This window comes from Colletes latitarsis, chromosome 6 (assembly GCF_051014445.1).
Source record: "Colletes latitarsis isolate SP2378_abdomen chromosome 6, iyColLati1, whole genome shotgun sequence".
Lineage (NCBI taxonomy): Eukaryota > Metazoa > Arthropoda > Insecta > Hymenoptera > Colletidae > Colletes > Colletes latitarsis.
The window spans coordinates 10,668,579-11,579,790 of NC_135139.1; the positions used below are offsets into that span (position 1 = coordinate 10,668,579).

The window sequence follows — 911,212 nt, forward strand, 5'->3', positions numbered from 1 at the left end:
ATAACTCCTATAATAGTGAATATATTTCAATGAAACTTTGGGGAGAACTAGAGTTCATAGATACCTACAAAAAAGTATTAGACAACTTTTCTGTACATCATCAACCAAATTAGTTACACATGAAAAACGAATTTTTAAGAAAAATCGACAAGGGGGTAGGTGGCTAAATTTTTCGACAAAAAAAAAAATTTCAGATCGTTCTAAAAAAATTATGTTTGGTTGCAGGGGTCAGTTGTAATCATTTTTGGTGAATGCACATACCCCCAAAATCCTGTGTACTTTCGAGAAAAAAATTCTTTACCGAAAATATACTATGTGGTCAAAAATGTTTCCCCGAAATTTCATGTGTATATTTAAAAAATCATAACTTCTGGACGGATTGAAGGATTTTAATGATTCAAAATTCAAACAATGCGTATTAGTGGAGTTGTAGAGCCCCGAAAAAATGGGGCAAAAACATACATTGGGTGTAAGGTCTACTCGTATACTCGAAGCTTCAATCAACAAATTTGTATTCTTGATTTTCGTCTTATTTTCGCCTCTAGAATCTCCCATTAAAATGCTTCCCAAGCTGAACACCCTGTATATTCCCAAACGTTATAAAAAAGAGACAATACTTTTAATTTTTCATTTACTCTCTTACCTTTGCCAAATACTCAGCTAAATGAAACCATCAATTGGACCAAACAAACACAAAATAAAGTTACATTTTAAATGTTTGAGTATCTCACATGTATGACTGTTCTCCCAAAAGTTATTGCTTGAAAATGCCACCTAAAGATTGAACAAAATCTTTGCAACCCCAGAAAACATTCTCCTATTCGAAACGACGACAGCCACCAGTGATTCGGAAGTTACTCGAGACTTGCTTAAGGTTATTCCACGGAGGCCACGAAAGAACAGTAACGTTTCTAATTTATCTGCGGCACCTATTTGAAACCCCACTTACGAGGCCACTAAATATTCATGTAGAGTCATCTTAGAGGCCGCGGTGGCCCAACGCCCGGAGGGTTCTAAGCAATTTCGAAGAAAAGATTATGTTTCAGCGAACCAGCGTCGGTCGTCGAACGAGAGTACCTAGATGGCGCGAGGATGGAGGATCGAGGAAGAGAAGTAGAAGAAGAAGAGGGAACGTAAGGGCTTCGGGAGAGTGGAAAGACCCTGGAAAAAGTGAAACTAATTTTCGTTCGAGCCTGAACTCTCGCCGGTCTCTTCTTTCTCCTGTTGCCTCCCGGTTCGGAAAGTTTCCTCTGCTTACCTAGCAAGAAGTTGGTATCCGTGGTACGTTAATCCCGCAAATAGATGACTTTACGAAATGGTACGAGGCTGTCTGAGCGAACGGCGCATCCCACGGTGAAAAGGATAAGCTCTGCCTTCCGGATGCGGCAGAACGTTCCTTTTCCGAACGTGGCGGAAACGCGAGCGCGGTTTGTAGGCTGCTGCCTGTCTGGATATCTTTTCGAAGACCCCGACAACCATTTCTTCGCGAATCTGGCGCTCCAGTAATTTCCCGACTACGGAGTTCTTCATCGAGCAACGAACAGTTGCGCCAGGTGGGACGCACGAGGAACGCGCGTTGTCGATTTTGCACGGTAGAAATTGGAAATCGCGAGATCGCGCACGGAAAATGGGAACGTCTTGTAGCGGCTCGCCTGAATGATTTATTTTTAAAGATACGTCGAAATGCATGCTTCGGATTGGAAATTGTTCGATCTCGTCTTCATTTTGGTTTCGAGGACACTTGAAGGTCTTTCGTTTTTATCATTTTTTTAAGTGTAAGCTCTAATTTTTGTTTATCTTCTAATACAATGGATGAAATTTCTATAACTGTTTTGAGTAAAAGTGGAACATTTTGATGATTTGATAATGATGATGAAAACCTGTGAATAGCGTGACGAAATTTGTTTAAGAACAATTCTCTAGTTTTGTAATAATTGCGCTGAAAAGTATTCTGTGGAGAAAGGAAAGAATTTTTCGTTTAGTAAGTGTAATTTTATATAGTATAAATAGATCTTACGATTCTTCGACAACCGCAACGCGATACAAATTACAGTCGATACTGCTCGATGCTTTCGAGTATGAGATACGTCCTTTTGGAACAGCGTTGTTTCATCGATATTACATTTATTGGTACAGTATCGGTGTGTCATTCTACCCCCGATTCAGTTAGCTGCATCGCTGGCGAAACGTCGAAACAGTTTTCCAAAAAGATACGGTTTGTATCCGAATGCTTCGAGCAATATCGACTCGCAGAATCTGTACAATGAAAACCTCAAATATCTCGTAATAAAAATGGACAACAACTTTCATCCGTTCAATGATTCCGTAGCTATTTTCTCTCTTTTATTTTCAGTTTTTCCCCCGTTTTATCTCTGCTTGCGTATCCAGTTTGTGTCGGTGATTCTTACAAATTTAGAGTTATTACATTTGAATATATTCAAAATTTAATTTAAAAACTTCAGTGTTCTCAAAAGTTCAGTAGTGTGCATATACAGTGCAAGAGCATGTTTAAATGCAACTCTTAGTTATCATAAATGTATTTTCAGATATAAGTATTAGCATTACATAGGTGGCAAGTGATTTATTTTTTTTAATGTTGAGTGTATCATGCCTCGTTATTTTTTACCTATTAAAAAATTACCTGTTATAGTTTATGCACGAAAAAATGAACGCTTGTATATAGATAGTATTCCATTTGTTAATAAGTTTTACAATTTACAGTCAAGTGTGATATCTATCTTTCTAGCACTTATAATAACAATAGTTAGTATACAACAAGTAAAAAGTTTTTGCATTCTTTTTAAATGGAAACAATACCGTAAAATAAAGTATCTTTCTCGTTCATCGTACGTATACTTAAAATACACAGTACATACAGTGTATCGAAACTATGCTGGTGTTCGAATATTTTCGCGATCGAGCGTATATACGAAACGTGTGAAAATTTTTCCAGGCTCGTTTTCTTAACGCCGCCGTCCGTTTTAATCTTACAAATCGTGCAATTTCCATAGCGACGCTTTTTTTCAGATGTTTCGGCGAGACCCATTTTATTCGCAGCACGTTACAGCCGTTGAAACGCCGGGAAACTCGACCGCTTTCACAGTCACTTAGTTTCTCAAGTAGAGAGGGATGGATAAGGAGGGCAGAGAGGGTGGAAGGAAAAGGGCGAACAGAAGAGCACTTAAACACTCTGACAGTTAAATTTAAACTGCCCCGTGTTGCGTAGACTATCATCCTACGGTGTTGATCTGCACGATAATGTCGAGATTCGACCGTCGCCATCTCCCTGTTTCTCCAGTTCCTTGACCCACTTCGTCTCATCTTTCCCCGTGCTTTCTTAATAAGCCCAATATATTATTTCCTCGCTCAAGCTTACTATAAAAGTACTTTTTCATTAATATTAGTTTCGCACGAATCAGAATTTTAAATTAAAATTAATAATTCAAAATTGTAAAATCTTAAGAAAGTATATTTATTATTCAGACCCATGCTCTTCGAATAATTTACCAAGTAATACTAGAGTGCAACAATATTAATTTGTTTTTCTCGAAACTGTCTATTCTGTCCATTCAATATAATAAGTTTTATATCAGTTTCTGCGAATTAATTTTTCAAATACGTCGAAAATAATCGTGGTGAAAGAAATTGTATATTATAATGCAATATCGTTTGAAAATAGATTGCAGTTATTGTTAATATCACTGAAGCAACGAGAAGTTATTTCAGGTAGAGCGATAACACGACGTTGTACATTTCGATACCTTATTCGTCACATTAACCCTCTCCTAATTCACTTTTCGCCCCTCTTCCGGCGCCCTCGTATATCGTATTTCCCTCTCGCTCCTTTTATAGCAGCTCTGTTGAGTTCCCTCCCCTGCGTCCAATTTACATACAATTTCACCTTTGCTCATTAACCCACACATATACGGACACCTTCCAGCTCTACGCGACGGCATAAACGTTTGGGCGTTACAGCTCTGCGGCAGTATAGTGCGTCACTTATGCGCGAATCCGATGGTCACTACCAGCAGAGGGGCCTCGAGGAGTCTTTTACGTTGAATCTTTATACGGTAATGCGATTCCATGATAAGGTCTCGAATAACCGGTTAAAGGTTCTCCAATGACCGTAGCTGCTGTTTACAGCACGCAATTCCCGCTATCTACTCTAAGATGTCTAATAAAGAGCAGTTGGTGCAAGTAGTTTTCTTTGTCATTAAACACTCCCGCAACGTTACCTTTCCCATTCAAACCCCCCTGACCGCATGGTTCTTCGAAAATGTCTGTAAATAAAGGCGACTTGGAATTTTCTGTCTCTAATTTATTGTACCTACTTAAGATACCTCGTGCACCATGAATCCTTTCGCTATCTTTTGAAATTATCGAGCGAAACTTTCATAAAAATTTGATATTTGTTCCGCAGAAGTATGTCGTGGAACATCCTTATTACTAAAGCTAATTTTAAAAAGAAATTAAATTGAAATTATGTTTCACAAGTAATATAGCTTATGAAATATTATTTCATTTTTTTTTTCTTTTATTAATTGTAATGTATAAAGTGTAAGGATGTACCTAGTATGATACCTCGACAGTATGGGGTAATAGAAAATTGTTGAAAAATTAATTTACCCTTATATTCCTGTTTTTTACATTTTCAGATAATCTATGTATACAATTTTTCGTTCAATTTTACAATCTTATTACACAAATAAATTATTATAATAACTGTGAAATATAGTGTAACTTTTTCACACACACATGATAAACATAAACATACTTATGCTGCGTAAGGTATACGTTTAGTTTGGAAATTGTCTATTAAAACATCGATGTTATTCACGTTTTTCTTGCGTGACTAAAATATTAAAATGAATTGTATTTTATGATAAAGTAATTTTAGAAACAGAATTTAATGTTAACAGTTGCTCTTTTCGTTTGTTTCAGGTAAGTCAGACGATCCTGTCACCAGCAAAGCACAAAATTCGTGGTAAGACGTCCGGTTTCGATTCGCGGAATTGTTTTTCGAAAATGTCGCGTCCGAAGGCTGGCGTTTCTCTCTAAATCCGATTAAAAAGGAGTCGCCGATGCACTTTGACGATTAATCTCCCTTTCGTGCTCGTCTCTCCGCGTTATCACTTCAATTATAATTATGAAATCACGAGGCCGTTCACAAAGCGACAATAGGAACGCGTCATTGTCGCAAGTGGAAATGAAGGATGAAGGAGGCACTAATGAGAGAAAGGAAGAAGCACATGGCTTGTTAAATAAACTGTCTCCGATTCAAGGAAGGTGACACAAAAGGCTCGATTATCTCTCTATCAACGTACGTACAATGTTCATACAAAGTAACAAGGTAATTAAAAAGCAGAAGTCCTTTTTCCAATTAGTAAAAATATTGCTTGATCTCGCACTCGGCTCGACTTTGCGTAAGATTTTCTGCTACGATTTTCCCTTTGTAGCGTCGTTCGTGCAATGACGAGTAGAAACGCAGATATTTTCAGAAATCTTCACATTGTTGACGTCACGCGATGATGAAGGATTTTCCTAAACATTGATTACTAAATACAGAATTTTCTTTACAAAATATTTCCAAAGAAAAATAACGTATTTCATACTAGAAAACACCTTTAAAGAAAAGATGCATCTATCTTAATATCTAAAAAACTATCAAATATCAATGAATTAAATTCATTTAAAACGTTTTTTTATGTAATCAGTTTAAAAGGAATATAAAACAGCGTTGTGCTAATAAACGCATAATATAATGTAATAAAGTAGTACTCAGTGTTTGCAAAGCATGCTCTGGCATTACTGTTGAAATGCGTTCACAAATGCAAAAAGTTATTAAATGTACCGTACATCCTGAAGAAAGTTTTCGAAGTCAGGAGTAATACTTCTGAACATTAATCTTTTAAAGGAGCAAAGTAACGAGAAGGTATATATTACTTTCATTATCAGTTTTATTATCCTCCGTACTTTATAAACATGAAAGAAACTATATCTACATTTATAATTCCTTAATAATGAAAGTTTTCAAAAACCTTTGACTGAATTTTAAGTTCGGAATAATATAAATTTAATATGAAAAGAATTAATTATAACACGATGAAGTGTAATTAATTTTTTTTAAATGAGTTTTTGAGTCCTTTGATAATATTAATTAAATAGGAAAATTGCAAACAATCTGGGAGAATAATATTATACAGAGTGTTCGACCAACTCTGGGAAAAATTTTAATGGGAGATTCTAGAGACCTAAATAAGACGAAAATTAAGAATATCAAGTTGTTGATTGAGACTTCGCTAAAAAGTTATTAAAAAATTAAATTAAAAAATTTCAAATTGTTCTAAAAAAATTATTTTCGATTACAGGGATCAATTTTAATCATTTTTGGTCAATAGACATATCCCCGAAATCCTACGCATTTTCTAGAAAAAAATTCCTTACTGAAAATGTAATGTCTGACCATACAGTGATATGTTTCACTGAAATTTCATGCAAATCTTTAAAAGATCATAACTCCTGAACGAATTGGACGATTTTAATGTTTCAAAAGGCAAACGACGCGTATTTTAGTGGAGAATATGTAGAAATTCCAAAAAGATTCGATAACTTGTTCCTTGACCCCGTAAAATGAGAAAAACCCCATAATAATGGTCCAATTTGCAAACGGCCCTAACTCCTATAATAGTGAATATATTTCAATGAAATTTTTTTTAGAAGTAGTACTCATGGGTACCTACAAAAAAGTATTAGACAACATTTCCGTACGGTGTCAAACAAATTTATTAAAAATGAAAAACGAATTTTTAAGAAAAATCGACGGGGAGTAGGTGCCTTAATTTTTCAGCGAAAAAGAAAATTTTCAAATCGTTCTGGAAAAATTATTCTTAGTTGCAGGGGCCAATTACAATCATTTTTGGTGAATACACATACCCCCGAAATCCTACGTGCTTTCGAAACAAAAATTCTTTACCGAAAATATACTGTGGGGCCGGAAATGTTTCTATAACTTTTTAACGAAACCTCAATCAACAAATTAGTATCCTTCATTTTCGTCTTATTTTGGCCTCTAGAATCTCCCATTAAAATTTTTCCCAGGGGTGGCCGAACACCCTGTATATTACTCTTTTAAAAATCTTAATGTTAACAAAGTACAGATCTAGGATGAGTCGATATTTTATGTGACGAAAAAATATTAAAAATCAAAGTGACTAGGAAGCTTTCGTTAACATTAACTCAACATTCGTTGAAAAATTGATTCGCTGGCCTGCAACGGGAACGATATCACGAAATTGCATCGAATCTCTTCCACGTTGCGACGAGAAGACATTTCTTTGAAGGAGCCCTTTTGTTTCATCCCTTGCCCCTTCCCTGCCACGTGAAGGCTACAGGGAAAGGTTTCCTTGGAGAATAGGTGCTCGTCGAATCGGTATTTAATCTAGAGCCTTCGCCTCGCATTCTCGGCAGCTTTTCCCGCACCATTCAGTGTCTGCCCGCGTGTACGTGGCTATGTTTGCGAGCGTTTACAGTATCGGCGTTTCACGTCACGCTCAACCCTTCGTCCTTTTCGTCGTTCCTCCATTCCCGGCCTGAATTCTCAACCGAACGTACAATGACTAGTGGAAACATTAGTAGGAAACGTTTATTTCGTTCTAATAAATATTGTGCACTCGGGGCTCAATTAATCAATGAGCAAAATAAACGTGTCCCTTTGTAGTCTAAAATATTTCTCATATTTCGTTCTAGCAAGCTTTTTCCACTTATACAACTCAAATAATATTCGATTAAACTAATACGAAATTTACTGAAAGGATTCGTGTTTTAAAATTATTAAATATTATTATACGGAGCGTTCCCTTAAACTGGAAAAATTCCTACGAAAATTATTTTTGTGAGTGGCGTAGTGGGAGAGATTTTAATGTTTGAAAAAAATGCATGCAATTTCATGTAGAACTCATTTTATGACAAATTCATTTAGTGTATGGATTCAGTTTCTTAATTTGCATGTATTTCTGAAATATCCTCTATAGTATGTTTTTATCTTGCGTTATCAAATAGCGAAATTTTGTAGTATGTACTCGTAGATAACATTCAAATTACCGATTTTAAAATAGTATTCGAATTCTTTCACAGATATTTAAAATATGGAACGACAAATTCAGATACTTCCCTCTGTATCTTTCCCCGACCGGGCTCCCTAATCGAAGTCTATGCACGTCGGGGTAAAGAAAAGATAGGGCAATTACTGTTAAACGAAACTTTCATATGCGCCTCGTGTTCCCGCAGCGATATTGGTTGTTTGTTTATGTGCCGCACATGCACGTTGGTGTTTCGTTCCTTCCCCAGGTGTAGGGTTCTGCTTTCGGTCAACTAACTATAATAAGGTTCGATACGGGTGCCACTTTTGGAAAATTAACAGAGACGAATATGTAACAATACTGTCTTCAATATTATTTTGATCGGTGATCATAATTGTTTAACCAAACAATATTTTCAGAATTTAGTATATTTTACTAATTTGGTCCAAATATACCACGAATAAGACTTCCTTTAATTTTTTCCTTATCAGAGAAGATGGAGAAAATATTTACTTAACTTTTCTATATAGAATCATCCACCCACGTTATCGTCAGGGGAATATTTAATTCAAAATTTATTGAATGGCAGGAATTTTTCCTTATTATTTTCTTTGTTTAAAAAACTGTATCAAATAAAGTATTTTTCATCATTTTTACACTAACAAGCAAATATAGAAAAGTCATAGAAGAATCATATTCCCCTAAAACGAAACATAAAAAGTGCAAAACAGTTTAAGGTTCCATTCAAACCTAGACGGAAACATAGCTTGCCAAAAACGAAAAAAAAAAGACAATGAACTTTGACCGACTGTAATCACATTTTTAACGTCAAATTGATTTCTAAATGGAAATACAGATCCGGTATTTTTCACGCAATTTCATCGATCCCCGTAGGATTCGTTTAGGGGTTAAACGCACCCTTAAAAGCGTCCGCCAAGAACTCGTGCAATCTCTGATAATCTCAGAGGCAAAATGACGTTTTTCACGCTTCTGAAGAACTCCTTGCTTTTCCGCCAACGAGTCGGTGGTCAGGTCGGCGCGTTTTAACCTTTTACAGCTTTTTTTTACGACTTGTTACGACAATGCATCCTTTGACCCCCCCGTCGCCTCTTAGTCGCCTTTCTCGCTCGCGCCGCCACTCGACATGCACTCATTCATAACAGTACCCACGCCCACGCTCGCGTACGAAACTTTTATAAATATCTATAACCACCCCCCACCTCTCTGTCAAGTGCAAACTCGTTTATACATTAATGTTACTCTGCCATCGAAAAAGTGTTTTTACAAAAGCTGTGTATTATTTGGTATAAATAATTTTTTTGTAGGTGGAGTGGTGAGGGAGATTTCAAGGTCCAGGTAATTTGTTTAAATGGAACCATATATTATTTTGTTCATAATATGATAGTGTTTGTTGTGACAAATTCAGAGTTAGATAAACGGAAATCAAAATTCAGCTCGCTTCAGTCCTAACTAAAAAATGGAATGAAAATTCAAAACGTTCACTTAGACATAATTCAAAAACTATCATAGATATAAAAATGTAATTTGGTACAATTTAAGTACATACTAGGTAAAATTGATTCCATCGCTCATTTAATTTCAAAAAACAACACAGTTATAAACGAGGAATTCAATTTCGGTCAATTTTGAAATTGACCACTTCAGAAACTCCTAATTCTCCTCCTAGACGTTTCCAAAATTAAAAAATCGTAAAAGAAATTATGTCAAATCATGACCCATATATCCAGTTAAATATATGTGAATAAATTTTTTATTATGGGTATACTTTTTATCACATTTTCGGGAAACCACTGTGTGACGCGAAAAAAAAGAAGAAAGAAAACCAAATGTTGTAGTATTCTTACTCGTACATGTGACGTTTTTATTATAAGTCCCGAATATTTTTCCGGAATACGTCGTTTTCGTCGCGAGAATTTGGGAATTCGGGAGTTTCGAGGGAGGAGCAAAGATGACGCGTGGGTGTTTGGTTTGGTCCCCGGGGCCATTGGTTCGCGAATCGATGACGCAATGTTGAAATTGGAAAGGATGTCGAAGAATTATGAGACGAGGAGAAGTGGATCTCGCGACCTGTCCCAGCATCGATGACAAATTTGCTTTTCGTCTCGGTCGGAACGAGGGATAAAGCTCAGAGTCAGAGTTTCCGAGACTCGATTCCGTTTCTCGACCGCCTGAAACGTTGCCACGTGGAAATCAATTATTGAGTCGAGTCATAAATATAAATTCCGTTTTGCCTTTCTGCGTCCATTCTTATCTAAGAAACTTCGCGACTGACTTTAATCTATTATAGAAAGTATCTCAAATATATATTCGGAAAATACAATCTTCTGTAATTACAAAAAGTTGACATTTAGTGTTTGGTCCACGATTCAAGGGGTGCTTATTTTTTTCAAAACAAAAATCATTACGAAACTGATTCAAAATACTATCTTTTTAAACAGTCGAAATTCGATATTATTATAAAAACTTTTGTTTCTATTTAAATAAATAACACATTTATATTGAACTTGTATCAATTGTTCTAAATAATGATTGGATAAAATCTGAAGTATGTCTTACTTATTGAGTATTTAAAATATTTTCGTACAACGTCAAATAACTTGTGACAGTAGAACAAGATAATCTCGTTAAACGGTTTGAAAAGAATTTCGAGCAGACAAATATTTGTTTATTCATCGATTGTTTCGATTGACTCGTACGAAATTCGAAGAATTTAAACTTAATTTGTACGAGGTCAGTGATTGATCGAGAAACTTTGACGGCGTGTTAACGACTCTACTTTAATCGGTTTCGGTTTAGTACGGGCTAATGTAATTCATGATGATCGGTTTAGTATTTATAATTAAGGGTAAGTGACTAACTATCCGACGATACTCCGCTTACGCAGCTCGACCTAAGTGAGTCAATCAATCAAGAAGATTATTTTTTTGTTGACGAAAGTTTCAAGTCAGCCGTAAATTTTAAACGAGAGTAACCGATACTTTATCTTCGAAGTAGCTCTCGCGTTGACTCGAAATTTTGAAACGTCCATGTCCCGAATTTCCTTGAACTCCGCTTTTGCCTAAAACTTCACCCAACGAGAAGTTTGCGAAAAAGTCGGAACACGACGACGCTAGTTGCTGATAAATTCGTTCTTGCGCAAAGGGACCCAGTTAACGCTAACAAAAGGAACGGAAAGTTATTTGGAACGCGAACGAGTTTAAGAAAGTAGTTATAAATCAACAGTTTCCGTGGCGATTGAACATCCGGCGTTCCCCGACCCTTTGTTTCTGCGACTGTTGCTTCCGCAGCGCGCCTCCAGTTCCGTACATTTCATCGGGAGATAATGGAATCAAAAGTACCTTGGAAATAATTCATTTTTCGTGTAATATTACGCAATTTATTATTAATCTTTATTGTTAGGTGAAAGTACTCGTTGCTTCTGCATCGTTCGATGAAACTTTTTACGATTTAAAATAAGAGATCGATTTTTATTATTTGAAGTCAAAGATTCCAAACAATCTTTTCTTTTTTTTCTTTTGTAATTCATGTTTTACGTCGCATCGACCTTCGGGTAATTAGCGACGACTTGGTGCTGGATTCTATTCTTTTGGTTATATTTTATGGTAGATGTTGATTTCCTTTAGATATTTCAGGGTATTTTCTATATGTTTCTGTGACATCAAAGCTATAAGTGATGTTATCTTGTATTTCGTATTGTATCTTCTGCATTCATATAGAAGATGGTTGGTCGTTATGATTTTGTTGGTGATTCGGTTTTTTCAATTAAGTACTCGTGTGTGAGTTTACAGTGTCCTGTTCGTAGTCTTAGCATGATTATTCGATCTTTCCTCTTCACATTATTGATGGGTAATGGTTGATAAAAATCTTGTGTTATTTCGTGTGTTTTTGTTTTTTTGAATGAGATTCATAATGTGTTCCATTCTTGTTTTGAGGCGTGATTTATTGCAACAGCAAGGTCTTGATATGGAATTTGTCTTTCATCTGATGGAAGCAGTGTGGCTTCTTTGGCTACAATGTCAGCTTCCTCGTTGCCCTTGATTCCCTTATGGGATGAGACCCAGGCAATACTTATGCGTTTGGAGTTGTTGGTAAGGTCTGTGCATAGGTGTTGAATGTTTATTATGATTTCGTCTTTGGTCATGCTGTTCGCTTTTATAATATTCATGTTTTTTGTGCAAGAAGTTTTTAAATGCTTCATATGCGGCACCCAGGTTAATTTCTGGTCAAAAATAAGTCCGAGTATCTTGATTCCACTTTTTCAATTTCGAAGTTTCACATGTAGAGTTTGAAAGGATGTTGGTTCTGTTTGTGATGACGAGAGAATGCGATATACTTTGCTTTTTGGGAAGAAAATTTCAGTCCTGATTTTTCGGACCATCTTAGGAGATCGTTTATACTTCTCCATAGGAATTTTATCGTTGTGATTATAATCTTTCCGTTGCAAGTTAAGGCCAGGTCATCTGCAAACAGGATTCCTTCTATTGGAAGTCTGATGCTATTTAATATATCGTTTATTACTAATAGAAATATATTTTATTTTCAAATATATCAAATAATATGATTTTTTAATATAAGTGTTACTCTCTCCACTCGAATGAATATTCAGAAAAGGTGATAGTCGATTGCTGGTATAAAATACGAAATCCATACTTGGGCGAAGAAATAAATCAAGCAATTGAGTTCAACGACTAGAGAGACGTAGACCCCGGGCAGAGTCCAGGTAACCGAAGACAGCCACGTCGAATGAGAAGTTTCTAAAAAGGGCGCGGGATCGGAACACGCTTTTAGAAGCTCCTTCTCTCGGAAGACCTAGTTAACCGTGCCGTTGGAAACTACGCCGAAAGTTCCTAGAGACGAATAGGATGGCTGCTAATTGTTACTCGAAGCGGAACGACCAGGACGCGCGTAAAATCATAGCCAGTATCTCCCTGCGAAGGGACCAGCGAAAACCCGGGCCCCGTAGAACCCGGGGATCCTCTGGACCAGGTTGCACAGAGAGTTTGGATAGTTTGTTATAATTAGTGAAGGAGACGGTGACCAACGGTGTCGTTTCGCCTCAAACAGTAGGGCTAATGTTCGCGATCGAGCCACTAATTCCGTAATCGAAGTAGACTCCGAACTTCAGGGGATCGTACCTTCGTACGCGAAGAATCGCCAAACGGGTAGCAACTATTTTAACTGCGACCTAACAATCGGATCTCCATTTGCTCGGTCCCTGCTTTTCCGATCCGTAACGACCAACTCCCTCTAATCCACGTTTGCCCAACGTGTTTGACCTGAAAACTTTGTTCCGACATTCGTTCCCGGTGCCGCTCCAGTTTTTCCTGCTCCCGGTTAGGTTATAGTCGCCTCTTTCCTCCGGGATAATCGGATTTCCCCTTTGATCCCTTTGCGAGCGTTTCGCCCGTTCTGATTGTTTCCAGCTATTTCTGGCCGGGGATAATTGTTTATTTTCGGATTCGATCTTGTTCCTTTGTTCGAACGTTGCCTCCATTGTTTCTCCACGACCATGGTAACGGGAATATAATTTTTTAATTAATATAAATTAAAATCGTGTCGGCTATAACGCTGTAAAGTCAAAAATAGTGTTGTTTAAAAAAGTTGGAGCGATCTGAGCTTTTTGTCGAATAAAAAGATTTTTCGAAATTTTTATTATTGTACTTTGTGCTTTTCAAAGTACTCGTTAACTTGTATTTCGAACATTTTTTTGTCAGATCAACGTAAGAGCCTGAAAAATGTAAATCATAGCGCCAAAGTAAATAACAAAATAAACATGGAAGATACATAAATTATAGTAGTTGTTACGTTTATCGGATAGAGGATAAAGTGGCCTTTAAAAAGAGTATTCACAGTCAAGTCGATAGTGTAATTAGTTCCGGAGATATAAGGGTTCGAAGAGTTTGTTTACTTTTCATTGTTGACATTGGCGCGAGAGCATTGACCTCACGTGTAAATAGTAAACAGTGCGTAGTAAATTCTTGGTAATACTACGGTTTCCTGATCATGTTAAACGAAGACAGTGATAGTAGAAATTAAAAAAATACACTTTTCTTTACACGACGATATCTCCAAAACGAAAACTGGGATCAACATATACCAAAAATCGTTTCAAAGAGGAAGCTTTACTGCTTTCAACAGTGGCTCAATTATTAATAAAACACTAGTAACTTCGGAACTGCACGCGTCTAAAGTTTTATTACTTTTAATACGGTATTGTAACAGATTGAACGTGTCCTTTTATTGACGAGTAAGGGAAATGTCGTCACAACGCATAAGCGATTATCGAGGCAAGGGAAGATATCGTCGGCCTTCATCGAAGCACCCATGATTCGTGATCATTCTAATGGAAGCTACCGGTCTTTTTCCGAGTTCATTAGGGCCGTGATAAAACGCTAGTATCGATTTCGCATCAATCCCGTGGACTATCGCCGATATACATCGTGTTCCTGAATCTGATACTCGGTCGAAACGCTTACGCTAATTTTTACTTAACTCGACTGAATTCGGCTCGGCGTGTTAACTGGAATTATTCGGCGCACACAGATACGTACGGTGTAATTTACGATGGTATCAGTTCGTACTACTATTTCGTGCGCGTATGTACGTGCTACCGAAAACACCAGATATCGCGATGATTAATTGCCTTATCGTGCAACGGGGCTTATGAAACATCGTTGCAACAGCATTCCAGCTATCGTCTAACGTCTGCCGAGTTTAAACTATGAATTTGTGCATTCGATGTACGAAGTGGGAAGCAATTAACGTTAACGTAAATAATCGAAATTCAGTGGGAGAATTGTAAACTATGCTTGTACCGCCATTATCGTCTCGTTTTAGACCGTAAAGCAGTTTGCAACGGTATATTTCATTCCGAAGCTACATGCGTTTCGATAGCTGTTGACCTGATTCCTTATTTACAACCAACGTACTCGAAAAGTTGACGTAAATCTGACGGTGGTATTTTTATTCATAATTATCTTTATTCATGAAAAATTGTCACCTTGATTATTTATTTATTTTTCTATGCGTGATAAGTTTTACTTTTAGTTATTACGGTTTTAGACAATGAATCGACAATTTTAGTTTTAGCACATGTTTACTTTGCAAACTTCTTATCACAAACTGAGTTACTCGTAACACTTGCTTCGCAACATTCATCCTTACATACACACATTCATACTTGTATACATGATTGTTGGTACAATAGTTAAAGATATTACCGAATTACAGATGCTAGCGACATCCATACACATTCTTTTTCTTTTTGTGTTATTGCTAAATTAAGATCAGTAACAATATACAGGGTGTTCGGTCACCCCTGGGAAAAATTTTAACGGGAGATTCTAGAAGCCAAAATATGACGACAATCAAGAATATCAGTTTCTTGGCTGAGGCTTCATTAAAAAGTTATTAAAAAATTAAATTAAAAAATTTCAAACGATTCTGAAAAAATTATTTCTTGTTGCAGAGGTCAATTATAAGCATTTTTGGTGAACAGACATATCCCTGAAATCCTACCCACTTTCGAGAAAAAAAAACGGGTAGGTGCTGAAATTTTTCGGCGAAAAAAAAATTTTTCAAATCGTTCTAAAAAAATTATTTTCGGTTACAAGAGTCAATTACAATCATTTTTAGTCATTACACATACCCCCGAAATCCTACGCATTTTCGAGAAAAAAATTCCTTAACGAAAATCTAATTTCAGGCCAGAAATCGTTCCCCGAAATTTCATGCGTATCTTTAAAACACCATAACTTCTGAACGGATTGGACGATTTTAATGTTTAAAAAACCAAACGTCGCGTATTTTAGTGTAGAATATGTAGTAATTATAAAAATATTTGAAAAGTTGTTCCTTGACCCCATAATATTAGAAAAACCCCATAAAAATGGTCCAATTTTCAAACAGCCATTACTCCTACGATAGTGAATATATTTCAATGAAACTTTTTTCTGAATTAGAGCTCATGGATACCTACAAAAAAGTATTACACAACTTTTCTATAGGGCGTAAAATAAAATTACTAAAAATCAAAAACGAATTTTTAAGAAAAATCGACAGGGGGTAGGTGCCTAAATTTTCCGACGAAAAAGAATTTTTTCAAATCGTTCTGGAAAAATTATTTACGGTTCCCGGAGTCAATTGTAAGCATTTTTGGTGAATAGATGTACCCCCGAAATCTTACCCACTTTCTAGACAAAAATTCAGTACGAGCAAAACTTTAAACGTTAATAACTTTTTAACGAAATCTCCATCAACAAATTGTGTATTCTTGATTTTCATCTTATTTTGGTCTTTAGAATCTCCCATTAAAATTTTTCCCAGAGGTGGCCGAACACCCTGTATATATTATTAACAATATATTTATACCTATTTTGAATACTCATTATATAATTACTCAGGTATAAAAAGTGCATTTTTGGAACTTTTAATACACCTTTATAATTGATTTTAAGTCAACAGTCGTTGCAACGTTTGAGTGAAAAATAAAATTGAGCTTCTAGTTGATCTGAAGGGGTGCTTGCACACCCCCATTTCTTTTCTTCGCGAATATCTTTCTACAACCATCCATCTCACTATTCGAAAGACAGCTTGAAGTTAAGAGAACTGGTAGAACAATATTTTGCATTTACATATAAATTCTTAATCAAAAATATTATTATTCAGTAAAAATAGCCTAAGAAATCTTTTAGAGTGAATTACCAGCCACAAAATAAATTGAACTGATCAAGTTACGCGATTAAAAATCTTATGGAAAAGACTTTATTCATTGAGAAAGTAACCTGACGATATTAAACTATCGTAGCTAACAAACTAAAGGGTTTAGGGTTAAATAACAATCTCTACCGTATCGCTCTAGACCGAAAATCGCGTCGTGCTCGATAGATCGAGTTAATTTAACGCAAAACGAAAGAGTACTCGAAAGAATTCCGCCGTTCTAAGAAGTAGAAATACTAAATCGTCGCGCAGCCGAGGGGTGGGGCGGGCGCAACTTCGAAATACCGAGTGAAATAAAGGCCCCGGTCGGAACTTATCGTCGTCTCGCAGTTCCAGAAGATTCATTCGGCGGAACGCCGCTGGCGAAAAAGGATTCCCGGTTGTACCTAGAGCCAGTTGCCCTCCAGTAGGGGGAGGGTTGCTCGAGGCTACGACGGTGCCACCGGAGCAGCTTATCACGATTACCAGGCCGCGTAACAATATTAATTTAAAACTTGGCCGCTGGAAACTTCTCTCTCTCTTTCTCTCTTTCTTCCCGTCATTTAATTTTCTTCGAGCCGTGCCCTTCTCGAAAAAGAAGAAGGTGCCGAGTTCACCGTGGCTCTTCGTCACGCGGCAACCCCCTACCTCGGAGCCTCTTCTTTCCTCTTCTGCCCGGTGCCCTCGCTTTCTTACCGAGCTTAGCGTCCGACCCTTATTTATAGTCCTCCCACTCGGTTCACGGACTCCTCGTGAACTCCAGCTCGAGTGGAAGCCGGGGTCTCTCGTTCCGCTCGGCTCCGATCATTTAAAAGTACAATTTGTCAATTTCTTCGTCGGTGCCAGGCCACTGGCACGTAGCCGGTTGTCCCGGGTAGACAAGCCCGGTCTGCAAATTACCGTGTTTTCAAGTCGACCTGCCAATACGCGAAGACGAACTACCGATGAATTTTCCTAATTAATATGTATCCGCGCTTTCGGGATAGCGTCGAAAAGTTCGCCGTGGCTCTTCTTGCCTGCCGACTCATCATCCCCCTCCGTTCTGTCGGTTAACTTTCCACCGATACTTCGTTCTTTCGCGCCCCCTCCCCCTTTTGCTCCTCTCCCCGACGCGTCGTGGACGCTGACGCTTCCTCGCGATGATCCTTTTGTACTCGAAGATCGACCTGAAAAAAACCACCTCTCGCCCGGTCTTCGATGATTAATGTCCGTCCGGTGACGTCAAAATTCCTGGCCAGTGACGCAAGATTTTCGGGAAGAAGTTCTCGGACGAGCGAATTCGAAAGCTGATTTACGAGCCACCGGCGTCTCTCTCGTTAGTCGGAACCGGTTATTGATGGCTAGATGCTCGCGGGTCAGTTTATGGACACCGAGTTCCGGCTGACTTGTTCACCTGAGCCGCACCGATACCGTTCGGAAAGTTCCTGCTTACAAGGGACGGACGCGAACTGTTCGACTTCGATTTTAGTGTGCTTTTGCAGAACTATGGTAGAGCAGTCTCTATTGACATATGTAAAACGTTAGGTGCAGATACTCGACAGTTTTTGGAATATAAATAATCAAAGTGGGATAAGGGTGTTCAGCCACCTCTGGGAAAAAATTCTAATGGGAGATTGTAGAGACCAAAATAAGACGAAAATCAAGAATATCAATTTGTTGATTGAGGCTTCGCTAAAACGTTATTAAAAAATTAAATTAAAAAATTTCAAATTGTTCTAAAAAAATTATTTTCGATTGCAGTGGTCAATTACAATCATTTTTGGTCAATAGACATACCCCCGAAATCCTACGCATTTTCGAGAAAAAAATTCCTTACTGAAAATGTAATGTCTGGCCATACAATGATATGTTTCACTGAAATTTCATGCAAATCTTTAAAAGATCATAACTCCTGAACGGATTGGACGATTTTAATGTTTCAAAAGGCAAACGACGCGTATTTTAGTGGAGAATATGTAGAAATTCCAAGAAGATTCGAGAACTTGTTCCTTGACCCCGTAAAATGAGAAAAACCCCATAATAATGGTCCGATTTGCAAACGGCCCTAATTCCTATAATAGTGGATATATTTCAATCAAATTTTTTTCGGAAGTAGTACTCATGGATACCTACAAAAAAGTATTAAACAACATTTCCGTACGGTGTCAAACAAATTTATTAAAAATGGAAAACTAATTTTTAAGAAAAATCGACGAGGAGTAGGTGCCTTAATTTTTCAGCGAAAAAGAAAATTTTCAAATCGTTCTGGAAAAATTATTTTTAGTTGCAGGGGTCAATTTCAATCATTTTTGGTTAATACACATACCCCCAAAATCCTACCCATTTTCGAGAAAAAAATTCCTTACCGAAAATATAATGTCTGACCACAACTTTTTTTTGATGGAGGTTTCGTTAAAAAGTTATTAACGTTTAAAGTTCCGCCTGTAGAATGGCAATCTGCGAACAGCTGCATACGTGCGATAGTAGATATAGATAGTAGAATTTTAATACAGTAGAACGTTCATTATCTGTACTAAGACAAATTCGTTCTGATAATAGGTCATTATTTATTTATTCATTTTAAAGATTACAAATTTTATACATGTATAGCTAAATACCAAAAACAAAAAATAATGCTTCAAATAATTTGTGACATAAATCCTCTTCTTTAAGAATATAATTACCACCCCTTTTGAAACTCGTAGCTGATAAATAATTTTTATCATTATCGTTTATTTAATTGTTTAAAGCTTCCTCGGTCCTCTTCTTTGTCAGGTACAGAATCAGTGTAATTACACATAGATTTTAAACAAAATTGCGAAAACACCGTGTAAAAGGAGGGGTGCTTTTGTGGTTGCAAGTGGTTAATACTAAAAAATACAATTAATTAAGCTGTCGAAGAGTTGGTAATTATTTCGAGTTCAGATTTGCTGGATGCCTTTGGAGCGTCCAAGCGTTGGGAATCGGAATGGCGTAGGAGGGTCGACGAGGCGCGGGGGGTGGGAAGGAAGCAGAAGAGAGGAGAAAGAGCCCCGGAAGTTTTTCCTCGTAACTTCTGGCAGAATTCGGACGAGCCCAGAAGGGGTAATTGTTGGATCGTCCGATAGGGGCGATGAAAAACGTAAAGGGACGGAAGGGTGTAGGGATAAGGAAGTTACGTAAAATTAGAGATCCGATAAAAGAGCCGGGATAAATGGTGGACGAATTTCATTAAGCGACGCTTCGGTTGAGAATTCGGTTTTCTTCGTCAGTTTTTGTTATATCGTTCCGCAACGTTTCCCTGGGCTATATATTTTTTAGTTTATTTCGCTGGGCGTCGTTGTCGATGAATTCGCGTGATGGTAAAGCGTGAAATACGACCGTCTCGTTAATATGTTTTTCGTGTTCGAGGGGAATAAAAACAACGAAAGGATCGCAACGTTTTAATTGTCTTACATATTGGAAAATATTGTTTTACATTTAGGAAAATATTTTGTTTATAATTGCCAAAACTCTGGGCAATTTTGATTTTCTTTATGAAACATATAATGTTTACGTTCTATTGATCGTAAGCTACATCCGACTTCGTAGTATATCTCGCTCTGGTTCGCGTTTCTTGCGAAGTCACATCTTTTTTTACCGAGACATCATCGTTCGTAGCGACGCGACACTTTGATACAGGATCGCAAGTTTTCGACAGGCCAGGGTTACGAAGTTTCGCTCGGTAAAACGGCGAAATTAATTACACCCTAGTTGCGAGGGGAATACGCCAACGGCGTATTATCGGTTTAATATACCGCCACGGTAGTAGCAGCGGAGCTTTTATCATGGATCGATCACCGATATTAAATGAAAACTGTAACGAAGTGTTGCATCGTCCATCAAATTTCCCCAAAAGTTTCATCGCGGCTAGGCGAATGATGAAACTGCCGATTGACGTAACGTCATTGATGCTGCGTTTACCAATGCTCTGAATTGAAAAACAAAAATAAATAAATACACAACAGAAAGGAATATTACAAAACGCGCTTGAACGCTTAACTTTCAGACTTATTAAAATCTCACTGTTGTTCAATATTAGATGCTTAATTAATTTACGGCTGAAAATACTGTTTGTATGATGGTATTTCTTCATAATTAAACAGAGAAACAAAACGAGACTTTGTGAGAGATTTTATTTATCAAGAATTCCTTATATATTTCAATCAAAACAATGGAAAATTTGTGCTATACAAGTGTTATTTTATTAAGATGTTCTATATGGAAAGTCAGGTAAAAATAGTAATAGTCATAAAATAATACAATGGCCTTAGATATAATTAAATATTTTATATTTCTAGCCACCAACAAAAAGTTTTTAAATTCTAGTTCAGGAAAAAACTATATTCAAGACAAAAACTCAAATGCTCTTTTTATAGCTAAAATATTTCCAACAATAGCTTTCTGACAGTTTTATAATTCTTAATAAACTCTTTGCACACTTTCAACTTTTTTTAAATGTATATGGTGATGTTATTAATAATTGATAAATGAGGGGAAACAAACATAGCACCCTTGCTATTCGATACCATTGAAATTGTTCGAAATCGTTCGTTTATCGGATAATTAAGTTATCGAATTTTCAGTCGGAATTTCACCTGTAAAATTTGCGCTTTCGCGGGCAACAAATTGCAAATTACACCGGCCTCATTATGATTCATGGAATATTCCCTAAGCGGCAAGGTACGCGTCTCTGAATCCACGACGATTCCGAGTTCCTTGGCTCGTTCCGGATCTACGGAAACATCGAAACCCTTTTACATTCCGCGTTCGTGTTAACCAGCTCTGTTGCAAGATTAACGCATTGTAAATTTTCTAATAAATGTCAATCGTGGAAATTATCCACCTCGAGACGATTCAGTCGGTAGAAAATATAATCTTTCTTCGTGAACGTTTTCGAGATTGTTTAAAGATCAACTTCGTAGCATGAAATACAAAATCATTTATTTTTGTAGTCAATTTTTAAGTCCTCTCGTTTTTTTTTTTATTCATATTAACGTGTTCGTTTGAACTTCGTTAGCGTTTGTATCTTTACTCTGCAGTATAATGAAACGTATACTTTGTTAAAGGACACGTATTTATAATTTCGCGTAATAAATTAGGGAACGGCCTGTATAAGTTAGAAGTTTATTACGTGCTCGTCAAACATTGCATAAATAACGGCGACAGAGCGTTCACGCGGTACTATGTAATATTATTTCCAAAGCCAAAGCAAACCCTTTTAATTGCAATACTCATGCTGGCGCATTACCTTTGCAAATATTCGTACACGTAAATTGTAGAACGGAACGTCAGCATATTTTCATTTATAATGCACATTACGTTTTGTTTACGCGAAAACATTCACAACTTCGCTGTCTGTTGCACGCATGTCATTAAAAACGAGCAGTAACTTTATAGTCCAACTAATTTCAAAAGAGTCGCTTAAACGTTGTTATTAATGTAAAAGAGTTATACGCCTAATAAACGCGGTAATTCAAACGACGTGGATAATGGTGCTTTAATTAATTTTTTCGAATAATTAAAGTGATTAAGAACGGATAGTATATTATTTAGAATACACTACACTGAACTGTATTTAATTTTAATAATTCCACAATAGCGAAAAACTAATATTTTCGATGAAGAATATTACTCAGAAAATTTTGGTACGCAGAGTCGAGATATTTCGATTGAAAAAACGAACCCATTTTTAAGGCTGAACCGTGTGTTAGTCGTGCGTTGCATTTTGTCTCTGTGACATCGTCATAGTCGGTCGTTAACGCGTCGCATAAAATGCAGTAAAAGTGAAATAGTGCGACCGTTACTTCCCGAAGACAGTGAACGATGTTTACAAAGTTATCGTTCGGTATCCGAACCGCATCGTGCGATCACCTATTTGTTATGGTTTTATGGGGTGATTTAGTATCTCTCGATATCATGTTAGTTTAAGAGTCAGTCAATAAACTTGTCACGTGACAGACCAAATTACTCAGCTGAGACTAGAAAAGAATCTTTCAAAAATGAAGCAACCACTACAAGTTTGTGCAAATCAGTTCATATTTATTTCAACCTAATGAGAGAACAACTTTTTTTCTAATTCAATTTTTGTTCATCGTGCTCAATTAATATCACGAAACAAGGCTCGAAAAACGAACATAGTGAAATATTTCGTAATCAATTGTATTTTAAAAGAATTATTAATTCTATGTTAAGAGGAGTTCTCAAAAAAAAATTGACGTCGTTGTATTACTTTGAGGAGCACGTTGAACCATGGAAAGAATTTTATTTTAGATTTTCGTGCATACTATGTTAATGAGAAAACAACTCTTTTTCTAATTCAATTTTTGTTCGTCCTGCTCAATTAATATCTCGAAACAAGTCTCGAAAAACGAACATAGTGAAATATTTTTTAATCAATTGCATATTATAAAAGAATGGTGTATTGAATTATTAATTCTATGTTAAGAGTAATTCTCAAAAAAAAAATTGACCACGTTGTATTGCTTTGAGGGGCACGTTGAACCATGGAAAGAATTTTATTTTAGTTTCTTCACGCGTACAATTTTTCGATCCATAAAAAAATTCGTAAATCGATGAAACGTTGTCTGGTAAGCTTAAACCGGTGACCGTTGAGAGCTCATTAAGGCGGGCCGTAACCATTATCGGAATTAATTATTGCCAGACGTTATTGTCGCCGGAGCAACATTAACTTTGGCGAATTTCGGTTGATTACTGTACGAAACTCGTGTAAGAGCAATGGACCATTCAGTTGTAACAAGAGCAGATGCGCAGTCTCCGTGCATGCAGGACCGAAGGAGGATGCTGGCTGCACCCTCCTCGAAGTGCAGCGTCGAGTTAAGTTTCCTCGAAGTGCACCACAACGAGGCTCTGTCCGTGCCAGGGATGCTGCACCTCGCGGTAACTGGCATCGCGTGCATGTCGAAGGCTGCTCCCGTAATTCCTGGAATTAGCAGAATCCAGAACGGCTTCTATCGGCGATAATAGCGCTTTGACGCTATTCCCGGTACGATCAGATTGTCCTCTCGCCTCTAGTCGAGTCCTCGTCGAATCCGCCAGAGCCAGGTGTATAATGCTCGATCGAGACGAAATGGGGAGACACTTTACGTTTGAATATCTCACAACAGGTTGCTAGAAAACCTATCTACCCTGTTCCATTCGACAAAACTTATTCTATTATCTATATTTAAATCGTTAGAATTTTGTTAGAATTCTTCATTCGTCGAAATATTGCATCGAAATACATTTCTATTTATTGGCGATTTAAAAGCGAATTTAATACGTTCCAAGATGTTTCATTATTAAATTTCTTGTTTGACGAAAATATTTCAAATATTTGAACACATCAAAATCACTTGATACAATTTCCTAAAAATTTCAGAAGCTTTTCCATTAAGTTTTATATAAAATTCTATGGCATACTGGTTCTCAATATTTTTCAGTTTCATTTTTGTGACACGCTCATCTATTAATTAATTTTCATCAACTCAACTGATTAAGATATACGTAACATCAATACTTTAATAAGGTTCTTCTTGAGTTATAAAGAATACAGTCTCGTAGTTATAATATGGGCAAAAAGTTACCAAAACATACAAAAGTATTTCAAACGTTTGAACACACCAAAATCATTCGATACAGTTTTCCAAAAGTTTCAGAAGCTTTTCTATCAAGTTTTACACTAAATTCAAAATGTTTCTCAACATTTTTCAGTTCCATTTTCGTAACACGCTCATCTAATAATTAAATAAATTAATTCTGATAAAAAAAATACAGTCTCGTGGATATAATATGGGCAAAAAGTTACTAAAAAATACACTCAAAATAATAGAGATTTAACTATTACATATGTTGCTAATTTCTTTTTTATAAATTTAAGAAAATGGAAGCTTCTTTTTATACTCGAAGCAAACACTGAATTAATTCTGAATAACAATTTGCATAAGAAAACATCATCCACGCAGGTGTAGCGGGGAAGCTAGTATTGAATATTCGTTCCCCGACATTAATTACTTGGCACGATTTCTATAATCCTACATTGCTTACATAAGAATTAAATCAAGCCAATTAAAATCTTTTTATTCGTCCAGAGACTTCTTCAAGATACTGACCCAGATTGTTCGTTGCTATCTCTGTGTGATTTTTCCCCCCTCTTGGAAGCTCGTTAAATAAAATACGTTTCTATGAATATTCATTTACTTGCACCCGGCGTCCCCATTATATTTGTCGAAACCAGTTGCTATGCGTAAACCTCGTTAACTTGGCATCGATATTTATGATGCGTCGTGTTTCTTTACAAATAGATGCACGTATAACAATTATTCACAGTCGTGGGATTTATAGAATCGTATTCAACGTATCAGATTCTTTTCATTTATCGATAAAGTGCAGAATTACATAATCTCCATTACGATTTATAGCAGCTCCCCATTTTAATTCGGTTCGTTAGAAGTCTTCATTTGCAATCGAATTTATTTATTTTTCTCAGAATCTATAATTGCAAAAGAGTCGTGTCAAGTTCCCATCATATACGGTTCATTGTTTCTTTCTTTAAACAAATTTGTACAAATTAGCCTTCAAGCAAAAGTTTTAAAAAATTTTTTACTTTTATTCCAAGACTATTATTCACAAAATGAGAACAAGAAAGCAAACTACGTAAACAAAATATAACAAGAACGAATTGTTTCACAGCCTAAGCCCACCATTTTTCATACATGCACGAATATTTTTCTCGCATACAGGCACATAACTATAAGCAATTCGTTCACGAGAGTCGTACGAATCCGACAAGATCTATTAAAATGCTATCCTCCGTGTCTCGTTTTGATCAACAGTACAGGATAAACCTATTTGTACGTCCACCGGAAATAACACGGTGACATACTTTCTTGATCCTTTTTGTCCTGCCTTTATTCGATATGCGACCTGTCACGGCGCAAGGACACCCGGTGAAAATATTTCCACGTCCAGGACGAGCGTACGTAAATTATCGTATTACTATCGTATACATTACTATCGTGCGCGATAGTACAGGGTTCATAAATCGTGCAAACGATGATACATTGACGTCGGACGATCGGTCTCGGAACGCACACGACTGCGTGGCAGTACAGAAAAAGGCGATCAATGGTTTAAGCCTCCGAATGGAAACGGAATAAGCGTCGAAGCTCGATGGTACAACGCGAGGAACGAAGATAAGGAGAGAACGGAGAAAAACGAGCCCTCGTAGGACGCGAAACGAGCAATTCTGACGTTCGCTACTCTTTTTGGAACGCTTCCGATCAGTTTCGAAAGACCATTGTGTCCGCTCTGCTTCTGCTCCTTCGTCGGGGGTGGATAAACTTGGTCGAAAGACGGGATGTTTGGATAATCGGACGCCTATCGTTCGGAATATTAAATAATAATTGCACGTTAGACGCTACACGACTTTATATTATTATCAGAAAGGAGGTATTCTAGTGTGAAGTTTTTTAAACTATTCTTGGGGAATTTTTTCCAAATAAACCACAACCCCTTTCGCGGACAAATTTACAAATCTACAGACTCTACACACCTTTATAATATTATCAGAAATTAAAGAGGTATTCTTAAAGATCATTACAAGTGTTTGAAAGGAAGATTGAAAGCCAATCACCGATGGCATTGTGGCAATCAACTATTGTAATTACAATTTGATATTGAATTTCGTATCTTTTATTATATTTCAGTTACCTACTGTGCATTACTTTTCCAAGCCATTCCACATAATTTACACTGTGCAATTTCTCAGTTATCCATCAGAATCTCGTAGTGTTCCATATTGCTGGTCGACCCCACCTAAGGAAAATGGCGAGTAAATTCCAAGGGGTGGCTCTTCGGTGCTATTATTTAAAAATGTATTGTTATTAAAGATCGTTACAGGTGTTTGAAAGAAAGATTGGTAGCCAATCACCGATAAACACCGTGACAATCAACTATTGTAATTACAATTTGATATTGAATTTCGTATCTTTTCTTATTTTCCAATTACCTACTGTGCATTACTTTTCCAAACCATTCCACATAATTTACACTGTGCAATTTCTCAGTTATCCATCAGAATCTCGTAGTGTTCCATATTGCTGGTCGACCCCACCTAAGGAAAATGGCGAGTAAACGCCAAGAGGTAGCTATTCGGTGGGTCCTTCGTCGTTAACCCGACTAGCCGTGTGTCTTGCGAGGCTGCATTTCAAACAGATAAGCCGACAGATGCATCCCAAGTCTCTCCGCAAGGTGTGTGTACACTCCGGGGCCCACGCAAGCACACGGCGTGCAGTCGTGTCGCTCGCATCAGCGCAAAAGGGACGTTATGTACCAACAAAACATTGATTCGCTAAACTCGTGATGTAATACGTCCATTTGAAATGAGCTTGGCCAACGGCCAAAATCCTCATCACAAAACACTGTGTAGGCAGCTAGCAAACAGGCCCGCCAGTGGAAATAGGTCTGCCGGTGAGTCGCGGCTTTATTCGGCGATCGATACGGCCAGCTTTGGAGAAGTATCATAAACCTCCATCCCTCTCTCAACCCCTCGTCTCTGCCACCATTCCTACCATCCTTGTTCCCCGTCTCCCTTTGCCACGCGTACCCGCTGTCCCTTCGTTCCTCTTTCTTTCTCATCGATGGTCCCTTCTCGTCCCTGTTCTCTTCCTGTTCTTTCGATGTTTCGATTCCACCCTCCTGCGTGCGTTTTTACCTCCGCCCGGAGCCACCCTCTTCTGCTTTCCGCGCACTTGCCCGCTGCCTCCGTGGACCAGGATTAAGGGTACTTTAGCCGCGTTCTGGTAAACACGTTCGCCCAGTTTTTGACGCGACTCGCTCTGGAACTGCCATTAACCGTGTCAAACGATCGATTTTCCTTTTTTATTTTCAGCTAACCCCCCCTCGTCACTCGGGCAACGTGGAGTTTGTATTCTTCAAATTTTTCTCTATTATTACGGTCGACTATCTTGGGATCTGGTATCTCTCAAACTTTGCCTTCTCGTGGACGTCCTCCGTGAAGAAACGTTTTTAGTAGATCGATGGTAGAATTTTTTAAATTTAATTTAACATTGTAAGAAAGATATATTTATGTTTTAAAAATAGTTACCTATTTTGTAATTTGAATTTTTATGCGTTGTTTAGTGAAATATACAAAATATATTACTAAAGCTAAATGTAGGAAATAATTATGGTAGCTTTCGATTTAATTATTCTAGCCTGTTCGGAGTAATTAAGTTTTCGCTGCTTAACGAATGCCTGTATATTTTTTTTCATTACTCGATTTCACCATCGGATAAACACAGCATTCGTCCGTTTGACTTCCTTTCCGTCTTCTCTTTCAATTACCCTCTCGTGCTTTCCACCCATTCGTTCTTTTTCTGGTGAACTAGTTTCAGAATAACGGTACGCCCTGGCTTTCGCTATAGACAGACTCGAAACCGACCCTTTTCGTTTTGTTCGGTATAGACGAAATATTTATTTAATTCCATTTGCTCGACCATTCACCGTTCGAGAGCTTTAATTTGAGACTTCGTTGGAACTACGATCCGTGATTGCTCCGTGTCGAAAATATTCATTGATTTTCGTTCGATTCTAAATTACTATCTAGGTGTTCAAACAAACATCTACAATTAAAGTTTTTAGATGATGGTAATATTTATATTGAATGTAAACCAAATAAATATTGCAATAATTGCGTGTTAATAGACTTAAAAAAATATCTTTTTTCACACACCAAATGAAAAATCAAATAAGATAGTGGTATTTTGTACGCTACCAATCAGAAATTCGATTGCACTTGTGTCGTCCATATTTTGTAGAATAGCGTGAAATTGAGTCATTTGACTATTTTTTAATTTTGATACGTGTAGCTAAGTGAACAGGTATTCTTTTAGTCGAGATTTATTTTAATAAATTTGACAGGGTGCTCGGTGTTTTTTTAGTATTCTAAATTATCAATTTCCTCTAATTATTTCCACTCGATTTTATCCTCAAGTTATTAACGTGTCAAAAAGAAAGTGTACCCTTTGATGGACCCAGACGAAGACAGAAAGGAGTTAAGAAACATTCTCGACGTGGGATCGCGGGCGTTGATGGGCTAAGAACGAGCCCCGGGACTACTGGCGCTGTCTCGTTTCTATCGACGTTTCATATTCGACTTCTAATGGTCCTTCGGGAACAGCGCGGCGCCGGTATCGGAGATCCATCGATCGGTTCGTTCCACTGATACACGTGGACATCGCGATCCGAATTCAATCCCATTCGATGCGTGTCTTTACGGTTGTCCGTGCACGACTGCACATGCATGTGCACTCGTGTGTGCCGTATTATATTGGTTCGTACCGGTGGCCACGTATGGATTCTGTTGGAGATCGTCTGCAGATACGCGCTCGGTCGACGGTAACGTTGCCGCATGCCAATAATCTGTGATTGTTATTATGGGTGTAATTGGCATTCGGGCGGAAATTTTGATCAGCTGAATAGCGGAACAGTTTCTTTCGACGGCCATCTTGAATCGATGCGTGGCATCGAACGCCGCTTTAATCTTTCAAAACAAGGCTGTGAGAGGGCTCACCTAACACTTTGAATTTAGAATACCATTACGAGAAAACTATTGCTCTTACGATTATTCTTCTAGGAATATATTACACTTACATGGTTGGAACGCTACAACCCCAACTGCCAATATTGTAATTGCTATTAGAAATTATACTGGGGATCACAAAATACTGTGTAAAAGACAAGGTTATTCTTGGGAAAAAATTTTAATGGGAAATTCTAGAGGCCAAAATAAGACGAAAATCAAGAATACTAATTTGTTGATGGAGGCTTCGTTAAGAAGTTATTAACGTTTAAAGCTCTGCCCGTACTGAATTTTTTTCTAGAAAGTGGGTAGGATTTCAAGGGTAGGTCTATTCACCAAAAATGATTGAAATTGAACCCCACAACCGAAAATAATTTTTTCAGGACGATTTGAAACACATGAAATTTCAGGGGAATCATTCATTCATGATCAGACATTATATTTTCGGTAAAGAATTTTTTTCTCAAAACTGGGTTGGATTTCGGGGGTATGTGTGTTCACCAAAAATGATTGTAATTGACTTCTGCAAACAAAAATAATTTTTTCAGAACGATTTGAAATTTTTTAATTTAATTTTTTAATAACTTTTTAATGAAGCCTCAATCAAGAAATTGACATTCTTGATTTTCGTTTTATTTTGACCTCTAGAATCTCCCATTAAAATTTTTTCCAGGCGTGGCCGAACACCCTGTATATGTGTTCATTTTAGTGTTTACATGGTATCAAATTTATTCCAAAAGTGAGATGCTAAATTCTTATCTAGATACAAAGTTCTAACAACGAATAAAGAATTTAGAAATTTTACTGCAGTCACAAAATTCTCTGTAACTTAAAAACAAGGTTATATATGTGTTTGAATGAATTTATTTTATTGTTTACGAGTGTTAAATTTATCCCAAAAGTGAGAGACAAAATTCTTATCTAAATACAAAGCTCTAATAACGAATGAAAAATAAATACCCATGAAAATTTTAATCCTAGGATGAAATTTTTCACAAGAAATGGGTAATATGTTTACCTGATCCATAGAATAAACATTGCAAGAGAATTACTAGTTACTTAGTTTTATTATTCACCTTCAGAATAAAAAAAATTGTTCTCATTTCAAAAGAAAACTTTTCCTCGTACGTGGATCATCGTAAGCGTCGGCCTTTTCAATTTGTTATTCGTTGTTGAACGCAAAGCCTCAAACTTTTTGACCCAAACGAACGTCGCACCGAACAAAGGTGGTACACTGAGAAAAGTAATTTTCTTTTGCAACCCATCGGACGAAGTCTAGCCTTGCATCGAGCTCGCGAAGCCGTAGCAACATTCTGCTTTTTAGTAATCAGTAATGCACGCCGTCTCTCGTTTCTTTTGCAAGAATTTTCTATGAGAATGAAAGATGCACTAGGGGCCATTAAGTCAGATGACAGTCTTTACCTGGGCTACCAGCTACAGAGAGCGTTGGGTGACGTTCCTTGAAGACGAACCATTGCATTCGCGTGCATTGTCACACACTCCTCTGACCTGAAATAAATGATTCTCCGTTCTTTGTGTGCCGGCGACCCTGTTTCACCCTTAACAAAAATAAAACGCGCGTTTATGAATGAAAACAAAAATAAGAATCCTTCGAAATATGAATTCTAAACGACTAAACTGGCGTGTAAAATATTTTTTATAAACAGAGAATGTCACTAGAGTTAGTCTTAAATTAAATAAATAAGTATTAATGCTTCTTATAGTAAGGCTATTTTCGACTCTATAAATTACGAGTTAAGAGAGTTAATACGCTAAAAGATATATAAATTTTTATTTTCCTAAGACAAATATTGTTTAGTAACACTGCTCATCATATTTAGAATTTTACTTAAAATAATTTTTTTGTTTGTTACAGGTAAACAATAATGGTATTTATGGTCGAATGGCGTCGACTACGAGTAAGTACGAGAATTATCAATTTTTATTTATTGTTTAAATAGTGTTTAGCGAGATCACATTTTATTTCAACATCGTGTAATCATATATTACCTTACACAGGTGAGTGAGTAGTGAAGCTTAGAATATTTTTAAAATATCGACTTTCGATTGTCTAAAAAAATTTACAAATTATATATTACGGGATAAATCTAGTTTCAAGAAATAACTTTTGACTTAAAATTTTTTTTCTATCTCGTATAATTTCAAGCTTACAAGAAAATGAAAAATAGCCAAATATTTAAGGGTAAATTTCTACTCCTTAAAACTAATTTGGGAAGCAGAAAAGTGTGTAATCTATCTATGCCCTATGTACCGCTAAAATTTTAGAATTTTTTTAATTTCCGAGTTGGGTATCACCCCTTATCGGTTACCCCTTTTTAACACACGATCATCAACCCTTCGTTGTCTTGATCGCTTTTTTTTTATTTATATTTTATTAGAATATCTTTCTTTCGTTGAATTTATAGTTGTTGCACTAATAGCAGCCTAAATTTATTAAATGAGCTAAAATTTCATAACGTTGTAACATGATTATATACGAAATGGAACTTTCTGTTCTCCATTAAGGAAGAAATTTTGCTCTCAAGTGTGCTTCTCGAGACGGATGCGGCGAAGAATAAATTCCCAATTTCACCATGCACCATTGCTACATTGTTGCTTGTATGCACTCCGAGAAAATGAAATTTCTCGCAAATTAGATTTCATTCATGTATTCCCCATTGAATACATATAATTGCTTCCGGCTAAATAAGTTAACCTCTGAAATTCATACAAGGGTTTCGTTGGAAAGTAATAATACGCTGAAGAATAGAAGAATGCTTTTGTTACATCTACAGCATTAGTTGCTACGAAATCTAATCCCAAATGTCAAATGCAATTATTATAAACATATATGCCAGACTGTTTGAAACAATTAGTTTGGAACATTTGAATAATTCATATTCATCTCTTTCAAATCACAATTCAAGGTACAGATTTAACCCACGTGTAATTGTTATTCAAATTACTGATAATTTATTCGCGTCGTCTTTTACTATTTTATCTTACATTTCATGTAACCCGTTAATGGATTCCAATTTACGAATGAAACGTAAATCGAGCATCTATAGACATTGTTCTCAGCAAAGGGTTAATTTTCGCGAATAAGGAAGCTTGTCGAACGCTAGGTACGTCGTTGCTTTAATTAATTGTACGATCTAAACCACGATATTAGAACTTAAGGTATTGTAGCGTTATTACACGTACCAAATTGCTATTTATATTCTATTTTATTTACCGGCTCGGTTTCCTGAGAAACGAGACGCTGCGTTTAATCTCAGAATGTCGATTCTCATCTGAAACAACGTTCCTAAAATGGCTGCTGAGTAATTAAACTGAGAGCTGTAAGGTGCTTGTTATTGAATAGGTATGAAGAGCGTAATGGCATCTGTGGCAACGTCTAATTGGACGCAATTGCATTGGCAACGGTTTACGAACAGGAGATCTAACATCTCAGTTACAATAATACTATTTATAAAATACAGTTTCCCAAAAATTTAATTCACAATTGCCGGAGCAAAATATAATAGCTTAACTCTGATATTCGATCGGTTGTTTTCTTCGCGCTGGTATACTTTGGATCCGTTATTCCGGTAACACGGATAAGGAAATGTCTGTTTTCGACGATAAAATAACTTCCCCGTTAGATTTCGCGATAGAAAACATCGGATCGAAGTTCGGTGGAAGTGAGCCATGCGAGTTTTCTGCAGAAAATTTCAATGCACCATGGAATGTTCGCTGATAAAGAAGTTGTAAAGAACCTTTTCAATTCGTTTGAAATGTTACTCGTAATGCGATTGTAATCTCGATACGTATTGCAAAAGTAGAGCTGGGGAAAACGAGAACGTCGGTTTACGTAGATTTCTACATACGATTTTGATCTTTTGCTCGAAGAATTATGCCACTGGGCAGATATTTACCAACCCCTAACTGCTAAAAAATTAATATATTTTCCTACTCTCCTAATTCAGGTTATCTTCAGAAAAATAATAGAAATGGTTATGGAAAAATAGCTATGATTTTATTTTAATTCTAGAAACTTTGCTACGTCCATTGAGTAAATTCAACTAGTATATTTTATGATATCTCTTAACACTGAACCTACCACAACCAGTCAAATGACTGGTTGAATGATTTATATTTTTTTGTAAAAAACCAGACAAAATTTAGTTTTCTGAAAGAATCTTCAGTTTCCACTGTCTTAGAACAGTCTAACAACGCGTATTAAATGTAATAAAACTTTAGACACGTACAATTCTGGTGCTACTAGTGTTTTATTAATAATTGAGCCACTGTTAGAAGCGACAAAGCTTCTCCTGTAAAGTGATTTTCGGTTTATGCCGATTCGACTTTTTGTTTTAGAGATATCGTTGTTTATATAAAGACGTAGCTTTTCTAATTCGACTATCTCTTTCTTTGTCTTACGTGTCTCTGGCACGTGAAGACCGTAGTGAAAGTTCATTGACCTCGCGACGTAAAGAATGAAAAGTAAACAAATGCTTCGAACCCTTATATCTCCGGAACTAATTACGCTATCGAGTTGAAACAAACTTCATTTTAAAGGGCTTTTCATCCTCTATCCTATGAACATAACAACTATTCTAATTTACACTGCCTTCTATATTTATTTTCATATTTACGTTTTTCACTATGCACCCAAAGAAGTTTCAGCAATTCCTATTAATTATGCGACTGGTGGGCGACAAAACTACACTATAAATAGTTTATTTAATTGAAAATGCATTTGAATTTGTATACATAAATAATTTCAAGAACATTTTATCTTCTATCCGCAGAAAATGAAAAAATTCCGACGTAGTTTGTAAACTTTCTGTATGGAATTAAAGTACTAAGTATGCACATTTAGTGTAGAATTATTGGATATTTTTGTACAGATTTTTAAAATGTATGTTTTAAGAAAAAATATGTGACATAAAAGAGAAAGATATCCTACGAATAAACTTCAAAACACACTTTCTATACACACAACGCAAAAATTAGAAGTATAAATGGGTGTACATGAAGTGTCGGTAGGTTCAGTGTTAAAAATAAATGTGACCGTTAATGTCACTCGTTGGGTACAGAAATTGTGCTCGCGAGGAATCGCAAGCAAGCTTCGTAAAATATCGACGCTACTGGTTTTCGATGCACACCCTATTCATCTCGCGTATCGACGCACAATACGTGCAAAATTGGAAAGAAAAGCACTCGACGTTTTATTTCTATCATTATTTAACCAGTTGCTTTCAACGTTCCTTGCTCTTTGACCGTCGCATTACTCCCGTGACGTCTGATTCAATTTTATTTGATAGCAAAGAGCCGCGCGCCGAGCGTTTCCTGGTGCTTTTAACGGGTCTGTCGAAGAATAATGTCGATCATCTCATGAAAACTTTATTCGAATAGGAACCGTGTACAGTCATTATAAGAAATTGATGATCCGAGAAGGGGACAGTTGGATGGGAAACGGAACAAATTTTCAGGTCGCTCACAAATTATAAAAACAACATGGTTAATTGGAAAAAAGGAAGTGAAATAATATCCTTTCGAACTGAACGAGATATATAAATATACCTTAACTCACTCGAATTGCTCGCTTGGAGGTTTCGTTTTCTTTTGGCTGCGTCTCTATTCCGTTCCATAAATACTGACTCGCAGTTATCCAAGTATTCCTGTAATTGCGCGTCATCGTTTCTCCATGCATATTTATACAACTAATTTTCGTGCAAAGCAGCAGCATATTCGTGCAACTAACAATGGTTTTATCAAAGAATTTCGGAAAATAGTTTGTCGTTTATCAGTAATTACTTCGTCGTTTCTGTATTTTTAATTTCTCGTTTTCATTATTGCATCCTCGTTGGAAGTTATCAAGTACTTTACGCGTGAATTTCGTTGTTGAATTATTATCCAGGCGATTATGGCGGCCACTCGCGCTGAAATTCTGAAACTCTGTCGACATATCCGTTTTTTAAAGTGTCAGTCAGTGCGCCAAATGCTGCTTTCGTGTAAAATAAAATCCTATTAGCCGTTGAATCTGCTTCCATTGCTATTCCTCCCAACATCCATTCCGATCGTCGACGAAACAGTTATTTTTTCGCGCACAGATTTAAAAGAGTTTTTCATTCAGAAAGACCGAATTTCTCTGTTTTATTTTGTACCTCGAATAACTCTAATTTTCTTTAAACGTTACCTTTAATTTGGACTAGCCCCCTCTGTCTCGAACCGTATAGTTACCAAAAATATACGTTTGCAGTTAAAACGTTAAAACAAATTAAAATAGTTGGCAAAATAGTTAAAATTGCAATTTATTCTAAAAGTATATAGTATATTCGTCACGTGTTTGTCCTAATTTATTTTATAGAATATTTTAAAGATGATGTGACGATTTCAAAAACGATAAACAAGCATTTCGTTGGTTTCTTCGATCTATACTTGAGACTTAAAAAATAAAGTCACCTTGCTTTCCGGAGCGTTCTGCGTACGTGCAGTGATATTTTCGCTCATCAATTTTGCAGACCTACGTGGGAGTCGTACCCATCTTGCAATTCTCAGTTCCCGAACTCTGTTCGACGACAGACGGAATAGCAAAAGGTGAAGTGAATTTGCCGAAGGAAGGCACTTACTCCGCGTTACGTCAGAGGAAACTTTCTTTAGAGACTTTCTTTTTTTATACGTATATATTGACAAATGCGACTCGCGTCTTACCTTGATGCAAGGTACTTCGAGGGTAACCGTGATGTATGTTCGACGTTCGAAGAATAGAATTCTAATGGTCTTTTCCCTGGGACGTTCAAAAGACAAGAATTTGAATTTCTTCTGCAATGTTTAAACGACCATCTAATAAATCGATATCTTTTTTTCATATATTATACAGGGTGTTCGGCCACCCCCCGAAAAAATTTTAATGGGAGATTCTAAAGGCCAAAATAAGACGAAAATCAAGAATATCAATTTCTTAACAGAGGCTTCATTAAAAAGTTATTAAAAAATTAAATTAAAAAATTTCAAATCATTTTGAAAAAAATATTTTCGGTTGCAGGGATCAATTACAATCATTTTTGGTGAATACACATAACCCCGAAATCCAACCCAGTTTCGAGAAAAAAATTCGTTACCGAAAATATAATGTCTGATCATGAATGAATGATTCCCCTGAAATATCATGTGTTTCAAATCGTCCTGAAAAAATTATTTTCGGTTGCAGGGGTCAATCAGAATCATTTTTGGTGAATACACATACCCCTGAAATCCTACCCACTTTCTAGAAAAAAATTCGAGTAGGTACTGAAATTTTTAGAAGAAATTAAAAAATTTCAAATCATTCTAAAAAAATTATATTTAGTTACAGGGGTCAAGTACAAACATTTTTGGTGAATAGACATATCCTTACTTTTTAAGATACTTTGATGTTACCAACAATATTCCATGTACGTGAATTTTCTTTAATAGCACAGTAAAATTCGCGTTGAAATGTATATCGGTGGAAAGTGTACATTTGCTCGTTCGCGGCTAATAGATGTTTGATCGTACATCGAAAACGATCGCAGTGTCAAAATTAAGCTTCGTCAGTAACGGCAATCCCTTGAACCCCGAAATGCGTGGAATTAGATTACGCACCAGCATCAGGTAAAAGGTCACCGCCGGAATCCAATTTACCCTTATCGCGGGACAGAATGCGCATCGATATTTCCAAATCACAATTTGGAAGCTTCGACTGCAAATTACGGATAGCAATTACGATTCTAATTGTGAATTAAAACGTCCCTCCCGTAAATCGACGATGTTTGTACCTTTTTAATCTCTTCTCCCGCTGATTTTCGTTCATCCTTGGCATTTTATGTTCCATCCGTTATTACAGCAAAACTTGTTTACGATAGTCATAGAATATCATTATAGGAAATGTAATTTGGACAATCGCGCAAAAACGTATCGAACACGCGTGTAACGTGTCCATTATAAAAATTAATCGCGTATTAGTATTTACTAAATATGCGGTCCTAGGTTGATTTTAAAACGATACTGAAATCTGGTTTAATTGCCTTTGTAAATAGTTATTTAAATTGGACAGCTTTTACAAGGTAAAGGAGATTTGAATTTGGAGAATTCTTTTGAAAAAATTATCATCCTTCGAACTTAGAGTACAAGCTTTTGGACGAATCTTGAGAAAACTGGTATTTGTGTAAGAATGTTCAATTAGTTTCGTTTCTAATGCAAAGTTCAAACGTTACCAAGGATTACACGACCCTAAGAAAAATAGAACTTGTATGCAGCGTAATATAATATATTCAAAGCTGAAATTCTCTTGATAATAATCCCTTATTCATGAGTACCTCGATATCAAACTTTACACGCTGCTGCTCACGCATGATGTATTCTGCAACTTGGCACTCTTCCATATCCGTATTTGTATACGTAATAAACAATAATAATAAGCTTATGAATCTTCCTAGATTTTTAGGTCAACCGCATCGCGCGAAATTGCTTACACGTACCAGTAAAATGAGAATTTGAAAAAGCTGTTTACATACTTGAATACGAAATTTGCCCCATATGGAACCGAAAGAAAGTTCACCTCATTGCTCAAAATAAATTCACGAAACCATAGATATTTTTTATCAGTTCTATTTAAATTCCTCCATTATAACAAATAACAAAGAAATTTCAGTTACTCCGTCATAGAAGCATATCTTATATTACTCAAAATCATTTAAATTCACGTTCGACAAAATCTCCAAGAATCTAATCGATCCCAGCAAAGTAGTTCCACAATGAAAAAGTAAAAAACAAACTTTTCCATAGCGTCAGACATCCTCGATCGCGTGTTGGAGCACATCCAGAAAGGTGGAGATAACTTTGTGGCGCAATGAAAGGATCCACCATGCTTTATTTGTCAGAAAACAAAGATGTTGGTTCAAAGTTCTCCGATGGTCTAGTCTCGGGTCGATCCTAAATAAAAACTCGATTTTGATAGGAGATTACAAAGCGGAAAAATTTCGTCGGACGTCCCTTCGTCTGGAGTAGATTTTACGAATCCAACGATGCGCGCAGCTACGGAATTAAATTATACATTCGCCATCAGAATCGAGTTTGGCCCGGCGTTGGGCGCGATGCACACCGGCGGTTCTGTTTGTTTCGTTGATTTATGAAGCATGGCGGGGACACAAAACACAACAACTCCCGCGCTCGCCCATCCCAGCCGCGACTATCCACGGTAAAATAGAACAACGAGCCGGTGACGTCACGTGTAACCACGCCTACCAGCTGCCCACCTTGCCAGTCCACCCCCGTTCTCGCAACCCTCCTCTCAACCCTTTGGTATAACGCCACTACCAATTCACTTTGTGCAGTTTTATGCATATTCATTCGGCGTCGTAATAGCCCCCGCCATTAATTCGAGCCGGTCCTACCGCGCGCTGGTACATGTAAATCCAATATGTCGCTCTCGTGTAACCGACTTGCTTGCCCTCTTCTCCACCGCTCCCTTTCCGTTCCTCTGGACTGCCTTGCCTCCGCAATACAAAACGAGAGTCCGTCCAATAAATAATCTCAAAGACACTTTACGTTTTATCGTTTCATCGTTAATCGCTTAGCCAAACTTACCGTAACGAGTGATCGCGGGAGGGATGGAAGGGCAGATCTCGAGCTGCTTTCGAACTTTGAAAGATCCAAGTCGAGTAACAAGTTATCTCTGTGTCTCGTTGCACCATTATGACACTCGGTCCCGTATAATGTGTAACTGTAGAAAATGGGACGGTCCAACAAGTGAGTCGATCGCGACAGCGAGAGCCCATTAGTTCGCCCGGAAGTCTGCGGAGGAATAAACTAGGACCAGGTCAGTCGTGCGGTTCGAAGCCAGACGAGGGAAGAAAAAATCTGAAGGAACGACTGGAAACAATGGCTGGACGAAGAGGGAGGTCGCGGGAGCGTTTCTAGCCGGGCAGCGGCTCCGGGTCCTTGTTTGGCATGCTTGTTACCCAGAACTAGCCCCAGAAGACGACGACTTGGCCGACGTCTACGACTGGGCAAGGGTGGTTTGGAAAATTCAACGAAACAGCGAATCGATTTGGTCACGGAGCAGCTGGCCGGGGACAGAAGCAATCAGAAGTCAGGAGGAAGCAGCCGGGGAATGAGGCTGGTCCTCCCGACAACGAAGAAGGGGCAAGGGGGTCGAGTAGGTGGTCGATCGGTGGGGTAGCCGAGAGGTGGAAGACGAGAGACCGTCGTCGAATTCGGTCAGAGAGGGAACACCCTGACCGGAACACGGGAACCAAAGGAGCTCGAGAAAGAGGAACGATGGCGGGGAAGGGCACCGAGGGGGGAAGGGAACGAGAAAGATGAGGGTTAGAGGGACAGAGTGCCGGGGTACTACTAACCGGAGGTTAGAGAATGGGTTGGTTTAACTCGCGCTATTTGAGATAATTGATAGCCAGAATGGGTTCACATCCCCAAATGGCCTATATAGCTGCGGAGCTAGATGTGCCCGACCAAATGCAATTTCCTTCCAACTGGACAGAGGACTGCATTAGCGATACCGCCCCATACTATTGCCCGGTGTTGCTGGTCCAGGCTTATTCCGGAGGAATCCACCCCCTCCCCGCTCGCCCTTGGAACGGTTTACGGGTTTTCTTTTGGGATCCTCTGCCATTGACCCAGGAGAGGGGGAGGGGGGAGACCGTGAAACATTTATTGCGTCCACCAACCGGAAGAAAGATCAGATCCTCGCTAGAAGAAATCTCTCTTTGCGTCAGAACGGACCTGACCTCTGTTTTTCCTGGGGGGCGTTTTTCCTAGCTTATTGAAAATGCAGACCTGGGAACGATTACACGTATTGGGAACGTGGGAGGTCTCTGGGGGGTTTTACTTTCAAACGAGTCGTACCGGGTCGATCAAAGGAAAAACACCCAGGTTAGGTCTTGGAGGATTTAGTTTCTCATTTCTGATAGTAATTAACTTGTGGGGGCGACTTTGCTTCGTCAGTAAGTCACCTCTAGCAAGTCCTGCCTCAGACGCTTGAATAGTTGATCGAGATTGTCGTTCTACTGGCGGAACTTTAAACGTTAATAACTTTTTAACGAAGCCTCAATCAACAATTTGGTATTCTTGATTTTCGTCTTATTTTAGCCTCTAGAATCTCCCATTAAAATTTTTCCCAGAAATGGCCGAACACCCTGTACATAGGACTAGGCAGAGCGGTCGAGCAATTATGAGAGAGACTAGTTGAGTGTAACCCTCTGCTGGCGAGCATGGAAACTGCCACCACAGACTGACTTAAATTACACTTTGCCATACAGTATTAAATTTGCAAAATACAATCTCAATTTTTGGAATGTTAGAGAAATTTAGTATTTAATACATAGTAGATCCGCAAATCAAACGATGCTATTTTCTCCAAAACAAATTCCATTTTACTACCATTTTACTACTACATTTTACAACCGTATTTGCTTGTAAATCCTATAGCTTTCTTTTACAAACCTTGTTAAATTTGTCTCATTTTAATAATAATAATTTTAAATATCTACCATAGGGTTTCTCTAAAATCAACATGAACGACTGTGTAATACAGTCGAAAATTCTGAAGATTAAAGATATTCTGGAATCGAGAATGCAAACTTAAAAAATTCGGAGAATTCCGACGGTTTCTAGTTGCGGAAGATCTTTCGGTAAAACAATAAATAGTCCCGTGGCAAGTGGTGGGGGTTCGAACTTATCTCGCATGCTAATTCTCGGGCATGCATCCCCGAATATAAATGGCCAGCAACAAAAGCATCAAACCATAACCGATGCTCCAATTTATACCGGCGCCGCGGCCTCGCGGTTGACAAGCGTTTAGCAATTCTAGCTCGAATTTATCGACGAGGCGGCGAAACGCAATTACGCTACCGAAAACGATCTGCCCGGTAAATATAAAAACGGTCGCCGGCTCTCGCGCGGCTCGTTACCCGCGAGCTGTCTCGCAGCGCGGTGTCGATGCAGTAATCCAATTTGCAGCTCACCAACGGCATCCAGCAACAGCAACGCGGCCTGGGAACTCGAACGAGCTGCAACGTTGCACCAGAAGCACTTCCACAGCGTCGCCTGAAATTAGGAATAGTTTGTCTCGTTATAGCTCGCCTTGGCAACGCGAACGCTACGGTCGCGCGCGATACGTTCCTTTGTGCACGCTGATCATCGGCCGTCATTCTACGTAATATCGTTTCGTTATCGGCGGTTATGTGTATTCTTTATCGGCTTTCGGTTTGCTTAACGTGTCATCGATTCCCTCAGTTCTCTTCTATCGGAAAAAGCTTGGTTGTCGACGGTTTGTCGCGGCTGATGGCAGTCGAACGAATCGATCGTACGCAGATGTTGACTAGTTATTCCGTCCGTTTGGAGTCGTACGTAAAAAATTTAAAGTCTCTGTGTTTTGCGCGAGAGGGTTCGAAAATATAAGTTATATGTTTTCTGGATTCACCATGGAGCAAAAACAGTGCGGTACGCTCCGTTTCTAATTTATAATTGTGTGTGCGATTCGTTGGATGTGGTGGTGTTGTTTGTATAGAGGTTGCAGCACGTGTTAGCAATAATTTGCACTTCTTGACGCGTGTACGAACCCTTATTGCCGGAGCGAAGTCGCAGTAATTGCATACTTATATTTCAATTAACGCTCGTTTTCCACGCGTCAAGGAAACAATGCCGGGAGAATATAACAACTAAACATTTAAATTAACCTGGACTACTGCTGCACAATGTAGGCAAGACATTTGCATTGGAAAACAGGCCTCTTGCATTCTTAATACGTTGGCTTGCACATGAAATATCTCATTTTTACGCAAAAAATCGCATGACCGAGTACGGTAGAACCGTTATTACCAGGCATAGATTAAGAGGAAAGCTAAGGAGGGTTGCTGCCCTTGGCCACACCCTATAAAGGGCCTCTTACATATTATTAACGTCAAAATTATTTTCATAGTACTAACTCCTGTCAATTGAATCAATTTTTAAATTATTTTAACACGTCCAAACTAAACTTAATTTTCTAAAAATTATTTTATTAATTATGTGTAACAATTACATGTGCAGCCTTTGGCTACGCCCTGTAAAGGACCTCTTACATATTACTAACGTCAAAATTATTTTCATAGTACTAACTCCTGTCAATTGAATCAATTTTTAAATTATTTTAACACGTCCAAACTAAACTTAATTTTCTAAAAATTATTTTATCTTATTTATATAAAAGAGAGATTATATATAAGAGATTATGTATAAGATTATATATAAGAGAATCTTATTTATATAATAAGATAAAATTATTTCATCTTATTTATATAAAAGAGAGCAAAGTTGAAAGCGTAAGCAGCGTGAAACGTTCAACAATCAGTCACACTGAATTAATTCGCCCGGTCGGAATTTTCATTCGTAAAACAGCTGAGTCTCGTAGAAAAGTTCTTGGACGTAAGCTTACCACAAATAAAATGCTTAGGTTAAACTGAAATTCCTTAGATTAAAGGATATATCGCTGTATTATGCTCTACTAACGGAAAAGATATGAAACACAAGGACTTTCTACCAGACTTGATATATTTCAGTAATAAGTGATTATCGATCCTCTTGAAGAATGGGGGAACGGCTACAGGTCTGTCTTCTTGAAAAGAATAAGTAAGCGCTACTTCAAACATCGTCGGCAAGCTGGTATTTCATCTTCTCGTTTCCCTTCATCATCGACCTCGTTTTCATATTTTATTCTTATCCCTCTTTGAATCTTCCCTCACTTCGACGCAACCATGAGGAACAGTTTAATCGCAGGAAACGCGTAATATCTTTTTGAATCGCCTTACGGGTCCCACGATGAGCGCAAGTCTGTTTATTTATACAGGCTCTTTCATTACACGTGGCTCAGTGGTGGACAGTGGTCGTAGAAATATCCGTATAAATATTTATTCATACGTCATATTTAATCTTTCCTCGAGTTAAAACAATTTTTGTTCTCCAGTGTGTTATGTTTGTACGAAATTCTTCCATTATGTCTTCAGAAACTCTAAATAGAGAATACATTACTATATTCATTACGTGCCACAAAGACACTTATAGATTACAAAAACATAAAATAAAAATTTGATGTAGCTTTTGACAGAACTCCATTATTTAATATTCATTGATTTATAAATGATAAATTTATTGTACATTAATTGAGAATTATATATTTATAAATTGGTTAGGAATTTGATGAATCCATAAATGATTTAAAAATGGGATACATTGGTTTGGTTTATTTTTTTTATTCAAAGTATTATATTTTTTATTTTATTTTATTATGTGGTTCAAAACCAAATAACATTGATTCATTTTCTACACGAAATACTATACTTTAAATAATGGCACTATTTTGAAACGGATCATTTTTCAAACAACACTGAAAACGAATTTTAAAATAATTTCGAAAATTTCTTAAAACGGTCAGGTCTGACGCGAATATTCTACCGCGAAGGCGATTCAGGATTGGTCCCAAGGGTCCGATAAGAATTCCGCCGCGCGTAACTTGGTGTCCCCGCTTTGAAGTCCTCTCGATTCGTCGTAAAACTTTACGATCATAACGGACACCGAAAGGTAACAGCCCTCGAAGACGGTGTAGGTCACCAAACGGTGGCAGCTGTGCGGATCGTTTGCTCTGCGGGTGCTCTGTTATTAGAATAAACACCGAATGCAAGTATTCTTAGGCCAATGTCTGCCGGAAGCTCGAGTCCTGCCAGACGATAACTCAGCGGGAACGACGAGTACAGGGCTAATATGTGGCCAAGGTTACTGCTGTCGTTTGGGGACAGGGTGCAACCTTTTAGTACGGCTCGACCACTATTCTAGACGATCTGTCGGTTTAATATCAGACTTGGTCGCAGTGTATAGTTGACTACCGTGAACCAAGTATCCACTTGTCCGTGCGAGTCGCTTCCTTGCGAGGCTGTCGTAAGGAAACTGGGGCGATGAATCTATGGATATAAACATCCAAGTGTTTCGCATATTGCTCGTAGTAGTAATTTTATTTCCTTCGCTGACGCGTCGGAGTGAAATTTATTGGACGACACGATGTCACTTCGCGATTACGGGGAACTCACAAACACACAGATTTTTAATATTAATATAGTATCAGTTGGTCGTAGTCGTCGAGTTCAGACGTAGGTGTGAATCAGCTTATGTCATAATTAGACTGCGGATCTGCGGAAATTGGGGCTTTATAGAGGGATGTCACAAACCATAAATATAATAATTCGTATCTTACTTTAAGTATTCTTTATATTTTTGCATATTAAGTGCATTCTGTAGTTTTTTGAAAATTACATTTTCTCATAAATGCATAAACATCAACAGTCTAGTCATAACATAGTGAAGCAGTGTTAGTGTTCATTTTATGAAACTGCAAAAGACTTCCAAAATGGAACCTAACACCTGTCGAGGAGCAATGTCTCTACAGGTATTTTCTCTAATAACTCTTCAGTGGAAAACTCAACCAATAAAACAAGAATCCACTGTGACGAAAGATCAAGAGTTTTACTCCTTAGGATTTGCATAGAGTTAGAATACTTTTATGACCTCGCTATTTTTCCGTTCCTTGTTTATCGCTTAAGTGATCGTGTAGAATAAGCAAAAAATTTTTGCATTTTTTAAACGGAATACCAAAGTAATACGAAAACCAAAATAATGTTGAAATATTTGCGCCAGCTTAGGAGTATAATTTGACGAGGCATAATATAAATTAGGAGCTCCTCACGCGTTTCCAATACAGGTTATCCGGTTATAGATCGTTCCGGAGAGAATCCTTGGACGCGAGTGGAAGGACCAAGTGGGGGTTCTAAGTGCGTGTAACGAGATCCTGGGTAATGTGGGATAGGGCCAGGGTGTTGTTACAGCCATAATCACTATAACGTATGCCGCGGGGCTTGCGTCAATGTTGACTCCCGTGGTCACGCATACACTCAGTCTGGAATCCTACAGCGTCGCCTTCAGTCGCTCAGGATTAAAGGGATCCTTTCTGGGGACGAGCAGCAAATTAAGGTGAAGTTACTTCGGACCGGTGGTCTACTTTGACCCTCTGACCACTTCGTTGCTTTAATGATCGCGTGCGAGATTGGTTCTCCGGGGAGTGTAATTCCCGGTTGAACAATTAACCCCTCGTTCCGGGATTTTGACAGCAAAAATGGCGAGAATTCGTGTCCTGCGACACCCAGACGCCTGGGCGACCCGAAAATGGCACAGATCGATCCTTGTCACAGTTTGCCTCAATCGCTACGCTACTAGATCCTAACTGCCCCATCAATTGGACTATTAAGAGAAAATATTCGTCGCCAGAAATTCATTAAAACAATTCATTCAATATTCATTTGTTTTATTACTATTTGTGCAACACTGTATTTCTATATTCAGTTGGTCCCAATATTATCCAAAGCATTTTGTTCCCCCTTTTCTATAATCTTTTCACTTGTGCCTTTCTTGCATTTCTCACAATCTTTTCCCATACATTATCGATACTATTTAGCTTTTTAGAATTTAACGAAATAAACCTTCTTTCGAAGACCAATTCACATTAAATATCCAAGTCTTCCTATACACGAGTAAAGTGAATCGTCAAACGTATACAAATTGTAAATCGTAGCCAAAGGAAGGAAACAAACATTCGATCGAGATACGTTTGAAAGTTCGAGTGCATTCGTTTAAATTTTTACGTACGAACACGACTGAAGAATCGGATCGCTTATGCTCGAGTAATTCCTTCTTAGAACAGATCTAACGCTGACCGTAGATTCTGATTTTTCACGGGCGACGCATATCAATCTCTCGAGAGCTCACGTACACGGCTTTCGGGGATCCAATTTGCAAGATTCTTCTTTCCCCCGGGAGGCTAAGACATTCTCGAGATCCTTATCGAATTGGACGAGGAGTAAATCGTTGCCGTGGAATTTCCCCGATCCTCTGACCGTCGTGTCCGGTACATATGCAAACTGTTTTTCCCTATACGTCGTTACGTGAACGCGCGGAGACGAAGACGGGATCTTTGCCCAGGAAAAGTAGAAGATTCCGTAAGATGGGCAGCGTTGCAGGCCAATGCTAGGCTACTTGACGGACCGTGCTCGAGATACTAAGTCGACGGTGGTCTCGTAAAAGGAAGTCCCTGCAAAAGATTATGCTGACGTTCCGAGAGTGCCTTAGGTATACCTTTTCACAAAATGTGCCTCGACTCGGTATGTATCTTTACGAGTTCAACGTCACCCTGAACGCCACGCTCCTTCAGTAATATCTCTGGATTCCACCTCGTCCGTCTAACTGTCTCAAGAGGTATACGCAACGTCAAGATAGCGTAACATCTTCCCCATCTCGTCAGTGTATCCAAATTTCGCGAAAATCCGGATCACTGGCTTAGAACCAGCATACCCTTGTACCGAAAACATCGTAGGATCTGTTAATTTAATGGAATTTGATCGCGGATTGGTGGATTGGTCGATTAATAACATGGTGCAATTAACGAGGTTCTCATGAATTACAGTAATCGAGGTTCTACTTTACCTGTAACAAGAATCGTAAATGAACAAATTTTACAGGGGTCGTTACTTGTATTTTATTGTATTGATTTTCAGATTTTAAATAGTCAATTTTTACTTTGTTTTTGGAATTTATTCCATAAATATTGGGACACTTTTTAAGAAAAAACGTGGTGTTTCAGACGGGTAGTATACAGGGTGTTCGGCCACCCCTGGGAAAAATTTTAATAGAGGATTCTAGAGGCCAAAATAAGACGAATATCAAGAATACCAATTTGTTGATGGAGGCTTCGTTAAAAAGTTATTAACAATTAAATTCAAAAATTTCAAATCATTCTGGAAAAATTATTTTCGGTTGCGGGGATCAATTACAATCAGTTTTGGTAAATAGACATACCCCCGAAATCCTATCCACTTTCGAAAAAAAAATTCGAGTAAGTGCTGAAAGTTTTGGGTGAAAAAAAAGACTTTCGAATCGTCTTGAAAAAATTATTTTTAGTTGCAGGGGTCAATTGTAAGCATTTTTGGTCAACAGACATACCCCCGAAATCCTACTCAGTTTCGAGAAAAAAATTCTTTACCGAAAATATAATTTCTGGTCAGAAATGTCTGCCCTAATTTTCATGCGAATATTTAAAACGTCATAACTTCTGAACGGATTGAACGATTTTAATGTTTAAAAAAGCAAACTACGCGTATTTTGGTGGAGAATATGTACAAATCGCAAAAATATTCGAAAAGTTGGTCCTTGACCCCGCAAAATGAGAAAAACGCCATAAAAATGGTCCAATTTTCAAACAGCCATAACTTCTACAATTGTGAATATATTTCAATGAAACTTTTTTCTGAAGTAGAGCTCATGGGTACCTACAAAAAAGTATTAGACAACTTTTCTGTAGGGCGTCAAACAAAATTACTAAAAATGAAAAAGGAATTTTTAAGAAAAATCGACAGGGGATAGGTGCTTAAATTTTTCGACGAAAAAAAAAAATTTCAACTCGTTCTGAAAAAATTATTTTCGGTTGCAGGGGTCAATTACAATCATTTTTGGTGAATAGACCTACCCCCGAAATCCTGCGCATTTTCGAGAAAAAAATTCAGTACGGTTGGAACTTTAAACGTTCATAACTGTTTAACGAAGCCTTCATCAACAAATTGGTATTCTTGATTTTCGTCTTATTTCGGCCTCTAGAATCCCCCATTGTAATTTTTCCCAGGGGTAGCCGAACACCCTATATATAGCTTCAATATTTATATAGTTCGTCTTTAAATTTACTTGATCTGTACCACGAAGGAATCATTTTTTTAATGCAGACTTTTTGGTCCTGTAAATATTGATCTTTAGATGGCTCGTTCGTTAAAGATCAGATTATACCCAATATGTAAATGAATTTTATTTTACTTTGCAATACTTTCGTGTAAAAATACTATTATTATCGATATAAAAACATTGTATGTAAATACAGTCGTAAAATTTCAAATATCTGATCATAAAACCCCTATCGCAATCGAGATTATAGAAGAATTATTGTAGAAACTTTTTTTTCGTTCGATACTATTTAACAGTAACGTTCTAATTCAAACAATAATTCTTTGATCGCAGTAATCTGCGCTATAATATCGACCATAGTAACGTATTAACCCAATAATTGCATGAAGAGAGCTGGCGTAAAGTGCTTTTCCAGAAACTCTCGTTCTCTAATTTATTAGCCGCGACCACAAGCAACGCTAAGTATAATTACATTATCGTTCACGATTATGAACGTGCCGGGTTTTGCGCGAGGCATATGCATATTATCAACTTGGCTCGAACCATACAATCAATTTTAAACTTCTTTTACATAATTTATTACGTACAGGACAATTTCTTTATACACTAATTATATTCCCTTATTTTATGAAAACTAGAAGCTTTTTAAAAGAAACAACAAAGAAATTACAGACAGAAATTTTTACTACACGAGTTTTCAAATTATCTGCAGAGAATGTATATAACGAACAAAAATTACGAAATAATAATAATATGCTTTTATTGCACCAAATAATGTTGCAACTTACAAATAAATTCACAGAATCAAATATAAATCCATCAGACTAATATGTAGTTAATAGAACACTTAACTATTTAATCGTTTTATTTAACCCAAAATTGATTGCTAATGATTAAAATAATTAAAATAGAGTTATTTTGAAAGGCTTTGTCAAGCTCAGCAGTGTCTAAAATTTTTACCAAATTTAAAACAGAGCTGAGAAATTATTTTCGCGTATTGTTAAGGTTAATGGCAACTGTTCTCGAGTTCCAAAAAGTGTTTCGTATTTTACAGTCGGAAAGAATAAAGGAAGAAAGCATAAGTACACGGCGAACTTCTGTCTGAGTACCTCGAATATCCAGTAATTGTCCGGCTATAAAGCGACCCTATAGTCACCGGTGTCCGGCCCTAACTGCGAAAGTCGCGCGAAGGACCGGACCATAATCCGGAAGTGACGTGACAAGAAAGTCAGTGAACCAGCGGCCGCACTTTGGCACTAATTACTGGTCTACGCGTCCGTCGTTGGCGTGTAATTTCCTCGCATGGCATCCTTTATCGCGTCTAATGAACCTGGCACCAGTTTCAGCCAGACAATTGCCCGATAAAATCGAACACGCGTCCAGACGCGACCACCGGATCCTAATTGCAGAGCTAACAATTTATCTGACTTTTCGTTCCAGCATCTTTGCTGGCAAACCTTCTAATCGAGCCTTTGGTTAACAAACGAACCAAATCAATATTCTTAATATTGCAAGAATATTACCTACCTTGTGAAAAAGTAAATTGAAAGAATAGTATTAATCTTTATACAGGGTGTTCCACATTTTTACATAGCAATGTGTTCCACAAGTAAAACTAAGACTAAAGTGTTATACATATAACTTCTTATCCAGATACAAATTTCTAATAACGAATAAAAAATTCATCAACTTTACTGAATTACAAAATTCTCTATAACTTAAAAACAAGGTTATACAGCGTGTTCGGCCACCCTTGGGAAAATTTTAATAGGGGATTCTACAGGCCAAAATAAGACGAAAATCCAGAATACCAATTTGTTGATGGAAGCTTCGTTAAAAAGTTATTAAAAAATTTCAAACGATTCTGAAAAAATTATTTTCGGTTGCAGGGGTCAATTACAATCATTTTTAGTGAATACACATACCCCCGAAATCCAACCCAGTTTCGAGAAAAAAATTCTTTGCCGAAAATATAATGTCTGATCATGAATGAATTATTCCCCTGAAATTTCATGTGTTTCAAATCGTTCTAAAAAAATTATTTTTGATTACAGGGATCAATTATAATCATTTTTGGTCAATAGACATACCTTCGAAAACCTAACCATTTTCGAGAAAAAAATTCCTTACCGAAAATATAATTTCAGGCCAGAAATGCTTTCCGTAAATTTCATGCGAATCTTTAAAACACCATAACTTCTGAACGGATTGGACGATTTTAATGTTCAAAAAGCCAAACGTCGCGTATTTTAGTGTAGAATATGTAACAATTATAAAAATATTCGAAAAGTTGTTCCTTGACCCCGTAATATTAAAAAAACCTCATAAAAATGGTCCAATTTTCAAACGACCATAACTCCTACAATTGTGAATATATTTCAATGAAACTTTTTTCTGAAATAGAGCTCATAGGTACCTACAAAAAAGTATTAAACAACTTTTCTGTAGGACGTCAAACGAAATTACTAAAAATCAAAAACGAATTTTTAAAAAAAATCGACAGGGGGTAGGTGCCTAAATTTTTCAGCAAAATTGAAAAGTTTCAAATCGTTCTAAAAAAATTATTTTAGATTGCAGGGATCAATTATAATCATTTTTAGTCAATAGACATATCCTCGAAATCCTACCCACTTGCGAGAAAAAAATTCAGTACTGGCGGAACTTTAAACGTTAATAACTTCTTAACAAAGCCACCATCAACAAATTGGTATTCTTGATTTTCGTCTTATTTTGGCCTCTAGAATCTCCCATTAAAATTTTCCCAGGGTTGGCCGAACACCCTGTATATGTGTTCAAATAAATTCATTTTACTGTTTACAGTAAACAACACTTTAGTCATATTTTCACTTGTAGAACACACTGTTGAAATATTTACAGAAAAATATGGAACTCCCTGTATACTAAAAATTCCATGACCATAATTTATAAGAACAATTTCTTAAGTTAGTAAAAAAGTATCAGATTCTGCACCCGCCAAAGAATCCCTAGAACCTAGCAATTCGTGACAAAATTATTAAGAACAGAGGTATCGATTTGTTATGCAACGTCTGTTAAAAATTGTTCGTTGCAAAAAATCACGGAAGCTGTGACTGTTGGTAACGTTGCACGTGACCGAAGTTATCTCGAGCACAGATCCAATTTGCGAAGATGATTTTTGCCTCTGAAGGTGTTCGAATCGAAGAAAGAGTTTTCGGGCGAGCTGCTCGTAAATCAAAGCCAGCTCCGTTCCCATGGAGTCACTAATTGCCGGCGCTACACGCCCGTCGCCTTCCTGCAATTTCCTGCAGGTGATCCTTTCTCGAGCTTAATGAAGCCGGCTGCGATTCAAGTCCGACAATCGTCGCGATGAAATTGAAGATAATCATCCTCGGGCGAGGCACGCCTGCCTGGCAGCCCACCGCCGCGTCGCGACGACGACGCACACAGTATTCCAAGACTACGAGAAGCTGATCAAAATTCAATTTCCGAAGCAACCAATACGATTCCATTACTTGGAAATTAGCAGGAAAAATTAATTTAAAAAAATTGTTAAATCGATGCTTCGTTTTAAGTTTGATCGATTTGAGTGGTTTTGAAATGGTTTCTTTATTCGGAACGGCACTCGTATGATTAAATAAAAGGTGGTTTTACTATTATTCTGATGATTGTACGCGAGTACGTGGAGAGCTTAAAATTTTATCTCCGATAAGAAAAAGGTAAACACGTTGGTCTGCAACAGTATCTGAAAAGAAAATATTGTGTTTGGTTTAAAACAAAAAAGAAATTAGTAAGGTTTGCATCTCGTTATCTACGTATTTTGTAGCTTTATTATACGTGAAATTTCTAAATGAAGATTCAAGAATGTACTCGTAGATAATTAAATTTGTTAAACGCGTGGAAAGAATAATTTTTGACGTATCCAGCCCGTTGCTGATGAATAACCATTAATTTAATCAATAGTTCAAGCATCGCGAGCGACTAACGATTTATTGAATCGCCTATCGTTGCAAGCAATTAATTTCACTAATCGATTAACGTTAATTGCGATCAATCCTGACGATTAAATTAGCTCCGGCTATTGCGCTAAAAAGTACAAAAATCGAGGGTATTATAAATTTATTACCTTCCTTTTGAAGAAACGAAATGCCGAAAAATTACAAAAAATGACTCGAAATTAAGTTTTGCACGAAAATAATTTTCTATTCAATACTGCGTTCAAAAAGAATCCCTTGCGTGTCTCGTTATATTTTTCTATACACTGCAATGTATTATAAAGAAAATAGTACTTAATATTAACAGCATATATTTTACAAATAGAGTCATTCTCACTAGAGTTATTTTCTATACATCGAAAATAAAAATGTCGCAATATCGATTGCGTAGGCTTTTCATCTATAAGCAAAGAAAAATTTGAAAACGAAATATCTCGAAATATTTTAACAGACTGGCCCCTCTTTCAAATAGTTATTCGATCAATGACTGGGAAAACGACTTTTCGAATCGATGTTCCAGGAATTGATTTCGAAGCACTCGATTTTGTATCGAATCGATTCGAAATCGATTCTAGAATCGATGCATGACCTAGCGGACAACGGGCGTCGAGAGAACTCTCGATTCGATGTAGCGACTCGATCGAGTGTGCTCTTCCGATGCACTTCGAGAGTGAATCGCTTCGCTACAGGTCAGCTCAAGCGTGCACTTCACCGGATACTTCACTCGAATTGGAACGCAGTCCTGGACACGGTTCTCTTTCGATTTCGAAGCGTATTAGACACTCGGTATTCTTCGATCTACGCGCACTAATAGAGGGGAAAGTTCACTAGTGCAGAGATTCTCCAAAGGGGAGCACATCGTAGTTTTTGGGCGCCATCAGTGAATAACATAAAAAAAGTATTACCAACAAATGTATACTTTCAAATTGATAATTTTTTGGCAAGGAACTATACAATTTAAATGTACAATTTGAATTTTTATAATTAGACACTCTATATGCTCTAAAACGTCAGATTTTGTCATTGGTAAAGATTTTGCTCGTTTTGTTCCTGAAACTAAAGCTTACTCTATAAAGTTGAAATTTCTAAAAACGTAATTTAAACTGTATTTCTTTGCTAAACTTATACTCCTCTTAGTCAAACTAATTAATCTTTACATTCTTCTGTAAATTTGGAAAAGACTTTGAACAAACACAATCACGAAAATGGAAGGTGTAACAAACTCTAACAAATTATATTCTTCTAATCACGAATCATTTAACGCTTCAAGTTCAATCTAATGCATCCCTCTCGACCTTCTAACGGGTCCTCCGACGTTTGCGCGAGCCTCGGTTCAATTTTTGCAGCAATCTCCCCGCTCGATATTACCTCGAAGATTTCGAAAATTAATCTCTCTTTGTCTTAACGCATTCGAGCCACTAATTAATGCGCTTCGTGTATTCGAGAGGGATGAAATTCTACCAGGAGAAGATTATCATTTTACATTTGCCGGATTTATGGTAAGGGTCACGCAAAAAGCTAGGAGCGAGCAGAACATGTGGTCGTCCCGTTGGTATAAATAATTCGTGAAATTGGACACCCGAATTAAACGTTTCCAAAGACATGTCAAAATGTTTTGCTGCCACGTGAGCTGAGGAATATTAGAACTCGTCACATAAATAATCTCTGTACAAATGATAGATTATTAGCTGGAATTTTTTGGAAATTCAAATAACCCTTAAAATTCTCAGTGATATTACACAAAGGATAGGTATTTCATTACCTGATGCTGACGACCTGAATTAAATTTATGATAGTTCCTAATAGTATCATCATTTTTTATTATGATTTGCACAATATTGTAATCATTGAAAGTTTCTATTCTAAATTGCATCTTCATATCGTTACTGAATTTTTAAACTAGTGTAATTATATTTTTTAGGATGTATTGCTGTATATTTTAAGATCATATAGAATAGTTGGGTTAAAGTTAATGGAATTTGATCGCGGATTGGTGGATTGGTCGATTAATAACGTGGTGCAATTAACGAGGTTCTCATGAATTACAGTAATCGAGGTTCTACTGTACCTCTAACAAAAATCGTAAATGAACAAATTTTACAGGGATTCTTATTTGTATTTTATTGTATTGGTTTTCAGAATTTAAATAGTCAATTTTTACTTTCTTTTTACTTTGTTTTTAGAATTTAACAAATATTAGGGCACCTTTTTTAAGATTCAGCTTCGATATTTGTATAGTTCGTCTTTAAATATTTACTTGACCTGTATCACGAATTTTTTTAATGCAGACTTTTTTGTCCTGTAAATAAGATCAGATTATACAGAATATGTAAATGAATTTTACTTTGCGATACTTTTGTGTAAAAATACTATTATTACTGTATATTGTAAGATCATATAGAATACTTTTATTAAATTGCATCTATTGCATCTTGCTTCAATTTGCTAGCCATTACATGTTTATAATATTACAAAAAATGGATTTATACTTAAACAGAATATATCAATTTGCTCGATCGTTATCTTTCTTTTACGGTAAATAGTCGTGCCGTTTTTATCAGGTTCATTACTATCAAATGCGTTTCCACATTAAGCGTTCGCCACGCGGAACGCAATTCATAAAAACGTTTCTCTATCGTTCTCGACAACTTCGAAAAACTGATAAGCCTTCCCCCCTACGGTTGGCTTAACTGTTGCGCGACAGAAACGAAACGTTAATCGTTATCAGTCTACTTCCAACTTCCATCACGCGCCATTAAAGTTCACCGCTGGCACGGCGAGTAGACGGGAACTGTACCAAAACTGCCAAACTTACAAGCAGCGGGCGGCTACTTTTGCCTCGCATCGCCAAGTGAATTAAGTAAAATACACGACCGTCTCGTAGCCCATTAATGATTGGCCGGAAGTCGAGCGCGATCTCGTTACGGTGGCTCGGGGGACACCGACCGGGGGAGGATTATGCCCCGGAACGACGTAGTTTCGCGATATTCTTGCTTCGACGACCTGGTCAGGGACAAGGGTTAGGGAGGGGAAGTAAAATGGCGAACCACGTGAGTGCTTCCCTGTCTGGGATAAGCCTGGAAAATGCCGATTTTGTAGCCAGGAACCGCGTATACCAGGCTCCCAGCGACCGTGGGTTACACTAACCCTGTCTCTGCTCAACGGATCCGAGCGTATAGCTAGAGTTGAGTATCTACTTTCGCATACGGTCTCCGTAGTGTCGTCAAGAGTCCTGGAGCTACTTTATCACAGCAGCGTGGCTGCTGAGTGGAAAATTTAGTAAAGATAACCGGGAAGCATTAGCTTGCTCCGTCGAAACTTTGTCGTTGGTTGCTCGCGGCTCGTTGTTGATTTCGACGAAAAGTTTACGAACCATCGAACGTCTGAAGGTAACTTTATCAGCGATGGGACGCGTGCCTCGATTCTCCAGAATTTTGGTGCTCGTCGATTTTTAGCATCCCTTCGATGCTAATATGCATTTGATCGCGGCTGTGCAGCGTCAGTTTCGAAAGTTGGGTCGACGTACGTTGTTCTAAAGTGAAGACAAAATTATAAACACTGGAAAAATATTTACAAACGTTCCTAAAGTATATTGGTTACTATGTAATTGCAGATTTTTCTGTCATTTAGAAAAAACATTGTATCCATCGATTGTGTAGTTATTTTTGGCGAACCTTCTCCCTTAATAAGCTACCGGTCAGTAAAGTGTTAATTTACATTGCAAGAGCCTTTGAACATACTACCACTTACATATTTTAGTATGTGTCCCTTTAAAATATTACATATATAATTAAAAATCTTCACATTTTTCTAGTATTGGAATGTAAACAAAAATTTTCTGACTACACTATGTAGAGTAGTTGTTACACTTATTACTAGACTGCGGATGTTTGTGTATTTATGGAAAATTTTAATTCTCAAAAAACTGCAAAATACACTTAATATGCAAAAATATAAGAAATACGTAAGATACAAATTATTATATTTAGGACTTGAGAGAAATCTCTACAAAGCTCTCATTCTATTAATTCTATAATACTGCTAAAATAAAGCATAATTGTTTGATGACAGATAACTATTTTTTACTCAGAAAAATACAAGAAACAAAATATTAGAACTCCCTAGAGTAAAGCAATATTTAAAACGTCCAACTTCACCTGTTCTCATCGTTCAAAATTACGTTTTATTAATTCTTTAGCAAACTATTATTATATTTGGGGGTTGAGAGGAATCTCTATAAAGCTCCCGTTTCATTAATTTTATAATAAAGATATTTGCATAAAGATCCGCAGTTTACTCATTAAATATTTAAGAAATATCTAACTACGCGTAATGTTGCCATAAAGATTGAATGTTTCAAGTGTCCGTGAATACCCTTCCACTGTATGCGTTCGCCGAAAACTCGATTGATTCTCGAGCACGAAGCATCTCGTCAAAGGAAATCCCGTGTTCTTTACGATTGAACTCTCCTCTGGGAAAAAGTTCCACGGCAAAAACCTCCGAAGTTATGCATTATTTCAAGCGACTGGCTTTCAATAACTGGTTTTTTTATGAAAGACGTCCCTAGTAACCGTAAAACGACACTGAATTATAGAACCACGCGATCTCTCGCCCCGGGAACGGTGCCTTTTAATTAAAAAATTCAACCGTCTGCTTACGCAATTAATCAGCCCCATCGTAACACAATGGCGCGTTAAAACGTCAAACGGAAACAATGACTTCGACTCTTATTCTATGCTTTCAATTTGAAGAGAGATTCTCGTTCAGCCTCCACCGAACGATGTCTTCAGAAATCTACAGAAAGAGAACCAATTCGATTGTTTTCAAAGTTTGTTACGAGAACTGTACACGTAAAAGTAAATTTTAACAGTCGATAGTCGATTGATTTACAACGTAGAACACCGTAGGCTCGCCCTGTAAATTTCTGTGGTAGAAAAGGGAGTGTGGAAAAGGTCTCCGAGCGTCTGGAAGACACGTTGCATCTGACGAGAACACGAAGATAATGTTCTCCGTGCAAAGAGTCGGCGACGATTCTCTGTCGTTATAGTATTCACGCCATTCGCGCTCTTCTCTTCCGCCAGAGAAGAAAAGCTCAGATAGTGGGTTGCGTGCGACGCGCACACCGTCGTTTTCTACTTTGTCGCGAGCGTATTAAAGTAGATTGGGCTTTTTATAGATGCGTAAAGAACGAGATAGCGACGGTAAAAGTACGCTCGGCCAGTGTCGTGGCAGTTTCCACTGTTGCTGTTCGTTTGTTCTGTGACGCGTAATCTAGGCGCGAGTGCCTTCGAGGCTCTTATTGGTCGCTGTTCGACTGGACCATTTTAACGACGCTTCCGTTACCTTTACGTATGGCTTATTGTGCCATCCTGTGTCCAAAGCAGCGAGAATTTCCGATTATTTCAAGTATAAACGGCCCTGAAACAAGTGCACTGCAAATTGGCTTTAAAAGTCTAGTGATGTACCATTTCAGTGAAGAAACATTATTTTAAAAAATTGTAACATTTTCAATATCCAATTTTGATTTGTGAACAATTTTAATATACTTCAGGTGATTTTTCCATTAAAGTTTTGTGGTCGATTCTGAAACAAGTGCACTGCAAATTGATTTTAAAAATCTAGCAATATACCATTTCAGTGAAGAAACATTATTTTAAAAAATTGTAACATTTTCAATATCCAATTTTGATTTGTGAACAATTTTAATACACTTCAGGTGATTTTTCCATTCAAGTTTTGTGGACAATCCTGAAACAAATGCACTGCAAATTGAGTTTAAAAAATTAGCAACGTACCATTTCAATAAAGAAATATTATTTTTTTAAATTATAACATTTTGAATATCCAATTTTTTATTGTAAACAATAAAACTTGAGGTGATTTTCCCATTAAAGTTTTGTGGATGTATCGAAATATGATTTCAGTATTTGACAGTTCGTTGAAGACGATTCTAGAGGTATAAATGTCTTCGATGTTACGACCGATGTCGACATAAAAATAAAGGAACTTTCGAGCGGTCGTTCGGTGTTCTTTTTTGGTTTTTTGTTTTTTTTTCCTCGAAACGCTCGTCACTCTCGGTGCCTTTGTAATAAAATCGAGGTCCTGGACACGCGCGCCACCCGAAGAACTGGCGATACGCCAACTTTTTACATTCCACTTATTCCGTAGCTCGCTGTACATTGCGGATCTTGTTACGTAATTTCTGTTAATACGAGCGACCGTCGGGGAGAAACGATGCTTATCGTGTTTTCTTTTCGTTTTTTGGTCCCCTGTCGCGGTTAACCCTCAATTTTAGGATCCCGGTTTAACTGGCTTCGGATTTCATTGGCGTAAAAAGTCCGAGTTACCTACGGAGATAGTTCGATGCACGTCGGGGAAGATAAGATTGGACGGAAACTCGTTAGTCGCGTTAACTAGATTTCCTTTTTGTCGGGGAACTTTGTTGCCGGATTCTAAGTGATTGTTTAACGATCTGCGGTCGGGAGAATTTTTGTAGCGCCGCGAGAGGCAATCAGAGTTCGAAAGTAACGGCGTGCCGGATGCTTAACTCGAAATGGAGTCGATTATGATAAAAACACGTTGCAAGGGATCGTAGTGTTCACTCGCAAAACCAACGAATGTCGCGTCTTTTTGTTCGAGCAGATAAATCAAGTTCGTTTCGTAGTATTTAAATTAATTTTTAACGTTTTAAATGAAAATTGTACAATTTTATAGTTTGCTTATTAGCTACTATATTATTTAGATAAAAAGATTTTTATAATGATAAATTTAACTTTGTCATTTTATTATAAGACTAATGAAACGTTCAACTATTATAAATACGTAAGTGTTAAGAATTTTACGTGATATTTAGTACTTGTAATAATCCATAAAAACTTTATACAATAATTCTGAAACATCCTATAAATTAACGATTGAAAAGTCTCTAATCGATTCGATTTTTATCATTTCTAGAATAGTATTCTTGTTACGGTTGTGGATCAGTTGATTCGCGAAAAAATTCAGGGACGATGAAATATTGGTAAGAGAAGATGGCGTGGTCCCAAACTTTTGCATTTTGCTTATTTTCTATTCCCGCTTTGTGGCATGCAAATTACAAATGTACGGGGAGCCCCGTGGCAAAATTTTTCTCCTCATAATTCATGCGTGGCTCGCTCATGATATATCGCGAGGTCTCGTCGAGCTAAACGGCACCCAGCGACGTTTAAAAAATTCGACTTTCGGATGCTGCCAATAATTCATATCAGCGCCGGTATTCTCGTTTCGCATTCAAAGCCCTTTGTCACTCTACTCGTCGTCGGAATAACATGTCTGACCCAAAAACGAGGATCGTTTCGACAGGGTTTGGCGTAACTCCAACTTTCCCACAGTCGTTGTTCCAAACTTCCCTGAAACCCGTAAGAAAATTCAAGTTTCACGCAGTAATGTCATTCTTGCAACCAACCGGTTAAACTGAACGAAAAGCATGCTTTGTTTCATGTGCATACATACTATCATCAAAGTTATTTCATAAGTCTCTTATTTCTTATATGAAAATATGACAGCTTCTAAGGATTATTTTGAGGTCTTGTGTTCGAGAAAATTGTATTTGAAAATGTAATAAGCATACGTGCAATAGAATGCATCAAATCAAGTAGAAATAGTCGATAATAGTCGGACAAATCGTATTCGATTCAAATTTAACTATTTTGGAACACTTGCTCAGGATAATTTTCAGGCCTTGTTTTCAAGAAAATCAGTTTTGAAAATGTATCAAGCACACATGCAATAGAATTCAACTTGAACATCAAATTGAGGAGAAATAGTCGATAATAGTCGGGCAAGTCTTATTTAATTCAAATTTAACTACTTTGGAATACTTTCTAAGAATAATTTTGAGGCTTCATTTTCGAGAAAGTCAACTTCGAAAATATATTGGGCATACATGACTATAGAGTGCAACTTGGGCATCAAATCAAGTAGAAATACTCAATATTGGTCGGGCGAATCGTATTAGATTCAACCTTAATTATCTTGGAAAGGAAGTGGCATACCAAAAAATGATATTCTTGTTTTTCGACTCATATTTACATGTGAAATCACTCCCTGCAAAGATTGTACCTCCTGCTCCACCTCATCTTGTGAATCTAAATTAATCTGTTTTCTACCAGACTTTTCTACCAACTTTATTCAAATATTCGTTGCAAATTAAAATATACTTGGTAGAATTTTACGACAAAGCAAGAAATATTTTTATCACAATGAATGTTTTGCGTTAACAAAGAAATATTTGAAAGTGGCCGTAAATTTTTGTAATTTCCTAATGAAAATTTGTATTCTAAAAAGACTTCATTTTCTCTTTGCAGGAATTACAGTAATGTTTAAAACTATATGATGCTGTAAACGTACCAAAAGTTAAGCATTGTTTCTCAAATTCTTCCCTCAGCATCGCAGCGTATTCGTTATGGTCGTGTGATCGATTGACGCGATTGAACGTAATGGTGGATGCATTTATGATTGCACGATAAGCTTTCAACGTTACCGCAGCCACGAATAAAACGAAACTTGGTATACGATAGTGTAAACAGCAAATTCAGACCGCAACACCTGCTACTTAACACTTTCGCCGGCTATGCTGTTGGTGAACATAAATAATTCATTCGGCGCAACGCGAAACACCTTACCGCTTGCCGAGAGTCTTCTATCATTCAACGTGTACCACCACCGTCAGAATTACATGGTTCGAGCTGAAGGGAAAAATTAAAAACATATTCCGACCGCGTTGACACTCGCCTTGACAAAATATTAACAGCAGCTCATCCAGCATATCGAGTCGCTTCATTAAACGTTTGCACGAAGTTTGTTCAAATAAATTATACAGTGAATAGCAAAATTGAACCAATAATATCTACATTTTTTAAAAATGATAATTTGCATAGTTACGTAAGATATGACAAAGTTTGACGTAGTCTTTGACAAAGTTTGACAAAGTTTGACATAAGGGGCTTTTGCAAACGATAAAACTTCGCTTTCAAAGACAAATATAGAATCTACTTCGTATTTAGAAAATGGAATGCGTCATAAAAGGGTGCATACGATGTCAAACTAATATTTTGGTCAATGAGATAAGTATAAGCGTATAGCAAAATTGAACCAATAATATCTACTTTTCTAAAAAATGATAATTTGTATAGTTACGTAAGATTTGACAAAGTTTGACAAAGTTTTACGTAGTCTTTGACAAAGTCTGATAAAGTTTAACATAAGGGGCTATTACAGACGATAAAACTTCGCTTCCAAAGACAAATATAGAATCTACTTCGTATTTAGAAAATGGAATGCGTCATAAAAGGGTGCATACGATGTCAAACTAACATTTTGGTCAATGACATAAGTGTAAGCGTATCTGAGAACGTGGTCCGTAAGTTTGGAGAAATTCATTTGGAACGGATGCAATGTCTCGCGGAGTTCGCCGTCTGCAAATTGCCGTTGAATAACGAAATCTGCGGCGAAACGTTGAACGGAACGGTAAATAAACCGCAAGCGTCGCGGTTAAGAAATGATTAAAGATTCGCAAATGCGTTACAGCGCCGAGGGAACTTTGCACGTGCCCGGTGTATTTCCGCGGTGCCGTTCCGCAGCTTACGGGGCTAGCATTAGCGTAACATTTGTAACGAACTGCTCAAGTTGGACGAAGTTCGGCCCGATGGAACCGCGGCGTACTTGTTGTTACGGGCGTTTATTAACGTATTATGCAACATCAACAGATGCACGTAGGAGGAATAAAATGGCGTGCAGTCGGACGTAACATCCAGCTCCGACAACAACACCTGTTACCGAGTACTTTCGTTCTCGCGGTGATCATAAATTATTCATACGACGCACCGCGAGCTGCATTAACGTTCGTCAAAACTTATTTTTACCGGGAAGTTCCTCGTCCCGAAACCGTGACGGCGAATCTCGCGGAGAAGCTCCGGAGACTTTCTTAAGGATTCCCGAGATTAGCAACCATAATGCTTTGTCGGTGAGCTCTTTCCACCAGGGACTCTCATACTTCTCCAAATTGTCCGATTTTTTGGGGGTATTTTTGCATTCATCTTACTCGACATCACAGTAATGTTTCTTAAAATGAACACGTGATTTGTAAATTGAACATATCTATCCCTCACAGCCAGTGAATCTTGAAATACTGATATCGAAATTGACTTCCGCTGTACGAAAAATGAACATGCCCAACGATGTTCATTTTACGAATCATCGCTATAACAGGAGAACGCATAATAGGAAAACTGAGAAAATCATAGGCAATGCGAATAATTCGACACGGTTATAAGATTTGTGATCCGGTGTCATTCAATTAGGCGAACAATGCCATTTTTTTTTTTTTTAACAACGACGCGCTCGTATCAACTGTCCCCCCGGGCGGACGGACGGACTATAATATATTATATTCGGTGAAATCGAACTGATCCCAGCCGGATTTCGCGCGAAGTGGAGACGACCGAGTGATTTATTTTGTCCGGTGGCGCGAAGCGAGCCATTGGGAACATCAAACGCTGCGCGAGAAATCAAAACGACGGAAGTAGAACAATGGACTTTACCAACCGATGCATTTCGATACACTGGCCGTTTGGTATGTTCATCGCGTGAATTCTTCCAATCAAAAATCGTGTCGTTCGTTCGTACTTGAAATTCGATGAAAATAACAGGCAAAAGAGTAACGTGTCCGCGAAGCTTTCGAGACTTAAAAGTGGCAACGACAAAAATGGCGGTGTAACGTACGGTAATTCGAAATACTTAACAAGAGGCGATTCGTTGGAGTGGTTGCGAACCGCTTTTAAAAACGACGCGAATCTTGCGCATCGTTCTTTTACAAGCAATCTACGAGAACCTCGCTATCAGTTAAGGTTTCAAGTTATGCAAATTACGTTCTTCTGTACATACTTACCGCCGGAGTGCTGTTTACCTTCGCATCGCCACCAGAAGAAACTTCGCGTTCCAGAGTTTCGGTCTTATTTCCCTGTTTCGTTCGTGCCTCGAAATCGCCTGTCGCAAATTGATCGAATTACGTCCATCAATGTTTCAGCGCGCGGCAACGCGCGATACATAAATTTACACCCGTTCAACATCGATTTTTTTTTACTGACGAATTCTTTCGAACGCAGAAGCAAAAATGTGATACGGATTCGCAAGAATGGTTAACGTCAATTTTGATTGTCTTATTCTGTGATATTTGGTAATTTTTGTATTTTGTACTTCGTCAAATGGCGTCGACTAAGACATTGTTAATGAAACGATATAATTAGTAACCAAAAGAATGGAAAAGCAAAAATGGTTAACGTCAATTTTGATTGTTTTATTCTGTGATATTTGGTAATTTTTGTATTTTGTACTTCGTCAAATGGCGTCTACTAAGACATTGTTAATGAAATGATATAATTAGTAACCAAACGAATGATTTTTCGAATCGATTTTTTAGGGCAAACGTAATTTTTTAACAAGAATCGAACATCCTTATCGTGAACTCTACCGTTAGATACGTGTTACACGACGTTTCGCGTAGAATGTTACTTTGTGCCGTGATTTATGAGATCCGTCACTCGGTTCCCACGTCCCACAGCCTCCATTGTTACATTTTACGTCGATCCCTCTTACCTTTTTCTCTGGCGGCGCTCTAAGTGCTTCGTCGGGTCATTAATACAGGGTGGATGAAGGCGAGTTGTACAGATGAGCATATGGTGATTATGCAAATATTTCTCGATACCAATCGCAGTTTTTCGAGAAAAACTGTCATCTAACCAGTATTCTTCAAAGTCAGTAAGTAACGTCGAATTTGTAAAATAAATGATTTTTCCCCCTCTATGGAAACTACTGTTCATAAAATACATTACGTATTTTGAAAGCTGACATTTCAACGCCTCGTTTTAACGTACGATCCTACGATAAATCAAATTCACCTCGATTTTTTTATGTGGAAAAACAAAATCATAAACATGTTTGCTAAAATATGTTATCATATGGGAAATATCGTCAGTGTCGAGTAATTTTGTTTATTCTCAGGCTTCGCGAAAGCTGATTAAAACGTCTGACCCAATACGGCTCGCAATTCCTTCCAAGACTGATCTTTCTTTCTCCCCGCAATATCAAATCGATTTTCTAGAAAACAAAGCCTCGTGTCAAATTGCGTTTCGTGTTTTTTTTATTTATTTCTGCGCAGAGGATCACCCTATGCCAGGTCGTACGTACCAGCCGCCTTCGTTCGCTCTGTATATTCCAGATGGTCGTACGATGAACCGTGAGGGAAAGCAAGGTGGAAATAAAGAACTGGGAAACAATAACGCGATCGAAACGAAACGAATTAAAGGGGATTGCCGGGGCCCACGTCCTTCCCTGGGAAAACGAGCAAAGTGCTCCAGTGGAAGGCACGAAAAAAGGAAGTCGCTCTTCGGCCTGTTTTCTCGACTTAAATTCGAGAAACGTGACCGAACGGTAACTTGGTCGTAGTCTTCGCAATGGAATTAATGAAAATACGACACGGCTTAAATGTTAATGACTTTCCTTCGTTGTTCGACCTCCCTTTGAAATCCTTAACAATCCATCGACGAAGATGGGTTAATTTAAACTCTTGTTCCGTTACCCTGAATCGAAAACTCGGACTCTAAGTAACGAGAATTATAATTGGCTGAAACAGAAATTATTTTCAGTTGGGACGTAGAACACCGAATCTTCGTTTCTTCTATTCGAGCTATAGACATTTTTACATGAATTAAGAATTTCTTTGAATTTTCGAATTATACAGGGTGTTCGGTCACCCCTGCGAAAAATTTTAATGGGGGATTCTAGAGACCAAAATAAGAAGAAGATCAAGAATACCAATTTGTTGATGGAGGCTCCGTTAAAAAGTTATTAACAATTAAATTTAAAAATTTCAAATCATTCTGGAAAAATTATTTTTGGTTGCAGGGGTCAATTATGAGCATTTTTGATGAATAGACATATCCCTGAAATTCTATCCACTTTCGAGAAAAGAAATCGGGTAGGTATTGAAATTTTTTAGCAGAAAAAAAATTTTTCAAATCGTTTTAAAAAAATTATTTTCGGTTGCAAGAGTCGATCGCAAACATTTTTGGTCATTACACATACCCCCGAATTCCTACGCAATTTTGAGAAAAAAATTCCTCACCGAAAATGTAATGTCTGACCATACATTGACATGTTTCACTTAAATTTCATGCAAATCTTTAAAACATCATAACTCCTGAACGGATTGGACGATTTTAATGTTCAAAAAGGCAAACGACGCGTATTTTAGTGTAGAATATGTAGCAATTGTAAAAATATTCGAAAAGTTGATCCTTGACCCCGTAAACTGAGAAAAACCCAATAAAAATGGTCGAATTTTCAAACAGCCATAACTCCTACAATAGTGAATATATTTCAATGAAACTTTTTTCTGAAGTAGAGCTCATGAGTACCTACAAAAAAGTATTACACAACTTTTCTGTAGGGCATCAAATAAAATTACTAAGAATCAAAAACGAATTTTTAAGAAAAATCGACAGAGGGTAGGTGCCTAAATTTTTCGGCGAAAAAAAAAAATTTCAAATCGTTCTAAAAAAAATATTTTTGGCTGTAGGGGCCAATTACAATCATTTTTAGTGAAGAGTCATATCCCCGAAATTCTACTCATTTCCTAGAAAAAAATTCGAGAAGGTGTGAAATTTTTCGACAAAATTAAAAAATTTCAAATCGTTCTGGAAAAATTATTTTCGGTTGCGGGGGTCAATTACAATAATTTTTTATGAATAGACCTACTCCTGAAATCCTACCCACTTTCTAGAAAAAAATTCAGTACGGGCGTTTAAAAATAACTTTTTAACGAAATCTCCATCAGCAAATTAGTATTCTTGATTTTCATCTTATTTTGGCCTCTAGAATCTTTCATTAAAATTTTTCTCAGGGGTAGCCGAACACCCTGTATTAGCAGTGAGAATGGTTGTGTCAGTAGTCTACAATTTTTAATAATTATATAACTTAGACAGTTATAGACTGTATAATTTAATAATTGCTTTGGTCCATTAACTTTAAAGAAATCTTGCAAGTTCATGGCCAGCCAGTTATTATAAAAGTGTTAATAGCCATCGTGTCTTAAAATATTGTTTAAATTATCAAAGTATAGCATTTGTGCTCGTAAACGTACGAATCGTATAATTGACAATTGTTAATGCGACGAGTGGTGAAACTTCGCCTTAAAAATTTAATCCTTAACGCGCAGCGAAGGGAAAAAATTAATCTCTCTACTTAATAAAGTAAATATCTCCAGAGATTTAAACATGTCCTCTGCGAATGGGTTGTAAAATACAGGAAAGTTAATTTCCTTGGATACACCAGGGAAATCGGTCGTTCTATTTCTGGTGTTTATGTAATACTTTTAAGAGACGATGAGAAACAGTTATCTATATAGAAGTTTATAAAACTAAATGAAAATTTTACACAAAATTTAACGTATCATAGTTAGAGAATATTCAATTCTATTTCCATAAAAGTACGTTGTCAAATTTTTCTAATGCCTAATTAGTGAATCGATGATCGTTTGACTTGATTTCCGAATAGATGCAATCTTGTAAACACGTTAGCCAAGAGTGATTCGTAAAATTCGCCACTCTGTTGATTGAGAAATACTCAATTGCTGAGAATTTTAGATCCATTCTCTCTCACTTACAGCGACGATATTCTCTTTCTTCTTTGCCTCATTGGTGTGAGAACATCTTGCAATAAAAATGTTGAGTCGAATTTTGTGCAGAAACAAGAACTTTGATAGTGAATTTAAATCATTCATAAACGTTGCTTGAGCATGTATTTTTTACTATTAAATAGTAAAAATTGACCAATACAAACTTGTAAAGAAGAATTACACAATACATGTGTGCAACCAAAATTCAAAAAAGGATTGTCCTTGTCGAAGAACCTTTTATTTTGTAAACCAGAGGCGATACTTTTTAAAAATAAAAAGCATCGTCTACTTCAAAAATCTCAACCAAATCAAAATATGAGAAGCATCTGGGTCAGGTCTCATATTTTCGTACAATAAAAACATCTTACAGAATCGTCTTTTATTTATCGGGGCATATTTCCATCCGAGGCTATTCAAACGAACGCCACAGTACGTATCACCGACCGATTTCACGGCATCGTGATTCTGTCATCTAAATTCTGCCACTAGTAACTCCCCACCCCTATTCTCCTCCCTCCACGTGTTTCTTGTTTTGTTTCTTTCTCTCTCGCCCTGTCGATCGTTGGTTCCTCGTTGTGCCTCTCCTTCCGCTTCATGCAAAGACTGTGTATTTCTCTCGAAATCCCTCAGCCCCTCTGTCCGTTCAACCCCCTATTTCTGAGCCGTTATCCCTCTCTCTTCATCGCGACAGCCACTACGTAACCATTGTCCCATGAAATTGGACGTCATTCACGTACCGAATGTCCATGACTCTTTCACAGCGCTCCACACCGCGTCGAGGCTGTAACGATCGGGAAGCAGAAACTACGAACGCGTGTCAGTCGATTTTTGCGGAAGATACGATGCCCGATTCCCACTTACTCGCCGCATAATTGGAGAACTTATTTCCAAAGCGTCTTCGACTCGCGTCCAACGTTCAACCGGTCGTGCAAAATCAATTTACGAATGTTAGAAGTTTGGCAAAAATTGTTTGATTAGCAATAGAATCAATCTCATGACAGTGGGAATGGTATTCCTTTTTTTTAACCATTTTAACTCAGTTGTTTCCCAGTTGAAATGCTAGGTATAAGATGATCTTTTACGGATTATTAGAAGTTATAGTTTCCATTGTGTATAGTCCTGGACGAAAATATAAGACGTTTTATATATTTCCGTATTTTGTACGCTGAAAAGTGAAAAATTGTATAGGGCGATTCTCTGTGAAGTGTATTCGGCCTTCGAATACGCTGGCCAGCGAATCGCCCTATACATTTTGCGTAATAACATCAATCCCATAACAGTAGGGATAGTATTGGCGAATAAAATGTGAATATGTGATAAATTTTCTATTCTACGTTCGCTTGTGAGTCATTATTTTCTGATATCAATTTTATAAAGGACAATGTGTGAATTATTAAATGCGACAAAATATAAACCAAACATAATGCATTTAGCATCTAACAGCAAGAATTCCACTAACAAACAATTGCACCGTCAAATTTTATATTTTTAAATATAATGTATATAGCAAAAATAAATATTTAATGATTCCCTATACAAATTCGTGGGCCTCCGTTAATTGACTGCTTAAGAGGAGTTCGTGGGAAAAAAGGTTGATAATCGTACCATCGTTAAAAACAAATTAGACGTTTAAGGTGATCGAGGGTGGGTGGGACGGGCAATACAACCGGATGATAACGGAAAACCAGCGGATCGTTGGACGACAGTAACGACGCATCGATAGCGGGAGTCGCGTTTTTCTGCCACCGTGCGTTTATAACCTCGTTCATCAGGACCGGGTAAAAACACTGGCAGTGGCGGTGCAATAAAATTACTGCAAATCGTATTTATTACGAGCACTGGTAATTTTATCGGGCAAATCCGAAGACAAAGTGCGTTCGCGAGTTCGTTCTTTCGTGGCGGCGCGCTCCGGTGCCCGCCATGCCAGCTCGTTCATCATGATGATCTAATAACTGACCGCGGCAACGCCGGCGAGGGGAATAAAATTAGCCGCCACTGTATTTATTGCGAGCACAATTATTTCGCCGCGCGAACGCACCGGCCTCCCCCCCAAAACGCGAATTCGTATTCTACGCTCGTCCCGGCTGGCGCACGAGTAAACGGATTAAGTAATTACACGAAACGATGCCACGGTGCAACGAAAACGCAGCCATCTGCGCACATGAACCTTTACCGCGCTAATTCCGCTACGTTGTTTTTTTCTTTATTATTCCTTTTTACTTGTCAATTTTAAAATGCTCAAAGATTAGCCGATGCAACGAATTTACGACGTATAGCCCGGGCCACGATATAGCGAGCTCATAAAATCGAGTAAGCGTCAAAGTAAAGATGTTTCATGCCGGAACAAGCGAATTGATCAAAATACGAACAGATAAGGACCTTAGACCATAGTCAGAACCGTACGAAGAAATGTTTTTGTCCGAAATCGGTTAATAACGGGCGAACTTCGGGTCCAAATTAAATAGTTTCGCGATTGTCGACAACGACTCCATCTGGTTCTCCTACTGGCTCACTCGCGGGTCCATGATTAAGTGTACACGTGTGAGATGTAACCGTTACGAAGAAATAACTACTATACATGTATTTTCTTTATAGAATAAAGTACTAATTTTCATTGGATATAAAATACGTTTCGTGAATGACTTCTTTTTTAGAGGTACCGTTAGAGGTAAAGGTCTTACTCAAGTCTTTATATGCAGGTAGAAAATTAAAAAAGGTAGTGCAGTTACGGACACAGAAAGACATTTCAAATATTTTAAGTAGTGACTAGTATTTACATATTTTCAATTTGTAAATAAAGTGTCATTTATTAATTGAAATACAAAATCGTACGTACGCTACCATTAATTTATTATTGGCACCCTCAAGCAAGATGTCATGTACGGCCTTAAGTGCCGCAGCAGCAGTCGCTGTCGACTTTCAAGAGTTTAGTTTACGATCTCGCTATATCATGGCCCATACTATACCTTGGAAGGCTAAAAGAAGGAATTTTTTTCGAAATTTTGTACGCCTCGTTAGTTACAAACGACCGTTGCAGCAAATGTGCATAGAAGTACTCAGTTTCGGAGATAGGAAAGGTGTAATGTTTTATCAATTCTTAACAGAAGGAATAAAAAAAAGATACATTTTCTTATTACGAGTTTACTGGTACAGTGTAACTCGTGTAGTAAAGGACTAGTAATTGCCACGATAAACTCGGTATTTTCTTTATTTTATCACCGCTTCTTACGAATAGAAACGATCAAGAAGGCTTGTAAAGCTTTTTAGTCGCCTCGTTATCGCTGCGAAACGATGTTTCTTTGCGTCGAATAGCTCGTAAGGTTTGGAATTTGTTCCAAACAAATAGGAAGTTTAGAAGAATGTAAACTAAAACATAGGAAATTTACAATAGAAACTTTTCTTTTACACTTCTTTTTTGTGATCGATAGTTTCTGAGATATTACGTCAATTATGTTTTCGACCCCCAACATTCGAGGATCCATCATCCCTTCAATATGGAAACAGGTTGATAAAAAGAAAAGGAAACTCGTGGGAACTAGTCTCTATGAAGTTTTATTAAAATTTATTATATATGTGCTTTCATTTAGAATAAACCTTGAACATTTCTGTCTATTTCACTCATTTTCAGTGGTCTTGACAAGACAAATCAAAAATAGTACACGTCCCTCCATAATGTTCGTGTCGCGGACCCCGAACAAACGTTAACGAGGGATCACTGTACATAAATTGCTACTTGGATTAACAGGTGAAAATATCAAAATTTGCAAGATATTTCCATGCTTTAACGAGTCTGATTCGTGATGAAGATTTTGGCCCAAACATGAATATCGCGAGCTAGACGAACAGAAGGTCGGCTCAAACGTAAACATCACGAGCCTGGCTCGCGGACAGCAAATGACAATCGTGATTGAGTTTTAGTTCCTATCGGTACGCCGCGAGAGTCGGTCACGATTCTTATAATCTCTGTTACAAAACAGTTCAGCATCAGTCTGGTCTGTTTACTGCGCGCTGACGCCTACCGTTTAGGCCCGGATTTCGTCAAGCTAAATGCCACGGAAAGGTTAAACCTCAGTTATTCTCATTAGTGTATTTGGTACGCCATTGAATTACCAGCGTTCGAAAGAGAAAAAGAAATGGATCATCTAATAAAGAGTAAGTAGAAATTCAATGAATTTACGAATATACCTTAATTTAGAGCTCTGTTCGTATGAAACTTATTTTTGTTATATATAAGCAAAGCTTTATTTATATTAATTTATATATAAGACCAGCTGAGTATATAATATTGAACAAGTTGTATGGTCAAAGATAACCGTTTTATTTTATATTCTATTGTCAGTTATTGCACAATGTATACTATTATAATATTATAATAGAAATATACTCAAATTCATTTTTCGACCCAATATATTATTTACTCGATTACAAAAGAATTAGAAATGTTCAAAAATCAATGCACCAGTCATTCTCTAATATCCACTATATCGATTTGCTTGATTCGTAGAAACTGTTTTGAGTTTATATTTTTCAGTCACTTATCTGGACAATCGTCATAAGAGTTATGATATCTGACAGAACACAATACTGTGACAAAATCAAATTTTCCCAAATGTAAATACAATTGAAGTATAGTCCGGGCCACGATACAGCGAGCTTGTAAAATCGGGTAGACGTCTAAGTAAAGATGTTTCAGCTACCGAGACAAGTGAATTGATAGAAATACGAGCAGATGAAGACCTTAGACCATAGTTAAAGTTGTTTTATCCAGTATCGCCATTTTTAGAGGTATCGTTAGAGATAAAAGTCTTACTTTAATATCTTAATTTACCTGCTTATAATATATGCAAAAAGGTAGTGCAGTTACAAACACAGAAAAACATTCCAAATATTTCAGGGTAGTGACTAGTATTTACATGTTTTCCATTTGTAAATAAAATACCATTTATTGATTAAAATACAAAATCATATGTACGCTACCATTAATTTATTTGAATCATTGAAGAATAAACTATTACTAATTTTATAGAATCAGTATTTAAAATTATAATTCTAGGTAAAATTAAATTAACAATAATTAAAAAAATAACTAATGGCACCCTTAAACAAGATATCATGTACGGTCCTAAGTACCGCAGCAACAGTCGTTGTCGACTCTCAAGAGTTTAGTTTACAACCTCGCTATATCGTGGCCCATACTATACATATTTGAACGTGTCTTTAAAATCTTCCACGTCAACCAATACCTTTTTTAGGGGTTGTAGAACAGTTTGCAAACATTTGGATATTTTCAGAAGTTTTTCGATGCAATCTGGGAGATACCGTGAGATTAAATTTCGAAAGAATATACTGTATGGAGCGTCCCAGACTCCGGTGCGCGATGCAAGTGTTCCCGTGTTGCACGTATCCGGGCCGTTACTCGCGACGCAACGCTCGAAAGCGGGCGCGGCAACGCGGGCTCGTTCATCACGACGATCTAATAACCCTCTACACGGAGGGCGGTGCAGCGGCGTGCCGCCTACACCGGCGAGATGGACGGCTCGCTTTGTTGCAGAAATTACGGGATTCCAGCCACCGGTGCCGAGTGTCCTCCGCGACCCCCCCGTGCACCCTCTTTCGCCTCCCTTGGCCCGCCTAACCCTCGGTGGCGTTGTTGTCCGTCGCCGACGATCTCCGTCGCCGCTTTCTCGCGTCCTTTTGTGCGCGTCCTATCTTTCTTTGTCTACGATCGAAACGAACTACCATCGAAGCTCCTCTTCTCCAGCGTACCCGACGACCGTACCCCGATATTTGTTCGGGTCGAACGCAGAGAGACGCCGAAATATGTTGCTCTCTGGTCGCGCGGTCCCTTTGTAGCTTTTATGCCCGTCCCGTGACGAGCGACCGCTTCCGGACGCTGTCCTTTTGTTTGAATTGCGATCGTGCGGGGGTGAGATAGGTGCTCGTCGCTGATAGAACCCGGCTGTAATTAAATTCTTTTTTTAAACGTACTGGCTCGATTGTCTCCCGGTCGAAAAGCTAGGTATAATAGAACGTCGATTATCCGAACTAATAGAGTGACAAATTCGTCCCGATGATCTCTTTCTACGGATTATTAGAAACTACGGCTTCCATTATAGACGGAAATATGAGACATATGGTACATTTCTGCATTTTTTGTGTTGGAAAGTAAAAATTGTATAGGGCGATTCTCTGGATAGTGTACTCGGCCTTCAAGTATGCTCGCGAGCGAATCGCCCTATACATTTTGCACATCTAACTACTGCCACTACGTCCAGTTGATTTTTTTTAGTTTCTCTATACAGGGTGCTCAGCCAACTCTCGGAAAAATTTTAATGAGAGATTCTAGAGGCCAAAATAAGACGAAAATCAAGAATATCAATTTCTTGATTGAGGCTTCTTTGAAAAGTAATTAAAAAATTAAATTAAAAAATATCAAATCATTCTGGAAAAATTATTTTCAGTTGTGTGGGTCAATTACAATCATTTTTTGTGAATACACATACTCCCAAATTCCTACCCACTTTCGAGAAAAAAATTCGGGTAGGTGCTGAAATTTTTTGGCAGAAAAAAAATTTTTCAAATCGTCCTGGAAAAATTATTTTCGGTTGCGGGGGTTAATTAGAATCATTTTTGGTGAATAAACGTACCCTCGAAATCCTAACCATTTTCGAGAAAAAAATTCCTTACCGAAAATCTAATTTCTGGCCAGAAATGTCTGCCCGAATTTTCATGCGAATCTTTAAAACGTCATAACTTCTAAACGGATTGGACGATTTTAATGTTTAAAAAAGCAAACTACGCGTATTTTAGTGGAGAATATGTAGAAATTGCAAAAATATTCGAAAAGTTGGTCCTTGACCCCGCAAAATGAGAAAAACCCCATAAAAATGGTCCAATTTTCAAACACTCATAACTCCTACAATTGTGAATATATTTCAATGAAAGTTTTTTCTGAAGTAGAGTTCATGGGTACCTACAAAAAAGTATTAGACAACTTTTCTGTAGGGCGTCAAACAAAATTACTAAAAACGAAAAAGGAATTTTTAAGAAAAATCGACAGGGGGTAAGTGCCTAAATTTCTCGGCGAAAAAAAAAATTTCAAATCGTTCTAAAAAAATTATTTCTAGGTTCTGGGGTCAATTGCAATCATTTTTGGTGAATAGACATACCCCCGAAATCCTACCCACTTTCTAGAAAAAAAGTCGAGAATGTGTGAAATTTTTCGACGAAATTAAAATATTTCAAATCGTTCTGAAAAAAATATTGTTAGCTATGGGGGTCAATTACAATCATTTTTGGTCATTACACAAATCCCCGAAATCCTACCCACTTTCGAGAAAAAAATTCTTTAGTATTCTTGATTATCATTTTATTTTGGCCTCCAGAATCTCCCATTAAAATGTTTCCCGGGGTTAACCGAACACCCCATATATAACATAATTCTGGACCTGTTCAAAATGAATAATCAAGGCCAAAAAATGTAAATCGAGGTATACAATTTCTTCCTTTATGTATAATTGATATCTACGATGGAAATATGTATTCTCCTTCCATTGCATATGTTGGAAATTAAATTTTCTCAAACGAAACGATACTCATTCTTTTATAAAATGAATAATATGTCCATATAAATAATCATTGTCATAACTTTTAACCTTCCCCGATTTTCGATAAAGAAACCGTTTCATCGTCCATTGTGACGATCGAGCGGATTATAAAAGCAATTTCTTTCGACGATATTTACCCTAAATGCTTCGTCTATCGTCAAATTAACCCTTCGCTCCGGTGTTCGAGCACGTCGAGCCCGCCGTAATTGTTTTCTTGCTCCTGGCGGAGAATAATAACGATTTGTAACAAAAGAATGCAGTTGTCTGTTTCCGTACCACGATCGCGTCTTCGGTATGTAAAGCTAATGCTTCGAGTCATTAAGGCTCATCCTTTTAACGTCTCCATAAATATTCCCTAATGCGTTCGCAAATGGCACGTTCCCCTTAAAGATTCATCAAACGAACTATTTTTTGCGCGGAGTAATTGCTCTGTACAGCAATCAGAAATAAATCACACTACGCGAAGCTAGTATTCGAGTAAGATAATCGCAGCGTGTGTAAAATAAATATAAGAATTGGAAGAAATTATCGTCCCATGAAATCGTTCTGAGCAGAATTAAGCTTCTCATTTACTTTACTTGCAATACTGTACGAACAAATTTTTATCTAATTTTCTGCAGCGAGAAATATTTATCTCTTAATTGTCATATTCTTGTATCTACAAGATCTTTAAAAAATCCAAGACCTGGCGCTCGTAGCATGGCAAATGATTCATTTTTAGTAAGCATCACGACTCACTAGACAGCTGTCAAAGTCTCAGTTATATCCGCCACATGGTTTCATTTCCCCCAGTGACTTTTTTTTATTTCCAAACTTAAAAAAATGACTCGACGGACCACGGTTCACGTCAAACAGATGTCTATTTTGAGGACCTTCCGAAATCTTACTTTTTAGATCGCTTAAAAAAGTTGGAGAAACGCTTGGAAAAGTGTAAAAAACTAAAAGGAGATTGTGTTGAAAAAATGAAAAAAAATCTACCTAAAATAATTTCTTTTTCTATCTTTTTCTAAGGACTTATTGAACGGCCCTCGTAGTGTCTTGTACTTAGTTGTAGGAAGTTAACGAGTAGAAAATCATAAATTGCACACGTATCAAAATATCAAAGCGATCTGTAACGCTCATTATTAATGTCTCCCTTTTATATAATATCGACGATACAGCAAGTATCAGCAACTATTAGAGAAAAGTCACGCGGGCTCTGACTGTTCTCGAGGACGCTGACTGAGCTCGCAGTCGGATCAGAAGCCGTGCCGCATTGCGGGGTGCAATTCTCTCTCTCTCCTCTCTCTTCGTCTCTCTCTTTCTTTCTCCTTCTTCTGGTTCAATCGTTCCTTACTACCCTTCTCGAACGTGCATTGACAGCACGCCGGCAAGCATTCCACGTCCTTTCAGAATCCCTTCGTTACGCGTCCTTTGCCCCGTAATTACCATAAGAATTATGGAAGCCCGGGCAGAAAGAATCGTCATTGGTATTTCATCGGGAGAGCAAATCCGACATGAAAAAAAAGAAAATCGAACGAACGGAAGGAATTTTATGCCTTTCGGGGGAAAATAAAGCGAAATCCCCCGCGAGTTTCTAAGTTCTCTAATTGGTACTTATATCAATTAGATGGGGATGCTCCGTCGGGCGCCGCGAGCTTCGAATTTACGAATCGAAATTACGAAAGGGTGGATCTCAAAGGAAAACACACGGGCTAACGTGCTGATTACAAGAGTACTTTGCACAAATAATCATTAGTCCGATCTAAAAACTATTCATTTAGTTTGCGTTCGAACGATTATTACGGAAATATTAAAGATATTCGAATAAAGTATTTCTTAACGAAACTAGGTTAATAAAGAGTAGGTTCAGAAAAAAACTATTTAACGCTAGATTTACGAAAACTGATTGCACATGTTTTTATTTAAAATCGTTCTGCTGAGGTTTTTCTTTTGGCATATATTAATTAAATTCAACATAATAAATCCATCAAATTAGTAAGTGTTGTTAAAGGAAAAAGGGTAAAAAATGAAATCGATATATTCATTGATCTCTTAGAGTGTATGTATTGATCAATACAGAACTGTAAGAAATATTGGGAATAGCCGACTAACAGTGGACGATTCAGAGTTCCAATTTGCAACGAAAGGATTAATAACAGTGTCCAAAACGCCGTTACGGTTTACAGCTCAGAATTTCGTTGCCAGACTTCTCGTAAAGTGAATTTCAAACGTCATTTAGTATCTGGCTCTTTGAACGGCTCGTCGATACCTTTTCCTCGTTCTCCTTTTACCTTCAAACTACTCAAACGGGTTATTCGTGGAATTAACGTCTATGTATCTCCGTTGAAGGTTTCTTTTAAGAGGAAATTGCGAAGACGTTACCATCGAAGTTGTTTATGAAGTCCTTTCAAGTCAGACTTTGCCAAGATCCGTAAAGGGAACTTTGCAAAGTGAATCGAAAAAGGACTTTATTACTTCTGCTGTACCTCCTTCGTGTTTTCAATACAGAGAGCAATCTGACCGTGCTGGTGTATTATACGATTACTAGATCTTTTATGATTATATCTAAATATGAAAACTGTGTTATTTCTTCGCGACAGAATAACGCTTTTAAATAATTCTCAATTTAATTACACATCCTCAAATTTAATTCAAACATTAAAAAGTCCTGGTTTTAAGGGTTTAGATAATTTTGGTTTACGTAGATTCATTATTACACTCCAAAAACAAAGATACTAACACCACTGTTACGAACCTAAGTAACGTGCTTGTACAAAAATTTGTTTGATTTTAAATAGGAGTTTTTTCCATTAATTATGTTATCTACAAGTTCGATGTATTAAAAATTCTTTGACAGTGTTATTTGCCTGGAATTATTAGATTGGTAATAGAAATGATTAAGGCTATACGACTCGAACTAAATTTTAATCTTTCGTCAGTACTCTGTTTCTCGATATTTATTTTATATATTTCGCGATGTTACTAAAAATTGCCTAAAAATGATACTCTGTACATTTATCGAGAACGTTTGTCTCGTCGAATGAGTCTATTCTTCCCTTATCATCCCTTAAAGCGCCTGCAGTCTAGTTGCTTCCTCGAAATAAGAGAGCCAGACGATTCTGTAAGGGCAGTGTATCACCCACGCCCTCGTAATCCATTCCCAAATCGACTGTCCTTTCTCTGACCCGGCGTTGCCTCGTGAAAAGAGTTAAATAAACCATTCCACGTGTCGTTCTCTATTTGGGTGGAAAAATAGCCGCTGCGTTACAATTGTCAAGCAGTGCAGCATGTAGTCAGTTTATCTGTGCAATAGTACCACCCGGCGCGTAGCGATTCTGGGCTGGTGAGTATTGAGCGTAGGATCAAGGGGTGGTTTGGACGAAGGGGTTACCGGACCGAGGGTGGATATCACACCGTCCTGACACGCCAATCCTCCGTGCTTTTGCCTTGACGCTCCTTTCTTCTCTCTCCGATTGTCGCTGGGGTTTCGTTTCCTGTGTGCTGTAAATTTTAATCCGCCACCGACGACAAAAACCAAGCGCCAGGTAAGTGGTGGGACTAAACGCTATGGCTTGCAAATTTTTAACGGCGAGTCAAGCCATTTGACAAATTGGAACGATATTAAATTCGGGGTCTCATCGAAATCAACGCTGACGAATCAAAAGCAAGTCAAGATTTGATTATATTTCGCTCTTTTCTCTATTTTATCTCCCTGTTTTTTTGAGGAAACCAGTGAATTACGGGACAAATTGTATATTGTTACAATTGTTTACATCTTGGATGATGTGATATGATTCCAATTATTTCTGTTTCCCACTCGTGGGTGAATATAATACCTAATCGTGTTCGAAACGACTAGTCGAGTAATAAATTACTCGAAACTGCTTCCCCGAACTGGGTCAAACATCGTTGGACCCATTTTGCAATTGCTTTGACTCGATCACTTCCCTCTCGGTTCCCGCGGAAGCGGAACTTCAAACGTACAGAATATATATTCTTGTCAGACAGAAGGGGGAGAAAAAAAAAACGAATCTTCACCGCACGTCCGTTTCACCGTTAACCTCTGACCTAACCTCTTTCACAACTCAGCTATTCACCTCTGAAATTATCAAAAGAGGCTCTTTGAAATTTCCCCGTAAACACGGTGCTGCTTTTGATTCTCTCTCTCGTCCGTCATCAAAGTGCCAGCGCGGCCACAAAATGCACGCAAACCGTAAAAAAAAAAGAAGAAAAAAAGGGAACAGTACCGTCCCGCTATCGATCAACGCGGAGTGCCTCAATTTCGCGAGCAGCCTGTTTTTCGATCACAGAGGCCCACCCCGGGCACAAAGAAGCGACCGATCGGCGAATCGAAGCTCGCGAAACGAGGTTCCACGACGACGCGGAGGATCGAGAAGCGACCGGGAAGACGACGGGGATGGAAAAATAAAACAGAAGGTGGAAGACTGTCAGAGTAGGACGAGGCGTGGTTACCTCGTCCGGGTCTGTAAATCAACCGAAATGCTTTGGAATTGAGTTGTGGTACTCGAGGGGCCAACAGCGCCTCACCGCAAACTACGCCTGCAGGGAGATGAGATACTTCTAGTTATACATACACGTCTCCGAAGAACCGCGAGGCGAAACGCCGCTTGGGAACAAGCTATCGTCTCGTGAACCGCTCCGATCTACACCCGAAGATCTCTGCTATACTCGCCCACCTCGGACGATTAAACGCTCTACCAAGTTATTTAACCCTTTCCTTACTAGAGCTTATATAGTCGCAACGTTCAACACTTCGCAGGAGGGTCCCGTGCGCAAATGAACAGCGCAGAAGCAACGTTTAGTAGCCCCAAAAATTGTTGAAGGTGCTGCAAAATAGCTCTGGGTCTCCGGTGACTGACAGAGGATGAAAAAAGTGGCTTTTGATGCAACATTGGGACGAAATAGTTATACTTATAAATGAGCCAATTGTTTATGGAAATGATCTAAGAAATTGAGAAAATTGAGATTTTGATTTACTATCATGTCGTGGTGAACTATACTTCCTTATTGTGGAAGGATTCATACCATAAAATAATAAAATGAAATTGTCATTTTCATTATTATCTGCTGCATCTTTATATTTACTTTAAACACAAGTTATTTTCCCCCCTGTATTTGGTAATAATACTTGATAAAATACTATTTATTTACAAATGTAAGAGCAATAAGATTTTCTCTTTCAGACTTTTGACAAAATTTTCGTGCTTTTGTTCGGAGCAAATTAAAAAGTACTTGCAACTCCATAACGAAGAAAAGAATACCGTACGTGTCCCGGCAGAATTGCGTTTGGAAAATTTACCACTATGGAAATAAGGGCAATATAAATGTCCGGGCAAGAAACTTTTGTCTAGTTGAAGATTTAAATTTGTGTAGTACGCGTACACTATATTTACAGTTTCTCGCCCTGCGCACAGTTCTACGTTTTATTTTGCCAATAAGTTAGTTGCTTTGACGTAACCGCGTAGTAAATTACCTACTTTTAAATTATTCACGAGCTCATGGCGTAGCGGTATCCTACGCTGCGACCATATTTTTTCGTGCGGTCGCAACGTGTATACTCCCGAGTTTTCATTAATCGCTAAAAAGAAGGGACGACGCGATATAAAAAAGAGATTGCTGCTAGCTTTTAAAAAATTAACAATAAATTTAATCCGCCTCAGTCCCCTTTAATTTATTTATATACTTTCCCGTTAATTTATCAGTTTGTCCATCGGCTATTCAACTACACTCTTCGTATCTTTGTTTTAACATTTCGCGTTTGCCTCGATTATTCCCAATTATCGTGCAACGGAAATAGCTTAAAATTCTAAATTGCTTTCGTTAAGACTCGGTCTCATACTTTCAGTCTACAAATTCTTTCAATCAATAATGACAGTCATTACGTATGCATTGGTTCTGCTAAAACCAAATTCCTCCAATTTTCGCCATTAAAATGTTCGTTCGATGAAATAACGAGTAACACGTTAATTACTATCGTGCGCCGAAATTTGTATTAAATATTAAAATAAACGTAAGTTATGCATAAAATTTCGATATGCGTAGTACCCGAATCGTATAGATTAATTGTATTTTTTACGAAATTTACATTTCCTACCGGGAAAAATCCAACGAACGACAAATTATTTGAAGGGTAATTTCTTCCATAAGATAAGAATCAGCCTTTCTACGACTTTTTTGTCTCGCGCAATGAATAATGAATCTCTCGTGATAGGAAATGATTGGAAATCGATTTTTCTGTACGAACGGTGGATTTCTACCTCTTTGTCAAAGTATGTAGATTCGAGATGGAATTCTTCATCGAATCGAAATCGAGGTAATAACAAACGCGAAATTTATCATGTGGAACTTTCGAAGATACGGAACTTTATTCACGAGCGGAATTCGTTCTCTTCGTTTCAACTGATATGACATTTATTTGAAACATGGATCGACAAGAGTCCAACCGGTGGCAGAAAATCGAAAATTTCCTTTATCGCGTTTTAAAAAGTTTAACTACTTAGAAACATACTCTTCAACTTCTTATTCTAAAGTTTAGATTCGAGTCAGAGTAAATTTAAACGCCGTAAGTTTCACTTCACCACGATTTTCGAGCTGTTTCTCGATAGTTTTCGAAATATTTTTTTTTACAAATCATTCAGTTTGTTTGCATTGAAATAGAAACGCATAAAGCTGAGGTAAAAATATTGTTAAAAAATATAGAATGTTTACCATCGTATCCAGGGTATTTCGTATATATTCGAGGAATTTTTTAATCAATTTTCGGATGTTTAGATCCGAGGAATCTATCGCTGGAAGGAAACGTACTGGGGCTGCTAGTTATTCCGGGTAAATATTGTTTCGCTTCGGTTTTGTCATATTTTTTTAATTCCGGGAATAAATTCGCCGGTCTTTATCGATTATTCCGTTTTAGAATGGATCGTAAACATTCGAACGACAGAGGAAAACGAACGAAACTCGCAGTTTTTACAATCTCGCGCGTAGCGTCGACCGCGCGAAATGTTGAAGCGGCGAACTACTTCGGTATCGCAATTTCATAAATTGTCCAGTCTGGAAATGTCGCGCGACGACACACGATTTCTCTACTTCCGCAGTACGATATTTATGTCCGTGCACGTCGAAAACCAGAGCAATGACAAATCATTTCGGCCACGCGTGTTTTCTCTCAATTTTACTTGTGAATTATCGTCCAGGACGCGTACGAAAATCACACGTATAATAATAAAACAATAAACACCCCGGATAACGTTAGATTTATTCAGTCTTGTCGCCGACAAATGGGGGGAAATTAAATTTAAATTTTAAATTCGATTCGAGCGTCTCGATTCGAGTTCGAGTGCGCGTTGAAAAGATCGAATCGAACGAGTAAAGAAAGAGAATTCTCGATCGCGTCAAGGGGGGATTGTCGTATCAAATTACATTCGTTTTTAATTTTAATTTTAATTAAAGTCGAAATGGCCAAAATTCTCCAATGTTAAAACCAAAATAACTTCCGAGAAAATGCAATTTTAAATAAAAAAGTTAAGAAACATTTTCTTTACTCTCTGGTAAATAAAAAATTAAATAAAATCGTATTCCATGCGTATTTAAACCACATTAATAAAGGCATTGTTTTTAATTAAATGCGCGATGTCGGAAAATAAAGTCGCGATAAAAGACTTTTTAACTTTAATTAATTAAAACAAACATCATTTGGTGCGCAGCGTTATGAATATACTTAGTAAAATATATAGGAAATAGACGCTTCTGTTCGCTCTTTTAGGAGCTCGAAGGGAAATAACCAGTCACAACGGCGCAATATTAAATCGTGGAACCGGAACATCCACAGAAAACGAGAAATATACTCAACGCGCCCTTTGCTCTCCCATTATTACCGAAACACGCCACACAGCTCCGGGATCTCGGAAGAACGTAATGTTTCCGCGTGCAAAATGTCCGGCGAACGGACAAGGAAACTCAGGATTTGTGTTCCCACGTTCGCGGTAGTCCGTTGCAATAAACAGCCCCGTGTTTCATAAACTTTTAGCGACACACTTCCTTTGTCGCTGTCGCGCGATAAACACGTAAATGCTTCTTTCGCGCCGGACGAAGTTCGACTGTAAGTCACCATTTACCGTACTCGGCGTGGAATGTTTACAAGCGCGGGTGTTGCGAACAGTTGGGCTACGAAACAACATAAATCGTACGGAAGCTAGATTTCATAGAATCGCCCGGCGAACAAAAGAAAAATTGTCTGGCGTCGATGAACGAATAAAAAGTTCGATAAATTTCAGTAACCAGTTCCATAGAAATTCATTCCCATGTTCGGATACATGACAATCAATCTAGAAAAACTAGTCTCGTAATTTCTATCTTACGACAGATCTAGCTACTGATTTCTTACTTGTAACAGATAACGAGAACGTAATAAAATTGCATAAAATTTTGTTACTCGTATTTTACAAGCACATTTTGTTAAATAAATGCTTGACAAACTACAAACTTGGGTTGAACTCGTAATTTCTATCCTACGACAGATCTAGCTACTGATTTCTTACTTATAATAGAAAACGAGAACGTAATAAAGTTGCATAAAATTTTGCTACTCGTATTTTACAAGCACATTTTGTTAATTAAATGCTCAACAAACTACAAACTTGGATTGAACTCGTAATTTCTATCTTACGACAGATCTGTCTACTGACTTCTTACATGTGATAGAAAACGAGAACGTAATAAAGTTGCATAAAATTTTTCTACTCGTATTTTACAAGCACATTTAGTTAAATAAATGTTCGACAAAGTACAAGCTTGGGGTAATGTGTTTCACATTTTTAAAAATTAGTTCGACAGTGAACCAGCCAAGTTCTGTGTCGATGAAGATCGATTGGTTTTGGAACGTAATTTGTTTACGATACCAACGAGCATGTAAGGTGTCCCTTTATGAATAAAATCTCGAGAATTTCCCTCCGATTAACCTGTTTCGACGATACGGGTCAGCTGTTTTTGTTCTGTTTCTACGTTACGGTATGATTAATAACGTTGATGAAAAGAAGTCACTATCACAAAATTTCTCAGCAGTATAATCTTTCATCGGTACCTTTGTCCACAATAGGGCACCCGAGCAGCATTTATCATTGCAGCGGCGCATGAATAATTGTCCTGCGCTTTACACGAAGAAACTTCCTGTGTGCCTTACATTCTCTTCCTTTATTACAACATCTCCTCGCTTTCCATATATCAACCGAATCTACCGATCGCTGACTACTTGTGCGTTTTCGAAGAGCATAAAGCCCGTCGTACAAGCGGAAGCAAGAAAAGAAACTAATCGAAAACAGTGAATATTCCATCGTTTTATCGTCAAGAAATTCTATTATTTAACATAGTATTTCCTTCAAAGACGTTGAACTCTATTCTCAACAAAGCAAGTTCGATCCCTTGCAAGGTATCTTTTATTATAGGGTTTCATTTAATTTATTAAAAAACATTTTCGCTTTAGAAAAAGTTCTGATAACTTTAGTTTCTGAATAACTGTCGTTGTACTTCTCCAACAATAATTCTAATATCGTCTTTGAAAGAATTGTTTGCAAATAATTGGCGTAAACTTTTTCCTAGAGCCTTTGAAGCTATGTACAATAGTTTTATTTATACCAAACACTTTTACCATTTTTATCTCGTTTAAAAAAAAAAAATGCAATCGTATCGCTTTTCCAGTTTTGTCTTTAAAATTATTATGAGTTGCAGAAGTATAACGGGGAGATAACAAAAGGCTTTCTCTCGAAACTGCTAATTAGATTACTTTAAAAGCCTCCGTCATGCTACGAAACGTGTACAAATCAACGTTACGGAAACTGGGTCAATTAAATTAATATTTTTCAGCACAAAGTATAATTATCTACTTTTATCGTTACAGCGCAGGTTAATTAAGATGTTATCGAATCGCCAATTTCAATCATGGAAGTGAACCGATGGTAAGTGCGCGGACACGAACAATAATAATCCCAAAAGTGCTGGAATACAAGAATATTTTAATTACACAGGCATTGTTGCGCGTCCGTCTTTCTTCGCTAATCTCCTTTGCGACGATGTTTAATTACCTCCGCGCTAAGAAACAAGAAGCCGCGCGAACGTAATTTTTGCAGTCAAAAGAGACACGAGGAGGACGTCGTGATTCCGACGTGGAAATTAGATTAAAACGAAACAGGCGCCCGGGCATAATGAAAACTGAACGAGCTTCCGAATTTTCGACGTGGAAATTACGTCACAGTACGAACGCATACGCCCGAAAGAACATTTACAGCAGGCATGTCAAACTTAATTTTGCCCGAAGACCAATTTTACCGTGGATGTAGAATTATTTCACCGCGCTCAAAAATATTTTAAAGGACATTTTTCGATCGTACCAACATCAATTGCGACACAGTCGTTTGCTGTACAGAATAATTTTACCTTTGTCAAAGTATTTTACACAGAGTTGCAATGATCAAAACTTTGGTAAATAAATTACAAAGCATTAAACATAATATTCTTTGTGTTTCTCAAAATTTTCGAGGTATTATTCAAAATGAAAAAGGGTGGTATTAGTATCGAAAATGGGGCGGATATTAATATTGCCTTATATTTAATTCGAACTGTATGAATTAGCACTGGATCTGTGGTGGCTGAAATAAGATGGAAAAATAGGCTCTTGCTGCACAAAATTAATTTTTGAGGCAACATTCTGACGAAATAGTTATATCTCGCAAATAGACGAGCTAGTTATTTATGGAAGTGGCCTAAGAAATTGAGAAAATTGAAGTTTTGATTTACTGTCATGTCGTGGTGAACTATATTTCTTTATTATGAAAGAATTTGTGTCAAGTTTCCTTAAAATAAGCAATAAAATAAAATTGCATCTTTATGTTTACTTTGAGCACAAGTTATTTTCTCCCCTATACTTGGTAAAACACTATTTATTTACAAATATAAAAGCAATAAAATATTTTTCTCCCTCTGACTTTTGACAAAATTTTCATACACGATTTATTACTTTTGTCAAAATATTTTACACCGTATTGCAGTGATCAAAATTTTGGCAAATAAATTATGAAGAACATAATATTCTTTATGTTTCTCAAAATTTTCGAGGTATTATTCGAAATGAAAAGGGGTGGTATTTTTCGTGGGAGGGTTTAGTATCGAAAATGGGGCGGATATTAATATTGCCTGATATTTGATTCGAACTCCTCTATGAATTAGCAAAGTTTCAAGAATGTCGAAATTGCCGAAGTTCCCTTGTTGGTTGAAATTATGGTCGCATACTACACAATAGCAGTGGAACTTTTGCTATTCTCTAGGCGGACCTAGATTCCATCGATCCCATTCCATCGTCTTTCACATTTTTCCGGCGCTACTCCTGCACCGGTGGTCGAGAAATCAGCGTCATTCCGATGTTTCTTACCTTCGTTTTTCTATTGTCTTATCGCATAGAGCCGGAGTATCCGTGCTATTTGGGAGATATTAAACGAAGACTGTAATTACTCGAGTCGTTTCGGGATTTCTTTCGTTGGGGTAATCCTCGTCGACCGTATCAAAAGAGTATCAGAGTATACTTTCGCGCGAACAACATACCCCGCCATGTTTCGCGTAAACGATTAACAATATTGTAGCAGCTACAAATTTTATTTCTCAATTAAAATTCTTTCTATTTCGCATAACCATCGGGAAACGCATTCAATAACATATAGAAACAATAATTGCAACTCTGCTATTAATAATATTAATAACACTAATATTTACTGCATTATACATCATCAGTAATATCGACTACGATATTATTTATCGCAGGAAAAATTTGTTTCGAGCTTTCTCGTCCAGAGCCAAATAACAAATAATTTATTTCGTGAACTGTCAAATAAATCATTCAATTGGAAATGCATTAATTCATTTTCCCCGTTCGAAATACTTCAAATTTGTTATTTCGAAATATATTATTTTTAAAATAACTGAACACTCCACCTAATGCAAAAGCACATAAAAGTCCAAGTCGAACGATTCGTGGAAATGTTTTCTACTTTCCACCGTTTTAACGCTGCGACTCGACGCCCTGCAGGACAAACAGTGGTTTTGTAATTAATTACCGTCCTTTATGAAATCATTTATGCGCCGTAATATGCGTCGCTCGTTAATTCGCACAAATTTACCCATTATGCAAACGAGGAACGTGTGTGTCGGAACCCTCGTCGATACTTCTGTTCGTGTACCTGACTATTGTCGAAAGTAGACGCGAAAACCATCAGGAAGTCGATTCGCAGTAAAGTGGATACGGAGAGAAACGAGCAAATATTAGAGCTCCGGCATCAGCTGTGCTCTATGATCGCGGCACGATCCACCCTTGTTTCCTCCCTTTTCCCTTTTCGTGTGTCCCTCAAACTCCTCTCCCTCTTCTCCTCTTCTTCCCCACGTCGTTTCACCCCTTTTTCGCGTCACTCTCTCCTCTGCGTTTCTTTTACACTTTTGTTTCTCACCAACGCCGACCGCTGCCTTTATTTCTCCGGAATTTCTAACCCCTCTCCCGCCCACCCTTGTCGCGCTCCTTTCCTTTTGATACTTATTCGTGCCGAGTTTCAATCATCTTGTCGTTTACACCATTCTTCTCTTTCGCTTCGCTTTTTTCCCTTCCTCCTTTTCACCTTTGCGGCTTTACAGCTTTCAGCATAATCACATACACCCCCCCCCCCCCTCCCTCTTCTTCCTTTCCGTACACTTTTCTCGAAACGTTTTTCCGCCCTATTTTTTCACGCTCCTTAAGACTATTTTCCCCCCAGAATAATCCCTTTTTCTCCATTTTCTTTTCTCGCCGCGTTCTTTTCCCACCCGTCTCAACTTTCCTCGCGATTTTCACCTGTTCTTTCTCTTCACAAACGTTTTTGCTTCTCGGCTTTCTTCCTTTCTTCGCCGTTTAAGTGCATCGCGAGCACAACCAACCCCTCCTTCGTTGTATTTCCGAATAAAACCGACGAGTACTTTGAATTTTTATAGAATTTTTGTATTACTCGACATCCGTGTATCTGTGATTTTTCTGCAATTCTATTTTTGTTAAGTTGCTTTTTATAGCATTGTTGAGAGATCTATAGACGTACAAGAATTATCAATCGAAACGATGAAACTAAAAGAAATGATTATTAAGCTATTAGTTTCCAAACATCTATTTATCAAGCAACTTTGATCTTTTTAAATGAATCGTACCAGCCTTTGGTAGTTATCTTTTGTAATTTATTTTCACGTTATTTAATTAAATACCTTTCCACAATAGATGTTTTTATGAAACAAATGATTAAACAGTTTTACGATCTCCTCGTTTACTCGTTCCCTCGCGGAAGCTAAAGGTAAGATTTGGATGTAAGGGGGTCATTTCTTAAATGCACAGAGCAAGGAAGGATCTTAGCAGGATTAGACTTGATTTATACATTACAGGGACAAAGGTAAAACGGGGCATAAATCTAGCGGCTAGGATTGTGTGAAGCACGAGAGAAACAAAAAAGTTTATATTCACTTAACGTCGGAAGAATTAGCGTCGCTGTAAGCGAATGATTATATTACGGAAAACGAGGGTAATTTAGTTAGGCGAAACATTTAAAATAATTTAGCACTCGCTTGATCGCCCAGAGATTGACCCAACGTTGAACGAGTTAACCTCGTGGCATCTAAAATGATCTGAGCATGTAAAGGTAAAAGAAAAATGTATGATGAAGGGAAACTTACATCCCCTTAACAAATAATCTCAAATAATAAACCCAGACAATAACTCCTACAATAGTGAATGTATTTCATTGAAATTTATTTGTGTAGTAGAGCTCATGGATACCTACAAAAAAATATTAAACAGCATTTCCGTAGAGTGTTAACCAAATTTATTAAAAATCAAAAACGAAATTATTAAAATATTTCAAATCATTCTAAAAAAATTATTTTTGGTTACAGGGATCAATTACAATTATTTTTTGTGAAAATACATATCCCCGAAATCCTACGCAGCTTCGAGAAAAAAATTCCTTAACGAAAATGTAATGTCTGACCACACATTGACATGTTTCACTTAAATTTCATGCGTATGTTTAAAACATCATAACTCCTGAACAGATTGGACGATTTTAATGTTTCAGAATGCAAACAACGCGTGTTTGGGTGAAGAATATTTAGAAATTCTAAGATTATTCGAAAAGTTGTTCCTCAATCCCGTAAAGTGAGAAAAATTCCATAAAAATGGTCCAATTTTCAAACAACCACAACTCCTGCAATAGTGAACGTATTTAATTGGTCCTACCTCTTGTTATTTCCTTGCACTGGATCGCTGACCTTAATATCAACCGCATTGTTGACCATCAATAGCCATAATCCAACCATTGTTAACCATCGAACAACCAATGATGAAAGGTCTATTCGTATTCCTCGTCTGTGCTTTAGCTTACACATACTTGTTCATTCATCCTCTAACTAATTGGGAATCTACGTGACCAACCGGGAGCATAACTAATTTATCGATCGACTATATCTACTCTACCGATCGAGTAGTTAGATCTGCTTTGCCGGCAGAGTAGGCTGATCTGCTTTGCCAGCAGAGTATATCTACCTTGTCGACCGAGTAGTTAAATCTGTGTTCCAGAGGTCCTCGGCTAATGACTTACAGTTTGTTCATGATCATGACTGATCATTGAACTGCGAATGTTTATGATAAAATGCATTTAACATGCAAAAATATAAGACATACTTAAAGTACGATAGGAATTATTATACGTAGGGGGTTGAGACAACCCCCTACAAAGCTCCGATTTCATTAATTCGATTAATATAAATGTGAATTTGCATAAAGATCCGCAGTCTACTGATTATACAAAATCATTAAAGGCGTCAGGCGCTGTTGCACCGTGACATTGTTGTCTTTATGCGCGCGTGTTGAAGTCACAAAAGAGGAACGTCGTTCACCGGATGCCCTCGAACGCGTGCACACCCACACAAGAACGTGCACGTACACCGTCAGCACGTGCACACTCGCCCATGGATATATCGAACTCTTATGCATAATGCATTAAGGGATGACGGGAAGTATGGATATATTACTCGCCAGAGGCCAATGTTATTCTCCCTGGCGTCTCACTGGTTAATGTTGATAAGGAACCAAGGTAACCTCGACGAGCGTGCGGAACGAAGATGGTGGCGAGGGCGAGGGCGGGGGCGGAACGTTCATTAAGGCGAACCCTACTCTCTGTTATTCTTCTTCTTCGCTCGTCTGAAAAACGGCGTCCCTGAAATCCCGTGAAATCGCGTTACAATTCCGCGGAGAAATATCGTCGGAATATGAAGTCTTGGTCGCGCGGCGTGCTTTCTAACCTCGCGTATAGATGATTGTCACGTACCACGGAAACCGAAAAAGCAGTCGACTGACAAAGCGTGAAGTCTTTTCGGCGAACGTCGCGTTTTCAGATTCAGAGTCGAATTCTGCTTTCGGTGGGTTTCCTGATCTTTGGAAAACTAACCAGTCGATCGCGTAAGCACGCAACGATATTTCTATTTGAATTGCTAAAATGGTAGAACTCTATTCAGTTTGCAATCTTTTACCATTTTAGTTATATTGAAACATTTCTTTCTCCGTGTCACTGGATTCGATTATTGGCAAATTGTTTTATAAAATATTTAAATACTGTTCTTTACAGGTGATGTTCTCAATTTTAACCGAAGGACCTACTCTGTTATACGCAAAACAACCCTATATAATCGATCCACCTCCAAATTTCATTATTTGAGTAACTTTTAATTCATTCGATATTTCATCTGATTCGAAACGATTTATTTTGGCCTCGTCAAACCATATAACTCGTTTCCAATCGTTGTCCATATCTTTATATCTAGGCTAGTTCTTTTAAATTTAGATTTAAGTTTTGCGAACATTGAAGTAAAATTTATACCATAAATTTTCTCTATTATTTATTTAAGAAAGTTGGAAAATTTTGTTTTTTAGAGTACGACTGTGATCTGAATAATTCAGAAATGTTACGGAATAATTACAAAACGTTGATTGTAATTTCTCCTGCAATGTTTAAACGCATAAACGTGCATATTTACAATGCCTCCGGAACGTTTATTTGCATGTAAACATAAACCTTGCAACAAATGGATTTCATTTTGTGAAATTGCTCAAAATATAAAGTTTACAGATGTTTGATTTCGAAAGAAAATAGATCAAACTTTTTTTTAATAAACGAAATTCATATCGATATTACTAATTTTTCATCGCGATATTGAAACGAGAAACAGATTTATATTTTCAATTTGTTTAAATTCACATTCTAGTCGCCCGTATTTCCAAAGAAGAAATTTTCAGATATTGTGTTAAAGTGAAAGATCATGCTTTTCGAAATAATTTCAACATTCCATGAAAAATAAGCAAGAAAGACAATTTAACTGTAACTTCAGCCGGTGCACTAAATACGTTATTAAATTTGTATTTGCAATATGGCTTCCGCAAGCACAGCGCAAATATGAATTTAATATGAATGTAATAAATTTTGGAATAACGTATCCCTGAAGAAATGTGGCGAATGTAAACGCGAACAATTTGCTATAAAAAGAATTTAATAATTTTAAAACTGCGCTACTGGAATACTTAGTTACGTATCTTTACTCTTTCTATATAATTACGTCTGTAATATCAAACATTCTGATTTAATTACAAAAATATTTCCGCTGTGTAAAGAATTTGAAATAACATTATAGCATCACAATAATTTTGAAACCTTTTCTGTTTCAGGTAAGTCGAACGCTGAGCGGACTTCATTTCAGAGCTACTTATGTAAGTAAAAGTTTTTCCTGACAACAATTTGGCAAGTAATACAAAGTAAAACTAAATCTATATAGATGAATAAAATTAAATAAACATCAAGGATAAAAATATACGGTTAACATTAACGAAATGCTGCATTTAAAACATTTCATTACAAATCAAAAGCTTTCGTTAGTTCAACTTTCAGCGACTTTCATCTCGTTGCATTATGTATCTTATATGCCTTTGATTTCTATAGTATTGAGTATACAATTATGGTAGGAAACTTTCGAGAAATTTCAAAACGCAGTTCCAAGACTTTGCCACAATTTAAAAAATATATTTTCAACGCTTCCATTTTGAAGGCTATTTTCACCCTTTCAAAATGGATAACAGCCAATAAAAAAATACGTGTTAAATATTTTTTTTAAAAACTACCCTTTCCACAAATTTTATCCAAATCGTACTCTACTACCACGTGAGCGTGATTTATAACGAATCAATTAATAATAGGAGTATAATATAATTTTTTTTAAGTTGAAATTTTATTATAATTTAAATAAAAATATAGAATGAACCAATTATAAAGGATATGATTGACTTGTAGGACAATTTCTATTAAATTTGACGTCGTATCAAGAAATAACGTACGACGCTACATCCTTGTTATACTATAGTTCCGGACTGTCGAACTTATGGCCCTCAGGCTACATATTACTCCTTCCTCTACAACCTAACTACTCCCACCACATCCTGCGTAATAATGTGACATCGTACACTGTCACCTTCATTCGATGACTATACTTCGTTCGACAAGAATAGGCAGCATCTATCTTCGTTCGCCGACCGTGAATAATTCAAAATGCCTGTTAAAAGATTTAATTTTATTCTGTCAAAACATAAATGTTCAAAATAAAAAAATCATTTTCTAATTCTATACGGAGATCGAATTTAGTAAAAGGTAGAAGAAAACTGTGGAGGGATGAATTAAATACGTCAGTGTCTATTTTTCTACGACCTCGTTGTTTTCATGAATGCAACGACGCAAACGCACTTTGTTTTTAAATGAAATCGTCTATTTTTATTTCTACTCGCATCAATTCTTCGTAGAATGTTTAAAAAGTCAATATTTTCTGAGATATCTCGCGTGTTCGCAGTTACGGCGACGATCAGAACGATCTAAAAATCGAAAGTTACAATGTCGATCGCGATGAACGGGGCTTATTCGACTCGAATGTGAGAACGGTTTCATTAAAAGCGAGCCGTTTTAAAATATGCGAAATTTTTAATCACGGACAAAGCAACAGATTCGTAACGTCGACGGCGCCGCGAAACATCGTAATTTCTCCGCGAAACGAGACCCGCAAAAATATAAAAGGAATAGCGAATAGACTCGTCCATTGATGACGAACCAACCAAAAATATGCTTCAGAGCGCTTTCACCATTGGAATGACGGCTGGGTGCGTGTTGTCGGGGATTCCTCCTGTCGGCCGAAAATCGTAGTCAGAATTCATGCCTCGAAAAATCCGATGAAGGTTGCACCATTAAAATACGCGAACCGATACCGAAATTTTGACTGTCGAAAGTTCCTGGGGGAACGCGGTTTCAGTTGTTAATTCTGAATCCGCGGTTTCCCCATACGTGTTCCGATAGAATGAAGTTGCCCAAATTGGAACGCCTTCGGCATTTCCTTCGATTCTAACATTTCGAGAAGGAATAATTCTTGTATTAATCGCTCTTAAAATTAAATTTTGATCGTAACAATCCGGTATCACTATATGACGAATTGCTTTAAAAAATTCTGAAAAGAAAATGCAGTATACAAAAATTAATATAAGAGATTATCCTCTGTTAAAGAATTTACGTCGTTTGGTAGCCACGAGAATGTGGGATCCTTAGATATTGAAATATAATTTTGTTAATTTAAAGGGGGATTTTCGTATAGCATTAAAATTTTGACTTTCCTTTCTTATTTTTTTTTTGTAGGGAATTAAAAGTTCTATTGTATTAGACCTTTAAGAACTTGAAGAGAAACCCTTAAATCCATTTTCTATTGATGTAATGATACTTGGTGTACAACATAACATCTGTCATAGAGAAACGAATAAATTTCTTAAAACTGGTTGCTTTATACTGGTACAGAATCTATTTCAAACAAAAAATATGGAAAATTTAAAAAACTATAGGAAATTGGTTTAAAAAAATATTTTCGTATAGTTTAAGGGTCTCTCTTCGTGTCCCTAAAAGTCAGGTACAATAGAACTTTGAATTCTTTACGAAAAAAATAAAAAAGGACACTTATTATAGAAACAAACGATTGTTCCAGTCATATGTATCTCCCTATTAGTTTGGATGTGGGAGTCTCTATGCTCTGGGTTTTTTTACCCGTGTAAAAAATGAATAAAATAATAGATTTAAGTTTAATTTGCTACGTGGAAACATGTGAAAGAGAAACAGATAGCAGTGGAACATCATATATAGGGGAATATCATTCGGCGGAGTTTTGCGAATTTCACAAATCAACCGTGGCTCGATTTCAAAGCCATTAGGAACGCGCAAAAGTACGAGCCAGGGGAGAACGTTAACGTTGATCTCGTGACGGAGGGGATCGGTCTCTGGCTAGCCACAACTCATCGTTAACACCTAACGCAGACTCGTTCCTGCAGACGTGCGCCCGTTTATTCGCTCGTCTCTCTCGTCTCGCATGCACCGCGCGTATTTTCACGCTCCTACGAACGTGTTCAAACCAAAGGGCGGCTAAGGGGTTTCTATAGTGACCATTCGGCGATAGGTTTTTAACGGGTTGGTCTGCCTCGACGTCGATCTCCCGTTTTGGCCCTCCAAATAACATCCGTTTAGGCGTGCGTCCGCTCGTTCCCATCGTTCGATACTTCCAAAATTACTAAAATACGCGAGATTGGCTCTTATTAAATATCACACTACAATCACAATTATACTACAGTGTCTGACAAGAACATTTTCAACCCTCCGTCGACCGTGCCTGGGTCTACGCTGACCCATGTCCCCCCTTAAGTGCTACAGAAGCTACAGAAACGAATTATTTATTATGTGCATACATTGCAACGAGTAGATATTGTTTTTTAGATTTTTCTTGATACGCTGTTTACATTTTATTTTATCCAAACACTATATTTATTCAATGTCGTAATTTAAAAATATTATTTATTACAGGGTGTTCGGCCAACCCTGGGAAAAATTTTAATGGGAGATTCTAGAGGCCAAGATAAGACGAAAATTAAGAATACTAATTTGTTGATGGAGGCTTCGTTAAAAAGTTATTAACGTTTAAAGTTTCGTCCCGCATTGAATTTTTTTCTAGAAAATGGGTAGGATTTCGAGGGTATGTCTATTCACCAGAAATGATTGTAATTGGCCCCTGTAACTAAATATAATTTTTTTAGAATGATTTGAAATTTTTTAATTTCGTCTAAAAATTTCAGTACCTATTCGAATTTTTTTCTCGAAAGTGGGTAGGAATTCAGGGGTATGTCTATTCACCAAAAATGCTTATAATTGTCCCTTGTAACTAAATATAATTTTTTCAGAATGATTTGAAATCTTTTAATTTAATTTTTTAATAACTTTTTAATGGAACCTCAGTCAAGAAATTGATATTCTTGATTTCTCTGGAATCACTCATTAAAATTTTTCCCAGAGGTGGCTGAACACCCTGTATAATACAGAAACGATAAATTCAAATAATAAAAATATGAAAAATGGTAGACGTGGGTCCATACTGACCTCAAGCACATCGACGCGAATCTAACTGAAAGTAATTCCAATATTTTTAATATTTTCACGTTTGGCGCGACTGTCGGAGTAATTAACAAAAACAAACTGGTAGATGCCGATTTCAATCTCAGATATAGCCGCGGACGCAACGAGCACGAACACGGTATTTACGTTGGAGCAAACGAATAGGATCGCAGAGGGAGTTCGTTTCGCGAGCGTTCAATTCCGCGATCGTTTCCCAGCGGCTTTTATAAGCGCGGAAATTAATTGGCCGCGCAAAGGATCGTCGCGAAACGCGTAGTATAATCATGTACAACAGTCAATATTTAGATGTATGACGCCGTGCGTCTATGGTATCTTGTTTACTGCATCGAGTCCGTAATTTCAACGTTCGGTTTGAAATTCTGGCGTACCGCATGACCAATCGCGTTCGAAAGGAAATTACGATTTTCCAGCGTACGCCTCAGACTTGGCTTGCTCGTTATTAACTCGCTATAACCCAGATTATTTCGTGGGCGAATTATATGGGGACCAGTCTTGATTCGCGATCGTTGAACCTCTCGCGAATTTTTCCGAATCTGGCGCCGGTTCTTTATTGATCGTAGTCTATGTCTCTTCGCGTTCGTTCGTTTCAATCGTACCGGTAATGTATTATCCGCCGGTCGTAAATTCAAACGACGAAGAAACTGGTCATCTACCCTGTAATCGTTTAAAATTCATGCGGTTTTTATTATTATCGCAGTCAGTGTTCCGCTACTTCATAAAATAATATATTAGGATGCTGGGAGAAATATTCTTGCCGCGTTACGTTTACTTTGTGCCTGACTAAGCGAGTAGCTTTTATACTTTAAAAGCTCGGTAAATATTCATGGCATCTATTGGCCTCGAGTTTCCTAAATTATGTATCATTATTAAATATTTCGTACGGTATAGTAAAGTACATCGTAGCCAATAGCGTGTAGATTGAAAATTCGTGACGTGAAGGCTCTGTATTCGACAGTAATTTGAACAAAGACTAAGGCTGTGATCGAATAAAAATTTTACATCGTTAAAAGTTTCGTTCTGTGTCGTTAACTCGAACGGAATATATTTATTCGATTTCTTAAAGCAGTCGTTAACGTGGCTTGATATTGTTACGAGTTGAGAAGTGGTCCCCTAAGAATATTGTACACGCGCCTAACAGACTCGCGGAGCTTTTATCTTCGATCAACATTTTAATGATGAAATAATACTATCGCGAGATAACGAAGAAAGTTTCCAAACTATGTACATCTCATTAAAATTCTGAAATTCAACAAATCCACCGTTGCATTGCTAAAATCCCAAATAATATGGAATTCTGCAGGGTGTATTACTGTATAACGAGCTATGAACGCAGAGTAAATTAAATAATGTTCGAATTACTTCTCCACGGTGCATGCAGCATTTCTGGCGGAAGATAAAATCGCTTATCGGTTAATTTATTGAAACTCAACTTCGAATCCGTTTTATTTCCAAAATCTGTATTGTTTTCGAAATGTAGATGCATTAAACATTCATTTTTACCCAGAATATATTATTAATTAAAATAGATTTCGTGAAATTTAATAACGGATTTAAAGTAACGTTATTGTGTACATAAGGGTTGTATAAAAATGAATGGCAATTTAAAAATTAAAGTTTCCTTATTGTACAGCTTTATTTTCTTTAATACGAATAATGGAGGACTGCACTTCATTACGATAAGCTGTTTAAAAATAACAGGAAGCTATGCTGGTGCGTATAAACAATGTTCAGGTAGCAGCATCCTCAACAGTATCATCAAAGATTAAAGCTAAGAGGAGCGTACCCGTAATTCCAAAGCGTGCTATGCTAACATATATCACAATATCGGGCAAACAACATTCTCGAAAGAGGTATAACAAATTCATGGTAAAAGACCCTGGGCAACACTCTTCGAACACAAATCCCCGTTATAAATTGCTTTTCGACACAATTTCTACGCCCTACCGACGTTCCCATATTTCTCTGTTCGTGCATTCAGGAAGCTTTCGTGTGCATTGACGAGACGAAGTCCTCGTTCGAACAAAGTGTAGCCAAAACGGTGCAATCTCACGATCGATCCTCAAAAATGGACCCGTATCTAGTAGTTATGCAGCTTGAAAATGCTCGAGAATCCAGAGAATTTTCAAATTACAATAATGATATATTAATAAATGAACATTTTTATTTAAAATTCCATTTAAAGCTTGCGGTATGGAGACGAGGTCCTCGTTCGAACAAAATGTAGCCAAAACGGTGCAATCTCACGATCGATCCTCAAAAATGGACCCGTATCTAGTAGTTATGCAGCTTGAAAATGCTCGAGAATTCAGAGAATTTTCAAATTACAATAATGATATATTAATAAATGAACATTTTTATTTAAAATTCCATTTAAAGCTTGCGGTATGGAGACGAGGTCCTCGTTCGAACAAAATGTAGCCAAAACGGTGCAATCTCACGATCGATCCTCAAAAATGGACCCGTATCTAGTAGTTATGCAGCTTGAAAATGCTCGAGAATTCAGAGAATTTTCAAATTAAAATAATGATATATTAATAAATGAACGTTTTTATTTAAAATTCCATTTAAAGCTTGCGGTATGCAGACGAGATCCTCGTTCGAACAAAATATAGCCAAAATGGTGCAATCTCACGATCGATCCTCAAAAATGGACCCATACCTAGTAGTTATGCAGCTTGAAAATGCTCGAGAATCCAGAGAATTTTCAAAATACAACAATGATATATTAATAAATGAACATTTTTATTTAAAATTCCACTTAAAGCTTGTGGTATGGAGACGAGGTCCTCGTTCGAACAAAATGTAGCCAAAACGGTGTAATCTCACGATCGATCCTCAAAAATGGACCCATACCTAGTAGTTATGCAGCTTGAAAATGCTCGAGAATCCAGAGAATTTTCAAAATACAACAATGATATATTAATAAATGATCATTTTTATTTAAAATTCCACTTAAAGCTTGTGGTATGGAGACGAGGTCCTCGTTCGAACAAAATGTAGCCAAAACGGTGTAATCTCACGATCGATCCTCAAAAATGGACCCATACCTAGTAGTTATGCAGCTTGAAAATGCTCGAGAATCCAGAGAATTTTCAAAATACAACAATGATATATTAATAAATGAACATTTTTATTTAAAATTCCATTTAAAGCTTGCGGTATGGAGACGAGGTCCTCGTTCGAACAAAATGTAGCCAAAATGGTGCAATCTCACGATCGATCCTCAAAAATGAACCCGTATCTAGTAGTTATGCAGCTTGAAAATGCTCGAGAATTCAGAGAATTTTCAAATTACAATAATGATATATTAATAAATGAATATTTTTATTTAAAATTCCATTTAAAGCTTGTAATACGAGGGAACAATTTAACTATTTCTCAGTCTGCGATGTTAAGTCTTTGAGTCTAGTTTGTCGAAGGGACCAGCTATCCTGGCGACGCTAAGCTGCGTCGTATAGCTGTCATATTACCTAATAATACGAATCTACGGCGGATTGTAAAGTAGCCGTGCGAGTCGACGGTAGGAATAGTACAAACCGGCCAGCAATAAAGACGGACGCGGTTATTAAAAGGGATTCGCATTGTGAGTTGCGGCCGGGCGTAAATCGAGCAGGCGCAAAATTGCGAGAGTAAGTCACGGATCGGAATGGTTAGATGATAATCATCTCGCGTGAACCGCTGCGCATAGATGACGTTATGACATCATGAACGAGAGGATGTTGCATCGATCGAGAACCGATTGCGGGCCAACGAGTATTTATTGGAAGCTCTGCTCGGCTAGAAATATCAAATACCACGCGTGTTAGGGGCAGTGGGGTCCATGATGCAACCTAGGCGTTTGAAAGTAGGTTGTTTCGAGCGAGTGTTGCGCACAGTGGAACAGATCGATCAAGTTAGTGTCACGATCGTAGATCTCTCGATAGAAACGAAATTAAGAGATGATCCTTTGTTTGAATTAAAGCTAATGTATTGTAGAATAAGGGAGAAATAGAAGGAGTATAATTTATGGAACTTTTAACCTGAATGATTGCAATTGACCCCCGCAACAGAATATAATTTTTTGAGAATGTTTTGAAATATTTTAATTTTATTTTTTAATAACTTTATAACGAAGCCTCAATCAAGAGATTGATATTCTTGGTTTTCGTCTTATTTTGGCCTCTAGAATCTCCTATTAAAATTTTTCCCAGGGGTGGTCGAACACCCTGTATAGGAAGGAAATATGTTATATAGAAGATTTTTCCGTGCAATACGTACATTAGAAGTTAAGAAGGGATCATGTTTAAATTCGGTAAAGTCCCCTACCCCTCCCCTATGGATTTGTTTCAAGTTTTGTACATTCGTAAATCTGTGTGACCGTCATCAATTTCTGCTGTCAATTTCCCCCCTCCAAGTCTATAGCGGTCGAATGGGACGTTCGGGCAAAAATCGAAATAAATGCATAAATATTGAACGATCGGGGATAATTTAATGCGTCTAGAGTTAAAAAATAGTATTAAATCACTGCTTTCGAACGATATACGGTTTACGGTTATTTCAACCGATTTATGTTCATATTTTCGATTTATCTGAGAACAAAAAAAATGGTATCGTTATTGCAAAAATATGTATCCATTGATTTCGATAAAAAAAACTATCTCAATTACACTTTTTTCGATATTCGTTCGGATAATGTAACTGGTATGTTTGAAGAATTTGATACTAAATATTTACTGTGTAATAGCTTTGATCAATAACTTTTTATATTTTATTAGGCAAGAGTATTTTTTAACTTCAAAGATAATTTTTATAACTTATCTGTCACGCATATTGCTACCGGCGTATTTCGTTTTTAGTGGCGTTTCTTTTTATTTATTGGTTATTGTGTATTGGGTTGTTGAATTCGTTTTCTCGTCAGTTATAATTTTATAAAGTCAAAAATACATACTGCTATGTAAAATAATAAGGATGACCTAAGCTTTCTATCGAATAAAAAAATTATTCAAAATTTGTATTATTACACTTTGTTCTTCTCAAAATATTCGTTAAAGATTCATTGGAAACATTTTTTGTCAGATTGGTGTAAACGTCTCATAAATCGATGCGACTGTTAAGATGAACACCCTGTAAAGCGTCAAAATAAATATAGAAAAGAGCATAAATTTTAATAGTTTTTATATTCATCGGATAGAAGATGAAATGCCCTTTAAAACGAGTGTTCATTCAAATCGATAGCCTAATTAATTCCGAAGATATAAGAGTCCGAAGCGTTTGTTTACTTTTCATTGTTGATGTCGTGAGGTCAATGAACTTTCTTACTACGGCTTAGACAAGGTCGTTGACCAGCACGTGCTCGTAGCAAATAGTAAACATTGCGTCACACGTGCGAGAGAAAGGTCCGAAAATTATGAAAAAAACACGAGCAATTTTAAAACGGTTATACATTTTATGTTAATAATTTGAATACGAGTTACTGAACTGTTTATTAAAATACCACAACCTGTAAGTAAATTATTCCGCTAATTTTATTCGTAACATTTCAGTTAGATATTCTTTTACATTACTAGCAACAATTATTTTATAAAATTCGTTTGCTTTGATAGTCTGTTAGCCTCTATTTAATAAACATAACACGATTTCAATTAAGCCTCTTTTAAATAAATTTCTCTTCTTAGACTTATTGATATTTTTTGTTTGGTATTCTAATATAGATTTCTTAATATTTTCACTCGAACTCGTCTCCTGATAATTCCTAACCTTCGGTCGGAAGTGTCTAAAAAATTTAAATCGTTTTACGCAGGAATATCCACTGTCGCGTAACTCTCTAAACGTTCGCAGATTTATGACGGAAAGAAGAACAAGAATTTCGAAACTCCCAGTAACTATACCCCTTTCCCCATATAATAAGGGAATGATATTCATTTCTCATCCTCGCGGAACTTCCGTCCAAGTACGGATCCGTGGTGTATATTAACAAAGATAAGCCCCAGGAACGTCGAATCTGAAGTTGAAGCTGGAGTTGGTCCGACGAGCAAAATGTCGACGAAACTCGAGCTGGAGATGAGATTGAAGTTTCAACTCCGACCTAGGACTTCAACAAGGACGAGCGAATGGGAGGTAGAATTTCATAGGTGAAACCGTGCGCGGGTCTTGTACCGAGACTGTTAGCGACCATCAAAGAAACCCGGTCTCTGAATAATGAACGAGCTTCCGTTTAGATAAGAAGTTGGCGCGGAACTCGATTGGCTAGTCTCTGTTATTAATACGCGTTACTACTGTCTCTATGGGAACGTATCCGCAAGTTATTTAATTGAACCGACTGCTACGAATTCCGTACTCGTTCTTGCTACACCCTGAAACACGATCTAAACACTGTAAACATATTTTACCTTTTTTCTTTTGGACGAACAAAACTTGAAAAATTAAAACTAAAAATACGTAGCTTTTTCTTGGCTCTTCGATTTTTTACTCCACAATATGCAATGTGGAGTAAATAATTTTTACTCTCTATACTCAAACAATTTAAGGGGCAAGACCACTGTAAAAACGCAGAGTGTCTCAAATCCAAAACGCCTCGCGAGAATGGCACCAGCGTCGTCATTTTGGACTATTTTTGAATAAATATTTTTTTTTTAACACTTAACTACATGGTTAATAACATTCTTGAATATTATTATACTCTTACTTTTATATTCATTCAAAAAAAAAGAAAACATCCCAAAAAAACCGTTTTATTTGAGGTTTTTACAATGGTCTTACCCCTTAATAACGCAGAATTTAATTAATAGACCACAACTTTGCATACATGAAAACGAGCAATGTCTTGACAGTACAATACAGTGATTATTTGTTCCTGATTTTCGCCACTATTGGAATGTGGAGTAAATAATTTTTACTTTCTATACTCGAACAATTTAATAACGCAGAATTTAATTAAAAGACCACATCTTTGCATACGTGAAAACGAGCAATGTCTTGACAGTACAATACAGTGATTATTTGTTCCTGATTTTCGCCACTATTGAAATGTGGAGTAAATAATTTTTACTTTCTATACTCGAACAATTTAATAACGCAGAATTTAATTAAAAGACCACATCTTTGCATACGTGAAAACGAGCAATGTCTTGACAGTACAATACAGTGATTATTTGTTCCTGATTTTCGCCACTATTGAAATGTGGAGTAAATAATTTTTACTTTCTATACTCGAACAATTTAATAACGCAGAATTTAATTAAAAGACCACAACTTTGCATACGAGAAAACGAGCAACATTTCCAGCAATATCTTGACCAAAAATAATACAGTGATTATTTGTTCTTGATTTTCGCCAGAGGATCTACGCGACCCAATTTGGCCACGATGAATAACGGAACGCTCCGTACAACGGATTCAATTTTCGGAAAAGGTCGCGCTCCGTGAAGGATCGTACGGAAAATCGCCGAGCGTGTTTGCGAACAGCGTGCTTACACGATTTAGAGAATACTCGTCGAGATCCTTGGGCGTTCCATCGGCCGAATTCGATGTCAAGATTGTTGAACAGTTTATGGGTCTCCCATAGCGCCTTCGTCCGTTCGCTCGTTCGATCGACGCCCCGACCTGGCCCGTTCGTTTTATTTTCGTGGACGATCGTCCGCAGCTGTCGCAGGTTGTGCGGAGCGTAGTCGCGGCCAATGGCCCTTCGGCCCTCGAGCCGATCCGTCGATTCAGCAGGGCGACTGCTGGTTGCTATGCCATCGACACGTCGTCAATGCCTCGAAACAGGTAATAAATCCGAGGCAAGGACCGTAACTCGAGCGAACAGCTCGAAAGAAAAGTTGAATCTCCGGGTACGAATCCTCCCGTCGAAGCCCCCCCTCCCTGGTCCCGGGTTACGTATCTTAGCAGTTTATAGTTTTCTGAAGCGAAAGGCATTTGAATCTCGCTCCGGGATCGTGCTTGGGAATTCTTTCTTTGGGACGCGGGACAGAGACGGACGGATCCCCATAATAGGAGCGATTTCAACCGGTGCATGGAACTCGTCGAACTTCTGGCTCGAAATCGGTGATTACGACTTCGACGGAGGAAGTTGTAACGCCACGCGAGTACAATGGCCCCGGGGTTCGGGTGTAATTCCCGCCGAGGGAATCGGGGATACCGAATTTTTCGCGCTCGGAGACTTCGGCGGCGGAAGTCTCGTCACGACTGACGATCCCTGAAATTGTTGGAAGTTGGAAGTTTAATGGAGGCGGCTGAGACAAAGCCCCGACGGTCAAAGCTACCGGTTATTCGCGACAGGGGTTAATAAAGCGACAGAGAAATTGTGAAGAATTTAATGGAAGTCGACGGCGCACGGTTGTCGTTCGGGGTTGTTCTAAGAAATCTCGTGGCCCGACCGTGGGTGTCCTTAATTCCACGTACGAGCGCTCTTCCGGCTCTTTCTTCCTTCCTGTTCATTCGCGTTCACGTATATCCCCGCGGTACATTTTACGGGCGGACCCGTAATCGAACTGGCGGACCTCGACTCCTTTCATTGCCCGCGTAAAGCGTTTCGATTTGCAATTTCCCCGCTTAACTGCCGTGCTGTCTTCCGAAGCAGTTTAGATAGAGGAGCTATGTTCCCCGGAATCGTTCGTTCCCCCGTGATCGTACACAGACTTGTCTTCCTCTTTTCTCGGGCGACCTGAAACGCGCCGGGTCTACCGATTCTAATGGATACCCACCCCCGCCTCTGCTCTGCACTCGTCTCGAAGCGCTAAAAGTGTATTACGAGCGGAATCGTACACGCTTATGGGATTCATCGACCGACTAACAAACCGAAATTTTTCTACATCATATCGTACACAGAGTGTTTGCTACAAATCTCTTGTACAGTTTGTAATACTCAACAAAGTGAACGTTACGAACTTCAATACTATAAGAGAACATTTATAATTAATTTACAGTCACCTGTGTATATCAATTATTTACTAGAAAAGTTAATAGAAAAGAGAATTTCACATTTGGAAATTGCATAATATTGTAAAACGAAAATTATTTATTTTAATCCTCTTTTATCCTTTCAAAGAGAAATTGTTTCTAATATTTTGGGTGAAAAATAAATGAACGATCTGCACAATTGTTAGATTTTTTCTTGATTTAATTCTCTATTATAGAAATCCAATTAACTATTGACAAATGGTTTACGATCATCTGTGCGTACCAATTATTTAGTAAAAAAGCTAATAGAACAGAGAATTTTACATTTGGAAATCGTGTAATATTGTAAAAACGAAAATTGTTTGCTTTAATCCTCTTTTACATGGATTTCATTTTATCCTTTCAAAGGGGAATTCTTTCTGACTAGTGTTTTGGGTGAAAAATAAATGGACGAATCTGCACAATTATTAGATTTTTTCTTGATTTGATTCTTTATTATAAAAATCCAATTAACTATTTACAAATGGTTTACGATCATCTGTGCGTACCGATTATTTAGTAAAGAAGTTAATAGAACAGAGAATTTCACATTCGGAAATCGTGTAATATTGTAAAAACGAAAATTGTTTGCTTTAATCCTCTTTTACATGGATTTCAGTTTATCCTTTCAAAAAAGAATTATTTCTAACTAATATTTTGGGTGAAAAATAAATGGAAGAGTCTCCAAAGTTATTAGATTTGTAGTTAATACAGAAGAGAGAAATACCCTTTTACATTATTTAAAAATTACTTGAATTATAAAACAAAAATAACGTCGTTCAACTCTGAATTTTATTTCATTTTACAAGAAAGAAATTAATTCTTGCATATTTGCGAATCTATGGAATTATTAAAATTTTCATAATACACATTTGATTTACAATCACCTATGTAATCGAATTATTTACTAAAAATACTTCTACATAATATGACAAGAATCCACCTTCGATACAAATAGTTAACCTTTACACGCGTTATCACAAATTATTTAAAAATGTTATTACTTCAAAATGGCCTCTATCAAAAAGTAGACCTAAAAATATTAATGCATTAAAACAATCAATAAAGGAAAAATGAAAAGAGCACTTATAATCGATGAATGCAATAACATTAACATTTTCTTTGCCTAATGGACAAACTAAAATTGTCATTAAACATTGTCGTTACCGAATATTAAACCAGAAAGATGTTCTCTTGTTTTCGTTTATAATACTTGTGATTTTTTTCGAGTTGTCCACGCTATTTGTATTTTCTTTCTTCGAGTCGACGTTCGTGCTTCCTTATTTGATTGTGTATTTTTTAACGAAAGGTGAAAATTAAACAAATAACCTTGAAGGATTTCTACCACCGTTTGTTCTCGTGCTCCATGGCGCTTCCGTGTCTGATCCAGGCGTCACTGTGTCTAGCAAAGTTTTCGGTTAGTGTGCAGGGTCCTCCTCGGCGACGATAGTTTCTGTGAAATGGCTGCACGGAATCGAGGAACACCGTTTGCTTCGGTAATTGTCAAGCGAAGATCGATCGTCGAGCAGGGGCCGTTATCATCGAACAAAACGCGGGATTCACTTCCTGACGGACCAATTTGAACAGCGTTTCTTCAGCACTTACGTAACAGTCGGTACGTATCTCTAGGATCACGCGAATATCGGGCTCTTTCGTCGGAATTTCGAGACAACGTTGTCCGTACGCTTCCCTCCATCCGAAAGAAGTCTCTAAATTATTCAGACACATGAAAGACAGAGAAAAGATCGACAATGATGATTGAGAATCTCTGAGACGAGAAATTGTCTTACTAGAAGAGATCCTAACAATTGGATCTCTATTTTCTAATCAACTTTCTTTCCTTACAATTTCACGATTTCTTCCATAATCATAGATCAGTCATCTAAAGTTTAGTGTTGCTACTTCGGAGTATCGAAGATAAAAGTAAATAAAAATATGCCACAGTCAAGCTTTTCTGCAAATTGCAAAAAGGAATGCATAAACAGTATTCTTTGTTCTATTAACTTTTTTTAGCAAATAATTGGTACGCATGGGTGATCGTAAATCAAATGTAAATCATGAAAAAAAAAGAAAACGTATAGAATGGTTCCCCAGGGAAATTTGTATAAAATTGGCTTGACAGTCGATCGTGTTGAACGTTAAACGTTTCGATACACGATAAAATGCATTACGAGGGGACGAACGAGGAGGAGCAATTTCAACGAAAAACTTGGTTCGCAATTGTGATTGTCGCCACAATCGTGCCACGGAAAGCTCTCTCTTCTTACGTGGTCTCCTAAATTTCGGACGCGGAATTGTTGAGCGCGCACGCGGCAGACAAATGGCGTTCTTACAAAAACTCGTAGTTCCACGCTGCTGCTGGCTGGGCCATTACGATTTAAATTAGTTTCCTCGCGGGTCTGGCCACCCCGGAGGAAGAGAGAATGATAATAGAGAAAAGAAAATAAAACTGAGAAAAACTGGAAGACAGAAGATGGCTAGCGTATTCAAAAGGTCTTTTCCCGTGAATATCAACGAGATATATGTATACGGATAGATATTTATTCAGCAACTAGAATAATAACGCTTTTAATCATGCGCTTATTTTTACGCGGTTTCACCGACGAAATACGCGGTCAACTCGTTAGTGTCGCGTTATTATCCTTTACGAAAATTATTGAAACAAATTCACTTATTTACAATCATTAATTGAAACTCAAATTAAATTTAGATCATTGAACTTGGATATGCAAAATAATTTTGTGTCTAAATCTATGTGTAATTTTCTTTTCGAAAATAAAAAGTCGTATCAAGAATCGATTTTCATCGATGTCATGTTGGAACAGTAATTAACATTCAAAAAATTGCAATCGACCGACTGGACATGATACAAGTCTATTTTTAAATTATATTTAAATTGCAATGGGCACCATTACAATTTAAATTACTTTTTTGAAAGGAACTATTTCCTGTATTCTCTTTTTAATATGACAATTGTCTCAAAGCTAATTATCTCATGTTTAAATCTCATATTTAAATAAAAATGTGATTAATATCATTTTTTAAATTTACTTAAAGCGGTTCTCAATCAGCCACGTTGCTGGACACCTTAAATTGGCTAATCGTCGAATGGAATAAAATTTCGAAGATCCAGGCGGCAAACATGCCACGGAATTCGTTGTCGTCTGCGGGGAACACCTGTGAATTTCTTCCGGATTTACAAGGCAGTCTAACCCGGCGCGTTCTTCGCGACTCATGATTTATTAAGGTACCACCACTACTGGTGTTTCGGGCTTTCACGAATGAAATATCGTAGGAGCTGATTTAAAGTTCCCCCTTCCCCGCTTCCTGAAAAAATGGGCTAAGGTACATAGCAAAGGCGCAGAGACGACAGGGCATAAATTAAGTCGCAATAAAACGGATCACGTCGTACTTTCGCGCCCGCGTGTTTCTTCCGCGACGTTATCAGGGATAGTGTTTGACTTGTAAAAAATACGCGGGCTTATCCGACCAGGGTACACAAAACGCCAACCGAAAGTATTATTTGTTGCGGGCAGCTCAGCCTCCATTGTCTTTCTTTTCATTCGAACATTATAGTACAGTGAATCTTAATTTTATCTCGTGATTATTTTTACTTTTTACTCTTTTTATACAAAATTTGAATGGGAGATTCTAGAGGCCAAAATAAGACGAAAATCAAGAACAGTAATTTGTTGATCGAGGCTGTGTTAAAAAGTTATTGACGTTTAAAGTTACGTCTGTGAAACGGCAATCTGCGAACAGCTGCGTGCGCGCGATAGTGGTTCTCACTCAGAAAACTGTAAGGCTGTCGATGAGTCAGTAAGTAGAGTTTCTCATGCTGAGTGAGAACCACTATCGCGTACAAGCAGCTCTTCGCATATTGGCATTCTACAGTCGGAACTTTAAACGTTAATAACTTTTTAACGAAACCTCAATCAACAAATTGGTATTCTTGATTTTCATCTTATTTTGGTCTCTAGAATCTTCCATTAAAATTTTTCCCAGGGGGGACCGAACATACTGTATATTAGGTTCATGCATGTGAAATGTTTCTGTATTTTTACGAAATGAATTTATAATAATAAAATAATGTCAATAGCTAAGAAGGACATATTATTTTTAAAACATCAAAATTTTTAGACTCAATGAAGACCTGGAAGATACACAAATATTTATCCAGCATTCATTAAATAAAAATAAGAAATTCAATTATAGAATTAAATATTTTACGAGTTATGAAACTTATTTGGATAGATTTTTATTTCGTAGATTAATTGCGTTCTTTACGAAAACTTTAATAAAAAGCATCGTAAATGCGAACAATTACTACGTATAATAGGATCGGAAAGAAGCATTCCCGGCGCGTTTGTCGCGGCAAGAATTCGAGCCTTACGTTGCATTTTCCTTCCAGCAGCGAGGAAAGTTTCTTTCAAAGATCAGAAATTTCTTTGGACGTGTTCCCGTAAAGGCATGAATCGTTCCCTTAAAACTGAAATGAGTCTTGCCACAGATAAAGAAGATCAAGACCCGGCGCAGAAGAAAAGCCAATTTAAGTCGTAATGGGACGCTGGTCGACAAGTTTTCTCGCCTTTTCGAAAGCGATCGTAGTTCATGCGGATCTTCATAGGAAGGTGCAGTTACGAGCGTCGTTAATTACCTTCCAATTAACTTTCCTCCGCGAAAAGGGATTTCGTGACACTCGGTGATTTTACGACGCGGTGTCGTCTATTCTCCGTAGCTTCCGTCGATAACGCGAAAATCAACCTTTAATCCCGACGATGTTGTATAACGAGACGACTATAAGCGTAGGATCGTCTTTTGAAACCTTGCAGAAGCTAAATTTCATTCGTGAACGTTGATGCTCTGATATGATTTTCGCGAGAGAATATAGGTTAGAACAAGGTTGTGAGTTTGGATTAATTATAATTTATTCAATACTCAAAATATAAATATAACGCCACACTTCACGACAATACGCTGTTACATTGCAATTCCCCTCTCTCACGCGCATGCGCAGTATACACGAGACTCTGAAGAGATTAGGGGCGTAGGGTAACATCGATCGTGGATTGATCTATTTCTCACACCCTTCCTATCAATACGATCGATTCACACATACTCACACATACGTACATTCAATATTTTCATTCAATTAAATTTAACATACGACTACATTTAACATGAATCATCCTTGGTAACGTTTTGGTTAGAATGTCGGCTATCATACAGTCACTTCTTAAATATTTCACCTGTATTTCACAAGCTTCACACAAAAAATGGTACCTAATATCAGTGTGTTTACTTCTACCGTGATATACCCTATTTTTACTCTACTGTATTGCACTTTGATTATCGCAAACCACAGTCGTAGCACTATCGTTTCTTTAAAACCCAAATGGTTTAATAAACGCCGCATGTAGTTTCTTTTGCTACTTCGAATAGCGCCGTGTATTCTGTTTCCATAGTAGATAGTGCTATCAACTTTTGCTTCTTAATATCAAGACGTATTTGCTAAATGAATTAGTCCTCCAACGAATTCCTGATATGGAATATTTGGTACATCTTCCTTGGTTAATTTGATATTAAATTCCATCAGAGTCGCAACAGGTTTTCAATTTTCCATCCCAAATTTTTCTAATAAATTGTTGACGTAGCTGCATCAGTTTTATATTGCCCGTTTATCCGTCTCTCTCGACATTGATCGACGTTGCTGATTAATCCAGTTAACGCTACTATTTTTCTTTCGCGCGAGAGACGCTATTACAGTCAATCGTTTACTTTCACTTACTAGCTCTGGGCCTATAACCTGTCAGAATATACGTTACGACTAGGTTGTGGGTTTGGATCAAGTAGGTAGATATCACAAAACAATTAACCAATTTATTCGATACTCAAAATATAAACGTAACAAACACGAACAACGTGTGCGGTCATAGTCCTCCCGGACAAACCACGCTGCACTCAACGACGCTACGCTGTTACATTGTAGTCGGCCTCTCTCACGCGCATGCACAGTATACGCAAGGCTCGAAAGAAAGATACCAGGGGCGTAGAGCAACATCGATCGTGAGTTGATCTATTTCTCACACGTCTTTAGGTGGAACGAATTTGTAAATGTCTGGAAAGAAAGTTATTGCTCGGCGTATCAGTTCAACGGGCACAAGCATTTCTTCCCGCGAGCATTATGTCACGCGTGAAGATACAGATCGTGTGCATGATACGGAACTGGAAAATCTGAGAAAAACTTATTTTATAGTTTCTACCACGATTACTGGGGCATATAATTAAAAAAGATTATTTTATTTGTGTCAGAAACGAGTTATAGTAATTATTGAAATTTCTGTGAGAAGTGTCTCTTAGATTCGTTTCAAGAAATCATTCTTTTTCTAATCTAATTATATGATACCTTTCAGGTTTTCGAACGTATGCAATTTGATTTCTATTTTACTTATATGGATATCAAGAAGAGTTTTCATTTCTGTACACTGATTTGAACTTTTTGTTGTTCAGAATCTGATCTATATTTTTTTTATCAAATTTATCTAAATTATATACACTCGTCTGTAATTTCGATCGCAATTTTTATGCGCGAAAAATTTTTCTTCGTGTGCATCGCGTCTGAATCATTTAACCGCGGTCTGAATAGTTCTAACACGGTCTTCGAAACTGTCTTCGTTCATTTTTTTGTCCGCGCCAACTTTCTCGAGACCTCGTGAGAGACGCGACCGGGTATCCGTAGCTACTTGATAATTCCGTGTCTGTCCCGCGAATCGCGAACTTGCCGACTGGAAACTTAAGCGTTTAGTCACGTTTAACGGACGTGATTTAAAAGTTTCTAACGCAACGTACAACAAGGCCAAGGTAATTGCGTTTTATCGCACAGATAGTCTCGGCGTCGTGACGGGGAATCGATAGAAAACTCGCGATATGCTTTTAGATAGGATGGAACGTCGATTATTCGGCGCAAAATTAATCTACACGCGTATTCAAAACACGCAGGAGGTGAATCTACTCGCTGAAATAAGTAAACAAAGTCATATGAAGTGTTTCGTGAAAATGTTCACCCTTAAATTTACAAATACAAGTATTAATACAGTACATATCAAATTTCAAGTCAATCGAATAATGTATGCAGAAATAATAAATTGTATGAAGGGCATAAAAATGCATGAAAATTAAAAGTATTATTTATACCTTGCTCGATATTGACTCTGAATCTTTCGTGACCTCGGTAAACATTTCTGTATGAATGAATAAAAAGTGGTTTATTTTACGAGATCGACTTGGCACTAATATATGGGTAAGAGGGTTGATTAATAACTAAGGCCTACAGCCCTATAAATTATGTTTGAGATAAAAGGAATTAATGAAACTGATCTAAAGATAAAGTAAATTTATCGTACTTTAAACGTGCGTATTTATTTCTCTAGATAACAATTTTTCCATTTCGTTCATAGAAAAACATTTCGGTTCCAATTGCATATAGCAAGTTTTGATAATTAATGAAAAATGTTGACTTCTTAACACCTTCTACAACTTTCTGAGGAACTAGATGTCTAATAATAAGACTGCGAATCTTTACACAAATTCATATTTTCACTAATAGAATTAATGAAATGTGAGCTTTCCAGAGGTCTCAACACTTAAATATAATCATTTTTATCTTACTGTAAGTATTTCTTATATTTTTGCATATTAACACTAAACCTACCGGCACTTCATGTATACCCATTCCTACCATAACCGATCAAATGACCAGTCTTTCTTTTTCTCTTTTACGAGGCAACGTACTCATCATCCCTAATGACATTCGTTCCTACGTCATAAATCACCACTTGTAAACCCTTGAAATTAAAATTCGAAAACGAATTTTCTTTCAAGTCGATACCGTAGTTAATTCCGGAGAAAACAATTATTTACAAAAAAAATGGAATAGTAATTATAGAAACACCCTGTATACAAATTTAAATTCATTTTCAATTAAATAAACAATTAATGATCCAGTTTTACCGCACACAAGTCGTACGATCAATAGGAATTGTTGAAACTTCATTAGGTATATAGCGTCAAAGTAAATTTCAAAATAAACATAGAAGACAGCACGAATAATAATAGTTGATACGCTCATCGGATAGGGGATGAAATGCTCTTTAAAATGAGCGTTTGTACAAGTCAATAGCGTAATTAGTTCCGGAGATATGACAATTTTTGTTTGAAGCCGAGCGTGAAAGTAAATGACAAAATAAACATAGAAGATAGAAAAAATTATAGTAGGTGATGTGATCATTAGGTAGAGGATGAAATGCCCTTTAAAATGAGCGTTTGTGAGAGTCGATAGCTTTATTAGTTCCGGAGATATAGCGATTTTAGTTTCAAGTCGACGCGGTGGCTAGTTTCGAAGATATAAGGGTCCGAAGTTTGTTTACGTTTTTGTTGCGCTCGCGCGAGTTCATTCAGCCCCCGCACGCGTAGATAGTAAACAGTGCGTAGTAAATTCTTGGAAATACTACGTTTCCTGGTCACGTGACTGTCTCGACTCACGCGCGACAAGGAGGTACGACGCGACGCGTCAGACGGAGACAGAGATAGTCAAATTAAGAAAAATACCACTTTACATAAATTGCGATATCTCGAAAACGGAAAGTCGGATCGACAAAAACCAAAAACCATTTTAAAGAGGAAGCTTTGCCGCTGCCAACAATGCCTCAATTATGGCAAAAATACTAGTAGCTTCGGAACTGCACGCATCCAAAGTTTTAGTATTTTTAATACGCGTGAATAGCCTTTTCTAGCACGGGGAAGCGACGGACAGCGAAGTTTTAAAAATTACCTTTTACATAAATTACGATATCTCGAAAACGGAAAGTCGGATCGACAAAAACCAAAAACCATTTTAAAGGGGAAGGTTTACCGCTTCCAACGGTGTCCCAATAATTGATAAAACTCTAATAGTTTAGGAACTGCACGCGTCTAAAGTTTAACTATTTTTAATACGCGCGAATAGCCTTTTCTAGCACGGGGAAGCGACGGACAGCGAAGTTTTAAAAATTACCTTTTACATAAATTACGATATCTCGAAAACGGAAAGTCGGATCGACAAAAACCAAAAACCATTTTAAAGGGGCAGGTTTACCACTTCCAACAATGTTCCAATAATTGATAAAACTCTAATCGTTTCAGAACTGCACGCATCTAAAGTTTAACTATTTTTAATTCGCATTGTTAGAAATACCCCTTGAAAACTAATTATCATGTACATCACGTAAATGGCTTTAGTATACGTCAATTTCCTATTGTCGAGTGTGGCAGTAAGATGGTAAAGTTGCAAATTCCGTAAATTTAAGTAAGTCTGGTAAATTCTGTGCTATTAAGTAATTTGGAGGATCTTAAACCCTAAACCCTTAAGCTATTAATATTTGAAAGGAATAATAAACGCGTCCTAAGCTCTTCGACGATAACAGTGTTTGGAAGTCCAATAAATAATAGTCCAACTAATAATGCATTATTCGAGTTGTACAGGTGCAATAATTCAGAGTTAAAAAGTCCTGATACCGTTAGAATTTTTTGTAAATTTGAATTTGAAAATTGAAATAAAAATTCGTTTGGTTTGCGCCTGGAGATTCGAGGTTGGTCTTTCGAACCTTACCGCAACAAGAGGGTTTCTCGTAGAACAATGCCATTATGGGAACGCGGAAAGAACGATCGCACCCCCGATAATTCCTAGCAGCCTTTCAATTCCCTCGCACGAATCGGCCCGCGGCGCTGTTTAAAAATTAACGACGGTACAGGATGAATCGTGTAGCGGCGCTGCACTCGATTGTCTCCCACCCCGCCCGTTCGTCGTCTCCCTTTTCGCTCCGGACCAACCCTTTTTCGCATTGAAAACCATCAGGCGACGCGCGCTTGGTCTCCGCCGGCAAGTTATTCAAATCCGAGGCAAGTTCTCTCCTCCTCTTTCGGCTCGCGGAACGACTCGATCCCCGAACGATTCCATCCCTTTCGCCTTGGAAGGGACGCCGTGAACCTCCGGCCGGTTGCCTCGTAAATAACGTTATTTATTCGCGAATTTGTTTTTCCTCGTGCGGCGGTGCACGATATGCCGGGAACGACGGCGGAATGCATAAAACGGCTTCCGCGTCGTTTTTCAGCGTGAACGCCGACTGGATGGCCGTATCTGCCACCGGGAAATTTTCCATTTGTTTGAACGAGAGATAGCGAGCGCGATAGCTGGCCCGATCCGTGGCACGAATTTCACTCGCGAAAGATGGCCGAGTGGCGCGCGGGGAAATATCCACGGTTAAGGGCTCCGTCCGCGTTGCATTGTTTTTAAAGCCTCGTTTTTCGTAACGCGGATGCATTTTTCGCTGCAAAATTGAACCAATAGCAGTCGTTCGGACTTATTGGCGACTATTTATATTATTCAAATAAATATCACCATTAGAAACCTCTTAGTTATGTTTTGTTTAAGTAACGGGGAGAATAGATCCTATAAAAACTGTAAATACTCAGAGGTACATTATTTGTTATTTTATATCTTACTTCTTTTCTTAGTACATTTATTTCTAAGTAAATTGACATATAAATTGAGGCCTGATTATTTGACGGGTTCTGATAAGATAAAGCTACGTTAGATTATTATTAAAAACACGAAATTCACAATACAAAATGTACAAACTTTCCATTGGAATGTAAAGAGCACCCAATTAAAATTTCATCCGAATCGGATGAAGGTAGTAGAAGTTACAGGCAAATCACAAACACACAGATTTTTAATTTTATATTATAATTCCACGTAACGCTGAGATTAAATTAAAGCTAGGAACAAGGAAAATGGATTCATTATGGGAACAATACGATCTCTCACAAACAATGGAACTCGTTACATAAACAATAACATTGGCACGAATTTATGGATTTGCCTGAAATTTACGTAATTTTTCTGCGTTTCTATCGTTACCATGCGGCTCAAATACCATTTATCGAAACTTTCGCAGAGTGAAACAACTCTCCCTTTGTCCGACATCAGCAGTAACACGATAATTCGTTTTCGTGCACAGTGGATTAACTAGCAAATCCAATTTTTTCCAAAACAACGCGCCGGAAGTCGTGCATCCCAAAGCCGCGCAGATCCTGCCGTGAAACAAAATGTGTAATCGACTATACGGTACCAGAGACGGAGCATGGATCATTTGTTTTATTAAATGACGACCGGGAACGTTCGATAAAATCCTGATTTATTGTTTAATTAATTACCTTTAGAAGTATCCCGGGATAGTAGCATCGAATCGACATTGAAATACCCTCTGTTTGTCTATAATATTGCAATTTTTGTTCAACGCTTGGTACTACCTCTTAGCCCACCCCCAAAATATTTTGTTTCTAAACCGTTCAATACTATCTTAATAAACCTTGTTTACAACTTGTACACGGAGAACCAATTTCAGTAAGTAGGGCATTGCGTACCGTAGCTCTTGCCTAATATTTTGACGTTTCAATCAACCCTTTATCTTACGTTGGAGGTATGAAACACCATGTTTATTAAATTACCTCGCATTAAACCCGGAGTATCTTGATTGTTGACACGATAATAATAAACCAGAAATTTGTCAGTACGATAATTCAGCAAAAACTATGATTTGCATCCAAGTTATCGATTGGAAACTTTGCAGAGGGAGTGGTAGACTGGTTGCTACTAGTGGCGACGAGCTCGCGAGAGAAACAGAGAAAGGGTTTCGGGGGTTGGGGGCATAAAACTGCGCTAAACACTCGATTTATGAGGTTGAGACAGCGGTGCCGGTATGAGCGTTCACCCTAATAAATAACTGACAGTCTAGGGAGCAGAAAGGACGGGGGTGGGTGGGCTGCGAGTGGATGTGATCCCAGCTATGCGTGGAAGCCTCGGGCTATTCATGATGCAGCCATCGCCGGATTTGCATTGCCGTCATTGTCGCGATTTGAATCGGTAGCTCGTTCGCTTGCTCGTACGCGCGGACCTGTCGCGGCTTGGCCCTATTGTTGCAAACAATTCGCCGGTACCGCGAGATTAAGGGTTGCTCTAAATCGAGGACGAACTTGGGCCACGACCGCGGGCCAAGGACTTGCATTCTCTCGTTTGACGCGTAAGTGTGCCTAACGAAAATATCCCAACGTCCAGAGTTATCAGTTTTACCCTTAACGATCCAGAAGTATTTCAAGTTTAAATATTTTTATGCTAAGTGTAGAATAAGAAATATTTATTTTTGCACTTAAAAACAATGGACAAATTAGAACTTGTGATAGACGAGTGAAAAACCGCAGAAACATACGGGCCAACCCAATAGTTGACACATCGTCAGCTGTCCAAGGGTTGAAGGAAGAAACAATGGGAATAGTAGAGAAACTTGGAGTATACAACTTGAAACATATGGGACAACCGAATATTCGACACGCCATCGTCAGCTGTCCAAGGGTTAAATGAAGAAAAATTCGCGAATTGATTATTCCCGTTTCCGTCACTCGGGCAGCGAATTCCAAAACAAGTAGTAACTCGATTATCGACTCATGACTTTAAACGGTTACCGTTTTATCGCTAGTCGAATTTCGCTGACCGAATGCACGCGCTATTCGATTTCACAGACTATTCATGGGGATAGAAAGGGAGAGAAACGCGACCGACCAGGTGAGCGCCGGAGTCCAACGGCGCAGCATTAAATTTGTCGACGGTAAAATAGGTTTGCGTACAACGGCGGTAATGCTCTTGATTAAGCCGAATGAGTTACGCTGATATTATTCCCGTAAAATAATAATATTAGTCCTCGTATTATTGGCTAATGCTGGCATTTGCATTAATACCGGCGCCTCTAATTTACGGAACGCCTATCGGTCGTGCATGTTACACTGACTGCCGATTACGTTATTGCTCGTCGGAACAAAATAGACACCGAATGGACACTACGCAGACTGGAGCAAGAAAACGGGCTGATATATAGAACGACCGTGTTAGGAGAATATCAGGAGTGCTGGGTGATCGGAGTCGATGTTATGATACGGAAGTAATGGATGATTTCCAGCGAGTTTGCTTTCAAGTCTTCGTCCAAATTCTCTGTCCAAAACGAGGTAAAGAAAATAAACAGAAAGTTCCAAACGGGTCAAAACGACTTGTTTTGTCATTTGTGATAATGATTACCAGACTTTTAATACGAATTTTTTTGTTACTTCCGTTAAAGTATATCAATATTTAATTTTGGACGTTGAGTGTTTCTTTGAAAAGAATTTCTGCCATTTTGGTATCCATCATTTTAGATTCGTTTAACATCTGAGCTATTTTTAGGAAGTTAGTTGATTTTTTTTTACCTGAATCGTGAGGCATTGTCACTTTTACCCCCATGAAAATAATGTTCACTAAAATACATCCATAGGTATTACAATTAATGTAAATAATATTCTCTGATCGATAAACGGTAATAAGAAACGAACTTATTTTTATTCAAGTGAAATTTTAAATAAAAATTTGAATTGAAATACGCCCTAAGTTTGTTAATATAGTGATGAAGGAATGTTTAACGGGCAAGACGTAGGAAAGAGAAGGGCACTTTGCATAAAATCGACTGTACAAACTCGATCGTTTCGCTTGGATAAATGCATTGGTATATGTGAATCTGTAGTCAAAGCCGGCAGGGCGGGTTGTCGGGCGTGAAACGTCAAGAGAAGCTATAGGGGTCAAATGACAGGCACGTGCATCTATTGGCTACTCAGTACGATCGTCACGTTCCCCGCGACAATTTATGACGATTGGAATAGCGGCCAGTTCAGCCATTACACGTTCGTGCAACGGTACCGGACTACTAAAGTCCAGAACGAGACACCTTGCCAAACTAGTTCAATTAGCGGGCCGGCGTAAAAACGGATTCACCGTCATATCAGTCTCTAACGAACTTCCTGATAGGAATAATCCACGCGTACTCCACCATTCTTTCCGTAAACCTCGATTTTCTAGTCGACTTTTATCTCGGTCGACTTCCTGAACGGAATTTAACCGAGTATACTCACGAGTTATCCCCCGCCATTTTTCACAGATTTCCACAATCTGCATCAAATGAAGATGGTCTGTATGAACAGACCAAAGTTTATCTTTAAGAGCTGTTTTATTTTTGCTTCTATACATTAAATTTCTTTGGTTTCATTTATGTTTAATTCGTATAACTGAAATTATAAGGGGACGTTTAAATTGAAAGTGGCATTTCTTAGTCCTTTTGGTGTCAACCCTGCGTAGAGGGTATGAAATTTTGGAACAGCATGCTCCGTTCGAAAAAAGCATTCAAGCAATATCGTGCAGTGACACAAAGATCAAAGGACTCGATTACGAGCGGTCGCTGAGCAATGATTGGGGGCTGACGAGGATAACGCGCGACAGACTCTCGATAATTGGAGGACTTCGGCAACGAATAGGATTTTGATAATATGGAAGTTCTCAAAGAACCGTGGTACCAAGCCTACGTACAAAACCCGCGTTTTGCGGAAATTATTTTAAACAAAATAATTTCCATTCTTCCCAACGATACAACAGATACCAACTATTTCCATTCAAAGTCTGTGTGTTTGTGATGTTCCTAAGGCTCCTGTTGTTTTCGTTCAATCTAAATGAATAATCGTTTAATTACACTTTCTGTTCCGCCGGCAAGTATAGAATTTAATAAACAATAATGTATACAAAATTTTAGTATACAGGGTGTTCCTCTAGGAAAAATTTGAATGGGAGATTCTAGAGGTCAAAATAAGACGAAAATCAAGAATATCAATTTGTTGATTGAGGCTTCATTAAAAAGTTATTAATGTTTAAAGTTCCATATCGACCGGAAAATTTTTCGGAGAAAAAAAGAATTTCCAATCGTTCTGGAAAAAATATTTTCGGCTGCGGGAGTCGATTACAATCATTTTTTGTCATTACACATACTCCCGAAATCCTACACACTTTCGAGAAAAAAATTCCTTACCAAAAATGTAATGTCTGACCATACATTGATATGTTTCACTTAAATTTCATGCGTATATTTAAGACATCATAACTCCTGAACGAATTGGACGATTTTAATGTTTAAAAAAGCAAATGACGCGTATTTTGCTAGAGAATATGTAGAAATTCCAAAAATATTCGACAAGTTGATTCTTGACCCCGAAAAATGAGAAAAACCCCATAAAAGCGGTCCAATTTTCAAACAGCCATAACTCCTACAGTAGTGAATATATTTCAATGAAACTTTTTTCTGAAATAGGGCTCATGGATACCTACAAAAAAGTATTAGACAACTTTTCTATACAGCGTCAAACAAAATTACTAAAAATAAAAAACGAATTTTTAAGAAAAATCGACAGGGGGTAGGTGCCTAAATTTTTCGACGAAAAAAAAAATTTCAACTCGTTCTGAAAAAATTATTTTCGATTTCGGGGGTCAATTACAATCATTTTTGGTAAATACATGTGCCCTCAAAATCCTACGCTTTTCCGAGAAAAAAATTCAGGAAGGTGGACAAATTTTTTGGCGAAATTAAAAAATTTCAAGTCGTTTTAAAAAAATTATTTTTGGTTGCAGGGGTCAATTACAATCATTTTTTGTCAATATACATAACCCCGAAATCCTACTCACTTTCAAGAAAAAAATTCGAGTAGATGGACAAATTTTATTAATAATTTTTCCAATAATTTTGTTAACAACTTCTTAACGAAGCTTCAATCAACAAACTGGTATTCTTGATTTTCGTCTTATTTTGGCCTCTAGAATCTCTCATTAAAATTGTTCCCAGGGATGACCGAACACCCCGTATATAAATAGAAATATGAAAATACTTATTCGAACTTTAGCCCTTCTGTGGATTTGACGGATATATTAGCAAATAAATAAAATTCTTGGATATATTTTCCGTTCGTTAATGACGCGCATTGTACTTACGGCAGCGAACATCGAAATAGATAGAATAATTAATGTCGTTGCAGGCGCGGTATCGACAGATATCGCAGAATGGTTCTTCGCTTTCATGATTTTCGTGGCGTACTGCAAGTCACATATACGCCGATAATGAATTTGCTGGCTAATAAATTAACGTTATCAACGCATCTGGATTAACGTTTCGGCTCGTCATGTTAATATAGTGCACACTGTGAGTGCTCGTCGACGTTAGTGCCGTATTTGCAAATGTTATGGACACGTCCAAAAGCCGCGCAGTGTACACGATCAGAGCACTGACATAATAAAGATTTATTTACTCCTCCAACGTATACAACGCAGTCCAGCCTGTGTTTCTATCCGAATATATGGATCTAGTGGACTAATACGGAACTTAATCTATCTTCATTTTCGGTGCGAAACTGATGGATAGATTTACATACGAAAATATGTCAGACGAGAACTGCAGGGGAGATGGAATATAAAAATTTTTTAAATTGGCACTGACTCGTATTATCACCTCTTTACGAACGAGCACTTCTAAATACGATTATTTAAATTCACGAATTACTAAATTATTCAAAAATCGCGTCTCTGCAGCCCCATCCGAATTCGTGGATCTGGTGGACCTAATCAATCTTTATTTTCTCTGATTTTATTGGAATTAAAATGCTTCTGATAAAAAGTATGTTACTTCTTCCTATTCGATGAATTATTAATTTGCAACGAAACGATTTCGGTATCGTGAAAATATTAATTTTGTATTCTATTTTGTAATCTTAACAGATTATTATTTGATTTAAAATAATAATTAAATTACAGAACAAGGAACACTGCAATTCAAACAATTAATGTTTCCGTCACACTCAGCTCCGGTAGCGTTGTTTAAATATTTCCGTCGAGCGCTGGAATACTTTCGTGAGCCACTGGAAATCGGTATTTCAGCGTCGTTGCCCCGCGAGAAGTCGTAGCCTCGGCTTCGAGCAGAATATTACCTTCTTCTGAGGAACGCGCTAGAACGCCAAGCATTTAGGGGCACAATGAGAGGCGGACGTAGACACGAGACTCGATACGCCGGGAATGGAACACACCACGGAGATTGTACTAATTAAGCCCCACCTCCCATTAATTGCCAACGTTCCTGCCTTGTCAATGCTCGCCGTTCGTCGCTATGGCTGCGGACACCAGCCGTTCATCGCTGTGGCTGCGGGTACCAGTGATGTAGTTAACAGAATTTCGATATCGACATGCTCCACTTACGTAACTACTTGCTTCTGGATGCTGGATCCAGAGTTGCTCCAACTTCGATACCACACCAAGCTCGGTCAATAATAACAAGTCTGGTTCGTCGCGTGATAAGATGTTTCCAAAGCACGTTTACGGGACACGTTTTAATCGCCACCAGCCTCGAAACATTGTCGAATTTCAACCCCCGATATTTCTTTTCCCCGGTAACACACGCCAAATGTTAAATTTAATAGTCGAAATGAATTTAAAAATAAATACGAATATGAGCCGTTTGCTTTGAAAGAGATATCGAAGGGTTCGCGTTGGATTAAATTTAAAAATATGTGTATCAGATGACATAGTTTTTGGGTTTCTAAGGGTGTCAAATTTATCATCCCAATTATCATAATTAACATTATTTAAGAAATGTTTTTGATGACTATGATTGGACTTACGCCACTTTCAAAATCAATGAGATGGGAAATGGGACTTACGCCACTTTCGAAATGAACTTTTTCATCGCTTCATTAACCAGCAAATTTTCATATTACAAAATCTTAATGATTTTAAATATATTAATAACAAGTTGCTTCAGAATGAAAAGATCATGTAAAAATGTAACTATTAAGGCAGCTAACTCGATTTTTTTGGAAAATGGACTTACGTCACTTTCGAAATAAGCGGCTCATATGTACAAATGTATTTGGACGAACACTTTTTTCTATGCAATTTCAGTATTCGCGATACGTATTGTAATAAACTGGTTTCTTGTAAGGTAAAAAATCATCGTCTAATTTAAATTCATCGATCGCCCGGAAGCGCCGGTTCCTTCGGTTGATTATTTTCGAGCCCTCCGAGGGAAGAGTAAAGAAAACCAAAGGCACCGGGCGCAGCTTAATTAGTCAGAAATGCATTCGCCATCGGAAATCTTTCTTCGGGAGCGAACTTGCAAGTATTCCCGGAGTCATCGAGGATACTTTGAAACATTAAAGAGCCCTGCCCTATCCTGTTTTTAATTAATTCTGCATAGAATTCGAGGGAAGCCAGTCGGTAGTTGGATCCTCGTCGAAGGCGAACGATATTGAATCCACGGATAACTTTTCATGGAGTTAGACCTCGCCTATCCTGGCACGTCGTTAAGAAAGCCCCAGAGGGTAGGAAGGAGAAGTACGATTTTATTGGACTGACGCTCTAGCACGAGGGAAAAAGGGGTGTACGTGTTTACATTACCAAGTAACTGCGGCTGCCCGCGTCGCACCGTTGCTTCGTTTCGTTATTGTTCAAATACGGTAAACCCATTGTTATTATTTCCATTTCGTGTCCTTTTTCTTTTCCTAAACCCTCCACACCCACCTTTGCACCTGTGATATAGAGTACTTTGTGTCGTCGAGCACGAAAACAGTCTAAATTAGTAATTCCGTTTTGTATTTTGTTGTCTCTTGTTTCTCGAGATACTGAAAAATATTGTAAAATTAATTCTTTTCGGGCGATACTGTTAATAATTAACAGAGAAGGTATATTTAAGCTATAATTATAATTATACTTTTCATTTACGAGGTGATTAGAATTTCTTAGATAAACGTCCTCAATTTCATTTTTAAATTCAAGATTTGTTTTTTTCTTTTTACCTAGAAGGTTACTGGGGATTTTATATGAAACTTCAAGAAAGATAAAGTATGCTGGAGGTGTGTGATTCTTTTATGTTTATATAGGGTGCTCTGCAGCGAGCGGTACGACCGAAAAGGAAGTGCTTCTACGTGCAAAAATAAATCGAAAACGTGGAATAAAACTTTTTTGTGGGGAGCTTCGTTTACAAGAAAATCGATTTTCAATCTCTCTACGCCTCTCTATTATGTTTACGTGTTTATATGCAAAGCATTGTACCAAAATTATTATTCTATATCTTCCATTTAGTTTCTAATGAATTTTATCGTCGTTGGAGCGACCCAAAATTTGCAAATAGCGAATAAAAATTTTAGGTGGATAAAACTTGACCCATTTAGTGATTTTTCACTTCAAGTGCAAAAGTTACACTTCAATTTAATTTTCATCGTCGATGATTCAGCCCTAGATATTCCCGTTCCACGTTCGAATAATTTGCGAAATTGGTACGGCTTTAAATGCCAGAATAAGTAATTATAATGCCGATAATAACTTTTACAATTAATTTCAGAACTTTCAATTCGGCGCTCGAACTCGAATCCTTAGAGTTTCCTATAATACAGGTCAATTATTCATCCACTTCCGGCTCCGGCTACGAAATTCGACTTTTAACTCTGGGACATGGGTTTAGTTTCTATAATCGAACGATCGTTCAGAAACTTTTTAACGATCCACGTAATGGTTTAGACAGAATTATAATAACGTTAAAGTACGTTGTTTTCGTCGCGAAAACTTTCGTAATAATTGCAATGATTTCTAGAAAAATCCACCCTTTTTTAATCAAAAACAAATTTGCTCAGGTTACTGCAAATACGAATCTTTATAATTTTTAATATTGTTCTATTAATTTGATAGCGTTCGTAAATTATAGATACAAAGTTCACAGACTGATACAACTCGTTAAATCCGAAAACAGCAAATATTTGTAAAATAATCCTTATACGATTATATGTACTCTACGTAATATAATACACGATACAACATTTAGTTCTTATCTGCGTTATCGTGCTTATTATATGCTCCATTAATGATACTATCTAGTGGCAGGTAATATTTACGGTGGATAATACATAAAGTAAATTCGCTACATGGAAGTTGCAGCTAAATGCAGTTACTACTAAATGGTTACAGCGTTATCAGGATCGATAAATTTAAAGTATATAGCTCACTGAATTGAAAGAAACATAATGCTCTAATTGAATGTATCGATGTCTGGGTCAAAATCAAATACAAAGTAACTGTTCAAAATTAACTTTTGAAAAGGAAATAATTTAGAAGTTAAACTAAATAACTTACATTTATAAAAGTTCACAGTTAAATTGAAGCCCCCTGATCGCAACAATTTTTTGAAGAAACGTTCTTTGCTCTAAGCAGAGAAGGAAGAAACTGTTAACGCAGTATGTCGTGGTTAATGCAAGCTAGTATATAAAAAGTTTACATAAAAATGTGTCGCCTCGCTATAACGTCGTATTTTCGTTATCTACGTCGTCTCCCATCTCCATTGTGCAACTATCTATTCGAACGTGGCAGAGTTGCAGTTCCGAACTCTGCATTCCAAAAGCTCGGATGTCGTTCGCGGGTAATCGTACCTCCACCGGGATTTCCAACGGTTGAACCTCCACAGTATAATACTTAGTTTGGTCTCAGCGGCGGGAACGGTTATTCCGGCACTCGTTTATCAAAGTCAACGAATGGACGATTCTAGATTGAGTCACGAACTGCTACGCTTCTGAATTACCTACCTTGCGCTAAGAAAAAGATGTCGACCGTGTCTTTGCTAGCTACAAAGACAGATGTGCCGCGTACCATTTTTTATTTTTTCCCGGATGCAGTTAGTATCGTTTAAAATCAAATAGCAAAACGTTTCGCCTTCCGTTTGCTCTGTAATTTGCATTAAAGTGTTCCTTCTTCTTCGCCCTTGGAGCAAATTTAATTTATTGTTCGTTATTCGTTCTACGTTGATATTAATAACGTGTGCTTGTCAAATATTAAAATTAGCGATTGAATGATATTATTTCTTTTTTCTTATTTATAAGTTTCCAATCTTACTGTTTGCGTGATCTAAAGCAATCCTGTTGAATCTCGAGTAGCTCTTAAACACGTTTTTAATTTTTCTTCCAATACAAGTCAAAATTCAAAAAATCAAATTCATTAAATAGACATTACAGAAATGTTCGTAGAGAAAAAATAACAGTAAATGCAGAATTTTTATTCAGAATTTAAAACGACTCATTTGCAAACTCGCAAAAAAGGATAGATTTGTTTTACCGTTAAAATGTGAAAATATTAATATATTAGACTTCATGATGAGCAGACTGCGAACCTTCATACAAATTTATATTTTTATTAATAGAATGAATAAATTGGAATCATTGTAGAGAGTTGTTCCAACCCCTAAATACAATAATTCGTATCTTACTTGAACTATCTCTTATATTTTTGCATGTTAAGTGCATTTTGTAATTTTTTGAAACTTTAAACTTCTCACAAGTGCACAAATATTCGCAGTCTAATAACGAGTGTAGCCTCGTTTGAAACTTGACGTAAATAACTTACGAGTTAGACTCGTCGTTGTTAAGGGTTTAAAAGCGAGAAATGGGTTCTTTTTGAAAATGTCAGGGTGGATGTACCCCTTAATTTCTTCTCGGTTCTCTGACGTATCGGAAACGTCATCCCTTGAACCGCAATCACTATTGGGACGCAGAAACACGAACAGCCTCTCGCGGTAGATCGAGTTTGGATGGCTGCCCGTGAAAATTCGTGATTGTCGCGGAAATTCCAGTCCCTCGATTTTCCAGTAGCCCGACATCGGTGGTATTTATCGGGGCCGGGTAGGTTTCGGTATGCGGCTCACGAAACAACCCCTACTTCTTGCTTCCCTACACAAGAACGCCACCCTACGGCCCTGACGCGTTGCACGTGACCCGTGGATAGCGATGGGACCAACACCCACCCGTACGAATTCGATAACTGACGGGAAAATATTAATTTCTCGTGGCTATCGATTTATCGACGCCTTCGTTAATTAATCACTTTGCTGAAATTTTATCCCGGTGTTTTATTAACGGCGTTATCGCATTATATTCTATGATTTTACTTCCGCTCTGTTTGCCTCGCAGTATAGATTTAAACCAATATAAATCAAATAATATTTTTGACGGGTTAATAACGTTAATTTTCAGCCATGCTCCGATGGAATTTAATTAAATCTTTTAGTTTTTTACGTGTACTTGAACGAAAAATATTTTCCCGTTACGTTCAAAGGATATTGTTATTTCGGGAGCTGAAATGCAGTTATTTCTACTGCCTTTACAGGCTTGTATAGCACGAGTTAGCGAATACAGATTTTATTAACATCGGGAATTTTTATGAACTGATATTGCGTGGCTATAAATTCAAATTATTTATTGCAGTTTTACTGTCGTATATTGATATAATTTTTAAAAATTGCCGAAGCGTTTTATAAAATGTCTCCATTAATTGAAATTGACAAAAATAATCGAAGCCTTAAAATGAGTACTTTTGGTTACATCGTGTACGAGGTTAAAAATTTCTGATTGTTCTGGTAACAGCATCCAGAATTAACAAGGGATAGTGTTAAGAAATATATCTATTTCGATGCATAGATATCAATAGAACAAAAAAACTACCAAATTGGACATTTCGAGGACCATCGAACGTATATTACAATTTTATTAAGCAAGGAAAAGGGTTAGGTCTGGGTTAGGTTTGTTCTGAATGTTCTGATAACAACATGCCCATCCAGAATTAACAAGAGATAGTGTTAAGAAGTATATTTATTTCGATGCATAGTGCAAAAAAAAAAATCAAATTGGACATTTCGAGGCCCATCGAACGTGTCTTATGACTTTATTAAGCAAGGAAAATGGTTAATAAAAGCGAGTATGACTTGTTTCGAGTTGTACACGGACAGCTCTGGCCCCATCGCTATTTAGTAGCATCCCTGGACAGGGTAGAGACGACGTGCTGCAGTCGAGACGAATGCAGTGGGACGGGCGGAAGATGGCGGCGGAGGGAAAAGGTGCCATCGAGCACGTGACACACATATTGCCTACCTTTCGAGAATCCCGAGCCAAAAGACTCCCCTTCTTCGTGCTCGCTGGCTGGAATGATAGAAAAACTAATCTCCCAGATTAAATCTCTAATTCACGCCGCGGTCCGCGGTCGATTCGAGAAGATTTCCTTCGCAGATAAAACCAATGGAAGTATCGTGCGTTTATGAAAAAGACTGGCTTTATCTTGGGGCTTGTACGCTGACTGGGTTCGCTAAGAACACGGTGGAAAAAAAAAGGAGTACGCATCGCTACGCCAGCACGAGAGAGACACGGTAATTGAATTCCTTTTTGATTCAGCAGATTCTGCCACACTTTTGGGGGCAGGAATGTAAGTTTCAGCGTGAATTTTAGAGCGGTTTCTCAGCGAACGGATAAAGAGCGTTCACGTTCCTGTGTTACAGTTACGTTCACCCCGGACATGGTGTCTAATTACATTGATTTGTAATTAATGTTGCTGGAACTTCGTCGTAAAAGCGACGCCGATCATGCAGAGGAATTAGGAACTTTCAGGAATTTGATAACCGAATATTCTAATTTCAGCAACAACGTGAATTTAGGGACGAGATACAGGTTCCTTAAATGTCATTTTACATTCAATTTTTTATTTTTTACATTCAGTCAATTAAAGTAAATAGAAGTAATAGTCTTCTATTTAAAAAGTTATTTTATTTGGAAGATATCCAAATGATTCAATGATCGGACTTTTAAAATTTATGGGGATGCAATGCAATACTGAATAAAATATATTTCTAAATTTCAGTTAAATCGGATGCTTCAAATGGAATTAAATCAAATTAAATCACGAATTAAAGCTCTGCATAAATGGAATACGTAAAATAATTTATTAAGCTAGAATTAGAAATGTGACTTGAATGTACTTTATTTCTATAAATGAAGAATAAAACTCGTTTTACCACCTGAACGAAAGTAACAGTAATCGTATGCAAAGTTTCGATCGAATTTCCTACTGCAAAGTCTGAGATCGAACGGTACGAATTTCGAAAAGTTCCCAAATTAATCTGAGATATCTATCGAGTAATTCTGAGAGCATCGAATATCCATAAGGGGCGAAGATTCGATCGTTCGAGCAAAAGACAATGACCAAGTGACGTTAAACAACCATTAAGTCCAATCCCAAACTCGATTCGAAGCGACGTTAAAGCCGACCAGAAAATAATATGTTCCGCGAAGTACTTTCGAAACTAGCGTCGGTCGAGATAGTCCTATCAAGCAACTTCGATAAAACGCAACGAAACGTATTTCAATGATCGAGTTTCCGGGATATCGATATTCTTCGATTCCTCCAACTTCTGCTCCCGCGAGCTCGATGTTGCTTTCTCTTTCAACGATAAAGTTCATTAATTATTTATACTTAAGTCGCCGGTTTGTTCGAAGTATTTGAATATCGAATACAAATGAATCCTCGTAACATTTCTTCTCTTGCAGAGTTGGAAGTTTTTCGTTAAGAAATCTTTGAACAGAAAGCAATCATTGTAAGAACACGCGTTATCGTATAACTGATCTATGATAAAATTTGAGGTAAATTCTTGCACTTAGATTTTGTTCTCATTTTTAGTGTGGTTGCAAATGCACAGTAAAATTCACAATTTCTCTTCGAGTTTCCCCCAGCTTCCGTTCGAAAGATCGCCGCGCCCCATAAAAATCGATCAGTAAATAGCACTTTCCGTGGAATACTCGGTGGATAGAAATTTTCCATACACGGCCGCTGCGCGCGATCTATTCTAGCGCCGTCGTGGACCGGGGTCACGATGTGCCCGGTAGATTATGCATAACGCACATGCATATATGCATCAGAGAAGACGCGTATCGGGTCGACAGGTGTGACCTACGGATTTTCAATGCGGCCCCCGAAGTCTCTCGACTTCCGTCGATGCGAAATCGTCGATGCAAAGAATGTCTGCCCGGTCTAACAAGGCGGAGGAAGAGAATTTTCGGATGAGAAAAGGGCCAAGTGATGGCCCGGGAGGGGGGAACGAAGCGGGAAAATGTGAAGAGGAATGATGCGAGGATAGTGTAAAGAGGAATCGAGTATTAGATGGCCTGGCGCCAACCGGGTGCCTTTGCCTTCCGCAGCCAGCTCGGTACTCTTGACCCCTGTCCACTCGATCAGCCTATACAGGGCGTTTCTAAACCGTTTTACTCAATTTTACCACTCCCTGTTAGCCCCACAATACGTCGATATTTCACCAAGTTTTCCATAAGTCCATCTGATGGAAAATCCACCGAACAGAGCATCGATCAAAGCATGGAAAAGAAGAAATAATCGATAGAACATAGTGAAAATAATAATTAATTGGGAATCTTAAATGATATAATCAAACAATTTTTTTTTATTATCACACCATTAAATTTACAATCGATTCCATTGGGGAATTTTTAGTAAATATGTCGACTGATGACATGAATAGTATACTGGTGAATAGATAGGTTGAGGTATTAAATAACAAGGGTGAAAGAAAAACAAAACAAAGATAAGCAAACAAGCAGATATAAGAAGCTGAGGGATGATCAAAATAATCTTGATTACTTTGAAAAATTTGAAATTTTCTTAAAATATAGAATAGAAATTTAATAAATACTGGATATTATACGTACAATTATTTATATCGATATATTATACGTGTGAAATATGAAATTCTTGATACACAGGGTGTTCGGCCACCCTTGGGAAAAATTTTAATGCGAGATTCTAGAGGCCAGAATAAGACGAAAATCAAGAATACCAATTTGTTGATTGAAGCTTCGTTAAGAAGTTATTAACAAAATTATTGTAAAAATTATTAGTAAAATTTGTCCACCTAATCGAATTTTTTTCTCGAAAGTGAGTAGGATTTCGAGGGTATGTATATTCACCAAAAATGATTATAATTGACCCCGAAACCGAAAATAATTTTTTCAGAACGAGTTAAAATTTTTTTTTTTCGTCGAAAAATTTAGGCACCACACCCTGTCGATTTTTCTTAAAAATTCGTTTTTTATTTTTAGTAATTTTGTTTAACATTATACAGAAAAGTTGTTTAATATTTTTTTGTAGGTACCCATGAGCTCTACTTCAGAAAAAAGTTTCATTGAAATATATTCACAATTGTAGGAGTTATGGTTGTTTGAAAATTAGACCACTTTTATGGGGTTTTTCTCATTTTTCGGCGTCAAGGATCAACTTTTCGAATATTTTTGCGATTTATACATATTCTTCACTAAAATACGCGTTGTTTGCTTTTTTAAACATTAAAATCCTTCAATTTGTTCAGAAGTTATGACGTTTTAAAGATACGCACGAAATTTTGGAGTGACATTTCTGGCCTGAAATTATATTTTCGGTAAGGAATTTTTTTCTCGAAAATGGTTAGGATTTCGAGGGTACGTCTATTGACCAAAAATGAATGCAATCGTCCCTTACAACCGAAAATAATTTTTTTAGAATGATTTGAAACTTTTCAATTTCGTCGAAAAATTTCACACCTTCCCGAATTTTTTTCTAGAAAGTGAATAGGATTTCGGGGGTATATGTAATGACCAAAAATGATTGTAATCGACCCCTTCAATCAAAAATAATTTTTTTAGAACAATTTGAAATTTTTTTATTTTTTCAAAACATTTCACACCTACTCGAATTTTTTTCTCGAAAATGAATAGGAATTGGGGGGTATGTCTATTCACCAAAAATGTTTGTAATTGACCTCCGCAACCGAAAATAATTTTTCCATGAATAATTTAATCACACAAATTGATCAACAAATTGATATTCTTGATTTTCGTCTTATTTTGGCCTCTAGAATCTCCCATTAAAATCTTTCCCAGGGGTGGCCGAACACCCTGTACAAATTTTATACCAAGAATCTTATTTACAAGGTATTCGTATTAAATTCACTCCGTGTACGTTGAGAGCGAATCAGTTGATTAAAAGGACGAATAAATTTCTGGCTAAAAATTGAATTACATTTAATGATAATATTCCTCGCGTCGCCATAATTTGTCAGGGATGAAATACTGCCACGGTGCGGGACATGGTACTCGATCTCAAAATTTTACCGTCCCTTTTGGAAAGAGACGTTAATTCTACATATTACAGTGGTTCTCGACGAAGATGCCAGGAATGTTATACAACAACGTATTTAATGCGAGAGCTTACTGTCGGTCGACCATTCCGAGTGAATTCCTGCCTGTAATTTCGTACCTTATTAACCGACGACGGTGTCTAATATATTTTATTCGAATTTTCCGCCGGTGCGCGTACAGCGCGATAAACTGACAAAGATATGCACGATATAGCGCACTGAAGTTTCACAGAATTACCACCGTGCTTTGTAATGGACACCGAGATATTTCATATTCGCTTCATTGGCTATACCGAGGCAAGTATTTAATTAAATAACGCGGACGGTTCGACGATAGTTCAGGTGTGGCGAATTAAGATTAAGTTGCACTGTTTTGCTCATCGAACAAATAATTCTCCGTTCCCCGTTTCGATCTTTCGTCAAAGAAAAATGTTTGGCATGTTTCTACACACCTTTAAAAGCAAAAAGTATAATTTTGCTTAGAAATAAATGGAAAGTTATAAAAAATGCATTTAAACAGACTTTTATGGTTGCAATTCGTTCAGTATTTTTAGGGGGTATTTTTCCTTAATAAATAAATCCAAAAAATTATAATTAAAATTATAATAACTGCTGTTAAACTTTTGCGAAATAAATTAGTCAATACAGTTAATATTTTTTTTTAACGATAGCCGATTTGTTTTAAAAAGAGATTTGTAAAACGTTGAGAATTTAGTTTTCGTGCTCCAACGAAAAACAAAGTTCTCCTATTACCGGGTTGATTTATAGCAACGGAAAAATATCTCATGTTGCACTTAATTCGATTCGAACGATATGCAAAATACTTTTAGTCGGATCGACGGGAGAAAAAAAATTTATTTTATCGCTTGATTACCCGCAGTATTCCCACGCGTCCACCTCTCCTCATAAGTATTAATCGGCAATATATCAGCGGATTTAATTGAATCCTGCGGTTTTTCGTCCGAATAAATAATTCGACCTGCCTGTATTAATGAAAAATGCAATATTCACGCGCGAATAACGTATCTGTTGGTGCAACTGCGCTTTGTGAAAATGGAAACAAAGAAACGATACCAATAAAATGTTCCCTTTTGTTCTTTTTAGTTTTCATCATTTCGTATAACTTTCTGTTTGCACAGGGTATTTTGAAATGTTCATACATTAAAATTTGAGCTATAATGATATATTAATCCGTATACTGTACTTTAGAGCAGTAAAATATTTAATTTAATTTACCATTAATGATTACGATTAACGACTTATCGATAATAGTCATTTTCCTTAGCAAATGTACGAAAATAAAATCATCTGAAGAAGAAATAAACTTCGTAAGATCGTAATTGATGTGTATAGACGCAGATACGCACGTATAACAGTTTCAAAAGCGCAACGAATGCGCACACGCGATACCTCAATATCAAATTCTCATTTGTTACAGCGAACTTTACATTCCAGTGGCAATTAATTCGATAACATTGAGTCGTCCGTGGAATTCTACCGTGGCATCGGCGATCTCAAATTTCCCGTGTGTTTTCCCAGGTGAATGCTACCAAATCACGGCAGATCGATCGAATTCGGTATCGTAGTAGGCCCGATATCTGCAGGAATTGTATTCCCGCACCGATACGCTGTAACAACGCTGTCCGAAGAATGCTTCGTTCAAATTTACTCCCCTTAAATCGCAAAAATCACCATGTAAATCACGACAACCGATGTGACATAAAAGAAATGTTCCCAAAACCAGCTTGAAACACCAAGACAGTACATTATAAATACTCATAAAAATGGTGTTGAAGGTTTCTTGCATACAAGTAGAATGTATTATTTTTTATTCAAATAATTTTGTCATTGATTTTACCACATGTAAAATATTTATATGTATTCAAAGTTTCTTGCATACCATAAATTTTATAAATATTTATAATGTACTGTCTTAATGTTTTAAGCTAAATTTCAATAGGTACATTTTATACCAGTGTCTCTATGAAAAGAATTTGAAAGAAATGCAGTATTTTTGAAAGCCATTTTGCCAATTTTCAACATAAATGAAATATTATGCTACGGGCGATAACAGGAAACTTACCGAATAAAAATCTTTTTGATTTTTTTGATTTACTCAATCTTGAGCAATCACCTACGCCAGTGTTTAAGCACATGTTTACTGTAGGCGTAATAAAAGCATGAAAAGTCAATGAAAATTATTGAAAAATTTATTTTGTATTCCCAAAGGATAGTGAAGTAAACTGCAAAAATGAATTATAGCGTCAGATGTAACATTTAGTTAAAAAAAAATTGATAAAGACGGTTAAATTTTGCAACGTACGCATGAGACTGAGACTGCCCCCTTAAAACATGGATCGTCCCTCTTGGCGCGGATAGGCCGTCATCGGGGACGGAGAAAAACTCCCAGTTGTAAGGGACAATTCAATAAGGTCGCCGGAGTGTGGATTTTTCTGATTAGCCGGCAAAGTTGGACGACCGGTGGCGCGTGATCGTCCTGCTGAAACGACCGCCGCGAGAGCTAAGAGACCGTCGTGCCTTTGTCTTATTTTAAAACTCGGAGGCTTCGCTCGGCCATTCGTGTCATGCCTCGAGAAATGCACTCAACACCTCTGGCACGGACACACCAAGTTTCAATCGGTGTCGAAGCGCTGCTCCGTGAGCTGCTTACTGTTTTTCTCGGGCCGATTCCGTAACCGTTAAATCGATTCCACCTACCATCCGAACGATGATCTAATTCCGAGATACATTTCAAAGTCGTTGATTGAAAATCAAAGGGGAGCAGACGGTACCTCGCAGAATAGAACTACATGGAAACTGCTGGCTCATTCGCTAAACTATTCAGAATTTTCCCAATGATGGAATTTCAGGATTACGTTCAAAATGAATTCGTCAAACTTAAGTTTATTGGCTAACCCTCAGGGTGTTTTCCAAAGGGTAGGTCGTTCTTCTGATCACTAGACTACAGATGTTTATGCATTGTAGGAAATTTAAATTATCACAGAATGCACCTAATAGGCAAAAATTATTATATTTAAAATTACTAAGCTCACATTTCATCAATTCTATTAATAAAAATGTAAATTTGTATAAGGATCCGCAGTCGACTAATACTATTCACTATTCCTCGTGAGGCGATGGGTCCTCGCCAAGTGCACCTGAAAAAACCATTCTTTGGCGAAAGATCCCGGTAAATGTCTCCCAAAGAAGAGTTTTGCAGAAGAGAGTGGTAGCACGTCGGAAATATTTTTATTCGGAAATCAGGGAATTCCTCGATACGGGTGGTTTTGCATTTAGACGACGACGATGGCGCGAAAACTTTCTCGTTTCCCGTTGCAATTCGGTATGCAACGTCAACACAGATAATGTGGTGGGGGCCGCGTCGCGTCCGCAGTCTCTGTCTCATCAAGAGGAACGCGACGGAATCGCAAACCTCTCGCGACGACCAAGTGTCCCGGAGCTCGTGCAAGAAAGGGGGGAACAGGACAAAGCTGTAAGGATTCGGGTCGTCAGGAGAAATAGGGAGAAGGACGAAGCGAAGGAGACAGGTGGCGGACGCCCAACTCGAAGGAACTCGAAAAGCTGACGTTTCGCTTACGTGCGGAAACTAGCAAACGGGGGATACATTCTGCGCATCCAGATGAATTTGTCAAGTGAGCATCGAGGGCCCATTGAAAACGATGAAAATTGGACGACCGCGCGGACGTACGTCGCCGACGAGCTCTGATCGCGTTTTCCATGGACGCTCGATCCAGTTTTCGCCCCATTTAAATATAGCAATCAACTCTATTCGAACGTTGACGGTATCGTTTGACCCAATTCGACGCGTTGCTTCCGTTCTAAATGTTTAAATATTTCTACGTTTCGACCGTGTATCGTATCGAGTCCGGAGGACTGAAATAACAGGATCGTTTATTATCATGTGGCGCTACTTTGCTGTGGGATGGAACTCGTGAGAATCGTAGGGGGACCGAAAAGGAAAGGAGGGGGCGCGTTTCGTCCGAGCCTACTAGTGGATTCATCATTAAGGCTTTCTAGCTGACCCTGTCTTAGACGACTGGGGTATTAGGAAGTCGGTTGAGGAATGTATAGCAACCGAGGGGTCGGTCGAGCACTTGTGAGAGCGCAACCCCTCTGGTGGCGAGCATGGGAAGCGACGCCACAACCATTATCCTTCCTTGCCTCGGTGTTATTTCAAGTTCGAGAACTCTTTTTACGGCGTTACAGTTTTCAACCGCTTGAAAATGCATAAACTATGGGGGCAACGATTCCTCTTTCTCCTTCTCGTTCTTTTCTAGTGATCGACTACTCGAGGATCGCTTATACCGTTGTGTCGTCAGATTTCCAGAGTTCAAGTAACGCGAGAGCAGCCTTTTCGCGGCTGTAGCACAATATCGGACCGCCGGAGTTCCCTAATTGCCCATCAGAGAAGTTATTGCTGGTAATACTCGTTCGTAGCTACTTGAATACGAACATAGTCGTTGTCGTTTAACGCGCTGTACAAAGTGTTCGATTAGTATGCAGAATTTCGCGCGAGACTGGAGATTACACGGAATGGGTAAAAAGAATAGTCTATACATAGATAGGGTGTTCGATTTTAATTTTAAGGGTAACTTTGCACGCCAAGATAAAATAAAAATCGAGAAAAAGTTACAGTTAAAGCCTCAAATATCAAAATCAAATATTTTTTAAACTTCATTAGGGGTATGGTTTGAATAATTTTATTTTAAAACAATAATCTGCAGGAGAGAATGTAATAATTTTCTGTGATCTTCGCTTTAATTCTCTACCCTTCCAATCTGCTACTTGCATATTCATTTTAAATTACTCGTTTCACTGGAATGTAACTTAATTTCCTTAAGAAGGGTTTAATGCCAGCTGCGTATTTGAAACGAAGGTATTATATAATCAAAATTAATGTACATTTAAAATTAAAAAATTGATATTTAGAGTTGGTCTAGGTGAAACAGAATTTTCCTTTAAATGGAAGGGATTTTTAGACGCTTACGTATACGTAAAGTGACGGTAAAAAATGATTATCCAACTAAATATTAAAATTCATATAACGTATATTTCTCATACGGTTCGTGCACACGTGTGCTTAGAATATTCGCCATTTCTAGAAAATTTCCTAAGTACTTTGCAAAGTTTCATTATTCTCATATTATATTGTACAACGCGTGTAGGATACGTGCCTCTTTATTCGATTCACGTGTTCGTGTATTTGTGTGCCCACGCTTTCCTCACGAACATCGTTGTTTTTATAATACGTAGATGCATAGAGAAAAAACGCGTATTTCTTCGTTTAATTTGTGAACAAACAGTCATACGAGACGTGACAATTAAGACATATTTAAACACAAATTTTAGAAATGCTTTTACATTGCTTGAATACGATTCTCAAAAATAATAATCAATTTCTTTTTATTAAAATACCATTAATCCTTCGTGTTTTCATATTTGGATAACAGACAAGGTGCATCGAAGAACAGTAAAATTATTCCCAGTCGATCTAGAAATCACATGATCTGCTTTAGAGGTCTTGCAACGATCTCTTCTGCCCCAATGACTGGTCTTTTCAAATAATCGTTACCGGGTACAAGGCGGTCTGGTCCGAAAAGACGATGATTCGAAGTAGCTCTAGAAAGGATCTGGCTTTTTGAAGAGGGAACGAAGGACAGCGCGGGTGTGTTTGGACGAGCAAGAAAGGACGAAACAAGGGAAAGAATACACGTGTGCATCTCCTTTCGTCGTATTACCATAGCAATGGCGGCAAATCAAATTGAATAAAAATTTATGTATCAGAAAGGCAATAAAACGGAATAGATTTGGGGCAGAATGGGGCCGAATCCATCAGCCAGGATCCCGATAAAGGTGGATCGTTTGGGTCCAGGACTACGTCCAGGGTAGGATCTCCGCGCGCATATCCCTTCCGATTGGAGCGGGATTGTCGAATTGTTGCCACGAAATTTATTCCACCTACACAGCCGCGCATACAAACACGGGGGCGCTGTATAAGGGTATAAGCGTGCACCAATGCCGCCCTTTTCCCAGTGAAATCGGCTTTACGATATTACGCTGCCTGGGGAAGCTTGGGACATCCGGTTTATGCGGCCGCCCTCTACCTTCGTTCTACACCTTCGCGATATGCGCGCCGGCCATCCCACCCCACACCCACCCCCTTCCCCCACTCGACTGTGAGTCGGGTTTAGTGATTTCTTTTGGAAAATTCTTCGGCAGGTTTTTCTGCTCGAATTTCCCGTGCCCTTTCCACCGCGTAAGGATTTAATTTTTACGTTCGCCTCATATTCTTAACACTGGATGTCAATTTTCTTTTTAGTACACTATTGAATCCTATATGGAGTTACCAAGCAATATATGCAGACATAAACGTAAATATATAGTCAGTGTAAAAAGTATTCGCACGGTACTTCATTACTTTCAACCTTTTAGTACAAAAAGAATTTAAAATATCGTATGTAAAAATTAGTAAAATAATTATTCTACGATACTGTGCAAGGATAGTTAGTATGAATAATAATTCTATTTATACAGTTGTAAGATTCATGTGTTCAGCGATGGCTTACAGTATAAAATACAGTGTGGTAAATAGGCTACAGATATTTATGCATTTATGGGAAATTTTAATTCTCAAAATACTACAGAATGCACTTAATTTGCAAAAGTAGAAGAAATACTTAAAGCAGGATACAAATTATTATATTTAGGGGTTGAGATAACCCTCTATTAATAAATACATGAATTTGCATAAACTCTATTCAGTACATCGAGAACGTTGTATAACTTTGTTAATCAAATTTGATGTTAAAATGTTTCCTGACAATTAGTGTCTCATGATTTTCCATTTCTTCGCGATTTTTTGATCCTTAAAAATTTAGTGATCGCTACTAAAATCTCTACGATTATTCCAACGACTATGTTTGCTTGAATCGAATTAAATATTCGCGTGATATATTCGAACATACATAAATGATAGTGTAGGAATCGCGATTTTTTGTGGGCACCTGACATTTCCGGAATCACCATTTTACAAGAAGAATAGCCGGGACAAAAATGGCTGCCACCGTTCAATCGAGACGAAGACTTCGCCAGGTGAAGTATTTGATCACCCCATAGGAACGGAACGATGAAGAGAATCCTTTTATTCTTTCGACGACGACATCGTTTCGGTGAAGTATTGCTCTACTACGAAATTCGGGAGGAATCCACATCCAAGATCATTCTGTGTCACATTGAATCAGGCCGAGCGTCATATGAGCTATGAGATTCGATTTCATGAGAATGTATTCTTTACGACAGTAATTTCAATGTTTTTAACCCTGGAATGGCACTGTAGGGTCTTTCGTGACCCCAGAGAAAGCGTCTTTATAAATAAATACAATGTCATTTATTTTTCTGTCATCATCATTCTGTACAAAAATTTGGTGTCGACATAATTTAGATAAATATAAGCTGGATTCTGAGCAGTAAAAGATTCAAATCAATGGAGGATGTGGGGACCCCAGTGTGCAAGAATTAGTAAACGATATTTCATAGAATGAAAGATAAAGGAAACACTGTAATATGGCGTGTCGACGCGCCTTTACCCAATACGCGTGGTTTGGTGGTGGGGCGCGATCGGCCTCGCGAAACCTCGCGTTGAGCGGCTCTCTTTCGCTACGGATCCGTTATCGTGTCAACATCACCGTCTAAGGAAAGGACAGGACTCGTCAAAAGGCATCGACACGCCCGGGAAAGGATCTTCCGGCTCAGGCAGCTCCAAATTCAGCTACGTGGACTCTTCTCCAGTAATCAAGGTCACCGCCCGCCATCTTCTTCTTAAAGAGAGTAAAACCAATTTTATTTATTTACGATTCGACCAACAACGTGCCATCCTACGATTTGATCGTTCTGTCTTAAACGAAATTAGGCCTCGCGGTTCTTTTCACCTTCCCGAATAATGTTACAAGTTGATGAATTCTGATAAGTTAGATTATTATCGAAAACACAAAATTCACAAAAAAATATATAATGAAGCTTTCCATTTGGACGTAAAGAATAATTAAACAAAATTTCATTTGGATTGGATAAAGATAGTAGAAGTTACAGGAAAATCACAAACATACAGATTTTGAATTTTATAGTAATAATTCCACAGAATACTGAGATCAAATTGAAAGTAGAAGCAAGGAAAATAGATTCGTTATTGTAATATTTTTATTATTAAGATAAATACCCCATTAAAAACCTTTTATTTATCATGTTTTGTTTAAGTAATAGGAAGAATACGTCCTGCGTAGAGGTAGATTATTTGTTATTTTATATCTTATTAGAGAAGTCTTAGAAAAAGTTTTTTACAAACGTTCGAACAATATAATTTTTTACATGAAAAATATATCAAACACAAGGGATGGATGAGGGTTAAGTCAACATGTAAAATCCAGATATCTACGCTCTTTCCTACGTGAGAACTCACAGTTTCGCTATAAAATTCTACATAAATCGATTGTCGTGCGATCACATTAAATCATTCTCGTTCTAATTCGCGAGTCTCTTCAATCGGACACCCAACATCGACACTAGCCACGAATTGCATACTTTTCGCCCCCACGCTGCTGCACTTCCGTCGAATAGACATCCTGAGGCTTCCTTTCTTGCTCTATATTACCTCGAACATGATTCTCCCCCTCCGAAATCTCGCTAAAGGAATCGTCGAATGGATAGAGACGCCTTTTCTCGGGCAAATTTCAAAGCTGGTTCTCTCTTTCTTCGCAAAACCATCTGATCAAATCGTTTCTGTCGCGAGTTCGCGGGGCGCGCGAAATTGTTTACCGCATTTTCTAATTGGAAGCGCCCCCGCGGAGCTGTCGATAATACTCCCGTTTCGAAAATATCGTCGAACGCGTTGCGTCGGTGGAAAGAACGAGAGGATTTTCCTAAACGAAAAAGAAAAAAAACTAGAAAAAAGAAACAGAAACTGCTCGAAACAGTACCGGCTCCCTTTACGAACGAACGCGAAGCCGTTCCCCGTCCAAATGAAATTATTGATCGTCCATAGTGTGCGATCCGGTTTGCAAGAGTGGCCACGTTAATTCGCAACACATGCGGAAGTTCCAGGCATCCGATGCGGGGGAGGGAGGACCAGAGCGGTACATGCGACTGCAGTCGCGCAGCCGGAACGGAATTTCGCGAGTGCAATCGACCGGCCCGACGACTCAGCGCCGATCTATTCGATGCTATTCCAGCTAATGCGGTTTCGGCGAGCGTGCAGTTTTGCGACGCGATACAACGCCGAACGGCCCGAACGGAATATCAATCTTAAGCCAAGCGAGAAGATAATCAGGGCTCGCAGGCTCGTCACTTGCGACGCTGGTGTTGGCGATTCCGTTCCAACGGCCACAGAACGCCCTGGCGAATCGTTATCTTAGCGTTTGATTTATCTTCGGGACGAATCGCTGCATCGGTGCACCTGGAAAGTAGTCGCGATATCGGTTTCGATCCTTGAAACAGCGCGTAGGATGTTCGTTCTGAGTAGTCGGTATCAGTAATTTGACAGACGTTTCAAAAACGATATTTGTAGATACCTGAAATTTTGTTTAGAGTTAGTTTAAATATCGACAAATATACAGGCTGTTCTTCTCTCAGACACGGGATCAAACGAGCCCTTTTCGTACAACTACTGATAAAGTCTAGTAAACACTGTGTGATATGGTACTTTTGGCATTTTGAACACTTTAATTTGTTCACAAGACAAAACGAAACTAAAATTACGTTCGTAGTACAGTATACGACTTGCCGTTGTAGACAAAAATAGAAAACATATCCTAGTTTACATGTTTATGTTACTTAACATTGACTGAGAGAAATAGCGTTATCACATCTTTCAAAGTTCATAGTTTTGTTAAAACTTCGAAACAAAGTTTATAACCCTTTAGTCTTACTTTTACTTGTAGAATACACTGCTGAAGTGTGTACCGAAAAATGCGGGACACCCTATATGTACAACATATCGATAGATATTTTATGAATTCTTGGAGCCTTATCTAATGTTACCATTCAGAGAAAAATTATTCTTTAAGTGTAATGTGAAATCTTGATACAAACTATTAAGGTTCACTTGTACCTGAAAATATTATTGTTAATGAACAACTATCTGCGTTTCTGTCGTTGCTTGATCAAAGCAAATTTTGCTTCTCAATTGCATCTTGAACAATTACAAGAACAAACGAGTTCGGAGTTTATATTATTTTTACAAGATCGATTAACAAACGATCATTGTATCGATATTATTTTTGGATTATTTTCCAATGCAACGTGTTTCTACTTGAACCGGTGCTGCATTAATTTAAAACTATTAACCAGAAAAGTGTCAAGTAGATTATCTCGGTTATCGCAAATCATCCTCTTACTTACGACGCGATCCATTTCCTTGGATACCACGGTATCCCACTCGCCAATATTGCTCCCGGGAAAAATTAATGTTCCGTTGCGAGGATATTAAAAATACACCGCAGTAAAACGCGAATTCCTTCGGAAAATGTATTCGATCTGACATGAATTATGAATGCTTACACAGATAGAAGTTACCAGTCATTGATCATCCCTAATGACATTCGTTCCTACCCTGTACACACCATTCTGATTGTCATAAATCACCGCCTGTAAAACCTTGAAATTAGGTCACCATAAAATTAATTCCTTCTAAAAATATTCTAGATAAGAAATCATCCTTAACACTAAACCTGCTACAACCGGTCAAATGACCATTTTTTAAATTTCGTTTAGAATTTTACAATGTTATGTTATTTTAGCGCCATTTAACACTAACCCTACCGACACTTCACATATACCTATTCCTACCATGACGGGTTAAATAACCTTCCTTTTTCCGGTCATTTGACAGATCTTGATAGAGATGGTATACAGGTATGTACTAATACATAAACGATTTACACAACTCTTGCACGGTTTTCTACAATAAATTTCAATTTCTCAAGCTTTCGTTAAAATATTTAAACCGAAACTAAAGTTACAAATTTTTGATCGCCTCAATTTCATCGTCCTGTACCATTGTGTCTCGATCATTATTATTTCTACTTTCTAAGACTGACGTTCAAGATGGAGTTTTCTTAAAGTACCCAATTCCTGAAATACAGCCCCCTTTAATTAATTAAACGATTCTGGGGAATTGAAATCCGTCGAAAGGAACGTCCGCGAGTAGAATCGTCGAAGAAATATCGAACGAAAGGTTAAAAGTAAAAATCGAGAAAGAAGACTTGTGCATCCTTTTTTCCGGGCGGTTGGTCGCGAACAGAACCTTGGGGCAGCAATGTCGGCGCGGTTTCGAGCGAAAAAGGAGTACCGCAGCTGGCGCGTTACAATCGAGAGGCTGTCGCCGTCCAGCATTCCGATATGTTTGAATATTCGTTCGTGCATCGTCGATTCGCTAACCCCTGGCTACCTGGTAATTATCGGGCGACAGTCGCAACGCTCGTTGTATGTCTCGGCATCTCACGTCATTGCCTGCCAATTCGATTGGATCGGTGATTTTAATGTGTCGCGTGTCCAGGACCTCGTTACCACGCATCAATAATGACATAGCGCGTGCAAAATCAATTAAATCAATTAGCAGGGCAAACGCGAGGCCGTGGCTCAAAATCGAGCCGCTTCTTCGTGTTCCACCGGTGATTTCAGCGCGCCGGAAAATACGAGTACATCCTTCGTTCAATAAGTCATTCTAGTTCGCTGGTTCGAAGAGCACCAAGCTACGTATCGGAGATACACTTGACAACCTTACGTTGAAATTTTAATTTATTCTCACTCATAATTTCCTTGCGGAAAATTTTACGATGACCTTGTTTAACACTTTCGATCAGATATCTCGATTTCACGTGCACACGTGTAAATGTACTATTAATATATTCATATTTTGTTTTGTGTGATTATTTTATGTAGAATAATGTTCTCGAAGTTTCGAGCACAATCAGAAAACGTTGATTAGTCGAAGTAGTTGAGGAACAAGTCTGTCAAATGATCAACCCAATCACGAACACGTGGATTTTGATTATGCAGTGGCGATATATATAATTTGCTATCTAGTGTCAGGAATTAAAACTATGTTGGTAGAAACTTGAATTTAATTTTATATTAATATAATAACAATAATTGTAGCTAATATTTTTACAAGTTAATTATCCCATGTTTTTCGTTGGAACATAAAGAACATGTAAACAAAATTTCATCTGGATCGGACAAAAACAATAGGAAGTGCAGGAAAATCACAAACCCACAGGTTTTGAGTTTTATTTTGGTAATTATATCTAGCCTACGCAGTTCGTAGCATTGAACTTCTGTACTTATTTAGGGCTTTTTTCCAAGTGTTGAAATTTATATAAAAATCATTGCAACACTTTTTAATCATTCTTTACTTATAGTCATTTACTTTTGTAACCTTGCTTTAACTAGTTGTACGAACAAAATTTTGTTGCCCGGTTTACCTTCATCCATCTCTATGCTTATGCTTTAACTATACTTGAAATCTGAGGACGATCTCTTGAAGTAACGAAGTCTAATCCCGATGGAGAAAGATCTTGTTCCCAACACAATCTCGTTCCTAACTCTTCTACGGTTTACTTGTATACTCTTCTACGTAAGTAGTTTACTTTGTCTTAAGTAGGCACTCTTATCTCAGGAGAATATCGTAACCAATGTAACCAGTTTTCACCGTTTCTGAACTTGTACTTCTAAAGTTTCCTTCAGATCTTTATATAAATTCTGAAACGTAAAACACATTTAAGTAGAAAGCAATTTGAGAGAAAACAACTGAAATTCTAATTGTAAAAACGAAACCGGAGCCATCCTAGATTTTATAATAACTTCGAATCTCTTTGTTATGCAAGCATATACTCCAACCATAGGAAACTTTCATATTTGTCTGTCTCTTTGTGTTATACCTCGTTGCTCTTTTGGACTAATATTTTTATTATACTGTTTCTGGAAACGACCAGAATAAAATGGTTGAAACGTTGAAGATACTTGGAACGACTTCGCCTTTTAATAGCATAACTTTGGAATTACAGAAAAGTCAGGACATCTTTTATAAAGTCGTGTATATTTATGATCCTTTGAATGCACGAGTACAGAATTATCTCCTACAAGTAAGACCAGCCCTTTGAACCTTGGTCTCCCTAAACGCGTTCGATCCACCTTGGCGAGGGCTAATTTCTAGTAACCTGGCAAACGTGACCCGAGAATTCTCGATGACTGTGTACGATTAAAACCTCATAGGAGCCTCGGTGTGCTTACCGAGCACTTGTATGACGTCCTTGAGCAAATGCAGGCTCTACGAAGAGCCAGATGCTTCCTCTGTCCGGGACATGCGACTAGAAGTAGCTGGATGTCTGGCAATTTTCCTTGGAAAATCAAGTTTCGTCGTTATCGATCCATTTCAGAAATCGGTCATCTTCGTAAAGCTAATTCCAAAATTTTAAAAATATTTAATCTACCACAGGTGTCAAAAACACAAATTGTGTTAAAGAAATAAAAATAGTTGTGTATACAATTTTGTGACCTTAACAACCTTTGTTCAGAACGTTTCTAGATCATAATTAAACTGTTTAAGAAAAGATAAATGTATATTAACGAAAAGCTAATGCATTGGATATGGTAGAGATATTGTTTTAATTTAATTTTGAAACGACTGCTCGAAAGATAAAATAAAAGTAAATTGCCATCCCTAACAGTTAAAGTTCTTTAGCCGATTCTATGTTACGAGCCTAGAAACGATCTGTTTCGCACTTTGTATGCAAAAGAGATTCCTCTTTCGCATTCACTATCTGCCCTATTAACATTTTTTCATCGTCAAATTCATATCCGTAATTTACACTATAACTAGACAATCGAATATCCAATGCATTATTTCTAATTACATATCGAGTAATTATTAACTTACAATTTATGTGAAGCGAAACGAGTGTTTTCAAACCTAAACCTAAACAGTAAATAAATAATATATTATGATCGTCGATTTTGATAATTTAAAAATTAAAGATAAATTAATGAAATTATTTCTGGAATCGTTCTGTACAATCGAACCGATAAATTTCGTTTTTCTCCTATCAAATTACGAATTTTATCCTCGACAATTTAAGGACAAATAAAATCAGAGATTATGGAACGACCTAATATTATCAACTATCTATAAACATATACGCAAAACAGATTACGTCACTCATCCTCACTACACTTTCCAATCCTCCCAGTAATCACAGTCCTCGCAATCTTCCTGTTTTCGCGCGAGTTAAATGTCTTAAATCTGCTGTGGCTCGTGATCGAGGATCTTCGAAGTATCTTCGCGATCGTTTCTACTTGGCTGCGACTTCGGTTGCCATCGCCGGACCGGAAATAGACCCTGTAACCGGAGAACTCATTTATGGAAATATGGTAGCGACCGTGCGTACGTCCTATTTTTGACTTCGTTGAATGTGCCATCTCCTTCCAATTTCTCCCTCCCAGTTCGTCTTTCTTCCTCCCTTCCGTCAACCCGATCCGTGCACTCGTTCGAACTCTGCAATAAAATTAGCCAAGATTTAATAAACTGATAAGCAAACTCTGTTTAACCAAACTTCGAGATTACATAAACCATTCGGCAGGCTCGAGAACTCTGCTGTGTCTCGAGATGCCGCCTTCCTGCTTTTTTACTTACACCTTAAACAATCTGCAATTTAGATATCTGTTCACGGCGATACTTACGATTCATTTTCTATTCGCGCGCGCGTCGCACTGCGGCCGATACCAGAGCACTTTTTCCTCGTTTCACACCGACTAGCCGTAACATCTGCAATAAGAAAATCTCTAGCTTACGTGTGGAGAGCTCTGCGGGAGAGACGAACGAGGCCTGGGAACGGCTCGAAATATTTTGTCGATTTAAATAAAGCTGGCGACCACATGGTAGTCACGGCAAGCCCCGTAAATAGAGAACACGAGAGAGGCCACATGGACGTAGAACCGATGTTCGTGCCGCGTGAATACGTGGAACCGGGTCTATTTCTGGCCTTTAGCTGCCCAGTCCCAGGGCATGGCCGGCTAATGCAATCCTTTTCTCGTTGCAATAGCCGCCTTGTAACTCTTCATCGGCGACCCGATACGTTACCGCGCACTTTTCTCGCCGTTTTTATCGCGGGTACCGTGAAATTTCGATGAGAATTACTCCCGCGGGGTTCGAGACACGACTTACGTTCCTGGGATTTCGTCTCGAAAGTCTTGGTCCTCGGTCACGGACAAACGCGATCGAAATCGAGGCTCGTGGAGAACGGCAAATCCCAAATCGTCTGTCGATGATACACCTAGGCGCAGCTCCATACTTCTTTACATTCCATACGTCGCATTTACTATGGGAAGTAAGGAAGCACGGAACAGTCGCCCGGCTCGGGGAAGATGCTCCTCCGCTCGGGGAATCATCTTCCTCCTTGATCCCGATCTATCTTCCTTCGGCGATCACTGTCTTTTCCCCGATCGCGGCGAGTTCGACTCCGATACCTGTCTCTCGTGATCCAGTCGTTCGATTACGTAATCCACTGATTCGGTATTCACCGTTCGCCGGGTACCTGATACCTCGCACTTCCTGTTCAGCTCGATTCGCCGGACAGAGGGGCCGAACAGGCCTTCCGTTGTCGGACCTACGGAGCCACCGGACGAGTCCTTCGAGAGGTCGAGGATTTCGGTCGCAAGGTGCAACGATCAAAGACCGAACAGCAGTGAGGAACTTCTAGCGAATCCTCCTAACCGGCTGGCTGCCTCAGACTGAATGCTGCCAAAGCTTTGAGCACGCTTGCTTCAACGAGCCCTCTAAAAATGGCCGCACAGATCCCATTGGCCTCTCCGTGTCGTGGCCGACACCCCCCGGCACATGTAAGCTTACACTTGAGACTACCACGAGGCTTGCTTGCTCCCTCGTAGCGCATCGCGCCAAATTTGTCTTTACCCGAAAATAGTCAGTCCCACGGCTGCCACCACATGGCGACTATTCCTGGTCCAGACTCGAGTGATAACTTACCCAGGCCTCTGTCTCGTTCCACCGTTCCCCTCCGCCCCTCGCACCCTCCTCATCCTCATCCGTCGAGCTTCATCTTCCCCTCGCGCTCCTTCGACTTCTTCTTTTCTTCGCTCGCGATGCCGTACAAAGACGTATGTACCGTGCAGTTCCTCGCCCCCTTGCGTTACGGCGTCGTTAACCAGGGAACCCGAGGAGAACTCGATAGAATGACGGTTCCAACCCTTTTGCGATGAGCTGCGCCACCGAAATTGATGTTTCCCTCGAATTTATGCCCGCCACCAGGGCTTTTTATTTGGATGAATGGAATAACCGAGCTTTCCGTTCCTCTACGTTTGCCATTCTTAGCCGGCGAACTTCGGGCTAAACCAATTTCGCTTTCTTTTTACCTCGCCGGGCAGTTATAGAATCTAACGGGGGGGGGGGGGGGCAAAGCGTTGTGATTTGCCTCGGTTGAGATTTGACGCCCCGGTTACAGTCTGTCGAAAAAGTCTCCGTTAGAGCTGTCCGAGTAGTTAATGTCCAAACTAATTGTAAGACGAAACTTATTTTTTCGAACCTATTTGGTTATCCAAGTAGCTGGAATATTGAGAAAATTCAATCCGTTTAAGCGAAAGGAAAAGATATTTTTAATCTTACTAACCCGCCCCGAGTTATTTAAGCGAATATCTTTATTTTAAATAGTGAATGCACTTACCTCGCCCTTCCTCGTACATAACATTATTTATATACTGCGATATTTTAAATTAAATGTTTGGCAACCATTTCTGGCGGAAGAACGAAACCCTGCATTCCACGCTTATCGTCTCATCTGCAATTTCATACTTGAAATAACGCTGGATCATCGACGAAATTTATCTCGAACGAAAAGTACATTTTTAGTCGAACGCATGAAATCTAACTGAACTGTAATTTAAAAGTCGAGCGAAGTTTCGAAGTAAAATTACTTACTTTTTCCAATTTGATGAAGTACTTCTTAACATTCTTCTTGAGTCACGTAAAAATTTATATCTGCCTGTAATGTATTATGAAACGACCATAAACATTTCGATGCATGCAAATTATAACGAAATCGAGATATTGCAAGAAAAACAGTACTGATCCGAATCTTGAAGCATAATAATTGTTCCACGCTGTAAATTCAAACGACTCGAGATTTACGTTAACAGCGAAAAATTAAAGCAGGGACGATGCATAAATTGCCGGCACCCCGCGTGGCAATAAAAGTATCAAACGACGCCATTAATCGTTAATGTCTTTTGTGAGCGGCATTTTTCCGCGTCGGGTTAAGGAAATTTCGTCCCGGTAAACAAGCCGCGTAACGTTGGTTCCTCAAAATAACTAAATTGATCCAATTAAACTCCTCTAAACTATGGCTTTATGGCCCGTGCCGCGAACACTTAATGAAACGTGTATCTCGCACCGATAATAAAACGATACGACCGGAGACAGTTTCTATATAATGGAGTTAAATTAGCCAAGAAACGTCCTTTGTTTCGGAATATACAGTCGGGTACAAAAATATTGAGAAAAAGAAAATTTTTCTCAATGTACGTTCGCTTTGAGCTATATGAATGGCTTAATAGATTTCGATGCAACCGTATATTTAAGTTTTACATTCTCATTGCAAGATCGGTGGATAATGATAGTTACGTAATTTTTTGTTGTAAATATATTCATAGAAATTTTGCAGAATGTTTTCAAATCTTAAAGAACATTAAATTTCACATGGATGAGTTGAAATAAATGAGTTGTGTACATCAAAGGTTTTTCTCTAATTTACGTATATTATATCAGTGTTTACTAGATTTCGCAATAAAGTACACATAGTGTGACGTGTTTTTAAAACAGTTGCCTGGATGAAGGCCAGATTTTCATTCTAACGTGTCACAATAATACGTAGTTCCTCTACTTTTGCGTAGGATTCTCGATTACAGCACACCAAAACAAGTTAAATTTAACGTTGCACGCGTAAATTGAAAGTTGTTTGGAACGAATCGCTCGATATTTATCAGTTATCAAATAAATAATTAATCTAAACCTGTGCAGTTGGAAACCTCTTGCATGAATTCGAGATTAAAGCGTGTTACACTGTTCGTAATTTTAATTCTAATTACAGCGTGCAATAACGATTTTGAATCGGTAGGACTGTTAAATTAGACTTATATTCGAAATGCTAGCGCGCTGGCTAGCACGATCGCTTGTCGCAAGTATTATTTATAGAATGTTATTTGCAGCAATAACGGTGCTGGCAAACGGCCAACCCTTGTACAATGTACTATTAAAACAGTAATTAATTGCAGTTTTATTTAATCGTGTCACGAACTCGCACCTGATATCTATGGGCAGATAATATTTTGCAGGAACGACAAGAATTTTAATTACAATCTAGAACCTGGATTTTAAGACAGTAATCTTTCCAAGTTAACGGGGTAATTTTCAATCGAAACATCGGGCATTGAACTTCGATAATGATTCACGAATAAAACACATCTACATTTGACAACTGCAATCATTCTTTTTGGCAAAGATTTATACAGTTTTTTAAATACATCTTCTCTCTAAATTCTCCCCACTCTGAATGCACTGTTTCAAAATACTAATGTTCCCAAATTGCCTGGAAAGAAGTAATTTTTAATACTTGGGACATTTTCGTTCCGAAGACCTTAAATGTACAGTTGGAATCGAGAGATGCAGAAGGGTTGAACAAAGTACACATGAAAATGATGAAAATTATAAATTCTTATCGGCCAGGTTTAGGTTCGGGACCCACCGTGCGTCGTTTCGTTTCGACTCGAGTGGAAGAGAAGAGAAATCCTTCAGCTCGCGTCGCGACGCGACGTCTCCTCCGGATCTAAAATTACTGGCAGCCGAAGACGATGCATTCGCGGTCCGGTGAGCCGTGCGAAAACGAGCCACTACAGGCTTACGCCCTAATACAGCCCCTATTTTTGGACGTCGCGCTGACGCCACGACGGGGACAACTCTCCCGCAAAAGAAAATCGACGTTCTTTCCCTCCCTCTGCCCCTCCATCCATCTTCCCCGCCCCTCTTTCCACTTGCCTCTCTTTTTGTGCTAACGCTGCGACGAGGAAAAGTTATTATTACTTTTTGTTATTGTTCAAAGCGTCGCGGAACTCTGCGTTGTTTCCCTCCGCTAATCAGCATAGGGGAAAATTGCCCAACGCTTAACGGTCGCCTAAACTCTTCTCGATCTCTGTGTTATTACCGAATATAAGAACAGAACCAAGTAAAGAAACAATTTTCAGCATTTTACAGAGTATTATAATGAATTATCGAATCTCACGAGTATTATCGCCAAACTTTAGCCGATATTGGCTGTACACGTACGCGGCCCTAGTTACACGGACACGGAGAAACTCGTCCGCTGGATGTGTATCGGATTACGAGTTCGTCGTTGAAAATAGCCTTTAACAGCGTACTAACGGTAAAGACTTAAAGCAACCTCCGACCGAGATGCGGAGCCGGAATTCACTTTCAGAGCAGTTTTTGACGTCCTGATGAAAGAAAACCACGGGATAACGTGACACGGGATCCAAAGACGAAAAAGAGGGGAAAAAATGTGAAAAGAAGACGGGGTAGAGGGGGAAGGACAGCGAGCCCCGGTGGTGGTCCTTTCTGCTAATTATCATCGTTATTTTAGGTCGAAAGATAGAAAGTCGTCTAGATCCTAAGTGGAACGGTTTTTTAGGTTTTGCGGGCCATCGTTTCTCTCTCTTTTTCTTTTCCTCTTGGACGTTTCACGGGACGCAAGAAGAGAGTCGTTTGCTCGCTCGAGGGGAGGACTTTTAAGCGGCTTAAGGATATTTGGCAAACCGGACGAATGTTTCTTTTATGTGGCCCCTTTGAGACACTCTTCTGGCTCTTCATATTCCTCGTCCTTCTCGCTCCCGCTTCCTTTGCCTCAGGAGATAACGGATTACAATTGCTTTTTATAACGCAACCATCTGGGAAATTTTACGAGTTAACGAAATTGTGGGGGAGGAAAATTCCTTTTTAATTCCGCTAACTTTCGATACTCGAAAATTTAAGTACGGTCGCGCGATAGAGAAGTACCGAAATCTTTAAAAATTCTGATGCACACCTTTGCTGACTAATTTTAAGAAACAAAAAACTCATTTGCATATTTCACATTTTTGACATTATAAGATGTAAAAAGGTAAACTTTCCTCGTAAATAAACGAACATCGCGAATCTTCATCGCGACAAGGCCTACACGATCATGAGCTTGTCAACGTCCAACTAAAAAAGCTAACAAAGGATACAAAAACCGTCGTCCTGAGAGTCTCCAGGCTCATTAATCTTTCCATATTCGTACCTTATAACTGTTTTGCTATAACACTGGATAATATTAATATTTTTTTGCCCGACGCCTAAACGAATCCCGGTTATTTCCCCCGTGTGTATTTCTGCCCACAAAACATCGATCGTGGACCAGCGTCCACATAACAGCGAGAACGAAAATAATTCCGACCATACCACCGAGCTACACCCTGTTTACAATTATTATGTTAGGAAAGAGTTGAGCTGTCATGCGATGGGATGGAACGCGAGCCTCTTTCCAGCATGCGACCAGCGTACAATCGATGCGAACAGCTCCCATTCAAAGTCAAAAGAAAGCCAGTGGAGTAAAGTGGGGCGGAAGAAGCGGTTGGCGAAACGAGTCGTGGGCGAAAGGAAAATGCAAAGGGGTTCGAAAGAAGCCACTCTCTCGAGCGTCTAAGAAAGTAGCGGAATTCCCGGCTACGCACGAAGGGTACCTGAAACACGTCACTTTTTGTCCCGTGACAAATCTATAGAACTTTACATCAAACTTGCCGCCCTTTCCGGCAAACACGAACCAACGAAAGGGGGTTAATGCTATTTGTCTCGCGGCTGCTGGAAGGATTATTTCGAACCCCTGCGGAGGGAAAAAGTTATATAGTATCAGACAAACGTATTGGGACAAACACTCTTTGTCGTGCAATTTTAGTACGCGGTACAATACGTATTACATTAATTAAGGGGGAAATTCTCGTGTAAGAGGTGTTAAAACTAAAGTTTCCTTTTTAATTTTTTTCATAAAGAAGTAAAAGTTCGGTTGTATTAGACTTTTAAGAACATGAAGAGAGACCCTTAAACTGTACAAAAATATTTTTTTAGCTCACTTTTTATTATCTTTTATTGAATAGTAGTTAAGTATTTTTAATTCTATCCAATGATGTAATAGTTGGGGTACAGCGTAGCATCCATTATAGAGATTAGAACTAGAATAGTGCAATGAAAATTCTAGAGTTCCATTTCAAAATGAATAAAATTACATTCAGTTTGTACATGTCTACAAAGGTTTCAGTCTAAAACCTTAAGGACCATATCTGATGCTCCTTGGTACGTATCCAATAAAATAATTCATAGGGACCTGGGCAAACTTCAGTATACGCCATCTGCAACAACTTAGCCTACACGAAAATAGTCTAATTACCAATCTGTTACAAACCACAGACCACACCTACAGACTCAAAACGCCTTCTACTCCTAAGTTAGCTAATACATTTACGTAAGCACTATATTACCCTTAGCTTCTTGTGCACATCCTACATTTTGTTTCTTTACTTATCTTTGCTTTGTTTTTCTTTCACCCTCAATATTTAATATTAATGTATTCACCAGTATACTATTCATTTCATTGTCCTAGTCAACATATTTACTAAAAATTAAAAAACAATGTTTGTACATGTTGGACGCAGTTTAATTTCGTCTCATGACATTTTTCTGTATCTCCAACAGTTTTTGAGGAGGAAAACTTTGTCGAACGGAGACACTGTCGCGAATGGAAACGTAAACCAATACGAAATCGGTAACGACGACACAAGTTTGGGCATTAACCCGATCGATGCTATAGAACGATTCATTTTAATACTTTCGGAAAGCAATAAACGATCAGTTCAGCAATTTCGAAGCAACTGCGACAAATTGAGGCGTCACCTAGCGCGGAGTGGAATCGCTTTGACCGATTTCGCCCGGGGAACGTAATTTATGAATGGCTCGCGCGAGCGCAGCTATGCGCGCAGAACTCGCGCCGGGAAAATCGCATTACACGAATTTCGAGCACGGAATGCGTAATGAAACGCGACGTCGCGAGCACGGATTCGTTTCGTTCTGTTCGCTCTGACGAAAATTGGGAGCTTTCGTATAAAGAGAGAGACTGCCGGGGCAAACAATCTGGAAAATATTTACCGCCACCCCCTCTCTCCCGTCACGCGATTCTTCTCGCGGCGAGGCTGCTTTTAACGATAACGGTATCGATAAGTCGAATTTTACCTGCTGCCTCACAACTCTTTTTAACGACTGCGTGCGTTAAAGTGCTTGTACATTTGGCTGCTCGAAAAGCGTCTCGTTTCGTTCGCGTATAACGAATACAATTTTCTATTTCGCTTGTAAACCATCTTCATCAACAATCGACAACATTGAACCATTCGTGATATCGTAGACATTTAAACGGTATTGTGCTCATCGTTAATGACATTAAATATACTTGAAACTGATATAAATAAGTCATTGGTATCTCACACTTTTGTTTTATTTGAAAGGAACTTTCGCAGCACTCTTGGTGAGAAAGTGTTTCGAGGATGCCAGGTTCGATTGCAATTTCAATTACCCAGATAACAAAGGATTACAACGAGCGACAGAGAGAGTACCTCGATAAAGGTCCATAAAGTCGGTCATAAAATTTGCCAAATAGATCTGTCGCCTCTCCTCCCCCCCCCCCCCTCCTATTTCACCCGTTCATTTTTTTTTTCTTTTATTTTCCGGAGGGTTTTTTGGAGTATTGCCAGCTCGCAGCTCCGAAAGAGCTCGCGAAACTAATGACGAGACGAACTCAAAACAACAGGGACATTATGGCCATTAAAATCTAGATTGCACTCCCTTTCGAAAGTCTCTTTCTGTTTTAAAGCTGGGCGGCGGAACACGAAGCGACAATTTTACGGGATAATAAAACTTCGTAAATTGCGAACGTAAGAACTGATACGTCGTTAATGGACGACGTTAACCGCGAAATCAGCAGAAAGTGGTGGGGATTTGTGCGCGGCGAAATGCTCTGGTCGAGTTTATTAGACACTGAAGCCGGTGATTGGATTCGAAGCGTCTCAAAATATCTTCCATCAGGGAGCAAAACTGGAGAAGCCTCGATAGCGGTGTTCGGGCAAATTTAATCCACGAATCGCGAATGCAAATTTTAGATTTTTCATAAATTTATATATAAATTGAAATCTACTAACGAATTTTATGAAATCAACACATAAGAAAATTCTCGAAATACTTTAGGATTTGTAACATCTTTTGAGTCTCGGTCCCAGGTTTGTTCAATCGCGGTATTTTCGACACGCCCTTTCCGACGTAATTACTCCAAGAATCAGAAAGAGAAATAAAGAGGAATTGCTTGTTTACGCCCGGGGAAACGAAAGAAGAGAAATGGAAAACGTCGTTGACCCTTGGCCCGATTTTGGGGGGCGGGGTAGCAATGAAAATTCCAGCTGGCTGAGCTCGTCGAGAGCGCGACTGTATTCAGGTGCACGTACCGCGGCACAAACAAACCCATTATTTTAAAATAATGTAAAATCTTATTTTTCCCCGGTAACGAAAGTCGTTATGAAGAGAAATAGGTCGAGCTGGAATCCGTGCTTTTATCCGGGAGCTGGACAACAGCCGGGAAAGAACCAACCAAAGCAGCGCGTTACAATAAAGTGCCGCGAATAGAAAATTGGAGTTCAGAGAGGCTCGAATGCGGTGTTGAAATTAAAATGTTACGTCACCGGGTGTCTCGAGGATTACTACTCGCGAACGGGTATTTTAAGATCTTATTTAACATCCCCTCTCCGGGGTCCCACCCTAGTAATCTCACTGATAACGTGAGAATTACCAGCTGCTGCATAGAGACAACGCTGCATAAAGACTCTGCTTTTCCCCCCTTCGGATCCTATCCTCTCGCCGTTCGTTTCTATCTCCGGCACCAGTATTGTTTGATTTACACGTAATTCTGTTTTTCGACCGCGTTGGTCCGCGAGGATCGTTAAAGCAACGGGCCAAGTCGTCGTTAAGGTGAATCCGCTTAGGAGACCGTATTACGTTGCACTTGTTTCGCGAACGAAATTAATTATCGTAAGAGACAGAACTCTCAAGATGGAAGGCATCGATGTAGGTTGTGGCATTAGCATATCTAGATCGAGCATGCCAAACTCATTTTTACACAAGAGGAAATTTACATTTTGCTATCACGTGGGCCGGTAGATGTACAAAGTGTCGAGTTATTCGAACTATGGGTAATTGTCGGGCCGTATATGTTTATGCAAATGTGTATTTTTATAGGAAGCACAGACCCGGAATGAAATGTATTTTCTCATTAGGGGATTCTACGAATATATTTTTTTATTTTGCATACCTGCATAATGCATATGTTTTGCATAAGTGCATATTTTTTGCATGCATGCATAGATCACGCGTACGCGCATGCTCGATCGATAGCTTGTCGAGCGGAAATGAACAAAACAGATAAATCTTGCGAACCGATTTATGTCACTGTTCCCCAATAAATTCGATAACGCTGCTGAACCGTTCGATTCTTGTTTGTTACGCCTCACACATGTAATCGTTAAACATAAACAAATCTCTGCCGCAATTTGTTCAATCTTTAACCGAGTTTCTTTTCGTTTCTGAGCGTTAACTTAAAACGACTGCAAGTTGAGGTCACCGTTAAATGCGTAAGTTCGGATAAGGGATGAACAGCTTTCGTCCGGTTTTTGGCGCGGATGCAGATATTTTTTCCAGAACGACCCGATTTTCAAAGAATTTCCTTTATAGCCGCCGCAAATGGCTCATAAAATTCAATGGAAGTGATCCCCCGCCATGGAAATCCGTCCGAGGAAGAGGGATGGCCTCGGGCGATCATAAATAATTTCATTAAAAAAACATTCGATCGGAGTCGAAACCATCTGCGTAATCAGGGGGGTGGACCGAGTTATAAATTCTTAAGAAGAATAGGAAAAGTCCGATGTCATCTCGAGCTTCTCGCGCGAAAGAATTATTTTGGAACGGCGAAAAAGGCGAGGTAGGCGAGGGCGGGGGGGGGGGGGGGGTGGAGCCTTGGGATCCTTTCCCACCTCGTATAACAGTCGGATGACGTAAGGGAATCGGGGGTCGGTGCAATCGCACGGAAAATTTCTTTCCCGCCCGCGGTACAATGCGACCACTTATCGTTGATCCTTCGCCGTGGACATCGAGGAGAATGAGTCGAATTAATTAATTAATTTTCCCGTATTCCGCCTGACAAACCCGTACAGACCTTTCGTAATTCTTTTCTAAAATTAGAACGAATAATGGAGATGAGTCCTCGTTCTCAAATGTTTAACTACTGCTTCGTGCATCGCGTGGGTTACACCGGCTATTTTGATAATCATATTTCATATTTCTTTCGATAATCATATTTTTACACTCAATCGAGCCTTTAACATTGTTTCTTACTTTTACATCTTATCAAGTTGCCCCATAAGTTCAATAACACCTCCTTTTTTCGACAGTGACATCACTTTTAACTTTCATTCAAATAATTGGAGTTCTTGTACGGATAAGTGGATTTGATCAATCTTAAACCTATTTCATTTATTTTGTGGCTTTAGATTCTTTAACTGTTTCTGGTAGTATTGTAAAATCGATGTCTCTTTATGGCCACTTTTAAATATTCTACCACTTCGCGTCCTTCTTCTCTATTTCCTGTACCTTTTTTTTTTATTTTCAGGATTTATTGATTCTAGCATTTGATGGGCACAAATATCGAGCAGCTCGAATAGAAACTATGTTCTCGAAAGGTGCAGAGGCTTCTATCTATATTACATTTCTGTTTGCTTACGCATGTGTGGTTTATGCGCCACTACGAATGGCGAGTTCGTTCGATATAGTATTTTACGGCTTCAACTTTGTTCCGACGAATTTATTGCTGATGCTTCAAAACGAGAATTCCCGGAGAGAATTTCTCACACGACCTCGGCCTTAAACCTGACTCACCATGTGTGCACGCTGGTGAAAAAAGGATCCCGATGTTGCGCAAACAGATGGATAACAGTCATGTAACGTCCTGTTATATTATCACATGCTAACCCTTGTGTTGGCAACCGGTTGCCCATTTCTATATTTCCTACATTCTTTTATATCCCTACGAAAATATCGCTACGCTACTCCGGGTTACTCCAATGCCTTCACGGTTATTTATAAATAAATTTTTATAAATGAAAATGCACCAAAAGAATCTTGACCTTTTGCACTTGGAGATTTTTCATTGACCACCTACTATTAACTCAAACACACTTTCTTATGCAATAAATAGTAAATACTTCAAGCAAACTTTAAATTTTCCTATATAATTACTTTAAAACAATAATATCGTTGTGGTTCCTTAGAGGGTACATCCAAATTCTTTACTGGATGTCCCTTCAAAGACAATTCAACAACAGACGTAATAGTTAAATGTTTTAATAATAACGTTGTACAATTTATAGAGGGGTAATATGTGGATTATTTGCAATAATTTATTGAACGGTAGCTTCTGTTTCTCTACTAATAGTAAATTCACAATTCATTGAAGAGTAACATGCGACAGATTATTTATCAAAAGCCTTTTTGTATAAAATTCACAATCTCAAACCATAGGGCAATCATGCAATTTGTCAAACAGTTCTGTATTTTAATTTCTGAACGATTTTAAAGTTCGTAGAATAAACAAACGTTAAATATTACTCGTTTCGTCTGCAGTGTGATTAAGTTTTCTGAAACGAATTATTCGGATATATTCATATATTCGTTATGACGAAATTGTTAAATTTATTTTATTTTCATCACTATTTTCGTCTCCCGCAACATTACAGGTTATAGAAATTAACACGAGAGAAAGTGAGACAGAAAATGAAATTACAGAAACATTTCTGGCCACACATTATATTTTCGGTAAGGAATTTTTTTCTCGAAACGGAGTAGGATTTCGGAGGTATGTCTATTCACCAAAAATGATTATAATTGACCCCCGCAACCGAAAATAATTTTTCCAAAACGAATTGAAATTTTTTTTTCCGTCGAGAAATTTCACACCTCGAATTTTTTTCTCGAAAGTGGATAGGATTTCGGGGGTATGTTTATTCACCAAAAATGATTGTAATTGACCTCCGCAACCGAAAATAATTTTTTTAGAACGATTTGAAATTTTCTAATTTCGCCGAAAAATTTAGGCACCTACCGCCTGTCGATTTTTCTTCAAAATTCGTTTTTCATTTTTAGTAATTTTGTTTGACGCTGTATAGAAAAGTTGTTTAATACTTTTTTATAGGTATCCATAAACTCTACTTCCCCATAAAATTTAAATGAAATATATTCACTATTATAGGAGTTATGACTGTTTGAAAATTATACCATTTTTATGGGGTTTTTCTCAATTTGCGGTGTCAAGGATCAACTTTTCGAACATTTTTGAAATTTCTACATATTTTCTAGCAAAATACGCGTCATTTGCTTTTTTAAACATTAAAATCGTCCAATCCGTTCCGGAGTTATGACGTTTTAAAGATACGCACGAAATTTTGGAGTAACATTTCTGGCCTGAAATTATATTTTCGGTAAGGAATTTTTTTCTCGAAAATGGTTAGGATTTCGAGGGTACGTCTATTGACCAAAAATTAATGTAATCGACCCTTGCAACCGAAAACATTTTTTTCAGAACGATTTGAAAAATTTTTTTTCGCCAAAAAATTTCAGTACCTACCCGAATTTTTTTCTCGAAAGTGGGTAGGAATTCGAGAATATGTGTATTGATAAAAAATGATTGTAATTGATCTCCATAACCAAAAATGATTTTTCCAGAATGATTAAAAATTTTTTAATTTAATTTTTTAATAACTTTATAACGAAGCCTCAGTCAAGAAATTGATATTCTTGATTTTCGTCTTATTTTGGCCTCTAGAATCTCCCGTTAAAATTTTTCCCAGTTAAGGCTCGTACAATACGCGTAATACAATTAACCAAAGGTAATTGTAATTGACCCCCGCAATCGAAAATAATTTTTTTGGAATGATTTGAAACTTTTCAATTTCACCGAAGAATTTAGGCACCTACTGTCGATTTTTCTTTAAAATTTGCTTGATTTTTAATAAACACAACCACGGGCAATTGTATAGTAATACAATTTTCTAATAAAAAATAAAATATATAAAATTCCTACGCTTTATGCGTCAACTGTTTAGTATCGACGTCACTGCTGGATGCAGCTGTGACTTCTTTGTTTCTGTAATCCGTAACATTTACCAAAGAACAATCGAGGTAAGTATGCCGGTTATTCGTACATTCTGAATAACCGGGTGCCGGATAATCAGAATTCTACTGTATTCCCTTGGCAAGTCCCATCGTTGCCTCCGTTAAAACGATCGCGTTCGCCTTGATCGAAACGTAGGTGACTAACGAGGATGCCGATCTCCGGGTGACTCCTACGCGGCCGCACCTGCGACTTGTCTGCCGCCATATTTTACGCCGAAGTCATTTCCATCGCCGCGAGAAAGTTCGAGGTTCCCGCTTCGTCTGCCCTCTCACCCTCATCCCTCACCCCTTCTCCTCAGCGCCCGCGGCGACCGTAACCAACTCCTTTTGCAATAACTTTTAAAGGAGCCCGGAATTAATATATTTTTTCAGAACGCACGCTGGAATGGCTGGCCGGGTGCCGCGGTCGGGTATTGAACGCATAAATTACGCGGCTCGAGCCAAAGTGCTGCGATTGAAGTGCTTTCTTGCCCCCTCTGCCCCTTCCTCCCTTTCCCCGACACCGAAGGTTTTCCTCGTTTTTTCCACCGTCGTTCCGTGCTCTTTCTCTCTCTTCCTCCTCTGCCGCCACCGACCACGAAGAACCAACCCCTTTCCATCGACGCTCGACCCATCCCACCACCACGGAATCCAAACTCCGCGGATGGAATTAGTTGGTAGTTGTGATTTAGTTTTGGTTCAAATACTCTGCTGCCCTCCTCACCCTTCTTTCCTCTTCGTCGTACCGACGCGTCGCTCGGCCCCTTGTCCTCTCCGTTGCTCCAACCTCCCCCGAGTAACCCCCTCGACGTTATCCCACGGGAATTTCGATTTTCGTCACGCCGATGCAACCCCGAAGGTTCGAGTTTGATCAGGATGGCGCGCGAAAGGAGCCTGGTCCGCTAGAAATCGAATCGTTCTAGTAAGGCGATCGACGAATTTGCCTGGGAGACTCTTAATCAGCGCACAGTGGTCTGGAATAATTTGTTTACTTTGGAAAAAGTAATATTCTTAGAAAAATTTTTATACGATTTTTGTGTCGTGTAATTTAAAAGTGAACGTCGAACGATCGGATCGGTAATTATTTTTAATCCGAGTCCAGAAAACAGACGAATAGTAGAATCCATTAAAAAAAATTCGAGTTCCGGGCCGCGGAATAGCGACATTTTAATCTCCGGGTTAATTCAATCCATTTTATTTTTTTACGATTAAAAATTAAGCGTGACCCGTGACCAGCTTTTAAAAAAGCAATTTTCGAGCGCACGGCGAGCGTAAAAATAAATTGGGTTTAATCTTCGGAAGTAACTTTTAACATTTTTCAGAATTTAAATCATCCGCAAGAATGGTTAACGTATTTGCTATAGTTTTTTTCGGAGAAAGGTTGCTCCGCGAAAACGTTTAACCGTGACAAAACTACATTTATTGGAAAATTTATAAGGTTAAATAACTGCAAACGCGGTCAAACTAATACTCTGACAAGAGACGAGAGAGATCTTATTATTAACAATTATTAAAATCAGCGGGGGTCACTTCTGAGACTTCCTATATAAAAAAATTAATTTCTTTAACAAAATTGATGAATCGTCGTAAATAATGCATCGATGGTGTCGAAAATATTAAAGTCGAGCAGACGCCGAATCAACGTTCGTTCAAAAAATTTACATTATTATTCCAATTACGTCGTGGCGGAAGTGGAAATCTTCGCTGCGTGGTTTTTTTTTCGTACACATCGCGGAATGACAGAAAATGGACGAATCGAATCAACGAATCGGAGAGTCGAAAGAGACGAGGACCGCTTTGAAGTGCATCAGTCCTTTTCGGCCACTGGGAGTGCCAATTCTGATAGAAGCACCGGAAATTGCGTCACAGTAGCTAACGTTCTTCATGGTTTCTGCATATTAGCTTCTTCGCCTGTCATTTTCCCCTTTTCGTTTCTCTTTCTGTTTTTTTCACTTTGAATCTCACCCCGATTAATTTTAAACACGAACTACGATGCAGCTATCAACGAATAGAGATGGGCAATATCCTTAAATAACAATTAGAATTTGAATTAAAATTTTGCTGATATATTTCTCTACGTGGAAATTATTAGTAAGAATTATAGTCTATTAATGAAATGTTATGTAATACAATTTTTGGACAGTTTTTCAAATCAACTTTGAAATATTTACACGAGTTTTAATATAAATATTGAATCACCGGTTGCATGGTAATAATTCAGCTTAATATTTTTTTAATGCAGCACAAATACAATAACTTTTAGAAAAACGAAAATAAAATTGTAAATATGTTTCCAAGCCTGTCTGTGAATTTTCCACTTCTTTCTAAATCAATAACGAGCTCTTTGTCCAACACTTTTCTTCCGTTATTCGTGAAAATGCGAAAAGGATGAAAATTCATATATTCAAATTGATTCTCGTGCAAAAAGGGTAAAGTACAGTCTCACTTCCGTCGTTAAGAACGGAATTGAAGTGCCGATGCAATCACGAACCATACCGATTGCTCTGTACGTACCACTTTTTAGCCCAAGCAAATCAAGCGTATTTAACAACAGAGCCACGAGGGGATTGCCAGTGTCGATTGACAATGTCGATGGTTGTGCATCGTTGAAAGTTCCATTAACCGAGCCCTAACTCGCCTTTTCCCTCGAAAAATTCACAAATCAATAGGAAATACGCCGTTCGACCAGGCGATTTAAACGTTCGAACCATTGCCAGTCTTCAATCGTGATATTGAAATCGATATACCGGCGTTGTTGTTTCAAAAAACGGTGAAAAACAATTTATAGTTAAAGCTTCATGTTACATATATTTCTCGTAACAAACGGGCTTATTCTATTTATCAAATAAATAAAAAGTTACGTTTCACGATTAGAAAACAATTTAATAATAGCGGTGATAATTAAAAACGATACAAAAAATTCTCTTTTACGCAAAACTGAAAATATAAACTAGAGAAATAATGTTAATCTCTATAATTCGAAAATCTGTTCCCTTTCCTCGAGATTCGAATTATCGAGATTAGACTGTATGCGCTGATTATGATAGGAGATCTCTGAAGTATTTAAGGAGTATAATTAATGAATAAGGAATAAATAAAATGCAAATGCATTGTATGTAGGGACCAGGTTCCCAGATTCCAAGTCTTTCATTGTCTTTTCCCGCAAATGAGAAGAGAATTTATTTCAGTGTGCGTCGACGATACGCGTTTCCGGAATTGAAGAATTGATGGACAGCAAGTTGTGGAACGAGAAATTGAAGCTTTATTTATCGCGTAGAGTTCTGATCGAATCGGCTCCTCGACGGACGTGAATGACTGATAGGAAATCCGAAAACTTCGAAACAATTTCCCGAGGCGACGCGCGGCCAAACGAAAAGGAAGATAAATGGAATTTCGCCTGAATTCCGCGAGGGTACCGAGATAAACAGTCCCGGGGTTTAGAAATTCGCTATACGTGACTTTCCGGCTAGGTGAAAATACTTTAAGAGTATCGCGGATCTCGTACGGTAACGAAAATAGCGTTGACGCTCCTTAGATTTGCAGAATATGTCCGAATAGATGGATGTTCCCAGACAGCGAATGCTGCGTAATTCAATCGAGGCTCGAAAAGTGTCGAAAAATTTATCGAATAAAGATACAACGCTATTAAACTCTTAACGATAATTGTATCGCGGGAAGAGGAGACGATTACGTTGTTAAAATTTCAATTACGAAAGAACATTCGATGCGTTTATCTCGCGACGCGCTGTACGTATGTACATCGTGGAAACGCAGTTTATGCTCCGAGATATTATTCACGGAATCTCCGCTATTGTTGATCCCGATTCGCCTCGTTCGTGCGGCCAATCAACGACCACGGGTTACAGATAACTTACCCGAGGAAGTACGTTACACATCAGTTTCGCTGTTTACAGCCAAAAATTCCGGCACGTATACGCGCCGACGAGTTATTCGTAAAACAGTGTTATCTAAACTCGGCCGGTAAGCGTGCAGTGTCGAAATAGAAGAAAGGAGGAAGTCGAAAATTAGATTTCCACAGCGTGTGCATTTAAACGTCGAACGCTGGCGTACGGTCCAACGTCCGTGAACCGTTGACCAGCCTGATTTATCCAAGAATTCGCTTCCGTTCGTTCCGCGGATTGCGTTGAAAACCGTTCGCGGCGATCGAAGTGGTTTTCGAGAGCGATGCACGATCCCTGGGTTGCACTGTGTCAATTATATTTAGCACTTTGACATGCGATCTCTCCTCCACTGACTCACTGCCACCGAACAGAACGCGTTTCGCGAACAGAGGCAGAACAAGCGAACGCGCGTCGAAAACGGAGGCGCGTGTACGTACACCGAGTTCTCGGTAGACTCTGAAATGATGCCTCGTTTGTCAGTGACTCACTAAATGCACGATATATGGCGTGTATATGGCCGTGCACGCGTGTAGGACGATATCGATACTATGTGGACGAGATTCGAGCAAGAAACATGCTCGTATGCTGAACCGCGCCATTCATCAACACTCGAACCGACCGTCGTTAAAATATTGGCTTCGATCGTATGTTCCGGCGATTTTTAATAAATAACTGCACCTTTCCCCAGTGTTTTTAAATGGCAAATCAACGCACCTTACCGGCTAATTCATTACAAAGCTGAGCTTACGCGATCAACAGAGAAGAGAATGTCATATGCTCGTCAATTTTAAGGGGTAAGACCACTGTAAAAACCTGAAATAAAACGTTCTTTGCGATTTTTTTTTAGATAGATGGAAAAGTAAAAAGATAATAATATTCAAGAATGTTATTAACCATGTCGTTAAGTGTTAAAAAAAAAATATTTGTTCAAAAATAGTGCAAAATAACGACGCTGGAGCCATTCTCGCGAGACGTGTTGAATTGAGGCGCTCTGTGGTTCTGACTAACTGACGCAGTATTTGGAAAAAAACAAAAAATTGTCTCTTAATCTACATGAGTATAGCTAGAGAAATACGTAGGGGATCTTTGATAAGTTAATTTTAACATTATTTATTAACAAATGCTTGTCTCATCTTTTATACAAAATTGAACTTTTTACTTCAAATGCTCGTTAATCACACAAAAATTAATGTTTCAAAAATCCCCTACGTATTTCTCTAGCTATACTCTATGTAGATTAAGAGAAAAGTTTTTGTTTTTTTCCAGATACAAAGTCAATTATACTGCGTGCCGCAGAGCGCCTCAAATTCAACACGCCTCGCGAGAATGGCTCCAGTGCCGTCATTTTGCACTATTTTTGAATAATTATTTTTTTAACACTTAACGACATGGTTAATAACATTCTTGAATATTATTACCCTCTCACTTTTCCATCCATCCAAAAAAAAATCGCAAAAAAACGCTTTATTTCAAGTTTTTACAGTAATCTTGCTCCTTAATGATATCTTCCAAGCTTGTACATTTACATATATAATAATTATAACCGGAGCTATAACCGCAGATGATTAGTTATGGAAAAAAATAAGTGTAAAGTTTGTAAAGTCACTTAGTTAGACATATTTTAGTAATAGATAACTTGATCTGATGCTAGCTATAGACTAGTAACATTTTGTCTCGTGTTCGAATCCCGTGACTCTTTTCTCATTTTTTCTTTCGTTAATTATATACATTTAATTGAACCCATAAAAAGACATTCTTTACTACGTTTTAAAACATGCAGAATATTCTATTATTAATAATTTGCTTTGAAAAAAAATTCATACATCATCAATGTAGCCTATGAATTCATATCTTTGTCATTCGTCTGCAAATACTTGTATAAATTTGAATTTGGAAAAGGCACGCATTAAGAAACTACCACGATAATGTTAAACGACTACAGCGAAAGTACGCGTCGCTTTAAATTGTTTCGTCCGCGAAGGGTTTAAGAAGACACGTTTGGAGAACATTTAACGTTCAAATAGCAACATGATGCGACATGTGTGCTCGTGTGTCACGAACGTGCATCTAACAGAACGAAACATCGTATGACAGCGACATGTTCGATATTTGAACACATCACACGACGTATACAGTAGAAGATACGTCATACGAGTGTCATCTACAGCAACCAAGTAACGGATGACGCCATCCTGACGATATTATTGCAACTGGCGCGTCCATGAAATTTTTCATCAATTTATTTATCGTTCGGTGGACATTAATTTATACGTTTTTTACTTAAGCGACCTTGTGCAATCAGGCAATTTTTTTAAACGAACAAATCGTTGAAAATAACACTCTTTATAATATATTTAAAAATCATCCAAGTCGATGAGGTAGCTTTTCTAGATCTTTTCTTTATATTGTATTTATCTTGTACGCGTACGCAGAGTAGGTTTTCTATTCCTTTTTTTAAAGGCACAAATCGTTGAAAATAACACTCTTTATAATATATCAAAAATCATTCAAATCGATGAGATAGCTTTTTTAGATCTTTTCCTTATATTGTATTTCTCTTTTCTTACGATTCAAGTAATTCTATCTGTAATAATGATTTGAAATAAAATGTAAATAAATATTAAAGTGGAACGAGGTGAGCCACTAAGAACGAGAAAAGAGAAATGAAGAAGGATGTAAAAATACTGCAAGAAATCTACAGAAGAGATAGGAAATAAAAAAGCAGAGAAACTTGGAGAATTTGTACGCTCTCCTCTTAATAAGGCATTGAAATCGAATAGCGAAAACTGCAAAGAGAGCGATTCTTCCCGACAAATTAATCAATTTACGGTTATTGACGCCATAGCAGCGGTACTCGATCCCTTTTGAATATGTATACCGATAAAATCGGTCGGTGCACGGGGGCTCGTGATTGCAGCTGCACTCAACCGCAGCGCGGGCCCTTCGAGATTCGCCTTAATAAAAAAATACGCCACCGAAGCACCATAAAAATTTTATAGTCTCCGGGTGGCGGTCTTTCTGGTGCAAACGGAGAGACGTAAAATGCGTAATGACGTCGAGAAATCGAATAAAACGGTGGAAAGGGCTGTTAGGCGCGAGCAAATCGATTCCGCGGTAAAACGACAATTATACGAACTGACGCGAATAATGGACTTAATCGACGTTAATTGCGCGAACACTATTTTCCTGTATCGGTGATTTATTAAATTAAACAAGGCGTCCCATTTATTTATTTATTAAACACCCGAAGACCGACGTTGGGCAAAATTTAATCAAATCGACGATTAGCAATTACGATCGATTAACGATCGCAAATTGACAATTATCTTCTGTAATTGTGAAAATCAATTGCTCGAAGTATTTGCATTCGGTCCTTTGTCAGTTGTAACATTGAAAAAAATTAATTGTCTTGCGTTATTGAGAATCATTGGGAAATTATTTCTGATATTTGATTTATTACTTTTCGAAAAATAGAATCATGAATAATGCTTAATGGTCGACGATAGTATTGGGGCTCCGTGCAATTGGTAGGACGTTTTGATGAATAAATGAATAAATGTAAATAGATTTATAGTATCAGTCGTTGAAAAATATATAATTAAACCAAAGGCAAAAAAATAAACGAACAGTTCTTTCGAAGGAAAAATGTATGAATTCCAATAATGACCGTAACGTTGAAGATAAAAAATGTATCGTTGCCTGTACGACAGGTGCGTTTGGGAATACATTGATTTGGTCGAAAAACGGAAGCTCGATGTCTATCGAAAATCTACGTGAAGCGTTCGAACACGTGCACATATGCGTAGGACAAAAACATATGCATGCCTGTCGTGCCCCAAACCGTGCTGGTGCCTCGAGGAGGTCCTGTCAGAGGACAGCTGTCATGTCTCTTTCTGCCTGTAGCCTCAAGGAAAGTCTCTCCATGGGGTCCAACTGGAACAACCATAGTTAGAAGTGTCTTTCGAGCACACCGGTGAAACCAAGTCTTTATAATTAACATGCAGCAAAGATAGCAACGACGAAACCGACTTCTGAAATTAGAACCGCGATTGTTATATAGATACGCTAATTGCAACGTGTACCTTAGCCTTTTCTTTTTTAAATGCCGCTGCGTAATCTTTGATGCGTGACCACTCTAATTAGAAAATTACTTTGACAAACATTCTCCGATTCTCAACCTAAATATCGTTCTTATAATTCTTTGTATTTTGCACGCGTAAAAATTTCAAATAATCACGATACAGTAAATGAGATCTGGAAAGAGGGAATCTTAATTGTAGCAACTATGTACATTTTGACCATTTCGCAATGTTACCGGGAACAATATAGATCGTGGGCACACTATCGTGAACATCTGTTACTAAATACATAATCTATGGACGGCGCCATTACTAATCAGAGTTTACGGGGTGTGTTAATCAACAATCGCGTCTGTTAATGATGTCGCGGTCATAAACCGAAAGGATTTCAGTTGATTTCCGCGTAAACTATTCGCATCGACAGATCCGAAAATACCCGGACGACGAATATCTGTTTGATTTCGGACGATTTATCATCGGTTAACTGCACGCGGCGACACTAATGCGAAGCAATAATGCGGCATCGAATTACAAACGTTTGTCAAACAAAGTAATTGATTGCACATCCTTTGATAACAAATCCATTTTGAATTTGCGAGAGAAAATCGCGATTTCCGTTCCACCTGCTTTAATCGCGTATTGTACGAGCCTTAACGGCGACGATCATTAAGTTGCTTGTATTTCCGCTTTTCGAAATTGCAACCAGCATCGATTTATTGATAATCGTCTGTTAATGCTATGATTCGATATCTGCTCTGTACTTTTACTCGTAATAGTTTTTAATCTTCCTTCAAAAGTTTGATAGTTTGTTAAACTATATGTCATTGGTTCCTTCTTTTCATAAACAGGGTGTTCGGTCAACCGTGGGATAAATTTTAATAGGAGATTCTAGAAGCCAAAATAAGACGAAAATCAAGAATATCAATTTCTTGGCTGAGGCTTCGTTAAAAAGTTATTAAAAAATTTCTAATCACTCTGGAAAAATTATTTTTGATTATGGAGATCAATTACAGTCATTTTTTATGAATACACATACTTCCGAATTCCTACCCACTTTCGAAAAAAAAATTCGGGTAGGTGCTTTTTTTGGCGAAAAAAAAATTTTTCAAATCATTCTAAAAAAATTATTTTCGGTTGCAAGGGTCGATTACATTTATTTTTGGTCAATGGACGTACCCTCGAAATCCTAACCATTTTCGAGAAAAAAATTCCTTACCGAAAATATAATTTCAGGCCAGAAATGTTACTCCAAAATTTCGTGCGTATCTTTAAAATGTCATAACTCCTGAACGGATTGGACGATTTTAATGTTTAAAAAAGCAAACTACGCGTATTTTAGTGGAGAATATGTACAAATTGCAAAAATATTCGAAAAGTTGGTCCTTGATCCCGCAAAATGAGAAAAACCACATAAAAATGGTCCAATTTTCAAACAGTCATAACTCCTACAATAGTGAATATATTGCATTGAAATTTTGTGAGGAAGTAGAGTTCATGGATACCTACAAAAAAGTATTAAACAACTTTTCTGTACAGCGTCAAACAAAATTACTAAAAATGAAAAACGAATTTTTAAGAAAAATCGACAGGGGGTAGGTGCCTAAATTTTTCGACGAAAAAGAAAATTTCAAATCGTTCTAAAAAAATTATTTTCGGTTGCGGGGGTCAATTAGTATCATTTTTGGTGAATACACATACCCCCCAAATTCTGCGCATTTTCGAGAAAAAAATTCAGTACGAGCGGAACTTTAAATGTTAATAACTTCTTACCAAAGCCTCCATCAACAAATTGGTATTCTTGATTTTTGTCTTATTTTGACCTCTAGAATCTCCCATTAAATTTTTCTCCAGGGGTGGCCGAACACCCTGTAAATTCTAGTTTCTGTTCGAATTTCTTCGCATAATTATTCTGACAAAAAATTTCGAAAATGTATTTGAAGTATTCTTTTTATATATTTATCGAATAAAAATAACGTTAATATATTGTTAGCCAGTTGGATATCAATTAGGTTTTTTAAATATTCCATACTAACATTTCGAACGAATGTCCCGTATTGGATGCAAATTAGCAGGAAATATTGCGAGATTCTTTCCTCTTTGTCGCGTTACAGTTATGCGGGAAAGTTTCAGCAATTAAAATTCGTCAGTAACGAGTGGTGCCTCGATGCGATGATACTTTTTCTTCTGATTGCAGCGCGATGCGAGTACTCCTCTCCAAACTTCCGCGACCATGGATAGTTGACGAGAAAAAGGACGACGGTTACACGGCCCTTCATCTGGCTGCCCTCAACAATCACGTCGAAGTTGCTGAACAGCTGGCACGTGCTGGAAAAGCTGACCTGGATTTGCAAAATGTCAATTTGCAGACCGCGCTGCATCTCGCCGTCGAGCGACAACACACGCAGATCGTTCGTGTACGTTTGTTTCACCGGGAAAAGGAATTTCGCCTACGATCCGATATTCCCCAAATGGTCCACTAAATTTCCCCGACGTTTCTCTCGAAAAAAGATTTCAAACGTCGAGCTTTCCCTCGGAAAGAATCGCGATACTTCCCTCGATGAAAAACGACCGTAACGTTCGACGACTTAAAAGCCGTTTTCAACAATTTTTTCGGGGTAAAATTCTTCAAAAGATTCTTTAATGAAAATATAGAAATATTAATTGTTGCGGTCGTCTTAGTAACGATTATGAGAGATTTCTATCTAAGAAGAACAATTATTTTCTTAAACTGTAAAACCGCCTATTTTATTTCCAAATGACGAATAAAAATTTTATTAGATTCGTTCGTGAATTTTGAATTAAAATATCATAAAACGAATATCATTCGAATTACGATAAACCCAATTTTCGATAACTCTAGCACACGAATCAGACTGTATCTCATTAATGAAACGGATGATTGCTTTAAAATCGTCAACAGTTAACGATTTATTGGAATAAACAAAAAACTAACATGGCCTCGCGAGAAAAAGTCTAATAGCGTCATAATCTTATCATTGAACTTCGATGCCAATAAAGCGATAGTTTGAGCAATCTTAAAAAAATCAAATTCACGCTAAAAGATGGAACCATAGAACCGGTAACGCCGCTGTAACTGGAACAATATTCCAAAGCGGATACAGGATTTACCGTTGTCCGTGTAGTTGGAAACTGTCCCGTACATATTAAGGTGTTATTGAAACAACGGATTAATTTTGCATCGGTTTTCGATAATTAAATGCGGATCGTAAATCTTGGTACAGCTGCTGGTACGCGAGGGCGCCAACTTGAACGTGGCCGACAAGGACGGCGACACGCCTCTTCACGAAGCCTTGAGATATCACACGTTGTCGCAGCTGCGACAGCTGCAGGACGTCCAGGACGTCGGACGCCTCCTGATGGGTCTGGGCGCGCAGGGCCAGGACAAGAAGAGTAGCTCGTTCATTGCCTGCTTCCTCGCTGCCCATGGAGCCGACCTGGAATTGAAGAACAAGAAGGGACAGACTCCCCTTGACCTCTGTCCGGATCCGAATCTCTGCAAAACGCTAACTACTTGCCACAAGGACAGAGAATCGTTAGTAATCCTACTCTCTTCCATCCCTGTAATACGAGAAACGTCACACGGTTCGTTGGGGACTTTGAACGAGCCCTCGAAAGTAAACGCTGTTCGAAAGACGACAGTGTTGGGCATTTGTCGAATGAAGTCGTCAATCCTATAGTAATTTATTTTAATAACAGTTTAATTTGTACCTCTTCGTTGCTAAATGTTGCATTCTATGCTCCTGAAATGTAAAGGAGAACCTTAAAAAATGCCCATCTTTGGCGTTGACTGAAAATTAACAATTCGATGAACAAATTTGTATTTGGAATTTTACTTTCAGACACAATATTGAAGCGACAGTCCCGTCAGCGACGATCGACGAGTGTTTGGTCTGCTCGGATGGAAAACGTGAAATGCTCTTCAGCCCCTGCGGACATGTCGCTTGTTGCAACACTTGTGCGCCAAGGGTGAAGAAATGTCTGATCTGCAGAGAGAACGTTCTGTCCAGAATGAAGGTAAGGCATTTTCATGTGAGAATTCTGTACGAATAACCTTCGTACCTGGTAATGGGTCAAGAACAAGTATGTATGTATCCTTCATCTAACAAGGAGACCTTACAGTCGTGGACATTGCTTTCGAAAAGATAGTACATAGTTGTAAGTGTATACCTCGTATTAAAAAATCTTAATAGGTTTCTTCACAATGGACCTAGTGTTTTCGAGATATTTTTATTTAAAGTTTGATACGTACAAAGTGAAAGAATTATTTATGTCATATATACATAATAAATAAAATATAGTCTTGCATTTCAATATAATAAAAAAAGAAAAGTAACTTCGGGGATTCGAACCCAGTACCAAAAGCTTAACTTAATCACATCCTGTTGTCTAAAGTAAATTTAAATAATTTCTTAACTTTAAATAAAAAAATCTTGAAAACGAATTGTGAAGAAACCTATTAAGATTTGTTAATATTAAGTATATACTATAACTTACAGCTACTATCGTTTCAAAAGCAATGTCGACGACTATCCCCCTGTAAATAGCCAACTCTAATCCGTGTTACGAGTCCAGTTATGAAAATGAATAGATCCAATTAACAACATTAACAAAAACGAGATTACTTGTTTACAGATTGAGGAGTGTGTCGTTTGTTCTGATCGTAAGGCTGGCGTACTGTTTCGTCCGTGTGGACACATGTGCGCTTGCGAAGGTTGCGCTGCGCTTATGAAGAAATGCGTCCAATGCAGAGCTCAGATTCAACACATGGTGCCGTTGTCCCTCTGTTGCGGTGGAGGAGGAGACGTCACTTACGTTAAAGGCTGCAATACTTCAGGTACAAATGCTATTTTAGCCGATCGAAAAGATTGTTTCAAAGACTTGTGTCATCCTGAAAGTTTCCGCCATTTTGGTCCGTTCACATAGAAGGAACGTAACTCCGTTGAAATTTAATATTATTACTCAATATAACCACCATTTTGTTTGATACGCGTTTGCCTACATATTAGTATTGTAACTTTCGATACTCGAAACGAATTTATTTCATATAAACATCTTTACTACTAAAGCGACAATTCAATTTTTATGAAATATAATGGGAAACATTTTGTACTTTACATTATTTTATTATGAAAAGGTACTATCTCGGAGGTAAAAAGCGATCCAGAGGAAGAACCAACAACGAGCAAACAAACTACCGGAAACGGGGAACCTCTCATGAACAACGGAAGCATAGATAAAACTCTCAGCGATATAGAGAAACTTGAACAACAACTTCAGGACATCAAGGAACAGGTAAACGCTTAAATTGTGCAAATTAACCGATTAATTCAAGGTAGCATTTACCTAATTAAATCTGGCAATTTACTCGATCGTTCCCACAAATCGAACTCAATTAACGAATTCGCTTGAACGAGCAAGTATATTTAATTTTTACAGACCATGTGTCCAGTTTGCTTGGATCGTTTGAAGAACATGATATTCCTATGCGGCCACGGAACCTGCCAAATGTGTGGAGACCGGATGTCAGAGTGCCCGATATGCCGGAAGGCGGTAGATAGACGGATTTTACTCTATTAAACATAGGAAACTGAATACTGTTTCAGGCCGGAGTTTTGTATAGGTAAAAGATTAAAAGAATAATTAAATATTGCGTCGATTCAGACACAAATTTTATACCACTTTAAAGTTTCGAGATCTGAAGTATTATTATAACCAGAGCTGGGCAAATTTTGTTGCTGAATAACGAATAATATTTTTAGATTAATTCGTAAACTAACTTCCGTTTACGTTACATTTGTAAATTTATTCTACGACGCAATATTTAATTGTTTTTTTATTAGAAAAGAGTAACTGAAGGAAGAACTTCATTTCTTCACGAAACTGAAAACTTCGACTCTTAATTATGCGACACAATTATAATTGATCGATCAATCGAAATAGATTATTGACTGCGCATCACGCAAAACACGAAATGGACGTAATAATTATAGTGAAGTATGAAAGAAATTGGTCACTGTCTAATAAGTATAAGCAGTGCTATGTTTCCTTTCTTTCTTCAATTAATTTTATCCGACATATAATCAATAATAAATAGACAATTGTCTTCTAGTAATTATCATTAGTCGATAAGCACATTTAAGACATTTCCATGTATTCATACTGATGTTTACAATTACCGCGGTACATAACTTGTACGCACAATTGTCATTTGACTATATTCGATAAAAATTCAAACAGTACTACGAATGGTATTGTTAAACTACAATTTGCTACAGAGTCAAGCCAGCAAATCTTTCACGAAGCTTTTGCTTTCCTTAATCGGGTAAAATCAATCTCAGTGGGACAAGAAAATTTGTATTTTGCAATAGTGATAGTTAAGCAATGATGCTGGAATTTCAGCATTGTATTATCTATTTTACGTTATATTAAATATGCATTCTATGCTCTTGCCTTTTGTTACAAGAGCTCTTTTGTGTTTGTTATTAATTCTTTTTTGTAACAGATTTTATAGTATATAATTCTCTTGTCCTGCAGTCACTGTGCATAAATTTCTTGTAAATATGTTCGACCTATTCTTTTCTCAGCCTAATAATTAATACAGCTGCATCTGCTTTCCCTACTTGAAACTACATAAACAGGACTATTATTCGCAGTTTTGATACTTACAACGACAATGGATAGTGCCAAGTAGTTTTGTAAGCAATAGAAAATTTAGTTTATCATTGAACATCTAATTATGAAATATTTAAAGAAGTTAATCGTTATGATCAACGTAATTCGAAATAATTTTATATTTCATATTTGAAGAATGACTTTAAAGTTAATATTAAAAAAATCATAATTAATAATTATTTGCATAAGTATGGGGTGTACAACTATCCATGTCTTATTGGACAACAAAAATAATTCGATTTTCCTTAATAGAAAAAATCATTGAAAACATTCATAACCTTAAAGAAACTAAACGTTGAAAGAAAATTTTCATTTTGATCTATAAAGCCAACTAAATTTAATTCTATACATTTTTCTATACCTATAAATTCAAGATCGATATTCAAATGATCTATATCTTATTATTCTGTACAAACGTCATAGATTAATCTGAAAAACGCATGAGAAAGAATATTGCTTATTGACGATGTACTCATAAGAAATTTTGTTGTAGTATCGAAAATAAAGTGTAGCATTATAAATAAGTAATCCTGCTCTCGACATAAATATTATAATTGTATTATTAGCGTTTAGTGTCTTGCTTTATTATTGATTCATTATCCTTTTTTTCAAAGGATATTCATTTTTGTAAAAATTATAAACTTCCAACTATTAATTACAGTAATTAAATTCACCAACTGACATTTCTTTAAAATTGAATTATGTACGTTTTTATAGGGAATGATCATGAGTTTGTTTTATGATACAAAGATGTGATTGATTCATCACAGTGTATATGGTATAAATTGTTTTCCTTCTTTTTGAATAACATATTCAAATTGATGCTTATATATTGCTTTACAATAAACGTTTAGAATAAACGTTTTCTAAATAATAAAAATAATAACGCACAACGTAGACCATGATCTTACCCAAAATGTTTAATTTTTATTTTGAATTTCTTTAGAATGTATGCAATACTTTAGCTATTGTTTCCTTGCTCTTCCATTTACAACTCCTTTTTAAACGTTTTTGCGAGACAGTTATTATATTTAGAATAGGAATCTTATTAATTAGACTTAAAATAGGTAGCTCAATAATTAAAAAATATTAGACACTGAAATCTAATTCAAGACTCCACTACTTGCAAAATTAAATCCTTCACAATTACCACATTTACTTAAATACTATATAACAAAATATAAAATTAACAATACGTTCGAAAACATTATTAATATGCATTTTTATATTTGAACAAATTTAAGGGACTTTATTTATTAATTAAAATCGATATAAAAAAAACTTTGATTAGTTATTGTCTATTTGTTATATTAAGAATAATTACACTAATTTGGAGTCTTGAATATTATGATACAAGATATAAATTTCAGTGACATGTAGCTTTTAAGCCATTCCTGTTATCATAGTATTTCTGTAAAATGATTCTTCATTTAGAGATACTAATTAATTGCATTTAAAAGAAGAATTGTAAACACACCAATAGAAGTGTCATAGGGTCGAGAAAAAATATTGTAGTATCATGACAGAGATGCCAGACGATGCTACCTCATTCCACTTTCTCACACTATGCCAGATCATGTGTATGTACGTGAGCTCGTAGAATTCGGAGAGTCGACAAAGGCAAACTGACACATGTCCTCTTTCTCGATTCTCCAAAGCTGCCCGAAGTAATGTCGGACCGTCTCGTGAGAGTCGAGAGAGAAAGGCTAACATTTGCCTTCTCATAACGGACATAGCAATCGTATGAAAAAGTTAAATGAAACTAACAATTTTTAGATTTTGCACGTCATCTACCGTTGTATGGAACGGAGTACTTCTCGACAAGCTTGAGCATTCTGGTCATCGATAGCGGTATAGTCCATCATAAAGTAACATGTACTTTTGAATTTTCCTACAGGCCTCTGCTGACCATTAATGACCACTTCTGATACTTCTGCCAACTCTACTGGTCTCTACATGCCTCAACTTTTTTTTTTTGTACGTGGGGAAATCCTCATAGACACCCACGAGCCCGTTTGAAAGGAGGGCTAGCGGGTAATTTCAGACTCTTACCGCCTAAAACTCCATGGTGACCATCCTCAAGCGCTTGGCGGGGTCCCCCGCCGCGCCGTGCCTTTTCAGGCCCCTCCCAGTGGAGGTATTTCGGTGATTTGGAGAGGAAAAGAGAGGTAAAAATGATGAGAACACTTTAAATTCTTTGAAATTGTATCATTTATTGCCGTAGATTTATATTACACAACGTTATTACATATATATCATGTCAGTAGTTGTCAGCAGAGGTTAGCAATAGCCAGTAGCTGTGTTATATTATATATTGTCACCAGTGGTCAGCAGTAGTGAGCAGGGGCAAGTAGAGATCAGCAGAGGTTAGTAGGGGCCGGCAGTGGCCAGCAATAGTCAGTAGTTGTGGTTATGTGTTACCAGGAATTGTCAGGAGATGCCTGCTGTTGTCAGTAATGGTCAGCAATAGTCAGTAGCTGTCGTTATGTGTTGTCAACAGTTGTCAGAAGTCGTGTGCTGTTGTTAGCAGTGGTCAGCAGGAGCCAGCAGACTAGCAGAGGCCAACAGTAGCCAGTAGCAGCCTTTATATGTTGTCCCAAGTTGTCAGAAATCGATTTTTTTTCATTATGTGCACGTACAATTGTTCAAGAGCGAGAAGGGCAAATATGAACCTTCCTCTCTCGACTCCCACGAGAAAGAGGGCATGTATCAGTTTGCCTTTGTCGACTCTCCGAAATTATATGAACTCACGTACGCGTGATCTAGCGTAGTGTGAGAAAGTGGAATGAGGTGTCTCCGGTGCACCCGGGGCTCCGTCTAGCATCTCTGTCTCTATGTCACGAAGTATTGACAATATTAAAGAAATATTTTAAAAACTTGCCTTTACGTTTCCATTCTCGATATCATCGCTTCAATTAATTAATTGATCATAGATCCCATCGTCCGTAATTTTGACGAAATCAGGTTGTAACGCGAATACTTTGATCACAGCAATTTACATGTACTATCATTTACTTGTATTATTTTATTACACTGTGCGTGTAATTGTATTCAATTATAACAATAAAAACATCTCAAGCCTTACAAAAATACTGATTCTCTAAAAATTTATATGTATAAACTATGAAATTAAGGGGGACCGTCTTCCACAGCGCGATGTTTAACCCTTTCGATACGGCGAATTTGATTGCGAATATGTTGCAACTGTATGGGACAATCAAACCATAAATCAAAGATCGCAGATTTTTTCTTCAAGATTTACGAAGTTCCCGTCACCACTCATAGTGTATCTCATTTTTGTCTAGGACAATAAAACACGCATATTTCATGGGTCCCTCTACTATGCACTACCACGAAGCAGACATAAAGAAGGATATTCTTCGTTGACTTGGTATGGTTTATAATAAATTTATGAAAAATCATTCATTTTTAATCAAGAATTTAAATTACTTCATATACAGAAAGCGACATATAACTGAATAACAAATTCTTTCCCTTTACATAAAATTCTTTTAGAAGTTGATAAAGAAGTTACATGTTACACTTACACTCACTTCATAAACATGCACACCAATTTTATATCGCGTTATATTCTTGAAGCCAAAGATAGGCTCTGCATCTTTGGTAAAGAAACCACGCACAAATCTAACGTTAACTCGTATAAAATTCTACCTCACGTATTCATACAATTCGTTTACGATAATAACGGCACTTTATAAATTAGACCGAATATAAGAGATGATTCATTAGCCGAGTTATGTCAACGAGAGTGATATTACATAAATAAGAATATATTTTTATTAAAGAAAACGGAAGTACGAGTTGTTTTAAAAATACCACAAAAGATTCTCTCATCTCCAATGGGCAATCATTAAATAATTAATTATAACAAGGTATACGGACATGTGCGTAAGCATAATTCGAATGTACTACTATGTTAAATATATAATTATATTAATTTAATAATTCTCTAATTGTTATTTTGCATCAATATTCGCATTTAATCAAACGCAACAAATAAGTCTGTTAGTAAGTGTGACAATATACTTATGTACTGTTCCTTTGTTTTTTATTTATTTTTTAATTGAATTATAATGTCCTTGGTGAATTAAATGTTAATTCTTTGCGACCCACGTCAATTTTTCATTACATTTAATCGTTTAAAAAAGGTATACTAAAAATATTATTCAAACAATACAGGACAATTAATTCTACTATATAAATAAAAGGCGTGCGATATATTTTAAAGAAATTATTATTTTAATGAAGAAAAAATAATTATTTTATAAATTTTCACTTGATTGTGCTTCACTTCATAAATTAATAAATATACTATAACAAATTCATAAAATTCTAACATCATGCTATCTCTTCCTTTTATAAAATGCAATTAAGTATTTGTGCTTTGCATAATGTATGTACGAACTAATAATAAAACTTTGTTTTTAAGAGAAAAAACTGATTTAAATTAATAAACAATGAAATTGTTCGTTAAATCACAATATGTGGTACATTATTAAAAATAAGCTATTAGGAATTTCTATGTGCATCAAATGCGTTTGATAAATACAAATGACAATGCTCAATACCATTAGCGCAGTCATTTAGAATACCATAAATGTGATAAATATCACACATCACGCCCGATGTGTACTTAGATGTCTCCGAGATTTTACTAATATAAATAGTTTGTAATTCAGTGAATGGGTCGCAAAGAAAATAAGGTTTATTCAACATTCAGACGAGGAATTTAAATTGGGAGGTGAGATTTTCTTTGCTCTAATCAAACGATCTAATTCCACCGCAGCATCATTACACATGGCCGCTTTGTCTACTGGTGGGCTATCTAAGATGGAGGATAAAAATATTAGCAAACATGATATACTGAAATATCATAGCACAGCGATTCTTAATCTGTGATCCATGGACTTCAAAAGGGCTGTACATAGATATCTGTGGGTTCACAAACTTACACGTAGAAATTTTAAACATTTATCGATGTAATTTTTCATCTTGTTTGATGCATTATATCTGATCAAATCGGGATATTCGACACCGTTTGAGAAGCATTGGTTTAACTAATATTTAAAAATGTTATTCTGGGGAACATTGCATAGAAAGTGTCCACGAGCTCCATTAGACTGCCAGAAAAGATCCATGGAGGAAAAAGGTTAAGAACCACTGCCATAATAGATTATGATATTTACCAATTTTTATTGGACTCGTGCCTACACTACCCGGTGGTCCAGGCGATCCGGTCTTTTTATGGAGAAGGGAATTAAAAAAGTTAGCTAAAACACCTTCTCCGGCTTGCGCGTTCCCAGCAGCTTTAGGATCCAATTTCTTATTTTGTGAAGCCACCTATTTGAAAAATATTTAGTATTCGCAAACTAGAATTTCCTGTCATAACAATGACAGATCATACCACATAGATTAGAACATGCTTTCAAGAGTTAACTATAAAAAGCACATAGCAATCCTATCCAATGAACAACATTATACATATTTTAAATTCATGGTACTATTAATGGAACAAAGTATCAAAAACTCCTGTATGCAAATACATTTTCTATATACTCTAAATGTAATAAAATATACATATTAACATGTTAACGTAACTATCAATTTACATTCTAAAATTGAAGGATCCAAAGTATTATTTCATGTGTTATTCATTATAGAACAATCATATTGTATAGTTATACAATTAGAAACTATGGACTAAAACAAATGAAAATATAAACATTAAGGGGGTAGTCAAGTCTCAAAATTGTCGAAAACTTTTTTGAGATTGTTATATATGTATACTGATTTATCGAAAAATTTGAAAAATTTGAAAAATCAACTCCGAATTCCGAACAGCATGCAGATAGATATGTTATTACTGTATTAGGTAGTAAATCGAGGTACTTTTGCTATCTACGGAAAATAAATTGACAATCAATTTAATCCGAGGAATACAAATATAGACGTAATTTCAAATTGGGGTTGTAAAACCCAAGACTGACCTTCGTGACGCATTTCGCCGCAACGTTCAACCGCCAAAGTAATACATTTGAGAGTTATTATCTCGAATGATCGATATTGCAATGGAACGTGGTTCAATTACGCGGTGTATGTGTAGTGTTGTACTCACACCAATCGAAATTTTTTCGATGACTTTTTGTATCGCGATAACAACTATCCTAGTCTTGACGACGCGATTAACCCTTTTAATTTGTTGCAGGAACAACTCCTAGAACCGACTGTGCAGATTGTAAGTATTGATACCAGGTGTTGTTTTATGATTGTATTGTTCCGCGAATCGAAGGTTTGCGTTATAATTATTCACTTCCAAAAAAATTGAGATTAAAGAGAGATCGATATTTAAAACTTTGAATTTTGACAACTCCCTTAAACAATGCGGATACATCTAGACAAATTAACGACACATATGAAAAAACACGCAATGATCTTAAAATGTTAAGGTGTATAACATACAATGTTAAGATCAATGTACACAAAAACTGATGGTGAAATGTAAATGCCATGTATTAAGTAATTGCATCTCACAATGGTAAAACCACATTCGCTGAAAAAATTAATCAAAGTCAAAAACAGATATTTTCGGGGTACTAAAAATGTCAAAATTAGATGTTTTAATACGGGTAAGCATTATTCATGAAGAGGTGGATATGGTAACTGCGCACATGATGTCGCTGTATAAATTAGCCACAAAAACGTCATTATTCAATGATAAATGATTAATTAACTGCATGTAACATGAAAAGCATGCTCCAATTATAAATGGTATAACCTGAATAACTAGGTCGTTGCTTGCCTGGTTCCTGAATGTTGGCGAACGTGTTGGATCTTTTAGACCAAATAATGCAGCTTGTTGTTTGGCTAAGAAGGCTTGCTCCTCTTCAGCCTGTATTTCTACTTCCCTGGTCACACACTATTTAACAAAAATATAATGTATTTTTTGTAATAAAATTCTAAATTTGTATATACGTACCTTTCTATTAGTTTGTGGCTGTACAATAACGTCACGATAATAATCATCCGGTTTCATTGACTGCAAATTTTCATGGAGAATACTGATCTTTTTCATATTATCCCAACCAGCAGGTCTATAATTACAACAATGTTAAGAACATAGTAAGTATATATGAATGTTCGATCGAAATAAAGTACGTACATAAGTACTGCGTCTTTTTCAACAACTAAAGCAGGCGTTCTAAACGGCAATGAATAAATTCTATGCGTAAGATATTTATAAAGCAGATCACAGTTTTTGTCTTCTTTTGCCGATGTATAGAATAACCCTGCACCATATTGCAAGCAAAATCGCCTTATCCACTGTTGCATAAAATCAAAATCCTCATCTCTATAAAGAAAAATCAAGTTTATTGATCGAATAATTTATTAGCATTCATTTTAATAGCGTCACTTGTTAATTTTAATGCGCCTTACTTGTAGTCGTGTTCTTTTTCGAGAGTGGACATATAATCAGTTTTTGTAATAACAACAACAACATCTAGGCCTAAATTTGTTGTAAGTACTCCTTCTGGTAATGGTAAATTATCAATTGTTTCATCATCAAGATTACGACTAGTGCGTCGTAAAGGACTACCGGGATCTAACTCGTCCCCAGGCTCTGTGTAATCTTGCCATTTTTTGACATCTAAATATACGAGAAATAAATTGTTAACCCCTTCACACAAAATGATTTTCGAGATTTTCTAACATAATTCGTAAACACTCGATCTTTCCGTATTATCAGAGTTTTCAATTTTCATAGGAAATCGCGGTCCGCATTACCTCGGATAATCGAGACTTTACTATACAGGATGTTCGACCAACCCTGGGAAAAATTTTAATGGGGGATTCTAGAGGCCAAAATAAGACGAAAATAAAGAATACCAATTTGTTAATGGAGGCTTCGTTAAAAAGTTATTAACAATTAAATTCAAAAATTTCAAATCGTTCTGGAAAAATTATTTTCGGTTGCGGGGGTCAATTACAATCATTTTTTGTCATTACACATATCTCCGAAATCCTATCCACTTTCGAGAAAAAAAATCGGGTAAGTGCTGAAAGTTTTGGGTGGAAAAAAAGACTTTCGAATCGTCTTGGAAAAATTATTTTTAGTTGCAAGGGTCAATTGCAAGCATTTTTGGTCAATAAACATACCCCCGAAATCCTACTCAGTTTCGACAAAAAAATTCCTTGCCGAAAATATGATTTCTGGCCAGAAATGTCTGCCCGAATTTTCATGCGAATCTTTAAAACGTCATAACTTCTGAACAGATTGGACGATTTTAATGTTTAAAAAAGCAAACTACGCGTATTTTGGCGGAGAATATGTATAAACCGCAAAAATATTCGAAAAGTTGGTCCTTGATCCCGCAAAATGAGAAAAACCCCATAAAAATGGTCCAATTTTCAAACAGCCATAACTCCTACAATTGTGAATATATTTCAATGAAACTTTTTTCTGAAGTAGAGCTCATGAGTACCTACAAAAAAGTATTAGACAACTTTTCTGTAGGGCGTCAAACAAAATTACTAAAAATGAAAAAAGAATTTTTAAGAAAAACCAACAGGGGGTAGGTGCCTAAATTTTTCGACGAAAAAAAAAAATTTCAACTCGTTCTGAAAAAATTATTTTTGATTACGGGGGTCAATTACAATCATTTTTTTCAATATACATACCCCCAAAATTTTGCGCATTTTCGAGAAAAAAATTCAGTACAGTCGGAAATTTAAACGTTAATAACTGTTTAACGAAGCCTTCATCAACAAATTGGTATTCTTTATTTTCGTCTTATTTTGGCCTCTAGAATCCCCCATTAAAATTTTTCCCAGGGTTGGTCGAACACCCTGTATGTATATGTAAAGCATAATATGCAAAAATGTACTCACTTAGTTGTCTACATCGTTGTCTAGTATCATTATCTAATGGTAATTTATCAATATGATCCCCCAAAAGGGCAGCCCAGGATTGAAGTTGATTAAGAATATCCCATGGGGTAGTCATTGCAGCTACTAACATAACAAGCGTATGTGGAAACCTTTCTCCATTTAAAGCAAATCTCAAAAGATTTGCATGACCAGGATCCCCATCCAATACCCATACAGATAATCTAGTTTGATCTAAATAAAAATTTCAACTGATATTACTTTACAATCTCTTATCTTCCATGATCAAAGAATATTATTAACTTTAAATTACTATTACCATCTCTATAATCATCTCTCACATCAATATATGCAAATTCTAAACCAGACCCTTTTTTTGGATCTTCAACACCTTGCAATTTGGCAATGAGTGTTGTCTTTCCACTTTCATTATCACCTATAAATAAATAAATTTTGTATCAATTACATGCAGAGTATATTATTTCAAGCAATATTAAAATATTATTTTTCTACAAAACGGTAACTCTAAAAATTTTTAACATTTTCAGAATCTTATATAAGCTAAAAAATAGTAAAGATTATTATATCCTATGTTTTTATTATATGAATATTATCATAATGCACCGCTCTATATTAGAAGTAACTTGTGGCTCATGCACGATGGTGCTTTGCTATATTTTCTTTGTGCACTCAAAGCAATTCTGAACACCTTTGCAAACTGATAAATGAGACTAGGTGAACCTAATGCATGGCTTGTTAGCCATGGTCTCTTGGCTTTACATTAAATATCGAAAATAAAATATTTAACTAATTATACAATATAGTCACCAAAATATACATTTAAACATTAAAGAAATAAATATATTATTAGATAAAGCGATATCTAAATTAAATCACATAACGTCTTAGAACAGAATTAATGAAGGAAAGGAATGACTCATGTTTACCTAAAACGAGTATATTCTTATTGGAAGGTAACTTGTTGTTGCCACTATTTTGTACTTCGGCTAAAATAGAGGACCTGTAAAAAAAACAAAAGAAAATAACATACGTTATCAGACAATTCTAATCAAAAATCACTTGAAAGCTAACATTCTTATTTGTGATATGTGGCATACGAAGAACACATCGAAATACTTACGTACTAGTTATTTATGAATATACGTATAATCTACATTACGATATTTACGAAAGTAAAGTTCTTTTGACATACCACAAATTGTCTTTATTCTCTGCATCCTCTTTATTTTTTGGCTGAAGCCTATTGCTTTGCAACATCATATCAATCGCCATCGCTGCCATTATCCATTTGACAGAATGACAGAAATGGACAGAAACGAAATGCTATCGATTGTGCACAAACTGCGCGTGAGGGCACCGTGTGGCTTGTACTCAACTTCACTCAGAATGACTTTATTGATCGTTCAACTTAAAAACGGAATGAGAGTAAAGTATATAAGTATACTAGTGTTACGCTATCGCGTGAATTCGGGTTTAGTGCACATAGCGACGCGACAGGAATATATTAGAACTGGATTAATCACCATCGAGTCCGCGATTCAAGCAAACGAGATTCAAACGAATTCGCGTTTTATAATGTATATTACTATTGTATGAAATTCAACGCGGGCAAATCAAGCCGGGAAAAACCGAGTATTATAACCTTCCTTAACGGTGGAGTTTCGGAAAGTCGACAAAGGCAAACTGATACATGCTCTCTTCTCGATTTTCCGAAGCTAGCCGAAGTAATTTCGGACCGCCTCATGGGAGTCGAGAGAGCCGCCCAAGTTTGCTGCGTGGAATAGTTCGTTATTTTCAACGATAGATGGCGCTTATTTTTCGACCTCAAACCCTCTGGTGCTAAAACGCCCAAGTTTGTCGAGAAATCCATCTAGCGTGGACGATACGAACTATTCCACGATAAACTTGGGCGTTTTAGCACCAGAGGGTTTAAGGTCGATAAGTATGCGCCATCTATCGTTGAACATAACGAACTATTCCACGACAAACTTGGGCGTTTTAGCACCAGGGGGTTTGAGAACGATAAATACGCGCCATCTAGCGTTGAAGGTAACGAACTATTCTTCGACAAACTTGGGCGTTTTGCCATCCGGATTTCCAAAGTGCCCGGAACATTTCCAACATGCTGGCGGCCTTGCAAAGAAATGGCATGTATCTTATAGCTAAGGGAATAATGGGGAGAGTGTGTGAGAGAGGAAAGAAAATGTAAAAATGATGGGAACACATAGAATTCTTTAAATTATATCATTTATTGCCGTAGATTTACATTATACAAAGATTTAATACATGTGTATCATGTCAGTAGTTGTCAACGAAGGTCAGCAGTGATCAACAGGAACCATTAGTCAGCAGAAGCCAGCAGAGGCCAGCAAAAACCAACGGAAGCTGACTGAAGTCATTAGTAAGCAGAAATACAAGCAGTTGTCAGCAATGATCAGCAGAGGCTTGTAAGGAAATTCAAAAATACTTAACGTATTTTGATTTTGGAAAATCGTATTAATAATATACATATGTACGCTCATACATAGGAATAATAAAAAAAAATTTCTTTTTTTTCAATAATTAAAATATAATCAGGGGATCTTAAAACGTGTATTTCCGTAAAATAAATTTTACAAAATTTTTTTTCATTATGGGTACTTTGCTTATGTGGGCCTACATAGGTCGGAAAGTAAAAATGCCTGGGCAGTCGAGAATCTCGGCTCGAGATTCCAAATCGTATGCCGTAGACGGGAGGTTGGATTTCAGTTGTTAAAAGCGAGAAGGCAAATGTGAGCCTTTCTCTCTCGTTTGAGAGACTCTTGAAGGAAAGCAGTCAGTTTACCTTTGTCGACTTTCCGAAACACTACAAACTCACGTAATACGCGTGATCTGTCATCTCTGGTCTCATGGGAGTTAAGAGAGGCAGGCTCACATTTGCCTTCTCGCTCTTGAACAACTGAAATCCGACCTCACGTCAACGGCATACGATTCGGAATCTCGACTGCCCAGGTATTTTTACTTGCCTTTCCTAGAGTTCATTACTGAACTCTGCAAATTACTCCTGGTTTCTAGTTGCCTCTGATGACCTCTGATGACCAGTGTTGACAAAAGTACAGAACTCCCGACAACTTTTGACACCATACAGCGACTGTTACTGACTGCTCCTGATTACTGCTTTCCTCTGCTGGACTCTGCTGACCATCGCTTATATTTCTGACAACCTATAACGATTACTACTGACTTCTGCTAACCTCTGTTGGTCTTTGCTGATCTCTGTCAGCGTGTGCTTGTCTCTGCTGAACTTTCCTGGCCTCTGCCGAACGCTACTGACCACTGCAGGTATTTCTGATAATGTATAACGATTAATACTTACTACTGCATGCCCCTACAAGTCTCTGCTTGCCTGTGCATGCCTTTGCTGGCCTCTGCTGAACACTGCTGACCACTCCTGATGCTTCTGACATCGTATAACAATTACTACATGCTACTGCCTGCCCCTGCTGGACACTGCTTGCCACTGCTTGCCACTGCTAGCCTCTACTGACCACAGCTGACCACCCCCGATGCTTCCGACAACGTACAACGATTACTACGACTCCTGCCTTCCTCTGTTAACCTCTGTCAGCGTCCCCTGGCCTAAGCTGGCCTCTGCTGACCGCTGCTGACCACTGCTGACCACCGTTTATATTTCTGGCAACGTACAACGATTACTACTGGCTACTACCACCCTCTGCCAACATCTCCCGACATCAGCTGACCATCGCTGATCACTACTGACCGTTGCTGACAAATTGTGACACGATGTAATATAATATAATATGTTTATATGTATCAGTGTTGTATAATGTAAATCTATGGCAATAAATGATATAATTTCAAAGAATTCTATGTGTTTTCATCATTTTTACCCTTCTTTTCCTATCGAAATCATTCCCTTAGTTGTAAAACACTCCGAATCTTTTAAAATTTTCTAAGTTCCCCGGAAAGATTTCAAATTTCCCGCTGCCAGGAATTTTTGCGAAATGACGTTATTACGTAATATTACGTAACATTACATAATTTTTGCCGAAAAATTCCGACCGGAGAAATTTTAAAGAGCTATTACGTAATATTACGTAATATTACATAATGTTACGTAATATTACGTAATTTTTGCCGAAAAATTCCGGCCGCGAGAAATTTTAGAAAGCTATTACGTAATGTTACATAATATTACGTAATATTACGTAATAGCTCTTTAAATTTTTTGCCGAAAAATTCAGGCCGGAATTTTAGCCGCTGCCTGAAACTTCTTGGAAATTTCAGGGATTCCGAGAAGTTTCAGGGACGCCGGTAAGTTTCAGGGATCCGAGAATTTTCAGGAAATCTTAGAAATGAAGTCATTTCTATTTGGAGAGGGAGAGAGGGGTAAAAAATGATGAGAATACATAGAATTCTTTGAAATTATAACATTTATTACCATAGATTTACATTATACAAAACTTTAATACATATAAACATATTATATTATATTACATCATGTCACAAGTTGTCAGCAACGGTCAGCAGTGGTCAGCGATGGTCAGCTGACGTCGGGAGACGTTGGCAGAGGCCAGCTTAGGTCGGGAGATGTTGGCAGTAGCCAGTAGTAATCGTTGTACGTTGCCAGAAATATAAGCGGTGGTCAGCAGTGGTCAGCAGCGGTTAGCAGAGGCCAATGGAGGCCAGCAGAGGCATGCAGACGCAAGTAGAGTCCAGCAGAGGCAAGCAGTAACAAGTAGTAATCGTTATACGTTGTCGGAAGCATCAGGGGTGGTCAGAAGTGGTCAGCAGAGGCTAGCAGTGGCAAGCAATGGCAAGCAGAGTCCAGCAGAGGCAGGCAGTAGCCAGTCGTAATCGTTATACGTTGTCAGAAGTAACAGGAGTGGTCAGCAGCGGTCAGCAGAGGCCAGCGGAGGCTGGCAGACGTCAGTAGCAATCGTTATACGTTGTCAGAAATTCCAGGAGTGGTCAGCAGCGGTCAGCAGAGTCTGGGAGAGACTAACAGTAGCCAGTCGTAATCGTTGTACGTTGTCAGAAGTAACAGAAGTGGTCAGCAGCGGTCAGCAGAAGCCAGTGGAGACCTGTTGATGGGAGATCGGATATTAGTTGTTCAAGAGCGAGAAGGGAAGTGTGAGCCTTTCTCTCTCAACTCCCACGAGACAGTCCGAACTTACTTTGAGCAGCTTCGGAGAATCGAGAAAGAGGGCATGCGTCACTTTGCCTTTGTCGGGTTTCCGAAACTCCACGAGCTCACGTACGCGTAATGTGACATAGTGTGAGAGAGCACCTTCGGTGCCTTTCTGGCATCTCTGATGTATCCTGTAAAATCATTAGCGACTTTATGCAAATTACTATGTATGTATATACATAGTCATAAACTTCTAGTAAAACAGCAAAATCATGACTTCTAGTTCTACTTGAAAAGGAGTCTTTATTATATTGTTTTTCTCCAGTTTTTACGTTGGTAATACATATTACATATAGATACAGACATGTTATTATATATATGTATGTATTTATTCTAAGTATGCGAATTAATGCGCCTGATAAATACTGACAAGCAACGATTAGATGCAAGCCTATGTAAAAACAGCAAATAATTATTGAAGAAAATGGTAGGCATTTTAAATGATTCTGACAGTGAAGATGAATTACCTCCTGGATGGGAGGAAATGACAACTATTGACGGAAACGTCTATTATGTAAAGTAAATTATATTTACGATATTTTTATCAATACATCGCTATTACAATACATTGATAAAAGCTATTACTATATAAAAGATTTAAGTATATTTATAAAATAAGGATCTATCGCAACAATGTTTATTTTTCTTTTTTTAGCCATTATACGAAAGGTACACAATGGACACATCCTAGGACCGGTCGTAAAAAGATTGTTGAAGGGGGTACAATATTACTACATAAATCACTATAATAATGTAGATCGCTTCAATTGCCAACTGATTATCGTTTTTATTATGTCAATGTAGAAAATGAATGTTAACAAAAACATTATAATGTACAATAACTTTTAAAATATTTAAACATTTTCAATTTAGCAAACATTGTACAGTTACTAAAATATTATGAATCAATATGATAAAAACTTTGTTATGTTATTTGTTGATAAGAATTACCATCTGGATGGGAGAGATGTGCATTAGATGATGGTAAAGTTTTATTCGTTGATCATGCAAATCGTACAACAACATATACTGATCCACGACTTGCATTTGCTACGGAATATAGAGAATTATCACAACCTGTACGGCAACGGTTTGATGGAAGTAGCACAGCATTATCTGTTCTATATGGTCGAGATTTAAGAGGCAAAATTGCCATTGTTACAGGAGCTAATACAGGCATAGGTAAATGATCATAAATGTTATCTAAATATATTTGTTTAATATTGTATTAATGTTTTTGTAGGATTCGAAACTGCCAGATCATTAGCTTTGCATGGCTGCAAAGTTATTTTAGCTTGCAGAGATTTAAAAAAAGGCGAAGAAGCGGTACAGAAAATACAACAAGAAGTGGAAAATGTAACATGTGAAACATTACACTTAGATTTATCTTCATTACATAGTGTTAAAGAAGCAGCTGAAAAATTTAAACAAAAATATGGGTAATTCTACGTTATAAAAAAAATTCCTAATTATCAATTTATTTATATTATTAATGTGTTTGCCATTTCTAGAACATTAAATATTCTTATATTAAATGCTGGAGTTTTTGCAGTTCCTTACGAACTTACAAAAGATGGTTATGAAACAACATTTCAAGTGAATCATCTTTCTCAGTTTTATTTTACACTTTTGTTAGAACATCCAATTCGAAATTGTCCTAATTCTAGGATAGTGGTGGTGTCAAGCGAATCTCACAGGTGTTATAAATTTCTTAATTTAAAAAAATTATAAATAATAATAAACGTGTTTTACTCTGGCATAAGAATCTAATTACAATGTTTTATTTTTACTTTTCGACAGATTTTCATCGCTTCGAACAGCGGAAGATTTTCATCAATTAACTCTTTCCCCTCCTGCATACAAGTATTGGTTTATGGGAGCATATAATGATTCGAAACTATGTAATATTTTGTTTGCACAAGAATTGGCGAAACGTTGGTCTTCTGTGAGCGTATTTAGTTGCCACCCTGGAAATATGGTTTCATCTTCACTATCCCGTTATTCGTGGATATTACGATTTTTGTTCATGCTAGTGCGACCATTCACAAAATCACTGGTATGATACTTATTTGTTTCAAATAAAAGTATAAACAAAGTCTTATTAAATTATTCAAATTTTGTAGCAACAAGCAGCAAGTACATCAGTTTTCTGTGCAACTGCGCCTGAACTGGAAGGTGTAACTGGAGTTTATTTCAATAATTGTTACCGTTGTGATCCAACAAATGCAGCATTAGATCCTGCACTTGCAATAAGATTATGGTCTGTTAGTCAAGAAATGATAATAAGTGTTATGAAAAAAGACAAACTTTGGGAAACGTTAGCGCTAAAGCAGCACATGCTTTAATAAAATGTAACTATAAATGAACGAAAATCAGTTAAACGTAAAAACCAAAATGTATTGTTACTAATAAAAAATTTATATTTACTTTTATTTTGTTAAGAATTTTATTATATATTTAATAAAATTATTTTTATGTCTTTTAAACATTGACTCGTCTTTTTCCATTCTTGATCGTAAACATTTCCAAACATACAGATTCCTTGATTTTTTGAAAACAGTTCTAATAGAAACATAGTAGCGAGACAATAAATTATTTTGCTTTTAGTTTTTAAACAAATTACTGATATGCGTGAAAATAGCGCAATTTCACATTTAAAATGACTAATTTATTATTAAATTAATACTTTCAACCTTGCATAAAATATAAAAAATACAAAATTTAAAGAAGTGTAATAACAATAACTATTCAAAATTATTATGAATAATTACGTGCACAAATTTCTAGAATCTACTATTGGTACAATATTTGGTAAAGATATAACTTGCAGGGAACCAGTACATCGTTGCGATGATTATCAACCGGGTGTTTTAATGGAATTCGGCAGAACCGGTGTAAGAGTGAGTAATTCAATTAATTGCTCACTTGTGTTAATTATTATAAACATTACAATTGCATTTTTAACGAATAAATGATTTCGATGTATTTTGAGTATTAGACGTAACAAAATATGCGCTGAAAATGTTAAATTCGAGCTTTCGCGATTTTCTTCTTTTTGACCGTTAGCAATTTTAAGCAAATGACTGCGTAAACAAGAACTTGATAAAGCATGTCAATTTTATACGAAGTAATGTAAGTTTTTAATTATAACCAATAAATCCTACGTCATTTCAAATTTTTATATATGCTTGGAGTAAATCTGGTAAGTCCTTTTTCTGTATTATAGTCTAATTATATTTTATTATAAACAGTAAGCAACACTCTAAGAATTCTGCATTCAATGAAATTTCTGGGCGTATTTCTGAATTAAATACAACTTTGGAATTGAACACTAGGTGTCGCATACTTATAAAACATGCCAAAATGTTGGTTTGCTAGAGCACATTTTGCTAATGCCAATATTCAATTTTGTATCGAGTTAAATTAAATATTTTCGAAACTGTGTTAAAGCATTTTTACGTAATTCGTGAATGAATTATAAATTTTAAACATAATTCGATCAAACTTGATATATTATAAAATGCAACGAACAATGGTAATTATACAGTTACAAAGGCATGAATGAAATTTTAATCATCAAAGTGTACCGTTTATTATTTTCGATTAAATAGGTTCCTTTTACGTAATCTTATTTATATGTTTTATAGAATATTTGCTTATAGAATATAAGCTCATATTTTAGTAAAGTTCAATAATGTTACCAAATAAACAGGTGTAGCTCAGAAAGATGCAAGTAATAGTTTGATTTAAGTAGCTTAAATATTGTTACTATAATGTATGAAAGAGAAATCAGATATGTGTTTATATGAAGTTGTTCAAGAAATTCTTGATGCCGTGTGGACTATGTGCTGCGGTACCAGTAATGAAACCTGTCAATCCACAAAAAGAACAAACTACACCATGTAGTAATGAAACACAACCAAAGAAATTAATAAAACCGTCTGATCTGCCCATTTATTCTGTTGATGATGGGCAATCTAAACAGATGCCATGGTAAAGCGCAAGTAATTTCATATTGATGAATGTATTTTTATTCTCTTGCACAAAAATATCTTATAAAAAAATCTTATTTAATTTGAATTTAAATCTAAAAGGCTTTGCTATTATCCACGGAAAGGTTTGGAACTGAACCCTGTGGATAATAAGGTTTCTCTGTAGTCTAATAATCAGTATACATAAAAGTTTCTGTGATAGTATTGCCTGTAGAAACATTTTATTAGACAATTTTTGTAGATAATCAATGACTTAAAGAAAAAACAATCATTGTCTTTCACAGCATAGAAGAACAACCATCTATCGTGGAGGAAAATGTTAGAAAAGTACGCCAATCGGTGCAAGGATTAAAAGTTGTCTATGATAAAATTTCCGATAGTGTTTCATCGTCTGTTGAGAATTTTAATTGTACGTATTTACATCTGATAACTATTTTTATTTGTGAATAATTTATTTAGTAATAATATGTATAGCACATAAAGCATTAGGTTAATTGTTCTAATTAATGATTTCTTTTTCATAGTTTTAATAGATTACCTTCAAGATAAAAGCAACTTTTTGCCACAAGTAGGAGCTGTTGGTATTGGTGGTGCTACAGGATTCTTAGTAGGCATTCGAGGAGGATTCTTTAAACGTTTACTTTGTACTTCTGTGGGTGCTGGTATTGTAGGATCCATTTGTTTCCCTCAAGAAACGAAAGAAGCATTTAATACAGTGGAACATTATGGGAATATTGGTTACAATTTCATTTATGGTGGTATGTATATTTATTATTATACGTGGTGTCCCGTAGCGTGTGGGACCCATTTCAGGATTAGATTCTACACGTGAAAACAATAAAAAAAAGTTTATAGAAACATACGTCCTATTCGATCTTGTTTTCGAGCTGCGACGAGTTGTATTATCTTTGGGGTTACAGTCCACACTTTTACCCACTTAAGTCTCCGCGGTTATCCCCACCAATTCTTGGAAGTCAAGCGGCTTCGAACATAAAGCGTGTCGAGTGTAACTTGACGCCGGTCGTTGTCAATACATTGTATAATATGTAGGTATATGGTTTCGGGTGTCAGCTATTGTACCTCACTCGCACTTATCCTCTTTTCTTATCTCGGTTGAATTCTGATAAGTAACCATGCCCACTTAAGTGATCGCGGCCGATCCCGAGCGCGGACACTTAAGTTGGCACTACTGTATTTGAAATCTATTGTATGTACACAAAGTGCTCATTAATAATGTCGGAATGTTACGCGAAAGAATTGTACTGTCCTCTGCTGACTTGAAGTCTCGCGGGACGGTACTGGGACAAGGGGAGTCGGACCGCCCATTTATATATCTCGCTCCCTTACTCTCAGGCAGTCTACATGTGTGTGTAACTGCCGCGACGAATAGCTAGAGATCAATGTGTGCGTGAGAATAGATGTATCCCTTCTACTTCTCCCGCATTCCTTCCGCCACACTTCAAGTCAGTGAAGGACTGTACGAGGCTTCCATGAAATTCGAATAATTTCTGAAAAAAATTGAAAGGGTAAACCGGTCAATAAAATATCTCCAGGCCTGTGTTCAGATGCAAGGAGCTCATTTCGAACATTTGTTGCGAAGATGAGCAAATACGGTGTGTTAAAGAAGAAACTTGCCATAACTCGAAAACAAGGTCGAATAGGATGTATATTTATATGGACCTTTTCAATTGTTTTCATCTGTAGAATCTAGTCTTGAAGTGAGCCCCATATGCTACGAGATATTCTATATACTTCATAACAAATACTATAGTATATTAATTTAAATAGTTTTCCAATTGAATGTTGGTAGCAAACATGTTAATGGCGATCAATATAAATAATTGTTACGATTATTGATCAATATAATTTTCTTACAACAAAATGTGAAGCAAGTTACATTAAAATATAATATTACAAAATGATAAACAACAATTCATAAAGTTTGCATTTTTAATGTGAAATATAAACTATTAATGAAATTGTAAATTTCAATGTGTTATGTTAATAATTTTAGTGAAACCAGGCGATAACAAAATGGAAATTTCACTTAACGATTTTCCATTATTGAAAACTTTAGTTGAGTCGAATTTTTATCAGAAAATGTCTCAACTTTTTGAAAAGAATTCGTCGAATACTACAACTGAAAAAATGGAGGTAGGATGCAACAAAAATATTTCGTTATTGCATCATTCCTCCCATATCCTTATAATCACATTGATATAGTTTGCCTTTTTATTCTAAAATATATTCCGAAATATTATATAACAGTTTAATTAAAGATAATATGTTTCTCAGTTGTTTATTATAGATTTGTAAAGAGTAATTTAAATTATTCACGAAACATAGATTAATTATGAATTATGAAAATGACATTTTTAAGAACTTTGTTTATTAAAGAAAAGTTTTGATCATAGTACTTGGAGGGTCTGATGAAGATAAATTAAAATCCTGCAATACTTCCTTTCAACATAATAACGAAGATAGTTTAAAACCTCTAGAATCAACTATATTCACAGAAAATTCATCTACAGCAGAAATACAAAATTCGAACAATAAAAAAAGTTGGAATAAATGGAATTAATTAGGTACCCCTCCTATCTCGATTACCTACATTTATATATAACCATTCCCCCTATTCTTATTAAATTTATGTTTAAACAATAATAATCATATCTATTTTAATATTTTATTTTAGGAGAAATCACCTGAAAATAAATCGAAGTGAAAAAGAAATGAACTATCGTATGTAGTAATAAATGAATATTTCACAATATGAATGGAATACATAAATTATATAATGTTTTATTATAATTGTAAATAAAAATGTATAAAAGCCTGAGATTAAATAATTTAATTAAAACATAAGAATCTAATTAATACCTAATTTTCCCCAACCAATTCTCTATAAATTTTTGCATGTAATTAATTAGTTATATACGTCTTGTTTGGGCTTCGGTAAGTCGGCCAGGATTATGACACAGAACTGCGTTTTAGCGAAAGTTTTATGCCATCGCCATATTGAAAACGGCAGAGCGGTAAAGCGAATAGCACCAAAGTGGCAAAAAGAAATGAAACCTATAAATTTAGGCCTATTTTGTATAAATTTATAGGTTACATTTCTTTTTTTCATAGCCTTAATCAAGGCCAGGATAGGCAAAAAATATAGAATTTTGTCAAGCAAATACAAAGTGTCTCGAATTTCGAGTGGTTGCAAATTGCAACCCCAACGGATTGTCGAATGGTGTATGCACATATTGCGCTCAAAAGTTATGGTTATGGTTATGGTTATTTTTTTAAATGGCTGCAGAGGGCCATACCTCTAGTACCTTATAGTCTCAGCTATAATATTAAACTCCAAACGTTCATAAACTAATCCCAGGAAAAGAGCAATTAGTAAATAATCGAACTATGTGTATCGATTTATCGAAATGACGGATATTGTATCTCTCTCTCCTTGTCGCACTCTCTTGCTCTCCTTCTCTACTCGATTATGGCGCCATCAAGTGTCGCAGAGAGCATACTATTTCTCGATAAACTTGGACGTTTTGCCGTAGATGGAGTCATAATCGGCTAGAAAAGGAGAGCATTAGAGTGCGACAAGGAGAGAGAGAGAGATACAATGTCCGCCATTTCGATAAATTGATGCACATAGCTTAATTATTTACTAATTACTCTTTTCCTGGGATTAGTTTATGAACTTTTAGAGTTTAATGCTATAGTCGAGATTCTGGGCAAGATTCAAGGATACCGTTTCTAACCATTCCGTCAATAATTAAATAGTTATTAACATATATCGGAAGCCGGCACATTGCTTCGAAGTTTTTAATGTAACAACTTAGAGAACCATCGCTAATAACTAATTAATTACACTTCTCAATTACGAACGAAATGGTTATAAAAAGTATCCTTGAATATTGGCAAGAATTCCGAATTAAATTGATTGAATAAGATATTTTTATAGTACTTTTATGATTGAAAATATTTGGTTTTAGAACTCAAAGAGATTTTTAAAAGAGTATAGCCGAATAAGGTCAAAAGTACCCTCAAACTAAATTGAACGTAAAATGGTCCATTCAATAGGTTATTGAAAGAAAACACTCCGTTCATAAAAATATGAAAAAGTTCAGAAACGCGTCAGATATTGGGGTACATGTTGAGGAATTTTTTCAGATTTTTAGTTTGAAAAATCTCTCAAATTTCTCTCTATGAATACTTCTTTCACCCGTCGCTCCCACAACCTTTTTAGTTCTCAGTTTAAACGTTGCCTGACCCTAACCTAACCTTAAAGAGTTGCTTATCTCTGCAGAGAAGTGCAGTGTTTTTGTTAATTACTTTGAAATAAAAGTAATTCATAAAGATGCCAACTTACGAAATGCCATTATTATTACGAGTCATGAAACAGGTATCGTAATAAGCTGTAGCTTTTTGTATAGTTTGTGTTTATTTATATACGTAAAATATATTTAACCTATTATTCTGTTGTTTAATTATGTGATTATATATTACAAGAATCCTGTTCTTTAATTCAATTTTGTGTTTCCAAGACCATTTTTCTTTTCTTCCACTCTATGAAAATTTGTAATACATCCTTTACTGGAATTACATAAGTAAAAATGTAATCGGTAGTTAATTTGAGGTTAGGAACCTTCTAAAAAGTGTGTCTAATTGTTTTCTTAGATCGACCACTTTTTCGTACAATTTAGAATATACAAGTTTTGGCATAGCAAATGACAAAATGAATCTAATGTTTACTTATTAGGTCAAATATTATTTTATGTACTTTGAAGCTCAGTTCATATAAGTGACTAACAAATTATATTTACAGTCGGAATATGCAAGTGTTTTGAGGAGAGTGGCAGATAATATATTTGATAAAGGTGGGTTTATTAGGAAAATTGAAAATTGGGGAGAAAAAGAACTTCCATGTAAGGCAAAGAGTAATGGAAAAATTTATAAAGAAGCTTGGTACGTCTATCAGTTAAATATTATTTTTGTTTATATTTAGTACTATGTATCCATTAGAAATATATTGATAAAATAGGTCAAATATTATAGCTATGTTATATTCTTTGTATTTCAGTCATTTCCTAGTTTGCTTTGATGTTCCACCATCCTTGTTGAAGAATATAAAAGATGATTATATGAGAGATGTAGATATTGTAAGAGCATCTATATATAATAAAGTTGTACCAAACTCGCATCAGGAATGCACATTAAATGAAGAACTATTACCTCCACCTTATAGGTAATTATTTTTATTAATGAACAAGGTACTTATGGAACAGAAGTTGAACATTTCATCAAATTTTTTGTCCCACAGGCCTAGTGTGCAGAAATTATTACAATTAGCTAAAAACCAAAAGAGTAAGAAGAATGAGTTCAAGTACAATTCTGGGCTTGATTATTATCCTTTCTTGAGATAAGCAAGGTATTCGTTGTTATTTATTACATAATATAGTATTTTGTATATATCAACCGGGAATAAAGCATTTAAACGTAACTTGGTGATTCAGTTTAATCATTGCACATTACAAATAAGTACAGGTGCGCAAAAACTTGAAAATGTTGGGAACTCGACAGTCAGGATGGGTCGCGAAAAAATCGTATTTGATCGGATCGTGTTGAAAAATGAATAAAATTTACATATTTTTATATAAAAAAACTTAGCCCAAAGCATATTCTTATAATAAAAAATGCGGCGCTGTTAGAAATAAAGCGCCATTTGTTTGTGCGCCACCTAGAGTTCTTCTGACTTACTACTATTGTACCGTGTGTCTTTTGTCTGTAACGAAGCCTCATTTGAACCCCCAAATTTCCATAGGCGCAAGCACGTGCGATCGAAGAATATTTAAAAGCAAAATAATAATGAAAAAAAATTTCATACGAGGTTATTACTCCCTTCACCGTGTTAAATTTTATTCAAATCACCTGCGAAAGTATCGTCTTTCATAATACATTTAAAAATAAACAAAGTCTATGAAGGGGGGGGGGGGGCATCATCGACAACGTTACCTTGCATTAAAACAATTTAATTAAAAAAAACGAAGAATAATAATTTATTTATTTGTCCGTGGGTTGGTTTATTAACTCATATCATCAATACATTATGAAAAATTATTTTTATAATCATCAAAAAATATTTGTACAAAATACTTAATATAATTATATATCATTTATCATTATACAATAATTATAATAGTTATCATCTCACGTGCAACATGAATTTTTAAAGTATAATTTGGTTACACTGTAACTCGTATAGGGTTTTACAGTAACAGTAACAGAGTACCTAGCTGCACCAGTACCTCTGTTTTATAATCTATATGTAATATTTAACAAATATGGAGTCACGTTGTCCAATCTTTGCTAGCGGCATAATGTAACGTTGTTCTTACATTTGCAAATAAATTGGTTCCTTTTTCAAAGAGCGAATCACATTTTCAATCGTTCACGATTCAACAGCGATATACGTATTACGATCCAAGACGTACGTTTAAAATGTTCGGTTTAAGCACAGATGTGTAACATTGAGATTGCTCATTTTGTCAAAACAGTACAAAAGAAATCTTATAACATACCCAACGGTATGCGCGTATTTTACTATCTCCTAATGTAAATGCATATGAAGTCATCTGGTTCATCGTCCATGCGCGAGGATCTATTTTGTGCGCCATCTTGAATAATTTGGACCACGACAAGGAATTGGAATTATTTCGGATGACGTTACGATAGATGTGTTTACATATGTCTAGTGTTCCCAAAATTAATTCCACTTTGATTAGCACCCTTGTTGCTACCATATTGTAAACTTATCACACCCTGTCCAGCTCTTAATTGATCCTCGGTGAAATTACGTACATTTTTGTCTGCCTCTTTTGGTCCGATACTTGGTTTTCCATAGTTACCCGCCTAGAAATTTCATTTCAAATCAAAATAATGCTGGAACTATCCAAGCAATCATTTTTTCAGAACGTGTCTAAATTTTAGTAATTTTAATATCATGCATAGCAAGTTCATAAGCTCGAGAGGATTCACAAAAGATTTTATATTTGTTGTTTCCATGATGTATTATTTTCACTCCATCTGTTATCGATTTTTAAAATATTAAATAATTTTTTAAGCCTTGAATCGATGGTATACAAAGAGTTGAGAAGTTCTACTAATAACAACTAAGAAATATTTCATTTTTCTCCTGATCGAGCGAGTTCCAATCGTGTTTACACATTTCTGTTGACACTCAAGTTTATAGTATTTGTATTAAATCATTTTAATTTGAAAAATAAGTATTTTCAAACCTATGTTTATGTGATTTGTATCAGTTTAATTAGTAGACTATACTTTCTGTGCAATTTAAATTCCCCTCGTACCTTTCTACCGAGAGACTGCAAGCAAATCACTACGGAATTAAGATTTTGTCTTTCCCAGAGATCGACAGTTTGGAACGTCTCTTGCGCCGGGACGCCCAGCGCCCTCGCGGCCTCGAGGAAGGCATTTATATTTTCCATACACTTGAAAGCGAGACTGGTTTTGTTAATTTTCTTCACCGAGCCCTCCTTGATATCATTTACTAATCTGAAACGAGAAAATACCGATTAACACCGAACGAATCGCCATCGCGACGAGTCTCGTTTTAACGGAGTATAAATACTGGCAAAGAAGTACTCCATCCTTTAGGATGTCGTAGAAGTTGTCCATGTCCCCATTGGTGTTTATATTTTCTCCCGTGATCGTCTTGATCCATTCCAAACATTCCTGTGCCAGTTCCTCGCTATATTTACTGTTTATCTGCAACAGAACCGATTTGGGACCATCAATCGCTGTTTCCTCGAACGTTCGTCAATGGCGGCTGGAAATAACTTTATTGCGCGCGAAAGCTTTCGATAAAATAGGCAATTATCTATTCAGAAGCTGTAAAATAGAGTCAAAGATTTTCTCGAAGCATCGAAAATATTTTGGTTGAAATTTTCTAACAGAACTTATTCCCCAAATCAATATACTATTAAAATTGTTGAAATTACATAGACGCTATAAGTTTTTCGAAAAAAAATTTTCTCCGTAAGCTTTATCGAACGAGCACGGAGATTCGTATCAATGTTTCAAACTCGATGGGATATAAGCCTCCTGACCGCTGTCTGTTATTAATTATGCGAGCGATCCAAGTAACACATCCTGTAGGGTCTGCGACACGAGCGTCGCTAAAGTCACTGACCCAACTTGTTTCAACACTTCGTTGTTCTTTCCGACGCGTCCCACAAATTCTCCCCCGTAAACGCAACCATCGTTTCGGAGAAAGTTTTTGTGCCGTGTAAAGAAACCGGTGAACACGTCCCCGCCCACGCTATCGCCGCGGAGGGTTTCAGAAGTGGACAGGTTTTTCCTATTTCTTTCCTTCCTTTTCGCGTATCTTCTACTTTCCTCCTTTAGATTTTAGGAATACACCGGTGCACCGTGAAACGACTACCTGAACAGAACGATATTACTGTGATCTTCGAGGAATATAATACAAGATAGAGGAAAAAGAATTTTATAATTTTATAATAATAATAAACATTAAAGCACTGTAAGTCGTTCTGAGAATATACAGGGTGTTCGACCATCCCTGGGAAAAATTTTAATGGGAGATTCTGGAGGCCAAAATAAGACGAAAATCAAGAATTTCTTGACTGAGGCTTTGTTAAAAAGTTATTAAAAAATTCAATTAAAAAATTTCAAATCATTCTGAAAAAATTATTTTTGATTGCAGGGGACAATTATAATTATTTTTGGTCAATAGACATACCCCGAAATCCTACCCACTTTCTAGAAAAAAATTTGAGAAGGTGTGAAATTTTTCGACAAAATTACAAAATTTCAAATTGTTCTGGAAAAATTATTTTCGGTTGCAGGGGTCCATTACAATTATTTTTGGTAAATAGATATACCCCCGAAATCCTAACCACTTTCGAGAAAGAAATTCCTTATCGAAAATATAATTTCAGGCCAGAAATGTCACTCCAAAATTTCGTGCGTATCTTTAAAACGTCATAACTTCTGAACGAATTGAACGATTTTAATGTTTAAAAAAGCAAACAACGCGTATTTTAGTGAAGAATATGTAGAAATTGCAAAAATATTCGAAAAGTTGATCCTTGACACCACAAAATGAGAAAAACCCCATAAAAATGGTCCAATTTTCAAACGGCCATAACTCCTAAACTAGTAAAGGTATCTCATTGAAATTTTTTTCTGATGCAGAGCCCATGGGTACCTACAAAAAAGTATTAAACAACTTTTCTGTACAGCGCCAACCAAATTGATTAAAAATGAAAAGCGAATTTTTAAGAAAAATCGACAGGGGTAGCTGCTAAAATTTTTCGACAAAATTAAAAAATTTCAAATCGTTCTGGAAAAATTATTTTCGGTTGTGGGGGTCGATTACAATCGTTTTTGGTGAATAGACATACCTCTGAAATCCTGCGCATTTTCGAGAAAAAAATTCAGTACGGGCGGAACTTTAAACGTTAATAACTTTTTAACGAAGCCTCCATCAACAAATTGGTATTCTTGATTTTCGTCCTATTTTGGCCTCTAGAATCTTCCATTACAATATTTCGCTGGGGTAGCCGAACATCTTGTATAAAATCTATTCTAACGTGTAAAAAATTGTCTATGTAGCACATAATCGTAGGAGAAGGAGTTAAATTTTGGTCAATAAAGTTTGGATCTCTCTTGAGCATCTCTGTGTTCTTTGAGGAATATAATACAGGATAAACAAAAGAGAATTTTACTAGATTTTTATAGTAATAATAAAAATGGAAGCATTGTTATTTATTTTGAGAATATATCATTTTTTCTAACGTGTGAGAAATTGTCTATGAAGCAAATTAGAGTAAGGGAAAGGGTTAAATTTCGATTATCAAAGTTTGCATCCAGAAGTTCGGGGGATCGATGGAGAACGCGCACAGTTATTCACATATAAAGCTACCTAAAAAGGAAAGGTTGCAAGCTTGGACCGTCGCATTTATCCTGGTGCAGTATGCATATTCCGTTAGGCATACGGTGTCTCGATCGTGATGCATTTTGCGTCGGAAAGCAACCAGCGTCCCGATCGTACGATTAGAATAACATACCAATCTGACATCTGGCAGCATCGTTAAAGTGTTTTTCCAGCGATTTCGAATTCTTATATTAGAAATTTTGTTGGATACAGCATTTCAAATATATCAATTTTACGTATGTATATCGATACAGAATTCGAAGCAATAGTAATCAAATTCTATGGGGTCTCCTCGTCTTTTGATAACGTTTGAACATTTTTATTTGAATTTATGCAATAGAGAGAGTTCATACTTCATCAAGTATTTTTATTCAAGCCTGCAATTAAGATTATTGAGATTATGTTACTTAAGTAAATACAGTCAAAATACTGTAGTCATTTAATTATTCATTAGGTAGAACAGGCTTCAAATTATAAATAAAGAAAAAGGTGTTTTTGTTGAGCTGGTGGATATACAAAGTTTGTCTTATTTCTGCATTATAAATATTAAGTAATTTATTTGTGAACACAAATTTATACTACTTTAATCATTATATGACTAAATTTTTTTAATTCAAGTTTTCTTTCATTTTATGTACAAAATTACTATTTAAAACAAAGTTTAAATTGTAAATAAAAATGTCTGTAATAAACATTTGAATATATAACTATAATATATATTTTACATCAATTTGAATTTATCATTGAAACAGTTATCTTTAATTAAAAATTGATATACTTGGTCAACATAAATCAGAAAATTAAATTCGATATCGCGAGGGACATGTTTGTTTCTACAATAATAAGGATATATTTAAGATTTGATTAATATTACAATTAACATTGTCATAATTTTATAACATTGCTGGAGGTGGACATTTTCTTGCTTTGGTAAGTAAAATATGCTTGCCGCGTGATTCGAATAGAAAATAAGAATTTTCGAAAGACGTAATATTGCGTTTTAAAGACGTCAGGCATACCTGGACGAAATAGGAAGACGTTCGGAACACTTTTTGTCGACATGAAAGCAATTAATGGCAAGGTAATGGTTCGTTTATACATTGCGTGATAAGAACATAAATCTCTTGCATAGACAAAATCGAAAATTACTCTCAACCTTGATGAGCTTAATGTTTCAACTGTTGCTCAAAAATTTGGGGGCACACTCTGTGTTTTTAATAAATAAAAACCTTCTTGTATATAAATACTTGTTTTGAGGTAGCACTTGGTTGGTATAGTTTCTTTTAATATTAATGAAACAGATTACATTTGACTGTTGAAGTCCAGTTTGAAGAGATTAGTAACTCGTGGGTTGAAATATGAATATACAGGATGTTCGGCTACCCCTGCAAAAAATTGTAATGGGGGATTCTAGAGGCCAAAATAAGACGAAAATGAAGAATACCAATTTGTTGATGGAGGCTTCGTTAATAAGTTATTAACAATTAAATTCAAAAATTTCAAATCGTTCTGAACAAATTATTTTCGGTTGCGAGGGTCAATTACAATCATTTTTGGTGAATACACATACTTCCGAAATCCTATCCACTTTCGAGAAAAAAATTCGAGTAAGTGCTGAAAGTTTTGGGTGGAAAAAAAGACTTTCGAATCGTATTGGAAAAATTATTTTTAGTTGCAGGGGTCAATTGCAAGCATTTTTGGTCAATAGACATACCCCCGAAATCCTACTCAGTTTCGAGAAAAAAATTCAGTACGGTCGGAACTTTAAACGTTAATGACTGTTTAACGAAGCCTTCATCAACAAATTGGTATTCTTGATTTTCGTCTTATTTTGGCCTCTAGAATCCCCCATTAAAATTTTTCCCAGGGGTGGCCGAACACCCTGTATATTAAAGCTAAAGAAAAGGGATGGGGCATGGGATGACGAACTTAGGTGAACTCTACCCTTGTTGACTAAATGAACAAGGGTAGACTTTGGCCATAAGGGCTTGTAATCTAGGCGACTCAGAGGTGATGATCCAGAGTATACATTGATAAAGAAGTTGGTCATCCAACATGACAATTACTTTATTGCTTACTTTTTTACAAAACCATCGCTTTAGTACAATGTAGAATTCAATCAATCATCTACTTATTTTGATATTGATACTGTATCACAGATAGATGATAAGTCTTATGCTATCAAACAGATTATATCAAAAAGTGCTGTCCTTGAAGTTGATAGAGATTGGTAAAAATGCAAACTGTCTTATCCTTGGATAAGATTTTTAAGAATTAACAATTCTTGTATTAGGAATACAATTATAATTTTTAAAGATAATATTTTCAGTAAAATATTTATCTACATCCGAACAAACATTCATTTTTTAAATTTTAGCGTTGTTACAAACTGTTTGGTAACAGTCCCTATGTGATTATTGATAACATACGTGACAACACTGATCTAAAAATCTTATAGATCTCTATCAGCGATATTGTCAGGTAGAAAACAAGTAACGTAAGAGTCACAATTCGGTCCCAGGGTTTGGCATGCAAAGTGAAATCACCTAATAAGAATTTTCTTTATACAAATCAGGCAGTTCATCAGAACAATGCCGAGTTTCATGCAAAGAAGTTTCACATTAGAGGTATTCGCTTTCACCAAACGCGTCGTTCGGCTTGTTGAAAGCGCGCCTCCTTCCTCAAGTTAGAATATGTAAGTGCGATTATTATATATAACACCATTAACATCAACAGTGATTATTTAACATCGAAACATCTAAACTTTTACGGAAAAAGTCTTCTTTTCAAACTCGATCACCCGATGAAATATTCAAAAAATCAAAGACTAGCAAAATTTTATTCGAATATTAACTATATTAAACAGATTTTTATTTGTTCAAATATTTCATTCTGTACTGCAAATTTTAACTATTATTCAAAGAGTAACTTTCGAAAGTTTTATCTAAGAATTTTACCCATTTTTTTTTTAATTATATCGTTCATTTGTTTTCTTTCACATTTCACGAGTATAAAATTGATTATACAGTAACGTAAATGATTTTAAGTATCGTATACATATTGTTGTCAATTACCTTTGTTTATAACATACTGAGAAAGAAATATTTACTTCGCGTATGTATAGTGATTCTTTTCTCAGGCTCGTACGAATCTAAAAAGTCAGTAAATTGTGCTATTGCAGGTATTGCTTGCTAATTAGGTTTCCCAATTGTTTTGCTACGTCAACGAGTTAACGAGCTGCAATTGACGCGTGATGAATTTCGTCTTTTGAGTTATTAATTATTTGCTACGGAGGTAACAACAGTTTTAACTAGGGCGGATTACGTAAACTGCACGTTTTGAGGTTTCGAACAGCAATGCTTAACCGTTTATGGTCAAAGACCGAGACGTTCTTGATGGTATAGCTTTGTCAACCGCGGCTCTGACACGACGTCACATTTAATTAACGAAATATTACCTTCGAGTAAGACGGTATCAGTCCGATGCAAATTTATTCTAATTAAGCGACTGTGCAACATTTCCGCTCATTAGCATTCTATGTTTGACAATTATCGCGCACCCTGTAGTATTAAAATTTTAGAGTTTCTCGTCAAACATTTATTGACAATTCTAAAGAGCTAATTACATATTTGAGGATTATAAAAGATACTGTGTCAACATTGGGATTTTCTGTATCTGTAAATCATATTTATTTAGACTTTGCAGAGTGTATAATACGATAATAAGTGCACGTACCCTAAAATATCAACAGAACGCCATTTGTGAAGCAAATTGGAAGAATAACGATTTAAGTTGTTATCTTCATTGTATTATTTTGATACGTATATGTGTTATTAATTATGAAAGTGGTCTAAGCTAGGAGTTGGAGAAAATTGAATTTACTTAAAGACAGATGATTTTGTTTTAAATTTGTGATGTTTTATTATGTGTTCTTGGAAAGTTTGAATACACACGATCTAGAGAAACACTTTAAAGATTGATATACAACATTGATTTTTTTTTGTTATTTCTCAGCTTTTATTTAAATAAAGAACTAAACTGTATCCGTCGATACTGAAGTTACAGTGTTTATGCATTTTTTTTTATTAAAAATGACTGAATATCTTTAATATTCAGCAGCTTATTCATGCTTGGCTGTCGACTCATTTAAATCACAGCCTTCGCTTGTCAGTAATTTGTCAAGTACAGCATTTGTTCCGGCACAGTAGAACGTTGATTATTAGAGTCGGTCGAGGAAATCAGTCGAGGAAAACTACAGTTGTAACTATGTTATAAAACAGCAGGGTACAAAATAATTCCGAATGACGCACGTTCGTTGCAAGAAAGCATGGTAAACGTAATGTAGAAAGTAAATAAATAATTTTGAGATATAGCTGAATTTTGTATTCCTCGTAAAATAAATATTTGAACATCAATTTCTTTTCGAGTTTCCCTCCATCTTTATAATATTAATTCACACTATTAAAAAAAAAATGACGAGTTAAAACAAATCCCAAATAAAATTTAGCAAACATCTTTATTTCACTTTAAGATTGTCATATTAATTTTAAAATTTCTATATAGGTTCTTAAATTAAATAACTATTTTTTAAAGGACCACTAACCAATTTTAATTCGTTTTCAAACGTTTTACATTATTATTATTTTTGTAACTTCTGTTTCGGTTATTTCTTCCTATTAATCAACTCACACGGATAATAAATAAATAACTTTATTTCTCAAAGCATTCGTAAACGTTTAGTGTGAATTTTGAAAGCGACGTAAGTTTTGCATAAGTCCAGGTGAGTTTAAACATCGACGCGACGTTTTCACGAGCCTCTCTATTCGTTCGACGATAATGTTCGAATTGTATGCAGGCGTCCACTATCTCGATGATACCAGCCGACAATGTAGACCATTATACGAATTCTATATATAGGTATTAAGTAAGCGTGCGATAATTTCATTAACGGAGAAACGAGTAATCACGCGTCAACGTTGGTATTCGCGCAAAAAATGTACATACTACAAATTCATGCTGACGAACCGAAACGAAGCAATGGCCGCTCCGTGGAAGTGCCGTTCGTCGATTACGAAAACACCTGGCAAGATTTGCTTCTGTGATTTCGTGTCGACGATTCTAGCAAGTCCGAAGGTCTGCCAGGCGAAGTGAGTTTGCAAATACCTCATTTTTCGTTCCACGTTCGTGCAATTATCGACTCGATTATTCTTGCGTTAAATCGATTTAAGCATCGCTAAAATAATTTGTGACCAATTCTCCGGTTAAAGTTTGAAAAATATATTTCTGTATTTTTACTTATAAACTACATTCCGCGTAAAAGGTTTATTTCTGTCTTCACCGAGTACTAGAGACCTTATTTCAATTTCTTGAACGGGATAACGCAACATAGAGTCGACCTTGAGAAAATACCGGTTCGTTAAGACAAACTCCCACATGCAAATCGAGTAGCCTAGACTTCTCGTCGGATCATAAAGAGCAACTAAACGGAATTTTAAGTAAATTGGACGGAAATAGTAAAAGCTATAGGGAAGTCACAAACACACAGACTTTTAATGCGTGTAGATATTTGCAGTGACGATATACACCATTTGACAGATGCTATCTAGAAGTTAAAAGTGCGGATTATAGATTAAATTCAGGGTGTATGCAATCTTGAGTGGGTTTATTTACTTATAAAATTTTATATAAAACAATTCTTAACCCTCTATGGGCTGAATTTTTTTCTTAAATGTAAACTTGCAAGGCATTAACTTTGATATTTCAGGTTCTTGGTGCTGCCAACCATCGTCAATATTGTTATTGTTTATCTCAGAGATATTATATAATTACGTCATCTTGTGAAAAAGCTAAAATTATTTAGAAAGTTATATGGGCCTATAGAGGGTTAAGATGTAAAATTTCGATGACCAATGTATTAATACGAATAGAAGCTTTTTTTATTCTTTGATGTTCTCTTTGCATCGTACCTCCTACTCTAAGGGTTGTATCCCCTGCTTTAGAAATCAACGATTTGGAAAAACAATTTCTTCGAACTAACAAACTGAGAGGAAAAAAATGAGAGGAAATGGCCGATAATTCTACCACAAACCTAGGATAATCTTCTCGAATACCCGTCAGGAAACAATAGTTTTTATATTAAATTCTACGAAGACCAACGTCTCGACCACATAAAGAGTGAAAAGCAAAACGAGAACTTTAGGGACAGGGTGTGACGTCTACCTATATAGATTCCACAGCATACCAAGCGTTCTTGAATCCGGCTCTTCTCCAGCAGGATTCTAAGGTTCGACGGGTGTGGTGGAGAGTCCATTGTGTTCGAAATTATGCGGGGTTACAACGGACCCTCACCTGTATCATTTTTCTCGCTCTAACAAAAAAACGCTTTCGTAGACCGCAATCTCTTATCTCTTTCTTTTAATTAGAAAAATATTAAAACGTCAGTAGACCACGTACGTATTCCCTCGAATTTTTCGTTCCAATCGAAAGGTATTCGAGCTTTCACAAGGTAAAACAGATTCTTTCTGCCGTGGTTGACAGTCGGAATGTTTTATGAAGGGCCCATTATACCTGGCTCCAGAATTGAGAAGGTAGCCCTGGAGCCAAATGACTCGGAAATTTCCTGGGATCTCAGAAAATGTTTGCATATACCAGCATTCACATTTCGTGCTACAGTTCATGGCACAGAATTGCAGTCGTTAAATATTGAATGACTGGAGAAAGGAAGGGGCTCGAAAAACACATTTCACGAATCTAGATAAAAGTCCTTTCAGAGATTTTAGATTTAAAATTATGAAATACGAACGTGGGTTTCCTGGAGGCACGAAATTTTGAAATGTATATTTATTATTTATTTTACATCGTTGTCTCTTCGGAAGTTTTTGATAACGAGGCGTTAAAAAAATTTTGGGTCAAAGAACACAGTTAGAAATGTTTCATCGAGTCGAAACTTTTAGCGAAACGCGCGGCCACTAAATCGTCAAGAGGAAAGCAAAAATAAAAGGAAAATATCCTTGTTTCTTACATAATGAAAGCAACATGTTCAAGCACGCGTTGCCAGCGCAGATTGTTACGGGCGAACGTGATTTGAATGCGTCAGAAGAGGGCAAGTGTTTGCAATTAAAGGATCGCCTTGCTCGCGCTCTCTAACGCTCGCGACAGTGACGTTTTTAATGGCACGTTAGCTCGTTCACGGTCGTGTAAACTGGGTCAGAGGCCTGCCATCGACGGACCACTAGACAAATTGAAGGAAGCCCTCTCAAATCGCGTTTCTGCTTACGTCGTGTCGCGTTAAATTAATTTATCGACTGTGGAATTAACGTTGTAATCCGACTTGTTCGACGCCGAAACGATCGAATTGCGTTTTCAGACACTCTTTGCTATTTTATTTCGACGATACTGCTAGAGTAAACTTTAATAAAAATGCTTAGAAGAGATTAATACTCATTGGGCTCTCGAAACTTATCGATACTCTTGAAACTTTCAAATATTCCAAGATCGTCGAGAGATTCGAGCTTCGAATTTTCCGCCATTCTGCATTTCGACTGAGATTCGGTACCGTTCTAATAATTATGAATACTGTATTCGTACGTACTATATGAACCTTGTCTATGAACTTTGCTCCGTTTCTTTGTAACGAAAAAAAACACGATTCGATTCGTGCACCTTTTCAGAAAAAATCGTTGACCCACTTTCCGTGACCTCGCCATGCATTATTCCCGTAAGGTTTATCCACTTACACGCAACACGTTTTCAATTCACGAGCTACCTCGAAGGTTGTTGCTTACTGTCGGCCATATAAGGGCCTCTAAACGAGATGAAGCCCGAACAGGTAAGGTATCGCGTACCGTGTTCGTACGTGGAAGTTTGCAAATTGAATGAAGTCACTTACGAATATGTCACGATTATACAATCGCCTTGGAATCGTCATTTAATCTATTTATCGTCTTTGCTCGTCCGTACGAAGTAAATAATCGAACCCCCGTTCAGGTTTGTGTCGCCGTTGTCTAACGAAACCGTATAGTTCAACGTCAGCTCCCCTTTCATACTGGTACTCGAATTAAATCTGATTAGCTCCCACTTAATGAGTGTGGCTGCAGATTTGCTCTATTCAGCGAAACCTTGACGCAAAAGATCGACGTCTGTGACAAAATGTTCCAGACCTCCAGTGGACCAAATAACTCGAAATATAAAAATCGATTAACGCTAAAAAATCTTTCGTATTGAAGGTCAATTTATAATAATGATAGAATATTAAAACTTTTTTTAAAGTAAGAATTAAATTTAGAATTAAGTAATAGAAAATTATTCTTGAAATTTGAAAGTTGCAAGAGCAAAAGAAGATAAAAACGTATTTTAATTAGAATATCAAATATTTAAATTTCAAATTAATAGCATTTTGTTTCTTTTTTTAAATTGTTAGTACATATTGGTGGAATAGTGCTTAATCCTGCTTACAAATAGAAGGGTTAACGACCAATTGTTGAGATCAAAGTTTTGCTATGCAATTCACGAAACTTTCCCTCCTTCGACTATCTTGTTTCTATTTCCATCCATGAATAATGCAACGATAGCAGATGAATAAAAACATTTTTATTCGTACGATATAAATCGTTCTTTCCTATCTTTGTATCGCTCGAATTATAGGAAAAGGAGTAACTGCTGGCTGATTAATATTCATGCGATTCTTAACGAGCACGCAAGATTCGGCTTGGATAGAAATTTATTGCATTTTAACTACAAAGTTCACGGTTGTTTCTCGACCATGAAATTTGTTCTATCACTCGTGGGAATTTACTTGTGTTAATTTCAAAGAATGCAAAGCCAGGGAGGGGAGACGGTGTCGAGGTTGCTGTGATAGTTTCTGCAAACTCGGTCATCTTTTTCAAACGACAGCACAGTTTTCAATTAATTTTAACTTCGCATCTGCTTGAATAATTGTTCCCCATGTTAGCGTAAAAATGATTTAAATATTCCCTTTAATTTGTCTAGTGGTTCATACAGGCAATATAAAAATGTTATTGAACCTTAAAATCTTAAATTATTTTATGGATCTTAATGGGAAATTGTAAATGTCGTGTTTACAAAAGTTTATTACTATTAACTATCTTTTGATCCATTCAGCTTTCTATCTTGAGCCATTCACACGATTACAGATCATCCAGCAGTCAACGCATTGAATTAAATTGTATAGAAACGGTAAATAATACTATAATCAGTTACAATACATAATTCGATTTGTCCAGATTTGCAGAACTTCAGTTAAATACATAATCAGAACAGATTTCCTAACGTGTTCCGACGGGGATCGTTCGATTAAGTAATAAATCATTGGGGCGAACGATCGATAATTAAAGTCGACTTAGATCGACGCTTGACAAAGATATGACATAAGGAAGAAGCTATGCTTGAATGACTCACGAATAAGAGAAAGTTCCTCGAGAATGGTCTGTAGTTTGCACTTAACTTCGTTACAATACTATAAAGAATACGAGAACGCTCGATTACACCCTTTAAGGAAATTCGTCCAAACAGAAATTCATTTTAGTCGCCATCGAACAGCGTTTTGTGCTCAGTTATTAATTATTTCCTTCGTGAATAATAAGATCTGATTTTAGATTCATAACAAGTGATCCTAGATAACTTTACATAGTGCTTTTCATCAAAATTACGAAAACCCTTATAATCTTGTCCGCCATATTGATTTTAGAAATGTGACTCCAGATTCGTTACGTATTCGCAGGTTCTTATTTATGAACAATGTAAAAGTCGCAACGAAATTGTAGACAGCAGTTAAAGACCCGTATCGGGTGAACTGTAAAGTTTCTAAACGACTCATTTAACCGGATAAAAGTATTTTATTCGTTGAAACGCAGGGATTCCAAGAGAAAACGCGACCTCCTCGTTTACAAGGAAGTTGACGATTAGTTAGGTACCGATGATTCTTTTGATCGATAAACTTTCATATTTTTAGGGCATCTTACCGTCTTCTATCTTATCCAGAATGTATCATCGAACTTTTTATCGGTTACTCATGACTCTTTTTTAAGGCGTTTCGATGATTCAGAACCTCGTTTTCACGAAGAGATCGAACCAGACGTAAGATTCCACAAACGTGTGCCTCGACTCGCTCTACAGAATTCGTATTGCATTGCTCGGTGTCCTTCGCCTCTATTGCCATGCTCGGCCTCGCGCGTCAACTAATGATTTGTGTACGAATTCATGTCTGTTCGCGAACGTGGAGTTTCGCGAGCCCGAGATTGCGACAGCGAGGAATTTTTGTCGACGCGTTTGCTCCTTGTGGTTAATTCCGTTAAATATTTACACTTTCGTTTTTCGAGATGGGCCCACCTGTAAAAATTCTTCGAGCAAGCCGAAGTATTCCACGCTGTACGGTGAACCAGAATCAAATATTACCTGTTCGGACTTTCAATACGTTATTTAATAATTAAGTAATCGAGTCAAGATGATGACAATTTTCTGTTTACATATTGTTCAAAATTTTCAAGCTATGGAACAAGTTAGATTCCAAGACAGGTGACAAGAATATTAAAAATAAAGAACCATTAATTTAAAGTATCTTCTGAAACTACGTCGAATCGAATATTAGCTGTTCAGACTTTCAACTCAACACGTTATTTAATAATTAAATAATCGAGTCAAGATGATGACAATTTTCTGTTTACATATTGTTCAAAATTTTCAATCTATGGAACAAGTTAGATTCCAAGACAGATGACAAAAATATTAAAAATAAAGAACTATTAACTTAAAGTATCTTCTGAAACTACGTCTCGAGTCGCGAATCGAACGTCGTTCCGTGGAGATTTGAATGCCGGAACAGAACGATGAATGACGTAAAAGTCAGCGAGCGTGAGAATTTCGAGGCTGACGAACGAAAATCGTAGGCAAGATTCTCCGAGGAGCCTTTGGCTGTTCGTTCCTAAAACGGAAAGCACTTTACAGCGTTTCCGGTGGCTAATACAGATATCCTCCTCGGGGATGAAGCATGCCTATGTTTAGATCCGAAGCATAATACCGCGCATTCATCGTGCGACGTTCACGGAAACACGTGGCCGTAATTGTTATCTCTAATTTCTAAGGCATCACGTCCACGAAAAAGGACTCGGTTAAAATAATAATTTTATAGACAATGAAAATATAATAATGATAAGGTTCGACATTGATGTGCTTCCTCTGATAATTTCGATTGCTTTTTGTAAAACGTTTTGTTTCGCGTAAAGTATCGAAGAACTGTCACCGAGGGGGATCTTTGAACCGACAGATCCCATTAATTATGAAAAGTGGTTATGGTTCGCGCGGCGAGCCTGAAGATACCGATAACAATGCTATTGTTGACCTAGTGTCGTGTTGCAATTAGCGTAACACGTGCATGCTATTCGATCGATTATCATACTACCGATGAATTGCATAATGGTCTTGGACCTTGGAAATTCGAGTTCATCGCACCTCGACTATCGTTTTACATCTTTTCATTCGAGCCAACGCCTCCACCTAATCGTGGAATAGAAACCTCGTCGTATCAGCGAACTACATACAACGAATGAACCGTTGGCATTCCGACGACGATAAGCGCGTATCTTCGTAATGAGTGCTCGTTCCTCCACGAGTGCTATAATGAGCGTCCTTCGGACTTGTTACTTGCCGATTGTTTCACGAGAAACAAAAAGAACCGGTTCGAAGTCGGTAAAACAACGGATCCCTTGTGTTTTGCCCCATTTTTCCCTCCCTTGTTCAATTCAGAGACTACACCAGCTTTTATGCTACGCGATGCAACAGTGTTCCCCGATTTGATCATCATTTTTTCTATTATCCCACGCAAATGTTTACGTCCTAATTTAAACGCGTTTCTTCTCTTTTGATTCTATTGGCAAACGATTGTTGTTAAAGGAATTAATTAACATAGAATTAAGAATTAAGTATTAAATAATTCTTTTATGGTAGGAAATATAACAAACTAATCAAGTCATTTGATGGCCTCTGAGGAATCGAAGCTTTATCGATAGAGGGAATTTTGCAGTACCTCGGACTTTCGTTTGTTCCCAAAATTGAAGACTATTTCGAAGACGGAATGTAACCGAGTCGTAGGATACTACGTCGAGAAACGAGAACTCAAAATACTGCGTTTTCGTTCTTGAACGACCCTCGTGACACAGAAATATTAGGAAGGCGATGTCGAAGCGATTACTGCGAAGAAGTGTACCATGGCCAGCGAGTTTCGTGAGGGACGCTCCCTTCTTTGGCAGCAGAGTCTCATTTTAATTCCCCGGTCGAAAGGAGGGACGTCTGGCAGCTGTTGCCGACGAACTCGCGAGCAAATTCGACGGAAAGGTGTGCACCCGGTGTATGTACCTTCAGGTGTCCCGAAAAGAACGCTCCTCGAGCGTATCAAAACTTTGATACTCTTCCGTGAATCCTTCGTTTGCGCTCGACTTATCTGCGCCCACGTACCATCGCCTTCGAAGTCCCGTATACCGTTTTCTTCTTCAAATTTTCATGGAACAAAATTCCTTTTAACGACATTCAATGATCTCTCCTATCGCTGTGTAAACGTGCACCGCGCATTCCGATTGCAACTTATAGGATTACGTTTCGATAAGCGCCATGGAATCTCTGCGACACGAGTATCTTAATCTACAGACGTTTGACTAGCGCGTACTTACACCTAGATCCAAGATAAACACACGAATATCACTGCTCCTCGGTTCGTGACGAAGCAGTATGTTTACCGATTTTAGACCACCGCCAAAGAAACAAAAACAGAAACGGAGATACGAAATCGAGAAACAGCCAGATCTTCGTTCTTAATTTACCAAGCTTATCCATGTTTGTTGAAAAATATTATCGGTTGAGGAAACCAGTAGAAACGTGTAGATTCTAGGTTCATAAGGGTCAATGAATTTCAATTGTAGCAGGGTCAGTGGCGAGTACCCTTGAACTCCCCATCAACAAAGTCTACTATCTGAATTCGAGTGGCATACGGAAGTCTATCGACGTGGTCAAATATTAATAATTACCGAGGTACTCTTCGGCTGATTTTCAACGCGATAAATATTCAAAATGTTATCCATTACAATCAATACAAATACACTTAATATGTGTGCTAGTGTTTCCTTCGTTCACGAACACCTTGGTAACTATTAATTAAATTAAATAAACCACAGAGATAACGTTAAATATTAATTAAAATATTTGTAAGAATACTGTTTATTTAATTAAAATTATCGAGACGATTTCCACACCCCATAGATCACTGATCAACCGAAATATTATTTCACCTCCTGTCGTTGGTGCGAGTTCAGGTGCAATGAACCCCGGTCACCGCGCATGCGCGTACACGCACCCTCAGTAGGTCGAATTCCTCGGGGGATGGTCGCGCACTGGGTCACGGTGGCACACCGACCAAACTCGACGCTCAGCGAAAGAGTAAAATAAAATAGATTCGTCCCTTACCTTTCTCTGGGCTTCAGCCGCGAAACCCGACTTGGCAGCCCTGTTACTGGCCATCATACCCTCGACGTGACTTTGCAACAACCAAAAGAAATGAAAACGAACGAACCTCGCGACGATCGTGATTGCTCGAACGGAAAATAATAACGGTATCTCGCGATGTTCACTGTTCCACGGTCGCGGCTCGACTGACACGACCGAAACCGTACCGGCGAACGCGCGCCTCGCTGGAGAGAATCCTGTGGTCGCTTATTGGTCGCCGCGATGCTGGACGGGTATCGAGTTTTCGTCTGACGCCGTGACACGTGACCTCCGTTCTCCAGTCTGGCACGAGAATGACGTCATATGGCGTCCGACGAATTCCTGAAGCTGCTTTTATGCCGCGTTCGAAAAACTTCGCCGTTACCACCCCCTGGCAAAAAGTTTGCCATCGTGTACACCAAATAAAAAATTTATGAATGATATTCTTATTTCAACCCTTAAGCGGATTATTGGGGCCGCTGCGGGCCTCTGCAAGTTTATAATAATTGTACAATGTATGTCAATTAATTATTTGAAACTTTATGTGATCCTCCATTAGTCCATTAGTTTTTAAATGCTTTAAAGGAAAGTTCATCTTGATTTACCAATTTGGTAAAAATCGACATTAAGTAAAATAATTAATGGGAGATTCTAGAGGCCAAAATAAGACGAAAATCAAGAATATCAATTTCTTGACTGAGGCTTCATTAAAAAGTTATTAAAAAATTAAACTAAAAAATTTCAAATCATTCTGAAAAAATTATTTTTGGTTGTGGGGGTTGATTACAATCGTTTTTGGTGAATAGACATACCCCTGAAGTCCTACCCACTTTCTAGAAAAAAATTCAGTACGGGCGGAACTTTAAACGTTAATAACTTTTTAACGAAGCCTCCATCAACAAATTGGAATTCTTGATTTTCGTCCTATTTTGGCATCTAGAATCTCCCATTACAATTTTTCACAAGGGTGGCCGAACACCCAGAATACATACATATAGTTAGAAAGAATAGGGAACGTAGATGGGGTCTAAATGATATAAATGAGTACAAAATAACTCGAACTTTCATTCATTATAAAAAAGGAATCAGAGGAAGAACAAAACATGAGAAGGAAACAAGTTTCCTTAGATCGAGTTCAAATCGTTACGTCCATTTTCTGAGTACTTTTGACGAATCACTATATATACGAGTCGATGATAGTTTAAAATTAAATAACTAACATCGATATTATTATCTTATATATACAAGATTACAGCTAGTACTGGATATAGAGTCTGTTTGTTGTAAGTCATCGATAGAGCCTCTGCTTTTGGGAGATTAGAAATCTAGAATTCCGTTTCGTCTGTCTAGTCTAAAGTACAGTTTTCCATTGTTCTTTAGTCCAATTATACGCTATTTACCGTTGCTATTGACATTGCGGTTCCCGCGAAGAGTTCACATGTTGAGCGAGTTTTATTCCGGATGAAAATGGTTCGTCTAATAGTAACAATGATTTTGTATTTGCGTGAATCTCTTGAGACCTGAGTGTTCTTTTATACTCGAGAGTCTAATTTCATTTCCTGGGGGCCTAGGAGAAAATATTTTCTCTATGCAGAGAAATCGGTTATTGCATATTTTTGTATTTTATTGTAAAGTGTACCGTGTTTTATATGAAAAAAGAATTTATTTTTCATAAATTAAAGCTTGTAAAAAATGATCTGTGTTAAATTTTCACCAATAGACTCCAATAAACCTACTTTTGTCACGAAAGAGGATGATTGCATAATTCTTTTCGATACTTCAGTTTGAAGAAATTACTAACAATGTCATCACCGTAATTACCGATATTAATTTTATACTCGTGTACGGTAGTCGAGTATTTCGAGGGCTTGCTTCTTTTACAACCGCCGCTTTGTTAACTTTGAGCCATGTGACTAGCGTTCGCTTGATTTGTGTATACCGATGACGTCAACTCCAGATGTAGACTGGTGTAGACACGACAATATTATCGTTATTACAATATTTCATGAGACCAAATTTATTTTTGTATGAACCAGAATTTTCCAAACCAAAGAGCACAACCCCTAAATGGGGGAGGGCTTTACAATTCAAAGGATCATTAAAATATGGTATTACGGAGAAAATAAATCAGTACACCGTTTATTTTATTTCATTAATTATGTAGTACATTCCAACATGCTTATTTGTTCCGAAGAATACTAGTCGCAGAATAAAAACGTGGAAAAATATCGAAAGGGAACGAAGAAAGTATAGGAAAATTGGTGATCATGGAAATTTCGAATTTATTCGAGTGGAATAAACGCGGTGAAATGCACACAAGACAAATTCTTCATCGTCCTATTGCCAGTTCTGTTTCCAAAACGAGTTCTCGTCGTAGCGTCCTAAAGCAACAGAGGGACTCGAGAAAGCGGTCAGGATAAAAATGGTCGAAGGATATGTGTAGTCTGTATCTGTCGGAGGTTCCATGACCCAGCGAGAATTTTTGCAAATGAGTTTAGAGAATTAAAACTTGATATCGACGGTATATACGTTTGATCTCAGTTTTACTCAGGGTGAAAGATTTGACTCTGATCTGTCTAGATACATACCACGAATCGTGCCCTAGATATTTCCTGAGCCAACTGAACGCTGCGATTGCACGTCGGTTTACCAGTAACTATACTGTATACTAAGGACGTTCAGTGCCCCGTGAGAAAAGCATCGTCGTAACACGGGGAATGCACGGAATTCACTTAATAACGAGCTCTACTCGAGAGGCACAGGTTTGAAGGAGCGTATGTAAAGCTCTATGCTACTGTTTACATTCAGAAAGTGGAAATATATTCGATGATCGTACAAAAATCATCACGTACATTTTACAAACCTTCCAAACAAAAGCATGGACACGATTAATTAAATTCTGTGTGTTTGTGACTTCTTTGCCGCTTCTTCAATTTTTGTTCAATTGAAACCAAATTTTATTTAGTTGTTCTTTATATTTCGACGAAAAGTATAGGATACTTAATTTATGGAAATAGTAGCTATACAGTAGGCTGCAAGGCTTTAACGAAAGGCTTTTTTGTCAAAGTAAACTTGCATGTTATAAAGCTTTAATCAAGTTTAAAATTTCAAATCTAAATAATTCACGTACTAAATCAAGTTTATTTCAACGCGAGTATTTACGTAAAATTTTTAAAAAATTCTAATGTAAAACCTTAATTACTAGTATCGTTATAAACACGTTGGACCACCGATGCTTTTACGGACGAATTGTTTCGAAATTGTAGAGCACTTTTCATTTGGTTATCGTGTAAGAACGTTCAATGAAACGTGCCATAATAGGACGCGATTACGATCGACCTTCGGCGGTCTTAGCGTACGCTAAAATTTCTGCTTACGTATTTTCGTATACTTGTCACGTATTGATGACTCAATCGGCTGTATTCGAAGTCCAAGCGAATGTATAATCTTTGAAAACACGTCTCGCGCGCGGAATACGGAGTTCTCGTTTCTAAGTGACTTACTAGCACCTCTTGAAACGTACGATTTGACTTAGAAAAAATGGTAACACTGGAACTTTGATAAAAATCAGGTGATTGTTTACATTCAACTTTCTTTTCAATTTTACAAATGACAATAGTCTTACATTTTGCTAAAAAAAAAAACATTGCCCCGTTAATAAAAAGCTTTCTACCTGACTGGACGAAACTATAAATAATTGCACTTACTATAAGTGCTGTAGACACTTTGGATCAATTGATAGAACCATACCACTTGTCATCGTCGAACAAATCATTGGCCAATGACACTGCTTTATCATATGCTCGATGTGTGTGCTCTCCGTGCATACATGCTGACGAAAAAGTATAGAATATCCATATTTCCATTTTATAAATTGAACACGTATCATTTGGAAGGTCTTGGCTCGAAGTTATGCTTCTTCGACGTTATAGGACCCCTCCATTTCCGGTTCGGAAGTTACCAACCATTTCTCTATTACAATCTTGTCAACGTGAATATGTACACGAATACGAAATTAGATATTATTTCTTAAAATAGTTTACTACACGGTTCTATTACAAAATATACATTCAAACCAAGAAAAAAAAGATTAAAAAGGAATTTAAAAAAAATAAAATGTGAGCTCTGTACTCTATATTGTTAATTAAACTCGTTTCCGGTCGCCCACGTACGTTTTATGACAACGAGAATTCTCGTTACTGGTGGCTAATGCGTTAATACGATTAGTATTGTTATTAGTAGTATTACTATTAATGTAGAAATATTTGTACGCGTTTGTCTGCGTGGGTACCCGGTCGAGCAAAAAATTCGAATACCACTTGGGCGTTACGCCACTGCGTGGGACGATGCACAGTACAGTCGTGCAATGCACCAAGGTCGAGGCCACATACGCCAGGTACGAGAGTCCATCTTGCTCTTGTACGCGTGCGACGAACACGCGTCTCCTGATCACGCTATTTGCCGCACGCAAACGGGCGTTAAGTGCAAGGACCTCCCCTCGAGTATTTTCGAAAGTTTTGCTAATTTGGCGAGTTCGATTTTCTTACCATGCAATCTCCATTTTAATTATTTCCGTTCTTGGTTGAAGGGGGAAAAATTTGTGTACAGGCTATACAAAAGCAGCGAGCTCCAATTTTCTCCTGGATATTTTTACATATTTATATTAGGAACATTATTTCTTGTTTCTATTTGTTTTCGAGTTGCTCGACTTAATAAATGTCAAGGTCCTTAATTCGAAGGGTGGATTTACACCTTAGAAATGAAACAAATTGAAAAAAATACACGTCGAATATTTTGACAATTTTTATCCACGTGCAAAGTTTCATTAAAATCTCTCTCGAAAATTGAATAATTTTTTTATCTTTCATTTCCGCGATAGACTTTATCATTTTGATGTTCCTCGTACCCGTTGCTTTTGCTTAACTCGCGTCATTTTTTATGTTTTCAATTTCGTCGAATAAGCGTAAAGTATCTTAAAATACCGTGTAATCTGATTAGAAAATGTTGATGACATTTGTGGAATTTGAGACGATGGAATGTTCCTTGTGATCGACACGAGTATTTATTCTCTTTAGTTAGATTATGATTCACCCGATACTTTTAATTTTTTTTTGTGGCAACGATAAAATAAGTTTACCGTAGTATTATTTCAACGATAGTATCGACTTTCGATATTTTATAAAACTGTGTTTCGCTCGTTTCAAAAACAATCGCGGCTGATCACTCGATTTTTTCTTCCTCGTCAATTCACTTACCGTTTCCATCGAAGGATGATTAAAACCGGATCGAATTAAAACCGGTCAAGGTAACGTCCTTGCAACCTGGATGGTCTTCTGACGGAGGAATTTGGTTTCGCGAGAGCTCATCGATCAATCTATTTCGTTCGAATGATTATTTACCGAATTACCGCGATAAAAAGAAAATGTTGTTTATCAACGCGACAAAAGAACAATTGGTATCGCGGTAGAGAAACCTGGAACAAAGAGATTATTTTCTAGACAACTTTATTACATATCAGAATACAGCCTACAGTTTGTAAATTAGATACTTATCGATATACTCTTAAATATAAGTAACATCCGGCAGACTTAAATATGAGACATTGCCATCTAAAGTCCATTTAAAAATATGAAAAAACGATTGTAACCGGATAAAAAATAAATTTGAAAGTCATAATGCACATTGCTTTGCTTTATTATCGATTACAAAAAGTCCCCAGTGTACGTGTGATAACGTATGTATGTATATATGTATATGTATACGTAAGCGCGCCCGCGTGTATAACGATATGTATTTGTTCCGTGTTTGTTTGTTGGTGTGTCCATGCATGCGTGTGTAGGTACGTGTAGATGTAAAATACAGGATTGCAAAAGTCACGGAAAGATGTCAGGTATATGGATTTCCTTTTATATTTCCCGTTTCCTTTTTATATGTTGTCTAGAATCACAACATGTACATCGTGTTATGTATTGATGTCGAGGAAGAGCCCGTGGCAGTGAACAGAATGGGTATGTTAATATAACCTACGATCTATAATAGATTACGTGATTTGATACATTGCTTTTGCATGCATTGTTAATGATATTTCCTTTCATGTAATTCTTTATAATCATTATATTCATTTTCATTTGCTTCTTCATCTTCTTCGTCGTCATCTTCTTCTCGTATAGTTTAACTAGCAAGCATATAACAACTGATTTTTTTTTTTCTCGTACGATTAGTTTCATGATATGACGTGTCAATATGTAGTAAAGTTACTCTCAGGGGACCGCCAAAGCCAAACCATAAATTGTCTTATTAATATAATTTAGCTATACAACGGTGTATATCAAAACTTATAAAATACCCAAAACCACTATGACGGCTCCCCTGACCCTGCATTTGCGCGATATATCATTTCTCTGATATGATGTTTAGAGCCAGGCTTCTTATTGGTCGTTGATTAAGATTAATGTTTCGTAGATCCCCGTACAATGTACGGATCGATCGAATTGATTTTTTTCTGCTTGACGCATTGTCGTTAATCGTTCGGACGTTCAATGTTCTCGAACGTAGTCGTATAAGTCGTTACTTAAAAGCCGGCGGTGGCGCCCTTTGTCCGTTTGCTTTCGACGAGTCCTCGCTGGTCATCACTGTCACCAGTTCGCCGACAGCTTTTCCTAAGTCTCCTAAAAGAAAAATGTACGTTACACCGTTTCCGCCCGAGTCGGGTCGGTGACCTGCGTTTCTGCACGATCGAAAATCGCTTTATCATCGAATACACATATGTACGATTATTCACATTTAGCCATTTATATTCATTAGACCACATGCACGCATACACGAATGACGAGAAGAGTTCCTAGTGCGGGCGAAGACTTCAGTTACGGACTCCTGATTGTACATACGCAGAGACAAAAAGCAACGAGCAAACAAGAGAACGAGAACGTAATTTGAATACAACTCGTCGTATATAGTCTATGGTTCGATGAAAGATTATTAGAGTCTTTCTACTAATATTCGGTTTGTTTATCAGCGATTGAACGAGTTTAAAATATAGTGGGGCCTTGGATATTGGTCGACCTAGGTAGATGTGTTTTTTTTAGAGTAAGATAGATTTAAAAACATAAACATATTGCATTTAACAACCGGTCAATTTTCAAGGCATCGCTGTGCAACGAATATATACGACAGTATTAAACAATAAACGATTCTCGATTCGACAAGGTTAAACATGTTTGACAGAGTTGCGCGGATAGAAGATCCAGCTGGAAAAGAAGCGTTGATAGTCTCACCTTACATCCATCCTGTGGCGTGAAAAAAAACAGGAAAGCATTGTTATTGTTAAGCAGAAATGGGTCGTGCATAAAACGTTCGACACAGCAGTTTATTACACTACATAAATGATTACACGATTGTGTAGGTAGTACACTAAGGAGGAACGAACCTGCCATGTGTAAGAGATTACCCACATTATGGGCAACGCTGTGAGAATGCGGTGGCGGTGGCGGCCTCTCTAAACTGCTCACTCTTCCCTCGTTCGAGCCTCCACCACCTATGTCCATACACCCATACCAATAAGCTTATGCTAATATCTTTGGCACTATGTGAAACGCGCATTAATATGCAGTTAGTATAGCGGCGACAGAAATACCTTACGTCCAGCTATTCTGACCGATTCGATTAACTACGTCTACGTTGACAATTGTTCGCACACCTTCCGCGATGTGTACCGAGAAAAAATATTTGAACTACGCGCGATGGATGTTAAAGTCGATTAAGTACTGATGGGGAACGAGGACTCGAGTTTGCGGAGATGATTATTGAGCAACGATAGGACTTTGATGAACTAATTGTATTTAAAATCAAACGTTACCGCTCAGGAGGTCCCAAAATTAGTCAACGATGTGTTACGTACCCGGAGAATCGTGATAGTGGCCGTTCATTTTCGCTGGAGAATCGGTCGCCAATTGGGACGCCGTGACGCTTCGCGTCTGCAACGTGCCCGTTTTCGACGGCGATGAAGCATTCGGCTGCAACAAGCAGCGAATGTTGTTGCAAAAAGTCTTAAGAATCGACCTTGAAGCGTTCGATACGCTGCTCAAAATAATTCCTTTACTACTCCTTCAAGCATGACTCGAGAGATGAAACTGGTCTCTTAATTTATAATCTAAGGCTTTAGACATTTCAAGATAGAGGCTCTCTGAATCACCTCGAGCAGCGTATAAACGTTGAATGCGTATAATTTGAACTTACATCGTCCAACAGTTGTCTGAGTCTTTGCAGCTGCGCTTCTAGCTGACGATTATGATCCTCCAGTATCTGCATGCGCGCTTCTAATCTTCCTTTGTGCTGTCTTAACATTTTCGCTTCGGCTATCATGTTGCAGTCCGGTTGTCTGTTGCCATGCCCGTCTTCGGGCGTGGATCCCGGCGTCTGTTTCGAGCGCAATCGTTCGTACTCCGCTTGGAGAGTCGCGTTCTCCTCTTCGAGCTCGCGTATCATCGCCTCGAGCTCCTCCCTTTGCTCAGCGTCAATCGCGGCCATTACTTGAACCGGGCTTCTCGGCACGTTCACGTTATCGCTGCCGTTCAAACTCTGACAATAATGGGCTATCAGCTGATGCTCGTCGTCGCTGTCCGGCGTCGAGTTGCTCCTCGTGCGAGACAGCTCGACCTCCGCCAGTCGGGAGGCGTACATTTCCAATCGCGAATGCATGTCCTGGCTCAGGGAACTGTGCTGCGGCGAGGGCGCAGGGCTCTCTAGCGCGTCTCCCTCTAACACGGTCTGCACTGGCAAATAACCAACTCTTGGGTGCTTCTTGAAGTATCTTTTCGACTTGAATTTGTTCCGGAGCGCTCTCGTGAAATCACGTACGTCCTCCCCAGACGTGGTCTGCGGCATAAATAAACAGATATTGTTGCTAGGAGTCACAGACACTGGGCGTTTTGTTCCGCGAAACGATATACGAGCGTATGGAGTAGCTTACCGCGGTGCAGTACTCCTGCATCGGATGAGTCAGTTTATGGTTCTTCGCTTTGCGACCCGAGAAGAAGCAGGTCTGGCACATGTCGAAGTTGAAGCATTTCAAGCAACGGTATCTGAAATTCGAAGAACGAGCAAAGTTATAGTTTATAGTCCTATCTTCTATATCTACTCTTATAAGGAGAGATCTAGAGATTCTAGAATAAGCTTTGAATTTAGTATTTGCGTTTGAGGACTGTATCGTACCTGAATCCAGTGATGGGATATTCTTTGCATATGTTACATTTCGCTTGATGCTTAGCGCTCTCTGCCGCGGAGAGTCTATGAAGCACAGGCAGCCAGACCATACTCTGCGGCTCTTGTTGCAACCAGCTCAAAAAGTGCACGGCTTCTATTTCGTTCTTGTCCTTTCCGGCTTTTTCGAAGCAGCTGCGGACACTGGGCTCGATGTTCGATCCTCCGAAGGCCGCCACTTCGCCTAACTGCCTGGGCACTTGAATGCAGTCGTGCAACAGTAAACCCAGTTTACGTTGATCGACCAACCTATTCGGATCAGCGATCAGCCGGAACAGATCTGGAACAAAACGACCAGCGTTATATATTTCGCGTTAAGGGTACGAAACCAAAAACAGAGGATCGATGAAGCTTACATCTATACTTTTCTTCCAAGTGACCCTTGCACAACAAGACCAAACCAACCTTGAAGGAAAGCACGCGAATTTGACCGGTTCGTTGACTGAAAAGCAGAAACGAATTGTTAACTGTAGAGATATCTTAGATGCTTAGACAATTGGAAGTACTGATAACGATGGTCGATCAGGCTTACCTATCATATACATTGAGGAGCCAGTTGATGGCTAAATCGATGCACAACGGCACAGACACCTGCGTTGGATTGTCAGCCGTTATCACTTCGTACAGAGACGTCAGGACTGTCACCATGTCGGGAATGTCGATTAGTTTGTCGTTCTGCGCTCGGAGCCCGTGCGAATCGAACTGCTCTAACGCGGTGGAGAGGCTCAACATGTCCACTGCAAAGGGAAACCGATAAAAGATTTAGGGCTGAAAGCACGAACGGTTCATTAATAATTGTAACCATTATACAGATGACAATGAGCACTTGGATTTTAGGATTGGAGGGAATGGTATTATCACATTTTCTTAATGGAATAACCTAATGGCGTTATTAATAAAACAGTATGAGTTAATGGGTTTGGTCTAGAAAACGTTGACAATGTTGCAGTCTCTGTACTTTTTATACCAATAAACTGTTCTCAATAAACAATAGTAGGAAATTGCCTTTGCATTCGACTCTGATAGCTAATAATCAGTTTATAATAAAAGCGATATTAAAACGTTTCATCGAAGTTAAAGCTAATACCAGAGAATGCAACCACGGAAGAACGAGGATCATCGACTCGCGAAGCGAAAGAGACCCACGCGAAAGATCAGATCTATCGACGACGACGCGGTACGTCATCGCAGTCGGCCAAGTGATTAATCGAGAAAATTACTGCGATTAATGAACGTGCTGGGTGCAAGACCGTTCGAGTCCCATCTAAGTCAACGAACGAATGAAATACTCACGACACAGCCGTTTCTGAACGGTGCGCAGCTTCATCGCGGTCCTGTACGCGGAGAATCGTACTTCGTTCAGGTCTGCTAGAGAAGACATCAGCTCTATCATCTTAGGATGATCCCAATGGGTGGTCTCCGACTGATGGCTGAAAACGTACCTGGGATTAGGGAACGAAACGCTCGAACCGACGGAACGCGGCGGATTAAGACATTAATGAAATTTTGTAACAGGAAGGATTCCGCGGATAGAAGTTGGCAAAGTCGAGGGGCTGGAAACTTTATTTAATCTTTATTAAATCCGGACGATTTTTGGCACGAGCTAAGTTTCGAGTATTTATCCACGGGTCGGCGGATTCGAAGATGGCGGTCGAAGTATTTCGCAATGTTCGGATAAAATTTAAGTAAAATTGATTTTAATCCTCGGCCGATCGAATTGCTTAAAACATTGGTAGAGTCTATCTTCGGTCTATCGTTGGATCACCAGTTATTGGTGATTTCTTTAAACTTGATTTTCTTAAGTGCAATCAGGTGTTCGGTTAAACGAAGCGTGTACCGCGCTATCCGGAAGAATTTATGGCCTGGATAAACGTTCGTTGAACGGTATCAAATTATAAGGAACGTAGAAATAAATTGTAGAACATCGGCTATAAAAGATAGCGTTAGATATTAAAATTTCAGATTCCTTTCGACTCTCGGTTCCGGATCTAATTTGGAATTTCTATCGTTTCGTCGGTCCGATTAAATATTCGCTCTCGGACGTTAAATCCCGGGCTACTCGCGAATTCCCGCAAACTTCTTGTTGTCTCAGATCACAACCGTCTCATCAATTATTCGTTTGCTTGCGTTAAGATCGCGCCGGTGCGGGATAACGGTCGTAAATTTAAGGCGACTGGCTGGAGCAAGGAAGATCGATTACTTGATATAGTAAGGCACTTTGGCGGGTGTGAGGGCTCTCTCCCATGGTGGTTCCACGCTGCTCGCGAGAAAAGCCTGGCTACCCGGAGTGCTGCCATCCTTTCCAAATCCGCTTAGCAACTTGTAACGCTCGTCAACCGCCACTTGCAGCACCTTCCACCTGCGAAAACACGTGAAAAAGTTACAGTCTCGCGACTTCTCGCTCGGATGACGCTCGGGAAAACCGAGAAATAAGCGCCGCGATACCGATAAGTACGTCATCCACGAGAACGGGATAGCCTCTATTCAACGTAAATAAAAAAAAAAATGACAAAGTGTTTTACGGTAACTTTTCTAACTTGTTATTATCACCTGATGGTTAAACAAAGTCTTCTGTCTCTTAAGTGACCGTTGTTTTAGTCACTCGGTTAATTAGAAACAATTTTTCCAAACGCTACTATTGATAAATACACAGCAGAGAAGAAGCAAGCTATTTGAAAACAAATCTGGCAATAGTCTCAATAATATTCTATTCGTATATAATAAATAATTCAAAATTTAAATGCATAAATGAACCAACTTGGAAGAAGTAAAATAGACTAGACTAGAATAAGCTAAACAGAGTCTTCCAAACATTACTATTGATAGATACGCAACAGAGAAGGAGCAAGCTATTTATTTAAAAAGAAATCTAATAATAATGTCAATAAAGTTCTACTCACGTATAATAAATAATTCAAAATTTAAATGTTACAATTTTACTGTAAAAATAAACCGCCTTAAAGTGTTTCAGAATTGTATCTTTATATCTATCGTGGCAATGGTTGACGCGACTTCTCGCGTCGTGGTGTTTCTAGGGTTAATGTTGCGTTTTCAAGTGTGCGCGGCTTATTCTCCGCTAAGCTGAATTCCATCGAATAAGCAATGTTCCTGGCTCTATCGCCGGAAATCTCCAGTTCTCGCGGACGTGAAAAGGCAGCAGCCGGAGGAATTCCAGTGGAACGTACCTGGTGTTGAGATCTTCGAGTTTCGCCAGCAAAGCATGACAAACGATGACGCTGCTCGAGGCGAAGACGCTCGCTTGATCGTTCGCGTCCTCGATGTTCCTTTGAATGGGCACCAGCCGTTCGCCGAATTTCTGCAATTGCTCCAGCAATTCCGTCGACTCGTTGGCGTCGCTTGGATTTTGCCAGCCGCTCTGGATCGCCTCGGCGGCGGCCATCCGCGACGACAAATCCTCGAGTAACTTTTGGAAGACACATATTTTCTGCAAGCAGACGCGAACGATCCGATTTTATTTCACTTTTCTCCGCACACGGTCAAATTAATATTCTTTTTCTTCGCCAACGATCGAAATAAACGAGCGGCCAAGAACAATTTATATTCATCCTTTGTTATTCATTCGACGTTTCGACGATAGTTATCGAGCCTTCTTCTGAATGGCAATATTAAAATAAAAATAGCTGGTATTCAGGGTCTCTAGAGAGTCGATATACATTTTCTGGATAATTATTTTTGGTCCCTGGTTTTCCTCAATATTTACTTTAGTATATAGATATAAATACAATACTACTTTTTGCCTCAGTTCTTCATTGTACCGCTTTACCCTTTTATTTGATAAATGAAAGTGTATGCTTGCAGATGTGTGTTGCTTTTGTCCTCCGAACGAAATGGTGGGCGGGACGAAAAGACGGAAGGTGGTGGGGATAGCCGTTCAATGACCCTGAGCGGTCAATATATTCTGCTCCAAGTGTGGAACTTTGAGTAATTACAGTTAGGCGACACTTAAATTTTCTATATCAAATTTTAATAATAACATTTTTGATTCGAATAATTACTATGAACGTTAGATTCTGAAATGACACACATTTGCAAGCAAATCTATAGAATGCAATTTAAAAAACAAAATTGTCGCTGTTAGGTCTCGTTAAAACATTTAATTCTTCCTTTTTTGTTCTGCCAGAAAACAAGCATTCTCCCTCTGCGTATTATTTAAAGCTGTATATTGCTTTAAATATGCGTTGGACTCAATCGGAAACAATATATAACGTTTCCATTAATTTGCATTCTTCTCCTGAGCGTTATTATTTTAGTTGCGTGTCGTTTTGTACACACACGAATAACATTTGTATTTCTTGAGTGAAAAAACATTCGATAATTGCAATTAAAAATCATTTCAACTTTATTGTATATGCAAACGATGTATTTTGACGATATAAATGGAAAAAATTACAGCGAATCGCTGGTCTTGTACGAAATTTTAATAAAACTTGACACGCCATTTGTTAATCCCTTTTCAAGCTAAATCATTTATACCAACGTGCAGGAAGGAAATAATTATTAAAATTTACGTGACGATAATATTTCATTCGATAATTTTGGATGTGTGACCGTATGGCTATAGCAGGAATGAAAGAGTGTAATTATGTTCATTACGAAAGAGTGACTGTTCATTCAAAGGGAAGAGATATTTCTACGAAGACAATGAACTCATTCTACTTCGGTTGCTTCCGTGGCCGTATCTGAAAATAGTGTTACTCTACTAACGAGCGAGCAGCGTTTGTGGGCCGAAAAGAAAGTTACAAACGTAATTGTCGGGCTAGGAGTTTATGGTCTCGAAAATCACGTTTATGGTTTACTGGGTTTTGCATGGCCATATGCGAGTCAAGAGTGAATAATTGCTGTTAAAAATCAGCAGAAATTGCAACCGCGAATATTTTGAACTCGGTGAAAAGGTTTCTTGGCTTCGTTAGGTCGACGGAAGACTCTGATCTTTTGACAGAAACAATGTAGTAAAACCTCCATTGTACGAGAGTTTTATGGTAATAGAAAAGTTAATTGTTGCAAGAAATTCGTAGAGGAAGTACAACATATTTGGAACAGATGATTTCAGTTCAAATGTACTTAAGGATTTAAGGATTACTTTTATTATTTAATGAAACGAATCATCGAGCTCTTCTAGCAAAACATAACCATTCGTTTTCTTTCGATACAGTAAATTTGCTCATGAAAATGGAGTGCAATTCCTTTGTCGGTCCACGCGGAAAGTTGTCCAAGTTTTAATTAGGGCCATTCACGCACATTGAACTTTCTAAGTGCTGTTTAAACACAATTTAGATAGTATACAAGCTAATGAATAGGGAATTTATCTCAGTAAACGCCTCTAATTTCACTATGCGTTCAAGAAACGTATACACAAACTAGTTTGGATACGTTGTAGAGTGAATATAAATTTCAGAATTTATTGAAACAAATACAGAGACAAGGACAGAGAATTAAATTTCATCCTTAACGCCCTCGAGACAACACTTTAGTTAATCCCTGTAAAAGGGTTATAGCAGCCATCAAGATGACGCGTCTTTTTTCCACTCCAATAAATTACATTTAACGCTGAAACGGCGAAACCAATTCGTGAGGCTCGCAGGATAAAAGGGGGCGTAACAATAACCCTTAAACAACACCTAACATCCCTTTCAGGTCGGTCTGACGACCCGAAAGCATCCAGTCGCTCTTTCCATTCATTCGATTACCTTCCATTCAAGCGTTCCACCCATCCATCGAGCGTTTCTCGTTTCCCTGGTTAAGCCGCAGCCTTTTCGCGGTCGAAACCTCGACACAGAAAACGAGGGTTGAAACCTCGGGACGAGGAGTTGCGGTTGAGGAGAAACCCATTGCAGCGGTACAGACGCATTTGCGCGGTCCTTTCACATTTTATTTACGACAGGGAAGGTATTGGATTTACAATAAAATAAAGTGTCCTGGTAGTTGTCGGAGGAACGAGGAAACGTCTCCATCGAAGAACCTGAAAGTGATTAACTCGAAAAGATCTATCGAAACTGCTGATGTGGACTAAGGGTTGACGAAGTTATTACGAATAGTGTCGAATTATAAAAATGATTGGCATCGCTGGCCAAGAATATGTAACACGAAATTTTAGGTGTTGATATCACGTTTCTAATTTGGAACCTGAAAGAAAACCCACTGGGAAGGATTGCAGCGTGCTTTTTCTAAAACGTACATCAGCAAAGACAAAAGAGGAGAAGAATGGGTGTAATGTTTCGTGCGTGAAATGTGAGCACACTGGGAATGTGCCGGTTACGACTTCCGGAAGTTACACCTGCGACTACCGTAAGTAAATTTAAAGACTCGGAATTCATATTTACCTAAGACGGTTGTTCGTTGTTAATTTTCCACTCGATGGAATCGCAAGAGAAAATAAATTTATCATCTACTCGTTCTCTTAAATCTCGATTTTTTTAAATGCCAGTGTACAGTATTTTTACATACGATGTTTAGGGCCAGTGCACAACAAAGAATTCCGAACGTAATGAATATAAAGTGGAGAAAGCTGGAAAGGAGGGGAGAAAGGAAGTACAGGGCAGAACTGTTGAAAAATAGGGAAACGAGAACAGTAAGGAACAGAAGAAGGCGAACACAATAGGCAGAACGTATAGAGACGAAGGGCGAAGTTAGGAGAATGAAGAAGGAGAAGTTTAGAGCACAGAGTCTCTCAAATTGTGGTCTCTCAGTTCTCAGAAGAAAAAAAGAAGCGGAATAAAATTATTTGTCCCACAGCATTGTATTCTTATCAAAAACACCTGCTGAATGATTCCTTGACGTCGATAGTAAAATGATAAGAAAAGTAACAGAATCCATTAAATTTAGATTTATCCAATGTTTGTTGCATAAAACTATCAATCTTATAAAATGTAATAAAATTAACAATGTAAGTTGTAAATTTCATTTCATTATAACAAATTTCTTCTGATACCTTTCCACTAAAATTAACAAAAGGTTGGAAATATAATTGAATTTTTAAATTAAATTATCGAGAAGGTGATACGGTTGCAAAGAGGAGTTCTCGCGCAGAGACGAGTTTGCTCGTTTCACATCTTTCGTTGGCGGTTCCCAAAACATTTAGAGGAAGAAGAGCAGTGGCTCCCGTTGAGAATCTCTGGCTTAGACGAAGGAAAAGCCGGAAAAGCGCGGAACGAAGAAAGGGTCGGTGCGGAAAGAGCAACGAGGAGAGAATGAAGGAAACCCGGAGCGAACAGTGGAAAAGGGTCGGGAGAGTCTGCATTTGCATTCCAAATAAACGCCGACGACGGTCGTTAAATCGCTCTAATTAGTCGTCCCGCTGTGAAAGTACTTTTAAGCGGCGCTTGTTCGGCATCCAGCGCGCGCGTTCTTAAAGCGAAACGCGAAGAAAAAGGCGCCGAAAAGAGAAGTCGATGCCGGAAGTAAGTTCGAGTTGTCGACGACACGGAAAACGAAGCTGCCCAACTGGCGCCCCGATGGGGTATTCACCGACCGAAACAATATACACTTTTTCCGAGTTTGTCACGCTTGGAAGAATCGCTGGATGGTCATTCGCTGATAACTGGAACGCTGGGTTCGCGCAAATAACACAGGATGCTTTAAAAACGAGAATAAAAAAAAGAAACTCGTACGAACGTAGCTCCGGAAATTCCACCTTTTCGAGATACAATTTTTATGTGTGAAATAGAATTTTCGTGCAGGAAGTCCCATGAATAAAGATCTTAATATAAATAAAATTACAAAAATGTTTTTCCCAACCTTCAGGTGTTAGTCATATTATTTCTAACGAAATTATAATTACGGTTAGCAAGAGTACAATTCCAAGTATTTATGTTATCTATTGGACATTCAGCTTTTCTGAGTTCCTGGTATTCGGCTCGTTAAATATGTGAAATAGAATTTTCGTGCAGGAAGTCCCATGAATGAAAGATCTTAATATAAATAAAATTACAAAAATGTTTTTCCCAACCTTCAGGTGTTCATCATACTATTTCTAACGAAATTATAATTACAGTTAGCAAAAGTATAATTCCAAGTATTTCTGTTATCTACTGAACATTTAGCTTTTCTGGGTTCCTGGTATTCGGCTCGTTAAACGAAATACTCCGAGATCTAATTAATCGGAGCAACGTACGGGTAAATTCACATGCAAATTCACCGAACGATTCTCGGAGCGAGGCGCTGTAATTGTTTAGTCCCATTCGCTGGTCCCGTTACGACAGTCCTCGTACCGTTCTTCCCTGACACCGTTCCAACCGCAGGTGTCAATAAACCTAATTAGCGGCGCGCTTAGCGACCTCGTAATTGCAACCCCTGGCTACGGTTCAGCGCCGTGGCGGACTCTACGGTTCCGTTTCGGTCCGTTCTTTCTCGCGACGGGCGAAAAAGTTATCGTGACCGTATCTCGTTATGGGTCTGGATTTATTTGTGCGCACGCGATCATGGTCGTTGCACGCATCGAGCACCAGGAACGAGCAAAAACCGCGATAATTCGATTGTAACAGTTCTCATCTGACGCGGGGAGAATCTTTCGATTGCACGCGAGACTACGGCACGAACGAGAGGCGAACGTTAAAATTGAAATATGGCGTGTTCCCGGCGAAATTAATTGGAGATTTAAATGATCATTTTGATAATTTGTAATTTCATTAAAATATCTTCGGTTATATAAATTAATGTTTGTATATATTAAACATTAATTGTTATCGCCGAAATTGTACATTGTTTTCTTTTTTGTTTTAATGGTGTAGATGTCAATTCCAATTTCAAACATTAAATTATAATATGATTTTATCCAAATGAAATTAATTGGAGGTTTAAATCGTTATTTTGCAGGTTTAGAATTTCCGTAAAATATGCCCGGCTTTATAAACGAAGAACGAACTCTTTGAATGAACAATTCGAGGCTGAAAAGTTGTTTCCGCAACACGAAAGTTTCAAAGAATTATTTGTTTGCGATCCAGCATATTTTACTTTTTGTATTTCTATGTAACCGTTTTATTGCGCAATTGTGCAAAGAGGCGAGGTATATAGAAATGCTGTTTCAAACCTAATAACATAAATTTCCATATAAATATATTCCATGGAAACATTCCAATACAAATACGATCAAATTCTATGCACCTCTCGACACAAAATAACAAGGCCATTCACCTTTCACGTTTGAAAATTGACATAGAGAGAAGTTAGCACGAATAATAAACGAATGATAAAATTGATATATGACGTGGTCCACGTGAAATTAATTGGGGATTTGAATCATTATTCTGCTGCTTTCAAATTTCATTAAAATGCTTGATTATACAAATGAATTTGTGTACCTATAATATTAATTATCCATTGTTATATTCGAAATTATATGTGTATTTTCCTTATTTTGATCGCGAAGGATCTATCATTAATAACAAAAATGCTTGAATATGAATATTAGTTTTCCACGACGACAATTACAGAAAAATTTTTGTTTTATAAATGTTTGCTCACAAGATCAGCATTGCACCGGTAACTCTGAGCAGTGAACGTCTGGTACCTCATTCTTGTCTTCGTGTAATCTTTTTTGCAGATATTCCTTATCGAATACTCGGTCCTTCTGCAAACTTCTGACGCCCTAACACTCTCTGCACTCAGACATTGCACAACAGCACACTGTTGTACTTACAATCTGCGTTCTTGCACGGAAGCCATCTTGGCAACTAACCAGGCTACACTATGATACAAATACAAATTCTCGGGTCTAAGCTCGTATTAAACATCTCAAGTAAAATTTAAACTGTTCTAACATTCGCAAAATCTTATCCAAATATTAACTTTGCATTTTCAGCACCCTCCACCACCATTTTCCCAAGATTATTAGTATCTTTATTTTAAACTTTTGTATTTATGCCTCTATACTATTATCAAAAACAACTGACGATAGATCAGACTAAAAAGGATATCATAACTAATTTAAATATTAACATTGTATTTTCAGTAACTTCCACCACCATTTTTCCAAGATTATTAGTATCTTTATTTTAAACTTTTGTATTTATGCTTCTATACTATTATCAAAAACAATTGACGATAGATCAGACTAAAATGGATGATATAACTACTTGCTTCTATATTCCGAAAATTTTTCGACAAACAGGGCGGACGAAAGTGCGACAAAAGGTGGGGGCGTAGGAGGCGGAGGAGGCGGAGGACGAAACAATTTTTCCTCCTCTTGGTCGTCTGCAATGTCATTTATTATGTAGCCAACCGGGCAATTAAAGTTAATTCGGTCCGTGCTTTCGCTCTTCTCCATTTCTCTCTCTCTCTGGCTGTATTCTCGTACCCCTCTATCTCCGCCGCATCCCCGTGTCGCGTCCTGGCGAACTTCTTCGCGGAATTTACTAAGCTAATTGTCTGGCGCCGTCCGATACTCCGTTTGCCGTTCCATGGTCCATTCGGTAATTAGCAGCGCGTCGTGCAATTTTCTTAGAGAGATTCCGGAGGAAATACCGCGCGTTCGTCGCGACGAACTTTTCACGCCGACGCTAGATGCCGGTGGCGAAATTTTAAAAATAGGTACGAACGAGAACCATTCGTGACATCCCACTATATAAATTTAAAACAGATTTTCACCTGGATATTTCCTGAAGTCTAATAGAATCTCTCCTATTTATGGTGTATACGATGGTTCCAAAAGCTTGTATATGTACTCAATGTTCTTCCTCATGGTGTGGCACTGTTGAATATTCATTGTTGCATCGATGAATGACGTAAGTCGACATCGTTTATTATGCGTGTCAAGCACGGACAGAATTATTGTCGCATTGTTCCTACCAGAGGAAGTTCTTCCGAGATTATTTTAAGAAACACACCGAGCACCGGTGGTTAAACATTTATTTCTACAGTTGTTTTAAAATTTCAATGTCCCCTCTTTGTACGATTCGAAGTATTCTGGTCTAAAAAACCAATATCGTGTCGTTATAAGGAACGACATAAAAAAATGATCTTAATATCCACGGTATAATACATACAGGAGCCACGAAGGGATTGTATTTGAAAAAAGCCCAGAATAACGACAAAAACACCTATAAAAACTCCGATGGAATCGCTAATCCGAAACGACGGTATTTTAACGACAAAATAAATATACCTGTCAAAGTGACGCAGCATCAAAGTGACACTTTGGCATCAGGTTGGTAAAATAAAACGAGTCGCGACGAACAACGGAAGAAGTGTATGGGCCGAGACGACCACCGAATTCTCTCATAAATATTCAGTTTTCCCGCGGTCGTTTCTGTTATTTATTACGTCGCGGAGTACGAGGACAAAGAGGAGACCCGTCCGGAGGTGACTAAGCGGCAATATTGTGGCGCCTCGCCGCTTGGCAATACGCCATGTGCATCTATTATAAATCCGGCCTCGTAGCCTCGTCGAAGTACCCTAGACCTTCACCTTAGGCGTCTTCTCTGTGATTCTGACCCGCGTTACATCGATTTCTCGTATGAAACGACGTTTCTCACGACTATCCAGTGCTAAGACCGTTCGAATTTTTATAATTAGCGCCAAGTCCGTGACGCGGGGGTCGTCGAACCCGTAGCGCTCGCCGGAAACCACGCGAAAATGGCTGGTTGCGTTCGTCACCAAAGTGTTCCAATAAAAAAGAAACAAACGGGACGCAATATATTACACTATAATTTTCTATAATTTGCTTTAAACATCTGAAAGTTGATCTCTAGATGTAGGTAATATCGTTGGTGTAAATAATACAGAATTGTTAGAAAAAATTAAACTACTGGTACATCAACGATGGTTCAATAATATTTAAAGCGAGGGACGTAGATTATCTTTTTGACAATTTCCAATTAAGAGTCGCCATTTAAAAAAAAAAAAAAACGACTCCAAGCTCGCAGCGCGAGATTCGAAACGTTCGAAGCATCGACCACCTGTTCAAATTCGAAAATTAAAAGCGATTCGAGTTTTTCAACTAGATCGAGCAACGACCGCGTTAAAATATGTAAACGCGCCGAGTTTTACGCGACAAATGCAACGATAAATCATTCTGAGAGGGGAATATTTTCGCGAAAATAATAGGCGGTAGGTAAATCCGTTATACCCGTTCACGCAGATAAGTTCGGCGCGTATAATTTGGTGTTGGGCGCGACGCTGTAACAAATGATTCGTTCGCCGGAATAATCGTTCGACGATTTATCGGAATTATTTGCATACATTAATATGGCGAGTTCACCCCGCGGCGAACGGATCGATCGGGAGCGTTGACGAGCGTCGTTCGTCAATTTTACGGCTAATAAATACTCAGAAGTCGACTGGTTCGCGGAAGTTGAACGAACAAAGTCCGAAGCTTGACGCGAGCGTGACCGGCTTGGACGCTCGACACGCGTGCCAGGAATCTTCAAGTCGAAAGGTCTCGCGTTCTGTTCGTCTTCAAGATTTTAGAGGAAGGTCCCGTGAAAACGCCGAGACGATAAAAATAGCTCGAGTCGAGAAAGTATCTCAACTATTCGACGGGAATTAGAATCATCGTGACTGGCAGCCAAAAACCTTAGAACAACATGTCTATCATCCATTTTTATTCATTTTCAATTTGTTTAAAATATTTTTGTTCCAAGGAGAAAAGTTAGCCTTTGTAATAAAGGGAATTTGGAATTTCGATTAAGATCTTGAGATTGCATTCTTCAAATTTTCTGGCGATAGTTTGACGATTTAAGAAAGTTACATCGAAGGGAACGCTGTACAGGTGAAAGAAACAGCACTTAAAACCCTGTCAGGTCACTTGGTTCTTTTTTTATGAATTGAAATTTCTGAAACCATAAGATTTCGAAATTGTGCTCTTAAAATTTTACGTTGATATTCGAAGTTTTAACAAAGTTACAGCCTTTTGCAGAGAACAGTAAACGGGTAAAAAATTACAACTTCTGAAACTTTAAAATAGTTTTCCTCGGAACGACTTTTTTTTACCTAGTGTTGACAAAGTCTCGAGCAGTAAACCAAGCTGTTCGTTAAAAATTTTACACGCGCATTAAAAATATATCTGTCCATCTATGTCATGTCCGGCACTAAAATTATTGTACTACTAATTACTGTTTTCATTTTACAAAGCAAACTTTCTTCAATTTCAGTTAAAAATTTTTAATTTTTCTCGTTCAAAGGCTGTCGTTCTTTCAAGAATTTTCTTTACGTAATATAGTTATGAGTGATCTTGACGTCGTTTCATCATGGCAAGCTATTTATCTTTCGCCTGGAAGCTACCACTTAACGTTCGCTATAATCAATACTTTTCAATTTTGTTTAATCGTAATTACATACATTTACAGTTCAACCATTGATAAGTTAAAATATCAAATTTGAAATTCGTGCAATAATTCATTTTCAAAACATACGTTAGAACCCTGTAAGAATAAATCATTCGAAAATATGACACATTAAATGTAAAACGTTTTCTCAGAAATCTTTAAAAGCAAGTATTACTGTGCCATATTCAACCTTTTCCGCTACAATTTTTGTTCCACTTCTTACCAAATTCAAGATATAATCTGTATTAATTGCACGACATACTGTATAGACTAACCTATCTAAGTGCGTTACGGTTGGAGAAGTTTGAAACATACCGCTGATGAAAATTCGCGAAAAGCATTCGCGATGTACCAATAACGTTAAAAAGGAAATACGATAATGCCGGTTGCGGAAGAGGCAAATATTCCGGCAGTGGTCGTCAAACGATATTAAAACGCGCGGAAACACAGTACTCTGAAATTCATATTTTTGTTAAAAAGCAGAGTACGATCATACATCGGCGCAGTTTATCGCCGAAACGCATTTATCCGTAGAGGTGGCCAGCCATTGGAAAAAGATTATTCATTAGCTTCATTCGCAGGAGATCGTTAAGCAGCTTGCAACGCGTATTTTATACAGGGTGTCCGGCCACCCCTGGGAAATATTTTAATGGGAGATTCTAGAGGCCAAAATAAAACGAAAATCAAGAGTATCAATTTGTTGATTGAGGCTTTGTTAAAAAGTTACAAAAAAATTGAATTAAAAAATTTCAAATTGTTAAGATCGCTCGAGGCGTTTGTCGTTTGTGCGCTGGTATATTGCCTTTTGGCTTGTATTTTGTCTGTTGCGTAATCGATAGCGTTGCAGATACATCATTTCGTTCTGTATTGTGTCCATTTTTTTAATAAACCAGTGTATATTCAATACAAATCATTTACGGGAAAATTATTTTCGGTTACGGGGGGCAATTACAATCACTTTTGGTGAATAGATATACCCCCAAAATCATACGCACTTTCGAGAGAAAAATTCGTTACTGAAAATATAATGTCTGACCATAACTGTCTGGTTATACTGAAAAAAAAAATTTTTAATCGTTCTGAAAAAATTATTTTTAGTTCCAGGGGTCAATTACAATCATTTTTGGTCAATACACATACCCTCGAAATCCTACTCAGTTTCGAGAAAAAAATTCCTTGCTGAAAATATACTTTCTGGCCAGAGAGTCTGCTTGAATTTTTATGCGAATCTTTAAAACGTCATAACTTCTGAACGGATTGGACGATTTTAATGTTTAAAAAAGCAAACTACGCGTATTTTGGCGGAGAATATGTATAAATCGCAAAAATATTCCAAAAGTTGGTCCTTGACCCCGCAAAATGAAAAAAACCCAATAAAAATGGTCCAAGTTTCAAACAGTCATAACTCCTAGAATAGTGAATAGATTGGATTGAAATTTTGGTAGGAAGTAGAGTTCATATATACCTACAAAAAAGTATTAAACAACTTTTTTGTGCAGCGTCAAACAAATTTATTAAAAATGAAAACCGAATTTTTAAGAAAAATCGACAGGGGGTGGGTAACTGCTGAAATTTTTCGGCGAAAAAAAAAAATTTTAAATCATTCTAAAAAAATTATTTTTGGTTGCAGGGGTTAATTACAGTTGTTTTTGGTCAATATACATACTCCCGTAATCCTACGTACTTTCGAGAACAAAATTCTTTACCGAAAATATAGCGTGTGGCCAGAAATATTTCTACAACTTTTTAACCAAGTCTCAATCAACAAATTAATATCCTTGATTTTCGTCTTATTTTGGTCTCTAGAATCTTCCATTAAAATTTTTCCCGTACACTCTGTATAGGACGGTTCTAATAACCGTGCCAGACTGCAACTCTGATCCAAATGAAACTGTAGAAGGAAATTTTGAATGATTTAAGCTTTAATTAGTATGATTACTGTGAATGTTCACCCTCACACTATAATTATAATATAGGAAATTAAATGAAAATTATATTCTCGTCAAACACAAGTTTATGTGCAGAAAAATTAAATACAGTAATATTTAATTAATAAATGCTATGATAAACATTAAGAGTTAATGGCTTCTATCAGGTTACGTAGTCAGTTTGGTATTCCAACATTTTATTATTTGAAAGCATACCACAAAAGCATACAAAATTTTCTTTTACGATTTTTTCTTTATCTTCGTTTATAACAAAGTTATAGCCAGGTCCAGTTATTAGAATTTCAGCGATGAAATACCTCGCTGCGCCGCGGACGGAAACATTGCGCGCATTGATAAAAATATTTCGTTCCTAGCAAATGCAAGTCTGCCAGATACATATATCGCGACGCTTTTTACCCAAAGTGAGGAGACGAAATATTCCTGTCCATTTTCGCGTGAAATTCCATTGTACCGACAGATGCTCTTAAAACGCGGATCCGTTTAGAATATGTTTCCCTGAATGGGCTTAGAACGCGATCGAACCATCGACACACCGATATCTTTCGCAAATATTTACGACTGAAACGTGTGCTTGTCGTGGGAAATTCAACGCTTTCGAAAATTCTGGTAAAGTGCTGCGCTGACGTGTCAATCGTTCTTTGTCAATTTCCATTTTTTAATCCATTCATTTCCATTGCCACGCTCGATCTATTTAAAGTATTCTAGATCTACTATATTCCAGACTTAAAACAAGTTCCTGCAAAATTAACTTTGACCGTTTCTCTTTAAGGTTTAATCAACAGTTAAAATTCGCCAAAATTTCATTGAACCTTGATACTGTTTTTCGAGAAATTTGTATTTTTATATTTGACGGTACGGATCGGTTACACTCGGTACTGGGTTCAGTTACGCTCTGTAAATTTCCATAAAAATGGTGAAAAAATTACAGAGATATCTTCTTAACACGAAACGAAGGTTTAATGAGGTACGGTTCGCACGGAGCGAAATGCAATACGGGTATGTAATACATTTGCATATTATCTTGTTTATCTGAGAGGCTTGTTTTTAGCGACACCTTTCATCCGATTCGAATAAGATGTTGCAACGTTCATTAAATCATTTTTATTATTTTTGCGCATGAGAATTCTGCGACTTTCGATACATTTTGCATGTAGAAATGCTTTAAACTAGACGGCAATTAACATAAACTATATCTGGCGAATATTAATTAACAAGTATTACTACATACAGGAATAAATTCCAATATAGTCGGACCTAATTAGAAGACAGAATTTGCTGGATAAATGTCCGCTAGCAAAGTACATGAACTGAAACGTCAATCTTTTGGAAATGAGGCGTTACAAATACTTTTAACGAATTAATTTCAACTGTTCAGGTACAGATTTGTACTTGATAACTGTATCTGAACAAACACAGTTTATTTTGCATAGTATATACTTTTCAGAATTATATTAGAAAGAATTTTAATTATTTTTACTCTCAAATAGTGTTCATTTTCATAGACTTCTTGTTTTACGTTAATACGATGGGACGATACTACAGGATACTCGCGAACGTTAGCTTATATAATTTTAATTTTTATTTATCGCCTGCAGGGTGATCGAGAACCGCGATATTTCGTCGTTAAACTAAAAATTCTCGACCACGGAACGGATACGAGTATTACTGGATGTATCTTTAATTGGATTTACCGTTTGACACGCGACAGCCGAGGAATAAGATTCCCCAGGGAAAAGTAAATCGATTAACGAATACGGAATTAGCTCCGTAAATAAACCAAGGCGGCGACGTTCGATTTACGGTTTCATAGTGGAAGATTTTTTTATTTCGTTGAAAAATTACTGAAATTACAGCGAACAATCAAATTATTATCGCGTTAAAATTGTCTCTTATTTGAAGTTTATCTAACAAGGAGTCTCTAAATTTATAATTGTATTTACGACGAAGTTAAAGCGTGATTTGTAGTGCGTTCAGACAAACGGCGGACGACGAAGACGAAGCGTTATTAAAGGCAACGTAAAACTAACAAATTAATTATCAAGTGGCAGACGTCTTCGGAAGAAGACCGCTTTACAGACACTCAAAGACGCTATATACTCGGATGATAAACATGATTCTATGGTGTAATCATGGTCCCGAGATACCAGCCGCAATATTAGCGTTATGAGGATCGGTTTCTCCTTTAATGTCCGACGCTGACGCCACTACGACGCCGCCAATCTGGCGATCTTAATGTCGTTTCCTGGATGCAATAAATGCGTATTAATATTCATACGCTTCCATAAATTCCTGTCACAAGTACAGTACGCGCTGCTTTATTCCCGATGGAAGAGTCTGCAATTACTTTTCATCGATAAAAGCGTATTATTATTATTTAATATTACGATATTAATTACTTAATACGTTTTTTACTACGTTTTTCGTAATCTTAATACGTTTAGGACTCATAAGATTCCATATAAGTAATTCTAGCGCAATAAAACTCAATATTAGTATCGTTTTTTCAATGTCGTCTCTCAAGCTTCACTGGCCCCAGTTTAAATAGAAATGATCGTTTTTTAATACGTTCTTCGTAATTTTAATACGCTTGAGACTCGTAAGATTCCATATAAGTAACTCCAGTGCAATAGAAATCAATGTTTGTATCGTTTTTTTAATGTCGTCTTGCAGGGTTCAATGGCTCCAAGGAGGGTCACCTCCTTGCCCTCATTACTGCATACCCAAAAATCTCCGTATTAAGTCTCTCAGAATAAAATCGAATTGGTGTCATCTTTTGCTCGCTCTGCATTTTGTAATCAATATGAAGTAGTTGAAGAGTTGCAGCAACGCCTAAAAATTTTGTTACGTAAACACAGTTTCAGCCATTTCCGCTGTCATCCGCAACAATATTTCCACGCGTCGGCAATATTAAACAATCGAACCACGTCAGCGCACTTTTACCCAAGACTAATGGTTTTCACGGTCCTCGTAACTCAGCGTTCCCACCTTTCGACGCGCGAGATTGCAATACACGCGTGTTTGGTGTTTCGACAAACGGTTGCAAGGAATAAAAAATGAACTTTCCACGGTTGCGCGAGGCGTTTCCTGAAAGGCAGCTTCTAGAGGAACCGTCCCCCCCCCCCCCCCCCCCCGACCGATGGTAGCAGTGCTGTATCATGTTCCCTTATCTCGATCCGGTCATCTATTCCTTATCTTGAATCAGTCATCTGGACTTAGTCGTGGGGGCCGCGGTCGGGAGTAGAACGCTACACGAGAATCGGATTAACAGTCGGCGAGACGGTAAGAGCAATTTCCGTGATTGTATCTCCAACATGAGGGAGGGCACGAGCACGAGATACTGATACGCCTCGCAGTGGGTTGTTTCCCAACGACGCCGTGGCATGGTGTTAATTACGCCCGATTGTCTGTTAAACTGACCAGTCCCCCGTCCGATTAAGCGAGCCGAACTTCGCGTTCCACGGCTTTTGGTTAATTAATTTATCGTGCGTCGTCGACTTCGTTTTGTTCGCGCGGCGACATCCCGGACGACTCGGCCAGAATCTCGTGAAATTAAACCAAACCAAGAATTCGAGATCCTCTTAACGCGTTCAGTCATTTTTGATTCACGCTTATAAGCTCGTTAGACGTCAGATTTCTATCCTTATAAATTCACGATTTATTTACTAAATTAGATACTGAAATGCAGTGGGCTTAGTAATTTCAGTTTCCACTCAGACCTTTTTTTAAATTCTCGTTTTGGTTATACGCTGTTGATACTTTGATTGAATTATATTTGCCGTCGCTGACGTAAGGACTCAGGAAGCCTGGCCATCGAACCCACCGAGCTCCAAGCTCCCATACTTTCGCTGAAACCTCAACTTTCATCCAATACACGCGTCCGTGAGCAGAGTGCAATCAGGTGTCGGAGTCTCCCAGCAGCGTTTCACCGAAATTGCCTAACTGCACTCTCTGCTTCTCGTCATAATACTCGGGGTAAACGCGTTCAGATCTTAGCTGCGGCGGCGTCGTTGTTCGCGGATTCACCCTACGAGAATCGGATTAGCAGACGGAGAAACGGTAAGTGCAATTTCCGCGATAGTATCTACGGATGAGAAACATACAGAGAGAGAAAGAGAGAAATGCAGCGTGTTCGAGGGAGAGAGACACGGTGTACAGAAGCAGCCACCGATACGCAACGGTTTGTCCCAGCAACGACGAGGCTGGCCCCGGTGTTAATTACGCGCAATTGTCTACGAGATCAGCGGCTCTGCTCCCCTTACTTCCCTGTGTGCCACTTGGCGGAGCTTATAACAAGCCTGCAGGGGTATACAGTAACAATAATTATCGCGCTTGTGTTAACGCAACGTTGTGATTACGCGACAAGCCGGATCGCTGTTGCTCGGCCTTTAGGCCGCCTTGCGATTCTGATGACCACGAACAATGGAGGCAGACGCAGGGTGCGTTAAGGACTTTCAAACGGCTTCAAACTTTGTCAAACCAAAGGCAAATGATCGAGTAACGAAACGGATCGAACGTCAATATTAACGATTGAATAAAAATACGAATATTCATCTGCTGTTTGGTCTCGTTGAACAGGGTGTAAAGAGCGTTTGAATGAGTACGAGCCTCGCGTTTGTAAGTTTCTGTATTTTATCCAGCCGCAGACTCAAATGTGACTTCTTTTACTTGAAACGGATATTTTTATATAATTATAATTATGATTTGAAACACATTGTATTACTAAACCATGGCTCCAAACTCGGGTTTGATGCCCTAAGGGGACACAATATCCAGACTTGAATCTCATCGAGAATCTTTAGTGCCAGTTAAGAAAAGAGATTACTGAGTTAAAAGAAAAACAACTTAAAATTTGTCATTGTGATGGGAAAATATACTCTACAAACGGAACATGAAATTAGTCTTGAATGATGCAAAAAATTTGTGAAAAGTATGGACACACAAAATATTAAAGTTATTCGACGTTAAGTCGCATTATTCTCTTTTCATGTATCAAACACGTTTTCAAAAATGCGTGGATCACATTTCGATCGAATAAAAAGTACAAGGTACTCGATCAATTTCGAGAGTCGGTGTAATTAGCTCTCGTTCTCGAGCTATGAATTTCCAAGCACCCTGTCGTGCACGTGTGCGTTTAGATAGAACCAACAATGGTACGTGTGTCGAACACGTGTAAAGGGTTTCCAGCGCGGCGGCCGCACCTTTTTCAAGAAAACGAGAACCAGAGGGATGAAAAGGGTCAAGATGGATGTGTAAAGTAGAGGGTGACGACACACACCCGGGCGAAAGATGCTCGGGTACGCGGAAAACGTCGTGCAAAGAATTCCTGCGAGCCACGTAGGAAGAGCGCGTCTTTCAGAGGTCGAGGGCGCGGGCAGAACTTAATTACTCCAACGTTTCTCTCTGTGCGCGCGGTCGTGTGATCATTACCAAACGTAATTAAAATCTCGTGTCGTCCGGCAAATTAATTTCACGGCTAACGGATCGCGTCGGCCCGCTCTCCGCTCGGCCGGAAAGTTCCGCAGCTGCACGATCAATTAATCGTCAATTTATTTTTGCAGAATTGTGAAATAACGCGGAAAATTGGTAACGAGCTCGACGTCTCCGGCAAATACACAGAGAGAACGAGAAAGAGAGAGGGAGATAGAGTATAGTGATTGATCAGCGCATAATATTAAAAGTTCCACTTCTTATCTCACTATGTAAATAGAGACGTAGCTTTTACCGGAGATTGCCGGGGAAAACGTTCCTTCCCGCGATATTTTTGCCGATAAACCGGAGAAATTAGGTGTCTTCAAAGAATAGGGATCGTAACATTCGTTTGTCGTTCAGAATTGTCGAACATTGAACGAACGAAAACTGATACGAGTAATTCGATCGACTACATTTTTATTTTTTTATTTTATTCGCCGTCTGTTGTGCAGATAAAATTTTACCTGCGTCTGCGAACAACATTTCGGGAAAATGGCGATCGAGGCGTAAGCAATAGCGAGGTGTGGCTGATACAGTTTTAGTTTCAGGGTCGTCTAAAAGGATCGCCGCGTCTCTGAACAAAGTGCGAATCTTCTGGTTGTGCGCGGAAAATGAATCGATTTCCTTTGTACAGCCTTTTATCTAGTAACTTTACAATTTTATTCCAAAGTAACATAAAGATTTGATTTTTATGAGATTTTAATGGAATCAAAACCAAAACAATTTTTTATTTATAGATGGTCGTTGAGTTAATTCTATCTCTGATACTACATTTCATACTGTATCTCTGATGCAATCCAAATGGATTAATATTACTATTATAATGACAGAAATGATACAATCCAATTTACATGTACTTCAAATTTGGTCTAGAGTCAATGGCAAAATATATTTAAACGCCATATAATGAGATTCTCTCAAATACCTACGCTATGCATGATGTTTCTCTCGTCAATAAGGTAATTAAAAATAATAACACTAAAAATACATATTTTTTTGTCGGCGGATATACATCTCTGAAGGCTGAAATTATCCTCTTTAATAAAAAGTTTGGGGGCGAAAATTTATTTAGCCAAAAAACATGAAAAGCTCCAGAGTCAGAAAATTCTGATTACGCCATATTATTCCTCAGAAAAAACCATGGAACTTTCATGTTTATTACTTTTTTCTAGCTCTAGTCGTTTTCGAGTTATTCGATTAAATAGGTTTCCAACCCCTAACTTTGGAACGTAATTTCATCCCTTAAACGTTCAGATAAAAAAATTTCCGTGTCTTAAAATCGACGTGTACTACTTAAGTGTGTCTTGTTAGTAAACAGAATATGCAAATATTGAAAAGTCGTAAAGTTAAATAAATTTATAGAAACATAAACAAGAGTTTGCAAAGATAGAGAACGAATAAATATCTGGCAAATAACTCCTGTGTCATTTCTTCTAGACATCAATTAGCGATTACATTATATTATTGTAATTAATGAACCATTCCCGTTCGTTTGAATAAATAAATAACGTGACAAACTCAATTTAACCTTCCATCTGGCCACTCGAGGTTGGTTTAACTCTCACGCGTTGCTAAAAAAATTTAAAAACGTTTAACGGCCCTTTTTTCAACAGAAAATTCAATTTGTATGTAAATTTATATTCGCCGAGCGAAAAAGTGATAAATAAATATATGTTTTTCATTATGACGATAGAACGTGGGTGGCACAAACAGAGAATCGACCACTTTATATATCGCGCCTAGTAACATAACTCGAAATAAATTTCGAACACGTTTCGAGGCCAAATTAGTCGCGCAGAGTCGTTTCTTGCGCGGGTGGGGAGGAGCACGCGAAAAGCGCGGGAAGAAATTATTTTACGCGGGCCGTAGTCGCAGCCGCGTGACATTCGGCGGTGGGCGACGCGTTTAATTAAAGATTCGGCCACCAAATGAATTTTGCATCGTACTCGTAATTTCACTCTTAGCCGTTTATTCGATTCGCCGGAGCGTCGACCGTTTTCCTCTCCAACCAAAAAATCCGAGCGAACGGGACTGAAACGGTCGACGAAAAAAAAGATCACTTTTTTCCCCCGGCGAAGACGCGACGAATTCCGCGGACGAAACAACCACGAAAAAATCACGGGCACCGGGAAATGGAAAACCGTAATTGCAATTGTATTAATTTGCACGCCCACCGGTGGTAATGTCCGGGACTCCAAACTTTTTACCAAACACAGCCCCCGAGCGACGCGCGTCCCCGTGTTTACCGTGGAGAAATTCAGTTTCGCTGAAATGTGTGTTTTTAACGCGTTCATGAAACTTCATAAAAGTCCCAATGCAGTCTGTTTCTGACAAAAAAAAAAAAAAAAAAAAAAAAAAAAAAATTATGGGGACATGAAACTTTCGAACAGCGACGTTAGTTGCGTTCGTTTGACTATGCATTTAGTTTCTAGATTCGTCGAATTTTAGCAGTGCTTAATATTAGGGTGCCCCAGAAAATATTGCACTATTTTAGTCTCCCCGTCGGTTGCTATTTTTTTTATTTTTGCAGAAAAAGTTCTCGATTTATGTGATTAACTCGTTCTAGCATTTAGAACTACGAAAAAAAGATAAACGAAATAATAACAAAATGAAATACAATTTTAATTAGTCCTTTTTAAATCTTACGATTGATGTTCGTTCTAAAGATTTAATTCTGATATTTATCAAATTTGTATCATTATCATGTAACACGATCGTTATAAAATTGAACACTTATAAGTGAATAAAATTAGGATCGTTATGACCTTTCCTCATTATTTTTGTCTTCTTTAGAATCAAGTTCGACTGTATAAGAACTTAGTACGAATGATAACGTCAAAGTGGTACAGTGATAATGAATACATCGCAGAAGAAATTAGTCTGTGTTTTTTCCATGGTTGTTTAAAAAAGATGCATTAAATTTCATTGTTGCTACATCAAATGCATCCAGGTTGGCGTGACAAAAATTGTTTGCGTGAAATTCGGTTAACCGAATCAGAGCGAACGTTAATTTCGCACAGCTCGTTTCTGTTTTCGTAAAAATGTAGCATTTCGGGGTTTTGTAAATTCATTTGCGGCGAATTAAGCAAATGGAAATTATAAAATGCTTGGGAAATAACATTTCTAACTTTATGTTCATCCCTGTTAACCCACTAATGACCAGTGTTGCGTTAATGCAACTTTAATGCAATTTTATTCCAGTTAATTTGCATTATTGTATTTTGTATTTTCTTTTCACATTGTGGTTGTAAAAGGAAATTTAATTAATAACATTTTTGTCACTATTCTTTCTAAGTTTCACAAGTTTGTAACCAAAAGGTGCATAATCCATCGCTCGAACTAATTCTGATTTTATTTACAAATAACAAGTCAAGAAGCAAATTGGCAACTAAATTAATGGAATAAGAAAAATAGTATCTATACAAATTTACAATATCACAAGTTCTGTAATCACATAAATCGACACCCACATACGGGAATACACCCTAAACTTTTTGAGGCACACGATTTTAAACGAAAGAAACACCAAGCTGCATTGCCTTACGGATATGTTGTTTAATATTCTTTTGTAGGTATCCATGATCTTTACTTCAGAAATAAATTTCAATAAAGTACATTCCCTATTATAAGAGTTATGGTCGTTTAAAAATTGGACCATTTTTAAGGAGGTTTTCTTGTTTTACGGGGTTAAGGAACAACTTCTCGAACATTTCTAGAATTTCTAAATATTCTTCACCAAAATACGCGTTGTTTGCATTTTGAAATATTAAAATCCTCCAATCCGTTCAGGAGTTACGATATTTTAAACATACGCACGCAGTAGAATATTCCCGGTCAGACATTATATTTCCGGTAAAGAATTTTTTTCTCGAAAGTGCGTAGGAATTCGGGGGTATGTCTATCGACCAAACATGATTGTAATTCACCCTCGCAACTGAAAATAATTTTTTCAAAACGATTTGACATTTTTTTTTTTTGCCGAAAAATTTGTCTACCTACTGGAATTTTTTTCTCGAAAGTACGTAGAATTTTGGGGGTATGTGTATTCACCAAAAATGATTGTAATTCACTCTCGAAAGCGAAAATAATTTTCTCAGAACGATTTGAAACTTTTCAATTTCAGCGATTTAAAATTTTTTAATTTTGTCCAAAAGTCCACCTACTCGAATTTTTTTCTCGAAAGTGCGTGGGATTTCGAGGGTATGTGTATTTATTAAAAATGATGGTAAGTGACCCCCGCAACCAAAAATAATTTTTAAGTTCTACTCGTATACCTCGTCTGTGCTATTACGCTCGCATAAATTCACGTGACGATACTTGCTGGCCCGTGCCCCGCGTATTTTACACTCGAAACCGTACTAGTTCTTTCTCTTCCTCTTCGCGACCCTCGTTTCCTCATCGTCCTTCTTTCTCTCGCAGATAGGGCGACGCAGGACGAGATTGCGGCGCACTTAATGGGCCTTTAACCCCTGCGTTCGCTCCACCGGCCCGCACCGCTGCCGCGGAGACTTCCGGTACAATTTTCCCATTGAGCAGCCCAGCCCCGCTGCCCCATTAAAATTCTCCCCTGCTCCCCTTTTCCGTACCCGGACCGAGCGGACAGCCCCAGGAAAGTCCAAGAGCCTTCTGCTCTCGGCGGCAGTTCCGACTGCCTCTTGTTTTCTCGTTACACCTCGGCTTCCTCTCGGATGGGCGCGATGAATGGCGGCTGAACAGAACCCGAGACCGTCTAAATCGAGTCCCAGGGATTCGCACTCGACTTTTCCAGGCTAAATGCCACGGGGAAACTCCGTGACTGTAGCCTCGGTGGTTCCTTTCGTTGAATTTGTCGGGACTTGGTACGAAGCTCGGGGGTGGACAGAATTCTGTCGTTCATCGGGACATTTCAGTGTAACAAACACAACCACCCAACGCTTGGACAAAAGTCGGACAAGAATCCTGAAGTGTTGGCAACCTGTACTTTTTAAGAGATTATTATTATCAGACTTTCGAGTCAATGAGGATAAAAAAAGCCCCCACAAAATTGATCTTGACCATTTTTTATATTGTTGGTTTGTCTCTTTCAATTATTCAAGGATGAATAGGATCGATTGGGTCGGTGGATACGTAATGAATTTTTTGTCATTGACCTTTCTTGATTCTGACAGTTTCTTCCGAACTAAACAGACGTGCCCTTCCAAGTGTTTCAAATAAAGACAAAGTTTAGTTTAAAAAGTATTTGAATTGTATGTTTTATTTTTATTCCACCACTTATTTCCAATAGTCTAATTTTGTTACCGTAAACGTTAAAAGCAAATGTTACGAAGGAAGATCCCTTGGTCAGCTCGATAAGTAAGAAACTAATTGAGAGCCATTTAATGGCGTCTTTTAACTCGTCTCTCTTTTCTTGTATTTTATTATATTCAATTTTTCGTCTAAACGTTGTTGTTTTTGTTCGAAGTAACAGTATCATGCAAACACAAATCGATTAAAATTATTATATTTAATCTATTTCAATATAAAGTCGAGTCTAATGTGACAGAAACGAGAAGGGTTGAAATGTGAGCGAAACGTGAGTTTCGAATAGTCCCTTTTCACCGACTATAAACAATAATGCACGGGAATAACGAAGAGTGCGACGAACGGAGCGTCTGGAGCGCGACTCAACAAACGCAAGCGTTCCACTTTAGCGTAAAAATCCACTCGTGAGCGTTTTCTGCGGTGTGAATGTGGAGCGAGCAGCTCGGCTCCCTTGTGTAATACAAGTTGAAAGGACGTTTGAAATCGGAGATCCTTAACACGATTGTCTATCTGTGTAATCTCTGGCCACTTAACAAGTGGACAACCGCTGTCGCCCGGGAAACAACGCGTAACGTGTGTGTGATTGCGGCAATTAGCTATTACGATGTCCAGTCCACGTGCGATTAGATTTTAATCAAGCGTTGTGCGCAGAGGAAGCGTTGGTAATTTGAAATACCGAGGTATCTGAAAAACTACCAACTTTATTTAATTTGTAACACCTCAAATAAATAGAGGATCGTCTGTTGATCGATGTTATTCGTAAAATCATAACTTCGACATCGCCAAAGTGAAATTCTGTAATTTATAAAAATTTATAGAATCGAAACCTTTGTTTTGAAAGGAGTTACAGCTTGTCACTAGCTATTAGAACCACCCTGATAGCGAGACAATATCAACGAACAACGATATCTGGTAGAAAAAATAATCTCGAACCATAAAATGTACATACGCTTACTTTTATCTGATGGGAGCGGCAAGTTCAGCGGAACGAATATATTCGTCACAGTGGATCCTATCGGGGTGTTATATCTAAGTTCTCACGATTCTAAAATAACCCGTCGCGTCAATTCCTAAAATAGTTCCTTCGAAGAATCTCGCGACAACGATGCTTCCCATCCCCAAAGTGTTTCACGCGGTGAGCACGCGATCATCGAATTCCTCGAGCTTTGGAGCCAGATAGAGCGCTCATCGTGAATACTTAACACCAAAAAATTACAAGCTTCTCATCTATAGTCTGAGCTTCTAATACCCAAATTTTCAGCGCTCTTACATTTAAATTAAAATTTTTCCCTTCACACAAACATTCATCCCTGCTCGGAACACTCAAATTTTAAATGATACACAATTTTTTGTCAAATTGTTTTAATTTTAAATTTAAATTTAAATTTAATTTTTTTCCAGGACAAGTGTTAATTTTCGTCCCTGCTCAAATAATACGCAATCTTTTGTCAGATTGTTCTTTTAATTTTTAATTTAAAATTAAGTTTTTCTTTCCGTAGAAATTTTCAGGGCGACTGTTAATTTCCGTGCGGGCACGTGACACTCGAATTTTGGGGGATTGGTACTATTCGTGATACGTGCTACCTTTCGATGGGTGATGACAGACCTAAATGCAAATTAAACGCAATAACATAGGCGTTTACGAGCGACCGCTGTCCGATACACCTATACCTCCATGCCAAGTGTGTTCTAACAGGTTTCAAAGCGCGATCCACATTCGCGAAAGGTCGTTGCACTTGGCGCGGCACGACAATGCTGATATTTCGCCCGTGAACGCTACGCGGGGAGAAAGTATTCGCAATATTTTAGCACTTAACTCGAAGCCACGGAGATTCCGCGACGGCAATAAAACGCCTAACATTTTGCGGCGATATTGAAACATTCGCCATTTTACCCGCGCCGAGCAGTTTCTAAGGGAGTAATAAACGCGCGGAGGCTGTTCATCGTTCTTATTTTTCATTCAGCACTTTATGCCAAAGTAGCAGCAACGTTATTCGCCGTTTCGAACCGGGAGCATCGATATCTGAATTTCATCATAAAATAATTTTTGCTCCCACCAAGAACGTGGTTTATAATAAACGGGGTTCATCCACGTTTATTGCCACGGGAGACCCTAAAAACTGGCATTACGAATTAAAAATTCAATGAACATCGTTGAGAAAGACCAACGTGAAAATTCAAGGAGCACAGTGTGCTTTGAAAGCGCGCAGAAAGTAACAATTTAACTAGATTCTTAAGATTATTTGTATTTTAACCTCGTTAAAATGTTAATGTGTTAATATTTAGTGTAGCCATCTTTGGCTCGTAGAATAACGTTTAATCTTTTGGGTACACTGTTGGCGAAGTTGTTCAAATATTCTTCAGAAATTCCATTCCAAATACGTCCAACCCGCCCACGTAATTCATGAACAGAGTTGGGTGTATTTGAATACTCAGCTAACTGATGTTTGATATAAAATGCTAATTTTAAATATCTCTAAACGTTAAAGATAAACAGAATACTTCTCTTTGCAATAATTCATAATTTTCTTTAATATTTTTAAACACTATTTATGCTCTTAAATTACTCTGCAATTTAATCAAACATTCTTGTAACACGATGTGTACGTTAACTGCATTTACCCCAAATGATATCATATTTTTATTTATATACAATTTTATTATAATATTTTGGTAATATTTTTCGTGACATATTCAGAAATTCTTTCTATTTTGTTTTATAGATTTTTCTGGTGGCCCATTGGGGGACCATATGGTCGCCATAGAAAACTTCTCGCCTAGAAGTATTGATCGGCATTCTGCTTAGAACAGTTTTTTCTTAACAAAGGGGACGCGACCCCTAAAAAGAAGGGGCGCATTATAATCCGTAGGGGACACGAAAGAATATTTTTAATCCAGAGAAACATCCATAACTTAAGCATCTGTTTCTATTACCACATTGAACATCAGTGATCATTTTAATCGTAAAAGTATATTTTTATACCATTTTAATATCTTTAGGGATGAACTGCTTTTTAAATTATAGGAATAAAGTAATTTAAAATTCTAGATAAGAATATTGTTAAAGGAGGAAAATTATACGGCGTCTTTCAGGAATTTTGGAAACTACTGACTTATAAATGGTATGAACAATAAGTATAGTCGACACTTTTTAGAGAGAAAGACAGTACAACCTTGAAAAAAATTACGAACCGTATTTAGTCAGACGTCCATATTCTACTTACTCACGATACTACATTCTCTTTATGTCGCGACTGACCTTTCTTTCTCTCTACGATACATGTATGTTCAGACCATAGTGAAGAGCAACAAATATCCCTAAGTTAGCATACCGTGATGTACTCGTATAATCAAACAAGAGTATTATATTAATAGGTGAAATAATTTTGCCTATTAAAAATAATCAAATGCTACTTAAAAATGCTCTGTGGACGATGGGTTACTATATTTATTTCTACGACCATACGATGAATTCTTTTTTGCCATTTATAATTCTTGAAAGAATTAAATTGAAGATAGTGGATCGTACACAGTATTTTATTAAATTTCGAACAATGAAGACAACAGTACCATTACTACTGGTGGAAACAGTTACTGCTCGATGCTTTCAAGAGCAATGCAAATAAACTGAAAGTCGGAAGAAGTGGCAATAATGAAGTACTTCAGCATTGACCATCTGGATTATGCATGGGCTGAAACGCTCGTTGTTGGTTCATTTACTCTTGGCACCCAAGTGGACGATTTATTTGGTAGTATCTTATCTCTGTCAGTATATTTAATGTTATTTGTGCTCCCCCAGAGTATATTGACAGATCAATAGTTTCAATGTTTGCTATTTAACCCTATTAACTATCAGTACTTTATATGTATACTTGACAGAAGGCGAGAAATACAAATATTCTTACAATTTTGAGATTTTTTTTTGATTAAGCTCACTAAATTCTCAACAGTGGAACAACATTTTTTAGTAAGCTTTTCACGTTTTTATTTCATTTTTCACCCAAAAACCTCGAAATCTATAACATTACAAACTCGATCCGTTGATACATTTAAAAAAATTTCAATAATAATGAACGAATTAAAATAAGAACGTCACTTTAATTTAAATAAATATACGTGAATTTTTACTAGTGATCTACATTTTGCATTTTGCAAAAGTCGAAAACAGACAATTCTGGTCCTCGCTTAGAAATATGCCTTTGCACATCCACAGCCTTATAATAGGCGATATACGACTTTCGACAAGGTTTCGTTACTGCTATTCGTGTTAAAAAATATGCTTCTTGATGAAGATTTCAACCTCTGCGTCGTCGCAGAAACGAGTCCTTAAACTGCGTAAAATTCGAAACGATCGCGTCGACATCGACGTCTCTGGTTCGACGCGACTCTAGGGTAAACTCGATAGCAAAATTTTCGAGCTTTCGAGTGTCGAATTTTCCAAACACTCGATACTCCCTTCCAACGAACGTCCCATTACGCGTCCCGTAGGAATTATATTAACATCGACGATGTTCGCTCTCGCGACAATGGCCGGGGAGCATTTAATCCTGGCAATTGTGCGACTTCGAGGGCTCGTTCTCGCTTCCGTGTGCATCGTGCCGGAGCACGAAAGTGCTCCAGACTCGGGGGGGAACAAAAGGGTACGCGGAGAGGCGGGTGCAAGCTCGTCCATTGCGAACGGAACAAATTATTCATTGTTTACGAGCGAGCCGGATGAACGAACGCGCGGCCCCGCTCGAGAAGGTAAATCGACAGGGATCGCGACTTCTCTCGCTTCGGATCATTAAAATTGTGAAGGGAACAATTACGCTGGACCCAGTTACCCTGCGAACTCTCCCTTTTTCTCAGACGAACCGCGCTGACTCGAGCCTCGAATAAACGGCGCCGTTCGCAGCTGCTGATCGACGAGTTTACGAGCGCAGCATCGTTTCAGATTGTTACCCGAAAACTGCGAGACGATTTTCGCGGAAAATCGAACGAACTTTCGCCTTTGATTGAGGAATCAATCTTTTTGTGAAATATTATATTACTGTCTGAAAATGGCGCGACCGACATTGTAATGATAAGTGGATATCCACTGATGTTTGTTAGTACACTCCTCGTAATTTTCTTGATAGACAATGACTGATTTTGACAGTAAGTTTCACTGCAATAATGCTGAGACATCGAACGATTTATGATAAAATTGGACGAAAAGCAGATGGCGGCCAGAACGAAATGTTAGGTCTGGGTTAGTTAATTCCTTGTAATTTTCTTGATAGACAATGACTGATTTTGACAGTAAGTTTCACCGCAATAATGCTGAGACGTCGAACGATTCATGATAAAATTGGACAAAAAGCAGATGGCGGCCAGAACGAAATGTTAGGTTTGGGTTAGTTAATTCCTTGTAATTTTCTTGATAGACAATGACTGATTTTGACAGTAAGTTTTCACCGCAATAATTCTGAGACGTCGAACGATTCATGATAAAATTGGACGAAAAGCAGATGGCGGCCAGAACGAAAGGGTTGCGTCAGTTTTACGACACGCTGTACGAAGATACGGGGAAAATCAATTTTACCCAAGTTTTTCAAAAATGTTCGTGCGCAAAGGGATCCTCTTCAAAGGGACAAAGCCACCGAGTACTCCCGTAGTAAAGGACACTCCAATCTGAACTCATTTCCGGAGAAATTGCTACGGCGCTACGATATCAAAGTAATTTGAGTCTCGCGTCGATCCAAGACGTCTAGAGAGTGGAATACGTCACGCAAAAAAACGAGCAAGAAAATCCATCGTCTAATTATCGCGAGACACGAGACACGGAGACGGAGTAGCCTCGGCTTTGCTCATTATTCTGATTACACGACGGGATCGTCTACCCGCCGCGTAACATCGTGTAACATCGTGGATAAGAAAGAGGCGGGGTTGGAGGGGAAGACGCGAGCGAAGCCGATGACCTTATAAACCTTAAGAGCCTAGCGAGATCGCCTCGTATCGCGTAAAAGCGTGCATTGGCCTTATTACCGCCTCGTAATTAATTCTGATGTTAAACGACCGAAGCGAAGAGGGTGAGAATCCCCCTCGGGGGCGGGATCTTAAATCGACCGTAAGAAAGACGCGCCTCTTCGATCCCTTGGTACACAGCCGCCCCAATGTCCGCGCGATCTTATAATTTCTACCTCCTCAAGACGAAAAAACGAACATCTGTTGCACAAGAAGGTGTGATTATCGCGTTGCATTTTATAAACATGGTAACTGCTGATGTATATAGAATGAAACATTATTTGTTTAATCTGTGGTTGAGGCGTGCTCGTTCGGATATTGTAAAATTGCACGAAGTTCAAAATTTCTCGAATTGTCCACGAAAACGAAACTTTCTTTTTAGACAATTGGAGCCCACCCACAATTAGCCATTGAAAATTCAAGATCTAGGTTCATTTTCTTCAACATCTAATCTTAAGAATTAATTTTCTTAGCTTCTCAGTGAAAAATCAATGCGTTAATAAACTAAACTATCCTTGTGTATGCTACTTTTATCGTTTATTCGAAACGCTTCCATCGAGCAGGGTTAAAAAGAATAATACGTTGCGTACCACAGCCATATTCGAGCGACCAGTTTCTTTTCCAAAACTTTCTCTGTCATTTCCTTCCAAATACGCATGTGGGACAGTCTCTCGAATCTCATCGTGCCATCAGGCCTTTCAAAAAGAAATACCTCTAGCGTTTATTAGCACGGCCCCAGCCGCTTCGAGGATCCATAAAACAAACGCCGACCGCGCAATCATCCCTGTAGCTTATCTCTCGCCGCGAGAAATTGCATAAACACACTTCCAGCCACGCTCACACCCTTGTATCTCGATAATGTGCTCGACGCATTATCGTCTTGCGCGAAATTACGTCGATATTTCACGTGACGCCAGGATAAACATCCCGCAGCCGTTCAACAATCCTGTGTGAACCGCGTACACAAAATTTCGTCGCTCTGCATAATGCAACAACATTAATATTTCACGTGTCGCGTCGAGCGTTTAAGGTAGCCTCTCGTCGTGACTCGAAAAATAAGCAACATTTAGGATCCACGGTTTTAGATACGCAACGTGTTTGTTATGTTTAAGATTAATTAAATAATCGCGACTGCAATTGGTACACATCTTGTAATATATACATAATTGAAACGCTTGAATATGAACAAATTTTATTTTTTTCTCAACCTTTCAAATAAATAAAACAAGTAATCTACTCTCTAAGTTAGAAAGACGTTTTTGAGAATGATCATGACAGAATAGACGTTCAACTAAAAATTACAGAAATATCTATCCTTACAAATTTACTTATATGCCCCCAAAATTCGGTCAGTTTTTCAAATATCGTGTTCAGCAATTTGGAAACGCGTTTCCGCCGTCTGACAATTCGAGGAAATGCAGTGTTTTAAAAGTCTAGACCGAAGGACCCTCAAGATCGGCGTTAACGCGGGAAAATTATGGCGTAGGATATCGGGATATCAAAATCGACTTCCTGGCGAGTCGCGATAAATTATCCGCGAATAATTATCAAGTGGATGTGTCCGGAACAGACGAGTCGTATTCGCCTGGCACGTCGATTAGTCTTTCACGGACGGAATACTCGATACGACGTGTGATGTGTGAAATCGTTACCAACGTTGCTGCACGGTCATGATTCGGCCACGGAAGTTCACGAACAGAAACCGCCACGTACCCTGGAAGTAACAGAATTTCGACGATGCGAGACAATATTATTAACGACGAAACGTACCATTACTTTCCTCGAATAAAATAAAATTTGTATTTGGGCGATGATCGATCGCTTTCTCAAAATCCTTATTGTCGACGCGTCGATTATAAACACAGACATTTTCCCCGATCTTCGTACGTACTGCATGCCTCTAAATTCTTTTGCCCTTTCTTGGGATCACCCTGTATAATGAAGTTAATATTTATGAACGCATATTTCAAGAGAAAACTTGCTTCTGGCGATGGCTACTTTCGAAAGGCCTTGTTGTGCAAATTACGATTTTCAAGTAATTGGTACTCCGAAACGGTCGTAATTTGCATTTTACGTATTCATTGCGAAATTGGAACGTTGCAACTTTTATTGTTCGTATTGTATGCATATAAATATTGCACGACGATCCACGCATGCCGAAACGAAATGGATTAACTTATCGTGCTTGGTTCCATTGACAAACGATCTTTTTCTTTCTACTTGCGTAAATCAAATTGATACAACTTCTCATGGAATCTAATTTTGTTAAACTTTATAGGCAAGAAAGGATTTTTCAACTTTTACAATTTCTTCTAAGATCCAAATTAAATTTGGAAACGTTTACTTGATCTGTTTTTTCTATAAACCTCTTTTCTCTAAATGACATTTTACAACATTCGTTGAGTCAATATTTTTCAAACTTTGTTTTTCTCTCAAACGGATGCTTTTAAGATTAAAAAAAAAAGCCTTCACATAAATTTTCAAAATTTTGACTTACTCCAGTATGATTCTCAGCCAGTCAACAGTAATGATTCTTAAAATGAACATTGCGCTGGGGTTGGCACGTTCATCTTTCGTGCAGCGGAGGTGAAACTTGACACCGCAGAAAAGATAGCTCGTATCATGTTTCAAATGTCTCACGTTTCACTGGCTCCAAGGAGGGATCCCCCCCAGTTGGAGACAGAAATGTTCAACTTACGAATTACGTGTTCATTTAAAGAATCATTATTGTACATCAACCAGCTCGTCGCCGATTTTCCTCAAAGCAGTCACGGTTTTGCACACCCCCAGAAGACTCCCGAAAGGACTGGTCTCTCGAGGGGTGAAACCGTGTCTTCGGAGGAACGTAGAACGATGCTGTTCGCGGGGAAACTAACGAGAAGCGAAGTGGAACCGACGATAAAAGGACCGGCGATATGATTAACAGCCGCATTACGCCCGTGGCTGAGGGGGGGAGGCAAAGAGAACCAAACGGAACGACGGGGGTACTAATTATTACAATTATCCGCGGACAATTACGACGTTAAATTGCATTCCCAGTGGCAACGCGGCCCTCGGGGAATGCCCCGAGGCAAATCCGTTGCCTGTGCATCTGCCGCCTACCACAACGGGGGAAAAGCAGAGGATTGCACCGGTGGTGCGATGGATCGACCACCGCCGGTGGCTGCAACCTCCGCGACAGCCACTAAGAGACGGAGAGCGAGAAAGAGACGGAGAAAGAGCAGGTTATGCATACAAAACACGGGACGTGCTAGCGGTAACTTAATGTCTTGCATTAGTTCACGGATGTTTACCGCGGGTTTCCTCCCAACCCACCCCACCGTTGCAGGGTGACACTTGGGAATCTGGTCGCCATTCCTTAGAATGCATTCTTGGGTTAGAGATCACGGAAAATACTCTGTAATTTCATCCCTCTGTTTAAAGAAATTAATATTTACTCAACTCCTGCATTCACCATTTAATTTATTTATGTATAGATACTTTATACTATCTAAAATTATTTTTACACTTTCTTTAAATTCTCCTCTATTGTTCTGAAAGTTTATCAAATACGTCCAATATAAAATTCGTAAAATTTCAGTTTCACGTGTGGGCGATTTTTCACTGAGGAACTAAAAAAATTAATTCTCAAGATTCTCCTTTTGCGTATCTATGATGTAGAACAATGTATCATTCTATGTAAGTTTGTACTTTTCATTTTTTCATTTCTTCATAAAGGGCGTTTATCCATCAAATAAATAAACAAATAAAGATTAGATGTTAAAGAAAATAAATCTAGATAAGATTCTTGAATTTTAACGAGTGAAAATAACTCCTGTGACAAATAGTGGGTAGTTTCCAATCGTCTGAAAGCGAGGTTTTGTTTCTGTGGACAATTTGAAGAGCTCGGTATGGCAGTCCACGCGTTGAAGTCTCCAATAACTGATAGTCGAAAGAACGTTGAAGTGCGCTGGAAGACAATAGAAATTAACTATTCCGTGTGGTATTTCCACTTGGTACGCGTCACGGGGTTATTGTTTTATCGATGTTCCACGTGGCAACACGTGGGTGCGTGTCCTTAGCCGCGCGATAAAGGCTCGATGGGCGCGCCGTGACACACAAATCGTTGACACGCAACCTGTCTACCTGTATGACGAAAGAGAGGCGCACGATAATGCACCGAACGGTGGAATGAGCTGGCTGCATCGCCTTGCACATTCCGAGCGTACCGACGCGTCCCACCGTCGAATGCCTCGGCGCATTTTAAGCTTTTTATCCGTCGTGGTTAATTAAGATCATTTCGGATTGCGGTTTAGAAACATCACTGCCATTAAAATACCCCTACGACTCTTATCGTTTAATCGATTATAATACTGTACAGACGAGCAACATTTTATTCGAATACCACATAACGACGAACGCTGATTTAATCGAACTAATAAATAATTTGACGAAATATCTGTATAATTGGTTTTTTCTTTCACGTTAATACTTTAGATAAAAAGAATTGGTAAACAAAGAGACAAATCAATTAAATAATACGCTTTTATTACACGCTCTTTATACCGTTGAGCAAAAAAATAAAATTCAGTTGAAAATTTCGTCCATCGCTGCTTTGTACGTTATCAAAGAGATTATGTGAAAATCCTGACCGCCACAGCGAAGAAAGGACGGACTTCGGTAAATTTTAATTCCTTCCTATATGGTGGATTTAACTGCTACGATACGAAGAGTTACGAATTAAATTTTTGACAGATCCATGCACAAACGGTCGTGAAACGAAACGACAGGAACGCCAAAAAAACAAGTAGAATTAAAATGAACGATCAAAGAATTCGCGATCACGGTACTCTCGAATTTTACCACTGGAAATCGTAAATTGAAAAATTCGTCGAATCGATGGACGTAATAATGGGGAAACCCGTTTCAATTTCGCGTACCAAGTTTCAAATCCAACGCAGGAACGCCGAAATTAGAAATTTTTTTAATCGATCGGTCCCGAAATACGCGTTATGAAGCGAACTATTCGATATTTAAAAAATTATGCACTTGTGGTAACAAATTTTCTTTAATATTAATTCTTGCTCTCGAAGAAGCCTTCAACTTTGATACAATACACTCGATAATCGATAACATTCTTATTTAGATATAAATAAAAGAAAAACAACTGTTTGTTCGTCGTTGGTAGAAAGAAATTATTTAACTCTTCGAATAAATAATTACACTTGGATTTTATACGAATTTTGCCCATCTTTGAAAATAGTAGTACACTGCTGTCTGTGGAGCAGACATATTTATTTAAGGGTAGAAGTTTCGAATGGACGAATACGATAAATTAAAAAAAAAAAATCTATATCGCGGTTAATATTGATTGTTCAGACGTTCTATATATACTGTGTGACGCGAAGAAGTGCTGCAACGAAATCACCGTTAACCACGGTACAGAGGCTCTTGTATCGATGGGCAGACATCGAGACGACAATAAATAATTCAATGAGTCAAATTAGAATCGTGCTTTACAGCTGTACTACAGACGAGAGCTAGCGTTTCGCGGTCGGACAATTTAGTGGGCGTGCGTGTACTTGTATTTAAAACGATAATCCTTACAGCAGTCGCGTTTCTGCTAACATTATTTATTACGTCGTTTTATCAGGCAACTGGTTCGCCTTGAAATCTAGGCGCTCATCCAACAGCGGTTCGTGAACCGTGCGAATGCACGCGGTGCTAACTGTGAACAACCAATCGCTAATCGGAGATAAAAGTCCACCCACCGCGAACTATCTCGAGGCTCGATCCATATTGTGCGTAACCTCGATCGCGAGTTGTATCGCGCAGAAATTAATTGCTGAATTCATTAATATTCCACGGACACAATTTGCACCAATTAAAGCATCCTTCCAGCCTACGGAGATTAATCAAAATCGAAACAAAGTAACGTAAGTATTCAAAAGTAAATTTTTCACGATGAAGAAAACACTTGTCTTATAATTATCTACGCATTTTTGTTTATTTTTTACAAGGGTCAGCACGATTGAAGCATGTTACATAATGATTATTCGAATTAATTCTAATTCTAATGTATCAATGTTTGACTAACAGGTTGTATTTCGAATTTCAATTTACTGACTAAAAAATGAATAATTTTTATGATCTATGAAATTTTGAGTGCCCCATTTTATTGTATGTGTCTATAGTACTATTATATTTTATTAAAAAGGCAATTTCTTTTTCTTCTGATCGTAAAGAGCAATTAGATTTCAAAAATAATAATTCAGAAAGTATTATATTATGGATAACTATTAAAAAATAAAAGAATACCAAGCGTTTTAAATAGGAAAAAGTTAAAGAGAAATGAAGTGTAAAAGAAACTTACGTAGGAATGGAAAAAATAGCATAAATTTAATATAAAAAGGAATTAGAGGGAATCCATTAATAATATTAATGCAACGTCCAAAGAAAAAAGGAGAAAAAACTAGAACGAAAACGTTATATTTCATTCTTTACAAATCTGTAGTTGCACTTTACGACCAAAAAAGGGAAAACCTTTATCAAGCGTTTTACGACGATTCTGTGTAAAAGAAAATAATTTTTATCTTTAATTAATTATTATTCTCTCACTTTAAACCAATCTTCTTTTATATAATATATCTGATTATACTACATTTTGTTGCAAACGCACGGAAATTAATTGGTTTAGAGGGAAAACGCAATGGCAGAATTTAATTCTTTTAAGGATCGTTACTCGCGAATGTCTGGAGGTCATTTTCGTTTCTGCTAATTGAAGTATATTTCTGATCGACCATTCGCAAGCCTCTGACACGAAAATTGACAATTAGTACGAAACTTAATTCGTAAGGTCGAATCGATTGTTCTGACACTGTACGTTGCAAGGAGCATTTATCGTTAATGCTGATGACAGATCACAGGCGTTATTTATCTCGTTAAAATTGTCGTTAAATTTACAGCCAAATTATCTCCTAATAGAAACACGTGATTTTCTGTCGTAAAATTAAAGCGTCATTGAAACCATAGATCAGAATTTCTCCTCTGAGCTAGAGTAATTCTCTTGGGGATTGCAATGATTTGGAGAATAATAGTAAAATAATAACCAAACTCATTCTGCATATACAGGGTGTTCGGCCACCCCTGGGAAAAATTTCAATGGGAGATTCTAGAGGCCAAAATAAGACGAAAACCAAGAATACCAATTTGTTGATGGTGGCTTCGTTAAGAAGTTATTAATGTTTAAAGTTCCGCCAATAATGAATTTTTTTCTCGGAAGTGGGTAAGATTTCGAGAGTATGTATATTGACTAAAAATGATTACAATTGACCCCCGCAACCGAAAATAATTTTTCCAGAACGATTTGAAACTTTTCAATTTCGCCGAAAAATTTAGGCACCTACCCCCTGTCGATTTTTTTTAAAAATTCATTTTTGATTTTTAATAATTTTGTTTGACACTTTACAGAAAAATTGTTTAATACTTTTTTGTAGGTACCAATGGGCTCTACTTCAGAAAAAAATTTCATTGAAATACATTCACTATTATAGGAGTTATGGCTGTTTGAAAATTGAACCATTTTTATGTGGTTTTTCTCATTTTGCGGAGTCAAGGAACAACTTTTCGAATATTTTTGTAATTTCCATATATTCTCCATCAAAATACGCGTAGTTTGCTTTTTTAAACATTAAAATCGTCCCATCCGTTCAGAAGTTATGACGTTTTAAAGATTTGCACGAAATTTCGGGGTAACATTTCTGGCCAGAAATTATATTTTTGGTAAGGAATTTTTTTCTCGAAATTGGTTAGGATTTCGAGGGTATGTCTATTGACCAAAAACGATTGTAATGGACCCCCGTAACTAAAAATAATTTTTTTAGAACGATTTGAAATTTTTTAATTTTGTCGAAAAATTTCACACCTTCTCGATTTTTTTCTCAAAACTGGGTAGGATTTCGGGGGTATATCTATTCATCAAAAATGATTATAATCGACCCCCGCAACCGAAAATAATTTTTCCAGAACGATTTGAAATTTTTTAATTTAATTGTTAATAACTTTTTAACGAAGCCTCTATCAACAAATTGGTATTCTTGATTTTCGTCTTATTTTGGCCTTTAGAATCCCCCATTAAAGTTTTTCCCAGGGGTGGCCGAACACCCTGTATATGTATTCTTATTAAATAATCAACTATAAATAAATAATCAAAATTAATGGAGAGAGTTTCGAACGATTTCTATAAGGGAATTAATTTTTCGAAAATAAACAGAATTCAGCAACGACAATGAATGTTCCTCAATGAACTATGATAAAACAAACATTCTAAAGCAAAATGTCCACGATCGAATGAAATCTGAACATTCATCGTCAGAAAGAAATGATTAAAGCAACACGTGGGATAATTTCCTAACCGAAGACGAAATTTTACGAAGTTGGTATAACAAAGTTACTCGTCAATTGCGAAAAAATTTATCGGAGGGGTTGGAAACTACGTAGAGAAAATCTTTCGTACTAGAAGACGATACAAATAAGAATTGTGTGCATAAAAATGGTACTTTAAACGGCGATGTAGATCAAAGACAGTTCTCCGTTATCGGCGATATCGCGCCTGTTAATATTGATTTCTTCGACTGAATCGCGATTGTTATTGGCGTTTTATTTAATTTCTCGATCCCCCGAGCAGACAAGCGACACGGGACAGCGCGTCTCGCGCGCATTTTCTCCGTTGGCGACACAATGATACGCGTGGACGTGCACTCGACGAGATTAGCAATCAGAATGGAATGGTTTATTAAAGGCGTGTCAACGCGTGTATATATATACCTCCTCCTGCTCGAACGACGAGATCACCTCGTAGTAGAACTGCTCGGCCATCGATAGATCGATCTTCAAAGACGTCCGATCGCCCTCGTCTCGTTGCTCCTCGTCCTCCTCCTCCACTCCGTTCTCGATATCGTAATCCTTTATCGCCACGCTTCTGCGCGACAGGATCTCGATCGCGTTGTTCTTCACCAGCTCCATTTTCGACTTTTCCCTTAACGTTATCCTGTTCCCTGAACATCCACGGACACCGTGTCGACGCGCCCGAATCGTCGTTAAAAATTAAAAAAGGAACTCCGCACACTCGCGACAACGCGGAATCAATCCGCGTTCGGAAGCACGTATCCCAGACGGTTAGGTACAAGGAAGCACTCGATACGCGATTTAACTCGATTATATAACTTATCACAGCTGATTCACTTTTGGTTGACTTTCACTATCGGTTAGCCGGTCGCGTCTCGACGACACTCGTCTGCACTCGTTACATCGTTTACCACCAAACAACTATTCAACAACGAGGAACTATGTGCACGTAGAATCCTGGATCGTTTCTCTCATAGTTTAAACTTCAGCCTCCTCGAGTCGCGATCCCCTTCCCTCGATCGATGGACGCCCGTGTCGCGATCGCGTCGACGAAAATCCGGACCGTTCGATCGATCGACTCGCTCACCGAGGCGGGACAAAGTCATCGTTCGTCCGTGGAAAATCCGCTAGCTTCTCTCACGCGTTCGCGTTCGTTTTCCACACGAGGTACGAAACCGTCGCGCTCTGTTCCCTGCGAACGATGTCTCGCGCGTTAGACGGGCACTCGATATGGAATCTCGCGCGAAGAAAATGCGAGGAAAGCCAAGCGAGGCGTGCGTGAGGCCTGCACGCTCGCGAGCGAACTGAGCCGAAGCAACGAAAGAGCACGTATAATGCCGCTTGTGTCGGGCTCCCAACGCGGTGTCAACCAACACCGACGCTAGATAAGCCCTACCAGCAGTCCACTTTTCTCAGCGAAAAATTCTACGGCTCCCCAGAACCGACTCTGTTCCAAAATTCTACGAATTTCGAGCAAATTTCCACTCGACAATATTTTTGAGACAGTTTTGGATCCTCGATTTGAGAAAACTTGACAATCTTGGGAAACATTATAAGTGTAATTAAATTGCAAGCTCGTATGAGTGCTGAGATTTCAATTTATGCCATTAAATAAAAGAAAATTGAAGCAATGGGAAAGATACAAATTATAATAAATTTTTTATTCCTTGTTTTCTACGTTCACTTCTGAAAATGGTATTGTCGATGTGTCATTTTGTAATAACTGTTTTTTAGTATTTATGTTAAGAAGAGCGATCCTCAGTAACAATTCTGTTCCAAAATTCTACAGATTTCGAGCAAATTGTCACTCGACAATATTATTTTAAAGATCCCTTTGGATCCTCGATTTAAGAAAACTTGACAATCTTGGGAAACATTATAAGTGTAATTAAATCGTAAGCTCATATGAGCACTGAGATTTCATTTTATGTTATTAAATAAAAGAAAATTGAAACAATGGAAAAGATACAAATTATAATAAATTTTATTGAACTTTTTATACCTTGTGTTCTACATCCACTTCTGAAAATGGTACTGTCAATGTATTTTTTAGTATTTATGTTAAAAGATCGATCCACATTTCTAACAAATTTCACTGAATTTTTATTTCTCTTGTAATTTAGTTCATTATTTTCCACGTTTATATCCGAGAACGGGATAATTGTTTTTTAATATTCATGATCGATTCCAGTTTTCTCAGCGAAAAATTCAACGACTCCTCAGTTGCGAGCGGGCTGGAGGATTCTTGAGATTTTTAACAAATTCCCGTTCCTGTTTCTCGAGAACATAATTTATGAGATCGTTAAGAATTCTTGCAGAAATTTTCTTCAAGTTCGAGAATCTCAAAGAATATTACACGTAATTATTTTTAGCACGTCAATGAACAAAATTTTAGAATTTATAACCGTACGTTTAATTAAAGCTTGTAAAGAAAATTTCCTATTTGCTCTCTGTTTCATCGAAGATAAACTTACGATAGATTACTACGAAATACGATAACATTTTTCTATAAATTGTTAGTTGTAAATATAAGTTGACACATCCATATCTAAATATATAATTTATTTTTGATTATAAAATTATTTGATTATTCTGTACCCTACAAATTTGTTTTTAACTTTTAAGATAGAAATACAAGAGCGAAAAATAAATTCCGAGCGTACTTCTTCTATACTATTTTTCTCGACTCGTCTCCGGACGTCTAAGTTAAGAAAATCGAGAAATCTCGAACCAAAGACAACAAACACTTCGGTTTGGAAAGCACCAGATAGCAGCGCGCGAAAAGGATAAAACAAACGTCGAGATCTCGCAGATTCCAAACACAGTCGGGGAATTTTACGAACGCGAGACGTTCGAAACGATGTTTCGAGAACGATAACAGGAAACGTGCGTGAAACGATCCAGACACGAAACAGGACTTAGAACGAGCAGAGACCGAGTGGATAAAGCACGAATCATTTCCGTGGAACGGGGAAAAGAACGAGTGGTGAAATTATAAGAGGAACAGAGGATGCCAGTTACGAACAAATGAACACGACAGTAAATGGTGTGTTTCTGTACAGGAACTGGTTTTTAACGCGAAAAGTGAAAATGTACGCTGACTCGTGGAACCTGAGAGAACGCGAGAAGCCATCACGGTTGTTTAAAATCACAAAAAAGTCACGGAAAGAATATCGTTATTTTTTTACAGACTCATAATTATTTTATTTCTTCAGTGCAATTTGAGTTTCAATTATTTTCTATTGTTTTTAAGTACCATATCAACGTTGAACGATCGACACGTACTTCGAGGATAACGATATAAAATTAATTTTTTTTATGAAATTTCGAAAATCCGGAAAAATCTGGAAATTGGAAGTTATCACGTGGTAGGTGTTTACGTGTTATTTGGAGAAATTTTTTTTCCCGACAGACATGCGTAAGTCCTGTTACGAGGGGCTTAGAAGACCCTGTTAAGGAAGCCTCACGCTTGTTACGCGACACCGCCGCGAGGACCCACGCACCGTCTGCCTGGTTTGCTCGTCTTTTTACGATCGTCTATCGCCCACTGATTTCCTTCGACGACGCCACGGGACGGTTTTCATTGAAAAACATCGAGCCAAGTTAATTGGTAACCGATAAGGCGACGTCGATCGCGAGCCGTGTGAGAAGTGACCGTTAAAAATAGAAGCGGATCGCGCGGAAAAATCGACTCGATAGAAAGTTGGCGCGCGACTAATGAAACGAGCGACTTAAAACGCCGATTAACGCTTTCGCGACCGACCGATTGCTGCTGCGTTTTGTAGCCTGTACGAATCCGAAACCGTGTCCTTTTTTCACAAAAGGCCTAGAAACTTCATGTTTCGTTGCAAAGTTTAATAATCACAGACACGAAACTGGTCTCTGGGAAACAAAAAAGTTGAACTTTTTACCGTAAATAAGTTTTGTTAATACAGGTGTACAATTTTTATGATTCAGACGTGTAATTTATATCTAAATGCCTATTTTAAAATATTTGTCTATTCGTTTGTTCGTTTGAGTTGGAAGGGGAAAGAGCCTAGGCGTGTACACGTTCGAACGACGACGCGTTATCGGAAACATTAGCGTCGTTTCTGGACGAACGAAGCGGCAGTTAATGCGTGAAAGTGTCCTGCAGGAGCGCGGAAAACGAGGAGCGTCGTTTACGACTCGCCAGAAAAAGGAAATGGAAAAATAGGAATTGATGTACTCGCCGTAAAGTGTATCGTCGAATCGTAAAACAGTATCGTGAAACGGGGCTTTCTCGCGGGAAAAACGGCGACAAAAGATATAAAACGGCCGCGATTCGCCTGCACCTTACGTCGCGATAAAGCGTCCTGCGAGAAATACGCGCTACCTACGCGAGAACGGGGCGACGAAACAGATGCGTGCGCGCGACAAAGCGCGAAAGACGAGCGTTCTCGAGTCGCTGGAATCGTCCATGATACGATAGATCACGAGGAATCTCGAGATTACGATGAAAACAGAGCTGTGCGTACATCGGTGCGGAAAGGGGACGCGCGAACCATGAAAATGTTTCCCGCAATCGCGTCGCGAAAGCCCGTGAAAACTAAAATACAATTTCAGTGAGATCGCGAAACCTCTAACTCGGGGAAATCACTAGTACAGAGTATGAAATTCTACGAAATACGGTCTCTTTTTAATGTCACAGTGTAATCATTTCATCTTGCTTTCGAGTTGAAACGTCTTTTATGTTGGAATGATTCTTTCGAAGGACAACTGCATATTTATGAGCAGTATTTAATATCTGACGTTGGATTTTGTATAATAAAATTTTTTTATACGGAGCTCCGTTTTCGAGAAAATTGAGTTTGAAAATGTAATAAGAATATGTATAGTCCGGGCCACGATATAGCGAGGTCGTAAACTCTTGTTGTCTTTCTGTGTCCGTAACTGCACTACATTTTTTCATTTTCTACGTGCATATATTATAAGCAGGTAAATTAAGATATTAAAGACTTGAGTAAGACCTTTACCTGTAACGATACCTCTAAAAATGGCTTTCTAAAAATGGCGACACTGGATAAAAGATTTCTTCGTACGGCCCTGATTATGGTCTAAGGCCCTTAGCTGTTCGTATTTCTGTCAATTCACTTGTTCCAGGAGCTAAAACGTGTAAACTTTGACACCTACTCGAGTTTACGACCTCGCTATATCGTGGCGCGGACTATACAATGCAGTTCGATTTGGATTCGGTGTAGAAGTAGAAACAACGAACAATGGACAGACGCGCCAGCCAAATCGTAATCAACAGAGTTCGATTTGGACATCGGTAGAAGTAGAAACAGCGAGTAATGCACAGACGAGATAGATGCAGATACATTTTTAAACTCGATTTTTTCGAAAACGAAGCCTTGTTCGAGAAAATTTTATTTCTTCTTTTGGATTTATTTTTTTGTTTTAGGAGGGATAGTCCTTAGTTATTGGCACCAGGCTGTTTTTATTTTTTGGCTGTTGTTTGAAATGAAAAGTAGACGTCTTTTTTACGATTAAAACACGATTATACTTTTTTCGTTCGCTTGGCTGGAGGTAAAATATGATTTCATGTAGAAATAATTAAGGGAAAATAGAAAATCTGTCAATAAACAGGTCGCGATCGACTGGTCGAACAGGCTTGATATATATATTATATACTAACGACGTCACGGTCAGTTCACGCGATTTCACATAAATCAAGGTTAGGCTAATAACAGGATACCGCTGCACCTCGCCTTTGTACCTAACGTATACTTACGATTATAGTTTTCTCTTTTCACTGAATTCTAATTTCTTAATTACATAAGTTAGGTAGAATAAAGACGTATTATTATTAAATTTGCAGGGTTTTTTGTATTTTTTTAAAACACTTTGCGCCTCACGATTTACGGTCCATCAAAGTGCATTTCAATTAGAGACTGTTGGAATTTTTTTGTACAATTCTCTCTATATTCAACGAATATACAAATATCCCATGCACTGGGTTATATATATAGTAACAGAATTAACTTCTATATGAATGAACAAGTATTTTCGAAAATACTTCGATGTTTGAAAGAATCGAACCCTTTATAAATAGCACTCGAATCGTATATTCAATTTAAAAACGGGTGAAAATACATAACGTATAATACGAAGAAATGTGCAAAATTTTAAACTGCTACGATCAACGGAGTATATGAAAAAAATTCAAGGGCGTTTATTTGTATTTTAAATCCAAGAACTGAGAGAATTTTAGTTTCGAATAGATGGGTTCTAGTTATTTTGCAATCGATAAAATGTAATCTTCTCTCGTCACATTCTTAACATATATCGAGCAGCGGACCGCTTTTTAGATTTAACGTGAAACTATTCCACAAATTTTTCGTCGCGTTCTTCGTTCGAAAATTCCGGCTATATCTCTGGTCGGCGTTAAATTCTGATTTTAATTACTCGGGATTACAGGTTGCAATATACCGAATTCCGTGGTCGCGCAGCGTCATATATACCATTACACGTTGGGTGCATTACATTATGCACCATCTGTATACCGTTTTGTAGTCGGTGTTTGGAATTTTGTTGCGCATTTCCATCCCTCGACAGGAACGTGGCTAGCAGCGCGCAAAAACTGCGACGGAACGATAATTATTCCAACTTTGGAGCACGATAAATTATTGATGAATTGGATTTACCGGGACGTTCCGTAAAATAGCGTCGCTTTCGATGTTGGTGTCAAATACAAAGGAAAATGCCTACAATTACGTTCAAATAACGATACGATGAGTAGTGCTTCCGAAATTGGAACAGCAAATTATCTTAAAAAATCTAATTTCTATTTTATTCCATTGGTAAATTTTTTCTTTTTAAAAGTTTGTACCAGTGTACTATAATTCAAATTTTCAAACAAACTATGCACACCGAAAATAGCCATTGTTTCTTCCCCTTGAACCAAATATATTCCTCCTTTTTAAAATTATCAACAGCAATTATTTCTAGTGAAAAATCTAAATACACACGAACAAAGTTTAGACTATGACTTAAAGTTTTGGACCTTTTAAGGTTAAGGAACTTTTCGACAATTTTTTTACTCTAATTTTTACTCTACTGTATTTACAAATATTATTTTTAATGTCTCTCTTATGATATTATATGTCTTTTTTTAAAAAGTCACTAATTACTACGAAAAACGCTTTCTTTTAAAATGTATTTGTTGTTCATTACTTGCACATAGTTTCTCATAATTAGACTGCGGATTTTTATGCAAATTCATATTTTTATTAAAAGAGTTACTGAAATGGCGGCTTTGTAGAGGATTGTCTCAACCCCTAAATATAATAATTCGTACTTTACTTGAAGTATTTCTTATATTTTTACATATTAAGTGCATTCTGCAGTGAGAATTAAAATTTCTCATAAATGCAAAAACATCTGCAGTCCACTCATAATTTATATTCTGCAATCGTTAGTGTTGAGAGTAAAATTGAATCGCATCAAAGACTTCAGTGTCGAATTATATTATAATTCTCGTTACTTATTTGCTAAGATCTTTAAAAACAGTGTATCGTAGGTGGCCAGAATTCGGCAAAAGCGTGGAAGAAAAATCATTGCTTATTAAATGGTATTTTAGGTATCGAAATAAGGGTTAACGTATCGTAAAAAGCATCGTTGCTTACCGGATGAGCCACTGGAAGCGTACCCGGGGATTTGGAGGGAAATTTTTCGCCAAACGAGGGGAATTACGGACCGGCTATGAGTCAGGATCGGGACCAGTCGTGGTACCATTTATGGGCACAAACAAGCTAGAAACGATTCCCCTTTAACCGCGTCGGGCTTAATCGAATCAATTCGAAACGAGGCTGGGCAATCCTCGGAATTGAAGAGCGACCGAGCGCAAATTAGGGTCACCGGTCAATGGGTGGACGGGCCGGGAACGAAAAAAAGACGCGTCGATAATGTTTGGAACGACTCCGTCCGTGGGCCAAAACGTTGACTCACGCTGGATCCACGACTAATTTCGGAAACGGTTCGACTTCGTCGCGTCAAACTACGAGCAGCCACGTTTGGTCCGGCTCTCGCTTTATTATATTCATGCAACGTGCCAACCCGGCTTCGCCAAGTTCCGCAATTAGGTTATAGTAGTACGCGGTGCCTCGTGAATCGAGCTAATAAGATGAATGGCGCGCGATTGTCCGGCTGCTTTTGATTAACTTCAACGAACTATGTGTCGCTCTGACTGAGAAATTGCGCGCTGCTAGCTAGATGACCGCTCGATAAATCAGCAAAATAAGAAACTGACAACTTGTTCTAGAAACTGGGAAGTTGCTTAACACTTTCAACGCCAAGTGCACTTCGCTGGGCTCGAAAATAACGCTAATAACGTTCGAAGAATGTTTTCTCAAATTTTCAAACGTTCACGCCATATACATCGTACGCGAAGAAATAGTATCGTTGTAACTTCACGACAGGAAGTCGTATAGTGGTCTCCCTTATTTTGGAGGCTGAACCCTCTACTTTTGATTTCCCAAGTTGTATTCTCTCGAAGATCCATTCACGCTAAGAAACAAGTAAAAATGGAAATCAGGGTTTGATACATTTTTTATGCAACTGAAGCTACCACGGATTTAGAGATTAAATTCTACACTTTACAATAAATAGGATTTTGAGGATATTTACACCATAAGAATTAATTAATTTCACTATATTGAATATTCTATGCTACACGATTTGGAAGATGAACGCATATTTTGATCAGAATATAATGGTGTATTTTTATATTTATGATCGTTAAGACGTTCAAAATGGAACAAAATGACGAATAAAAATTGCACACCAACTTTTGAATAGATCGTAAAGAAGAAACTTTAATCTTCAAATTCATGGTAAAATTTTAGACGAGTATAAAATTCGTTAAACTCTTGGGGGCGGTTTGAATTTGAAACACTTTTTAGAGTAGAATTATCTTCCTCTGGTGAAGGAATCTCCAAGAAAATTCGACCGAAGAATGTGAAAGTAGAAGGTTCAACTTTTAAAATAACTCCGGTATCGGACGATTTCTTTTTTCGAAGTTATATTAATTTCTTCGCAGTTTTATTTTTATAACAATACGGTTGATTGGTCTGTCTTTAAAAATATTTGCCAGGATGGGGTTTCGAGCCATCATACGCGGACCTGGGATGATTAAAAAGCTCGATTATTGGGCTCCGCACGGACCGAGCGAGAAAAATTTAATGGGTTGGATTTCTGCTTGCGATTCATTACTGAAACGCAATCAAAGCGATCTGTTTTAAAAAATACTCGCCAATACTGGCGATTAAAAATAGATCGTTTACAATTATGTAATTCAAAAAAGTTATTGCCTCATGAAACAGAAATTTTTCAGCTGTCAGAAAAATAGCAAAAGGTCATTAATAAAAATGGAAAGTACGTGATTGATTTATAAATAAATGACAAATTGTATGTATTAAACAGTTAAAAAATAATACAATGTAACTAATGTAAACATATTAGGTTTCCTCTGTCAAAATAAAACGTAAATGATCGATGTTTGATCAGTACATATAATATTCGAATACCATCCAGTAGGATAACATGTAACAGATGGGTTACTTACCACGCTTCTTCGTTTATTCGGTTTTACAGACTGACTGACCTGCGTGTTGATTTCAGAGAGCAGTAATGATGGTCATTTTACCCCTCAGACATTGATAAATATTAACTTCTCGACGCATGGGAAATTTACAGGGAATGCAAGTGATTAAACTTTTTCTGCCAACATTTTTTAAATCACGAAACAAATACGTTAAAAAACATTTGGTAAAAACCATCTAGCATCGTTCTTTACGATAAAATAGCACAAATTTTGAAATCCATTTTCAAATATTTAATTGACAATTGAGAATTGAAGACTCCATAGCTGGTTTCGTATGAACCATTACCAAAAAATAGTACCATTTCCTATTTTTTCTATTCCTATTTACGTGACCATTTAGAATATTGAATTTCCCAGTGACGGAATTGCAGAAAATTCAAATGCATTTGCGTGGTGCAAATTTGATTTAAAATACGTCAAATTTTGTAATTAGTTGCAACAAATACCGTGCCATTTTTAGCTACGAAAATCTTTCTTTTTGGTCCTCCGTGACCGGATTTGGGATTCCGGTTACGGGCGAGTCAACGTGTCAATATCACGTGAAATAACATCAGGTATTGAAACGCGTGTGACCTTAATTTCCCGTGTACACGGATTACGTGTGTGAAATAGAAGGCTCTAATGCAGACCAATTCGACAAGTAGTCTCAGCTCTAAACCAGAACGTTTTAGCGGCCGGAGGAACGACCGCGCAGAAAACCATTTGACTCTCTTCGGCCAATTCCATTTAAATCCCCGACATTTCGCGAGCCGTTATCCCGGATTTACCGAGATCCCGCGTACACGTGTTTCCGTTCGAGCGGCTGTGTGCACCCGCCTTTATCTGAATACAGCCTCGTCCACGCCAGCCACACACGGCGCACACGCGATAACGAAGAGAAAACCGAACGACGGGAATATCTGAAACCTTTTAACGAGCGATGACATTTCACCTTCCACCTATGCACGTGCAAATTTAGTGGTTTACAGCAAATTCGTAGTTTCTATTTTCGAAAATTTGACGCCGCAGCCGAAGGCCATCTAAACGTTTGTATTAATATTTTTTTACTGGGAGAATATATTTTTCATGTTACGTTTACTCACTTTCATGTACAAAAAAAGTAAATAAAATCTAGTGCCAGTTCGGTATAATCAAACGATACGCTGCTTATCGAATGTATCTAGTCCATTGATTTATTTATTTGCTACGAGTTTGATCGGGTTATTACGAAAATGACGCGTGTCTGCTTTTCAGTTATGACGAGGTTCAATATGACGAGCTCTCAGCGTTGGTGTCGCGCGGTTTTGCGTTTTGCGACAGGAATAGCTGGAAACGTGCTTCCGAGCATGATCCATTCGGATCTCCAAGCAAACGTTTCTGGGTAAAAGGCTGTGGATACGAAGAAAAATCCAAATTCCTCATGCGGGAAAATACTTTTGTTCGAAGTGTCGATACTGTCTTTGCCAGCGATTCTACAAGTTTTTCGAACACTAAAAAAATTAACTTCATATGTATGCTTCATCACAAACATTTCAAAAACAGCTAAACTCAACTTAAAATCAATTATAGAGCAAACGTATAGTTGGGGTCAAATACTATAAAGATAAATGTCAAATAAAGCTTAAACCTGTAATTATGATATTCATTTTCATCATCTGTCCATTTGCTTTTGTCCTTAACTACAAACGCGTTTAAAGTCATTGTACTTAACGTTTTGGTAAAAATTTTCATTCGTAAGAAGTAAAAGAACGTAGAATTGTTCAAGTAACATACAAAACCGTTCTGCGATATTTCGTCGATTTTTTAAAACGAATTATAGAAGATCATTGACATAAAGATAAAGAGAAATTACTACTTCCAACGAAATACGTTACTCGATCCTTCTCCCTTTCGTTTCTTCTTCTTCCCAAGCTTATCGCCTCGCGCGAACTATCATAATCGCTTTCGAATTATTGACATTGCTTTATTACCGAGTTCCTTGGATTGTCGCAGGGCAATCAGAGAAACAAACATCGTCGCGAGCGAACGCGTTGCTCGACAACGAACCGAAAAGTCCCGACAAAGTCTGTAAGAATTTTTATCACGAAACTCCACGGGTTCACAGAATTCCCGGGGGATCGTGAACAAACATCCCCCATCCCTGGCCCCCGTCGCCTAAGCTCGTCCTCTTTTATCCGCCTCGGGGAGAAGTTCCTAATGAAAAGCGCGCTCTTTCCGGTCGTGTATTACGCGTTTTCCAGCCAGGGTTAGGTAAACACGCGCTTAACGGAGGAAACTAAGCGAAGCCGGGAAATCAGCTACCCCCCGGTCCGTTCTGGCGTTTGTTAATCGGATACGACAATGTAACAACGGCTCGTCGTTCGCCATGAATGGACCGTAACGTAATTATGATTCCAGAAACGACCGGTAATCGGACGAGAAAGAGGGGCAGGAGAGGCACAGCCGGGCCCTTTGTCTTTGTACAATGATATGCAGCGTGCAACGCTAACCAGGGGTTTACGCAGACTGTGATTAAATCGCAAGAATTCGGCCGTGTTTAATATATTCATTGTGCAGGATCTTGGCGCTGCTGATCGGGAACAATGGGGTGATTGAAGGGGCTCAGGTGTCTTACACCCCCGCTGAATATGGATTTACGGATAGGTCTCGTCATCTCGTTTGATACACTCGACGGGGCAGGCATTATTTCGCTGGGAAATTCGAGAAACGAAGGATCGAAAAGTAAAAGTTTTAAAAACTACGTTTAGTTTGTATATTAATCCTATAGTTTCGAAAATATACGATATGGAGAACATGTCTTTGAAAATTAGAATAATACTTTTATCTCAAAATTCCACCAGTTTATTAAGTTTGAATATCTTCGAATTATCGTAGTCCGTTCATAATCTCTGAGCTAGTTCAATCTGAAGGACCTCATAATGGTGGAAGTCTTTTTGTTAAGTAATAATATTACCAAAAATCTTTACTTTGTCGATGTAAAGAATTTCGTATCACAAAATCACGCAAAATAAATAGTAAAAACGTCAGATGGGTCGATTGTACCTTTTAGACGAAATAAATTTTCTAAAAATGCCTATTTTTCACACTATCTTCTTAACAAAGTTACCGAATAACATAAAATAGCAAGAGAATAATTAGTACTAATAATAGTGCTTTGCATTTTATTACTTGTTCTTACAAGTGTTCTTAGCAATATTTCAATCCTCATTCAGCCCTTATTAAGACCTCACCTATATTCTTGATTACAAACATCTGTTTTTGCACAACGAATTCAATGTTAAGATCAACTTTTTATTCGCAGAGAGTTCGTGCATTCAGCTGCTGTGCCATATAACGAGTCTCCTGTAACTTATGCTCGAAAATAGCACATTCTCCGCGATATCTAACACATTCTATCTCGCGTGTTTCTCAACAAGTTACCACTAAATGAGATGTGTCTCGCTCGACAATTAATTAACTACAAAATCTAATTCATAATTTTTCATGGTAGTATTATCGAGGCTCTCGGTCCAAGCAAATATGGCGATTCCAGTTTATGAATCTGACGGTCGATAAAATAATTCTGAACTACCTTGCGCGTCCAGTACATTTAATTCGAGCCCCCACGATATTCATTGCTCGATTTAAGCGCTGAATGCTGCCTCGTGCACGGTGCTCACACAGATCTCGGGCATCCCATCGTGCAAGGTGCTGTAATCGTGCATCCTCAATTCGCTAACTTATCGAGTATTACGCGACGATAAATATTAAGCTAGCCGCTTGAGAAATCCCGATTGCCCGACGACAGAAGCGAGCAATCAGCGAAACTCTTCGCGCAATTAAACCACCGCCGGTGGGTTCAACGGGGGGAATCATCGCGTGTGCTTTCGCGAGGATCATTCCGTTGGCATAAACGCGAGAACGCGGAGTTCCACGCGCGATGGAGAGAGAGAAGAACGCCAGGAATAACCCAGGTTTACGACTTCGAAAAAGAAAAAGGACGAGAGACAGAGAAAGAGAGATGGAAACGACGAAATCTCCGTCGACTTCTCCCTTCTTCGGCGACTCCTTCCTTCGAGCTCTCTTTTCTCTTCTTTGCCGCTGACGAGTTTCTCGTCTGAGCACGCGGCGCCTCCTCTGCTCCTCTTTCCAGCAGACGGAATGTTCGCGTAGAAGTGTCCGGGGGAAGATGTATTCGCAATGGCACGGGTCAAAACAATTCGAGCGATATGTCTGGACGGGAGTCAAAGAGCAACCGGGCTTTTTCGACGCGGAGACACCAGCTTCGGCGAGGGAAAAGGAACGGGGCCGCGCCAGACGATTTTTAGGACGAGAAAGATATCAATTAACTCGCCGAGACCCTGCGTATCCGTTCGATGTTTGGATCAAGAATCGTTTAAAAAGGAAAGACGAAGTTCTCGTGACTACCAAGGACAGGTTTATCCAGCTGTTCTCCAACCGATAATGTATTTAACCCCTTGACGTACGATTTAATGTAATTTTTCAAACGTATACTATTCAATTTTATTTAAATTTATTCGTACAAGGAACGGCCACGCAGAAGTATAGATTTGTTTTACGAATACCTCGTGAATATAAAAATGTGTTGATTTTAATATATGATTTGATGGCCAGTGAGTAGCCTCGTGACTATATAAACTTAACATCAGGAACTTGTAACGAGTCAGACTCGTCATTGTATGGCATGGAGTTAAACGTTTTCGCGTCTGGAATTGTTAGAATAAAATATACTAGACAATATTAGACGTTCGAGGGAAAATATAGGAGGAAATGCAATTGCATAAATTTCTGTTTGAAAATTATTTCTTGTGGTATATATTTCTAGGATAACCGTTACCTAGAAAAGCATTATTACGATTTAACATTAGAAAGCAACAAGAATAGAACCGGATCTCAGAATTCGTAAACACAAACATCAAAAGTTCCGACAGGAATCTCCTCTCCGTACTCTGTGGTATTAATATTTAAAATTGCTCCAGTGAATCTGATAATAGCACGCCGTTTCCGCTTCAGCAGCGCTGAAAGATTCTACATGCAAAAACAATACAAAATAAACGCCTGTTCTATTCAAATTAGGAAAATGAAACTACAGACTATGGAAAAGCTTCGAGTAAAATGGAATTGGACGAGCGGCGATTTCCTCGTTTGTCGCGGCCAGGGCGAGGGAAAATCTCGGATACGGAACGGAAGGAACCGCTAGCGTGTCCAGACGATTTCAGCTTCACTGCAAGTGGAACACGATGGAGTAACGCGAGGTACAAAAGACCGTTATGCTGGCGGAGCATTGCGAAACGACACAAGGGAGAAATGGGTCAAACGATTCAACTGTCAGTACGCTTGCTACGGGATGAAACGACGAAAGGACGGTACCTGACGTATTCAACGCGAGTCGCGTCGTTTTTACGAAACTGGACGCCTCACGGAACCCTAAACGAAATCGATCGAGAGGCGAGAGTGTGCCTAAGAATGCGTTCACTTTCAAACCTGAGGAACGCTGGCTCGAGGGGGAACGATGGACGCCGTCAACAAGTCCTTTCTTCGCTTGGAAATCTTCGATTCCGCTACAAACATCCAACCTACAGCGCGGGACAAAATCATACGACACTCTACGTACTTCTATTTTCACGTAGTCGAAAGAAAACCCCTTTTCTCAGAGCGCAGACACCAAATCATCGTGTTTATACGAGCCCCTTAGTATACAAATGGCGTAACTCCGAAATTATTAAAAATAGAAAGCGTCAGGAATTCATTAACCCATTTTACCTTAACGCAGATAACCAAAATAAAATTATGAAGAGGTCCTTGCTTTTTATTTTTCATATCTCTCGAACAAGAGGAATTAAATTAGTACCTAATCACGGAGACCTACGAGAGTTTCTAAATTAATTTGTTGTCGTTGCGAATTTCGTTAGAAAACAAAGCATGAAATATAAATATATTCTTAAAAGACGGTTTTAAGAATTTCACGCTGTTCTATTATGTTAACGGGCAACGTTTACGCAAAATTGATTAAAAGCACTTTCCTTGCTTTTTATGCGCGATTAATATCGAGAAAGATGTCTTCGCGTACGGGATCGATTTCAAATCGGTGGGGTGCAAACAGGGTTGCGCGTTGTCGGCAGGCTTTTAACGATGAATAATGCTGTTCGACAACTTTTTCTCGAAGCTCGTAAAACGATACCACCCTCATCGTGAGTCCGTCGCGTTGTACGGCAAACTGATAGCTGTTGCTGGCTATACGTGACGATGCCTGGGAATATTTTAATCGGGACACACCTCGTGAAGATTATTGCGCGAGGCCTCTAGTAGTTATCGTCGATTTATCACAGAATGCGTCACGAGAAACAGGGGGAAAATATAAATTGAAACGTACAGCCCGTGGGTATCCTTGGTACGAGAAATTCTACATTAATTATTGTAAACAAATTGTTTCTTGATCGTAATATTGCTTCACCGCACGATCGAGGCATATCGGTAACAAGAGATAAAAAAATGTAGATAATGAATGGACGAGACACACGGGGTTACAGAGGGTAAACGCTGATAATTTGTCATCCCTGAAGAAGATTAACAACTTTGTTCGCGACGTCGAAGAAATTGTTAAGAAGGAATAATACATACTCTCGATCTTCCTCAATTTAAAAAAATGATGGATAACCAACGAGTCGAAGTATGTGAATCTCTGTCAGTCACGTTTCATGCCACAAATTAATTAGGTAATTAATATTCCCTAACGAAATTCCCAATAATCTTCCCATTGTTTCCCTTCGATTATAAACTTCGCGGAATTACTGGGGATATTTACTTTCTAACAAGACCGTTCGTTACCTTAGACGGTAGAACTTTGTTAATCCAGTCTAATTGGGAGAGAGAGATTGTCAGAATTGAACGGATGTTAGGCTGCGAAGCGGTCCCGGATTAACAAGACTTCCCCTACCAAGGATACTCAATTTTTAACCGACGATTTGAAATTTATCGAAACGTGTGATTATTATTCGTTGGTAAAAATACTGATCTAAAAATTTTCTTTAGCATTTTTGAAACCAGCCTTAAATTATTCTGCGATTCGGTAAACCTCGCAACGCGTTGTCAAACGATTATCAGTAGACTGCGGATGTTTATGTATTTATAGAAAATCTTAATTCTCAAAAAACTATAGAATGCATTTAATATGCAAAAGAATAAGGAAACCTTAAACTAAGACATGAATTATATTATATTTAAGGGTTGAAACCACTCTCTATAAAGCTTCTAAGTCTAATTATATCAGACAAAGTAAAATAATTCTGATAGATTCTAAAGTTTCTACAAAATGCACTTAATATGCAAAAACATAAGAAATACTTAAACTAAGCTACGAATTATATTATATTTAAGGGTTGAAACAGTTCTCTACAAAGCTTCAATTTCATTAATTCTATTAATAAAAATATTTGTATAAAGATCCGCAGTCTAATTATATCAGACAAAGTAAAATAATTCTGATAGATTCGAAAGCTTCATTTTATGGACAATTTCGACAGTACAACGATACAGACTGACGATACAGAAGCGTACTTTGTCTCGAGGAAACATATGCAGTAACTGCGAAAAACTCTGGTCGAATCGCTGACCTAACGAACGTTTTTAAGTGTATGTTCTCCGTTTGGATAACGAGAGAGAAAACTAACTCAAAGGAACGAGAAGAGAAGCCAAGGACAGCGAATAGAAGTCGTTGCTTGGGATGTAAGAAGGCGAGCGAAAAGATGCGCTCTGGTAGAAAGTTTATTGCGAAAACTAGATTTCGCTGTGTTTTACGAGGAACGGGGGAAAAAAGTCGCCCTCATCAGGGCGGTCGGAAAGTTTCTGAATTATAAACGTACAGGGTTTACAGTCGACGCAGATGTGCCCAATCATGGAGTACAATTAAACCGGCGTTCCTCGGAGAACACGTTATAAAATTTTGATACAGCTGGCTCGTTATATTCTAACTTGTTTGCAACGCGTTCCAGCGAGGAACGCCATTCGCCCGCTAGTGTGCTAACGACTAGGGTAGCTTTAGTCACCAATGACGTTTAGGTTTAGTAAGTAATGAGAACTTAATGAACAATTCATTGACTCTTGTAAGATTTATCGGCAGTTGTAAATTTAGGAAATGTTGTAAATATCTTAGTTTTATAACTGAGTCAACATGATCGACAGTATGTTAACAGTTAGAAAATTTGCAATTATGAATGTCCCTGTTTTGAGCAAATTTTAAGAAACAATTATATTATGAGGTAAAGTTATTGTTTGCAAGTTTTATTTATGGTATACTGAAGACGATAAAATTTCTACATGTTTATTAATTGAAAGAGGAACACATGACCGAATAAACTAAATAATATTTCGATTGTAATAATTGTGACAATTCCTCTCTGACATATTGTTTCTGAAGAATATTAAATCAAAATAGTTAAAATATCAAGAATGCTTGGAACTACCTCATCTTATAATATTTGACTTCCAAGCAATGATTCAAACGTTGAAGTAATAATTATCGTCAAGTTCCTCCACTATTTCATGGAGACTCACTCACTGAGATCATTAACATCAACGTGAATATTTGAAATGTTTACATTTGAACGTTGAAGAATTTCTGAGAGGAATACGGAGAGTGTTTGAACGTGTAATTTCTGCGAAAACATCGAAAACATAAATTAGGAAATTGTTCAACTTTTATGAAATCGGTTCGCGAGTCAACATCTTCGTACATCTAGCCTTGGGCTGTTTGCAATTACAATTGCTTGTAATTCCCGGTGCAAAGGATCGTACAATGTTACGACTTATAATCAAAGAGTAGCTTGATCGCCAGCTACGAGCCAGAATCAGCCAAGTGGAACAATTTCGCGCTTCCGTTTCAGGACGTTTCACGTTGATCCGAGACGATATCGGCTCTCCACGTTTTCGAAGTGTCGGCCATTAAAGGGGAATTCAAGCACTATGGGCAAACTTGAGGAAAAAAACGATGATCGTGCGGACATTTACGACCTGTAAAGAGATCCATTTCGTCGAGTGCATTTGAACGTCGACAAATACCTTGAAGCTGGGCGAAGGAACCTCGAGGAGGAGCAAACTGTTAAGCACTCGAAGCCTGGAAGGCTCGCGGAAGCCTTGAAACTTGTCTTTCTCTCTTTTCCGCAACCGTGATGCTCGTGAAGTTTACTTTGACTAGGCAACGTGTCCAACTAAATTACTGTTATCCGCGGATAGCCTTATATCGGGTAGAACTTCGGTAAATAAGCGCCTCTGTGTCGGGCGAACGGCGTGCCGAGCTTTGATGAAATTTCGCCGCGTCATCGATATTCGTGTACTTGAATCCTCCAGCGGGCGGAATCAATTCCATTCAATTTGTCCCTTTCGGAACGTTTAATTTAAAAACTCGCACCGGACTAAATAACACGTACATCCTATCAAATTTCATTAATCGTACGTACGAAAATTGATCGATTTTATTAAAAATGTTAAGAAATTTTGTTCCGATTCCTACCAATGTACAAACTTAATCTTCGTAAATTTGAGGAGTTATGGGACGCCCTAATGTTTTCGTTCTCAGCGATAAGAGAGCAGTGCATTAACACGCGTAATTTAGATAGACAGTGACGAGAAGCAAAGTACCCGAAACTGCATAATATTTTCTGGGACAGCTTAATGCGTTCTCACGAGTTACCGTTCATGATCGAATTATTAACTTCGTATCCGTTAATAAAAAGTAACGGAACGCAAACAGAGCCTCTTTTGATCGTCCGAGCAGTATGCAAATTCTGTACTGGGAAAGGGCCAGCGACTGGAGGGGGGTTAGGTCGAGTAACCGATGGAACTTAGCTTCGTATCGAAACCGGTCGTTTTCGCCTGGCAATTTCGTCCCCGTATCTCCTGTAAGCATCCACGCGACGCCGCAGCGTTCTTTGATCCTCGTTCTAATTAGCAACGCGTCGCGACGAGTGCAATACTGCGTTTCCGCGGTACGCTTCGGAGTTTATTTAATTCGTCGCTCAGAGACGACGCACAGTGGCCCATTTTGCCAAAAAGCTGGCCAAAATATGAAGGTGTCTTTTGATCTGTACGAAAATTGGTACTCTAGGGTTTTGAGGTCGCTGATTACGAATCTAAAGTAAAAATTTTGAAAAACAAAATAGCGGGTCAAAAATGGTGGACAGATATGTTATAAAAGTATCGTAATGACCTGAAAATTGGTATTCCAGGGATTTCCAGGTCGCTGATTATGAAATTAAAAGTAAAATTTCAAAAAGTAAGATCAGGACGTTAGAATATGTTGACAAACATGTATTGTAATTGAAATTGAAATTATTGTTTCTGAGGTATTAGTTTGATATTTAAAGGAAAACAGTAACCATTGTTTATTTTATGTTCGTCGATCGAGAATATTTATTTATGATCGCAAAAAGTTTTCTTCGATGAGCTACACCCTTTTTAACTGAGTCGATCTAGCTCGGGGATAAGAACAGGATCAACCCCCTAGCCCGTACATACTAGGGGTGGGCAAGACCCGGAATTACTGTTCTATTGTGAGAACGTTTCCTCTTTTCGATTTGGTCGAGTCTATAATTTATCAGCAACTCTACAATCTTCTTTTCAATGATCAAACCTTCGTCAATTTTTGTAATTAAATATTTTAAAATCATAAAAGAAATATAAGAGTTCACTTTTTGTTTTTGAAATTTGAAATATTTCACTACTCTAAATTTAATTTTTATTTTTAGAAAACAGTAAGAAAGCTTTTAGTAATTATCGTATGAAAAGTGTCTTTATATTTCACCCTTGTTACGAACGTTTTCAAAAATTAATGACATCGGGAGGCCTCATAATAAAAGTAATATGTAAAATATTACTTTCCATCGACGTAATGTGTAATCAATATCATTAGTATAATTTAGTAAAAATGTTAATGGGGGATTCTAGAGACCAAAATAAGACGAAAATCAAGGATACTAATTTGTTGATTGAGGCTTCGTTAAAAAGTTATAAAAACATTTCCGGATACACAGTATATTTTCGGTGAGGAATTTTTTTCTCGAAAGTGCGTAGGAATTCGAGGGTATATGTATTGACCAAAAATAATTGTAATTGACCCCTGTAAACAAAAATATTTTTTTTAAAACGATTTGAAATTTTTTAATTTCACTGAAAAATTTCAGCAGCTACCCCCCTGTCGATTTTTCTTAAAAATTCGTTTTTAATTTTTGATAATTTTGTTTGACGCCCTACAGAAAGATTGTCTAATACTTTTTTGTAGGTACCTATGAGCTCTACTTCAGAAAAAAGTTTCATTGAAATATATTCACTATTGTAAGAGTTATCGATGTTTGAAAATTAGACCATTTTTTTAAGGTTTTTCTCATTTTGCGGGATCAAGGACCAACTTTTCGAATATTTTTTGAATTTCTACATATTCCAGATTAAAATACGCGTAGTTTGCTTTTTTAAACATTAAAATCGTCCAATCCGTTCAGAAGTTATGACGTTTTAAAGATTCGCATGAAAATTCGGACAGACATTTCTGGCCAGAAACTATATTTTCGGTAATGAATTTTTTTCTCTAAAATGGTTAGGATTTCGATGGTATGTCTAATGACAAAAAATGATTGTAATTGGCCCCTGCAACCAAAAATAATTTTTTTAGAACGTTTTGAAATTTTTTTTTTCGCCGAAAAATTTCACCTGTCGATTTTTCTTAAAAATTCGTTTTTAATTTTTAATAATTTTGTTTGACGCCCTACAGAAAGATTGTCTAATACTTTTTTGTAGGTACCTATGAGCTCTACTTCAGAAAAAAATTTCATTGAAATATATTCATTATTGTAGGAGTTATGGCTGTTTGAAAATTGGACCATTTTTATGGGGTTTTTCTCATTTTGCGGAGACAAGGATCAACTTTTCCAATATTTTTGTGATTTGTACATATTCACCACCAAAATACGCGTATTTTGCTTTTTTAAACATTAAAATCGTCCAATCGGTTCAGAAGTTATGACGTTTTGAAGAATCTGATAAAAATTCAGGTAGATTTTCTGGTCAAAAATTATATTTTCGGTAAGGAATTTTTTTCTCGAAACTGAGTGGGATTTCGAGGGTATGTGTATTGACCAAAAATGATTGTAATTGACCCCTGCAACTAAAAATATTTTTTTTAGAACGATTTGAAATTTTTTAATTTCGCCGAAAAATTTCAACACCTACTCGAATTTTTTTCTCGAAAGTGCGTAGGATTTCGGGGTTATATCTATTCACGAAAAATGATTGTAATTGACCTCCGCAACCAAAAATAATTTTTTTAGAATGATTTGAAATTTTATAATTTAATTTTGTTAATAACTTTTTAACGAAGCCTCAATCAACAAATTGATATTCTCGATTTTCGTCTTATTTTGGCCTCTAGAATTTTCCATTTAAATTTTTCCCAGGGTTGGCTGAACACCCTAATAATATACCCTGTATATTATTAATAGAAAATTTTTTTCGTCGAATCCAGATGAAATTTTATTCAGTTATTCTTTATGTTCCAATGGAAAGTAGAGATTGTTTACTTTTAAACAAACCATAAAGGTGTATGGGGGAACAGACAAGCTCGCCAACTTAACAGACTTGACCTACTTCAGGTTGGATTGTTTGTATTTTCATAATTAATGTGTATGCAATAATTTTGAATAAATCCTTGAATAAACACATTATTATAATACAGAGGCTCAAATATAAGCACAAAGATAATGAACGAGACGCTTTACGGGCCAAAATAATACTAGGGATTACGTGTCGACCTATTTTCCTGGACGATTGCATCGACAAAGGTTAAGTTTAACGACATATTGAATCGTCACGGGACGCACGCGACTTACCGGGGTTCAAGAGTTGTCTGCCACTGCAATTAACATTAAATCCCTGCTGCGGACACACGCATTTTATTCGGTTGCACGCTTGATCCGTGGATTTACGGCGAGGCCTAACGCACGTTTGCATCTGCGTCTTGTTTTAATGGCGCATTCATCGTGCTATAAAATCATCGATTTATGTGTCGAGCTCCTGCCAAGCCCGGTCTCCCGCGTTGCGAATGAACGCGGGTTAAGAAACGAGAGAATAGAAAACGCGTACGCTTCGTCCGATACTGCTCATAATACGAGTACAACTGCTCCTAAAAGTATCTATCGCGATACTTTCTTTCGAGTTACTCGCGATTAATCGGTGTGCTCTGTTATCGTTCCCTCGGCTCGTTCGATCGTACTGTTTCCGTCGAGTTCTCGATACGAGATCGACGTCGACCAGTGAACATAGAAAACGAGCGATACAAAAATAACGGAAGAGGATACGTGGTGGAAAAGTAGGTCGAAAATAGAAGCATAGAATATAAGAACAGCTGTTTACATGATTCACCGTGAAATTCTTCGCATCCTTCGAAGATCCCGACCCAGCGACACGCGTTCAACAAGAACACTCGCAGCTATCGTGAGACACTAATTCCACAGTTCTGTGGGAACTTTTCTTTTTACGCGTGACCTCCCACACACGCACAACGGACGCGGCGTAGGGACGGGTACGAGGAACGCGCAGGCGCAATTGCTACGCGACTAAAATCGCGGCGTTTCTCCCCCACCAGTCGTCGTAGCGCCCGCCGCTGTCACATTTTTCGACTTCGACACTCTCACGTGTGTGGCACCCACTCTCACTCACTGCTTTCCACTTTAACACTGGATCGAACCGCGCGTTCGCGCGGCACGCCCGACCGGCGATAACCTTTTGACAAAAGAATCGAAAGCGACACGACGTCACCGAGAAAAAGAAAGCAAAAACAACGCCGAAACTGGCTCCGCCGTTCGCGCCGGACGAAGCGGAAGCCGGCTTATGGAACTAGAGGTCCCCTCGTGCAGAGCAGCCGGCCTTTCGGCCGATCTCGGCCGTCCTCGGCCGTGCTCGGTTCCTTCTGCTACCCCCACTCCCGTATCGTTTGGTAACGCAGATATCGACCTTACCTTGCGTTGGTTTATCGATTCTCGATCAAATTTGAAAATTCTTTGAGTCCGTCTTTTTCGTACACGAAATTTTGCAATATTCGTATAGTAATTTATTTATATTGCAATGGCTAAATTTCTATTTGTACGTTGCGAAACATTCTATAATTAAGTCCGACACCAGAGTTTGAAAATATATGTGTTAAAATTAGTCTGTAAAGCGTTAATAATATGTAACTGAATAACGTAGAAACGTTATTGGAGGGCCGGTGAAATTCAAAGGAATAAATTTTGCTTTTGCACTCTAGGTCTCTCGTTGGTTTAGCGTGTTTCTTTTCCCGCGCGATCGCATAGCAAAGAGAAAGCGAGTCGGGGGCGCGTGTGCCCCGCGACTAATCGATAATTAATTAAAGGTCGATCGAACGTAAGTTAGTCGCTAAAGTAATAAGGGTTTAATTAACTGCTAATTGGCCGACCGTGGGTGAACCAATTAGCGGTGTTTTATCGGGGGACACGCGGCTGCTGCAACGTCGGTCCCGAATATAAATTTCCTCGTTGCTCGCGCTCACTCGATACCAGGGCAGCGATTTTTAAAGGTACTCGCCCCGGTTTGTTCCTTTTCCCGAACGGCTAGCGTTGCCGTTATTAATCTGCAGTCCGTAGCGAGGAATAGCAGGACGTGGATATATACGGGGGCCGTGCTAGACAGGAACGAGCGATGAGTAATGGTTCATTCGTCAATTATAAATACGATTCCAGCTCGCTGCGTAGCGAAGTTTAGTATTAACAAGGACTGTCCATTTATCTTCGGGCAGTTTATTTTATATACACCGACGTGATGCATCGACCGGTTTATCTATTGTTGAAATTAATCCGCCGTTTATTATTGCGACTGCTTATCGCGTGGCCGTACTCGATCCTACGCGGATCGCTGTTACGATAAATTTCTATTACAGGGATGTGCTCGCGCCTTTCACCGTGTTTCCCGCCATTTCGCGTACGCGTCTATTATTAACTCTAACGCGGGACGGCGTGTTTTTCCTATTGCGTGTCGCGTGAAATTCGAATAAAGGAGAGAAAGGATGATGATTCGCGTCGGACGAATGCGCGAGGCGAGACGTTTGAAAGGAAATGCCATTGCTGGTTTCAAGAATGATGCGAATCTCGGCCGGAAACAGTTGCTATGCGCGAAGGAACGATACAAGGCGATTCAAAAATGGCGCCACCAAATTTCCATTCGACAGTCTCTTACAAAATATTCGAACGCGATCGAGTGTAAAGGTTGACAGTAATCGATGTTGAGTACTCATGGAAAAACGTGGAAATTATACTATACTTGATCATAAAAGTGTACGGTTATTATAGGGCGTTGAAATTAACAATAATCAAATTGTTCCATATAACAAATCTCACTATATTGTTAAATGAACATGACATACTGAGTTTCTTAACTTTTTATACAGCACGCTTGCACACTCGATACGACTAACTGAAACGTTCTCGTTTCTACTTCTATTTGAATCTTACAAAAGATTTAGGTAACAAAGCCACAGCAATCATAATAGACTTTTTTAATGAGAATCATATTAAGCTATAAAGAAGTACAAGTATCTTCTATACAGACCCATAGTTCTATTTGAAGTCACTTATTAAGCAATTATTAAGAACATTTCTCATATAGTCCTGTTCAGTAAAAACAAGAATCTACATAATGTTATATGTATAAACATTCAGACCTATCTGCTTAAAATTTATTGTTGTTTAGATCCACGGTATCAAATAAGAATTATCAATAATTATTGACTGTGGTTAACACTGTATTTAAAAGTATTTTGAAAATATTACTGTACGTGGCCAGAAATGGAAAATTTCCATTCGTTGTTGGTGAGTGAAATCTGCCTCTAATAAAATGATCAACGATCGTGTTTAGCGCGGCATTAGTTATACGCTTAGCAGAGGCGTTTAAATACATTTTCAAACCGAAACGTGAGACGGATCGAGTTCATGGAATTATGGAGCGTGCATCGCGGCATCCTCCGGAGTTATTGCGATCTGGTCGTTCGATGTTGTTACCCGGGGACCGGATACGTGTATTCGGTCCATTCGCACCGGCGAAGAGCATTCGCTGATCTATTTATTCAGCCAGGCTGAAGGTAATCGCGATACGAGATAAGCGCGCGACGTTGTCCTCGATAAAAGACGGTACACCCTGTTTCACCTTCTTTTCCGCTTCGTCTCTAACACGGGAAACGTTCGAATGCTTTCCAAGATTTTTCCTGCCCCGTTCGAAACAGCTATCGGTAAAACACGACGCAACGATCTCGAATCTAAGAAACTCTGACATGCGTTTTGTAGCTACTTCCAACGAACGTTTCGTCAATTTCGAATCTGTGTCGTTTAAAACGAGCTCTATATATTTTTATTAGTCAATATTTTCGCTTTCACCGTGTGAAAAGAAGGTCTGGTGCAAGCACATAATTTTATATTAGATCCTGTCACGAACATCATCAATTTGTACTATGTTTTAAATTACTTTGTATATAGTTTGAGTCTTTTAAAACGAGCTCTATGTATTTTTATCAGTCAATATTTTCGCTTTCAGCGTGTGAAAAGGTCAGGTGTAAGTGCATTTTGTCACGAAAGACACGTTTCTTTAGAAATTAATTGATATTGACAAATAGTCGTCGAACAGAAGACTGCAAAAAGGCAACTTCGTGGCAGCCGCGTTTCAACTCCGACACATTTCGTTCAATAATTGGACACATGAACATAATGTAAATTTAACAGCGTCGCGGGTCTGCGTAGAACTCAATACCGATATATAACTCATGTTTAATGCACGAGTCAGAGGCGTCAGCGTGCGATATTACAATAACGGTAGAGACCGATTCCGTGATTTTGCGACGGTGTTTTGGAGCGATCGTTCACCACCGTCCGGCCTCTAAACCGAACCTCCCAGCCTCGAAACATCCTCGGATAATCCTGACCTATCGATAATAATTTCGCAAACGTTCGCCGCGGAAACAAAAACCATTTACCATACGGTTGATTCGCTCCTCGTCGGGCACTAAATCGATCAAACTCGCGGCTTCAACGGAAACGGTTTAATTCCAAAAGATTAAATTTTATTCTATCAAAATGCACATCATCGGCATAGTTTTCTACGATCGTGATTTCACCGTACTCGGTATTTCAACAGCTCTGAATTTTTCTCTTGAATACATTGAAATGTGTAACTTTAGAGTTTTTCGAAGTCGTTGATCAAAAATAAATAACAAATTCGAAACGACGGACAGAATATTCAAAATTAACAAGGGCAATCAACGAAATAGATTAATCAAACTGGGATCGATTCTCGTCAAATAAAGTTTTGTATTTTTTTTGCAATTTTATTGGGGTGCAACATACAAGATGATAATTATTGTTTAAATAAAATGAACATGTCTTAAAATTGACCATGTATTTTGATCAAGATAAATTTCTCGTTTCACATTAAAATTGAAATAAAATTGTAGTCAGCCTTTGAAGAGGTGTTATAAAGACTTTAAATACTAGTTTTAGATGAGTAAAAAATTTTATAAACTTTCGAGGGCAGTTAGCATTCCGTTTTTCAGCTCAAAAAAGGAATCTCCAAAGTTCGGTTTAGGAACCTGAAAGTACGCCCAGTAAAATTATCGAACGACGATTAATTTCTCAAAGTTAAAATAGCACAAATATTAATAAACATTTTGATCAAGTATCCCCATATTTACGAGCTTCTATCGAAGTGATAAAATTGTAATTCCAATAAATCGTACATGAATTGATTTAAATGAATGATAATAAATATTTTGTCCAACATGTATATAAATACAAATAAAATATATCGAAGCTCCATTTATGTGAATTTATTAACGCGGCTAATTTCGAATCGATCGAACATCGCCAATTACAGCCCCAATAATAAAAGTTTGGACCAAGATAAGGCTACCGCGACGATAATCAACCCTTAATCGCGGCGTTTAATGTCCCTCGAGCCTTTCGCTTATTCAAATCGCGCCAGAAGTTGTTGTCGGTGACTCCGTCGTCGTGTTGGAATGCGACTTATCTGGTTATCAACGGCGCGGATCAGGCCCGAAGTTTATTACACCTTGGAAATATTTGCACGGGAACGTGGAAAGGCATCGACGTCGCGGCGGCGGCGACGGCGAAGCGTGGGTGCGTTGAACTTGAAAGACGCGACCGCCAGGTATATTTGGACGCGAGAGAAGACTTTAACGCGCGGCTGAACGCTTTGGGAAATGGACAGAGGGCGGGGGGCACGGATAATAGCTCGTAAGTGTTTGCTTCCGGTCCGTAGTTTTAATTCGAGTTAACGGCAGGGGTGGAGGCTTTCCTGTCGTGAATTCGTCGATAATACTTCATCGTTTTGAAACGGAAATACTGACGCGTACGACGGCTTCGAACAATGAGCGTGTCATGGAACTCGAACACGCGCGTTACGATTTTTGCTATAGGAAATAAGAACGAGACTCGAGAATTAATTTCTCATATGATAGCCAATTGGGAAAGGCGTGGCTGGAAAATATCTTCTTCGAGATGGAAATTACTACTTGCAATTTGTGATTTAGTTATGGGAAAGAAGATTTATTCGAAATTGAATTAAACTTGTTTTTTTTTAAATTGACAATATACGGAACTTCGATAAAAATTACACTTAAATCATGGATGTGTCATTTTATAAAAAATAATTTAGTGTGATTTGCAAACAAGTGGCCCACAAATGGCACAAATGATCGAAGCTGACCATAATATTATAAATAGTAGCAACGATTTGAAATGTAATCGAAAGTAGATTAACGAAGAATTTAATTATCGAAGAAGTTTTATAGAGAGATAAATGTTTTCGGTTTATGAAAGTACCGAGAAGAATTTGAGCGTGTCATATCAGGAATAAAAAGTGTTAAAATACAATGTCCCTTTGAGTTTCGCTAATTTCCATACAGTAGTTAACTTTTTATGCCGTTCGGTAGGTTTCACCGAGATTGTACTATCTCGAAAATAACTCTTCAGAATTCCGTCGCGTGGAAAAATCCTTTTGACTCTCTTCTTCGTGCTTCAATATAATACGACTGGAGATCGCTCGAATAAGCTGTAAACTTATCGAAGCGTAGTTCATGCACATTATTCATAACCATGTACCGTGCTTTACTTATTCTTCTGCACAGAGAGAGAGAGTAATATATTATACGTCTTCACAAAAGATTCCAGACGTTTGTCCGCTTCTGTGCACACGACGGTGCATCATACCGCTTTATCTAACAGTTTAAACCCCTTAACGTTTAGTATCTTTAGTATCGTTCCAAACAGAATATGGAAACATACAGGAAATCTCAAAACCGTTTTAAAATGTCGCGAAGCATATAAACTTTTATGCGCGTAAAATGACACTCGCTATTAAAATTAAAATTTACGAAGTCCTCTCTGTATTCGCGATTTTATGTCGATCCAAACTTACGCTTCGATCGAAAGCTAAAAATCGCGAGAATATGATTCGAGAGACTATGGCGAAATAATGATAGCTTCGAGAAGATTGAAGACCACGAATTCATCTTCGTATCCGTGATTTCGCGCGTAATGTTCGTTACTCGAAGAATAGCCCTTGGGACTCACTCTTCAATCAAGAGCTGAAAATTGCGGGGACTTAATTCTACAGACTGTTGTTAAATGACGATAGCCTCGAGATGATTGAATACGGCCGATGTATCTTTCGATCCGCGATTTCGCGTAAAATGTTTCGTACGTGAGGAATGGCACTTGGGAGCTCGTTTATTCTGCAATCAAGAATTGAAAATTGCAGGAACTCGATTTCAGAGACTGACGTTAAACGACGATAGCCTCGAGAAAATTAAATCCTACAAATATATATATACTCATGATTTTATGTTCCATCCTCAATCAAGACTTCGAGCTTACAGCGATATTATATCTGAACGATGGTATTCTCGATAAGATCAAATATGAAAAATGTATCTTTGCACTCGTGATTTCGTGCAAAATATTTCATAGACGAAGAGTGGATCGAGAAGTAAAAATTGCAGAAACTTTTATTACGATTGGCCACAAGAAAATTGAATACTACAAATGTATGTGTAAAACGATTCCTGGGGCCACGTTTGTTCTTTGATTAATATTTGAAATTAGCAGCAATTGGGTTCCCAAGACTATGATTAAACGATAGGCTCGAGAAGATGGAAGATCGCGAATGTGTTTTCGTACTAGTGATTTCACGTAAAATGTTCCATGCGTGAATGGTAACATAATTTACTCTTCGATCGAGACGCGACCATTAAAGGAATTAGATTTCCGGAGGCTATCTGTTGAACGATGATAGCTTCAAGAAGATTGAATGCAGCGAATTTATCTTCGTATTTTCGATTTCGCGTCAGAATGGCTTGCACGCCCGACGACGCTTTCAGTAAGATTTTTCTTTCGTATCGGCGATTTCGATCGTATTCATTGTATAGTTTGTTTGCACGCGTGCCTAACTCGCCGTAAACTGGTTCATTATGCTACGGTAGCCATAGATTACAGAGATAAATACATTTGTGTCTTAATGTCTGGACAACCGAGGCCGTCGCGTACCTTTCACCACCCCCACGTTTATGATCTACATGCATAACCGTGCGTTCCCAATGGCGCAATAGCGTGCCGGCTACAAATTTGCTTGCTAATTAACCAATTAGCAGAACATTGCTAATTGACTGATTAAGTACCCACTCGTCGGGAACTAGATTGATACTGATGCGGTCGCTGCCCGCGTGTATTAATGTCGCCGGAAACCGTACCCGCTGGCTTCGTGATCGAAAACGTACACTGGGTGTCTCGCAAACCCCGTTTCGCCAATAAACGACAGACATTTCGTTCCAACTAAATTCCTGACGCGAACGATCTTACGTTAAATGCAGCGCTGTACGATCGAAGTTGGAAACGTAAATATTATTAACACTAGGACTATCGAAGCAGTCGATTCATAATGTCTAATAAAACTTGTAAAAAATTTACTCGACTGAATTTTAAAAAATTCATCGTAATTTTTTGTAGGAGAATGAATAAACACATATTCCCATTGCATTATACGTTTCTTCACGTATTCATTGTTTGAATTCTTTTGATACACATAAATACACTATAATTGTCGGTAGTTCTAGTGTTAAAAATAATACTTCGTTTAGGGGATCTTGTCTTGTCGAATTTTGACAGATACTGTAGGATATTCGGGTTCATAAAAGTGACAATCTAGAAACGAATATATCAAATGGAAAATTTTATGTCTGTTCAACGCGGGTCATAAATAACCATAAACTAGGTCAGTCTAAGAAGGTGTGGTCGTGTCACCGGTAAATAATGCTGGTTAAAACCATTTTTATGAATTTATTTTTAACGAAACAAATGGACATGGACAGGAATTTTGAACGGTTCGACAATGGTTATTTTTGCAAATATTTTATTAGTATGTTTTATTCCTCTGTTCTCAATTTAACCCTTAACGGTCCGGAAGTACTTCAAGTTTTCTGACCGCTGGGTCCAAGCTGTTTTTCATACGAAGAGAAATTATGTAAGTATGCCATAAAAGATATTTAATTTTTCAGTGAAAATTCATCGATATATCTTCACAGTAATAAGATAGTAAATTTACTATAATAAACATTTTACTTAAGGAATAAAAGTGTCATGGCTCGTATATGGCGACATTGTACCGTTAAGGGTTAAATATGGGCAATTAAAATATATAAAAAATAACTATGTACCTGATTTTTCTATTAAGAAAAAAATCATACTACAAAATTACGTTAAAAGGTATACAGAATTCTAAATTATACATCTTGTAATTAATCGTTGCACTAGAATTTTACGACAGTTGTAATTTTTCCAATCTTCTGTGTTCCGGTAAAAGCACAAAATTTTAGCAGAAACGTTGCAGAAAGCATTCATATCAATGCCTATCATTCTATGGAGGCGATTGGAAAAAAAGAATGAAAATGTCAATTATGGAATATTTCGCGCGGAATCGCGTAAGAATTTAACCGTTTCCTATTCTTGTGTATTGTTCTTATCGGTTATCTGTTCGAATAAAATTTTGCCCAACTGCGACGGGAGCTAATTCGTCGAATGTGTACCTTTGCAAGCGCCGTTTGCGCGACGCGACTTCGCGTCCGCGGGAACTGCGCAACCCGGGCCCGGGAATAATTCAAAAGATAATCCGATAGTGCGGTTATAATTTGAAAGATGGTGTTTGAGTTTCCCCGGACCGACCCGGATACGTGTATGCATTCATTCATCCGCCACAGACTATGGGGATACGCCGCGCGGCGCACACCTATTCAAACGGGCACGTGTGCGCCAACGTATGCCGCATGTATTTGGATAGAACTGCCGCCGGCTATATTCTCTGATTGGGGCTGGTCGAGCTTCCTCCTGCCTTGCTTCCTGCTTTGCATACCTAACTACGGAGGCGAATTCCTCGACGAGACAAACCGGGATCGGTCGGTTCAGCTTAATTTCCAGCTTAAACCCGAACATCTGGGCCAATGGTAGACGCTTACTTTCCGAGGCTTCGACGCCACGCGAGTCTCGCGTCGAAAAGATATTTCACGTTGAAGAAAAAAAGAAGAGCTACCGTGTATATGTGAGGTCTGATTACTTGTTTTTTAATATGAGAAGCTGTCAGGTACTGTGCACGTTTAAAAAGATGACTAGTGGGTGGCCAGAGAGGCAAGAGGGGGAGTTTGTAGGCCCCACCCATCCCCACTCTCGTCGTTTCGGCCAATAGCAAAGTTCGAGGGTGTATCGAACTCTGGAGTGGGGAACCAATTAGACCCGCATTCCTTTCACTTGTCAACTTCTCGCGGACACACAGTAGTAGTTCTACACCAGACAATAACTGAGTACTCATGTATGACTCAATGTATATAATGACTCTCTTGGATGGTACAAAAATAATCCGTTTTCTCAACTTTCTTGGGAACTACGAGTCTCGAGACTGATCTTTTGATTCATTCATTCATCAAAAGAATAACAAATAAACGAGGTGTTGGAAGACTTTGTCTTACCCGATATTGTATAGATGAAATTAACCCCTTTCCGTGGCATTTATCTCGATGAAATTCGGACCCAAACGGCAAGCGCCAACGCGCGGTAAACAGACTAGACTGATGCTAAACTGCTTTGTAACGGAGATTATAAGAATCGTGACTGACTCTTGTGGCGTACTGATAGGAACTAAAACTCAATGATGATCGTAATTTGCTGTTCGCGAGCTTGGCTCGTGATATTCATGTTTGGGCCAAAATCTTCAACACGAGTCAGAGTCGTTAAAGTACGGGAAGGGGTTAAAGAGCCATACTGTATAGTTTGATCCTTGTTGACACACAATTCTGTTTCTTTTGTGTATTGTATAATGTACCTTAACAAATGTCTCATCTTATATCACAACTCTCACAGTGATAAAGTGAAAAATCATCAAAATTCTTGATTTTCTTCTTATTTTGCAGAATCACCTCTTAAAGATCGTCCACGTTGTAAAGTATAGACAAACATCCAGTGTAATAAATTGTGGAAGTATTTACGCGCTCTCTCGACTACGACCGTTTATCGTTGTCATGGTTCGTCTCTGTTGCTTTTGACATTTCGTCGAGAGAAAGAGAATTCTCAATGATATTTCAGCCGCCACCGGAAGGCGCCGACCTCGTCAAAGGGTACCCGCCAGCGTGGATTCTTCGTAAAAATATAGGTTTGTTTTCGAAGCAAACACTGGTCGACCCGAACGTCGCACAAATAGCAACACTGATGAATCGCTCTTTATGGTTTTCAATCTCGAACGTTCAACGGGAAAGGAGCACGTTGATGCATTGTTCTGAAGCGTTCTAAACGTTGCAGGAGACGTTACGTTTCATTTTCACCCTCGGAATCGCAAGTTTAATGGTAAGACGCTTTACAGCGCTGGATATACGAAGAAACGTAGAAAGCATGGATCCTGTTAACGTTTATTACAGCGCGCTGTCATCTTCAAACGAAAGCTATAATTTTCAGGAATGTTTCTTATTATTCTGGGAGAAACACTTGCTGAAGCTTCTCAATAATTGTTCTGGAAGTTCAATTGCAATCCGTATCATATTTTGAATTATTGTTCTCTTAGTCCTGAATCCTGTTCAATTTACAATTAGAATATTCGTGTCTTTGAACTTTTTATAGGAATGTAAAACATTTTCTATAAACAAATTTTTGTATAATTAATCGATGGGAACAAAAATGGAAGTTTGAATAATTTGTGCTATAGAACACGATTAGAGTATCGCGTTAATAGGCATAGCAACTGCATATGTTAATAAGAAACTGTTTCCTTCTCAAATTCAAGCAGAGTATAGGCCAGAGCAATTTACGAGTTCCTTTCTGACGATCAGTCTTTTCGATAATAGAACACTATATCGTTTGGTTACGCCCACCGTCTCGTTTAGTCACGCCCAGCGCCGTTTTATCTTGTGGATCAACAAGGATCTCATCAGTATTCGATTCGGTCCCATTCAATTCAAATTTTCTTCAAGTTTAATTATTAATATCGCATACTAGCTTTCACACCTTAGTACAGTAATGCTTATCATTGTTACAATTTATCCCCTTGCAGTATTAGAAAGTTCTAGCTAAATGCACCACTAGACAATGTTGAAAACAATAAGCAAATTCAGATTCGAATACAATCTTATATTCACGTTACAATTTTAAGATTTGGGGCCATTTTCAAAGTAACTGTAAATAATGCCACGAAATTATTACCTGAATAATTAAATAAAAGTATTACTCAGTAACGAATATCATAAAGAAGATCATAAACCATATCCAAGCAGTTACATTTTTAAATGAAAGTATACAATTTCATTGGAGAACATCTTTTCAAAAGTTAAACCTATAAAACCTATTCAATGTCTCGTACAGCAAAGAGTTAAGAAGTATCGTTTCCTTTCTACAAAACGGTTTGAACGGTGCATTAAAGCTCACAAATTCTTTTCCAACCGTTCTCTTCAGATCGCATTAAGCTCGTACGAGCATGCAAGACCACGTACACGAAACTGGAATAAAATCGTTCCCCCGACACGTTGGTCAGTTCAGTCTGGTACTTCTGTCAAACGGGACCAAACTTGAGGGTTTCGAGTCAAATTAATATCACGTTAACGGGAAGAGAGCCGAAGGTGTCGTTCGTAATTACCGGATAGCCGATAATTAAGACACGAGACGGGCGAACGTGGAATTTAAAAGTTAAATTGTGTTTCGCTCATGAATTATGCATTCGCGGTCACAGCCTCCTACCGATTTTGCCGCGGGAACTTTGATCTCCTTGGGTGTATCGTATCGATCAAATAATCGTAAAAGGATCGTCGACCCAATGCACTTTTAATTGCTCCGCCCCCATCCCCCCTTCACCCCCGACGCGAACGTTTTCGTCGGTTTTGTTTAGCGCCACGTCGCGTGTACAATTTTCGACGTCTTCTTTAAGGGTCGCTCTTCAGCCAAATGAATTAATTGTAAGCGACGAACGGGTGATTAAATACCATGGAACGTTTCCCGAAGGGTTTCGATTATTTCGCTCCAAGTACTTCGACGAAGCGACGCCGGCGACTTTTCGCGTGGGTTCACCTTCTCAAAGGGCTTAACAGAGACGAGTAATTAATAAACCGTTTCATTACCAAATTATCGAGGAGTCGCAAGAATAAACTATCCGCGGATAATTAAAATTTCATCGTTCGATAGTCAGATTCACAATTAATAATTAAATTATAAGTCTCGATAACGATTCCATTTTGGTCCTCGACTACAGAAATATTATATTTTCTCTTGCACAGTAATAGGTTTTCATCCGTATAATAAATAACTAATTTTATATTTTAGTAAACAGTCGAAGAGTCTACCAAATTATTTTTACCCCTATCAATGTCCATAAATTGTTTTCAAATCGACCTAAAATATTTCGAGGACGTTTACCTAAACTTGTATTTAAATTCGAATTTTAGCTCGAGATATTTTGTCAAGTTGTGACTCGTTCGTGCTCTGTAAAATTGATGATAGAGTTTGAAAATTTGCTCCTAAAATAGGAGAGGACTCTCGTTCCCGGCAAACAACCGCTTTGTGCGGAGCGGATCGCGTTCCTCGTCTATTAAATCGCGTAATACCCTTAATTAAAACATTCCCCGAGCTGTTATCCACCCACGATTGAGAGACTTTTTCCATTTCAATTAGAAAAACCTTTGACCGCGTACAAGTGCGCGAAATCAAGGGCGAACGAACCTCGTTTTTCATCGCGGAAACGTCATTTTCGTTTCAATTAAGATGAAAACTCCAGGACCGTGTTCATCGGTAGCAAGAATCGACGGAGATTTGCATTAATTTCCGCGACGAAAGGTGAGTGGACATGCTCGAGCCGGGCCAAGGAAGGTCCGAGGTTTCGAGTGACTCTCGTTTCAATGTGAAACCGTCGACACAGGACGAATTATACACGCACCGAGGTTTCGTTACGAAGGGAAAAGATGGACCCGGCTTAGAGACCAGCAGGGCCACTCGAATTATATTAAGACGGATTCCTCGGTCCAGCGGACTCGATGTTATTTTAAGCATCGTTGAAAAGAAGTTATTACCTTCTTCGTCGAACTCGTTAAATTCTGGGTTAAGCATCCGCCTGACCTTTCAATGGGATTTTACTTGCTCCGCCGCTTCAAAGTGCTGAAAATTATATACTCGACCCTCCTCGACGGTCAAGGATGACATCAGAGCAGAGTAAAATTTTAGTCGAACAACAAATAACCGATAAAAAATATAGAAATTTATTCGATTTAATTTTATTTTTTATCTAGATAGGATAAATTGATCTTGCAGAAATCAACGAATAAAATATCGTTAGACGAAGACGTTATGAATACTTTAAAGTTATCTTCTTGAAGACTGGCTCAACGTCTCACAATGTAACTTTCCGTCGAATATCTCCTTTTATGATTCCATGAATAAAAAAAGAAAACATTAAATGTTAATGTATGGGACATCTTTATATTCATACTGTTTCCTTTGTGAGAGGAACAGTTTCTTGCAGACTTATGCTTTCCAAACTTTCTTAATAAATTTCACGCGCTTTATTCCTCATTTACATTTCCATAATTCCTATTAATGGATTCTTTCAACTTTTCAAATTTCATTATCAACCTTGCAAGAATTTAGTCATTTTAACTTTTTGTTAATAGACAAATTTTAACGTAATTTTTGGATTTAAAATTTATTAGAGTGACTGTATTCAAATAAAATTAAATGTTCTGTTCTCCAGAAATTAATTACAACGTTTTCATTTTTGAATTTTGCATTTTTATTCCTGCAATGTCTTCCTAATAATTCGACAAAATAATTTATATTAAAAAATGCTAACCTCAATGACCGAATACTTGAAATTCTTCCAATTATAGGTTGCAATAAAAATAGTATTGTCTAGAATGTTATAAAGACTGTTTTCGACCATATTTAATTTAAAATAAATTAGTCTATTATCTATAAAATGGCTATTTGATCTATCTCAGATCCCATGTGTTGTGCAAAACACATTTTAAATTAATTTGCAATAAAAAATTTGTTAAACTACAAATAATAAATATTTCAATAGCATAGCTGTTATTTTATAGCATTCTTAACAATAATATTATTGAAAATTTTCTAAATAATAGGGTTTGTTCGTTCAGAATCTTTTAAAGAACCGTCGTAAGTTCGAATCTACGGTCAGCAGGGAACGCGTAAAAATTTATGTAGCCAACTCTCCGTCTACAAGAAGCATCTGTGCGTCATAGAGGAGTTTACGTCGATGGAAACACGCTTGTAAAGATGGTATCGACCAGTTCGCGTAATACTGGCACGTATAAAAGAGGCGATATTGCGTACACGCATCGCGAATCCCATTGTATCCCGAACGACGCCGACTGGCGACGTCCCCATCGACGAAGACACTCTGTCGCGAGCGAAATGCAAATCGTAAAACCGCTTATGAAATCAGAATTCACTGCCTCAAAGGGGGAAAAATGGAACGTGGACGATGGGGAGGGGGATAAAAATGCATTCCACCCACATATCGATTCACGCTTCCAGTTTCGTTGAACGTGATTATCGATGGATCGCGATTGTCGTCTCCGACGCGCGGTGATAAATCCTCGAACTTCGAGCCGCGAAAGGTACGGGATGTCCTGGTTGTCCATCTCTTTGACAACTCCGAACTCTCAGGAACGTTTGCATAACATCGATATTCTTAAATGAAATTTATTCTAGGGTTCGAACGTTACATTTATAGATCGTTGGGAACAGATTATTTTAAAATATGTATCACCCAAAACGTTGCTAAAATCTTCGATCCAGACCCGTTGTGCGAGCTACTTGCAGTTTTCACGATTTCTGCAGAAACGAGAGGTACAGGAACTACGAACTCTCAGGAATGTTTGCATAACGTTGCTATTCTTAAATGAAATTTATTCTGGGGTTCGAACGTGCACATTACATTTATAGATCGTTGGAAACAGATTATTTTAAAATATTTTTCACCCAAAACGTCGCTAAAATCATCGATCCAGACCCGTTGTGCGAGCTACTTGCAGTTTTCGCGATTTCTGCAGAAACGAGTACAATTTGTAGCAGAAACCGTGGCCTATTCGAGTGATAACCTCACGCGCGAACAATACAGAAAAATCACAGAAAAGGAACGAACTCCCTTACGCGCGATAAAATCTGCGGTATATTGATCGAAATACCTCCACTCGTCGACAATCACTGCTTTTGTCGCGCTGACGAAGGTAATAAAGTGTATTTGCGTCCCACCGTCGATGGCGGATCGCGGGAAAACGAAGGTAATTTGGTGTACCGAGGGGGCAGCGTGGGTGGAACCGTAGGAATTTCGTCGTCATTAGGTGCAGAAACGGAGCACGGCAACGAAAAATCACCCTCGCCGCGGGGACGGACTTTTTTCAGGCGTCTTTCCTGGCGTTCGCCGATACACGGAACCGGGCTGGTTTTCCCTCCAGGGTACAAAGTCGTTTCGACAAATGGAACGTCCCCGCGATAGAGAAAATTGTACCGGCAATAATAAAGCGATACGACGAACCGTCGGGTTAGGGGAGTGGGGAGGGGATGAATTGAACCTAGACAGCGGGACCAACCACCCTACTCGTTCTTCCGATGCCACCGATAAGTCCAAATATTACGCCCACTTGTTTATCCTTCGCGATGTACCATTTAATCCGATTGTATTTTTATTGGGGGACCTGGGAGAATTATCGTCGCGAGATCCCTTTGTCTCGAAATATCTACGCTTGATCTTTTCACCGTGGAAAAGAATATTGATTAACCCCTTGACTACCATTTAATTCAAAAAATATGTTTTCAAATGTGTGCTATTTAATTTTGTTTAAATTTGTTCGTATGTGGAATGGCTACGAAAAAGAATAGATTCGTTTTACTAATACGTCGTGAATGTAAAAATGTAGAAATTTTAATATATAATACTTAATGTCGAGTGAGAAGCTTCATGAACTTGTGACCAGACTAATAAATGAACTATACGAAATGTATTATATTTAATATTGCATGTGGAATAGATGCAGTAAAGCGACGGAGTGAAATTAATAAACCAGTACAAAATAAAAGAAGAAAAACACTTATACTTCGTTGACGATTAAACGAGGAATCAATCGTCCAAAGGACCAAGTATCCACGCAAATATTTTTATATTTTAGTTTATTTTGAATAAGATTTTCAATTTGATAGTAATCGTGGTAATATCTTTTCACGTTTGACGACCAGAAATATTTCTAATTTCGTCGGAACGAGACCACACGGGGAAGTTTCGAATGGAAGCGACGGTGTTCGACGCTTCGCGGCCGTCTATAGTTTCCGACGGAATCAAAATATTTGTATTCATATCGGGTAGTACGCCGCGCGGATAAGTGGCTTTCAATGTAGGTAAAAGGAGGGTAAAGTACTCACGTTGGCGGTGTCGTCGAGTTTCCGCTTCCACACATCGCTACGTTCGATTAGGGCGTTCCATTGCTCCGAAAGTTTGTTCACTTCACGGCGAATGCTGCGTGTTAATTCGCGTGCCTGCTCCTCCGCGCTTCTGTAGCCCCTCGAATCGCCGTCCAATTCTCTTCCGGCTGAAAACGAACAGTCAACCGTAAATGTGACACGTATTTCGTTCCTAAACCATCGCTGACGAACGATTACGCCAACGGTTTACCGATCTTTGGCCAACTTCGTCTTTTAACATTTAACGTTACATTTAACACTTAATATTTTTATCGTTATTCGATATATTGCAATTAATTCGAGGTAGTCTGTTTTTAAAAAGTTCAAACGATTCTACCGACCTTTATTAATTTTTCTTGCTATTCATTTTGCAATGTGTTTGTCGAGAAAATTGCTTTCTACAATATTAGATACTGTCTAAGCTTCTAGGTTCAGAAATTAATAGATTTATAATATAATCTATAATATAGTAATATAATCAAGCTGAATTTACAGGATGAACTAATAGAATGTTTCGATTTTCAATTTAATATTACATTTAACTCATAACATTTTTATCGTTATTCGATATATTGCAAATAATTCAAGGTAGTCCGTTTTTAAAAAGTTCAAACAATTCTACGGACCTTAATTAATTTTTCTTGCTATTCATTTTGCAATGTGTTCGTCGAGAAAATTGCTTTCTACAATATTAGATACTGTCTAAGATTCTAAGTTCAGAAATTAATAGATTCATATAATCAAACTGAATTTACAGGATGAATTAATAGAATGTTTCGAGTCTTCGTCAACCTCAGAAATTAACATCAGAATCTACAATTTTTAAATACTCTGAAGTCGATCTAAGTTGAAGTAACATATTAATAATTCCCAATCTTTTTCATCACGTTCATCGTACGACGAAACAACTTTTCCACCCTCATCGATTATGCTAGTCACTCTCATTGATAACTGAGAGTACAATGAATCGCAGAAATAGAGTTACTGCATTGGTGTCCAGGAGAGCAAGATTCAGGGGTACCTATGCTGCCCTATCGCCAGTGAATTAATTGACCTATGAATCACGCATCATATCATGCAGGTCAGTTTTTATGCGCATGTTTAGCATTGATAACGCCTACCGTCTCTACCTGCTCGTAGTTGCTCTATCTGCCACGTGTTATGATGATTTATGTTTATGGTACCGTCTGCCCTTTACTCCGTGACTGGCCACCGTGGTTAATCGCTCGATCCTGGGATCCATCGATCCATGTATCGTGCAAAAATGAAGAGACTTTGGATTCTGAGTTTCTGAATTCTCTCGTAATTATTATTTGTCTTCTCTTATGGGAAGAAATGGGAATAAATTCTCGAGTTTCTAACATGGAACCAGAGATGGAAAAAGTTTTTACTTAAACACAAAACGATCTACGTTATTTGTTCGATAAAAATTGTAATTTGGATTGTATCATCAAAATATGCTTTACGTTGTTGGAATGACAGCTTATTTGAATAACTATTTAATCAAATAAACGTTGCGAATCAATCGTTAATGCAGAAATTCCGTTCGTCGTTTATTATTCAAATTAAATTCCGTTCACCTCTGCGCAAACATTACACAACATTTGGGTTCAATCGTTAAACTAGTAAAAATTATTGCTAGAACAAAGAGGAAATTCGCTAAAAAATTGATTAAAATATGGCGCGAATGTTTAATTAAGACCAGAGGCAAACTAATAAAATTTCATTTAGATTATTACTAAGTACGACTATGAAATAAATCATTTTATCAAAGCAATGTAATTTTGTTTCCAAGCAGTAAAAATAAATGTGACAAATCTAGCTTCGAGGGAATTTACAAATATAATAAATTTTATGCTTGAGTATTTCTTATTATTTTCATATTTGTTTGTATTCGTGTACTGTATTTACATACTCTGACCATTCTACTCGAAAACACGAATGCAACAGAAGTGCAACAAATATCGACAGGTGGGTGGAAAATGGTAATCGAGAAACGAGCTACAAAAGTCGAGAGAAGTTGTCTACATCAGACTGAACCTAGATTGCGAGGGAGACGTCACGATCGCAGAGTGAAACACCTAAAAACAATTTTCACAGAATTGAATTAGGCACTCGTGTTCTTCATCGGTAAGCAATCCATTCAACAGTTGCACCATTCAATTTCCAGGCACGTAAACCTTTCCCCGTCCCCTTTTTACCTTCTCCGGTTGTTTCCCTCCATCGTCTTTCATCCCCTAATTTCTTTTTCCGCCATTTCTCATCTACGCGGCTTCCCTCTCAGAAACTCGTGTCGAGGCTCGCACAATTCCAATTCTAAATTACAAATCTTCTATTTCCTCGTATAATATCATTTTCTTTCCAAGAAATAAGTATTTCTTTCGTTACTCCAATTCAGTATATAACATATTTTGTTATAGCAATATTTGTCTTTTATTGTAAAGTGTATAGTGTTCTATATAAAATTAATTTTCCACAAATGGAGGATCGTAGAGAATGATCTGGGTTAGAATTAGCGCATGAGAGCTCAAGTTATGGGCTGAAGGTACTTTTGGCGAAGACTACAGAGCCGATATTTCAATTTTTTGGGCACTGAAAGGATTAAGGAGTGCAACCCTCTTCAGGAAACGTTGAAGAAACAGTTCATGTAAAAACGAGTAAAATTACGGCGTGCATTGCAAAAAGTAGAACGCTTCATTTGTCTTGCGAGGAACACTACGTTTGTCTTCATTATTACGGAAAGCACACGTTTCGTTTTTCCCCCGTAAAAGGAAGCACGTTTAGTCGGTTAGCTGCGTAAAGAAACGTGTTTCTCCTTTTCACAGTTGTACGTTCATTTTCTTTTTCGAGAGAAACACATTCAGAGATTCAATGATATTTTTAAATCGAATACATTATATTTGATACAACTTTAACTCGATTCTAAGATTGTAATATTATTTGACCAAACGTACTTGAAAAATGGACGTGCAATTGACAAGTATATATTCAATATATATAGAATAATGAAACTATTTTCAATTGAGCGAATTAAATAAAAAAAGTTACGCGAATAGACAAGTAACAAAACTATGATTTGTACCAAGTGTAACTTTGATAAAAGAGAATATATTAAGTATAATGAAATGAAATTCTTCCAAGAACAAAACAACGTGGATACGTTGCAACTATGTGGCCAGAAGTTTTCTATGCGAATATTGCATGAACACGGAACGTTTGCCCAAACAGAATATTGAATTCGTGGACAAACAGTAAACAAAAATATGTACGATATTTATGCAGTACAAAGAAACAGCTAAACGCTGTTTGTAGGGTTTGAAAACAAAAAGTAAAAACAAAAAGTGTGTATTTGATGCAAACATGTGCTCTAATTTCGTTTCAGATGGTCATCTTTGTGATCCAATAGTTATACTTTATGCAAATTCATATTTTTATCAATAGAAATAACGAAATGCATTGTAGAGTGTTGTTTCAACCTGCAAATATAATAATTCGTATCTTGAAGTATTCCTTATAATTTTGCATATTAAGTACATTCTGTAGTTTTTTGAGAACTAAAATTTCTCTAGAGAACTAACAATTATTTAGAGTACAGTGTACATACGTGTCTTCGTCTGAATTTCCAAACAAGGTTCATCGAACGACGAGTCAAAAAATGGTAAATAATGACTGAAGAGTCAACGAATCGCGTATTATGATTTGATGTCACGGACGAAATCTCGACTCTCTGTCGAAGAACTGGTGCTGTATCTCCGGAGATATACCTGGGAATGTTGTATGATCTAACCCCGCGATGTGGCGTTATATCGGTTGAAATTTATTGACGTTACGACAACGCCCGACGACTGCTCGATGCCGTGCACGTTTCATCGAACGTGACTCCCTGCAGAGTGACTGAAATCGTGCACTGTGCGACGCGGGTTGTCCTCCAGCAGGAGACCCCTAATGTTCTGATCGAATTCCGAATCTGTGCTACACGATAGGCCCCCTCTTCTTGCTGATTATCTTACATTGAACACACCTGAACGTGTTTCTGGCGCATCGAGCAGGCGTGCGCAAACTAATTACACCGTTTCGAAACGCACTCACGAACGCCGTTCCTGTTATTCGTCCTCTTTTTATTCGATTTCAAGAACTGGAAATCCAAGGAAATAAAACGTTGTCGACTATAGAAGGACTGGAATTTTTGTAATACTCGTCGTATCGTTTGGAAAACAATTCACACGTTACTCGATCAAATCGTTAACGTTTCGGTGAAAATTTAACGAGGTGGACTGTCTTCGATAAGTGATAATTTAAATTAGAATTATAGAGTAGAATAATAAATAAAAATTACTGCTTTCTAAATCTGAACACCATTTCCAGCTACTCCCGTTTCGTTTCAATCGTATTTTCATCTTCGTTAGAATAACAAAACGTTAAATATCGAAAGTGCAATTTTTATACACTCAAAATGTCGAGTTTTTTTTTTAAACGACACGTAGAACTATGACTTCTAAGTAATAAATCTGTACTAACAGAGTGCATATGTTTGAAACCAACAAACACCAAAAGGGTTGAAATCATCGACCAAACGGACAATCAATACGCAGATTTCTTTATTCAGACCTCCAACAGGTTAAAGACCCCGATTTACAACGCTACCAAGCAAGTACAGAGTCGAATCGGGTCAAAGCGCCTCGAAACGAATTTCTTTCAGCGTTTCAGGACCGATTCTTCGCCACCCTAGGAACTCGTCTTACGATTATTCTCCGTTTTATTCGAATTCCACGGGCAAACGACAAAGAAACGCGGGAATTTTTCGAGCCGATTGGTCGAGGTTTCGTTTCCATCAAGCCTTCTCTCTCTCTGTCATTTTTTTTCTTTCTCTCTGTTTCTCGTAGGTATTCTCTCGCGTCTAATTGGTATGAAAAATCACGGAAAGAAGAATGGCGCGAATTACTGGAATTGAAAGCTCCACCGCGGCTCTCTTAATTACTAGGCCTGCGCTATTGGTGAATTCAGTCGCGCGTTGCAAAGCGGCTTGGCGGGAACTAACGAATGTACTTGGCCGACATTCTTTACTCTTTCGCGAAAACTTTCGTCCTACGGCTCGCACCGATGGGTTTCCGCCATTCTGGCCAGTTTTTCGGTTCACTGAGCTCCCTGGATTCTACAGTTTCCTTTCGCGTAAATGATGAAACATTTCCCTATTCGTTAAATATTTTTTTTTTTTCGAAATTTAAGAGCATCAAATTCTATATGTAAACCTCATCGTACCAAACTTGACGATTTTCTGGAAAAAAAACACCCCTGAAATGTAGAGTAATACAATGATTCAATCACTCAAAGAATTTGTAATGTATTTCAAAACAGATCAAATAATATTAGTCTTGCAATTTTTATTCGTGAAGAAAAGTGGACTAAAGTATAAAACGCAAATTTTAAATATTTAAAATTTCAATATCAATACAAGACACCAATTCTGAAAGTGATCAAATCATGCTTGAATCACTCAAAGAATTATTCAAAGAATTTGTAAAGTATCTAAAAATATATCAAACAACATAATACTAATCTTACAATTTTTATTCGTGAAGAAAAGTGAACCAAAGTATAGAACGCAAATTTTAAATAATTAAAATTTCAGTACCAGTACGATTCACTAATTTTGAAAATGGTGCAAGTTCATTAATGAGTTTGAAAGAAGATATTGATCTAGTTAACTCTCATGAAAGCTATTTGTATAATGACTTTACACTCAATGTAATAGAGGCTCGTGCAAACTAAGTAGATCCTATCAGGATTGTTTAATCGATGGGAACGCAAATATTTCATTATCCTGGAACGAGGATAAGTGGGTTTGCACCAGTTTCGAAATTGGAAAGAAATATCACTTTTTAAGCAACGTCTCTCGAAGAATAATGCAATTTCGGCGTGCACCGACAAAAACTTCTGCGGTCAATGTTACTGGAAACACTCTCGAGGGAACCATGAAACGATATCAATCGAGTTCAAGTATCGAAGTATACCGAAACTGAAATTTTCCAGGGTTAAAAGAGACCACCCGAAGGACACCGGAAACTCCACGAGAGGCTTCCGCGAAGTTTCACAAGGGAAATGCTGTTTCACCGTAATATAAATGCAATTTCCTTCTTCCTCTGTGCCGCGTACTTCGCATAAAAGACTTTCGAAAACATCAAATGTGGATTATAATACCGTGGTTAGTTCTATCCTTTGAAAGGATAATGACTTAAATACATACGGCGCGATGGAAAGATAACAGAAGAATTTTCATTTTGGGTAATCGAGTTTACGTATAATGTGATTGGGTATTAAGTGCTTATTACTCGTTTTTCTTCTCTCGTATTAGCTTTATCGAGTATTGAAATTAAGATATTGCCAATTACCCTGAAATAAACTGAACCGCGAGTGACATTTAAAACTCGATAAATTCTTTGTTTTTCTTTCGTCAGATGTATCTATTAAAAAATATGACGCCTTGAAATTTCGACACTTCGATCTCAGATTTACTTAACTCCTTAAATGTTCAGAAATCAAAGTAAGAAATCATTTCTAACGTTTGATGTAATTTCGAGAGTTGCTTGAAGCATACTGTTGTTGCTCTAAAAGAATATCATTTCTAGGATTTCGCTAGATCAGAACTACTCCGACTGTTTTACATTTACAGTGAAATATGCCGCTAGAAATGCCACGATTTGAAACTATATGGCAGCACCAGGAGTCGGAGAATTGTTTATATACGACGGCCGAACGAATACGGGAACGTATGCAAACATGTTGCAAGAAGTTCTGGAACCATGAATACGTAACTTGTTTGAACCAGTGTGAGATCTACATTTTTCAACAAGACGTCGCTGCTTGTCGTAATCCAAAGAAAACTAAAAGTTTGTTGCGCATACGTTCGTGTATTTCTTGGATTACAAAATTAAGCAAACGAATGCAAATACTCGGAATCATATTTCTATTTGGAAACCGTATCTCTTCGAAGCAATAGTTTAAGTCTGAGTAATTCAAGGGTCGTTCAATATTTGTTAAAAAAAAAAGAACAGCGACCGGAATGCTAGAATACAGACTATATTCAAACGTATTGTGTGTGTGTGTGTTTTTTTGTCGCTTTTGGGGTCAATGTTCAGAATTGAAAAGGGTAAGATTGATTAAAGTTGTATTTTCAAAGACTAGCTCTCCTCACGGGAGTTTGTCGCGAAGAATGAAGGGGATTGTTAAGTGGACTGATAAAATACGAGAAGTTTCCTCTTCTAGTCTTCTTTGTCGTTTTTTCCTCCTTTTACTTAAACCACGGAACAAGAGCGGCCCTTGGAAACGAGCTTCATTCGTTCTTGTCACTGCTTTTCACGTACAATAACCGCGGCGAGCATGTAACCGTGGGCCCTCTTGAATATTTCATTTAGATAATTCCACCCTCTCGAAAGCGGGATTATTAAGAAAAGTGAAACACGGAATTTATGATTATTTGACCGGGAGACATTCAGCCCCGGAGTTCTTGCCAGAAAATGGGCTCGTCCATTAAACGGGGAAACAAACTCTCTTCTATACGTTGCGCGAAACAAAAGATAGTGTGCCTTTCAGTCTCATTGTAACGATAAGAAAATACACCGATATATATATGTGTACTTCTTTTCTTTTAACAAGGGTTGCTGGTTGTGTCACCTGCTTATAATGGTTGCTAGCGACACGATATGCCCTAATCACTTTTTTTTTATTTCAATGCAACTTCAACTTCCAAAGTGTCCACATCATACAACGTTACTATAAATTGCATTACTAAAAATTTACGTTACTGTAAATTGCATCGCAGAATAATCTCCATTGAGGGTTGAAATTGCGTTAAAATAAAAATAAATCCGAATCAGCTTTTACGACAACACGAGATAGCAAATAAAACTTAAGTACTCATTTCATCCTTGTTTCTGGGGATCATTTGTACCAGAGAAACACACTTTACTTTAGGGTGATTTACCAAACTGTAACAAACTAAAGAAACACGGTTCGAGTAAATGCAAGTCGAATTTTAAACTCAACTCTTTTAGTATTAAATTTGTTAAGACGGTGAAAAATATGGGAAAGAAATAATTATCGCTTTAAAGAATAACGTTTCGATCATGAGATTGGTGATTTTTAAATGGATTGTTAGAGTACTATGATATAAAGACGTATCGAAAAGAGTATAATCCCTCGTCGTACGATTAATTATATTTTTTAACGATTTAATTTTTCCCAGAAGCCAAACGTAATTTATGTTACAGAAGGTTAACTTGATGTAATTTTTAAAGAAAAGCAAAAAGATTCCAGCTCACCTTCGGAATCCGAGGTGTCGGAGAGCGGCGGCTCGTTGGCGATGTACTGGCGCCCGCTCAGCAGGTTATTCTCCACGATCGGTCGTTTATCCTCCAACTGCCTCCTGAAGCCGCGATGATCGTCCTGAAACACGCAAGAAACACTGAAATAAAAATCACTCGACAAGTCTGAAATTTTATATTCATCGAATTAGCGACTAACTATAAAATGACTCGGGGAACAGCATGTACGTGAAACTTTGCTGCAAACTCGATAAAAATTCTACAGAGACACGTTCAAAAATCACGACGCATCGCAAATGAATTCATACGAACTTGAGTGTAACTTAGAAAATAATTTCATCTTTCGTTTAAATTTTTTCCTCATATTACACATCAATCGCTTCGTAAAGTATATACAGGGTGTTCGACATGGGAAAAATTTTAATGGAAGATTCTAGAGATCAAAATAAAACGAAAATCAAGAATATCAACTTCTTGATTGAGACTTCGTTAAAAAGTTATTAAAAAATTAAACTAAAAAAATTCAAATCATTCTGGAAAAATTATTTTTGGTTACAGGGGTCAATTACAATCATTTTTGGTCAATACACATACCCTCCAAATCCTACGCACTTTCGAGAAAAAAATTCGAGTATGTGCCTACATTTTTCGACAAAATAAAAAAATTTCAAATCGTTCTGGAAAAATTATATTCGGTTGCAGGGGTCAATTACAATCATTTTTGGTGAATACACATACCCCCGAATTCCTACGTACTTTCGAGAAAAAAATTCTTTACCGAAAATATACTGTGCGGCCAGAAATGTTTTAATGATTCAAAATTCAAACAATGCGTATTAATGGAGCTCAGGAGCCTCGGAAAAATGGGCCGAAAAAATACATCGAACGTAAGGTCTACTCTTGATTTTCGTCTTGTTTTGGCCTCTAGAATCTCCCATTAAAATGTTTTCCAGGGGTGACTGAACTCCCTGTATAAATGTTCGAGTTTTGTTTCGAGCCATTGTACAATTTAAAAATTTTCTTCAAACAAATATTGTATATAATATCCAATGCAACAATAATACAAACATGCCCAAAGATATTGGCGTACGAAAGTATTTATTTTCAACACTTTGCAAGTACCATTTCCAAAAAAAACGAAAGATGCCTTGTTGCGATTACTTTCCAGGAAATGTAAGACAAAGTTCGATTTTTCCCCCCCGCCAGGAAATGTAGGAATCCCCCTTAAAAACGAGTTCGTTCGTTAGAGCACCGGCTGGTATCAGCTCCGCGGCACTCGAGCGTTTTTCTCGCGCGGAGAACTTTCGAGGCTCGTTCGCGTCCGCGGTGCTTGTACGCCCAGGAGGACAAGTAGGGTAATCCGACGTGCTTTTAAACGTCGTCGACGACGCCCGGGCGCCATCGACGTCGTCTTCGTCTCGACGTGTGCATCCGTAATTTCGTTTGACGAGGCATCGCGAAGCGTCGACCACGCGACGAGGTCCGCGCCGCGGAAGCTACGAAAAAGTGTGCACGTGAAGTGGCCGGGAGAAGCAGCTTTCGCGATATCGCGCGACTTCTCGTTAACGAGATTACGTATCTTTTTCTCTCCCGTTCCAGAGAACCTCGAGAATTTAGACACCGTGGACCGGAACACAGTTTTCTCGCCGACTCGTTTCTCTTTCGCCTCGTTCGCGACGATGTTCCACACGACACGCTCGTTTCTTTCTAGACTTTCCCCCTCCGTCGCTGTTTCGCTACAGTTTTCGCCCTTATTAAACGAACTATAATACGAGGATACTGTCACCATCACCGTGTCTCTCCGCGAACGATTGTAGAAATTGGGACAAGCTTTTTTCGTTCAGAAAGCTCGTAGTGGAATCTTTTTCTTTGGTGCTTTGCGTTTATCTTTGGTAAGAAAATGACTCTCAAGATAAAAACACCATTTTAACAAATTACCAATATAATCAAGTATCACTCGAATCACGAAAGTTCCGTAATTTAATTACGTGTCTGGAAAAAGGAGCACGTTTTTGAAATTTTATAAAAGAAAAACTATTTGTGAAATTGGTTTGAGACTTTGCACAATTATTTACGTGTATATTGATAAGTTACATAAATTTTTTCATAGAAAACTGTACAACAGTTTCGTAAATATAGGCATAATTGTTGTAAAAGGAAACTAGGAATAATTAAACTACATAAGTACAATTCTATCGATTTTTTCGGTTCTTGATGTTTAATTTTTGTCGTTAACGAATATTATCAAAATTTTTACTAGATCGAATTCCGTACATTTGCTTTGATAATTCACTCATAATAATACAATACAGCAATATATACCAGGAGTGTTAAAAATTAAAAATAATTTCAGTTAAATTGTAAGAAGTACTTGTTCCTATTTGTATGTTTTTTTTGCAGTCTCGTTTCTCTCTCGCCTCGGCCGCGACGATGTCCTCAACGACGAGCTCGTTTTCTTGCACATTTTTCTCCGTGTCGCTGTTTTGCTGTAGTTTTCCGTCTTTGCCCGGAACGGAGGGGACGCGGTGTCTCTCGAGTCACGCGAAATCCTTTCAAACAGCCTGGAATAATTCACCTACTTTCGTTGTTGCGACGACCGAAAGCCCTTCAGTCTTGGCTGAGCTGATGATGAAACGCGGGGTTATTAGGTGGAGTTTCCCGCGTTTTCGCTTCGCCGATCGCGAAATTATTTCGGCGGAGCGTCGTTGCCCGACCTCTTTACCTTTGCTTTTCCGCGCTTAACGCGTCACGGAGATTGAATGCGTTCTTAATTCGAAGTAAGAGCGGAACGTCGATTAACGGAAATGTTCGTCGCACAATGGCCTATTAACGGAGTTAACGACTGGTGAGGCTTGTCTACGACCTGCTCGAACCAAGAGGACCGGGAGATTTTATCTACTTAAAAGGATCTCCATACATTTAGTATATTCCCTTCTATGTTCTTAATTTGCTTTTTCCTTCGTAAAATAAATTACAAATGATAATCTAAAACAGATTAAATTGTCTAAAAGGAATGTGGGTTTTTTTCCGGATCAATGATACGATGAGTATTATTAAAACTAACTATTGTATATCTAGTGATAACCTAGCGACGCTAAAAATGTGTTAATTATTGAGATACATCGTCTCAATGCTTAAGAGAAGAATCACCAGGAGAAGAAACCAGCATAAACAAGAATATTACTTTCCATGAAGAAATAAACGTTCATAATAATCAATAGGAATTGTTGAAACTTCATTGGATATATAGCGTCAAAGTAAATGTCAAAATAAACATAGAAGACAGCATAAATAATAATAGTTGATATGCTCATCGGATAGGGGATGAAATGCCCTTTAAAATGAGCGTTTGTACGAGTCGATAGCTTTATTAGTTCCGGAGATATAGCGATTTTAGTTTCAAGTCGATGCGGTGGCTAGTTTCGGAGATAGACTTTGTTTACGTTTCGTTGTTGCGCTCGCGCGAGTTCATTCATCTCGCGCGCGTAGATAGTAGCGCGTAGTAAATTCTTGGAAATACTACGCCGAGACTCGGTCGCGACAGTCCCGTACGCGAGGTAGGTCAGCACCACGCACGTGCGACAAGGAGGTCCGACTCCGCTAGACGAAGACAGAGATAAAAAAATTACCATTTACATAAATTACGATATCTCCGAAACGGAAAGTCGGATCGCCAAAAACCAAAAACCATTTTAAAGGGGAGGCTTTGCCGCTTCTAACAATGCCTCAATAATTAATAAAACGCTAATAGTTTCGGAACTGCACGCGTTTAAACTTTCAGTATTTTTAATAGCCTTTTCTAAGGTGGAGAGCGAAATTCTAAAAATTACTTTTTACATAAATTACGATATCTCGAAAACGGAAAGTCAGATCGCCAAAAACCAAAAACCATTTTAAAGGGGAAGCTTTGCCGCTTCTAACGGTGGCTCAGTTATGCAGAAAACATTAGTAGTTTCGGAACTGCACGCGTCTAAAGTTTTATTACTTTTAATACGCGTTAGGAGACAACTAGGAAATTATTCGGATAATTTAATTCCTACCAATTATTGTTTATGCTAATCTTTTGATACATTACGATTTGTTACCACAATTTTTAATAATAATGGCTTCAAGCTTCCAAATGCCTTATTTCGCATCGCTGTAATTTAATAGCCAGCAGGAATACGAAAATTCATTTCGCGCAGAATACAGGACATGTAATTACGTGATTAATTAGTTTATATAGAAAGAGCGGTCGTTCGTCATAGGACATTGCACGAAAATCAATAATTTGAATTGCAATCGTATAGGGCATAATTGTAGCAATAAGCAAGATACTTGTGCACTAATTATGAGCGAATCAACAAATTATACGGTGTTCCCGAAGTGGAAGAGTTCGAGAAATATTTAACAGTAGGATAAATAAAGCTACTTTTTGATAATGGACGTAAAAGAATAATGTATTAGGCCATGTTCGTGCCTTTTGTCTTCTTACATCGATGAGGAAGTGAAATTTATTTTTAATAGTAGTATGGATAAAATTCAACGAATTCATGTACATTATGTACCACAAATCTGAAGAGATTATTTAAATTACACGTCGTTTTAGAACGTATAATTTATAAACAAATAAGGTATACAACTGGCAAAATATAAGAATGAGATTTTTTTCCATCCAAAGAATCCGAGTACGATTTTAAATTCAGTTGTACAACCGGAAAAGGGTTATTGTCCTTTGAGTGGCCATAGCATTTGACTCTGACAAAGAATCTGGCGTTGCGAGCCTCGAAATAAGGTCGATCTGTTAGTACAGAAATTGGGAGCAACTGAAGCATCATTCAACCAATTCAGACTCTAGACGTTTTCTAATTGGCGACGTCGAGATAATCGTCTTATCGACGCGGTTATCGGAATGACGGGTTAATTACGTAGTGCCTTCTATAATAATCTGGTAATGCTATTCGGTAATGGCGCGTTGCTGCGACATCCAGTCAAGTTATATCTTCATCTTGATATCTGCTATTACTGAAGATCGTAATACTCGTTTTATTTCGTGTCTGCGAGGTTGTGACTCGATCTTTGATAGAATGTAGAGATAAGAGAAGAAAGTAGATCAACTTCAGAGGCGCCAGTATGTACATACGTGTGTGTTAATTGTGATTGCTAGAGTTTAATATGGATAAGTGCATATCCTTATTAGAATTTATAGATCAGTGATATTGGAACTGAAATTGTTCAATTTAAAATGAACATTTACCCTCCTTCTGTTTTCTTATTGTCAATTTGAACATGTAAACAAAATAAAGAATAATAAAGTATAATTCACACCCCTTTTGAAGAACGCTGATGCAAGTAAGCATCCAGCATCGTTTTAGAGATCAATGATATTGGAGCTGAAATTGTTCAATTTAAGATGAACATTTATCCTCCTTCTGTTTATTGTCAATTTGAACATGTAAACAAAATAAAGAATAATAAAGTATAATTCACACCCCTTTCCCTATTTTGAAGAACATTGATGCAAGCATCTAGCATCGTTCCAGAGATCAATGTATAATTTAGAATTCCAGAGGCAAAACACCACTGGAAAGGCTCATTTTAGTTTTCCACTAAACACCGTTCTTCTCAGTTTCGCGTCCGATTGGCTCTGAATAATTTAGGAACGATTGGCAATTAAAGGAATTCCAATTTCCTAAAACGGTCTCGGGGAACCGAATCGCCGCGCGATCGAAACGCTCGTTAAAATCAATTTCGTTCGGGGATAATAACCGTCGTTTCGCGCTAATTTCTCGCTCTGGCAATTTTCTTTTTTGTTCCGCGCTCGATCGATTTCGCGTTAAGCCGCGTTCGAAGTCACCCATCGGGGGTTGCCGCGTCGAGCAGCAACGATCCGTTTACGACGAAAGCGCGTTTTACGTATGCAACATTGGCCCGAGCCGTTTCGATTTCACGCACGAATATGGCGGACGAAACGAACCGGCGATTTCGCTGCGTGCCACCCAGGTACCCAAGTATCGATTTAACGTCGTGCAATTTCTGCGACCAACGTTCAGTTCGCGACGAATATCGGCCGACATTTTTCGACGCGGTCGTTCCGCGTTGGTCAGTTTTTCGTTTCGTCGCGTACCATGCCGCCGAGACTTTAATATTCGATTATTCGAGTGTGAAAATGTATTCCGTTTGTGGATATTCTATGGCGCATTATGCACGGTGCACAGTGCGTACTGCATACCGCGTATTGCATATTACATACTGGATAGTGCTTAATGCATGTTGCATTACGCCCACTGAATATTCCATAGTGAATAATGTGCAGTGTATAGTGCATATTGCGCGGCGTATTGTTTACGCTACACGGTGCATGCGGTACACTATTGCACAGGTTGTTCCAGCAATGGTGCTGCAAGGGATGATTTTATGCAAGGAATAAAGGTTTTTAATACGAGGATTTGTTTTCGAAAAAATGGAGTCTGAAAATTTATTTATGCACAGTATACTGACTTTAAGTTCCTTTCTGTTTGTGGACATTTATAAACATGGACAATGTTATTTATTCAACCCCTTGACGTACGATTTAATTAGAAGCAATTTTATCAAATGTGCAATGCTCACAGAGAGGAACAGATTTCTTTTATGAATACCTTATGAATTTTAATATACTTTCATGAATAAAAATAATGTCTCTTTTTTTTTTAATAGCATGTTGAATGCTACTATATGTTGCATAGTGCATGATACATGATATGCACCACATTATTGCACATTACATATTGAACAGAGCACAGTACACGGTGCACAGTGCATAGCATATTCTGCACGACGTTTGATGCATGGTGTATATTGCACATTGCACCTTGCAAGTTCCACAAGTGCATAATGCACATTGGTCAGCATATGGAATATTATGCAGAATGTTTGGTGTACAGTGCATATTGCATACCGAATATAGCAAAGTGCAGTGAATGAATAATTGCATACCAGACGGACCGTATTACATGTACGTGGTGCATTGTTTGTATCGTGTAGTGCATAGTCCGCGTAGTACATATTTTGTATAATATCCGCGGCACGGTGAGTGTTGTTCATTTTACATTGCATAATGCAGAGTGCACGGTGCATCTTGGAAACTGCATATTGCATTTTGCACAGTCGAATAGGTGGTAGTTCCTCGTTCCCCCTGCACTCGTTTACTACGCGGCTCTTTCGTGCACTTTGCATTTAATATATTTTACTACGTTACGTTTCCCCATCGTCCATTAAGATTGCAGCTCATAGCGGTGGCTCGAAGATTGCGTGTTCGCGGCTCGTTGTAATCTTACACCGTTAACCGTTCCGGGGTCCCGCTTCGTATTTGTATAAATTACTATGTCGCGTCGTCCGCGTGTGCACAACTATTTGCGTTACGAATTAGAACGCCGTTCGCGAAACTATTCCCCGAAATTCCGAGATCACGCGGCCCACTATATCGTTCAACTGCTATCCCGCCCGCGGAGTTCCGTTGGATTAACTTCTGGTCTGGTCATTAGTCGGCTCGCATTTCTGTCTCCCCGGGGGGGTTTTCTACGCGGCGGCGTTAATTTCCAACTTACAATTACACGTCAGATTCCGTGAAATATTTAAACGCCAGAAAAAGTCAATTTTTCCGCGGTTCTCGCGTTAAACACGAATCGAATTTCAACTCTACTAATCATTCTTCCACCCCTTGTGATTACAAATATATTTTGAGCATTTTGTATTCTATTTGTTCCTTCTCGTTGTTAACACTAGGTTTACGGTACGCGTCAATTTGACGCATTCAGATTCTAAACTTAACGTTATAGGACTCATAAATATTATTTGTTAGCAATTTATGTTGAATTGAATTGATGTAATGATATGGATGTATCCTGTAATTAAAAGAAAAACTGCATTTTAATGCAACTGTCAACGTAGCGAATTATAATAAAAATATGCCCAACATGTGTCCGTAAACCTAGTGTTAAACATTCGTCAGAAATTACATAGTTGCCATGAATCCATGAAATATTTGAACACCAGAAAAACTCAATTGTTTCACAATAAGGTGTTTGGCCACCTCTGGGAAACATTTTAATGGGGAATTCTAGAGGCCAAAACAAGACGAAAATCAAGAGTACACCTTACGTTCAATGTATTTTTTCGGCCCATATTTCCGAGGCTCCTGAGCTCAATTAATACGCATTGTTTGAATTTTGAATCATTAAAATATTTCTGGCCACACAGTATATTTTCGGTAAAGAATTTCTTTCTCGAAAGAACGTAGGAATTCGAGAGTATGTGTATTCATCAAAAATGATTGTAATTGACCCCTGCAACCGAATATAATTTTTCCAGAACGATTTGAAATTTTTTTATTTTGTCGAAAAATTTAGGCACCTACTTGAATTTTTTTCTCGAAAGTGCGCAGGAATTCGGGGATATGTCTACTGACCAAAAATTATTGCAATTGACCACTGCAACTGAAAATAATTTTTTCAGAACGATTTGAAATTTTTTTTATCAGGGTAACCAGACAGTTATGATCAGACATTATGTATTCAGTAATGAATTTTTCTCTCGAAAGTGCGTAGGATTTTGGGGGTATGTCTATTCACCAAAAATGATTGTAATTGACCCCCGCAACCGAAAATAATTTTTCTAGAACGATTTGAAATTTTTTAATTTCACCGAAAAATTTCAGCAGCTACCCCCCGTCGATTTTTCTTAAAACTTCGTTTTTTATTTTTAGTAATTTTGATTGACGCCCTACAGAAAAGTTGTCTAATACTTTTTTGTAAGTACCTATGAGCTCTACTTCAGAAAAAAGTTTCATTGAAATATATTCACTATTGTAGGATTTATGGCTGTTTGAAAATTAGACCATTTTTTTAAGGTTTTTCTCATTTTGCGGGGTCAAGGACCAACTTTTCCAATATTTTTTGAATTTCTACATATTCCAGATTAAAATACGCGTAGTTTGCTTTTTTAAACATTAAAATCGTCCAATCCGTTCAGAAGTTATGACGTTTTAAAGATTCGCATGAAAATTCGGACAGACATTTCTGGCCAGAAACTATATTTTCGGTAATGAATTTTTTTCTCTAAAATGATTAGGATTTCGGGGGTATGTGTATTGACCAAAAATGATCGTAATTGACCCCTGCAACCAAAAATATTTTTTTTAGAACGATTTTAAATTTTTTAATTTCGCCGAAAAATTTCAACATCTACTCGAATTTTTTTTGGAAAGTGCGTAGGATTTCGGGATTATATCTATTCACAAAAAATGATTGTAATTGACCCCCGCAACCGAAAATAATTTTTCTAGAATGATTTGAAATTTTTTAATTTAATTTTTCAATAACTTTTTAACGAAGCCTGAATCAACAAATTGATATTCTTGATTTTCGTCTTATTTTGGCTTCTAGAATCTCCTATTACAATTTTTCCCAAAGGTGGCCGAACACCCTGTATTTTGAGCATTTTATATTCTATTTGTTTCTTCTGGTTGTTAACCCCTTGACTTACGATTTAATTCCAAATAATTTTTCAAACGTATAAAGAATGGTCACGAAAAATACAGAGTTCTTTTACGAATACCTCGTGAATGTAAAAATGTGTTGATTTTAATTTATAAGACTTGACGACGAGTGAGTGACCTCATAATTATGAAACTTGACATCAAGAACTTGTGACGAGTCAGACACGTCATTGTATGGCAAGGGGTTAAACATCCGTCAGAAATTACATAGTTGCCACGAATCGTTGTATTATGTTTTCATGTTTCTCAAATAAAAGATGGATATTTTATAGCAATAATACTCGTAAGAGACAACGGTGTAACTCAGACATATAATTCGGAAGTTTATTGCCAACAATTTAACTATTTTCAAACTAGATTTTTAAGAAGGTTCGAATCAGTATTCCGGATGGGTTATCACACAATAAAATCAATAACATCGACAAACCAGATTGCAATAAATATCTGACAGCTCGTTTGTCAGAGAACTTTTAGGCCATCCTGTAGACATCTTCTCGAGGTGGAAAACGGAGTAATTCAATGAAGCTGGTATAAAATCGCATCGAATCGACGAAGACTTTAATCGCTTTCGCAGACGATCCGGTAAACAATTATATCTAAATACTGTGGAACGAAATTTCCTCGTTTTGCGACGAGCGTTGCTTGAATACTGTTCTCGTTCGCAGCGGCTCCGAGTATACAGATAGTGTGCACGTGTTGCAGCTGCCGTTGCATGTTGTCACGTCGCGAACGACGACGACCAAGCGACAGCGTTTCAAACGACGAGGAGCAAAAGAACCGAGAGAGGACGCTACGCTTTAAAGAACGATATTTGAATTTCATGCATCGCAGATGCGACATTGGCACATCACGTAAACCCGAAACTCGCTTATTGTTCGAAACACCTGTACACCACGACCTTTTTGCCCCGGTTTTATCTGTTGTTCGTGTCCACGGGCCGAACTAACTGATATCGCGGCGGAATACATTACGTTTTATTGTTGAAATCGCGTAGATAAAAACTGAATAACATTCGTTACGTACGTGCGGAACAATTTCCCCCCCTTCGGTGTTTTTTATGCATATAAATACTAGTACGGAATTTAATTGCTGATTGTATGCTTTTAATAAAACAAAACGAGAACGCAAGGTATCGTTCATACACCTTCAAACACGCCTGCACCGATCGAACGGATACGTCGACACGATTATGATTTTTATAAAAATTGACTTTTCAGAGAGTATTACAGCAAACAAATTGGGAAAGTTTAAAATGTACTATTTATCGAGCAAACATTAACGTTATCCTTTGAACTATGAAATCAACAAGTTTCAAAAATTTTTGTTTAAATTTTTAGAGATACTTTTACAACGTATTTAAATGTTAGCATAGTTTAAAATATTGTTTATAAAAGTGTTCGATTTGACGTAGAACGATGTTAAAAGCGTTCAATTTTTTAAATCGATTCTTGCATATCCGATGCTGGCACGAATTTATTCCTTCAGTGAAGAATCGATCCCTCGTCCAGCCTCTCGTGAAATGTGAACGACCATTATTTCACGTGGATTTCGTTCTTTGTTTTGCGATAAAGGCAAGTATTTTCGTTGGGGCTTCTGCGTTCTTCTCATCGGACGTTCCCAAAGAATTACTGGGAAGTAGATAGGATTATTTATTCCTTTGTAAGCGTGGCAGTCAGACAGTATCTGTCAACTGTGGGGATTTGCGTCTCGACAGAATGTTTATTTTTAAATGCTGGCCATGTTATGGTCGACAAAAATGCATTTAATATCATTTTTAAATTGATTATCGTTGTAGAAATATTTAATCAACAGTGATTGATTTTTTTCTTTGTAATGTACTGTAGTACAACAAATGTTCTCCCCTGTTTACATGCTCATCACTGTGCATTGTAATATATTTCACAAATGATAAGAAAAATTGTATAGTTCCTGGCCAAAGAAAAACAATTTTTTAAATCGATGTTCGACAATTTAATTTTGCATACTGAGAAAATTATAGACTAAATATTCCAGTGGAAAATAGAGTAAAAACTACCCTTAAGTCTGTGAACTTGCACAACCATGTGCAAATTGTAAAATCTAATTTTATTTGATACAATTTTCACAAGCAGTAAAACCAAAAAATTCCCAATAACGATAGATAAATTTCACGTAAAAAGTTGTCCCAAGTTTCCTCTCTACCACAAAGGGTAGTTTTTAGTAGAAGATTCTAAATTTTCCAGCTATTAAATTCCAGTGATATTGATTCCAAATCAACTTCTTAGAAGAATCGAACGAGCCTATATCGTGGAGTAACATCTAATCTTGATACAATTTTTACAAGCAGTAAAACCAAAAAATTCCCAATAACGATAGATAAATTTCACGTAAAAAGTTGTCCCAAGTTTCCTCTCTACCATAAAGGGTAGTTTTTAGTAGAAGATTTTAAATTTTCCAGCTATTAAATTCCAGTGATATTGATTCCAAATCAACTTCTTAGAAGAATCGAACGAGCTTATATCGTGGAGCAGCTCCTGATAAGTAGCGTGTGCAGATGTCGTCTGTCGATGATGTTTGTGATCAGGATCGCTTTACATGCACCTTATCATCCCCGTACACTCGACGGGTGGGCGCTCGCGAGCTGCGAGCCGGTACATGGACGTTCTAATCTGGATTAGCCCGATCTAGTCCGTCTTTGTGCGTGGAAACTGGGCCGACGGGGGTTGTGCTCCGAGCAACCAACCCCTTCACCCTGATGACGCGTGCTCCTCGCCATCTGTGTCCGCGCGCGCGCTCACACACACTGTGCTCCTAATTGCGTCATTTTCGTGTAATCCAGACCATTCCTGTAGGTTACGGGGGACGCTTTGAGGTACACGAGGCTATTTGCCCGAGACAAGATTGCAGGGGACGAGGTGGATTCCAAGATGGTGTTGTTGACTATTCGGAACATTGCAGCGAACAGACTTTCACGCCATACTCGGCGTCAGGTGGTTTGCTATTGTTTGAATGACGTTTGAGTGGTATTAAATCGTCCCATGTGTCCGTATCGATCGACATTATCAAATTTGTTGACTGTTTGGAACGTTGCAGCAAATGGATTTTCACGTCATACTGGGATTAGTTGGTTTGCTATTGTTTGAATGACGTTTGGGTGGTATTAGGTCCTCTTATATGATCATGTCGTTCGATATTATGAAATTGAGGATTAAAATTGTTGATTGCTCAAAACATTTCAATGAGCAGACTTTCACACATATGAGTCAGGTGGTTTGTTATTGTTTGAATCACATTTGTATGGCGTTAGGTCGTCCCACGTGTTCGTGTCGTTCGATATTATCAAATCGAGGATTAAATTTGTTGACTATTTGGAACATTACAGTGAACAAACTTTCACGTGCAAAGACACTTCAGATGGTTTGCTATTGTTTGAATTATGTTTAGGTGATATTAGGTCGACCCTAAATATATCAAACAACGTGGATGTCTCATTTAAGGCGACATAAGAAAGTCTATGTTTCTTGGAAGTTTCTCATTCACATTGCACTTAAGAACAAATAAAGAAAGAACAGCAAAAGCTGCTTGAATACACTAAACAAGCGAGGACAGTCGAGAAGAAAAATACGGACGATATACTACGTGGCAATAATCAAAAAGGAAAACCACTAGGGGATGAGAATGTATGAATTTAAAGTAACTCGATAAAATATGACGAGAATATAAAAGTTGTAAATGTGAAAATATGGAGTGGTACAACTCCTGCAGTATGATGGTCGGAACAGGGTGAGTCAAATGTAATATAAATATTTTTTAGGAGAAATTGTATAGAAAGGAAAATGGAATCATGCTAAATACAAAATGGAGGTAAGTTTCGAAGAAGAGGAATCAGTTAATGCAGAGAATTTTAAAGTAATCTTGTATCTTGAACTTAGCAGATTCAATACAACGTGGGTAAACAATGTTAATTAGTTGAGTGCCATCAGCATACACAGAATGTTAATTTAAAAACTTTTCGTCTAAACACGGTTTCAGAGAAACATGCAGTATGCCAACGAGCGACACATATCGAAATTTTTGAACAGGCTAGCTAGGTAGAAAAATGTTTAAAAACTCACCTGTTGTTTCTGCAAGGCAGCCACATCGCCGCAGACAGGACCCAGACCAGTGAGCTCTGTATCTTTTCTTATCACCCATTCAATGAGCTCGCGCAAAGATAAGAGCAGAGCGTTCCAATGTTCCGTGTTGCTCTCCAATCGATTTCTGCAAATAAAACAATCATACTCGTTAAATTTCGACAATTTACAAGAGATCCACGGAACAGATAATTCCTAAAATACAACACGTTGGCTAGTAAAACAGATAAAAACGCCCCCCTACCCCGAAGTTCAATATTGCTGTTATTCGATCTCCGCGGAAAAAGTTTGTTGACCTCGAGTCTGCGTCACTCGCGACACGTAGAAGTAGGAACGATAAGCGTCATCCATTAGGCGCGTAGAAGGGTAGGAACGACAATACGCAGCCGTGAAAACGTACGTCTGGCCGTAAATACTGATAAGAGGCGACCCCGCGTCGGCGCAAAGAAATATTTACTCTCGGCGAGAAAGTGAAAAAGAACGAGAGAATGAAAGCTCTGAATGGAGAGGAGAGGAAACACCAGGGTAGACGAGAAAGGTGAAAAAGAAACAGCTCCAGAAACATTCAAACCGAACTATGGTTTATTCGAAACTTCGTCGAAACGGAAACGCTGATCACAATTAATGGTAACGCGAGGTAACTGGATTCTTCAGGATCGTTGCACGGTCGCGCGGGGTCCGGGGATAAATAAGTAACGGAAAATAAGGAATATTCCACGGAGGCTTAGCCGGCCAAGGAGGCGAGAGGAACTTATCGAATCGGAGAAGTTGCAACCGGGGGAACGAGGGGAAAAACGAGCGTCGATGCGCGAATGGAAGACGAGGAGGGAAGCCCGGTGGAAGGGGACGAGCAAAATAGGCAGCCGGAAATGAATAAGGAGAGAAAGAACCAGAAGGGATTGAAAGGAGCGAAGATCGAGGCGCGAGAGGAGCTGGCAGGAAGGATGGTGCTCGGGATTTAGATTTATATTCCGCCATTGTTGTACCGTCGTCGACGGAGCAGTCTCCCTCACACCCCCCCAACATCCAACTCCTGTCTTCTCATCCCTGCAACCCTCCTTTTCATCCACGGAAGCCGCGGACCCGACGTCTGGTATCGCGAAGGAGCAGCCCCGCGGCCGGATATATTGCAGTTATTGTAACGTCGATGAAAGTCCTGCGGAATTCCGCGAGCCACCCCCGGTATACTTCCGGGCCACTATATACATATATACGTGCACGCCGGAAGGCATTGTGCCTTCTTCTTCCGCGAGATAAGGAGACCGGGATATATCGCTGCCAGAGTGTTGAATACCGCTAAGAAGGATAGCTTGACTTTTTGCCCTCCCCCGCCTCCCACGCTCGATATAAACCGCTGGCAAAAATTCGATCGTCCTGGCGACCCGATGACAAACTCCGGGACGGGGGGGATTCGGGAAATTTTAGCGACCTTTCGCCGCGAAACGTCCGACTTTCCGATACCGATATCCGTAGAGTGATAGCTTGCTAAAAAATTAATAAAACGTAATTTTGAACGATGAGAATAGGTGAAGTTGGACGTCTTAAAAGTTGCTTTGCTTTGTCGAAGCGCCTAGGGAGTTCTAATATTGTGTTTCTTGTAATTTTCTGAGTGAAAAATAGTCATTTGCGATCAAAAAATTATGCCTTATTTTATCAGTAGACTGCATATTTTTATTAGTATTATAGAATTAATAGCATGAGAGCTTTGTAGAGGATTGTCTCAATCCCTAAATGTAATAATTCGTATCTTTATGTATTTCTTATATTTTTGCATATTAAGTGCAGTCTGTAGTTTTTTGAGAATTAAAATTTCCCATAAATGCATAAATATCTGTAGTCTATTTATCACACTGTATTTTATACTGTAAGCCATCGCTGAACACATGGATCTTACAATTGCATAAATAGAATTATTATTCATGCTAACTATCCTTGCACAGTATTGTAGAATAATTATTTTACTAATTTTTACAAAGGATAATATTTTCTCTCGTATAATTTTTATTTTGTTTTTCTTTACGTATTAAATTCTTTTTGTACCAAAGGGTTTTTCTCGTGAATAAATGTATAATAATAATAGCACTGTTAAATATTTTGTTTTCGTTATTTTTCAACAGTAAAAAAACACTCGTTCCTAATAAGAAATGATGCTTTATTGTAAACAGCGTGTTCGGCCATCCCTGGGAAACATTTTAATGGGAGATTCTAGAGGCCAAAATAAAACGAAAATCAAGAATATCAATTTGTTGATTGAGGCTTCGTTAAAAAGTTATTAACAAAATTAAATTATAAAATTTCAATCATTTTGAAAAAATTATTTTTAGATGCGGGGGTCAATTGCAATCATTTTTGGTGAATACACATACCTCTAAAATCCTACGCACTTTCGAGAAAATAATTCTTTACCGAAACTAATATGTCTGACCAGAACTTATTCTACTGAAATTTCATTCGTATCTTTAAAACGTCATAACTTCTGAACGGATTGGAGGATTTTAAAGTTTAAAAAAGCAAACGACGTGTATTTTAGTGCAGAATATGATAAATTCTAACAATATTGAAAAAATTGTTCCTTGACTCCGTAAAAAGAGGAAAACCCCATAAAAACGGACCAATTTTCAAACAACCATAACTCCTACAATAGTGAATATATTTCAATGAAACTTTTTTCTGAAATAGAGCTTACGGGTACCTACAAAAAAGTATTACACAACTTTTCTGTAGGGCGTCAAACAAAATTACTAAAAATGAGAAAGGAATTTTTAAGAAAAATCGACGGGGGGTAGGTGCCTAAATTTCTCGACGAAATTAACAAATTTGTAATTAATTCTAAAAAAATTATTTTCGGTTGCGGGGGTTAATGAAAATCATTTTTGGTGAACAGACACATCCCCGAAACCCTACATACTTTCGAGAAAAAAATTCTTTACTGAAAATATACCGTGAGGCTAGATATGTTTCTATAACTTTTTAATGAAGCCTCAATCAACAAATTAGTATCCTTGATTTTCGTCCTATTTTTGCCTCTAGAATCTCCCATTACAATTTTTCCCAGGCGTGGTCGAACACTCTGTATATTAAAGAAGTAGTAACGAATGAAATAAAGGAAACTCGGAATACAACCTGACTCAGAGTGCACAGTTCCTAAAAACGGAAGTGTTGATATTCGCTCGACGATCCTTTCTCTCCGGAAACAAATAGTTCCGCGATCGATAACGACGATGTCGGCTGTTTAATCGATGCGGTCGTCGAACGATTAATTGCTCCAAGTTCGGTGCACCCTGATTACCGCCGGGACAACTGACGTTCCTCGGGGTTAATGGAACATCAACGTAATCCATGTTTGTGCTGGAGAATTACAATTGGAAAAACGCGAAAAACGCCTGTACACAGCTCGTCTACCGAGCGACACGGAAGGATCTTTAACCCTGCTGTTCCGCTAGAATGGACGATTGCATGCATACAAGATCGTATAAATTATGAGAAAAGTGAGCGAGAAGTAAAATAATACTTGAAAAATAATAATTCTCGTTCCGTGACAATTTGACGGGTGTCAGTAAAAGAATAAAATGTATTGCTCGCGAAATATTTCATGAAATTTCAAACTAAAACCCTGTTTCATATATTGTAATACTGACTGGCACTTCCGTTTAAGCCATTCGATATTTTCGTAACGAGGGAAACAAAAATTGGTAGAATTTTTGTTTTAAATACGCGAATAAAGCTAACAGGATTGCTGGGTTACGTCCAACGAAGGGACGGGTAATATCGTCGTTCTTTAAAGTCGAAAACCAACGAGGGGAGGGATAGGAGAAAATAAACAATTAGATTGGATCGCGCCGGGACTTTGGCGAACGATAACGCGACGAGGACGAAAGTTTTCGAACCGCGGTTCGATTCTCGATGGCGGAGATTCGGAATAACCCGAAACGCGAGCGTGGAAATAAAATATATACACGGGAAAATGTGCCAAACGGAAATACTGGCTGGCCGTTGCAGCGATTTCGGATAAGCCGACTTCCCATCGGGGCGAACAATTTTTCTTTTTTTTTTTTTCTCCCTCAGAACAAACGTGCACCTCTAATCTCTCGCATTAACGAACCGCTTTAAAAAATTTCTGTCACGCTCCCCTAAATCTCCGTGTCATATTTTATGGGCCGGGGAAGCAACGTTGATCCTCGTTACGATTCGAAAGCACGATAATTTATAAATAGGGGAAAAGATTAACGAACGTGACGTTCTATCGAAGATATATTGATCATTTTTAACAGCTTGTACGTTTTTTAGATCTTTTTTCGGGATATCAGAAATTTATTAGACTACCGGAGATTATATGAAACTTGGAAACGGAAACGCGACTGTGATAATGACATTTTCTCGCGATACTAATTATTTCGAAAGTTGTTACTAGATACTCCATGAAACGTAACTTAATTAATCAAGAGATTGTTTTTTTAACTCAGAATATATCTTTTTGTAGGATTATGTTTAATTAAGCATTAAGTCGTTAATTGATTCAAACAGTGGTTTCATATTCTATGATACTAGTATATTATAAACTTAAGCACTGAAAATCGATTTCATTTTTAGAATGATTTCCCTTCCCAAATTAAATTCTCGTGTAACTTCTTATATAATTATTATTATTAAAAATTGTTGAATGTTGCAATTACATTTCGAGAACTATTCTAATTGAAAAATAAGTCATTTTGAATATTACATATAATTTTTTTCTTTCTTGCGATAAAGTTCGAATAGGATTGAACCATTCTTGCAAGTTTTTCTTCGAATTTATGAAACAAGGTTAAATATACCAGAGTATAAGCATTTATGGAATTTTTTAAACGTATAAAAACATTAACGAGTTCTCAATACAATTTACAATGCCAATTTAAAAATTACCACAGATTTAACCGAGAAAGCGTACATACAAAGGAACTCTTTTGGCGGTTTCCGTCCGTTGTGTATCGCATCCCGCTTAAATCGAGCTCTCAAGGAAAATCCAGATAACGACAGTAATGAATTTAAAAAAAATTTAAGTCCGGCAAAAAGGTTGAAGCGATTTGTGAACAGGCTAAGACGACAACCTCGAGCTTTAAAGCTCGCTTTGGTCTGAGACGAAACAATCAAACGGAACAGCCTTGTGCTCCTCTGTCTCGTGAAAACAAAACTGGAATTTATTTATTTAAAATACAGTAGGATTATCGTCTTAGCAGACAACTTCTCAGTCTCTTTATATTTGTCAAGCTCCACAGAATTTTCTTGAAACAATACTGCACCAAATGGCCCGAAACATGAAACTGTTTATTTTTAAATAGTCTTTTTTACGAATACTACTTCTAAAATAGAAAGGATATCGAAAGTATAACAATTAAAAATTTTTCATTCATCAAAAAATCCAAGTTCTGAAAATGAAATTTAGCCACCTTTGCTTAATTTTTAACGCAGTCATCTGAGTTTATTTTCTCTGTAAATTGACTTTTTTATAATAACTTAACTTCTAAATAAAAGTATTAAGTAACTACGCAAATGTTGTTTCCTTTAATCGTTCAAAAGATGTTTTGCTCTAATGACTAATAACAGTGCACAAAATATACAATGTTCCTGATTGCATAATAATAATAAAATTAGGCGCTCACACAGATAGAAGTCCCAATTTTAATGCACTTATCTTCCAGACAAAAATCTGTAATTAAAAACGAAGTCTCGCAAGTAACCCATTCAGAAATCACTCGGGTGTCGTTAACTTCCCCCAATTATCGTGTCATGCGACACCAGCGACCTACATTTCGAATCTACTTCGCAAAGAAATTCTACGAATATCAGGTTCATCGTCCGAGTTCTGAAAGCCTCGGTTTGATTTCACCCTGTCCGAAACGCGCTCCATTTTCTCGCGATATAAATTAATTCTTCATCGACTTTTTCCCCCAACCCTAAAAATTCAACACTGTATGAATTTATCCAAAACTATACGTCTATAAATTTTAACGATACACCTTAAACAATAGAAGTTTGCACTTTTGTGTTCTAATATTTATTTTTAAATATCAGGTACAGACACGTATTCTTTGTTATGAAATTTTAAGTCCTACTAGAAACGTATTTCTATTAAGTGAAAGAAATAAAATGACTGTTATAGAAGTATTTACCCTATACGATTTGGCGATAGTAATCAAAGGGCGATATTATGTACTGCATTTCGTGTTGATATTACTATATAATCTCATCGGTAAAGCTTATCTAGCGGATCGTGCCTTAGGTGCGTCGCTATCAATCATTTGAACAATCTGTTAAACTAATTATGTACTAATAACTCATCGAGAAATTGGAGACTGTTTGACAATCGATTAACCGCTTCGCGTCTAATGCAGGATCTGCTGGATAAACCTTAACGATGAGTTTGAATAGCGTGATGAAACGCAGCGATATTACTCTTCGTATCTGGAACGTTAATTATTACAACAGAATTTTTTTTAATGTACAAAGAGTCTCAGAATCTTGCTGAAAGCTAAATGGTTCCTCTTTTGATCTCTTACAATCTCAGAGATACTGTTTGATTTTTAATTCTAATTATTCGCATCATGTTTGGTACGATCTAATATTAAAATATATCAAAGTTAATACAGAAAAAGCTATTGTTTCATTATTCGAGAATTCTATAATTATAACACGTACTTATAAGTACTTGGGTAAATTCAGGACATTGAATCGAAAGATTTATTTCAGCTTTATATTATTCATATCGTGTTTGGTAAGATCTATTGTAAATAAATAAATCAAAGTTAATACAGGAAATGATGTTGCTTTATTATTCAAGAATTCTATTAATGGAACACGTATGTACTTATACAGGGTATTCGGCCACCCCTGGGAAAAATTATAATGGGAGATTCTGGAGGTCAAAATAAGACGAAAATCAAGAATACTAATTTGTTGATCGAGGCTTCGTTAAAAAGTTATTAACGTTTAAAGTTCCGTCTGTACTGAATTTTTTTCTCGATAATGCGCAGGATTTCGGGGGCATGTCTATTCACCAAAAATTATTGCAATTGACCCCCGCAACCGAAAATAATTATTTCAGAACGATTTGAAAGTTTTATGAAATTTCAGGGGAATCAATCAATGGTATGGTCAGAAATTGTATTTTCGGTAAGGAATTTTTTTCTCGAAATTGAGTAGGATTTCGAGGGTATGTATAATGACCAAAAATAATTGTAATAGATCCCTGAAATCGAAAATAATTTTTCTAAAACGATTTGAAAATTTTTTTTCCCGTCGAAAAATTTCACACGTTTTCGATTTTTTTTCTCGAAAGTGGGTAGGATTTCGAGAGTATGTATAATGACCAAAAATGATTGTAATAGACCCCCCAACCAAAACTAATTTTTCTAAAACGATTTGAAAATTTTTCTTTCCGTCGAAAAATTTCACACCTTTTCGATTTTTTTTCTTGAAAATGGGTAGGATTTCGAGGGTATGTCTAATGACAAAAAATGATTGTAATTGACCCCCGCAACCGAAAATAATTTTTCCAGAACGATTTGAAAGTTTTATGAAATTTCAGGGGAATCAATCAATGGTATGGTCAGACATTGTATTTTCGGCAAGGAATTTTTTTCTCGAAAGTGCGTAGGATTTCGAGGGTATGTTTAATGACGAAAAATGATTGTAATTGACCCTCGCAACCAAAAATAATTTTTCCAGAATGATTTGAAATTTTTTAATTTAATTGTTAATAACTTTGTAAGGAAGCCTCCATCGACAAATTGGTATTCTTGATTTTCGTCTTATTCTGGCCTCTAGAATCCCCCATTAAAATTTTTCCCAGGGGTGGCCGAACACCTTGTACATCCCTATTAATTTCAATAATTCAAGTTCTACTATATTTGATAATAAACCCAGTTTCTTGGTATCAAATTATTAAAAAACTGCACAATCGATCGATACAATGTTTATTCTGAGTGACAATTAAAATACTAACTATCAGACAACAATATGGGTTTTACGTTTTGAATACATAAAAATACCTAACGATTCAATTAAAGCCATCCATCAGTGAGATACGCAGCTACATAGTTGCCAAACCAATGCAACCCTCCTGAAATTTGTCTAGATAATTTACTAAAAAATGAAATGAAAGATTGGTCGATCAGCTTACAGGCTGCTCTGTGTTCGATTTTTAACCATGGTTTCCACCGTGGGAACGGGATTTCCTCGTGTTTGGAGGTTGCCAGCGCGATCCTTCGAACCCCCATCGACAGATCGCAGCGGCAGACGCGGCGATAATCGACTCTTCGCACAGAATCGGAAGAGGCGGAGAGCGAGGACCGCTCCGACAAAGCCTTTTGATCTATCGCCTCGTCGGGTGGTTCCTTCCCCGGCGTTTGCCACCGAGACGTCCTCGTTCTCGCGGTCGTACTCGTCCTACCGGTTAACGCAATAAAGTCGGCAAATGGAATTGCCGCGAACGGGCGGAGCGTTATAATTCCACTCCGGGGAACAATTTACCGGCACAATTCCAATCCTGGCAAGGTCGTCGCAGCGCAAAACCGATCCAAACTTCCTCGATAAACAACAACAACGCGACTATTAACGTTCCCATGCCAGGAAAACTCGACGCCCAAGCTGCTATCCAAACCCCCCAAAATCGTAAGTCCTTTTTAAACTCGCTGATGGCCGTGTGAGAATCGCTACTGCTTCTAGAGACTTGTATATTAGTTAGGAAATAATGGAACACGCGTATTCGCCCCACGACGATCGTCTTTCAACTCTTATCAACGGTGTAATGCAAGAAATTTTTATTGAATTTCATCCCCTAACGAGAATTAAATTTTGTATATTTCTTATATCTTTTCTTTTCGAGAGTATGATAATATCGACGTTTTTTTAGAATAAAGGCAGTACAAGGATCCTGTATTAATTCTTTGTTATTTAAATATACTTATTTATGCCAAAACTATTACTTGGAAAATTATACCCATAATCTTTGTAGTGAAATAATATGTAAAAGAAAATAGCAAAGATAAATTTGACTATCTCTGTCGTAGTATTTCCAAGAATCTACTACGTACTGTTTACTATTTATACGCGCGATCAATGACCTCGCGTCGATGTAACAATGAAAGGTAAACAAAAGCTTCGAACGCTTACATCTCCGGAATTAATTACGCTATCGACTTGAATGAACACTCGTCTTAAAGAGCATTTCATCCTCTATCCGGCAAATATGTCAATCATTATTATTTATGCTATCTTCTATGTTTATTTTGAAATTTACTTTGTCTGTATCCACTCAAATTGATTATACAACTGATATACGATAACACTGCATTATAAATTGTTTATTCAGTTGAAAAAGAATTCAAATTTGTATACAGAATGTTTGCCTAATTACTAGCCAGAATTTTTTTTAAATTTCAACGTTTGTAAGTCTTCTGTACGAAGTTAAAGTACTATTCATGCACATTTACAGTAAGATTATTGAATATTTTCGTACAGATTTTAAAAATGCATGCTTTAAGAAAAAATATGCGACATAAAAGAGAAAGATATATTACGAATAAACTTGAAAACACAAGTTTCTATACGTATAATGCAAAAATTCGAAGTATGTTGCCTGGTAAAAAAGAAAGAGAAAGACTCATTTGTCATTCGATCGGTAATGGTAGGAATGAGTATACACATGAGTAGACCACTTTATTATACCACGAAACTTTTAACTGCATCCGGATGTCGTTGGATTTAATCGCCAACCGTAATAGCCACGTTTCGTTAGGTTTTACACCAGTGTCGGCTCCTTTCGATCGTCAACCGTATCGTGATGGGAACTGAACGAAACGATCGCAGTTTCACAACATAGGAGCGAGGGTTAAATAAAATTAACCCTGCTCTGCTTACCCCATTATTTCGGCTACAGTAATAGCGGTGTTTTATGGTGTTCGTCGTTATATGCCCGATAAACTTTTCCACGCGGCTAAAATCAGTTGGTTTTACGCGGACCTTTAATTTAATAACTGGACTCCTTTACGACTGCGCTCGTGTACCAAATTAGTCAGATAAACCGTGTCGATTAATGGGTTTCCGAAATCGTTTTAACGTCAAACCTCTCCACGAAGGGACGTTTATAACCGACCAAAATGCCAATGAGGGATCAATCATGACCGCGTAAAATTTATGGGACGCAATAACAATAATCTGCGAATGGTTCAATAAAAATTTCGTCGACGACGTAAGCGATTCGAAACGATTACGGGAACTATTGACCGGAGAATTAATCAAATTTACGTGTACTATTGTACAGGAAATTTGAGAGTACACTTTGTCCAAATTGTTCTTCGAATAAAATTGTAGAAAATTCTACAGATAATAAAATTGAAATAAAACTGTATTATCTGGGAAAGTTATACAACAAACCTTCATTGATATAAATCATTAGAATTTTATTGTTTTAAATGTAGCCTTGAAAATTGATATTTTTATGAATTTTCATGGACCACAGCTTTTCAGAAATTTTTATAAAACGTGCACTGTGTTTTGAAGTGATGTCCAGAATAAAATTGTAGAAAATTCTACAGAATTATAAAATTGAAATAAAACTGTATTATCTGGGAAAGTTATATAACAGACCTTCATTGATATAAATCCTTAGAATTTTACTATTTTAAATATAGTCTTGAAAATTGATATTTTTATGAATTTTCATGGTCCACAGCTTTTCAGAAACTTTTATAAAACGTGCACTGTGTTTTGAAGAGATATCCAGAGAGGCAGTGATTCCGTTAAAAAATATATTTTTTAAAATCGACAAAATCTCGAGTCGTGTCAAGATGGCTGATGGGAAAATGTAGTTTCCGGTGTATCACGATCTTCGACAGTAGTTGGCGAAGCAACTTGAACGGCGAAAAACAATACTATTGTTACCGCAAATCGATCAGCGCACAGTGGTCTTGCTGGCTGTGTACATACCGCGGTACAAGCCAATAGAATTAGCGCAGTGTACGATTGGCCAGACTTTGTTCTCGGTTTAGCGTAACCCAATAAGCTTCCAGTTCATTCCGATCGGATTGGAAGCTCGTCCCCGTCGAAAATCCAAATCTTCGAGGAGACGAGGACACTGTCGCTGAAATAACAGATAGATCCCACGAAAACTCGTCGAAATCTCTAAGGTCAATTGGAAACACCAAAGGAATAGATTTGCCCCAATCATCAAAATTATTTTCTACTTTCAAACACTATCCACCGTTTGGAAATTCAAATTTTTAAACAATTTCACGTTCATTTCAAATGGAACATAAAGTATTTCCTTGTTTCATAATAAAAGAATATCATGTATTATATTAATTATCCGATACTAGAATAGCTTGATTTCTATAGTATTTAATTTTTCAATATTTATTGTCGGATCCGATTTGGGACAATTCGCACAATGGACTAACAAATTTCGCGATAATAACAATTATTATCATGAAAATACATTCATTTGTGTATGTTTCTGACTGAATGCGGCGTGTAAATATTATATAGCGGCGATTAATTTGTGAATTGTGTTTCATACGTAAAGTAAATTATTTTGAAAGCAAAGCGTTGAAACGATACCTGATATTAAGTTACAGGATTTGTTTTATTACACAGTTTAAAAACTCAAGATCCCTCCAGATTTTTCATGGAAAAAGAACTCCTTTTGACCAATAATTTCTTCGTTTAATATGAATGAACTTTCGTTGAAAACATTGTTTTATCAATCCATCGGTACCAACACAAACATTCTAACAATCAATTTATAATTCATTTTGTATAATACACGACGAGCTGAAATTGCAGTTTTTACCAAATTTTTATGCAAATTTCTTTAGCTAGTCGAAAATATAAAATCAAACGCACTGCATCATCGTTTCGTAGATTATTTTTAAACGATGGAACGAAATCAATCGGCTCTTAAAGGCAACATAAAACCATTTCTAAATTTTAGACCATCCTGTTGACGATTTTATTTTATTTTTAAAGGTGAAATTTTAGTCGTTTTCGTCTTACAGGTTGTCGAATCTTTATTTAAACTAATATCTTGCCTCGAAGTGCACTTTCTGACCGGATATGGCGTATCACCGGTGATTATATCGTGGCAATGCGATCGATTTTCTTGGCTAGATACGGCAAAATGTCGAATTCACCGAGTTTCCGATTTCCAGCGATTCCTAACGAGAACGCAAATAGACCTGTTTAACGTCGACGTACAGTTCCACGGATCGATAATTTGACTTTTTTTCTAATCGTCATCGACCACGTTGATCCCTATCGATAACTCGATGACGAATGACGAATCGATAATCACGAACGGCCATCTATAGCCACGTACTGAGCTTTATATCGACAGACACGCTGTATTTATAATCCCATTAATTTATTGGAATTCGTTTAATCCCGTTTCTCCGATGATATTTCATACTTTTTGTAGACCCAGTGAGTAATTCGGAAATCGGGCGTGATGGATGACGATTAATTTGGGAAGTATGGTTAATCAGTCGTGGAAAATCGAATCGTCGCTCTGATAATGAAGATCTGCGTTATAACCGGGATTCGTTTGAATTAACTTCGCGAACGCTTGAAATTTCAGTTTTCACATATTGGGTCTCGCGTTTGCGAGCGATAATCAATTGTTATTTAAATATAGGTACGACAGAACCTTCAGATAATATTTGATCGTATTATAAATCCATGTTGTTCAGAAATATCGAATGTTTTTATTTATTAGACACTTAATTAAATTTATTTATACTATTAACTTCATTTAAATCTATGAAGTAAGGAGAGTCTGAGACAAGTATTAATTATTATTAAACATACGTGTAAGGTAGGAACGATATTTTGACTAATTTATGTCACTTACTTAAAGAGTCCTTTCTTCAGGTATATCTGGATCATTTCGATCATTTCTGTCACACGAAAACTAATTGGCGACTGCTGAAATATTTTACCAACCTTGAAGCAGACCACATCGAGAATATAGATTACCAAGTTAAATAATTTAATTTCAAGTTGCTATTTATCTGAAAAAGATATTTAAAACTTTATCGATTACAAACGAGACTGGATATACAGGGTGTTCGGCCACTCCTGGGGAAAATTTTAGACGTGTCTGGCAAGGCCGTTTCTGGATTTAGAAATCAAATAAAGTACTCGACGTAATTGAAGGCAAATCAGAATACTTTAACGATCTAAGAATAAACTAGATATCGGATTGACCAGCACCAAGCTATCCTAAAACGGCAGTACAAAAGCGTACAATGCAGAGTGACTTTTTGGAAGAGATGGATCAACGGAGTTTCTCTAATTAAGGGAGCTTTTCAGAATAGCGACAAAGATATAAGCTTCGAGCTACCAAACGTACTACGGCTAGGTATTATATATAAATGATGCACAGCAAACTATCTCTCTTAATCCTTGTTTCAAAGCAGTTTCAGACTCCAGCATATTACAATGGCTGTCCAACAAGAATCATTCCCAAAACCGAATTTATATCTCAAATTAAATGCTTCGTACAATTTAATAATAATAACACCTCTTTATTGTGTCAAACTTGCATACATCGAGGAATTAGAATTCAGTAAAAAGAAAAGAATCCCTCTTATTCGAGTAAATTTATGAATTACAGAATACATTCTTCTCTGACAGAAATTGAAAAATAATTATCTTAACAGATATATACATTCGCGACACCATACATATAATTTTAATTGATTTCAGTTATCAGTCTCAAATGAAACAAGAATTGCATGTATTAAAATAAAAGTTATTTAAATAATTCAACCCTTTTGCATATATCCATGTAACTCCGAAATTCCAAAAGATGTCGAAGAGTGTTCTAAATGAAAATTTCAGAATAAAATATTTTTCAAATTTGAATCGAACGAAAGTAAATAGTTTCGAGAGGTTATCTTCGACTCTCGAAAATCGTAGCAATCAGGATCGTTAGACGAAATACTTTCCAAGTCAGACGTGAAAAGGGAAATGAAAAATACTTTCTTCGAGACGAGAGTCCAGCGAACTTTTCATGCATTCCTCGTACGGCTACGGTTCGAGAATTCGCGGAGGTTGAATCGCGCGGTAGTTTCTCGTTTCAAGAAGCGCGACGGCAGAACGAGGAAGAGGAAGAAGAAGGCCCTTTTCACAGAGAGTTTTGAATATTGAATTAAAATCGCGAGATCGCGACGACCCAGTGACCGAACGCCACTCTGCCCTCGTGAGTCGCGAACGTATCTTTTGTCCCGAGAGAAACTCATTTCAGATTTTCCTTTGAGCCATCGAGACCTCGCCTCCGGGCACAAAACCATTCTTTCATTTTTTATCAACGCGCGCCCGGTGCTCCCCTTTTGAAGCCAGCGTGTCCCCTTAAACGCTCGAGTACATACGCGAAAGACACCATTTTCTTGGACGTTCCGAGCGTTCGATATCAGATTCCACGTCCCTCCCACGCTCCACAGCGCGAAAAATATTTTCACGTAACACTTTCAACGCCCAACCGTGTTTTTCACTTTCGTTGAACATGACTATTACGTAACAGCATTTTTTGATTTTAGCAGAAGATAATAGTTTGATATTAATTCTGCGTAAATATTATTTATTCAATTTTCTACGCAGTTCCCTCCCCTTTTACAGTGATCTAAGAGTCAAGATTCTTATCCAGATAATTGCAGAAAACGAATGAAAGATAAACGAGCGTCTACCCGACACTTGTTAAATAAGAACACAAATTTCAATCATAAAATTAAATATTTTACAAAGAAACAAATTTATCTGTTCGATAGGATAAACGTCACAAATAAATTGTTACATACACGTTGATCTTGTAACTTATTTATTTTTCATAATCTGATCTCAGGATACTCATTTAAAAATAATAGAATCATAAATTGTTTATTCTATTTTGTATACACCTTTAATTCGAAGTCGTTGTATCGAAATTGTAATGAAATTCTGCTCAATATATAAAATCATTTGATGTATTTATACACACGTGACATGGATTCTTGTTTCGTTGTGGAAGCAATATTTTATTAAAAAATATATATATCAACACAATATGTGCTTGACCTTGTGAGTTATTTATTTTTCATAATCTGATCTCAGAATATTCATTTAAAAATAATAGAATCATAAATTGTTTATTCTATTTTATATACACCTTTAATTCGAAGTCGTTCTATCGAAATTGTAATGAAATTCTGCTCAATATATAAAATTATTTGACGTATTTATACACACGTGACATGGATTCTTGTTTCATTGTGGAAGTAATATTTTATTAAAAAATATATATATCAACACAATATGTGCTCAATACGTAAAAGTACTGGAAGATGTTTACGATATGAAAGAGATCCATCTTTTCGCGCATAAATTGCATTTTTATGTACTTATATATTAAGTAGTCGTGAATTTATGTAATGCGAAATGTTGGACCGAACGAAAATTCCAATAACCAACCAATTAACTGTCCTCCTAATGGGAATTTCCCTTACCAGCTCTCTCTTTCGAAGCATCTTCCGAGCACGAGTGTCCTTCAACTTTTAAAGGCACAATTTAGAAGCATTCCAACATCCTCGTGATATTTCAAACGCACCTACAGTCCGGAACAAAGGACGATATACACGGAAGGATCCTATCTACACCATTTCCTTCTTAACGAACGATTATCCTCACGATGCCTTTTGTTCGTCAACAATTCATCATCGTTTTGCAAAAACCAGCATGGCAAAGGAACCCCAAAATATATAAACAATGGAACTCCAAAGTAGATCTCTGACAGTATTAAAGCACTCGTGTGCGAAAAAACGGGAAATAAAACATCAGAAACGAACCGGAGAGCCCCGCAGAGAAACTCAATTAAATAGAATAATAATTATTCCCGAAACGCTACTTCACCTTCGTGGCTGGTATATGAAAGCAAAATAAATAAAATTAAGCAGAATATTTGATTAAACGTTTTGGTTTACTTTCGGAGAATCCTAGGATATTAACATGTGAAATTACTGCAAAAGGCGGAAAAAGAAACTCATAAAATGATTATGAATAGCTATGGAAAATTACGATTAGAATAAATTTAGAAATAAAAAGAGCAGGAAGGAGAATGAGTGAACCATTTTAACATTTTGATTTTCACGTCCATCATATATGGGTGACAGGACTGTTCACTGAGGAGTTAAAAAAAATTAATTCTCAAAATTAGATGTTAAAGAAAATAAATTTTAATAAGATGAATTTTAGTTATTACGAAAATAAGTACTAAGACAAATTTCAAGTTGTGAGTATAACTGTTTAAAATCAAAGTTTTGATCTAGTAAAAAATATACTTGTTATTTAACCAAATAGAGAATAGTTTAATTTTTAAAAATTGTACGGTTTTGGTTTAGCAGACAACGTGTTTATAAAAAATGAAACACCACCCATTTCACAGTCGACTCAAGAAAAACTATAAGCCACAATTGGAATGTATCAATATTATTTAACAGTCGTTGGGATGAAATAAAAAATCACGTGACCTTTCTATCGCACCTTAGGAAGGGCGATACACCCCGAAGGACCCTATCTCTCAAACCGCCATTTCCTCCTCGGTGAACGACCGTCCCCGGTGGCTCCTTTTGTTCCCGCGAAAACCTCATTTCTCAGATTTCACTTTGAACCGGGGCGGAGACTTCGAACCCTGAGGGAACAGGCTCGGATCCTCGGACTTCCCCGAGGCTCGCGAAGAAGCGTGTCGTCTCTCGTCAACTTTTCCTCTCGCGACGCGACGGCTCGAGCGGCCCTGAAGAATCCGCCAAGCGGAAGCCTCCATCCGGCCAGCCGGAAATTAGAAATTTCTAGCGGTGTCACCGGGTCACCTGGACCAGCTTCACGCTCCACGGGAGCCCTTTCGTTTCTCCGCGAGTCGGTGTATCGGGAAGATTGCCATCGATCCCCATGTGCGCGAGAGACCCTCGAGAACCTCCACGAGAATTCGCCGACGATCGCCGTGGTTGTCGTCCTCGATCGCTTTTCGGATGGTTAGTTCTTTGTTTGTCCCTTGGTTTTTCATGGAACATCGAGTCGCGTGTTTCCCAAGGACGATCGAATTTCGTTGGTCCGTCGTGGAAACGAAATCGTCGAAGAAGATTGATCGCGGGCGCTCTGTGACGAATTGCGACTGGTTCGACCGTCGATTGTCTACGCCATCGATGCTCATCCTTTTCGCGAGAGCTAGTCTTTTTGGTCGATCGACTTCGTCTACTGAAGGTTGATACACGGATACAGTCAGTATTTAACGTTATTCGAACGAGGGATGAAATCTTATTTGTCGATCGTTCATTAGTGTTTATACATTCGGAGATAAATTGATTGTCTTGAACGTCGGTCTCAGGTTAAAGGAAATTATCGTGTTATTTGTAATTTTTGCACAAGAGGGTACATATAATATTCTATGAATAAATAAATATACCAGTATATGTGATAGCAAAATATCTAGAAAGGAAGCATTAGATTGAAAACGAATTTTCTTTATAATTCAATTTTTGTTTCGATGCTCAAGAAGGTGTGGATACTATAAATAAATAGTAAGAATATAATGTATGTATAAAATATATGGGTAAAGCAGGAGCTTGCAAAGCTACATCCGTTGAATTTATGAATCTACCGTTATGCCGCAGAAGGATTTGAGAAAGATAGTAGCATGGCGGAGAGGCAAAGAAAAAATGTCTTAACGACAAGATGAAATATTAATATGGTAATCCTCTTGAAATTCAAGTGTATGGTCCACCGTGCAGCTGCGACGTCGCGAAAACTGCATGGCGCAATGTCGTTGCTCTATTTGAACGGATTTGCATAATTTTCTATATTTCAGAAACTACGGTGATATATTCATTTCCAACTTCAACCACTTCCGTTGGCAGCCGATTGCGGGCTGCGCGCAAGCGGAACCGTTTAGAGAAATTCATAGTGCACTACGATGCACGTCAGGGATTCATTTTATACACCAAAAGACTACATTAGAATTGTTTGCCAAATAATAATTGATTCAGCAAATTTTTATGAAATTCCAGGACACGACACGAGTTGATAATTCTGAATAATTTACTTCATAATATTTTTCTCAAAATATTTTAAATTGCTATTTTACATACGGGGTGTTCCACCACTCCTGGGAAAAATTTTAATGGAAGATTCTAAAGGCTAAAAAGACAAAAATCAAGAATATCAATTTCTTATTAAAAAATTAAATTAAAAAATTTCAAATCATTTTGAAAAAATTATTTTTTGTTGCGGGAGTCAATTTCAATCATTTTTGGTGAATAGATATACCCCCAAAATCCTACGCACTTTCGAGAGAAAAATTCATTACTGAAAATATAATGTCTGACCATAACTGTCTGGTTATTCTGAAAAAAAAAATTTCAAATCGTTCTGAAAAAATTATTTTCAGTTGCAGGGGCCAATTACAATCATTTTTGGTGAATACACATACCCCCGAAATCCTACATACTTTCGAGAAAAAAATTCATTACCGAAAATATAATGTATGGCCAGAAATATTACCCTGAAATTTCATGCGTATGTTCAAAAAATCATAACTTCTGGACAGATTGAAGGAATTTAATAATTCAAAATTCAAGCAATGAAAAAATACATTGGATGCATGTCTACAGACGGAACTTTAAACGTTAATAACTTTTTAATAAAGTCTCAATCATCAAATTGGTATTTTTGATTTTCGTCTTATTTTGGCTTCTAGAATCTCCCATTAAAATTTTTCCCAAGGGTGGCTGGATACTCTGTATACACCATTGTCAAGCTTGAATCACGTTTGTTTAATTCATCATAAATTAAAAAAAAAAAACACTTCAAATGGTTTTTTCATTTTATTTTCGAAGTTGCAAGTGATTCAACACTCTTCGACTGCTTTTGAAACGCAACATTTTATATTCTTGAAGACACATATTGCTTCTCGTAACACAGGGGACATAACTTTGGTATCTGCTTTCCTGTCCCAGAGGGGCTATCGATACGCGTCCACACTTTCGAAACCCAATAAATAATAGAACTCTGGTCACCAGAAATCTATTTTTCCCCGACTAATGTCCATATTTTTTGAACACCTAATACATTTACGCCAAATTAGCGTTTATTTTTTGCTTAATTGAAATCGCGAAACAAAGATAAATAGATTTACACCGTTCTCGTAATAAACCGAGACTCTAAATATAATTTCGAACGATGTAACCTAACGATATTTCGATAATTTGAAATCGACGTCGGCCCAGAAGAGGCCGTCCAATTCATCGGCGGTCAGATTTGATTCAGATCGAATTAATCTATGCAGATTAAACGCTTACCGCCGTTGGGGGAACTGCGAAACGCTTTTCCCCGAATGACTCGAACCGGTAGTTCGATTAAACGCTTTACCGCGATGAGTTACGATTCTGTTTGGAATAACGAGTGCTTTAAATCGGAATTAATATAGAAGATTTATTAAGGAAACACCCCATTCGAACGCTAGCAATAAATCGGACGCGAACAGTTCCAGAATCCCTCGTTTGTTCGCAACCTACCCTCTGTTCTCGTACACACGCGCCAGGATTTAGTCTGGCTAAGTAAACTGCGGCTCGTACATAATTCTAAGAGAATGTAACGTCTGAAAGCCTAATCCCTGGAAATCCATGTATACCATGAGAAGTAGCGCGAGGTCCGACTATTAGCAAGGTGAAAAATGTCGGTCGTTTCCCAGCTGATTTGCGATCCGGCGCATCGAGTAGTTTCGCAGCACGCGACATAATAGCGAGTCATGAATCTTCGTCTACCGTGGAAGTACCTGGTATTATCTTGCCTGGAAGCTTGAAAAAATGAAGCTCTGTTCTAGGCGAAGATGAGGGGAAAAATAGCGCAGAAAAGTTCTTTAAATCATGAATTTAATCAAATTAATTTCATTTGTTCTCGGTAACGGTATTTATTATTTTCATACTTTTGTAATAAGTTTATGCTTTTGGAATTCTACATGGAAGCGTAGTATTAGTTGGAACTTCTGTCAACTATTTTCTTCTTTCGCTAATAGAAATTGATAATGATGATATGTCTTTATTGTATCAAACTTGCATGCATTGAGGAATTAAAATTAAGTGATAAAAAAAGAATCCCTATTATTCGAGTAAATTTTTGGGTTTACAGAATACATTCTTCTCCGACGGAAATTAAAAAATAATTCTCTTACGCGTTACATTACAATCTACTTGTCTGAAAAGCAAAATATACATATATACAATTGTGACAACATACATATAATTTAAATTAATTTTAGTTATCAGTCTCAGATAAAAGAATTCAGAATGCACTGCATGTATTAAAATAAAAGTTATTCTATAGTTATTTAAATAATTCAAAAACCACCTCTTCCGTATATACCTACGCAACTTTGAAATTCCAAAAGGTATTGAAAGGTGTTTTAAATAAAAATTTCAGAAGAAAATAATTTTTCTTGCAAAAGAAAATCTTCCAAAAATGTTTCTGTTCCTTTCTCCTTTAAAATTCTATTATTATTTACACCTTGTGTCTAGGAGTAAAAAGAAAAGTTGGTACAATGTAAGACCTTCGCCAGTTTATCGAAGAAACAACTGAATAATCAAGACTCCATAGAAGCAGTTGCTCGAAAACGATACAAATTATGGAACAAATAATAACATTCGGATTGGGTCTCCTTTATTTTACGATTCGATAAATTGACATGGACGTCAGGTTGACTGACAAACACGGGGTACTTTTAGAACAATATAAGAATGGACCTTCGCCAGTTTATCGAAGAAACAACTGAATAATCAAGACTCCATAGAAGCAGTTGCTCGAAAACGATACAAATTATGGAACAAATAATAACATTCGGATTGGGTCTCCTTTATTTTACGATTCGATAAATTGACATGGACGTCAGGTTGACTGACAAACACGGGGTACTCTGCGAAGTAGACCAGGGCTCGTAAGGACTCGAAATGACCGAATAAGCTGGTCTGGTCGCATCTGGCTCGAACGGGAACGTAATGCCTGAGAATATAGACGTCGTGAATACGCGGATACAGTTAGGCAAGGAGAAGACGTGCATTTAGTGGCAACGGACGCGCCACCCCCGCGCGGGAAAACCGACAGCTCTTCCGGAGATTAACGCTAAGCCACACCTTATCATACTTTAAGCTCGTACCGCTATCGTGCATCCGATACACCGCTGGAAACACGTAGTGTCGGAGCCGCGTAATGAGTTATGACTGCTGGGAAACCGGAAGGAAGGAAGCTTCGGGCCTGAGCGACAGGTTGATTTCGGTGCATCGGTATTGCAACTCGTGCATTCCCTCGTACACAATACGCTGTGCATTCTGCGCAAGCTGCTGGTATGCTTCCTAATATTCCCAACGTTCCGTTTCACCACTCTTTTTTTCATCTACCGATGGATACAAAGAGCTAGCAATTTTTAAAAATTTTCACTGAAACACGAAGCGTTGGGAAATCGTTCGTATCGATGTTCAAAGCTGAACAATAATATACACTGTCTATTTGCTATACAGACGAATTACCAGCCCATTGCAATTATTTAATGCTATAAATAATATTAATCAAGTGTTGCATTATCTGTCAATGGAAAAGAAATTATAGTAATGACTCTTAAGATGAGCAGTTGGCACGTTCAACTTTCGTACAGCGAAAGCGAAATTCGACACCAGCAGATATCTATGCGTATCGCGTTTCAATGGTCGTCTCACGTTTCACTGGCTCCATGGGGGATCCAAATGTTCGACTTAAGAATCACATTCACTTTGACACTTTCACATCCGCACGGTTCAGAAAAATTTTCTTCTCCGTCACCGGCACGTTTTGCAAACTTGTTCATTAAAATGTACAAATATAAAACACAAAATTCATTACAACATAATAAACTTCTTTCTATGAAATGATACGTATAAATAGAATATGATTTATCGAGGTTATTGAAAAAAAAACATTAGGATTTTCAAAAGTGTTAAGAATTATTACTGTATAATAATTTCTACCAATTTGTTACTTAATCATCTAACAGAGAAACATCTACACTCACCAGATTCGAGCTCACGCGTTTCAAAGGAAAAATTCCCTACATTATTTTGTACCTCGTCGTTCATCGAACGGTAGCAACAAATATCCTACAATGATGGTGGTCATTCGTCTCTTGCGTCCGTAATCAACTAATTTTGTACGTCTTCGATTTGCCTGGCTGGCGCGGGCGACGACGTCGCGTAAAAATAACTTCGATTTGGCCGGATCGGTGGAAAGGGGCGAAACCGGGTGGCCGATTCCGAGCGGAAAAGCGCTGCACGTGACAGATTTCAGCGTGTTCGCGAAACGACGGTAAAAGAACGTCGATTCACAGAACCGACCCGATAAGGACCCCACACGGTGATTCATCACGATTCGCGATTATCTACCTGTCACTTCCGGTTCAGCTGGCGGACGAATCAACTATGGCGACTGTTCGCTATCGTCGACCACTATTTTCGCCCCGGGAATCGCAGCCCCATCTTCGATACGTCCGCGAATTCAACGGCGGGCCCTTCGATTTGTTCGATCGGTTCGATGCGTCGCGATTTATATAATTGAACGTGCCAGGGTGTTTTTGTCCTCTGTTTCGACGAGTTCTTGTTTTTTTCCGACGATTCGATCTTCCGGATAGCGCGACTCGTATTTTAACCGTCCCAGAGAATATGGTTTCGCTGGAATCGAAAGATCCACCGATTACGAACCCGTAACGAATTTTGCCTGGTCCCTTTTTGCATCGAGCGAATTGGACGCGTTTTAAGGGCGCAGTCTCGTGTACGAAATTTAACCAACTTTATTAATTTTTTTTAACTAAATGTTACATCTCACGCTGTAATTTATTTTGGTAATTTACTTAACTATCCTTTGGGAATATAATATAAATTTTTCAATAATTTTTATTACGTCTACAGTGAACATGTGCTTAAACACTGGCGTAGGTGATCGCAGCTTTCAAAGGCTGACTAAATCGAAAAGATCAGAAAGATTTTTATTCGGTAGGTTTTCTTTTATTAATTGTAGGATTGACATCTCTACAATCTCAGGAAAAACTGATATACCACATAATTTGCCCCTTTAAATAAAACCATTTTTGTCAGAACACTTTTTTGATACCTTCAATACCTCATGAGATATTCCATCATTCGCACTTAAACGTAACACCCTGTATATACTTTCAAAAAATGAAATAAAAAAAAATTGATTTTTTTGAGGTCTCACATGAGACTGCCCTTTAATATTCTTCTCCCCGTCGCGTAATTAAGAACGATTTTCAAGATTATAAACATTCACGATGAAGGCAGAGAGGAATATTCCACCTGAATAAGTAAAATTGTACAAGTTTTCGGGGCAACGATGCAAAACTGACGAAATATTCCTCCAGAAATGTTTCATTATTCTCGGCTCGTTACTAAGTACAACGTACGGGAAGTAAGCGTGTACTTGGCTACGAATTCACTGGGCAAACGAGAACGCTAAGTTAAAATTCGTGCAAAATATTAAAAGCACCGACGATAGACCAAAGTCACGGTCGGATTTTTAAAAGATAAAAATCGTAACCGCGATACGATCAAAACGGAAACAAAATCCCGTAAGAACAAGAGGATTAAAACTGTGGAATAAGTCCTTTTCATGCAAGATTCTCTGCTCCCATAAAGACTGGGCTTAATTAAAGACGAGTCTTGGTGCTACGCTTTTCGAGCTTTTCAAAACCATTTCTCGTACGAAATAAAACCCTGCATAGTAAAACTATACATTTATCATTAATTTCGACTAGTACAACTTGAGACTAAAATTTAAAAAAGAATTAGACAATTTTGAATGAACTGACGATTTTCAATGAAATTTTTTTATTAAATTGCATATCTTGGTTTGAAAATCTGATTAAATTCTGTACATCAGTCCACGAACAGTAATGTCCTCTTTAGCTCGTCTAATATATAGGGTGTTTGACCATTCCTGGAAAAATTTTAACAGGAGATTCTAGGGGCCAAAATAAGACGAAAATCAAGAACACCAATTTGTTAATCGAGGCTTCGTTAAAAAGTTATTAGCGTTTAAAGTTCCGCCTGTAGAACGGCAATCTGCGAACAGCTGCGTACGCGTGATAGTGGTTATCGTTCATAAAACTGTGGGACTGTCGATACGTCAGTAAGTAGAGTTTCTCATACTGAGTGAGAACCACTGTCATGCGCACGCAGCTGTTTGCAGACTGCCGTTCTACACGCGGAACTTTAAACGTTAATAACTTTTTAACGAAGCCTCCAACAACAAATTTGTATTCTTGATTTTCGTCTTATTTTGGTCTCTAAAATCTCCCATTAAAATTTTTCCCAGGGTTGGTCGAACCTGTATATTTCTTGCGAGCATTGTACAAAATTATTTTTTTTCAGAATGGTTCCCAGGGGAATAAGACTGTATTTGCTTACCAATATTTGTCCCCGACAAATATTTATTATTTATCGAGACTGTTCGCAGACAACGGCGCTCGCGAAATTCCATTTCTAGGATCGTTTCATTGTTGCTTCGTTTCCAAGGTGAGCTGTCATTCATAACGCGCAAAGCCCCCAGAAAACGCTGGTCTTATCGTAAACCGGGTCTCCGCCCGCGAGCCTCTCTCTCTCCAATTTCTCCCGGCGGCCATTGTTCGCGAAGAATGCAACGAACGTGCACTCGTAACTCGATTACAGCCGCGTCGAGTCGTCGGTCGGGGGTAAAACGACCGCTGGTAACGAAGCCTCGAACGATTGCTTCCGACCGGGAACGGTCCTCCCCCGCCTTCCGGAAAAAGTCGCGATGCTTCCACGCGAGAACAATTTCGACGACGAGCCGACTAGGACTGCGTTAAAGGAAACTCAGCCGGCGCAGAAACGGCCTTTGAAGTCTTTTCCCCGGGAATCGCGGCGTAAACACGAACCTCCATAGCAGTGGTTCTTAACTACGTCGAGATGAAACCTATACCGAACCGTTGTGCGTCAAAATTATTTACAAATTCCATCGAGAATAAACGTAAATTCCAAAGAGAAGATAATTTCTTTTAGCAAATAAAGAAATAATTATTTCTTTAGATAATAATTTAAATTCCATGGTAAATGCTATGAGCGTTGTTATAATTTAGTTTAAAAACTCGATCGAGGAGGTAATGAATGTAAATTCCAAAGGAAAAATAATTCTTTTTTCTTTAGAGAAAAATAATTTAAATTTCAAGCTAAATACGATGGTAAATGATGTGAACGTTGTAATAATTTATTTTAGTCCTTGGGAGTATTGTAAGATATTTGTTTGATTAATTATGCACCGAAATATTTAAAAAACTCCAAATATGTTAATGCCAAAGGGAACTGGAAATATCGTGAGATGTTCGTTTCAAAAGTTCAGTAATTTTCGACTCAAGATCGACGATATTTCAAGAAAGCACTTATTAAAGCACGAAATGTATTTTTGTATGTTTTCTATTTTGTAATTGTAAGATTTCAGAGCGTTGATACTCTTACAACGAATATAGAATTAATGCTCACTATGCAATATTTAACTTAAATATACTTCGAATAAAATGCAGTCTATTCCTGAGAATAATAGTCCTCGTTTAAAAGGACTGTGGTACCACGAGTAACTAAAACGTGGACTGTATTTTACTTCAAAAAGAACGACCATAACAGAACTATCGAAATGGTAAAAATGGCCCATTAGTAATTTCTAATAAAAATTGTAAAAAATTCACTCGACTAGATTTTTTGAAAATTTACCACAGTTTTAATTTCTTTCGTACAAATACCATAACTAGACTGCGGATCTTTATGCAAATTTATAGATTTATTAATAGAATTAATGAAATGGGAGCTTTGCAGAGGGTTGTCTCAACCCCTAAATACAATAATTCGTATCTTACTTTAAGTATTTCTTATATTTTTGCATTACTAAATGCAAACTGTAGTTTTTTGAGAATTAAAATTTCCCATAAATGCATAAACATCCGCAGTATAACCATAACAATCAAGCAGTACTATTATGCAGTAGTTTTCCAAGCTGTATCGCAAGCTCGAAAAGATTACGAGTATTCTTTTGACCTGAGTTTAAGAACCACTGCTTTAGAGGAAGCGTATGTTTCATAGTTTCGATGATTTCGACGTCCCCGAGCGTGTTCGACGCCCGATGCTTCGAGCGCGACACTCGGTATACGTGAATGCACGGGTGCGCTAATCGTTTCGCGAGTAATGGCGACGGTACACACAAGCGAGAGCCGGAGTGTCTTTAATTATTCCTCCCGATTCGTGTCCTTCGTCGACAGCCGCCTTTGCAGACATCCTCTGTGTCTTTACGTTTGCGCAAGAATACGTCTCCTCCGGCGGGGAAGTTTCTCACTTTTAATTCGACTTCCTTTCCTGACTGGTGATCTCTGCAACGTAGTCTACGCGTCATTTCTTTTCGTTGCACCGACAAATCGTTAACTTCCAACATTTCATTACAGCTCGAAGCAACGCACGCTTGGATACTATTCATTTAACCCCTTGACGTACGATTTAATGTAATTTTTCAAACGTGTAGTATTTAATTTTGTTTAAATTTGTTCGTACAAGGAATGGCCACGAAAAAGAATCCGTTTTACGGATACCTCGTAAATATAAAAATGTGTTAATTTTAATATGTAAGCTCATGACTGTGAAACTTGACATGAAAAATTGTGGCCAGACACGTTATTGTACGTTAAGGGTTAATAAATTACTTAATAACTCATTGTTCGGTTTGGTAATTTTTGCTCGTACTGTGGACGAGCTAACGAACTTAAGGAATGATATACTATTTAAAAAGTTCGAGCCCGTTAATAATAGTAAATAAATTTACGTACAATAACGTCTCCGAAACAATGGATGAACGCGATCGAGGTCGACGAATTTCTGAATAATTTCGAAGCCGTTCCGATTGGCGCCTACAAATTTCGTGGACTTTTTTCCAAGCCTCGGTTTCGAATGACTGGGCACGAGGGTCGGAAAAAAGCGACGGCCGGATGTTGAACAAGTCCGAAAGGTCCGTGTATCCGACTGCCGGATACGGCTCCTGCCCTTTTCGCGTGCGTGCCACGGTAACTAATTGCACCTGCTATTGATTTTACCCGCTACCGGTATCTTGTTTGCGCGAAATCCGCAGAACCAGCGCGCAACGAAAGTCGCCGTTGCGATTTTTATCTCGAACGCGCCGCGTCCACGAGTTATAAATCTCTGTCCCCCTCCACGGAGACCACAGTATACGCGATTTTTGATCGTCAACCTGTCACGCGAACGTAATTTACCTTTTGGCACTACGCGATTCCAGCAATCTAATTTTTTTTCGAATAATAAGACCATTTTTTAACGTTCTTATCACGAAAAAAATTTTCATTTTCTCGCTGGAAAAAAGGGACCATTGCTTATTAATTTTCAAATATAAATGTTTGAAAATTTCGAAGCATATGTGAAATATATTTGGTGATTGGAAGAATGATGTCGAATCATGGCCAGAATAATAATTTGTAAAAGCATAGTTTCATTTTCATAAATCTACAAATATACTTCTGGAAAAATTATTTTCGATTGCGGGGATCAATTATAATCATTTTTTGTGAATAGACATACCTACAAAATCCTACGCACTTTCGAGAAAAAAATTCATTACTGAAAATATATATTTTCGTCTTATTTTGGCCTTTAAAATCTTCCATTAAAATTTTTCCCAGGCATGGTCGAACACCCTGCATAAAGATGGAGAGTCACAGTGAACGAACTAAAAATTATTAAAATTTATTTTGAAATTATTTATTTTCTCGAGAACAATAAATTCGTTTGTTTAAAAGATTAAAGTTCGTTTATGACGATCGAAACGTTTGTGGACGTAAATTATGCTTGCACGAATTACTATTCTGACCTTATTGGTACGTAACGCAACGTGCTCGTAACAAAGGAGTTCAGGGTTTGAGTATTGTTCCCCAAAGCTCCAAGGAACTCGATTCTTTGTTTGTTCGCAACGACGTAGTTTGCCTCGACTTTCCTTTTCTCCCTTTCTGGTAAACCTCCTTCAAATACTCGAGTTTCGCTACAACACAGATAAAGGATTGTGTAATTCGCGAAGCAAACAGCAGCGGACAGCTGTTGCTCGAGCAAAAACGTTACGACATCTGCGAAGGAAAGGCTGTTGCCGGACCGACGCCAAAATTAAGCTAAACTATTCTTTAAACGGAGATCAAACGGTCGTTATTCATCGACTTACGCTCGACGAGGCATGAAAGTTCGAATTTCAAGAATTACCGACGCTTTGTGAACCGTATACGCTGCAAAACGGTTTCTTGCTCCAGCTATAATATTTTTGCAATGTTTCTTAGCTATCGAAGTGTAAAACAAAAAGTAATGATAGAAATTGGCCAATTTAGAAACTGTCTGGCAACGAAAGTTTTTCACGGTATTTACTTTCACGTACGTTCTAGAAGATTTCGTTTGTACTAAGTACAATAATCAATTATTCACTGTCAATGTAACGAGAGTTTAAAGTCACTGGAGTTGGGTTACACGAGTTAAAGTCATTGGTGTCAGATTACGCCAATAATTCCCAGAATTCCCTGTATCGAATTACACGAGTCGCGAGTCTTTGGTGTCGAATTACAAGAGTCGAGAGTTACCACTGATGAATAATACGAGTTACTAGCTACTAAGTTACTACTTTACTGATTTTTTGCTTCATACGATTAATCTAACAACGATTTTTATATTTATTTACGATCTCCTTTATCATTTCAAAATTATACTTCTTTCCGCAAAGTTTCTCTGCCCATAAATCACGCAAGATTAAATTCTACGCGAAAATAAATGGCTCAAAAAATCCATTAGCAAAGAGAAACTACCAAAGGAATTAAAAATGGCCAACTATTTTATTCAGCATCGTTTAAAAAACCAATCTCGGATCCTCGAAGCCTGACAAAGGCAACAAGGCATCGTCCCTCCCATTCGATAGTCGAATTTCTCCCAGTTAGCGAGCTTGTTCGAAACTTTTGTCAGTGATATAACATATTGGTCGTATCGGTGTTTCCCGGGACCGCGTTGAAACCGGTGCCAGAAACGATCGTTGGTCGAATTATCGGGATCAGCATTTCCAGCGGTATTTGTGGCCTGATTGCGGCCGAAACCGGGGCGCAGGACGATTCGCGAACGGGTGGAAGAGAGAATTGGTTGCCACTGATAAATATGGCCGACGTTCGGAGAGACGGGAAAGACAAAGGGGACGGAACAGAGGGGGGAAAAAAACCGACGAGGATCATGGGTAGGTACAGGTGGACAAGGAGGGACGAGGAGAGGACCGGTGCACGCTTCCGATTCTCGCAGCCTTCGTTGCATCGCGTCCCCGGCGCGAATACGCTTCCGGTAATCAAGCTCCGCGAGCTAGCTCGAAGCCTCGGACTAATTAATGGAGACTGATTGCTCGACTCTGTCCGGGTTAACCCAGTGCTGACTTCGCTTTATCGGCGCTACTTAAATTTTCGAGTCCTTCCGCGAACGACGGAACGATTCCCCCAGCCCTTTCCGCGAACACTTTGAGCTGCGGGGGCGGACGGGAGAGGATTGAAATTAATTCCCCGGGAGAGGACTGGCCCCGTTATCGGAATCGCGGGCAGAATTTTGCGGCATTGAAACCGCCAACGAGGAAAAGTGTTCTCGTTGGAAGATAGACCCCGTTGGTTCTTAATCGGTGCACGTCGCTCGATTTCCTCGTTCGAGCAAATACGTTCGAGAGGTATTTCCATTTAAAAAAAGAAACGACTGCTATTCGTAAATTTTTTCGAAATCTCAATCGTTAGGAGTATTAGTGGAAAAGATCGCGGGGGAATTTTAAAAATTGATATCGTTATAGAGTTTTGAATTGACTTTCTAAGTACTTACTGTTTTTGTTTTTTCTTAAATGAAACAAGGCTTCTCACAATATTTAATATAAGCAGTTCAATTTCCAGTTGATTATAGACACAAAAATTTGTTCTTTACAAATTAGAAAATAAGCATCTGAGTATTTTCGAAACTATTTCTTTTCGGATTATTCAGTTATATATTTTCATTGTTTTTACGAGAAGAAAGGTTTACAATCAAGTCTAAGAGGATTATTTCGGTCGACGAACTGTGGAGACGTTCCATCTCCCTTAAAGTATTCATTATGAAAAAGAAAAGAATTCGTAAATAGTGTTATGTAATATTTTATAGAATGCCACGAATGAAATAAAATGTTAATTTCGGAATGTTATTAGACGCTGGTATTACGGTTTCAGTAGTTTTTGCACCGTCCTACATCTACGAGATCCTTTCACGCAAAACACGCAGGATTAAAGCGACTGTGGAACTTTATGTATTTGCGAGATAAATTCCTGGAGAACATCGTTCTTGACTGCAACTTTCTACCAAGGAAGGTTTATTAAATAGGGTTCCCTTCGTGTCATTTAATATCTCTCGAGAATACACAGACTATTCAATAAGGAGGTCTCAGGGATTCTGTAATAAAATATAAACGTTTGTAAAGCTGTTTCGTGCTTTATGAAAGATGGAAAAATAAATCCGTTACATTCATTCAAACAGAAATCGAATCTTTATTAGAAAACCTGCAATGTCTGACTCGTGGTTGATTCGTTTCACTGACAACTGCACTTTGGAGAAATACTGAGTAAATTTTGTTACTTTTCTAGATCGTTACAATTATTGGTCTGTCAAACTGGTAATTATTTCCAAAATAAATATTGATCGACAAAATTGTATTAATATTTCAAAGTACAGAAACGAATCCTTGTTAGAAAACCTGCAATGTCTGACTCGTTTCACTGACAACTGTATTTTGCGGAAATGTTCACTAAATATTGTCATTTTTCTAGTTCCTTACGATCATTGTTTTCATTCTTCTTATGTGAACTATCAAAATTGTAATCGTTTCCAAAATACTCATAAAAGATATACGTATACGTTTCCTTTTAATCTTCATCTATCAATAACAATTAGACTTGATTTTACAATATTACAAGAATACAGTAAAACTTTTGGAATAATTCTCAATATATCTACTGTCCCATAATACTACATTTTCATAAACTCATAGTTTCAACAAAGTCAGTACTCTTGCACATTCCTTATTAAATACTATGCTACGATATTCAGCGCACAAAGTAGCATAAAAATCTAAAATAACATATCTCGAGCGTTATTAAAGCCCGTCGCTTCGATGGTTGGTGTAAAAAGGAACAGGAAGCGATTAAAGCGTGCAATATTTTACGGGACGCCCTAATACAATTTGCCCATCGCTGATAGATGCACGCAGCACCGCTTCGTCTCCCTCTGCATCGAAATTTCCCGTCAGGTTTGGTCACCGTCAAAGCGTTTAACTTCCGCTTGCAAAATTTCCGCGAGAGTTTCGTCCGCTGCGGATCCGCATAGTTCGCCGCCGACTGAAGTTTACCTCCGGTCGAAGTCTGGAATTAACGTTGCTATGAAGTTCCCGCAGGAGAATCCGATTACGCGCGGTCGCAGGAAGCGTCGTCAGGATTTCCGTCGGAGTCCTTTCCGAAAATATAAGAGCCCGCCGCGTAATCGAGCCGCCGGTTCCACCCGCCGCGAGGACCTTTTTATTCCCCGTCCGACAAAAAGGAACACCGATAAGACCCCGTGAGCGACTCGTGCGTACGCGACAGAAACAAGAACTCGCAATTTCCACGGATAAAAATTTCAATATGGCCGCGGGGTAATCCGCGGGCATACAGAAACCCGGACGGGCGGTTTGAGGCAAAGATTTCTTCGCGCGCTTTCAAACGAAGTTGTTCCCGCGGATTTGCAAACTTTCCGCGAGAGAATCCCGCCAGGATTTGCTATAAACTGCTCTCGATGCAAATCGATCGACCGACTCGAATTCCAACCGGCATTGTGAGTTGCTATTCTTCGATCATTTGCACCAGGCTATTCGAATATGTTACGTTTTTGTTACAACGCGCTTTTTCACTTCTGCGAAATTTAAATATTCAACTATTCTATATTTATACAGGGTGTTCGGCCACCCATGGGAAAAATTTTAATGGGAGATTCTAGAGGTCAAAATAAGACGAAACTCAAGAATACTAATTTGTTGATGGAGGCTTCGTTAAAAAGTTATTAACGTTTAAAGTTTCGCCCGTACTGAATTTTTTTCTCGAAAGTGAATAGGATTTCGGGGGTAGGTCTATTCACCAAAAATTATTGTAATTGACCCCCGCAGCCGAAAATAGTTTTTCCAAAACGATTTGAAATTTTTTAATTTTGTCGAAAAATTTGTTCACCTTCTCGAATTTTTTTCTAGAAAGTGGGTAGGATTTCGGGGGAATGTTTATTCACCAAAAATAATTGTAATTGACCCCCGCAACTGAAAATAATTTTTTTAGAATGATTCGAAAATTTTTTTTTCACCGAAAAATTTAGGCACCTACCCCCTGTCAATTTTTCTTAAAAATTCGTTTTTGATTTTTAATAATTTTGTTTGACGCTCTACAGAAAAGTTGCCTAATACTTTTTTGTAGGTACCCATGAGCTCTACTTCCATACTAAATTTCATTGAAATATATTCACTATTGTAGGAGTTATGGCTGTTTGAAAATTGGACCATTTTTGTGGGGTTTTTCTCATTTTGCGGAGTCAAGGACCAACTTTTCCAATATTTTTACAATTTGTACATATTCTACACTAAAATGCGCGTAGTTTGCTTTTTTAAACATTAAAATCGTCCCATCCGTTCAGAAGTTATGACGTTTTAAAGATTCGCACGAAATTTCGGGGTAACATTTCTGGCCAGAAATGATATTTTCGGTAAGAAATTTTTTTCTCGAAATTGGTTAGGATTACGAGGGTATGTCTATTGACCAAAAATGATTGTAATGGACTCCCGTAACTAAAAATAATTTTTTTAGAACGATTTGAAATTTTTTAATTTTGTCGAAAAATATCACACCTACTGGAATTTTTTTCTCGAAAGGGGGCAGGATTTCGGGGGTGTGTCTAATGACCAAAAATGATTGCAATTAACCCCCGCAACCGAAAATAATTTTTCCAGAACAATTTGAAATTTTCGAATTTAATTGTTAATAACTTTTTAACGAAGCCTCCATCAACAAATTGATACACTTAATTTTCGTCTTATTTTGGCCTCTAGAATCTCCTATTAAAATTTTTCCCAGGGGTGGCCGAACACCCTGTATATTCATTTCAATTTCAATAATTTTTAATTTTAAATCATTAAATTTAATATGTCTGGAGTCTTATGGTTAATATTTAATGTTAATCTTAATTCTTAAATCTACCAACTCAACGTCAATTTCAAACTTTAAGTATTCAAAATGTCACGTCTAAGATTATGGAAAAGTTAATTAGTCGTAAACTATCATTTCTTTGCAAAGACATCATCATTGATGAGTAGCATGGTATCGTTATCGGTAAATCGACTGTGACTAACCTTGTGGAGTATCATCATTATTTGACCAACTGTATTAATAAAGGCACGCAGGTTGATACTGTTTACACTGACTTTTCTAAAGCCTTTGATTTTATTAATCATTCAATCTTAATGTTCAAATTAAAGGTATTAGGAATAAATAGCTGTATGCTTTCTTGCAAATTATCCTTGCAACGTATTGTAAATTAATTTATTTTGTTAAAATTTTTATAAGCAATAATGTTATGTAAAATCCACATCTGTAGCTCCTTACATATTACATCTTTTGTACTAAAGGGTTTATTCCCGTTAATAAATGAATAATAATAATAATTTGTTATAATCCACAGGAAACTACAAGCCCTGAAAATTATATCTCGGTAATTTTTTTAAATATACAGCCCACCATATTGATTTACCAATTCTGAATTTTGAAAATTTATCTTCGAATTCGGTGGCCGACAGCCAGTAAAACTCCTGGGTACGAAATGTTAAAAATCGTAAAAAGCGTAGTGAATTTTGCTTACTTTGACCACCAGTGCCTCTGAAACTAATTTTCAACTCAAAAATTAGTCGTGACGTCCATCACGCGACAAGGCACCGCTGAAAATTCGCGCCCAAAATGGTGAAACGAAAAACGAATGGAAAACGATTAAGACAAAGTTATTTCCGTAGACTCGCGGAACTTCCGGCGAAAGAATCCAGAAAGAATTTATTATAAACTGCCCTCGATGTAAATCGATCGCGCGACTCGGCTTCGCTCGCTCCCGCGCGTTTTTTTCAGCGGCTTTTATATAAAAGGTAAATGGGGAATCGATTAAGCGAAACGAGAGGAATAAATGAGCATTGACTTTAGAACTCTCTCCTTTACTCCCCCGCTGTCGCCTTTTTTCTCTCTGTGTTTCAGGTCACCGTGGTAATTTTTCATCCAGGAATTTCAAAGAACTAGCAATGCTCCCTTTTCATCTTCCTTCGAGAATTGAAAGATGAATGGAGTTTTTCAACGCTAACGCTGAAAGAGCAGCTTGGTAATTTTTCATTCGCGAATTTCGAAAACTGAGCAACGCTCTCGGTTATCGTTTTTCACCGGCGAACATCGGACAAAATAAGAATCGTGAAACTCGGGTCAGTTAAGCTGTCCGTTGGGAAAATTTCATCGACAAATTTTCAAATTGAGTTCGCTTCCTGGTACATTTTTTAACGATCAAACGTTAGCCAGAGCATACAATACGTTTTAAATTTCGTTTGGCCGTTCGTACTAATTACGATGATCAATTAATCGCTGTCTATGTTAGAACGAGCGTCTTGAAAGTCGTTGGTGACGTGGTATGAGAGCTTAAGAGTTACCAGAATTGGATTACACGAGTTGAAAGTTAGTGGTGTCAGATTACGCCAACAATTCCAAGAGTTTCCTGTGTTGAATCACATCAAAGAGGACACATCGGTGTCGAATTACAAGTGTTGAGAGTTACCAGTATCGAGTTACATGAATTGGAAGTCGTTGGTATCGAGTTACAAGAGTTTAGAGTCACCAAAGTTGAATTAGATGACTCTACCCGAGTCTTTAATATCAACTCACGACTCGAGTAGTAGGAAGGTGTTGAAACTAAACTAGACGTCATTAATATTAGTGAATATTTAAATAACTATTTGAACGCAAACGTTAATCCATTAAAAAACAGAACTAAAAGTAACCATCGACCCGATAATGTTGATAGAATTTTGAAATATCAGGATCAAACATGTGCACCGATAATCCGGCAACCCAGCTGCATGCGATCGCAGTGGGGATTCCCAATGCGCAGCAGCCAAAGCTGCTTCATCAATTCCGAGTCAAAGTTTCATGAGAAATCCCACGAGGTTTTATCACGGACCAACGATAGAAAGATATAGAGCCCACCCACCGCCAGTCAAAGGTTTCGCGTTCCTCTTTCAGAGCTCCCTATTTTCGCAGTAACAATTTCTGCTTACGAAGGGTATTACCGCGGCGCATAACTGCTACGCTATCAAAGGAGAATGGCGCGCTGAGAATTTCTGGGTTCATAGTTAACCTACTGCGTGTGCACACCCACAGCCCCACCGCCCAGCTTGCAAATCTTTGGAATTGTTCGCGTGACAAAAGCCATTGGTCTGCCAATGTTGTTACGAGAATAATTCTCGGTTCGTTGTTCCGCAGACTCGCGAAACCTCTATCGAGACTCTTTTCATCCTATCTTCCCTAGTTTGCAGTTTTAATGCGTGCTTAAAAAATACATTCAATCCGTGGTATCTTATTTCACAATGTGCATCCACGTTCATTACGCGTTTTCGACACTTTGTATTTGTAGACCTACGGTGTACGTAGATTTACCTAACAATTAGCAATTAAATGAATAAATAACTGATACAGAAAAATAATTTTATAAAAGGTACTCTGTATTTCAAAGAATATTAAAATAACCGAGGATTTTGTTGCTATTGGAGAAGCAGTTAGCGTTATCTTCAATTTTTTTTCCCTCGCGAGTAAAACGCTGCATACAAGTGTCATTTGGAATTCCTCTCGCGTTAAAAGTTACTACTCCCTCGTGCGGAAGCTCGTAACGCTGTGACATTTTTCCACGATTTTCGTAAATCGACCATCCTTCGACGCCAACCCGACTGACACAAGCTTAATGTGTTTTTCAAATATGCAACGGATTAATAAATCGATCCGGACACGTGAAATGGAATTCGAAATCAGGTTTTCAGGAATAAACGGGCGTCGAGTGAAAAAAAAAATGTTACCGCGCCGAGTTTTTATCTCAAAATCGCTCTTGCGTACGAAGTGCATTCCGGTTGGCAATTTCTATCACCGGGAAAATCTATCGAATGAAAAGAAATTATAGGGAGACTCTGGAGTCTGGAGTACTGTTTTTCAACAATTATTCATGTTGAAAAATACAGAGTTGCTTCAGTAGTTTCTTTGTATTTTCTTTTCGTACCTGTCAACTCTAAACTCTAGAGTAGTGACTTTTCAACATCAACAATTGTTGAAAAATGCTGCTCTAACTCTTGTTCTTATCTTGGATGAGTCAATGTTGAAAGATATGGATTAAATATTTCTTGCTATCAAAACATTCCTCCAAAAATTTAGTAACTGATCAAGTATCATTTTATACCTATCGTTTATTTTCAAATTAGAGTCTTGAGTATTTTGTAAAGGTAGTATTTTAAAATGAACTTCACTTTGTTATTTAATTTTCCCATTTTCTTTTGATTATAAAGCTCTTTCCACATCCTCTATTCAAGGTTCGTTCGAAACACAGCCCCGACTTATCCCACGTAATTCATTCGACCACTCCTATTCTCTTGGGTTCTGAATTCTGAGCCACTTTTCGCTGACCACGTTCTCTCGCGCACGCAAAATAGAACGTCTGTCTCGGAACGGCACACCTGTTACCGTTCACGGGAGTTGAAAACTTCGGTGCTCCACTTGTCATCGTTCTCACCACGAACGCTAATTGGTTAAAAAAAAGAGAAAAAGAACCGACGCGAACGAAGAAGGGAGAACCGCAAAGAAAGATGGTCGTCACTCACCGTATAGCCATACTCTTCGCTTTCAAGTGATGCCATCTTTGGTTCATCTCGTCCAGCCGACGTTGCAGCATAACGGCGTCATCTTGGCTGGCCAAAGAGCTCAACAATTTTCGTCCCGTGCCGTTCAGGGACGCGTACACGTCTCGGTGTGTTTCGATTTCCGATTGGAGGTCCTGCAACAGAAAACGAAGCCGTTCTGGTGAATGAGAAAGCAAATATCGTTCTCCGCTTTATGACGATCCATTTTGCGATTATCAGAAATCAGAAAACATTTATTTAGAATATTAGTTTCCAGAAAAAAATACAATATCTCCATTTTTTTACATGAAAAAAGTATTCGAAAATTAGAGTAACCAGAGCAACCACGCAATTTTCATTGACATTTATATTATAAATTTTTTTTAACCTTAATAAATTCTTTCTTTAAATTATATCTAGTTTTGAAAATGGATAGTGTATTCTAATGTTCTAATTTACGGGGTATTTAAAAAGGTTCCTAAATCACCGGAACGCGTCGACATCGATCGAATATCCTCTCCCTTCTCAGAACATTTTCCATCGAGAATTTCAAGAATTTGTGCAACATTTTTCCGGGAAATTTCTCCGGTAGAAATACGCAGAAAGTATTCTAGCGCAGGCAAGAGAACATTCACGGTGTTTCGTCATCGCGATGACGTGAATTGCGGCGAACGCCCGGGCCAAAAGTGATTTATGCCTGGTTTCCATGTACAGCGCCGCGGCGAATTTGGCGTCCCCGGGTGCGCCGTCGGCCGTCAATGAAAATAAATCGAGGCCGGGCGCAAGTGAATTAAGAAATATTCGTCGCAAAATTGATCCTTCGCGCATTTTCATTAACCAGAAAAATTCGAATACAGCGCAGGAATGTTGGAAGTGCTCGTATTTAACGTTTTTCTATTTATTTGCGTTTCACAAAATGCGATGGAAACCTCCCGAGTAGCGTTTGTACTTTATGTTACATCCTGTACGTTTTATGGGGGGAGAAAAAAAACAAGCGAAAATAGAGGGGAAATATTGCGGCGCGCACCGATGCAAGAAACCTGCTTCGAAAGCGTCGGTGCATCCATCAAAATGCTTTTCGTCGGAGTGCTCGTCGAAAGTGCGAATCGGTGACGTTTAATTGGAACGACGGATATCTGTGCCGCGGACGATGAAGTTTGATGATCGACGTCAGATTTATCGTCGAACGAGTTGACGTATCCTTTTTGATTGCACCGCGATCGAAGACTACGGAGAAGTCTCAAGAAATCGCGACAGCATACAAAGAATCTGAGTTTCATGCGTTTCAAATATGATTTATTTTATGGTGAAGTGCTTGGGTTGAAAAATGCGTAATAAAATATAGAATTCTAAGATCATTTTAAAGATTAGCCAAGTTATGTCTGTTTTAAACAAATTTGATTTCAAATTTTATTAAAAAAATCTGATGGAGCAATGTTGGGTGACATAATATATCTAAAATTAAATGCATTTTTATAAATTTAAATCTGTACAAATTTATATAATATTGTATTTAAAAATAGGATGAGTGTACAACTTGGATATGTAAGAATTCATCGACTTTTATAAAACGAATGGAAAACGAACTGCTTACACTATTCTACAGTTTAATTATGAATCGAGCGAATATTGCATAGAAAGTTACCCGAATAGATATCTATTGATACCCTAATTTAATTAAAAGTAAGTGATATTTTCTCGACGAGAGGCACGATGTCTCTATTAACGAGAAACGAATCAATTTACCGATCGAAAAACGTTGAAACGGTTAATAGAATGACTGTATTGCGATCTCAAAATTCCATTCCGGTTCCTTTTATCGCCGTCTTTTAATTTTGCCAGGGGGGGAAAAATTCCCGGGAAAAATAATCTCTCGTCTGCCTATCGGGCATCCGATCGCGTGATACCGATCGGTTCCCAGAGAGGATCGCGGCAGCGACTCGTCGTCTTAAAAGCGCACTTTCGATGCAGATTAGATTTTCCGGGGTTAATGAGTACCTGCGAAGTGACCCAGTAGCTGGAACAGGAACGACGAAGGGAAGGAAGCGTTTAGAGAAAATTCGACGGCTAGATGGCCCGGAAAAAGTGTAAAACGTAAAGCGTTTTTCGTCGTTCGTCGATGCTCCCGTTCTTCTTATCGCGGTCGCTCGTGGCGCAATTACGCAAATGCGAGTTATCGACGGTGTGGCTCCAACGGCGCAGTACTTTACAGGTCTTTTTTATTTTTATATGTTTTTTTCCTACGTCGATAGATTTCCATCGACCCTCGGAATCGCGAGATCGTTCCAAGTCTCCCTCGCGTCGCGCTGAATATTAAAGTACCCTAGAAAAAATTGTTTCGGGACTGTAATTTATTTAATTTTAACAAAAATAATTTCAAACACGAGTTTCTCCGCATATGAGTCGCAAGACATTTCACTTTGGAACTGATATAATTAATTCTCAAGCTGGAATGTTAAAGAAACTAAAAAATAGAATCCGTGAATTTTAGGTTACCGAGAATAATTATTAAAACGAATTTTAAATTATGTGGTTTATAATTGTTTGAAATCAAAAAAGACGAAACGAGAGAATCTTCAGTTTCCACTATCTTAGAACAGTCTAACAACGCGTATTACAAATAGTTAAACTTTAGACGCGTGCAGTTCCGAAACTATTAGTGTTTTATTAATTAATGAGGCATTGTTAGTAGCGACAAAGCCTCCCCTTTAAAATGGCTTTTGGTTTTTGTCGATCCGACTGTCCGTTTTGGAGATATTGTAATTTATGTAAAAGGTAATTTTTAAAATTTCGCTCTCCGCCTTAGAAAAGGCTATTAAAAATACTGAAAGTTTAAACGCATGCAGTTCCGAAACTATTAGTGTTTTATTAATTATTGAGGCATTGTTAGTAGCGGCAAAGCCTTCCCTTTAAAATGGCTTTTGGTTTTTGACGATCCGACTTTCCGTTTCGGAGATATCGTAATTTATGTAAAAGGTAATTTTTTAAATTTCACTCTCCGCCTTAGAAAAGGCTATTAAAAATACTGAAAGTTTAAACGCATGCAGTTCCGAAACTATTAGTGTTTTATTAATTATTAAGGCATTGTTAGTAGCGGCAAAGCCTCCCCTTTAAAATGGCTTTTGGTTTTTGACGATCCGACTTTCCGTTTCGGAGATATCGTAATTTATGTAAAAGGTAATTTTTTATCTCTGTCTTCGTCTAGCGGAGTCGGACCTCCTTGTCGCACGTGCGTGGTGCTGACCTACCCCGCGTACGTGACTGTCGCGACCGAGTCTCGGCGTAGTATTTCCAAGAATTTACTACGCGCTACTATCTACGCGCGCGAGATGAATGAACTCGCGCGAGCGCAACAACGAAACGTAAACAAAGCCTATCTCCGAAACTAGCCACCGCATCGACTTGAAACTAAAATCGCTATATCTCCGGAACTAATAAAGCTATCGACTCGTACAAACGCTCATTTTAAAGGGCATTTCATCCCCTATACGATGAGTATATCAACTATTATTATTTATGCTGTCTTCTATGTTTATTTTGACATTTACTTTGACGCTATATATCCAATGAAGTTTCAACAATTCCTATTGATTATTATGAACGTTTATTTCTTCATGGAAAGTAATATCCTTGATTATGCTGGTTTTTTTCTCCTGGTGATTCTTCTCTTAAGCATTGAGACGATGTATCTCAGTAATTAACACATTTTTAGTGTCGCTAGGTTATCACTAGATATACAATAGTTAGTTTTAATAATACTCATCGTATCATTGATCAGGAAAAAAACCCACATTCTTTTTAGACAATTCAACACTTTGACTGCCACGTCATCCATATATGGGTGACAGGATTTACCATTATGATACTAGAAAAATTAATTCTCAAGTTAAGACGTCGAGGGAAATAAATTTGAATAGAGTTTGTAAATTTTAACAAGGTTACGAAAATAAGTACTGAAACAAATTTTATGTTATGTAGTTTATAATGGTTTAAAATCAAAATTTTACTTGTGCAGAATATTATACAGGTTTGATTTGACAGTGAACGTGTTAAGCTGCTTCAGATTATCATTTGTAATTTATTCGAATTTTACGAAGAAAAATACACAAAGGAAAAAGCAAATTAAGAACATAGAAGGCAATATACTAAATGTATGGAGATCCCTTTAAGTAGATAAAATCTCTCGGTCCTTCTAGAAAGCCGGATCGATAAAAACCAAAAACCATTCTAAAGAGAAAGCATTGCCGCTTCTAAAAGTTATGAAGAAAACATTAATAGTTTTGGTGTGTAAAGTTTAACTATTTTTAATACGCGTTGTTAAACTGTTCTAAGACAGTGGGCACTGAAAACTCTCTCCTTTCATCCTTGCTACGCATATACTTCCTATTTAGATCAGAAACTAGCCAGAATTTGATACCAAATTTTGTGTCTTTTAATTAGATCCAACATAAATTGCCAACAAATCATATTTACGAGTTCTGTAACGTTAGGCTTAGAATCTAAACGCGTCAAATTGACGTGTTTCGTAAACCTAGTGTTAATGTCGATAATATGAAACAAAATTCACAGAACTTTTCGACACTGGATCGAATGTTTGAGAAAATAGTTGACGAACGACGAGAAATCCGAAATCCGTTGTAGACAGGAAAAACGCGAACGCCGTCAAAACGTGAGGTTTTCAATTATCCGTTGGTCGGGATCGCGCAAACAACGGTAATTAAATCAATTCCATGGGTGTTTGTGGCGCGTTGCGATGCAATTAAAGCCGCGGGGATCCTTACGCTCGAATCGAAGTTCAGCTTCGCCCCCCGCGGCAAGAGGAATATTACGTGTCTCGTCGCCTTGCTTTGCCTCGTCGCGCTAAGAACGTAATATTACGTCTCCCGTCGGAGATTGCTTTATTGCCCGACGGTATGGTTCCCGATAATATTACGAACACACGGTATACGTAATTGACAAAGGAAAACGCGGTTGTGAGCTGCTCGCGAATGATACCGTCGCGTTTCATTTATCATCGCGTGCACCTAACGAGCTGTGCTGCACCGAAACGCGACGGATGGCCGACATTGTTGGTTAATTAGAACTCTTAGCGGCCAACGCGCGACGTACCCATTGTCCGTCGACGCGGTTGCAAATCTCGCTAACGATGCATCCGATTCGAATATTTCAATCCACGCTCGATAAAATTTTGTTCCCGTAAACATGGCCGGGTCCGCAAGTTTAGCAAAGACAAAATAGGCAAAAGTATTGTTTTCAACCTCGTCTTGCACGATACCTTTATAACAGCCTCATTTATTTATTCATACAGGTGTATACGCGAAAATTATAATCAATTTGTTTTTCAAGATCTCGTAACGTAATCTTCTGTAATTGAAATTAATTTTTACTCGTTGTTGAGACCCTACACAGGTCATTTTTCGACTTGACAATTAAGAATTTTCGCGACCAGAACTATCCCCATAAAACTCGACTTCTTCGACAACCTTTGTACAATCAGTTTATTATTTTCATTAAAGTTTAAATAGTGTTAAAGAACTGTGAAACTGTGTCAACAAACCATCACCCTTCAAATCATATCCTAAAATACAGCAACACTTTGCACGTTAATTTGTACGGGGAATTAGGGAACGCAGACGATCCGTTGAGAAACTGATAAATCATCATCCTGCGTCGTAACAGTGAATAGTATTAAGAAAGGAAGATTAACGAGGAATTTACGAACATACTATTACTAGACTGCGGATGTTTATGTCAATAAAATATGTCAAAATATGCAGGACTATGCAAAATATATTCAAAATATGTTGAAATAATTTTATTACTTAAACACAATAACAATCAATTATGATTTAAATTACAATATGTTACGAATATTTTTTCAATATTGTTAAGAGTTAGTTGATGATGTTTAACGCCTAATCATTAAGTGAATTATTGGCACTGCTGCGGCTCTCCACAAGTTTAAACTAATGCAGTTATTTGAAAATTTATGCAATCTTCCATTAGTTCATTATTTTTTAAATGCTTTAAAGGAAAGTTGATTTCCATTTACCAATTTGGTAAAAATCAATATTAAGTAAAATAATTCAGTTGATATTGAGAGTCTACTTAAGGGTTAATGTCAATATATAAGCTGAGAACGAATTACAAGATGTGATTGTGGCATATTTGAATTTGCTGAAATAGCATGCTTTAATTGTTTTAGGTTCTTTAACAATCTGGCCTCATAAAATTCGGTTACGCGGAATACTTCAAAATTATTGATTAATACTATTCGTAGCATCTATGAACTGTTACCTTCGACGATTCATAAGATGTATAAATAGCTATGTTGTCATGTCTGCCATGACTATCGCATACAAACGTCGAATTAGTAGCTTGAAATAGATATTGGGAAGCCCACATAAGCATTAATTTTATGAAAAGAAATTCAGTGAACATATATGACATATGTTTTTATACAAAATATGCAAAACTTGCGAAATAAAAAACAATTTTTAAGGACCTCTAGTGACGAAACAAACTTCTATTTAGATTCAACTCTTTTATCTATTTCCTAGAAACATATGCATTTGCATAAACATCCACAATCTTAACTATTACAGTGGAAAGACAAACAGTTTGTAGGGAATACGAAACATTATTAATTTTCCAAGCCCAGAAGTCGAATATAAAAATGAACATATTTTTAAGGACCTCTAGTGATGAAACAAACTTCTATTTAGATTCAACTCTTTTATCTATTTCCTAGAAACATATGCATTTGCATAAACATCCGCAGTCTTAACTATTACAGTGGAAAGACAAACAGTTTGTAGGGAATACGAAACATTATTAATTTACATTTTAATTTTCCAAGCCCAGTTGTCGAATGTAAAAATGAAGAATGTTGTCCATACGTAACGCGGAAATTTTAGGGTGCACGAAGGAACGATCTTCCGGTGGAATGGTAGGCATAATTCAAGGGGCCCCGTCTTTCGAACGGTTCGCTGTTCCACGTGACGTATTTAATCGGCGGTGTGCCGAGCTTAATCAATGTCTGACACTTACGCGGCCGCGCAGCCGGTGACGTGCATACCGTGGAGGATTTCTAATGAGGAATTGCCGATTACCCGTCGGTATACCGAGATTTCACGACGATTCCGCTCCGCTGCGCTTCCCTCAGACTCGTTCCCGAGGGGACAAAGCCAGCGAATTTACGTGATCTATGGAAGATACGAGCCGAAAGGGATTCACTCGAAACGACGGGCTCCTTAACAGTTTGTCACGTCCCGAGTACGTTATTCGCGCGAATCCCTAGAAGCGATGTTCGACTATTTTTGGCGCTCTCAAGATTCCATTTCGAAAAGCGTCTGGAGAGACCAACCGAGATCTATGAATATCTAAGATGCTCGTTATCGAAGTAATCCGTCGAAAACAAACTGGGAGCTTCTGCGAGCAATTACACTGGTCGATGACAAATATGCATTCTTCGTGTAATTGGTCAATTTAAATCTCTATGGTTCTAATTACGAAAATGGAAGGTGAAATATTGGCTTTAGTTTTCCTGATATGGAGGCTGAAACACGGAAATTTTGTTAGCTCCAAAGAGGGGCATTTGTGCAGATTTTTACGTTTCAACACGATAGTCTTTTATCTAGTGTGATAAGCTAAACGCAAACGACATTAGGCAGGTGTAAACGTATGTAAATGTAATGGTTTTAGTTTCGTTATTTTAGTAAATTTACGATTGGTTAATAAAAATATCGAAAACCAAATGATTTCATTGACTATATTACCGTGAAAATTGTGCGCAAGTTTAAAAAATTTTGTTTCATTTTAACATACACATACTTTATTTATCCAAAATGGCTAGATTAAAGTATATTGCATTAATTCGTTGTACGTAATTTGAAATCTGAAAATAAATGTGCGTATCTGCAATGCAATCGTTGCACATTTGCACGCCCGACTCGTTGTCGGTGCAACGTCGAATAGGAAGCCTTTTCATTTCATTCTTTATGCAACTTTCATTTCATTAACATATATATTTAATATTCGTTACTATTTTTGCATATATAGTACGAAAATTTCACGTTAACGAAAATGTAAATTTTTCTTTTGCACAACACCTAGTTATTCAAAGTAATCAAAAAAACATAACGAGTTGTACATTTCTTTTCCTATTCTAAACGCAGCAGCGATGAAAATCTATTTGTCATTAAAAACATATATTTCTTTACGTATTGCATATTGCATATTAAATGCCTGATAAAATTACCCAATCAACGATCATCGAAAGCATACAGCCACTTAGAGTTTTCTAATATGTTTGAGTCGAGTAAAACTCTACGTAACTTAAAATAAAAGATAATAATTCATAATAAACAACTGATATCAGTTTCGAATCGTACCTAGCCGCCAGAGTTGCTCGTTTATCTGTTTGAATTTCGTGTTCCAATTTTTCAACGATTCGTAGTTATTTCGTTTAATTACTGACAGGATGTTTCGCGTAAATAACTGAATATGCGGGTTTTTAAAAATCCGCTGAACAGGTTTTTTCCCCGTGCTTGTAAACGAGACGCATCGGGGAAATGTTTCTCCCTTAATTGCCTCGGCAATTACTCGTCCGAAGGTACGTATCGACGCGAAGGTATTCCTCTGCGTGGACGTATGGCGAAATAAAATACTAGATCCTTCAATTACGTGGCTAAATTTGTCTAGTCGCTGTAAACAATTCTTTACGAATATGTAAATTCATTGTTCGGTTTTTAATAGTCTGTAATACATTCTAGAAACGAAATTAAACTTGCTTTTTCCAATATAGGAGGGTAATTAATAAACCAGTATTTAATTTAATTTAATATTAATTTGTCAATAATTATAAATTCTGAATTCCTTATTTTATACACGTTTTTTTCACTATTATACGTATGTATTTACCGATGGAATTTCAGCATGGATTAAGGAGAACGCTAAGGGAATATATTAAATGTTATATTAATATTCACTGAGAAAGATATTTTTGATTTGCAAGAGCTTTTTAAATTAATTCAATTATATATGGAACCTTAATTTTATCGTATTTCAGAGTGTCGATAACTCGACAGGAAGACGTGACAAGTTAAAGTTGAGATGAACAGAAACGTTTTAACTTACGAATCATTCAACACGTCTGAGGTCCATTTTAAGAATCATTACCGTACTAGACTTAAATTTTTGAAGTAATAATGATTGTTACTAATCTTTTGTACAAATTTTAATAAATGTTCCACTAGAGACTCATTTTATTATAACCCTCGAACTGTAATACACTAATGATTCTTAAAATGAACACACCCCAGCACGCATTGTTTTTTAAATGTCGTCTCACGTTTCACTGTTTCCAAGAGATATCCTCCCAATTGAGAGGAATAGAAATGTTCAATTTACGAATCACCCAACACGTCTGAGGTCCATTTTAAGAGTCATTACCGTAGTAGACATAAATTTTTGAAGTAATAACAATCGTTACTAATCTTCTGTAAAAATTTTAATAAATGTTCCATTAGAGACTCATTTTATTATAACCCTCGAACTGTAATACACTAATAACGATTCTCAAAATGAACACACCCCAGCACGCATTGTTTTTTAAATGTCGTCTCACGTTTCACTGTCTCCAAGAGATATCCTCCCAATTGAGAAGAACAGAAACGTTCAACTTACGAAACATTCAGCACGCCAAGGGTTCATTTTACGAATCATCACTGTAGATCGTAAACAATTACCTTTGCTTCGTTATTTTCACCCGTTCACCGCCCCCCAACGTTACGCCTACTGCGATTACCTGTTCGAAGAGGTGAAGTTCCGCCAGCAGCATGTAGGAAATGTAGATGTACCGTGCGTCGTCCGGTCTTCTTCGGGCACGTACCCCCCGAGAGGGATTCCCCTGTAGGGTGGCACGCCCCCCGGGCCAGGTGCCCCCCTTGCGTACACTTTCACGATAATCCACCGTAATTACGTACCCGGGAGCTCCCTCATCACCCCAGGGAACCACCTGCGTCTCGAGTCGCGGTTCTAGTTCCTCCCGATTTACCTGTTCACCACCGACGCTTCGACGTTCGCCGGACACTCGCGCGCACTTCCGTCGTCGTTGCACGCGCCTCTGCCGTTGGACGTCGCGGCGCCTGGCCACATTGTCGTCCCTCGTGGTGCCCCCGTTTGCACTCGCGATTAACCGTGTTTTTTCAGCGTGATCGGTCCGGTCGCAGCTGCACACGCGGATTCCCGTGCACTCGCGTTGATTATCGATCACCCATTAACGAATGCTGTACACACGAGAGTTAAGGGGTCGCGTCAGGGGTTTGGCCGGTGACACGCGACACGTGGCCGGATTTCGGATTTGCCGCGGACCGTCGAGCGGAAAAATGCTCGGGCACGTGTCGCGATTAACCGGCAAAGAGCATTTTAAACGCGCGCGCCTCTAATTAGCGCCGCGAAATGGAACGTCGTCTCGAGCCACCGTCGAACGGCCAGGGTAATTTTCGTTCGCCACCGACAGCGACAGAGGGGTTGCTTGAAATATTTGCGCGCCGCAGGATTGGTCCGAGGGAAATTAGGCGACCATTTCGAGCACCGAGTTGCGTCTCCCTGGGAACACGGAGACGCCGTTTTTACTCTTTGCTCGGGAACCCCGGTGTGTTTTGCGTGAACGGTTGACGATAGTCGGGGGTGTACTTACGGGGTGAACTGTCGTCGCAAGAAAACGGACTCGAGATAACGCCGGGCAGAGCAACGCAAATTTGCACATTTAACGAATTTGAGGGTTGCGTTTAGCAAATTTACACGGGGCATTACTCTTTGATGAAATTTTCTTATTGCGACGCGGTGTACGTCGACGCTTCTTGCACTTTGATAGAATCTGCGTGTCGCCTTCGCGACAATTAGTAAGCAGATTACATGAGTAGTTTGTTCGGATTACAGTTTACCCGAGTTTTTCATTTTTTTTTCTTTCTTTGACTAATTTTCTCGAGAGACAATCTCGTTTCGAAAGTCTTTGAAACTTTATGTTGGTAATTAAATTCTGTTTAGAGAATAGAGAACTGGGCGTGGTGTACTGTTATTCGATATTATCTAACCGTAAAATTACTTTATAGTTTTATCGATTCCATGCCGGAATTATGGGAGCTCTATTGTTGGGAGAAATCAAATTCCACGAGGAAAAATGACCCTCTTATCTTGGAAGAGGCTGAACGATTATATGTAGTGGGTGGTCGAATTGTTAGGTATTAAAGAGGCATTGGATTCAAATTAAACAATTTTTTGTTTTGGAGCTAAATGTTTTTAAAAATAGAGCCAGTTGCCCTATTATGGAATACGTTCGTAATTTGGAACATCGCAATATTAAAGAATCGTGATTTTGCCATCTATTGGCGATGAATGCAATCGATTACGATTTTCATTTGTTGCAACTAGCGTGCATATGCCCGAATTACAAAGTAACACGTATTAGTAAAACAATATTGAAGAAAATATTACAATCTGTGTTCTTGCAAGGTGATCTTTGACCTAATGTTATACATAATAAGGTAAGTTACCTCGATTATTTCTTCAAATATAAATAATAAATATAGTATTCCATATTACGAGCACTATGAGCCTAATATGGAAATTGAGGACCTCAGTAAAAAAAGTAAACATTTCCTAAACTGTTATTATATTTCAAATTTGACTGTTACCAGTTAAAAGAGCATAAAGTTTCCTATAAATTTATAATATTTAAGTTTTTATAAAAGTTCTGCAAGCAAGTGAAACATGTGTATAAAAAAAAGTATTCCATATTAGGGCAAGTGAGCTATTTGCTATCTGTTTTCTCCTAAATTGCAAAACAATATTTATTTTATATAAATTTATAATATTTCATATGTTCGTTATTTTAATATGTAAGATTCAAATTATTCACAATGAACATCTGGAAAGTATCACTAACAATTTGATCACCCATTGTATTTCATGACGAAGATTTTCTAAACCTAAAGGGACACATTCGAGCGAAATACCTTGAAATTTAATGCCGCTAACTGTGTACACATGTTGAAAATACAATGTAATTCCAAGCATCAAGTAAATTGAATATACTGGTGAATCGTGTGAATTCCATTGTTACGGGAAATTCAAACCCTCGACGAGAAACTAACCCCTTATTCTCAAAGGAGTTGAATAAACTGGTTTATTAGGGCGAATATACGGTATTTTGTTACAGAAATGTTAATAATAATAACCGTGCAGACTAATTAAAATAAAACAAAATAGCCTCTACATTAAATTCACAGTTACTCTAAAAATTATCCACAATCATTGAACAAACAAAGTTCAGTAAAATGTATAATTTGTTACAAACATTTCTATAAAATCCAGAATCCACCCCTCGAAGGTGTTAGACAAAAATTGTTCGATACTAAATTCAGTATTTCCATTTAAGACTTTTTACTGTATTGAAAGTTATAGGAGCTACATACAAATAAATAAAGAACAAACGTTACGATCTTCCCTCTAAAATTCTCTATCATACAAATCTCTCTGAACACCATTTTCTCACAGAAACGATATTCCTAAATATCGTGGAAATTAAATACAATTGAGCACGTGATCTATATCGTAAGAATTTTCGCGTTTCAAGAAATATTCACAGCACAATCTTCAAGTTACCATCGAGAGTAATATAATTATAATACTCCAACCCCACTTACCGAAAAGCGATTAGTCGGGTACAAGTGCTATCGAGGACATCAGCGGGACAATGTCTGTCCCATTGTTACCGAAGATCCAATTCCTCGAAGAGAAATTATACCCTTATACTCAAAGGGGTTGAACAAACGATGGCTGGAATAGTGGACACCCTCTATCTTGTTACGAAATCAATGACGCGTATCCACCTCCTTCCGACAGGGCGGATAAAATGTGGTCCGGGGATAGAATAGCGGCGCATTCCGTCGGATTAGAAACCGAGCCATCCGGGCCGGACCCGATTGAAACGAGGGGGCGAGTGGCAGCTCGATCGAAATAAAATGTACGAGGCGCGGAAAGAAGCCACGGGGATGAATAATGCATGGACGAACAGCTTGCGGTAAGTAACGAGGCGGATTTGTAAAACACCGCCTTGTCCTGTCACGGGGTCCCGATGAACCGCAAATAATTTAGCCCCGAACGTCTCGACGGGGAGGGGGAGGGGGTGGATGGCATATAAAACGGAGCCCCCGATTTTTCCTCTCCCCGATCCTCGACGGTATAAGTAATTTCTCGATATTGGATTCGTGAAACTGTGGAGGACGATTATGCCGCGAAAACGCCAACGCGGATTCTTCTTGGCGAAACGGCTGTCGAAGATCTTCTTGGAACGCTCGAGTATTTCGATTTTCCGAGATTTCACCGTCAGATGGGACGACATCGTCTACGTTTTAGCCTCGGCAGGAAATTTCGACAATTTTTTGTTTTAGAATATTTTTCCACCCGTTAAGAAATTAAACATTTTATATATCGTTTGAGAACATTTTGGTTTTCGAGTATCTCGAAAAAATGTTCCCACTTGCGTCGAATTTATTTTCTTGTAATACCACTGTTATTGAGAAATGTTGAACGATAAGTGGATTCGAGGTTAGCGCGTCGTTTCGCCACGGAATTGAATATTTCGCGAAAGTACCCAGGAATTTGAGAAAATTTCCACAAGCTACGATGTTCTTGCCGGATTGATAACAATTTCCGAGGTGAAATGCAAAGCGAATGTCGTACTTTCGAACGAGTTCGGAGGATATTTCGTCGTTCGTTTTTTATTCGTTACGAATTCGACATAAAATCTTCCTTCTAAGGAATGAAGAATTGCTCGAGGAACATGCATTTTTCAGACGAAATCAATTAATCGAACGAGTATCAGAGAAATCTAAGTTCGTTGAAAAATGACGTTGCTCTCGATCTTTGATAAATTCCTCGTCCGTTGCAGAACGAATTACTTTTCTTCGCGCTTGTAAGCAGAAAAACTATAAAAACTATAATAAACGGCGATCTGTAACGTCACGGGAAATAATACAAGTAGTTTAAGCAGGAAAACGGATAGAAAATTCCAGGAAGAAATATGTGCTTACGACCTCGAACACGCCGAAAACATTCATTCGGCAATCGTGGAATGTTTTATTCAACGATCCGCTGCTTCAGATTTTACTTCAGCCCTTAATAAGTAAAATTCTTCCTCCACGTTTAATCAAATTTCTCGTGTTTCCGAGTTTATGAATACAATGAAGTTTGCATAGTTTATTCAAAATAAACATTGTTCCGGTTAAACGGTTAACACGTTCATCTTTCGTACAGCGGAGGTGAAATTCGACACTAAATATTTCTACACAGCGATATCGTGTTTCAAATATCTCGCGTTTCACTTGTTGCAGAGGGGGATCACCCCAGATAGGATATAAATGTTCAACTTACGAATCACTGAGATTCATTTTAAGAATTATCACTGTACTTAAATTTTGTGAGACTTACTATTATTTACTATCACATCATTTACTATTCTATGTGATTGTTAGGATAGAATATTGAACGATAGAGATAGAAGATCCCTAAAATTGGCGTTCGAGAGATAGATTTCCCAATTTTCAACTTACGAATCACTGAGGTTCATTTTAAGAATCATCACTGTACTTAAATTTTCTGAGACTTACTATTATTTACTATCGTTCATTTGCTATTCTATGTGATTGTTACGGTTGAATGTTGAACGATAGAGATAGAAGGTTCCTAAAATTGGCGCTTGAGAGATTTCCCAATTTTCAGTAGTAACAATACATGTTTCTAACAGTGACTGAAATCCCTATGGAATCAATAATTCCACCCCATAACTGGAACCGATATCTATCAATTTCAGCATCGTGGCCTAGGTTATCGAACGCAACGATCCTTCGATATTGTTGCAGCAAATAGAGAAGCGATTAATATTTCAGTTTTCAATCTCGAGCGGCGTTATTACGGTCGATATCGAAGCTGGTGATCGGCAGCGGACGCGCCGCGTCCCTACGACTGTCAGACGCGGCGTCGTTCATTTCTCTCGGACGTCGGGGACGAGAGTACCGTGGGGTTCACGTCGACGGAACCCATTAACGGCGTCCACGGTTCGACACTTTTTTCCCCCCAGCGCGTCGACCCCTTTCGGGCCAGCGAGCAAACCTGCCAGTCGGGCTGCGCGTCAAAAACTGAAACGCGCCCTGCCCGGTGGACAGTCGGTGGCGTCGGGGAAAAATTTCATTTTAATATCATCTAAATGTCACGGCGCCGTTAGAAATGCACGTTGACGCGGTGCCGGCCCGGAAGAACCGCCGCCGTTTGTTTTCTGTCGAAAACACGCGGCTGAACTTTCCCCGGCGCCGGAAACGAATTGGGGAAGAGCGCACTCGTTCCCGGAGGAACTTTCCGGTTCGTGGAAAAAATTTTCCAAAGGGAACTACGGGCCAAGACCGACGGACCGCGAGATTGCCATGATAGTTCGGTCATGGGACTGAGAAAAGGACCCCAACTGCGCGATTTTATTTAGCTTTTCAAGTTAGTAGCGTAAGGACTCCTGGTAGTAATAATAAAACGTTTTACTTAGGGGTTGCATCGATTCTTACTGAAAAATATAAAACCATTTAACTATAATTTCACATAATAATATGTAAATGAAATGGATATTAAATCCTGTGTGTTGGAAAAAATCATTCGAAATTAACTTACAATAGAAAATTTACTTAACAGCAAGTGTTTCCAAGCATAACATTTAACTAAACATGGGAAAAATTATTCGAAATTACCTTACAAAATTTAAAATCAAATACATAATTTAACTAAATTGAATTCTAAATTTTTTTTTTATTCCCTATATTCTTAATATAATTTGAATTATATAAACAAACGAAACAAGCTCGAATCTAATAGATTTCTATTTCTTTGTGCTATGTTTACCGAAAAGAGCGCGCCTTTAAGGGTTGAAACGTTAAAAATTTATGCTTGATTTCTTTGGTTTTTTATATTTGTTCTGACGAATAGTTTCTGAAACGTGGTCTTATTTCCAATGCCCTGTATTTACTAGCTCGATAAGTTCTAAATATTACTTGTAGGAAAGTTAGTCGATGGAAGACATTAAGCCGCGATTTTGTTTCGCGATTCGTCGGTGTGGGTCTTTGGTTAACGCAGAGAAGATCGAAGCGGCTGGTAATGCCGGTGGTTCAGGGTCTGATGGAGAAACTGGTGTACCAACCGCCGCCGTAATGTTACTGAAAGAGGCCGATGAGAGAAGGGGTTTGGGTTAAGCGGCTTGCGGACGATTAGAGAGCGCCGCAGCAGCCATCGTCGCGCTCTAGCTTCATCCCCCATTGGCGATCAAAACCCAACTACCTTCGTGGTTCGGTTAAATACATACTACTGAAAACAGAGCTCTACTTCTTCTTTTGTTCATTGGATGATTTTTGTCCCCCCGTTTCACGAGAACCGCGAGCAGAGATTTATATCAGATAAACTTCCTCCTCCTAACCATTCGACCATTTTATAGGAATTCGTTCGCTTCGAACTTCAAATATTTATTACTCCGATAAACATCGAACATTTTTTAGTACTCCATTTAGTACTTTCATCCTACAACCCTTAAAATAAAATTCACTCCTCGAATACAAACATCGCACGTAAGAAAATCTTCTTATTTAATAATTCTAGAATTTATTTATTCTGTTATTTGAAGTGAAATAAATATTTCATCCCACAACCCCTGAATATAAAATTCACTCGAATACAGATATAACACATAAGAAAATCTTCTTGTTTAATGATTCTAGAATTCCAATATTTTAGAATTTATTTATTCTGTTATTCGAAGTGAAATAAATATTTCATCCCACAGCCCTTAACATAAAATTCACTTGAATACAAATATTTACACATAAGAAAATTTTCTTGTTCAATAATTCTAGAATTCCAATATTTTAGAATTTATTTATTCTGTTATTCGAAGTGAAATAAGTATTTCATCCCACAACCCTAGAAATAAAATTCACTCCTCGAATACAAACATCACACATAACAAAATCTTCTTGTTTAATAATTCTAGAATTTTAATATTTTAGAATTGATTTATTCGAAACATTTATTACAGATTGAAGAATCGACAACAGCGTTTGAACAAATAATCTTTCGAACTGGTACCAGTAAATATAACGTTAAAAATTTCCTTCACTCCCGTTTGAGAATTCTTTAGATTTATACGAGATCTTGCCGATTTTATTGGACTACATGTAATCGAATACGTGCCAAGAGGTTTTACTATTCGCGATCGAAGCTCGAAAGCGCGTCGCAGGATTTTCCATCATTTTTTCACCGCGTCGCGAAACGGCGAAGACATAAATTTCGCGAGGCAAAGACCCCCGGCCAGCGAAAGGCGTTAACGCGAGACATGTTCATATCGGATATGAAACTTCCTCCAGGAGATGGAACGCATCGTCCACATGCTCAGGGCCGTCTCCAGGGTCCACGGGAAAAGTTTCACGGAGGAACGTCGACAAAGCTTGCGGAAATGTCGAGCAAAGCCTGGTCAAGTGACTCGGGAAACTGCGAGGCCCGTACCTTCAAAATCAAATTTCCTGCCTGGGAGCAAAGAAAGGGACTCTCCGAACGCGTTTCTTCCTCCCGTAGGATCCTTCAGCTACGAGGAACATTAAACTTCGTCGAAAATACGTTTGTAAACAAAACTGTCGTCCGCGTGCTACCGTTTTGGCTTCGTCGAGAAGAAAACGTTCGCGAGTGATCTCGATGATCAAACAAACTGGACACGAGACGTTCTAAGAGCACCGAAGGGGTCCACATCGATGACCAGCGGGGGATTCGACGCTCTCGAAAGTGTTTTTTTTCGTCGTTTCTTCGATTCGAGAGATCCATTAGACTCGCTTCGAGATCATGATCGACGTTCAACACTTTCCTCGTCGACCGGAACGACTGTCGCTGGGATTTCGGTTTTACGATCCGCAGGGAGGATTTACGATTCCGTCAATTTCCCAGAACATCTCGCCGTCCATCTCATCCTGGTCGAGCTAGTCGTCGTAAAAATCTCACTGCGTACATTACGGCTTCGAAGAGTCCGATAACAGACCGTGTCCCGCTGACTCTGGTGCTTTAATAACGTCGAGTCTCGAAAGTAGGTGTAATGGAGCATGCGGAACGTTTGGGAAATATTTGGTTGAGCTAGCGTAATAGTTAAAAAGAAACTAAATACCTGATGAGTGAATCATTGAACCGAGCATGCCAGATATATTAATTTAAACGAGTCGAACGAGAAATTGGAAATTTTTGGAAGATAGGGCGAACAGATTGGTAGCTCGCAGAGATTAGAACCTGCGAAGGTAATTAGTAGAGGCGAGGTTAGTAGGTCGAAAAGAATGAGCCATAGGCGGCGCGGGTAACGCGAATCGATCCAGTGCGTACGTATTCGAAATTCGAACGTTCGCTGGCATTACGATTTCGTACTTCCGAATTACGATCGTTCTAGCTGCGCACCGGTATGTACAGCTCGACTTTACCGCTCTGTGACGAAGCATTTCATTGTTCGGAGCTTTTGGCCCGTCGTAAACGTTAATTCGAAGATTTATAGCGCGTAAGACCAACACGTTGCACTGGCGCACTTAACAACAGACCAATTCGTACATGGGAAAGTACTGCAATTTAACGGTTATCCGCGTATCAACGCACAGGTAATCGTAAAATATTACTCTGCTACAACTGAGCGTGCTACGAGCATTTGAAATCTTATCAGAAAAGTAATTTTCACGTTATAACGTGACTAACAGAAGTACTCGACAATTTGATAGTGCATAATAAAAGAATAGGAAAAAGAAATTTTAATAGATTGTCATATATGTTCTATAAGTCTTATAAAGATTATAACAAAATTTATTTAGGTTTGATACACAAGTAGTGTACTGTATGTAATAACAAAAGAAAGATGCCTTTCAATAGGAAAGAGAAATTTTAATAGATTGACATATATGTCCTATTAGTTTTATGAAAATGCTGACAAAATCTATTCAGGCTTCATACACATGTATTATATTATGTGTAACAGAAAAAAATGCTTTTAAAAAAGAAGAAGAAAGTAACAATAGATTGACATATATGCCTCATTAATCTTATAAAAACGATAGTTTGATAGTGCATAATCGTTTCAATTTGTGAAGCATTAATTTTGTTTTAACCCCTTAAAAAAAACATAATATAGAAATATAAAAACGCTTGGTTCGAGACTAAATTCTAATATATTATGAAAGCGTTCTTCTGTTTTTTAAACAATTTATCGATTCCAAAGGAACGTGCGCAATAAAAAAATTGCGAATGAACGATTTGCACGCGCAATGGTGATCCCTTGCAGTGCTTTTGTTCCAAGGAATTTTCCATAATGGAACGGTAATCGATCGAAAATTTAATTCAAAATGATATTTCGCTTCGCATGATGCTTTGACGAAGGACTGTCACGGGAGAGAATATGGTCGCGATTGTGAACGAAAACAGTGCTTGTCGATGGCCGGACGGTGATTCGTGCCGGTGAAATTTTGAAATTTGACAGCGATTAACGCGTGGCCGATCCGGCGGTGTTCTTGTTCCGTGCACAATCGTCACGGTACGTCGACGTAAACGACATCACGCCGGTACACGACGGAGCAGTCGACGAATTAACGCCCCATTGATGTTCCGATGAAACGGTCTAACTCGAATCAACGATCTCACGCTGTTTGTTCGACGAATCCCTATAATGCAATCCCACACGCGGACGTATTCACGCCGCAAACCTTTTCATCGCCCAAGGGAGACTGTTATTAACGCAATCAGTCGGAGGAATACACCGAATTTCAATGCAAGAAGAATGGAGAAATCGTATGCTTACTATCCATAGAATTTCTCGATATATTTGTTCATTGTTTCAGTACGGTAGAATTCTAGAAACTGTCTAAATTAAAAATAAAAAATGACGTAGACTGCAAACCTATGAGATGTATCTACAGATTATTATTTGTTCAAATATCTAGACATATTTTTCAAGAAGAAAAATGTTTAAAACGCAGAATAGTACGTCTAGAATCTCAGATTTTGTTTTTTAACCGAACTTCTGAATTTTCTGCTGCAGAGATTCCAGTATTATTATTATTACTCATTTATTCACCCTTTAGTACAAAAAAAAAGTTAATATGCAAGGAGAAAGAGAATAAAAATTGTACAAGAGAAAATATAATCCCTCACGAAGGTTAGTAAAATAACTATTGCTATAGTTTTACTACTTTTAGCAAAATTTATAAACGGGTGCAAAGATTTTGGGGGCGCGCGCGTGAGGCGCGAACAAAGCGCGGGGCTGAAAAGCGCGAATCGACCGTGACGACGATGGTTCTCGATCCGTTTTTCGGTCGGACAGTTTGCAAATAAATGAAAATTCCCGTCGGTAATAGGCCTCGATCGCATTACCGTGTACTCGAACAGAATAAATAGTGGCTAAAACGCGCGAGGAACAGGGCCAGAGCGCGGAATTCAATCGAGCTCGCCCCATATCGCGCGCGCGCATAAAAGCCGACGGGTGTTCCGCCGCTGCGAGTGTTTGCGCGTTTCTCTGTAAATGCGCATCGAATATGCCCTTTTCCCTTCCACCCAAGCGCCCCTTTCTTCTCCTGACCCGATTCGCCAGCCCCCCTGGAAACCTCTTTTATCCGTTCCGCTGATTCATCGATCGTTATCGAGCCGATTCAACCGCTCGTCGATCGCGTGCAACCGAATTTCGGAAGACACGCGGGATTTTCGTGCTCGAGAAACAATTTCTGGGTTGTCGAACCGTAATCTTTTTACGAGAATCTTACCCGAGAATCGACAAAATTGTCTTCCACGCGAATTTCTTGCGCGTTTGTAGATTTATTAACTCATGTCAATTTTCCCCCGCGGTCGACGAGACAAAAATAATTAGTTTGAACGTTATTCCGTAACGGGAAAGTCACGTAGCTTTCACACATTTTTCACAGGGGTTTTTCTTCCTTTAGCGTCTCTGTATTCGTGACTCGTTATTCGTTATTCATTAGCATCGCCTGAGTCCTCCTGGAGTCGACGTGGAGCGCTAGCATTACGCAGAGGCACAGTCTCTAATTATATTTGGATTTTACATTTTTTGAATCGACTAATATTTCTGTGTCAATTTGTTCTTTTAATTAAATTTCTTCGACCACTTTTGTTAATTTGAAATGTACAATTTCTCATACTATTTTCATGTTATCTAACCACGTACGGGTTCAAATTGATTTTAATTCCCCACTAAAGTTCGTTATTTTCTTGTCGATGGTGGAAAATTTTCGTGAAACTCTCATTTGTACGTTAATTTTTTTTTTAATTATATTTTTCCAATTTCTTTTCAAACGTATAATATTTGGTAGTATTTCAATATTATTTCTCCACATATAGGTTCAAATCGATTTTAATTCCCCACTAAAGTTCGTTAATTTCTTGCCAATGGGGTTGGAAAATTTTTGTGAGACCCTCATTCGTACGTTAATTTTTCTTTTAATTATATTTCTTCAACCACTATTGTAAATTTCAAACGTATAATATATGATACTATTTCAATATTATTTGTCCACATATAGGTTCAAATCGATTTTAATTTCCCACTGTAGTTTTGTATCTTCTCGTTGATGGGGTTGGAAAATTTTCGAGAGATCTTTGCGCATTTTGGTTTACGATTCTCGATATGAGAAGAAGTCCTAGATTTTTGGTTACCGCAGATTTAGCGTCACTTATACGCTCTACGATTTATCACTTTCCCGGAACGTTTTCATTTTCCAGCGGATAGCCTGGTTTGGACGAACTTCGTGCGAATTCCACTTCGCCGTACGTAAGTGGAACTTTCCGCCATAACGATAGAGACACCGTGTTAGTTAGTCGTCCTCTTGGCATCGGCCCGAGCTTTAGATTTTCCCGGGACATCGTGGCTTGTTTTGTCCACTCTATTTTCCTTATTTTTAAACACGAGTCGAGAGGCTCGGAACACAGTTTTACCCTCTGTTCGATTTTATGCCCGCAGTGAAACATGTGTGTCCAGCCTAACATTTAACCTGTTTTTCTTTGAACTTTCCCCCAATTCCTCCGACAAAAACAAAATTCCCAACGTTCCACTTTCGATTGAATTTTCTATTACTCTAATTTACAATACGACATTTGCAGAGTACTAAATTCAAATATCCATAATTCACAGGGCGTCCGATTCGTTTGGTCAATTAACATCGTGCAAGTAAAAACAGAACTGGAAAAAATGTTCCCCGATCCTAGGATAATTTTCTAACGACACGTGGGTCATAAGCGTGCCAAGGTACACGATAAATACGATAATTCAGGACCATAACCGTGCCACGCAATCACGCGCACGAGCCCCAGTCGCATCTGTCACGTCGAGCTGCAGAATCAGCGAAGGCGTCGCGCGCACGGGGGTGCATCAGCAGCGTCGTCCGCCGTTTGACAACCATAACCGGCAAATGTGTCGGCTCCTCGTCACATATTCAACCACCTTGTCCCTGTTCCTGGCCACCTCGAGTAAGTAAACTCGGTATACAGCGCACAGACACGGGGAAAGATAGCGTTTGCGCCGGTGAAGCATGACTCGGTAACCATGAATATTTATCGCCGCCACTCAGTGGGACGACGCGCTTCTCGTCAACCAGCCCGGTAAGAGCACGCTGTTGCCCACACAGGATTCTCGAAAAGCATCGTCGTGTCGCGGAAAAGGTCAACGAACGCGCCTACGATTCGCGAATTCTGCAAAATCGTTCGCCATCTTCATCGAACGAACGCGGATTATGGAAAATTATGAGCGACAGTTTTAAATTGAGGGGTAGTCCTATTACAAACGTTTAAAAAATCAATTTTTTACATCATGTAGTTATGTCAAAAACTACGAATCTGCAAATAATTAATAATACAGAAAATATCAATGCAGACAAATATGTTTTAAATTGAGGGGTAGTCGTATTACAAACGTTGAAAAAATCAATTTCTTACATTATGTGATTGTGTCAAAAACTATGAATCTGCAAATAATTAATAATACAGAAAATATCAATGCATACAAATATGGTTTAAATTGAGGGGTAATCTGTAATCTGCAAATAATTAATAATACAGAAAATATCAATGGAGACAAATATGATCCAAATTCTAGTAAGCTTAAGCTTAACGATATGAAATTTAAATAATTTAATTTAGAATAATTTTCACGGTTAGATTTTACCTAAGGCAGTATTAATATATCTTAGGTTTTAACCCTTCCGAGACAGATTATTTTTAAAGAAAGTAAAAGAAGTACATTGCTAACACTTCAAGCGATTAATTTATTCATTATAATAGAATGAAACAAAAAATTGATGTTTTTTTTTCTTAGTGCAAAGTTACAGTCCCATTAGTCTTCTAAAGATTATGATAATTGTTTGTTACATATGTAGCTTATTATATGCAACAGAAAAAAGATGCTTTTAAAAAAGAGAAAGAAATCTTAATAGATTGACAGCATCTACATTTAAATTTAATTGGGACATGTATGTCCCAAACAGGTTCGAAAGGATCAAGTGAAACGCAGTAGTAGAAGTCAGCGATGGGTCAGACGAATACTGCAGCGCGCTTGTTCGAGCCCTAGGGAATCCTTTCGTTCCGGTACAAATAAATAACGGGTTCCATCGAAGTCTGACGACACATTTTGCTCCTCAAAGTCGCGTCAGCGGCCGCTGAAAATTATCGACCGCGTCTTCCCGAAAGCATTTTATATTTCTGCGGCGTACGCGCGCAAAGGGGATAGCGGTTTATGAAATACCGAGGAAAACGTTCGTGCAACTTTAATTTGTATTCATACTCTTCATTACGCGCGTAATTAGTTGGAACGGCGTTTCGTGTTCCGATCCTTGGAGACTGAAATAGAATAACTACGAGCTCGCGTCGGTGTTCCAGACAAGATTGGATTCACGATCCCGGAGTTTGAACGCGACCAGGTTTACGTAATCCACCTTGGTTCCGCTTTATCTTCCCTTAGATGCCGATCAACAATATCACCAATTTATTATACGCGCGACTCAAGCACCACGACTCTCGAAACGCCTGCAAATGTTAGCTATTGGTCGCTGGAATGTTTTCGTAATTATTCCTTTACGGTTTGTCGTTTTCGAAGTCCACAAACTGTTTCATATTTTTTTATAATGAAAATGGAAATATGCAGCAATAGACAAATTTTATTGTTCCACGTGAAGAATATTACACATGTTATTGAGCTTGTGAACTCTATTTATGAATATGAATCGTATTCAGAATGTTAGGAATTGTTTGTAAAAACACAAATTGTTTCATGGTTATCAATACATTTAGTGTTTAACACGTTCACTGCCAAATCAAAACCGTATAATATTCAGCAACCGTAAAATTTTGATTTTAGATTATTTCAAACTAGATCACCTAAAATTTGTTTCACGACTTATTTTTATAAGCTTGTTAAAATTCACAAATTCTGTTTGAATTTATTTCCCCCGACGTCTTAACTTGAGAATTAATTTTTCTAGCATCATAATGGTAAATCCTGTCATCCATATATGGGTGACATGGCAGTCAAAGTGTTAAATTGAAAAATGAAATATTCTACTTGTGCATTAATTATTTTGTGTTTCGAAGCAATATCGAAAAAACTGTTTTGAAAAGTCTAGTGACAGTTCTTCGGAATAAAGGTCTTCCCAAAGCTGTTTGACGAAGAGAAATCGTTAGTATAATAGTTTTTTAATCGCTGAATATAACAATGCATGATTCTGAAATTTACTTACAGAGTCCCGATGCAAGAAAGTGCTTTAGAAAAACTCTTTGTACGAACACTTTATAAGCAGAGTAGACGAAGTAAGGGAAAGAAGGCGGCTCAAAGAGCCGTGCAAATAAAGATAAAAAGGCGGGAACGTTCATAGGATCTCTTCGATACGATCGCCATCCATCATGCGGTTGCTCTCTTTTTACCGATCTATTCTGCGGTGCAATAACGTCGAGCTTTGAGCCCGACGCAACATTTCCGGACACAAGGGCCTCGTATACTTAATTAATTACTCTTTCAGCCTTCCCCTCTTTGCCATACACTACGACGACGGGACGAAGAATAAACGTACACAATCATTCATTGCGATAGCGGGCAATCCATTTCAGAAAAAGGGTTTTAATTAACGCTCGACCGGCTTGAAAATTCATTAAACTTTCCACAAAAGGGAACAGCGCGTTGCACGTTGGAAACTTTTCAAGAAAGCCACCGCGACACTTAATATTTTTCCCCCCCCTCGCCCCGTGGATTTTCGAACTTTTAACCTCGAGGCGATTGTTCTTGTCCCGTCGTTATCTTCGACCGGGATTTATTAATTCTAGCAAATATTATCGAGACATATTCAAACAGATCGCGTCTGATCAATTTTTGTAATAAATAAAGTAACTCGAATCCGGATATTAAAGAATATTTTGGAAGTTTTTAGACTTTATTATGATTATTTTTGGCCTGTTTTCGGGTTTTATTCCAACTTACTTCGAACAAGACGAATTTACATAATATTAGATCTTCCCATAAGTTCAAGTTTTTGTAGTAATCGGATAAACATTGTCCTATTAAACTATCTACATTATGATTTGTTGGTTAGTTTAGTCGATAATATTTTGTACAGTCTAAATTTAATATAATATGTAAAACGTAAGCAATATTTTGTGCACCAAACCGTTAAATAAATATTGGAATTCAAATAACAGAATAAAGTTACTCTTGAAATTAAAGAAAATTTAACTACAATTTAACAAGTAGGTTTAAAAACTATTTTAATATTAATGGAAGAAACCAGCATAGACAAGAATGTTCCTTTTCACGACGCAATTAATGCCCATAATAATCAATAGGAATTGCTGAAATTTCTTTAAATATATAGCGTCAAAGAGAATTTCAAAATAAACATAAAAGATAGTATAAATTATAATAGTAGTTATATTTATCGTATAGAGGATTATATGTTCTTTAAAACGAGTGTTCATTCAACTCGATAGCGTAATTAGTTTCGGAGATAGAAGGTTTCGAAGTGTTTGTTTACTTTTTATTGTTTACGTCGCGAGGTCATTAACCGCACGTGGTCAGTCACGATCTTGGGGCAGGTCAGCACGATGCACATGCGAGAGAGAGGTCCGACACGGTAGACGGAGACAGAGATAATCGAATTAGAAAAATTTCCAAAACCAAAAATCATTTCAAAGAGGAAGCTTTGCCACTTCTAACAGTGGCTCAATCATGGAGAAAACACTAGTAATTTCGGAACTGCACGCGTCTACAGTTTTGTGTACTTTTAATAAATGTTAGATTGTATTAGTTTAAAACATAAACTAGATTCTATTAACTATGAGGAAGTTTGTATATTAAATGTATTTGTACAGTGCCTTGAAAATGGACAGAATTTTGCAGAAATCTATCGTATTTAATGCATAAAATAAAACTGAGAAGAAAAAAATTTATTTTAGTCCAACAACTATTGCAATATTAAAGTACTAAAAAGTTAAACAAGATATTTTTAAGCATATTTGCTTCGAAAATAAATATGCAAAATTTCTGTATGCAATTTCCCAAGCCTCCAGAAACCTATCCCCTTTAGGATCCATGGATCTCAGGTTGACCACTGCCTTCTATAATCGAATCTTTCCGATATTTCCGACGATGTCAAAGGTTCCACCAGTTTTTCGCCTCCCAGAGTTATGAATATTTCGCGAACGCGTTTTACCCTCCCACTTTCAACGACGAACGACGAGACGAAGCCGATTTTATGACCCCGACGATGCGGTCGTATTAGATTATAATTTTCTAATTTCGCCCTGTCAGCGCGACGCGTTTAACAAAGTTACACGATTACGTTATAATTACCAGCCGGTCGCTGTAATTCCTTTACTGTGCGCCCTTTACGACGTACTCTTTCGTGTCTCTCCACCCCCAAACCCTTCGTTTTCGTCGCCCTTCTTCGAAGATAGGCCCTCTCCCCGCGGCTACCAGACGTTTCAATTAGCGTCCATTTTACGCCGCGAAAATATGGAGTGTTTTACGGTTGGTCGCCCTTCGTGGCTCGAATTTAACGCTAGAGTTATTCTTCCTTCGGCCCAAACATCGATTACACTGCAGGGAGAAAGAAAGGAGGAACAATTAAGAACAATTAACACTTTCGACAGATAAATATTCATCGAATTATTTTCCTTCGTAGATTATCAATCCGGATCGTTCATTCAAATCGGTGCCTCGAAAAATACCGACAGAATTTTCGGGAAATTGCTCGCGCCGAGAGTTGTAGCGAATTCTGAATCTATGATTTCGATCGAGCTCTGTGTACTTTGGTCGAAAATTATGGACCGTGATTTTTATGAATTTTAAAGCGCGTTATTGGGTCTATTTTCCACGATCGAACTAAAATTTTTGCATTCACGATATCAGAAAACGGTGGTCGAATTACGGACGATTGTGTTCGCAGAGCTCGCAATGCTGTCGAAATTAGAACGCCTGTCGAAGCATTTTGGGACAGCGTTGTTGCTAATATAAAAATGATTCGGACAAAGTACATCTTTTAATACAGTTAAGTAAATTAAAATAAAATTTTCGTTTGTAGGAATGTGTATTGTGGAACCAAATTAAAGAAGATTGAAAGGTACTAATTGTAGAGTGCACCGAATGTAAGCCTCTAAAAAGAATTATTAAAAAAAAAAATATGAAAGCAAGAAAGTTCGAATTTTGTCCTAAAATTGAAACAATTTTGCTTAATAGAAAACAGTAATTGATACTGCAATCACTCCAGCATCACCCGCAGTCAGACATTTGTTGCACAATGCAATTAGTGGAATAGGTGGTTAGTTGGTCCAATAAGCAACTCAATTCCAGACAAATGGTTATTGGACAAACTAACTACCTATTCCTCAAATTGCATTGTTGAACACAAAGAGCACACACTAAGATACGCTATTTAGTCATCAGATATTTGTTATTCCTGCATATATACTATCAAAGCAATAGCTTGATTACTTCCGGAGATTTTGTTGACATCGAATCAAAAAAAATCATTTCTAAATGTTAAATTTTAAATTTAAAGATCTCAAGATTTAAAAAATGCGATAGATCAAAAAGTAAATCTTTAATTGAAACCAGAACTTTGCTTTACATTTGTACAGTCGACTAGCAGTACTATAGCGTTGTTAAAAATTCGAATTTCAAGTGTTTATCATTTTTGGAGGGAAAGATAATAGCTCTCGGAGTGTAACGGGCTGATTCGAGGCTTCGAAGGTTAATTTAAGAGATTTGAACGGGTAAAATAGTGTCTCTTCCGGGAAGTTACATCTGGATAAAATTCACGAATGGAACAGAGGAGAGGTAATTTCGAAGCGAACTCACGGAAGCCATTGGACGCGCCATTAACCCATAAAAAAAGCGAAAGAACCCAACATCGTGATTACAACGTCGAACAATGGAGCAGGCTTCCGATCGAGCGCAAAAACTCCGACAAATCTGTGGAAATGCAATTAGAACTGGCTGCGGAGCGGAGAAAGTTTAGTTGCCCGGATGGTAGGAAAGGGCTTTGACTATTAGCGAAGATGACCAATGCTGGAAATCATCTCTGGCGTTCCGCCAAAACGGAGGCCGTGTATTTCGAGAACGTTGGACAGCTTCTACATTGAAGGTATCGTAAAAACCAACGGTCCTCTGCGACCTCACTGGGTCGAGAGGGAGCCGATCTGCTCAAGAAACTTCGAATAAAAATACCAAAAATATCTGAAAGGTCAGCGACGCGGACTCGAGATTAAAAACTCGCGACTTACGAAATTCAATGCGGAGGGGCCTGTAATCTCACGATTGAATACTGAAAGATTACGAAATGAACGGTCAAAAGGCGGTAAATTCAAAGTAACGAGGGAAGGCTCAAAAGCTCGCCGTGAAAAGGATACTCAAACGTTTACATCGATGCTCAGAAACTCGCTCTTGAAAGATCACTGGCGAAAGGAATTCGAAAGCCTGCTCATGAAAGCATAGCGACTCAAAAGTACGATATCAAGAAGATAAGTAATCGAAAGCTTACTGTAGCGAATCTGGATACTTCAGACTTCACTGTGAAAGGCTTGATATTTAAACGACAGTGTAAACCAGCTGATGAAAGCATAGCGACTCAGAAGTACGATATCAAGAAGATAAGTAATCGAAAGCTTACTGTAACGAATCTGGATACTTCAGACTTCACTGTGAAAGGCTTGATATCTAAACGACAGCGTAAGTGGTCACTATGCAAAGGATAGCGACTCAAAAGCTCAGTCTCAAAATATCGACGCCCAAAAACTTACTGCTAAAGTTTTCAAAGTCCCTTGCAGAAAGTATAGGCGCTTAAACACTCAGAGTAACTACTTTTGAGCGTTCAAAAGCTCGATAACAACTATATTATTCTAGTATTGAAAAGGAAGAATACTGGAATATTTATAAATGTAATTCGTAATAGTTTTCGACCTCGTATTAACTTCTGCAGTAATTTAATAATTTGCTTTTTTAACTTTACTTGTAAATTTTTGAACTATTTATGGCTTACACAATGGACACAAAGCTCGGTTTGCTCAAACCTGGAACCAAACAAAAGCATCGACCGAAAGGTCAACGTTGCAGATGCTTTGGGCGTCAATGCAGGTTTGTTAAATTTAAAAACCCCGATAATCGATTGTCACGTGAAATTAGCAATTGAGTCGGGATTTATTGGGGAGTCACGCTGCACCGCGGCCAATTGCATAAACAAAAAATATTTGATTATGCAAACGCCGTTGCAAGTCGCGACCGTTGTAAAAGCGTCGAATAAAATGGCGCGCGCGCCACGGGTTTCCAATTTCGCGCAATCGATAAATTGTGCATCTAATTTCTCGTCTCTTTCGGTTTTGCAAGTATGGCCGCCGTTTGGCCCGCATTCCCGCGAAACGATACCGCCGCTTCGATCTCCGAAATCACCGTAATCGTAGCTACGAGTAATCGTTTTAGTCGGTCGTTAGAATAAGCCCGCGAATTTCGACGCGCCCCTCGTTGCTGGCCAATCGTCGCATCGTGAAGCACGCAGTTCGTGACGCCATAAAAATAACTGATTTTAGCGAGAACTTAGGAAAATACTCGATAATTAATTTGTATCGACGAAAGAATTTTTTCGTACTCTTTAATCGTCGGAACAAATGTTTATCTTGCGAATAGAAAGTGCTAACAAGCTTGAAACGCGAAAGAAATTACTGTTCGATTATTATCACGGTTTGTAATTCTCGCAGAAATCAGCCAATTAATTTTATCGCGCTACGGAGGAGCGATTAAAAAATAATTGCGACCACCCGCGCTACGAGAAACGGAGCTTTTTATTTAACTTTGACATCTATGCTGTGAAACATTGCACTGTAAATTAGAGTAATTACGAACAATGTCTGTATAAAATAAAAAAAATAAAACGTTAAATACGGGTGAAATATTTGTGTTTGATAATTTATCACGGTGACAATTTAAACGTAACAATATGAAAACAATCACGTTTCGTGCTGAAATGTTTCAGGAATTACTGTTCGAATTTATTTCGCGTCTAATGTTCACAGAAACCAGCCGATCAGTTTTGAAATGAAAAAAATTAAAAAAGATTATTTATTTCGTAAAACTATTTTTTAAAAACAAAGTTCGAAAATATTCAGAGAAATATTTCCTTGTATCTTTACCGAAATCGGTAGACTATTTTCGTCGCGTTACTAATTAATGTAAATCCACCGAGACATTATTCCAACGCGTAAGTTTGTTTAGTGTTTTAAATTTCGGGAAAGGAATCGTCGAAACGACCGATTTAACCGTCCGCAATATTGTTTACAACAGCACCGGAACGATAACGGCATTAATTTCCTCGGTAAACAGCGTAATTAAAATCGCCAACGAAAGCGATTCAATAAATTTCAGACGATAACGACTGTCGCTGCATGGAGTTTGGAATGGATGTTGGACGATCCTTTATCGCGACGCGTATAGTTTCCCTTACGATAAATTAATATTGCAGGTGCTGGTTGAAACAGGATGCTATACGACGAATAGGACGTATTACAGAGACGCGCAGTATGCGCGAGTTGTAACATAGTTGACGTGTTCATGCAACGACGAATGTATCTAGCGCGAATATATTATAACCGTGTATAAATCTATTTTACGGTTCAATGCACTGAACGATAAATTCACGTAAGGGCAAAGGGACCTAAACTAAAGAATATCTTTTTATTCGTTTCACACGTTTGTACTTTTAAACCATTGCAGTATCATCCGTAATATTGACGATAGTCGTACGATTTCCATGAAAATAAAATGACAAACTTTGTCCATGAAAATTCTAAGGCATGTCAGTATCCTCAAGTAATTAAAATCCAAAAGAAACCTAACCCCGACCAAAACCATTGCAATATTATCCATAACATTAACGCTACTCGTACGATATACAGGGTGTTCGGCCACCCCTGGGAAAAATTTGAATGGGGGATTCTGGAGGCCAAAATAAGACGAAAATCAAGAATACCAATTTACTGATGGAGGCTCCGTTAAAAAGTTATTAACAATTAAATACAAAAATTTCAAATCGTACTGGAAAAATTATTTTCGGTTGTGGGGCAGAATTACAATCATTTTTGATGAACAAAAATACCCCTGAAATCCTACCCACTTCCGAGCAAAAATTCGAGAAGGTGTGAAATTTTTAGACGAAATTAAAAACTTTCAAATCATACTAAAAAAAATTATATTTAGTTACAGTGGGCAATTATAATCATTTTTGGTCATTATACATATACCCGAAATCCTACGCAATTTCGAGAAAAAAATTCGAGTAGGTGTGAAATTTTTCGACAAAATTAAAAAATTTCAAATCGTTCTAAAAAAATTATTTTTAGTTACGGGGGTCCATTACAATCATTTTTGATCAATAGACATACTCTCGAAATCCTAACCAATTTCGAGAAAAAAATTCCTTACCAAAAATATAATTTCTGGCCAGAAATGTTACCCCGAAATTTCGTGCGAATCTTTAAAACGTCATAACTTCTGAACCGATTGGACGATTTTAATGTTTAAAAAAGCAAACTACGCGCATTTTAGTGTAGAATATGTACAAATCGTAAAAATATTCGAAATGTTGGTCCTTGACCTCGCAAAATGAGAAAAACCCCATAAAAATGGTCCAATTTTCTAACAGTTATAACTCCCACAATTGTGGATAAATTTCAATGAAACTTTTTTCTGAAGTAGAGCTCATGGGTACCTACAAAAAAGTATTAGACAACTTTTCTGTAGGGCGTCAAATAAAATTATTAAAAATAAAAAACGAATTTTTAAGAAAAATCGACAGAGGGTAGGTGCTGAAATTTTTCGGCGAAAAAAAAATTTTTCAAATCGTTTAAAAAAAATTATTTTTGGTTCTGAGGGTCAATTATAATCATTTTTGGTGAATACAGAAACCCCCGAAATGCTACCCACATTCGAGAAAAAAATTCGTTACCGAAAATATAATGTCTGATCATGAATGAATGATTCCTGAAATTTTATGTGTTTCAAATTGCCCCGAAAAAATTGTTATCGGTTGTAGGGGTGAATTACAATCATTTTTTGTGAATAGACATACCCTCGAAATCCTACGCAGTTTGGAGAAAAAAATTCAATAATTGGACGAATTTTTCGGCGATAAAAAATTTGTTCAAATCGTTCTAAAGAAATTATTTCTAGTTAGGGGGGTCAATTACAATAATTTTTGGTGAATAGACCTACCCCCGAAATCCTACTCATTTTCTAGAAAAAAATTCAGTACGGTCAGAACTTTAAACGTTAATAACTTTTCAGCGAAGCCTCCATCAACAAATTAGTATTCTTGATTTTCGTCTTATTTTGACCTCTAGAATCTCCCATTAAAATTTTTCCCTGGGGTGGCCGAACTCCCTGTATATAAAAATAAAATGAAAAATATTGTCCATGAATATTCTAAGGCGTGTCAGTATCCCCAATTTCTCTGTTCCACGTTTCTCAGCTTTTATACAGAAACGTGCAACAAAAATCAATATAAGCAATTAATTACGAGCGTTCCAGGACTGCGTCTCACCAGCATCGTCGTAACGCGGAATTCACAGACACGTTAAGTAAACGTAAATCCATCACTCGAGTAGTTCTTCGCTGGTCGGAGTCTGTAATTTGGCGATCAACCCCCGTTCCGGATAATTAACATCCTCCTAGGCGGATCGATATAAAGCTCGATCGATTCTCGATTTATCAATACTATTATCTCGACATTTCTCCGGTTGTAGTTTCCGTCAGGTCGATCTCGATGATGCATCGCCGCAGGCAAGTGCAATTCCTCGGTGCATAATTGCGACTGCACCGTTGCATCCGAGCTGGTCCTATCGGTTCGCGGCGCAAACGATCACGCTCGCGCGCTTCGGGCAAACAGAGACCCGCCCCCGCGCCTCCCCTACTCCAAGCATCAATCATCCTTGATATCTGCGACTGTGTATATAGAGGATGTAATTTGTAGGAAATACGATTCTAACGTCCGTCGAGAAACTCGAGGAAAAAGGAAACGATCTTCAGAATTCTCAAAGACAATTCCTTCGAGGGCAAAAAAAATACATACACGCTTTCAGACACAAGTTTCTAGCTTCCTTAACTACGATCTTAACGGAACTGTGGGTCGTCTGTGTTCCTAGCGGATTCCAGTAACCGTAGGGGTGTGTAACTTTGAACTTATTCCATAAATTCAATGACTGAGAAGACCTGGAATTTTGAGAAAATCTGAACTAACGACCCAAGTTCGGATTCCATTTAATTCTCTGCTCGGAACTGTTCTTCGATTACCCAGGACAGCAGTTTCGAAAACTCAGGACAGAGTCCGAGCTAAATACTGGGTTAGAATGGGAATAGTCTAATTCCGAACTTGTTCTATAAATTTTGGTATCGAAATTACAGAAATTATAATTCATAGAATAATAATATTACTCTCATTGTGAATCTACAATTTTTTTTTAAAAGATATTACCATACTCTTCGAAAAACTTATAACCATTCATACTCACGATAAAAAGTTTGCGATCTTTCTGTCTTATTAAACATACAATTTTTCGAAACTTTTTGTTACAGTCATGTAGAGCACCAAAGATTACAATATTTTTCATATTTATATATCTTATAATTTCAGGGATATTAACGCATGAAAAATCAGAATTCCTTTGAAGGGGTGAAAAACGTGATTAGATTCACGTGTAATGAATTTCTGCAAAATTTCAAATTTTTTGCAGTGTATCAATTGCCCAACCACCCTTGAGAGTTTCGATCTTTATGAACCTGGTTAATCAATGGACACCCTATTATACGACCCTTTGTCTCCCTTTGGGTTCCCATAAATGGAGTTGCACCATAAGAAACAATTTAACCCTGAAATGAATCCATGAACTCACAATTGAGAGGATCTACGTCTTCAGAAAATCTGAAACGACCCTCCAAAAACTACCCTTCGATCATCCAAGACGGTAATTAGAAAATCTCGCCCGCGAGAAACTCTCCCGTCTTGAGGATCGCGCGATCCGTCATCCGACGAAGATTCATCGCCATTAGATGGTGCAATTTCTCGACGCATAATTGCGATTGCACCCTCGACGGTATCGGTTCGAAGTGCAGGCGACCGCATGCGCTTCGGGGGTGGCTTCTCGGAGAGGGTCTCAATCCCTATTAACAGCCGGTTCAAATAGTCGAGCCGCGGGGTGGCTGGAGGGAGGATTTGGCAGAGCCAAGAGGCGGTGGCTACCCTCCATCGAAGGGATGAGAGAGACAAGGAGAGGGTACGCCCATACCGACATCGCAAATGATTACATTGCGGCCGTCCGCTAACTGGCCAGCGACCCTCCACGCGCGGCGTATCTGTCGATCAACAGGGAGATACCGAGCAAGGTGTTGATGTCCGTGGTCGGAGTTAGTCAACCTTGTCACCCCTATAGCCACAATCCCTCTGCTCTTTCGACTTTTCCATCGCGACCGCGTCCGATCGAGTGCCACTCGAACGGTCGTTTTTATTTCTTTCTGTCACTCTGTACCCTTCGCACGTTTCATATTCCCTTTTCACTGTCCCCTTCCGTCTGCTTTCTAGCCCCCTCTGATTTCGCCAGTATTTTTAGCCGTACACTAAGTTTGTAGAATTTAAAATAAGTACTAGCACTGCTTGTGAAATTGAAATTAATTTAACCCCTTATCGTGTCTGACTCGTCATAAGTAGACTGCGGATGTTTGAGTCAGTAAAATACGTCAAAATATGTAAGTGACATATGTCAAATATGTATCTCATCGTCAAATATGAATATGCAAAATATATTCGAAATATGTTCAAATAATTTTATTACTTAAACATGGTAATAATCAATTATAATTTACATTACAATATGTTACAGTTTACAGTTTTTGTAAAAAATATGGAAAATGAAAAATATATTTTTAAAGACCTCTAGTGATGAAATAAACTTCTATTTAAGTTTCATTCTTTTATCTATTTCCTAGAATCATATGCATTTGCATAAACATCCGCAGTCTAGTCATAAGTTCTCGATGTGAAGTTTCACAATCACGAGGCTGCTCATTCACCATCAAGTCTTATATATTAAAATGAACACATTTTTACATTCATCGATGTACGAACAAATTTAAACAAAATTAAATAGTATACGTTTAAAAAATTATTCGGAATTAAATTGTGCGTCACGGAGTTGACGTAATCTACATAGCCTTTATTCAACTTCAACAGTCACTCTTTTGGCTACTGTATCACTGCTATTACAATTACAGCCTAAGCAGATCCGAGACGAAATGCTGTTTTATGTTTATACTAGTAAAAGGATTATACATCGTATATTCATTGATTTGAATGATAGAAGTAAAAGAAAACGAAACTAAAATTGATTCACTTTGATTTCAAGCAATAAAATGTTAGTAAAGATTAAAAAGTAAATGATTAAGAAAGTTTGCAGAACGACCAGAAAGATCCAAGTCAAATGAAAAGAAAGGATGCACGATTATCCAAATTGATTCACAGTAACATCTGCCTCGAATTCGAATCCTCCAGTCAAGCATATGAATGCGCTCGGTTGTCACAAGCAAGATTGTCCCCTGCTACTGATATATTTCATTATTTAATATCCCGTCGAAAGCACAGCCTCACGTGTCTATTGGCAAATTAGCAACGGTCGAAGATTCTCGGTGCAGAATTACGGAACTAAAGTCAATCATCCAAAGACAGACAAATTTCTTATAAAAATCAGAATTTGTAATTCTAAAGTACAAAAGTGCTATAGTTTCTTTACAATTTCAAGGAACACAACGAATGTCTGGACTAAAATGAACCCTCGAAAGCCCCCAGAGAGATCCTTTCGCTTCGATTCAAGACAGTTTCGACAACTTGGCTGCTCCCTTTATTAAAAATTATGTACGTGGCGCGAGAAGTTTGATGGAAACGAAGGCAAGGGAAGCTCGTTCGACGCCGCTGGAATCGCGAAGTTTGGAAATAAAGTTTACGGGAAGTTCGCGGTGGTAAATTGGTAAAAGGCGCGCGTCTCTGATGTATAATTTTAATACGGTCGAGTCACGATTAACGTTACGACGAGCAAATGGTGCGCGTGGCAGACAGTCGGTTAGCGGTAATCCGTTGCCACGCAATATGACACAATCGCGTTTAACGTGTTCCATAATTTCGCGCTAATCGCGGCGAATCACGGCCTCTATTGGTGCAACGATGTAATTCAATTCTCTAGAATGTCATAGTTCTCTAGGGGGAAGTTATCGTGCAACGTAATGCGAAAGCGGCGTCGCATAATTTATGGACGTGTTCCAATAAAATCCTGAGAAGCACGAATTCTCGACTGGAGTCCATTCATAGCAGGCGTTCTGAGTAGCCTTTGTTGCAGTATTTTCCAAAAGGGCAACGTTCCAAAGGGAAAAGAGCGAATTTATAATGTAGAAAAATATTGACAATTTAACGTCTCTTTTATTATTAAATATTTTCTATACTTTACCACCAATCTAATTGAAATATTCAAGTTTGGAAACTGAGAATGGAAGATATAAAAATTTTTTTTCCAATTTTTTTTTAATCGAGTTTATGTATAATAATAACCTTGTAACATTCAACATAAAATGTCAAAAAATATATTAAATTTAAATGACGGAAAGATAAATAAGATAAATTTAAATGTTGAAAAATAAATAAAAGAGAGAACAAAGCATACTTAAGTTACTTTGGAGCGAATGTTTTCAAAGCAGACGTTCAATTTAAAAGCTGTATGAATTCTGTAGCGTCTAATAATGAGATGATGTTCGAAAGTCCTTGAGAGTTCTCTACTCAACATGTAGTCGTAATGAGAACGAACATAAATATAATGTACGCGTAATTTGTTCATCCGTCCGGCTCAGTTTGAAGCTATAGCGTAATAGTAAATTCATGAAGCTAATGGACGTGATTATAGCCCTGGGTTAATAAAGACATAGTAGTTTTGTAATTTTGCCGGCGTGCTTCTTAGATCTACACGCTTTATGATCTCACAACATGCTGGATCATTTGTCAGGGGTACGCGGTACATATTTCCATGCACGTCACTCGAGATACGAGATACTACAAGATAACTCCATGCCAGTGAGCATCCAACTTCGAAGAAATATTTTTAAAGAATCAAACACGGTTAAATATTTTGCAATATATTCCAGTTAAATTTTAGCACTCGAATCAATGTCTTTCAATAGATCTACCTAGTTCGAACCAAACAGGTGGAAAATTATATTCGAATAACCAATAAATTCGACATATAGAAATTCGTAGCTCGTGTTTGTTGTGAAATATTTATTTTTACAAATGAAATTTAATTTGTATTTAACGGGTAACGAATTAATTATGAATAAAATTCTCCACGACGATGCGATGAAGGTATGCAATAAAACCGCGATTATTTTTTTAAATCTACTATTTTGTTTCTCTGATAATTCCATTCGTCTAAAGAAAATTCGACAATATTATATTTATTTTCTTATTCCAAAAAATTCGATTAATTTCGAATGTTCTCGTCCCGCGGGGTAAGAATGCGAGTGGAACGAAGGTCTCTGGTAACTACGGGTTAGAAACTTTCCCGGAAGCAATCGAAACGATGCGAAGAAACGTGCATTAGTTTTCGCGATTTCTCATAAGCGTGCAAGCGAGCGGGGATCCCGAGGCGAAAGGAGCACACTCCACGGGATTAAATCTACAATTTCAACGAACGCCCACAGGCTCGATCCGCGGCGGAGGTAGTAAACCTGGTCGTTAACCATTATTCCGGTATCGTTCTGTGGATCTTTACACGACGTACGCCTGTACAACAACCGGTCGAACGCCGTCGGTCCGCGGACCGATGCACTCGCCGAGGCGCGTAAATTATTAATAACCGCTACGCGCGGATAGCGTCTGAAAGCAAATCGGTGTTCGAATGGCCGATAGAAGAACCCACCGCTGTCGGCTGATGGATTGTCAAGGAAGGTTACTTGGAAACGCGCCGCTCCGCGGGATGATGGATTGCCAAGGCGACCAACTAATTCATAAGCAGCCCCTTATTGCGAATTCTTGCTGTGACTGGGGGAATTCTACCTTGGTCTCCCCGGGCACGTTGCAGAAACGGGGAAAACGGAACGGGAAAAAGAAGAGTGGGTAATTTGAGTGGAAAGACGGCTGGATGCACAGAATCGTGCAGTTACCGTGTTGTGGAATCAGACGTTAGAGCATCGAAGTTCAGAACGGTGTTACTGTGTCTGTAAGTCTACTGTAATCTGTTTTCCTTTTCTCAAAATGTAGTCAAAATTCTCTCTTACAATTTTACGTTGTCGTGAGTTGTTACACTTTTTGTGAAATACAACGTGTGTTTGTCAGTGTTAGTTTACATCGATGCTTACAGCGATTTCGCGAGCATCTTGGAATTCGATGTTGGTCTCGTGGTGGACATTTTTTTTTTATATTTAAGCTTGGTACATGTGAGAATTTTAGAGGATGTATAGAAATTGTGTATCTTCAATTGTTTTACCGTGACAATACATTAAAATTGACACTGACACTGTCTGGAACGATTCATAATTTTCTGCAATTTTTGTGAAATGTTTCTCCTGTGTTTTCGTAATATAAGTAAAGAATATTACGTCTGGTCTTTGGCATAAAAGAATTTAAAGTATTCTGTGCTCCAAAGTTTTCATAAATAATCTGTTTTCAAGAATAATCTGTTCATCTTTGTAGAATAATCGTGTGCGTCCATGTATATTTTGTAAGTTCTTAATATTTGATAAATACGTTTTCTTATTCCGTTTCCGACTGGTATTTGTCAATACCCCGAGACGTTTGTCAATATTACATATATTGGACCGTGTCTTCATAAAGCGAATCGCTAACGGTAATTTCGTTTTCAGGTAATATATAACTGACTGCATGCATCCCAAAGAGGCAGAGACAGACATTTATGATTTACGACGTTATGCAAGTGTGATACGTTTTGGAAGACAGTCATAAGTCGCCGGCAATATTCTGCTCCGCAACCATTTCCTCTGTCGTATCTCGGAACGAAACAGAGGAACACAAACGGCGTGAAAAATGTTGAGAGCACGGATAACGTAAGCAAAGACGAAGAGAAATTGCCCTTGTTACGACGCATTTTTCACGTCAGCCTGTTGATCTATCCGAGGAAACAGAATATTTATACTGCCTTTCGTCCGGAACTATTACTCTCGAATTGTGGTGGACGTCGAACATTGAGAGATTCGACCAAAATCGATGAGAAGATCAAAAGTTAGTCATAAATCTATCAATATCGATGAAAAATCATTCTGCTTCGAAATATTTGCGTCGGAATTTATTAAAAGAAAATTTTTCAATCGAAACATTTGCTGCAGGTACAACCATTTCGAGCATAAAAATTTGTAAGCAATGTATAAGCAAATCTACGCTTCTAGGCTTCTGAATCTAGGCTTCATTAAAAAATTAAATTAAAAAATTTCGAATTATTCACGGAAAAATTATTTTCGGTCACGAGGCTCAATAACAATCATTTTTGGTGAATAGACATGCTCCCGAAATCCTACACGTTTTCGAGAAAAAAATTCTTTACCGAAAATACAATGTCTGACCCTGACAGTCCGATTCCCCTGAAATTTCAAAAAGTTTCATATCATTCTAGAAAAATTATTTTTGGTTGCAGGGGTCAATTACAATCATTTTTTGTGAATAGACATACTCTCGAAATCCTACACGTTTTCGAGAAAAAAATTCTTTACCGAAAATATACTATGTGGCCGGAAATGTTCTTATAACTTTTGAACGAAGCCTCAATCAACAAATTAGTATCCTTGATTTTCGTCTTATTTGGGCTTCTAGAATCTCCCATTAAAATTTTTCCCAGGGGTGGTCGAACACCCTGTATAATATGTGTAAATAAAGAACCTGAATCAACGATAATCTGTAAGTTCTTCATTACGTGAGATAATTAGAGACAAATAAGCTTTTGTTCATGATTGATATTGACTATCCAGAGTCATTATGGAAAGTTGATCGCTTAAGGAGAACGACCGTATCCGTGTCCTAACAAATGATTGACAGATCGAGTCATTACACGTCCGACGGGCCGTGTACTCGCAAGTAGCCGCGTCGTCGTCCCGATTTTCTCGGATTACAAATGTCACGGTGGTTCCGCCAGTGGAGTGAGATTAAAACGAGCCGCGTGGCGTGGGTATAAATCAGGTAGCACGCAGGTGCGTTGCATCGATCAACCGAAATAACGCTCACGGCTGCCTACACCGTCGAGTAATCTGCCACTCGCCCTCGAATCGAGGTCAGAAACCGCACGACAATGACTGGGCTCCTGCCGAACGAAAGCAACGAATCGATACCACGATCGTACGATGGCAATGCCTCTCGGATTGTCCCATCCAGTTCCGTTCGAGCGACAACACGAAGGAAATTATCGATCGAAGAAACGCCGAAAGAATGCAAGGCGAAGCGTTCATCTCTGATGTAAACAAAGAAAATAACAGTAATTAATTTTCTCATACCTGTCCCTCGAGTTGTCACAGTTAGTTCCATCCCAACGACGATAGAAATTATTTTATTCTACGCGATTACGAAATCGAAAACGACGTTGAGACGGATCGGAAGCGTCTACCGCGGCTTTCGTTCAGGGATCGTTTCGTACTTAGGGAGATGGAAAAACGTCTGGAAGGGGCGGGACGCCGACGTGGTTCGTTGGGAAAATATAGCGGGGAAAATTAAAAGACGGAAGGAACCTGGCTTTTAGCTGATGCGGTTCGATGTTTCTCTTTTTCGTTGCAATAATGGCGCTGCACAATGTTTGAGACTGAGTTTTAACTACGTGCACCTCAGACATCCGGTACATCAATACGAATCTATTGTAAAATAAAAAATTAGCAAGAAATATTATCATTTTGAAGCATAATTTGTTTCTTCTTTTTGATCATATATTTCAAATTTCTCTGCTTTTTTATTATTTTTAAACGACAGTGCACCTTCTCAACTTCGACTACACAAATACTATTCTTAAATTTTTTAAAATTCTGCACGATCCAGACAAAGAGTTTAACTCACTAAATTTCTATATAGAATAACAAACTACAGTTGCACTTTTATTAAGCGAGGCTCAAAACATTAAAGTCAGCTTCCTCGACCGAATATTTTCTTTCGTTTAAACAATTTCCGTGCCCGTTCCTTTTCTCGGTTCGCGAACGGCGTCCTATTTTCGTCCCGTTTCGGACGTTCGACGATATCGTCGGCGATCGAACACGAAGAAAGAAGGATTACCGTGATGTTATTCGAACAAATTCCCGAACCTGATTTCGCTCGATCGCTCGCGCGGGATAGATCGGTTGAATAAACTCGGCTGGAAAATTGAAACGTCCATCAGGACCGGGACCTCTCACGGTTTCTGGGCGAGACGAGCGGAGATAAGACGCCTGGACGTGGATTGATGATGTAAAATATATAGTTGCTGGAGGTTCGAGCCGCAAATTCGCGGAAAGTAGCGGGAAAAATAAGTCGACCGACCGTTCTTCGAGATTTCGATGGTACAAGCTTTTGGGATCTTCGTCCTCTCGAAACTCGTCGACCTGGCCGCGCAACAATGTTTACCAGGGCGAGAGGGCCTCCATCAACGAATCCTTCCCTTTGTCTGCCTCCGACCGCGAGGTACACACCAAAGCGCTCCCGTTAATTGCCGCTGCTGGAATTTCCCAGTCCGCGGCAACCCACCGAAAACTCCGCGATGTACGTCGACGCAACTCTCTCTCGAGCTTTTTGGCTGCCAACGTTTCAAATCAGTACACCAGGAAACCGATAACACCGATCACCGGACTCGTAAGCAAGAATTTCCCAAAAGCTTTGACTGAACTAGTTCGGACTCAGGGTCCCCTTTGACCCGAATTTTTATTATTTCGCGTTCCAAAACTTCCGATTCAATTCCTCTGTTAATTTGGCGAGCTTATTTCACTTTATTGTATGCAAATGTTATTGGATTTAAGTAACTTGAAATATGAAAACTGAAAACTGTTCTTAAATTAAAGTAAGAAGAAAAATTGTATTTATTTCGAAGTTGTAAATTCAATCTTATTGCAAATGTAATAGTGGCAAGATCTTTTAAACTATAATAATGTAATAGAAATTACTGTAATTAATGTAAATGTTACTGGATTTCAGGGTGAAGTTTCTAATTTCACCCTGAAAACTGTTCTCAAATTAAAGTAAGAAGAAAAATTGTATTTATTTCGAAGTTGTAAATTTAACCTTATTGAAAATATAATAGTGGCAAGATCTTTTAAACTATAATAATGTAATAGAGATGACTGTAATTAGTGTAATCGTGAGTTTGGAAGTTAGGAAGAATTACCAAGCCCCATTAGTAGAGAAATCCGTGACTGTGCCAGACACCTTTATCGCCATTTCTATAGATAGCAGTAGAATAGACCGTGCGTGTCAGACAGGAATATCAGATTCTATACCTGCGAGTAGAATAGGCTACGCCGTGTCAGCCATATACATCTCTCTCAAGATCACTGGCTATATAGTCATGTATGTACACTTTTATCAATATGCCTGACGTATTGAACGAATATAGAGCATCGGTGTACTGAAACTTTTGCAATATTCATATTACGCCTAATATTTGAGAGGAAATATAATACTTCAGTTTCCACCTAAGAGTGCAATCTCGGAGGATAAGTTCTCCCACAATACCTCATTTCATACTCAACAAATATACCCGTATCGAATCTACTGTAACGAAAAAAAACACAAGAAACATCGCACAACTTTAATAATCCAGCAATTAATAATTCACGCAACAGGAGTGACACGAGAAAAAGATAACTATAAATAGAAAATTAAATCAAAAATATAGAATAAAAGTTTTATCATTGAACACAAGAGTCTACATAGACAACAATGGAAATAGACACGAAAGTTTGTATTTGATTTAACGGTTCCTGATAAATATTATTCCGCTTGGTAAGAAGATTTTCCGTGTCGCTAAGCTTTCAACTCGAAGCTTTAGAGGCTAATCGAGGGAAATTTCTCGGTACGATCCGCAGACGGGAAAGAGTAAAATCTTCGAGTGGAGAGCAAACGGGCGACAACGAGGAGAAAACGGGAGGATTTCTCGGACGGGGTTGCGAGGCTGATTTAGCCCGACGGGAGTTGCTAGCAAGTGAGCACCAGTCAGCAGAAGTCGCGACGTTATCGCGGCGGGACGCGCGTACGCAAACATTTTCGTTTAATGCAAATGTAAAACAGGCAAGCAGATATAATGAAGAAGATTACGCGGCATGTGGTCAGCATAGATAACGAAGGCGCGCGAACCGACTCACGGACACGTACGTGTTCACGATCGTTACACGTATGCACGCCAAACGGTGGAACTATGCTAATGCCATCATAACTTTCTACATTATCATATTCGATGTCCCGCGAGCGCATTAAGGCCGTGTTGCCATCGCGAATCGATAAAAACTTGATCGAAGATCCCGGTGATCGCGGTCCACGCATCGAGGGGCCTAATATAAAATCGATAATCACCCGTAATTTGATCCCAAAACCGTACCCAATGGACGCTGAGAAAAAGCTAAAAATTTCGCCAGAGACCAGCTTATGGTCTACACCGATCGTACAATGAAACATATTGCAAATAAGAACAGGCTGCTCTCCCAAAAAGTTTCTTCTGTGTCGACTTTTTAATTCAACTACATAGAATCACAAAGAAAACCTCCCATCTGCAAATTTATTACATCGCTACCTATCGAATAGTTTCATATTTTGACTGCACAAGACCGAGTATAAACTTACTTATATTCACGGAATGCAACGTCTAGAGAATGTACACGTAGAAGGAATGTTGCTCAGATTGATTTTAGTGCTCGTAAAATTTCATAAATCAAGCGTTTTACGTCCGACGCTCTTGTGTCGGCGGACTATGTTGCGTCAATAAGGACGGTTATCGGGCAGAACGTTAATTTCATTAACTTCTGAACTTGTTAACGATGCACGGATAAATTATTGATATTCTCGTCGAAATGGTTCGTGCGTTCCACTTTTAGCGCGACCACCTGGTTCGTTGCATCGATGTTTTTATGACACCCATTAACGGCGGCGCGTTTACGCGCGAAACGATTAATGAGGTTCGGCGAAAAGTTACGAGGAAAGTTTAAGCGAGTGGACGTGCCGCGCTTTTTGCTAGGAAAGAGCCTGCAATGTATCGCACGATTCGTCTTCTCGCGTTTGTTTCTTTGCGCATTGTCGGACAAGACAACGGACCATTTCTTGCACGAATTTATCTAACGGACAATGGAGGGAGGAAATTGCTGGGGGAAGGGGCAAACAGATATGAGAATTCTGTTGTTGGAACGGGAGCGTTCGATCGACCCGTCTGGGCCGAGGAAAAACATAATCGATGCGAATAATGCACTAAAATTATTACGATCGAACCTCTACTTTCTGAAACTGACGATTATATATTCTTTAGAAAATAACAAATATAGAAAAATATGTTGGTTCGAACAAGCAAATATTATTTCTTGATTTTTTTTTTTTACGAGGCTATGTCAATAACACAATTTGCAGTTTAATATTTTTACAAACGAGGACCAATCAAGTTAATGCATTTTTTTATTCGATGTGGGCGATTCGAAAATTGGAAAATTCGTTCTGTGTATGCAGTTTCACAAGTTCGAGTGGATTACTATCGGATGTAACGAGTCCTCGGCCATCCGTATCAGGTTTCGCGTATTAGCGGTTGCCTGTATCAAGTTACACGAGTCACTGGAACGCACGTGGTCGTCTCTGTCGGGTTTCACGAATTCACGGTCAAATATATCAAGTTTCACAAGTCAGTGGCCATATGTATCGGATTACACGAGTCAACAGTCATCAGTATCAAGTTTCACGAGTACTGGTCCGCGCGGATAAGGTTTCAGGGGGATCGAGATATTAGGTATATTTCGAATTTTACAGATTCGAGTCGTGTCTACTGGGATTTACAGGTCAGTGGTCGTTTGCATCATATGTCACGAGTCTTGGACCGTACGTATCGAGTTTTCACGATCGTCTCTGCCTAGTTTCCATAATTCCACAAGAGTCCGTATTCACCAGTATCGTCTACGCGACGGTCCACAAAAATACAAGATCGTCGGAAAATTTCATCGTTGTAATTACCATTTTCTACGCACCACGCTCCACTGATGTAACTCTCTGGTAATAAAAAACACAGCTGTATTGCACGTGAAACAGTCAACTAGGGCGCAAATATGAACGGAAGAAAGCAGGCTATAGTTTCCCTGGGCGCAAATGCAGTCCCTCATTACAGTTCGTCGTAATGGGTTTGTAATTAATGAAGCATCGACCCGCATGCAACACGATTCGGTCGATTTGCAGGGGACCGGATCAGAATGATTTTAATCAACTCGGCCTCCTCGGTTGCTCGCGCTAAAATTCCCGGGGCACCTTTTTAGCGCCGCAAGTTTTGTTCCCTTTGAAACCGCGCGGCTAAACTTTACACGCTGACCAGCTTTCATCGAGTCAAAGGATCGTCCTCCAATCGCGAGTGATCAGAAAAAGAGGCACGTTCTGACCTTTGATGTCGTCCCTCTGAGTAATTAACGAGTGTTTAAGTGTCTCCTTCGAACGGAATTTGAGCACCTCGTTACTCCGTTTCATGTTTTTACTCAAGGTATTCGTATTAAGGAGTCTGACTAACTTAAAATTAGAGTCCTGAAAATTGGCTAACGAGATTTCTATCGAGGTAAACTCTTTCATCGAACAGATAAATTTCAAAGTTATTTATTTATTCTTTGTCAAGGTATACAAATATATACAAATATATAGTAGATTCATTCTCTAATGTTCTATTTTGTAAACGGAGAATCGATGAATTAAATGACCTGTAAACCAGGGTCACATTAGGTTCGATTATTCAATTATTTGATTCGTGATTTTTTTTTTTGATCAGAAACGAATTACGAACTCCATAAATTAAATTGGAAATCAAATACACCCGACGCTATTGTTTCCACGAAGTTCTTGGGGTAACCGTAAAAATATAATCTCACGGGTTCGGCTCGATGCTTTTCCAACCCTGCTATTACGTCGTATATCTAGCAAGGAGCCTGGCACAAAATACGTTTTCTCTGCGCCCCCTGGTAGGAACCGACTCGTACGTTTTACCTTTTCCAGAAAACACATTTCCTCGTTCAAGGAGTCGGACGTCAACGATATCGAGGATCGAAGGATTACCCAGGCGGTCTGAAAATCCTGCGGTGCGACTCGGATCGCAACGATCGCATTATCCAGTCGCGTTAATGGGTTTGGCTGGTCGTCATAAATTCCCTTGGACACCGTTCTTTTGAGCAGGGAATAATTCCACTCGTCGGCTAGTCCCACCAGGAACTGACTCGCGAGCAAATATCGCGTTAGCATCGTCCGTTTAACACATTGGCTGCCATGCATAACCAATTGGATACGCATCCTGCCATTAGCCTCTATTCGCACCTTCGCTATCGCCAAATGAATGAATCAGCGATGGACTTAAATTTACCTCAAATATTTTTTATATTTTCTTCCAGCAGGTGTAATGAAATTTACAAGCGTTTATTTAATACGAACGAAGAAATAATTTAGAAAAATTTGTTTCACCATTTTTTATAATTTGAAATTGGTCATCATATCACAAATGTTTCTTGAATGTTTCCTTGCTTTTTGCGGTCAGGATATAAATCCATGTATTAGTCAAGATAGTCTATGATCGTGCGCGCGCGCGAGCGAAAATTCATTAAGCAACGACGTTAATTTACTGAATTAATCGATCGGAAAAATAGTAAGAGACATCGGTGCGGAATATGAAATTTTTGCGTCGGATTATATATCACGAAGCCGACGTCGTCACGGTTTCGTCGTTGAGATTGCATATTCATCGAAACGAGAACGTGGTTTTATTTGAAATTTTAATTTGCCAAGGAAGACCAGAAAATATCCGAACGAAGGAAGCACAGAGCGAAGGTTTTTTCTACTTCCCGGTTCTGAAACTTTAGAATCGTTTAGCAGAAACTGTTTGGTCTACGGTGGTCGTGAGTGAAGTTGGTTTTGAGTTACGACGGTTTGATTGCACAAAGAAATATTTGTAAATGTTTGCGGAGGACGAAAGAGGTTTCACGGCGAAGGAAATGCGAACTGCGTTGTTAGGAAATATGAATTTTTTTTTTAGGGATTAGACTTGATGTGTTTTCAAAATATAGCATTTATGGAAATTTATTTTTAAGTAAATTTAAACAGCAACTCTCTGTTTATTTAAATTTAAACGAGCATTTCTATATTTCTATCTTCCACGTGTAAACAAGAAATTTTGTAGTTTCTCGTTATAATAAACATACGTAATAAATAAAGATGCAAGCATAATGATTATTTACGCGAAGCATTGTTTTTAATACCTCTCTGCATTTTTCACACGGAAACGAATAATTTTCCGTTTTCTCGTTACGATGAATATGAATGAAGAAACATGCAGATTAAAATTAAGAAGAATTATTTTTACGATTGTTTCTGCTATTCCTATGCGTTTTCCACGTAATAACGAAAAATTTCCTGCGTTTCTATCGCAATCAATAGTTCATCCGTAACTGAAAATTAAAGTACATCGTCTGCATTGCCTTTTAGCTCAAGCTTGTAACAAAATAATTAATTAAATAATATCAAATGGTTCTAAAGAAATTATTTTCGATTGCAGTGGTCAATTAGAAGTATTTTTGGTGAAGACACATACTCTCGAAATTCTACGCACTTTCTAGAAAAAAATTCGTCATCGAAAATATAATTTGGATTAATTATGTAGCACGCAAATGCTGTGGTTTCTAAATACAAAAGTAGAATAGTTGTCTTCCTTTGATTAATATGTTAATTAAAAATATGAGTATGAAGAAATATGTTTCATAGAAGAAAAAAAATTATTAACGAGATAAGTCTAATAAATGGAAAAGTAGGTGCAATTATTTTTTACGGAAACAAGCTTTTTCGAATCGATTAGATTGCCAAGCTCGTGTTGATTAAACGACGCTCGCGAAATGTATCACGCGTTTAAAAAACTTTTGCACGACAGTCGTGCCGTCGACCGCGGCGCGGTAATCCCGATACGATTTTAATTTGTGGATCCATAAATCAGATCTTGGCTCGTATTGGTGTTATCGAGTTTGAATTTTGTAAACGGTCATCGACCCTCGCCGATTTCGTCTAGTGACACAATACCTGGTGAAACACCAACGGCGTGTTTAGATGGGTTATTTTATTTCTTCAGGATCAATAACTTAATTTTTCTTTCTCCAAGCTCATAATTATAAAATTACAACCATTCAACAATTTCCATACAAACTAATTTCTATAGATCTCTTGACATTCGAATTACCGAAATTCGACTCTGCATATATTGGACGTGGTTTTTCCAACCAGTTTTTCCAACTGCGAAAAATTGGGAGATTCTAGAGGCCAAAATAAGACGAAAATCAAGGATACTAATTTGTTGATTTAGGCTTCCTTAAAAAGTTAGAGAAACATATCCAGTCACACAGTATATTTCCGGTAAAGAATTTTTTTCTCGAAAGTGAGAAGGATTTCGAAGGTATGTGTATTCATAAAAAATGATTAAAATTGACCCCTGCTAACGAAAATAATTTTTTCAGAACGATTTCAAATTTTTCAATTTCGCCGAAATATTTAGGCACCTACCCCCTACCAATTTTTCTTTAAAATTCGTTTTTGATTTTTAATAAATTTGTTTGACGCTCTACGGAAATATAGTCTAATACTTTTTTGTAGGTATCTATGCACTCTACTTTCCCTCAAAATTTCATTGAAATATATTCACTATTGTAGAAATTATGGCTGTTTGAAAATTGATCCATTTTTATGGGGTTTTTCCAATTTTACGGAGTTAAGGAACAACTTTTTGAATATTCTTGGAATATCTACATATTCTGCTCCAAAATACGCGTATTTTGCTTTTTGAAACATTAAAATCCTTCAATTCGTTCAGAAGTTATGACGTTTTAAAGATATGTACGAAATTTTGGAGTGACATTACTGGCCTGAAATATTATTTTCGGTAAGGAATTTTTTTCTCGAAAATGGTTAGGATTTCGAGGGTATGTCTATTCATCAAAAATGATTGTAATTGACCCCCGCAACCGAAAATAATTTTTCCCGAATGATTTGAAACTTTTTGAAATTTCAGGGGAATGGGAATGTCAGTCAGACATTGTATTTTCCATAAAGAATTTTTCTCTCGAAAATGCGTAGGATTTCGAGAGTATATCTATTCACCAAAAATGCTTATCATTAACCCCTGCAACCAAAAATAATTTTTTCAGAATGATTTGAAATTTTTTAATTTAACTTTTTAATAATTTTTTAACGAAGCCTCGATCAACGAATTGATTTTCGTCTTATTTTGGCTTCTAGGGTTTTCCATTAAAATGTTTCTCAAGGGAGGCCGAACACCCTGTATAATAGTTTGATTACACTGTAACGCGTTCCTCTTTTTCAGTATAAAACTATTTGTTACGGTTTTGAAATGACATCAGCTTACATATTATCGAACATAAATATTTTTCAAACTTCGAGACCAATGTAAACTTTTTAACCAGGGATTCGTTTAGTTTCTTTTTTCGTTATCTAGTGCTATTCGCTCGTTCGCGCATCGTAAATACGCTCGGCCTCGGCGTGTCACATTTTTCGCGCGCATACGCCAAATGCGAAACTGCAGAGCAAATATTTCGCGCGTTTCGCGCTGTCGGTAGAAATCTGTTTGTCGTTCCCTGTCCACGCGACAAATTCGAAACGAACACACGAGCCGACAATTTGCACTTCAGGGTATCTTCGATTCTATTTGCTCGCACGTCGATCGGTTTGCTTCGTTATCATTTCATTTGCTACCATATTTCATTTGTAAATTTGCTTGTTAATATATTCCAACGATTCTTCTACACGTCGCGCGAAAAAGGAATTCAATTCAATTTATATTACAAATTTAGGCGAATGATATTCGTTGTGCATTTTATATCGCTACATTTATTACTTCGATCGTTACGACTACATTTATTATATCAATTGCACGATGTTCATTGAATCGAAGTTTAAAATTCATGATTTTATGGAATGAAGTTTCTTTCTAAGAAATAATTTAATCAGTCTAATGAAAAAGAGAAATACAGAGTTCAATCATTACATTTCGAAACTGTTAATAAAATATTATTTCGAATGGATGTTACTCGATGCAAAGCGACGAGAGGCGCAGCATTTTGGTACGTCCGCCAAAGCGTTAATAAATTTCAGTTCCAGTTATAATTTACCGTTCAAGTTGAATATTATTCATATAATTTCAATTAGGGCGAACGGGTCGGTTTACCGAGTTTTCAGAAACATTCATGGAGCGCGAGTGGAGCTTTGATTCGCGTTTACATCGAAATAGAATACGAGTTTGAAAAGTGAATTTCGAGGCCTGTTTATGCAGAATTAATATCAACAAATTTTAATTTCAATTACAATTGCATCCGCGAGCGGAGTCGAGTTTCATCGTATTTTCGATTAATTCGAAGCCCTCCTTCGCCGAGAATCATAAATGAAAAAAACAAACAAACATTGTACGTTAGTTAAATAATCGAAAATCAACGGATAAATCAACGAATCTGCGGGGTTTAAATGAAATCGCCGATTTCGTCGATTTGGAAGGAAATCGTTTTCGCGCCGGTATTGGAACACGAATTTTTAAGCGCTGCTTGTACAAAATTCATTTCCTTAACAATGGATTTACGGGGCCGCTCGCGGTACAAACGGTCCGCGTACTCGTTGAACGAAATAAAATTCCGTTCGCGTGCTTTCGAGCCAAATGAAATAATGGTCGACTTCCAAAAATTCTTTTGCCGCGTTGCTCGCGCATTGACTTGGCTGCGCGTCCGAATTTCGTCAACCATGCTCGTCTGGCTGGTCATCCGTTTGAATGAAATGACAGAGACCGGGGCGAGGCGGGCCAGATCGGTCACCGAAACTGGCTCCGATCGTAAAGCATCGAACAGGGAACGATCGGCTGGATTCCAGGAAACGGTTCCCGGTCAGTGAACTTTCATTTCGTACGTAACGCAAACGAAATCAGTTGCGTCGCGTTTGCATGACTAAACAACCAGTTCAATTTCCTTTCAATAGCACGGCGCAACAAGAAACCGTGTCCAGAAACTTTTTTTCCTGGCACCGACAAAAGATTCCAAAGGCTACACAATTCCGCTTGCACCTTTCAATCCTGTCGGAATGTTGCTACTCTCCCCTCTCCCCTTTCCTCTACATTCCCAACTTTTTAACCCTTTTTCGCGTAATATCTTCCCTTCTCTGTTTCCTATATCGTTTTGGTCTCTCTTTCGAGCGCAAACGCTTTAAACGAAATTGTTTCGTCGAAACGGATCTACAGTAACGATCAAAACAGAACACGCATGCGACATTTTAACAAAAATAATTTTTTATTCAAAAAATGTAGAATACAAAGAAGACAAAATACTTAGTCGAAAATTTTCTGGCTTTTCAAAACAAATTCAACATTTGCGATACAATTATTTCGTTTCGTACGATTTTCCAATCACTTTCGTTGATAAACTCAATTTTAATTGGAAAATGATATTATTTTTTATATCTTCATCAGAGTATTGCAAAATTGTAGTATTAAGTATATCTAAACGTACTGAAGCAATTATCGAGGTTAAAATTTTATGAACGAAATATTAAGTGTACCAAAATCAGAAATGTTTACTAAAAATTAGTTGCAAACCGACTACACGAGAAAAAATTGTACGAAATAATAATGATATTGCAAATGTTTTTGTTTTGAACAGCCAAAAGATTGTAGATAATACTATTTTGTTTCTTTTGTATTCCACATGCAAATGTTGAATAAAAAATTATTTCTGTTAAAATGTCGTATGTGTGTTCTGTTTTGCACCTTACTGTATATTCGTAGAGAATTAGTATCGAAACGCGTTTACGTGCTGCAGATACGTTTACCACCGAAATTGATACTCTGGTGTCAAAGGATTGATTTGGGATTCGTTGAATTACGCGACTGTCGTGCCAATGTCAATTACACCAAGTATCGATCGTGTGTTTAATATGTACAATTTGCCATGAAATTGTCGTCATTCGGCTTGTAGATTTATTTAATGGATACTCTCGAAGCCATTAAAATTTCTTTTATTTATTTTGAATTTTACAATTGGTTCACAAATTTTGTCCACCAATACTTTTCCAGACGATGAAAAAACTTTCAATGACTTTCACGTACAGGTAGCCCTCCTACAACACGCTATCCTATAACTCGGTTTCGTTATAATACGATTCATAAATTGCGAGAACCCACCTAAAACACGGCATCTTATAACACGATTGCACTCTAACATGATAAGAAAATTGCGAAAACCTTTGTACAACACTGTACCTCTACAGCACTGGATAACATAATTTTTGCTTAACATATTCAAAAACTAAATTACCTTAAAATAATGACGCGAAGGAATAATGAACTACAGTGACTTTACATGAAAAAATATAAACAAATTATAATTTATTAAATTAAAATTGCGTTAAATTAAAACAATACTTTTTATTTTTTTTTTGTTTTGTGTTATACATATATTTATATTTTTCATAAAAATTAAGTTGCTTATGTAGGATTAAAAAAAAATATTTGTTTTTAATAAATTTTTGGAACGTAACTCCCCTTTTTGTACTGGCTTTGAGTCTCATATAAGACGGTTTCACACAACTTTATTATTTAAAAACAGGTGTCTGGTAAATTTTAAATTTGCAACGAATGTTATCTAAAACAGAAAATACGAAAATCTGTCCAACGTACATCACTATAGAAGCATCGGAAGCTTCTCTACCAGATATCCATAAAATATTCCATGAACAGAACAGAAATAACATTTGCAACGAATCGAAAATTCTTTGTTCGATATCCACCGTTCGATCGTTCGCGCACTTCCGCTACAGTAAACAATAATTCACTCGTGAAAAAAAAAAAAATGTACCAACGTTGCAGCAGTTTTACATGATAATATAAAAAGACGAAAAACGTAAAGATCTCGCGTACCGAGCGTAAACGCGTATCGATTCCCCGGCTCGTCTAACGAGGACAACGACGATGGGCAAATATTTATCGTCGATTCGTCTGCTGCCATCCATTCCAAAGGAAAACATTACTTAATATTTTCCTGCTGGAATACCGTTTAGCCGACGTTGAAGGGTAGACGATCGCGGGGAAACGATGAATGAAGAGGGAAAGGAAAGAGGACTCGTTAAAGCCACGCAAGAAACGTATTCCCAAGATCGATCAACTTCCCCAACAGAAGTGCATGCGGTGAACGAACACGGAAGATACGGCCCATTGGCGAATTTCGAATCATAGTTTCGTAAAGTCGGTGGTCCGTGTCGGTTTTTTTCAAAATTTTCTTTATTCCCCCATTCTGACAACGCGTTCCAAAGTGCCTGCAATTTTGTGGACCAACGAAAAATAAGAAACGAGTATTTCTATTCTTAAAGGATGAAACTACCCTCCAAAGTTCTGGGATTTTTATGGTATCAAAACTATCGGAGATAAGCAAGAAAATTTTTTAAACAAATTCTTTGTTACTAAAGGAGATTTTTATAATTATTTAAAGATAGTACCAGCAGTATGTAACTGTTAATTAATGCAAAGGGTTAACCGCGTTGTTCGAGAATCATACTATTCCGGGAAGAAAAGACTACAGGGATCATTAGCTCTAATGGTCCCCAATTGGACTTAAGGGTTGTCTTCCAGCGACTACGGTCCGTAGACAGTAAAAATCTAGATAGCGGCGCTAATTTTTTAAATTCTAGGATATTAAGATCCTCCAACGTGAGAGTCGATTATCTGACGTTGGTCGTTGAGCTAATTTTATCAATTCATTTGACTATCTGGTGGACCACACAGAGGCAGAAACATCTGTAGATATCTAGATTAATTTTTTAAATTTGAGAAACTCAACCACCTAGTTCACATCGATTCATAGACAAAATTCGTTCCAATCGAGTATTTAATGGTACGTTTGTGTATAAACAGGGACTTGCGTGCATTCGAGGTGCAAATACGTAAGATGTCCGTTCTAGATAAAGCATCGGTGTATTCCGCCTTGTCGTGCGCTCGATTCTCTCGTCCGCGTGTACTGGAATTTCTTTTGTACGTCCAAGAGGCTGTAGACGTTCGATTGAGACGGATAACGTTGCTCGATCACCGCCGGCTATTTCTCGTCCAATTGGCCGGCGAAAAACCGTCGCTGTCCCGGATAATAATACATTCTTCCTCCATCCATCTCTTTTCCTCCCTCTCTCGTTCCCCTCTCTTCGTTCGCTTCGGTTTCTTTTATCCTGCGGTGGTCTTCGTGTTCTTCCATCGAGTTGTTCTCGTACCCGGCGTCTCCAAGAAGCAACACACGCGACAGCTTTCAATTTATTAGCAGACCAAGAATTGAGAAATAAATCGCGGCGTTTCCGGATATTGGACCCTCGAATTATAGCCTCCCGCGAGGATGGGGGCTCCGCCAATATATTTATTTTACGTCGACGGAGGGCTACTTAGCGAACGGTTAAGGGGGGAGGGCAGGAAATACGAGCTCGCTGGAGATTGCTAGTAATTAGTTTAAGTCTTGGAGGGACAACTAGGGTGGTACTTAAGGATGAGTCTTGAATTTGAAGCACTTGGCGTGCGCCGTGCGAAGGATACTTTTCGTTTTTCCATCGGCCAGAGTCAGTCGTGAAAGTCTATGTTCGCCTCGTAAATTACGGTATTATAGACAATACGAGGGTCACGATAATCATACGGGTATAAAATCGTTCGAGGGTTAAACTGACATTACCTTTAAACTGATATCCATGAAAGCCATTTACAAATATCAGCAAATGCCACGACTACACAGCTGTTCAAAATCATTAAAAGTAGTACACAAGGTGTTTGGCCAGGCCTGGGAAAAATTTTATTAGGAGATCCTAAAGGCTAAAATAAGACGAAAATCAAGAATACCAATTTGTTGATGGAGGCTTCGTTAAAAAGTTATTAACGTTTAAAGTTCCGCCCGTACTGAATTTTTTTCTAGAAAGTGGGTTGAATTTCGGGGGTAGGTCTATTCACAAAAAATTATTGTAATTAACCCCCGCAACCGAAAATAATTTTTCCAGAATGATTTGAAACTTTTCAGTTTTCAGGGTAACAGAGAGTTATGATCAGACATTATAAATTCAGTAATGAATTTTTTTCTCGAAAATGGGTAGAATTTCAGAGGTATATCTAATGACCAAAAATTATTGTAACTGACCCCCCTAGTTAAAAATAATTTTTTCAGAACGATTTGAAATTTTTTTTTCGTCGAAAAATTTAAGCACCTGCCCCTGTCGATTTTTCTTAAAAATCTGTTTTTCATTTTTAATAAATTTGTTTACACCTTACAGAAAAATTGTCTAATACTTTTTTATAGATATCCATGGGCTCTGCTTCAGAAAAAAGTTTCATTGAAATATATTCACTATTGTAGGAGTTATGGCAGTTTCAAAATTGGACCATTTTTATGTGGTTTTTCTCATTTTACAGGGCCAAGGAATAACTATTTCAATATTGTTACAATTTCTACATATTCTACACCAAAATACGCGTTGTTTGCTTTTTTAAACATTAAAATCGTCCAATCCGTTCAAAAGTTATGACATTTTAAAGATTCCCATGAAATTTCAAGGTAGCATTTCTGGCCTCACATTAGATCTTCGGCAAGGAATTTTTTTCTCGGAAATGGGTAGGATTTCGGGGGTGTGTCTGTTCACCAAAAATGATTGTAATCGACCTCCGCGAGTAAAAATATTTTTTCCACAAAGATTTGAAATTTTTTTATTTCGCTGAAAAATTTGATACCTATTCGAATTTTTTTTTCAAAAATACGTAGGATTTCGGGGGTATGTATATTCACCAAAAATGATTGTAATTGAGCCCCGCAACCAAAAATAATTTTTTCAAAATGATTTGAAATTTTTTACTTTAATTTTTCAATAACTTTTTAACGAAGCCTCAGTTAAGAAATTGATATTCTTGATTTTCGTCTCATTTTGACCTCTAGAATCTCCCATTAAAATTTTTCCCAGGCCAAACATCCTGTATATTGAGGAAATTAGTTTTTAGACATTAGGAAAAATTGTTAACGTTAAAAGTGCCCGTTCGAGACCAGTAAGAAACTGAGTAAAGGGTAGTAAAATCAGTGATGAATTCAGAGTTAATCAACATGATACGATTATAACGTAATTTCGGTTATTTGAATAACTGTGTGACAGTGACAAGGATAATCTACTGTAACTGGCTTGGAGTAAACTTCCCTCGATCCAACTTGCAGCGAAAGTTTTCCTACTACTGGCTTCCATAGTTAAAGTTAACTGAAATTTCAAAATACAACGAACTAAATCATTCTAACGGATAATTCATATTATTCGTAAATTCGAATGTAAACATTTGATTTTCACTAAATTGTTAATATCTTGCTTTTTAATCGTTGCTAAAAAATTAGACAAATAGATAATGGAAATATTAATGAACGATGAAACTATTTTTGAGTTTGCTCGATATGATCAAAGAAAAATTATTTCATGCAATTTAGTATAATTTTAGAATAGATCATTAAACTCGTCCTCCTTTTAGAAAGCTATACAACTTCTAAAACAATGTCAGGACACTGTTTATTGGTTCTTCGAAGCGATGAACCATGCATAAAATATAGAACTTCTAAAATTCCAATTCTAATGTATTGGTACTCGAATATTCCGCAAACCTCTTCTAAAATTATTGCTATTATATTATATACTTCTCAAAGCTATACAATTTTAATGACCAACACTTCTGTCTATTATTTAAAATTGTTAGCAACAGCGAATATCTAAAATCTAGTGTATGAAAGTTGATTCCTTTGAATCTTTTTCTCTCCACTTCCTCCAATATTCTGAAACTCGCGAAACTTCTGAACCGTCGATGTAATTTAAATAAAAATCCCTGTCCGATTACCTTCGTTGGGCATTTCAAACTTCATCGCAGCACCGCTCGGAGAATTCAATAAATTACTTTCAGTTTCTTTTGTTAAAAAGGATGATCACGGACGAATCGCTAATGAGACGAGTTAGGGAGGATCTTTACGTAACTTTCGTGTCGACAAAGATCCTGAAAACGACGCCATCCACGGGCAAACCTCTCCCTTTTCGGCCAAGAATGGTGAGAACCGATAGCGGCGGGTGTCAAACGCACGGCAAAGACGAAATTCGAAAAAGTTTCCTATCCTCGCGAACGGAACAACGTCGAAACTTCATCCGACGAGCTGCCGGACGTGTCACTGACCGAAGACTGGCCAAACAAACGGGATTAGAAGTTCGTGTAGACGCTGAAATTCCCTCTGAGGGTTCGGATGGCTCTGCTAATGGTCTTTCTGTTTCAACAACTTGCGGAAGATAGGTTAATGCGACCTAAGGTTAAACTCGACCAACGAAATACCGTTTTAAGCCGATAAATACACGAGACATCGATTGATACACGAAACATTTTCTAGGACATAAATTGAATTTTAGAGGGTCGGTTTCATTCTTGAGAATCCCTCTACAAAGTGGTATAGATGCAAAATTATTGTTAAATCTAGCAAATTTACTGATTTTCTTATTAGATCACAATGATTTTTGTCTGGAAGAGCAACAAAGATACAATAATTCTTAAAATGAACGTTCATCTTTCGTACAGCTGAAGCGATACAAGCGAATTCGACACCCAAGGATACTTACACACAACGATATCGGGTTTCACGTCGTCTCACGTTTCACCGACTACAAGGGGGATCCCCCCAGTTGGGAGAGAAACGTTCAACTTACGAATCATTACGCGGAATTCCAATTTGTTCCGCGACACTAATATTACCTTCGTCGAGAACAATAATGTTTCTCGCTGTAATTTCACTCTGTGACACACCAGCCTTTGATAAAACAATTCCGTTTGTTCTTTTGGAAGCCATGGTGTAAAAGACCAGTCGCCTCTGTCTCCGCGGTTACTTTCAACCGTGGTTTCCACGAAACACCCGCCCGGTAAACAGAGTCTTCATAACTTCCGCTCTGGCAAAAGGTTCGAGTGGATCGAAAATAAGTTTTGCGCTTCGCGAGGGGCGGATAGGGACCGGAAAGTGGAGGCTCTCGTGAATGTTTCACGACGAACTTTCTTTTCCCCGGCATTTAGTCACGGGCCTCTAACTTTGCCCGAGGAAGGAAGTTATTAATCTGCGAGAAGTCAATCCCCTCTCTCTCCCCTCCCGTGGCACTCACAGTCGGCTCCATTGTGCTCGTGCCCGTGCAATTACGCTCGCCCGTTGAATTCGTTCGCGACTTTCGTCTTCTCCGAGGGCCAGACTCGTGGAAATGGCCATCTGCGAGCCACTTGATCGCGTAATTTGACCTTTCGTAGCTTCGTGGCGGCGTTGCACGCCGGTTTCAAACGCCCGAAAAATGATCAGAACCCCGCAAATACGTCGAACAAGCTTGAAATTGTGCGAACTTTTGGTACACGAGCACCACGGATTTCATTCCCGATGGTTTCTGGATCCGGAAACCAAGTCTTACCCAGCACACTAATGAAAGTTTTACAGAAACCAGATTCCTATCAAATTTCGCTGACTCGATTTTCGGATATCAGGATTTTTGTAAACTGCATTGACCACCTCATTTTGATTCTTAAGATTTTTACTTTTTATCGAAAAATGTGGATTAAAATTTGTTCGTACGATGCTTTGCTTTCGTGATTTTTCTGGCGCGTCTGACCATACATTTACTGTTTCTACTTGTACAGATGCTCGAGTCGTGCTTCGTTGCAAGCGTACACAATGAACTTTCGAAGTCGATTTTATTATTTAGGGCTCTTTTAACAATAATTTTCATCACCATGGTGTAAGAATAAAATCGTGGGAAAATTCACTGGAGCACCGATCGAAGAGATTTAATTAATGTTCCAAAATATCGTTACACAAAAGAAGTCTAGGATCGCCAGGTTGGTGTCAGAATTTGTGCTGTAGAAATTTTGCGTCGAAACGCTGTTCTTCGTTGCTGTCGCGTCAATTATAGGACAACCTGTCGTCCAAACGTAAGGAAGCAGCAAGAATTCGTACACAGAGGGGATTGTTTCTATTTTCGATCGAGACAAAGCTGTCGCGCGCTCTCAAAGCAACTCCAGTCAGCTGACAGAAACACTCTCTAAAAAGTGAACCTTCCTCCCCGAGGAATGATCGATTGCTCGGAGAAAACGACCCCGTTTCGCGGTTGTGATTGGCGTTTTCAGGGCGGATCGGGATGCCTGGTTGCAACCTCCGATTCCCTTTCGCGCGAACGTCGAACCCCTTGGCCCAGTTTCGCGTTTATTCGAGCCGACGTCGCTGGTGCTCGTTTCGATACAACGGCCAGAAGTCGTAGAAATCGGCCCGCGGCAAACGAAAACCGATAGCTACCGGTTGCCGATTAAGCTTATCTCGCGTCTACGACGTCGTTCATTGTTCGATGCTCCCCCGTTCGATCGTTTCAATTTCCACTTCGAGAAATATTTTGCAACGCGAATGTTGTTCGTTCGGTTCGCTGGAGACTTTGAAGCTGCCTTTTTGGAGCTTTTTTGTCGAATATTGCAAGAGACTTGGAGATTTGATTCTACATCCGCGCAACAAAATTTACGATATTAAAAAAACTGATTTAAAGAATTACGAAAAGAAAAATATTAAGCAAAGTGTTTTTGTAGTACATCCATAGTACGCAAGATTTTGGTATGAAATATAGATGCGACCAAACGATTGAATGTTATAAATTACAGAGTGGAAAATAGGAATTCCGTACGTTTGGATCGTTTTGGAGGTAGAAACGAATTTCTTCGAGGAAACTGCAGGCAGTGCAACTATTGGTCGTTCGTCTTCTAACTCGTCGTTCAGCGTGTACGGATTTCGGAGGAATCTATGCGGGAAACGTGGACGCCGCATAAATTCAGGAAGAGCAATGGTCCCCCGCGAAACGACGCCGCGATAACTTGGCACGACAAGACTTAATAAGAAAGTTATCGGTTATCGGGCTCACTAAATCCAGCAGTTAGCGAGTGTCACGGCCCATATTGGCTCGTTTATCTTACATGCTCGACTGTCTCCCGCTATCGGACTATTTGATATTCTGGCCGCGAGTGCGAGGCGTCGTCTCACCGGCCCGTGTACCCTTCCTGAACGTTTCGAGAGAGCCTTGTAATCCGCCATTACGTCGCGGAGAATTGCCTCTGTTATTTCGTCGGTTTGTCCCACGAACGAACCATCCGTTCGTCGCTTTATCTATTACAAGCACACGACAACGCGATAGCTTCAAAAACAATATTTCAACCCTCCTTGCATAAATGTTATTCTATTAAAATTAACTCAAACTAAATTATTTACACTGTCGATTAAATTTCTTAAAAATCGATTTCACTAGGTTCCTTGTCGAATGCATTATACGACAGAGGGGGTTGATATGCCCTGTTATTTGTAAGAGATTTTTAAATATTCGGAAGGAATATTTAATTTTGTGTTTTATTTTAAAATATAATAGCTTAACGATTTTTTGACTGCACTTTTATAGAAATAACTTATATGTTTGGTTAAAATCCATTAACGAGGAAATACATTAAAACGACTCTTTCCGCGACAATGGCTTCTCCATTTCAGCGGTTTCCGCGGGAAAAAGAACTCGACCATTTCGCGCTTAATGTTCGTAAAACGTTAGCCTTAATTCCTGCCGGTGTATTAAGACTCGAAGCAACCCAGCGACAGTTCTTCTCGCTGGTTCTTTTATGCTGCAGTTGCGCGCCGATTTAGAGGCGGCTTCAATGGCCTCTCTCGCGAGTCGTTTTTCCGCTTCTTTTCTCTCGTTGCCGAAATCAACGACCTGGTCGAAGGTCCGTTCCGACTCAATTAACCGAATACTCCCTAGTTTCTCGCGCTGCCTCGCGGCCAACGACCTTACACCTTTCCGTACCACAATTTTCACTCGTCTAAACAGTTTATCTGCTTCTATTTACGATTCTGCTGGCTACTTTGATGCTAGAGTTTCACTTTTAACTCTAAAACACGCCATTTTATTCGTAATTATCTCCAGGGGATGAAATAACGTTAAAGAATCTTAAAAATTAATACTCAGTTTTGATGGTTGAAATAATTTAATTATATAGGTATTTTTTAAGAAATAAATATGCTATATAATTATAGTCCACGTTTGAATGTTTATAGTCAACACTGATCGATGCAGGAATTTTTTGAAATTTATTTCGACTCCCTTTTTATCATTTTCACTGTATTTCTGGACGAACTATATACTTCCGGACACATTTGAAATACAGATAAAATTACCACAAAAGTATTCACCTTTGCGTGGAGTTATAATTTCATTTCGAACGTCAAAGGAATAGTACATGGAATAAATATAGTGAGTTTCTTGAGTCCCCCTCGAAACGATTTGTCTCATGCGATCCTCTTGTTGAGTACACGCCGACAATGGGTTTTCTCCATTGTCGAGTTGCCTGTTGGCTACAGGGCTTACTGAATCTGGGTTAGGTTCACTTTTCTTCCTTTCTTTCTCATGGAATTCTGTTTGCACGTGTCTCTGAGAAAAAATTTTTTCGGTTCAACCGAACGACTCGTTTGCTCCATGAAAGTTTTGTTTCCGACATGTATCGTTCTACGGGCAGTTTGTAATAAAATTTGCTTGCGGGACTGCAGTTTCGATGTAGGTTACTTCGGAAAATTTTAATCGCTTCTTCAGGTTCTCAAGATCCCGTTAATTTTACGATTCCGTTTCGCTTATTGAAAGACCTCGCGGAAGGAGAACTCACTGATCCGTAATTCGAAGCAGTCTTTCAGTTAATTGCTCCCGACCAATGCTCAATATAGAGGTAATTAAAAGCGTAAAACTGTGTGACAATCGAATCGTCTTGGGCGTTGATATATTTCTTTTCTTTATTCCCAGACATTTTTCAAATGATTTAAATTACAGTGCCATTTTAATTTTGAATACTCTCCGAGATATTAATAATTTCTGCAATTTCTTCGTTCGTGCTGCTCCGTTTAAATTAGTTACAGACTCCCTAGAATTTTGTTCATAATGTGAAATATTGAGTACCCCTCGTAATAAAACAAGAAACTTGTTCGCACAGCCATTTATGTTTTTAAATTTCAAAACGGCAATAAGGACTCCGTAACTTTCTTTGCTACAAATTGCAGTAGAAGAAACTCTGAGAACGTTGCTTTACAAAGGAATGTTAACAATGTTATACAATATTGACTGGAGCTAAACGTCTCGCTGTTTAACGAAGCCAACTGAAGACTGGAAACAGAAATTTATCTCTAATGAAAAAGAAAGGAAAGATTAATTTATGTTTGAAGTCATGTAACGAATAAGGTACGAAGACACCAGGTTTTATCGTCAATTTTTCGAAAGCAAACGTCGTCTTACTGGCCCTCGAATGAACTCGTCACCGTTTCCAGGACTCTAGTCGATTTATCCCCGCGGCAAATCCTCGGACCAGCGATGACATAAGCAGAGAAGCTGCGCGCCAACTATAAATAAACCGTCTTCGTGAGTGCTATTCCCTGTTCGCCATCCCTGTGTGTTCGCGTGTCGGTTCAAGTTGCTTGATTCCCGCGAATATGGAATTTTGATGAAGCCTCGGATATTCCCGATTGCTTCTGTTATACCTTTCTCCCCCGTTGTTGACTCCGACACGCGATGCGTTAATAAATTATTTCATACGTTGCAACACACCGAAAAGGGAGATTTACGTCCAATTAATTTCGAAAGAGTCTCGATTGAAAGTCGTAGTAGTTTTTAATTATTAAACGTTCAGATAACAACTAACTTGCCTCGAGGCGAGCTAAGTTCAATATTAGTATGGTTTGCTCTACTACAATATTTACTTTCGAGAAGAAAAAGTGTCGGCTCCGTAATTCTACGTCGAGGCGAACAAAAAGTGTTTACATCTCGAGAGGAAAGAGTTTCCGGAACTATGTTTATACGACCTCTTCTCTTTCTCAAAGCAGACACGCTAAGTTCGGCGACCTATATTCAAAATACTCTATACGATATTTAATAATTATTATTTGATTTACTGTAATCTCTATTCTGTAATCTTGTAATTCGCATCAGGTGTTCACAATCTTACATTGTAATTAGAAAGTATATTATATTATTAAAAATAAAAAATTATTGGCGTTAACTTACAGTAATAAACAAATGGAAAAAAATACAATGCGGAAATTAAAAGAGTTTCTCGAAGTGTCCTGAAATGTTCAAATCTTAAAAACAAAATCATGAAATGATGACGTTTTTTCTTTCTTAAAGCAGACACCAAAGTTTGGCAATATACAGGGTATCCAACCACCCCTGAGAAACATATTAATGGGAAATTTTAGAGGCCAAAATAAGACGAAAATCAAGAATACCAATTTGTTGATGGAGGCTTCGTTAAGAAGTTATTAACGTTTAAAGTTCTGCCCGTACTGAATTTTTTTCTCGAAACTGCGCAGGATTTCGAAGGTATGTGCATTCACCAAAAATGATTGAAATTGACCCCTGCTAACGAAAACAATTTTTTCAGAACGATTTCAAATTTTTCAATTTCGCCGAAAAATTTAGGCATCTACCCCCTGTAGATTTTTCTTAAAAATTCGTTTTTCATGTTTCATTACTTTGGTTGACGCTGTATGGAAAAGTTGTTTGATACTTTTTTGTAGTTATCTATGAACTCTATTTTCTCTCAAAATTTCATTGAAATATATTCACTATTGTAGGAGTTATGGCAGTTTGAAAATTGGACCATTTTTATGGGGTTTTTCTCTTTTTGCGAGGTCAAGGACCAATATTTCGAATATTTTTGCAATTTGTACATATTCTTCACCAAAATACGCGTAGTTTGCTTTTTTAAACATTAGAATCGTCCAATCTGTTCAGAAATTATGACGTTTTAAAGATTTGCATGAAAATTCGGGCGGACATTTCTGGCCCGAAATTACATTTTCGGTAAGGAATTTTTTTCTCCAAAATGGTTAGGAATTCGAAGGTATGTATAATGACCAAAAATGATTGTAATCGACCCTTGCAACCGAAAATAATTTTTTTAGAACGATTTGAATAACTCTTTTCTCGCCGAAAAATTTCACATACCCGAATTTTTTTCTCGAAAGTGGGTAGGATTTCGGGGGTATGTGTATTCACCAAAAATGATTGTAATTGACCTCCGTAACCAAAAATAATTTTTTCAGAATGGTTTGGAATTTTTTAATTTAATTTATTAATAACTTTTTAACGAAGCCAAAAGCTTGTGCCTCGACCAAGGACGAAGGATTTTTGACGATTATGCAATAAATATCTTAATGAAAACTTCCAGTTAAATGACACCATGCGTACAATTCATATAATTTGTATTATTCTCTTATTTATTTCGTAAACACCATATTTAAATACACAGGAACCTACGTGCAGAACGTAATCCCCGCGAAAGCGTATCTTTCACCGCGCTCGATCCCAACAATCGTGGACTTTCGCGAGCAGAACAAGGGTCACTAAAGTTCAACGTGGCAGCATCCCATCGATTCTGCGAATAAAAAGGTTCGATACGGGACCGCGCGGTGGAAAAAGAAGCAACCTGTCAGGAGAAATCCTCCGTCGACGTCGCCTCGAATAAAAGAAGAGGTTTCTCCCGCGAACCAATTATACGGTCCCGACCGCAATAATTAGCCGGTTCGCGACAGATATCGTTGCTGCACGTCGATCAGGAAACGATTAGAGGCTGTCGGAAAATTTCCAACGTCGGGGGATCAGTCTCTCTCTAATTAATCCCACTAATTAGTCGCACTCGCCGGACCGGCTTCTGTTCCGACCAGTCGCGCGCGTCCGCTCCCCGCCGATACTCTTATCGAGGATCGCCGATTATTCTCTCGACTTCCAACGCGGGGGCCGTTAGACCAGCGTCGTCTGAGGATCTCGTAATTACACGGCCACGGGGGCCAACGACTTAAACTTAATCGACCGTCGATGTTGCCTGTAATCCGCGGTGGCGAGCCAGGAAGAGGCCACGAACGTGCCTAAAACCGAGCGAAATTATACGCGGCCGTGTAGACGACGTCATTAATTAAAACACGCTGCCGCAGTGCACTCGACTGGAATGCCTTAATAGTTCGCCGCATTATACGGACAGTCCGCCCGGGCAAGATGTATTGCTTGCGGTCTCTATTATGCGGCCTCGAGAGGACCACTCCGATAAAAGCATCCGCAGCCATTCATGGGGCTCCATTGCCAAGTACCAGGAGAGATTTTTGCGTTTCTCCGCGCGAGAACAGTCAGCAACGCTGACTCCAGTGCACGATTCAAGCTCCAACGAGGCTGGAAACGGGATTGATACGGTATTCCCTCGTTACATGCGCGAAAGCACCGTGCGTTATGCAGGATGTTCGACCAGATCTGGGGAAAATTTTAATGGGAGATTCTAGAGGGCAAAATAAGACGAAAATAAAGAATATCAATTTATTGATTGAGGCTTCGTTAAAAAGTTATTAATAGACAGCCTTAGAGTCTTCTGAGTGAGAGTCACTATTGAGCGTGCACAGCTGTTCGAAGGCTGTCGTTCTACACGCGGAGCTTTAAACGTTAATAACTTTTTAAGGAAGCCTCAATCAACAAATTGGTATTCTTTATTTTCATCTTATTTTAGTCTCTAGAATCTTAAACGCCTAATTTTCATGAAATTTTTTTATTATGTACGCGTCAAACTCAAATTATTATACTTCACGATTTCTGAACGATGAGTTATAAATATAAGTTGATAATTTCCAAAATAATATTACATAGCCTACGTGTATATCACAATATTATATTAAAACCCTTCGTCTAACCCTTCATTTTAAGATGTGTCGTTTCCTGTGGAAATTACAAATCCCTGATTCTAGATTTACTTTAAACGTAAACGTAAATAAAAATGTCGTTTTCGTTTCATCGGATTCTATATGAGAAATGGAATCCTCCATGTCTTTATCTTTGTCTGAGTCCTTTCGGTGTTATTTCAACCGAGACTTCAGACGTTCCGAGATATACACGCGCGTACATATTCAACCAAAAGTCACGCTGGCTCCACAACGTGAAAAGTGAACTGAATTTTTCATGAATACGTTAGAAACGATACGTCCATATTTTCGTCTACGAGCTATCCTTTCGCGTCAAATAATTCAGGTTTCAATGTACGAACTTCGAGACGAATTCCGGGGTAGAAAGCGCATTCAAAGTAGGACAGAGTTGTACGTTCAAATCGGCTTAGTTAGCAAATTACAGCGAGCGCTGGCAACTGCAATTATGAATGAGCTCTTGAATCAAAGTAACTGTTCTAAATGTCTCTCCTTCCTTTCAATTGGAAGCATAGAAGTGCATTTAGCGCATTGCCACTCGAACAGCAAAGTGAATCAAAGACATTTTAATGCCTCTCTTCTATCACGCGTCGACGCGACACTAAAACACGGACGAACAAAACCCGTTTCCGTTATATTATACCAGCTCAATTCCAACTAATTGAAAGCCTGTTAAATCTAAATAAACGTTGAAAGTGACATGATTTTTCACTGAGGAGGTAAAAACATTAATTCTCAAGATTATATATAAAATAAAATAAATCTAGATAGGAATCTTGAATTTTAAGAGTGTAAAAATAAATTCAGTGACAAACTGCGGATAGTTTTCGATTGTCCAAAAACAAAGTTTCGTTCTCGTGGAAAATTTGAGAAGTTCGATTTAACAATTATTGTGTCAAAGTCTAGAACGACGAATAGAGTATATAAATTATGAAATAAATAAGTAGCTTTCACTGAGGAGGTAAAAAAATTAATTTTCAAGATTATATATAAAAAAAAATAAATCTAGGAATCTTGAATTTTAAGAGTGTAAAAATAAATTCAATAACAAACTACGGTTAGTTTTCAATTGTCTAAAAACGAAGTTTCGTCCTCGTGGAAAATTTGAGAAGTTCGATTTAACAATTATAGGGTCAAAGTCTAGAACGACGAATAGAGTATATAAATTATGAAAAAAATAAATTTGACCGCGGCGGAGGTATTTCAACCGCAAAAATGAGCGCGTTTTCGAGGGAATAATTCGAACGACGCGTCGATGGGAGACGAATGGCGCGGAATAATAACGTTCCCGTTGGCCCGACTCGGTCTGACACGTTATGAACTGCGTCTACTTCGCGCGAGTTAGCGGCTGGCAAGCGCCGCGGCGCGTCATCGCATATTAAACGCGAAAATGACGACGCCGCGCGTCGAAATGCACGCTCGGGGCGCACACGTTGCCCGTGGAAACCCGCGGACAGAAGCGTTTCAAGTATTCCGCGAAACGTTCGAAACGCTTCGCTGGCTGCGAAACGTGTTCGCAGCTTCCGCGGCAGACTGTCATCGAGTTCATCTACCGCGGATCCCGCGGATTAACGTGTTCCATCCGACAAGCGATACTTTAATGCTTCCGGAATCTTTTTCTACGCTTTTTTGCTTGTCAAGCCGCGGCTTAACTTTTTTTCAGGGACGTCAACGCCGGAACGAGAAACGCAATTAACGCTCGCGGGACACGGTCAATGAAGCTAGCCGTCCGAGGGAACCCTTTTATCGACGTTGCATCTGCGTGTTTCTAACTGTTTAGATCGACACGAAAAATATTCCACGATCTCGTGGCATTCGGATCTTTCGGAATTCCGCTCGTCGACTCTGTCTTCGCGACACGTTAGATTACTCGGTTTGATGTGGATGGTGGAAAGTATTTTTCGAAAGGGGGATTACAAGATGACACCTTCAAACAGTATCAAACAGTATCAAATTGCTTTTAAACGGTAATGGATTGATGAGACTAGTTTTAATAGATATACAAAGTGTATTAACACGTTAAAGCCATATTGTCATTGTAAAATGAAGAATTTTTTATAAATTTATTATGCAGTCAATTATGGGCAACTTAATACTATTGCTACTGCGTTTATTCGATCGTGGGACGTATACGCCTCACGTAGTGTGGTAATCATTTTTTGTTAGAAAAAAAGCGTTAAAAATTTAGGTTCCCAATCGGCAAGAAACTGTACTGTAAAAGTTGCAACATTCTGTGATAGTTGTGTGGATAAACCACACTTATGTTTGCCATGTTTTGACAAAGTTCATCGTAACATCCCTTTCTCATTAGGCTTGTCGTGTTTGAAGGAAACCTAGTATTTTAATTCTGCCTCAAACGGCTTCAAACGAACAAAAATGGTAATTACAAACTGGCAGAATCAAAACATAAAATAAAAGAAACACTGTTCTGACACGATTACTCTCGGTGTTTCACTGTTTGATACGGTTTGACAGCTGATATGCTTCGAGAATTATCATTTCTCTCAAACGAATAAAAATGGTAGTTACGAAATGGCAGGACTGAAACGTAAAATAAAAGAAACACTGTTCTGACACGATTACTCTCGGTGTTCCACTGTTTGATACGGTTTGACAGCTGATACGCTTCGATAATTAGAATCATTTCTCTCATATTGCTGTTACTCTTTACAAAAATACGGAAACTTCTTATCTTTGAAGCTATACTAAACTGATCCTTTACACTTTCTTGCCAAACTCGGTCAAACACAAGATTGAGGAAGGTTCTCGACGTCCCTGGCCCACTGTCCCCCATTCTGAATACCATTGAATTTGGAGGTATCAGCGGCTAAGGTTGGCTAATTCTTTGGGCGCCGCCAATTAGGCTCGCCGAAATCCGATCCCTGTCCGTCGAACAACGAAGTCAGGCACGGTTTCACATCACGGTTTCGGGGCAGCACGTCTCGATACCGCCGCGGGACACTCGATAGTCGTTGCACGCACACCGAGGAACGGACAAGCCACAGTTCAGGCGGGACTGGACGATGATGCCGCTGCAGCCGACGCCACGACGACGCGGCGTCGTTAACGAGAGGCAGGGCCATTGTTTGCGGCCTAGTTCTGCCCATCCGTCGGCGGCTTTCTATGCCAAAGGCCCCGGAGCGCGTCTGTCGATACTGCCACAGCACGTGGACGCAATTTAAGTATTACCTCATTACGTCACGTTCCCCGACCGAGCTCCATTTAAGAAACTTGGAAACGGCTCCCGTGTCGCGGCGGTTAATGGACAGCGTCGGGGCGCGGGGACGCTGCCTGACGGCTTATTTGTTATGCCGGTGGACGCGCCATTCCACGCGACGAGGGTGACGTTAAAATGCACGAGGCAAGGGCTGGATCGAAACTCAAGGGATGAGGGGATACTCGCGATACGTTGCTACCTTTTTTTTTTATTTTAATTTTAGCTCCGCAGAATGGTAACGTAAGTAAAATTGTTTCGCCTGGGGACGATGGAATCGATGTCCTGATTTATGGAGTAAACGAGATTCTTGTGCCTGGGGAAACGCGGAGAAGGTATACAAGGGGCAAACACGGGTTTGGAAATCGGTTTTCGAACGACAGTCGGAGCGGAGTTTACAAATGGCGCGGGTCCAAAATTATTAAGAACGCGGTTCTTGCGAAAGTAGAAAGTATTCAGAATTTTTGTTTAATTTAGTAATCTATTTTACGCAGAAAATACGAGTCAATTTTATATAGTAAATGGAACGACAGCAAAAATACTTCAGTTTGGTCGAAACGTTGTCAATGTTTGGACTATCGTAGTGAAAAGGAGTCGTACAATAATTTTTGACGCATCTCCTCAAATTGTGACACTTGGTGAAAAAATGTTCTGTGCAAAACTTCAGCGAGATTAGACAACAGGAACACGTGCCGCATTTGAATTAAAATTTTGACATTTTTATGATTTCTAATATGAAAAATAGCAATCACAGCTCTTGAAGTGTACATCGATAAGTAAAAATTATCGAGGAAATATAATTTATTATTTTACCCATAAAAGCAGGAATTATTCTAAACTTGACGAAATCATTTTCAACCCCACAACGAACAATCGATAGTCGTGAAAAAGTTCTTTCCAGTCTGACGACATCGTAACCGTACCTCCTACGGCGCAGACATTGGTGGCTATTCCCTTGAAAAGGGACGCAAGTATGCATCAAACTAAAGTACAGGCTAGCGAGTTTTAACGCACGAGAAAGGAAAGCTGCGAAGGTCGCAGCGTGAAGGGCCATTTCCTCTCGGAGCTCGAAAAACGCGACTACGACTTCATCCACTACGCGCCCTGCTCGCGTCGACCCTTCAGCCTTTGTCAAACTCATTTCGAGGACCAGTTTGCATTCAGCTTTATTTCGCGGCAGATAATAATATTTTCTAATCAATTTTTCACACTGCGAACTTTATGACCAGGAATAAAATAACGAAATTTTTTCAACTCCCAATGTTATTATTATTATATGTAAAGAAAAATAAAAATTATAGAGAAAATATTATCGCTTATAAAAATTAGTAAAACGATTAATGTACGTAGTTTCAGACTTCTCGAAGATTGTTTAATTATGTCTGTTTTCGTTTGTACGATGAAGTTTGAAATCCGATGGTTTACTGAATAGAATAGAGATTCCTCAGATAGTTTGGTAGCACGTACAAGGGGAGTGTTCGCCGAAAAACATTTGCTGCTCATAATACGCTCTCGTCGTCGAGCCAGGATCGAATCCTGGAGCCCGTAATCCTTCGATCGGACGCGTCTCTGCGCGGAATGGTTCAGGAACGTCTCGAGAAGTCGTCTCGAGACTTCCCCTCTTCGGGAACCAACGATTTTCTCGGTTTTATTTGGTCTCAAAACACTCTTCGGCGAGCCGACTCGTCCTCTTTGCATTTCCATCGAGGCTGCTACCCTTTCTCGCGACTCATCCCTCGCTCTCACACCTCCCCCTCTCCCTTTTACCAAGCCAACCTCCCTTACTCTACGGGTAACAAGTTGCACGCAGCTCGTGTATCTTCCTTTGTGTGCCAAATTTATGTATTTCGGAGCTCGCCAGACAAGTTTTCGCCGCAATAGCAGCTGCCGCGAACGCGATTCTTCGCTAGGCGTACGCAAACGCAGGCAAACGAAGCGCGACGATGTCGAACAGTCTGCAACCGGAGAATTTTAACTACGCGTGTGATGTTCGAAAGCTAGTTTTGCAATTTCGCTACTCGACTTTGGCACGAATTACGAATTAGCGTCGCGAGCACATTGCAACGAAGACCAACGCGCAACAACAGTTACAAACAGTGCACAACGGGACAAATCGATTTAAATTAATATAAAAATTCTACTTTAAATTTAAGCTTCGTATCATTAAATGATTGTATGCATTCTTTTTAAATTGGAATTATTTAATACTCCTTTGTAGTTAGATTTTCATTTCGACATGTTGGACATTGTTTGAAACCCATTAATAATATCGTTTCAAGAATTATTCTCTACATTTTTAGAAAGACAATATAGTGAATTATTTTTATTTTGAATTCACACTTCATTAGACCATAGTTAGTCTGACGACAGTGATTATAATTGTTTTACTTTCCTGTTAGGTTTAATACCGATGCACCGTATACCCGTCAAGAGCTATAGAGAATCTGTTCGAAAGACTGCCTTGTATATCCAATAGTTTTGAAGATAACGCAAGAAGACTGAAACTTTAGGAAGTTTCATCTTTCCAACTTGAGTTACAAAGTTTCTTAAAAATCGGACGGAAACACTACGTGGATGTTGCATACCAGTTATGTGAGCATCTTATGTAGTTTTGGCTGTCGTGAATTTTGTTTCACCTCCGGCTACCTGCATAATCCCCTTTTCTAATGACACGAATAATTTAAAAATATTTTCCACGTTAGTTTACATTATTACCGATTACTTATGGTACTCTTCAAACATTTTTCGATCTCTACTGCAAAGGAACTTCGAGCAACAAACACGCAACAATTTTTATAAGAAACCCAGATCATAATTAAACTATAGTCTACTCACGTATGCTAAAAGCAACGAAAACATTGCAATATCGTTCCAGATAAAATACATCTGCATTATTGCATGGATTCTACGTGCAAGGAAAGACTGCATAGGCGTAGCGTCCGAAGTCAATTTTGTAAAAATGCAGAAAACACCTGGTGTTGTGCACTGTTTCGCTTAATGTCTGTGGAATCACTGGAGAACATGTTCAGTGAGATGTTTGAAAGAAAAGAGAAGGAAAAAGAACGAGTTCTGTCTGCGAGATACAAGGGAAGAATACGTTTAGTCATCTTCATGCTTGAAAGAAATTTTGCTCCCAGGAGGTTCAGGTATAGTGGAAAATGCTGTCCGAGACTGGAACGAGCCACGAGTTCCCGAGATGAATGATGGCACTGTTTTTCAAACAACTTGCCACGCTTCTGTGCTGTTATTCTACGTTTCTGTTAATCTCTTGTTTATTTGCGAGACAATAAAAGGTAATTACTGCTGTACAGCGGACGTTGTTATTCCTACAATTCCTTTGCACGACAACTGAAAAATGTTTAACAACTGCCACTGTTATTTAAGAATCGTCGCAGTGTAATTTGTCCCTGAAGCGTACTCGGATAAAAATAACATTAAAAATACTAATTCCAGAATTTCTTTTGGAAAACGACAGCACATTTATCCGGTGCTTTGTTTACCAATTACGTAACAATTTTATGAATGATATTACGGTTATTTGAAAACAGTAATTATTAATCGGATATTATTGGAAAAAATTGATCGATGACCCAGGATTGAAACATTTAATGCGATTTTCGAAGTTACAAAGCAGCAAAGATTTTAATCGACTCTGCATATCGTAATACAGTATATACCCGTAAAAATTCCATTATTTTTCATCGAAGCGCCGTTATTTCAGCAGTTTGTAATATTCTTTTCTTCGATGTAGCACCGTGGAGAGACAATATTTTTTCGAATAATAGAGGAACGAATACGTCGCACATTCGATCGAAGAGTAATTTAAATAAGCTTTTATTTATTCAATGCGAAATAAAATTTCATTTCGTAATTTAAATTGTACTTTTTCATCGAACGTACGACGGATGGAATCTTTGTTAAATTTGTTTCTGAACGAGAATTTTCACTATTTTTTCGCCTTTAAAAGACGAATAGATCTTGTCAAAGTTCGAATATTTCTTCGTGGATGGAAGTATTTCATTTTAATATTTTCACGAAATTATCTTGCTGTTTAACTATCACTGTACAAATAGCGAACCAGTCTGAAAACAAAATGTTAAAAATTCAACACAGCCACTTGCGAGTATTTTGTTCTGCCGTGAAGGTCTACGCGCGACAGAACGTTTCTCGAGCGAGTTTCGCGGATGCTCGTATATTATAAATTTTCGTGCGATGCGTTTGCACACAGACACACGGGCGACACGATCGTTAAATGAAAGTGAATATCGATCTGGTACCCGGTATCGTGCCAGAAACTCGAGTAACGAATTCTGGAATACAACACTGCTGTATTTTCCCCTGTTCCTCTTTCCCGCCTTTTTTTTTCTATTCAACGGACCGCGTCTAAATCAATTTTTATGCAAATAAGGGCACACCCGCGCCGTGTGGGCTTTTCGAACCTCGAGCTCGAGGATTTTTCGTTCATTGATTTACACTCGTTTACACACGTTTAAAGCTGCGCCCGTCGGATTCGTTGATTTTTCACCGCGGAATCCGCGCGGGAATCGCGCCCGCTATTCGCTCACTTGTTACCCGTATACGTATCGTTAAACCCGCGGAAAGGTATTGATTTAATTTCGACAAATACCACGTACGCTCTCTTTCACCGACGATACGAATCATTATTGCGAATTACGATTGCGCGAAAAAAATCATGGACGCGTAACCTCTGGCGAAAAGATGAAATTACGACGATGGAATGAGGGTGTAAGGTGTTCCAAGACAATGGGAAGAGTCGATACGTACGAAAACAAGTCGAAAAATCCTTTGGCATTTTACAATTTGAGCCTTCATACAGTCGTTCTTATCTTGTATGTTTTTTTTATAATAATTATGTCTCGAGTGAAACAAGTATACGATTATTATTGCACGTTAAAATTCAAAATAAGGGTGCGAGTGTTAAACTGTAGAAATTGTTTTGTTTTCTCGAACAAGCCTCGAATACCGAAACAGGTTTCTCTTAAAAATGTAAGTACACAAATGTATAAAATAAAAAGTATTTTATGTACGATGTATTTATATTAAGTATAGTTTTATTTAGTTATTGATGGACTCATTTGTTGGAGAGGATCTAAAAAGCAGTCTATTTCAATATTGATTCATATATAACTTGTACTAAACAACAATGAAACTTCATTGTTACAAATTCGATATCAGAATTGCAATCATAGCAATGTTAAATCGAAGAAGTAAACTAAGGTACAGTAAATCAAATAGAGCGATTCGAAGGACCGTGAATAGATTTTAAATTAATTAAAATTTTACGTACCATAAATGACAAAGTGTAAATATTATTGCAACATCTATGAAAATTCTCAATTTCTGTAAGGGAAAGGATTTACAAAATTCATGTGGGTGAAGAAATATTTAAATGATTCAGTCTTGACCATAGTGCATTATGCTGTTGGGAAAATACTGTTAACGTAGTATATTTTCGTCCAATAAAATTCAATTCTCCCGAAACGACAGCGTTTCCATTTTAACCTACGAAAGCGGCAATTTCGCGCGGTACAACCTGATATTTACAAATCTCGTTCATTAATTGTTAATTCCATTCCCTTCGGTCCACCGAGTGTTAATCTATTCGCCATTGTTCGGCGTGGCAGTTCGCGGCGCCACTTCAGAATTTCGTGAAATTCCCGAGCGAAACGCGCGTCGTGCAAATACTCTCGAACGTCGCGTCGCTGATGAGCACGAGTGCTCCAAAGTCGTCGATTTCCATCCGGAAATCCAACGAAGATAATCACATTTTAAACAGAGTTCCGCACACTTTTATCCGAACAACGGGCAACGTTTTATCTAGATTAACCTTTCATCCGTGCATTACGAATAAAAGTTTACCCGGGTCGAACCGTTCATCGCGAACGAAAATTTATCTGGATCAAACTCTACCCCGGATGAAACTTTCAGATAAAATACGAAAGCTTGTGGTCCAGAAAAAACTCTTCGTTTAAATTTGTCATTGAGACATTGAAATTGTTAATGAGACTGGCAACGTAGCGTTCGATCTGTCAACATTTGAGACGAGGAACTTGAAGAGACGATAGGTGAACGTGTGATACGCCTTCGATACAAGTTTGTACCCGCTGGAGTCATTTGGTTGTCCGTAGCAACTGTTTTCGTAAAACAGTTTTTTCTATTGCATTCTAAAGATAAGTCAAAAGTCAAGCTGATTTGCTTTTTCGATAGCTAGGGAATCGTCCATAAACAGTTTGTGCCTCAAAGCCAAACGGTCAATCAACACTTTTATGGTCAATCAGCAATTTCAGTAAATGAGTTTCTGGCCAATAAAAAGCATTCCTGTCGTTCCTCAGCTTCCTTATTCGCCTGACTTGAGTCCTTGTGATTTTTCCTCTTCCCGAGATTGAGAAATCACCTCAAGAGACGTCATTTTGGGACACTTGAAAACATTTAAGCGGCTGTAACCGACCAGCTGAAGGCTATACCAGTATCCGAGTTCCAGCACTGCTACGAGGATTCAAAGAATCATCTCCAGCGCTGTGTGGCTTCCCAAGGAAGTTATTTTAAGGGAGACAATATTGCAATATAATTTACACACCTCGTATACTTTCAACAAACGTAGATAAAAGAAATTTGTGTTTGTACAAGCTTCTATTAGCGACTGACGAAGGCTACGAACGTTGCCTCGACGCGACAAAAAGCGAGATCCCTAAATCATCGTCGAACGAAAATCCAGCAAGAAAATCATAATCGCGCGGGCACGTTCGTCGTTTCCATTAATCCTAATTAGTTCCCATTCACCGATTCGCAATAATCTCCGTGAGCGTTTCGTGCAACGCGATCGCGTACCATCGGCTGCCCAATCCAGGCGGAACTCTGACCAACAAAAGAGCTGAAACACGCCCATCGAGCAACGATTCAACGACGCGCGTGCATTTCCGCGCGCAACGGAGCAAAAGAAAATGGACCAAAAGGACCGGAGAGATCCAAGGCAATAATCGTATCACACGGCCCAGCCTCGATAGCGCGTCGCGATAAATACGAGGCGCGATAAATCTTCAGCCATAAATACGGATCGGAATTATGCAATCGCGTCGAGTCGCGTCGTCTGCCCAGAACTCCGTGGCCGTTGGATCGTTAAACCATGGCCGAGTTGATTTGCAATTTCCTGTCTGAATCGCCGTGTCCACGCTGGACACCGTTCACGATGGGACTCTCTCTCGCGGTTTTGCCTCCAACTTTTCAAGCTACTCGAGACTTCGCAGTCGGTTCGAACCCGTTTGAGGAACAAAGTAGGCGGGAAAAGTTTAAAGCCTTCGATGAGTTCGATCGACTCGAATCGGTTAAACGACTCGAGTGACTTGAAATTGTCTTCGGTGTTTGGAACATCTCAAACGCAGAGATTGAAAAGATTCTTTACAAGTGGGCTCTTTCTTACGAGAAGGACGTCAGATCTGATCCTCATCGATTTTAATGATATTTTGCAGGTTTGTAGATTCGAACATACAATAATCGTTATAGCCATGGATAGTCAGTGGTGAAAAAGATAAGTGTAAAGTTTGAAGTAGAAAATTAGTAAGATTTTTACTCGAGTTTAAATTTTAATCTATCTATACTCTAAAAAAATCCTCTGTAAAAAGTTTGAACGCTCAAGTTCAAACGAACTTTAAGGACACGTTGATTTATATAAATTCCTGCTCGACGTCGTTATTTTTCTCTCGCTTTTTCGCGCAGGTAGCGATTGTCCTTCATTTCCCGAGTCGGTCGCTTATTGGAACAAGAATATATCGCTGGTTTCGCAGCCGGACAGACCGGCGCTCTATCGTAAAACGATTACTATACCTCAGACCGGGGGCCTGCGTACAATGGCTTTTGTTATAATGGAACGTTTGTTTCGCGCATTCGAGCGGCCTCGCAGGGCGGAGAGGAGGCACTTGGATTTTTCGCCCGCCATAATTCATCGCGGCCCACGCGCGATTCTTTTAAAGGAGAGATCTACGGGCAACTCGCTCCCGCCTCGACCGCTACGCGAGCGTTACAATTTGTTGCGGATCGCTTTTTACTTCTATGCCGCTTCGAGAGCCCGCTGGCGCTAGTCCCGGCGATTTACGACGACGTTCGACTGCTTTTCTAATAAATACGAGAATTCCCTGTTCCTCTGATTGCAGACGGTTGTCGCGACGTCTTAGCCACGAGATCGCCAAGATTAAGAACGCTACGAGATCGACCAGGCCACGTATGTAAATCAAATTCAACGCAAATTCCTGACAAATAATATTTACGCGTTCTATAATTTTATGTATGAACTCGAGGCGTCGCTGTAACTCGGGGAACACTGTACTGCATGCAGTGATCGTTAACGTTCGCTAGCTCGAACGTTATCAAGGGAGGTGTACTATTTCAGGAATTGTCGACTGCTATTTCTATTAATTTAGAGGAACACTGACAGTGAGTAAAACAGAATGAAATATTAATCGTTTTTTTTACTATTCAGACTCTAAAATCGTTCAAAAATCAAAGTGCATATGTAGTATTTTTATAAACTACGTGATCCTTGTATAGTAGCTCAGTTTGAAAATAGAAAAGACTGAATTGTCAATAACGTTACGTCTTTTGACACATACTTCTGTTTTTTTAATCGATTTGCATCTTTTCAGAGTGCTAAACATCCAGTTTTTATGCATTTCTCTAAGAAAAAACTTTAATGGAAGATTCTAAAAGCAAAAATAAGACGTAAATCAAGGATACTAATTTGTTGATTGAGGCTTCGTTAAAAAGTTATAGGAACATTTTCGGCCACACAGTATATTTTTGGTAAAGAATTTTTTTCTAGAAAGTGGGCAGGATTTCGGGGTTATGTCTATTGACCAAAAATGATAGTAATTGACCCCTATTATCGAAAATAATTTTTCCAGAATGATTTGAAACTTTTTAGTTTTCAGGGTAACAGACAGTTATGATCAGACATTATATTTTCAGTAATTAATTTTTTTCTCGAAAATGGTTAGGATTTCGAGGGTATGTCTATTGACCAAAAATGATAGTCATTGACCCCTATTATCAAAAATAATTTTTTCAAAGTGATTTGAAACTTTTTAATTTTGCTGAAAAATTTAGGCACCTACCCACTGTCGATTCTTCTTAAAAATTCGTTTTTCATTTTTAGTAATTTTGTTTGACGCCCTACAGAAAAGTTGTCTAATACTTTTTTGTAGGTACCCATGAGCTCTACTTCAGAAAAAAGTTTCATTGAAATATATTCACAATTATAGGAGTTATGGCTGTTTGAAAATTGGACCATTTTTATGGGGTTTTTCTCATTTTGCGGGGACAAGGACCAACTTTTCGGATATTTTTGCAATTTGTACATATTCCCCATCAAAATACGCGTATTTTGCTTTTTTAAACATTAAAATTCTTCAATCCGTTCAAAAGTTATGACGTTTTAAAGATTCGCACGAAATTGCGGGGCAACATTTCTGGCCAGAAATTATATTTTTGGTAAGGAATTTTTTTCTCGAAAATGCGTAGGATTTTGGGGGTATGTGTAATGACCAAAAATGATTGTAATCGACCCTTGCAACCGAAAATAATTTTTTTAGAACGATTTGAAACATTTTTTTTTCGCCAAGAAATTTCAGCACCTACTCAAATTTTTTTCTCGAAAGTACATAGGATTTCGGGGGTATGTCTATTCACCAAAAATGATTGTAATCGACCCTCACAACCGAAAATAATTTTTTCAGAATGGTTTGAAATTGTTTATTTTAATATTTTAATAACTTTTTAATTAAGCCTCAGTCAAGATATTGATATTCTTCGAGATATCTTTTGATTCGCGAAAAGAAACTATGAATGAAACTTCGAGTAATTTCCTCCAGTCTCAATCTTCTTAATCCATGCCTGTTCCGTCGTTACGTTCAAAATTTCTATCGAAGAAAAGCTCCGTTTTACTTCCACTGTAGCAACGTTCGTTCAGTTTTCTAACGAACACCAATCCAGGAGCTCCAAGAGAAAGATTTGTAGCGAGTCGTCCCGTAGAAATAAGTCGTAAGAAGTCTCGATCGGATTACAGAGCAGCGAGATTTGTATCCGGATTTTTCGTTCGCCGGACGACTGGTCTAATCAACCAAACTATCCAGACTCTCGACGGATTACTTCTCCTTAAGCCTACTCGAAACTGACTGCACAGAACGCTAACTTTACTTCGGAGTTTCCATTGGCCGAACTGTCCTTAACTCGAAGACGATTTGTATCATTTTATGGAAACACGACCTTTCGAGGCGCCCTAACGACGAACTTCGATCACTTCAGGTTTCAAACGGATCAAAATACCGTGTACGTTTCTCCTGGTCCTCGACAACGGAGGATTGGATCTCCGTTTGGAAACTCTCCAAGACCTGCAACACACGACTTCCCTGTTTCCACCTACAAGTGGATCTAACGTGCAAGAAGGCGTCGTGTTCGCAAAAAGCCGGGAGATCTGCGTTGAATCTCGGGTGGCTAGAATCGCGTGAAATGTTTCATCTTATATTCTGCACGAACGAGGAAGATTCGTTATTTTGGAATTTATTTAAATTTTTAATATACTTGGCAGGTTTTGATATGCATGGTTTTAATTTAACGACTCTGGAATAAGTATACTCGTTTACAGTCCCCGTTTATTAAAATTACTGTTTTATTATAGCCGGGGTGTTAGCTAATTTAATTGCAAATTAAAGTCTTCTCTGTTCAGACGTGATATCATTAACGGTTAACCTTTTAAGGCTTGCTGTACATCGTAATATACGTGAATTTCAAGATTAGTTTCCCGATATAATAAATGTACACCTGTAATTTATTTTCATTAGATAGTAACGAGAAATTCTTGGTTATACGAGCCAGTTTTGTATTTTAAAACTTTGGATCAAACTATAGAATATTAGTATTAAACTGATACGTTCAAACGTCGAGTAAGTTAATTTCCTATCGGAACGATCGAGCAGAAACGAATTATATTTTCGAAAAGGATGCTAGGAATGCTATTCATTTTTCATGCTGTCGCGATACACTTTCATTTCCCCAGAAATATTAACTCGTCTATTAATTTCGCGCTAAATAAAATACAAGCGATTCGACGCTGTCAAGTATCTCTCAAAGGAAATTAGAAAATTCCGATAGAATCCTCGAACGATAAAGCCTCATCGAAACGAGCGATATTCCTGAGAGAACATCCAGATATTAACGAGCCTCGAAGAAGCTAAATTCTAGATTCGTCGACGATTGCAAGATTCCGAGCAATTTCGGGCGTTTCAGCGGGAAAACGTCTTGCGTTTCTCGTTCCTCCCCTCCAATGGCAAAACAATTGCAACGAGCAGACACTGTAACGCAATTACGATCGTTTACGGTTTTGTCACGGCCATTCATCCAGGGATTGCTCCGCAATGAGTTGACGAGCTCCGTGTATTCGTAGCAGGCAATGATTTCTCATGGGAGTCCAACCTCGACGACGTGGTATACCGTGTGTCTCTCTCTTTCTCGTCCCTCTGACCGTCTAACAGAGTTTCTCTCGAAGGCACAGCGAGACGAATCGAGTTCAAACCACCGCCTGCAGGTGCAGAGGGGATATCGCTGCTTTGCTTGTCGAATTAATAGAGGAGAAGCGGAAGAGCGACGGAAAACCGACCCTATCGTAACGATCCGCGGCCGTGCTCGTCGAGCAAAACGCTTCCAACCCCGTGATTGAGAAGAATCCTAACGGGGTTGCAACCCCGACCGTGGCTCGCAGTCATCCGTCGCGCAATTAACCCTACGACTTTCATTTTTGGGGGCATTAATGCTGTTCTAACACGTTCACTGCCAAGTCAAAACCGTATAATATTTTGCACAAGTAAAGTTTTGATTTTAAACCATTGTAAGCTGTATAACCTAAAATTTGTTTCAGTACTTATTTTCATAATCTTGTTAAAATTCACAAATTCTATTCGAATTTATTTTTCTCAACGTCTTAACTTGACAATTAATTTTTTTAGTGTCATAGTGGTAATTCTTGTCACTGTGCAACTGTTTCAATACTTCGTACTGGTAGATTCCGATACCTTTATTGTTATTTATTTATTTTTTTGAGAGTGAAGAAATTACCCTTTGGTTACAATTAGAATAGAATATTAGGGGAAGTTCGACAGGAAAGATCATTTCACAGTATTTGTTTACGTTAATAATTAGAGCTCCACGCTTTGTGAAAATACACCATAGTAGAATCGAAAATTTAATATTTTATTCAGGCGTGTAAGTGGGGCAATTCTTCCATGTATAATTATTCATTTCGTACGAAAATAAAATATGAATGAAATTACTGTGAACAAAAGGAAATATAAATGGTATAACTTTCTTATTTTGGATGAACGAAGGCAGTGCCTCGATTTTTAAAAGAAATATTACTTCATTTTAGGGTATAAATCATTTTGAAACGCGTACCTAACATTTTCGACAGTTAAATAAGAGAACTGGAAGTTCCAAAAGTATCAGCTCTGTCTAAAAACTGAAGATTTGTAATAATTCTGGTAGATTCGAGGCCGTGGTGCGCGAAAGGTTTAATATTTTTGTTCCGCTGGAACCTGTTAATATCCGTGCGAACGAAGGCTGCCGTAAAATAGGAAGAAGGGTTCTCGACGAGTCTTTTTCCCCCGTTTCTGCCAAGGAAAGGTTCTCGAATGACTGAGGGTATCGAGTGACTGTGTGTGCGGACGACGTATTGAATTTCTCGATTTCATGCGTGCGGTTCGTCGTTTCGCGCGACGAAACTACGTTTCCAAAGAGTTTTCCGCGAATTTCTGGCTACGGCGCGGTCAGAACGGCGAATAAAAGGGAGATTCGGTATAAAAGCGAACAGATTTCGCGACCGAGTAATTCCCTTCCTCTGCAATAAGAGGTCTCGATAACGACGTAATTTCGCGGGTACCGTCTCTGGGCACAATATCGGGGACGGGATCGACCAGCAGTTGCCCTGCGGGTTAAGCTGCGGATCGCGTGCCCCGATGTTGTGGCTTTCATCGCCACGAATTATGGAAACTTCTACGATGGAATTTTCTACGTGGGAATTAACAGTGGAACACCTCCATTGTTCCAACCGAGAAGCAGAAATAAACGTTTTTCGATAACATAATATAAAATAATGTGTATTTCAAAATAGTGTATTTTCACACTACAAGTAATTTTTAATTATTTTTGTTTATCGATCTGAGTCAGTCTTATGATTTACCATAAATAAAAAAAAAGAAACATATTTTCTTGTCTATAAAACTCGCTTTTTCTAAGTTACTTTATTTCATTATTTTCGAAAATTAAAGAAACAAATAATTCTACTCTGCACATATATCGTATATAATGGTATGCGAGTTAAAGAAATTTTTCCTGACTTTCTACACCTAAATAAGAAGTTAATAATATTGTATACAGGGTGTTCGGCCACACCTGGGAACAATTTTAACGGGAGATTTTAGGGACCAAAATAAGACGAAAATCAAGAATATTAATTTCTTGATTGAGGCTTCGTTAAAGAGTTATTAATCGACAGCATTATCGACCGTGCACAGTTGTTCGCAGGTTGTCGTTCTACACGCGGAGCTTTCATTCATTACTAAAAATATAATGTCTGACCATAACTGTCTGTTACCCTGAAAATTAAAAATTTCAAATCGTTCTGGAAAAATTATTTTCGGTTGCTGGGGTCAATTACAATCATTTTTAGTCAATAGACATACCCTCGAAATCCTATCCATTTGCGAGAAAAAAATTCGAGTATGTATGAAATTTTTCGGCGGAATTAAAAAATTTCAAATCGTTCTGGAAAAAATATTTTCGCGGGGGTCGATTACAATCATTTTTGGTGAATATATATACTCCCGAAATCCTAACCATTTTCGAGAAAAAAATTCCTCACCGAAAATATAATTTCAGGCCAGAAATGTCACTCCAAAATTTCATGCGAATCTTTGAAACGTCATAACTTCTGAACGGATTGGACGATTTTAATGTTCAAAAAGCCAAACGCCGCGTTTTTTAGTGTAGAATATGTAGAAATTCTAAAAATATTTGAAAAGTTATTCCTTGACTCCGCAAAATAAGAAAAACCCAATAAAAACGGTCCAATTTTTGAACAGCCGTAACTCCTACAATAGTGAACGTATCTCATTGAAATTTAGTAGGGAAGTAGAGCTCTTAGATACCTACAAAAAAGTATTAAACAATTTTTCTATACAGCGCCAACCAAATTTATTAAAAATGAAAAACGAATTTTTAAGAAGAATCGACAGTGGGTAGCTGCCTTTTGTCGGCAAAATTGAAAAGTTTCAAACCACTTTGAAAAAATTATTTTCGATAATAGAGGTCAATTACTATCATTTTTGGTCAATAAACATATCCCCGAAATCCTGCGCATTTTCGAGAAAAAAATTCAATACGGTCGGAACTTTAAACGTTAATAACTTTTAATTATTCTTGATTTTTGTCTTACTTAGGCCTCTAGAATCTCCTATTAAAATTTTTGACGTTCTTAAAAGTCTTAATATTCTTTGAAGAGCAGTTTATATAATAAATTGATTATTTTCCATGGTCATAGAGAAGGTTGTTATATATTATGAAGTATAATCAACAAAAAGAATATACGTTATACGGGGGATGCTGCAATTTTTGTCCAACGTTTCATTTTTTGGAAGGTTCGACGGTTTTGTTTGTACGCGCGAAATATATTTGTGTTAATCAGTGGATTCGAATTGTCGATATGTTTTACTAAGGTGAGCGCCATAACGTCGCGTATGGACGAAACGATCGGTCCGTAGACCTCTTTTTCCATCCTCTTCTACCAATCGCTTTTCCAATAGTTAATGACCGATCGCGACGCCAGATACGCTGCAGTAACGAGCTACAACGAGCGTTCTTTTGTGGGAGCACCATGTAGTAACTGGTCTCCTCGTTTTTCCGCGATTTCACAAAAATCCTCTGTTCCCGTTGACAATGCGTCATTCCTTTCTCTCTACGTATTTGAAGTACGGATATAACTACCCAACGAAAAATCCTTTAATCTCTCATTGTCCGTTATTTGTTTGTTATTCGAGGGAATATAGTTTAAATAACTCGCCAAAACGGATACACGAAACTTCAAACGGAAACGTTCCGATCGGTTTCAGTATTCTTTTACGCCCGCGCAGGAAATCTTTAAACGCTATGAATATTTCGTAGTTAAATATTTAATACTATCGTAGTTAAACAATGTTATCGCGGGATCGTAACGAGAAGGATGATACGAAATCGTCCAGGAAATGTTCCTTTACAATTCTACTGAAGAAGATACAGAAAAGCCACTGCTAATTAAATATCTAGCACCGACATCCGCGTTCAACCTCCGGTTCTTTGTGTCTAATTTAACATTTACTCCGTGTAATTAAGATTGCGCTTCGCTAATTTAAATTATAGAACTTTTTACCTTTAAGTTGTCGAAAACTCGGTAATGGATCTTTAGTTGCGTGCGAAACGAAAATCTTCTGAATTCAGTCACAACAAATATCCTTCGTTCATGATACAATGAAAAATATACAAAATTTTATATCGCGCTAGTGACTTTATTACAGCGATCGTTGTGCTTTATAAAATAACATTTGCTCGCTTTTAACATATTCCACTAGCTTTCGAGGACTCGAGCTTGACTGAGTCTCGACTCGAAACTAAATTCGGACCCAACTTTCCGTCATATAACGAGAGAATATAGGACGAATCACGAAGGAAGGACAGTTATAAATATTGCATACTACAATTTCTTTTTCATTAACACTAGAACTATCAAAACAGTCAAAATTCGACTGAATTTCTGAAAATTTACTGTAATTTTCTATAAGAGAATGAATAAATACTTATTTCAGTATATACTTTTTTAAGAGTCTACCGTTTTAATTACTTTGATATAAATAAATACACTATAATTGTCGGTAGTTCTAGTGTCAAGTGATTCAATTATTTTCATTCTACGATAAAGTAATCTTCCTATGCAAAAGTCATACAATACAAAACGAAACAATTTTAACATTATTTTTCAGAAGAAGTACTAGCCACAAGAGAAAATTTTCAACGATAGAAATTTGGGAATTTTCAAAACTATTCTGTTTAAACAATATTCGAGAGCCTAATAAGCTCCAAATGAATATTCTCTGGTTTAAAAATCATATAGTAAAAAGCAAAACAATTTTAATATAATTTCCCACGAAAACTACTAACCATACAAAAAAAAGTATCCAACGATAGAAAGTTGAGACTCTTAAAATCCTGTTCAAACATTTCTCAGAGCCAAAATAGCCTCCAAACGAACATCCTCGAGATTACTGACACGAAGACTAAAACTCGCTCGAAAGCTTAATTTTTCCCGCGTTTAGATCGTTGTTTTCGAGCGCTGTGCATCGTCTCGATGCAAGATTCTTCTTCCGGCGGTGCATCCAGACGAATCGCTTTTCCGATACGCGTAATGACCGATCCCCGGGTGCAAGCGTACCACGCGCAGATACGATCGTTCCCAGGTTCTCGCGACCAGACGTCCCGCCATCAGTTTTTCACGGTTCCCCCGGAACCGGAAACAAACGATCGTCTTCGTTCGTGCGGCGTTTCGCGAGCTTCTTTTTATTTATCCCGGGGACAAACGGCCGGCAGACAGCTGACGTAGGCGGACAAAGACGCCGGACAACTTTACTCGTTTCGCATAAAAGGGATACACGGATCAACGGAGCGCGTTTCTCTCGCTTCGCCCTTCGCCCTTCGTCCTCGCTGGCCCTCCCGCTGGGTCGTCGGGCAACGCAGGGAGATAAGGAGAGGAACGTCACAAAGGAACCGTTGCTGGAACCGTTCCTCGCTTCCCATTGATTTCGTTCAACGACTCCGCTCGGCCGATCTCTCGTTTGCCGCTGGTTTTGGTTAACCGCACCGTTGCGTTTTCGCTCGTTTCTCCCGCCAAAAAGACTGACTTCTCCGGTTGCCCGCAAGAATTTTAACCCGAATCTTTGGACAGGAAAGAAAGGATCCGGGAGAAAACGTACTTGGAGTCAAGATTGGGTCGTTTAAGTGTCCTTTCGAGACGATACGGAGAATGATGAGAGGGTGGGAAGACTAAGGGGGTAGATTACGTGCTTGTAATCTCCGGATCGGGTATAAAACCGACGTTTGAGAGAGATATTGCTCGTAAAAATTTGTCCACTCTATATTTGCTGAGGTAGCATTTTTTATATATTTAATATGTTTCATTTGTGGACAAATTTATTGCTATTTGACCTTCCTTCGTAGTGTGTCGATAAAAATATTTTGTCCTCGTTATACGTCTTACGAACTATAAAAATTTGTATTTAACGAGTTACCATTTTCTACTGTAATTATAAAAAAATATAAATTTTTCGATTACATGTATTTTATTTGTGAAAAAATTTTAAACCTGTATATTTTCCTATTATTGACACATTTTGTCTCACGAACCAACAGATATACAAGGTATTTGGCCCCCTCTGGGAAAAATTTGAGAGATTCTAGAGGCCAAAATAAGACGAAAATCAAGAATACCAATTTGTTTATAGAGGCTTCGTTAAAAAGTTATTAACGTTTAAAGTTCCATACTGACTGGAACATTTTTCGGCGAAACTAAAAAATTTCAAATCATTTTGAAAAAATTATTTTTGGTTGCAAGGGTTAATTACAGTTATTTTTCGTGAATACACATATCCCCGAAATCCTATGCACTTTCGAGAAAAAAATTCATGTAGGTGGACAAATTTTATTAATAACTTTTCAACGAAGCCTCAATCAACAAATTGGTACTCTTGATTTTCGTGTTATTTTTGCTTCTAGAACTCTCATTAAAATTTTTTCCCAAGAGTGGTAAATAAGTAACAAGATATTCTTCGCCATGTGAGCCAGTTTCGTATTTCAAAACTTTGGGTAAAAATGTACACGAACGTTGAATAAGTTAATTTTATTTAAGAATTTCCATAAAGTAATCGTGGAAAAAATACTAAAGAGTATCGAGTAACAGATTAAAAGCGCTTTAATTAGAGAGTACGTCGTATCTAGAGTTTCCTAATAAGGATACAATTATCTCGAGCGACGCGACGATGAAAATGCATCGCCATTTTCGTTCGATCCCGTTAACTGCGCCAGGACAACTGTATTAACATCCGGTCTGAAGGGCACACCGGCTATTACTCTTAACAGCGCGTTGTCTAGACGCATCGCAATTGACAGCGCAGCGGTAACCACCGATGAATAATTTATGGTTTCCACGGGTAATAAGGGTCGTTAAACCGTGAACGGACGTGCGAAACGAAAAGAAAGGATTCGCGAGCACCATAGACGCGAGTATCGTTCGATAAAAGAAGAAAAAAAAAATATTATCTACCGTGGAAGGACTTCGATCGGCGAGTAATTGCAACCGTTCGTCCTTCGAGCCACGTTGGCACCGTGGATTAATCGCACGCGATGCAAGGTGGTAATCTTTGTTATGAATGAAACACGACACTATTTATATAAAGAATCGCGACGACTCAATAAAACCTGTTTGATTCGCTCCTTTGCGGCGTTTCATTGCTACTAAGCTCCTCGTATACAATTTTAAACGAGTTACGCATGAATTATACGGTATACAGACAGGCGACACGTCATCATTTTACAAGGAGATTTAGTAGCGAATTGTGTAATTACTTTACACGGAGTCTTCGATGATAATTTTATAGGTGAATTTAGAATAGAGATGGGAAATAGAATTTTAATGATAGATCAAAATAAAACAGTTTTTTCTTATAAATTCCAGTATCATCACAGGGTTTATCGGAAATAATGGTACGTGAAAATAAAACTACAGGTAATCGAGGTATTTACACTGAAACAAGATTATTAATATGGAATCCCAAGACAAATTCCATATCAAGAACTTGCTGTTGCAGTAAATCACACCTCAGAACAAGAATGGAACACATTATGGATCTCATCCAAAAAAACAAAAACGCACGAAATAACACTTTACTACCATTACCCACTAATAATAAAGACCTCTTCACATTATATAAGGAAATAATAAATAGGAAATAAATAGGATAATAGGATAGGAACAGGACACTGTAAACTTACATACGTGTACCTAATGAAAAAAACTGAACCACCAACCTGTAACCTATGCAACAAAATCATAACGACCAACCATCTACTATAAGATATATTGTCCAAAGACAAAAATATAAGATAACATCACTTATAGCCTTGATGTCACAGAACTTATAGAAAACACCCTGAAATATCTGAAAGAATCTAAAAGAATATTTTTCATGCTGTTTATCAGCTTATTTGAACGAAGATCATGTAATATTGAGAATAGACTTTCGTCAGGAATGAAATTACAAATCTTTCAAGTAAAAAGAGATATTGTCTAGCGAGGAAGAACGTCGAGCAACTGAAATTGAGAAATAGCAACCGTTTCGTCCTTGGACGCGCCACATTATCGGTGGATTGTCGCTGGCGATGCAAGGTGACGCGTCGATTCGACAGCGCGTACAAATTGTTTTCAGTCCGTACGACCGTGAGAATAATGGAATTATCTGCACGAGCATCGGGGAGTAACAATGTTTCTAGCGGTTTCTTTCATTACGAAACGCGAATCGCGGAAGCGGTTACGTAAAGGTGTATGGGCGCACGATAGAGCCAGTCGATGGTTCGATGACTACGGGGCCATTGTTCTTGAAACTTCACTCGTTTCGATAACAATCGCATTGATACCGTTTTGGACGTTAATTAGAGGTAAATTGGGCGTCCATAGTGCGTCCAATATTTTGGATATTAATTAGTATTTATCGTGCCTCGATGAAACGCGCAATTGTACGAACGTTATAAATAAATGGATTTGTCGACTCCTAGCACCGCACTTCGGGGAATAAATATCCGATTTTCACTTGCAGTTATAGCGCATTATTCGAAATCACAACGTGACCATTTTAGAATTTCTGTGCGATTCGTTTCGAATTTTATCGAATCTCTCGTTTTGAATAAGCAGACGGAAGAAATAAAACATTCATGGTACGTATTTTTTGCTGTTTCTTGCGATTAGGTCTCGAAACACGAGGCTACGCTGACACAAATGTCGATTTATCACCGATCTTTAATAATTTTATATTATTCTGAATGTACCTCTCCGTCTACTGATCTCGTACGAATCGTAAAGATTCCTCGCCATCTCATTGCGTTTCTGGGTTTCGTTTGCCGGCGAAAATTTCGCCAAAGATATTCGGAATATGGATGCGCATGGTTTACTGTCGGGAATTGTTGCGTGCAATTCGTTCGGGCGAGCTTTTCCGTCGGACGAAGGATTTCTTTCGCGCGAACAGCTTTTTATATTAACACGTCGAGCCGCGTGAAATATGAGTCTAGTGAAATCTCGACGGAACGAGGAAAAGTCACGCAAGAAAATGTTCCCCGCGTCGTCACGGAATGCACGATTTGTGCACGCGGTAATGGCGACGGTCGTTACGGGCTAGGTTTATTGGTTTATTGGACTTTTCGATCATCAAACTAATCCCGTTCGAGATAAACAAAAACACAACTATGACTGTGATTATGTATTTACGATGAAGAATTGTTAGATAAATTATTAAGAGAATTAAGAGAAATTTGGAGAAATTTTGGTACATTACTAAAATTTATTTCAGTATGTGTATAAAATATACATGGAGACTATGATATAGATCATTGATATTATACTTTGAGAGGTCGGATAATCCGGGGGTCGATTAATCGAAGGCTCAGAGTGTACATAAATTCAGAGACAAATACTGCAAACAGTATTATATTGTCGATAAATTGGTAAAATAAATCAAAAGTTTATCCAGAAGTAAACTGGATCGATCACCAAATGCGAATTCATATATTCATACTAACAAAGTAGCGATTTTATTTAATAGTGTTGGAACCAAACTTTCCTCGATCAGAAGGAAAAATTGAAATATATGAAGAATCAATCTAAAAATATCAAATTTAACATACAGTATATCATACAATACAAAACTTATAAAATTTGACTGGTTTTAAATGAAGCAATGTAAATTACAAATTTAAGATCTTCCTTGCAGTATTATTCCCCACCATTATAAATCACATAAACCTGCACGTATTATTACAAATGCTTAATAATAAAAAAAATAGTCCAAGCATTAATCAAGCTTCTAGGAGAAAACTTCGAAGAAATGAAATATAATTTCTCCAAAATAGAACGTTTTTATTTCGACCTAGACAATAATAAATTTCAACCTAATCCAGCATTCTAAATAAGTAAAACGTGGAACGTTAACGGAATATCAATACTTTCATTCGTCGCGAGAAACAATACTCCCCCGCTTATAAAATTTGACAAGTTTTAAATGAAGCAATGTAAATTACAAATTTAAAATCTTTCTTGCACCATTTTTCCTCACCATTGTAAATCACATAAATTTTACGTATCATTTCGAACGCTTAATAAAATAAAAAAGTCCTTTCATCATGCTTCTAGAGGAAACCAACTTCGACGAAATGAAATATAATTTCTCGAAAATAGAACGTTTTCGACCTAGAATCAATTTCCAGCTAATCCAGCATTCCAAATAAGAAAAACGTGGACCGTTAACGGGATATCAGGTCGAAAATAAACTCCCCATTCGTCGCGAGCAAGAATCAATACTCCCCCGCTAGCGTGAATTCATATTTCATACAGACGTTGCTCCGCAAGATTTCCTTCCTGGGATTCGAGACCGGAGGGCGCTTCCGCTTCCGAAACCGATTTACAAACTGCATATTCAATTCCCAAATAATACCTTTGTGCCCGCGCGCGGGGGGTGAGTAGGAAGCCGCCCGTTACGCGCAAAGAGAAGAAACGCCTCCGAACGCAAATACCACCGGGCGTCTATTTGGTTTCCAATCTTTATCGCGCTGTCTAGGTGTTACCGCCGACTGGTGTTCGGTTGTGTGACTCTGCTTGTCCCGGTGTCTCGTCGTCGGATGTGGTTCTTTAGACGGTCGCGCGCTTTCTCTCTTAAAAAACAAAAAGCCCGTCGCGAATGCGAGCAGAGGGTTGAGCCTGCATTCTGCCACGGTGCACGAAATATCGATCGAGTTCTTTTCAGACCGCAACGTCGACACTCTACCTACCCCTCCATCCTTTGTCATCCTTCAACCCTGCCTTTCCCGCTTCTCTTCTTTTCCAGCTTTCCTCTCTCTGTCTCGTTCCCATCCTTTTTTCTCCTCTCCTGTTTATATCCCCGACTTCCTGCGTCCCAGCCGCCGCGGGTTCTCACCTCGCTGTCGACTGGGCGAACGCAACCCTTACCTCCACGCGGTTTACACATCAAAGAAAGCTATTTGTTAATGAGGCATAATTATCCCCGCTCTCCTTTCTTCCCTCTTTTGTGCACAAAGCCAGACACGCGTTGTCCGTAGGTTGGGGTAGCGAAAATACCGAGAGACGAGAGATTTTGGAACCGTTGCCGGAGCACGGGTTGCAGGGGTGGCTCGACGGAATCGGCCAGACGATTTCTTAGTGATCACTGGTGGACTCGAATTTGGAAAATGATACTCGATAGTAGCAAGGCTCATAGTTTCGGAATTTTCAGCACAAGATTTTAAGAAATTTTTATTTTGGGGATGTTTTATGGGACTAATCGCGAGCTTTGTGATGGGGTAAGTAAGTCTTCTCAATGGACACTATAGAAGAAAAGAGTTCTAGGAGACAATCTATCGACCAACGAATTATTTAAACTAATATTACGAATTTACCGAACTGCTAACATTTTTCGAACTCACAATTTTGCTTCGAAATGCTTGAAACCTGGCGTTTATAAATTCTAAAAATAATACTAGCCCCAGTAGGAACACTATGAAATTATCGAATATTTCTGTATTTATATGCTAAGATTTAAACTAAATTTGAGAGTATTCTCAAACGTGGAGAACAAATAACTGAACATCTTTGTTATCGTCTTTCACAATTTTAACATGCTAAAACTAACTCTTGAAACTGGTGCCCACATTTTATAAAACAACCTATATATCCTCTTAAAAGAAAAATTCTTTTTTTTTTAGAATTTTCTTCGCATCGAAGAATACATAAAACATTCTAAAGGTATGTTATTTTTAAAAATTTCCTGCAAAATATTTAACAAGATAAAATCCACCCTCGATACTGATGCTCACATTTCATAAAGCAATCTATATATCCTATAAAGGAAGAATTCTTTTTTTCAGAATTTTTTCCCCATCGAAAAATACAAAGAAGATTCTAAAGGTATATTAATTTATTTTAATATATTCAAAAAATTTCCGTACTCGTTGGAGGCGATATAAACTAGAAAGAAGACGAGCGGGTGTCAGGGTCGAATTAAGCGATCGAAGGGCGTTGTAGCGCGTTATATAATAACGAGAATGTCAGGTTGGTTTGGGCCGCAGGTGATCATCAGGCGATAATAGTATTAATACATCATCGCCGTGAATACTATGCCTCGGCGCTCTCTGATTGCGCGACGTGCACCGCTGCAATATGCGTTTTATCAACGGGAAACAGGCCGATATAAACGGCAGGAGACGGATGACCGGCGTCGATGGAAAGATTAAGATATTACAGCTTATGACAGAGCGCAATCATCGCGATTGATGCGCGCGAAACCAACGGGTTCGACGATTTTATCGTCCATGCGAACGCAACACGCTACATTTCTCTATCGAAGGTCCGCCCCAGTTGCTGTCAAGATAAAAAAAAACCGCGCAAGATCGAGAAAATTTAAAAAAAACGTGTTTTTCAAACGCTCCATTACTGGAAAATATATTTCCAACCTTCTATTTTGTAATTCGATAATAACAACCAAATTATTAGGGCGTTAAAATTATTACTAGATTTTACAAATACAATACACCGAGTTCAAACTTCGACAGTGCATTCTAAGATATTTAATTAATCATTGAATCACAGTTTCGAACTTGTTTAATTCCTTTTCTGCCATTCTCGCTTCCGAATATTTTTTCTTTTAATGAAACAAAATATCTCTCTCGACGCTTCGTGTTCGATAAAAACAATAACAATATGACAGAAGACACGTTCATTATCGCGCCTATGGGGAAGCGAAATTAATTCGTAAAAGCGATAAATATCGATAAAAATATTACGAACTAAAATTTAATACAAAACGTGACACGTTACGCAGACTGTTTTCATATATTTTTAAAAAATTCGTACATCCGATGTGTCACAGATCCTTTTTATCGAACGTTTCGAGCGAAAATACGACGATCGCGGAACAATATTGTTTTCCGGCGACAAATAAATTGGAACGAAATTAGTAGTTTTTAATTATTCTTTTTATTTTATTCGCGCTGGTTATCCCCGTTAATTCCCTTCGGTCAGTCGTACCGGGATATAATGATTTTTACGTAACGCAATTAACGCCGCGCGCGTTACGTCGTTACTGCGTGTGCGCGGATGTTCGATATTCAATTGGACGGATTTCTATTATCAGCGACTTTAATTGACACATCGGATTACAAGTAATAACGCGGTGCATTCACGAAGTCCTTGTCGCGAAAATATCGGAATAACGCCGACCAACGGGCGCACGCGCGCGTATAACTGGCTTATCAAGTTGTCGTTATCGCGGGATTATGGTGTAGCGTCGAGACTTTAAAATCGCCCGACGATTAATAATTGGAATAAACAGAGTCGCGATTTCGAGCGTTTTGGCTTTCGCGGCGATGATTTCAATCGACGAGCGCAATGAAAATAATTGTCGAGGGACGTACAAAATTTGGCTCGTTCGTTTCGATAAATTTTAGAACGATTTATAATATTCCGAAAACAACGACTCGACAACATCATTAACGTTTGAAAGATTTTCAACTTTGTCAGTCCATCGAGTGGTTTTAACGATATTACTTTGTGTCAGATGGGTAAAATTATTAGCTAGATTTAAACTTAGAAAAGAACTTGTGAAAGAAAAATTTAATTGATCGAGAAATGGTAGGGATAAATTTATATGCTTTTATGGGGTTATTTATTATTGGAATAATGCTCATCTCTGTTGTAAATTTAGTAATGGGAGGGAATATGGTATGTTGCACTCAACTATAGTGAAATTTCAAGCCTTCAATCTTGACGTTCAGACTCTTTAGTAGGTACTTACGTTTTATGATTGGATAGCATAAACGCTGCTTTATACGTTTCCGCTCATTATCACTAATAGTAACTTAGAAACCTGTATCCATACTTTTATATCAATTATTAAATAACACAAAGATATAAAAAAAATTATTCTAATCGTATATCGTAACTAATTAATAAAGTTTTGTTTTAAGTGAAATTCGACGTTTTCATTTTATATAATATTTAAACTACAGAAATATAATTTCGATGAAAAAAATGGGTGACATAATTAGAACTTTCGAACGACAGTCCAGTCTGACGTTCGAACAAAGAACATTTATATTCTGATTAATTAAAATTGCAAAATAAAAATTACTGCACGATATCGACGAGCTCTGAAAGAATTTATTACGAACGTTAAAATTGATTTATATATTAATATATTATCCGATAGAATGTTTGATGAAATTATTTTTCCGACGGCAGATTAAATATCGAGTTTCATCTCCTTGAATACTTAACGCAGCTCTTTGAAACTTATCATCTTGGCCATCTCTGGTACATAATATTTTATCATGTACACCGAGCTATTATCCCATCAATGTTCCTTGAAGTACAATATATTATTTACTAACGCGCCTTAGAGAATAATACAGACCCTATTTACAAAGCGACCAAGACAAAACAGGTGAAGTACTCACAAAGACCAACACTGACCGACACTTCGATACATTTCGTAACGCTCGATTCGATTCAATGCATCGCAAAAGGATTATAATCGTGTTACAGTCAAAGTCAGTTTGCGGTACGTTTAAATTCTATTCAACGCCCTGGCGACTGAACGCTTATTCTCCGCTCACATTCCGTCCCTTTGAATAACAAATTCGAAGAAATAAATGCTCAATTCGTTGATCAAACGACTATAGAAGATAGTTGTACTAGCATATCGTTTCGAAAAGCTACGGGCATTTACAATTATGTATAATAGTTTATTTAGACAAGTAAGGATTTTTCATGATTCAGTACGGAAATATTAAAATTAATATGATATTCACGATTTAAAATACGTCATAAGAAATCTGGATAAAAGCAGAATATACTGAATACATAATATGGATACAGAATATATCTACTGATGATTTATACAAGCATGTAACATCTGAGTGCATGCAGTGGAGAACAACATTTTAAGACGATTAAGTTTTCGATAAATTATGCCACCACGTTGTGAATACTAAATGGCTTAGAATTCGTAGTTAGCCTTAAAATTGCACATGTGTGATCGACTTAACAACTTTTAGAGTATAAACAGTACATGAGACTACTATTTTTTTTATCATGAATATTAATTTAAAAGCTAAAATTCAGAGTTTAGAATACTTGTACCTAAACGAATTTCTAAAATTGATTTTAAGCTAAATTGATTGAAAAGCTTAATTAAATAAAATTTACATCTTTATTGGTTTTCGAGGAAGCATGCAACAGTTTATTTGTGTCGCACCATGCATCAAGAATTGTATAAAACCAGCCTGTAAATAAATCCTAATCTCGTTCCATACGCGAGTCAAAAATAAACGTTTCCTGAATCTCGATTATACAAAACCGCGAATTAATAGAAGCCTCGACGACGTTCGCGTGCTTGGAGACTTCTCGAAAACGTGATTCGTTTTTAAAAGATATCCGGGTACAGTCGAGAATGCACCGCGGTTATCGCGGTCGGTGAAGCCAGTATCGTGTTTGATACTGAAGAACCGAAATGGAGCAGCAAAACCTGTCACCAGAGTCTGGTATCTCGCGGCGGGAATCAAGATTCCGTGGCTACCTTCTATTTCGTGTTCTCCACGATTCCCTTCGTAAATATTTGGAAAATTAGACGACCGATGAAGATTATACGTCTTCGTTATGCCTACTCTTTGCCACATGACATACTCTGATAATCAGTTATAATTTAAAAATCGAACAAGTGGCAAAAATTATTATGCCTACTTTAATATTAAATTATACAGGGTGTTCGACCACCCCTGGGAAAAATTTTAATGGGAGATTCTAGAGACCAAAGTAAGACGAAAATCAAGAATACCAATTTGTTGATGGAGGCATCGTTAAAAAGTTATTAACGTTTAAAATTACGCCTGTAGAGCGGTAACCTGTAAATAGCTGTGTACGCGTTATAGTGGTTCTCACTCAGTAAACTGTAAGGCTGTCGGTGAGTCAGTAAGTAGAGTTTCTCATGCTGAGTGAGAACCACTATCGCGTGCACGCAGATTGCCGTTCTACAGGCGAAACTTTAAACGTTAATAACTTTTTAATGAAGCCTCAATCAACAAATTGGTATTCTTGATTTTCGTCTTATTTTGGCCTCTGAAATCTCCCATTAAAAATTTTTTCAGGGGTGGTCGAACACCCTGTATATAAATGTGTGGAGAAGATTCAGACTACGAGTCGAAGCGTTGGATATCAACAATAAAGTTTTAACTGTTACCCAAATTTCGAATAACTCAATTTTTATTCACGACAATTCTAAATAAAACAAAAATTGAAAGACTCCAGTGACCCCACAAAAAAATTGTTAATCCTCTTGGATTATTTAATTTAAAAGAAAAAGGCAATAAAATCTTCGTTAGTTTCTGAAGGAAAACACAACACTTTGCACGGCTATCAAATTTGTAAAACACAAAAATAAATAGGTACTATGGGCAATGTTATTAAATCGTAAAAGACCATCTGGACCTAAAAATATCGTTCGCATGGCAAAAGGTGCTTTATTTTCGCGTTACCAGTATAATAAAACAGCCAAGTTGTTCGCAGAATGACCCTATATTTCTATTCGTGGCGTATTTATGTTCAATGAATTGTCTGTTATAGATGGACGTTGATCGTTCATCGCGCCTAGGGTCTGGGGAAACGTGACGGCCATAATTTCCAGGGGATCCGTTTCTTCGATTCCACGCAGCGATCGTTATTTACCGATGCCGTACGTCGAACTCGAGGTTTCTCGGAATCGTGGAGCTCGAAAAGATCGTTGCAACTTTTGATTCCGCGCCTGGACGATGTCCCGCGTCAGCGCCACGAAGATCGATGAATCTCTTTAACGATTCGATCTGCTCTAACGTCGCGTTGCTTTCTTCGTTGTTTGTCGTTGTATCGCGAACACGATAAATCGACAAAATGTCTCCGTCATTAACCTGGTTTATTCTCGCGACGCGGTTTATCTCTTTTGTATAAACATCGAACGTCGACTTCTTCCGCCATTAACGTGTTTTAGCTTTTATCGCGACGATACGCTATCGCTAGGGTAATTTATATCGCGTTACCATTGGCGAACGAAAAATACAAAGTCGAACGATAATCGAGTAAATAATCATCAATCAAGCGATCGTCACGGAGAGTAATCCAACGATCATTAATCAGATTTAATTTCCAGCGTAACATTTAATATTAAGGTTATAGATCACGCTGGGAATTTTTATCCCCGAAGGACGAGAAATCATTTTACTCCGACACTCGTGGAAACTAATTTGCTACGCGTGAGACGGTCGCCCGAGAGCGACGAAGCTCTCTAAAGGAGTCGTTAATTAATCGTCAGGCACAAGTTAATTTCGTTAAGGAGAGAGTCCTTCGGTGGAGTATAATTAATCTTGAATGATGACGTTCCAACTGGCTCGAGAACGTCTTCGCGTCAAAGGACCGATCTTCAAAATGTGCTACTTAATCCTCCAGAGTTATCAAATCAAATTTAATCAAAATGAGGAGAAAAACGTACACACCGCGAGATAAATTATCATATACTGCGAAAACTTTCATATAACTGAGCAACAAACACGAAACTCTCGTGCAAACTAGTAATTGTAAATAAAAATATTCAGGTTTTCTATTTGATGCATTTTATTTATACACAGTTAAATTGCATTAAATAGAATTCCATTACTACGTGGTCCAAATAACATTTTCTTTTCACCACAGATATAGAAAATCGACATTTCTTCCAATTTAACGCGTCGAGAAACAGGTCAACGATTCGGCAATAATTTCGATCCTGAGATCGAAGAAGATCGAAGAGTCAGTAGAAGCGGTCTGGTCATCGTCAGACGCGAACAGAATAGCCAGGCGGCTCGGAAAAAGGCAGATACTTTTTATGGGATCAGTGAACTCGCTACAAAAATAGTTACGGTTATTTGCTCCCTGCCATCCGTCGTTTTCGGGGTTATTTATTTAAAGAAACAAAACACAAAGGCAGAGGACGGTAAATAATTATTGGTAACAAGAGTTACTCTCCGAAAATGAATTCTTCTCAACGTTACAGAAAGTTAAACTTACTGTGCACAATTATTTTAAGGGACCATTTTGATTAGATCTTCAAATTTTTGATGCATTTGCTATTATAGATTAATATACATATAATAGATAATAAATATATTATATTAAATATATAGATCTATTAATCTTGAGATTTATATACATCTATTAAAATATATTAAGAGTCTGATAATATATAATTATTGATAGTTAAATAAAAAAATTTTTCAACATAAAAGTTCGAAGTCTTATAAAAATTCTCTACATTATTAATCCTCGAAATTTGAAATATTAATATATACATTTATAAAATGTATCACGAATTTTTAAATTACAAGTTTTCGTAAAAATCCACAAAATCGCCAGATTTCGGGAAGAAAGAACAAACTTGAATGAACAGAAATAGAAAATTGAAAATTGAAAGTAGGTCCAAACTCACAAATAATCAAAAGAAAACGTTACGCGTGAATCTCTTAACATCGATTTACGCACGTTGTTCGATAATTTCTTAATATGTTTAAAAAGCTAATTTAAGAAAACAGCGCGCGACTATTAACGTTTGTCGAAATTAAACCTCTCAAAGCGTCAGAGTATAATCAAAACGGTCCGCGAAAATAGAAGTAATATTATCGTAATGCTGCTTTAATGAAAGCAGGAATATTACTATGCAAATGCTCGTTACGAAATAATAAATACGAATTATGAAAGACACGTTAACTTAGCCGGGACAGCGAGAGAGATGAAATATCATCTCCGCTGCCGGAATTCTGTAGCTTTTTCATATAATTGTGGGCACAGTTGAAACTCTCGGCGCGCACATCGTTGGGACTTTATTTAAATTTTACACGAGAGCAGATTACCGTTCAATTTTCCACGTAACGAAATTCGAAAATATTGGGAAACATTACTATCGCGAAATACATCAAACGAATTCGAAACGCCCGGGTGCTGCAATGTGGCCAAAGTTCGCACGGTAAACCATATTTGGATCGAGTTAATTCGCCTGATCGGCTTAACATTCGTTTCGATCGAACCATAATACCGATAATTGGTATCCAATTTCGATCGTTTAATTTCATTCGATGCAAAAAGTCGATTCGAGTCGAGCGAACCACAAAAAAATTTATCTCGTAAATAAAGTTTACGATATATCGCGGGGAGGAGGAGGGAGGAGTGAATTTCTGTCGATCCCGCCAAGTCCCTAAACATGAATAAACATTAAAAACTCGCGTTTCTGATGGAAACGTTTGCATTTGAATATTTAACGGAACGTCGTTTCGGGAATAAAAATAAATTTTTCAAACGCGTCAAGTCTTAAATTTTTAAATATGATTCGGATATTTACTTGTTGGTACGAAACAATTTGTTCGAGGATTAATCGGTGGAAACATATTTGTTAATAAATACGATAAATTCCGCGAGTTGTTGCGAGGTTACAGTAATACGAACCAATTCGTGAAATCGAATTTATAAAACGAAATTTAGTGGTTTTATTTGTACCAACAGTTTACAAACGAAAATTTTAACGTTTCGACTCTTTTCTTTTTCGTATAATTTTGTGATGGGAATATATTTTAGTTTGAGCGAATTTAGTTTAGATTGTTAACAAATCGAATTATAATCCGAGCCAGAATCGGAATCTCGTGTCCGAGGTTTCTTTAGGAACTGATTATCGATTAAAAGACTCACCGACTCGGTCATAAAGTTTCCGATAGCTGGTCCCGACGTATCCGAAAGCCAGACACCGAGCAGATTCGAAAAAGTTTTAAACCATTCCTAAAAAGACTGCTGTGTCGAAAAAAGAGAAGCTGAAGATGTCTATGCCAGTCTAGGATCCTTCGAGAGCTACTTAGAAATTCCTAACAAGTTTGTAAGAAGAAAAATTTATCAAGAATCCATCCAGTTACAAGCTCCAGGGAAAGACAATAACGCAGAGTGCTTTTAAAAAGATATCTTCCATAGCGAACTGTTCACGATTAAATCCAAAGACAGATAAAAGAGACCTGAACAAATTGTTTGTGTAATGTTGAATTACTTCTTTTCGTTGTAAACATTTTATTTACTTAACTGACAACTTCATTTTACCAGCTACCTTTCAAAAGCATCGTGCATATATTTCCTTATTCTCTGTTTGAAAATTTGTATTTCCTCGAAGTCGAAATTAACGTTAAACGAAACAGACGAGAAAGTTTTTATTTATTTTCATCGTCCTCTTTCAATTACGAATTTTATGAAAGTGGAAACGATTTATCATCGTGCACGAAATTTTTCTCGTTTTGTAACAAATTATAACCATTTATCGATACAGATTTCATTGCAATGCGTCAGAAATTTGTTTCAAAATAAATTTCATTGGTCATTACATTAAAGATATTCTATACGTTAAACGAGCGAAATTTTATATTATTATTGAATAAATAATGGAGTGTTTAAACTACTAATTTCCGTGATGTATTAACTGCGTTGGTAATTTAATTCGTCTCAATTGACGCAGAATTACCGGTACGCTTGATATTATTATTATAACGCATGGAAATGATCTGTAACCTAATTAATCACCTATTTTGCGTAACACATCGACAGCCAGCGATTTTAAAGAGTTTTTAGAGTGTTATGTAATTTACAGAAATATATGACTGGTTATTGCTAAAAATAAAAAGGAGAAAAGTTATTGTATATTATTCTTGTAACCAGTTGTTGTTGAAAATTTTTTTTAATTTATAAATATATATTTTAAAAAAGGAATAAATAAAATAGTGACACCAGTATTGTATTGTTTTACTCGAGATACTTGTATTTTAAAAACCAAAACAATGAATTTATTTTATGATTTTGTATTTTATACTAAATAACACGAAAATAAATTCGTTCGATTTTCGGAAACTATTTAAATCTACTATTTAAATCACGATAGGAATATCAATGTTGTCGAACAAAAAAGGTTTAGTTATAAACGTTCTTTTAAATTTGCCAGAAAAAATACTATTTCTGTTCACTTTTTATTGTATATTTACACGTTTATTTTAAACTTTTTAATCCCACTGAATAGTAAGTTTATATTAAAATTTTATAATTTTTATTCGACAAATAACGAATCGAAAAATGTTCAAGTTTTATTTGTCATTCGAAACTTTCATTCAGATTAGGTAAACGTGCCTATCCCTGACGTGAATTATATTAACGTGCTCAATTCTTTGAAACATAAATTTGTAAAGTAAAAGAAGTCTCGAGTTGCACAGCGATATACCAGTAATAAATTGCGCGACAATGCAAAACACACTACTTTAGATAAACTACGTAATTCTGCTGAGAAATGTGAAACGACATTTCTCCCCCACACCAATGTAACATTTGTCAAGAAATACTGTAACTAAACAAACTGAATGCGACGTAACATAAATCTCCATATTTCTTGTTATTTGAAATTTTCATGGATTGAAAAATATCATGCACATCAGAGCATTTAAAAAATTCGTGCAACCGAGAAGCCATTTCAATACTTAAAAGATTTATCAAACAAATAAAGTAAGTCTTTGTCTGAAATTTTAAAAAATATCTTATCCGACTTGGAAAAATAGTTACACATTTTCATTCTCGATAAAATCGCAAAATAACAAAGTTGTTTAGTTCGACAATTGCTAAGGTGAAAGTCTGAACAACTAAAATTCAATTTTGGTTCAGAGTGCGTCGACTTTGTCGACCCAGGAAGATTCGTAAAATACGCGAAAGAGTTCAGTTTCGATCGGCGTAGGAAAGTTCTCGGGCAGCCAGGTATTGCTGATCTGAGGACTGTTCGATTACGGTGTACCGAGCCGTAACCACCACGACGAAGTTTGGCTTCGACGATCACTGATTGCGTGGGCGACTGTTGATTACTCTCGTCGCGCTCTCCTCGTGCAATCGATTGCGAAACTTTAATTAAAGCCTGCACCGTGACCGAAACGACGAAAGCCCGCCGATAACGCAGCTCCGCTCCTTATATACAGGGTGTTAACGAAAATGTGGGACCCTTTTTCTGGCATAATTTTGCATATAAAGAGGTAAACCGATTAGCCCTTTACCATTTTACGAACGGAAGCTTCGATACCGAAACATACCCAAATACGTGATTTCAAGCGTCATTCATATATCAGTTGGTCGTATGAAGTTTGCACAAACATAGTAACAGCTTGTATAACGAGTACGAAATTGAGTACAAAAAATTAATTTTATTCTGTTGTTATCGAATAATTCTCGTCCTAATTTGACAAACTAAATGCCTTTATATAGTGATTTATATATGTTAAAGTATGTATTTTATATTTATTCTTAACACTTCAAACTGTACAATAATTATACACTGCTTAGTGAAAAATGAATGATTCAGGTCGAGGCTTGGTGACCAAATATGTGAAATGGAAGCGTTTATTTGGTGTTTTACAATGTTTGAAGATGTTTGTCAGAAGTTTGGTGTAACTTTGTGTCGAAATATGAAACGGAAATTGCAAAACGAGAAGGGATCCTCTGTTTGTCACGGGGAATTGATCCTGATGAAAGGCTCCACATTTTCGTTAACACCCTGAATATCCGGTCTAGCACGGTTCGTCGAGTTCTCCGCGCGTTTCGCGCCGTTTGAAAGCGACAGTTCGATTGTCTGCCAGAATACTTTCACTAGTGGCATTCGTTCGTAGAATTGCTGGGAACGAGGTTAGGCTAAAGTCGATACTCCCGTCTTACAAGAAATAGTATACTCTTGAATAATTTCTTCGTTTTGAATAATTAAAATTTAAGTGGGTTTGGTTTTGTATGAATGGATATTTATGGAAGTGGATTGCAGAAATATAGAGTGAATTGAACTGCTCCAATGTTTCGGATTAATTATAAAATTATATGTAATTGTTTACTCAAAATCAAAAACCTTAATTTTATATTGTAATAGAAATTTCATACAACGTTAAACCAGTTTTAAATTGTTTGCATTCGATACTTTTCAGAATATGTTTCTAAAATTAATCATTTCCATTTTATATGGTAGTGATTTCAATTTATAATAATTACTCTCTTTAGACTGTATCGTTTTTGTCTCTATTTTCTTTGCCTCTGAGGTTGATGAAAAACTGTATTTCCATTTAGTCCGAATTTTTTCCCAAACTATGCTAAAATTTTGAAATAAATTGTTTCTGATTCGTAGTTCATAGTTAACTATACTACAGTAAATGCAGTAACATTAATTATAATTTTCTATACAGAGTGCAAAATGAGTCCATCATTACAATAGAAGGTTGAAGCAATTTTCAGAGGAATGTAAATTGCATTACACAGCGAACAATTAACATTTCAATGAAATTTCCACTCGGCTTCCCATTCTGATTCATTGCAGCTAGTATAATTATAAAGAATTCTTAATTTTTAGAAAGAAATGCATCTGTTTTCGGTTTGTAGTTAATTTTAAATTATGTTAGTGTTTAATTAAAGTTTGGAACTTAATTATGTCTAATTTTTTATGAGTAGTCCAAACGTAGTTCTGCATTTTAACACTTATGTTGCTTTAAATACGTTCGTATAATTTCGAAAATTACAAAATACTCTGATAAAGAGTTTTCAATTTTCGTGATTACTCTTTTAAATTGGTTCGTGGTCTCTGAAATGTATAAAAAACAGTTTTTCAATCTAGCCAGAAGTTCCAAAATAGTCGATTTTGAAATATAACAGTTCCATTTTACAATAGACAAAATTATAAAAAAAAGTTGAAGCACTTACACGTAAATCCAATTTTATCACGAACAACTAATATTTCAGTGTAATTAATGCAATCATTACATTAAATTAAATAAAAAACAATATTACATCAACGTTCGTTTCGTAGTTAATTTTTCTTTCCCCCGAAATCGATCAAAGACCGTATTTCGACCCGACAGAATCCGCCATCCATTCGTACAATCAATTTTCAAAACGAACGAGTCGCGTCTGTCGTTGACTCGTTGCGATTTGAATTGCTGCGAACGCGGGGGAAATTAATTACAAGTAATTCTACCATAATGTACCGTGAAAAGTTACTTTCAACGACGCGTAACAATTGCGAACCGCGTACAAATCGCATTGTAACACGCTCGAAGCGTTCGCGCGAGTCGTAATTTCCCCCGAATCGGCACGGGGATTGATTCCGACCCCCCAACGATAGAAAAAAAATTCATATTCCCGGTGTTTTCTCTAACTTTAAGCGGTCCGCGTAATTCCGGAAACGCGGTCGGGCTCGCTGAAAGCTCGCAACAAATTATTATATCAAAAGGCGAGGCGCAAAAGGAGGAAACAATGGACGACGGGGGAACGGGGGGGTAGAGCGCGTAATAAATTGCAGCGCGCGTTTAAATACGATTCGTTACACGGGCGAAAAGAAACGGTAACGAGAGCACGCGGGGAGAAGAGAACGGAATCGCGCAAATTAATCATTGAGATTCGTTTGCGCCGCGAATTCTATTTGCACGCGACGAAGTAGAATGCGCTCGGTTAGTTCGGTCGACGTTGAGGAGGGTAACGGAAACTGGGGGTGGAGGGGGCAGGGGGGGCAGAGATGGCAAGTTACACCGAAAACTTCCGAGCTGAAAGTTTCATCAGCTTCTTAGCTCCCCGCCTCTTTACTATTAACTACCTCGCCGGGTGTAAACTTTAATAGGTGATCAGTAATAATGAAGACAAATCCCCTTGCGAAACCGCGCGGTTACGCTAACTTTTACGTCAATGCTCCTGAAAACTTTTCCCTTGGGCTCGCAAAAATCTTCGCGGGGATTTCGAATTTTTAACAAAGCCCTCTGATTACGCCAAACTCGTTCCTAATTCGGCCCTACTGTCTCCTAATCTCGCTAGTCCACAGCAGCCACCGACGAGGGGGGGTTGAGTGTCTCGCCAGCGGTACAATTAACTTGTAACCGACCAGTTTCGAGAGGTAATGTTCTAAAATGAGAATTGAGGGAGGATTATTTTTCAAGAGTACTTCTTTATATTCCATGATCTATTCAAGTGAATCAGTGGTACCCATCTGGTAATACTATTTAATAAATTAAACGACAATGATGACTGTCCCGCCAGAGTTATAATTAACTTGTAACTGACCAGTTTCGAGAAGACAGATAATGTTCTAAAATGAGAATTGAGGGAGGATTATATTTCAAGAGTACTTCTTTATATTCCATGATCTATTCAAGTGAATCAGTGGTACCCATCTGGTAATACTATTTAATAAATTAAACGACAATGATGACTGTCCCGCCAGAGTTATAATTAACTTGTAACCGAACAGGTTTCGAGGGGACAGGTAATGTTCTAAAATGAGAATTGAGGGAGGATTATTTTTCAAGAGTACTTCTTTATATTCCATGATCTATTCAAGTGAATCAGTGGTACCCATCTGGTAATACTATTTAATAAATTAAACGACAATGATGACTGTCCCGCCAGAGTTATAATTAACTTGTAACCGAACAGTTTCGAGGGGACAGGTAATGTTCTAAAATGAGAATTGAGGGAGATTATTTTTCAAGAATATTTTTTTACATTCCACAGTCTGTACAAGCAAATCAATGGTACGCATCTGGTAATACTATTTAATAAATTAAACGACAATGAAGAGTGTCTCGACAGCGTTATAATTAACTTGTAACCGAACAGTTTCAAGGGGACTAATAGCATTCTAAAATGAGAATTGAGGGAGGATTATTTTTCAAGAATATTTCTTTATACTCTATGGTCTGTACAAGTAGATCAATGGTACCCATCTGGTAATACTATTTAATAAATTAAACGACAATGAAGAGTGTCTCGACAGCGTTTGAATTAACTTGTAACCGACCAGTTTCGAGGGGACAGATAATGTTCTAAAATGAGAATTGGAGGATTATTTTTCAAGAATACTTCTTTATCCTCCATGGTCAGTACAAGTTGATTAATATTACCCATCTGGTAATACTATTTAATAAATTAAACGACAATGATGACTGTTCCGCCAGAGTTATAATTAACTTGTAACCGAACAGTTTCGAGGGGACAGATAGCGATCTAAAATGAAAACTGAGAGAGGATTATTTTTGAAGAATATTTTTTTATATTCCATGGCCTGTAAAAGTCGATTAATATTACCTGATATTATCCGACTGGAAATATTATTTAATGAATTAAACGGCAATGATGAGGGTTTTACCAGAGTTATAATTAATTTATAACTGACAGATAGCGTTCTAAAATGAAAATTGAAGGAGGATTATTTTTGAAGAATATTTTTTTAAACTCCATGGTCTGTACAAGTAAATCGATAGTACCCATCTGGTAATATTATTGAATAAATTAAACTACAATAAAGTCACTTCCATGCGAGTCATTCGAACTTCTACAAATACTCCACGATAAATAACTTACGAGAACACAGTTCTAAGAAAAATAATAATCTTTCGATGAAATTTTGCGTTGGTGTAAGTAGATATTATTTCAGAAACTCGCAAGAGTATTTAAAAATTAAATCACCTAGTTACAATTTACAGAATAATACTTAAAATACAGGAATTTGGTATCGTTCCTAACTAGATTCTGGAGGATGGAGGGTGTTTTAGAACGAAGATTAAATTTCTGACCTTCCGAAAATGTTTGTAAAACGAAACTGCCTCGTGAGGACCGCACTGCGAGATGTTGCATTATTTCGCGAGAATATTTGGTTACACGGAATAAATACAAATTACTTCGTTACACGATCCCCGATACAGAGAGAACGATACAAATTGCACTCAAACAAAAATGCCAAACGCATTTCAAAATAACGTTCGCGAGTCGAAACCGCATTGACCGTATCGACCGAATAATTAAGAACAAAGAACCGCGGAAGGATATTTAGCGATAAATTTCTGAGGGGGAAGAACCAATCCCGAAGACGCGAGTATTTCCCATGAAAAATTAAATTCTCATCTGCCGGGGGAACGATAAACTCTTGGAGTCACGTAGAGGAGCAACATTCTGATGGCGGGGGACGGGTCGACGGAGAAACGCGCTTCCGGCGGAGGAGCGGCGTTCTGCGACGCGATTCGATAAAACGCGGCGAACCGCGAGTTAAAAGCGGGAGACAGAATTTTACGCGCTGGAACTCGTGGAACGATAAAATCGCGGAGTTACGGCGGGGCTAACGCGTCCGCGGCATTTTTAATTTGCAAACAGGTAGCGGCGGGTGTCAACTTCTTGCGTAATTCAAGAGACGATAGCGCTCGCGCGGCCGCCTTTAATCGCGACTGGCAAGATTACGGGGCACCGAGTTATGGGCTTGTAATTTAATAGTCGAGCACCTGCGGCACGATTAACCTTGCGAAAAATGCGATACGCTGCCATCGATGGAAACGGATACGTGCTCTGGCCGGCTACCGTCAGCCTAGGACGTTGAAAGTTCGCGATTTGCGACGTCGATAAAACACGAGGCGTTTTCCGCGTCGTCGCGAGCGATCCGACGCGCTGTCGATCACGATCATTTTTACGTTTACGCGACGTGTAACCGCGATGAAACGACCTGCTCGCTGATTAGTGCTACACGGTACGTGGACTGTTTTTCTCCGCGTCCTAGGCATGACATTATTACGATCGAATCACGTAGTTTTACCGTCTGCGTCACAAAACGACCCTGAGGAATTTTCAACCGTTAGAAATTTACTATACACGGTCGCGAAATTTATCACAATGTACTACGCTTTCTAGTTTTCTTGGTGGGATAATATTCGCTTGACTCGCTTGGTAATACAAATTTTCAAACATTGTGTGATAGAAGAAAAATTACATTTATAAATCATATTCTATTTTATTCTGTAAAGCGACAGTATTTTCTCTTGTAAAATTTGTATTTTGTCTTTCCTTATATACTACATCGTTTTGTACTAAAGGATTTTTTCCTGTGAATCAATTAATGATAATAATATTCTTGAAATATTACATCTTCGGTGACCCAAAGACGAAAAGTCATATGCAGGGTGTTCGGCCAACCCTGGAAAAAATTTTAATGGGAGATTCTAGAGGGCAAAATAAAACGAAAATCAAGAATATCAATTTCATGATCGAGGTTTCATTAAAAAGTTATTAAAAAATTAAATAAAAAAATTTCAAAGCATTTTGAAAAAATTATATTTATTTACAGTGGACAATTACAAGCATTTTTGATGAATATACATACTCCTGAAATCCTACCCACTTTCGAGAAAAAAATTCGACTAGGTATTGAAATTTTTAGACGAAATTACAAAATTTCAAATTATACTAAAAAAATTATATTTAGTTACAGGGGTCAATTACAAGCAATTTTGGTGAATACACATATCCTCGAAATCCTATGCACTTTCGAGAAAAAAATTCTTTACCGAAAATATACTGCGTAATCGGAAATGTTTCTATAACTTTTTAACGAAAACTTAATCAACAAATTAGTATCCTTGACTTTTGTCTCTTTTTGGCCTCTAGAATCCCCCATTAAATCTGTTCCTAATGGTGGGTAAACACCCTGTATAACACGATATGAAAAATATTTTTCGATGAAATAATTAATACGCACAAAAATATAAACAAACATATTTTCTGTAGGTTTTAAGTAATTTGAGAATGAAAGGCTCACCTTGACGATGTGGATGACTTCAATTATGAGATGAATTATTACTGCTTACGTAAGACTGCAAATCTAGTTGTCTTTCTCACCACAAGTCTTTTACACTGGATATATTAATAATTTTCTACGAACCGTTCGTATTAAATAACGAAAAATAGGAATATACAAAAGAATGAGCGTGACTTCGTATTTTTATAACGCCATCCCTCGCCATAGAACTCGCAGAAGCTGAACGGAAGGGAGAATGATACGAGTTGCGGAAGGGAATCGATCGAAACGGATTCCGATAGTCAAGATACGGGGTTAATAAACCTCCCCCCTCCCCCATATGGCGGTCGCTCTGATCCAGAATATGCACGTGTGTACAAACAGAAACAACCGTGAAACGTTCATCGATGAAAACGAAATTCTGAAATTCTTTCAAACAAATTTGAAATTTATCGTCTCGAATTAGTCCCCGTAAGAAGAATCATTGCTAACTGTACAGTAATTGCGTTTCGTAGTAGCGATAAACGGTGCAAACGAGAGCACGAAGAACGAGCGTCCCTCGAGTTTCATTAGAGCTGGCAAACGAACTACTTGAAAATTATGTATCGATAGAAAAGTGACCTACGAGATAGGAATAATGTTGCTTGATTCGAGCTTTATGAAAATTAGAAATAAAAATACACGAACGTCTAGAAAAATTAACAGTACAAAGATAATTTTATTTTAGTAACAACGAAGATAATATTTTTTCTCGTTTGCGTAAAGTGCTTTGTGTCTCTTTTTGCAAACACGTTATCTATACTGTCGTTATTAATATCTTTTATATCTAATAGGATCTCTACCTCGTTATGGTAATATATTATTATCAAAAATGCATAAATTTATTTTTGTTTCACTCTATGATAACTTTGTAAATTTTATGGTCGGAAAAGAATCATTATATTGAGAAAGAAGGGAAGAATAAAAGTATATTTGATAGAAAATTTAAATATGAAGGAAATCGTGCAAAACAAGAAAGAAGAAAATATCATAGTTTTATAATTCTAATATTATTTCTTTTGGAATGTTTTAGCACTCGAAACGTTATGAAAAATTATATATCTAACCTTTAAATCAAACTGTGTTATAGCTCTGGAGGCCTAACAAATTTAATAAAATTTATAAAAATTATTACCATACTATTGATAAAAAGATCGAAGAATTTAGAAACATTAAGTAGTCAACAAAATGGAACAATGTCTATTCAAAGTTTATTTTTTATTTTCCCTACCAAATTTTAAAACTCTATTAAGAAAGTAAAATAGTAAATCCTCAAGTTACAAGGCACCTCACACTGTAACTGTAAATAATTAGACTTACATAACAATTCAAATTTTCGAACAAAAATTTTACACAAAATACAGAAAGAATGAAATTAAAAATTATTCGACACTGTCAATATTCCTATTACTCGTGGTACCACATTTTTCAAAACTCTTTTGATTTTCCTTTTTTCCAACGATACATTGTATCGATAGAGATTGATTCGAACTCGGTCCTGAGAAAAGCTTTATAACGAATTTACTACACCGAGTGAGAATTCAACCGTAAATTAAAAGGTCAATGTAAAGGTGTAAATAGACGGTTATTTTTTGTCTATAATCGTAAGCACCGCTTGTGCTTGAATCCGTTAACCTATATTCGAGGTTTACCTTGGTACAAGCACGGAACCACGCAGGAATTTTGTAGAGGGAACCGTACGACCGGTGCGGATATCGAGGATGAGTTAAGTAGAAGATATGCCAGGAATGATATAAATTCGCTCATGAGAGCACTGATAGCCCTTAGATCGACCGATACGCCGTGTTAACTTAATGACCACGATGTCTGCCAAGACGAATGGCTTTCCCGGTATCTGGAAGATTCTTGAATGCAGGTACCTGCCCGCCGACTAAATAGCTCGCACGCCATTGTTAATTCCGCCTCCATTCGCCATTTTCCCGATTAATCGAGAACCGAACTCCGAGTCGATTGCCTTGAATCGACTGAATTGCTCGTCGATTACGGTAAACATCGCGTGCGCGTGCGAAAATTGTCCAAGACACGTGCTGCAAATCTATAGCGTTCCCCGCGCGAATACTAAACAATATCCTTCGTAAAATATCGAAGGATTTAGGCAAAAAAGATACGAGTTATTCGACTAAAAAACAAACCGATTCATAATTCTACGTAGATAAAACTCAGAATACTTTCATTTTAAAAAGTAAGAAAAAACATCGTTATCGTTCACTTTTGTCGACTACAAAGTGCAAGAAGCGTAAACAGGAGGGTCTTACTGTACTCAAAACCAAAAATTAATGTACTCAACAGTAACATTACTCCCGGATCGATCGATCGTCGAAAATCCTGTGCAATACGTTACCGATCGAAGAAAAGAAAATACTGCTATCCACCGTTAAAAGAACGCGCTGCAAAAGAAGACACTGACGACACAACACTAGCGGAGCGATCACCGCGCGACACAGATCGTTTTCACGAACACTTGATCGACCACGCACGCGCACTGCGCAACGTTCGAAAACCGGCGGCACCCGCCGCGACGAAAATGCCGCCGACGCGCCTGGATTTCATTTTTCCGCGAGAACGAATCCACTGGGCGATTAACCAAGGATAACGCGAAGACACCGAGAACACTGTTCGTATTCGCGTTCCGGCAATTAGCGCGCCGCCGCGCATGAGCTTTTTCCGCCTCGACCCGAATATTTCGACTAACACTTCCAACGAGAGGAACCCGGCCACTTGGTCCTCCCCTCTACCTTCGTCCGGCGTCTTCCGGCACTCGACATTGTAGGAAGTCAACGGTGTTGTGTTTGCTTGCGCGATCGTCCATGGTCGACTGTCGCCTCGTGTTATGGTCGCGACGAATGCTACGAGCAAAAAACCCGACCGCTGTTTACGTTCCTGGAATTTCCACGCTGTTCCTTCGTGTAATTTTCCGACTATCGTCCAAGGCAACGAGAAACAGATTTTCTGATCAACTCTACCACGCCTTTAAACGTGGAACGTTAAAAGGAGTTGTATCTCGGTTATTTACGAATGAAACTGTAAATGAATCTGCACGAATTTTACACGTGTCCGGAAGGAAATCTCTTAAGACTGCTTCGGAGTAGTTAAGACTGTTTTTACTCGGTTTCTTTGTGCAAAGCAGATTCTGTCTGCGACGATCATTTTACAGTCAACGTAATTTATGATTCCCTTTCACGTTCTTCGGAGGGATTTCATCGAGCAAGACGTTGTTCAACCAGGAAGAAAGTTAATTCATTTCACGCGACTCGTTATTATGTCATGAGACGAACGTTCCGATGACGCAGGATCGATGCTACTTTCGTCGATGAAATCGTGTTTGGTGTTCCATTTAAGCGACGATGAGTGATTACCGAAACAGTGAAACCACTTTGAATCGATCGTTTATAGAGTTTACGTGACTCTTTTATATTGCATAATTTTTCGACCACTTTGTTCCTTTCAACTATTTCTGCATTGTGAAGTCACTCACAGTCGACAACCATTTTAATAAGCTCGCTGGCTGTCCCCATTGTGGTGACGAAGAAACAGCGCTGTATAAAACATAAACATTGCCTTCGCATCGGTGATGAGCCAAGTTTTCTACCCACGCAGCCGTTAATCGATCTTGCTAAGTAATTTAAAACTTCGGGTACAGTTAATCCAGGAGCTAAAACGGAAGACTCGGTTTGCTACACGATTCAATCGTGTCTAGTTTCTTAACCAGTCGGCTGCTTTGTTCCCAGACAGCTATTTTTCAGATCGGAAACGCAACTTGCAACGACTGACAGATAAAATATGATTCATTGTTCCGTTTATACAGGCGAACGACTGACATTCTTTCTCATAATAAAGAACACTGTATTGAGCACCGACGTATCCGTTTATTGATGATGTTGCACCCACTCCACGGGTGATCAATCTTGTCAAATAATTTGAAACCTCAAGTACGGATGATCCAAGAGCTAAATCCGAAGACTCCAATTTCATTAGTACCCCATCCAGTCGAATTGCATGTGTAACGGTGTCAATTATTAATTGACAATTCTGTCAGACAAAGTATAATTGTTCTATACACTGTTCCTTGTTGCGAAGCCACCTTGAATCTACACACATTTTAACAAACGAAGCACTATAAGATGAAGGAGCACTATGTAAAGCAATGACGTTTCCTACCCTTAGAGTAATCAATTTCAAACCTCCAGCACAGACGATCCAAGCAGTCAAATCTGAAGATCCGATCGATACTGTAACCAGTCACCTGTTTCACATTCGAAGAGCGATATTACAAGAAACCCACACATACTGGCACTCCCATCGCGAAGTCAAACTTAGTCTACGTGATTCGAAATCTCAAGACAATCTTGGCGTTAAATCGTAAGATTTTACCGAACAATTCATTAGCACCTAGGTCAACTCCTTCGTATCAGCTACTTTCCAACAACACTAATTACACCGAGTCAAACAATCCACCGCAATTTTATTCGTACAGCTAAATAGCAGATACTGTTTTCCCATTGCCAAGTCACTGCTACCGCTAACATAATAATTCAAAGATAACTTAACACTTATACATTGTCTATTATCTAGTAATTGTTACTACGAACCGACGATATATCGCAGGACACGATCACGTTGAATTACGTTTAAAGAACACTGTATGAAACATCGAAGTAGTCCCAGCTCGGTAGCAACCTCGTCAAACAATCGGAAACCTGACAGACCAAAGTCAGATCCGCTAACTAAACGATTCACCGGTACGTCCCGGAATCACCCTCGCAGAAAGTCGCACCCTCGTTTGCAGAACCACTCAGGCAATTCCCCAAACCGCGTCGCGTCTCATCCGCCCTCGAGCGCCGCGACGTCCTTTGCACATCTCCTCGAGGACGCGGCTCGTGATTCCGCACCGACGCGCGTCGCCGCGGCTCCGTGGGATCAGCTGATCGTCGCGTGACACCGAAATCGTCCCGGAACCGAGAGATCGTAGCATTCGTAGGCGGACGGAGCCTGAAATTTCCAGCGATCTCCCGAAACAGTCGCGTCGACTGGCGAATTCCCTGCACCGAGGACTCGGTGGCGACCGCGTCCAAGGCTCGTTCCTCGGAGACGACGAGCCGGAGGCGGCGTCGGACCGCTCTATCGAGGAACGAGGATGCCAACGGGCGATCTATCGCGGGAGAACGCAAGGCATGAGTGCGGAACGTTGTGGTGTGTACGCGGCACTGTCGTCCGTACCCTCGCAGGCTCCGTGGGTTCCACACTCCAGCCACCGTGGCGGTTGTTCCCGTGGACATACGTGTGCGTGTGTGTGTGTGTTTGTGTGTGTGCGTGCACGCGAGTGCACGTGACCATCTACGTGTGCCGGCTGCACACCCACGTGCGACGTAGACGCGTTCGTGTGCTCGCGGAGAGGGAGAGGAAGAGTCCAAGGATGAAGGGAGAGGCGCTGGAGATAAGAGATAGAGAGATCCGGAAGAGACAGGTAAACGGCGAGCTGCAGTGGAAGAGAATACGACGGGCTAGGCGATCGTAGCGGAGAAAGAGACCCGGAATACGTCGAAGAGGGAGGAGTGGACAACGTGAGGGCACGACGGAAGGAAGTTGGAGGGACAGAGAACGATTCTGACGATGGTGAATAGAAGGGATTGTGCCACGGCGAGAAGGAGAACAGGAAGAGAGTATGTGGCGAGTATGAGCAATTCTGGATCGCGGGGAATCGTGTTCTACGAATCGGTAGATCGCCTCTGACCGATAGAAAATTAGATGTTACAGCGGTGAACCGTTTTCTTGGTCCAAGTAAATTGTTGGATTTTCTTCTTGCTCGATTTCGCTTCCTATCGAATTTTTACTCTTGGTAAATTCTTGTTAGAGGATGCAAATTATAGGCCATGATTTTTTGGTTCCATTTTATCGGTGTATATTTTTTAATTTATACGATGATTCGTGTTTAATTGTCTGACTCGGTGTATATGAGATATAATTATTATTTATCGTTCTTCTTAGAGGATGCAGATTATAGATGCACCATGATTTTTTGGTACCATTTTTTCGATGTATATTTTTTAATTTATACGATGATTCGCGTTTAATTGTCTGACTCGGTGTATATGAGATATAATTATTATTTATCGTTCTTCTTAGAGGATGCAGATTATAGATACACCATGATTTTTTGGTACCATTTTTTCGATGTATATTTTTTAATTTATACGATGATTCGCGTTTAATTGTCTGACTCGGTGTATATCAAGTATAATTATTATTTATCGTTCGTAGTCTTGCACAACCACAACTTTCGTTTCGAACCAAAGTTTGAGCCATTTTGTAGGCTCCATCTAAATCTCCATATGTAGGAGGTTTGTATTGAATATTTGTGCCGCGCGGTAGTTTTGTTAAATGTTAATTTATGTGCAAAAGACATGAAAATATTCATCATTGAACTAACTCTGTGTCGTACCGAATCTGGTACAACAAATCAGTATTAGATTCTTTTTTTATGGAAATTAATAACATACATTAATATTTGCAATTAATTTTTAACGGTCGAAAAGTTCTACTATTGAGATATCGTACTTGAATCGTAGAAAATGTAAGGCTTTGCTAAGGGGGCATATAAAGAATTTATTTTATATTTCTATTTATTTATCCTTGTAGAATCATCAAAAGATGAATCCAGGATAAATGAGGATGCTTCTACAAAGCAATTAATAGCTACAATAATTAATAGGAATTGCTGAAATTTCTTTAGGTATATAGTGTCAAAGTAAAAGTAAAAATAAACATACAATACAGTATAAATTATAATTGTTGATATATTTGTCGGATAGAGGATGAAGAGCCCTTTAAAATGAGTGTTCATTCAAGTCGATAGCTTATTTAGTTCTGGGGATATAAAGGTTCGAAGCGTTTGTTTACGTCGCGAGGTCATTGACCATACGTGCTCGCAGTAAATAGTGAGTTCTTGGAAATACTACGTCATTCAATCACGATCTTGCAGTAGGTCAGCACAATGCACGTGCAAGAGAGAGGTCCGACGTGTTAGACGGGGACAGAGATAGTGTAATTCGAAAAATTAGCCCTTTATTAAAACTACGATATCTTCAAAACGGAAAGTTGGATCGTCATAAACCAAAAACCATTTCAAAGTGGAAGCTTTTCTAACAGTGGCTCCATTTATGCAAAAAACATGAATGGGGTTCAGAATTGTTTGTGTAAAATTTGTGTACTTTTAATACACGTTACACGTTACTAAATCATTGGAAATCGGACGAAGATAATGAAAATGGGATAAATACTATACTTCCAAACAAATCTTTTCTCTAACCAGTGATCGAACTTTACGTTTCGAGAATAGACGTTCCTTCGAAGAGGACTTAGAATCAAGATCGAGACGCTGAATTTTTGTTCATGAATTAACAATCAGTTTTTTACTCCAAGACTAAGAAATTTCGCATTTGTTCATCAAATCGAAACCACATGAAACGAACAGAGAACTCATGATCAGGACGAAGCGAATCAAGTTAAGGTTGCTACGGCAAACAATGGGAATAAACTCGCATAAGTGAATGGACGAATAAACCTAACCGGAGGTTTGAACGCGACAGTACGCAATCGTGTTTGTATCGTGGCGATCGGGAATCGTCATTTCTTGGTCAGAGATGTTTGGAAAAAAATCGACCGAGGCAAATGGCTGGACTCGCCGCGGCGTAATTGTACAGCGTCGGTCGCCGCGACGCGATAAATAATTGCAAGGAAACTTCAATCGCGTTTCGCCAGATTGAAGCGCCATTGTTCTGTCGGCGATATTTAAGATAACTCTGAGATAAAGTTGAACGTACGGTGTACTCGTTCGTAGAAGCAAACGACAGAACCCGGACGAGTAGAAAGGGAACACGTCGAAGATCCGTTCGGAGAACAAGGGGGAAAAGGGTTCGGAAGAATGATGATAGCGCGTAGAATACAGAAGGAACCCGCGACAGAAGAGTGGAATGCGAGGAGAAAGAGAGTGTGTGCCAAGATATGCACCGGGCAACGCTGGTTCGCATGCTCAAAGCGATTTTACAAATCGAGAGTGGATTCTCTTCCGCGGATGTTAGCTTTTGAGACGAGCACCTTCTTGCCATTACGTTCCCGACGGAACCGTTGCGTGAAACTTATCTGCAAATTCTTCTGTGAATCTTGAATTCGACGGCGAAAATAAGAAAACGTAGTTTCTCATTGTTGTCAAAGAGTTTGTAAAGGCAATGCATTCGCTATGGCGCGAGAACGTAAAGGGGAATAAGAATCATAGAGTAAAAGGTTAAATTTAAAAAAACGATAATACAGCTCTCGTTCTCCCTTGGAATGAAAGAATTTTTGTCAGGAACAATTTTCGTAAAATTCTTTGTTTCCAAGGTGTATTTGGTCGTCTTGGTTTAGTATTCAAACGACAGCTTGTTTACTTGTATATGGAAATGCAAACGACAAACAATATTGCGTATTTATTTGAATCTGAAGAAGAATTAGAACGATCGACGCCAGAGGTTGCTGGAAATGGTAATATAAAGACAGCATGATATATTCACCAGAGGCAGAAGATACAAAAGAGACTCTAACACAATAAGCATGCGACAAAGAATGAGTTAGTGGAACATGGAAGTAACGATACTGGTTCCCGTGTACAACGTACAGTACATATCAGAGATAGAAGAGTCCCTTTATTTCTTCTCGTGCTTGCTCTTCCCTTGTTTCAATCTTTACTCTGATTTCGTACCTGCGCTTGAATTAACTTAACCTTTGACTAATCTTTACTCTGACTCCGTACCAGCGTCGGGAGTGAACTTTAACCTTCAACTTAAAGTGGCAAACGTTCTTAGTTCAACAAGAAAGCTCTGGCGCCATTCCATTTCGCGAAAATTATTATCTTTACAACGCGTTCGAAAACATCGATGTTGGAAAGTAAAACATCGTCTACAAATTAAGAAGTTAACTGCTCTATAATACCATCAACTTCTAGACAACTTACTAAACCTTTTTCACTGGTTATCTTTGGTAGAAAACGAACGAGAAGAAATTATTTCAATTTATAGAAAATATCATGAAAAAGATATTTAATAAAGGTTAGTAGAAAATAATAGAGGCATTACACGATAATAAATTAATTATTTAATTAAAGTAAACGTTTAAAGTTCCGCCCGTACTGAATTTTTTTCTCGAAAATGCGCAGGATTTCGGGGGTATGTCTATTCACCAAAAATGATTGTAATTGATTACCACAACCGAAAATAATTTTTCTAGAATGATTTGAAACTTTTCAATTTCACCGAAAAATTTAGGCACCTACTCCCTGTCGATTTTTCTTAAAAATTACTTTTTCATTTTTAGTAATTTTATTTGACGCCCTACAGAAAAGTTGTCTAATACTTTTTTGTAGGTACCCATGAGCTCTACTTCAGAAAAAAGTTTCATTGAAATATATCCACAATTGTGGGAGTTATAACTGTTTGAAAATTTGACCATTTTTATGGGGTTTTTTTCATTTTGCGGGGTCAAGGACCAACTTTTCGAATATTTTTGTGATTTGTACATATTATCCATCAAAATACGCGTAGTTTGCTTTTTTAAACATTAAAATCGTCCAATCCGTTCAGAAGTTATGACGTTTTAAAGATTCGCATGAAAATTCGGGCAGACATTTCTGGCCAGAAATTATATTTTCGGTAAGGAATCTTTTTCTCAAAAATGCGTAGGATTTCGAGGGTATGTGTATTGACCAAAAATGATTGTAATTGACCCCTGCAGCTAGAAATAATTTTTTTAAAACGATTTGAAAAATTTTTTTTTCGCCCAAAAATTTTACCGCCTACTCGAATTTTTTTCTCGAAAGTGGGTAAGATTTCGAGGATATGTCTAATGACCAAAAATAATTGCAATTGACCCCCACAACGGAAAATAATTTTTCCAGAACGATTTAAAAATTTTTTTTTTCGCTGAAAAAATTGAACACCTATCACTGTCGATTTTTTTTACAAGTTCGTTTTTTATTTTTTGTAATTTTGTTTGATGCCCTACAGAAAAGTTGTTTAATACTTTTTTGTGAGTACCCATGAGCTCTGCTATCTTCCAAAATTTCATTGAAATATATTCACTATTGGGGAAGTTATGGTCGTTTGAAATTTGGACTAGTTTTATGGGGGTTTTCTCATTTTACGGAGTAAAGGACCAACTATTCGAATATTTTTAGAATTTCTACAAATTCTACATTAAAATACGCGTCGTTTGCTTTTTTAAACATTAAAATCCTTCAATCCGGTCAGAAGTTATGACGTTTTAAAGATTCGCATGAAAATTCAGGCAGACATTTCTGGCCAGAAATTATATTTTCGGTGAGGAATTTTTTTCTCAAAACTGGATAGGATTTCGAGGATATGTCTAATGACCAAAAATGATTGTAATTGATCCCCACAACCCAAAATAATTTTTTCAGAATGATTTGAAATTTATTAATAACTTGTTAACGGAGCCTCAGTCAAGAAATTGATATTCTTAATTTTCATCTTATTTTGGCCTCTAGAATCTCCCATTAAAATTTTTCCCAGGGGTGGCCGAACACCCTTTATAAGCGAGAAAAATCTTACTTTGATAATAAAAAAGAGAATTCCCTCGTAGAATATTCCGTTGAGAACGTTAACATAAATTGGCCGAAACCGGGGGTCAGAAAATGGAGCCACAAAGGTCGGCTCGAAGTTCCTGGCGATTTTAACGCGGAAGTACGCACGTGCGCGATACCTAGCGTGTGGTTTTCGTAACGAATTCCCACCGCATCGCTCCTGGCTTCCAGCGATGCGCAATTGCACTCGGCGTGAACGCGCAACAAAAATGCAAATGCGCGCGATAATAACGAGAGGCGACTGTCGCTGGGGCCATCGACGCGAACGAATCTCCTACAGAGCTTGCAACCGCTCGGTTTCTTCTACGCTAGGAGAGAATAAGAGGAGACGGACTTTGTCCAAAAAGTGGAAGAGAGGGTCCCGAGGCTTGAAAAAAGGAACGGAAACAAAAGAAGGATTCGCCGCTCGAGGGGGTACGGGGGAAAGGATCCGCCGAAATAATAAACCCTCTCCACGCGAAAATGTATTCTTTCCGCGCCGGCTGCCGTCGCCAGAAAAAAGAACCTCCCCTTCCACCGTCGCCCCAACCCTTGCTCTTCGTTCTAACCCTTTTCAGGTTTGCACGCGTTACGTATCTGTGCTCCGTATTACCTCTCGTTTTTTGGTTCTCTATTAACTGTCGGGTTAAGTAGCAACCGTTATCGCGCCGAGACCTATTCAGACTATTTCTTGGACACGTTAACTGGATTTAAAGAGTTTGCTATTACGTGGAAATTAATAGAGACACTGAGGGACACACGATTTAAGGGGGCAGTCTCATGTGTACGTCGCAAAATTCAATTTTTTTCAACTAAATGTTACATCTTAAAATAAATAATTAAAATAGATTTTTCAATAATTTTTATTGACTTTTCAAGTTTTTATTACGTCCACGGTAAACATGTGTTTAAACACTGGTGTAGATGATTGCAGTTCTCAAGGTTGACTAAATCGAAAAAGTCAAAAAGATTTTGCGAAAGCTTAAATTAAAAATTGCAAAATTTAACAGTACAATACATTCAAAAAATGAAATAAAAAAAAATTGATTTTTTCGAGGTCTTGCATGAAACTGCTCCCTTAATCACAACAAAATTTAGTGGTAGGAACAAGTATGCTAGTTTCAGCGAAAAAACAACACCGAAGAGTCTCTTTCACTTAATGTTAATCCTCGTTCAGACTATGGATCTTGAAGACCGAGTATAAGAGTAAACGTTTGCATAATGATACTTTGTTGCACGGTGACACAGATGTATTTAATGCAAATGATGACAGGATGATGGAAAAAAATACAGAAAGCAGAGGAAGGAACACTTTGCTGACGAGATAGTTTTTATGTTTTAAACCATCCTGATCCCTGCAGTTTCAAACGCTTTAAAATGCGGAAGCACGATGTTGTCGTCGTTACTCTCGTACCCCGTTTCATTATTCAAAGCACGCGCATATCATTTCATGGAAATTATCATTTTTATTCAACTAAACTGCGCACATCCCTGTAGCGTTACATTCTTACAGAATCATGTAGCTAAACAAAACTTTGTGTTCTCATTTCAATACACCAATACTACTATATTACTGAGTGTCTGAAAGAGGTAAAATGATTCAAGAAAGAAATATATCCCTGCAGTTCTTAAACTTTGACGATTAATACATTTATAGAAACGAATATTAAAATAGAGGTTCTACTATATTACTGAATGTGTGGATACAAAAAATAGTTCATAAAATTCGCCTTCAATGCAAACGAAAAATATATTTTCCACAGTTGTTAAATTTCGATGATTAATATATTTATAGAAACGAATATTTAAATAGAAGGTCTACTATACAGCTGATTGAATACAGAGTTTATAAATTAATTACCCTCGTCTCCAAAGAGGACGAAATGATGCAAAAAATATCCCCACGGTTATAAAACTTCTACTAATATACTCATAGAAACAAATATTACAATATCTGGATTTTTCCAAATGAAAAATTTAATTTCCTGCCATCCATAGGAATTGTATCTTGTGTTTTAAAGAAAACACAGTAGCAGATTGATGTTTTATTGCGAGCAGTTCGGTATAATTGCTTTACTATCTGTAATTATTGTTTCGTTCGTAACCCTCTGGGTAAAAGGGCTTCATGAAAATGCCAGGGACTGTTCAGAATCTTATCTTCATTCGCGATCTTAACGTCGAACGTCGTCGTTACAGTTTAGATTTCTTCCTGATCTCGCGCTGTATTGCCGGAACGAGGATCGTTGGAACAACCATTCCCGGGGCAAACGATTTTTCCGTAGCGCGGAAGAACCGTAAGAACGATCCGGAAAACAAAGAAAACCTCGGTCGTTGCTCGCGGGGAACGAGCTACGCGATTCCGGCCCTTTCGAACTCCGCCATTAATTTAGCAACGGGGCAAAATCGTGCAAGAAGTTTACGCCTTGCGCCTCCGAACTGTAATCCCGCTCCCAGAAAATCATTTAATTCGTCGCTGTGCTTCGACGAACGCGCTTTAAAGTGCCAATAAACTGAGGAACTTCGCGGTGCTTCAAGTACGTGTTTTCGAGAGGGGAGATTCGATACAGGAAGTCCTACAAAGCCGTTCGAAATCACTTTGCGGGGAACAGTTCCGATTTACGGTGAGATTTGTCCGGAGAGAAATGAAACAAAAGGATTTTTAGAGAACGAGGATACACAATTTTGTTGAAGATTTTGATCATTCTGTACTGGGGTTCGATTTTTTTTTTTAATAAATTACTGTTTAGTTTTACGCTTTCATTCTTAGTACGTGACAATTGTGAAACAATATAATACTGTTATTAATAGTATATTAATATTGTAATATTTGTAATATTTGGTGCGTGCAAGGATATCATTAATACTAAAAGATGATATTAATACTGTAATGTACGTGGTACAATTTTGTTAAATAATTAAAATTGAATGACGTTAATGTAGATTTTATACTGTGTCATAATTGTTACAGTATTGTTAAAATAGTAGGAAAGTAAAGTATTATAAGAAGTTTCAAACCCATAAGATTAAACGATACGAGTTTCTTAGATCTTGTACAAGTCGTTCGAATTTCAAATGTTTAATATATTATCTCATTTTTATCTCGTTTAAACAATGATCCTCGAGATCAGTTACGGGATCGTGGCACTTTGTGGAGTGTAATTGTACTATCACGATTTAAGGTAACAGTTCACGCATGGATTCGAATCTCCATAACCAGTTTAATGTCGAAAACTAAAACCGATATATTATAGAACTTTGTGACTCTAGAGTTGAAGTACGTGTTTCTAAATAGCACGATGAAGTTCCATGCATTCAATAATGATATGCAATTGTTCGACATCGTTTCAACGAAAACTGTATAGCGAATTTAATTAAAAACACTAAACAAGGAAATGTGGATTATATTTAAAAAAAAAAAACAGAACAAAGTTCCACTCTATAATTCAGATTCTAATTAGTACCACGCTCGAAATTTTTATCTGGATAACAATTACGTCCATTTATGGTGTAGAATAGATTCCAACAAGTAGTTTGGAGAACATTTTGGGATTCGTGTACATAGTAGCCCCTATGTACTACGAAGTTGACGACCACTGTCATAAAGGAATGTTACGACGGATATTGACGCCTTTAACGCGAACTCGAAACGCCGTAACCAGTTTAAGGCCCAAAAGTTCGTTTGATATATCGCGGACCGTAACTCGAGACAGCGTCATAAACGACGAATGACATTTATGGGGCCACAGATTTCGATGTACGGGTCGTAACTTCGTCTCGAAGAGGCCGGAAACTATCCGGAAAGCGCGATACCGCAGGTAATGAAAATAAAATTACACGCGTTGTCAAAACGCGAATTTCGTCGAGAGCGCTTCGCCGGTGGTCGGACAAATATTGGATTTCGCGTGTCGGAGGCCACTTAAAGCATTACGCTCGCATGAAATATTGCGGCGAATGTGGAGCGCCTCTTTGAGTGACGTTTAATCACAGATAAAATTCTGCGCGGTAAAAAAAGCGCCCCGTAAAGACGAGTGGCGGAAATTTTACAGCTAATCCGAGTAGAAATTACGACCGACTCGCATGCGAGGTGCTGGAGTGTCATCCGGATACATGTTTCGAACAACGAATGGAAGATAAACTATCTTATATCCCCCCGAATAAAAAATTAAAAATGAATTTTTGTAATAAAATTACAATTCAGGGAGAAATTGAAACTGCATGACAGTGGCTTAAATAATAATTGCAAGACTCCCAAATGCTTCAAAGTGGTACAGCATTCATACAAACACACTCTTTCTCTTGTTAAACTAAATTAAAATCAAGTGTGTTATTTAAATTAGCAGGTTACCTATTTTACAGTTTTAAAATAAGAATCGAAGATAGAAGATCTTTATCCATTATGTAAATTCTAAATTAATTAGAATTTTGTTAATGCAAACGTTATTATAAAGTGTACCTAAAAAACGGGCCCCCACTGTGTTTCACGTTTATACGTAAATAAAAGTTCTACAAGTCGTCGAACGAACCAGTTTTGTAATTGTAATTTTGAGAAAATGTACTGCATATTCTCCCTTCGTGAAACTCCCAAATGACCAGTACAATCGCGAACCATGATCCTTTGACTGGAACGCGCTAAACTGCATTTCCCATCCAAAACACAATAGAAACAGCTCCCAACAATGCCAATGATCGAAGCGTTTCCATTCGATGGAACAACGATTGAATCGGTGATGATCGGTCGAAACGCGTTGTTTGGAACGTTTAACGTCTTGCAAACCAGGAAACAGCGATTGTCGTTTGATTGTAAAAAAATAGCGCGAAGGGCTTGGAAACAGGAAGTTTGCAGCTGGGCGCCAGGCAAACAGGACGTATTAAATAATCCAATTTATGCTGTACGCAGGGACAAGAAGTATGCTCGCCCATTGAATATGATAACATTATTTCGTTCCGCCCTCGGCTCGCGTCGCGCTAATAAAAATGATCGCATAAATTACTTACTTTACACTGGCTATGGTTAAGTGTTTTCTCTCGGGTTACGTACCTGAAACAATAAAGTATCGTATGTGAGCCACGATCGTTCAAATCCACTAGACGGCGTTAATTATAATTTACGTTGCTTTTCTCGTATCGCGGCCACACGTATGACCTGCATTATACGAATAAAAACATAGAACTAATCGTTACAAATGCAAATCTACAAACCCTTTGTTTACGAGATACGTCTTAATTTGAGTACAAAACTATTTTTTCAACGAAGAGGAAAAATAAATTTCTCGTAAAAGGATACTCATTTCTTAATTATCACGTGCCCCATAAACAGGAGTAAGTGTATTTTTAATAAAATATTTCAATAACAGAACAATGAATTAATATTGATAAAAATAATTTTTGAATAGTTTGAAACGCATCTCGAAATTTTTTCATCAAGTTCACCGAGGGCATTTCGTTCGAACTTAAATGCTTCAACTTTGAAAACCGAACGAATTCAACGGTTGTACTTAACGATTAACAGGAGCGAAATCTTTTACATTTTTACGACCGATTTAACGGTCGAAGTCTGAGCGAAGTTCCCGTGGCACGGAGTGCCCGTCGCTTTAAACTTTCAACAATACCGAAGGTTTGTATTTTTAACAAAAACGAGGAAACGCGGAGAAACCGAAAGAAAATAAATACGATTACTTCTTTCGATGGCCGCGGTCAAGAAAATTTACGGGAAAACGGAGGTCGACTCGAAATCCGACTTAAAGCAACGCAAACAATTTCGAGATAAACGTATTTCGTGGCAACGCGTACACTATTATTGTTGTTATATAATTTTGTATAATAAAGTTTCTACACGATTAAAATAAAACAATGCCCTGGGAGTTATGTTTCTCTTGGACGAGAAGTTTTACAAATTTCCGCGCAGCGATCGAGCCGATATAAAAATAACAGTTACGGTCAGTTATCCGATGAATTTTCTCTCACAGCGTCGAAGATTAATAAAAACATCGGAGGAACGAATCTCATGCAAATTTCTCCTCCGTCCCGCGAAAGAAAAATTCAACTTTGCTCCTCGATGGATTGGAAATCGCATGGAAAACGAGAAGAACAAAGAACGTTTGTCCGGACAGAGGGGAAAGCAAGGAAAAAAAACGAGCGGAATAAACGGAATAACGAAGGGACATCTCTTTAAACTTTTCCTTATCTCATTCGCCCCCCTGAAAATCATGAAACGTTTAACTGAATCTCCCTCCCGGTGTGCTTTCAATCCGAGTGCAACCTCAGGAAACGTTCAGCCCGCTGTGTTATTACGCTCAAGATCCCCGCGCGGACCAAGAAAGAACCGAGCCACTTCCTTTTTTCCTGTGCTCCGACGGTATTACATGCGCGATTGCCACCGAATCGGAAACGAGATGCAGAAAGCTCGCACGCTGGTTTCACGAGCTAAAGGATATCAACCCCGCCAGCGAAGGGTTGAAAATTAGGGGTCGGATTCCTTGTTCCATTCTCCTGTACTCGAACTTTTCGCCTTGTAAGACGGTACCACAAAATATCATCGCTTTCCTTTCGAAATGAACCTACTAGAATTACATACTCCATCAAACAGTGTCATCTATGTTCTCACATCTCAGAATTTTTTTTTAATAAAGGTATTTTGTATTAAGATTTACGAAATGTGTCTATTTATCTTACAAGTATGTTCTTCGTTCAAAAATATTAAAAATTGTGGCTCTTATATGTTTTCAAATCTGAGAATTTTCTTTAATGATAGGTAGACCAGTTTGTATCGAGATTCTCCAAATGTGTTTATTTACCTTACAAGTATTTTTTTCTATCCAAAAATATTAAAAATTCTGGCTATTATAGCTTCTTGCTTAATAGCTCTTCTAAATATATTTTCAAAATATAAATGAATTTTTATTCTTAAATACGAGGGTACGTCAATATTAAAAACTGTCAAGTTCGACGAATCACGTGTTTCAAACGACAACAGTTCAAAGTAACTTTTTTCAAATTGAACATCCCCAAAAAAATTTTGCTGAAATTATCAACCATCTACGTTTATACGAAAGAATAAAAAGCAGCGATTTTCGTCCAACTTCTTAGTTTGTATCTACAGTGGCTCCGACAAGAGTCCTAGCCAGAGACTCGTCGCGAAAAAGTTCAAACATCGTTCATTTTCTCCGGAGCAACAGCAATGCTCCGTGTCTTCTAGCTTCCAGCCGCACAAGGGCAATTTTCGACCAAGAAATCCACTTAACAGGTTAGAGGACGACTTTCTTCGAGACCGGCTTTGATCGTTCTTCCGAAACGGATCGATCGATGTTACAACGTCACTCTCAGACACTCTTGTTGTTTTACTCGCGGTTGTTTCGCCCCGATTGTCCCCCCGTCTTCGTCCCAGGGAATTGTTTCTCCTCTCGTAATTGTCCGATTCGCGTCGAGGCCGTCGCGATTAAGTTCCCTGACTTATGACAGGACCTCTTTATTCCTCCTTCGATTTTCTATTTTATCCGAGGGAATATCTCGAACCCGGTGATCTTACCCGGACCGGGGCTCGCCTCGAGGAACTCTTAATTGAAGTTCCGACCCCCTGGCGACGACACGAATTCTCGAAGAAGCTTTCGCCCGTCGACTTTATTAAGGACACTGTAGTATCGCGCGGGCGTCGAGGGCGCAGGACAATGCTGGGGGGTTCTTTTTTACCCATCTTTTTACCCCTCTTCCTTCGTCGTCTCTCGTCGCTATTTTCCACGAATATAACAAAGAATCACGGGCGACGCTATGACGGACGAGAATGGGAGTCGCGAAGAAACGTGGAAAATGGCACTGGGTCAGGTGGCGTCTCTGATTAAAAGTGAAGCCGGCCAAGACGTCCGCGGGAGTCCTAAAGGAACTTCGACGTGAAACGTTTCAGAGCTTCAATTGTCGCGTCACCCGGAATTAACTAGGGCTGGGGTTACTCGAACAATGTAACAATCTGGATTGGTGTACGGGAAATCGGATAAAACGTAAACCGAGGCGAAACAACGGCTACGTTGTTGGCGGTAATTTTAGTCAAATCGTGTACGGTCAATCGATTCGCGACGACGCTATTTACGGGGGCTTTCGATGGGGGAAATAATACGCATTTCTGACCGCTATCGTTTATGAGACATTGTTGCAATCTTCATTGTAAGAACTACTTCAGGCTTCGTATTATACGTTTATGTGCATACAGTTTTACTCCCACTCGTATTCGTACAATAGTATATGGGGTGTTCGACCACCCCCTTAGGAACAATTTTAATGGAAGATTCTGGAGGTTAAAATAAGACGAAAGTCAAGAATATCAATTTGTTGATTGAGGCTTCGTTAAAAAGTTTGTATAAAAAGCTATATTTTCGGTAATGAATTTTTTTCTTGAAAGTGCGTAGGATTTCGGGGGTATGTCTATTCACCAAAAATAATTGTGACTGACCCTCGCAAACGAAAATAATTTTTCCAGAATGATTTGAAACTTTTCAGTTTTCAGGGTAACAGACAGTTATCATCAGACATTATATTTTCAGTAATTAATTTTATTCTCGAAAGTGGATAGGATTTCGAGGATATGTCTAATGACCAAAAATGATTGTAATTGACCCCCACAACCGAAAATAATTTTTTCAGAACGATCTGGAACTTTTCAATTTCGTCGAAAAATTTAGGCACCTACCCCCTGTCAATTTTTCTTAAAAATTAGTTTTTTATTTTTAATAAATTTGTTTGACGCCCTACAGAAAAGTTGTTTAATACTTTTTTGTAGGTATCTAAGAGCTCTACTTCTCTACTAAATTTCAATGAGATACGTTCACTATTGTAGGAGTTACGGCTGTTCAAAAATTGGACCGTTTTTATTGCGTTTTTCTCATTTTGCGGAGTCAAGGAATAACTTTTCCAATATTTTTAGAATTTCTACATATTCTACACTAAAATACGCGTCGTTTGTTTTTTTAAACATTAAAATCCTTCAATTCGTTCAGAAGTTATGACGTTTTAAAGATTTGCATGAAAATTCAGGCAGACATTTCTGGCCAGAAATTATATTTTCGGTGAGGAATTTTTTTCTTGAAACTGGGTAGGATTTCGAGGGTATGTGTATTGACCAAAAATGATTATAATTGACCCTTGCAGCCAGAAATAATTTTTTTAGAACGATTTGAAAAATTTTTTTTTCGCCCAAAAATTTCAACGCTTACTCGAATTTTTTTCTCGAAAGTGGGTAGGATTTTGGGGGTATGTCTATTCACCAAAAATGATTGTAATTGACCCTCGCAATCGAAAATAATTTTTCCAGAACGATTTAAAAATTTTTTTTTTGCCGAAAAAATTGAGCACTACCCCCTGTCGATTTTTCTTACAAATTCGTTTTTTATTTTTAGTAATTTTGTTTGACGCCCTACAGAAAAGTTGTCTAATACTTTTTTGTAGGTACCCATGAGCTCTACTTCAGAAAAAAGTTTCATTGAAATATATCCACAATTGTGGGAGTTATAACTGTTAGAAAATTGGACCATTTTTATGGGGTTTTTCTCATTTTACGAGGTCGAGGACCAACTTTTCGAATATTTTGGCGATTTTTACATATTCTCCACCAAAATACGCGTAGTTTGCTTTTTTAAACATTAAAATCCTTCAATCCGTTCAGAAGTTATGACGTTTTAAAGATTTGCATGAAAATTCGGGTAGACATTTCAGGCCAAAAATTATATTTTCGGTAAGGAATTTTTTTCTCGAAACTGAGTAGGATTTCGGGGGTATGTCTGTTAACCAAAAATGCTTGCAATTGCCCCCTGCAACTAAAAATAAGTTTTCCAAGACGATTCAGAAGTCTTTTTTTTCACCCAAAACTTTCAGCACTTACTCGAATTTTTTTCTCGAAACTGAGTGGGATTTCGGGGGTATGTCTATTCACCAAAAATTATTGTAATTGACCCCCGCAACCGAAAATAATTTTTCCATGAATGATTTGAAATTTTTTAATTTAATTTTGTAATAAAGTTTTAACGAAGCCACAATCAACTCTAGAATCTCCCATTAACATTTTTCCCAGCAAGCAATTGTCTTTAAGCGTTAGCGTTACTGTTTTTCTATTCAAACATTTACAAAAAGTAATTGAACTTTTTTAGTCGTTTCGAGCCAAACATTAGGGAACGACGTTTTCAGCGATTCGAAAATCGCGCGGCGTAGAATCTTGAGAACCAGACGCGTCTGTCCGGGCTTTTTGTTAACCCCCCGTTTCGCGTGCTTTTCCAAGACCAATTTGTCCCGACAGCGAACAGAGAAACTGTGAGTAACGCGATTATTCTCCCCGCACAACGGGAGTTATCGTCGAATTAACGCTTTCGAAGGGTCGCGAGAGGAGTTTTGTTTTTGCACGGCGACGATTTAGAGTCCGCGTGTGCCTCGTTACGGCGCGTTTCCGCGAATTCATGCAGCCGCACGACGAACTCTCTCACCTCGCCTCGAGCACGGGGAAACCACATGAATAAAAAAAAAAAAGGGGGAAAAGAAAACGCAGAGGCAAGAAGAAAAAATATAAAGAGAATGGGAGGGAAAAAGGAGAAGACCGGAGCCATTACCACTTGACTCGAATTGCAAAGAACTCCTTCGTTACTCGGGATTCCACTTGACCCAGTAACGAAAGGTAACGATCCCCGATTCCTTCCCGCCAACCAAACCACGTTTTCTTCGCGTTTATTCAATATCTCGCTGAACTCGCGAATCCTCTGCCGCCCACGGTATAACGGGTGGATCGTAACACGTGGACACTGGTCCACAGCTACAGTAAAAATACAAAAATGGCGTTGACAAAGCCTATTTCAATATCTTTTGTAACACTTTCGAATTCGACTTCAGTTTAAGGGAATATCAGATATTTTACTATAAATCAATTAACCCATGAAGCTTTGAAAAACGATCGTAAAAATGATACATTTTTCTACGCTTGAAGAGTCGAACAGTCGAATGATTTATTTCTTCATTTGGCTCCAATGAAATAAATGATTTTATTTTTTAATTTCATTCGAACAGTTTCTCAAATATGTATAAATTGAGAACGCTTTTAGCATCGACCGATAAAATGTCTGTTCCTATCGCACAAGAATTTCTATTTCTATTTTTTATTAATCCTATTCCAATGGAAAGACATCCATGGATCAATTAATTCTCCAGCAGTTCAAGATAATATTTTACTGTCATTTTAACAGATTGATTAACGCAGTTTCTGGATTTGTGTTGTGAAGAGCTGTTTCATAGAAACGATTAAATTCGGCTAAAAAGTAAAGGGAAGAATCAAAAAAATTATAATAACAATTAGTCAGTTTCTGCGGATGTTTTATGCAATTTTCCATCTCACAAATTCGGCGAGTATCTCCGGAGACCTCGAGGCATTAATTAATCCGCAAGAGTGTCGAGGTACGACAGACCGACCGTGTCTATAGTCTGAACAAATTGCCGGGCGAGCGTATCATGAGTGTACAATGGTAATTAATTAGGAATGAAATAATGATCCAGCCAGAGGGAAGGTGAATGACTGATCGAGTTTCCAATTGGGTCGAGGCGCGCCATGCAGATACGAGCTTTCGCATTATCGATGGAAACGCGCGATGTTTGAAATTCCGAACGGATGACAGGGAAATGATCGGTTCGATCATTGTTGATCAATACGACTGATAAAGAAGACGATTACTCGAGGATACGTTCCACCGCGAAATCGATCGCGAAAGTCTCGCATATTTCCGAAGTTACGCGGCAAATTTAAATTCTAGTTTCCGATAAATACGTGTAAATACTGCACGAAGAATTTGGTAATTAAGTTTCCGAACAGTTTGAAGACCAGGCAAAAATGTAGCAAGCTATAATCGAGCACAGTTCATCCTCCTTTTCGATATAAAAATTGAACAATAAAAATGATAAAAAGAGAGAGTTCTTAAAAACTATGCTAACAAATAAATGTTGGTAATATCTGGGAATACAAGTATAAGAAAAATGAATATTGAAAATAATGATTAAAATAATTAAATAAGCATTATTATTAATAATAACTCTTTTCTCACAGCATTATGTTTAATTTACATTAATATTCTAATCAAATGACGGAATTTGTATTGTATATCGGTGCTTTTAAAAACTCTTTGATTACTCCTGCAAATCATCTTGTAATAGTTTTAGGCAACGTACTTAGTTAATGTAATGTTCGCGTAACCATGTTTTGTTATAAAGTTAGCTAACGTAATTTTAACGCTGAGAGCATATTATTAGGCGCTGTTCCGTACTGAGTATAATGTCTACGAGGGCGTGTAGTAAAATAGAACAATGTGTCAAGTATTTAATAGAGGATCAATTAATTGAGAATTTGAAATTCCCAGGACGAGAGAAATTGATCCGACAATAGCCTTTCTTTGAGGAAACACACAGAATTACATTAATATGTATTAGCTGGTTTGAAGCAATTTAAGCTACGGAAAGCACTTTGCATACCAATTCGGTCGCGAAAGGGGTTATTCGTATCGTGAATCGACGAACGTGGATCCGAGGAAAATTAAAACGGCAACGTAGCATATCTAATTACAAAATTAGAAAACGCGATGTAACAATTACTCGTAAACATCGTTTTCTTATTTTCACTTTCATCTTTGATCCTTCGCGTCGAAGACATGAAATTTCAAAATTACATTCTTTAACAACTTTAAATCATATATGCTTATTTATCTTCAAATTTATTTCCATATTTATTTCTAAATTTCCTCAAACGTTTACAATTATAATCTTGTAAGTATACAGAATATGCGGCCATCCCTGGAAAAAATTTTAATGGGAGATTCTGGAGGCTAAAATAAGACGAAAATCAAGAATACCAATTTGTTGTTTGAGGCTTCGTTAAAAAGTTATTAACGTTTAAAATTCCGCCTGTGGCAACCTGCGAACAGCTACGCGTCCGTGATAGTGGTTCTCACTCAGCATGAGAGACTCTACTTACTGACGTATCGACAGCTTTACAGTTTTCTGAGTGAGAGCCACTATCGCGCGTACGCAGCTGTTCGCAGATTGCCGTTCTACAGGCGGAACTTTAAACGTTAATAACTTTTTAACGAAGCCTCAATCAACAAATTGGTATTCTTGATTTTCGTCTCATTTTGGCCTCTAGAATCGCCCATTAAAATTTTTCCCAGGGGTGGTCGAATACCTTGTATATTCTATGAAAACGATTTTAAGATACGTCATACGTTTCGAGTCATTTTTAGAATAAACATAATTATATATCCTACGAAAACGATTTTGTTTATTCTAAAGATGACTCGAAACGTATGACGTATGAACTCGAGTGAAAAGAAAAATATAAAATAAATCAGTCAGAAATCGCTTCAATTAATTATCGAACAAATTATAAGATTACGTACGCATAGAAAATTCACACGAATATTAAAAGAATCTCGAAGTGAGATAATTGGTGAGTTGGTATACAAGATTCGTAGCAAGGAACTATTTAACGCAATACTTGATAATACTTACGATGCATCTAAATCGTGAGAGCATTACTTTGTATGTTCTATAGTTGATCTCGTATATATTCAATTTCTCTACCCTTATAATACGTTTTCCTTTGGGATCAGAAACGAGTACCATTACGTTCTCCGTTGCAAATGGATTAACATGCTCTTAGTAACCTAAAAGGAAGGCACCGACGTTGCTATTCTCGTAAAGAAGCCACGAATATATTTGAAATATCCGACGGGAGCTTCGAACATACAGATGCACGCGAGTATGTCTGTCAAGTGACACGAACAAAGCCGAGAGACTTTTTTAAATAGCACGTGATTCTGTGATACGAGGATCGGGAGCACGTGCGCGGAAGTAGGAAAACCACAGTTCGAGTACCACTCGTAAACATCAAAGGAAGGCTATGATAAGGTAATCATGTGATTACACACGGCAACAGGGGAAAAAATAAATCACCGTGCGTTCCAAGTATCGTGTGGTTAATTTATCGACCAATATTGACGTTCATTAACATCGATGTTTTGAGAAAACCGTTTCCACGCAGAGTATTGCAATCCGAAGAAAGAATTTTAGTGCAAAACTAGTTGATACTATAAACGATGACTGAATATCAATTTTAAATAATCTTTATTTTATTTAGACATAATTATAGAGCATATAAATATGAAATGAAGATAACTAATATTTCAATGAATATTTTTTTCGAGTGTCCATAATTATAAATTTGATTTCTATTGGTGTTTGCAGTCGTTAAAATAATAAAATTCACGAAGATCGCTTCCAACTTCCAATGGAATGACTTCTTTAAGAGATAGTTTGTACAAACATGGAAATACACAAAGTCACGACTGAAATGTAGTCGAATAAACTAAAAAAAAGAATGACAACGTTGGACGTAGGATTCGCTTGAAAAACATTCATGAAGATTGCTAAATTTCACGACATCCACAGAGAAATGACCACCCTCGAGGCAGTCTATGTTTATATTATCACACTTTCCCCAATTCTGCATATCATGCTTTGCACAGCGTGGTACGGTCCCGCGCGACAGACAGTACTTTGAAATCGTAAAGTCACGAAGATACACGAAATCGTGTGTGCAACCTCTTGCACCCTGCTTTCATGTATATTCTTAATAAGTTACTCGGTTCGTTGTGGCCAGACATCCAGAGACGCGGCGGGCATCCAACCCCCTAGACCAAAGGGGTTGATTACAATGTATGAATATTCAGCGGCGAGCCCGCCCTCGGTGTTTCTCGTTTCCTTTTTTTTCGTCTTCTAAGCGAAACGCGCGAGACGGAGGTCTGGGACCCCGGCTTGGCCGCCGTTCGGCCAGCGAACTTTGGAAACCGGCTTAATGAATTCCCGCGGACGTAAAATCTTCGTTAACGCCAGTTTGCGCTAATTAGGACAAATTAAGGGAACCCCTGGCCGTAGCACGCGCTTCCCTCCCTCCTCTGTACGCCATTGTTGTTGATTATTTTCAGTCTCAAGTGCTGGCAATTAAGGAGAAATCCGCAATTCTTTCGAACGACTCGTTGCCTCGAGCAACAGCGATCGCTTTACAAGCTATTGCAAGAATAACCGTTAATAATACAACGAGATAATTAATGGGAAAATGAACAAATAAAAAAGATGGTAGAAAATTGGATAATAGTAAATTCTTTTTGGCTAAGTCTGTGTCTCAGACACAATCTATATTGCATCAATTATGTGCTCATCAAACCTGATCAAACATAAACAAATGATAGTATGCAACATAAATTCCTCAATGTTATTGCAGAAAAGGATCTACATTCAAATTGAACACTATAAGGATAAAGATAATTATTTGAAGAGTTCTGACGAGGTATACAGATACAATACATGCCTCAGATACAATCTATATTGCATCAATTATGTGGTCATCAAACCTGATCAAACATAAACAAATGATAGTATGCAACATAAATTCCTCAGTTTTATAGCAGAAAAGGATCTACATTCAAATTGAACGCTACAGAGATAAAGATAATTGTTTGAAGAGTTTTGAGGAGGTATGAATTTTGATAACTGAAAATGTACGAGACAACAGGAGGAATTGTAGCTCCTTTTACGCTCCAGTGTCCCTCCTCGGCAAGTTATATCGTTTCATATACTGCACGTAACATATTCCAGACAAAATCCGAAGAATCCGGCCGCAGGTCGACGGGAACTCCGTAAAGCAGAAAAATCTGACTGAACTATTTTAACACACTCTCCCATAGACGGTGGCTTTAGAAAATTCTTCTCGAGCTCCGGTGCTTGGCACGAAGTACCAAGAGGGCACGGAGCAGAGGGAAGAAGGGGTCTCAAAAATACCGTTGGAATTTTAATATTCAGCCACCGAGAAATTCCCAAACTAATTCTACGACTCAAACGCAGGAATCTCCGTTTTCTGCCGTGCTACAACCGCGTTTACGAACGCATACTGAACAGAGAAATGTGTCACCGACAAACGGAAGTTCGGAATTCGCTCAACCTTTGACGAGCGCAACGGTCCGTGTTCGATGAACCTTTGACCAAGTGGCTGTTCGCGTGCAAACAGCCAGAATCCACGCAGCCTCGTAAAGGATTCTCTGACGATGATAAATTCATGTGCACCAAAGATAACGCGTCTACGTACGAGACGTATCAAACCATCCCAAATTTCACAGCGTAGCCGCAGTTTTCTTTAACTTTTCAGGCACACTGAGTCCTTCCAAAACTGGGATTTTCAATAACAAGTCCCATAAATGTTCAATCTCTCTTTTGAAAATATCTACAAGCTCTGATATTTAGATAGATAACTCTAGAATTAAGAATCCTTAAGAATTTAGGAACTTGAAAGTGTTAAAAATTATGTAACAGTTTTAAAATACTGTGTGACGTTCTCAATCAAATTAAAAGTCCTGAATCTTATTCTTTCGAGAAATGTATAATATATGTGTATGTTGATGTTTAGTGGTTTGGAGACGTTCCATCGAAGAAGTTAAGATTCTATAGGTATTAATTTCCCGAGGTTGTCAATAAAAGCAAGTTTGAGGGAAACCTCGACTACGACGTCAAACCTTAGACGATTTGACAGAGAGTGCATCGGACGTTATGATCAAGTTTGAACTTTTAACGCGTTTCCAGCGACGGCAAAGGAGGAGGACTGGTTTAGGAAGAAGCAAGGCTGATTGAGACGTCAAATGGAATTTAATCGTGCCTGCTGCTCGGTCGAAGACACGAAGAAACTTTGACGGAGACGTAAAATCCTGAAACTTCTTATTAAGCTGACTGTGGACGCAACTGAATTTTCGTATAATTTGTTATTGCTTGTCAAAGATGACCTAATGGCTCCCAGAAGGATTTTTTCGAGGGATCAAAAGCCACGGGGGGAAAAAATTTTTACTAGATCAACTAAGAATTCACCTGGGATCTCTAGAATTCTCTTGGTCTCGTGAATGCAACCTCGATCGAGTCGACTACGAAAACTGTAGTTAATTTTCTGAAAGCGAAGTTGAGAAAATAAGAAGATTCGACTGGAAGGTAATTACTTGCCAAGCAAGAGAAATCATCAGGTAGATTGAAAGCAATCCTGACGAGGATCATATTACCGAGTGGATCTTTATCTTTGGCTGAACTAGTTAAGAGGCCTCTTCTTTTAAAATTAAATCTATAAATGTCATGCTTAATAAAAAATTCCAGAAGTGAAATTTGAAGACTGAATATTTCACAAACGAAGTCTGTCAAATATCTCGGACTTGGATAGAAAATTAAATTGGGAAGAAATTAATTAAATGAGAGCCCATCGACTGCGAACTGGTTCCCAGGGAGAAACTTCAAATTGAACCTGAACAATAAAATGCAAATGTAGGAAATCACCATTAAAATTATGGAACGCGTCAGACATATTTCTTTTCCAGTACCCAGATAATTGCAGAACGATCAATTATCAATTTTCAACTCCCGTTTTCGCTAGTCTCGTAAAATCAATTTAACGGAAATCAAATCGATCGAGGGGAACGCCAGCGAGAATTTTTAAAGCGACATTGACCACGGGCCAGGACCGATTTTCGATAACTCACTTTCGGATCTGGCACGTTAATTGTTGCAATGTAATCAACCCGTTCGCCGCGTGTTAGCTCTACGCCTCTCTCATCTGTGTAATCGTCTGTTCTATTGACGGACGAACGCCCCGATGAATTGCACTTTGTTAAATTTGCACGGGACGCTTTGTTTCGGATCGATAATGCGTGTCAACGACTTCCTCAAAAATATCGTCTCCGTAAAAACCTTCAAACACGACCATCGACGCGATTATCGTCTGAGTGAACAAACGTACGTTTCCCTGCTCTTCTGTGCTTTACAATGGGAAATAGAAGCGGGTACATCGTTCTAAACAAAATATTTAACAATTACATTTCGAGCAACGAACGTAAATTATTTCGATGTTACTTGTATCTTCAGTCTCCTAACGTTGGAAGTAAATATCTCTACACTATGAGAGTTTTTATTAATATTATAGTAAATTGCGATACCAAATAATGCAATTTTGTGATTGTGTTCTGTGATTTAAATTCTATTCATATATTTCCTAAATTCAATTTGTATGTTATTGAATCGAGCTATGAGTATGACGTACTATGTTTGTACAAAGAGTTAAAAGAGATATTTTTTATTATTTTTTTTATTCCAACACAGTTTCAACCCCCCAATGGAGATTATTCTGCGAGGTAATTAACAATATCGTCTACATTAAATGATACAAAGGTTTCGTGCATCAATTATAAGCAATTCTGAAAAAGCCCTGTTTCTACAATTTGTCAATTAGATCCTTCGATCAATAAGGAAGATTATCACAACACAAAAGAGCATCCAGAAATTGAAGAACAAGTAGAAAGGCAGACTAGAGGGATACAAATGGCATTGTTTGGAGGCCCCGAGAAGTGGCCAGAAAATTCCATTCGAAACACCACTTACAGCGTTTCTCACTCGGCTCAGGCAAGCTAAGCTCCCTCTCCCGGTTCTCAATTACCGTCATCCAAATAATTATCGCTCTTCGCGATTGTCCTATATTCCAACGACGAAAAGCACTACTCTCGGTCGTTTCCTGGCTCCTTACGTCCCCGCCGCGCGTCCATTCATCTCAGCCGCGCTTTATCCGCGTCCACCGCGGGTAAAAGCTCGCAAAGCGGCCAACAAAATCATAATTCGAAGTTCGTGACCGGACTGGGTCCCGAAGCTCGCGTAACTATCGGATACAGAGTCCAGCTTTTGCCCTTAAACCGTGGCGAGCAACCAACCGAGCCTGGCGGAGGCTCGCGGGGGTGGGTTGTTCAGGAGAGGCCCTTTGATTGCCTTGGCCGAACTCCGTGTGTGCTCATTTGCATAGGTCGGGCAACGCTCCCCGTCGGTCGTTTTCAACCGTAGACTTCCGGTCCGCGTGGATGCGCATTAGCTCGCAGCCGCTTGCCCGGGAATAGGTTATTGCGCCGCGGATTTAACATTCCCGAAGCGTTTATCGGAACGCAGCCGGTTACACGGAACGCGGCGGATATAAAGGTAATCAAAGGCCGAGGATCCGGTGTTGGAACGATTGATTGCATTCCAAGACCGAACCGGCCCCCGGGAGCCTGGATATTTCAGAGTTCGTTATTGGAAATCACTGTCCGTCTCGTGGCGCCCGCTGACCGACGGCTGTTTTATTGCGCGTCGAACCGAGCGCCTTGAAACAATCATGATCGTTTAAATTCCACGCGACACAAGAATTTTAGCTGTTTTGGGACCCTTCGTGCGCTACGTTCGACTGCAACGGCGAAATGTTTCCCATCGAACGCGTTTACCGTGAATATTCGTGTGTTTGTTGTGGTCAAATATTATCCATCACTTCCTAATCGGATCAACAACAATCTATTATCAGAAAACTTATTTCGTGCACTACGTTCGACTGCAACAGTAAAATGTTTCCTATCGAACACGTTTACCGAGAATATTCATGTTTTTGATGTTGTCAAATATTATCCACCACTTCCCAATCGGATCAACAACAATCTATTATCAGAATCTTACTCCACTATCTAGAAAAGAGAATCAAAGAGAATTGGAATGATAAATGGAAAAATTCATCCCTCTCGCGAGAGAAGAATTTTAATAATTTTCAGAGCCCTCGTGTCCACCATTTAACCACCTATAATCTCTAGTATAAAGTTTGCCAAAAATATTTATTTTTTTGATGTCATCAAATATTATCCCCCCACTCTCCAGTCAGATCAACAACAATCTATTATCAGAAAGCTTACTCCACTATTTACAAAAGAGAATCAAAGAAAATGCAAATAATAAAATTCATCCTCCCAAGAATTTTAAAAGAAATATTATACACCGAATTAAACAAAATATTATACATACATAGTTGAGACTCATGAAATACTATCAGAGGCTTGATATAATGTGAATAACAACAAAATAATACGAATGTTAATCTATTACCAAAAAGAAGGAAGAAGAAAAAGAATGTTGATGAAACATTGCTAACTAACTAATTTCTATTTCTCGCTGAGTACTGTAAGCCCACCTGAGACCTCACTTTTTAACCACGGTGTATACACTACGGATCTACTTCCATTATCGAGATAGTACTTGTTTAATCCTGACAACGAGTGTTGCGGTATGTGGTAACTATTGATGGAGATCTGCCAAACGGGTTGGAAAAGTTTGGTGGTTGTCTCGCGGTACAACCTGTAGAACAGAAGATACAACTCTGATCCGAGCTCAGGATTTAACACTAAACTTACCGTGACCGGTCAAATGACCATTTTTAAACTTTCGTTTAGAATTTTTAACACGCAATATTATTTTAGTGACATTTAACTTCACAACTTTTCTTATACGTGCAATGAGTTTTACAATATTCACTTCTATTCTTATTGTTTGTTTTCTGAGAAAAATATCTAATCTTCTTTTAGTATCAAATTCTGGTTAGCTTCCGATGTAAATAGGAAATATATGTATAGCAAAAACGAAAGGACAGAATCTTCAATTTCCACTGCCTTAAAACAGTCTAACAACGCGTATGAAAAATAGTTAAACTTTAGACGCGTGCAGTTCTGAAACTACTAGTGTTTTATTTATATTTGAGCCACTGTTAGAAGCAGTAAGGCGTCCCCTTTAAAATGGCTTTTGGTTTATGTCGATCCGACTTTTCGTTTTCGAGATATCGTAATTTATGTAAAGAGGTATTTTTTAAATTCCACTATTCACGCTCTCGCCGCCTTAGAAACGTGTATTAATGCGTATTAAAAATAGTTAAACTTTACACGCGTGCAGTTCCGAAGCTACTAGTATTTTTGCCATAATTGAGGCATTGTTGGCAGCGGCAAAGCTTCCTCTTTAAAATGGTTTTTGGTTTTTGACGATCCGACTTTCCGTTTTCGAGATATCGTAATTTATGTAAAAGAGTATTTTTCTTAATTTGACTATCGCTGTCTCCGTCTGACGCGTCGCGTCGTACCTCCTTGTCGCGCGTGAGTCGAGACAGTCACGTGACTAGGAAGTCGTAGTATTTCCAAGAATTTACTACGCACTGTTTACTATTCTCACGCGCGCGAGATGAATGAACACGCGCGAGCGCAACGAAATGCAAACAAACGCTTCGAAGCCTTCTATCTCCGAAACTAGCCACCGCATCGACTTGAAACTAAAATCGCTATATCTCCGGAACTAATAAAGCTATCGACTCGTACAAACGCTCATTTTAAAGGGCATTTCATCCTCTATCCAATGACTATACCAGCTACTATAATTTTTGCTATCTTCTATGTTTATTTTGTCATTTACTTTCACGCTCGACTTCAAACAAAAATTGTCATATCTCCGGAACTAATTAAGCTATCGACTCGTACAAACGCTCATTTTGAAGGGCATTTTATTACCTATCCGATGAGTATATCAACTATTATTATTTATGCTATCTTCTATGTTTATTTTGACATTTACTTTGACTCTACATACCCAAAGAAGTTTCAGCACTTCCTATTGCTCATGCGACTGGTGTGCGGTAAAACTGGATCATAAATTGTTTATTTAAATGAAACTGAATTTAAATTTGTATACAGGGTGTTTGCATAATTACTATACCATTTTTTTATAAATTATTGTTTTCGCTGGAATTAACTATCGACTTGAAAGAAAACTTGTTTTCAAGAGTGTCTTATCTTCTATCCGATGAAAATTACTAACTCATTAATACTATTGAAGTACTAATGCACGTTTAGAGTAAAGGTCAACTTACGAATCTCGTGTTCTTTCAAAATACAATCCACTTGTATTTTATTTTAAGAAATTTTAGAAGAATCTGAACTTTTTAGCCAGGTTTCTAAATAAAAAGCTACTATTCTCTATTCTAATTTTCCATTTGATATTAGATAACATCAGGACAGTATTTCTCAATCCATTTTGATATTTTTATATCTCCTTCTTTTTTCAAAGTTCCTGTACAATATGTTTTCTAATCGGTAATTAATAACGATCGTCGATGAAAGAGAACTCCCGGAACGATTTTGCGAGGGCTCCCCATTAAACGACTCGTTGTTTCATCGTTAAACACGAAAAACTGCAAGTGTTGCACGCGATCCTGATAAACGTTACACCGCTATCGGTTATCAACAAATACGCTCGGTCCGTCTGTTTCCAATTTCACTGCGTTCAAATATTATTTGCAACGATAAACATAAATATCCATTCGAGGGGCGGAAAACAAACAGAGAATGAACTTTAACCGTTAATTTGATGAGGCAACCGTTTTCGTTTATTCCTTTTTCTTTCTCGTTTCTGCGCCTCCTGTCCCCCTTCGTCCACGGCGCGGTTCAACATTTCGAAATTTTCCGCACCGTTTCCAATGTAAATTTGTTTCGCCGTCGAGTTTTTCTGTTTCCCCGAGACGGCTGAATTCTATTTATGGAACACACGCGCCGCAACGATTCGCGATACATAAATCGTTACGCGCGAGCGCAATGCTCGTTTCGCGCGAAAATCGCGCGCCTATAATTAATCGCGTCCCGACGATTGTTCCTGGGATATTTAGCAGCTCGATATTGGAACTTGTTACGAATCGACATTTACCTTCTGTCGCCGGACGTGCATTTTAATGGACGCTTGCTCGCGCATGCACGCCAAAATTATGTTCGAATCGTACAAAAATAATAAATAGCGAAAAGATAAAAAACCTCATTTGCAAATATAGTGGCTACTATTTAAATTATCATTTTAAAGGGTCTATAGTCACCGTTAGTATCGAAAGGATTAACAGTAATAATTTTAAACGCTGGGTTTCAATTTAAAAGTATTAAACATATCGGCGAAACACAACAGTTTCGTAATCGAAATCCAGACAACAGTTTCAGAAGTAAAATGAACATGTGTGCACTATGCAATCAAAGAATAACACACTTTCTGGGTGACCATTTTGGTTCACAGAAAATGAAGTTGAATTTGACCACTCGATCGTAGAAGAAAAACCTAGATTTCTCGCGTATTGTTGCGGGAACGCGCAGAGTAAACGAGCCGGAATGAAAATTTTCCCTCCGTAACTCATTCGCAACCTTTGATCGCAGGAACAATCACTCTAAAACGGAAACGAAAAGCTGAAAGGAGTCGTTTTCCTTTATTCTCTGGCAACTTTCCGGGAACTTTCGTACCGGGGAAACTTGGCTCGCCTCGACAAAGCCTCGACAAAACCTAGAAATATTTTTTCTTCGTCTTGTCTTTACAATCTCCAAATTATAACGATAAATCCAATAATGGATGTTTCAGGGTACGTGGAAGATACCAGCAGAGGCTGATATAGCATAGTGAATGGTCCATGGAGAAAACTAATATGTGCACTGCGTTCAACGGTAACATCGTCCACTATTCCAAAGCTTTGAGGAGGTAGAGACGACGTTCGAAGGCTAACCCCATTCTGGTCAGTCATCTGGCATCAATGAAAACTCGCTTCGTATCGTCCTCAAAGCGTAGCCGAACGCTACTCGCGAATTGGCAGCGGCTTTCGATGATCTAACGTGGTCATCCATGATTGTTTCCATAAGCTCGGTTATGATAGGACAAGGTCTTGCGTTTGAGCACCAGTCGTTCCCGCAGGAAGGACTTTACGAGGGACATCGTCGTTGAAGATGAGTACGTCAAACACAGACCCAAATTAGGTCCACACGAAAAGCAGATTCTCTTCTCTGCTGGTGGAATTCACAGGGAACATCATCAGAGCACGATTTTCCATTGAAACTAATATTTAATATGCAATCTTGACAATACAGCAATGATTCGTAAGTTGAACTTTTCTATTAACTGGGGGGGTTCACCTTGGAACCACTGAAACGTGAGACCACATGAATCACATATAAAAGACATTCTAACTCATTGTCCTTTTCTTCAGGTGTCCTGAAGAATCTGAATCGAAAGATGAACCTGCCCCGTTCATCTTAAGAATCATTACTGTAGTGGGAAGTTGTTAGTTTTCATATAAAGATTTTTCTCATTTTTAGTTTGATTTTTTATATTTAGAAATGGTTGTTCGTCAATTGAGATAAAGTGGTCTTTGTTTTAAATAATTTAGTCGAAGAAATAGTAAAACGTTTTCACATAATTTTAATATCGACTTCAAGCTCATACCCAGGAAAAGTGGAAACATTTAACAATTGTTGTTTGGAAACAGAAACTTATCAACATTACATGCATTTGATATCTTAGAAGATTTATTAAAAAAACAAATTGAAATTCAGGATACAAACAGGATTCGGTCATATTTGGAGGCTGCTATACTCGAATCGAATATCTTTCCCGGATGTTATTAAAGGATGAGATTATCTGGGAATAAATTCATGAATTTATATACAAGTACCTTGTCAAAGATTTAACTGATATCGAGTTCCGTTCAAATATTGTTAATATTTCTACGAGTACGTTGTCAACCGTTAGTCCCGACCTCCTTTATCTTCCTTTTTCTCGAATTGGTATACCGTACGATCATAGTCGGATAGTTGGCTGAGGCGTTCGCCGAATGTTGCATTTCCAAGCCAAGGAGCCCCGGACAAAATACATCAATCGGCCACGAGATCGCGTACAATCAAAATTCTATTTATTAAGTCGTCGCGATCCTTTTTTCCCCCCAATCCTCCTTGCTCGGAAGCAATCTCGTTTCCCAATCTTTGAATAAAGAACCGGCTTTCGGCCCGATATCGAATTTCTTCGTCGTCGCGGCCGACGTCGGAAGCTGTGCTGAATCATGCACGAGCGGAAGGTGGAAAAGGAAAAGGAAAGACGCGGACAATATCGAGGAAACGGGAACGTCGGTGGAAATAAAACCCTTATACGCGGGATCTGGACACGGTGGACGGTCAACAGAGAGTTCCTCGAGGGTTCTGCGGGAAACGATATGTTCGAGCAATCTCGGAAAGGAACGAAGTTGTTCGACCAGAGCCTGCGCCTAATTGTCAGGATCGAGGCTACGGATTTTACGATTCATTTTCAACGCCTCCGCGACACGGAAACGGCATCAGGAAAAAGAGCTGCGAAGGGAACCTCCGAATGGGCGCGTAAAACTCGATCGACACGGGAAGAAGAAGTCGAAGAACACGAATAAGGAAGGTTCGAATTCGACGCAAGACAGGGAAGTCAAATTCACGTTTTTATAAACTCCTTCTAGTGGACCCAGCGGTGTCTTAAGCGCCGAGTAAAACACGCGAAGACAATGCAGAAAAAGGGGGAGCAAAGGGTAGTTACGTAAGGGTAACTTCTTTTAGCTTCTTCGATCGACGAAGCAACGATTCAAAGCGTCCATTGTGCTCCAAGTGTTTATTCCGAATGATAATTTGAGACTATTGTCATTTTTTTCCCCTCGAGATCCCAACTCTTTGTGCTCAGAAGCTTTTTGGAACTTGAATATTATAATTCTTTTTCTCAATATTTATAAATGTAATGTAAATTGTGTTCATTTCTTTCGTTGATTCAGTTTGTGTTACCATGAAAGAAAGATGAGAGTTGTTGGAAAATCGAATTTTATCCGATGAGAATGAACTCTTATAGTTAATATTCTTAATCGAACAAGTTACTTTCTATATGGATTTTGTTTAAATATTAATTTAAACCTGCTGTTTGAAACTACTTTAAGTACTACACTGTTGAGAAAACTTGCTTGTATATACAGCAGTTTTCAAGATAGCATTAAAAGCTGAAACTTTTGAGGGTAGTTTCATCCCTTACAAACAATAAATGCCTAAGAACCTCGTTGGAAAACTTTCCCGGTATTATATTTGAAAATTCCTTGCTTTTAATGACAACTTACTATTAAGATATAAGAGAGAACAAAACTTCTAATGAAAAATATTAATACTAAAAAGGAAAATTAATTTCTTTTTTTAACGTAATAGCATTAATATCACACTTACATAATTTTCTAACTGAATTTTTGCATTTGTAAATTTAAGGAGAATCCAAAGCACTCTTTCTGTATTTTTTCTCTTAAGAACATGCAAGAGTACCAAAGCCCTGACTTATATTTTCCATAACTTCATTTCACAAATCCTGTCCCCACAAATGTCTCTTAAAGGGGGATTTTATCCCTACAGTTGATGAAAGAGCGGGTAAGAAGTCACAATTAAGTTGGGCTAACAGCATCGATGGGTCGAATAGAGTCAACGAAATAAAAACGAAAAAGGCTGGAGATCCGCGGATTTAAGGAAGAGCAAACGTTCAACAAAGGATTCCCCGAGCGATTCTCTACGTAACAATACACCCTCGAAAAGCGGTAGAAGAGGAAGAATCGTTGTCAGAGAGACAGGTTTGAACGAGGACGGGAGAGGGTTTCCCTTCTCCGTCGAAACGAGGAGGAAATGCGCTCCAGTGTCCTGTTCGAGGAGCGAAATAAATCACGATCCTCGGGCCACCTATCTCAGTCGCAACCTACGCGAGATGATACATCGTTGCGTGCAACGTGCGCTTAAAAGTCGATTTCAAGTGTCTCGAGAAAGTGTTTTTCTCCTTGAGAGACGCGAGCGGTACCGTTCATAAACGGGAACATAAATTAAACCCTCGAGCTGACTCTTCACGACTTGGAGAATTCCTTCGATTTTAGAACTAAATCGCGGACGCTCGTGATTAGGTCGGATATAGACGCCTTTGAACATCGTAAAAGTGCTTTACTGCGATGGATATGTCCGCCTCGGGAACTTAATAAAAGAGATATGTTGTGTGCTGTTTCGAAAGTGAACGATGCTGTTAGGCTCGTTCGCGAAAAGAATTGCATTCGACGCGAAACAACGTAAAATAGCGAGTAATTGGCAATTTTTTTTAATATTAAGAAACATAAATTACATTGAACGATACCTGTCGGTTTCGTAGGATGACACAATAGTAAAATTATAAACCTATAATTTGTCTTCTAACGTAATCTGCTTTTTAAGTTTATTTGGTTATTAGACTAAAATGCAAAAGTGAAATATTATTATGTTTTCTATTCTACCTTGATATTTTTTAATTGAAATAATTTTGTTCGAATAAAAGTATCACTCTGATCATTATAATAGAAATATATAGAAAATAGGAAATAAATTTTATATGCCTGGTTTGCATAATATCGTTCAGTATTGTTTGAACGTTACAAAAGCTGATCACAAGGGACACGTTCGATTCGGGAAATCATAGTTGTGTGCTCGACAGTTTTCTTTAGGGGTTCAGGCTTTTCCACCGCGTATGTCGCCTAGTTTTTCCTCTCATTCGGGGAAACTTCGTAATAACGGGTATCTGATTTCTAATTGTAAGCGTACGGTGCTTGAATAATCAATAATGCGTAATGTTTTAACGACGTTGTAATTCAATTATAACGAGCCTGCTGGCGAGGATGCTTATTACAGTTAACTGTTTCCCGAGAGCAGAAGTGCCCGTCTGCGGAGCAGCCAACAAACTCGTTGGAAAACCGGGATCACCAATGCCTACGAACTTCCGGCTTCGAATTACAGTGTTCAAATGTTTGTCGTACGGATACATGATTATGTCTGTCGAATAGAAGAGTGTCTCGAATACCTAAGGAAATTGTCAAAACGATACTCGAAATAGGTTTTCAAACATAGAGAACGAATATTGATTTAAAAGTAAAGTTTTAATGTTTCATAACTTTGCTAAAAACAAAATATTCTTTCCTAAAACACATTTTAATTTATATTCAAATCTTTATTCATGGAATTTCCTTTTAAACTATGTAGTTTCATTAATTTTTTAGATACACCATTGCAGGATAGAAAAAATTAGCTAGACAATTTTATTTATATGTACTTTATTATTTTATTTCGAATCGAGAGACTGCTATTTTCTAAACTCCTTTTCACTACTCTTTTTTTTAAAAAAAACTAGTTAGAAGTGTCACGATGATATCTAAAATCGATTCATATATTTTCAGTTTGATGTAAAGTATATTTGACTTGGTTGATGGAGAGATACATTAACTCATTTTTTATCTATCCTTCCAGGTACATTGAATTCTTTCTCAACTTTCAATTAACCTTGATTTATTACCACTTTCGCGTAATCTCGCGCTTCATCACCCCGGACATTCTTCGAATTTCCTGCGGTATATTCCGCTAGAGTGAACTACACCGAACAGATTATTATTTTCCGTGACACGGTAATTTTTCTAATTAATAGTCCGGATAATTTGTCAGGCGTCGCGCGAGGAACGGGGCGGAGAAAAATGGCGGACCTGGCTTTATCGTGCGCGTTAATGGGACTTATTACTGCTCGATCGGGGTGCATTAATTACGACCACGGTGGACCGTGATTTAATCGATCGATCGAACTTGGAATACGCTGGTCGCGAAGACGTATCACCGTCTGAGTATTGCCAGAAGTTCTAGTAGCAAATAATTATTTCACCCACAGATTTAACAAGCTCTTCGTCTAAATTCTAGATCGCGTAACATTTTCTAAGAGATATTTTGCATCGTATATTATCTTCCTTCGACCGAATCCTAACTAAGTAATGTCTAGACCAAGCAAGTTACAAGCGGGTTTACACCGTGGCGACAATTTGCTTCGAAGCACGCGCAAGGTCCTTGAGAAGGGTCGATTTTAATAGGACATAATCTAGGACAGTGTTGTCCACTTTGTCTTCCTAAACGCCCGTATTGTGTTTGTGTGTGACGTCAGCCAGTGTTTCCGTACCCATGCAAACAAAGAGAGAATTGGAGAAAGTCCCTAAGCCCCGAAGCTTACATTGGACGTTACTGATCTGGGACAAAGACACACGCAACCTTGGTATTCTGCAAATCTCAGATGCTCCGGGAGTTTCTGGATCTTCTTAAGACTCTGGACTCTCCAGGGTTCTGGCGAGGTTGCACATGAACTCAGAGATTCTTCGAAATCCTGAGATCTACAGCTAGTTATAACCGAGTCCCACGGGACCAAGATGGTCGATATTGGGCCCTGCAAACTCTACGCTGTTTGTGCTAGGTCATACGAGATCTACCTTAATCCCACTCAACATCCAGTAACATTGATATGCAAACAGCTTAGCTACACAAAAGGTTCTACCACTAGTTTTCATACCACAGAGCCCAAGAGTCGTTTGCAGTACCACGAATTCGACGTTGACGCTTTCTTTGACCGACCGCATAATTTTGGAACTATGCGTATCAAGTTACGTGAATCTTGAGTCGCGTGTATCCGGTTGCAAGAATCAAAAGTCGTTTGTATAATGTAGTATGAATATTCAGTGTCTAGCTCGTCGAGCCTCGAGTTTCGAGAGGTTTCCGTGTCAGGTATCTTGACTTTGGAGTAGTTGAATCGTACCTAGGGTTTGGAAAATCTGGACCATCATTCGATACGCGTGTGAATCGCGTTATAGCAAATTAGAGTCATCTTTGTCGTGCGCCACGAATTGATTGAAATCAACTTGATTCGTAGTGGGAGACGAATTTAGAATTGTGTGTACGATCGAACGTGAGTCTACAGTCGTCTATTTAGAATTGTCTCTATAGCAGGGCATCAAGATTAGAGTCGTCCCTATAGTAAGGCATCGATCTACAGTTGTCCTTACAGCAAGGCATCAATCTAGAGTCACCTCCATCGCGTGATACGAATCTATAATCGTCTGCATCGTGAACTATAACGAATCATTCTTGTGTTGTTTGTGTAACACCACAAATTCGGTATTAACTCTATCGTGTCTCACGTTTCCACTGTCTCTGTATCAGATTTCATGACTTCTTTCCTCTCTGTATCCAATTTCGTGACATCTAGCCACTGTGTATCGGGTTATAAGAATCTACAGCTGTTCCTATCAAGTTTTAAGAGTCCCTGGTATCAGATTACATGATTCTAATTCAAGTTGTGTATCATATGACTCAAAGTTCCGAATGACTCTATCGTGTTTCATGTTTCCAGTGTCTTTGTATCAGATTTCATGACTCCTTTCTTCTCTATTAAATTACACAAATATAAAATCAACTAGTGTATTCAATTTCGTAACATCTAGCCTATGTGTATCAGGTTACAAGAATCTAGAACCACTCCTATCAAGTTTCAAGAGCCCTACGTATCAAATTACATGACTCAAATCTATATTATATTTCCGAATTCTATTCTACATTTACTGATTCAGAACTACATCTGGATTCTACCGTATCTAGCCAATAAAAAATTCCATCGACTAGTAAAATAATCGTTGTCGTGCGCTTTTCAGACGCTGTTCTCTTCCACTTTAAACATTGTAAGCACATTCTATGTAGCTTATTACGGAATAGCGAGCGCCGTATTCACACGCGTTTTGCCCAGTTTGATGTAGCATCGTAAGCGGGCGTTAACGCTTCATTGAGACTCGGCCGTAAATTCGACCAGCAATGAGTTTCACTAATTTGCCAGTTTTACAGCCAGCGAACATCGGTATTCGCGTTTTACTGCGTTCAAACGTCCCTGCCGCGGCTCTAGCTTTCATCGACGCGTACCATATACCGGCGAAATAATTGAAAAACATAGCTAGTTCGTGGCAATTTCGCGGCGAAAGCTTCAAAGGGCTCGCCGCGACGGGAGTACCGCAACGCGCGCGACGGAAAGGGGATCATTATTTCGGATTCGATATTTTCTACCCCCGAACAATGGCGCTGAACGCATGAGAATTGAAAATATTATATTTTCGAGGTGCCGTTTTGCGGCAGGTACGCGCGGAACGACGCGATGTCAACGCTAATCAGAAGGAATATGTCCTAAAACTGTCAGAGTGAAAATTCGCGTGCCAGCGAGTTACGCAAACTCGCCGTTGGCCTGGGGGGCGGACGGTGTGGCCGCGGGGATATTTATTACCGGTACTTATGGGATTCGCGCGTTATTATTTCACCCAAGAAGAAGAATTGCTTTCGCGGTAAAAAGGTTGTCAGATTTCTTACGACTCGCGGAGGACGAATCCATTCTTCTGATTATTAAACGCAAACTTCTGAAGAATTCTCGCGTGTTCATAAATTATTCCCTGTTATAGACTGCTTTAAACGGCGCGATATTGAAGCTACAGATATCTTCATTACGGGATCTCTCTCAATCGTTAACGATTTATATCTTTCAACGATAATAATAAAAATGTACTGGGGGAATTATTAAATGCTTATTTTTGTTAGATACGTCACGTTTAAAGATATTAATGTAACTCTTTCGGTGCTATAAAATGACTATAGCATGGACTGCTATAAATCTGTCGATGTCTCTATTGCGTCTCACCGAGAAATTACTATCGAAAATGCTACCAAGTAGAGCTACCAAGATGTAATTAAAAAATCCTTAAATCTTTTCTGTTGAAAATGTTTATTATTAAAAAAAATACAGGTAGCCTCGAAATGATCGAAACGTTTCCACTTCCAGAGTAGTGCAATTTAAAATACTGAGTTCGTAATAAACTGGTACTTAGATTCGATAAAAATAAATTTGACGATGAGGGTATATTTTTTAATTTTTCGTGCGACGCAAACGAGTTAATCGGTACGGCGTATAATATATATACATACATGGCTGGACCGAGTTACAAATTACGCTTCGACAAATAATGAACCACCGGGAATCTGAAAATATTCGAGCATCGAGATCGCGTCGAAAGGAGACAGAAGCATCGTTCTCATCAAGTTTTCCAATTTTTCCCGATTTCTCTCGCCTCCCTGTGCCAGGACAACGAAACCTCGGTCCGTTGATTCCGCGGGCGTCAGGCCGCAATACGTCCTGAAATATCGTCGCTATAAATCACCGTCCGCTCGACCGTGACGCGGTCGCATTATAAAATGCAGGTAAATTAATTTCGATAGGGAGTCGGCCGTTTCTACTCGCGCGTAGAACGGACGCGACGATTGATCTGCACGCGATCCCCTCGCACGTAGACGATCGAAATGAAAATTTATCGCCGCCCCGGCCGTCACTTAGTCGTCGTACGGACATCGAACGATATTTAATGGCTGTCCTGCGATGCAAAGTGCCCTCGGATTTTGATTTAATTTCATGGGGCACGCGCTGAAGTCGGGAAATTTGTCTTCGTTCACGGATTTACGAAGAAAGATACTCTGGGAAGCTGGCGAGGAATTCGAAACATATTTTTACTGAAGTTTACATTTTATATTTTTCACAGACTTTGAAATTGGCATTATTCTGATGTGAAACTTTATTGCGAAGACGTTCCGCACGGTTCGAAACTAGGATTTTTTGAACCATATAAAATTTATATTGAGATTAGAAATAGTTTTATTTTTTTTTTATTTGAAACGGATATTTGTATTCTACTTTGTCGACTATTATGCTAACGGGAGAGTATCTAAATGATCGAGAAACACTATGCTAGATTTTTTAAATTATTCAGAAACATTGGTAGTTACTGTTATTTGCTTCAGCTATTTGATAATTGTACTTGAGAAACGGAGAATTAATTCGTTATCACAAACTTGACTATCTGATGTTTATCGACAAGAGAATTGAATTTATAATACAACTGGAGTGATGTTCGATAGTATTCCAAACAACAGGAGTCTAGCAGAAGTTCGCTAAATCATTCACCATAATTTCGTTCCAATAAATGGAGTTGTACCGTAGTTACAACAGAATGGGATGGAGTTTAGTAACGCTTGTGTACAGATAAAAATTTCGAACAATGAAAACGGATAAGCAATTACTTGTTAATCTCCCGATAAAAGCTTGAGGTGCAGAATAAAATATTTCACAGCGGAGTGCAATACAGATACACAGTTACTTCTATTATATATCATAATTCTGAACTCGTCTCTATCGTGCAACACAAACTTAGAGGTCTCTTTATCGCGTGACATAAATCTAGTCATCTCTATCGCGTGACATAAATCTAGAGTCGTCTCTATCGCGTGACACGAATCTATAGTCGTCTTCATTGTGTGATATAAATCTAGAGTCATCTACATCGTGTACTATCACAAATTATTCTTGTGTTGGCTCTATCGTATCTTACGGTTCCAGTGCATTTGATGTCAGGTTTCACGACCTCGTTTCTATGTATCAAATAACACAAATATATAATCAACTCGTGTATCCAATTTCGTAATTTCTATCCTATATGTATCAGGTTACAGAAATCTAGAGCCACTGCTATCATGTTTCAAGAATCCCTGGTATCAGATTACATGACTCTAATTCAAGTTGTGTATCATATGACTCAAAACTCTGATTGATACTATCGTCTCACGTTTCCAGTGTCTTTGGTGTCAGATTTCACGACTTCTTTCCTATATATCAAATTAGACAAATATAAAAACAACTCGTGTATCCAATTTTGTGACTTCTAACCTATGTATATCGGATTATAGAAATCTAGACCCATTCCTATCATGTTACAAAAGCTTCTTGTATCAGATTACATGAAATAAACGGAGTTGCACTATAGTTGAAACATAATTTTATAGCGACAAATAAACGAACATGAAAATACTGTTGCAAAGTGGCAAAGCGGTCATCCGTTTCAGTCACTCAAATGACATTTTCTAGCTAGCTAGAGTCAACACAGTATCGATTTCGCGAGCCGGAAATCCCCGATTTCCGCGATGGAACTTCTCCAACGATACTTTATTGAAATTACAGAATTTTAATTGGGACTTCCCGGCTGGGGTTCTCGAGGGTCGCGATCTCTCTCGTAACCGGCATGAAGTTAATGAACCACTCGTGATTTAAGTGGTTTCGCTGTGTGGAACACGAGGCGCGCTCGCTTTTCGCGCAATGATCGTAATGATTGCCAGCGAAATATTTTTTTCACTCGCGCTGAATCGCCCATTCACGGCTAGTCGAAGACCGACGGGTTTCCTGCTTTATTTGTCCGACGAGTTTTTCCGGGACGATCGCGATTTTCCGCGAAACGGCCGCTGGCCTCGAATTAATTTTGTTACAACGGCTAGCAGGAATCGCGAGATACTAATTGGCCCAGGAATTCCTGCAAATTACCTTTCAACGCTAGATTTACGCAAACCGTCGATTTGACGTCAGATTCCATATTTAAAATTACGGAACGTGTAAATATTATTTTTTCGCAATTCACGTTGAATTGGTTCTTCGATATATATACAGCGTGTTCGGCCACCCCTGGAAAAATTTTAATAGAGGATTCTAGAGGCCAAAATAAGACGAAAATCAAGAATACCAATTTGTTGATGGAAGCTTCGTTAAAAAGTTATTAACAATTAAATTCAAAAATTTCAAATCGTTCTGGAAAAATTATTTTCCGTTGCGGGAATCAATTACAATCATTTTTGGTGAATACACATACTTCCGAAATCCTACCCACTTTCGAGAAAAAAATTCGAGTAAGTGCTGAAAATTTTGGGAGAAAAAAAAGACTTTCGGATCGTCTTGGAAAAATTATTTTTAGTTACAGGGGTCAATTGCAAGCATTTTTGGTCAACAGACATACCCTCGAAATCCTACTCAGTTTCGGGAAAAAAATTCATCACCGAAAATTTCATGTCTGACCATAGCGTCGATATGTTTCACTGAAATTTCATGCGTATCTTTAAAACATCATAACTTCTGAACGGATTGGACGATTTTAATGTTTAAAAAACCAAACTACGCGTATTTTGGTAGACAATATGTACAAATCGCAAAAATATCCGAAAAGTTGGTTCTTGACCCCGCAAAATGAGAAAAACACCATAAAAATGGTCCAATTTTGAAACAGCCATAACTCCTACATTTGTGAATATATTTCAATGAAACTTTTTTCTGAAGTAGAGCTCATGACTACCTACAAAAAAGTATTAGACAACTTTTCTGTAAGGCGTCAAACAAAATTACTAAAAATGAAAAAGGAATTTTTAGGAAAAATCGACAGGGGGTAGGTGCCTAAATTTTTCGACGAAAAAAAAAATTTTTAATTATTTCTGAAAAAATTATTTTCGGTTGCAGGGGTCAATTGTAATCATTTTTGGTGAATAGACATACCCCCGAAATCTTGCGCAATTTCGAGAAAAAAATTCAGTACGGTCGGAACTTTAAACGTTAATAACTGTTTAACGAAGCCTTCATCAACAAATTGGTATTCTTGATTTTCGTCTTATTTTGGCCTCTAGAATCCCCCATTAAAATTTTTCCCATGGGTGGCCGGACACCCTGTATATTCTAATTAAAAGAAAAATTGTATTTGTCGACGTGAAAGGTTTATAAATATATTACATAAAATATAATTCATAAGAATCGGTGCAATTATTTCGAAGTGTGTTTTCCCCGTCTGTGGCGATCGAGGGAAGATAATGGAAGAAAACTGACGTTCTCGTGTTCCCGGATGGATCTGCAAAAACCTCGATGATCCAGCATTTCATCCGGACCAATAATGACTCGCGGCGTTCGTCCCATTTGCTCGATTCCGCCATTATCCGGCCGTAAGATCTTTCCCGCTTCATCTTCGATTTATCCGTCTAATTTTGTGAATTAATGACCACCGTTGCCGACGAATTACATTGTTTAAGTGGCCTTCGAACCAATTCGTCGATCCCTCGGTCGCGAATCGCCTCGCCTCAATCGTTATAATTCGCGACGATGGGAAATCTCTCTGTCCCGGCCAATTACGTTCGCAAGTTCGTTTTACTTTCCGCGTGGTTTCGTACGCGCGTCAGCATGTAATTACGTAAAATTGCACGCGGGAGAAGTTTCCCGGGAGTTTCTTTCGGTTTAAACGCGCCTCGAAGCTGGACCTGCTCACGATGGAAATTTAGATCACGATTGCCACGAGTTATCCAACATCGCCGAATCGGAGAAAGTATTACAATGTTCGATTTTTTTGCAACAACTATTTTTTGATACTGTGACGCCATACTTTTTGGAATTAGTCCTAGAAAAATGGCGTCGATTGGAATACGAGAAACGCTATCATTTGATGATAAGACGAACGTCAAAAATGACGAAAACAAATTTCTTCATTTAATTGTACGAGCATAAATTTTTCTAAGTATTGAATTTATTTTTAAATTGAATTTAACGGGGACTATTTCGAGCAATAAAGTTTCATTCTAACGCTACATTTGCAGTTTCAGATTCCATGTATAATATTACAGAACTCGTAAATATTATTTATTATCAATTTAGGCTCTAATCAAAAGAATCGATGTCCGTGAATTTAGCGTTAAGAAATATTGTAAGGATTTAAATAATTTTGTTTGTTTTTCAAAATATTTTAAAACGGAAACTGGGATTTTGTAATCGATTTTCCGCGCACGAGTGTTGTAATCGGCTCTTGGGGAAAAACAACGAGTGCAAGGAAGTTTAACGGAGTATCGACGGAATCCGCCAGTCTCCAGAATGACGTTTATGTACCTAAGCATGAAGTGTGGTGTTCTAGAGTTAACTGGTTACGACTTTGGGTCTCGTAAATCTAATAACTCTCGTAAAATTTAACAACAGCTGTAATAAAGTTTGTGGTTTCTTGGTCGACATCAATATTAAGATTTGTTACCTAAACGCTTACGTCCTTTTAATTTTGTACACAATAATAACTCATGCAACGTATAATTTAAAAAGACCAGTATTTTAGAAAATAACTACTATTAAGCATCGTTTAGGGTTGATTTTGTCCTGGTGAATGATTAAAGAGACTGCGTGGATTTCTCTCGTGAAGGCTTGGAATCGTTTTGACGTGTTCCTAAGTAACTCTTCACGTCGTCCGACGTTTACTTGAGGGAACGCTTACTTAAAAAAATTTAATCATAGGATGCTCGTCGTTTGTCACTGTCTGCCACTCGTTTACAGCCTTTACGATGACGAGAACACGCGACGTAGTCGTTCAGAGATTAGAATTCCAATACTTGAGTGGTTATAGCAGCCAAGCATCTATATAATCTTGTTGGTAAACCTGCTACTAAAATAAGATGCCTTTCGAATAATAAATCCCCACAGGGTTGATACGAGACACCTTGTACAAATAATTTGCATATTACGATAAAGAATCTGTTCTTTTTGTTGTTAGATAACGTTTTTACTGAAGATAAAATTAGTTATTTTATTAGTTGTGCTCCATTTCAGCGAGCAAACATGAATCACACTCGTGATACATTTACTATAATAGTAGTTCTTTTTGTTAAAAAATAACGTTTTTACTGAAGATAAAATTAGTTATTGCTTTAACCTTATTTGCATATAATTATGATACTTTGAATTTCTTGCTCTATAATATATCGAATCAGACTTGTGCTCCATTTCAGCGAGCAAACATGAATCACACACGTGATACATTTACTATAATAATAGAGGATGTCCTGTAGCATGTGAGACCCACTTCAGAGACGGATTCTACGCAAGAAAATAATAACAAAAGTTCACACAAACTCCCATTTGACTCTATTTTCAAGTTATAGAAACATAACAGTTGAACTACTCCCACTCAACTTTTTACGAACAAAGTATCTGACGTTCAATTTTGCATTTTAATTTTGTAAACACCTTCTGTGAACATTAGAGTATACTGAAATACTTGGGAAGTTTATCTACTTAACGAATGTCAGGTATCAAGCTTGAGACAAACAGAAAGGGTAAGCCAATGTTCTTGGAGGCCAATTTGAACCTATTAGGACTTATTATGAAGGTAACTAGGTACAATGTGTTCAAGAAGAAATTATAACTTGAAAATAGTGTCAAAAACAGGAGTTTGTACGAACTTTTGTTATTGTTTTCCTGCATAGGATCCACCTGGTCGATTCCTGCGACTTGCACAAGGCGTTTGTCCTACATATCGTCGCGCCCTTAATATTTTATCGACGACATTCCTGGGATTCCGGCGTGGAAAACAGCCGAGTAAGATGGGACGCGCATTGTCATGAAGTGGCACGGGCAGACGTTGCGCGCGGAATGCAAGGGGATGGCGAGACCAAGGGTTGCGGCGCAACGAAGGGTAGATGTGGAGGGCAACGGGGGCGGAAGAAGAGCTTTGAAAGGTGCGATATCTCGCCCAGCGTTCGAGTACCATCGACCCCTAGCGCGTCTTGCTAAAAGGTGATACGACACGGCGGCTCTGGCTGCATTTAACAATCGACTTTTCGAACGTAACCTGATGCACTGTTCCCTGTCCTTCTGTTAATCTCGCGTTAAAACACTGCTTACAGATATTTCACCCTGGGGACCAGAATTTTACTATAATTTCTTTCTCACGAGGGAAATTCCCCAGATTTACCAATTAATTCTGAAAATTTGGGGTAGTTATAGCAGATGTTCCCTGTCCTTCTGTTAATCTCGCATTAAAACAATGCTTACAGATATTTCACCCTGAGGACCAGAATTTTACTATAATTTCTTTCTCACGAGGGACGTTTCCCAGATTTATCAATTAATTTTGAACAAATTTTGGGTAGTTATAACAGATGCAATGTTCCCTGTCTCTCTGTTAATCTCGCGTTAAAACGATGCTTACAGATATTTCACCTTGGGGACCAGAATTTTACTATAATTTCTCTCTCACGAGGGACGTTTCCCAGATTTATCAATTAATTTTGAAAAAATTTTGGGTAGTTACAGTAGTGTCGTAATAATTGAGACGAGTTACATTCGTATGGAAACGTCAGAGAGACGGTAGAAATGATATTTCCATCCTAATTAAAATAAAAATACCTGTATTCCACAAGCCTGCAAAAAGTTTTGAATTCGAGCTTGGACCGTTCGCGATATCTCCTCGTTAGTCCAGCTCGAAAGTATTTAGCGAAACAATGTCGGTCATTTGCGCGATTTCTTCGTGTAAGTAAAAATTGCATCCGTCGAACGAAAAGAAAATTCAACCCAGTTCAAGCTGAAGCTACACTTTAACGAACGATAATTTTCTGAATTTCCTGCAGAAATTCTCCAATTGCAGGTTTTATTCTGGAAAGCATTCCGCCCCGAATTTAAACGCGTAAAAAGAGAACTTCCGGTGTATGTTATTGCTATGAAATATATAAACAAGATACCTTAGGAGTTTCTTTCTTTTTTAGCTTAATGAAATATCTGTGAATGAATGTAAGGTTTCTTCGCCTTAAAATAAAAGCTGATTTTTATTTCAAACTAAATAAATATTTTAAAAAATTGAACAGTACAGCAATCAAGAATATATATCGAACGATCAAGCTCTGATTTATTCAAACCTTAAAGAATCACAGAAAAGACAAAGTTGAAAGTACTTCTTTCGACCATTTCAAGTAATTTTAGCTACTGGAGATGCAGATACGCTTTTCAGACGAACGTTTCGTAGAAGTTGTTCGAAAATGCGAGAAAATGCACACAGATAAGAATGGTGAAGGAAGTATTGGACACGTGTCTGGTAGACGATACAGGGCAATAAAATTAATTTCGAAGATATGTCGACGTTACGTCGGCAAGATTGAAACTTCTGAGAAAAGGAAGCGCATTCCAATTTGACTCTGCAAATGAAAGAGGCTAGAAACGCCGGAACGCAAAACAGAAAGGGAATAAAATGTTCCCGGCGACGATGGGAACGTTGAAGTTCCATCCAATTTGATTCGACTCGAGTGTTTCTCACGCCTTAAGCACCTCTTTTGTTGAAAGTATCGCGATGGGCAGGCTCGTTAGATTAACTACGCCACATCGTTGTAAAATGGACTTACCAATTGGCGAACAATGGAAATGGATCTTCGTTTACGTACCTGCAACAGAGAAACGGGAGATCTGTTAAAACGATTTCTAAATGTGCTCTAAAAACTACATTTTCGAAACTGAACAACGTGAAAATCGAGGAAAATTAACCTTTTTATACGTTGTAATATAAATAAGCTATAAGGATTATTATAGCAAGAACAACTTGTTTGTTAAGACAATAAACGAAAATGATCGCTAACACGATTCGTAAAATTGTTCACGAGACCAAAACTTTGATTTTAGATAACTGTAAACTACGTAACTTAAACCTTGTAGTATTTACTTTCGTATCTTCACTAAAATTTATGAAGCCTATTCAAATTTATTTTCTTTAACATTTCAACTTGAGAATTAATTGTTTCCACTATTTAAAGCTCTGTCATATGTGGATGATGCAGTCGAAGTATTAAACTCGTAAGCAACTGGTATGTGTAATAATAATTTTCACCAAACGTGGTTGCTACGATTTTCAGAGATTTATTTCAAAGTATGTAACAGTATTTTTCTAATTTAATTATATCGTATCTTTTAAAGTTTTCTGGGCATTTCGATCAAAAATCTCTTTCTTTTGTGTCAGAGTCTGGTTTAAATTTTTACAGAAAGTGTCTTCGTAAAATAAACCATTCTTTATTTATTCAAATATCGCTGGTGTTATGGAAAGACCCCAGTATTACAGTATAGAAATTCAAGATTTTTTTTTATGAAAACGGGTATTCGTTTGAATGGAAGGATCACGATTTAAATTCGCAAAGATGATAAATTGGAGAAAATAATTTTTAGAGATCGCGTATCGAATTAATCAAAGCCCCATAATTCGAAGTACAAATGAGAACGTCGATCGTTATTTCACTAAGCGGACGTGATCCATGGTGAACGGTTCGGGTGCGCACAACACGTCGTTGTCTCGTTGTTTAATGGTCGTTGGATCCGGTTGCAATAATAATGCCCGCGGGTTCAGTAACCTAACGATTCGTCTCCTAACTCGGCCAGGTAGACGCGTTAAAGGTGAACTAACACGAATTGTACCTCCAGGCGGAACGAGACTGTTTCGTCTCTTGTCCACAGACATCTCTGTCGACGAATCTGGGTAACAATCGCGTGCGCGACAAAGTTATAATGGAGACTTCGTAAATATACAACGAGGAGCAAGGATGAATTATTTATCTCTAAGAATACCAGAGAATACGAAAAAACAAATACATATATATATATTTGTATCATAGTTAGAAGTAATGTAAGAAACTTTCTGAAGAATTATCTTTCTGTTTATCGATGGGAAATTAAAAATAGATTAAATCGATTTTGTCACCACGTTCTATACTTGACATCATTGAATTATTTCTTTTCAATATTCTGTTCACAACGAGTTAGAAATATTTTTGAAGATGTAACGAAAATCTTCGTAAACGACCACTTAACAAAAACTCCGTTCTACCATCGAATTTCTTCCATATAATTTCTCTTCCATACGTCTGCGTTATCGATAATGTAAAAAAGACAGGAGAATATCGATCATCCGGACGTCATTTAAGCGATTATTCAAACAACGTCATTCAGGAAAGAAAATAAATATCCTGCGCACTTGCTACTTTATATACTTGCGCTTTATGCGAGATACGAAAATAAATGAAAACGCAGAAAATGCTTTAAGCATTACGAACAATCTCATTTCTTCAATTTCATTTTCTCAAAGCATACAATTACTTTCCTATATAGGGTGTTCGGCCATCCCTGGGAAAAATTTTAAATAAAATGACAATCAAGAATACTAATTTATTGATGGAGGCTTCGTTAAAAATTTATTAACGTTTAAAGTTCCGCCTGTACTGAATTTTTTTCTAGAAAGTGGGTAGGATTTCGGGGGTAGGTCTATCCACCAACAATTACTCTAATTGACGCCCGCAACTGAAAATAATTTTTCCAGAACGATTTGAAATTTTTTAATTTTGTCAAAAAATTTCACAACTCGAATTTTTTTCTCGAAATTGGGTAGGATTTCGGAGGTATATGTATTCACCAAAAATGATTATAATTGACCGTCAGAACCAAAAATAATTTTTTTTAAACGATTTGAAATTTTTTTTTTCGCCGAAAAATTTAGGCATCTACCCCCTGTCGATTTTTCTTAAAAATTCCTTTTTCATTTTTAGTAATTTTGTTTGACGCCCTACAGAAAAGTTGTCTAATACTTTTTTGTAGATACCCATGAGCTCTACTTCAGAAAAAAATTTCATTGAAATATATTCATTATTATAAGAGTTATGGCTGTTTGAAAATTTGACCATTTTTATGGGGTTTCTCTCATTTTGCGGGGTCAAGGATCAACTTTTCGAATATTTTTGCGATTTGTACATATTCTCCACCAAAATACGCGTAGTTTGCTTTTTTAAACATTAAAATCCTTCAATTCGTTCAGAAGTTATGACGTTTTAAAGATACGCACGAAATTTTGGAGTGACATTTCTGGCCTGAAATTATATTTTCGGTAAGGAATTTTTTTCTCGAAACTGAGTAGGATTTGGGAGGTATGTATAATGACCAAAAATGATTTTAATTGCCCATTGTAACTAAATATAATTTTTTTTAGTATGATTTGAAATTTTTTAATTTCGTCTAAAAATTTCACACCTTCTCGAATTTTTTTCTCGAAAGGAAGGATTTCAGGGGTATGTGTATTCATCAAAAATGCTTGTGATTGCCCCTAGTAATTAAATATAATTTTTTCAGAATGATATGAAATTTTTTAATTTAATTTTTTAATAACTTTTTATCGAAGCCTCAGTCGAGTTTCGTCTTATTTTAGTCTCCAGAATGTCCCATTAAAATTTTTCCCGAGGGTGGCCAAACACCCTCTATAGACCTTGAAAATATATAAATTTCAATTTGTAAAATTATTACAGTGGTTAATCTTTAATTCCCACAATTTTATAAATTTTTGACTGAGAAAAATACTGTACTCGAAGATGACTACATAGGTCTGCAAACTCTCCATACAAACTTATAAATGCAAATAAGATCACAGAAAACGATAGATATATAAGAAAAATTGCTATGTTAAAGGAGAAAAAAGATTTGCCATTTTTAAAGCCATAATATGCCGTTTGAAGGCACACCGGAAACGTTATCAGCCAACCACCGTGACACTTCGGTTATGGCGGTAATGGCACCGTTTAGGGACGAGTTAAGTCACGGCAGTTTCGAGAGCTTTTACAGAAACCGAGAGTAAAATCGTGCAGGTTGCCGATCGCGAGGTAACGCTAGCTCGCCCACGTTTGAGCTTGTATGAGAGAACTGTTGAGGCTCTCGCGAGTGCACCGGTTCGCCAAGTGGATCCTGAAATATGCAACGGACTATCATAGTCATATACCACTTCTCAACCTCGTCGCGCTTCCTATCCTTTTCTCTTTTTACCTCTATATTCGGCTTTATCTCTTGTCGCGAGTGCACAGGGGGGGAGAAATTGTGCACGGTTGCGCTTAGGATGCGCTGTACAATGGACCAGGGGAAAAAGTGAACTGCCCGGCCGGAAGACGATGTTAAGTTTAAGTGGCCCCCGGGATACCGAATTCTGGGCGCAATATACGCCATAGGAGAGCTTCCAGACCAGAAATTACAAATGCTGGTACCATAACATCGCGATACAGTGGCTCGCTGAACTATTCGAACGATTGGATTTCTGATTTTCAGCACAACCATTGCCATACCAAACCCCTCAAATTGCCCACAAGACCGAAACTTTACTTTTATACAATTGCAAACTACTCACAGTGATATGACTTATTTTTAGACGTTAAAATTCAAGAGTCGTGTCCGAATTTATTATCTTTGACATCTAATTTTGAGAATTAATTTTTTTTGGCTGCTTAATGAAAAATTATGTTATGTGGGTCTTTTTCTACCCAGGACGTCCTTACTTACTTAAGAACGAATGCAATTATTAACAAGCCTATAATGAAATTTATATCAGTGTGTTTGTTTTTCTTCTCTTAACATATTTTTATTTGTTGATGAGGTACGTGGCAGTACGTTGACGGTAAACTATACAGAAGTCATAATCGCGAGTTGATCCTGGTCAATTTCTACGTTTATTTCACTCAATTTATCAACCACGTCGATAAATTACCGAACGTGTTCGCGAACGTCGCCATCTTCTTGCATGCGGTGCAAGGTTAGGTTTTTTAATAGCATTGCTTTTCGTGCCGGCCCTGTCGATTTATATACTCCCGCTAGCTTTAACCATACTTCACGTGAAGTTTTATAACCTCTTACCTGTTTAAGCTCAGACAAATCAATCGATGATATTAAATCCAATCTCGCTTTGCTGTCGTTTCTTAATCATCGCCGCTTCAGAGGTTAGGTTTCCGGCGACTAATTCAGACTTCACACACGTACCGTTCACACAATCCCACGAATTATTCTTAATCAATAATGCTTCCACTTGCATCTTCCAAGTATCACAATTATCTTTATTAAAGGTTTCTATTTCACACGCGTTCATCATGTTTCTGTCTTTTTACTCTACACGTTCGCGACACAGCAATTCACTACTTTACCGATTTTCTGTTCACCGTTAATCACGATTACCTGGGCACATAACCTGTTGATGAGGCACGCGGTAAGAAAAAAATAGTTTATCCGTGGTTAACCTTTTATAACAAAAATTCCGATACATCTCACGCACGCGTCACAAGACGAACTAACGAATAAAGATGGCGCATCCGCTTATATTATGGTGGCGCCCTCATCGATCGACCACGTGGCGCTCTCGATCTACAATCGACTTCAGTAGTATCTATAGTACACTTGTGCTTCAAAATTCGAAAATTCGATTTTATATTAAAATTGTTTTATTCAGGTAAAAATAAGAAATTTGACGAAAAAATAAATTAACGCAAATTTTAACCACCCGTCACAATTCGTTGGTGAAATATATCAGTTTGTGCATTGAATCATTTTCCTCTATGATTTTTACGCGAACTTCTGGCGTTAAACTTTTCAAAAATTGACGGTAAACTATACAGAAGCATAATCGCGAGTTGATCCTGGTCAATTTCTACGTTTATTTCACTGAATTTATCAACCACGTCGAAAAATTCCCGAACGTGTTCCGAAACGGCGCCATCTTCTTGCATGCGGTGCAAAGTTAGCTTTTTTGGTATATTAAGTATAAATATACTTAACCTTACGTTTTTACCGCAACTTTACAAGTTTAAACAAAAATAACGAATTTCCGCAAATAATGAAATGCATATTAATAATGTACTGGATTATACGAATCGAATGACGTATAACTCACCTCAGTCGGTGAACGGTCCGTTTGCTAGGAATGTTCCGTTTCTTTAATAGCATCGGTTTTCGTGCCGGCCCTGTCGATTGATATATTCCCGCTAGCTTTAACCAGACTTCATGTGAAGTTCTACAACCTTTTATCTGTTTGAGCTCAGACGAATCAATCAATAATATCGAGACCGATCTCGCTTTGCTGTCGTTTCTTACCTACGTGCTTACCGCCGCTTCAGAAGTTAGGTTTCCGACGACCAATTCAGAGTTCACACACGTACCGTTCACATAATCCCACGAATCATTCTTGATTAATAATGCTTCCACTTGCATCTTCCATTGTAAAAAGTTAATAGAACATATGCCAAAGAGAATCAGTGCAGTTTTGCAAGCAAAAGGGTTATGGACGAAATATTAAAAATGAATAATATATTAAATATTATCAAATATTGGACGTGGTGCAAAACTGAGTCAATCTATTGTTCGTATTATTCATAAACAACAAGATGTTAATTATTACAGAAAGACTTTCTTATATTACTTCTAACTGTGATAAAAATAATTATAATGTTTATTTTTTGTTATTCTTTTATATTACTAGTAATAAATAATGATTTATGCAAAACTTGTGGTCACTTATGCTCCTTACTGTATGTCTTATTGTGCCGATTATCCGCGATGTCCGATTAACATTTATTTTTTTATTTCCTAGTCTTAAGATACACTCCTTCAAAATGGAACAAAATGTTAAAAAGATCGTGCATTAAATTTTAAGAGGATCCTTGTACGAAGGCTTTAATCTTCGATTTGGTCGTGGTTTTAATGGGTCGTTGGTTATTGGCTGGTCAACAACGATTAGGTAATGGTCATCGATGGTCAACAGTGAGGCTGACATTAAGATCAAAGGTCCAGGAATCCAAAAGGTAGGGCCAACCGAAATAGTTGTTCGGTAGACCAAACTGTCTTTAACTATCAACTTGGTCTCCGCCTCCCCACTCTTCCACCTTAGAAAGAGGTATATAAATGGTCACTGCTAGCGTACTCACTCAGTACCTCTGGATCCCCCAGGGGGATCGGGTCTCGCGAATTCGGGGGCCTACCTCTGGCCATTAGTGAACTGAGCTGACCAGGACTGACCAGGAGTGACCAGGACTGACCAGGACTGACCAGGACTGACCAGGACTGACCAGGACTGACCAGGAGTGACCAATGCTGACCAATGCTGACCAATGCTGACCAATGCTGACCAATGCTGACCAATGCTGATCAATGCTGACCAATGCCGGGCCGTGGTGAGTAACAGTCAGAATCGGTGAGTTGAATATGATTTTTATTTCTCCGGTGACTGGTTGTATACGTGTTCTCTTTGGCAAGTGTAATGACCGCGTGAACAGTAACACATGTATATTGTTTTATCTTCGGATCTTTTGCTTAAAATTCGAATCTTCTTGCATACCGCGATTTTTGAGATGACAAATGTCATAGTAGATTCAATTATTTGAAATTTAACACTCATTTTAAAATGAATATATAACGAGTACATACATCAGTTTCTCTCGTTCGTTCGTTCTCTGGTTCTCGCTTTCCGAGATTATGTCTCGACTGAAAGGACCAGAGAGTTTTGCTCGATCACCTCTGTTTAATGGAATGAAACACGTGATCACCTGTGTAGTAGGTCTGATAACTCTAACCGCTTCAACCCCGGTGCAGCTTGGTTCAGCTTAAGTGGGGCCTTGACGGAGGGATTATTCTCCTCTTTATCCGGAAAAGAGCATAACCGACGTCAAGAGGTCTTGATTCAGGTCCTTTCTCAGTACTAAGTCGGGTCCCTTTGTAATCGTGTGTTCTCTGGGACCCGGCGGTGTACGTAGAGAAGTAGAGTGACCAGTTTCAACCGTGACTTGCTTTTCTGATAATCAAGGCCGGGGGGGATCAATTTGATACCCACACTCACTGCACGCTATGAGCACGCGTCGCGTCGCGTCGCGTTTTATTTAAGCGTGCGATGTTTTTGCACGCCGCGATTTTTAGTATGACAAATATCGTACCGTCGATCGAAAGTAGAGTCATGATTCTAATATCTTTTACTTGTAATTATATTCATCTTGAAATTAGTGTCAAATTTGTAGTTTCCGATTGTTCTTTATATTTTTCAGTAATTAAATTCACTTTCATGATTAATTTTACGACTTTGGGTATCTTCGATATTGAAGATAACTAAAGTCTTTCTTTACTTATTAAAATATATCATTAGATTTACGTGCAAGAAGATATTTCGCGATGAATACATTGTAGAATCAAAAGTAACATATATTATGTATTATTTTCACTTTGTCACTGCACTTGCCTGTAGTTGTAGTATCTGTAGTTTTACGAATGTCAAATTTTTGTTTGTTTTATTTCTAATCTATTAAATAAATTTCTGTTACAGGGCATATTCCTATGGAAGTTGTAGGTTTACAGAAGTAAGAATTAAGAATTGTTACAATTTTGTTTCATATTGTTTTGTTTGTGTTTCAGGAAATCATCGTGGGATAGACACAAGATACAACAGAAACATCAAAGAGGTATATATTTTAATGTATTTTGTTAAATAATCAGATAGGTACGATGTATATTAATTTAGATTTATAGTTAGGCAGGAGTTTAGTTGTCTATATTAATTATTCCATCAGACAGGCTATATTTTGTTGTTTTGTTGATGGACATTTACAGGCAAATTCTTTCTCAGAGAACTCTTTTGTTGGTTGTTTCCTTCGTTGGTTGCGTTTCCGTTTATTGCTTCTTCGATCAACGTTATCTGTATTAACTATTATGTCAGGTAGGGTTCTATTTGAATAGAAACTCTCGTTTTGGTTCAAATACTCTCTTCGTTGGTTGTGCACCTTTCATTGGTTGCACTTTCGTTTGTTGCTTCCTCGACCAACGATCGTTGGTCACAGAAGCTCTTTATTAATGGAGGGTGGATGGGATTCGGTTAGGGTGGATCTCCATTCGCAGCAACCTCCACGTGGTGAGATCTGGGTAATATTATTTAGCGTTTAATCAATAATTGTATCATTCTTAGCTGGGTAATGCAATTATTAATTAAAAACTAAATAATATTAGCAAATTGGCTGCGATCCGCCTTGCATAGGTGATCATAAATATAGAATTTCTTCGCTAGGTTAGTTTTGATCCTCATTGATTCATCAAAAATTCTAGAGTATTGTCAGAGACGAGGTATACAAGTAGATCTTTCACCCAATGTATTTTTTCGACCCATTTTTATGGGGTCTCAAAACCCCATTACCATTTTCGTGCCATTTGCAACATTACCAACAGATTTAGAAATTAATTTCAATCCCTTCCATAGTTAATTCACATGTATTTACGTACACACTGCAGTTGTCTGTCCATCAATACTAATTCAGTGAATAGTTTCTCAACTGACCACCATCCATGAAAAGAAGACGCTAAAATCACTCCCGAATTTTCAGGTCGGTATGGCAGTCAGATTGGGCCACGAAAGTCCATAAGGTGTAAGGTCTATTCGTATACCTCATCTGTGATACAGGTAGCTCTCCTACAACATATAAGGTCTCATATACACGATTACACACAACACGGCATTTTCTAGGAACCTATCTACCGTGTTATAGGAGGGTTACCTGTACATTTATATCATTTTATCCAGGAGATTTTACAATGTATAGTGAAACAAAGTCTATAGCAAGCAGGAAGTATGACTTTGTTAGTGCTTAATATTAGCTGAAGTGATAGGACGTTAAAACGTTACACGAAAAACAAACAGAAAAGGCACAAAATAATAGTAATAGAATTTATTTTTAGAGACTCGTTAAAATTCAAGAGTCATGTCCAAATTTATTTTATTTAACATCTAATCTTGAAGAATTTGTTTTTTTTCTTTGACAACATATAGAGGATCATTTGAGGGTTGAAACAATATGTCTATAGCAAGCAACAAGCTCTATAATTTTGTTACTGCTTAATATTCTCAGAGCTTGATATTAAAGTAATTGTACATTAAACGTCACACAAGGAACAAACAGAAAAATAACAAAATAATAGCCCACCAGCTACGTCAAAATCGAATATCGGATTATGAGCGTCTACCCCCGAATCAAACAGTCCAGACAAGCATTAAACGTGTCATCGTTCTATGCAACCAGGGATTAAATTGTGGCAAATTGTGTTTTTGGACGTCCCTCCATTTCTATCGCATATAAATTGTTTCGATTTAGATCGAAGCTTTCATTCGTACTGTATTCTACTCAATTACAATTCCATTCAACCATTTCGAACACCTCCGTTTATGTACAATCAGATTTCAGAATAAATATTTCATTGTTTTACATTGAAACGCGTGACAAACCGAAGTTGTTTTCAAGCATAAATAAAATTCTCCATAGAAGAGCATACTTTCTTTCGTGCGTAAAAAGGCAGGGAAATATCAGACGAGTGGAACTAATCTGTGGATGGTATCTAATACGCGAATATCAGTTTGCGATGGTGCACGTGGATTGATTCACAATTGCACGGAAACGAATCGAAGCATCGATACCATCGGCCCGATGCATGCTTGAAATTCGTCAAACGGTTCGCGGGATCATATGTGCTGTTCGCACACACGCCCACACAGAGGTTGGTGTTCCTATCAAAGCTTTGCCGATGACATTAATTTCACCGTCGATTCGTTGACCGACAGCGTAATGTTTAGAACGACGGAAGTTAATACCGCGCTCATCGACAAGTAGTCCCGAAAGCCCACTTTGTCGCGCCCGATCCTCAAAGCAATTATAGGCAAATTAATATCGCCCATAGTTGGAACACATTAAATGCACATTAAACGTACACGTTTACCTCACTCGTGAATCGACAGTAAATGTACAAAAGTAGCAGTTTAACTTATTTTTCCTTTACGATGTAAGATTTATAATAATATCGGTCAAACAGTAACAACGGAATAGAGTAATTATACATTTATTCGCAAGAAATACCCTTTAGTACACGCGTCAGATTTTCCAAACAATCATAGACGAATTAATAACGACCATAGTTGGAACACATTAAATGCACATTAAACGTACACGTTTACCTCACTCGTGAATCGACAGTAAATGTACAAAAGTAGCAGTTTAACTTATTTTTCCTTTACGATGTAAGATTTATAATAATATCGGTCAAACAGTAACAACGGAATAGAGTAATTATACATTTATTCGCAAGAAATACCCTTTAGTACACGCGTCAGATTTTCCAAACAATCATAGACGAATTAATAACGACCATAATTGGAACACATTAAATGCATATTAATCGTATGCGTTTACCTCACTCGTGAATCGTCAGTGAATATACCAAAGTAGCAGTTTAATTTATTTTGTTTTACTTTTATCACGCAGATTTAAAATAGTAAGAATGTAATAGAAAAATCAAACAAAAATTGAAAAACGTTATCTCTCATAAAAGTTAGTAAAATAATTATTGTAGGTGCAATACACTAAAAGGATAGTTTTAGATCTCTTAAGGACTGTTTAATCGTATCTATTTAATGTGTCAATAGAAAGAAAAAAATATTTCGTATAGAAAGGTACTCGATCGACTCTTTTTGACTCCAAGCACATATTTTTAAAATCGTCTTCGTTTTTCTCGCCAAATAGAGACTATTTTTATATTTGCAACTCCTCCAGGGGCCCAAATGACAGTTTCTGAACGCAAACGAAATCAGTCGAAGAATCTTCGCGCGATCGGAAGGACTTCGGTGAAAGAAAATCTTAATTAGAGAGTTGCCCGGCGACATCTAAGACGAGGAAGTCAGGAAACGGCGGTGAGCGTAAAAAGAAAGACGAGGGCGTAATGGCGAAAGGAACTCGATCCGTTCCGTTAACGGACCCCGTCTCTTTCTCGCCGGCCAGGTTCGCCATTAAAATTATATCGCTGCTTTAATTCGATTATTCGAGTCGCTTTGATACGCTCGCGGAACAGGCATTCGGTACGGGTAAGTACGATGGCTCCGTAATGCGATAAAAATCCTTCCCCGGCACTTTCTCTGGAAAGAACTATCCCGGCTAATAAGATCGGGCACATTTGCAAAGGGCTGCCTTTTGTTCCAGCCACAGTGACGCTTGTAACATTATTGCGAACATTCTGGAAGAACCGGAATCGTCTAATGGCACGAACACCGGACAGGGGAAGTGACGAGGGGGTTGAGAGAGGGAAAGAGCGAGAAAAGAGGAAGAAGCAAGAGGATCCTTTAAACGTAAGCTGCCAGCTCCCAGCAGGCGTTAGGAGATAGGTGCACCGGGCACTTAAGATGAGAAAACCGTCATTTCAAAGGCTCACGCGAGCTTTTCCTTGCCTCTCGAGATGGTAAAAATCCCAGGATGTACCTTACTGATAGAAGAACGAAGGGTGAAAAACGAGGAAAGGCTGAGTCTAAGGCAACCCAGAGGAAAGGATCTGGAACTCGACGCTAATTTCAAGTACAATTCTCTTTGGCTAGTGATCAATCAAGCGCTATGATTTATAACGAGGAGTAAAATTTAACCCTTTGACTACGATCGATTTTGTCACGTGCGGAAAAGTTTTTTACACCTTGAGAAACATACACATTGAACGCTCATAGGCGTTTAACGCGCACAGTCGACCGATCGAACAGAGTTAAGTATACAGAATTTTAACTCCACATTGTAAAACGAAGAATTTATCAAAAATTCGTCGTGTGTATATTAATATATAATCGTGAAAGATAATTTTTCGAATATTTTGAAAATTCAAGAATCCTCTACGAGATCAATAAATATTAAATATATTCGTGAAAAGCTAGCCTAGATAAAAATGTAAATCAAGAGTAATAATAGGAAATGTTACTGCAAGTTTGTATATAAAATATTACAGAAAACACATATTCGCGAGTAAAATAATTCTCACAGCAGGCATTAATTTTTACATGTACAGATCTCGCACGTTTGCCCATATACTACATAAATTATGCATTTCATTCCTTTAGATTCTTCTGCATAAAACGTCAAACGTAATGCGACGAGACGCTCTCGACGACGCGAAAAGTAGAAAAATTGTATTATTCAGTATTCGATAAAATATGTTTTCAACAAACTCTAAGACTTATTTTTGCAATATACTGTTTTTCGTTTCAGTATCAACAAGACGTAGTCATAGCTTTGCAGGATCAATGTGTCGCTATATTACTTATTAAATTTTTGTGAAAAGAAAAATCCCTTGTAACACCCTTCAATATTTATATCTTTCACACATTTCCATTCATCGTCGCTGACAAAACCTACGCAATCGTCGGAATGCGTTCATCGATAGAAATTTTACGGTGCTGTGATTTCGAAAGCAGAACTTCGATTCTATTATAAATGCCACGCGCGTTGCTCGTAAATCGTCGAATTTATTCCGTTTATTAATTTCTGGATTTACGACGCTCGGGCTAGTCTCTGCTCCTCGACGTATCGGCGCATAACGCTACGCGGCGGTCTAAATTAAAACGTTGAGATTTGTTTTGGCCCCCCGAAACGCGGCCACGTGCGCCCGGAAAAGTGCATCGAGCGTATATAGAATTTTGATACGCGATTCGTAAATTTTGTGTTTCGTTCCCGAAGTGATTTATTAGGGGCACGACGAGTCTCGCGATTTCGCATGGAAAATGCATGGAAATCGACCGAAAATGGAAGGGAAGAACGCAACAGATGCATTACGGTGTCCCGTACGCCGTCGAAACGATGAATTTTCGGATTCTGACGGTGATGACAACGCCATTTTCATTTTTCACTTATGTACACCCTAGCCTTCGAAGAACATTTTTCCCCGTTTGTTAACCAAAAGTGTTTTAGTGTGCATGTTACGATAAACGAGCCTCAAAGTAACGAAATATTGAGCTTGCACGAGAATCAATTGGGGAAAGACAATGGTCGAGACAATAATTTTTAATGCGTAAGAAAATTGTTTATTTGTAGTTTCTTCTTGCCTATTGTAAAAGTCGAATCACTTATTTTAGTTATTTTGATTGTCAATGATCTTAGAAAAGAGTAATGTATTTTTACTTATGATTGAAAAATAAGCTAGTAGTACTGGTTACTTGGTTACTTTTAAGTAAAAATAAAGTCATCTCGTTTGCTTAGGATTTTTAACAGAAATTTCTGATAATTAGCTTTACGACAAATGATAGGGAACTTATGCTGGCGGATAAAAGAAAGAGGCACGCGGTAGCCTTTGTACCGAAGGGTCCAGATAAAGTTGTCGCATCAGGAAATAATTAGATTTTTTATTTACAGAGAGTCGCGGAAGAGTAGTTAAATAGGACCGTGCTAAATATAATTAAGAGGGTAATTTTAAGAATTGAAATAGAGTGTTCCATTAGTAATAAGGATAATGGCGATAATGACAACTGTGAGTCCATTAATATTCGAAAGACTGGAAATTACGTTTCGCCGTAAAAGGAGTCTCATTAATAAACTTTTCATTCAGAGATATAATGATCTAATTTTCGTGAAAAGCTAACGTCACGTATGAATTTCAACGATGCTTTTCTACCTATTATATATGACACTGCCATTAAAAATATTCATGCTCAACATATTTTACTTGTAGACTCGTTACATTACATTTTTCAACCGAATTGTGTTCGATTTTGTTACTTTTGATTCAACTGTTTCTGAGATTTAAAGTAAAACAGAGGCCAACTTACGTCTTCTTTTGCATTATTGAAATCAATGCAGTTCGAAACATCGAAAAATGTAAAATCGCGTTGATGATGGTGGGCAAATTTTAACGGATAACAACGCCATCCTGTTATATTCTATAACCAGCGGGAAAGCAAAAGGTTTCAAATTGCAAATGAATACTGTCACGCCCGAGACGCGTTAACGGAGGTTCATTGAAATATAACGTGAGAGCGGTGACCGTGGTAGCTGGACGCGTAAGTCAATTACCTGCAACGGGCAACGCCGCGGCTTTTAACAACTCATTACGATGTCAATTATAAAACGCCCCGTCCATGAAATAACCTTCTTTTCGTAGAGAAAGCTTGAAAAAATATGCTCACACTTTACCAACAATTAGTAGAAAGAGCGTAAGAAACCGTAGAAAACCAAAGGCGACTGTATGTTTGATTAATTTTCAAAATTCTGTTTATTTACTTACAAGACAGTCCAAGATTTCTTTTGTTAATGATTAGTGATTATAATAAATACCTGTGATGAGATATTTCTTTGGAAATTAGCTACTTATTCGTCAACATTAAGCTTTTGCCACTTACCTGTAACAGAAAAGAAAAATCGAATTAGTGACAAAGAATATTTCAACGAAGCAAGGAGCTTATTTAGGAATATTTTCCCAAATATATCGCTATCTTTTAACTCTTTCAATATCAACGATGACTATCAGTTAAATATACCACTAACACTAGAACTACCAGAGCAGTCAAAATGCCCCATTTGTAATTTTTAATAAAACTTGTAAAGTAATTTTCTATAAGAGAATGAATAAACATTTATTTCCATTGCATTATACATTCCTTCACGTATCTATCATTTTAATTTCTTTGGAACAAATAAATACTATAATTTTCGGTAGTTCTAGAATTAATCAATTTTTTAAATTTGATTCTACATGCAGGGTGAGTCATGCAATTGCAAACTCGAATTAGGTGACTATCCAATGTCACAGCTATTTACGTCCATTATTGAAGTAAAAGTACGTAGAAATATGCCAATAATAACATTTAGATGCTTGTAAACAAGCAAATACAAAGTCGTTTTACAGAGAAACATAATAAGACTCAGGTGAGCATCAAATGCTGTCACTTCAATTAAATTAGGAGCATCTGAATGTACTTGTTTTCATTTCGTAACAGTTAGAGAAACGATTAGATCCCCGTTATAACTGAAATAGTGACGTGCTAGACTAATGTCACTGCCATTCGTGTTCATTATTGAGGTAAAAATACATAAAAATACACAAATTATACCGTTCAGAAGCTTGTAGACAAGAAAGAAGATATAAATAGAAAAAAACTGTAGGAAAAGTAGAATGGTACAACACCATCTATTATTTCTGTGACTTTAGTTTCTCCATAATTATTTTCTTCACTATGATATCAGTTACTCAAATGCGTGATTCACCCTGTACAACTTAAAATATATGGTAAAATGCATGTTCGACGAACGACTTTTCAATCTCAATTTTACTCCCGAACAACGAATAAGATTTCACAACCCCGTGTCGAAGTAAACAATAATATACTGAAATTCTATTTTATAGCACGGATTTGTGCGGTTTCGTAGTTGATTCAGACCCTAAGCTAGGTTCGTTCTCGACACTCGCGGTTGCCTTTCCGCTCTAACCGTCGTACGAACGGTAAATGAAAAGTTCGCCCCAGCCGTCGTCAGACGTTTCCACCCCCGCCGTCTTCACGCGACCGTGACATCGTTGAGAACACGCCCGACCTGCTAACGGTTTCCCGCGGACTCGTTTCACCCCGAGACCACAAACTCAGTGGTGGATCCTGGCTGGTGGGATCCCTGTACGGCCACTTCTCGCGAACCGCCGCGGAAAGTCTCGAGGATCTCTTCCGGCGACAGGACGAACGAGTACGCGGCGCGTGCGACAGCGGGAGGGGGAGCGGGGGTGGCGGATGAAACGAGGAAAACCGAGGCATAAAATTGCATTTGCCCGGGCGGCCGTCGACGCCGCCGCGCCGTGAGCGTCGGGCATCGGTGCGCGTCCGCGGCGAACCGCCGTGTAACCCGTCGTTCTGTTTGCTCGTTTAAAGGACTGTCCCGCCCGGTCGGCGATTTAATCAAGTTCAGCCGCGGAAAAAATATTACTCGGCTGAGTTTCAATCCGTGGGACGTTAAATGGCCGCCGGGCGAGCCGGTTCCCCCGTTGTGCATTCGGCCCGCGTACGTCAACCCGCCGGGGGTGGGGAGGTAGACGTGCACCGGAGGCCAGGACGGCGGAAAAAGAAAGACGCACAATTGAAAACCTGGGGAATCCCGTCGTCTGCATTCGCGGCGCGTCGCCTGTAACGTTCCTGGCAAATATTTGGAAGCTCACGACAGGGACACGTTCCCCCCGTGTTGCTTTGATCGTGCTGCCTTTACGGCGTAATTGTGATAAATTGATACCGTCGATTCGGAGGACAATTGTCCGCGCTCGAGATGCTATCGTTGCAAGGCTCGAGGAAAGAAATACCAGTTACACTCGTATTCCGTATACTATAACGGTGTATTCGTTGTGTATACAGTGGGTGTAAAAAGTATTCGTACAGTGATTAATAACGAATAAAATGCTGAGTAATAATGTTCGTTAAACGATATTTTTTAAAGAAACATGTTGCACGCATTCTTCAAAGTCTGTAGAACAACAATATCAAATAAACTAAAGAAATATTTATATTGTTTATATAAATATCAAGAAAAATAAACGATGTAATAGAAATGAACGCGTAATCAACGAATGGAATAATGTTACTAATAAAATCACATCTTGTTTAGTTAATTCAATACCTGGAAGACTAGCCGCAATAATAAAATCAAAGGGTTTTAAAATCAAATTAACGGGTCAATTATCCAATTACAAAACCGATAGAGAATTTATAATATAAACAGTATATAATAATAACCCACGTTTTCAATGTGACATGGCCATGTTGGACATAAAAGCATGAAACTTGTGTTTTCTGTTTCCATTTATCCGCCTTAACTCATCGAGACTTAACACATAATCTTCCACTTCAATATTTCATTTAAAATTGTCCATTCAGTTGACAATTCCACAAACCAACAATAAACAAAAGACACATTTTCTATTTATCGAAATCTTCCTCCTCATTTTAAGTAATATTTTACGTTAAATAATCGAAAAAAACGTCTATCTTCACATTCTATGAAACTTGGGTTTACTTTTCTTTAAAGAGCCAACACCTCGCCTTTGCAATTAAATTCTTTCGCTTCCCAGTGAAACGTCTCGTCGCTTATGGGTTATCATCATCAACCGAGGCTACTTGAATCTCGCTCGTAATTTTTTTTCCCTCTAACAAAATTCTAACAACGACGACCACCGAAGAGATTTCCCTCGCGGAGTGGCCATCAACTCGAAAACACCCAGTTGCGAGACACGCGTGCAAAAAGCCCCCGGTGTCTCCGCGAAATCGCAAACAGCTGCAACCCGTCGCATATTAATGGTAACAAGCACCCATAACAGGATAGCACTCGAGGCGCCGGCTGGATCGTCTGGCGACGCGAAACTAAGAGAGGGGAACGGCTCACGGAAGGAGGAAAGTTAGGGGACGAAATTCACTTTATATTGTTTGGGGAGGCGAAGCACTCCGAGGGCGGGTTCGATTGTCTCGTGCATTCTACGGCTGCGAGGCATCGGGAATGCCGCAACCAAGGAAATTGATATTGGCTCATTCGACTCGTCTGACTAACTTCCAGCTCGTCGAATCGGGCCAATTCTATTATCTTTCACCGCGAGATGTTTCGAGTGTTGGCGGGCCAGAGATCCTCGGCGCCGATCAACCGTTTAATCGCGTGCCCGACCCACCGAGAAAACTTTCCGAATTCTCTGTGCGCTCGTTTTCCCGTCGAATTTCCTGACCCGTCGAGAGTTACGTTCACTATCCTGTATTTTGAAAATTCTCTTGCAACCTTTCCGTCAATAAACGGACAACTGTTTCGATTTTAGCCTCGATCGGTATATTCTCGTTGACGCATCGCCATACAGTTTTGGATCCTCGCTCTTTGAACGATTCTAGGTTACTTTTGCGGAATAAAAACGTGGTAAATACTTCGTGTTAGTTTTTATCTTACGTGTAAATAAAGAACTGTATTTGTATTTTAGAAATACATTTTTACTGGAGTATATTTCTATATTTATATTGCTCAAAAAATCGTGTAGATGATACACTATTCTCCATATTTCTTTTCAACGAATTGAAAAAATAAAATTTGTGTATTCACAAATGTTGTGACTGTGTTTATTGAAGTATATCTTTATATTTATATTATGTGTTTGCTGGAGTATATCTTTATATTTATATTGTTCAAAAAATCGTGTAGATGGTACACTATTGTCCACCATATTTCTTTTCAACGAATTGAAAAAATAAAATTTGTATATTCATAAAAATGTTGTGGCTGTGTTTATTGGTTAGCTGTGACGCAAGAATATGTTTTTATATTAAATTCTTAAAAATGTGGTATTTGTAAAGACCAAGGCGATCCCAACCCCTTAATGGAAATCCCGCCATTAAGTAATTCCGCCAGTCAGGTCGTATTCTCCACTTTTCGTTGATTTCCTCTAGCCTTGCTTCTGGCTGATTCCTTATTTTCAGCGGAACGCTTTATCTCGTTCGAATTTTCCGGGTCGTAGCGACCCTTTTGGCGCGAACAACATTTCCGCCGTTTCTCGACGAAGGCGAATAAGATCCTGGCACGTTTTGAGCCCCCTTCTAACGCCCCTGCACCCTCAACCTCGTGAATGAACTCGTCAACGGGGTTAAGTGCGCCTTTCACGAAATTCTTTCGCGTGGTTCCAGCGTCTTGCTTAACGCCATCGCGAAACGAAGCGTCTCGTCGTGTATGGTTATAGGGGAATCGGAGGATCGAGGGTTTTCAGTGACTTTTTACCAAAATCGAATAAATTTTATTCCCGAATAACGAATAAAAGTTTTTTTTTATTTGTATACTAGCTATTGCTCGCGACTTTTTTTATTTATTTAGGTTGCTTCAACTTGAAAAATGACTAGCAAGTCAGTATTTAAATTTATATAAATTATAAATTTATTAAATACAATCTAATAGATTAATGTGCTTCAAAAAATTTATTACATTGATCCTTGAGAGCTTCTTTGAAACTACTGTCTCCTAAGGACAATAATTATTTCAGCAAAACAATATTTATTCCGTATATTATTAATGTCATTATATATAAGTATATCAGAGAAATAAAAAAAACTACAAGAACCAGTGCAATATATACGACAATATAAAATTCAAATACAGAGTGAAACAAAAATTTTGTTTAATAGTCGTAACGTGATCGGTGTAAAATAAAAGTCCATCGTGAATTCGAATTTACGAATGAAACGTGAACGGGAAGTTGGTCTATTAAAGAACTTAATATTTTTATTCGTCGATCGAGGATTAAATTTGACCGACTCTGCTTACGGTTAATAGAACAGTTGTCATTGGTCAAAGTTGACGGACAGGAGCGTTTCGTGCAGAAATAGAAGCTGAACATCGATCGCGTCGAGGAACAGACGCAAGACAAAGCTGACACATCCCGAATTATTAATGTATTTTTTAAATGCAAATCGTTTCACAATTTTCGAGATTCGAAACCCGGAACTCGCTATTACAAATAATTACTGAAAGCACAATGGAGGATTTTCGTATACAAATTAAAAATTCTCTAACAATTATTTCTAATTTTTAATTAATTCATTGAAGGATCAGTGATCGTGGATGTTTTATTCTTTACGAATGGCCAAGCCTTTTTTGCCACTATAAAACGCTCAATACCGACGTGTATTGGAAACGATATGCACCGCATAAAGGGGTTAACTTTCTGATATTCCTGTACATTCATCAGGGTACATTCTTTTCCAGCGGCAAACAAATTTCACTGTTGATTTCCGCTTCCACTCCACGCGTTCGTTGCGTTGCTCATTTGATTTCAAGCTGCCACGTGCGTACACATTTTTATGATGGATATAACGAATCGGCGGTAGAAGAGCGCAGTAAACCCCGACGCGAAATTCGCAGCGAAAGTAAGTCTGGAGGGTGAAAATCCTAGTAGTGACTAATGATTTCTCGCTTGACCTGGTTTTCATTCGCCGTGAACACACACCAGCGTTCGCGTGTACGTTCCTACGTTTTAACTACGAGCCAGCCCCCGGAGAAAAGGGATGAATGCGAGAAAGAGGGGCGAAACGCTGTAAGGGCCATTCGCGAAAGTTCGTCATTATTTTGTACACGCCGCTCGCCGACGGTCCGAGGATGTCCGAAATAAACTTTCATCCCAAATTCAAGTGAAACAGTAAACACAGCAACGATATCCTCGTTAAATTCTAATACGATTAATTTAAAAACCGTCGAGAATAATTAAATATTATCTTAAATAGTATCTAAGGGCAAGTGTAAAATTTAATTTTGATATTTCGGTCTCCAGTCTTGAAGAACGCTTCGTACGAGGATGTCCGAAATAAACTTTCATTCCAAATTCAAGTGAAACAGTAAACACAGCAATGATATCCTCGTTAAATTCTAATACGATTAATTTAAAAACTGTCGAGAATAATTAAATATTATCTTAAATAGTATCTAAGGGCAAGTGTAAAATTTAATTTTGATATTTCGGTCTCCAGTCTTGAAGAACGCTTCGTACGAGGATGTCCGAAATAAACTTTCATTCCAAATTCAAGTGAAACAGTAAACATAGCAGCTATATCCTCGTTCAATTCTAATATGATTAAATTAAAAATTGTCAAGAATAATTAAATGTTATTTTAAATAAAATCTAACCGGTAAGTGCAAAATTTAATTTTGATATTTCGGTCGTCAGTCTTGAGGAACGTCTCATGACAATTTTTATAGAACATTTTTATTTGAAGTTTCTAACGTGGAACGAACATGAAATAAATTTTCTCGCGAAATCATCGTTGAACGATGCATTAAGCGAAACTAAACCATCATAACGTTTGTAACAGGTACGCTTTGGAGCAACTTTCGTCCTATTTTCGTAGAGGCGCGATACTTCTCGTAAATTATGAAAGAATTCAGCGAAAGCGTCATCGCGTCAGCGCAACTCGACGAATTATTTTGTAGGCTAGAATTCTCCGAGACCTACCGCGAGAGCAGTCGACTCTCGAGAAAGCAACGCTTCAGAAAATAAAAAATTACCCGCAGACGCCAACAATAGTGCACTCTACTCCACTACACCCACTCGTCTGGACTAGCAATAGAGCCGAGTTTTGCGGAACCACTGCCAGCCACGCGTTCCGAGTATAGTTGTACTCTAATGGCAAAACAGTAAAACTAAATCGCAAAACAATCTCGGTTATCGAAACACCTGCAATCCGAACTTCTCCTAACCAAATGTTCTATCATCTAAACAAAATCTTTGCGTAATATTTTGGTACGATATTTGTATTTGGAACATTTCAATTTGCAACGATATTGTCCAAACCAAAGGCAAAATTTTTTAGATATACAGATTTTTTAGACAGATTAACATTTATTCTTGTATCTTCTAATCTTCAGATACACTCCTTCAAAGTAGATTAATAATGTTACGAAGATTGTGTCATCTCTGTGTGAAGGCTTTAATTTTCTTCGACTTCGTGATGGTTTTAATGAGTCATTGGCACATTTGATGGCCAACAATGATTGGATTATGGTCATAGATGGTCAATAATGAGGTGGACATCAAGGTCAGGAATCCATGGAAGACCAAGGAAATGCCACGAGGTAAGACCAATGAAATACATTCACTATTGTTGAAGTTATGGTCATTCGCAAATTGGATCATTTTTATGGGGGTTTTCTCACTTTACGGGGACAAGGAACAACTTTTTCAATATTGTTAGAATTTCTACATATTCTTTACTAAAATACGCGTTGTTTGCATTTTGAAACTTTAAAATCCATCAATCCATTCAGGAGTTATGATGTTTTAAACATACACATGGAATTTCTGAGGAACATTTCTGGCCACCGATTACATTATATTTTCGGTAATGAATTTCTTTTTCGAAAATGGTTATGATTTCGGTCGTATGTGTATTCACCAAAAATGGTTGCAATTAACCCCTGCAAACGAAAATAATTTTTCTAGAACGATTTGAAATTTTTTAATTTCGTCGAAAAATTTCTGCAACTGTTGAATTTTTTTCTCGAAACTGGGTAAGATTTCAGGGGTATGTCTATTAACCAAAAATGATTGGTTAAAATTTGCTGTATACGTGCAATCATTGGGATTCAGTGGCGTAACAACCGAGTGTAACGGACCTTTGAGGAATTCTCTTAATCCAGTAATCATGGCTCCAGTCGAGAAGAGGCAATCGTTATGGCGCGTCGAACTCGTTCTCCGCTCGATCCTCGCGATTCCGCTCGCGTCGTCGCGAGCCATTTGTCATAGCCGCTGGCCCGGCCCCAAATCCAACCGATAAGAAGGCACTTAAGTGCGAACACAAGGAATCAATTTGCGCGTGCCCACCTCCGGGGCTTTTCCTTCGAGGAAACGTAGAAGGAGGAGATGCAAAGGCTTCGCCTTTGGACGATCCGAGGATCTCACCGTGAGCGAGCGTCTTTCGAGGCGTGCGTCTTCCGGATTATCGATCAAACCGTTCCTGGACCGGAACCGGTGAGAAATGAGCGCGTTGAACGAACGAAAAGAATCGTATGCACTCGTTATACGAGAGAATCCTTCCACGAGTCATATTCTGTCCGATCCACGTTTTCCCCCGAGGAATTTTCTTGATTTCCAGAGGATGTTTAACCCTTAAGGGGGTATTCATGTCTAGAATGTGATATTCTCAGCTTTTCTCGGGATTTTTTTAAAAAAGAAACTATAAAACTCTTTGTGTATTCGTTGCGGTGCACGTATTTACTAACGTTTAAAGTATACAAATTATTTTTGTAAGATAATAACAATTACGCGAACTGTGTCTGGTTAAAAAATGATTGCAAAGAAAAAGTGTCTTACTGATGTGCAAGATTCCGACCGTTTTACAAAACAATGAACTAATGGAGGATTACATAAATTTTCAAATGACTACATTGATAAATATTACAAAATTATTATTTTAAACTTGCGGAAATTTAAGAGTTGAGACTGACGAAGAACATATGAAATTTGTGTACGCAGAAATGTGCAAAAATATATGAAAAATAGAAAAAAAAAAATTACTAAAAATGGAAAACGAATTTTTAAGAAAAATCGACAGGGAATAGGTGCCTAAATTTTTCGGCGAACAAAAAAAATTTCAAATCGTTCTGGAAAAATTATTTTTGATTGCAGGAGTCAATTACAATCGTTTTTGGTGAAAAGACATATCCCCGAAATCCTACGCATTTTTGAGAAAAAAATTCTTTACTGAAAATATAATGTCTGATCATAACTGTCTGTTACCCTGACAACTGAAAAGTTTCAAATCATTCTGGAAAAATTATTTTCGGTTGCATGGGCCAATTATAATCGTTTTTGGTGAATAGACATATCCCCGAAATCCTACGCATTTTTGAGAAAAAAATTCTTTACTGAAAATATAATGTCTGATCATAACTGTCTGTTACCCTGACAACTGAAAAGTTTCAAATCATTCTGGAAAAATTATTTTCGGTTGCATGGGCCAATTATAATCGTTTTTGGTGAATAGACATATCCCCGAAATCCTACGCATTTTTGAGAAAAAAATTCTTTACTGAAAATATAATGTCTGATCATAACTGTCTGCCTGTTTGAAAATTGAAAAGTTTCAAATGTAAAAAGTCGTCAGTCTAAATTTTATTACTATTTGTAGTTTTAAAAATTATAATTTATTTAACTGACACAGATCATATTTTCGCGACGTATTGTTCGAGTTTATGCAGTTTTCGACAACGTGTAACTCGAAGGAGGTTTTGTTTCGGCGTTCCCGGTAAGCACTTTTGATTATAACCGCGTCTACGGTTCGGTAAACTAGATCTTACGCTCGTGTCCTTGGTATCTGAGTACCGTACACGGGTACTTAGAGCGAGATACGAAACAGATCTCGCGAGTTGATGGTTCCCGTTTACGATGCACGGGATGCTAGTAGATCCTTTCTCTCGGTGCACCGCTGCTCTTACGATAACTTAATATCTCACGGACTAATTGAGGCAGAAAGCGCTGTAACGACGAGCAGGATGCATACGTCGTCGAGATGCGTTGCAGCTCGAGTGTCTCAACGTGCATACGGCGAATTAACGAAGTACTGCGAGTGCAAATGTTATAATAAGATTGTGTCGCGCCTGCGACCTACATATATCGGGTGCACCTCGTCGTTTATTCGCCCTTATTATCACTTTGAATTTGAATAAATCTAGTTTATCGTCGATGTCATGATTCAAAAGGTCTTCTAAAATGATTCAGAATTTTTTCATAAATTAAATTACTGTATTTCGCGTCCTATTTTCCGAATCTCTGAAACTTGGTAATTACAGAAACATTGAGTAAAATTATTTTCCAATCTTGGAACTGGCTTGGAATTCTTGGCAAGCGATCGAAGAACTTCAAGACAGGTCCAGCGAATTAAACTTGATGTTTCAAATTAAATTAATTACTCGCTTTAAGCTAAATGTATAGTCCTAATAAACGAGTTTCTATCTCAATGGCATCTTGGAGCAAGGTTTCTTGATTTTAATATAACCAAACAGATTCTAGTAATAAAAGAGCTGCCTAATATAAATTCTCATTCAACCAATCCTACCGATGTTCTGAAAGGAGTCTGTAAAAAGAAAAAGTTAACACTTTCGCGGACAGTATAAATGTTAGTGAGCTGCAAAAATGGACAGATAATTTATTTTTTAGCCATTACATTGAAGTACATAATAAGTTCAAAAAATGAAAACTATATAGAATTTAATGCATAATAATGTGGCTTATAAATTCAAGAAGAATAAGTAAAGGTTCTCATTTGATTAAAACGACAATTTCGAATATTAGAAACGAAGGGTTGAAAGAATTTTCGAAATAATAGCGATTTGTCGTACTCCAGACGAAAATGCTTCGTTAATTACGCGACTCGTTCGATGATTTGTAACCCGACGAGGGGTCGATTGGATCCATTATACCGGGGGAGCATTAAAGAGACGCAGTTCGTGAATATCGTCTCCAGCGCTCAAATACGCACAATGCAGCGAACTATCAGCATCCTCTCCGTCCTAGAAAACTCTATTATATTTGCGACAGCCCGAAGGCACAATACGAGAAACAGGATTTTTCAGTCGGCCTCTTTCACCCCCGCGTCACGGTTTTCGTGTGCGCGCGCGCAGGCCTCGTTACTGGAAGTGTTCCGTGTCGTATATTCGCCAAATTTCCGGCACGTTCGCCCGATAACCACCCAGGAGAAGAATGAAAAAACATTTGTCAGCGACGGGAAGGAAGTTCATTCCGCGTCGTGGGATTTATTTCCAAGAATCGCGTCGAATGCATTACGGAATAACGTCGGTCTGGCTCGGGGGATTGAATTAGCATCGCGGGTAACGGTATCTGTGACTATAGAGCGGCGAATTTGAACGAGAGCCAGGTGTAAATAAAATATCGTTAGCATACCGAGAGCTTCGTGATTCGTAAATACGATTAAATTATCGAGCGATTTCGTACGCGAAACGAAACAAAGTATGCAGCTTTCGAGAAATAGCAATTTTAATGAGAGATTCTAGAGACCAAAATAAGACAAAAATCAAGTATATATAGAAAAAATTATTTTTGGTTGCGGGGCTCAATTACAATCATTTTTGGTGGATACAAACACCCCTGAAATCCTACCCACTTTCGAGAAAAAAATTCGAGTAGGTACTGAAATTTTTAGACAAAATTAATAAATTTCAAATCATATTAAAAAAATTACATTTAGTTACAGGGAACAATTACAAGCATTTTTGGTGAATAGACATACTCCTGAAATCCTACGCATTTTTGAGAAAAAAATTCGAGAAGATGTGAAATTTTTCGACAAAATTCAGAAATTTAAAATCGTTCTGGAAAAATTATTTTCGGTTGCGGGGGTCAATTACAATTATTTTTGGTCATTATATATACCCCCGAAATCCTACCCACTTTCCAGAAAAAAATTCGATTAAGTGCTGAAAGTTTTGGGTGAAAAAAAAGATTTTCAAATCGTCTTGGAAAAATTATTTTTAGTTGCAGGGGTCAATTGCAAGCATTTTTGGTCAACAGACATACCCTCGAAATCCTACTCAGTTTCGAGAAAAAAATTCATCACCGAAAATTTCATGTCTGACCATAGCGCCGATATGTTTCACTGAAATTTCATGCGTATCTTTAAAACATCATAACTTCTGAACGGACTGGACGATTTTAATGTTTAAAAAACCAAACTACGCGTATTTTGGTAGGCAATATGTACAAATCGCAAAAATATCCGAAAAGTTGGTCCTTGACCCCGTAAAATGAGAAAAACCCCATAAAAATGGTCCAATTTTCAAACAGCCATAACTACTACAATTGTGAATATATTTTAATGAAACTTTTTTCCGAAGTAGAGCTCATGGGTACCTACATAAAAGTATTAGACAACTTTTCTGTAGGGCATCAAACAAAATTATTAAAAATGAAAAACGAATTCTTAAGAAAAATCGACAGGGGCTAGGTGCCTAAATTTTTCGACGAAAAAAAAAATTTTTAATTAATTCTGAAAAAATTATTTTCGGTTACAGGGATCAATTGCAAGCATTTTTGGTCAATAGACATACCTCCAAAATCCTACTCAGTTTCGAGAAAAAAATTGGAAAAGGTGTGACATTTTTCGACGGAAAAAAAAAATTTCCAATCGTTTTAGAAAAATTATTTTCGGTTGCGGGGGTCAATTACAATCATTTTTGGTGAATAGACATACCCCCGAAATCCTGCGCATTTTCGCGAAAAAAATTCAGTACGGTCGGAACTTTAAACGTTAATAACTTTTTAACGAAGCTTCAATCAACAAATTAGTATTCTTGATTTTCGTCCTATTTTGGCCTCTAGAATCTCCCATTAAAATTTTTCCCAGGGATGGCCGAACACTCTGTATATTCTAATTAAAAGAAAAATTGTATTTGTGTTAAACATTTCGATCATTGCTCTTTTATTAAGGTCCTTTACTGTAATGAAAAGTTAGAAAAATTAAAACGTAAGGGAAATACCAATTCAAAGTTTTAGATCGATTTAAAAAAATTCAGACAAGATGAATTTATTGTATACTGATAGCACTCGTTATACCGTCTCGATAATGAATATTTTCGTAAACACGCCGCTTCGAAGAAGTTTCACGAGCAGAGGAAATAAAATTTTTAAAAGAAGTTCCTCCATCGAACTTTCTACAGCTCGACGCTGTTAATAAAAAAATTATTAGCTCGTTGACAACGTTGCATATTTCAGATACGTCTGCGAAGAGCCGTCTACGTAAAATTACGAGTAACTTTGGTCTTCCGTCGAAGTTCGATAAGAGGCGAAACGCAGGATCGAAACGATTCCTAAACCGCGATCGGCTCGATGTAAAAGAGGGACTTCGTCTACAGGAGCACGTCGCCCGGTATTGAATGGAAGTTCGAATCATAGCTCTGATCAAAGAGAAAACGGAATTCAAGTTCTGTTTGTCTTATCTCGCGACTGCAAGTCAGATCGATGTCGAATATCCGCAACACGTGGCCCGTGAATCGGCGGAGAAACTTGTACTCGAGAAACTTGCTCGCGCTTCGTTGCCCAGGGCCGTACCAACTATTCGGACTTCCTGTTTTCAGGCTCCCCTGGCGTGAGCAGCGAACCTTTAAGCCGTCTTCGCTCGTATTTCCTGCTACGCGCGCCAGAAATTTATTTCTTCGAAGTCTGCTGGCGACGAAAACAACAGACTGTGTAATACGCCCGCCTAGATGGCGATATTTTAATAATTTATTTTACTTTATTATATTCGAGGGATGGCGACAAATACTGTTCACGTTTGGATAAAGTAAAAGTAACCATATGGAAATTGATATTCCTCGCGATAAAATTATTGCAGTTAAAATATTGCGATCACTGTACTCATCTGATCTTGTCTCATTTGATTTCGTGTAATGAATGATTCTCTCCGCGAGAAGTTCAGAAACATCGAAGAAATAAATATACAGGTTTCTGGATTTTTTAATAAATAAATCTAAAGAATTCTATTATAAACATGGCAAATAAGTTGCATACAAAATTTTCAGTACCTGATATTCTCACAAAGAAAAATTATTACACAATCTAATAGCAACTTTTGTACGTTCAAAAGAAGGAGGCATTCTAGTAATAGTAATTTTCCAAGATAAAAGTAAAGAATATTTAGAATTATGTAAAGATTAATTCGATTCTCTCTGAATGTATTTTCTGCGTTAAATCTGACGTTTCCTCTGAATAATAATTTCCTCGCAGCATCGAAGCTAGATCTCCAAGTGTGACAATTGAAGCTACAAAAATGAAACAGAATCTGTAAGAAATACAGGAATCACGCGATTCGCGGTGAATTGTAATTCAAATTTGGGTCTTTCGTTTACAAATAAGTTATCGTAGTCAGGGTACCGGAGTCTGGCTCGCGAGAACGGGGAAGAAACAGAATGGAATGTTGAGAAAAGGCGCGCGCGAAAACAACGCGGGGGAAGCAAAGAGTGATACAATAATGGAAGTAGAAGAAAAAGAAGAAATGCTCGAAAGAACCGGGTAAAAAAAGCACGCGAGAGGGACGTGTACAAAGAGGAATGAAATTCTAGAAGCTCGCAACAAATCGCACTCCAGAAAATGCCTGGCTCCGCGAAAGGGGAAGAAAAAGTTTCGCGAGCAGCGGCACGGGAGCGGAAACGTTCGACGCGGAATTAGTTGTATTCAGAGCGCGTTTCGAAACTGAAGGATTTGATTCGTTCGAATGGGAAAGGCGTATAATTTATACCCGCGCTCCAGTTAACTTTCTCAACTTGCAGCCGTAACGCCCGTTGGATACATTTTAAATCGTTCTCGAGAAGAACAGATAACTTTCCCTCCCTTTCTCCACCCACTCCACCCCCCACCCCCTCCCCCCGGGGGGGATCGCGCGAGCTATAATTTAAGTTACGCGAATTCAGCCCCGTAACGAACAGGCTCCGAAAGAAATCCGAAAATTTCCTGGAAACTTATTGAAAGAAAAGAGGATTACCTTAAGCTCCTCGAATAACGGCTAATAAGATATAAGTTGCAGATACCCGGCCGCCATGAATAAGAATCATGCATAATTATACATTTAATTTTCGTCCGAGGATCCTTCGGCCGGCCCGACTTTGCGAAACTCTGGATCCAAAGTTATGACAGTAAAATTTCTTTTAAGTCGATACCGGTATTCCCGGCGTAATGAAAGAGCTCTTTAAAACTTATCCAAAAAGAATATTGCCGAGATCAAGGAAGACTTTTTATGTAGAAGAGCTCTAAAGACGCACGATTTGGAAGCCAAGAGTCGAAAATCGATGATTAAAAACTCCAAGTTGTAAGTATTTGTAAGTTGAATAAAGTCTGGATACAGGCAATTCGATGTCGAAAGCATCGAAGGTCAAAGTTTCGTAAGCTCAAGTGCATGGGGTTGTAGAAATTTATAATCGAGTTCCAAAATACTGGGAGAGCTCGGTTCAACGTTCGGTAGAGAGAATTCGAATAGGAAATTCAGAATTTAGATAGCTTCCAAGTTTATGGGGGTTTAGAAACTGAGGAACTAAATTTCAATTGCAGTTACTACCTTCGACGTGTCTTCCAAAGCTTTGCGGGGGTGGGGGCGAGGGAATTTCAATGAGGATTTCTGGGGAGGAATATATCCATTCCATATTAGATGTTTATCGATTATAAATGAACCTATCGATAGCAGAATAATTAATGTCGACCGTCGAGAGATAGTCGAAACCGATTCACTCCTTGTCTGACTCATTATACTCCTTACTACTTGAAATCGTGGCTGATCAATGTCGTATATTTTCCCTTAATTTTTTCTAGATATGCAAATTCGAAATATTTATGGTGTTATGGATTTATTATAGTGATTTTATTTATTATCCTTCTCCGAAATGTGTACAAGAGTCAAATAAATATTTTTAACTGTAAATCTTTTCGCTATATTGTTTCGATAGTTGAAATTAATTCACTCCTTATTTGGTTAGTTATACTTCTTACTATTAAGTTGGTCAAAAAGTATATGCAGATTTTGGAAATACTTAAAAGTACATGGTTAATTAATAGTTGACATTTAACCAAAAAAAATAACAAAAAATTTTGAAGATTAGATGTGCTTTAGAATTTTGGCATAATTTTACAAATGAAATAAAAAAGGAAACAACAAGATGCAAACCTGTAAAAATTCATGTATAATGTATGGAGAAAATGTAATCAAAGTTGTTCAAAAGATGTGAATAAGTTATAAGTCAGAATAGAAAATTCATTAACTGAAAATATTTTACCAACCTAATACGTAAAAGTGTGGTTGATCAATGTCGTATATTCTCCCTTAAGTTTTTCTAGACATGAAAACTTCTAAATATTTTTAGTATTATCGATTTATTATACTAATTTTAAGTACTATCTTTCTTCAAAATGTAGTATACAAAAATTAAATAAATATTTTTAACTGTAAATCTCTAAGCTATATCGTTTCAATAAACGAAATCAATTCACTCCTTCTGACTAATGGCAGTTCTTACTACTTAAAACTGTGGCTGACCAATATCGCATATTTTCCCTTAATTTTTCCCGATATGAAAATTCTAAATACTTCTGTCATTACAGGTTTATTATAGCAATTTTAATGTATATAATCACTTTCCTTATATCAGAAACCCTTCGTGGTTTAATTCAACAACTATTCCACTGTCTTCTAGAGTAATGTTTGACATCATTCGACAATGTAAAGATAAAATACCACCGACCATGGTACAAATACTTTCCTCATTAATGATTCTGTTAAAATTTGGTGCAACCTTCATATACCATCTACAATGAAAAGTTAATTGCAAGATTTTCCACACAGCAAATGATTTCAGTAAATAAACAGTGAGATCATAAATATTCACGGGGCTCGCTGTACGAGCAAAAACTTGGGTTTTGCAAACAAACTTCCCGAGGAATGCAAACAAACTGACCGTCCAGATCGTCTAGAAGAACGTTCAAAATTTCCCTCTGAAATTGAAAAGCTTAAACACAGCGTAGTTTATAGGTAAACGCTCCCGACAGCAAAATGCTGCCCTAAACGCGAATCCTGGCTGGAGAATGACTGCTCCGTCAAGTTCGGGGAAGCGCATCAGCCGATATTCCGCGATCATGAATATATCAGGGAGGTCGAGCTGACGTTCGTTCCGCCGTCAGAGGAAACGAGCGTCTTCCATTAGGCTTATTGGCTAATCCCGCGGCAGTCCGCCGCATCCGCAGCCGTTCGCAAATTGTTCAAGGATCGCAATCCAGTGACCGGCGGCTAGACGAATGCAAACAGTTTCACCTGATACCGCGTCCGAACTGTATCATCTCGGAAGGGATATGGGCCATCCATCTGGATAAGGAGTGGCTTCTGTTTTGCCCTCATCTGTCTGGACACTAATGATGCCCGTCCTCCGTCTCCGTCTCCATCGCGTGGCCCTCTGTTCCGCCCTCTTCTTCCATCCTGGACCTACCCCATCGAGCTTTCGAGATCTCTCGGAACTCTGTCTCTGCTACGCCGTAACCGTGACTTAATTTCGACGTTTCGATGGAAAGTTTCTTAATATCGGATGGAATTGCGGAACCCCCGTGCGAAACTTCGAGGCGGCCAACTCCACGGCTCATCGACGAAACGTCCATGGACAGCAGGGATCATTTTTTCGGCATTAAATCAGGTACCGGAGGGGGAATCGAAGCAGGGGAAACGATGCAAGTTTTCGAGCTCCTCGAACCTTTCGACCTCGAAAGTATCGCGGAGAGACACAAAGATCTGCGTTCTACGAAAGAAAGAAACGCGAGAATCTTGAAATTTCAAATTTCGATTCTCTTGATTTTATATTCACCCCTAATAAAAGTAAATTTTTTTCGTATCGATGGCCTCATTTGTTTATAATATGTAGATAGGAATCGAGAGGGTACGACTTCGACAGCAGACAGAACTCTGGTCGAGAATAGTCACTTATGGTTTTTACACTCACGTTTTTATGTTCTTTTATGTTAAATAGTTATAATGATATTAAATAATATAGTTTATATAGTTACGTTTAAAGTGCCCAAATATTTGAATCTAACCACACGCCAGTTAACCATCCCTGACATCCTTACATATTATAATCGCGATGGTTATCTGAAGATTGTAATAAATAAAATTATACTGTTCAGCAAATTTCATACTACTGTTTTATAATCACACGAGAGTAACAGTATTAAATAAGTTTTAAATTGACAAAAATCGTGGGAATAGAAAATAGAAGAAGTCTTATAATTTTATCCAACAAAAATTTTTCTTTTTCTGAGTATACAAAATATAGAAATACGCCAAGGTGTTTCATATCTTTATGCTCGTATTTCCCCAATCAGTTGGACGATAAATGCACATGGCCAAAATGGACCATTCGACCGGCCATTGTTTATAATCCGTCGGAATATTCATAGGGCGCGCTTTCCTTGCTTAAACGTTGAACTTCCGCGGAACGAATTCGCGGGAATTTCGCGATGAAAATCGTAGCGGAATTGAAACTTTGGGAAAATTAGCCAGATAACGATAATGCGATAAGGGACGTGGCGGGCGCAGAGGGGAACGGTGGAGGGGGATAAAAAGAGGATGGTTACTTCCACTGTGCATTATTTAGTTGCTCGTGGCCGAAAGATTGCGGTCATAAAAAATGTGCCCACGTCCGGGGGGAAGGATTTTTCAGAGTCATTATATAAGGGGAATATTCATTGCGTCCATAACTCTTCCGCAACGTTGCATTTTAATAATACACGAAAAGACTCTCAGAATTGAAAAATCGCGCCACTTAACTCTATCGCCGACTGGATGGGCAGACTGCGAGTCTCGAGACGATTTCGGGTTGCTCGCCTCTGTATCGTCATGTAATATTTACGAAACCGTATTTCTTCCAGCGACGTGTAAATCCTATTTGTTCTCAGAAATTGCTACCATTTACGGTTTCGAAAATCGTACAGTTTGAAATAATTTTTGAAAGAAAACAAAAAATAAAATGTATTACTAAATATTCTATCGAGTACTAATTTCTACATAAATTAATATTACAGATTACAACTTCAAGGTGCCAATTATTACGTAAAACGAATTAATATGTTACGAGACTGCATAACATAGTGTAACTCATAAAAATATTTAATTCGTGAATGAAAATATGTAAAATATAATAGTAATAATAAAAAAATATTCTTGGGACACTTTCATGGAAAGGAGCTTCTGTCTTGAAAAACTTTTCTGGCAATCGTTCTCGCGACAGAAATATTTTAGAAGTTGTAATAAACGTTCCATGAAAACACTCACGTTAAAACTTTTATCAAAGGAAAATTTCATAAAATAAGTAAAGCTTTATATCCGAAGTGCACAGCCAATCAATATTTCCAAAGTGTGTATATATAAAAACGAGATGAAACTTTTTGACGACTGTTACACGAGAAGCTTCAATCTCATCTCTTATAAATTTTATTCAATCGAGAAGTTTCATTTTCAACAACTTTTATTTACCGGTTCTCGTCGGAATTTATAATGCGAGAACTTTTATAATAAAAGTTCCATTTCGATTGTTTTAACGGGGGCTATTGAGAAAGTTCCATAACTATTTCTAACCGTAGAAATAACAGGCGTATGTTAATGATAATTAAATAACATATTTGTAACATAAGAACTTTTATTACAAAAGTTCTACTTCGATTGTTTTAGAGGTATCTATTGAGAAAGTTTACTGTTTTAAACATTGGGAATAATCCAGAATATATTAACAGCGATTATCATATTTATATTCATTTCTAACTTATATTGTAAATCCGCTTATAATTGTTCAAATGTATGAAATTGTTTTACTGTACTTTACAACGATATATCACTTTAATAAAATAAATAATTAATAAGCTAGTTAATTTTACGTTAAAGGTTCAATCTCTGGACAGTACACTGCAAGTAGAAATACCGAATAACGAGTAGAAACATCTGAACAAATCATTCTGAATCACGGAGCATTTTACGACAATATTTTCTTGCGCGGAATCATCTATTTTTCACCATTGTTAAGTGATTTTTCTCGCGTGCCGCTAGCAAGGAAGATTTTACCAGTTCGAGTATCGCCATCGCTGCGAACCAAATCGCGCAGAAACGTAAAGCGATTGGCTTTCAGCGACACGCGACAGTTCCATTTGTAATTTCTTATGGATTGTATACGTGGAAAAGCAAGGTTCGAGAAGCATGTTCGCGAAACTACTTTATCGCCTGGAGAGAAACACTCTCGATGCGAAGGAAGACCATTGGGACCCATTCAGAAATATCGAAAGGAACGTCACGCGTTTGTCTCCGTTGTTCTATCGTCTAAGCAAACAGCCATGCGCGAAAGTGATAAAAGCGTGGAATCGTGTTCCATCGAGTCGTGCCAACCAGTCGACGGGGAACGATGGAACACGTGCCGTTTCCAGCCGTAAAGAAATTGTCGATGGATTCTAAGCTTTCTGGAAAGCGTCCGCCTCGAAAGAGAAACAACGAGATAACTGGTGGATTTCGAACCAGAAACGGGTGAATTTCTTTAATGGACACTTTCGAATAAAAGACAGGCTACTTCCGATGCATTTGTTTAATACAAATTACATTTTGCATTGAACGAATAAACTTTTATAACCAAAATTGATAAGTTTCAATAAATAGAACCTTGCAACTGTTTTTGCCTGTAATGATAAAGTTATACAGGGTGTTCGACCACTCCTGGGAAAAATTTTAATGGGAGATTCTAGAAGCCAAAATAAGATGAAAATCAAGAATATCAATTTCTTGACTGAAGCTTCGTTAAAAAGTTATTAATAAATTTCAAATCATTCTGAAAAAATTATTTTTGGTTGCGGGGGTCAATTATAATCATTTTTGGCGAATACACATACCCCTGAAATCCTACCCACTTTCGAGAAAAAAATTCGAGTAGCTACTGAAGTTTTTAGACGAAATTAAAAAATTTCAAATCATACTAAAAAAATTATATTTAGTTACAGGGGTCAATTACAATCATTTTTGGTCAATACATATACTCCCGAAATCCTACGCATTTTCGAGTAAAAAATTCCTTACCGAAAATATAATTTCTGGACAGAAATGTCTGCCCGAATTTTCATGCGAATCTTTAAAACGTCATAACTTCTAAACGGATTGGACGATTTTAATATTTAAAAAAGCAAAATACGCGTATTTTGGTGGAGAATATGTAAAAATCGCCAAAATATTCGAAAAGTTGGTCCTTGACACCGCAAAATGAGAAAAACCCAATAAAAATGGTCCACGTTTCAAACAGCGATAACTCCTAGAATAGTGAATAGATTGGATTGAAATTTTGGTAGAAAGTAGAGTTCATGTATACCTACAAAAAAGTATTAAACAACTTTTTTGTGCAGCGTCAAACAAATTTATTAAAAATGAAAATCGAATTTTTACGAAAAATCGACAGGGATTATAGGTGTCTAAATTTCTCGGCGAAAAAAAAAAATTTCAGATCGTTCTAAAAAAATTATTTCTAGGTTCTGGGGTCAAATACAACCATTTTTTGTGAATACACATACCCTCGAAATCCTGCGCACTTTCGAGAAAAAAATTCGAGTAGATGAACAAATTTATCGACAAAATTAAAAAATTTCAAATCGTTCTAAAAAAATTATTTCTAGGTTCTGGGGTCAAATACAACCATTTTTGGTCAATAGACATACCCTCGAAATCGTACTCACTTTCTAGAAAAAAATTCAGTACGGGCGAAACTTAAAACGTTAATAACTTTTTAACGAAGCCTCCATCAACAAATTAGTATCCTTGATTTTCGTCTTATTTTGACCTCTAGAATCTCCCATTAAAATTTTTCCCAGGGGTGGCCGAACACCCTGTATAAGTGATAGAAAAGGGAAAAGCACCTCAAATATATAAGAAAGAAAATGAACTAAGATGTATAAAGTAGATAATAAAAATATAATTTGTCAGCAATTCAGTTGTAAACTGTCCTTAAAAAATAGATGACACGATAATGGAGTATCAGAGAAATACGATCTGTAATTGTTAACGAAGAAGAGATTACGGATCTCAAGTGCAGCGAGTTAAATAAGAATAAACAACGACGACGTCGACTGCAAATAATGCTAATACCCATAAGCCATGAAAAAGTAAACAGAGAAAGAAAAAGAGAAACGCGGACGAGCTAGCGAGCTGGCTCGTTGCCGACATTTAACTGTAACGCAATAACATTGACTTACGTCCCTGGAATATCACTAAATTCGTGTTCGCGGATATTACCCGGGTATCAAAACGTTTGTCGGCGACTCGACAAACATCGCGAAACGCAAGTAAATAAACGTTAAATAATGTTGATACAGCATCCTAATGTAGATTACATTTTAAGCTAGTTTTGTACGGAGTCCTCTCTGTGAGAGTTAATAAAACAACTAAAAACACACGAGAGTATGACCGTAGGCGGTTATCGAATATTTGTATGCCTAGCAATAGTGGAATATGCAACGTCGGGACGTCGATAGATATCCGGAATCAATTGGTCAACTTGTCTGACCAGCAGTGATCCGTTTCTACTTGAAACGTCCCTGGCAAATTCCAGGTACTTTCGCCTCAACAGACGTCAAACGTGCTTGGTGAAATTCAAATTGGGGAACAGTTGACTAAATAAGTTTTCAAAATTATTATTCGATGTCAAACAATCTGAAACATTGGGATACTTAATTTATATGTAAGTCAACTTTCTTATAAAATATACAGGGTGTTCGGCCACCCCTGGGAAACATTTTAATAGGGGATTCTAGAGGCCAAAATAAGACGAAAATCAAGAATACCAATTTGTTGATGGAGGCTTCGTTAAAAAGTTATTAACGTTTAAAGTCCCGCTCGTTCTGAATTTTTTTCTCGAAAATGCGCAGGATTTCGGGGATATGCCTATTCACCAAAAATGATTGTAATTGACCCCCGCAACCGAACATAATTTTTTTAGAACGATTTGAAATTTTTGAATTTAATTGTTAATAACTTTTTAAAGAAGCCTCCATCAACAAATTGGTATTCTTGATTTTTGTCTTATTTTGGCATCTAGAATCCCCCATTAAAATTTTTCCCAGGGGTGGCCGAACACACTGTATAATTCCTTTATTTTAGTTCAGTTTTGAAAACTATTGATTTGTATATGATGTCAAAATACTACATTTCGATCGACAAAGAGAGCTTTTTTCAGGTATAAACATTTTTAAGATACTGGCTAATAAATGGCAATCGATAAATTTGGGATATTAAATCCAATTGAAAATTGTATTAGTTATTTAATATTGTGATGAATTTGAACGAAATTCTGTGTCGATGAAGAATGTTATATTTCGTAAAAATAAATCTGTATTTTGGTTGAAAGCGTAATTTAACCATGTTTGTCGTAGATTGATCATGTTTTACATTGTTTCTTACGCAGATACGTAGTCAATTAAATAAATATTTCTGAACAGTAAATTTTCATCAATGCTTGGACCTGTTCAGCCTCTATTTTTATTTCGTGTGTATTTAATATTTACACCTTCTACGTTACTTTTTTGTTTAATTTAAAATATAGTGTCGCAATTTTGCTTCAAAGAGACTTCGAACAAATTTGATGAAATAGACTTTGTAACGATAAAAAACGTTATATTCTGTAAAAATAAATTAATGTTTGGGTTGAAAGAGTAATTTGACCATGTTTGACGTAGTTTTACTACGTTTAATATCTTTTCTTACACATATGTACACAGTAGTCAATGAAATAAATATCTCTGAATAGTAAATATTCATTAATTCGCACCTGTCCAGCCTCTATTTTTATTTCGTGTATTTAAAATTTACACCTTCTACGTTACTTTTTTGTTTAATTTAAAATATAGTGTCGCAATTTTGCTTCAAAGAGACTTCGAACAAATTTGATGAAATAGACTTTGCAACGATAAAAAACGTTATATTCTCTAAAAATAAATTAATGTTTGGGTTGAAAAAGTAATTTGACCATGTTTGACGTAGTTTTACTACATTTAACATCTTTTCTTACACATATGTACACAATAATCAATGAAATAAACATCTCTCAATAGTGAATTTTCATCAATCCTCGCACCTGTTCAGCTTCTATTATTATTTCCTTTTATTTTTAATTAAAAATATAGTATCGTAATTTTGTATTTAAACAGAAATCACATTCTCTCAACCCATAAAAGAAATTCAACGACCAAAAAATGAATCGTCCAACCTAGAAAGGATCTACAAGACGCGGAACTAGATCGCGGAAACGGCGATCCGCGACGCGTCTCAGGGTCGGAGTAGCTTTTACCTTCGCGCCCGACCATATCCGGGGCGACTCCACTTAAAGAAAGGAACACGCGGAAAGCGGCGGTCGAGAGGGACGCGGGACGGTTCGCGAGCCTGGAAAAGGAAGATGTAGGTCAGTTTTCTCGGGCCACGTTCTATAGGTAGGCCGCTCGAAATAATTTAGTGGCGATCAATGATATGCCATCTTGCTGAAAATAGTGCTGGTCGCGTCCCGTTGCGATACCCACGCAGCACGACACGAGCACACGTTACTAATTGCAATCGCCCCTTTCTCTCGCTACGTTGCTCGTCCCCAGGGTATCCAATTATGTTGACATACAGCGTTTCCATTCTCTTCCACATAACGGCACCGCGCGAAACGGTTCACGGACGAAGTCGGATGTTGTCGTTAACGGGTCGTCGACGGGTTCACGCACACCGAGCCTGACACATCGTGGGACCCACGAGAACCTTTCGTCGCTTTAGGATGTTTCGAAAATTGAGTTTGCGATGGATCGCCGCAGTCTCGCGGCCTGTAACGCGCCAACGACGTTCCGGCGAGCGGAGAAGCTTTTACGCGAACGCTGCTTCCGTTTCCAGCAGCCTCCCGCGCACGCCTCCCTCTCTATCCGACGGATTCTCTAAGGCCGGAATATACGTAGCCGTGGAACACGGGTTATGGCCGAGTTTAACGAAATTTCGAGTCGCTCAAACTCGGGGCTCCGATGGATTCCGGGGGATTTTACGCGCGATGAATCTCGTAATTCCGTTACTTCTGGAGGAGGAGGCAAGATGCCTATTACAACGATGCTGGAAGATTTTTGATAATCGGTTTAAACGAGTAACGCGACTCCATGTAGAACGGTGGCTTAGATTATTTACAATGGAAGATACTTGTGGAAATTCTTTGGGGAACAGTTTTTCTTAAACAATTTTTTCGAAATAGTATTTGAGTACTTTGGCTTACTATTTCTTGGAGGATCTAGAAATATATGTAAAAATTGCAAGGTGGTTCGGAAATTCTGTTACCAATATATCAATATATTCAATATAGAGGGTGTTCGACCACCCCTGGGAAAAATGTTAATGGGAGATTCTAGAAGCTAAAACAAGACAAAAATCAAGAATATCAATTTTTAGACTGAGGCTTCGTTAATAAGTTATTAATAGAATTCAAATCAGTCTGAAAAAATTATTTTTGGTTTCGGGGGTCAATTATAATTATTTTCGGTGAATACACATATCCTCGAACTTCTACCCACTTTCGAGAAAAAAATTTAGTAGGTGCTGAAATTTTGCGCGAAAAAAAAATTTTTCATATCGATCAGGAAAAATTATTTTCAATTGTGCGGGTCAATTGCAATCATTTTTTGTGAATAGACATACCCTCGAAATCCTAACCATCTTAGAGAAAAAAATTCCTAACCGAAAATCTAATGTGAGGCCGGAAATGCTTCACCGAAATTTCATGCGAATCTTTAAAATGTCATAACTCCCGAACGGATTGGACGATTTTAATGTTTAAAAAAGCAAACAACGCGTATTTTTGTGTAGAATATGTAGAAATTCCAAAAATAGTTGGAAAGTAGCTCCTTAACCCCGTACAGTGAGAAAACCCCATAAAATGACACAATTTTCAAACGGCCATAACTCGTAGAATAGTGAATGGATCTTATTGAAATTTTTTTCTGAAGTGGAGCCCATGGATAGCTACAAAAAAGTGTTAAACAACTTTTCTATACAGCGTCAATCAAAGAAAAGACACACGAAAAACGAATTTTTAAGAGAAGTCGACAGACGGTAAATTTTTCGACGAAAAAAGAAATTTCAAATTGTTCTGGAAAAATTATTTTCAGTTGCGCGCGTCAATTGCAATTACTTTTTGTGAATAGACATATCCTCGAAATCCTAACCATCTTCGAGAAAAAAATTCCTAACCGAAAATCTAATGTCTGACCATAGCTGTCTGTTACCCTGAAAAATGAAAAGTTTCAAATCTTTCTGAGAAAATTATTTTCGATTGCAGGGGCCAATTATAATTATTTTTGGTGAATAGACATACCCAAAAAATCCTTCGTACTTTTGAGAAAAAAAATTCGTTACCGAAAATGTACTGTCTGGCCGGAAATGTTTCTATAACTTTTTAACGAAGCCCTAATTAACAAACTAGTATCCTTGATTTTCGTCTTATTTTGGCCTCTAAAATCACCCATTAAAACTTTCCCCAGGGGTCGCCGAACACCCTGCATATATTGAAGAACCAATACTTGTAGAAATTTTTTATGGAACAGTCTCTCTTTTACGGTTTTTTCGTAATAGTAAGTATTTGAGTACTTTGGTTTATTATTTTTCGGAGGAACAAGAAAGATATGCAAAAATTGCAAGGTGGTTCAAAAGTTCTGTAACCAATATATGATCTGGCATAACTTTTTCAATTCTTCGCTAAATCCGATGGTCTTTTTATATGTTTCCTCCCTTGTTTCTCTCCGTGTTTTGTAGTCACGTTTCATATTGATTCCGCAGTTGTTGGGATGCGAAGAGCAATCGTGACACTTTTCCAATCTAGAATAAAGCCGGCTAGAGTTGCAAATCGACTCAGTTCTGCGAGAATGACGGTCCTCGTTGCTGGCAGACTTCTGGAACCATTCGATGTAACGATAAACTGTCATTTTCGAGGAGTTAAAAACAACGGAATCGATATGGAACATGACTAGAAACAATCGAAAGAATGGATAGCATTACAAGAATGCAGCGAACCATTGAAAAAGTTGCGATAAGATTATTTTTTGAAAATTTAATACCTCGTTTTGGATTTATTTTTTTTGCAAAGCACACCCTGTTTAATAGTTCATACTCCTCCGGTATTACAATATGTATTATGGTCAATAACGATTGAATATTTCTAAACATTCTTAATAACTGAGCTAGTATAATTGATACTAAAATAGTTATGCACGATTAACAGATAATTCTACGGTAATTTTTACAATTTATCAATTGTGGAAAAAGAGATCGCGAATTTTCAACAACACGGATGTATCAAAACTCAGTGAAAACAGTGAAAACAGTGAAACATTATTCTGCGGGAAATTTAAAGCACTCGGTTTCTCCGCAGTGTAACAAATACATAAATGAATATTTATGAATGTTTTGCAAGGGCGTACGGAACAAATGAAAAAGTTTCTCCGCGTCATCGACCCGCCAAAACTTTCCGCGAGTTTGCGTACCTACTTTACGACGCTGGCGTAAAAATTTTTGGCATCGAGATCGACGTCTCTGTCACGAATGGGACTGAAACTCTTGAATTATACCGCCACTATCGCGCTCCGCTGATTGGGATTTAAACAACGCGCCCCTGGAAATCAAACCTATGAATTTCAACTGCCGATATCTCGAAAACGAGGCTCCAGATTGCAAAATTCCAAAGGAGTTTTCGATTTATGCCCCCTTCGACAATTTCCATGCTTCGACTTCTCTCGTAATTCTGAGACACTCTGTGTTTAGGTTTGAATGTTCAATAAAAAAATTTACGCAGCTTTCCTATTGCATTAGAAAATATTAAAACGTTACTGAAAGGTAATACGACGCGTTCGAATTTGTCCAAATGGTATAGTTTTCCCAATAGTCAAATATAATTAGGGTTGCAAAGGGTAGTAATTGAAGATACGTGGTGTAAGTAACCACGTCATCTAGAACAAACGCTGAATCACGACTGCGAAGCGACGAGCGTCGCTGAATATTCATCGTAAGCTTATTGCGATGCAGTCATCGGTTATAACGAACGCACTAACGTCATCGTTATCGTCATAATAATGCACGCAGGTTCGCGGTTTGTCAATTGGAGCGACATCGTCGTTCTCGATCGAATCGACCAAACCTGGCTCGTTCTCTGATTTTCACTCTCCTTTCTTCGACGCGATGTAATTATTATGACGATAAATTACAACCGCTAAGCGAATTTGATTGCACGTGCCAATTAGCAATCGACGGCGGCGGGCGCGACTCGATTTTGTCAAACGGAGCAATTTTAAAATAATTTATTAATTACTTACTCCGTTTAGTAACTATATTTGATTCAGAACACCATTTTACGTTTCTTTTTCGCTTGTTTCGATCTACTTTTACTCTTTATTTTACGGAATTAAGCAAATTGTTGAAAGCTTTTCACGATTATATTTTTTAGTTGAAGTATCTTGCAATAGAAATACATTCAAATTACATTTTCATTCGCTTTTATTGCAAATCGTATGTTTCCATTTGGACGGGGAAATCATTAAAATATACAGAGCGTCCATGCTCGTGTTTTGAAATAAATAATCATACCAAAGGATTGAATAGGAGTCTCGACTGTATTATTTATACAACGATGACCGACGTAAATATTGCGATAATTATAGTACCACGAATTGTACACGGGGGATGAAACACCACCCTCGATACACAATTTTCAATCGTTTCGTTGTTTTCTTTCATTTCGTTGTAATTCTACGAGAATTTCTCGCGAAGCTTCGATCCCTTGTGGCTGCCGACGACCTTAATTTTTTATAAATATTCATGAACTGTGAATATCGACCGTTCGACTGGTAACCGAAATACTAGTCAGGTATCGGAAATCGGAGTCTGATTATTCTAACTAAACTAATTATTCTTTATCGTTACCCAGTTGCCGCTATTCGACGATGGAACGGGTAGATAGTTAAATGGAATAATAATTTTTAATATTTCATGTATTCCTGTACTCGAGAGATGGCGAGATCGACATTAGGAATTAATGATGACGCACGTCCGTTTGATACGGGAAGAAGACGATGTATTCAACCTTGGGGAATACCTCGATTAATTGGTCAGGTAAAGAGACAAAGGTGCCAAACGGAGACGTACAACAGACTTCGAACATTCCTAAACGAAATTAGTCATGTGTGACACTCATCCATTAGCGTCAAATGACAGTAATAAGCACTGCCTTCAATTAAGAAGATTTACCTGACGTATTTCTCCGTCTCGGATAAGAATCTTCCCCGATAATCGTACTCGCGAAGACATATTCTTATTAATCTTTCGTTTCATATTTTAAACGATACCCTTCGAGACGCAGAATCGTCAAATATATTTTACTTTAGATTGATTTTAGTAAAAACTCTATTATTCTATAACTGAATATCAATACAAAATAATACTGCATGGAAACATCACGATAAAATGCCTGTGTGTATCAGTTAAAAATAAAGAAAAGCGTTCAGAATTACATACGTTATAAATTATTCCAACAAAAGGTAAACAACTGCAACACGGTTACAAATTTAATTCTGCGTGATACGTTTTCAATTATAGAATATAGAATCCAACGTTGCACTCTTTGCAACATAGACTTCGTTCTCTTCTTTTTCATGTCGAATATCGATTTATTTGTTACAATTTGTTTCTGCACGTTAGAACTATGTAGAAACAAATTTCTGTCGAATTTCGGAATGCTAAATTTACGTTTGTTTTAATTGATGCATGACGTGTATTATATACTGCAAAATGTTTGAAGGCCTTTGCTTTTCAACGTCATAATTAATTCACACAGCGTGAAATATTGATTCATATATAATTAAATATTAATTAACTCTTGAACGAGCCAGACACTGATGTTACTTTCATACACAACGGTAGTCTACCAAATGTTAAATCACTCGAAAGACCGATCGCACTTAACTGAATTCCAGTCCCCTGTCAATTATCGAACTCCGCTTCCCTGAAACTCGCAGTTATGGAGTAACAATGATTAAACTAATCCACGAAACCATGAGCTTCTTCGTACACAGTCGCGCGATAATGTGATTCCAGCGAGATCAGCGTGTGGATAAACCAGCAGAATCCAGCGCCTGGGACGAATTATTCCAATTATTTAATGCTCGAATGTTTCATAGATATTGTAGAGCTACGAATAAATGTCATAAATTTGACAGTTCAAATACTATTAAATTAATTGTCAGTCACTTGATAACTACCGTCGATTTAACTAAATTAATTAATCTCGAACGATTTTTAACTTGAAATACCGAAAATTTCTTTCTTAGATGTTCAAAGAGTGTATTTATTCGAGAACATATTCGTGCGAGTATTAGTATCCATTGCCAAATTTTTCACATTTACGCGGGTAAAAAGTAGTTTACGAACGAATCTAAAATTTGCATTTGTTATTAATGGATAAAACTTGTCTCTAATTGATGGAATGAAATTTTGCATGGAATTATTTTTCTTATTTCAGGGTGTATGATAATATGCTCTCTTCTGCTGTGAATCGATATTATTAATATTATTAATTATTACGAATATTTTATTGAAACCAATCAAGATTTGACATGAAAAGGAGAGAATTTTCAGTCTTTACTTCCTTAGAATAGTTTAAGAACGCGTATTAATAATAGTCAAAGTTTATACGCGTACAGTTGCAAAATTACGAGTGTTTTCTCCATAATTGAGCCATTAGTAGAAGCGACGAAGCTTCCTCTTTAAAATGGTTTTTGAATTATGCCGATACCACTTTCTGTTTTTGAGATATCATTTAAATGAAGGGGTCATTTTTTAAATTCTACTATCTCTGTCGTGAACGTGATCCAGTGACGTAATGTTTACTACTTGCTACGTGCACGTGCGGTCAACGACCTCGCCAAGGCCGCAGTGGAAGTTCATTGACCTCGCGACGTCAACAACGAAAAGTAAACAAACGCTTCAAAGCCTTATATCTCCGGAACTAACCACGCGATCGACTTGAAACAAAAATCGTTATATCTCTGTAACTAATTACGTTATTTACTTGAACGAACACTCGTTTTAAAAGACGTTTCATCCTCTATACGATGAACATAACAACTAATATAATTTATACTATCTTCTATGTTTATTTTGATATCTACTTCGACACTATATACCTAAAGAACGTTGCGATACAACCGAATTACAAATTGTTTATTTAATTGAAAATGAATTTAAGTTTATATACAGGATGTCTGCGTACTGGCATTTTTTCTCTGGAACCAACTACGGTATCGACTCGAAATAAAATTCGATTTCATGAGCGTCTCCTCATCTTCTATTTGATGAAAATTAAAAATCTTCATTCAGACTGAAATTATCGAACATTCTGTAAAAACTCTGGACTAGATAAGATTCTCGATCCTTTCTCGGAGGCTAGTCCTCGGAACTTCGAAGACGGAAATGCAGATTTAACGACGTCCAACTCTTCCCGCGGAGTACGCAGAGCAGCTGCGCGAGGAGGATCGAGGGAAATGCGACTAGGCTAATCTCCCGTTAATTGAATCAACCGAGCGCAGCCGCTTCCTGGAGCGCGCCTAAAACCTTTTCCCTGCATCCGCGTAATTGTCTGCTCGGCCAATGCGCCGAGTCAATGAGGTAACGAATTAGAGACGAGCTGAAAATATCTCTGGGCACGCTGGGGACGTCCCGTCGTCCCGATCGTTCGAACGTCCTGGAGGACGACGTCGATTCGAGCAACCAGCGACAATACATTCGCCGTGACGCTTGTAATTAGAGAGAAACTTGACGATTTAGTGGCCATTCGCGTTACGCTTCGTTGGTTAACCGGTAACTGCGAAAGACACTTTAAGGACCCTCTTAATGCACCTGACTACAACGGCTCCCTGACGGCGCCCGCCATTGCGCAACCGTGTCGGAGCGAAGGATTCGAGGATGAGCGCAAGGATGATAATTGTCTGGCGGCTCGAGAAGCTAGAGAACCGTGGAACGGGAAACCGCTAAAGCGTTCACAGGGAATTCTGTACGAAGTGTCGATGAATACTTGATTAATTAAGGGAGGAGCATGCAGCCGGAAATTTTGAAAAATCCCCGGGTTTCCCTGTACAGTATAAAATAAAACTCGCTAAGGAGATCCTTGCAGCCCATTTACGTGATTTTTTCACCGATTGTGGCGTGTACAAGTTTTATATTTATGCCATGGTAAATCGGTTTTTCGTTTAATCAATTGTAAGGTAATGATTGTGATATTATGTACATATATTGAAAATATTATAATCGATTTGTGAAACAATTGATGTTGTAAAAGAAGACTGTTTAGAAAAAAGATCGATAAAATTGTCGGAATAAATAGTTACCCTTGTTTTTACTAAATACCTTTACAGAATTGTTGTATCATTTATGTTTTATATTTGTTTTATCTACGTATATGCAAATTTATAAAAATTTGGTACACATATGATTTACTATTTGGAAACAATACCGTGGGGGTGAGACGCCCCTAGTTCCTCTAGGGATGGGGGTGAGATATAGTCGAAAACGACCGATATTAGTGTCGAATTCATAGTTTTCTGGGTCGCTAGGCTGACTGGTGACGATCTCAATGACATTTAAGTTCAAATTTAATCGAATAGAACCTTTTGGAAATTTTTAGAAACGAATGGAACCTTGTAAGAAACTGAATGCGCAAGAAATCATTTTCTCCTGTCTTTATGTTCTGTGAAATCATTCATCTTCAGATATTATTGATCATTTATTCGAATGGTATACTCGATATATGTTTATTTTAGAGAATCGATTAACAACCCCTATCGTGTAAATGGGTTGTAATAATTCAAGTTTGACCGAAGTTACTGGTGGAAAATCAAATTTTATTTGTGACATAGCTTTATGATGCGTAGAATGTTTAATCGGTAATTAAAATCAATAGTAATATTATTATATAAATAAATTGTGTTTGAACATGAAAGAGACCGATTGAAAAGAGATAAAATTAAGCGAACACGAACACGTTGTAAAGGATATGTAAATATCTAATATTATTAATTTATGATCAATATTTAGTATTGCATATTTATGAAGTAATCTTCTTTTTATATCTTTTTTTTTTAACATATTTATTCGTGATCTTTGACTATAAATTGAGTCTTGTTTATTTTATAAATGACTCTGACCAATGGATCGAGATATTAGGTAAATAGACGCTCGTTTCAAGATTGATTATTGATTTTTTCTATTCTGACATATCGCTCATCCGATGGAACCTCAGCATCTAATATGCTTCATAAATTCTCGATTGGATTCAACTTCACGTTCTGCCGTAGTCATTCAAGTAGTTTCATATTAAAATCTTCTTTCTTACGATCCATTTTTAATATTGATTCTTCTATAATTTTCATTTATTATATCAAGGCACTAAATTATCAATCTCTTTCCATGCGAAACATTCCCATACCATTAACGATCCTCCAACAATTTTTATAACTTGGAGTAATAAATTATTCCGTTAATACTTTGATACTTCAACATTTCTTTCTTTTACTTTCAAATTTTACGTTATCGATCCGTAATAATTTTCTCAGAATATTTATATATTTTTTAGCAAAATCTAAACGTTCTTTCTTACTTGTTTTATTAATGATTTGATTTTAGTTTGAAAGTATCTGTATTTTGTACTTTTCGTAAATGCTTAGTTCCAATATTTCTATAATTTTTTAACAGTTATCGTATTTTAGGGTGATACATCATTTCTGCTCAGAACCTCATAAATTTCGTCAACTGTTCGATTTATTCCAATGTATATTTTGCAGCTACAATTTATTATAAATTTAATAAAGCCAAATGAATGATTCAAGCTGTATGTTTCAAATCTCTCTATGTCTAACACTCCAAATGGCTATGTAACTTATTAATTTAAACAGAAACGTGAAAGTTTGGATACACCATCGTCTCGTCTACGTGTTGCTTAGGGAAAATGCAAGATGGAGCATAGGTCACAATTAAGTTTGATTTTCTAAAGAACAAAAAAAAACCAAAATTCTGGCAATCGTGAGATCGATCGAACAGAATATTAGGAAAGTACCTTCACAGCACAGTAATCTACTAACAACATACGGATACATGATCATACGCAATAGTACTGCGAAGGAATTTTCCTCGAACCATGCAGGGAGAAATTGAAAAGCATGTCTGGGGATCAAAAATATATTTTTGAAAGCTCTTGCAAGTAACATGAAAGAACATACAATGTTGGAATAGTTATATGCAAATGGGGACTATTAAGAATTAAAAAGGCACCGAGATGGTAACGTTTATGTAATCAATCTTTACACAATTTTTGCAAACTTTATCGACTGCTTTCTCATTAACGGATGGAGCCAAATGTTTAAACTGTATCAAAGTAGAGTAATTCCGTCTAGGGGGTATTTATGATCGCCTGATAACTCGTAATATGCTCTATGTTACAGTGATATTAAAAATATTACAACCACAGTACGTTCAAATTTATTTCAAAATACTTTCAGACGTATTTAAAAAGTTAAAATTTGTTTGAAGTCAACGAATATAGTTTTCATATCAGTGTCATGATTACATCAAATTACTGAACACAACAAAAAGTATGATACGTAGTTGTACATATGAAATAGTATATTGTTGAGAAAAATGAAACTTACTTTTGAATAAATCCATTATAATCAACAAGAGGTTTTCTATCATAAAATACATTCTGTATATTTTTTAGTTGCTCAGATCTTTATTTTACAGGTAAAATTTAACTTTCTCAACAATATTGAGAGTACTATTTATTCTCGTTTTTTTCTGCCTTTTAACGCGTTCAGTTATATTTGAATGAACTTCTTCAAGTAGACTTTCAACTCCAGCCGAAATTCAGAGTAAACTACCCACTTTCAAGGAATTATTCACTCCATTTTTATTTCGGTTTTACTTGTGGCGTTTCTTAAATTTTGAAGAATTTTTCATTAAAGTTGTCTATTTTTACTAATATCCTGTCAAACATAATACTAATCGGTTACTGACAGTATACAAGGCGATCAGAAATACTCCAACTAATCGGAATTACTCTATTTCGCAATATTCACCACGACAATTCCGAGCATCTATTTATCTCATTTAGAAACTACTGGCAATCGCGATGATACAATTTTCTTTTCGCGAGATCACCAATCAAAGATTCAATTTTAATTTTGTCTATTTCTTTTCGGAATTACCCTGATCAATTTTTTTAACGTGGCACTTGTGTGGATACAATTTTCTTTTCGCGAGATCGCCAATCAAAGATTCAATTTTAATTTTGTCTATTTCTTTTCGAAATTATCTTAATCAATTTTTTGTCAACGATTGGATCGCGAATTCGATGTGCTCGCAGTTGCAAATTCATCCGTGTAGCGGAAACGAAGCTGAACGAGGAGGTAGAAAGAATGTTTCGGAAGACGTATCCGGGTTATACGTGCACACTTAGGGGGCATTCTTTATTCAAGGGAAAGCTGCCGGGCCAATATTCATTCTTGTCTGCGTTGTTCTGGCAGGCATCCAGTTGCTCTGAGCAAGGTTACTCACGAAATTCGCTCGAGATTTATGCAGCTATTATTTCCAGCAAAATGCACCGTGGGCTCCCCTTCTAAACACGAACACACTTCATAACCATTCGTTCCCGCGCGCCGCTATCTTCGTCGCTAATAACGCGCCATTAACGCAACGGTCGCGACGCGAAAATGTGGCCAGGCCGCGGTTAGGCATTAAAAGGGAATCAATGTCTGCCGGAGAGGGGGTGGGTAAAAAAAGTGCAAAAGACCTCGTCGATTAAGAAGTCGTTCGTTCTTTAAAGTGAAACAGAAGATTGAAATTCGTGCAACGAAAGGTTTCTTTTTTTACAATTACCTTTGCTTGCTCGGTGGGATGCCGTCTCCTTTCGATATTGAATTTCTGTTGATTTATCTGGGGAAAAAAATAGCAGGATTTGATGTGCGCGAAGAGAAGGTTCGAAGTAGAATTGTTTTTTACTTTTGTTTTTTTAAAAAAAGATCGCAATAACTAAGTCTCTCGCGTTCGACGCAATCGAAACGAAAACGACGAAAGTGTAGCTCTCTAGTTTAAGAAATATCTCAACTACTGGCGTTTGTAGCGCTACAAAATTAATACGAAAAATCGCTCGGACGAATCGAGAGGCGAAAGAAAACAGAAGACCGCAGGGAGGGAAAAAGGAACGGCAAGGAAACGAGAGAGCAAAGTCAATTGGCGGAACGTGAAAGAACGTTTGGGGGGGATGAAAAAAAAATAGAAAAAAAAAAAAGAAGAAACGAAGGATTCGACGAGCCAGCGTCGCACGGACGAATTAATTCGCGGAACTCTCGTCGGAGATGCTCGACCGCATTTCAGTGCAGTTCCTAAGCCCCGAAAGCTCGAGCGTTTCGAAAAGTACGAAGTTCGACGTGCGTCGCGACACGCCTCGAAAGTTCGAGCCTTTTGGGAATTTCAAACGAATCCCGTAAAGGGACGAAGGGAGCTCGTTAAGTACCGTCAATACTTGTAACACGCCCACGCGAAAGATTTACCGCGAAACGATGCACCTGTAACGGAGGCCAACCCTCCTGGAAACGCTCCCCCAAGCTGGGGCAACGTCTGCCCCTCGATCGCGACCAAACGACGCATTTATTTCGTAATTATTACGAGTGGTTTCGAATATTAATATCTCGTGCTACGCAATCGTGATAGTTTCTTTGCGAAACACGTCCCGATGCAAGCTCGAGAAGCCATTTCTTGCTGTAACTACACTGTGACCAACGCGACTTAAACTTTGTAACCTCTACTATATCTGGACAGATTATTTGAAATGAAAATAGAAAGTTTACTAAACGTTATTTGGAAATAATCGAGATATCGATTTATTTGAAATAATAAATAGTAAGCTTATTTGACAATTTGCAAATAGAAAGTGTAATTTTAGATTATGCATTTTAAATTGTAAATGCAATGATGGATATGAGAAATATCAACCAAGTATATTTGTTCGTCGTTTCGATGAAACGGAATTATTATTTTCAAAGTTATCTGATAAAATAACATAAAATAATCGTGAAATAAGACCAGGTTTGATGTCTCCTAGCCAATGAAGTTTCTATCTACGATCCTGAAACAACCTTCGCGAAAATTTTTATTCCTGCGTTTAAAAATTTTATATTCATTTCTTCTTCGTCGTATGATCGTGAATCGATGCTAACTCGTCAGCGAAAGCACGAAAGTTTTGAAGTTACAGGTTGTCATGAAACTCAAACAATTTTCTTGGTTGTATATTTCTATAACACCGAACGATTTTGGCAGCCTAAAGTTCAGAAATTTCGAAGCTGTTTTCGCTGAATCTTTCTGGAAGAGTGAAAGTTAACTGCAGTCTCGGAACACCAACTTTTCCAGCCAGCTACGACACGAAGCATTAAACGCGTAATGAAGAATTCATCCTGTTAATAACTTAACGCATCTTCCCTGTAACGAAAGCTCTTTAAGATTACCGAACTTGTTATTTAACGATAAAATACGACGCGAGACATCGAGTGCACCTTGAGATATGGCGTCTACGATGGAACGGGAACGATGAAATTCTACGAGAATCGGGGTAATAAATCCGAAACACTAACTTTTAATGAAAGAAAGGTTTTATTTCGAGCGTACTATTACTTCCACTCTTGTTCAAACTTCGAGCAAATTATTTTAAATCGATCGTATTACTCTGATCGTCCACTAGATAAATCGTATCGTTTGACTGTTCCAATATACAGGGTGTTTTCGAACCGGTGGTGCAATCCGAAAATGGCCGAATCCGCGAGAGAAAATAAGTCGAAAAGGCAGAGTGACATTTTTCGCGCGAAACTTCATTTTCGATTAAATCGATGTTGAAGATTCATCGAGTACGCGAGCACTCGACTATGCTGCAGACGTGTCAAACCGATTTTGGTTCTCGAGACAATCTACGCGTTGCTATCACGGTCCACGGAAATGCAATTACTTTACAACAGTGGAAAGTATATTAAACGTCATTTTTTACTCGTTTCAATATTATCTTAATCCGAGAATTATTTATTCAAAATTCAATTCAAAAACTCTATACTTTTTACTTATTTTTTATGTAGATTTTTAGCCCCCTTTAGTTTATACAATTCGGGGACACCGTGTGTAAACGCAAAGTGGTATCACATGTCGTGATGTTTCAAACATAAGTACCGTCCAAAGCGACCGTATTATCGTTAATTGCGTACGCATAATAAAGCAAGTGTGGCAAGGTATTGAACGAAATGCGATGTACATAAATTCCATGGAAACAGAACGCTGGTCGTTGTATACTTAACAAAATATCACGTCGTGCAAACAGTTATTACCATTATTATGGCGCAATTTAAGCGTACCAGGATTACGAAAACACACGATGGACACCAATTTATTACCCGCAGGACTAGAATTCGACAGACGAAGTTCGCGCCAGAAGAAAAGAAACTTTTAAACGATGGATCGTTCAGGGTAAGAAATATCCTTGTCGAGTGTGGTGAATTCCAGATGTACCCTAACCGCGAGATTTTACATTTTAATCATTCTAAAGGGGGCCTGCAAATGTTCATCAAACATACTGTTTTTTTTCGAAGAATTTACATTCTACACAATTTATATTACCAACGAGGTTTGAATTAATTAAAATGTCGAAAACATGAACCTTCTCTTAAAATTCTTGGATAGCTTTGCTCTTCGTTTGCATTTCTAAGAACCTCAGAACAGTGCTTACTCGATCGAAAGGCAAATTCTTCTCCCTGCAGAGACAAACGTCAAACCGTGCCCACACGAAAACTAGTGTGCCGATCAAGTACAAACACCTTCGACTCTAGCGTATGAGATCGACCAATGAGAATATCTAACCGTTACCAGCAGAGACTCTCCAAGAGCATCCGGTCGGAGTCAAACAAAGGAAGACAAACATTCGTACGGCTCGGTCAAACACAAGAGATCGCTGTCACACGCGCGGATAATCTCCACGATCGCAAGATCCACAATTTTATACTTGGTTTACCATTTCTCGATGGACATAGTTTGTCACAAGAACTACCTCAACCAAACTCCAACTTCTTGATACCAGTTATCATTTGAATGAATTAAATTTCTCGTTACGCGTCTTGTGTACATCAAACTGGGTACATCACAGAGCTACTAGTCTCCGTTTGTAGAAGTTTAAAGACCAAGACTATCAATTTTATCGATCCTGCCAGATTTGTTCGTAGTCGATTACAGAGTTCTATGGTATGTGTAACCCCTTGTGGATCACACGATCCACAATTTTATACTTAGTTTACTATTTCTCAGTGGACATAGTTTGTTACAAGAACTACCTCAATCAACTACAACAAACTCCAACAAACTCCAACTTCTTGCTACACCAGTTACCATTCGAACGAACTAACTTTCTCATTACACGTCTCGTGTACATCAAACTCGGTTCATCACAGCCACTCGTCTCCGTTTGACGAAGTTTGAACCGTTATTGTCGCGAAGTTTGAAGACCAAGAACAGTTTGATCGATCCTGCCAGATTTGTTCGTAGTCGAGTTCTATCGTGTATGTAACCCCTTTAAGACTCATGATGATACAAATAAAGAATTTGAGCTACGCTATTCTTTGAAATCGACGTTCGTTTCTTGCCATCGCGAGCCGTCCACGGGCCAAAAATTGTTTCCGCTGTGAAGTTTGCTCCTTTCTCGACAACTTCTTGCTACACCAGTTACCATTTGAATAAACTAAATTTCTCGTTACGCGTCTCGTGTATATCAAACTCGGTACATCACAGAGCTACTCATCTCAGTTTGTCGAAGTTTGAACCGTTATTGTCGCGAAGTTTGAAGACCAAGAACAGTTTGATCGATCCTGCCAGATTTGTTCGTAGTCGAGTTCTATCGGGTATGTAACTCCTTTAAGACTCACGATGATACAAATAAAGACTTCAAGCTACGTCATTCTTTGAAATCGACGTTCGTTTCTTGCCATCGCGAGCCGTCCACGGGCCAAAAATTGTATTCGCCGTGGAGTTTGCTCCTTTCTCGGCGAGAGTACAAAACCGAGGAGACAAATCCCGCGAACGAGGAAGAGGGTTGAAAGGTTCGACGTATTTCCAGTCTCGACGCGACACGATTCAGCCCCGTGTTCGGAAGAAGGACTGCGGTGGCCGCGGCTCACGGTCCCACGGGAATTCTGATTACTGATTTACGAGGTTCCGGCCCTGAGAGGAGCAGATCCTTCGTTCGAGAAGGCAGAACCCGGTGCAGATGCCACGAACGCGCTCCGAGAGAGGTAAATCCTATCAGAAGTACTTAGAGTTCAGCATTGCCACTCTCTTGCTCCGTGGCTCGTCGTTCGTAACTGGCAGCGGTTCCACCCTAGTTAACTCCCTCGGCTCGTCCTTTATCTCCCCTATCGAGCTTGATTGGGCTATGACCAAGAATTAACTTGCCCCCGATGCATAGACGGTACGCTACTTGCACCACGGATACGCGTAATCGACGGTGAAGTTTTTTGCATCACCGATTTTCGAACTTCAACGTTCTCGAGAATCTTCTTTTCTCCCCCGTTGTTATTCTCTTCTTAAATTTTTTATCGAAACAAATAACAATTTGATTAACTTGGTAATTCAAGTCTCTTGAAAGGAAGAGACTCTGACTTCGATTTCATCGAGCTTTCGTTAATTGATAAGAGGTTTCTAATTGTATGTGTGAAATATTTGCTGCTTGATAGTTTGAAAAATATAAACATTGGATTTTGAATACTCCCCAATTTTTATTCTCTTCTTAAACGTTTTATCGAAACAAATAACAATTTGGTTAACTTGGTAATTCAAGTCTCTTGGAAGGAAGAGACTCTGACTTCGATTTCATCGAGCTTTCGTTAATTGATAAGAGGTTTCTAATTGTTTGTGTGAAATATTTGCTACTTGATAGTTTTAAAGATACAATCATTGAATTTTGAATACTATAGGGCAGTGTTGTTGGGTAAATATTTAATCTATACTAAATTGAGAGTTCTCGAGACACCAGTGTCTTGTTCGTTTTTAATAATAAAATACATGGAACTCGTTGGATGCTATCTAAATTGATATTAGTCCTCGTGAATTAAAAATGGAAAATAAACTGCTCATTTAGATATAAGAATTAATTTATTATTTTAATTATTAGAATTTATTATTTTAACTTTGAATTCCCCATTACCGAAAACCTCAACAGTGATTATCATAAACATTGTAACAGATTTTAAACACATGTACATAGAATTAAATTTTTAAAAACTTTATTCGACAAGATGCTGTATTATAGAATAATGTTCACTAGGACCACAATATAAAGCTATCTTCGTTAGCATAAATGTATTTTAGTGATTGAAATTAATTTTCTTTATTGGTTTATATTGTGGCTGATGTTTACAGGCTATTAATTTGTCCTTCCGTGTACTTTTACGTACAAATGGACACGGTCTGAATTTTCACACGCGACAGCGTGCACAGTATGCGGTATAACACGATGGTAAATTTACAGTTACATTTTAGATCTCAAAGCCAGCAATATGTATTTACAAACACGGTCCGCAAACTCCCTGTCATGTTAGTGCAACCTCTTTAAGTTTCAACGCAAACGTAGTTTGTACTTCAGCACGGAATACAGAAACGGTCTGTATATTTTAGGTAAACAATTATTTTCGTTTCTAAAATATGAGTACGCCCTCGGTGAACAAACATTGAGAATTCTGCAGAGAGTGTACGGAGGCGCCTCTGTATTCTCAAGTTTCATTGGATCGTGTATTCAAAAATGATCAACGGGTTTATGTTAACACAGCGAAACAGTTAAAACGAAATCAGAATTAAATATGTTATTTTTAATAGTTGCAAATATTTTCGAGACAAATAAAAACGAATTTCCTAGAACACATATCACAATTGGAAACGTATAAAATATTGATTACAAAGCATTAAAAGAATTCTAATAATACATTGAAAAATCAATATGATCAATAATACTTTTATTAAAACTTAATACTTTCATTAAAGATTCAAATAATTAATTAATCAGCTAGAAATCAGGTTTTTAAAAAAGAAAATAACACGAAACGATGAAAATTTGATAAAATATTAAAAAGACACGCAATTTTCATTCACACAATTCTATATGTATAATCCTGTACAGAATGTCAAAATCTGTATAGTCTTTTCTCGCAGTTCTCATGTTACAGTAACGGGGTACCTCGAGGCTCAATTTATACGCATAATGGTAACTATCTACGTTGTACTTTTTATTACTCGTGGTTAAGAGCGAATGAGGTCACAAAAAAAAAAGACAAGGATCCCTTTTATTCCTGCAGCAACAGAAATGTTGAAGAAGCGTGTTCGTTGTTCCAACGCGGGAGGGAATGGGAACGTACTCAACTATAGTCTCCAGTGACCATCTTATGGCCTTGGCGTGAATGGTCAGCTATGAATGTATACGTGGGTGATGTACACAAAGAAAGAATAAACCGGAGAGAACGAGTAAGAGCATCGGCCCATGTCGAGGACCGAGTAAATGGTGCATCGTGTTACTTAGCTTTTAACGGGAATTAATACGAGTTACGACTTCCAACGGCAATGCTCGGAAATTTCTCCGAGCCATAAAACCCCCTCCATGGATTACTATCCAAGATTAAAAAGAATTTGTCCGTTTCTTCCTTCGACGGGACCCAACGATATTTAAAAGTAGGCAACTGAAAATTGGTCGTGAGATTTATTATCGCGCTCGTACGAGTATAAATCTGATTACACGATGACGAGCAAACCTAAGCTCATTGAATAAAATAAAATAAATCTTTATTCATCATCACCTTCGCGTATTTGAAATACTTCAGTGGAAAAAGAAATTGATAGCCAAAAGATAGATTTATTGGGATACTAAGTTAAGGATTATAATTAATGGAAAGAATCAAATTAGAAAAACGTGGCATTTTTAGACGAGAAATCAATGTTAAATATGCTTCCTCAGAGTCTAGAATTTTTCTGGAACTGATATTTCAAAATAGTTTTCGTCGAAATCCACGATTCTTATGTGAATAAAAATTATGTTCAGATATTAACTCATAGATCCTTATTGCATCGTTGATGTATTGATGATTTTATGTAATTGTATTATAGTTAAATTTTGAAATAATATAATATTTATAAATGTCTCCTTCTATTAAATACGTTGATATTTAGAAGACTAATTTAGGAGCAGAATATTTACACTCAGTTTCACAGAAAGTGTGTTTACAATAAGTTAGTAAAATATATTTGCACCAAATAGAATCGTTACATAGTTAAACAAAATACCACACACTGTCGAATAAAATAAAAATATCATCTCTTTCAGAATTTAGATTCGAAAGTAGAATTCGAATATTCCTAACTCGACGAATTACGAGTAACTTTTCTCGAATCTAAAACTATTCGTAAACGTCCCTAATCTCAAATTTCTTCTGCAGGAATTTAAATTGTATCAATTTTAATACGGAACCGCGAAATGGTCGGCGTCGCGACACGAGGAAACGTCCCCTTTGTCGCGCTTTAAACAGCCTCGCCAAGAAAGTTTCGGGCCCCCACAATGGAAACGCGGAAAAGTTTTATGGTAACGGTTGGAGGAGAAAAAAAAAAGACAGAGGCTCTCTCGCGGCTGAAAACGCTAGCACCGGGATCCGAAAGCACGGTCAACTACTTAACATTATTTGCCAGTTTAACAGGCAAACAATATCGTTACGTGTAAAGTCGTTTCCAGGCATTTGTTGCGTCCCGCCGTCGCGACTGTCAAAGGATACGCGAAGAAATATCGAGAACCCGTGCAAATAGGAAAGGAAACGTAAGACGGGATTCGCTTCTTCGTTCCAGTTGGCTGTGACACGCGCGAGAAGCAACATTTTCGCGTACGTGTCGGTGAGAAGTCTGCGATATCCCGGGGATATATCGACGTGACGCGTATGGAACGTTCGATATTACGCGTTCGTATTAAACCTGACGTTTAAAAAAAAAGCCATCAGAATTTTAGAGTCGATCCTGAAACGGATACCATCGGGACAGAATATTACCCACAATTTGGATGGCAACTTGTACCGTTCGGCGTTAAAAGAAGATTACATTTTCAATTCTTTCGGAGAAATCGTGTAGCTTAGAAATTTTATTGTTTATTTTTTCTTCGATCTATAAATTTTATCATGGTGATTTCTTCTTTCTTTTCGAGTAAAACTGCTTGATTCGTCAGACAAGAGTCTATGTGAGAAAATTTATTAATTTCTTGGTTATGCGTGTCAACGAGTACGACTTGGCGAAGGCGTCTGACCAATACTCGATATTTCCACTTGTTTTAGCGCCTGCAGACGTTAAGAATGATAGTATTTTTTCGATTATTTCTAATGAGTTAGAAGATAATAACATAGCCACAAATAGTAATATAGTATTACTGTAACTATTTACAGACATCGATGAAAGTAGAAATAACGAGAAATGGTCAGACGCGTTCGCCAAGTTAGACTGGACGCCATCACACTTTCAATTCTTTTGGAAAAATCGTACGGACTAGAAATTTTATGGAAATTCGTGGAGGGACTAATGGCCATGGGTGTTTCATATATTATTTTTTTACCCCTTCTGCGAATTTAAGATACTTCTATAGAGAGTGAGAATAATTTAAACGAACTGTATTTCCACTTCTAGACTTTATGCATTCTGAATGATATTCTCAACTAAGAAATATCCGCAATAGACAGTATTGTCAGTGGAAACAATTTGCCGTCACCAGTAACCCCCATCGCTCAAGGGTGAAATCCTGCGATGTCATGTTTATAGATCGTATTAAGCCTGGAACCATAAATAATCGTTCGAAAATGCCAGACTGCGCCTTTAAACGCTGAGAAAAACGGTCCCAGGGTGTGTGTAAGTGAAAAAAAGGATCGAACGAGCGCAGTGTATTTGTCAACGCGTTTAAAACACGCGCGGTCTCTATAGTGCAATTGAGCCTAATTTCCCGGGGGTGTCGTCTGTCAGACGATTTTACAGTCGCATTTCTAAACTGCGAGTCGCCTCCGAAAGAGGTGCATAATTTAGTCTTAATCGATAAGCGGGGCGAGAGGGGGAGGTGCGCGAAATTCCACGAAACGGTTGGAATTGTTTAATTAAATCGGTCGACGGGACGGCGTCTCCCAGGAGCCGGCCACCACAGACGCGACGCGTGCTAATATTTTCGCGCATGCGAAATTCAATTCGAAGTTTCGCGGTTTCGCGTCGCGACGTAACAAAATCAATTCAGACGGGGCGGCATCGAGACCATGAATTTTTATAGCGGGAGAACGGGAGCGAGCACGCGGGGGGAAGAGAAAGAATCAACCGCACGCGTTATCGGATATCGAATTCGGTACCATCGTCTATTTTTCAGGGGTTCTGTTCTATCAATTGAGCTGTTCGCCGGGAATGCAAATTCTTCCTCCCTAATCCTCGACGTCGAAATGGCGGCCACCTAGTCGGCCGGCTTGCTCACGAGCCAACGAAACTTGAAATATCGAAACGCGATCGGAAAGTCTTCCCAGAAAACATTGCAAGTGCCAAGAATCGAGTTTTTCAGGAGGAAGAATAAATGCTGACTTTAGAGTATCAACAAAACTTGATTTACTTTTATGAATGATATATTGATTTATAAAAAACAATGCAAGAATCGAATTTTTCAGGGGGAAGAATAAATACTGACTTTAGAATATCAACAAAATTCGATTTACTTTCACCAACCACTTAAAGATTTGTTGAAAAAAAAATCTGCATTTGTTAAAAACCTACAGATGCCACGTTAGTAACAAAAATTGAAATTGTAGGAACACAGAAACGGAGCAAAATCCCTGAGGATTGTAAGAAATGTTATCGTTAAATAATAAATGTACGACCGTACTTAATTCTTTCGTTCATGAATTATTAAAAAGTCGCAGATAATTATTTTCTTTCAGTCAGAAATTTTTTAAAAACAAGTTAATCTTTTTCTTCGATCAGTAATAACTCTATAAATTTTATCATGGTGGTTTCTTCTCTTTTTCGAGTAAACTACTTGGTTCAACAGACAAAAGTCTAAGTTTATAAGAATATTTATTAATTAGTATTGGCGAAGGCGCCTGACCAATACTTGATATTTCCACTTGTTTTGGCGCCTGCAGACGTTAACAATGATACTATTTTTTTTGACTATTTCTAATTAGTTAGAAGATAATAACATAGCCAAAAATAGTAATATCGTATACTGTAACTATTTACAGACATCGATGAAAGTGGAAATAACGAGAAATGGTCAGATACGAAAGTAGTAATAACGAGTAATGGTCAGACGCGTTCGCCAAGTCACACTGGACGTTGCACCCAAAACTAATCTTTACACGAGAAAATTTGATCCTACATTTTCAATTTACTTTTACGTGATTTTCTGTAAGCTATTTAATTTTCGAAATTATTATTCTTTCTACTTTGACACGGTATTGAGTTTAACACGAGATATTCATTCGATCGTTTGACACTAAGACATCTGTTATTGAGGATATTATTATATTTCACTTTTAAACAGATGCTTGTCGTAATGAACGAACAATTAATAACAAACTTTACACGACCTATCTCCGATTACAAAATAGACAACATCGTTTAACGCAAATAGAATGCAAGAAATGAGTTTCCAAAATCCAAACGTGAGAGTTTAGAAAAATCTGACTCGCGTGGAATCTTTCCTCGATGAAAAAGTGAAATTCCAGCGAATCACCGATTAATTGAACAGCCAGGAATGCGTAGCGCGGTTAGGCATGCTGGATGGTAACGGATATTTGTGGCTGCGAAACGGAAGACTTCACTTAACCCACGTAAATGTGGTCGACCAATTAGTACGCTATTTTCGACGGAGAAATCTCAAACCAATACATTATAATTACCTCTTCATTTGACGAGCACGGATTTTTTACATTCCACCGACCGTGGACTCCGCCTACAGCGATCGGAAATCCCCAAAAAAGCACAAAGTTACTAGTATCAACAAAAATCATTAAACATTGGAATATATTTTTCATCCCTCGATCCTTCAATGGGACTAATTTAAAGGTTCCCCAAAATATATTTGGTCGTACTCCAATTCTACTAATTTACTTTTCTGTTTCAAAAGTATCAATGATTTAATTGCTCATTGCTTTTAGTATAGCTATCTTTTACATATTTCTTTTTGCAATATAAGTTGACGAAAAAAACTGATATAATCATTCTAGAAAAATTCGAAGATAAAACCTTGCGATAATTTGACAGAGATATTACAATTTTTCTAAGTTAAACTAAATACATTTAACGATAATTATGAGCTTCCAGTAAGCTATATTAGATAACACGATCATTCTAAACGAAAAGCACCAATCTTGTCGTCTTTCTAACCAGTTTTGTACTCGCGCGAATTACTAGATTGCACAGGAAATATGTGATTAAAATAGAAAAAATAGTTTCTGACGCGAGTACGGCGCGCGTTAAAGAGGGACGAACGCGAAAACACGCGTCACCGAGGAGGACATCCGGTCGACGATAAATGAAATTCCATCGTCGGTTCGAGCGATTTCAAGAACTTTTAATATCGACGTCAAACAACGTCGCGATACCCGCAGACACGGGATATCTTTTCGACGCAACACACAGCCCGGGTCTTTGTCCTCATAACTCATAAGTTTCGGACTATATCGTTCCGACCCGATGTATCGATAATTTCAGTGCCGGCGCTCCTGCGGTCTCGAGCGGCGCGCAGAGCTTTCCTCCTATTATCGGGCTACCGGAAAAACGATAGCACTGCGCCATTAACGCCACTGATAACCGTTATTTAAGGGAGTTTCACCGGCCGGAGAGCGGCTTTTAAATTTAACGGAAGAAAAAGTTTGTAATAAAAATCAATTGAAAACCGACGGTGTCTGCGTGCCAGCTGACTACACAGGGCTCTGCCGCCAGAGAAAACCGTAATGAAATATGGCTTTCAGCATTTTACACCTATAGGCCGGTGTATTAGACTGGAACAAACGAAAATGCATTATCCCCCTCTTCTTTTTCCTCCACAGAATCTCCAACGACACGTGTCGCGGATGAATGGCCGCCGATAAAATTCCATGCATACAACGTTTACGTTAGGTCTACCAAAAATTTCACCGTACAATTATTTCAGGTAAACAGGAAAGCATAAAATGCTTCGTGAACATAGGAAGACTCACACTATGCATACAGGGTGTTCGGCCAACCCTGGGGAAAATTATGATGGGAGATTCTTGAGGCCAAAATAGGACAAAGATCAAGAATACCAATTTGTTGATGGAGGCTTCGTTAAAGAGTTATTAACGTCTGAAGTTCCGCCTGTACTGAATTTTTTTCTCGAAAGTGGGTAGGATTTCGACGGTAAGTCTAATGACTAATAATGATTGTAATTGACCCACGCAACAGAAAACAATTTTTCCAGAGCGATTTGAAATTTTTTCATTCGTCGAAAAATTTAGGCATCTACCCCATGTCGATTTTTCTTAAAAATTCGTTTTTAATTTTTAATCATTTTGTTTGACGTCCTATAGAAAAGTTGTTTAACACTTTTTTGTAGGTACCCATGAGCTCTACTTCAGAAAAAAGTTTCATTTAAATATATTCATTATTATAAGAGTTATGGTTGTTTGAAAATTCTACCATTTTTATGAGGTTTCTCTCATTTTGCGAGGTCAAGGAATAACTTTTCGAATATTCTTGGAATGTCTACATATTCTGCTCCAAAATACGCGTTGTTTGCTTTTTTAAACATTAAAATCCTTCAATCCGTTCAGAAGTTATGATGTTTTAAACATACGCCTGAAATTTCAGGGAAACATATCAATGGTATGGTCAGACAATAGATTTTCGGTAATGAATTTTTTTCTGGAAAATGGATAGGATTTCAAGGGTATGTCTATTGACAAAAAATGATTATAATTGACCCCCGCAACCAAAAATAATTTTTTCAGAATGATTTGAAATTTATTAATAATTTGTTAACGAAGCATCAGTCAAGAAATTGATATTCTTGATTTTCGTCTTATTTTGGCCTCTAGAATCTCCCATTAAAATTTTTTCTCAGGAATAGCCAAACACCCTATATAATAAAATAATCAAACTAGAATCGAGTCGTTTAATTCTTCTGTTATTTCCTAGTAAATAAAAGCGTTCCGTTCGCGTAAGAGCTGCTCTGTAACGGAGTCACGAGCCATAAACTGCAGGGAATTCCATAAACGAGAGTGACTTGAAAAAAAACCGTGTCCGTTCGGCGAGTAAATCATGGGACCGTTCCAAAGTGCGAACGTTCGATGAAAAAATGTAAAAAAGACGCAGGAACATCTGCGTTTATCCAGGAAGGTCCACTGGAATTCGAGTCCAGATGCACTCGAAAGCGAACGAACCAATTTCCCCCCCAGTGCGTTGCAGCCGACGCGGATGGCGCAGGTGCGGCGCGCCGCAACAGCGGCTTGAATTAATCACCCTGATAAATAATAATAAGTGGCGGCGTTCTCGCGCCTAGTTAGTTCGTTATTAATACGCAATTCATATTAAACGAACCCTTTGCTGAACCATAACGACGTACGTGCCAGGAACGTCCCCGTTGGCCATCTAACGGCGCAGAGCGTTCCAGGTTCCGCGTCTTTCCACCGAATTATTTAATAATCGAACTCCAAATACGTCAGAATTAACCAAAATTATTCATAGTTTAATGCAGTCGTTTCGGCCAGTTGTATTTTGCATTGCCTTACGTGCTAATAAACGTTCTATACCGACGAGGCTCAAATTCCACCTGGTCGAAACGTTTAATAAACATATTAAGCTATGCTCGCCGAGCTATGAATTATTTGAATAAATTTTCTGCAATAACAAGCGTTTAGGGAATTTCTGGTAATATAGACACCGCGGGGAATACAACCACTATTGGTCAGATGCTTTGAGTATTGCGCTGGAGAATTTTTCCGTCCCTGTTCGTGTACCTTTCGTAATCGTTGATTATATCGTAACTTGTTCCTCGCCAATTAGCTTTTTTATTATTTTCGTTGCTCCTAGAGTAGAATAAATTATTCCAAAGAAAGGCTTCCGTTTCGTTTTATCAAATGAACTGCATGGTGTCTCCAGAGGAGAAGAAATTAAATTTATGCACGTTCGAACATTCTTTTAACAATGAGTTTCGTTCGCCGAATATTTGATGGATTAAAAGGTTCGAGCGCAGGAAACCTTCGACAAGGAATTCAAGCTATAGCTGCTACACGGCCGCAAGTTTGCTGCTGTGGGCAAGTATCGCGCGTGTTTCATAGTTAATGTCGCGTAATTAATCGATGGCTGATGGCCCAGGCTCGCATCGTCGTCGTGGGACGGCAAAACGGCTGGGCCATTACAAGTTTTCGAGTAAATTTTGCATTCGTTTCCCTCTGTCCGTCGTTGCCAGCTATTCGACGCTGCTGGTTGGCGGAACGACGCGTTGTAAGAGGGACTGAAAGTTGTTCCGCGAGGCAGATTGTCACGGAGCAGGTCTAAAGCAGCTTATGACTGTACCACGATAGAGTAGTTACACAGAGGGTAAATGGTGGGAACTTTTCTATTAGTGAAATTTATTATTATTACGTGTACGAAATTAAACGAGATCAAACAACAGTGTATACTACGAGTCGATATTAACGGAGTAGGTCTAAAGCAGTTTATGACTGTACCGCGATAGAGTAGTTACACAGAGGGTAAGTGGTGGGAACTTTTCTATTAGTGAAATGTATTATTATTATGTGTACGAAATTAACACTAGAATTACGATAGCCGTCAATTTGACGGATGTCAGATTCCATATTTAAAATTGCAGAACACGTAAATATTATTTTTTAACAACTTATGTTGAATTTGATCGATGTATTGGCATGAATACATATTCTAATTAAAAGAAAAATCCTATTTTAAGGTAATCGTCAACATGAAATCAACATAAATCTAGTGTTAAACGAGATCAAACAATAGTGTGTACTGCTACTCGATATTAACGCAAAATGATCACATTTCTTCGTGACGAGTATACTCAGAGTATACTACAACTGGTTAATTTGTTGCACGCTAAAAGCAACGAGTTCCTCATAATTAAAGTATCGGTATATCGGTTTAAAGTGTTGTCAAATAAAGCTACCATTTTCCCCAAGTGTTTTGTTCAGTCGTTTGAAAATTTCGACAGTATCGGGGGACGTGGAATAAGCACGATCGCGTGTGATTATTGCGAAATTGTAATTGTATCGCGGCTGAAACAGTAAACGAACATTGTACGTTTTTATCGGTTTTCATTTATTTAAGCAAATTCGAATGATATCTACTGGAATTCGACGATAAATTTCCCTGGCGAATATAAAATAATATAATATGTTCCATTTCCCTGGTTTGATTCCTTTTGTATACAAACAATACAATATAAAATTGTACGAACAAACGAAGCGACGTACAATTAATAATCAAAATGAAAAGTACAAAAATTACTCTATTGTCCAGGCTATGGGAGTCAATTTAGAAAAGCCAAGTCAACATCAAACACCCTTTCGAACCCTACAACTGTTGTTTAGAACAACTTTCTCGATGAAACTTCTTCATCATTCATCATTGATATAAATTACTTATCTTTACTAATTAAGAATCTTTTCAATTTATTCGTTTTATACCATCTTGAGAGCTCCAATCGCCTACATCAGCAAGACGCGATGTTAAAACGTGTTTATTTCGAATGAAATAACAGTAAAAGCAATTACTTAAAATTGTATAAAAAATGCAAATGTATGACTAAAATGTGGTTAAATAAATTATGAAAAAGAATTATAATGTTACACATAGGATTCGTTTGAAAAAAAATTCATGAAAAATGCTAAATTTCGCAACTTCCTCTGAAATCACCCCCTCAAGCGAGTTTGTACAAACACGAGAAAACGCACCGACAAAATCACAATTACAATGTAGTGAAATAAATTACAAAACAGAATGATAACGTGGGACGTAGAATTCGCTAGAAAAAAATTCATTAAAATTGCTAAATTTGGCAACTACATCTGAAATGGCCCCTCAAGAGAGTTTGTAAAAACACGAGAAAACAACGATAAAATCGCGATTAAAATGTAGTTAAGTAAATTACAAAACAGAATCGAAACGTCATACGTAAAATTCTATTTAAAATAAACTCCTGAAAATTGCTAAATGGCCCCCTAAGAGACAGTTTGTACAAAAACGATGAAATCACGTAGTCCCTGGGAACGAGTACACGGCGTGCAAAAACGATCGCTATTCGTAAATCATAAGTACCGTATAACGCGGTTAGGATGAGTGAATTTATCAACGAATCAGGCAGATCGAGCATGAAATCGGGCAAATCGCGTGGATTCTCCCCCTCCGGTTCACGGTCGTATATTCCATAGGATGGGAGGGCGGCGTAAAAATCAACCGACAATCCTGCGGATTTCGTCGGCTCGTAAAATGATTATGCAAAATGCAACGTAGCTTTGGGCGCGCCGGGTGCGCGTTCGCGAAGGGGTGCTTTAATTTTGGAGGCATTGTCGGGCCCCCGGGGAAAATTAAAAGCTTATCTCGCACGGTCCTTCCTTCGTTCCGAGCTGCAGTCGACGTCGCGCGCTCGACGCCTGAGCCCCGCCATTGTCTCTCCGCGGAATTATTATCAACACCGGCGACGATGTTGCTAGATAGTAATTGTTTGAACGTTGATTCCGTCCTATTGTTTGTTCGTCAGCCGCTTTCTTCCCCCGGCATTACGCGTCCTTCTCCTACGACGGTGTGCAACGTCGAGGGCGGCGAAAACGTAGTTTCCAGCGGCGCGGCACCGTTAATCTTGAAATCGATACGCCACAGGGAGTCTGCCGACGAGTTCACAAGCTTGTCTCTACCCCACCTTCCATCCAAGGGGAACGATGTTCGTTTCGCGGCCGTTTGCACGACGGTCCCGTTATTACCGTTCTTTTCTTAGCCCTGGTCCTCGACGACTCGATATTACGGATCGTTTCCCGTTAATACGGTTTGTTTAGAGCTATCTGTCTTGATTGGCCGATATCCGCCAATTGAAGGAGCCTCGTTGCGAGAAACGAGTACCTCCGCGTGCAACGAATCCGGAGGAACGGGGTGAGAGACACTTCCGGACCAGACGTTACAATATTGTTTCAGAAATCAACGACCAGAGACACGCTTCTACCCACACCCGGCCTGCGAACTACGCTGCAATTATTTTAAAAATATTCTTCTGACTATTCTTCAGTCGTGCAAATATCAATTATTGTATTATTATTTGTGAAGTATGGACTGGACTCTTAAAAAGCATTCTGTTTCACATCAAAGTTTCTTGATTTCCTTCGAATTTCCACTTTGAATTTGTTATTGGCATCGAAAGAGGAATGATTCTTAGAATGATCGCTCTGGGGTTGAGGCACGTTCATCTTTCGTGCAGTGGAAACTCGACACCATAAGATATTTAAAGCCAGCGATATCGCTGAGTCAACTTTGTCGTTTGCCGACAACCGAGGGGAAAAACCCAGCTCGTATCACATTTCGTGTCGTCTCACGTTTCACTGTTGAAAGCGATAGAAATGTTCAACTTATGAATCATGTACTATATCACAAAAGAACGAATGCTCACATAAAATAGAAACGATGTTAAACAATTTATACGCGATAGCTTCTAATTACAAACAAATCTCAATATTTAATTTTGGCTCCAAGTTCCTTGGTTACTCTCCTTGTATAATATTAGTATTATAAAATTAATTCTTTCGCGCAACGAGAACTTCGAAAGACTAAAAGCGTGCTGGCGTTCAAACAGTTTCAGTCAAACGGACGAGGAGGAAAAAACATTTTCTATTCAGAAAAGGCGCGTCTCGGTGCCTTCAAACCGGACCGCGACGTCCGGCGTTTGGGCGTCGCGAAAAGGTAGAAGAAACGGAATGTAACGAGTTAACAAAGATAAAAGGCAACGGACAGCGAAACTTCTATTTATTACTCGACTCGGGACGACAATGGACTGGAATTAAAGCGTGGCGCCCGGGCTTGAGTTGAGTAATTGTTTTACGAGCGGATAAAATTCGCGAACAGTTCTCACGCGCTAACACGCGGGCATTTTGTTTCGTGGCTATGCCCGGTTTACGCGAAACTTCCCTCTTCCATCGAAAATTTCGTAGAAATCGCGATAAATCGTAATTCAATTCCCAGGTTCCTTACTACTTATACTTACTATAATTGAAATATATGAAAGCATCGCGGAAGTACTTCGTTTCGTTCGGTCGGTTACTTCGTTAATTGCTTTCCATTCAGCCGCCGCTTCCTGTCCTCGAGTGGGGGAACAAAATATCGCCCCGATATTCCAATATTCAAAGCTTAAGCAATCCCTCTGCAGCCTTGGTGCACTCTCATCATTCGAATCCGTACGCCGCGTTTCGGCTACCAAGATCAATAGACCACAGAGACGGCCGCGTAAGCTCGAAATTTCATTTATAACGTTGATTAAAGCCACCTTCATGTGTCTGTTTTCCCAAATTCCCCGGGCAGATGCCCCGGGAACGTATTCGTAACGCAGCATCGAATTGCGTGGCAATTTCACGAACGACTTACGAAACCAAAACATGTGTCCTTGGCGAAAATTACTCTTCGGGGTTAAGTTTCCCCGCGAACCGTACAGCGCCGTCGACGTTTAATTTTACACGAGCGATACGTCGATAAATTAGGTGGAATCGCTATATTACACGGTGCAGCGGAATAACGGTCGCGAACGGAGAGTTCTTGAATTGTTACGCGCCAGTGTCTGACCACAGAACGTATTTAATCGCTTGAAATATTATGATTTCCACGATCGCTGGATGCTCGGGACGAATAACTGAAATAAATGGAGTCGGTTCGTTCCTCGAACACGATATCTACGGGACTAAATAATATTTCATTTTATGTTTTATACTAGCGTATCCATCGAACGAGAAAAAATATTTATAGGTGTTATTGTTATTCTTTAAACAAATGAGGAAATTGTTTACGAAATTAAATGTCCTCGTCGGTTCCTAGTTTTTAGAAGAAAAGTTACCGTGTGGACTATTTCAATTCATTTAGAATAGAAAATTTATTCAAAATTAAATACTTTCAAGCACGATATTTAATAAAAAATACATTTATTGTATTATTTGGTATCTTTTTTTACGAATATAAAACTGTTTAATAATAATTTGACTGTATTAAGAGTATTATATTAACTGTGTGCTCCCTTTGGATTTATATTAATGCTGCTCTACTGTAAATCCTTTTCTGTAACACTTATATGTAGAACCTTCGAAGAGTAATTTTACATGCCAAAATTGGTCGAAAATGTATGATAAAATGATCTTGTAAAATACATAGTTATCGAGATAACTGAATTTTAAAATATGTGATTGAATAGGGTTTCACTGGTGCGTCCGACCATTGCTTGATATTTCTACTTGCACGGTCGACCAGTCCTCCATATTTCTACTGGCGCGTGCCCAGTGAATTTTCAAAATCGATTTCCTCGAAAATAAAACATTTTATAGAGTAATTATATTTTAAATTATTTACTTATTTTGGCATATTGCACCTGTTGTCCAGTTTAACTACCTGTCCCGTGACACTGTATATTTTCTTTTTTCTGTATCATGTTCTTTGTTTAACTATTTTTTTCTACACAAAGAATTTAATTATCGAAAATAAATAAATAAAAATTCTCGTCTTAAAAGTTCCGTGAAATCAACAGACCAGAGCTTGGTAAATGCGAAATAAAAATGTCGTCCAAACAAATTCCACTGTAAAATCATAAATTCTACACTATCTATATTACCATGAATCTACTTTAAAAATTGAAGAATGTTTATCTTTCAAATGTCTTCGTTACCGCAGAAACCTGTCGTGAAAACATACTCCAAGGCATAAACAGCGACAGAACACAATGGAACGAAATAAAAGATAATAAGAATGTCTCTGTCACCCAGCTTCTTCGCGGTCAAACTATAGCATCCGGGACCTTATTAAACTCGTCGACGTATACGGTGTGTATACTTCCGACGGTACAGTGGACGAAGGCAAAAAACGCGCGAGTTTCGAAATCGAAATCCGATGGACACACGGGTTGGGTCGTCGTTGTCATCAAGATTTATGAGCCGGTGGTTCATCTCCGCGTGTCGTTCGACCCCGGACTCCCCGTTGGCGGTAACATCGTAATGATATAGTGTCGCGACGGAGAAGTTTACGTTAATGGACGTGGAGGGGGTGCGAGTAAAATGTGTCCGAAGTTTGGACGTCACTGGTGCGGCTTTAAGAAGTTGTCTCGGTCGACGCTCCGCTGGGATAGGTTCCATTGTGCGAGGAGGTCGGCTGGTAGGTGGTCCGTTGGATGAAGCTGAAGCGGATGTCTCGGTAACGGGGCGCGGTGCGACGAGGAGTGTAGGCTTTTGTCGGCAACTTCCTTCCACTATAGTTCGCCGAGTATATTGGCTTAGTTTCAAGGGACGTACTTGGATACACAGGTCAAATATATTCGCGGACATCTTCGTCTCGGGTGACGACGTCTACAGCTACGCCCACGCCACCTTCGACCAAAAAACTGATTTCGAATCGGCAAGAAAATTCCCTTGTAATCGTTTCGTTTCTTATTTAGAATTGGATCGACCCTTAGCACTCCAAGGAATTCAGTTTTCTTTTACGTCGAATCGACATCTGGACGTCACTGGTGCTGCTTCTCACATTTTGTTTGGAATTCCAAACATGGTTGGAGGATTGTTTAGGACAGGTTTATTTTTCAATGTTACTCGAATCACTTAACTGCACATAATTTGATCATCTGGCAATTTTACCTTTTACTACCTTTCAACAATGGGAGGTGACATATACTGAAGCCATAGCCATAAAGCCATTAGTTTTCATGGGTAATTTGGGCCCAGCTACTCTCTCTTCTTTCCACAGGAGCTGCAGTTTGATGAGTCTCTTTTGTCAAGGATGTAGTGTGTTATTTTTGTACGGCCACTTCTTAATCTGAGAATTACAGATTTTTCTTTATTGGTAATGAGACTGGTGTCTACTGCCATGAAGAAGTCTTGTATGGTGTTGTGCATGTTGGTTGTTTTTGGGAATTCAATTTTATGGAAGAAATTTCTAGCAATTTCTAGCAATTTCTTTGTTTGTAATTTTAAATTTCTTCGTTCGGATGTAAATTAAGTGCCTTGTAGAAATTTACTTAGATTGTAGATTATTCGAAGGGTAGGTTCGATATAAAGGAGGAACTCTAGACATTGTCGCGAAAGGGGACGCAAATGGTCGATAAATAGGAAAAACGCCGACATCTGCATTATACGCGCGCTAGGTTTGACGCTATTCCTGGAAGAGACTTGCATCAGCTGCTCGCGACTGCTAATTTCCTTCCTGTCCAACTGCCTGGCAGACGTGCACTTATTGATTTCAATAGAATTACTTTGGAAATGCCTCCCTTATTAGATTACATTAGGCGACATCTACCTTTCCGTAGCCTTTCGAACATTCCCATAAACTGGCCATCAAACGCTAGTCCTTTTCTAGAAATTCCATCTGAAAATTTTCGTCGACGTTCGCGACTTACGTTTGCGTTTTACATCGATGAACTTTCGAATTCATATACGCCAAACAATGTAACAGTAATGGAATGATTATAATTAACCTTTGCTTCATTCACACTAGAACTACCAAAACAGTGAAAATAACTTAATAATTAAATTTCTACAAAATTTATTCGACTAAATTTTTGAAAATTTCACATCAACATTATACATTTCCTCACATATCTATCGTTTTAATTTCTTTGGTACAAATAAATATACTATAATTGTCGGTAGTTCTAGTGTCAATATAGAATTTCTGAAAGTCGTCGATTTGCCTGGTTTTAGATTTCAAATTTGAAGTTACAGAACCCACAAATATTACTTGTTAGCAATTTACGTTGCCCTAATTAAAAGAAAAATTGTATTTCAACGTAACCATCGACACGACGAGATTTAATAAAAATATGATCAACGTCCGCATAAATCTAGGGTTAAACTTGCTCGAGACTTAATTATATCTTCCCCAAGTATCGTTTCTTCATTTTCCTATAATTTTTACAGTATCAACATCGACTGAAATTTACATATCAAATATAAATAGTGCTATTGAACGTACGAGAACGTTCAAGATGCAGAGGGATGATAATATCCCGGAAACGTCGAGACGGAAGGATCCTCAAGAAGAGGCAAGCAGAATGGGGGAGGGGGAGGGGGTGTCATTAGCGCGAAAGTATAGTCCTCGAAAAGTTATGGAGCGACCCAGACGTTGTTTGTAAACTTTTAACGCTACACTGGCAGCCATACCGTCAGTTACACCCCTTTAATCCAGCCGCAACCGAGACGCATCCGGGCGTAAGGAAACGTAGCCGAGGATATACATATTTAATAACGGAAATGCATAACAATGAGCACACTTCTAGACGCTGGTTCCACAGTCTTCCGCGAGGCTGGCGTTAACTTTCTGCGTCTTAATCCCTTTCCCGCGAATTGCTTCGCCTCGGTGGCGCGCCTTTGAACGTTTCCCCGCGTTTTCGCGTTCCATCGACTCCCTTTGTCAACGACGCGCCAAGACGCCTCGCAGCATCGCGGAAACAAAGAGAATAGATGCACACGGATGCTAGGAAAGAAGTGGCCGACCAGACTCAAAGATAACGCCGCGACGCGTAAAGGAACACCACGTTACAGATTTATTTTAATTATTCGTGTTTCGACGGCGAACTTGGATCGCTCTCACGCGGATTAAAATTGAAATCCTGCTCGAAACAGACCATGTTAAAATTTAAGGGGGCAGTCCCAGTCTTATGTGTACGTTGCATCTTTAATAATTTTTTTAAACTAAATGTTACGTATAACGCTATAATTTATTTTCGTAATTTACTTAACTATCCTTTGGGAATAGAAAATAAATTTTTGAATAATTTTTATTGACTTTTCATGTTTTTATTATGCCCACAGTAAACATGTGTTTAAACAGTGGCGTAGGTGCAACTCTCAAGGTTAACTAAATCAAAAAAACTAAAAGATATTTCTTTTTTCCCCGAAAAATTTAGGCACCCCCTTGTCAATTTTTCCTAAAAATTCGTTTTTCATTATTAGTAACTTTGTTTGACGCTCTACAGAAAAGTTGTGTAATACTTTTTTGTAGATATCTATGAATTCTACTTCCTTCCAAAATTTCAATCCAATATATTCACTTTTATAGGAGTTATGGCCGTTTGAAAAGTGTACCACTTTTATGGGGGTTTTCTTAATTTACGGTGCGAAGGAACAACTTTTCGGATATTTTTGCGATTTGTACATATTGCCCACCAAAATACGCGTAGTTTGGTTTTTTAAACATTAAAATCGTCCAATCCGTTCAGAAGTTATGATGTTTTAAAGATACACATGAAATTTCAGTGAAACATATCGACGCTATGGTCAGACATAAAATTTTCGGTGATGAATTTTTTTCTCGAAAGTGCGTAAGATTTCGGGGGTATGTGTAATGACTAAAAATTATTGTAATTGACTCTTGCAATCGAAAATAATTTTTTTAGAACGATTTGAAAAATTTTAGCGCCTACCCGAATTTTTTTCTCGAAAGTGGGTAGGAATTCGGGGGTATGTGTATTCATAAAAAATGATTGTAATTGATCTCCATAACCAAAAATAATTTTTTCAGAATGATTTGAAATTTTTTAATTTAATTTTGTAATAACTTTTTAACGAAGCCTCAATCAACAAATTGATATTATTGATTTTCGTCTTATTTTGGCCTCTAGAATCTCCCGTTAAAATTTTTAGAAAATAAGAAATAAAGAAAGAGGAAAACAGATTTTTAAAAACGCTGCAATTCAAACAAAATTTAAGATCCGACAAGATCCGCTTATATTCTGATCTGTCCGTGATTAGTTACAATTGAAAAAGACAATTATTATTATTCGAAACTGATAAAAGAAAAGTAGAAACAAGAAAATGTGGTTAGACACCTGCACGTAAGTTTCGTAGCATTATTTTGTTTGGGCAAAACATAAACAGTGGAACAATTAATCTTGAAATAAACGAACAACATTTCCCCCTTTTTACGGAGCTAGAAGTTGCTAGTGAGTCTGATTAATTATAGTGCAATCCCCATCCTCTAAATCCAGGAAAGTGAGTCTATAAAAAGGAGATTGTACTATAACTAATCAGACTTATGATTAATGAGAACCAAGGAGTAATATAAAAAAATTATTACATTTACCTCGGAGGAATAGAATAGAAACGAAAGAGAATTTGCACGGGATGCTCTCGTTGTATTATCAAATTTCACTGGTACCAAATTTTTTGCATCTTGTAAGAGACCAGGGGGGTGGAACGCGTTTCATGTACACGGTACCGTGTAAACTGAGACGACGTTAGTACGGTGTCTTGTTAAACATATTAAATTACTTCGTGCGGTATACGATACAGCCAACTTCATCGTTCCAAAATTATCCGCAGGACGTGAATTTTGCATGGACCGTGGCGCGTAAAAATTTTTGTACCCGTATCGAGCCAACGTGGACGTTTTGTTTCGAGGCTGGACAACCCACGGTTTGAAAATCTCGCGAGAAAAACACCGTGCAGGGGTAAACGCGCTGCCGGGATTACCTCGCACGCGAGATTTCATTAACGAGTGCGTCGAGAGGATCGGAATCCCGTAATCAACGATTCCGGCGTATTCCTGCAACGGATGCGAGAGGAAGAAACAAGCTTGTAATAAACGATGAACACGGTACGGTATTAAAAAAAAAAAAAAAAAAATGGAAAAAAAAAGAGAGAAGAACGAAGGGGACTTTGCCCCGTTTGTTTTAGCCGTTTTAGCTCGGCTTGTAACGATAGCCTCTCCCCCTCCCCCTCCCGCCGCCGATAGAAATTTGCCAGGAATTTCCATTACCGGGTAGACCTGATTTCGTGCCTGGCATAACATTCTCCGGGGCCGGGTGCATTGTTTTGCGCTAACTCGCCACTATAGCGCGAAACTTTCCGACGGCCAATAACAGAAAATAGAATTCGAAAGTACGTCCCGAACGAACCGGAAGAGTTTCCGTTCGGGATGTTCTCGTTAAAATAACGAAGCGATTTATTTTTACGCGTTGGCGCTTGCGGGAAATTTCCCGCTCGAACGGAACCTCGATCCGCAACGTCTCGATTCGAAATAATCACTACGCGGAACGTAAACAAACATTCCCTGTCGTTGACGGAAATTTTTAATAAGATCCCTAGAGTTTTTCTGTCGCTTCGCTGACCTGGGCAACGGAAAAGTAATTTCTGCTTTCGATAAATTTGCGTACGGTGGGGAAGAGAATTCGAAGGGAAAAGTGGAGACTTACAGCATTTTGAAGATGTAAAATAAAATTTTTTTCGTACGAGGATTATAATTACTTTTTGGAAGAAATTACAGGTGCATTGATTATGTTTCCACGTTTTAAATTATTGTCCCAAAAAATAAAACGGGACATTTACGTGCGACGAATTTTATTGTTAAATGGATCTTGCGAGAGAAAGAATAAAATAGTAAAAATAAATAGTATATTAAATACGTTACAAAACCGAGTCAATCTATTGTTTCCTGCCATTGATAAACAAAACATTGTTGGAAAAATTGATGTTACTTGTGTCTTTGATAAAAATAAATATAATGTTTATTTTTGTATACTCTTTATGCGAAACTTGTGGTTATTTTTCTTATTGTCTGGAAGACTATACGCCTTACGATCTATTAATTTGATACCAGAGGCGTCAGGCCCGAAAATGTGACTGAAAATCTCATCCAAGTGCAGCTCGAACCGAAATCTCGTTTACATTTATCGTGGGAGGGGTCTGCGAGCAAACACACACACGCGAAATGAACCGCGTATTCTGGCTTACTTTGCGAACGACCTTGTTGCTCGGCTGTTCCCGTGCTTTGAGACGCGATATTAAGACTCTGACTAAACGCGACCGACTTGCAAACTAATATGCCATTCGGTAACTCCCGAAGTATTCAAAGAGAAACCATCGTGGATGGAAATTCCAGCCACGATCATCAACGTTTCATCCAATCGAGACATACAAATGTATTTCAAACTATCTGACAGCAAAAAACACTTTCTATTATTCGATTCTCGGTTAATCATCCAACTTACGTGCCTCGTTCTATTATTATATTCGTATAATAATTGATGTACAAATAACACTAATATTATACGAAAAAATAAATGAATCATTAGAGAAGTATTCTCTATTTCGTCAGAATTATGTAAAAAAGCTAAAAAAAATACATACCTCAGACTAAAATTGTTTAATGTTTCTAAGCACTTATAACCATCTATAAATCAATTATTATACAAATATAATGGATTTTAAGAAGAATTCTTCTTAAGAAAAAATATTCTTTTCTATTGATTTATTTGTTTTTTTCTTACAATATCAATGTTAAAGTTGTAAATCAATTCTCATACGAATATAATGAATTTGTAAAAAGTAAGTCGTCCCCCAATTTTCATATTAAAGTAAATCCATAAGAAAAATACTTCTGTAAAGATTCGTTTATTTATTCTTATTATATCAATGTTATATTTATAGAGAAATTATTATACGAATATAGTGCATCTGTAACAAGTAACTCATCCCCTGATTTTCATATCAAGTGAGATTACCTAAATCCCTAAGAAAAATATTTCTCTAAAGGTTCATTTATTTTTTCATACAATACCAATATTATATTTGTAGATCAATTATCATACGAATACAATATATTTCAAAAAACTACTCTTCCTCTGGTTTTCATATGAATTAAATTCATAAGAAAAATACCAATTCTTTTACACTTATCAATCCCAAAATTGTTATATTCGAACGTGACCAAGAATGTACCCAAAGTAATCTCGTAATTAAAAGTAAACGAGTCATCTAGGCGGTCGATTTTAAGTACTCCCACTCTGTATAACATTGTCAATCCCTCGCAGCAAATTCAAAAGTTTGATTTCCTCGAATTTCCTTGGAATTTCCGTGCACAACGTAATTTCTGTTCTCCGGACGATTTTCGTGGAATTTCATCCCCCCGCCCTGGGATCCCCGGGCGACCGAAGATTTCTCTCTTTCGTTCTCGGTGAACAGCGGAACAAAGGGGAGACGAAAGAAAGCAAAAGGCGTTGAGACGTTGGCGGGAAAGTTGCGGGAACTCGTGGAATCCGAGGAGCACTCGTTTCCGCGTTTGCTCCGTCGCGACTTATCGTACGTTGTAAGGCAAATTGTACGATGGGAATATTTCGAGATTAGCCCCGGTGCACTGTTCCTCCCCGAGACTGTACTCTCGGGCCAGGAATTTGTGTTTTCAGACAATAAAGGCTCGTCTTCTAGGTAGATTCCGAAGGAAACGGTCGATGGAGTGTTAAGGGTTTCGCGGTAGCGTCTCGAAGAATTTCATGGAATTCGCGGGGGGGAAAATATTCGTCGAAGGGATCGAGTTTTACAGAGGGTTGTACAATCTCATTATAGCACGGTTCCGCGTGGGGTTTGCGGAGAAAAGAGGAAAACAGCCCCGGTAACGGGCGGAACGCTGATCACCTTAAACAATCGTTCTGCGAGATACCGCATTTAGACGGATGAAAGCGATGCGGAAGAACGGACGTCATTTTTTATTCCACGGCTATTATGACAGCGACTCGTTTAATATAACATTCTCGTGCACCAGTGGCGGTCCAAGTAATTTAGAAGAGAATCGCGAGACCGATGAAATTTTAACGATACATCCCCGTTTTCGAGAGTTTCCTTTCTTTCCGTAATTGTAAAAATGAGAATCATCGCGGATCTTCGAAGGTGTAATAAATAGACTGCGATATCTACGTATTTATAGTAAATTTTAATTCTCAAGAAACTGCAGAATGCACTTAATATGAGAAAATATAAGGAATATTTAAAATAAGATACGAATTGTTATATTTAGGGGTTGAGACAACGCTCTTCGAAGCTCTCGTTTCAATAATTCTATTAATAGAAGTATGAATTTGCATAGAGATCCGCAGTTTAATAATAGACTATGTTTTCTGCTTTGCACGAATACGTTAGAAAGGTGGAGAAATTATTTTCAGGGTCACACACAGCAACAAATGGGAGACGATAAAATTAACTGAATCTTTCCTAAATGTTTGAGATATTTTATTTTTGTCGGCTCATGGGAAGTTCTATTTTTTTTATTAACATTAAAAACCTAATTTGCATTGGATCGAAATGAAGCAAATAACTTACAAAAATACAGAGTATTCTATGATGAATATATGAGATTTCAAAAAGTTGTTGCACAGTTCATTTTAAAGAAAAGATATCCAATCTTTAAAATTTATTTTATTTGTTTATGTAACTATAACTTATCAAAGTTTTAAATTATTATCACGACAAGGCCCCAAGTTTAACATGGAATAATGTTACGATAAATTACTATACTTATAAAGTATCAAATTAATATATTATGAAGAAACTTGAAAAAATTGATGTGTTTCCAAATCATTTTGTCATAAAAGAATTCAATTTTCTCATATTTTTAAAACTCGTCCGAAAAATACTTTCCTAAAATATGAAAATGATATTTAAAATTACTGTAGAAGCATAAAATTAATATAAAAAAAGACTCTTGAACCTGTTTCATGTCAAGTATAGACAAAAACATTGCACGTAGAAAATACAAATATAATAGAAAAAAATGAATGAGTTACGTTATTATGAAATTTAATCGACAATTTTCACATTTATTTCGAATCTCAGGAACGTAAAATTTGTAATCATACTAAATATGTGAAAATTGTAATTTTAGGAATCCTCTGTCGCAAACATTTATTGTCCGGTTTGTCGATGAGAGATAATTTCTTCAAACGCAGAAATTTACATTGTACTTGGCAAAGAGCAAACGCTGCTGTAGAATTTAATACATATAATCATAAGCCGGCTGTTCCACGGTTGATTATTCATGCATTAACTTCAATCTACGAAGATTGGAGAAAGGAAACCTTATTGAAACGTTGGTCGACTGTTTTGCGCAAATAATAACGAACTCTCATTTGGAAGTTCGCAAAAAAGTCAATATAAAGCAATGCTCTTATTGCAGAATTCACTTTTAACAATTTAATAAAGATTTTTGTTAATATTTTAGAATGTTCCCACGACGAGAGGCCATTCGATCGTAGAACATATTTCAATTATTTTCGTACAATATCAATGTTATATTTGTAGATCAAGATATAAAAAATTTGTAAGAAGAAAGTTGTCCCCTGATGTTTATATTAAATAAATCTATAAGAAAAATATTTCTTTAATGAGTCAGTTATTTTTTCGTATAATATCAAATGTTGTATTAGTAAATATAATTACTATACGAATATAATGAATTTATAAGACGTAAGTCGTCCCCTAATTTTTATATTAAATAAATCCATAAGAAAAATACTTCTCTAATGATTCATTTATTTGTTTGTATAATATCAGTGTTTTTATAGATCAATTCTCATACGAATATAATGAATTTGTAAGAAGTAAGTCGTCCCCTGATTTTCATATTAAATGAATCCATAAGAAAAATACCTGTTCCCTTGCACCCCTTGAACATATTTTAGTTATTTCAGTCATGTATTTCTCAAACAAGTTTCGACGATGGAAACATTGTGTCCTGAAACGTTTCCACATTCGGTTTATCGTATAGCAGAATATGATAGCAGGGTAATAAAGGGGATGTGAACTATCAAAGCTCGAGGACGCGAACTAAAAATCTCCGCTATCCGGAATACCGAAATACTACCGGTATTTATTTCCTTTGTGGATTCAATATTAGAACGGTACCGATATTTCGGTAATAATTGATTTCTGTATAGCTTTGCTAACGTAATACCGGTTTATTGACTGCCATAATATCATTAATTCCCCGCTACAGTAAACCACCTGACTGCAGGTGAGTACGAAGATGATCTCGTTTCGCATAAAGTCACGGAAGCTCTTCGATTTAGAAATCATTAAACGAACCAAATTATCGAAAGGACGACAGTTTTAATAGCAACGTTATCGAATAAAAAAATCTCGAAATCTCTAATGTCGTTGACCCGATTACGTTTACCTTCCTGGCGAACGATAAAAAATTTGTTAAAAATGGCCACGTTTCGACGATCGATCCGTCGAATCGTTTCTCAGCCTACGGCTGGGAATTGACTTTTCGCGCGTTAACGTCGCAATTTCCTCTTGCATTATGCAGACCGTACGCGCGTGCACACTGGTCGCGGTGGAAACTACGATAAATCGATCTCGAAACTCGCGATAGATCCCCCCTCCCCTTCCTCTCTCGTCCCTGGCCTGTCCATCAAGCTTTTGCATATAAATAATATCGCTGGATGGCGGCGCGAAATCGTAAAGTTACACGGACGGGGAACGAGAAGTTGCGGTCTTCTCTCGCAGGTTCGAGTCTCTCGACTTCCTTCGAGGTTTACCGTGTTCGATCGATCGACCAGCGTCGTCTCGAAACGCGAGGATCGCATTTATTTTTCAAGGGCGAAATTTATGTATGACGCGGATGGACGCAGCGGGAAGACGGGACCCGCTGGCTCGTCGTTATCGATTCAAACCACCGAAACTGACGTCGAATCGCTTCCTAAATTCGCGGAAACTGCCGAAAGAGAAGATAATTTCACGATCGGACAATCGACGGGAACCGAGGATGCATTTCCACGACGTTACTCGTGTCGAATGCGACGTACGAGCAACGATTTCTTGTTCGGGGTTGGCAAGCGAAGGCGAAACTCGCGGGACTTGGTAAAACAAACAGAGGGGACTTAATAAGCACCAAGTTTACGAGAGGCATCGGATACGCCGATGTGGACCCCCCTTTGACGATAGAACGTTAACTCGAGACTGTACGCGCTTGTTTTGGGCGAAAAACTCGACAGGTTAAATTTAGTTTCGACGCTAAACCCACCACCGATCGGTCAAACGATCGTTTTTTAAATTTCCATTTAGGATTCATCATTTTTCTCGTAGTATACGTTCAATGAGTTTATCGATATTATTTTCCTATTGTTTGTTGTTTGAGAAAAATGTGTAATCTGTCTCTCTATGATTGAATGACTTATATTGTTTTGTAAAGACCTGGACAAAATTTGGTATCAAATTCTGGTTAGCTTCTGACATATTATAAATAGGGCAGCTTGTTGCTAAACCTACCATCGATTAGTCAAACGATCGTTTTCTAAATTTCCATTTAGAATTCACGATTTTTCTCGTAGTATACGTTCAATGCGTTTATTTTCCTATTGTTTGTTGTTTGAGAAAATTGTGTAATCTGTCTTCTCTATGATTGAACGATTTATATTGTTTTGTAAAGACCTGGACAAAATTTGGTATCAAATTCTGGTTAGCTTCTAATATATTATAAATAGGGCAGTTTGTTGCTTTGAAATTAGTAGAACCGTACACAGTGAATAAATAAAAATACGTACGTGGAAAATGTGCAATCGAGTTTGTAATTTGTAACAAATTCGACGACGAGGAAGAAACTCTGAGTTAATTGTTTCTATATAAAAGAAACTATTATTGGCTATTATCTGCATTCTATATTATGAAACATATGTTTCTTTAAAGACCAATCATGTAGTCCAAAGGTTTAGTGATAAAGAGATACGTCACAGTGATTACATTTCTTGATAGATTGAAACTGCCTCGAAAATATTCTATAGTTTTATTTAAATCTTGGACCATCGATTTTAGCATATAGTAGAGTATGTGAAATATTATAGCGAAATTCGAGAGACGCGAACGAAGCTACCTGAAGAAAATTACCTGCCTTTGAGGCACATACGAGTTCCTCTGGTGCAAAGCAGAATACGCAGAAGGAATGATACATTTGAATATAAAGAGCCACTTATCGAGAATGTTACATCGGTAATTAAATCAATTTATGATGATTTACATGGGAAGAATGACTAGAAAGATAGTTGAGAAAGAACGTGGTAAAAATGTTTTCGAAAATAGCTACCGTGATATTTTACGATCGATTGATAAATTTGAATTTGTATACACGTATTCTATGAACATCCTTTTACAGTTTGAACCAGAACTGTACTACAAATATCCCTCATACTTTTTCGCAATAACAGATTAGAAGTGAAAAATGTCCTGAAACATCGATATTTGTCACGCTGTACGCCATCATTTTGTTGTATCTATTTTTATATGAGTGATTGTGATCCGGGATATAAAGATAACTCCATAGATTCGAAATAATTTTGAATTTTTCGTTTCTGACAAACTTAATGGTACTACGAAAGCCACACTCAAATCTGAACATGATTTACATTCGAGTATATGGCTTTGTTTAAATACTCATACCTCACTCGTGTAAACCATGCGTAAATCTTTTCTAAAAAATGAATAAACATAGGAACAAAGGTACTGCAAGTTATTTTTCCCAGCTATATTTTATTTATTCCATCGTTACCATCATATGTATTGCATCGATATAAAATTTTCATATAAAAGTTATTACTCTGCATTATATTTGAACTTCTTGTATTTCATTTATCATAATGATGTAGACAGTAGGTATTCGATGTGTTCCGTTAGAAATAAATGTAACAACAAATAAGTATCGGGAAAGTGTCATTTCTATAAGTGAAACAAATTAAAAGAAACTTCTTCGAACGAAGTTAAAAAGAAAATGAGCTAATTAAATAAATAAGTTAAAGGAGATTAACCAATTCAAGAAAATGTATCAAAGAAAATCAGTCAATTCAAGAAAACGAGTCAAAGAAAATACAAGTAATATTGGAACTTTGAAACACAAGTTATTCACAGTATATTTTACTGATATTTTTTTCTTAATTAGTCAAATAATTCTAAGAGCAAAGGACGAGGAAGAAATTATCAGAATTCGAAACATTATATGGCATACCTATCTTGCACATCGTTACGATAAATGAAAATAAAGTGTTAAGTATTTTATAATACACTCATTTTATGGTCGTACGCAGTATTATCGCTTTGTTACGAAATCAGCGTCATCTGTTTACATCTTTGCTCGTTACCGGATATTAGGACTTCTGGAAATTAATGCAACGATGGTGCATCGGAAACAAGCCAGCTTAATCTCTTTAAATGGAATAATACTACGAAGAATCTGATAACGAAAAGTAGGCAATGATATAATAGAAAGTTCTCGTTCAAAGCTATTTGAAGCCACATCTAGCCTGGGTTTCTGAAGTATTTTAAAACGAATTATAATCGTAAGAAGACCATCGAATAAAATGGACGCTAAAACCTTTCATCACCTTAATAGATGTAATTGAATATGTGTCAATGTTAAGAAACTTCAGATATTGAAACGAACGATTTGGGAATAAAATACAGGTTGTTTTGTGTCTCGTAACGCGAACACACAAAAGACACAATGATGGATCGTTTCTACGTTGCTCATTAGTGCCATTCGTTCGAAAAATCTGATATTAGCTAGAAAAATGGTGTCAACAAGTAATAGAGTTCTTTTCACCTCTTTAAATTTTAATATAATTTTCAGGTCCGTATAATTATAAAATATTAACGAAAGATCCTTAAATGCGATAAATGCAAAACGTGTTTCCTTTGCACTGGATGTAACTGCATCGAATCACAGCCAGCTCGTTGCAACTAACTTGCAACGAAACAACAATACCGCATAATATAACGCTGTAATTGGAGACAATGTAAACAAGGCATAGCAACATGTGTTTTGTTTACCAATTCGCAACGCGATTCTGCTCAACAATACGCGAGTACTGCGCAGTTCCTGATTATTGTGTGATCCGTAATTACTGCACGGTTCGTGATAATTGTTCGATTCATATATACACAGTAACGGTAACTTTTCCACGTATTTACTTTGTACGTTGAAAATATTGGGGATGGCGCAATTCTTTAACAGTTTTATAAAACCTGCGATACGCAAAACTTTTAATCGAGCTATGTTTCCGAACGAATAGAGAGGCAAATTTATGAATTAACTGAATTCAAACTGTTTTACTTTTGCATTATATTTAGAAAAATCTAAAAAACAATAAAAAATAGAGACTTTGACGTCACTTTTTTAGCCCATATCACATTTTCCAAAAGAAATGGCACTCACTTTAATTATTACTCGAGAAAGTACTACTACAACTTCCAACCGTTATTTTCTTTTCAACAATCTAGGTAATTTTCCTTGTTATCGTAACACTTTTGTCTCTAGCTGCAATCGACAAGTAGGAGAAAAAGGAATCTATGCAAAGGAATCTCCCCCCTCCCAAAAAAGCTAGTTTCAACGAAGTATATATAGGTGTTTGACAGAACCTCCGGACCGTTCGATTCGGTTTGAGAACTCGTGCTCGGCTTCTCGGCCCCTCGATTCATCCCGCGTCAAAAATAAAGCAAACGACAACGACCGGCGAGTGTTAATCGAAAGCAGGCTAAAGTAGATCCCGGAGGCCGCTCTCTCGGATCGATCTAAAAATATATACCTGATCTGCTAGGCATGCAACAACACACGGAGCGGCATAGCCACTGACCTTGGCGAACCTCTCCTGGGTGTCGAGGATCTCGATGAAGAGCGAGACCTTATCGTCCACTATCTTGAAGCCGTTCCTCGGCTGTGCCAACAGCTGCTGTATCGCCTGGGACGTGGTGAGCGGCGTGGCCGGGCTGGTGGCCGGCGTGGAGCTTCTGGTTCCGGTGCTGGTCGTTCCGGAGCTGCTGTTGTGCAAATGAGTGCATCCCAAGAAGATAGGATTACCGTTCGGCGATACGCCGCAGTTGAACGGCCGGAAAGGCAGACCGTGGAAGGTCGGGCTGGGCCTGGGACCGGAAGCGCGAAGAAGAGACTGAGCGGATGGCAGCGACAGACGTCTCACCGCGCTCTGATTCTGACTCTGTTGCTGCTGCTGGGTCTGCTGTTGCGATCTCGAGGGCGACTTGAGAATCTGGTAGTCGCTGGCGGCGGATGGCAGAGATCGATACCCGGAATCCGACGGTGACGCGGGCGGCATGGGGGCGGTTTGCGGCGTGGTAGCGATGCTGTGAGGCCTAGGTCGAAGGGCAGCGCCTGCCGTCCACGTGTTCGAGTTGCCAGGATTGGTCAGGATGCTCAGACCGGGCCCTTGTGACGTGGGCGTGGGTGGCTGGGGATGAGGCAAGGTCGAAGCGTACGCCCTGCGAGGTATGGGTTGGTGCAACACCATTCCAGAGGAACCCCACTGTATGGGCTCGCCTGTTGTACGAGCGGACGATGGTACGCTGGTTGCTGATGTTGCTGGAGCTGCTGGAGGCATGCCTGCTGTAGCTGTAACGGGTGTCGAGGCGATGCTGTGTGACCGCCTAAGTACGGGTTGCTGAAGCTGCCCGTTCCATAGAGACTGGGGTGGTACAACGCTGCGAGTCGTGGGTCCCATTGCACCGTTGACGGATGAACCGTTGCCCCGTGGCTCCTGTTGCCCGTTGACACCATTGACGCCGCCATTGTTGTTAACGCCGCCGGCGGATAGAGATACTGGAGTGCCGGCGACCGAATGGGCGCGCCGTTGTACCAGCCCTGGTACACCGGCTGATGTTGTGCTTGGTGGGCCAACTGTGCCCCACGATGGCGGTGCTGCTGCTGCTGCTGCTGTTGATCCTGGTGGGGCTGTTGCAGCTGTTGCTGCTGGTGATGGTAGTGTTGACGTTGCGTTTGCTCTAGCACCGAGCTGACCAAGGGCGTGGACGTTTGCGACATGGTGGTATGGTGGAGCGGCAATACTATGAGGACGCCTCGGTGCTGTTGGTTGGGGTAGACCGTTGGGAGTAGAGCGAACTTTATTTGCGCCGGATGCTGGTATCGGAGCTGGTGGGGTGTACAGTGGGAATCCGTGACCATTGTGATTCGGGCTACGGGTGGGCAACTGGTGGATCGGGGACGATTGAACGTTGTTCCGCTGTTGTTGCTGCTGCTGGTGCTGCTGTTGCTGTTGCTGCTGGTGGTGATGATCGTTGACGGAGTTTCGTCGTGGCGCGGTCGCGGGATGTGCTGGGGCCGGTGGGGGCGGGGGTTCCAGTAGATTTTCAAGTTCTGCAGACAACGACCACGCTGAAGATAGTGCTGATAGTGATGGTACTGTTGGTAGAGCTGGTAGCTGGACGGTGGTTGCTGAATTGCCAGCGGAGTCGGAATTGTTGACTGCGGTGGCAGGGCTTGGCGAGGCGGACTTGTTGACGCGTGCGGCGCGCTCGCCGCCGACGACAGCGGTGACGTGCTGTAGATGACGATCATTCAGGCTCGCACGTCCGTTGACATTGCGATAGAAACCGGGACCCGGCGCTAGGTTCAGGCTGGTCGGCTTCTGTTTCACGCCGCCGTTTGGCTGCGGAGACGAAGCGGGTTTCGGTTCGCCCATTTGGTTATTATCGGCGTCAAGACCGACTAGGTGTCCAGTTGCACGATCATCATCGTGCACTTGGCGAGGGGAAACTTTAAAACTCTCTACGATTATCTACGATCGGTTCTTCTTATTGTCCACGGATCATAGTTTCGTTTTCGATCCTTAACAGCCAAAAGTCAATCGATACACGCCTTGTTCCAAACAGTTTCAACGTTGTACTTGGTGGGAAGCAGCTCGAGGACGTTTCGCGCGCGACATATTGCACCGTACGAGCAAATCGATAAGCTCCCGGCGTTTCGTCGTCTGGCAGTTTAAGCATTTGCTCCTTCGTTTGACGTCGAGAGTCTTGATTCTTCGATCCTCGAATACTCTCTACGACCACGCGCGACGCAATTCAGGCCCTATTTGTTCGCCCGTTGCGCGTCGTTGCTTCGTCCCAGGCCGCCGGTGATCGTATAATATTTCGAAATAACATTTGATTAATCGTATGCCGGCGAACGTTAATTCAACGCTCGGAGTTCTCGTTCGAATCGATTGTTATTAATTACTCGTCGATTGTAACTCGTATTAAAGTGCGAATTCATGACCGTTATTATATTTAGAGTACTGGCTCGTTAGCCGGGCACCGACAGAAATCCAATCCCCCGTGTTCGCAATATTTTTCAATAAATCTCTCTCAACTGGCTTCACATTGACCGTGAACAACGGTATAAATCTCTCAAATATATATTTATATATCTATATACTATATCCAAAATCTTCGATTAATAAATTTTCACTATTAACGACAACGATCACTAAAATTCTCTAATGACTTTAATAGAACTTCGATCTACGACGATTTTTCTGCGTATATTTTCTTCTACTAGTCGAACAACGGATGACTACTCGGCCAGGCGTTTCGAATTTGCCTGAACACGTGGTCGATCGTGCGTGCACCACCGGGGCACACCGGTGGCTTTCTCGATCGACGATCGAAACACTCGAGCTACGTTTCACTACGAAATTTCGTCGACGGAGTCCTCTCGTCGGATCCTCGCGACGAATGGACTTTCCGTTAACGCGCGCACTGAACACCAGCCACCACCCGGACACGCATACGAGATATCGCACAGCGTAACTGGTCCGACGTGAAATGAAACTTCCTTTTTACCACGGTACAGCACTTCGTCTCCTCTTGCTTCGTCTCAGCTCGCGGCTCGCCGATCTCTGGCATCGTTCTATCCTCCCGCGACGGTCGTTTCCATGTCGACGTACCACCGGTGCCAGCGATCTACCATCGTCCACGGGCGCTGATCGCGTAACGATGGTCCTCCTTCATCTCCGGAGCCTGGACGTATTCGACCTTCGAGCGTGCGAGCGTCTCCAGCATGGTCTCCGCGACGACGACGAAGCGAGAGGAGGATCTTCGTCCGAGAACGGACCGCGCGCGTTGTCCTCGGCGAACCGCGTGAGTTCAATGTGCGCGGGTCAGGAATCGAAGAGGGAAGTTCGGGACAGGAGGTCAGTCGGGTGAGACTGACGCGTGGCTGCCGTGCCGGGGGCGGAGTGGCGTGTTCCTCTTTGGAATACGGCGGGATTCGAGCCGCGAGCATCCGCACGCCTGCGCCTCGCGACCAACCCTCCCCCTCTCGCCTCTCCTCTCACCCGTTCCTCTCGCTTCCTCATCCCTCCCACTTGTCCTCTCTCTTTGCTGTTCCCTCGGGAACATTGGTACGGCCCTGCTCTGCCCCCCCTCCCCCGTCGACCCTCCTCCGCTACTCGCCCACGAACGATCTTTCTCTCTCGGTTTCTCTCTTCGTGGCAAAGTTGTGCAGCCGTCAACGCCGACGTCGACGACGATCCTCGCGCCTGCTTCGTCCCTCGGCCAGCGTTCTTGCTACCAGAGGGAACAAGAGAGAGGAACAACAACCGGGAAAAGGGGTGCAAAACCAGCAGGAAGAAGAAGGCTACGTTTGTCTCTTTGAGGACACCTCCTTTGACGTCGTCCGCACCTTTTGCATCTTTCTTCCCTAAATACCCATCTATGGAACGAGTTTCATCGATTCTTCCATTCTTTTACCAACAGAAAACTGTTTAATAACGAATTGAATATTTAAAGCAAGTCCTACCGAGGGAGAAAGCGAGCTTTTCGTCGGTTTTGGTGTAATTACTAGGGCTTGGAGAGGAGACGGAGAATAAAAAATAGTCTCGAAAGAGGCTTTCTCGCGTCTGTGCGGCTGGTCCCCGACACTGACGACCATTTACACGCGACGAAGGGCGTAAAGGCGAGAGAAACGAGAAAGAGGGAACCGGAAAAATAGTGTCTCTCGGTGGAGGCTGTACGCAGCCAGCACGTTGCCCTCCTGCCATCTATTTGGAATCCTCCTGCCATCGTTTCGTCGTTCCTCGTCCTCCCTCTGTTTGTCTATCCATCCCCTTTCGCGGCGCTCGTTGGTGATACGAGCAGCATGCGTCGATCGACAACCCCGTTTTCGCGATCTGGGTATGTGGGCCTCTGGCCACGCCGGCCAGAGATGCTTACGGATCGATGATAATGACTATGGGAACTATAACAGTACGATTATTGGCGATATCCCGGACGCTAGGCACGGCTGACGTCGACCGAAAGTGCGTCAGATAAATTGGATGGATCGTTCTTTGTGGGTCGAGGATCTTGCGAGCAGGTTTTCAGATCGCATCGACTGGAATATTTTTTAGCTATTCTGGGGCTTTCGCTCGACAGGTTGTTTAATAATTCTTGACTGTTCGTCATTCGATTCTTTTATTATTTTGCAATTTCATTGAACACGACGGTATGTAAAATTTCAGATGGAACTCCATTTTCTTTGTTAGAAAGAGCTGTTTAGATACTTAAGGGGGTCTTCTAGTGTGAACCTTTGAAAAAATTGATTTTTGTTTTGCATTGACTTGAAGAATATAGTTTGAAAAATATATCTGCAAAACTTTATACCTGATTTCCTAAAATTAACGAAGTTATGGCTGATACAAAACTTTTAAAGCGTTTTTCTTGAAACTACACTTGACCAATACTACAAAATATACTTGACCAATTGACTTGAAATTTTAGATGCACATTCAGTACAATATGACTATAGCCCATGCCAGAATTAACTCAAAATTTTTATTTTTTATATTTCTTTAGGCCTCCAAAATTAAACAAAAATATAAAATCGATAATTAAACTTCAAAGCGTTACCATTTTTTTAGTTATCGATTTTTTTCTTTTATTTTGTCACCATAATCTAAAATAATGCAGATTACACTAAGAGGATTCCCTTAATAATTCTTGATTATTCGTTATTCGATTCTTTTATTATTTTGCAATTTTATTGAGCATAACAAACTGTAAACTTTCAGATGGAGCCTCATTTTCTTTGTTAAAGTGAAATATTTTAATAATCTCTCGGTTGCACGATCAACTAGATCCTGAATATCAACATCTGCAGAAATATCGAGTAATTATGAGGCTGTATAATAAGTCGCGTCGATGGTGATACTTTAATACTTTATTATAAACTTTCACCGCATAACCGAGCAATTCATAGCGAAAGATATTACTCACAACAGGATACATTAAAAGCATACATACGAAAGAAATGGCCATTACTCATAAATAGAAAAATGAGTTATTTTCCACCATGAAAAATTATTACAAATTATTGCAACTTGGTTTAAATGTTTTATTATGTTTCCATTTATTTCATTGATAAATTTTCTCGATGAAAAATCATCCAAAACCATCGAGGAAATAAATATGCACCTACCAGAATTTTTTAATAAATAAAGCGATAAGTTTTATCGCAAATAAATATTTAAATTATCCGCAAGATGGCAGAAGACCATAGAACAAAATGTCACATATATCGTTGACCAAGTAAATTGACACTATTTAATAAACTTATAAATTACAATGTAACAGTATCGTTCGAATATCGTGCAAATTTAAAAATTATTTTTCCAGTATTTTTTGGCAGTTTGAATACAAAAAGGCAAATGTGCATGACCCAATTCGTCGAAAGAAAAATGCAGCAGTAGTGTATCAATTTTTCTCTTTTTTGAGCTCACTGACAGATCCGTGAAACCTTTTTTTGGTTATTGTCTATATTCGATAAAATTCAAAATAAAATTACGGTTCTTCATTGAACCATTCCACTTCTCTCTTCAAATTTAAATACGATTGATCCATTTGTTTCCACGCTTCGCTAAGTTTTTTACAAAACTGGATAGTATTACATTTATTTTTTACTGTAATCTTGGACAGTTTATTTTTACATATGCAAGAAACAAATATTTCGTTTGAGGGTGTTACGTTTCGATACGTATCGTGCACCGATATTGTCAGTGGTCCTCAACCGATGATCTTCGTTAGAAGTTAGACGCCAGGAGGGATTCTAGATGTTTCATGGCTCCTGTAACATTTTCTGTTTTCAATATAACCGCATAGCAGTGCTCGACTTCTGTCACTACAGTCGTGTAACGTATCTCGCGAGCGGGAAATACATTCCTGCGCCACCGATATCCATAAAAAGTTTCGCCAGACTCGGCATCAAACTTTTCGCATAAAGGTATCGTCAACACGGGGGACGTCTCAACTTCTCCAGCAACACAGAACACGCGAAAAAGAAACAACCACCATACGTTTCGTTTTAATTCTGTTTCCTTCTGCACGTACGCGAATCTGAGCCTCCATGCGATCGAAATTTCTCAGAGAAGAGGTTTCGGGAAAATATACAGGGTGTTTGGCCACCCCTGAGAAAAATTTTAATGAGAGATTCTAGAAGCCAAAATAAGACGAAAATCAAGAATAGCAATTTGTTGACGGAAGCTTCGTTAGAAAGTTATTAAGAAAATTATTGTTACAAATTATTAATAAAATTTGTCCACCTACTCGAATTTTTTACTCGAAAATGAGTAGGATTTCGAGGGTACGTCTATTGACCAGAAATGATTGTAATTGACCCCCACAATCGAAAATAATTTTTCTAGAGTGATTTGAAACTTTTTAATTTCGCCGAAAAATTTTAGCACATTCCTGAATTTTTTTCTCGAAACTGCGTACGATTTCGAGGGTATGTGTATTGATCAAAAATAATTGTAATTGACCCCTGCAACTGAAAATAATTTTTTTGGATCGATTTGAAATTTTTTTTTTCGCCCAAAAATTTAGGCACCTACTCCTTGTCGATTTTTCCTAAAAATTCGTTTTTCATTTTTAGAAATTTTGTTTGACGCCCTACAGAAAAGTTGTCTAATACCTTTTTGTAGATACCCATGAGCTCTACTTCAGAAAAAAGTTTCATTGAAATGTATTCACTATTGCAGGAGTTATGGCTGTTTGAAAATTGGACCATTTTTATGGGGTTTTTCTCATTTTGCGGTGTCAAGAACCAACTTTTCGAATATTTTTACAATTTGTACATATTCTCCACCAAAATACGCGTAGTTTGCTTTTTTAAACATTAAAATCGTCCAATCCGTTCAGGAGTTATGACATTTTAAAGATACGCATGAAATTTCAGGGTAGCATTTTTGGCCAGAAATTATATTTTTGGTAAGGAATTTTTTTCTCGAAAATGGTCAGGATTTCGAGGGTATGTCTATTGACCAAAAATGATTGTAACTGACCCCCGCAACTAAAAAAATTTTTCTCAGGACGATTTGAAATTTTTTTTTTCACCGAAAAATTTTCCGGTCGGTATGGAACTTCAAACGTTAATAACTTTTTAACGAAGCCTAAATCAACAAATTGCTATTCTTGATTTCCGTCTTATTTTGGCCTTTAGAATCTCCCATTTAAATTTTTCCCAGTGGTGGTTGAACACGCTGTATAATCGAAACACAATTCTAAATTTCGTTTACGAGAAGTTCAAAATTAATCGCAATTTTTATATAAACCGTAGAATTAGAAAAAGAAAGCACCTAAACATCGACACATTTTATAAAATTCTCTTCTATTTTCCGTAAGGGGTTTTCCAGATTTATACAAACTAACAGATGGGATTATTTTAAGTATTCAATAAATTCTTCATGGTTCAAAATTTTACGTTCTTCAAAAAGTTACACTTAAAACCTAGTAACACATACGGTAGGAAAATCTCATCTACAAGAAATCCCAAGAATCGAATTTTCAATTTTTGGCTAAGATCGCAGTATTTTGACAGCGGAATCAAAATATGCAACGAATAATTAACAGGGGCGTTATTTCGTCGTTTACCCGGTTCGGTAATGGCGCGCGCGAAAGCCGAGGTCGCTGCATCGAAACCGCTTTAACGCCAGTCAAGGGTCGTCAAACATCTAACCGAGTCTTCCAATCGGTGGGGAGGGTAGTTGGTCGTGCGCCAAAATCTATTACACCCCCGCAAATTATGCCGCAAGACGGCACTTCCGCGTGCCTGCATTATCCGTGATATCGGGCGGTGCGGTTTCGAGAGACGCTAGACGCTCGATGGATACAAAATGGGGACCGGTTGCGCGAAAGTCTCCGAAACTTATTCGATCCGGCGGCTACCGTCGAACGGAATTACCGGAAGTTCCGACGAGACAGCGACGCGGTTGTTGCCGGCGGATAAATCATTCGCTATAACTCGCGACACAATGCCGAGGCAATAAAAGCGCGCCCCGCCGGCGAATTCGACGGCGATGAAAGGAAGGAAGGAAGGGCGGAAGGAAGGAAGGAAGGAAGTAAAGATGGCCGACGAATTTCGTCCACGGCTAAAGAAAATTCTCCGAGGCGATGATACACCGACCACGTTGCGTACGAACGATCAAAGAGTCGTCCTACTATTTCGAGACTTTCCAGGCTGCAATAGTGCCTCGCTTATTGCAACAAAATCGGGCTCAGCAGATGACACGCAGCGAGGAACGAGAGAAACTTTCTGATGGAACTTAACAGGAGATTCACGGGACATTGATTGCACGTATTTTTAGTAAAATCCGTCGTATCGATGGTTACATTGATCAAATTCACAAATTATATTTATTAAGGGTTTAGCCCCCTCTGTTTAAGATTAGAAGTTATAACTCCTACAATTCTTAATATTTTTTTATGAAAAAAATACTGTGCATACTTATAAGATAAATAAATATATCTGCAGAATCTCAGTACAAAATAGCCTATCTACCATTAAAAAAAAAATCACGAAAAAGGACGAAAAAATGACAGTATAGACAGTAATACCCCCTTATCAATATTTATATCAAATGGATCGTTCGAATGTGTTTTTAATTAAATGACTGATGGCCACTGCTAGTAGCTCCAACTGAAGGAACATGAACAGTGGTGGGGATGATCATGTGTCTTATATCCGTAGTACAAATTGGACTTATATGGGAGAAACGATGAACCCTCACAGATTTCAATGGAATATTTTTTCTAGACCAATATTGACAACTTTTTGTTAATATTTCGCCAAGAATCAGAACAGGTCGAGGAGATTTGACCGCAAAATGACTGTTTCGGTTGATATTAAATTTTATATAGCTACTGTTTACGAATTTCGTCAGTTCGTAAATAGTACATTCGGTTGATTACAGTTTAACCATACAAATACAGTACCTTAATCACGGTAATAGGCACAGCTCAGCTCTTGAAACTTCAGCAAACAATCATCGTACAATATACAGAATGTCCCTCGAGTAGATGACAACGCATTTCAGTCTATGTTATTCATCGTGAGAAAATAAAGGATATTCAATACCGTTTCGAATTATGAAGTTCAATCAACACAATAGAATTCAACTTAATTTCGATAAGAAATCACCACTTTCCTTATGAGAAAAATATGCTAAATAAAGCTCAGGATAAACAGAATACTTTCCATTGTACTTTACACTTTACGTGACCGAACAAGTCGTACTGAAAATTTTTCTCAGGATCGAATCAAGTTCCCAAAAGTGTCTCGAGACGTGGAAAATTGGAATTCCTGGAATTTCCAGTATTCGAAACACGGTTCAGGACCAACTTCGTTCGTTATACCGGAGACCAAAACTTTCGAACATTGTTTTCGTATACTTCGTGTCGTTCAAGAGTATCGAAATTCAACTACCGATGATCTCTGTACCAATATTGTAGAGAGGAACACGAGGATTACAAACGACCAACAGAAACGCCAACGACGCATAGACGCTAACACTGTGAAAATAATGGATTGTACATTCTACGGAACTATTTGCTACGGGAAGTAGAGGAGGTAAAAGTCTCCACTAATGGTGATTGTATCGATTACGTAGAAAAGAGGAGGACGATTACAAAGGATTAATAGACACGCTATTGTCGTATCAAGCACGGACGGTAACAGGAAACTCGTGCATTAACCGTTCTACGGAACTATTTGCTACAAGTAAAAATGGAGTCTTTAACTTTACAGCGTCCAAGCAAATGTTTAACTCCGCAACGAGCACGGTCGCTGCGTGCAATTATTCAATTAAACGTTCGTCGGGGAAAGTCGGGGGCACTTTTTCCGGAAGACAGTCCCCGCGTCTGCAAATAAAGCGGAAAGGAAACAACGGAAGCACGGCGAACAGAATCTACGGCGCAAGTTGCCTTAATGGCGCAATGCATTGTGACAATCCGAAGTACCAGCAAGGTCCTCGCTCCGTCTGCGACGGTTTGCGGTTAGGCGAACGCAGGGACCGTAGTCGCCTAATATGATGTACTACCACTTTATTACGGTGCAGAATCAGCGGGAGCTCTGGCGCGTTCAGATCCCAAGGTATCGTCGAAACGAAACACGTTATCGTCCGCGCTGCGTGACGTTCCTGCCACGTTACGCGCGAATTATTAAAAACAAAATTATCGCGTAACGATATTTTGCGCCGGGGCGGTTTCATAAATTGTGCCCGTGAAAATGCAAAACGGCCCTGAGAGCCGGGGAACCCATTTACCCGCCACAGAGCTTGTGCTGCAACCAGTCGCGAAACGACCGTTATCAAAACACTGATAAACATTTCGAGAGGTCCGTAGTCTGGGCGACCGTGTTATTACGACAAATGCAAATCTGACATTATATTAACTTTTCGTTGCTCGTGCGGGTGACACGTGTCCTCGTATATTCCTCTTCAGAGTTTTTGGAACGAAAAGTTTCAGCTAGCAAATCTTTGATTCCTTATTATAAGTATAAGTTAATTTCTTTTTTAACCCTTTGCATAACCCAAGCATAAGCCCAAACATAATACCATAGCTTGATTGAAGTTTCATTTATGACGACACAAAATGAATTTAGAAAATATCTAAATAAAATTTAAATTATAGGTATTTATATACATGCTTGTGCACATCACAAAATTTAATTTGGTATTGCCGATCGTTCATATTAATAAATACTCTCGGAGTGCAAAGGGTTAAATTATCATGCCTACAAAATTAAATGTGGATTTGCTGGAAGTCAAATTTAGAGTCTTTGGTTGTTGCATAATTGTGAAGACTGAATTAACCTGAACGTTAGAGAGTTCAAAGTTTGAAAAGGTATAAATATAGAGTGAGAAGAGATCGACGGAGTTATTACAGAATTTTTTTTTTTTCCGTTAAGTACGTAAGTGCCCCGTTGTATGACCCGATCAATGTCAACTTCAGAACATTCTTTAGAAAACTTTCCACTTTCTCAACTTCCGCTTAAAATAACAAGTCGATCGGAGCGCGCGTGTTCGCCAGGCAGAAGCAAAGACGAACAACGAAACCTTGACCTGTATCCATTTTAAAATCTCGTTCACCCTTTTTGAGGTCAGCATGCACAATGGGGACCACAATGGCAAAGAGCAAGATCTTGAACAACCGATAGCGAAACATCGACCTTTTTACACTAAAAAGTCGCAAAAGTATAATTGTATACTGTAGAGTCATTTTCGTGAAGCATTAAATCTGTCGTGACTGGACGATTCCGTGCAAAAATACATAAAATTCTAATAAAAATAATAGTAGTATATCCTTTTTCCACTACAGTAGACTTTTTTTCAAATTCATCAATCTAGAAAAACTTGACCATATTATAAACCATACCATATATTTGTAATTTTTATTATTTTTCTGTACTGTATTATATGTGTATTCTAATAGGGTCACTCGTACAATAAATTATTCTTCTTTCCCTGGTTACAGAAGGTTCTTTATGCACGTCCTTCTACCACTTCTACATGGTTTCCATTGGCAAGACCATAAGTGAAATTTCTACCATTTCTTAATCGGCTTATCGTTTGTCAGCGCGGTGGAAAATTTTATATCAACATTGCGAGTAACGTTCTCTAGTAATGTTTCATAATAAGATAATTCTGTATTATGAAGTTCCTAATTAAATAATATTAATAGCAATGTTTCGTAATAAGATAACCCTGTATTATAGCAGGGTAATAAAATTTTGAATATATATAAGAAAACACTGCATATAAAATTCCCAATTAAATACTCTTTGCACTCCACTGGTAGCTACTACAACGTACATAATATGGACACACGACTCGATTCAAATTTAATTTATAGTAACACAACCAAAATAAACGAAACAAGCGAATAAAATATAAATTACAAAGCATTTGAAAATTTCGTTACACTTTCAATTTTCAAAAGCGACGCCATAAAATTTCAAGCTGCCAGTCGATACTGAAAACAATTCTTGGAGCGCAAAGGGTTGGAGCAACAATAGATATTATCTTTGCACCCGGGCAATAACTCACGAACTATAAAAATATTATTCGTGTAGTATAAAAAGTACAAAGATATACGACCATACGCGAATACCACTTTTTCGCAGGAAAACCGGGCGACGCGCGAAGCGCAAATTGAAACCATGACGACAAGAGGGACAAATTGGCGGGATTCCGGGCCGCAGAGGCCGAAGACAGAACGCACTTCGAAATTTTGCATGCGCGCCATTGTACGCTCGGAGTATTAAAGCTGCAAGTAACACGCGGGATTAGTCGAGCAAACGTTGGCCGAGTTGCCACAATGGGTTCGTTAGTAAGTACGCGCTAACCGTGGCAGACAGGAAACTCCAAATGAGGAGAACGAACAACAACCAGCCATCGAAGCCCCTTACGCGCCCGATCCGCAGCTCGTTTTCTGCCTTCGAAATGGTCGCCTTTGCCGCTGCCACGACTACGCTCTTCCTCGACTTCGCCGGATTACGACCGCGAGAGACGAATCCACTAAATTCGCTTCGTTTGCAAGCAAGTGGCAAGCAGCACGCGCGCACATCTCACCTCTCGACGACCCCGGGACCCCTTTATCAATATTCGTCCGCGGTTTCGCTATCGTGGTCGACTGTGGTCCCACCGTCTCAATCGCGTTTAATTACGACCCTTCTTCCGACACAAACCGCAGTTGGAAATTTCGAAAACCGTGATTAAAATTCGAAAATGGAAATTTTTATTTCCGGGGGTTTCATTTAGTTTTTAACCTTTAACTCGCCTATTTCGTTGTGCGATAGAATCTGTACAAATTACTGTTTTAATGTTTTATTTTGTAGCACGTTGACCGTACAATTTTTTACGAGATCAAAACTTTAAGGGTATAAGCATTTTTTTTAGCTACGTTCTACCACTTCGAAAAATTTGGAAAACTACTAACCATAACAAGACCCAGAAACTGTAAAAATATAAACGTGGTCATTTGATAACATCGACATAAAATCGGAATTTTTAAACTATTTTAATCGTTTAAAATTCTGAAAAAATTCTGGAACGTTGTACACCTTCAAGTAGAGTGTTCATAATTTGTTTTGATAATTTTGTATTCGATACAGTAAAAGAAATGGAGTTTAAACAGTAAATTATGTTTTATCTTGTTACTACCCTAATAGTAGGGGTAGTGAGTTAATATTAGGCGAAAAAAATGTTCTTTGTAGGGTCTGTCTATTGATACGTTGGAAATTGTCTTACTACTTATTTTCATAACCTCGCTAAAATTCGTGAATCCTATTTAAATTCATTTTCTTTAATAGTTCAACATAAGAATTAATTATTCTAGTTCCAAAGTGGCAAATGTATGTTCCATAAATACGAACAAATATTCAGAATACGAGCATCAGACAACTGCTTTACTAAATTGTTGCCCAGATAAACAGTCAACTGACAAAATAAGAAAATAGCAAAAAGATTTATATCTTCTATTTCAAATCAACCAATCGTTGTCAAAAATGAATTTCAACTAAAAATTAAATTAACAGTAAAAACCTATTACATTTACTTATTTAATTCTCTCATAGAGTGCAATATCACGATAAAACCACGTTGTAGAAAGTTTGGAAAACGTTCCATTAATAAAAATTAGCCCTTCGAACTCCACTGGCGACAACCATAATGCCACAGCTCGATTCGAGTTTCATTAATAATACAAATTGAATTTAAGAAATACACGAATAAAATTTCCGCCGGAGTGCAAAGGGTTGATAACATTGGACTGCCCTTCCTGGGATCAGAAGAACACGATATCCCCCCATAAAATCGAAGAACTCGAGTCGCGAAGATTCTTTTTTCTCTCCATAAAAATAAACGAGATATCCGGGTGACCTGTCTTGGCTACTCCAGAGGCACGAGTTACGTCGCCGCGATTCTTCGCGAGGTTGGGAGTACCCCGAGCGACCTCGGCCGAGTATTTTTGCGCGGAACGAGTGGCTTTGTGAAGGAAGAATGGCGGGAGTAAGTGCTCCCGTGAAATATGGGTTACCGAGTTAAGCGCGAGGGGGAGGGGGCAAGGGAAGCCGTGGACGGTCGCTTTAATGATACATCCGGGCTCGCTTCTTTCGCGAAATCCCCCTCAATTAAATTTCAAGCCAGATCCGCCATTCTGTTCGCGCCTTCTCCGCGTCTCTTTCTTACCGTCGCTCGCGTCTACCGATAAAGTGTCGCCGTGAGGCGGTATCAATTCGATAGGAATCCCTGAAAGCCTCCTTTCGATCTTACACGCCTTTCGTCGAATGCCACCAGCGAGACAGACGCCTGGACGACGCTTCGGGGGATCCGATGGAAACGTTTCTCAAATATGACGTTCGATGTCCCTCTGACCCGATGGAAACGGAGGATCCGACGATTGTTGATAGGGATCGATTGTTTCACCGGGGAATGCTCGAGAATATATCCCTTTATGCGGGTTCTCGGCCATCGAGAATTTTTCATCGGGACTTTTAACGATACTTGAGATTGCTATTCGCTCGGATATACAGTTGCGAATAAAAAGGTCTCTCTAAGACGATAAATTGTTATTTTGGTAGTGTATCGTTTTTCCATTCCATTCAGAAGGTTGTGAATTTTTTGCAAATAAAAATGATTGATACTTATGGAAGAGGAGATTAGTAACGATATTAGCTTCTGTCAAAGGGTAGATCCGATTCCTCCTTTCTTGGATGTTATTTTAATCTCCTATAGTAGTGATTCTTTAAATCAACACGTGATTCGTAAGTTGAACATTTCTATGGAACCCCTTTGAAGCTAGTGAAGCGCGAAATACGACGTGAAACACGATACGAGCTGCGTTTTTTTCTTCAATTGTCGGCGAAAGATAAAGGTTACTCCAAGGCTCAACGATATCGCTGGGTTTCAACATTTTCTGGTGTCGAATTTCCGCTATACGAAAGATGAACGTACCGATGTTCATCTTAAGAATCATTACTGTATCGATCTGTATACCAGATACGTTCCACTTGTAACTAAATGTGATAATATATTATTGAATATACTTTTGTCTGAAAACACCTGCAGATAAAGACGTATGTAGCTCAAAGGAAAGAACAACGCGTGACAGTTACATTGTAATAATTTTAACTCTCCTAATAACAGTTAAGACTTATGGAGGTCACTTTATATTATAATAGTCTCGACCAATCTTGCGACTTATCAGAAAATAATAAATCGTTTATCGAGACACAATTCAATTCCTCGATTCCTACATGACATTCATTGTTTGCTTCGTGGGTCAAATATACTTGTGTGTATCAATATTTGATACGAAAGTCCATAACCGTTGACACGAATACATGACAAGCGCAATATCGATCTGTTACCTACTGCATCATTTTCGCATTCATTCAAAAATAAACGCGATTCAATTGTACCCAACCGAGTGCATTTCGAATTGGAACATTTTCTAATCGATTAATCTAAGAATCTTGATATCCAAATCATGCACGCTTATTCACGTTGTTTTCAAATTCAAGGTGTTCAAGTTCTCTGGCGTTTCCAGTGAATAATTACTATTTACTTATATATCGCGACAAGTACGAATAAAACATTGTACGTTTGCGTGCAATATTGGTCAGCAAAGCGACCTAGTTAGCACTTCGAAAGCTAAGGGTTAATTTCACACATTGATAAGTTACTGAAATGACCGTTCCGTTCAACCTCGAAAAAAGAGATCCCTTTGACAGGACGCGAGCAAAAAGAAAAAAAAAAGAAGGCAGAACAAAAAAAAAAAGACAGAGAAGATACACATTTGAAAGCATTTTTGAAAAGGGCGAAACGACAGCCGGCCAGTTTGCACGTTTGAAGTGATTTGTATGGCAGCGATAGGGCGTTCCACTTTAATCCAGCGGAAATCTCATATCGTCCATTAACGCCTAATTGAAATTCTCTTTCGCCCGGATGAATCTGGCCCGTTTCGCAATCAAATACGCATTCCGGGCCGGACTCTGCCGCGCGACGATCACATTTTAGACGAGTGCCGTCCCCGCCGCCCTTCAATTACCGATAAAACCAATTAAAATTCACCGCTGCCTCGTGAAAGTTAACGATTCGTGACCAGATGCTACGGACTTGCTTCCCGTGGCTCGAACCCCGCCAAGATTGAAAGGTCCCGCGAATTTTACGAAGGTACTTCGAACTCTCGTTACGAGAGTAAAAAAAGAAGAAGAAAAAAATATAAAAAACGACCGCACCTGTTCCACGATTTCAAGTTTCGCGGAGAACCCGTCCCTGAAGCACCTTCGAGAACGTCGACCCGGACGAAATCGGCGGTCCTATCGAATTGAATTAACGCCCCCCCCCCCCCTCCCGTTATTCGGATTACCTCGTTATACCAAAGAGCATTGGAAATGAAAAGGTTATTAATTCGATACCCGCGGTGAATCCGACGTCCACGTAAAACGTGATTGACGCGTTCGACTTACCGATTCTCGGATTCGTTTCTCGCTGACAAAGCGTGCGACCAGACGTATCTCTTACCTGGAACAGAAGAACAAATTTATCGGTTAATAAGGATGACGAAAGACGTTTCGATATCGACATAATTTTTCAATTGACAGAGTTGCATCAAATTTTCATCTCATTTCGTTTCTGTTGAAATTCGTAGAGTTTCAATAGATCATAAATTTAAGTCCTTTTGGAATACATGGTCGAAGGTTTTATCGTATTCTTTGACCAACTAAGGGCGTTTTTTAATCTTATTCAAATTGAAGACTAGTATCACGAGTTTAGTATTTCATTTATTCATGTAAAGATTGGTGCTTCAACCCTCTGCACTCCAATAATTTATTTATGAAGATTAGTCGTGCAATTTTGTGATGCCATTTTAAGAAATTGTCCCTTTTCACAGAAAAAATTTATAAATGCTTGTGACTATGAAATTGTTTATTTGTTTTTTCAAGTTGTGGTGGATATTATATGGTTTGTATACAAGGTGTTCGGACAACCCTGGGGAAAATTTTAATGGAAGATTCTAGAGACCAAAATAAGACGAAAATCAAGGATACTAATTTGTTGATTGATGCTTCGTTAAAAAGTTATAGAAACATTTCCGGCCACATAGTATATTTTCGGTAAAGAATTTTTTTCTCGAAAGTACGTAAGATTTCGGGGGTGTGTCTAATCACCGAAAATGATTGTAATCGACCCCTGCGACCAAAAATAATTTTTTTAGAACAATTTGAAAATTTTTAATTTTGTCGAAAAATTTGTCCACCTTCCTGAATTTTTTTCTCGAAAGTACGTAGGATTTCGGAGGTGAGTCTATTCACCAAAAATGATTGTAATTATTCCCCTCAACCAAAAATAATTTTTCCAGAACAATTTGAAACTTTTCAATTTCGCCCAAAAATTTAGGCACCTACCCTCTGCCGATTTTTCTTACAAATTCGTTTTTGATTTTTAATAATTTTGTTTGACGCTCTACAAAAAAGTTGTTTAATACTTTTTTGTAGGTATTTATGAACTCTACTTCCTACCAAAATTTCAATCCAATCTATTCGCTATTCTAGGAGTTATGGACATGTGAAGATTGGACCATTTTTATGGGGTTTTTGTCATTTTACGGGGTCAAGGAACAACTTTTTGAATATTCTTGGAATGTCTACATATTCTGCTCCAAAATACGCGTTGTTTGCTTTTTTAAACATTAAAATCCTTCAATCCGTTCAGAAGTTATGATGTTTTAAAGATACACCTGAAATTTCAGGGAAACATATCAATGGTATGGTCAGACAATAGATTTTCGGTAATGAATTTTTTTCTCGAAAACGGTTAAGATTTCGGGGGTATGTGTATTGACCAAAAATGATTGTAATTGACCCCTGCGGCCAAAAATAATTTTTTTAGAACGATTTAAAATTTTTTAATTTCGCCGAACAATTTCAGCACCTACTCGAATTTTTTTCTCGAAAATGAGTAGGATTTCGGGTGTATGTCTATTCACCAAAAATAACTATAATTGACCCCCGCAACCAAAAATAATTTTTTCAGAATGATTTGAAATTTATTAATAACTTGTTAACGAAGTCTCAGTCAAGAAATTGATAATCTTGATTTTCGTCTTATTTTGGCCTCTAGAATCTCCCATTAAAACTTTTCCCAGGAGTGGCCGATCACCCTGTATAGGAATAAAATCTGAAATACCTCGTTAAATATTTTTTAATGGTCGTAACGCTTTTCAATACAACGAAAATGATATTGCCAAAAGATGAAACATTTCCCTTAGATTTGTATTTTCGCTTAGGAGAGACCAGTTCCTCCCAGTTTCTAGAGCCACCCTGTATACGCAGTCCGCGAGAATCATTTACTTTGGTCCAGCATTGTGCTTTTCGCGACGAAAGAAACCATCGAGCTGTTCCTTCGAAAGTTCGAACGACGCGGAGTTTTAACGATAGCAAAAACCGATCCGCCACCCCCTTTACGCGCAGGGCCGATCGGAAAATACTTGGGGGTTGCGTGAAGTTTCTTCATCGTTCATCGGCCGTCCCTTTGCTGGGCGAACCATTGAAACCTCGACTGGAACGCGCAGACCAGCGCCAAGAATTGCACCGGAAAAAGAAGGACGCTGGGCGACTGCGGGGGTGGAATAGGGGCGCGTGGAAGAATGCTGGTTTTCTTGCGCGGGACGAACAATAAAGTGTTCGTTGCAGCCTGAATTAATCTATACAGGGGTGAAAGAACGAGCTCATTTTTTAACTATTTCATTATTTAAAGCGACAATGATAGATTTAATTTATACGATCAATAATGCGTAAGTAATTCTTATCAGAAACTTAATTTAGAAGTTTTTTGACTAGTCTTCTTACTGTTTTTTTTGTAAGTTTTTACACCAAAGATTATTAACAAGTAATGAGTGAATTTTCCAAGTTCGTATAGCACGATTTCATCGTCTAACAAGTGTAAGTGTAAGGAACGTTTTCCCCCGAAGTTTGGTCGTTTCTTTCAGTTACATCCTGTGTAACGGTGAACTATCAAGACGTTAGACGGTTAGGAAAAGTTTGCGAAATCGTATAAAAATTACTTCAATTACGGTGTACTGTTTCCGAGCCACACCGTATGTCTTAGCTGTTAACAACTTTTCATTATGTGACCCAAGTTTGCTGCACCAACAGTTCTGTTATCCAGTTTAAGGCTTATAATTCTGAAACATCTTGCGTGTATGAAGTTCCATGAAAGCTTTAAAACGCCATTAAAAAGATATAACATTGCACGCCTAACGAGCTAATGTACGCAATAATTCTGAAAACTGGGACGAGCTCTTTGCCGAGCGAAGGTGCAAAATTTCTATATAAATTTACATATCGCAGCACACCCTAATGTGTTTTTTTGAACGAAGCCATGCACTTTTTTACATAAATCGAACCTTCTCGTAATTCTGCATACAAATGCAGTAAAACGTGACCACCGAAATACGCACTTGCACTCGTCGTTTTAAATGGAAACAAGCATTTTGTTACATGAATCGATTCTTCTCGCCATTCTACGTGAAAATGTACGGAAGCGTTACAATGTGCACTCGCTTTTTAAATAACACACATTTTCTTCGCTACAAAATTCAACTAATAATTCTGCATATAAAAGTTTTACGACACGACCATTGAAAATACTTCACAAGACACTGCATATTTTATATTCGCATTTGAGAACTATTCGTTAAAAGTGTATCATATTAAATAGTTTGCAAACAAATTTCATTCTATTCAGGATACATTTCTATCTTGACTTGTCAGGAAGTTATAAACAAATTTGCAAATAGTAATTCAATAAATACAAGATATTACAGTGGAATTCTTGCAAAAGAATATTGAAAACAAATCCTTTATTCTTTATGTTAAAATTTCAGCGAAAGAAACTTATATCGTTTTTATCTATTCCTGGAAAAGCGATACACAGCTTGCGGTTGTTCGCGGGTCAAACGTTGGCTGCGTGAAAGCAGAAAAACTTCACAAATCTGATAACAGAGATATGCTTACGGCATTCGAGTCGAAGATATCGTGTTCGAGTCAAATCGAGGATCAGTCGCGACGAAACAGTATCGTCTCTGAGCCCGGTAACATCCGATCGTAGCCCCTCTCCCCCTCCCCCCTCGACCCCCCGGAGTAACTGAATTTTTCTGCTCGCTCTCGGGGATTCGGATTTCGCATAAATTCCAAGCGTAGATACGCCCCGGATAAGGAGAGGCTGCCGGTTCAGGCACAAATCTCGTTTGGAATTTTTCATTTCCTCGATGGCGATCGGTTTCACACAAAGATGTCATCCGTATCCGACATAAACTCCCGATATAAGAATCCCACCCCACTCCCCACCCCTTGGAGGATCGTAATTTCATCGCAGATCGTCTGACGTTTAATTCCATGCACGAGTCGGTGAAAACGAAAGGTGGACCGCTGAAATTTTACCAAACGACTATGGGCGGATGTAATATAGTAAATAATAGGGGCTGGGAGGCTGTAAAAAGCGAACTAAACATTCTCCCTTCGACCATCGTTTATGTCGATGTACATTTTAAGGTTTGGTAGACAATTTTCGAAGTAATTTATTCTCGTAGAAAATTACAAGGCTGATATTTAACCCTTGTAGACATTCTTAATTATTTTAATTATTTTGAATATTTTTATAAGGGTTAAAAATTAGCTTTGTAGACCAGAAAACCCCTTCTAAGATTTCGTCTTCATAAAACACTCAAACTTCTTAAAAAACGTCTTTTCAACATTTTGACTGCATCGACGTCGAGGGAAATAAATTTGAATAGAGTTTTTGAATTTTAACAAGGTTACGAAAACAGGTACTGAAACAAATTTTAGGTTATGTAGCTTACAATGGTATAAAATAAAAATTTTACTTGTGCAGAATATTATACGGTTTTGATCTGACAATGAACGTGCTAATAAATTATAAATTAAAAAATTAGTCTTCCAGGGGCCAGAGAATCCCTTTAAATGTGTATTATTATTACATCAACCAGTCTTAGACACGGGGTACACTCCGTGTGCACGAAAAGTGGAAATTCGAAATTTTTCGTGGTTTCTCTCGATATTTTTCCATTCCAAGGTACAAAGTTCGCAGCGCGTCGTTGATAGCGAAGTGGTCGGAAGAAATTCATCGACCTTCCGATGCACAGGGAGTGTTTCGCGCGAGTACGTCCGTTCGACGGCCATTGTAAAGCGTTTGAGTGGCAGTTTCATTACGGGGGCAGGACGTTTCGAGCCGACAAAAAAAAAAGGGGAAAACGAAAATGCGTTAATTGTTCCGGCGAAATGCAACGCATCGTCGAGAGCGCTGTTTCGCTTTCAATTTCTTTCGCGACCGAATTATCGTCGACGATCGTTAACTTGGAAATTCTGCTTTACGTGCTCTTCGAGGTTGGGGAAAAAAATGACTATGGCCCCCTTCTTCCATCGTAGTAGCCATGCACAAACAACGGGGTGTTTAATCACGGTTGCATCGGGGACATTATTGGATTATTGCGTCGCCAGGAGGCATTCGGGTTCGGTTAATCCTGTGACGCGTGACGTGTATTACTACGGGCATCGGCGATAACATTGATATTACATTATTATTTGCATACATCGCGAATGGATTCCTGCCACGTTGCTTTCGATAGCTGTCGGACAGCGAACGAGAATTTGTCGATCGACAGCCACGGTGAAATAGAAAATTAACCGGCCGCGAATGTACTCGGTGGTTCTTTGCGTTCCTTAATCGCCGAGCAATTAATGGCGCGACTGTACGAGTTTAACGAAGGAAAATTCAATGGAGAATTTGAAATTGAAGAGAACAAAGAAGCGCAAAATACGAGGAGGAATTTCGTTTATAAGAATTTTAACGAGAAAAGAAGCAATTTAAAAAGATATTTTCTTAAATCAATTTAGTACGAAAAAAGGTTTTACTTCGTTCCTTTGAATAGAAATTTACTGTGTTGCTGGAGAAATTTTCATAGTGCTCAAGAAAGTCAAAATTTACTGCTTTGAATAATTTGAGATAATTAAATTCTCCGCGTTGCGTTGTCACTGTTTATTTTCACTAAAACTAATAATACACAGGGCAAGCGTGAAGATGACGTAAAATAGTAAGTCGAAAATGTAGAATAAAACTTGTTTATTACCAAGATAATTGAATTTTAAAATTCATCTGCCTCGTCTGACCATCACTCATTGTTTCTACTTGTGTCAGAGTCCAAAAACGACGCTCAGACCATCGAGGCTGGACCTCTATAACCTCCTGATCCGAAAATCGCGATCATTTGTCCTTCCACGATCTCTAGAGGGTTATCAGGCTCAGGAGAAGCAAGCCTCCTCATTTTTTCGAATCACAGAAGATCAGACACTCGAGGACTTTTCTCGACATCAAGTATATTTGCTCGTAAAAACGTTCTCTCTTGGGTATTTCTCCCCGGAATAGAGCGAAATAGACCTAAAATACAGTTGAAGTACGCGCCTTTGTATTCATTGTTACCGAATAAATATAGTTCTGTTGCAATATTACGCTTCTAAATCGCTCTAATTCAACTAGCACCCACAATCTTAATTTACTCGTGATTTAAATTACCATTGCGTCTGGCAATAATTTCTGGCCAACAATCAATGCTATATCTAATCCAATATTTTTATAAATAATTTCTCAATATCATAATTTTGTTCTAACTTCTTGTATACTACACAATATGGTAATAATTTCTGGCCAATATTGATGTTATATCAAATCCAATACTTCTACAAATAATTATTTTAATAATATCCTATTATAATTTTATTCTAACTTTTTTCTTGTATACTATACAATATGGTAATAATTTCTGGCCAACAATAAATATCAATGTTATATCAAATCCAATATTTTTACAAACAATTATCCAAAGAATATCCTATTATAATTTTGTTCTAACTTCTTTCTTGTAATCTATACAATTTCAAAGGATACATCTATAAATGTACTTAAATTTCTTTTTGCTTTGAAATATCGAAATACGTCCTACCATTTTGTCTATCGCCGTATCGCAAACATCGACAATTTCGTGGGAGGGAGACACGTCCTCGTCACGAACCTTTAATTTAATGACGTCTAACGAGAACGACGCGCGTGGCTCGACTAATGAAAACAACTTGAATCGTCGAGACCCGAAGGTAAAAAACGCGGGTATTTCGCGTGAACGAGCAACACGCACGGGACACTGGCTAAAACCGAAATAACAGGAGACAAAGTCCCCTGTAAAAAGGAACGTCGCGTTATCCCGTGCAAGTACAAAGCTAGGCTCTTTCATCGATATTCGCAGCGATTGTTCCCGCTCTCGGCTAGCAGTCTCTCTGGAACGCTGATTTGACAGCTCATCTGACCTCTTGATTCGTTGTTCCGATTTCTTTTTTCCCCTTGCAACAGCCTTTGTCGAGACTCCGGGCATCCATCGATCTCCATTGTACTGCGGAATCGTGCCAGCGCCATTTCCGAGCCCGCGTTTTCAACGAAACGACGCTCGATCCGGTATACATTTTATTTGTATTAGGAATCCGTTGGATCCGCGTAGTTAATCGCGAATTCCAACCGGAGATCGAGGGACGATTATGTATTGTTGAAAGAGAGAAAGACCTGGGAGGAATTGCTAGCCTTTTATTGGTTTAGACGTTCCAGTAAAGCGTGCAAATGAGCAAAAATTTGTCGAGAGCCACCCACAACCAGGAATTAATAACAATTTTTATATTGAATTTTTGTTATGTAAAGATTCATACATCTTCTTAAAACGCGAATGAATTGGCTAACGTATAAATTAAAATGTTGTATAGTTTATTTACGAAAAACAAAAATACTCAATTTCTATTTATCAAGAAATATAAACACGTCTGAGAGTAATTTGAGAATACTCTATATTTAGCAAATCACAAACTAAGTTTTTTTAACCAGATTGTATTTAATTTGTTAGGAGTTCTGAAACAAAGCATCTGCCAAATGCATCTGCAGTCGCATTTAAACGTAGCAATACCCATAAAACATTGTAAATATCTCAGAAACTAAGGCAGACATATGCTCAAAATCCTACGTGTTGGGAAAAGCTAATTTTAATTTCGCTCGAAATTAAATATCCGTACATGTTTGTTCGAAATCTCGTTCCGTGTAATTAAATTTTATTAAAATTAATAACATACCAATTTAACGTTTTAATTAAATTTATTAATAAATCCGAACATTTTAATGGGTAGCGGGGGGAATTAAATTTTATTAAAATTAAAAAGAAATTACGTAATTTGAGCGCCTGCGTTACGTTTCAATTTTGTTAAAATTCCCCGTGATATCGATCGCGGAGGATGATCGATTTGGAGCGGAACGGACCATTGACTTCTCGAGCCGACTCTACGATTCTTCGCGAACGAAACACATGGAATGAATTTCGGCGGGTCTTTCCCAGCGAAAGGGCACTTCGAAACGTGGAACGACCGGGCGAGACATTATCGGAAGCAGATCTGGCCGGAAGTTCGCTTGTATTATTAACGCTCGCGTTCCCGTCACGTGCACGTCATTAAAACGATACGTGCTGAATAGGTCGAGTTCGACGCGCCCTGCTTCGTATTTACAGACAGGACGCGGCTCACGAGGCGAATTTGTAAAGATGGGCGCCGTTCCCGACCAGTGTACGATGCTACCGGTGGAAAAATAAGAAAACGAGACAGCCGGGAACGTAAGAAAATACGTAGGCTTGGGAAAGAGAGAACAGTCGTAGTTTTCCGCGTTTAGACAATAACGCGAAACACTGAAAATACGAGACATTTTAAGAAACGACGAAGCTAGCATAGTAATCACGTATGTTTGTAAACTATTGGTATAACTGATACGTTATACGCGCTAAAATGGAAAAATATTATATTCTGCAATATGTCATACCGTTTTGTCGATCCTTTCATATAGACAGAGAATTGGAAAATGTGTGAAAATTCACTCCATTAACTCGGGGTTTATTTTGACCAGAATTTCAATGTTTACTTTTATAAAGCGTTGCTTTGATAAAACAAATTTATATTATACACGATAAAATTAAAAAATATTATATCTTACAATATATCAAATCGCTTAGTCCATCCTTTCTTACAAATAGAGAACTGGCAAAAAGTGTACAAGTTAACTCCTTTAATTTTGGGTTCATTTTGACCTAAACTCGAATTTTATTATTTCGTATCCCAGTACAAGGTTTTCGATTAAATTTTTGCAGCATTGCATTTGCACATTCTTTACTGGTTATTATCGTTTATTTTCACGAGTCTGTTATTACTTTCAAACTAGTTTCCAGAGGTCAAAATCGTCCCAGAGGCCGCTGATCGAGGGTCGAAAATAGTTTATCCGAAAATATCGTTCGATTCTAGTACACGTCGGGCCACAATTCTCGATTTTGCAAATATTTTTTCCGCAAAACATCCTTCGGGTTACAGTCCTCCATGCACGACGGGACGTTCGAAAACTGGATCGCTGAAACGAATCCCTGTGACATCCGGTGGGCAAATAGAAGGTGACGCGACAACTCTGCACGAGTATCGACGAAATAACCCGCCCGGAGCGGATCGCGTGGCTCGCATATTTTCCCTCCATAAATTAAAAATGCATAGAAAAACGTGAAATATCTTCGCAGCGATCTAGCCCGGAGGTCTGTGAGGGGGGGACATCGATAGTTCGAAAATTAAAATGTAACCTGCACGCTGCTCGCTACCAGCGGCGTAGGGTAATCAATTCTCGAACGGGATATAGAATTCGTTGGGCGTTCGCGAGCGGCTACGGATCACGGGGAGCCATTTCTGAATTTTAATGAAGTCGTTGCGACGGGCAATTAAATCGCCCGTCGATCTGATTCCCATTGCCGTGAGAATTAAATCTGAAACGCGACGTTTCCGGCAGTCGCGAGCGCGCGCGTCGGGAAAGGAATCAAAAGTAAAATCGCAAGAAGTAGAATCTGGCGGTAAAAACACGACGCGAAGCTGGTAAATCAGGAGTAAATTTATTTAAGCTCGTCAGTTTGGATCAAAATTAAAAGCTCATGGAAAGGATCGACGATACATAGAATAGGGTCAAAATCATATTTTCAAAATATCGACCTTTGTTGAGTTAACGAGTAGATTGAAGACAATCTTTATTTACGTATATGAATGGTTTGATTCTTCTTAGTCTGTGGGTCAATAAACAATTTCAAATTAATATCGAAACGATATTGAAACTAAACATTATTAAAAGCCTCTTACGTTGAAGAGAAACATAATTTTGGTCAGCCATAAGTGGCACTTTCGACACAACGCATATAATTACCAGTTTGAACGATCAATCCTGATTTAATGCCAGTAAATATTTACCCTTATTGGAACAAATGTTGACTGATCGAACGCGCGTGTCGCGTGGCAACTATGTCGTAAAGGTGCACTGTATATCCATGTTTCTATTTAACTTACACCAATCATTTTTTTTTTTAGTACAAGAAAAAGTAAAACGATGCAAAAATGTATCTCTTCAACGAGGATCACACTCTCTTTCGATAATTATCGGACGAAACGAATTTTCAGTCTCGAATCTTTAAGGAAATGTAAAACAATTAAATTTAAAATTACCAGATTGCTCTGTCAATAGATTGTAACAATGGAAACAACACATGGGACATTAACACGTGATACCATTTAATGAAATATCGATCGACAGGTATTTCCAGATACGAAACGGCGCAATTTCGGAAGACAAAGTTTCGCAGACAAAAGTTCGGCCTGCCAATCGGGATGCCATTAAAAATTTTATTAGAGAGCGTGGAGGGGGATATCCGGGCGTTACAGACGGAGAATAAACTCAATTATTTCGACATCAAAGCTACCATTTCTGGGCACTCGTCATCGAGCCGTGTCCTCCGCCGGTATATTTCCTCTTTCCTTTCCATCCAGTTCTCTTTTTACTTTTAGACTTCGGCCTCCTCGGTCCGTTCTTTCGCCCTTTACGCCTCCCGCCCAGCCTCGTTTCCTTCCTCGTCCCCGACGTAAAACGAACGGACTCCTCCCGATATCGACAATCGCCCGCGATACAAAACTAATGGCGCCCAGAGATTCGTTATTCGTCTCGCTGGTTCCGCGTCTTTGGAGCTTTTCTGATACCGGCGCCTCTTTCAATATTTCCTTCGAAACTTCGTCGTTCCTCTTTGTCTTCCCGGTTCCTCTGTTTAACGCGAGCGCGTCGATTTCGTGCACTTCCTGCAATTTCGAATATGACTTCAACCCTTGCGAGACGACGCGCCTCGATACTCCGGAGAAAATAATCCCCTTATCGTCAAGTTCGATTTACACTCTCCTTTACGGTTCCAAATTTAACTGTCGACTAACTAGAGTGTATCTCTAATTATGAAAACGTACAAAATTAAAGGCGAAATATAAGAATGAGATTGTACAAAAGGGAACACAAATATAATTCGTTCTATAGAGACTGATATGAAAGAGATAGTACCCGATGCAAGTAGAGATAACGAGGTATGGTCAGACACGTTAGAGAAATCAAGAATGAGATACACAAAAGAGAACAGAAATATAATTAGTTACATAGAGAATGGTATAAAATGAATAATATCCAATGCAAGTAGAAATGACAAATAATGGTCAGCCACGTTAGCGAATGTATGAATAAGAATATATAAAAAGATATAATTAGTTATATAAAAAGTGTTATAAAATGAATAGTACCCAATTCAAGTAGAAAGAACTAGTACTGGTCAGACACCGATCAGAGAAGAAACAGAAATACTCTTTCTAAATATTTTCTCCATTATTGTGATAATTCCGTACTCAATTTAATCTACGAATATAACTCTTGCCTTCATATTTCTTTTGCCTTCGATAGATATTTTAAAAAATCTCTGAGATACATTTAAACGTACTTTTAACGTACGCAATCACTGTCAACAATTCACGGAGAAACCCGATATTGAAAAGAAGTATTTAAAGTCACTTTTTTTACCAAAGATAATATAATCGCCTCCTCTGCTGTAATTTTATTTTATATTAGAAACGAAGTTCGCGCGGTATCGATTACACGAGTTGCTCAGAAACATTTCTTATAAACAAAATGTTCTAATATTTGGGCAGATAGGCTTCCAAACGAACTTTCCAACGCGTTTCGAGCAAGTTTGAATCCACGTTAGCCCCGAAGCAGTTGCACAATGTTCTCGATGCCAGTTCCACGACGTCGTCTCTTCCCCAGGAAGAACGATCAATGGTCCAGTGGCAGTCTCGATTCGTGGGCAGGGGTTTCCATCCGCAATTCCTGCCGTTGGGCAGCTTCTAAAAACCGGAGGCCACCTGCCGGACAGACTAATTTATCTCTCGCGCGAGGTTTAAAGCCTTTCCGTCGTTTATCTTGCCGCCGACGACCAGAGGATTCGCCACTCGCTTTTTTCCTCGTTTACCCAATATCTTTCTCTTTCTCCGCCCCTCGGTGCATTCCATTTTTTCTCCTTCCTTTTTCCCTCCGTTACGCTCCGTCTAGCTTTAAATTGAAAAACACTTCCTCTACACGGGGCTCTAACAAACGCAAGAAACTGTCGCTTCTCGGACGCTGACGATACGCGTCCGTCTTTCCACTCCACCGTTTCGCAGTCTCTACGCCCCCTCAGTGTTCCACGCTCCCAAATCTCCAAATAATGCGTTTCTTAATTGTTACAAGTTACGACTAAAGTTAATAATATTATTCAATCGTTTGTAACTTCAAGACTGGAGAAGTATTTTGCAGTCTTTATAGTGTTTATATTCAACTTTTTGACGCTAGATTTAGGGAGATTGCAAATATTTTTATGGAAAGTTGATGATTACATTAGAATGCAATTTTTCTTTTAATTGGGGTTAACGTAAATTGCTGACAAATAATATTTACGAGTTCTGTGATTTTAAATATACTATTCAACACCTATAACTCTAGTGTTAAGTACTGAGAAGAATTTTGCAGTCTTTATAGTGTTTATATTCAACTCTTTAACGCTAGATTTAGGGAGCTTGCACATATTTCTATAGAAACTCATCGCGTTGATGATTACATTAGAATGCAATTTTTCTTTTAATTGGAATTAATGTAAATTGCTGACAAATAATATTTACGAGTTCTGTGATTTTAAATATACAATTTTACATCCATAGATCTAGTGTTAAATATTTGAAAACATTTGAAAGCGTCAAAACGTCAAACATGTTACAGTGCGTTCGATGAAGTCTAAAATACGTTTCGTGATATCTCCATGTTGTCCACCATAATTTACAAAGTTCGACACATTTAATATCGAAATAACGAAGTTTTGTTTCGTAATGCAGAGGTCTCGCGTAATTCTCGACAGAGACGAAGTTTCTAATGGCATCCGGCGAACGAACGCGAGCCTCGGAGACGTACCGATTCGCGACCGGAAACGCTCCAAGCACTCGCGGAAGGGGTGGATCCGTGGCACGCAACAGGAGGAACGCCAGCAACGTTGCTGGTTGAATTTTACTAAGGCGATCGTCGCGTCTGAAACGGATATTAAAAACAGCCGTGGAACATTCCGAGGCGGAACGCTTCTTGGACGCGATTTGCCCGCAGAATCCTTAAGGCGTCCCGACAATGCCGATGGCATGATGGATGGGAGAGAGATTCCAGTTCGACGCGCATAAAAGCGACCGGAAATTGAAACACGCTCGCTCGGGGGAACGCCCAGCGATTCGGTTCGCTCTCTAAAACTAACGTGTGGCAAGTTCGCTAAGTCGTCGGGACGCAAGATATACGGACGGGACGTGCGTCGGCGATACGGGACGCCCGAAAGTAGAGTGGCGAACTCGATTCGGGGAATTCGATCGCACGTGACCCGGAGGTACTTCCGTTTGCGACCGTCTCCGAGGCAAATTGTAATTCTTTGGCGGTCAGGTGTAAGAATGCGAGTCAAATTTTGGACAAACTTGGACAAATATACAGGATGTTCTGCATCTTTTCGTACACACTTCAGCGATGCGTTCTACAAGTAAAACTAAGGCTAAAATGTTATATAACAAAAAATCCATAAATGCTTTGTTAAGATGTTATAACAAAAACATGAACTGTGAAACTCGGTTGAGATTCAGAACATTGAAGCAATCTTTTGCAAGCATTCGATATCGTGAGTTTCTTTCTAATTTACTGAACATAAACCTGCAAAATAGTTCAAAATTTTATGACAACAAGAAGTTATCATCGAAGAAAGAATACTTCAGCACCCAAGATAAATGATAGAAACTAAATTCTGATAAAGAAATGTTTAAGTTATCCACATAATTCTACGTTAAAAACATTTTTTCGTGCCTTAACTAGCAATTACTTTCTTTAAATAAAATTTTAATGAATTTGTTTGTTTAGTAAATAAAGGAACATTTTATATTTTTGTCATAACTTTTTAACAAAACATTTATGAATTTTTTGTTGTATAACACTTTAGTATTATTTTTACTTGTAGAACACAGTGCTGAAGTCACACATTGTCAACTCAATGTTTAATGATGGTCAAATTAGTACAAATTAAAACTTGCTGTATACAGAGTATAGAATAGAACTTTTATACTAATTTTAAAACCTAAATTGTCTAATACTGCAGTTTGTTTTCTCTTTTGAAAAATTATGTGTTTTGACTCGTATTGGAACTCGTATATCTAATTCAATGTTTTCCAGAAGTAACTTTTAACAATCAATTTTGAACGAACGTTAGATTAGTATTTAAATCATTGCATCGTCGTTATACGGTCCGATACGAAAAATTCGAAGAGCGAAAATTGATTCGCGAAAAGAAAGAAGGGGCGGTGGTAATATAGGAATATAGGGCGAACGTGTTTGGGACAGTTTCTCCCGTGAACGTCTCACTGCTTTATTCTTCTTTTCTTTGTGGCCAGAAAGGCTAGCGCCAAGCTTTGCTGAACTTTTTCCACGCGGTAAAATGGAGCACCGTTTCTGCTGCCAACAACAGTGATTTCTACGAATATTACGGATCGATGTGTTGGATTTCTCTTTCATGAATTTGACATCTCGGATATAAAGTATAATTGATCGTCCAGAGAAAATGCAGAACCCAAATTCTTTTCAAGCCAAAAATCGCTGCTTTCAATTTTAAACGAGAAATCACAGAAAGTAAAATACGAAACGTTGTTGCATTAATTTAAAACTGTAGAATGCATCAAACAAAGAGATCATATTATAACTTTAATAGTAGTAAGATCGTAAGAGGCTAGAATAACTAAGGATCTAGAATATCAAAATTCGGGGCCCACAATGTCGAAAGTTGGACCGTAAAATGTGTCTACGCCAAGTCTACGATCGCCAGTAGAGACGTCTATAATTTTAGGGTCATACTACACCCCCATTTCGATGGTATCATTTCGAGGTTACACTGTGTTCCAAATACCATCCCACAGCTCCCACGACTCTTATTCATATCGCGTCGTACTGTTACAATCCCCATCCAAATCACGTCTCACAACTTCGATCTAGTTCGGATAACGAGATGTTATGTGGCAAACTAACCACACACTATGGACGGGGGTAACTCTTCGATGGACTCGAACAGCTAATTCATTTCATTCCAAAATATTAATAAAGAACACTGAAAAAATAGGTATTTTTATTTTTCCACCGAAATATGACAAGGAAACAAAAGTCTTCGAAAATCTATTAAAGTTTCCATAATAATTGCTCGAAAGCACACGTCACAGTGCTTCGATGTTAAATTAAATCTTGAAACATGAAGATGCTAATTTTTGAAATCTGTTTCTTGAAATAAAATATTCTTTTCCGATAAATGGAAAATGTATCGTTCCATTTGAACAAAAACTGATAACCTTAAACTGTTCACGATGTTCTGGAACTGAGAAAAGCTTTACCACGCTGTGTCCTGCATAAAAACAAATAGCTACAATCATTCTTCCCTATCTCCACAAATAAACGAGTTATCTGGGTAACCTATCTTAACTGTCCCGTGTAACAATATTTCCCAAAGTGAAAGGAAAAGCCCTAGGGAGTGCCTAGAAAATTTTCAGTATACAAATATATGGATAATTTAAACATTTCTCTATGTATCAAAATTTAAAATTTGTTTTGTTTCTTGAAGAGGTACCAAAAGTTTTATAACTCATACACCAAATACAGGGTATTTAAAAGGCAAGATCCTAAAGTTCTAAGATCCTAAAGTTAAAGGCTTATAGAAAAATAACGGTTCCTAAAATCAATCCCAACGACGTAAATTTTTATTTTAGTATCCAACATAACCAAAGACATCCTGAAAAAATCTAATAAAAATTCTGCACAAGTTCCTTTCACTGCCTGCATTGGAACTTTAATATCGAAGTCAAAACGAAGATCCCAGAGTCGAAAGGCATTCTTAAAAGAAAAGTAAAGGGTCCTAAAATCCTAAGGGTCCTACCGACGTAAATTTTTATTCTATCAAAAATGTAATAGAAATGCAGTCACTTTTCACTTACCATTGGAACTCGGTGGAGTCGGGATGAAGAATCGAAAGCAAAAGGAAAAGCAACAAACGCACTACAACCCTGTTTATTTTCCATTCGGAATAAATCTCGAATGCGCGATCCGATCGATGCAAGACAACTCCCAGCAGTGTAATTCTATTTCGCGTATCGAGCGGTTTCGATGCCGATGGAAATGGGGAGGCTACTTTCGAGCGCAGTCTGCGGGAAAAATCGAGTATGGTAATACGCGCGAAACACGCGAGACGACGCGCGTTCTCGGCAGTTTCCTTTTAACCGTACACGACCGCTTCCTTATTTCGGTACACCGCTGGAAGGGACCCAGTCTGAGATACGAAGAACGCTTCTGCTCCAACATAGGCGACGATAGCTAACCCGCATCCATTCTCGTTACCCTTATACGACCGGGCACGGACCATTTTGTCGTAGAATTTAAATAAAGCGAAGAGTTCCCGGCTAAACGCCCCGAGCACTCTCTCGTCTATTCGCCTGCCAGCGAACAGATCGGTCTGTCCCGATGGATATTCTTCCCTATCTATGCTCGTTTCAACAGACTGGGTATACGACCTCTCGTCGTAGCTGGTCGTTCTCGACCATAATCCAAAAGCATTTCCCCAGAAAACGGTTACGGTTCGAGTTAGGAGACGGAGAGAAACTTAAATTCATCCGGGTCCAGTTCGACCCGTATAAATGAACTGTATCGGTGTTGAAAAGGTTTTGAATAAATAACGGTAATGTACACTGCCGGACAAAAGGACATTTGATGTACAGGTAACCCTCCTATATACCCTCCTCTCCCACTATTAAAATAAAGAAGAATTACACTATAAGGAGGGTTACATTCTGAAAACTTATTAAAAACAAATATTTTTTTTTTAATTCTACATAAGCAACTTAATGTTCATGAAAAATATAAATGTATGTATAACACAGAACAAAAAAAAAAAAAAAATATTATTTCAATTTAACGCAACCTTAATTTTAATAAATTATAATTTGTTTATATACTTTCATGTAAAGCCACTATAGTTTATTATTCCTTCGCGTCATTATTTTAAGGTAATTTAGTTTTCAAATATGTTAAGCAAAAATCATGTTATCCAGTGCTGTAGAAGTACAGTGTTGTACAAAGGTTTTCGCAATTTTCTGATCGTGTTAGAGCGAAACCATGTTATAAGATGCTATATTGTAGAAGGGCTATCTGTATTTGTATATTTCATGTAACACAATAGGATATGTTCATATTACTCACCCTATATATTTGTCCTTTAAAGTGTCCATATAGAATTGAAAGTTTATACCTTGTACACGGAAGAAATTAGAGTAAATGATGTAGACATTAGTGACTGTTTTTTTTATTCTACTATCGATGCTCATGCATGTATTTAAATATGGTCTTTTTATAGCATTTTTATTTCTATGACTCTCAGTTCAATCATTTGTTTAAAATATATTACAAATGATATTTTTACAATTGAGATAGAGAACAGTATTTGCAGATAAAAAAAAGATATATACTGTATAATATAAAAACACATATAGAACAAAATAGAATATATACCCTTAATGCTTGAAACAGAATGATTAGAGAAAAAAAGGGAAAGAAAGAAACAGTGGACATGAATTTAAGCTAAGTTAAATTCGAGCATTTTTGAACCATAAATTTGTAAAAGATCAAACGAGTTAATAATTCGATCATTCGAACGGGCAATTTTAGCGAGAACAGGTTGGAGCTGGAATCGAATCGGAAGTTAACAATTACGTGGCAATAAAGCTGGCTGTAACTTAATGACGGCTGTAAGCAATAACGCTCCGCCAGCTGGTACTCGTAAATCGTAAGAGTTTCGAATGTGCGTCGCGAAGTTTAGCCGTTCTCAGTTAATTTCGCGAGTCTAGTTCCCGGACGTTAATATGGCGGCCGGTATAAACAGGTCCCGAACCGTTATAACGTTTGTTCGCGTCGAATAAAGAACGTAAGACGGATACGGAATACGTAACGCGACGTGGAGGAGGCACGACGTAGCAATATTTACGCGTCCGGGTGAATCAGCGTCGGGTGAATCTATATTCAGACCTTTAGAATCCCGGTAAAAAGAGTGAAAAAGCGCCTCGCGGTCGCGGAAGTAACGCGGATGGGCCCCTCGGGGACGCGTCAACGTCCATATTCAGACGAGCCCGGCGATTTTTCCGGAATTCCTTATCTTCGGGGATCCTGGCCGCGAGAATCACCGAGGGAATTCAAAATGTCGACGTTTCAAAGAACGCGACTGACCTGTTTTTTCGCGATCCGAGGCGCGCGCGGACTGTCCCTTTGCGGTCCAATTTCATTTTCCCGGTTTCGCGCCAACTGAAGCCGAATAGGGGCAGCGGGGGATGAAAAAAAAAAATTCTTTGCGTACCACTCTCGTTTCGGTTCGCAATTACCACGGACGACAGTATCTCGCTGATGCTCTTATTGTTGAACGTTGTTGGAAACGCGAAGCAAAAATTTCTGTCGCCGTAGATTAACCCTCGAACGGCGTCGCGTCGACTTTTCTATTCGAGCAGGTGCTTTGGAACGCTCCAGGTGCTGATCGGAGAATTTTTAATTATACGAGAATTACAGCGGTAATCGTATTCTACCGAGATTAAAATATATTCTTGAACGAGGGAATTTAGGTCGTTAAAAACTCTTGCTTTTAATTGTATTCTGGTGTCGAAAGTTTGTAAAAATTGCACCCTGGGTCGTTTTTTGTGGTTAACTACTTTAGAATTTTGATGAACGCGTAGTGTATTTGAACGGCCTCGCTAAATTGCCGTTTGCTCGATGAGCGTCTTTCGCATTCTCTTTTGCAGCAATTAAGTTTTTCCCTCATAGTTACGCCAACTGCTATCCGCCAGTTTAGCAAGGCCGCTTTGTTCCCGTTTTGGAACGACTATACAAACACCTTCTGCCACGGACATGCAGGCTGATAACGTCTGGAATGCACCGGAAGCATTGTCCTGTGTTTGGAAGATATACGGGGTGGACAACTCAAGAATATCAAAATTTTCCAACCCCCTCGAATACGCAATAAAATTAGAAAATTGCTCAGTTAACTAAAAGGAAGAATAAATTTCGTAGCATTTAAACAAAATGTGCTGTTGCACAGCTGGCCCATTTACAAATAAATAAAATTCACGATCATTGTCACTAAATTAATAGAGGGAAAATACATAGTGTTCAGATAATAGAGTATCGTTCAGGGTGTACTAAAAATAATGTTTAAAAATTCCAACATATCCCTATAATTTTATATTCATTAAACGCACAAAATAAAATTCCAAAGATTTACTGGGAAAAACAAAAAATATATTGAAATAAAAGGCTTGATATTGTTCAGAGTGCATTTGGAGTACTGTGCTATGTCCAATGAAAATATACAAGGTAAATTGTTCAATCTCTTAAAATGTTCACTGAAAAACGAAAATAAAAATTCTACAGGCTGTTATTAAATTAATGGACGAAAGCACGTGATATCGAAATAAAAAGTGTCGATGTATATATCTTTCAGAGTGCACCGGAAACAATACCAAATGTCATATGAAAATATAAATAAAAAATTATTCAAACATAGCAATAAATTCCTGTATCCTTAAAGTGCTCTCAGAAAATTAATTCAAAAATTGTCAAATATAATTCAGATCTCTGAACAAAAATTTCCAAAATAAATAGTAGCAGAGTTATTTATAAAATACCACATAAAATTGCAAACATTTCCTATTAATTAACAAGGTAAAGAATTGTATAATCGCGCATTGAAATGGGATTCCACAGTGCTCGTGGTTTTCTTTGTTGTACACACTGTTAATTCGACCGCAGCAAATTCGAGCGTTGAAGCTGTAATTGGCCTCAATGACCGTAGTCAGAAAATTACGAAAACACAGAGGGTAAAGGTTCCGACAATAAATTCAAATGATCCACCCCGTGTGCAAGCATGTACGCAGTTATAGGATGGAGGGTATAACAAAGTCAGCAGGTAGAACTGGCAAGCGGCGACATCTGCTCGCAACGTTATCTGAGATACCCTCCTTGTTTTACGCCAACCCCAACCCTCCCCAAGCCGGCCAGAGAACTACGAACTATTGGATTTGTTAAGTCAACGGCAGGTCGAAAAGAGAAACAGGAACTCGACGATTGTGTAAACTACAACGATTGTTTGGTCTATCCCGAACAATACCTTTCCCCGTCGTACACGAGTAAATAATTCTCTGGATACATGTGACCTCTAGCAAATTTTCACTAGCGAATTTTGAGAATAAATCTTAAGAGTGATTTAAAGCAAGTATATTCAACTCCCCAGGTTTATATTATAACGAAGATATTAATAATTAAATACAGTTGAAAATCGAATTACAAATGCAATGAATACGAAAAGAATTTTTAAAAAAAATCGAGAATTAAATCCTAAATAGATTTTTAAAAAATGCGACTGAGTAAACAGTGAATGGTGGAGTTTATGAAGGGACGAAGAACAATTTTTAAAAAATTGGCGTGTTGGAGTTCGATGCGCGAAACCAGTGCCACTGAAATTCCCTTCCGCGAAAAAGGGAGAAACGAAAAAGAAATAAGCGGGCAAATCGATACGAATGTTAGAATAAAAGCACCACCTGCGTTTGGTAAACTGCGACAGTTTTGAAATGGGAATTACGATGTAACGACCGCTTGAATAAAATTTAAATGACAGTTACGGTGGGAGTAAATATTTTTAAACTGTTTGATTAAGAAGAAGGACAGATAAGCTGTAATGAATTTAATCTTCTAGTTTGAACAAATTGAGCAGCAAAACCATTATTTATCACGTTGACATCGATGGTGCGTACAGAAAAGTTGTTCATCCAATTGAGGATTTATCGTTGACAGGGGAAGTTATCGCGCCGCGCGAATTTCAGAATTATTACTAGATTGGTTTTTCCGAAACAATGAAGATGACACAGTGCGGTGGAAACGACAATATCGAGACTGCCTGCGAACCAACGCAATCTCGATTACCCATAAATTGTCGATTTTTCGCCAACTCTTATCAAGCAGTAATGCAAAACATCGTCATGAAACTTTAGATATCGTCAACCTGCATTCAATTCTTAAACAACATTAAACTTAGACTTAGTTGTTCCTAAATATTCAAGTAATTCTCTAAATTTCAACGATCCAGGAAAACATTCACATTTATGAACGAATGTTAAGGAATTATTTTTATAAAGTTTTTAATCGATCTCTGTTTTAAACATGTGGCACACCTTCTAGAAATAATAAATTCTGCCAACAGAAGTCACTGATTGCTCCTGGAACGACAAATAAAATTGTTGCACAAATCTTGCATTGAAAATTTGTCAAAATATAAACTGTTTGTCGTCTTAAAAACTAACATTTTTACAAAAGTTTGTTATCGAGCAGTTCACAAAATCAAGTAGACGATCGTCAAAAGGTAATGTTGTTTCTAATAATACTATCAAACGATAAGCAAGTGGTTCCTAGAATGCAACAGACAACTGTAACTGCAACTGCAGTTCTCGTCTCTTCTTATATCGACGGCGACTAAGAGTTTGCACAGAAATACATCGAACGATCACGTGCACGTGGCACGAGAATAGCTTATTCTTGGTTCTCCGTCGAGAAACCAGAGGATAACATTCCGACATCCATCGTTGGTAACAGAGAGAACTTGCGTTCAGGAAACCTACCCTTCCAGAAGGAATGTCATCCCTTCTACGTTACCGACCTTCCAATTCCAGGAATAGCGTGCACTACCGCCCTCTGAGGAGGCTGAGAGCGCATGCGCGTACCGTTTCGATCGCGAACAACCCCTTCCTTGTTAAATTATATCTACTATCCAAGTTCGAGGGTGTTGGGATAATGGAAGAGAAACCACATAGAGAATAAAGTGGTAGAACACTGGGAACGAACTATTTTTTATACAAACTAAACAAGAAGAACGTCAACCATAACGTAATTTACAAATACGATTTAAATTGAAATTTTTATCGCTGAAATACACAGATCGCCTGAAACGTTAAATATTAAAAATTCTTTTCCCGAATACGAGGGATGAAAGATACGTAAAACGTTTAGAGACATGCAATATTCGTTGGATACAATTTATAATTAGCAAGTTCTGAACTCGATCTTGATGAAAGCTAGCTTCCAAACAGATTTTTATTTCAAATTTTTGCAGAATTGTAAATCTATGTGTCTGAGTTCTAGTTTTGCAAAATTAAAATTTTTCGACGATTAAATTATTCTATTTATTTTAGCTTTTTGAATATCTTTATAAAGAAATTCAAATTAAATGTCACTTATTGTTTTCGTGCACTATTATGCTTGTTACCATTGATTTCCAAGTTTCAGAATTACAAACACAAACTGAGTTAGATAACAAATAAAGCTGTGAAAATGCATGCTAGTGTGTACTTACAAGATTGTGTATATTCTCAAATTTTTTAAACTCTTCGAATTACTCTGTACTAATACTACACTACAAAATCAACATTTAATACACTAAAAAATGAAAATCGTACGTACACCATCGCTCAAAAGTTTGGACTTTCGATAAATACTAACACTTCTCAAATATAATTTGATTAAAAAATTACAATTGTATTTGAATTTATAGATTACATTCCTGTGAACTTTGTACAATCTGTCGCCATAAATTTTTTCGAAATAGTGAAAATTTAATGATACAAACTGTAGTTTAATAAAAGAGTGCTCAGAACAGTTTGTAAACTTTTTATTAGATTTGCTATTGAATCGATTACACCTTTTCAATTTATAATTTCTCTCAATATTGTATGACGTTTGTTAACAAATTAAATTGCATTACTAAAGATACCGAAACACACGTAAAGACCGAAAATCCGGAAGATTGATTAAAAAATTAAAAATGTGTCAAACTCTAGCAACTTTTCTGCACAAAAAACTTCAGTTTCTGTAAAGAACGCAGACAGTCCCAAATTTTCGAGCGCCACTGTACGTAGCCAATCATCAACCGAAAAAACTCATTTGTAAACACTGAAGAGTACACTGAAAACCAATAATTTCGACGGGAGAAAAAGAAAGTCGCGACAACACTGAAGACACGTCGATTTCACGCGCTACATTCGTCACGGCAGCCCGAAGGGATGCTGGTAGATGTGACCGTCGTCGAATGCGAACGCCGCCTCTCGAATTTTACCCTTTAATGGAGAAACTTGTCGGGAGTCCGCACTCCGAAGCGAACGCGTTGCCTTTATACCCGTCTTTTACGAGATTCTTGCTCGGCCTATCCCCCTTTCCCTCCCTCGCTTGGCTTCCACAGCGTTTACGACTTCCGCGTTTTATTTTCGCCGCGCCCACGCGTACGCGCAAGATTTGGCATCTTCGCGTGTAATGTGACTTTGGGCGATTTAAAATTTTTACGCGAACAGGATTGGTAATTCTAAAGTGTAATTTCCGTGTGATTTTGCAGAAATAGGCGATTCTAGTGTCCTATGTAATTTTTCATTCGTTCCGTTACTTGGATAGAATTTTATTTTGTAAAGAATTTTACTTGTTTGTGGATAGAATATTTGTAGAATTTGTTACAGTTTTGTATGTTTAAAGAATGGGTATCAAAAAGGTAACTTCTAAAAAACAAGGCAATTTAAACAAACAGATGAACAAATAAATTCAATCAAATATCTGTTTTGTTTATACTATTGTTGTATTTTGTAATTTTCATGTGTACGATATCTATTTGGTTCGAGTCACGCTTGACATAAGCGTGCAAAGGATTAAAGATTCTCATATGCCCGAACAATGCACAGATTAAATCCCCCAGTTTTTCTCCTTACTGTACGTGCCCCACATAACTGAAAATTCGTGTAATCGTTTGAAACAGCTTCGTCGACGTCCACGCCGCGAGGAATCCCCGAAGCAACGAAGCTGCTCAGCGCGATGGGCCGTGAACGGGGTAAAAAAAACCCACCCCCGTCGATCGGGCCAGTGAACAACCCTCCTAAGCGGTCATTATCCGTTCAGCGATTACACGGTGAACGTGCAACGATCAAACGGCCGGGATTCGAAACGTTAATTCACTGCAGCGAGCCGTGTGCAGCGGCGCCGTCTACCGAACGCGGTGAAAACGCTTCTGCTCGGACGCCGACGACGAGGACCGCGAAGGGGGTGGCCCGTTCGCGTCGCGAGTGCACTTGGACGAGAGATGGCCCGATTGAAAAATTACCAATCGAGGGCACTCGAGGCGGCCTCGTCGAAAACCTTGGGGAAGTTTGGCGAAACGAGCGAATGAAGGGCGAAAACGACGCACGAAACTCGAAACGATTATGCCGCGGAAAATGGAGAAGGACGGGGGGCGTCGGTTTTTCATGGTCGCTCGCGAGAAGGAGGCCTTTAGGTATAATTTCCGCCGCGGAGAAAAATATTACGCGGCGTGATTTAGTGGCGCGTTTTCGCGGCTCCGTGCGCCGTACGCGGCGCCTATAAATTTCCGTTATGCGATGTCTTTTTGGCCAGCGGAATTCAACGAGTACACGGGACCCGTGGCTCCCAACGGGCATGAATAGTACCGGTGGTATAATGGAATAACGGCTATTAGGAGCGGAATATTATCGCCGGCGTGTGCTCGGCCGCGAGGCGGCGGGCGTTTCATCGATCGTTTCGGCTGCGCTAAGCCCGACGGGGCGAGAAAGGGAAAGTGGCCAACCGGGTTTGCCGATTCTTTCGCCTTTCCGTGACCTTCGGGACCCTCGAAAAAAACCCTAACTTTTAACCCCGCCGTATACGTGGAATTAAACCGTAGAAAGAAAGAAGCGGATATTTCTGCAATTTTCCCCCCGCCCTCCTGAATTTTAGATATGCTCGACGCGAGAGAGGAGATACTATGAGTCTGTGGATAATTATATTTCTGAATTTTTCATAATATTTAAAGGAATCTTGAAGGATCTTCTGTGTTCTTGTATTAAGAAAAGAAAAACAAACGCACTGATATAAATTTCTTAATAAAGTTCTTAACACGTTGACTGCCAGTCTAATATCCTAAAATTGTTTACAAGACTAAAACTTTGATTTTAATCAATTGTAAACTACACAGCTTAAAAGTTGTCCTAGTAGTTACTTCCGTAAGTTCATTAAAATTTATGAATCCTATTCAAATTTATTTTCTTTAACATTTCAACTTGAGAATTAATTGTTTTAGTTCCACTGTTAAAAGTTCTGTCACCCATATACAGGGTGTTCGGCCACCCCTGGGAAAAATTTTAATGGGAGATTCTAGAGGTCAAAATAAGACGAAAATCAAGAATACCAATTTGTTGATGGTGGCTTCGTTAAGAAGTTATTAACGTTTAAAGTTCCGCCAATAATGAATTTTTTTCTCGGAAGTGGGTAAGATTTCGGGAGTATGTCTATTCACCAAAAATGATTATAATTGACCCTCGTAACTGAAAATAATTTTTTTGGAACGATTTGAAATTTTTTTATTTCGCCGAAAAATTTAGGCACCTACCCCCTTGTCGATTTTTCTTAAAAATTCGTTAATGATTTTTAATAATTTTGTTTGACGCCCTACACAAATGTTGTCTAATACTTGTTTGTAGGTACCCATAAGCTCTACTCCAGAAAAAAGTTTCATTGAAATATATTCACTATTGTAGAAGTTATGGTTGTTTGAAGATTGGACCACGTTTATGGGGTTTTTCTTTCTTTACGGGGTCAAGAAACAATTTTTCCAATATTTTTACGATTTGTACATATTCTACACTAAAATGCGCGTAGTTTGCTTTTTTAAACATTAAAATCGTCCAATCTGTTCAGGAGTTATGGTGTTTTAAAGATTCGCATGAAATTTACGGGAAGCATATTTGGCCTCAAATTATATTTTCGGTAAGGAATTATTTTCTCGAATATGGTTAGGATTTTGAGGATATTTCTATTGACCAAAAATGATTATAATTGGTTCCTGCAATCGAAAATAATTTTTTTAGAACGATTCAAAAATTTTTTTTTTTCGCCGAGAAATTTCACCACCTACCCGAATTTTTTTCTCGAAGGAGGGTAGGATTTCGGGGATATGTGTATTCATCAAAAATGATTGTAATTGGCCCCCATACCTGAAAATAATTTTTCCAGAATGATTTGCAATTTTTTAATTTAATTGTTAATAACTTTTTAACGAAGCCTCCATCAACAAATTGGTATTCTTGAGTTTCGGCTTATTTTGGCCTCTAGAATCCCCCATTAAAATTTTTCCCAGGGGTGGCCGAACACCCTGTATAGGTGACGTGGCAGTCAGTGTTAAGTAAGGACGCCCTGGGTAAAAAAAGACCCACATATAGATCAAATAATTTTTCTCTGAGAAGCTGAAAAACTAATTCTCAAAATTGCAATTGCGATGAGAGCAGCAATCACCTATACCAGTGTTTAACTGGGGGCGTAATAAAAACATGAAAAGTCAATGAAAATTATTAAAAAATTTATTTTGTATTCCCAAAAAATAGCTAAATAAATTGCAAAAATGAATTATAGCATTAGATGTAACATTTACTTTAAAAAAATTGATAAAGATGGTTAAATTTTGCAACGTTTACATGAGACTGCCCCCTTAAATTACGTGGGACTTTTTCATCCTGAGAATACGATGCTCCTTTCAAAACAGAATTATTGGTTAAGTCTTTTTTCAAAATTTCTTTCTTTACTGAAAGAGTTAGCTTGTCGATTTCTGATGGGAAAAAATGTTCCAAGGAATCTTTGTACGTGGTCGTCGTTATTGAATTTTTGTTTATTTAAGGAATGTTGTGGGGATAAGAAGCATGCCGCCCTTGAGATTAACGAATGCTGGTCGTTTCTCTTGCAATTTTTCTTGGATCCTGGTCCACAATTTAACGAATATGGCTACTAATATCGATCGACTAATATCCCAGTCGTCTAAGGCAGGGCCTGCTAGAAAGCCTTACTGATGAGTCCACTAGCAGACCTGGACGAAACGCACCCCCTCCTTTCTCTTCTCAGTCCTCCTACAAATTTCACGAGTCCTATCCGCAGCAAAGCAGCGCCACAGAATTATTCTTCTTCGATCCCATGATTGGTAAAATAAAATTTTTTTCCCTACGAAGGATGGCTTTAGGTCGAACCCTTAAGCTCGAACCCTCCGGGCAACAAAGGGGCCAAATTGGTCGAACGAAAAGTTCAGTTACGCAGTTAGAACCGCGAAGGAAAATTCGTTACCCCGGCCGACCGCAATTCCGCGCATCCCATTTGCGTCTAATAACGAAGGGTGTCGCGTACCAGGAAGAAGAGCACATTTTCCAGAGACCGACGGGGGTTGTTCTCGCGCGGTTCGTTGAAAAAAACCCCCCCGCAAGTGAAATTGCGTTAAAGCAGATTAGCCACGGTAGGCTTGATTTAACGAAATACGGGACGCGCGGTACGATTACCATGAATATGAGAAAAGAGAGCCGGGGCTCTTTGTCCGAGCCTAAGCGAAACGAAAGTTCAGGTCACGTAAGCAACTGCCAAGCTTATCGATCGATGAACTCTACTTTCCGTGTAAACGGTTCGCGAAGGCATCGAACTCGCGAGGCACGGTGTGTTAAGCGACAGGCAGCCTAAAACGATGGCGGACGCGTTGCTCTCGGATATTCGTGACCCAGTTGTCAGCGACAGCGCGAGCGTAGAGAGAATCTAAAGTGTCACGGGGAGATAAACAAGATTTGGATTTAACGCGAGACCATTGATGCACGGCTCGAAAGCACGGGCTTGTCGCGAGGCTTGGTTATAGAGAGAGAATTGTTAGGTGCTTTGGATCGAAAATAGAACTACGGTGCAACAGATTACGCTTCAGTTATAGCGGGCGATTTGCAGATCGAAGAGGGTTGATGGTCTTGACACCGTAAGCTCTCATCCATGACTTTATCACCCTCTTTTATGAAAAACAGTTGGATAAGTATTCTATAGTTTGAGGACTACACAGTCTATTGCCGCTTGAAAGTTTGTAGCACTCATCGATGTCTACGGAAATAAATCATTCTCACGCGCACGTGTACTTATCTTACTTAAAATTGTACCCTTCTGTATTATTTGTAAAATAAATACAGCATATCGTAAATATACTTTGGAAAAACATGAAAATTTTATGTACTGCTTTTTGTTGAGAAAACACAAATGTTCGGATTTAATCATTTATATACGTGTTTGGAAAATTATTTATCTAGTTTTAATTTGGATACACAACAGTATAAATCAATAAATTTCCACCTCTTCGAAGGGCTTTATACTGTTGAAATTTCCAACATGAAATTCACTTTCATAGAAAAAAATAAAATTTGGTTCAAGGATACATTTGACCCCCCTATTCGGCTATACCCTTTCGTTTGCTTCGATAGTCTATTAGTCTCTATTTAACAAGTCTAACGCGATTTCAATTAAGCCGGTTAAATGAGGTGTCAAAATTTAGATATACAGTCATCAAGAGCTAATCGGCTTTGTGTATCCGGACGGGGCATATATGATCTATAGGAAATGGAACGTTAATTATTCTAATTTTTTGGAGCAAAGATAACTTCAAGTTGCAAGAATTAATAAGTCTCGGAGATAGTGTACCAAAGAAAATCATTATGTACGAAGACAACCAAAAATGAATAACAAATTCAGCAACAGAACGAAACGTATACATAGATGTAAAATTTCATTTGACGAGGAATTTAAAGAATCAAGAAAATAATTATTAACCACATATTTTTTAATTTTTAATTAATTCATTAATGGAATACTGTAAATTGCCTCTGAAGTTCTTTCTAAAGAAAAAATCAGATTGACAAAATTTGTAGCTAATAACATATTAAACAGAAAACAAAATCTTCGGTATAATTTTAGCAACGATTAACAATAATTTAAAATTTCTTCGATTTTACCAATGATCGAATTAATCTGACCACGTCTATATTTATATATTTTCATGAACATTCTCTTAATTATTTAAGCCTCGTCTCGGATTAGAATGTTTTCCAGGGAAACAGAGGCTTTTAACTACAGCTTTCGTTCGTTTAAATAACTTTTTATATCCCGTACTCTGACGTTCCGCTGCAGCTAATTACATGCAACCAGATCTGGCACGTTTTTTGTTTTTTCTAACTGGTATGCTCAACAATTCCTTGTTTTGCCCCCGTACGAATATTCACAGCGTTTCCATTCAGGGATGTTCAAAATTCTAAAAGTACATCGAACGATTCAACAAATAAAACACGAGCCCCGGCGTCAATGATATATGACCATTGAAATTTTCACAAAAATCGCTGTTCTTTCACGAAGAGATTTCAAATCATTCGAACGTAAATATTAAAAGGGAATTTCTAGTCCGGCACTTTTAAACAATCGATCGTTTGCATTTTTCACGAGTTCGAATATTAAAAATAAGCTTCTGAACTATTTGACTGAAATTTGCGAAAATAACGAAGCCACGAAAAATTTAAAAAAGTTAAATTAAATTCTGCTCTCAGATTTCGGTGGTATTTTCGATGACTCATTTATCGTCGAAATAAACTACTTGAAAACACTTATGTAATGTCTCTGTGAGTATCTTACCTAACACAAGTTCAATATTTCTGAAAAAAATATGTATATTCTCATTTTTGACGTGAAATATGTAGGTCTTCTGGTTTGGGGGATGAAGAAAGAACACTCTCTAAGTTATTTTTTTTTTTAAGAAATCGTAGGACTTTTTAACGAACCAATTTTATCACACGTTGATAGATGCTCTGAGAATATTCGCAATTTTTTTCAATAAAAAATAGTCAAAATTGTGGAAGTTATTGAGAAAGTCTATAGCCTCCACTTTGTTGGACATTCTACTCTAGACCAGAATATTTTAAATAAATTTCTTTCTTAGATTTTTTGTTTAAACCTAATTTGGGTTTACACCGATTGTCAATATTTATTTTGTTATTCAAATAATATATGTACTATAGGGATGAATATTAAATAAATCTTAAATTAATGCTATATTGGTTAAATTTCATTGATATCCTTTTTCATCATCTGTCCACTTACTTTTGTCCCTGATTGAAAATGGAAAAAAACTTATGGAATTTTTTCTATTTATTTCTATCAAATTTTGTTTATTTTACTGTATTTAATTTTATTTACAAAGTAGATTCTTTGATATTATTAAAGACAATTGCTTCATCGGAGCTGGGCAATTATATTGGATTGGCCAAAAAGTGTGTCTTCGGACATTCTCAAATGCAACTTCAGATCAAATCTTAAAAACCCATGGTTAATCGATAGCTAACATTTAATCATCTTTTGTTCCTGACTGTATAAAGAAATTTCCTTAAAATTGTGAAAGAATCACTCTGCAATATCTTGGGGCGTACTTATTTTTGTCCCTCGGGAATATATCAAACAGCCGTTCGTCCTATTTCGATTTGAAGTTATTCTACCTGCGATCCAATATCGGCGAGCCATAACTCGAGCCCGACAAATCGCAATTCATGCACACTGACGCTGCTCCATCTTGAACCGGGGGTATTAGGAATTCCTTGGAATGTTACTTCGAAAGGTAGAGACGCCGTATATGCACGAGTTACGTTCCGAGCTAGGGCCAGGTCGATAAGTCATTAGTAGAATCGGACCAGCGAGCGTGAACCGTGTACAGAAACACGTTGTTGCGTGCATTACAGCGGCTGCAGTCGCATTCAAGAATATTGATAGTTCGATAGTTCGGTTGAAAACGCGTTTGCGGCTGGACACTGTCCGGCCATTGTCCTCCCTGCACAGACATTCAATTTGAAATCGACAGACCGCGGCAATATTACTTCAGACTTTTAGTAATCGCCAACGAGCAATATTCAGCGCCAACGAACTGAAAATACTTTCAAAACGTACGGCAAAATTCGATATTAACCTCTCTACGAAAGACAACGTACGCGATATTGCTCGTGATAGATAGTTCTTCTGAGAGTATGCAGTGTCATCAATTTCTAACTTTCTTTCGTCCAAACAATTTCAAAATGTCACTAAAACATATATAAATATACCTTGCAAATTTGACCTCAAAAGGTGTTACAGTTTATTTGTAAAAAATTCCTCAAGAAAGTTAAAAAACAAGCACATTTGACGCTAGAATACCCCCTCAATTCGTTGACGTACGATTTAACTTCGAATAATTTTTCAAACCTATACTATCTAATTTTGTTCGTTCGTGCAAGGAATGACCACAAGGAAGAATAGATTTGTTTTACGAATATCTCGTGAATGCAAAAATGTGTTGATTTTAATGTGCAGGGTGCTCGGCCATCCCTAGGAAAAATTTTAATGGGAGATTCTAGAGGCCAAAATAAGACGAAAATAAAAAATACCAATTTTTTGATTAAGGCTTCAATAAAAAGTTATTAAAAAATTTCAAATTATTCTGAAAAAATTATTTTTAGCTGCGGGGATCAATTAGAACAATTTTTGGTGAATAGACATACCCCTGAAATCCTACTTATTTTCGAGAAAAAAATTCGAGAAGATACAAAATTTTTCAACAAAATTAAAAAACTTCAAATCGTTCTAAAAAAATTATTTTTGGTTGCAAAGATCAATTACAATCATTTTTGGTCAATACACATACCCCCGAAATCCTAATCGTTTTCGAGAAAGAAATTCCTTACCAAAAATATAATTTCTGGCCCAAAATGCTACCCTGAAATTTCATGCTTATCTTTAAAATGTCATAACTCCTGAACGGATTGGACGATTTTAAAGTTTAAAAAAGCAAAATACGCGTATTTTGGAGCAGAATATGTAGAAATTCCAAAAATATTCGAAAAGTTGTTCTTTGACCCCGCAAAATAAGAAAAAACTCATAAAAATGGTACAATTTTCAAACAGCCATAACTCCTACAATAATGAATATTTTTGAATGAAACTTTTTTCTGAAGTAGAGCTCATAGGTACCTACAAAAAAGTATTAGACAACGTTTGTGTAGGGCGTTAAACAAAATTATTAAAAATCATTAACGAATATTTAAGAAAAATCGACAAGGGGGGTAGGTGCCTAAATTTTTCGTCGAAAAAAAAAAATTTCAAATCATTCTGAAAAAATTATTTTCGGTTGCGGGGATCAATTACAAGCATTTTTTGTGAATAGCCATACCCCCGAAATCCTGCCTACTTTCGAGAAAAAAATTCGAGTAAGTACTGAAATTTTTCGACGAAATTAAAAAATTTCAAATCGTTCGAAAAAAATTATTTTCAGTTGCAGGGGTCAATGACAATCATTTTTGGTTAAAACACATACCCTCGAAATCCTAACCATTTTCGAGAAAAAAATTTAAGTATGTGTGAAATTTTTCGGCGAAATTAAAAACTTTCATTATGAAATGAAATTCTATGTAAATGACCGCTGAAGAGTAAATTCTAAGTAAATGACCGCAATATTCGACCAGTTCACCCTTATTATTCCTCACGAAACTTAATTTCCTATTGTACCCCAATCACATCGTTTTTACGAATGCCAATCAATAACGTAGCTCGAAGTTCATTAAACTCATTGAGTGGAAGCACAGCTGTCCAGATAGCATTAGTCACCAGGATGTAATTTGTAGCCCACACCCTATTACACGTGCACATGTTCCGAAACCGTGTACACCGAGGCAATGGATACTTTTCGTGGGTTACTTTAGAATATACAGAAAAATGAATTCCGCAGAATACAAAGCTACTTTTTGATATACGGAATAACGAAAGGCAACTCCGATCAATGTGGAGTGCGGATGCATAGCGGTATTTCGCGATCTAAATCCACCACGATTCGTAAATCTACGTCGCTTTTAAAGAGTTTCAGTCTTTGAAATAGACATTGTATCTCAATTTACACATTCTATTTCTGTAAATTTAATCTATCAATCTAAATCCACCACGATTCGCAAATCTACACTGCATTTAAAAAGTTTCAGTTTTTAAAATAGTCAAATAGACGATGAAACGTAATTTAATGTAAAAATTACGATCCATTGCATCTCGATTTAGACATTTTATTTACGTGGATTCTTAAGAAGGCCCATAAGAGAAGATCCGAAAGCGTTCGAATATAACTCGAAAAGCCTCAGAGCAGCATTTGGGAATTAATTCCTCCTGCAATCGACGTTGCAGTATTAACTGATGCATAGTCGTAACCGCAACGTTTCGAGCTGTGTGGATGAAGTTTACAGATCCTACATGCCTTGTAAATTCAAACCTCGCCGCCGTTCGGCACACAACTCTCGCTAATTAACAAAAATATGCGCAAACTCGTCGTGCAGCGACCGTGTCGTTAGTAACGATACAACGGGCACTATAGTTACGGGAAAGTCCTTTGATAGAGTGCGTATTCTTAATTACGAATATTATACGCGCGACAACGCGCGCCATTTTATCAGCGGAATGGGCTCACCTCAAACAGCATCGTATTTTTCGAGAGTATTAAACGCGATCGGACGAATTCAATATATTTGTACACCGGAGGCACGAAAAACGAACAGACGAAAACGAAACAGACAACCGGGAAAATACACGGTTGTATTAAACTTTATTATTTTCGAACGTCGCGTGTACGACGAATGTGACTTCGAGAATACGATCCTTCGACCTGAAAATAACTGACATCACGTGAAACGGAATTACCGATAAGCTCGTATATAATAACCTTTGGAATTTTGTTTAAAACTGTCACTGGTAACGATGTTTGATAATTATAGACTTTTCAAGAAATTATAACATGAATCAATATTTGGAAATTTATGCTGGACATTCGATATTCTCAGTCGTATTAAAAATGTATGAAAATTTATACTTCGTTATATTCGCGTTGTATTTATTGAATTTTAGATAAGTCAGCGAAATCGGAATAATGAAGGAAGGTTAGAAATATAATTTACACAAGTTGGCATACGATATGTTTTATCGAAATGAAAATTATTTCTACCGATTGGAAAACATTTATGGGCGACAGTATAACTACAAGAAACGAAAGGAAGTAAACGGGAACAAATATTTGACACAATCTCCGCTAATAGTTGTAACGCTTTTCCAGTGAAAACATAGTCAGATTGCAGGGTAAATAACATTGATTTTCAATGGCAGCCATTATTGGATAAGTGGTCAGACACTGTTGAACTCGTCCTGACGATTTTCCTTTCGTTCCGGATTCTCGGGATTAAACGTGTGATTAATTCCAATCGTTTATACAACTGTTTATCAAACAATCAACGTCATTGTCACTTCGCTAATGATGTGAACGGTAATTACACTCGCGCCCCGACTGCCTATCTAAAAACGTACACCGAATTCGTTCGAAATAGTATTTACAAGAGTATTCGTATCGTATGTGGGGCAACACACTTTAATCTATACGTGTACTAAACTGTAAATAACTTTGAATCGTTCCTACGACTTGTTTGAATTCAATTTTTTTTGAATTTAGTTTTCTATTTAAAAAATAGACCTTTGTTTCTAAACATTGCCTCGTGACAACCCTTCAAAAAATTAAATGTAAACTAAATTGAAAAAAATACAATTCGAGCAAGGCATAGGAACGTTTCAAAGTTATTCAACTTTTTGAAGGGTTGTCACGAGGTAATGTTTAGAAACAAAGCTCTATTTTTGAAATAGGAAACTAAATTGAAAAAAATTGAATTCAAACAAGGCGTAGGAACGCTTCAAAGTTATTTAATTTTTTGAAGGGTAGTTACAAGGTAGTTTTTGAAAACAAAGTGAAGCTCTATTTTTTAAATGAAAAATGTTGAAACTTTCGATGATGCATATACGGTCTCGCTTTTTAAACGAAAGTATATATTTTCTTTATATAAATTAGTTCTCTTCATACTGCATATATCAAGATACGATCATTGAAAACAAAATATCTTATACTTTCTATTTTATGTTACGTGCATCTAAATATTTTATACAACAATTCCTTTTAATTGTACCTTTTGTGTTATCGATGAAAGCAAAGGACTATGAATATACAAAATATAAAAGTATACATTTTCTTTATATAAATTAGTTTACTTCATACTACATATATCAAGATACGATTATTGAAAACAAAATATCTTATACTTTTTATTTTATGTTACGAGCATCTAAATATTTTATACAACAATTCCTTTTGTATCTTTTGTGTTATCGATGAAAGCAAAGGATTATGAATGTACAAAATAAAAAAAGTACCAATAAATTCGCTTTTATCCTGCGAGACAAGAAAGGTAAAAAAAAAATTATTATCATAACGCCAGAGACATCTGCCACGTGGCAGTAAAATGTTCCACGACGGTACGTCAAAATTTCGCCCGGGTTAACATGGAACGTACACGTACACGAGGCTCGCGATGGAATCCAATTTAACCAATCCCATGGTTCTGCAAAATTGAACCTTCTTTTAGGGGAATAAACCCAGAGGCGTACGAGAGGAGGAACAAACAGAGAACGAAACAGTGGAAAGAGTAGCTCAGGCCAGCTACACGATAATATATAACCCTGTAAACAATATTATAAGCTAATTTCCCGGAATCGTGTGCAGTATGTTCGTTACGTGAACGCGTGGACCGTGGATTAATTTCATTGAAATGGCGCGATAGACCGCGTACACGGGCAATATCAATTTGGCCCCGCGGATGATCCGTCAGTTACACGGCATTGTAAACAAACCATCGCGCCGGACCGTGTTCTGATCATTCTCATGAATTCGTTACAGCGAACCATTTAACTTTCTCATCATCGCGCGGTTCGCGCTGAATTATTTAAACGATGCACCCCCCCCCCCCCCCCCCACGGTAATTTTCGTACAAAAATCGCGGAATTCTCGATCGAAACGAAATAGTCGGAACATTCTTGCGGGAGTTTGTAACGAGATACTTCAAAAATGGGAAGAAAATATATAATAAATTAAAATTTTCATAGCACGTTTCCTATATATTTCCATTTGCTTTCAACTTAAAATTATATGTTTGAACAAAAAAATGAAAATTATTTTTCTTGGGAGCAACAGAATTTAAAACTAAATTCGTGTGTTTGATAAAATTAAACTTAAGAGTTTCAGTGATTGCATTTATCCTGCAACGTTAAAGAAAATTTTAATTTTGATATCACGTTTCCTATACTTCCATTCGTTTTCAACTTAAAATTAGATATTTGAAGAAAATTGCATTGAAAATTATTTTCCTCGTGAGCAACAGAAATTAAAAATAAATTCGTGTGTTTGATAAAATTAAACTTAAGCGTTTCAGCGATTGCATTTATACCCTATGATATTAACGCCCCAACATTAATGACTATACTAAACGCGCCCATAAAAGTTTGTTGTCGCTTTAACGCCCCGCCGAAAGACTCTAGAGCTCCCTAAGGAATGCTACCACCTACGTGCAACCCTCTATCTAGATCTAGATTTTACGGGTTAATAGAAAAATGCAACTGAATTCGCTGTGCCGTGTATTTTCGCCTTTCTCAGTTGGTATTATGCGATTAACGAGCACTAACGATGACAATGTTTAAATAAACTATTTTTGTGAAAGAAAAGTACACGAACTACCAAATTTTCCGAGTCAGAAATCTAATAAACGTTTGGAATTGGTTTAATAAATTTGTAAAGGATATAGAAATGTTTGTTAAATGTTCTTTCAGACGAGCTACACAATCCTACTATTCGATCCATTCACAATTGGAATACGGTCCTATTATCTGGCCCTGTATTACAAGACAAACAAGACTATGATTGAGAGAGTGCAGCACAGATTTATTCGGCTTGCTTCCTGCTATGCCAATACACTCGTGTCTGGGTATTAGCATAATTGCGATACCATGCAGTTGCAACTTGGATTATTGATAATCGAATGTCATACAACTGACGTGCTCTTTGCATATAAACTAATCAACTGATTACCAGCCCTGACATTCTGCACGGAATGAATGTTCCTCCCCTGCTAATAAATGCAACCTATCGATAAGGATAGTTGTATCGTCATTAAGGCTACTTGTGCAGAAACGAACAATTTCGATACAGACTCTTCTCGAAACATAAGGTTACAAATTACTCGAATAAATAAATATTTAGTAGTATTACGTAAACCAGAAATCAAATTCATTAAATCTATTGTCTTTTTGTGAAATTCATTCCTATTCTGATAAAAAAAATTTACTGAAATAACTTTGCTTTCAGCTAGCGACAGAAGTAGTAATAGTTGAATAATTGTATTTGAGATCTCAGATTCGTAGCATTCGAATGTCCGTGAAATATTCGAACATTAAATTATTATAATGTTCCCAGTCCTAATCGATGTATCAAAAAGTTGTAATGATGTTGCCTTCGCGTGATAAATGCAAATCGGAAAGGCGTGCTCGCGATCGTGAAACAGCAAATTTCTTGGACGATCAAAATTGCAAATCAGCTACCTCAAAATTCTGCGGATTCATTCTTGCGGATCGATCGATCCGATTAGCTAAGTTCGTGGAAAAACTGTCTACTGAATTAATTTAAACATGTTATAAAAATGCATTACATATAAATATTATAATCGATAAATAGATGTTCATTTTTTATTATTCGAGTAACGTTTCATCCATTTGTATGAATATACAGAATACAGAAAAAATTCGATAAGTAGTTCCAGTTCTAATTCAGATTACTGAAAACTGAAAAATCGCCGTTTTGCAACTGACCATTGTGAACAGTGAGTTTCGTTCGATCGCCGAGGAAATCCGTAGATCGAAATTGTATACAAATTCTCATATTTTTCCGTGAACCTATTTCCACTATAACAATGTAAAAGTGTTCGAAAGAAGAATTATTTTGCATCATAAACCAAAGAAAATTAACTCATATAATATCTCGAAATAAATCACATTATTTCCAGAGTGGCATTAGTCATCCAAAATTGTACAAACATCGAATTAATTTCTTGGCCAACCTAATCTTATTACAATCAAAATAAACATTCTTTTAAAAAAAGCAGACGACATTCTAGTATTCGTCAAATATTTACCATCTCTGGAAACAAATGATTTGGTTATTTTTGTGGAGAATTCTTGCCTGTCGAATTTTTCAGATAGTTTTAAGAATTCGCTCTATATTAATGAAGGCGTACGACAAAATCTCGAGCGAAACCAACAACCCACTTTCGCAATACTCTTACGCAAGATTTCAGTTTCCCACGAGATATAATATACAAACTAGAAGAACGTTCCGCACAGAAGCTGATGCACCGCCACCGCATTGTGTCGATACTCGATATCGAGCTTCTTCCTTTTAATGGATATGCCGATACGAAGACAGCTACCTTCGACACACTTTTATGGCAATCAATCGAAGCCGTAAAATCTACTCTAGTCAACACGTGACCCATAGAGATCTGGTTTCCCGTCGCGACCACCGTTACAACGTCTCGAGGAATCTTACGACCCGACTGCACGTGACTCTCTGTATTAACCACCTAACCGACGTGCTCGAGTTAACACGGCTGCCATAATCGACAGACAAACGAGCCAAGTTATACCGTTCTTAACGACCAAAGCAATGATAAAGTCAAACGAAACGAGGAATGTAACATATTTACTTTTCAATCAAATTTATGTATTATTAAATTTGAATCTAACTGCTCGTAAACACCCGAGAAGTCGAAACAAGAAAATGAAAAAATTTTGGAGGAAGTCGTATTGCCCATTTGTCTTTTCGTTCGTTTGCATTCTATAAGCGAAGTGACTGAATCCAACTTCCACAGACGTTATTAACGATCTCGCGGAGGTTAAGAAAACTTTTCCCTCGCAATTTTGAAGTCGTTAGATAGAAGTTCCGATTTCTCTGTTGCGTACAATTATTTGCGGGAAGCGGTAGAACACTTCTTATACTTTAGAAGCAATTCCCAACGTTTTTAACATTTCAAATACAAGTGTCTACTGCAGTGGTTCGAGATTGAAAAACGTTAATTCAAATAGTAACCGATTCGTAATTTGTAGTAAAAATTGTAAATATTTATTCGATTGGATTTTTGCAAATTTACCGTAGATTTCTATAAAAGAATAAATCAAGATATATTTCTTCAAGTACCTGTCGTTTTAATTCCTTTGGTACAAATAAAAATACCATAATTTATGGTTAATACTAGATTTACGGAAAGTTTGACAGGTTTTAGATTCCATACTTCAAGTTACAGAACTTGTAAAAATTATCTTAGCAATTTATGTTAAATTTTATCGATTCTACGATATGAATTAAATTTTATATAAGACAAATCAAGTTTTAATTTAATCCTTAACGTGACGATTTTCGATAAAAATAATTAATGTCCGTAAATCTAGCGTTAAGAATGTTATTCCGAGGAATTTGTATAAAAAGTATGAGGTCCACGAAACAAAAAGTTTACGAACCGATCTATTATCAAGTATAGTTTGATCTAGATGATTTCTAAAGAAACGTAGGTAACTTCGATTCGCGTTAACGCAATCCAATTCCCCGTAGAAGATATGACACGTTTGGTGTCCAAGTTTCGGTTAATTCGAGCAAGAAGTCCAAGCTGATACGAAGAATCGATTGGTAAATTTGTATCGACAGATATGAAACTTACCTTAAGCTGATGTTGCGGTCGTCTGAGCGCACCCTGGTCCCGTCGTCCACCTAGTCGATCGGCCTCCGCTTCCAATCCCTCCATCGAGGACTCGGCTTCGCTCAACCAAGCCAAGAACTTGTCCAAGGACCGGTCGAAGTTGTGGAGGGAGTTCATCGCGGAGTGAAGCAGTTTTCCTCGATTGATGATACTACGGAAGATTTAATAGACGTATTACCCCACAATCGTCGTGGAAACGCGTTCGATTCGAACTCAATGCACCGATTCGAGCCGAACAACAGGCAACGGGAAGAAAAAGATCCCATTGCTGGACGGGGAATTCAAATCTTTTTCCTCCAGAGAACACTAAACCTAGGAAAACTTCATTTATAGCTCACTTTATCCTCGTCAATTATTCATTTCTATTTCTATTCAAGAACAGATAGTCAGATCAATAATCTTTGCTAATTCATCTTATTCAAGTCTAATGGAATTTAATTACGATGGACATCTCGAATGAACCTAAACTAAAATTTAAAACAGGTCCTGGGTTGCAGAATCGTGTTATCTAGGCCAATCTACTTTTGTCTCTATTCGCTAGATACTCTGTTACTACCAAATGTAATTTTCAAAATAAAAACAATGGTGCAATATTTAGACCAAAGCTTTGAATTTCAGGTTTCAAAACGAACAGTTTTTAATTTTTAATTTCAGGTAATAATAAATATTATAAGGCTATAGTCAGCACAGTGTTAGGTTGACACGCAAGGAGAAGTACTGAAAAAGTTAACGCAGTGTCTACAACATACCTGGTGTTTAGATTGTTGTATCTCTGATTGATGGTCTCCGTCATCTTTTTCACACGAGTAGTGTCGTCCTGCTGATAAACAGCTATCAGCTTCTGCGTGAGTTGATTGAAGAGTTCAATGTGATGCTTGTACTGATGCAGCTCCGCGTGGAACGACTGGAAGAACGAACGGAACGAAATAAAATGAGGAGGGAAGGTCAACGACGCGGAGGAAACTTATCTAAGTCTGACCTCGTATCAAGTCGTAAGTCGAGCTCCGTGTCTCGATAACTTAAATAAGTTGAATCTACTGGCGAGGTAAGAGTCTAAGTTTTATACCGATATGCCGTGCGATGGAAACTTTTACGCCGCCGTGGAACTACTAATCAACGTTCAGATGAAATTTATAATCGATCTGATTAACCCCTTAGCGGTACCGACGCACGAGAAAATATACAAATGTTCAACGTACATGGAAATTTAGATTGCCTAAAAATTAATAAATGTAATTATACTGCCTCATTTTAAAACGACGGACCAGGGAATATTCATTTTTTTATTCAATTAAAATTAACTACTAAGATCTTTATAGAGAATTATAGAGAATTAACTACCATTCCTACTAAGATCAATCTTTTTGTTTCTCTTTTACGAAGTAACGTACTTCTAATTGTTGATGTTTATTCGTAAGATATTCTTCTGTTTTGTGTTAAAAAATTTTTTAATTTTCATCGGATAGAAGATAAAACGTCCTCGGAAACGAATTTTCTTTCAAGTCGATACCGTAGTTAATTTCGGAGAAAACAAATTTACGAAAAAGTGGGATAGTAATTATGGAAACACCCTGTATACAAATTTAAATTCATTTTCAATTAAATAAACAATTAATGATCCAGTTTTATCGCACAACAGTCGTACGATCAATAGGAATTGTTGAAACTTTATTAGGTATATAGCGTCAAAATAAATGACAAAATAAACATAGAAGATGGCATAATTTATAGTAGGAGATATGATCATTAGGTAGAGGATGAAATTACCTTTAAAACGAGCGTTTGTACGAGTCGATAGCTTTATTAGTTCCGGAGATATAGCGATTTTAGTTTCAAGTCGATGCGGTGGCTAGTTACGGAGATATAAGGGTTCGAAGCGTTTGTTTACGTTTCATTGATAGCAATGAATTCGCGCGCGTGACACTAGTAAACAGTGCGTAGTAAATTCTTGGAAATACTACGCCCCGAAACTAGGTCACGACAGTCACGTACGCGGGGTAGACAAGGAGGTACGACGCGACGCGTCAGACGGAGACAGAGCTAGTCAAATTAAGAAAAATACCACTTTACATAAATTGCGATATCTCGAAAACGGAAAGTCGGATCGTCAAAAACCAAAAACCGTTTTAAAGGGGAAGGTTTACCGCCGCTAACAGTGGCTTAATAATTAATAAAACGCCAGTGGTTTCAGAACTGCACGTATCTAAAGTTTTAGTAATTTTAATGCGCGTTAATAGCCTTTTCTGACACGGGGAAGCGAGAGACGGCGAAGTTTTAAAAATTACCTTTTACATAAATTACGATATCTCGAGAACGGAAAGTCGGATCGACAAAAACCAAAAACCGTTTTAAAGGGGAAGGTTTACCGCCGCTAACAGTGACTCAATAATTAATAAAACGCTAGTGGTTTCAGAACTGCACGCGTCTAAAGTTTTAGTATTTTTAATGCGCGTTAATAGCCTTTTCTGACACGGGGAAGCGAGAGACGGCGAAGTTTTAAAAATTACCTTTTACATAAATTACGATATCTCGAGAACGGAAAGTCGGATCGACAAAAACCAAAAAACGTTTTAAAGGGGAAGGTTTACCGCTTCCAACGATGGCTCAAAAATGGATAAAACGCTAGTATCTCCAGAACTACACGCGTCTAAAGTTTTATTACTTTTAATACGCGTAACTAGACTGTTGCACATAAGACGGACAGAGGCATAGTGGAATTTTAATAATTACGCGTTTCTTTATACGAAGATATCTTCAAGAACCACTTTAAGAAGAAAGCTTTGCCACTTCTAATGATGGCTCAATTACGGAGAAAATACTACTAGTTTCGGAATTGCATGTGTGTAAAGTGTAACTATTTTTAATACACATTATTAGACTGTTATAAGACAGTGGAAACTGAAAATTCTCTCTCTTTATATTTGCTATATACTTATTTAGAATTTTGTCCACTTTTTTTAAAAAAAATGTAAATCGTTCAATTGGTCGTGGTAGGCAAGACAGATTACATATTTTTCTCAGAAAGTAAACAATAAGAATAGAAGTGAATATTGAGAAAATTCGTTCTATAAAAAAATTCGTGAAGTTAAATCGTGTAATTTGACCGGTCATGGTAGGTTTAGCGTTAATATTGAAAGAACATTTTATAAGTAAATTCTGATATTTGAAAAATGTCTAATATATTTTAGACAGCGTTATATAATAATATTGAAAAACAGAATGAAATATCTTCTACAATATTTAATTTAGGAATCGTTTTATATAAGAATACATTTGGGAAAAGAATCGTATCGTAGGTTGATAAAGATCTTTGAACTGTATAAAATTTTCTCGAGATTTCTCCATCTTCGCTTGGAACAAAGCTATAGCCTGGCCCAGTTATGAGACTCGTCCCGTATACAAACGGTATGTTAGGTTTTCTGCAGCAGATTGACTCTTGAAAGAAAATGTAGAAACATGGAATACAAAGAACGCTTTTGTTTCTATCCACCGAAGTTCTAAAGACAACATTTGTATCGTACACGGTTAGACGAATGATAATAACCGATGTTAAATATAGAAATTGTACGCAAGCATCAGAACGTGAAGCGGAAACTTGTGTTTTCATCTGGCAACCATCGAGCAAGTGGACTTTCCATTTAAATTTCAAAGTTCGAGATCGATCATCGAGACTAATTGAAACAACAAACTACTCGATTCATGAATATTGTAACGCCGATATCGAGAAAAAATAATGGTTGTTGATGGATTTGCCGTCATTCGACGGAGAAAAGGCAACATTCCGGAATAACTGCGAGGGCTCGAGACGAACGAAGCCCGAGCGTAGCCCGGATTCCGAAGACACAGTAGTCTCGTAGAAATAAATTATTCCATGAATATCTCATTCGTCTCTTTTGAATGTAAACAGAGTTTCGGGCCGCGCAATGTACCATGGCGAGCCGCGATCTCGTTGATTGGAACTTTGATCGTTTCCTTTCCAACCCTTTGCCCCGTCAACAGTTATTTTTTCCCAGGGTGAATGTTATTCCAGTACAGAGAAACGTTGCTAAAAAAGAGGTTACTGGCCGGACGAATACTAATCCGTTCGTTCTCTTTAATCGTAAGCTATAACGAACTTCCGCCGACTATCTATGGTCATTATTATTCGCCAGAGCCTCGTTCGCATTTTATTCTCGCCGGTCGTAACGGCGGGGATGGCTTCTGAAGCTGAATTACACGGGGAACTTTGGCTGTCGTTTCCGTAATTACCTGGTTAAAATTGGATTACGCGATCGTCCTGCTACCCGGATACCAGATGAAACTTAATATTAACAGTTGTCGAGGAACGAAATTTGTAAGTTCCAGGCGATCGAGGGTCGCCTTTGGCAAATTCTATCGCATATTTGTCGAGGAACGTCGAACAAAATTATTACAAACAGTATTTGAAATTCAGAGGACGAGGAAGTTCAACCACGACAGTAAAAGTTTCATTTGAGTCGTGGCATGTAATTTTTTACTATTACAGAAGTTTGTTAATATCACGACTTCAATATTTTTTTCAAAATTTATAAATTATACAACATTGAAACAACTTTACTGGTGATTATTTATTTTAATTTGATCAGAATTTAATGCACCTTACTAGAGTAAATAACTGTGGACTTTACTGAGCTCTAAGGGGAATCCACCAAATAGGAACAGAAATGTTCAATTTACGAATCACGTAATCATTTTAAGAATCATTACTTGTACATCGTATACGTTTTTTCGGAACGTCTTTCAAGCTTCCTTGACTATAAGGGATCCTTCAAGTTGGGAGGAATAGACAGTTCAATTTACGAATCACGTGACCATTTTAAGAATCATACCATGAATTTTAATAACGTAACGAGTAGATATTAGAGTATCCGAGGAGGCTGGAGAACCGAGAGTACTTTATTTGGAGTGCATCACCGTCATCGAGACGAGCAGCGCGTTTTATCGGTGAATACGATCGCTTAAGATCGTGAGAGACGCGTGCTCGTGCACTCTGTGAAATAGTCGGGCGAGAAATAAAGACTAGATAAAAACGGCAACCTCCGGGTTGGTTAACGCGCGCGGGTTAATGCAGAAGTTCGAGAAAGAATGAGAGAAAGAGGAGGGTTGAGAATTCCAACGTACCTTTTGTTCCCGTAGCTGCGCCTCGAGAACGTCGGCGGTGTGCCCGACGGCCCGCATTTTCTCCAGCCGAGTTTCCATTCGTGCCAGCCAGACTTCCACCTCGTTCCTCTTCGCCTCGTATCGCTGACTGTCCCCGAGCATCGCGTCCAACTGCGTCTTCCTTTGCATCACTTTCGAGTTCGTCTCGTCCCAGTGCTCTCTCAGCTTCGTAACTGCAACAACAATCGGTCGAACGTGCACCACCGGATCATCTCCATCATTCGCGACGCGACTAACGACTATCAGACGAACACGTCGCATGGCGTTTTAATACGCCTGCAGGAGGCTGCGTTTGATTAATAGGCGAGATTCGATCGGGGCACACTTCTTTTGCCTCAAAATTTGCTGACCTTTTTGAACCTACTCGACTATCTACGAATTATGTGCTCTCCAGAAATCGGATAAGACTAAAATTTTTATGTAAGTTTGTAAATTCTTCGTTAGAAAGTTAGAATGCAGTGTGATATAGACGTGGGGAATAATTGTAGTTTCTATTTCAGAGTGTTGTCTAATTTTGTTCAGATAAATATTACATCGACTTATTATTGCATTTTTCTATTGTAAATTTTCTTTTTCAGAGTGTTCTGTAAATGGGAATTTAAAGGGATAAGTCAACTTAATATTACTATTACCGAAATTAACTCATCTGGATTTTTGAAAATTTATCGTAATTTTCTGTAAGAGAATGAATACACATTTCACCATAATAGTCGACAGTTCTAGTATTAAGGTAACAGTATTTTTCATATTTGAAACTTCTCACCAAAGTATGACACTTTAGTGTCAATGAACGAAGAAAAAAATAAATTTGACCTCGATATGAAAAACAGGTTAAATAGAAACTACGAGCGTCGACTTGTTCAAAAACTTGGAAAGTTTGATGCGAGAAGATCGATTAATTTTTGCGCGCCTCGCTAATCGCTAACTTCGTTAACGGAATTAAGTACCGTTTGTGAATCGAACTTCCCGTTCTACCGGCGTTCGAAACACGGACTAAATGAATAAATAATCGGCGAAGCTATCGAAAAAGTATTCCGATTAATCAATCGTTTCGGGGCCGCTCGAGTCACGAGGATTTAATTATTCCTGGCCCCGCGATGGAAAGGAAAGTTTCGATGTATGCTCCGTGAATGATATAATCGATGCGGTTTGCACGATTACGGAAGTTCCGATGCACCGACGACCGTGGATAATTCGTCGTGGAGTCGTGCTCCGCGAAATTCGAGCGCCCGCGGAAACGGATGCATGCGAAAGCTCGTTAATCGAACGCGACGAGGCGAGGCACGTGTTCGTTGTTTCAAGAAGCACTTCTCGCGCGTACTAGGGGCTAAAATCCACGTTGAAATTCGCGCCAGGCGCGAGGAACCACCTGGAAACTGTCCAAGCTGAAGTAGCTTAGCGAGGGGGGCGCGGCTGGGAAAGCAAGCGTAAAGCACTGGCAACGTTTCAACGTTCGTAACAACAAAATTCGCACGCGAGAACAGCACGCTTTGGTGTACCTTTGAGGAGGCACTGCATGGACATGATGTTTCGCGCCTGCATCCCGTCGAACAGGATCGAAGCTAAAACGGAAACAGCCGTGATTGAAAGCATCCATCTTGTCGGATTCTCGAGGAGGACGATAGAACTTGTGATTTAAGGAGGGATGCTTCGTGGGATCGCGTGATCGTAACCTTGGTTCTCATCAGAAAAACTCTTATACAGTAGAGTTATGATTACTCGGAATGTCCACAATCACTCAAACGAAAAAAGGAATTCCTCAAAGGTGCGTTACACTCGATTGTTATGTCACTGAATACCAATAGTTGCACGTATACAGGGTGTTCGACCACCCCTTGGAAAAATTTTAGTGGATGATTCTAGAGGCCAAAATAAGACGAAAATCAAGAATACTAATTTGTTGATGGAGGCTTCGTTAAAAAGTTATTAACGTTTAAAGTTCCGCAGGTACTGAATTTTTTTCAAGGAAGTGGGCAGGATTTCGGGGGTATGTCTATTGACCAAAAATGCTTGTAACTGACCCCCGCAAACGAAAATAATTTTTTCAGAATTAATTAAAAATTTTTTTTTCCGTCGAAAAATTTAGGCACCTACCCCTGTCGATTTTTCTTAAAAGTTTCTTTTTCATTTTTAGTAATTTTGTTTAACACCCTATAGAAAAGTTGTCTAATACTTTTTTGTAGGTATCCATGAGCTCTACTTCAGAAAAAAGTTTCATTTAAATATATTCACAATTGTAGGAGTTATGGCTGTTTGAAAATTGGACCATTTTTATGGGGTTTTTCTCATTTTGCGGGGTCAAGGACCAACTTTTCGAATATTTTTGCGATTGTTATATTCTACACTAAAATACGCGGCGTTTGGCTTTTTGAACATTAAAATCGTCCAATCCGTTCAGAAGTTATGATGTTTTAAAGATTCGCATGAAAATTCAGTGAAACATATCGATGGTATGGTCAGACATTATATTTTCGGAAAAGAATTTTTTTCTTGAAAGTGCGTAGGATTTCGGGGATATCTCTATTGACCAAAAATGATTGTGATTGCCCCCCGTAACCGAAAATAATTTTTCTAGAACGATTTGAAACTTTTCAATTTCGTCGAAAAATTTAGGCACCTACCCCCTGTCGATTTTTTCTAAAAATTGGTTTTTCATTTTTAGTAATTTTGTTTAACGCTCTATAGAAAAGTTGTCTAATACTTTTTTGTAGATGTCCACGAGCACTATTCCAGAAAAAAGTTTCATTGAAATATATTCGCTATAGTAGGAGTTATGGACGTTTGAAAATTGGACCATTTTTATGGGGTTTTTCTCATTTTGCGGAGTCGAGGACCAACTTTTCGAATATTTTTACGATTTGTACATATTCTACATTAAAATACGCGTTGTTTGCTTTTTTAAACTTTAAAATCGTTCAATCCGTTCAGGAGTTATAACATTTTAAAGATACGCATGAAATTTCAGGGTAGCATTTTTGGCCAGAAATTATATTTTTGGTAAGGAATTTTTTTCTCGAAAATGATTAGGATTTCGAGGGTATGTCTATTGACCAAACATGATTGTAACTGACCCCTACAATCGAAAATAATTTTTTCAGAACGATTTGAAATTTTTTAATTTCGCCGAGAAACTTTCGAGTCGGTATGGAACTTTAAACATTAATAACTTTTTAACGAAGCCCCAATCAACAAATTGCTGTTCTTGATTTTGGCTTTATTTTGTCCCCTAGAATCTCCCATTAAAATTTTTCCCAGGTGGCCGAACACCTTGTATCGTTTTACTAATATTCTCACAAATTCAGTAAGAACTGAGAACTGTAATGGGAATAGAATTGAAAAATAACACTTACAGAATACAATATATCCATAACAATTTATAAGTTTTCAAATCCCAGATTAAATCCAGATATCCTAGCTACATTTGATGTAAATAATACAGAACTTAACGATAGTTTGGAAAGATTGTTGAACGAACGAGTTTACGAAACGAAATGTATAAACAGAAGTTATTTTAGGAACGAATTTAAAGTGTTTGTAAAATTTACCCAACTCTGAAAGATAGCTAATACAGTCGACACCTGAGAGAATTCTATGTACATCGAATTGTGGATCTTTGGAAGACTTTGGATCAACCGAATGCAATAGAAATAACATGGTTGTCCTGTGAATCTACAATTCTGTGGAGTCTACCATCCTCAAGGGAACTACGAGATTCTGTGATGTTTCTAGTTTGCTTAACACTGTAGGTACTACCTTCATCGGAGGTTGAAGTATACGCCGGGTACTGAATAATTTCAGTCTCTTAATAGAACATCTATTAGGCATAGCATAAAAGGAAACTAGAAACGTATTATTTAGTCATTTCTAGGATCGACGATAATGCTTGCTGTGTAACAGAAGAGAAACAGGCGGGTAAACTCCAGGACAACGCAAAGTTTAACATGTCTCTGCTGCCAACGTTATGCTAATATCTACAAACTAGATTTCGAGAACAATGTACAGAGAATATATAACTCTTTCTGGGATTTGGGAAACGTGCGTCGGGGCAATCAATTTTGTACAAGTTTCGACGATACGTTTATGTAAAGCATTTTCTGTCTTACTTTGTTATTTCTCAAACTGTAAGCATATTTTATAACGAAATTAAAACACTGCTTTTCGTAATATTTTACACTTATAAACATCACTACAAAGTAATTTGTCGTCAAAAAATTTAAATATCAAAAAGGAAACTGCAAACTAAAAAGCTTGAGAACATTCGTCCTTTTTGTTATATCTAAGTATCGAAATTAAATTTTCTGTTTGCAACGAAACCGTCGAATTTTTTAATATCATTCAATGAAATAGAAATTCAACATTAAATTGTGTTAAACAAATGTCAATAAATGCTAACGCGAGTTTGTCAATTTATTTCATTATTTGTTTTCGTGAATTGCTTCGGTAAATAACGTATGAGGAGTACAAATTGAAATATATGAAACCATTTGAATGAAAATGAAAACTTCAAAGAATCGATGAATGTACATAAATATACAAATTTATACAAAAGTAACTTTTCTCAACAATATTTGTATACTATTTATTTCTGACTTTTACACAACTATATAATATTCTCTTTTATAATCTATTATTATTGTTCTACCTACCATAAGGAATTCTTTTTTATTTTTAAGAAACACGAGCAAGAATAATAAACTAAAATTAAAGTTTTTCCTTAAGGGAATAAGATAATCTTTAATTTCCCTTAGATAATCAATTTTGCGGACAGCTATAAATATCTTTTACACAAAACGCTTTAGACTATTCATCGGTCCATTAACCTCAGATATTTTGGCAATGAAGTAAAATTACTTGATTATAAATGTAAGTGAATCACGTTTTCGAACCGACGCTACGAAAATAAGTACGGCAGAAGGTGCAGTAAGAAACGAAGATTACTTCAAAAAGATTGCAATCACTCGTATTAAAAACTTAATTTTAATTACGTGGCGTCGTACGTGTACATAAATCTCGACGAAACGCAGTCGATCAACGTTTGCATCGCGGCTAATTTTCTCGAAGATACGTGGCAAAAATTACAACCAGAATGCATTTGCACGTAACCGGAAGCATATGCTACTTTCGCAGACTGATATAATCCGACAAGCCACGCATGGCAGACTAATGTTACGAAGTTAAGAGGGCCACAGGGTACACGGACGGAGTACGTGCATTCAGATCTCGGGGCCGGAAGCGAAGTGGCTTGATCTATCACCCCGTTTCTAAAGGAGCGCCGAGCAAAAGACGAGGACGACGTTGTCTTCCTATTGGGTGCTCCTCGATGACTTATTACAAGAGCAATTCGCTCTCGTCGACCCCTACACACCGTGGCCTACCCTCGTGAACTCCAGTCACACGCGTGACAAGTGTTCGACGGGACATTAAAGATGGCACGTACGCTCTTCAACTTCCTGCAAACCCGATCGTGTTACCGAACTCTCGACTAATTAAACAAAATAAAAGCAGTTCTCTTTCGTCCGCGATTGATGCAGAATAAAATTGAGTTAGATACGAATTATTATATCTAAGGGTTGAGACAACCCTCTAGGAAACTCCTATTTCATTAATTCTGTTAAAAAAAATATTGATTTGCACAAAGATCCGTAGTCTATTTACTATATAAATTCAAGACCTTCTCCGAGTTTAATATGATTTAAAATTGATGACAAAAAATTGCATTATTAGTAATCCATTGTTTTTATTATCATGTTACTTCACGTTGAATAAGTAAAATTATATTGGCCCTAATCGACGCGAAGAATGTCATCGAAAACGGATACGTGCGTCTGGTTGGCGTTGACGTTTGGATGTGGCCTTTGAAGGTAGTCGAGTTGGTTGTCTAGACGTTTAAAAAAAAAGAAATGTACGAAAAGAAAAGAGGAGAACAAAAAGGGTTTCCGGACGGAAAGGACGCGCGTGAGAAAAGTTAAAAGAATTTCCTGCAAAGGACTCATTCGTTTTTGTTGGGTATTCTAGCTTGTTAGTAAAGCCTGTGTTTCAGTTATTAGTCGATCGTTTATTTAGTTAAAAGTTTCAAACAAAATCAAAAGAGTGACAAGACAAAGGCTTGGTCGCCCGAGAGGACCTGACAGAAGTAATCTAAAAGCAATGGTTGATGAAGTTGCATCTCCGACATATAAATAGAGTGAAACAAGGAAGAAAAAACTATCTTGCTGGGTCAATATGATTTCATTAAATGGAGTTTTTACGAAAAGAAAATATAATTAAAAGTGTAAAGCACTTTTCGATCGAATTTAGAAAAAAACGAGATATTTTAACATCCTACATTTACTTATTTTATACAGGGTGTTCGGCTACACCTGGGAAAAATTTTAATGGAAGATTCTAATTTGTTGATTGAGGCTTCGTTAAAAAGTTATAGAAACATTTCCGGCCATATAGTATATTTTCGGTAAAGAATTTTTTTCTCGAAAGTACGTAGGATTTTGGGGGTATGTGTATTCACCAAAAATGATTATAATTGACCCACGCAACTGAAAGTAATTTTTCCAAAAGGATTTGAAATTTTTTAATTTTGTTGACAAATTCCACATCTACTCGAATTTTTTTCTCGAAAGTGGATAGGATTACGGGGGTATGTCTATTGACCAAAAATGATTGTAATTAACCCCTGCAGACGAAAATATTTTTTTCAGAACGATTTGAAATTTTTTTTTTTCGCCGAAAAATTTAGGCACCTATCCCCTGTCGATTTTTCTTAAAAATTCCTTTTTCATTTTTAGTAATTTTGTTTGACGTCTTACAGAAAAGTTGTTTTATACTTTTTTGTAGGTACCTATGAGCTCTACTTCAGAAAAAAGTTTCATTGAAATATATTCACTATTGTAGAAGTTATGGCTGTCTGAAAATTGTACCATTTTTATGGGGTTTTTCTTATTTTGCAGGGTCAAGAATCAACTTTTCGATTATTTTTATAATTTCTACATATTCTATGCCAAAATACGCGTTGTTTGCTTTTTTAAACTTTAAAATCGTCCAATCCGTTCAGGAGTTATGACATTTTAAAGATAAGCATGAAATTTCAGGGTACCATTTTTGACCAGAAATTATATTTTTGGTAAGGAATTTTTTTCTCGAAAATGGTTAGGATTTCGAGGGTATGTCTATTGACCAAAAATGATTGTAACTGACCCTTGCAATCGAAAATAATTTTTTCAGAACGATTTGAAATTTTTTAATTTTGCCGAAAAACTTTCGGGTTGGTATAGAACTTTAAACGTTAATAACTTGTTAACGAAACCCCAATCAACAAATTGCTATTCTTGATTTTCGTCTCATTTTGGCCTCTAGAATCTTCCACTAAAATTTTTCCCAGAGGTCGAACACCCTGTATATCCATTCTGAGAACGTTGCATAGTGGCACACGTGGTACAAATGAGCACAAAAGATTGCAAATCTCACGTAACTATGACATAAACGTTTAGTCCAGCGTGTACATCGGGCAACAAGCGAATTACAGACACTGAGAGGATCCTCCCACGAACCGTGTGCAAGGGACGCGTCACGTGCCGAAGGAATCGTTAGCCAGTTGATATTCTCTGGGGTCGTGCGTGGACATAACTGAAGATCGTGATATTCCCAGCAGGCGGATGGGAACGTTTCATCGGCCAACGTACGCGTGAACTTCGATAATCGCGTGTTTACGGAAGCAATTTCGCGGAGACTCGATCGGAAATTCCGCGCGAAGTTGGCCCACGTCAAACCCCCCGACGCCTAGAAACGCAGAATTACGGACGGAATTTTTCATTTAATTTCTACTCCCAAAACTGTACGAGAATTTAATTAAATTCTCACTTCCTACATTGTAAAGAAAGTTAATTTAATTCCCGCGTCCTGAGTTACAAAGAAATTTCATCTAACACCAACTTTCTTTGTTGAATAAAATACTGGACTTAATTCGCGGAACGGTGCAACGCGAACGGCAGGATTAATTTAAAGAGAAATGAAAGTTGCGAGGATACGAATTTATCAGGTTACTTTGCATCACTTCATAGAAGATATTAACTCACGCGTCTCTTATGGTTTTTCATCTCGCTAAATAAATTTACTTTCAAGTACTTGTTTTAATTCTTAAATAACAGTACTTACACGTGATATAAATATTCTTTTTCCACAACGAGTACCCAATGAAAAAAACCGAACCACCAACCTGTAATCTATGCAACAAAATCATAACGACCAATCATCTACTATATGAATGCAGAATATACAGCGTCCAAAGACAAAAACACATGATAACATCACTTTTAACCTCGATTTCACAGAAACATATAGAAAATACCCTGAAATATTTTTTTTAACCACGCCAAAAGAAGAGAATCCAGCACCCGAAGGTCGATGCGACGTAAAACATGAATTAAAGAAAAATATGTATTTTTCCCCGTAGAAGATGGTGTCTGACAGTTTGTGGTATCGCTTGTGAGCGAGTAAAACTCTGATCGGGTACTATAAGGAGCTTTTCGCGTGCCCTTCGTTTCCCGGGTGCCTAATACGTGTCTATTAAATTCGGACGAATCGTCTAATACATTCAAATTGGCAGCCCCGTGCTCGGCAAAGTGAGCAGAGTGGTATTTGGATTGGAATCGATGAAATACAGGGTGCAGAGGAAGCGTGATATAGATAGACGACGAGGGGCGTAGGAAACGGGAAACGAAGGAGGGAAACGGAAACGTCGAAGCGGGAAAAGGACGGACAGAACATCGGTTACTTCGGCGAAATGAAAATCGAAGTCGAGCAAAATCCTTTCGGAACGTTATCTAGCTTCGAACTTGCGAATTCCACTTTTATCAAGCAGCCTGCACGCGAGCGTTGAATTTAATTGTGAAATCGTAACGGTGTAGCAAAAAGACGTAAACCTGGATTCGCAAACGAGACTGTCCGACTGTGTCTGACGACAAGGTTATTCCTGGCCTGCCACTGTAAACTAAGACCCATTCCCGATGCGGTCACAATTATCCAGAATAGTTTAATGGCCCCTGGGAAACATAATCCACTTGGCTGACGATTAAAGCCATCCACCGAAGAGGATCTCAAATATTTACGTAAATGATGCATTTAGGGATATCCATAAATATTCTCGCGCGACTGTAAAACGGACGTTAAAATATTTTTCACCGGGGTGAAATTCCACGTTCGTTCGCGACATAGAAATACAAATTGGGCGTAGAGAAAAAATTACGAAACATATTATATTTTCATCGTAGTGGACGAAAACGTGAAATTAAAACTGACACGAGCGAGGTGAATGAACTCGATTGAAAACTAGATGGAACATGTCAGTTTTTTAAACGAAATTGATGTACATGATCTGAAATAAGAATATGTAAGCTATTAATGGTCGCTGCTAATGCAATCTTAAATAAAATAATATAAAATACGACATACCTGAGATGTTAATAATCGAGTTGTCCCTAACCTCAGCACGAATATAACAGTGGAAAGTAATATTACGAATCGCGAAACGGACGCTTCCAAGTCTGTTGTTTTATCGCGACATCGGCGGAAGCAATTTCGAAAGGTAAAAGACGAGCAACGGACGGACAGCATCCAGGATCGTTTCGAATAACGTTCAAACTCCGGGGTCGAACTTCGTTAAGCGTACTCTGCCCCAAAGATTTCTACAGACCCTTGACAAGTGGATTAAGTTCAAACGTGGCTGAACGAAGTTAGCCGAAAGTTGCTCGCGTTGTTGTCCCCGGGACTGGTTAAAGGTTGTCGGTATCTAGACGTCCGAACAAATAAAGAAACTCGCCTGGCGAATCAAGGGAACGTAGAACCGTAAGGAACAATAGGACGTTCGTTCTGTGATGTAATTTCTGTTCGTCGTACGCGCGGGCAGATACATCTCCGGGAGAAGGGACGAGGGCCACCGAGTGTCGGTAAACAGCTGCAACGAAGGGTTCGAGTGATTCTTTCGAGCCGCCGGGGGATCAAGAAAATTAAACAAGTTCGTTTGCTAAAATTTTAACGCGCGCTGGAAAACTTCGCCCCTTTGCCTCGCGGGAAAAACTTCAATTAAACTCGAAGGACGCCCTCGTTACCGAGAGAGATGCGAGCTCTGAGAATTCTCCGAGAGAAATGTGCTTATTTTCTCAGACGATCAACTTCGACGATGTTGACTGAAAGTACTGTTTTATAGATACGAAAAGGATTGGTCGATCGATTCTCTCGAACGAGGTTGGAACAGAGCCGTAGGAGCAATTTAACCTGAGCTAACTGCGTTGCCGACGTACTCGTCATCTTTCCAGCTAATATTCCAAATGGCTGTTGGGCACGAATAAGTTTTTTCGTTCTTATGAACGTTTTCCGGAAACGCTCGGGGGAGCAATAAAAATGTGTTATTAAACACGTTCGAGTTTAAACCGTTGTAAATTACAGAAAATATGTTTCGATATTTAAGTTCCCTCGACATCACAGCTTGAGTATTAATTTTTAGAGAGAATTCTGGTACCATAAAACGTTTCCTGCCACCAGATATAAATTTCAAAATTCAAAAGCCCTCTTCTGACCGACTGTGTAGCCTCGGATGAAAATAACATCGATTTATTTGGTTCAAAAAAGCGAACATTATCATTCTGTCCTAGCTGCAAGACTAATAGATTCTGTCTGAGACACACGTTCCAGTTGGAAACTATCTCCCCATCTCGTCCCTGAGAGAGTTGCAAATGTATAAAAAATAGGCTATTCGTAAAAAAGGACCCAAGAGGAAACGTTCTTGCAAACAAATACACTTAGAGCCAAATAGAGTCGCTGAGAACTTCTGTGATTCAAAAGAATGAGAAGGCTGGTCGTCCCTGAGTCTGGACTCCCTGGAGGCGGGGATCGCCAGGGGATGGAAAACACGTTCGTGATCTTCGGATCAAGAGATTATAGGCACACACCTAGGAACTTTAAGCTACGAACAACACTCAATGTCTTCTTATGCAAGACAGAGTTGGACAAAATTGTACTCGAATAAAACCTACGTAATTTATTTCTGACTTATATTCGATGGAACAGTTAAATTCTTATTTCTATTTAACAAGTAACGAATAAATTGTTCATCTTCTATTCAATTTTGAAGTTTTTATTCAGATTTATCGTTCAAAAGAAAAATTAGTGGAAGAAGATAAACGTCCTTTTGTTATTATTTGTTAGAATCGACATACCTTTGAGGAGGTTCATACTTAGGTCAGAGACTAAATGGAGATGACTAGCTATTGAACAATAAATATGATAAATACAAAATTCTGACACACCTAATATAAGCATAGTATATGAAACAATTTAACAATACAAACTAACAAGAAAATTTTTAATTTGTACGGGCAATAAATGTTTTAAACAATCAGAAATGATTGATAAAATTTTGAATCCTGTTTATGTAGCTTGAAAAGATGCAAGGATGCAATTTTATTTTACATATTTACATTTACGAATATTTTGCGTTTACGTATCAAAAGTTTGTTTGCCCATAAAGTCGAAAAGGGGTGAGCATTAAGGGGTTAATGGACCTCTAAGAGGATATATTTCATAGTCAAAGGATTACTGCATCCTTTTATTCCAAGACTCGTGCTTTATAGCCACGAGTCACCGATTGAATATCAAAAGAACGTATCGTTCGCGGGAATTTCGCTTTCACGGCGGTACTGCGACGAGCAATAAAAATAACGGGGGTTGATGGAAGAGGAAAAACTAGCCTCTAACGAAATAGAACGAACGGACCGCGGAGTAGTTCGTGTATGAAACTTTACACGACCTGAAATGAAATTTCCGATAAACTTCGGACTCGACGATTCCAAGACGAGGACTGCGAGATCCGTCTGGCTCGTTGCTTCCTGGCGGACGAGTTTCTTTTCCTGTTCGCGATCGATCGACGCTCGGGGGTCGCGGCAAAAATGAGGAGCACGAAAATCGCGACCAACGAACGACGAAACACATAAGGGAAGTTAGAGGAGAACCGAAGGAGAGCCACGGATACGTGACGAGTGTGCAAAGCGTAACATTTTCGAGGCAACTCGTTCGCGAGCCTCTTTATAACCGTTCCAAAAACGTACGTCGCTCCTCCAGACCCCTTTTTCTTTAGCCCCGGCGCATCCTTTCGTTCCCATCCACCGTTGGAAGATGATAAAGAGACTAACGGGCTTCTCTTCTCTGGCAAAGTGGAGTTTCGTTTCGCGAAAAACGCGCGGAGGCCGTTAGGTTACTTACGCGGGGCTGGCCTCGCGCTGAAACCGGATTAAACGGGCCGCGGTGTGCCCGTTTAAAGCGTGTCATTGTTAAAACGTCGTTGAAATCGCTGACTGCGAGGAGGCGACGGTCAACGAGTTCCCAGACAGCTGCAACGGAGATTTCGTTAATGAGATTCGGATTCCATTTGCGTCGCGAAACGCCACTGGTCCCTTTGTCTTTGACACGTGTCGCGCTACCCCACGTCCGCTCGCAAGTTTCCACAGTTACCGTCATTTTTCTCGCGTCCCGTCATACGTTACCGACGAACTTCCACGAGTTTGAAAACTTCCGAACTACTTTCATTAAGCATCCCTCCTGTCCAGGCTGTGAATTATTTTCCCGCCATCGCGATCGATCTCAGAAATATTCGCGAAATTGGAGAAATCTTCGGGACTATCGTCAAATTCAGATTTTGACGTTTCACAATAGTAGATAACCAATTTGTGTCTATTGAATTAATTGCGGCTGATTGCATGAAATATTCATGGCCACCGATGGCTTACAAGGAAACATCGAGAACTTTCGACACCGATTTCGATGAAGCTTTGCACAAATGTCCAGCTTAATTTTTCGACGTTAACACGTTCATTGTCAGATCCTCGAAATTGTCCAAACGAAACTTTATTTTTGGACGATTGCAAACTAGCCACAATTTGTCATTATTTTTACAAGTTAAAATTCTGGAGTTCTGTCTAGATTTATTCTTTTCTTAATATCGACTCTTGAGAATTGTACAAAATGGTACAAAGTGTTTTTCGAATTAACGATGCATTACATTAAAAGAAAAAAATATGCATTAATTATAATTAGTCGCATTTTCAGTTTTTTAATCTGTATTTGTTTTGATCCGTGACTCGAAATCGATCACAATCTGCAAACAATTTGCAGAAACTGCCGAGTAATTTCGACGAGCGCCACAGCAGGCCGTGTAAGTCCATCAATCATAAAACGAGCAAGAAACGAGAGAAAAAGGAAGCAGCGGCCAATTTTCGAGGAACTCGCGCTTTCAGGAGACGCACCACCGCGAAATAACGCCCGCTCGTGAATATTCACATTAAAACTGCTAATACCCATTAAAGCGGATATACGCGTAGCGTAATTTCAACGTCGTCCCTCTGCGTTACTTATTTTTCCCCCTCGCAAAAAATATCGTTACAACTTTTCGCGAATCATCAGATTCTGACAGGTCTGAATTAAAATGATTTTTGTAGCCCAAGAGTTTTAGATATTTCAAGCTCCATTAAGAAAGAATATTATTTCCTTCATCTCTTGATGCAATTTCTTATAATTTTTAAATATTAATATCGAAGCTAGAAATATTTCTCCTTATATTAGGAATTCATATATATTTGTAGAGAAACTTTTCTTCAATTCTTTTTCAATTATCGATGCAAAAATTGTATGGTAAACTTATGGCATCGACGTGAGGTTGACTCAAATTTACATAAATGGAAACCTCAAAATGATATATGTAGACTGCGGATCTTTATACAAATTAATATTTTTAATAATAGAATTAATATTTCGATACAATGAAAATTAGGTTTTTAATGTTAATGAAAGAAATAGAATTTTAATGGGATATTCTAGGGGCCAAAATAAGACGAAAATCAAAAATACTAATTTGTTGATGGAAGCTTCGTTAAAAAGTTATTAATGTTTGAAGTTCTGCTCGTACTGAATTTTTTTCTAGAAAGGGGGTAGGATTTCGGGGGTAGGTCTATTCACCAAAAATTATTGTAATTGAGCCCTGCAACCGAAGATAATTTTTTCAGGACGATTTGAAACACATGAAATTTCAGGGGAATCACTCATTCATGATCAGACATTATATTTTCGGTAACGAATTTTTTTCTCAAAAGTGAGTAGAATTTCGGGGGTATGTGTATTCACCAAAAATGATTGTAATTGGGCCCCGCAACCAAAAATAATTTTTTCAGAATGATTTGAAATTTTTTTATTTAATTTTTTAATAACTTTTTAATGAAGCCTCAGTCGAGAAATTGATATCCTTGATTTTCGTCATATTTTGATCTCTAAAATCTCCCATTAAAATTTTTCCCAGGGATGGCCGAACACCTTCTATAGATTTAAGCATATTAGCACATTCGTTCGATCATTCACAATTTCAAAAATCAATATCCTCATTTTCCTCCATCTCTAATTAAGAAAGATATATTTTTCAACTAAAGAAGAGAATGTCACGTAACGGATAAGTAGTCTCTCAGTGGAACGCAGTTGTCAACGCGTGAACTTTTAACTTTTTCCACTCATGGTTCGCGAAATGGTTCAATTGCATTCGTAACGCGAATTTCCCAATGCATCCTGAGCGATTTTCCTGGCGGGTCTCGTTCTTGTAATGCGCCGCGATAATAAGGTTCGCGTAACGAGTTTCGTCCTGCTCGCCTGTCGGCGTAATGAAATTCCGCCCGTGAAAGCCGTTGGAGTTCGAAGAGTTCGAAACCGCCTAAACGTGTGTAACTCACGTTTCGATCAAACTTCCTCTTTACACGTCATTTACCACCATCGTTCGACCTTTCGATTGTTCCTTGGGCGTCCAGAAAATTGCATCGTCGTTCTGATTTTAACGCTCGATAATTTCACCCTCGACCCAAAGAAATTCGCGACACGTGCAAAGGTCACAGCGACGTCGCTGGAATATTTCACGTAATATTAGCAGTCCGTACGAGAAACAAAAATTTCTCGTAGAACCGATCTGAAGTGATGTCATGTCGTAGAGGCCAACACGAGAAGTATAGCTGTAGGGAAGAAAGATTCAACAAAGTCTCAAGCTTTTCGATTTTCTATATGAAGATTAAATCTGCTATTATGGCCCAGTTTCATAAAACCTGTGTAACAATATTCGACACGAAGGTTTGAAAATTATGGATTTGAAAGGACCTCAAGCAAGTTTGAGCCACGCCAGGTGACAGAGAAACGCATCTATCCGGTCTGAATTTGCCCAACGTGCATGGAAACTCGCCGAAACAGTGTGTACCGAGGGATTTCGCGAGAACCAGAGACGATGGCAAAGAGAAGCAACCCTGAGAACTTTCAGTTGGTTCTAATGCGATTAGATTGTGAGATGATAACTCCATCCCTCTCTCATACCTATATTCAGATAGAAGTGTCGGTCTGGAATAAATAATTTCCGTCTCGAAAACGAGAAAGAAGACGTCGACTCCCCAGAAAGTAGTTCAATGAAAATCGTTAAAAAATTCTCGTGGTATTTCCTTTCGGTTGGCGGAATCACAAGTCCGAGACAACGACGTTCGCGACATCGTTCCAAGTTTCCAAGTTGCACAGCGTCCGACAACGTTCGAGGACGAAGAATTATACTCGAATGCTTATTTGCGTGCTTTTGCAATTCCATCCAAGAAGTTTCTCCCTTGGCCTTTCGCGACGAATGTTATTTGCTGACGGCTCGAGCATCTTACGAGATATCTCGCAGAACTGTTCGAACGGCACTAATTAAAGCTTCGTAACTAATTAACGCGTTTTCCGTCTCGGTTCCATCGATCTTTTCAAACTTTTCTGTTTCGAAATTAATATCTATATGGGGAAACAATTCTGTACGTTCCGAAATAGTGATTTTGAAAGTATTCCTTGGACATTTTATAAATTTTGCAAATGTATGAATTTGTAATTAATCGATAGGTCAATTTAAACAACTATGGGAGCAAGCACTAAATTTTCCGTAATTTTAATTAGGTACTACAGGAAATCCTGACTTCACTTGGGAAGTTGTTAAGCTTAATGACTTCAAATCGCCTGAACTTGTAAATGCATACTCGTGGGAGTTACAGCATCGACGTTACGAAGTTCAAGTCAACAAAACGGATTTGCGTGGAAATGATTTTTTACTGTTTTTACGCAGAAATGTATTTTTATGCTGTGACACGTATCTCCAACAATTTGGATATGTTTCGAATATTTCTTCTTTCTATATCCAATTCCTTCTACTTGGCGTTTAAATTGAAATACTGGATTCTTCCTAACGTGATAAACATATATGTCATTTTCATTTCTCTTTAGAATACATTTACATACAATCTTCCTGACAAAATGTAAAGAGATACTGATTGGAAGTTGTAAATAATTAGAATGGTATTGCAAATGTTCGCCTCTGTATACATTCGTGTAACTCAAATGCTTCGTTCTATGAAAGAATTCGACAATTTTATTCCTCTAGGTTTATGCAATTCGAAACATGTTTATTCTCTTTTTCTTTTTTTTTAAATGCTGCATTTCCTCTAACTATAAATGTAGATATTTTTTTCTTTATTAAGCACTTAAAACCACACATACAAACGATGACGAAAATATAGCAGTTCTTAAGTTTGTAATTTACATTCTTCGAGGAGAAAATAATTTTACAAGCCTTTATGTCAACTTTGTAAATAAACAGATTAATGTTCAATGGCGACAAATACAGTTAGGGACAAAAGTAAGTGGACAGATGATGAAAAAGGATATCAATGAAATTTAACCAATATAGCATTGCAATTACATGTTTAAGCTTTCTTTAATATTAATCCCTATAGTATATAGATTATTCGAATAACAATTAAAATAAATATTAACAATCGGTGTAAACCCAAATTAGGTTTAAATATAAAAACAAACAATTAGAGCGAGACAAAAGTAAGTAGACACTATTACAATAACTATTAATTAATATTTAGATGTTCATTAAACACGACGTTCGTATAATGTTTGTATAAATTTTTGTCGCAGAATAATACATCAACTGAGTATCTAGTTACCTCTGTCTCTCTGAAATTGGTTCATTTTTCGTTCAAACTTAATTTGTTAATATTTATTTCAAATTTTACATAATATAATATCATATAATGATATTAAATTTGTAATTATGATGCTACAGTAATTAAATTTCATTGATATTCATTTTCATCATCTGTCCACTTACTTTTGTCCTTAACTGTATCTATTTAAAATTTTAAATCGGTGAGTGTACACAATATCTTCGAACAATCGCAGAAGGAAATGATGAATTGAATTTCCTCAGACTGAAGGGTACGAAAGAGCATGTTCCAAGAAATTCCGAGCCAAAGTAGAGACAAAACTCGAGAAATCTTTTACTGTTAAACTCCGTACGGATGCTCGAAAGCAATCACCGCGAGTCGAGATATTCCGGCGGCAGGATCTCTTGTCCATTTCGAAAACGTCCTGTCCGATCGTGCCGGACACCCGCTGCCAATACACGTTTCTATCTGATCCTCCGGGTTGCAGGTTACGTGGCCGATTCACAGAGACGTGGTTTTGCCCCTCGACTTTTTCGTTACTTTTACGGTCAGTGGAGTCGGCGCGAAGCGAACGACACACGACACGGAATGTCCCAGGCATCGAAATTGGGCGACTCGCGGAACAAATAGGAACCATCAACGGCAACGAAAGAGAGAACGAGGGGTGGCTTCGAAGGGAAACGAATGGAGGAAAAACGTGTGTTGCTTGATCGCGTGTGCTCGGTTACGGAGATAATTTTCGCGTGTCGTGCAGCGGTTCCGCGGCGGCCACTTCGATACCCAGTGCGGCGCACGGATCGCGCAGTTTGTCTTCTTTATTGTCCGCGTCAACAGCGAAACGTGCAATTTCTCCCTAGGAAATTTCACGATAACGAGGCCCGTCCTTCCACCTCTGCTTTTTGCTATCGAATCGAACGGGACGCGATTCGAGGCGCGAAAAAGCGATACTATCGAAAGAAACGTCCACTTTATGTATGTAGGAAAATAAGAAGAAAAAGTTGTCTACACTGGTGGAATAATTAAAATTTCTTCCCTACCGCTCCTTAAATTTGAATAAAGGATATGAATTTCTAGTATTTTTACTTTCTGATTTATAAGTATATTAACTGAGAAAATTAAAAAGAAAATTTTTTTAAATTGATGAAACTAGTAATACCTAGTAGTAAATCTAATCGTGTTATAGTAAAAATATAGATTTGATGAAAAATGGGAAAATAATAATTTCTAATCAAAATTCATACCACATGGAAAATATCGACAAAAGTACGAGCAATGGACAGACGAAATTTTTTCTTCTGAACACATATTTCGAAAAGTTATCTCGAGGCACTTCGATGGAATTCGTATTATATTCGTCGACAAAACTACGGTCAATAGACAGACGAAATTTTTTTTTTTCTAAACACATATTTCGAAAAGTAATCTCGAGGCATTTCGATGAAATTTGTATTACACTGTACAAATATTGTACGAAAAATTAAAATTTCAGTCGAGAGATATTTTGGGTAAAATGAAACAATTATAGTTTCTTTTTACGTAGCGCAAATATGCTATCAATCGATAGATATACTGTATACTATATTTGGACATTAATTGGAGCAACATACACAGAAACGTATCTTTCAAAGCTGGTGACATATCGGACATCTGATATAGAAGAAATAAAATTGTATACTATTGAAAATTCAGTATTATAACATAAGAATATAACTTACAAATCAGAGTATAGATAGAAATTCATGAGAAACTTGAACTGTACAACGGAAGACACGATATAAATATGTTTTTTAAATCTCCATCTTATAAATACAACATTTTTAATAATAATTTATTGTAACCACTGACAGTATATTTTAATTAATTTTTAATAATATATACTTATTTTAACGTAGTTAAATATATTATTCCTTTCCACTTCCAATTCATCAACAATTTCTATTATTGTGTTATTCGTGCAAAATGATTTTTAGAAATAGTCAGAAATAAAAATTCTTTAATACAAAAATTAATTTCACTTTCATTGTAATGTCTCGAAATACGCGACCCAAAATAATTATACAAATAGATATATATTATTCGATTTAAACAAATTTAATGATATTGTGCATAACAGCCAAAATCACGCTATTAGAACGTAATTTCTGTTTTCCGTACGACAAAGTGACGGTAACTATGAACAATTTGACACAAATTATACATATCAAAGGGTATCGTAAATTGTGCCTGTTACAAACAGATTTCCCAATGAGAGCGATAGAAATTTGAATCGAAATAAAATAAAAACTACACAAAGTAATCTGACGCTCATTGTTCTATTTTAATCTATATTCGATGACATTGTATACTGTGAAAGAAATTTTGAAATTTATCAAACCTATATTTCTTTTGCAGCAATGCCTAAACGAGGTCCATAAAGAGTGGCATCTTGATAGGTGTTGAATTTTATCTCCATCATAACACAAAACTACTACTCATGAATAAGAAAATGCAATTCATAAGCGGAATAAAGAAGATTTTCTCTCGTATCATGACACCCTTGGGAACAGTTCCCTCCTGCTCTCAGCGATACGTAGTGTATCGTGAAAAGTAAAAGTCAAACTTCGGAGACGCATAAAATTTTCATATAGAAGTCAGTTACAGTTAACGACGCAACAGTCTTCGCAAAGTAAGTTCAATAAAACACCGTATAGCTTAGAAAAGATCCGCCAGGAAGTCCGCTGCGGGGAATTAAATGATTCACGTGGCGAATCTACGCCAAAAGTTCGAACGTTTGTGTCAATGAACGTTAGTATTCAAGATTAGAACATTCGAGGTTGTGAGTGTTACGTAACGAGACACATAAAACGTGACTGGATTCTCTACTCAGGTACACGGTGTAATTCGAGTATCAAGACACTCGACTCGAATTCTAATGGTCGAGTAAACGAATCCTACTTTTCTCGTAATATTTCTTTCTCCCTTAACACGTTTCAATTATCTAGATTCCGGTGTACATTCTCAATTATTTTAATAGCCAAAAAGATAGCAGCACCATTATTTTCTGTTTCCTAAGTTGTAATCCAGTTCGAAAGTATGCCATTTTGACTTCATCGAGATAATCTGCGAAAGGAATAAAAAGGAATAAAGCTATTTTCTCGACAGTTTAATTGTTTATAAAATCCTATGAGCGTGAGGCTTGCGAAGCTATGCTTTCGTGATTCATTTTGTGTTCAGATAATTGTTCCGTTAAGGAAATGGAATACGAGCTTTTAATTTCGAAAGATCTTTGAAAATTACAAACATAATTGCACGAAACATAGTAAGTCCAGTGTTTGTGCAAACATAGTTAAACACACACTATAATTATATCATTATTATTCAACCTGTAAAAATTCCTTTCAAAATACAAGTTTACAGAAAAATTTCGGGTGAATTTTAACCCCCAGTACCCATTAGGGATTGATATCCGTAAAAATGTACCCTGTAAAGAATTTTCGTTGTCAAACAAGACCAAAAGCACTGTTCGACAAACGAAGTGGCTTGCAAAGCTATGCTTTCGCGATTCATTTTGTGTTCAGATAATTTTTCCGTTCAGGAAACGGAATACGAGCTTGCTAAAAAACCTGTATCAACCCAGAGATATCGATGTTCGCAATTTTTCCCCTCACCCCAGTTTGGAGTACGGAGTCATCCTGTCGCGAGAGCTTTAGAATGCGCGCAAGGTACCATTTTGTCGTTTCCCCGGTACGATTGATTTTATCGTCGTGAAACGGCGGGGAAGATAAAGCATCTTTGAACGCCGCCCGGTGAAATGTAAACGCGAAGGAACGCCTCTCCTCGAACTTGGGATTTCATTACAAAGGATCTCCGAGGCCGTAAAAAGGATCACGCGACCTTCGTCGACAAGGGACGAGAGGTTGTTCACCGCGCAGAGGTTTCTTTTCGACGGCGCACACGTGACGCATGTCGTTTTCCCATCACGTACAGGATGTCTGTCTAAGGGAACGAAAAGGGACGAAAAGTTCGGATAAATTACGACGAGCCGAATGAGAGTTTCGCGTAGACAGAAGTCATCCGTAATATCGGGTTTGCCTTCTCGTCGGACGATCCCAACCGACGAAAATCGAGGAACCGTCTCGCTTCCGTTGAACCATCGGGGAAGATAAGACAACGGTAAAAACTTAGTAAGTCCAGAGCGATAAATAGTGGACGCTAAACGGTAATTCGTGCCCGATGCGTCCTTATTAAACCCCTACGTCATCCGGAGAACCAGCTTACTCGTATTCAAGCAGCGAGTTCTTGCACATTTTGCATCTTGTTCGAGATCGAGTTAATTAAAGAAATTACCATTGAATGGGTATAATTAGATCTCTCGTGTATTCGGGCATCTCCATTGAATTAACTCCCCCTCTTTGATACACAGATCTTTTCTGGTGATTCTATTGAGGATGAAAATATCAGACGCACCATTCATTGGAATAATTATCAAACTCGCGAATGAATCGCGACAGGGGATTTCTCGGTTTGGTGATGACGTGCGTGGATACAACATAAGGAGGGGTTGAATGTTATGAAATCAGTATCGAAATAATATGTATAAATATAACCTGAAAACCTTTACAGTATTTTCTATTTCTAAACGAATTCTAAAGAATATTATTTTTATATGTTTGTATATGAATAAAAGAAACTTGTCAATGGGCATGGCACGTTGAAAATACCGAGTCTCGTACGATCACAAAAGTGAAGCTGCATTTGGTCACAGTCAAGTACAAGTACTTTGGGATGGGTAACCGCTTGGGAAAACACCACGTATGTTGGTTTGTTTATTGTCGATAGTATTGTACACTGTTTTATATTACACCTCTTCAACAATTTCATAGTTAACCATTACATAAAATTAAAAAGTTCATATTTAAAAAAAACAAAAGAAAACTACTTCACAAATAGAAGTAACACAGTAGTAATAAAAACAACATTCGGGTAAAAATAAATGGGAAAAAATACTCATAATTAATATTGATATTAAAAAAAAAACAAAAGAAAACCACTTCGTAAGTATTAATAAAAAACTACTTCGTAAATAGAGAAACACAATTGTAATAAAAACAACATTAGGATAAAAATAAATAGGAAAAGATACTTATAGTAAATACACTATCATAGTTGTACGAATACGAGCGTGGGAGTAACTGTATATCTTCTGTTAAAAAGTCTTCCGTACACACCGTATCGCTGAAACCCAGTTTAGGAACGCAAACCAATTCCGTACGAAGTTCCCCATCGATTAAGCGAGTTTACAAACGAATTACCGGCGGTGTCGTCACAGAGCGCGGCCAAATGAATGAACGGTGTCGGGGAAAAATGCAACGAAAATTTCATCTAGATGCAAATACTCGTTGCACTGGTGGAACGAAGGAGAGAAGAGGAAAAACACGCAGACGGTTTCGATGTTCTCCGCGACGCTGTTTACTATCTCGTTACCATGCCTGACAGTGATAAACTCACTCCACTATGAAAAGCAAGGCCACGCGAAAGAGGGGGGTGACTTTGCACGCAATCGTAGCTACGGAGTTACGACGCCCTCGTCTCCTCGTTTACACCCCCGCGCACGATTCTACGTACGGACACCCGTTACCCTCTGCTACACTACCCCTCATTCAACCCTTTGAAGCGTGGACGCAGATAGTTTTTGCGGAATGCGACCGAACAATGGAGTGAATGACAGTGGAATAAACGGTGTTCTCAATCGTGACTGCGACCGGTTCCGTAAGCGCCATTCAACCGGACGATCTTTTTCCCCTTTTCTTTCCCTATGGCTGTCATAAATCTCCTTTTCGTCCCTTTGACGCGTTATGACGTTCCTTCCGCGGCGGATTTTTAATTGCCGTCATCGAGAACGAAATTAATTACTCGCCCACCGCGTAATTGAGATCTTTAACCCTAACACGGTTGGTCGACGAATAATTGCTTCGCAACAAACGCATAGCATTTCACGAATCTGGTATTTCACGTGTTGTATAAAAATTTGAAGTGCAATTCGATTACTTCGGGTCTAAATAATAGAAACGATCAGCCGTCTACGCGATTTAATTTCATTACGAAATACGTTTTCTCTATCGTTCGAATATCTGATAGCGTAAGGTTGAAGACAGCTATACAGGGTGTTCAGTCTCCCTTAAGAAAAATTTTAATGGGAGATTCTGGAGGCCAAAATAAGACGAAAATCAAGAATACTAATTTGTTGATGAAGTCTTCGCTAAAAAGTTACAAATAAAATTATTGTTAAAAATTATTAATCAAATTTGTCCACCTAGACGAATTTTTTTCTCAAAAATGCGTAGGAATTCAGGGATATGTCTATTCACCAAAAATAATGGTAATTGGCCCCTATACCTGAAAATAATTTTTCCAGAATGATTTCAAACTTTTTAATTTCGCCGAAAAATTTGTCCACCTACTTGAATTTTTATCTCGAAAGTGTGTAGGATTTCGGGGGTATGTCTATTCACCAAAAATGATTGTAATTGAGCCCTGCAACCGAAAATAATTTTTTCAGGACGATTTCAAACACATGAAATTTCAGGGGAATCATTCATTCATGATCAGACGTTATATTTTCGGAAACGAATTTTTTTCTCGAAACTGGGTTGGATTTCGGGGGTATGTGTATTTACCAAAAATGATTGTAATTGACCCATGCAACCAAAAATATTTTTTTTGGAACGATTTGAAATTTTTTTTTTCGTCGACAAATTTAGGCACCTACCCCTGTCGATTTTTCTTAAAAATTCGTTTTTGATTTTTAGTAATTTTGTTTGACGCCCTACAGAAAAGTTGACTAATACTTTTCTGTAGGTACCCATGAGCTCTACTTCAGAAAAAAATTTCATTGAAATATATTCACCATTATAGAAATTATGGCTGTTTGAAAATTGGACCATTTTTATGGGGTTTTTTTAATATTACGGGGTCAAGGAACAACTTTTCGAATATTTTTATAATTTCTACATATTCTCCACTAAAATACGCGACGTTTGGCTTTTTGAACATTAAAATCGTCCAATCCGTTCAGAAGTTATGAAGTTTTAAAGATACGCATGAAATTTTGGAGTGACATTTCAGGCCGCAGATTATATTTTCGGTAAAGAATTTTTTTCTCGAAAGTGATTAGGATTTCGAGGGTATATGTATTGACCAAAAATGATTGTAATTGACCCATGCAACAAAAAATAATTTTTTTAGAACGATTTGAAATTTTTTAATTTAATTTTTTAGCAACTTTTTAACGAAATCTCTTTCGTCTTATTTTGGCCCCTAGAATCTCCTATTAAAATTTTTTCCAGGGGTGGCCGAATACCCCGTATAATGGTAAAATTATTCAACGGTTAATTAATAAATATTTTTAGTTACGTGACGCACAAGCTCGAACGTTACGCTGTCGCGCAGGCTAATTTTTATTTCAATTTAATGCCTTGTACTCTGTTCGCCGACGCGTGTTTGCTCCATTACGAAAATGAACGTGGATATTAGCGTTCGTCAGCGTTTAAAGTTTTCCACGGGTCTTTATCGCGCAACGTTCCAACGCTGCCACCGGTATTTCCAAGCTGCACCGGACAGAAAACTGTCCAGGATGATCCGGAGGCAGTATTTTTCGCCTTCATCGTTCCAGAAACGTTGCTTTCTATGTCACCGAGAGGCCGTGGCGACGACTGCTAGAAAAAGATCTCCGGAACGAGGATTGGAAAATCGTTCCCGTGCTCTTATTTAAGAATTCAAAGGGAACCTCGAAACGAAATGCGATGAATATTTCAAGAAAAGTGCCGAGCTATTAAATTGTGCACGCGGTTCGCTCGAAGTCGCGCCAAAAGATTTCCTTTGACCGTCAGCTAGACCGAGCCTCGTCGATACGTATCCAGCGCAGGTTACAAAGTTATACAATGGCATTACTCTTGCACTTTTGAGATCGAGGCTCGTTTGACTAGATAGTGAAAATATTCGAGGGAAGAGAACGTATACTGGGTGTCTCGGTGACTCTGTTGCAAATCGATATTTTCGTCGCTTTTAACGATACCTTGAGCTCAATCAGCTGAATTTCACATCCCATCTGTCCAAATAAAATAATTCCTTAGACACTTGCTCGTAAAACTGCTTTTATTATAAATAACATAGAGTACCGAATATGGAATCTGGAGTAGTCCAGTTTAGCTTATTAGAGTATACGGATATTACTATTTGGAGAAGAGATAGAACTGTAACTCCTTAACACCGAACGTACATTTGCACCGCAACGCGTCAATTCACTGCGATAACAGTTACATCGCAACAGAAGATCGAATATCATCCTGCCCAGCTTCGCTGCAACACCAATTCCTATAGACGCGTTGAATCAGATCAAAGAGCGAGGTTACAATGCGCCGCGGAAAATTCATACGCGTCGGCTGACGGCCAACCCGGCGCGTTTGCGGTCGGCTCAATCATGCATGTCATCCGAACGAATGATACGGACCGACCAGACGTCCCTGGTGATTAACTAAATTGCAATTGTTCCCCTTGGTTCGGGGATGAGAAATTACCGAGGCCGGAAAATGGTAAATAAATTAACAACACGCAGGAGGACGACATAATTTTCAAATCACGAGACGAAAAAGCCGCCAATTTTACCCCAGACATTCTTAAAAGCATCGTAACAGAATAAAATTTATCACCAATAATTGATATGATAAATAGGAGAAACGTATGTACATTCTTTGACGATTTATGCTTCGAAGTTTTACAAAAATTTAGATTTTTCATTCGAATGTAACGTCATTGAGCAAGTCATATTAATTAATATAATGATCCACGAACGACAGTTTCACTTTACGTCAACTTCGATCAAATTTACCACCAATAATTAAATATAATAAGTAGGAAAAACGTAGATTCGTTGACGATTTATTCGTTAATGCTTCGAAGTTTTACGAAAAAATTTAGATTTTTCAATTCAATGTACAGACAGTTTCGCTTTACGTCAACTTTAACGATGTTTGCGTTTTATCATCGGTACGTTTTTAATAGAATTTTACACATTTTAACGTTTGACGAATTTCTGATAAAGTTCGATAATAGCTGCCCTAATTCAGTTACTACTATATCGAATGTCCCACAAGGGTTGTTTGTAAGAGTACTATTTATTTTGTTTATAAAGGGACGTAGAGAATTTAAGAATCTATCACAGGGTGATTTACCAAAATTCAGTAAATTGGACAATAGCGATTCAATCGTAAGGAATCCCCTATTGAGTTCCCCTATTCTATCAACGAAATCACACATACGAAGCGTAGCAAAACACACGATTTCGGGGCCATTTTCACGTCACATATTTCGCACCACACTATCAGAACGTCAGAAATATTGCCTCCAAGGCCCTCGTGGTCATAATGCGACACTCCTCAGACCTTAACCACCATACGTTCTTAAAAGGGGAAACCCAGAATTGTGGTACGAATTTCGTGGCAATTTCCCTTTCCAGATTCGAAGGAAAATTCATACAATACCAGTAAAAGGCGAAGAACGTTTTTCTTCTAGTTTCGAAAAATCTTTAAAAATTACAAACATAATTGCACGAAACATAGTGGGTCCAGTGTTTGTGCAAACGTATTCCAAATAAAAACATGCACAGTATAAATCTCTTTTTACAAGTTAAACACACACTATAATTATATCGTTATTGTTCAACTTGTAAAAGTTCCCTTCAAAAGACAAGTTTACAGAAAAATTAAGTACAGTAAAATTTCGGGTGAATTTTTACCCCCAGTGTCCATTAGGGATCGACATCCATAGAAACGTATCCTGTAAAAAATGTTCGTTGTCAAACAAGACCAAAAGCATCGTTTGACAAACGACGTGGTCGAAATACCGAAAAGGTTGTCGCGCGAATAAACAGAAGCGCGCAAACATTTTGTCGAATTAGCCCATCCGTCGAGTTTGACGGGAGGATATACCCAGTGTGCAAACAATTGCGTGACGTGTCACGCGGTCGCGGAAAATCCTCGAAATAAGGGTGAAAGAGCAGGAAGGACCTACCCTGATGAGGACTGTAGTCTGACGGGCGACGTGCTCGACCGTCCGGGGATCCGGAGGGACCTTCCGGTAGAGGCGAAACGACGTCCGACGAACCTCGTCTCGATCCCATACCGGACGAGTGCTCGGAGTCTCTGCGATGTCTGGCCACGTGGGGCGAGTCCTGGGGGGTGCCGTGACCAGAACTCGTTGGCGTTCTCATAGGAGAACCGTGGGACGAATACCTCCAGCCAGGAGGTTGTATCTTCTCGGTGCCTTCAACCGAACATCCCACGTGACGGATTGGCAGATGAGTGCGTCGCGAGCGACGAAAGACCGACCGGAGACTCGATCATGACGATAACAATTTCCCGTTTCTCCTTCGAGAAGATTAGGAGGAGAAGGGGAGGATAGATGCGAATCCTTATACCGATTTATATTTTTATTAATAGAATTAATGAAACTGGAGCTTCGTAGAGTGTTGTCACAACCCCTACATACAGGATGTTCCGCACTTTTCCGTACACACTTCAGTAGTGTGTTCTACAAGTAAAATTGAGATTAAAATTTTATACAGGGTGTTCGGTCACCCCTGGGAGAAATTTTAATGAGAGATTCTAGAGGCCAAAATAAGATATAAGGATACTAATTTGTTGATTGAGGTTTCGTTAAAAGGTTACCAATAAAATTATTGTTAAAAATTATTAATCAAATTTGTCCACCTAGACGAATTTTTTTCTCGAAAATGCGTAGGAATTCAGGGGTATGTTTATTCACCAAAAATGATGGTAATTGACCCTCATACCTGAAAATAATTTTTCCAGAATGATTTGAAACTTTTTTTAAGATTTTTCTTAAAAATTCGTTTTTGATTTTTAGAAATTTTGTTTGACGCCCTACAGAAAAGTTGTTTAATACTTTTTTGTAGATAACCATGAGTTCTACTTCAGAAAAAAGTTTCATTGAAATATATTCACTATTATAGGAGTTATGGCTTTTTGAAAATTGGACAATTTTTATGGGGTTTTTCTCACTTTAAGAGGTCAAAGAACAACTCGAATATTTTTGGAATTTCCACGTATTCTTCGCCAAAATACAAATAGTACAAGTCATAGCTTCTTAACAAAGGATTTATTATATTATTTCCGTTTTTTTTTTACTTGTGGAACACACTGCTGAAGTGTGTACGGAAAAATGCGGAACACTCTGTATAATAATTCGTATCTTACTATAAATATTTTTTATATTTTTGCATATTAAGTGTATTCTGTAGTTTCTTGAGAATTAAAATTTCCCATAAATGCATAAACATCCGCAGTCTAGTGATAGAAAAGGATATGAGAAGAGAATGATAAAGAAGCAGAGGAAAGGAATATATGAAGAAGTATATAAAAAATAATATTCTTAAAAATCGAAAAACTTAACTAAATTTTGAAGCACACTCGAAATCGTGAAAACAATAACCAAAAGTCCCCGTTTCGCCTAAGTTTACGTACGCTCGATCGTGTTTGAATTGTACCGATTTCTTGCTATCGACCGCAAAGAGTGATCGATTCAGCGCGGAATCGCCCGGCGGCCAACTTTGCAAACGCGAGATCGTTGTCGCTGTGGAGAGGTTTGACGCACGCATCTAGCAACGCGGTTTACGAACGTGATATAACGGTCCTCCAGAGCTTTCATATCAACAAAAAAAAACCTGCAATTTCATTTTCCCGCCGAGACCGTATTCCACGCTGACTTTTAGGGTAATTGAAAACGACTGAAACTCGTGTAACGCTGAGTAAGCTTCGAGGTGATCCCTTTCAGTCGAGATTGTGCACCCCTCTCCCACTCCCCCATATTTTTGTCTTTTTTAGACTTTGTAAATATGCTTGTGCTGGAGAACAATAGCGCGTTTCGAAAAGATCGCGACCGAATAGCGACAGATAATTTTTTACATTTTACTCGAAAATATGCGAAACTCGAGTAATTTTGTGGTACGACTAATTCCGATATAATTTGATTAACGTTTATTTACTAACTAACATCATCGTGTGTGATGCAAACTATTCCTATTTGCTCTATCGATTAGTTTACGTGTAGCTGTGAACGTATAACGACAAAGTAAATGGAAATTTTAATTTCTATCGAAACGAAACGTTGTTTTTTCTTTAATTCGATGGGGTATAATAGAGATTACGTTATTTTAATATTTCTGTGGTAAAATACAAATTTTGTATCTAGATACAAATGTTAAATAACGAACAAAAAATACTTACATATATATATTCGTTACTCGTTAAATATAAATTAAAATTTCAGTTCTGGAATAAAATATTCCACTACGAATAAATATAAACTTAAGCTCATACATTATCGTACTCCTCCCCGTTATCTCATTATTTAAAATTTATGAAACACTAATGAGCTCAACCATTGTATTCTTTTTATACGCGCTTCTACTAAAAATTCAACAAACGTTCACGAGATTTATTATCTAAATGTACATTATACGATTCATGTATTATGTCCTCGAAACGATATCAATATATATTTATAACCTACCTGTTACCCTAACGTGAAAAAAATTCTCCGATTTTCCGATGTCCTAGATTATACGATCCTAGATTATAGATCCAAGAACTATGTACTGTACATGAAATTTCTTTTCCAATTACAAAACAATACCTATTTTATCTAAATGAGAATATAAATATGTATATTTACTTGAAATAGTTCATATATTCGCTATTTTAACCCATGAATCAAACAGTAATAACATATAATTTAATTGGCAAACATATCGTGCGAAACGAATTTATTTAATATACTTAGTACCTTCTAAAATAAATAACCTTTTGATTATTTTCGCGGAAAAAATTGTTCAAGCTACTGAACAAAAATCAATAATTAACCCTAGAATGGTAAGGTGATGATATTTTACATAAAGGTTAAGGTGACATCGTATACGAAGAATATATCATTGCATAATTATAAAAATTAATTAAATTTCGATAATGTATACAGAAAAGTCAATAGCACGAGATTTGTATAATAAGTGGGTATAATAGCAGACATTGAAAAACAGTTGATGTTGCTAGTAAAACTTTCTAACTATTTTTTAATATATTTTAGAAATGACAATTCGTAAACAATGCAGAATTAAAAAAATTTGTAAAATTTTAATCGATAGTATGCCAAATTATATTTTTGATCTTTTCATAAAAAAAAAGATAATCCTACTAACTATTTAGATATTTTTATTCTATGTACAGTACATTCTTGTTGTTATGGTTGTGCAATATTTAAAAAACTAGTTTTTGTAACCTATCTTTCTGTATTTACAAAAGACATCAATGAAATTTTGTTGAAATTGTTCATCATACTTCATCCTTGATTATTTAAAATTTCTATTTACTACTTCGAAACGTACAAAAATGTGGATGACACGATAATTACGCAACGTGCTATATTTCAAAAAACTAGAAAGAAAAAAAATCGTCCGAGTTTCGCCTATACTGTTATCGAACGACTTTCTTTCTTAACAGAAGGCAAAGAATGGGGAAATGACAGAGTTCGGGGGCCGTGGAAGTGGCGGGCAAATGAAATCATTTTCCCAGAAACGGAATTCCAAACAGGCGGACGGGGCTATCTTTTAATCACAGACACGTCGAACACGTCATATCTCATCTATCGACGCGGTTCAATTACTCGGCCCGACGATCACCGCGGAATCAATGAACGTCCCAATGACGGATTTCACTCGCGTCTCGTATGACAAGAGCTTTGATCGATCCGGCGATCGTTAAAGAATCGAACGGCGCCGATGTAACCCTCTAGTTCCGTGCATACACGCGAATCAATTACACGCGTTTGAACGTATCACTTTGCCCGGAAAAAACTGGAACAAATCGAATTATTTCGATCGTACTCAACTTTATCGCTGGACGCGACAGCGTATGACGGGATCGCGATATAAACGAGAACCGAGGGGGATCTTGGTAAGAAAAAAAAAGCGAGTGAAATTATGAAAGTATTTTTTTTTTCACGCCATTCGTATTTTTTCGAGAATAGCAATTACGAAGACACTACCGTCGACGCATTTAAACGTGATTCGGTTCAATTTCCGGTACGAAGCAGCAATTTTTATTGGTATTTTTCAGAAATGCGTACAAGATTCTAAAATGGAACGTTTTCGCGTTTCTAGGAATGAAATTAACTCCTTTAGGACCACCGTATTTTTATATGCACTAGTTTCAAATAAAATTATTGTTAGAAAAGAAATTTTGCTGTTTCGTTACAATCGCGATAAAGTATACTTTACATCTATAAAAGATTGACTGCGTTTAGGTGTATGCACGAAGGAATTAATAGATGCTCAAGTTCTAAAAATTTATCAAAATATCAAGACTATAATAATAATAAAATCCCTTACTGTGCTTTCGCTTTAATTCCCACACGTCCACCATATTTCCGTAAATAATAAATCATGCCCCGTGGATAAATAAAAAAATTCAATAAATGCCCAAAAAATCAGGAAAGCCGAAGCCTCGTATTAATTACAGTTATTCATTTTAATATTAAAGAGACTACAGTATTTCTAAATTTACTAATTTATGCACGTACTCGTAAATTATTTAAATACTCGTTCAGTTGCTTCGTAATCATGTTAAAGAATTATTTCTCTGCAAGTGCAAATAAAGAAGTCCTAAACTGGTTTCAGTTGCTTTTCCTAATTTTGCAAAAACCAGAGACATTTCTTATCGAATAATTCGGATTGTTTCCCTTTAATTGCTGCATTTAGGTGTTCTGAGCGCGAACACTACAGGTCCGAATTTATGTTTTGCTTATTTGAAAGGAACTCCTAATACAGAATTCCCTTCCAATTCCACCAGGTGCAAAGCATGATCTTCCTCGGTTGTAGACCAACCTTTGGAGTAATTAACGGTTCCTCGTTTCATTTGCCCTAACATATTTCCCATTCCACATTCTGTAAAGCGTGCCTTTCTCGTGGCTCGTTACGCGCGTAAGAAATTAATTGTTCTAATCGCGTTTAAAGAACGAATCGTAGTACAAGAGGAATTCGCTGAATTTGTTTTTCTATCAGAGGGTGCGGTACTCAGATATCGCGGCGACTAACGCAAACATCTTCATGAAAATGATCGGATACGATCTTCTTCGAGATCTTTAACGTATCTACGATCCTCCCCTCGTAGCATGATGTGGATTACTTTCCAACGCGTTTACTTGGAAGCCATCAACCGAGAACGGTCTATCGGAATGTTTCGCATCTTCGAGGAAGAAATTACCAACTTCAAATTGAAAAAACCTTTTGCGAACCGTATTTACGCCAACAGGAAGTCCTCCTTTTACACTTTTATAGCATTTCTACCTTTGGGATAATAAAACAGATTTAAATTCAAATCGAACGCCTCGACTCGAGCTCGAGGAAGCTTTATAAAATATAAAAAATGGTAATCTACGCAATACCTGGATGCATATTGGAAAGATTAAACTGATAAAATAAGTAAAACATGGAATTAGATTTAAATTTAATTTTCATAACATCTATTTTGAAACAAATGAGAATCGTAGAAATGTTTGAACTGGTGTAAAACAATTTCCAAATGGAAAATGTACATACTCAATGCATTTAAGATTCCATGTAAGAAAAAACATTTTCCTTCATCAATTTGTTATATTATCCTTTATGAAGAAGTTACAACTTGATTTACAAAATCTCCCTGTGTAACACAGTGGATTTTAGGTGCAGGGAAGAGTCTATTCTTTTAGTTTTATACGGTTCGCAGCTTCGGTTCACGTTGAAATATGCTCCGACCCGATATGGTACAGAGGAAAAACTTGCGGAGCAAGTTTGTGTGAATCAGGAAACCAGTTCCAGTCGTTTGTGTGAAACGAGAAAAATCGACTAGGGCGGTAAATGGAGCTCGAACGATCTCGTCAGAGACAACAAAAATTAACCGTTAGACGCGTAAATACTTTTTTCTACGTAAAATCATCGCACTGAACATAGAAAGACACGAACGGATCCAACTAACATCGATTACAAAACTTAATACACGACAAGAGTTTAATTTTTCACGTTTAATGGAACACGAAAGGTATGCTCGATATAACCCTTAACGTTTAATTCCAAATAATTTTTCAAACGTATATTATTTAATTTTGTTTAAATTTATTCGTACAAGGAACAGTCGTAAAAAAGAATAGATTTATTTTACGAATATCTCGTGAATGTTAAAAATGTGTTGATTTTAATATATAAGACTTGACGACGAGTGAGTAGCCTCACGATTGTGAAATTTGACATCAAGAACTTGAAACGAGTCAGACTCGTCGTTGTATGGCAAAGGGTTAAACCAGACGAAACAGTCACGCCTAATCGTTATCGATATTGATTAATGCGAGCGACGAATTGGAGCGAAAGAGAGCGTTTGCTGGTCAAGGAAACCGACAACGTTCGACTACACGTTTCTCAGACAACGGAGTCCGTAATCTTCAGCTTGGTCTGGGAAGTTCTTCCACACGCAGTGAGTTCTCCAAACTTGGTACCGTCTGATTACCACCTGGTTTAGTAGCTTTGATATTACTTGGCTGACTCGATCTTCAACGTCGGTCGAAAACACATCGGCAACTTTATTGCTTCGAAATCGCAATTTCCTCTCGCGTTGGAATAGCTATTGCTTGGAAGACGTCGACGACAACAAGAAACATTTTAATTTCCTTCGAGATAAGATTAAATTTGCAATTCTTTCTCCAATCTCTAATATTACTCTCGTGTTTCGTCAATGTATTTTTACTAAAATTCGTCGTCTCGACAGTTACGTTAATATGCAATTTAAATCGTTAACAAACAATATTTACGGGTTTCGTGCACCGCACTACAAAGCAACTGAACGAACATCCTGATAATTAAAGAAACAGACTTCTTGACGAGTTTCATAAAACGAATAACCGTGTATCACAGATCCTCAAATACGAATGCACACCGTGATAAAACCAAACAGAACGTTCCAATTCGGATCGAAATCGTCACCGTCAGAGTCTGAGTTTCCATGACGAGTCGCGGGCGGTCTTTCTCGCCGGATGCGGAAATCACGATTACGGGACGAAGCGGCCAGTTAATACCTTGGTGAACGGCCGTCGAGTGATGGGGGATTCCGGAGAGGACCGTCTGGTGCGTAGGTGAAGAATGAACGAGACCAGCGGGCCCGAGAGGGTTGACGAACCCGTAGGTCGGATTCCCTTGCATAGGATTGCCGTGGATAGAGTGCGATGGTACCATTCCTGGCAAAGGTATCCCCCTCGTTTGTACCTCGTGAGAGGCGGAGACGGGGACGTTGGTGGCTGGATGGCCGGGAACGGGACTGCCGCCATGTATGGAACCTCTCCTCTGCTGCGACATAATTGGAATTCGATGACGGCGACGAGGACGAGGACGAGTACGACGACGACGGCGACGGGGCTGCACGCGACGCGGAGGAGAGCAAGAGGGGCCTTAATGTCCCCAGGAGATCGACGACATCTGTACGATCGAATTCATCGCCGCGAGGCGGATCGTTCGAGAGCCTTCGCCTCTTCTTGCAAACGGTCGTTCGATATCGACGAACTGTCCTAGAATCCACGCGTCCAGACGACAATTCGAGCAGTAAATTGGTCCTCGTAACCGTGATCCGTCGAAGCTCGATGGACCGAATTATCGTCCTCGGTTTGGCGATCCCGCGAGGATATTAAAACGACTGGTCCCCCCACGTCGAACGTCTGGAGCACGCTGACGGGAACGTTTCAACGTTTGCTTCGATCAACAACGCGTTCCGTGGGCGGCTCGTCGAGGAGCGCGGACCTGCTTCCGCGTACTACGATTATCACGCATCCTTCCGCGAGAATAATTAACGTCGTTTGGCCTACCGGATGACGGTCCCTCGTGTCGCGCGAATTTCACGGACTCTGCGCCCCGGAGATTTATCGCGAAACGTTTACCCCGGCGACGAGTCGAGTTACGCCATTAACATCGCTGATTCCCAGCGATATATGAAAATTTCCCTGGCAATCGATACGTTCGATGATTTATTCGTTCGTCCAGCGAACGTGGATCGTAATTACGGATCGTTTCCCCCGGTTACTTTCACGACTCGCTGTGCACGGAACATCGATAATACAGCCTGGATATATCGACGGTGGAACTTTCAGGCGTTTCTTCGTCGGGTAATCTTTAATTCCACAGGTTCCTCGTGAACACGTGACGAAGCAAGATCGAAGCGTGGAAATAAGTCCCTCTCGCTTTCCGCAAGATTCGCGAGAGCGGCGTATCTCGCTTTAAGCATCAATTATTAACGAGGGCGGCGCAAGCGTTTTAGAAACAGGACGGCACGTGTTGGCACCTCTCGACACGAGGTACTCGAAGCCGATTGTTCTCGCTGGTAACTGGCGTTCGATCGAACGGTCTCGTCCGATACGGTGGCCACCGGATCTTATCCGGCCCCGGATGATCCTCCTTATCGCGGCCGCTGTTTGCTATCCGACCTCGATCACGGCGACGAAAACTCTCTGCAATTAACCGGCCCGGTTTGTCCGCCGCGACCTTGGCACTTTCGACTTGTTGATTTAAGACACTTGTTGGCTTGGACCGTTATCGCGGTCACCCTCGAAAACGGCGTACTTCCTAATTCGTACGGAGTAAAATACGCTTCCACCCTCCTGTGCGCGAAGACGTTGCACCCCGATCGGAGGAGACACGAAATGCCCGGAAACACCGACGAGAGAGCGTTCAAAGATCGAGACACGTAGGATTATCCACCGGGCGTACGACACTGAACACTTCTCGTCGCAAGAAAGTCCACGTGTCTGGCGGCGAAAAAACTCGCACGACCGACGCCAGCGTTCCTCCGCGTCACGCTTCGGGAGCGTAGCCGCGTACCCGCGACGCACGGACTCGTAGTCGCGAATTCGTCACGCGAGTCGACGAAGCGAGTCGCACACCGAGCCGTTGAAAAGGCGGCAGCGTATTTTACGCGAGCACGTTTTCGGCGGCGAGAGCGTCGCGACGCCGGCAGCGTCGGGGTGAGTCGTCCGTGTGCGACAGGGAGCGGCCGCGCGAACACTGAAACCAACCCATGCCTCCTCCACCACCGGCAACACAACCACCATCGACGATGCCGCACCCTCTCCTCCACCACCGCCCCGCCACCACCGCTACTACTACTACACCCGCCGTAACTCCCCCCTCCCGCTCTCTCTCTGTCCCTCTGCCACCACCGCACCACCACCCGACACTACCGGTAGGTGGTAACCACCTTCCTCTCTCTCTACCACCACTATCACCGTCCACCATCCTTACAACCACCATCAGCAGTCTTGCCAACCCGCCGGATTCTCTACCCTTCAACCACTATCCATTGCCACCACCACCACCCAGCGACGCCGTTTCTCTTGCGTACCTAACCCCTCGTCTATCCCCTCGACTACCAGTGCAGCAGGTAGATACTGACGACGCTACTACTATCTATCCCCTCCCCCGTCCCTACGTCCCCTTCTTCGACGCCCTCCACCTTCGAACTCTGCCGTCCCTCCGATATATACAACCCTCTGCTCCCTTTCCCTTTTACGGTTACCAACCCCCTCCGACAGGGACGGTTCGCGTGTCTCTATCCCGGTTCCCTTCGCTCTTTCTTCCCGGCGCGTCGATGCTCACACGCGTGCCCCTCGCGTACACCCACGCACAGAGCAAGGAGATTCTCGCGGCGCTCGGGGTATCCCCGGGACGCAACGACGTGTCGCGATACACGGGCGCGTTAGGCGTGCGTAATTATTCCTCGACGTCGCTTGCGCCCGCGACGCAAACCGACGACGGTTGTATGTTAATGAACGTCCCCGGCCACGCTAGTTTCTCGCTCTGCCGTTGGGTCGATGGACTTTATAAAGTAGTCTCGCACGGAAGTTACGACGCCCGACGCGCGCCCTTGATCGAACGACGACAGCGATTCCGTCGCGACGATCTCTCCACGGATCGCGCCGTGACGAAGACACTGCTCGGATGTGATTTTCTTTAACGACCTAATGCTCGTTTACCGTGGCCCCTTCTCGTCTACGTCTCGCGAACGCCTTATTCTTAACGAGAACTTACGTTTCACGGTATTTACCCCCTCCTGAAAAGGTATTTTAAAAAATTGTTTATGCAGTGAAAAGATTGATATTATTAATCGAATGTATATACGACCTTTTTATCATGTGACAAATTGGAAATTAAAATCAGCTATTGCAATTTTTTTTATATTTTTTAAATCGATCGATCACTGATCAAATTTGGTATACCTGATGTGCACTCAAGGTATTCGATCAAACTTTAAATGGCAAAAGCTTTTAAATGGTGCTATACTTTAATGTGAATTTTCACACACACACTGTGATTATAATATTGAAAATAAAATGAAAACTATATTATCTTTAAAATCCGAATTTATCTAAGTTAAACGCACACTACAACTGTAAAGTTATTGTTTAACTTGTAATACTCGAAATAAAATGAAAATATTCTCTTCGAAACACAAGTTTACAGAGAAATTAAATACAGTAAATTTTAACTAATAAAACGATGTATAAAAATTTCTTTCAGGTAAATTTTCACCCATGCTACCAGTTGAGGGTTAGTGTTAACCCCTGGAGGTACGATTTAATTTCAAATAATTATTCAAACGTATATTTAATTTTGTTTAAATCTGTCCATACAAGGAACGGTCACAAAAAACAATAGATTTATTTTACGAATACTTCGTGAATGTAAAAATGTGTTGATTTTGATATATCAGACTTAACGACGAGTACCCTCATTGTGAAACTTGACATCAAGAACTTGTAACAAAGGGTTAATACCACTTTTCTTATTTGAATGGGTCTAAATTAACCCAAAGTCCACAGAACAAGGGTTGAATTATGCCAAGTTATATTTCTATATCTTTCCCACTTCTCGAGTCGCATTTAATTATCTTTCATTCCATTTTTAATGGTAGAATCTTTGAAAAAAAATTGTAATAAACGCGAACACAATAAAACTTGGCGAGTTTTCAGTCTTCGTATACTTAACCTTTCGCCTTTTTGCGGCGGACTGTACTTCGCAGCGATACGCCTCCTTGGGAGGTGTCGGCACCGACTCGATACGCTATCGTTTACTCTACAATTTTGTTACGAATCAAGTGCTTGGTGCGCGTATCAAACGTACAGCGTGAACTGTGCGTCTAACCTTACTAGTTATCGTTTCAACGTCGATCGCGTCGTCGTTTCAATGGAGCTCGTCGCTGCTCGATACCGGTGTACGGTTGATAAATTGAGTTTCAGGAAAATGGAAATTTGTTTCTGGATTGGAAACGCGGCGGGGAGGCCGGATAATAATAGATCGCGCAGTTTTTGATAGCGATTGGACGTGGAAATCCAATATAATGGTCGATGAAATATCGATTTCTTTTTTCCTGTTAAAATACAACTCGAATTTAAACACAATTTCACGGCAATAACGGCGTATGATGCAAAGGGAAACTCTTTACCGTCAGATTTATAGCGACGCGGACAAAGTAAATTCCCGCCACTGGCGCGAATCATTCCGATGGAAATTGATCTGTAACGCTTCGCGATCGGACATCTCGCGCGAAATATTAAGAAAACCATCGAATGACGATCGGGTCAGCGCACCGTCTAATAATTTTAAAAGCAAACATAAAATTTAGAAAATATTCACGCGTTTCGAAATTTAGGCGACAGTAGTATTTCGTTCGATAGTTTTAAAGATACGTGGCTACAGTGAGGGGGTAAAAGGGTTAAAAATGAAAGATGACTGCACGCTGAATGACAATTCAAATCCGACAATTTCCTTCCGTCATTCGACCAGCCACGGTGACCATAAATTAGGAGGGTCCGATACGACCATCCTGAAACCTTCCTTGGTTTCCTTCAAATACTCCCACGTCCCTATTCGTGACTTCTCGATTGCATTTACCTCCCCCTGCGCCTCCGCTTCTTCCGTAATCCTTTCCTACAGCTTCTCTGAATAACCAATCCCTGTGACTAACCACACCCAATTCTTCCTTTGTAACTTCGATTCCCCCGCTCATCAAAACCTTAGATTTAATACTAGCTAATCACTAGTACCTGCTAACATCGGATGATCGATACACCTCGGATATTTGTGGACGATAAATATGCAAAAAGTATGCAATATTTACACACAAATGGTTTTGCAATTATTATGACGTGTTGATTTTTGAGCCACAACAAACTCGATGGCGTTAGTCTGTGACGTTTATTGATAAAAATTATTTCATACGCTGAAAATTACCGCTCCACGTCGCACGCACGATGTTATCGGTGCCTATTTGAGTTTAGTCAAGCGATATTGTGACACATGCATCGGTTCTTGTGCAAATTCGTCGCTTGAAATATTTGACATTTGATTTAATTCAATAAAATCTGTATTCCTGTTTTGATAATAGAAGTTTTCATATTTATATCTGTATTGAATTACTTGAATAACCCCCCGATAAATATTAAATATTACAAAAAGTGCTGTAAAATACGTCACTGAATTATCGAATACTTCTATTTTTCAATACTACAAAGGTTCAGGACGATTTTAAACATAGAAAACAAGCAGTCAACGTATTAATTTTATTTTTGAAGCTCTTCGCATATAGTTTCACTCTGAAATTTTAATTTAAGTAGTTTTCTCATTTCTAATATAAGTTTAAAATTTCATTTCATTAGTTCACAATTTATAGTTCATTCCTTTAATTTGTTCAGAGTAAAACTACTTCACATTTTGATAACATACAGAAACACGGATAATTACCTTCGTTACTGTATTATTGAAAATCCAAACTATCGAAACGTTCGAATCACCATTGCCAGACTACAAAGCGTGTTGTTTCAGTTTTGCTTTGAAATAAGCTGATTTAAACAGTGCCTCGTCGCGCAGGAACAAATTATTGTTCGATGGGAACAAAATATTATATTCGGAGGCGATACAGGTATTGATTGACTGAAACGCGCGCGTCGTACGCGAACGAAAACGCGCCATTTTGTGGCTGTCGAGTTCAATCTTCGTGCAGAGGAGGAACACCGTGCTACGATCGACGATCTTGTGTCTACCGTCGGGTGCACGGATGGTTTGTACGGATCGACAAAGAAACGATGCTGACATTCGTTTCGGTAATGCCTTTTCACGGAAAGGGAGGAGAATATTTCGTTCCAGCGTGAACCAGAGGGTAGCGGGGCTGGCCAAATCCCCGAAGTCGTTTATTAGCCGGGGAGAAACTATGTACGATGGCTAACCAAGGGTTTGATAAGTGTGGGTGAGTTTAACTTCACGCAATCTGATTGCTCGTATTTACTTTGGTAAAAGAATGGCGCGATTAAGAAATAGAAAAGGAAAGAAATCGTAAAATATACTATAAAAATAGATTTGTTTCCGATACGTCTCTTAATTATTTCCTGAAGCTGAATAGTTCTGACTAGACGAGCAACGGTGCAACAGGTAATAGAAAAATTCTCGTGGAAATAGATTTAGTTCTAATATAACACGTTATCTTTAGTTTTTAGTTATTATTATACATTTTTTAAAATTGTATCTTGAAATGGCTGAAAGAAAACCAACCAAACAACCAAAATTGTTTTGATAAAACACTGAGGGAAGTTATAAATGATGTTTTTATTTAGAGACTTACTGATAAAGCTTATCTCTTATGAAATTGAAAACTTTATGAAGAATCGTCGACAAGAAAGCTTTCTAAGAATACCAAATCTTATCGATGTATCTGGATACAACGAATAAAATTACTTTTCGACGAAAATGCTTCAACGACAGGAAGTTTCCACGTACTAAAATTGCGTTTAATAATATTATGAGCTTGATAACCGTAATTACCTTCGCTAGCCTTCAAGCGACAGCGTAATCAACACCCTTGTAATACTTAGATGGCTAAGAAGTGCAACGCGATCAATGCTTCAACCCTCAGCTACTTTCCGACAGCTCGCACGAGACTTGGAAACTTTTATTCGAAAATAAGACAATATTTTAACATAAAAGGATTACTGTTTTTAGAAAATTAATAATATGTATAATTTCATTGTTTTAAAATAAATAAAAATAAACCTCTGTTATATCTGAAGCATACATATAATGAATATTTATTAAAAACTGCTTTAAAACTTTCTTACGTGAAATTTAGTTACGTGTCATATAACGTGCGTCTACTGGCTGCTTATGTTCGCGAGTGCGTTAGGTTCCTTGCAATTTTACTCCTCTTACAAGGGTGCCAGACGATTCTTTACCATTAGGCGGCTCGCGTAGACTTAATCACCCTAATTAGGAAGCTGAACTTGAAAGGTGAATATCCCGGGTAGAAAGCAACAATTAGAGACCTCAACATCGAAGACGAAAGTGAAAAATTGGTAAATAAATGTTCCGAGTTTGAAATTAAAAACAGAGAAACAGACATTGAAAGATGTAAATCATAAAACTTACAAATTTCAATGTCCGGAATTGGAAATTTCTCAATTACGGTTCAATTCGAAATTCTTTACATTCAATTTTTTTTTTGTTTTCCTATATTTAAGTTTATCTAAAAAATCTTTTTCCATTTTCTGCCATTTAAGTAGATTGCACGAGGCATGTTTCGTTTGTTTTCGCATAAATCTTCTAGCACGATTTTTTAATATAACGATATTCGATAAATACACGGCTGCAATTTTTCTGTACCATTGTTCGACTCTGATTTACGTGTTCACGTATCCGCGGGTACGGTGGTCTCATTGAAAGGAGCACAAACGGAATAGAATAAATGCAATCTTCGATCGTGCGCCCGGTTCCCTCTGTCTAAGGCAGCAAAATCGCCCACGTACATGAAATATACGGCCGGGCGATATTTTAAGATCTCCGGGCGTAATAATACTATCGTACTTTCTCGGGCGTTACAGCTGGTACGGCGAACAACCATAAAAATTCAACGAACGAGATCGTTCCCCGGCGGTGTGGAACGTTATATGGAAGAAGTTAAGCACTGTGCCTATAGGTAATCTACCCTTATCTTCGCCAGCAGATTCGAGAACACTCTTATTCCGCAAAATGGCTTTCCTGTAAATCGCAGGAGAATCGTTTCGCCGCGCGAGGATAATCTCGCCCGGCCGCTACAACTTGTGATACTAATTCACCGCGGTCCTACACATATAAATGCCTTCCCAGTCAAACGTTTACATCGCCAAACATCTTAATTTCGACGCATCTGCGGGTTAACAACGACAATTTATAAGCAATATCGTTAACACTAGGTTTACGGACACTCGTTGTGCATATTTTTATTATAATTCGCTACGTTGACAGTTGCATTAAAATGCAGTTTTTTCTTTTAATTAGAATATACATCCATATCATTACATCAATTCAATTCAACATAAATTGCTAACAAATAATATTTATGAATCCTATAAATCTAGTGTTAAACAACTTAGTAGAAATCTAGTATGAATAGCAAAATCTTCAATACTAGAACTACCGACAATTATAGTGGTACTGAAGAAATTAAAACAATAGTGAAGAAATGTATAATGCAATGGAAATAAATGTTTATTCATTCTCTTATAGAAAACCACGAGTAAAATTAGAAATTACTAATAGGTCATTTTTACCATTTCACTAGTTCTAGTATTAAAAAATACACTTTTATTTGGATCCTCGATTAGCCGAACCTTTCACTATGAGCATGTTACCTACCATTCGCTAAATTTATTTTCTTTTGGAAATTGGACAGAGTAAGGGCATCGTAGGAGTCAAATAACTATAATTCAATACATTACCCCTTACTTACACGTTGCTCCGAGAAACTTAATTGCTCGAAGGTACCAACAAAGTAATTAGAAATTTGTATCGTATCGTAAATAACTTTTCGTAAATATTTTTGAACAGCGAGATTACAGAAAATTGTGGTAAATTTTCAAAAATCCAGTTGAATAAATTTTTTACAAGTTTCATTAGAAATTATGAATGGGTCATTTTGACTGCTTTGGTAGTTCTAGTGTTAATTCAAGAAAACTGTGGGTAATGTTAGACCTCGATAAAAGAATTTCCACGATCTCAAACATTAAAACATGTTATTCAACGTACTAGGCTTGGAAATTGATAATAAAGTATCCTTTTCTAAATGCTTATCTTCGTTTGTAGAAATCTAGTACAAATACCAAACTCTATATTTCAAGGAAACTGTTTTTCAAGAAAAATATCTCAAACATTAAAACACATTACTGTGAAGTACCCTATCCTAAATCTTCGTTTGCATTTTGCATTGGGAATTTTTTTCTACCATTTTTAAGCCTAGTTATTCGATTGTAAAATTTTCTTTCGCTTTGGACGTCTAATAAATAATTCTGTACAACAGGTGTAACCGACGAGTAACCCGTTCATTAATTCGCAGAAATGTTTGTACGCGAAACAGTTGATTCACGACACCAGTGTCAGGAAGTACGGCGTGTGCTTTCATTGATTGCAAAATGACACGCGACGTTTCACGGGTATGTCAATAATCGTCAACGAACACCCGCGAGCGAAGCATATTTTCGCGAATCGGGCAGGAATTTGATAAGGGAGGATTCTGGATCGAGCGCCTCTGACGAAGATGCCGACGCGCATACCGGTGGCTCATTTGTCCAGGAGAAAATCGTTAGCATTATTGGAATTTTCAACGAGTTTTGGGAGAGTGCTCTCGTTCGATCTCCTCGTCGCCCGTAAAACTCATAACCAAGACATTCTCGTTCTTTGCCCGAACCCCACCTTGGGTCATTTCTAATCCTACGCGCAAAGAGCCTTTAATAACTTTCTACTTTGAAATTCTCTCCTTCGTTTCAACGAATGCCCGACGAGGTAACTCGTGCGTGGACGTCCTCGTTAGCATCCGATTTTTCTTTAAGTATTGTACGAGCTGGAGAGTAAAGATTGAACCGAGAGAAATAACCAGCTGAGAAAATGTAACGTATGCAGACTGAAGAACGTCGAAAAGATGATTACAATTTCTTAAAGAAAGATGTCGTTGTCCTAATGAAGAGGTCGTTTCACAATTTCTTACGTTTTGTTGAATGGAATTTTTTTTACGGCGATAGGAGCTTGTATGTCTTACATATTTCATCGTGAGAACGTAGAAAATTTTTTTTAAGAATTTCTCGAACACCTCATAGAGTATTCATGAAAGATCATGCTGTAAAATCTATACATTTTTAGTCGCTGTTTTCGTTGTAAAATCACTGATAACTGTGCCAGAAAATACAAAATCCTTTCTGGAACTCCTAGACAATAAATTAGAAGCTTCTATACTAATTTTACTAGAAATAAATTATTTGCACTGGGAAAATAGACTGGTTAAGAATTGCAACAGTAAAAATATATTTTCAAAAAAGACGTCACATGAAAAATTATAAAATTTACCAAAAGAAAAATTTTGTTGTATTAATCTTTCTTTGCACGTTTCGTTTTTTACCGAGTAATCGAGTTACAGCGGTCGAATACTTTTCGTTTTTCCATTTATCTGGAAAGCCTCGAATAAATCGGCGAGCAATACGTCACGTGGGTTTCTTGTTAGTGTCAGAAGTCGACAATTATTTCTCGCGCAGCGTTTCCCAATATCGACGAACCGGCTCGGAAGATACTGACGATTATTTTCCAATGAAACGAAGTAATCGGCCGACCATCATCGATCGACCGCATTTCAACGATTCGACGACTGGTCAACGTCCTGATAAATTTACGCGTGTAAATGCGGCGTAATAAATTCCAGCTACGAGCACGGTTGGACTCCTTTAATGACTAAACGTTAAATGTTTCTGTTTCGGTCTATTATTCGAATCCTCTTCACCGACAATTGATAGGAATTTCTGAATCTCCGATCTACGTATTTACACAAGAAGAAGTAAATTTTGTACATCGAAAATGTTGTAATGTATCTTACGTACTGATGTTTATATAAAATTATATTGTACCCTAAATTTGCTTCAGAATAATCGTTAATGTATATACGAATAATTATACAAATATATACAGAACGAGGAATACTTATATGTAAATAGAAATATTAATTAGATACATGTTTTGGTTCAACCCAACTAAATTTTATCGAAAAATGCAGAAAAGAATTAATCTCAAAAAATTTGTAATAGAAGACATGCGAGCTAGAAGTATTCGTAAAAGCAAATAATTTAATACTAAACCTATCGCGATTGATTAAATGATTGTTTTTAAAATTTCGTTTAAAATTTCTAACACACAATGTTATTTTAGCGCCATTTAACTTCACGACTTTTCTTATAGTATACGTGCAATGAACTTTTCAATGTTCACTTCTCATCCTGTATCCAACGAACATATATATTTTATTTATGTATCATCCACTTTAAAGTAAACTACATATACAGTTTATTTTAAAATCTGCTTTGACTCTATGCATCTAAAGAAGTTTCAGCAATTCCTATTAGTTATACAACCCATGTGCGATAAAATTGGATTATAAATTGAAACAGAATTCGTTCTCAAGGGCGTTTCATAAATTTGCTTTTAAAGTTCGTAAATTTTTTGAATGACGTTACAGTATGCACATTTAAAGTAAAATTATTGAATATTTTTGTAGATATTTGAAATGCACGCTATAAGAAAAAATATGTAACATAAAAGAGAAAGATATCTTAAGAATAAACTTCAACACACAACATTCTATACGTATAACGCAAACATTAGGAGTACATTGCCTCGTAAAAAAGAAAAAGAAAGACTGGTCAATTGATCGATTATGGTAGACATGAGTATACATGAAGTTTAGTATTAATATCGTACCCAAATGTTCAACAGTTAAGTTCATCTCATATTGTAATTTCGTGATAACTGATAAGGCTGTTTGAGAAGGTATTTAACCCCTCGACTTATGATTTAATTCCAAATAATTTTTCAAACGTACACTGTTTAATTTTGTTTAAATTCGTACAAGGAATGGGCACGAAAAAAATAGATTTGTTTTACGAATACTTCGTGAATGTAAAAATGTGTTGATTTTAATTTATAAGGCTTAATGACTCGTCATTAACTGTAAGGAGTTAATTTTCTAAGAAATCTTAACAAATGTGAGTATATCGAACCACAATACACCGATTACTATGATTTTCTTATTACGGATTGACTACAAAGATCCTATTACGCGACTTCCACGAAACTCTGATACGAATAGTTGGATTTTCCACGGTTTTCATCCACGTTCGCCAAAAGTACGGATCGCGATACCGTGTCCCGGTGACGACGATATTGTTCCTGTCCCATGCGCAGAAGACATACAGAAGTATGATTACAAACTGCAAGGATCTCGAGCAACCGCGATTGTTCGAGTCGCTGGCGTTCTAATTCTGTCAGAACTGCGATCCCGAACGAAGAACAACCGACGAGAAAAAAAATGTCAAGTACAATTAGCGGTGCAACAGGCGCGATAAACCGCGTTTGTGTTTCAATTCTGGCGCGAAACACGCGGTAAACAATACGCGACGGACGATGGGGGAACATCGCGGAAACAATGCGGCGTGTACAAAGCTTCGAAGCGCGCGAAATCGCGTTTAAACGCTAACAGGGACGAAACGTGCGGAGGAATCTAATCGGGGATGACGTTGTAGGTGGGTGAAATTCAATAACAACGCTTCGAACCCTAACGGAAACCTCGTGTCGTTTTTATTAGAGGCACTGGCTCGCTACGGGTATCGAAATGGGCGTTATTAAGAATTTTTCACGATCCACGATTTTTCTGGGTTACAATAAGTTGCTGAAATATTTAAATTACTACGATTCCACTGTTTGTCTAACGAACGAAGAGTTTCGTTTCTATTCGAGCCGTCCTCGTGCGTCATTGAAATTCATTTTGTTAGAATTTAAATTACCGGAAAGAAACCTCGAAGCCAAGGTTCGTAGCAAAATAATGCAAATCAGAAAACGAAGGATGCCTCCGTACAAAGTAAGTGGAGCAGAAAGAAACCTGTCTGTCCAGACTGACGTTGAAACTCCTTTTCCGAGCGTCAGGCACGCAGAATCGAATCAAGACGTTTTTACCCCCGTTTCCAATGAAATATTTATTTCGTTCGGACTCGCGGTGCACGCGTATTCACGAAGAATGTCATTAAGGTGAATTCAGGCATCGAGCTTTTACCGATAAGCGTGCATTTATTTCGGTATTTCGATCCCTGGGGGCTACGTCGCTAAGAACTTCAGAGCCCTCCTGGGTAGACGAATTATTTCCCTTTGAATTTGTCTACTTTCGCGTCAGCCTCGCCTCCGGAGGAACAAAGGACGAGAAGCAAAGAAGCTTTCTAGGAGATTTTGGTTCTTGCGGTTCACGGTCCCGCGCTATCCATTATTTCAATCTCTTTCAATGACCGCGAGGAACATTCAACTGAATTAATCCTTCGTGCCTACAATTAGAAAATTAATGACCCGCTGCAGTTGCAAATAATAATATCGCGCGTGTCTTCGGTACTTTGCGTAATACAAATGTCGTTTACCCGTTAATTCTATTTATTTGTGCGACTGTATGGCACGGAATGTGTACAAATATAAAATAATCAATTTATTGACGAAAGTAAAGTGTGCAAAACAGTTTATGATTAAACTGCTCCAAACAAAATACATCAAAGATATTTCAAATTGAAATGTTTATGAACATGAAACTTTAATACTTAAATTGAATAACGAATGACTAAATTTACAGTTCAATTTGGATGGAAAGATCTCACATATGTTCCTGGCGAAGTTTACATGGTCTGCTTTAATCGAAGTTATAGAACTCATAAATATTTTATACAAAGTGTTACTGGATGTGTGGTACCATCGGGTAGCGGGTGATTCTACATAAAAAAATAAGTCGAAAAAAGAAATAAAATTCGTTTGAAGATTCATTTACAAGAAAATCGAATTTGAAAATGTGTTGATAATACGTTTATTATTATTCGGTACTAAGAACTGTATCAAACTTTACAAATCTTTTACGACCACCAGAATTATGGTAATTATGAAATGCACCGTACTCAATTAATCTCTGCTCTGTTTTCTGCATCCCTTTTGTTTGAATGCCGATTTCGAAATTGTTACCTGTAATATTTAGCCCCTGTTGTTGCCTCCGTATTCACGATTTCTGTAGCGAGACACGGTTACGATTCGACTGATACAAACAGACTAACAGAATAAAAGTGCCCGATAGTCGTACTACTGAAGACGGAATGTAAACATTACAGAGGACAACGAATACGAAAGTGTAAACGAGAACGATCATGCTACGTGAGGGCTTGAAACAATTTTCAAACTCGATCTTCTTGTAAACAAAACTTCAAGCGGAAAAATATTATTCCTTGTTTCGATTTATTTTCGTACGTAGAATCACCCTCTGTCCGATAGTACCACCCGTCCGGTAACGCCCTGTATAAAGAAAACTTTAATGTAACTGTCAACATAAAGGTTTTGGATAAAAATACGTGCACTGTTCGTGAATCTTTTTAATAAATCTGAGCACAAACGCTCCAGAATCCGTGACGCGGTACTGTATGGAATCTAAATATTGCCTCCACCCTGGGGATTAGAATCACACGGTGTTCGCACGGTCGACAAGTTTCTCGCGAAACGAAATCCGTGTTTTCTCAACACGATGAAATATCGGTGTCGGGAACGAGGAGATAAGTGCACCGACGAAGAAGAGATTGCTAACGATGGGATCAAGGTCAGTGCAAACGTCGCGTCGGGCTCTTTTTACGACCTGTTATTTCTCACGACGGGGGTGAAAAAAAAAATATATATATATATATAGGAGACGTTTCATCGCGTAAAGTAATTTATGACGGGGTCAGGCGAACGTACGTCATCGTTGGGTATGTGGAGCAAAAATGAAACAGCAACGCGACGCCCGAAAGCTGACGGAACCGAATCTCCATAACGAGAAAAAGCGATAATCGCGAGACGCGAAATGAAAAGCAATAGGCGGGTGTGCCCGCGAAATCGCGGCTTTCGAGCAAACTTCTCATTTTTCATCGTCTCGGAACGCGCGAAGCACCGGGAGTCGAGCCGACACGATTTACGACCGAGCCAAGAACGGATGCGCCCGAGTTGAGCAGATGCTGAAGAATACCGAAAAGAAAATCCATAGATCTCCGGGTGACGAGGAATCAATGGAAAGAGAGGGAGGGGCGGTAAATAAAATATACCGACACGCGGACGCGAACCAAGCGCAAATTCCCCAGGAGTATTTCCTTGGCTCGCGTATCAGAGATTGCGTGACCTGAAATATTAAACGCGAATTCGCGAGCCCGATAGGAAAAAATCTCGCCCGACGAATCTAAAATCGAAGTCGAAACGACAGCTCGATCGAAAGAAGGATAGGAGACGGAAATATTTTAAAATTTATCGTAAACGCTTGTGCAATATATTAATTATACACGGTATATCGGAAAAATAACTATTTTGTATTTTTTTGTGAAATATTTTCACAAGCTCCCTCGATCTTCTGTTTAAAAACAACTTTTCTTCTCGAATTCTGTGCTAATCTGGCCCTTCGTTATCTTAAACAGGACCTGAATCACGCGACGATGTATTGCATAATCCCTCTTAATCCTAATCTGTTGTGCTTTATCTTCGTCCTTGCGACGAAAAATAAAAATTACGATGAATGTCCGTTCTTATATATCCGCGTTCCCTCGATCCAAGATACGAATTTTATTTCGTAGGGGATCGCTCCTAGCAAAGAACAACCACGAAATGTCTCGAGCTTCGATTTCGATGAAACTTTGCAGATTTGTGGCGCGGCCGAACATAAAAGATACGTATTTTTCTTGGCTTCGTAGCTTAAGTTCGAGGGACGAAACTACCCTCAAAACTTCCAAGCCTCCGATGCTATCTTTGGAACGAGTGGATATACAAGGAACTCTTCTAAACAAATTCTGTATGATTGTTCGTATCAGGAATGAAGTTGATAAGATACTCCAAAAATTTACTACTGTTTGAAGCTTTTACGATCATTCATTTTATGTTTTTAGGTATCGATATAAAATGCAAACTAGATATACTCAGGCTAATTGTAAATATAAAATAAACATAAGTTCCTACTTGCTTTAAAGAATGTTGAAAATATAAGTGAAAGAAACGATTGAGTTTGTTCATTAATTTTATTTATTAATTTGTACGTGTGCACTTCTGGTAAAAATCATAAACAATTTATTCAAAAAACGTTCCTGTATGTCTAGTACTACGAAAATAAAATATTGAAGTTTTAAAAAAACACAGAGAGTGCAAAGCATATAAATGAGACAAAATTATTTATCATTACACACGTGTTTTAATTAACAAAGATTCGAATTCGATTACGTTTCTTGAGATTTGAAACCGGCGGAGACCTTTCAATTTTCCCCATCGAATCGATTACACGCAGTTCCAACTATTTTTTAACTTTGTTCTCCGTTAAGAACTTTCGCTGCTTCCTCGATAAATCTATATTCAATTTATATAACACCTTTCGATATTTCCCGAAAAAATGTTCCAACAACTCCGCAGCGCAAGTTCTTCGCGAACTTCCTTCCGTCGAGAAAATTCTATAACGACCGAAGAAAATGACAAATCCTCGATAAATATTTTCTCGCACGGACGGATAAAAATTATATTTCCCACGTGTCTAATGTCGTCGACATTTTTCTAAGCCGCGAATCGATCTTCGAGGAGAGTTTTATGCCCGACAGAGAAAGTCTGCAAAGTCGATACTCGGTTCCTTCGCTTTCCACGGTATCACGAAAAAAGAAAAGGTGACGCAACCACGTTGGCTTTATTCCGGTCACGTAGAAGATGCATCTGAAGCAATTTTATGGACGCGTCATCCGACCATTTTCATTTTCAGCCTCGGCATTCCGGCAAAACCGTTTCGTTGGTTGTACATGTCATAAATCATGGGCGTGTCCGACGTTTACGCGTCCTCGCGTGCAGCTTGTTACACAAAAGAATCTTGCGGTGTGTTGCTCCGCGTGCACAATGTCCGCGATACCCTTCGAGGAGGAGCCAGATGTGTTTCGAATCACGGAATAACAAGAAATCTGCGCACTTCTGTTTAAAAAAAAAAACGCGTAAAAACAGATCTAATCCGTAAACATTTCTGCAATACCAAAACTTCAATTTCTGACAATTGTAAACTACTCAACTTAAAATTTGTTGCGATATTTATTTTTGTCATATTAATATTTATGCATTCTATTCAAATTTATTTCTTTAAAATTTCAACTTGAGAATTAATTGTTATATTTTCATAGGGAAAAGACCTGTCGTTCATACGTGGGTGACGTGGCAATTAAAACAATTTATTGTTTTTACTATACCTGTCTTCGATCACAGAAAAACAAACAATATAAATCTGTGTTTTGTTATTTTAAAATAATTACAATGTGGAATTATATACTGTTGCAGACAGAATAAAGTGAACAAGTAAAGGAAATAAGTATAAATTAAATTTAACCAAAGTAGTATAATTATTATAGAATTAAGTTTTATATATTATGTGTCTTATGGTACATAGATTATTTAACATTTAATTGAAATTAATATTTACATTTGTGTTGAAATAATTTGTTGAAAATTTAACGAAAATATACGGATAATAAAATATACAAAAATATAAAATCAATATGCAGTATGACCACCCTTTACTGCAATAATTGCTTTTAAATATCGTGGAATGATATTTATCAGATTTCCAATGTAATTTTTAATTAATATTTTCAAACGCCAATCGTAAATATTTAAAGTAATTTTTCTGTTCTGTCTTTTTTCTAATCGCATGTTTGAATTCAGTATGCTCCATAAATTTTCGATTAGATTCAAATCCGGACTTTGTGCCGGCCATTCCAATAATTTAATATTGAAATCCCTAAAAATTTTTTTGGATTTATTTAACAGTGTGGCTCGGATCGTTATCCTATTACAAAATAAATTCTTTTTCAAGTCCTATTCTCATATCTGCCTCTTCTAAATTTTCGTTTATTGTTTCAATATACTTGTTTCTATTCGTTATTATTAAATTGCCAACTCCGTTCCACGAAAAACAGTTCCACAACATTAATAACCCTCCATCAAATTTAACAGTCGACGTAATAATACAAAATAGCTTTTTGTATGCTTCGTCTCTGTTTCTCCATATATGATGCTTCTTTTTTAATTGCTGGAGTTTTAATTTGATTTCATCGCTCCATATTATTCTTCTCTAGAATGATACTGGTATATTTATATATTTTTTAACAAAAGCTAAACGTTTCCTTTTGTCGATTTATAGTATCTTGACCCGGTTTTCTGCAACCTTCGTCGTACTATTTTCAATGGCGCACTTAATTTTAACATTTCAACAATTTTTCCCGCTCAGATTTTTGGATTTAGTCGACACTCACAAGTAATTTGACGATCTTCTCTCACAGTGGTACAACGTTCAACTTTTTCGACCACACTTTTAGAAAAACTCTACTTTTGTGCAGTAACTTCATTTATTTCGACAGTTCGCTATAATCAAATTACAAATCTGATTTGAAAATTCTTTTCTTACCGACATTCTGCTGTTTCCTTACGAATAATCTGTTTTATGTAAAGCTTACGCATCAACCAAATAGTCCATTTAAGACTACTGCGCGAGAATGAAAAGGATACTTCGCGTTTGTTTACATTTTTCGCGTTGTAATAATATCTTGAACGAGTGTCCACTTATTTTGTCCCTCGACAATCAACCAACATTTTCGTTATACTTCATTTCAACACAAATGTAAATATTAATTTCAAATATTAATACTCTATGTAGCATTAAGATATACATATAATATACCAAACTGAAGTGTATAATAGTTATACTTTGATTAAATTTAATTTATACCTATTTCTCCTATCTGTCCACTTAATCTTGTCCGTAACTATTTATCAGAGGTTTTGATGTATTTTATGCTGTTTACTATATTTGTATGGTATATAACAATTATAAAATGATGACCACGTTAAGAAAAAGTTGACACATTACTTGAGATTACCTTAGGAAGTTCTAAAAGGATCGTTGACCGAAATATCTGAAAGTTTCATCGAGACGTTACAGGAAACGTGTGGAGGCTATCGCGAGCGAAGCTTGCATTTTTAAATCTAATTAAGTAGGTAACGTCATAATGCAACTTAAGTATAGCAGTTTTTCCAGAGAGAAAAGCAATTTCCCCAAACACTGGAGGCCCTTAAGCAGCTTCGCTCTCGTCGTGTGTAATGGAAGAAGCATAATGTCTCCATCAACGATTTCCCATTATGGTTGTCGCGACGGTTGCTTTTTCTCCCTCTTCCTATCGCGTCTATCCTCGCCGATCTCGAGCCACGTAGAACAAAAGCGGAAGGTACTTACTTCCTCCTCGGAGATATAAGTGTTTTTATTCCGCGCGGAGTGTTCCTACATCGAGAAACGTGTAACCATCGATCGACAACGAGAGGAATTTTCAGCGTGGCTGCGAGTGGCCATCGTTCGAAAGAAATTTTTAAGATGGATCTTGCGAGGAATACCCGAGTAGGTCCGCCCAACTTCGATTCTGATAAAAGTCTATGGATTTTCACCATCCAAAAATACAGAACATATGTTTCCTTTACTCGTAATCGTTCAAACTTAAGAAAAAGTTTTTAAATTTAATTATGAAACTTTTGACAGAAAAGTGAATAGTCGAGTTTACCACGTCCTTGTTTTAATTACAATTACTTACTTCAAAATCATAAAGAATTTAAAAACTTTTAAGTATCCACCATATCTTGAGATCTCAAACTCGAACAATTACGTATGTAACCCTTCATTTTAATCATATCAATATCATTTTGCAATCCACAGTTATATCATACACGCTTAATAAAAAATCAAAAAATTAAATCTCTGTTGTAACAAATATAAAATTGGAATTAAAGGTAACATCGAAATAAGCAAGATTCATGATCTCTTCCAGTTCGTTAGACCGTTGTTGACCAAACAGTATAATTTAATGCACCGTCGCTAATAACTTAATACAAAAAAAATTCAAATGATTTTTCAGACACGTCGTCGAAGATAATATTAGGTTGTTACATATGAAACATCCGATTTTTAAAACAAACTTTAAGAGGGTATATCTTTTTTAATAATAAACTTTATTAATCAAAGTAATCATTCTTGAAAGCGTTTTTCACGGACTCTTGATTGGAAAACATTGTTTTCAAGAAGGAAGAGTTCAAGATATTTAAAAAGATGAAAGTTAGACAAAGTTTTATATTTTAATGTGGAAAACTTTTGCACTGTTGGATGAGGGCTTATACACTTAAATTAAATTAGAAATTTCAGGATTTTAAAGCATATAAAAGAAGATAAGAAAAAACATATTGTTATGCAATTGACAAACTTTAAAATGGTATCTTACATATCTACAGACAAAACACTATTTATAAACGAAAACACTTCGAAGAATTCCTTTCATAAAATCGTACATTTTATATACTAATATTTTTCTTACTTGACCGAAGCGTGCTCGACTAGTATTTACACTCGTTTAATAAAACAGACAGTAGCGTAGGCGTCGCGCGGAGTCGCAAATGGTAAGAAAACATCATCGTTTCGCGTTCGGAGTGGTCGCTCTATTTGGCAAAGTGCTTCCCTAATAAGTTTGAGAATCCAAGGCGTAGCTCGGCCCATCTGGACTTTTCCGCGAGCTACTTATGGTTTATCTTTCCCCGGCGCGAATCGCGTTGCCCTAAGCATCTGGGTGTAGCTGCGAACCCCTCTTGTACTTTTCCGGACAAAACATACGCGGTTTTCGCCGCGACAACGACGACGACGACCCCTCCGTCTTGGCGCTTTGCAATTACCCCAAATCTATGGCAACTTAGGAGCGTTGCATATCGTCCAAATTATACGTACTTTGGGTAACTTATTGCAACTTAAGCATCGGGACGCGTCCGCCGGCGCCCAGCCTCCCGGGTAATTGCTTAATTACGTCAATTAATGGGGAACGTCTCGGAGTCTGGTAACGGTGTTTCGTCACTTTGAATAAATATTTCTTGAGCGTTTTAGTGGACGTTCTTTTGATCTAACGAGAAACACTAGCGAAATGCTCCTCCCCAAATTTATAAAAATAAGGAATATGTAGTTTTTTAACCCTTTGCACTCTAAGAGTCTTTATTAATATAAACAACTAGCAATACCAAATGCAATTTTGTGACGTGTTTCTAAAAATAAAAAAATATTCTTTTTCCACTAAAATGTATAAATACCCATAATTTAAATTTTATTTATACATTTCCTAAATTCAATTTTAGTTATCATAAATGAAATTTGAATCGAGCTATGAAAACTCGTCGTTTTTGGGTAGCCAAACTCACCCCTGGAAGAATTCCTTTCGCAAATTTACCAATCGTTTATCATTCGAAAATAAAAAGTTCGTCGATTTTGCGAACCGAGTATTTGCAGAGAATTAGCGCGTACTTTTGCCCCGACGACGTACGCCGAAGAAACGCTGAAAGGGCCGGAAATGTTAGGATACTTCCGCCTCGCGACTCGTCGAAATTGAATAACTCTTGGCTCGAAGCGAGTGGACTCCTTCCAAGGAGTTCTATGCTTCATCGGCTCCATTATGAAACATCATCTATAAAAGAGAATGCCAAGTCCCGAGTTTACCGCAACAGGTTGTACTTTTCGCGCATCGATACTTCTAATGCGATTTCGAACAGACGACACACTCCTACGTAACTCGCTAACCGTTCGCGCGTTACGTGAAACGAGTTCGAGCAAACGACTGTTCAAATGACAAATCTTCGTGCCTTGTTTTCATTATTTTCTCGTTTACGCGCTCGTTAGATTCCTCTCCAACCCCTTTTATCAAAAACTTCCGAGGAAAATGTCGCGTTCGAGGCCACGTTCCGTATCATATTTATCGTTCCTCGCGACGAGAAGACAACGGGGATGAAACATACCGCGGCGACGTTTTCAATGTCGTACTTCCAGGAACAAAAAAAAAAGTAGGTTTTAAAGTTTCCCGCGTAACGACTTGGCCGAGTATTGTACGACAGTAACTTTTTATCGAATTTCTGTTCCCCGTCGCGGAGTTAAAAATCCGGAACGACCGTGGCAGCCATGCGTTGACTACGTAACGCGACAAGAATGGGGTGCGTTACTGGCACGGTTTATCCCCGGAGGCTGTGTGCACGCGTATCCGTTCGACTGTTGTACACACGTCGCGATATACACACACGTGCACAGTCGTAGGCTTTGAGGTAGCTCTTGCCTCCATTCCTGGGGTACAAGTCGACTGCTATCTCGCACACCATCCTATCGCCGTAGCCGATAGATGTACGTCCTAAAACCAGGACGCAGGAATGCGACGGTGGCTTCCAAACCAGCCTTCAGAATGCACCGGCCATTGTGTATTATCGTTAGCCGAGGAACGATCCGACGATGCGTTGCGAGTGCATAATTGTTATTAATACGCCTGCCTGGAGGAATTTCGCGGGTCTCGTATCTCGGAAACGGAGACGTAAAATTCGCGGGTACGAGCGTCGTTGCAACGTCCTTGTTTAAACGAGATATTTAATTAGTAGTCCTGTGCTATATCGTTATCTAGATTTTCGGATGCTTAGAGCGTGCCCCGTTATTATATTATGGAAACTTGGAACGAACGAGTTGTAATTTCCAGCCGAAAATTAAATCCGTCGAGCGCGGTGGAGTTTTATAGGCGATATAAATCAGAAGTTCGCGAAAAGAATTCCAAATGCACGCTCGAAGCGTGAAATGGCTTAATTTGACGCCAGGAGATTTTTAGTATCGAATAATTCTAGAAATATATCGATTTACGAACATTTATATGCCAGCATTTGAGGCATGAGTGGAAAATATGGAACGAGTCTGACCATTATTCATTACTGCATTTACGAGTTTTAATTTGTTTGTAAATTTCAATAGCGTAATGTAATTCTGAATTGTAATTCTAGGTTCTGTTTTTACTACTAAATAATTTAGACTAACTAAAATAGAACACAGTATACCATATACATAGATATACTATTAGTGAAAGTAGAAACAACGAGATATGGTCAGACACGTAAAACCAGTATTTCTCGAATTTCAGGGAATTTATTCAGTGATATCTAAGAATAAATAGTATTGAAAAATACCTTGTTTCTTGGTCACAGCGATCTTCAACGAAAACGTAATCAAAAGTAATAAATATTCCTAGAGAAATCCTTTATTTAGACTTTCATCAAATTAAGGAAGGAAAGGTTTGTATGCGCGAATAAATGATACAAAACGGAGCGACAAATGTTAAGGTTTTACTTCTACGACAAGCATGTTTTATCTCCCACTGTACCAGACAGTTCTTTTCCTCTTTTGGACCCGCTGTAATACATTCGTCGACTCTCAAGGGTGATATAATAAGGCAAATGTAGTCTTAAGAAGTTCATGTAATACACAAATTTCGAATTCTAATTCGGATTCTGTTCTGTTATAAGTAAATAAATTACTAAAAAAGAACTAACCATAATTAACCCCTTGCAATACAATGACGAATCTGGCTCGTGACAAGTTCTTGATGTTAAGTTTCACAATTATGAAGCTACTCATTCATCATCAAGTCTTATAAATTGAAATCAACACATTTTTACATTCACAAGGTATTCGTAAAACATTCTTTTTCGTGACCATTCCTTGTACGCAAAAATTTAAACAAAATTAAATAGTATATGTTTGAAAAATTATTTGGAATTAAATCGCACGTCAAGGGGTTAATTAATATCAGTTAGTCAAAGAGATAAATTAAAAAAATAAAATAAATAAAAGTTTAAAAAATAATTTTAAAATGTTCAAAAAAATATACCGCAAGTTATATTTTGTAATTGTATTCGCTCATAGTTTTCGCTAAAAATTTAAATAATTCCTAACATTTGACCGTACCTTTAACACGTTCACTGTCAGATCGAAACCGTATAATATTCTGCACAAGTAAAATTTTGATTTTAGACCATTGTAAGCTACATGACATAAAATTTGTTTCAGTACTTATTTTCGTAATCTTGTTAAAATTTACGAACTCTATTCAAATTTATTTCCCTCGACGTCTTAATTTGAGAATTAAATTTTTCTAGTATCTTAATATCCTGTCACCCATATATGGGTGACGTGGCAGTCAAAGTGTTAAAAGCCTCTGTAAAGCACTCGAACCCTGAAGGTCTCCTCGAGTAATCCGACTTATAGGTAGACTCTCAAATCCTCGTACTGTCGAATTAACTAAACGTTTTAATTAACGACACGGGAAGAATTTAATTTTCCAATTTCTACTCCGTGCAACACTGTCGAAGAAGATGAAGTATTCGATTAAGCGAGACGTCAGTCTAGCAACATGCCTAAAAACAATGCGTGGAATTCTACTCGAAGAAAGTTTCGCCTCCTCCCGCGGAACTACGGTAACATCGAGACAAAAGCGAAACTATGGCTTATCTCGAGACGTTTTCCTCCGGGTTTCGTCGTGCCCCAGCTATTCGTCAGAAGTCAAGGAAGTACCGACGACGAATACGGAATCCACCAGAAGAGGAATCAATGTGGCGTACACGCCAGCTAGTTGCATCCACCTACGTATATCTTTGGGAAATAAACTAGCACCGACGTTGAAGCCTGAAGAACTCCACTCCGCTTCTCGCGATAAAAGGGTGTCTGTTCGAAACTCCGACTTCCGCTATGCGTGATCTACCGTACGGTCGAACATTCTCTAAGTGGGTAATTCAATACAAGGAAACTTTGCAAACGCGAATTTTAACTTTTACTTTTTAAATTGAATGGTTCGTCTTAGAACGCTTTAAATAATTTGAGAATGTCAAAATGGGAGTTATCAAACGAGAAGAGGTTTATCGTCCTTCGTAAAATTTCATGGTAGAAATATCGTTTCGAATTCTAGTACAAAACTTATGCAACGACCTAATATATCTCATCTGTTGATGAGGTCAGAATACGAAATAATAAACTTCGACGCACTTAACGAACAAATTGGAAATTTATCAAACCAAATATGCGGTATACAGAAACGATAGGATGGGCATGTAATGGACGATGATCATGGCGGTGTAATCGAGCAACATGACGAGCTCGAATTGCTCGCAATGATCATTTGGACAGTACTTGACAATACTCGTCCCTCTATCCAACATCATTAAAAATAACGCATTTGCGTGTCAGCAAATTTCTTTCTGATTGTAAATTGCGATGGTTTTGACGCGACGTGCAACGTTTCGATTGCTTTTTCGTTGCACCGAAGTAACGGTGGAATGCATAAAATAACCCATGTCCGCGGAACAAGGGATGCGTTCAACCGATGGAGGTGGAAGGCGAGAGCGTCCCGGGTGTTTCGTGCTCGTAATTAAAGCCTGTAAGGGAACAGCAACACTTGAGTCTAGGTGCACATTTACCGCGGTCTGATAACGTGACCGTTATGAAAAATCTGCATGAAAAGCCCGAAACGTGGCCGCCTTCCGATATACGAAGGGTGGTTTCCGTGTCGAGCCACTTCAGTGCTCGGTTCAATCTCGAGGATACCCGTGCACGCCACCCCCGCACCGAAAACTAGACGCTAAGTTGCCAGCCGTAAAGCGGCAACTCGCGCGGAGCTAGCGACTTTTAAATCGATAAAGGGAACCCTTTTATTTTTGCATTTCCCTCCCCCCGCGCGGCAAGCTTGGCTAACTTTGAACACCGAGGATTATTTTTAGCGGGTTCGAGCACGGTTAAAAATAGATCACGATGAACTTTACCACCGCGAAATCACAACTTCGACCTTAGACGAGACTCTCGCGCAAGATGGTGCACGTATAAGCTGACGGAAACGCGATATCTACATCGATCAGAGCTTACAACAGTCAACTCGACATCAAAGAATTTTGAAGAAAGAAATTCTTTGAAAATTTGATCGCCTTAAACATTTTTACTGCGAACGACATTTTTTTCAGTGGAAAGCACTGTTCTCAACTTACAAAGTTTACACTCTGAAAGTCGATACTTCGATGCGTAGTTTAAAAGAGAAATTACGTTTTGGTACTATTTTCTCGAAGGAACCTTTGCTTCAATGATAAGTAACGCGAAGACTTTTTTGTGTTAAATAATGGTTACCAATTATAAATTGTTAACGAAGCGTTAACTGTTGCATTAAACAATTTATGCGTTTAATTGGGATCTTTGAATGCGCAAGGAATGCAAGTTGCAACGCATTACGTAAAAGATGTGCACAACTGGTTGATGCGCGGGGAACCCTTTCTTCCCTATTTCGCGCGGAGTGGGCGGTCGCTGCAAACAATGAACGAAAGAATCGTCTGGCTATAATGCACGGCCCTAGGTACCAGACGGGACTGACAAGTACCGGGCACGCTAATATAGAAGGAACAATGCGACATCAACGGGAGAGAGTTTTCCAGGGCTCTTGAAACAATTAGCGGCACCGCCGTTAATCTCCCGCTCGACCCTCTCTATGGCGCCAATCTGCGCCAGATTCGCGCGGATTTAAAAAGTTCCGAAACCAATCGAATTACCCCGGCGTTTAGCAAAGCTAATTTCGAACGTGACGAGCAATTTCCAATCGATGTAGGGCTCGAAAAAATAGAGCTTGATCCAGGATATTGCGAAACCTACGACCATACGATGTCCCAAATAATATGGAATCTTTAAAATTACTTGAATGCGCTCTAAAATTACTTGGATGTACTCTAAAATTACTTGAATGCACTTTAAAATTACTTGAATGTGCTCTAAAATTAGTGAAATGCACTTTAAAAATTTCTTACAATGTTAACCTATACGATGGACACACTACTGAAAATTGAAAATGGAATTAACTATGAGTTTAATATGAGATCTTAAAAATTACTGGAATGCATTCTAAAATTATTTGTATGTACTATAAAATTACTTGAATGTACTCTACAATTAATTGAATATACTCTAAAATCACTTACAATGTTTACCTATACGATGGGCATACTACTGAAAGTTATGAATAGAATTAACTACGAGTTTAATCGATCTTAACAAAACTGTATGAACTAGTAAAGTCATCGAACACGTTTGATAATTTTTTATTGACATTCAGAATTGAAAATTGTCTTTGAAATTAGCATAAACTTCGAACGATTTCTTAGGATGTGACACAAGTTTTTCTACAATTTTTTCGCTGACGCTGCGAATCATTTGCATAGGATCCATTCAATCAAAAGTAAGAAACGAGTCGAAGGGACACCCTAGCAAGGTTCTTGGTAATAGGAGGCTGTCTCGGGGAACAGATGGTTCAATTTATTACAGGCTTTAGTTGAGCAATCGGGGCCGATAATTAAACTTCTGAAATTCGCCGGGAGCTCCGAAAAGTGCTCAGCAAGCAGAAACGTTGCTCCCGGTATCAATTACGGGGACAAAAACTTATTAAGGTCGTCAAATATCGATACGAATATCGATTTCCTGCGGCAACGATACTGTCGTTACAAAGTCCATTCGACATCAAATTCCATTTAATATTTCCAACAAACATTTCACGGTTTTCCATCGGGGTATGATGAGTTTGCGTCGTATAGACGAAAATAACCAATAAATCGTCGGGAAAACCAATAAATTACGAAATTAAACAACGCATTTCCATCGATGGAAAGATACGAACACCAATGCGTCCCTGAGCAATTCCGAATTAAATTCAAAGTAATGAAAGAAGAAGCTTCAACGAGCTTTATTTCTTCGTAAACGTTTCGATCACGACATTAGGTTCCGTTACTCTCGAATAGATCTTTCTGATATTGGAATAATTCCTTGATTAATTGTTGAATAGTTCAAAATAAAAACAATGAGATCAGGAAGGTCCTACTAATATCTTCCAACAGAAACGACTTACCTTTACATTACTATCGTTAAGTTTATAACATTATTTATAAATATTACAATTAAAATGATAAATATCAACTATACCGTAGTATAACTAATTCATATTTTTAAATACGTATAAATATATAAACAAAGAAACAAAGTTTATCTATTAAAGCTTCTCATCACTTTGTATTTAACACTAGATTTATGGAACCACGTCAATTTAACGTGTTTCAAATCCCATACTTTGACTTGCAAACCTCATAAATATTATTTGTTAGCCATTTACGTTGATGGATCTACTGATACGAATCTATATCTTAATTAAAAGTAACATCGTGTAATCGATGTTCTAAAATCTAGTATTAAATATGGAATCGAATCGAAATTTCTTTTCGTGGATGGTCATTTGATCGTCGAATAGAAAACAAAAAGAATTGCATGAACTTACCTTTACCGTGCAGCTGCTGTCTGTTCGTGTCCGCGCGTAGGTTTTCCGCAGTGTGAACCAGCTCGTCCAGCTGCGGCTTTTTCTGTTCCAGTTCTCGTAAAACATTCTGCGGAAACCAGACTAGGATCAGTACTTCCCACTTAAAACTTGGAGGACGATTTTAAAATTCCCGGGAACCACGCGCGCGGAGGAACGCTGATGACGTAAATCGAAGAAAGAGGCACTCGCGGTGTCGTTCGTGTTTAATAGCAAACGTGAATCGCAACTTCGATTCTCGGTAGCAGCAAGTAGAACAAGTTGGGAAATTAACGGCTGGCAATTGAAGTCGGGAAACGTCGGTTCGTTGCCAGACAAATGCTGTACAAATTTTCGACGCGTTCGCTGAATATACACGAGCCTCCAAAGGATCGAAATTCTCGAAATTAATCGTTTGCATTCTTAACCCCTTGACGTACGATTTAATTTCAAATAATTTTTCAAACGTGTGCTATTTAATTTTGTTTAAATTTGTTCCTACAAGAAGTGACCACGAGAAAGAATAAATTTGTTACACCAATACCTCGTCAATGTAAAAATATGTTGATTTTAATAGATTTGAAATATTTTAATTTTGTCGAAAAATTTCACACCTTCTCGAATTTTTTTCTCGAAAGTGGATAGGATTTCGGGTGTATGTGTATTCACCAAAAATGATTGTAATTGATCCCTGCAACTAAAAATAATTTTTTTGGGACGATTGGACATTTTTTAATTTTGTTGAAAAATTTCACACATTCTCGAATTTTTTTCTCGAAAGTGGGTAGGATTTCGGGTGTATGACTATTCACCAAAAATTTTTCTAATTGGCCCCTCTAGCTAAAAATAATTTTTTTAGAACGATTTGAAATTTTTCAATTTTCAGGGTGACAGACAGTTATGGTCAGACATTATATTCTCAATAATGAATTTTTTTCTCGAAAGTGCGTAGGATTTCAGGAGTATGTGTATTCACCAAAAATGATTGTAATTGAGTCCCGCAACCGAAAATAATTTTGTCAGAATGATTTGAAATTTTTTAATTTAATTTTTTAATAACTTTTTAATGAAGCCTTAGTCAAGGAATTGATATTCTTGATTTTCGTCTTATTACGACCTGTAGAATCTCCCATTAATATTATTCCCAGGGGTGGTCGAACACCCTGTATAGTACATGCAATATTCATAACTAGCGTGTTGTCTGAGTTTTTTGAGGTCAGATAGTAAGTGTTTGCTTTCGTTGTTGCTTTTGTCTATCGTGCCTAAGGACAAGAAAGTAATATTCAGGATTACCAGACAAACGTTCGGCGAAACCCTCGGGTCGATCACCTGTTTCTGCCTCCGTTGTAGCTGCTTTCTGCTACACGGACCTATCGATCGGCTGTAGGCATTCTAGAAACCGAGCTACCATTTTCGCAGTCCATTGTACCAAGTACGAGTGGCTTTTTCGGGGGATCATTAGCATTTTCTACACGAGATACGTATTATTATTCGTTTCTGTCGTCGCGTATAATCGTATGGGCCATCGAATTACGCGTAACAGCGACCAAACGAAACTTTTGGCTCTATATTTATTAAACGATGCAATGTAAAGGGTTTAATGACGCCGTTAATTGTTTCCGGTGTTACAACGAACGTACCCAGTGTTCAATTATTCGAGACTATTAAAACCATCAACGTGAAATGTGAAACAAACGATAAAGTTTGAACGTGAAATCGCATTAAAAGTAAAGTACCAGACAAACTAGATAACGAAGTTGTATTCTTCTATTGAAACATCAATATCGATTTTGTTTTCATTCATTTTTTCATCGGAAATATAGGATTTTATTTCGAGACGAATTCAGCAAGTTAAATAAGCATTAAAAGTTTCTGAACAATATTTTACATTATTATTACGACTGCTGGGCATTGAATTAACCATTGTTTTCAATTTCAAACCGTGATTCTCATCTGTTGTTTCACATTACAATGCGGAACATGAGTATTTTGTGAAGCAACAGCTGAGCAAATTCGCCGCTATTATTCGCAATAATTTTGCTCTAATGGACTTTATATTGCATCATACTATACGATTAATTAATGCAAATACAGTTCAAAGAAGGGGGAAAAAATATCCCTGGAATCCCAACAACTGACGATAATAAATTATGTGCGTCATAAATTTTAGTTTATCTTCGCGGGTGTTGGTAATTTATCCCGATATTTCGAACCCAGAGAGAGAAAATTGGATTATAAAATATGATAACGCGTAATACGTAATACAAGTTTGTTCAGCTTTATTGACACTTGTCTGTAAAGCTTTCAATTGTCGAATAGAAAATATGTTATCGACAAAAAAAGCGTAAGAAAATGTTGTTCGATAGTAAACGAAGAATGAACGAAAATATGATTAAATATTTGTTCCGTGACTTTTTCATAATTCGGAAACGAAAACTATTTGACACCCCTGTTGCGTGTATAGCATGATTGCTGAAACACGCAGTATAACGGTCGTTCGCCTTTCATTAAAAGGCTGATCGCTCGCGTGAAAAATTACGCAAGAAGAGCGGTGCTATGTACTTTCATTATGCCTCGTTCGTATAACACATTTATCGCACGCTGCACCGTAGCCGTGAAAATGTTTGCCGAACCGGAGATTCCAAGCGGATTACGAAAACAATAACCGTGTTAAGTCTTGCTAATCTACAGCAGCCCGAGATAAAAGGACATCCGAACGACTGGCTCCTTCTCACCCGACTACACCGAATCCTAATCCCATTCTCGCGCTCGCCTAACGATCGAATTAATTTTCCTAAAGTCGACTAACCGTGAAACGCGTTCGCCGCCCTTTCTTCGTTTTCCACGCCGCTGTTCGCTTCGTTTTATTGCATCTCTTCGATCACGACAACGGTAAACGACCAGACGAATCGATGCAGTCTAGCAAAAATTAATATCAAAGATCAACACGAACACGGTTTTTCCTTCCGCGAGTATGCAAGATAATAAGTTTTGATTGTTGAGAATCTTGAGCAACAGATGACGATAGTTCGATGAGCCGTTCGGTCATAATAATCGATTAATTTTCTAATAAAAATAACCATTGTTTTCTTGTTAATTAACGTATCGAAAATGCATATTTAATTAGCGAAAAATTTATGTTTTTTTTATTTTTCGATAATTAGGGGATCAGAATTTCACACAAATGAGAAATAGTATACAGGGTGTTCGGCCACCCCTGGGAAAACTTTTAATGGGAGATTGTAGAGGTAAAAATAAGACAAAAATCAAGAATATCAATTTCTTGACTGAGGCTTCATTAAAAAGTTATTAAAAAATTAAATTAAAAAATTGTAAATCATTCTGAAAAAATTATTTTTGGTTGCAGGAGTCAATTACAATCATTTTTGGTGAATAGACATACCCCTGAAATCCTGCCTACTTTCGAGAAAAAAATTTGAGTAGATACTGAAATTTTTAGACGAAATTAAAAAATATCAAATCATTCTGAAAAAATTATTTTTAGTTACAGGGGTCAATTACAAGCATTTTTTGTGAATAGACATACCCTCGAAATCCTAACCATTTTCGAGAAAAAAATTCCTTACCAAAAATGTAATTTGAGGCCAGAAATATCACTCCAAAATTTCATGCGTATCTTTAAAACTTCATAACTTCTGAACGGATTGGACGATTTTAATGTTTAAAAAAGCAAACAACACGTATTTTGGCGTAGAATATGTAGAAATTGCAAAAATATTCGAAAAGTTGGTCCTTAACCCCGCAAAATGAGAACAACCCCATAAAAATGTTCCAATTTTCAAACAGCCATAACTCCTACAATTGTGAATATATTTCAATGAAACTTTTTTCTGGAGTAGAGCTCATGGGTACCTACAAAAAAGTATTAGACAACTTTTCTGTAGAGCGTCAAAAAAAATGATTAAAAAACGAAAACGATTTTTTAAGGAAAATCGACAGGGGGTAGGTGCCTAAATTTTTCGGCCAAAAAAAAAATTTCAAATCGTTTAAAAAAAATTATTTTTCGTTTTAGGGTTCAATTACAATCATTTTTGGTGAATACACATACACCCGAAATCCTACCCACTTTCGAGAAAAAAATTCGAGAAGGTGTGAAATTTTTCGACAAAATTAAAAAATTTCAAATCGTTCTAAAAAAATTATATTTAGTAGTAGGAGTCAATTACAATAATTTTTGGTCAGTAGACATACCCTCGAAATCCTGCCCACTTTCCAGAAAAAAATTCAGTACGTTGTGGAATTTTATACGTTAATAACTTTTTAACGAAGCCTCCATCAACAAATTAGTATTCTTGATTTTCGTCTTATTTTGGCCTCTAGAATCTCCCATTAAAATTTTTCCCAGGGCTGGCCGAACACCCTGTATAAAACTTGCATACAATATTTCAAAATTTTCTGAATGTTGGATCAATGGACAAAAAGTGAAAATTTTGAATGCAACATCTATTCTCTTGAACACTAGTCGATATAAATTTTCTTACAATTTGTAAAGGCATACCTTAATGTATAAATAATACAATCTAATAATTCCTTTTTACTACAGGGAAAAAAAATATGTGTAAATTTATCCTGAAAAGTTCTGCTTTCCAAAATCAAAGTTTTGGGACACAATGTTGAAATATTGGATATTAAAAATTATTAAAATTAACCTATCCCACTTTTTGAGTCTATTAGTTAAAATTACCTTTACATCAGCCATTATTTTACTTTGGTTTATGTTTTGAAATACTCTCAGAGATCCTGCCAAACAGAGAAATAACTTTTCCTGATAACTAAATCCCTCTTCCACCCAGAGTCGTTCTCTTCAGCTTTTCAATATACGTCAATGTTTGTCGAGACACAGCGTGAGAGAAATATTCTTTTTCGTCGAGACCACCGGCACAAACATTCTTAAGAAATTTCAGATCCGATCGTCTCTTCTTTTAATCCCGTTCCATACGGTCGCACAAACGAAGTTATTTATAAGCCTCTCGTGTAATCGATCGTGCGTTACTTCCGTGTCACCGACGGCTCGGAAACGGAGTATACGGGGTGTCCCATTAGAAATATAGTTTTAATATTTTCGTTAACAAATCGACTGATAAACAGATTTCATCAAAATTTTTTCGTGCATCGCCATAAACTTGAATATTTTTTAAATAAAAGCATTCAAAAAATGAACATTAAAATAATATCGCACCGAAATAAATGTTTACTTTTATACTCAAATAATTACTGGAATAACAACAAATTTTCGAATTTAAATTTAACTGCTTATCACAGTCAAAATTAAATAAAATAACAATTTTACTAGAAACTCTAATAACTGTTACTCAATATGAATGAATCAACTGGAATAAAAAATTTCTTGAAAATAATTTATTTGTATCTCGAATAAAATACAGTTACTTTTCTTATGTTATTTATAAAATAAGAAGAAGAGTATTTCCAATAATTTACGCGAGTTCGGGACTCGATAGGTTAAGAAGTGATTCTAGGGAGACACTCTATATACGCGCCGCTCAAGAAGGTTCAACGAGACGTTGCACGAAAATATGAAATACCGAGGCATCCAACGATATAATGTATGATGATGCATCGCATCGTTATGGAAATACGAATTTAAATACGAATATTTCGCGTGGGCGCAATATAATGGGGACTTCGTCACGTGTGAAACGAACTTTGTTAATGCAAAGTGAAAACAGTGGCCAGGTTTATGAGAGAAAAGGTGACAAGGAGGAATACATTAGGATTTTACGTAAAAATATCCGCTGAAAAGTCGTTGCAATATTACCGTAATAACGTTAATTCTTGCTACGAATATGAAACAGTCGTAATTTTATTCTCACGCCGAGAATATTAATCGATCTTGATGAAAAGTTTCAGGTTTGAGGTGCAATACAAAAAAAAATAAAGAACACGTATTACTTTTAAACACAGTTCAGCAAAATTAAGATACGAATTTATTCTGTAACAGATTCATCCCTCTGGGGCTATTCTCCAAACAAGTGGAAGCTGATGAACATTGGCAATTAACAGACAATTGAAATACAGCAGACCAACGTTTAATTACTAGCATATTGATACAATTACTAGTCCATTATGAAATGATATTTCAAGAGATAAATTACAGTAGTAGATTATGATAAAATAACACCAAAACAAACACTCACTCGATAGATCAAGAGAAATGAATACTACTGATATAATGTTTCGAGTCTGTATGAATAATTGATTCATAATAATAGTCGACAAAGGGTTGTAACAAGAAACAATAAATTGCAATTTTCTGGAATGTAACAAATAACGAATAAATCTATCGTCATCTTATTAGTCTGAAACAGAAGAGGTAAGATCGTAGAATTTTAAATTTTATTTAACACGTAGTTGAATTTTCTATTTACATTTATATTAGGTCGTTAAATTTTAGTTGAAATTTTGTTTCTCGAATATTAGCTGTTTTGTCGCAACCAGACTCATCCATAAACATTAATTTTGCAGAAGAAAAAACAATTCCTCGTTTGAATGTAAAATACAACCGACGAAAAACCAGACACGATTTTTTAATTTAAAAAACTCGATAGCAGAAACGAAATTATTGAGAAAGCAAATGTCGATGGTGTCGTGTTTACACAAGTTTGAAGACGATTTCAACAGTTAAAGACCGATGTTTTTGCAACACCAGTAAACAATTTTATTAAATTTTTATTATTCGCCGATTCATTCTTCTACAGTTGAATCAAAACCAATTAAGTTTACACACGTTTGGAAACGATTTCAGCGATTCAAGAGCGGTGATTTTAACATAGAAGACAAGAAATACATTGGAAGAAACGAACGTGCCAAACCACTAAAAAATTCTCATTATTCACCGTCAAATCGATTCATTCTTCTACGGTCGGATCAAAATCAGTTAAGTTTGCACACGTTTGAAAACGATTTTAGCGATTCATGACTGGTGATTTTAACATAGAAGACAAGAAATACATTGGAAGAAGCGAACGTGCCAAACCACTAAAAAATTCTCGTTATTCACCGTCAAATCAATTTATTCTTCTACAGTCGGATCAAAATCAGTTAAGTTTGCACACGTTTGAAAACGATTTTAGCGATTCATGACCGGTGATTTTAACATAGAAATGAATTAAAAGAAACGAACGTGCAAAACAACTAAAAAATTTTATCAAACTCTCATTATTCACCGTCAAACCGATTCATACTCCAAGAGTAGGATCAAAATCAGTTAACACTACGATAATCGATCCTTAGAATCCCGCTACTTTTCGCGACCACAGAATCGTCAGTTCTCTTTCGCGTTAAATTCGCTTAATTCGTTCCGCACAGATACCTTCCAATTGGATATCTTTCGGTACTTTTCCGAACAAAAGGGATTTCGATAGCGTTGAATCATCGGGTGTAACCGTAGATAGGAGCGCGTTAACCGAGCACTACGCTTCGATTCATTCAAAAACGCAAGGGCCAATAGGCTGTCCTATCCTCGTTCTCTGACTATCGGAAACCCCCGTAGGATCCGATCCGTTGAAACAGGAGCCACGGGAATTTCAATAGACGCTCGTTGCACTCCGAACGATGTCGTTCGGCCTGGAAAAGTGATATCCGGAACGCCTAGCGTCGCGTCCATTTTAATCCGCCCAGTCAACGGACTCGCCGAGAGTCCTCCGACGTTCTTTTTTCTTCTTCGTCGAGGCTTTGCGCGGACAAGCAGCACGACAAAAACATAATCTTGACTAATGTTCGCAAAAATGGAAACAGAACTTTGTAATCCGCTTCCGTCGATCCCAGCGATCGTACTCAGATTTGCCTCCTTCGAACGAAAATTATTGCTCGTCGATGGCATGCAACGAGGGTGATTAAAAACTTTGCGAAACGGGCAATTATTTTTTGTAGGGTTAGATAAACTTATCGAAGCCTCAGCAATTTAAAAAAAAATCAAATGATAATTACGATTATGTTTTTGGAGTTTTATTACCTCATTATGGGTGTTAATTTGTGACTCTTCCAGTCGTATCGAGAATAAAACTGAGAACCGGTATCAATCAGTACACTCTGATCCGACAAGTACATTATATTTGTGTGTTTCTACTGTTCCATAATTAACGTTCAATTTGACGTAATTGGAACTTGCATGATCTATGAACGTTCGGTCCCGTGAGATATTTATAGCATTCGTTACGATAAAGGTACTGTACAGAAATAGCTTCTAAAACGGACGCTTCAGAGATAAAACAGAACTCGCTTACATTATAATATCGGCTTATCCGAGTGCTTCTTGCATACTTATTGCAATTAGCGTGGAATTGCTCTGCATTCGATAAATTACACTTTATTCTTTTATGCATCGTTTTTACTCTTCCACTTTGTTCCTTCTTCTAGAGGTTTTGAAACAATTTTGTAATTCAAAGTAGATTCATTAACGAAAAATATGCATTCTTTTTTATAAATCCAAAGGATACCAATATTTTAGACGAGAAAAATAATATATAATTTAAACATTTTCTATATAGCAGACGAACTTTTTTTTGCTTAGAGTTAGATTCATACATTTATGAAAAATAAGCAGTTCAAAGACTAGTATAACTCTTGTGATCCACACAGAGTAACGATGCATACTGTTTCGGATAAATGGAGAATAATTAACGTGTAATCAGTACATCAGATTCTGCTTTGTCTAATCTAACGCGAGAATATAAACTAACCGCGATAACGTTTGACCAGTAGTTCGACGCTCTCCTTCAAAAGTATCGCGGTTTGTGGCGAACACCTATATCCGACTTCTTCATCGCTTAATCAGGCTAATGCAAACGCAAACAGTATTGCCTTAGTTTTCACCAAGAATACCGTTACGAGATCGCGATCCTAAGTAAATTGTACTTCGCTTCACGGAGCATTAAAAAATTGTGGAAAGCTAAGATAATAAAATTTCCTATGTAACTACTGCTTTTGATCGAAAATTCTGATATTACATTTTGACCAACTCGATAGAATGATAGTTTGGAAAGAGTTCAACAATATCGCGTACAATGATACGAAACTGGATCGTCGAGTGAAGTTTACGAAGTGTATCGACGGTGCAAAGAGCAATCTCTTAACGATCTATTTTCTTCTCTCGCTCTCTCTGTAACTTGAGTTTCGCTCGAATAATCACGCTGGGCAAAGTCGACGTTTACGTCTTTTCCGTCGAATCCAATTAAAAGGTAATTGAAAAGAAGGGGAAAGCTGTCTTATCACAAACGATCCTCGTCTTTGCTAAGAATTCGCTGTACCCTATGGACGGAAGATAAATTGCCGGTTAAAGTCACCTTCGCCTAGCGGCTCGAATAACTTTTCCAACTATGAAATATTCCCTCATAAGCGACACGACGCGTCTCACCCCCCCCCCCCCCCTCCCGGTAATACCGTTCATTACCGGAAGGGTGGCGAGGTAACCGTTGTAAAGTATGGAAACTTACTCGATCGGTTCATGCATTATTCAATACGACGTTCCTGAAAACATACATACTGTGTCCATCCCCTGATTTCTTATGCCGCATCCATAGCGACGCGAATCCACTATTTTTCCAAGTGTCGCTGGATGAAGCAACACTCGCGACGATCGAGCAAAACTGTTCGAACGTCTTATCGAAGACAAAAGACTTTTCTCGTCGAGAAGAAGAAACAAATTAACGAGACTGTTTAGCAACAAAACAAGAATTAAAGTTGCTTTCTTCTTAGGTATCAATTTTTTGTGTTTATGAAAATAAATTACGACTGAAAAATGATTCTATCCAACCTTATGATCACTGTATCTACCTACGAGAATACATGAAACAAATATAGTGGAAATTAGGTTCACTTTTATTCCTCTTTTGTCAAGCAACTTTCTTGTGCAAAAATCTATGTTTAAAAAATTATTTAGCTACTACTTACAAAACTATTGGTCTCTGAAATTTTATTTTTCGATATCGATAATTCGATTTAAATCCTTCAAGAGGCCATGCTGGGTTTTTTTCAGGGAACTCACCCGTCATTTTGCAATAATTAATCGTCGTGGTATCGATGAAAATTGAATTAACTACTAACTTTAAACTTCATAATTTAAATAAAGAAATAAGAAACGCGAGTAAAATATTGCAAATTTTATAACCTGTTCCCAACTTCGCAACTTACTATTAAATTTATCGAGGACAGGACTGTGGTCTTGAAAACTCAGGAAGTACATTCTTGAATCTTGTCAATGATAAATAATTTTTTGATTTATTTGCACCATTTATTGGATCGCTAAAATCGTGCACCAGAAATGGTACCAGGCGAACGTCTCGACTATGAAACAATACGTTTTTCCTAGCACGAGTGATCCAGTCCACCATTTTTATTCGATACTTCGCGTGGGTCGTAACACACGCATCGCGAGATTGTGGGTCGTAATTCATACGAGTGGACTAAATAAAACGACGCGTCACAAATTTTGGGGAACAGAAGTGTAATTTACAGGACTGTCTTGACCGACTATAAATGATCCTGGCTTTCCTGAAAATTTACGACGCGCGACCATCTCTATAGTATTCCTCTACGCGATGTTTCCGATCATCTTCGTAAAACGCGCCTGCGTTAGAACACGACACTCGAATTGAGACAAGCAAATTCAAATTATACAGAGTACCCCGTTTAAATCCAGGGGAATATCCTTGAAACTCTTGGTTTAACATGTTTCTTTCTATCGTCTAAAACAGATAAGTTATTGAAGTGGTTGGTGGTTTTTTATTAAATTACAAATTTCATGCTCGTCAATTTCAGAATATCGAACAGCACGAACGTATGGGACGACCTAATACTATACTTGGAAATTATTACAATATAATAAAACAGACCTTTATTTCAAGATATATTTGACTGGCATCGCATTATCATTGACGTTTATTGAAAAAAGAAAGCAACGCCATCCTTTGTACATAATTAATATGCCGTAGCAGGTCATCACACACCGTATGAGTTAGTCGAATCCTTACCTTTGTACAGACACCAACTAAATACAGAGCAGTATTCATTATACATTGTATTCATAATCAACAATTCGTACCTCCAAAAGTAAAGCAATAACCAACAGTGCTTGAAAAAATTTGTATACCACAAGTCTCGAATAAACATCGTATAAAGTTTAAATTTGGTACTTCCGATAGTTTCTTTAAAAATAAGAGGATTCAAACTAGGCAAATCCCTCTAAACGAGCATTTTATTATCCAAAGTACGCTCCGGTGAGCTCCGCGCAACCGCATCAAGTGCCTTTAACAACCCCATGGATTTATCGTCGATTAATGCAAATCAGGTTCGGGTTAACAACGCTCGGAGAAAATATACGACGCCCCGAGGTTCGTTTCTATTCCAGTTATTCGCTGGCGGAACTAACGATCGCGGGGTTGCGAAAGTAACGAGACACGCTCGGAACGTGGCATAAGGAAGTTGCATTACGCGATACGCGGCCGACAAAAAGCGCCACGAGTCCGGACGGACGGGACGTTGCTTTTACGGAAACCCCGGTACAGAGAGACGGGAAAGAAAACGGGAGAAAGAGAGTCGCGAGACGGGAGACAGAGAATGTACGCGAGATAGAGAAAGAGAGAGGGAAGAGGAGGTTCTAAGAAAGGAGCAAAAGAAAGCGGAATTACGGCGCAACAAAGGATATCCCTCTAAACCGACCTAACGTCTTCAGCGAGGAAAAAAACTCGACGATGTATCCAGGGGTGGTTTTTGGTAAGATCTTCGCTAACGTCGTTAATTTTCTTTTCTATTTGCCTGGTGAAACGGTTCGCCGCGACTATCCTTGCAAAGGGTACGCGAGGGACGTCAAAGGGTAGCGCGGAGAGCGTTGTTATTGCATCGCAGCGAGTAAAGAAGCGAGAGGAGTAGAGGAAAAAAAAGAACGAAATTATTGGACAACGGGACCGTGAGATTCTTCCTGGGGAGGAACGCGTGCATCCTCGGACAATATTCGTGTGAAATTCGTTTTACGAGCATCAAAGGGAACGCTCCTCTCGTTTCAACTCAATCCGGCTTGAAACGACGATGACTCCGTCGAACCAGGAAAGATTGCGGCCACGGCTCTCGATTGTCTCCTTCGGTTCGAGGAGATTAGGAGCAACGAGGAAACGAGTTATCGAACAACAGAGCAAACTCGAAAGCGCAGTACGTGGAACGTTTTATGGGATTGGTAAAAGAGTCTCCTCGTAAGACGACTGGAAAAGGGCTAAGAAATCAGGACCGTACAGTCGCTGCGAAAAGTTTCTCTACTATGGATGTATCGTTTTTTCATGAATTTTTATTTCTATAGCGCCTAGAGTTTCTACAAGAAAAAAAAATGCAAAATTCCTGTAACACTTGAAAATATGTTTACCCTCTCAAGCATCGTTTTTGATTTTTTGATGTTAGCTATTGAATCACTAATTTTTTGAACAGCATGAGAATACTAGAACTGAACACGATTGAAATTGTACAATTGACATTTTCCTATATGTGGTCTTGATTGATCTTGAATACAGTCTAAACACGACCTTGGCGTGTTCAGATTCAAAGAAAAATACGAAAAAGAGTAAATTTTCCTGAAAGCTATAGTATCTAGAATGTTTTAATTTTTCCTAGTAACACTTTCCAAAGCAGTAACTGGTAAAAATCGTACAACTGAGAAGAAAATGATTCTTCGTGTAAAAATATATTGAAAATAGAGAATTGCATGTCTTCGTGCGAAGTATTAATTCTGAGAAATTCAATTCAGAAAATTCGTGGACTCCAAGTGTGATTTAGAACACCTTGAACTCCACGTCTGACCATTATTCGTTTTTTCTACTTGCAGTTATAAATATTCACATTAGTATAGCATAGAACTATAATATTTTCGTCGATCTTACTATCCTCTAACTAATTAGGACTTAATAAACCAGATAGCATCATAACTTTATCAATATTTAACAATTGCAGCAATACTGTACGACACGTCTGACCATATCTGTCAATTTCTACTTACAAATGTAAATATTCATGGCAGTATAGTGTAATACAATTATTTTTTCGTCGATCTTACTATCATCTAACTAATTAGAACTTTGTAAACCGAATAGTATCATAACTCTGTCAATATTTAACAATTGCAACAGTACTGTATGGTACATCTGACCATATCTGTTCATTTCTACTTACAGTTGCAAATACTGACCGCCGTACAGTATAATACTATCATTTTAGTCCATCTATTGTGCAGATGTGGAAACCTATGAATTGGTGCAGCATAATTTAGGATATCGACAAGAAGCTATTGGTACCCAATGGTTATAAGGGACACGTGGCTATAGAGCTCCTTAATCCCGCCAGTCAAGCGATTTATGACGTCGAGTATACACACCATAAGCGATCGAACAACCAGATATCCCAGGGAACAAACTGTTCTTCGTTCATTAAACAAACATTAAAGAGATTTTAATCGACGCGCTTTAAACAAGGATGAAAATTAATTTCCCAAATACGAAAAAATGGCTACCAAATGGAAACGACCGTCTATTAAAAATCGTATAAACCTCCAAACAGATTACGAGCCGAAAAAAAAAAATTATGTTCTCTGTATTTTGTCACTTATCGAGCTATCCTGGCGCAAGAAACTCGGTCGTTCGAATCGTTCGGAAAGAAAAACCGCGAACTACGCGAACAGAATCGATTCGCCAACAGAGCAATTAAACTCGGTGTACTCCGGAAGCGTAGTGCAGTTTCTCATAAACCCAATATTGTCCCGAGGATTCTCTGCGGGCATCGGAGACCGCGAGACCGGTAAACGCGAAGCGGCAGACGGCGGTTCCGCGCGCGACGGCTACGATTTTTAATTACATCCATTTGACTAAACGCAAAGGAAAGCGGAAAAAAGGAAGAAAACGGCTGGCAAGTTTACGAGTTGCCGGTTAATATTAAGCCCTCCTCCCCGGTAATTCCACCCTTTCTTTTTGCCCACTTGTCGCCGAGGTAGAGTCTCGCGGCAACTAGGCGAGCGATAAATTTCTGTTTCCGTCACAGTCATTAACTCCGTTAAATGCGAGCAAATATTAGTACGGGGGCGGGCGTGAATCTCGTGCCGCCGCCTCGTCGTTGAAACCACCCCCATTCAACGGCAGAGGTCGTCTTCTATGTTTCGTAGGCATTTCCCGCCAGTCCTTTTTGCATCTACTTACGTTGAACCGATGCTGCAGAGTGCCGGAGCACACGACGGTGCTCCAAGTGCTCGGTCTTGGCTCTTTTCGATCCATCGCGCCGAAACTCGTATCCCGTACCGTAGTTAAACGCGTTTCCCTCTTCTTTTTCCCTCGACCGAAAAGGGTAGTTTCGCAGTCAGGGCTGTTCGCATTCATCGCACTAATATTTGTTCAGGTTCCTTCGTAACTCATACACTTCGGCTCTCCGAGCACCGTCCGACGGGAATCTACACCCATTCGTTCCGTGTTTCGCGCACCGCGGACACACAACCACTCGAACGTAGGACATCCCCTGCTTTCGACTCTTTCGTTCTCGTTTCAGTAAACGTATGTAGAATTATTGAACAACCGCTGTTACAAAGGATTTTTCACGCAAGCTGGGAGGAAAAAATAGTCCTGGGAGGATTAAATTCTCATTCACCAGGAGCACTATTTTTATTTTTGAATCGAATCACTTCCTCGGTCTATGTAACAAATATTAGGTTGGGGAAAAAGAAATCCATTATTTCTCACTTAGATGGCTGTAGTGATATCTCGTAAAGTATTGACCAAACAAATTTAGACTTGTGGTCGTTGGAAAAGTAGCATTTCGTACTAAAAAATTCTTTTACAGTTTTTTGACTGGTCGATTCAATTGTGAGTTATATGGTGTAAAAGATGGAAGTTAACAAAGAGAAAATTCGGCATATTTTACAATTTTGCTTTGATGAAGACGAAAATACAAGCCAGAAGGCTGAAATTGTGAATTGTGTTTGTGGTCCCGATAGTGTCACAGTCAATGTTGAATTCAAAATTGATTCAAAAAGAAGTTTGATGTTTGGATGCGACACGAATTGATTAATTTTTGAAATTTATATTAAATAAAGTCTTGAAATAAACGTGAAAATAATGGATTTCTTTTCCCCCAACCTAATATATTCAAATGAATTGTAATTTAAAGAGTAACGAAACATATAAACTGTAATCTTTTTGATAAATTTTTTATCATCAATATTTAAAAATCTGTAGCAACCCTTCGCTATTATAAAACCTCGAAGAAAATGTTTTCAACTTCCCAGTGACCACTATACAAAAATGATTATAATCTATCCTGAAATTTTTCACGCGTGTCTACCGCAATGCTCTTAAAAATGTCTCGATCGTTGGTCGTCCTCTTTCCCACAAATCTGAGGACAGATTTGGAGGGGGTAGATCGCGTGGCGCGACGAGTTCCTGAAAAGCGTGTTCAACGTATCGCGAGTACTCGCGTCTGGAACCTGGCGCACGTGAAATCCCTTTCGTCGTGCAGGTAATCTTCGATAATCGATATTTTGTCTGCGCCGCTTCGCAACGCAAAACAAGCAGTCTACCATGGTGGCCAAAAATATAAAACCACCCCCTACGTAGTATGATTTTTGCCTCGACAGTGCTCATCAGTTCGTTGGGCGGTAAAATCATTGTTAACGTGGAAAAAGATGCTACAAATACGAGAGATGAATTAGTTTCGACCCTGAAATACTATAGCAGCCTACTTGCACCCTCCCCTGATCGCTAACAAACTAAAAAATTGTCTTATATTTACTACATAATTTCATGTAAAATAAAATTATAAAAAGCAATTGCTATATTGAATGTAATTAATTTTGTTTATATCCATCAATTAAAAGAACTGTCTTATATTAATTAAAATCGCCGGTGTTGTATTCTAATTTATGTTTTAGAAATAAATTAATTTTATATTGTACATTCGATTGAAATTTAGCACGAATTAATTTTGTATCGCGAGTAAAATTTAGTTCAAAGTTGTTTTTTTGCTCCCTTATTTGTAGCACCCTTTACACATTAGTGAAATACTGTAAGCAACAAACAATTAGCCGTTACCAAGGGACCAGCGATGTTCGAGAAAGGGTTGAAGTCAAACCGGCCAGAGAAGACAAACGACCACAAAAAAAGAATAGGAGAGCCACGTGCAACGAATCGAGGCAAGCTTTTGAAATCAACATCTCAAGGAAGCCAATTTGCAGACGGCTTTTAAATGTAAATTTTTAGCTCAGAGTAGCGGTACCAAAACCCTTGTTCTAGGAGGGGAACATACTGAGGCCTGAACCACAGTTTTGTTCTTCGACTAACCCAACAACATGACGAGGATACGAGAAATAAACGAAAAAAATGTTACAAAGTTCCTTTTTGTCCCCCCAAAGAATAAGAACTTGCGATGAAAAATATAGGTTTACATGTCTGTTTATTACTCGTTGTTTCTACTTGCAAATGAATTTTTAAAAATTACATTATATTTGTTTTTGTTGATTTAGCTTGTCTTAATTTACCATCTTATGACAGATTAAATTTTGTTATAACTATTAATACAATCAACGAAATGGGAGCTTTGTAAAGGGTTGTCTCAATCCCTAAATACAATAATTCGTATCTTACTTTAAGTATTTCTTATATCTTTGTATATTAAATGCATTCTGTAGTTTTTAGAGAATTAAAATTTCCCATAAAGGTATAAACATTTGGAGTCCAGTTATAACAAATAATATCATCGTCGACACTTACAAATACCAGCATAAATAGAAATAACGAGTAACGAACAGGCACAAATGTTCATCGTAGGTTGTCCAAAAAAGAAGTACAATAGTTTCCATATTTTCGACGTAAAGTAGCCATACTTGTATCACCGAGCACTTTAAATTTCTACAAAAAAGAAACAGCAAAAAAATGAGTTTATGACCACGGAAATAACGTATCGTATTTTACAACTAAGTATAGGAGTAGACAAAATTAAATTACGCGAACAGTGGAGGGTTTATATTTTTATCCACTGCAGTATTCTAACGATAATTCTTGTGCCTTTTAGTCGAGTATCTTGTTGCTCGTTTCGCGCGTAATTCCGTCCAGAAACGTAAATCGTGAAATATGCCCGTACGAAAGCGTAACCATAACGTTCGAACAAAGAGATCCTCTGACGGCGTTACGCAGGAAGGGATTCGAAGTGACGAGACGTCAAACCACCAACTGTCAGCCTGTCAATCTACGCGCGCCTCCGTGGGACCAACCGAGGCGGCGGATAATGCGGCATGCCACAATGTCAAAACTCCTAAATGAGCAATGACAAGGCCGGTGTTGGGGCGTGAAATACACACAACTTCCACTCCGCGTAATTATGTAATTAGGAACGAATTTACTGTAATCGTAGCGTCGATTCGAGCCTCTGTTCCGCGCTAAACGAGGACGAGTCAGCATCCAAACGGCGACAAACCCAAGATACTTCGAAATTCCGAGTTCGATATTGTTCGAATAATTGGGAATCAATATTTATGAAACGCTTATTAAGCTTTTCTGGCCGAGCGATTAATCTGGATAATTATTCGTCGTTCGATCGGCGTTGCTTGGCTATCCGTTGGCCGAGAATTTGCGGATATTTGTTGCAGTTTGACCGATGCTTGCGCAGTTTCTCTGAATGAATAATTTATCAGACGATCGTTCGTTGTACGATAGATATTATTTCATCTTAATAATTATGCGAAAGAGAGACTAGATATACAAGAGAATGTCTGAACTGTGTGTACGTGTAACGGAATTGAGAAAATAGTAATTTTTAATACTCTTGTTATTACTTATCTACTAGCGCGGAACACCATATTCTGTTCCTTAAAAAACAGTAGGGAATTTGTTGGGAAAACTTCCCTGTATCTCCAACGGTTTTCCAGATAGCATTACAGGGGTGAAACTTTGGAGGGTCGTTTCACCCCTTAACCTTGAGTTTCCGCAAAGAAAAATACGCGACCCTTATTTTTATCTGAACCACGAACCTGCGGGAGTTTCATGAAAATCAGACTTGAATACATTGTTGATATTTCTTGTGTTTGTACGTATATTATCGTGTTTGAAATATAGACACACATAAGAGAAAAGTTGCAGCTCAGAGTAGACTTATTCTTTCGTAAAACAAAAAACTTTCATAATTTTAAATGAACTAGTTCACGTTTAAGGGTTATGCTAAATAAATTCAGATACATAAATATAATTACGATTACTAAAATTCGAGTTCATACTGTAATTTTTTAACCCAAATACATTTATTGAAATCCACATAAACCGAGGTATGTAAAGAATATTGTTTCACTAAGGAAAAAATTCGAAACCGAGTAGTAAAGTTTACCTCTCATACTAAGTCAAAGTTCATCAAACGAAGAGTTATGTTTTTGTTAGAATTAGATTCGTAATAAGCGCAGAGGCTGCTGTTGAAACAACTACTTTGGACTTCGTTTCGATAAAATATTTCGGAAAAACTCGTTTCACTTTGTCTTTTTACGAGCAAACAAAGGAAGACACCGACAGACGGAAGGAGAGAGAAAGTTGGTCGCACGTTGTATCGATTTTCGTTTCATTTGGTATTTCGTCGGTTGCATCGTCGTCGAAATTTCATTGGCGCCCTCTCGTTAAAATCGCATTATCGAATTCACGCGCTGATAGCTAAGCTACGGCGTTATTGTTTGCCGTGAGAAACGTTACGTGATGTTAGAGAGGCTCGTTAGCGATTCCCAAATTACAGACTTCGTTCCCGACGACCACTGCGTAAATTTCTCATTAATATCGAACGTAACGAACTCGTCTAATACGAGTCACGCGTATCCAATCGATGTACATTCTGCGAAAACACTGTCAATTTTCCGTGGACACGGGAGTGTAAAAATTAATTAACGAAGACACGTTCGCGATCGAAAACCAAAACGAAAGCGTAGAATAAAAATATTTTCTGTAAACGATTTATAAGCTAAGTCGTTTCGTTTGTAATTACATTAAGTTCAGGCGTCGTCTCTGTGATAGTAAAACAAATCTTATTAGTTTCATCCAACGAACGGACACACTATTCAAACAAACCAAGCGTAAACGTAACCGGGAAGAAAAATCACGCGGGCGCACGAATTAATTTACACTGTTACAAGCGCGACGGAAGATGGGGGGAAAAAGGAGAAACAGAATAAAATTAAAACGTACGAGCAGAGGTCGATTAAAATTTAGTTGGTTAAGAAAACATGGCTGAATGAATTTCGAGCGCGCGTATTTCGGTGGAAGCTCGTCGTGAAACTGAGTGAAACTCGCAGCTTCCATGGGTATCCATGGTAGCTAGGGAACGGTATTATATATCTCTTTTTCTCTCCTTCGTCCTATGGGATATAGAGCCTACAGAGTACGAAATTTCACGTAACAGAGGGGGACGTTTAGTAAATGCTTTAAACCAGTTTCAAAACAGTCGTAGCAATTTCGAGAGTTGTTCGTTTTAATTGAAAAATTTTTCTATCTTCCACTGGGCTGTGGAACATACCGATATCGAACTGTAAAAAAATAATGGAATCCCAATGCATCAAATTTGACTTTTGCAAAAAAAATATTTTAAAAAAACAGTGAAGTTTTAGTGGGAAATTGAATAATGTTTGCCGTGTTAATGTATCGTTTTTGTTAAATGATATATCGTTGAAGAGGAAGTCATTACGGAAATTAATTTACTTCGTTTCAAGTAATTCCTAATTTAAAATATTATTTTATTAAATAGTTTGTTCTTTAAGATCATTCATAGACGTGAATTGTTAATTCTATCTAGTGTCATAGTGCGTGAGAAATATTCTGCAGATAAATTTAGGTCATAAAAACAGTGAAAAAAATATTTATATCAATGCATATTCGAATCCATACAAACTCCTTAATTTTAGTAGTTTCATTAAGTAAACAGAATTACTATATATTTTCAATTCGATTCAGTTTAATGAAATATTTCCTCCAAAAATTTACAAAATATTCTGTTAATAACAATTCGAAAACCACTTCGTTAATTTAGGAAATAAGCAACATAACTAAAATCTTATTTAAAATTTCGATTAAAAGCTTCAGAAAATATTCTGTAAAAAAGCCCAGGAACATAATTTTCTAATTGCAACGGACAAGAGAAGCTACAAGTGGGAAGCACGATTGTAAAAACTCAATTTACTGTTTTTGTATCTTGACTTTTATCTTCAAAGCGATGATTAAATTTACACGGTAAAGAACGACTCTCGGATGTTTGACACGGTTTGATCGTGTTGTTAAGCGTGAGCTCGAATCTGTCGCTGCTTTGACACCTAATCGGATCCTGAAGGGGTCGACAAAGAAGATTCGCACTGCGCACACGCAATCTAAACCCTCCGTTATAAATGTCGGACATCCACGTTGGCGGTCAATTTCACCTTTAGAATTTCGTTTCTGAAATTACTATCGGAGAAAGAACTCGTTGAGAAAATATTCACGAATTTAACCCTATAAATTCAGAAGTGGTAGAATTTTTTTTCCCCCGGATTCACAAAGATGGAAATATTTTTTCTCGAATATAGAAATCACGTACTTTCATCGCGATGCATAGATTCGAATTTACGGAAATTTTACATCATGCAGACCGTCTACCTCGCACTGGTTTATCGTCAACGAATACATTACAGCTCATCGTCAAATTTCATTCGTAGATGCTCTCGGGCAGAGGCGCAAAATATTATAAGAAGATGGCGGAAATAGAAAATTATATAGTCGACAGGAATAACCTTAAATCCCACGACTACGGTCCAAAATAAATACAAGAGAAAACCATTAAAATACCAAGATATCGATTTTGAATACTGGTCAAAATATATTATTATTTTAAAGATTCTCACAGTGATAAAGACTGGCGAACTTCTTCCAAGTTTCTATACATTTCTATTTTAAAAATGAATTAAAATAAATTGTCGATGAACCATTTACCCTTTCTATTCCTGATATTCTAATAAGAATAATTTCTCTATTCTAAAATTAATATTTCTAAGTAATATTCATAGTAGTAAGCCACTATGTATATAAATGTACCGATGTAGAAAATGGAAATATAAAAAACTGATAGAATCGATCAATATTAACCAAAACAGAAAAAAAAACAGAAAACAATTTATTCACAATATTTATTCTTACTTACGAACGAAACACGAATATTTGTTTACATAAAATGAAAATATCTCCTCGCCTACTGGCTTCCAACAGTGCTAAATTTAATTTTCAATAACATAAGTGAACTAAGAAATAAATGTTTAATTACTTTCAACAATCGCTCTCTTTCCATCCAGAGGGATTAATTTTACTTTATTAAAAAGTTTAATCTGAAAATCGAATGTTGTCACCCGAGACTCCCACCTATTCTCCCTTTTTTTTTTAAAATCACCAAGCATTAACATTGGGATTTTTAACCGCTTTTTTGTGGTCGTTATCGTAAAAATATTCGCTCGGAGATAACGAGTGTCGACGATGAAATATCCGGTTTTTTCAGTTATTCAAAAATACTCCGTAAAACTTCGCTCAGACGTGCGTAACGCGCGAAAAAGTCTCGCGGAGAACGTTCCCTCTCCGTTCGAATCAAAATAATCCGAAAGTAATTTCAATTTAACAGCCGAACTCGCGGGACACTAATTACGAGAATCGTTGCAGGGGAAGTTGGCCGTGGAAAGTTCGTCAAAACTCGGTATAATTAAATGGCAGACCGTGCTCGATTCTCTTTAAGCGAATTTCGCTCGGATCGGAGACGACGAAAGTAAAACGACAATCTTATAATATTGAGAAGAAGGAACTGGGAGAGACTGGCAAACAAGAAAACAACCGTCAGATTTCTTTTGTTATGAAACTTTCCAAAAATAGTCGTTTTTTTGGGACTTTAAGGGAGAAAATTCTCTTTACATCGAAGTTACCCATTTTGTGTTTATACAATTTTTAAATTATAAGAGATACTGTAAAAGGTTGGGTAATACAAATTGGACTGTTTCTGGAGGCTCATAAATAGGCAAAAATAGGCAAAAATTTTTTTTAATTTCTTTTTGACGCACTTCTACAGATATTGACACTTGATGATACTTGTATTATTCGAAATTTATTAACCGATATTTTTTAATCATAAAAATCTCAAAACTCTAATTTAAATGCGGCTTAAATTAAATTCTGTTGTCTAATCTCGCTGAAATTTTGCACAGAACTTTTTTTCACCGAGTGTTACAATCTGAAGGGGTGCGTCAAAAAGTAATCGAAAGTCGAAAAATATGGACCACCCTAGTGCAACTTCTAGTCTTGCTTCGCGTAACAGAATTATTAACGTTATTTGATATCGAATGCAAAACCAACAGTGCATATTTCCATTCGAAATAAATATTGTTTTCTCAAAAATACAACGTTTCGATCGGCAAAAATGACAATTTCAAGACGTCTCGAAGCTTTATAGACACGCGTGCACACCCACGCACGTACGCAGGTTGAGCTCGTATTACTAGTTTACGCCGTGAAAGTGCTGGCGTACGAAAAAGTTATTTGATACCAAGTGGAGAGCCACGCAATGCTCAAGTGCATCGCGATGACGAGGCTCGCACGTGCATCCGAGAATGGAAGGGACTATTCTCCGAATGCCGATGTAACCGGGAAATTGCAAAGTCGAGGAAGCTTCTTCATAGCTACGGCTCTCTGATGTTATTACCCGGTAGCTTCCAGACAGGATGTAAGGAGCGAATACGAGGAGAAAAGTTCCGGAATTCGCATTCGCCGGCGAAAGTCAGGCGGAAGTGCCGAGGACGACGCCGAGCGAGTTATCAGCAGTCGAAGAACAAACCTTCGCGAGCATGCAGGAAACCATGAGTCGGATTTTCATTGCTATCTAGCGCAAAGAACGTTGATAAAAGAATGTTTGTCTGTCACGCAAACAGAATATTTGCGATTCCCCTTTGATAGGCTGGATTGTCATATCCGTCTTAAAAGAGATTCTGGTAAGTTACTCTACGGAAGGACAGGGTAATCGAAAAGTTCTAAAAACGCAGTTGTGTCGAAAGAATAGCAAAAAAATTTCTATTTTGATAGACTATCCGATTCCAACACTGATTATCCGAATAAAAAACGAGAAACGTATCCATATTAAAAGTTTCTGAACTTCAATTAAAACCACACATTTAGAATTTAGAAAATAAAATATAGTTTTAAAATTACAATCTGTTTTAAAATATCCAAGAACTTTTTCAAATACCAGTAACTAATTATAGTTTCTCCAATGCCATTTGCATTCTTCAATATATTAATTTTTATTGTACGTCATTATTATTTATAGTACATTCTTGTAGTATTTAGTTTCTGGATGGAATAATATTTCCTGAATAATAGAATGTAATCTCACTAACGGGGAGCGTAAGAATTAATCAGATTCGAACCATATAAACACTCTCAATTTTCAGTCGTAGATTCGATGTAAAGCGTTCGTTTAAAAGGAGTCTGATTGTACTTGATGTCTCATTAGCACGTAAAATTATTGAGGATTCGGTCGAAGACAGCGGCTTCTGTCGTTCGAATTTGCACGCTCCAGGAAGCAACAGTTGCACATTGTCTAAAGTGCAACGAAACGTCGCATAAAATTTGCACGGAACGTTACAAGAAACCTTCGAACGCTATTCTCGAGGACCCAACTCCAGACGACCGTACCAAGGCCGATGCAATTAACGTTCGTAATACACACAATTTAAATGCATGCTCGTGCCACGCTTCGTTGACGTGCAACCTCCGCGATGCACTCGCTGCAGTTCCTGCGATTCTGATTTACTTGAATTCGGTTTCGTTGCCGCTGGGGAGCACGAAACGACCGTGTGTTACAACATACGAGGCGTAAAAAATAATCTCGTCGCGGTTTTCAGGGACGAATCGACGCGTTCGAATCGGTAGAATTTGCTAAAAAAATTTTGATTGTATTTCCATATATTCTATTTTCAAAAAACGAAAAATACTCGATAAATTTAGCAACTGAAATTTCTGACGTTCAACCAAATCAGAGTTGAACAAATTTTATTCGCGAATGACGAATAAGAAATTTAGATTCATTCGTAAATTAATTCGTAAATCTAAGTCCATTAACAAACTTATTAAACCAACATTCGAGCGAAAGAATTCGTAGACAAAAGCTAGTTTACGAACGAATCTGAAATATTTATTCGTTATTCGTAAATAAAATTTGCCCATGTGTAAAAGAAATTATTATTTGTTTAGGATATAACATTTCTCTTGAGTTATTTGTCACTTTATTGAATGACGAAAAATTTGAACTTGAGTTTCGCAGTCAAGATGAAATTTTCTATTATTTTAACAAATAATCGTTGATTTTAATGTGTGGATTTTGTATCGAAAGCTGCAACAAGTACTTCTGTACACCCTGTGGAACAAAATCGATGCTACAGGAAGAATTCTATGCTCGCTATGGCAATGCGTATTTCCCTAAAAAAACACGATATTTCGAAAAACGTGGATAGCATTCAGCGCAGAAAAATATTCAAGAAAATTCACACGACCTTTCGTTTCGACAAATTTTTATTAAACGAAGTGAATTAAACATTTTGTCGAATATAAAAGGCAAATATTAAAATACGTACGATTTTTTAAATAGTAACGAATTGACGACAGTAACTGTTGACGAATAGGCGTAGAAATTTTATATATTTTATTTTTTATTAATAAATTGTATTACTATATTACCCATGATTAAGGAGAATCGACTGGGGGTAGGTGCCTAAATTTTTCGCCGAAATTAAAAAATTTCAAATCATTCTGAAAAAATTATTTTTAGTAATGGGAATCAATTATAATTATTTTTTGTAAAAATACATACCCCCGAAATCTTACGCGCTTTCGAGAAAAAAATTCTTAAAAAATCATAACTTCTGGACGAATTGAAGGATTTTAATGATTCAAAAGTCAAACAATGCGTATTAATAGAGCTCTAAAGCCCACAAAAAATGGGCCAAAAGAATAGATTGGCTGTGAGGTTTACTCGTATACCTCGTCTGTGATTATAGTCCTCGTTTTTATCACTTCATATGTAGGTATAATCCAATTATCCAGCATATTTGATTTTCTGACATTGCCCCAGTCCTGAGTATGCCGGATAATCGAAATTTTACTATAATACAATTTGAGAAGAGAATTATCGAGTCGCAAAAAGAACAATTTCAGAGATACGATCGAACAGAACAACTGTTTTCAGAAATATTGTTATAATTCTGTTATACTGAATTTACCCGTGATCGTCATTGATAATCCCAGTACTGTTACTTTGTGTCTCGTAATTATTGGTTCCGCATATCGAACGATTTTAATTCCAATAATCAGCAGAACTCAAAGAGACCTGATACCGTTATACATAATGAAGGACCTCCGCCCCCTCTTTGTCTGTCTCTTCCATCTGTCTGCTTTCCGCGGGTTCTTTCGTTTCTTTCATATCTTTAGTTCCGGCTTCCCAATCGAAAATCAATAACAACACCGTCGTAACAAACCCATTGTTTTCGGCCACCCCTCGGATCGTGTTCGAAAAGCTCAGTTTCCCCGTGTTCGAGTCACGCTTTAACGAGAAAGAAAGCTACCCAATCTCGCGAAATCGACTACCATTGATCAACGAAACGCGCCCATTCTCTCCTTTCAGACGCAACCGACAACCGGGGCGAGAAAAGTAACCGAATTTCCGCCGCGAATCCGTGAAACGCTTTAGATCGGCAATTTTCCAACCACCTATGCGCCAACAAAAAATAAAAGTGTTCAAAATCGACAATATCCCCCTATAGACTTCCCTCAATTTCACACGTTCGTAGATCCACGCGATAGTCATCGATTCCTATTGTCAATTTTTCCCTCGTAAAATAAAATAATTTTGAAATTTACAAAGGCAAAACCACAAATTACAGCCAACTTTTCACTTTTGTCGTCTGAAACAGCGTCGAATAAAGTATAATCGCCGATAGAAAATTTTTTAAATCCTTTTAAATAACAGTAAACTAAATAAATCGTACATTATTTTAAATCAACGAATTTTTAGCCATACTTTATTCTCTACAATTGAAAACAACGAAGACAGACAAGATTGACGTTCCTATGTCTTTTCAATTGCAAGACAAGGAAGGACATAAAAACCCTTGTGTGACCCAGCCCTTACTATCTCTGAACACAGGTCACATTAAATTATTTCCAATCGTCCAACAGTTTTCATCCCTCTTACACCCCTTTTCACAATTCAAGATTTGAAGGAAAATTGACAGAAAAAGTTATTCAAAAATTCTGAACAAGGTTCTTTAAAGTAACATTAAGGACGATTTTTTCCTAGCTGAAGCCACGGACTCGAAGTGGAAAAAGTCGATAGTACAGGCACGAAAGGGAGTTTGACGAAGTGCTCGTTCGGTTACGAGCCTCTATTGAAGAGTTCACGAAAGAGCTGCCAATCAGTCTTAATTAATTCATTCGATCGGGCCTTGTAGAACAATACACCACTCTCATTAATGCGGAAAAGATCACGATACACTAACGCATGCACAAATGTTACAGACACCCCCTAATCCTGTCATAGGCTTCAAATCCACTCCACTTTTACGAAATTAGTACTTCACGTGTTTATCCTGCCCTTGAATTATGTATCAAATATACGAGCATCCAGGGACAAGAGTTCTTCGCCACTTTGAAAAAAAGGGTGGTGTTCAATATTAAAAAGTAACTCAATTTTCCAACTTATTTCACTTATACCGACATTAGGACCTTGAACAGATACACACAACTATATAATTATTTATAAAATTTACTAATACTTCTAAAACCTACGATAACTTTGTAATTCCTATAAGAACAGGAGAAATTTTAGCGATCAAATACTAAAAGTAAAATCGATTGTTTGACAAGTTTTTAGATAACTCGAACACACATTCAAGGATCGTAATAAATCGTATAGAAATTATCAAATTATTTAATCGACAAGTTCGAATAATCCCGTTGTAGTATTTCTCACAATGACAAGCGAATACCAATTTTTAACAAAGAGACGGGCTATCGATAAAACGCGGACGAAATAAATTTTCCTTTGAAAGGAAATTGTGAAACGGATCGTTGATGGAGACCACCGCTGAATGCGACGAAGAAAACAAAATCCGCGCAAGAGCAATCAATAGTCTGAGCATAACTATTGCGCGGAAAGCAACAATGTATCGTCGACGCACAGTGGAAGGCGTGGCAGCGTTCATTGGACCTTTAATGCCAATGCCAATGTCAGGGTTTTCCCAGTCAGTAACCCAGAAACCCCCACTCTCGACGTACAGAAAAACGAGGGGGTGACATCGCGCCCCAACTTCTACAATTCCATCGAAACTACCCCCGAAGCAACCATCGGTCGACAAACTCTGCAGGGAACTGTAGGACGATAACAGGCGGAGGCGTCTGTTGACTTTACCCTCAAAAAGTAGATAAGGGTGGAAAGTTCCTCGTGGATACTGCAGAACGCGATTTTGTCGACGTCAGACCGTTCGGTGAAAACACGGTATAGGATAAATCTAACATTTTATGTAAGTTCCACATGAACTGAAGTACCGACCTCGCAATAAAAAAGGAGTTTTGCAGCGCACTCTACGTTTTAAAATGACTCTGGGAACTCCATGCATAAGTCGAGTGCGAAAAATTGCGGGGATAGCAAATGCAAGGACTTCATGAATCCTAAAAGTTGGAAAAATTGTAAAAATAACTTTAGTACGATTCCTATAGTTTCGTGTAAAAAGATACTTCAAATACTCTAGAGTACTATTGTTAGATTTTATTGCACTAATTTACTTTTTAAGGGAGGAACGATAACGCATAGATGTTTAATATAATTTTGTTTACCTCGTAAGATAGGATCGTACGAAGAAAATAGAAGCAAACAAGGAAAAAGAAACTATCCATATTACTTAAAATCACTTATGTGTTACAATATTAATATTTATCCTTTTAACTTAAGTATTGCAAGCGTGCACTTTGTATATCTTAATAATATATAAAAATATACAACCTTGATGCAATAAATTCATTTTTAAAAACATAAACAGCGTTCTTTATTAGATCCCATTCCCTTCGTGTGATCCTAAACGACATCTTTTTTATGAGATATGCTTCCACGTAATGCTAAACAATTCCTTCGTAATAATTAAAATGGTGAAGTAGCATCTGAGAATACACGAGGCTTGGAAAATTTCAATGAAGTGCTAAGGAAGCCATACTTTTGTACTCTTGGATTTTGTTAAAATATTTCCATTTACTCTGGCATTTCTGAAATATTTCAAGCCCTATCTATTTTAGCAGCAAGCTGTGAGAATGGACGGAACGTGGTGTTTCAATATTTGTCCCGACCGATAAAACATACGGAACGTCGAATATTTTCTGAAGCTACAAGAAGGTCTTGCAAACGCATATATATCTACAGAATGTAAGCAAATTTTCCATACATTACGTAAAAGATTTTGGCCACCTTCAAATGTGAAAAACGATACGTCGTATTTGCCAAGAAAAATATTCTCGATCTTCTTTCTTCCAGAAGGAAGAAAAATTATTTACACATATCCACGTTAGACATTTGATCTGCCCCATATTTAAAACACACATTGAACGATTTAAATAATTAAAATTTAATGATTAAATTTATCGACCCCTAATTCCGTTTAAGACCCACAACGAATAGTTCACGAAACTCTGAATGCTAACAAAATTGTTGAATATTGTATAAAGACAGCACTTTGCGAAAGTTTCCTCATCCAACTCACGTGAACGTTCGTAAATATTTATACATTTTACGAAACATTGAGTCGTCAATTTACATTATCATAAAACTGTCTAGGATCATGAAAGATTCAAAAGTAGCACACCTCGAAACGCTTTGTATTTTTAGAATCGGCAAGCTTTATCGTGCAAGCGAGGATAATGCACTTACCTTCTGTTTATCGAGTAACTGCAAAATTTCGTCGACGTTGCCGACGACCACTGCCTGTTGTCGTAACATCTCTTCTTCGACTGTGAGCCAATCGCGTATCTGCAGCAAAAAGTGTACCATATTCGTAAAATAATATGTCCCCGACAGAGAAATTATAATTTTATGTTATAAATTATTTCTAGCGATGAGAGTCAAGAAGTGTAATTAAATATTTTTCTTAACTCGACTAATTGTATAATGGAAAAACGTAATTGTAATAAATTCGTGTAAACTATCTCAATATAGGGCAGATTGTAACGAAGTCTAGACAGTCTGAATTTGATGACATAGGACTACGAGGGCTTAAAATAATACGAGAATGTAATAATATGCTGGACCAGTAACTTTGCAGCGTTAAGGGTATAATAATATTATATTATAGCGGTATGACGGTACGTATGAAAGTGTGTATATAGAATATTAAATTTATATATTTTTGGGTCTCTCGTTATCTATTTTTTTTTTTTTATGAACGTCTTATTTACTTTTACCCGGTTTTTAAATTTTACTTACAAGAACACATACACCATTTTATGCGGTTCCTCTGTGTTACATCTCTCCAATTAATATAGTTATGTAAATACATATTTATTATTCTCTGAATACTTAAACTCGATGTATGTTTGAAATACGAAACCAAAAATCCATTGTACATTGGAATCCTTGGAATATGTAGTAGTTAAGAGGGTTGGAAATCAAGAAGCATCGTTTAGCAGAAACTGCTGATGCTTTGAAGGTGATTGAATGGAAACGGAAAAATATCATCGATCAGAAAGGAAAGGAGGGAGAACAGGATAGGACCGAATCGAGTATTTACAGCCGGAAATTAGCTGGGAGTGTCTGTCCGTAAGTGGCCGACTCTGTGTCCTAATACACAGGCGGGGGTGGACCAGACGCGACGAACGCGCGTTTATCACAGCAAAAATATTACGCGCGCCACGCAATGTTTTCTGTACGCAGTTACCTCGATTACGGTGAACAGACCACGATAACGAGATTATCGCGTACGGTTACACCTGCAATTTCTGTTGCGGATACGCGTTTCAATATCGAGGGGGACGACGGTTTTTCTTCGTAAAAGAATCCATCGGCGCGTGTAATTAAATATTAACAGTACACCGCTTAATTGCCGTTTCGTCGAAACAATCATACGAAACCAATAAACAAACGTGCTTTGATAACAGCGGAATCGTTCGACGCCAACAGGTAATTGCTAGACCGTGAATACTTATGCATTTATGGGAAATTTAAATGTTTAAAAAGGTACAGAACATGCACTCGATATGCAAAAATATAAGAAATACTTAATGTAAGATACGAATTATATTTAGGGGTTAAAAGCTCTACAAGATTTCATTAATTCCATTAATAAAAATACGAATTTTCATAAGGATCTGCAGTCTAGCAATTGCTTTAGTTAAAGTAACAACAAAATAATATAAGAAATGTATTAACAGAAAACAAGAGAGAGAATTGCTATAATAAAATTAAAGGTGAACAACAATATATAGAGATCAAAGGTTAAAATAACAGGAAAAGTAGAAAGAGGCAATATAAGGTCGACGAAAAATGAAATAAATAAAAGACTGACTTGTAAATCTTCTTGTACGTTTCGAAAAAGAAACTATTTGGTTATTCATATATGTATTCACGGATTAATTAACCCTTATCGCTACGAGAATATTATAGTTTGCCCTTTACGATGGCTTGCGGTTGACAGCATTACTGTCGGCTACAGTGATAAGGGTTAATGTTCGAGGTAAACAGTAAGTGGTTGAATCTGCAAAATTATTACATGCCCAAATACTGGAAAATTTACAAGGATCACTTTCATTAGTTTCGAAAATAAAAATTTGACTTTGGAATACAAAAAGTACTCGTTAATCAAACTTACTCATTTTATATAACATTACTAAAGCAACAACAAATTAACTCTGATTAATCTGATTGATTAGTGTATCTAAATTTACAATATGATATTTTTGTTTTTAACCAAACATTTCCGTAGAAATTATTGATAGCAATTAGATAGAAAGATATCTTTTTGGAGATATGAAGTCAAAATGTTTGGTTTTTAAATATATTTTAAAAACCGTAACTTGTTACTTTCAATTTGTAAACTATTATTAACACGTTCACGGGCAGTAAAAATTTTAATAAGCTATAGAAAGAGGCGATTTATTCTTTAATCATTACATCAAAATGTATAATAATTTCAAAAAATTAAAATTATGTGGAATTGAATGCACGATAATACGGCTTATAAATTTGAATGTTATAGCTTTCGTGTCTGTTTGCATTACAATGAAAATGAATGCATTTAATTTAATTGTTTGCATTAAGCCAAAATGTAACATGTAGATGATGCGTTACGAGAATTATTTTGTTCGAAGAATGATGTTCTTTGGAGGAGTCTGAGCGAGACAAATAATTAGAACCATCTTCGGATCGAGGACAACGCAGTCAGGAAACAGATGCCCGTGTACGAGCAATGTTTCTCCGAGTCGAAAGCGTGTAACTTTCGGCAAGGTCGATAAATCGCGAAAGAGATAAGCCGGAATGCTACAGGAAATTAAGGTCTCGCTCGGTTCGACGTCCCCCGAAAAGTCCCTCCGCCTTCGAGTCTGAGCCAGTGTCCTTCCTCTCTGGCTTTCACCTTAGCCCTCCGCTCCACATAAAGCCGGCCTGATTAAGTGCATGTTGTCGAAGAACGATCATATCTCTCGTGTGGTTTTCTTCGCGACGGACTTTCTTTCCCCCTCCTTGAAAAGGCTCGACGACGAAGCCCGATGAAAATGAAAGGCCTAGACGACCCCTGAATCCCCGGGGAGCACGCCGCGAAGGAGGGTGAAAGAATATATTCGGGTAAGAAAATATTCCTGCGAGTCCTCGTATATATGCCACGAGACTTTTCACGCGACGGTAAGTTTGATATCTGACCCGCTGAAATATGAACGAGGACGATGATCATCGTTACACATCCGTCACGCAGAAATTTAGAGTCCCGTAAAATTCCACGATATTCGACAATGGGATAGGAAACACTGCTGGCCAATATTTAAACACGTTAACGATAGCAATTATTGTACAAATTTGTTAGGTACAACTAACAGAACAGTGTATTTTATTTAATAAAGTATAATATGACGCAATAATGTTGTTTAAGCAAATTTGATAAGCTATTTTCTGCACATATCTGACTCCTTTTTCCCTGAATATTGTGTAACTTTTATGAGAGCTTCTGCTTCTCACTATACAGGGTGTTCGGTCACCCCTGTTTAAATTTAGTGGTAGATTCTAGAGGCTAAAATAAGAGAAAAATCAAGAATACAATTTGTTAATGGAGGCTTTGTTAAAAAGTTATTAACGTTTAAAGTTACGCCCGTACTGAATTTTTTTCTCAAGTATGTGCAGGATTTCGGGGGTATGTTTATTCACCAAAAATGATTGTAATTGACCCCCTCAACTAAAAATAATTTCTTCAGAATGATCTGAAATTTTTTAATTTAATTTTTTATAACTTTTTAACGAAGCCTCAATAAAGAAATTGATATTCTTGATTGTTGTCTTATTTTGGCCTCCAGAATCTCCAAAATAAAATTATAAAACACACGATTAACAATGTTTCGGAATCTGTTCCTCGAAACAACGTTATGAAAGATTCCTCGAACTTCTATTTACTCGCCCCACTGTAGACAATTTCAGCCAGCCTCTGCAACACGCACACGTGCCGCGATAAAACCTAATAAATCCAGCCGAAAAACTTTATGTGCTGGAAAAAAAGTTGGTACTAAACTTATTTCTACAAAAAAACACCCACAAACACAGTTGGAACTCTTCTGTAAGCCGATTGCTTTACACCGACAAGGATGAAATTTTACAATGCCCAATTACCATTTCTCGTGCACAGAAAATTATTTACAGGGTGAAATCAAATGTATTTCTCTCCGACAAACTGTTTTAAATAACTGAATTAATGGATTAAAAGCAATTTGAAGAGCAAAATATTATTTCCAATATTACAATAATTATCATTTTAACAAGCAAGACGTCCCTCTATAGTTAAATCCCTATAACTGCAAACAATTTTTTAAATGTTTTATAATACAATCTCTACACACGCGTTTAATAATTAACGTTTGCATCACTGATTAAGTGTTGGGACTTCGTTCTAGTCAGTTATATATTTATATTAATATACGAATGAAACGCAGTTCTCCGTGAGAGACCCTTTCCGGCAAATAATTTTCCAAGTTGCAAATTTCCAATAATTTTGTCCAAACGCGAACGCGAACACGAACGGGAGTGAATCGACGATAAGTGTCATCGAGGATACCAGTCGCGGCAATTTAATTAAAAATATTGTGCATCGAACGATAACCGTGGCTGGGGTCTGACCTAAATCGCGGCTCTTCTACTTGTTCGCGGCACTGAAAAAAAAACACTTAATTTGAAATATAAACGTAGGGACGGCCGAATCAATACGATTCGACCAACGATAAAAGCATAGATGGAATTCGTTTTAAGGGCAATACTCGAGCACAGCGAAATTCCTCGCGGAAACGATCGAGAAGTATAATAGTTTCCGTGGGAATCGATGCAACGGAAGCTGCACAATCGAGGGTAAACGATCCCGAAGATCACTGCGCGCGGCTGGCATTAAAAGATCAATCTTAAATCGTCGACGATTATACAGAGCCAGGAATAGCATTGGCGCGTCCGATATTAAATTCTTGGATAAAATTGAACCAAGTTACTTTTCCATCTACCGTCTGCGCGGTGTCCGTGTTCCTTTCAACGAGCCGCTGAAAAGCTTTCGCATTCCGCGCGTACCTCGTACGAGAAGCTCAACAACTGTGAAGTTCCTCGACCATCGAACGCGACTTTCCATCTGCTTTCCACGGGTTGTTTTATCGTTTCTCCCGCGAATTGTTCCCCCCCTCCCGTCGGAAAAAAGAGAAACAATTCCTTGTCCGGGCGTTGTTCGACTTCGTGAAAACGCAAAACGCTCCGTAGGCAACGATAGACACGGAAATGAAGTCGAAACGAAAGAGCGAATTTAATATCAAAAGAAACGGTGGTACCGTTCCATGTTTCGCGAAACGCGCGCGTACCTCGGTCGCCGGATAGGAAAACATTTCGCTGCCAGGGCTCGACAAGAATCTAATAAGCTAGATACCAACCATGACCGGCTCAAAGGAAAATGGAGTACAAAATAGTTCCCGTGCCGGGAGACACGAGGACAAGGGCTTTCCACGTAATACGGAGTCCCGGGGATACACTCTCGAAACGTGACGCTCGATTCAGACGGGAACAGACGGAACAGACGAGTTTCTGCCGCGAACGTAAACAACACATGTTGTGTCCCGGCACGAGCGAACGTGGCGAACGCCGTTTTAAAAACCTTGCCCGCAAGAATGGTAACGAGTATAAATTTCCGAGCGTGAATCGAGCCCGGTTTGAAACATTAAAGAGTCGATTTTTCGAATCGCTCCTCCCGGCGAGCGCGTTACCGCCGCGCGGGGCTCGATCAATTCTACAGGTAGCGCGTAAATAAAACCCCGAGACCAGACGAAATAGAATTTCATCGGCAACTCGATTCCTGCCCGAGTCTCGTTACCTCGAAGCCTCTCATCGCTTTATGCAAACAGCACAATACTTGTCAGCGAGACAGCATAGCCGGAAATGGAAGGAGGGAGATAGCTGTTATGACGTCGTGCTCGCTCCTGACTGTTGACTCGGCAAATAGGAAAAGCGTACCCGTTTGGATCGACACAATAGACCAGATGACAATAAAAGTTACCCGAGGAAGATAATTGCGAACTTTTATCTGGGGCTGCGCCACTCAAGTGAAATTGCTCGTGCAAAGATCAAATGTGTGGAAGACACCAGACCCCGAAATAGGTTTCTGAAACTGGAGCACGAACACGCCCGCGTATATCCCCGAAACGATACCGAACGTTCAACGAGGTTCACCATCGTTCGATCATGTTTGTTTCTCGAATTTACGAAAAATATTACGCAATTGTTGCTCGACGATTTTTATGAAACTTTTCTACGGACTCCGGGAATCCATTTGAACCCAAACTATTTCTTTCCCAGTCGTAAAGTTTTGAATTTTAATAAAAAAGTATAAGAAGAATATTAATACCAAGTAAGCTTGTTAAATTAACGACGTTCGTAAATAAAGAATTTGCAAATAGGATAACACAACAATTCAATCAGAAATACAAATTCAAGAAGATCTGTTGAGTCGAATAATTCGTTTCTAATCTTTCGTCTCGCTAGTGATCAAAAAAGAAATCTAGGAAGGATGAATAGAAAATAATTCAAAAGGAAATATTAAACATAATTTCCAAGATTCGTTGAATGTAATTTGATAAAACGACTGCCCGTTTGCTGAAATTAATTACTATTAGGCACCACGTGCGACAAAACCATTGAAGTAACGACATTCCCATCGAATATGTGAAGAGTCGAGGGGCCACTGGTTTCAAACATGCAAATGCCAAGCGAGATTTCGAGCTTAAAGTACCCTCGGCAAGAAGGACAATATACTACGCGCAAAGAGTTAAAGGGGCTTGATAAAATGGTTTGTCGCACAAAGGTTCCTCGTCAAGGAACTTCCGACAAAGATACAATACCAAAGAAAGTGTGGGGAAAATGAGGTAAATGGAAACGATATCTCGCTTCATTGTATTACTACATTTATCACCCCAGCATTATTCACATTCTAAACTTAATTTATTAAATGTACGAATATTGTTTTTAAGATATTCTCACAAAAAGAAAGAATCGAAACGTAACTCTTTTAGAAACGAAAGACACAACATAAAATTTGAAAAGTAATCTGTACAGAGTGTATATTTTCTGATCTTCTACGTCTTGTTATACTTCGATTTTCCTAAAATTAAACAATCAACGAGGTAAGCTAGCTACTAAATTATTGCACGTAGTTTACAAAACGTCAAAGGTCTACACGCTGCTTATGTCCATGATTCTCAATTCCCCTTCTAGCGAAACTGTTCACAACACTATGCGATTTTCCCAAGGGAACGAATTCACTTTGTACCTACCCACTGCCAATCCGGGGTCAAATATTTTTACAATGCATTTACCGAGCAATCGATGCGACGTAAACAAGTGAAAACGTGACCAGAAAATATTAGAATATATTCTTGTGACGTTGGATTTAAATATATAAATATAGATAGGATTCACTATGCTATATTGCGTAAGTGCAATGTAAACGAGTATAATTAAGAGATGGTGTAAATGTTGCAATGAGATGATTGTCGAAAGTACAATGAGTCAAAAAGAGAGTTCTCTAAATTAATATTCCAACCACATTTTTGCCAAGACTTTGCCCATTCTTTCTCACAATTTTCCCGTAATAAAAAAGTTCTTGAAATTTGTCTCGACCGTGCTACTATCGATTGCAATACCATTCTTCCTTATAGAAGGGAAAGAAAAAATTTCGAACGCAATTTTACCGATCTTGACTTTCGTTTTATATTGGCCTGTAAAGCCACCCCCTAAGAGGATTGCCATTAGTAGTCGAACATCGTATATGTAGCGCCATCGACAGGGTTTTAGAAACCCGGCTGGTGTATTTGGAAGTCCGAAGCAGACTGCTATAAAACAAATTACGGTTTAGAGCGAAGATCATGTCGAATCAGTCTGCGCGTCCAATTTCTGCGAATTTCGGCCACCCTTCGCGAGAGCTCCCTTCACGGTAAGAACGTTTCGGTTCGGGTACGGGATGAATGAAGATCAGGATGGCGCGAAGGCAGAGAAACGGGACAGTAACTCGATAAAATTGACCGAGTTATACGGCTACATGAGCGGTTCGATTCACCCGCGTCATTTCTGCGCTGTCCACCGCCATCGCACAAATCTAATTCCTGTTCCTGATAACCGAACTCGTGCCGACCGTGGCAGAATATTCTGCCAGGCTTACGCTTCTTCCGAATTTTCCGCCGTCGTGGTACTTCGAAGCGCGGCTGACTAGATAAGTCGATCGTGGAAACGTCGAAGAAGGAAATCTTTGTCGCAACAAACAAGTGCCGCTGCTGAGGCTGCGGAAACGAACGAGGATCTGTTCGATATAAGAAACCCGCGACGGAGTAAAATTTACATAATGGATATCCTATGGTTTTCGAAAATTTTCAACTTTGCACAAAAAGAAATTGAACGACTCTGAAGTGGGAAAATAAATAGTCAAAAGTAAAAGCATAACGAAATGTGATATTATTTAGAAGCAAGAATAAATAGAAAAATAAAATTCTTTTGAATTGCTGTATCAAAAAGAAAAAATATAAGATTTCCTTCGATGTAAAGAATATCGATCTTAATAATAGTTTATCATAAAATTCAAGTGTTACGATATTAAGAAAAGGGACTTGATTAATTTATTAACTAAAAGGCTTGATTGTCCCATGACTCGGTAACGGAAATGTACACTTGTTTACACCGTTCGCGTTTTTCGGTCGAGTGTGAATCAATCGATGCCCGAGCACCGAATATCGAAGGGGAATTAATTTCAGCGACACGCTGGCAATCTAGTTAGATCGTCCCTCCTACTTTGGCAACCATAGAACGCGCGTTACCCCTTATTTCCAGGGGCAGATTGCCCGATGCCACGGCGTGTGAATTTAAATGGGCCCATCGAGCAACGGATACTTCGAACGCAAGTTTCACCACCTTCGAGAACGCGTTCCTAAAGAAACGTATGTCCGATTCTAAATCATGTTTTACCCTTTCTGCTGGACTCGAGGGCTGCTACATTGTTAGGTTTCAACGGAGACTGGTATTCAGACACGAAGGGAAAGAGAGATTAAATTCCGGAAATACCATTATAAATACGGACAGAAGAAAACTGGACTCGTTGAGGAAACGCGTATTAAAAGTACATAAATTTTACACGCCTGCGGTTATGAACTCGCTCATATTTTCTGCATAACTAAGACATCATTAAAAGCAGCAAAGCTTCCCCTTAGAAATGATTTTTGGTTTATGTCGATCCGATTTTTTGTTTTGGAAATATTGTAATTTAAATGGAGGCATAATTTGTAAAATTCCACCATCTCTCTCTCTCCACCTTACAAAACTATATTAACGCGTATTAAAAGCACATCAATTTTACACGTGTACAGTTCTGAACCCACACATGTTTTCTGCATAACTGAACCACTGTTAGAAACGGTAAACCTTCCTCTTTGAAATAATTTTTGGTTTATATCGATCTGACTTTCCGGTCATTGACCTCACGATGTAAACAATGTAAAGTAAACAAACGCTTCGAACCCTTATATCTCCGGAATTAACTACGCGATCGACTTGAAATAAGTTTCATTTTAAAAAGGGCTCCATCCTGTATCAAATGAGTACAACTACTGTTATAATTTATGTTGTCTTCTATGTTTATTTTGATATTTACTTTAACGATGTATACCTAAAAAGGTTTCAACAATTCCTATTGATTATTACGGACGTTAATTGCTTCGCGAAAATGAACCTCCTTGTCTACGCTAGTTTCTTCCATTAATACTGAAATAATTTTGAAAACTAATTGTTAATTTGCAGTTAAATTTTATTTAATTTCATTTCAATTTATGTAACTTTATTCTGTTATTCAAATTCTAATTTTTATTTAACGTTTTACGAAGCTAATGGCTATGGATTTAGAATAGTTTATTAAAATACAGGGGAAGATTATACCCTGTAAATTTTTGCAATATATTAACTAAATTAAAAATTCTGTAAATATGTTGGGATGTTTCGATAAATGAATCCTCATTAACTTGAATCTCTATTTCATTCATTACTTTGCTTATATAATTCTATATTGTCTGATAAAGAAAAATGATATTACATTTCAATGTGTTGTTTCATCGTGTCTCCATTAAAATATGGCAGAGTGAAACAGGAGCTGGATATTAATTAATTCCTTGTATATAATTCTGTGATTGAAAATCTCTCGAAACGGCCTACAGGTACACGAAAATCATCAGAATTGAAGCTACTACGTCGACGAGTTTACTCGTGAGAATTATTCTTTTTTGGCAAACCACCCTTTTGGAATATTATCCTTCCAAGACGGTACACACGCACGCAGTACGCAGCTCAACACATTTTTCGACAGCGTCACAGCTTTTGTTGCACACGCTATGCTGACGCCGTCGGGCACGCCTGTTCGCTACCTGGTTGCCATATTCTCGTCAGTCTCTTTCCACGTCCGCGTAATTTATGAGCTTTAATTAGCCAAGGCACCCGAGGGCAGACCAGGTTCCGCACTATCGTAACTAACCCTACCGCCATTGCTTTTACCACCCCCGAACTACGCTTGTCCCGGTTCGTTGTCGTCCTCGCCTCCAAAAGACGACAAACTTTTGCGCAGTGCTTCATGCAAGTTGGATTCAACGTCGGATTTTCGCTTCGGGCCGGCTTAATGGCGATCATTATTCTTTAGACGTTACCGTTTCGACCCCGTTGAACCAGCCACCGACCCTTTGTTCCGCGATGCAGTCTGTTGCTCCGAACAATTTAATAGGTTATCGTTTTACGCGGAAAATAGTCTACTATTTCGAGACTCCCTGCGGGAGCGAAGCATCCGAGACGCTTGAATATCTTGGATGCTTTCGAAGGTATAAGGATCTTGTCAACGACGACGTTGTGTATTAAAGCTACATTTTTCAGGGAATGTTCTCTGCAATCTTGAAATTATCGAAATTTTTACGAACGAACATCAAAATAGCGTCAAAGAAAACTTAATAAAATACCTACACAATGCCTACAATTGATAACTTATATCAATGAATAATATTATATCCATAAAAATACGATTAAAACTTTCATAGAAGATAGAAATATTTCACAGATGCTTCGCGCGATTTTCTTGGCGTAAATGATGAACAGAAAAGAATCTTATTATACTTATTGTGTTTTTATAACAATGACTGAAAGTATAGCAAGTTATTCGAACCATACATGTATGGTTATACTTGTTGAAGGGTTAAACAGTTTGTCAATTTGATTGTCCATACGAACATGCGTTACTTGTAGATGTTAAAATAATTTTTATTAATGTCCGTTGTACTTGAAAACGTTTATGTGCAAAACATTCTTCGTTGTCAATAAATATTAATCATTGTTTAAGAGATACTATTGTTATTTTTTAAATGGGTAACATTCTATAAAATTCTAAAAACGCCCCAGATTTTCTGCAGCCAGACTAGAATAACCCCTCGAGAGTAGTCTGAGCAGACAACTGAAAAAAAAGAAGTCTTACCTGTAGTACCGATTTATCAAAGCCCGCTACAAGAGCAGAAGGTGAGGAAGAAGGTGAAGGTGACGACGAAGGCAAGGAGGTTGAAACTGAGGGGCTACTGGTAGCAAGGGGGGTCGAGGGTGTCGAGGGGGCAGGGGAAGATGCCAACCCCCGAGAGCCCCCTGCAGTTGCACCCGCCGACCCCGGTGCAGCGCCTGCACTCCTCTCGAATTCTGCAACAACAACAAAAATACGAACATTAGACACCTTAAAAACAGAATCTCCTTAAACACTTGATACAATTTTTTTTCGTTGTATCAATTAATACCAATTCTATAATACAATTGAAATCATGACCAAATACGGTGAAAAGTGGTGTATGAAACCTACACCACATAAGTTTTCAATATTTATCAAATAATAGCCACCCAGTTGTGGTTACTAGTTTAGTTGAACGTAATAATGGTTTTGGTATTATGTTTAATGTGTGTATCTAATTTCTGACGAGTCAATTTTCTCCATTTATTAACAACGATAAAAAGCTGTAGGTTTATTTCATTCAAGAAACAAATAATTTAGTTCTTTATATTTTGTGTTTACTTTATTATGTACTCGAGAGACTGGCATCACTTGCTGAGAAGTTGCTACTAGAAGGAGCTATAAAAAAAAATGCCCGTGAGTTATGTTTACGATGTGTGAAAAATCCGTCGTCTCGGCCATAAATTGCGTTTCCACAATAGTGATTCCGTTGGTTGTCAGTTCACGTGGTACGAAATCCTCGGCAATAACGAAATAAACTTTCCCAAAGCTCTGTTCGCTAAATTTCGATTCTATGAAGGTACATTCTGGCACTTTGATGTACGTTGAAGTAATACAGTCTCTAAGCAAATATCCAATTCAAGGATACACCGATATAGGAAGTATGTCAAATTGAACTTTTACTACAGTATCATTTCGTCGCTAAATACGTATGAAAGGGCACATCAAATATTTTGTAACTTCGTTAGTTTAAACACTTTCGAAACAAAGCTTTCGGAATACATTTTCAAATACTTGAACTTTTAAAAATTGTAAACATTTTTTTATGTTTTCAGTTTTACAATGAAATAGTTAAAGTTATAAAAGCGCCCATTTAAACCTGTGTTTCTGTATTGGGTGGAAAAAAATGTTTTGCCCTGGCTATCATAAGTATTCTACACTTCCAAGTCAGAAAATAATTATAAAATAGATTCAGTAATTACTTATAGATATACAGGGTGTTCGACCACCCCGGAGAAAAATTTTAATGGGAGATTCTAGAGGCCAAAATAAGACGAAAATCAAGAATACCAATTTGTCGATGGTGGCTTCGTTAAGAAGTTATTAACGTTTAAAGTTTCGCCAATACTGAATTTTTTTCTAGAAAGTGGATAGGATTTCCGGTTAGGTCTATTCACCAAAAATGATTGCAATTGACCCCTGCAGACAAAAATATTTTTTTCAGAACGATTTGAAATTTTTTTTTTTCGTCGAAAAATTTCAGCAGCTACCCCCTGTCGATTTTTCTTAAAAATTCCTTTTTCATTTTTAGTAATTTTGTTTGATACCCTACAGAAAAGTTGTCTAATACTTTTTTGTAGGTATCCATGAGCTCTACTTCAGAAAAAAATTTCATTGAAATATATTCACTATTATAAGAGTTATGGCTGTTTGAAAAATGGACCCTTTTTATGGAGTTTTTCTTATTTTGCGGAATCAAGGACCAACTTTTCGAATATTTTTATAATTTCTACATATTCTACACTAAAATACGCGACGTTTGGCTTTTTGAACATTAAAATCGACCAATCCGTTCAGAAGTTATGACGTTTTAAAGATTCGCATGAAAATTCAGTGAAACATATCGATGGTATGGTCAGACATTATATTTTCGAAAAAGAATTTTTTTCTCGAAAGTGCGTAGAATTTCGGGGGTATGTGTAATGACCAAAAATTATTGCAATTGCCCCCTACTACTAAAAATAATTTTTTTAAAACGATTTGAAATTTTTTAATTTTGTCGAAAAATTTAACACCTTCTCGAATTTTTTTCTCGATGGAGGATGAGATTTCGAGGATATGTGTATTCATAAAAAATGATTGTAATCGACCCCCGCAACCGAATATAATTTTTCCAGAACGATTTGAAATTTTTGAATTTAATTGTTAATAACTTTTTAACGAAGCCTTCATCCACAAATTGGTATTCTTGATTTTCGTCTTATTTTGACCTCTAGAATCCCCCATTAAAATTTTTCCCAGGGGTGGCCGAACACCCTGTATACTTAAAGACGACGAGAACCGTGGTCTCGATAGGTGAATTACACGGGACAGCCGTGTTTTTTTTAACACTGACTCATTTTGAAGCACCGCAGATCGGACTCTGTTCGCAGCCACCAGCGAGAAAACTTGTAATTTTCCGGTCGGTCGACAACATTGTATTCTTTCTCGCGCACGGCGGTAGATAATAAAAACGGGAAAAAAAGGAACTCGGCTTGAAAGAAGCCAGGAGAGGCGGGGGTGGAATGGTTTCGAGGCACGTACACCGAAGAAGACACGGTCAATTCATTGAATAGGAAAGTAACTTCCATAGTTTATAAGTTTACCCTCCGAACTCGCTTCGGATCGAGTTAGAGCGACGAAGGAGGGAAATTGAAGCGAGATCGCGGTGGATCTCGGTGTGCCGGGAAGAATCTTCGAAGATGCATTTAATATGCTCCGACTCTAATGTAATTGAAAACTTTCCCGTGGACTCGTCCTTTTTTTCGTGGCGCTCGATTTGTGATGGCTCTCGAAAAGCCAGGAGCTCGTGAAAACTCCATAAATTACTGTCCTGATAAACGAACCGCTGAAATTATCCCTTAGTTTTGGTCTCCTTCATTTTCGACGAAACAATACTCCACGATCAGTCCAATTAGAACGATACTCAATCGCGTCTGACGTTTCCCTGATTTATTATCACTCGCAAAACTTCCTTAGCTAATAATTTCGGCGCACGTTTCGTCAAAAGCAAAATTTGGTTGGAATCCAAGCTTCTTCGATATCGTGACAAATCATTAAATAAATAAGTACGAGCAGAGAAAAAAACATTTATGTAGTTAAATCAGAATAACATTAAGTGGAGATCTACAACGAGAGGGTAGATATTTTTCCCTCAATGACGAGTCTGACTAGTCGCAAGTTCTCCATGCCAAATTTCACAGTTGTGAGACTACAATTGTAATTGAGTCTTATAAATCTGTTCATTTAAATAGTATACATTTGAAAAATTATTTGTAATTAAATTGTACGTCAAGGGATTAAGAGAGACAAAAACAAAAATAAAAGTCATATCGAACGAGCAAATATTGATGTTTGAGAATATGAAAATCTGCATGGCGAGATATCAAAATGCAGGAATATTTCGCGAAGAACTCTGAACGGGACCGATGACATGAAATATGTCTCCGGGGATCGCAAGTCGTGTACGAGACGCCCTCGAATCCAGTTTTACGAAAGCCATTATATTTTTATTCCCGGGGCTTTGCGTTCCCGGCAACGCCAGACCGAGACATTATCTTAACAACCGGCGGTCGCTCGTTTTATTGCTGAATTTCGTTACACTCTCCCCGTAGCCAGCAACAGAAACGGAAGCAGCCGGAGAGCCGAGGAAACGGAACAGAAACGACAGAAACTCGTTTGCTCGCATAATTACTCACGGAGCCGCGGCACTTTCACGGACGAAGAAATATTTCTCGAGAGCGGCAATATATCTTAATCCATTCGCCGAACTCCTAGAAAACGATGTCCTTGCTACTGAGGACGCCACCCACGACGACACGAGAGTCAACCCGGTGAATCGAGGGGAAAAAAATGGTCGTAATAACCTACGAACATCCGGGGAGACGAAACGAAACACGGAATTTATCTTACGGACTCGAATTTCATCGCGATAGTCAAATATTTGCTACGATCTCGATGCAAGTATGTACTTTGTTTAAAAGGAGAACTTCAATGATATTTTCCGAGGAGTGATTCTAGATCGGTGGTCGGCGTTGCTTTTAGCAATAAATCTATTTTTAAAATACGATAAATCAATGGTTAAAGCGCCAAGAGAACTTTAGGAGAAGCGTAATGGTTGATTGTATTGGGAAAATATAAGTGAAATAAATTTGCAGGATCAATATATCCGGCAACAGTAAATGCATGTGCTTTTGACAGATTTATCGTGGTGGTTCCAGTCAACGTGGTAAAAAAGAAGACAGACGTAGAAATATTGGCAATAATATACAGACCGAGGCACGTAACGTTGTCACCCTAAAATTTCAGTTTCTTCCGACGATACGGGAAAATGTCTGATAAAGAAATTGTTTACGAGGGATAAATTTCGTGACTGGAAAACAGTTTACGTTGAGGTCATATTTTACAAAGCTTTTGTTAACCCCGTATGTAATTCGCGGAGTTTAAATGGAACAAATCAATTATTTTTGGTTTGCAAGAAAACAATATTACTCAATAACAATAGTAGACATTTAACAATAAAGTAGAAATAATACTATTGTTGTCCGATCACTTGTAAGGTGATACATTAATAAAGTTAATTTTTTGTATAATAATTATCAACTTGCTTCTTAGTAGATAGTTCCTGCTATAACCAAACTTATCCTATTTAAGAATCCTGTTTTCATTTGAAACGTGTAGAATAGCTGAAACCACGAGACGATTTCTGTTTACTACGTTTAAGAATACGCGATCAATAATAATTTTTCTTCGACAAAATTCCTACGTATTTAAATATCTTACACATTCTTTGGTAAAAGAATCATCAAAGAAAATCTAAAAGTATGCATTTCGTAGTAGAATGATTAAGGTTCTGCAATTTTTCGCCACAAGTACGGCTAACGTAATTCCCGATACGGGGATTAAATAATTAAATTAATAACGAAACAATAGCACAGAATTTATAGGTTGACACGAAACTACGAGATGCGTCGTGCATTCTGGTCTGCGTGTATGCACACCTGTATTCCAGCCGGATGGAACAAAGTTTCCCTGCAGGTAAGACATAGGACATGCCGCGCGTGCTCCGATGTATTCGCAAAGTTCTATCATAAGTTGGCCTGACTGCTAAGTCCTTCACGCATTCTAAAGTTGGATAGTCTCCGAACTAGTCGTGCAACTTGAGTTACACGCTAAATACATAATAACAATGCTCGTATAAAGCCTGTGCCCCCTCTCGTCTCCCTGTATCCCGTTAGATTATGCTAATCAAGAAGGCAAATCCCGCTGGCAGGAGGAAACAGAACGCATGAACTCCGCTTAAAATTCACCTCGCCTTTTATTCTTTAAGGGCTTTAGAAGGGCGACGTGGTAGACATACGTGACTCGTATCGCGAGATGATGTTTTTTTTTTTCGCGAAATGAACGATAAAAATACAAATTCGGACGCGCGAACAAAATACCACGAGTAACGGTGAACACATTCGGGGATATTTGTACGTCGAGTAAAAATTTAAAAACTCGCAGCCAGAGTTGGGAACATTTTATTCGCGAATAACGCTGACTTTTGCTCGCGGCTCTGCTCGTCTGGAGCACCGTTTAAAAAAAATCAGTTAATTCGTTCTTATCTACGAACGAGATACGAAAATTAATTCACCGACGAATTATAAGGAACTTTAGGATGATTTTGACGTTATAGATTATTCGAATACTTTAATTAATATTTCCATTTAACTTGCAGTTACGATGATGCAAACAATATTTCAGAAATAATTTTAATGTTATCAAAGTATGGAAACGTTGAAAAGATTTATTTGTCCCGAGGTTGTTTCACAAATTTTCAAGATCACTTTTAACGCTGGTATTATATTACAACTACGAGCAAGAAAATTCCAAACAATTTAATAAAATTTTAGCATCAAATTAATTCGCGCTAATGATGCAAATAGATTAAAACGAAGCATGGAATTTACGTTTATAAAGAATTTTTAAATCGCTGGATTTTACGTAATGGAACTTTAGCATGTCCACGTGGCTTGCTTAACTCGGGCTTAATGGACTTCTTACAGGAAAAACAATATACAACATCGCAGAACTATATGTGATTTTACTATTTCAATTTCAATATTGGGTCTTTACTGTAATATCTTTACATTTATCCTTATAATAATATTCCTAGCTTTCTCGTGTCCCTCACTTTGATCTACAATGATATAACCACAAATTGAATTTCACGTGGATTTGTAATTCGAAAATTAAAAAATAATTTGTAAATTTATTGGAAATTAAACTCAACAAATTTTCGACACGCAGACATAAAAAGTCTGTCGATAGAAATGTCTTTGAGAATAATTGTTGGTTGATGAATGAAGTTTGCCCGATTCTATAAATGCAGTGAATTTTTCGAATTCGAGTAAACGAATCGGAGGGCCGACCGCGCATCGTTTCTCCTTTAATTTCGATTCTGTAACGCGAACGCCTGGTCCGCGAAACGCCACTGAAAGCGAGGGTGGTTTCTGAAGAGGACATTCGTAACACTTGTCGCCGCAGCAGCTGCCAAGAGGGAGTTATTGCTCTCGTAACAACGGCAACAGGGGTGGAACTTTTCCAACATCGTACCGTCAACGGGAATCACACGCTTGCCCAACGTCGGTCTTTGAAAACGCGTCAGCTCTTTATCAAGGCTAACAAGAAGCGTCGACTCCCGCGACGATTCTACCCGAGTGCTTGTCACTCGAGAAATCCATCTTTTCGCGTATCTGTCGTATTCTAAATAAAACCTCTTATCCAACTCGCTCCGACCGCCGTTCGATCCAACCGTATATCATACAAACTTGCTACGAAGGAAATTGAAAAACTTCTTAACTTTTAGATATCTACGCTTTTCGACGAAACAAGGATCTTTTTTCTTTTGTTTTAAAACACGTTATACATAGAAGAGAATAGAATTATGAATAGAATGGTTCCTAACCTGTGGCTGCACCTGGACTTCTGGGGGCCCACGAACTTGCACGCAGAAATGTTGAATATTTATTTTCGTTGTTTAACACGTTGACAACTGGTAGTCACTGGTAATCGGTACTTAATATATACTTTTTAATAATATCATTGCCGTTAGGAATACTACAAAATAACAAGTACCCCATTGAACTACTGAATATTTCTATTTGTTATAATTTGTAAAAATATCGAGAATATCCCTAGACAGAGAAAACTGGAGAAAACAGAGAAATCTTTATCTTTTCGAGGCTTTGATATTAGAACTGAAGTAAATCTTTCGATGTCCTAAACTCACCACCCATGTCTTATACAGAGAAATTGCAAGCATTCAAGCGTGGAAACTTACGCCTCAGAAAACTTTTAGACAGTATCTCAATGAATTTTGTAATCCAGGATCTTTTTAACAATTATTTTATCAAAATGAATTCGTCCTGAATTAACCAATCCTTTTCGAGTGCTTTTGAAAGCTTCTCCAGGCTCTGCTCAAAGATGAGAAGAAACGACCGGGAGGCCCCAGTTTCTAATTAATCAACGAAAATCGCGAGGACTGCGAGTACGGCAACGTATTTTGAACATTTCGAGTCTGCTGCGGCAACGATACGCGATAAACAACGTTTCCTGACCGCGCTATTTGTAAGAATAACAGAGAGATCCCAGTGTGTAACGCGTGGGCGCGATTTATTCCGCGTGCAGCGAGGAAGACAAGCTCGTGGCTGCGGGGAGAAAACCAGAGGGAAAGAGAGGAATAAGGACAGAAAGGCAGAGGCAGAAATCCCTTGTTAGCGGCAGGTCCGTCGAGACAAGTGCCGCGGGTGGTTCCGCAGTGAAAAATAGGACGAATTTACAGCGTGAAACATCAATTCTCGGTGGCAGCAGTTTTATTCCGTCGTGGTGGCCAACAGAGAAAGAGAGAGAAAGCAGCGCTAAGAGAAAGCTGCAGAGGTACTTGAAGCCCACTTCCTGGTGAAAAATAGGAAAGCCACGCTACGAGCTTAGCTCCACCGTCCATTCCTCTGTCCTGTCTGCCAGGGGGATAAGCGATGCGACAGTACGTACGAGATCCGAGAGAACGAACCGCCGCGACGATGAAGGAGTCCCTGTCCATGGTTCGAGAACATAGTCGCGGGAAAAGCGGGGATAGCCAGTGAATGAGAGTGATAGATTGCGCGACTCCGTCCTCTGACACTCTTCCACCAAAGGGCAACGCGACCATTGTACTCCGCGAACCGGAACCCAAACGTTGGACAATATAGACTTCCGTTCTGTTAAACGGGGCCATCCTTGATTCCCCTGCACGCAACCACTGTTTGCTTCCTTCCAAGGACTTTGTGTTCAAACCGGTCAGGAGCTTTTGTTACCAGAAATAACACTGCAACGACGCTTGGCGCCGATGATTTACATTTAGTAACCGGGCTAATGGACGCGAGGGACAAAGGGTACTTGTAAACTAACGAACGAAAGATTTTTATCGACGGGGGAATCTCGATTTTGGCGAGGATACCAGGGAAAGGTGTACAGTGACCGTAGAAAGATATAAACTTTCAACCTGATAATTGTACGGACGTTTCGTTTCGTCGATTCGATTATGGAAAATGGAATTTTTCACTTTACTGTGAAAAGGAAACATTAGATTTCATTGTGCATAGATGAATTTATTAACAGCAACGATTGTCTATTTTATATGTGTATATAGAAGGGATGGACTATCGAGTATCAGTAGAATGTAAAAAGTTATTTAGAATCTTTGATATTTTTTATTTTTATACCATTGATTACTTTGAATCGTTCCTTGTATAAATTTGATGGCATCATCTCACATACTAAAAATGATTTGATGTATATGATTTATATAATTTGTTCTCGTAGTATGCTGAATAAAACTGAGAACCAAAATAAATCGTATTATCGTTATGTACACACCTACTGTCACATGTGGAGATATTTATTAAAAATATTAATCCTACTTATTTACAAACTACCTATTTGCTGACACCTTTAACTGTCACGTAGAGTGAAGCAGTGCCAGTGATCGAGACTTTCCGTACTTTTAGTTAAATGTTATCCTTCGGCTTTGCTTCAGCTGTCTCAGAACCATTAGCCACCGAAGACCTAACCCAAGACCGTACAATTTACTTTGTTAGAAATCCGCTTAAAGTGTCGTATGAGTGAAATGACCAAAAAAAGGAATTCTGTCGCATCAAAGAAGTCGGACAGTAAGCTTCTTGACCACGTTACTTCGTCTCGACGTAAAGGTAACTATGTACGATCTGTTGGTTCCATCGATAAAACGAAGCAAACGGTATGTTTGTATGAAAGTGGTTTCTCTTTTGAAATAAAAATTTCAATTCAAATTTAAATTAAAATATCAATTTTGAAAAAATCCACGCAAAATCTCCAAAGAACTTGCAGGTAGATTAAAGGTGGAGCACTATAGAAACTATAGTGAGCAGAAAATCCAGTAAAAGTTCACCGCCAGAAACGCGTGACAACAGTCTGAAAATTAACGGGTTAAACTCGAGCCGTCAGCGATCGCGCCAGTAGTTCAGTGTCACAGGAAACACGATAAAAAAAGCACGGAAAAATGATTTGCAACGATAAACCGCGATAAATCCAGACAGTTCGTCGTCGATACAAAATCTGTAAATGCGGAAAATATATTGCAAATCCGTCAAAAACGCAATTTCAAGAAACAATCGATTCAATTAACGAGCCTGAAATTTTCATTCGAGTTTCCGAATCGAGCGCGATTAAACGGTAAAAGGCAGTCGGTAGAAAATGCGTGCAAGCTCCATCGACGAGCTGAAAAGTGAAACACGGGTCGGTAAATGACTGCTATTATACAGTCATTAGCGAATCAGAGTAATTAGGGAGAATGAGTTCCCTCTGTCACGAACGCGAAATGAAGCGCGTTAATCGTCGCGATGAAAGGCGCGGCCGCGCGAATTCCTCGGCGGTTCAGCCAGACAAATCGTCGCCAATAAAACAAATAGATGCACGGCGTCGATACGAATGTAAATGAAACGATAAAATCTTGACGAACGAGACAGGGACAACAGGATTAAAAGATTTTCGCGGATAAACCAACGGAAGCACTTTTTCCCTTCGCGCCGCAACGAACCCCGCCACGAGTTGAAACTGCACCGGTGAATTAAAATAAAGCGCTCGCTCCTATGAAGAATACTAACTTTGCGGCGAAAGCTTAAAACTCGGTATTCCGGTTAATACTCTCCCTCGTTTTCCGTGATTTTCAGTAAAATAATCCCGTAAAGTTGAGCAAATATTCCGCCGCTTTCTTTCCACGGCGATCATAACTTGGTTTCTCTTTTCTACAAAGTGTAAGTAGCCACTCTAACAATTCGGGCAACCGAATAATATTCGACTAGAAAGAGAAAAAAATGAGTCGTATATTATTATTACACTGCAGATCTTCAGGAAAATTCATATTTTTATTAATAGAATTAATGAAATAGAAACTTTCCAGGGGGTTAAATGTGCAATCTTTTGCATTCGTTTGTACCACGTGTGCAATTATACAACACACTCAGAACAAATATACAGAATGAGTAAATAAGAAATGCTATTTAAAATATCTTGTTCTTTTTCTAGATTCGATCACAAAGTGTTTTACATTTTCAATTATATTTTCTTTTCGTACTTAATGGAATCATATTGACCCAACAATTGACAAAACAATTCTCCGTACATTTTTTGTTATTAATTTTAAATCATATTAAACTCGAAGAAGGTCTTGAATTTATTTAGTAAATAGACTGCGGTTCTTTATGCAAATTCATATTTTTAGAATTAATGAAATGGGAGTTTCGTAGAGGGTTGACTCATCCCTAAATATAATAATTCGTATCTTACTTTAAGTATTTTAGGTAATTAAAATTTTCCATGAATGCATAAACATCCGTAGTCTAATTATATTATGCAGGGTGTTCAGCCACCCCTGGGAAAAATTTTAATGGGGGATTCTAGAGGCCAAAATAAGACGAAAATCAAGGATACCAATTTGTTGATGGAAGCATCGTTAAAAAGTTATTAACGTTTAAAGTTCCGCTCGTACTGAATTTTTATTTCGAAAGTGCGTAGGATTTCGAGAGTATGTGTAATGACCAAAAATGATTGTAATTGACCCCTGCAACCAAAAATAATTTTTTCAGAATTAATTAAAAATTTTTTTTTTCGTCGAAAAATTTAGGCACCTACCCCCGTCGATTTTTCTTAAAAATTAGTTTTTCATTTTTAATAAAATTGTTTGACGCCCTACAGAAAAATTGTCTAATACTTTTTTGTAGGTACCCATGAGCTCTACTTCGGAAAAAAGTTTCATTGAAATATATTCGCTATTGTAAGAGTTATGGCTGTTTGAAAATTGGACCATTTTTATGGGGTTTTTCTCATTTTACGGGGTCAAGGACCAACTTTTCGAATATTTTTACGATTTGTACATATTCTCCATCAAAATACGCGAAGTTTGCTTTTTTAAACATTAAAATCGTCCAATCCGTTCAGAAGTTATGATGTTTTAAAGATACGCATGGAATTTTGCAGTGACATTTCAGGCCTCAGATTGTATTTTCGGTAAGGAATTTTTTTTCTCGAAACTGAGTAGGATTTCGGGGGTATGTCTGTTGACCAAAAATGCTTGCAATTGACCCCTGCAACTAAAAATAATTTTTCCAAGACGATTTGAAAGTCTTTTTTTTCACCCAAAACTTTCAGCACTCACTCGAATTTTTTTCTCGAAAGTGAGTAGGATTTCAGAAGTATGTGTCTTCACCAAAAATGATTGTAATTGATCCCTGCAATCGAAAATAATTTTTCCAGAACGATTTGAAATTTTTGAATTTAATTGTTAATAACTTTTTAACGAAGCCTCCATCAACAAATTGGTATTCTTGATTTTCGTCTTATTTTGGCCTTTGGAATCCCCAATTAAAATTTTTTCCAGGGGTGACCAAACACCCTGTATACAATAAATATTTCATCCAACCAGTTCTGAACGTATCAAGAACCCCGTTGACTATTTTGTACAAAATCGTCTACGGAACACCATTCGCTATAACGATGAATAATTTGATGGAGGGAACAGTGCGTGGAGTTTTCTCGCTTGAATGAAGCCCCCGTTACCTATTCCATCGAAAGCGAGAAGAGAAAGAAAGAAAAATAAAAGGGACCGTGCTTTTCTCCCCGTGGAACCATCACGGCAAAGGACGAATTAATCTGGCTTCACGCAGAGCGAGTGGCCCTTTTGCCCCGCGTTTTCGATGTAATTGAATCTCTCGTCTTTGCCAAGGCAATTGTTCCGCCCTTCTTACCCCCCCCCCCTCCCTCCCCGTCGAGAATTCGGGGCTGCTCTCTTACCGCGAGAAATTAATTTTCTCTTCCACAGAAGCACTACTCGAGATGGGGAAAAACATGAGCAATGGAACTCCGTTCGGTTTTCGATCGTAACGATGATCTTGTACGACGCGACGATCATTCAGAAACGATCGACCATTTTCTATCGAACGTTTCGGCCCGAGAGCACGTTCCATTCAAAGCTAATACTGTTAAATAGTAGCGTTTGAAGTCGGAAGCCTCGAAGAAGGGATTAAGGGCGATTGCTACTCAGACTTTATTGGACTAATTTTAATCTCGATAAAGAACGTTGAATAAATCAAGGCTACAACTGAAAAAATAAGGTTGTTATACATGCAAAAGTCTGAGTCTTTTATTTTGTATTAATTTGAAGAATAAAAATAAACTTCTACAACCAGTTTTTGAAATTGGAAATTGACCAATTATTTCGATCGATTCGAATCTTCCTTTCCAGGGGAGGAATGCTAATTACGAGGGAGGAATCGTGTCAGAAAATCGCGATTACTTTTTTCGGAACACAGACGGAAGAGGGGGCCGAGCTACCAACGAAACTCCATTAAGCCTTATCATATTAGGATAATAGGATTGCTTTTATTACAATGTCCTCGAACCAGGATTTCTGTTTATCAGTGAAAGACACTCCCTTCTCATTCTTTCGGATACTTTCCTCGCGAGAAGACCCGGGAACGATGCGAACGAAAGACGAAGGGGACGGAAAGGGGTCCTGGAGAAAAATTACTTTCGCGTCGAGACGTGACGGAAATGCCGGAGCAAAAGATTGCAAAATTACGGGGCGTATTTAAATATTACGAAGGCCCCGTCGGGAAAAGTTTAACGAGAGCGCTTCGTCTCGAACGACAGCTATGCAGTCGCAACTTTTAACGCAAAAGATGGCACCTGCAGGTCGAAATTACCCGAGATTTAATAAATTCCAACGTCTTCGGAACGCTGTAAAAAATTGTACGAAGGACGAGCACTAAACGAAAGGGAAAAGGGGCTTCTTTACGAAGGGAAAACGTGGAAATGAAAAGCAGACAAAGTTAAAGCGTATGAAATTAAATACGTTAACGAGTCTCGCGCGCTGGCGATCTTTTCAAAGGTGAAAGAATACACTTCTTAAAGCGTAAATGTCACCGAGAACCTTAAGCTTATCGCGTGACTTCGTTTAGTCGTTTTACCTCGTTTCAATTCGAAGTATATTGCTTCTCTTTGCTAACAGAAAAATATTTGCAAATTCAAGTTTAATTAAATCAAAATACGCACGAGAGACCTGCACAGTGACTAAGAACACTTTTCGGTTGCCAGAAAGTTGCAGGGCGGTTCTGCGCGGCCCTGTTTCCCTTTAAAAAGGTCTGTCAAAAACCGTGCGTATCACGAGGTACCTTGCAGCACCTAATACATCTTTCAGCGTGTTTCATAAACGATAAAAGAAAATGAAAAACGTTCGGCAAGGCGGGACCCAGCTGTACGAATAAAAGGCGTCGAGCAGAACTCCTTCATCTCGCTCGTCGACAAAGAATATAAATCATATGCTTAAGGAAGTGGTTTGGCGGCACTCTGGTTCTTTTTGTAAGGAAGATTACGGTGCAAAGGACTTTCCTCATTTTTCTCCGGGAAAACCGGCCGAATTAACATATTCATAAGATATTTATCAAGGTATCTCTTTGACACCTATTTTATAAACGCGCCGCTTATGAAACGAATAAATTAGACGCATCGGGGACCGAGTATCCGCGCCGCCGGGGAACGGAAAGCGAAACGTGTGTTTGTGGTTTGCTCGACGAAGAAACTCCTTATTATGGGAAGAGAAAGAGAGAGAGAGTAGGGGATGAAAGGCAAAAAAATTCGAGCGAAAAGAAAAATCTCGTTCGACAGGATAATACCGTCTGCGCGCACCCGGTGCGCTTTTGCCACGGTGCACGTGCACAGAGAGGTGCATACATAATTCCACGGTGTTGGCAGAGTCCCGAGACCTCGAACGGGCCTCGTGCTACGCAGTCGTCTTAAACAACCTTCGTAATGGAACCCGTGGATTTGACGCGATCGCTGGGAACGCGCACTCCGCGCAATGGGCGCGCGCGTATGCGAGTACGCTCGCCGGTGTGCAAACACCAGCCTCGGTTGACGGCGTATACATAATTCAGGAATGCGTGTGTCGTCGATACGGCAGCGAACGACGCGCGATAGTTGGCCACGTATGCCCCATGCTGGATGCTGGGCGACGCGCATCCGCCCCTTCGTGTTTCTACAACCCTCTCGTTCCGATGCACTCCGCTGATTTTTTGGCCCTCCGCCAACACCGACGCCGCGCAAGAATCCGTTGTTTTACAGCGCCCGAAAGTTGTTCCAAAGAACGACGTGTGTCTTCGGAACCTTCTTTTCGCGAAAATAGCTACATGCGTCCAGATTTCTTAACCCTTCGAGTGCTACGAACCCATGTATGTATAAGTTTGTAAATTTTTTCGATCTCTCGTTTACCGCGACATAATTATCAGTAGAAGGAATGGTAGGAATGCGAGATTTTTATTTTTCAATCTAGAGACTCTCAAAGTAGTTAAAATTGAAAAAATTTGACGGGTTCATTTAGAGAATTTTATGTGAAATAAGCTGCACGAGTATAAATATTGCAAACCTTAAGAAATTTATGAATTTTTCGCTTTGTCTACATTGATGTAAAATTGGATATTTAGAAAATGGGGTAGTAACAGCATTGCTTTTGTGGGAAATAAGTTCTGAAGTTGTGTTAAAGGGTTTATAGAAAAGTTTTAATAACATACAATTCTAAAATATGGGAATACAATTATAGGTTATGCAGTTTTACAATAATCGTTTATATATATTTCTGAATCTGCGCAAGCATTGAATCCACAGCTCGTTCTTAGTGTCTTCAGAAAACTTAGTGTTGCAAAATATGCAGACTGAATCACTTGATCCTGATTGATGCTGTTTATTAGTATCAAATGTCTCATTGTGTGATTTTACTTTTCTCTCATTATATTATAATTGAACGCATAATAACTTAAAAAACCCATTGATATTATGAAACTGCGATTATTATAGAATAACATACTTTTCTGCTTTTCTTTAAAATCACAAAATAAATAACCGAAAATTGCACTAGCAAAATTAAATAGTATACGTTTGACAAATTATTCGGAATTAAATCGTACGTCAAGGGGTTAATTAAGTTTATTAAAATATGTAGAGATTATGATTTCAAGAGTTTCTTCTCTATCGTCTACCTATATTCTCTATAATATACTATTTTGATACTCGTTTTTAACCAATACTTGCTCCACAGAAAATAATATTTTATTTGATCTACTGTTTTCTACGGTGATGAAATCAATGCTACCAAGTTTGATACGCACCCTATACCCTAAAAGTAACAACAAACTCATTAAGATAGATATTTCCAACGGATTTTTTTTATACTCGATACGACAAAAGCTGGTAAACGGTCCCCCAAAGAACATCGACAAGAGCTTAACGACGCTAAAGCAGGAAGCTCTTATCCGAACTCTAAGCTCATTTTCTGTACCCCGGCAAATCGTCTTAAGGTAGCTTTCTTCTTTGAAAATAGCCAAACAATTGTTTTTTTTTCTCTTTTGCAATTTCTACTAGTACAAAAGAACGTATCTCGAAAATATTATACGTGAAAATCTCGAAAATGAATGAAGTTAATCGTTTCCTATATGTTTTAAATCACGAAACACTTCTCGTCTTAAAACATATTTCGAAATCACTTGGATTCGTTTGTAATAACTCATACAAAATTCGAGAATTTAAATTTTTGACAAATCTGGGCAAGAATTGAGCAAATTTTATAATAGTTATGGTTTCAAATAACAAACACTGAAACTCCCTTTCTTATTTTTCGTTTCATGTATAAGAGATAGCGGTTAAGATTCCTTTTAATATTTGTAATTAATTTAAAAGCAAGCACCGAAAGTTGATTGTTTGTGTTCAACCAACATTCTAGGGGATTAAAAAGCTTTCGAGTGTCCAAGGTTTCTTCCATACGTCCTCTAACATACGTATCCTTCGTCCACTTTCAGTAATAAATTGTATATACTCCAAGTGCATAATAGAATCTACAATCAGCAGCATGAATTTTAAATTCTCACGAAAAGGCTGGCACACAAGTATCCACAAAAGTACAGTCCACGATATCTGATTAAACGCAGCGACGTTTTCAGTCAAACATTTATTATATTGCCCAAATACGTAGAATATTCTCCAAAACCGTACCAAAATGGAATAACTGTCTTACCTTTTATTCGCCCGTGGTTTTTCGCTCAAATAATTCTAAAAATGGGAAGAACACTCAAGTAAAGTGTCCGATCGATTCTCGTCGCAGTTTTTCAAAATAAAACGATGGTTTAAAAAAAACCTTCTTCTCTCAAACCGAAAAGAAGAAAGTCCTCTTAAAGGGTAAGTTCAATTTCTCACTTTTCTTTCATTCGTGCAACCCCCAAACCCCCGACAACCCTTTAATCTCCGAAGTTGGTAAAGCTTACCGCTTACTTAGTCGTAAAGCCGTCCGGCACGGAAGAAGATTTTCGAAAACTTCGTACAATATTCCCCGCGACCGCGGACGTTTAACGAGCCGCGTAAATGACAAAGTTTACGATCTCGGCTTTTATTTAGAAAGTTCTGAGATCGCGAGACATCGCAGTCCTCCTGAAGTCGATCCCACGCACACGCACAATGCAGCGCGGAGCTCAAACACATCGCGGAAGGGAACTCCACCCTCGGCACTCCAGTAAATAATTAACCGTATAGCCGGGGCCTCGAGTGTTCACTCCTCGAGTGAAGGATTCCCCTCGTTCCATCTTTCGTCAGCAGACGTTACCTGACCGAAGACACGAGCACATCCTCGCGATTCTCATTAAAAATACGCACGGCGAACCCCAACGCGCGACTCGCTCCGAAAACCGGAAAGAAACGGACGAAGAGCAACGAATTTTAAGAACAACCTAAAAATACGTTCATCGTTCGATCACCAATCGACGTCTTCCACCCGATTAAAATACACCGCGACGTTTCTGGTCCTACGTCCATTTTCTTACACGCCCGTAAACTTTGCGCGAGAATTTCAATATTTAATCTCGACCCAGCCTCCTTCAAAATCGGAATATATTCCGTATCTGGTTTATTCCTATGACCCCGATGGAGCCAACTTCAAATTAATTATTAATCGTTCCTAAAAGGCATCGCTGTTTCGGTCAATGAGAGCAAGTTCCTCGGGTAACCCATATTCGATGAGGATAAATATAAACATCTTTTTTGGTTGCAAGAATATGACGGGAATACGTTCTATTTGTATCAACGTTTCGACCTAATACGAAGGATCGAGCATAAACAAAAATATAAAAAATAATCAAATAGAATAGACACGAAAAAATTTTGCAAAAATAGATCAAAATTGATCCAGGAAATCTACATGCGACGAAAGAGATATTTTCCAGCTAGAATTGTTTTCCCTCCCACTGTGAAACGCCCAGCTACGAGATAACATGGTGCTTGTTTTATTTTTGCATGAATAAATGTTCTCTAAATTCTTTTTCTAAACGTTCGTTATCCATTATTAGAGTCGACAGTGAGCGCGTTTAATTAAAACAGAATTTACATACCGGATGAGGTTATTTTTAGACAAATGTTATTTCCCTACGTTATCGAGAAGTTTTTTCAGTTGTAGAAATTAAAACAGTTCGGGCATTACCATAACGAGAACGTGGTAAAATTCTTGAATTCACGTTTCACAACAGACTCAAGAGGACGACTTTAATACAGAGTCGCACCACTTTAAGGAGATGAGACTGAGACTACGCAGAAATTACTTGATTCCATCGTTGGATAAAGCGTACAAATACGAAATGACGTCGTCGTTCGTATATTCGACAGTAAAGAACTCGGAATTTCCACATGAAATGCAGAGGCGGACAGGTGGTGCTTTTAGTTTACGGTTCTCGTTACTACTTTATTGTGTGTGTCGAGATCGATAACGCCCTGGATATAACGATATATTTTCCACCGGTAATCTGCACAGTAGCTCCGATAAATCTCAACTGTATTTACAAGAAGCCTTCTTTCATGATTTCGCTCGTTCTCTCTGCTTTTACGTAAATCTTTCTACTACGTCTTGTTTCTCGGTTTTGAAATTTAATCGAATTCCGTATCGTTTCGTAAAACGTGGACAGGAACGTTCAAGGTAAAAACTATACAAGTAAATAATTGAGAAACACTCGTCCTATTTGGCACTGTTCCTATGTTACAGTCGTTTTTAGTTTCAATTATTCTTATTTAAAACTGATAAGACGTTGCTCGTAGCTCAATTTTGTTAACTGTAAAAAATACTCTTATATTATTCACATTTTACAAATTCTAGTTTCTTTTATAGATCAATCCAATTTAATTCAATTTTATCCAACGTTTATATTAGTCCGCGTGTTTGCACTAGATTATATCACTGTTTTGAATTAGATCGATATCCTACAAACAACTTCGAAATTTTGAAATTTAAATACGATGTAAATACAAACAGTCAACTTCCAAATTTTCAATTATGACTAATTTCAATTTGCTTTTGTCAATAGCAGTACCTATAGAAAATTTTTATTAGAGTAAAGGTGAAAGAACAAATAGAATATCAAAATAAAGGTTATCTGAAACATTGCAGAGTTTCCAAACACAGCTGACGATACCACGTGTGTACATATTATTTTAACCAACATCGAAATTTTATAATGCTCAATATCATTTTAACGTTGTATCGTTATAAATCACTGAATTTCTTTCCGAACCAGCTATAAAACTATGTGAAAAATTACCATGTTCCATGTTAGGAAATAAGAAATTGATCCTAGAATCTACCTTCAAAATCAATTTAAGAAGAAATTTCTTTTCAACGTCTTGTAAGTCCTGAAAGTGATTCAATCAAACTGGTGAACTTTTCCACTTTCACTTTCCTGCCGAGGAATTTTCTTCGCGTTTACCTCCGCTTCCTCCACGACACCTTGCATATTTTCTACAAATTTCAATATCCAATTTTGTGGTGATTATACCTAACTATATCTACGCGCTTCAACTCCGCCACCGATTGATATCGAACCAAATCATTTATATTGCGAGAAACGAAGATCAATTCACACGATCCCTCAGATTAACGTTCCAAATTCGTTTCTGATTCAAAAATAACGCAACAAAAGTCTTATGTCTGTTCAGTTTATCCAGTAATTTAAAGACATACAATTTTCTAATATAACTAAATCCTTAAAAAATATTCTCAGGCTTGAAATGAAATATTATCTATTGCACGTAGAATAAAATAAGCTGTAAAGCTTGCAGTGTGCAACGATTCACGCGTTTCCCTTGCAAGATTGCATTTTAAGCTACGAGGATGTACGGGACTACTCTGCGTAGAACTTAGAAACTGGAAAAATGTGTTGTACCTCGGTAAGATAAAGATTTTTCCACGCTATTTTCAACCGTGATTCTTATATTTCAGCGCTACGAGTATCATTCACGTTTCAGAGAAAATTACGTTGAATGCGAAGCTCGGAAGCTTTCAAGTCGGAAAAAAATTCTTCCGTTCTTCCTCCAGATTGCTGTGCTTTTCCAACGATTCCCTAGCACGGAAACGCGGAAGTATGCGTTTGAAAAAACGACCTCCTGAACCCTCGATACCCCGGCCTGGTCGGTGAATCGCGAAAACGAAGAACCATATTTGTAGCGAACCAACCAACTTTCCTCTTACAATTTCAATCGTGTTTGAACTAAGCGGACGCGCGATACCAACGATCGTTCGGGATCGTAATAAACGCCCCGGCAACATATTTCGTCGACTTCGAGGCAGACATTCATTCGTAATAAAATGCGGAGCTTGGAAATCAGAGAATGTTAAAAAAATTTATTAAATTCGACCGACAACTTTCTACGTACCAGTCCACCGAGCTCAATTTCGTCGTCACGTTTTGAACGAAGCGAACAGAAACGATAAACAAGTTGAAACCGATACTGTTGATACGAAAAGTGGAGGATAACTCTCCTATAACACGGTGCGAACACTATTTCGATATAATATACTGCACAATTTTTAGATATAGTGCCGAAAAGTTTCAATGTTTATCGATTGTTTACAAAAACTCAATTTTCGTTGTAGATAGACTAACACGAACTGTAGGAGCCATTCAAAAATTAAATACTTGCGAATGTGAGAACTCTGACGCTTTTCTTAATTTTATTAATAACGTTAAGATATGTTTGACGAGAAGAGAATTTGGAAAATGCACGCTTACGTACCTTTCGGGAACTACGAAACTGTTCTGTTGAATATCACGCCGCGATACGCACGGTACGAGAAGCAAATAGATACTGCGATGGGAAATGCGAAAGGTCGCTGTGGAACTAAAATTCTACGATTCCAAGGGTACAAATTGTTTTCATTTTGCTTAGCTACGGTCGACGTTCGACTCGCTTGTTTGGGTCGTTGTACCTGTGAAGCGCGGTCTGCTATCAGTTCCTCGAATACAAAAACATGAAACAATCTGCCTAAAGGCGATTTCCTGAACTTCGACGCGACATCTTCCCGGGAAGAAATAAATACTATTCCATTAAAATTTGTAAAGTAAGAAAATTCGTATTTAACACGTCGCGGACGTGAATACTATAACATCTAAATTTATAAGCCACATTGTCATGCATTCAATTCTATATAGTTTTTATTTTCTGAAATTATTATGCACTTTAATGTAATCGCTGAAGAATAAATCACACGTCCATTTTTGCTCGTTAAAATTTGCACTGTCCACGAACGTGTTAATTATCGTGCGAAGGGGATCTATCCTCGTTCGAAAGATTAAAATTATATTTAAAAGCACGAGTAGCGAAAGTTTTACCGTATTTGTCGTTCAGATATATGTGTTTCTCCCATCCCTGGTCCCTCCGATCAATTTATTTCATCGTGGAGTATCTGCGTTAGGGTCAGGGGGACAGAAAACTTTTTAGGGCGATAAGTTAGGTGGACCACCCTGTATATTAACTTGCCTAATCTGCCCGGAAGAGTGCCAGATAAGGAAACCTCGCAGTACTGGTAGCCGGGAGGCTCTCAATCTAATAATGCTCATAAACGCCAACGTTACTGTGTGCACGTGTTCGAATATTAATGCTTTGTAGCGTGCCCAGGGGAAGGGAGCGTTTAGTACATACGAGCAAATAATACGCAACGGCACAGAGTTTGGAATATTGTCGTTCAAGTGATTATCGACATTTAGGCATTCCCAACCGCCAACAGCAATTTCCGACCACGCGTGTACATGCCGCATATAGCGTGTGCTCTGCAAACTCCAGGTGTGCAATTAAACTGATCTGCAACGCGTTAATTTGCCTGGACGAGCAAACGGCGGAGCCCGCATCGGGGCATTTACCCTTAGAAAAATAGGGAAAATCATCGATTTCGGGGGACAACAGCTAGCCCGACGAGTTTGACAAACTCCGACGAAAGGTAATTGATCATGCTCGGGGCGTTTCGGAATTATCGGCATCGACTCTGTAGGGTGATAAAACCTATCAAAAAAGATATTCCTAAACATACATTCCACGGTTACAAATATCTAACATACGATGGAGCACGCTTGAAATATCGAAACACGTCGAAACTCAAAATTCTGCATATAAGAAAACAAAAATGAAATGTATAAAATCACTCTAAATCGCGCTAAATCTCGCTTTCTCTCTTACTATTTAGTTTTCGATCAGTAAACGATGGGTCATTTTTTACCCATCTCTACAATGTATTTATAAATGTTCTGAACTGTCTGCAAGGAAATTGTCTAAAGCGAAATTAAACAAACGACTGGTTTAGGGTATTTTCCCTGCAGATGTATAATACGTTGCTGGAGGATAGGTTAAAATACAGCAATATGCATTGCACTTTTGCTCGACAGTGTATTTACAACCTAGTTTGAAGACCGCGATCGATCAGTTTACAAACGTTTAACCAGGAAAGTCAACGCAACCCTTTGTTCCCAGATCCCATTAACACGGCTGCTAAAAGAGCCTGCTTAGGGAGAGAGAGGAACACCTCACGGAAATGCTATTGTCAATTCGAGGCCAATTTAAACTCCAAAAGAACTTTTAACGACTTTCATCCCGTCGGCGAACCGGGTACAGCGAAAAGAGCAGGGAACGTCGAGGCGGGTCCAGGGTGTGAACGCAATTTATTCGAACAGCGGCTTAACGATATTCTCCTCGTCTCATGCTTAATATCGCCGGGTCTCTCGATCCTCCCGGCCCAAGGAAGAAATTTATTAAGGTTGGACGTGAACAACATGGCAGTCGAGAGAACGTGAAAGATAAGCCCCGGGAAAAACCAAATTAATCATGGCCGACTTGACGAGGAACGACTCGGAGGAACCCAATTGCAAGGAGAGAGAATCCAAGAAGAGTTTTGTCGCGGATGGAGCAACACGAATAAACCTGAACGCAACGAGAAACATGAAGGAAACGGGTTTCCCCGTACGGTGCATCGTCCAGGATGATCGAACGCGACCGAAAATCCAACTTTCTCAACAGAAATTCGATGTTCGGCTCTGCTAGTCGGGACGAGACGACTGCTGCTGTTGTCGTGTCGCGTAAGAGTGGCGAGAGGCGGACAGAAAGTAAGAGCAAACGTGTGTTTGTGCACGATTGTGCGACCGGGGGATGCATTCAGAGCAGAGTGCCGTTGTGTATCGAGCAAATATTGATTCTGAAGCATACCTGTTTGCTTGACGGCCGCTCCGTCGTACTCCCGTACGTTCCTCTTTTCTCTCCAACGATTTCAGATCTCCGACGCGCGTATATCCGGCAGAGAACGCACGGACAATATTATCAATGCAAACATGCACAGTCGCTACTTTCGACTAAGACTGTTCGAACAATCAAGTTTGAGAAACTATACGAGCAACTTGCGACGGTATGCACAATTGCCTGCGGGAGAGGGAAACGGTAATTATCTGAAGAAGATAACGCGATAAGAACATAGCGTACGAAAGCTTCAATACAACTGCCGGCCATGCTTGTTTTGGACTATGCAAATACGATAGAAAGAGAAATCCTGAAAATATTGAGGAACATAGAATTGTGTAAACGAAAAAGAAAATTATTTGAGGAAAATAGTAGGACGAAATGGTACACACATATTCGATGCAATGGTAAATATGGTAATACAACTGGTAATACTGCATGTAACTTTAATTTGAGAAGATTTCAGACCACCACAAGTATAGAAGTTTGATTAGGAAGCAAATGTAAAATTATCTAATCAAAAGGATAATTGAAAAACTAATACAAAGACGAGAGTTTGTAGAAAATCAAAAGAGATATCAAATTTGTTATTCGTTCCCATCTTAAGTACGTAATATTTCTTCGTTAAAAAAGAGTAATTACGATAAATACCTGTGACGAGAAATTTCTTCGACAATTAGCTATTCAACTCCCACATTTTCGTGACTTACCTGAAACAAAAAGAGAAAACAGGGTCAGTGGCGGAGAACAACAAATTTTAACTTGACGAAGAGTTTCTTACGCATGAACGAGGAAACTAATGTACTCGAAAAACTTTCAAACAACACAGTTTAACATTCCTTCATCGCGTTGTTCAACACTGTGAAAGTTTAGTCTTAGATTATGTTTATAGAGATATTCCAAACGCCATAAATAAGAATGAAATTGTTACTTTGAACGATCTCCAACTATTATTAAACTTTTGTTTTTCGAGTATCGTAGAAATTGTGACGAAAATACAATATATTGTCTTCATTGTTTTGCATAGCGTTCTACTCAATCCCGTAGGTACGCTAAATTTTTTACAGCGGTTATGTAAAAGAAATGACTGGTCGAATTTGCACGGTCAGAAAACTCCCCCGTTGGGGAACAGTTTGAAGTTTCTTCGACTCTATTCGACGAGGCTAAAACGGTCACAAGCATTTCTCTTACAAATCCCTGTCACATGCACGAGTTGCCGTCCCCTAGTCGCGTACGGCAGATACGTACAGTTTAAATGAACGTCGAACGGACGAAAAAATGGATCGTTGAGTCCCAAAGCCATTAACTCGTTTAACCACGAACATCAAACGAACCGCGAAGACCGATCGTCCAGCTTTGTGTGAGAGAAATCGATTAGCCGTCACTGCCAACACTTAAAACATCGAGATCCGACAGTTGACTTATTCATCAGCTGCGCGAGTCCATTAATTGTACTCCTATCGTTCCATATGGCCAACGTGAGAGATCTCGCAACAACTCTTAATCCCTCTCGTACGTTCTCAATGATTCCAACCAGGAAGCGATATAATGCGTACATACGCTTCACACATTGAAACCCACATGATCAAGAATGTATGTTCCATTACGAGTCTAAAGGATGACGCCATTGTATCTTTTTTATTATATCCATAATGAATGCCATGTAATTTTCTAATTGCCCTCAAAATATTCTAGATTGTCCCACGTTGGAAAACACTTATCTAGATTGATTGGGACTCGATTATAAGATCTCTATTTCTGATATGTTTCATAAAAGGAAAATGTTATTACTATGAAAATATATTTATTCTCCTATAAATTCTCTCCTCGATGAGTGACTTAATTGATTACACAGTAAAATGATTTTAAATTTCTTTTAGAATAATTGAAATCGACACAAACAACTTTGTTTGTTTAGAAAATTATGGAATAGATAAAACGTTCAAAAATTTAGACGCTCGACCGTAGGAAATTGAACGAAGAAATATATTAAAAATATAAAAAAAGAAGGGTGGATAATTTAAGCAATATTTACATAATGCCATTTATCGAAAATAATAAAAAAAATAGTTAAATTTAAAAGTTGAGAATTAAGAATCTCTTGAAGAACCCTTTAAAGCAAAGGCTCGAAGTTGGAGCTTAGTTAGCTTCATCGTAGATCCATCCCTGTTTGTGTAAATGTATAAATAGAAATAATTGGCGATAACGTAATCAGACCTGTTTTCCTCGACACAGGATTACTAATTTTATGTAAATTTCTTCGATAATCAATTATATGAGTTATTGGAAGAAGTTCCATTAGATGCTGCACGTCGCATATGGTTTATGCATGACGGTGCTTCGTTACATTTTAGCCGAATAGCAGGCAGTTCCTGATCGAACGATTTTCTAACGGATGGATAGATCGTGCAAGATCCATTGCCCAGCCTACTCGTGCCCCCAGGTGTAAATCCGCTGGATTTTTATTTTTGGAATCGCTTCGAAGTGTTCGAATACGTGGAATATTTAGAAGACTAAAAAACTCTATAAGACGCTGCAAACTTACACTCAGGTCGTAAGTACTATCTGTACATTCTATACAGGTTAAAAAGCTGTATCAAAGTATAAAAATAGTTACGACTTGAGAACAAAATAAAATAGGAAATTCGTTTACATGAACTTTCTTTAACAAATAGATCCTACGCGTTACAATACACTCTGTACGCTTGAAGCCCTAGAATATCACCCTCATACACAAAAGTTTCTCCCCACATTTGTATTCTGAAAGCGTAAATCAACATACAATCCTCCAAAGAATGGAAATTCAGAAGTCTTCCAACGTTTGAACAAGAATCGTAGTATCAAGCAATTATCATTTCCAAATAAATAAATTTTAATACACCTACAAAACTATGAGTTTTATTTTTAATAGTATTTCTTCAGATTCCTTGTAACACAACTTTTTCGCTTTTTTTCTGCTGTCATTATCCCTATCACTGAATCCTTCCTATACAGGGTGTACAGCCACACCTGGAAAAAATTTTAATTGGAGATTCTAGAGTCCAAAATAAGACGAAAATCAAGAATTGTAATTTGTTGATTGAGGATTCGTTAAAAAGTTATTAACGTTTAAAGTTCCGTCTGTAGACATACATCCAATATATTTTGTCACTGATCGAATTTTGAATCGTTAAAATCCTTCAATCCGCTCAGAAGTTGTGATTTTTAAACATACGCATGAAATTTCAGTGAAACATGCCAATGTATGGTCAGACATTATATTTTCGGTAAGGAATTTTTTTCTTGAAAATGCGTAGGATTTCGGGGGTATGTCTATTTACCAAAAATAATTGTAATTGACCCATGCAACCAAAAATAATTTTTTTAGAACGATTTAAAATTTTTTAATTTAATTTTTTAGTAACTTTTTAACGAAATCTCAATCATGATATTGATATTCTTAATTTTCGTCTTATTTTGGCCCCTAGAGTCTCCCATTCGAATTTTTCCCAGAGGTGGCCGCGCACCCTGTATAATTGAGACGTCTTGAATTGATTTCTGTGTCGAAATCTATTTTTATAGAACTTCAAGACTTTAAAAACAGTAATAACTTCTATCGTGAGCCAACAAAATTCTATCGCATATTTGAGAGCATGTTATTTTACACTTCGTAGAAGAGTACGTAAAGAGCTTAGAAAGTTATTCATGAACCGATATTGCTGTCGACGCTTCGAGGTTCAAGGAAATCTAACGTAAACAAAGATTGTCGCCTCTTTATGCCCCTGCATAAAATCCAGTAGCGATCGAGAGTCGCCTCTTGAGCGCAAAGAGTTAAAGAATATAAAAATTTATCAACGAAGTAATATGGAAGAATATACCCGGCCATCGGCATAACGGTAGAGGAAAAGAAATGAAAAACGAAACGTTATCGGTCGAAACGAAACGATTCGTAAAGCCAGCATGCACGCGCGTTCGTAGCATTCGAGATAAAGAAAGAGAAAATGGCGTAGCTCGAGAATGAAATCCGGTGAAACTGCATGCTGTTGGAGAAACAACCTGAATCTTCGAAGGCAGTAAAAGTATGTGCCGGATGAACAAATTTATTCGACTTTTTACGACGCCGCTTTTCCCCGCCCCCGCATTCACTCTCGCTCTCTTTCCTGCGCGCAGCGATGTACAGCGAGAACCCGCCATTAGACCAGGTCCGTGTATAAAGAGAAGTATCTCCACAGCGTAAAAGCAGCTGGCGCAGAGCCGTACAAAAGCCTAAAATGCATATTTCACGAAATCCACAAGACGAGACGGGGACAAGACGCGCGTATAACTGTCGTGCTTTATTTATGAATGCCTATCCTTCCTGTCTCTCGAACGCGCTTCTTTGCCTCGCCGAAGGATTCGAATTTTTGTGGGACGAGTCGGTGATAAATTCTGATATTTGCGAGGGTTTCCAAATCAATTTTTTCCTCGTCGAAGACACTGTGAGACACAGCCTTTTCAATAAATCCTGTAATTTTTATTTTAATTACTGAATTTTTTCTATTAAGTCTTGTGGGACCGTAGATAGATACTTGAGAGTCTGTGAAAAAGATTGCAAGGCTTGCATCTTAAAGAGTGTTTTATAAATTACCATTCGAAGGAAAACCACAGAGCTTCATATTTAAAGAAAAGTTACGTCTTTAAAATCGTCTCAAAACGCAAAGGGTTGAATCAAGTAGTATTTTCGGATACCCTAAGTGTTTGCAGGGAGCAGATAAAACTTGGGAACAGTCTGTTACGGAATAAGCTTAATCTCAATCGTTGAACACTTACCGAGGATCGTCAGAGAGCTGGAATTCCGCAAGTTCCGCAATAATATTCCAAAGGGAAGGGATTGAAACGCGAATCGCACGAGTTCCAGATTACGCGAGAAAACAGAGAGGGTCGACGTACGTCTCAACATCACGGGACCGTACACAACGACTGAGCTTTCCGTGTACGGTAGAAGCTTCAATGACAACGGTGCACGAGTACGAGTCACGTGTACACGGCGAACGTGTAAGACAAGAATGCGGGGGTGATTTTACAACGGCGGTTCCTACGATCCCCTTGCGGCCTGCGGTAAAATAATCCCGTGTAGCTCATATCGCATGCGTAACAACCCCCGAAGAGATCGAAAAATCGAATCCCGAACTCGTAAAGTTACTTGGCTTCAGTGTGGGCTATGAAAACCGGAGTACGTCCATCTCACGTAACACCAAGCGTCGCCGCGCGATCGCTTCCACCCCCGCGCGGTAAACTTTTTACCGTCGACAGTCTGTGTCCAACCAATTTTGCAATTTAGATTCCATAATAAATTATCGAACCTATTTTTTAATAAGTTCATAATTTCATTTTGAACAATTTAACCGGACTCTACAGACCATAGTTTGTGTACTTGAAGTTTCACATAATTTTCTCGGTCATTCGTTTCTTTAGACATTTTTTACGAAACTCAATTTAAATGTAATTGAATTTAAAATTGAGTTGCTATTATATTTTCGAAGACAAGAATCGTTAATATTACGTATTATGTATTTTTTCAACTAACAATACCATGGACATTATTTTCTCGATGAAGTGGTCAAAATGATCCATTCATAATTTTTGATAAAAATTGTAGAAGTATACTCCACTGGATTTTTGCAAATTTACCGTGGTTTTCTATAAGAGAATGAATAAACATTTATTTCCATCGCATTGTACATTTCTTCGAGAAACTATCGTTTCAATTTCTATAGTACAAATAAATAAATAAAAACGTCGAACGAGCACCGTTCGCTTGGAATAAATTCCCTGAAAATGCTTACTTTTCGGGCGAAAAAAAACGTCTACTCCTTACAGCACCAAGAGGGTGCAGGAGGAGCAAATGGCTTCGCAGATCCGCGGCAAACGGCACCTTAACGCGTCTGTATGGACGAAGCTCACGTGGCAAAGAGGAGACGATAAAGAACGAGGGCAGTGCATCTGGCGCGATTTATCTCTGACAACGTTCCGGGAGGAAAAGTCTAGTTCCGGTGCTCTGATCTAAGCTACTTCGCTCGATCCGCCTACCAGCACAGGGGACGTTTACTGACGACGTCATTTTGAACTGCCGTCTCCATGGACGAAGACTCGAACACCCTGGTTGGCAAAAAAAATCGCGGTGAAACGTTCCAGTTTGAATCTTGAATCGCAACGGAAGTGCATACAGGCGATAAATCGAGCGATGAAATTGTATGAAGCCAGGCAAGAGCAACGCGAAACTACTGGAAGATCGACCGATGCTAAATCGTGGCTGGAAGTGCGCAAAGTGCCTGGGTTAGGTCTGAATTTGATATTTAAATGCCGCGTAAAATCGGGTAAAGGTGAACGGGAAGGCTGCATTTAAGCTACTGTAATATTTAGTATACTAAGGTCATGCACTTAAACTGCTGGATATTCTCAGCGGTTGCAAAGAAGACATTTTGGCTGGCCAAGAACCAGAAAGAAATATCGCTGTTCTTTATACGGCATCTTGGTAAATATTTATTTGCTAAATAAATACAACAGAGTTTCGACCTAAGTATGTTCTTAATTAATGTAGTTTTACAAAACGAAAATGCTGTTCTTAGCTTGACGGTTTTCTGCTAACTGAGCTTGAGGCTCGGAAAAAACAACGAGACGATCAGGGGGTGCAATAAACGAGTATCCTCCTCAGGTAGTACTGACTTTTGTAATGGATACAAATTTTCATTAAAAATACACGCATGCAATGCTTATTCTCAACATTGCTGTTAATGAACCTATCAACCTTCGAAGTACACAGAAATAAAGCAAAGAGATACTCTTTATAGAAGAGCATTATAACTTTAAAAACATTCGTAACCCTTTATTTTTATTTCGTATCTGTTTTTCTATCATAAAATAAATATTGTTGTGCAGGGTACAAGGAATCATTCTACGTTGTAAAACAGAGTCGAGTAACCTCGAGAAGAGTAAGACAATTAAAAGGCGAGACACGTAGATACGTGGACGCGAGGCGTTTCGTCGCATCGAATATTTTTTCCACCGTCTCCTCCTTCATGACGTGACCCGACAATCACGGCAACGCCAAATGTCGTTTCTCATCTTTCCGGCTGCTTTTGTACCCAGCGAGCACCGTAACTCCCTTTCATTCTACCCCAATTCTAGAGAATACAAGAAACCTCCCCCGGTCGCGCCGTCTACCCCTCCGAGCTTTGAATCCGATGATGATACTCCAGGTAAGGCTAGCGGTGCAATAACGAGTTCCGTAGGCGAGATCCAACATTGATTTTTATATATGTAGCCCGGATATCCGGGCGCCAACCGCCTCCAACACCTATCCCCGACTCTTTTCGCCCTCTTCCGCCGAGTTGAGCCATTGTTCGCGGATTTACCGTCATGGCTATTGCGGATTGCTTCGTTTCAGACTCGGCACGGTAAACAGCCCCGTCCTGCTTTCTACGTCCGTGCCCGGGCACTGCGCCGATAAATTAGTCTAATAGGTCTTCTCCAGTTAATTAACCTACCTCTCGCTGCCCTTTCCATTTACCCGCGCCCATTGTTTCTCGTAAGAAATTTCATTCGACGTCGACAGACAACGGAAAATAGAATCCGACTGATTTCTTTGACAACAGCCGCTATCGGCGGGAGCATTATTTTGCACCCTTTCATTCCTGCTAACCTTCCATTCAACGAACCCGTCCGTAATCAGTCGAACGAAACGGGGAATTGCTATGGTTCTTTCAGTTTACAGCTGCGCTTTGGAAGACAAACGTTGTCGAGTATCGGAATGTTTCGCCACCTGATTGCTCCTATATTCCGACTGTTAAAGGAAAAATTGATACGAAAATTCACTTAGAAAATAAGACTCTGTCGAAATTATAATATATATCGTAATACGTTATAAGAATAAAAGCTTCGAAAACAAGATAAAAGTAGAAAAAATATTTGTGATACATCGAGCATCAACTATACGCTTAAGAGAATACTCTAATAAGGATTTTTATTTTCGAACGAGCACAATATGTACTTTCAAATGTATATGTTTCAGTTCTCGTGGAAACGACGCTGTGTAAAAGTAGCCACAAAACGCGAAAAGCGAACGGTAATATTTGAGAGGGAGTTTAGTGCGGCAAGTAGCGTGGAATTTTGTATACGAGAGGAACAACTTTCCCTGCTTGTACCGGTAAAGCACAAACAAGCTTTAAGCTCTGCAGGGATGTCCGTGTAAGCGGCTAACATATGTGAAGCTAACTGTAGGATTACAGTTCAGGGCAAAAAGGGTTTTAAGATTTATTGTTTAGAACCGCTTAAAAGCGGTCGTTTCGTGCTGACCAGCGCCCTCCGCTTCGGGTTTAGCGTTAAATTTAGTCGCGCGAACGGCGCAACGGTAAATCGGCGCAATAATTATGGTAAATTTCGGGATTAATGCGCGGGGACAAAGAACAAAATAGCAGAGGTAAGTACTGAAATTCGCTGAAAACCAAGCCTCCCTATTCGAACAACACTGACAAAGATGCACTCTTCGACGCGTCGCGACGAAACGACTTAAACGCTCACTTCGTCCGTCGTTTACGACGCTACAGCGATAAAAGCTTCGGCGCGGTATTTCACGTTGAAAACGTCCCGATTGGTCTGAAAGAAAAATGCGCCAGCATTCTCGCGAATACTTCCAGTGACACTTGCGGCCCGCCGATGTAGTCGACGTGTAACGATCGTAAAGCGTTTAACTCTAACAGCTTCTCTGCTTCTAACGAAGTTCAACGCAATTTCACAACAAAACCTAGTTTAGGATAAACTTATTAAACTAGTAACCGATCAATGAATTTAACAGACCGCCATCCATCAGGACATAAACTTCAAATTCCAATACATGCTAGAGAACCATTAACGGTAAATCACTGGCCAGTTCGATCAATCCACATCAACCATTATCGCTACACGCGTACTAGTAAGTCGTTGCTCCGGATCTCCCCTAAATCCTTCAAATCGCCATCAAACGACCGAGGATCGATTCTATCAGACCGTCAGACCATCGGTTCCAATCTAACTCGATTAGCTATTCGATTTGAGGTTTGATTAAAAACGTCATCCTAATCGAACCTTGCCTCTTTGTAACGTCGTCTTGATACGATTAAATAGACTAAATCTAATAATCTACACGCTTGGTAGTTATCATTGTGCCCCATTTCGCAAAGCAGAATTAAAACCATCGATTCTTAATTTAACGTACCGTAACTGATACTAATGAAATAATTAAATCGAACTCTGCATCTTTGCACTCTCATTTTAATAAAATTTAATGAGCTAAATCCTATCTTAAATTTAACATGCTGTGTAACTATTTCTAAGGAAATAATTAAATCTCAACTGTCACTCACAGGAACTGTCAACTTTTAGTTAATAGCAGTAAATCCAATAACCTTTCCCAGTGGTCGATAAATGAGCCATCAAATATTATTTCCACAGGATAAGAGAAACATCGAAGTGCTTTCTGTTTGTTGCTTGGGCTAAATATATTTACTGCCTCTCAATCTTTTGAACATTTTCCTGAGTGTAACAGTTCTAAGAAATCAAGACGTACGGAAATAAAATACGACTGCAAACACGAGAAATTTCTTCCGTCGTGCCAACGCAAGAAATTCAAGAAACGCGCGTTTCTCGAAGAAGTAAAACTGAAAGTATTTAGATTCGGGGTCTAACAACGTTAAACACCTTGTAAGGTTGTAAGGGACGGAGAATCAAACAGCACAAGTAACATCAAAGACGTTATACCCTCGATGCCCAATTAACGCGTTTGCTGAGACCGGGAGAATCTACGAATTCCGAAAGCCTTGTAGCATCGAGGGGAGGGGGAGGGTGGCGTTCGAACGACATGGAAGGACCGGAATCAAAAGGCCGCTTGAACGTTTCTTGACGTTGTCGGGTTTGCTTAAGGTTTCATTAACTAAAATCCCTGTTTCACCTGGAGGCCGCGGCCGGTAATTAAAATGTCGTCGACAGGGACGCAACTTGAGCTTTTAATTCAAAGTACTTCCGGTACGATTCTGTACAAGGCGTTCCACAATACGTGGTATCAACTTCGAGAACTTTAAAAGTTTGTACAAACGTGTGCCCCATTTTACCTTGTTTCCGAATTATAGTCATTTTTGCATTTAATTCACAACATCTAGAAATTTTATTTAAGACAGTACCATTATTGTTAGTCTGCGAATGTTTATGCATTTATAGGAAATTTTAATTCTCAAAAAACTGCAGAATGCATATTATGCTACGTTAATGCTATATTATATTTAGAGACGATCCTCTACAAAGCCCCTATTTCATTAATTAATAAATCAAAATTAAAATCGGATGATTTATACAACTAAATGTTAAAAAGTCCATCATTTTTTCAATATATTGTACTGGTGTAGCTATGTTCAACTTTTTAATTCGTTTAAATTTAAAATGCATTTTTTATACAGTTTATTCTTGCACCTACAGGGCAAAAAGAAACCCACGGTTTTATTATTTACTTCCACCGGATATTTTAAGCGAAAAGAAGATAAAGTCTTGGTAACTTTTTCATTATTTTTGTATCCCCTGTAAGCTGTCACGCGTTATGAAACGCCCAGTATAGGACCGACTCTGCCGCGTTTTAACGCGCAAAACCTGCTCGGTGGGACCTCGTTAAGTAGAATACCTACATAGACTAGTTTGCGCGCAATATCGCGCAACCTTTGAAAGTTTCGCAACACGCGCTCGAACCGTCAGTTCTTATACAATACTTTCGATGAGCTCCGTTCGAGCAAGCCAGGGGGATGCAGCCCTGCTACTGATAATGGAAGACATTACTTACGATAACGGCGCTAACTTCGCCCCGGGATGGGATGGGCGTTTTATGTCGCGAAACTTGCCCGAAACAGAGAAAACAGACGGACTCGTGAACGCTTCACTGGTCTCGCCCGCGCTTGAATAATGCTCGCGCGCAGCTGAACACCTTAACGACTCACTTAAGCAGCGTGCCGGCCTATTTGTTTATGTTAAGCGCACGATTTACGGTGGGCTAACCGTGGCTTTATTTATTTCTTCCGGTCTAACACAGGAAAGATTTCTCCGGACTCTGCGTGGACTTTTAAATAATTTCGCGAGAAAAAGAGGAAACCTCCTTCGTTCCCGATGAAGCCTCGAAAATAAACGTTCCAATTTATCTTGAAATTTTCCTCGAAATTGTTTCGAATAAACCAACAGTTAAATTTACAGAGATCGTTTTAAATACTTTTCGCAGAAAATAATTGAAACATTTCCGAGCGTACAATTTTATTTTATTTTGACTTTATGATGAAAATCATTGCATTCGAATATAATGTTTCAGAATGAAATTCGCGTTATAGTTTGGACAATTTGGAGCACTTTCCTTTGTTATTAGGTGCGAACGAGTTAGTATAGCGTGCCCTATTAATATTCGTGTGATTTCTACTTGGTCGTGTTTCGCCAAGGGATCGCTGAAATCGCAAACTCTCGGTGTATTGCAAAGTGAAATGCAGCACGACGCGAGCGACTTCAGGCAGAAGCCAACTGTTGGAAATAGGAACGGTTCATCAACTAAAAGCAACAGGGCGCCATTCCACTGGCCCACATACGAGACGAACCGAGGAGGCCATCGCCTCCCTGTAATCATTCTCCGGCGCCTTTGCTGGGAAAAAAACTGGAATATTAATGGGAATACGAGAACCGCCGTCGGATTTATACGTTCCCCGTCCCTTTGACGAGTAACTCGGCAACTGTGCACACAAAGTACCTTCGTTACCATTCACTTGGCCGTGTTACGTTCCCAATACCTCGGCAACAAAAGCTGCCAAACGTAATTGAAGCTGCTGGAACGCTGGTAACGGTAATTTACGTTACCAAATAAGGCAGACCTCCGATACTCGTACGTAATGATCAAGCTTGGTAATTAAATTATCTGCCGAATAATTCAGACGTGTTTAACGACATTAACCTATAATACGAATTTTAATTTTTCGACCCGAATAACTTCCACGCGACTGATTAAAAATATTGCACCGCGCAGAAACGAACGCGCGAAAGCCCAATTATTTCCAAAGCTATAAACAGCCATGAACCGAAAGAGTAATAAATTAACCCAATTATAAATGTGTATTTGAACGCTTAATATTGAACTTTGAACCGTACAGTACAGAAAAACCAACAAAACTTTCTGAAAATCCTGATCAATTCTGGTATCTTGATTGGACGAAAAGTCAATGTGATAAAACTAAACTTTCTTAAATAGGTTAATAAAGTTTCATTTATAGAGCCAAAAAATTAAAACCAAACATTTGCTAAAACATTTAATAGCTGGAGATAAGAGAAAAGAACCACTACAACGACATCCCCTGTCAGATTTACATCTTCATAATGTTGTGTTTTGTATTTTAAATTACTTCATTTGGAAATGACTTTCAAAAACAATAATGTGAATTTTGTCATGCATACTTTATTCTACAAATATTGTCTCGTTCGATTATCGCTTATTTTGTCAATTACAAAGCTTTTTGGTAAGTAAACAATTTGAAAATTTCCACATGCTAAAGCACAACCTTATAACAAAACATCAAAGAAGTTTTATAGCGACGATATAATGGCTTCGACGAATACATGGGAGGAAGTTATCAAACGTGGAGATGTTTTATTTTCATAAAATTTCGTGATAGGTTTGAAATATTACTTAAAGTTCTAGTGCGGAACATGTCATGAACTTATGGGACGACTCAATATTTTGTCGGTCAAGACGTTGACGGACAATAATGGTGGGAACAGCAGACGCTGCGTTCCGCGAAGAAAAACAACGTCGGGACGATAGGATATTACGGTTCGCAAGTTTGATAAAAACAAGTATGGAGTCGCGAACGAGTCCCTAGGAGCTCGCAGAACCTCTCGATGTCTTGATAGCCTGTCGGCAAGTTCGTACAACTTTTCATGTCGTTTTCCCCCCGTTGGTCCACTCCAGAACGGAATTGTTCGCGGTGCTTTCGACTGTTTTTTTTATATAACTGCCCTCTCCACCGTTGGTCACGCCCCCATCCATCGGAATCCGTCCGCATAACGGAAATAAAGGGCCGAATAAACGTTTCCCGAGCAGATGGACCGAACACACGAGGAAAATCCGATATTAGCATGCCGGGGCCCCCGCCTAGTTCGTGTTTCTTCCCTCTTCGATCCACCCTGTCGACTCTTTCTTCCTCTCGGTGCGCGGCGCGTTCGTTTCTTTTTTTTCCCCCTCGCCTCTCTTATTTCCTTTTCCACTCTGCTCGCCTCTATCGCTTACTTCGACGCACGTGGAACCCAGTACGCATTCGAGCATCCATAGAAATTGCCCCTTAACTACCCACCCACATTACCATATCCCAATCAAGATAACCTCGAGCCTACCTTCCAGCTCCAGTCTCTCTTTCCCTCTCTTCTATTCGGATCTCTCTTTTACCAGTAAATTTTCAACTCGTAAATAGACTCGCAAAAGCACGAGGCCCGAGACTAAGGCTGGGGTATTCTAACCTGGCACTTTTAAAGAGTCGATTTTTCTCTCGAGTCTAGTCTATTTTTATATTTTCTTTTTCAGCGACAACTGTTTGACGATAGTTCCCAAGATTTCGAACGAAAAACACGCATTGTTTCTGATTAAAAGCCTATATAACATTAATAGTTACGTTTGGATACATTCTGAGAAAAATATTTTTAATAAATTTAATTTAATCGTAATTCAAATCAAAATGTATAGTTCGTATAAGAATATTATTATCTGGAATAATGACTTTAAACGAATTAGGAATATTTAGCTCATATACAGGGTGTTCGACCACCCTTGGGAAAAATTTTAATGGGAGATTCTAGAGGTCAAAATAAGATGAAAATCAAGAATACTAATTTGTTGATTGAGGATTCGTTAAAAAATTATTAACGTTTAAAGTTCCGCCTGTAGACATACATCCAATGTATTTTGTCACTGTTTAAATTTTGAATCGTTAAAATCCTTCAACCCGCCCAGAAGTTATGATATTTTAAATATACGCGTGAAATTTCAGTGAAACATGCCAATGTATGGTCAGACATTATATTTTCGGTAAGGAATTTTTTTCTCGAAAATGCGTAGGATTTCGGGGGTATATCTATTCACCAAAAATGATTGTAATTGACCCCCGCAACCGAAAATAATTTTTTTAGAATTAATTAAAAATTTTTTTTTTCGTCGAAAAATTTAGGCACCTACCCCCTTGTCGATTTTTCTTAAAAATTCGTTTTTGATTTTTAGTAATTTCGTTTGACGTCCTACAGAAAAGTTGTTTTATACTTTTTTGTAGGTACCTATGAGCTCTACTTCAGAAAAAAGTTTCATTGAAATATATTCACAATTATAGGAGTTATGGCGGTTTCAAAATTGGACCATTTTTATGGGGTTTTTCTCATTTTACGGGGTCAAGGACCAACTTTTCGAATATTTTTACGATTTGTTCATATTCTCCACCAAAATACGCGTAGTTTGCTTTTGTAAACATTAAAATCGTCCAATCCGTTCAGAAGTTATGACGTTTTAAAGATACGCATGGAATTTTGCAGTGACATTTCAGGCCTCAGATTGTATTTTCGGTAAAGAATTTTTTTCTCGAAAGTGGATAAGATTTCGAGGGTATGTCTATTGACCAAAAATGATTATAATTGACCCCTACAACTGAAAATAATTTTTGTAGGACGATTTGAAACTTTTTAATTTTGTTGAAAAATTTCACACATTCTCGAATTTTTTTCTCGAAAGTGCGTAGGATTTCGGGGATATGTCAATTCACCAAAAATGCTTGTAATTGACCCCTGTAACTAAATATAATTTTGTTAGTATTATTTGAAATTTTTTAATTTCGTCTAAAAATTTCAGTACCTACTCGAATTTTTTTCTCGAAGGTAAGTAAGATTTTAGGGGTATGTGTATTCACCAAAAATGATTTTAATTGAGTCCCGCAACTAAAAATAATTTTTTCGGAATGATTTACAATTTTTTAATAGCTTTTTAATGAAGCCTTAGAAGCCTCTAGAATCTCTCACTAAAATTTTTCCCAGCAGTGGCCGAACACTCTGTTTAATAATTTCGGATCGAAAGACATCACTTTGGGATATTCTGATAAACAATGGTGGGGATACGATTCCGTTGCTTAAACCAGAATAAAGATGATGTCTTGAAAGCGGGAAATCGCTATATTCGGAAAACACTGGACAATCGATACGTATGAAATGGTTGGGGAATCGAAGTTTACAGAGGATCTTGATCTCATAAAACTTTTCGGAATCGTTCTCCGGACCCGATATCCCGCCGGCGACGAGATAATTTCCGCGGCGTAATGAAATATGGATTTGGAATATCAATACTCCCGGTTCTGGCCGATTCCAGGCATCAGTTGGGGATCGATGGGACGCGCGCTTTTCGTCGCGTTCTTCGCCCGTCTACGTGGCTGCGTTCGTGTGTGAATTAGGCGGAACACGGCCTCCAGAGAAATTATTATACCGCGTCAAAACAGCGTGAAGTTACCATTCCCCCGTCGACGTACCTCGGGGAATACAAGGGTATCAGTGTTGCCCCGAGATTGTGCGCGCTATATGCATCCGATGAAATCGAAACGGAACGTGTTAATCATATTAACGGTCGTTCCTCGTCGATTAGACGCATCTCGAAATTACTTTTCGAACCGAGTGCCTCTGAAATGTCTCGTTTCCGCGGGGTTGAACGTCCCAGAAATTTAATCTCGTTACCCTTTTAGCGCGTTAGATTTAGTACACTGAATTTCGTATGTCTTAACCCCGTGACCCGTAACGCGACAGTACGTTCCATTAAATTTTCATTGCAATACTGGTGAGTGAAACGTAAGTTAGACTTCACAATTCATGTCAGGGTCGATTCACAGAATTCTATGTAATTTCACTTCGTAACATATTTTTTCCCTCGGTAATAATAAATTTCCCGAGTGTATAGATTGTGTATAACGCAACAAACGAAGTCCTAACGGAGAAATTCGACCACATTTTTATCTCACAGAGTTATGTTTCAAGCGTAGGTAGGTTTTAGTACGTAACAAAGGTTGAATGAAACATGGCTAACACGGTAGGAAAGTACTATACGAGACACAGACATATATCCCGCACCGTGGTGCACGTGTCAACACATTATGAACCTGTAAACTGTATTAGCAGCGAGGATAAAACCCCGGCTGTGGGGCATTTTAACTCCATCCGGTCGTTTGGGAGTGAAAACCAAAAAATCGACTATAATTCATGCATCAACAGTCCCGTACAACGTAACGCTTTTCAAAAACCGATCGCACGCGCATGTACGTGATCCGCGGAAACAGCCCTGGAGTCAATTTTGAGTTCCATGTATTCTAAATCCCAATCGTCCAGCTACGTCCGCCGTAAACAAATGATCGTCGCGCGACAAATCCGAATTCTGACTGTTCTAGTTTGTCGAAAACCCAAAAAACGATCCTGTTGTTCTTGAGAACGCGTACACAGTAATGATTCTTAAAGTGAACCCAAATACAGGCGTGGTTCGTAAGTTGAGCATTTATATCCCCCTTGGAGCCAGTGATGCGCGAAAGACGTTCCAAAAAAACATACGCGATATACAGTAATGATTCTTAACACGAGCCCCAGACGTGATTCGTAAATTGAACATTGCTAACCCTCCCAACTGGGGGGGATCCCCCTTGGAACGAATGAAGCGTGAAAGACATGAAACCCGATACGAGCTGGGGTGCCAGCGACGACTTTTTTCTCATTCGCTCGCGTTCGCTGTCCTTGTTTTCGGTTGTCGACTATGGCTGTCGGCAAAAGATAAAAGCTACCCCGAGGCACAGCGATATGGTTGTATATAAATACCTAGGCGGTGTCGAATTTCAACCCCGCTGTACGAAAGATGAACAGACCAACGCCGGAGCGACGTTCATGTTAAGAATCATTACTGTACGGCATCTGGTGCGACAACACAGATATGCAGTTAGGTGAACACCCAAGTAGAGGTGGGGTTCGAAAGGCACGCGTGTCTGGGTGGTTTACGAGGAGCAAACACGCTCGGCTATTTCGCACGATAGGGTCGAATGGACAGACACGCGTGATTCCCTCTTCGTCTGGCGTTCCTCCCCTTGTCCGTTCGTCTCTATCTATCTTTATATCTATCTGCGGCCGCATCCCGACACGCATTATCTGCAGGACGCACTGATAACGCCTGCACCGTTCCCCTCTGCTCGATTAATCCGCGTGCTCCCGAGCAAATCCTCCCCTGAAAACGGATACACAGAGCACAAAGCCGCTCGTATTCGGATCACAGACGACGACTGCATTTAGTAATTAAACGAGTCGACCCATCGCCTGGGATCTCTGCGGCGAACTATAGCCCTCGTTGGTAGTTTAATCGTCTTGACGGGACGTTATTGGCTCGTGCGCGTTACGAGCCAATATACTGCGTTGCAATATACCTGATACGATGAACCAGTAGGCGAAAGAATGTAATAGACGAGTTTCTGTTTCGTTGGTGAACCAAACGGTGGACCAAATCACGAACCTAGAGTCCATCGGTAACGACCGCTTTTACGTACCAACTTTGTGCTCTTGAAAGAGTCGCAGAACAAGGAACGAATGGTTCCTATTTCCTGTGTGCCCGCCTCCCATTGATTTTCTTTTCGAATATTGTGTGAAGGGCCGAAAAACAAGGGAACGTGTTTTTTTCATTTCTAAAAATCACCCCCCAAAGTTTAGTCGAACAATTGAAACCAACCCTTTTTAAAATATCGAACTAGCTTTATCCGTTTTACCAGTTGATTCGTCGTTTGGGATTCTCGTAACTACCCTTGCAAAAATTCCGATCATAGAACGGAGAAATCGTGGTACCAAAATTGGTCAGATTGGAATCTTTTTCAAATTGAATGCCCATGTACAATTGTCAATAGCTTTTAAAAAAAGCAATCGGTTAACAATTTTTTGTGTATGCATGTTTATTCACGAATTATTCCTAGTGGAACGACATACCTAATTATGAAAGCTTCTTCTAATTTTCACGCTTGTTAATTTTATATTAGAGTTTTATATTAGATGACTAACAGATTATTACAAATTACTTCATCACTTCGACAAGGGTTTACACTTTTTTTCTACAAACATACATAGTAGATACATTTATCTCAAGACAACAGATGTCACGCGTCTGTTTACCTGCGTACGTATTAACGTAGATCGCGTACTACTTTATCATTTTTCAGCTATTTTTAATAACGCTTAACCATTTCTATCTACAATTGTTTTAACGAAGGATTGCTAGTTGAATAAAAAAAGTTTTCTACACGCTGGTTTTTCTTTACTTCGCACGGGACAATGAACTGGTACGTAAGAAGAATATCTGAACTATACCACATTGATTTCCTGGAAGCACACGCCTGTGCAATAGTGGGACCATTGTTTATACCGTGTCTCGGGTGGGTGATTTCAGGGAAGAATCGTGCATTGTTTTAGCCAAAGGCAGAGAGGAGGCCGCGAAAGGGATTTGTCGGGTATTGTTCCCGAACTAGCGCGAAAGTAGTCTATTCGCCGTTCCTGTTTCCAGCTAGGACTGCTTAGTTCCATTAACGCTCCTAATTTGCGAGCGAAACTTGCTGCTGTCCGATCCAAATCAAATTACGCGGCAACGAAATAAATACGAACACCGTTCGCTAAATTAAAGTATCTCATTTCCGCGACGCCCCTATCTCGACGAACCGCCCTGATAAAACCCGACGTATTAATTTACCATCGATTCGCATCGATGCGCTCTCAGACGTTTCGATGCAACCGATAACGCTGATAAAATATAACGCGCAAATTAAAAAACGTAGAAGGAGGTTTCTCGCCCATTTTCCTTTACATTTTTTCAGTACACAACGCAGAGCTTTTTCCATTTCGACTCATTATATTTTTAACACTCTGCACTCGGAGACTTTTCTTCGACTATTAACTCAAACACACTTTCTTACGAAATAGATAGTAAATATCCAAGTAAACATATTTTTTTCTACATTCTCCGCTTATGTATTTTGTTCTTTAAAATAATAACATCGTTGTGTTTCCTTAGAGTGTACATACAAATTCATTGCTGGATGTCCCTTCAGAGGGAACAACCGAGTGCAAAGGGTTAGAAATCAGGATTCTTTCGACGAACTGATTCTGGAAAAAAATATACGTTTTCTTGGAGTAAAAAATTCACGTCTTTGTCTTAAAGTTCCAGGGTGGAGAATCCCTTTAATTGGTCTCATCGTTAGCGCGTATAAATTAATCCGTCCTTTTGAATCGCGAAATTCATTCACAATTAACCGCGAAACGGCAGTAATAACTAGAAGTCGCGTCGAAATTCGCCGTCAGAGATTCAGGTTGCTCTCCAAGTGTAACATGATCCACCGGTGCCAGATATATAGACCTTTCATCGCACACTCGGCGAACGTTTAATTCAACACAATGGCGGGCCCGGCCGGCACTGTTGCATTCAACGGGAACGAATCGATCCCGCGTTTCGAATCAGGCGGACTTTGAATAAGACCCGGTTGGGAACGAAATGATGAGATGATTAATGGAAAACCCGTCATAAAATTCGCTCTGCCGCGAGCCCGCTGTCGGATGGTTCGATTCATGCGCGGCATAGTCGACCGAACGCCCGCGGCTTTCACGACGCGCTCTTTTTTTATTCCAGAGGATTTTAATGATACGACTGGAAAAATCGGGTAATCTGCTTTGGACGCGACCCCCAACGATCCGAATTAACGGATCTCGATAGCGAACGCAGTAATCGTATTTGTAATGTGACGATTTTTTAACACTCACAATCGTATACGTACACTGAGGGGTTGTTAAATAATAAACGACAAAATCGATGGATGTTTTCTTGCGAAGAACAAGTTGCATTTAAGAATAAGTTAAATTAAGAATATTTTCCACGTAATCTAACGTGGAAACTTGATAAACTAACGGAGATATAAGCTTTCGTCTTAGCACTCGACTACATTTCATGAGCACTTTAACCTTGAAGATGAATTATGTATACTAGACAGGATGTTTTAGAAAGTTGGTGTTAAATTTCAAAATTCTATATAGTTCTCATTAAAGCAAGCAAAAAATTTTAACACTAAACCTTATGACACTTCGTGTATATCCGTTACGAGGCAACGTACTTCTAATTTTTCCACTATATGTACAGAAAGTTGTGTTTTGATATTTACTCGTAAAATATTCTTCACTTTTACGTTAAAAAATTTTTTTATTTTCATCGGATAGACGATAAAACACCCTTTAAAACGAATTTTCTTTCAAGTCGATACCGTAGTTAATTCCGGAGAACACAATTATTTACGAAAAAATGATATAGTAATTATGCAAACACCCTGTAGACAAATTTAAATTAATTTTTAATTAAATCAAAAATTTAAAACTTCATTGGATATATAGGATCAAAGTAAATGTAAAAATAAACATAGAAGATAACAAAAATTATAGTAGGAGATATGATCATTAGGTAGAGGATGAGATGCCCTTTAAAACAAGCGTTTGTACAAGTCGATAGCTTTATTAGTTCCGGAGATATAGCGATTTTAGTTTCAAGTCGATGCGGTGGCTAGTTACGGAGATATAAAGATCTGAAGCGTTTGTTTACGTTTCATTGATAACAATGAACTCGCGCGCGTGACACTAGTAAACAGTGCGTAGTAAATTCTTGGAAATACTACGCCCCGAAACTAGGTCACGACAGTCACGAGTCACGAGTCACGTACGAAAAAGAGAGGTCCGGCGCGACGCGTCAGACGGAGACAGAGATAGTCAAATTAAGAAAAATACCACTTTACATAAATTGCGATATCTCAAAAACGGAAAGTCGGATCGACGAAAACCAAAAACCATTTTAAAGAGGAAGCTTTACCGCTGCCAACGGTGGCTCAATCATGAATAAAATATTGATAGTTTCGAAACTGCACGTAATTAAAGTTTTAGTAATTTTAATGCGCGTTAATAGCCTTTTCTAACACGGGGAAGCGAGAGACGGCGAAGTTTTAAAAATTACCTTTTACATAAATTACGATATCTCGAAAACGGAAAGTCGGATCGACATAAACCAAAAGCCATTTTAAAGGGGAGGCCTTGCCGCTTCTAACAATGGCTCAATCATGGATAGAACACTAGTAGTTTCGGAACTGCACGCGTCTAAAGTTTTGGTATTTTTAATGCGCTTTATTAGACTATTCTAAGACAGTGGAAACTGAAGATTCTTTCCTTTCATCTTTCTATTTACATCGCAACTTAACCAGAATTTAATACCAAATTCTGTTAGGATTTTTACAAAAAAATATAAATCGTTTAGATTACATATTTTTCTCAAAAAACAAACAATAAGAATAGAAGTGAAATTCTAAACGAAATTTTAAAAATGATCATTTGTCTAATCGTGGTAGGTTTAATGTTAATAAACGATAGATGAAATATCATTAGTCTAACGTGATTTCGAATATAAGAATTCCTAGAGTCACTGATTTTGAATATCCCACCTAAATTACAAAATTCTCGAACTTGGGGATTCTATGAAAATGAATATCTTCTTACTTTCTGTAACTTTTCCTACGCTCCGCTTAACAAATGTCTGTGTTTAATATCTCATAATATAGTATCGTTTAGCCACGATTCAATTCCAAGCTCGCGGTCCCACGAACGGGTGATTTCTAGAGTCAACCTTTTGCTTGCCAGCTGCTCCACAGATAGTACAAGTTTGTTTAATTAAACGCTGATACGGTCTAAGTATTCCGGAGTCTCGAATGGCCCCGGGAGTCGAACTTATCTGAAGTTATCTCGAGGTTCAAATAAATCGTCGATATCCGTACGAAATGTGGCAGAAAAGTTTGCCCTACCACGGTGAACATCACGGTGAACATCACGGTGACTTCGCCGGATATTTGGGCAAGTTTCAGCGACGAGTATTGAGAAACGCGTAAAGCGAAATCAAAAGACTGGTGCTCTAGTACGGGGACACCTAAACGTTCGTTTTCAAAGGATTCTGCGGCGTGATCGCCACGTGCGAACAATTTCACCCCCGTCTTTGGCCCGTGACTAATGCCCGCGCTTTGAGTCCTGACATGTGCTACCCGTCCCACGGAATATTTTCCTTTCGAGAAGCCTAGCTTTCCCGTCTTTCCAAAGCGAATACGTAAACAGGACTGCCCGCAAGCGTCTTGCAAATACAGAGACTCCCAGCTTACGTTTCCGGGAACTCGAAAAGGCTAGAAACTAGCCACAAGAAAGCTAACCAAAATGCTAGAGTCGCTGTTTCTAATTTATTTCTGCGCGTAAAATACGTCTTTAAATTATCTAATTATATTTGACTTCTATTTAGAAGCGTAGGTGTGGCTAGAGAACAGTAGAAAATATTGCATTGTGAGGAAAAATTTTATTCTGCGTTTACAAATTATTTCTTCAACGAGGAATCACCCCCTTAGTTTTACGTTATCTTAAAGATCGGAATTTTGAATACAAAATAAATTGTTCTCTGTAGCAACGTGTTAAAGAAATTCATGACCGTGGTTCTTCTCGAACCCGAAAATAAACGTAGCTTTCATGCACAAATGAGGCGGAAAGAAAAAGGGATCCCGTAGCATTTAAGAAGACAGATACGACGGAGAAGCTCGACACGAAATTAATATCGAAGGCTAGAGCTTCGAGGAGACAGGGGCCGGATTTCCCGTTTTCAGCTTCGGTCCGGGAAAAGTCGAACAAATTCGGTTAAAACGTTGAATAAATAAAGACGAGCCCTTGGGTGACCGAATTAAAGCCGGTCGAGCTTGTGCCCGGGTGTAATTAGCGCGACCGATTTCCCAGTGAATTCACTTTTTAAGTATCTCGCTGTCTAATTTACTTTAAACGGTACTCGTAATAACGGAGCAGCGTTTTACCAAATTCATAGTTACGGGCTACGTTAATGCCAACGTCTTTCAAGTTTGTTCCAGATGTTTCGTCCACGTACTTCGAAATTGGACCACCAAAATATTTAACATAATACAATTCTAAAAATGAAATTACTTTTCGAGCAAATAATTTGCAAATCGGATAGAAATGTAATTCCAAATATATTTCGTAGAATTATAGTAATGTCACATTAATATATTGACACTGACGCAATAATTTCGTTAGATTGGTGAGGCTTTCTCATTGAAAATAAACCCGAAACACGACTCGAGTCGAATTATTTTTAATTATGTATTCGAGTCTCTCCTCTGTGAAGCATTCGGGTACCGTGTGGAGCTGAAGGGGTGATGAGCAGAAGGAATGCGAGTATCGTAGTGGATTAGTCACACCTCTACGCACATACATTTCCGGTCGTGGCTTATTATTGGCTGAAGTAGCCGCATCTACTAAATCCAGACCACAATGTGCTACCCGATAGAGCTGTTCAAATAGACGAATATCGTTTGGAAGTGGTGCTCCGGATGAGTCACATATTTTAATATTATTAAGAAAAATTATTTTCATCTCGTGGCCCGTATAATAATGGCTAGAAAATCGAACGATCTAAATCGATGAATATCAGCATCGCCGTTCGCCACACTGGGATTCTGACGATAATCCAGAGCACGCCGGTTTCTACGAAACCTCGTTTTACCGCGGAAATACCGAAACTGAAAAGGGTCGCTGGAAATATCCAAGCGAACGCAGAATTCGAACATCGTCCGACGAGTGTAACGCGTCGAGGGCAGACAAACGCGCTTGCTTGGCCGATGCATCGCGATAACATCAGCAAATCCGAATTAACGGACCGCGTGATTCGCTTAGAGCATTAAGTGTTAATCTAATTGCGTGGAACGCGACACGGTGTCGATGCTCCGAACGCTCGCATTTCCTTTCGGGGAACATCAACGAAAAAAACAGAGTTCACGAGGTCACGAACAAATGGATCGAACACGAGTATGCGACGTTAACTACGACGTCCTAATTTCCACTCTGGTTGTGATTCAATATCGTTGCAAGACATTTCCGATAGCCGATCCCTCGACAGTTGAATAAATTAATTTCAAGATATTACGAGCGTCGCGCGAATAGTCCATCAACCCAGAAACCCAGTTAATAATGTAACCATTACTGTCGATGAATCAAACGAACTGTACACCCGCGGACCGGGGCTTTTACACGTCCGCGGACGAAATTTTCAAACGCAATCGATCGAACGCAAATATTTTATCTGGCCGTTTAACGACACACCGACATTGAAATTCCACGCAGAAACCGTCACACGCCAACCGGCCGGGCTGTTCCGCGGTAATTAGAAGCTTCGCTTGAATTAATTAATAGCGAACTATTACGCGTTACAAATATTAGTCGGCCGCGGACTGTCTGCGTTGCGGATTAAAATATCCGTTACCACTCATCGGGCTAAAACGAAACGATAATCCGTTCAAAAATACCTCAAACGATTCGTTAAGCCTCCCCCGTTGGTAAACGTGAGTTTCGGAAAAATGGAATCAATTTTTAAATGTTTCGAATAAATTTCAAATTGCGAGGCATGATTTAGAAGTGTCTGAAACCCCATCTTCAAGGTTTAAAATATTCTTTAAAGATTGTTTTCAGTTTTGTACTACTTTTAAGAAATTTATTTATTACTCTATAGTAATATAGAAGATTTAAACAATTGAAAAGTGACAAATCATGAATAAGAATTAATGAAGAAGTGCATCATTCTCTTCCTTTAACCTAATAAATTATTATCCAGAAATATTGAATTTTGTTACATAAAATTTTGAAATATTTTACCGAGCAGAACGAGATAGCTGGCGAAAATTAACTATTGTCTTCAGGCTAGAGACTAATCGAACGTCCAATACGATGAGCCGTGCATACGAATCGTCAAATATGAGCTGCGCGTCTATTCAGCCACCTCGATATGCAGAGAGTCGTAAAGGCTTCGTGAAAGCGGAGAAAAAGGAATGGAAAATCGACGTCTTATTCAAACACGCCGGGAGAACCGAATTAAACCTATAAGATTAAATCTATTCAAGTCAAATATCCTTTTTTTTTGTGTACCATATGTCGTGCCTCTTCAACCGTTATAAATTACACGTATTTCGTGGTACATGAAAATTGCAAGATAAAATCTATAATACAGTACACATTTAATGGATAATATTCACTTAACTGGAATTGCAAAACCACGCTCGTTTCAATAACAAATTCGCCGGTTGTTGTCACGAACTCGTGCATTATTTATCGAGTATTCGCAACGGTGATCGTATCCAACGATCAACACCAACGTTCCACGCTTTTCAAGTGAAATATAGCTGCGTCTTTAAACGGACTCGCCGGAAGCGCCTCGAATGTCAGAGCCACGAGGTGCCGGCACGGATAGCAACACGAAATCAAGATCTAGTAAACACGAGCCACGATTGTACTCGCTGTTCCGCGAGAACGTTATCCAAAGTAGTCGTACTTACATGAGATATTTCATAATAAAGCCATGCAACTCCACCGAGAATCGCTGGAACCGTTCCACGCAAACACACTTGGTCACCCACCAAAAAAAAAACAAACAAAAGAAGAAAGGAAACAACGATATTTTTCGAAGAGCTAGGTGTATCCAACGGAATGGCACGATACGGGGAGAGGTGGTTCCCGTGAAATAACAAAAATTTCACGCCCGTGAAACGAGACGAATACAGCGAGATACTGGAGGCACAAGCACCCGCGGTACGTACACGCACTCGTAACTCGAAAATCTCGGGCAACCGCGAGCGCAATCAACTATCCGCGGGAACTGGTTCGCAACCGAGGAAGACGAGGTATCTTTTGCGGATGTGTCGTTACCCCTTGGCCGTCCGAGGTCGTACTGTGTTTTACCCCGTCGCCCCCTTTCTTCGCGAACCCGGCTGCACGAGAACGTCCCGAGCGCAAGCGCCGTTTCCACGCGTTAGCAAAATCCTCGTCGACCCTCCACGGGGGTTGCTACCGCGGTCAATGTCACCCGACATCCCTGACTCCGGCTCCTGACACGGAGATATAGCCACTTTCGAGCCAGACGTCCCGAATCGTCCCATTTTCGAAACCGAATCCTCCAGGATTCGACCAATTCCTAGGCGATCGTATTTAGTCGCGATTACCACGGATAACATTTCTTAAATACTCGAACATGATGAGCTTTCCCGGATACGACCACTTTTTCGAAAATGATACCTTGCGAATTCGATCGATTTATAGGCGATTCAAATGTTCAATAAATATAACAATTTAAAAATAGTGAGACATCATGATGAGATAGGTAATGATTCTTAAAATGAACACGTGATTTGTAAGTTGAACATTTCTACTCCCTCCCGAGTGGGGGGATCCCCCTTGGAGCGAGGCGTGAAAGACTGAATGTTCGTCTTATGAATCATTATTAGACTGCGGATCTTTATTCAAATTCATATTTTTATTAATAGAATTAACCCCTTGACGTACGATTTAATTTCAAATAATTTGTCAAACTTATAATATTTAATTTTGTTTAAATTTGTTCGTACAAGGGATGGCCAGGAGAAAGAATAGATTTGCTTTACCTATACACCATGAATCTGAAAGTGTGTTGATTTTAATATGCAAGACTTGATGACGAGTGAAAAGCCTCACGATCGTGAAACTTGACAGTAGAAACTTGTGACGAGTCAGACTCGTTGTAGGCCAAAGGGTTAATAAAATGGGAGCTTTGTAGACTCAACCCCTAAATACAATAAGTCTAGTAATCAATGTCAGAAACCGATTTTTCGAAGATTGCTCAAAATCCTGAGCACGGTTAACAATAGATACAATCGATAGCTTGAACATCAGGATTTACAAGTGATACAATGTTGGTGTATTCGAATTGGACAGCTGGAACAGTTCCAATTTTCGAAACCGATTCCTCGAGGATTCGCTGAATTCGTGAACGATCCTGCGTGTTCAGTCGCGGTTAACCCGTCGCAGGTCGCTCGACCAAATGTCATGGGGGAGATCGTACACGGAGGTCTCCTTTGGATTTCAATTTAAGCAATAATGCGTACGTAAACCTAAACCGTTAATATTCCTTCACTTAGTTTCGAAACCGAATCTGTGTATTCAGTCGCGGTTAATTGATATAACAGCACTTTAAAAACTCTGAGGCATCGTGAATTGTAACTGTTTATGCTTCTGGAAGCGTTCAGGCGGAAGGTTCAGCCTCTTTACGGATTACTTGGCGACGCGCAGTGGGGTGGTATTTGCCTCGAAAGGGCGGACGAAACTATTTTAATATTTGCTCGATCTTCAAACTGCCATAACTTTGCTAAGATTCAACAAAACTTAATGAAACGGAAACCATCTTAAAACTTCAACTTTCAACTTTTCGATGGATTCAACCATCTGTACCGAAGTGGATATAAAATGTTAACTGCACTAGCTACAAAAATTGATTTATATTATTCCATTCACGAGATCTCACATTAGAGTCCAAATATTCGTCTATATTTACAACAAGAATTCTGAAGTTGTAAAGCAAGCGAATAATATACTTTGAACATAACAGAGATTGAAAATAACTTTATATTTCATACAATGCTTCGAAAGATCAGATTATTTTATTTCACCATTTGCAGGAATTATTTTTTAACAAATCAGGAAAATCCTTTGCAATGGACCGCAACAATCTGCATGTAAAAAAAATATTTCTGCGTTGTTTTTCTGTTTCCCCTTTTGAAAACATACTTATGCTCCATATACATAACTTGCAATTCATCTCAACTTTCTCCCACCAATTCAAAGTTAAAATGTAGCCGTCCCAAAACTTTGCACCGTTTACTACAACGCTGTATGTGCGTAACGACTTGGTAAAAGAGTTAATGGAATACGTGAAAAAATTCTGGAAAGTTCGTACTGCACATATCTCTAATTAGACCATTGCGTCCATCATCATTCTTACAGTTTCTTTTTTGCTTGCTTTATAGTAATCTAAAGTCATCTCCAACGTTCACAGTTGATAGGAAAATCTTGCAATCAACGTATAAAAAATTTATTTCTCGTAATATTGGGTCAGTCGGTTTGCAAAGATAATCACGAGACTCTACGTTAAATAGCCTTTTATATCTAATCGTTGCATAAATCGTAGTAAAACGAATAAACGACAAAGATTTAACCCCGTTTCACCGTATAATTCAAGAAACGTAACAGCGCGTAGACATTACTTTAGAACGTTAATTCATGCATTCAATATCAGCGGCTTGAAGTAGAAGTAATTAATTCCATCCTCGGAACAGACTATTAGACATTAATTCGCCGGACCGTGGCGAACTCAATTTGCGGAACGTTTCTAGCGGAAATGATCCCAGCCGGAGCGAAGTGCTTGCAGTCGATTAACGGAATCGACATCGTCTGGCATTTCTCATTCGTTTTGACTTCGGTGACAACAACACTGATTATGCATGCGATATAAGTGAATTATAAACTAAATTGCACGATCATGAAAAGCTCGATGCAATCAAAATTCGCGTCTAAACGAGTTTCTCTTATCGATAACGATCAATATCAGAATTTCTTCACGACCCGGATTTTCTAATAATCTCTTAGTAAACTATAAGTATCAGTGAATTACTTTTCCATCTGGTTCCGTCAATAGTAATAAAAAATAACAAATTTTACTCTCTTCGTTCATTACTAAATAAATTCCAAAAAGAGCCAAGCGAGTTTTATAATTTTTGTTCGTAATTATTACCAAGCATTACTTCAAATAAATAAGATTAAAAAATTTTAATCACGCGTGTAATAAAATGCGAGTATCAGTTTAAGTAGAAAGAGTGGTTAATGGTCAGACGCGTTAGAGTAATTGTATTCGATTATCCTGAGAACAAGGCCTCAAACAAAAAAATATTGTTTCTTTCTATTTCTCCAATTAATGTATACAAAATGAAATACCAAATTAATATATACGAAAGACGTATACAAAAACAGGTCAACGACGTGTTTCAAAAATAGAAATTGAATCCTATTTCAAGGGAGAGTGAAACTATATATTACGAAATAATGAGACGACTCGAGAACATCCGGAAAAAATAAACCTTGTGTACACCCCCTACATAATACCATCAAAACACTACGGAATCGTCGATGTTAAACCTTAACTTTTGTTTTTTACGCGTCGTTTCCGACATCGTGTCGCTGAAACAAAAAATACACACGTTGTATAGAGGAAGACTGAAAGAATAGGGAAGTTATAATTATTGACAGCTGACGAGCCAGTCCGCGAGACTGGTATTTTTACGTGGGCAGCGCGATGTGTATTAAAAAAAAAAAAGGGGTTAATCTTCTATCGAGGCCAGTTCGTTCAACCCTGTAGGGATATGCAATTCTCCGTTGAAAGAGGGCAGATATTGAACTTCTTTTCAATAACTCCCTCGGCTGCTTGCGTTTTCCACAACGCCGAGGAAGAACTTGAATTTGTATCGAACAATGGACACTGTTCTATAGTAACAACGATACACGGCGCGACCCAGATTACTCGCGGCTCCCGATGAAAAATTCGATTCCGGCTCTGTTGAAACTGTCTTTCGATACCAGAGACACTGACTATTTTTTCACGATCAATATTTGTAAAAGAGCAGATGCACAGCAGCCACCGAAATTACTCGCGCACACGCACGACCGATGACGAAAACGCGTCGCGAGAAAAAACGCACACGCTCGCGGTAGAACCGACGCCTTTTATTTTCGATGCACCGGATATCTTTTTCAAATATTGCGACGTACCACTTTGCGTAGGAAAAAACAAATATATCAACCACGCGTCGAGGTGATGAAAAAGCTGAAACACGAAGGGACAAACGGAACGAGCATTCTCGCCAACGACACGAGGTTCTAGAAAAGCTTTCTCGTGATTCTTTGCTGTCGCGGTATCAAAATATTAGAGCGAAAATAAATACGAAAGCCCGCGTGCTACGGACTCTCGCTGCCATTCATCGAGACGGAATTGAAGTTAACAAACGAAAGTTGTTGGAAGCGTCGAGGCACGAGGAGGAAGCGAAAATATCTAAGCATATATCATTTGGAAAACGCGCGAACATTTATTTTAGGTGTAAATCGGAAATAGAACACGATTTTTAATGCGCTATAGATCGGACTTGTCGCCTTTCTTTTAGGATTTGCTACTGAGTATTACAATATATACAAATGTCACAAATAGTGATTTATTAATGAGAATTTCAAGATCAAATGTTTTTCGAAAATAACTAAATAGGAAAATATATTACCACCTCTGTGTAGGACACGATTTAACGCGTGGAGAACTATGTTTCAAGCTTAAATTTCCAGTTGAATGTCCAAGTATTTTTCAATCTGTTCTTATAGACAAGACAATGGTAATTCTTGATTTATCTACTATTATATGAGTGATATAACACTTCGTATTTTCTCAGTGATTTATGAATCTACTTATTCAATATCGATAATTTTGAAGATGGCCACAAATGATCGAAAAATTGAATATGAACACTGGGTCGACGCAATTACCATCCATTTTCAACGAGTAAGACAGGAAATGATATTTCCAGGCCTGTTCTTTTCCTCATTTGCATGGCAATTCCAACTGCAGACTCTCGACTCGCGAAGATAAAAGTTTCATAAGGAGAAACAAATGTCCGGCAACCAAGAATGTATCTCTTCGATCGTGAATAGTCGCAAAGAGCGGGAGGGGCAAAGAACTGAAAAAATGATCAGCGTCGATGTCCCCTTTTATCGTCGTCGATAACTCCGCGAGAAACGATCGTCGTATATCAACCTCCGTTGTGAAAATCTACTCGTAGCGGAAACGGTGGGAAAAAATAAAAATCGCAATACTCCGAACGGTGTAAAAATACTCGGAACATTCTAAAAGTCTCTGCCCCTCCTTGTTACGACTTCTGTTTCACGGGTTAGCGATAACGCGATTCTTTCGAGGATTTTCCCCGGATTTCGTGCGTAAAACGGACAGAGAGGGACCGACACGAGGAAAACTGAAAGGTGCAATTGCGAGGGGAAAGAGAGGGATGCACGTGGAAAGGCGCCAACAACGGGGCGCACGATTTACGAGGTGTCCTCGGGGAACGCACTGATTTCAAATGTTTCCAACGTCTCACCTTTTGCTTCCTCCCTTCTTTGACCGTGCCAATATCCAGAGAACGTTTCTTGCGCCAAGAATATATCGTGTTATGGCCGAGAACGGCGTGGCGTCGCGCGTAAACTTACACCGAGTCCTTTTTCCGGAACCCCTTAACCCTTTCATCCCTAATGAGATAATACGTCCTACGGAATCTTCGCTGTTGGGGATTTTATTACTCTAAAATAGTGTGAAACATTATTACTTCAGCGTTCTATTTATTTAGAGTTCCCATTACTCGGCCAAACAGTTTCTCAGTCGAGTACAATCACTGTGTTTCGATTATTTTGATCTTCTACCTGTTCGTATTCATTTTTTAATAAACATAGTATAATTTTGAAACTTGAAAACTTCTTCTATATCTTTATACATGTTTTATCGAATCTACAAAGTATTATTGAAAAGATGGCTAGAAGATGGCATCCCCACAATAGCGACAAACTCTAAACTGAAGTGGGGAACCAATCAGACACGCATTCCTTTCGCCAGCCAACTTTTTTTTTAACGCTTCTGAGAGACGAGAATGAAATTTGCAGAAAGATTATCAAAACAGACCAAAGAATACGCGTTTTAAAGAATACCCCCTTAAGACTTTCAGAGCCCGAGTATCTTCCACGAAGAATTGAAAGGACGTTGAAGGATTCAATCGTCCTTGATGAAGAAAAGAATATTTCGATATCAATTATTGACCAATTATTGACCTGTAAACAGGGCTCATAAGTCGAGCTCCTTCGGCGCGATAAATTCACAGGGGCGCACCTGCTACCATTCGTGGCACCCTTGCACGCATTCATCCCCGGCTGGTGGTCTTCGTAGACTGGGAACGAAAGAACGAGAAAGGAGGGTAAAGCAGAGGCATGTCAATGTAAGGCGGAGATTTTTCAATATCCTATTCTCTGGTCTATCGTAAGTGCAGGAACCACGCTATCGACGCATCGTCGTCCTACCGAATATATTCTCGAATAAACCGACGCCAGGCGGATGGAATCGCAACCGACGCAGACGTCTTTTCGTTTCTGTTACGCCTTCTCTTTTTCGCGAATCAATTTGTCGACGGGATCTATCTAGATCGTAGGACGGAAAGGCTCGATGAAGAACCGAGGCGAAAAGCGTTCGACTGATCGTCGAGAAATTATATGGCCCAACTATTAGAATTCTCGATTTGCGCGAGGTGGATTGCATTCGGAGAGAGCCGCCGTCGAATATCGACAAGAGGCTTCCAACCATGCAGATAAAACGAACGTCAATTTCACGCGATCTATTTCTGGGATCCTCGCGAACGCGGAGGAAAGTAAATGGGGAATCAGAACTTTTTTTTCGATAGTACATTTCAGGCCTGAACGAAAAGCGCAACAAGGAACGACGGACTTGGGCGAAAACTAAGAGAAGAAATAGGAGGGACAGGTTACGAAAACAGAAAGGTCTTGTAATTTCTTCCTGGTAGGCGTCGAATAGAATAGTTAGGAATGTTGCCACCTGTTTCGTGATATCAACGAATCGTAATCTTACTGAAATTAAGACGTAAAATCGAACAACATCGAATCAAAATTCCAAAGGCAACCCGATACTCGATAGGAAGGAAGGAAATGCATTCGCGTTTAGATCAAATCAGTCGAAGTCGGAGTACATCAATCAGTTGTAGTTCTAATCCAGTTCGGTTAATTCAGTTGCAAGTTGTAAATCTAGTTTAATCTAGGACGAGTCCATTCATAGTTTGAGTGGAAACAGCAGATCGTCAATAGTCTAACAACCTACGCACCTCCGGAATTATTCATTTATTTATTTATTAACACCCCACGTAAATAGAAAAACGTACGACAAAAACATACACTTCGCATAATATGCAGCATGTATTCGAGCATTAATGCAGAGATTACACTCGCGAACATCGAATAAGTTGTTTCGTACGTAGTTCCAGCGTTGCTGAACTCAAAAACTGTTATTGTACGAATGAAATATGGCTGGTAACGAAGAGGATTTTCAATGTGATTTGGAGGATCATCCCGTAATATCAAATTCTCTCCATAAATGTTCCAATAATCCCGCGTCGCGATGCTTCCAGCAATACCGCAAGACAGATTATGCAAGACCAACCTCTCGTTATGCTTGTGTTAGGATCCTCGGAACTGCCTCTCCGCTCGCGCCATTTCCCATTAATCTTGTCCATTGTTCCCTTCGTGCGAAACTCCGGATTCTGGAACGCTCGCGTATTATTCCCCCGTGTCGTCCTCTCTTGGCCTCTGCGCTCACAATCGCGCAAACTTCTCCCGGGGAACGTCGCGAAATCCGATGTTGGAGGCGACAACCAGAAAGTGGAAGGACCCAAAGTTCAAACCTTCGACCATGACAACAACAAATAGACGCGATTGAATCGAACGGCGCCGAATCGGCGCGAAACTCCTACTCGAAAACGATTCTACGGAAATTTGAGAAAATCGGCTGTGAAGAAGTTGAAGACAATGATACAGAATTTAGAGGAAATCAACCGTAAAGCAATCGAAGGAAACCAATTCCATGGAACTCTAAGAAAGCGAGCACAGAACTCCAGTGAAATTAATTGCTCAAAATTTCGAGAAAATTAACTCCATAAAATTGTGGGAACTTTGAGAAAGTTAACTTCGCGGATAAGAATTGAAAAACGAGTGAACTTGTTAAAAATGTAATTAACGATAATTAGAACTCTAAGAAGATCAATCGTTCAGGACGTCAAAGAAGTTAATTCTACGTAATTCTAAGGAAATTAACTATGCGAAACTCTGAGAAAGTCAGTTTAGCAGGAAAGAACTGTGAAACGAGAAGAACTTGGAAGAACGTAATTAATGATAGTTAAAACTTTAGGAAAATCGATTATTCAAGATTTCTAGGAAGTCAACATCAAACGTACGGAACTCTATGAAAGCCGATTTATTAGTAACAACCGAAGAACCAGAGTAAAGAAGAAAAATGTAACGAATGATTCGCACTATTAAGTTTAGAGCATAAGTACCTCATACTTTTTTATAGAAATTAAAAAATTACATTGAAATTATAGTTTCATTTTAAAAAAGAATGCAGTATTTTTTAGATTCGCTGAATTTTAAATTCAATTCCACAGAGTTTTAAATTATACTAATCGATCCCAACCGCAGACAAGATTTCTAATTTCATCAATTTCACCGTTGCTACTCGTTCGGTGATGAAACAGCCTCGTGCAAATGGTAAACCGCAGTCTCACGCGAAAGCGATCGCGTACAAGTCAAATCAAAGTTTCTCTCCAGCCCAATCGGGAAATATCCTTTTCCATCTCGGAACTTGGTTTGGGAAGTTCTCCCGACGGTCACGAGCGTCTCGAATTAATTACGTCGTTGGTTTGGATACAAACCAAGGCGATGTTCGAAAGGAAACCAAAGGAAAATTGAATGATCGTCGAGTCTCGAACGGAAACTACCCTTTCCACAATCTTCGCTGAACAAAAAGGCGTTAAAGCATAATTCGTCAATATGATTAATATTAGCATGGTTTACCGTAATATGGAACGACGTGGAACTAACTTCGTCACGTTATATCGACATTACCGTCCGCCATAAGCCATAAATGTTATTATAGACGTTACTATAACCAACATCAAAGAGAAACGATCTGTTCTAAGTCTAAAGTTAACGTCGTAACGTTATTAAATTTCTGCGACGATTTAACAGTCCCTATGATGTCCTCTCGGAGCGTATAAAATACGTCAAAAGAAGTCAAGGAAGCAGATGAGATAACAAGCGACGAGAACCGAAGACAGTGTATCATGTCTAACGTCACTACATTAAGGTCGTCGTCCGCGTAACGACATCAAACGTCGCACGAGTCTCCATTTGTACAAAAATTGGAGAGGGTTATCTAAATTGGATCGCTCGCCACATTCCCTTAAATTTGAATATCTCTAACAAATCAAAAATATTTTCTGGTTATTCTGTATTTAGGCGATACAGTAAAGCAACTTTCTTCTGAACAAACATCAACAGGAATTTGTTTCAAAAAAATAAAAAATCACTCGTCACCATTGTCACCATTGTCACTGAAAGTGTTAGGAAGGGTTGCTAGTTGCTGAATACGTAACGGGAAATTCAAAGTAATTTGGAAGAAAAATTGCGGTTCCGATAGAGTATACAACGCAAGATCAGGTTTATCGATAAATAGAATTTTGTTGGAAACTGTTGCTCCGAATCGAATAGCCAGTTCACGAAGAGCCACGGGAATCCTAAAGTCGGCGAAGTAACGACGCGAGAATGTATCGGGTTTGTTAGTACGGTACGTATTGCACTTCTATCGTGGTACCGCAGTGAAAACAGTAATCAAACTTTGGTTCGTGAAGGCAAAGCCACCCCAACCGGAGGCCAGCGCACGTTTAAGGGGTGTTCTTCCCTTCGCATCAGTAACTTCTGGTTACCCTTCCCACGTACGCGAGCGGCTCGGATATCCGTGCAGCCAGTACGTACGCATACGGTAATTTGTTCAAGCGTACACATACCGATAACATCGTCAACTTGATGTCCGGCGTGCGTTCAAGTTACACCGAAGCTAACTTTTCTGACGTACACGCGTAAGGGTTGCGCATAAAAGCGACCGGCGATAATTCGATGTTAGGGAGTCCGTTTCCGTGACGATATCTAAGCCCCACTGCTTCCTAATACGGGTACCTCCAAATCCCTACACATAACTTACTCTACTTTGAGTCCATTAACACTGAACCTACTGACTATAAGATACCTTTCTCTTTCATGTCGTATAATTTTCATTAAAAATTCATTTTAAAAATCTGTAGAAAAATATTCAATAATTTTACTCTAAATGTGAATACTTAGTACTTTAACTTCATAGAGAAGATTTACAAACTACGTCGAAATTTTTTAGCTTTCATTGGATAGAAGATGATACGCCAGTAAAAACAAATTTTATTTTAAGTCGATACCATAGTTAATTCCGAAGAAAAGAATTATTTACCAAAAAATGCTGGCTAGTAACTACGCAACATTCTGTATACAAATTTAAATTCATTTGCAATTACATAAACAATTTATAATTTAGTTTTAAAGACAGCATTAATAATAATAGGTAATAGAGTGAATAGAGGATGAAATGCCCTTTAAAACGAGTGTTCATTTAAAACGAGAGCATAATTAGTTCCGGAGATATTATGATTTTTGTTTCAAGACGATCGTGTGATTAATTCCGGAGATATAAGGGTTCCAAGGGTTTGTTTACTTTTCATTGTGACGTCGCGCAAGTCAATGACCGCGTGTGTAAATAGTAAACAGTGCGTAGCAAATTCTTGGAAATACTACGACTTCCGCGTCACGCGACTGTCTCGACTCACGTGCGAGAGAGAGGTCCAACGCGACGCGTCAGACGGAAACAGAGATACTCGAATTAAAAAAATTACCCCTTCACGAACAAACTAACCCAATTTGTAACAATAATTACACTACACATATATATTTTATCTACAAATAAAATGTTCTAATATTTTAAAATAATACAAAATATAATTGTTCTAATTTGTTAAATTAAAATTGTTAAAATTAGTGACCCATAGTTTAAGAAACTTTAGTTCAGATATTACTTTACGATTAAAGCGTTGAATGAGTTTTGCTTATAATGCTAAACCAAACTAGGTTAATGCTAGATCTTCACTCGAAAGTTTTACTCTACAGGGACCCTATGGAGAGTAACAACTCTTTCACACAGGGGAGAAAAGAAAAACCTCCATGCCAGCAGTTGTCTCGACACTTATATGTTCGATTTCTGCGTGTCCATGTGAAAGAACCCTTACTCGAAATGCTGTATCCACTAGAGAGTTTACTCGTAACAGCGACTGTCAAGAGTAAAGCTCTCAAATGAAGAACCTAGCGTAAAAATTCAAATATGAAAAAGCTCCTGAGGGCCACACGGCCTCCCTTCTACTGCAGCCCGAGCGCGACTTCTCGAAGAGGGGGTGTGATAAAGAACCCTTTCTGGTTCTTCTTGCACGGTAGACGAAATGTTTGAATAGAGTTTAGCGCGCAGGCTCAAAATCCTAAACAGTATAGTTATGATATATTACTCTTCGAAGCTGAACAAATTAAATGGCCCAATACAGTACTGCTTTGTTTCTTGCATCAATTGGCGTTAGGGATACTTGCAACGAAATCATCCCTACTATTGTTAAATGTCTCTTGAGCTTGCAAGATCTTTTAGTCATTAATTTTGTGATTTTTATATTGTACATTTGCAATTTACAGAAAATTACTTTGAAAAAAATGATGAGTTAATGAAATCCAACTAGAAACTACTCTTAAAATCCAGGTTCGAAAGGGTTAAAACCCCATTTGAACAGATTGAAACACATAATCTGATGATCCCAATTTGATTAGAAGAAGAAGGGCAGTGCCGTAGCATCAATGATAGATACTTAGTATAAATCGTTATGGACTAACTGGATGCAGGCTTTTGGGCCACGTTTGATCGTGATGAGAACTGAACAGAGGAGATAGCTCGATGGCGATGTATCATCGTTTGGACAAACAAAGGAAACTGGACGTGACGTAACAAAATCCAACTTTGGCGTAGGCGAAGACCACCCTTCGGTACTGACCCTGGTAACGGCCCTTACGGGGATTCCACAGGCCTGGCATTAGTAAGCTGGCTGCTTCCTATAGCATGCCCACTAACTGCTACCTGGTCTTAATGGACCGTTTTACCCCGACCAACCGAACGACCCACCGCCGTCAGATTACAAGCCTGACCGCCGTGGCTACACTCGCTTAAACCACCCCTAACTCCCTTCGCTGACCCCGGTCGCCCCCTCGCCACTCCTTTCCCGCCCTCTTGACCATGGAGCAGCTTGATTGTCGGTACAGTAATGAACGCGGCTTAGACACCGTCGACGAAACTGGGAGTCCCCGGCCTCTTCTTCTCCGCGACGCTGGTAATTGTTACGGCTTTCTCACGGATCTGCAGCGATGCAATCGCATCTGCTATCGCGCTGCACCGAACCCGCGCCAAGATATTCGGCTTAACGCGAAACAATCCCGCAGGGGACAGAATTTGCACGTCCTCGAGTTCGACAACGACGGTAACGGGGATGCTTCGAATGTTGCGGCTCCGTGAAATTTACGCGAACGAGAAACAGAAGACGGAGAAACGATGGAAGAGATGATGCACAATAGAATTCATTCGTAGCACGACGAAAATACTTGATTTATAATTTCCGAAGGGCGAGACTGGTCGAACTATGACACGAACATTATTTAATAACTCTTTAATCAACTTTATTATTTTGCAATTTTATTCAGAAAAAAATATATATGTACAGAGTGAAGCACGAATTAATCCCCACGACTTTTCAACCCCTTTCGATAGTCTGACAAAAAAATGTTTTTTATAGAAGTTAATCAGTATTTAACCGACAAGAAATTACAGTTGCTTAAATTTAAAAACAAAATTGTTATATTTTTAAATGAAATTAGATATTTTTAACTTCACTGTATTCTAGGCTACGTCGGATCGAATTCAACACTATGATTTTCGGATGATATTGAAAGAAAAATTGCAATGAATCGATTGCCATAATATTTAAAATTATTAGGTGATACGTAACACCAAGACTTTGCATTTAGACCTAAACAAATGAACGTAAACATTACGAATGCTCATTTATTTAACTTCAGAACTTAAAACACAAAATAAAAAGAAAATTTATCGTGTATTAGGTCATTGAATTCGTCTCAACGTCGTCTGCAATAGTATAAAATTAAAAATACCTAGTTTAGTTTTAAATCATTAAGCAATTGCAATTTCTTATCGGTTAAATTCTGATTAACTTCGATAGGAAACATTTTTTTATCAGACCATCGAAAAAGGCTGAAAAATCGTAGGGATCAAAATTTGGCCAAAACATTGTATATCATTAAATTATTATAATATCGAGGAAAGAAGTTATTTCAAAAATTGAATCTTCTCCTTTCACATTTCTGAATTTTCTTAGGAATTCTTCTACAACAATTTTACTATTGTTAATTTGTCATTCTAATAGATTAAGTGGTAAACAACTGTGTACTATATAAATGTATTAATTATTTATTGAATATTTTCTTACGTGAAATTCTTACTGTAATCAGTCAATGATTGTCGTTCTACGAATGGAATCTAGCGTACTGTGCGGCGATCCCCCTTTCCTTTGAACAAAAGAAAATCACGAACGTGGAAAAGCTCGTGTCAAAATGAATCGACGTAAACGAACCTGTACGAGATGTGCATACAAATAATGCTGAATTGAAGGTAAAATTAGGAGATAATCAATAATTACGAACGATTTGTAATTGAATGAGCAGCGAAACGTGCGGACCATAAATGTTAACATTAGTCAAGCTACCACTGCTGTCGCGGAATAAATAATTTTAGGTTATTCGTATAATCATTATTTTCAGGAATGCTTGTTTCGATGTCTAAAAATCACAGTATACAGAATCGATTGCATTTATGCAGTTTATTACCGAAACTATTACCCAAAAAGTGCATAATACTGTGCACAACAATTTCAACAAAACAAATATAGTTTTGTATGACAAAAGTTCTCAGTTGCATCCGTGTCACTAAATTTGTTTAATTTCTATCCGATAACGCGCAAAACTCAACGCAATTTTAATCTGAAAACAATCATAGTTAAGGGAGGAGGAGGTTAAATCTCTGAAAGAATGGATCCTTACGTTGGAAAGTAAGACACTACCATACACCGAGTAGAAGATTCCACGTACGTGGATAATTCTACGAGGAAAGTCGTGATCATTGTCCGCAGCAAACGGAACGATACGGGTATTTAAAATCATGGAAGCGTTATTATCATTGAAGTTACGTTAATGAGGAGACCCCCATTGTTGATGAAGCACCTAACGATTCACTAATGAATTGCAAGAATAAGGGAGGATGAAAAGAAAGGGGCTGAGCAAGGGGAGTGTAAATGAACGAGTCAGTAACTCAATAGATTCGTATGAATAGCACCGGATTGGAATAAAGCTGCGGAAGGGCGAAGTTTGCGACTTCGCGTCCCGTGACCGTATTTGCGTAGATTTCCCCCAGCCGCGTAAAACTATTTGAGACCCCGGTATCCGAACGGGTAAAAGTGATTCTAACGTCGATGGAAATTTTCCAAGTTTCAGTAAATGAAGGAGAGCGCGGAGATAACGATCCTTCCGTACTGTTGGCTCACCGTGTGCAAAGCGTTCTTCAGACGGTACCCGAATCCGTACGCCTCTCACGTCCTATCGGAAGACACGGTGCAACGAGAAATTAAAGATGGCAAATACTTAAGCAAAAGGATTTTCAGCAAGACCGCGACGATCTCGCTGCCCGATTGGATCCAGAAAATCGTGACAAAACCTCAGGTATTCCGTCCCCCCACGGGAAACGTAATTTTTCATCAGTTGAGTAAAGCCCGTTCCTTTTTCCAGTAGCAAAGAAATTCACAGGTACTGATACTCGAGGAGGCTATCGTTGACCTGTGCGCGAAACGTTTGATCTCGTTAACGAGGAACCTCGATCACAGAAAGCTGGTGATCGCCTCGGAAACGACCGAATACGTACCCAGCTACTTCGATCCGAACAAAACTGTAATGAAACGGTCCACCACCGTTCGATCGCCTTTGAACGGTCTCGCTGGTCGAACGATCGAGAGACTCTGTCACGGTGTTATGATCAAAAACGCCAAGAAAGCAGTACAGGTAACAGACAACGTTGAAACGGTTTATTGTGATTCATAACTGTGCATTTTCTAGGGATTTTTGCACGTTCTCGCGCAAGACGATGGAAGATCTGCACGGGAACAAGACGTTATCTTCGGTTAATTTCATATTACGACTTTACATCATTTACAGCATGTTGCATCTATTTTTATATTTATTTTATTATTTTTTATGGAGAATTAAATTCGTGTCTCGTAGTTTTGAATCTTTACAAGATCTCATGGATCGATGAATTGTATTTTTATATATATGTATCAACATTTGTGAAATACATTAACGCGTGATGTAAATAGTACAGAATCGAAACTGTATTTTGAGAACGCGAAATACCATCACGATGCAGTTGCGTTAAAACACAAGTCCATTAGCATAGGCAAAACAAGGAGTCGAGAGGCTCGTTCCACAAAAACGTTCGTAGAATTTTTACGAAAATGGAGCACGTACAAATGAGCGAATGTTTGAAATTAATATTCACAACGAGCCCTCTAACGAGAATTTAAATGACAATTTCGCATTACCCTTTAATACAAAATCTCATTCTCGGTAATGCGTGGTCGACGCCAAGTTACATATTTCAGCGTCCAACGCAACCCCCCAAAAAACCATTATTTCGCTCATCCGTCCACCCCTCGTCATTCGCTCTCTACGACATGGGTATCCAGTGGTTGTGTAGACCACTGTCCTATATTACGCACCACCCACACGTGCGTTCAACGAGCATTCATGCGTGGCAGTAACGTATGGCACGACGAAACCACCCCATCAGCACTGGAAGCTTTTTCGTAATACAATAAAATTTCACGGCTAAGCTGGCTCTTATTAGATCCCGGAGAAGTGCCTCTTCGTCTTATTTTGGACGGTAAATCCTCGACGCTTGACATTTTTTTTTACTTCCCTCGACGAACATCCACGCGATGTATCTATCGATTCGAGTGAAACATCGCTCCGTGCGTACTGTGCGTTCGCGAGAAGATGGCTAGCGAAAGGAATGCGAGTCTGATTGATCCCCCACTCTAGAGCTTAGCGAGCCCAAGGTCTTATTGGATGAAACAACGAGAGTGGGGATGGTCAACTTCTCGCGGAAACACAGTACAAACCTCAACCACGCGCTTAAAAATAGATCCCACGTTCTTTTCAATAGCAACTTTAATTTAAATCATTTTTCAAGTCGTTCCTTAATTATTTTTAACGACGTATTCAGTCCGTTGGCCCAAATTATCCAGAGACGCAAACGCCACTTCTTTTCCCCCGACACAATAGGGTGTACTCCAACAACGAGTGGTCGAAGTTGTACGAAAACAAATCTCCGTGAATAAATCGCGCGAGACAAACAACACCATAACTCGTTGCGCGGTGTTCTCGTCTCGAGATTCATTATATTCGACCAAGGGTTTGACGGAATTATTGCCGAGCACGGAAAACCGGCATTTATGACGAAACGACGTGAATGGCCGGGAGCTTTGACGCGCGAAACTCGAAATTCGGTAGGCAAGATAAATACGCGGCGGTGCTCTCCGCTCTTGGAAAGGGGGGAGGGGGATTTCGTTCGATAGGAAAGCAGCACCAGCGAGAAATAATGGAGGGTCAGCTGCGCGGGGCGGATGTCATTACCAGTCCCGGCATAAAAAGCTGTCTCTCGTACAACACCCTGGCGCAATTAGCAGAGCGTCATACAGTACAATCCCTATGTCACAACACCCGATATTTCGCGTCGTTCGCGTTCGCGATGTGAGCGCGAAAATTTTATCCCTTTTTTATTGTCGCCATCCGCGAGACACCGACGTATCGCGAACGCGCCCTTGCGGGTAGGCTGATTTCGATCGAGTACCGAATAGGAATGATGTTTGGAATTCCAAACATCGTTTATTATCGGACAGTTTGGGACGCGTCTTTTATTTTTCAAATATTAATAGTACGAGACCCTACAAATAGTTTAACTGCACGTAATGTTGTCATCTGGCGACCACATGCAACTTTACCTCTTAGTACCTACTTCAACAATAGAAATTGACATACAATAAAGCCATTACACGATGCGTATTCTTTAATTAGTTTTTTATTTTTATTCTTAAAGAAGGTACTGTTCAAGAATGAATTACATCTAAAGATGTAGTTAATAATCGAACAGGAACATTAAATGGAATAATTAATCGATTATCTACGATTATCTAGGTGTTGTTATATTGCCCATTTGCTTAATAAATTGTCTCCACGAACTTTGTGGGAGCCAACAAATGAAAACAAATAAAGGAAGAAGGAAACGATGCTGAAAAATGGCCCGACCAAAAAAAAAAGTACACGATGTACCTGCTATTTCCTACGACGCGTTGAATGAAAAGTGGATACAAAAATACCAACCCCCTCCCATCCGCGCGTCGATGACTGGATCTTAACGCGCATTTTGCGCGACGAAAATTTTACGCTTTTCTCCCCTCCTTTGTCCCTTTCTTTCCTTTTTTTCTTTTAAATTCATATTGCTACGCTAGGCATAAACCATGACCGCAGGAACATGAAAGCCTTAATGAGCTCTCTCGCTAACGAGGAACGAGTTTGTTCAGGTGAACATCGTTTCCGTCCTCGACGCGCGCTAGACTCGTTGAAAGCAGCTTTTCTCGGATCGGCGTAATTCAGCGTTAACGTGATCACGGCTCACACAATATATATATATATATATTCCCCTAATCGCGTCAGCTTGAATCAATCTTCAATCCGCTTCTGCCACGGACCAACGAAATATTATGTTGCGCGAGAGTTACGAGTCCGTTGCGATAATCAGCTTTACTTCGTTGTCAGTGTATTACTGTATAGTTAATTATCGGTTAGTAGCCGGGCTAATGAACACTTGAATATTCAATGATTCACGAATTGTCCCCGAATTCCGACAACTCGCAACTGTGGGGACATCAACAACACCCTTGCAAGATACGCCTAAACGCGTTCTTAAACTATAAAAAAATTCTAAAAGATTGATCGAATCAAAATACAGTAATAGTACTTAAATTCGTTCGCCATAATCAACTATCACGTTAACGTTTATCAAAATATCATGTTAAACTTTTAAATCATCCTAAGTAGATTGCGGATATTTATGCATTTATGGGAAATTTTAATGTTCATAAAACTACAGAACACGCTTAATACGTTAAAATATAAGAAACGAATTATTATATCTAGGGGTTGAACGATTGAAATTTAGGGATTGACTTAAAGATACGAGTTACTTAGGGGTTGAGACAACCCTCTACAAAGTATTCCATTATTTCTATTAATAAAAATATAAATCGTATAAAGATCCGCAGTCTGATCATAAAATACACTCCTTCGAAGTGGAACAAAATATTGACCAAAAATTGTGCATCAAATTTGAAGGGATTTTAATTGGTAATTGTTAAGACACAATTGAATATACGAAAAGTCACAATGTTTATTTTGTATTAAATAAACCAATCGAATGAATGCATAGAAGTAATTCAACAGAGTTACTGGAAAATTAGCGTGAACCGACATTCTATCCACCCTACGCGTCCCTTTGGGAGACATAAAAAGCAACCCGCCTAGATTTTTCCCCTGATCGATTATTTGGATGAGAAGAACTCTCTTGCTCCGCCCCACCTATCCAATGAACGTGCAACTTCCTAAAGTTTGCATTTGGAATTCACGTCACGCACGTTCACGATAACGACTGTGGAAGATAAGAACTTAAAACTTTTGTTACGGAGTACATCGTCGATGGCGATAATAATCATCTACTTCAAACTACGTGTACATACCTTATCTTCATGCTATCGTTAAACATCGAGTAAAATTGAGAAAATTGAATTCATCGCGTAAGCAATATTTTCCAGATTAAACGATCTGTACATACGTTCGAACGATATTTTTAAGTAACTCGATTCCCAAAAGATTCTGCTAACTCTTTTAGGGTATTGAAAACACGGATGAAAAAAGAGTGTGAAGACTTTCGCGAGTTCTGTCACGTACACCCTGGATCCTCGAGAAGTCTTTTAGTTTCTTAAATTAATCCCTTCCGAATTAACCCCGACAATTCCGTTCAATCCTGCGATTAAAACCACGTTTAGTTTATCAACTTTGGAAATAAGATTTTGAATAATGTTTCATCCATAATTGCTTGCTGATAATTATGCAAGTTCGTTGCAATCTACTTCTATCAATTCGATAACGAGTTAATTTAGTAGTAACGTAAATACAGTTTCAAATAGTCATTAATAATTCTATAACAATAGAAGATAATTGTATCAAATATAAATGTGAAATTTCAGCAACTTTAGAATTTAATTAAAACGCGTCACGAGTTCCCACTATCCCACCTAGCTATAAAATAAACGTTTCACGCTATCGATTAACGATTAACATACTCGAACTCTTCCCTTTATTGTGATTAATATCAAAACCATTACATTTTCTTGTAAATGTAAAGTGATAGCACTGCGTTAAAACATGCATCAAAGCGCAGTCTTAATCCGTTTTTAGACCTCGAAATTTTATTACGCGAGACTGGTTCCATCTTGATGCACCACCGCTGACAAAGATAGAAAATAATAGAGGAAGAGTCGATAACAAAGATGGAACAGGAACAGAGGACTACGAAGCTTGAGCTATATTCAGTCTGGCGATGTTCTACCACGACTACATCAGAAGGCTTATCCGCTCATTATGCGGCCCGACGATCGCGCTTATACTACAAACCTACGACCTTTCCGTTAAGCTCTCCGTCGCGGGATCAACAAACCCACGGTTCTTCGTTCCTGAACCATCGCGATTAACCCGACACGATCCTGAATTATGCGCCTCGTCGCGAAAATTTAATTCACCGTTCAAATAGTTTTCCATTAACAACTATGTCACACTCGATCGATTACATTGTTACAACCTTTTACCGCATAATCGAACAATTAATAGCAAAAGATACTATTGGGTTGTTCGGAAAGTAATTACGTTTTCTTACCAACAGAAACGTTAATTGTATTTTTAAACAGCCAACTCTTTATTCTAAACCGTATTTTTATTATACAGGCTGTTCGACCACCCCTGAGAAAAATTTTAATGGGAGATTCTAGAGGCCAAAATAAGACGAAAATCAAGAATACTAATTTGTTGATAGAGGCTTCTTTAAAAAGTTATTAAAGTTTAAAATTCCGCCTGTACTGAATTTTTTTCTAGAAAGTGGATAGGATTTTGGGGGTATGTTTATTCACCAAAAATGGTTGTAATTGACCCCTGCAACCAAAAATAATTTTTTTAGAACGATTTGAAATTTTTTAATTTTGTCGAAAAATTTAGGCACCTACCCCCTGTCGATTTTTCTTAAAAATTCCTTTTTCATTTTTAGTAATTTTGTTTGACGCCCTACAGAAAAGTTGTCTAATACTTTTTTGTAGGTACCCATGGGCTCTACTTCAGAAAAAAGTTTCATTGAAATATATTCACAATTGTAGGAGTTATGGTTGTTTGAAAATTGGACCATTTTTATGGGGTTTTTCTCATTTTGCGGGATCAAGGACCAACTTTTCCAATATTTTTGTAATTTGTACATATTCTCCACCAAAATACGCGTAGTTTGCTTTTTTAAACATTAAAATCGTCCAATCCGTTCAGAAGTTATGACATTTTAACGATTTGCATGAAATTTTGGGCAAACATTTCCGGCCAGACATTAGATTTTCGGTAAAGAATTTTTTTCTCGAAAGTGCGTAGGATTTCGAGGGTATCTCTATTCACCAAAAATGATTGTAATCGACCCTCGCACCTAAAAATATTTTTTTCAGAACGATTTGAAATTTTTTTTTTTCGTCGAAAAATTTAGACACCTATCCGAATTTTTTTCTCGAATGTGCGTAGGATTTCTGGGGTATGTCTATTCACCAAAAATGGTTGTAATTGACCCCCGCAAACGAAAATAATTTTTTCGTGAGTGATTTGAAATTTTTTAATTTAATTTTTGAATAACTTTTTAACGATGCCTCAATCAAGAAATTGATATTCTTAATTTTCGTCTTATTTTGGCCTCTCTTAATGAAATGATTGGTGTTCCTTGTGAGTAAAATCCTGTTCATTTGTTACCCAGAGTATTTAGATATTCCTAAAAAAAGTTTTGATTGAAAGTATGGTGACTCGGCGAATTTCATCGACAATTCTTAATGCATAGTTCGATCCCAGGACAAAAGTAGAAGAAAAGACACCGCTATTCGGTGAAAAGACTGCACTTAACGTGGCGGGTATATATCGTTCCGTAGGATGGAGTGGAAGTGATATGTGGCTTCGCTTACCAGGACGACTAAACGCACTATTTCTTGTTCAGTCGCCAGGCTTCCTTCGAAAATCCTACGACGGTTCCGAAGAAGTACATTCAGAGGGAGTAAGAATTGCCTTCGTTTCTAGCGAATTCCTAAGGGTGAATCGATTCTAACCACCTGCAGTTTTCGTACAATTGCGGAAGATTCATCGCTTACGTAAAAATAAAATGCATTCTTTTCAGTACCCACCTTTAGTATAGTATAATTTCTTAAACGTTTACAACAGTAATTTCTTAACAGTTTCATAGTAAATTACAAAATTGATTATTTGACTTATCGAAAAAATAAATGAGTACTGCAAATACAATAAATGTTTGAGGGCATAGAAACTGGAAGTTAAAATATTTATACTGTTGTAAAATAAATATGAAATGAAATAAAAGTGAAAATATTTGAATATCTCTTCAAGAAATATTTTTCTTAAAGTGAGAAGTGTCCAAACTTAAAGAGCCCGACGAAACGTTTCATGAATAAGAACAAAGGCGCCACCTAGCGATAGTGGCCGAAACTAGAAGGGCATTCGAATTAAAATTCCTTCCCGCGTAAGGAAATACGATCGTCCGAAGCTATTGAAACGCATTGGAACACCCAATTTTAAATTGGACATTCAAACAATAGAAATAATATTGTAAAGCCTGGAGACTCATGAAAATATACACCGATATTAATGATTTATGCGTAAAAGATGAATCTTACCTGTTTCTCTCGCAACCGTAACCTGTTCCGTAGATTTTATTTCATGACTCTGCGACTCGCCACTATTCTTCACAAACTGCCAATCTTCCCTCAGCTTCTTCAATTTTTCCTGTCGCACACAAATTTCAAGTATAGCCACGAAATTAAGCACAAAATTCATCACTAATTCGTTAACACTACTTCGTTCGTTCATCCACACGACCAACAATTCGAAAATGACTGGTCACTCAAGGCGCCACCTTCTAGAAACAATCTTTCCCTTAACGAGAAAATGGGAGTAACTATTGTCTAAATGGTTGGTACTCCGTCATGGCGGAATATATAAATATTAAAATATTTGTGAAGAATTGAATGATTTTCAGATAATTAAAGAACTATTGAACAACTGCAGAACAGAACAAAATTCGAATAATTCTTTAAATAAAAAATTTATTATTTTGAATTTCTTAAAAAAAATGAAAACTTTCTTATTTCGTTAAACTGTATCAAATTTAAAGCATGCATTACTACTTTAAATATAACCTAAAATGTTATTTCTTTTAAAACTTATTGAAATTAATTTTAAATTTATTTTGTACACTTACATGTAATTCTACAGAAATGGGCTGTTTTGCAGACTCGCACTCTTTCTCCAAATTGGTATAATTCTCCAACACGTCTTTCACTTCCATTTTACGATCTTCAACTTTAATCTACCATAATATTATTAAATAATTTCTTTTTCAATGCACTCTTCTAGTGACAAATGAATATTTACACTCTTACCATAACATTATTGATAACGTCGGTACGTCCTTGTTGAGGTAATTCGCGAGATATGTTTATTCTCGTCCGCGTTTCCATAACCCATACCATAACGGCATCCAAAGTACTCATATATTTTTTAAGAGAGGCAAGTTTATTTTCAACATATTCGCGATGATTAGAAAGACTCGAATTAGCCTAGAATATTAATTCAAATAGTTTAATTACATTTAAATCGTTTCGCGATTCAATAGATGTCTTATTTCGATCTACTATAAACGAGTTTAATATATTCAATAATACCTTGTCCATATCAGCAAGGAGTTTATTACATTCATCCTCCCCTGGAGGTATACCATTTTGATTAACTAAATTCTGTAAAGATCTTTTACGGGAAGAAAGTTCTTCTTGTCTTGCCTACAGAATACGAATTATTTCACGTTAAAATCGTTATGAAATCCAATCGTATGTGTAGGAATGACCAATTAAGATTATATCGATTTTCAACAATCGATTAATTCAGACATTTTTTCAATGATTAACTTCTTTAATCAACGATTGACGATTACTTTCGTCAATCGACTAATTCAAACGTCGATTTTTTGATAATTAATTTTTTTGTAATTATTTGCGTCAATCACTTAATCAAATTAAAAATTTTAATCGATTGATACCCAACGCTGTTTATGTTTAATAGGGAAATAAATGAAAAGTGAGAGTTCATTGCTATTTGTGTCTTGGCACAGTTTCGTGTGTGCAGTCATGAAATGTGAAGGTATTATTAGGCTCAGTATCAGTTTATTTAATAACGCAATAGCGGGCATTGGCCCGTGAAAATTAATTTCTGAATAAAAATTATACTAGAAAGTGTACATGGGGAATTTCACATAAACTACAATAAGCAACATATCCAAATTACAGTAATAACGTTTGTATTGTTCAGACATGAATGTTAATCGCGTACACGAATTTAATAGAAACATTATTGTATAAATTTTTATAAAAATATTATTATTTAAAATTATATTAAATACAACACCGTGAAATCATAAATGAAGTTTATTATAAAAAGTGTCGAAATTGTTTTGAGTAAATGTTGATACGTTTATTAACGAATGTTGATATGTTTGATCGTTTCCGAAAATTAAATTAATTGTTTTATAAATACTTCAACTTACCTTGATCAACGACAATCTTATTGATAACGAAGTCTCATCTGAAGGATTTGCTGCTGATACCAACAAGGAATTTATTTGCTCCAAGATATTGTAAGCACTTTCTAAAATTCTTCCTTCGTTGTTCACTTTTCTTTCCATGGCAAAATTTCTTTAAATATATATTACACTTGTTGAATACAGTATGAAGAAGAAATTAAATAATATAACTGATACTTGTAACTTAAAAGAATTTATCTGAACTTTTACTCATACTGAATACGAGAACGTAAACTAATTATATTTTAAAGGGTTAATTCGTGTTTCTTTATTAGATTAGAGGTTATTCTGCGTTGACCGCTACAGCACCAGAGGCAAATCACAACTGAAATAGCTCAATACGAAGAGCGTTACTTTCGGTGTAACGTGTCTATCAAAATCTTTGATCTGCCATTCTCGATGTTAGAATATACAATGGTAGAAAATTCTTTACGACTTAAATACTAAACTATAATCAATGAAAATTGGTACATACTTTTCTTTCCTTGCATTTAAGTCGACTACGATATTTTGCCAGCGACGCTTTATGGTGTTAATCGTTTCCTTCAGCTCGACCATGTCTTCAGCTTTAGCACGAGATAAAATACTAGCACTTGAAACATTAATATTATTCTTAATTTTTTGCATTCTAGACATTTCTTGCTCCAATTCAAATACTTTTGTCTTTGATGTTTTAGAATAACCAAGAGAATTCAGTTTTTTCAATGTCTCTTCCATTTTATCCAGCCAGTCAGAGAAAGTCCGACATGTATGATAAAGTTCTTTCCACTTTTCGTAACATTTATTCCAACGATTATACCTTTCTACATAACTCTGATTAACATTTATCCATTCCTCTCGTAATTTATCACCCAAGCGTCTAATTTGTTCAGCTTGTTCTCTTCTTAATTGAGAAGCAACGCTTTCAAAGACCGAATTAATTTCTTCGATACTCGGTTTAAGAATATTTAAAGCATTACTAATTTTTTTCAAACATTCCTCTTGGTTTCCAAACATTTCATAGTCATCGCCATTTAATGGTACTGAATTCAGAGATCTTGTCACAGTCACGACTGCTTCTCTGATCTTGTTCACTCTTGTAGTAAATTCTTGCAAGTCAATTCCACCCACGTCCTAAAATCATAGAATTAGAATTTTAAATCTTCAATGAGATTGTTTATAGTACGGAATATTAAAAGTTTATATTTTTACACACCACTTCAACTTTTTTGTCGGTCACGTGTTTATCCTTATCCTTGCTACCACTATATCTTTTAAATTGTGAACTAACTTCTTGCCACCTGCTATTAATATTATAGCGTACAGTTTCGGAGTATCCAACATTCAATCTTTTTAGTTCAATAGACAAATCATTCAATTTATGAATTTGCTCTTGTTTAGCATCAAATTCTTCTGTAAACGATTCCAAGTGTCCTTCGTAATTATTGACTTGTTCAAGTTTTAATGGCACGTCTCTAAACCAATCTTCAAATTCTGCTATTATGTTGTTATACTGTCGTAAAATTTCTTCACCCCGTTGTGCTTGTATTCGTCTAGTTTCAATCTCTGACATTACTTGATGCCATTTACTCCTTAATTTATCCTGATGTTCATTTTTTATCTTTTCAGCCCTAACAGGATCAGACATATCCACTGTCATAACTAAACCATCCCCTTTGCTGATCAGAGCTGCTGCATCTGGAGCAAGAGTACTAACTTCTTCCTCCAGTACCTAAAGTATAAAATATATAATAAATCCTACATAAAACCAACGGTACCCTTGCATTTATTTCAAAGAATTAAAATGTTCGCACACCTCCAAACGCTTAGTAGGATCTTTTTCATTGCTAATACCACTGATGCTCATTAACATAACATCCATTCTGTGTAACATCAGTTGAGCAGATTGTTCAAATTCCAAAATACATTTTTCCAAACCAGTTCTAGATAAATTTGGTGTAGTTTTAAAAACTCTCCTATCAACTGGAACTCTTACATCAGCTTTATGCTGCAATTCCTGTGATAATCTTTCAGCCTGTATCTATATACAACAAAATTATAAGAAAATTCTATACACACTAATTAGTTAATGTATATGTTAACCTTCACCTATCATTATGTATATACAAAAATTTGAAATCGTAACTATTACTGTTGTGATTATCGGTAGAAATATATTATTAATGACACATTACATACATTATGAATGTTACAATGGCAAGGTAGGTGCCACTAAAATTACCTTGCCCAAGAGGTGCTCAACATGTTCTCCTAAATTCGGATCTTCCCCTTCTGAACTGGAACTTCCAACATCAATTTCTGTATCATCAGAAAATATTAAAATATCATCAGTTTCTTTATCGCTTCCGTAAAAGCTATCGCAATCTTCTAAGGTATCATCCTTTGATATACTTCTTGTACGTTTAAATAATGAAGATCTTGTATTTTTATCATAGTCTAGATTTTCGTTCTCATCACTACGTGATTTAGAAAACTCAGTGCCTTTTACGAATGTTAACCATTTATCGTTAGTGTGCTCTTTTCTTGTTTTTGTGTGGCTGATTGGTAAGGGAAGAGGAATGCCAGTGGTAGTGCCTCCTGTATTCTTCTTTAAATTTGTTTCACTGTCCTCGAGAATAAGATATTCAGCAATACTATCTTTATCTTTCCACATAGAAACTGTAGTTTTATCAAATCTATTTATTTTACAAGGTAATTGTGAGTTTACTGGAGTGGATTCGGGAATTTGTGTTGTATTGTCTTCTATCATCATCGATTTACTATTTAAAATTTGATGATCTGACTGAACACCTTCAGTACTTAATTTAAGAGATAATTTCTTAATGTTTTTTGTAGAATGTGGATCTACTGACTTATTTTTCTTTAAAATCGGAATAAGCTCCCTTTTCTTGTTAATGACTTGATTCCCACTACCAATTGTACTACTAATTTTTCCCCTAACTTCTTTATCTTCTGAATCAGTGTCGACCGATTCTGGTTCTGTCTCTGTATCCTCAACAATTTCTACTCTCTCAACGACTTGTGGCATTAATCCGACACTGACATTCGCACTTGGTAATATTACGTGATCCTCGGGAGATGCAACTGATTTTATTATTTCCATTTCTTTCACTTCTACGATACGAAAAGGATTCGTTTGCACGCTATATGGGTTATATAGTTTCGATTCTGTTGTAACCAACGTATTAGAAGAAACTTGAAAGAACAAGGAGCTATTTTTTGTTAAGAAAAATTCTTCGTCAGCCATGGATGCATCTGTGTCGGGGGATGACGAAGGCAAATCATCGTCAATATGAACAACTTGCGGCTGAGAAGTTTGAACTACGTCAGGTATAGAACTCATGTCTAACTTCCGTCTAACGGTTCTACTAACATCTACGATTTTGGTTTTTATTTTTTCCGACTTTACAAGCGATTTTCGACTTCGATGAACAATATCAATTGGCGAGCTTTCAGGTGTACCCATAACATTACTTTGATTATCATCAAATGCAGGATTAAGATATCCTATTCCATATACTTCCTCATTCTCATCTATCAATTTATTTTCTTTTTTAACTAGCTGCACCGAAGTCTGATCCGGCTGTCTAGACGATTTAATGCGTCCATAATTGTCTCTCCCCTTACTTTCACCCACCTTAGTTTTTATTAATAAATTGTCTGTGATTTTGTGGATCCATTCCTGTGAAAATATGATAGGTAACAGAAAATTCATGGACAGGCAACAGTTAATTGAAAGAGCATGTTAATAGTGACAATATCAAGCATGGCCAAATGAAAGTGACAATGCATTTCATTGTGCAAACAAAGCTTTTTCTTTGCGTGTATCCATCACCAATACAAAAACTTGGAGCACATTTTTATTCATTCCTTATTACTTTTCTTGGAAATCATATTCAGACTTCTCTATAAAATTCTATACAAGGGGAGAGACAATGTCGTAAATAATCGATAACAATGTTTTCCGTCCACCAAAGATGATCTGTTTTTCACTAATAATGACAGTATTATTTACATAGCTAGAGACACCTCTTGGACAAAATATTCCACATAATTTGAAAATATGTACCAGTGTAACTTACACATAAACATCAGTGAAGTGTTAACTATATACATAATAGTGATCGAACGTAAGTTGTGTAATTCAATACAATCGATTCATATATAACTAAGGGAAAGTTTTCAAAAAGTTCATAACTAAAAAGATATATAATTTTGATAAAAGCAAAAGCAAATACAGAATAATTAATCTTGAAGAATATCGCCATTAAAATCACGATAACTTAATTTGACCATAAATTCACAATCAATTAACAAACAAAACGACTATAGAACTTCTAATATGATTTAATAATATAATCTGCTTACTGCTAAAGAATTTAAAAAATTAGACGCAAAAATATGACTAAACATGTATGAATTACGAACGGTTTTCCTTTAAATGAGATATACGTAATGGTACTATAAAGCACAAGCATTACATATACCAAATGTTAAAATAAGAACAAGCAATACAAGCCATGAGAAAATAAGCAATGAATGATGATATTCAAACTTATTATATAAATGTACGTACTTGTATTCTATTGGATATTTCTTCCCACTTGTCACAAACTTCGGCCACTTTTGGATAATACGTATAACGTTGTAACTGATTAACCTTTGGTTTTGTTTCTATCATTTCGCTTTGAACATCCTAGAAATGAGCAAACACGTCGTAATAAATTGTCTAAAGGATACAGCTCATACTCGATACCCTCAAATAGTATCGTCTCTAGGGCCCTGGATCATAAAAACTTAAAAAATCTCATTACCTTGCACTGTTCAAAATGATTTTCTGTCAACTGATCAACTGGTACAGTATCTAATTTATTCAACTTATCTTCGACTTGTAAAAGCCATGCATTTATTTCATCAACATTAGGTTCTTCCTGTAAATATACACATTCGTTTGTTTAATCTAGTACAATTATTTTTATCATCTTAAATGTTTACCTCGGTGGCATTACAAAGTTTTAATCTTCTTTCCGTGTTTGCTAATCTAGTAACAACGTCTGACAACTTTTCTTTAAGTTGATCTAAATACATAGGGTCACAAAGCTTGGAAAATTCTTCTTGCGATTTTAATAACTTATCTTTCACGGCATTTAATCTTGGAATTACCTCTGTCAAAGTTTCCTACACAAATAATTGTAAACATTTATTTCCACGAAGAAGAAATCATGTGTTAAAGAACGTTTTAATAATTTTATAATGTTAATTTAAATATTGCTTTAATTTATGTTTATATACTCACTCGTACATATATTGCATTAACTGGTAGGTCTGGCATATTCTTTTGTGTATCTAATTCTTTGTTAATACTATCTATGGACATATTAATGTAAGACATATTTTTATACATGTCACGCGATAAATCCAACGCAGATTCTAAGGCCGATTTTGATTCAGTTATATGCAATCCCAGCTACAATAAATAAGTACTTACTCATTCTATGTTTTATTATGAAATTATACGCAATTCACAATTAATAATAATAATAATAATATATATACATATTTATATACTACCTTATTATACAATTCCTTCAACATATCAATTTTTCTTGAAAACTTCTCTGGTTCAAGAACACTTTTATCTTCAACTAATTTCCTACCAGTGACAATAATATTTTCTATTTCACTTTTAATTTCACTCAATGTTTGATAAAAACGCTGTAAAGTATGATCGTTCATAAATTTTGTTATAATTTCCAACTCCGCGAAATAAAAAATATATTACCAGGCAATGTTTAAGTTGACCTTCAATGGCCTCTGGATCTTCTGATGACAATTCTAATAAACAAGTTGCTTCTTCTATGCCTCTAAGTTCTCGTAAAGCCCTAGATAATCTTGGTTCTAAATTCGTGGGACAACGAAAACGTTGAAATTTCTTTTGAACTTCAGAGAACTTTTGCTCTATAAGAGACAGTTGTTCTTGCAGTCTGAGTGCAGCTTCTTGTTTTCCAGAGGCTTTATATGACTCAATTTGCATTGCCATTTCTTGAAGTGTTAACCGTTGGTGTTCCATTTCTTCCATTAATTTCTGGGTTTAATAAAATTTATACTTATCATATTCTGATTTGTTAATTAGAATCATAAAAATCATAAAATTATTGTGTCATCATTCATTTCAATTAATGTTTCGATATAGTGTACAAATAACATTTTGCGGAATTAGCAACATTCTCTCTGCCATGCTTTTTCATAACAATGCTTTATATACAATATTCATTAATATAGATCGTATTTAGCAAATATATTAATTTTTCATTTTCATATATTCATTTACGTTTAGAAAAAGGGTAACAAAATTGTGACTAACAGACCTGATAATCATGAGGCAAATCATCAGCAGTAAGGTCACAGTCAAGACGTGCAGTTAGTACAGAATCTATTTGCGTTAAGGAATGTTGAAGAGCAAGGATGCGTCCTTCTGATTGTTGTGCTTGCTTCACTGATCCTTCCAGCAACTTGGCTCGCTGCCCTGCCTACTCAAAATATAATTCTAATTTTCTACATAACTTTATTAAAGCTTTTCTGTTACACATACTGTTATTTAATATTCAATAAAATGAATATTATAATGTATTAATACTCAACAAGTGAAAAGAGAAAAATCCTAACAATATATTAAATTACTTTATTCCTAAATAATCTAAGATTATTTTGAAAAACAAATATGAGCTATATTATATTTTTGTTGTAGTGTTACAGTTTAGTAAAACCAATATAACGAATCATATAAAATGATTATAATATAAATATCATAAGAGCAAGAACAATTTTTTAAAACAGAATAAAATGACTTTGAAACATAACATCTTTGAATATACAGGGTGTTCGGCCACCCCTGGGAAAAATTTTAATGGGGGATTTTAAAGGCCAAAATAAGACGATAATCAAGAATACCAATTTGTTGATGGAGGCTTCGTTAAAAAGTTATTAACAATTAAATTTAAAAATTTCAAATCGTTCTGGAAAAATTATTTTCGTTTGCAGGGGTCAATTACAATCATTTTTGGTGAATAGATATACTCTCGAAATCCTACCCACTTTCTAGAAAAAAATTCGAGAAGGTGTGAAATTTTTCGACGGAAAAAAAAAATTTCAAATGTGTTTGGAAAAATTATTTTCGGTTGTCGGGGTCAATTACAATAATTTTTGGTGAATAGACATACCCCCGAAATCTTGCGCATTTTCGAGAAAAAAATTCAGTGCGAGCAGAACTTTAAACGTTAATAACTTTTTAACGAAACCTCTATCAACAAATTGGTATTCTTGGTTTTCGTCTTATTTTGGCCTCTAGAATCTCCCATTAAAATTTTTCCCAGAGGTGGCCGAACACCCTGTATTTATCTTGACAAATATTCAAAATTCCTTTAGTAGTGGGTTCATGCAGTTAAGAAAAAGTATGATTTTTTATGTTACACACAATATTTAGAGAAGAAAATCATTGTCTCAAGCATCATAAATGTACAGATTGTATAATAAATAAATTGACAATTTACATAATGTTCACATACCTGGTTATTTAAACTTTCCCAACGATTTGTCAAGCTCTCTACATCTGTTTGAATGGATTGTGTCATAATATTACTGTCAATCAACTGTTTACCAATTTCTTGTATTTTTTCAAGCCTTAATTCTGGATGGTTTCGTATGTAATTTTCCAAATCCTTTTGAAGACATAATAATATTGTTTTTTTTTAAACTAATTACAAAATTACAACCCGTTTTCTATTATTATTTTCTATCATTATCTGCACTTACATCAAGTTCTTCCGATATTTCTTCGGCATCTGCAGCAGTTTCTGTTGATCTTTTGAGTCTTTTATCTAACTTATCCAACCAGTCACTTTCTTGTGCAACCAAAGCACGAAATTCGCCATATTCATGACTAGCATTTTGTAAATGTCTATATCGCTCATAAATACGATCTGTAACATCAGTCCACCGGGCATTTAAAAATGTAAAACGTCTACCAAGTTCTTGAACCGAGGATCCTTCCGAACTTAACAGCTTATCATTGCCCATTTCATTAAGATTTCTAAATTCTTCTACGCGTTTATCAATCTTTTCTTTCAACAATTGATATCGACCACGAACTTGAAACAGTTCAACCGAAGACGTTATTTTAGTTTCAACCGGTATTTCTTTCTCGAGAGCTGACAACCATTTTGTAAAATCTTCTATTCCATTTATTATCTGTTGTAATTTAAAATGATACATTGATAAACATATAAAACACGTTTCAAATTCATAATAGCTATTTTCACTTTTCGCTTTCACTTACCTCGTCATTTTTCTTTAGAGTATCCTCGTACTTATCATTTAAACCTTTAGCACCATCTACAATCACATTCCATTTATGTGATATAATTTCTAATTTACTGTTTAATACATTTGCAAATTTTGGTTCAGAATTTTCAAGCAGTTTATTCGTGGATGTTTGAAGTCTTTCTATTTTTGGTTTTGTTTGATTTATGTCTTCACAAAGAGACTGAACCTGTTTTAACTTGAACTCCATAGCTTCGACATCATTTTTTACATCGTCTTTTGATAATTCCTCTAAATATTGATATGATTTCTCAAGCCAACATTCGAGATCAGAGAGTTCGTTATTGAATAATTTTAAAGATTGCATGTCTGGAGAATAACAAAATATATTTTGCTAACTATGACAACACTCGAATTAAACAATTAAATTACATTCATAAAAAGTACCTTTCAACAAATTTTGTTGACGTTCTTCCAGTATTATAGGTATGTCACTCCATTTTGTATTAAGGTCTTGTAATTCATCTTTAAGTCTTTGCCCCTGAGACTCTCCGTTAGTTTTCATTATTAATTCATGCCCAATACTGTTTACATAATTGAAAATCTCTTGATGTTCTTTCAGGGAATCTTGCAGATCACTGAATTTTTTTAACTGTTCCGTCATTGTTTTGTCATCTGACATTACTATATGTTCTGATAATAACATACTTTCTACGTTATTAATAAAGGAGGTGAGATTAGCAACTGCATCTGTATATTTCTTTGGTGGTGTTTTATCAATTGCTTTATTTAATTCAGCTAGCCTTTCAGACAGCCTACAATAACATTTCGACCATTTATATGTATAAAACAAATATAAAATTATTATAATTATACTACAGATTAAAAAATTATTTACATTTGATATAGTGCTTCCCAACTAGAAACAAACGTTTGTATATCTGCGTTTACATTGCCGCTTTCATTAATACCAGTTTGATTCTCCGATAATTCTTTGGCTTTTTCCATCAATTTTTTCATGCGTTCTTCGTGAGATTTCATTGATTTCAGTTTTACCTGAATAATATAAATCGTACTTGAGTTAACATCCTCTAAGTTCTTTATAGAAATACTTTTACTAAAATATTAATAATTACCCTAAACGGTTCGATTTGATTGTTTCTTTTATTTGAGTCTAACCATTTGGAGTAACTATCCAACATTAAATTTAAACTAGCCAATTCCGTTCGAAACTTTTTTACTTCCTCCAGATATTCTATACGACTTCTTATTTCTTCCAGCCTATTGTTAATTGCCAACCAACAATTCTGTACATCTTTGAGCTTTGAATCTTCGGCGTCAGTTGATTCGTTTGCATTATTTAACTCTTCAAGAAGTTGTTTCCCCAATTCTAGAACTCTGTTATAGTCGTCTTTGTGTGATTCTATATCAACTACTGTATCATTATACACTACTTTCTTTTCTTCAACGCTTAATTCGTCGAATACTCCTTCGGAACGTCCAATTTCTAAATCAACATAATCAAGCCACTTATAAAGATTGTTCAGAGCCGACTCAAATTCGTGTCTAGCTGTGCTATCTACGCGACGTTTCTTTGAATCACTATGCGGTGTAGACTGAAAAGATGAAACAATAATACGTACATATCTTGTCATATAAGAAATTTAATAATTACTATAATATTTCATGACTAAATATACCGTTGCAGAAATTTCTTCTTTATAAGCGATACTCGTTACTGTTTCAGTCATCCATTCATTACCCGAAATCACTGTTGTTTCCCTCTCAGACTTTAGATCAAATTCAAATCCCGAATTAGTTATCTAATGTAGAATTAAATCATGAAATCATTCCTTATACAAATAGAAATAAAGGATAATAATACATGGAGATACACTATCGCTCATAAGTGTTTAAGCACTCCTCTTTTCATGTATTATTGATACCGAATTATATTGACCAAAAAACATTACAATAAAATGAAATATTTATCTAAAACGCAGTTCGATTATATAGACACCCATTATATCGGATTAGTTTTACTACCATCTACCTAAGCTTGGCCGGGTTGTTGCAAACTGTTTATTGCGGTGGAGAATAATAATCTGTAGGAATTCCTGGGAATATTTGTCAGTCGGGTAGATTGTAGATAATGATGTTTAAACTGTCTTATGAAAAGATTGTAAAAAAATGTGTAAGCTATGGTCAGTTGTAGTTTGATATTCACACTGTTAACATCGTGAGCAAAATATCGAGTGACAGTTATTTAAAATGCCTTCAAGAAGAGAACCAAGTACTGAAACACGTGCGCTTATAATAACTTACCATACAGCTGGCATAAGTAATCGACAAATTGCCAAAAAAATGAAATTAAACCATGGAAAGGTCGACTATAACGTCAAAAAGTATCAGGAAAGTGGCAGTTTTTTAAATAAAAGACATAATGGAAGACCAAGAACGACAACATCTGTAGATGATCGTAGAATAGTGGTCATCAGCAAGAGGAATAGACGCAATACAGCTCTGGAAATCACCGCAGAATTAAATGTTGGTCGCTCAAAACCAGTTAGCGTTTCTACGGTGAAACGTCGCCTACAGGAAGCCGAGCTTCATGGATGTATTGTTATGAAAAAACCATTACTACGCAAACAAAATAAGCAAAAGCGACTTAAATGGGCGCGTGAACGCCAACATTGGTCGATAGAAGATTGGAACAAGGTTTTATAGACGGATGAGTCCAAATTTGAAGTGTTCGGTACCCGAAGGCGAATATTCGTGAGATCTATGGGCGAACATACCAGAGAAGAGTGTATTGCCGCTACCGTGAAGCATGGAGGTGGTTCAGTGATGATTTGTAGCTGTTTTAAGAAAAGAAGGATACTGAGAAATTTTTGAGAACCACGCAATACCTTCAGGAATTTGGCTTTTGGATCAAAATTTAATTGTTCAACAAGATAATGACCCAAAACATATGTCTAAATTATATAAAGACTATTTACGCCATTTAGAGAAGGAAGGAACAATTAAAAGTATGGACTGGCCTCCTCAGAGCCCGGGCTTGAATCCGATCGAGTTACTGTGAGAAGAACTGGACCGGGTAGTGCGGTAATCAGCTAATGATATGTGGAACAAGTTTCAATCAACTTGGACCTCAATAACTTCAGAAACTCTCGTGAAACTTATTGCGAGAATGCCTCGGTTGTGCGCTGCGATTGTTCAATCAAGAGGAGGTCACATAGATAAGGGTTTTAATTTTCGCATTTATTTAGTATACTTCCATAAATGTACATGTGGATGTAGTTTTCCTGAGTTTTTATATGATTTATGCTTTTATTGAAAGTGCCTAAACAATTATGAGCTATAGTACATATACAACTCTTGCACATTACCCTTTGAGTTTGTACTTCCATTATTTGCCCCACAGCTTCCCATCGATCTTGCAGATTTTCGATTTTTTCTAGTACATTAACACACTCCGGCGATGTACTTTGTCCCTCTAATTCTTGGACTGATTCTTGCAAAGACGTCAATTTCTTTTGATTCGCATCCATTTCCATCTTCAAAATCTGTAATTTCTTTATTCTCTCCAACACTTCACCAATCTCGGATGCCGGATTCGCTTCCATTTGTTTTAACGTAATTTCGGTTTCGTTTAACCAAGACATTAATCTCTTATAATCGTCGTTGATATTTTGCCAAAGCAAAGAAAGAGACTGCAAACGTTGCCTTCTTTCTTCTTTCCACTGACAGATATGGGTCCACCGTTCATCAAGAGCAGATAATTGATCTTCCATTTGAGCATAAACTGCCTCTGAATTTTCCTCGTCGACAACAACTACCATATTTCTCATTCCATCAACAACTCCTTGTTGCGCCTCAATATCTTGCTCCAATTCACTTAATTGTTTCAGTTGTTCGTCCAAGGCAGATGGATTCAATTCAACGGCTGCCATTAGTGAAATTCTATCTTCAGTTCCTGTTAACCATTGCCGCAATGCGTCTAACTGGCCTTGTTGCATTTGCATTAAAACCTGCCATTATCGATGAAAAATTATTAACAACGAAAAGGAAGAAGACGAGACTCAACCACTATTCTCCAATGCCTAATCCCATTATACCAGTGTATTTACACAAATATAACACACCTCGTGAATTTTAGTTTGCCTCTCCATTGCACGCATTCGAAGTCCTTCCCATCGAGAATTTAATAGCGACATTTGAACGCGTACTTCGTGCTCCTCGTCCTTATGCAAACCTCCTTCTGCTAATAATCTCGCACCTTCCTCCAATACAGCACCAACCCCGCCCTGATGTCCAGATAACTCCATTAAAAATGTTTCGTGCTCGTGAAATTGTTGCTTCAACACTTCTAAACTAGACCCTGGCTCCGGAGCATGGTTCAATTTATCTTCTGCCTCTAGAAGCCAGGTCAACACTTCCTCGAGGGCAACTTGATAACCACCGAGTTCCACCGACACGTTCGTTGCTAGACTCATCGGTCGTGAAGTCGGTGTTCCGAAATTTGTGAAAGATAACGAACTCTGCAAATCCATTTTTCTATGAAAATATATATGTATTTTATAATAACGATTGCTGTAATCATATTATAGACCTCAGCTCCAGGCGTTGTAACCGGACTACCATCGCTCGCTACCGAAAGATCTATTTCGCCTATATCGTCCCCGGAATGTGGTAGCGATTGAAAGAGACACATAACGTACATCATTATCGATTTTTTATCTGGCACTGATGTATTTACATCTGTAACAAACGATTACCCATGTAAATTTCAAGCTAATCCTAGACTTTAGATAGACTTCAAATTTAAATATATTAACATCATTTTTAAATTCTTAAACTTTACGATCAATAGGACTTATGTTTTTATTTGCAGTAAAAGGATTAACTGGAATTATATTATCAAATTCATCAATTGATATTATTTTACATATTATGTAGTTGTTTAATTTTATTGTTTGTTATTTTTCCTTAAAAAGTATGGGAATTAAAGCGATGATAAGTAAAACACTCGTGAATTTTTATTCTATAGCGTTTTAAAAAGCGGCGTTCTAAGGTTAATGAAAAATGTTGCAAATGTTAATTTACCTTCTGGATCCAATAGACGTTCGATGCCCAGCTGTTCTTGGGCAATGCGAAACGCATGATCTAGTCTGGCGTTTGGATGTTTTCGCGATATATTGTTAAAATCAAACAGATGCGGTTTCCATCTGTGAAGAATCGCATTGAACGCTAAACCGTCCGACCAGGACGTCGTAAAGTTTTTAATATCAACGCCAGAGTAATGCTGAAAGAAAATTTCGTTGCATTTTTCGCGCAAAGAATACCGTATTGTATCTGGTAAACAGAATTTTACCTGCGAATTCTGACGACACCACGCTAAAAGTGTTTTTTCCAAATTTGTTTGTTGCAATTCCGTCATTAAGTCTTTCAGATGATAATGTACCTGGATAAATGTTTTAAATAGTATTCATCTTATCTGTAGTATTTTTTTACACAGTATGTCCTTATATATTATATTAATAGAAACTTTTTTAGGCTTTGCATTACGCGACCGAAAGTTCATAAAGAAAAATTATTCGACGTTTCCTGATAAATTTCATCATCAGAAAAACTTCGCTCGTAAAACTGACCTGCCAATGTAAAATAATGCTCCACACTAATCCAAGTGTTAGCTTAGGATTACCGTCAACGATATCGTTACTGCTAATATTTACAAGCTTCACCTAAAACGACACCAAAAAGAACATTAACTTCCGTTACAATACGTTACGTTCCTTCCGTTTAAAGCTTGATATCATTGACTTACATTATTTTGTTCCAGAATTTGCAATGCTTTGTTAACATTGTTCAGATGATGAACTCTCATTCGACCACGTTCTCTTTTCTGTAAACGTGGTAATTAAATTGATGCTAAAAACACTGTTAATTTTTTCTTTTATAAAGTTTGGCATCACGTCAACTGCATCTAAGGAGTTATTAGCGACGAGATAATATAAACCACTATTTACACGAAGTGTAACATAAATTAAATACTATTGAGAAACATTGCTTCCCTCGTATTCTTAGAGTTGACTTAATTTTTAAAGTCTACACGCTGGTCACGGATAAGGTATCGTGTATGTTTTTGGAATCATCGCTAAAATAAGATTATGCATAGGTCGTGCAGTATTTAAAAAGAATGTTGGGTGAATCTTCAGGATAAATAAAGACACCTATGAAACGACTCAAGTACGCGGAACACTTTTCGCTCGGAATGCTCTTACGCCTACTGTGCATAGATAATCGCCACTCTTATGCAAATATTCGTAATACCCGATACGCGCACCTGCTTGGAATTCTATTAGCAGAGCTCGTATCGTACACACACAGCATACAGACTAAACAGACTGCACAAACAGGCGATTAAAAAGAGGACGTCTATCAGAATGATTTGAAAATTACATTAAACGCAAAATGAATGTGTTACGCGTATCGTACGCAATCGTGCTGATCATTTTACGCAAAGCATCGTTCGAATGTTCTACGATATAAAGTAATTATTTATTTATAATTATAACGATGTACTCACATAAACTTTCGATGTAAGAACTTCCAAAAGGGACAGTAAACGATTGCCATCTCGTAAGTCGACGAATAAATCGGTAATCGGTTCGTGATGATTCTGAGAAGATTATATTTAATAGTTAATTTCAAATTTGTACAACGTATAGGTCGCGAACGAATAACACGTACAAACGAGCAATTTTTCATTCTCAGAAACAAGAAAAAATACTTAGTATTTCGTTAATTTCATTAATATTTTGAATGAAATATTAATTAATTTTAATACGTATGTTGAAAAATAAAAAACGTACTTTGAGCAATTGCGAGTTTATCCACTTCGCGAATGTTTTCTTCTGCACGTCTTCTCGTTCATCTGCAACACGCGAGCATACGATTGCATTAATTAAAAGATAATTCTGTATAATCGAAGTAGCTCGACCGCATTCACATTATTAAGTATATGCAATCAAATGTATTAAATCTAATCTTTATAGTAGCGATAGTTATTTACGGTTCCTAAATAATTCAAAGTAATGAACTAATGGAAAGTATATCAGGGAAGAAATAAGATATAATATTCTTTATGCGTTACTGTTTAATATTCTTGATGTTAGTGATATAATTAGGCGCCGTTGAGGTGATGTAATTATATAATGGTATAGTATTACAATAGCATGAAACAATTATACAGTTGGATAGTAGCGTAGTTGTACATTTACATACATAGTTGCATAGTAGTGTAGTACATAATGTAGCTGCATAATTATATGTATACGGATTGTAGTAGCATAATGACACAATTGTAGCTATACAATTATAGCTATCTACATATACAACGGTATAACACGACAGATCACTTGTGTATAGTAGTATGGATGTATGCTTGTTCAGTGGTATAATAATGGTGTATTATACCAGTATTAATCCTCTAATTTTACAGAATATAGTTTTTAAATATACCAACTCAAATTTAAAAATAGCAAATCAATTCTTTAATTATTTTGTAAAATGATGTATGAAAGAACAAACTAAGAAAAACATTTAACTTCAGCTCTTCTACATCCACCACTGTTCATCAACAGAAAGTTATGCGACAAACAAATGCATTTGAATACTAATACAATTTTTTTTTTTTTAAGTCTCTTTTCTATGCCAACAGCGATGGATTCACTGTCACTTTGACACCATCGCAAAATTATTGTCGACGTGGCAACGACGGCTCGTCATCTATCACATTGACACTCGTTGACCCCAGTAGATGCAGCAGTAAACTCTCCAAATTTAGGTCGGCTAACAGAAAGTCATAAGCACAGTGCTTAAATACCTGCGGCTGCCTACAAACGGCTACAAAGAAGCTTCATCTTTGATGCACACGGCAAATTCCTTTTTTACATAACAAGTGACAAGGCCAACGAGATTCGAAAGACTTTGATACAAAATCTATTTATATGTATCAGTGATAACAAAAGTGGTGTAAATTAAGAAACTGAAAAAATTCAGATTTTCGTTACACTGATTCATAATTCAATATTATGGAAGAACTTTTGCCAAATAACCGTAAAATTAGCAAGTTAGTATTGTTATATTAGTCTGTTGTATGTTTACTTAAATCATAATAAAATTCATACTATCTGAAAGCTGAGTCAATTTCCTACCATTCCTATGTTTCATTCATAGCCAACTAACCTTCTACAACTAAAATTATTATTGTTTAAACTGACCGTATCGCAGTGTATAGTTGTTTGTATACGTCGTTAACAGTGAAAGGGAAATTTATCTCGTGACATTTATTTATTTTTCGAAAATAAAAAAAGAAGTAAAACGCTATCTCTGAAAAATTAAAGATAGCACGCACGTGGTATTATTTTGTCTGGGACTGTATCTACCAAATGCTCCAAATACTAACGCAATGATGCATCCAGAGCAGATTAACTTCGACTGCATTGGTCAGGGAATTAATCACGGTCTATCAGAACCCTTCGAGCCGCAATCCAAACAAACGTTCATTTTTCGTTCCAGTTTTCAATGGGACGTTCAACCGAAATAAACACGAGCACGCGAATATGGCTAGTGGCAGTGAATGAATGAACGACCGTGGTGGCTATCTTACGTTAGAAGGGGTACGAGATAGCGAAGAGACTGCAACGGGAAGGGAAGCAAGGGGCAAAGGAATCGCGAATGACGATCACGTCGTCGAAGTAAAGTATGCCGTAAGATACGCGCGCAAGAGCGTGTGTCTTTCCTGGACGGGCATCGGCCGACGTGGAGCTTTCCTTACGAAACCGTGCCGCTTCCGAATATGGTGCATCGAGTTCTTTTACGTCCCCGTACGAACGCAAGTTTTCTTTCCGCGCTGGCTGCCGGCGTATGCCGGCTCCTCGACAGAATCTCCGTCCTTTTGTACCAGAAAACGGAATGGCATCGATAGACACTAAGGTGGGTCCTTAGCAAAGTTGGCCAAAGAACAACGTTAATTAAATCTTTGCGGCACAGGATTTCAGATAATAAAATAGATCCATGTTGCATAGAAATTTTATTGCGTTTTAAATTAAACAAAATTGATATATTTTTATTAATAAAGGTATCACATAATGTAAAACCATAAAAAAATAGTAATAGTTTAATTAAATTTGTCGCAATAAACCTTCCGTAGTAATGCCTAAATTTTTCGGCGAAAAAAAAAATTTCAAATCGTTCTGAAAAAAATATTTTCGTCTGCAGGGGTCAATTACAATCATTTTTGGTGAATAGACCTACCCCCGAAATTCTATCCACTTTCTAGAAAAAAATTCGAGAAGGTGTGAAATTTTTCGACAGAAAAAAAAATTTTAAATCGTTCTGGAAAAAATATTTTTAGATGCGAGGGTCGATTACAATCATTGTTGGTGAATAGAGATACCCTCGAAATCCTACGCACTTTCGAGAAAAAAATTCTTTACCGAAAATCTAATGTCTGGTCGGAAATGTTTGCCCAAAATTTTATGCAAATCTTTAAAACGTCATAACTTCTGAACGGATTGGACGATTTTAATGTTCAAAAAGCCAAACGTCGCGTATTTTAGTGTAGAATATGTAGAAATTATAAAAATATTCGAAAAGTTATTCCTTGACCTCGTAATATTAGAAAAACCCCATAAAAATGGTCCAATTTTCAAACTGCCATAACTCCTATAATAGTGAATATATTTCAATGAAACTTTTTTCTGAAGTAGAGCTCATGGGTACCTACAAAAAAGTGTTAGACAACTTTTCTATAGGGTGTCAAACAGAATTACTAAAAATGAAAAACGAATTTTTAAGAAAAATGGACAGGGGGTAGGTGCTAAATTTTTTGGCGAAAAAAAAAATTTCAATTCACTCTGAAAAAATTATTTTCAGGTATAGGGGTCAATTACAATCATTTTTGGTGAATAGACGTACCCCCGAAATCCTATCCACTTTCTAGAAAAAAATTCAGTACAGGCGGAAATTTAAACGTTAATAACTTTTTAACGATGCTTCGTATCAACAAATTAGTATTCTTGATTTTCGTCTTATTTTGGCCTCTAGAATCTCTCATTACAATTTTTCCCACGGGTGGCCGGACACCCCGTATATGTAGATGGAAGGTCTGTCGAGTGTTTGCGAGGAACGATCCCTCTGACCTCATACTTTCGTAAATATATTAATTAAAACATTTATTATATACGTTATTAACTCCTTACTTGGCGTGAAAAAAATACTCGTACATAATGTTTTTCGTTAATGAATCAGTGACATAATAATTAATATTTTGTAAGATCACTTGTAATCGCCTAGGCATAGATTCGATGCAATTAATTGGTACGTATCTAAGCATTTTTTAAATCACTTTTATGACTCACGGGTTTTGAAATTTTATTCACAAGACTGCACCGTCGACAGAAACTTTCTAACCATCTTTTCCTGTTTTCAGACGTACAGTTCAATCCTTTCGCTGTTTCGTTCGTACGTTGTACGGCCAAGGCGAAAAATACCAAACTGTTTAGCACATACCGCATACAGACTGAGGGAACTGTTAATAAGCCTACGCAGCTAGAAACCAAGATAAAGTCTTCAAACCGTATTCTCTTGGTTGCTAACAAACGTACAGAGTATCCCAGATCTAAATCGACAAACTTTGTGTAACATACGTATATAATAGAGATTATTGCATGAAAATTATACTATATTACTATTAGATCGTCCCATAAGTTCGTGCCATTCAATATTTTGAAATTGACGATTGTAAGATTTGTAATTTAACAAAAAACAAACAAAATTTGTCAGTTCAGAGGATTTTTTAAATTTTAAACATGTTAATGTCAATTCATACAAATTTGAAATAAATAGACATTGTGTCATAGCTCGAAGTTTGGAATCCACATTAGTTTACAGAATAAAATTTTCTTAATCGTACTTGAGCCTAATTGTATGAATATTTTTGTTAACATATAATAAAACCGAACCTTATAAAAAATAAAATGCAACAATCTCTAGACTTATTAGTGGGTAGAAAATTTGAAAATGTCTATGTTTTAATGAAAAGCGTTGAGCTACATTTAAATAAAAAATCAAAGAAGTTTTATAGCGACGATACAATGGCTTTGCCAAAGGAAGGGGAGTTTTTTATAAAATTCTATTATATGTTTAAAATATTACTTTAAGTTGTATAATACTTGGTACGAACATATAGAACGACCTAATATAATTATATAATAATTCTTTGTTTAAAAAATAGCCTAAAATTGACGTCCCAAATAGGAATACCCCATTAAGCACACAGGTGGAAAAAGAAGTAACATTTTTTACTCGTGTTTACACTAGGTATCGTCCTCTTCCGGATGTGCGACAGTTTCGACCGCACCCTGTCTATAGCACCACTTCCTGTGACTACACACTCAACGGGATGAAGAATAATGACCAGTAGACAGATCTTGCCTGATGAAGATTAATATTGATTACCCAACAGCTCCAAGATACATGAACAATACGCTATGTTCGAATGTAATAATAGCATCATGATAATAACACAACAGCAGTAATAATTTCTGGATCTTTATTAGAGGAAACTATTGTACACGTAAATTTCAAAGTTTTAACGTATATGTAATGTAAACGGTTGACGAGAAAAGTTAAATTCAATACAGGATTGCAAAAACCACCTAGAATGTTTATCGCTGAAAAAGTTCGATGTACTAAATATAGGTGTGTGCATATGTGGACGCAAGTTTAACAAATCTCGTTAGACGTTATGTGGAGTCCAAATCTGGACACTAGATGCAAGTGTTTATGCATGCACATCTGCTCGTTTATTTTCGAAGCAACGAACGTAAACAGTAGTGCCCGAGCAAGAAATCATCAAGAGAATCCTGTGTGTGGAACTACTTTGCCCTAAAGCTCTACGCGAGCATTGCCGAAAATTACACTTGTTAATAAAGTGTAAACATAATCCTTACGATGCACCCCAAGTAAAATCACAAGTTGCGACTACGAGAATCGTTTAAAAAGTTCACAGCCCCGTCCACCGATGGCGATACTGACCAAGTTCTGTTTACGTATCTTAAAATGTCGTTTGTTCCACGCATAACTTATAAATTTTGGTGTACATAAGTCGCGTAGTTTATTGCAGAATTTTAAAAAAACTATCTCGTTTTTTTCTATGAAATGGACAACATTGTACCGCGATTAAATTTTTCGTTGAGAAATGCGTAACACGTATCGATTAATAGTGCAGTATATGCAAGTTTATGAACCATAGATTACGAACCATTTGCTTTAGAACGTCTGCATGAAATATATCGTAGTTGAAGGAGATAGTATTGAAAATTAAAAACAATTTAAAATTGAAAAAGGTTAGGTTTCGTTTCCAAGTCGTGAAACTGCTTTTCATTTCTACTGTCAGTATCTGAATTCGTGGACATCGGGAGTTTCCACTCTCGCTCTAGTGCCTTCCGAACTGCTAACAATTTCCAACCACCCTCGCTTCTCGATTGCGAGGGTTGAACGAACCGCAAGTTCGGAACACGTAATGCTGTTAACGCCTCGATAATACATCGTCGAGAAAACAGTGCCAGCCATCTGAAACCACCGCTAAACTTAGCTAAATGCGCGCTAACATGCGGTCTCTTCTCCGCTATACACACATTCATTAGAGCAAATCAACGAAACAAACATTTCTCGTAGCTTTTCCTGCCGTTGCGCTGGCGCTCGCTTACCCCGAGTTTTATAAAAAGACGTTGAGCGCTCTCTGTCGTCGACACGGCGTCGTTCGAGAAAATGATTATGATTCACTACTCTAGAAAACGAAAGGGAACGAGCATTCTTGGCGTTCTCGGGTTTAGAATGATGTGTTAAACAAACGATACCAGGTCGCTTTGTAAATCTTTGTATATTTAATTATGTAAATTTTTGACCGAACGTGACCATTAGCTAGATCTTTAGATCGGGCATATCTGGATGCATGGGTCATGTAAATATGTACATTTACTTCTTAACCACGATATTTCTTGTTTCCTAATGATTCATTGTGGTTACAGTAGTTCTAAATTATCATACGTAAATAGTTTCGTGTGAGTCAGTATTGAAAGTAGTCGCAAAGAAGCATTCCAATGCCAAGAAAATTTACAAACGAGGAGTAGTAAGACGTTCAGATTTTCATATTGGGTAAACAAAGTGTGGCGTCGCTTTCCATGCTCGCCACCAGAGGGGTCGCGCTCTCACAAGTGCTCGACCGACCCCTCGGTTGCCATTATATACAATTATCGACCGACTTCCCAATATCCCAGTTGTCTAAGGCAGGGCCTGCTAGAAAGCCTTACTAACGAAGTCCACTAGCAAGGCCCGTACGAAACGGGGCCCCCTCCTTTCCTTTTCTGTCCTCCTACGACCTACCTGCAGCAGAGCAGCAGCGCCACAAAAGTTTATTTCATTATCCTTCCACCCTGCCCAAAATATTTAATATTGCTAGAAATAGCCTGTATAACAGGTGTCTTACAATCGAGAATTATTTTCGGACTCAGCATATTAGGAAAGAAGAAAAGTTAAAACCTCGACGCGTCAATTTTATGTTTACAATCATATTAATCATCCGATTACATCAGTGGCCATTACGCCATCGATAGCGCGCTAGGTTTGCAGTATCGCTGTCGCAGCGCGATCTCGAGTGTCGGTTACCTCAAGGACGCAGCATTTTTCACGAATCGACTTCCAGTCGCAGGAGAAATGCTCTCCACCTATGTGTCTTTACACTTACGCACGTATCGCCGACAGAATTATACGCATCGAGTCGTAATTCCACGTCAGTCTGGCTCTTACTCAACTCCTTAGGAACGCCGTTTCGCTCGGCGAAGTCGAATTAACGATCCCTCCCCTCCGCGTCCCTCTCATTCTCTCGCTGCGATCGTTAAGCATCATCGAAAAGGCTTTCGAACAAGAGCCTGGAAAGCTGCTCGGCATCGCCTCTTCATTAGAGAGAGGCAGATGAGAAAATTACCAATGGACGCCACGAAACGTTCGAAATTTGCAAATTTTATTCGTGTGTAACGAATAAAAATGTTAGATTAATTCGTAAACTAGCTTCTACTCGCGACTTCGATAGCCTAGATGTCAATTTGACTGTTAACACTCTATCTACCGCTAGCTGATTAATCGACTTTTTGTTTCAAGCGGTTATCGACCGCTGGCCAATTAATCAGCATTTCGTTGCCAGCGGTTATCGACCGCAGTCGATTAATCGACTTTTGGGCGCCCACCGGTTATCGACTGCTAGCCGATTAATGAGCTTTTGAATGACAACGGTTATCGACCGGGTTTTACTTTTACAAAATGAATATTAAACAATATTTTAATTATAAATCACGACGAAATTATAACGCTTTGAAAGAAGGGAATTATTTTACCTCGAGTTTGACTGTGTCAAACCTAAACAAAAATTCAAATAAAATTTTGCCTATCTCTCGGCCGTAATTTGCCGAGTCATGGCCTAATCTAAAGGCCAGCCGCGACGGGAGACCGCGCATCTCTGTCGTTCCACGATAAATTACCTCAATTTCGCCGTAAACACACGTGTCGCGGGATCGAGGAACTCTTAACCCTCGAGGGAGAAAATTAGTCTATAAATACCCACGACTTAATCCTCTCCGCGATGGTTATTATTAGTACTCGCGAGTTTATGACAGAACCTTTACCAACGTCGGATAGTAACTTAAAAACGTGGGTGTAAAAACTAAAACGTCTAATCTCAATAGGCACGTTCTCGTCTAGGCCAACGATTCTCTCGTTGACTAGACACGGAACGTTTCGCGTGCCTTTCTAGGACGATCGTGCGATCGACTGGCAGCATAATAGACGCCCAGAGCTTTTCGACTAACCGTTCGGGTGTTGTCTTTTCATTCATTGGCGCTAGCCTGAACACACACGCGTAGTCAACGTATGTGCACTTTCCAAACAAGCCGACGACTCGGACGACTGCCAGCATATGCGCGTCAAACAGTCGTTTAAACGAGATGACAATGCGGACTGCATCTACTATACATTGGAACGCGTGTCGTTGGCCGTAAACACATCATCCAAAGTTCGCGGGTCAAACGGTCTGATGAGATCGCATAAAGTTGACCCGCGCGCGTTCTAGTATTTAACGTGGACTGACAATAACATGGCTGGACTTGGAGAAATTCAATAACTTCGACGATAGTTGTTCGAACGGGTTTTCCTACGCCAGTGAACTGCGTTGGAATGGCGATCCGTGTGATCTGTTTGGACCAGAACTGGAAATTACGCATCACGTGCGTCGTGTATCTTTGTCTGCACACAAAGGGAACGTTGGCATGAATTAAGAGAGAGAGAGGAGGGCTATAACCACCAGTCTAATACTTCAAGGATTTTATTTTTCCAAATATTAATTTTATCCCACGTGACATTAGATTTTTTTGTCATAGCGCATTTTTCGTCCATTTCTCTATGCGTGATCACCTTGTCAGTTATGCTACTCACTGTGGGGCACCATGTGTATCAGAAAAATACTCAAGCGTGGATTACATTACTCAGTAGGTCTGGGTTAGGACTTGGTTAGGTAATATCAGGAATATAATACGATAATCTGAATCTTAGTTACGTACATAATTTCCATCAACTTTCTACGATTGTATTTTTGCAATGCATCGGTACCCTTGACATAGAAATACACTGGTGTAGAATTGAAATACATATTTAGATTCAAAACGAATGGAATAAGTTTGAAGAACATTCAAAACTACGTACACCCATGATGTTTCATATAAATCGACGACACCTTATGTGTATCCCGCCAACTTTCCAACAAGCCACAAATTCTGGTACTCATTCGTTAATTAAAAGTCAGGCATTTATCAATAACATTAATCATTAATCTTATAGCGAGCAAAATTCAATTTCCGTCATTTAAGTTGCAAAACAAATTACATTTAATTTATAATAAGAAATCATAAAAAAACTGCGTTATTATTCCATAAGTTTTTGTTTAATATGTATAACTGTATATACGTTCACTGAACCTTCTGTACGAAGCGTATGTTCTAATCTAAATAACGCCACTTACGCAGCTCGGTTATCAATTCTTGACATGCACGTGTACCATTACCTCTTTCTTGACGTATACACGCGTTTCGCGTATATGATGAATAAATATTTCCAAGATTAGATAAGGCATACCTTAGAACGTAGATAACCTCATTGCCTACTGACGGTGAGAGTAGAAAAATTGTGCAGGTGAGCAACAAAATAATACAGCTTATATTCAATACCGATACACTTCTAAACGCTTATGCATGCAACGTCTAACAAAACCGAAGCTTTGCGATTCGTTACAAAAGAATGCCATTTGTGCGATTCAAACAATGTCTTAAATATTCTAATAGATTCTACAGATTCACTCTCACGATCAATGACCTACACCCATATAATCTTAAATACTTTGTTCTATTCACACGCTTTCCAATTGGCGAACGTAACGAAGATCAATCGCAAACTAGTTTGGTGACGAAACGAAGGAAAACAAGTACCGGCTTTCTTACATCCAAATAAAAACCTCCGGTGCTAATCGATTCGTATTAAAGACAAACTGTCAAGTCACGGAACGAAAGATACGGCAGCGAAGTAAATCGAAACGTCAAGTCAGGTGACATATAGAAGATAGTGAAGTAAAAGTGACAACAACTGCTGAATTCCGCGCGAAACAAAGTCATGATTACGGGCCGACGTACCTATGTAAACGACTTCCATCTTGAGACGTTGTAGACGCAGCCACCGGATCGTCGACGTAATAATATCCAAGGGCACGTTAAAGGAAACACAAAATCACATCGATTACGGTTGCCACGCCGGGCAGGCCGTCACACTCGCACGAATGAAACGCGAACACTGGGAACAACGACGAATTGCCGCGATGAAACGAACCGAACCGAACCGATCTCGAAGATGAGGTTAGAATCGCGCGCGCGCAGAACGCGACTACGACGCTCCGTGTACGACACTTGTTGATTCCACACTGTCAAAAAGATCAGAGCACCCGTATGCGCGCAAACATGACGTCGGTTACACACATGGACTTCTAACTTTCTCTCTCTTCTCACTATCCGTCTTCTGCCTCGTACCCACTAACGATGGCGTTTCCTTCGAGCCTCCGAGATCTTCGAGCGTGATCGAAACCCGAATGACGTGAACTACGGTTGTCGTTCCGTTTTCGCGCAAACAATGGATATCAGGATGGTGCAACACAGAAAGAGAACCGTTTCGCGACGAGACTGCTGGAGTATGGCAGGACGATGACCGATTCGCAAGCCAAGAACGAAAAATGGAAATGAAAAACCGACAATCGTTCTTACTTTCGCGCGAGCGTCACTAGACTACCAACCGTACTGCACACCGGCCGAGACACGAGCGAACTGGCAACCTCGGACTCTCGGAGTTTCGAACGAGTAAGGCCCAACTTCCCCCACCAATCCCGCCCTCTAGCGATGCACACGAGTGTCTATTTCGCTTCCTACTGTTGATCATCTATTTCTTTCCTTTATTATCCAATGGACTCCCCCTTTACCTAACATTTCGTAGAACTTTGCCCATATCCACGTAGGAAAACAATGAAAAGATCGATACAATTTTTATTCTATGGTTTGTAATGGAGTTGCAGTTAATTCGAGAATCGATCCAACGAATGTTTACTTCATTAAAGAAATATTGTTTAACCAATTTCACTTTAATCATAATATTACATTTATGAAATATATATATCATTCGTACAAATTGGTTATTAATAAGCAATTTACTAATGACAACGAATTGTTGTTAACGGTAAAGAGTTGTAAAAATTTTCCATTATGTCCCATAAAGTGTCGAGTTCCAAAGAAGCCCACAAAAGTCATGGTCTACGAGTATTGAAACAGGACCTCGGGCTCCTCCCTTGCGGGCCGTAAGGCCCAATGTATCACAGGTAAATAGGATCTCAGAAATCGAAAGAAGTAGTCTCACGAACGGATCAGGTAGACAGAGGTGGACAGTCCATCCTTGCAATACGATTTTCAATTCTTACATCGCTACCGCTTATCGTAACGATATAAATTTGTTTACAGAAATATAATTGCATGTTAAATGCGATAGTAAGCAGTACAAACATATAATATAAAAACAAATATTTAAAAAATATATCAACAGACAATATATCTAAACGGAAACATTTGTATATAATGTAAGTACATATTTTGACTACCGTAAATGCACTATTGAATTGCGATGTAACAAAATTACTGCGATTCTGAGAAATGCGTCTATGGCTTTGCATCGGGGACCTCCCACAGCGTTACGTCTCCAATTAGACGACTAATCACTTCAATTTCAAGCATAGATACATAATTGTCCGACGTATCTAAATTTACAATCGCGCATATGTTTCACGATTGCTTCTGCAATTAAAAACAAAGGTGATCATGCAATGCTATTTCCTAATGTACTTACAAATATCATCATCCATACTTATTTTCTTCTATCACTGAATATTTCGTTACTGAATACACAACTTATTGAACTTGAACTGTTAGAAACACAGGACTAACTGTACCACGTGAAACAAATCACAAACAATATACCGCTTGTTGTAACATCACCACTCAGACAATAACAATACGATTCAAAGTTTTATACAATGTTTTGTTAATTTGCGTTTATCGATGGATTTGTTACACGTTAATTATATATTTTTATCAGGATATTAGACGATAGAGTCAGAAAGCTTATGCAAACGAACTCGTGGGAAACTCATGGTTCAAATCAGTCAAGTCCATAAAATGACAATCAAACGTAATAATAAAACTAATATCATATCATGTAAGTATCATTTTCTTAATTTTGATTTCGACCCACGATTCTATAAAATTAATATTACTCATACATCTTTTATGAGTAGATAACAATACAATATAAAAATTATTTTGAAAAAACTTGAAAACAATTAATGGTATATTATCAATGACACACGAAATTATATCTACACGCCTTTTTTGTACATCTAATTATTTAATATAAAAATTCCTGAAACATCGTAATGGTCAACAAATCAGATCTAGAAAGAACATCGCATAGGCTCTTTAATATGCTTTCATTGGATTCTAATAACACTGCACAACGTGATTTCGTCGAAAAGGAACAACCTCGTTCGATGCAGTCTGTCGCGGCACTGTAAGGTGCTGGGAAGCTTGCTTTGTAGGAGATCTTCTTTCCACAAGTCAGTGCCGACGCATCAAATATGAAATTTTCGAACGCGATGAAAATATTTTCAATATCACTCGGCTATAATGAGAATGGTAAGACTATTTGTCTGACTAGAAATTATCATATCCATAGCGTTTAACAGAAAAAAAATCAATATTAAATATATAAATGTACTTAAAGATCACCCACATTTCTTATCTTTTTTTTTTTTTTAGAGAATCCTTTCGCGTAAATATCAAAGATGGTACATGAAGTAATTGTAAGTAATTAAAAATATTTAAATATCAAAATAACTAAACCGATTTAATCTCAAATTCATTTCAATCGAACGTATTTCCCGAGATATGTATATCAATTCACAGATAAGAAACTACTCCTATACTTGCACCGATCAATGTCCATGAGATTCCTCTAATTGAAAATGTCTGTCAAAGAAGTCTTTAAGTTGCACATTCAAAAATAGAGTTTTTTAAGCGCATATTCCTAAGAAAACTCTTCACGTAGATACTTTAAAGTTTCACAATGTGATAAGGCACATCTTTGACGACGTTCAATAGCTTCGCTTCACCTTGAATCGTTAGTAGAAATATAATTTATATAGCGATACGCGGGGATGCATTATATGTCATCGTATACCTAACAAAAGTGTGTTAAAGTAAAACACTTTTCCATATTTAAAATAAATGTAATAATTTTTATTTGGAATAATGAAAGTTGTGCTGTTCTGTGCAGACAAGACAGCTTTCGTATCTCTAACTTCAAGTATTACACGCGATTATACGACAATTTTTTCTGTAGATATTACATATCTTCGGGCTACGAGGCAAGGTAAAACGTAGTGCGAAACGTGATCATGTTGATCATTTCTATTTATAATTACGTAAATAACATGCGGCGTCAGTAGTGATCATGCTTCTTTGACGAATGAATGAAATTGTACTACTGGATGTGCGTCGGGTCTAATGAGAGATCTCGCTATGGTATACGTATGTATAAACATCTTTGCATCGTTGGGTCAAGTACATCGGCAAAATTGTACACATCAGATTCTTTAGTACTGTTTAGAATTTCAATCTCATAAAAAAGTAACAAATTTAATTTCGACGATTTTAATTACGTTGACAGAAACACTCTTAGAAATTTCAAATTATTTTTGCTTTTTTTCAAAGTTTTCTTTAAGATGCATCAAAGATCTAGATGTCTGCAATTTTCTCTTTACATACATTTTTACTAATTATGATTAATGCTTACCCTTGATACAGCAGATTTGCTCCTCGACACTCTCGCCCCGCCATGGATCCTCCTCGACTTGAACGATCCAGCGAATTTTTCTCGGTTGCATCTGGAAAAGGGTCGATGAATTACAACTGTCACGTTTTAATTACAAAAAGACGAGTTCAGTCGAAGCTATTCATCGCATGCACAGCGGCGGACTGCATGAGATTAGTAGTTCACGCTAGATTTAATGTCAATGTATCAGTATCGGTGCACGATTATTTTTTATGGATAGAACGTTTACAGATAATGTAAGTTGAAATGCGTGTCTTCTACTGTAATCGTAACCGCCGTCTTCGTACTATTTTGTCTAACTTAATGATCTTTTTGTAATGCATCTCGATTTCTATAAACTGTTTTTGTACGTTCTTCAAAAGTGAACACGTCATACGTAGTTTGTTGACCTATATAGAAGAAAATTTAATTTATCATATAAACTATTTACATGACTACCTGGTAAATATTTATAATCACTACGATACGATGACAATTATGTGTTAAAACATTCGATGTTTGAGAACTTACGTTTATGTAACCGATTTCAGTTCTAATTCGTTCAATGTCAATAACAATTAACATGTTGTTAAATAATAAAAATAGAGAGTAATCGGCAAATTTTAAGAAGCGCTCTAGTCACGTGATAAATAATTCCATTCTGTGGAAAATTGATCGATTATTGAATGAGTTTTATTAGTAAAATGATAAAGTTACTATCGATGAAATTATTACAAGCATGAGTAGCGATTGTAAAATGAATCTGAATATAAATTATCTTTACGCTTGAATAAATTTGTCGCCGTACGGCTAACGTCAGAGCAATTACCTCAAATCCGGCTCGTAGAACATTAGAAAAATGTTTGTAAGCGTGATGTGTTCATAGATTCGCTACTGTGTACGCTGTTGCGGGCAATATTCGTTCCACACTGACAATGATTTCTCTGTCAACGGAAGTGACACCCTGTACAGTGACTATCTGCCTGTCCGTTGTGCCGACCATGCGTGCCTGAACGCCGACTTCGCTAAGAAGAATTGTCAGAACTTCTACACCCACGGACCTGTCGCTTACATATGCGAACAATCAGTGCTCTCGTCGACGAGATATTCCGATGTGAGTACGATCCACTCGTAAATTCTTCTTTATTATTAATTGAACTACACCATTCATCGTATTCAATCGCTTCAATGTACATAATATACCGGTATTACAGTCAAAGTTGATCAAATATAATATATAATAATATTTAATGAAGACACGAATAAAAAATATTTTATCCGTGTCTTCGGTACAATGTTTACATAAAAGTAAATAATAAAAAATATGATATGAATCCTGTCCTTGAAACATTTTATTAATGCTATGAGTATGCTAACGAAAGCAAGATTACTAGAAATATTGCTAATGCTCGCTTGTTACATAGAGAGTTTTCTTATTTTCGAATTTTATTCTTGATATTACTGTAAAATTTGAATAGAATTAAATGTTAAGATAGTGAACATGCTAGATAGAAATTACTGCGTTTAATATCACGAAAACGAACTTAAAGGTAAAACTTTGTAAGTATTTAATACGTAAAATATATATTATTTTATTTTTTCCTTCGTACTGTTTTTAAACTGTACATTTTCAAATTTAAAGTTGAATAAATCAATTTGGGCGTCAACATATCATTGTGCTACGTACGCATGCGTTACAAAGGTTCACACGTTCAACAGTTCAACCACGCGGTGCAACCGATGCAAACGTAAGACATAACCTTAGCAAATATACGTAGTAATTAAAACGCAAAAATGTATTTAATGTATTACTTGAATCAAGACGGAGATCGAGTGTATACTTTGAAGGTAACATATAATAAACATGTTTTACTATATAAATTACACAGTACATCTTTCGTTATTGATATACGTAACTCTTTACACTTTGTAATAGACGAGTAATACATTTTGGTTTTATTTGTTATGTTGTTATATTAACAAAGATTGAAAATTCGAATATTACAAAAGAAGATGTATAATTTGTTATTTTTATTTATACATGGTTTATTATTTCACAGAAAATAGATCCAAATGGAAAACCCACATTGTCAGCACATCCAGGTAAATGATGAGTTATAGTTTGCTTTATAAAAAATATCAATTATTTAATATTGAAAATCATTTTAGCTCGATTTTCTCCCGAAGATAAATATTCAAGAGAAAGAATAACATTAAAAAGAAGATTTGGTCTATTACTTACACAACAACCATTACCTACTTATTGATATTCCTTTATTATTTGTAATTGATTATATGTCTTATTGTGTAAGAATGAAATTAAATTTTATAAAATAAAATATACATTTGTGTATGTGTTTTTTACAACCTAACATTTGATATATATGAATAATTAAGCTTTCGACGCCTACAACTTCCCTTTCTGATAAACTAGATATGGCTTTCTCCACAAATTGTCACACTTATTACTTGCAATGATACTTGAATATAAATTATAACAAAATATAATTGTTAATACAGTTAATGAGACGAATTAATTATTCATTTCATTCAATACAAATGCTCTTTTATTCAGTATTCAGTTTATCCTTAACATGTACATATAAAAAATAAAAACTATATTTTAATTTATTATACATATGTAATGACTTCAAGTAGGATACAATTTTATTAGAAAAACGTACTAACAGGATTACATAAAACCAACTTCAGCATTTTAATCTTAACATTATGTTAAAGATATTGCAAAATTTTCTGAACAACTACTTATGCTATTGACAGAATAAAAATTTTCTGAGTTGGTACATGCAATAATATTGCAAATTAAAAAACTTGTACCAACATGTAATAATATTTGTTACATTGTTCTGTGCCTTTTAATGTATCTCTACACTGATTTTAAATGATATTTAGAATGTATCTTTTTCCTTTAAATATATTATGTTATGTTAACTTAAGATGATAAATAACAATGTACATACACTATTCAATATATTTATGTACATATGTTCGGACATATACAAGAGGCGTCTGAATAACATGTATAAGCGAGCAGGAGGTAATTCCTTATGAAAAAATAATAAAAATATAAGAAATACAATTTTTTCATTTTTAGCTTTGTTTTCGAGATAATCGAGTTTGAAAATCGATTTTATATTTTATACACTTACGGTTAAGATACAATTCAACAAGCGACGTAATAACTTCTATCGTGTTTGTAAACAATGTTCTAAAATTTTTTGATACGCTAGTCGATTTATTAGTTCATCGTAGACACTCAATTTTCATTAATTTATAACAATGATGACTTTCACGAATCGAAAGTACGTTGATATGATCCGATCGATCAATCGAATTATTAGACGAACGCAGTCATGAATACGAGAGCGAGATAATCAGTTTCATAAATTTTGTAGTTAATAATATATAACAAATCCATTTTTGTTCTTTACGGATTGCACTAATTTGTAAAAATCCTGTGAACGTTATAAACAAATACATTATTTATCCTGTAGACATCATATACCGCTTGGCTGAATCTCACCTTAGTCGTAAGTACGTAAAATACAAAACCGACTTTCAAACTTTATTATTTCGAAAACAAAGCTGAAAATAGAAAAATTGTAGTCTTATATTTTTCTTATTTTGTTATAAAAAATCAACTCCTACCCACTTGCCCATGTTATTTGGGCGCGCCCTGTATAGCACATTTACGTATATATGTACTAGTCATTTTTTATCATTTAAAAGTAACATTTAATATTTTAAGTGAATAATTCTAAATACACTCCAATTGCAAATAATTAAATGAATACCTCTCTTACCAATTGTTTCTAATGTTAATTATATATCCATTAATAAATAAATAATATGGACATAAACATTTCTTTATATTATTCTAAAATACATTTAATATTGTTTAAAAATATCATTTTACTTTATTATAAATGCCAAATATTGACACTTTTCCAATATAGAAATATTGAGTACTGAGTATTATAATATTTATCTTATTTACATGGTTGGTGAAAATATTCCAATTAATTGAAAAATGATGTACTAGTTAACATGGCAACGCAACGATACTTTACGCTATATTCATATTTAGAATAATAAAGACTAAGAAATAAATGTAACGAAGATAACATTTATCTTGTTCTTTTTACATGTGCTTACATTTTACACAAATAATTATTACAGAACACATCTTTATCCGTGAGATAGATGTTAATTATTTCTCATAATATTTGCATGTAAACTATGTAATTTTAATTTCTTATTTTATATTATGAGTATGTTGTTGACAGACATTTGTACAAATTTTACAGAATTACATGCAGCAAGGGAAATTTAATATTTGATCACTTTAGTACTAAATTGACAGCCACTCTGTAAGAGTCTACAAATCAACTGAAATTATTAGAAATTATTTCATAAACTTCGCACAGAATAAATTATATAACAATTAAATATTTGGAAGATAGGAAACAATTTGAAGTATCTATACTATTATATGTACATAATGTAAAAATTATAAGTACGTAATTTTAAATAAAAAGGAAACAATTTTGCCATATCTTCCAATTAAACTGGACAAAAAAAAATATTAGTTAGATTTCAGATGTGGACTATATAACAATATCAATAAATGAATATTGTTCGATGAGTTCATTAGAATATAAATCACATTATTTCACAGGACAAAGCATTATGTTGTAACAGTATTTCTTCAAATATATGTTTTCATTTTAATTATAGAAGTCTCTTAATTTTACTTACTGTTCACATATTGTCATATATTTACTTTGCTTCTAATGGCAAAACTTAAACTATTAATTAACTATTACTGGTAAAAATAAACAATGATGAGATTGAAATTTGACTTTTTGACAAGCACTATACAAACATATAACTCCAAGTAATATATATAGAATCTACTTGTCCAAATTTCAAATTTCGATTAAAGAATATAAAAACATGAACAAACCAGTATAGCAATAATGGAAAAATGAATACAAAATTATAATATTAATCGGTATCATAGAAATATAACAAATAATATAGACATATATTTCATAATGCCATCGATGTACTATACGCTTTTAATATCAATGCGTTTGCATTCAATTTGCTTCTGAAGGTGATGCGGGTAGAACGTGAACTTGCTGCGCTTTACTAGCATTATAGACTTGTCCAGGACTGAATGGTTCTAATCTTGGATTAGAACCTATTTCAGTTTTACGAATGTCTTAAAACAAATTAACAAACATTATTAATGCAAATGTAAACATAAAAACACAAAACAAGTATCTTTCGTCTTTCAAAAAGGATAGCTTTTTTTTAGTAAGAAACAAAATATAAATGTATCTTTAACATCTTTTACAAATATTAATGTACTTACCACTCTTTGACTCTGATGCTGGAATATATCGGGACAATCTAACAACAGGAAGGGGTAAATAACCACTGGTTAATGGCATCACGTCCAATGTGACGCTTTGTTTTTCTGAGACTTCCAACGACACAAGGCCAGCAGTACGGCCGCATACAGCCCACATGGCTTGATCAGCAAGAACTTCGTACATTAATTGAGGCGGAGGATTTGGATTAGGACTGGGTAACATACGTGTTACTGTGAGATAAAGATGGCACATGCTACTAGCACGACAAAATTCACCTCCATTCCCTGCTGGTTCAACTTTTGAGGACACTGTAAACAAAGTCTGGAAAATGATATTATAAATAGAAACTTGTCTTTTTAAAATATTTTTACGTAAAGTAAACTCCATTAATACATTTATAAAATCATTTTCATTTTATATTTCATAACAAACTATTAATCAAGCTCAATACATAAACTACATAAATCTCGTAAACTATTAAAATACATTTCACTAGTTTATGTCAATTAAATAGAAAAGGCAAAAAAGAAATAATTTATACTCTTACCACATAATCTGTGATATCGAAATTGCATCTATAAACACTGGATGCCTTTTCCATTCTTTGCAAATTATGTATATGCAAAGGATCATCACTTAGTTCTTGAGTATCGTTAACGGGGATGTATTTTACGCGAAAATCAGTCTTTATGGGCATCATAGATTTTTCATCCTTTCCAATTTCAAGTTCCCACATAAACGACACATTTATTCCATTACCTATTATTAATCTCTGACCCGCAATTGGATTTAAACTTTTAAAATTAACATCTATTGATGTTACTGTTGTTAATTCTGGCTCAGTCAGTTGCAGAAGTTGACTTGTTAATCCTGTTACAACTATTTGAAGAAATTTTCTTCGTTTTGCTGTGTGAAGTTTCATATTTGACATGAGTGGTGGACCAAAATGCAAAAGTATGCTTTCTTCGGCACCCCATGGACATTGTATATTCAACTGAAAAAATATTAATAGTTATAAGTATTTTAAAAATATTTTTATCTATACAGAGTGTTCGGTCACACCTAGGAAAAATTTTAATGGGGGATTCTAGAGGCCAAAATAAGACGAAAATCAAGAATACCAATTTGTTGATGGAGGCTTCGTTAAAAAGTTATTAACATTTAAATTTCCGCCCGTACTGAATTTTTTTCATGAAAATGCGCAAGATTTCGGGGGGTATGTCTATTCACCAAAAATTATTGTAATTGACCCCCGCAACCGAAAATAATTTTTCCAGAATGATTTGAAATTTTTTTTTTTCATCGAAAAATTTAGGTATCTAATTAGATCTTCGGTAAGGAATTTTTTTCTCAAAAGTGGATAGGATTTCGGAGGTATGTGTAATGACCAAAAATGATTGTAATTGACCCCCGCAACCAAAAATAATTTTTCCAAAACGATTTGAAATTTTTGAATTTAATTGTTAATAATTTTTTAACTAAGCCTCCATCAACAAATTGGTATTCTTGATTTTCGTCTTATTTTAGCCTCTAAAACCCCCCATTAAAATTTTTCCCAGAGGTGGCCGAACATCCTGTATATTCAATAAAATACATATATGAAAAAGAATAAGTACCTTATGTTCCATTGATAAAGTATCTTTCTTTGGTGGTAGGTCAGCTAGAACTCTTAATTGTAACCATATTGTTTGAAATGGCTCACAAACTGACAAAGGTATTTCTAGTTCTTTAGACATTATTTCTTGTGAATCATTAACTTGCACTACTAATCCTCTAGACGTACGTAATTTAAGTTTCATTTCTTTTGTTATTTTTATACTCCCACTCATAATAACTAATTCTATGTCTTGGATAAGGCCTGCCAATAAATCCCTCCCACATTTCACAGAAATTGTTGGTTGGGTCTTAGCTACTTCATAACATAGCCGAGGATTTAAAACAGGCGACAGAAATTCCAATCTTTCTTCAATAACCAATGACAATTGACCAACTATGTAAAAACCAGGTTGGTCCACGCGTCTAACCAATGTAAACGTATTTACGCCTGGTTTTACTATAAATTCATCACACGATAACGCTTTACTAAAATCACCTTTTGCATTCACAGATGGTTTCCTGTGTTTTGTACTGTCAGAACGTCTCATAACAGGTTTAGTATTTCTATGTACGACACTAGCAGATCCAAGACTTTTATCTTCCTTGTATACTAAATACGAATATACCTGTAACTGAAGTAAACTTGGATCAAATGGCTTCATATCTTCCAAAGTACATTTTGACAACCTGAAAATAATGATGTGTTAAACACATTTTTTTCGCGATTCCGCACACCTCTATTATTTATATTATACTTATTACGTACAACGGGATTGCAGGTTCAGCTGGTAATTTTAAACCCTTCTTTTTATTAGGTACTAGAGGTTTCTGAATTTCTTCAACAGATATAGATGCCTTAGTACATTTTACTTCTCTCGGAAATAAAGATTGTATACTGATCTCAATATTAACCACGCAATCTTGTACGACTTTATCCATTACTTTAAGTTCCATACTGAGTATTACAAAAGCACATCCAAGTTCTATGAGTAATGGTTGAGGCGATGAGATCATTTTCATATATCCAAACATTTCTTCATAATATGAATTACGGACAGTAATGTGTAATACATTCAAACTGGAAATCGCTGCGCAAACTTTTGTATATTTCTCAATATCATCCATTCTTTTATAACACTGTGCAAGTTCTAGTTGTGTTTGTGCCGCCAAATGGTTCCAACCTTCATCCGTGTAAGTTTTTAAAGCGTCCGATAAAAATGCTACGGCTTTCTGATTTTCTCCGAGTTCGCTATAAAATTGTGCTAGTTCTTTTCCTATTAATCTGGCTGATCGAATTCGACCTACATGTTTATAAGTACCCATAGCTAATTCTGCATGTTCAAGATATTGTTTTTTGAAAGCTTCCTTTGAGGAAAGAGCTTCTTTTAATTTATCAGTGGGTGTTAATTTTCCTTGTATCTGTGGTTCAGAATCTCCCATACCAGCTATAAGATAAACAACAGTGTGTAACTGCTCGCTAGAAGGTTCATTCCCAGGCATTAGGCCGCATAATTTTCCTAAATCTCCTAACTAAAATAAATGACAATTACATATAATACACGAAGTTGTATTTATTTATACAACTTACACAAATCTTAATGCTGTTTTTCGCAACTTACTTTATCTCTGGCAAGAGCCCAAAGACTGGCTGTATGTAGAGAGCAAAGATCTAGTTGTTGATTATTATCAATATTATAAGATGATAATTGACAAGCTTGCAATACCTCCAATGCACAAAGAAAAGACCAACACTCAATAGATCCTTCGGGTCGTTGAACTTCTAAGATACGTAATTCGCTTAACGTATTATGAACAAATGACAAACACCTTTGTGCAACCTAACATACAATTCATTTATGTTTATATTCGAAATGAAATTATTCATAATTAGCAAATTTCATGAACCAAAAAATCGGTAATACCTCCCATGGTTTGTTAAGTGCTAATAACATGGCACACTGTCTACTGAATAAATAACTTCTAAGATCTAATAACGATGCTTTACACTCTGCCAAAAGATGTCTTAAATGATGATTTGTACCATTACTTAAGTTAACACCTTTCCAATTATTTAGCGGAGTTTGAAACAAATTTAACCAAATTGGAGTATCTATAAAAATTTTGTTCAGTTATTAATATCACGATTTTAAGAAAAGAAACAAATAACTAAGAAGACAAATATATCCTACCTCCCACGTTAGAATTAAGCACAAACTGTGTAAAGAGAGCATCTAACTCATCATACTGCACTAATGCTTCATCATACAAACCTAACATTTGCAAAACGAATGCAAGTTCTTCCTAAAAATGTGAACTCTAATTAAAATCTAATATACTTTTAATATTTCGTACAATAATATAGTTTAAACTAATTCTATTATTTTACCTGCAATAAAAAATAATGACAAAAATTCCAATTCGGGTGATTTCGATTTTCTCTCTGTTCTCTAATAATATCTTCAAAAGAAGATAGTGTTTTATCATATGCAACAAGCATTAAATGACGTATGCGATTAACTAAACCTCTCCATGATTCAGCTGAGCGTATTTCTGATTTTACTGAATTTATTACAGAAAAACATCTGTTTGACGTAAAACATAATAATAAAAATAATTCGTAATAAAATATTTATCGAACATTCATTAATTAATTGTTACATCACCTGTCACCATTCTTAGAAGCGAAATCACTACGAATTTTGTCTAGAACGGTTGTTCTAGGTAATAATTTATTAGTTTTCTTTATATCGTAAGTTTCTACTATAACAATCATCCAATCTTGGATTTGGTATTGCATTAATGTTTTCAACCAACTATCTATATCGTCTTTGACATTGGCTTTATAAGTATCTACATCCTGGAATCACAATATGTATGATAACACAGGGTGTTACCAGACGGGTGGCACCATCGGGCGGGGGTTGATTCTATGTACGAAAATAAGTCGAAGAAAAGAAATAAAATATTTTCATTCGAAGCTTCGTTTACGAGAAAATCGAGTTTAAAAATTGTTTCCAACCCATTGCCATATTCGTTCATATATGTTGTCTTCTATAATGTTTACATTCTTTCTTCAGCCGTGCGATTACCGGCTACACTCATTGTTAGTTTAGTCTCGCTATAGCAATCTTGAATATGTTGACGCGGTGAAAGCATTAGGAGCTTGTAATGGGACTGCTATTACTATTTACTTTTTTCGATGTATGCACTACAGGCAATTATAATATAAAATGAAGAAATTAATGTTAGGGTAGTACTCTGAGAATTAGACAAATTTGTAAATCAATGCTCTGTTTTCCATATCACCCTTTTGTCTGGATGACGACGATTCGCAAATCGTTATCTGTAATACTTAGCTCCTGCTATTGCAGTCCCAATAAAAGCTCCAAACGCTTTCACCGCGTCAACATATTCAAGATTGCTATAGCGAGACTAAACTAACAATGAGTGTAGCCGGTAATCGCACGGCTGAAGAAAGAATGTAAACATTACAGAAGACAACGAATATGAACGAATATGGCAATGGGTTCGAAACAATATTAAAACTCGATTTTCTCGTAAACGAAGCTTCAAATGAAAATATTTTATTCCTTTTTCCGATTTATTTTCGTATGTAGAATCAACCCCTGCGCGATGGTAACACCCGTCCGGTAACACCCTGTATAAATGTAAAATTTTTAATTATACTATCGAATGTCTAATGCTGAATATTATTAATAATAAAGTATCTAAATACTTTATATTATTAAGTTTTTAAATATTACTTTTTGTTTGATCGAAATAGTCGTTTTTTAAAACATGAAATATAATATATTTTAATATATATCATTAAAAATTATAATGTTAATGTACTTACAGAACATTCGCTCCAATAAATATGAAATATTGGTTGCTTTATCAGATGTCGATCCTCCTCGGTTGGAAGAATATCCTTGGAAAATGGCACAAAAGTTGCCCCAAGTTTGACTTGCTTCATAGGTCTACTGAATGACCTACGCCATTCTGCTGTATCTGCAGGTATGGCTTGCAACAAACCATTTTCCATAGTAGAAAATAATTTTTCATCTCCTGCATCTATTTGAAATAGATCAATATATTATGGTGACTACTCTTATTTTTATATTTGATTTATATATATTAATGAATTTATGTAATTACAGTTAATTATTATTAGTTAACATATTTGCTACCACGCTTCATATATATACAACACATCAATTTTTGTGAGGGACCAACATGACATTTGTACAACACCAATAATTTTTTACTTTAAATTTATATAAATAAATAAAGTAATACCTATAAACCACTGTCAAATTATATGTGAAATACTATTTAGAATATTCAGAGTTGATTTATTTTTTACATTTTATTTATACGTAGATATAACCACCCAATATATTAAACGAAATGACTACAAATGTAATATTGTCTGTGGATGACTGTTTTCCAATCAAATACTGGTATCAAACACATTAATTTATATAAGAAATACATGAATAAAAGGGTAATGCATAGAGACATTATACAAAATATAATGTAATCAATTCAAGATTTAAATACAAATGAAATTAATCTAAATAAGGGGTACAATGTTTTGAATAAAAGAAATATTAACCTATTTAAAATAACATATGTTCACTATAAATTAATGCCGATTATTAAAGGAATTTTAATTTTGAAAGACTTTATTATTATATACTATAAAGTTTTAAACGAATAAAACTTTATCTTAAATAATTTCAATTCGTCTATAAAGAGAAAAGAAATGTCATGAAGATTGACAGTTGAGGGCGTTAATAATAGTGCTTAGCAATAATGTCATCACTGAAAAGAGGTTAAATAAATTAAAATTTTTATTAATAAACTCACATGTGATAATTGGTTTATTATCCATAAAGATATTTGTCTTGCGTTCACCACCCAAAGACAACCCCCCATTGCAATTCATTTCTAAAAATTGGCAGTTGCTTCGCGAACTTGCTTTCAATCATTACAACTTTACGTCACTTTTGCCAGTTGATACAAAAATTACTTTTTCATTGATTTTAAAAGGAAATGTTTACTGTTCCAACGTTTCCTCTGAATTAAATCAAGGATAATAATTTCATTTGTCACAAGTTGATATAAATTCAACATAATCTAACAGATCCAACATTTTATTTCCATCTTTCGGATAGATTCCATTGAGGTTGGATTTGGAATCTTCGTTTAACATGTCGTGTAATATCGATTCTTATAAAAATCTCGATACCTCGTATCATTCAACATGTGTATGATAGACGTATGGTGACGTATGTAACTATGTTGGTGACTTTAATGCTACATATATTCTAGGGAGTTTATACTAAATATTATATCTAAATATATATCATACGATCATATACTTAACAAATTTTGTAATTTTCTGAGGTATATCATTGTTATATACTTATAGAATTTTAGAAATACTTGGCAAATATATTTCTCTAAGGTGAAGAATTTCTGCTTTAAAAATATATTTAATATGATGTTAAATGAGTGATTAAAACGTTTGGGGGTATATCTTAATTGAACGTTACGTATCGCTTTTCTACACCAGTTACATAAAATATGGATAACGTTTTTAAATCTTGTAAAATCTGGAATTGGTATAAATAAAACTATACGTTTCATACATAAAAGGGAAGTGTACGCATGCATCTTGGTGTATGTGGGATGAGCTCACTCGCATATATGTGTGTGTTCGTCGGTGAAGAAAAATTGAACTTCAGTGTGTTTATATTATCTCCCGCGCAAAAACGTTAAAGGTTCAACGTTCGATAAATTAATTTTTTTCAATAGCAGATAATATTTTAACATCTGAATGTTCGCTATCAAAGAATTATGGGCACAATAGAGATCACATTTCCATTTGGTGGACAGCCAGGGAAAATATTAAAATGGAGGGTTCGGATGAATACAATGGTATCAGCGGGCAGAATATTGTTTTTATATCAAAATATTACTCCTGGAACAGAAGATGGCAAGGGTCCTGAGAAAAAGTATCGAGCCACACGATTTGGTCGTGTCTCAAAACTTTTGGCAAAAGAAGGAGATATTATTCAGCCTGGGTACACACTCTTCTTAACCTTATGTTTGCAAGCTTTATTAATTTAAAAGCGTGATGTGAATTTTCGATTTAAAAATTTCAAGTATTTAGTATGAATAAAAATTGAATTCACAATTTCTTGCTAAGAGCTAAAAGCACCAATAAAAATTATGTATTTTAATAAAATTACCGTAATGTATATCAGTTTTCATACATTTTTAATTTGTTTCAAAATTTGCATAAGTGATTAGTATTTCAGGCAATTGATAATGACATTAGAAGGATGTCGACATCCTACTGTAATGAAGGATTTATGTGCTGAATGTGGTGTAGATTTAAGGGTTGAAGGAATTGGCAAAGAGAGCGAAAGTACAAAAATATCACAAGCTAGTGTACCAATGGTACATAGTGTACCGGAATTAAAAGTATGTCCAGAATTGGCTGAAAAAATTGGGAAAGAGGATGAAAAACGCCTTTTAAATGATCGCAAGTTAGCATTACTTGTTGATCTTGATCAAACGATAGTTCATACAACAAATGATAATATTCCTCCTAATATGAAGGTACAATACACACGTGTAGTGAATTATTCAATTACTATTATTAATGTACCTTTTGCAGGATGTTTATCATTATCAACTTTATGGACCAAATTCCCCATGGTATCATACCCGTTTAAGGCCTAACACACGACATTTTCTCTCTGAAATGAGTCGTTTATATGAATTACATATATGTACATTTGGAGCAAGAAATTATGCACATACTGTAGCTGCATTATTGGACAAAGATGGAATTTTATTTTCTCATAGAATACTTTCAAGGGATGAATGTTTTGATCCTGCATCAAAAACAGCTAATCTCAAGTATGATTTTAAAAGAGTTACAGTAATACCCACTTAAGTGATCGCATTTTTGCCCACTTAAATGTCCGCGGTTATCTCCACCAATTCTTGGAAGCCAAGCGGCTTCGAACATCGAGCGTGTCGAGCGTAACTTGACGCCGGTTGTTATCGATACATTGTATATATGGTTTCCATCTATATATATGCTTATCCTTTTTCTTCATCTCCGTTGAATTCTGAGAAGTAACCATGCCCACATAAATGACCGCAACCGGTCCCGAGCGTGGTCATTTAAGTGGGCACTACTGTATTTCATTTGATTCATTTATTTAAGAGCTTTTAAACAGTTCTGCTATAGAATAGTATATGTGTTTATATTTAATTATGTTAAATGTTTCTATATATGCAGTATAGATATATATGTATACAAATATACAAGATATCTAAAAATTGTAGGGCTTTGTTTCCCTGTGGAGATGACCTGGTATGCATTATAGATGACAGAGAGGATGTATGGCAGGGGTGTGGGAATTTGGTTCAAGTAAAACCTTATCACTTTTTTCGTCATACTGGTGATATACATGCACCACCAGGGCTTGAGAAAAATGACATAGCACAAAGTGATGGATCAATTTTATCTGAAGTACAAAATATGAATGAACTTTGTACAGACAATAATGAATGTGAAACAAATAAAAATGGTGCATCTGAATTATTGAGTGAAGGAGTTTTAACGGATAACAGTCTTGAAAAAGTGATTCCGGAAACGATTGAAGACAAAAGTCTAGGCAAATCTGAAGAAAAGAATGATAAAAATACTAAAGATGACACCATGAATAATACTACTCAAAACCCTAACTCTAGCAATGAAAACAACAGTAACAAAATATTGGAGGAAAAAGAAAGTATACCATCAGCAAAGCCAACACAAGATATTAAAAAAGAGGATACAAAATTCAATGAAAATAATGTTTTAGATGAAGATGACGATGATTATTTATTGTATTTAGAAGATATTCTTCGAAGAATTCATACGGAATTTTATGCTAATACAGAACAAGAAACGAGGCGCAAATCATTGAGGGACGTTATTCCGCGAGTGCGAGCACGAGTATTAAAAGGAGTATATTTAACTTTTAGTGGATTAATACCTACTCATCAGAAACTTCATCAAAGTCGAGCATATAAAGTTGCCAGAGCATTTGGAGCAGAAGTGTCACAAGTAGTGTATTAATTTTTTTTCATACTAATATATCTTGATTTTGTTTATTATTATAAATCATTATGTTTCAGGATTTATCTGATAAAACTACTCATTTAGTAGCTATTAGACCTGGTACAGCTAAGGCTAATACAGCCAAGAAAAATGAAAATATAAAAATCGTAAATCCAGATTGGCTTTGGACTTGCGCAGAACGTTGGGAACATGTTGATGAACGATTATTTCCACTTACTATAAAGGTATACTAAATTTTCATAGGTACTACGAACGTAATGTAATGATTGTGAACATAAAGTGAAATGATAAATCTGATTGATAATTGCTCCTAATTTCAATAAAGAATTATATATTTTCAGGCTCGTGCTTCTAGAATACCACCTCCTCATTGTAGTAGTCCAGAACACGTTGAGGATCAAGAAAAGAGGACAGAACATAGTTTCGCTGATAGTATTAACCCTCTAATGTCATTTACACCAGAAGAAATAGAAATTATGGATAAAGAAGTTGAAGAAGATATGGATGATCAAGAAGTGGATGCACCTGTTTTTTATACAGAGGATGTAGATAGTACCGAAGAATGTGATAATAAAGTTCGCAATAGGGATTCTGATTCTGAAGATTCCGCACATTGTGAACGTATGTATAATATATAAATTTTATTTTATATGAGTGAAATGTTTACTTAACTCTCCGGCAGGCGCGCCCGTGTACAGACTACACGACTTAGTTTTTCGCCAAAAACTTTTTCCCCTGTAATCGGATCGACTTCGGACTTTTTTCTATTCTTTATTTGAAGGTTTTTCTATATATTTGACTCAAAAGTTCAAATTTCATAATATTAACGCCGCATGTACGGAATAAAAAAGGCGTGCGTTTTACTATAAAGAGCGCGCCTGTCAGAGGGCCAAGGCCGGGGGCGCACGAACGTTACGACGAACGTCGATTTCAACAATCGTTACGGAAAGTCGACGTTCGTGTGGCCTACTGCATTTCTCGGTATACAATGGAAAACATGCGTCAACGTATCCCAACGTGCGTTCTAACATAAATACGTCGATGAAAAATCAACGCACGTTGCGACGGACGTTGAACGCAACACACGTTCGTAGTGTGTGGTCTCTAAAGCCGGGGGCACACAAGTGTCGAAACGACGTGCGTTTGTATGTTTTTCCTTGCCTTACAATTGAAAACAATCAAGACAGATATATGTACCTTGTTTGTCGTCGTTGTTTTCAATTGCAAGACAATGTATAGAAGTGCCCACATAAATGACCGCGCTAATCCCCACTAATTCTTAGAAGTCAAGCGGCTTCGAACATCGAGCGTGTCGAGCGTAACTTAACGCCGATCGTTATCGATACATTGTATATGGTTTCGGGTACCAGCTATTGTATCTCATTTGCACTTATCCTCTTTCCTTATCTCTGTTGAATTCTGAGAAGTAACCATGCCCACATAAACGACCGCGGCCGGTCCCGAGCGTGGTTACTTATGTGGGCACTATTGTATTTCTACAACGGAGGTTATAACGTTCGTCGCAACGCACGTCGTTTTAACGCTCGTATGCCCTCAGCCTAAGAATAGTTAAAGTTCGTGTTTTAGAAAGGACAAGAATTCAAGAGTTAAAAATATTCTAAAGTTTTATTGGTTGATAAAGCGAGTCACAAAAACAATTCAATGTAATTATTATTTAATTGCGAAATAGGATATAATGTAAATGAACCAAGAAGAAAGAAGAAAAAACTTTCTAACGAAAGTTCCGAAGATGATGATTCAAGTGGAAGGGAAGACAGTTTGGATGATGATGATGATGACGATCCTGTAACACGTTTTAGAAGAGGAGAGGACTTACCTGATGATTTAGATTTAGGTGATAATTCGCAAGATTCAGTCGAAGATCTTGAAATAATGGACAACGAAGATGATAGAGAATGGAATGCAATGGGAGCAGCGCTTGAAAGAGAATTTCTTTCTGAATGATTATAGAGTTCTTTTCTTGTTTTTATAAACTAATTAAGTCATCACATTACTTGTAAATTTCAAATTGATCATTTTTAATAATAATTACTGATAATATTTAAAAGTTAACATATTTGTAGAATTTTGGGTCGAATAGCTTAATATAACTTTACTTTGAGTATAAAATAATAATGTACAACTTTCACAAAAAAAAATACAAAGGATGTGTTTTGTATTTAATTGATTTTAAAATATATATGCACAAAAACGGTATATAGGATTAATATGGTATGTTTAATAAATTATTATTTTAATATTGTTCCCCTTATTACTCTTTCCATGAGTTTTGATTTATACATTAACAATTATAAATAGTTAAACAAAAAATACTTACACAACTTTTTTTGTTAAACTTTGTCGTTTCAAATTCATACGCGACATTTGTTCTATGCGAGTGTTTAAAATAAATTTTTATACTAATATTAAACTGTATTAAGAAGTTTAAAAATAAATTATATTGTTTATTTCTCTTATACATGATCTTTATTAGTTATTGAGAAGTTTAATGCATATAAATTATTTTGGATATACAGCATATGGGTCAGTGTCATTTGGATCTTCATTGTATTTTACATAAATACTTTTGTTTGAGAAATCTTGTTTGCCTTCTGTAACTCCTCTAGGTGATGATTTATCATATTTAAATCTAGAGTCTAATGGTCCATATAATTTGGAATCTTTTTCTATATCATCCCTAATTTTATATAAATATAGAATTAATTTTCGTGGTTTTCAGAAAAATTATATCACAAAATAACTAAAATGTTTATATTATTATTTACATTAAACAAAAACTGTATGTACCTATATTTTCCTGCAGCAACTTTTTTACCAGTTATAGGATCTGTAATATCACCTAGTGGAAAAACGATATCAACAACCTACAAACATAATTGAATAAAAACATAAAAATTAATTCAACATTGTATACTGATACTACCCAAGTACTATTCTAAGATTCTGATATTATCTTGATATACAACTATACCTTATGAGTAATAAGGCGAGTCAATTGATTTGGTAAATTTTGTATTAAAACTGTATCACCAGTTTTGCAACGTTTCTCAGGATCATGAGCATACACAAATTCATATTTGTGAAAATACTGTAATACAATAAAAGATCACATAACCTCAAATACACGTTCACGTAAGAATCATTCAAATTTACATACCATTAGAATATGTTCATCGAAATCTGGTTGTTGCACACGTATTTTAGCAGCATTATGTTTAGTAGAAGGTACACATACTCCTAATAAATATCTAAGGGTAGTTTTTGTTAGCTTTTTCGTTACCATTTCCACTGCATGTATTCGTATATGCGTGTAAGTATACCTAGCTGTGTATCAATAGTTTCGATTGGTATCCGTATAGACGACCAAACAATTTACAAAATTATATAACAATAACAATAATGGAAAGTATCATACTTAAATGTTTCATTAGTATCTATAATGATTCATTAAATTATATTTCATAAAATAATTATTGTAAGCATACGTTACTACTGGGATAAAGCTCAATACTCTAATATTTTTAAGTTCTTGAAGAAAGCAATTCTTTTATTTTTCTGATCGATCTCTTACAAAGTATTATATATTTATAGAAGTATTGTATATATTTATAAGTATCTTATATTTATAAAATATTAAGTATTTAGTTACTTATATTGTATATCATAAGTATTAGACGGATTCACTATCATCAGCTTCAGCATCAGAAAATACTCGGGGGACCAAGAGGCTTTAATAATAATTAATCTTCAACTACCAACAGCGTAACTCTAGTTTTCGATAATGGGGCACTCAATTACGCGCTTCCTTAATTAATAACATCGCAGGTATCGAATATAGTCTAAACAAATAGCAAGAATTAGTAAGGAAATATATAAGAAATTCATTATATTTCATTTTGTCATATTATTTATTTAACTATTTCTTAAATATATATACACTTATATCGGGTCTTTCTATGCTACATCGGTTACATTTTGAGGTTAATGTCAGGGTTTTGTCGAAACTGAAATATGATGTAGTCCATGTAAAATTAGGATGGAAGAGGGTTTTAATCATCATATTGTTGGCTTAGAATTTGTTTAAAAATACAGGATGTATACGTGTGACAGCTGATCGAACAATAAATTTTTATCGATGTTTACTGTATTAAGAGGGACATATCGTGATGATCGATATTTGATCTTGCATTGACCTTGAAAAGCTTTATCACGACGTTTATTCTTTTAAATTGGATTCTATATTTTTTTTAGATACTGTAGTTGACAGCAAAACATTCAAAACATTTCAAAAGACTACTTATTTGTGCATTTTGTATTAGCCAACTGAGTATACTGTAAGCTGAATAAAATAGGGATGCATCGTATATGCATTTCTTATTTTTGAAAATTTACAATTATTTATACAATTAGTTATTTATAATTAACGTAATCTAATTATATTTTTTCCCTAAGTGTATTCAAATTGAAATTACGAATTACATTGTAATTTAATGTAACCGTAATTACTATGTAACATTTTTTAATTATAATTCCTGGAGTAATTCAATTATAATTCTGCACAACGTTGGTTTTAACCTGTTTTTGGGTGTTTTAGCTCACTGTTCAACAAGTTCTTTGATATACCGCCTCGTGAGCGAACAATGTTTGCTGTTTGCAAAAGTATTTACTCTGACGACGAACATAACGAGCAGCTCTTGACAAAAGTCGTGAAAAGAAAATTAAATATTTATAATTTAATCAACAAGTAAAGATATAGCTTAAAATTATTAAAATTCAAACAATAGATTTTGTTATCAATGGGGAAGGACGGTTCAAGCATTCGTGGCCATCTTTGTGTTCGTCACTGAAGCTCATTGAATACGTATATCAATTTTTTATAGGTACAAGTGTATTCGTGAGTCTGTCACGCCGATTGTTCATCTCAACGGCCATCTCAAAGAAAATTCGTGTCATCTTTTATCGCGATGCGATAGGAAAAGGGAAACGCACTCGTCAAGATCACAGCAGGAAAGATTATACGGATGAAAGGAAAATCCTGGCGAGACAGAAAAAAAGGTGATACAGTCGATAAGAGGCAACGTCCTTTCCTTCAACATTTGCAATCAGATTGTTGCCGTAGGCTATGGACAATTGGTTAGAAGAAATATCAATGGATATCGCGGACAGATTTACGAGAGATAAACGAGCGAAAGATAAACGTGGCAGAAAGAGACTGTGACGAGGGAGGGTGCTTGAATCAAAGACCGGATATTTCGAAATGTAGGTATTACTTTTATCCCTTATTCGTTCTTTCTGTCCCGTGTATTACGCGTGTATACGTGTTCGTAGGCACATACATATTTGCCTTTGGCGTCTGCAACTCGCGTTGTTATTGCGGAATGCAAAGGAGCAGGGGAATTCACGGGTGATCGCCCGGTGAATCGACGGCGACCGAGCCGTCAGTCAGCCAGGAAATTCCATTGTGGGCGAAAAAAATCGGAACAACTACACGACTCAGTTGTAGCTACTACTTCTGTAACAATGCAACTTGGTTCTATAAGTCTGCTTTTTTTCGAACCAACAGCTCGTCGCGCACAGCACAATAGAGGGCAATAGGAGCTTGATTCATTTGAGCGAGCGAAAATCATTGTACAGAATTCGGCAGAAACGTAACGGGCGCGATCGTTAAAAGAAAACACGTTCGCGTTTTATGTACACGGTACAAAAATTTAAGTACGATTTGTCGGTGAATATTTATAATGAAATTAACAATGTTATCAGCTCGCGTGCATACTTAAAGGTACGTTGTGTGTAATCAGGATGCAAGTTTTGATTCGACCCTCTGCCTCATCAATTCTCGTTTTTTCCATGTGTACGTATCTGCATTTACATATAAATATGATCGCGCGCCTTCCACGATCCCATTGGTCGCAACATTGCGCGCTACGTATACGAACAAAATGCATAAATTAAACTCATTCTGCCTGTGCGCCGCCATCTGTATAGATGGCGACGAGCATTAGGCGTGCACACATACACGCTTCCTATCAGAGAAAATGCGACATCTTTATTGGTACCGTGAAAACTTGAAATAATTGTTTCTCTGTCATTAAATAATTTGTACGTGTAAAATACAGGTACTACATATTTGTTTCAAAGTAAGTTTAAAATAATTATACTGTTTAGAAACATTGAAATCTATTCGTAATCAAACAGTATCGTTTTAAACTTTTGCCCGCTAACGTACATACGTATTTTTGTTCTAACAGATCGTAAGAGGTATTTTCGGAAAGAGCAGCTGTTACAAAGGATGAGGAGCAGTATATTTACACATGTAATCGTTCCCTGATTTATGGTTGCGTAGAGGGTAGCAGGGGTCTTTGACACCCCACTTTCAAAGTTCAGGATCTCCGCTCTATTGAGAATTAATCATCGAGGGTAGCAAAGACCATTCTTTATACTCTTCCACGCTTTAAAGTTTTGTTACTTATTAAAAGTTCATCAGTTCGTTAACTTTCCGATTACTTTCTATAATTATCTTACTGGCATCTATAGGATGATTCACGTAATCTTTCCATTCATATTACAGTTATTGTTAAGCAGTGTTCAATAAGTACTTTATGGTATTAACATTTTTAATTTTGGTGCATATAATGCAAATGTATTCGCATAGAGACATAAAAGATTCAAAAGTTATGTAATAGAATATGGTGACTTTCTCACGGTCAGCGTTTTAAACCATTATACGTCGTCTCGAGAGAGATATTAGTAAAACGCAGAGATTTTACGGAATGTTCGTGATCACCATGGGATTTAATGGTGTTGACGCACGCGAAACAAAATGTCACGGGACATTACACTCCCTTCCGGTTCATCTGGCCGATAGCTTTGTCCATGCATGAACTGCTGTCTCTTTTCGATCTTCCCCTCTTCGGACTGTCCCTTCTCTTCCTGTCTCCCTCATGAACATGGTCGCCGGCCTTTGAAATCTATTTTCATTGTATGTAATAGCTTTTTGATGCGGGGACTCAATGCAACGAAGCAAACAAAGTGCATCGTTCGGTTATTGCGGTGCATTGATTTCTGAAAGGCCGACTATGTTAGCTTGATGCGCGCGGCCCGTATATAGCATCGACCGGAAACTTGTCTTCGATGTTATCCATTTTCCAGATTGCGAGACAAAATAAGGTAAACGCGTGCCGGGTGAAATAGTCAAATTTCCTTCTACATCCTTCCCTAATAATTTATCGCGGGAAATTTTGCGTGGCCATCGAGTTTCTCGAACGACGGCGTTGAAGAAACTCGTGCATCTATATTTTTTTAATGAAATCGCGTCTCCCTTTGGCTCAATTCTGTCGGATCGAATCATGCAAACCCCTCTTTCTCAAGGGATTTTCTTTCTGTACAGCATATGAGTAAGGAAACAAAGAATTTATAGTTAAGTCAATTCTTTAAAATAAACAAAAATAATGGGAATATAACATTTGTATTAGGTTGGCAATGTTAAACTTTTAAAACAGACATTTTTTATTTTTTTTCCAAAACTGTATTTTATAATTTAATTGTTTAAATATTTGTATGTATAAACGAATACATTTGAAACATTGAAAAACAGTCCCACTAAATCAAAACTTTCATATAAAATAAATTTTGTTTAGAATACATTTATTATAATATTATTTTGCTTCCATATGTATATTTTTCAATTAAAATAATATTAAATGATGGGCCGGAAAATACTGTGACGTATTAATGAAATATCTATTTGCATTATCAAAAGCAAAAGAATTGTTTAACGTATTATTTGTAGTGGCTAATTTTGTATTGTATTTATACGATATAGTACATTTCAGTATTGATTGCAGTAAAGATATAAAAGAATAAACAACTCGATGTTGTTGTGTTTAATCATCTGAATGAAATTAGTTTTAACCATAAATGTACATACATATTTATGTATGTTCGAATACGTTTGAATTGCGCGCCGAAAATTAGGAACCATATAGAGTGAAGTTAGCTTTGATAATCCAAACTGAAAATCGAAAACAAGAATCGAAAGTGTTAATTTCACAGCAGTGCATAGCCCGCGCAGATACTTCGATACGTGTGTTCATTACTGTGCAAATATTAATTGTAACATTGAATATAATAAATAATTTACAGTTTCAAGACCGAAACAAAGACACGGCGGACTTACTGAATACGATGCACACTCTGGGAGTTTTTTGACATCGACGGTGAGTTTTTTAAGAGACATCTGATTCGAACATCAATCGAATTTCAATCTTTTCAAACATGGCGTGTTAAATTTAACACATTGAATTTCACATGTTTCAAAATGGAATGGAAAGTAATTTTACTAGTTGTTTCATATATTGCTACGTTCCATACATGTAAAGGAATTTGGTGTGTAATATGCATTGTGGGGAATGTGGTTAGTATTGTCAAACGATTTAAATTTTACGATAAAGAATTCTTTTGCTTTCGTTTTTGTACCTATTACAATCATTGACGATATTATAGCAGCAAGTGATCGCCATGTTCTTCCTTTCGTTATTACCTTGTGATGTATCTTTCATTTCATGAAGGAATTGTTTAATATATTATTTGTAGTGATTAATATCGTAGTGTATATATACCATATAATAGATTTCAAAAGTGATTGCAGCATAGGTATAAAAGAATAAATAACTCGATATTCTTACGTTTAATCGTCTGAATGAAATTAATTTTAACCATAAATGTACATACATATTTATGTATGTTCGAATACGTTTGAATTGCGCGCCGAAAATTAGGAACCATATAGAGTGAAGTTAGCTTCGATAATCCAAACTGAAAATCGAAAACAAGAATCGAAAGTGTTAATTTCACAGCAGTGCATAGCCCGCGCAGATACTTCGATACGTGTGTTCATTACTGTGCAAATATTAATTGTAACATTGAATATAATAAATAATTTACAGTTTCAAGACCGAAACAAAGACAAGGTGGACTTACTGAATACGATGCACACTCTGGGAGTTTTTTGACATCGATGGTGAGTTATTCAAGAGACATATCATTCGAACGATTTCAATCTTTCCAAAGATGGCGTCTTAGATTTATTATATTGAATTTCACATATTTTAAAATGGAATGGAAAGTAATTTTACTAGTTGCTTCATATATTTCTACGTTCTATAGATGTAAAGATATTTGATGTGTAATATGCATTGTGGGGAATGTGGTTAGTATTGTGTAAATAATTTGAATTTTGAAAAATGTCCTTTTCAAGGAAGAAGCATAACCTTTAACAATGCTAATCGAAGAAATCAAACATTCTCTTGAATATTTTGCCATTTAAGAAAAAAATCAATTTTCGATAACATTGATATCAAACTATATACAGGGTGTTCGGCCACCCCTGGGAAAAATTTGAATAGAGGATTCTAGAGGCCAACATAAGACGAAAATCAAGAATACCAATTTGTTGATGGAGGCTTCGTTAAAAAGTTATTAACAATTAAATTCAAAAATTTCAAATCGTTCTGGAAAAATTATTTTCGGTTGCGGGGGTCAATTACAATAATTTTTGGTGAATATACATACCTTCGAAATCCTATCCACTTTCGAGAAAAAAATTCGAGTAAGTACTGAAAGTTCTGGGTAAAAAAAAAGACTTTCGAATCGTCTTGGAAAAATTATTTTTAGTTGCAGGAGTCAATTGCAAGCATTTTTGGTCAACAGACATACCCCCGAAATCCTACTCAGTTTCGAGAAAAAAATTCCTTACCGAAAATCTAATTTCTGGCCAGAAATGTCTGCCCGAATTTTCATGCGAATCTTTAAAACGTCATAATTTCTGAACGGATTGGACGATTTTAATGTTTAAAAAAGCAAACTACGCGTATTTTGGCGGAGAATATGTACAAATCGCAAAAATATTCGAAAAGTTGGTCCTTGACCCCGCAAAATGAGAGAAACCCCATAAAAATGGTCCAATTTTCAAATAGCCATAACTCTTATAGTAATGAATATATTTCAATGAAACTTTTTTCTGAAGTAGACCTTATGGGTACCTACAAAAAAGTATTAGACAACTTTTCTGTAGGGCGTCAACCAAAATTACTAAAAATGAAAAAGGAATTTTTAAGAAAAATCGACAGAATTCTATTATTAAGTAATTTTTTTTTGTGGTAGGTGCCTAAATTTTTCGACGAAAAAAAAAATTTTTAATTAATTCTACAAAAATTATTTTCGGTTGCGGGGGTCGATTGTAATCATTTTTGGTGAATAGACATACCCCCGAAATCCTACCTACTTTCTAGAAAAAAATTCGAGGTGTGAAATTTTTCGACGGAAAAAAAAAATTTCAAATCGTTTTGGAAAAATTATTTTCGGTTGCGAGGGTCAATTACAATCATTTTTGGTGAACAGACATACCCTCGAAATGTTGCGCATTTTTGAGAAAAAAATTCAGTACGGTCGGAACTTTAAACGTTAATAACTGTTTAACAAAGCCTTCATCAACAAATTGGTATTCTTGATTTTCGTCTTATTTTGGCCTCTAAAATCCTCCATTAAAATTTTTCCTAGGGGTGGCTGAACACCCTGTATATGTAGCTTGAAATTGCAATTTAAAAAATTACAAATGACTCTAAATTTTTTAAACAGAAGGTGATATTATGTTCCTATTATTTGAACAGCTCTTATCAAACAGAATACAAATTTGAATTGATTTAATGTGCCTGCATACTAAAAATTAAATTTTTATTTCAGAAGTCGAGAAATCAGGAGTAAAATGGTTGCAAAAAGAGAAGATTATTGGCAGAGGAAAGAACTTTTTCGGAATTGTACATGATGTAAGTAAATTAAAACTTGCATATCAAGAATATGTTTATACTTTTTGCGATACAAAAATGAGTTTTTAGTCTGACAAACAATTTAATTTGTAAGACCGATCATTTTGGTTTATAGTTTCTGGAGTAAACATTCATTTGTACCGCCCATTGTCGTTTAAATTGGTAATGATCAACCAACTGGTTTAAGCAAACTCCAAGTTAGCAAAATTTCAACTTAAACTCCCTTTATTATACGCGCGCTATATTATACTCTAATTTCAACAAAATCCCTGGCATCAACAACAAAAAGTGATCGACTTACAATGGGAAAAGTGTGTTTGGAGGGGAAGGGGATGACCGGTTCAGGTTTCGAGCGAACGAGATTATTGTTGTAAAGTTCCTATCTAACGAATTTATGAAACTCTACACTGTTGAGTCCCGATTTAATAACCGCAGGCTCCGCTGTTCTTCTTGTTTGCTATAATAAATTTTCGCTCGCCCGTGCTCGCGGGGAGTTCGGAAGACGGTGAAAGCTCGAAAACGTCGAAGAGGGGAACGGGGATTGGGGAGGACAAAGTAGAAGCCTTTCCTCGAAACCGACGGAATTCCTTTCCCTCCGCCTTTCCTTACTGACTCCCAGACCCTTTCTCCTTCATCCGCGAAAGAAGATATCGTCGCTTAGCCTTTTCCTGGTACTGTCCTCCCAGACTCTTCTAGGGTTATTTCCGACCTACAAAGGTTTGTCTATGCCGCGCAGAGTAAGGCCGAGCATCGTCGAAAGATACAAATGCCGGCAGATGTTACTTCGTGAAAAATTTCTTTTTCGAACAAGCCGAGCGAGCGTAATTTATTTTTATAGACAACTCGTCGAACGTAGCGGCCGAGCGCGTATTTCACGGTCTGCTTTCCATTTTGTCATCCGTTGGATAGATTTTATCAACAACGTGATTATTTTGGGAAAGTTAATTTCAGCGAAAGAAATTATTTTAATGCGTCATTTTGTTATTATAATATTAAAATTACTCTCTTATATTTTTCATTCCATCGTACGTACGATGGAAGTGGATCAAGGCATATTTGTGGCTCTTAAAGCTGATAGAACTTCGATCAACAAGATCCATCCGGGAAATGATTTTTATTCATAACTCGGTAAGAGGGATGTTGCGTTGGCGCGACTCGAAAATCTTGACGTTAATAGCGGAGGCATGTGTTCGCACTACAGGTGATATTCTCTTCGTGGCGGACGTTTATTGCTCGCAAGGTAATGCTTTTTCCTAAGCCATAAACAGGTCATAATTTACGGATTCCTTTCGACTCTGGATTTCGGTGCGATATTATTACATCGTGCCTTTCGTTCGTCCCTCGCGCAACTCGTATTGTTCGTTATAGTTTTAACTCCTCTGCTCATGATTTTTCATATTTTATCTTATTCAATACTCCTGAGATATACAGGGTGTTCGGCCACTCCTGGGAAAAATTTTATTGGGAGATTTTAGAGACCAAAATAAAACGAAAATCGAGTTAAAAAGTTATTAACCTTTAAAGTTCCGCCTGTAGAACAGCAATCTGCGAACAGCTGCGTGCACGCGATAATGGTTCTCACTTAGCAGGAGAAACTCTACTTACAATTAGTGACGCATTGACAGCCTTACAGTTTTTTGTGTCCAATGTTGGTAACTTTTTACTAAATCATTATTTATTATACAGGATATTTCGTTATTTGTAGTACAACAATAAACATATAATACAGTACAATTTTTAATTGTGTAATAAGTATAACTAAATAGTGAAATGTTTCAGGGATACATGTGTACTTAATATGATGCGTATTAAAGTACGTGCGTATGAAATATACGCGTATTTAAATACACGCGAAATAAGAGTAGTTAAATACACGTACAATAGGAATATCTAAATAATTATCGATCTAATTTTAGTGTATCGATTAATATAACGACGTTCAATAGAAACAGGTATACAGTAAATGTTCGTAAATCTAGTGTTAAGAGAGCCAACACTCTACAACACTATTCTTCGAGGAAGACATCGTTGTCCAGGATAAAATTGATGCCGAGGGAATTATGTAATCAGGAGTTTTTGTGAAGAGACGACAAGCTACGCGAGAAAGCTACTCGGAGACTCGTGATTAGGGCAGAATAAATATAGAAGAAAAGCAGTAAAAGCGAGGGAAGAGGAGATGGAGAGGTGGAGAGATAGAAGCTTTTCGAACTCTTAATTCGCCTGCGGCCAGCCCCTTTCTCGACAACCCCTCTCGATCCTCCGCACATCATCATCGAGGTGGGGTTGAAGGCGTACGGCCCTGGTCCCACGTCTACGGTAACCATGGAAGCAGACGCGTAGCCGACATCGACGCCGACGTCGTCGTGTGGTCGTTGTCCTCGCGTATGGGACGTGTGCACGTGCACACGCGCGCGCGCATTCGCACATTATTCTTAGCCATGCGTTGCGCAGCACGCATCCCTCGAATATGTGTGCAAGCGTCCCGTTAGAGGTACTGTCCATCTGCGAAAAGGAGGCTAAAAAGTGTTTGTCTCCACTTTATAGTCTATTACCTCTCCCATCATACGTAGTTTATGTATCATTAATCAAAGACGATGATGGAGATCGACAAGAGTGCGTACGATAGAGAAACTACAATAGTAGACTTTAACTAGAGTGGGGATATAAACACTGCCTAGCTTTTTCTTACGGACAGACAATACGTGTGTGCGCGCAAAGGCGGCATGTCCGCAAATGACATTTGCGCGTGGTCGAGAACACGAGTTGCGGGAGACGACGGTAAAACAAAACTTGGAAAGAAACGAAAAGTGGTATCAACGGAGGACGCCCTTTCGAGATACATACGTGCACCTTAAGCTGTCGGCTACGAGCGACCTTTGTGTAGCGGTAAAACGCATTAAGTACTTTCCGTGCTCGTTACTCTTGATGCGTGTACACGAAATGTCTGTACAACGTTAGAGAATTGCAGCTGCGAAGTTAACACGTGTCCATTCGACGCGGCCGCTACGAAAATTTGGAAAACGTGATAAAAATGGTCAACACTTCCTTATTTTTCACTATAAAAACAGTTTGGTCCGGAGGTCTCTCCGGCGAAAGTTTTTCAACGGAAATTGAATTTTATTTTACTTCTTTATATTTTTTAACAATTTTATTTACCATATAGATAACATTTTGAAAAGTTTATAAACTAAATAATGTAAAAAGATTCGTATTATCTAACTGAATTTTTACTTTTAAATTCATGAGTTGAAATAGGAATTAGCTGAATCGTCAAGTTTTAATTAGTCAATTTTTATTTTAAAGTATGACCACCAAAAAGCAATGTAAAACATTTGATTTTAATAACAGTCATGATTAACTATTTGTAGGGAACACGCATACATATTTAATGTGTTGTGTATGAGCATTAGTATCAGGATCCCTGAAATTGTATTTGTGGTTTACAATTTCATGTAAATATCCCTCATCAATTAAACAATTGTACGATTTCCAACAGACATATAGTATTTTTGTGTTTAGCTTAATCCACTTCTCGATAACAAACAACAATGTTTTAGTAGAACCTTCATAAATTGGTTTAATGAATGTTTTATTATTACCACGTTCGAAATCGCCCAATATCCAGTGTCCAGTAATTAGATTTAATGATCTTTGTTATATTTTCGCCTAATCCAGATATAATCTACATTATTAGGACTCTCATTTTTAGTATAAAATAGGCTCAATACTTAAAGAAGACGATAGAGAGATAGATAGATTCATATGTGGTTACTTAAATTACAGTATGACAATGTGACAATTATTTGAATTATTAATTGTCATGTACTTCTAGACAAATCATATTTCAATTTACAAACTTTTCGTATCATTATCATATAATAGAAATGTCAGAAGATATATATTTTTAAGGGATTTCAGTTATGTTTTATAAAATAGTAAAAAGGTTTTGGTTTCTTTAGTAAAATACGATGCAATATAAATATTCTATTTCGTTTCCGAGATATATGAATAGTTTTTGCGGCGAATAAATATTTATGGACAATGTGATATCGAGGACTTGTTCCAAGAGTTTGGCAACTCACACAACTTTTATCAGTTTTTATTAAGCATTGCATATCCTGCGAGTGTTAAAAGCGCATTATAGTGAGCAGAGTCCAATAAATCACGGCTGGCAACTGCGGCTTGTGAAGTTGTTTCAAAAGAAAGAAATGTTATATCGTAAAGTTTTCCAACAACTTGGCATATGCAGAATGATCTGTTTTCAAGCCATGAAACATATTCAGTATCATGGAACCGTTAACAATGTTCTTTCAAAAATAAGGCGATAGAAAAAGAATGTAAGAACCGATCGAAGGATTTACAGGCTCTTTCATCTGTAAAATCTCTCGCTTTTCTGTTCAATTCTTAGAGAACTTTCTAGGTTTGTAGTTCGGTCAAAAATAAGGAAACATGCTTGGTTTTTACTAGTGGTAACTCTAAATCAAGGGATGAAATTTCCCACCAAAGTTTTAATATTTTGGTATTATCATAAACGACGTATACGAGTAGACTTTACACCTTATGGACTTTCGTGGCTTAAAGTATGCTATTGTTATACGGACTTAAAAATTGAGAGGTGATTTTAGTTGAGAAAGTATTGACTGAATTAGCGTTAATGGGCAAACAGACTATAGTTGTGTGTAAATATCTGTGAGTTGCGGAGTACGAATTACATATTTGCGTTTCTTTAATTTGCATTAATTGTATAGTTCCACGAGTAAAAAATATTAGTACCTTCGTACTTTGTTTCGAGTACGTTTAGAAAAAAATTGTTTATTTCAAATTTTATTACATCAAATTTTCAGAATTAGAATAGTGTGTTATATTTGCTGTTTCTTTTTATAGAATCCCGACGTTTCATCAACTTATGGATCCAGAGAACTTCTACGATAACTACGATGCTAACTTCGTTGCTGACTTCACTGATGACTTGGCTGATAACTTCTAGTAGACAACATCGCCGTTCGGCTATTTGCATTCTACGATTGAGTGAGTCGCATGGTATTTTTGTTCCTCTGGTCCCCAATCATGTTGTAGGATGAAAGATCCGAATCAACACGGGTGACCAGTTGTATACTTAGTATTTTTGACGAGTTAAGTGACCGCGGGTATTTTCAATACCCGTGTGTAGTAACATCAATGATTATATTTTTTTAGTGCAGGCTAGGATCTTCTTGCATTCGCGATTTTTAATGTTACAAATAAATATTTTACAGTTGATAAATAATTTTGATAAAATATACGAAATATTTTCATTAATTCTATTATTAATTAATTATATGATTGAGTAGAATGTAAATTGATATAATGTGGAAATATTATATCAATCATATGATCGACACAAATATGAATGCCAATCACCATGACACTATACAATTAATTATTAAATATTGATCGTTTCGTTAATTAATACATCATATAATGTATTTTACGTGCAAGAAGACATATCGTAGTTAGTCGATTTTCAACTCAAAGTAAAATGCATTGTATAATAGTTTCATCTTTTGAAAAATTTACTTTGACGACAGAATCGAATATGAATAATTGAATAGTTTAAATAATAATTTAATAAATTTATTTCAATAATGTATTTTCAATTTTTATAGTGAATTATTTTATCATAAAATTTTAATTAAAATCTTTCGTTTTGAATTTCAATCATAATAGTTTTCTTTAATAATAATATTTTTCAATATTAACCTGTTTTGATGTTGATATATTAGATATAACAAATCGAGTCATTTTAACTAAGAATTCAATAATAAATAGATACCGTTTACCTAATTATTAATAATCACTTTTTCTAGTCAGGATTTTCAGAATAATCTTTCCGTGTTCGTTGCCTGAACTCATGCACATGCCCAGGTGTTATTTGCACGAGCGAATGCAACGGTGCACGATGATTTAGTTTGTAAGTTTATAATAATAATCTATATGTGTGCGGCTGACACTAGGCTAGTGATTCGAGTACAACGTAATTTCCATGTGTGTGTGTTTGTGGTTAGGCCGTGGAAGTGCGTTGTTTCAGAAGTTATTATAATTTACACACAGAATTTTGTAACATTAGATTCCAATCAATTACAATAATAATATAAAACTTTTATTCACAATTTACTTGACAATTGTTGATATTGCATATATGATAATAATATTATCAAATGCTTAATGGATTCTCAGCTTCTCAATCTTATATAATCACATATAGAATACATTTTACTAAAGATTATTATATAGATCAAAACGCGGTATATAAATGCTTATATATACATATAATATAAATACGCCATGGTCACTAGTTTGTGTCGGTTGATTTCAGCAACTGGTACGTACCTTTAGAGTGTGAATGTTTGCAATGTTCGGGTGTCGGAGGAACCCTGGGGAATCCTCTCTAGTTTAGGCCGCGCCCGGACATCATGCATGAGAACCGTGGAGTGATTGTTTGCGAAAATGAGTTTTGCAATTTTTTAAATATAGGGTTAGGTAGGTAGGTAACTTACTTTCTGGTGTGTGTGTTTAGACCTAAGTAGGTAGGGTCAGGGCAGGGCTGCCACATTAGTTATTCGGGTAGGCACAATTTCGCGTGGCAATCCTGTACCTGTAGTTCGATTTGAAGAGTAGAAATGTTGCTGATTCAAACGGTGTACGCTGTTTGTTTCGACTTTATTTTCGACTCCTCGAATCGCGCGACTCCTGAAGTCGCTCTTCGCGCTCGCGGTCGTGGTTAGGTTCTTTACGAAACGCTCGTCCCGCTCGAGATTCACCACGTATGCTCTGACAATAATTCGTATATTGTTGGAAGACTGCGTATTGCACGAAATCTCGAGCCTAGACTTAAGTTTCAGGCTTAGGCAGGACCGCCGAAGAAAGAAAAGGCTCTATATGGGCTGAAGAGGCCCTAACAAATTGTTTCAAGAGTGGGCTACAACAAATGGCTTTTCATCTTCATCTTTGGATGAGGATGGAGAGTCATTCTTGTTACTACTATGTCACTTAACTCGTCTGTAGTTGTAGTTAATTTGTCTTTTTGGTTGGCTCATGTATGCATGTACTTTGTACATGATTGCATCATACATGCCAACCATCCCTCCCCTGTATCGCGGTTTCAATATGAATATTAATATGTTTACTGCCATGTCAAACTTACATTGATTCTTGAATAATACTTGGAACGAATAAACTCTAATATTTTTAATATAATAATAAAATAACATATACATCATTGTATCAATATCAATATCAATATATTTATACTTTTCATAATTTATTTAAGTGTGGCAGTTAGCGTATTAATAGTTTTTTTCATTCAATACACATAGAATTTCAAATAGACAATAATCGCGTTTGCTTTTAAAATTGCGACTTGTTATTTTTCGTGTTTCCTTTTTAGAGTAGTGTTGCGAATAATTACCATTCGCGATTGCTTTTATCGTTATAAATTGCATTCATAATTTTTATGTTATAAATTAGCGTTGCGATCTTGATTTATCGCGTTTTTTTATTAAATAGTGTTGCGATACTATGCCCAAAATCTGACACTGACCCTTTATCAAATAATTCTTCGGAGGACCTGCCCTTTGTTGTTGATTTTTAATAATACTTTTAGATTGTTTTTCTTTTAGAAGAAAATATCCAAACATATTAGAATTCCTTGTCAAAGAAGGGTGGTTGGGGTGAGGATAGGGTGGATCTCCATTCGCAGCAACCTCCAAACGGTGAGACCTGTGGATTATTATTTAGTACGTAATTAATTATATCACTTGAAACTGTATAATATAATTTTTTAAGAATTCATTACATAGCAAATGCTATGAGCTAATGGCTGCGATCTTTCTCGTATAATTTAGTATAAATATATCGCTACATTTAATTTTAATTCTTATAGTTGGTAGTGTTATAGTTTAATTTCATTCTGCATCAATAATTGAATTTGGCATCGAAATAGACTTATTTCCGACGACTAAATTTTCAATCGCATCCGTTAATCGATTGGTTACTCCAATGAAATTAATTGATTGAACTCTGGACCGTACAGCTTTTAGTTCGTTAAAAAACAAAGGAATTCCCGTAATTTCAATTCCTACCATAATAAGCGCTAATAACTTTGAAACAAATTCGAAGAATTCCTGCGTAAAAGCTCCATTTGTATGAAGATCGAAGAGCGTTTCAAACTTTTAAGCGGCTCTGTATAAGTGTATATGATCCGATGAAGAGAAGACGATGTGTTTTTATTTCGATTTAGAAGGAACGAACGTTTTATACGGTGCAATCCAATAAATTATCAAACGGTACGAATGCGGTTCACGTTGCTGTATGATTGCATTGTAATTACATTTTCTCAGCTACGGGAACAAGTTTGCTGAATACGTATAATCAAACGAAAATTGCGATTAACGCGACTGTGACTGATTATTCTCAGAAGCCGGGCGGCTAGCTTTCGGGGATCGAATCAAAGAGGGATGCCGCGGATATGTGAAATTGGACATTACATGGGAAGCGGAGTTGATTAGTACACGGAACGCTTCTATACGGCGACGATTGATGATATTATTGTTATTAAAGTAGCAATTCAGACAGCTCGGTGACTCGTAAATTACTTACTAGCGCGCAAATTCGACAGGAACACGCCATGATAACAAATCGTCATTACATCGCTTTTTACGCCTCTTGTGTATTCATCGTCGTTTTTACAATCATCACCTATTGTTCTCCGACAACGTAGAAACGCCGAGCGTTCCTCATTATCGTGGATCGTATTGGAATCCATTGAATTTATTGAGGTAGGATTTGTCGCGTATTCGAGTTTCGAGTGGAGCTCAAAGGTCGTTCAATAAATAAAGCGACAACCGCTAGTACCTAACGTCAGAAATATTTGTTTCGGAAAGCCATAACTTTGGTTACTGCCCGATTTAGGCTCCTCGAGGTTAAAACGTTTCTTCCACCCTCTTGTTGACTGTCTTATCCCTGTAGCAAACAGCCTTCCTGGTTACTCGGAAATATAGAGTTTTATTGATCATTTCGAATGATAAATGTCTGATAATCTATTTCTTCGTTTATTAAGTTTATCGAACAATTGTAGAATAGAAGTAACAAAGGCACTAAATGTCAAACAAGAGTTTTTTAATTATGAAAAGAAGATATTTTAAAGTTCTTGCGACTTGTGAGAAACTCTTTTTGTAAGGTTTCTTGTTTGTTCCAACAAATCACAAACCGTTGGCGATCAACATCATTTGTATTTACTTCACCAAACGCAATCGTAGTGGCCATTTAAATGATATTATATTTGACGTGTAATGTCATCGAATGTTTTGAAAGTTCTGTGCTGTTATTAGAAAATCCTACTCAGTACGAACATAGTCCAAACTATTATAAATACAGATGCTTAAATCCAGACGATAATGACATCAAATGTTCAAAATAAAATATGCTCTATGATTTAGCAAGGTTTTGCTGGGTTCGCGTATAATGTGGCTTTTCTTCACGTTCGCGTCGTTACTTATTGCACGATCCTCGTAGATACACATCAGAAAGTGGCATTTAAAAATCGTATCGGGAAACAAATGTTCGACGGTGATTTAAGGGTGGCCCGTGCTATGGCTGGTTCAAGACAACAGGATTCCGAGCGGGTGGAGGGTGGTTAGGGCGAAGGAACCAGAAGGAGGGGGACAAATAGAGAGAGAAAGGGAGAAAACACACGGTAGTGTCAGTTCTTTTGTGAGCATATAATACATCATCGATGCGGCGAGGGCTTTTAAGCTGTCCTGAAAATACCAGCCGGCTG

General features: G+C 37.7%; 11 protein-coding genes and 1 long non-coding RNA gene across 30 annotated transcripts in view; 6 read left to right on the forward strand and 6 right to left on the reverse strand.

The window, feature by feature from the left end:
* Positions 1-177,028, forward strand: part of Mib1 (E3 ubiquitin-protein ligase mind bomb 1) — a 642,152-nt gene extending 465,124 nt beyond the window's left edge. Inside the window, exons 10-15 of one of the 2 annotated variants that reach the window (XM_076767466.1) lie at positions 169,456-169,675; positions 170,504-170,814; positions 171,122-171,296; positions 171,915-172,116; positions 172,417-172,574; positions 172,719-177,028. In XM_076767466.1, the coding sequence (XP_076623581.1) occupies positions 169,456-169,675; positions 170,504-170,814; positions 171,122-171,296; positions 171,915-172,116; positions 172,417-172,574; positions 172,719-172,859 (1,207 nt within the window). In that variant the 3' untranslated portion in view covers positions 172,860-177,028. The remainder of the gene's footprint in view (positions 1-169,455; positions 169,676-170,503; positions 170,815-171,121; positions 171,297-171,914; positions 172,117-172,416; positions 172,575-172,718) is intronic. The other variant, XM_076767467.1, reaches the window with a different exon arrangement.
* Positions 142,811-146,269, reverse strand: LOC143342675 (uncharacterized). 5 transcript variants are annotated; one of them, XR_013079844.1, is made up of 3 exons: positions 145,651-146,252; positions 143,853-145,465; positions 142,811-143,673 (listed from the first exon to the last, which is right to left on the reverse strand). It is a non-coding gene; the product is annotated as an uncharacterized LOC143342675 (long non-coding RNA). The 5 variants fall into 5 exon arrangements; XR_013079847.1 differs by having other exon boundaries at positions 144,205-145,465; positions 145,651-146,251; XR_013079845.1 differs by lacking the exon at positions 142,811-143,673 and having other exon boundaries at positions 143,994-145,465; positions 145,651-145,735; positions 146,135-146,269.
* A 348-nt stretch (positions 177,029-177,376) lies between the features above and the next one.
* Dlic (dynein light intermediate chain) lies at positions 177,377-184,443 on the reverse strand. 2 transcript variants are annotated; one of them, XM_076767490.1, is made up of 10 exons: positions 184,072-184,443; positions 183,806-183,879; positions 183,178-183,294; positions 182,862-183,092; positions 181,410-181,620; positions 181,135-181,323; positions 180,952-181,066; positions 180,775-180,891; positions 179,162-179,315; positions 177,377-178,800 (listed from the first exon to the last, which is right to left on the reverse strand). In XM_076767490.1, exons 1-10 carry the CDS (start codon positions 184,158-184,160, stop codon positions 178,685-178,687), a joined length of 1,413 nt encoding a protein of 470 aa, XP_076623605.1. In that variant the 5' UTR covers positions 184,161-184,443; the 3' UTR covers positions 177,377-178,684. The 2 variants fall into 2 exon arrangements, with proteins under 2 accessions (XP_076623605.1, XP_076623604.1); XM_076767489.1 differs by having other exon boundaries at positions 180,751-180,891; positions 184,072-184,441.
* A 3,514-nt stretch (positions 184,444-187,957) lies between these two features.
* Wwox (WW domain-containing oxidoreductase) lies at positions 187,958-190,502 on the forward strand. Its single transcript, XM_076766102.1, has 7 exons — positions 187,958-188,589; positions 188,726-188,790; positions 189,016-189,252; positions 189,314-189,509; positions 189,582-189,767; positions 189,871-190,126; positions 190,194-190,502. Exons 1-7 carry the CDS (start codon positions 188,495-188,497, stop codon positions 190,413-190,415), a joined length of 1,257 nt encoding a protein of 418 aa, XP_076622217.1. The 5' UTR covers positions 187,958-188,494; the 3' UTR covers positions 190,416-190,502.
* Positions 190,503-191,398: 896 nt separating this feature from the next.
* Mic26-27 (MICOS complex subunit 26/27) lies at positions 191,399-194,923 on the forward strand. The gene is made up of 6 exons (XM_076766120.1): positions 191,399-191,605; positions 191,882-192,063; positions 192,347-192,471; positions 192,587-192,820; positions 194,077-194,216; positions 194,758-194,923. The coding sequence occupies exons 1-6, from the start codon at positions 191,591-191,593 to the stop codon at positions 194,785-194,787; spliced, it is 726 nt and encodes a 241-aa protein (XP_076622235.1). The 5' UTR covers positions 191,399-191,590; the 3' UTR covers positions 194,788-194,923.
* A 1,393-nt stretch (positions 194,924-196,316) lies between these two features.
* Positions 196,317-197,562, forward strand: Mrps6 (mitochondrial ribosomal protein S6). Its single transcript, XM_076766475.1, has 4 exons — positions 196,317-196,464; positions 196,888-197,027; positions 197,143-197,307; positions 197,383-197,562. The coding sequence occupies exons 1-4, from the start codon at positions 196,420-196,422 to the stop codon at positions 197,483-197,485; spliced, it is 453 nt and encodes a 150-aa protein (XP_076622590.1). The 5' UTR covers positions 196,317-196,419; the 3' UTR covers positions 197,486-197,562.
* Positions 197,563-198,117: 555 nt separating this feature from the next.
* Chd64 (transgelin calponin-3) lies at positions 198,118-215,711 on the reverse strand. The gene is made up of 4 exons (XM_076766096.1): positions 215,509-215,711; positions 199,711-199,847; positions 199,430-199,634; positions 198,118-198,971 (listed from the first exon to the last, which is right to left on the reverse strand). Exons 1-4 carry the CDS (start codon positions 215,563-215,565, stop codon positions 198,801-198,803), a joined length of 570 nt encoding a protein of 189 aa, XP_076622211.1. The 5' UTR covers positions 215,566-215,711; the 3' UTR covers positions 198,118-198,800.
* A 5,308-nt stretch (positions 215,712-221,019) lies between these two features.
* Positions 221,020-876,341, reverse strand: LOC143342394 (dystrophin, isoforms A/C/F/G/H). Of its 7 annotated transcripts, XM_076766212.1 has the most exons (56): positions 876,231-876,341; positions 875,384-875,474; positions 861,706-861,767; positions 861,420-861,512; positions 860,658-860,735; positions 860,482-860,574; positions 860,205-860,294; positions 859,937-860,135; positions 859,443-859,591; positions 858,976-859,371; positions 858,220-858,861; positions 856,531-856,653; positions 855,967-856,446; positions 855,729-855,886; positions 855,278-855,645; positions 854,847-855,199; positions 854,324-854,758; positions 854,077-854,229; positions 852,880-853,041; positions 852,294-852,596; positions 852,083-852,226; positions 851,808-851,978; positions 851,507-851,689; positions 851,326-851,442; positions 851,088-851,207; positions 848,733-850,193; positions 848,307-848,531; positions 847,707-848,222; positions 846,987-847,624; positions 846,476-846,623; positions 845,601-845,714; positions 845,319-845,495; positions 845,138-845,245; positions 844,554-844,662; positions 773,512-773,723; positions 762,183-762,281; positions 733,179-733,284; positions 670,711-670,922; positions 666,321-666,475; positions 665,533-665,722; positions 574,204-574,260; positions 363,808-363,980; positions 326,719-326,863; positions 313,105-313,228; positions 304,748-304,914; positions 227,970-228,229; positions 226,985-227,143; positions 226,078-226,214; positions 225,317-225,521; positions 225,141-225,226; positions 224,737-225,064; positions 224,495-224,606; positions 223,762-224,400; positions 223,424-223,538; positions 222,953-223,060; positions 221,020-222,194 (listed from the first exon to the last, which is right to left on the reverse strand). In XM_076766212.1, the coding sequence occupies exons 2-56, from the start codon at positions 875,472-875,474 to the stop codon at positions 222,094-222,096; spliced, it is 12,549 nt and encodes a 4,182-aa protein (XP_076622327.1). In that variant the 5' UTR covers positions 876,231-876,341; the 3' UTR covers positions 221,020-222,093. The 7 variants fall into 7 exon arrangements, with proteins under 7 accessions (XP_076622327.1, XP_076622332.1, XP_076622333.1 ...); XM_076766217.1 differs by lacking the exon at positions 852,880-853,041; XM_076766218.1 differs by lacking the exon at positions 848,733-850,193.
* Nop10 (Nop10 ribonucleoprotein) lies at positions 874,398-877,744 on the forward strand. Of its 4 annotated transcripts, none has more exons than XM_076766222.1 (6): positions 874,398-875,118; positions 875,395-875,658; positions 876,359-876,515; positions 877,044-877,149; positions 877,462-877,504; positions 877,571-877,744. In XM_076766222.1, exons 2-6 carry the CDS (start codon positions 875,426-875,428, stop codon positions 877,590-877,592), a joined length of 561 nt encoding a protein of 186 aa, XP_076622337.1. In that variant the 5' UTR covers positions 874,398-875,118; positions 875,395-875,425; the 3' UTR covers positions 877,593-877,744. The 4 variants fall into 4 exon arrangements, with proteins under 4 accessions (XP_076622337.1, XP_076622336.1, XP_076622338.1 ...); XM_076766221.1 differs by having other exon boundaries at positions 875,398-875,658; XM_076766223.1 differs by having other exon boundaries at positions 874,401-875,118; positions 875,398-875,658; positions 876,288-876,515.
* Positions 876,515-887,617, reverse strand: Sidl (SIDL trafficking protein particle complex subunit 10). Of its 3 annotated transcripts, XR_013079798.1 has the most exons (13): positions 887,272-887,617; positions 886,256-886,473; positions 885,063-885,256; positions 884,786-884,981; positions 884,589-884,700; positions 884,322-884,509; positions 884,019-884,237; positions 883,166-883,929; positions 882,420-883,086; positions 881,351-881,797; positions 880,803-881,124; positions 878,572-880,649; positions 876,515-876,584 (listed from the first exon to the last, which is right to left on the reverse strand). XR_013079798.1 is itself a non-coding variant. In XM_076766219.1 (12 exons), the coding sequence occupies exons 1-12, from the start codon at positions 887,348-887,350 to the stop codon at positions 880,525-880,527; spliced, it is 3,531 nt and encodes a 1,176-aa protein (XP_076622334.1). In that variant the 5' UTR covers positions 887,351-887,617; the 3' UTR covers positions 877,851-880,524. The 3 variants fall into 3 exon arrangements, 2 of the variants coding, with proteins under 2 accessions (XP_076622334.1, XP_076622335.1); XM_076766219.1 differs by lacking the exon at positions 876,515-876,584 and having other exon boundaries at positions 877,851-880,649; XM_076766220.1 differs by lacking the exons at positions 876,515-876,584; positions 878,572-880,649 and having other exon boundaries at positions 880,884-881,111.
* Positions 887,618-887,867: 250 nt separating this feature from the next.
* On the forward strand, positions 887,868-892,811 carry Fcp1 (RNA polymerase II subunit A C-terminal domain phosphatase Fcp1). 2 transcript variants are annotated; one of them, XM_076766757.1, is made up of 7 exons: positions 887,868-888,491; positions 888,729-889,032; positions 889,091-889,335; positions 889,771-890,536; positions 890,608-890,775; positions 890,893-891,172; positions 892,242-892,811. In XM_076766757.1, exons 1-7 carry the CDS (start codon positions 888,265-888,267, stop codon positions 892,514-892,516), a joined length of 2,265 nt encoding a protein of 754 aa, XP_076622872.1. In that variant the 5' UTR covers positions 887,868-888,264; the 3' UTR covers positions 892,517-892,811. The 2 variants fall into 2 exon arrangements, with proteins under 2 accessions (XP_076622872.1, XP_076622873.1); XM_076766758.1 differs by having other exon boundaries at positions 888,354-888,491; positions 888,721-889,032.
* A 184-nt stretch (positions 892,812-892,995) lies between these two features.
* Positions 892,996-893,916, reverse strand: Mrps17 (mitochondrial ribosomal protein S17). Its single transcript, XM_076766759.1, has 4 exons — positions 893,730-893,916; positions 893,544-893,660; positions 893,360-893,436; positions 892,996-893,249 (listed from the first exon to the last, which is right to left on the reverse strand). The coding sequence occupies exons 1-4, from the start codon at positions 893,853-893,855 to the stop codon at positions 893,072-893,074; spliced, it is 498 nt and encodes a 165-aa protein (XP_076622874.1). The 5' UTR covers positions 893,856-893,916; the 3' UTR covers positions 892,996-893,071.
* Positions 893,917-911,212: the final 17,296 nt, after the last annotated feature.

Coding starts and splice junctions, on each gene's coding strand:
- Dlic (XM_076767489.1), bottom strand. CDS start 184,160: ATGGCAGCGATGGCGATTGATATGATGTTGCAAAGCAATAGGCTTCAG. Junction 181,067..181,134: donor GAAAAAGACGCAGTACTTAT/GTACGTACTTTA, acceptor TTGTAATTATAG/ACCTGCTGGTTGGGATAATA. Junction 178,801..179,161: donor CACGAGTCCAATAAAAATTG/GTAAATATCATA, acceptor CCTCCATCTTAG/ATAGCCCACCAGTAGACAAA.
- Wwox (XM_076766102.1), top strand. CDS start 188,495: ATGGTAGGCATTTTAAATGATTCTGACAGTGAAGATGAATTACCTCCT. Junction 188,791..189,015: donor TAAAAAGATTGTTGAAGGGG/GTACAATATTAC, acceptor TTTGTTGATAAG/AATTACCATCTGGATGGGAG. Junction 189,768..189,870: donor GTGTCAAGCGAATCTCACAG/GTGTTATAAATT, acceptor ACTTTTCGACAG/ATTTTCATCGCTTCGAACAG.
- Mic26-27 (XM_076766120.1), top strand. Junction 192,472..192,586: donor GTCTGTTGAGAATTTTAATT/GTACGTATTTAC, acceptor TCTTTTTCATAG/TTTTAATAGATTACCTTCAA. Junction 192,821..194,076: donor TTACAATTTCATTTATGGTG/GTATGTATATTT, acceptor TAATAATTTTAG/TGAAACCAGGCGATAACAAA.
- Mrps6 (XM_076766475.1), top strand. CDS start 196,420: ATGCCAACTTACGAAATGCCATTATTATTACGAGTCATGAAACAG. Junction 196,465..196,887: donor TATTACGAGTCATGAAACAG/GTATCGTAATAA, acceptor TTATATTTACAG/TCGGAATATGCAAGTGTTTT. Junction 197,028..197,142: donor AAAATTTATAAAGAAGCTTG/GTACGTCTATCA, acceptor TTTGTATTTCAG/TCATTTCCTAGTTTGCTTTG.
- Chd64 (XM_076766096.1), bottom strand. CDS start 215,565: ATGATGGCCAGTAACAGGGCTGCCAAGTCGGGTTTCGCGGCTGAAGCC. Junction 199,848..215,508: donor CGGCTGAAGCCCAGAGAAAG/GTAAGGGACGAA, acceptor GTTCTGTTGCAG/ATAAACAGTAAATATAGCGA. Junction 199,635..199,710: donor GATGGAGTACTTCTTTGCCA/GTATTTATACTC, acceptor TTCTCGTTTCAG/ATTAGTAAATGATATCAAGG.
- Nop10 (XM_076766222.1), top strand. CDS start 875,426: ATGGATCCTCCTCGACTTGAACGATCCAGCGAATTTTTCTCGGTTGCA. Junction 876,516..877,043: donor CGTCGACGAGATATTCCGAT/GTGAGTACGATC, acceptor TCAAATTTAAAG/TTGAATAAATCAATTTGGGC. Junction 877,505..877,570: donor CACATTGTCAGCACATCCAG/GTAAATGATGAG, acceptor AAATCATTTTAG/CTCGATTTTCTCCCGAAGAT.
- LOC143342394 (XM_076766212.1), bottom strand. CDS start 875,474: ATGCAACCGAGAAAAATTCGCTGGATCGTTCAAGTCGAGGAGGATCCA. Junction 313,229..326,718: donor CTGCCTTGCAGAAACAACAG/GTGAGTTTTTAA, acceptor TGCGTGTTTCAG/GACGATCATCGCGGCTTCAG. Junction 222,195..222,952: donor TAATCTCTTACACATGGCAG/GTTCGTTCCTCC, acceptor TTTTTCTTTTAG/GAGACTTAGGAAAAGCTGTC.
- Sidl (XM_076766219.1), bottom strand. CDS start 887,350: ATGAATTGCAATGGGGGGTTGTCTTTGGGTGGTGAACGCAAGACAAAT. Junction 884,982..885,062: donor GCTTCTAAGAATGGTGACAG/GTGATGTAACAA, acceptor TACGTCAAACAG/ATGTTTTTCTGTAATAAATT. Junction 884,510..884,588: donor GCTTAATTCTAACGTGGGAG/GTAGGATATATT, acceptor AAATTTTTATAG/ATACTCCAATTTGGTTAAAT.
- Fcp1 (XM_076766757.1), top strand. CDS start 888,265: ATGGGCACAATAGAGATCACATTTCCATTTGGTGGACAGCCAGGGAAA. Junction 890,776..890,892: donor TATTTCCACTTACTATAAAG/GTATACTAAATT, acceptor ATATATTTTCAG/GCTCGTGCTTCTAGAATACC. Junction 891,173..892,241: donor AGATTCCGCACATTGTGAAC/GTATGTATAATA, acceptor ATTGCGAAATAG/GATATAATGTAAATGAACCA.
- Mrps17 (XM_076766759.1), bottom strand. CDS start 893,855: ATGGTAACGAAAAAGCTAACAAAAACTACCCTTAGATATTTATTAGGA. Junction 893,661..893,729: donor TCGATGAACATATTCTAATG/GTATGTAAATTT, acceptor ATTGTATTACAG/TATTTTCACAAATATGAATT. Junction 893,437..893,543: donor CTCGCCTTATTACTCATAAG/GTATAGTTGTAT, acceptor TTATGTTTGTAG/GTTGTTGATATCGTTTTTCC.